Source organism: Canis lupus, chromosome 30 (genome assembly GCF_003254725.2).
Source record: "Canis lupus dingo isolate Sandy chromosome 30, ASM325472v2, whole genome shotgun sequence".
Taxonomy (NCBI): domain Eukaryota; kingdom Metazoa; phylum Chordata; class Mammalia; order Carnivora; family Canidae; genus Canis; species Canis lupus.
Genome location: NC_064272.1, coordinates 25,382,088 through 26,535,520, shown reverse-complemented (window position 1 = coordinate 26,535,520; position 1,153,433 = coordinate 25,382,088). Strand labels below are relative to the sequence as shown.

At 41.1% G+C, this 1,153,433-nt stretch overlaps 3 protein-coding genes, 6 long non-coding RNA genes and 1 pseudogene across 28 annotated transcripts; 4 read left to right on the top strand and 6 right to left on the bottom strand.

The window, feature by feature from the left end:
• Positions 1-182,963: 182,963 nt before the first annotated feature.
• LOC112675453 (casein kinase II subunit alpha-like) lies at positions 182,964-184,099 on the bottom strand (annotated as a pseudogene).
• Positions 184,100-285,395: 101,296 nt separating this feature from the next.
• On the top strand, positions 285,396-996,692 carry RORA (RAR related orphan receptor A). 3 transcript variants are annotated; one of them, XM_035708680.2, is made up of 12 exons: positions 285,396-285,489; positions 285,931-286,171; positions 813,145-813,174; positions 952,861-952,946; positions 971,154-971,295; positions 974,478-974,873; positions 980,337-980,458; positions 981,819-981,951; positions 982,625-982,732; positions 984,438-984,548; positions 985,470-985,582; positions 987,231-996,692. In XM_035708680.2, exons 2-12 carry the CDS (start codon positions 286,006-286,008, stop codon positions 987,393-987,395), a joined length of 1,572 nt encoding a protein of 523 aa, XP_035564573.1. In that variant the 5' UTR covers positions 285,396-285,489; positions 285,931-286,005; the 3' UTR covers positions 987,396-996,692. The 3 variants fall into 3 exon arrangements, with proteins under 3 accessions (XP_035564573.1, XP_025328403.1, XP_025328404.1); XM_025472618.3 differs by lacking the exon at positions 285,396-285,489 and having other exon boundaries at positions 285,768-286,171; XM_025472619.3 differs by lacking the exons at positions 285,396-285,489; positions 285,931-286,171; positions 813,145-813,174 and adding an exon at positions 897,599-897,786.
• On the top strand, positions 288,573-296,599 carry LOC112675825 (uncharacterized). Its single transcript, XR_003146097.3, has 2 exons — positions 288,573-294,336; positions 294,572-296,599. It is a non-coding gene; the product is annotated as an uncharacterized LOC112675825 (long non-coding RNA).
• LOC118352863 (uncharacterized) lies at positions 630,888-644,304 on the bottom strand. Its single transcript, XR_004810733.2, has 3 exons — positions 644,058-644,304; positions 632,893-633,035; positions 630,888-631,004 (listed from the first exon to the last, which is right to left on the bottom strand). It is a non-coding gene; the product is annotated as an uncharacterized LOC118352863 (long non-coding RNA).
• Positions 649,163-652,904, bottom strand: LOC118352862 (uncharacterized). 2 transcript variants are annotated; one of them, XR_004810732.2, is made up of 4 exons: positions 652,597-652,904; positions 651,717-651,940; positions 650,733-650,856; positions 649,163-650,310 (listed from the first exon to the last, which is right to left on the bottom strand). It is a non-coding gene; the product is annotated as an uncharacterized LOC118352862 (long non-coding RNA). The 2 variants fall into 2 exon arrangements; XR_004810731.2 differs by having other exon boundaries at positions 651,717-652,904.
• Positions 852,102-869,221, bottom strand: LOC112675827 (uncharacterized). 2 transcript variants are annotated; one of them, XR_004810729.2, is made up of 4 exons: positions 869,008-869,221; positions 866,217-866,314; positions 856,581-856,657; positions 852,102-855,155 (listed from the first exon to the last, which is right to left on the bottom strand). It is a non-coding gene; the product is annotated as an uncharacterized LOC112675827 (long non-coding RNA). The 2 variants fall into 2 exon arrangements; XR_004810730.2 differs by having other exon boundaries at positions 852,102-855,152.
• Positions 996,693-1,002,780: 6,088 nt separating the features above from the next.
• ICE2 (interactor of little elongation complex ELL subunit 2) lies at positions 1,002,781-1,069,515 on the top strand. Of its 10 annotated transcripts, none has more exons than XM_025472620.3 (17): positions 1,002,781-1,002,921; positions 1,003,945-1,004,070; positions 1,005,834-1,005,938; positions 1,012,117-1,012,378; positions 1,013,530-1,013,649; positions 1,025,403-1,025,540; positions 1,026,115-1,026,231; positions 1,026,396-1,026,555; positions 1,027,409-1,027,590; positions 1,033,279-1,033,320; positions 1,034,990-1,035,980; positions 1,036,686-1,036,861; positions 1,041,184-1,041,313; positions 1,058,238-1,058,322; positions 1,059,591-1,059,641; positions 1,062,656-1,062,914; positions 1,067,328-1,069,515. In XM_025472620.3, the coding sequence occupies exons 2-17, from the start codon at positions 1,004,030-1,004,032 to the stop codon at positions 1,067,448-1,067,450; spliced, it is 2,982 nt and encodes a 993-aa protein (XP_025328405.1). In that variant the 5' UTR covers positions 1,002,781-1,002,921; positions 1,003,945-1,004,029; the 3' UTR covers positions 1,067,451-1,069,515. The 10 variants fall into 10 exon arrangements, with proteins under 10 accessions (XP_025328405.1, XP_025328407.1, XP_025328409.1 ...); XM_025472621.3 differs by lacking the exon at positions 1,002,781-1,002,921 and adding an exon at positions 1,003,550-1,003,833; XM_025472622.3 differs by lacking the exon at positions 1,033,279-1,033,320.
• Positions 1,069,516-1,086,656: 17,141 nt separating this feature from the next.
• LOC112675832 (uncharacterized) lies at positions 1,086,657-1,091,775 on the bottom strand. Of its 2 annotated transcripts, XR_007407256.1 has the most exons (3): positions 1,091,533-1,091,775; positions 1,090,504-1,090,582; positions 1,086,657-1,090,074 (listed from the first exon to the last, which is right to left on the bottom strand). It is a non-coding gene; the product is annotated as an uncharacterized LOC112675832 (long non-coding RNA). The 2 variants fall into 2 exon arrangements; XR_003146105.3 differs by lacking the exon at positions 1,091,533-1,091,775 and having other exon boundaries at positions 1,087,109-1,090,074; positions 1,090,504-1,090,789.
• Positions 1,089,677-1,137,110, top strand: ANXA2 (annexin A2). Of its 6 annotated transcripts, none has more exons than XM_049104066.1 (13): positions 1,089,677-1,089,694; positions 1,102,940-1,102,998; positions 1,105,986-1,106,085; positions 1,119,580-1,119,674; positions 1,123,227-1,123,340; positions 1,126,785-1,126,875; positions 1,128,243-1,128,322; positions 1,129,726-1,129,785; positions 1,132,193-1,132,286; positions 1,132,911-1,133,006; positions 1,133,463-1,133,521; positions 1,135,261-1,135,383; positions 1,136,745-1,137,110. In XM_049104066.1, the coding sequence occupies exons 2-13, from the start codon at positions 1,102,951-1,102,953 to the stop codon at positions 1,136,802-1,136,804; spliced, it is 1,020 nt and encodes a 339-aa protein (XP_048960023.1). In that variant the 5' UTR covers positions 1,089,677-1,089,694; positions 1,102,940-1,102,950; the 3' UTR covers positions 1,136,805-1,137,110. The 6 variants fall into 6 exon arrangements, with proteins under 6 accessions (XP_048960023.1, XP_025328415.1, XP_025328414.1 ...); XM_025472630.3 differs by lacking the exon at positions 1,089,677-1,089,694 and adding an exon at positions 1,090,761-1,090,806; XM_025472629.3 differs by lacking the exon at positions 1,089,677-1,089,694 and adding an exon at positions 1,090,863-1,090,968.
• Positions 1,137,111-1,144,612: 7,502 nt separating this feature from the next.
• On the bottom strand, positions 1,144,613-1,146,964 carry LOC125754025 (uncharacterized). The gene is made up of 2 exons (XR_007407257.1): positions 1,144,967-1,146,964; positions 1,144,613-1,144,760 (listed from the first exon to the last, which is right to left on the bottom strand). It is a non-coding gene; the product is annotated as an uncharacterized LOC125754025 (long non-coding RNA).
• Between the last annotated feature and the right edge of the window lie 6,469 nt (positions 1,146,965-1,153,433).

Genomic DNA, 1,153,433 nt, shown 5'->3' with positions numbered 1-1,153,433 from the left:
GGGGAATCCTGGCCTAACATCATAGCCTGATCTTTTTCTGTCATATGGTCTCCAAAAAAACCTCTGAGACCCATACTGCCCACACTGAGACACGTTCCCATGAGAGACTGAGAGATTTGCTTTTGGTTTTCAGTCCATATTTATCTCAAAAAGCCAGTGACCAGCAGTCTCCATAGACTCCACTCCATCTACTGAACAAAGGCTAAAATACACAGAAAATTATTTGTACTTATGTTGTAGATGTAGAAATTCCTGGAATCTTCTGGAACATTCTGTTCTGCTAACAAGATTCCAGAATAGCATGAGGAGGACATCAAATCATTTGAATTACTTGCCGGGACTTTTGGAAGTTAAGCAATCTTTAGCTAACCTCTGTTTTATATTTGATCTTCAAAATCCACATCATAATACTTGGGAACAGTGAGAGAGGAACTTCCTTTTCTCAAGCCAGATTATGTTTTGGATAATTTTCATACTGCCTGTTGAAATTACTTCTGATACTGCCTCTGGACAGGAAAGAGACTTGGATTTCTCTGGATGGAAAACTAAGTTCTAACCTTACCCTTCCTGTTACCCCACAGTCCATGTCAAGACTCTAGTGACTTAAGTGGGAGATGATGTGTCAGACTAAGCTTGAAACTCCTCATTCTCACTCCACTGATATAAAAGAGAAAATCACATACCTACTAGGAGGTTGGGGGGTGGTAGCAGGACTTCATGGTCCTACAAGCTACAGCAAGCAATATGTCACTAACTAAGGCAGCAGCAAAATGAGAGGTGAATTGTGCTGCAAAGCCAAAAGGTAATGTCATCCAGAAGAGCAAGATAAATTAAAAGGCAAATTGCTTCCCTGTTCCTTCTTCTTCTTCCAGTATCTGCCTCAGACTGACCCTTGAGGTTGGATAATAAATTTTTTAAGCTTGCTTTCTATTTCCAAGAGTTTTTAGATTAGGTCGACTCCTACTAGGATATTTTAGCAGTGAGAAGCTGCATGACATAGAAGGAAACAGGAACGCCACATTCGGGGCCTCCCTTTACAGCCATGTCCCTGCTACCTCCAACTTGCTTAAGAGACTTCACTGCCACTCTGGTCTCATAGCTAGTTCTATCATCTCTCTTTTTTAGAGAGAAAGAGCCTGAATGGGGGGAGAGGCAGAGGAAGAGAGAGAATCTCCAGCAGACTCTGCACTGAGCACAGAGCCTGACGTGGAGCTGGATCTCCACCACCCTGAGGTCATGACCTGAGCCAAAATCAAGAGTCAGAAGCTCAACTGACTGAGCCACCCAGATCCCCGCTAGTCCTGCCATCTTAGCAGTGATAGTCTCGCGAGGTGGTGGTGGAGTCACTGAACACAGAGAATGTTGGCGTTCTATAGTGCTATTGTGATGGTCATCTACCATCTTTTCCTAGCTGGATATGCCACCTGACAGGCAAAAATGTTCATATTTCTCCAGCACTGTCTATCCAGGACTAAGGAGTTATTTAAGATGGTTAATGCCACCTTGAGAATATAAAAATATTCTCTCTGGTCAAAAGGCCCCCTCTTCTCAGAAGAGCACCCAGGTCCCTAATGTCAGATGTGCTCTGACACTCATGCAGGAAGTGTTTGGCGAGCTCTTCTAGGGATCCCAGCACCAAGATAGGTGTCAAAACCTGGAGCTCTCACCCCTGAAGAGCTTGTGATGGCATTTTGAATTTTACCTCAGGCTTGGGTTTCAATTTAGGCAAATTGGAAAGGAATGAATGAAATAATAATCCTGAACTAGGAATTCAATCCACACTGAGCCACTCTCTAGATGGTGATCTGGGACAAGAAACCTGACTAACCAGCTCTAAATCTGTTTCTTCACTGGAAGACAAGGAGGTAGTTTTCTGATATTAACAGTGTTTGCTGTATATTCATACTTGTCAAATATATAACAAACGAACCCAGATTTATCTTACCTTTTTAATAATGATGTAACTGTAATATATAGGGTTTTTTTTCCTTATTTACTTTTTGGGGAGAGATCTGTGCCTCAAACCTTCTGCTATTTGAGAAGGAGTGTTTGTGCTCCCCAATTCTCATGGTATCATTCAGTCCTGTGCTTTTCAGGTTGTACTCCATCAGCTAAAGGGTCCTTTCAGGTAGACCAACTCTACTTCTGTTTTATATTTTTAGGCCTCAGCTGATATTTTGTTCAAGGAAAGGGCTTCTCAATCAGCTAATGAGAGTCTGATAACTACTAATTTGAACTCATTGCTCTTGTTCTTGGCACCTGTGCCTGGAATTCTGGTAGCATTCCAAGAGTCTTCTGCTCCTCTCACCTTCTCCTTGGGTGATTTTTCATTCTAGAGTTGTTGAGAGCCACTTGCAAGATATCTTCACCTAGATAGAAAACTCATTTTCTCACTCAGAAAACTGAATGATCATCTTCTCCACCTCCACCTTTTATCTCTCAAATCTCTTCTGTCTTCTGTATCCTCCATCTCTTTGGGTGGCACCATCAACCACATAGTTTTCTAAGTTAGGAACTTAGAACTTACTGCCTCTCCTTACCCCACGCTACCAATCAGACACCAAGGTCTGTTGTTTCAGTCTCTTCATTTTCTCTCCAGTGAATCCTCTTCTTGCTATTCCTTCTGCCATGACTTTAGTTCAGACTTTGACAATCCTTTTACTGGCCATGCCTTCTCTACAGTAGAAATATGATTATGTCTGTCCACTGCTTAGAACCCTTGCCCTGGTGCCCTCATTACCTACTAGTGAGGTCTGAACTCCTTGGTACAGCAGACGGAGTTCTTTGTGACCTGGCCTCTGCTTGCTTCTTTTATATTCCTCTTCTACCTTACGCTTGATGGTCTCACAATATCGAAGTTCTTGAGGTCCCTGAGATGCATCACGCTGTCAACATTACTCACTTCCCACTTAACTATTTCTTCTGCCTGGAATGCCCTTTCACCCTTGTTTACTTGGGGAATTAATGTTTATTCTTCAAATGGCAGGCTTCATAGACAGCTTCAAAGACTCCTCACAGACAGGGGTACTTATTTCCTTCCCCACACGCTATACCTTTGCTGTGTCACTAATCAAAAAAATATAACAATTTGTTTGCATGGAGACATGGAGCTAAGCTGAATTCTCATTGAAGGTAGCTGAGTGCCAAATTACCAAATTATAGGGTTCCTTAGTGATAAAGAGGTAACTCACTTATTTTATTCTAAGTTGTCAAAACAGTCATATGTTTTAAAACATCCAGTCATTATTCTGCCTAGAGAGGAATAAAGCAAATGGGAAACCAAAGCTATGAAGACAAGCATTTTGCGTTAGGTGCAAATTAAAACACCTAGGTAAATAGTAAGAGAGTCACAGTGGGAGAGTTTAGTGTGAGTTCCTCAGGAAACATTTACAGCTAATACTTTTAATTGATACTTTCCTGAAGCTGCGAGTGTTCTACTGTTTGGCTGATTTGTTCCCATTTATTTTTACCTTTCAGCCGACTTTATCTTTGCATAGATTATCAGTGCTGGTCCCATTTTAATTCCAGTTGCTCATGGTGTGCTACCAAAGTAAAGCAGTTGGGGGCCCACTGGGATTTCATAGCTGTTTGATTCAAAAATTTATTCTAGTGAAACCTCTTTAAACTATGGTGTTTAAAACCTCATGGATAATCAAATGAGATGAAGAAATGGTCCCCTCTGGGAAAACCTACTTCAATTTGTAAAATATTTCCCTCAGATGTTTTAGGAGGAGAGGGGAGGTTTTCTCAGAACCTACTAGCAGCATGACATGATTTGTGTTAAGAGGTAAGCTCTCAAGGTCTGGGTCAGCATCAAGGTGTTTGAAGCCTCTTAGTTCCTAGAGCTGTACACGTTCCTATCTGAGGTCACCACCCAAATCCACCCCACCCCCAAAGAGATTATCTTCCTTAAGTTTTTATTAAAAGGGCAGCCTATGTAAAAATCCAAGCTTTTTCAGCTAAAGGCAGCTCATTTCTTCTTTAGGTAAATGCAGCAGAGGCTGACCTAGAGTGAGCAAGCCCTGGGGTGGCTAACCCAGGCCTCTCTAAATTAAAAAAAAAAAAAAAAAAAATTTAACTGGGGATAGATAATGGAAAATTTCTTAATCTTATGTGAAGTGTGGCTGAAGCTCTTCCTCAAGAGGTTTTGCCTTTTTATTTATTTACTTTTGTTTTTTGGGGTTTTTTTCAATCTGTGTCAGGCAACCTGAATAAGAACAGTTGGCTGGCTATGTAATGCAACTTGAATGTAAATCCCCGAGGACATCTTCCAGTCAGTTTGCCAGGCCTGGTTTATAGAAGTTTCGAAGCCCCCTGCTGTCTGTTCCCAGTGGTTTAGAAAGCCTGTTTCAAGATCTTAGCTACACTCCATTCGAGGCCACATCTTAGGAGAGTCAGCCAGTGGTCACTTCGGAAGAACCATGGCTGTAGCTCCTTAGGGAATTTAAGCTTCTCTGCACTGATGTTTGTTTGTTTGCTTGTTTGGTTTGGTTTTTTGTCTTTTTGACTTCTTAAGTCAAAGTTACTGAGTTATGATTTCCCCAGAATGAAATTCTATCCACTATTTGTGGATAGTTCTGTGAATGTTGATAACATCAATTGTTAGGCAATCACCACAGCTGTCAAGATCTAGAATATTTCTATCACCTCAAAAACTTCTCTTGAACTTCTGTGTAGTCAATCCTCTTGCTAAATCGGCCCCTGGCAACCACTGAATTATTCCTTGTTCCAGTAGTTTTGCTACTTTCAGAATGTCTTGTAAATACAATCAGAGAATATTTAGACCTTTGAGTGTGGCTTCTTTAACTTTGCAAAACACAAATTTGTTTTATTGCATGTATAAGCAGTTTGCTCCTTTTTATTTCTTGGTAATGTTTTATTATGTGGATGTTCTACAACTGGTTTATCTGTTCACCAGTTGAACATTTGTATTGCTTCCAGTTTAGGGTGATTATAGATAAAGTTGCCATACATATTTGCATACAGGTTTTTATGTGGGCATATGTTTTCATTTCTCTTAAATGATACCTAGGAGCAGAATTACTAGTCCTATGTTAACCATATGTTTAACTCTATAATAAACTACCAAACTGCTTTCCAAGTGACTGTACACTTTTGCATGTCCACTAGCCATGTATGAGAGTCTCTTTTGTTCTACATCCCTACCAACAGTTGGTATTATCTTTTTTTTAAAATTTTGGATGATTAGAAAAGTGATGAATAGTGCTATCTCATGGTTTTAATGTCCATATTCCCCATGATTAATGATTCATTATCTTTCCATTTGCTTTTTTGCCATCCATAACTCTATTTTGGTGAACTATCTGTTAAAGTCTTTTGTCCATTTTTAAGTTGGGCCATTTGTTTTCTTGTTATTGGATTTTAAGTACCTTTTATATATTATGAATAAAAGTCCTTCATCGATATATTGATTAATATGTTGGAAATATTTTCTCATAGTCTGTGACTTTTTGTTTTTAATTTTCCTAGAAGTATTTTTTGAACAGCAGCATTTTAATTTATCTGTCTTTCATGTATGGTTATCATGGTGAAATCATAAACATACTTGGAAAAAGGCAGTAGAATAAGGAATTCAATATTTTGGGAAGAGGAAGTGGAGAAAACATCTGATACCTTTAGTCTTTACCTGGATTTCCACTCTCAGTCATCTTCACTACTAAAGTTTCTGTCTTCTTTTCCCCTAACTACTCTCTCTACCATCCACATCTTTTTCTCATCTCTCCTGTGTGCACAGCTACTTCTACCACTACCAGCTTTCTGTCTTGATGTGGTTCACTGAGATCTGAGATGAAAACACCCCCTGCACTCTAACTTGACTGATACTTTCCCTTCTAAATTTTTAAGGCACATTGAAAATGTATCTCCTCTTCCAGTGTGCCCTCAAATGAGAAAAATGACATCTGGAGCCCATATGTACTTCTAAAAAGTTCTCCATCCAACTTTAATATATGCTATGGACATTTCGTAATTATTGTATTTTATGTGAATGCTTCTGCTTGGATTTTTTAAATCTCTTAAAATTGAATCTGCCTATTTATCCAGCTTTGATTGCCATGACTCCACCCCAGTGCAAATCTCTACCCATCCCATCTGCAGAGGCTTTTTCCTGGGCTTAGAATGGTCTTCCTTGCCTGTATCTTGTCACCCTGGAGAACTCCTCTTCTTCTCTGGGGACCCCATGAAGTCTCTTGCTCCATTGGTCTTCCTCTATCCTCTGTGGTTCCCTTGCACTTTGCATATGCCTCTGAGAGCACTTTCCATTCTGTGGTGGTTACTGTTCAGTAGACATTCGCACTCCTTCTAGACCACAGATTCCTTGAGGACAGGAACTTCTGATTTGTCTTCATGTTTCAAGTTTTAGGCAAACCCCCTACCACATGGCACAGGCTCAGTCTATCTTTGTCAAACGAGAAAGTCCACTTTTACCTTTTCTCTTGCTGTTCCCCTCCCCTGAAATGTTTCCTTGATCTTCCTTTTACCAACTCAAATCTCACCTGTCCTTCCAGGTCTAGCTAGGAGATAATAGTCTCTTCTTGAGAGTCTTCCTTGCCCATTCCAGATTCCACCCAACTCCCTCCACTCTTAAGAAACTCTGTGTGTGCCTCTTCCTCTGTCTCTCAGTCACTGCACTGCCTCCAACTATTGCTCCTGTTTCATTTGTAGTTGTTCTGCTACCATAGCCTGCTTATGGGATAATGGAGGGCAGAGGCTTTGCTGTAAGCTTCTTTGTGTCCTAAAAATACCTGGTATAATGTCACCTTTCCCATCCTGGCTGAGACTTTCTCAGACCTTCAGAATTGACCATGACCTCATCTGTGCCACCTTGTGTACAATGTAGACTTCTGTTGTGGGCTTCTGATGCTCCATTGAACCTAATGATGTACCCACCCATCTTTCCAAGACACACTGTAAACTCCTCCAAGACAGAGACCAAAAGCACAGTTTTTTAGAGTCAAACAATCCCAGAGATCAAATTCCAGCTCTTCCACTTACTAGTTAAATGACTTTTAATTAGTAAGGATCATCAATAGTAGTCGCAATAACAACCCCACAATCTCAGGGCCTTAACACTCAAAGGCTTATTTCTCTGGTACATCAGTCTCTGTGCCTGTTAAGTCTGTCTGTGTTTGCATGGCAGGAGTTGCTGCTGCCCACAGTCATTCAAGAGCTTGGGGTCCTTCTATCCTGTGATACCCCATCTTCAGCATGGATGAATATTACCAAATAGAAGAGCAAGCATGGAAGATAATGGGGGTGGGAGTTTATTACCTGGACTGAAATAATATATAGTATATATAATAATAATAATAAACAATAATAATATATATAATATATGTAATATATTAGTATTAGTAGTATATACATATTACTTCCATTCATATTCCTTTGGACAGAATTCAGCCACATGACGCCAGTCTAACACCAAGGGAACTCAGAAATGTATTCTTCCTATGTTTCCAGGAGAAAAATGATGTACATTTATGTTACATATGTACCTTCATATCTGTCACAGAAGTAGAAGGAGTTCCTTGACTTCTCTATGATTCCTTTGCCTCATTGGCAATGTGGAATTATATCAGTTAGGTCCAGGTTTGTTCATGTATAGTAAAAAGTCTAAAGTTATACTGCTTAACCAGTTGTTTTTCATGTGTAAAAAAGATGTTCAGAGTAGATGTCCCAGGAATGGTACAATAATTCCACAAAATGGTGAGGGACTCTGAATCCTTATAGCTTTGTGCTTGACTATGTCTAGGATATAGCCATTATCCTCATGGTTCAAAATGGAAGCTAGAGCTCCAGCTATCACATGCTTCTTCTAAGAAGCAGAATAGATGAAGGAGGCAAGAAAGGGACATGTCCTCTCTCTTTAAGAAAGCTTCCTAGAAGACTTGAGACTATTCTGCTTATATTTTACTGGCCAAGTTTAGTTACAGAGCCACACTTACATGTGAGTGTCTAGGAAATACATTTAACTTACAGAGCAAAAATATATCCAGTTGGAAATCAAGTTTCTATTTCTAAAAGAAAGGGCAGAATGGATATGGAGGTAGGCAGTTAGCATTCTTTGCCTCAAAGATGAGGATATTTACTTACTGGATTTTTTTGAGGGTCAAATGAGATAGTGTATGAAAATAGTGGCCAACAAATGGTAGTTATTATAATTATAAGCACCGTTACTGTTATTTGCATGCCTGGCAGTGCAATTAATGCATATTTGAAATAAATGTCAATAAGCAAATAAGTGTTGTCCTGAATTTAATTACTTCATTATTCCATTATTTATTTCTAATCATTAAGTATTCTTTTTTTTTTTAGATATTGAAGGCTCCTGTTCTTCTAAAGAGGTGCTTATTTGTTGAAATTGGTAAGGATTGTTTTTTCATAATATCTTGTTGAGCCCAGGGTCACCTGCACTTATGGCAGTAGGTGAGGATTTGGGATGAAGAATGAACGAAGGGAACCAGTATGGGGCTAAGATTTGGGAAACCTGACTCTTAGAGCTAACTCTGTTACTAGTCAACAGTACAGCTTAGGGAGATTGCCTTACCATCTCTGGAATTATCCCCATCAGCTTTAAAGTAGGCTCTCTTCCATGGCCCACATGGAATTATGTATTTTGTTTCCATTTTAGTGATAATCTCTTATTAAAAAAATAGGGACTTCACTTACTTCCTAAGAGCCAAACACTATAGCATGTGTGTGAGCTGGTTTTCAGTCCTGACTCCACCCCCAATAGACTGGATGAACTTGGGTAGGTCGCCCATCACCTGTCCTTCCCAGTCTTCCACTTTCTCGGCTCTAAAATGAGGGATTGGCTGAGATGATCTCTCAGAGCACTTGCAGCCCTAAATATGATATTGCAGTATCATACCCCATTGCCTTCACTGGACATCCACCCCATCACACTGATGCTACAATATAAATGCTGGTGGTTTTCTATTGGCTGAAATAATTTTGCTGGCTCTTTGTACGTCCTAAAAGACTGGGCCTTGGTCCTGACATACTTGGCCTGTGTCTGGTCTCTGGTTCCTTTCATCAACAACAACCTGAGTCTTGAAACACTTGTTTGGCCTGTTTCACATAGTATGTCTTCCCAAAAGTCAGATCTTTGACTGCCTGCTTGGGTCTACTTTGCAGGCCTGAGCAGGTTAAATACATTTTTTGAACCTTAGTTTTGAAATTATAAAAGGGATATTATGCTATGTACCATAGAGAATTCGTTGATTACTAAAAATGAGTACAAAGTCCTGGTACCTGTAAGCCTTTCAGAAAACTCTTATTTCTATCCTTCACTGTTCATGACTTCCCTTTCTCCTCCAAAGCCATGAAAAGGAATCTAAGAATGGTTGGACAGTTGATCACTAGAAAAATGTGAGCAAGTCTCCAAATTCCAGTTCTTAAAGCAAAACTGAAGCAGAAGGCAAGAGTGAGCAGAATCTACGGTGGAAATACAGATGGGTCTCAGATCCTCCGAGTCCCAGGTTGTAAATGGCTGTGAAACTAGAGGTGTAACACCTCTGAAATGCCCAGCACTGTGCTCATAGGTATGCCCCAGGAGAAACAAATGCTCACTGGTGTGCCCCAAGAGTATTCATTGTCATCTCTCTACCTAGGGAAAACCTATCACAAGCAGAATAAAACAAACTTGAGACATTTTACTAGTATAAACTTTTCAGAGAGGTATATTTCAAATTGGCTTTATTTAACTATAAATTGTTCCAGTTAATGCCCATCTCTAGGGGCTGATAAGAAGTTTAAGCAACATCAACAACAACATCAATAATAAAATTAACAACAGCATCAGGTACCTCTTAAAACATCCCTTCAAAAAGAAGGTAGAATGCTGAAGGTCCCCACCAGCTTAATTGTTTACTGTTGCGATTAATTGGGTAATTTGTAAAATTTATTATTCCCTTCTGGCCAGCAGAGCCTTTCTACAGAGGAATGTAATAGATGTAATTTGGGTTTTAAAACCAAAAAGGGAGATCAAGCCAAAATCTCATAAAAGCCTCTCTAAATCTTAGAAGGATCCCCGTTCAGCCCTGAGCTAGGTTAGGTCATCCTGGAGATATGTCTCCCTGGATTAGCAGGAGACCGGGGAGAGAGAGAATAACCATGGAAGTAGAGGCTGACCTTCTTAAAGGCTGCCCTGGGTAAGAAGCATGAATATTGCTTTTCAGACTCATAGGAAATGTTATGCTAGAAACTTATCTCTCTTCCAGTTGACAACCGAGAGGGTAGCAGGCTGGAGAGGCAGTCCATCTGTCCCCTGTGTTCTGCACACTTGAAGGCATTTTTTCCCAAAGTAGAAAAAGCCCATAAACAATCGGGACATCTGCCAGTGTTCTGGGGCAATGGGACAAGCCATCCAGGAAATCAAGTGATCTTTTTTAAGGAGTGTTTGACATATCTCTGATGATTCAGGGTAAGGAACTCTGAACTTGATACCCTTCTGTGGTGCCCTACAACTTATGAATGTGTCCTAGGCTACCTGGTACCATGAGCTTTGGGAACTCCCCCACACTGGGGACCTCCCCCCATGTCTCTTTTTCAGTAGGTCAGGTGCTCCCAGGTGTTGTGCTGTCTGCTGTTGCTATCATTGGACATGGTGCCTGGGAGGGGCATAAAAAATGCCCTTCATCTCCTGGAGAGCTGTTTGAATTATCTTCTAGGCAGGCCAACTTGAAGGAGATTTTTACTTATCAACAATGATTAGGTTTTATGATAAACTAGGCAGAGGAACAGGAAACACTATCTTCTCTTTGCCCTACTAGACCTCAAGCTCCTTCAGGTCATGGCCACATCTTATTTGACCTTTGGGAGGTTCTGATGCCCAGCATGGTGCCTGGTTCTTAGTAAGGCCCTCAGTAATACTTGCTGACAGAAGGTCATGTTTCACAGAAGGGTAAAGCGGAAGACCATCTTCTTGTTGGAAACCTACCTGACTTTATTGCCAAAAATAGACTGATTTTTCTGCTTCCTGTTGCCACAGTTGAAAGTCCATAAATAGATGGAGTGCCTGGACATGCTCTCCGGGGATGGTTTAGTGGTCCAGGAGCACCCGCACACACTTCAGTTCTTTTGAGTTACAAGTCTATGCAACTTCTAATGGGACCAACTGTTCATGTGTGACAGCTTCTGGAATTGCAGATATAATTCAGAGATTCATTAACTTGGACTGGATACCACACCAGGTGCTGTTGGACAGCAAAGATGAACAAAAAGAATCTTTGTTTCTGAGTTGCTCACCATCCAGAGTGAGAGGCAGTCACTTAAACAAATGAGTATAATAAAGTGCAATAAAAGACCCAGTAGAGGGATTTCAGAGTGCCACAGGAGTGCAGAAAAGAGATTGGCAGAGGGCAGAGAGAGCTTTTAAAAGAAGTGAAATGTGAGCTGGCTCCTCAAAGACAACTAGAAAAGGGAGTGTCATTGCAGGCCCTGGGACCAACATGTCCCAGTTCAGTTCCCAGGAACACTCAAGGCCATCATGGTTTTGAGAGCAGTAAAACATACTTATAGTAGGACATGAGGAACAGTGGCCACAGATAGGGCAGGGAGGTGGGCTCAGGCCATGTCAGGGTGCCTGGTACGCAAGGTGATGACATTTGGGTTTTTACCTCATTCATTCATTCACCCAAATAATATTTGTTGAGGGCCTATCATGTGCCAGGCACTGTGCTAAATGTTGAAGCTTCAAATAAGCAAAACAAACTAAGACCTCATCCTCAAGGCACTCGTATTCTAACGGAGGGACAGACAGCTGGGATTGAACACACAAACGGAGGAGGTAATAGCAGACTGGGAGAAGTGCTGGGCAGGAACTAAAGAGGATTACGGAAAAGAAATAATTGGTGATCTCTAAATATGAGCTTATTAGGGGGCAGGTGACATTTAAACTGTCTCCTAAGGCAGTCATTCAGCCAGGATAGATGGAGGAGGAGTAATCAGCAAGAGGAGAATTTAGGAGGCTGGTGTAGTCAACTGGGAAGGACTCAGAGATGGGGGAAGAATAAGTGAGATATTTAGCATGAGATTCTACAAGCCTCCATGCACAGGGTGAAGGAGAAGGAGGCACCTTGGCTGACCCTCAATATTATGAGATGGTAATGCCATTTAAAAAAAAAAAAACAGATGTAGCAGATAGTTGAATGTGGACCTCAAGTGAGGGAAAGGAATTGGAGAGTCCCCAACACTTAAGTCCTAACAGATGTCCATCAGGTAGGACCACACCTTCTATCTCACTGATAGGGTATCTTTCTCTTGTCTCCTCCTTGCTGGTGGCAACTGTGTTACCAATAGCAGTAGGAAGCCTATTGCTTCCATAAAGCCATAGGCCCCAGCCCCTTGGACACTGGTGGGCAGATCAAAATAGATTCTGTAGCCCCAGTGGATCCCAGTTTGCTTCAGAGCTGCCAGGCAGGTGTGGCTATTGAAATGGATGTGTAGGTAGTTAAGAGCGAGTATACCAGGAGGGGATCGCAGAGCTTCCAGAGCCCATGGAAGATTCACCCCAGAGAACACTGATATGCATGTTTGTATTTGCATTTCTTTACATGTAATTCATTGGGACTCTCACAGCTTATTTGAACTAGGAGGGCCTGGAGGGATCATCTGGTCCCACTTCCTGCTTTTGGTACTGAGAAGGTCAGCATCAGCACCATGGAACAGATGTGGCAAACTGAGGTCTAAAGCATCTGAGTGATGTTTTCCGGGTCTATCAGCTTGTGTGTGTGTGTGTGTGTGTTTGTGTGTGTGTGTGTGTACTGGAAAACTGGTCTCCTGACTCCCGTCCCAGTGCCTTTTCCATGATGCCACATGGGGAGGTTCTTGGTGGAGGTAGGGGTGAGACTCACTGTCCACAGAGCCATGCTTCTTGAAGACGGCTTAGCATCCTAGACTGCCACAGCTGGCAGTACTCTTTGAAATCATCTGGAATAGCTCCTAAGGGTACAGATAGGAGCACTGAGATCGAGAGACAGGGGTGACTTTCCCAAGTTACAGACCCAACAACGAAGGGCTTGGACACAGGTATGCTTTCTCTGGACTTGTGATTCCACACCCGGGCTGCACAGCAGAATAACTGGGGAGCAGTGAGAAAGCTCAGGTGTTTGGTCCTCACTCCAGAGGTTTTGCTCTGGTTGATCTCAGGTAGAACCTAGTCATAGTTTGTCTTTTTTAAAATTGTCACCAGCTTATTGTAATGTGTAACCAGGGTTGAGAACCACAGTCTATTCCAGTGACTATTTCAAGACTTATAGACTTCTCTCACTGAGAAAATATTGACAGAGAATGCAGTAGTCATGAATTTGCAGAGGGTACCCCATATGTCAAGGTGCTTCCCACAATTGCAGACCCACTTAGTTCACTGTCTGGTTTCTGGGGGCTGGGACAATTTCCAAAGACCATCATCAACAATAGTAAATGTAGGCATCTGTGGGGTTAGAAGAAAGAAGTGAGGAAAGATATGGATACCAAGGAAAGTACTAAAACCATTAATTTCTTATTAAAGAAAAGCCACCAAGTTCTCATCTTCCCCTAAGCATTGGTTAGCCTCATTCCCTCTACTTTTGAAATAAGGCTCATGAACCCCATCCTTCCTTCTCTCCTTCCTCCTCCCTCTCTTGTAGAGCTTTTAGGAGACACAAGCAGGACAGTGACACCCTCAGGCTTTTTGAATTTTATTCAGGAAGCACAGATGACTTAGCCCATGTCTGCCAGTCCTATTCACCTCTCCTCCACCTGCTTAGAGCCAGCATATTCTTTAGTGAACCTTGTCAGCTCAGGGCTTTGAATTGAGCCCCTGGCAAATGTTAATTGTCTGTAGCTCCTAAGGCCACGTTTCTCTGGCCCTGTAAAGCCTATCCCACCTCAATTTGCCTCTCAGGGTCTCCTTGCAGTCACTTTGTGCTATGCCAGTGTCACTTTAGACCCTTTCTGTTCCCTAATCACATGGTACCTTCTCTTTCTGCTATAGGGTCTTTGCATGTACTGTCCCCTCAGCCTGGAAAGCGCTTAGCACAGACCTTATTTATCATTCATTTGTGTAATGATTTGTTTGATGTATGTCTCTTCCCATTAACTGGCAAGATTTCTTAGGACAGGTAATATAGCTGCTTTTGCCTATCACTATATTGCTGGCACATACTACAGTGCCTGACACATAGATGGTTAATAAATATTTACTGAATAGATGACTGAATAAATGGATGAAGGAGTCACAACTTGTTTGGGGGATTTAATGGAATAATATATGAAAGTATCTTATAGACTATAAAATTGTTGTGATGGGGCTGCTCTGTTAAGATGCCTATTCCTTGTTGAGATGACACTATAGAGAAATACTGACTAGGGCCAAGTGCTAGATGTGTTATGGAAAAAAGATTCTGATCACCAGAAGGTTGTCACTTCTATCTGGGCCTGTTCCATCCTTGTTTATGTCCCCTGACATAGAAGAATTAGACATCGGACATGGATGATTTCCAGCCTCTTCCACTGTGAGATCTCACTTGATTTGTTGAGATAGTTTTGGCATGGAATTTAAACTTTTTGAGTACCCTTGTGTATCAGGAGTTCTTTATCTCGCCATTTAGTTAATTTTACAGTGATTCCAAAGGCAGACATTAGCCAACTTTATCGAAAATGAAGAGAGAGTAAGCAATTTGCTCAAGGCCTCACAGTTAATAAGTGGGTGGTGTGGAATGCAAACCGGAGTATGTCTGTTTCCAGGGTCCTTGATCTTTCCACTGTATGTGCTGGCTCTCCAAGAAAACCCAAGTGACCAATGTACAAGCAGACCTTGGTTGAGGAAAGCCAAATCTTGGGCTGTTAACAGATAGGAAATCTGAACTATAGAGAAGTTCAAGTGGTTTCCTCCCAAAGTCATAGCAAGCGATTATGGTACATTTGTGGTCTTGAACTCAGATCTTAACTATCCCAGCCTAATGATATTTAAATTATGCTTGTCTGACATAAAAATATATTGTAACTTGCTAAAAAATGTGCTGCCTGCTGGTAAGTGCTGTCAGTTGCTCCCATTTTCGTCTTTTTCCCCATCTTGTTCTACTTCGTGTTACTCTAAAAGATACTGCAGAGTCCCATGAAGCATTTTTTGACATCTGTTACTTTAAAAAAATCTTCTTTTATGGTTTTATTAACTATTTTTATTGAAAAAGGAATACACACGTTGTGGAAAAATCCAAATGATACAGTAGGGCGGGTGGAAAATGAAAGTCTCTCCCTCGTTGCAAATCCCCTCCCACTATGACCACTTTCTTGGACATCCTTCTGGAAATATTCTACATAGATGCAAATTATACATATATATAAATATTATGTATATAAATAAATATGTGTGTATATATAGAGAGAGAAACCGAGAGAGACAGAGATGTACACGCACAGGCACACAGTTACGCATACCTCTTCTAATGGCCAAAAATAATTCTATGTTTTGTAGAAGTGATAATGTGTATCATCAAACATTTCTCTCTAATACTACCCAAATTCTTATTTCAAACTCTTAATTGCCTTCTATTTATTTATATCGTTGGGATTCATTATTGGAGGTGCAAGGAACTTGGCAGCACCAAGGCATTTGGCAAGAAACCCTTGCTTTTCTTATAGTAGTAATTAAAACCCTTCCAAAATGAAATGAATCTGGTAGTTCAAACGAGTAGATATTTATTAGGCTAATAGAAATGCCTTGGTGTGGCACAAGGAGCATGGAAAGCCGGGAATCGGGAACCTGGCTGTTCTATGAGCAGTGTGGTCCTTAATAAGTCACTTCATCTCTTTGAGGTTCAGTTTCGCTACCAGTAAATACAGAAAGCTGGGCTAGATAGTTGGTAGGCCCCTTCTTGCTCTGCCACTTGATGGCTCCGTGAATTGTGGTTAAGAAGACACCAGGCTCAAAATAGAGAACCCGGGATTTGCCACATCACAGTCGTTAATTCCGCAGATGAAATAGTTCTGGTTCTTGTAGGTAAATAGTAGGATTATTCTCCCTCTTCCTATGATGTTGGTCACAGCCATGTGACTTGCTGGTAGTCCCTGAAGTGTCAGTAGACATGATGACATGCTTCACTCCCGGGCATAGGCTTGAAGAGCCAGGGCGTGACTCTCTGTTCTGTTTTTCTGTCTCACTCTTCTTGGACTTGGAGAGATCAGTCTGGGACCCCACATGAGGACAGTGGAGAGCAGAGCGCCAGTCGAACCACAAGGAGCCTATAGTGTAAGCGAGAAGTAAACCTTCCTTGTGTTAGGCCACTGAGACTGGGGGGCTGTTTGTTATTAATACATTCCTCAGCTTATATCATGCGAATGCTTGATGTGGTTCTGAAAAGTCTGAAGCTTCAGAGCAGTGAGAGAAGCCTCCCAGTATGTACATAGCTCACTTCGCACATAGGAGGGACTTTGCGGTGATCTTTCTGGCCATTTTTTAATGCAAGGTAGAATCAGGAGTTGTCTTTCTCCCCCTCTATCACCTTTCTTCTTTTTTTATTCATCTCTGTTCCCTTTTAATCTGTTTCCTCAACTTTTGACCTATTTCCCTATTTTATATTCCATCTTCTGAGAGCTTGCTCTCTCCGCTACCATTCCCTCCCGTGCCTCTCTGCTCCCTCCAAAGTCTTTTCTTGACACTTATCCCCTGACAATTGCTTCCCTGGGTCTGCCTTTCAGCTTCATAAAGCCCCATGTGGTCCCCACCTCCAGTTTTTTTTTTTTCATGCATCTTCTGTCTTTCTTTTGGATCCTCTGTAATCGGTTTTGTCTGAATTCTCTGATCAAATGGACAAACACCTTATCAAATACCTTTTGGGCCATCCTCATCCTCTACCTGCCCCTAGGGTGGCAGATGACACCTTCTTTCTTCTTTGGTGCTTCATTTTGAGTGACTCTTCTCAATCATGGGCATTCACTTTGATTTCAATTCAACTAACATTCCCTGAGTCTCTACCATAAATGAGAAACCTAAAGGCGGTTTGACACTCAGGGATAAGGCTGAGGAGTAACACACCACATGAGTGCCAGAAATATTTCTAGAAAAGGACAGGTGAGACCTGAGAGAATTGTACCTGTAATCATCTAGTGCCATTTTGTCTTTGCCTGACCATTAGCTGGTGTTCAGTCAAAGGACGCTCAGAGCTAAGAAAGCACCTACCTGAATCAGAGTTGTGGTCAGGAGCCAGGCACAGAAACTTAGAGAAGTGGATGAAGTTTTAGGACATGGGATCTTGAAGAGGTGCTGAGGGGACCGCCATGTCAACAAATTCTGATGGTCAGAGTTCTGCTAACATGGAGATCCCATTAAAGAGCCAGAGGGGTCTTCAAGGTCCTGCCTTAAAGGTGCCACCTGACAACTGATATTTCCAAGCCCATAGGAGAGGTGATCATACAAGCAACTCCTTCTAATTCAAAGTGGACCGAGATAGCTGTCACAACTGGCTAGAAGCAATTTGTCATGACAGCAGGGCAAGGGAAGCCTTCCTCTTGATTGAGGCAGCCATAGAGTATTCAAGTCAAAAAGGCTTCACAGAGGAGATCTGAGCTGGCCTCACCCAGAAAACAAGAACAATAATCCCTAGCACACTGCTTATGGTGAGGAGTTATGGAGAGAGGCTACATGAGGTGGGGGGTCAGATATATGGAAGTTGGCACAAGTCTGTGGAATTATATTGGCTGCAGAAGGATGGATAAGAGGGGAGAGGCAAAGAATTGCTCCCATAATCTCTCTCATTGAACCCTGAACCCTGATTTCCTTTTCCTTTGAGATTGTCCTGGATGGGACCTTAAGTATGATTCTTTTGAAGTAGATTCTAATTCCAAAATGAAGGGGGTTGTTTTGTAAAGTGGCTAAGAGAGTCTGTTCTGGAGTCAGACAACCTGGGTCCCATCTTGGCTTACCTAGGTGAACACAGGCAAGTCATCTTATCCATCTAATCCTCTGGGTTTTTTCATCTGTAAAATGCAAATGATTGTAGTATTATAATGAAGATTGAATGAGATGATGCTTAGTATAGGCCTGGCAGATGGGAAGTGTTCAATAAATTATTTCTTACGATCACTAAATGTATTGGTAATCTGTGTTTAGTTGAGAGGATAGAAACCACTCTAGATATTTCACACAGAAAAAGACTTAACACAAAGAATTAGGCTTTCAAAAGCTTTGGAAGGACTGGCTACATAAATTAAAGCAAAGGGCAGCCACTAGCTTTCAGCTTTGCCACCAGAGCTGTGATTCTGAGAATCAGGAAGCTACTGCCACCTCCCAGGGGTCAAGAAACTGCAGAAAACGACCACGGGCAATGGTCACAGCTGGCCCTGCAACCCCTGACAGTCAGGAGAACATGGAAGCCACTGATAACATGTAGCCAAAGCCATATGTTCACCAGCACTGCCAGAGGAAAAATGACTGCTATTTCTCTTCCAACACTCATTTAAGTGCATCTCACAGGCAGAACCTAAACCATAGCAGGGACCATGCTGACATAGGAGCATAGGAAATGCAGTCATCACTCCCTTAAACACTGGGAGAGCATCGAAGGGGTTGGGAGTGAGGCAAGTGACAAGTAATGCCCAGTATGCAGAAGATGTGCCTGCATCTGGAATTTGAGCAATGGGCTGGAAGGCTCCAGTCTGTTTCCTTTCCACGTTCCATAGTTGACACCCCCAGGGAAACTGTGGCTGTCTTCCTTTGAGCCTCTGAGTCTGAGCCTGCCATCAATTGGTATCCTTACCTGGCTGCTCTTGGGTCTCTGCTGAACTCAGGGACCGTCCCCTGTCACACTCAATGCTCCTGCCTGCCACAGCGAGGTCAGCGTCTTCTTTGTGATCATGCCAAATGCATGCACAGTGTTTTGGATCCAACTACACAAACTTTGGACTGGAAGGGAGACAGTTTTAGCTCTCAGAATGCTTCAGCAACATATGATTCTCCTCCGCAAAGTGCCTCCCATATGTCCCAGCAGATTTTTCACACTTTCTTTCCTTTGAAGCAGTTTTAAGTTGACCGAGAGTTAGGGGCATGGCCTTCCTGCTTTAGATGGGCCACCCATTGGCTGTGGGGCCCTGGACAAGTTGCTTCACCTTTCTGGGCCTTGGTTTTGCCTTGCACAAAATAGGGGTGTTAAGTTGGATGGTCTTTGGGCTCTTTTCCAGGCATGATATGTTATGACTAGAAGCTATAGGGTGCAGTGGTTAGAGTACAGACCAGCACATAGACGATGCTGTGGAAGCCTTGAATATTATAATTACTGTCTTTGTGTCCCTGCTTGGTCTGCTTCTATCCTACACATCCATCACCCATTCTCCCACCTTGGTAAGGACTCTTGCGTCAGAGACCATGAGAGGAACACCTCGTCTTGTGTCCACCTTGTCACCATGGACAGCTCAGACGCTGCTCATTGGCACATGCAACCTGCTGAGCTGGGGCACCGATGAGGGGCCGGGCAAATCCATGTTAGGACAGGGACACGTCATGGCTCATTTTCGCCTTTGAGGCCCTCTTTGTTTGGAAGGCGCTTGTTGTCTAAAGGCAGCTAAATTTAGCCATATTTTGTCAGCTAGAATGTACGCTCCTGAAGAGAAGCCTAGCAAATCTCAGGCATGTCACACTTTATTAGTCATGCGAGCACTTAAAAGCATGCTTAGAAGAACCTGCTTCCTGGGATTGGTGGTAGCTGTACTGAGAAATGCTGTGCTGACTCTTTTAGGATTTACCTCAAGAAGCAGGATGGAGGGGAAAGCATGAAATCTAAACAATGAGTTTTTTTTTTCTTTTTTTGCAAGATTGACAAATGGGATATTCAAACTAAGAGAAAATGTACAAAGTGACAGAGGTAGTGTTCATGTGGCCTTTTTCTTAGATACACCATCCAAACTCTGCCCTCCCACCTCAGTTTGAATTTAGAAATAGTTTAGTTGCTGGCATTTGGTTAACTATTTAAGGTACAGATAGGGAAAGAAGGGAATCTTTGTTGAGGACCTACGGTGGGATAGGTGATTTATGCTCATCGTTGCCTCTGGTTCTAAAAACCGTGTAGTAAGGTAAGTGGTGTCACCTTCATTTTACAAAAGAAAATCCAAAACTCAGAGAAGCGAATAACAAGGGTCAGGTTGTAAATTCAGTTTGCTTAAATCCTAAGACTCTGTTCTTTCTACAACCTGGGTCAAGGTTAAGTACATGGAGAGATTCAACTTAACCATGATTTTGAGATTTAAACACCTCTGTCTTTTTATTGGCTTCCTATTTCACTGTGCAGAGTTCTTTGTCAATGTGATGCGATTTTACACTGCAAGGCTCAAGGGTCAGGATATGTGTTTGAGCAAAAGCTGCAGATCTCCAACTGCTGAGCACTTTCCTCAGGGTTGGGCCCAGGTTGCTTTGGCAGTTGCTAAAACAAAATCTCCTGTCTGCAACAAGAGACATGTGTCTGTTCTTCCACAGGGCCCACAAAATGAAAAGGCAAACCCCTCAGCTATCAAGGGGAAAAGGAACTCTCCACAGCTTTTGTTCATCTGTGATTCTATGGCAGGTTGACAATTTAAACTCTCTCCTAACAAACCCTTCCTGTAAAATTTCCGGAGTTTCTAAATAAAGATAAATGCTTAATTCAATATGACAAGATGCCTCCAAGCATCCTGCAAAGAGTAATCGTTTCAGTGTCCCGACCCCACCACATTTCCTCTTTCCTGGGAATTAAAGGCCCAATAAACACACCAGTCTGGATTGTCTGAGGTCTTTTCTCTCATCTAGAAGACCATAATGGGATTCATGACCCTCTGTGAACTGGCTCTCTGAATGTTAGTGATGGAAGGGGCCTCAGAGATGAGAATTGAAGTCAATGGACCTGACGTGATCCGTGCAAGATTCGACTGCTAGTTAGTGACAGAACCTGGGGTAAACCTGGGTCTTATGACTTGAAGATCAATAGGTAACATCGCAGTAGTGTTAGAGAAAGAAGCCTCTACTCTTGATGCCGCCTCTTAGTAAGCTCTATGACCTTAGGAAACTCTTAAACAATCTGAGTCTCAGATTGTTTCTCATCTGAAGCAGGATGAAGGGTTGTAATGGTGATTGGTGATAATAAAATATCCAGGTAGGTACCATTGTACAGTGAGTGCTCAGTCAATGGTAGCTAGTATCATTAAAGGATAAAAACACTAAACATCATAAGGAGTTCAGGGGGGAAGGACAAGACCAACATATTGGAGTAATAAGGCATGATCGCTCAGAGAAGCATGTTGAGTTGGGCCTTGCAGGCCTGACAATATTTGGATGGGAGTAAGAATGGGCAGAGCATTGTTGATGGGACAGTAAAATGAATACACACTTGTGAGCAAAAAAGCCAAGATCCGATTTAAGGACAGCGAGTAAATAGGTTTGGAGCATTAGGTTCAGGAAAGTGAGTTGCTAGAGACTCACTCAAACTGCCAAAGCCAGATTGAAAAGAAGCTGAACACCATGCTAAGAAGTTAGAGATGTAGGCGGTAGGGAACCTCTGAAGGGTTTTGACCAGAGGAATTGCTGAACTCAGTAAATCAGTCAGGTAACGGCATGAAGGGTGAACTGGAATAGGGAGCAGCTGGAGATTGGAAGAATTGTGGAAAGGTTCCTGTAGCAAGCCAGCAGGAGAAGAAGAATGCAAAGGAAAGTTGTGGCATCTGAAATGAATAGGAAGAGATGAGTGTGAAGGATATTTTAAAGGGAAAGTTGGCAGGAAGAATCAATACTATTGTAGGAAAGAGAATTTAATTAGCTTTGTAAAAGTAGAGAGAGAATATTCATGGCTTGTTGGGTTGAGTACTATATTTTAAAGCAAAGGTGTCCCAATCCACAAATCTAAGAGAAAAGGAACATGATAAATGATTAAGCTAAAATGACTAAAAGACTTTAAGAAATGATAAAATGAACTCAAATGAAGATTAAATGTTCCGGATCTGCAAGTCTTGGCTCAAACAAAAACCCTTAGGGTTAACTTTCAATGCGCATTTTGGTGATTCTTCAAAGTCTTTTCACTGATGGCAGGTCTAGTTGCTGAAAAATGATGATTGCATATTAAAATTGGTGGCAAATACAGCCTTTGGTCTACCTTCCCTTATTTCTACAGGTTCATGGAGCCAATTTGAGCCTTTCTTAATGATCATATTTAAAAAAAAAAAAAACTTAATAGTAGTGCTCACAGCCACTTTTCTCCAGGAGTGTTTGGCAGAAGGCTGAACCTCTGAGCTGTCCCTAGAGGAAGAGGACACAGTCAAGTAAGGCCTGGAAATGTCATGTACCAGTCAGAGGTCAGTCTGGAGACGGAAACCTATCAGTTATTTGAACAGAAGGAAGTTCATATAAAGATAGATAGAAAACTGTTAACTTAGGTAACAGAAAAGGCAGAACAAGAACACTAAGTTATCACAAATGTAGCAACTGTAGGAAGCAGTGATCACCCCCAGGGCTGGTATTAATAAATATACCAGCTGGTATTGATAGGGCTGGTTCTTATTAAATCCTTACAGCTTTTAAATCCTTAAAAGCTTACAGGAGGGGCATCAACTTACTAAAACTTAGACCTTTGAGGAGGGGGATGCTGCTTGTCAGGTGCTAGACTCTGAGGTCAGAGGAGGAAGAGGTCCCATGGGTCTGGAATGCAGACCTCTAAGGAGCGGTGTTAGCCGGCTGATGCTGGCATCTCCTATGCAAAGAGGCTGGCTCTGCAACTGTTGGAAAAAGAACAAAGTGGATTCGGCTGCTGCTATGAAAAGTACTTGCTGCTGCCAACTCAAAAGTGCTGCGAGGGTGACGCTTAAAGCAGTGAACAGACAGGAAACAAACAGGAAGTTCCTCCTCCATCCTCCCTGTCTCACCACCACCACCACCACCACCACCTCCATCACCACATCACCACCTCCACCTCCACCACCACCTCCTGCCTCCACCACCACCTTCACCACCACCCTGCGCCCCCTAGTGGCAGAGCATATGGGGGGGGCAGGTGGCAAAGCAGATGAAGGTGTGCAGAGTCCCAGCACCAGCCCTGCAAACTGAGTGAAGAGAGTGCTTGTAGCTGAGACACAGTAACTTCGGGACTGACACACACCACTTACTGTCTCAGCCTCTTGGGTGGTCACAGTGTATATCAAAGGCTCTGAGCAGCTCTAGGGAAAAGAAATCAAATTACCTTTGTGTAATTGAGCAAACTCTTGCTCAAACTCTTGCTCAAACTTAAACTTTTTGATAGGAGTCTTCCTATTCTCCCCCTTCCCCATATGATGGAAAATGTAAGTGTAAAAACGAATGGGCTGGATCTATACATACTGGCATAGAAAGATGCCAATTATTGATCACTTTACCTTTCTTTTTTTTTTAAAGATTTTATTTATTTATTCTTGAGAGATACAGAGAGAGAGAGAGAGAGAGAGAGAGAGACAGAGACACAGGCAGAGGGAGAAGCAGGCTCCATGCAGGGAGCCTGACATGGGACTTGATCCTGGGTCTCCAGGATCAGGCCCTGGGCTGAAGGCGGCGCTAAACCGCTGAGCCACCCAGGCTGCCCCTCACTTTACTTTTATATTAAAAACAGATTATATGTTTATGTAAAAAATAGAGAAGGCTGAAAGCTATACACGACACCGAGAACAGTGATTATTTTCTGCCAGGGCAGATATTAGTTATGGGGTTCCTTTCACTTTCTGTCTCACCTCTATAATGTTGGAGTTTTAATGGAGTAGATACTATTTCATAACCAGAAAAAATAACAACACTTTTGTTAAAAAAGGGGGGGGTGGGTAACCACCTAGAAAAGATAGTCTTCACAGTGCTATCAGTTTTCCTGTTAATATGTGGCACTAAAATGAATGTACTATTTTTGATGAGAAGTAAAGAGGTAAGCAGTATTTACTAAATACCTACTGCATGCCAAGCTCTTGGGAATGAGACATACATTCTCCCATCTCATCTTCTTGTTGATTCTATTATTTCCATTTTCCAAATGAGGAGCAACCTCAAAAATATATGTAATTTCCCACAATACCTACTAAGGAGATACTGCATTCCTACCACCTTGTACTACTTCATTAATTTCGTAGATGTATATTTCTTATATTTAATTTGTTCTTTCTCCAGTGTATTTTTTAAAGATTTATTTAGAATGAGTTCGCATGTACACATGCACTCATGGTGGAGGGTTGGACAGATGATGAGGGTGAGAGAATTCTCAAGCAGAACCCATCCCCCCACCCCCCCACCCCCACCGAGCTTGGAGTTGGAGATAGGACCTGAGCTGAAATCAGGAGTTGGCTGCTTAACCGACTGAGCCACCCAGGTGCCCCTTCACTGGTACATTAGTTCTTCCCTAAGAATTTATATCTTATTTTTCTAACATATCTTAATCCTTTTGAGGGATGTTATGGGCTGAAATATGTGCCCCCCCTCACCTCAGTTCATATATTGAAGGACTCACCTCCAGGATCTTGGGATATTACAGTATTTGAAGATGAGGCATTTAGTAAGGTGGCTGAAGTGAGACTGTTAGGGTGGCCCTAATCCACTCTGACTGGTATCAGTATAAGAAGAGGAAATTTGGATACACACAGAGACACTGGGGGTGCAGGCACATAGACAGAAGGGCGACTCTGAGAAGATACAGTGAGAAGGTGGCCATGAACAAGACAAAGAGAGGCCTCAGAAGAAACCAAACCCGCCAACCTCCTGATCTTGGACTTTGCGCTCCAGGGCTATAAGAAAATAAATTTCCATTGTGTAAGCACCAAGTCTGTAGTATTTTGTTATGACAGCCCTCACAGATGAATAAGAATTGGTTTATACTTGTTTAAATTAGCTACCAGTGTTTTGCATGTAGTGGATTCTTTGTAAGCATTTCATTATTTATCACTCTGATCCTATTCCTTTCATTCATTTATTCAACAAATCAGCTCCCTGTGCCATGTACTGTTCTAGACACTGGAGATAAACAGTGGACAAAAGAAGAGAAATTTCTGCCATCATGAAGCTTAGATTCTACTAGGGAAGAAAACAGAAATAAGATAAACAAGTAAATAACATGATGTTAGTGATAAACAAAATATATAATACGCTGACAAAAGTTAAGAAAAAAAACAAAGCTAGGGAGAGGACATGGAATGGGAGAGGGGATGTGTTCAGGGAAGACTTCATGAAGTAGGTGACTTTGGAATAAAGACCTTTAATGCTGTTAGAATCAGATACCCTCCAAATCAGAGGGTGGTCTTGAGTGGATTTCCAAGGTCATTTTCAGAGTCTTCTAAAAGTCAGTAAGCATGCACTTCCTGCACTCCTCCAAATCCAACCCTGCGTCACGATAAATCCTTAAGTCTCTGAGAGATACACACTGGTCAATTGCAGGCCTGCTTCTTCCTGCAGAAAATGGATTACTCCGAGGGCAGCTTTTCTGGTTCAGAAACCCTCCCCACACCCTCTGCTCACTCGCACAACCCTCCCTTCAAATTTCTACTGTGACAATCATTAAAAAAAAAGAAGAAGAAAGAAAAAGAGGGGCCCCTGGGTGGCTTAGTTGGTTAAGCAGCCTACTCTTGACTTCGGCTCAGGTCATGATCTCCGGGTCCCAGGATGGAGCCCCACATCCAGCTGCACACTGAGTGTGGAGCCTGCTTAAGATTCTCTCACTCCCTCTCCTTCTGCCCCTCCCCAGCCATCTCTCTCTCTCTCCTTCACTAAAATAATAAATAAATAAATAAGAAATAATAATAAAAAAAAGTAGAAAAGCCTCAAAGTTATTCCCATCCAGTCAAAAATGGAGATAGCTTTTAGCCTGTTTGCATTTCTACTGGAAAAGACCTATGGTGCTTTCTGTTTGCTCACACAGCTTCATATTTAAACAGCAACAGAAAACAGGGAAGGCTAGTAGTTGGAGAAGAGCAGAGGGACTGAATCATTTCCAGTATTTACTGATTTGCTGGCTGACCTCGACCAAATCTCCTTAACCTCTCTTTCTTGAAGCCATCGTTTCGCACAATAGCAGGGATAAAGAAATTTGCGGTTTTGATGTTGTTATCAAATGTTTAAAGCTTGTGGTTAGAAGAGACAAAAGCAGTCTGCTGTATTTGCATAGCATTTCCATTCCCTTCGTCTCTGCTCCAGTTGCTGCTGTAATCAACACTGGGACAGGCGGTTCTTCTCCTCAGCCCTCCCAGACCCCAGAGGAGACGGGCTGCCTGTGACCTCCTCCTTCTCTAGCTGTTGCTCAAACCTGGTACCCGGCTGGGAGCGAATGGTTAAGGCTGTGGCCACCTTGACTTGCAGCGTCCCCACAATGTCAGCCCCATTATGCCTATCTGTACCCGCAGGGCAATGTCAGGGTCAGCCAAGAAGCCCACTGCACAGGGCGAACTCCATGAATTTCACAGACTCCACTAAGCCACCCTGGTTACCTGGGAATGAAGGGCACGACCAGGACAGGCATGCTCCCAGAGAGGACCTTCTCTTAGGATGCATCTCCCGGCTCTAGATCCTAAGACCGGGGGAAGCAAATCTTCTGTGTCCATATCTGCAACATGGGATACCAGCAGCCATGAGGAACTCTTTCCTGGGCTCCTCAAACAGACAAGTAAAGACAGCACAAGGTGAAGAGGCTCTTGGTAATTGAGGCCTGCAGGCTACTAGCAGCATCCCGGATTCAGCCCATTCCCAGGACCTCATCCGCCCGTGCCAGATCCCCTTAGGATTCCCCCAAATGACAGATGGCTCTCCCGGATGGCCAATCAGCACAGATGTGATCCCAGCCTTTAGATAAACAATAGCTCTTGCTGGCGTAGACAGTAACCTAAATTTGTCCAATTATAAGTCCAGCAAATGCCATGGTCCTGGACAGACGCTGTTTGGAGGCCCCCATGGTCAATTTAAGGACAGAAGCACTGCATGGAGTAGATGGAATAACTCGTGGGGAAAGTCTGAGTTCTGGTCCCAGCTCCTTCGCCAGAGCTGAGTGACCTTGGCCACATCACTTTCCTCCTTACGGCCTCAGTGTCCTCATCCGTACCGATGGTAGATATGTGTCCTTCCCATACATAATCCACATGTAACGCACAGGTCATTTTCAGTATCTGCCTGTTGAGATCCTACTAAAGCTCTTTGAATCTCACCCCACCTGTAGTGAGACCCCCATCTTCCCAGTATCTCGGGGTAGAGGGTAGGAAGAGGATAAGACTCCAAGCTTTCCCCTCACCTCTGCCTCTGAGTTCTAGTTTCAGGTGAATTCCCTCACTGTATAGCTCACGTGTACCAATCCAGCTCTGGCCTGTGATGATCTCTATATAACACTCCACTATTTCATTGATAAGAAATATCAATGAAAAATCCCACAAACAAATCCCTTGCATAAGGCAAACCTAAAACATTGGTTTTAGGTGATTGGAGTTTGAGGGAAACCATAAACATCTGCTCTTAGATACCCTGGTAGTTGAAAGTCCATTCCTGACAACACAGGCTCTGGGCTCTGGCCAGATGGGAGGGGCCTCTTTCTCCCTTTCCATCCGCTGTGTAGAGCAATTAATTTCCTGTTCTGCCCCTTTTCTTCCCGTTCTGCTTTTTTTGTTCTAGACCTTGTTCTGGAGGTTTTATAGTTTCACTCCCAAATGGCTCAATAATATACTTTCCTCAGTGTAGCTAGTTCCTTTCTAAGAGGAATTCCGATGCTGTTGTTGTGTTGACACATTCACATGTTTAATCCTTTGAGATCTGTAAATCTTTAACATTTCAATCTAACAAGAATTGGTTGAGCACCTACTGTGCTTTATATAGGAGTGGGGGGGACTGCTCACCATGGGGTCTAAAAACAAAGTATCTAAATTGGCACCTACTCAGGCAGGAAAGCAAGATGAAAACACATAGAACACGGATTATAATTAACTGGTAAAATGTATGCTAGGAGAGGTTAGGAAAAGGAAGGACTAACTTGATACGGGGGATCTTCACAGGTAGCAAATCTTGAGAGGGGCCCCAACAAATAGGATGTCTGCACCTGGCATATCCTTCTGGAGAAGTCAGTCATTTTCATAGGGTAAGAAGCAGATCCATCACCCTCTGAGAGATGGAGAGATGTTCTGTTTCAAACACATACTTTGTTAGGAAGTTGAGCTTAAGCCCACATGTGACTTCTACATCACAGAGATGATACTGTTCTTCAGCTGGTGTTCCTCTGTCCTTCCACTTTGCAAGCATTTACTATAAACCAGGCACCCTTCTAGGCTCAAATCTTTACCCTCATGGAGCTTTATTCTGGACAGCTCAGTGTTGGGAGGTGGATTGGTATTTATGCACTGGAATTCATCTGCCACTGGAAATGGGCACCTGGGTCTGATTGCCCAGCTGGTTAGATCAGAGGCACAATCTCTGAGAAGATGGCTAAAGGCAGAGTATAGTCCATGACTGCAGACACCAAGAAAAATAAAGATTCAAGCCCAGGGCCTCCTAAGCAGCAAGGATGTATTCTTTCCATTCATTCTTTCACTGGCCATTTATAGAGTACTTAATTTGTGCCAGAGGATAGAAATGGGAGTAAAACCATTCCTTCTCCTGATGGCATAACCAGTCTTTTAAATCCTGTATGATGACTACTATGATATAAATGGGTCCTGAGGGCTTCAGGAGCACAAAGTGAGAAGAAACCAACCTTTTAGGTCTAAGGGTCATCAGAGAAGGCTTCACAGAGGAGGCAACCTTTAGAAAACCCTCTTAAGCAGAAATAGGGGATATGGAAGCTACAGAAGCTTAAACATGTGAAAGAATCTTCCAGAAATAGAAGTTCAAAATAGATGTCATAAAGTCGTTGAGGTGGAAGCACCTGGGTGACTCAGTTGGTTAAGCGTCTGCCTTCAGCTCAGGTCATGATCCCAGAGTCCTGGGATCAAGCCCCATGTCAGGCTCCCTGCTTCTTGGGGAGTCTGCTTCTCCCTCTTCCTCTGCCTGCTGCTCCCCCTACCCTCACTCTCTCTCTCTCTCTCTCTCTCTCCTTCAAATAAATAAATAAAATATTTTAAAAAATTGTTGGGGTGGAAGAGATGAGAAGGAAGGGTGGGATCACAAGGCATCAACAGAGAGCAAGGTCTTTCGTTAAACCATGTTTGGCTTACATTCCATATCAGCGGGGTACTATAAGGGCTTCTAAACCTGTAGACTCCGAAGTTTTCCTTGTCTCTTAGCTCTGGCATTGGTGTGAAGGATGAACTGAATTATAGGAGGCTGGTAAACAGTGAGACAGGAAAGGGCTACAGTCATCCAAGCAAGATGGGCTGAGAGACTGTACTGAGTGAGTGTGGTTGAAGAAATTAGGGTTGGCCTAGCCCCGGTCCGACTGTTGGCTTTGTAAAAGAAAAATGCATTAGTTTTGGGGGTGGGGGTGTGAATGCACTTTCTATGTATTAAAAATTGTGGCCCATGATTAAAAAGAGACATGTATTCCTAGGAGTCTCCTTGAAGGTGACCTGTAAGAACTTGGGATAGTGGTTGCTAGGGAGTTGCAAGCTGGTCTGTGAGCCCCTCTGCTCTCACAGAGATTGCCTGAAGATGTATCTAGTTGCTGAATAGAACGTGCCTCTTTTGCTGCCTCTTAATATGATGAAGTCCCCAAGCACAAGGGGGAAAGTGGGCCATTCGGCACAGAAGTGATTATAAAAATTGACTTTTATGTTGATTGTAGATTCTCTGACATGCCTCCCACCCCGTGGTGTGAGAGAAGAAAAAGTGTGACAGGTCTCACCCTGAAGGCAAAGGCACAGCACTTGCTGGGAACTTCTGCCAACCTGGCAATCTGGTGCTATGGCCAAAGGTGTCCTCCAGAAACATGGAGCCGAAGGACATCGTGGCTGGCTCTTTCCTTTCGCCTCTGAAAGCTGCTATTCAATAGCTAGCTCTCTTTTCACTCCTCTAAATATTTCCCTGAATCTATATACTTAGGCGTGAAATTGTTTTGCAAGGGAGTCTAAATTTTACAGCTGGATTTTGGGAGGCCATAGAGAAGGAATCCAATAAACTCCCTCCTCCTAAGCTAACAAACACGAATTAAACAACCATGCTTGCACCTGGAACAGCAGAAATTGCTTTAAAATCCTCAATCTGTAGCCATAAGTGCCAGATCATATATAGCAATGTGGGATTTGGGAGTCATTATGGGTGATAGTAAAATGGCCCATTTATTGCCCTTTCTTGGCTAGAATGTCTCTTGAATGAGTTGTTTTCTACTTATTGGCTCAGCCAATAATGCCAAACATCTGATCAACAGAGCCAAAATTTCAGCCCATTATTTGTTGAACAATGTAAAAATGAAATAATAGGAAGATATAGGGGGAGAGGTAGTGTTAGTACAGGGGAGGGAGAAGAGGGGGTGATCTGTCTACAACATTCCAAACATTTAGATTAGATCAAGTTTTCACTTAATTGAAAAGATCTTTCTCAATGATGTGTTAGGGACACAAGTCTTGAGTGTCAGAGTGACTCTTAAGTCTGGTTTCATGAAAATTCAATGTTGCCTTTCCTTCTTCTGGGTCAAGCAGTTATTTTGATCTTTTTTTTTCCTTTTTTAATTTGTATTTATTTATTACATTTATATACATTTTTAAAATTTGAATTCAATTTGTCAACATATAGTATAACACACAGTGCTCATCCTATCAAGTGCCCTCCTCATTGCCCCAAGTTACCCCATCCCCCCACCAACCTCCCCTTCCACAACCCCTTGTTTCCCAGAGTTAGGAGTCTCTCATGGTTTGTCTCCCTCTCTAATTTTTCCCACTCAGTTCCCCTCGTTTTCCTTATAATCCCCCTCACTATTTCTTGTATTCCACATATGAATGAAACCATATGACGATTGTCCTTCTCTAATTGGCTTATTTCACTCAGCATAATACCCTCCAGTTCCATCCATGTCGAACCATGTGGTGCGTATCCGTCCTTTCTGATGGCTGAGTAATATTCCATTGTATACATAGACCACATCTTCTTTATCCATTCATCTTTCGATGGACACCGAGGCTCCTTCCACAGTTTGGCTATTGTGGACATTGCTGCTATGAACATTGGGGTGCAGGTGTCCCGGCGTTTCACTGCATCTGTATCTTTGGGGTAAATCCCCAGCAGTGCAATTGCTGGGTCGTAGGGCAGGTCTATTTTTAACTTCTTGAGGAACCTCCACACTGTTTTCCAGAGTGGCTGCACCAGTTCACATTCCCACCAACAGTGTAAGAGGGTTCCCCTTTCCCCACATCTTCTCCAACATTCGTTGTTTCCTGTTGTGTTCATTTTCACCTTTCTCACTGGTGTGAGGTGGTATCTCATTGTGGTTTTGATTTGTATTTCCCTGATGGCCAGTGATGTGGAGCATTTTCTCATGTGCTTGTTGGCCATGTGAATGTCTTTTTTGGAGAAATTTCTGTTCATATCTTCTGCCCATTTCGAGATTGGATTTTTTGTTTCCTGGGTGTTGAGCTTGATAAGTTCTTTTTAGATCTTTGATACTAGCCCTTTATCTGATAGGTCATTTGCAAATATCTTCTCTCATTCTGCAGGTTGTCTTTCAGTTTTGTTGACCGTTTCTTTTGCTGTGCAGAAGCTTTTCATCTTGATTAAGCCCCAATAGTTCATTTTTGCTTTTGCTTCCCTTGCCTTCTCTTAGAAGTTACTGTGACCAAGTTCAAAAAGGTTGTTGCTTGTGTTCTCTAGGATTTTGATGGATCCTTGTCTCACATTTAGATCTTTCAACCATTTTGAGTTTATCTTTGTGTATGATATAAGAGAATTGTCCAGTTTCATTCTGTATGTGGCTGTCCAATTTTCCCAACACCATTTATTGAAGAGACTGTCCTTCTTCCAGTGGATAGTCTTTCCTGCTTTGTCGAATATTAGTTGACAATAGAGTTGAGTAGCCATTTCTGGATTCTCTATTCTGTTCCACTGATCTATGTGTCTGTTTTTGTGCCAGTACCACACTGTCTTGATGATTACAGCTTTGTAATACAGCTTGAAATCCAGCATTGTGATGCCCCAGGCATTGGTTTTCTTTTTCAATATTCCTCTGGCTATTCAGGGTCTTTTCTGATTCCATACAAATATTAAGATTATTTGTTCCAACTCTGTGAAGAAAATCCATGGTATTATGATAGGGATTGCATTGAACGTGTAAATTGCCCCGGGTAGCATAAACATTTTCACAATATTATTCTTCTAATCCATGAGCATGGAATGTTTCTCCATTTCTTCACATCTTCCTCAATTTCTTTCAGAAGTGTTCTATAGTTTTTAGGGTATAGATCCTTTATCTCTTTGGTTAGATTTATTCCTAGATATCTTATGGTTTTGGGTGCAATTGTAAATGGGATTGATTCTTTCTCTTTCTTCAGTCTCATTAGTGTATAGAAATGCCACTGATTTATGTACATTGATTTTTGTATCCTGCCACATTGCTGAATTGCTGTGTGAATTCTCAATCTTAGGGTGGAGTCTTTTCAGTTTTCTATGTACAGTATCATGTATCTGCAAAGAGGGAGAGTTTGACGACTTCTTTGCCAATTTGAATGCCTTTTTATTTCTTTTTGTTGTCTGATTGCTGAGGCTAGGACTTCCAGTACTATGTTGAATAACAGTGGTGAGAGTGGACATCCCCGTCATGTTCCTGATCTTAGGGGAAGGACCCTGTTTTCCTCCCATTGAGAATGATATTTGCTGTTGGATTTTCATAAATGGCTTTTAGGATATTAAGGAATGTTCCCTCTATCCCTACACTTTGAAGAGCTTTAATCAGGAATGGGTGCTGTATTTTGTTAAATGCTTTCTCTGCATCTATTGAGAGGATCATATGGTTCTTGTATTTTTCTCTTATTGACGCCATCTATCACGTTGATTGTTTTACGAGCATTGAACCAGCCTTGCATCCCGGGGATAAATCCCACTTGGTCATGGTGAATAATCCTCTTAATGCACTGTTGGATCCTACTGGCTAGTATCTAGGTGAGAATTTTTGTATCCATGTTCATCAGAGATATTGGTCTATAATTCTCCTTTTTGGTGGGGTCTTTGGTTTTGGAATCAAGATAATGCTGGCCTCATAAAAAGAGTTTGGAAGTATTCCCTCCCTTTCTATCCTTGAAACAGCTGTAGTAGAATAGATATTATTTCTTCTTTAAATGTTTGGTAGTATTCCCTATTTTGATCTTTCATCTTGGGATTTCTGAATATTTGGAATGTTATTCTGACGGTGGTGTGCTAGGCCCAAAATGTGTCCAATGAAAAGTCAGGAAACAAAGATGTGGTTTCCTACCAGTCAGATTCCAAAGAGAAGGCTGACTGGCTGTGAGTGTTCTCTAAAATTCCTCTACATCCTGGAGGTTTATGATAAATAGCCAAGACCGTAGATGAGTGATAGAAGGAGGCTGAGACTGACTTCTGGTGTTTCCAACTAAGCACCACGGGAACTGCATTTTCTGTCCCTCTTCTGCCTGATTCCAAACAATAAGTGTCTCAAGGTCAAGTTGTTTTCTTTATTTATTGTGCTAATATTTAATTGAGCCCTTACCATATATCAGATACAGATTCACATTCATTATCTTACCCTCAACCCTACAACAAGGTAGATACTATTATTATTATTATTATTATTATTATTAATTATTCCCATCTTACAGGTGAGTAAAATGAAACTCAGAAGGATCAAACAGTCTCAAGGACACACAGCTCCTTTGAGTCAAAGCAGGATTGGAAAGCGGTGTGTTGCTCCAGCATCCTTCGCCTAATCAGTAAACTAAGTAACCTCCCAATTAAAGACCCAACTCCTCCTAAAGCCCCTTGTAACAACCCCATCCACAGTTCGGTCTCTGTCCTCTGGGTTTCTTTTTAAGTTGCTGTCTGCAGCACCTATCTGGAAACTTTCTATTGTCAAGTTAAGTATTATATAATTTTGACAGTTTTTCTTGTTATCTTTAACTACTATTTAATTCTTGTGTTTTGTTTGTGAATTTTCTTCTAAAATATATTTTAAATTATGGTAAGTGCAGACTGTATCTTCAGTAGCTTTATACTTGTCATAGCCATTCAAATAACATGAGAACCCAGGGGTGACATGCAGATGGCCTTCCTTATTATCAGCAGCAGCTGGTCACTTGCTATAGTGAAACCATGTGGCCATGTTGAAGCTAAGCTCATGTGGAGTCTAGCTCCTGAAGTCCTTCCCTCAACTTGGGGAGTGTGGGAATGGGTGCTCAGAAACATCACAGTTCTGTTCAGAAATGTGAGGCTCTGAGTTAGGGGTGAGATTTACCCACTCCTTCATAATAGCTGGAACACTGGACAAGTTTGGAAGGCTGGAGACATTTTTCTGACTTGAATGTTGGCATCTTAGTAAGACCTCCCTCCCTGGAGTGTTAAGTGGGGGCCCGAGAAGTGGGTAGGCAGCCAGTGTACAAGTGCATAAGACTTCTTTTCTGGAGATTACACAGAAAATGCAAGCAAAACTTGCAAAGTGGTTTCTATGTTCTTGGAGTTGTCATTTTTGTCACTTTATTTGGCTGTGAAGCTGATTTTCACACAGGCCTGGTGGTTGTTAAAGTACACACAAGTATAGTATTAATATCCCCTGCATATATTTAGGTAAAATTGACATCCAGTTGAAGTCAGGAACTGGTTTGCTTACTCATGGTTCTTGGAAACTGTACACATACTGATTTAATACTTATGTTCTCCACATATACTTCCTGACTAACAGTATCTTCTCCTCAACTTTTACAAAATTTTACAAATTTAAGCATACAAAATATGCTTAAAATATCAAGTGAGTATTTTGCAGCCACTATACTTTGAGAATCTGCCAGGCCTACACTCAGAACATGATTCTGAAATATTTTGCTTTGAAGCTTTGGGAATTCATTCATTTCTTTGGATTCATAAGTTATTGACTGCTATTAAGTAGACATATATTTCTTCTATTAGTCACTCCTATTTTGCAAGAATCCTCATTGGACAATGGAACTGACCTCAGCTCCTTGTCAGCTCTAGCATATGTTAGGAATGAGGTGATGTGTCAGCCAATGTGATATTCAGGAGTAATTGGTCTAGCTAACAAAAGGCTTCCTCTAACCTGGAACTATTGTTGGCATGCAGATTGCTCTGGTGGCCCCCGAGTCTGGCTTCCTCAACTGTGACTAATGGTATTTTATTTTATTCTATAGTGATGCACTAATGACACTTTTGTGATCTATCTCTGTATCACTGCCCAGTTCCCCATAGTTGACTACTGTGCATTAAGCATTCAGTTCAAAGCTATATAGACCTAGTCTTTGACTTCAGAGAGTTTACAATCTATTTGGGAGAGAATAATTAAAGTCCCAGTAATGTAAATTAACTAAAAATTCAATGTAAAATAGACCTGCCAAAAACCTACAGTAACTGCCAAATGAATGATAATTATAGGAATTAAAGGAAGGCAGATCACCATAGTCTGAAGCATCAGAATTTTGCTAAGCAGCAAGAGAAAGTGAGCTAGCATTTATTAAGCACCTACTGTATGCCAAGCTCCAGACTGTTTATTTTCTCGCATTTAGTCTTCAAATAGACTTCAAATCATTTCATTAAAAAAAATTCAGTAGTATTTTTTATTGGGATTGCATTAAGCCTAATCTGGAGCACTTCTCAAATTATGATATTCAGCCCATTCTTCTAGAACAGTTGTGTTTCTCCATATATTGAACTCTTCTTTTATATCACCTAGTAAAGTATTTGACTTTTCTTCATGTGGATCGCACTCCTTATAAGGTTGTTTACAGGTGCTTTATATGTTTAGCATTACTATGTATTTTTTTCCTACCATATTTACTGCAATAGATATTGCTGAAAAGTTTATTTCTATATATTGATCTTGTGTCTGACCACTATCCTGAACCCTCTTCTTGAATCTAGGAGGGCTGTTTCTGAGGAAATGTTTTGATTTTCTTCCCTTTTCTATGTTTAATGAAAGGTCACATGCAAATAGCTAATTTATCTCATTTATTTTTTATTTTTTAATTTATCTCATTTATATATAGTTACACCTCTCACTTCTGATTCATGACTATTGTATTACCTAGATCTTTCAGAACAATAGTCAACAATTTAGTGATACTTCCTATTATATTAATTCTAATTTTACAAGGAGTATCTCTCATTTAATGATTTTAACATTTGATATATGTTAGAATGACCTGGGAGAAAACCCCCAGGCATGTGTATTTGAGGTATAGCAGAGAATAATCTCCATAAGTAAATTTGGAAGTACATCAATTTTACTACTATCCTTACTATTACATATTATCATCATCCTGGAATTTGGTATACAAATGTTATTACAAATTTACTGACTATTACTAAGTTCCAAGTACTACACTACACACTTAATATGTACACTTTAATTATACTCACACCAATCCTATGAGGTACAAAATTATTATGCCCATTTTACAGACAGAACTGAAGCAAAAAGATTAAATAATTTACTGAAAGCTTAACAGGCATAAAATGATATAGCCAGAATTTAACCTAAGTCAGAATGATTTCAGAGCACATTACTCATAACCAACATTTTATATAGCTAGGTGTAATGATCAATGATCATATTAAGGACCTTTTTTTTTCTCTAGTTTTATGAAATATACTTTAAAAATTTTACCTACTCCTCGTTTAGTACTCACTGAGATGTTTTTTCTCCTTTGCCATATTGGTGTTATTCATTACAGTGATAGTTTTCCTAATATTAAATCACTTTTTCATTCCTAGGATAGTTTTCTAATTGTAGAAAACAATTCTTTGAGATGCTAATGAATTTGATTGAGTAGTATCTTATTTAATATTTTTCTGCCTATGTTGATTAGTTGTCATTGATCTGTAGATGTGTGTGTGTGTGTGTGTGTGTGTGTGTGTATTCACCAGGTTTGTGTTTCAGGGTTATGCTTCCTTCATTAAAAAACAAAACTGTAGCTTTTCAGCTTTTCCTATCCTCTGGAGCAAATTAGGTGGCAGCAGAATGATGTGATGTAGTTCCTGCAGCATTTGAAGGAATTTACCGATAAAGCCTTCTGGCCTCTTGACATGGTTTGTAGATAATTCTTTAATAACTTATAACATTTCTTCCATGGTGATTGATCTGTTGGAAAGCATTCCTTACAGGTGAAAAAGGTGTCATTGTTATTTTCTGCAACCTGCTCGTTATTGAAAACTTAGAAAACACAAAAAGTCGAGAGAAGCAGAAAAATAATCACCAGAGTCTCATACCTGGGATTCACTGCATTATCATTAAATGGATTTCCTTCCACGTTTTTCAAACTCACAATTTTTGAATTTATGCTGCACACAAAATTTTGTATCCTGCTCTTCTCAATTACAGTGATAGCATAAACATTTTACTTTTATTATAAAGATTGTGTGAAGTCACTTAATAATATTTTGTCACTTTCAAGGTGCTCTATCCTGATTTAAGTTCTGCACACTTAGTTAATGATTGCATTCCAACTCAGCTAGCTGTAGAACAAAGGAACAAAGGAAAGATAATATACAAATGAATTATCATTAAAAATGATCCTGAACATTAAAAACCATGTTCCCTGGCAGTCAAGTGCAAGAGAAAGCCAGGGTAAATTTCTATGCCCTCCAGTTTAACTCATTTTTAATCTTAAATATTCAGTTACTTGATAGTTGTAGCACTCTATACTAGGAAACAGCAATAATCAGTGTGGTAAATGACTCCATTGGTGTAGGGGAATGAGGCAAGAGTATTACTGGAAGAAGGGACAGCTTTAATATGTTTTTGAAGGATAAATAGAAATTTCTAGGACAGTAGCAAATAGAAAAGTCAAAGTTGTAGAGGTATGAAACAAGGAGGTGTGTTGAGGAAATTATAAGTATTGTCTGAAACACCAAGAGTGAAGGACAGGTGGCAGAAAGTAGGCCCAGAGAGGTGGGTGCAGTTGAGATCCACGAGCAGCAACGCTCAATAGCTGGTGATCTGGAAGCCAATGGCAGTTAGACACTCTAATTTAGCCGTGCCTATTGATATCATTCCAGCCTGCAGGTGCTGTCAGATTGCCAAGTTTTAAAAAATATTTTTACATAGATGCTTTTTTAATCCTGATTTCATCAAACTTTGATTTATTAGGTAATTATTTTCTGCTTAGTTGGCAATAATTGGAATCTTAGTTTGTGTTCTCCCAGAGGCAGACCCTAAGACAAGGCTTTGAGTACAAGTAATTTGTTTGTGAAATGAGCCCTACCTAGGAAGTATGAGTAGGAGAGTGGGGAAGGGAAGAGGGGTAGCAAAGACAGTCAATATAATTACTATTGTGAAAAACCAGAGATTCATTCCACGTGGGAATTCCAGGAGTATAAAACATGCCCCCTAGAGTTATCTCACCTAAGGGGCAAGGGAGCCATTGTACATACACACCAACTCCTGCTGATCAATGGTCAAGGATTGCCGGGGGACAGCAGGTAGTTAGTTCCCTGCCTGTCTGTCCTGCTATGGGTGCAAGTAGAGTGTGCTCTGGAGGCCAGACCAAGGCCTCAGATAAAGAGGTGCAGATGGAAGTTAGGCCATTATGCACGAAATAAGACTCAAGGGGGTAGGGGTGGGTGGGATGCTGACAGTTTCTGCTACTGCTGGACATTTTGTACTCTAGACATAATATAATGAGATATTTTCAAAGCTGCTTTGTATCTATAGGCACTTCTTTCTTTTGACAAATTCCATAGAATCGTAAAAATTGCAGAGTCCAACAACTATTCTTACACAAACCTTTAAGATTCCATGCTTACAAATTGTTCATGGAGCCCCTTTTGAAACTCCCAATGATGCAGCACTCCCTCCTTTCTTCCCAAGACAGCCCATGGAATCTCCTGACTCTTCTGTGTATTAAAATGCATCTCCTAATAGTCTGCAAAGACCTGTCTCCTATCCATTGGCTCTTGGCTGCATGCTGAGAAACTCTAATTTCTCATTTACATGGGGCTTCTCAACTCTGCTTGTGTGTCAGAATCACCAAGGGGACCTTTTAAATGTACAGATTTAGGGAGGGAGAGTTCCCTCCAGGGCACCTTGAATAAGAATCTCTTCCTCAGTGGGACTGAGGAATACATAGAATGACCTCAGGACATTCATACAGAGCCAGTCTAGCCCCTGTCTATGGGTTAGAGTTTGGGACCATTGCTGTATATATTATCTTTCAGTAAACTGTCACAGCCATCACAGCCATCTCAAGAGTTCCCCTCCCCACAGAAAAGCTTCCCATTCCCTGCAAACATCCCTAATACGACATGGCTTATAGTCCCTTAAACATCCTCTCCCCTCTTCTGACTATAATTGTATCTATTTTTACATTAAAATATGCTACCAAGAACCAAATATAATTGTGATCTGAGAGTGTAGAACACAGCAAAATTATCCCCTCTTGTCTTCTGAACAGTATAATTTAATTAATACAGCCTCAGGTCACATTAACACTTTTTGAGGCCAATTAAACTATGGATTCATGATGCACTCACCATTGACTGAAGCCTCTAAATCTGCCTTCTTTACCTTGGAAGTTGGAGTTTTAGTTTAATTTGGTTTTGACTCCACTGTTTTCCCTTTTCTTCAGTGTTTTTTTTTCTTTTTATATAATAGACATTAAGGGAATGGAGTCAATAAGATTTGGTGATAAAGTATATGTTTAAGTGTAATTAAAATAAAGGGCCAAGGAAGCCTCCAAGAATTCTAGCTTTCAAAGCTACTATTTATTAAGAATTTTGGAGGTGAAGTAGTTAAGGATGGAGTAGAGATGAGAAATTTGGCTTTAGCCATGTTGAGTTTTGGGTGCATCAGGCAGGGATGTCTAATGAATATGAAACTCAGACTGCAGGTTAGAGACATGAGTTTGGATCCCATAGGTTTCTAGGTGTTAGAGCTGTAAAACTATTTTTCTTAGCATGGGTTATTATTCACAAATTTTATCAATCTGTTTTTGTTACAATACAGTATTGAAAAAATAAAGGACTGCAATATGGTTCTAAAGACCTTCCTTTCACCACCACTGATCACCCAGAACATACTTCTATATTAAACCTAGTTGGACACTGTAAGAAATCTTGTCAAATCTCTAAACGAAGTTCAGATATATTATGTCTTTGTCATTTCCTTGGTGCCCCAGATCAGTAACCAGGTAAAGGGAGTGAGGTCTGACTTCAGGAAGGAGCCATTAGCAAATTGTTTCTGCTTGCAATTCTGGTCACAAAGTTACTTGTTCATTGCATAAGTAATGCTTTTTGGCTTGATCAAAAGTCTTTGCATAAGAACTGCATTCCAGGCCTGGCTCTCTTTAAATTTTTGTAAATTGTTTAAAAACATTTGACGAACCAAACATAGTTTCAATTAATGAACACTCTTTCTCCAACGAGAAACTTTTAGGGAAAAAAAAAAAAAAAAAACACCCAATGGATTAATTTAGAAAGTAAAAGTAAGCCAAAATGATCTTAACAAAGGTGCGAACTGTTTCTCAGTAGTCAGGTCTCAGGTTGTGAAATGGTTAAAACAAAAAGCATTTTGGGGTTTTGTTGGAGAAACGGTCCCTGGGATTAAATTCTCCTTTGACTTGACTTCAAACAAAACAGACAACAGGATGGGGGTTCTTCGTGCTTTCGGTATGTATGTGATCACTTCCTTGTTATGAATTGCTTTTAAATTATTCCCTTTGCTCCTGTTTACCTCATTATTCTTTGAGCATAAATCTTACCCTCAAATAATTTATGCGTAAAGGAATCTGATAGAGGAACAGAACAGGCTCACCAAGTGTCTCCTGCTCATTACAAGTGAATAAATAAATAGGAATACCAAACAATCATTCTCATCAAAAGAACGTGGTTGGGTTTTTTTTTTTTTCCTAGACATCTCTAATAATTACTGAGGGATTAGGGGAATCTATCCACTGTGAAACTTAGCAAAGGCATATGAAATCAACACAGTCGAATATCTGGGATTCAGACTTGGTGTCATTATTTTCTGCCATGATAAGCCTCTTCATGATTAATCAGATTTTTATGCTGTTGGGAGCCCAATTCCCTGTGGAATAGTGTGGGCTTAGGGGTAAGGTGTGTTTTATTGGGAGAAGGGGTGGTTGAAGTAAAGCATTTTTTTTTTTAATGATACAATTCAGGGAATTGATATAATCTCTTGCCTCAGATTATCTGCTAATGTATACTAACCCTGAGTTAATCATGAACAAAGGAATAAATGTCTTTGGCCCACATGGGTGTTATGTATACACTTTTGTTCTCATTAGCACAGCACACCAACCAATTATTCTTACCTCTTCCTTCTTCTCTTTCACCCTTCTCTTCTATCAAATCTAGGAGTCAAACGCCCGGTCCAGTGTCACCCTTTATTACCACATATAAGTTGTTCACTTAAGGTCTCTTAGATTGGAAAAGCTACCCTCCCGACTCTTCTTTGGCATCCAAGAGCTCATACTAATAGTGAGTTTATGGACGGCAAACGATGCTGAATTTCATCCTAGCCTATAAATAAATGAATCCCATCTGAAGTTTAACCCCACTGTGATGGATGCTGGGCCCTTCTGCCCAGATTCCCCTGGGCAGAATAAAGGACTTCTCACTCCAAGTGCTAGGAGTGCTCATCAGCTGTAGGCCCTATTTGGGCCTTGCCTTTTCTGATGGAAACTGCTTCACCAAAGGTCACATGTCTCTGCATGGCAGCCACATTCAATTCAATGACTGACTGATAAAAGGGTACAGCTTCCTGTAGTGACTCAGGACAACTTTAGAGGACCATCCCAGCTCTGGAGCTCCCCGTTGGGTCCCCTAGAGCTTGCAGTGAGACTTCATCACAGCTGGCATCTCCCTCTGCCCAGTCCAGATTGTTTCCACTCCCTTCCACCGGTACTTTCCCCAGGAATTTTCCCTGATAAAAGCCCTGCATGCTAATTTCCATCTCAGGATCTGTTCCCAGGAAACCATTCAATTTTGATGCATGTAAATTCAGTGTATCTTATGTTATTTCATTGGTTATACCCCAGATTGTTCTAAAAAGAGTTTAATTTAGATCAAGAAAGAATCTGAGTAGGCAAAACTTCAGTGGCTATTGGGGCTACTTTGGGAACTGGGCTTTTGGCTGATATATAAATGGTAGGACATGCGAATGATTGAGGGTGATGAGTAAGGGTTTTACTGTAGAGGTTCCCAAGCTGTCTTCCTTAATAGAACTCTCCAGGAGTGAGACCTAGGGAACTCAACGTTTGTTCAAAGATCTCCCGGGATTCTGAAATGCAGTCTTTCTTGTTTCACAATCATGGCTTTAGGCCATCCTGGAACCCTGACTTATTACTAAGAACTCAAAGTACCAAGCCCCCAAAGTGGCACTTCCGTTGCCCTGACAGAAATGTGGCAGTTATTAATAAGTTCCAAATGGATCACTTGTGTTTTCTTCTTGGCTCTGGGAGAAATGTATCTCTGGGAAAGTTTCCAGGGTGTCTTTAGGTCTGCTCTCTACCAGATATTTAGGTCTAGCCAACAACTGATACATACTCCAGACCTAGAAGCCCAAGTATCCAGCTTGACTCTGCTGTACTTGCAGGAGAACACAATAATTCGGCCCCTAGAGACTGACAAGCTCAAAGCTGTGTGTCCAGGTTTGCCAGCAATGGACTCAGTGAGCCAAAGGACACACATAAGCTCTTGGAAACTTTGTGCCACTTTGAGGAGGTCTTATCAAACTTTGCCAACATGAAACTGTCCCTGGGAGACAACTGGAGAGAATGCCTGGACAGCTTCTTAGGTCTTAAAAGCATACTTTTTCCCCTGTCAAAGACATGTCTTTTTTTGGTGAAGATTAGACAATTTCTCACTCTGGTACTCTTTTGGGAAAAGCAATGGAGTTTGCAGCTGTCTTTTTAGGGCTCACGCAGGGGTCTTTCTCCATATGACTGTATTCCCATCCTATAATACCACCCCCACTACCGTCGCCACTTCACCCACCTTCCCATCTTGATCTGGTGCTCAGTTGCATAAGTTCTTTATCTTGGAAGCTATGAAATTAATCCTTTCTTAAGAAGACTATGAAGACCTTTGGAGAGAAATTCCCAATGGTAGAATTTTGGTCATTCTGGCAGGACACGGGGAGGTGTTTTTGAGCACATGAATTCCATGTTCACCTTCAAGTCATACAAGAAAAGAGAAGATTGCCTCCTGTGTTTAATTCTGAAGTTGCCCCAAGGAGGGCAAGAGGGTGTGCAAGAGACTGACTTGAGATAGCCAAGAGAATTCATCTGACAAGTCTCTAGTACAGGGGTGCAATTGCGTAAGGGCCAAGCTGCACCATTTTGAAAGCCTTCCCTGCATTTGCATTGATGCCATGCCTTTTATGTGTTTATCTCAGTCATGGCTTAGGGAGGATACTAAGGCAGGCATTTCTGGAAGACCAAATTCCACTGACAGCCAGCTTTGGCGAAGTACCCCCAACAGCCTTATAGAACCTCCCCTAACCCACAGGTCAGTCTGGGATGCTTCCACCCAATCTCTCTCTCCTTTTCACAAAGTAACCAGATGTGCATGGCAGTCTGACAGATCTCCCAGATCTTCCACCTTTGCCCCATTTTATCTCACAGGCATATTCTATAATAAAATTCTCATACATTTAACTCCTTCTTGCTTTCTACTTCTCTGAAACCAAGATCAATGAACTAGGCTTCTATCTTAGCTGCAATATTTGACTATTTACTAATTGACTTTTTCCACCACCACCGTCCCCCATATCAAAAGAGGTAGAAAATCCCCTTTCCATTAGGACAAAGAGTTGTAGACTCAGGGGACCTTAGAGAAAACTTAAGAGAAAGGAATCACAACCAAATAATAAAACTAATAATAACAACAATAATACCTTTAAAGATTAAAAAGAACATTTCTATCTATCATTAATTTAATCTCCCTAACTATTCCATAAGAGAAAAGGTAAGTATAACTACTGTTTATTGAGTGCCTACTACATGCCATGCATTTGCTCCAAACTTTAATAAGAGGAATATGAATATCAACCCAGATGAACAGATGAGGACTCCAAGGCATGGAAAGGCAACACAATTAATCCATGGTACCAGTGTTAGCAGGAGATGAGTCAGTATTCAAACACAGCATTGTAGGACCTCAGAATCTCTGTAGTGCCAAACAAGTGCTCATTTGGTGTGAGTAAAATAAGGATTTCTACTCCAGCCTTTTGCCTGTAGGATAGAGAAATGGAGTTGGCTGCTTTTGCTGCTAACAGGCAGTAGGGCGATTTCGTGGTTGTGTTGATAAGCCAGGACTAATGGCAAAGCCTAGGGGAGCAAGAAGGAATATGAAGAACTGCCTTATATACCAAGAAAGTCCAAGACAAAGAAACAAACAACAAAACATTTCTCTAGGAGGCAAAGCAGAGGTGCATCTTCACTAATAATCACAACATCCTACAGCAGTTTCCTCATCCCCTCCCTCCTGGTCTTTTGTGAGCCACTTTCCTCTTATGTTTACTCAGATGCTAATTTGAATTTGATTCAAAAAGTTTGAGGTAGGGGGAATTTGGGAAGAGGTATACAATTTTAATTGTCCCACGCCCTACTCTACCAGGGGATGGCTCTGCCTTTCCATTGGGCTGCTTATTTCCCAATGGAAAATTTGGTTCCCTGGAGAAACTGGCTTCCAGAGATTTGGAGAAAGTTTAAATTTCCTTATCCAGTTCAATCCAATTCAAGAAGTGAAGGCACTTAGGAATGACTTAGGAATGTCTTCTACCTTCTTTATAGAGCCAAAAATTGTTCTGTAACAACAACAAAATTATGATATAGAAACTCTTAAGAAGGTTCTACTTTTGCTATTACTAGAGAGAGCTTAGAATGAGAAGGAAATTATACCAATGTCTTTTGCATCCTGGAATCCTTCCAATTCCCAGAATATCATATCAGTCTAGTCTTTGGAACAGGGATAGGAATATGTATCTACCAAAGTTAAGCAAATTGAACGATGATCCACAATTTTATTTCTCTACTTATATGTATATATATTTGTAAATTATATGAATATGCTATTCTTATTTGCTAATATTTCGGGACACAATATATATAACTGCATTAAGGCTTATACTTCATGAGAGTAGATACAAATCTATATTTCAGATAGTCTTTTATCATTTCTCATTTTCTTATTCTAATTGGATCATCATTGTTTATATCTTTTATAAAAGGCCTTGCTCCTTCTTGGACTAGAAGTATAAGCTTGGATATTTTCTTATTTTCTTTTGTACTTCATTGATTCATAATATCTTCCATGAGATCCATCTTCATGGATCTCTCACTTTTTCTGTGTGTCTTGAGAGCAGAAGCTCTGACAGCTTTCATTCTGGGCTGTCTTTCCAAGGATGTTTGTATGGCAAACAGCCTTGAAACATAAAAATAGTGGCTCCCACTGGAGCAGAGAGCAAGTTTGTTTTCTGTCCAGTATTATAAAGATAATGTCTTTCTCTGGGGCAAGGTTTGGGCAGGTTTTCTAGCAGTCCCATTATAAAATATTTGGGTTTCCTTCACTCAGGTTTTTCAGCTAAGATACAAGCACACTGAATGTGCAATATCTACCCAGGCTGTCTGTGTTGGCCCTTTGGGACTTGAGGGCCAAAGGTAGCCTGAACAAACACGAGGTTCCTGCTGCCTGTCATACCATGAGTAATAAAGTGCTTTATCTCTGACACAGTAGTCTTGCATCTTCCGACAGCATCTATGACATGTGGCAGACAAGCTTGTTGGCTTGCAAGTGGGTTAAAACCTCAGATCCTCCACAATTATTACAATATCTTTATATTACTTCTTTTAACTAAAGCAGGAATTTTTTTAGTCATTTGTCTATTTTAAGAGGGCTAATTTGGTGAAAACTACAAATCCTTGAATAACAGGTTTGAACTATGCAGGTCCCCATATATGCAGATAGTTTGGTAAATGCAGTACAGTTATTGTAAATGGATTTTAGTTTCCATTTTATTTTCTTTTAGTTTTTTTAAAGTATTTTTTAAAATTTTTATTTATTTATGATAGTCACAGAGAGAGAGAGAGAGAGAGAGAGAGAGAGAGAGGCAGAGACATAGGCAAGGGGAGAAGCAGGCTCCATGTACCGGGAGCCCGATGTGGGATTCGATTCCGGGTCTCCAGGATCTCGCCCTGGGCCAAAGGCAGGCGCTAAACCGCTGCGCCACCCAGGGATCCCCTCCATTTGATTTTAATTACATTTTCTTTCTTCTACCTTATTTTATTATGGGGATTCAATATATAAACATATATCATACAAGATAGGTGACGATTCAGTATATAAACATATAACATACAAGATATGTTATCAGTTAGGCTTCCAGTCAATTGTAGGTTGACTATTGCCAATTAAGTATTTGGGGAGTCAAAAGTGATAACAGGTTTTTGACTGCATGGGGTGGGGTTGACCCTCCTAACACCTGTGTTGTTCAAGGGTCAACTATATATATACACATATATATATATATATATATAGTTATATTATTGTATATATTATTATATATGTATATAATATTATTGTATATATGTATATATATTGTATATATTATTATATATGTATATAATATTGTATATATATATTATATATATAATATTGTCAAACTCACTCAACTACACACACCCTAATTCATCTCGACACACTAACATGAAGATGAGTGCCAGGCCCCCACTATCCATTTGCCCTTGTTCTGACAAGCCCACTTCTTCCTCAGGATAGCTTGTCTGCCAACCATGTTGCTTGGACACTCTGACACATAGACTGAGGGAAGTTACAGGTTGACTCAAATCTTAAGCATTAATGAAGCTACTATCTTTCCTTTGTAGATAAAATACAAGTATCAAAAGAAATAAAATCTTTTTTTAAATCTCATGAGTCTTTTTTATTCATGAGAGAGAGAGAGAGAGAGAGAGAGAGAGAGGCAGAGACACAGGCAGAGGGAGAAGCAGGCTCCATGCAGGGATCCTGATGTGGGACTCGATCCTGGGTCTCCAGGATCATGCCCTGGGCTGAAGGTGGCACTAAATCAAATCTTTTTATGCTCCCAAAGGATGACCTTGGTACCTCCTTTGGAGACCACTGCCTCTAAATGTATCTTCCTTAACCTTACATTAGTAAGATTAAGGAATATCTATTGTGCCCATAATATCTACTGAGCACTTTTGGTGGACCAGTCCCTGAGCTAAGCATTTCAAATGAATTGTTTTATCTACTTCATTTTATATCTGAGCCCTATCATATCTGTTTTACATGTGAGTTACCTATGGCTTAGATACAGGAAGTAACTTTTACATAAACGTTTGGGTAAAAGCCTCTGTGGCTACAGCCTGAGCTCCAGTACTGCCTCTCTCTATTACAGCAAGATTGAAAGCTGAGGTGACAGACTGCCTAGTTCCTACCCAGCACCACTTTATACTATGCCAGTGCCTTCCTTGTTTAGATGGCGTAGGGTAGGGTCTGTCTTTGTTAAATGACTTGTGATTATGAGTAAAACTTGATTATTTTCCGTTAAATGAATTCTATCTTGTTCTGAAATAATATTAGAAGAAGGCATTTAAGTATTGCTCCTTGTTTGTGTTTTGAACATACAGACTAAAATTTTTACCTTGTGGATTTGGGGTGGGGGGAAGAGAGTAGGCGGATTTGAGGTAAGAAAGATTCATTTAGGAAACAAAAGGAGAGGATGGCCTGCAAATGACTCTGTCATACTCAGGGACATATGCAGGATCAAATACACACATGCATGGGAAACGATTAATTCTACTGGTTCCACGGTTAAGATATGATAAATTATCCTCCTCAAACAGAGACTCCAGCAAGTCAGATACATCGGATCTGAGCACTTGAGCATGTCACACTTCATGCCTGCTGGTCTTTAAAAAGATTGATTATCCTTGACATACTCTGAGAAGACCACCACCATGTTCCATCAGTATTTTCTGTCTTCTGAAAACAGTATTTCAATTTAATGGAAAGTTTCAAAAACCGCCAGGATAACTCCACTTCTGAAGTTTTAGAGGGAAAGTCATTCAAGCTTCCAGAAGTAGTAAGAGTGCTGGCATTTGTGGACATGAGGAAACAGGGAAATAAGGAGGAAGGCTGAAAGGGGGGGGAGGAGGAGCTACATGTTTCCACAGGAGTGTAAAGTAAACAGTGTGGCAGTTTGTTGTACAACCTTACCATAAAACCCTGCTCAGGTGCCCTATTTGTATTCTGTGGAAACCTTTCTGGGAATTACTAAATATGTATCTGTTAGAGGCTGCAAAGGCATGTGGCAGGAAAAGTTTCTGAGGGTGGATAATGGTTGGGGAAAGAGGGTGGGCAAGAGGCAGGACATGGGCTGGGCAGTGGCAATCAGATTACTTGAGGTGCAGGTTTTTCTTTCCTGTCTTTGGAAAGCTCTGTGATAGTCACTGGCTAAACCTGTCTTTGCCATCCTCTAGATGATTCTGGTTCACAATCATTTTCTGGCTCATGATAGTCTTATAAATGAAAAAGCAGTAGATACACGTTTGTCTCCTGAGACTGTGTCTCAAAAGGGGGTACTGCATATTTCTGGGCCCTTTGTGGAGAAGGAAGCAGAACATAAAAAAAGATATCAAGATAAATAAACCAATTTACCTGTAATCTAGGGAAGTATGTCAACAGTTTTTCTTGGCCATTGATTAGGAAATTTTGAAATTAGTGAATAGAGTAGCTAGGAATTTTGAATTTTTTTTGTCCTTAGAATAAAGTATTTTTTTATTTTTTAGATCCCTGATTATATATCAAAATGTTCCAGTCTTAAATTAGAGACAGGCATAATGAGATCATAGGACTGGCATCTAGCCCATCCTTCTCATTTTACAGAAGAAGAAATTTACGCTTAGAGACATAAAGGGACTTATCTGAGGTCACATGGCATGCCAGTGTTGAAACTAAGTCTGGAACCCAGGGGCCAGGATGAACCATCAGCCCTTCTTCTAAAATGCAAAATTTCCTGGAAGGATCAGGAATAATTCCCTAATATCTCACTTCACAGATGAGTTTTCCCCTTGTCAGAAGAAAGATGGATGGCTGAAAATCTTTGGGTTCTAAAGAGGTGGAGAGCATGGACATGGTCAGCAAAAATCCTAAAGACAAACTATTATTTAATATCATTGTCCAGAAGCATTCCACCCACAAAGTTATTTTCTTAAAATCCTGCTGTCATCTGGTCATTCTTCTGTTCCAACATCTTCCATAGGCTCTATCATCATCTATAGAATAAAAACCAAACTTTTAATCTGCACAAAAACAGCTCCAGCTTGGAGCGCCTGGGTGGCTCAGTCAGTTAAGTGTTTGACTCTTGATTTTGGCTCAGGTCATGATCTCAGGGCCATGAGATAGAGCCCTGCATAGGGCTCTGTGCTGAGAGCTAAGAGCTGAGTGCTGGGCATGGAGCATGCTTAAGATTCTCTCTCCCTCTGCCCTACCCCCTTCCCTGTGCATGTGCACACACTTTTTCTCTAAAAACAAAACAAAACAGCTCCAGCTTTCACAGCCATTCCTCTCCTGTAATGACTCCATACCTGAACAGGTACCTACTTGGTGTACCACATTGTGAAGACATGGGAGACACAATAGTAATGGCAAAACAAGATCCTTTTCCTCACAGGGCTTATATTCAATAGGGAAGATAGTGACCAAATAGAGAAATGAATGAACAAAATAATTATGGCTTATGTTGAATTTTGAGGACAGCAAACAGGGGAAGTGGTAAAGAGTAGTTGGTGGTAGTGAGGGAGGGAAGGGATAAGTGATTGCCTAACTCCTTTATCTGGAAATGACATGTGACTTGAAATCTGAAGGTATTGATGAGCCAGCCTTATGAAGAGCTAAGGAAAGAACTATCTAGAGAGAGGGAATTGTAGTTGCCCCAACTCAACGGCTAGCTAGTACCTGCCTTCATTTCTTCATTAATGCCATTTCTGCTGCTGGAAATGCCTTTCTCCCACTGGCCTATCTTGGCTAATCCCATTTGAACCAGTACCAAATAGTGGTTACAAGTGCGAGTTCTGAGTTAGAGGTGGGTTTGGTTCTCTCTTCACCACCTATAAGCCTCGTGACCTTGGGCAAGTCACCTCATCTTTATGAGCCTCATTTTCCTTATCTTTAAAGTGGAGATGGTGATAAAACCTATGTTGAGGGATTAATATGAATATTAAGTGAAATATTTCATATAAAACACTTAACATAGTAAAACTCAATAATCAAGAAATCAATAAATGTTGGTTATTGTCTACTCTTCAAGACCCAGTTCAAACCATAGCTTCCCTATAAACTTTGTGGACAACAGCAGCCCAAGTAGTATTTGTTTCATTGGGCTTCTTATGTTTCTGGACCTGGATTCCCCCCTGACCCCTGTGGGGGTTTTTGTAGCAACCTTCTCTTTTTATCTATTTTGTGTATCTCTTTTATTCATCTTCCCTAGTAGATTGTGTGCTCCTTCTCTGTGATCATGGTGTATTTTCACATTGTCCTGCTTATAATAAGTTACACTGCATAATAAATTACTACTGTTCAGAGTGCATATGTATGGGTGGCCAAGGAGGAGGAAGAATGGAGAGGCAATGCTTACGTAGTTATGTAAGTTAGGATAAATGGGTTGTAGTTCTACTTTTACCCTCTTGATTATGGTGGCTCACCTCTAAGACAGCCCCCCAATGATGTGCTCCTGTTGTTCATCTCTTGCATAAACTTCCTCACTTCAGTGCAGGTAAGACTTGTGATCTGCTTCTATTCCAAAGAATATGGAGAAGCTGATGGGATGTTGCTTTCATGATTAGGTTGTGTAAGAGTGTGACTTCCATCTTCCTAGAAGACTCTACATTTGATAAAGCAAGTGACCATATTTTGGAGAGGCCTGTGTGCAAGGAACTGAGGGTGGCCTCTGGCCAATAGTATGCAGAGAACTAAATCCTGCTAACAAGCAAGTAGGAGAACTTGGAAGAGGGTCTTTCCCTAAGTGAACCTTCAGATGAGATGCAGCCCTAGCTGATACCTTGATTTTAGCTTGTGGGAGACTCTAGAACAGAGAACCCAGATGAGTTGTACTTGTATTTCTGATTCACAGAATCTATGGGGTAATAAATGTGTGTTGTTCTGAGCTCTTGTGGTAATTTTTAATGACATGGTAGTAATTTGTTCTGTAGCAACAGACAACAAATACACTTGATGAGTTCTCTGGGAAAGGTAACTTCATCTCCCTGAACTGTTCCTCATTAGAGATCTTTGTGTCAAGTACTAGAGTGGGCACCTGGTCTACAGTAGCAAATAGGACAGGCAGCATCCTGCCCATGGGGCCGCTCTTCTAGCTGCAGCCCCCATGGGATATTGCTTTCACCCTGCTGGTTGCCCAGCGGGCATAACAGCTTCAGGCCTTTCCATTAGAAGGTCAACCCAACTACTAGATAGAGACAAAAGGCAGCCATTCTGGAAGCCCTTAAAAAGGAAAATCAAATTAAACAAATGGGAACTTTCAACATAAGCAGATGCATTTAGGCTTTTCTTTGTTTTTTTAAAAAATTACTATGCTTTTAAAATGATGGCAAATGTGGAGCTCCTTCTAAGAAATAAGTATGTGACATGGAAAGCCATGCTGTAACCGAAGCACATTCTGTTTACTTCCAGTTCAGACCAAAGCCTTCCTACTTTTTCAAGAGAGAAACATGATTACCAGTATCATTCGATGCAAGGAATACCAAGACATTACTGGGTGATAGGGTCAATTCTGGGCTAGAAAAATGTGTCCCTGTAAGAGGCTTTGTTCCTTTTAACTATCTCCACATAGACCCTGAGACACGTGTCAAAAAGGAAGGCCCAAGGTCCCAACCTCTGGACTCCTGAGCCACCCCCTCACCACCATCCTTCAAATCTCTTGCCTCAGCCTCCTCCTCTAAGCAACATTCTCTCTACCCCCATTTCTGTAGGCACCACTTTTAAGCTTACCCACAATTCTGAAGTCTACCTCTTAATTTCTTCATTACTACTCAATGGCCTATGTGAAATCACTCTCTGAAAGGAGTCTTAGCCCTTAAAGAAACAAAATGTGGTTATCTTCTTAAGCCTAAGTGAAGTCCTCAAAAATAAATGCCTGTTGGCCCTCCCTGGATAAAAGCATTCAAGTGCTTTCTCTCTTTGTTGAGATACACATCCACATGTGCTCTTCACCCTTATAAACAATGGGCAGAATGTTGTCTTTAAGAGTAAAACTCATTTACTGGGTTCAGTATATTAGCTCAGCCACTTAGAGCTGTGTGGCCTATGGCAAATTATTTAACCTCTCTGGTCTGTTTTTTAAATGGAGACAATAATACACATACCTAACAGATAGGGTGTGAAGTGCTTAGAATGGTGCCTGGCACAGGGCAAGCACTCAGTAACTGTTAGCTGTTGCTATTAAGGTAGCAAAAAGAACAAACAAAACAGTTTTAATTTCTGATTATATTGAGTTTGATCAGGATACAACTAGAAAAAAACTAGAAAGATAGGCAATATTTGTCCTCGGAGCTTTTACACTTTTGTGTAAAAGCTTTACCCCTGTCTTTTCTCAGCTCCCCTCCTCTGTTCCCTTCTTGGCCAGACCCCCTCGGGGTGGGACCACCTCCCCCAAGCTTCAGATTTTGCTGTCCCACTTCCTTCTTCATCACATCTCTCCTTTCCTCTGTCCTTGTCCTTAGGCCTTTTGCTAGCATCTGATCAACTAATTTGTGCCAAAATGTTAATCACTCTTGGTTTAAATCAATCGTTCTGAGTTTTTTTTTTTTTAATATCCCCACACCATGCACATGAAATGCATAACAAATCCCCCTTTGTAATAACAACCTTCACCTCCCCAGTGACTTCAGCTCAATGCAGGAAGGGAGGATGTCCTCTGGAAGCATCCCCACCACCACAGGGTCTCCCCACAACCCCTCATGATGCTAAGAATCACAGCAAGTGCTGCCTCCCAGATTTGTCTTTTGGCAGATACCTACAATGACTTAACCCAAGTAATACATGATAATGAAAGTTTTCACCAGCAGAACCATATTTAAGGCTTGGGAGGGGTTGCTGGGTGGAGGCTGGGAGAAGGCATATTTGATCACTTTTCTAATCACTCATGTAACTGTCCTCTCCATCCATCTCCAAAAAACCAAGTAACTGTGGGCTCTTCACCTCATTTTCCTCTGGCTTGCAAATAAAATGTTAGACTAGTTCTTCAAGGCCATCCTCTACTAGTGTCTTCAGAGCTGGCCCTAGGAAAAGGGCAACATCTTTGTTTAGAAGTAGGAATGATATAGAAATTTGGCTCTGGGATCCCTGGGTGGTGCAGCGGTTTAGCGCCTGCCTTTGGCCCAGGGCGTGATCCTGGAGACCCGGGATCGAATCCCACATCAGGCTCCTGGTGCATGGAGCCTGCTTCTCCCTCTGTCTATGTCTCTGCCTCTCTCTCTCTCTCTCTCTCTCTCTCTCTCTGTGTGACTATCATAAATAAATAAAAATTAAAAAAAAAAAAAGAAATTTGGCTCTGTGCTTATTCAAAGTAATGTATTAACTGTTTAATAGGGGAAGCCTTCTTAATGCTGAAGGCTCTGGCTGGTCTGAAGGACAAGATTGGCTGGGAAAAACTAGCTGGGCTTTCTGCTTCTATTCCTTAGGCCAGCCAGGCCATAGTAACTATGTACACCTTGATACTGGTGTCCTAGTCCAGGAAGTCCTTGATGTCAACAAATCCCAGTCCTCATCAGATGGTCCTAAAAATGCAAGTTTCTCCAGGAGGAGATACACTTCATGCTATTGTCCCCATCTAGGTTGAATTGGGAAAAAGCATCATCAGAGTTGTATCTCACTGTTTGAAATGAGTAAAAATCACCAGATCAGATCTACCTTCAAGTATTTAAATCTCTTTCCATAAAACCAACTAAGATATTTAATATTTTATCATCCAAACAAAATCTTCGAATTTGATCTGGGTGATGGTTGCATGGGTTTTGCTTTAAAATATCCTATAAATGGTATAAATTTTGTGTATGTTTATATATATTTACATGTTTGGATGGATCTAGAACGGTGGTTCTCAAACATTGCCGTATATCAGAATCAGGTTTATCCTGGACCAATTACATGACACTCCCTCGGGCATTAGTATTTTCCAAGTTTCCCAGCTGATTTCAATGTGCTCAAAGAAAGGGATCCATTGAAAACAAAACAAAACAAAACAAAAAAAAGATTTCTTCCCAAATGAAGGCTTATCTCTAAGATCCTTTTCAGCTCTAAGTTTCTCAGATTAAATAAATATTTGTTGCTTTACAAAAGGAAAAGTACTGCCAGACTATCTCCTGCACCTGGCAGTTGCAGGAGTGTGAACAAACAAACAAACAAAAAAAATTGGTTCAGAAAACCTAGTCCCTAGACTGGAAACTTTGAGACTTGCCAAATAGAAGTTCTGAGAATTTCCCAGTTTTCCAATGAGCTGGCCCTATCTAGTCTCATGAAGGCATTCTTAGATGTACATTTGATTCCTCCTGGGAAAGATGCCCTGACATGGACAAGTGAAGACTAAAATCTAGAGGTTAGTTGGAAACCAAGTTCCCTGACTAAGAGTTGAGTCCTGCCTGTTGGGTTTGTGTAGATGGAGGTCTAGGGACTCTATCTAGGCTGCTGGAGACATCATTAATTTCAATTAGGTGGAAAGTCTTTGGAGTGGATTGCTCCAGTGACAGTCATTTCAGGGTGTCCTGCTAGCATGCATGTTTTGGTTTTGGTTTTTGTTTTTTGTTTTCCCCCAAGGATACTGCTAATGGAGTTAGCAGTATCCTTGGGATACTTTCATCTCTACAGAGGCTTTATTAAGTCTCCTCACGTCTGTGAGTACCTGTAGCTGCCCCGTTCCCTCTTAATTCATTTTCTGTGCTGCATTCAAGAGTATTTGGAATCTCTGCAAGAACAAATAAACCTCTGAACTCTGATACACGTGTAATCTGCCAAGGTCCACCCCACAACTCCAGACTGTCCCCAAGCACCACTGAAACAATATCAAAAAGCATCAGTGTTCTCTGTAATCCATTTGCCAAAGACAATGCACCAGACGTGTCACCTTTCCTATTTCAGCTGTGCCTGGCATTGCGTTCCCTCCGGTAACTGGGGCAAGGGGTCAGGGGAGACTCTCAAGGTGACAGATTTGTTAAAGAAAAAAATGCAGTCACTTTAGCTCCCAGGGCTCAGCATTAACCACTTCTTATCTACTTTCCTTGTTCTTCTTTTGTTTTACTCAATGGATTAGTGAAGACCTTGTGTATGATGGGAAGCACAACTGAAAATTCTTACATGAACCAGCTGTGTAACCTTGGGCCTCAGAGACTGCCTTTGTGAAATGAAAAGTCCTCTGCATGCTCTCAATTTCCCTGTTTCTATCCTAATAAGCAGAGGAAATAAAAATGGGGTTATTTTTATGATCACAGGCACTCTTTAGGCTCAACTACCTCTTGACAGCGAGGTTATGGTCCTTAAGACATGTAGACAGCTTTCCAAACACTGGACAGAGGCCTTAGCCAGCCTTACCAGGGAGCCTAGAAGCCAGCCCTACCAGGGACTTGGTAGATGGGTACAATGCCGTCCTCCCAGTTTCTGTATAAAACCATCAGGAACCAGAAACACTGGGGACACTTCTCCCTCTCGTAATTACTTGGGAAGGAATGTCATAGCCTCAAGCGTAATTAACAGCATTTTAATTCATTCTCTCTTTTTAGGCTGTTCACATTCTTGCTGTTGCTAGAATGAACACAGCATTATGGTGTGTTAACTGTTTAAAATGAGGCCAAAGATGCTGAACTATGGCCATCCTCATAAGGAACCTCGCTCTCTCAGCTTAAACACAGGTTGGGAAAAAGCATTGTGTGGCTGCCGAGAAACACACACAGGCCTGCAGTGGTCCTGTGCTCCCCAAATGAGCTACAAACAGCATTTAGCTATGCTTATCCAAGGGAGCGCCCGCTCATTATCTGGCCAGCAGGGAAAGATTCCACAAATACACCGCCCACTGACAAGTTACACAATTAGCCACAAGACTGTGATGGTGCATCTGCGGGCTTGCCCTCCCTCTCCACATCCTCCTCATCACTAGGCCAGCATACCTCCCTAGCTGCCACCGCAGCCATACTCACCCTCTTCAGCCCAAATTTTAATGAAGAGAAAGATTCCTGTGTATTTGCTTGGGAAAGACAGTGCATGTTATCTCATCAAGTGGGGTGTGATGATCTCCTTTCTCGAAATGTTTTCAACTCTCATGGGTATCTTTCCTTACTTTGACACACACCAAGACACAAACCTATCCACGCGTATATGCACACCGACTTCACCAAAGTGACTAGTTCTGCCCATCTTTTAATTTCATACTTAATGGTAATGAGTTCTTTCAAACAGAACCAGTAAAATGTGAAGCTGACATTGGTTGAAATTTAGGGCATCCTGCTTTCCTATACATTATTCCTTGCTTCTAAAATATTCATAACCACTTAAAGATGATTTATAGATGCATATCTAGAATTGTATCCTGATAATAAGAGCTTTACATATTTTTATTTCTCAGAGTATGGATATGTTTGGTAGTAATTGGAGACCAAAATGCAGTAAAATATTTGTATGTGTTTAATTATGTAATATAAATATACATGTAATACATGTACATATATATTGGCCAAAGCTCTACAATGAGAGATACCATGTCAAAAAGCAGTAAACTGTCAGGAATCTATGAATATAAATAGTTTTTAGCAATAGCATATTATCAAGGCATTCTTAACTACATTTGGCATTTTTGGAGCAAGAAAAATGCTGGGGTTTCATTAAACTGCAGTGCAAAGGAAATAGAGAATTTGGATCCTATACGGGAATGTCCTTGAAATGAATAGATTGCATAGAAAAGCGGAAAGGTTTGTTCATGCAAAAACACTCCCACCCACCACAAAGGAAATCTCAATTCATTTTTAAGTGATCAGAAATTAACAGAAAAAAATGTAGTAAATAATTAAGAGTATGTTTAAATGTCATATACGACATTATTCATGATGAAAATGAAGTTCATAAAAGATTCATTTGTTTTCTTATTCATGTAAGAGAGCAAAATCAAATAGAGTGAAAAACTATATTTTTGTGATCCATCTCAATTGTGTACATTCTTATTTGATTCTGAGAAAATTGCAGATGATGTTTAGTGATTTACTGCTAGGAAAATATGTTTTTTTTCTTGTGATGTATGCTAAGGGTAAATAGCGAATTGAAGTTATAAATGATTCTTAGTATGAAACACCCAGGCGATATTTTTACTGTATTTTGGGTGCCAGGATATCACCCCAGGTACCTCGTTTAAGCCATCCAATCTGTGTTGTTCTCAGAAAAGAAGAATGCATTTCTGGGAAATTCGCCATTTGAAATTCCAATGGTTGCTTATCCCCTTCTGAGGCTAATGGTGCCAGTTGCTAAGAAAACAGGGCTTCTTGGCTGGCCAGAGGAACATAGCTCTTTCTCTGTGTTGCTGCAGGATCAGGGATCAACTCTGAGACACTCATTGTCCTGGAAAATTAGTGTATTGTGAGCCTCCTCAAACTTGGCATCCAAGAGTGTAATCCATATTGCTTGTTTTTTGATCCCAGGGAAGGCACTGATAACAATTTTGAAGTCAATGTGTGCTTGCTCCCAAGATGCTCATATTGTAAAGAACTTGAGGTCTGGCTGGCTTGTGGAAAAGACTTAGGGGAAGAATTTCTTAAGGCAGAGCCAAAGAAGAGGGGCTGGCTCTTAGTTATATTTTAAATCCCTAGCCTTCTTTCTCTCCCAACCACAGTGATAAGGTACATTAGTTTTGGGGTATGCTCTCTATCTCTTTATGTTCTGTTGGGCTCAGTGCTGGGCCCCTGATGACGCTGCTGGAAACGCGCTCTTAAGGAGGGGAACCTTAGTTTCTGTGCCTGCACGGCATGCTGAATTAGGCCAGAAACAAAATGGCTTACTCTCTCAAGATGAGACTCCATTATACGTAACAGTCAGGCTGCCAGAAGTAGTAGTCAGAACTGTAGACAGCATCTTGAATCAAATTTTCTCTAGAACCCAAGACCTCATTTTCACCTATGAACTAGATTTTTTTCTCCAGATCCTTCTGAATGTGAAATTCAAAGTCTATCTATATACCTAGAATTACTTGAAGTAGAGAATATGCTAACTGGCGGAAGTTCAGTTGGAGGGAGAAAGGTTTTAGAGGAAAGCAATGATTTAGAAAGATCTGTGGAGTGAATAGTGAAGGAAAGCAGTGTTGACCAACATCCCCCCCCCCCCCGAAGATTGGTATCTATTCCCTGACAGTAAACTCTAACCTACTCCATGACTGCCACTAACGTCTCCCTTCCTCTGGCAGTGATGTTTCTCCTTTACCTGTTGTCCTCCTTCATGAAATAATACAAATGTTTTGACTACTACTAACCATTTATTATCTAGTATGTTCCAGGCCACATATGTATGCTATCAATAATCCTTACATAGACGGCTCAAAGGAAGTTAAATTTTCATCATTTTACAGATAAAAAAAAAAACAGACTGAGAGAAGTTATGAAATGTACCTAAGACCACAGAGCTGGTAGGTGGCATAACTGGTTTCAAATCAAGTTGGTTTTAAATCCAGCCTGTCAGAAGCCAGCCTGCTCTTTTACCTACTGTACCACACTCATGCCACTCTAGTGGTGTACATGGAACCTTCTTTATTTTTGCTTCCTCTGTCTAGCTCTGCTCAATAGCAGCAGCTTAGGCTCCCTCCCGAACCTGGGACCCCAAATCCAAGTCTATCTGATGCCAGAGCCTCACCATTTTCCATTAAATCTGCACTGTGCAATACTATGGCCACTAACTGTATGTGGCTATTAAGTTATTAATAACTTAGAATGTAGCTACTCCAAATTGAGATGTGGTCTATGTATAAAATACACACAGATCTTGAAGACTCCTACTGAGACTCATACTAAAAAACAATGAATTTAAAATATCTCATTAATAATTTTTATATTGAGTGCATGTTGAAATGAAAATATTTTAAATATATTGGGTTAAATAAAATACCTTATTTAAATGAATATTACCTGCTTCTTTTACATTTTATCATGTGACTCCTAGACAATTTAAAATTAATATGGTTCTCAGCATTTTTTCTATTGGGTGGCATCATACAAGATAGGATCAGATAGTGTCTATATGGAACTGTATAGTGAGAAGCTGCTGCCAACCTGATCAGGAACTTTACTATTTCCACTTTTCCAAGCCCTCAGCTCCCTGCCTCAATATCTTGTAAGTAACTGCTTCCCATAGAAACACTGGTGAATCCTAGAATAACAGAATTTTAAGGTTAGAGGGAAACTTACAAGTTATCTAGCCTAAATCACCAAAGCAGTACTTTTATCACCTCTCTTTATGGCACCGACATCGTAGTAGATTATGTCGCTGTTCCAGAGGTTTGCTGCCTTTCATACTTCTTCACCCCATTGATGCGAAGGTTGGCCAGAGGACTTATTATGCCCCTTCCTGGTGGAGGACTATATCTCTCCCCTCTTTGTAATGTGGGAGTAGCTTGTCACTTGTTTTGGTCAATGAAATATGTATAGCAATGTCACTTCTGAGCCAAGATTTTAAGAAATAATTCAGGATTTGCCATGACTCTTTTTCTTCTGACATGAGACCTATAATGTCCCAGGTAGGGGCTGCTTTGTCAGCCTGGGCCTCCAAGGGAGGAGGATACAGAAGAGATTCATGGCAACCATGATGGATGTGTGACCTGAGTGAAGTTAAGTGAATTGTTGCAAGCCCCTGAGGTTTTGGGGGTCTTTGTTACTGCATCAAAACTTAGATATAGATGCTATCTCCACCACCAAATTGTCAAACAATTACATTTGAATCCCTCCAGTGGCAGAAATCATTGCGTCTTTGGATGGTCCTGACTACTAGAAAGATCTTCCTCATATTGCACCGTAATCTGCTTCCTGGGACAAGCCTTTTCTTGTACAACAGATTGGGCTCCCTTCTAGCTGTCAGCACACGTGAAGGAGTAACAAGCCAAATCCAGAAGTTGGCTGGGGTCAGACATCAACAAAAGCAGAGGAGGTCACTGCAGCTTCCTTTAAGAGAAAGAAGAAGAGGAGGATGAGCCAGGGGACCATATTTATAGCTGGAGGGGAGAACAAGAAAAGCTGAGCCCAAGAGACAGATGAGCTCAGATCCATGGAGCAGATGAAGAGGAAAAGCAGGGGGAAGTAGGAAATTCATTCACAGCTGGTCTGCTGGAAGTTGTCAGGAGGCCTGTGGCACGACAGGCTCTTAGGAACACTCTGCCCCATTGCACATGCTCTGGTAATGTAAGAGACTGGAACTCTGAACTTGACATTGGCACCCTCAGTCATTTGCCTACTGGTTTCACCCTTAGAATAAAGTTTTCTTCTGCCACAGGACAGTCCTCTGTCTATTCATAGACATAGGTACATTTGTGGCCTGAGCAGACTAACATCAATATTTTGTAATTCAGCTAGAAGTATGGTGAAGTTTAGAACTTGCATTTCAGAGTCAAATTGGATCTTTTTTTTTTAAAGATTTTATTTATTTATTCATGAGAGACACAGAGAGAGAGGCAGAGACACAGGCAGAGGGAGAAGCAGGCTCCACACAGGGAGCCCGACGCGGGACTTGATCCCGGGACTCCAGGATCATGCCTGGGCCAAAGGCAGGCGCTAAACTCCTGGACCACCCAGGGATCCCCAGTCAAATTGGATCTAATTCTTAATCTTGACCCCCATCAGTTGATAATGGCATGGCTTTCAGCAATTTTTAACCATAGTAAGCTTCATTTATCTGTTAAATGGGAATACTTCCAGGCTTGAAGGGCTATTGCTCTAAGGATTAAATGAAATAATATAAACTGCATGCTACTTTATCTGTATCTGCCCTTCAGTAAATGGCAGTTATATATTTTCCTCTGGTAAAGCCAAAGGAAATGCTTTTTAAAAGATCCACTATAAGGTAGTAGCCACATTGATAATGCATTATACCTTTAGGGACTCATTTAGAGTCTTGCAAATTGCTCAGTAACTATATTGGTCCTTATATTTTAGGACAGAATCATCTGCTATTGAAGTTTTGCCACATGACCCCTTGAAGGTTCATTTGAGGTAATTCAGAAAAGGGATGCATTCCTTATTTCTATTTGCGTCCTACTTTCTGTTGTATTTCCTTATCTAATTTCTCCCTTCATTGAAGTCAATGCTGAGAACCAGCACCTTACAGGAACATTACAACAAGGAAGTGTAGGAATTCCACAGCCAATTTCATATAAATATTTGAAAGCACAAGAGAAGGAAAAGGTGAACAGAACACTTATCATGTACCGTGCAGTCACAAAAGCATCAGAAATATTGCAACAGAACTGGTCTAGCCGTCCAGCCAGCTCAAGATACTATCCCTGGCACCCAAGGTGTCCTTCCCCAAGTCACCTTAAGGAGTTTGAGTCTGCCACAAACAACTTTGCTTTACCTTTATATCCTAGTAAGCCCATTAATGAAGCATAATACATGGTTTTTAAAAATTCCTACTTCAAAAAAAAATTCCTACTTCAGTGTGTGTGTGTGTGTATGGAGAGAGACAGAGAAGGAGGGACAGTGGGACAGAGGATGGGGGGTAAGGAGAGAGGGGGAATGAATGAATGAATGAATGAGAATATCCTTTGGCCCTCTTGAAATCACTATGTGTCATTAGAACTTACTGTCCCTTTTCACCAGGTCTTCCCCAATCCTGTGAGCAGGAGGTCTGGTTGTCTCTTCCTTTAGTCACTTCACATGTCCTTCTCCAACCTTTTTCAGGGTGCTTACATTTTAGTGAGGCCCAGTGACCAGAAATGCTTTGGGTAATGGGACACATTGTGGTACCTGATTTTCCCTGTCAAACTTTAATGCCCTGTTGATGATATTCAGGATGCAGACCTCCTTTGGGGCGCTAGTGTATCCATCTTATGACTCTAGTCTACAATAATTTGTGTACAAATTACACAAATATTATAGCTTATAAATAATACAAACTTGGGTCCTATAGTTCTAGAAATACTCTGAGGATCTTATATTTACATAACCCATCTGAGGGTCTTATATTTATGTAATCAATTTGTAGTATATTTCCAAATTTCTAACCTGATTTAAACTGTCATAGCTATTCTCCATCTGTTAACGGAACTTAGTCCTCAATTACATTGTGCTTACTTACCTTCGGGGGCTACAATAAAATAAAGTGCCTACATTTTTGTACAATTAGGGTTTTTAATTCCCTTGTACCATCTTCAATTAGCCCATTTTCTGTCTTTATTCATTACAGACTTTAAACTCTGATACACGTATATTATATATGTGAGATTTTGAAAATGTACTTATGACTCTCAACTTCTGAGTCGTCATAGTGGTAAATTGGATGTGCCCTATAAACCTTCCCCCAATTTCCTATTAAAATGCTCCAAAAAACATGTGAAAAGATAGATACTAGTAAAAGAATTATCAACTAAACTTGCCATGGTCAGAGATTTACATTAACTGAGTCATTGGTGAAAATGGATTGAGAAGCCTACTGTAGGACCAGATACCACAAACTACACATCCCACCCTGTGAACTAAAGCAAGGTGGGTACTTAGCAAGAAGGCTGTACTCATACCCACTGTCCAGGCTCACTGCCCTGCCCTTGAAAGAAGGGAGGTGCAACCCTATTCAACACTGACTTCTTAGCCCAGAGCGCTACTCTTCCCCACCCCCATGAGTTGTTTTCCTATATACATTAAGTCACTGTAACTCAAAGCTTACAACATGAAGTAAAGTGAAGTAATAGCACTTAGTTGTCTAAGGAAAAATCTCACAGGAGTAATGACAGAAGGAGATTTATGGATGCTGGATGTTTCAAACTGCAGTATTGTCTAGGTCATGTCCAAAAAGCAAATATCAGATCAAGGTTCAACTGAACATACCCTTACACTAGAAGAAGCCTGTCTGTGGCAAACTGAGCAAGGGCACTGCATATCCGACTGAACTGAGTAGCAGGAACTGCCAAGTGAGCAGCAGGGAGAGCTAAGGGCACCCTCTTTTTTGGTGATGAGACACTAGCCCGAGAGAGCATTTTCTCCGTGTGGATGAATAAAGAAAGATGGATGAAAGGATAGATGGAGGGATGGAAAATGGAGGGAAGGGAGGGAGAGAGGGAGGAAAAAAACAAGGGAAAGATGGAGACAAATGGAGGTATAGATATAGGTGTAGACATAGACACAGATATGAATATATGTATTATGAATTGATAGTAAGACATAAAAGGACATTTTCTGAAGACTTGGAGGAAGAGATTATCTTTAAAAACAGAACAAGAACAGGCTGTCACAACAGAAAATGACTAAGGTAGGGATAAATATGCCAAAAGGATGCAGTCAAAACAAGAAATAACTACAAAGCAATACAAATTTCAAGATTAGCTTAAAAATTCTTATGGGAAGACACGAAGCACGGCAGACTATACAACATTCTGGTACTACACAAATAAATGGAATCAGCAGTGTAAAGACAAATACAAATAAATAAACCATCCCAAATACATATGGAAAGTTCAAGATAAAAATCAATGACTGAGAAGCTGTTCAAGAGGAGGTCAGAAACTGACTTTACAGTAAAAGAACTATAAGTGATTTTGAGGATTAAACCCAAACAATAGAAACAGAGATAGTAATCCGAGATATGATAGAAGGTAATTTTTCTGTGCTAAGTAATGAATTGAAAGAACATAAATCAAACAAATAAAAAGAAATTCACACATTTGGCTTATCTAGTTAGCTAGCTAGCTAGCTAGCTTAACATCCTAGCAATGTTTCCAAATTTTGAACAAAAAGACCTCACACACATCAAGGAAGTAAAACAAGTTACCTTTAAGTTAGGTTTACCTCAAACTCCACCTTCAAATAAAGCAAAACAAGTGAAAAGCCAGAAAACAATGGCGAAATGCCTATAGATTTTTAAAAAGGAAATTTTGTGGTACATTCAGAACTCTTAACATTTATAAATGAAAGCATATAAAGAAAATTCTAGAGATACCTCAACAAATAAAATATATCATTTTCATCAAAATGAAACCAAGAATTGGGAAGTTATAAGACGTAATTGTGCTGGGCATTGAAACACCTGAAAAATAAGGGGAATAAGTGATCTCACTATGAGTCTATCTTTTTGAAATTGTTAAACAGGTTCTTGCTCTCACTTCTCATCTCCTAAAGCAGAATCTTTGAGAGATGGAATCTAGACATTTGTGTTTTCTAAGGGCTTCACAAAAGATTGAGATATGCAGGCAAATTCGGGAATCCTTGTAGTAAAGGGGCAATATTTTTGCTTGGACTTCCCTTCTTAACCAGTAATAAAGTTATACTTGTATATATTTATTAGCTATTTTCATTGCTTCTTTTGTGAATTATCTGTGTCTTTGACAATGTTTCTTCGAACATGTCAATATTTTTTTCTTACTATTTTGAATTTTTTATTGTATATTAAGAAAATTAAGCATTTGCCATAAAAGGTGCAGATGTTTTTCACAGTTTATCATTGCCTTTGAACTTTTGCTTGAAAGTATGTCTGGTCATTCACTTCATAATCATGGATTTTAACTATTCTAGAGTCTCTGGATCTGTATAACATTTTTAAGTTCTTACACATCTTTTTTGAGTGCCTGGCATTCATACATCAAGAAAAATAAGTAAAGAAAACATGTGTTTCTATCAGACAGCCATAGCACTATATGTAGAGGAAGGGCAGTAAGTAGTAGAGATTTTTAGAAGTAATTGTAACAACAGGAAAATCTCTGCATGCATTTGGCCTTTTAAGGCCATTCCATGTTGAGGAATCCTAGTTCAAACATAGAAAGAAGAAGAGGTAATGACTTTTCAGGCCATGATTTCACACAACTCACTCAGTTCTAATTAAGAACTTTTTTTCTAAACCCTCAGAGGAAGACTTGTCTTTTCCTCTTTGCTTTTTTTTCTTTGTTGCACGTTTAGAAAAGCCTATCCCACCTAAAGGTTTGGGTTTTTTTTTAATTGATCTATACTTCTTCTAGCCTTATGGATTCACTTTTCACCTTTAACTAACAAAAAATGTGCAATTGGTGGATTATTTTTCAGGTGACAATATGAAAGCTCAGAAGTGATTTTAAAAACTTGGCTCAGAATCAGGTCTTCTGATTCTAAATCGGTTTATTTTCAGCAACCCTAGGATGTGAACTTGATTTTCAACCATGATAGTCTCATACAACTCCTGCCATCGTAGGAACTGTGTTAAAGAACATGATCTAGAATGGGCCAAAGACACGTGGAATAATGTCTGGCTCATCAAGCCCCTACCCCATTCAGCGCAATAAGAGTGATGGGAGAGATGCTTTGATACAGCACAAGGCAATGAGGTGTCATTGATTGGTCTTTGGGACCAAGTGGGAGCCACCATCATGAGTGTTCAAAGTTCAGCCATAAGAGCCTTTTCCAGAAGGGACCTCTGGAGCCTTCTCATATTTTGGCCCTATTATTTTTCTCCATATCTTTTTAAGAAACTATAGGACTAGGGTTTTCTTTAAATATTTTTTTTTTCTTGAAGTTCTCTTTGGGGACTATTGTTTTTTTAATGATAAAAACAAAATTGCTTCTCTATATAGTAGGTACAAATCAATCAGTCTCAGTGGTATGAGTTGAACATTTTATCCCAGTGTTTGTTTTAGCCTATTAAATGAAAAATAATTACTGTGATCTTTCAGAAGTGTGCTTGTTTCAGCTTGGGGAATTATTGAGAAACATTATAACATCGGAGAAAAATATGCTAGATAGTATCACAAATTTACTTCTACCTTTCTGACACCTCTTCAGTTACTCTAACTCTGAAATGTAGGCACCCACTCAAGTCCTTTTGAGCTAAAGTTAAATATTAAATACATTAGTTTGTTAATACAGAGATTTACAAAAGGACTGAGAAAGAATTTCTGTATGTTGTTTGAAAAGTAAAATTCAAGATTCTAGTTAATAAATCCCTACTTGGTAGAGTGGATTCTTTATTGAGAAGAAAAGTAATGCCAATGTACAGTCTTAATTAAAACTCAGTTTGGCAATTGTTCTTTCTTTAGAAAGACAATGAGAAGTAATTTAATAAAAAGATTCTGGTTTATGAACATCCACATCTTTTATTGATATCTCATTGATAAGAATACATGGTTCTCAGAGTATAAACTAACTACTCACCTTTCCTTTCCTTATTTTTATTTTTTTATGGTAGGGATAAATTGCAAGCACACTTTTCTGAGATTACTAAGATAATTAAATGAGTTAAATGTAATTTAACACACCATGGCCAGTGTGGCATAAATACTTAGATAAGTTGGGCATTCTACTAGATACTTGGAACATAAAAATGAGGACCTCAAAGAGCTCACAGGCTAAAAGGGACTCTGGTGAGTGACATCATTGCATATGATGTGATAAATGCTAAACAGAGCATGTGTAAAGTATTAATGCAGAATAGAGGAGGAAGAGGCCAATCTGCCCATGGGAATTAGGGAAGGCTTCACAGAGATGATAATATTTGGATTGAGTCTTAAAGAAAGGAAGTTTGCCACACAAACAAAGTGCTCAGAAATAAGTGATCTTAAAGAACAATGAATGTTATGTGTAGAATATAGTTAAGAAAATCAGTCTGGGGACGCCTGGGTGGCTCAGTGGTTGAGTGTCTGCCTTTGGCTCGGGACATGATCCTGGAGTCCCGGGATTGAGTCCCACATCAGGTTCCCTGCATGAAGCCTGCTTCTCCCTCTGCCTATGTCTTTGCCTCTCTCTTTGTGTCTCTCATGAATAAATAAATAAAATCTTAAAAAAGAAAAGAAAATCAGTCTGATTTCAGAATATGGGGAAATAATGTTGGGGGCAGTTAGAAAAGGAAACCGAAAAACTGGCTTGAGGCCTAGATCTGAGTCAGCAGTTTCTTTTGTAAAGATAGTAAACATTTACAGTTTAGGGGAGACTTACTCAACTCTATCCTTGTCATGTGAATGCAATTGTAGACAATATGTAAATGAATGGGCATGGCTGTGTCCCCATAAAACCTTACCTGTACTTACAAAAAGAGTTGGTGGGCAAGATTTGGCCCAGGGGCCATACTTTGACAACCCATAGACTAACATGTGAAGGGTATTTTAATGTCATATTATAGATTTGAACCCCATGCTATTGGCATCTTTAGGCATGACATGATCAGACTTTTTCCAGGGAGGCTGTTTTGTCATCATGCAGCACAGTGGGAGTAGAGATGGACATTTGGAAAATGGTCTGGGTGCTGAGGGAGAAAAAGAAGGGCCAGATATTTGAAGTAGTTCCAAAGTCAGATGGACAGGAAATTAAAGGTAGAGTGGGAGGGAGAGACTGGAATTAACTTTACTCTGAAGTCTCCCCTATGAGTCTTGATAATCAATACAGAAAAGATGGGATTTTCCACTTCTGTAGCCCAGATATCCTTTTTGTCTGTTTTGAAAATGAAACTAGAAGATAAGACAAAAAGATCTGTATCTGAGGTAGGAATTGTCTGATTTTAGGTCTCAGGTCTTCTCCAGTTCTCAAACTCTAAGTAATAAAATTCTTGGAATTGGCCTCAGACCTGGCTATACCCAAGATCAGCAGATCAGTTCTCCCACTGAATGCCTGATAGTAAAGGCCGTGGTTTTTTTTTTTTTTTTTTCTAAAGAATCCTTGGAGATCTTAAAATCTAAATATGCAGTACAAGGAATAAACAGAATGATGAAAAATTCAATTTTTTTTCATTTACATCTTGTTTTACATTCTCTTCATGGATGTTAAATGTTCCAAATGGTTTTATCTTGACTATGAAATGTCCAAAGTGCATTGGAACTTAAAAATAAATCACTGCCATGACTCAGAATTGAAATAACCGTATCATAAATTTCTTAGTAATCTGTCTATCCCTGGGCACCTGGCCTTGTCATCATGTGTTTAAATCCTGTGATTTACTCCTCACCCCTCCTTTGCTCTCCCACCCCCACGTTGGCTGTAATAGACCAGAGTCAACTCTTCTAGACAGAACATTATTGCTCACCATTAGTGGTTTGGCTTAGCCTTATAGACATAGATCAAGTCAGAGGTCTCCTGAAGCAGCTTTTAAAAACTGAGATACTTGACTTTGTTTGGTCATTGTATTTAAAACATGACTTATCAGTGAAGCTCATTTGAACACTTTTTTCTATATCCTTATCATGACTGATTGCTGGCTTTCAGAACTCAGTCTTCCCTTGTGCTGGGTTGCATTGTGGGGCCATCTTGCTTTGTGGGATTGTTGAGAACCCCAAGACTTCTCTGCCTCCTCAAAGTATTGCCTGGTAACCCTGAGATTTCCATTGCTGCAGGTGGATGTGTTTGACTGGCTTGTCTTTTTTTTCCTTTGAAAGTATAGGTAATCTCACATCTCCAACATAAGTTAAAAACACAAAGTGATAAATGAATATGGGTAGAATTTCTACTCCAGAGATATTCCTTCTGAACATTGTTTGCATGTTAATAAGGAAATCGCAGCTCATTTTTACGTGTGTTCTGGTTTCCTGATTGGACATATGGGCAAGCCAAGTACATTTTTCCCAGGGATTTTGCTTTCAAAATGAAGGAAAAAAATCAAACACATTCTAGGCTTTTTAAAAATTTTTTTAAAGATTTTATTTATTTATTCATGAGAGACACAGAGAGAGAGAGAGGCAGAGACACAAGCAGAGGGAGAAGCAGGCTCCATGCAGGGAGCCTGACGTGGGACTCGATTCCAGGTCTCCAGGATCAGGCCCTGGGCTGAAGGTGGCACTAAACCGCTGAGCCACTGGAGCTGCCCCATTCTAGGCTTTTAAAAAATAGTTTAGCTTGGGCAGCCCCGGTGGCTCAGCAGTTTAGTGCCATTTTCGGCCCAGGGTGTGATCCTGGAGACCTAGGATTGAGTCCTACGTCAGACTCCCTGCATGGAGCCTTCTTCTCCCTTTGCCTGTGTTGTGTCTCTGCCCCTCTCTCTCTCTCTCTCTCTCTCTCTCTCTGTCTCTCATGAATATATAAATTTAAAAAATTTTTAAAAATAGTGTAACTTGATTCAAAATAGTATGTATTAGGATGACTTTTAGAATGGCATATATTAAAAATATTTTATAGAGAAAGAGCCTTATGTAATTAAAGCACAGTTAAGACTTAAGAGAAGTAGGTTCTTGTTTGGATCTCAACCAGTAATTGTGTGCTATGACCAATTAAGTGATTATTTATTATTTATTTATTTATTTATTCATGAGAGACACACAGAGAGAGGCAGAGACATAGGCAGAGGGAGAAGCAGGCTCCCTGCAGGGAGCCCGATGTGGGACTCAATCCCAAGACCCCAGGATTAAGACCTGAGCCAAAGGCAGACACTCAACCACTGAGCCACCCAGGTGCCGCCAATTAAGTAATTTCTTATTTATAAAATAATGAACTTATATTAGGTGCTTCATGTCCCAATCAACTTTAAAAACATTGTATGTGTTTCTTTTGGCTCAAAATGAGATGCTTGACAGTTTGGCATACCTCTTATGACACTATGTCATCTTTCTAAAGAAGGAGCTCTGTCTGGGAATTGGGATATAGCTTCTGAGGCTGGCTCCGCCATTATGTTATTGTATGCAGGGATAGGATTGCTGTTCTCTCCCATCTGTGGAAAGGAGAAGATGAGCCCTCATGCCTTCAGAGAACCTTTACTTCCCTTTCTTTGCTGGATCTAGAGTGGAGAGCACATAGGAAATTCTGGATTATGCCAGCTCTTTCCCTGTTCTCACTTTCTTCTCCTTCATCTGGAAACAAGAGAGATGGATGCTGTGGTCTCTCAGGCCTTTTCAAGTCCTGAAGTTGAAAGCTAGCATATAATTTACTGTTTTGAATCATAACGTTTACTGTTTTTGAATCATAACGTTTAAAAACTTAGAGATAAGATTTGCATGACATTCAGTGACATACGATCTCTGTGGAAACTGGTGAAGCAGAGAGAATCAGAATGATTTGGGAATATTGGAAAATAACATCAAGTTTTGTAGATCAGCAAGCCTCATTTCAGTCCGCATGTTTCAGCTGGCCTAAAATACTGTTGTGACAATATGACTAGATATAGCTGTGTTGTGCCATATAATAATACAGCAATGCCAGGGAATGGTTTGGGGTTTTGGTGGGGGGAGGTTGTTTGTTTTTCTTAGCAATAATTTAGTCAGGGAACTTGACATTGAGATTTGTTCAATGTTTTGGGTTGGGGCTCCCTAGAAGCAGGTTCAGAGATGTGGTTTCTTGTCAAAGTGATTTATTGAGGAGGATCGCTCTCACTTGAAACTTGCAAGTGAGTGAGAGGATCAGCAGAGGGCAGGGGAAGCAGTGAGGCAAAGATATGGCCTGAGCTGACACCTAGCCGCAGTCTGATGCCACCAGGATCTCTGGAAGATACTGGCACCTTCCAGTTGTCCTGCCTAGATGCAACATGGCCTGTCTTTTCTAAAGATCAGTCAGTCATTAGCTATGGGTCAGCATCCCTGTCCCCACCCTTGTGTTATTCTTGACCTAAAAGTATTTCATCACTAAAATGTTTGCCCTACGTTGTTTTTTTTAAGATTTATTTAATTAATTAATTAATTTTAATTAATTAATTAATTAATTAATTAATTAGAGGGGCGGGGATAGAGGGGCAAAAGGAGAGGGAGAAGCAGATTCCCTGCTGAGCAAGGAGCCCAACATGGGACTCCATCCTAGGATGTTACGATCATGACCTGAGCCAAAGGCAGATGCTTAGCTGACTGAGCTACCCAAGCGCCCCTGCCCTACGTTTTTGATAACTTTTTAAAGTTGATGGTATTTTTCCTTTGTTCCTACTTTTCTAAGAATTTTATCACTAAGTGTTCAGAATTTTATAAAATGCATTTTTATACATATTAAGACAATTATGTATCTTTTTTCCTTTAAGCTGTTAATGGAAATTAATAGTTTTTCTCCTATTAAACCACCCTTGCATTTTAAAAATAATCCCTTCTTAGGTAGATTATATTATTTTAAAACATACATGGTCGTATTCAGGATGCTTATATTCTGTTTGGTATGTATGTATCTATTGTCATAACTGAATTTAGCTTATTTGGTATCAAAGTTTTACCAGGTTCATACAATGAACTGCAAGCTTCCTCTTTTTTTCTCTATCATTGAGAATGTTTTTCATAATATTGGGATTGTCTATGTATTAGTTTCTTGAGGCTACTATTATTGGGTACTACAAATTTGGTGAGTTAAAACAACAGAAATTTGTCCTCTTATAGTTCTAGAAGCTGGAAGTCTAACATTAGGTTGTCAGCAGGGCCATGCTCCTGCCAGAGACCCTAGGAAACACTCTTGTCTCTTCCAGCTTCTGCTGGCTATTGCTCTATTACTCCAATCTGCTTCTGTGGTCACATGTCCTCCTCCTCTTCTGTGTGTCCCTCCTTCATGTATCTTTTGTAAGGACACATCATTGGATTTAGGGCCCATCTAATCTAGAACAATCTCCTCATTTCAGGATCTTTAATTATACCTGCAAAGGACCTTTGTTTTCACATTCCCAGGTGCCAGTGATTTGATGTAGGCATACCTTGGGGGGAGGCTACCATTCAACCTGCTACTATCCATTTCTTAAAAGTTTAGTAGATTTCATCTCTAAAATAATTTGCCCCAGGAGAGGGATTTGGGGTTAAATTTTTAAATACCATTTCAACTTCTTTAATGATTTTAGGCCTATTCATTATTTCTTCTTGAGTCTTTTTTGGCACTTACTTTTTTTTTTCTAAAAACATCACTTTGACTGTTTTCAGATTTACTGACATGAAGTTGTACATTGAATTCTCTTAAGATTTTCTAATCAAAATGTATCGTAATGTACTTATGTACCAGAAGCTGGAAGAGACAAGAAAGAATCTTTCCTAGAGCCTCTGGCAGGAGTGTGACCCTGCTGATATCTTGATGTTAGATTTCCAGCTCCTAAAATTATAAAAGGATAAATTTCTGTGCTTTCCCAATATTGTTTATAGCTTATTACCATGAGTATATATTCATAGTGATATAATCTATTTTATTACTATATAAATACTTATCTATTATAGTGCTAATATTATTTCAGTGTGCTCTGTTGCTCTCCTTTTATTAATTTTTGATCATATTTTCTAGAGGTATCTAGTTCCATTCATTTTTAAAAGAACAGAAGGCATTTTCTTTGAGATTTTCTGGAGCCATCCCCTCTAAGATTTTTACCTCCCAGGTCCCATGCAATTTCATATTTTTTTAAGATTTATTTATTTATTTGAGAGAGACAGAGAACATGGGAAGGAGTAGAGGGAGACTGAGAGCCAAAATCTCAAGCAGACTCCCCGCTGAGCAGGGAGCCTGATGCAGAGTTTGATCTCAGGACCCCAAGATCATGACCCCAGCTGAAATCAAGTGTTGGATGCTCCACCTACTGAGCCACTCAGGCACACCCATCCCCCCATGCAATTACTGTATACAGCTTCCTTTCCTTATTTTTTCTCCTTAATACACATCACCATCTAGCATACTATACATTTTGTTTGTTCACTTTGTTTATTGTCTATCTGCCAAGTAGAATATAATTTCTATATGAGCAGAGATTTTTATCCATTTGGATCAATACTGAATCCTTAATATCTATAATAGTTAATAAATGTTCTTTGAATGAATGAGCAAAAACTTATCTTAAGTGTGTTAGTCTCTGTCATTGCTTTGTTTTCTGGTCATTAATTTCTGCTCTTTATCAGTTATCCTTTTTCCTCCTTATGTTTCAATACTTTTTATTTGTTCTCATTCCAACTTCTTGAGTTGAATATGTAGATCATTAATTTTTTATCTTTCTTCTTTTCTAATTAAGCACTGTAATATTTTTTTCTCTTGGTACCTCCCTTAGCAGTATGCTAAAGTTTTTATTTGGAGTATTTTCATTGCCATTCAGTTCTATATGTTTTATTGTTTCTTTATGATTTCCTCCTTCACCCATAAATAATTTAGTAAACTGCGGGTTATTTTGAAGGCTCTTAAAGAGAAACAGCTCTCTCCTTTTTAAAGATTTTATTTATTTAGAGAGAGAAAGAGAAAGAGATAGCATGTGAGTGGACAGACGGCAGAGGGAGAGAGAACATCTCAAGCAGACTCTGAGCTGAGCAGGAAACCTGTCATGGGGCTCAATCTCTCTACCTTGAGATAATGAGCTGAGCCGAAATTGAGTCTGACACATAACCAACTGAGCCTCCCAGGTGCCCCCCAAAAACCAGCTCTTATTTTGTTATTAATTTATATTTTATTGTACTTCGGTGGAAAAAATACTTGTAATATGAATTCACTGAAATTTGCTGAGATTTGCCATATGGCCTACAAACATAGAAATTTTTGTGAATGTGCCATTTGTGTTTGTGATATTACAGATATGATAAATTCTTCTATTACTTTTACACTTCCTTGACCTCAGGCATATGATTCTCGTTAGTAAAAAGTCTTGAACTTCAAACCCTATGAACACTTCCATTAACTCATAGATTTGTCTTCCTGACACTCTGATCACTGTGTTGCAACTATCAAAATCCATTTCCTTTAATAAAAACAATATTTTTTGCACATACACAAAGAGAAGTTAAGTTGTAGTTGGACATTACTCATCTGATTATTAAAATCAGCAGTATTATATATTACTCCAAAGTGTCAGACTTAAATTTCAGGACAAAAGTGTCTTAACATTTTTCAAAAAATAATGTGAAATATCCACATTGGCTTTCCTTACTATATCAATTGGAAACATTCTCATAAACTTTATTTCCTCTATTCTGTAAAACCAGGAACTGAAATTTTTTTAAATTGGCTCTTCCTGTATGCACATAGTTCCCTACCTCTTAAAAAGTTTGTTTTCAACAGAGTCCACTTTTTTTTTTTTACATTAAAAAGTTTATTCTTTTCTGGGAGAAAGATATTGTCATGCCAAAATGAGAATGTTTAAACTTAAAGAATGTCTCCTTCAACTTGAAAAATATTTTTGTCAGTGTAAGAGTTAAAATGAAATGTCAAAAAAATTAAACATCAAAATGCCACCAGCATCTCCTGACCCAAAATGTGGGTATTTGAATATATATGTCATGTATTATAATATCCAAGATAGTATAGGAAGCCTCAGCTCACACTAAAAGGTACCTTATAAAAATGTTCCTTTATAAGTCAGTTTTTGGAACTTGAACCACAGTGGTCCTCAAATAGTGTTAAAGGAAAAAATGAAATCCTAGCCTAGCCCCATTCCTAATGATTTGCTAAATCCAAATGTACTAGGAATACGGTGTAATATCACTTAATCGCCGATGAAATAATGTTCTCCCCCAAAAAACAAAAACATGTTTAGGGTTCTAGCTTTAGTGGGTCAGGCACCCATTCTGCTATTCAGTAAAGAGTAGAGACTCCCCTTCTCCTGCCCCCCTCAGCCTCAAGCTGCCAGTGAGGGACTGATGAAAATGCTTACAGGATCAGAGTTTGCTTGGGAGCTTCGGCACATTGCTGGTAAAATGAATTAATGCAAAAGCACAAGACTGAAAATAGTAGTAAAGACCAGGAGAAGTGCAACATTGCCTCGTGATTGGAATCTTTCCTCTGCTCCTTGCCTCTTGTCCAATCTTGGTTTTCAGTGCTTGCTCTGAAGCCAGCTTTCTCTTTGAACAGACTGCTGCACTATACTTGGATCAGATGCTTTCCGGGCCTATACTAGCTCTTTGAACCGTAATTCTCTTCCCATGACTCCACTTCTACCAGCTTGTTTTTGTGAGCCCTTGATTGCCAGATTTGTGAGATTCAGATTTCATCCAATTCCTGATGCCCTTGACTCTTGGATCTAACCAAATACGAGCAGCTAGTAGTCCGTACATTAGTCAAGGCACTGAAATAATACTGTTTTGTTCAACTTTGAATGAAAATTTCTTTTTTTTAAATATTTTTATTTATTTGATGGAGAGAGAGAGAGAGAATGAGAGAACGAGCAGGGGAAGAGATAGGTAGAGGAAGAGAGAGAGGGAGAAGCAGGCTCTCTGTGGAGTGGAATGGGGAGCTGGATACCAGGACCTCAGGATCATGACCTGAGCCAGAGGCAGATGCTTAACCGACTGAATCATCCAGGTGCCCTGAATGAAAATGTCTTAACTATAGACCACATCAAGACTCAGAACAAAGCAGAGATTTCTAGATTCTCCTAATACCAGTGCCTGACACAAAATAGTGGTTGCATCAGTTGACAATGTGTTGGTCTCTAGTGATAGAAAATCTGACTGCAGTTGCTTTCACAAATAGGGGTTTATTTTTCTCAGATAAGCAGTCCAGGGGTAAGCATCTGTCTGTGTTGATTCAGCTGCTCACCACTGGGAATCCAAGCTTTCTTTCCTCCATTTTCCATAGCATATTGGAGTTTTGTCCTCATGCTTAACCACGTTCGCAAATGCCACCCCCCGCAAAGCCCAGGTATCACAAGGCAACATGATTGTCCAAGTTCACCCTCATCTCCCTCCTGATATGTTGCCACAATCTCCAACCCATCTCTCTGCTTTCACTCTGCCACTACCCCCAAGCCCATTTGCAATGTAACAGCCAAGATGATCTTTTTGAAAATAAAATTAGGTTGTATTTTTCCCCCTTACTTAAAACACTCTTATGTTCCTGAGATTTAAAGGAAACCCCAGGCCCTTGGCCTGCAAGGTGCTAGTGATCCAACCACTGCCCCCCTTTGCACCTCATCTGCTGCCATTAGACCTCTCTCTGTCATTATACTTGATTGCACTGCATTCTTGTTGTTCCTCAGAAGTATGCTTACTCTAGGCCCTCTGCACTTGCTCTTCATGGAATGGAATGTTTTGCTGCTTCTTTTTATCTGTATCTCAGCTCAAAGGCCATATATTTAGTGAAACCTTCTCTGACCATACACAGTAAATAGCCCTGCCCTCTGCTTTCCACCTCCCCCCTTTCCCAGGCAGTCCCTTTTTCTGTTATACCATGGCTACTTGGCAGTTCCCACTCCAGACTGCATGTCTGAATCACCTGGAATACTTTTTTAAAATATTGCATTGCATTCAGCTCCTATTCCATAGATTCAAATTTAATTGATCTGGGATGGGCCCCAAGCACTGTATTACCTTTAAAACACTCTGTATGATTGTGTTGTATAGCTAATATTGAGAACTATTGAAATACATGGTTAGAGGTAAGAAACCAGGAACAATAATTTTGGATAATCCTATAACACTGACTTTTTTTTTTCTTGATATGATTTAACTTGATAAGGAGTCATTAAGAAGATATTCATTCTCAGTATATATTCCCTACAGCATCTAGTGGGTATTTGTGTTAAATCAAAACTTATAGTAAAGAATGATTTTCTTAGAAGAAGGTGATCCAAATGAGATAACAGTGTTTGCTGTGTATGTGTGTGTTCCCAGAGAGAACATGGTTTCTTGGGCTCAACAGTTGAGCATCTGCCTTTGGTTCAGGGTATGATCCCAGGATCCTGGGATCAAGTCCCACATCGGGTTCCCGGTGGGGAGTCTGCTTCTCTCTCTGTCTATGTTTCCATTTCTCTCTCTGTCTCTCATGAATAAATAAATAAAATCTTAAAAAAAAAAACAAAAAAACATGGTTTCTCAGTTTAGCTCACCCTCTGCACCCCTCTAGTCTGATTGCATGGGAGTTGTCAGTTTTAGGGAGAGGGACTGTGGAGGCAGGGACCTCAGGGGGCTCTCAGCAAGCCTGGAGCTGGCCCGAGTGGTCTGTGAGAGGGAAGGCACGGGTCAGAGCCTGACAGATGGTCTTTCTGCCACACGGACTGCAGGCAGATGGCTCTGACAGTTTGGACAAGGCCACAACTTTGGGTCGCTAAGGCAGAGCTCTGAAAAGATGCTTGAAGAAGCTTCCGATGACATCCCTCTTTCTTTCCCTGAGCAGACACTGAGCTTGAAGATGCAGAAGAGGTGGGGAGGAGGAGGAGAAGCAGGAGGAATAGGAGAATGAGGAAGAGAGAGAGATAGAGAGAGGGAGACCCTGCCACTTGCTTGCTCAATGGACGCAACTCTTCCACTCACCCTCTCCCTCCATGCTGCAGAAAGCCAGAGGAGAGCCAAGCACCCAGGCTGGGAGGCGGGAAGAGTAGTGGTTAAGTTCATGGGCTATCACCATGCACAGCTGCCCTACCTTCCAACTCTGCTGCTCACTGTACAACTTTCAGAGGTTATCCCAACATCTTGTTAATTCCAGTTTCCTCTTAATAATTGAATCTAACTCAAGGAATTGTTTTGTGGAGGCAACATTTATAAAATACTTGGCATAGGGCCCACATGAACTACTCCTGGCCAGTGGGCTCTGACTTGGGTGCCCCAAGGCCTAAAAGAAAGTAAACCCAAATGGTGGCCTTAGTATTAACACACCCAACATTTTTTCTTCTGTTATGTGACACCAGCCTTCTCTTTTCCTACCATATGCTTTATTTTAATTTACCAATAAGGTCCATTTTTACTGAAAGCAGGGAGATGAAGTGTAATTAGAAAGGAGCTCCATGAGGAGAAGGAAGCCTAAGCTCATTTCTATCTCTTTTTAGCAGGAGGCCCAGGCACCTTACTTAATCCTGTGCAACAATTGTTGCCATTTTGTAGGATTTCTTTGATTCCAGTCATCTCTTTCAAAGTTCAGGTGAAGGTTTTTATGACTCTCCCACTTTGGTCTGTAGACATCTGGGCCCTGCGGTAAGCACGCCTGTCCTCTTTTCCCCATGCACCAGATTTTGCAAAGCCTCCTGGCACAGAACTACAGTAGACATTTAATTAACATAAAACACTCTATAACACCATTAAGACAGCTAGATTGGGAAGCTGGCAATTCCCCAACCCCATGCAGCCAAGTTCCCAGACACAGGTATGTCCTTCAGCTTGCTCACAGTAGTTGAAGTTGCAGGACGTCTTTCCCATTCCAGATCTATCACCTCTGAAGCTTTGCCACCAACATTTTCTGGTGTACGCATTTGGGGCAGCAGTTAGGCGGCACTGCTTCATCCCCTTCTTCCACCTATCTTTTGGGATCATTCCTTTGTGGTCATTGGGTCACCACAGCTGTATGCTGAATAACCTCTGAAAACCCACAACTCCAATTCAGAACACTTGGGGAATTCAGAGTCCCTTCATTTTTCCTTGCTTATGTCAATCTGCCTTCTTCACAGCTCGTTCCCAAGACCCCACCTTACAGTTTCCACCTATAATGTGACCAGAGCCTGAGGTCCCCTTGGAGGCTTTTATCTCTCACCTAACTTTGTGCCACACCTTCTTCTCCAATTAATTGTATCATCCTCATTTTAACTCCTGTCACGTGTGAAAAAAAGGAATTTGTCCAACTGCTCAACAATTGAGCCCTTGCTGTGTGTCCAGCAACTAAAAGCATAAGGCTGAATAAGATGTGTCCCTTGACACTGAGAGGACGTGTGGTCTGATGGCTAGGGCCACACATGCATCTCACTTTAACGTGATGTGAGAACCAAGCGCTGCTGAAGGGGAGACAAAGGACAGTCAGACTAACCCCCTAGGCTGGGGTGGCATGGAGAATCAGAAGACACCAAAGGATTTGTTTTAGCCAAGTTTCTATGACGGCCACACCCAGCCTTCTTCCTTGTTCTGGGCACAGCTCTCAGGTCTTACAAACACATCCAGTTGGATGATTAGGGATGTCAGAAGACCTCCCTCTGGGGCCTGGTCTACATCTGAGATGTCAGTGTTGGAGATTTTTTTTTTTTAATTGACATCCTTTAGGGAGTAAACACTCCTTGAAGAGGGAGCACATCAAGCCTAGAAGATGCTGTCCTTTTGAATTAATTGAGCCTCCTTTTCTTATTTTGTTCCTCTTTGGTTATTCTTTATTCCTAGAAGGAGAGAGTGACAACATGTGATTGGAAGGTAGAGGTGTGCTTAGAGGTTCCCTTAGGGTTGGGCCTTCACGTGGGTAAGTTTCCTCTTCTTCTTAGTGTAGCCAAAGACACTATATGATTTTCCAAAAGTTACTTTCTGAGGAATTGGATGACTGGGATGGGGGAGGCAGTGGTGCATAAGGGAGGAAACAGCAGATGAAAGCATATAGCCCAAACCAGAAATAGTAGCATTTACAAAGACGGTCTGATGTGGTAGGGCACTGGTGGTTTTTTGTGTTAGGAGGCCTGGACTCAGGTCCGAGGGTAACTACTTTTTGGTTTGCAACTATCTTTGAACTTTAGCTTCCTCCCCTACACTTATCTACCTTTCAGGTTTATTTTGCATGTCACATTCCACACTGTTACTTGAGTGGCCACAGCATGGTTGGATAGGCACAGCTTATTTCACATGGATCCCCTTCAAAGTGTGTTCCTTGAACCAACAGCATCAGCCTTACCTGGATACTTGCAAGAAATGCAGACTTTTAGGCCCCGGCCCCAACCTAATGACTTAGAATCTGTATTTTAACAAGATCCCTAGTGATTCATTTTCGTACAATAAAGTTTGAAAAGTCCTGGTCTAGACCACTAGTTCTCAAATGTGGTTTCACATTAGAATCACGTAGGGAACTTTAAAAATACTGGAGGTTGAAGTGTCTTTCTCAGAGATCTTCATGTAGCCAGCCTGGCCCTAGAGGTTTCTAAAAGCTCCCCAAGGTGATTTTAACATGAAATGGTTTTTGAGGACCACTGTTCTCAACCAGTGTTTCTCAAACCATCTCTGGAAAATGATCATTTTGCTTGTACACTTCCAGTCCATCTGGTTGTAAAATTAAAAAGTGCTACCAGCTTTGCATATTGCAGTAAAGTCAAATTGGTATAAAGGTTAATAAATAATTACTCTCAATTTGTTCCACTGCCTGTCATAAACTTGTAACAAAAAGTTCTCAGACCAACAACGGTCCTTGGGGAACATTTGAATTGAGTTGCACTGTAGTCCAGGGCACCTGTCACCCCAACCAGGAAACCAGTCCCACCCCACTTCATCCCCATTGGCTCCCCTCTTCTAGGTCAGAAGTTAGGGTAGACTTTATTTTATTGAACACACACTTACATAGCACCTATCTTCTATCAGTGCTGTTCTAAGTTTTACAAGTCTTTACTAATATTAGTATTAAACTGATGTATCATTACCCCTTTCTTTTTATGGGAGCAGAAATGGAGGTCCCAAGAAGTTAAGTTACTGGCCCAAAGTCAGAGTATGTGGCAGAGGCAGGATTCTGAACCTAGGTCATCTGGCTCTCAAACAATAAATAGGCTGCCCTACCCACTAGTGCTTCTGAGAGAAAGGACTAGTCTCCCACATATGCTACATCTTTTTTTTTTCAAGATTTATTTATCTATTAGATAAAGAAAGAAATAGAGAGAGTAGGCAAGGGCAGAGGGAAAGGGAGAGAGTCTTAAGCAGACTCAATGCTGAGTACAAGGTCTGACACGGGGCTCAATCCCACAACCCTGAGATCACAACCTGGGCTGAAACCAAGAGTCAGTCACTTAAATGACTGTGCCACCCAGGTGCCCTTGCTATATCTCTTTTACCCCTAAATGTTTCTCAGTGCAATCCCTCCATCTCCATCCCTTTGTCCTCTTCCCACCTGCTGCCTCCATCCAGGCAGGCTCCCATTGTTTCCTGAACCATTGCAATAATCTCATCTCTCCCTTCTAATATACCTTTTGAAACTTTATCAGTATGATCTTTTTAAAATGCAAAGCAGGCCAGGTTCTAAATCCTTTAATGGCTCTAAATCAGTAATATTCCTTAGCACTGCAGAGCAGCCTCTGTGCAATGGAGCTTTACCTTTCTTGTTCCTTCTCCTCCCCTCCAGCCATACAGAACCAACCACACCTGCCGTGGACTTTGCCTCAGCCACTCTTGCATCATATCCTTTGTGCATGTGGCTTCCTGGATGATGGAGGTCCTCTGGCTAAAGTGAAGCTTTAACTCAAGCACTGCCTCCTTCACAAAGTCTTTCCTGAATACCCGCTACTGAAACCACATCTACTGATAGCCTACTGGCTTCTCATTCCTGCTTAAGCTTCTCCCATTGCATTTGCAATGCTGCTTCACGGTTCCTAGTTTCTGTGTTAGAATCTCTTTTGACTGTGAGCTCCTTGCAGCAGTGACAATGTTTTAATCAACTTTATATCCTTAAAACTAGTACAAATCCAGGATCATAGCAATTATTCACTATTTATTTGGAATGATTGAGTGAGTGAGTGAATGAATGCAAGCAGACTATTATACCACTTTAGAGACACAGTAGATGCCTTGTTGCTTTCTTCCTTCCCTCGCCCCATTCCCTTAAAACCCCTGCCACCCACTGCCTTTGAACAGGATACCTATGTGTCATCTTTTGACTTTGCTGAAGCTCTTTAACTGTCAGGTTAGGGAATGTACCCCTTTCCCCTAAGAGTGTCAACTGTTAGGCAGCCAGCACCAAACAGTGGTCTAGCTTCCTCTTATCACTTCCTTGCTCTGTGTGCCCTGGAGAGAATATTAAATGTGTCCACAAAGTACATGCTAAAATATTCATGAATATATTCAGAAGGTTTTTACTTAAGCCCCCTTTGTCTGAAAATAGAGCAGAAGAGACAAATAGGCAAACGTGACACACACAAGCATGGAGAGAAATATATAATAAGCAATTTTGCAACCGATCACTTTGTACTAGGCTACCGATCACTTTGGTACTAGGCTACCAAAGTCTTGAAACATACTTGAACATCGAAGGAGAGATATCCCCCCATTATTGGAAGAATATGCTTTTTTAAAAATGCATGTCTTCTTTCTGTCTTTATGACCCTGTGATCTGTCACAGTATTGTTCTACCTCCCCCACCCCCCAGCTTTTTAACATCTGCCCCATTTCTTGAGACCAAGCCCTCATGAGCATGGAGAATTGGATCAGTCTGGATGGCCTTGCCTCAACTTGCCTGGAGTTGTGCAGGGATGGACTGGGGAGAGACCTTGGGGTAGGCAGCCGGATGGTGATCCTGGGTGGTGACTACAGCTGGTGTTGTCAAGTAATCTTAGACAGAAGCAAGAACGAGTAGCCTTACTGGAATGTGGGGTCGAGGGCTCTCTGTCCTTAAGGGTCTCACACCTATGTTCCCCATCTCACTGGTTTGTATAGAGAGACCCAGTTCCTTCACCAATGCTTTGCCAATCAGCCTTGTCCCTGGGCATGTCCCACACTCTGACGTATAATGTTAATCCCTTTTACCATTCATTTTCTCCCATTTCTCTTTCTTTTCCTCCTTCCCTTCTTCTTTCCCTTCCTTCCTTTTCATTTTTTCCTACTTTCCTCTGGTCCTCTTTTCCTCCCTCTGAAGAATCATCTTCCTATCACTACCAAACCTGGAACAGTAGATATTTAGTAAGTGCTATTTTAACATTTAGTACATGATTTGGAAGTTAAGCTTCAGTAAAGAGTCTCAAAGCCCACTGTCCACTAAGATACAGCTTCTTTTAGGGGCTAATATGATGATACTTGTATAAAAAGATGACTGTGCTAACATCAGACTCAGGCTTTGGGAAATGCCTGGTGTCAGACTTAGACTGAGCAAGTGGCCAGGGTGTGAGAGAAAGGCCAAACTCTAGGAGTGGAGAAATAAATGTGTTTCGTTGTTGTTGTTGTTGTTGTTTTTATTGTTTTTTCCCAAAGAGCATGAATTTTTTCTATGTCACTTCCTGGAAGGACAGTCCTAAGGTGGGAAATGAGAACTTGAGAGACAGGACTCAGGCTGAAATAAAAGAAGATCGAAAATGTCCCCTTTGCCTAGCACAGGGGTTGGCTCAGCCCTTAGGCCTACGGTGGTTTTGCACTGGGAAGCTATCCTCCTGGCCTGGGGAAGCAAGCAGTAGGTCCCATGAGAAGTCTCAATGTTTGTGATACTGCTCTGTGTTCAGTATATCTGTTTTCCTAATCTTTTGTTCAATTCTCACTTGAGCTACTGTTTGTGTTGTGTGGGGAGCTAGGGAGAGACTAGTGTCCACCCCTGTGGAAAAGGAGTATTGTGGGAACAGGGTCCTCTCCCTGAGGCCAGGAGTGGGGGTAAAGCAGCTTCATCGTGCTCAGGCAGGGCCAGGTCTCAGCAGGGCCATGGGAAGCCGGTTGGTGGGTGGTGAGGTGTCCTAACCAGGAGATCCAGATAAAGAATTTAAGTGCTTACATCCTGAGCAATGAAAGGTGGGGGCCTGGACTAAACTCTTCAATATAGCTGAAGGCTTTTGAGAGTGCTGACTTCCAGCCTAGTGTCAGCAGGGGCTGTGCCTCCATCATTGGTGGCCAGTGTCAGTTTGAACTCGGATAACAAAAGCTCCAGCTTAAAGGAAGACAGAGCCTGATCTGCTGAATGAAATGAGGGTCTTTATATTAGACAAAGCAGGGTTGGAATTCCAGGCCCACTACCTTAACTTAAATTCTAATACCTTAATAACAATTTCTACCATTTTCAAAGTGCCTTTCAGAGCCAGTATATTATCAGTAACAATAGGGATTAGTCAATGAGTCTGCTTGGAACTCACAAAAATAAAATCAAAGTGGAATAACCACAGTGCCTTGTGTGTATTGTTAGATGATCTAGATTATCATGAAAGGTTCTTTTCCCCTATATCTAGGGTTTTTATCAGCATTTTCACTTGACAGTGGGAGCTTGCACAGCTACTGGTAACCTGGCACTTTCATTCTCATTCTGTTCTTGTATCATGTGTGAATAACATTCTCAGGGTAGGGAGTGGAGGAAAGTGGGGAAGAATGATTATTGGGAAAGGATATAATTGTTCCTGGGTCTCTAGTAAAAATCACATTGTAGTGGACAAAACTCTATTGTAATGCTTAATGATTATAAAAAGGAAATCGATCCAAGTAAGGATGAAGACCACTGTGGGAACCTGATCTAGACCTGAGATTTAGGGTTCCAACTTTCCTTTCAGATCAGAGTCTATAACCCTTCTTCATATGTTCAGTTATTTATCATTCTCACCTTGGCCTATGAAGTCCCAGGTCATATGCTGCCCAATACTGTGTTCTGACCTTGAAACCATTTTATTCAAAGGGATTATGTTGGGGGGCCAGATGTGATGGCCAATCCTAACTATTTTGTTAGGGCCTAAGGTTAATACAGGTTATGTTCTGCTCAAATCCTTTGAGGGAAAGAAAGCAGTAAACTATGTATGAGTAAAATGGGGTGTTTGATGTTCAAGGGAAAAAAAAGGATTATTGGAAATTATTGCACATTGCAAGGCACCATGCTGATGTCAAGTACTCCGATTACCGTAGAGGGGAAAGCATGGGTTCTAGTGGGAAAGACTCGAGTTTATTTTTTTATTTTTATTTTTTTATTTTTTTTATTTTAAATTTTTTTTTTTAATTTTTATTTATTTATGATAGTCACACAGAGAGAAAGAGAGAGAGGCAGAGACACAGGCAGAGGGAGAAGCAGGCTCCACGCACCAGGAGCCCGATGTGGGATTCGATCCCGGGTCTCCAGGATCGCGCCCTGGGCCAAAGGCAGGCGCCAAACCGCTGCGCCACCCAGGGATCCCAAGACTCGAGTTTAAATCCCAGCTCTGTCCCTACCAGTGATGCGACCTTGAGCCACTTCCTCTTCTTTCTGGATATCTGCATCTTCATACATAAAAAACAAAACAGGAAATGACTGTATCCGTCATGCCTGAGATAATATATGGAAAAGAATTTTATAAACCAGAGCACAACGAGGTATTTTAGAACACAATGTTAATTGAGGGTCCTATGTATGTTTGTTGTTGGGGATTGGACTTGCCCTGTGAACTGACATGTGGAGAAGGGGCCCATGAGGAGAGCCCACACAGAACCATGAAATCAGCAGGGTCCTCAGATGATTCCTCTAAGTGTTTTCAACTGTAAGTGAGTGCCCTGGCTTCTAAGCTCCAGATTTTGCTAAGTCATTTAGAAGTTACATGCCTGCCAAGGTGCCAGAAGAGCGTAACTTGCTACACTGCTCTTGTGAGTGTGAACTACACTTCTCAGGTACGACAGGGCTGGCAGGACTATTATAATATTTGGTGTGATGTTGCCTTCTATTATCACCACCTTATCCTCTCCTCTTTTCCCAAGCTGTGAGAATGGGAGAGGTGCTATATGGTTCATATGACTGGGCTGTATTTGGGGGTTTGGAGAAAAGATCTATACATGCATTGTACCTCAAAAAAAAAAATGTTATTCATGCTGTTAGAGTCCTTTACATAGAATTTGGTGGTACTGGGACCACCCACAATTTACCAGAAACCTGAATATATATTTGTTTGGGATTTTTTTTCTCACCTCAAGACAAGTACTATATCTTTTCTCTTCAATAGATATGCAATAAATGTTGAATAAGTTATCTCTCAGTTGGACTTAGCCAGTTCACAATTGAAACAGCTATTCAAATGCTTAAGAACTGAACCCACCATCATAGAAAATCACCAGTAGGTATTGGCAATACTGAGTGTGGTGGTCAATATCAATAGAAGGCCTAAAACCAGTGGTTCTCATCCCTATAAACTCATTTGAATCTTCATTCCAGAAGATTCTTGTTTAATTGGTCTATAAAGGACTGTAACTAAGCCTTGACATCTCTAGTAATCCACTGATACTGAGGCTTGGTTTTACTTTCAGTAGAGGATCTCAACATTGACTATATGTTAGAATCACCTGGGAAACTTTAAAAAGTGCTGATGACCACCAGGGTTTGACTCTCAGAGATTCTGATTTGATTGGACTTGTATGGCCTGGGCATCAAGACTTTATAAAGCTCTGTACATACTTCACGGAGCCATGATTGAGAAACAATGACTTAGAGGGAGAAGCAACTATGTCTTTTTCTGACAAAATTACAACTCATACTTAACACAGCCAAATTTAAATAATAAGATGTATAGGACTACCATTACACTGTTGTTCCTTATTCAGTGTTCACTCAAGTACATTTTACAGAAAACATTTATTTTTTTTTTTTTTTTTTTTTTTTTTTTTTTAGAAAACATTTTAAAAAGTCAAATATCTCAACCTTTTTGCATAAATCTTAGCTGTGAATATAACCTGAGACTTGAATAAATTACCTCTTTCTTAAATCTTGGTTCAGACTCCTGCTGAGATGACTCATGACGTTTAGGCCAGTTTGTTGTCAAAAATTTCTGGGAATTTATTCTCAACCTCCTGGCCCCTTTCTCTCACCTTAGCCATAAAGAGACTACTGCCCTCTAACCAAATGGATTTATAGAGCTATTCAAAGGCACCGCTTTCTGTCTGAGCAACAGTTAGGAAAATCACCTACTCCTCTGACTTCCCAGAGTTCCCATACTCTGTACAGCTAGAACACGGTTGCCAACCATATACATTATAGTATCAACTTTAAAGTTCAACCCCAAATCCTGTCTGGATTTCAATTGGGATGCATTGAATATATTGATCAAAATGGGAGAGGATTAATATATTTGCTGTATTAAGTGTTCCAATATATGGAGACCATTTTTTATTTAGGAATTCTTCAGTGTCATTCAATAAAGTTTTATAATCTTCTCTGAAGGATCTTGATATATATTTTCATCATGTATATTCCTAAGTTATTGAGGCATTAATTGTATCTTTTAAAAATTTATTTGTTGCTAGTATATGATTTTTGGAATATTGATTTTTTTTTCAATCTGGCAAACTTACTGTACTCTCTTATGAATTCATATAAATTTTCCATGGATTTTTTTGGGATTTTCCAAATATAGAATCACATGTTCTACAACAATGACAAAAAATTTTATTTCTTCTTTACCAAAAACTGTGCTTGTTGTTTCTTTTTCTTCTCTAACTCCGTTAGCTAAGATCTCTGGTGTCCAATGAAGATATCAAATGAAAGTGGTCATGGAGGTATCTTTATGTCCTCCAGTCTTAAAGGGAAATTGTTTTCGTGTTATAGTTAATATGGTATGTTCTGTAGGTTTCTGTTAATTTTTTGAACACATCTTTCATCTGTTAAAAAAATCCCTTTTTTTCTAATGTGATAAGCTGCATTATTATTCCTAATTTTCCACTTTTCCCTGCATCCATGCTTTCTGTCATGTGACATTGCAGTTCTTCGCACTTAAAATGGCATCTGTTTCCCTACCCCCATTGATAATTGGGCTTGCCAATGACCGTGACCAACAGAATGGCGATAGAAATGACTGCTAGTTCCATGCCTAGGCATGAAGTGATATCCTATGTTTCCACTCACTCTTTTGTTGTTTCTGCTATGACCACAAGAAAAACACATCCCTAATAGCCTATCCTAATCTCCAAATATGGACATACTTGAACCTAACCTAAAATTTGAAACCAAGCCCAGACAAAACTGAAGTAGATCAGCCAACCACGAACTGACCCGGCATTGTGTTACATTGCATTATTGCATCATTAGCTCACAAATGCATCTAATTTGCTAATAATGTTTTTAATCATGAATGAATTTTGAATTATATCAAATGTCATCACCTCCTCTATTGAGATTAGCATTTTCTCCTTTTAATCTGTTAATATGATGATTACATTAATTTAATTTGTTTTCCTGACATAAATCAGTCTTGCTTTTCTAGAATAAATCCTACTTGGTTATGATGCATTCTCGTTTTTATAAATTACTTTATTTGGTTGGTTAATTTTGTTTTGGACTTTTACAGTTATGTTTAGTTTATGACTGAAATTCCTTGCCATTTTCTTTTCTTGAATTGTCCTTATCAAGCTGGGTAGCAAGGTTATGGTAGTCTTATACAATAAAAAATAAGGATCACTACCTTTTTTTCTGTTGTTTGGAAGAGATCATATAAAACTTGTATTTATTTTCTCCTTGAATATTTTTAGAACTTGCCAGTAAAGAAACTAGACCTAAAATTTTCTTTCTGGGAAAATTTTTTACTTCTGCTTTACTTTTATTTATGGCTCTGAAATAGTCAGGTTTTATGCTTATTCTTAAATCAGTTTTAATATAGTTTTTCTAGGAATTTGCCTATTTTATAAAAATTATTAATAATATCTACTATTATTTATTTAATGTCTGCAGTGATTATTATGTTCTCCATTTCATGCCAGATAATGGTTATTTGTGCCTTCTCTCTCTTTTAGTAAATATTGATCAATCTCACCAGTTTTAAAGTTTTTAAAATCATCATCTTTTTAAAGAACTAACTTTTGGTCTTGTCGGTATTCTCATTTTTTCTCAGTTTTATTAATTTCTATTCGTCTTATTTCTTTCCTTCTACTATAGCTTCTACTATAGCTACATAATTTCAGTACTTTGAAATCAGCTGGGAATTGCTTTGTGGCTCAAAATAGAGTAAGCTGTTAATATTTTACCTGTCTTTAAGGAATGTATGGTATGCAGTGGTTGGGTGTAGTGTTCTCTCTTTGTCAATTAGACCAAGTCTGTCAATCACATCATTCAAATCTCTTCTGTCTTTACCCATAATTTTGTTGTTGCTTTTGCCATCAGTTACTTTTACAAGGACTGTAGATTTTTCCCTTTCTTCTGGTAGTTCTGTCAATTTTTGCTTTACATAGACACATACAAGTTTCACATTGTTGTATCTTCCTGGTCAATGGAATCTTTATCATTATGAAAATTTCCTCTGTCTTCAGCATTTTTTTTCTTGACTTTAGGTTCATTTGGTCTGATGTTAATATGGTTACACCAGCTGTCTTTCAGTTAGAATTTACTTGGTCTATCATTTTCTATCCTTTTACTTTTAACCATTCATTAGTTTTATGGTATAGATGCAATTATAAGTTGTTAGCTTTTTAAAACTCATTCTGACACTTTTATCTTTTATTTGGAACATTTATTCACTTATATTTAATGCAGTTGCGTGTATATATATATATATATATATATGTATTTTTTACCATCATGTTTTGTACTTTATGTTTGACTCTTGTTTATGACCTTCTTTTCCATTAGTTATTTTAATCTTATTCAAGTTTTCTCTACTACTCTTTTGTTTTTTTTGTTTTTGTTTTTGTTTTTTGTCTCTACTACTCTTTTGGATTTGTGTTCTATGTTTCTATCTTCTGTGACTACCTGGGATATTACAGTGTATTTGTGTAATCTCTCAGAAGCTAAAATTAATACCTGTATCTTTCCCCAAGACAAGAAAAGAAACTAAGAAAAGTTAAACTTCCTATCTACCCACTCCCCAACTTATATGCTATTTCTGTAGTGTGTTCTAATTCAACCTTTTTAAAATAAAGCCCTTAGTAAAGATATTAGTTACATAGTGCTAGGCATTATAACAAATAAATCCAGGGATCTTAGTGATTGTACTATGAAAGTTTATTTCATACTCATATTCCAGTCCCATGGGGGATGCTTCTGATGGGACATTCTTCCATGGAGTCATTCAAGGATCTAGGTTCCTTCCATTCTGTGGCTCCACCCTCCTTTTAGTTTTTGGATCATTCTCCATTAAGCCACCAAATGGGGAAAGAGATTTTGGGAGAAGGTATGGTGATTTCCTTACCAGCTTATTCTAGAAGTTACCCATATCACTTTTACTCAAGCACTAACAGCCAAAATGCAGCCACATCACATGCCCATACGTAATTGCACTTAACTCAGATTCCTCATGATGAAATGGAGAGAACAGTGGTAACTACCTGACAGCATTTTATGAGCATGCAGGTGAGCATATGGATGAGTATCTAGTTAAGTGCTCACCATGTGGTAGGTACTGGGCTAAGCGCATAATCTTGTGTAATCTTCACAACTTGCAACTGAGGAGCTAGTTTATCTCCATCTTCAGAGAAGGCAATCAGGCTTCAGGTGAAGGGACTCTCCCATCTAGAAAGTGGCCTGTAGCTACTTCTCTCCTATGCCAGTCTCCTCACAGCAGGAGAATCCTTCAAGGCTGAGTACTCCAGGAAGCCTCTTCTGACTCCTCTAGACCTTATGTATTTTCTCCTCTTTTCACATCTCAACTATGCCATTTGCATTTGCATGAGCCACCGTGCGTGATTCTATTGGTTCTGTGTGAATCAATGTTGTTTCCTCAATTAAATGGTAACTTCGTTGATGACATGTACCATGTCTAATGTCTCATTTATCATCTCCAAAACTGAAAGCACAGAACCCTGCACATAGTAGGGTCTTAATGCCTGTTGTTGATAATGCCTAACACCCTTTTTTTTAAAAATCCTTTACAATTCTTAACACAGTACTGAGCACATAAAGGTTACTACATAAATTGTGTTGATTGACAGATAAGTGTATCTTTAAGGGCAGGATTATAAATGTCAAGGTGGCCACGAATAGAATGGACTAGAAGCCATTAACTAATTGTGTGATTTTGGATTTTAATTCCCTGGGCTTCACCTTTCTAATTTGTGAAATCAGGTATCTGAGCTCAATATCATTAGTTTAACTCTAAGATTCCATAATTTTGTGGCATTTGGGGATGACAAAATTTTTAAGTTCTTACATAATTAATTCATTGAATACTCACAACAAATCTATATGGCAAATAATAATTATCCCAGCTTTATAGATGGAGAAACTAAGCCCAGAGAAGCTGAATAACTTGCCTAAGGTCACACAGTCACCAAGTAGAAGACTAAGGATTCATGCCTGAGTCCCACAGAAAGCAAAGCACACATTCTCCCTACTTCACCACTCAGCCACCTAAAAACCTCTGCCTTAGCAGTAATGGAAGATTTTTATCAAATTTCCTTTAACTGCTTTTCCTCTAAACGGACTGTCTCAAGCTTAACTATGTCAGAGAAAATCCTAAGCCTATTAGATCAGCAATCAGTCTCTGGAAGCCCCTCCTTGCAAGATGCATGTTTGGCTCACTTCAATTTGTCATTCATTAGGCCTGGAGGAATGGAAGGAGAGACATCTTTGACTTTGCAGGAGCCAGAAGAACAAAGTTATTACCCAAACTCAACATAAGCACTTGGGTATCATTTGGGTTTGAGATTTTGGCAAAGGTTCAGAGCTTTCCATTTCCTGTGAAGCCATTGCCCATTCCTGTCAGGAGATCAGTAAATTTTGAAAGAGATTCCAGAGCTGACGGATGAGTCACAGACGTCCAGACTCCATACAGCCTTGCTTGCACAAATGAAATGACCAGATAAGGCTTCTTTGTGTTGCATGGACATTTGCCATCAAACATGATATAGGACTGGATTTGTAATGCCAGTGGACAAGAGGACAGAAAATTATAAATGGCCACTTAGAGGAGTGTCCAGAGGATCTCCTGAGACTTCAGTCTGATTATATCTTAAGATACTGTCAAGTGCTGTAGAATCATCAAAGGTGCATCAGGTACAGTGCAGAGCAGTGGGTGAGGGTGTGGAATTTGGAATGGGCTGGCCTGGAGTTGAATGCCAACTCTGCCAAATATTCTGGAACTTGACAAGTTACCTCACCTCTCTGAGCCTCCGCTTTCTCATCTACGAAATAGGAATGATATCAGTAGAATGAGCTATTGTACAAATAACAAGAAATAACATATATGAAGAAGTTAGCACAATCCCCAGCACACAGTAAGCACCCTAGAAGTTGTAGTGTCTTTGACATTAAAATATCAAGTGTGCAAAGCCTTAGAGACCATGTGGTTCACTATCTTTTTGGAGAACCAAGGAAACTGAGGCCCAGACAGATGAAACAAACAGCACTTCACTTAATCAATCATGCAGAGGCAGGGTGAGAACCTGTGTTTTTTGACATAGAAAGTATTTCCCCCTATTGCTTGACTGAGCCACCTAGAGAAAGCTTCTGGAATGTCTTTACCAGTTCATCTGGCCCAAGGTGAGCAGGGAGCAGGAGGGTAAGAAGAACAGGACAGCCCTGGGTGTCTATGAGTGTTTGGAGGTCTCTATCAGGCTGGGCAGGTCAGACTCTGTGCTTATTATACCCAGCAGGACTTCAGTTTCTGACTTCATACTGTTCATTTGTTATTGCTTGATCCATGTAGAAAGCTGGGCTCTAAAAAAGTCTCAGAGGACATTTTGGAAGAGAAAAAGTCACTTTCTGGTCGGGCCTTAGCCTTTAGCAGTCTGGCTAGGACCTTCAGGTGCCTGACATTTTCAACCTGGGATAGAGCTGAAAGGCAGGTTGCATTTGCATTGGGAGAAATTGGCTTCCGTTGTCAAGGCTTCCCAGAAAACTGGAAACTGAATCAACGTTTCATCTAAGTAGCAGAGAAAATGTCATTGGAATCCAAATCCTAAGATAATAATAATGAAGAAATCTCATGTGTTGGATTTGTTTTCAGACTTTTTCATTACAGCCTGGGGCATCAGCTGAGTAGATGTCCATGGCTAGAAGTACTAGCTCTTTGCCCTCAAGTTTCACTGCAAAGAAAGGTACCATTGATAGCCGTAAAGAAATTCTGTCTTCTCATAAAAGACCTCTCATGTCAGTACCCCCTTCATCTTACACTCAGTGTCCAGGATGCCCAATAACTATGACAATAGAACTAGGCAGTTTATAAATTTGATCAGTCAAAACATTTTCCCCATGAACTAGAAGAAATGCAGTGATGATCTATATTACAACTTATATTTTATATTAGATTTAGAGGGTTTTTATTGGTTGTTATATCCCTGTGTGTATATGTTTGTACCACAATGTTCACTTCAAATTGATGCATTATGCATTCAATAAATATGTATTGAAGGCTTATTATATTCCAGGCACTCTTCTATTCCATTTTGTTGCTGTCTTTGTTTTATAGATAATCGTGACCCTAAAATTTCTTCCACACCATTAATTGACAGAGAAATTGAGAATATTAAACTCATTTAAATAAATGTGGTAGAAGTAAAGTCTGCTGAAAGCTAATATTTCTATTTCTCAAGATATGTTCCTTCAAATGATAAGATCAGTATGTCCGGGGCACCTGGGTGGCTTAGTCAGTTAAGTGGCTCAGTCCTGATCCTATAGTACCTAGATGGAGCTCTGCGTTGGGATCTCTGCTCAGCAAGGAGTCTGCTTCTCCTTCTCCCTCAGCCTCTTACTACACTGGCTCACTCTCTGTCTCTCAAATAAATAAATACAATCTTTAAAAAATATAAATAAAGTTGTTTTTTAAAAAAAAAAAAAAAAAGAACATTATGTCCAAAGCCTGATCCTTCATAAAGAGGGATTTCTTAAAAAATCTAACTGTTCAAGGGAGCAACTACTAGATTTCTAATGTTTAGTCAAAATTAAGGTATTCTGGTCATGATACTGTAATTTCTTCAAAGAAAATCACTTCTCCAAATATCTGAAGCTTCTATGAATTCATTTAGTTTTAAGGGGACTTGACCAACAAAATGAAGTGATAAATAGTTCTTTTTTTTTTAAATAGTTCTTTTTAATGCAACTGTAACTTATATACCAAAATATGTATCCACTACTAAAATAACCCCCAAACCACAACATTTTTATGCTCAATTAAATTTAAGTTTTGTTTTTTTTTTTTTAAAGAAAACTACCAAACATTCTTGACCTTAAAAGAACACTATTAGATAAAAGATACATAGAGGATACTGGTTTATGTGCTTTTAAAAGTATATTAATAGGGACATCTGGGTGGCTCAGCGGTTGAGCACCTGTCTTTGGCTCAGGGTGTGATCTCCGTCCCGGGATCGAGTCCCACGTCAGGCTCCCTGCATGGAGCCTACTTCTCCCTCTGCCTACGTTTCTGCCTCTCTCTCTGTGTCACTCATGAATAAATAACTAAAATCTTAAAAAAATAAAAGTATATTAATAGTTATTAATATTTTTGAGCACTTATTATGTGCCAGGCACTGTCTGGAATTCCTTGCATCCACTACTTCGTTTGTTTAATCCTCACAAATCACAATGAAATAGATACTATTCTTACTCCTTTTTAGCAGATGAGGAAAATAAGAGTAGAGAAGATAAGTAACTTGCCCAGGGTCATGGAGCTTATCAAGTGATAAAGCCAGGCAGTCTGTCTCCTGAGCCTGCCCTCCTTAGAGCCACAAAATAGAGCAGAGGAACATGGACCTTGAAGATAGAGACTACCTGGGGATAAAATCTAGACTCTACCTCTAACAGACTGTGTCACCTTGGGCCACACTATGTATTCAGAATTGCTATGTTGCAGACTGCTTGGCTGGTAGACAACACTATATTGATTAGGAATTATGCCAACTGAGTCACTGTGTGTTGCTGCATATCAGATACCTATAATAACTCATCAATACGGCCAGGGATGTTCTGGTAAATGTTTAATTCAGGCCCTGCAAAGGAAAAGATTTTCCTGATTGATAATGTTTGCTGATTTCCGTGGTGTAAATACTACTCCCATGGCTGATTTCAGTGTGCTGTAACTAAATACTGATTTGGAAAGATATGCACATAATCAGCTTTTCCAAGCTGACCTAGCTGGCTCCAGCACACCACCAAGTAGACTCATTCTCATATTCAGCAAGTGAGTATCTTGAGTGCATAGTTCAGGTCTTGAGGGCTAGATAGAACATCTGGACATCAGTCAAGTTACTCTGTGATTGTGATGCAATTTACTTATAAACCCACTAGGATATTCATCACAATGTTGCTCAAAATAGCAACAAAACAAAACAAAACCCTTAGACACAATTTAGTCACACAAAGTATGGGATTAGGAGGTACTACATTCAATGCAATGTAGAAGCGCTTAAAATATTCATGAAAGTGTTGTCAAATTTAGATCAATGCATACAGTTATATTTCTGATGCAATTGAGGGAAATACTATTATGGATACATTCAACAGCTGGAATGTTGTATTGGATGGGCACCTGAAATAGGAATAGAAAGGTACAACAAGGGATGCCTACATGGCTCAGTGGTTGAGCCTCTCTGCCTTTGGCTTAATCATGATCTTGGGGTCCTGGGATCAAGTCCCAAATTGGGCTCCTTACAGGGAGGCTGCTTCTCCCTCTGCCTGTGTTTCTGCCTCTGTGTATCTCTCGTGAATAAATAAATAAAATATTTAAAAAGGGTGGGGGGGATGCCTGGGTAGCTCAGCAGTTAAGCAACTGCCCTTGACTCAGGGCATGATTCCGGGGTCCTAGGATCGAGTCCCACATGGAGCTTTCTGCATGGAGCCTGCTTCTCCCTCTGCCTACGTTTCTGCCTCTCTTTCTCTCTCTGTGTCTCTCATGGATACATACATAAAATCTTTTAAAAAATAAAATAAAATAAATAAAAATAAATTTAAAACTAGGTACAACAATTCAGAGGTAGGAGGAGGAGTAGCATCATGCCAAACTGATGCCAAAGAAAGACTTAGAGTTTACTGTAAAATATGAAAACTTGGTCTGTTGGCAATATAAAAGAATGTTGTAATGGCAATTGATATTGTTAAGTAGCTTCAAAGTGATGAAGGCTGACCAATTCCCTTCATCATTAATGCAAAGCTCTTAGCACAGTGCCTGGTACATAGTAACTGTTTGACATACATTGGCTGTGATTATTATTGTAATAAACAACAGCATCCCATATGGTCTAATGGTCATTAGATATATTTTATAGAAGATATATTAACATGAAAAGAAATTCACAATGCATTTTAAGATAAAAAATAAATTTTATTCTATTTTTATAAAATATGCATGCCCAGTTTTGGTAAGAGAAAAATATCCAAACTATCTAATGTGTTTTTTTATGGATGGCATGATATTGGGTAATTTAAATTTCTTTGTTGTGTTTATGAAGCTATCCAAGTTTTTCTACAATGAATATGTATCATTTTTATTATTCAAAACAATTTTTTAAATTAAATACAAACACCTATATAAATATTTCCTTATTTTCCTGGAAGGAGATTCATGACCTGTTTATATGGTTCAACACCAGACAGCTAGCAAGTCTTGTCTTTGTTAATTTTGTTGAAAAAGAGGCCTGAATTATATTTTAAGTGTTGTACTACCCCATGAACCTGGATGACTAAAATCCACAGCAGGCCCAGAGAATGGGAAATGAAGCTAGAAAAAAAAAATAAAGAACACATCAAGAGTAACCTCGTATCTTTTTTCCTTTTTTTTAAAATTTTTATTTATTTATGATAGTCACACAGAGAGAGAGAGAGAGGCAGAGACACAGGCAGAGGGAGAAGCAGGCTCCATGCACCGGGAGCCCGACGTGGGATCGGATCCCGGGTCTCCCGGATCGCGCCCTGGGCCAAAGGCAGGCGCCAAACCGCTGCGCCACCCAGGGATCCCTCTTTTTTCCTTTTTTTTAAACTTTAAACTATATCTTTATATTTAAAGTAGATTTCTTTAGACCACACATAATTGCTCATTTATCCAGTATGTCAATCTCTGTCTTTCATTTGGAATGTTAAGGGCATATTCATTTAATAAAATTATTAGTATGTTTAGGTATAAATATATTATCTTGCTATTTCATTTCTGTTTGTCCTATTTGTTCTTTGTACCTTTTTACTTTTTCTACCTTCTTTTGCACTGAATAGTTTAATAATCTATTTTGTGTCCGCTATTGGCTGATTAGCTATACCTCTTTTTCTATTTTTTATTTTAGTGGTTGCTCTGGGATTTACAATACACATTTTAACTTACCAATGTAATTTATTCTTCATTAAAGCTGGAAGCAAACACCTCATCACTTTTGTAGCATAGGTAGTATATAAGTCAACTAAAATTAAGGAGTAAGACATGTAACAGTAAGACAATTAAAAATACAATCATGAATCTAATATAGATTATGTACCAACTTTTCATGAATCTAATATAGATTATGTACCAACTTTTCATTGTAGGAGTACCTATATTGTCTGTGAGTAGATGTTATGCACAGTTTAAGAGTTTTCCTCCTTTGCCTCTTTCTACAGGGTTCTAAAGAAGCAGCACAATGTAATAGAAAGAGCATGTGCTTTGGAATTAGGATATCTAAAGTTAGATACACTGTGTTACCACTTTGTTTTGTGACTTTAGATTACTTAAAATCCTGAGCCTCATTTATAAAAAGGACATAATAATATTTATTCTTTAGGGACTTTATGAAAATAAAATGGTATTATGTATGTAAGCATTTTGGGAAGGGAGAACACATACTTAGTGAATGACAGTAGTTTTCAAATAGCAAGATAGGTACATCCTCATTTCGTAATTTTTAAATAACTTCTTTTAATCAAACTTATCTTGGAGTCATAATGAATTTTTATTTCTCTGCAGCTCAACCCTATCACCTCCCTGCCCCCTGCCAAAAAAAAAAAAAAAAAAAGTCAGGCTTTAAATCTTGGCTCTCACACTTACTATATGAAGCTGGGTAAATGACAAACTTTCAAATTTTTGCTTCCTTCTCCATAAAATGGAGATTATTTTGTCATAACTTTTTCAAAAAAGCAAGTGTTAGATTGACTAGAACTCTCTTTTATAAATAATCCTACCACCAATAGAATGTTACTATCCAAATGTATAGTAATAATTGCTAATAATGCTTTTAATAAAGATGATAGTGATAATAAATACTGGAGTTTTTTTTTTACCACGAATTTATCCAAAACATATGACATGGGTTCTTCTCCCAGTGAACTTGCAGTCTAGCTGGAGGGAGATGGATGACAATTCATGAGATCATGTTAAGCATAATGGGTAGTGTGTCATCACCAAATGAGTAGTAGAAACACCAATGCTAAAACATTTCAGGGAAAGGAGAGTTCATGGACCCAAAAGATAAGAAAAGACTTGCATCTTAGGGACGGGGAACATGAGTAATCATAAAAATGGGGAGGAGTCATATGAGTGTGGGGAGGAGGGGAAGGCCAGATGGAGGACATGAGCCACACCAAAGGGTCAGGATGAGAAACACAAAGGCTGATGTGCTTATACCCAAAACAGAATATCCACTGTGAAATGGTTTTGTGGTGGTAACTAGAGCCAGACAGGGATACCAAGGCCTTGAATTTATCTGTGAGGAATCTAAACATTTTTCTGTAAACCAAATGCATTAGGAAGGGAGTAGACTGGAGTGGTATTGGGACTATATATGGAAAGAGGTCTTAAATTTAGTCAGACCCTATATTTGCTGTTCTGTCAAACTAACATCTAGCGATCTACAAACATACTTTTCTAAATGTAGAAATTTGTCAAGAATATTGCAAAACAATTTTATATAACCCTATTTATCTGGAATAGTCAACCAGTTTCAAAACTAAGTGTGCATATTTTATATAAAATAAGACTAGAGAATGTTTATGCAGAAAACAATATTTGTTCCACTTCATGGAAACCTTATGTAAGGGCCACACACCCTTTCGAGTTAAAATATGGAAGCTGAGGAAACTTTACAGGCTGCTCTCTGTAAATGATCCACTCTGGAAGCAGAATACTTTAGGACAGGATTTGAACTTGATTTAAAAGACAATGTGCAGACTTTCTTTTCGACTTTTTCCTTTCCACAGTTTTTTTGTCCATTCTTTATTGACTAGTTTTTTCTTCATAAGGGAAAATGTGGGTAGCAAAGTTTTGCAGGTGAAGTAAAAGTTATTTTTAGCCTTTTTTTTTTTATAAGCTACTGTGGGAAATTGCATTTCATTTACCATATGTCATAATGGCTCTAGATAGAATGAAAAACGGTTAGACCTGAGCAATTGGAAGATCCAGGCCAGTAATACACATTTTGTCAATTCAAAAAAACTCTAGGATAGTACTCACTAGAATAACTATTTTACTTAAGCTATAACTAGTTCAGTTAACTTGGCAGGCTTGGATTCAGTTGAAATCCAATTCGGTTTTAAAAACACTCAGGCTGGCTGATGGAATTAACTAATTATTTGACTAAATTGACTCACAGTGTGAAATGACTAGTCAGTTTAATAAAAAATGTTCCTACTAGTTGTGCATGTTGATGTAAAAGTAGACATTTCAACATTCTCTCCCGGCTATTCTTTATTCAACAAAATGACAAATGTACAGAGTTTTATTAAGTATAACATGAATAGCAGATTATGCAAAATGGTCCAGAAAGCCAGCAGTTTTTGCCCTGGGATTAGCAGTCAGCAATCTCACAGAGTTTGGATCCTCTATGTGCCGGATTCCTGCTTAAACTCACATCCCATTCTCAGCTTTCCTTACTATCCCTATGATACTTCTGTTCATTCTCTGGACAAATAAAATGTTTTGAGGATCTGTTCTGTTCTTTATACACTGTTATACTTTACTCTTTATGCATACAAAAATTACATTTTCTATTTGAGGGGAAAATACAGATCAAATCATCTATAACATGTTCTAACAATGGACCAAAACATTTTCTGCCTGGGATGTGTAATTGCCAAATTACGTGTCACAGGAAGAAAGACAAGTAGGGAAGAAAGAAGGGAGAGACGGAGGGAGAATGGAAGGAAGGAAGGAAAAAGAAAATTCATTGCATATTAGAGAAAAAATATTAAATGGAGTCAACATATAAAATGAGTTTACTCATATAAAATGAGTAAAACTTTACTTTACTCATATAAAATGAGTAAGTAATTGAACCAAATTAAAATATGGAATCAACTACCTTCTAACTCTAAGAACCTCTCGGTCTTTAAAACAAAATCATTCCTTAGCACAATTCATCCTTTTTGCCAATATTTTATTAAGATGCAGTGGTGCTTCTTTTTAAAGAAAAGGACAGATTTTAAAGATACAGCATATATTCAACAGCATGCAGGACTCTGGAAATTGGAGTTCTGAGTGCTGAGCCTGAATGTTACTGTCTTTTGGGAAATGGGTTCAGTAGATAAGTCCTCCTTATTGTGGAGAAAGAAAAGTTGAACAGTTTGAACACTTCTTAGCAGTGAAACCTCACTCTGAAGAGCCTTTGAGGTGAGTGAAATGAATCAGAAACATATGGATTACATTTTGCTTCAAGTGCCTCAGGGCTCAGAGTGTTTGGCTAAGTACATTTTAGGTTTTTCCCATTACAGAATTGAAAAAAATACTATTGCCTGAAGCACTTTCCCAAGCCCAACTTGTACTAGGATTCAGCTGAAGGAACGTCCTGCCCCTCTCCCATTAGAAATGCAAATGAGCCCAAAGCTTGAGTTTTTTCAGAATGCTCTCAGGGAATGCAAGCTTGATCTATAGGAGGCATCTGCATAGATGGCATTATTTATGAGGGAAAAAGGGAAGGGCGGGGAGGAGAAGGAGAAGGAAAAGGAAAAGAAAAGGGAAAAGAAAAAAAAAAAAGACCTCAGATCCTCCCAAAGAGGGGTGAGTAGTACTTTTGCTAAAATGGATATAAAAATATATATTACCTTCCTACTGCAAGGGCAGTAAGGATTTTGGTAGTAGATTTCAGTTGATTCACCTAGGATTCAAATAATAAAGGTTAAAACGATGCCAGATATTTATTTTATATGGATAATCTTATTTCAACAAATTTTATGATCCCATCTCTAAATTCTGTTTTAATTTTCTGGGATAGAGTATGGATATTTAGTGTCCAACAGAGAACATGTGCACCAGGAAATGTGTTTCAAGACTGGAGTAGTATTCTTTCTGTAATTGAAAGAACAAAAAACCTGAAAACAGCCCAAATGTTCCTTAAACAGCAATATGGAAAAATAAACTACTCTATTGCCGCACAATGGAAATTCTCTACAGCTGTACAATAGACTATGGACAAAAGCTTTGAACACATAAACATGGCAACATCTTAGAAGCACATGGAGGGGACACTCCCACTGGAGCAGCCACTCCTCTTGACTCTGAAGACCAGATGTGGCTGCCATTGCTGCCGCCTCCCATTGTCAACACAGATGTTTGCTGTCCCTGGGGTGATGGTATCTGACGGGCACACCTGGCCACTGCTTCCAAGACAGCAAGTATCTGTTACTTTCTAATTCTTTAGTGGTACGTAGATTAAGGTCTAAATCATCAGGTAGGAAATTTCTAAAATAGAGGAAGAGAGATTGGATAGGCAGCTGAAAAAAATAGGAAACGTTATTATAAACCTCAAGAAAAAAATATGAGATACAAGAAGCAGGAGTGAATCAAGAAACCAAATTCATAACTCTTTATTAAGTCTAAATAAGCTGTACTTAGTAAAATTTAAAAACGCTAACAATAATCTAGAGTTTAACTCCCAGATAGTATCTTATGGGAGATGAAGACATAGGGAATTAAACATATGCTAAGCTTTTTGTTCACTGAGGAGAATAATATAGATAATAATTAACTCTAGGCATTCACAGAAAAATATGTTTAAATAATTACACTAAAAGTATAAGGACTGGGGAGAGGGATGAATAGGTGGAACACAGAGGATTTTTAGTGCAGTGAAAATAGTATAATACTAAAATGATGGATACATGTCATTATACATGTGTCGAAACCTATAGCATGTACAGCACCAAGTGTAAACTGTCATGTGTCATGGATTTTGAGTGATAATGATGTGTCAGTGTAGGTTCATCAGTTATAACAAATGTATCACTCTAGCAGGAGATATTGATAGTGAGGGAGGCTATGCATGTGTGGGGGGGCAGGGGACATATGGGAAATCTCTGTACCTTCCTAAGTTTTCTGTGACCTTGCAACTGTTCTAAAATAAAAAGCCTTTTAAAAATTGTAAGGGTAAAGTCTTGGGCAGTAATAATTGGAATGGACTGCAAGAAGGATTTCAGAGGTACTGGTAATATTATTTATGGGATTATATCAGTGTGAAAATATAGCATGCTGTACATTTGTGACATATGCACTTTTCATGTCTATATTATACTTCAATAAAAAGCTTTTCAGATTTTATGGGTTCATCCTAAAAAAAACTTTTTAGGAAAGTATAGAAAGACATAGAGTAAATAGTAGGTCTCCCTCATACCTCACACCCACAATCTCCTGATTCCTACCTAGAAGCAATACTGTAATAATTTCTTCTAAATCCTTCCAGAGATATTTTAGGATTATATACTGATGTTTATGTGTGTTTACATTTATGAAAAAATGTATATACATATATATTTACATGTATATGCACACATATATGTTCATGTATATTCCCCCTTTATTACATAATCAGTATGCCAGTACACTATCCATATTGTTCTGCATCTTGCTGATTATGTTGTCTCTTCCTTTTCAAGGGCTACACAGAAATCAGGGATTCTATTGTATAATTACTACACCACAGTTTATTTAGTCAGTCTATGGCTACTCAAAGTATTGCAGCAAAAAATATCTGTTTAAGGATTTCATTGCATAATACATGTATGAATGTATTTTATATAAATTATACATGAAGGTATGAATATATATACATGAACATATGGAATTTCTAGGACAAATGGCATATGCCTTTCTAATTTTGATAGATATCACTGAATTGCTCTCTGAAAAGACTGTACCCTTTATGTTCCACCAATAGTGAATGAAAGTACTATTCCTCCCTGTCTTTACCAGCACAATATGTTATCAAACTTTTTTAATATGGATAGTCTGATAGGTGAAAAATGCCACTTGTTCATTTTAATTTGCATTTCTCTAGTCAGCTAATTTATTTACTAGGATTCCTTTCATATATTTAATATCCATTTGTATTCATTTTTCTGTATGTTCTTGTTTTGCTCATTTTTATAGTGAGTTGACATTTCTTTATTATTTCTATTGTGGCAAAATATACATAATATAACATTTACCATTTTAACTATTTTTAAGTGTACAATTCAGTGGCATTGTAATTTCACATTGTTATGGAACCAGTGGCACTACTCAGCTTCAGAACTCTGTCCTCATCTTAAATTAAAACTGTACCTGCTTTAGTTATTCCTTATTAGTTTTATGAGCTCTTAATGTAATTTTTTAAAAGATTTTATTTATTCATGGGAGACAGAGAGAGGCAGAGACATAAGCAGAGAGAGAAGCAGGCTCCTCGCAGGGAGCCCAATGTGGGACTCGATCCCAGGACCCTGGGATTACACTCTGAGCCGAAGGTAGATGCTCAACCACTGAGCCACATAGGTGTCCCTGAGCTCTTAATGTATTAATGTAATTCATGATTTTGTTACTTAAATCCTGACAATAATCCTGTGAAATAGGCAATCCTTTTATGATTCACTCTAGTTGGACTTTACCCCCAGCACTCAACTAAAACTGCTCTTGCCGTGGTTATCAATGACCTACATATTGCTAAATCCAATCATCCATTGCAGTTTTCATCTTATTTGCCATATCAGCAAAATTTGATAAAATTTATCATTTCTTTTTTTGATCCTTTCTTATAGTGCAACTTTTTCCATCTCAGTCTCCTTTGTCAACTCTTCTTCAAGTTTCCTAAACTTTGGAGAGATCCAAGTCTCCGTACTTGCATTACTTTTCTTCTTTTTCTATACTCACTCCTTTGATGATTTCTTCCAGCCTTACAGCTTTAAATAATATCTATATGCTAAGGACTACCAAATTCATAACTCTAGCCCAGATCCCTCCCCTGAGCTCCACACTTGTGTAACACTTGTGTTTCTAACTGCCTCTTCAATGTTTTCACATAAATATGTAATAAATATATCAAGACTAACAATTTCAAAATTTATTTCCTGGATTACATCTTCTAGTAATAGTAAAACAATTTGGTTGTACTGTCCCTCTTATGAATGGCAACTATAAAATATGGGAAAATATTTTAAAACACACTTGAAAACAAATGAAGAAAGAAACTGTAGAGAGATTGACCCTTAAGGATAGTAATTATACATGGCAATGTATGCATTCTTGTGGCCATTTGCCTGAAGGCACTCACTGAATAACATGAGGCAGAGCTAGAGAAAATCATAGATTTACGGAATTGAGGTGTCAGAAGGCAGGCACATGGGCTGGCAGAGTTACCTGAAAATAAAAGAAGGGGAGAAATACCAGAGATGAGGGAGCTACAGAGGGGTCAGACCCCAAAATTATGAATATGACTCTTTAAACTATTGAGTAATAATTGAATTGTGTATGTTCTGGAGATATCCCAGGAGTCATCCAGAAATGGCATATGGAAAGTTCAAAGAACTGAGAGGGAATCTCAGCTGCTTCCCACTGCAAGAAAGACAGAGTTTTGAGTTTTGTCAATATTCTTCATGGTTAGATAATGGACTCAAGAGTCTCTACAACATATTTCATAATGTCTAGCATTTAGTAAAAAATTACTAGATAGATAAAGAAACAGAAAAGAGATCTAACTCAAGAAAAAAAACTATCAATAGAAATGACCCAAAGATTTTTCAGATGTTAGAATCAGCAGATAATAACCTAAAAGATGCTTTGTATACAGTGTAAGGAATTAAAGGAATAATGAATAATGATGAAAAATCTGGCAAAGTAATGAAAACTATTAAAAAGAATACAATAATTGAAATAAAAATTTTGAGTTTAGAAGCATATTGTAGATGGCAGAAAAAGAGCCAGTGAACCTGATGATGGATCAATAGAAATTAACCAACTTTAAAAATGGAGGAAAAATATGTAAGTATTATGCTCATCAACCTATGAGAATATTTTAAGCAGTTTACTATACATACAAACTGAGTTCCCAAAGTGAAATAGAAAATAGTGCAGAAAAAATTTTTTTTGGAAGAAACAATGGCAGAAAATTTCCAAAATTTGGTGAAAAATACTAAATTTTCAGATCCAATAAGCTTAGTAAACCTCATGATAAACACTATACCCAAACACATTATAGGAAAACTGCTGAAAGCCAAAGAAAAATATTGAAATCAGGAATAATTAAACAATACATTACAAATGACAAACTGATTTTAAATAAAAAATAAGACAAAGAAGATGATGGGATAATATTTTTAAGAAAAGGGCTATCAACTCAAATTTTTATATTCAGCAAAGCTACTCTTTGCAATGAACACAACAGAAATACATTTTTAGAGTAATGAAAACTGAATTTGTTGTCAGCAGCTTTGCCACTATAGGAAATGTTAATGGAAATTCTTCTAAATGGAGAGAAATGACACCTGATGGATAATAGGTAGAAAGGAAGAACATCATAAATGGTAGACATGAGAGTAAATATATAAATATAAACATGGAGTAATTACATACCTATATATATGGTGTTTTTATTTTTTAAGAGATATATGACAATTTAAAAGAAACAGCTATTTAAAATAAAAATTATGATACTATATAATGGAATTCACAATGAGTATAGATGTTTTATATATATAGCAATAATGCAAAGGACGGGGATAAAGGAAACTACACTATTGCAAAATTTATATATTTCATGTGAGGTAGTACATTATAAACTCTAACACTTTCCTAAATTAAAGATACATATAATGTTTCCTGAAGGAACTATTAAAAATAATGCAAAAAGGTATAGTTGAAATTTTAATAGAAGAATTAAAATGGAATACTAATACAATTCTATTAATCTAAACAAAGACAAGAAAAGAGAACAAAGAAACAAAATTAGATAGAACAAATGAAAAATACATGACAAAATGGTAGACCTAAATCTAACTATATTGATAATTATATTACAGGTAAATTGGTAAAACACTACGATTAAGAAGCAAAGATTGTTGCATTGTTTTTTTTAAAAAGCAGGACCTAGTTGTATGATGTCTACAAATGATACACTTTAGGTACGAAGATACATATGATTTGAGGGTGAAAAGAAAGAAAAAGACATAACTTGCAACAAAATAAACTTCAAGATGAGGGGCATTATCAATGATAAAGAGGAACATTTTTCAATAATAAAATGATTAGCTTATTAAGATGACATAACAAAAAAAAATGACATAACAATTATTAATATACTGTAGTGACAAATCTACACTTTGGTGCTTCAAAACATATGAAGCAAAAAGTGACAAAAGTAAAAGGACAAATAGATTAATACTCAATCACAATCATAATTGGAGATTCTCTCAGCAATTGAGAGAACAAGGGAAAAAACCCAGTTATTAGTATATAAAAGATCTTTACAACAGAATTAAACACATTGACATCATTGATATTTATGTAGTAACTACATTCAACAACTACAGAATACATTATTTTTTCAAATGTACACTCAACATTCATCAAAAAAGACAATATGCTAAGACATAAATAATATTTCAAAAGATTTCCAAAGTATGTCATGTGATCACAGAGGAATTAAATTAGAAATCAACAAGATATTGAGAAAAGCCCCCACATATTTGCAAATTAAACAATATAGTTTTAAATATTGCATGAGTCAAAAAAGAAAATAAAAATGAAAGTTAGAAAATATTTTGAAGTTAATGTTCATAAAAATACAACATGCAAAATTTGTGAGATGCAGTTAAAACAGTGATTGTAGGGTAATCTAGAGCTTTAAATGTTTATATATTTTTAAAGTGTTTAAAATCAGTGATCTGAGTTTACACTTTAATAAGCTACAAAAATAAAAGCAAATTAAACCCAATAGAATAGAATGAAGGAAATAATGAAGAGCAGAGATTAATGAATTGATAAACAGAGAAAAGATTTGAAGTCAGTTGTGTTTCTGTATACTAGCAACAAATTAGCATTATTCATTTAGAATATCTTCAAAAATAACATATTCAAGAATATTTTTGTTTATGTAAGACTAATATCCTGAAGACTACAGAACACAGCAGAGAGAAATTATTGAAGATCAAAATTAGTGGCAAGATAGGTATATCATGTTTATCAATCAGAAGACTCAATATTGTAAAGATGCCCATTCTCCCCTCTCCGTATTGATCTACATAGATATAAGAATTCCAGGCATAATCCCACCAGGTTTTCTTATAGGAATTAAGAAGCTAATCTTAAAATTTATATGACAATGAAAAGAACATAGATTAGTCAAAGTAAAGGAAGACCTGACCTCAAGACATTTTATAAAGCTACAGTAATCGAGACAATGTGATGTTTAAGTATAGATTAGCAAATAGGTCTATTAAAAAAAAGAGAGAATCCTAAACATTATCTCATATCAAACACAAAGATCCATTTGAGAAAGATTATTAGCCAAAATAGAAAAGCTAAAAACTATGAAGACTTAGAATAAATTATGGGGGAATATGTTTGTTACTTAGGATTAGTCAAAGATTCCTTAGAAAAGGTAAGAAAGGAAGTTTACCATAAAACAAACAGAAAGAAAAATTAGACCTCATCAGAATTTAAAACATTTGATAATCATGAAGTAATATTAAGAAAATTAGTAAATAAGCCAGAGATTGAGAAAATACTTGTGAAAATATATATGATAAAAAGAACTCTATAATCAAAAGACAAACTAATTCAAATATGTAAAAGACTTGATTAGACAATACACTAAAGACAATATAGGAATGGTAAAGCACACGAAAATGTGATTAACACCATTAGTCATTAAGAAAACGCAAATCCACATGACTTAAGCATTTCAGACCATTAACATGGCAAAGGTTAAAAAGACTGTCACTCTTCTTGTTGAGAATATAAATTGATATGCCACTTTAAAAAATCTGATAATTTCTTATAAAAGTAAACATATGTGACCTTGACCTGGCAATTCCTCTCCTAATCCTTACCTAAGAACCAAAAGCGTATATTCACAGAGACTTGTGGAAGAATGTTTACAGCATCTTCATTTATTATAGCTCCAAACTAGAAACAGCCCCATTTTTCGTAGGCCGAATAATGATATACCAAGTGTGATATGTTTACACAGTGAAACACTACAGAGCAATAAAATGTGGTATATTCATATCATGGAATACTATTTAGCAATAAAATGGAACAAATTAATGATTGATGTAACAGCATGGATGATTCTCAAAAGCATTATGCTGAATGAAAGAAGCCTTGCACAAAAGAGTACATACTGTATGAATCTCACAGATATCATGCTGAGCAAATGAAGCCAGACAAAAAAAGAGAGACACAAATGATTCCATTCATGCAGGCAAAATAAATCTATTCTGGAAAAAAAAAATGCAGAGAAATGGTTGCCTCTGGTAACTGAGAAGGGACAGGGGGACTCTTGGGTGATGGAAATGTTTCATGTCTTGACAGGAATGTAGTTTAACAGGTGTATTCTTTTGTCACATCTCATCAAGTTGTAGAGTTTAGATTTATGCACTTGAGTGTATGTAAATTTTAGATTAAGAAAAAACTGTAAACTAATAATTGAACTCAAATTAGTAGATTTCCTTTTTCACTGCCTTTTGTGTATTTCAGGCTTCAGCAAATGAGGAAATATGTAAAGGATGAAGAAAGTCAGGTTTCTCACTGTTTGGGAAGGGAGTTACAATAAAAGGAAGGAAAGGCAAGAATGTACCCAGTGCTTCTGGATTGGAATTGGAGATACCAGTATGAACTCATGGATATTAAGGTGGGTAGGCAGACGAATAGATGGAGAGATGAAGAGAGAAGGAGAAAGATTTTATATATGACATATGAAACATATGGTATATAGACACATTGGTACTTATGTGTGTATATACACATGTATATACAGTTAATGTTTGTATTTCATACACACACATATCTATATGCCATAGCTATGTGATCCATACTATCAGCCATTGTTTGCTACAGGGCTCAGAAGCAATGACATGCCCATGGGAATAAATAGGAATAAAGGTAACTAGGGTCCAGATCGTGGTTTATGCCTGGACTATATCCACATGGCTTATCCCCTTAAACCCTTCAAGTATTTTCTTAAATGTTGTCTCAGTGATGCCTAGGCTAATCTATTTGATTTAAAATTGTAACCCTTCACCCAATCTGTACCCATCAGCCATCTTTGCTTTTTGTCCCCAGTGCTTATACCACTTTCTATCATGTTATATAGTTAATTATTTTATATATTTTCTCTCTCCCTGCTAGGGAGTGAGTTTTTGGAGGGCAAAGATTTTTGATTCATTGATGATTTGTCAGCCCTTAGGACAGGGTCTGGTGCATAATAGGTACTCAGTATAAGTATTTGTTGAATAAATGAGTGACTGACATTGTTATAGATAAGGAAACTGAGGTTTGAATTCATGGCAAGTAAGTGACACAGGTGGGGTGTATACCCATCTCCTGAACTGCAGAATTATTTCACAAAATGCCTTTATAGTGTGAAAGATTGTGATGTGGGACCAAATCTGACTCCAGAACCTAAGCACTACACCCTCTATGGCAGTGAAGATAAATTTTGTTGGCTTCCTAGATGGGTCCAGGCTAAGTCAAGGCCAGTGCAGTGATTATACTCAAGGTCTCTTTGTCTGGAATGTCCATCAGACCAGGCCTTTGAAATAGGTATGGTGGTGCCTACCAAGTGAGCCCACCCTGGGGACAATGCTTTTGTCAGCCCCAGAATTTCCTCAGGCCTCAGGTCACATGTATCCTGTCTCTTTATTCTCACTCTCACCAATAGCCTTGTAAGAGTATGCATGTAAATTCCTAAGAATTTGTCTATCTAAGGGGAAAAGGAATTGAAAATAAGAAAGATGTCACATTTAGAGAGTTATCTGTCAAGAGAAACAAAAATTAACATCAGAAGAAGCAGCTATTAGAGGCTAAAGGGTAACTGTTCAAGAGAAAGAAAAGACTGGGTTTCTCCTTAGTAGAACCACAAAGCTAAAGTCAACAATAAACAGCTAAACCAACAAAACAGGGAAAGCTATGTCTGGAAATTTTGGTTCAGAGCAATTGGAGGCTGGAAGAGGAAAAAGAGAATATGACCATTTAAGCATCATTCAAGTTTGTGGAATTGTGAATACAAATCTAAAGGTGCAGTTACTTTAGGTTTGGTTCCTCAGCCTGTTAGGGTTCTGAAGGGGCTGCTAATTACATGATTTACCCCTTTGGTCATAGGGAAAAAACCATATTATTCTTGCCTGGTTGATCTTAATACCTAGAATCCTTTGTCATGGTGATTGGCTGAGAAATGATCTTATGCCTACATAGGCAGGATTTTTTTTTTTCCAGATTTCATGTAGAGACTGAGATAAGCCCTCACTTTCTCCTGGGTTTCCTAAGGTAGAATGGTAGAAACTTGACCTTGTTAGTATCCCTGCTTCACTCCTCTTGCCAATAGAAAAGTCCATGGACAGGAAAAAACAAATGAAGCCAAAACCCAGTACTAACAAGATGGAGGGAGTAAGAGAAGGATGGTTAGCACTGTCTGAATTCCTGGTAGCCTTTATAACTAATCCTATTCCTGGACTTTCCAGTTGTTTGAGTTGTTTCTAGCTACTTCCAGCAAAGAGAGTCCTGGCCAACAAACACACCCCTCAAAAATCTCATTTGTCTTTTTGTCAAATGTTTCATGATACCATTCTAAGCAGTGTAAAGAGGGGAAAACTGCCATGAAGCCAGTACTCTGAAAGTTGAAAATATAAAGCATGCAGTAATGGCTATTTGGATTCTAACAGTCCCTCATTGTGCTTTAGTAAAACTCAGATGGGCTCACAGGGATCTAAGCAGCATTGATGAGGGGGACAAGGGAGGACATTTTGATGAGACCAAGTTCAAGAGGGACTTATGTAACAATAGGATGGACTGTGAGGAAAGCACTCAGAAGATCATATAAGAGCTAGATTTGGGCCAGTCTCAAAATCAAGGGAGATCCAATATAGGAGTGAGACAAATGACAGAAGCATAAATAGTGGATGAATCTGTGAGTCAGAAGAGATAGGAGAATTGTGGTTCCAGGCAATTAATCAACGGGAGGGAGAGATAGTAGTTAGCCAGAGGCTGGAAGTGTGAGAGGTGGTGCCAAGATCCAATTGGCCAGAATTCAGCAGAGTGCCAAATAGGCTGTAGTTCTTTGGAGATTTGTTTTGCCTTTTCTGTGTGGACAAGACACTAGCCAAGTAGTCAAATTTCATTGTGAGAACTGAGAGCTTAGAATTCATAGAGGGCTCTGAGTCTTCACTGTAGGGGGTGAACCAATGATGAGTATGCACAATCATAGAAAGGGTCAAAGCATGAGCCAGAAACTGAAGTTGGGCATTCGTATCCAACGGCTTGTGAAAAATCTAGAACTGGAAATGGGAGACCAAGCAAAGTGGTCCAAAGCTGAAGAACCAAAGGAACAGAGCATGAGGCAAGAGAAGGGATGAGAACAAAGTGAATGCTTCTAAAAATTTTTCCCAAAGGAGATTGCGGTTCACCCAGCATGTTTTTATTAAAGGACTGCTAGGTGAGATGTGAGTAGGTCAGCCTGTTTTAAAAGTGTAGGGGCTGGTGGACATCAAAGGATAAGGAGATCGAAGGTAGATGTCAATGATGCAGAATGAGCAAACAGTGAGGCTCTGGGAAAGGCAGCATATCAGTAGGTATGCTAGATGCCTGGCTTCTTCCCTGGACAGTATTGGGGTGGAATAGTGACATTATTTACTGGATTCTGAGTCGGGGTCCCAACAACGGCAGAGTCCTGTTCTGCCATCCACCCCATTCACTCCAATAGAAGAGCATAGTATAATCTGTATGAGCAGACTGCTTGAGTTCAAAGGCAAGGTTTACTATTAACTACCTCTGTGACCTTTAACAGGCTATGTATTACCCTAGTCTTCGTTTTCCTCATCTGTATAAAGGAGAATGTTTTGGTACCACCACATAAGATTATTAAAATAGTAACATTAATAAATACACATGAAGCACTCAGCACTGTCCCTAGCAAGTATTAAGCACTCAATGTTAGCAATTAATACTGTCTCTCAAGAGAGAAATACAGGGGAACAGTAAGCATATAGGAAACAAAGGACCACTTTGCTGTTAGCTTTCAAGAGTGCCTAAGAAGCCCAATGCAGAGCTCTTTAAAAAAAAAAAAATTATTTATTTATGAGAGACACAGAGAGAGAGAGGCAGAGACATGGGCAGAGGGAGGAGAAGCAGGCTCCATGCAGGAGCCCCATGTGGGACTCGTTTCTGGATCCCGGGATCCCGACCTGAACCGAAGGCAGCCCCCCAACCGTTGAGCCACCCAGGGGTCTCTCAATGTAGAGGTCTTAAGAACAAATGACTTGGCTCAAAGTCAAGGGATTTTCACCGTTCTCTAAAGCTTCAATCCAAATCTTGGATCTTAAGCAGTGTCTGGCCTGGCTCATTATTAAAAACTAAAGGAATGAGCATCATATTTGGGAATATGTGAGAAAAAAAAAGGCAAAACCTAAGTCTCCTTTTTCACCAGTTGAGTAAAGAGAGGACAGCAAAACGGGGAGTGAGCCTGGGGTTATAACACTGAGTGACAATGCTCCTAGTAAATGCAGTCCAGCAAATTCCCCAGGCAGCTACACAATCATATTAGCAGCCTATTTTCCTTTTTAGGCAGAGGTAGTAGAAAATGGGAGTGGGGTGAATGCAGGCAGTAGAACCAGGTCTCTGTCAAGAGAATAGAAGTATGTACATCTACTTTCATAGATAGACATCTAGCCAATTGTAATAAAGCTACTTCCAGAATCCACAGTCTGGTGGGTCTGAGCTAATTTCAAAAAATCCTTTCATTTTTAGGATTTGCTCAAGAACGGGCTCATAAGAAGCAACTCATCATAGGCCAAATGGGCACTCTGGCAATTCACGGAAACTTTACCCTTGACCATACATGTCTAATTTCTAATGATGAGTGTACAAACTGGGATTGATACTTTCTAGAATGATGAGTTCATATTTACAACATTCTCTCCCCATCTTTTAAAGAAGCGCTTTTTTTTTTTTTTTACTACTAATTGGCTCAGTTAAAGCAATTGAAGTGTTAACAGTGGGCTCTTTCAGTGAGTGTCCTGCAGTGCTCTCCAACTCCTTTATAGCCTAAAGCACTACTGCGGGCTGCTTTCAAACTTATGGTTCCTGATTCTGAGGGCAGCCCCCAAAGCAAAAACCATACAGAGATAAGACACCTCCTTGGTGTGCACCCCAATTGGAAAGGATGAATACACACAGGAGGAAATCTGTAAGGGAATATTAAGAAATGTATACAATTAATATTTCTGTCATTATGAGGCAAGGGCATCTACTAGAATGTGATGATTGCATCTGAGCAGCGTAGTTACCTTCAAATCCAAGTCTCTCTTCATTTTTGGTAGATTGGATTCTATAGAGAAGATTTGTGGCAAACCTCCTACGGTGAAATATTGTTGTTAAATCTAGAAGAGCAGAAATTTTATTTTCCCACTCTTGCTTTTTTCTTACTCCAAAATAGTCTCTTTTGATTAAGTACAGACAGAATCACATAGTCTTTCAGATCTGGAAGCAATTTCTTTGGTCATTGTTTTTTTTTTTTTTTTTTGGATACATATATCCTTTCCAGGATCATCTTTCTTTTACTTAAAGTACATGCTTTAAATATTCCTTGAGGATAAATCTGTTGTTGGTAAACTCCAAGTTTGCTTATCTGAAAATGTTTTGTTTCATCTTCATTTTGAAAAGATATGTCTCCTTGGTAAATAGAGGCAGTTATTTTTCCTCATAATTTTGAAAGTAATATTTTCCTGCATTTTGATTTTCATGTTGCAATAAGGAACCTGATATGGACCTAATTGTTATTTCTTTGAAGGTAATCTTTTTTAAAAAACTACTTTTGGTGTTTTTATTTATCTTCCTTATCCTATGACTTTATTTAGAGATACACATTTCTTTTGTGTTTCAGGTTTGTTATGGTTCCTGAATGAGACTATGTGATTTTCATTATTTCTGGAAGTTTTTCATTATTTTTTCAAATGTTACTTTTTCTACTTTTTCTAGTCTTTTCTTCTGGAACTATTAAAAAGTGTTTCCTAGATTTTTTTTCTCTTTTGATCTTCCATGTTTCTTTAAATTATCCCAGCACATTTTCATCTTTTTCTGTAAACATTAATTGTTTCAGTATACAGCAAAGTACGTAAGTGATTTCTTTAGTGCTATTTTCAAGTTGAATAATTCTTCCTTTAACTCTATCTATTCTGCTCTCTGGTCCATCCACTGAGTTTTTAATTTTAAGAGTTATAGAACTTTTTTATTCCTAGGTGTCTATATGTTTGTTTTTTCAAGGTTTCCTGGTGTATTTTTGCAAAACACATTGTTCCTTGATCATATTTTCAATTCTTTTTATTTCTTTTACAAGTTTTAAACATACCAATTGTTTATTATTTTTTTCTGAGAGTTTTTCCCTAAAGTCCATAAGAATGTAAATCTTTGTTTGTAGTTTGGGTTTATTAGTGATTTTGTTTGTGGTTCTTACTCATTTTGGTTTGATTCTCAAAATTTTATACTTTTGCTATGTGAATTCTACAAAGTCCACTTTGAGAGTGGTGCTTTATAGGAAGAATTTACTTTTGTTTCTGCCCAGAATTTGTTACATGATCATTGTAAATTAATATTTTTGGCTTGAGGCTTCCTAGATCACCTAAAGGTATAGGAATAAACCTGAAACCCATGTGAGCACAGACCTGCGTTCACAAATTCTCAAAAGAGACATTTTTTCCTCGCAAGAGCTTACACCCAGATTAACAAGTTTATCATCTTGCCAGTAGGCTAGTGTTTACTACCTTTTCCTAAAATTAGACTGCTTTTAAAGCTCTTTATTCTGTATAGGAGTTTTAAATTTAATTCTATACCTTGCACAGTCCCAGGACTTCTCTCTTGTCCTCATATGCAGCCATTAAACCCCACTGTGTTCCAAGGACCAGCAAAGGCCAATAGCCTAAGCTTCAGTCATTCTTGATTTCTTTTCCCTTTGAGGGTTTGACACCTTAGAGTTTTCCTTACTTTGTTATAAACTTAGCCAAACCTATAAAAAGTCTTTATAAAACTTATATTTTATCCTATTTTTCTAGGTATTATTAAGCAGGTAGGGTTTTTCAAGATATTTAACTAAAAATTCCCTGATATGGATCATAAGTTTAATTAACCTAGGTCTGTTTGTTTGTATCTTTGTTTTAACAACACCACAACTCTGACTTCAAATGATTTGCAGAACTTCAATATGTTAAGATAAACAACAAACTAGAATAGAATAGAATACTAGAGAATGGAGTCAGTGTTTCTCTGGCTATAGCTGGGCAAGCCCAGAATTCTGTTTATTTGGAGTTTTTCTTGTTCTTCATGACAGCACCCAAGATACCTGCTGGGACCTGTAGGACTATACAGATCATACCTTGAGGAAAAGTCCAATGTTGACCAAAGCCCTGATTTTCAAAAGAAAAAAATCCCATATTCATATAGCTTGCCATAGTCCGACTTCTCTCCGGACTGAGTCCATCCACAGATGGAAATGAGGAAAGATGATAAATTCAGGATAGCATCTCTGCTATTGAGGCATTTGTTTTCCTATTTTTTTTTTTATGATAGTCACACACAGAGAGAGAGAGAGAGAGAGAGAGAGAGGCAGAGACACAGGCAGAGGGAGAAGCAGGCTCCATGCCCAGGAGCCCCATGTGAGATTCAATCCCGGGTCTCCAGGATCGCGCCCTGGGCCAAAGGCAGGCGCTAAACCGCTGCGCCACCCAGGGATCCCTTGTTTTCCTATTTGTAAATACAAATAAGGCCTAAAAAAAAAATAAAAAAAAAATAAGGCCTAAACATAACCTTAAGGCTGATGTATTTATATAGTTCTCTTGTTTAAATGCACAGTAACATTGATTTCTAAAATAGCTACACTCTTGGGATGCCTGGGTGGCTCAGTTGGTTAAGTGACCAATCCTTGATTTTGGCTTACATCATGATCTCAGGGTTGTGAGATCAAGCCCTGTATCAGGCTCTGCACTGGACATGGAGCCTGCTTAAGATTCTTTCTCTCCCTCTGCCTCTGTCCTTCCCTACCTTCTCCCTCTCTCTTAAAACAAACAAACAAAAACAAAAAACCAAAACAAAATAACTAAATAAAATAAATAATAAAAAGTAAAATAGCTGCACCCATGAAACATTCAATATAAACCAAATCCTGTTTTCCTACTTACTTTCATTGTAGTGTCAGAGCTCTCTTCCTGTGAGAAAAACAGTATGGCCCCAGGATGCAAAATTACCTTAAAGAATGCAGAAAATCTAATATAAGTGCATGTTAATTTATATAAATCCCTTATTATAAAATATTATCTCTTAATAAAATATTAAGCAAAAAAAGGAACATTGTAAATTAGATTATAAATGAAATATAGAAGAAAGAAGCCTCATTTCATTAATCAAGCACTCCAGTCTTTAAAATATTTTATTTATTATATCCACCAACCCCATCACACTCAAAGACAGCTGCACTGAGCATATTTTGTCTGATTGTTCACTGAGAGTTTCTGGTTCATGCTTTTCCCAAGTGTTTTTGGACAGATGAAACTGTAGTAGAGTAAAAAGCTGATCGTAGACACTTAGCCTTGGATTTCTGCAACAAGAACCTTTATCATTGTGAAGCCTTCACTCTTTCTTTTCTGGCCACAGATACAAGCCAATACCTTGTAGTAGCTCATTTCAGAAGTCAGAGCCAGAAAGATTTGTGATTGAAAAGTTTGGAAAAGTGGGATTGGGTAAAATGGCCACATGGCTTGGAGGTTGGTTTGTTTCCTCAGCAGGATAACAAGAACAAAAACAAAAATGTAAAAGTGAAGAGGATCCCTGGGTGGCTCAGGCACCTGGTTTGGCACCTGCCTTTGGCCCAGGGTGTGATCCTGGAGTCCCGGGATCGAGTCCCACATCAGGCTTCCTGCATGGAGACTGCTTCTCCTCTGTCTGTGTCTCTGCCTGTCTTTCTCTCTCCCCCTCTCTGTCTCTCATGAATAAATAAATAAAATCTGTAAAAAAACAAAACAAAACAAAACATAAAAGTGAGGCAGAAAAGAAGGAAGAAAGACAGACCAAAGGAAAACACAAAGCAAGAAACAAAAAAGAGTGCCTTTCCTCAGATGAGCAGAGTCAGATTAAAGAAAAGGCATTTGCACCCTTCAGCTCCTCTCAAATCCCTCACTCAGTGGCCGGTATTCTCCACATTTTCTGGTATGACTTGTTTTCCTGACTTTAAATTTCTTAAGAGCAGGGCATAAATAATAATTATTATTTTTTTGTAACACTTCAAAGTTTATAATGAGATTGCCTCTTATATCATCTCACTTATTCAAATTAGGAAGGCATTTATTAAGATTATCTGCATTTTACAACTAAGAAAATTGAGTTTTAAAAGGTTAGGACATTTGCCAAGGGTCACATATCTAGTAAATAACAAAGCCAGGAGTTGCACAAAGTTCTTTACCAATGTTCCTGCGTTCTTCCTACCAAAGCAATACCTATGTTATATTTCTGTGTCAATCATCACATCTTCCATAGGATTTTAAGCATAGCAGATGTTTATTGGGTGAAGGAATAAATATTTTTGGAAGATAACAAACTTCACATTGAAGAGTCTTATAGGAATCATTTCAAGTGAGTCATGATAAACACTGTCCTATCCAATTTGACTCTCCATTTATACTTCATCTAATGTGTTATATGTGGTTAATCTGTGTCACATTGATTTTCCAAATGTTTCCAGACCTTTCTCCCATATGGTTGGAACCAATTATAGGATTAGAGCCTTTATATAATAGCTTACATTTCATGGTCTCTTCTGGAGGCTGGAGTAGGCTTCTGCCATTGGGAGTGATGGTCAAACTGCTAGAACTAACTAACATTTGTAAGCCATCCATCAGAGGCCAGGACAGTGGTTAGCATTTTGATTCTATCATATCATTTAATCCACTTAAATATGATTTTGTGAGATAGGATTATAACCAACAAGACTTAGAGGCATTTCTCAGATTAAGTAACTTTCCTGAGATGATTGTGCTAAGTGGGAGAGTAGGGATGCAAATTGAGGTTGATGTCATTCAGCAACATCTATACCAAACCCACTCTGTTCCAGTGAATTTTTAATTGAGCAGAGGAAGAAGATAGGCAAGATTGTAATCCTATGTGATAAGGGCTATTTGAGAACCAAAAGCAATGTACCATAGCAGAGGGTTTTAAGGAATAGCAAAATGAGATTTGGGGGTCAGAAGGCTTCTGGGAGAAAATGACCTTGAACTGAGTCTCTAGGGATGTTTGGAATTTAATCATATGCAAAAAGGGAACTAAACACATTAAATACAGGTGCTGTATTATGCATTAGATATAGGAAAGCAAAACATTGTAGGTCTTTGGACATGATGAATAGTCAATAGTAATTTCATAAAAGAATGAGTAAGTGAATAGATGGATGGTTGGTCTTCTCAGAGAACTGTCAAAAAGCCAAAACTGAGAGTGTGCAATGGAACTATGGAAGTAATAAAAGTTTTGCATCAAGCTAAATAGTTTGAACTTTGTCCTGGAGGTAATAGGAAAACCACAGGAAAATTTTGAGCAGGGTAGTGATACGAGATTTATGTTTGGGAAACACCACTCTTGCAACAGCTAGTGTATATTGTGAAAGTGAAGCGAGCCCAAACTCTTTGCAAAGAAAAGAGATAGGAAGCTCCCATGATAATACAAGATATTGTAAGAGGTTAGACTAAAGCAGTAATGGTGGAAAGGGATGGAACAAGACTAACTTGAGGAGACTCTTAGGACAAAGAACCTATAGGACTTGGGAATGATTGGATTTGCAGATGACTTGGCAGTGCTATTTCCTTTTAATGATGATAATAGTGACAGTAGAAAATTTGTGTAAGGGGAGTAGATTGTGTTAAATTTGGTGATGAACACCTTGAATTTGAGACCCCTATGAAAACATTGGAGGACACCTAGTTGAATATGCAAGCTTGGAGTTCATGAGAGAAATAGACTCAGAAAATGGACTTGGGAGTTACCAGCTTATAAGTGGAATTTTAATCATGAATTAGAATAATATCACCAGGAGATAAGAAAGGGGAATCCAAGGATACAACCCCAAAGAACACTGAATATAAGAGGCAAAAAGAAGAAGAGCCCAAAATGAGCCTGTAAAGGATAACCCAAAAGAGGAAGAAAACCAGGAATATAGGAGGGAAAGTTGATATGGACACCAAGACTAAGAGGGAATGGTCACTTTTCCCAAAGGTCAGAGAGAAGACACTTGAAATAAGGACAGAAAGTTGTTCCATGGATTTCACAACAAGGAGACCCTGGAAGGAATGATATCTGGGTGGAGTCATGAACCACAGTGTGAGGGCTGCAAGACTGTGTGAGGAGTGAGACAACAGTACACATTCTTTCAAGAAGCTTGTCTGTGGAGGGACGAACTGAAATAGGACAGTACCTGAAGAATGATCAGATAAATGTATCGGGAATATTTTCTCCTAACCTGAGGATTACTAGATAATATTTGTATAAGCATGTCTCTTAATGAACATTTTTTTAAATGATTTTAGCTATTTAGAAAGAATGGCCATAAGGGGCAGAGGGAGAAGGACAAGCAAATTTCCCACTGAGCAGGGAGCCTGACATAGGGCTCAATCCTAGGACCCTTTGTTCATGACCAGAGCCAAAGGCAGATGCTTAACTGACTGAGCCATCCAGCCACCCCAAGCAGTTTTTTAAAATTTTGATGGAGTTCAGTTCATCTTTTATTTTTTCCTTTACGGTCAGGGCTTTCTGTGACTGCTCACTGAAATCACTACCAACCTCTTGGGTCATGAAGATATTCTCCTATGTTTACTTCTAGAAGCTTTCTAGTTTTTTAGCCTGATGTTTAAATCTATCATCCATCATAAATTAATTTTTGTATATAGTGTGAGTGAGGAGTTGAGTTTCATTTTTCATATGGATGGCTATCCAGTGGTTCTAGCACCATATTTGAAAATACTTTCCTCATTGGGTTTCTTTAGTCAAAGCAAAAATTATCAAAAATTATTTGACTGCCTAAATGTGAGGGTTTTTTCTAGCTTCTAAATTCTCTTCTGTTATTCTATTTGCTTACCCATTTGTCCATACTTTATTGTCTTGATGACTGCAGCCATTCTAACATGGTTCCAATTATTCAGTTTTTAAGTAACTAGTAGTTCAATTGACTCGCCATAATTATAGAGACATTTGCCATTGTTTCATTCATTCATTTTTTCATTTATTCAATACATGTTTATTGAATGCCAGCCTTATGACAGATGCTGTGGTTGGTACTGGGAAATAGCAATGGATAGGGTAAATGTAATTCCTATCTTAAGGAGCTACCATAGTAAGGGACACACTCACACAAACAAGTAACTATTATACAATGTGCTAAAAGAGATCACTCAGTCAATAAATATTTATTGAGCATATGCTATCAGCTTGGCAATGTGGAATCCTGAGCCCATGTCAAATTTCAGCTTTGCTAACACAAGTGTGAGCTTCTCTTCCTAACCTCAGGTCGCCCACATAATATGTTTTCTAAGCTACACACTCTCTGCTAATTAGTTAGATCCTTCTCTTTTGAACATTTTCCCACCACAAAAGCACAATAATATGAATAGTAATACCTTGTATTAGCATACTGCTTTCAACTTTTCAAAGTGGTTTTACATCCATTATCTTGTTTTTTCTTTTCACATTTCTCCTGTGCATTAGGAAAAGCAAACATTATTATTTTTATTTGACAGAGACAAGTAGATCACAGAAGCGGTAAGTGATTTGCTCACTGTCACACAGCGAGGGCCCCAGCCTTCCCCTTTCCCGCCCCTCACCACAACTCCCTTGCATCTCCTTGCCCATTATTCTCTCTCTTCAGCATCTTATCAGTACATACTGTACCTGGAAGGCTTCCAATTTCAGGTACCACTCCTGGGCTCCCAGTTAAGCTGCCACAATGGTACCTTATGTTGAAAGACTACAATAGATTGTCAGTGTTATCTTCAAGTGCTGACGGAGATTTATGAATGGGGATGGAGAAAAGAATCATGATCATTTTCACCATTACAACTGCCTGCAGAAGATTCATAAAATTTCTGACACTTTCTTCATCCTTTTTGCCAGGCATCAGCTGTCAGGGGAAGGTCGCCCCTTCCCATCCAGCTTTGGAATGAAGTGATAAATGTGTCAGAAAGCTCATGCCGGGTGCAATTCTCTGCCTTGTAAACAGTTTTCATTGATACATACATTAAAGTTTGCTTTCTTTTTTTAAGCCTCCATAAAAGTGCTTGGAAAAGGGAGTGTTGTCACTGATAAACGTCTCGCTTATTGTGGGACTTTTAAGGATGTGGGTTTGTTTAAAAAATATAAAGATGTATAAGTGGCTGGATATCTGGTCTTGTTTGACAGCAGGCCAACCGGGGTGTCAAGGTTGGTGCTTTTACATGAGGAAATTTATACCAGAGTTCTGAATTTTCATGAGCTCATTCTCTTCTGCTAGCCCCTCTCTTTTCCACCTCCAATATCTTACAAAAAAAAAAAAAAAAAAAAAACCACCTTATCAAGTCTCTAAAGACATGGAAATATTGAATGCATTTTTTTTTAAAGGATTTGTAGGTCAGTTTTTTTTTTCAGTGTTTAATGCAGAAAAGGGCCCCATTTTGCATTCCCATCGGCAATGTAGACAGAGTGAGGAGTGTGTAATTGGGATCACGGCAGGAAGTGTGCTAGGGACTGAGAGAAAGTTTTGCAAAATTAGACTATCAAGAGGGTACAGTGGGGAAAAAGGAAGAATATCTCTTTGGGCAGAATACAGGATATAGCATGTGCCCATTTTTCAACAGAAGATGAAAGGGATGCGCTGTCCCTACCAAATCAGAAAACAAATAAAGCTAGCAAAAACAGAACATGAAAATGATCCGTCTAGCTCCTAGGTCTTCAACTCCTATTATTCTTGTTATTATTAAATCATATATTACCCAACCAAGCTTCAAGGTAAAGAGAATAAAGTCAAAATTGGATCAGAATGTTTGATCAAGGGACACCTGGGCCTGGATGGCTCAGTGGTTTGGCGCCTGGCTTCAGCCCAGGGCGTGATCCTGAAGTCCTGGGATCGGGTCCCGCATCGGGCTCCCTGAGTGGAGCCTGCTTCTCCCTCTGCCTGTATCTCTCCTGTCTCTCCCTCTCTGTGTCTCTCATGAATAAATAAATAAATAACTTAAAAAAAAAGAATGTTGGATCAAGCATACATCTACAGGACTCTCCTTTTCTTAGTCACCCAAACTCATCATCTTGGGCCCCACTCATGGATGAAGTCAAGAGAAACAGAGAGACTAAATGGTTTTCCTAAGGTCACACAGCTAGGACACCATTCCAGCAAGAAACTGAGTCTTTTTGAGTTAGTCTTCCTCTTCCCCATTCTTACCCAGTCTGTTAGAGTGCCCTGATGGTTTTTCTGCTTTTCTCCTTTTGTGTCATTTCTGCTGCCTCCCTGGTCACCCAGTCTCTCAGCACTTTATCAAAGGTCCTTCACTCTGGGCTCCTCCTGTCTTACATGTCTTAGACTCTGACCTTCAGAAGCATGGCTGTCACCATGTCATTCCCAGGCAGGTCTGCTCTCCTTCAGCTTTCTCAGTGCCCGTCAGAATCCCTCTAACCCATGCCCTTCTGTATTCATTTCCTACAACTGCCATAACAAAGTACTAAAAGCTGAGGGGTTGAAAACAACAGAAATGTATTGGCTCACAGTTCTGGAGGCTGCATGTCCAAAAATAAAGATGCCAGTAGGGCCATGTTTCCTCTGACTCTTTCCTTGACTCTTCTTGGCATTTGGTGACTTGCCATCAATCTTCAGTGTCCCTTGGCTTGCACCTACATAATTCTAATCTCTGCCTTCTTCATCATTTGGTGCTCTTCCTGTATATCTCTGTCTTCACATGGCCCTCTTCTTATAAGGATACCAGTTACGTTGGATTAGGGGCTCACCCAACTCCAACAGGACCTCACCTTGACTAAGAGATCTGCAATGACTCTATATCCAAATAAGGTTTTCATTCTCCAACCCTAATGATATCTACAGCTTGCATACCACAACTTTGCACTTACTTGTAGTACTGCCCACCCTCTCTGCACCGGATGTGACGATTCATTCTCTGTCCCCCAGAGGGAAAAGACCTAGATGAACAGTTGGATTGCTGTAGTTCTTTAGAGCTAGATGGAGCTTAGACACCATCTATTCCATGATTTCTTAAAGTATGCTCAGGGGAGCCACGTGGATGAGCACAGTGAGAGGGGATGTGAGCCTGGAAGGGCTTCAAAGCCAGCAACCCCTCTGCAATCAGAATCACCTTCCTTTGATCCATTTTTTTTTCTTAGAGGGAGCTGTATAAAAACATCATTTGGGTTTTAAAGAGTTCTTCGGCTAAAGAAAAGTTTGGAAACACTAATTTAGTTTCCTCATTTTACAGACAGCTAAACTGCAACGCAGGCAGGCTAAATGTCTCATCCACCACGACACAGCTAGTTTGAGAACCAGAGCATATTTTCCACATCTTCCTGCTTTCTATTTTCTTCTAGAAGTATATCTATTTCATCTTGTATAATTCTCTTGACAAATTTTTAGAACAGGCATTCTTATTTCTCTTTTAAAATTATCAAAGTTTAATGCAAAATAAAATTCACATGGTTTGCTTGAGCTATGCCAGTTAGCAGGGGTGAGAATGCATCCTAAATTGCCTGCTTATTCTCCTGGACCACACTGAATCAGAAGAATCCGAAACTCTTGGAGCTAAAGCATGAAGATAATTTAGTTGAACTACTCTCATGATGTTTGTGGTAGGAAAAGAACCCGGACCTCTAATCAGAAACTCATTCCACAATGGCCATCTCATGGCGGGTGATACACATTAGGGGTTCAGTGAAAATTGATTTCAATAAGGCTGTCATTTGGTCATATTTTAAATATAGACTCCCCCTGAAATTCATGTATTCAACTTTGTAATAAAAGTAGTATTCTGTTTCTCTATACCCCCAGTAAGACTGGTATATAATAGATTCTTATTTAATGTATGCTCCTGCTGAAATTGCATCATAGGGAGGCATTTACTCTATTGGTATCTTCTTTAGTGCATTATACGGAAAGACTTTAGTTTTCTTTCATATTCCCTCTCCTTTGTGCCTCTTTTCATTTCCAAACAGGCTGGCTTCTTCTAGAAGCACAGCCATAACTGCTTTTGGAAAAGTACTTCAGTTCTTCTGTGAAAGCCCACTTACAATCCACAGAGACTGAGTGAGGCCATATTAAACTAAGAGTCTACAAAGGTCCTGGTTTTTTTTCTGTCCTCGGGCAAGAGGTCTTCTTTGAAAACAAATAAGGATTTCTAAACTCTCCCCCTGAAACCAAGGTGCTGTAGAAAGTTAGTATATAAGAAAGCTGAGGAAGATATCTTTCAAGTTTCAAATAGTTGTTCAATATTTTATTTTTGCACACCTTTAAAGTTGCCACAGGGGTGGCTAGTGTCTCTCTGTGTTAGTTATGGGGGACACAGAACTGGCCAATGAAAATTTAAAAAGGATACTTTCACTCTTGTCTGCTCTAGATGATATTTCTTCTCAGGAGGGTAGGCATAGTGGAATTTCTGAATTCTGATGATATGTTGTGGTATTTTGATATAGGGAGAGTTAGAAAATTGTCCCTAAAGTAAACATCCATTTAGAAAAAGAGTTAAGAGTAACATGAGCCCTATAGTGTTGTTGGATTATAATGAGAGGTATCAGTATGAACTCATGGTTTTATCATATATATACAAAATGATAGATATGGATATAATTATAGATGTGCATGTATGTATATATACATGACTATATATAAATACATATACATATATGTATTTCCTGGCTCTGTCCAGTGAGAGGATCTAGAAGAAATGGCATTCCAGAAGGAACAAGCACACCTGGTGCCCAGATCTTGGTTTCTAAATACCATTCCCCAATAAAAGGAAGAACTTGGACTCCTTGGAAAAGTGGTTGAGTATAGAGTTGGGGCAGGGAAGACACAAGAAGAGCCTGGAGTATCTGGGGTGCCAAAAAGTAAGTGTTAAACACAGGATGGGGATGTGCTGAAAGGTCAAGAAGTTCTCAGTGGCCAAAGTCAGAACAATTTGACAATAAAAAATAATGATAATATTGAATGATAGCCCATAAAATGAAATAAATATTCATAAGTCTATGCTACTGTAAATGAATAATTGAATAAATAAATACATGGAAAAGAAGGGACAATTTCTCCTTACAAAGGAGTTCCAATTAATCATTGTAAATGAAATATGCAAAAGACAAAATCAACATTAGAACCCCATAGTAATAATTGTTTCAGACAGGATATACCAGTGGATGCTAAAATTAGTGGGCAGAAGTTTGAGATGGAATAGGATATTTGCATAGTCTAAAAGTATCTCTCTCAGAATTTTTATTTATTAGAGAAGGGATAATGATAATAATTTTACAGTGGTGAAATCCTGCAGGGCACCATCTTCACCCAAGTGATCGAGGTCAGCTTTGATGTCATGCAGCTATGATGCATGGTGATGCACTTGCCAAGTTGGCAAGTTTTAGCATTTTTTGCCAGAAATGTATGATCCCAGTCTCATCATGATAGAACATCAAACAAATCCAATTTGAGAGACAGTCTACACACTAGCTGACCACTACCCTTTACAAGTGTCAAAGTTGTGAAAGACAAGGATAGTCTGAGGAATTGTCACAGATGGAGGGAGGCTAAGAAGGCATGAGAACTAAAAGTAACGTGGGATCCTGGGCTGGATTCTGAAACAGAGAAAGGTTATTAGAGGAAATACTGGTGAAATTTGAATGAAGTCTGGAGTTAGTTAAAAGTACTCTGCCAGTGTTAATTTCCTAGGTTCAATCATCGTACAGTAATTATTTAAGATGTTAACATTATAAAACTGGGTGAAGTGTATACGGGAGCTCCCTGTACTATTTTTGCAAATGCTCTGAAAATATATAATTATTTCAAAATAAAAAAAAAACTAATTGTAAGTAAGCATCCAGCTAGGACATTTTCTTTCACAGTGGAATTTGATTAATTGCAACTCAACTAACTGGAACCTGAAAGCATTGGAAATGTTTTTCTCTATACTTCTGCATTTAACAGAAAACCTTGCAAATAAGCTGTTACATGGGATTTATTCAGAAATTTCATTTCCAAGGGGAAGTCTGGGGTTAGTGTAGATCCAGTACAGTCCACAGTTCCAAATTCTGAGGTGAGCCCCACCCAACCTGTCTGTCCAGCGTCTTCATACCTGGGTAGCGTACTCTCCAACTGGTTTCTGAACCGAGCAGGCACTTCCACATCCCTGTATTGTCCACGGTCTTTCCTCAGCCAGAAAGTGATTTTTCCTTCATCTATGCACTGGCTTTGGAATCAGCCAGAGCATGGTTTAAATGATGGGTTGTCCTGGCAAAAATTAGTTATATGAGTGTAAGTGAGTGACTTTATTCTCTGAATCTCAGTTTCCTCGTCTGTAAAAAATAGGCACTAATCTTTACCCTACATAAGTTTTGAGGCATTTAGCACAATGGCTGATCCACATAGACACTCTAAATGGTAGCTCTGCAGTTGGTATTCATTAATGATGGAAAGCTCAGCTGTGCCACCTTTTCTGAGAAGTCTTTAATTGATTAATTCATTTACGTATTAATTCAACAAAAGTCTACTGAAATCTTCCTTGGGCCAGGCTCTGTGCTAGAGCTTAGAAATACAGCAGTCGGCAAAGCAGACTCGTTCCTGCCCTGGCACAGCTTACAAAGGTTAATACAGGACATAGGTATTAATAAACAAGTCATTCCCATGAGAGCTGTGCTGGAAAAGGGGAAATGTTGGTTTTGAAACCCGGTATACTCTAACTGATTAGAATCAATTACTCCTCCCTCTGCTTTCAGATAGCAAAGACAAATTCCTGATATTCACTGATTTCCTCTGGTTAAACAGGAGGAAGAGCAGGCAAAATTAAGATTATTTATGACTCGATATAAGAAATATCGAGTTTTGGGGAAAACTTCATTTAAATAGAAAGTGCCACTTTCCATTCACTGAGTGTCCTAGTTAACTGCAAATTAAGTCTGATTCTTTCTCAGTGCTACTCCATCTATGCATTCAGGTGAAATCTGCAAGGGCTTAGTTTTGGCCAAGTATTTTGTTGGACTTTGGCTTCACTGGAGACATCAGGATACCTAAATATTATAATGCAGTGTTAAAACCCAAAGGTGGGAGCATTAAAATCTGTCTTGAGGGAGAGGTCAGCGAAAACTTAACTAAGGAGGTGATAATTCATCGGGGTCTAAAGGAAAACAAGAGCACTTTTTTGAGAAGGACAGTGATATCCTTATGCAGAGGAGCAGAGAAGAATAAAATAATTTATTAACTACACAGTAGTATGTTCCCAGACCAAAAAGTTATGTTGTTTCTGCCCCACTGGATTTTCTAGGCCAGGAGGCAAGGACCAGTTAGAACTCTGAGAAGGAATACACTTGATGCTCTTTGCTGACTGTCCTGAGTGCCAAACTTGGGCTAGGTTTGGTTATGTTCACCGAGCTGGCACCAGTTCTGGGTGATTTTGTTCTTTTTTCAAGTGTTAAGATTCTTTTGATTAATATCTGCATATGAGTCACTCCCTAAGCTCTATCTTTCATACTCGTCATACCTCTTGCAGTCATTTTCAGACACCTCCCCTCCTCTCAAACGCTTCTCTGCTGTGGGTGTTTTTGCAGAGAGCAGATCCTCCCCCAGAAGCCCCGGGCTCCCATGTCTGTCACCAAATATACCAGCAGTCTATCCACAGTGAAGGTGGAAATTCCTGTCCTGGAGGGCACCATCTAACCCTCAGGGATGTTTGCCAGAGGTTCCATAAACTTGGTTTCTCAGAAGAGTCAGGCAATGAGATGTGCCAGAATGGGCATGCATATACTGCACCTGGAATCTTCTTCAGAGTCTACTTTTATTTTCAGAGCATACAATGGGGATGCTACAGCTGGGGTTATAGAAAGAGCTTTAACCTAGGAGTCGGGTGATTTGGATTCAGCTCCAGTTGTATCTCTTATGAGCCACTGTGAGTAAGCTTTAACCTCTCTAAATTTTAATGTCCTTTTCTGTTAAATGGGGAGAATGATAATTGAACATGCCCATCTTCTTGTGAAAGCCATATGAGATAATGAACAGGAGAGTGCTCCATAAACTATAAAGAACTGTACAAATTTGAGCAAGGTATTATTAATTTTGATGATAACCTTAAATAATCCTGAATATGATGAAATTATTCTCTGTTGACATTTTCAGATTTTTAAATTAATCAGCACCATTTTCCTAAGACAGATTATTATGATTATCACACTGTATAAGAAGAAATAAGTTGTCATTTATCTGAGCTTTTCTAGATACATCACTTTTTACCACGTATGTTCAGTTTGTCATATACTTCTAAACTCTTACCAAACTGCAAAGTTTTAGCATGAGGTGATGCATTTGGACAATATCCCTCCCACCAGAGTTTGCCTGTGAGGTCAGAGGGAGAAAAAGGCTGAGAAAGCATATCCAGTGCTAAGAGCTCAGGCAGGGGGGTGACCAGACACCTAAAGTTTGGGTCCTGGCTCAGCTGGGTCAGAGCTGGGTGACCTGGGCATCTTACTTGACTTCTCTGAGCTTCAGCTCCTCGCAGGAATAATTACACATCCTTGTTAGGTTAGAATAAATATTAAACAAGAGAATGCATGTGGAGAATTCTTTGTAAACTCTTCAGTACTTCAGAGAATTTGTAGTTCCTGTCATTAGGTGAGAGATCTTGTATTCTTCTCTAGCTTGACACAAATCAGTCATGCCTCTGGGCAGCCATGCATGTAGGAACAGTGCTCCACATAATAATGCATTAGAAGGTAATGGAGAAGATGGTAAACAACAGTCTTCTTGAGTTCAAATCCTATCTGGCTCTACTCTGACCAGCTCAGTGACTTGGGGCAAGTTCTTGAACCTGTCTGTGCCACAGTTTCTCTTTTCTAAAATGGAAATGACAACTGCTTTGGCTTCATAGAGGTCTTAGGCAGAGAAAATGAGCAAGAGAATGAATGAAGGGCTTGGCATGTAACGGTGAATTCTTTTTAAGACTACGTTTTTTTGTCTGTCTAGTATTTCAAAAAAGCCTCTTCTTTCATGTTCAGAGTACAGACCTGCCAAAGGAAACACTTAAATACTGTCAGTGGGCAGCAGCTCTTCTATCTCAGAAGTCATTTTTCCATCAGCTGGTTTATTTATGCAGGGTTTCCATTTGAGAAGACTTGTTTTTCCTCATCTTTCTGCCTATGCCCTAACTGGCTGCAATATCCAAAAGCAAGATTGGCATTTTCTTGGAAACCTGCTGTCATGGGATGATGCATCCTCAACTCAAAAGGCTCGTTTGGGTTTTGCTTATCATGATTTAGATGCTGCTGTGTGGGAGATGGGACGCTGGTTGGGGAGTTGCCATGTTCTGACCCCAGCTCTGCCACCTACTTGCTGTGGCCTTGAGCAAGTTGTTTCAACTCTGTAGCTCCCTGTGTCCTCCTGTGTGCACTGAAGAAGAGATACTCCATTTACAGAAATGCTCTAGTTACCAAAATACCTTCTGTCTACATTTGTGTAAAAAATATGTTATTATTATTATTTTTATTTCCAAAACAACACACACACAAAAAGATGGCGGGGGCAGTGGAGTTATTTGGAGATTGTTTATTTTTTCCTTCAAGTTTTTTATTTAAATTCCAGTTAGTTAGCATACAGTGTAATATTAGTTTCAGGTTTAGAATTTAGTGATTCATCACTTTCATGCAACACCTGGTGTTTATCACAAGTGCTCTCCTCAATACCCATCATGCATTTCACCACCACCCCCACTACTTCCCATCCAGTAACCATCAGTATATTTTCTACAGTTAAGAGTCTGTTTCTTGGCTTTCATCTTTTTTCCCCCTATGTTCTTTGTCTTGTTTCTTACATCCCACATATGAGTGAAATTGTATAGTATTTGGCTTTCTCTTACTGACTTATTTCGCTTAGCATAGCACTTCTAGCTCCATCCATGTCGTTGGAAATGGCAAAGTTTCATTCTTTTTCATGGTTGAGTAATATTCCATCGTGTGTTTATACCACGTCTTCTTTATCCGTTCATCAGGAAATGGACATTTAAGCTCTCTCCATAGTTTGGCTGTTGTAAATAATGCTGCAAAAAACATCAGGGTGCATGTATCCTTTGAAAAGATTGTTTTTATGACCATTTTGAGGCAGAAGTAAAGCTGGTAATTCTCCATTGCTATGCATGTGTACTTTTTAAACCCCAATTTGAAAGCAACTGCACTAGTTCAGATTTGGAGGCCTGCACTAGTCCCTCAGTGCTGACTGCCTGATAACTGAGCCCCTGCTTCCTTACCTCGCCCACTGGAAGGAAAGACTTTGGGCATTCCACCTTGCCATCATTCATTAGGAATAATGGGCTACACTCCTGAGTGTGTTTCAGAGTTATTATTCCCTGGGAGCAAAGTAAACAAGTACAAGGTGTTTAATGAACAGTCACAAGAATGGGTAGTCACTTTTCATTTTTCTTTTTCCTTTCTCCCAGCACCATATCCCTCATCATCTCCTAGTGCATTAATATGTCTCCTCTTTCTCCTCTTTAGACCAGAAGCACCTTCCTTTGTGGGAGGGTTTTTTTTTTTATCTTATTCTTCTTTGTGTCTTTGGTGACTAGGACCTGACTCCACACATCCTAAACACTTAATAAACGTTAGTTAAATGAATGAGTGATAAATGATGGGTGTGTGATCTCTAAGGTCCTCCCGGCTTGCACATTTTGATTCCTAAACTAAAATAGTGGCTAGTTTATTTCAAATAGTCTTTTCCCATTATTTCTAGCATAGTCCCCTTGTCTATGAGGACAGCACTAAAGTATAATTTATTAAATATGGAAGCATGTCCTTTCTCCTTGCCTTCCTTTGATCTATAACAAACACTGTTAAGTACAATTGAACGGACATAATCCCTGCCTTCACAGACCTTACAGTCTTACAGTTAAGGAGATGATTGTTAAACAGATAATCCCAAAATAGAAAATCAATTACAGTTGAGGATGGTAGGAAAGCAGAGGAGAAGGCATGAGGGCAAGGGAAAGTGCATGCTTCCTAAAGTGGAAAACTCTGGGAAGCCAGCTGAGATCTTTCTGTTGGCATTTCAAGAGTTAAAGTAAGCTATGTCATAGATTGACTAAAGTGCTTCTCCTGAGACCATCCCTACTTAAATTCATCTCTGCCAATCATAATGTCCTACTTACACGAGCTTGCTCGGGTATTATCTCTGTCTGAGTAACGTAATCTTTTACCCTCTCCTACCTACCTGTGCTGCCATCTTATTTTTATCCTAATGGATCACATTTCCTTCTCTGTGTGACTCAACATAATATTGTTTAACTCCTTCACTGGTCAACACTCTCATTTCCCTCTCTCTGTTTTCCAGTGTTGATATTATCTGCTTTGTAGCTAGTCTTTCTACTACTTGCCCTATTAGCTAATGGGAAGCGAAGGATTATAGAGAAGAGAGTCTAGAGCCTGGGCTTTGAAGGCAGACAGACTTGAGTTCAAAGTCCAGCTTTACTAATTAGCAGTTATGTAACCTTGGGCAAGTGGTCAGTAGTTCCAAATACTCAGAGATGTCAAGTAAGATAAGGAAATTCAGAAAAATGTCTCCCTAATAATTTCATTTAATCTTGATTGGCTGAATGCCTTTTATAATAATACTTCTAATGGTGTGTTAGGCACTTTTATAAATGCCTTACACATATTCATTCATAAACCCTTCATAATGCTCCTAGGAGATAAAATAATAAACCAATAAAAACCTTCAATCTCATCTCTATTCCCATGTTACACACAGAACACAGAAACACAGGAAATTGAGGTGTGTGCCCAAGCTGTGACAGCTATGAATATCAGAAGCCTGCTCTCAACACTGACATCTCAGTTCACACCCATGCACTGTGGTGCCTCTCTGTCCCTAGTACACCTCTCAGTTCTCTCATCTGTAAAGTGAGACTAATAACATACACCTCTTGGAATTGTCATGAGAATTAAACAAGATAATGTATAAAAAACCCCTAATGCTCTGCTTGCCATTTCGTAGACAGTAGACAAATGTCCATTCTGCCTCCCTCCTTTATTAAAAACAAATACATTCTGTGATTTTCCATTTGTCTTCATTTTGTTAACATGTGCTCACTATGTGTTACCTATTCTTCATTCTGCATAGAAATGTGCCATGATTTTTCTTTTATAAATATTATCTTTTATATATTCATCCATTATTAAATTTCCTGACATTCTACAGCCTTTATTTAATAAAAATTATCTGTATCAATGTAACCACGTATGTAGTTCAAAAAGGCAAACAGTAATAAAAGATTTATCCTGAATGATATCAGTGCTCTAACCACTGATATCATACCAAGTTCTGTTCTTAAGAGGCAGTTACTTTCATCTCTTTTAGTCTATTTCTAGAGTTTAATTTTATATTTTTAAAAAACATACATATGCTATGTATCTTGGCTCTTCAATTTTTTTGAAAAATAACTTTTCTATTGACATCTTCCCATGGGGGTTAAAGAGCCACCATTCTTGGCCATATGCACAACAGCCACCATTCCTAGCCGTATGCACAACTGCCCCACAACATCCTTGTCTTTAAATGTTATCACAATTTTGAAAAAAAGTAATGTTTTATCTCTGTGTCATTATAAATACAGTTAAATATATTAATGTATGTATATAGATAGGTGGAAAATGTGTGTACGTGTATACATATATATTGTTTATAGCCTAATATAGTAGGTTACTATGATTACATTTAATTTATCATTCATATTTTTGTTTTTCTTAGAGTTAATAACTACCTTTAGTTTTCTGAGTCCTATCATTAAATAATCTGACATAAGGGAGATGCCAGACTTCTGACAGAAGGTAATATTTACTCTTAGCAGACCCAGGGCAAGAGTACAAATGGAAGCCCACATACCATATGTTTATATAGTTAAGAGTTATCAATAAAGCTAGTAAACTGTCACATAATTTCCTATGACCTCCTGCATTGAAAAATAATCAAAACAAAATATGTGTAACACAGCCAGTTTGTTTCAAATACTTGAAAAACAGTAACAAATTACTTTAATTTTCTGTCCAAGAGCAGCAGAGGTGGCCATTCCAAGGTTAAAGGAGGGAATAGAAAGAATTTCTTCTCACTTGCTGCTTTTCCAGAGCTGGCATCGCACATGTCCTCTTCCAACCCTTGAGAAATCTATAGGGTCAGTACACACTTTTTTTTTTTTCTTTTTCTCCTGTTGGAGGCTCAGTGGCTTGCCCATCCATCTCTCCTTGGGCAGCTTCACCATCCTGAGCAGAGAAAGAGAGCTGGGATTCTGTATGTAGACCTCCTCTCCCCTCTTGCTTTCAGTACAGTGCCTCACCCCTCCCTTTTCAGTGCTTCCTGTTCCCAGGTCTGGGGCTTTTCTGTTTCACCATATTCATAGAATAAACCTCTACTTCCTTTTTGGGTAGAAAACATTAGAGTGCCCCTAAAGGGATGTTTGGCAACATCTAGAGACATTTTTAGTTGTCACAACTGGAAAGGGAGGACTATTAACATCTGGGGCATAGCGGCCAGGGATGCTGCTAAATCTGCAATGCCAGATAGCCCCCCACACAGAGAATTCTCCTGCCCAAAATGTCAGTAGGGACAAGGTTGAGAAACTCTGCTTTAGACAGAATTTCCAGCAGTCATCCTGTTTGCAGTCCCTCTGTTGTCTCCAGAGGAACCTGGCATCTCTGATCCCTGAGCTTTTCCAAAGCACTAAAGCGTGAATCAGCTGGCTTTACACGAGTACCTCTCTATGCAGGCATTCATGTCCCAATTATCCTTCATCCACAACTTTTCTACCTTCCAAAATACTTTTTAGCATCTCTGGTCCATTGTTATCTCCTGTCCTATTCTTCTTGTCCTTGTAGGCTTAAAACAGTTTTATTCTTTTACTATCTTTTAACTGAGTTTTGAGAGAGAGCCAAAAAAAAAAAAAATGTTCAATCTGTCAGGTTTGACCGGCAGTCTAGAACCTTCCCAAAACTCCAAGAACTATTTTCTTACTTTCTCTTTACAATCCAGTGTCGTGAACTACAAATTGTTCCTGTGTTTATCAAGTGAAGATTCTGGGAGCCATAGAGCCAGGTGAATTGTTATATAAGGAGGATGGATGAGAGATGTCTAGTTCTTCTCTGTAAATGTGTCTGCATTATCAATGGAAACAGCCTTCAGTGGGCTGAGTGAGAATGCCCAGATTTGAGTGCTGGAGAAGCTGTTGGTGGCATCAGACTAGGGTTTCCTACCTCCAGTCATTCTGTCTATATCTATTTGCCTCTTGTACAAATAATAATACTCATTAGACATACTTCTAAAATGTAAAATTTTATTTATGTTCAAAGAAAGCATTGTGTTCTAATATTACCAGAATACCAGGATTACCTGCCATCATTAGAAAGTGACTTCAAATTCAAATACCATTGGCAGGAGCGGAGGAGCTATGATATTTAAATTCTAGCTAGATATTGCTGCCTGCCAAAGGTTCTGAGCTTTGGATTTGTTTTGAAAGAAAGAAAGAAAGAAAGAAAGAAAGAAAGAAAGAAAGAAAGAAAGAAAGAGAAAATTGGTAATTTGGTAAAAAATCAGAGAGGTGTTAAAGATATATCAGCACCAAACTGAGGTCTTCTCCATGATATAATGCAAAGAAGAAAAAAAAATACTGAAAGAAAGTTACAAAAGAGATTAACATTTTTATTACGTAATGCCACATTACCAAATGTCACCCCAATCCCAGATCAGCTGTGTTAGGCCTCTGCTCCATTGGGAAGCCCTGGCCTAGTCTAATCATTCTCTTCATTCCTCAGATGATGAGGGGGAAACACCCTTCACCAGGGTCCCCAGCTAGGTGACAATAGTGCTGGGACTCAGGTCCAGGACTTCAGACTCCCTAGCCTGTGTTCTCTTTCCCGTATACCACCAATTTCCTGCGGAAGTATAAATGTGAATGAGGCAGTGTAGAAAGAACTGAGTGACAAAATAAGAAATCAGAAAAAGTGAGGCCTGTGTCTCTTCCCCCCTCTTTCTGTCAAATAAGGATGGTTAAATTTACGTGAATATGTCATGAAAGCTCTCTTTGTTCCCCTCTTCCTTTGGATCATTTTTCAGTTAAGGATTGTTTTTCTTTTGAAAATATGTTTTAGCTACTCTTTCACAACATTACCCACACTCTACAGAAAGGAAGCTTATTAAAAGTTAAAAAGGAGCACAGAAAATAGCACCTACGTTTCCGCTGAACAAAAGAATGCATATGGCGGAAAACTGAAAACTCCTGCCTTTATTAATTAAATGACAGGATCACAAGTTCTGTTTTCATATACATTTTTAACCAGACAGATTTAGAAATAGATATTGAACAGTCATGGTCCTGAAAATATGAATCATATTTTGACTTGGAGTTTTAAGACATGTAAAGAGAGGAAGGCAGATATCGGGCATAATTAATCTGCAATAGAGATTCTTACAAAGAAACAAAACCAAAGAAACAAAGTAATTCCCACAAATTCCTGGGCTCTTTTATTTCTCCAGTCTTTATTCCTAGATGCATTTCAAAGCCGACTTTCCCTTCCAATTAAGCTATTTTTGCCCTCTTAGAATGCCCCATAATATGGGATGCTGGGGAATCTAACAATTGCTGAACACAGTTTTGTGTAATGCAAGAGGGCATTTTTTGTAATGAGGTGGGGTTCATCTAAACATATTACCCCCTACATGTTTTACATGTCTTATTTTATTTGCTACCATCATAACAGCATAATATCAACCCTAATAGATAAAGTATTGGCATGTTAGTCTTTTCCTCCCTGGAACCCTTTTTATCTTAACACATGGAGCCCCCTCTGGCCAGGAAAGCAGGGTTGTGCTGCTCTTTGCACAGAAGTGGTCCTTGACAGAGGCAAGATAGTCACTTGACCCAAGAAAGGCCTCCAGTAGTGGTCAGCAACCAGTGACCTGGTAGGAAAAGCTTTCTCCAAATGCGATGACAATAATGAGATAATCCAACCAGACTATCTCCTTCCTCTCTGATAAAACAGAACTGCAGTCAACACACAGCAATGGAAATGCTATGCAAAAGAAATAATTTGGACCATAGAAAAGTGCAAAGATCTGTAGGCTTCATTCTGAACAGCTTCCTACTTTCAGCTTAATCTGCTTGCATTTTGCAATAATTCCTTTTTTCTTAAGGTGGTTCAAGGGAAGTCTATTGCCTCACTGGCAGAAGTAGGTAATAATAGGCCCACTTTATAGATGAGGATGCTAAGGCTATGAGGTAGTCTATAAAAATCACTCATATAGTTCAAAGTCAGGCCTGCCTTTGTCTCAAGCCAGTTTACATGCCATGCCACTTCCCTAGAATCAGCATCAAAGATCCTCTTATCCTAGGATCTCGCACAAGTCCAGGAACATTCAGAAGAAATGAAAGGAGTCCTCTGTCAGACATACCATTAAAATACATCCCCCATTCTTCTACTTTGCTTCCTCTCCTCTTTTTACTCCCTCAGTTAGGACCTGGCTCTATCGTCTTGCAGTTGAAACAGGTGGACCTAAATGGACTCTTACCTCTGGCTTTTGCCTCCCAAACTCCTCTCCACTAGTTGCCAGTGATTTGCCTAAAATATCAATTGATGTTCAACTGATGTTCTGCTTCAAGATGGTGGATTGAGTATACCTCTTAAACTACCTGTCACCTACCCCACTTTCTAAATCCACTGGGTTTAGGAAACATAGAATGAAGCACATTTTTTTTTCAAGTGTTGAGAATGGGAAGTTGGGGAGATATATCTATAGTAGAGATTTTTATAAACTTCTGGAGGCTATAAGGGGGATGGAATTGTGTTAATTGGTAAACCGGTGAGAAGGGTGATCCAAGTCAGAAAGGCTGCAGGGAAGGCAAGAGTGCTCTTTGTGTGGAGTCCCCCAAAGTGGCTCTGGGATAGGAGGCAGCAGGCCAGAATTCTTCCTGAGGATAGAAGCCCAGAGAGGATATTGTTCCTAATAAGTCAGTGTTTAGTGCTGTTTCAGGTCAGATGCTCAGCATGATCCTTCATTTGTAAATATGGAAGAATGACCAAAGGCCACCAGAGGGCAGCCCCGGTGGCGCAGCGGTTTGGCGCCGCCTGCAGCCTGGGGTGTGATCCTGGGTACCAAGGATCAAGTCCCACATCGGGCTTCCTGCATGGAGCCTGCTTCTCCCCCTGCCTGTGTCTCTGCCTCTCTCTCGCTCTCTCTGAATGAATAAATAAATAAATCTTAAAAAAAAAAAAAACAAAAACAAAGGCCACCAGACAGCTGAGGCAATCCAAAAGCAAGAAGGTCAACATTCGCAACAAATCACCTAGGAGGTAGGTACAGAGAGAATCCAAGGAAGAGAAGGAGCCTTTTAAAAAATTCTTATTAGAAAAAAATAATAATAAAAAATTTTAAAAATTTCTTATTAGTATCCTCAAAGAGACTTAAGAATGTATTTCACCTATAAAGCAAAAAAATAGGCCATTATAAAGAAGAAGCAGTCAAAAAACAAGAAAGAATTCATGGAAAGGAAAAATACATATGCTTGCCAACAAATTCATTTAAAGAGCTACTAGAAAACACTTACCAATTTCCCTACATGTGGAACAAAAACCATAAAAATAGAAAAAGAGAAGGGGAAAAAGGTTGGGACACAGAAAATCAATCTATAAGGGCCAACATCTATCAAAGAAAGAACAGAGAAATGGAAGAGAAATAATAAAAGAATAATAGGAAAATCTTCCCAGTACTAGAAAAACTCAAGTCTTCAGAATGAAAGGCTTCACTGAGTGTCAATCAGAAAGAGTAAAAAAAGAACCCCACCTAGACTCATCCTTATGCAATTTCAGAACATTAAGAATAAAAAGAAGATCCAAAAAAAGGGTAAAGACTTTCAAGAAAAAAATATAAACATATAATACACACAGGAAGATGATAGGTAGGTAGGTGGATGGATAGATTGATGGGTAGATGGATGGTTGGATGAATAGATAGGAATCTAGTTATAAGATCCTAAGTACTTTCAAATGGAAATATGAATACAGCCAGGCATACATCTGTGCTCACACACACAAAAAAAGAAATATCGGATTAGCATCAGACTTATTAGCAACATTTAGTCTCATCTGGCCCTTATAATAACTGTGAGTTATAAATGAATATAAAAAGCTAACTCTCTAACAAGGTAACCTGTATCTCTAATTACAGTGACAATGGAAAATCACATCTGAGTAATACTTTCTTCTCCAGATACATACATTTAACAAATACAGTTGAAAATCAAGAAATTAAAAGGTCACGGCTGGATTAGAGAATTCAGTGTTTCTGTGAACTAGAAACAGAAGAGAAAATCCAAGTGACAATCAGAGAGTGAGGCTGAGACTAAATTGCTCCATGTCAAGAAGGGGACCAATGCTAATCTCCCTTCTTGAAGCCTGGGGTAGGTATACGGCTGCCCTACTCATGATGATCCTGAAAAAATGCTTTTGACCACCAGCTAGGGTTCTTTAGCCTTTAACAAGCTACAAGTTTTTGAAAGCAGGATGGCATGGAGATTGTTCACAAACAGGATCCGACCCAAGTACCTCTGTCTCTCCATCACTTGATCTGTAGTGACCCGAATAGCACCTTGAGAAAGGAGCCCTAAAATGTCATAAAACAAGTCTAAACTGAGGCATACAGTGTTCTAAGAATGAGCCATAGGATAAAAAGGAATGTGCACAGAGGGAGAAAGAGGAAGAAGAAATATATGAACTAGAAACCCCCATTCAAACTGAGCCTACCCACTTAAGTTCAAAAACCAACAAAGAAATCTAAGAGTCAACAAGATCAGTAGCCAGCTATCAAAATATGACTTCATTCTGGATAGAATTAATCATATAATCTGCCAAGACTTTTTAAAAAGGGATATTTAGAATGCACAAAGACAAAGCAGAAATTTTTAAGAAAGAAAATTAAAACTCAATAGATGAGATAAATTTTAGATTGAACGGTTTAAGGAAGAATTAACAAAAGAGAATAACAAAAGGGCACTAAGATTAAAAGATGCTCAACTTCTGTAGTTATCAGGGATTCACAAATTAAGGCAATGGGATACTATTTCATATCCATTCTGTTGGCAAAAATCTTAAAGTCTTAAACCACTAAATATGGATGAAGATATGAATATAAATGGGAAATCTCATATACTGCTGAAGAGTATAGATTAGCACCACCCAGTTATTAAATATTTAGCAAGATCTAGTAATGATAAAGATGCACACACCCAACAAACTAGCAGTTCCACTAGTTAGTATCCTAGAGGGAATTTCACACATGAACATATTTGTAAGGAGATATTTGTAAAGTCTATTGCAGCCCTGTTCGTGGTAACTAAAAATTGAAAACAACTTTAATATACATCAACATAAGAGATAAATTTAGAAAGGGCTGTACTGTTGAATACTTCATATTACCTAAAAAATAATGAACTACAGTATCCATGTATCAACATGAATAAATCTCAAAAATTCTGTTGAAATATGCATTATGATACTATTTATATAAATTTGGAAAAAATGTGCAAACCAATTCTATATATTGTTTTGGACATGAATGTGTACTAAAACTACAAAGTTTTGGAAGAGAGTGGAAAACACAATATTCAGAATGGCAGCTACCATTCTAGGGAGGAAGAGAGGAAGATGGGATTAGAGAAAGTTACATCGGAAACTTCAACGATATCTACAGTTTAAAAAGATATTCTAGAAAATCTCAAATATATACAAAAGTAGAAAAAACTGTAAAATGTACGTCCACATACCTAATATTCAACTTCAATAATTAGCAAATAATTAGCAAACACTTTGCTAATCATATTTCATGTATTTTCCCTCTACACGTATCTACTTATTTTTCTGGAATTGTTTTCTTTTTTCTTCTTCTTTTTTTTTTTTCTGGAATTGTTAAAGCACATATCAGACATCGTATTATTTCATCCATAGATATTTCGGCAAACATTTGTAACAAATGAAAACATTTAAAAAACAATAAATGTACTATCATCATATTTACCAAAATTATCAGTAACTTGTGGTGAGCTGAATAACGGTCCCCCGTCCAAACCCCTGAACCTGTGTATCTGTTACCTTATATGGTAAAAGGAACTTTGCAAGTGTAATTAAGCCAAGGATCTTGAGATGGAGAGATTATCCTGCATCATCCAGGACAAGAGTACTTAAACAGGGTAGGCAGGAGATCAGAGTAGGAGGTGTGATGAGGAGAGCCAAGTGAATTTTGAAGACAGAGGAAGGGACTGCAAACCAGGGAATTCAGGTCGCCTCTAGACCTGGAATGATCAAGGACACAGATTCTCTCCTAGAGCCTCTAGGAGGAACAGAGTCCTTCCTGACATCTTGATTTTAGCCAACTGAAATCCATTTCAGACTTCCAAGTTCTAGAAATGTAAGAAAATAAATCCATGTTGTTTTAAGCCACTGAATTAGTGGTAATTTGTTATAGCAGAAATAGAAAAATAATATAATTCTTTACTACCATCTGATGTATAATGAATACTTAAATTTTCTCATTTGTCTCATAAGTATCTCTTTAAGTGCTTGTGCCTACTCTTTCAACAGAAGTAAATTAGGTATCAGAGGGTAAGATTTCTTATTATTTGACTTTGGGCAATTTGCTTGCCCTCAGTGCTGTTTCTGGGGTGTTCTTTTTAAGTTATGTAATGGAAGTTTTTTAATTAGCATCCCTGTCACAGGGAATGAATTAGCAAGTGTAAACATTTTTAAAGAGGTTAAAATATTATGCAACAATAAGGTAATTGGTTTATAATCCCAATTGACCAAATATTTATTGAGCAACTATTTTTTTAAGATTTTATTTATTTATTTATGGGAGACACAGAAAGAAGGCAGAGACACAGGCAGAGGGAGAAGCCCGATGTAGGACTCAGTCCTGGAACCCAGGGATCATGCCCCGAGCTAAAGGCAGAGGCTCAACTGTTGAGCTACCCAGGCGCCCCTATTGAGCAACTATTATGTGCAGGACATTTCCAAGCAGAGATGGGACACCAGTACGAAGGGACCTGATTCCTGACCACAAGAGGCTTGCCATTTAATTGTGAGAAGCATCCTAATGTCAGGGAAGGCAGTGTAAATAGTAGGAACACCAAGGTGTGAGAATCAAACAGAGCTGGGTCCAAGCCAAGTCACATTTCAAGCTTGACCAAGCCAGGAATTCTTTGAAAGGTTATTTATGTTCCAAGAGTTGTTGGGTCCTTTATAGGGTTGATAGAATGAGTAAAGGTGTGAAAGCCTTATAGAGTTATGGAGAGATAAAATGTGTTCCAGGTGAGCTTATTTCCCTTCCAGGTGTTTTAGCAGTAGATAAACGTTACTCAGTCTAGATTCATGACTTAGCAGGATGACATTATTTAAAGGATGTACAAACCCAAGGTGTTACCAGTTCAGAGAGGGTGCGGCCACTGTCAGGTAGAGACTGAGGAAGCCAGTGGCTTAAAGGAGACAGTAGGCTTTGAGCCAAGCCTTGCCAAGTGTGGCCTAGGTGGGTTGGGAGAAAGCAGAGAGGAAGATATCCCAGGTGGGAAAGGACAGGGAAGGAAGAGTGGACCGGTGTTAGCCGTCAGACAGCAAGGAGATGGTCTTAGTGGCAGGGAAGGTTCCCAAAGGGCAATAGCAGAAGAGACGATGAGGATGGAAGCTCACAGCCAGATCACAGGAAGTTCTTTATTAAACATTCCTCATTTGTTACGTGTAAGTCCTAGCACCTCTATGTGCCATTATGACTCCTTCCCTTTCTGGCTGCTACAGCTTCTACAGAGAACCTTGAACCCCTGGTTTGTCTTGTCTTTTGGAATTCTGTAGCTTAAAAAAGAAATAAATAAGCCCAGTACAAGCAAAATTCATAAATCCCAGACAATGGCATCATGACAGAGAGCAGAGTATCTTGAGGCTGCTGCCAGGAGCCATTTCACAATTTCTGCTCTGAACCTTTCATTAATCCTTACTGTTTCATTTAATTTGAAGGCCTGAACAGAATGTCCCACACAGAATTGCTTGCTGTCTTTTTCACCTTCATTTCTGAGTTCCTGTTTGACCCTTACATTAGCATATATTACCAGTCCCATACCCTTCATGGTTTTCCATTTGAGGGACTGACTCTGAGTAAAGCCCTTCCTGGGACATGTGCCCAAAAGGAGTCGAGTGGGCAGATGTAGGAAGGGGGAATTGCCTCAATGTTAAATACATGTTTCCTTTCCCCTTGCTGGCTGTAGGTTAGGAGGCTGGATAGGGAGTAGGCCCGCTAGTATTGAGAACAGCAAGCAGAAATTCCCTATGTATTTCCAACAGAAGAAAATTCAATAGAGGGAATTGACTTATCGTTGAGAGGGTGGGAGGAGTGGACTCTAGGCTGACTCCTCCCTGCCAATGACTCCCAGAACATGGCAGAAGTGACCCACCAGGGTGCCACTTTCTCTGCTCCTATCAGGAGGCTGCGTCTGGAGCTGAGAACCACTCCAAGATCACTGAGATCCAGGGATAGAAAGCCACTGCCACCACCACTGAAATTTGAAGCCCCTCAACAATCTAGGATGGACTGCATATCCTCTATCGTTGTTTATCAGTAGAAACCACCCAAACTGCCTCACTTCCTCCTTCTAAATCTTTTACAAATGTGAACAATTGATAGAACTAGGCAAAACCGTAGCTGCAAAGGATCTGAATATTGTACTACAGTTTCCAGCCTCTGTAGTGTGGAAAGATATACCAGAAGAAGGTGGGAATGGGTACTACGGGCATTCGACTTGATCTGATATGAGAAGGGGTCCAGAAAATGTCCTCAGTCAGAGATAGTGAAATAGGCAAAGGTTAAGGTCTGGATGTCTAAGTCTGTAACTAATTCGCAGCTCAACTCCTAGCCAGTGTGTGATGCTGGGCAACATACGTAGTTCTCTGAGACTCCATTTTTCTCCTCTGAAAGATGTATATAAAAATCCAATCAGGATGGTGTTGGGAAACTGGACCACTTTCTTACACTATATACAAAAATGAACTCAAAATGAGTAGAGGACCTAAATGTGAAACTTGAAATGATAAAAATCCTAGAAGAGAGTACAGGCAATAATTAATTTCTCTGGCATTGGCCATGGCAACACTTTTCTAGATATGTCTCCTGAGGCAAGGAAAATAAAAGCAATAATAAACTATTGGGACTGACCTGAGAGCCAAGAGGTCAGGATGAGGGGCAGGGACATAACCATCTGAGCAACAGCAAGTTTCCTGACACCCAGAAATGGTGCCATCAGCACACTTAGACCAGAAAGATTCAGGTGCAGCTCAGTGGACAACGGAGCAGGAGCCCGAAGCACAACATGCAATGTCACATGTCCTCTCATGGGGGAATCAGGGTAGGGAATCCAGAAAAGCAGGTGCACTACCTCCTGTATTCTGGTGCCATAGAAGAAGGAGATTGGGATAGTCTGTTTGAAAGGAGGGAAAAGTACAGATAGGGAGTTTGAACTTTGAACATTTATCAAACGAGAAACTATTTTAAGTCATAGAGTCACTTAAGTGGGAATGCGAAGTTTTGTTTTTTTTTTTTATCACCATCACTTGGAATCAAGGCTCCAGAGCAAGGTAAAGACAGTTATAGTAGGTTTTGAAATTTCTGTATTAGCAGAGCATCTTATTTGTGAGCATAGATTTTATACCCATTACAGATATAAATATAACTATAGATTTGGGTAAGAATGGAAAGAAATTAACCTAAATGTCAATACTAGATATCCCTGTTTTGTGAGAGTAAATATTTTAACTTAATTTTTTGAAATTTTCTCTCTTCCAATTTTTCTACAATGAGCATATATGACTTAGAATAACACAGTTAACATTTTTTGAGAGTTCAGGAGTCTCTTCATCTGATTCCAAAGGCAAGCCCTAAGAGCTCCTTTCCTGCCTTCCCATTACCCATGGCCCCCTTAGAGCACTTTCCATGCTGTATTCTAATTATCTGGCTTCCTCACAAGGCCAAAAACTCTTCAGAACAGGGGCAGTGTCTTTTCATCTATATATTCTCAGTGCCAGCCCAAGACATATAACCACTGGACATTTAATAAGTATTTGTTGAATAAAAGATTAAGAATCTTGAATGAGAGAGTCATTCTTTCAGCTTCAGACATTGTATTTTAAGGACACTTTTGCTCAGTTGCTAATTTCCAAGAGGAGAATAAATCCTTCATCAGCAATTAACATGCAGTATGGATTAACTGAATAGAGCCTAGAAAAACAACACAGCAGTTAGTAAATTGGAATTGTCAAGGAGGAAATAGAGACCGAGTCATGGGCCAGTATGCCTGGTGAAACGATACAAGGTGGGGTGATGGCAAGGCAAGAACAGGGTGAATCACTGGCCTTGGGTGCACAATTTCAGAGGGCTCAGAAAGCTCAGAGATCAAGATAAATCATATTTTAGTGTAACATTTTAAAAAATGGAATTTTTGCAAAAAAAATCCATGATGAACAAAATATCAAAATTTTTTAATAAAAATAGGATCAGTATACTAATTTTTCTTTTTGCCTCAGGCTCCAGTGTGGCTCAGCAGAGCACTGCCACTGATCTTGTCTATGCTGAAAAATTTGGTATTTTGTTCATTCTGGATTTTTTTCATTAACTTTAATATTTTTTTTTCAGTATTGCATAGGAATATTTATCTTGATGACTGAGTTTTTGTTACCACCTTAAATTTCTCACACTCTTCCCCTTGTCCCAGCCCTAAGTACTACCAGCTATGGGGAATATATGAGCAGGTCCACACTCTAGGGCAGAAGAAGGGATCTTGCCTGGCTCAACACTAAATGTCTTAGTCTGCTGGGGCTGCCACAACAAGATATCACAAACTGAAAGGCTTCGACAACAGAAATGTATTTCTCACAGTTCTGGAGGCTGGAAGTTTGAAATCAGGGTACCAACATGATCAGTGAGGACTGCTTTCCAGACTGGCAGAGAGCTGCCTTCCCCTGTGTCCTCACATGGTGGACGCAGAGAAAGAGCAAACTCTCTGACGTCTCTTCTTATAAGGGCACTAACCAATGTAGGGGAGCACCCTCCTGATCTTATCTAACTAACCTTCATTATCTCCCAAAGGCCCCTTCTCCAAATACCATCGCATTGGCGCCAGGGTTCAATGTATAGATTTGGGGCAATATAAACATTCCATCCATGGCATTAAGGATCAGCATTGCTTCTGATAATAGTGCCTATAACAACAATAAGACGATTAAGAATATTAGTAATGTCCAACTTAAACCATATCCCAGGTTTGCTTCCATTGTCCACTGATCTTCACAAGAAGTCTGTGAAGGGTGAGACATTGTCCACACGCTTACAGAATGAGGGAACTGAACAAAGGCAAATTGTACATCAATAACAGAGTTGTTATTTGAAGCACAAGTTCTGGTTCCAAAGGAATATTCTTCTTAGCACTACAGTATCCTCTCCCTCTTCTGTGACCTGTGAAGGACATTTTATTTAGCGTGGAATTTAACCTCTATTGACTCCTTAATGATTCTAAGAACAACTCTGTGAAGTAGGCAGGATGGAGATTCTTATCCCCACTTTACAGATGAGTGTGCGGAGTCCAAAAAGTACTGTGCTGGTTTAAACCATAGAGCACCTAAATGGGAGAGTCAGCTTTCAACCTCAGGTTCTCCAACCATGCCTCCTCCCTGGTGGGGAAGCACTCACGCCCCCACCCTTTCCCATTATGAGGTATGGGATCTCACCTGCTTGCTGAGCCCAATCTTGCTCTAATAACAGAGGGCCTTGCAAACCCACTAAGTCTTCCTGCTAAGGCATCATGCAATAGCATCTGGCTTCCTGGGATAATGGAATGTGTGGGTACACAGGCAAGCTGTTCACATACCACCCCAGCATTTACTGGAGGTCCTGCCAGTGCCTGTGATCTTCACAATCATCCTGCGGATGATGGCAGATCCCAGACTCACAATATGCAGAAGATCCCCAGAGCAGGCTGTGAGGCGCAGGAGAGGAGCCAGACTTGGGTTCCTCATTTCAGCAGCACTGGTCAACAAGTAGGATAGGGGCCTCTAGGGGCTTCCACAAACCATAGTTTCCTTAAAACAGGAGGCAGAACAAAGACCTAGAGCCCAGTTAAGGACTGTAAAAATACCAGCACCTGGCAAGTAGACCACAAATCTTAAACTTCAATTACAGTGACAGGAGAAAAATACTGAGAAGAGAAATTTGATCCCAGAGAAAGACATTGAATCAAAGAGTAACAAAAGGAAACCTCCTTAGGAAGAACTCAAGGGGTACCCCATACAAAACCCAGCTCTTTGAAACCCAGGGAATCAATCACCAAAGACCATCATGAGCTTAGTGGATTGATGATGAGTCTTTAAAAAGAAGGATGTGAAATTAATGTGTTTGTGACTCAGAATTAAGAATTAATAAGTGTCCAAAGGTCCAGTGGCCATAACATTAAATATGAATGATTGAGAATAAAAATGTCAGAGGCTGGTGGTGTGTTGGAAGCTGCCAATGGGACCAGAACCCAAGGAAATTTTTATCTTCCTTAGAAAGCATCTATCATGTAAGAATCTAGAGTAGACATGTTTAATCTGAAAACACCAGGTGTTGCCTCTTCCTCCTCCTCTCAATTCCTCCTCCTCCTCCTTCTCCTCCTCCTCTTCTCTTCCTCTTCTCTTCTTCTTCACTTTCTCTTTTCCCTTTCTCATCTTCTTTCTCCCTTCCTTTTCTTTTTCCTTCCTCTCTCCCTTTATCTCTCCTTCCCTCTTCTTTTAATCTTTCTCTTTCATTATTTATTCCCTTTCCCACTTTGACTTTTTCCACGCTTTTCTGGAAGATTATTCTGCTCCCAGATGCCTTTGTCTATGTGATCTGGGGCCACCTGAAAAATTCAGAAATCCTCCTGGAAATGAAAAGGCTATACAAGAGGCTCCTCGGCACAAGAACGGAGAGCATGTGTGTTGCTTGTAAGTTTTCCAAACTGGAATGTTATACAGCCATTAAAAATGATGGCCCCAGAAACTATGAAATGGCATGAAAACCGCTTATCCATTATATTTAAATGAAAAATTCAGGATGCAAAATTGTATGTGTAGCATGATTATGATTTTGTTCAAAAACGAGCCAAAATCTATGCACAGGCAAAGGCTAGAAGGAAATATGCCAAAACGTTAAGAGCCATTTTCTTGTAGTAGGGAGACTGTAGTAGGATTGTTTTCCATTTTTTACTCCTTTCCAGGTTTTATTTAGTAAGCACATATTGTCTTTATAATGATAAAATAAGCACTAAAATGGTCTTGCCAGACACTTGCTGTCAAGGCACAGCCATTCTGCAGCTTGAGGCTACACTCTGTAATGGGCAATGCTTGGTGCCAACTGAGTGAGAGGCAGCTATTAACAAAACTTCATACCAACCCCCTCACATTGAAAATTCATGGAACCCCTACTTGGCTTTTCAGCCTTGGGACAGGAAGCTCATATTCATTGGTTCCCTCTACTAAGGAGCAGGCATTGTTTTGGAAGCTTCACATGCTGTGTCATAGCTCATTATAGCCCTCAGGGAGAGGGGCTACCATCATTCCCATTGTACAGATGAGAATGGGATTTCCCATTCCCAAAACTTAGAAATGGTAAGTGATTCATTCGGCATCACACAGACACTCAATCATAAAATAAGTTTTACCTCAGTTTGGTCTGAATTCTCCATGACCCAAAATGATTATTCCCCAGGGAGTTCAAGGTTCCGAAAGAACCAGAGGAGAAAGCATCGAGAAAAGCATCTAGAAAGTGAAAAATTATAGAAACCAGTAAGGTTTGGGTTGAGAAAAGAACTAGCTAAGACTCCAGAGCTCCTTGGCCCTGAGTATTAAATGTTATTTGTTATCACTACTGCCTTCTGAAAATATATTTTCTCTTGCCATCTTAGCTCAAAATGTTTCTATATGTGACCACACTATTTATATTAAGGACCCTAAGAGTTCTGCATTCAGTGCACATTTCCATGTACTACAAAAGGTAGATTTTAAAAATATTTTTCAGTCTGTGTCATTAGTTATTTTTACTTACTCTCAAGACAACTTTACAATATTCAAAAAGAAAAATTAGGATATAATCTGGCCACCCACTGCATTAACTATTCACATTTTTCATTGATTTATATAGCTTTTCATACATTATATGTGTTTATGTAGTTGCAATTATACTTGAATACAGTTTTTGCCTCAGTTTTGTCCCTAACATTTCATACACTCTTTTCTGTATTCTATACCTAGTCTTTTCTTTATTGAGGTATAATTGATACTATATTAGTTTCAGGTGTGCGAGGTAATGATTCACTATTTGTATACATTGCAAAATGTATTTTCCCCACACTACATCCAGTTAACACCCATAATGTGCTTAGTCTTGATCATTTTCAGTATGTCTCTAGTGTTCTTGGAATGAACATGCCACAATTATCTTAATTCCCCTATCATTGGGCATTCAGGTTTTTTTAACCATTGCAAATAATGCTGCTATAAATATGTTTTACATACCACTTTTTTTTCATCTGAGTTATTACCTTAGGACAAATTCCCAAGAGTCAGATTAGTGGTACAAAATATGTAAAAATAGTAATGACTCTAAATATGTACTGCTGAATTATAATCCAAAAGGATAGGCCAATATATAGTACCCAGATCTCAGTAGGTACTTAATAAATGTTTAATGAATACATGAACAAATGCCATCAGCAACATATGTAAATCTTCTTTTGAATATATAAACTGTTTGAGAAAAAAAGACTTGGCCTTACTTTATTAAATGCATGTATTCTAGTCACAATGAAACCAGAATTCCTGAGAAACAAATATTCTTCTCATTTATTTTAGTTTTTCTAACTGCAAATTTTCAAGAAAGGAGGGTCCTTCAGGACACTAACTTGGAGACCTCTGTGAGGGAAAGGGGGGAGGTAAGCCCCATCATCGTGACCACTGAGAGTCTGGATCTCGATGGGAAACACCTGGTTTCCATGGTCCCTCCACTCTCCAACCTTTTCCACATCCCCTTGGGCTCCCAGATCTGTGAATATTTCTTCTACCTCTTAGCATCTCTTGAGTCTAAAGCTCCAGTGCTTTCAGTTCTCCTTTTTTGATTCTCAACTCGAGCACAGTCTTAAAGAGTAAATATACCACAATCCGCCCACATGAAGACACATGAAATGAAGAAATGCACCAAACAGAATGCAGAATCTAAGCCCTGAAACCAATGTGTAAATTTGTGGAAAGTAGGAAGCAGTCTTTGATGAAGCAAACTCATATTACAACTCCAGAGAGGAATAGAAAGCCAACAAGAACACAGAGAAGACACCAAGGATGGCAGAGTCTCCCTAAAGGCAGCAACAAACATCTGATCATAGCCCCTTTGATAGATAATAGAAAAAAGAAAAACTGCGAGTGGAACCTTGCAGGAATAGCAAAAGACAGAACTGAACTTGTAAATGTGATAACAGAACCAAGGGCATCTATGGAGACCTTTCCATTGGAGTAAAGTATTGGCTGTAGAACCCTACACATACCCAACCAAAATGTCACACAATGAACAGACATTTGATGCACTGCAGGTGAATGAGAGACCTGGGTAAAAGAATGAGGAGAGTTATAGCAAATGGATTAAAAAAAATCCCAAGACCAAAAGCGCCCATGATGAAGAATGTAAAAGCTGGGGGCTGGGGGTGAGTTCAAGCAAAATGTCTGGTATGTGTGCTAAGAGAGTATCTCTCAACAGCTATCCTTAAAGATAGATTCCCCAGAAAGTGACCTGTCAGAATTGAAACTGAAGGACAAAGGCAAGCTCTATTAAGTAATCAGATGCAAAAATAAGAATTATGTCACACTTCACCCATCCACATTTGGCCCAGAGCGAGGGCCCTTGGAGGGACATCCACCCGGAGCTAAGAGAAATCACGCTAGTACACACACAGCTTCTTGCCAAGATTATAGTTCTCCTTGTAAGCACAAAGAGAATGTTCCAAGACCCACCCACAGGACGTGAAATGATTTGTTAACAAAGTCTCACAGACACAAAGATCACTTCAGGAGGTAATGAAGATTTAAAGCTCAGGAGAGTATAACTTTTTTTCCCCTTAAAGTTATCTACTAGCAATTAATATTCATTTTACCAAAATTTGCTATCTCATGAGTGATGTTCTGTAGCAAAAGTGCTTCTTGAGTTTACAGCTCTGGTTAACACACAAAGAAGTGTTGACCCTTCTTTTTCAACTTATCTTGTAGGGTCAAAGCTTTGAACTTCATAAGATGAATTTATTTTAAATGATGCTTTCTTCCAACTTTAGAAGCAGTACTTAATGCGCTGCTCTGCAAATTTTGGACATTTTGTGAGTGTTAGTAATAATAAAATGACCTGTGTCAAAGCTGGGAAAAAATTGTTTTCAAGGGTGTTGTATCATCTTGCACTGAACTTGGATTTTTTTAATTAATATTTATTTTCTCAAAATAATACATGCACATACTTTAAAATTCAAAAAGTCTTTAAAAGCTTAAACAATTTCTTAATAATTCCCTGTCCCCATCATTCCACAATCTTTCCAGTCTTCCTCTTCAGAGACAACTATTTTGTTTCTTTTAGTTTTATTTCTGGCATTTAAGCATAAGCAGTAAGCATTTTTAAATTATACACATATATTACTCTCTTTGGATTAATGAGTTTTAAACATTATCTTCTGATTTTCTGTTATCGTAGATAAGGTCTTAGCTCTTTCTTCTCTGCTTCTCCTTCCCCATCATATTTGTTTAAATCAATAGTCAGTCATTATCACAGATTCCTATGCAAATATTTCCAGCATTACACTGTGGAGTACTGTTTGCTTTCTTCCTTATCTTTTTTTTCTGAAGCGGATTGGTGTGTGTGTGTTTTCATATTATTAGTCATCTTTTAATATAATACTAATTTTCCCTACAATTTTCTTTCTTTATTCCCACAGTTTTCAAAAGTTTTTCAATATAGTCTTCTACAAGTCAACTACATAAAAAAATTTACCTTTTTCATTTCTTTTTCTTTGGTATGTCCATATGGAATACCTCCATCCTTCTTCTATCTCAGCTGAGTGCTATCTAAACCAGTGGAACAGTGTCATGCTGGAATTTTCCATTGGTTTTCTCCTAGGTTGGAGTCCCTGCTCTCTAGTTTTTTATGATGCTGTTTAGAAATCTGAACTTATTCTGCTGCTTCTTTTTGTGCACTTGTTCATTCTTATTGTCAGCTTGTAGTATTTTTTCTTTCAGCCAAGCACTCTGAAATTTCATAATATTGATGATAGTGTGTTTTCTTTCCCTGCACCCTCAATGGGCCCTTTCAATCTGGAAACTCAACGTTCTTCAATTGTAGGAAACATGCTTGAATCATCTTATTGATTATTTCCTCTCTTACACTTATTCTATTCTCTCTAGAACTACTATGTTTTTTGGAGTTGAAAAAAGTTATCTCAGTCTCTGATCTGAAATCTTTTTAAAAATACTTTTACTGAGATTTTTATTTCTGCTATCATATTTTAACTTCCTTAAGTATGGTGTGTGTGTGTGTGTGTGTGTGTGTGTGTGTGTTCTAACTGTTCCTTTTTCGCTGCATTCTACTTTAGTTTAATGGATATACTGTCTTTCCTTATTTCTGAGCATAATGATGGCTGATTATATATTTGTTTTTCTATTTTACCTGTAGAATCCCCATCACCTCTTATTTGCATGTTCTGCATCTTTCTTTTGGCTTCTATCTCCCATGGTAGAGGCAGTCCTCAGATATCAGGCAATCCTTATTTCTTCATGTTTAAAGAGAATGGGATAGTTGATTAAATTTGAGACCCATGAGAGTATTTTGGGGGTGAGCTGTTTGACCATGTATGTGATTATTTTTATGCCTCTTTCCTTGGGCTTTTCATGTATGCCAAGGAGTAGTCTTCTAATACCCAGCCTGAAGGGCAGAAATCTGGCTGCCAGCATTCTGGAAGCTGAACTACAAAAATTGGTTGAAAGTTCTTAGCATTGGGTATGTGATTAACCATTCAGTGCTGTCAATTATACCTATCTACTCCATGTTCAAAAGCCCTTTCTTATCTTCTCTAGAGTATAAAGCTCCAAACTTTTCATGAGATGGGGAAGGGACAGTCACCCAAGAATGAATGGGGGAGGAGAACTCCTTCAAAGGAGTCCTTTTACCAATCATTTTGATTTTTACTTTTCTACCTCTTCATTCCCAGTTCCAGAAGTTCTTCTGCTGATAGCTCCTGAGCCTTTTGAAGACTATTATGCAGTGCAACTTTGGTTGATCCTCAGATTTCTTCACTTCATTTTATAGTTTTATCCCACCTGCTAGATTTGTTATCACTTACCTGCCTGCTTTTGAGCTTCCAACATTTTGTAATTGTTGTTGCCTCTCCTGTTTTCCTTTCTTTGTAGGCTTATATTTTTAAAACAATCTGTTTTCCTTGTTTTAGCAGGATTTTAGGAGTGAGTAGAATTACTATAGGTGTTCAAGTATTTGCTTTTTTAGATTTGAACCACATAAAGCTGCCATCTTTTATAGGCTAAAAATTGATTGGAAATCAGTAATTTCATATAATTCACATTATGTATGCTTCTTTTCTGTGCCCATTTGAAGACTTCTTTTCATGGGATGGGAGAAATCACAGTGTATTTATTTTTAAGTGATACTACACAAGCATAGGATCACCCTGAGAAATCAACCTGAGTATTTTTGACTGAGTAATACCTGCCCACATTCTTACCCCTCACATTAATTGCTCTTTTTCCAGCTAGATAATTTCAGTGTACCTTGCCAGGGCAAAATAAGCCAAGCTTTGATATATTGAAATGAGCAATGGTGTTGACATTAAAAGGCCCATTTCTTACCTCCAGTATTTATTCTCTGTGTAATACAGATTCCCTGACCCTCAGTGTTTTCTTTAATAAAATCCTCTGTTTTTGGCATTAGACAGCACTGGTTTTAGAAATTGGTTAGCTAGGTGACCTTGGAGAAATTTGTTAGTTAGGTGGCCTTCATCTCTAAATGAGAATGATTGCATACATCTTAGGAGAACTAAATGAGATAATGAAAGTAAAGGTCTTAGCATGGTTCCTGACATGCAATAAAGGTCTCAATAAATGTTAGTATTATCATTATTACTGCTCTGTAAGATGTAAGAATCAAGTGAAACAACTTATATAAAATCTCGAAGTACATGCTATCTTTAGTGTGCTTTATTTGCAGACCATTTATCAATACCTTCCTTTGAACTGGCTAATCAAAGGAAGCTGCACAATGTGGAAGGGGACTGCCTAGTGCACCTGCCCATCAGACAGATGTATCTTCTGTTGCTCTTGTGCCTCTCTGCAGCGGCCCCCCAAACCACTGAGATCCAAATGGCGGAAGTGACAAAAGTCAGGCAAACCAAATCCTTTCTACATCCAAATATATTTTAGTTTTCAAAATTTAAATTGGTCTCAAAGAATAATCCTTTCAACTAAAACTTTCAAGAAATGTAAAATTAAGGGAAAAATAAATATTAGGCTTTCTTTTCCAAATGTGATCTTTCCTGTTTGTTTTTGATATGAGACCTATATGACTGACCAAAGCATGACTGCTTAGTGTGGCTTTTAGTTACACTCTGTGAAACCTACTGTGATCTTGTACAATTTCATGAGATGTGAGTATATGAAGAAACTGTAGAGGGATCAAAGAATTAAAAAAATTTCTAAGGTTATCTTCCCATTGGTTCGATATGATTTCTCTGGAAATGTCTCCAAAAAGGATATAAGTCTTTGGTCAATTTGAAAGACTGGAGTATGAAAAGGGGAAAGTCATAAAACAAATTGATTTTATTATTGCTAGTGACTTGTTAGGAGGAAATGACTTACAGAATAAAAGGATTGTTCAAATCATTCAATAGTCTAGTTTTTGGAATTATGGAATACTATGGTTACAAAACAATAAAAATGGAGGGGAAATTAAGTTATTGAGCACCCACTTGGTCCTCTGGAGAAGGAAAGGTGGAGATTATTAGCTCTCTACTAAAAATATGAGTAAACACAGGCTCAGTAAGATTAAATAATATGCCCAAGAACTCCCAGCTCTTTGTATTGATGCATAACTAGAACTCAGGACTGTCCTGTTCTAAAGTATTAGCTTTTTATTCTCCACTTGATAGATGAGAAAGCTAAGATTCAGAAAGGGGAAGTAGTAAGGTTGAGGTTTCACTGCTATCACAAAAGGATGAGCAAAACACAGGTCTCTCAACTCAGTTCAGTTCACCATCCCCTACTGTGTATTGCCTTTTTCACAAGTCACCCATAGACTGTCTTTGGATAAATAATTCTCTCATGTTAAGAAGTGATAATGGATTTTCCATGGTCTCAGGCTTTAACAGAAGGTTAGTAGAGAGAATAGAGATGAGACTTGCTGTACCTAATGATGGTACTGAGTCCCACCTTGGGAAGAATTCGTAGATGGCCAGGGGCCTGATCAGCAGAGACTCTTCGTAGTCTCTTGACTTGGTCAAATAGTGACTGTTGAGATTAATTGTCTCATTACTTCTCAGAAGATGTCTAAGTAATTGAGAACTAGTAAGACCCCTTTACAAGAGTGATAGTGGGGCAAAATTATGAGAACTTACTTTGTTTGACTTTGCATAAGGGAAAGTTTATTTGTCTACAGGAATAATCCCTTTAAGCATGATGATTCAGGCCATCATTTCTCTAAATCCACTCTAGTAATTACAGATTCCACAGGCCTGGTGTGGCAGAAGGACTTTAAATGAACCCTCTGGAAATGTTTTAAAGGGATATCTTGATAGCTAATTTCTGTACTTAATGCTAGGATGCTGGAAAATTTTGTTTTAAGTAATGGAATGTTTTCATGCAGTGAAAGAATTGCCTTACTAATGAGCTCCATGTTAAAACATATTGAATACCAACTCCAGATGTATGATATATATATATATATATGTATATATATCATATATATATGACAAGAAAAATTATCATCATAAAAGCTACTGTCAACCTAGAATATTATAAAGGCAAAGAATAAATGAAAGAATATATTGAAGAGATCTGTGGAGATTATTAGCAAATAGTAACATGCAATGAAATTAGGATTGTTTTTCATTTTCACTTTTAACTTTATTGAATTATTAAAGTATTTGTCAAATATAACATATGTTTGCATGTATACTCTGTATAAAGATTAACAGGAATGCAGGAGGATATTTTGGTGAATTCTGATCTCATGACAGAATGATGTCAGATTTGAAACCACCCTTAGTAAGAGATGTAAATATTTTGAACTGTCTATAGAATCAAGATAATAATGCCTACCCATTAAGCATAAAGCTCTTAGATGAGTGCTTAGCACATTTTATAGATTGCATTATTGCCTCAAATTCTTCAACCTTTCCTGTGTTCACATTCTTTGCTATGTGCCTTTATACTGCTCTTCCCTCCCTGAGTAGGATGTACTCCCTTGCCTCTTGACTTGGGTTTGGACATGCAGTATGCTTTCTCAATAAAATGAGGCAGATTGTGATGTGTGCCAGTTCCTAATCAAAGCCTCAAGAGGCCTTATCTTTATGTGTTTCTGCTCTTCTCTTGTTTCTCCACCATCACTGTGAGAAGGTGTTAGAGTTAGGTTGCTATTCTCAGGAGGAGAATAAGAGACATGTAGGGTGGAAATGCCCTAATTAAGCTGCCCCAGGCTAAAGGAGAGCCCTCACCACTCCTCTGCCACAGCCAAACCCTAGACACATGAGTAAGTTCACCCAGGATGAACAGAGGCACTCAGACAAGCCAGTCTGTTACTCAACCCCCAGAAACATTAGCTATCATAATGTATTATTTATAAGTATATAAAATAAATTGATTTAAACTACTGGCTATTGAGGTGGTTTGTTACATGGCCATTACTAACTGATACATTCATAATAGATACCTAATAAGATCTTTTCTAATAAAATCTATAGTTGAAAAACCATAACACATGAATCTCTCAGCCACATGCCTGTTTGTACCAGTTTGGTTTCTTAACACAGTTCTTTGTGCATCCATGACTAAGGCTATAGGCACCCAAAAAAAGAAGTGTTTGAAGATTCCCTCTAGCAACTCAGAGTTGATCTCTAGTCCTCCCTTTATCTGATAAAATATCCTCTGATTCCATTATTTAGTACCTAGATTCTTGCTCTTGGCCCAAGTAAGCAGATTTAAATCGTGCTCATTCCAACAACTTCACTTTTTATTTTTTATTTATTTTTTATTTTTTTCTTCACTTTTTATTTTGATTGCAGCTGGACACTCTGTCATCTGATACTCAGTTTTATGCCTGTAGCTCAAGGTGTCTGTCCTACCACATCTCCATACTCAGCCCAAACCCTGAGAAATGAGTTCTAACTTTCCTTTATTCTAGGAAGAAAAACTAAGCAAGAATTACCCAGTATGATAATGGCTTAAGCAGCACTCTCATTGTAACCTTTTTTGGATTCACTTGGCTAAACAATTCTTATTGTAGTGTGAGAGCAAAATAAGGTGTTTAGCTGAATTTTGTCAAAATTCTCCTCTCAGATAAGTGGGAATCCTGAACACTGGAATCCCAGAAGCCTGCTCTAGGCAGAGGGTTTAGGGAACCAATATTTGGGTCCATAGAGAATAGAAATAAACAAAGTCCAAGAGACAACATCCACAATTAAAACCAATATCAAAAGCCAAGTAGACAGTTAAACCAAAGTGCCAGTACAAAGGACTTATACAAAGAATAATAATAATAATGAATATACAAAGGAATAATAATAATTCTTATACAAAGAACAATAATAATCAGAATAATAATTTGTGAGGCAACAGATCAGAAACCAGGAACCCTAGTCCATGTGCAAGTGAAATGATTTCCACTAGAGAAGGAAAGGGGTCCTGGAGAACATCCATAAACTTTTCAGAGAGTACCTGAGAGGTCAAAAATGGCAGGGGATAAAGCTCTCCATGTCACCTGCCAAATCCAACAGCACCCTCAATGAACTATAAACCAACTAATCATTACTGTCAGAAGACCTCTAGTGGTTCTTGGACTGTGTATACAATACACATTCAAAAAGTGAGTCTCAGCCAACCATCTTTCTCCCAATTGCTCTCAATCATTCCACAATAGGAAAGGGAACAAAACAGTTGCCCTCACTCACCACACCCTGAAGACAGCTCAACTTTCTTATTTCCCAGGAATCCCATCGGTGCAGGGAGGTGTAGTTGACAGAGGGGAGAATTGCTGTCTGTATATGAAGGAAATTGTTCATATCTGTCCATGGGCCATGGACATGTTAAAATTAATAGAATTTTAACAAAAAAGTAGGGAGGAAAAAAAAGAAAGCTATACAACCAGGAAGGGATCAATCTCTCAATAGCTTGAATTAGTGGAGACCTAGGTATGAATGTAATTTCAAATGTCTAGTAAATCCTATTGCCCTTCAAAAATATCTCTGCCTGAAACTGTCATTAGAGATTCATTTCCTGGGTTAAAAGAATACCTTAAATATTTCTCCCATCATACTCTTTTATAATATAGTGGTCTTTGGGAGAAGTAAGAATCCACTAGTCATTTAAGCCCTAGTGGCAATTAGCTTAATAAAAGGAGGTTGGGGGGGGAATCCCTGGGTGGCGCATGGGTTTGGCGCCTGCCTTTGGCCCAGGGCGCGATCCTGGAGACCCGGGATCGAATCCCATGTCGGGCTCCCAGTGCATGGAGCCTGCTTCTCCCTCTGCCTGTGTCTCTGCCTCTCTCTCTCTCTCTCTGTGTGACTATCATAAATTAAAATAAATAAATAAATAAATAAATAAATAAATAAATAAATAAATAAATAAATAAATAAATGGAGGTTGGGGATAAGCAGGCAGATCTATTGGAATTCCACAGTGGCTATTGTAAGACCCTGATCACCTGGCTGTGAAAGTGATGGTAGGGATAGGAGACAAAGAGTAGAAAAGTAAGAAGAAACACAAGAAATGAGTAAAACTTCACACATTATAATAATTAAAATGTTGGGAACAAATAGAAAGAAAAAGGACAAGCCAGTGTTCTAATGTTAGCATCTTCCTCAGAGGACTGTCTGGAGGACCAGCCAAAATAATGCATGTAAAACATCTAGCATAATACTTGATATACACCAGGCACCCAATAAGCAACAACTATCATACTGTTATTTTAAGTTTCATTTCCCTAAGAAAATGTCTGTGTTCTTAAAACAAGTGCCAGTCTTTGAGGTCAGATCCTGAATCTCATAACTTCATCCACATCCACTCTTCAATCCTTATTCGATGCAATTCTCCTACTAACATATCAGCTACTCGTTTCCCATATAAGCCTTTCCCTTCCCTTCCATTTGGATGTACCATCTGGTCCCATGGTCCTTCCTTCTTACCTATTCTCCTTTTACTTCCTTGTTCAGTGTTTACATGGACCTAACTTCCTTTCTAGAGTAAACCATTCTCCAGATTCTCCTCCTATATACTGTTCCCCTTATGAAGAGCTTTCTAGTCTGTCTTGGATTCATAGACACAACCTTATAGAAAGAAACTAATACTTTTAGTAAACCTGAATGTCAGACCTAGTGTTGCCCTTGGTCACTGTGTGACTGTGAAAAAGTTATTTATCATCTCTGAGCCTCAATTTTCTTATCTAAAAAACATTTCTTGTCCTTTCTATTCATTTGGTATTCGACCCACATATACTGAACAGTGAAATAAGTACACTGTAGTGAATGAAAAATAGACATGGTCATTCTTTCCACAGAGCTTATAGTCCAGAATAAGAGGAAACTATTTCAGACATTCAAATAATGTAAATAAATACAAAATAATAAATGAGATTTTAAATAAAAGTAAAATAGGAACTGCAGCAGGTGCTATAAAGAAAGGATGTTGGGCATATAAGAGAAGAATTTTACATAGTTATGGGATCAGGGAAGATTGACTTTCCCTGACGAACTGAATCTTCAGCTAGGGTTTAAAGAACTAGTATGAGTAAACTAGACAAAAAGAAGAGAAATTATTCTGGAAAAATGGAACAGCATTTTGAAAGGTTCTTTATTTATGTGGCACATTGATAAGACTTGGTATTAGATTATATAAAAAGTTGGAGGAAATGAAAATTTGATAATGGCCTCTTTTCTTTCTAGTGGACAAATGGCAGCCATGTGGCTGTCAAAAACTTAAATCCTTAAAGCGTCTAAGATTTTACCCTACCGGAAGCTAACAAGTTAGTCTACTACAGCATCTTTTTTTGGAGGCTGGCAGCAGATATGAGGCTCCTGGGTCATAGACAAAGGACTTTCCTCTCATGGAATAGGCAGTTTCATGTTTGCATCAGTTTCCCTTGCCTCTAAATGTCATGGGGGTACATGGAGTGGCCCAGGTGGGTGCTGAGCACACCTTGATTCCTATCCCAGCTGAGGACCTCAAAGCCTAAGAAATGCAAATCCTTCATAATAGGTTGACACAAATCTTCCCTTTGCCCTGGGAAGAGACATTCTTTATTTTACTGGACAATAAGCAAATCTGCTCTTTGTTCTGGAGGTTGACACTCAGTATAGAAACATCCTTAATAAGACAGTCCACAAAAAGGACTGCAAGTGCCCCTGCTCACAAGATGTGCAAAAACACAAGAGACCCAGAGGGAATTGCTTTGTTACAGTGGTAAACCCTGGAAAAGAACTTGAGGTTCTATGGCTGAGGTTTTCTATGAGGATCAAACAACACAACGTGAGCTAAACTGACTGCAAAACTACAAAGAAAGAAGCAACCCACTGAGCCACCCAGGCGTCCCCAACCCCAGGACTTGACTACACTCACATAATATGCCATTTTGCTACATTGATCTTCACACAGACTTTATAGGGTTGGATTATCATCTTCATCTTTCACAAAAGAAAACTGAGAGCTTGAGATGTTCAGTAATTACCTTGACTTCACATTTGGTGAGATGCAAAGATCTGATGGGCCCACCTTCCTGAGTCTCACCGATAAAAGTGCCAGTAAGCAAAGAAGAGGGGTCATGGCAGGGGCTGCCTGTCCTCTGTCAATAAAGGCAGAATTGGCATCTGTATTGGTTCATTATCGGCTACTTTTTAATCTATGATAGTCCTGTGTAAGTTTTAAGCGAGTCTACTAGAAACGATGCTTTCTCTGATATTTCTTGGAAAATAGATAGAAAAGCCTTTCTTAGAATTTTTGTTACAATAAAGCATTGTAAATATGTCAAATATCATCATTAAGGTACTAGCTAAACAAACTACAGGATATCCATACTATGAGATACTATTTTTTTTTAAGATTTTATTTATTTATTCACGAGAGACACAGAGACACAGGCAGAGGGAGAAGCAGGCTCCCTGCAGGGAGCCCGATGTGGGACTCGATCCCAGGACTCCAGGATCATGCCCTGGGCCAAAGGTAGGTGCTAAACCGCTGAGCCACCCAGGGGTATGTTAACATATGAGATACTATGTTAGCCTCGTATGTATGTATGTTATGGCATCCATAGGGATCTTTACATTTCATTTTTTAGACTTTAGTACTGTTTGAATCTTCTACAGTAAGAATGCTTTTCTATGTCACTTACACAACTGAATGTAAAGATGAAAAAATCTCAATCACCACTTATATTTGTCATTTCCAAGTGTCTTCCTAGTACACAGTTTGTGTCACAAAGACACATTTCCATTTATTACCACATGATCTACATTTAAACCAAGTGCCTGAATTTTGCATGGCCCAAGTACCTTTTTAACATTGCCCATGGAAGGATTGTCATTTAAAATATGTTTTGTACTGCTTTTGAAACACATTTAATCTTTTCTCCATTAATCTGCTTTCCCTAAACCTTTCCCTAATTCTTCTCAAGGATTTCCCACCTGCTGTGCAGGATATACAACAGAGTGACTCTAATCATGTTTGGAATTATTTTTATCAATTTAATCCATATTTGGCAGTTATTTTCATTCTAAAGTCTTAGACATTTTAGGCTGTATGCTGATCAATTTCTCAGTGTTATGTGACATTGGCAACAGATAAGATAATAAATGGATAATTATCTTCTGAAAAATATGTTAGCTCTTCACATAGGCTAAGCTAAGCTTAGATCTATCCACTGAATATGTTTTCAACCTTCCAGTTGTGGAGGTTCTCTACAACCCAAAATAATATCTTTTCACCAGGTTATATACAGACTGCATATGTTTTAAAGTCTTTTTTCATGCAGGCTTACAGGTTCATTTTTTGCTGGTTTATGGGTTACTTTCTGATGCAAAATCCAGTTTGAGACTTTAAATAGAGTCAGAAGGTCAGATGGATCATTTGAGACTCCACCTCCTTAGATTTGGCCAGAATTCTCTTTTGTCTTTGAAGGAAAAGACAGTCAGTTTCTCCTGGGATGGCCACCCCATTAGCTGCAGATGCTGGGTCTTCCTCCTAACATTGCATTCTATTGGTGGCATGCCCCTCACTATCTTTTCATTTTCACAGAATAGCAGCCTTTGGGAATGTGTGGGTAAAGCAATGAGACTGGCGTCAGAGAGCACAGCCACTGGGCACCAGGTGAGCACAGAGCTGCCAGGGGACAAAGCAGGCACCATTGGATTCATTGTTTGATTTTGTTTGTTTGTTTATTGTTCTTTTGTCATGAGAGGAAACCCATGAAATGATACCTGGTAGCTGTGATAGGAATGTCTGTGTTTTGAGCTATTACAGGCTTCATTTCCAATATTCTGACCTTCATAAAATGGAAATGATACCCATATACAGTTCAAATGGTGTCATAAAACATGAAAAAATCCTTTACAAAAGTGAAATCTCACCAAATTATAGTATTTAGTTACTTTCTGTACCTAAGGCTTTATGAGTTTGACCCTGGCTCTGCTACTTATCAGCTTGTATGACAAATGATTTAACCCCCCAAAAGCCTCAGCTTTTCCATGGATATGCCCTGGACTTCCCTCGTGAAATTTGCATGAGAATTAAGTGAAATAAAAGTAATCAACCTTGAACCCACCCTACCTCTGGACTTCTCAGCATGTGAAATAATTAATGTCATTACTGTTTAAGACACATTACCTGGGGATTCTTCTACTCAAAATCAAGAGCATCCTACTCAGTGTGCCACACTTGATTTTGCTGCTTCCAGCCCCTAGAGTTAGTTATACTTCAACAGCTGCTGCCTTGTCCTCAGGATTCTCCTGTGGCACAGTGGCCATCCATGGGTCCTTGTTTCCTTATATCCTGATGATAAAACATCTGGCAGAAACTGGAACTTTTCTTTTTTAAATTTTTCCTTTAATCACCCAGTGCTCATCACAACAAGTACACTCCTTAATCCCCGTCATCTATTTCACCCATCCCCCATCCCCCCTTCTTTGTCATAACCATCAGTTTGTTCTCTACAGAAAAAAGTGTTTCTCAGTTGGTTTTTCTCTCTCTCTCTCTCTTTCATTTTTTTCACTTTACATTTGTTTTGTTTCTTAATCTCCACATATGAGTGAAATTATATGTCATTCTCTGACTGACTTATTTCATTAGCATTATATTCTTTAGCTCCATCCACATCATTGCAAATGGCAGGATTTCATTCCTTTTATGGCTGAGTAATGTTCCATCGTGTATACATACCACTTCTTCTTTATGTGTTCATCAATTGATGGACACTTTGGGCTGCTTCTATATCTTGGCCATTGTAAATAATGCTGCTATAAACATAGGAGTGCATGTATCCCTTTAAGTTAGAAATTAAATTTTGTATTCTTTGGGTAAATCCCGGTAATGTGATTACTGGATTGTAGGGTAGTTCTATTTTTAACTTGTATAACTGTTTTCTAGAGTGGCTGCACAAATTTGCATCCCCACCATTTTCTGCACATCCTTTCCAACCCCTATTGTTTCTTGTGAGTTTGATTTTAGCCATGATGATAGGTGTGTAGTGTTATCTCATTGTAGCTTGATTTGCATTTCCCTGATGGTTAGTGATGATGAGCATCTTTTCATGTGTCTGTTGGCCATCTGTATATCTTCTTTGGAGAAATTTCTGTTCACATCTTCTGCTCATTTTTATTTTTTTTAAAGATTTTATTTATTTATTCATGAGAGACACAGAGAGAGAACAGCAGAGACATAGGCAGAGAGAGAAGCAGGCTCCATGCAGGGAGCCCGAAGTGGGACTCGATCCTGGGACCCCAGGATCATGCCCTGGGCCAAAGGCAGATGCTCAGCCTCTGAGCCACCCAGGCATCCCTTCTGCTCATTTTTAAATTGGATTGTTTGTTTTTGAGATGTTGAGTTTTTTAAGTTCTTTATATAATCTGGAACTTTTCTTTCTAATTCTTAGATATTAATTTCCTGAATTCTTACCCTATATTCTTTTTAATTGCCCCAAAGAGGCAAGTCCTTGGCTCCTTTCTCTTAACTATTCCACTTGGAATCTGAACCCTGGGGCCGAGTGCCTCCTTATGTTTGTCTCAGACCTGCCATTGACATGAAGTTTCTGTCCCATGGTTTCCATCATACCTGCAGCTGCGACTTTCCTGGTGAAGATCCCCTGCCTGCTACACTTCCTTTCTCAGCAAATAGGACAAAGCCTCTAAATGCCAAGTTTTACAATTTCTCCAGAAAGGTGGATATACCCAGGGAAATATTTATTTATTTATTTATTTATTTATTTATTTATCTATTTATTTATTTATGTAAAGATTTTATTTATTTATTCATGAGAGACACAGAGAGAGAGAGATAGGCAGAGACATAGGCAGAGGGGGAAGCAGACTCCTTGCAAGGAGCCCAATGTGGGCCTTGATCCCAGGACCCTGGGATCATTCCCTGAGCCAAAGGCATATGCTCAACCACTGAGCCACCCAGGTGCCCCACAGGGAAAAATTTAACAAACGATTATTTTTCCTTTCCAGTTTCTTTTTCTTATATTCTTTTTCTCTTTCCAGTTATATATTAATACAATAACATTGATATATATGAAACACCTAGACTTCAATTTTCTCAGATTTCAAAGCTATTTTGTTGAATTTCTTCAAAGTTTACACTCCTTTATCATCAATACCTCATTCACCTGGATATTGTGTGAAATTGTCTGATCCTGATGAATATGCTCTAAACCACTATATTTACTTAGAGCAGGACTAGGTTTCCTGACTATTGAATAGATGAGTACATTTCTTTTGCCTGATATGATAGCTACAGCCTCATGTGATTTTTAAATATAAATTCACTGAAACTAGACACAATTTAAAATTCAGTTCCTCAGGGGTGCCTGGGTGGCTCAGTTGGTTAAGTGTCCAACTCTTGATTTTGGCTCAGGTCATGATCTCAGGGTCATGAGATGAGCCCTGTGTTTGGCTCTGCACTGGGCATAGAGCCTACTTAAGATTTTCTCTCTCTTTCTTCCTCTCCTACTCTCTCTATAAAACAAATAAATAAATACATAAATAAATAAAATTCATTTCTTCAGTCACACTAGCCACTTTGCAAATGCTCAGTAGCCACATGTGGCTAGTGGCCACCATACTGGACAGTACAGGTTATAGAATATTACCATCATTACAGAGAGTTCAGTTATATAGCACTGCTCTAGGTTATAAAGTGTCAAATTTTAAAAGCTGAGTGTCAATATTCCAATTTTGGAAGGGATATAAGCTTAAATATGATGGTTAATTATTGACCCTCAGATTCATACCTCTGTTCTACCACCTAACTAACCATGTGACTCTGGACAAATTAGTTTACTTCCCTGAAATGTATTTATTTCAGATCTATAAAATGGTAATAAAATGTATTACCCATTTCCCTCAGCTATTGTATATGAAAGTACTTTGTAACTAAAAAAATGTATTGGCTATCGTGGCCATTGCTGCTAGAAACATCGGGGTGCAGGTGTTCCGGCATTTCATTGCATAAGGAGCCTCGGTGTCCAACGAAAGATGAATGGATAAAGAAGATGTGGTTTATGTATACAATGGAATATTACTCAGCTATTAGAAATGACAAATACCCACCATTTGCTTCAACGTGGATGGAACTGGAGGGTATTATGCTGAGTGAAGTAAGTCCGTCGGAGAAGGACAAACATTATATGTTCTCATTCATTTGGGGAATATAAATAATAGTGAAAGGGAAAATAAGGGAAGGGGGAAGAAATGTGTGGGAAATATCAGAAAGGGAGACAGAACGTAAAGACTGCTAACTCTGGGAAACGAACTAGGGGTGGTAGAAGGGGAGGAGGGCGGGGGGTGGGAGTGAATGGGTGACGGGCACTGGGTGTTATTCTGTATGTTAGTAAATTGAACACCAATAAAAAAATAAATTAAAAAAAAATAAAAAAATAAAATAAAAAAATGTATTACCTATTTCCCTCAGCTATTGTATATGAAAGTGCTTTTTAACTAAAAAAGTCACATTGAGTTTGGTTGGAGATTACAGGTAGGGCATGTTAGTACAAGTGATCACCATGTGTCTATTGCCAACACAATAAAATGGGGGAAAGTATTTCAGGGTTGACCTTCATGACAGGTAAGAAAAGAGATATGGTAGTGGCAACAGCTCCACCAACCCCTGGGATTGGCCACATGCTGTTTTTGACAGGTATATCTAACTCTTCTCACAACCCAGCTCCACTCAGGAACATATACTGATTGCTTGACTGTGTTTGGCATATTTCATCCAGGGTCCACAGCCTTTAGGGACAATTCCCAACCACCTTTTCACCAGTGAGGATCTTATTAACACAAAGGGGCTCTGGTTCTAATTGGTGGCTCTCATTGACCTTCTTGAGACCAAGTGTAGAGATTCCATTCTACTTTTTGATGCAAGTGCAGAGGTCTACCACTCACCCTATGATATTGCTGTTGTATAGCATTACTGAGATGACTCAAATAATCTCATCACAAACAATGTGTAAGCCATTTGCAAACTCCCACATTTTAAGCCATTTTCCCATAGAGGAGGACATTAGAAACTCAGCCCCATCTCATTATCCATTTGAATAACTTTTTCAATTTCGAGTTTGCTGCCTAACCATGAAGGCTGAATTATGACTAGATTCTCCCTTTCTCTCTCTCTCCCTCTCTCTTTCTCTCTTCCTTGCCTGTTGGGAGCACTAAATAGATAAATAAAAATCTCTGCAGATTAATTGTAGGTACTGTGGGCTAGAAGCCAGACTGGGCTGATCTGCAGCGTCTGAGCTTTGTCTGTCTGTGTCTTTTTTTTTTTTTTTTTTGGCTCATCATTATAGGGGATTCAATTATAATCTTTCTCCATAAGCACAGTAGAGGTTTGCATACACCAGCCCTGGGGCATTATTCATCATAATGCATTTTGAGAGTGAAAGAAAAAGAAGATGTCTCTGGTTTCCCCTAAAGCTGTATTTTTCATTTGGAGACTTGGTCAAATTTTAGTATTTTTATCCCTCCCCTAAGTCCCTTTCTCAAGCATAAGCTATTCTCAGAGTATTCTCACGAAAATGCTAGAGGATACTTAAGTATAAAGGCAGGGCTTGTTGGCATTTGCTTGGGAGGTCTCTCAAAAAAAAAAAAAAAAAGACAAAGAAGTATAAAGAAATTTAAGCTTGGAAATTTGTCTCCTTCCTTCCATGCAGACTTCTGAGACTTGGGATAATCTTGGGGAAGTTTCCACTGAAAGAGAATCAACCAGACCTATAAGAGTCTGTTTTCTGTGGCACCCACAGCCTCTCCTGATAATGACAGCTACCGCTGAATGCTTCCTCTGGGCCAGGCACTATTCTGAGTGCTCTACAGGCATTAACCCATTTAAAATCCACAGAACTCCTTTGAGAAATATAGCATAATTATTCTCATTTTGCAGAGACAAATGTAGAGAATTTTTTTCTTTTGAAAACTTAGTTCTGTTCACAGAACCAGTAAATGGCAGAGATGGGATTCAAAATCTAGATAGCTAGAGCCTATGCTTTTAGCTTTTTATGTACACAAATAGTTTAATTTCAAAATAAGGAAAAAATACTCAAAACTACTACAGCCTTCACATAGTCAGGTGGCTGTGGCTGCTATTTATAACTATTTTCTTCATTAATCATTCTGTATTACATTCAGCAATTGTGTTGACTGGCATGGTTCCTTGCCTGGTGGAGTGACCCAAACCTCTGTTCCTGAGGGATGTTGACCATAATCAGTCCTGTCTATATTGGGTTGTTATAGTTTTAATCATAGGACTGGGGAGTATTAAAAGGCTCCAGAGGATTTCTTGCATTCCAAACATATTCCTTCTTTCCCTCAGGTGGCAGCAAACCAATTTCCCTCCAGAAATTAGGTTCAGTCACCCTAGTTAGTAGGAATAAAGCCCTTTTTTTGCCTCTTCATTCAGTGACTTGAAGATCCCCAAATGACCAGGTGGAAGTATCAGCTTCCATTTTCAGAGAACTATTGCTGTGTCCCATGGTAGAAGCATTCCTCCTTTGGAAAGTGTAACCTCTAGCAGAGTATATCCCACAGTTGTGGGGATTGATGAAAAAATATTTCTAGTGGATAACTAATGAGAGGAGTCTCTGCATTTTCATTCCTGATAACAATGCCATGAAACCTATCTATGGGAAAAGCAGCACTACATATCATTTGCTGATTTAAAGCACATACTGTCTCCTGGAATACAGTGTCCCAAACCTACAAGGTCTTGTTACCCATATGTCAGTGCATCTGTGCCTTAAAAAGCCATGCCACCATTCTATCAGGCCAGCCATTTTAGGGGAAATTGGGGAACATGGGCCCATTGTTATACTGCACCTGCTATAGAATGTGTTCTTTGATCAGAAGCTAGGCTATGTAAGTTATTATATTAGTGAGTGTGGCATTCACCAGTCAATGGGTGGTGGGTTTGCCAGAAATATTACAGATATGGGAAACAAATCTATATTCAGCATAAGTGTCTATTCCAGTGAGAATAAAGCTCTCTGTTCCTTCCATGGTGGAAGTGTTCCAGTGTAAACAACCTGCCACCAGGTAGTTGGATGATACCCTTCGGGAATGATGCCATATCAGGAGCTCAGCAGGTTGTTGGCAGATTAGGCACTCTGTAAGTGTAAAAGCCAGCTTGGACTTCATGAATAGTCTGTGTGAAGGAGCTCATGCTTACCCTCTATCTATGTCGCCATGGCTACTTTGTAAGTTCAGTGGGCAAGAATAGGGGTGGCTGAGGAAGGAGATTCCCTGAGGTCCACATGGCACTTCATCTTATCCACCTGATTAAGTTTATGATAATCCACAGTTATTCTAAGACATATATATCTTCTGCATTGGTGAATGAAAATGTGGTAGGAATCATCCTCAAGTCCTCGATGGTGTCACTAATCTCTATAATCCATTTAGAAATATGATTTTGCTTTTGACTCACTATTTTGATAGATAGAGACAGTTTTAGTGGCTTCTACTTGGCTTTTAGTGGCTTCCTACCATATCTCTCATTTAATGGGTCAATGAGCCAACATGGAAATTCTCCCAGTTTCTTAGTATTTTTATTCCAGTTATGGATTCTAGGTCTCCTTTAGTACTCACTATTATTAATGACCTTTAGAGAACAACCACCACAGATCTCTTAGAGGAGGATGAAGCCCACTAACCTGGCAAATGTATTTTTCATAGCCTTAACAAATAGAGTGTATTTATAACTCTGCAAGGGACATGATGGGGGAGTGGGTGAGCATGTCTTACCTTAACATGATAAATCCATTCTGGCATTCCAGTCCAAGACTTTAGACACTTTCCTCTACAACATACTAAGGAAGTTCTGGCATTCCAACTTCATTTAGTGTTGGCTGCCTTAACATCCAGTTTTCATTTAACAAATTAAGCAAATTGTTAAAGCTATCCACAGTGACCCAATCCTGCACTTGTACAACTCTGAAGTTTTATGTCTAGGTGCCTTGCTTAACTCACCCTAGTCCTGAACCCAGTAGAACTGAAGAACAAAAAGAATTTTTCAGTAACCTAAAAAGGTGTGTGCAAAGGTGTGGGCTACTAAGCAAAGGTGCAAAGGTGTGGGCTGCTAAGCAAAGAAATGCTTCTTTAGAAGTATTCAGAAAGCTGGAATGTTGGATGTAAAGCATAAAGAGCTCATCAGAAAGCTGGAACTTTATAAAGCATAGTCCAGAAACTCTAGGCCTTGCTGAAAGGAAACTCCTGGGTTTGCTCTCAAAATAAAGCTGGTGGTAATCTGAATCTAACTAATGCTGTATCAAATTATAGAGCCATATAAACTACTTAAGAGATTAAAGAAGTTTCCTCAACTAGTAGTTTTAATGGAAAAGAGACATGCTCTTTTCTGAGAGTAAATATTGTTTAATTAATTCTCTACAGGGTTTTTATATACAATATCTGGCATATGATAATAATAGTAAAAATACTGGCAAAGAAGCAACGAAGTGTGAGCTAGTATAAAAAGAGGAGATGGTCAAAAAAGCATTGCTAGAGATGGTCAAAATGTTGGAATTCTCAACAAGGACAATAAAATAACTACAATAAATATATTAAAGGAAAATATTGACAATACATATTAACAGATGAGAAGTCTTTGCAGAAATGTGAAAACTTAGAAAGAAACAATATGGAAATACTAAAGATAAACATGATACAAGAAAAGAAGAATTTTTTTCATTTGATTATTTTATTAAAAATTTTTTAATAATAAATTTATTTTTTATTGGTGTTCAATTTCCCAACATACAGAATAACACCCACTGCTCATCCCGTCAAGTGCCCCCCTCAGTGCCCGTCACCCATTCACCCCCACCCCCCCCCGCCCTCCTCCCCTTCCACCACCCCTAGTTCATTTCCCAGAGTTAGGAGTCTTCATGTTCTGTCTCCCTTTCTGATATTTCCTACCCATTTCTTCTCCCTTCCCTTCTATTCCCTGTTTATAGCAACTGGAAAATCAGAGGTAGTAATCAGTAAACTTGAAGAGAGGTCAGTAGAAATTAACCAAACTGAAATGTAGAGAGAAAAAAAAGAATGAAAAAAAAAAGAGAAAGAAACAAAGCAAATAAGAACTAAGAAACAATATCAAATGATCTATACATCTGTATTTAAGATTCTAGAAGTGAATGAGATAGAGGACAGAGAAGTATTTGAAGAGATAATGGCTGAAGAACTAAATTGTCCCAAATTGATGCTTTATAAATCACAAGCAAGAGAAAGAATTACAGCAAACCTAAACACATCATACTCAAACTGATATAAACTAACATTAAAAAGAAAATCTTTAAAATGACCAAATTGGAAATACACACACACACACACACACACACCACAACACATTACATCCTCAAGAACAATTATAACAATTATGACTGACTTCCCATCAGAAATAATAGAGGCCAAAAAACAATGGGGAGACATCTTTGAAAGTGCTGAAAGGGGGGAAAATCTGTCAAACTAGAATCTCATATCCCACAGATAATATATACCTTAAAAATAAAGACAAAATAAAGACATTTTTAAGTATACAAAAGATGAGAGAAATAACTACAGCATACCTACATTACAAGAAGTGCTAAAATAAGTTCATCAAGCTAAATGAGAAATTATGCCATATGGAAGCTCAGATCTACAGGAAGGAATGAAAACCATCATAGGGAATAAATATAAATTTCTTAATTTATATTTGTACGTGTATTTTCATATCTTTAAAAGGCCATTAACATTTAAGCAAAAATAACAGCAGGGCTTTGTGGCATTCATAGTATATGAAGAAAGTAAAATATATGATGAGACCATAAAGAATAGTAAGACAGTAACATGAATTATACTGTATTAATAGTCTTATATTGTTTGGAAATAAGTGTAGGTACATTGTTATGAATTAAAGATGCATATTGAATCTCTAGAGAAGCAACTAAAAAAAAACCACAAAGAGATATATCTAAAAAAATTAATAAAGAAGATAAAGGGGAATACCTAGAGTCCTTCAGTATACTCAAAGTAGGCAGGAAAGACCTAACAAAGGAAAAGAGTAACAGAAGAGACAAATAGAAAATATATACTGATATGATAGGCTTACCCAACCCTATCAGCAATTACATTAAATGTAAATATACTAAACACTTCACTAAAAGGTAAAGACTGTCATACTATATTAAAACACAAGACCAAATTTATGTCTTTTGTACGGATTAAAATCAAGCAAAAGAAAATAAAAAATAAAATTATAAGAAATAAATTGGATAAATACTAGCCATCAAAAAGCTTTAGCAGTTACATTAATATATGACAAATATTAATAAAAGTATTATTATAGATAGAGACATATAATAATCATAAAAGGATAAATTCATCAAGAAGACATAATAATCTTACATGTGTTGGTCCCTAATAACTGTGTTTCAAAATACATAAGGAAAAATTTTATTACTAAACAGAGAAGTAGATTAAATCTCTTTCATAGTTGGAAGTTTCAACATTCCTTCTCAGTAATTAATAGGATAAGTAGTCAAATTATAAGTAAGTCTGTAGAAGATTTGACAATATTAATCATCCAATCGACCTAGTTGATATTATAGAATAACATATCCAACAACTGTATAGTACACATCCTTTTCAAAGGTTGATCAATAAAATAAGTATCAATATACATCAAAGGATATAAATCATAATATGTTTTCTGACCATAAGAATATTAAATTAAAAGTCAACAATTACATGATATCTAAAATTTGGAATATTTGCAAATAGAACAACATTTAAATGCCTTATGGATCAAAAAAAGATAGCACAAAAGAAATTAGAATTGCAAAATGAATTATAATGAAAATATAGTATATCAAAATTTATGACATGCTGCTAAAGTAGTGTTGAGAGGAAAATTATGGGTTTAAGTGGATATATTAGAACTGGAGAAAGGTATAAAAACAACAATATAAGTTTCCTCCTTAGAAAGCAAGAAAAGAAAAGAATAATTAAAACAAAATAAATAGAAGAAACTAAAAATTCCCCAAAACAAATGAAATATAAAACAAATAATAGAGAAAATCAACAAAGTTTAGGCTTGTAAATGACTGTGCATAGTATCTTTATTCATAATAGCCAAAAATTGGAAGCAATGTCAATTTCCATCAACAGATAAATAAACAAATTGTGTTATATTCATACAATGACATATGGAGTGAACTACTGATACATGCAACAATATAGATAAATCCCCAAAACATTATGCTGAATGATAAAATCAAAACAAAAGAGAAAATATTTTATGATTTCATTTATATGAACTTTAGAATAGGGAAAACCAATCAATCGGTGTTTGCCTAAACCAGAGGATGAATAGGGATTGACTAGGAAGGAATACAAAGGAGCTTTCAGGAGTGAGGAAAATGCCTGTATCATGATCTGTTTATTCATTTTTAACTATTTCATTGAAGTGGAAATACCATATAGTTCTTCCGTTAACAATGTTAACATGTTGTCATTTACAATTTGAAAATTTTGTTTTTATTTATTCATGACAGACATAGAGAGAGAGAGAGAGAGAGAGAGAGGCAGAGACACAGGCAGAGGGAGATGCAGGCTCCATGCAGGGAGCCTGACCCAGGACCCGATCCCGGGACCCCAGGACAGCGCCCTGGGCCAAAGGCCCACGCTAAACCGCTGAGCCATCCAGGGAACCCGTCACTTACAGTTTGATAATTTTTAGTAAATTGAACAATTCCATCACCCTAAAAGAATTCCCTTTCCTATTTGTAGTTTTTCCCCGCTTACATCCCTATCCCTCATAAGTTACTGATCAGATTTTTATTTCTACAGTTTTGCCTTTTCTTGAAATGCCCTATCAATGCAATCATAGAATACATAGTCTTTTATACCTGACTTCTTTTAATTAGCATATTTTTGAGGTTCATCCATGTTTTTGTACATATTAGTAGTACCTACCTTTTTACTGCTAAGTAGTATTCTATTACATTAATACACTACATTTTACTTATCTCTTCATCTAATGATTGACATTTGAAATGTTTCCACATCTTGACTATAACAAATTAGCTGCTGTTAACATTTGTATGTAAGTCTTCATGTGAATATGTGCTTTCTCTTGGGTATATAGGAGAGGAATTGGTGAGTCACAGAATGACTCCATATTTAACTTCCATTTGCAAACTTCTTAAGAGACATTTTAAGAAACTGCTTTTTGGGGCTCCTGCATGCCTCAGTCAGTTCAGTCAGTGGAACATCTGCCTTTGGCTCAGGTCATGATCCCAAGGTCTTGCTTCTCCCTTTCCCTTTTTGCCTCCCTCCCCACAACTCATGCTCTCTCTCTCAAATAAATCAATAAAATCTTTTTAAAAAGAAAGAAATTGCTATTAAAGAAGCATCATTGAATTAGAAAATGTTTAGATTAGAGGCCAATAAACTTGCACTAACATCCTGTCCCTGGTTTGTAGCAGCTGAGTGACTATGGATAAGTCATTTAACCCCTGTGTTTCCTCATCTCCAAATGGGAGTAAGAGTATATTTTATCAATGTTACCAGAATTCATTGAGATAATGTTTATAAAGTGACCAGTAAAATACAAAGGGAAGGCTACCCATTAAAGGCAGCTAAGCATAATAGTAGTAGTGGTAGTGGTAGAAGTAGTAGTAGTAGTAGTAGATAATGCCTCAAATACTTTGTTATTTGGGGAATTGAGTTAGCATAAGCAAAGTCCACTGATCATTCTCAAACTTCCAACCAGATCAAACAACAGGTATATGTTGTTTGAAGCATTTGCAGATATTTTCATTCTTCCTTCTTTTTCTAAGCTTCACTTGGCATAGGATCAGTAAACCCACCCAAATGCAAACCAGCAGATAATGTTGTTGACAGGAGAGAAACTAGAAGGCAGAAGAGTACAAACCAGAAAAGCATGAGTAGTCTTCTAATTGTGGCTAAGAAAAACTTTTTCAGTGGCTCAAGACCTCAAGGGCTATCATACAGGAGAAATGTTTCTTTACGTAAATCTGTGCAGTGCAAAAAATTTGTCTCTCTACCTAATGTGTGCTTAGCAATAGGTTGTTAGGGGCTCATGGCATTTGGAGGAATACAAACATTCTTTGGCTTCAAGAAAATTGCCATCTAGTTAAGAGAATAAGGCCAACATCCAAGAAAGAGTCAAAAAGTGTAGTTCGTTGCTCTGTCATGTGGTCCAGATTCACTTACTATGGGAGTCAGGAAGGGAAAGAGATTTACAGATATGATGGAAATCTTCTTGAATGATGTAGGGTTTGAGATGGGTGCAAATCTTTCCTCTTTTAAGTTACAGAACTTTAATAAGGATTCAGAAAAAGAGTAAATACAGAAACTATAGGCAGATGTTTGGAGGACAAAAGGTAGATGAAATGGACATACTGTGAAATGACCACTCAATTCATATAAACTGACACTTCTGAGACAGATGGATACTAATATGGCCATTAAAATTTAATGTTCATAAATCAAATAGAAATGTCCCTTACATTCAACAATTTTGAGGTTAAGTACCCAGGAAATAGTCACCTTGCAAAAGAGAAGATGGCAAAATATCTTATAGTTATATACAATCTATAGCATTTCACAATTATGTCCAATTTACCATAGAATATATCCTGATCGTGTGGTAAATGCAGTGTGCACTCTGGGAACTTTGAAAGACACAGACACATACACATACACAAACATACAAAGGAAACTCATTTGGCCACAATCCAACCCTCCAGAGAATCTTCTTGCTAACATGTTGTCATTATCTTTTCACAACTGTCTATATGTGTGATTGAAAGTGTGCAGTCTCACAGAGCACATTAAAGCTCACTCATCCTCCCCCTCAGATAAAAACCAAGTCACCTTAGATAAAGAGAAGTCCTTCAGTCACTCTAGGTCACAGAACAGTTTGGGTCAGTAATTAATGTCCATCCCGGAGTAATAATATAAACTTCAATCTTCACTTAAAGGCCAAGCCCCTCCCACATTCTTTGCCTTTTAGTTGATCCACTACCTGCAGTGGTTAGGGGGCCTTTTCTTCTTTCATCTTTCCTTCTTTCCACCTTCTACTTCTCCTCTGACCTGCCCACTTGGTTTCTAATCCCACATAGCTGGAGTATTAGGAGTGAGAAGGGGAGGGGGACACAGCAGAATTCTTATTTGACTGATGCTGGTAAGTTGGCCTCAGCTCTATCTGGTCTTGGCAAGTATTTAAGCTCATTCTTTCAGTCATAGAGCATTTCTATGGGTTCTTTGGATATCCCCATACCATCCTTTTGTTGGGAGTATCTCACTTGGTACAGGTGGATGCATTTTTCTGGCCGGTCACTTAAGATGCTTCTCTGAGCCTCTAAGATCTGACAGCCATCTCCAGCTTGCTTCACTGCAAGTCTCGTGTTTGGACAGCATCTGAGACAACTGCTCACCAGTTCTCCCTGGCATACGGCCCTCAAACCTCACCCACAAGAAACAAATCTTTTTGTGGAGGGAGTGAAGTTACTCCCTATGCTGTAACCCCAGCCCTCCTTTGTCAGCTCCTTACTCCAGTGTTTTTCTTTTTAGGCTTCTCAAGCATGAGTCAGACACATTCAGGAGGACATAAATTAAGTTCTCCAAGTTGTCTCATTGAAATCTCTTTCCTAAGCTTAAAATTGGGGAGGAGAAGGATTGGCCTCATAGAAGATCAATAGCTCTCTTCTCTTTCAATAAATCCACTTTGCATCTGTAACTTAAGATTCTTTTTATACGAGAGGTTGAGTTGCAAGATTGTTTTGTGAACCCTTTCTTTGCAGATTCTACATGGTGCTTTCACCTCTGCTGTCTTAGGGTGATGGCTTAAATTGAGACTAATCTAGTTCTGTGTGTTTATGTGTGTGTGGATGTATATAAAGGAAATTTGGCTCCTATAAGACATGTCATTTGACTGTGACAGAGACTAGATACGTGTTCACCAACCATTTCCTCTTTTTCCTAGACACACAGCTATATAATATTTTTAGTTTCCTTGCACTTAATTATTCCCATGTGAGCATGACTTAGTTTTAACCAACAGAATATAAGTAAACATGACATGTGTTCTTTCAGGCCAGGCCTACAAAAACTCCCATACATGAACCCTCTAGATTTTGCCTCTTCCATTGTTTGGTACCCTGGAATGCAACGATCTTGGAAGCCACGTGTTGAAAATAACAGAGCCACAAGTGGAAAAAACTTGGGCTCTGAGTCTTTACAGGGAGAAAAGCTTTCCACCAATGAGGAATATTTACATGTGTTAGACTTTATGAGAGTAAGGAAGAATTTCTATTGCAATAAGCCACCGATATTTTGCTGTTCCAACTGCGAGCATTACCCTAATTAATATAACTTTGTTAGGTTAGAGTATTGGATTTTTCTTATTGATTTGTAAGATCCCTGTATTTATTATTTAATATATAATCTGCAATCTTGTCATGAATTTTGCAAAAAAAAAAATTCCCAGCTTTAATTTACATTTTACAGCTGTTTTCACGGTATTTTTACTACAAAAAAATGAAGTTTTTCACAGTGAGATCTGGCAGTCATTACTTTGATGGCTTGATTTTTTTGCCATTATGTTTTAGAAAGGTATTTTTGTATTTTTGGTATGTTGATAATTATAAATTTTGTTGCCAACCTCTCCACTGATAGATATGCTGGTATACTCAATAGCTCTTAATTCCTGGTTTGGAGGCTTCTCATCTAGATTCTACACTAAGATTTTGAAAGGGTCATTTGAAACTTACTTTGAGATACTGAGTAGAAGGATCCTCAACCAAAGAGGGAAATATATATATGTAATCAGTCCTGGTGAATAAGATCAATCACAAGAAAAACATCGTCAAAATTCACATAAATTCAGCTTTAGAGTTTTGCTAGTCCATCTCCTACCTGACACTCAACACTCCCAGGATAATTCCTTGCTGGTTAGAAATCTTTAAGAAATCTTTTGTTATTCCTAGCCTTTGAGCCATAATTCATTCACCCAAGTTTTATGATGCCACCCTCTACTTTGTCTACCACATAAAAGCTGTTTTGACCTATAATCTATTTCTTAGGGCAATGGAAAACAGAATCTGATTTAATATGAGCCCAAATTATGCACATTTACATTACATATACCACAACCAAAGCAGAGAATGGGAGAACTCATGCAGCCTTAGGGAAAGAATCTCCAAAATCCTGTTACTTTAGGCACTGCCACTCCATTTAGGAGCAGTGCTGACCTTAAGTCAGACAGTGATCAATATAATTATTTAGCCTCTGATTTGGTCACATACTAAAACACCTCCAGTGTTTAATAATCTGATTTCCAGCATTAGTTTACTCATGATTTCAGTGAAATACAAGGTGTTATTAGGGAAAAATTACGTGTCAAATGTGTCTTTCTTCCCAGAACTTAATCCAGTACCTGGCATATAAATCATCCAAAACATATGTATTGAATGAGTGAAAACTTTTGTCATCCTAGGACACAGAAATGGTTTGAAGGTATGATGTACAAGTTTACCTAAGAAACAAGAGAAACTGAAAAAAAAAAAAAAGAAACAAGAGAAACTGGAGGAAGAAAAATCGTGCTTTGCCATTATTTATATCTATTGTCCAAGAGCATGGGAACCTGAAGAGAATGTAAGCCCCAAGAAGAAGAAATAGTGAGCCCTGGGTGTGATCAGCAATTTCTTTTTTTTTTTTTTTAACTTAAGTTTTCAGTAGTTAGCATACAATACAATATTGGTTTCTGGAGTAGAATTCAATGATTCATTACTTATATGCAACACACAGTGATCATCGTAACAAATGCCCGTCACCCATCTAGCCCATCCCCCACCCACATCCTTCTATCAACCCTCAGTTTGTTCTCTATGATTGAATCTCTATGGCTTGTTTCTCCCTATCCTTTTTTTCTTTCCCCCCTTCCCATATGTTCATCTGTTTTCTTTCTTAAATTCCACATATGAGTGAGATCATATGGTATTTCTTTCCCTGACTGACTTCACTTAGCATAATACACTCTTGCTCCATCCATGTCATTGCAAATGACAGGATTTTATTCTTTTTGATTGCTGTGTGGGGTATATATATATATATATATATATATATATATATATATATATATATATATCTTCCTTATCCATTCATCAGTCTATGGACATTTGGGCTCCGTCTATAGTTTGGCTATGTTGATAATGCTGCTATAATCACCGGGACACATGTATCCCTTTAAATTTGTATTTTTGTATCTTTTGGGTAAATACCCAGTAGTACAATTAATTGCTGGATTGTAGGGTAGTACTATTTTTAACATATTGAGGACCTCCATACTGTTCTCCAGGGTAGCTACACCAATTTGCATTCCCACCAATAGCGCAAGAATGTTCTCCTTTCTCTGGATTCTCACCAACATCTGTTGCTTCTTGTGTTGTTAATTTTAGCTATCCTGACAGGTGTGAGATAGTATCTCATCATGCTTTTATGATTTGTATTTCCCTGATGATGAGTGATGTTGAGCATCTTTTCATGTGTCTGTTGGCCATCTGAATGTCTTTTTTGGAAAAGTGTCTATTCGTGTCTTCTACCCATTTTTAACTGGGTTATTTGTTTCTTGGGTATTGAGTTTGAAAAGTTCTTTGTAGATTTTGGATACTAACCCTTTATCAGATATGTCATTTGCAAATATCTTCTCCCATTCTGTAGGATGCCTGTGATCAGGAATTTCTATATGTACAAGGGGACAAGGGCTGTCCAAGAAAATGGCACCAATTTGGAGAACTCCCATGTGTGAGAAACCAAGAGAAAGTTCCAAGGGAGAAAGAACCTAGGAGAGAAGCATATGGCAGAGAGCCATTCCAGAAGCCTCATAGAACAGAGACAGGAAGATCCCCACCCCCTCTTTATTTCAGGGACTGAGTACCTTGTTGGTGAGCCACATGAAGAGAATGTGAAAGTATTATTTTATAGCTGAGGTCAGCCTTTGACAGAATGGAATGATGGGCCCTATATTTGGGAAGAAAAGGAAAGCCCCTGGCATTGTCATTTGTCAGTAGACTTTTGCTGTCTTAATGGAGGCAATGAGAAGTTGAGGAGTCATCCAGGAGGGAGAACAGGAGACAACATATTTACTTGCTCTTAATTCCTTAGGCAAATAAGGAATTAAGAGGCAATACTTACTTGCCTCTCCAACTTATTCAAAGAACCACAGAGCATCACTGCTATTATAGAGAGCTTTACACAGACAACTGTGGTTTGTCCTCTAAAATAGAGCTTCTCAGACTGTAATATGCATATAAATTGCCTCACAAGCTTGTTAAAATGCAGATTCTGACTCAGTGCATCTGGAGCGGGGTCCTAGATTCTCATTTTTATCCAGCTTCCAGTGATGCCAATATTGCAGGTCAGTCAGCCGTTGAAAAGCAAGGATCCAGAAGATGTGTTCATGATATGACACTAAATTGGCTTAACGTTGAGTGGAAGGTGGAGCTATTTAAAAAAGTGAGGAACACCTGGAACTAATTGAACAATAATGACAAATGGAGGCACCAAAAGCACAGAAGGAGAAAATATATTAGCTATAATTAGGAAACTGTAACCTGTCACCTGTTTTTGTAAATAAAGTTGTATTGGAATACACACCCATTCATTTGCTCTGTGTAAAACTTTATTGGAAACAGAGATCTCATGGTCTACTATCTGGCCTTTTGTAGAAAAAGTGTTTACCCCTGAGCTAGAGACATCTGCTTCACTCCCCTGGATCATAAGATACTCTTAAAAGAAAGAGGCCTGTTTATTTCTTCATTGATGTTCAGTCCTACACTATGTAAGAATTAGAACCAGGGCCAAGGAAGATGAATAGTGTGCATTTGATAATCATAGTTGTGTTTACTGTGTGCCCAGTCCAAGTTAGGCTCTTTTGGAAGTGTAAGAAAAGTCAGAGCAATATCTTAGTTTTAGGAAGCTTAACATCTCATTGAAGGTGATTTTCCCTTCCTCCTTTTGAGTTTTCTGTAGATCCTTTTTCAGAAGTTCAGGCATACCGAGCAATTTGACTAAATGGCCAATCCCCAGGTACTCATGAAAAAATAGTTCCTCCATTATTTTACCATTTAAATAGGATGCATTTTATCATGTTTATTTAAACTTTCTTTTAATATAAACATTTTAAAATCAGTAACAAAGCATATATGTAATTTGGTATTATAATATGTAACATAAATATTTCTCCATGTTACTCTGCAGCTTTTATAATCTTCACTTTTATGGCTGCATAATATTTTACTAATTGAATATCATAAATTTACTTAAACTTTGATGTATTATTGGTAACATATGATATCTCTAAGAGCTTATACATTTAATACCTGAAATAATTTTTGGATATATAGCTTTTTCTAAGTTTTGGGCTTTTCTCTTAGGATAATTTCTCAGAAGAACAGTTATGATACCAAAAAATATAAATACCTTTAGGGCATGCTATATGTATTTCTGAATTACTTTCTAGAAGGATTATATCAATTTACATTTCTATCAGCAGTGAAAAAGCCTTCTAGTTTGCCCATACACTTACTAGAATAGGATATCATTATTTTTGGCTAGTTTGGCAAGTATTACAGGACAATTATGGTACAAATACAGAGGTAATTTAATCCTCATGCCTGAACAGAAATTTCTATTATCTCTTCCTTCCTTGTACTTGAAAATAGAAAAAGAGTTGACATTGCTCATTCCCTTCATGGAACTAGAAACTGGAACCTTCTTATGATATTATTTGCTCAGGAGTCTGAATAAACCATCTCTGATTTGAATCACGTCTAAGAGTTTAGTTAATTTGGTTCTAAAAAGAACTCTTAATAACAACACCACATAGAAGGTGCTATCAAGGTATGATCCCTGAAGTGTTAAATTGAGGTTTCAATATGAAAAGAAGAAAAGAAATAAGAAAAGATAGAGTAAGCCACGTTCAGTGTTTATAATTGCTCATATTTATATAAGCTTTTTTACTAAGAACTTTTACATTAATTATTTCATCGATGTAAAAGCATCATAAATTAATCTATAGGTAGAATAAGCACTGTTACTCTAAGTGTGAAGAAGCTAAATAAAACAAAGCTTAGGAAGCTTAAGTGACTTGCCTAAGGTTACAGAACTACTTATGACAGAGATTGAGCCAAAACCTAGAATATCTATTCATTAACCCATCCATCCATTTATTAATTAAATACTTATTGAGCATGCTGTATTTTAGTTCTAAGCCATAACATGAGAAAATTGACCAAAATAGAATAGTTCTTGCCCACACAGAGGTTATTGTCAGACAACAGGAAACAGACAGGAAAGTACTTACTGACATAACACCTAAATCCACCAACTGTATAAATTAAATTGTAGTCAATATTATAGAGGAAGGAAACAGGGAGAGAATAATGGAAAGCTATTTTTTTATTTTTTTTAAATAAAACCAAACATTTATTTACACCAAAGAATTCTAACACTGGATCTTTCATATATGAAGGACAAACTATTATATATGTATATACGCACACAGCAAGGGGTGGCAGGGCTGTAACAAGAGAGTTTATAGTTTTCCCACAATTACAGGTCTACCATTTCAGTTCCACTGGAGATAGTGGCTCTGCTCCTACCTCTCAGATACATTTACAAGACTGAACGGCAGGTCTTCTCACTGGATGGCATGTGAAGGAAGGGGAAGAAAGGAAGAAAAGAAGGTAGAAAGCTTGAGATGAAATTCAGTATGGCCATATCTTCCATTAGCTCTTAAAGAGTTGCTAACATGAAACCTATATAGACAATGTTTTTCTTTTGTAAAAAGCAGTAAGTTAAGCCCAATAAATAACTGAATTCAAAATGGCCAAGTCAAAGAAAACTCAAAAAAGATTTTCCCTCCCTCCCCTTCCTCACCAGCCCAAGGAATAGAGCATGTGGGGAGATGAAAGGGGAGAGAACCAAGGTAAGGAGCCTGGGAAGGAAGGTATTCTAATTTTAAACTGAACTGAAACTAAAAGTAGAAGTGAGTTGGGTTAGGGTTAGTTCAGTAAGACATGATTCATATTGAACAGAAGTTTTTAGGACCTGTCTGCACTTTGGGTAGATTTTCAGCATCTCAATGAAACTAAGACATATTTCCACTAGATTCACCAGAACAACCCCACTGAAGCACTTGGCATAAAGTGAGAAAAGTGACCAGCAGTACACTACTCTTATAGGTTGGGTCCTCCTTCCTCCTTCCTTTCCATCTTCTTGAAGAAGCTACATTTTTGTAATCTATGGAGAAGAGCATAAGATATAAACCCCACAAAGTGTGTGATGGTGGGGGAGCAGTGGTGCACATGGGAAGGTATCTCTACCCAAATGCAGCAGCCAGGATTGAGGCTGGTTCTTTGGTTCATCTTTGTTCTTTAGTGCTGAGAAACTGGATTTGAAAGGGGGGAAAGTTATGTCCTTGAAATATTCCACCTGCAGGTAATTTTACAAGAAATCCCCAAGTTGTGAAAAGTTTGAGTTAAAAAAAAAATCAACCCACTATAATTTTTTTTTTATGACTGAACTACTATAAATCCACAAGCAATGATTCCGACATGGTACTTCCAAGTATTTCAACTATCCCTGACAGGCACAAGCTGCATCAAGGAGGGTGCAGACTCCCCCACCTCTGCTTAGGCATCAGGAGACAGAAGAGGCCGTTACTGCTGAGCACCAGCAGCAGCTGGAACAGGCATCCCAAGGGGATTGGCAGCAGCAATCACTGGTAAGCTTCCAGAGGTCCAAGGGGTGATGGGGTTGGCACTGGTACCACTGACAGGCATACTGCCCCCCGGCATATTAGATGAGCCCATTTGAGACTAGTCCTTCACAACAGTATAGAAATAGGAGTACTTCATGGCCTCTGTTGCAGCAAGTTGTGACTGGTGATCATATTGCAGCAACTTATCCATGAAATCCAAGGCTTCAGGGCTGACAAGGTGCAGGTTTTCACTGCGGACAAAGTGTTCCCATTGCTTCTGGGAGTGTCTGCCCAAGATATAGTTGAAATGTGGATCTAATTCAATGTTGTATTTGTCAATAGAGTCCTATAAATCTTCTGTTCCCGAACCTTGGCTATCCACACCAATTGATCATAATTGTCATGTCCGTGGAAAAATCGCTCTTTCCAGAAGATCATACTTGCCAGCATACAACCCAATTTCCACATATCCAAACTATAATCATACATCTGATAGTCTACAAGTAGCTCAGGACCTCTGATGTATGGTGAAGCAACTCTGACATTATATTCTTGGCCATGATGGTAAAACTCAGCCATATCCCAATCTCTTAGTCATAGCTTTCTGTGCTCATGATCAATCATGATGACATTATGGGACTTCACGTCTCTGTGCAAAATTCCTATGCTGTGATAATAATGCCGGGCCTTCAGAATCTCATACATGTAAAATAGAATATCATAGTCTGTTAACATCCGGTACAATTGCTCAAAGTCTGTGTTGTTTATATGTTCAAAAACCAAGGCAAGAGTTCATGACACAGGGTCTTTAACAATATCTGCCATTGTGATGATATTGGGACTGCCTCAGAAATTCTCCAAAATCTTTATTTCACCTTTAACTGGCTTGCGAATTTTAACAACTTTTTCATTATTTGTGATGTTGATGGCTTCAAATACTGCCTTGTATTTATCCCAGCTGAATTTTCCAACCAGCTACTAGTTATCCTGATTACCCTACTCCAACACATGTGACTCATAGTCCCAGTACTCTTGGAGTCTATGTGTGTTAATATCTATTTTAATGCTGGTCCTGCTTGGCACAGATCCTGACATGTCAAACAGGTTGGCAAATGAAGGTGGACTTGATGTTTGGAGATGTGGTGGTCACTGTGTTCAAAAGTGTTTGTGGGTAAGACCTTGTTTCAGACCTGTTTCCTTTAAACTGTAGTGGAAGCAGCAATGGCAGCAGCTATCCTCTCTCCTCACACAGAAAATACAGTGGTGGCAGAAGAAACAAAGGGTTCAGCAGCCTGGAAAGCTATTTTATTTAGTTAAGATGGTCAGAGAAAGGGACACCTTGGTGGCTCAGTAGTTGAGTGTCTGCCTTCGGCTCAGGGTGTGATCCTGGGATCTGGGATCTGGGATCTGGGATCGAGTCCCACATCGGGCTCCCTGCGAGGAGCCCACTTCTCCCTCTGCCTGTGTCTCTGCCTCTCTCTCTCTCTCTCTGTGTCTCTCATGAATGAATGAATGAATGAATGAATGAATGAATAAATAAATAAATAAATAAATAAATAAATAAGATGGTCAGAGAAAGCCTCAATGAAGAAGTGCTATATAAGCCAAGATCTAAAGGCTAAGAAGGCTTCAGATGAGAGTGTGTGTGTGTGCATTCTAAATAGATCCTGATGTCCAAAGCTTCTGAGATGGAAAAGATCTTGACAGATAGCAGGAATTGAAAAAAAAAAGTCAGGCTGTTGCAATTTTAACAAAATACACCAACTGATAAGCCCTACCAAGCTCACAGAGCTTACAAACAGCTTTTATGAACTGTCTTTTGAGTATAAATAAACAAAAAAAGCAGACATCTTAGTAACATCTCCAAAATGAAAGAAAAGAACAAAATAATTTTTTTAAAGAAGGAGAAGGTGGGAAAAATACCCCCAAAGTCAAATGATAATATTCTTAGAATGGTAAGAAGTGATATGATATCCATAAAACAAGGACAGGATGCTATGAAAAAGGAAAAGGAAATCAAGAAGAATTTTTGAAGATTATAATCTGACAATCAAATTTTTAAAAACGGTAGAACAGTTGGAGGATGAAATAGGGGCAATCTTATTGATCCTATAAAAGCAATACTAAAGATAGATAATAAACAAGAAAAGAGAAGATAATCAGAAGATTAATACAAGAAACAACCATCCAACTAATCTGTTTCAATAAAAAAACCCCACAAATTAAAAGATACATTTCTTCATTTCTTAAAAAGATTTTATTCATTTATTCATGAGAGATACAGAGAGAGGGACAGAGACATGGGCAGAAGGAGAAGCAGGCTCCCCATGGGGAGCCCACTATGGGACTCAATCCCAGGACTCTGGGATCATGCCCTGAGCTGAAAGCTCAACCACCGAGCCACCAGGCATCCCCACATTTCTTCATCTTAAAAGGGATCATCGTGTGTTCAGCACAATGAATGAAAGAAGACCTGGTACTTTCCATTGTGAAATTTAGAACCCAAATATAGAAGATCCTAAAGTTTCTAGATAGAAAGGAAAAATGACACACAAAGTAAAAATAATCAAGGTGACATCAACTTTTCAACAGCAACACTGAAAATTAGAAGAAAATGGACCACTGGTTCAAAATTCTGATTGGATGTGATTTTTAACATAGAATTATATTCTATGTAAATTGTGAACCAAAAGAATAAAGATACAATAAATATATTTTCATAATTGCAAGGACTCAAATGGGTGTACTCTTCCTTAAAAAGGTATTGAATGTAGTCAACTACACTTCAGTAAAAGAAAAAAAAAGCTATTGAAGAATGGTCTTAAGCAAAGTAAGATTGTAAACCAAGAAAGAGAAAGGGATCCAGTCAAGAAAGATTTCACATAGCACAGGAGAGTGCTGAAGGGGAGTCATGAGATGTCAGTGGTGCTGGAGAACCAGGTTGAATTGATGCAGTAGGGCAGACATTAAGGAGGTAAAGACTCCAGTAAAAGATATGGAACTGTCAGGTTTTCTGATATGTTTGATTTGGGGAGAATAATGCCACTAGACATTTACCAGTATTCTTTGATTTTAAAATTCTGTGCTTAGGCTTCTTTGATAAAAACGAAAACCAGTTTTAAAAAACCACAAGCCACTGGACTGGATGAGATTGTTCAGGACAAGAGAAGAGCAGCTAAGATTGAGTCCTGAGAACAGTGTAACTAAGAGGCCAGAGAAAGGGAAGAACGAGAATCATGTGAGTCAGAGAGAGAACATAGGAAGGGGTGCTGCTACAGAAAAACTGAACAACATGAGGATTGAAGGTTGTCCATCTGATTTGGCATCCTATAGGTCTTTGGAAACTTTGGCATGCATGTTTCCAGTGGAAATCATTGGTGTGGGGATAGGGTCAAAAGCCAAGTTCAAGTGGGGAAAGTTAGCGTGAGGCCAATGTGTGGACAACTATATTTATGAAGCATTTGGCTCTGGACTCAAGAAATGAGGTTGTTCATGAAAAGCACTATGGGACAGCAGAGACTTTTTCTTTTGTTTTGCTTTTCATAAAACACGATAGAGCATGTTTGTTTTTTGGTGGGGCTGATCCAGTCAAGAGAGAGAAAGACTGATAATGTGCAAAGGGGGAACAACCAAAGGGAGAACAGTATTTGAGGGGATGAAATCCAGGCTGCGTGTAGATGAGATTGAACTTTGGGAGGCTGAAAGGCACCTTTTCCATTTTAACCAGAGCAAAGAAAGAGAAAATGGGCTCCAATGAAGATTGCAGGTTTGGTGAAAGGAAGATGATTTTTCAATTTTATCCATGAAATGAGAAGTCATCATCGGAGAGTAGAGAGGAAGGAATGTAGGAGGCTTCAGGAGAGAAAAGAAGGTATAAAATAGCCCTCTCAAGGAAGAGGTAAGTAAGCCAACAAGAGAAAAATATAAGGCCTGCTGGGCAGTTTTGCCCATTTGAAGCTGGAGATCATGTATTTAAATTGAATCTTCGAGCTCCATTGCACTTTTCTATGCACTTTCAGCAACCGAGTTACTGAAATCGGGAATCAGATCGGGGAAGGAGAAAGTAGAGCTCACCAGGAGCTGGGGTTTTATCTGATGAATAAGGTGGAGGGAGTGAGAAGTGGAAGGTTTTGCAAAAGAAAAGGAATACTGAGGGAATAGTGGAAGGCAGATGGCCAAAGGGCAAGAACTGACCCAGTGAGAAAATGGGTGGGGGGGGGGACCCTATGCAGGAAACCTCTCGCCCTGGGGATGTGGTCTTGAGGAAAAGTAGGTATTTGCACAATGTAATTATTTTTTCTGGGGTAGTAATTAGTAGAACAGGGTTGCATGCTTGCCAAGAGAACCTGTGGGGCTTTCTTTAAGGCTGATGTTCCAGGGCAAGACTAAAAGTGCCAACATCTGAGTTACCGCCATCTTCCTTTTTAAGACCCCCCAAGGGAAATAATTCATTTAAATAAGAGTTGATTTAAAGCTGACCCCTCCCCCAGTATTTTCCAGCTCTAATACTCCATGTGCTATAGAAGGAAAGGTCTAGGCTATGGAAAAACTGGTGTTTCAAATTCTGCAGCTTCCACTTCAAAGGCTTTGGCTTCAGAGACTATTTGCCAGAATATCTGTTGTTTTTCATGTATTTCTTAGAGATCTGATATCCATTCTGAATAAGCAGAATGCACGTGTCCTGCTGTAGCAAAGAGAAAGTCATGCATCATCTTAAGCATAAATGATAGGGTTTTATTATGTCAAACGAGAAGTGTCCAACTGGCCTTGCTGAATAATTATTGTAAAGAGGAAGAGCTACGGATCAATTACTCTGAAATCAATTATTTTGGTTGACATTTCTAGGCATAACTGCATGGTAAATACCGAACCCATAAGATGTGACCATTTTAGTTGCGTATCGCCTGTTCTAACTAGCATGCTTTCTCTGGGTTTAAGAATTTCGTGTTCAGAATGCTCTTCCCCTGATCCACCCATATTTAGAGCTTCTCATCCTGTTGATCTCATTTGAATCCCACCTTTTTGGAGACACCTTCCCTGACCTTATATACCATCCCCATTCTTATTCTCTATCATAGATACACTCTGTTACCTTCCTCCTGGCACTTAGCACCTTTTATAACTATGTATTTTTGTGTGTGTCATTCAGTATCATATCCCCTATATGGCACCCATGATGGAAACCACAAATTTATATGGAATGTTTGAAAATAACTGGAGAAGGATGCCTGGGTGGTTCAGTAGGTTAAGTGTCCAACCCTTGGTTTCGGCTCAGGTCACGATCTTAGGGTGGTGAAATCGAGCCCCACATTCAGCTCAGTGCTGGGAGTGGAGCCTGCTTAAGATTCTCTCTCTCTCTTCCACTGCCCCACCCACACTCTAAAAGAAAAAGAAAAAGCTGCAGAATCTTAGTATCTTGGGCATGAAGACTTTTTGTGGGATTAGGTGGTTATGCGATTGTTGGGTCTCCAATACTGGTCTTCCACCTCCATTTGGACAGTGACTTCATTTTTCTCTCAAAACGATGCCCAGTATATGACAGGTGTCCTTAAATATGCATTCGTCCAATAAATGAATGGATGGGCAGACAAATGGTATATGTTTCACAATTTTTCAGAAGAAATAACTGCCCTAATATAAGTATTCTGTAGATGTCTTATTGAGATTTTCTTTTAACTGAGTGAAGGCAAGTTACAATGGCCTTAAAATTTTTCCAAGTAAAAATATTTTATCCTTTTTATGGCTGGATAATATTTCATTGTATGTATATATACCACATCCTCTTTATCCGCTCATCTATCCATGGACACTTTGGCTGCTTCCTTGCTATGTGAAGTATAACTTAAGGCCTCAATCATTCATCTATCTGGATTCAGAAGAGCATTTTTGGAAAAGAATCCTGTTCCTACTCAGAATGTTCCCTGAATTTTACTCATCCCATACCAGGGTTGGGGTGGATTTTATTCAAGTTGTGTCCTTGTTATGCAACTGTGCCCAGTTTTGTTAACTTATTTGGGTCTACACTCAACCACTATTCCCTGCCATTTGAACAATGTCTAACTCACTATTACTTAGCATCTTCTATAACTGAGCTAGGAAAATGACACTAAAGGATGACAATGGAGAAGGGGGATTTATTGAAATATACAGCACTTCCATTTCTCCAAGTTTTCCAAGCTGTGGTTCTGAACAAAACTGGAGTAGCCAGATGCTAGGTACTAGACTATGTCACATTTGTCCCAAAAAGACTGCATTTCTGAATATGCTTGGTTTTGATGCATCAGCCTCCACTGGGGACCATTGTAAACACAACCTGGGAAAAGCCATCCTTAAGTCCATTGTGAGTAATTGTTGAGAAAGTCATTCATTACCAGAGCATACCATATCTTCTGTAGGAAAAGCCACAGGAGATATCCTCATATGCTCTGGGTGTGAAGAGAGGTTTGAAAATTGATTTTATAATTACATTATCATTGTGAATTGCTCACCTGATCAGATTCCTCTTTTCTTCTTGGCTTCTGGAAAGTTGATAACTAACTATGGCTTGCCCCTGCAGGCATGCAGTCCTTGGATGCTCATTGAGAACCACATTCCTGGCTTGACTTTGTCTGCACCCAGATTTTTCTTCTTGTGCCTGCATTTAAACCCATGCCTTCGTGTCCTATGTTAGATATTCTTGGACATTGCTTTAGATTATTTTATTGGAAAGTAGAATATGTATATAACGAAGTATTTATAATCCCTTTCTTGCTGAACTTCTTTAAGAATTACCTATAAGGTGTATGCAGAACTTAAAATATAAAAGGTACTCAATTATTGATTCTACTGCTGCAGCTCCATGATGGCACCTTAAATATTCTTACCTCGCCAGCCAAGTGTTGTCTGTAGCTTTAAATAGACCCTGGTTAGATTATTGTTTTAGCTTCAACTCTCAGCTCTCCCACACAATTACCCTAATGGCACATCCTGGATAACAGCTGGAGAGTATTAGAGATGTCAGTCTGGTTTTAATTTCATTAAGAATTACTTGGGACTGCTTCGCAGATCTGGCTACTAACTACTTATTGAGAGAAGGGAAGGTACTGAGCTTTGGAAAGAGGTCCTATTCATAATCCAGTGAGTAATTTGGAAGGGCCAGGTGTCAGCTAGGATTTTGCTACTCCAAGTGTGGTCAGCAAACCAGCAGCATCGGCAGTACCTGAGCACTTGTTTCTCAGGCCCCACTGCCCACCTCCTGAATAAGCCTCTGCAATTTAACAATAGCCCCAGGTGATTTGTATGCGCTTTGATGTTTGAGAGGCACTGAACTGGGACAAACTGTGAGGACAGCGGTGCGGGCAGCCTGCAGTAGCTGAGGGAGAAGTGCCTTGCTGCCAGCTCACTTGGCAGAATTTCCATGGGATTATGGGAAGAGGATGCACGCTGTAATCTGATGAGTGGTTCAGATCCCAGCTCCACTACTTGTGTGTCGTGTGACCTTGGACAGTTTGCCTCACCTTTCACAACCTTAGTTTCTTCATTTGGTAAGTAATCACACACCCCTCAAAAGATTGCTCTGAGGATGGAAGGAAATGATGTATGATAAAATGACCCACAAAGAAATACAACAAAGTCTGGCAATTTCTAAGCAATGACTTATGACAACTGGCTGTAGTCTTTGCCTGAAGGACACCGGTTGTCATGGACATCTCTAGATCACAGGGCCTGGAGGGTGGATATCTATGGACCAGATGCCAGAGTCACCACACACTCTGTCTCTAAGAGCCCAGGGCTCTCCAAAATGTGAGCATCTACCATTGAAACTTCTCTACAAGCAAAAAGGAGCCAGGACTTCCTTGCCTGATTCTACCTCAGGGGGAAACCAACTGGGAGACAGTAGCCCATCCTGTAGAGTAGGAATTATGAGTTAGACAAAGAAAGGGGAATTAATTGACTCATAGCCCACAGCTGACATTCATGGACTTGGTGTTTGGACACAGCTCTTTCAAATCTGTGCTTCTTTTTTTTTTTTTTTCCTATATGGTAGTTATTGAGGATACATTGAGATACCCATCATTGTAATTAGGAGTTTAATGATACAAATCTAATAATATCAATCCTGGGGTGAGGTACCCTCCTATTTAATGCATATCTAGGTCCATTCACCAACATAGGGAGTTTCTTGTTTAAGCATTTTTGTAAATATAAATGATGTCTCCTTAATTACAACTCCCTTCTATGCCACTGGCCTTGGGGTTCTAATATGGTTTTATGATCCTGCTCATTGCAATTAGGATCTCATCTCACATTGAATGATCTTTTTTCCTTAAGGACAGTGACCAGTGGCTTACTCTACATGATTAACTTGGTAGTATTTCACCCACATCTTCCTGGGCTAGAAAGTGTCAACATTTCACATCAGGACCTTGATTTACTAGCCATCTGCTTAGAAGTCTGTCATCCACAGGGATGATTTCTTACTCCCTCCAGACTGCAAGACTTTGCCAAGGTTCTAGTGAGTCAAGGCCTGACCTTGAAGGCAAAAGGCATACCGTCCCTCACTCTTTAATTGGTTTAATTGTCTGCCTGTAAAGGTAGGCAGCACGCCACTGGTTTTTCTTGCCAGAATTTTTACACATTGGAGATGTGACTTAAAAGAAACCTCATATGGGATCTCTGAGGAATTTCTTTATTGAGACTTCAGTGTTAGGATCTTTGAAACAGTAATCTTTTAGTTGGAAGAAACACAGATCTGTTCAGGTGCCTCTGGGAGGAAAAAATAAGAGATTAAATGGAAAGATACAGGTGTATGCTAACACAGGAAAAGTTGGAGAACTGGGCAATAGCAAAGTCACGAACTGTGCTATTTTGGGGAATAGCGTTTCTTCACCATTCAATGACTCTTTCATGAGGATGCCCACTGTTTTTATTTCCATCACATTTAGTTGCGACTTCTTAATAATTTTATCCCACTTGCTACATCAAAGGCTGACAGGTCCCTCCACTCCGTGGAAAATCTTTTATACTCAGGCCTCATTAACAGTCTCTCAGTCTCTAAATGGTAGACCTATTGAAGAATAACTCTGATTGGCTCAGTTTGTTTTTTAAAGATCATGTATTAAATTGGTTTTAGGTCAAGTGCCCACCCTCGGTCCATTCTGATCATGACTCCCAGTCTTTTTCTTTCAGGAGGGACCATGGGTGTTTCCCCTGGGAGATGTCATGGGCAGGGCATGAATCTGTAATTCCAGGGCACATCCTAATAATTCCAGTTCTCCAACCCATGCTTTAAGCAGGACAGAACAAATAGTTACTGGAGTCATAAAAACCACCAGTTAAACAACCCCACCCCCTGGTGACCTCAGGAGCACCCAAACATAGCAAGACGACTGAATGAGAGAAAGATAGCAAACACCCTCTCCAGAAGGATGTCTAACCGTATAAGTTTGCCTTCGCTGAATCACTAGGGCATTCCAGGCCCCTTTTTGACCCTCTGGGTCTTGTGTATTCCTCACTTCCTGGCCTCTAGTTAGCCCTAGACTCTGACTCTGTAGACTCAGCCCAGAATTCTTGGTGCCCAGGTTTTGATTTGCAATTGCTGGCCTCTGAAGTTTGCCCTTTTACCTAATTTGTTTTCCTTTTCATCTTCTCATTTTGAAAATCCAACATGAGGACAAGATGCTATAGTGTCTCCCTCAATTATGAGCATCTAGCACAAGTATAATTAATAAAATAGTGTCCATTTAATACGGTGACTCTCCTCTAGAAACAATGTGATTGGGCCATCAACTGTGTGGAGTATAAAGTAGCCATTAACACTGAGAAAAAAATTATAATTTTTGAATAAAATTATAATCTTCATAATCTATGAAGAAAGATTCTAAAATAGAATACTAAATAAAAATAGTGTAAAATTATTCTTACATTATGAGTATTCTTATATAAAATATGAGATAATATGGATAAAGAGAGTCAGAAAATTTTTAAAATGGAAACCTAGGGTGCTCACTTTGCACTTTTTCTAAAAATGATTTTGAGTTTTGGTTGCTATGTTGTTTTTACATTTAATTTTACATTTAGTTTAAAAAGGCTGGGGGAATGAAAATGGTGTGAACCTAAAAAAATAAGGAATCAGGAGAAGGAGGTTCATTTTAATTAGCCAGGCCCAACTGGTCATGCAGAGAGGCCCTGCTGCTTCCTCTCTCTCCCTTGAAAACAGTAGAAATGTTTTAAGGTGCATTGCCAGAAGTGATCAATAATTTTTCTTTCAAATCTTCTTTGTTGGGCTGATCTGAAAAGTGGAGAGTGCTGACCAGAAGCATAGAGGCAGAATGGGAGGAAATGGAGTTTGGGACTTGACTTAAAAGGACAGAAGCACGCATTCTGGGCTAGAAGCACCAATAGGATGAAGCAGAATGGTCTCCCAGGATGATGTGTTTGGCGGTTACTGAGATACCCAGAGAAAATCAGAAGATCTCAGTTGATTTTCATGAGTGCAAGGGACTGACATCACAGAGGCCTATGTGTTACCCAAGATTCCAAGGCCCAGGTGACTAAATGCTGGGGGACACTCAGGATGGGGAAATCAACTTTCTCAAGCTAATGTCTGTGCAGCTACTTGAGTTATTAAAGCAGAATTGTCCATCTGTGTGTGGCACCAGGTCTCATTACATCAGCATCTCCACACATGAGTTGTGGCTTCTGGTGGTCTGGCTGCACTGCACTGAATAGGAGTTAACACAGGGAGACTTGTGTTTAGTTTTGTGTTTAGAGATGAAACTGGCCTCTATCATATGTAAGTGACATTAGGCTTCCAAATAGGCAGCCTTTCTGTTGATGAATGTCATTTGTCAGAATCCCAGGGAGCATGCTTATATCACTAGGGATTTCAGATGGAATATTCTAGATCTTGAGTGTATTCCTTTGCATTGGAAGCCCAATAGGCGATAGATAGTGGCTCTTAGGAAGAGGATCTTAGTAAATCTAAATGAGTTTCATTATTCCATAGATGCCAAAGAAGCATGGATGGAAAGTAGTGTGCTAGAGTAGCAAGCGTGTTGAGATAAATGTCCAGGAATGGTATTCTCTTAGCAGCTCCACAGCTCACTTGTATACCTTTGGAAAGGTCTTCCAGGAGCTGAGTTTCTCTTCTATCATATGAGAATAGAGCTATTTCAAATTTGTTTTAAGTTATCTTAATTATTACCTGATTCAGTCCTATTACTCTACACCAGTCAACCCATTCCAGGTTTCCGAGCCAGAACCCAATAATAATAAAACCCTGAGTCTTTTGTCTAACTCAGAGTCACATCCCAAACTGTTTAATTTTGTCCAAGCTTGCTTCTTAGCTGAAGTGTCTTATCAACGGTGAGATGAGCTTCCTGGGGAAGAAGCCTATGACTCCAGTCTGCCCCTTCCCACACACTCTTTTCTTGGACTTGACATTCTTCTAGACCCTCCCATAACAGGCTGGCCCACTGGACCCTCCTTGGAAACATTCCACTGCATCCCCCTGCCCCCAGCAGTAAGAACTACATAGTCATTGCTTACTGCTCTGTGATTTTATTCTGAGCCCTGCACTTAATCAGATAAAGCATGTTAGTATAAGATAGGGGATGGGCCTTGCTTCTTTTTCTCTTGCTGATTAAGAAATATTTAATATTTCATATAGTTGTCCTGACTTGGGAACTGAGTATATTTTTAAAATATAGGTGACAGTAACAACCAAAAACATACAAACAAGCGAAAAAAATCTTGAATAAACCTGAGTCTCTGTTCCAGAGTTCATTACATATAAAATGAGCCCTGAGAGTCAAGAAAAGGTACCTTATAAATGAAAGAATTTTATGAACAATAAGTTTAGAAGATCCTGTACCATGCATGAAAGTATATTAAAAGCTCTGAGAAGTCCTATGTTAAAGAAACATATTTAAATTTGCCCAACTCAATATTTGCCACATTAATTCAAACCAGAATCCTTTGTTCATGGGTGCATATGCATATATATCATGGCATTGGAGTTACATGGAGTACATTTAGGGAAACACCCCTTTAGAGAATCAAGATATCTGTAATGTTCTCTATCTTCACCTCTATCTCTCTCTTATCATCATAGTTATTATCATTTAATAAATCTCCAGTTGCCTGCAGGTTATAACACACTAATGATCAGAAAAAAAGCTGATGCAGTGCTGTACAAATATTGTGTTTATATACTGAGAGTAGCTTATGGTGATACATTCCTTGTGTCACTTAGAAATAACTTAGTAGTTACCTGCAGGCATCAAGTTCTAGATATGTGAAATGTATTAGATACTCTGGGAAAATGATCAAAGCAAAAAAGAAAAGACTTTAAAAGCCTTATAATCAAGTTGGAAGAAAATCTATCATATTACATACGAAATAATTTGAAAATAACTTTGAAGAAACCCATTAATACCTGAAAAAATAGTAAAATAAGGTCTATGGAGCTATCTAAGAAAATAATGGTTAGAGTAAAGTGAAATTGATATCAAAAGTAACCTGGAGACAAATACAGTGGTGAATAATCAGAGAGCAATAGAATTCTGGAAGCTGGAAAACTCTTAAGCAAGGCATAAAAAACAGCAGATCTGAGAAAACTCATTCTAAAATTGAAAAGGAAATGGCCAAAAATCTTTCCGATTTCACAGAATCTCAAAAAGACTCAGGAACTAATCCCATCAGTAGCCTCAGGAAGTGAGGATAGAGAGGTTAAAATTAAGGACATTAGGTTGGAAGTTTAAGGAGCATATGATCTCCAGATCTCCTTCCTTACTCCTGACAGCCCAGTAACTGCCCTTCCCTCACCCCTAGTAAAAGATTTTAAAAGGTGAAACATTCTCTGGTTTGGAGGAAGTCAGCACAGTTGAGAATAGGACTACTAAACTGAAACTGGGGCAATTAAGAAAACAGACATAGGGACGCCTGGGTAGTAAAGTCAGTTAAGCATCTGACTGTTGACTTCAGCATAGGTCCAGTTCTCAAGGTTGTAAGATCGAGCCCTGCGTCATGCTCCGTGCTCAGTAAGTCTGCCTAAGACTCTCTCTCTTTCTCCCTCTGCCCCTCCCCCACTAAAATAAATAAATAAATCTTTTAAAAGAAAAAAAAAAAAAGCAGACATATTCAATGCCAAGAACTCTAATACTCTCACCTATACTGCAGTCTTTTCCTAAAACAGTGGAGGGCAGTCAGGCAGGTATAATCCAGACAGAGATTAGAAAAGTCATTTCTCAAGGATCTGAACTACCCAAGAGGAAACATGTAAACATAAAAGCAAGATAACAACAAAGATGAAAGATGTCTAGGGAAAGCCTCTAAAATGGAAGATGAAGACCCAAATAAACAGAAATTAGCAACTTGAAGGAAATAGAGACTAAACAGGAAGAAGGAACTTCTAGAATATCATCATCACTGTCCTAAGAGATTTTAGAATATCCTTCAACCATAAAACAAGAACAGTGTACTATTAAAGGATCATTCAAAGAACAACCACCACCATCACTACCTCTTGGAAATTCACATTGAATAGAAAAAAAATAAAACAATTGATAAGAATTTTCAAAGATAAATGCAGGAAAATTCCTAGAAACATAGGCAAAAACAAAGAGGAGAGAAAAATAAGAAAATTAGATAGCCAGCTCAAGAGGTGCAACATCTAAAAATTTAAGAAAGATGAAATAGTAAAAAGGCATGGAAAGAAATAAAGAAGATTTCAAGAAGATTTCCTGGAGATGAAAAACCTGAGCTGTCTGTTCAAAAAAAGGTTATCAAGTGCCCAGAAGAGTGGATATAAATACACCCATACAAAGAACATCATTCTGAAATTCCAGAACACACTCAGCTTAAAGAGAAAAACGTGTAAACTTCTAGGATGGAAAAAACAGGTCACATAGGAAGGGTTAGGAATCAGAATAGCGTCAGATCTTTCAGAATTAACGTTGGAAAATATTAGGTAATTGAGCAAAATTCTAAGGAAATGTTTCAAATCTGGAATTCTATAATAAGCCAAATTAGCATTCAAGGAATAGATGTGAGATGTAATATCTCAAAACATTTGTTCACTACGAGAAGTAGAAAATGTGAGATACAGGAAATGGTAACTCCAATAGAGCAAAGGAGCAAAGGAAATCTCCAAGATGATGGAGAAGGAAAATCCCAGCATAAAAGCTGTCTACAGGGTATGGAGAGCACCAGTCTACTGGGGAGTGGGTCAGGAGTCTACCAAGAGACTTCTTCAGAAGATAAAATTGGTAGAATGCCTACTGCATCTGAGTGTCCTGAAAAGAGATGTAGACAATTGATAAGGAATTTAGTTTGTGACTGAAGTAGTGACAAAACATAGAAACTAAGCAAAGAAGCAAAACAAATAAGAACACAATCATTTATTTTAGGCAAAAACAAACATGATGCAGGAAAGGAAAAATGTCTCCATATTGAATAGCACTTACACAGTTTGCATAATAAAACACTGGTGAGGTCACTTCTAACCAAAATTATAACATGACTCCATTGGAAAGTAGATGGAGAGGAGGAGTGTCTATGTCTGTAGGAGCAGAAGAAGTAAAGAAAGATAAATCCTCATCTTTCATAGTGGGAAATCCATACTTATTACTAAAACTGAAGAATCAAGAGGTAGCAATGCAAGTGTATTTTCCAGAAATCTTGATCTAAATATCAAGATAGCTAAAAGATTTTGGACCTAGGGAGAGAAAAATGATAAGGGGAACATGCAAGAGGCGAGGGAAGTCTTTTTTTGGGTTCTGTGTGTTTTTTGTCATGGTTTTTGTAGCAAACCTTAAAGAAATTATTTTACTCTTTAAGATGTGCATTTATAACTTTGATATAAAGCAAAAAAAAAATTTGGAAGCAAAGAAATCTATGAAAGAAAAAATGAGGGAAGATTTTACAACTCATTTTTAAGGTTATTATAAGCTTGATCTATATGAAAATGAATTTACAGACCAATCTCAAACATAGGTGCAGGAATCTTGTATAAAATATTAACACATATTAACACATCTAATTTAGCAGCATCTAAAAAAATATGCCAAACCCAAATGGATTTAGTCCCATAAGTTAAAAGATCAAACAAGCATTTAAAAATTGATCAATTTAACACACTGAACTAGCTAATTAAAGGGAAAAACATCATCATCTTAATAGATTAGGAAAATAATTTGATAAAATTTGATATCTATTCAGGAAATAGATCCTTAGAAAACCAAATTTTGGAGACAACTTCCTTCATTTGATGATAGGTATCTATTAAAAATCTATGTTATACTTTGTATTTAATGAGATATTTTAGATGCAGTTCCACTAAATTAAGAAACATAATAAGAGGGATCCCTGGGTGGCGCAGCGGTTTGGTGCCTGCCTTTGGCCCAGGGCCCGATCCGGGAGACCCTGGATCGATTCCCACGTTGGTCTCCCGGTGCATGGAGGCTGCTTCTCCCTCTGCCTGTGTCTCTGCCTCTCTCTGTGTGTGTGTGACTATCATAAATAAATAAAAATTTTAAAAAAATTAAAAAAAAGAAAGAAACATAATAAGAATACCCATTATCACCACTTCTAAAAGTCCAGCTACTGCATTAAGAAAAATAATTGTAAGCATTATACAGGAAAGAGAAATGTCCTTATTTATTATGATTGTTTTTATAGGAAGTCCACCAAAATTGATCAAAAGTTTTCATAATTAATAAGAAAGTTCAATATGAGAGCTGGTATCATTTTACTATTAAAAATCAATAGTGGGGATACCTGGATGGCGCAGCGGTTTAGCGCCTGCCTTTGGCCCAGGACACGATCCTGGAGACCCGTGATCGAGTCCCACGTCGGGCTCCCGGTGCAGGGAGCCTGCTTCTCCCTCTGCCTATGTCTCTGCCTCTCTCTCTCTCTCTCTCTCTTTCTCTCTCACTATCATAAATAAATAAAAAAAATTTTAAAAAATAAAAAATAAAAATCAATAGTGGGGCAGCCCAGGTGGCTCAGCGGTTTAGCACTGCCTTTGGCCCAGGGTCTGACCCTGGAGACCCGGGATCGAGTCCCACGTCGGGCTCCCTGCATGGAGCCTGCTTTTCCCTCTGCCTCTGTCTCTGCCTCTCTCTCTCTCTCTGTGTGTCTCTCATGAATAAATAAATAAAATATTTTAAAAATAAAAAAAATCCATAGTAAAAATATATTTTTATATATACCAAGAATAAACTATTTCAAACTGAAATGGAAATAAAACTTTTATTCACAAAATAACTATAAATGTCTCAGGTAATTAGTACTATATATTAAATGCGTATTGCTCTGGAGAAGATTTTAAAACATTATTGAATAACATAAAAAGTGTCTGAATTAGTAGAAAAATATACTGTGATCATCAACTGGGAAAGTCAGTATCACGTATATGTCAGTGCTCTCCACATTAATCTATAAATGCAATTTATAAATGCAAAGAGTGTCAATCAAAATCCCAAGGAAGTTCTTAGAACTTGACAAGCTGATCCTAAATTTCATGTGTACAAGAAAAAAAGCCCAAAGTGGCCAATTCAGTTTTGGAAAAAAAGAACAGGATTGAGGTTATCAGTGCTGCTTGCCCTGTCAGATACTAAGATTTTTTATAAAGGTATACTAAATAAAACAAGCATTACAGACATAAAGATAAGAAAATAAACCAATAAAACAAACAGAAACAGCTATCAAAATGGATGATTGATATATAACAAAAATGTTATTACTAACATTTTTATTATAATTATTATTACTAAGTAGGGGAGAGCAAATGGACTATTAAAACATAAGATGTGGGGACAATTGGCTATCTATATGGAAAAAGATAAAATTAGATCCCTATCTCATTCCATACATACGTAAGTTCCAAGTGAATTAAAGACTTAAGTATGGGGGCAGGGCACCTGACTGGCTTAGAGGTTAACGTCTGCCTTCGGCTTCCCAGGGTCCTGGGATAGAGCCACATTCAGGCTCCCTGTTCAGTGGGGAGTCTGCTTCTCCCTCTCCATCAGCCCAGCCCCTCTCCCCGCTCACATCATGCACACACACTATCTCTCTTTCTCAAATAAATAAAAAAAATTAAAAATATGTCTTAAAAAAAGACTTAAATATGGAGGAAAACTTTAGGTCTTTTATAAGAAAATAGAAGAACATCATTATGACTTAGGGTAGAGAAGGATTTTATGAACAAGACACAAAATATGACTACACAAAAATCATAATATTCTGTTCAACTACAGACACAATAAAAAAAATGAAGAAAACAAATCCTAAGGCTGAGAGATGGTACTCATCATGCACATACTTAACAAAGGATTGATTTCCAGAATCTATAAAGAACTCTAGAAATAATATGGAGCACAACCCAAGGTGAAAAAATGGCAAAAAACAACAAAAAAAAGCAGTTCAGAGAAGACAAACCTCAAATGAGAAACAAGCAAATGTAATCATGTTAGCCCTACTAATCAGAGAAATATGAAACAGAACAGTTTAGTGACCACTTCACACCAACCAGATTGGCAAACATTAAAGGGACTGACAACATCAAATGTTAATAAAAATGTGGAGATATGGGGCTCTCAAGAACTGCTGATAATGGTATAAATGAATACTGCCTTCGTAGAGAGCAATTTGAAAATACCTAGAAAAGTTAAAAACGTATGTGCCTTACAATTCAGCTCTTCTATGTTTAGTATGAACCCTAGGGAAACAACAACAAATGTGCACAAAGAGCCATACAGAAAAATGTACAGTAGCATTGTTTGTAATGGAAAAAAAAACCCTTGAAATATGATCTCAGCTAACAATGAGTATTACCCTTTGGACAGAAACACTAATACTGTGACGTATGCTGTGTAGCTGCCTTAAATCTCATCAATGTAGCAGGTCAGAAGTTTTCCGGCCAGCCATTTCAGGTCCAGTACCATGTAAGCTACATACATTTGGGGAAAAAAAGAAAAAACCTTCCCACTCTGTGTCACAGTGATCAAGAGGGCAAAGGTGTATCATCATTTAGAATAGAGTTCAGATGCCTTGGTAGGGACTAGTCCAAAGTTCTTTTTTTTTTTTTTTCTGATTTAAGAGAATACAAATATAATATTTTGGAATATGAACTAGCAAAGATTGACAGCTACGCTAATCAAATATTTATTTGTCAGTTGTAAAAATGCCTTTTAATTTTGTGCATTTGCACTTAGTGAAAGCTACAGGTTCTACAAGTGTAAATGTGGTTGGAAAGAATCGATATAAGCCAATTCCCTGATGATTAGTGGGCTCCTCTGAGTGGTCCCTAGTGACACATTCTCCTTTGAACACTTAGTACTTTTGGCAAGAGCCACCACTTGGACTGGGCAGCTGTGATTTCCAGAGGCTCTGAACATCTGTCCAAATTGTGGCACAAAACCTTCCTGTCCCAAATTGACCTCATTACTCATTTATAAACATACAAATAGATGATGGGGGAAAATCATCTTTGTGCTCCACAAGGGACTGCTCATTATACTCCTCTTCAGCTCTGCTGCTGGCTTGCATTTCTGGGGAGACCTGGAGAGCTTTTCAAAGGGCAGTCTTAACAAACACCACATTACCACTTTGGATGCAGCATGGACATAACAAGCCTGGAAAGAAAGCACAGTCTTTGTCCCTCCTATTCAGAGATGATTCATGTATGTAACGTGAACACATCGTCCAGAAAGCTCGTTCTTTGATGCTTATTTCCTGTTTCCTCTTTTAATGAGCAGCCCAGGTTTCCCTGTGTACTGTGGGCTTTGTGAGCCCCTAAATGGTTTCTAGGGAGCTGCCAGTAGCATTAGCTGGTTTGGTAAAGCATTTGGATATTCTCCCAGTTTCCACTTCACCTTTAGATGAGGAAGAACCCAGTTGAAAGCCCTGATCAGACTCTGTGCTCCCTGCAGTTTTTGTAAAAGCCCAAGGGCAGCTCGAGAAGGATGAATCTTTTCAATTTTCAGATCCAACCCAAGTAAGAGGAAATTAGTAATATTCCCTATTAAGCGCGAGCTCCTTTTTTGTACGGAAGATTCTTTATTTTAGAGTTATTTTTTTTTTGTTCTGTATAAGACAAAGTCAATTGACCCATTAATAAGTGTTAAAACATTTATAGATTACCTAGCACGGACCACTTACAGTCAGTGGTCAAGGATGTGGACAAGCCTGCGTTTGAACCCTACCTCTCGTACCTCCTAGCTGTGTGGTCTTGAGCAAAACCCTGAGTCTCCCTAAGCCTTGCTTTGCTCTTCTGTAGACTAAGGATAACACTAGCAGCTACCTCACAGGGTAGTTGTGAGGATTAAATGGGTTAATACACACAAAGAGCTTAGAATAGTGCCAAGTATGTGACAAATGTTCAATAAATGTTGGCTACTGTGAAAACCTAGCACTATGTTACACATTTGGGGATAAAGGAAATTATACAGCACTGTTGCTTCCCTCAAAGGTATTTAATTGAAAGAGACAAGTACTATTCATATGAGATAATTAGGGTACAAAACATTTTCTTTGTCAGCAGCATATGCTGAGGTCAATTCCTAAGCAGAGTGATGCAGACTATTAGGAAATTGATGGCATCCATTCCGCCAGTTCCGAAAGAGTTAACAGGGTGACTAGATGGAAGAGCAAGAGAAACATGAAAGGAGCCTCCCAGAAAAGGGAGAACTTGAGCTGGCCCTTGAAGGGCCAGCAACATAGAGATCTCTGGAAGGCCATTTTAGAAGTAAGAGCCATGTGAGAGAAGAGACAGATGATGTAAATGTGGCATGGAAGGAAATGGGAAGGCAACCCCAAAAATGGGCACCTCTGACTCTTTGCAGCATCGCTTCTGAACTGTGCACCTGCGGTGACCTCGTTCATTGCTTTTCCAAACAGACACCCTAGTTTCTGTCCATGTTATGTTTTCCCCTTAGCCCCTTTCCTTTACCCAGCAGTCCAGACACTTCCCCTCATGACTACAGCTGGAACCTTCCCTCAGCTGAACTGCCTCTGGACATTCTTGAGGTGTCTCCCACCTTAACATGGGGCCTGGTATCTATTCCCCAGGATAGTAGTCTTGTTGGATTTGAGCCAGATGAATGTACAGTAAATAGACATGCTAATCAATGAGATTTGTTGTCAGCTGCTTTGTGAATGCATTTTTTCATGTGAAACCTATCAAAAGTCTTTGTCGTCTTCCATTTAGCTGGAGATATAGCCAACTTATTGCTTAGAATCAGTATTACAAAAAAAAAAAGAATCATTATTACAAAATCTCTTAGAGAATTGATATTGTTTTGTAATTTCCTCACCAAATCTCCAGGTAAAAGGTTAAAGAAATTATCTAGAATACTTTCCTCCCCAAAATGCTTTATCTGAATAAAACTAACCTGAGCTTCCTTCAAAGTTTTCTCCCCCCGCCCTCCTATTGTCCTTTAATTGGAAATTTCATGTTCATTATCCATCTTGAGTGAAAACAAAAACCAGCTCGATGCATGCATGCAAGGAGAGAAAATGGTACAACAAAGGAGTGAAAGACTTGCTGGTACTCTAAGAAATGAGCTGGACGTTTGGTTCTTGGTAAGCCTAAGAATGATTCTCCATCTCTAAGTGGGGCTTTTCAACACTTGCCTCACATCTCTCTTTAGAGATTTCCAGGAGAATCAAATCTTGAGCCCTCTGACATTCACCAGCAGCAAGACCTCCATGTAATAGGCCCATTGCACTTGGTCTGCAGCTGAGTGAGGTAGACTGCATTCCTAGAGCGTGTTCATATTGGAGCATGTTCCTTCCAGACTGGTCCACAGCTTCTGAGCTCCAGGATTATGCTTTCATAGGAAAGGGTGCTGGGGAGAGAGAATTCTCATAGGGGAGATTTCCTATCCAAAGCCCAAGCTTTTCTCAACCCTTGACAAGGGAATCTCTTAAACAGTGCTCCTTCCCCCTCTAAAATGCCAGCATCTGGCAAGAGACCTTTGAATCAGAACACAATAATTCTGCACAATTGTATGGCAATTGCTGGCTTACTCTTTGGGAATCCACTGGCATACAATGCACTGGTGACTGGCCCAAAAAAGAAACACAGTCAAGGCAACAATAAAAGGGAAGACATTTTGCCTTTCTATGTTACAAGTCAAAGAATTTGTTATATTGGGTGAAGCAAACCACAAACATGGCTTTAAGCTAAATGTGCATGTGAAGCATCTAGATGATGGAAATAACTCTGAACTGGTCAGAACACCTCAGACGTACTAGATGGAATCTCCTCCAGTCCATAGATCTTTTATCAGTGTCTTACTACCTGCTAGGATTCGTGCAGTGCCTGGCACAGGTAAGTATTTAATAAGTGAACAAAAACTACACATTAATGACTCAGAGCATCTCAACAGAATCAATCAGAAGAGTGAGAGATTGGGGAATCAGGTAGGTTAATGGGGTTATGATTGTTTGTCTAGTCCGTAGGGGAGAAGACCTGAAGCATTCATGATTTAACAGGTCAGTTTCATCTATGCAGGAGAGAGCTCAGTGGTCCACGGTGTAGGGAATTTTCATTTTACTCTGGCACTAATTTGTATTGCACGTGCTGGTGGGTTAATGTGTGTGATCCCATCAGATGGCTCCTGAGTGAGCCTAGCAGACAGCTGGAATCTACACTTGAAACAGATTTTTGTTCTCTACTAGCATCTATGTGTGTGTTTTATGGGAGAAATTGTGTGGGCAAATTTAAAATTTCAAAGTCCTCAAGGGTCTCCTGGGATTAAAGACTTGTCATACAGAAGAGAAAAGAGCATCAAATCTAATAAATGGGCCGATGAGGACCAAAGGGCAAAAAACATAGGGAGGAAATTTCAATACTAGAATAAGTTTCCTTCCAGGGGAGCTTAATGACTTCTAGGGAGTCTTAAATAGCCAGTTTCTCCATGGTTTTGTGGTCAAGGGAACTGAGGACATTTATCTTCATATAACCAGTACTCAGCACAGTAGCTGGCACATTAAAAGGTTCTTGTGAAATCACAGAATATTAGAGCTTTCTCATCCAAGCACGCCACTAACTGGCGAGGAAAACAAGCCCCAAAAGGCTAACTGACTTGCTCAGCATCTCACACTACAAAATGGCAGAGCTGGTACTAGGGCCCAGGTCTTTTAGTACCATTTCAGTGCTATTCCTGATAGAGAAACACTTCACATTTATGTTCATCAAAATACTCTTGAGTGCTAGATATGCTACACATATTAAGTGGTTTCTCAAGCTATTTCTAGAATTTCCTTGAAAGGAAAGGTTGTTTGAGGACATGGGGAACTGAGCTTTCCCTTCACCCCAGCTTCATCATTGTTCCACCATCTCCTCCCCAACAGAGAATTATCGGGAAGGACACAACAAAGGAGCACAGGGAATTCACGGTCTCTGAAGGGTTAGACCCTCATCTAAAGAATTAAAACTTCAATATCTCAGTTGAGGGAGGGTCACTTCTCAATTCACCCACTTTTGTTTGACTCTGGCACATGGAGGAACCTCAACCATTCATTCAACCATTCATTCAACAGGCATGGGACACTGTGTTGGGTGCTGGATGGATGCAGAGAAATGCTGAATGCTAGTCCAGAGGAGACATGAGACCACTGCTTCCAGGCATGGTACATGTATGGAGGGACAAATGAAGTGCTGGGGAAGCTCCAGAGAAGGAAAGACCTCATCTCTTGGGAGGTAATCAGAAAAGTCTTTCTGGTCTTTGAAGGAGTAGGATTTGCAGATGTGGTTAAAAGGTCATTCTAGGCAGAGGGAACCAAGTGGGTGGAGCATAGAAGCTGGAAAATATGTATGTATGTATGTAAAATACTAAATCAGTCTGCCAGAAATGGCAAGCATGGGTAAGCGGTTGGTGCTAAATTACTGAGACTTTGATGTAGTTAAAGAGCTTAGAGACTTTTGGAAGTCATTAATGGTTGCTAAGTAAAGTGATGATTGAGTAGTAATATGGCAGTATTTTGCTGGCAGTATAGTGGAAATCGGTGTAGTGGACACTGTCAATACTCTGGCAAGTGCCCATGTCCCCTCAGATCCCTTTTACTATTTCTCTGTGCCCCTCTTCCCAGCTTGTGTGTGCTTCTAACAGCTCACACCTGTGACTTTATTCAACCGCCTGCATGCCCGCCCGCCTGCCTGCCTGCCTGCCTGCCTGCCTTTGGGCAACAAGAAGCACTTTGACAAAACAAGCAGAGTGCTGAGAATGCTAGGGAATTGACATCCCTTAGGGAGCCCTTAGCCAGTGATAGACAGTGTGGAGATATGAAAGCCCAGCTCTCCCCACCCTCCCCCTCCAGTTGGTACAAACTCAGAGGTGTGATTTATACTCCTGAGTTCCTTGTATGATCAGGCTGGAGCTGGGATTTTGTGAGAAAGCTCATCTTGTCTTCTTTTCTTCTCCTTCCCTATCCTGCTTCTGGTGCTCCTACCAGTTTCTCCCAGAAGCACTTCTGGAACACAGTAGTTGCTCATTAATCCTTATATCAGGATCTGCTTCTGACAAATGGGTTGTAGCCAGTTAGGAAGCTACTGCAAAATCCAGGCAAGAAATCACAGAACCCAGTGCCAAGACAGTAGTGATGTGACAAAGGCAGGGAAGGGACAGGTAAAATATTCCAGAAACAAATAGACAAAACTTTTAGAGCATATGGGGAGGAAGAAGTAGGAGTCAAACAAGAGTCTTTAATTTCAAGCTGGATAACATGATTCTGTGAAAGAGTTGGAGAACCCAAAAGGAAGAGTGTATTTAGGCAGGGAGACAGGTTCAGTTTGGAGATGTTGCTTTGCAGTAATAGGAGAAGAATGCCATATGAATGCTGAACAGCTTGCAGAAGGGGTCAGGATTAGGGATCTCCTTTTGGCAGTCATTAAGCATTGAACTATTCACAGAAACCATGATTTAGAGGAAAAACATCCAGAGAGAATCTGGGCTTTGTGTTCATCTGTGGGAGTCCCCAAAGAGGATATCACTGTAAAGGTCTTAGCCTTTGGAAAAAAACAAGTCCTATTCCTGCAGTGGGCATGACAAGGTCTGGGATGGATCTGACTTCTCTACCAATGTCTACTTATAAAAACATTCCCAGTGAGAACTTTGCCTAAGTACTAACCTCTACTCTCAAAGCTTCTTCTTCAGAAAGGTGTCTGGAAGGCATGCAGGGGCCTTGATGCCCACTGGAGAATAAACTGTGACAGTTCTTGAGGATGCCTTTCTAAAGCAACATTGCCTTTGAAGAGTTAATTGGGGAATTGTTGATGAATCTGTTATTTTCACCTAAAGACCTTCTCACAGAATTTTAAAGCTGGAAGAGACTTGAGGGTCTCATTTGACAGATACAAAAACTTGAGCCTAACAGTTGTGTGGTCAGTCATGGTGGGATCATGACCAAAGAACCCATGCCTCCTAAGTCTACCTCTGGGCTCTTTCTTCACCCAAGGTAGTGCCCAACCTCTTACCATGCTCTCCCTCCCTGTCCTGGACTGCCATTTCACATCCTGGTCATGTGCAAAAGGCTTTCTGCATGGAATCATTCTTTCTTGTGAAATAATGAGTTATACATATATATTGCAGCTCCTTAGTATGTCACTGTATTATTTTTAAGGATTTACTATGGTAAGGATGTGAAAATGTTTTAACATAGAAGAATACTATTCAAATGTACAACAATGCAAAATGTATCTATTCTCTGGTGTGGTTCCTCTATAATGAGTATAGATGTATATTGGGATCCTGGCATAAAATCAAGCCACTAGACCTATGTTGGACTAAACACCTTTCTATCATTTTCACTCGCACTGGCCTCCAAGCAACCAAATGAACATCATTTGTATCCATTATAGGGAATTCATGTTTAAACCCAAGCTCCTCATTAATTAAGTCAAGAAAATGTCCCTGCTATGAAATAATGAAGCTCACAAATATATACTGATTAGCAAACATGGGCCAGATATGATATGAGGTTCTAGAGTTAGAGAAATGCAGCACAATATATGCCCTCCAGAAGTAAGGTCTACCAGAGGGAAGAAATAGAAAGTTGGTGCTTGACACTGAACAGGGATGAGCTGGAAGTGAGCCAGACCGGAAAGGCAGGAATGGAGGACATTATTTCAGAAAAGTCAATGATAGCAAAGGCAAGGAAGTAGATAGTGCTTTGCTGCTTTCAAGAACTATAAGAGATTTAGTATCAGGCACATATGCGCTAATTGAGTAAATGAATGAAAGACTGAGTGAATGTCAGTATATGATAGCAATGGATTAAAAGGATGGGACAGGAGGAAAGGGCCAAATGTTTAAGGGCATTCTACGGACATCTAGGGGCTCAGTCAATTAAGCATCTGACTCTTGATTGTGGCTTAGGTCATGATCTCAGGCCTGTGAGATGGAGCCCCACTTTGGGCTCCGCGCTGGGCATGGAGCCTACTTAGGATTCTCTCTCTCCCTCTCCCATTACTACTCCATCCCTCTTAAAAAAAAAAAAAAAAAGCATTCTATACCATCATGGCCTGCTGGCTTTATATACTCCAGCCCAGTGGTTCTCAAAGTGTGTATCTGGACCAGCAGCAACATCATCTCTTGGGAAATTGTTAACTGAAAATCATTATGTCTAACCCAGGCTTATTGAATCAGGAACCCTGGAGATAGGACCCAAGAATCTGTGTTTTAAAAAGACTGTCCATTCTGATGGATGCTGAACCACTGCTCTAGGCATAGGGAGAAAGTAAAAGTTGAAGGAATATTTTATGGGACAAAGAACCACATTTATTTATTGGGACTAAAAGGGAAAATGAAAGCATTTGCTTCTCTCTACAAAAATGCTAGCTTAATCCTCCAGAAGTGTTCAGCCAGAGTCATCTGGGGTCCTGCCTGGGTCTTTTCAATTGAGTCCTCCTGTCTCATCAGGTAAGTAATCTTGTAGAAACAGCACCTCATTACCCTCCATCAAATGAGCAGTGAGGAAGCACTTTTCATTTGAGAGCAAGATGACTGAAAAGATTTGTCTGGGGCAATCGCGGTAGATGGCAGTGATTTAAGCTAAATTCAGTGCTGGAAGACAGCTGAGCTATGGGACAACTTGTGTAAAGTTTAGGCTAAGGTATCAGCAGGAATGTCTAACAGAGCACTCAAACCCAAAATAGCAAGAATTAAATTCACTCATGGATCCTCTTTCAAACCAATTTATAGATTGAATAAAATGGAAGTTTGCACCTGGCCTCTGATCTGTAAGTGAAGTCAGACAGCCCACGGCTTGGTTGACTGAAAAAGCAAGCAATCAACCATCACTATCACCCTCCCCCAATAAAACTAATGAAAGAGAATGGAAAAATCAGTAGAGAAGCCAAATGATTCATAAAAATCAATTTTAAGCAGCATGAGATAAGCAGAAAGCTTAAATTTTTAAAAATGCAGTTAGGGCATCAGACAATTCCAAATGAAAATAAATATCTTTAAACAGAATTCTGAATAATTTTGGTAATTGTATTGAGCAGGATTTGACTGCAAAATCCATGGTTTAAATCCAGAGCAGTACCCTTGGCAAGGGAGGGACACATAATAGACCAAAGAAAAGGTAAAAGGAGCAATTTGAGGATCAGCAGTCTAAACAAGGGTATAGGGATAATGGACTAATGGACAGAGAGGCTCAGAAGCTAGTTGTATGTACATGTTGGGAGCTTCCCGTTTCACCATGACATGAGCTGCCCACCACCACTCCCTATCCCAACTGCTGGAGCTGGTGTGGAAGCCGGCAGAGCACATAGTCAATAGGCAATTACAGTAATCGAATCTTGGAGGAAGTGACACAAGTGTAAATAGCCTACTCCCAGTTGGCCTGTGATTAACGTGACAACAGCTTGGATGTGATTCCCTCCATGGAAGCAAGGGCAGCGTAGTCACTTGGAATAAAATTGATAAAAGAGTATCCTACTCTATCCATTATGCCCAAACTGTATCAACTAGAAAGGAAGCCTTTGATGAAAGGAATAGGTGGGTGCACTTAAAATAAGAGAAGCATGTTTTGAAAGTATCAAATTTTTACAAGATCTCATATGTCCATTAATTCATTCAATTCTTTATGAAGCAGGTGTTAGAATGAGCCCTATTTTATCCCTTTCTGACAAGGACTTGGATGCAGGATAGTAAAACAATCCTTCTAAACCAAGTGGCAGCACTCAGATTTGAACTCAAGGGCTTTCTGAACCTAGATCCTAAGCTCTTCCAACCATAAGAAGAATAAGATAATTAACTGGGGCTGTAGGTGAGGCAGTGGGATGCAAGGGTGTATAACAGAGGAGATCAATGAAAATCTTAGTAGATCCAACCTTAGGCGTTCCATGGCCCCAAAGTCAACAACACCAACTCAATTGCTATGGCTGTGTGCTCATGTGGGTACTCAAAAACATGCAGACCCTTCAGACCTTGGCTGTTAATGTACCCTCAGAGGGAAAAAGACCTTTGCCTTCATTTTGAGATTCAAGAGACAGTAGCACCAAATGAAAAGACATGGAGACTTTATTTATTTATTTATTTATTTATTTATTTATTTATTTATTTATTTATGACATGGAGACTTTAACTGTGGTTTGAACAATGAGGTTTGGTGGAATAAGTTAGAAGGCAAGCTGTTGATGACAAACATGATGGGAGAGGGTCACACGTCACTTCCCAATGGGGTGGGGATCAGGAACTCCCAAGGTCTTGCTTTTAGTAGAGCTAACTTTAGAGAGAAAAGGGAATGTGATAATGAGAGCTCTCAGAGGATAAGATCAAGTGTAGTGGAACCAGAGATCCATATCAGATAAAAGGGAAAGGATAGAAAATCAAGCTATTCTAAGGGGTGGGGGGATGTCTTGGTAGGCAGGAGAATCTCATTTTCTTGATAGAGGATGAGGTACTAGAGAGACATAAGCATTATCTTGGCACAGGGGTAAGAGACCCAGGGGTGGGCTCTAGTTCTGTGGGAGAGGGAATGTAGGAGAAGCCTGACTGGTGGTGGGTTCAATCTTCCGGGAGAAAGTTTGCAATTGTACCATGGGAAGCCCATAATGCCACTCAGTTCTGCAGCAGGTGATCTGTTGACGCCTAAATGTTTGACAGGGTTGGAGGTGTCAGCAAGAAAGGTGAAGGCCACTCTTCACCCATAAGCAATCAGATCCAGGGAGAAATATCTCAAAAGAAGTGTCAGAAGCAGATGCTTTCAGATCCCTTAGAAGATAGGGGAGGCTGTGCTTGAGTCTGAGGAGACCTGGGTGCCACTGCTTATTTTGCCTCTTTCATAAACCATCACTTCCTTGAGAGAATAGTCATATAATAGTTTGGAAGGGAACAGGGAAGACATTTTATTCTTTTCATTGAGATGGGGAGGCACTCTAATAAGCAGCTCATGATGCAGGCTAAGAGACCAAAAGCAAGCTTGAGAGACCAGGGTGCTCCTATTTAGAAGCCCTTGGTTTACAAGTATCATGGCAGGTTTTGGCATGCACATGCAGGGAGAATTGAGACAAGAGTCCAGTGACACTTGTGAACTACATAATATCTGGGTTGAGGATAAAAGGACATGGCCAAGAAGCCAAAGGGATGTTGGGAGAACAGCAATGTTGAAGGAGGGATTTCACAGTGTTGGCCATAGGGTGATGTAATCCTCCTCTTCTGTGTCCTGTACAAAATCTTTACTAGACTGTAGTTGTTTATTGATGCTTTTCCACAAGTGAATTATTATTGGGGGTCAAGGTCATCTAGAAAATGAGCTAGTTCTGCCATTTGCAGAAACAAAGGAGCTTGAAGATTAGGAAAACAGCCCCCTGGGCTATACATGGATGTCTCATTTAACCATTTTCAGTGACTCTGTGAAATAGATATTATCATCATTTGGAAGTAAGGAAGTTGAACCTCCCAGAAGTCTGGTAATTTGTCAAGAAGCTGAGCCAAAGTTGCACCAAAATCCTAGTGATGTTAAAGCTAACTTACTTTACTTCCATATTAATGGTTCTCAAAGTGTGGTTCTCTCGGCCAGCAGCATTAGCATCACCTGGTAACTTGTTAGAAATGCAGTCTCAGATCCACCCTTAGATCTACTGAACCAGAAACTGGAGAGGGAAGGGGTGGGGGTGGGGACCAGCGTCTGTGCTTTAATAGACCTTCCAGATGATTCCAACGCATGCCAAAGTTTGAGGACCATTGATCTCCACTATAGTGTCTCTCAGAAAGCATGCATAGCATTTCAGGTCTGATGGCTCTGTGACTCACTGCCAGGAGATGACATGCCACTTGACAGTTCGAGGTGCCTGAATGAGCAAAACTTGCAGAGACACAAAATTCAGTCACTCGGCTATCAAATGAGATACAACCCAAAACCTCAGAGGAACTGAAGGGATCCCATGGGTGGGGATTGTGTAGACATAATTATAGCCAGTTTGAAAGTCAAGGCAATGATGTTAAAAGGAAATTTAACCAGCTTGCTCCAACATCACCGTGCCTTGAGGCCACCTTTGCAGGATCTATCTTTGGGCATGATTGTCTACTTTTTGTTTTGTCATGTCTATAAACCATCTTGGAAACTGGGGAAAATGGGTCTGTCGATTTTTTTCATAAAATATATATATGGCCTAGGAAAACTGAACTGTGTGCTGAGCCATAGAGGTTGGGAATGTGCCTGTGGGAGGTGAGGGCACCTGTCCTGGGCAGTGACAATGAGCAAGCCTCTCCCCTGGGTGCTGATGCAGGCTATTCTTCTGCACCATTTGTATGTGACCAAAACCTACTCCTAGAACTTTTCCTAATTATATTGTATGGCCAAAGAGTCTGCCGGAGTACAAGTCAATATAAGGCCAGGGAGGAAAATAGATATTCAAGAGAAAGAAATATTTGAATGCAGTGTGTTTAGAATATATTTATAATTTCTGAAAGGAATAGCATGGTGGTAGAAAGAGTGCTGGCCACAGAAAAATGAAGAAAGTATGAATTTAAATATGATTCATAACAATACTACTACTAGTTAATTGACACTTGTTGGGTTCTTACCAAGTAGTGGGTATTATGCTATCGCCTTGTATGGATTATCTCATTTTGTCCTTCAAAGAATTCAGTGGATTTGATAGGAATATCATCCCCATTTCAAAGGTGAGAACACTGAAGCATGGTTATGTGATTTGCCCAAGGTCAGATGCATTTGAGAGAAATCAGTCAAACTCCAGAGCTTGAAACCATTTTGCTCAGTTCTCTGTGCCATCTGCAATGGCCATTCCTTACAAGCTGGGTGACATGGGCCGAATTACTCATCTCCCTGTCATCTGAAAATGTTCAAATCATAATAAGCCAGCAGGCCTCATAGAGTTGTTATGAGGACCAAAAAAAAAAAAAAGAAAATCAAAAAGCACTTTAACTTACTACACATAAAACTAATTACTATTATTGCTAGCTTACTTACAAAAAGAACAAAGTACACATTTATTGTAGGGCAATTAAAATGGGAGTAAGAGCGGTACCACGAGGCTAGGCTAATGTGAGTTACTGCAACTGAGCCCTGAATGCATTAGCTTGGAGCTTCCCATAAGTCAAGGCAAGAAAAACCAAAAAAAGAAAGAAAACAATACCTTTCATAGTTCTCACCAGCTTTTATCAAAGGAGGAATATGCCATATTATCAGGAAAGACCAACTTCTTGCCCTAATTCTGAGGACGATTCATTCCCTTATTATCCTATAAAGGATAGTTAAGAACACAGTAGAGATTGCTTATGTGATGATTTTTTTTAAAACTTCAGGGAAATTTTTTGAGTGACCTTCCTTGTAAAAACCGAGGGCTTACCTGTCATTCTCCGAATGTGTTGCAATGAGTTAAAACAATACAGTTAATGCATATGTTGGCTTTCTGCTGCCTTCTTAGAGAAATAGTATCCACCTGATGAAGAGTTTTATTTATTCTCAGCAACAGGGAAGGATTTTAAATATAGAGTCTTTTCCTTTGGGGAATAGGAGTCCAAAATTTCTCTAAGATTATTCCTCCTGCTGCCTTCCACTGTGTGAATAGAAAAGGACTCCTCACCCAAAGAGCTGCCAAGTGGAAGAGGGCACAGGCGTGGTTTCTGTATCCCTGTGGAGCAGACCTAAGATGAGTGTGGAAACTGTCCACAGATCCACTGACTCTATCACAGCATACAGTAGCAGTTATCCCTGCCTGACATGGAACTCTTAGGTGTAGCCTCGGAGGAGTTAACCTGTGCTGATTTTCATGGCTGTGACATCTCTGGGAGTTGGAAGTAGGAGGGGGAAGAGGAAATGGAATATTTTCTCCCCTTTCCACCTTCACTGTGAAATGCCTTTGGAAAGCAGCATAGCATGGTGTTGGAGGAAGGATTTCTGCTACGAAATTCCCTAGGTTCAAATCTAGCTGCTGCTATTTACTGAGGATGCTGGTGATAATACTTAGCTCTTGGGATTGAACTGGCTGTTCATCTACCATGTGAGATCCATTTTCACCCCTCTTTGCTCTGATCAGTACCCAAAAGGTTAAAATGTATGGACTGTATCACCCAGCTCCCAGGCCCTCTGACTTCCACTAGTCTTTGGCCAACAGAAGGTGGGAAGAGAAGGGTCAGGGTACTTACTACTTTCTAGTCTCTCCACACAGTCTGCATTCCCTGAGATCTTAATTTGGGCAGTGGATGCCCTCGACACCCAGACAGCCATGGCTCCTATGGGGAGGCCACAGCTCTCAGCTCTAGATTCTTTTTTTTTTTTTTAATATTTTATTTATTCATGAGTGAGAGAGAGAGACAGACAGAGAGGCAGAGACACAGGCAGAGGGAGAAGCAGGCTCCACACAGGGAGCCCGACATGGGACTCGATCCTGGGTCTCCAGGATCACGCCCTGGGCTGAAGACAGCGCTAAACCGCTGAGCCACCCGGGCTGCCCTCAGCTCTAGATTCTAAGTACACCGTTACTGCCCCTTGTCCTTTCTCATTGCTATGATGGGCGCTAAGGATTCCCATTATCTGTAGCCTGTGGGCACAGCACTATCCCTAGTTGGTTCTCTTAATCCAAACTACACATTTAGAAGAGTAAATAACTCTTTTACTAAACTCTCTTCAATTAGACCCTTTGACTATGCCACTGTTTTGGCAGGGACACTGACTGATCCAGATTTGTAGGTAAGTTAATGTGCTTAGCACCTGACACATAGTAAGTGCTCAATAATGCTGGGGATTGTTCTGAGCAGCAGCGGTGGTTGTGGTAATGGTGGTAGTATAGGCGGGATCCTCCTTAGCCCCAAGGGAAGTAGACAAGCTTTCTTTCTTTTTTCTTTTTTTTTAAGAGAGAGAAAAGGAAAGGGGGTGCAGGGTAAAAGAAGGACAGAGGGAGAGGGGGGAGAGAGAATCTTAAGCAGGCTCCACACCCAGCTTGGAGCTCCATGCAGTGCTCTATCTCCCAACCCTGAGATCATGACCTGAGCCTAAATCAAGAGTGGGATGCTTAACCAATTGAGCCATTCGGGTACCCTGATAAGCTTGCTTGCTTTTATTGACTGATTGATTGATTCATTCATTCATTCATTCATTCATTTTAATCTCTATTGTCTGAGCCATTCTGGGGCATGAAGCTCTGCCTAATGAACCACTGGGTTCTCTGGTGGGAACAGACAGGCTGAAAACACTCATTTGATTTGGAGGAACCCAGAAAAGAGGGAGCTGATTTTGAAGGGAGAAAAAGGACAGCTCAGAGTAGAAATCTAAGATGGGGGCCACCACCCTACAGCAAGTGCTGGAGCCAGAGGATGGGGAGAAGGCTGCTCAGAAGGGAGCCCTCTGGACTGGTGGCTCTGAAAGGAGCCATCCCAGACCCAGACAGAGGAGACTCCCTGGGCAGCTGCCTATGCTTCGGGATGTGATTTGTCCACCATGGGTTCAAGGGCAGCACGAATCCACCTCAGAACACCCTAGGTCACTTATGAGGAAAGACTTCTAATGGGGGAGGGAGGAGTTCAAGTATCTGTACTTTGGAAGCAAACTGGGTGCAAGGTGGAAGAACCAGGAAGAGGAATGCCTGTTACTTGTGGAAGAACCTCTGTTGGAATCTGCCCAGAAGTAACTGCTTCTGTGGAAATGGTCCCCTCTCATTTTAAGTGTTTAAGTACACAACTCCCCCCATTTCAGAGGGTTGTGTCAACCAAGGTCCTGAGAGGAAGCAGATGACCCAGTGAAAATGGATCAAGTGCAGAATTGTATTTGGAAGCTATTTGCAAAGGTGTGGGTAGCCTGCAGAAAAAGCAGTGGTGCACTCAGAGTGACCTGTGACAGTCGATTGTGTGTGCCCCCTCCCAGCTCCATCTGCCGTGGGCAACCACGCTGGGAGCTGAAAATTGGCCGTGATGGAGTATTTGTGTAATGTAAACCAGCAAACATGACAAATCAGGCTTTTGTTTTCATTACATGTCTTGTGTTTTTGGTTTTTGGAGGGCCAGTTTATCAGCACATCATGGAAAAGAAGCATCCCAGGGCTATTAAAAGGGTTCGAAGGAACTAGGGGAGGCAGAAGTTACCAAAACCTCTAGGCAAAGAGCTTCATGGTTAGGCCTCCAGAAAGGAGCCTGGTCTTTGTTGAAGAGACTGGCATAACCCATGGCAACTCCACAGGGAAGAAGCCAGAGGAGCATTTACCAAACTTCACCTTCTTTCCTGCAGGGCTCCCATTGGCCAAACCCAATGAGAACCACAAGGCCAGGAAGCCAGTGTATAGAATTATAGAGGCCAGCTCCTGGGCCTAAGGATGAGGGCTAGAGGGCAGACCCAGAGAGCAAGCAGCAGTCCTACAACTCCCGTGCTAGAGAAAATTCAAGCATTGTGAAGGAGAGGGAAATTTTGAACCTCTGGCAACTCAAGAGTCTAGGATAACAGGGCAGACTTTTCAAGGGTCTAGACAGATGTTTAGATGTTTGAGGTGAAAGGCATGGTATCATGAAAGACAATTAGGGACTCTGGTTGTATGGAGACCACTTTGCCTCCTTGGTTTGGTCCAGTCCAGCCCAGCCTCCAAACTGGAATTTGACTAAGGACTCCCTTTTCCAGAAACCTGGCCCTTAAGCCCTTGGAATTCATCATGAATCCCTTTTCTTTGGTTTCTGTTATTTAGCACATTTCAGACTAGAAAAGAAACACAAACATTTCCATGCCACATCTAATACAATTATAAGGTCATTACACATTCTGTAGCACAAAACAGCTGTTTCAAAGATCCTTATTAGAATTTAACAGAGTTTTATTTGTTTGGGGCAGAAAAAGCAATCTTTTAAATTATGATTTAATGAGACTGTTAAATGTTCATCACTAAGTGGTTACTTATTAAAGCTGCATGGAGCTTGGCTATTTGGGTTCATAGGAGGTTAACTGAACCTTTCTTCTGACCCCAGTCCTGTACACACACACACACACACACACACACACACACACGAACAAATCTACATGTTATTTTTTTTTTTTAGATTTTATTTATTTATTCATTAGAGACACAGAGAGAGAGAGAGAGAAGCATGCTCCATGCAGGGAGCCTGATGTGGGACTCGATCCCAAGACTCCAGGACTTAGCCCTGGGCCAAAGGCAGGCACTAAACCACTGAGCCATCCAGGGATCCCCAAATCTACATGTTTTTATCTAAACCCTCTTTTCTCCCAAATTATGGCCTGTTCTTTCAAAGACAAACTTCATAAAGTTAAATGGGTCTAAGCCCCAAATTTTTATAGCTGAGTTGGCTTTTATATTGAATTTATGAGTCTGTATAAAGATAACCTTGCCTTCTAAAACTCTTTCCAGCACCTTTGAAGAGGGAAATGTTTGCATTGGAACTCACCCAATGAAAGGCACCTGGGAGGCTCAATCAGTTAAGCATCCAACTCTTAGTTTTGGTTCAGGTCACAATCTCATGGGTTTTGAGATTGAGCCCTCATGTTGGGCTCTGTGCTCAGGGCGGGGAGTCTGCTTGAGATTCTCTTCCTCTGCCTCTCTCCCAAGTAAATAAGTCTCTCTTTCTTTCAAGTAAATAAGTCCTTCTCTCAAGTAAATCTTTAAAAAGAAAAAAAAGGGAAGTAGTTTAATGATAAAATGTCTGTGATCAGCACCAATATTTGGGGTTCTACAAATACAGGTTCTTGTGAGTTTTACATTATTTCTTACTGGATTAAGAAACTTTTCTCATGGGCCTATTTTCCAGGGTGAGAGTTGGAGTGTAGAAGGAGGAAGGATTATGCTTGATGACCTACCAGTGATCTAATACAGATGTGTCATTTTGTCAGGCTGCAATGCTGGAGCAGTTAATCCACCAGCATTTCTAATAATTGTGGTATCCTGAGAAGTCGTACTGTGACACAATGTATCCCTGGAATTCATAAGTAGGTTGTTTAAATGCAAAATAATTATTAAGCACTCATTCTTGGAATTCATCCTGAGATAAGTAGCCCTTAAGAAAATGTCTAATACAAAATGACATTTGGGTTTTAGAATATATAACCTTTTGTATTAATGGTATCCCAAGGTGTTTTACATAGTAATTGGATGGTAGTGTGGTAAGTATTTCAGTAAATGAAATGGCTCTTGGGACTGAAGTAGAGGTTTAGCTATTCTTGGATTTCAAGTTGGATTTCATTGACTATGGGGAGGTGAGGTGGAATGCCAGGTTGTTTAAAAGTAGCCCAAGGCCTTCTTAAAACTTCACTGAAAACATCAGGAAAGAGAAGTGGTCTCAGAGGTAAAGAGTACAAACCCCTCTGGGATAGATGAGGGACCTGGGTATAAACGTGAGTCAGTAACCTGCACAGGGCTTGGACACCAGGTCTCCTAACTAAGAGGACCTGCAGTATGATACTCATTCAGGGTTCATATTTCAGCTCTCCCAGGTCCTAGCTGGTTAACTTAGAGCAAGGTACTTAATACTGCTAGGCCTCCATTTTGACATCTGCAAAATGAAAAATAATAATATCTGCCAGAGTCAGGGGAGAGATAAAAATAATATACATATAAACTAACAAGTACAGTTCCTGGAACATAATAGGTGCTTCCTAAATGACGATTATTATTATAAATCCATGTTGCCATAAATCTTTCCTGCTTGAACATTTGCAGTATCGATTTGCATCACTTATTGTATTAGTGCTGTTCTGTTTTACAATTACAAGTTATAATTAGGCAAATATGACTCATCCAGCTTTCCGTGTCCAATTCTCAGCACTCCACCCGCACATCAAGAAACAAATCAAAATGCAATTAGATGCCGACTGGATGCTAAATAGAAAGTTTATAATGTATTGTCTCATAGAAGATTACATTGTGAAAGTGAATTGATCTCATGTCAGTAACGGAAGGGTTGAGACTAGATCTGTGTCAGGCATGAAGAAGATTAATGTAGATGCCGACTTGACATGTTTTGTGGGGGAATGTCTTAAATTGCAATGGATGGGTGTTAAAAAGTACAACCACACAGCAACAGGCTGAGAGGGAGACTCAGTCTGGCATATTTGAACAGATAATATTCTGCATTTTCTCTATGTGATAATACGTATAAATGACCTTGAGTGTAGACAACTGCCACCCAATTCAGATCCATAGTTCATATCTAACCCCTCCAGAAAATTAAGAGTAATTATTAATTTTACCCAAGGAGTCACAACCAGAGGGTTCTTGAAAGTGGCTCATCTCCCTAGTGTGAGTAAAGTATGATTTGACTCGTTTTAAAATCAATTTACAAGTAAAATTTTCAGGAACACATCTGCTAGGTAAAGCAAGTTCTGCCAGTACCCTGCAATGAAAGTGACAGTGATATGTTCAGTTTTTTTAATGGATAAAATTATGTGAGCAGAGAACATAATTATATATTTTAGAAAGAGCATAGAAATACTTATAAACCTGGTCTTTTAGAAAAATCACTTTTTAAATTTCTAAACCAGTGTATGAAACTGTTCATCATTTACCAGTTTCTCCAGATATGCCATCCTTGAGACACAGGGTAGGTCAGTCCACAAATAATATGAAAAACCTACTAACGGCTAAACCCTGGGAGCTATTAGATAAGGTGCAGCGTTTGCACACTAGTAACAAAATTTAATCCCTTGACAAGCTGTGGCCAGGAATGTTCTTATTCCCATTCTATGGATGAAGAACTTAAGGCTCAGAAAATGAACCAATTTATACAAGCTGACAAGGTCAATAATACATGGCAAAGCTGGAATTCTGGGCTGACCTTCTATGTATTTCTTAAAACTCGTCACTCCCCCCCTTCTCCTACCACTGCCTAGTTCATCACAGCACCATGGCTCACCCCAACCATCAAGCAGCCTCCTCTTCCTTGTCTCTGCCTCTAGCCTTGTTCCCATCCACATATCACAAATCTGACCTTACCATACTCTCTGCTCAAAACCATCAGGGGTTTCTCATTACCAGTGGGTAGAGTCCACAGTCTCTACCATCTGCTCTCCATATATGTCTCTACTTTATTTTCATTCTTCCCTGATTTACATGTTTTAATTCCAGCCACGTGGTCTGTTTGCAGGTCTCTACAAATGGTACATATGTCACCTCCACTAGCTTGCTCACGCTCTCTTCTCTCTGAAATGCCTTCTTCCTTTCTTCACCTGGCTCCTCCTTACCCTTCAAGAATTTGTTTGGATATCACTTCCAAGGTCCTTTCTCTGCCCACTGGCATCTTGCCTTGGCTGGCCTTCTGGGCCTCCCCAGAGCTTTCCTAATCCTCCATTATTGCCCTTGATATATCATCTCATGAAAATGTGATTGACTGGGCATGTCACCAGTCAATGGTTCCTTCACAGCAGAGACTCTGTTACCATTTTTCCCCCCAGAGCCTAGCTTGGAGCCTCATTCACATTAGGTACTTGATAAACATTTGCTGGGTTGATAGATGTATACTTGAATAAGTAATAAACACAGTGCGGTACTCTTAAATTTAAGTCCAATTCTCTTTCCAATATGCCAAAGCTCAGTAACAAAAAATAACAAGCTCTCTGGACTTCATGCTCAAGAAACTCAGACCAAACAGGCCTAGACACACAGATCTAGAGTTTGTGGGGCATGGCAGCAAATGGTGCTGCATTGAATGTTCAGGGATTCTGTGCGGCATTGTTCCCCCCGAAGGCCCCCCTGGTCTCTTCCTCGTTCCTGGGGGCTCCCAGAAATCCTTGGTTTGTGGCTGCATCATTGCAGTCTCTGCATCACTGCAGTCTCTGCCTCTATCATCATGTGGTCTTCTCTGTGTCTTCATGTTGCCTTCTTTTTATAAGGACACTAGCAATTTAATATAGACCCAACCCTAATCCAGTATGACCTTACCTTAGCTAATTATATTGGCAAAGACCCTTATTTCCAAATAAAGTTACATTCTGATGTTCTAGTAGACTTGAATTTGGAAGGGGGAACACCATTCAACCCAGTATAATAAATATCTCTCAACCTTTTCTATAGATAGTATAGTTTACAAAGCAGTTACCAAGACCCATCCTTACCCTCTTCCCCAGGCTAGGTTGGAATGTCTGTAGAACTTAGACTGGATGTCTTATCCTTGGACTTCCAGTTTTCCCATGATTTGGATCCCAGTAACCAGTGCCAGACTTCCTTGTTATCAGCCTCTCCAGTCAACTTCTGTTGGTTGATAACGCTGAACCAGAATGGGCTCACTCTGGGCTTTTGTCTAATGGCACTCTGCATCCTTCTGATATTCCTCTCACAGACTGGCTCCCATATTCAGAGCAACCACAGACTCCTGTCTCTCCATGTGTGTTCCCAAGCCCTGCCCTGGCTCCCACACTCTGACTTCTGGCCTTGCCTAGGCCTGCAGCTATGATGGATTCCCAGTCCTGACATTCTGGGCTGGCCCATCTCACCCCTCACAAAGACTTGATTCTAACAAAGAAATATCTTTTCCCTGAAATAATTTTTCTCTTCCTAAAATCCCCTGTGACTGTTGCAGCTCTCATTTATAAACTGAAATAGTCCAGATGACAAGTTCCAAATGTACTAACACTTTAGCATCATAACCTGTTACAAGGGAAAATATCCTCGGTTGTCTTCCTCTCTTTAAGATGTTTTCTGTTGATCAATCTGCATGCTTCCCTCTAGGGCACCTCTTTAAAATACCTATGAAGGCAAAAGCAGAGTATACAGCTATATTTGGCCAAACATTGCTGGCGTGCTATATGGGAGACAGATGTGAATTTCATCTTTTATTAGCACAGTACCTATAGTCTTTTAAAAATGGACTTGCTTATGAATGTGAGGTATGAAATCCATCTGAATATACTCTTCACCTTAAAAAAAAAACAGCAAATTTCACACCAGTAACTTCCTCCTGTATCAGGCAATGGGGTGAGATGAGGTTTTGACAAAAATGGTAGGTATTACATAACACTCCCGTCTCCTTACAGATGCGTGCGCAGCTTTAAAATAGAAACGGGAAAGCGGTGCATTGTCTGCAGAAGCAAACTATTTGAGGGAGGATAGCAACTTTCCCATTGCCCATAATATGAACAAATTAGAAGGGGAGAAAGAAGATCCCCTGCTGGGCATCTTGGAGTGATCTCAGAGAAATGATGTTGGTTAGACATTATTCAAGAGAGTTTCAGTGGTCACAGGAAGGATTTCCATCCCCTTGAGGGGCCAGCTGTCTTTGTATCAGCAGAATCTGTCCCTGTGTTGGGAAGCAGGGTCTTGGTAGCCACTCTGTAAATTGTACCATTGATAGGATGTATTAAGTTAAATAATGTCCTAAAAAGTCATGTCCACCTGGAACCTCAGGATGTGACCTTATTTGGAAATAGAGTCTTTGCAGATGTAAGTGGTTAAGATGAGGTCATAGTGGGTAGAATAGGTCCTAAAGCTGGCCAGTCGTGTCCTTATATGAAGGGAATCTGTGTGAAGACACACAGGGAAGGCCATGGGATGACAAGAACGAGATCAGAGTGAGGTAGCTACAAACCAAGAAACACCAAGGATCACTGGGAGCCACTGGATGCTGGGGAGTGACCATGAAGGATGCTCTGGTGTTTTAAGCGCCCAGCTGATGATAATTTGTTACTGCAACCCTGAGGAAACAAACACACCACCCCATCCAGTTTCACAACAAGAACAGTCTCTCTGTCTTGCTCCTACCCCTCATGAAGATACCGCCCAACTTACACAAGTACCTTCTCTGTCCACCAGTCCGCCTTGCTTGTTCCCGCCTTTAGGCTCTGGCTTGTGCTCTTGAAATTGCCTTTTCTCCACACCCACCACCAAGCTTGTTCCCTCAAGACCTCACTCCAGGCTCCAGACCTCATCAGACTCAAACTAATTATTTTGGGGTATCCTTCTGCTCCATTGGGTCAATTATTTGTCCACCTCTGTCACCTTGAGTCCTCTTCAAATTCCATGCTCCTGTCATTCCTCCAGACATCCCCAGCCCTGGAAGGCCCTGCATATACAAGAGACAGTCACTAAGTTGGTGCTGAAGGTGTGTTATGTGCCAGGTGGGTCGATACCCCAACAAGAAATTGTGTAGCTTTTCATACGGGGCTTGCTCCAGCACTGCACTGCAGATCCAAACATGCTGTGCACGTTAAGTTAGATTTCAAGGGTGCTTCGGCCTGGCAGAAAGAGAAGTCCCCTTGAAGACGTAAGATGGAAACCCAAAGCCTTTACTGCTTATTAGGTATTTTCAACAAATTAGAGGTGACAGAAGGCAAGCGACTTCATCCACAAATTGGCAGTTCTTTGTTTGAGGCCCTCTTTGTGCTCAGATCCCCAGTTAGAGCACAGGCTCCATCCGGTGCACACACTGCATGAGCAAGGGGAGGGTCAGACGTGCAGCTGAGGCTCACCTCTGGGATGTTTTCCAGTGGAAGCGTGGAGGAGGGAGCGCAGCACGGGGCACAGAACCTGTGAAGCTGATCAGGGAGTGATGTTCTCTGCCTGCCATGGGGTGCCCTGTCACGTGTCTCAGATCCAGTTCCCCACGAGCCCTGCTCCGGCCCAGAGGCTCCCCACCCTCAGCCGGTGCTGCCTGCCAAGAGAGAGGAGGGGACGTACAGAAAGTCAGCAGCCTGGCTGCTCCCACTAACCAGCCTGCTGGCATTCCTGGGCCCCAGCTAGGGCACCACCATGCCCAGAGATAGAGCACTCCACATCCCAGACCTTCATCAGAGAGCTCTACCAGAGGACTTACTCTTCAGTCAAGATTCTACTGCTTTCTTTCTAGTATTTCTCATCATTTCTTCTGGTCTGTCATTAGTTTCAAAATGTTGCTATGATTTGTTCTTTTTCTTTTTAAAGCTTTTTCTTTCATTTCTAGTCAGGAAGTGGAGTCCAGAGGGTGTGATCAATCTACCGCCTTGAACAGGAAGCTCCCAGCAAATTATTTAACTTCTCTATGCTTTGTTATTTCTATCTATAAAATTAGAAAAACAATAGTGGCTATCTCATAAACTTGCTACATGGATTAAAAGAAGTAAAATGCACAGAAAGTACTTAGTGCAATGCCCGCACACAGAAGGGGCATAGACATTATGTATAAATGCGTGACCTTTGATGAATCACCTAACTTCTCTGAGCCTCAGGTTCCTCCTCTATAAAATGGAGTCACAATAATGACTTCATATCTGACACCAGTCAATGTTTTTGTTCTACTTTCCTCCTGAAAAGCCTATGCTCCAGCCACAGGGGCCCATTTGAAATTTCCCACATGATTCATTGTTTCCGGGCTTCTGTGCTTTTATTGAATTATTCTTTTTGCCTCCAGTATTCATACTGGGCCACACTTCTCTGTCAATGGAAACACTACTCGTCGTCAGGCTTACTCAATTCTCACTTTCTCTGGTAAACCTTCTTAATTCAGGCAGAGGTCTTTCAGTCCTTTCAATAATTATTTACAGAGCATCACACTAGGCTAAGAGCAAAGAATTCGTCAGTGAACAAGATGAACAAGGCCGCTGCTCTCATGAAGCTAATTTTTTTTTTAATAGACTTTATTTTGGGAGGCACCTGAGTGGCTCAATCGGTTAAGTGTCTGACTCTTGGTTTCAGCTCAAATCACAGGGTTGTGGGATTGAGCCCACATCAGGCTCTGCATGGAGTCTGCTTGTCCTTCTTCCTCTGTTCATCCCCATACTCTCTATCTATCTCTCTATATACAATAATAAATAAATAAAATATTTTTTAAATAGACTTTATTTTGTACAGCTATCCCAGGTTCACAGAAAAATTGAGAGCAGAATTACAAAGATTTCCAATATATGTCACCTGCACCCACACAGAAATAGCCTCCCGATTTTCAGTGTCTCCCTCCAGAGCATTAAATTTGTTGCAGTTGATGAACCTATACTAATGTTCCTTACCACCCCAAGTCCATAGTTTGTGTTAGGGTTCATTCACTCTTGGTGTTACACATTCTATAGATTTCAACAAATGTATAATGCATGTATCCATTATGGTAACATACTAGTATTTTTCACTGCCCTAAAAATCCTCTGTGCTCTACCTATTTATTCCTTCCTCCCCACTAACCCTTGGTAACCATTGATCTTTTCCCTGTCTGCACAGTTTTACCTTTTCCAGATGCCATATTGTTGGAATCACACAGTATGCAGCCTTTTCAGATGGGCTTCTTTCACTTAGCAATATGCATTTAAGTTTCCTTCATGTCTTTCTGTGGCTCAATAGCTCATTTCTTTTTAGCATTGAATAATATTCCATTGTCTGGATGTACCACAATTTGTCTCTTCACTGACTGAAGGACATCTTGGTCGCTTCAGAGTCTTATAAATAAAGCTGCTGTATAAGCCTCCTCCCATGTGCAGGTTTTCATGTGGAAACAAAATTTCAACTCCTCTGAGTAAATATCCAAGGCCATAATTGCCAGAATGTATGGTAAGAATATGTTTAGTTTTGTAAGAAACTTTGGAACCATCTTCCCATGTGGGAATACCAGTTTACATTCCCAGCAAACAATGAATGAGAATTCCTGTTGCTCCACATCCTTTCCAGCATTTGGTGTTGTCAGTGTTCTGGATTTTGGCCATTCTAATAGGTGTGTGGTGGTATGTCACTGTTGTTTTAACTTGCAAGTCCCTAATGAGGTGTGAGGTGGAGCGTCTTCTCAGGTCAGCTAATACTGTAAGCCCGGCAACTTAGACTCTCCTCTCTGTAGCCCCCGGCTCCAGAGCACAGCCCTCTCCAGAAGCACCCATCTGCCACTATGTCATTGCTATCTCCTGCATCCTGGGAGGCTTTAAATAAGCAGGCCCCGTTAACTCTCATTTGTTTTATTTCCCAGAGCATTTGACACATGGTAGGTGCCCAACAAATGTATGTGAGATATCTACATGTTGTATGACTAGTTGAAAATTTGAGCCATAGACTGATTTGGAGAACTTATGGCTCTGGGCAAGAGTAAAAAGACATGTAGCAGCATTTACAAAGTAATATGCAACAGGCATGTTCTGTCAGCGTCCAAATCAAGTGCTGCTCTCAAAAATTGCAAATTGACTTCTGGCCAGAGCCCTCTTGGAAGTTTCCTTATTTTGCAAGTGCAGCTCTTTTCCTCTGCTTGACAAGGGAATGTATTGAACACTCCCAGATGGGCCTTTCCCCAAGCAGGGCCCACTGGGGCCCAAATGAATCAAGCTGAAAGAGAGTGAGCAGAGTCAGCAGTGAGAGAAAGACTTAGCACAAGGTCAAACCCCATCTGAAAATAGGCATGACGGAAGACAGAAAGATTTTCTTGGATCACTGTACAAGGAAAAGGGATGTTTCATTCCTTTGCTGGTGAATACCTTCTCCCTGTATGACTAAATAATACTGTCATGATTGATTCGGTATCTCCTAACTAAGATGAGACCAGGAGAACTGTGGCAAATCCCAGTGTTAGAAGACCCGGGTTCCAGCTCTCGCACCACCCTAGGCAACTGGAGTGATCTGGACTCCTCACTGCTGTGCACCTCAGTTTCCAGAAAAAAATACAATAGGTATGGTGAGAGTACAACAGTTAATATAAAATATATTGAAAAATTATAAAGCACTCTACAAAAGCAAAGCATTTATATTTCCCTCTTAGAAGCAAGTTCTTAAAGTAACTCCTTGCCTAATCAGCATCCTTTTCTCTGTACCTACTATAGGAAGCAGCATCTAAAAAATAGAGAAAAGAGCAGAGAATGCAGAATTCAGAGAACCGATGGCTTCTAAGCAAGGAAAGAAGCAGAGACCAAAGCAACCAGCAGTGGATACAAGGGCACCAAGTCATAGCTGGCTTCTTTATGATGCTTTGCATTATTCACAACACATTTACTATCTTATTCTGTTCTCACAACAGCTGGTTGAGTCCGTCCAAGTAGGATAGATATTCTGTTCCATTTGAGTGGTGAGCAAACTGAGGCCTACAGAAGAGTAGGTGACTTGTTTGAAGTTCATGGAAGTTCAGAGTATGGCCAGAACTAGAATAAACGTCTCCTAAATCCCAGCCTGACACTTTTTCCAATACAGCACACTATGCCGCAGGATCAGACACAGATGAGTGCACCTTGGTGCTGTTGTCCCTGAACCGAAAATGATCCAGAAGACAGGTATTAGCTTCTTGAGTCTTAAGAAACTGCTTTGATATTCTGATTAATAGCTCAGTAAAATCAGCTTCCAGGAAAATGCATGCACCTCACTCGTGATTTTAGAACACAAGTTCAAGGGCTTGCTTGAAGCCAGTTTGCAGATCTGGAATCGAATCCCTCTTCTAGGGTATACTTAGAAGCATGTTCTAGGGTTGCCTGGGTGGCTCAATTGATTAAGCAACTGGCTCTTCTTTCAGCTCAGGTCACATTCTCAGGGTCTGGGATCAAGCCCCTCGTAAAGCCCCATGTGGGGCTCTGTGCACGCTGGGGAGTGGGGAGTCTGCTTGTCCCTCTCCCCTTACTCCTCCCCCTCTCCCCAACCCCAACTTGCATGAGCACTCTCTTGCTCTTGCTCTCTTTAAATAAATAAATAAAATATTTTTTAAAGAAGCATGTTTCAGGCAAAGGGGTAAAACATTACTGAATATTTAGGGGATAACTGATATGTCATTTGTTTTTGGTTTTGTTTTACATATAATACCTAAATAACTCACAAAGTTTCCAAAAGGAGTTGAGTTTGAAAACATGAAAATAAAAGTAGACTAAGCATCCGTTGAGTCCAAGCACCTATTCCAAGAACTGCCAAAACTTTAGAGATACAATCCAGCCTTTAAAAGGCTTCAAGGAGGCCCACTAGGTTATTACCTTTAGAAATGACTGCTGTGTTACTGTTGTTTTTTAAAATTATTCTTACCGTTTCTGCAGTTCTAGTCATTTTCCCCTCCAGATCAAAGATGTTACCGAAGTAATACTAGATAGGGAAGCTAAATGTGCAACACTGAAATTTTCAAACCTCTGCTCAGGTAAGCATCAGCAGGTGGCTCAGAAGGTCAGCAAGTACTAACAAGAATAGTTGAGTCTCCTGTTTGTAAATGGAAATCATGACAAGTTTGGAAAGAACTACAGTTGAGGCGGTTTTTTTTTTTTTTCTACAATGCAGTGTCAATTCCCACAGCAATCCCTTTAAGCCTTGAGGCTCATTTCTGTATCATTTTTTGTGTGTGTATATCCTAAAATCTTAGTTCCGTGGGGTTTGAGTTCCATAATCAAAGTGCTTGGTTCTATCCAAGTGTGAGATGGTTTCACTGATCAGAAATTCTTCAAAAACCGGCTATTTAAGACAATCTCGTCCAAGGCAAGCTCAACTGCTCTCACTGCTAATACACAGCCCCTCTAGAGTCTTGCCAGGGCGTGGGTCCTTCTATATATTCCCTTGAACCCTGGAAGTGCCCTCGAATTCCTCATTGAAAATATTTGAGGCTCAAGTGTCTTCCTCTTGAGACGTTCCTCCTCCTCCAATTCCCTGGCAAGGGGGTGGATGCACCACCGCATGATCCCCCTGGTACACAGGCCAGAGACCGCAAAGCCACCTGGGCTGCTCCCATGCCTGTTCCCCATGCATCCCATTCATTTCAGCCAGGTGCCCGGTCCTGAGTTGTCTATCTTCACAGCAGCTCCCAGCTGCTTCTCTGTCTTCCTTCTCTCACAGGTTGCCTTCTTGCCACCTCTCTGGATAGAGCTTGCTCATTTTCCCCCAACTAACGTCGATGTGCTCCTTCTCACTGCTGGGATTTCAAGAAAGCCAAGAACTACACAAACACACAAGACAGTTCTAAGCAAGTCATTCCTGTGCTCAAAACCTCCAAAGGCTTTCCAGAATATGTCCAAATGACTTAGTATGGGATTTGGAAGCTCTCCAAGACCTGGCTTTTACTAAACTTTCTAGACTTCTCTTCTCTTCCCAACCCAAATTACACTGTCTAGACTCCAGCCAGAGCTCACTATTCTCTACTCCTTGCTTCTGCTTTGCTTCATAAGAGAAAGAGAGTTCTGGAGCTTCACTGCTTGGTTTCCTCCACTCAGCCCATCACAGCTGTTGTGCTGGGCAAGGCACATGACTTCTCCATACCCCTTGGTTGTCAGGGGATAGTAACACAGGCACTGTGAGGGTGACATGATTAAAGTATGGAAAATGCTTAGCAAAATGCGGGGAGATAGAAATAATTGTCAAGTATTGGGATTATTGTGTCCAAAACGCAGTTTTTTTCTGATTTATTTCTATCCAAATTCTTGTCATTTTTCAAGGCCAAATACAGATGTCACCAATTGTTTGAAGTCTTCTCTTGTCCTCTCAACTCAAAGGACAACTTTTCTCCTATGAGCCGTCCCACTGCATTCACCTCCACCTTCTTATGATATATACCATTTTCTAACAGTTATTTGTGTTTATTGTCTCTGTTACCACATTACAAACTCCTTTTTAAAGCAGGATGTATTCATTCAGTTAGTAGCACTCCAGAGCCTGCTATGTGCCAGGCACTGTGCTGAGCATAAGATGTATCTTTTCCCTCTTTCTTTGCTTGCCAGCATCCAGCACAGAGAGACATGTTAAGCTGGCACTTACCAAACATTTCTGTCAAAATAAATGGATTATTATTCCCATTCCATTTATGATTTGGCAAGATCATAAATCATCTCTTTTCCCCAAAATTGGGAGGGTGTTTAAGGCCCAATATGGTGAAATTAGCAACCTCAGACTATTTTAAGTGAACACTTAAAAATCCTGTAATCTTGAGAGCTTTCACCTCTTAAAAAATATTTTTAAAGTCAATATTTTTAGGGGCACCTGGGTGGCTCAGTTGGTTAAGCATCTGGCTCTTGATCTCAGCTTGGGTTTTGATCCCAGGGCTTTGAATTCAGGCCCTGCATTGTGCTGGGAGTAGGGCCTACTTAAAAAATTTTTTTTTAAATAGCTAATATTTTATTTGACAAAATTCCTAGCTTTTCTTCAAACTTAAAAACATGTGCCAGTTTATGGAATAATACTTAGCTATAAAAACAAATGAACTGATAATACATGCAACACCTGGGTTGGATCTCAAGGCCATCATGCTAAGTGAAAGAGCCAGATCTGAAAAGGCAACATTCTGTATGATTCCATTTATACAGCATTCTCAAACTGACAAAATTATTAGGATGGGGAGGAGACCAGTGTCCATCAGGGGTTAGGTATGGTGAGGGGAGGGGGCGTGTGTTGTGTGACTCTATGAAGGGTGGCAGCAGGGAGATCTCTGTGGTGATGAGACGGTTCTGCATCTGACTGGAGTGGTGAGTGCAGGAATGTATACATGTACTAAAATGACAGAACTATACACACACACTGCAGCCTTGGCGGTTTCCAGGTTTTACTATTCTGCTATCGTTACATAAAAGTATGAGCGCTGGAGGGAAGCGTTTGCCACTTGCTGTGAATCTGTAATTATTTCAAGATTAAGAGGTGAAACTTGAGGCACCTGGATGGCTCAGTTTGTTAAATGTCTGACTTCAGCTGAGGTCATGATCTCAGGGTCTTGGGATTGAACTCCATCCACATTGGGTTCCACACTCAGCAGAGAGTCTGCTTCTCCCTCTCCGTCTGCCCCTCCCCCTGCTTGTGCAGGTTCTCCGTCTCTCAAATAAATAAATAAAATCTTTTTTTTTTAAAAAAAAGGTAAAAACTTCACAGCTCTCACTTAGGAAATGATCTGAGCTCTTCTAATAAATAGAAAGGAATCACCAAATTTACCAGAAACTCATAAGGGCTGGGACTTGCTTGGAAGTATAGGCAACTTCATAGTAGACTCCTCTTGTGGGTCCTGGTGTCCCTGCTCATCAGAGGTCCTCTTGTCATCAAGCAATATCCCTCTTTCTCCCGGTCGCTGCTTCCTTCTGGCACATACTTGCCTGCTATATGCATTCTCTTTATCCTTTAATTTTCAACCTGGTGTTTCAGGTGTTTCTCATCAAGAGCAGTTTTATTTGATCTTAATGCAAGTTTGAGGATGCATGTGAATATTGAGTTGAAGCCATTTACGTAGTGTATATACCAGTGAGCATTCAACTGGAGAAATAAGACCAGTAGGAGACAGAGATTTGTTGCAAGGCATTGGATCATACTTACCAGTGCTGGCTGGGCAAGTCTGAAACTGTAGGGCAAACCATCAGAAACGTCAGTCTGAACCTCTCAGGCATGGACTGAAGCTGCTGTCCATGGCCTGATTTCCTCCTCTTCAAGGGAAGACTCAGCTCTGCTTTTAAGACCTTTCTCTGATTGACTCAGACCCTCGCAGATTTCTCTAGGATCATCTCCGTTACTTAAAGTCAACTGATTATGGGCTTTAATCACACCGACAAAATACCTTCGCAGCAACATCTCCATTACTGTTTGAGTAACCGGGTACTGTAGCCTAGTCAAGTGGGTAAATAAAACTGACCATCACAAATCGTATATTGTTACCATTAACATATTTGGATCAATTCCTATCAATTTACCTGGATTTTCATTTTACTCTTTTTCAGTTGATGTTCCTGCTACTTCTCTCCTTCCCATCCCCCCCACCTCCCTTCCTTCTTTCTTAATTTCCTGCCTTCTGTTGAACTAGGAGTTTCTCAGTTACCTTTTAGCGATTTTCTAGTTTGCAAGTTATGAGTTTCCCTCTTGACTCTTTATGTGATTGCCCTTAAAGTTTTTAAGTCTCTGTTTTTCCAGCAAAGTCTAATCATCTTCATTTACCCAGACAGCACAGGAAAATCAAATTTTCTAATCCTGTCTGAACTACTCCCCACTAACAAAATAATTCATTTTGCATATTTTAACTCTGACATCATTTATTATTTTTTCACTTCAACCCTCGTTTTTATGTAGGAAGTGGCTTACTAATGTTTTCTCATCACTGCTACTTGGTTTCTATTCCTTCCTTCTAGATTCCCTCATCAGAAAGTTCTTTCAATGAATAATAAACTCTCTTTGAACTATCTTAAAATACTTTGATTTCATCCTCATTTTGTTTAAAGTAGGCTCCATGGAGCCCAATGTGGGGCTTGAACTCACGATCCTGAGATCAAGACCTGAGCTGAGATCAAGAGTCTGATACTTAGCCAACTGAGCCACCCAGGTGCCCCAATTTCACCCTCATTCTTGAGTGATAATTTGGGTTAGCGCAGGATTCTGGATTGGGTGTTATATTTGACTCTTCAGACTATGAAGTCATTATTACATTTTCTTTCAGAATACTTCCTTACTGATGTGAATTCCATTGTCGATCTAATTGTTTTTACTCACAGGTTATCTATCTTATCACTTCTAGTGGTTTTTAAAATTTCTTCCTTGGATCAGATAGACTATAGTCTCTCATTCTCTGTCTCTATGTTTTCTTCAGTTGGGATTTGGTGTGTAGCCTTTCAATCTGAGAATTCATATCATATTAGAAGATTCCCATCAGGGAGCTGAGTGACTTGGTGGGTTGAGCGTCTGACTTCGTTTCCACTCAGGTCATGTCTCAGGGATGTGAAATCGAGTCCCAAGTTGAGCTCCATGCTCTGCAGGGAGTCTGCTTGGGATTCTCTCCCTCTACTCCTCCCCCGTGCACAATGCTCAGACTCTCTCTCAAATTAATTAGTAATTAATTAATTAATTAATTAATTTCTTCATCAACATATTTCCATGTTACTACTCCCACATTCTTCCCCCTTCTGGAATTCTTTTAGACACATTTGAGTTTTTAATTCTATTTTTCACATCTCTCATTGACTTTCTTATATATCTTTTGAGATCTCTAGTTGTATTTTTAAGTTCACCTTCCAATTTATTAATTCTTGCTTTGGTTTACTTTGACATGTTATGTTGAATTTTACAATTGTGACAGCAGTATTTTTCATTTCTAGAATATATATCTGTTTTCAAGTCTGCTTACTCCGTTTTTACAATGTCTTCTTCTGACATGAGTTCAGTTGATTCCTTTATGTCTTTGAACGTTTTTGAAACCACTTATTTTGAAGCTTTTTGGAAACTGCTCTATTTTCTTTAGTTTCTCAACTGGAAATTCTCTCATTTGTTGTGTCTGCTGACTCTCTCTTAGGGGAATGGATTTCCTGATGTGCTTCATATCTCTTTACTATTAGCTTACTTTCAACAGTGGTCTTCCATGGTAGTTTCTCAGTGGTGTCCTGGATTGTAGAGGTGATCTCTTCCAGCAGGTTAGCATTTGCTTCTGACAGTGCCTTCTACATTTACCAATTCTGGACCCCTTCAAAATTGTTTTATATTAAAATATTTCAGAAATACAAAAAAGTATAAAGAATAGTGTAGTGGATACCTCTGTAACCATTAACCAGTTTAAAAAATAAAATGTTACAAATACTTTTGAGGCCTCTGTGTATCTTCTTTCATTTGCAATTTCTTCTTGCCTCCCACCTCCAGAGATAAACACTGTGCTGAATTTGGTGGGATTTGTATTTTTTTTGCTACTGTCATTTTTAATTAAAATTTTTATTTAGTCATGTTAATACAAAAGTCTCTATTTTCAATTTGGTATTATATTCAGTGGTATGAATATATTATAATTTCATTATAGATTCTGTTTATACATATTTAGTTTTTCCTAGTATTTTGTAACTACCAAAAATGCTGCTGACCACTTTCTTCTGCTTGCCAACTTGTGCACATGTGCAAGAATTTTTCTAGAGAAAATCTCCAGGAAAGGAATCATTAGACAATAGGGAATCTGTGCTGCTAAATTAATAAGTTTTGTCAAACTGCTCTCCAAGTTGCAAATAATTTACCTCCCACAAGTTACAAAAGTCACCTGCTTTTTCTTCAATTCCTAGAATTATCTGCATTTTGATAGTTGTCATTCTAATGGATTTAAAATCATATTTTCTTGTGATTTCCATTTGTGTTTTATTTCTGTGGTCCCCAGTAAGATGAAGCATCTTTTCATGCACTTACCCTTTGCCATTTGAGTTTCTCCCTTTTATCCCTATTCTTTTTCAAATTCCTTTTCTTCTTGATGTGTGGAGTGCTTTAAAATTAGCAGAATGCTAATTCCCAGGAGGATGTATTTTCCCAGTCTGACTTCTCTTTCACTTTTTTAAATGATGACTCTTGGTTTATAGAAGTTTTCATTGTAATATAATCAAAGCTTTCAATCTTTTTAACATTTGTGCTTATTTGCTTTGTTAAAAGAATCCTTCCATTAATTACCAAAACAAAACAAAAAATCCTTTCACACTGAGTCCTAACAATATTTTCCTATTTTTTTTTTAATTTTAAAGTTTTGCTACCTAAATTAGCACTTAAACCCACCTGGAATTTATTTTGAGTATGCTATAAGATAGGATTCAATTTTATTTTTGTACACGAATAATTAATTAGACCTGTAACTTTTATTAAATTTTCTTTTTTCTAATTACTCTACAATTTCACCTCTATTCCATATCAATTTAGTATTCATGTATAGGTCTGCTTCTTGTCTTTTATTCTGTTCCATTGCTTTAGCTGTACACCCTGTGCTAAGTCCACACCATTTTGATTATTAAAGTTTTATAAAAAGACTTGACTTTCAGTAGGGTAAACCCCATTTAGACTTACTCTTCTTCAAAGTTGCCTTAGCTATTTGTAGCACATTACTTTTCTCTATAAATTTTAGGATCAATTTGTCAAGTCCCACCAAAGAACTGTCCACTTTAATTAGAATTGTATTGAAATATCAGTGTAAATTATGCACTTTACACTAGTTATATTATGTAATTTTGTAAATTAATGTAAATTATTATATAGAATCTTCTAAATTTGTGATGCTCAAAGTGTGATTTGTGGACCAGCATCGTGTGGGAGCTTATTAGAAATCCAGAATCTAAAGAGTACCTCGCTAGCTCAGTCCAAAAAGTATGTGACTCTTGATCTTGGGGTCATGAGTTTGAGCCCTATGTTAGGTGTGGAGATTATTTAAATTTTTTTGAAAACGTTTTAAAAAGTAATATATAGAAATGCGGAATCTAGAACCCCACTCCAGGCTTACTAAATCAGAATCTGCATTTGAGCAAGATCCCAGAGCCTTCATAATCACATTAATTAATTAATTAATTAATTAATCAATCACATTAATCACATGGATTCCACCAGGACATCCACAGGGATGTCCTGGTGGAATCCATAAACACAGAAGCCATCTACAATTATTTAAATCTTTATAAATTTGTTTGTAGAGGTCTTGTACCTCTTTTATTAGATTTATTAATAGATACTGTGTTTTTAACCATACTTTATATTCTATAGGTATTATAGATATATAGAAATGTAGTTTGTGTTTGTATATTGAACTTACATGAGTTTTTTTTTTACCGACATCTTACAATTCACTAATCTTTTCTCCTACTGTGTCTAATCCACTCTTAATCTATTAAATTCTTAATATTTGTCATTATACTTTAATGTGTAAGTTTTCTATTTGATTGTTTTTTAGAGTCTCTGATGCATCCTCTAAGGAAACACTCCATCTTTCCTTCCATTTTCTTGAGTGTATAATGGTATTATGATCACCCATGAGACAGTTTCTATTTTCTTATATTTCTAACTTTGCTTTTGGTCATTTGATTCTCTTTCTGCCTCTTTATGCTAGTTTTTACTGAATGTTGGACATTGTGTATAACAATAGAGAACTGTAAAGGCTCTGGATGGTGTTCAGAGAGGATGTACATTTTTTCTGGCACGTGCACAGAGTGCAGACAGATCACACTGATGCAGTCAAGGCAGGTTTCTGGCTTTTTTTGGGACAGGGGTCTCTATTTTCAGCTTGCCTTTGCTCCAAGGCACAGTCCTGATGCCTAGGGCATCTGCTTCAGATGTCTCATGTGAAGACCTGGGATGTTAACCAAGGCTTCTCCTCTTTGGTCAGTCCCAGCTCCAACCTCTTTCTCTCCAACCAAAGCCTCTCATCAAGCTCTTCAGCCTCACAGAAGCTGCTTTCCACTTATATTGTTGTCACCTTGCCCTGTGGTTATGCACCTTAGGGGCTGAAAAAAAGCTTTAAGGAGAAGTACACATTAAATTTGAAGCTCGCTTTTCAGCATCTCCCAATTCTCTGAGACCTGGGCCTCTCAGGTCAAGCGGCCTTGGCTACCTGAACTCTAGCTTCTATCTCTCCAGCTCAGTGAGACTACTGCAGACCTCATGCTGCTTCTTCTTTCTTCTCTTCCTTGCTCCATAAATTGGCAAAACCCCTCAGGGAAACAAATGGAGGCAAATGTGATGTTGCCCTCAGTGGACTTTACCTACTCTCTAAGATCTTGGATTCTTAAGTCCTGTTTACTTGGGTTGATCTCTGATGCCTTCAAACAGTTCTTTTTAAAATTTTACCCAGTTTGTATAGTTATTCTCGGTAGTGTGGTTAGTGTTATGTAATCTTTTTCATCATAGACAAGAATAGAAGTCACTTTATACATAATTTTAGTTTATTCTATTTTCCAGATTTTGAGTGGATCCTTGGCTCATTGGTTCTCAATTTTTTTTAATAGAAGCATTTAAGGCATGATGTTTTTTATACACCATTGTAGCTGCACCCAACAAGTTTGTATATATCACGGTTCCATTAGTATTTGGTTCTGAATATTTTTAATGTCCACTATGATTTATTATTTGACCTATGAGTTATTTGGAAGTGGGGTTTTAAGTTCTCAAATATTTGGGCTTCTTTGGTTTTCTTTTCCTTATTGATTTCTAAGTTACTTACCCTTTGTCCAGAAATGTGATCTGTATGATATCATTTCTTTGGAATTTCCTGGGACTCACTTTATGGCCTTGCTTTACAGAGCAGGCTTCATGGTCAGTTTTTACTGAAGATCTACAAATGCCTGAGAAGAATGTGTATTCTCCTGTTGTTGGGCACAAGATTATATTTCCATCCATGATGTCCAGCATGTTGATTGTATTGTTCAAATATTCCATATTCTTACCAATTTCTAATTTTTGGAGTTATTATAGTGAGTTGTATATTAAAACCTCCAGCAAAGATTATGAATAATTCAGTTTTTCTGTGTAATTCTGTCAGTTTTTGCTTTTCTTTATTTTTGGGTATTCAAATTTAGAATTACTATATCTTTCTGGCGAATTACATTTTTTATCATTATGTAGATAGTATCTTTATCTCTGATAATGTTTTTTGGTTTTAACATATCTTCTTTTTGTTTTTAATAAAATTTTTATTAAGGTTTTATTAGGTCAGTGTTTTCTTTATAAATAAACTTTTATTGCATGTACTATATGTATTATGTTATTATATATATTATTATATCATATCAAATAATATAAATTATATATTAAATATGTTTATTTCTATTAATATGTATTACTTTTTATTTTTATTCTTTGATTTTCAACTTTTTAGTACTTATAGGTTTTAAGATATACTCAATTTTTATTTTCTTAACTAATCTGGCAATCACTATGTTGTTTTTCTTTTTAAAGATCTTATTTATTCATGAGAGATACAGAGAGAGGCAGACACATAGGCTGAGGGAGAAACAGGCTCCATGCAAGGAGCCTGGTGTGAGACTCTATCCCGGGACCCTGGGATCACAACCTGAGCCAAAGGCAGACGCTCAACCACTGAGCCACCAGCCAGGTGTCCCAATCACTATGTTTAACTACTGTATTTAGACCATTTATAGTTATAACACATATATTTGGACAGATTTATTATTACGTATTTTATTTACCTTTTCTTTCTTTTTGTCTGTTTCCTGAGAATTTTTTAATTGGTCAAGGTTTCAGAGGTTTTTTTTTTTTTTTTTTTTTTTTTTTTTTTTCTCTCCCATTTTTCCCTCTACTGTTTGGGAAATTATATGTTCTATATTCTTTTAGCGATTCCCTTACAATTTTAGTAATGGAACATTTTAATTTTGAATTCTCAAAAGAGGAATCCCTGGGTGGCGCATCGGTTTAGCGCCTCCCTTTGGCCCAGGGCGCCATCCTGGGGACCCGGGATCGAATCCCACATCCGGCTCCCGGTGCATGGAGCCTGCTTCTCCCTCTGCCTGTGTCTCTGCCTCTCTCTCTCTCTCTCTCTGTGTGACTATCATAAATAAATTTAAAAAAAAATTGAATTCTCAAAAGAGATACCCTCCAATAATTTTAAGTATAGGCCCCCATGACTCCTGGTTATATGAATTTGGCCCCCATGGGCATATTGCACATAGCACCTTACATGGGATTCCAGTTTCTTTCTTGGGCAATTGTGTTATCACTAATAGCCCAACATGATTTGCGTGCCACCATGTCACTTCTCAGGCTACTGATCTGAGTTTTTCAGAACAGCATCCACTTGCCCAGTACCAGCTTCCTGAGTCTCAGACTCTGCCCTAAGTCAGACATTTCATTCCCTGTCTGAAGGCACTTTGCAGGTTCTGCTAATTTAGTTGTATGGCCTTTCGTCAAGTTCTCGTGGCTTTAGTTTTGAGTGTCCTCCTTATTTATGCCATCTTGACATTTTCATTTCTTGCTTTCATACTTAGTTACATATTTTAATTTTTAAAAATCCTATTTATAATTTATTTTTGGAGTGGAATGGTGGCAACCAAGTTTAGTTCATTATACCCAGTTCAATTTGCTCTATATATTGAGAAAACTTGTAAAATATAAAAAATTTTCTATTCTAGTTTGAAAGATCCTAAGATCTGAATCTCCTTACCATTACAGAACATTTCTACTACCAGATGGGGGAGGTGGCAGTGTGATATACTAGAAATTCAGTTAGTAGGTAGACAGACTGCTTTATTATGTGTCAAGAAGTTCATGTCTGAGTTCTGGTTCTACATCTAACATTGTGACAGATTTAAATTCTTAAATCTCTCTGAGATAAACTTTTTGCCATTGTATAATGTAGATTATAATGTTTCCATCTACCACCTACCTCAAAGAATTGCCCTTAATATTAAATGGAAGAATAAAAGAGTATTACATAAATTAAAGTCCTTAATTATTTTTAGAAATGTCTATAGACAGGTAATTATTACTGTTACTGTCATAATCAATGACTAGCTAATACCATAAAGGATAAAAGAGTTGAAACTTCTGGAGGGTGGAAACTATATTTCAGCTACCCTTTGTTTTGAGCATAGTGCCCTGAACAGAATAGATACTTAGGCATTACGGATGGATCAATGTCCAGCAGAGAATCCAGTGAAATTTATAGAGTCTTTTTATTTGTGTTTGAAAGTTAATACATTTAGCTTTAGCCCCTATGCCATAATTTGAGGTATTAGGTCAGGAAATACTGTCAGAGTATTGCTCCCTAGAGTAGAATTGAAGCAAATCCAAACATACTTTCAGTTATTGGTAAACACTTAAGCTTTTAATAATGAGCCAAAAAAAAAAAAGAAAGAAAGAAAAAGAAAACATTTTACTCAGAAAGAATGATTGCCCTTGATAGCTAAAGTGTAGTAAAGTCTTAAATAATACATTAACTAATTGCTTGTTCTCTCTGATGTTTGCTGTTAATGTTTTTTAATTGTAACGTATGAATTTTAATTAATTTTCTCCCAGAAACTGGAAAAAAAGTGAAGGTAAACATGGTGACTGCTACCCCCTCCCAGGAGCTAGTTAGGTACACTCCATGTTTCACCTATTTGGATGATATAAATTGAATTCTCTGCATGAGTCCTTCAGACAAGTTCTTTACGATGGAAACCCAAAGTGAGAAAGTTGATTGCATCAGCCACCCTGGGCAGAGTCTTTCTGAACAAGCTATTGCCCACCATTGTCAAAAAATGTACTTGTCAATCTCAGTGTGGCTTTGGTCCCAGTGGGATATCATAGGTACAAGGTTTGCCAGCAGTACAGGAGGACAATATTAAGACCTCTCCATTATATTTATAGATCTGACCAAATGTGGGAAGCCATCAGGATGGCGGAGTCTCTAGCCATAGCTAGTTTGAGTTCACCAGTCACTCCTGGATGGGGATGGCAGCATTGCCATTGCCTGGAGAGTGAAGGAGTGTGTTTACTCACCTCTTGCCTTACTCCATTTGTTTAAGCTCCCTCTGGTGAGGCTTAGCTTAATTCACTTAGCTTAATTTTCTGGACTGAAAAGGTCCAGCAAATCTTGCTAGTTATCCTCTGCCTTGGTGTTAGAACACCATCTTTTGGTACGAATCTCCTACTCAAACATATGCAATGCCTCCCCATTGTTGAACCTCTAAATTCTCCTTTCTGCATTCAGAGCCATCTGCAGAGCCATCCATTGCGTGGTTTTGGTTCTGGTTTGGGTTCTGATTCTGGTTCATCTCTCCCATTATCTACTACTGCAGGCCCTTGCTCTGACAGCCTAATTTATACAGGGGTTTCGATATGTTCTACTCATTCCCTCTGTGTGCCCGGACTCCTATAGCAAAAGAGGCTTCTCTCACACCTCCATTTATCTGAATCCTATTTTCTGACTAAAGACAGGTGCTCCTCTATTTGGAAGGCTTTCCCTTTTTGACCAAATTCTCAGCTTTTGAAGGGCTCTACTTGGAACAATGTGAGATGAAGGACACCCTTTAGCCATCCAGGTGAGCCAAATCAATCTAGAATCACCTGGTTGGGGAGTGTTGTAGCCAGATGTCACTCACATTCTGAATTCTGCATCTTTTTCAAAGCTAGTCCAAATTCCACCTTTCCCAGCCCATCTTAATGGGATCTCTTTTTCCTCTCAGTGGTTATAAATCTTGTAGATTTAAGATAAAACACATAAAAGATAAAAACTTGCCTGTATCAGTATTTTTCCAAACCTGAAAACTGTATCAACCCCTCAGGTGGAAAAAAATCCTTTCATATCCCTAATGTTAACTTAAATTATTTTTATGATGATACTTAAAATATCCAGTCATAAAGTAAGGCACAAATCTTTTATAATTTTATATCTTATAAAAAGTTATAAATTAAATAAAACAAAACTTCATAACCAAAATCAAGTTCACAGCATGTCATAGACAATGTCCTTTTGCTGAAATTAATTCTGACAGATGATGTCATTTCGCTGAAATTAATCAGCAACAAAACAAATGAATGTGGTTCTGAGTACCGTAGTGCAAGTTCTTCTGGCTTTAGCCAGTCTGTTACTTTTTAGCAGTTGTAACCATGGGCATATAACCTCTCTGAGCCTCAGTTTCCTCATCTGTAAAATAGATCAGTGGCTGCGTTGTAAAGTTATTATGAGGTTGAATATATCTGGAAAGTGTTTAACTATAGGACAATTATGAAGAATTAAGTTAAACATGCAAGTAAATTAAAAATTAAGTAAATTCCTCTGCAGAGTGTCTAACACATGATAGGCATTCACAACTTGTTACTGTTTATTATTATCATTGTTGTAGTTATACCACTGATCTCATTTTTAATGAAAAAAAAACCAGATTCTAATCAATTAAGTAACTTTCCATAGGCAACACAGGATTCTTGCTCTCAAGATGCTCTGGTAAGAGCATGCAATATAGAGAGGAGACATTACAAACTTAGACTTCGTTCTGGTCATAGATTGAGTCAATTTGAACAAAATTCCAAATACTCCAGAGCATAACGTCAGTGTTACAAGAGTATTTCATTTCATGCTATTAATTAATTTACTTTCAACCTTGTTCCTGAAAGGATTTGAGGCAACCTTTGTATGTGTAATGCAAAAACATGATAAAATAATCTGGAAGAGAAAACAAAAAGTAAATAGAGCAACTAGTAAGAAAGTCAGGGTTAATATCAGTTGGACATGTTATATGTTTCAATAAAGTCGCTATAGGTAATGCAAAAGTTTCCAGCTTTTTCAGGAACCGAAGCATAAGGGATTTTTCCTCCTATGAGTCCTCAAACAAGAATGCTATTTGACAAAGTGGCCTTAATTTCTTTCTTTCTTTTTATTTTTCTTTCTTTCTTTCTTTCTTTCTTTCTTTCTTTTTTTTTTTTTTTTTTGAGTGGCTTTAATTTCAACACTACTTTCGCTTAAACTCATTTGTGAGTTTCATGGAAGTGGCAGCTGCCGTTTCCCCAGTACAACTGAATACCGTAATACCAAAGATATAGGCAGTAAAAATCTACTTTCACTCTAGGATGGCCCACTGTCACTCTTCATGAAACTTTTCATAGAATAGACATTACTTCTTTCTACTTGGTCTTTGGCAAATATTGAGTAACAGATATTTTTAGGCTGATAAAGATAAAAGTAGCTATATTTTGAGTGACTCCTATGGTAAAATCATCAAAAGTTTTGTATTATCTCTTAATAGTAATGGCTGCCATGTATTTGGTGCTTTCTATGTGGCAGGTTCTGTGAGACTATGACTAGTTATTGATTTGTATCCTACAAGTATCCTGTTTTACCTTGAGGAAAACAAGGCTCAGAGAAGTTATTTAATTTGTCTAAAGTCATAGAGCTCCCAAATAACAAAGGCGGGATTCCAATCCAGGTTTGTTTGAGCACAAAGTCAATGTTCTTTAATCACCATCTTGTGGCTACAGAGTACAAGCTCTTTTCAGAGCTGCTGGGAGAAGACAGGAGGCAGGACCAGGCAGTTCAGTCCTGTTTTTGTATCTTTGTCTGCTGGATCATATTATAGTAATAATTGCAAACATTTACTGAGCCCATTATGCACCACACTTTAATTGCAATAGCTTATATAATCGACTACACCTGTAAATTAGGTACCAATATTATTATCTCCATTTTATAGATCAAGAAACTGGATTTGAAAGATGAAGTGACTTAGAGTCACAGAGGTGGCAGTGCCAGAGTTTAAACCCAGGTCTAGCTGTTTTCAGGGCTAGTCCTATTATGTTGTACCACTGCTCAGAAATGTGCAGAAGGCCGTGGGAAGGTATTATCATTATAGATCTTCCTATCTATATCTCAGATCATATGGCCATGCAGCTGTGGGTACTCAGAAACCATTCACTGACGGGCTGAGCTGCCAGGAACACCATCCCGCAGGAGCTGCTTGCTGATGGCTCTATACTAATGGTGTACGTAGAAGGAGGTAAAAAACCATGGATGCAATGATGCCCGGTGATAGATGATACACAGATAGATTTTCCAGTACATCTTGATGCAGAGATCCTGTTCACAGGTGTGTCATCTTCTAAAAATTTGACCATCATAACTCTAGCCCAATGTGCCAAAACAGGGTGCTCTTGTGGTAAGGCTAAAGAGTCCGAATTTTATGTCAGTGATTTTGAACTGGGGCCTTTTTCTTTTCCCTGAATAATATAATTTTTAACCCAATATTTTTAAACAATGAAGTCAGATGGTAAAAAATTACGTTTGGTGCTCATTTTATCAGGAAATGAGTCCCAATTCTCCACTTCTCTTAGTAAGTATAGACCTGGCCAAGTTGTCCTCAAACATCCTTTCCCGGCCCTGAATGCTAGCCAAGCTCCAGGGCAGAAGGTAACAGATTTCCAGAATGAAACCTTTCAGCACCAGCAGCCAATCATGTGGGAGTGAAGGAGGCTGTCTCCTACAACTGAAACCACAAGGGAGTTAGAACAGGAGGCAAGATAATTACCTACCTGGACAGCAGCCAGGGAAGCAGCCCGGGCCTCTTGTGAAAATGCCATGGGAAATGTAATGACCACATGTGGTAAGAAGGACCTGGGTTTCCTACCTGATCTGATAAGCAAGGTCAAGGCAGGACGCTGATCCCAGGAACAGAAGGGACTGGTATTTATTATTTATCCAACACTAGCAGCCAGGCAAGCTCTGCACAATTTGAAGATCAGTCTGAGCACCTACCTCAGGGCTTAAAATTTTTCTCTGGGGACCTAAGTTTCTGGAGTCCTAATGTTCCCCAATTTCTTAAGCCTAACCCTCGAAGTCCAGGGGTCCTCAGTGATGTGCATCAGAGCGGGGGGCGGGGATGGCTTCATAGATACTAGAAATTGATACATGTCAATTCCCTGGGCTTCTATTCCTCTCTCCCTCCCATCTTTCTGTTGCTCATCCTTCAGGACATGGCTTAAGTGTCCCTTTCCTGATGCCGCAAGAGTGGGTATGGCACTACCTTGGGGGGATGCGTCTTCTGCTCTAGCACTCACGGCACTGAACTGTAAACTGTCTCCCCCAGACTGGAAGTTTTTTACAGTCAGGGACTGTTCAGTACTTTATTCAAAGGTGGTATCCCCAGTACAATCTGTCTTCTACAACACGTGGCTTCCGTGATGCAAATTAACTTGTACACAAGTCCTAGGTAGGGATACGATGCCTGCATAATGTGCAAGTCTCACTGGTTTGCAGACAGTTTTCTCTAACACTTTACTCTCTTGTTTCACCAAAAAGCAGCTGATGCAGACTAACACAGCACTTGAGCAAGTCACGAAGGAAGACAGTACTGAACCCAAGGCCCAGTACCATCCCCATTTACCCACTCACAGACCTTTAGGTTCCTGCCCCTATCCTTTCAGCCCACCCACTTCTATTGGGGTTGCTTGCAGAAGATTTCAGGACCTGTCAGTCACTTCCTACCTCTTTCTGACTGAGGGTATTCTCTGGCTTCCAAGAAAAAGGTTGCTTGGTTTGTATAAAGCAAGAAGTGCCAAGGAATTAGAGGCCCAGGAATAATCTGCAACCTGATTCTTTTTTTAAGATTTTATTTATTTATTCATGAGAGACACACACACACACACACACACACACACACAGAGAAGGGCAGAGACACAGGCAGAGGGAGAAGTAGGCTCCATGCAGGGAGCCCGATGTGGGACTTGACCCCGGGACTCCAGGATCAGGCCCTGGACTGAAGGCGGCGCTAAACCGCTGAGCCACCAGGGCTGCCCTGCAACCTGCTATTTAACCCCAATCTCACTTGGAGTTAAATCCCAGTTACGCAGGGTGGTTCTGCTCATTGATGCCACTGAGTAAGGTGAAGTGACTTTCCTCTCTCCCTTGTCTCACTATTCTGCTCCCTCATTGTGCTTCCTGGGATCACCTCCTCATAAAAGACTTGCACCAAAATCCTGATCTCAAGGTCCGTTTTGCGGGAAAGTTAAATGAATACATCTCACTCTTTCTCTTGTTTTTTTTCTTCGTGCTATCTTGCAAGTGCTCCAGTTCCAAAACTGCCTAGGTTTTGAGTGGTCTGATCCAGCATTATTTTACCTCCAAGTCCTATTATCCTTTTAGTTATGAGTTTACAGAATATTGAGGTTTTTTGGGAATACAAATATTGTACTGTGCCGTAATCATCTGTGTTTAGCAATGTACCTGACATTCATAAGTTGATCAATAAATATTTGGTGAATTAATGAATAGCTAAGTTGCTGAATAAGAATTCTAGTTGTCCACTTAACTTTAGAGAAGCCTCAATTTTCCATGTGATATTTGTAACTAAGACACCAATTCCTATGTCCATCAGAGTTTTCAACAATGTTTTCATTACAATGCTTACCCATCTTCCTGGATTTAATTACGTATCATCAAGATATTGGAAGAAACTTTTAAATGCTTAAGGAGGGAAAATATTCAAACATAAACTTCTCCAGAATTTAAATCTATGTAATTCGTTATCTCTAGCTACATATTTATTTCTGTAGAAGTACCACAACCTATAAATTAGATGGCAACTATTTCGCTGTCTGCATGTAAGTTGCCCTTATTCCTGCTATTTCTAAATTTTAAAGATGTCATTCAATGATGACATGCTATTATAAAGAGTATGATCAATTTATTCAATTTAAAAAATAAACTTCAGCCAACAAGATTAAAATGATCCACTTAAGTCCATGGCATAGTCAGTTAATCAGCAAGTATGGAACTGAACAAACACATTTTAAATGGAAAGGACTATGCTATAAATCAAGGGAAGATACCGAAAAGTAGAAAAGAATTGTAATTTAGGTTTTTCATGGTGACCTTCAAATATTCTGCTCTCTTGTGCCCAGAAGTACATGAGCCCTATTTTGGGGTTTGAATGATGTGGTTGAATGATGTGATTGAATAATAATAATTTAATAATAATATATAATATTCTCCACTTTCAAAGGGCTTTCATTTACTTGGGAAGATAGACACATATGGGAAGAAAACAAACTGATATGATGATAGAAGTGGGACAGATCAGTTCCCTTCCAAACTCTGTGCCTTGTGTGTTCTAAAGGTTCTTTGGGAGAGAGGAGGAGTGTCGAATGTGGGGGCATAGGACATCCCAGAGTTCTATTTGTTTTTTCAAATTAGATTTATACATAATTACATAATATTTATTTTTCTTTCTTTTTTTTTTTTTTTTTTAGGGTCCACTTCTTGCAGAAATGTTGAGAACCACAGACAGAATCAATAGGTCAAAAGGAACAGTGAATTGTGTGGAGGGACTGGGGCTGGGGCATCTCTGTGAGCTATGATTATGTAGGAAAACCTTTCAAGGGGGAACAAGGAGAGTCTTGGGTGGATCTTGAAAGAAGAGTGAAATTAAGACAAGTGAAGAGCAGGGAAATGATAGGCCATTAATGAGGCACATCCTTATATATACACACAAGGACAAGGGCATGGAATTGCAATTAGTAAGTTAATGCTTCCCCCTCCGAAAATACCACACCAAACCAAAACAAAACTACCTGCCAACTGAAATATCTAGAGATCCAAGGCCAAGTGTGCTTAACCTGAATTTTCCAAAAGTTTTCAAAAATTACAAATCATTTCACTCAGTTTACAATCACTGCGTACTTGGAGGCAGAGGGCAAAAAGCATAGGTTTGGGGAGTTAGACGTTCCTGGGTTGAAATCCTTACCTTTGAAACTTACGAGTCTTTCAACCTCTTAAGACATTAGTTTCCTCATTTGCAAAATGCAGAAATACCATCTAATGTGTGCTATACTTATGCACATAAGGGATGTGAGTCCCTGCACAATAAATACCAGCTTTTAAAACATGAGTGAAAGTAAGTTAGTATGTTGTGACTTTTATGTCCCTAAGTTTTAACCATTCTTCAGTATGTAATTCCTGCTAAGTGAAAGTGATGCAGGCCCTCACACTTTCTGTAATGGGGAGAAAAATAAAAATATATGCAAAAAATAAAGTGCGAGGTAGTGTTAATGCTATGTGTAAGAGAGGATCAAACGAGTGATTGATTTTTCATAAGGAGCCCGCCATTCTATTTTGGGTCACTGTGCATTTATTTGCACTTGCCATTTCTTTTATTTGCTCTTCTCTTTTCCACCTAGACCAGGGCTTCTCAGATGTTAATGTGCATATGAATCACTGGAAATCTTGTTAAAATGCAGATTCTGGTTCTGTAGGTCTGGATAGTGCCCTACCTTCTGAATTTCCAGCAAGCTCCCACATGATGCCATGTTATTGGTCTGTAAATCACACTCTGAATAACTGGGACCTAGGTACTAATTTCCAGACCACCTTTTAAGAGGGTTTCTAACTTGGCATTATCTCAATCTTGGGTAAAACGCTAAACAATTAGAACTTCAAGACAAGTCCTCTACCACTAGGGTCGCCAAGTCAAATCTAAGATCCTCAGGTACATTTGAATTTCAGATAAATAGCCAAAAACTTTTAGTATATTGCATGGAACATACTTATGCTAAAAGAATATTTGCTGTTTATCTGAAATTCAAATTTATCTTGATATCCTTTAGTTTTATTTGCTAAATCTGGCAACCCTACGTACCACCTACCTCTCCCACCCCACTCCAGCGCTTGCAATTGGATTGTTACTCCTCCACTTCTTTTAAACAGAAATCCCAGAGCAGGGATTGCTTTACAGTCCCTTGTCCATGCCACCATGGTAACTTGGGGGTACTTCTAAGTTTTCAGTTAGTGCACAAAGATAAGCCCAGTGTTTCTGTACATTCGTCTTCCTGCAAGCCCCTTAAGCATAAATAGATCTTCACCTGTTTCTCCCCAGTTTCTGGCAAGATGAAAGATGCACAATAAATACTTGCCAAATTTATGTGAGCTGAATGAACTCAGTTCCTGATTAAACTGCTTTGGTTGATGGTAGAAAATGGTTTTGGCAGAGGTTAGAGGGCTCTGAGGATTTGGGGTCAGCGCAGGGCCATGGTTCAAAAAGAAATACATCAATCCTCTTTTTAACAAAGATCTCTGTCCCCCCCCCAAAAAAACAATCTTGATTAATTCAATCAAGGAATATCTGTCTACATATTAGAACCAAGCTTTCTCTTAATTCCAACTAGACTAAGTACACACTCTACCACACCCTAAATAAATTGTCCCCACCTCTCCACTTCACCTTTCTCCTGAAGGCCCCTCTGCTCATCATTCCCTTCCTCCCTCTTTACTTGCTGGGTGGATAAAATCACACTCACTTGTATAATTATTGTATGACACTTATTTTTTGCCCCCTTAGTGATCTGCAGTGGAGATCGGCCCGACCTTATCAAATTGAACCAAATTGAAGGATGAGGGACCTTTGAGCACCTTCTGATGGATATTGGCTAACGTAGCTTTCCCAGACCCGTTCCACATGTGCTTCTGAAAGCTTCTTTGCTAAATACGAAAAACCCTTGAGTGTGTCCGAAGAGATGTAACCATTTCCAATCTGTGCTGTCAGCATTCAGCAGCTATGCCTCCCAGATCTGAGAGTACCTCTGAGGACCTTGTCCTTGTGACAGCTTCTCCTATCCCAGGGCCACAATTTGGACAGCCCATGTCTGCAGGAAGGGAAAGCTTGGAAACGAATAGTCTCTGCTTATCTCTAGGGCTGTCTCTGTCCCCCCACCAAATGGGGCTGTGATGATGGGTGCTCTGTGGCAATTCTGGCCTTCTTCACATAAGTTGACACAGTGACCATTTGCCTCCAAAACCACATGAAGCCACGGAAAGCCCATCACAAGCAGCAATTTCATTTTAATTCATTATTCAACATTTACACAAGCTTAGGTTCATTTGGTATATATAATAGCTAGCAAGCCAAGTTTCTTTTATGAAAACCGGGAATCCAAACACAGAGTAATTACTCTGAGGAGGGAAAAACCACCGCCAGTCAAATAGTGCCACTCTAAATATTGACACTATATACTTTCTGCTCCAGGTTAACCATTTGGATCTCACTGGCCTCCACGTTAACACCAGCCCTGTGTGCAGAAGAGAAAGGCATTACATGTAGGGAAATAATAAGGTGAAGGTTGGAAGTCTGAGCAGTGACTCAGGAGGCAGGAATGAAATGTTCAGGATGGTAAGAGGGAAGAAAAAATAATGTAGATCGCATTTACAAGCTACCATGGTCATAACCACCGTTTACTGAGAATAGGAAATACCCTCTGGTTATCAGTTCCTGTGCTATGTGCTTTATATATGTTTTTTTAAATATTTTATTTATTTATTCATGAGAGGCACACAGAGACACAGAGAGAGAGAGTCAGAGACACAGGCAGAGGGAGAAGCAGGCTCCACGCAGGGAACCCAATGCGGGACTCGATCCCGGGTCTCCAGGATCAGGCCCTGGGCTGAAGGCAGGCGCTAAACCCCTGAGCCACCCGGGCTGCCCTGTGCTTTATATATGTTCACTTCTTCACTACTCACAAAAAGTCTTCTGTAAAATTGTACTGTACCCATTTTACCCATCACCCCTGATGTCTACATGAGCAGACCATGCAAGCTACTATGACAGAGTAGAGCGCTTTATGTCCCAGGGAATGAATTTCTAACATCCCCTTGCTCTGGACATCTCTATCAGCCCATTTCCTAAAGTGAATCTCTGTTAACATTTGCTTTGTATCTTGTTTTTCCCTCATAACAATTTATGTTGAGTGTCTCTCAAGTCAAGAATGTTCATGTGAGAACTTCAGACCCTGGCTGAACCCAGGGTGGAAGTACTGGTTGCCTGTCCTTAAGGCAGGAATGCTTTCTGATCCCAGAGAGGCAGTGACTTTGGGTGAAAACAGTCATCTTCTAAAACAATCAGTTCTAGTTTTTTTGCTTTAAGAAGTCAGATCCCCAAGGGGACATCACAGTTGAAAGAGAATCTCAAAAACATTTATTCCAAGAAAAAACTCAGTGATCACATCCCCTCATTATATCAATGAAAACTCAGGCTCGGAGTTGTGAAAAGCAAGCCCAAGTCCACATAATCAGTTAGCCTGAAACCTAACCTGTCCTGTGCTCCACCAGTCTGCTACCTGGCTTCTCTCCTGAAGCCAGTGGTAAGTGGAGAACCAAACTAATTTGAGTCTCAAGACCCAGTGATTATATATTAGTCCTACCCTGGGAAGAACCGAAGACTTAGCATGCTCTGCACTTAATCCCATACAGATGTGAAAACCCAAACAACAGGCTCAGAGCCTGAGTGCTGTCTGCTTCCTACTGAACAAAGTCTCCCTCTTTCTCCTCATTACTTAATTTCAGGGTTACCAGTCCATAAAGATGTAGTGTCCCCCATTGCCAGCCACGTGGGGCTGTTGAAACGTGTGACATTGATAGAGAAAATAAGAAGAGTGTTTCTTTTTTCATTTACCAGCATAAACTTTTATTGGAAGACACGCATGGTTATTATCTAAATTAAGAAGATAAGGATAGTAAAATAAAATTTAAAGACATCAAATTCTTACCACTCAGAGACCAGTACTGTCAATATTTTATCTATCTTCCTAAGTATTTTTCTTTGGATATTTGTGTGTATCTATGCTTCTCTGTACTTAAATATATTTCTCCTATATTAGTAATAAAACCCCAAGATAGTGTTTTGTTTACTATTTTAATCATTTTTCAGTTAATAATAGCAAATGTATCCCCATGTCAATAAATACATTTCTATAACCTATTTTGATGACTTTAGAACATTTTATTACTATTATTATCATTATTATCATCATTATGTGTTAAGTTCATGTGGTAATCATTTACTGAGTGCCTACTTTGCCCCAAATACTATCCTGGGTACCAGGGACACACAGGTGAATAAGGCAGTCAGCATCCCAGCCCTCATGAAGTCACATCCTACACAATACTCCCAGCTTGCTTCCTGCACCAGTTGGAGTTCGAAGGACTGAATTCTTAGACCTGTGGAGTAGGGACAGTAGCTGGCACCTAAGATGCTGTGACAGAAGCCTGAGGGCACAGTTACCAAAGGCCCAGAGATCTTTAGAATTGGTTTCCAGAAAACATAAGACTGTCTCACGCCTCACCTCCGCTTATGATCCTTTTCTTACTATAAAATCTGAAGCAGAGCCAAGTACCCAGTAAATTTTATAGATTGATTGAATGCCAATTATTGTTATTTGATACATAAATCTGCAATCTGCTTTTTAAAAGTGTATTTTAAAATATCTTACTCCCCAGCAGTTTCATGTCAGCAAGCAGAGAACACTACAGAGATTTCCTTATTATATTTTATACTATACTAGTCTATTCTATACTGTGTTATGCTATAATTGGAACCATGTGAATAGCTTGTCACATAATTGGTATACTTTTGCCCCAGCATCAGGTCTACAAAAAAATGTTTTTCTATTCACTATACCCTGGGTGGGTAAAATAGCATTAGTCCCCTTTTAAATATGGGAAAGCCAAGTCCAGAAGCATAAGGCAACACGATGATTATTCCAAACTAGTAGTGTTAGAGCCTGAGCCAGAATACAGGCTACTGCTTTGCTTGTTACTTTAGCTACAAAGCATGAGTAAAAAGCAGTTAAATTAAATAAAAACAAAGCAAACATGCTAAAGTGGAAAAATGAGTGATAGCAGAACTTTCTCAGTTCAGAGTGTGACAGAAAGAATGGGAGTTTCATTTTTTTAAAAAAAGATTTCATTTATTTACTTACTACTTGAGCAGGGGGAGGGGCAAAGGGAGAGGGAATCTGAAATAGACACCCCACTGACCGAGGAGCCTAATGGGAGCTCAATCCCACGACCTGAGATCATGACCAGAGCTGAAATCAAGAGTCAGACACCTAACGGACTGAGCAGCTCAGATGCCCCAAAGTAAGAGTTTTAGAATCACAGGGAAATGGGTTCAGCTGCATCACTTACAAGCTCTGTTACTGTAATAAATCTTAACTTCTGGGACTCAGTTTCATCATCTGTAAGTAGGGACTTGCAAAGTTACGGTGAGGATTAAAGATAATGTATGTAAAAGTGACTTACATGGGGCCTGTGCATAATAATGCTCAAAAAGAAGATGGTATTGTTGATAGCATCTGCATCATTATTGCTGTTATTAATAATTTCCAAAGAGGGAAGATATTCCCTTCCACGATCCTTTATTAGAATATTCAGAAGCTGAAGAAGTTTAGTACTGCTCATCTGCCATGGGGCTCTGTTTACATCTTGAATTACTCAAATGAAATGTAAAAACAGCTTCACTGCATCTTAAAGTGCTCATTACTTTAATTCAAATAGCACAGAGTTCCCCTCAAAATAAATGACTCTGTCCATCTGTTTATTTCCCTCTGCTAAACTGATTTCCTGCTTTTCTTGGGCTGGTGAGAAACACTTTCAAAGACAGCTGATGTAAACTAAGTAGGGAAGTCTACAGCCCACATCCCTGGGCTCTGGAGAGCCTCAGCCAGCCTGAGAGGCGCAGGCGTCAGCACATTACCCAGTCTATGCATGTCACGATGTCCACAGTCCAGGGGCTGTGTCACCCTGAAGGTCCACTTTAGGGAAAAATTTGTTTGGATGCCAGTATTGCCAGCTTTTGCATCAATTTCATTTTGTATGCTTGAATGTAATTTTGTTTTATTTTTGTAATCCTTAACATTATTAGTGGCATAGGACACAATTTAAATCAGAATCTCTATGGTAACACATGATTAAATGATTTTGTATGAAGGCCAGAAAAATAAATTTTATGAAATTGATGCATAATAATTTATGGAATGTGTGTGTCAATATTTTATTACTCTTCTGAGCCCTGAAAGCCCATCAACAGATCACACAAACATGTACAATAATTAAATTAGTTGTCTTCAGTAATTTTCTTATTTTTAGACATATGAAACCATACATTTTCATATATTTTTAAGTGATGTCATTATTTGTCAAAATATACTTGATTTAACTGTTTGTTAAACAAATTGATCCCTTTCATTTTTTTTTTTTAAAGTTTTATTTATTCGAGAGAGAGAGAGAACAAGCAGGGGTAGTGGGAGAAGCAGGCTCCTCAATGAGCAGGGAGCCTGACATGGGGCTGGATCCCAGGACCCTGGGATCATGACCTGAGCCAAAAGCAGACATTTAACCAACTGAACCGCCCAGGCACCCCACAACTGATTTCTTTAAATACAGATAGTCCCCAGCTTTAGCCATGGTTCAAGTTATAATTTTTTGACTTGACTATAGTGCGAAAGTGAGACATATTCAGCAAAAACCATACTTCAGATTTTGAATTTGGATCCTTTCCTGAGCTGGTAAAATATGCAGGATCCTCTTGGTGATGTTGGGTGGGGTGGCCACAGTTTTCCAGCAGCCATGCTCTCACAAGGATCAACAACCCTTACACTTAAAACCATTCTGTCCTCAGACAACTACTCTGTTTTTAATTTCAGTACAGTATTCAGTAAATGACGAGACATTCAACACTTTCTTATCAAAGGCTTGTGTTGGAGGATTTTGCCCAACTGTAGGCTAAACTAAGTGTTCTGTTTCACGCAGGTGAGGCTAAAACTATGATGTCCAGTAAGTTAGATGTACTAAATGCATTTTGACTTAAAATATTTCAACTTAAAATGTGTTTATCAGGAGGTAACTCCATCTAAGTTGAGGAATATCTGTATTTAAGCTTGTTGTATATGGGCTTCTAGTTATATTTTTGCCCCAGTCCCAGCAAATGTTAGGGACTGGTGCCTAACAGTGATGACAGTGATTATATAAGTCCAAGAGTCTGATGGGGCAAGGTTTGGACTGACCAGGAAGACTGAGAGGTTCTGACAGATTAATTGCTTCTTTTCTGATTTTTACAGAGAATTGGCTCTTTTATTCTGGATTGTAAATCTCAGTAAAAAGTACACGGTTCTCATACTGCTAAATTCTTAAGTGTGGCATTGCTCTATTTGATTTTTAGGCAACCTTGAGTTCACTATCATCCTGGGTCATTCCTAAACACTTTTATAACATGTAGATTTTCCTGTTTGAATTAGGACAATAATTACCTAAAGTCATACCATATTTACAAGTTACTTATTTTTATTTTTTGTTATGCTACCTTACTCCGTATCATTTGCATTACTGAAAATAACAGTACATTTTAAATTCTCACCTAGTTAGAATTTTTATATTCTTTTTTCTGCTTAACATTAGGTGTAAGTAATTTTTCCGTGTTGTTACACAATCACAAGTGACTACAGAAATTTTATCAACTGGTAGATTCTATTTTATTCAATCCTTTTCCTACTGCAAGTTTTAGTTGTTTCAAATCTTTGCAATTAAAAAGCGTTGTAATATATTATTCTCCCTTTCTTTGGCTGGCTCTATTTTGGGGATTACTTAGTAGAACTGGTAGTAACGTAGTAGTAGAAGAAGTATTCCACAATCCATCATAGAGAACCTTGCAATCATTACTTTCTGGAATTCAGAATCACTTAGATTTTAGAAAGGTCATATGGTGAGTGCACCATGTATCATGTTTCAGTGTCTGAAAGCAACACCCCGTAACCAATCCCCTTGATATTTCAATAGTGAGATGTATGAATATTTGCTCTAAGTAGGAGAAATAAAAACTATAAATAGCCTCTCATCAGTGTAGTCAGGTTTTGCTATCAAATGAGTTCAGATCAGGCCAGTTATTGCTACCAGATGAGTTACAGAAAAACTTTTCAGAGCTTTTTGGATTTGGAGTTGATATAAGAGGTTGGAGAATAATAGTAACTATAATCCACACTAACTACTATGAATTTAGAATTTATTATTAAGAACCAGGTGCTATGTGTACCTCCTTTAAAACACCGTAGACTTGGATTTTACTTCATGTGAAAATTTGTAAACCTTTTTCTATTAATTAGCAAGAAAAGTCTATTCATATTTATTTTTATGAATGTAGCTTTTGGTCTCAGTGCTATGATATGATCTTATTTGTAATTATTGGGTGTATTTTGTTGTAGTTACTAAGTTTCTCTTATTGAAGTATCCTCTTTGTTTTTTTCAAAAATTTTATTCTAGTATTTCAGAAGGACAATATATTACTATATTTTTAAAGAGTATTTATTTGAAAGAGAGTGTGTGAGGGTAAGTGGGGGGAGTGGGCAACAGAAGAGGGAGAGGGAGATACAATGTTTGCATCGTATTCTTCAACCTACGATGCCATTCTCCTTCCAGTCTTAGATCTACAGCTATCTATGTGAAACATTCACCATCTGTTCCTCTGCAACGTTTTCTATTTATCATTTGGGTTGGATGATATGCATCTTTAAAATCAGATGTTAGTAGAAATTTTCTATATGTTACAGACAGAGAATAAATATTTTAGGCTTTGTAAGCCCTATAGTCTCTGTCATAACTACTAAACTATGCCATTGCGTCACAAAACCAGCCATGGATGATATATAGATAAATGGGTATGGCTGTGCCCCAGTACAACTTTATTTTTAAAAATGGGTGGTGGGCTGAATTTGGCCCATAGGCTATAGTTTGAATCTCTGTTCTGAATACACAGGAACAAAATATGTGTCCAGTATTCTGAGCACTGGCACATTGAAAACTATTCTCATATGGCCTTGATATTAGAAGGACAGCATAGCTGGATACAATAGCCTTGGTTTGAACTTTCTTCCTCACGCTTAGAGAAAATGTTGATTTACTGTTGCCCGGGCTCATAGTTTTACGAAATATGATAGCATCCTGTTACTCTTGCCTTTGTAATTTATTTTATCTTTTTGCCTGAAGGCCTTAAAGAATTGTTTTTATCTTTACAACCTAATAGTTTTACTGAGGTCTTTCTCAGACTTGTAAATCATTCTCCAAGGTACTCAATGAACCCTGATTCAGGTTTTCTTTTACTTATGGAAGTTTTCTTGGGTTTTAGTATTAAATATTACATCTGATCTGTTGTTTCAAGTTTCTTCTTCAGGGACACTAGTTATGCTTACATTCAACCTCCTTTGCCTGAATTCTATTTCAACCACTTCCTCTCTGTACTATTTCACTTCTTAATCTTATTTTCATTCTCATTGTTCTTTACCTGATTATTTCATTGCCCTTTTTTAAGTTCTTATTTCTGATTAGTTTTTGCTTTTTTTCTCCTATTTCTTTCCTGCATTGCTATAATTCATATTTCATTCTTCCTCTTTCTGTCCATTTGTGTTCCTAGTTTTTGTATTTTGGATTCAAGTTGGGCTATTTTTTTTCATATCTCTGAATCTTGTGTGATGTTATTTAATTCCATTTAGAATGACGTGTTGAAGTTTTATTCGGCTTCATGGCTCATTGAGAGAAAGAAGTTTCATCAACAGCAGTTTTATTCACATCATCTGACTTTTTGCAGTAAATCTGTGTAGATGTGGTATGATTTTTGGTTGGTCATATGAATATCACTGACAGAGTTCCTACTTTGAGAAAAATTCTTCCTGTTAGTTTTGTCTTCTTTGAAGTAGGTTGATTTAATGATGATTTTGTTGTTGGTCAGAAGAAGGACAGGAGTTGTGTGTTTTGTTTCTCTTTTATTTCATCAGAATCCTTAACTTTCCTCTCTTCCTTCTTTCTCTTCACTGCGCTATCACCAAGGGATACCATCTTTTCTCTGTTTATCTGATTCTCCCCCAGAAGCACCATTTCTCCAAGTCTGATACTTCTGGTCCTCCGCTTTCTTAAGTCCCTTCCCTGTAGCCAGGGCTGTGAACAACCAATTCCTGACCTGTGTTCATGTTGTTATGCTCTCTTTTTCTGCAAATGATTTTGTCAGACCTTACCAGAAATCATTCACTCCCTCTGCTTTTATGACCATGTCTTTTAAGTCTCTCCTCCCCCACTCTGCATCTACAGACTTGAAGCAGTGGATGGGCACCAAAATCCCTGTTGGAATTTCTTTGTTTTTCTAATCACAATTCATTTGAAATTTGTAGAGTTCTCTTTTTCCTACTAATGCAGAAGATGCGTTTTTGTGTATTTTTGTTTCTTCTCTTTGTTGATTTTCTGTTTGAGGCTGAAGAAGGAAAAGAAGATTTATAATCAGGTATTTAACATTGTTCTGCAAACCTCCAAGTCCTACCTACTCATTAGGACACTCTTGAAAGTGTAACACATTTTTAATTCACCCAACAATGAAGCTCAGAGAGGTTCTTTTTTTTTTTTTTTTTTTTTCAGAGAGGTTCTTAAAGAGATAATTCTGTATATACTGGGTTCATAGTTATATCATGGATATTTTCTTAAATATTAATTCCCAATGATATGAAACACCTACTAGCCAACCCTATTTTCCTTTAGATAGAAGTTGCTGGCATGATTTAACATAAATTTGTTTATGATATAATGGAGTATCATACTCCATTCTTGTTGTTTGCTTTTGTTATTCAGCTAAATACATTAATTTCTAATTTAGTAGCTTTATAAGGACTTACTGGATTCTTATACTTGAATACATTTGTGCAAGTTACAAAATCACAGTGTTACTTTAGCAATTCAGAGGAAGAGCAAACAATCTGATGGAGTTTCTTCAATTCTTATAGGCTCCAAATTTCCCCCATGCTGCCTCACCAATAATTAATGGTATTAAAGGTTAATGTTCTTAATTTTTTATATTAATGATATTAAATATATCTGTTATAAATATATTATCAGGAGAAGAGGCACCATAAGTTATTAATATCAGTAAACACTCCAACTCCCACGCAAAGCCTCAAGAAAAATGAGGCTCAGGACTAGTAAGGCTGTTCTGCTAAAAGGAAAACATTGAAGGGACTAAAACCAATAGCAAAACAATGGCAAATAGCAGTAGCAACAGCAATAGTATTGGCTAACATGCATTAGGTACCTACTAGAGGCAGAAGCTATATTAACCACTTTATAGAATCCCATCCCTTTGACATTCCTATGAGGTAATTAGTATCATTCCTATTTTACATATAAGAAAACAGAACTTTAAAGAAACAAAATCACTTTTCTAAGACACAAAAGAAATGTAGAATTGATAGCTATAAATTATCTCATTTAAAGGGCCCTGGGTAGTTCACTCAGTTAAGCATCTGACTCTTGATTTCAGCTAAGGTTATGATCTCAGAGTCCTGAGATTGAGCCCTGTGTCAGGCTCCATGCTGGGTGTGCAGCCTGCTTGAGATTCTCTCTCTCCTTTGCCCTCTGTCCTGGCCCCCCACTCACACCCTCATACTCTCTTTCTCTCTCTCTCACAAAAATATCTCATTTAGTTCTCATAATAATACTATGAAGAAATTACTATTATTATTCCCATTTTACAGATTAAAAAATGGAAACTCAGATGATAAAATGTCCAATTTGAGAAATTTTAGAGTTAATTAAAAACACAACAAAACAAATAGCACAAAGGCATGTTATAAAAGGAAAATTTTTAAATCACTCATATTTCCACCATCCCGTGGTTACTATTGTCAATATTTTGCTGTCTCTCCATCCAGTAAATACACAAATGTGCACATGGGACCATATTAAAGGCAGTTGGTAGACTGTTATAAAAACTATATTGGGATCCCTGGGTGGCGCAGCAGTTTAGCACCTGCCTTTGGCCCAGGGCGCCATCCTGGAGACCCGGGATCGAATCCCACGTCAGGCTCCCGGTGCATGGAGCCTGCTTCTCCCTCTGCCTGTGTCTCTGCCTCTCTCTCTCTCTGTGTGACTATCATAAATAAAAAATTAAAAAAAAATAAAAAATAAAACAAAAACACAGCATACCAAAACTTATGAGATGTAGTAAAAACAGTACTCAGAGGGAAATTTATAGCTATAAAGGCCTATATTAAAATAAGAACTCAAGTCAATAATCTGCTTTCCATTTTAGGAAGTAGGAAAAGAAGAGCAAACTAAACCCAGAGCAAGAAAAAGGAATGAATAGTCAAGATTAGAGATAAACAAAATAGAAAACAGAAAAAAAAAATTCAGAAAATCAACAAAGCCAAAAGCTGGCTCTTCGAAAATATCAACAAGATTGGCAAACCCTTAGCTACACTTTATTAGACGGAAAGAAATTACTAAAATTAGAACCAAAAGAGGGATCCTACTGCTGAACTTACAGAAATAAAAAGGCTTCAAAAAATCATTATGAACAACAGTATGCCAACATACTAGATAACCTAGATGAAATGGACAAGTTCCTAGAGACATACAGACTACCAAAGCTAACTTTAAAAAAGAGGAAGGGGAAGAAACTTGATTAGACCAATAAGTACAGAGATTGGCTTAGTAACAAAAAAATTTCCAACAAAGAAAAGTCTTTGACCAGATGCTTTCACTGGTGAATTCAATTTCAACCAAACATTTACAGAGGAACGAACACCGATTCTTCTCAAACTCTACTAAAAAAACAGAAGAGGAAGGAATACTTCCCAATTTGTTCTGTGAGGCCAGTACTATCCTAACATCAAACCCAGACAAACACATCATATTAACAGAAAACTAAAGACCATTATCCTTTGTGAATGTAAATGGAAAATCTTCAACAAAAATATTAGGAAACTGAATCCAGCAGCATATTTTTAAAATTTTATTTATTTATTTATTCATGAGAGACAGAGACAGACGGGGGGGGGGGGGCAGAGACACAGGCAGAGGGAGAAGCAGGCTCCCTGCAGGGAGCCCGACGCAGGACTTGATCCCGGGTCTCCAGGATCAGGCCCTGGGCAGAAGGTAGGCGCTAAATTGCTGAGCCACCCAGGCTGCCCAATCCAGCAGCATATTAAAAGGATTACACACCATGAGCATGCAGGATTTATCCTAGGAATGTATGGTTGATTCAACATACAAAAATCAATCAGTATAATTCATCATATAAAAAGAATAAAGAAAAAAAGATCATCTCATCAGATGCGGGAAAAAGCACTTGAGAAAATGCAATGCCCTTTCATGACAAAACACTGAACAAACTGGGAATAGAAGGGAACTTCCTCAATCTGACAAAAGCTTACAAAGAAAAATCCACAGCTAACATCATACTTAATGCTGAAAGACTTAACATTTCCCCCTAATAAAAATAATACAAGGATGTCAGCTCTTGATATTTCTATCTGAAATTATACTGGAAGTTCTAGCCCAAGCAATTAAGTAAGAAAAGGCAGTAAAAGGCATCCATATTAGAAAGGAAGAAGTAAAATGATTTTTAATTGTAGATGGCAAGATATTATATATAGAAAAGCCCAAAGAATCCACTAAAAAATATACTAGCACTAATGAATAAGTTCAGCAAAGTTGCAGGCTACAAGATCCATATAAAATATCAGTTGTTTTTCTATATGCTTGCCATAAACAATAAAAAAAATGAAATCAAGAAAACAATTCCATTTACAATGCCATCAAAAATAATATAATACTTAGGAATAAGTTGAACCAAGGAGATACATAACTTGTACACTGAGAACTACAAAACATTGCTCAAAGAAGTTGTAGAAGACCAAAATAAATGGAATTACAACCTATATTCATGAATTGGAAGGCTTAATATTGTTAACATGGCAATATTCCCCCAAACTGATCTGAAAATTCAATGCAATCTCTTATCAAAATTCCAACTACATTTTTTTTTGCATGAATGGATAGGCTGATTTTAAAATTCATATAGAAATGCAAGGAATCCCAAATGACCAAAATAATCCTGAAAAAGATTAGAGGACTCATTAGAGGATTCACATTATCTGGTTTCAAAATTTCCTTGAAAGCTACAGTAAACAAGACAGTGCATTATTGGCAGAAGGATAGATAGATAGATCAACAGATAAAAGCGAGAGTCAAAAACAAAACCCAGATATCTATGGCCAGTTGATATTTGACAAGAGTGTCAAGATCATTCAAGTAGCCTTTTTAACTAATGGTGTTAAGACAATTGGACATCGGCATGCAAAGATGACTTTGGACCTCAACCTCATACCATAATAAAAAATTATCTCAAAAAATCAGAAGACCTGAAGAGCTAAAATAATACAATTCTTAAAAGGAAACATAGATGAAAATCTTCATGACCTTGGATTAGGCAATAGTTTCTTAGGTGACACTAACAGTATAGACAACCAAACTAAAAATAGAAATTAGACTCCATCAAAATTTAAAACTTTGTGCATCAAAAGACACTATCCCAAAAATTAAAGATGCCTACAAAACAGAAGTATTTGTAACTCATGTATCTGATAAGGGTTTAATATCTAGAACATTTAAAGAATCCTTATAACTCAACAATAAAAAGACAAATAACCTAATTAAAAATGATCAAAGAACTTGAATAGACATTTCTTCACAGGAATAGCCAACAGTCACATGAAAATATGCTCAATGTCATTAGCCATTAGGGAAATGAATATCAAACCTATAATGACATGCCTCTTTAAGCCCACTAGGATGGCTGTAATCATAATAATTTTTCAATGGAAAATGAGAAGTATTAGCAAGGATTTGGAGAAATTGGAGCTCTTATACCTTGCTACTGGAAATGTAAAATGGTACAGCTGGAAACGGAAAATGGAAAACAGTTTGGCAGGTCCTCAAAATGTTAAACTTAGAGTTCCCATATGATCCAGGAATTTTCTCCTTAGGTATATAACACAAGAAAATTGAAAACATATGTTCATATAACAACAAATGTTTATAGCACCATTATTCATAATAACCACATGATGGAAACAACCCAAATGTCCATCACTAGATGAACAGATTAAACAAGTGTGGTACGTCCATAAAGTGGAATATTATCAGCCATAAAAAAGGAATGGAGAAGCACTAATATATGCTAAAACATGAATCAGCTTGGAGGACATTACACTAATTGAAAGAAGCCAGGCACTAAAGTCCACGTATTATATGATTCCATTTATATGAAATATACAGAATAGGCAAATCCTTGGAGATAGAGCCTAGATTAGTGGTTACTAGGGGGTGAAGGAGAAGGGAATGAGTAGTGACTGCTAACAGGTTAAATTTTGTTTTGGAATGATGGAAATGTTCTGGAATTAGGTAATGGAGATAGTTGCATAACATTGAAAATATTACACCCCCCCCAAAAAAAAATCATACATGTTAAATTGTACCCTTTAAAACAATGAATTTTATATTACGTAAATGTTACCTCAATACAAAAATGTTTTTTAAAACATCAGTTGATGGCATAAGAGTGAATCTATTTCTGGGCTTTCTAGTCTGCCCCACTGATCTATTTGTTCCTTACTACAGCACCACGCTGTCTTGATTATTGTAGCTTTATTGTAAGCTTTGAAGTCAGAGTAAGCCCTCTCACTTTACTCTTCTTTTTCTTTTTTTTTTTTTAATTTTTATTTATGTATGATAGTCACACAGAGAGGGAGAAGCAGGCTCCATGCACCGGGAGCCCGACATGGGATTAGATCCTGGCTCTCCAGGATCGCGCCCTGGGCCAAAGGCAGGTGCCAAACCGCTGCGCCACCCAGGGATCCCTACTCTTCTTTTTCAAGAGTGCTTTGGATAGTGTAGGTTATACCCTTTGCTTTTAAAAACATGGGTGCATGCCTTTTCCTTTAACATCAAGCATACATCAGTATAGAAGAGCATTCTTTTACCTACTGCCATGTCTTAACATAGCAAATTGGAAGACTAAAATAGGCAGAATGAGCATTGATGGCTCTGATTTGCTTATATTCACAGAAGTCAATATTTCCTTCAGGATTTAATCAAGGTCAAAAGGAATAGTGTTTGTTCCTAATTGCCTTTTTAAAATAAATTGGTCTCTGGATTGGTGTTCAGATAAAATGTCATTGTGTGTATATAGGAGTGCCTTTTTTGGTTATTTCCATGTGTGGTCCTCCATCAGTATTTATCATACTGCACCTTTTCCATATTTATCATAGTCCAAAAATGCTATGATCTAAATTCCTATGTGCATTTTTTAGTGATCAACAAACAAAAGCTCATCAAGCACTTGTCCCTCCTACATATACCATAACATTGGCAAGCCCTGATCTGTGCACTACATATTGTCAGTTTTTTCCAATCGTAAGCCTGACTGTGGGAATGACCGCTTTTTCACCTTGTATGCTATAGTTGTTAGGCTATGTCCATCCATATCATTTGGTAAAGGAATTTTACCAAGAGCTGTTCTTCCTTCTAAGTATGATATTTTTTATATTGGGGATCATTTTATAAGGTTTTTGGGAGTGACATTTTTTTTTACGTGTAAGGAATGTGACTTGAAGGAGTTTCTTTGGTTTTTGCCTCTTCCTGGCCCTTAGCAACAGTGTTATCAATTTTGTGCCAGAAAACATCATTTTGTGTTTATTATGGAGAATCTAAATGTATTGACTAGAGAAGTCACTGTATTGAAAGAGATTTTTTTTTTTAATGTGGTGGTTTCATACCACTATTTGACAGTTTCTTATCAGAAAAACACTTAGAATTGAGAGTGAATGACTGGTTGGCTCAATAAAATTTAATTTTCAGATTTATCACAATTCCTTCTATCACCTTTTTTCTTTTTTGACTGTGAAAAATCATCGCACTTGTACCTACATGTGTCCTAGCACACAGAGACTCACAGTTTGTGTTTGCACTGGAGCTGCTCACTCTTGATCTTTTAGACATTATTTTGAATTACATCATTTTATCACCACTCATATACTTCAGTCAGTGACTTCTGATTTAGTGACCCTTTCAATTTATTGAGAATATAATCTAACAATAGAGAGACAACAATAAATGCAAATTTCTCAAACAAAAATAACATATAAGAGACATAAACATTTTAGCTGACATTAACTACACTGGTTATCTGAGATTAGCCAAGACGGAATAACTAATTCTAGTACTGAACAACCAGCATTTAAGAATATAAAGATTATCAAGATTACAACCAGATTTCTCAAAAATGATAACTCAGCTCCTATTTCAAACATGTGTAAACAGGATTGTTTTGAATGTTTTCCTCTGAAACCATGAAAAGACTAGGAGAATATTTGATAGATTATCAGAGACTGCCAGTATACCCAAGACCATTAGGGGAAATTCTGGTTTATAATCCTCTTTGTTGAGATACATAACCAAAATGTTTAAATATAGCCAACTAACAAGCCTATCTTCTTGAAATGCTTCACTAATTTGTTACCCAACTTTGCCAACAATCTGTCCCCTTGCTTGTTGAACAAGCTACAGTTCTCAAACACCTCCTGGGCTGTCGAACTTCATGCATTGCCAAATTACCATCAAGAAAGCTTTTATCAACTTATATTTCCCACCAGCTGTGTGTGAGAAAGTCTGTCTCCCAAGCTCCTCATCAGTTCTGAATAAAGAGAAGTTGCATTGCATATGATGTTTAGATTTTAAAGATAGCACTTAGAGCAGAAAATCAGATAGGACCCTGACTCTGGCAAATCCCTTACATTGTCCACGAAGTACAGAGAGATAGGTCCAAGTGTCTTAAGCGCAGTCTCGGGTTCAGGCTCACGGAGTGGGCTGGTGGACAAAATCACCCCAACTGTTTTCATTGTCATTTTTCTCTCACTTTACATTTGTTTATTTGTTTTTGTCTGAATTATGTTTGAACTCATGTAAATTAAATATAATTGCTCTGCAAATTGTCTTTGTTATTTTTAATTTTTTTTAATTTTTATTTTTTAAAGATTTTATTTATTCAGGAGAGACAGAGAGAGAAAAAGGCAGAGACACAGTAGAGGGAGAAACAGGCTCTCCACAGGAGCCCAATATGGGACTCCATCCTGGACCCCGAGATCACTCCCTGAGTCAAAGGCAGACGCTCAACCACTGAGCCACCCAGGCGTCCCAGCCTTTGTCATTTTTTAATTTGGAGTGGTCATCTTTCTTTCTTTTTTTTTTTTTTCATTAAGGGTATGATTAAAAAGAAGGGGGGATATGATTATATTTTTATTACATATATTTTAAAAATATGTTTTCTAATATGCCATCTTTGTGCTGTTGTATGTGTTTGTGTGTGTGTGTGTGTTCTCTTTATGGCCCTCCCCACTAGATTAAGTATGTGACATCTTAAATTAATTGTAGAATACTTCCTGATTTTATGTTCGAATTTTTTATCTTTATGGAAGTCCTTTTTATATACTGCATGAAGTAAGCATCTGAGTTTATTTTTCCTCAAGAGCTTGACAATTATCTCCTGGAGGGACATCCTGGAAAGTTCTCTGATATGTTTATGTTTTCCCATTCTGGTTTTCATACAAGACTTTCAGCTGTTAGTAATCTGAAAGACAGGAAGAAAATTGAGACAACTTTTTCCTGTCACACACTTGTGCCCAGGGCTTTTCCTTCCTCTTGGAAAAGAACGGTGCTACTTCAGTGATTTGGTTATAAATAAGGCAATGGAAAAAGCAAGCCAGCTCCTTAATCCTGTGGCAAAAGCTGTTAATTGTACCTCAATATCATTTTTTGCTTTCCTCCTTAGAAACACAACCTTCACTTCTTAGTTGGGTACAGGATCAACCAGAAAAAGACTATATAATTATGAGCTTCCTTGAAGCTGGGAAGTATCTAGTTCTTGTGAAACGTCCTCAGAGGAGGAAGGCATGATCTTTCTTTCCTTACTTTTTTTGTGTGTGGCTCAGCTGTGGAACACGTAGCCAGAGCTAACACAGCCATTGTGGACTATATAGCATTATGTTAGAGAGGCTAGAGCAACGAGACAGATGTCCTTGATTGTGTTGGGCTGGCATTCCAGTTGTGGACTTACATGTAACTGAGCTTGACTGATACAGAGGCACAGGGAGGGCTTATGTTTTATTCAGCATTATATTCACAGGACTTGACACTGGACCTAGAATGTGGTACATTTTCAATACGTATTTGTAGGAGGCATGTATTTCCATTTCTAGGTGAGATGGTGGTAATTCTGAGAATTTCAGGCACATTGATACTTATTCATTCCACATCTCATCTTTTGACTTTGGACCTGTGAGCTGGAAACCTTAAACAACGAACACATCATACCTTCTCAATTATGTTTTCCATAGCTATCATCTTTCATAGACAACTCTTTTGACAGACCTCTTTTACTTGACTTTCATTTGTTAAGAATACACAAATCTGAGAGCGCTCCTCATCATTTTGATGCATGTTCCCCTGGACCACACCGTGAGTGGGGGATGGTGACTTATCTAGAATAGGTCCCAGCCAAGCTCTGCCCCTGAGGTGACAGCTCTCTGCAAGGTTTATGCTCCTATTTAATTGCAGTTACATCCTTCTCCATCCCCTGGGGGCCCATCTTTATGGAGAAATAGGCAGTTGGCTGAGAATGTTGGAACTGAACATTCCTTGCTAATTATTTAATTTTCGTCTGGCACAAAGTGAATCCTCTTAAGTTTAGTGGGAACTGTAAGTCAATTACCTTCCTTTGCTACCAAAGAGCTTACCACGTATCACTAAAAACAAACACATAGCTCTATTCTTGCCCTCGTCCTCAACCCTGGCCAGTGAAACTGCTTTTCGCTTCCACTTGCTGTTCATGGAGTAATGACAGCAAGCATCTCATTCTTCCCATTATAAAACTGAGGCATCGGTAAAAATGCAGTACAGACAAAAGCCCTGGCATCTCACACCCCTATTCCTTGCACGTGCTCTAAGCCTTCCTTTATTTCATTTACAATTTATCGAGTCCTGGCTTGGAATGCAGTACCCGGCACAACCCAATGAAGAAGGTGTCAGAAAACTGGGGCCTGGCAAGGTAAAGCTACTCCCCCAAGGCCACACAGCAAACAAAGGGCAAAGCGGAGGTTTGAACCCAGCTCTGCCCTGGTTATGATTTAGGTCCCAGACTATAGGTATTAGCTTTACTGCTAAGAGGGTCTTTAACCTTCTTGCTTCTTTAATGAACTGCTATTCACCTTTCAAACGCAGTGCAGTTGCCACTTTCTCAGGAAATGATCTCTACTGCCCTGGACCGAGGCCCCCTCTGGGTTCCTGCAACATTCTGCTTCCTTATTCCAATAAAATGTTTATTTTGAGTATTGCATTTACTATGTGCTATAAATGTTTTACATGGATTACCTACTTCAGTGCCCACAAGCCTTCCCAGGGAAGCTGCTATGATTAGGGACAGTCTGTGGAGAGGGACCTTGAGTAAATAGAACCCGGGGTGTAAATTCAGTTTTTTGGCTGCTGAAGGCCCCACACCTAACCGTTATGGCATAATGCATTCCAATGCCTTTCTTTTTTAATTTGACGGTGTCCTTCTTAGACTCCAAATTCTTCAATACCAGAGAGTTTCAGACTCATTTCATACTCTCAGCAGGTAGTACAGGATGACACATAACAAGTACCCATTCATCTGATTTAAATCTCCCTTCCCCTCTGTTGGTCTTTGCATGGGTTACTGCCACGTGAGATGGGAATATTAATTTTTTGGAATGGACACAGTTCCAAAAAAAATACACATATTATCAACTTGACAACTGTAGATTCATCTCCGTGTGGCATACACAGGACTCACAATTGGACTGAACTTTTTTTCCGGAGACTTCCAAATGTGTAATGTGAAATGAAAAACATCTTTCAAAGAAGTTCACACCCAGGAATGTTCTTTATGATATGGTCATCATTAGTGCTGATTTACCATGTTCCCTTCTGGGAACATGTTAGGATTTCCTTTCTCTGCCCCCTTGAGTCAGGTAAGACCATGACTTGCTTTGGCCCATGCAGTGTGGGCACAGTGGCAAAATGGTACCTCCAGGTAGAAGCTGTAAGCATGATTTCTCACTGGTCCAGTGACAAACAGGGTTTGAAATATAAATATGGCTGTGAAGACAGAGCCCCCGCTTCTGACCTGCAATGAGCAGCAAAGTAAGTAGGACGCAAAGGTTAGTTATTCTAAGCTACTAAGACTGGGTGGTTGATTGTTAGCACAGTATAACAGTCTATCCTGCCTGAGATGCTCCTGACAGTCTCCGGTGGACTGATTCTTGGCATTTTTCTTTTCTTTTACCCCGCAGAATGAGGAGAGTCATTAAACTGAGGCTTAACCTCAAAAGCTCTAAACCCACTAGAAGCTTAATAACTATCATCACACTTAAGAAAGTTCTGATTGGGACGGTGCTACTGATTGTCCTCCATCCCCACTGGAGACAGAGAAGGTTGAAATGAGCCCCAATGAGCACTGAAGGGACTTAATTAGATGCTCAAAAATATTCTGAAGGTCAAAGAGTGGGATGGCATTCCAGAATCTCCTTCCTGATGTTCTTTTGAAATCAGCAGAGCTGTCACACTTGCCTGAGACTGTGCAGTGAGAGTGTGCCAGGAGGGTGGGAGTGAACCTGTTGCTCCCAGGGAGTGCCTTCTGGCTTTATGATTTTATATCTTCAATCTTGGCTGGTTAGAAGATTCATTTATACACTTAACCAGATTTTCCCAGGGTGTAAATTCCCCCCAGAGATAAATTAAACACTTTTAGGGATACAATCAGTCTGTGAGGCCACCAGGGTACCATTCACTGCTTCGCAGCAGCAATTTACCAAATGGTACCCTGGTGACTTAGGGAGTGAGCGCACATCTGTAAAAGGACTTCCTTCGCATCCAGGGATGCACTCTCAGAATTCTCCCTGCAATGCATGGACAGCCAAGGGTGGAAAATGGAGAGAGTGAGGCCCCTAGTTGCTCCTCTGTTCCCATCATGCTCTCAGCTGGGCTGCTGTGTCAGTGGAAGAGAAGGCACGGTAAATTAGTGAGGGAGGGGAACTTAGCTCCTGAGCACATGCCATTTCCCCTTGGTTAGAGCCAGCTTCCTTGGGGACACCCACCTCCCTCCCCCACTGCCCGCCCACCCCTGGGGGCCTGCTGTGTTGCCCAGGATGTCAAGTGTCAAGGGCTTTTCCTGGACCACCTTTCCATGCTTTAGTCCTCCCTTGTCTCGCTTGCCTCATCAACATATAATTTATTTTTCCTTCTTTTAGGGTATTAAATGTATTCATCCACTCAAAAAACAATTAGCAACCACTTATATTCAGGATCAAGGTTTTGTTAATCACACCAGTTCTTGGCTTAGATGGCTCTGAGTTCAAATCTAGCTCCACTATTTGTTGGCCTTCTGCCTCTATGCCTCACTTTATCCATCTGTATAATAGAGGTAATAAAAGTCCCTCCCTCATAGTGTTACAGTAAGAATTAAATGAATATATGTAACACGTTTAATAAAGTAGTGAGCACACAGTAAATATTAGCTAGTATTCTTTACCATCTACTGTATATTCCAGGCACTAAAGTGCTAGAAATATAAGTAAGACCTGGTTCTTATCCTTAAGACATTCATAGTCTAGAGCAGTGATTCTCAAAATGTGGTTCCTGATCACCATCAGCAGCATCACCTGGGAACTCGTTAGACGAATTCTCACACTCCACCCAGACTTCCTGCATCAGAAACTCTGGAGCCTACCAGTCTGTGTTAACAAGCCCTCCAGGGAACTCTGACCCTCACTCCGTTTGAGAGCCTCTGCTTTACAGTAGAGGAATACTAGCATCTTACCTCTGCAGGAGACCTAAAGTGTACAAAATATTGCTATATGATTTTATTTCTTACAGTAGCCCTGGGAAGAAGGAACAGTTATTTCCTTCATTGGAAATGGAAAGATTCGTAGGAAGGAATGGAAGACTTTGTAGCATAAATGGCTTATTCACCAACAGGACTGCTCTTGTGCTTGGGTATTCACCTCCTCAGGGAAAGTGACCATCCAATAATTTAAAATAGGTCTCACTTAGTGTAAACCAATTCTGGTTATCCCAATCCCTTCTTAAGTGGTTGGAATATTACTCAGCTATTAGAAATGACAAATACCCACCATTTGCTTCAACGTGGATGGAACTGGAGGGTATTATGCTGAGTGAAGTAAGTCAGTCGGAGAAGGACAAACATTATATGTTCTCATTCATTTGGGGAATATAAATAATAGTGAAAGGGAAAATAAGGGAAGGTAGAAGAAATGTGTGGGAAATATCAGAAAGGGAGACAGAACGTAAAGACTGCTAACTCTGGGAAACGAACTAGGGGTGGTAGAAGGGGAGGAGGGCGGGGCGTGGGAGTGAATGGGTGACGGGCACTGGGTGTTATTCTGTATGTTAGTAAATTGAACACCAATAAAAAAAAAAGTGGTTGGTTTAGGAGTGGACTTGTGACTCAGTCTGACCAACAGGCATGAAGAAGATCTGTTGAGGTATTTCTAGGAATTTTCTCTCTTAAAAAAAATAGAGAAAGAGAGAGCACACAGACAAGATGGCCTTCTCTTGCTGGACATGATATCAAGAGCAGCAGCGGCCACCTTGTCACCATGAGGAAGGAAGCACAGGCCCAGGCCGACATTCAGAGAATGTGGAGTAGGGAGTTCAGAAGGCCCCTGCTGAGATCATTGAAACGTGGTATCAGGCAACCCCAGTACCATCCTATCATAGGACCTCCTGTTCTATAACAAATTCCCCTTTTTGTTTAAGCCACTTTGAGTTGGGTTTTCAGTTCCTTGAAATGAAACATAACCACATGACAAAAGATAATAGAGCTAGCCATGTGAACTCATGTTCTGAGGTTCTGAACTCCTGTTCCTTTCACAGTGTAACTCGTTGACTGATGATGGATCTGATGGATGGGGCAAACTAAATACCTCATAACATCCCACACCCATTCCACCACCTACTCTATCTGCTATTTTCTTGAAAGAAAACTCTAGGCTATCACGTCTTTATCCCCAGTACCTAGCAACATGCCTAGCCCATATTAAGTGGTAACTAATATTACTTTTACAATAAAAATAGAAATAAATACAAATTTTTAAATGTTTGTTAATGGATGGAACGACCACATAATTGCATGAATACTGAGGGATGATGGCCTATATACATTAAATGTACTCCCGCTCTATAAAAGTTTCACGGTAGTCTTACATGCCTTAAATCAGACTGTAAAATGTCAGAGTTCAAGGGAAGCCATACAGGAGAGGAGAGAGGCCTACACTTTCCACAGAATCTCTTTCTTTAAGACTAGTAAGGGACTTTGTGGTTACTGAGACTATTATTTTAGAAATAAGGAAACTGAGAAACTCCTCTTCCTCTCCTTTCCCTTCTTACTCTAGTTTCTTTCCACTTATACATTTTCTTCAGTCTTCCTTTCTCGCACTGAATCAGCAGATTTTAGATTTGGGAAGGACCCTATGAATCATCTGGTCGAGCCTCCTTGTTTGATTGATGCAGAAGCTGATGTCCAGAGAGAGGAAAGTGACTATCTAAAGACTCTGAACAGTTCTAGCAGGTGCACTGGCAGGTGATGGACAGGTTTGGAAGTGGAGAGTGTTGTCCCTTATCAGCTCTGCCATCATCATAAGTTGCATGATCTTGGCCATGTTACATATTCTCTCTCCATGCTTTAGTTTCCTCAACCAGAACATGAGAATGCTAGCAGTAGCCGCTCATTGCATTGTCACAGGAAATACGTGTACCATTCAGGAAGTATGTTTAAAGTACTTGAAGTGTATGTGCTCGGTAGCTGTTGATTATATAATATCTAATATGTGCTAATGAGGAGAATGGGATGATGACCAAAAAGAAAGACCTGGAATTTGGACTCAAATTTCCCAATTCTTATGTATTTCTACTAGCCTGTCCCCTTTTCCCCCCTTTTCTCTTCTCTCTAGCCAGAAATTTAAGTTTCATTTTTGTTTTCCACTTTATTACTGTCTGCAATAGAGAGAAAATGTGTCATAGAAAGAATATGGACCCTGGAATTAGACCTCAGTTGAGAGCTTGTATTTGCTGGATGTTAATATAGAGCTTTGGTCAAACCCCTTACTAATCTGGGCTACGTTTAGAGATGCCATCACCCAGTTCCTAGCACTGTGATAAAGTAATACTCCTTGTATAGTTCAAGACCAAGACATGTTGACTTTTTCCCAAAACCCACAACCCAGTAAGCATGTAAAAGTTCCAAGTCTTAACTGTATCTCCTCTGGGACACTCCCCAAATTGAATAGTGACACTATTTACCCAAATGAGCCAAGTCCCAATTAAGTGGAGTCCAGCCTGATCCTTCGGTTTAGGCTGAGGCTGATTGCTGACTGTGCAGAATCATGTGGTTAAGGTGTGGCTGACAATGAATATAAAATATTGACCACACTTGGGGCCGCATTCATTGGGATAGTATTGTCTCCCATCTTAAAGACTAGGTTTGTCCCCAAAGATCCTTTTGGTCACACTAAAACAAATAGTGCTTTAAAGTGACCTTTCTGTCGGCCAAATGAGGAGAGCTGCCAGTAAAGTTCCGGGCTGCTAAACTTGGTCCAGTGAAACAGCCTGGGGCAGAGGAAGGGCACTAAATGGGGAGTTGGGAGTCCCGGGTCCTTCTTTCATTCCGCTGCCAACTCTCTGAGTGACTTTGGCCGAGTCTTCACTGACCTCTCTAGTTGCCTCATGATGGCTAAGGCCCTTCCGGTTCTCTGAGTCCACAGTGTTATTTCTCTGTTTAATGAACTTCAGCAACAGAAGGCTACTATACATCATCCATGTTGGACATCTGCTTTTTATCCAGCTCTTGTAACACAAGCTCCCTCCAACACCATGTCCTTTGTAGTGACAAGTTTTCTTTTTCTTTCTCTTTCTTTTTTCTTTCTTTCTTTCTTTCTTTCTTTCTTTCTTTCTTTCTTTCTTTCTTTCTTTCTTTCTTTTTCTTTCTTCTTTCTCTTTCTTTCTTTCTTTCTTTCTTTCTTTCTTTCTTTCTTCTTTTCTTTTCTCTTTTCTTTTCTTTTCTTTTTCTTTCTTTTCTTTCTTTTTTCTTTCTTCTAGTAGGCTCCACACCCAGCATGGAACCCAATGAGGGGCTCAAACCCAAGACCCTGAGATCAAGACCTGAGCCAAGATCAAGAGTCGAACACTCAACCTACTGAGCCACTCAGGTGCCCCATTGTGCCAAGTATTCTTTAGGCACTTAAATTGAATTGCAGAGGGACCTTGAAAATGATTTGGTTATCAGATGAGAAAACAAAACCCAGAGAGGATAAGCAACCTCTCCAAAGTCACACAGCTTTTTTGGCAGCTGTCCTAAGACTCCTGCCTTCTGCCCTTGCAATGAAACGGTGGTTGCTGCATGATGATGCATCCTTTTTGGTCATATTATCATGGAATAAATGTTAAGAGTAACAGCTGTGTAGACCCAAGGCTTTATTTTCTTTATTATGACAACATGTCCCTGGGAAGAAAATATTTGTAGATCTAACGTTTGGATGTGAAGTAAGTGTCAAAACGAAATGTTATTGACTCAATGATGCTTCCTACTCTGATAAATGTATCCAATATGTTCCCAGTGACTCATCTGCAAGGGCGAATGTATCTTTTTTCCTTCTTCCACACTGACATTTTTGTTCTTCTACACAATGCTGCCCCTAAAATCTGCGTGCGCAGCATTATACAATTTCACCCCAAAATTAATAATCTGATTGGTTATTCAAAATCTCAAGCATCCTGACAACCAGCATTCGAGGGGGGAAATAATATGCAAACTGATGATTTATCTTTGTCCTTTCCCCAACAGATGAGCTCTCTCTAAGCCAGACAACTTACTGGAAAGTCATGAGAGGATGTTTTACTTAAGCACTAGATCTAGAAGATCTCTAAAAGAAATGAAGGATTTTCTAAAACATAGGTAGGTCCTTGAAATATTATCTTTTTTACAGAAAAAGAAATCAGAAAGGGGTCTACAATGCAATAGCTTTATTTTCACAGTATTAAAAGAGATTTAGAAAGTTTCAAAAATGAACATCACTAATTTTATTGATGGAATAAATGAAATGAGAGTTTTAAGATTAAAAGTATGCTGAGATGGAGTGCTTGGGTGACACTGTTAGTTGCGCAGTTGAGTGATTGACTCTGGATTTCAGCTCAGGTCATGATCTCAGAGCTCAGGGTGGTGTGATTGAACCCTGCTTTGGGCTCTGCATTCAGAATGGAGTCTGCTTAAGATTCTCACTGCCTCTCCCTCTGCCGTCTCCCCCAAAATGTTCATGTGCATGCTCTCTCTCTCTCTTTCTCTCAAATCAATCATCAATCAATCAATCTTAAAAAAAATCTGAGACACTTAAGTGGAAAACTCTATGCTGGGAAGAAACATGGTGTACAAAAAACGAGGGCTGGGATCCCTGGGTGGCGCAGCGGTTTAGTGCCTGCCTTTGGACCAGGGCGCGATCCTGGAGACCCAGGATCGAATCCCACGTCAGGCTCCCGGCATGGAGCCTGCTTCTCCCTCTGCCTGTGTCTCTGCCTCTCTCTCTCTCTCTCTCTCTCTGTGTGACTATCATAAATTAAAAAAAAAAAAAATTAAAAAAAAAAAACGAGGGCTGCTGATTTTATTTTATTTTATTTTATTTTATTTTATTTTATTTTATTAATTTTTTGGCTGCTGATTTTAAATAGCCTCAGGTATCCTTTTCCCAAAGTGTATGACAGAAAAGAAATCCCCTAGAACGGATCTTTGTAAGAACCGTTATAAGGTCCTTTATAACTTCTATGTATTTACAGAACATTTTGAGGGGGGAAATAGTATGCAAACTGATGATTTATCTTTGTCCTTTCCCCCAACAGATGAGCTCTTTCTGAGCCAGACAACTTATTGGAAAATCATGAGAGGATGTTTTACTTAAGCTCTAGATCTAGAAGATCTCTAAAAGAAATGAAGGATTTTCTAAAACATAGGTAGGTCCTTGAAATATTATCTTTCTTACAGAAAAAAAAAATCAGAAAGGGGGCCAGAAGGCACACACACACACACACACACAAAAACCAGGAACTCTTTCTTGATGTACATATATACAGAAAATATGAAAATAAATGAAATGCAAAATAAATATGTACATTATCTTTGCAAGTGTCCTATGCCTTGAGACAGTAGATCTTAACTTCTAATAACAGCAGAATTCTCTACCCCTAATACACAGGTTCTCCAGAAATGCAGACATTTTGCAATTAGCACATATGCCAGTGTTTTTACTTTAATGATAGATAAGTAACAAACAGAATCACCAGCAATTCATTAGCTTTCAACACTACAAAAATCTCTGATGATACCTTTTTATGAATTTGACCTGAGGCTGCTCGCTGGAGGGAACAGAAATTGCATCTGACACAGTAATGGGCTTTAACTATAAAAGGTCTTAAAAGATAGGGAGTTCCCAAAATGAATAGGAAAAGGACCTCCCCAAAACAGTGGTCAAAATTTTGTGCATGCTTAATCAATGGCATTTGGTTTAACATCAGTAGTTCTAAGACTTGGAAGCTCATTAGAATCACCTGGAGAGCTTTTACTGCTCCCAGCCTGGGCTGTACCCCAAACCAATTAAACCAGAATCTCTAGGGGTAGGACTCCGGCATCTGTCTGGGAGATGACAATGCGCACCCAAGCTTGAGAACCTTTGGTCTACAGATAAACCACCTCTGATGACTGTATTAATGGTGTCAATTGTTCACCCTCTTGTGTTAGAGCTACACATTCACATCCTTGAGCTACTCACTTAGTGGGCAAGGGTGCTTCCCCACACCTTGACTTTGGATTTGGTCACATGACTTGTTTTGGCCAATGGGATGTTAGCACATGTGATATGTGCAAAGGCTTGACATGTTCTTGGTTGATGGGCTTGCTCCCTTGTGCACCTATCTGCCTTTGGCTGTGAGCAGAGTAGGCCTCAGTCAACTCCTGTCTCAAGAAGAATAGGGCATTCAGCCAACTGGAGCCAAGACCAGCTGAATCCTCACTTGCTTACAGACATAAAAATTGGAGATAAATGTTTGTTGTGTACACCACTGATTTTTGGGATGGTCTGTTAGGCAGCATTTTTGTATAGTAGGTAACGAGATATGTAAAATAGAAAAAATGTTTAGTGAGGCCAACTACATTTGGGGGCCACCTGTGTTTCTTCTGGCATGAGAGAGAGGGACAACTCAGAACTATTTCTAAAGGTAAAGTTTGACCCATAATATCTACTATGATGTAGCTTTTTGGAACAGCGCTACTGTCTTTGTCACCCTTCTGATCTGTTAAGCATAAAATATTTCCTGCTGATTTCTTACTCAATTTCACACAGGCCTTCCATCTAAATATCTATCTTCACCAGGGCAGAACTGGCATTCTGAATCATCAGTGCCCCAGGCTAGTTTGACAGCATTTTTTTTTATTTTGCTTTTTCTTTTTTCTTATGTTTAATTTTTAAATTTAAGCTCCATCCAAGTTTTTATGGAAGAACAGAAAAACACTCCATGTAACTACCACCCAAATAGTGAGACAGGCATAGACTTAGGTATGGTAAGGTTCCTTAGTTGGGGCTGGGAACCCAACCACTGGGTTGGGTTGTGCTGGAGTCAGAGGCCAGGTTAGGCACACAGGGGTCTGGGTCTCTTCTCCCATAAGAAGAGTCCTCCTTTAAGATTCATAGTTGTTCATCTCTGTGCATTCATAAATTAGTTGGGCTTGAATTTAGGACAGTGGTCCTCAAGTTGAGAGTGTATCAGAATCACAAGGAAGGCTTGTTATAACACAAATTGCTGGACTGCACCCCCGAAGATTCTGACTGCATGTGAGACCAGAGATTTGTAGTTCTAACAAGTTCCCAGTGATGCTATGCTTATAATCTGGGTCAGGATCACTGACTACAATGAAAAGTATGTATGTGTGAGATGTCTTCCATATGGGACATTGCCTTGCATTGGGAAGATTTTTATGTTCTTCCTTAGTGGAAAAATGTCTGCACACAACATTAAGAATAGGTCTACCTGGACAATATAAATGGAGTCAGGGACCTTATCTCTCTTTGCCAAAAGCTCACCTACTCTCATAACCACTTCCCAAATGTGTATCTTTATTCCTAACTGCAGGAAAAACAACTCATGAAATACCTTTCTTTGTGTGAAGCTTTCCTTGATTTCTCCAACACTGGCTCTTTTCTCTGAAGTTCTAGAACTTTATCTGAACCTGTCCTAAGGCATTCAACATTTAATATCTAAAGTATAGGTACTGGGGATCCCTGGGTTGCTCAGTGGTTCAGCGCCTGCCTTCGGCCCAGGGCACGATCCTGGAGTCCCGGGATAGAGTCCCACATCGGGCTCCCTGCATGGAGCCTGCTTTTCCCTCTGCCTGTGTCTCTGCCTCTCTCTATGTCTATCATGAATAAATAAGTAAAATCTTAAATAAAATAAAGTATAGGTACTGATGGATTTGTCTCAGCTCCTTACAGAGGATGTACAATCTATCTGATTCATCTTAGAATCTCTTGCAGCATTTTTCCTAGCAGGAAAATAAATATTTGTAGAATCAAATCAGATCTGTGTGTGAATATCATGTGAGGGTCTCTTGGAAGTTCAAAAGATTAAAATTTGAAATGAAAAGCCTACACCATCAACATGATAACCATTAGCTACACATGGCTATTTCAGTTAATTGATGTTAAATAAAATTAAAAATCCAGTCCCAAGTTATAGTAATCAGGACAGTGTGGTATTGGCAAAAGAGCAGACAAATAGATCAATGGAACAGAACAGAGAACCCAGAAATAGACCCACATAAATTTCAACTGATCCTTAACAAAGGAGCAAAGGCAATACAATGGAGAAAACATAGTCTTTTCAATAAATGGTGCTGGAACAGTTGGTTTTTACACAGACCTTACAACCTTTCACAAAAATTAACTCAAAATGGATCATATGCCTAAATATGTAACATAAAACTATCAAACTCCTAAAGTATAACAAGAGAAAATCTAGATGACTTTCAGCATGGCAATGTCTTTTTAGATACATCATAGGCATGATCCATGAAAGAAATAATTGACAAGCTGGATTTGATTAAAATTGAACATTTCTGCTTCGCAAAAGATAGTATCAAGAGAATGAGAAGACAAGCCACAGATTGGAAGAAAATATTTACAAAAGACGTATCAGATAAAGAACTGTTATCCAAAATATAAAAATAATACTTCAAAATCAACAATCAGAAAACAAACGACCCAATTTAAAAATGGGCAAAAGACCTAAACAGACACCTCACCAAAGAAGATATACAGATAGCAAATAAGCATATGAAAAGGTGTTCCACATCAGATGCCATTAGGGAAATGCATGTTAAAACAATATTGAGATACTACTATACATCTATTGGAATGGGCAAAATTCAAAACACCAACATAACCAAATGCTGGCAAGGAAGTAGAGTAATGGGAATCCTCATTCACTGCTGGTGGGAATGCAAAATGGCACAGCCTCTTTGGAGGGAGTTTGGTAGTTTCTTACAAAACTCAACATACTCTTACTATGTAACCCAGCAATTAGGCTCCTTGGTATTTATGTGAAGGAATTGGAAACTAATGTGCATGCAAAAACCTGCACATGGTTATTTATAGCAGTTTTATTAATAACTGCCAAAACTTGAAAACAACCAAGATGTCCTTCAGCTGATGAATAGATAAACTGTGGTATATCCAGACAATGGAATATTATTTTATGCTAAAAATAAATGAGCTATTAAGTTATGAAACTACTTGGAGGAAATTTACATGCATATTAATTACTAAGTGAAAGAAGGCCACCTGAAAGGGCTACATTCTGTGTGTTGTTCTGGAAAAGGCAAAACTATGGAGCCAGTGAAAAGATCAGTGGTCGCTAGAGGTTAAGGACGGGGAGAGATGAGTAGGAGAAGCACAGAGTACTTTTAGGGCAGTGAAACTCCTCTGTTTGGTAATATAAAGATGACTACATGTCATTTATACGTTATCAAAACCCAAAGAATGTACAACACCAAGAGTGAACCTTAATGTAAACTACGGACTTTGTGTGTGTCAATGTAAGTTCATCAGTTGTAACAAATGTACCACTCTGGTGGGGGATGTCATGGCAGGGGAAGTAGTGAACATGTAGGGGGGGCAAGAGATATATGGGAAATCCCTGTACCTCCTGCTCAATTTTGCTGAAGCTGCTCTAAAAAGATAAAGTCTACTTAAAAGGGAAAAACACAGTTTTGTAATCACATTAGCCATATCTCAAGTGTTCAGTAGTCACATGTGGCTAGTGGAAATCATATTGGACAACACAAATATGATTCTCAGGGAGACTCTCCTAAGAATTTCCATGTCACTTTAGTCTATGTGATCTGATCTTCACCAACTCTCCTGTGAAGTAAGTAGTTGAAAATGAAAAGGTCATCATGTCCATTCTACTTAACTTTAAGGAAGTGAAGTAAGTTGTTTCACGGCAATGTGGAGGAATCTAATCTATAAAATAACCATGAGACAAGAGAAAGTATCTAGAATCTAACAATAAATTGTACTCCTTTCTTTGTTGATGTATTCAGTTTCCTTTTTTTTTCTGAGCGATATCTCATCCATTTAATTGACAAAAATTGCATTTATCATGTGCTGGACTACAGGGCTTGCATAGATGAACAAGTGCCACAGAGTTGCTGCTTTCAAACAAGCTTACAATCTAGCCTTCTTTACCCTTACGTTCGTCAAAGCCAGCCAAAAATATTTGTGAGCTCAGTATCAGTAGGATCATGAGGGTTCCGTGAAGGACATGGAGCCCAGCACATCACTTCTCTTCACCCAGGTGAATCTTACATGTTTCAGGATGAAAACACTGGGCTGCAGGAGACCTGTTCCATAGACATTTGCATGTTGTCAAATGCCTTCCTCTTATTGGAGTCCACAGACTCAGTCTGTTAGCTCAGAAGCTAACAAAGGGACCAGCAGCTGCCCAGGGCAGGGCCCCTTGCCTTCCCTTCCCTGAGAAAGACTTTTAGCAACTTAGATACTGGTCTCTACGGCAGTTGAAGCCTTATCACTGAATGCCACTTGGTTTTTGATGTGTACTTCTTACCTTCTCCGTGAGGCATGATAGTTTTTTGTCTCTATTTTCCCTAGAATGCAGCTCAATACCCTGCAAATAATAGGAGCACAATTAAGATTTTATAAAATGATGATATAGATGTTATTTAACTCATGACCCAGTGGTACCCTGGATGAATCCTAGCAATTACTCTAATTAAATCGTCATAATACCAACTATGTGCCATATATGTTCTGTGTTAACACTATGCAATAGATGTATTAAGTAAAGCACATACTAAATTTATATTTTCAGTTGTCAGATTTTCTTAAAGTTAAATGAGATGAAATTAACTTTCATAGTATATTTTATTTAACTCAACAGATACGAACTATTGTCATTTCAACATGCAATCAGTATAAGATTATTAATAAGACACTACATGTTTGTTGTGTACTGTCTTTGAAGTCTAATGTGCGTTTTAATGTATGTCATATATTTCAGTTTGGATTAGCCATAGTCCAAGTACTCAATAGCCACCTGTAGCTAGTGGTTACTGTACTGGACAGGGCAGTTTTATACAGTTTTTTATTAAACCCTACAAGATGATTAAGAATAATAGCAAAATTCTGGGTGGCAAGCATTCTAGAGGAATCATCTCATCTACCCTCCTAACAGCCCTCATCTATAGATGAGGAAACAGACCTAGAATTGATTAGTGACTTATTGTCGACCCCCTGCTCTTATGCGGCAGAGCTGGGTCTGGAATCCCTGCTCTGAGGCTACCGGGACAGGCCCCTGATTCACTGGGTGGTCTTGAGCAAGGAAGTTCTCTGCATTTTAGTTTCCTCCTTCACAAAATGGGAAGAGAGTCGCAATGGATCATCCAAAGTGAATCTTCCTCCTTATTTCCTGGCATCCAACAAACCTGGCTCTCCTCTTCCCACCCAAGAGGACCTTGGGTTTACATGGTTCCTGCTCTGATCTCAACAGCAGGCTCTTCCTGGCCAGGACTTTCCTGGCTGGGGCTGGCCTGATGCCGAACCTATAAACCTTGCAGCAGGTTGGAGCCCCTCCCATACCCAAAGCAGTGCTGCGTTTTCATTTGAGTTTCTTCTATTACCAGCATAGAGTTCAGCTTCAGCTTCTTGATGTTTTTGTAAAAGAAACTTGTTGTCTGGGCACTCGGTTTTAATTTTCTGTCCTCTTTGTTCTTAGGCATGTTGTAGATAGCTCCCCTCTCCCAAGGATATTCTACTATACATTTCCATAATTTTCCTGCTTTCCCTCTCCACGAAATGCAAAGAAAATAACTGTCAACTTTTTTGCATATATAAATTTTAACAGCCCATACATGTCAACTAATCTTTTATCCAGGAAGGAAAGGCTTATTTCAAGTGATTGAAAGTTGAAATGCTTAGGTTTTTATTCTTGTTGTGTAATGGAACACTGTGTGGACATGCCACATTATGATTAGTTTATCAGTTCCATTCTCCAAATCCACTAACTCTAGTGAGTGCCTACTATGTGCAAGGGAAGAATCCCTATTTTCAAGAAATGTATCTTTTACCAGGAAGAGTAAGGCAAATGTTCAACCAAGGACAGCACAAAGTAGACAAAGTATGCCAAGGGCCTTAAGAGGGGTACCAAGTACAGCTGACCCTTGAACAACACAGGTTTCAACAACACAGGTCCACTTATCTGTGGATTTTTTTTTTTGATAAATGTAGTACAGTACTCTATATTTTCTCTTCCTTATGATTTTCTTAATAACATTTTCTCTAGCATGCTTTATTCTAAGAACACAGCATATGAAACATATACAAATTAAGTGTTAATTGACTGCTTACGTTATCAGTAAGGCTTCCAGTCAACAGTGGGCTATCAGTAAAGTTTTTGGGGAGTCAAAAGTTATACGTGGATTTTCGACTGCACGGTGGGTCAGTGCCCCTAACCTTTGAGTTGTTCAAGGGTCAACAGTACTAAGTTCAAATATTTGGCTTGGGGTAAATCAGAGAAGGTTCTACAGAAGAGTTGCCTTTTAGAATGGACCTTGAAAGAAAGGTAGGGTTTCAGTAAACAGAGAAGGCAAGAAGAGCATTTTGGGAGACGAGGCAGAGGCGACTGTCCCTGTCTCCTGCACGACAAGCAGGAGGAAGCGTAGGAAGCAGCACGTGGCATGGTCTGAGGATTACACATGGATTGCAGGGATTATGTAAGGATGTAAGGCAGTTTGGCAAACTCTGCATGAGTGTCACACTCCCAATCCTCCACCCATGGAAGACAGCATTAATTAATCACAGCCCACACCTTTCCAACCAACCTCAGGAGTTCCTTCATGAGATGAGATCGATTTGCCATCCCTGGTGCAGGAGTGCAGAGATAAGTGAGGTAGAGCCTTGAATACCGTGTTGACTAGTTAGTAGTTAATTGGATAGGCAATGGGGAGCCATTAAAGTCTTGTAAGCAGGGGAGTGACATGGTGGGAAATGAGAGCTGTAGTTCAGGGTAATTAACTTGGCAGTGTTATCTGGGATGGATTAGAACGGTTGTAAGACTGAAGGCCAGTTATTTGGAAGGTTACTTTCATGGTGTAGGTGAGCCATGCAGTCTGGAATTGGAGTGGTGGCTGGAGAAGGGAGGGGCACAGGTCACAGAGTAGAACTTAAAGCCCTTGGCAAGTAGGTGAAGATGTGGAGAGCTAGGGCCAGTGGTGAGAGAGAGTCAAAGCTCACTCTGAGGTTCCCAGTAATTACCTTGGACTAAGAGAACACCAACTAGTGTTACCATCAACAGGGGAGCCTGGGACTGGCAAGACGGTAGGGAGAGTCCTGGCGAATTTGGGAAGGGAGAGAACAGTCTGCAAAAAGTGGATTTAGGCTTGTCTCTTCTACATAGCAGAGATTTTCCAAGCCATCCTCTGACAGGGAACTCAGTAGTGCAAAAGTAAAATAACCATTTTTAAGCAAACACTGTTGCCCTTTGTCAACCAGATCTAAAGAAGGCTTCCATCTTTCCAAATATTTGAAAAATTGGAAAGCCTTAATTAGTAAGCAGGCAAGGGGCGTGAGGGAAGGAAAATATATAAGCCTAATCACTGTGCTTTCCAGGTTTCAAATGCTTCCCGAATCCGGGTAATTTACACTTTAGTAACAGTGATTGACAGTCAAGGAATGTATCTAACTCACTTTTATTTTTCCCTTGGGGAAAGCACTTTCGGTCCCAATTGTTTTAAATTGCAGAAGCAGTCATTGTTTTAGAGAGTTAGGAGGAATGGCTTTTTGGAGCTGGAATTTACCGCTGAAGGGAATATGGATTCTATCTTAATTGACTAAGGTCACTAGGGCCATTTTCAGGAAGGTCTTCCCAGGGTGAACAAATACCAGCTCAGTCAAAGGAGAACAGCAAAGGAACCAATTGAAGGAAGGCTCAGGGGACTAGACCTAAGCAGAAAAATGTTAATGCGTTACTACTGGTACCTGAAAAGGAGCCAGGGGTATTTTTTTGAGGCACTTGTATCCCAAATAGAACTGTTGGTGAAATTAATACGAAAAATTGCTGTAAAATGTTTTAGAATAAATATGGAGCAGTGGATATATTTTGAGATACTCACTTCCCCAGAGGCACTCGCTTATTTATTAGACTATGCACTTTGATATATTTGTTTACTTAGGAAAGTCAAGAGTGACAAGCTAGGTCAATTGCATCAAGAACATTATTAACAGGCTAACCAATTGTAAATGGTGTGAAGGCTGTTCTGGAAATCTGTGCTTTGATGTATGGGGAAACCCACACATCTGATTTGGGATGGAGGAGACAATCGTGGCATTGTCTGTAGGCGCCAACAGACAGGCTAAAGCCAGGGATCCTTGCAGAGACTGGATTAAGGTATCAGAACCGTTCACATCTCATTTACATCACTCCGAAGAGTGGACCACAGGTTTTGCTGATTAACACACAGGCCATGGCAAATAGCATTGTGTATTTGAAATCAGACCAAGATCAGTAACATTAACACAAACCATGTGTGAAGTTTGGCATATGGAGGTTCCACTTAAGCAATTATCTAACTAGGTTCTCCCCCACCCTTGTTTTCAAAAAGCATTTTTTCCAAACTAGGAAGGTAGAGAAAGCAAAACGTTCCCTACTTCTTTTTCCCATCCCAACCCCCTAAATACACATATTTATGCCACCTTCTGGTATGTAATAATATTTTTTATCGTCAAAATTTGTGAGCTTTCTGAAAGGAAGGTGGGAGTGTGTGTTACAAATGTACTGATTTCATCGGTGTCTGGGCAGGCAAAAAGAACTGGTGAGTTGAGTACCGAGGCAGAGGCGGCAGGCTACTACCCCCTGAATGTTTTCCACTCACCCAATTTATTTTCCCTCATACTGGAGTTTGGGGTCAAGGTAATAGGGATGCAACTCTCTACTGTCCCTGGATTTCATTAAACGCCTACTATGGGATGGTTGTCTTTCCATGGAAGGGAGGTGTAGAATGACGTCTACAACGATGTCACTTATTAGGAGCTGTTAATTATCTGGATTTTATCGTCGAGGCATTATTAATGCCTCTGCAGCGTATCTTTTTACGCACGAGACTGTACATTTAATAGCAAAATTACCGGTGGGAATTGACAATTAGCAGCCGCACAGGAACTAGCTGCCGAGTGGCATATTTCAACCCGCTTAGATAGTCACCAACCCAACAGGCCAAAGTTTTCTTCGGTGGAAACTGCCCTGCCAAGTGGTTTCTGGATCCTTCTCCGAGGAAACAGCGAAGAAAGCTGAGAGCCACCTCTTTCAACCACACCAGAAATTGCCCGTCCATGGCGATTCTAGTCCCCAAATGGGTTTTAGACACAGATGTCTCTCAAACCACGTCTGGAAACCCACTGGCCGTCCCAATCCCCGAAGTAAGAAGTGCCACGTCCCCCCTCCCTCCACCACCTCCACCTCCACCTCCACCTCCACCTCCACCCCCACGTCCACCTCCACCTCCACCTCCACCTCCACCCCACTCCATCCTCCTCCTTCCTTCGTGTACCGGCCCAGGTCGAATTCCTTTTTAGTCTCATCCTCAGTCCTGGGCGGGCCGGCAGGGAGCTCCCTGCGATTTCCCCCAACGTGGATAATCCCATGTGGCTGTTCCCAGGCCGGCTGCGTGCAGAGGGGCACGAGTTCTGTTCCCGAGAGAGAGTCTCAGAAGTAGGCACGCAGATCACCTCGCTGATCTCCATTTCGGTCCCGGGGCCGGGTCGGGGCCGGGGCCGGGGCCGGGGCCGGGGCCGGGGCCGGGGGAGGATCGGGGCAGCAGAGCCTCTCCCCTGCGGCCCCCTCCCCCGCCCCCCGCCCTGCCCCCACTGGCAGCCAGTCTGCGGCTCCCGGCCTGGGGTCCGGAGGGTGGGGGCGTGGGCGTGGGCGTGGGTGTGGGTGTGGGGGCCGGCTGGGAAGCTCTCGCTAGCGCTGCCTGTGGCCAGACCCGCCTCCCAGCCCCTCGCGGGCGCACACGGCCGCCCGCCCGGACACACTCCGCGCGCTCCCTCGCGCTCCCGCCCGCCGCCGCCGCCTGCTCTCTCCCTCCTGCTCTCCCCGGTCTCTTTCTCCCCCCTCTTTTTTTTTTTTTTTTTTTTTTTTTTGGTACCATAGAGTTGCTCTGAAAACAGAAGATAGAGGGAGTCTCGGAGCTCGCCATCTCCAGCGATCTCTACATTGGGAAAAAACATGGAGTCAGCTCCGGCAGCCCCCGACCCCGCCGCCAGCGAGCCGGGCAGCAGCGGCGCGGACGCGGCCGCCGGCGCCAGGGAGACCCCGCTGAACCAGGAATCCGCCCGCAAGAGCGAGCCGCCCGCCGCGGTGCGCAGACAGAGCTATTCCAGCACCAGCAGAGGTAGGAGGCTGCGAGAGGGGCTGGGGAGGGGGCGGCGGGCGCCCGGGAGCGGAGCGGGGGCCGGCCGGGAGCGGGCGCCCGGAGCGCGGGGGCCGGGCCGCGCGCGAGCCTGCGGCTGCGCCCCGAGCCCGGAGAGCCCCCCTCCCCTCCCCCCTCCGCCCCCCAAAAATGTTGCAAACTTTTGCAGCCCGTCCTCGGGTCTGCGGGAGGAGAGGGGGGCGGGGGCGGCCGCCAGGAGGGTTGACAGCCGGCGGGCTCACCCCCTGGCTTGGATTTTTCTGCAAAGAGAGGAGGAAAGCCGCGTAGCCCGAATGAAATACGCTCCCCCAAAATACGGAGAACCGGGGAGCGGGGGCCCGGGAAAGAAACTTTTAAAGCGGCAGTGTCCTTTTAAGAAGGAAGGAGGCAAAAAAAAAAAAAAAAAAAAAAATCCGTTCGTGGCCACCCTCCTCCCGCTTTACCTCTTCTCCTCTTGACAGTTTCGGCCCCGGCTGCCCCAGACCGGGCGTGTTTTCGGCACCCCCCGCCCCCCCGCCCGCCGCCCGCCGCGGAGCTGAGGGGGTGCGGGAGGAGTGAGCGACCCGGGGAGTCCCGAGGGTGGAGAGGGGGCGCTCCTGGATCTGGGGGCGACGAGGGCACCGTCTCCGGAACGCGGCGGGTGGGTTTGGGGTTTGGAGGAAGGGCTGGAGAAAGCGGGGTGCGGGCGCGCGAGGCGCTCGCCCGAGTTGTCCGGCGGGCGCGGCGAGGGCAGATGCGCAAGTTTGCAGCCCCCGGGGGTGCGCAGCCCCGCGCCCGGGCCGGCGGGGGGCGTGTGCGCGCCAGCGCGCGGAGGGCGGCGGTGCCGTGGGGCGCTCCACGCGCCTCCCGAGTGAGCGTCTGCAAAAGCAAACAAGCAGAAACGGAAAGCTCGAAATGCACCCAAACTTATTTCTGCCCCGGGAATCCTTCCCTCTCCGAGGTTCCAGCGTTTCTGCAAGAACCTGGGAATGGTCAGCGGAGAGTTGGATGCTGGTTGGATAGATAGTGCGAGAGATGCGCCCCCCCTCGCCATCCCCCCCCCCCCCCCGCCCAGCCTCGCCTCCCAGCGATCTTTACACTTCATTTTGGAGAGTATGAGCCGGGGTAGGGGTGGGGTGGAGGGGGGAGGCTCCATTGCCCCCTCCTTGCTTTTTCCTAAAGTCGAGTTACTGGGGGGTGGGGGGGGGAAGCTCACTCTCTTTAAAGGTGTCAGAACCTGATGTAGGGTTTTTTTTTTTTTTTTTCTTTCTTGGAGGTGGTGGTGGGGGGATTATTTATTTGATTGCGCCTGGAAGTTTGCAAAGAACAGGAGGAAGCTACGGCTTTAATTACTGTTGTAAATAATGTATAAATCACGCCTGTCACTCCGGAGGAAGCGGGCTCGCGCCAGCAGCCCAGGGCCGGGGATCCGGGGATGGAGGATCACCGGCCCCGCGCGCCCCCTCCTCCTGCCTCTCGGCTCCTGGCGGCGATTGGGGGGGGCCGGGGAGCGGCGAGTGGGGGCCCGGGAGCCGCTCCCTTCCTCTCGGTGTTACCGCTGGAGGTAGGAATATGGCTGATCATGTGCTGGCTGTTTTACAGTATTCCCCCCCCCCCCCTTTAGCCACACCCCCTGTCCGGGCGCTTTCCCATTCACGGAATTCGAGTACAGTAAAAGCCATCAGGATGACACACACGAAAAACATTTAATTAAAGGCGATTTCCGAGGAGTGAACACGCCGAAGCGCGGTTTCAGCGGGAGGGGGTGCAGTAAGGGCCGGGAAGGGAGGATGGGGATCAAGGCTGGGGGCCGGGTCCTGCCGCCAGCTCGGTGAGTTTGTGTGTGGAGAGCTTTTGGCTGCAAAGAGTATATTTAGACCCTGAGACGGTGGATTTGGAATGCGAGCGGGTTATGTAACAGGGTTAATCAGAAACACTGGAGAAAATCCCCTTCATGTGTTTTCTGAGTTTTTTTTTTTTTTAAAGGAGGGGGGTAACATAGTATATAGGAAGCCACATTAATTTCTAGTTTGTGCTGTCACCCCCCTCTCTCTTAACCTCCCCCTTCCTGTGTGTTATTAGCATCTTCAGGTGTCATTCTTGCCAGGAGGTGTTCTTGCAGGAGATCAGGGTGGCAGGCTGCAGAACCGACTAACAAATCCGTAACTTGCTGTTCTTGCAAATTATATAACGCTGGGGCATTCAGTACCACTAGCCCCCTAGGCTTAGCAAAAAGGGGAGAGGGACAAAGTAGAGGTGGAATGCATCTTGCCCAGCTGACCTGTTGACCTTTGTCCCCTTGCCCCCTACAGAGTCACCCTCCACTCACTCTTCTTTGAACCAACCCGTGCCCCATCTCTCCAGAGATTTACTAGGGGGAGGGAGAAGAGGTAAGGCCCAAACACTCAACTCACATCCTGCACGCAGGCAGTAGGTTATGTAACAGTCTGAATGGAAAAAGGAAGGTCAGAGATGGAGGCATCCTTTAGCTAACACAGCAGTAGTAATAGCTTCCAGAAATTATGTGCATTTGCAGACTTTAACCTCAGATGTAGTGTCTGCTCCTCAGGGATACCAATCTGTGCGTGTGTGTGTGTGTGTGTGTGTGTGTGTGACCTAGGGAGAAGAAGAGAGAATGTGTAAGTATGCCTGGTAGATGAGAGTGATTTGAAAATGGGAAATGTTTGGGTTTTCAGATGATGTAATGGTGTTGGCAGAAAGTCGGCTCCCAGAGTGTAAGCAGCAAGAAAATTGGAGCTGGCATCCAGTATTAATGTCGCATAAATTACAATATCGGAAAGAAATTAACCTACACACTAGGTGATTACGCCTTTTTAATACTTAAAACATAAAGGCACACAACTCAAAAGGAAAAGCAAACATCATCACCTTATAATTAGCATTTTCAACCTCAAGGAGGATTGAATGGAGTTCTTGGCATTGGGTGAAGTGGGAAGCTTTTGGATTTGGGAGGTGCTTTCCAGAGAGGTAGAGGGGTTAGCAGCTTCCAGCCAGCCGGTGTTTGCAGTCCGCAGAAATTGTGGTCTGGATTCTCATGACATTGAGGTGACCTCATGAGACATTACCTGGGTAGACTCGAAGCTGTTATTGAATGCCAGACTCCTGGGAATCCCCGTGTGAATGGGCCGCGTACCCTTAGTGCCTGCGTTGCCAAAAATCAGTTGCGAGACTTTGTGATCTGAAAGACACGCCTTCCTTCCCCCTGTCCTTAAGACTAGCAGGGAATGGTTAGCGGTGGTCACGAAACTGTCCCGTTTTCTAGGTGGTATTAATGATGGCTGGTGTCATTCAGTACCAACTTTACAGCACAATGAAAGGCAAGAAAGGCAGGAGGCAACACGGGAAGTAAGAATGAAACGGAGAAAAAACCACAGCGAATCTTTAATTTAACAAGGCTTACAGGGACTTCAGGGAGCCATAAGCATTGTGACATAACTGTTGTTAAAAACCCTTTTCCAGAATCTCGTTATTATATGCATGCCAGAAGCTTACATATTTTACTTCCCTAAAGTTATCCTCACAGGGCTGCGTGGCACGCAGTTGGCTTGGAACACCAGGGTTGTAGGTTGAAGGCTTTTAGGGCAGGCCGACCTCAGGGAAAAATCGAAACCAGAAGATGGGATTAACACTGAAAAGCTTGGTTGGGTTGAGATTGAACCCCCTGGAAGCTCAGATTGACTTAAAATCAGTTAACAAGGCCTGTAGTTTTTTGTTGCCCTGTGAGGACTTCTAGAGTCACATAACCATAGTGCTTTGCCTCCACGCCCCCTCTTCCAGTCTTGGCTGATTCGCTTTCTGGTAGGTACCCTTCTTGCCTGGCAATTTGTAGCCTTTTCTAGAGATTGATTCTCAGATCAACTTTTCTAACATAGACCTGGCTCTCCACAGTGAACAAGTGATGCCCCATAGTTTGAAAAGAGCTACTGGCTGGGATAAAATCCTTTGCCAGAGGAACGGAATGATTATTTTTTAAACTAAGGGACTTTAATTTTCCGGTAAATTGCTCATAAAAACATTTGTAATTATACCCTCAAAAAAATGTAATGGAATAATTTTAGGAAATGCATTTGGTGATAGTTATGATAACCTCTTCTGTTGCTTCCCCCTTATTTCTTAAGAAGAATTGTGTTCTTAATCCAGAAGTCAAATCCTGAGTAGCTAAAAACATGTACAGCAGACTCCTTATATGTTAGTCACCTGCTGGAATTTTCCAGAACCTACTAGCATCATGAGGAGCCTTGGCTTTAGAGAATGTCTCCATTTCCAAAACTGGAAATATGGAGTCTTCATGGAAGCCCTCACCATGAGACCCTTCAGCATGTGTTTTCAAGGCAGCAGAGGTGGTGGTGTTGGTAAGGGGTGTAGCACACGCTGCTAGTTCCACACCAGGCTCCTAAGTGGGATGTAGGGAGGTGTGAGGACATTATTTGTTGTAGTTGTGCCTCCAGGTGAAACGTTCTGGGGATTTTTGGTGACAGCCGAATTGTTTTTGGAAGCCATCTGACCCCTGTCCAGAGCTAACCTTTGGAACGCAAGTGAGACAAGCCCGTGGGTGCTTCTCCTTGGGCTATACTCTTGTCACTTCTGACTTAAGATGCACATTTTTCTCTACATTTTCCCATTTCTGATTCCAGAAAGTTGTGGTGTGTTGTTGGAAGGGCAGACTGAGTTGGATGTCACTGGAAATTCTGTTTGTGTGGTCTCTTACGGCAGATGCCATTTTTTCTTTCTTTCTTTCTTTCTTTCTTTCTTTCTTTCTTTCTTTCTTTCTTTCTTTCTTTCTTTCTTTCTTCTTTCTTTCTTTCTCTCTCTCTCTCTCTCTCTCTCTCTCTCTTTCTTTCTCAGATTTTATTTATTTATTCATGAGACACACACACACACACACACACACACAGAGGCAGAGACACAGGCAGGGGGAGAAGCAGGCTCCATGTGGGGAGCTTAATGTGGGACTCAAACCTGGGACTCCAGGATTGCGTCCTGGGCTGAAGGCGGCACTAAACCGCTAAGCCACCCAGGGATCCCTAGATGCCACTTTTTCTGAGAGCACTCTTCCTCTCTGCCCTCATCTTCTTAGTCTACTTGATGAATTGTGCTTCTTAGGTTACCTGTGTCCTTATGTGTTTATGGAAGCAAAATACATAATGACATTTCAGGTGTCTGGGGACAGATTGTAATGTGACCTCCATGTGTGCAGAAGACTAAATTTGGTAGAAAATCCAGCTCTCTTCATATGACTTAACGTGCTGCTGCTTCCCCTCTTTGTCTTCCGTGAGCCATTGTTCAGGTACTTTGAGGTAGACGTCATCTACTCCCTTGAGGAGATTCCTGACCAGTTATCCCAGATTAGTGATAGATTCTTCTAGAGCAACAAGAGTCTGCTTTGAAAGGCCTTCAGGTACCAGAGTGAATACTAACCTAGAATGTAGAATATCTTTCTGAATATGAAGACTGTCATCCTGTTGAGAATATTAGGAACAGTCTCTCTCTCTCTCTTTTTCTCTATATGGTTCTCTTTTCTATCATTAAAAAAAATGTCTTGTTTTTTTTAGGGGAGGTGCCGATTGTGTGTGTGTGTGTGTGTGTGTGTGATTCATAATCGGAAGTGTTGGTTTGAAAACGAGCTGTTCCATTTTTCATCCACCTTACTAAACCGTATGTTAAGAGAAATAAAAGTGAATCATTTTGAATTAATGCTTTGAAAAAAAAACTCCAGATAATCAGTGTTCAAGTGTTGATTAATATACAGTAAATCATGATTTTTCTATAAGGGTATCAAGGCATTACTAATGAATTAGTTTTTCTGGCTAACAGTAGATTAACCAGAAATCTTTTCTGTCTTTCTCGTTTTGAATTTTTTTTTTATTAATGTGCTAGTCCCCTTTCCTACCCTAGAAAGAACATTGGGAATGTAATTGAATCTTTCTTTGAGGTTTGAGGATCTTACAGTGCCACAGGGTCACTGTTCTGAGGATGAATTCTGATTGTACATTATAGAACTGTGAATGGAGACAGTGCCAGAGATTGGACTAAATCTGCCCTGATCCCAGCTTGGAAATTGTTTTCTTTTTCTGTTAAATCCTCGATGTCAGTATGTTTTGTTAGTTGCCTTCCTTGGCCTCTGACTTGCAAGGAGCAAGGCAGACATTCACTTTAATTAGTTGACTAGTTACTTGAGGTTTGTACTTTCTAGGAAAATTTCAACCTGAATCGAGAACCTTAATTTTTTCCCTGCAGTTATGGTGGATGTAAAATCACTCTCAGATGTTTAGGAAGGCTGTTTTATTTACAAAGAAGTTATGTAAGGTATTACCGTAGCATTATGTAACTTCTCCCCCTACTTGTAATAATGGCAAATAGAAATATCGGCTAATTTTGCCTCTTCCTTAGATATGTTGAGAGGGTATCACAAATCCTAAAAACTAACACATTCTAGGGTTTGAGGGAAGACTTTCAAGAATATCAATAAAGAACGTTTAAATTCCCCCAAAGGAAATTCTCCTTTCAAGTTTGGGCCTTTGTTCCCTGGGCCAGTGTGGGAAGCATGCCCAGGAGGGCACCATCAGAGGCTGACTTTCTCAGGGCCCTCCCACTTGACTTAATGATAGTCTGTGGTTATCTTCTGGCATCTTTGATGTCACAGCATTGCAAATTCATCTTAGGAGTCGTGGCGTTCTTTTGTGACAGCCCAGTTATTATTATTATGATTATTTTGTTTTTGGAGTAAGGACATCAAGGAGATTATCTAGAGAAGTCCATAGGAGAGGGGAACGGGGCGTGATGAGGAATAAATGTGCCACATCTTGTGGCTCGCTTTTTGCTCCCCCTTTAAATGCCAATGTGACAAAGGAGTCACAGGTACCAATTCCCATGTGTTGATAGAAGAACGGTCTCTTGTTGTTTTTTCCTAACAGACGTTTATGACCTCCATTGACAGGTCATTATTACAGACTGTCCTAGCACCTTCTGTGCTATGGCACATTGACAGTGGCGTGGCCCTGTGGTTTCCTGGTGATTGTCTCGTCCACAGAAGTGAGGCCCTGGTGGCCAGCTGCAGGGCCCTCTGCAGTGTCCACCACCAGTCGAGAGTACAGGTCTCCCACGCCCTGAAAGGTGCCAGAGGACTGCAGGCTGTGCCAGGAAGTTTCTGTACCAGCACTGTTTGCCCCAAAGCTCAATCGGAGGCTGGAACTGAGTAGGAACCCTTATGGCATAGAGGATTTATAGTCTCCCAGCCTCGAGTCATCTCTAGCAACATTATTGGGCATTTGAGTTTTGATTATGAACTATCTTAAAGTTGTTTTTTTTTTTTTTTTTTTTTTTTAAATAATCAGGAAGTTCCTCCATCCATGAACAGACCGTAATAGATGAAACTCTTCTGGGGTGCAAGGAAGGGTGCCACTTAGTACAGGATCCTCAAGCCTGTGAAAGAGGCAGCGCACTGTTAAAAATACCTAGCTTACTTCGGGGGAGGATTTGGCTGAATGCTGATGAAGTTTATGAAATATGAATGTAGTGAAGTTGCTGTACGTAAGTGGTAGGCGTGTGTGAAAGAAGTAAGAAGAAATAAAATTGTGTATAAATGACACTCTGAAACTTGATGGAATTGTATACGTGACAGGAATGGTGACGTTTGGGTCTGTGCTTAATGGGGGAAAATAAACTGGCTTAAAGTCTATATGTCAAACTAGATGGGGGGCTAAAAATTATAGAAGATAAAATTATTGGACTTATTTTATGAGCAAAGGATGCTACCAAGGATAAATAGGCAGATTGCAAGTGGTAGAGGTGAAGCAGAATAGGGGGAAAAAAATGAGGAATCAACACTTGAATTTATAACGAGCTATGGTAATCACTGTTTTAAATAATCCCAACCATTAACTACTGTGCTGCTAGACAGAGAATTAGTTATAGCCAAACAAAAGGCATAAATATGAATTTTAGGTTGTGTGGGAGAAATCCTCTTGATCCCCAAAGCATAAATGCATGTACTGAGAAGCAAAGCTACACACGATGTAATTTTTTCTGTCTTATCCCAATTAATTGACAGCCAACTGTATGCCTCTTTCCTGAAGGTGACTTTACAATCTCCAGACACAGACATTTCTCTCAGAAGTGGAGTGAAGGAAGGAGAACCACAAGCTAAAGTGTGTGTCACTGGGTGAAGTATTTTGGGGGGAGAGATAAGAAGGGTACAGTAGGGGATCGGAGCAGTGCATACAGGGATGAAGAATGCCTGTTTGGGGCTGGGGAGTGGGGGCTGTGAACGAGGAAGGGAATCTCTAGAGGGAAGGAGACTTCTGTGCAAAGGAAAATGAAATTAGCATTGACTCTGAAATGGCTCGGAATGTGACTTTCTAATTTTAAATTATCTTTAACAAGGGCAATGAAAAGAGGAAAAGTTGACACTTTGAGAAGTTATGACGAACTTGTCGAGAATGCCAATTGACAAAGGCAGGTAAGGGAATACTTGGAAAAACAGAACAAGAACAGGTCTGAAGGGCATGCTGATCTGCTTCCTAGCGTGTTAAGGGAATTGGCGGGCATGTTTATTGACTCTTCCAATTAGTTTTAAAGAAACCTGAAGAAATGGACAAAGACGGAGAAAAGACAACCAGATGTGATTCTGCTCTTCCAGAAGCAGAGAGGCTTTTCTCATCCCATATGATCGATGCCAGTCCTGGGGAAGACTCACTGTATAGCAGTTAATGGATTTTCAACATACCAATCACAGAAGAAACAAGGGTATATTTAGCAAGTCTAAAAACTCTTCAATAAACTGCATTGCTTTTCATTTTCACTGTACAGTCATAAAGCCAGGGGATGGTAAGAAGGCCATGGTAATGATACAGCGTGTACTCCCAGGAACGTTTGTATGATGGGGATATTACGTCTGAAAGGACAGGGCATCTGGGAGGATGAACTGCCCATAACTCTCAATTGTCCAGGTAATGAAGCATTGGAAAGCAAACGCAAATGAAATACTTTGATAATCAAAAATGATTCTTCTTTTAGTGATCATATTAGTTGACTGATGGTGACAGGTATGAAATTGCGAGTTGCGTGTAGCCATTTCTGGCACTCGTGGTCCACTTCTGATGAGCATGTTGATGTGGAAAGTGGGAACCCGGACAGTTTCTATAGACCGGGCTGTGAACCCAGAAGATGTAAAATTTGACAGCGTGAAGGACAAAGGTTGAAGATTAGTGAGCCCTAAAATTTCTTGAGGCCTTACAGAGAATCAGTTGGAGAACTGACGCTACACTGAGAAGCTCTAGCAAGTCCTAAAGCTCATTTTTCTCACCTCGAGCTTGAGGGTGTGTGCTAGGTGTGTGCTAGGTGTGTGGTGCTCACTCACCATGCTGGTGCCGGTGCTGTTTTATTAGCCCAAGGCCTGTTAGACGCAGAAGCGGCCTTCTAAATCATATAGCCTGGCCCTTCTCCTTTAAACTGACACTCACAGAGATCTAATAATGTGTCTGAGTTCCCATTCCTAGTAAGTGGCAAGACTGTGACAAGAGTATGGGTCATCTACTTTGTAGAAGCGTTCCAGTGTTCCTTGCCTTTGTGTGCTGTGCCGAGATACTCGGAAATTCCAGCAGGTACAGAATCAATTTCCTGAACCCCCTCTCCCCGTCCTGCCAGGTAACCCCCCTGAGGATATTATGATGCATACACAAGTTAATCCAGCATGAGGTAGCTGACATCTCTGAAACTCAATGCATGTGACGTTGGTTGTGCGTCAGTAATGGAGCATTATCAGTAATTGTTATGTTTTCATATCCCACTGGGCATTTTGAATATTATATGAAAATTAGCCCATGAACACCAGTCATGGCCATGTCAGTAAAAGCATTCTGAAGCATAGTGAAAATAGTGCCTGTATCTTATGCACTGCTGATTGCATAGAAAGTAAAATAGAGGCTCTGGAAGGGACCGTCTTGTCATCGGTGCCAGCCTGAGCGGTTATGCTCGCTAGAGCTGGATGCAGCCAGAGGGTGGAATGGAGAGGCTGGCTCTCAGCAACTGCCCTTTTTCGTCAAGGCAGAGGAAAGGCTGTGTCTTTTATAAGAGATGCTCAAGAGGAAGTGCACCCGTGGAATACTATAATAGCTAGTAAAAATCCTATTCCAGTAGAAAAGTATCTCTTGATAGGGGAAAATGTTTGTCATCTATTAGTGAAAAGTAATAACCTTCATAGCAGTGTGCCCAGAATGACATCATTTTTGTAAAAAACTATAGTGTGTGTATTAATATGGACCCACGTACACCTTAATAATGAAATGATAAAATGGTTATTTTTAGTGTGAGTTTTTTTTGTGCCCTTCTGTATTTTTGACTTTCCTGCATTATACATGTATTACTTTTGTAACTAGAAAAAAATAAATCTTATTTTTTTTCTAAAAGAAAGATCGTTTGTATGTTGTGAAACTGGGGGTGCGTTGAAGGAACTAATTCTGCGCTTCGTATGTCACACAGAATTGCTCAGTATTTCAGGATGGGCCAAGTTTACTGGCCCCAAGAGCAGTACCTCTGACAGGTATTCAGCCAGGATCATCAGGAAAACAAGGTTCATTCAGCTTGCATGTGAAAAGAAGCGTCCAATATTGGAATTTATTGCCCTTTAGGACGATATCTTTGAGGTGTTTATACTGTGATCTACAATGAGAAAAACATACTACATTGTGACCCAGTACACACACACGTGCGCACACACACATGCATGCGCATACATACCACAAGTGCATGCAATAAACTTTTCATGTAAAATATTTATCCTTTACCTGTGATGCACTGTTATTTTTGTTCTATTATTTAAAGACAAGATATAAATCATGAGCCACCAAATTGGTTTCATGATCTATTTATGGGCTGTCTCTCACAGTTTTAAAAACCCCGTTGTGGACATAAGGTAGAAGCAGCCTTTTTGTGAGCCATGGCCTGGCTGTAGGAGGGAGGGAGAGAAGGGTGGGAAGGGGAGGTAGAGGGGGGAATGGAGTGTTTCCACAGTAACTGATGTTGGACTCCAGGTGTTACTCATTATGATTTCAGGGAGGAGGTGGGGGATGGAAAATAATGTAAATACTTATTATTTGTAATCATACGGTATCTTTATACCACTTTTAGCACATGCTCATTAATACCCCGTTACCTTTAGACATGCATCTGCCAAGACTGGCTCAGAATGTAGATTCTGGGATCCCCATTGCTTGGATTTGATGTCACTGTGTAAAAGCCCAAGGATGGCGTTCTGGACAGAGGTTTGCTGAGCGCTTTGTGTGTGAACACAGCAAACGAGATTGAGGGCCGATCCCTGCCTTCCTGGATCTTGCATTCTAGGGGTGGCATCTCTCAACGAAGCCCCTGGTCTGGAGGTTCTCTTCTAAGTGCCTCTTGGATGTGGCCATCCTTAGCCCTCTTCCCCATACATGCTTTCACCCTTCCCCTCTTCTTCTTTCCAACCCAGTGCTCCCATCTTCTGTCCCAATCTCTCTTTGCTTCTTGAAAGCCTGCAGTGGCTTTAGATAAGGCTACGAGATAAGACTCACCCTCTCCCTCCTGCAGTTCTCGTGATCCCTGTCTTCTTCAGTTGTCAGGTGGGCCTGGCTCATGCAGTAAGCACGTAACCTCTTCCTTTGCCGGGTTGCTTTATACTGTCTTACAGTGTTATTTCCCGGCTAGGTGTCTAGTCTCCCCAAGAGGACTGGCACCGTGGTTTATCCTGTTACTCCTGCGCAGTGCTTTGCGAAAAGTCAGTGCTCACTAACTGTGCAGAGCATCTCTTTCACATTGCCCTGCCAAGCCGGTCACTTTTTCAGTAGATTCAGCGCTCTACTTCCCAACTCTGCAAGCACAGCTTCTACTCACTCAGACTTCCAGCTAGGCCTTGGGTATGGACCCAGCTGCCCTTCTTTGTCCCATTTCTGTCTCTCTCAGATCTACCAGTCGTCCCCTCCATGGCAGGTTCAGGCCCGCTCCAGTCTTGAGCAACTCAGATGAAGGCCAAACATGTTGGGAAACAGCATGTATGCGTGTTACGAGCCAGCCGGGAGTCAGGCAGACCTGGGCCAGAGGCCCAGGTGTGCTGGGTGCTGGCTGTCTGACTTAGGTAAGTGCATTCATCACTCATTTTGTTTCTTTCATCACCTGAAAACTAGAGATGTGTATGATGCTGGCTTCCCAAGATGGTTGAGGGTGACCTGTGATTAGGCACGCATGGCACCTCGCAGGGTGCCCATTAGACCTAGACTGTAGCTCCAGTGATGGTGGTGATGATGGAGCACATACAGATACAGGAGCTTCTGTTGCCTGTCTCCTCCTCAGGTCTGTGACTCCCTTTCCTTAGATCATTCCTCCCTGGTTCGGACTGGTTGCTCTATGAAACAAGCAAGGCTATCTGAAGGCATCGGAAGCCTTACCTTTTACTGCTAGTTCCCTTTCCTGACTGGATCTGCCCTAGTCACTCAGCTCAGCCACCATGGGCTGAATCTTTGTGAAGACAAATCACTTTAAGCTCAACCTCATCACTCATTTGGGCTTCCTGAGCTTCCACCTCACACCTTCCACTGAACCTGAACAGGGCCCATTTCTGCCTGTTTCCTCCCCCTCACTTTTACTCTTCCTTTTGCCCTGCTGGCTACCCCCTCCAGCTATTGAGGCTGTGGGAGTGCCCTCCTTCCCACTGTGCTCCAGAGCTCTCTCTCCCGCCTCATTTTTCAGCAACCCATCATCATTCCTTGCCCTCCCTTCCCCTTTACTCACTTTCTCCTCCCTGCCAAAAATCACATTGGAGAAGCTTGTCTGCGAGGGTTCCATTCAACTTGTTCTACATTAATGCTCCACTACGGTGACCCACTGCTGAGTCTTTCACTTGTAATGTAATCTAATAATTTACATGCACTTTGCAAGCAATACTCTCAGAGACTCACAACCTGCTTGAAATTGCTCTGCTGTTACAGTAGTTGAGCTGATGAGAGAGAGCAGTGTGAGAAAGAGTAGTTATGGGTACCACAGTGGTACTGGGTAAACCCAGGAAAATAATGTTAGCATAAGGTGAGAGTGTGCTGATGGATTATAATATCCTTTCTTAGAGAATCAATTAAGTTTGCAGAGGGTCTTGTATTGATTTTGGCTTATAATTGGACGAGGCTGGGTCAAAGTATAGTAGGTAGAAGCATTAGCAAGGAAGAGGAAATGAAGCAAGAGTGGAAACCTGTCTTTCTGGGATGCTGTGAAAATATTTTAGTTTCAGTATCTTATATGACTTTTACAGAATTAATTGACACTCTGATTAGGTTGTTTTATTTCTTTACTCAGAGATGTTGGAAGCCAGTTCTAATATCCAGTAGTCATGAAAATAGAGTAATGCTGTAGTAATAGTGCCATTGTAAAGTGAATTACACCATTAATTACGCATCTATTTTGTCTAATTTGTATTGTGATTGTGTGGGTAATACACACATTTATAGGCATAGAGTAGCTGGTTTTTAAGAAACAGACTCTAGCTGAGAAGCCCCTATCCTATAATATTGAACAGTTAGTGAAAATAAGCCATTGTTCAGTGAAGAAGTTCATCTTTATATATATATTTTTAAAGATTTTATTTATTCATGAGAGAGAGAAAGAGGCAGAGACACAGGTAGAGGGAGGAGCAGGCTCCATGCAGGGAGCCCAATGTGGGACATGATCTTGGGATCCCAGGATCACACCCTGAGCCAAGGGCAGACACTCAACCACCCAGGCGTCCCGACATCTTTATATATTTAAATGTGAATGTATATCTATGTATATACATACACATACACACATGTCCATATACATATATGCACAGGCACACACATATATTGTGCCAGTCAAGCAAATCAAGAAAATACATTATAGGGGATCCCTGGGCGGCTCGGCAGTTCAGCGCCTGTCTTTGGCCCCGGGTGTGATCCTGGGGTCCCGGGATCGAGTCCCACGTCGGGCTCCTGGCATGGAGCCTGCTTCTCCCTCTGCCTGTGTCTCTGCCTCTCTCTCTCTCTCTCTCTGCCTGTCTATCATGGGTAAATAAAATCTTAAAAAAAAAAAAAGAAAATACATGATGACTGTGGCATAAAAATGTTTGCCTTCATTTGTCTTTTAGCAAGTTGACTAGCCTGCATGGGGAGAGATGTCAGTTATGGTAGGCCAAGTCAATATGGTATCAAGGACAGGGTTTGAAAACAAGGGTTTGTGCATTTGTTTCAAAATCTTGGTCGTTATTACCATGCCCAAGAACCTCTGTTAATTGATATCTCTCAGGTTGGGGGAAGAACCATTAAAATCCAGGAATTGGGATCCCTGGGTGGCGCAGTGGTTTGGCGCCTGCCTTTGACCCAGGGCGCGATCCTGGAGACCCGGGATCGAATCCCACGTCGGGCTCCCAGTACATGGAGCCTGCTTCTCCCTCTGCCTGTGTCTCTGCCTCTCTCTCTCTCTCTCTGTGTGACTATCATAAATAAATAAAAATTTAAAAAAAATAAAATAAAATCCAGGAATTAGGGTCATTTTATTTTGTCACTTGTCTCCCAGGGAAGGATACTGGCCAAAGAACTTCTTCCACAGCACAAAGATAGAGGCATATTTTTTATTCCTCAAGTCATTAGCTAACCCTAGAGCAGAGACAGGATCTAAGAAGGCAGCATTCAGTGTGGGTGCTCCCAGTGGAACATGTAAATTAGAAAGTCCATGACTCTTACACTTTGCCATGTTACCAGTGACTTTATCCCTTCACTCCTGGAAGCGCTGATATGGGGTGGGGTTGTTTGGCATTATGTGTGAGTTTCTAACTATTAGAGTGGTATTTCCAGGGAACTTCTGAAGACTTAACCTGGGGCATCTCAGGCTGAATTGCTGCCTCCAAGACTTCGTTCCCATATTTTTATGCAGTGGCCATCTGGAAGGGATTTTATTGTAGTCTCCATGTCTCCCCTCCCCCTGCTCCAAAGTTTTGCTTTTGTAGCATTGTCAATTAGTACTACCACCTGGTAATCTAGAACCTCAGAAGGACCTCATCCAAAGAGGTGAGATTATATTAAGTTTAGAATATATTTAACTTTCATATATATAATGCTTCCTATGATGACTAAAATGTTGAAAGTAAATCTGTGTCATAAACAACTGTGCCCTTGCTGTATTATAGATCAACAATATTGTCTTTAAACTTCGAGTGAACATTTGAAGAGAGAGCATACAGTGTCAATGCCTGCCATGTGGATTAAGAATATATTTAGTGAAAAAAAATAATATATTTAGTGGAGAAATTTTATTGCAAACCTCAATGAAAAAAATCAGTGTATTGTGCCTTAAAATATGTTACAGTGAAAATTACCATGGTGTTTGACAACATGCCTTTATTAATTAGTTTTTTCTATTATTTTTTAGTAGCAAACACACTCTGGTTTGATCACTCATTAGGTACAGTTCTTACTGAATTCATATTTTGCCGCTTCGGTGTATTTATCTTTCCACTGGTCTTCAGTTCCTGGAGGGGCGTTGTCATAGATTGTCTTGAGTCTTTTGTCCCATTTCTCTGTCACTTGGGCATTCAGTGAGTGCCCTCAGGATGCTAGTGACCATGCAGTTTAGAATCAATATGTGGAAGACGAGCCAGCTGAGGAAAGACTGGGATAAGGTAAGAAAATCTAATATTCTTTGAAAGCTTCAGATGTTTAAAGGTGAAGCAATACATTGCCTCCTTTCATTCATTCATCAAGTATTTATTGAGCACTTGCTGTGTGCCAGGTCATGTGCTGATCAGTGGAGGAACAAACTGAGTTAGGGAATTGATAGGCAGGAGAGATGCGGTAATTTCAGAAAATGTGGAGAATGCTGTAACAGAGATGCTTACAAAATACATAGCGCACAGAAGAAGGAGAACACTCCTTGTGAGGAGGCAGGGAAGGCTCACTGAGGAAGATAGCCTTGCCTAGTTTTGGGGAAAATGAGGAGAGACTTACCTAGAAGACAAAAAGTGAGAGAGAGGGTGTTGTGGGCCAGGATACACGAGATGGGAGTTCACAGCACATTCAGGTAGGGTGAATGAGGTGTAGCTTGGCTGAGGCATGAAGTCTGTTGGCAAGGCCCAGGAGGTGAAGCTGGACAAAGCAGGCAGGGGCCAGGTGAGCCCTTTGGACACTTTTCCTCTGCAAAATTTTGAGCAAGTAAAAAATACCTGATTTCTTTTCAATAAGGTCCGTAAGCATAAGTGTGTTTGAAGGTTGGGGTGGAAAATTGACAGTGTAGGTAAGGGGCCGAGTTAGGAGAGCTCTGTGACAACTTTGAAAAGAGGGACTGCAGGCCAGGACTGGGGTTGAGGAAGGGGTGGCCTCTGAGGTAGCATTTCCCAAGAGGTGAAATGGAATGCTCACAAGGGAGGTAATGGCAGGAGTCCCTACCTGAGGTGGGTGCAATTATTGGCCGGGACAGACTGGAGTGGGATGTAAAAGGGGAGGAGATCTGGGTCCCTGAACTTAGTTCAAGGTCCTGGGGAAATGTGTCAGGGGCAGTTGGAAATCTGGGGCCGGCAGTGAGCATGTTAGCCGGGGAATCAGGAGAAACAGTATTTGAACAAGGGCCTGAAGCTCAGGGGGGACAGCTGGGCTGGAGGTGTTATGGAACAGTGTTTTTAACAGGGGATTGGAAGGTGAAATTTTTTTTTTTTTTTTTTTTTTTTTTTTTTTTGAAGGTGAAATTTTTATACCAGGACATGTGTACATGTTTACATCAAGAGAAGTTATGGGGATCCCTGGGTGGCTCAGTGGTTTAGCACCTGCCTTCAGCGGGATCGAGTCCTGCGTCAGGCTCCCTGCATGGAGCCTGCTTCTCCCTCTGTCTGTGTCTCTGCCTCTCTCTCTCTCTCTCTCTCTTTCTCCCTCTCTCTCTCTCTCATAAATGAATAAATAAAATCTTAAAAAAAAAAAAAAGAAGTTAAGCCTAAGGTCCAAGTGGGTGTAGCTGAGAAAGGAAAAGAGATGAATTAATCGATGCTGCGACAGAGAAGAGTATCTCAAAAAACTGGCTTTGGACTTGGAAATTTTACATTTACTAAAGGCATTTAAAACAACAACAACAACCCACCAAGAACATCTCTAAAGTCAGAGTGAGGTTCTAATACACCCTGCTGCTGCAGGTTGCATTTGAGTTTTATCTGCCTTGATGGTGGTCTCCTTCCCATCATGTCTAATTGATGATTGTAGAGTTGTTGCCCACCTCCCCTCCCCTGCCTTTTTTTTTTTTTTTTAACTTTCTACACAGCTCAGCATTGATTTATCCTGTCTCTAAAGGGAATCTGCCTCACACTTGGCAGAACCTCAAGGTTGGGAGAAATGGAATGAATAGTAGCTGTGGAGAGGTCTCCACATTACCCTGGGAGAAAGGCTTCGTGGGAGAGAAAGTTGAAAGAGGGTCTTGAGAAAGGGTGTGTGATCCTCAAAGGATGGGTCTGGCCACGGAAAACTAAATGGGAGATTTTTTTTTTCCCCTTGTTGTTGAGCGAGACCCAGAAAGGCACAAGTGTTTGTTGGCCGGGCAGACGATGGTGTCGATTATGGTGACAGTGGGACAGCCACCCTGTGTGTATGGCGCTTGGTGTTTCCCGAGGGGGCTTGCACACAGGGCACAAGCCCCTGGAGGTCCTGGAAAGGGAAGGAGTCGATGATGTCTCCGGCTGTGGAGGGACTAGAGAAGTGCTGGGTAATTAGGGAGACCTGTTGACTTAAAACAACTCGGGTGCTAATAGGCTGAACTTACCTTTGACTCCCCTGAATGTGACTGGGGGGGGGGGGGTTGCTCTGCCTGTTGGAAGGGTCATTCCTTTGCCTTCTGAGGCGGTCGCTGGGCTCCACATTGTCTTCCATGAGCTCTGACTAAATGCTTTGCCTGTAGATATTCCACTAATATGTCATATGAATTATTTGTGTTATCTCTGTGCTGTGAAATTAGAGGCCTTCACCCACAGTGTGGTAAGTAGATTAAAATGAAAGCCTGTTTTTTATGGTATGGGGGAAACTGGGCAAATATCAGGGAGCCATTTTGTGCGTGTTTGATCTGACAGTGGGGAGGCCTTGGGATGCCAGCGCCTTCTAAAATCTGAAAGCTGAGCTCCGGCTGGAGTTTTCTTCAAAGAGGTTTATATTTTATCCGTTGGCACTTCTAAGGGAGAAGGAGGGTTTGGAGTGGGTGATTTTGTGATGATTCTTTTCTTGCTGCTGTTTTTTTTTTTTTTTTCTTCTTCTTCTTCTCCGTCTTTTTAACTTTTCAGAAAGCCCTTCCAGTTCTACGGTCAGACCCCGTTCAGGACGTTGGTGGCCAAACAGTCCCCTTTTGTTAAACGAGCGTCCTATTTTTGTTTCTCTTGAAAGGTGCCCTTCAGGACAGCAGAGCCTTTATTTGGGCTGTTTAGTACTGAGCCCTGAAGAAACCTAAACAGAAATCGTTCGAAGCCCAGGCCAAGTGCCTCCTTTTGCTAACGAGGCAAAGCTAACCCCACAAGATGAAATCTAACCAGCCGGTTACCTGAGAACCACTGTGGGGAGTTCTCCAGCTTGACTTCTCTTGCTCTGGCCTCCATCCCAAGAGTGAAAGTGGAGGGTCAGGGCTTTTCTGCACAGAGATGCAAGAAGAGAGTTCTGGCCCTTGGTGAGGCTAATGTTTTCAGGGGCCCCATGTCTGCCTGCAAAACATTGAGGATTAACGTTGATTCAATGAACGTTTGTTTATTTGTTTGTTTTTCTTTTTCCAAAGGGAAAGGTATCCGTAGCTTTATTTAGCCTACCTCAGATAGTTCTGTGATTGCCGGTTCTGCCTTTTTCTTCCACAGATGAGGTAAACTGAGTTATTTGAGAAAATTGAGGTCTGTGTGGGATTTGATAATTTAGAGGTTGTGCATATGAAGTGATTTTATTCTCTTCTAACAGTCACGGGCTTAATTAACCTCTGCAATTTGAAACAGAATATTTGTTTCTTAACCAAACCAAAGATCCTCTGGCTGAGAGCTCAGACAGGCCTCACTGCACATGTATTGCCTTCAGTTGTGAAATTTTTCTACCCACTTTAGATATCACCTGGGTCATTCAGGTGGACCGGAGAAGAGTGTTGGTCTTTGTTCGAGAAAGAAAGACTGGCTGGACAAGTTTGATCCCTAGAGGCATTTTGGAGCCTCTTGAGTGTGAGGTCATCGGTATATTTAAATTTTGAGCTTCCACACACATTGGTCAGTGAAGCTCTGGCCCTCCTCGTTAACTGCATGTTTTCCCCTGTGCTTCCAGAGGAAGAGACTTTTGCCTCTTGGGGAACCCCCAGCCTCCTGGGAGCGTCCGTGGGACTGGCCCCTGTATATACAGACAACTAAAAAGTGAAGCGGTTCAGAGCTAGGCATCATTTTAAGGCTAAAGTCATACATTTTAGAAAGTTGAGGGCTGGTTCTGTGACAGGGAAGTTGAGCTAAATATGCAGTTCTATTTTAATTTTCACTTTATGCCAAGGCAAAAGCATTGGGAGATAGGCTATAAATGTATAAGTAAGTCACTGCAAGAATAGCCCTTGCAAAATGCAGATTTAGGAAGGCTAAATATTTTCTCACATACTTTAATGCACACGAATAACTAACCCCTGATCCAGTTCCTGAGAAAGGGATGTTGTATAACCACTTAACCTTGATCGCTGTAATGAATAGTACAGAAGTCTGCATAACTGTAACGTAAGTATTTGATTGTCTTCCCTCCAGCTGCAATAACAAAATACCATAGGCTGGGTAGATGAAGCGACAGAACTTTATTTTCGCATGGTTCTGGAGATTGGAAATTTCTAGATTCATGTGCTGGCAGATTTGATGCTTGGTGAGGGGACCTCTTCCTAGCTTGCTGGTAGCCGGCTTTTTATTATATCCTCACATGGCAGAAAGAAGAAATTTTGGTGTCTCTTCCTCTTCTGAGGGCACTAATCTCATCGAGGGGACCCCAACCTCCTGATCTCATTTAAATTTAATTACCTTCCAAATGGCATCACGTTGGGGCTAAGGGCTTCAATATATGAATTTGCAGGGAACACCATACATACAATCCATAAAATCAGTTGATGCTTAAAGCCTACTAAAATTTTTTCAGGGTGGTCAACTTATCTCTAAAAAGTTGTTTAAAATCCTTAACTTGTTCATTTGTTTGTTTAAGTAGAATCCTATTTTTCTATGTATGTTTTATCTTAGGCATGGCTGTGTCTCCTCATATTCCAGTACTGTTTGAAAGCTACAGTAGTAAAAACCCAAGGTAATTAAGGCTATGGTATCATTGTTTTAAATTAGTGTGTGATTTTTTTTTTAATTCAACAAGTTCCTTCAGATTCTGCATAATTGGATCACATTTTAATTTTGTGGCAAATAAAGATCTATTTTACATTTCTATTAGAAAGACAAGCCCCTGTGGCTAGGTCTGAATTAGAATGTTTGCTGTTGGTTGTACTGAAGCAGTAAGACTTTCAGAGTTGATTCAGCTTCTGAAAAACTCATCTATGAATCTTTTGGGTAAGAAAAGAATCCTTGATTTAAAGATATACACAGGCATAGAGTTCAGGTAAAAGACAAATACTAGGACAACAAGAAGATAAAATATATAAACATTAAATGCAGGCAAAGAATAACTAAATCATGGATTATCCAGTATGGTATATACTCCCAGACATATCAATCTTTGACTCAAGGACACCTGTTCATGAATACATTTTATTATCTGTGTGGTTAATACCCTGGGAGTTTGCATAGAGCACAATAATAAAGATCTCAAACCAGAGAGTGCACTGGACAAGTAATTAAGAGGCCTAGGTTCTGATCCTAGTTCCACTATTAATTATGTAAGCGGCTTTGAGGAACTGGCTGTGGCTCACCCCCCACACCTTGCCTCACCTTTTTCAGGTGAACTCCAGGTGTAGTTCAGGGACACACTGAGCTACAAGGTCCTACCGTCTCTGTCATTCTGTGACCTTATGACAAAGACCGAACTTTCTAAAGGAGCTAGCAAGGAATACACTTTCCTTATTGTTTCTACCATTTTTAAAAGATGAGGCATAATTAACATCTCATAAAATTCACCCTTCTTAATTGTACAATTCAGTGATTTTAGTAAATTTATGGAGTTGTACAACCAACATCACAATCTAGTCATAACGCATTTCTGTCATCCCAAAAGAAGCTCTCATGCCCGTTTGCTGTTACTGCCCCTTCCAACTGCTAGTCTAAGATAGCCATTCATCTACTCCCTGTCTCTGCAGACTTGCCTTTTCTGGACATTTATTTAAATAAATCGTATAATATATGGTCTTCTGTGTCTGTGTTCTTTCGCTTAGAATCATGTCTTTGAGGTTCATCAAAGTTGGGGCAGGTTTGGTTCCTCGGTCCTTTTTTATTGCTGAGTACCTTTTATTGTATGGATATACCTTATTTTGTTTATCCGATCATCAGCTGATGGGCTCCTTTTTCTTTCACTCTTATTTTTTTCCCTGCGGGGTACTTCTCATGGTAGCCTACTCCATATGGGGAAAAAAACGGGTCTTTTTTTAGAGAAATGCTAATTCTTTATCTCATGCCTTTCTTTGTCGAGGAGGCTGGAGTCTTGTGTTTTAAACCATTTGAAACCTCCCAAGTCAGTGGACTTAGCTTCTGGGTCAGTGAACGTGTGGTTAAGCAGTATGGAGTAACTATCAGTAAATGTGAAAGCACTCGCCATACAGCCTGTTCTGTGATATATAACTACCATAAATGTGAGGCTGCCCCATTAGGGAACTCAACTCAAGAGCTTTCCCAATGATGGCAGGCTTGTTGTTTTACATTTGTTTTACGCATTGGGTGATGAACTACTTGGAAGCAAGAGTTAAGGACACTGGCTCTTAGCCTGACTTTAGTAGTGTTACTTTCAGCGTTTTCCTCTGGAAGTCATCAGAATCCTTATGGGTGGCAACAAATCTGGAGAGGGAAATACTTGCAGAGAAGTCTGTGCTTTGCTTTTCAGCTGTGTATCAAAAAGACTACTAAATATTATTGTGAAGAAAAGGTAGGTAGCAGGAGGAAAGGACTAATCTAAGTGTTCAGGCTGTTGACTTCTTAAAAGAGATGCCATAGGCTACACAACTCTAGTAATTTCACTATTTGCTGTTCTTTTTTGTGTGGAGAGTGAAGATGGGCTGTGCATTTCCATTTGGTAAGCTCTCAGCTAATGGAGGGTAGCAACTTAGTGTTCTGGATGCTCCTCAAATGGTTCTCCAGTTTAGATTTTACTCTGGAAATGTGGTGAACCTGCAATATGCTTCCATCTTCATCTGCTCCCAGGTCCATTCAATTTCTTGGAATTTGTCCTTGGCTAGTGTGTTAGGCAGAGTGAAGGAGAAAGGCTATTCTTTTTGCCTTCCTCATCTACGTGTGGTAAACGTGTTTTGTAACTGTGCTCTATTCTACATTTCGGAAAGGTTTGAATCACAAGAAATGTGTGTGTGCGTGTGCGTATGTACATATGTGTCTACACATACGCATGTACACACACACACACACACACACAGATTCTTCCAACTGCATAATAGGGGTGGACCTATGAAAGCCAGCAAGTTGACTCATTTTATTTAGCATGAAAATTATAAATGGCATCAGTAATATCTTTTGGAATTTAGATGTTAGACTGTTTACTATTCCCGGTGATGGAAGTTATGTTTAGAGCATCACACCCCGCCTCTTGGGTCCTGGGAAAGCTTTGCCTTGGTTGAATCCATATTGTAGGCTGTTGTACAGAAAGATAAACTAGGACATTCTGTAGTAGACCCCAGACTCTCCTTTGTTCAGAGCTTCAGATATGGTAGCTGTAGGCAGAGAGGGCTGCCCAGGGCTCTGCCTCCAGGCCTTCCAGAAAATGAGCAAGCTGCATCCAGATGTGACCACATTCTCATCCTTCTCTCCCATAGCTTTAAAGAGGGAAGATTTTCCTTTTCTCAGTCAAGAAGAAACCAGTTTGGAAAAAGCATCCTGTTTCTTTCTTTGGTGGTGTGATGGGGCAGGCAGGGAAGGCCAGCCTTCCTTACTTGGAACTGTGTATGATCATGTTGATCATTACTAGGATGTTTACATATGAGTCTTCATCTAACTTGTGAAATCCTTGAGAATGGGATGCGGTGGAGTAAGTTTTGTGTTTACAGGAAACTCAGCACAGTGGTTTGCATGCAACAAGCCCTCAACCATAGTTTTGTGAATAAGCAGATGACGAATAAATACTTTCTGTACAGCGAGCAGTATTTGTGAATCTGTTGGTATTCCCAATAAGTGCCTAGCACGGTTGCTAGGTGCCAAAGACAGAAATGAAAGACAGAGCCCCTGACTCTTTCCCACTCTGCCTCCCTTGCTCCCCCGTCCCTTCCTTACACAACCACATATTCCGTTCCTGTGCTTGCCAGGCACTGTGCTAGGGGCTGAAGTTAACAAAATAATAAAAATAGCATGTGTATCTTCCATGCCTTTGCAAGAACAGTTCTCCTGGAAAGTGGGATGTAATTTGAGAGGAGTTCACAGTAGTTAGAAGCTTCTACTTCTTGAATACTCACGCTGTTCCAGGCACTAGACACACTGACCTCATCCTTAAAATTCTCTTGCATCCCTAGGAGGTTAAGAGTTATGACCCCGTGTTGCAGATGATAAGACTGAGGCCCCAAATAGTCAGTCAGAGTCTAGAATGCTGTACCAGCCGATCACCACAGCCTCCCCTCCCGTCCCCTCCTCCTAACCAAGATAAATGTGTCTACCTAACAGCCCCCGTGCCCTGGGGTCCCTTCCTATCTCTGTTTGTGCTCTTCTCCATTTGCGGAGGCGGGTGATTGTACTAGGCAGAGGCTGCTCCGTGGAGTTGTGCAGTGTTCAGCCAAGTCAGCTGACTACGGCTGCCCCTGGAGATTGCCTGTTTGTTTTGTTGTGTGTGTGTGTGTGTGTGTGTGTGTGTGTGTGTGTGTGTATTTTAACTTTCTTTTGCCCCCTGTAGCAGCTTCTTTATCCTTCCGGTTGCAAGCTTTCCTTTCTTCCTTAGGTATCCTGTTGCCCTTCCCAGTCCTGAGATGGTCATGCCAGAGAACTCCTTGAGATTTCACAGTCTTCCTTACTGTCTTAGCTGACTTCCGGCTGACTAGACAAAGTGAAACCCCGATCTTGCTGGAGGAACTCCTGCGTGCAACTCTGACAAGTAACTTTAACCGATTGTTGAAAGCAACCTGTGCTTGCAGCTTGGCAGATGTGTGTGCCGTGGATGAGTATTAAAGATGTGGATTTTGCCATACGGCAGAACCGTGAACACAAGGTCGACACATCTTCAGAGCTTCCCCAGCTCCCCTGGTGTTTTGTAGCCCTAATAGGAGCTGCCAGCTGAGAAGTTGCTGAACTTGGCATTGGCTGGGGCATGGTTTTATTCAGCCAGACTCTTATGGGCTTGCTGCCCCTTTTAGGAGACCGTCCTCACGGGAAGAGTCATAATTATTACCATGGACACTTCTCTGGTTCATTGACTTTTTTCTGCAAGAAGTGGGGAAACTCTAACTTCATAAAAGTTAGTAAGCCTTGCCTAGGCCCACATGTGACATGTAGATATTTTGGGGCAAGGCTTGGCCCAGTGTAGGGCAAACAACACGAAACAGCCACGGTGCCGACCAGCACATTGAAGTTTTCAGATTGAAAAGCCTGAACAGAATGTTCAGCTGGAGCTGGGGACATATTCCTTTCCTATTTTATCTCTGCCATAAGCCTCGGGGCTGATTGGAAAACACACCCACTGCAGGATTTGGATAGCCAGGATTTTATGTTTATTTCTTAGACCTGCTCACGCAGTCTCTCTCCTTCCCTCCCTCTGTTCCTCCTTTCTCTCTCTCCCCCCACCTCCTTCCTCCCTACCTCTCTCTCCAGCTCTTTTGAGTAGAAATCTGAAAGCTGCTCATCGTATTACTGGTGAGGAAGTATTCTTTCTCTTTATAGAACAGTGCTAACGTCTCTGACATTGACACTAGGACCCAAGTGATTTTTGCAAATGCAAATCTAATATATCTCTTCCTTGCTTAAACCCTTCATTGAATTCTTAGTACGCTTAGAAAGAAAAGCAGCCCCTTTAATGTAGCCTAAATTGGCCCTTGTCGAGCTTTCCAGCCTTATCTTTCACCTGTCCTCTCCTGGCTTACCTGCATACGCTGTCCTCTAGCCATATGAACTGCGCTGCTCAAACACACTGTGCTTCCCCTCCACCTCCACGTGTGTTCTCTTACACCTATATTCTAGCCACTCCATTCATTCATTCATTCATTCATTCACTCATTCAGCATTGATCAAGCACCTCCTGGGTGTCAGCTACTGTTCTGAATCTTAGGGATACAGTTGTGCACAGACAAGCCCCTGCTGTCCCAGGGAGTTTACAGTCTCAACTTGCTAATCCTGTTCATCTGACAGATCTCCGCTTGGATTTTCTTCCTCCTGGAAGCTTTCCCTGACCTCTCTCCTCTGGGGTAGACAGTTTTCCTCTGCCTCCTGGAGCTTCTATATTTCCCCCTTACACAGCACTTACAGTTTACCGGGATTCAGCGTTTGAGGCTTTTAAAGAGCAGGAAATTTCCTTCACCAGGCTGGCACACAGTGGGTGCTCAGGAAAGACCTGTTGAGGATTGAAAGATGGTGCATTTAACAGAGAAGGCCTTAGTGGAAAAAAAAATAACATTCTGTATGCAGTCATTTCAAACAAAACCCATTCTCCACATTTTCAACAGCTTTGCAGTGGCCTTTGACCAATAGGAGGCACTGAGTGTGCAGATGATAAGTTTGCTGTCAGCACATCACTGCTCCTTTATAGGTAATTTGTCTTCCTGGTTGCTTTTAAGATTTTCTTCCTCTGGTGTTCTGCAGGGTCATTATGATATGTTTAGGTGTGGATTTATGTATGCATTCTGCTCAGGATTTGGTGTGCTTATTCATTCTGATAACTCATGCTTCCCTTTCGTTCTAGAAAATTCTCTGATGTTGTCTTTTAATCTCTCTTTTTGAAACTCCTTATGGATATATGAGTGTTCTTATTTTATTTTCTATTTCTCTTCTGTGTCATAGCGATTCTGTTTCTGTCTGTTCAACATTCTGGACGATTTCTTTGTTTTTTCTTCTTCAAGTTCACTCATGAATCCTCTCCATCTAATAAACATAAACTTCCCATTGAATTTTAAAAATAGTGGTTTAGTATACATGCAGTGCAGTAATGATGGCTTTTCATGTGAACACACTTGTGAAACCATCACCCGAGTGAAGATAGAGGACATCGCCTGCTCCCCCGAACAGTCCCTCCCAGGTGGTACCCTACCAGAGCTAAATGCTTTTCTGACTTCCGTTATCATGGACTAGTTTTGCCTCTTATTGGATTTCATATGAATGAAAACATACTAAATGCATTCTTTTGTGTCACACCCTTAATTTTAAATGACTAATATGTGTCCTTTATAGGATTTTTCCCCCAAATTTGCCTATTTTTTCCATAGTATTCTGATACTCTATTATGTATCCTTATTGCTTCTTTATTTTAATCTCTTTAATAATTTTAGAGTTGCTTATTTTATAGAGCCTTCCATAATATTGTACTGTGTATCAAGATCGTGTGGTGCTGATTTTTGTTATTTGTGCCCTGTTATATCGGTCTTTTCCTTATGTGACTCTAATTTTTGACTGCAAATTAGTCTTCATCAGGATCGTTTTTCCCCAGGGAGTCCTGTGCAGCTTGAATTTGGAAGTGTCTTCATCCTGCAGCACAAGGATGGTGTAAATTCAGAACCTGGATACATTTGAACGTTGCATAGGTTCAGGATTTCAACTTCCTAGGGGAGACTTTTTTCTTTTGTCCTCATCTGGAATTCTAGGTAGATGATAAGTTTCTTTGTTGTTTGTTTCCTTGGGTAAAGAATTGAGTTTTTTTGGTGTTGCTTTCACGAAGGGGGCAGCCTTTGGTGGATCTCCGTTTCAGTAGGGATCTTGATTCTAGCTTCTGGCCTAGCAAAAATGCATCTCACATCTCTGTTCCCTGTGAGGGGTATTAGCACCCCAGCCCCACCACGCCCCTCCCCTGGGTATGGACAGTTAGGGTGTGTTCCCCTCTGCCCCCAGGTCATTTTTGCATCATGAAGCCATCACTTTTCTGACTCTCACGTTTTTGCTTTGCTTCAGGCCTCTGTGTTTTATCCTCAGCTTTGGCCTTCGTGAGTTTGTGCAAAAGAATAGATTACTGCGGCACAGCCTCAACCTACTAAATTTAAGACTCTACAAGAAAGAACCTAAAACCCAGTGTGTTTACGAACAGGTAGCTATTGAAATGAGGCAAGTTTGAGAAATATCACATATGGTAAACCTCTGAGGTTCCATTTCGGCCGTGATGTTGTGAGGACCTAGTGGTTCTTTCTCTGTTTCTGTCTCTCTTCCTTTATCCTACCTCTCACATCACATCCCTACAAAAGTGGGCATTGAAATGTCTAATCTGGCCATTCAGGCAAAAATGAGTTGGTCTCATTCTATTCTGAGTTCCATTAATCTTCCCTGGCCCGTGGCTGGAGGAGGCCCTCTGAGACAGTGGTTCGCTACTTTCTGTCTCTGTCTCATCAGAAATCCAGTGATAACCAAGTGGTGTGCAAATTTCTGAAGAACAATAGAATTACTGAACACTTTAGTTAATCCAGAAATATTTCTTGGAAAATTTCAAGTTAATGTGCAGTGTTTGGGAAATCTTGCACAGTTAAGTACCCATGGGACCAAATCTGACTGGAGGAATATCACCCAGTTATTGACTGAAATCGTGTTTACAGAGACTCCTTCAGAATTCCACCTGCCTCTATTTCATTTCTTTACCTCTTTTTTTGTTTGCAGCATGACTGTGTTGCTTTGGGGGCCCGGTTCCAGATTTCTCTCTCTGTAGATGGTTTCACTTGCCTCCCTACGCCCAGTCTTTCCAACCACCATGACTACCGTGGGATACAGAAACTGCCTGTGATTCTTTCCCTTTATTTTGAATAAGCAGCAGGTTTGTGGATGTGCCAACAAATTCACAGGGACTTAGACATTCACAACATTTAATAAGATTGGTCAACCCAGTCTGACCTTGAGTGGGTACATGGGTCTGAAAACGGTAGCTACCCATCCCTTAGGTTTGTGTGAGGTGTTTCTGCGAAATGCCTCAACTTTCAGAACAAAAACCCAAATGTAAATTTTGAGAGTGGCATGGAAGATAATAATTGTTGTGAAGCCTAATTTAGAAAAATCATTTACTGAGCCACTCTATCACTGTGAAAATATATGTAGTCTCTTGCATTTGTTAAAACAAGTTGGCTTCTGCTTTCTGGGCTCAAAACACACTTTGCATTTTTTTTTTCCCTGGGACCGTCAATTTAATTCAGGAATGATCTAATTATGAGGAAGTGAATCCAGTCCTCTGGATGATAAGTGTTGACTACCCCGGGAGAAGCCCTGGCAGATGGTTAGTTCAGAGTGAATTTACCCTGGGATTGGGGCTTTAGACTGACAGCTTTTTTCACTCAATTAAGTGCAACAACTGCCAAAAGGACAGCATTGTACATGATGCAAATCACTACTGTCGCTGGCGTTGATAAAGTTTAAGCCTGGGCCCTGAGTCAGCCAAGAACTTGTGAGGGTGTTTCGAGGCACCACACTGTGAACGGAGAAACAAAACCCAGTGATGCTCAGAGGACTATGAGGCCCCGCCTTTAAAATGCAGGTATTTATTTCCTTTTCCAGGTCAGTTGCTTTATTTAGGGCCTCTATTTTGGTGTCCTGTCTGTCAGTGATTCATGAGGTATCTCCAGCAGTTTGCTTTTTGCTCTGGGCCCCACGGATCCTGCAGTGGCTCTACGTTCCAAAAAGTTAATTTATTACTCTTTTATTTGGGGTACAGAATGACCCCACTCCACATGCCCTGCCTACCTACCCTGGATGGCCAGCAAAACAGAGCTGGCCTGAGAGCTCAGGAAGCCCTGCATCGCTTTCTGGGCCACTCCTCAGAAAGTCACTTTACACCAGAAACTGTGCAGGGCACCTCTTCCCTGACTCTTCTCCTGGGGTGGAGTTCTGATCATCTCCAGTCCTCACCGCAACGTGCAACTTTGACTCCGGTCTGTCTCTTTCTGCTCCCAGAAGATTCTCCTGCCTTAGTGCTATATTTCTGTGGTGTCCGAGGTCAGGACCCATTAAGATGTTTTTGAATGATGTAATGAGAAATGGCTTCTTGCAAAACAAGGTCCGCGAGGCAGGCTTTTCAGAGAGGCTCCTTCACTCTCCCCTGTGCCAGGCTTTCCTCACCCTCCATCCTTGGCCCCAGAGGCGCCCAGGTGCCTGGCGGTGCTGCGTGGCTTGTTCTGGGTTGTTATTTCTGTTTTACAAGCCTGGGGAATCTGAGCCTGAAATTTCTCAGTCAGGTATATGCCGTTGTCAGCCTGTTATCAGTTTCCTGATTTACTGTGTAAGCAGTTTTGATAATCCCTGTCATATGTGATTACATTTCCCCCCCTTCCCAGAACATCTCGGTGTAATTGGTTTGATAAACTCAACCTCAGTCCAGTAGTTTGCTTGGAATATACTTTCACCTTGTATCTGTGTGACTAAGATGGTTTTGAATTGCTCTGCTCTGGGAAAATCAGAGTGCTCTGCCTTGAGCACCAGGCCCTTAGCGGCAGGAGCAAATCACCCTGGGCAGGCCGCACAGGCCTGGGAGAGCTGGGGGCTCCAGTTAAGGTTCTGGAGTAGAAATGAAGTATTTCTTTCCTCCCTGCATGGGCCAAGGAGTGGTGTGTGTTTCCACGTGTGAGTTCTTCAGGATCCAGAGAATATTCATCTTGGATCTATATCTGGGGCTATTGGATGGACCTACTTTTCATGCTTGGTCTTTATTGGAAGTTGGATGTGTTTATTTATTCTTTTATGGAATGCCTACTTTGTCCCAGGAAGAGTCTGTGAGCAAAAGGAGCTTTAATTGTGCCCATGTTTCCTTTTCTTCCCTTCTTTCAATGTCACTGCTCCTGAGGACAGTCAAGGAGTAATCAGTGTTTGACATGGGGATATCTTTTGGTAAATTCACTGTTTTGATTAATTTGGGGTTAAACTGAAATGTTAAAGCCACTTGGAGCCATTTCTTAACATTAATTTGTCCTATAATTTAGTACCCAACAGAGCTCCGAGGCTTTGTGGAGAAGGCAGTTTTAGAATGGAGACTGGAAGAATAAGAAAGATTTGGAAGAGGAGAGATGAGTTGGGACATATGGGAGAAGAGCCTTCCTTCTCTTAGCAGGAGGAGCAGCTTCAGCAAAGGCAGGAGATCTGGAAAGCCCAACTGGGGGTGGGGTGTGGGGGAAGGCCTGCTGGCATGTGAGTGGAGGAAGAGGAAATAAAGCATGTGAGTGGAGGAAGAGGGAATAAAGCAGACCTGGCTTAGTGCAGAGAGCAAGGCTCCTCGTTGCTGGGCTTTGGAATTTGAATTCAAGTCTGTAGGCAGTCAGGAGCCACGTAAGGTTTTTGAGCAAGGGGTGGCATTGTCCCTCCAGAAAATAGACATATGGTAGTACCTAGAATCATCTTTTTAGAGGAAAATATGATGTAGGCCAAGGCTTTATCACTACTCACATTGTAATTATTTTAAAGAATTACCATTCTAGAATTTAAAAAATCTTTTTTCAGACAATATTTCCTTCTAGGACACGAACTTTTCTGAGGGTATCCCTCAGAAACTCTGCCCAGATTGGTCTTTGAAGATGGAAACCAGACATACTCCCATTGGCCTGTCCCACTGTGGGATTCCACAGCAGTAGTGCACTCTCCTGAATATCCACGACTGAGATGTTTAACAAGTGCAGATGTGAATGTGACCAGGATGAGAACATGAATAAGTCTTCCACATGAACTTATCCTGGTTATTTTCCTAGATCTAAATTTAAAGTGGGATCAGAAGATATTTTGATGGTTTACTTCACACAAAACAGACCTACTCTTTTGAAAGCACCAAGCTGTCTGGTCATTCCTAAACTGCAGCTCTTTCTCTTTAAAATTTTGATATTTTACTCATAATGCTTTTTTTGCATTAACCTTAACTTTTGAAATATTGTATTAAAATATGATTTATCTTGATTACTGAATTTTGGGGCACCTTTAATTATGTGCCTAAGCTGAGTGACTTTTTTGCCTTGTACAGTCTAGTCCTGTTGAGTTCAAAACAGAGTGGAAAATCGTGGAAAATCTTCTTGATGGGGTAGGTTTTTTTTTTTTTAATTCCTCCTTCCAATCTACTTGCATCCTTGTAAAATATGTCCCTCACACCACACAAGACAAATAGCAAACAAGCCGAAGCAACTCTCAAGCCTCCCTTGAGCTCACTGGGGGTGTCTTGCCTGCACATGTGGTGGTGGGCTCTTCCCGGGATGTACCCCTTACCATAAGGTTTTGAGCTGTGCATGGTGAGCACATCTTATGAATGGGAACCTCCTTGTCGAGTCTGACTTCACCAAGTTTTGTTTGGATGGGGTCCAGGACAAACCTGCTTCATAATGAGTTCTGCTGGGGAGTGAAAAGGATTGGAAACATGGTCCAGTGGATTTATGTTTTTTGACATCTTGACAGTTCCCAGTGAATGTCCTTCTCTTAGCCTCACCTGACATAGCCCAGTTTAGAATGAGAGGTTCCTTGCAGAGTTATTCCTTGTCTGTAATGAATAAAGATCCGCCGATAAATGCAGAAGGAGAAATGATGGATTTGGAAGGGCCTCTCGGAGAGTTAACCCTTGTCCCTTATTTTGCACCAGGCACATCTAAGGCACAGGGAGATGAGGGGTCCTGAGCCTTGGGGTCTGCCGTGCAGGGGCAGGCCTAGAACCCAGGACACAGCCCTGCTCCCTGCAGGCTGTACCACGCCAGGGCACGTTAGAGCCCTCGCCTCGAGAACGCTGGCATCCGCTCCGTCCTCACCATAAAGTGGCCTGTTACTAAAGCTTCCCTCTGATTCTAGGCTTCAGCGCCTTCCCTTCAGAGCCACATTAGGCCCCCGAAGTGCCTTTATTGCCATGTAGGGAGAGGGAAAATGCAGACAGCTCTGTAATTGAACAACCATGCTCTTGTCAGTACCCATTGTTTTCAAACCAGCTCTTACAGGGGGCTGATGCCCTGGCCCGCTGCACAGGCAAGCCGAGGTGGCCTCCTCCACCTCTCTGTCTGAAACAAGCTCCCAGACCACTTTCTTCCTGTGGTCCGTGGGGCGATGTGTCTTTAAATTTTCGTTGTTTCCTAAGTTCTGCTCTGGCAAGCCAGCTCTGCCTTAAACCTGCAGAGTTAAATTTACCCAGACTGACAACTGTATATGCAGGGTTGAGTTACATAACGGCAGTTGCTGCTTTTCACTTTGTGCTAATCCAAACACCGTGCTCAAAGAGACCATGAAAAGGCAACCTTCCGTTTGGTACGCTACATGGGTGACTGGATTGTGTGTCTTTAATTTTTTTTTTTAAACACTGTAACAATTATCCCATTATCCTGACTTTGGTGCCATTAGGTGACTTTTTAAATATCTTAATTATTGGGTTAGCAGATGCTGCGTGCACATGTGCAATTTGTTAATTTATGCCGTTTGAAATGAAATCCAGTTGTTTTCGATGTATTTCATAATATTATGGCTAGCTGAATCGTAGTGCTACTGGAATTGTGAAGCTGTTAGCAGGGAAAATGTGCGGGTGAGCCTGCACACTCTCGCTGGTAGTCGTCTTGCGTGCAGCTCATGTAACTTCTGTGATTGTTGCCTCCCCAGTGTTCATCTGGGAAGATCTTCAGATCCTTGCGAGCTGCAGTGGGCTGACTGGCCAGGCCTAGTGGATTCAGAGCTGCCTTAGCTGGGAAAAGGCTTTTCTGTCTTTAAGTAGCCCTACCTTGTTGGGTGGACTGCTGAGCTGCATAAGGTGTCACACAGAGAATCAGGGGATCTGAGGATTGGTGACATATCCAGCTGGTTGGTTGATGGTCTAATATTGCAGATGATCAGTGCAAGCTGCCCCTTAACTATTCAAGCAACACTTTAATACCTAGTGAAGAGGTAGTATGTGTGATGTTAAATAGATAGGCTTTAATGGGGTAAAAATCCATGACCTTTGTGGTCTGATTTGGTTTTGAATTCTGGCTTTTGGTTTATCTGCAATTAGGCCTTGGCCCGATAATCTTATATCCTTAAGGCTCAATTTCTACAAATGGAGGAGAAGTAACCAACTAATAGGACTATTGATGGAGATTATAAAGTGAACAGCTATGTGCTTGACACATATCAGATGCTCAGTAAATGGTCAGGGCTCCCTTTTATCCATCTTGTACACTCCTATGGGACAGAAACATATAAAGTAGCTTCAGGAGACCACAGTGTAAATGGAGAGGCAAAGAAAGATACAAAGTGATAATGCGAAATATGTCACAATCAGTCTGGAACTCATTGGCTAGTTATTGGTACAGATGTAAAATTCAATGAGTTCAGAAGAAGAGCTGGATTACTAGTAAGGTTGAAATGCAGAAGTGCTTTGTACAAAGGAGGACTTTGAGCAGTCTTCGAAAGATGGAAGGAATTTAGGTAGATACAAAGACTGCTGGAGAGTGTGTGCATGTTTGTGTGCATGTGCAAGTGCATGTGTGCAGGAGGTGTCAGTTGCTTATCAGTGGGGGCAAATTATGGAAAGGCACAGAGATAAAGAGGATGACGGCCCATTTAGGTAACAATAAGAATACGTTTTTGTTTGAGACTGATGGTTTGTGTATGGTAAATGGTGGAATACGAGGTTCTAAATATAGATCTGAACCCCACTGTAGAGAGCTTGGAGTACCAGGTTAAGGAAATCATCGAGTTATGTCATGTGGTTTGGTTTATTAAAACATGGAGCTCTGGAGAGACCAGCAGGCTTCTGGGCAGCCCCACACAGCAGTGAACCCATGAATGAGCGGTAGACCTCTGGTGGTGGAGAGAGTTACTGCAAAGCTCAATGGTATGAGTCTTGTTTAATGCATAATTCTCACGAGCTTGGCTATATTATAATTTGGAAGCAGAATGTAAATAACGTCCAGGCTGACAGCAGTAATGTCTCATAGCCGGGGAAAACGTAGAGTCAAAGGAGCTACAGAAAGCAGGAAAAAATGGTGAAACAGCCTGGGGCCGGTTAGGGATAGAGTAAACCTCTGCATACCACTGTAGATCCCAAAGAAGTCACTGTCTTACAAAACAATAATTGATGACCTGAAAATAGCAACACTAACAGTATTATTATATATAACAACAAAAAGAGCACTAATATTTTTTGGCCCACACAGTGCTAAGCATTTTATATCATTATCTTATTTAATTCTCACAGCACTTCCATGAGAACTGTCTTGCTCAATTGTCCCTGTACACAGACGTAGAAAATGTAGCTTAAAGAGGTTAACTTGCCCAAGTCACAACAGTTGGAAAATTGTATGACTGGGGATACAAATCCAAGCAGCATGGCTCTGCCTTTTAAAAAATACTCCGTATTCCCTAATAACCCTCTTGCCTTAGGTTATGATGAGCTAATGTTCAGGAAACCCTTTTGACAACACACTGAAATGTCCAGTGTTTCATTCAAAATTACTTACAGTGAAAAAAATAAACAGTTCTTGTTATCTGTGAAATCACTTATGTGGAATACCGCCTTCTCCAACAACATGGTTGAAGTGAAAAATTATTGCACATTTATGTCAATAGAAAGAATATGTGTTGGCTTGTGCCTAACCTCCCCCCTCACTGCCCTGCCCTGTGTGTTTTCTTTCTTCTCTGGGACCTTGGAAGAGCATAGAGTCACACATCTCTGGAAGGCATTCAGTTTACCTTCTGCTCTAGAACTTGAAGCAATTTCATTAGTGCTTTCATTGATTCACATTGGACTTCAGCGTGCTTCCCACTGGCCATTCATTATGAGTCTTGGTCTTGCTGCAAGGGTGCGTGAAGGGCAGCGAGAGGTACATTTCGTAGAAGTGCACTTCTCTGTGCTATAGGAAAGCATTACATCCGTTCTTGAATATGGGGCCATTGTAAGACCAGCAAGTCTTCTTCCTACATGGCCCCCAAAACCATCCACTAAGGTTAATGTCTCTGGGTGGCTTAGAGTGGAAATGAAGTATTAAGCTGGGGGTCTTGACACTTGACATTGTCACTAGTTGTGTGACCCTGGGAAAATTCTTGAACCTATCTGGGTCTCAATAGACTAACAACCGTAGAAGTGAAGAATTGAAAAATGTTATATCTATAAAAATGTTATATCTATAGATATCTATATCTATCTATATCTATAAAGCAATTAACATAATGTAATTCATACTCAAATGGAATTGCCATTAATATTGGTATTGGTTATAATTATTTGGTGTTCAAATGAGAAAAACAAACTCAACCAGCAAAAAAAATGGGAATTAATGGGCTTACATAACTAGAAAGCTTCAGGGGAAGAGCAAGAGAGCCAGAGAGTTTCTGAGTTGGCCTTTCTTCTCAGGCAGCTCCTCCCCTGGGCCCTAGATGAATCCTGTGACCCCCACACCACCCTGCACTGTTAACCATGTGAAGGAGGGGGCATATGATACCCAGTGGCCAGCTTGGGGCTTGTGCCAGTCCTTGTGGAGCACATAGTAGAGTATAAAAATATATTATTGGTTTTCAAGTGAATAGAATTTAGATAGGCCAAGCTGAGATGAAAACAGAGGTATTTCAGAATGATATAAATACAAGCTTAAGGGGTGGGAATTGGCATAATGTGTTCAAGGGTGAGTAAAAAGTGTATGTTTGGAATGGATGGTTCATCCTGGGAGGCAGGAAGACGGGAGGGAATATGGGCTGGGGTGGGTTCTGATAGCAGGGCTTGAGTCTGGTCGTTATTCTCTTGGCAATAGAGAGTTGTTGAAGGTTTCAGTGCTAAGAGGTTATAAGATGATAGTAATAACAAGTAACTGATACTTGGGAAACCTGTTCTGTTTGCCAGTCACTGCCATAGATACCTTGTCTGCTTGATCTCACAGCAGCCCTGGGAGGCGGGTGTTAGCTCTTTTACAGACATGAAAATACGTACTCTGAGGTTTTAAGGGGCTTGCTGGAGCTCTCTGATAGGCAGAGTCGCAGAGCTGAGAGGTGGACTGGTCTCTGCTCACCAGATCACACACTCTGGGTGGGAACATGGTGGGTTTGGATGCGAACTGGCAACTGCAGGCATCAATCATTGATTCATTCCCTAAATCACTGAGTGCTAAGCACTAGACTCACTCATTGCCTGACTGTCTTTGGGTCTCAGGCAGGTGAAGAGCCACTTTACATCATGGCAGACACCTGTATTTGGGGTGCTTCCAGGTAGATGAGGTTGGGCCCAGCATTGAGCCGCAGACGAGGCCCCGGGAACTGGGCATGTTTCCCCTTACTCTGTAGCAGGTTTGCCTTTGGTGGTAAATGGGATACGAGGGCCTCAGGAAAGGATGGTAGATTTTTTTTTTTTTCATTTTTGTGCTACCCATTTAGATTTTCTCCTCTATCTTGGGTGGAGCAGGCTGGATCCCTTGTAATGGGTTGGGAAGCCAGCTGTCCAGAGTCGTTCCCCTTACAGCACAAGCCAGTACAGCATGTCACTTTTAAAATAAAACACACTAATTTACAGAATGACTGTTTTATGGTGAAGAGCAGCCTGTCTAAATGAGAGGAATTAAAGGCCAGTGGTCAAGTCCTCCACATTATTCACACCACCCTCCTCAATAAATCACAATTGCTAAAACTGCAGGTTAGCACTCAAACAGCAATGTGTTAGTTAAGGACAACGTGTGCTGACGTGACCTCCGTTTGCACACGACACCGCTCTGTGGCAAGCGAACCCCCCAAGATCCCCGTGCATCCCTTGGCCATCAAAGGTAGTGCCTTGTACACCATTAAGCAAGGTTTAGATTGGGCCTGGGCCGCAGCTGAAATCTTCATTCTAGGCAGCCTTCTCTGAGAGAAGCGAAGCTTGAATGGCAATAGTGTTTGGCATTCAGACCTTATAGTGCTGTGCAGACCTGATTTTTAAATATTCCTGTTGCCACTAGGTTTTCAGAGCAGATGCAGGATTGCAGAATGTGGGGAAGTAGAATTCATAGACCACCATCTCTCCCCCACCCCCTAGCCCCATTGGCACCTTGGGTCTTGCCGAAGCTGCCTTGATGGACCTGGTTGTACTTGAGTTAGCAGGGTGCATCCTTGGGTTACTGCGTGTGTAATGTCTGCCTGAGTGGCACTTTATTGTTTTTATTGTTTAGAGAAAGCCCAGATAAGCAGTCACCCTGTCAGTACCACTGGAAGGGAGGATGGAAGGGGAAGATGAATATTTTAAAGGCTGACAGTGTGTTCATCTGCAAAGCGTAGGTTTCTACTAAAATGGTTTGGACACAGCCTCAGAAATACAGTAGCCCGCCTTTTAGTCCTCCTCGGACACATCTAAATGAAAGAGGAAGGGGCGGCCTCGTGGCATCATCTTCCCCTTTCACTTTTCACGTTCAACTACGAGGTGTGCCCTTGATCAGAACTGATTTCTATGTTTTTGCTACGGTGAGAAAGATGCAGAACCGATGTGCTTTCCTTTAAGAAATTTCAATTTGTGAAATCATAATGTAGGTGGCAATTACCGCGTGCGTGCTCTGTGCCCAGGGTTGTACCAGAGGCTTCTCGTATAGGGTTTGCATCCTGCATGGTGATTGTGCAAAGCAAGTGCTGCTGTGCCTATTTTTAGATGAAGAAACAGAGGTTCAGAGCTTTGCCCAGAGCCACAGCAGTAGAGCCAGCTTTTCCACAAAGGTCTCTGCGACTCTAAAGATTATGTTCTTTCTACTACGCAACACTGCTTCCCAAATGAAAACCCGGACATACAGGATATTTCCCCGATGCATTTAGTCTTTGTTTATAGACCATTAATTTATCAGCTGAAAGGCTAAGAATCTCAAAACCACACTGTTATAAGCTATCAGGTGTTGTTGTTTTTTTAAGGGAGCCAGTGAAGGAAAAAAAGATTCCTATGTACAAATGAAAGTATTTATAATTGGGGCACCTGGCTGGCTCAGTGGTTCAGCGTCTGCCTTCGGCTCAGGGCGTGATCCCAGGATCCGGGATCAAGTCCCACATCGGGCTCCCTGCGGGGAGGCTGCTTCTCCCTCTGCCTGTGTCTCTGCCTCTTTCTGTTTCTCTTCATGAATAAATAAATAAAATCTTAGAAAAGCAAAACAAAAGAAGAAAAGTATTTATACTTTGTATAAACTATATATAAAATTATGTACACACATACATATATATGCAAGCATTCTGCAATATACCCATCGGGTGATGTACAGGTTCTAACTTGAATTGTTTATTTAACCTATCTTTCATGGTTTTATTTTGTAGTGAAAGCATCTTCTGATATTTAAAGGTGAGCTTCACTGTGTGCAAACAATGTCTCTGTAAAGTTTGTGTCCGTTTAGTTTCCATGAGGAGATATCATGCTTCCCACATCCTCTGTAAAACATTCCATTTCAGGGAATCCATTGGTGTCCTTTCTGTGGATGGGAAAGCACTCTTTGTAAAGTAAGGAATTACAGCTAGTTTTTTTGTCTGTGTCTCCTAATTTTAGGTCTGAGTATACCAATGTTCTAAAAGCAGGACACACTAATTTCTTTTTTCTGGACCCAAGTACTAAGTGATGCAGAAAATAATTTTTATTGATGTGTGAGAATTTGCCTTAACAGGCTTTTGGGGTGAGGAACAGATAAACTTTAAAATGTATCATCGAGGGTGCTTGGGTGGATCAGTCGGGTAATTATCTGACTTTGGCTCTGGTCATGATCCTGGGGTTCTGGGATGGAGCCCCACTTGGGCTCCCTGCTCAGTGGGGAGTCTGCTTCTCCCTCTCTCTCTGCCCCTCCCCTGCTTATGCTCTCTCTCAAAGAAATAAATAAAATCTTAAGTAAAATGTATCAGTAGACTTCAAGTCAATAGATATAAATCTAATTTATTCGTTTTAGTAAGAATTGCAAAATTTCCCATGGTATGGACATACATTAATTTATTCATTCCTATTGATGAATATGTACATGGTTTATAGTGGTTTTTTTTTTGTTTTTTAGTACAAACAATGCTAGAGTAATTATAGATATCAATTCTATCTTTAGTGTCTGGGGCCCCTTTAAGGCAGTAGCTCTTCTTACTGGGTCATTGACATTGTGCTGGCCCCATATGGCTCTATCTTCCACCGTCCTTTTTTCCAACCTTTTTTTTTCTTTATTTACTTAAGAGAATTAAGAGAGAGAGAGAGTATGAGTGTGAGTGGGGAAAGGGGCAGAGGGAGAGAATCTCAAGCAGACTCCCTGCTGAGCAGAGAGCTGGTGGGGCTCAATCTCATGATGCATGAGATCATGACCTGAGCTGAAACCACAAGTCTGCTGCTTAACTGACTGAGCCACCCAGACTTTATTTTTATTTTTTAAAAAGATTTTATTTATTTATTTGAGTGAGTGAACTAAGAAAGAGAGAGAAAGAGAGAGAGTGCGCATGAGCAGGGGGAGGGGAAGAGGGGGAACTTCCTGCTGAGCAGAGAGCCTGACACAGGGCTCCCCTCTATGGGGCTCCATCCCAGGACCCTGAGATCATGACCTAAGCAGAAGACAGACACTTGACTGACCGAGCCACCCAGGCGCCCCTCCAGCAGCCTTTAAAACCATGTACTACGGATCTGTTAGGAGCTGGGACACCAGATAAGCAAACTGGCAAGGATCCTTGAGAGGCCATGGATGCTGAGTGGGAACCTGCCAATAGAGTGGCTGCATATAAATGCTGTGTATTATTTATGTCTTTGTCCTTTTATGTTCCCCATTATTAGGCCATTAACCCTAGGAAAGCAAAGATCATCTTATATTCATTTTTAATCTTTTATAACATCAGGCATGGATGTAAAAATTCATTTAGTCAAGAAACATTTAAGTACTACTGTGTTAACACTATAAAGACAAAGATGAAAAAGATAGAGTTTTTAGAGCCTGTGGATTGCCACCTGTCACCCAGCAAGTGACCCAGAGAACCAAAGTGTCCTTGCTTTTGTTTTCTTTCCCAGGGCTGTGCATTTTTTTTTTTTTTAATCTTGTTCTGGAAAATCTGAGACTGGGTTCGTAGTGCCTTTAGTTCTGAGGAGTTTGTAAAATATTTCCCTTCCCAGTGAGTACTTCAAATATTAGTTCTTAATAGTGATAATAATGGTAAGGCTTTTTCACACTGACTTATGTTACTCATGTGTTGGGAGATGATGTCCTACTTCATTAAAAAGTATTTTGAGCTACTTGAGGGAGTCTTCTATAGAAACACGGGATGCTTTTGAGATGCACTGTTAGCTCACAAATAGGAAGGTCATTTTTATTACTTGCCATCTCCCCATCATGGACCTCGTGTTTTCAAAGATTTTGATCATCCAGCTGTATTTGTTAACGATTATTTCCCAATTTTTGTTACTCAGACAATATGAGGTAGTTCCTGTCAAAACAAGTAGCTGATACGATTCCTGCTGAGAGATTTGGGTTAACCTGTGCTAGTGTAGTAAAAGCAAATGCACCTTTTCTGTCAGAATTTTTGAAATATTTCATGCAGTTTTACAGAACTCATTAGTACTTGGGATCTTGGATTGGGCAAAGCTACATTAGAATAAGAGTCAGCTGACTACAACCCAGTGGTCAAACCTGCCTACCTACTGCCTGATGGTTTCTGGAGAGAGAAAGTTCTCTTAAAACAGTCACACCCATTTGTTTACATATTGCCCATGGCTGCTTTCCAACTACAAGGGCCGAGTTAAATAGTTGCTGCAGGGACTTTAGGGCCTATGAAGCCTAAAATATTTACTCTCTGGCCCTTGGCAGAAAGCATTCCCCCATCTCTGGTCTGGTCTAGAAGAATGCCACTATGGTACGTGGAATGGGAAACCCTCTTCAAAGCAAAACAGCTTGGAGTTGGGTTATAGTGGAGTTGGGGGGCACCACAGGGAATGTGCTGAAAGCTACTGAAAGGTGTAGGAAGTCAGGCTTCGCCCAGAGCCTGTCAGGATCTTCCCGAGGGGCAAAGGAGGAAGGTCTGCTAGGCCTTAAGGCAAGGAGTAGGGCTGAGTTAGTTGAGCGTTGTGAGAGAGGATGTTGGGGAATTTCCTTTGAATTCTTTCCTTAGGACCAGCGTGAAAAGAAGCAGAAACATTGACAAAGTGAGACATTGGGCAGTTCTGTCTTCTTCCTCACAGAATGTTCTCCGGAGCCCCCCAGGGTGCTTCTGGGGAAGCAACCAGATAAACAGCGGCTCTTGCCAACAGCGCAGGCTTGTAAACTTTTTTTCCCCCTTCCTTTTTATGCCTGTGGTGACAAACATATGCTTTGAAGCATGAGATTTGATTATCCTGTCTTAGCGCTTATAAATACAAATGTGATTAATGGTCATAAAAAAACAGGTTGACAGTGTAAGACTAATTCTCAGCAAAGTAGCCCTGCGCTGCTCTCTAGAAGTGCCCATTACTGGCAGAGGCCTGTTGATCTGTGTGGGCGATGCCTGGCCCCCTCCCTATCCCCACCGTCTCTTCCCCTCCTGTTCTTGGTTCTTCCCTCTGCTCTTCCCATCCTCCCCTCCCTGATAATTAAAATTGGTGGATTTTCCCCTAGAGAGCTACCTGAGGTAAGAATCCTAGTCTCTTTGTCATGCCATTAAATAGTCCGGAACTCTGCAGAAAGGCATTTGGCTGCAGCCTCCATTCCCCACTTGGGCCTGGCGGGCCGCCTGTACATGTTGGGGAACAACACAACCTAAATCCGGACAATTTGTATTTTAGTAGTGACGGGGATATTCGCTCTCTCCCTCTGTCATTTTGCATTAAAGACCTGCCACTAATAAAACTAATTAATAACTGCTGGCTCGGTGTGGAATAGTTGGACTTCTTAAACCTGGCAGGCTGCCACTGCTGCTTTTGAAAGAAGCACTTCATCTCTGTCATGGACAGGATGAATATTTCTCCACACTTCTAATTGGACAAAGTGCCTTTCAAACTCACTGGCATTTCGGAGAGAGCAGATAAGTAGTTTGTGTGCTCTCTAGATACAATCACCTCTCAGCTGCCTCCGACATGGGAAGCCTGCTTGGAGGACCTTGAACTTTCTCTTGCTTAGCGATCACTTCTGATTTTACCTCTGACCTCTGACCCCAGGAGGAGAGGGCAGGGAAGGGCACACCCAGGACCAGAGTGTCTCAAGCCCTCAGTGTGTGGGAGCAGGTCTCGTGTTTGGGAGCAGCACAGTTAACGGACAAGAGTGGGGAAACTTAGTGGAAAATACAGATTTCTAGAACTCTCTCCAGTCCTCTGAGTCCAAATCAGCAGGGGCAGAGGTAGGGCATCTGCATTTTTAACAATCTTCCCAACAGATTCTGATGCACACCAGGGACGAAGAACCATGGGTAGAATCTGGGTGCTTTCATCTTCTGGAATAGGGCAGATTTTCTCTTCAGCCATTCATCAAGACATTTTTTTAAATGACCCAAGTATGCAGGGAGCTGTGCTAGGAGAGAGGAGGGAGGGTGGAGCTTGTAGTACAAAGACGCAACACAAACACACATGAAAACTGAGATGGTAAGAGTCCAACAAACAGATTATGCTCTGCAGAGGGGTCACAGGTGGACAGTTCTCCCCCTTCTAGTAGGTACCAGCCCTAGGGAGAACTTTAGTATTGAGTACTAAGCAATGTAGTATGTTTGTCTTTCCTCTGGGGAAGGTTAACCTGCGCACTTTAAAGCTGGGAGATGAAGGATGTGTAGGAGTTTACTGGGTGGAGAAAGAGAATGGACATGTCCAGGTGCTTGTGTGGTAAGAGATCAGAGGGAGGGAGTGACTGCAGACCACCCTCTTTGGTGGGGCCATCAGAGCTGCGATGAGGAGCGGAGTTGCAGATCTGGATGGCCCAGAGCTAGGACAGCCATCAAGACCTTTGTCCCAGCCTAGGCAGGAGATGGCAAAGGCTGGGTTTTGGGTCCTGCTGCAGTCTGGACAGGAGCATTAGTTTTGGTTATTTCAGTTGCTCAGCATGCCATTTTCACTTGGGTGTATGGACTGAGAGAGGGAGAAGCAAGAACAACTGTAAGGTTTCTAGTTTGGGGACCAGAGAGATAGTAGTGCAGCAGCCAAAACATAGGAGCTATCATAACACATGCCAACAGGGGAATAGAGGAGAACCACTCTGAGCACAGACTTGGCTGATATAGAGTTTCTGATGAGAACATTCTGGGCAGATTTCACTTCTTTATACCACAGCTGCCCTGGTTTCATGAGAGACCCTTCCAGTCTGGTTGCCCCAACTCCTTTCCTATGAAGTGTTAATGCTCACAGGGAAATAAAGATCAGATCAGCAGGTCAGGAGGCTCACTACCATTCCGTTTGCTGCAGAGTGTCAGTGAAGTGTTGGTAGTGATGATGACTTCATGGTTCCTTGGAGCCTGCGAGCTCACTGCAGGGACCAAAAGACGTGTGGAATGTTTTTGCAACCTGTGTTTGCTTGTTGCAGGTAATGCTTGCATGTTCCCTGTGGCTGCCACCTCAGTAAGTTCCTGAGCAGTAGGAGCCAGAGAGTGAGAACAACACTCATTCTTTGATTTAGCAAACATCCATTGTATCACTGACTACGTGCCAAGTACTGTCCTTGGGGCTAAGGATACATAAAGCAAAGTTACTGCTCTCAGGGAGCTCCTGTTACATGGTTGGATCGGGAGATGGATTTGTAAATAGATAATTAAAATAGAGTGTTACAAGTACTGAAGCAGAATTATGTACCAGGGACATGGGTACAACAGAGCAGGAAGTGATTAAGCCTGAGGAGGAGGTTTGTCAAAGGAAGAGGCTGAGGGGTGTCCAGGGTAGGCTTCCTGGAGGAGGTGATATAATTTATGAAGTTTGGAAGGATGACTGAACACTTGGTCTAGTCAGAGAGCACAGGGAATACTGAACAGCACGCGCTCCTTAAGTGTTTAGTGGGTGAGGGCAGCATGCTGTGTTAGATGCTGTGAAGACACAGAAAAGTGACTTTGAATACAGCTGGTATGTTTTCACTTACAGAATGGGCAATTTGAGGCAAAATCATGAGATGCAACAGAATACATATAACATATCCGTGGGAAGCAGGTGCATTCTAACATCACCTGTTCAGAGATGTGTTTGTGAGTTCTGTGGAGGTGGGGATGGGGCTTTAGTAGGAGATGCTCTGTGTCTGTTCTACCCCAGAGGAGGAGAGTCGTTGTGTCAGGGAGAGCGGTGTGGGAGCACCGGAACCCTTCCCTTCTCCATGAATTCCAAGGATAGGCAGGTTTATTTATTTATTTTTATTTTTAAAAAAGACTTTAGTTATTTCTTCATGAGAGACACACAGAGAGAGGCAGAGACATAGGCAGAGGTTGAAGCAGGCTCCCTGCAGGGAGCTTGATGCGGGACTTGATCCCAGGACCCTGAGATCACGACCTGAGCCAAAGGCAAATGCTCAGCCGCTGAGCCACCCAGGTACCCCAGATAGCCATGGGTCCAACATGCATGCAAGGAGAGGTATGAAAAGAGAGCATGGGGTTATTGAGTATCTCTTATTCATGTAGCTGATTCCCCCCACCCCCAGTCTAATTGAGATGTAATTGATTTATAGCCCTGTGTAAGTGTAAGGTGTGCAGCCTAATGACTTATATTTATTGTGCAATGACTAACACAATAAGTTTAGTTAACATCCATCCGTTCATATAGATGGAAAAAAAGAAAAAAAGCCCATTTCCTTGTAATGAGAACTCTCTTAACAACTTTCAGATAGACCAAATGACAGTGTTTACTGCAGTCACTGTGCTGTACTTTACATCCCTAGTAGTACTAATTTATCTTATAACTAGAAATTTGTACCTTTTGACCATCTTCCTCCAACCCTTCCCCTGATAACCACAAATCTGATCTCTTTTTCTGTGAGTATGTTTTATTTATTTTTAGATTCCACTTCTAAATGAGATCATACAGTATTTATCTTTTTCTGTCAGCATAATGCCCTCAAGGTCTATCCATATTGGTGCAAATGGCAGGATTTCCTTCTTTTTATGGCTGATTAATATGCCAGTGTATATGTACAACAACTTATTTATCCATTTGTCCATCAGTGGACACTTAGATTGTTTCCGTGTCTTGGTATTGCCTACTTTTTAAGTGAGGACTTATTTTGTGAATAACATAGGATGAGGTCCTCTTAGCAGTGATGAAGATTCTTTCTGGTCTCTGCCCTTCAAACTGTCATTTTTAAAAGACGCACAAATAATCAGAATAAGTGAGAAACAAAAGAGCTTGTGTCATGTGCTTTTGAAAGGAAGAGGGAAAAGTGATTTTAACAAGGAGCTGAAGAGGGACTAGAAAGTCTTCAGCTATATGACTCCTGCCCACCATGAGCCACTTAAATTTTTTTTAAATTTTGAAATAATTGTAGACTTGGAGAACCATGGCAAAGACAGTACAAAGAGCTCCTGCTCACTCCTCAACCAGCTCACCCAAGTTAATCTTCCACACAGTATCCCCATGGGGCAGTTATCAAAACCAAGAAATCAACGCTGGCACAATAGTTACCACCCAGACTATAGAACTTATTCAGATTTTATCTGTCTTCCCATCAGTATCCTTTTTCTGTTCCAAAATCCGGTCTAGGATCCCACATTACATTTGGTGGCCTTATCTCCTGGTCTCCTCCAACCTGTGATAGTTCCTTGATTTTTCTTTGTTTTCGTGATCTTGACCTTGGGAAGAGCACTAGTCAGGTGCTTCACGGACTGTCCCTCAGCGTGGGTTAGCTGGTGTTTTCTCATGGCTAAATGGAGGCCAGGACTTGGAGGAAGACCAAGAGGTGAAGTGCCCTCTGTAGCATATTATGTCAGGGGGATGGGATGTTGATTTGTCCCGTTTCCGAGGATGTGAACCTTGATCCCCTAGGAAAGGTGGTGTCTGCCAGCCTTTCCACTATAGAGTCACTGTTCTTTTCCTTTGTAAACAACTGATACTTTGGGGAAACACTTGGAGGTGAGGCAAGGATCCTGTTTCTCCTTAGACTTCAGCAGGGGCCACTTTCAAGTCTGTGCCTTGGCTCCCTCCAACCTCCTCTCCTTCCAGAGTCAGCACTGCTGCTTCATGGCGATGCTCTTTCATCTTCCCACGGTCGGCTGGAGGGAATAAACATGCACACCATGGATGTTCCCGGGGTGACGGTGGCAGGTGGAAAGCATTGCTTTTATTTATGTAGGGAGGAAATGGTGCTCAGGGCTAGCAATTTGTCCAAATGCACTTTTCCAAATGAGCATCTATATTTCTTTGCTTTGGTATCGTGGAAACAGCACTTGAACTGGAGGAAGGGAGACTGAGGCCCTGTCTGCTTCGAACAGTCCTTGGCTGTGTGACCCCGGGCAAGGAACTTCAGTTCTCTGGGCCTCGGTTTTCCTAAAGGTGAGGGGGTTATATTAGACAGTTCCTGGGGTCACTGTCAGCTCTAACATTCTGCGGTCTCATGGTGGGATTTCCCCCTGGGCTAAGACTCTAGCTCTAATGAGGAAAACGGAGTTATAATAGAATCAAGAAAACAGATATGGAGAGCATCTGGGTGTTATATGACCTTGGAGTCTCTGATAATTGAGACATCTGATAAGGGTGGTTTGAAATCAGACTAATGAATGAGAAATAAATTGCTATTTTCAAAGTCTAACAAAAGGATACACATCCAATTATATTGGATGGTTGTAAGAATAGACAAGCCCTTTATGCTTCAAGACCTTTGCTTTCTGTAGCTTTTCGGAAGATTAGATTGCCTGTAGCTACCCAATCTCAAATTTTCACTTCATTACTACTTGTGATGTTCTCTTCCTTTGGAGGTGTGTAGATACCTCTTACATAGTAGATTCTGGGCAACATGTTCATCCCTATCATATGGCCATATTCTTAAAGCTAAATATGGAAACGACTTACTTTACCTATTTCTTTGCCAAAGCTAACCCAAGGCATACAAATTCTTTCTTTGCTCTGCTAATGAAAATGTATGTTCTTTGCTGATGGGCATGTCACTTGAAAGATGGCAACAAAGTCTGATTGATTTTAGAGCATGACTTTCCAACCTTCTTTGATGTCGTCTAAGTATTATGAGATTGTTAGCATTTCCCTTTTTCAGTCCTTTTCTTATAATTTACTGCTTTTCACTTTAGTGTTACTTTTGGCCTTGTGAGTTTTTACCTTGGTTTAATTTATTATTCAATAGTACTTGCCTATATCATTTGCAATTTGTATCATTTCAGAAGGACGAAAAGAGCTAAATGTTCCTACAGATTTTTTGGTTCTGTTTTTTTTTTGAGAGGGCTCTCTTTAAATGGGCTGCTCTTCATTCTCAAACAGGGCAAGACTAATTCACCATCACTAAGAGACAGGTGCTGGGTTGCTAGCCAGGCTGGAAACAAATGAAATTTCACCACTTGCTTATTATTCTTTGGCATTTTATTTAATTCTGGTAATTCTCCTATGTGCCTGTTAGATGACTGGCTGGAGTTCGAGTGGGTTTTTGAAGTGGCTCCCATATTTTGGCACTGCAGTGGGTACTGGAACAGAAAGGGAGACAGTGCATGGAACTTCCATCCTCAAGGTGCTCACATTCTACCAAGGAAGACAGTGCAAATAAAGAATTTCAATAGCCACGTGCTACATGCTGCCACAGCCATAGGCACAAAATACAGAGGTAAGACAGAGGGAACCTTCTCTGGGAAAGAACTCGAAGCTTTCTGGAGGATGTATTATCCAAGGTGGATTTTGTATGATAAAGATAATATCACCAGTGTTCTTAAAATCATGCTGTAAGCAAGTGCAGAGGACCTGAAGAAAGTCATCCAAGGGTCTTTACTGGCTATATCCATTTATTGAACTCTGACATCTCTTGCACATTTAAAAATCATCATTAAATCCCGTTAATCAGACAATTCACCCACATGCATTGAACATGTACTGTATGTCAGGCATTGTGCTAAATCACTTGTCAAACTTCCTGGTTTCAGTTCTTAAAAATTATTGAGGCCCTTCAAGAGCTTTTGTTTGTGTAAATTATATTTATTGATATTTGCCATATTAGAACTGAAAATGGAGAAAAAAACTTAAAATATATTTATTTTAAAAATAATAATAAATCCCTCACATTCTTACACAAATAACATATTGTAATGAAAACAATAACTGTTTTCCAAGATGAAAACAAAAGAGCAGCATTCTTTTTTTCTTTTCTTTTCTTTTTTTCTTTTTTGCATATAATCTCTTTTATGTCTGGCTTAATAGAAGACAGCTGGATCCTCAGCTCTGCTTCTGCATTGGGTCTGTTGCCATACCACACATCATGAAGCCTCTGGAAAACTCTGCTTCTTGTGATAAGTATTATTATGAAAATAGTTTTGACCTCCTGGATTTCCTTGCGAGAGTCTTGAGGGCTGCCAGGGGTCCAGAGGCCATACTTCCGGGAACTGCTGTGCCCTCCCCCCACCATAGAGTGGAGATGCTAAAACACCAGGGATGGCTTGAAAGGAGCCCAAGGATGCAGAACTGCAGACTGCTGACCTCCCGTCAACGTTGCACTCCAGAAGATCAGTACACAGATGTTTCACGTGGCTATGTTTCTTTAGGTTTGAGTCCACATAAGAAGAGAGACTGCCTGTGTGTAGGTTTTCTTCTGCCAAAGGAAAAAGTATGTGGATGAGGGAGGGTCATGGAAAAACACTAAATGATGGGAGATACCAATGTATTTTTGTCCCATCTAAAGATATTTCAAAAGTTGTATGTATTCTATACAGTTAGACATTCAAGGACTGTGTTGGTGTGATGTTTCTGTTTAACAGATTATCTCTTGGTAGTTCTTTGTCAGCTATATGAAGACTTGTTTTCTATTTTTACCAACTCATAAACTGTTTTTTCCTGTTTGTGTGTGTGTATGTGTGTCTGTGTGTTGGTAAAGTGTTGTCACTGTTTGTAGTTTCTTCATAGAGAGTGCCTGTTATCTTTAAGAAGTATTTTAGGGTAATGATTATAAATTCTAGAGTTAAACTAATCAAATGATCAAAAAGCTCTTTCCAGTGGTACTTTACAAGCATTTCAGTAGACACTGTACTGTCATTATTTAACCAATATCCATGAGAGAAATGGGTATGAGTATTCTAGATAAAATTGATATATTTATCTGTACTCTCTAGCTCATAAAGTGGAATTTGATCACTCTTGGATTATATTTTGAAATATTTAGGGCAAGGTATTTAAAATGTTTTAAAAGTTAACTAGGGAGAAAAGATGAAAGACTTAATTTCCTTGGACTGAATAATTCAAGTCGAAAGCCTCTGTATTCAATTTTCCTTTACTTCTGTTGGTTAGTTTGGGGTTTTTCTTGGCTTGGGACTGAATATTCTACGTCACTTTAGGAAAGTCAGGATGTATCTAGCTTTTGAAGTAATAACCCAGATTTATAGTTGAATGGATTTAGAATCAAAGGATTTTGAAAAACACACATTAGGTCTGTTGCTCTTTTTTTTCCTTTTCTTTTCCTCTTTTTTTAAAAATACCATTAGCAGAGAATCAGAGTATTCTAAACACACTTTCCAGTGGAGCTCTTGGAAGTCCTCCTTAAGGCTATAAATAAGAAAATGAGGGGAAGATTTTTTTTTCCACCCTTACTCTTTCCCCTCCCGTCTTCCTTCTTTCTCTCACTTTCTTATTCCTTCCTTGTTTTTTCTTTTTAAATTTCTTCACGCTTTTCCCCGTCAGATTTGCAATAATCAAATGCCCATTAAAATGCAAAAGCAATGATGTGATGGAAAGCGGGCCCTGGTGCTGACAGCAGTATTTTTCACATGGTTGTGAACATGTGTGCAACCACAAATTAGTCTTTGGCTCAACTATCTGTAGTAATGATACAGTGATTTATACAGTTCCCCTTTCAAAACAAAGTCTGGAGTGTGCTGACCACAAAAATGACAAACATATTCAAAGATGTAGGGTGAAAAACCCAAGCCTATCAGCATTTTTAAAGACATATTTCTGGAAACACGTGTCTCCACTTACCTGCTTTTCTAAGTACTTTTTCCTCGAAGCCCTCTTGTGCTGTCTTAGAGCAGCAAATCCTCTTCCTCTGCTGGAAGGAGCAGTATTGGTGGCTGCTGAAATGTTCTAGACATAAACATCAAAGCTCCTTCCATCATTTCACAGAAGGTGGGTTATAAACACTGAATGGTCATGTAGGGATTATCTCTAAAGTGTCTTTTAAATTTTCAACTGCCAAGATCCACCTAAGGCCTACCAACCAACCCTTTGCCCCCTCACCTGAGGCAACAGGCATTCCATAGATACAGGGTGATGAATATTCCAGATGCTGGTAACACGTTAACAGGTCAAGACCTATAAAGCATGTGCTGTCCTATCAAAACCCGTGTTCTCTTTTGACCATTTGTGGATGCCAGCCATCATTTCAGAAATAGCAGTAATAATAGTAGCCATTGCTACTGAATGCTGTTGTGTGCCAGACATCATGTTAGCCACTGTATATTAGCTCATTTAATTATGAATTGCACAAGTCCATGAGGTAAGTAGTAAGTACTGTCATTTTTCCATTGTACAGATGAAGAAACATCAGCTTGCCCAAGTTCATGGCACCGAGCAGGTAAAAATATTTCATTTTCATAGACTGGTTTACTTGAAGTGTTAGCCTTCTGATGTGCTAGGGAATGGAACCAACTCTCTGAAAACCAATTATTTCCCTAGTCACTCCATTTAGACTGGGTTTTCATTTTGATCCAAGTGAAACTAAATGAGTAAGAGTTCCCCCACCACCCTAGTATTGGCAGAGCTCATTACTTAAACAGGATTAGGGGGCTGAGCAGAAGGCGAGCCTGGCAGTCAGACCATCCACCAATAAGGGAACGTGTGAGTATAATTGTGCAGCCTCTAGACTGTGGGGCCTTGGGCCTCACTGACCTGGGAATGTATTCAGCATATGTTAAGTGCCAAAAGTTTCAGAAATGGATAAGTGTGTGTGTTTATTCCATTTTTGTTAAAGAGAGAGAGAGAGAGAGTGTGTGTGTGTGTGTGTGTGTGTGAGACAGAGAGAGAGAGAGACAGAGACAGAGAGAGAGAGAAACAGAGATATTAGGAAATACTGTGATGACATACGACTTGTACAAACCCAGACATTAACATTGGCGGTCTCTGGAAGGCAGGGCCTAGGGTCAGAGTGAGACAAGAGGACAGTTTTTTCTTTATGTAAGCCTTTGTTTTACTGCTACAGTGATTCTGTTTTCTTTTGTGATTGAAAAACAAGTTAAGGAGGGGTGCCTGGATGGCTCAGTTGGTTAAACAGGTAAGCATCTGCCTTTGGCTCAGGTCATGATCCCAGGACCCTGGGATGGAGCCCCACATCTCTGGCTTTCTGCTCAGCAGGGAGCCTGCTTCTCCCTCTCCTTCTGCTCCTTCCCCTGCTTGTGTTCTTTCTCTCAAATAAATAAAATCTTAAAAAACAAAAAAACAAGTTGAGGAAAAAAGACAAGCCTGACTCAGCAAGTAATGTGGGTTTAAGCCTCCACATCATGGCCCATGGGCTGTAGGACCTGGATGACACTTAATTCCTGTGGGTTTTGGTTTCCTCATCTTAAAAATGAGAGAGTGAGACCAGGGGTGTCCCGAGTCTCCCTGGCCCTTCTGTTTTGTGAAACCCCATGAGATGCTGTGCTGGCGAAGCAGCCAGGCACCTGTGCTCACTGAGGCCTAGGCATCCGGTTCCCATGAGCCCAGCATTCTCAGGACTGAGGGGACGGCTCTGCTGGTGCCTCCAGTTAGAAGTGCCCCCTTAAGGCAGGCTCCAGCTTTTGCCCCGTGAGCAAAACAGTACAGATCTTATTAAAAAATTAACAGAGTAGTTAAGAACATGGGCTTTGCAGTCAGGGCCATTTGAATTCAAATTCTGGCATTGCTGTGTCACTGTAGACAAGTTATTTAACCTCTCTAGGCTCAGTTTTCTCATCTACAAAATGGTGATAATCATACCTCAGGGGGCTATTGGGAGAATTAGATATTATGTGTAAAAATAGAGGCTTCAGTGTCTGGAACGTAGTAGGTGCTCAATGAACATTAGCCATTCATCAGTAAAATTCTGTTCTCCTGGGGAATTGATGCAACTAGAAAATGTGGAGTAGGGTGGCTGAGGCTTACCTGGGAAAGTACAGTCGAGTACAGAAAACAGTTGCTCCATTTCTGGTGTGGTTGAAGTTGGTTGATAATGATGATAGATGCAAATATTAACACTTTATGTCAGAGTTTATTACAGAAAGTTTTGATCATCAGTAAAATACTGGTTCCTAAGAATTATTTGTGGATTCTTAACTCTGGCTCATTTAAGGGAAAAATGAACCATCATTTGTTTTTCTTTGTTTTGTTCTTATATGAGCACCTCTTTCCTTTCCCTCCCCCAACCTCCTTCCAGCCAGTGAGGGGGAGAAGTCTGTTTCCAGTACAGTAGCTACTCCTGGTCTCTTCTGGCAAATGAGACCTGCTAATCCTTATTAAGAACCTTCTATGGCCAGTGCCTGTATTAAGAGCAAGGGGAGCAAAGAAGATCAGTGTGAACTTGTCCTCTTCTTCTTTTTTTTTTTTTTAAAGATTTTATTTATTTAGTCATGAGAGACACACAGAGAAAGAGAGAGAGAGAGGCAGAGACACAGGCAGAGGGAGAAGCAGGCTCCATGCAGGGAGCCTGACGTGGAACTTGATCCCAGGTCTCCAGGATCACGCCCTGGGCCGAAGGCAGGTGCTAAACTGCTGTGCCACCGAGGCTGCCCAACTTGTCCTCTTCTTAAAGAACTTACTGTCTACTGGGTCAGACAAGGGGACAGCTCAGCTCACCACAAGAGAAGGAAGAATGTAAGCAGGGGGCTGTGGGGGCGTCCGAGACATGACAAATCCTAACAGTAGACAGCAGGCAAGGCTTCCCAGAGGAGGCCTTTGAGTTGGGCCTGGGGGAAAGGGTGAGATCTGCATTGCAGGCTGGGAATAGTCAGGAGCAAATAGCACAAGGGCTGAGAGAGTAGGTCGTGTGCTTAGTAAGCAGTGAGTTGCCCTAGATGATTAGAGTTACCAGGTCTGAAGAGCCATGATTAGTATGGAAATCATTTTCAGTCTTACCTGCCGATGAAGATCTCTAGGGGAGCTTGCTAACGGTTTGGATTCCCTGGCCTCCCACCTATTGACTCAGATTCAATGAGAATAATGCAGTTCTGGAGGATGGATTTGAAAAGCTCCGGAGGGCCAGTTTAAGAAGAGCCTTGAATGTCATTTAGAGTTTTGATTGTATCTGACTTTGTATCCCAGGGCATCTGACAATATTTTTAACTACTATTTTTGTGCAGACCTAGAAGGTTCACATTGCAAATGCTATCCAGGTGGTTCTAGGTCAGTGGTTCCTAATATGAGGTCTGGAATAGTTTGGGGTCCATGAAGACTTTAATGGATCTCTTCAAGCTATCTTGGGTGTTTCTTAAAACTCAGTGCAGGGGGATCCCTGGGTGGCTCAGAGGTTTAGCGCCTGCTTTCGGCCCAGGGCGTGATCCTGGAGTCCGGGCATCGAGTCCCACGTTGGGCTCCCTGCATGGAACCTGCTTCTCCCTCTGCCTCTCTCTCTCTCTCTCTCTCTCTCATGAATAAATAAATAAAATCTTAAAAAAAAAAAAACCTCAGTGCAAGTTATGCGTTGATCTATTCTTCCTAAATTCATAACTGGCTGAACTAGTCCTTTTTTTGGTGTGAAACTGTATTAACACAGTGTGGTAACATGGATAAGGTAAGGTAGCACAGTGCACTAGTTAAAAGCATGGATTTGGGAGGCAAATCTGAATTTTTAGATTTATGTCATGCCCTTCCAACTGTAAAATCTCAAGTGACTTCACCTGTGTGATCCTGTTTCCCGTATGTAAATGAGGATAATACTAGTACCCAACTCACATGATTGTGTTGAGGATTCCAGGGGAGATACATGTACAGTGCCTGACATGAATAAAATGCTCAAGACATGTCATTCTCATTAAGCTGTTTCGTGGAAAAATAATCATATATCACTATGTTTAATTTTGCTTGGGAGCAAGACTCAGAGGAATAGTAATAACACTAAAGGAGGCTTGCAAGTGAAATCTTGGAAAGCTTCTCAAAGGGCTTCTTTTGGACATGCATCTAGAGCAGAGAGCAGACATGCCTTTCCTTAGCTTCCCCTAGTCTAGAATAGATGCTCCTTGGAGGACTCTCACGCTTAAGCTCTGCCTCTGGAGTGTGATTTATCCTGGAAATGGTTCTAATGGAAAATAATAGAAAATTACTTGCCAGGAGAAGAATCAAATGAGACTGTGTATTTACTTTGGGCGATTTTCCCATTGCACTGTGTTAGACTGCCAGGAAGTTAAAAATAGTGGTGATAAGCAATCTGTGAATCAGTCCCTCTTGGGGTGGCAAGGGTCAACTGAAAGTAGAATTGTTCCTCTGGGCCCCTGAGAACTCCACTTTATCCCCCTTTAACTGTTCCAGAGCCCCTCTTACGGCTTCTGTTGGCTGCTCTCCTGCGATCCACATATCCTGCCCAGCTTCCCCCACCGGGCCCATCCATTCCTCAGACTTGTGCTAGGCAGCCTATGCTAAACTGACTGGTTTTGGATGGCCTCATGCTTTATATACACTATTTATAACCAGTAATTTATGTTTTCATGATGCTTCATGTGGCAGCTGGTCTTTGTGGCACTGTAATAAGGGAATAATGAAATACATGGTATTTATACCGGTTGCTGTAGTGTTTGTCACTTTGTCTACGGATTGCAATTGTAGGAAGCATGTAAAATTCCAAAGGGTATTTTTTTTTCTCTTAAAGATAAGCCCTGGTGTATTAAATATTCATCTCCCGTGTAAGAACACTATACTATCTTTTTGTTTCCTTCATCCTTATTTTCTCATGGAAATATATTCAGATGTCTACAATATGTATTGTTCTCATAAAATGCTGCTCATTACAACTAGTCCCCTGAGCAAAACTTAAAAATCCTCATCAACAGCTGTTCTAAAATATGCTAATAGGCGTGCCCTTCAGCCTATGGGGTCATGTCTAAAGAATACCACGGAAGCACAGGTTGCGCACCTGAATTCCTTGAACCCTGGTAAAATTCATGACTTGGGGCTATGGGTGAGGTCTTGAGGACTGGAGGCCTGAGGAACTACTCTTTTAAAGATTTGTTCTTCTTCCCGGCTGCCTCACTTCCAAAGGTGATGTTTGGTGTCTTGTGTTGTTTCTCATTGTTTGGCTCAGGTGCAGAGACTGGGAGGACAGGTGATCCAGGCCTCTCTTCTGAAGACATGATAAAGCCAAGGCTTCTGTTGGAGGTCACCAGGAGGAGCAGTGGGGGAAAGTGAGCCATGTGTTGTAGCTTTCGTGAAGAGGACCCCTCTGCCTTCTGCTCTACTGGGCAGTGTTAGTCAAATGACCCAAGCAGCTCTGTGGAAATCAGAAAGTGGGAAGCGTGGGTGGGGACCACTGAACACTGATACCACACATCTGAGCAATGTGTTGTGTTCTCATGAATTTGCCTATGTATTGCTGTAGAATAATGGTTCTCAAAGTGTGGGCCCAGACAAGCAGCAGCAGGAACTCCTGGGTGCTTCCTCGAAATGCAAATTAAGACCTCCTGAAGTCTGGGGCCTAGGATGAGTTCTTTGGCCTTGCAGGTGATTCTGATTCTTGCTCAGAGTTGAGAGGCACTTACTAATCTCGACTGGGCTCTCTGGTTCCTTGCAAAATAACAAGGGCATCATGGCCTACGTCCTGCATGCCTACCGATGGGTGTGGAGCTATGGTGAATAAAGAGAGTCACGATCCTGCTTCCTGTCCTGGGAGGGTGTGCTGCTGACAGCGGGGCAGCGTTGGTACAGTTCTGATGGCCTGGGTGCAGAGGAACTGGTATGTTGCTGTGTCCTGGTGCTTGGAAGGAGCATTGGCTCTTGAGTTGGACAGAAGTAGGATCAAATCTTGCCCTTGCTTGTCACTAGCTGTATGAGCCAAATGAACTGTGTAACCTAAGTCTTACTATAAGGAATGAAAAGTAGTGCCTAGGAGCTGTCCCAGTGTTTTAAAAAATATTGAGGGTATAAAACTGTGAAGGATGTCTCTGGGTTTTAGCCCCAGTAATACTTTCTTTTGCTCCTATTAAAATGTGAACCACATGACCTCACTTTACCTCAGTAAGCATTACCATCCACTCCTCTTATCATTGCCAGTGCTACTATACTGCTGTAATCATGTCCGATATATCTTGAGCTCTTTCAGTGTGCCAGGCAGTGTTCTGAGGACTATACCTGTGCTCTTCTTATACTTTCATAACAGTGAGAGAGGGTGGTAGGCAAAATTATGCCCTTCTCACTATGTCCCCACCCTAATCCCTGGAACCTGTAAATATGTTACTTCCAGATGGGGTAAACTAAAGTCAAGATGGGAGATTATCCTAGATGATCTGGGTGGGCCCAGTGTAACATGGACCTTATAAAGAGGAGGCCTCTCAGAGGTAGTGGAGAGTTCTCCTGGGGGAAGCAGAGGGCAGGTTGGGGGAAGAGGTGGCTGAGTAAGAAACTTGAAGCTGCTGCCCTACTGACTTTGAGGATAGAAGGAAGGGCCATGAGGCACGGATTGCAGGTGGCCTCAGAAAGCTGGGAAGGGAAGAAGATGCATTTTCTCCAGAGCCTCTGGAAGGAACACGGCCGGCCAACACCTTGATTTGAGGGCTTCTGATCTCCAGAACTGTAAGTAATACATCTATGCTGATTTAAGCCACTGAGTTTGTGGTGATTTGTTTCACTGGCATTGAAAAGTGATATAGAAAGTCTTAGACTATCCCCATTTGACAGGTGGGGGAACTGGTGTTTGGAAAGACCGGAGTCACTCCCCTAAGGTCACTCACTCAGCTAGGAAGAGGCACCACAGGGAACCATGCCCAAGTCTGGCTCCACAGCCCAGCTTGGAATTATGATGATACTCAGCACCTTTCCAGGAGTAGTGTCTGGCTTAGTACACTGCCTTCCGGACTTTTCTGTTTTACTGTCCTAGCAGAGTCGGCAGAAAGGTTCACATCAGACTGAATGTTGTGGTGAAATCAGGTGAATTTTTCTTCCCAAGGGTACTGTATCCTTAATGTGAGCTGTTTGCGTTTTTTTTTTTTTTTTTTTTTTTAAAGAGGGCGAGGGAGAGAGAGAGAATCTTAAGCTGGCTCCACGCCCAGCACAGAGCCCAACACGGGGCTCGATCTCACGACCCTGAGATCATGACCTGAGCTGAAATCAAGAGTGGGACGCTTAGCCAACTGAACCACCCAGGCTCCTTTGTTTACTTTTCTCAAAGGCAGTTTGTAAGAAAGGCAGTTTCTAGGGGTGGTGTTGAGGGGAAAACAGGAAGTGGTTTTAGTATCCAATACAGATCCATCAGCTGATTGAAAAAGAGCCAAAAAGAAAGTGTGTTTTCATGAAAAGGGGATGGAAAAAACAATAAGAAACACTGAGGTCAAGAAATCCTTACAAGGCTGAAGAAAGCCTTAGAGTGGTTTAGCTCCCTACCAAAGTTTCCTGGTGCAAGAGCCTGGCAGAGAGGAGATGCTGTTCTTCCTCTCACTTTGCAGGCCTGTCCTCTGGGATCAGAGAGACTAGGAGTCTTGAGAAGAGGCAGCAGGACTGGCTGCCAGGAGAGAAGCTGCTGGGCTGGTGGGGGGAGGATGATGCCCAGCATGGAGGCACTGTCAGGAGCCAAGCACCAGACTGTTTTAATATTAAGTCAAGGCCAGGCCCCAAAGAATCCCAGTCTTTCTTTGAAGGTATGCTTGGAAATGTAAGAGGGAAGAGCCTAGAATGGTGGTATTTAAGGTAAAACAAGACCCAGTGCAGGGAACACCTACAGGGTATGAGCTTTGTGCTAGGGGTTACAGGAGCCAGTGGAGGAATCTAACCAGGCCCACCCTCAAGAATTGTCTTATGCCGTGGTAGGAGGGTACAGCATGTTCAAATTTCTTCTATAGTAAGAACCAGGAAGATAGAGTCCCAGGGAGGCATAAAGAATAGTGGAAGTTGGAAGTATAACGAAATCACACTAAGGGATGCCTAGGTGGCTCGGTGGTTGAGCATCTGCCTTCAGCCCAGGTCATGATCCCGGGGTCCTGGGATGGAGTCCTGCATCAGGCTCTCCTCGAGGAGCCTGCTTCTCCCCCTGCCTAGGTCTCTGCCTCTCTCTCTCTGTATGTCTCATGAATAAAAAGAATCTTTAAAAAAAATCACATTAAGGTGAAGAGGAAAAAAATGAATAATTGAGGGTCACTCTGAGGCTGGTTCCCTGCTAGACATAGTCACATAAATTCTCTCCTATAGGCAGCCAGAGACTGAGGTAAACATTGCGTTGTCATGTAAGAGGCGGCTCAGAGAGGTTAAATAACTTGCCCAAACACCACAAGTACATGTCAAAACCAGCACTGAAACTCCGTGTGTTGGTTTCAAGCCCAGCGTACTTTCCACCACTCTGCATTGCCTCCTGGGGAGAAGGAATCCTAACATGCCTCATGTGTTTTTAATGACATGGAAAGATGTTCAAAAGATATAGCTAAGTGGATAAAGCAGGTTAGGTGACCCAGTTCTTAACACACACACGCTTACCTTAAAATGCCAAGATAAATAGATAATATACCCTAATACCATCAAGTGGCTATCTCTGAGTCTTGAAGCTGCAGGCATTTTGTTAAAATTCTTTTGGCTAATCTATAGTTTACAAATTTTCTACAGAGAACAACACTTAATGTATTCACAAATGCTAACAGAACGCTGGGCTTTACCATCCGTTTGGAGGAGTTTTGTCTAAGCCAAGATTTTGGAGTACTTTCTTGGTGCCTGAAAGGATGGGGTGGCTGTCAGGGCACTTGTGAACACTTGAGAAGAGCAAGAGCAAATGCATAGAAGCACGAAATGTTAGGAACGTTCTTGAGTCTGTGTGTATGCACAGCAGCCTGGACTCAGGCATGGCTGTGATAGGAAGACTCTGTAGGAAAGTAGTGGGGGCTGAGTGTGGTGTGGGCGGCGTCACTTTGGAGTATCCAGAGTGCCAGGCTTAAGACTTGATGCTGAATTCTACAGATGGAGGAACCTAATGCAGAGGTGGATTTTTGAAATGCTGTACTCAGAGAAGTAACACTTCAAATGTGGTAGGGGATTGGGCGCCTGGATGCCTCAGTGGTTGAGCATCTGCCTTCGGCTCAGGGCACGATCCCAGGATCCTGGGATCAAGTCCTGCATCATGCTCCCCGGAGGGAGCCCACTTCTTCCTCTGCCTAGGTCTCTACCTCTGTGCGTGTGTGTCTCATGTATAAATAAATAAAATCTAGAATGAATGAATGAATCAATGAACAAATGTGGTAGGGGATTCCTGAGGGTTTTAAGAGGTGGTTTTTGTTTGGATACTGGAAACTACTGAGCCCAGCTGGATTCATTCTGGGTTGTGGCACACTATCGCCACCTAGTGCTCTCACAGCCAAATTGTAGGGCTAGTTGGGAGTCTTGGTTGTAGACTTTCAACTTCCCAAGCTAAAAAAGATAGCTGAGTAATCTACGCCTCCAAAGACCTCTAAAGGTTTATAAATATCTGGAAAAGGAAGTGAATATCTTTGTGTTAAACTAGACCTCTCAAATGATGTGGACACTGCTTCTTTGAGTACCTCAAAATTGTGGAAATCCAGTAGACAGAGAAAGAACATTTATAGCCTCTGGAATACACAAATACCTGGTTTCAGCTGGAGATTGAGAGCACTCATAGCTTTGAGACTTGTAATGAAGAAGAAAATTTTCTTAATTCCTACCAGGTTGGCATTTAAGAGACTTAACTGCTGAGTACGGAATGAGCAGTGATTTTTACAGAAGCCCACATTTCAGCTGATTCCACAGCCTGATTAGATGTCATTATAACAAAGACTGGATTTTGAATGGAAGAAGAGTTGGAGATGGAGCCGATTCTGTGTGTGTGTGTGTGTGTGTGTGTGTGTGTGTGTTGGGGGGGGTTGGCTAAGGTGATCCCTGCAGCCAATTCGAGACATCTTCTGGCAAATAAGACATTTTTATTCTCTGTAATTCTAAGGAGGGCTTAGAAGAGGTGAACATACCTTAGCTCAGATAACTGTTGGTAAGGAGGGTGTGGGGGAATCAATCTGGTCATGGAGATGTGAGAGAAAACATCCTTTATGACTGTGTTAGCTTTTGGCAGACAGTAACTGTGGATAACAACTTCTCCAAGTTTTGATCCTGTGCTTGCACTCTCAGGGTTCTGTACGTCTGTGGCTAGTGATCCATAGAACCCTAGGGTTCTCCAAGGTCGAGGCTGGTAGTGGGATTCCAATCCCAGCTCTGCTCTAATCAGGCAGCCTGCCTTTGATCTGTTTTGAATATTGGAGTTGGGAATGGTATTTCCCTGGGGTCAGGGTTGTTTTAGAAAAGAGAATTTGGAAACACCAGCCATTCGCCTTGGTTTAGGATAAAAACATCAAATCAAAAGAATGAATGAGACGGAGATCTAGACTCTGAGCTGGTAGCAGCTATAAAATCACAGAAGTGCTCTGAGAATAAGAGTAGACCTAGATACACACAGCTGGTTTTGAACTGTTTGAGAAGATGAGGCTATAACTCCCGCAAGAAATAACCCTAAAGGATGACCATTGGAGTTACATCCATAATCAGTTTGTGATTGAAAGCCCCCCCCACCCGAAGCTGGTGGAAAACTGACTGCTATCCCTGGGTGCCTGGGGTGGTGTTGACATGGGGATGCTGCTCTCTTCCACCCCCGCTCACCCCTGCCCCCGCAGAAGCAGCAGGAAGGTGAAAAGAAATGAAACTGTGCTTTCTACCACACACAAATGCTGTGTTCACAATTAAATACCGTTACTCTTTGGGGTTTGTGAGGAGGGCCTGGGAAGAGAAAGAGAAATGGGAAGCCTATCTCTGTGGGAGCTTGGGGGTGGATGTGAAGGCACTGTGGGAGGGGGAGGCCGTACAGAGTGCAGGGTGACATGGGGCAGGGCTCCGAGTCTGTCTTGGAAAAGCTTCTCTGCTGTACAGGAAGTAGCACAGTAGTCTTTATATTGAGCACTCAGGACTTTGTGGTGCTTCTTTGGAAAGCACTTCATAATTGCCTGCAACAATGGAATTTTTCTGTTACCCCTCCATACCTCTGCTCATTTTTCAAGAATCAGTCTTTCAGCTTCCAGATCTTTAGCCCTTAACAGGAAACCTCTGTATAATCTGCAGATCTGGTAAGGGGGGAAAAATGTGTGAATTGAGGCTTTACTGATGCAGAATTGGTGATAACTGTGTGAGAGGTAGAGCCAAGTGTCACTAGCTCTGCTCAAGAGGAAAGCGCCCCCCCCCCCAAAGCAGGTGCACGGGAGCAAAGTGCTAGCAGGTATTTAAGCGTGTGCAAAGTGATGTGCTAATTACAAATCCTTCTTGCCTTTTCATTAAAGCAGGACCTCTGCAAGGCAAGGCTGTGTTATCTGGGTTTGTATTCTTGATAAAAAGAGTGACACCTGATGGTTCAGGAAAAAGCAAACTTTTTTTTTTTTTTCTTGTAATCTGCTGATCTTCCACCCCCTTACTGCCTAATTAGTCTAAAGTAGAGAGGATTTACTCCATATGAAAATCAGCGGCCTGCCAGCAACTCTGGCAATTTCTGGGTTTGGAGACTACAGAAAGACAACAAATGTGGGGAATATCTTTAAGATGCTGAGGAAACCTTCTACTCTGTCAGGAAAAAGCACATGTTAATATATTAATGATAATTAAGAATGTACTTTCCACATGTTTCTGATCTGAGAAAGGTCACTGAGCCATGGCAAGCACATCGGCTGTTGCAGTAACAGGGACATCTGTACTTTCTTGAGAGATGAGATCTCCCATCGTAAGAATTTTTTTTTTGGGGGGGGGGAGTTACTTTGGTATCTATGTACTTAGATAATATAGCAGTTAATTGAGCCCAGCCTCTAATCCTACTCATTTGGATCAAGTTAGTCTGTGTCACCTTGGGCAAGTCATTTTTCTCTCCATATAAATGGAGAGAAATTTCTCGATATAAATCATGAGATAGCGCCTTTTTGGAAAGAGCTGATCTGTAAGGAGCTCAGGGCAGTCCTTTGCATATCAAAGGTTGTCCATTAATGTTAGATACGGTGGTAGGCCAGCTGTGTGAGGTTTTGAGACGAGATGAGGACAACCGATTTCCTGTGAGAAACTCTGTAGAAGTCATCTTTGCTTCAGATCAAACGAGTAGCTGTGATTGCTCTACTTCCTTGCCAGCTGCCATTGCTTTCATGTCTCACCTGTGTATCCTGCTTGCCACACATTTGGTCCCTATTTCCTCCTGTCTCTTCCCTTAGTCTCCCTTCTCTAGCAGGAAGTGCAAAGGATGAGTTGCTTTCACTTATACGTTAGGCTTGTGTCTATGTGTTGGTTGCTGGTGCCATTTTCTTTCTTTGTATATCGTCAGATTGTACAGCCTTCTGCATGTCCTGCTCTTCCTGGCTTTTGGAATGCTGACTTGCCTCCGAATAGAGTCTTAAGTACCCTGTCCTGTCATGGCACTGGTCTTCAGCCTCTGACAGCCTGACTAACTGGTGTGTCCTGGAACGCTAATCCCCGTGGTTTCTCTTTGAGGACCCAGGACCCTGGACTGTTGAATTCCTAGGTAGCCTTCCATGCTTTGGTATACTGATATTGAAGCAATGGATATATATGAGCATACAAATAAATGGAGAAACAGATAATTGGAAAACATTAAGTAGAATTTTGATAAAATCATTGAACTAGAAGAAATCACGAAGTGGAACTACGTTGAATGTGTTTCTCGAGCTACCTGCAGTCATTCGTTCATTGGCTGACCATCATCTGTTGAGTCTGTGCACTCTAGGAGTATTCCACTGGGTGTATTGAGTGACACATAGATTGGAAGGTCTGTTCAGACCCTATTGAATGAAGCATAAGACCATTCTGTGTCCTGTCATGTTCCTCAGTAATAGTGGCCTTGTTTCTGGTGTTAGGTTGAAGAATTGGAAGGTAGATTTCAATAGCTGGAAACTAGCAACAGAAAGCCCAGCTATGGAGCTGGCCAGAGTAGTCTGTATGCAGCTGAAGAAGGACTGGATTATGTGTCTGGAGACATAATGGTGGATTATGTGTCTGAAACCATAATGTGTTTATGGTTTCTGCTCTTTCACTAATGGTGGGACCATAGATAAAACACTTAACTTTCATCTTGGACCTCTGTTTCTTAAGCCATAAAAACGGTACCTGGCCTAGGTGAGCCAACCCTTGAATTCTGTTTATTTAAAAAATTTTGAGAGGTGCTTGGGTGGCTCAGTTGGTTAAGCGTTGGACTCTTGACTTCAGCTCAGGTCATGATCTCAGGGTCATGAGATCGAGCCCTGTGTCGGGCTCCACACTCATAGTGGCGTCTGCTTGAGATTGTCTCTTTCCCTCTGTCCTCCCCCCACCCCCCGCCCGCCAGCTCATGCTAGCACTCTTACAATAAATAAATAAAATCTTTTTAAAAAGCCATCCTTAATTTCTTTCTGCTTATAGACAAATCATATTCTCATCTTGGAATATAACAAAATATCCTAGCAATGAGCACTTCTAATATTTGTATATATAAATATATGCATTTCTGTGTTTGTGTATTTATATTCTGCCCTTTGCATTACATATTCTAGCTTAAGCATTTCCCATATAGTTAAAAATAGTTCAAAAGAATGATTTTTCACTGGCTGTGTATACAATCCATACTGGTGGTACTATAATCTTAGTGTTGCCACAGTTTATCACTGTGGTCTTATTCGGACCTCAGGAGTTGTTTCTTGTTTTCAAGTGGCCTTAGTAGGTTGGAGAACCGAATTTGTCTTTGGACTAACAGATTTGAAGTTCATATGTGGTTGTGAGAAAAGAATCCCATCTAATTTGCGTATTCAGTTTTTCTATTCTAGCCACAATCTAAGATGTTTAATGTTTAAAGATTCAAGTAATACTTACGGACTTCCTTTGGAGATTCTATTTTTGTACTTTTGTGTGACCAAACCCAATAGTAGAGACCAAAAACCGTTAAAACAATGAAATGTGAAGAGAAGACAGGAAAGGATGGAAACTGATATTTATGGAGCACATGCTATGTGAATTCACATACATTATCTCATTAAGGTCTCAGAACCAATCTGCGAGATAAATGTTACTTATCCTTACTTCACAAAAGGCAAGCTGAGCTCAGAGAGGTTTTTGTACTTGCCCAGGGTAATCTAGCTGGAAATTGGCAGGCCCAACTTCTGAACCCAGATCTGTGAAATTCAGAAATCCAATTTCTTCTTCTGTTATACCATGCTGCCTAAATACAATTAATGCTGGTTTGAGGTAGTTGCTGCCTGCCTCTCTGCACCTTATCACTATAAATCAGTAAGAGAAATTCAGAAAGATAACTGTTGCTCTTGCAGATTTCTTATTCCCTGGAACCACTAAGGGCCTGGGAGGGTGGGGGTTCCTAGGAAATCCACAGTCCCCTTAGTCCTTAGCATCTACTCTCTTGCTTCAGCCAGAACAACTCCTCTTTCCCAGTTTTACAGATTGGACTTCCGAGTAAGAAGTTGACCCCCATGTTTGTAGCCCCCCAATATAGCAAAATGTATACCTTGTTGTTTCTTTGGAATGCAATGGATTTTTGTAGGAACTCGGTTCAAAGCAGATCTGTGCTTTCCCCAGTACAAAGTGCCTTGTTAGCTTGGTATATTTCCCAGAAACGTCCTTTCCAGATTTCCAGTGGAAATATTCACTCATTGAACAACTCATTGCTCTGGTTGGGCCTCAATGAAAAAATAATTTTCTTTGTACTAACTGACTTTTATGTCTTCATTTATGACGACCATTCTCTTCATAACCCCCTAAGACTTCTCACTCAGAATTGTCTTTGCTATGATCAATTATGATAGCTCTAAAATAGCATGCAGTTCTGAAATTCTCCACTTGCCACTGTTTCTTATCACCTCTGCAGTGCATGCACTCATCCATTTATTCATCAAGCCGTCACTGAGTACCAGCAGTGGACCAAGCACGAGGCCTGCGCATCCTCTCCAGTGTGCCTTTCTCAGCATTTGTAGAATGCCGGGGCTTTTTTGCAGGGATTTTTGTTTTCTTTTTTTTTTTTACATTTGTTTGAAGTACTAAGAACAAGCTTATTTACTGAATATTAAAGCTCAAAAAGATACTATAGTGTGAAATCTGGTTCAGTATTAAAACAACAATGCTGTGAAAATATGTAATGTAACATGAACTTGTAAATTATAAAAAAGTTATCTTTCTCACCTCCTAGTTACTTTACATATGTTACCTTAGGCTAAAGACCTAACAAGCTAATGTCTATAAACAGGAAACAGTTTTTCCTCGCATTGGTAATTGGAGGCAGGTTTGTTACTTGGCTGTTGTTTTTTGTTTGTTTGAACTAGGTCTTGTCTCTTCTTGGATAAGTGAGCCCTGTCAGTAAGAGTAGAGCATATGCTTTAAGTTGAGAGAGCACTTTCACTTTTTAAAAAAAAAAAAAGATCTTCCCAACAACCTTCTGATGTAGGTCCGTATTTAGTGTTCGCATTTCATAATTAAGCTGAAGAGAAGGGATAGAACAAATAATTTTGAGTCCATTACATCATTGTTTGATCTCTCCCCTTCCCCTAGAATTATGTAGGAATTGTGTCTTTTATCATTTGGGTGTACCCATCCTCAGAGCCTGAAATGAAAATGAAAAATTCTGTGAACATAGTACGTATTCCTGCACTTTTCATTGACAATAGAAAACAGCCTCACAAAATCTATTTGGTAATAGCTGGTCCCTGCTTATGGCCTGCTGTCCAAATAGGTAAAACATCCATAATGTATACACCTTATTGTCATGACACATTCAAAATGCAGTATGATTGGGATCCCTGGGTGGCGCAGTGGTTTAGCGCCTGCCTTTGGCCCAGGGTGCGATCCTGGAGACCCGGGATCGAATCCCACGTCAGGCTCCCGGTGCATGGAGCCTGCTTCTCCCTCTGCCTGTGTCTCTGCCTCTCTCTCTCTCTCTCTCTCTCTGTGACTATCATAAATAAATAAAAATTAAAAAAAATAAACAAAACAAAACAAAATGCAGTATGATTGATGTGAAGGTGCATTATTATCCTTTGTCAATATGTTGCCTAAATGTATGGATGCAATACAGTGTGGTATTTTGGAACACGACGTTAGGTTTCCTGATTGGAAGTGTTCTTGAACTAAAATATCCTCTGTGAAAAAGCTCTTTTTTTTTTTTTTTTTTTCCTGTGGTTCTAAAAAGAGATCAGCATCTCGCAGGTTCCCCGATTTGCTAATTACTTAGAATTCAGATCAGGTATTTGTGGGGAAATTAGCATGCAATAGCTATCAGCTTTTGACAAGGGCTTCTGATGGAAGAAAGGGATGGCTCTAGGTGATAAAGGGATCAGAAAGTAGCAAGTAGATTTTCAGGGTTAAATTTGATCACCTCAGTTAGATGATGGCTTAATGTTTTAATGTTCAGCAAGAGTGGCTGGATAAATAGAAGAAAGGCAAAGCCACCTTTGAGGAGATGTGTCACAAAAGGTGTGGCCTTTTCTTCGAAAAGGCTAATAACTGGAACTCTTAATGTGAGCTGAGTTACCCCCCTCTCATTCTGCGTAGGAGGACCTGTAAGAGCTGGTTATTTTCCAATTAACGAAAGGTAGGAGGTTCTTAATAGATCAAACAGGGCCTCTGTGTAAATATATCTATTTCTATCTATAGATCTCTCTGCCCATTCGTATATCTATCTGTTCCTCTATGCTCGCAGCATACCAAGGTCTACTTCTGGAATGACTTAGGCTGAATTGGCCAAGAACCCCTACTATGTTTGGGTCCCCTGCTTGCCTTTGTATCCTCTGTCCCCTGCTAAAGATGCTGATAATAATGCAAATACAATATTAACAATGTACTTTATTCCTGTGGTCCTCCCCTGTCCAGCCCTGCCACCATCCTCTAAATGCCATAGAGAGTTTCAGAATGACTCACCCCTAAACAGAAATGGAGCTATTTTATTCTCCAGACTTGAATCAAACATTGCTTCAGCTGACACGGCAGTTCCCACCACCATCCAGACCATGAGCTGTTCCTTAGCCTCTTTGGGCCTCAGTTATTGCGTCTGCACACTGGAAGAAGCAGTAGTACCTACCTCAAAGGCCTGGATGAGGAGTAAGTAAGTGGATATGTGTACAGCCCTAGAAGAGTGGTTGGTACATAGCAAAGGTCCAAAAAGTGTTGATTTAATAAAGGCAAAGATTGTTGCCCAGGAAGTAATGAGGGACCTAGCCATCAAGTAGGTCAGAAAAATGTGCCTGTGAGAAGTATTGGCTACCCTCAAGAAGGAATGCAGACCTAATGTCCCGGTCTGCAGCTTGTCCATCCCCCACCAGTTCTAGAAAGTGGAGGACCCAGGACTGGCAAAAACATCCTGGCTCATCTCCAGTAGAGATGACCCTGCCAGGGAAGAGACTGTCAGACCTTCCTTTAAGCCAAGTCATCTCAGCACGTATTTTCCTGCTGTCTAGAGGAGTGGAAAAGTCCACACTGTCACTTGAAGCACTCTGGAGATCACATCTGTCAGGATGGGATTGCTCATCCCACACTCCCGTGGACAAGGACTTGGCATCCAAGTCTGACATGTGATCAACACCCCATTAGGGAGAGTAGTCATGGCAAACTCTTTTTTTGGAAGGGGACTGGGTGAGTTTTCCTACAAGTCAATGTGCAGCTGGGTTAGGGCTTTGGCATGGCCTCCCACGAATTGAACTGTGGCTCTCCTGCTCTCCAGGGGATGGGATTTGGCTCCAGGCAAGGAACATACACATGCCTCCGAGGCCTGACATTGTTGTTCTCTGCAGCTCCACGGATCATGGAATTTTACTGATGTGGGTGTGAGGCATGGGGTGACTGGCCCAGTGCTGCTTTCATTTTCATCTATTCTTCCATGCATGCCTTTCTAGGTCCACTTACTCAACAGCCGTTTAAGCATGGCCTAGCATGTGGCAGTCATTAGGCTAAGGCTACTCGCTGTATACACCAGTGGCACAGATCTATGTAAAATCAGTCACAAAGACCTCTTATTTCGTGTGGGAATGCCTAATGCCCATAGTGCATAGCATGTGGTCTGGAGAGGGGGATCCCTTCTGTCCTGGCTATTTGAGAATGATGGGGTAAGTGGTAAAATGAAGCTGGTACAAAGTGCCAGGAGAACCAAATGGTATTTGTGTAGCAAGGATACCTAGTTCTGTCTGGTATTCATTTTACAATTTGTTTTCATAATCACCAATTGCTTAGTTGCCACATATAACATTAAAAATACTTTTCTTATTGATAGGTAAAACAGAGTGGTGTCAATTCCCCAGCATCACACAATTCTTTAACTGTGCCCATCATGGAACTTCTCTGAACTCGTCTCTTTCTATATTCACGGCATTGCCTGGATCCTCTGATGCCAAAGGGGTGCTTACCCCCCGCCCCCCAGAGGTGGTTAAAACCTGATGTTTCAGATGATATAATGTATTGCCTTCTGACCAAAGCATTTGGTTTTGGTCATTTATCACACCAACGTAATGAGCACCTACCATGTACCAGGCCCTAACTTAAGTATTCTGTTTAAGATTTACTATGTGTGTTCTATGGGTTTTTTGTTTGTTTGTTTTTTGTTTTTCTGAAGCCTGAGAAAAAGGATCAATTTTACCTTGAAAATGTATTGATCATACTATTGGTCGGGTGATTTAGAGGGGACTTGAAGCTCTGACAGTCCCTGGATTCCTCACTATGAATGTCCTTCTTATCGTTTATTACAAAAGATGGATGGTGTTGGGCTCAATATGCACTGGTGGTATTTTACGTTCTGGAAAAATCCTTCTCTTAAAAAGCCAAGCCTTGATAAGGGCCAGTGCAAAATCCTTGAAATGTGATATTGAACAAGCTTATTTAATCTCTTTTCATCTCCTCCTTAGCATCCTATGTAAAGTGGACAAATCTGGAGAAGTTGATCCCTGAGGGTCTTCACAGTTCCAAGCCTCAGCCATATTTCCTGGCCCTAATATAAACGATAGCCTCTTAGAATGCCATCGTTACCCAGATTTTCCTCCTTCCCAGACCCGCCTCTACCTCCTGGGGGCTCAGGCTTCCTGTTTGCCTTTCACGCCCACCGATTCCTGCTGGGCTGTTCTCTGGCGCCACCTCTCCCGTCTCTGGGGAAGATAATAGAGAATAGCTGAGGAGACTTCATGGAGCTGCCTCTTCCATGAGCTATTTTATGACTCATGTACTGTAGGGGGTGCTGGCCTGTGATGAGTAGGGGGGAAGAAGGCAAACTTCCCCTTGATTTCTTTTGCATAAAAGAAACACTCAAGGAACCTATTTTCTCCAGCCGACTCCTCTTCCCCATATAGTATTGGTTCATTCTCAAGAATAACAAAACTCTAGAATTATCTTAAAAATGGTAACAGGAACAGATATTTAAATGTTAATACCTCTCTTCTGACTCCTTACCCCCCTAACCTTGTTTTATCCTGTTTCCTTTGCTTCATACTCTTAACAAAAAACAAAAACAAAACAAAACCCCAGGAAACTGGCTTCTCACCCAATAAAGAGTAGGAACAGCCCTTTGGCTTTTGAGTAGCTTATGAGATTTTTTTAAATCAAATGTTTAAGGGAATTTGTTCCAAAAAAGTCATAGGTAAGGAGGGTGAATAGTTGCAACTGGATTAACACCCTGCCTGTTGGGTTCTAAGGCATCAATAGCGTCTTTCTCTGTATAATTAACCTCAGTTTCCAGAAAAACGAAGCCCAGAAGGCACGCTTGCCCATTTGTACTTTGCCTTGATGGAAATGCTAGGGTCTCCCTTCGCCTTGAGTATGAGAAGAAGAAACAGCTGCTTTTGTGAGGTGTTTGAATCCTTGAAGCTGTGCCCAGTGATTCACTACATTTGCTGTATCTAAACACATCATCAACCTTTGTCAAGTTTCTGCTGTGGTTGGGCAATTAATGTTATTGGAGGAAACTAGGAATTTTTCCCTTCACAGCTGAAGAGGAGACGAATTGTCAGGAATCCTACACAAGTGTATTTTGTTTCATCTTACCCATTGGAATGATTTCAGTCACCTTGTAGCCCAAGGACTGCCTCCAAAGATCTTCCCAGACCTGAGACTACAACCCCCTAAATTGCCAGGATCCATTTAAAGAAAAACTATTGTGGCTTTGATCTTTACCTTCTCTCTCTCTCTCTCTCTCTCTCTCTTTCTCTCTCTGCCTCTCAATGTGGAAACACTTGGTACCTTCATTTGAATTTGGGTGTGTTAGAGGCTTATATGCATGCCTAAAATATTTCTTCCAACATTTTGAACTAGGGAAGTGATAGTGTCTGCATCATTGATTTGCCCAAAGATCTCCGTGCCTAGGGTGGATACCCCCTTCATAATACGTAAAGCAGGACCATCATTTTTCACATTTCTCAGATCACTCCAGCCAGCCAAAGGTCTCAACATGTATTTTCTGCTGTAATACATGGCAGACATAAGAACATAACTAATGACCTTTCCATGTTGCATACACATGCTCATGGAGGCCTAGATACAGTGGGTGACCTAGCTCTAACCACAATTTTCTTTCCCATTGGAGGAAACCTAACAGAATATAGGACTGAGAAGAGCTTTATTAGGTAATGACCTTCAATCCCTCTAATTTATTTTGGAATCTTTAATTATTTGAAAACTTTAGAAGGCATACTATTTCTAGCCATGAATGACTCATGACATGCCTGGAATGACCAGTCTTCTAGAGTCACTGAGAACCACTTCTTTCCATTCCAGATACTGTCCATAGACCTTTTGCACAGAGGTTTGGTTAGTAATGGAGTACTGTGGTTTGCAGTTTCTTGTTAATGGGATTTTTTTCACCTGGAAAACTAGGGCATGACAAGGCTTATGGGTCTGACAGAGGAGCAACCTGTCTGGTTGCAGATGGTCTTAGGGATAGGGATGTCTGGTATATAACTATTAAAACAGCTTATTTGTGGGTCCTACCTGTATTTCCTTTTCCTTTTGTACCCCTTCCCATTCTATAAACAGAATATACTAAGAGGAAGAGTATCCTTCAAAGACTCCACAAAGAATAAAGCCAAATGTTTGCAGGGAGCAATATCTTCAAAATTAGTTATGGGCTTTGGGGAGGTGGAAGGGTAAATTGAGTGAGAGAGGGGGCAGGCTAAGGCCTTAGTATTGGGAAAGGAGGGAGAAATTGAGAGTCTTATTTAGCAATTGTAGGATGTAAGCATTTGAAATCTGCCTATCGAGCAGAACTACCTGCTTTCTGTCAATAGATTATATGAGTGAGCCCACTATGGGCAAGATGTCCAAGTGGCTGGAAGTGGCTTGGTCCTACAAAATCTCCTCTACTATGAAGAGACCACTAAATGTTAGCCAACCTGAGTGATAAAGGCTGAGTCCCACTCCAGCCTAGGCCTCCATGTCATTGTGTGTCCTTGTATACCATGTTACTCCTGAGGGTTCTGAGCAATTGAAGAGGGAGCCCATGCATGAAGAAAACTGCAATTCAGAATACCCAAGGTCATTACTGATGCGTGTAGCTATAGAGCAGAGTCATGGAGTTTAGAGCCAGAAGAAAATTTAGAGTATGACATGCCCAAATCCCCTCATGAAAATCAATTAACAAAAATTATATAGCCAAACATTCACATCGGTGCCCTGTAATTAGTAACTGGAGTTTGAGGTACTCAACAAGGTAATAAAGCCTATTAACAGCCGTCAGATCCATGGAGTCTCTCTGGCACAGCTAGTGAGTTAGCAGCTGCTCACTGGGTGAAGTGGTTGAAAGGAAGGAAATACTGTGGCTCTGAGTCTGTTGGGCCCTATCCAGCCTGGGCCAGTCACACCCACATTTCCCTTTCTGGTAAAATTGAGCAGAATTTCTCTCATTCATCTGGGGATTGAAGGAGAATCAAATATTGAGGGACAAATCACCCCATTCCATTTAAGAAGTAAGAGCATAAGCTTATTTGAATATTAACTAGAGATGGGTTCATCATGCCATTCGCCCAGATTAGTGAGCAAACCACCTGGACATAGCATTGAGACCCAGCCCTTTGAAACTTCAGGCTGTCCTCCAGAATTCTTTCCTCCAGATTTCCACCTATGCCCCAGTGGGTCTTCCAACCCTCTCTGTGCTCAGGAACTCTTTTTCTGATGTGGTTCTCTGTCAGGAAGCCTTTTTTCTGTAGTCTACTACTTCCATAGTATATTCTATTCATCCTTCAAAAGCCAGTTCAGCAGGGACTTGTTTTCTAAAATACAAGGAACATTGATCACTCCTTTGCCCATAGTTCTGTTAAAGCAGCCCATTATTCTGTAGTGAATTGCTTGTTTATCTGTAAGTGTGTGCATGTTAGGATCTTGTGGGGGGTTTTGGGGGTTTTTTTTTGGGGGGGAGAGGGGGTTTCCTTCCACCTTCACATAGAGCCTGGTATGAAGTAGTTACCTAACAAATATCCCTGAGTATATGGATGGACAGATGCATAGACAGATGTCCCAAAAAGCTGCTCTCCTGGTCTTTTATGTAAATGTAAACTCTGTAAGGGCAGAGATGTTAGTCTGTTTTGTTCACTGCTGAATGCCCTAGCACCTTGAATAGTACTTAGCACATAATAGGTTTCAGTAAATACTTGAATGAAACACAATTTTTTCAAAGTTTTAGGAAGCTATTGGACTTGCGCTCACCAAGTGTGGTTAAGAAGAAAGTAAGCCTTCACATCCATGATGATTCTTTACTTTGCAGTGGGTTGGCAACGTTGTCACCTTCAGAACTTGCCTATTGTGACTTTCTTCTGGTCCCTTCTTATCAGTGAGAGTTGGTAGGAGCTCAGTTATTTCTCCAGTTCAAGAAATAGGGAATTTTTAAGCGAATGTGAGTTTTAGGTGTCAACATCAGAACAGATGTCAGTTTAAAATGTGTTTATAGGGGCTCCTACATGGCTCAGTTAATCATGATCCCAGGGTCCTGGGATGGAGCCCCACACTGGGCTCCCTGTTCAAGGTGAGACTGCTTCTCCCTCTCCCTCTCCTGTGGCTTGTGCATGTGCTGTCTCTGCGTCTCTCTCTGTGTCTCTAATTTTAAAACTTAAAAAATATAAAATGTGTCGACCGCATTTACTTTTCCTCAGCTGTCTTTCCTGGTGTATCATTTGCTACCGGGAAATTGTGGCGAGGGGCGAGGAGGTGCAGTTGTTTGTTTTTAGTTTGCACAGAAAGGAGAGAAACTATTGAGTTGCAGAGAGTGTTTGAAATAGTACTGGGATTTTTCCCAAGCTACTCTGACTGACAGCTTGATGGAGAAAGATGAACAGTTCTTTTTGCCAACTCCAAAGCAAACCAGGCCTTGTTTACGATGAGTGCGGCAAGTGGCAGGACAAAGCTTGTGCTAATAGTGGACACAAGAAATGGAGGGGAGTGTCCCTGTTTTGTTTAATGATCTTTGCCTTGTACCTATCAGCTCTCTGCTTACAGTAGGCTATTAAATGCTGGTGGTGCATTTAAATGTTTAAATGTTTGATGAATTGTATCATCAAAAAAGGTGGTAGGGATCAGATCTTTGAACCTCTCCATTTAACACTGAAAATGACAGTTCCTGGAAGGGGAACATTCAGCTTCAGGTGCCTATAGTAGCAATGTCCGGACTGGTGTGCAATGTAGATCCTGTGGGGTTTAACTTGTGGGATATTGGGATTGGTCATCATGAGATGTGTTAAAGTGGGATTTTCAGTATTTTTGAATCCAGGAGTAGGTTTTAGTACTTATTGTTTGTCTACTGAGCTTCATTTGGTACCCAAATATATGACTTAATAACAATTAGGATTATTGGTCCATACATGTCTTCTGAAAGAAAAGTGGAAGGCACTAAAGAACACAAGGGACATGTTGATTTATTCACTTGTTCCACTTAGAGATTGCATATTAAGTGTACAGTGCTGCACTTAGTGTCTAGTGGAAGAGCACTGTGTAAAGAAGTATAGCATGTGGGGTATAATCCTGGCTCCTTGCTTAACTACTCTGCATTTAACGAACTAGGAGTTTTGTGTCTTCACCTCAACATTAGACTTGGAGAACATCACAGAATGCAGAAAGCATTCACCTAGTGTGCTATTGATATTAACTGCCTGAAGTGCTCTGTTGAGAAGAAATGAAGCCACATTGAAGGCATAGAGTAGATCACTGCTATCTGTGATTGGCTGTTGATGTCTGTTATTGGACAATGGGTTGAAGGTTATGGTGTGTGTGCAATTTAATTGCCATCCTGGGCCAGATAATCTGGGAAGTTCCACTGCCTGTATACTATTGCTCCATAAGGTTGAGTCTTTGCCTTCTAAGAACTTAAAACTTCTGCAGATGGGTATTCTGTGTCATTTAATTTAAAAAACATTGAATGGCAACTGAAGCAACATAATGATTTTGGACCCCTCTTTAAGTGGAGAAATGGCAGATTTCCTGCAAGCACCTCCCCTCCCCCAGGTCACTCGCCTTAAACAGAACAAAACAAAGGTATGGTTCTCCTAATCAATCTTGTTTCCATGTATTTTGATAAGGGTACTGACACTAATCCCAGCGCACCAGTAAGATTCTTCCTGAGTTACTATTTAGCCTAAATGAAAGTTTAGTCATCTATGCCTCATTTCAGTGAAAACCTTGAATCTTTAAATAAGTCACATGAAGTTTAAAAATATAAGCAAGAGCCTTTTTGTATATTTTGGTCTAGGAGACAGATTTAACTCTAATTTGAAATTGTGTTTCATTAGGGATGTTTTCTTTTGACTGTGGGGTTTAAATTAAGGTTGTTATACATAATAGTGTTAGCCTAGGGAGGGCTGGGAAAGGTCGTTAAATATGGACCAAATTTATAAGATGATCTGTTTGTATGCATATATGCAATCAAATGATGGCTCTAGAATAATTATTTTTAAATTGTGCATTCCATTTTAAAGAATGGCAATTGATACAGAGGTTTAGAAGCCTAAACAGAATCAACCAAATGAGGCCAGTGGATGCTTAACAAGTGATTCTCTAAAGTGTTTTACTTCTAATAAATGTGATAGAATGCCCCTTGTCACACGTGCCTTATTGTGACCCAGAAGTACACTCTTAAGTCATATGATACCTCTAAAAACGTAAAAGCGGGGTTAATTGAAGAAGAGAATTTAGTCCTGTTTCTCCACATATAAAGGGGTTTCACCATGTGTGATATTCCTAAACTCTCTAAAAACAAATGATAACAAACCATGTCCAATTGGAACTAGAAAGTTTTTATGTTGTTCTTGCCTCTTGTTTTATCCTGGAAAGGTGAGGCTGTTTGTCGTAAGGATCCCTGGTGAGTCATGGCAGAGCTAGGCATCCCATCAGGAACTCTTGACTCTTAGTCAAATGTCTGTTCTTTCCTCAAATAATTAAGACAGTAGTATATAAAACAGGATGAAGTCATGTGAATGTCACAGAAGAAATGGGAGTTCTTAATGATTTGGCTTTTGGAGTCCATGTCCTTTTAAAGCTGTTGTGAAATCTTCTCTGGGATATTGATATGTTGCATCATTTCTGACCCTAAGAAATAGATGATTTTTCCCTTCTAGTTCTTTCCCTTCAGTTGCAGCTACCCAAAAGCTCCTGGCTAATGCTCATGTGGAGTCTCTACAGTTGTATTGATCAATATGGGTTCAGTATATTGGCTTCCTCTTTTCTTCAGAACTGACTTTTTTTTATGGCATATCTGCCCTTTGCTGTAAGTTTCTTCAAATCCTCTCTGGAGGAAAGTAGGAGAAATTAATAAACACAAAAACATTATTTTAGAGCAAATAGTATCTTCCTAGCAGCTGTAATAACTTCTTATCTAGAGGTAGTGGTGGCATTCTTTCAATGAACTTGAGCTCTGATGAGCTCTCTAGATGAGAGGATGAACCCTTTGGAGGACCCAGGGTTCAAACTGAAGATAAGATCTCTGTGTAGATGAAGTGGGACAAGGAGGACCATAGATAATTAAGCTGAGCACAGATGTGGGGGGAGGTGGTCTCATGGGGACTCTTCCCTCTGGCTCCACAGATCGTCTATAATATGAATGATCAAGAGAGGGTGAGGATGGTTGAATTTCTCACAGAAGCTGGTGAGAAATTGGGGCTGGTGAAAATAGGGCTGTCTTTTCTGTAGGTGATAGCACAGGAACAGAGTCAGCTGACTAGATGAAGTCCCAAACACTGGAGTTACATGTGCTTAACAAACCACACCTTGGCATTTGGAAACCCCAGATGGAGCTTCTGTTCATGTGTTGGAAGCATCAAGGGGAACAGAGCAAGTTACCTAATGTAAATCCCAGCAGAGCTAGCAAGGGGAAAGTCTCCATCTAACAAGCCCTTCCAAAAGATCATCCAGGCCTCTTTCCCCCTTGGACTACTCAGACTATGTGATGCCATCATAATCTGATTTTAAGTTAACTACTGAGTAGAGTTATAAGAACCTTTTAATGATACTGAACATTGGGTTCAGGGTATTATCTATTCCACTTTCTGACCTGAATGAATCAGCCATGAAATTGCAAGAATACTATAAGATTTTTAGGCCGTGCCTCCCCATCCTGTTTCTCTTGTTCTCTTTTCATTTTTGGGAGAGGAGAGGTGGTTTTAAGAGGCTTTTACATTTTTGGGAGAGGAGAGGTGTTTACAGAGGCTAGTGACCAGCCTCCTGATAGTGAGCAGAGTGATTTGATAACTAGGTAACAGATCACTCTTGTTTGCCTTTGTAGTTGAGTGGACTATATAGTATCTGGGAAAGTCAAACTAGGAGCCAGAAGCCCAGCACTGGCTTCCAAACACTTGTGTTTGGATGTACGTTAGGCACGTGAAACCCAACACGTGCAAAGCAGAGCTTGTGACTCCCCTCAGGTCTCCCCCCCCCCCCCCACCCTCTACTCTTCTGTTTACCTCCAACCGTTAGAGACCAGCGTCCTCTTCTCCCATGCTGTCATGGCCTGATCACTCCAAACCTTGGTCATCCCCTCGCAGGTCACTTCACTCCATCCCCACTGCTACAGCCTTGGTCCACACCTTTGGCCCTTCTCATCCAGATTGATGTGATTGTCCTTGTGCATCTCCATCCCATTCATATCACCTTGTTGCCAGAGTGATGGCTCCAGGAAGCAGATCAGACCCTGTCTCTCTTTGTTTGAAATCCCTCGGCAGCTTTCCTTAACCTTCCTGATAAACTGCATATTTCTTAGGGTGATGGTGAATGAACTGCCCTTGTTTCTGCCCTGTCCTTGTTCTCACCATATCCTCCACATGATTCCCAGGCTGGAAGCGGGATGAGCTTAAAATGAAGCAGGCAGGTTATTAAAAAAAAAAAAAAAAAAAAAAAAGTGGAGACACACACTTGCTGGGAACTCCTATGTGAGAACTGAAATTGTGGGTGCCTCCCTCACTTGGGCTTAGGAATGGGAAAGGAGGGTCACCTGGTTAAGAAAGCCTCCCTGTCTCTTTACTCTCAGTACCTTCCTTTCTAATAGAATAAGTTACTAATAGAAGGCCCCTTTTTTCAAATAATTTCATCTTTTTTCTTGATATCCAACTGTTCTGTTTTCTGGGAGGCTAGAGCCAGGATTTCCTCATCCAGAATCTTCCAGCTTCTAGCCAGGGCTAGAAACTTCCATGCTCTGTGTCCAGTGTCCTTTTGTTCCTGTCAGGTGTAACCTTCCTCTGTCTTCCTGGAACGCTAGGGAGGGTGGCTACGACTTGCTGTACCTGAGCGACTTGGTGTCCAGGAGGACCTGGAAGAGGCAAGCTCAGGTGGTCAGGTCAAATACCATGGAGGGCCAGAGTCCTAGCTGCCCAGCTTGTGGGCTCCTTAAGTGCCCCTCCCCCCCATTTCCCTCAGGTGGTGAAAATGTCTGCTTCAGGCCATGGCTTTGTGGTTGACTCATCTGAAAGCTCTGGGGAATAAAATAAGACAGCCTGAAAATGGCCAGAATGCATGAGGCATCTGCCAAGATTGGACCTATTGTGATGTTTGGCCTGGTTGGCTCTCTCGAGTGCTCAGGGGTGGTAGAGGAAATGGAATCCATTTAGTTCCCCCGTGACTGCCCCCCACCATGAATAGCCTGAAGAGGGTTTTCTTGTGAAAATGTCTGCTTCAACCTTCTGTTTCCAGCTCGTGTTTTATTGTCTCCCCCCTCTTCTGCTGCTGCTATTTTACTGCCTCTACCCTGACAAAGCACCAGGTTTATTCTCTCGCTCTGTGTGTTGGCCCGCTTGGGTGTCTAACCAATGTATCAGCCTCAGCTAATACATTAGAATTTGAATAAATGTATAACAGCAGGTAGCAAGTGACTGGTGACAGGGTGACATATTGACTTAATATCTTGTGTAATGTGATATGAAGGATGTGCCTTTTGGTGTGTATTTTCATTTTAATTATTTTTTGTTGCTTTTCTTAGGCAGACACTTGTAGGCAGTTTTGAGTAATTGTCTGAAATCATTAACATGTTTATTAAATAAGGAAGCAGAGTGCATTATCTAGCGAATCAATTATGTAAATGCACAAAAAGCATAAGAAATTAGTCTTTAACTGTTGCTGAACTGCATCCATTTTCTAAATTATAGATGAAAGTTGCTGTGTGCCTGTGCCCGCATTTGGGGGGGGGCGGTGGCAGTGAGAAGGGAAGGATATTTAGATGCATTCCCCTTTCTCCAAGTTTTAAAGCCTCAACAATTATGTTTTTTTGGTTTTGTTTTTTTTTTTTTTTTTTTTTTGAGAGGGGGTATTCCTGAGGTACAACAACTAGTAGGGATTTATGTAGATCCTTGGTGTAGATGACAACAGATGGTCGAGAGTGAGAAATAGAGCAGTCCCCATTGAAGGGTCTGGGTGAAATGATAAAAACAGTGAAGCAGAAGCAATAGCATCGTTCCTCTGGATAGCAAAACTATCTAGGTTCAGAATTCTCAATATATTTTTGTAAGACAAACCATTGTTCATTCTGAAGACTTATAATTAAAATCTTAAAAAAAAAAATTCCTGTTTTCTCGAGTCAAATGTTTGGTAGCATTGGCATTTTTCATTAGGGAAGCAGTTGCCCCAGATAATTGGGAACACGCTCAAAGTACCCCCTACCCCCTAACTCATTAGACAAATAAATTATCTCAACATTTAAGAGAAGCATCATCCTTCACTTTATCTTTTTATTGTATTTATTGTATGGTTTTCTTTTTTCTTTCTTTCTTTCTTTCTTTTTTTTTTTTTTTTTTTTTTTTGTCTGTCTCTCCCCCTGACAGAGTCAAATAGTCACCCAAACATACACAGGCTTCCATTTTTTTTGATCTTGAGTTTAAATGGCTAAAACAAAAGTACTGAACTCCTACCTCTGCTCTTAGCTGAACAGATTTCTTCTAAGACTCCTGATGGAAATCCAAAGAGGAAGACTGGAGCAGAGATCTCACCTGCTTTGAATTCTTTGGGAAAGGTTTAGGATCAGATTAAAGCCTCCTCAAAAGGAGATGGTAGGTAGATGAAGGCTAGAGTATCTAGTATGTGAGACTTTAGCTTTCTGAGCTAGGGAGAGACATTTGCCTGTTACTATTACTGTATCGACTTTAAAATGGAAATCAGGGCACGTGGCTGGCTTGGTCAGTGGAGCTTGCTACTCTTGATTTTGGGGTTGTGAATTTGAGCCCCATGTTGGGTATAGAGATTACTTAAAAATAAAATCTTAAAAAAATAATAAAAGGAAATCCTAGGTTTAGACTTAATTACACCAGCCATTTAGGTTACCAGGCGTTGCTGACAAAATACTTTGGAAGCCAAAAGAAATATAATGGGAGGCAGAAGGATCTTTTAGAAAGAGGTAAACACAGATAATGGACTGGCCATGGCTACTTTTAAGTAGTATTACATATTACTGGTCATTTAACCTTTGTGTACTCTGTTGGCATATTGGTAATCTGGAATAAGACATAACTCCTAGGATTTTGGAATTAAATTAGAATCTATATCAGGGTCTCTATGAGCCCTCAATATAATTCATACAACAGTAATTCAGTAGTTCAGTTTCCTTTCCAAAAATGTTAATAACTGCTAGGATTTAAGTTAAATTGGTGTAGTCTTCTCTGCAGAAGACATACATCTAGAGACTTGATACAGATTTATGCATGTAGGAGTATGTTTATGATACTATAAGAGAATCCAGAAGATAGTCTAGCTATAGTAGAATGCAAACAAGAAGGTTCTTCTCAATACAGAAAATAACTTAAGGCATAGGCTATAAACTTAACGTTATGGGGAGATATTTTGACTTCAGGTTTTCTTTTCGGCCACTATTAAAAAGTAATACATATACATGGTAAAAAAAAAATCATCACAGTTTTTAAAATTTATTTTTTTTAAATTTTTATTTATTTATTTTATGATAGTCACAGAGAGAGAGAGAGAGGCAGAGACACAGGCAGAGGGAGAAGCAGGCTCCATGCACCGGGAGCCCGACGTGGGATTCGATCCGGGTCTCCAGGATCGCGCCCTGGGCCAAAGGCAGACGCCAAACCGCTGCGCCACCCAGGGATCCCCCCATCACAGTTTTTAAAAGGATGAATGAATGACAATGAAACATGTGACCTATCCATTCACTTCCAGATTGACTCCAAAGAAATAACTGGTGGTAATAGGCTTTGTGACTATTTTGGGTATGCATAAGAATTATTCCTATAGATTCAGGATGTAACGATGCTGGGCCAAAGGGTATAGGCACTTTCAATTTAGAAATATAAGCAAATTGTCTTCCAAAGAGGTCTTGAGGATTGGAATTCCTCAACAATGTGGGAGTATCAATATTAACAATGCTGCGTTGGCAATCATTTTTATCTAACAGGACAAATGGTTCTTACTGTTGTTTTTAATTCGGGTTTTGTAAATTGCAAAAGGAGTTGAACATCTTTTGTGTGTGTTCATTAGCCATTTGCTTTTCTTTTTCTCTGAATCTGGTCTTACTAACCACTGAGGCCTCTGAGCTGTGCTACCCAGATTCCCTTCAAGAAGTTCCCTTGGGAAGCCTGGGTGGCTCAATGGTTTAGCACCGCCTTTGGCTCAGGGCATGATCCTGGAGTTCTGGGATCGAGTCCCACATTGGGCTCCCTGCATGGAGCCTGCTTCTCCCTCTGCCTGTCTCTGCCTCTCTCTCTCTCTCTCTCTCTCTCTCTTTCTCTCTCTGTGTCTCATGAATAAATAAAATCTTAAAAAAAGAAAGAAAGAAGTTCCCATTCCCTATGCTGCTGCATAGGCTCTAGCAGAAGGAGCTCCATGACCAGAGCCCCTTTTGGGATCTTCAGCTGAAGAGAACCTACTGCCCTCAAGTCTTGCTCCTTTCCAGAGAATATCCTTGTGCAACTATTAGGCCATTTGGGACTCTAAGGGCTCATCTCCTTGCTACCAGTGTGTCAATGCCTGTCTCTGCCCCAATTCCTGAACTCTTTGTTATGATTTCATTGCTGTGTCCCAATTTTGTGCAGCCTTGGCTCTTTCTCTCCCCATGGGGCTTGACCCTCAGAAACTCCTGCCCCCTCTCCTGCATCTCTAATTCTGTTTCCTGGAGAGCCTCATGTGTAAAACCAACCTCGCTCATTTTGACACCAGGGTTTCTTGGTCCTTTCCTAAATGACTTGAAGGCCTCTGTTTGAGAGAAATTCACCTTTTGTCTCACTTAGGAACTGCAAATATTTTTCCCCTTTCTCATTTGTTTTTCACTTTGTCTTTGGTACTTTTTGCCTTTCAAATGTTTCAAAGGTGAAAGCGAATTTATCAGCTCTCCTTCCTTGTATTTTATATTTTAATTTATGGTATTTGGTTTTTGTCCCTTGCCTTGTAGGGCCTTCCTTTTGGGAAGATTTTTTGTTTCCTTTTTCTTTTTTTTTTTTTTTTGTTCTAACAACTTTATTTTTTACATTCAAATTTTTGAGCCATCTGGGATTTATTTTGATGTAGGACATGAGAATAGAACCCGCATTATTTCCCCCCCTAACTGGCCAATTGTACCAACATATTTATTGGACAATCCATCATCCTCCCACATCTGAAATGCCAACTTTTATTATATAATAAATTTCTGTGTGTATTATGTCTATTTCTGAAATAAACTACCCCATTTTTCTCACTATTCTTTTCATAGTTTTAATTACCTTAGCTTTATAATATGATTTTATATCATATATAACATATGTTCTATATATATGTTTAATAACCCCATATTTCTTGACCATTCCCAAAGGTTAATTTCCCAGGCACATTTTAATTTTTTTTTTCATGCACGTTTTAGAATTAACTTCCCCAGTTTCAAAAATACTCTAGTTGGCATTTTTATTGGGATCACACTAAATTTACAAAGTATTGTGGCAGGGGATAACCTATTTAGTTTGTCTGATCTGTGAACAAAGTGCATCATTCCATTAATTTGTCACTTTTTATGGCTCACTGTAGGATCTTAAGGTTTTTTAATTCTATATGCTTTAAAATTTTTCTTGAAAAATGTATGTCCTTCTGCTCTTGTGAATTGTACCTTCCCTATACTTAGTTGGCTTTGGTTTGTATAAGAAAAGCTATTGCAGAGGAGTTTTGTGACCCTCTACTTCAAATTTCTTAGTGTTTTCATTCATTTAATAGTTGATTCTTTCTGGTTTCCTAGGTAATACAGGTATCCTCTGCAAAAAATAATAATTTTGCCTTTCCCCAATTTTTTAATTTGTGACTGTATGACTCCTTGGGCTGCCATAACAAAATACGATAGACCGGGGGAGGGCTTCATAACAGAAATTTATTTCTCAGTTTTGGAGGCTGGGAGTCCTAGCTGAGGTGGGGGAGACAAGGGAAAGTAGGAACTCTTCCTTATCCTTCTGTGGGGACTAATCTTGTAAGGGCAGGGCCTCACCCTTGAGACCTCTTTTAATTTTAATTACTTTCTTCAAACACAGCCACACTGGGAGGGTTAGGGCTTCAATATATGAATTTTGGGGGTGGCGGGGCACAAATACTCAGTCCATAACAAAGACTTTCTCCTAATTGCATTGGCTGGTGCTAATTGGAAGGTGTAAAATTGTAGTGTTGGTAGCACCCACTCTTGTCCTGATGACAGTGCTGCTTATGTGGTACCATGAAGCCTGATTCTGGCTTTTGAGCTAAGATCCAGCTATATCAGTATATTTGCCATAGTTAGCAGTATTCATAGATTTCTATTTTAACACATTAAATCATAGTAGACTTTATCAGTTGCTTTTTTAGCATATATGAAGATCATAATGTCTTTCTTATTTAGCTTATTAATGTTATGAGTCATAGAAGTAGAATTTCTGTTTTCAAATGATCATGGTATCCCTGAAATTAGTCCTGGTTTGTTGTTGTATCTTAATGCTCTTAATGTGCTGCCGGATTATTTGTTAACGTTTGAGTTAATATTTTTACATCATTGTTTATAAGCTAGATGGATCTGAATTTTCTTTCTTGAGTTATTTTTGTCAGGTTTGAAATCAGTGTTAAAGCTGTTTCAAAAAAATAACTTGGAAGTTTTATTTCCTGAATACATATATAAGCATTTCAATGTGAATCAGTATAAAACAGCTTATTGTCGGTGTCTTTCTTGGTGTTGCCCTAAATGTTTTTGGAGGAAAATATTTGAATTAACAATAATTTTCAGGGTTGGGCCTGCCCTCTTGGAGCTGAAAAAGAAAGATGGAGAGAATAATAGATATATTCCCGAGGAACTGAGAATTGTGCCTGCAGGTGCTATGAGAAGGTGGGGAGCTGTAGACTTCAGCTAGAACACTGGGAATCCACAGAAAAATCTTGGAGATATTTAGGGTAAGAACAAAAACAAAAATCCTTTATAAATTGGTCTATATTGGATGTAGTCTGAGATGATGAATCTGGATGTATTCACACAGTTATCCTGTAGCACAACATGAGAAGGGTAAATGCTGTCCTAGTTCCTTGTGCTTCCCTCTTTGAATCTTATGTTCCTTGGTCTTAGCTTCCTGTCCCTGCACCTTCCCCACAGAGCCCAGGCAGGATCCACCTGTTGGCACTTACTGGCTGTAAGTGCCAACAGGCACTTTTTTCTTATTTCTCCTTCCCTCAAAGGCCCACCCTTGGTGTGGCAGCTCCTTGCTAAGAAAGTGTTAGGTTGATCCGAGCTCAAGTGGAAATAGGTGATGATGGTTGTTTCTCTGCCTCCAGAAGGTGATCCATTTGTATTTTTCAGGGTGATTTGACCACCCTTAAAGCAAAGGAGTGGGTGGTGACCTACTAGGCAGGCCTGCACAGTCTGTGTGTGTGTCTGATGGCTTTGGCTTCTAGCTTTGGCTGTTATGGGTAGGGTTGATTTTTATACTAAAGACACGAAGCCATGATACTGCCTGATTCAGCCTTAGCAGTCTTAATCTTTAAAGGCGTTGTCTGCTTTTGTAAAGTCTTTTTCTGGTTTCTCCTTCGGTAATTTTTTTTTAAAGATTTATGTATTTGAGAGTGAGAGCAGTAGTGTGTGCCTATGTGGGCAGGGGGAGGGGCAGAGGGGGGCAAGCAGAGAGAATCTCAGGTCATCTCTGTTCTGAGCACAGAGCCCAATGCTGTGGATTCCACAACCCTAAAATCATGACCTGAGCTGAAAATAAGAGTTGGACACTTAACTGACTGAGCCACCCAGGCACCTCACCTCTAGTAGATTTCTAAAATTTAAGGCCTTATTTATTTATTTATTTTTTTTAATTTTCCTAGTTTCTCTTTCCCTCTTTCCCATGCTGGACAGTGAGATTAAATTGGATCATTCTTCTGCCTTTATTTTTTTCCCCCTTCACTTTCTGGGTCTCTCTCTGCTAGTCCTGAGCAATTTTGTTAGACTTTTTAAAAGGGTGGAAGATTATGTAATATGTATGGTTTAAAACCATCCCAGTCACAAATTATTGTGATTAAATTCTTCTAAATTCTACATTCATTTCCAACTTGTCTTAAAAATTTACTTCTAATGACCTAGACTGAAGAACATTGTGCATAAGACCAATCTGTGAATACTGCTTCGACCCTGGAAGTCAATATGCCTCTCCTTTCTAAATATATATAAATCTCTAAAATATGAATATAGCCTTGTGAAGTATGGATGGAAGTACCTGATCAGTTTTTTGGCTTTAAAAATAGGGTTTTTTTGGGTCCAATTTCCACTTTCCCGTTGTGATACTAACAGATAAGAGGACTGCAAATAGAAGGAAGTTCGTAGGATTTAGGGTTCTGAAAGGAGGTTTCTTGTGTGAAAAACAGCTTTTCTTGACAAGCTGCTTGTCAAGGTTTTCAGCAGCCTCTCTTCTCATTTATTTATTTGGTTTGAGGGAGTTAGGAAGGTGTTTGGTGTATTTTGTGCTGGCAGCTCACACGTCAAAAACACAAGACTAAAATTATCCTCCACATATGAATATACAGTAGTTTCTTCTTCCTTTCCCCCTCCCCCTAGAGCACCAGTGCTAAGCCCTAGAAAAAGGACCGACCCCTGGGAAAACTGCCCTGAGGTGAACCCCTGTGCTTCTGCTCTGGATTTCCTGTGCTCCTGCTGGCTATTCCTTAGGAGATTGCCCATGGGGGTTCCCTGCCTCACCAGCCCCCTCCCCAGTGGTTTCTCACCTCTGCTGTCAGCCATTGGAACTTCTCTTTCCTGGTTCCATTGCTTTCTAGCATTGAAAGAGTTTGGGCAAAAATTGTTTTGCGTCTGGCAGTGCTAAACTGGAAGTGAGTAGGAGCTCCTGGTTGATGGAAACTAGGATGAAGACCTATAGAGAAAGTGTGGAAATAGAGAAAGAAAACTCCAGTTGGCTGTCACTTAAAGCCTAATGGGCTATTGGTGATTGGTTGTTCTTATTATTGGTAGCTTAAAAATATATATATATATTTGAGAGAGTGTACATGAGTTGGGGGGGGGGGCAAGGGGAGACAGACTCAAGCAGACTTCCTGCTGAGGGGTAGAGCCTGGTATAGAGCTCTGTCTCATGATCCTGGGGTCATGACCTGAGCCAAAACCAAGAGTCAGACACTTCACCAACTGAGCCACCCAGGCACCCCTAGCATTTTCATTTCTTAACCTTGAGGCATTTACACACTTAGATGTTGGTTTGTTTAGTAGACTGACCACTGCATTAAAGCGATGTCAGTCTAATGGCCTCTTTATTTAACTTAACACTTTCAGGGCATTGTCTGGGAGTTCTAGCAGAGAACCATTAGAGCATAAAGGAGAATATGTGTTAGAGATGACACTTAAGCAGGATCTTTAAGAGGAGTAGAATTTTGACAGGGAGTTATCAGGCACACGCACCTATTTGTGCTGGTCAGTTAAGTTACCTACCAGGTAACAGAATTCTTAATTTACTTGAAAAGCACCTATAGGGACCCCTTGGTGGCGCAGCGGTTTGGCGCCTGCCTTTGGCCCAGAGCACGATCCTGGAGACCCGGGATCGAATCCCACGTCAGGCTCCCGGTGCATGGGGCCTGCTTCTCCCTCTGCCTGTGTCTCTGCCTCTCTCTCTCTCTCTGTGTGACTATCATAAATAATAAATAAAAAAAATTAAAAAAAAAAAAGAAAAGCACCTATACACACAGGCCTTAAAGGAATCATGGTATTGCTGAAAATTTTAGGCACTGTGGCCTTTTCCCAAAACCTAAAGCAAGTGAAGTCAGAATTGACTACCCCCCCCCCGCCCGCCGTCTTTGCATTTTTGGAAGTGAACAGACATGGGCAAAATGAGACAATTGACATGTCAGGGAGAAATTTTTTCTCAAAAAATAAGTTCAACATTGTACATTCAGTGTACTGTGAATGTATATGCATAGCAGTGGTTTCATTTATAGCAATACAACTGAAAATGTGCAAATGAAATCTGGGAAGTGCTAAATGGTGTCCTCTAGCATCTAGCAGAACTTTTCTGATCTGAGAAACTTCCATTCAGGTAACCGTTCCATTTGGTCCAATTTATCTAACTATATTTTTAAAGAAAATGTAGGAAAAGAAGCTAAAATGATGGGAAAACAAAATGAAAAGCTTCTGAGAAAACATGTTTGTATTTTTTTGTGATTTATTTTTAGATTATTTTTTCCCCATCAGATCTTAGGCTCACTCTGTCCCATCTGGCCCCTGGCACCAGCCACTGAGGGTAGGACAGAAGGTGAGTGCTGTCCTGTGGTCGGATTTCTGGATTTCATCAGAGATTGAGGAACAAAGGGATTCACCTGAAATCTCCTTGCAGACTCCTCTGCAAAGTGCTCTACTTCTGCTAACAAGAATGCAGTCCCTTAAAAGCCACAGGGTTACTGTCGAGCTATGACGTTAGGTGGCCCCTGGGTTGATTGATCACACTTTCCCCTGAAAATCAGAAAGCTTTCTGTGAATCTATCCACAAGTTGACCTGTTCAGATCCTCCTCATACCTTTGTCCCGGCCTGACTTGTATTGAATAGATTGTTCGTATGTTGGCATGTTTCTGTTTAAGAAGTAAACAGGAATTTGGGTCTTTGTAGGCAAAATGTTCTAATCTATACTACTTTTTTATTTATTTTAAAGATTTTATTTATTCATGAGAGAGAGACAGGCAGAGACACAGGCAGGAGGGCTGTGACACAGGGAGACACAGGGCTCCCTGCAAGGAGCCCGACGTGGGACTCGATCCTGGGACTAGAGGATCATGCCCTGAGCTGAAGGCAGACGCCCAACCTCTGAGCCACCCAGGCGTCCCTAATCTATACTACTTCTTATCTGTTAAGTTAGACAAGTGTTTCCAAACTGATCTCTGTGGAACATCGGTGATTGGTGAGGGTGTTATAGTTGTTCTGTAGAAAATCTTGCCCTGGTCAGTTGAGTTTGGCAAAACACTACCTGCTGTGTCTGCCCTTGGTTGCTTTCCTGTGAACATTGGCATATTAAAGGCCAAGAAATTTGTCATTAGAACAAAGTTTTTAACTTGTCTGCAAAAACTTTTTCTGCTTAGAATGACTTCCCCACCCCCTCAGTACCTCTTAACATCTGAGGGACACGGGTATTCCACAGAACAGTCTAGACAATGCAAAACCAGACCCTCCCCTGCTTCTTGTAGGAGTTTCTCTTTCTGTGGCTCATGAGCTTTTTGCTGATGGTAGTAGTTTGATCTTGAGTCATGAAGGGACTGGGATTTCTTGCTGTAGAAAGGCTCACACATTTTGCAGAAGGGTTTCCAAAGATCTGTGCTTAAAACAAGCAACTGTTGCAATTGGAGCATTTTCAGAGTGGTCTTCTTTGCCCCAGGGGAGTAATGACAGCCAACCTGAAGCAGTAAGTTTTCATATTGTGTAAAGTCTGCTCTCTGAATATTTTTATTCATACATCACTCAGCATACACAGAACCATCTAGCTCCATCCCACGTCTACGTGAGTCACTTTTTTTAAGTACTTCTTTTTTAAAAAGTGTCTCATGCACATAGATAATTAGAGAAGAAAAAAATGAGTAAAAATAAATCATGTTGTTTAATTTTAAAAACTCAAATGGAGCTTAAGAACTGAATACATATGTTTCTCACTTTCTTGGATTACCAAGAATTACCACCTTTGTTCTGGTCCTATTCCAAGCTTGGGAGTTAGCATTTTTTTTTTTTTACCATAAAAATGAATGATAGGAAAACAGGATGTCAAAATAGAGGCGATACTGTATTAAAATCTCTTGAACAACTCAATATAAATAAAGCATGTAAAAGTGTATTACAACCATATGCTTCAGGTTAACGGCCCCTTGTATTTCTCTTTCCAGGGTAATTATGTTGTCTGGATGGACAATAACTTTTCAGTTTATATGCTCCTCTTTCAAGATTGTTGCCCAGGAAATGGAATGTTTAAAGTTATTCATTATTGTTGAGTGAATTTACTGATTGTGTGATATTTGTTAGAATTGTAACTTGTTATTACCAATTATTTCATCATTAAATTTAATGCACGAAATGTGTAATTTTATAGCTGTCCATTACTGCATTAATTTAATCAGCAAGAGTGGCACTCATCTATGCACACATTTTATATGGTAAAATGCTAAATGTAGTTTAGCACTGTTCTGAATGCTGAGAGAGGAGGTGCATTTTGTGAATTTGGAGAATGTCTGTATTTGGGAAGACCCAGCCCACTAACTGAAGCACAGTGATTCACGGCTGCATGCTTATGCCACTTTAACTATGAACTCTATCTAGCTTCGGGCATACGGTGCCTAGGAAGGGGATGTGTTACAAATGAGGACAAGTGTGTGTGATGAATTAATGTAACAGGAAAGAGCTTAAGATCTATTTAAGAAAGTTTAAAATTCAAAAAAACAAAAGACAATTGACCTTCAAAGTCCAAGTACAGACTTTCCTTATCTATTGAGAGAGAACATCTTTGACAGACCAGTAACTGCTGTAGTTGATATTTTGTGTTGTATATGCTGCACATTACATGAATGATGATGGGCAGCCCGGGTGGTTCAGTGGTTTAGTGCTGCCTTCAGGCCAGGGTGTGATCCTGGAGACCCAGGATCGAGCCCCACGTCGGGCTCCCTGCATGGAACCTGCTTCTCCCTCTGCCTGTGTCTCTGCCTCTCTCTCTCTCTCTCTCTCTCTCTCTCTGTCTCTCATGAATAAATAAATAAAATCTTTTTTTTAAAATGAATGAAGAAGAGCCTGCAGGGAAATGAAACCTGTTGGGAGTCTGTAGTATTCGGAAGTTTTAGAGTAAATCTAGATTTTGCTAGAATCTTACGTTTTATTTGTATTAAGAAATGTTGGTCTTGTTTATTTGGATCTAGAGAGAGAACTGCTCCTCCTTCATTGACTCTTGGTAGCTTTGGTCTCCAGTCATTGGATGTTGGAGTATGCCTTCTTGGAATGGGTAGATGCCAACATGGCATATCTTAAGAACTATCATATGCAAAGCAGAGGCCATCTTATCTTTGGACTTAAAATTCATAAATATCACATTTATTTTAATAGCACAACTTGAGGAGGGGTTGATAACCTGTATGTGAAAGCACTGAACAAAGTTTCAAGTACTTTATAGGGACATTGGGTTAAAATTGCCATTATTGTGATCACCATCCTCAGCGTCAGTCTTGGGTAGGTTCATCATTCCTAGTTGTCTCTGAATTGTGTTAATTGGAAGTCATTAATTTAGAGAAATGCTCTATTCCATGCCATGAGTGATTTATTTTTTTTCTGTTTTATTGAGCTATAATTGACACACAGCATTGTTTAAGGTATACATGTAATGATTCACATATGTTGTGAAAGGTCTGATGCAGTAAGTTCAGTTAACACGTATCATCTCCTATAGATACAAAAAAGGAAAACTTTTTCCTTGTGATGAGAATCCTCTGGATTAAGTTAGCAATTTTTGGATATACCATACAGCAATGTTAACTATAGTCATCACTTTGGACATTACATCTCCAGTATCTACTTCTCTTGTAACTAGGAATTTGTACCTTCTGAACACCATCCTATTTCCCTCTTTCTTCTGCCTCTGGTAACCACAAATCTGAACTCTTTTTTAAATAGGTTTATTTATTTTTAAATTTCACGTAATGTGAGAGCATAAAGTATTTGATTGATTTCACCTAGCATAATGCCTTCAAGGTCCATCCATGTTGTTGTAAATGGCAGGATTTCCTTTTTTTTATAGTTGAATAATCATTATATATGTGTGTACACAAACCCACAACTTCTTTATCTTGTCATCCATCAATGTACACTTAGGTTGTTTTCATGTCTTGGCTCTTGTAAATAATGCTGCTATGAATATAGGAGTGCAGATACCTCTTTAACATAGTGTTTTTGTTTCTTCCTGATGTATTCCCAGACGTAGAATTGCTGGATAAAATGCTAGTTCTATTTTTAATTTTTTGAGACCTCTCCTTACTGTTTTCCATGGTGGCTGCATAGCTTACATTCCCACCAACAAGGTGCACAAGGGTTCTCTTTTCTCTACATTCTTGCTGACATATTATCTCCTCTCTTTTTTGAGAATAGACACTCTAACAGGTATGATATGATATCTCAAGGTGGTTTTGATTTTCTTTTTCCTGATTCATGATGATCATGTTTCCAGGTACCTGTTGGCCATCATCAGTATGTCATTCTTCAGAAAAAATGTCTATTCAGAATCTTTGCTCATTTTTTTAAAGATTTTTATTTATTCACGAGAGACACAGAGAGAGGCAGAGGGAGAAGCAGGCTCCATGCAGGGAGCCTGATACGGGACTCGATCCCGGAACTCCAGGATCACGCCCTGAGCCAAAGGCAGAAGTGCTCAACCGCTAAGCCACCCAGGCATCCCTCTGTGCTCATTTTTTTTTTAATTTATTTTTTTAAATATTTTATTTATTCATGAGAGAGAGAGAGAGAGAGGCAGAGACACAGGCAGAGGGAGAAGCAGGCTCCATGCAGGGAGCCCGATGTAGGACTTGATCCCTGGTCTCCAGGATCACACCCTGGGCTGAAGGCCGTGCTAAACCACTGAGCCACCTGGGCTGCCCTCTGCTCATTTTTTGTTTTGTTTTTGTTTTGCTGTTGACTTGCATGAATTTTTGATGTATTTTAGATGTTTACTCTGTATCAGATATATGGTTTCCAAATATTTCCTCCCATTCAGTAAGTTCCTTTTCATTTATGCTTTCCGAAAGCTTTTTAGTCGATGTAGTTACATTTATTTATTTATTTATTTATTTATTTATTTATTTATTTATTATTGCTTATCCTTTGGCTGTCCTATCTTTAAAAAAAAAATTTGTTCCTAAGACCCATGTCAAGAAGCTTTTTTTTCCTATGTTTTCTTCTGGGAGTCTTATGGTTTTAGTTCTTATATTTAAATAATCCATTTCAAGTTGATTTGTGTGAGTGTTATAACGTGGACTAGTTTCATTGTTGTACATGTGAATATCCAATATCCCTGGCACCATTTATGGAAGAGACTGTCTTTTCTCATTGAGTATTCTTGGCTCCTTGTCAAATATTAGTTGACCATATGTGCATTGGTTTATTTCGGAGCTCTCAGTTCTGTTCCGTTGATCAGTGTGTCTGTTTGTATCCCATACCATACCCTTTTGATTATATAACTTTATAATATAACCTGAAATCAGAGGAATGATGCCTCTTGCTTTGTTCTTTTTCAGTATTGCTTTGGCTTTTTAGCATCTTGCGTGGTTCCATATAAATTTTGAGATTGTTTTCTACTGTGAAAAATGCCATTGGAATCCTGGTAAGGATTGCATTGAGTCTATTGATGGCCTTGGGTAATATGAACATCTTAATATTCCCCAGTCTATACACATGGGATACCAATGATTTGTGTCATCTTGGATTTCTTTCATTAGTATCTCACAGCTTTCAGCGTAGAGATCTTTTACCTTCTTGGTTAAATTTATTCCTAAGTATTTTTTTGATGCTGTTATAAGTGATAATCCTTTATTTCTTTTTCAGATAATTTGTTGGGGGAACTGCCCTTTTACTGTGTGTTCATTTATTGTTTATAAGAAATAAAATCTCTTTGCATCCCCAAATCTGCATTGTGATGACAAGGGCCTCATTCTTTTGTCTCCTTGTAGTCTATTGCATGCTTTCCCCCCTTAAACTAGTAACCACATTTAAGAAAAGTACTTAAATAATTTTGCTTGGATTGTTGATCATAACTGTGATTGAACCTCAAGCATTAGATACTGGCTATACATTTACTCAACTATGAGCTTTACAATCACCAAAATTGGTCATGTCTAGTGTCAAGTGTTAGAGCTGGTTAACAGTGCCCATCAGCATCACATAACCATCTAAGGAAGTGGAGGGGAGTTGGGGAATGGTATACTGGAGCATGACAGGGAGAGTAGGATTTCTTAGAATGGTGTTGTGGACAAATCTTTCTGGAGGGAGTCAGATTCTGGGGAGAGGGAAACAATAATGAGCCATAAACTCTGAGCTTGTTTGACTAGGAAATACACAGTACTCCTTCAAAAATAGTCGAGGGGATAAAAAAAGAATCGGGAGAATAAATTCTGCAAGTGGTACACTACATTGAAGTTCTAAAAAGGATGACCGGTGCATAAGTTTGAAACAAATACTACTCAGACCATATGGTGGTCTTTTTCCTTGAACTTTTGAGGACCTAACAGCTACTCCCCTCTTTCCTGCTCTAGCTTTCAGTTGGTCACTTCTTCACTCAACCTGTACACACACAACCATGGGATGGCTTTGCTGATGTTTCAGAGGTGGCTGATTGGGTCAAGATTACGATACTGCTTTATCTTCTTGGCTCTCTTATTTAATCGGAGTTGATGTATTGGGTCTGGCTCCCAATGTCTTGGCATCTGAGGTTTTCCAGTGGACCAGTTTATCACTTTCACCTGCCTCTTAGTTTACCACCTGTTGTTGTAATTGCCCTGTTCTGTGTTCCTGGTGCTTGGCAAAGCACTAGGGCCTAGGGATATACTGGTATTTTGTAGCTACATGGTTTTAGGATTTGGTGGTAGGCTTTAATTTATTTTTTGAAATGTGGAAATACATTGACGTTACAAATGTGAGAATAACATCAAAGTGTGAGAAAAGCTCTCACATTTAGATATTACTCTCACACTCTAGAGAACAAAATAGGCTTTATTGGTAGGTTGTGTCTGCACTTGCTGTAAGTGGAATATATCTTATCCCTCCAAAGTTATGATATAAACAGATAACACCAAAGTTTGGTTAAAGCAAACAGTTAACTATTAACATCTGCCAGAAACAAAACATTGTAAGGAAGGAAATGAACTTGTTACTGTGGGCGGGGGGGGGGGGAATGGGGGCTGCGAGGCGGATTGGGTACTTTTTGGGGATTGATGAGACGTTCTTAGGCTGAAGCAATGGGAGGCACTGTTGTAAATTCTGACTGAACTAAGGAAGTAGTGACTTAGATCAAGGTGCTCTCAATGTGGTTCATTCCAGATTAAAAATAAATGAAGACACTAATTTTGTTTGTCTTTAAAAGTTGGGTATTAAGTTTGAAGAAATGACTTTAGGCTCATTTCACAAACGGATGCGTATCTCCTCGCCAATTTAGTTTCTCATCTGATTACCAGTTTTGGTGTCCATATTTCTGTTCATATGAAGGGTTCCCATCTTTATAAGGAAGCTAATGGCTGATGGAATATTTACTTTCATGTGTAGCCTCCAAAGCCAAGGAGGGAATTAAATAATTATACAGATACCTAAGAATGAAAACACATCCCCCCTGATAGAACCAGGTAGTTAAAACCAAAAGAAGAATTATTTTTATGTGCTTTTTCTAATAGACCAAATAATTGTTTAAATTTTCAACTTTATTACCCTAGGAAAAAAATAACCCTGCATAGTGAGTTTTCCTGAAATCTTGCAGGACAGCGCTCCATTGGCAGGGGCCATGTTTCTTGAGGCAATCATCAGTGAAGAATGGGGTTTGGTGGAGTAAGATACTGATGAAGGAAAAATGCCTGCTTTCCAGAAGGCCCATAGAACTCTGAAAAGTCTCAAGGTGTGACCACACCTGTCAGACACTTATGTTTTGTTTGTTGGGTCAAGGGCAATCAGAACAGGTCTGAATTAGTTTGAAAATTGTGTGTGATAATCCGAAATGAGATGTACAGTGACGTTTTTATAAATCAAACTTGGGCCATGGCATAGTTTTGTATTATTTCTATCCAAGGGTTTAAAATAGGTATTTTTGCTTAATTCCTTATTGGTTAATTATAAAAGCCAGTATTTACTGAGCACCTGCGCTCTTCTGGCACTCTTCTAAGTGCTTTACATGTATTCTTTTGGTCTTATAGAGTGTTTGAGGTACTACTTACTATCCTCTGGTCTTGTAGAGGAGAAACTGAGGCACAGGAAGTTATTCACACAGGATGCTGAGAATAAAACCCTGGCGCTAGGCTGCAGAATCCATGCTCTTTCCTAACAAGAGACTAGCTATTCTTATGGGGAAAGGAAATCTGTTTTGTTTTTAAGACAAACTGATCAAGAAACTGTACATAGGGTGTATTGATGATTAATAGTGTTCAACATACTTACAGTCCAACAGACCATGCTGCATTTTCAGACTGACTCAGTCAAGCCAATTCTCAGACTTTGGAAGGTATTTAAGGGCAGGATGTAAAACTTCAATGAAGTATCAATGGTTAAGTAAGGGTGGTTAAATCATTTAAATGTGGGTGCCAAGTAGGAGTTCTGTTGCTGAAGGAAAGAGCCCCATTGCTGCTTACCTAGCCACCTGGAGTTCCAGCAATCCATGACCAACCTGCCTGAGCCTGCAAGAAATCAGACCTATTACAAAAGAAACCAGACAATGGGTTCAAAAAAACCACCCTAGCTTTTCCTCTCTGTTGCATTTTGGTAAGGTGTTTTGGAGAATATGCCTTCCTGTGAGGGAACTGAGGTCTATTTTGCTGGAGTCAGAGATTTATTTTCATTGAATGTAATGATGCAGTAGGAAGAAGGGTGGGTGTAGAAAAGATGGAGGGGGCGGGGGTGGCATCAAGGCAAATGTTCCCAGATTCCTGGAACTAAAAGGGAACCTTAAATATGATGCCAGAGCACCCAGTCCATTTTAACAAAAGCCTGGTTTATTTCAGGTTGGAGAAGAGCAGAGACTATAAGTTTACAGAGGGAATGTGGCTGTAGATGAAGTCATGGCCCAAGTACCTCCCTGGGAGCCGAGGAGCTGTTTGTGTCGGGGCTCTCCTTGGCCACTCTGACTTTGAGTCCACCCCTTGCCTGGCTGGCAGTGCCTCCCTGTCTGCTGGCCCTCTCTTCCTCCCATCACTCAGCATGCTTCAGCTTTTTGGTTTCTCGATCTTCACATTGGCTGCTCAGAGTCCTTTTGCTTTGTCATTCTTGTTTGAGTTTGTTTTTCACAATAAGATTGTAATAAAAACCGGCCGAGAGAGTACATTTAACTTATCTTGCTGTTACTACAATGATTACCTTAAGTCTTGTGAGAATTATGCAATGCAAGTGTGTGGCTATCTACTGTGAAAAGATTCAGGATGATGTTCAGACTGCTACCTCTTTATACTCTGAGAGTTCATAGTTACTGTGCAGAGCTTTACATATTCTCTGGTTGATTTTAGTTAATGGATCCTTTAATCACTTGGCTAGTACTTCCTTTAAAAAGAGAACTTTTGGGACTCCTGGGTGGCTCAGTGGTTGAGCGTCTGCCTTTGGCTCAGGGCGTGATCCTGGGATCCAGGAGCGAGTACTGCATTGGGCTCCTTGCTGGGAGACTGCTTCTGCCTGCCTTCTCTCTCTCTCTCTCCCTCTCTCTCTCTCTCTCGAATAAATAAATAAATAAAATCTAAAAATAAATAATAAAAATAGAACTTTTGTTTGGAGATGAGAAACAAAGCTATGGTTTCTTCTGTACATCTTCTAGTATTGACTGACTTGTGAAGAGTTTACCTTTGGAAGCATAAGCATGCTTAGTTACTATTAAACTGTTCTGTTTCCATAGTTGGAGGAATCTAATAAAAAGCAGGTTATTTTTATTAACTGCCAGATTTCACAACAGTGGAGTGTTCCGTTTTGATACAGAAAGATATATAACAGGATTTATTCAGCAAGTTCTTTATATTTATAAAAGTGTCGACAGTGAAAACAGTATACATTTATACGGGTCAGTCATATAAATGTACCAAACAAATGGTGGTACCAAGCTTCTGGGTTGTGTCTCCCCGGCTACCAGTACAGTTTGACCTTATTTATAGAACAGTAGGTAAAGTCGGTGTGTGTTCTTTCACTTGTTTGCATTTCTGACAGCAGTACTGTTACAACAGAATGTACCCAAAAGCCAAAGGAAATTCTATTTATGTTTATAATTGCTAAAGAACAAGCCCTTAATTATTGCACTTCATTTTTTTAGAATTATAATTATAGCACATTGAAATTTACATTTTCATTATTCATCTTTGACATTATTTATTGCAGTCTCATGAGATTATTAAGGATAACATTGGAAAGAAGGAAAAAGGTCGGAACTAGGATATCCGATGCCTATAAAATAGGAACAAGAATGATTATAGTTCATTGTGGGGGGAGGGGAATTTTAAACAGTGATAACTATCTAACCTGAGATACTTGGCTGAATCGTCTCTGTTTGCCATGATAGAGGTCATGGTTTACTGATCATGGAAACATGGGTTAAGATCTAAAATAATAATAATAATTTTTCTGTTGACATATATGCTAGCATGTAATGTGGTTATACTTTGGGAAAATGAAGATGAATTGAATTTATTTCTCCAGAATGGCATGGTTTCTGTAAACCAGTCTGAATTATGCATTTCAATGTATTTTTACTTCTATTTTATATTGAGAATAGATTAATGGCAAATTGCTTCTTTTTTTAAGGACTTGAATGCAAATCTGATTTCTCTCTTAAGAAGGGGAGAGAGGGCAGGAAGGAGAAAGAAAGGGAGGTGATGAGGAATGCCCAGAGGGACAGAAGGCTACAAATGTTCCAGATCCCCGAGGAATCTGGGTCTCTGTGTCCAAACCCAGTGCCAGTTGAGTGCTATTTTCCTAATGACATTTTCTTGATTTGCCAATGATGAAACTTTACAAAAGAAAAGTGACTGGCCTAGAAACTTTTGGTGGCAGAGCTGAGGAGTTAGTTCTCCAGTTTTTTTCACTCCTTCTCCTTGACTCCCTTGCCAGGACTGGGACCTCTGCTCGATGCGTGTTTCCACTGTACCAACTCAGTGTTCAGATTTTATTTTATTTTTTAAGGATTTTATTTTCATGAGAGGCACAGAGAGAAGGCAGAGACATAGGCAGAGGGAGAAGCAGGCTCCCTGCAGGGAACGTGGTAGGACTCCATCCCAGCACCCCTGGATCACGCCCTGAGCCGAAGGCAGACGCTCAACCACTGAGCCACCTAGGCGTCCCCAGTGTTCAGATTTTAGACTGTTAGCTTTCATATTTTATGAATTAATACATGAAAAGTGCTTTGGATACCAACACTAAATAGTAGAGCACATTTGCTATTAGTAATATTATTTTACTAATATATTCTTATATATACTATATAGTATATTATTCAAAGTGTATATTACTTTGAATAGAAGTAATTTGATCTTAGTTTCTCCAGCTTTCCAGTGAGTGGCTACTGTGCCCTGTAATCTCCCTCCAGCCTTACTCAATAAGCTCTCAGCCCCACTGCACCCAACACATTCACAGCTTCCAAAGATACTGGCCCTGTGTTGTCTGCAAAGTGCTGCTTAAGTCTGTACAAGTCTCTTGGACAAAGAGTCTAGTCTCCTTTTTTTCCACAGATGAATCAAAAACTTTCAAGACATGTATTTATTTTTAATGGGTAAATATGCAAATAGCAGAAATATTTTGCTGAGACATGAGCAAGATTGGCTCATTGGGAGAGTTACTGAAATAGGCCCCGGTAAAAGCAAGGACAGGAGTGTTCGTGATTGTCATATTAACACCTAATGTTCAAAAATGGTATGACCTTGCTGACCGAGCATAGCACATTAATTCTTCACTCAAAACACAGTAGTGAACTAGCTCTTTAGTGATGTGTGTTTTTACCTCATTGGATACTACAGAAGGGGCAAATGGTGGGCACATCCTAGGAACTAAATACATGTACTCAGGTTATTGTTATCTATGGCATATTGGGGAAACGTGTATTTTTGAGGGCAGGATATGTGGGTTTCAGCTACTACTGATGAACTGAGCCTCAGTGATACCATAATTATATTGTGAAGATGGCCAGCTTTCTCTGCTTTGTTTCTTCTTGAAGCCCTGACTTGTTTTTGTTTGTTTGCTTGTTTAAGCATTTCCTGACATTTCATTATGAACTGGTTGAAACACACAAAGTAGTTGAAAGAAATTTATAAGGAAAACCTATAGAAATCTATAGTCTAGATTGGATTTCAGTAGTTTGAATGGCTTGACAACTATCACGTACTGAGTACTTAGGTCCAAGTTCTGTGCTAAACGTTTCACCTGTAGTGTCTTCATTTAATCCTCTCAGTGACATTACAGGTGAATACACTTATCTCTGTTTTATAGATGAGGAAATAACGGCCAAAAGAGAAGAAATGATTACTCCTAGTACTTTCCTCTATTAAACGGCAAAAGCAATCTGAACCCAAGTCTGGTAACTATAAATTCTAAGTGTCTAGCCACCACCCTGTTGCCAAAACCACTTATGCTGCTAAGGACAAAGCTTTCACTTGATTCTTGCATTTTTACAGAATCGAAATCTTCAAAGCCCACCATAATTTAATGTCTTTTCAGATTTTCAGGGGCCTTACTTTATCTCCCTGGGCTCTTTATCCACCTGTGAGATGAGAGGATCACAGAGGGTTTCGAAGCCCTTTCCAGCTCTAAGATCATGTGTTAAGAGCAACGACCATTACCAGTAATCAGATGTGTCTATAGGTCATCCCTTCCAAAACAAATCGAGATACTTCCTTTTTATGGATGGAAAGCCCAGTACAATGTTGTTATAACCAATATCATTAGATCTCTTCACATCAGTGAAAAAATATTAGTCACTCAGGGTTCAAAGAGAAGATTTCTACAAATGATGTCCTCTCTTCTCGTCTCCATCATCTTTCTGCTTCTCTTGCTCCCTTCGTGTTGTTCTCCTTCCTTCTTGATGAGGGAGAGGAGGATCAGGATGTAACTAACTGTCCAGAGCATTTTGGAGTTGATCAGCCGTCATCTTTAATTTCCTATTGTTTGCAGATACTCTTAAGAGACAATACTTCTGAAACTTTGTTAGCTGACTGTGGGTTGATCATCTGCTTAGTTGGACTCTGCTTATCACTTGGACTGTTTGTCCAAGAGGGGAAGGGAAATAATCTGTCTCCTCATTACTCTTCTCTCAGTCCTGCTTCTTTTGGATGCAGGCAGACCTCAGGATGAGGAGTTTAGAGCAGGGAAGCAGGTAGATGGAAGGCCTTTCCTTCTGGAATCCTTCATGAAGACAGGTGAGCAAAGTGCCCGCAGTGTCTGATCCTTCAATTCATTTGACATTCGTTAAACCCACATTTCAAATTTTACCATGTAAGACCTCAATTTTTAAATTTATTACCATGAAATTTTACCTATTTATCCATTTACATACCTGTAATTTGGTGGCATTAGGTACACCCAAAGTGTTGTGTGAGACACTACAGTCTAGTTGCAGAACTTTTTCACCTACCCAGATAGAAACCTTGTGCCCAGTGGCTGTCACTCCCCATAAACCCCTTCCCCTCCACTACCTAAGCCCCTGGCAACCACCAGTTGCACTATTTTCTATGTACTTTGGACATTTCACATAAATGGAATTACACAGTATGTGGCTATTTCCATTTAACCTATCTTTTCAAGAAAACATTGACCTTTTAAGTCATCAGGTATTTTATTTATTTTTTGCCCTCAAATCACAAATGGTACCTGATATTTCTTAGCCTCTTCAAATACCTTCTGTAATGGACAGTGAAGGAAAATCTCTAGAAGTGAAGATTATCTAGAAATAGGAGATCAAATAAAGAGTAGACATATTTCCATAATGACTTGTAAAACTGCCAAATACAGATTTTGATTTTCTGCCCAGCTGGAAAGTCATTTACTGTTAACGAGACATGTGAATTCTTAAATTATTCATTTTTTAAAAAAATTATTTTCAGCTATTTTAATTCGTGATACTAAATTATTCTAAAGGGTTGGGGGCATTCACAAAGGGAATGGGACTTAGGCAGAGACATAGTCCAGGCCAGTGTTTCATCTTTGGTGGCATGTAAGTTATCGGGTAGGACTACCTGGGTTGGTCTCATTCCTGGGGCCATGGTGTGCTCATGCCAATTGGACTCTGCTTATCACTTGATTTCCTTTCTCTCTGGATACGCGCTCGATGTTGGATAGTGCCCTGAGAGAATAGGTCCCTTGTGATCTTTTACGACCCTAGGAGGAAATTCAGAAGTAGTTTCCCTCACTCCTTCCCTGACAGATATCACAACATTCATATGTGTTCCTGGCAGTTGAGAAGGAGAGAAAGAACATTTCAACCCTTCCATAAAGCTGGAAAGGCCAAGGGAGTATATGTGACAAAATCGATTGCACACCCCAGGATTTCTCTCTCCCTGTATCCCTCAGTTATCTAACATAATCAACAGCTTCATAGGTCTGTGCTCATGGTATCTGTAATTATATTCATTTGTACAGGTGCCCAGGGAATTCCAGTGATGAGCCCTGTGAGTGGTTAACTACAAACAGGAACCTGCTGGAATTATAGCATCATTTGGGGTCTTGCACATTTCATGTGATGAATCTTAAGTTTAGGTAGTATTTGGGTTTATTTTTTTTCTTTTTTTTCAATTGAGAAAATAAAGGTAGGTCAGTCATTCTCAGGTCAGTTTATCGTTTTTTTTTTTCTTAGTGCTTTTTAAGTATACCGCTGGAGGTGTGTGTGTGGGGGGGGGGAACCCATAGCAATTGGGATATAGGGGAAATAGAGGAATCAATCCAACTTAAGCAGAAATGACAAGTAAGCTGACTCCTGAAATTGTTTCAGTGTGAAACCAAAAACATTTTCCCTCTGTTCCCCTTCCCTTTTTTCTTCCAGATTTAGAATCCTATGGGTAAGCCTTTTCCACCGATTGCATAATTAGGTAGATTAATTAGCACCTGTCCGATAGCTGGTGCATACAGTGTAGACTTGTAGTCTCTGCCAGACCACTTAAAAAGAAACCGGTTGGGGGGGGGGGTCTGATGTGTGGCCCTTAGACATTTTCATAAATTAAAAATATGGAGAACCAACCCTAGTCCTGTCTTATGGAGAGCTGGAGGGATGAGTGGAGTTGTGCTGGGTGACCTGTCTGAATGGCCCATGTTAACGATGACAAATGAACTTAAAGCCAACTGTTGAAAAATACTGGAAGCCTGAGTTCTGTAGCTGAAATGTTCTGTCAAATTAAAGAAAATCAGCTCAAACGCCAGCAGTGTGAATCTTGTAGAAAGCAACTGGGAGGAAATTCCTGGATCATCAGATATTCAGCATATTTGACATTGCCATTAATTAGGTTTGTGAATCATGAGATAAGAAAATCTTGGGTAGTGGGGAAATGACTACCCATTCCTTTGGATAAATATTTGCTAAATATTTCAAGTCAGTGAAATAACAAGTTGTTTAAACAAAGGACTTAAAGGGTGTGAAGGTCACACGTGGACCATTTGTAGTGACCCTGTTCCCTGACCTCACACAAATTCCATCTCTTGAATCCCACCAATTTAAGTGCTGTGTTTAATTTGTTTAATAATCTGCATGGGGAAAGACTTAATATTCCTCACTTGTCATCCTCGGAAATAAATTGGTAATAATGTTGTTATTAAAGTTACTCCATCATGAGAAATAAACCAAGTCCTTTTCTTCTCAGAGAAAGGCTGCTAGGCATTGTTCAACACACACTCAAGGTTAGAGGGCACAGTCAGAAGTACACATGGCAGCAGTTTGAAGACTGTGACACACTGCCTTTCAGAGAAGGTCCCCTGCTGGATCTTTCCTGGGTAGGTGTCTAATATCGTAATATATTTATAATTGGATTTTAATTGCAATCTGATTTTCGCGTGTGTGTTTCAGTTTGCTGCTACAGAAGGACAGTGCTCCAAATGAAATTACACAATACCTCTCCCAGGGCAATTTATTCTCCGCCAAAAATATATCGGAAGAATAAAATGCACGTAGTGTTGTTTGCCTTCGTTTATTGACTTAACAACCTAAGCGCCTTTATTCTTGGGTGTTTTATCTTGCTTTGTGGTTCAGCCCAGCAGCAGCGTGGCATGGTGTTGGGAGCATGGCTGTGCGGTTCCGGTAGTGACTCTGCCCTTTCCTTGTCTTAAGTCCCTGCACGAGTTACTTGGCCTCCTGAAGTTTCCACTTGCTCATCTGTAAGATGGGAATACAGTCTTTACCAGGTGTGTGTGCTGGCCAGGGGGGTGTTGAGTAAATCAGATAAGGCATGTGAAGAGGATCTGGCATCAAGAATAGAAGGTGACTTTTCTTAACAAGTAGTAACTTGTTAATTACAACTGGATAATTTCTCATTTAATATTCTTCACTGTCCCCATGTGTTAATCATGAAAAAATTCCCCTGAGAGCCTTTGTTGATTCAGTGGATATGGAGAATCAGGGTCTGATTGTTGACCAGAGGAGTGGCTAATGATAGCCAAGGATAATTTTTAGGGCCTCAGAAGAGAAACTCTCTGAAGGAAAGTGACCAGAAATCCTCCCAGCTCTCATTATTTAGCTGCAAAACTATAATTTAAGGTAATTTGAAACTTCAGAAGGATCGTAATATTAATACTTGGGTCAACTGATAGTGTAGTATGGCTTCTCAACGTGAAATTTAGCTTTTCTGGCTCCTCTACCACAGTTCCTGTGGCTCTAATAGTGCTCACAGTAAACATGACAGTTTTTCACTACCTTCTAGCTAGTTGACTTTTTTAAAATTTACTAATGGCACTGGTTTTATTCAAATCAAGAGCATTTGATAGCACGGTTTCGGTGGAAAATAGAAATTTTAAGTTCAACCTTGTAGGCAGTTTTGATTCAGTTGGGAAGAGAAATGGGGAAAGAGCGAAAACAAGCAAAATTGTAACAAACACATTTGCCAAACAAAGGAAATTAGAAGCTTTGCCAATTAAAGAAAAAAATGCGTTCACAGAAAGATCACTGAAATAGTATACTAAAGATACTTTGATCTAACCTAATTTTTAGAATATTTGGGATCAAATAATACTGTCTCACATTCCTGATATCCTAACCAACAGAATGATTCGATATCATTAAAATAAGCATGAATTCAAACGAAACTAGTATACCTTCTGTGCCCTGTTGTTTGAACACCATTCAGAATAGTAGAGTGTACATATTTTGTGATCTGATAGTACCAATAAAACAACTGCTCTGCAAGTAAACAATAGCAGAGGTCCCCTATTGTGTAATTTGATAAAGCCTGTCTTCCTGCAATATCAAGAATACACCAAACTCCATTAGTTTACATAAATATACATACGGTGTCAAATGTCACATTTTATAGTATTCCTCATCCCTTTTTGTCCTCAAAAGGTGTGCTTTTTTGCAATAATGGGATAATTGGCTTTTGATATGAATACTAATGTTAACAGATGTAAAATAGGACATTTAGTGTGGAAAAAGGCAGTGTTATATTTTATAGCTAATTTATTTTCGTGCCACCAGTGTTGGAATAGTAGGAAGCGTTGATAATGATTTTTTTAAAATTTTGAAATATTTTGATCCTTTCTCTCCCACCAACCCAAGCAGATACCATTTTTCAAGGATGGGCAGGGATGGAAAGATAATAATGCTAATGCTTGCTATGGATTAGATGCTGGAAAGACCTAAAGATTAGAAAGGAATAAAAAGGGATGACAGTCTTAGAGTCACATGAGGTCAGAATGAAGATGAGCAATCCTCTAATGAAGTGTGATCTCCTTACTGCATAGGAAGACTTGAGAAATTCAGGGTTACTCAGTTATGAGGCTCATTAGCAGCAGGTCCTGGGTTAGGATCGAGGTTTTCCTGCAGTCAGGCTAGATTTGAAAAGTTAGAAGCATTAGGGGGAAATGATGCTGAGGAAAAACAAAAGGTTAAAAACTGGTCCAATACAGACGAGGCATTGCTTTCAACCTGTGTCAGAAGCTGAAGGGTTATTCTTGAGATGGTCCAACCAAAAAGCCATGTTCAGGTTCGGCCTTGTGCTGTTGCTCCTTCTGAGCTGCCTTGTGAGAAGCCAGACCTGTGAGGCCGGTCCACGCTCTGCTCTTAATGGGACAGAGGGTGCTGGATGGGCATCGAGCCTCTGGCTGCCTCCAGCTGTATCCTTTTTGTTCCTGCCTGGAGGTAGACTGCAGTCGGGACCCGAATACATGGGAAACAAAACCTACCAGCATGAATTATTATAAGCTGCACCCGCTAGAATATAGAAACAGCATTTTCCTAGTGATTGCATTATCCCTGAGCCCAGATAAGAGAATGGCTTAAAGGAAAAGAAGCCGATACCTTAATGGTGTTGGGGAGGGGGGCGGGCATGCCAGGCTGCATCATGGGCCAGGAGGCGGGAGGCTGGCCTTGGGGAGCAGTGAGGGAGCTGTGCTTTGAAGGGAGTCAGCAGAGGCCGCCTGCTGCTGGGCTCCTGGAGGTGAGGAGCCTCCAGAGGCCTCCTACAGTTTTTGCCTGTACTCAGGGGAGTCTGAAGCCTGATAAGCATTTTAGTTAGTACAATGAGAGACTTGGAGGACTTTGAAGCAGTCATGAGTACGTTATTCCGGGTTGCTCCTCAGCATCCTACTTGGAGCCTTCCAGTGCCTGGAAAGGTTGGGAGGAGGGGAGGGACAGGCTTCCCTCTTCCGTGGTAGGGGTGGATGTGGATGGAGGGAAGACATGTGAGGTCCGCGGCAAGCCGGGAGATCTCCCTTAGGTCTCAGGCTGGAGCTGTGCTTCTCAAACCTCCTATGTATTACAACCTCCAGGAAGGAGAGGAAGGGGCACTTAGCATCCCAAAGCCTAGGGGCCCCTGGGTGGCTCAGTAGTTTAAGTGTCTGACTCTGGATTTTGACTCAGGTCATGATCTCAAGGTTATGACATGGAGCACTGCATGGGGCTCCACGCTTAGCGGGGAGTCTGCTTGAGGGTTCTTTTTCCACCTCCCTCTGTCCCCCCAACCCCCCACCCCCCAGCCTCGCTTCGCTTCCTCCTGCCTGTGCTTGCTCTTGCACATGCATATTTTCTCTCTCTCTCTCTCTCTCTCTCAAAACAAAACAAAACAAAACAAAACAAACAACAAAAAACACCCAACCCCTAAACTGCACCCCAGACCAACCCCATTAGACTCTGGTAGGACTAGGGGAGTTCAACCTATTTTGTTTTTGTTTTTTTTTTTTGACTACCAGGGTGCTTTCAGTATGGATCTAAGTTTAAGAATCACGGTAACTCGGGCAGCCTGGGTGGCTCAGAGGTTTAGCATTGCCTTTGGCCCAGGGCGTGATCCTGGAGACCTGAGATCGAGTCCCATGTCGGGCTCCCTGCATGGAGCTTGCTTCTCCCTCTGCATGTGTCTCTGCCCTCTCCTCCCCCCTCTCTCTGTGTCTTTCATAAATAAATAATAAAATCTTAAAAAAAAGAATCAGGGTGATTGGGAGGGGGGCACTGGACGGGATGAGCACTGGATGTTATACTATACATTGGCAAATTGAACTCCAATAAAAAAAAATACACACACACACACATATACAGGGAAAAAAAGAATCAGGGTGGGTTGAACATTCCCAATCTGTAAATAGTTCTGAGGAGGGAGTTTTGGGGAGATTCATTGTCTGGGTCTACAGGAAACTCCTTAAAGGCTCTGCATATGCCCCCCACATTGTATTAGACACCCTGATTTAGCCCAGGGGAAGGAAGAGGAGGAAGAGACAGACAAGAGGACACCTGCTCTTGTATTATTTGGGATGATGCATTAGCTGCTTTGTTTTGACATAACTGGGCTGTGAGTCAGTGAAAGCTTTGTCTCTACCCGAAGCTCTGTGTACACACGCGCGCACACACATCCCAACAGTTAAGTCAGCCTCTGGTGTATTAAGAAAAATCCTCACTATCCGTGTAGGGAGCACCATCCCCCGTGAGAATAGGGCAGGGCCGAGACAGAGGAGTGGAGCCCCAGGAAAGAAGCCTCATCATGAGTCGATTAAAACCCCAGCCTCCTGACCTCCAATCATAAGTTCCTGGCCCTGGGAAATAGCTCTCTAATGGGCTTTAGGCGATAAAGCAACAAGGTTGAAATTGAGGTTACATTAAAGCCTAATTTTCTTATGAGGAAAAATGTGCAAATGAATATGAAAGTGATGTACCTTTGTAATACAGCTTCTTGCCGGCGCCCAAACACCCGTAGCCTTTGTCTCCGTTTTCTCAGTACAGCATGTGCCTGCAGCTGCCCGAATAGATTTTACCCAGTCATGCAGTCTCCCTTAACTGGGATGTGAGCAGAGGACAGTGGCTCGGCTCACTTGGGGTGAATCAGGACTAACGAAGCCTGGTATGGGGATGGACGTCTGCCTGCAGCCTTACCCCTCACAGGCAGCCCTCTGGGTATCAGAGGTGCCACACACCTGGCTTGAAGAAACAGCCCTTACTAGTTGTATAAGCTCAGGCAAAACTCAGATTTCCTTCACCTCAGTTTTTCAATTAGGGGAAAAAAAGGGGGATGTTCATGAGATCCTATCTGGGAAAGGGCTTGAAGAATTCTGAAACCATATATTAAATATAAGTTTAGGGCTTTATTAGTCCCAGTTCTGCCAGACCAGCTCCGTAACCTCAGGCAAATCCCTTTGGTGCCCTAAGCTTGGTTTCTTCCTTTTTCAGATCAGTCTGGAGCGGACACCTTTAAATATATCCCAGTTCTGTAATTCCCATGTTGGCACATACCTCCTTTCCTTAGGATGCACTTGGCCAAAAGCACCTCTTTGCAAGTGCTTCTCTTAGCTCCCAACCCCTCTTCCCCACTCTGTTACCCATTGTGAGATCTTGGAATAGGGAGGGAAGGAATAATGGGGAACAGACCACCAGAACTTCTCGGCTCGACAGCAGAGCTTGGTTTGAGAAAGGAAGCGGTGTGAGTGCCAAGAACTGCTGAGGTGCCATCCGGAAACCCTGTTTACTCCCTTGCAAGCACCGAGAAAGGTGATCAAGAAACTCCAAGTGAATATTTTTCTTCTTACGTGCAGTTCTTATTTCCCTGGTGTTTCTAGGCAGTATTAGCCTTTATGCTTAAGCAACCCATCTTATATTGTCCGGGATTTCATACACACTAGGTGACATTATGCTCTCACCACTTTTAATGCTGCAGTAATTTTCATCGCATGCAGTACGTATATGGAGCCTTATTATAACTTCTGCTTGGGCCCTTTTTTTTTTTTTTTTATAAGGAGTCATTTTTTTCTTTTGGCAGCTACATTGCTAAGGGCTTTGAGGATTTCCTTAATGCCGTCACTCTATGGGTGTGTGTTCTGAATAGTCCTTTTTTGCTTCTGTGCAGATTTTTTTCTGTTGTTATCTGCTCATGAAGAATATGGCTCTTAGGAAGTTGGGGATGGCAGGCAGCCCTAGTGATGCTCAGAGTGTTGGGAGGGCATTTCTTCTTGCCCTTGACATACAGATCTGAGATTCTGGTATAGACTGAAGCTGAAATGAATTACTAAATACCACAAAGACCAAGAGATGCAAGTGGCACAGGGCTTTAAGGGGGCAGCATAATCGTTGCTGACTTCAGGCTTGCTGGTTTGCAGAAATCATTCTGGTAGCAAAAAGCTCCGACTTTGAGAAATTGTTAGAGATTGAGCAAGAGAGGTAGTGGGCTCTCAGAGTCATTGGGTGGTATTTAGTAATTCCCTTCTGAAAGGATGCGTGGGTTACTCAGGAGAAACATGCATCCCTGCACTACCCACAGCCTTGCAGTGTTTGGCTTATTACTAGCTGTGTAGAATAACCTTGGGCTAGAGAATAACCTCTCTGCCTCTGTTTCCATGTCTGTAAAATGGGCCTCCTAGGACCTAGTTTATTTTACCAGGTGGTGCTAAAGGATTAGAGATAATGCTTGTTCCAACAAAGGTCAATAATAGGACCCCTGTAAACTTATTTTTATTAAATTTTCCCTGGCAGATACTGGAATATAAAGCTTTGATTCTTGTTTAAAAAAAAAAAAACTTTGGCTTTTAAGTGGAATTTTTTTAAATTTTTTTTATTTTTTAATACTCTGCATAGGACAATGGTCTTTAGTCTTCCTTATTAGATTGACTTAGTTGGTCTGGAGTGGGGCCTGAGGACTAATATTTTAACTTTTTTGAGGTGTAATTTAAGACAGTTAAGTACACATAACATTGGTGTATGGTTTAATTTTTTACATAGGAATATATTCCTATAATCCCCACCCCTGTCAACATGTAGGATATTTGGCATCTGGGTGTGTGGGTGTGTTTTCTCCAGGTGTTTCAAATGGGTAGCCAGGGCTGATAACCACAGCCCTATCAGGTGGGCACCCACCCAGGATCTGACACTGGCTTTTCCTCCTTCCTTCAAATGCACAGGGTGTTTACATAGCCCTGTGCCGTGTTCTCTCCTACCATCAGCTCTTGTTCCTAAATCTCTTGTCCCTGCCCAGTGGCATGCCCCCAGCATGTGTACTTACCTCTTGTTGCCTTGGCACTGCAGAGGGAGTGGGTTAGGTGTCCATCTTGGTGCTAGGAACTTCTCCAGTACGAAGACCACATTTCTCTGGCTTCTCATATTCCCAGGGTGAGCACATTGAGCATGCATAGAATAAATGAATCCTTTCTGGAGCATGTCTACCACCTATTGCCATTTGCTTCATTCATAAGAATGAATTATGAGAGGAATACAGGAAATGGGTGTGCTTAAGTCTGATTTTTTTTTTTTTTTTTTTTTTTTTTTTTTGCTTGTGGCCGTTGTGGCCAACCTGTGGAGCAGTCGTGGGGCAAGCTGATTGCACATTATCTTTAAGGACATATCTGGGAAGTTGTCCTTTCTCCAAGCAGGCCCGTGACTGTCCCTGCACCCTATCTCCTATCTGTTCTCCCTTGTGGTTATCCTTCCTCGTCTGTGGATGGGATCTTCCCAGACCTCAATAGGCAGTTTGTGCCGACATTGCTTCTTTACAGTGTCTTCCAAGGATGCCAAGCCCCATAGGACTCCTTTTTTAAAATTTTCTCTTTATTTTTCTCTTGTGCTTAAAGTCCTTAGAATCACTCATGACAAGCTTTGTCAGTACCACCCTCAGTTCACGTGAGAGATGAATTGAGCCTTAATACCTGCTCTGTCTGCGTTGGAAAGAAGTGGAGAAAAAAAATGTTTTGAAAATATTTTGAAAGTTTTAAATGTTGATTTTGTTTCCTTACTGACTTGTTTTTATGAAGGAAAAAAAAATCACCAAGAGAAAATCAAAGCTTCTGTTTATGGCAGGAGGAGAGTGTAATGGAAAGAAAATACTCTCCCACCATCGGGACACTGGGTGAGCTTCTCTGGGATCTCTAGCTGAGGTTTCCCCACCCCCGCACAGGAGAGTCTTCTCTGTCTGGGCCCTATGTCTAAATCTTCCTCATCTGTGAAATGGAGATCTACACTCCTTTCATTTTAAGACCTCTGTAAATACAAATAAGCTTGAGAAAATAAGCTGAAACTGTTTTTTTTTTTAAGATTTTATTTATTCACAAGAGACAGAGAGAGGCAGAGACACAGGCAGAGAGAGAAAGTGGGCTCCCTGTGGGGAGCCTGATGTGGGACTCGATCCCAGAACCCTGGGATCATGACATGAGCCCAAGGCAGACGCTCAACCACTGAGCCACCCACTTAACCCTGAAACTGGGTTCTTAAAAACCCTCCTCCAAATCATGTTTGGATGTTTTTCTCCGTAACCAGAGATGCAGAAGAACTCGCTTTGTGCTGCAGCTTCCTTCTCACTGTGGAAAATCACTCCAGGCCATCTCCTGGTGCTTTCATTCATGAGGTCCTTTTCCAAACTCGACCTTAGGAGAGCCCCATAACTGGCCTGTGAAACCAAGACAGGTGCTAAGACTCTGGAGAGGCATCACCTTCTTTAAGAAAGCTTGAAACCCTGACCTTGCCCCCCCATCTCCCTCACCCATTTTTATTGCTAGTGCTCTTTGTCAGCACACTCCTGTTGTTGGATTATCTACCACTGTGGATCTTTCTCCCCTGATCTGTGGGCTCTGTGAGAGCAGAAACTGTCTTCTACCACCGGTCAGTAACCAGTGCTCAGCACAGTATTGTCAAATACTTGCTGTCAAATTCACTATGTCCTTTATGGAATTAAACAATGAATAAAAGAATCAGTAAGATTACCAGGTAATGGAGTGGAAGAGGGACTAGACTACTGTGTCCTGAGGCCACTCAATTTGAGGACATTGAACCTAATTCTTTTATGATCTTCTGTTGTAAACTTTTGAAATCTTAATTTTTTATGTTAATCTCTGTGATGGTATAATATCAGCAACTAAGAATACGTATATTCTTATTTTGAGGGGTTATAGGATGCTTCAAAATAGAAAATAAGCATTTTGGAAGCCACCAGTACAGTAGATGACCTGAAATTACTGACTCAATTTCTTTTGTCAGGGAATGACTTTGAAAGATTCAGGCAGTTTCAAAACCCAGGTTCCCGGTATCGGAGGCAAAATATTTCAAACATGTTTGACAGTCAAAACAATTCTATAGGGTATAAGAGATGAAATGATAGCATTTCTATTTCAAAGTAAATTTTGTTAATTCTATGAATGAGGAAAACCTGGGTAACTGGTAGCAAAGTCTTTTCAGCAGGAAGGCATTTACCTTGGGAGGTAGTTAGGCATATTGTACTAATATTAATGTACAACAAATTCAGCAACTCCTAGGAAAAGAAAGGACGTGAATTAAAGCAAACAAAAATTTTTTCCTCTATTAATACCTACATGTTAAAGAGAAGGAAAGTCTGTGAATATGAACTTAACCAAATCATGGTAGATAAACAGTTATGAGGATAGAATCACTGAATGGTTTTATTTTTCGATTTACTTACTGCCATTAACAGAATCTTTGTGCCTGCAACCCAGTGGAGTTTTATTTTGTTTTAATCGGATTTGTTGACTGAGGCAGTTATGTTGTTAAAAAGAAAATGTAACTTTTAACATCCAGCTGCTTTTCTGAGAATTACCCATCTATGAAAAAAAAGTGGCACCATTAACATTTATGAGAAACAGACTTAACATTATCATAAATTATACAGTAAACTATCTTGGCCTTGGATTGAAAGGTGTGTGTTTGTCTTTGAAGCTGATGTATTTTGACAGCACACCAGGAGGCAGCTCACTCTGAATAATGGGCAAGATGAGAGCCTCAGAGGAAAGAAATCACTCCCTTAAGTGAGCGTAAACCAGATAGGGGGTAAATGAACTTCCCCACCTGGACACATCGCAATTTTAGAAGCATTGATCACACAAGAAGTTAGTGCTAGCAGGGACCTAGAAGCCATTTAGTTATATCTTTTCTATTTACAATGCAGAATCTGGGGCTCAGGAAAAAAAATAAATTCTCTTAGCTTTATCCAGTGTTTCAGCAGAAAAGCCAGGAACAGAGCTCACCGAGCATCACTGGATCCAGCTCTCAGGGACTGGGGAAACCATAGCCGCTTGCTCAGCTTCTGCCTCGGCCTCCATAAAATGAGCACATTGTTTGAGCTTTACATCCTCTCCAATTTGAAAATCTCATGTTTCAGTGATACTGGTAATTATCTGGGTGATTGGACTATTTTACTACCTTGTTCTATCAGTTCACCTTCAAGGAGTAACTGCTTGATATGAGATGAGATGTCTGGGGATAGCTGATTGGGCTGTGAGGTCATTAGGAGAAGGAAAGTGAGGGTCCTCCACCTGCCCCTCTACTCTAATTTTAGGGTACCAATAGGTCCAATTTCAGGCCAGTGGTGCACATGATCAACCTGTGTCCTGTTTGGTCTATACCTAAAATTCTGAAATTGTACACCTCCCCCCCCCCAGTTGACCAGTAGACCAGTTCGCCAGTAGGAGACCATCCCTCAGCTGCTTCCATTAATTTACATCTCCTTTCTAATGCCATATCTGCATCACACTTGAAAGATTACCACCAGTTTATATGTAGGCATCTTGCCTTCTCAGTTCCCCTTTCCCATCATTGCTAAAATGGCTCATCCTCCATCATGATGGCTTTTTGAGAAAGTATTGAAGGACCCACAGTGGATTCTTGTGAGTCGCCTCTACATTGCCTGCACTATAAAAGGCTATTTCTCTAGCGTTGGGTCTTTGAGCCCACCAAGGTACCTTGTATCCCACACATGTGGCTTGCTATTTCCCACCCTACCCAAGTAACTTCCCTCTGCTACTGAGAACTTCCCTCGGCTTCCCTTAGAATTGAGCTTATGATGCCTACCATCAAGGAAGCCCACCTGTTCATTGGCTACATCCTAGATTTCTGGCCCTTGGGTGCTCCTTGTAGAACAATGACTAGATTGTTCAATTTTGTACCACAGTTGTCCAGGTCTTCCTGGCTTCAGGAAAGTTGGGGCCCTGAAATGGTTTCTTCTTTCCCAACGCTCTTGGGGGTCAACTTAAGTGTCCCAAACCAAGTGGTACCTTAACAGAGGCACTTCCCTTCCTGATGCATTTCTATGGGGAGGCTGACTGAGACTGGCATTCTACGAGGGGAAAAGGAGTCCATTTAGCAATGCCATCTCTCTCTAATAAAGAGAAACCTCACTTCACTCTGAAGCCACAAAAATGTACTCTTGGCTTTGTTGGAGAGAGTCTGTTTTGGAAATTCCATGGTCAGAACCAGCAGGACTGTGGTGGGGGGCCGTGTGGAGCAGCATGTCCAGGATCAAGTGTCCTGTCTCTCAAGTCAGCCAAGCTCCCTTTAAAACTTTAAAACCAGTGGTTTGCTGAGAGATCTTGTGTGGGTTTTCATTTTAAATGGTGCCCTTGAGTGTGGCTTGTATTTGCATTTCGTTGAATATCCGTTACAAAGCCTTCATAGTGGAGCACCTCCCAGTAAAAGGGACAAAATTGAAAGACTTGAAAGCCAGCTCCTTCGTGCTTTCTGGAGATATGAAAGAGAGCAGTGTCTTCATTGGGCCAGACCCAAGATTCCAAACCTGTGGGTGCTGGATCCCACGGACCTCTGACTCTTCTGTTGGGGTGTGGGAATCCACATACCTCCCACCATCAAATATCGCCTGGCCGTTTTACACATAATATCTTCTACACTGCTCTTTTGCAAATAAATTTAGATGACTTTGGGACTTAGAAACAAATATTTGTTTTAAAACACTGCTAAATAATTTTTTATTAATGGGCTCAAATTGTAAGTTGAGTAATGTGGGAGTTGACATATTTTTTTGTTACAAAGGAGTTCTCACACCCTCCAGGCAAAGAGCCAGTGCACAAAGACCCTGGGGCTTGTCTATGGCCATGTGTGTGGACAAATATTGGCCAAGACTCTCTATCAGAAGGGGTGAGGAAGCTTTGGCGGATTTTCATGACAAGGGCAAGGTGTAGGGATAGCTGTCCTCACCGAAAAGCCAGTTATGTAACTAGCTTCATCTGACCCGAAGCTTGTGAAATCATTTTGCAGGTGTAGCATTTGTCTATAGGATTTTTTGCTGGTGGAAACACAGGAAAGTTCTGCTAGGCAGCAGAGGTAAATGTTAATGCCCAATTTCATTTAGTCCACAGCAACAGACACTTCGGTAAATAGGCCTAGTTCTTCTCAAATTTCTTACTGCATTCCTAACAGTGGATTTTTTTTTTCTGCTAAAAATCATATTAATTTCCTCCCTTTCATGGAATGGATGCTGAAGAAACAAGTGGTCTAACCTTTATTTTTATAAATTTTTTTAAAGCTGAAACTCACCTAAGTATTAAAGCTCTGAAGCATGTGCCACCCGTGTTGTTAAAGCTGAAATTTAAGCCCTTTGTTACTTTCTCCAGAGTTCCTTTGGGTTTCGGGGAGAGGGAAGTAGCTACATGGGATAGAGCAATGACATCAGTCTCCAGGGTTGCTGGTTGTTTGTTTGTTTGTGTGTTTTAAGTCTCTCCAGTCGTCTCTGTGGTGAGCCAAATTTTGAGTCTCACAGTTAAGTTTAAACCCAAAGCTGTGTTGGCTGAAATAAGAACTTTTTGGAGTGACATTTCTGTTTTAAGAGCTTCTGTTGAGACTTTATTGCTGGCGTAGGAATTCAGCTTCATGGGGCAGGAAACAGTTTTCAGGCCCTAGTGAGTAATGTTCCCCTATTTTGAATGGAAAAACATTGAAAATCTTGATTTTTTTTTTTTTTTTTTTTTTTTTGGCCCTCAAAGAACAGCTCTTCGTGGCTGCCATGGTGAACTCTGTCTCCAGTTTTGCTTTGGCAATGTTAGCCAATTTACCAGGAAAACGGGGACTTTGATTTTACGGTGCTTGACATCTTAAAAGTTGTCGAAGTGCCTCACCAACTAGTAAATAGACAAGACCAAATATGCCTCCTCATGTGCAGGATCTTAAGGATAGTCCACCTCCAGCTGGAATTGTATGTATTTATGTGTGCTTGTGTGTGTATATATTTTTAATATTACAAATTATATATTATAAAATATACAATGCATAAATTTTTTAAAGTTTCAGGAGCTCTCTAGCTAGACATTTTAAGACCCTGCCTGTATCATGTGGACTTGGGTTTAACTGGAGATCCTGTAGGCACCTGGTTTAGAAAGAGCTGACTTGGTTATTTCAGCACCCCCCCTCCTTTTTTTTTTTTTTTTTTTTTTCCCCTCAAGAGGATCAGTGACCTAGGTCCACTTGAATAACTTTCTCATTTGCTGTACTATCTTCCTGTTAAGCCAAAGAATGTTCTCTGGGAAGGTAAAGAGCCTCCCATAGGATTTTTATGCCCCATCCATCTGCATTAGCCCACTACTGTCTTTCGGCTCCAAGCCCACATCCCAAGCCCAGAGCTGGGCCTCGAGGTGTCTGTTGGCCTCCACCCACCATGCCAGCTTTACTTCCTGCCTCCCCAGAGGCAGCCAGGCCTGAGTTCGAATCATCTGTATAAATCACATTACACTTAAAAGCAAATGCAGAATTTCTGTAGCAACTGGTAAGAGCAGAACACACATCTCCTAAGATGAGATTAAGTTCTATATTTAATTATTAAATCTTACCAAGTCCAGGTGGCAGGAACCAGATGTACCCAGCTCAGTGGGGCTCTCCCTAGTTCACTCAAAAGGGAAGTGCAGCAAAGGGGGCCTTTTCAGACCTAAGAAGCTCATGCTTGTTGCTCACCTGCTCATTCTTCCTTTGGCTCACATCACCATTCTAAACCTCCAGGACCCCTTTCGGTCTTTGATTTAAATAGATTATTTATAAGCCCGCCTCAGTCCCACACCCTCATCCTGGAGGAGACAGTCAGTGCCGCTCTTTCTGTGAATGACATTTGTCTCCTGCCTTCCCTGGGTGCACCCTCACCTCTGATTTGAGAGCCACATCTGTCTGGGAACTGTGTTCACAAATCCATGTCCCTGCAGATAGTTGGAAGAAACCAATAATTTCCACCATCTTCTCAGCACAGAGCCAGGCTTACAGTAAGTATCAGATGTTAGTCACATTGTTACTCGCCTGCCCCTTTGCTTTACAGGCACTGAAACAATGCTATAGCCTATCCGACCCTTTCTTTCTGGCCTCCTCGTTTCCCTTGGCCTCCAAAGGCCCTTTCTCCTGTCCTTGCCTCCAGATTCTGCTCTCTTACCAGTTTTTGTGCAAATGCCACTCCCTCCAGGAAACCTTTTTGGACTATTCCCTACTTCCCTTTTCTGCTTGAAATGCACTTGCTACCTGGCTCACTAGCTCTCCTGGGCTTTATGCTGCTTTTTTCTTGCTTCTGGTGAGGCTCCTCAGACTCCCTTTGTGTTGAGTCCACTGTGGATGAATACTTTCATAAGATACAATGAAAAAGAAAAAAGCAACTTAAAAATACAAGCCCTCATTTTTTTTTTAAATTGAAGTTGAGACCTAAAATAATAATGTCAAGTATACCTGAGAGGTTTTAAAGGCTTACTCTTAGTTCCTGAACTTCTCTTGTTCCACACCAGTAATGACCAGTTGAGGATCATCTTGGTGCTCTGAAAAGCACAGGGTTATGTCACCCCGGTTGGCACAGTTACTCGGGTACATGTTGATGCCAGTGACCTCAATCTTATATACCTGGCAGGAGACTTACACAGAGAGGGTTCTTGATAAATTAGTTGAGCTGAATGAATGAATAAATGGATGCACAACAAATATTAGTTGAATTGAGTGAATGAATACATGATTGAATGTGGAGAGCATATTTAAAACTCATAATCCCTAGGAAGAATTTTCTTAATGAATGGCATGCCAAAGGGATTATAATTTTTTATCTTTGGCTTTTATAAAATTTACTCATTTGCATTGCATATTAAGACTCATTCTTTTTCCTTAGTTTTTAAAATTTTCCATCTCCAATAGCTAAATCAAGATAAGGTTTATGCCTTCCCCAGAATATGGGCATCCTTGATCATATCCTGAGAAGTTAAGACAGATGCGACTCCATAGAGAACGCATACTTGTGCTTCAGTGAGAATCAGAATTTCTGAATTTAATAATTGCTAATTAGAGAGCAGAAGGAGGAGAGTATATATACTTCTATGTATATGAACTTGACAAGAGAAGTTATGACTCAAGAACCATATATGAAATACCAGGTAAAAGTTTATTTTATAGTACTGCCTTCAATCACCAAATCAACATTGAAAAGATGAAAAGCAAATCTCCCTACCAACGTTTTCTTCCTTCTTGAGAAATACACTCTGGTAGTTCTCAGAGACATTAAAAGGAACCAGTGAACAAGCTAGCAGGATGCTTTCCAGTAATCTCTGCTTCTGTCTGAACAGAGACAAACCCAACTTGACCTCCTCCATAACCACTTAAAGGAGGTTTTGAGATTTGAGGATAAGCTGTATACATTCTTCTCTAGATATAACATCTCATTGTTGTTTCTTACCTTAAAAAATATATATATAAAGACCTGCAAACCATTCAGCTTTCTTCATTTTATTCCTGCACTACCTCTGGTCTTAGACTCAGACTTTTCAAGGCCATAGAAATCTCTCCTTTACTCAGGGCCCACGCTGTGTGATCATTCAGTCCACACACATGTATGGAGGTCTCCTATGTATAAGGCAGAGAAGCAAACAGCTACACACAGGTAGTTGACATTCTGTTGCATAAGTGATTCCAGGAGTGATGCTATCCATAGATAGGAAATGCAGAGTATAGGACGTATGGTGTTTGTACAGTGGATCCTGACCCAGTGGGAGAAGGGATTGATCAGGGAAGTAGCATTTAAGTTCAGACATGAAAAGGCATGAAAGATGGGTAGAAATTAACCAAGAAATGTATTGGGGGAACAGTATTCTAGGACTTAGATGATTCTTTTCTCTAACCATCAGCCCTGGCAACACATTGGGTTATAAAATAAGATACTGTGTTTCTCACTCATAAGACCATTTCTTATTTTTTCCAATCATAGAATTGAATAAATATGTCACTGTGTGTATGTGTATATATAAAAAGTACTCACCATGTGACAAGTACCATAACTGCAGCTGCCCTCTCCGCTAGATACTATGGTCATCTCCATTTACAGACAGAGAAACTGAGGCAACCAGAAGCTTAAATGCCAAACTTCACATAGCCAATAAGTGATTGAGTCAGGATGTGAACATTGGGAAGTCTTTCGGTGCGCATGCTTTTAACACCTGCACCATTCCGCATGTGCCACAGGCAAAATGCGTCTTCTGTTTCTTTTTTGAGATTTGTGATTTCTAATACAGTACTAAGTAAATCACCCCCCATAAGTGCTTACTATTTAATCAGGTTAGATTTAGTTACCCCTTTGCCAAAGGGTCTTTTATATAATTTGAAAAGGAGATGGGCTGGAGGAGGGCTTGCTGATTGAACCACGTATTAACAGGAGTGGTGAGGTATTAAGAGATTGAGGCCACCTGGTTTCAAATCTCTCCTTTGCTACTTGGCCTAATACGGGACGAACCCTGTGGCATTTTTATGAGGACTGCCTTGCCTTCATTCCTCAAATATTTATTGGGTAACTCTAAAATGCTCCTCACTGTTCTGAGCATAGAGGATTCAGCAGTGAATGAACAAACAAAACCCAGTCCTTGCAGAGCTTACATCCTGGTTACATGATAATGTGTGTAACATGCTTAGCACAGGGCTGTGGTATCGGTTAATTCTATTATATGGTGCTGCTGTTTAGTGCTTTTTATGGGCAGTATTGGGCACATTCCTAATCTGATGAGGCACGTCGAATGAGAATGGTAAGAACAGGATTTGTAGATGCCGATGGCAAACTGGATCGTAGGACAAGGTGATTATGGAGATCTGCTGATGATCACTGTTGACTTAATCATATAGCCGTTGGCCTCAGTTTTTGAGATAAGCAAAGTGTTCTTTTGGGGTATTAGACTAGTGTTTTTGATACTGTGCATTGTGGCTGTACTGTTTTGATGGTAACAAAGGTGTTACCTTTGTTAGTAACAAAGAATATATGTAAATGGCTGGATAGTGAACATTGTAGGATTTATGGGCAATGTGGTCTTTGTTACAGCTACTCAGCTCTGCTGCCCCTGCAGGAAGAACGCAGCCACAGATGATATGTCAAGGAATAGGCATAGCTGTGTTCCAGTGCAGCGTTATTTATAAAAGCAGGCATTCAGCCCATAGGTCATAGTTAGCCAACCTCTGTTCTGGAAGACAGTAGAAATTCTGTTACTAAGAACACAGCACACAGCACTAGCATTTTAAGAGACAAGAAAATGTGAACTGATGCAGCAAAATGGCATTGACTCACTTCACACCTTAGGCACTTTGAAGTTTGCATTGGATTTTTCTTGATGATTTAAATTTCCCATTTTGTATGACCTTTCCTGATTGGTTCAAGACCAGTGCAGAGAAGTTTCAAGAACTTGGAAAGGGCATCTTTCCTTGAATAGAATCAGAGTTAAATTGTCCCATGGGATTTATGTTGGGTGCAAGGAAGACTTCAGCAGTGAGGGCTTAGCACTATCGAAATAGATTACTGAGGAGGGTTGTTGCTGAAAAAGCACCTTCCATCTTCTAGGCATTTTAAATTCTACATAGGACTCACTCTGGCGGCTAATCAGTCACTGAGGTGCTCAGTTCCTGAACCGGACAGAAGGCTGAGGGTGGATGAACTTAATGGACTGTATGCTCTCCCTGGGTTTGGGTGATCAGCTTTACAATATTAGCCAACTGGAATGAAGCCTCACCAAATTACAGTAAAGGGAGAAGCCACTCTGAAATGGAGAAAAAGAAGCATTTCCAATGTCTTTCAAGAATGAAATTTGATTCAAGAGGCCAAAAAGAAAAAAAAGAAACCAGTCTTAGTCATGTGACCAGGACTCAAAAACACCTATCCTAGATAAAAGTAAAGCTAATTAACATATCAATAGTTTGTAGATCTTAGGTGCTTCCAAAGTGCTTGAGGGTGTTTGACAACTTTTTCTTCCCTTAAGCTCTTTTGCTTTCTCTTTGAAGAATTATTTTAAACAAAGAGAACCCCTGTTCGGATCTATTTTAATCTCAAGGATGTCTGATTTAATATAATTTTTTCACGTTCCTATCAACTTGCCAAGGTGAGGAATAATTTACTTTGCTCGAGCAAAAGAACAAAGAACTTTGGGGGAATTGGAGAAGAGTGGACTTCCTTAAAAAAAAAAAAAAAAAGTACTGTATTTCAGTTCATTTGGACAAAACTGCCACTCATTTTTAAACCTCTACATTTTTAGATGGTCTTGCGTTGTGAGGCCTCTGTGAATTCATTCACATAGGCAGTCATGCAAAAATAGCTGTGTTCTCCATCCCTGGTCTCCGATGTATTTAGACGTGGTTGATGGGTATATTAGGAACAAGCAGAGCAGAGGTGATTCCAGCTCATTGGATACAGCAAATAATTACTTCTGTGATTCTGGAAACCATTAAGTACACGCCCACCCGAGAAATGAATGTTGCCAGGGCCAAGGTGGGCAGGTGCTGGCTGTTCAGTGACCATGCTCAGAAAGATGTGTGTAGGAGTGAAAGAACGGTTCTGGGAAGACTCAGTACTCTCTCCTAGGATTATTAAGTCTTAAATGAGTCTGAGGAAAGGACCCAGCATATAGCTAGTTTTCCAGAGAGGTTGCCTGACATTCTCACTCCCTCTCCGCTTTCATTTGCTTTCAGAAAGACATACTGTAATTCAAATAAAAATATATTTGTTGTAAATCTGCAGAAGATGGAACGGCCACGGCCTCCTAGAGTTAATAACCAGATGGAGGAAAGAGATGCTGAGAAAAAGTGCAACGAGAGCCATGCTGTAAAAGATGGCCGGTGGACAACACAGGCCTTGCCAATATTGAGTTGTAAAATCGAATCCAGTATAGAAAATTCTTTTAAAGGGGTAGATGGAGTGCTCGCTTTCACAGCACATATAAAGGGGTAGATGGAGGAAAGTGAAATGGGTCTAGAATGGTTAAAGAAGGCTTCATAGGGGAGGTGTGATTTGACCAAGACCTTGATGGGTGAGCCTGGATTTGGATGGATGGGGAGGAAGGGATCACAGGTTGTGAGAGTACCCCCCCGCCCCACTGGGATCTACTTAGTCCTAGTGGGAGTAAACTTCTATATTTGTTATTAGGGTCTCCATGCCACTTAATGGAAATAACCCTTGAGTTTCCTGGCAACTAATTCTGCGTTTGAACTTGACCCAAGCTATTTCTACAGTAGGGATGTGTACTTTAGTTTACAGTGGTTTAATTTGAAGAATGGAAGTGTTCTCTTCATACTGTATAGGGAGCTAATTATTACCTAGTCTCTACCACGTGCTGGGAGACATGTTCAGTGCTTGAACATACCATTTTATTGAATTTCCACAATGGCCTTGGGATAGTGCTTTTCCATTTTGAAAGAGAAGCTCAGAGCTCTGATGTGGCTTGGCCATGGTTATGCAAACAGTAAACAGTGAAGGTTGAATTTGAATCAAGGACTCTAGTTCGGAGTTATATGCTTCCCACTGGATTATGCTGCTTCCTGTGTAACTACACTTTCATGGGTGATTAGGTGTGAAGAGGTGGAGGGGAGAGAAGAGATCATTTCAGATGAGGTGCAGGGATCTGATCAAGGCTGTGACCTTGGCAGGAGAGAAGAATACTTGGGGTGGAGGGGAGTGAATAATAAATAATCTTGAATTATTAAAAATTGGCAGGATGACAGAGGATTCTGAAAAGCTTAAGACTTCATGAAATGTCCTGGAAACCACTGGAAAATTTTTTACTAGAGGAATGACATGATAAAATAACCACTTACTGAACACATATTATGTGCCATGTTCTGTGTTGAAGCAAATTATACATTGTTTCTGCTCTCATGAAACTTTTACTCTGGGGGGAGAAGATTAGACCTTAAATAACCCTATAAATGCTATATATAATTACCAACTGTGGAACATGCCTCAAAATGTGTAAGAGCTATGAGAGAGTAAATGGGAGGTCTTCAGGTGACACTTGAGTTGAGACCCAAAGGGATCAGAAAGGGTTAACTAAGTGAGAAAGAGGGCTCCGTGCAGAGGAATAGTATATGCAAAGGCCCTGTGGCAGATGGAACTTGAGAGTTTGAAGAATTGAGGAGACATCCTTTGGTGGGGCAGAGTAGAATGAGGGAGAGAGAGTGGGGGGAGGATATGGATGGAGAAGCAGACAGAGCTAAATGTGTTCAGGATCTTATAGGTAATTGAAAGATGCCAGTATTTATTCAGTAAGGTGGCAGCATGCTCCTTAGGTGGCAGTGGGTGATATGCAGGGAAACGAAGATAAATGTGAAAGCGGCTAGCAACTGTAATGCTGATACTTCATCTATTTCCAAAGAACAGGTAAAACTCAGAGGCGCCCTCCTCCTGTTGTGTTTGCAAGCTGTTGACACACCTGGAAAGGTGAAGAGTTTTCTGCAGACTTGTCAGAGTTTGTGTTCTATGGAAACTGACAGAGCCTACAGGCTGAGGGGCTAATTTTAATAGAAATAACCTACGTGGGTTTGTTAATTTTCTTCATTCCCTCGATGACCTGTCTGCATAGCGTGAAGGTGCTTTGATGTGACTAGGAGAACAGAAGGATATTTTGTGCATAGCCAACCGTGAGAGGAGTGCTGGTTTTGCAACAAGGAAGTGCATGATGATGACAGGTGAGTTATGTGGAAGGGGGAGATCCGAACAGGTGTGGCTTTTCCCACCTTCCCAAATGCAACCTGGTTTATCAGAGATTCATCTTTCTTCCAGCACAGAATTAACTTTTATGAACTTGGAGTGTTCAGAGTTCCAAGGAAATGAAACAACCTGGCAAATTATTGGGTAACTGGCACAGCACGAACATCAGAGGAGGGGAAGAAGCCCCTCCCTTTTGCTGTCACTGCCTGAGTTTGTTGTTGTTCTCCTGGGGTTCCATAAAAGTTGTGGTGCTTGTAGAGAGCCTTTTAGGTTCAAAGCCCAGGGCACATTCTGCCTGTGTAAATGGACGGGGCTGGGGGTAGCCTCTCCCTTGCATGCAAATGATCTTGGTGTTGCCTTTGTGGAGTTCTTGGCTGGCTCTGGGATCTGTTCTGGGGGACGAGTTGCCAGGCCAGTGTGAATGCCATGGGAATTAGAATGGATCCCTGAGCCATCTGTACCCACTGCCTTTGGGTATTTGAACAGTGGCAGGCAGTCTCCATAGGGTGGACAGGGCCAGACACTCAGGGAGGTATAGGTGCTGACAGCCGCCTCGGTGGTCCTTCTTGCAGTCCTGGCGTCTGTGTTGTAGTGGTGGTCAGCTGGAAATGGAGAGGACTGTGCTTCTGGGTGTACCATCCTCCCTTTGAGGGCTTGGACAGAGCCCTCCACCTATGGTTTGTGTCCTACGAGTACAAGTCCTTGGAGTCTCAGCCTTCAGTGTACAGGGATTGAGGGGAGGGGATGGGACAGAACAGGGCCTGGATAGCGCCAAGTTGGCATGCAGTTAACTCTGAGTTGTCAGGCTGCTGATTACCCATGCAATCATGGTTCTGCCCCCCTGCTGTGATGCTCACTGCTGGTCCCATACTGCCAGATTACCCAGCCCTGTCCCCAAGGGGAGGGCAGCTCACATCCTTCTGTGCCTGCCTGTGGTTAGCCAGCATGCTGCTTACTCCTGCTCCAGAGTGTGCTGTCACAAGTTAACCACCTAAAATCAGGGGGAGGACTTCAGAGAACAGACTAGATCGGAAATAGAGGAATGGGGTCTTACCCTGAAGCTTCGAAAAGTGACTGGTGGTTCCTCCTAGGAAAGCATCCGGTCTGTTCACCGGAAGTATCTCCTTGTGTAGAACCCTGCCATGGAGGGGAGCGAGTGGTCCAGCAAGGAGAGAGAGAGAGAGAGACAGAGAGAGAGAGAGAGAGAGAGAGAGAGAGAGAAAACTGTTTGGCATTAACAGAAGGAAAAGTGGATGCATCTTACACAGTAGGAGGTGGCCCTGGGGAAAGAGCAGTTTGGAGGACTTGGGTGTGGGGAAGTAGGAGCAGAACCAAGCAGAGGTGGTGCACAGCCAAAGAATTTGGACTGGTCCTCTGGCGAGAAAACAAAACTGTGCTTTTGACAGTAGGGGCCGTATAAAAGGGAAATTGGATATGAAAGGATGTTTTAAGAAGAGCTTTGGATGTCAGGGGGATGGAGCAGAGGGAATACAGAGCAGAAACGAAAAGCCTGGGAGGCCAGAGGTCCTCAGCTATGGCCCTGACAGTTGGGGCAGCCGGGGCCAGAGCTCACAGTGGGAAGCAGAGCTTTTATTTTGTTATTTTAAAGGAAGGATGTTTACAGGCCGCTGAAGGAAGAAGAGAGATGCGATTTCACTGCCTGTGTGACATTTCATAGTCTGTCAGGGCAACACTGAGCATGTCAGGTTTGGTCGGGTTGAGGAGGGGGCTTCTCCTGTGGAAACCCCAGGCATGGAGTTGGGCACCCTCCTTCACAACTGTTGACAAGGATGAGTGGTTCTTTCAAGCAGCCATTCTTCAATGAGGTCGGGACCTGGACCAGAGTCTAGAACCTTGTGATGAAGCCTGGGAGACATGTGTATGGGCAGATTGTGCCAGGACTGAGATCCAAGAGGATGATCTGGGGCTTGTTGTTTGTTATGGAGCCTTCTCAGCTGAAGCTCCTCTCCCAGATGTGTGTCTGGGAGATGGTTTGAGAGTTGGGCCTGCTACCACTTGCCCTGGTGGGCTAGGTTAGCTGTGAGAATGCGTAAACCCACAGACACACATTGCCCTTCTGTCTCACTGCCATTTCAAATCTGTCGCCCAAGACCTTGAGGGTTACCTCCAACATACCTAGTGAGCCTGTCCATCATCTCCAGTCTGGCCCACACCCCAAGGACTTCCGTGACCCTCTGGCCAGCCTCTTGCTGTTGCTCTTACTCCCTACCTTTTCTTCCACTGAGATGAACAGCAGGGAGAATGTTCTTTTGGAAATGCTGATCTGGTTCTATCACTCTCCTGCTTGGAAGGCTTGCTTTTAATCTGAAGATAAAATTTAAACCCATTAACAGGTCTGCAAAAGCCGTGTGGGTTTTATTTTGTTAGTTTAAAGAAAGAATACGCACTGGACACTAAGGAAAAAGGAAAGAGGACATTTCCAGTTAGTCCTGCGTTACCTTTTTATCGCTAAATTTTAGCCACATTGATCTATCCATTTCTTGAATGTGTCAAGCTCTTTCCCACCCTTGGGTCTTTGCACATGTTGTTCCCACTGCCAAGAAAATGGTCGTCTCGTTCTTTCTACTTTCTCCCTCCTCTCTTCCCCTGGCCAATTCCTACTCATCTCTCCAGTCTCAGAATAAATAGGATTCTTTCCTCAGTTGTCTCAGTCTCTCATTTCCCTTACTTACCCTTCCATTCTCTCTGTTGCATTTTGCAATTGACTTTTCATTTGCATAGTTACTCAGTGTCTGTCTTTTCCATTAAGCATAAACATCCTGAGAGCAGGGGCCTACAGGTTTTTGTCATCTCGATGTATCTAGTGCACTTTAAATACTGATTGAATAAAAGAATGATTGAAGGGATACATTACAGCATGTTACTGTGTTCCTGTTTGTGCTTCCATGTAGACAAATTGAAACTTTTATTCATTATCTACTTAATTTTTTCTTTTTTTTTCTACTTAATTTTTTCATACTGCCAGCATTTGATGTGTGGTGAGTAAGGTGCAAGCCCAGGATAAGGCATTTTTCCTGTCTTCAAGGAGACTGGTGGAAGTAACAGTCTTACAATAAGCTGGTATCCCACACTGTAGAGACTTCTAGGGATGCTAGGAGACTTATAGATGAGGCTTGGGTTCACAGTCTTTGTCCTGATATTCCAGGTGGGTTATTAAGTATAATTTTCTGGAATTAAAGCTGGTACTGACTTGTACCAGAAAAGTGATCAACCATTGCCACATCTCTTCAGAAAGACATTAGCCTAAACTGTAAGGAGTGTAAGATAAGCTGTGATATAGTTAGTTGTAACATGAAGGCATGTACTGGTGACAGATTACATGGTGGCTGATAAGGAATATTGAAAACCAGAGCCTGGGAGAGCAGGAATGTGTCCTTGACCTCTCACCCTCTGGAGAGGTGGAGACTCTCCCTCCAAGTGAATGGTGCCCCACTCTCTGGATATAGATAGCCCTGGAGTAGAGAAGGACAAGCCATTCTGCTTCCTTCACATGGAACCTCAGTTCTTTTTTTTTATTTTAAGATTTTATTTATTTATTCATGAGAGACAGAGAGAGAGAGACAGAGAGAGACAGAGAGAGGCAGAGGAAGAAGCAGGTTCTACGCAGGGAGCCCGACGTGGGACTCAATCCTGGGTCTCCAGGATCACACCCTGGGCCGAAGACCGCTGAGCCACCCGGGCTGCCCGAACCTTGGTTCTTTGAGCTTTTCAAAATGCTGTTACAAATTGGGAGACATTTAAAAACTAACCACTCATAACATATGATGGGAAGAAGAAAGAGCGTGGCTTCTGGCTCTTTTGAATTTTGCCTGTAACTTAACATGATTGATGACTTTATTGGAGTTAGTAAATGCAATGTGATTCTTCTTTTTAAGTCATGTATGGCAAGAGATAATAGTACTGAATCCAAGTTTACTATTTCTAGAATTCTGTTCACTAACTCTAGAAAAATGACCTTGAGATAGTTAACCTGAGAGTGTCCTCCAAACAAGTTCCCTTCACCTAAGGGTAGAAGGCTTTGAACTTTATTTCCTGACTTGATGAGTATTTCATGATAAACCAGTTCTGGCCCATTAACTTCATTTCTCAAAACACAGGTTTTAAAAGACTGTTTCCTAAAGGAGTTGCCACTAAAAAGGGAATGAATCAGACTTGATGGAAATAAGAATGGTCAGAGCCGAACATGGTACACAATCTTGATGAAAAAAATTTTTTTTTCCTTGTAGGAAAAAATTTTTTTTCCCCAGGAGTGTGTTCTGGTTTTCAATAACATCATATAAATAACAGGCAACATATGTCTGATTAACAGCCCAATGTCCAATAACTATTAAGAATTCCTGTTAAGTACGAGCCTGCCCTCCTGTTCTCCTTGTATCTTTTCTAATTTATCTAGAAAATTAAACTAGCGAGGTAATGTTCCAAGAAAGCTGTCCCCTCCCTGCTGGGGATTTAGTGGAGGACATGATAGACTGTCCTTTTGGAGAAAACTGTAACTCACACTTACAGGGGCCTATGTGCAGACAGTCCCCAACTTCTGATGGTTCAACTTAGCATTTTCCACTACCGTGGTGTGAAAGTGATACACATTCAGTAGAAACTCAATTTTGAGTTCTGTTGTTCGTTTTCAGTACAGTCTTTAATAAATTACACGAGATACTCAACAGTTTGTTGTAGAACAAGCGTTGTGTTAGATAATTTACCCCAACTGTAAGCACCTTTGGGACAGGCTAGGCTAAGCTATCATGTTCAGTAGGTTACGTGCCTTAAATGCGTTTTTGACTTGAGATACTTTCAGCTTACTGTGAGTTTGTGGGGATATAAGCCATCATAAGTTGAGGAAGATCTGTATGGATACATGTATGTAAAATGAATATGCCCAAATCCAGAGCTGGCATGTTATGAACTAGAACTACATCATGGCATTTCCTGTTGTGGGGCATGATCTCATTCCATTTGAGTAAACAGGCAGAGATGAGTAGTCCCTTGAGTAAATCACAGTTAGGTGTGTTCTTGAGAGTTTTGGAGAGATCCTTTCAGACCTTTTTAAAATCCACAATATATGAAAGATAAATTCTCCCCGCAGTTGTTTCAGCTAATTGTTCCTTCTAGGTAAAGAATGGCCCCATTTCTTGGTCTGATGATGACTTTTCATTTTCTGCCATAAACTAACCTAATTTGCAAATGAAAAATTTCACCAAAGCATAGGTTGCCTGCAAGGGAATTAAAGCCCTGCACCTTCGGAAGTGTTCAGAAGAATACACGATTGCATTTTAAACAAAAGACTTATGATCTTAATTCACAATTAAAATAACAATTGCTCCTAAGTGGTACTTAGTATTTTAAAAAGTTTAGACATTCCAATAACAGTAATCAAGTAGAGTTATGTTCACTTAAAAGCAAAGCAAATGAGGAGTAATTGAGAAAACTTGCTTAGTATTTCCTGTTTGTAGGAGGGAGGTTTTCCTCAAGTCACGCCATATTCCTTCGTTGATACATTTCACTGATGTTTTTTTTTAGATCGTTGGTGATTGGAAGCACAGGAGTACCAATTGTCTTCCAAGTCCAGCGTGTCCATGGGGCTAAGTGAAAGCAAATAGGATTTACACCAAAGGACTTGCGTTTGAGTGTTAATTTTTGTATTTACTGACTTTGTAACTACCTAGAAGGTTGTTTGCTTTTTGTGGATCATTTTTCTCAACTGTGAAGTAAGAACTAAATGTGGTGGCTTTGGGGTGCTTGGGTGGCTCAGTCAGTTAAGCATCTGCCTTCAGCTCAGGTAGTAATCTCAGGATTCTGGGATCGGGCTCTCCCCTCAGGCGGGTGTCTGCTGCTGCTGCTTCCTCTCCCTCTGCCCCTAACCCCACTCATGCTTGCTCACGCACTGTCTCTCTCAGATAAATGAATAAAATCTTTAAAAAATGTGGAGGCTTTTTGTGTGGATTCCAGGGCCACAACAGAACCAGACAAATGAAAGGTAATGGTGTATTATGCTTAATACTTATTAAAGCCCTTGTGGTTTAGGGCAAGTGAAATGATTAATAGCCCAGATAGATTTATTTAAAATGAAAAAAAAAATCCAAGTGAGTTATACAAGGAGAGCTTCTACTTTTGTTGGCTCTTTTCTACTTTGGAACTTTATTTTCTCTATTTATTCCAAAGGTATTTATGGAACTCTGATTTATTGACTGCCTGTGTGCTGGGCACTGAGGATAAAGTGTAAAGGAAGAGACAGAGGCTCTGCTGAAGGAGTTCACTGTCAGATCAGAGGGGAAGACAGTGTGTGGGAAGTCTTGGAGAAGCTGGGAGGGCTGGGTGGCCTTAGTGGAGGGGAGTGGGTGGTCAGCTCTGAGGTCCGAGAAAGAGGGAACAAGTGGGCCTTACGATTTAGCCAAAAGTGTTTGGATTTTTTTTTTTTTTTTTTTTTTTTAGATTTTATTTATTTATTTGACAGAGAAAGAGAAAACAAGCAGGGGGAGGAGCAGAGGGAGAGGGGACAATCAGACATCACGCTCAGCACGGAGCCCAGTGTGGGGGCTCAATCCCACGTCCCTGAGATCATGACTGAGCCAAAATCGAGGCTCAGATGCCCAACCGACTGGGCCACTCAGGCACCTCAAGGGTTTGGATTTTATTCCCGGTTTGTGGCATTTGCTTTTATTTACTTAGCATGCAGAAAGTCCTTTGCAATGGTATTGAGATGCAACTCCAGTGTGCCTGAGCAGCGTACAGCACAAGGCAGGAGCCTCTCTCGTTTGTTTCCTGTCTGTCCCCACTTCCGAGTTTTGCCCATCTTTCTGGACCCTGCCCCAGACCAGACGATCCACCAGGCTTTTCTGTAACATTCTCCCTCCTGTATGCCTTTGACTTTGTGTTGCTTCTTACATTCCTCCTTGCTTTACATTCTTAGTGTTGGCCCCCTCTGGTAGAGGAGCAGCCTTGGGATGCTGGGGCCTTATGTTACTCACGTTTTCTCTTGCATCTATTGCCACGCACAGGAGCCTTCTACATGGGAGATGCCCAATAAATATTTATTGAGTTGAGATAACTCAAATCCGGATGTGAGGCTAGCAGGGAATGGTTTTCCAAAGCATTGCATGGGAGAGAGGCTGATCTGAGAGCACGATGGGAAACGTGTCATCAGCACTGGCAAAGTGGTTTTGTTCTTTTATTTGTTTTCACTTTCCAAGGAACTTAATGGGTCCACTATAGATTGTTTCATTTACTTAGATGGATTGGATTGAGGGGATTGTCAACCTGTACACTTTTAGAATTAAATTCCACTTCAAAGGAGGGCGTTTTGCTCATTTTAAAAATTCTACATAAAGCATGATTACAAAATTTGAAACAAGTAAGAAAATAGTTAAAGTAAAAAAAAAAGTAAAAGCCTCTCATCCTCCCAGTAGCACCTTCCCTTAGAGGTAATTATTGCTAATTATTCCTTGTTTATTCTTCAAGAATTTCTCACCTGATCCATTTCCCTTTGTCCATGTCTGTATCTATAGATCTGCTGCCTTTTATTAATGATTGCATAGTCTTCCCTAATGTGGTATTTCATCTACATTTCCCTTTTTGAGATCTGTTGAGATTGTTTCCAGTTTCTTGCTATTACAGTGATCTGTGTACATCATTACACCACCCAAATGGCACGTTTAGCTTAGTCCAAATATGAGCGCCTTCTCCATTTTTAACGTTTCTGACTACCTACTGTTTGTCTGGTACTTAGCTTCCATGGTTTTCTAGATGACACAAAACTAGATACTGCCTGTGCTGTCAAGGAGCTCATAGTCTGGTGGGGACAGCTGACTCTACATACCTAACTATTCACAGTAGTGGAAGCTAGACTTGAGAGATGTGTGAGGTATCATGGTTACCAAGTGAGAATCTGAGATGGGCTGGTAAGTCAGAAAAGGCTTGGTCAAAGAGTGGCTGGGCTTGAAGACTGGGCTAGTGGTCAAGAGAAGGGCCTCCCAGGACAGAGGAAAGCACCAGCCAGTTTGTAGGATGGAGCAGCCAGTACATAGGATGTTGAGAGGGGGAAAGAGGAGAAGATGGGTCCAGTGTTGGGCCAGGACCAAATCACAAAGGCCTTTGTGCTATATGAAGGGATTGAAAGAAACCTCTGCATAGGAAAGAGTTGGAAGTCACTTTCCTGAGTGGCTTTCTCACTCTGCTGCATTTAATGCAAGTATGCGAGAGATGCTGCATATTCAAATCCATGGCATAATGAGCTGTTTTGAGAAAGAGTTCCTTGGTATTTCAAAGAAGCCCTGCTAATAAGCCATTTGGAAAGTAGAGTTGTGTGCAATATACTGTGCTTTCCAGCAGGACATCCCCTGGGTTCTGGTGACCTTGCAGCTGGGCTAACATCTTTCTTGCTCTCTCCCCACTCCCGCCTTCCTCTACCTCTGTGTGGAGACTGTGCAGAAGGGCCGAGCATCTTTTGTGGATTCTGCACATAAATGGATAGGATTGGTCCCCAAGGATGTCAGCCTGGCAACCTTTAGAGTGTGAAATCCATTTAAAAAGGGATCAGGAAAAGAAAATCAGAAAGAACGGGAGAAGACTGTTTAGATGGGGTGGTTTATACAGTTAGTGGGTTTAATTTTTATTTCCTGGAAAGGGTTTGAGAGAAAGACATGTAAGGTAAATTCTCCTGTGAAGTGCTTATAGAATTGCTCCTCCATCAGCAAGGAAACCGCAGACCAGGGCATAAGTACTGTGAATTTAAAGCAACCTTGGATTAAATTCCTCAGGTAAGCCTGCTAGTCATGTCTCCCCAGTGCATATTTATCCAGATGTCCTTTTGGGATGGGACAGGACCGATTGCTAATGACTCTGAACCGCCTTCCCCAGGCACTGGAGGCTGCAGTTTTGCTGAGTGTGAAAGCTCTTTGTGTGAGCTCACAGGCTGCTGTGTGTAAGAAAGAGTCCGCTCTCCCCTTGTCCCTGTGAGCTTGCATATGTCAGTTTCTCCATCTCTGAAATGGGGATTAGAACCTCGCACCAGGCCTTTGTTGCAACAGATAATTTTGTTAAGAAAAATAAAGATTTATGGTTTTAAAATATGCATGTCTAAAATAGCTTCTGGTGCTATTTGGCTGTCTTTGCCTGAATTTCTCTATGCCTGTAAGTGAGATTCAGCATTTTCTTGTGGACTGTGAATTGTTGCTACTAAATGAGCTTGTCAGTCTCTGCTAAAGAACAAAATGTCCTTGGATTTACCCCACACTGCATTGCTTTGTGCACTTATACCGGAGTGCTAAATACGGAATGTGCCCAATTCTGATTTTTCCCCAGAAGGCTGCATCCATTAGGGACACTGGTATACACAGCCACTCCCCAGAGCCCTGTAGAAGCCTGGGGAGCCTTGGGACCTGGCTCTGCTGCTTCAGACTCCCCCCGACCCCCCAACTTGAGTGTGGGCCTGGGCGAGATGCTGCCCACTGGTCTTGCTTTCTCAGCTGTAAAATCTCAGCTCTGGGACTCGTCAAGAAGAGCCGATCTTTTGCTATGTTACCTTCTCTCACTTGGCATTGCATTTTTGGAGTTTTTCTTTGCGGCTCGTGATTCATAATTCCAGACCTTCTGGTTATTATAAAATAGGCAGCAGGGACAATCTAGATGCCTTTGGGGTATAACTCCTCATTCTGAGGAATAGATCTTTTGGTATGAAAGGTGGAAGTTCCCCTGACTTTTGGGTAATACTTTGTGTCCCAGAAACTACTGGGGGTTCAGGGCCTCTCTGGGCTGCCTTCAGGAATGAGGAAGAGACAGAAAATAATAGACCCTGGGTCCCCGAGCCCCTAAAACTTCATTCAAGCAAGCACCCTTATTTGTTAACTGATTTGCTTGCAGGATTTTGCGTACAATTTAAGAAAAGTGCTCTGCTGCCTAAAAAAAAAAAAAGTTTAAAACTTCTAGATCATGTACTCTGGGGTTTCGTATCCTTGCACAGCCTTGACCCAGTCTTATCTCATTCTTCATGAAATTGGAAAAGCATTTGTCACAGGGGCCTGGACTGAGTTGATATTTACAAAGTTGCCAAGATTCCATAGATGGGTAGCCATTGTGTTGTTTAGTTGTGTGCAAAGCCTTTTTATGAGCAGTTTTGTTTATGGCTTCCTTTAAAATTATTAATATATGTCATTAAAAGCTCTTTTCAGAAAATAAGGCTTTAAAAGGTGTTCTCTTTTAAAAAAAAAACCAATTTATGAAAAGTGTTTTCATGGTAAACAAATTCCTATTATAAGTGTCTAATAATAGCTATTGCTTGGAAACTGCCTCTTAGGATGATCTCTGCATACCCAGGTCTTCCCTGCTCTTTAGATCCGTACAGCATTCTCCTACTGGGCACTCTGACAGATCCTTGGGTAAGCCAGTTCAGTTCCCTTCTCCAGACTCCTGGAAAAAAATCATCTGGCAATGAGGAGCTGACCATTGACTCCCCTGATCAGAGCTTCATGCCAAAAGGGCCGTCTGTCCATGCTCTGATTTCTCTGTTTCCTTCAGTAACCTTTATTCAATGCCTGTAGTGTTCAGGCATTGTGCTAGGCCCTCAAGAATCAAGGTTCATGGAGGAAAAAAAATAAGAGTGCCGAGGGGCACGTAGTGCCTTCTCCCTGGAATCCACTTCTCTGCTTGGAGAAATATGAGCTCATTATTCAATAACCAGCTCAAATAGTACCTCTTGTGAATTCTTCACTTAGGCAAAGGAGCACCTTTTTCTTGTCTGGCAGATTCTTTACCCATTTCTCCATTCCTCTACATCAGGATTATGGTAGCCTAGTTGTCTATTGGTGGACTGTGCCCCCACAGGGCATCAGCAGCATCCTACTCGTCATTGTATCCCCAGCATCTGGTCTAGATCCAGATACCTCCTCGTTGTTCAAAGAATATTTCCTTTCTCTTCCTGAATCTTTTCTATTTGTGTTGGAAACGATTTATTCCTCCTCTTATGACATTTATTTCTTTTAAACTAGCTGTTTATATAGCAGTCTTCTCTTTCTCACGGGAGTGTGAGCTCCCAGAGCCTGGTCTCTTGTCTGATTCACCTCTGTCTTCCTCACAGACCCATAAACCTAAACTGTGCTTGGTATGTTTTACGGGCCTGGGCACATCTTGTTTCAGAGAGCTGGTGTGACTGCGGGGGAGGCTCCTTCTCTGCAAATGTGAGCTGCATTCTTGATTTGTCCTATCTCCAGTGGATGGACATCATCTGAGGATGAAGCAGAGAAAAAGCTGGACCCTGTCCTGGTGACTCTTAGACTAGGTGCTGGCAGCTGGAATATCTGCTATATGATTCTGCTTGTTTATATCTTGTGGGCATATTTGATTAGAGTGGGTCAAAGGAAAATACCACTCTGAGGTCAATTTAGTGGTCTAGATCTCCCTTCCTATAACTGAAGGGTGAATCTCTGACTCATAAATCTGTAGGTGTTTTGGGGGGACAAGAATTCTCAGTATCCTGAGATCTCCTTGGAATCTGTAGAAATCTCAGTATTTTTGTTCACTGACTTAAAACAGTAATCACCCTAGGAATGGATGTCTCTTGATTCTTTAACCTTAGGAGAAAAGGCTAGGTCTTTTTAATGAATATCATACGGTGACCTGCCAAGTTCATCAGCATGAGGCTTTCTGCTGTGCCCAAGCCCCACAGGTGAGAGGCATGGCCCCGGGCCATGGTGAACTGTGGTAAGGATCTCAGGCCACTATGTGCGTCATAGGACTTGGCAGTGGAACCAGGGAAGTGTGTTGTTCTCCTCCTGAAACAATCTCTGTCCTCTGTCGGCCTGTGAGTGTGATAGACATGGTTTCACTTTCATTTAGTGCCTCTCTACTCAAACCCCATTTCATGGAGCTCTGCATTTCTGTCGACTGTGAGTGAAGGATAACCGTACACAGACTGCTTGTAAACCTTGTGGAAAAGAGAAGGATAATGCCTTGCTCCTTCCTTGCCTTCTGAGTCTGTTAGCTCCAGAGATGGCTGTCAGGTTATTGGTCATGACGAGAACAGCTTTGCTATAGCCACTACCTCCCGGAGGTTGATAGGAAATGTGCTTTCCTCCAGAAAAGCCCCAAGTCCAAATGAGCACTCTGCCTTACTGTCGACCCACCGGTCATCACCACCATATCATGGAGTTTGTTATGTGTGGATCACTCTCCCACATGGTTCTCTATGTCCCCACTGTCCAAGATAACCTCTGATCATAAGAACAACAAAAAAATCAACAGCTTGGCCATTGGTGGAGAGAGAGAATTGTGTTGTTTGCCTGCATCTCCAGGCTTAGGGGATAATGTCCAGATAATCTGTCATGTGGCTTCGTGCCTACATCATTTGTTTGACTGATGCCCTTGGCAGACCCATATGTGATGGACACCTAGTGCAGTACCTGAAGCCATGTTTGAGGAAGCGCTCAGTCCAGACTGGGCTCCAGTGGCACCCTTTGTATTCATACTGAAAGGAACCTAGTCATAGGAAAGGAAGCTTTTCTGTCTAATTGGAATTTAAGAAGAACCAGAGAGTCAAAGAAAAAAGCAAGAGTAGTATATCCTCAGAAAGGCGTCTAAGAGAATTAGGCAGCAGTGTTCACAGCAAGCGAAGGAGGAGGCAGAGAGGGGTGGATCTGAAGGTGGAGAGTGCTTAAACAGCAAGGGGGTTGGGGGTAAATGTTCCAGTAGATCTGCACCTACTTCATTCACCTACACAGTCACTTAGTTTCGTCTGGAGTTTATCTGGAGAGAGGAGCTGTGCAGAAGCCCCCAAATCTCTAGTTTGAATTCCCTTAGCACATTGATTCCAAACCTCAGATGGTATCTGTTGACTGGAAGGAAAGGAGGTTTTGACTGTGGTTAGTACTCACCATTCTTTGCTCGGTGCCAGCACCACCCAGGACGATTCGTGACGTTTTACTTGCCACCTAAAATGTGCTTTGATTTCATTTTGCAATATATAAGCTCATCTGACTGTAGAGATTTAAGTAAATGGGGAATGTTACTTAAGTGGAATCTCATGGAAGACACACCCAGAGATCCTTTTCATTCATATTTTTTCATTTCTTATGGCAGCAACAATGCAGTATTTCTGTGTTTCATTATTGTGTAGTGTTATGGGGCATATTCTTTGTGGGTTTAGATTCCAGAGTAGCATAACTGATTTCTACTTGATAAAGCAAGTGTTTGCCAAGTAATTTTGCTGAAAAGCAGCCGCTTCAGAAGAAAGGGAAAAGCCTCCTGTAAAAAGAACAGAGCATATTATTAAGCTGCCCTGGAGTTCTTTGGGACCAAGAGATGTTGGCTGCCAAGGGTCTGGAGACTAAAAGTTTACTTGATTTAAGTTTCAATTTGATTTCACTTTCTTTTTGGGACAGTCTCTCAAACTTTAAGTGAGTTTCATGTTTGCTCATCACCAAGACATTTGATCCCTTCTTCCCTGTAGGACTGGCCACACCGAGCTAAACCGTATAGGTGACTGTGTATCATAACCATGGAAACTGTTGTCGATGACTTACTAAGCATTCTTTCTCCTGATCCCAAACACTACACTGTATTGGCCCAAGTTCCCTGGAGGGTTGGCTTTTCCCTTACAATATAGACCAAATTTAGCCTTATTTTCTCTCTTGGTCATTTCTATTGTTGGACAATGCTGTTGGCTTCTTGAACCATAAAAGCCAGTCTTGGGACCACCATTAAATGTTTAGAAGTCTTTTAAAAATGAGTTTCGAAGACCATTTTAATATGTGCCATTTTATTACAAATGACGAAAAACTGAATTTTCCTCGAGTCCTTTTTTTCTTTCTATTGAATATGGATCCATAGAAACAGTGCCTGCATTTCTAATGACAGATGGGTCTGGTGGCCCTCAGCAGTCCAGGGTACCACTAGACACTCAGCAAGGGCGTGTCGACTTTTCCTGGTGGTGGTTTCTTCATGTGAAGTTGCTGGTAGATCAGCAGAGAACATCTTAGGAATGCTTCCGATAGTTAGTTTTAAGGCTGTCAGACTGAAGAAGCTGGCTGGGGGTAAGTGTCTCAGTCCGGGTACCCTCCCAGGGGGCTTTGTGGTGTCCTTTGTTGGAGTACCATATGCAGGCCTGCCCCTGGGCAGAGGGAGTCTTTGTGCAAGGAGCCCAGCGGCCTTGGGCCTCCTTCATTCAGCAAGCCCTTGAATTGGGCTCAGGCAGCGGCAGTTGTAGCGGTGCTAACGGACGCCCATTTTGATGGCAATTTGGCAGGGAGTCAAACTTTGGCCTCGAAGCAGAGGTGGTGCAATTAGACAGCTGAGATGCATTCTCTAAACGCACACTTTTAATTGATTTCAGCTTGTTCGGTTCACAAAGATAGAGCTCTGACACACAGCAGCCGCCTTAGAGAGGCTTATTTTTACTTTTCCTTTATTCAGCAGCGTAATTCAACAGCAACAGAAGCAACAATAATACAGAAGCTCTAAAGAGTGCGTATTTGGCATGGCTGGGATACAAAAAGTATTATTAAGAACTAATGAGTGAGATAGTTAGATGTTAACCGGAAAAGCATTAATGAGCAGAAGAGAATTCTGGCATAAACATCTGTTTCTGAAGCAGATGTTTGTTACCTTGTAAATCTGCTGCAGAAAAGCCTGAGTAAATGGAACAGTGGACTGTTTTAGGTAATAGGAGGGACCGAAGGATACTGTGAGGTTTGCAGATGCTGTTTGTGGCTATTCTGAAACTCACAGATGACTGTGTTGAGGCAGTGAATTTGGGGGTGGGGGGGACACGCACCATGGGGTGACAAAAGATATCAGACAAAGATGAATGATAGTAGTTGATGACAATGAGCAGGACGGATTCCTGCTTCACAGGGAGAGATTTGGGATTCTCAGTGAATAGCTTGACTCCTGTTCCACCTCGTCTAGGGCTCCATAGTCATTTCAGTACATATGGATTGTGGCTGTTGTCATCTTCTTGGGCTAGAGATTTAAGATCTGTTCTGGCCCTAACAAAAATTATCTAACCTTTGGCTGACTTACTGGTAGTTTAATTTATGTAAATGATGCAATGGCTGGTAATGAGTTAATGGTCACATATTCCAAGATTACACAATGACTATGCTTCAGCAGCTTTCAATCCTTCATCCAAGAGTCACTAGTTGGCAAGATTTTCAGGGATCCCCAACGGAGGCTTGGGTATTTTATCAGAGCCTTCAAACGATCTGTTGGCAACTGCCTCATTCACATCTACACAGGGATAACTTGATACGGGTTATGTTCACTTAGTATCATAGAACAAATATTGAGCTGAAAGGAAGCTTTAGGATTGCCTAGTTGCCCAAACCCCCCAGGGGTCAGACTGAAAAAAAACGGGAGGCCCTAAAAGTGATTCCACCAGCATCATTCAGCAGTTGGTGAGAGGGTTGGTTCCCAGAACCCAGGCTCATGTCTGGAGCTTGTTCCACTGTACCTCATTCTAGAACAAAACTCCTTCATCCTTCTCTCGCCTACTTAAGGTCAACCATGGGGACAGTTTCTTTAGGGGGACAGGTCTCTTGGGAGAAAACCCTGGCTTGCTCCATTTGATAGTTTGAAAGAAGTAGGGGCTAGAGCTGAAGTGAATTCTAATCCCCAGACCATATAGTTGGGGTTACCTTTCTGAGGCTTCTTTGTTTATTTGTATCTGCCCTCAGAATGGTCATAGGCATGGATGTTGTTGTTGTTCTGTTAAATTTGAGAAAGCTGTGTTGACCAGCAGTGTGACAAGGCAATTTGCTCCCTGAGCGGCATACTTGGAGCCCATTGCGGGCTGCAGAGGAACCCAGCAAACCAATCCCAATGTCAGGAACCCAGAGCCTGCAGTAGTGGTTTTGTTGCTGATGGATGGGTCTACTTTCTGCCATGAAAAAGGGTAGCTCTGAAGTTTTTCCAGAGAATTTCTTACTTGGGGGGATCTTACCCATTTGCGGCTGTCCTGGGACTCCCTTCCTGAGGCCCAGGGGCTTCTGCCTAAAGACTGTTTATTTGTAAGAACTCTACAAGGATGCCCTGCATCCCTTTCACCATGTTACCATCTTTATGAGAGAGATAGGCCTCAAATACGCATATGTGAGGATTCCTTTCTCCCCCCTGTGGGGTGTATGTGTGTGTGTGTGTGTTGCTCATGCAAGAAAAAGCATGAACAAAGCCATAATGGCATGAAACGGGATGATTAGTTAGCAAGGCCTGTATTTTTCTATGGAATTCCCTCTCACACAGAATTAAAGAAGACCCTAGTGAAGAATAGTCACTAATACATGACTTTTTCCCAGAGCACAAGCATTTACTCCTCATTGTCAGGGGCTTTTTATCCTCCCAAGGAGGAACCAAAAAAGCCCCTGTTCACAGGATATTCTAAATTAATTCCTTTTGTTAGACTTGAGGTGCTGATTCATTTCTCTTGAAAGAACCTTTGCATCTGTCATGTAGCTCCTGGCGAGTCAGAAGTGGATTTTGTGTTACTTCAAGGGGAAGTCTGTTTGACACCTCGGATGGTCTGGGGGACACATGACGCGAACAGAGCTTGTGTTGAGCTGACATTGCGGGGTGCTCATGGGGCTGCCATTTTGAACAGCGTCAGTTGTATTGGTGATTCATCGTCTCCCTGACAGCATTTCTTTCACCTGCATGACGGTGACACAGGAAAATGGGAGATGTGAGCAGTGTTGCTGCACCTTTGAGTTCCTCTCTTGAATGACTCTTCCCATCATTATTCAGTGCTGAGGGAAGAGGCCACGGATAGAATAAGAAAAAAATAAAAAGAAAAGAAAAAAAATCTTTTCCTGTTCTTGAGCATGGGTGTGCTTCCTCTGGTGGTTTTGTTGTTCATTAGTTTACTAGCCCCCTTGCTCCCAGCACCTAGCCATTATCTCCCTTGATCCTCATATCAACCACTGAGGTATGTATTACTAATGAGTACTTGGAAGGGGAAATTCTAGAAGGTACCCAAGGTCACACTGCTAGTCAGTGATACATTATAACCTGAACCAAACTCCAGCCTCTGCCCAAGCCCATACTCTTTTCACACTCCACAGTTGTGTCCCTCAACCCCCACCACATGAGGCTTGACCTGTGGAAAGCTTTGTGAACATTCCAGAACAAATCATCTTGGCTCTTGCAACTGTGGCTTTGTTCATGCTTTTCTCTCATGAACAACACATGTGCTTACACAGAGGCACATACACAAACCCATACAGCTTGCTTTGCTTAGATTCCTTGTACTGATCTTTCAATTCTTGGCTCATGCATGACCTCCTGCAAGCGAGCTTCTATGAGCTGCCCTCTTTACCCCTACTGTTCTTCTATGGCACTCTGCATAGCTCTGTTCCAGCACTTAGCATGTCCTGTTGTGTGTAGGGCCTGTCACCCTGGCCAACATGTGAGTGCCTGCAGGTCAAGGGCCTTGTCTCAGATCCTAGCCCGGAACTTGGAACATGTAGGCCTTGCTAACTCTCTGTATATCTGAAGTGAACCAAGTCAATAGTGGGAGGTTTCAAACCTATGTGGCATTGATAATACAGATAACCTGAACTTGAGGAAGTGGCATAGCCTGTATACTTGAGCAGGTCTAGAAATGGCGGCCTAACAGCAGACATCTGTGTCTTTCTACTTTCCAAGCAGTGTGAAAATCTCCACAAGCAAAAGGTTTGAAGAACTATAACATTTATGGCTCCCTAGCCATAAATTCACTGAAGAACACATAAAAAACGCCATTCCCACAGGGTTATGGCAAAGATTCAGTATTGCAAACATCTGCATGTGAGCAGTAAAGCTAACCTCTGGTGTGCAGTGCTCGACTGTTATCGACATATATTAACATTAGTGACAATCAGATGTGATTATCTGAGATGGCATTTTATCTGCCAAGTGCAGACTTATGGCTTCTAAAAACCCAATTTGCCCCCTTTCTCATATGTTGTTTTTATTTGACTCAAATCACATGCAGAAATTCGTGATTAGTGTGGCTCTGCTTTTATTTTTTGGTGAATATGGGGTGTGTACGAATTTTCAGTATTTAAATTGATTTTTTAGCATCCTGGATCAAATAGGCTCTCAAAAGTTTGTTAAACAGCTCAGTAAATTTTAAAGCATTATTACCTTACATTTGAAGATACTACTGAGAGCCAGGACAAAAAGGATGGATGCTGATAGGGTTTTGGATGCAACAGGTTTATAATTTACAAGGTAATTGGTTGGAGAATATACATTACACAACAAATCTTAAGGTTTCAATCATTGTCATTTTTTCCTCTTTATTATTTAAAGCAGGGTTTGGCAGAATTTTTCTGTTGAGACCTAGATAGTAAATATTTTAGGCTTTGAGAATCCTGTGTTCTCTGTAATAACTACCATCTCTGCCATTGTAAGGTGAGCATAGACAATACGTAAACAAATGAGGGTAGCTTTGGTCCAGCAACGTTTACTGATTAAAAATAGGCATGAGCTATAGTCTTCTAACCTCTGCTTCAAACGGTATTTTTTTCTAGAAGCTATTGGGTTAGGAAAAAAAACATTTTAGACCTTTGGCAAATGGACCTTTTATCTGGCTCCCTCCATTTGGCAATGTCTAATGTGGCCAAATTAGATTTTAAGTTTAAATATAAAACTTGAAATCAAAAATTTATTCTCCATGCTAGCACAATGATTCTTAATACTTATTTGATTTTAGTTCATCTAATGCATATAATGCATTTCTAGTAACAATGACTCACTATAGCAAATGTCTTCAGACGAGAAGGGCTAAGAAACACTGGTTTGGTGGCAATGCTCTGAGTTCTTTTCTCTAAATTCCCTTTTAAAACGGTTTTGCATGAACCGGTAGGATTCAAATAAGTAGAATTTCAGATGGGAAGAAACATTTAGGTGTCAGAAAGCAAGAGCTTAGACGCAGAATTCCTTCTGAGACATAATCCCAGCATCACTGATGAAGTGCTTTCTCCATTTCACACCGAGCCACGGAACTCCCTGAATAGACGTAGGCAGGAGCTTGCAAATATCTCAGAGGTGATGGTCAGATTTCTGAATGGCAGAAAGGTTTCTGGTTTCACAGTTGAGAAAGGTTTATAGAGCTAGGAGCAAGGGAAATATCTGAGAGTGTACCTTATAATACTTGTGTTTCTCTTGGTTTGAGGTTATTGTTTTATGCCTCTCCAAACAGTGCATGAGACCATCAAATGTGCGTGGCACTATTCCAGGTCACTTCGGGAGTTGGCAAAACTGTGACCCAGGGTCACAACCTAGGCAAGTGGAGTCTATGTCAATAATTCTTACTCCTTATTTGTTACTTCAAAGCAGCATTTCCACTTCGTAATTTGGAATGGTTTTAAAGACATCCTCACAGGTGTAGCAACTGCTGATATCTGAGAGTTAAGCCACTGGCCCTCCCCCACCAGATCTTTGCTGCCTGTCTTTGCAAATGGGTGAGCAGAAGTTGGGGGCAAGAGAAACACTCCGTGATTGTGGGAGAGGCCTGTGATTTGTGTAGCCCTTTATGGAATTCTTCATATGGTCAGGGCCAGGCAGTTGACTTGTCATGTGACCAGTGTGGGGCTGCAGCAGAGGGATGTTTGGAGTGGAAGATACCTTCTGCTAGTGGTTTTCCACGTGTAGCCCTCACATATGCAGCATCAGCTTTTTAGGGATGCGATTTCTTGGGCCCTATGGCCATCCTACTAAATGCAGAATCTTTGTACGGGGGCCTAGGAGTCTGTTTTAACCTTGCCTCAAGTTGATTCTCCTGCCTAGTAAAGTTCGAGAAGCACTGCTTGATTTACCAGCCGGTTAGCTCTAATACTTTTTTATGGTTGTGAAAACTGAGGGCAAGTGACTTGTCCAACATCAACCAGCCTCTTGGGGGTAGGGACCCGGTGGTCTGACTCCCAGCCCAGAGTCCCGTGGGACCAGTGTCTGTGCACTCTGCCATTCATGCTGTGGTGGGGAGGCCTGGTTGGAGGAAAAATGGAAGAGCCTGTGACTGCCAGTTCTCCTCCTACCCTGGGCAGCCTGTCTCCATTGAAAAGCCTGGTGACCCTGCTGTTGAACTTCCTCTTTTCAATAAACAGCTCCCTAGAGCATCTTTGGCTGAGCTTAGCAACAGGGGAGGAGGGAGTGAGGAGGGGCGGGCGGAGAACAGGCTCCCCCGTTATCATCATGTCCGTGCAATCACTGGGAATTACGGTTGAGGATTAAGAGTCACTTGGGGATAATTCAGCCAGGCTGGAGAGAAATACACACGCACACACCCGCACAAACACACACACACACACACACCGTAAACATATTGCTAAAACTCATGGCAGAAAACAAACAGCATAGGAAAACAAGTATGGGCAGAACTGAAAGGGCCTGAATTTTGAATAGGTGGTATAGGCTCCAGAATGATCTGTTTCCCAAACACTTTTGGTGAAGTTGTATACACAGTGACTAGAGCAGAGCAGCTGCTTCCCCAGCTCTGTGCATTGCTCTGTTTCAGAACTAGCATCCCTCTCCTCCGGGCATCTGTTCCTGAGAACACTTGAAGGTTCTGCCAAGAGAACTCAAACTGGCAATAGAATCCTTGAAATGTAGAAAATGAGACACACACACACACACACACACACACACACACACACTCTTCTAAAAAGATACAGCAAGTCCCAAGGGGAAGTATTGCCTATTTCCCACTATCTAGATACCTCTGAAAAAGGTCAAATACACCATTTATCTCTTGGGATTATCCCTGGGCTTGACCGGGAGACCTCAGCAAGTTAGTGTTTGGCTTTTCCCAGAGAGGCAGTAGAATCTGCTCGCACTTTCTGACTGGGTCTATATGACTAGTACCTAGAACGTCTTTTCTCTCCCTGTAAGGCGAATGTCCAGCCTGATGGGATTTCCCAAGCATGGTTAATGGAATCTAGAAGAATCCTGTGCTTTTCCAATCAACCTTGAAAGAGCTAAATAGACCAGAGCAATCTAAAGTAGCAAGGGGAAATAATTTGTTCCTGCTCACTGAGAGGCTTGACAGAAAATTCCAGTGAGGGGCATGACCTGGACCTCATGGGGCCCACTTAAGATGAGAGCTCCCTTCAACCCTTGGGTGGGTTTCTTCAGGTTGCCTGCAGGGTAATTATCTGCAAGATAGAGGTCTCTTACCTCTTTTGCCCAACCAAGTCCTGGGCCATCAACATGGATTAAACCAGGAAGGAAACAGCCCCACCCCAAGCTTTCCATGTGTGGGTGCTCTCAGTATCACTCTGAGCCAAATAGGAATGATTCTTAAGTTATTCCTTATTTTTGTATTCTTTCTCCAGTCATCTTTATGCTTTTGGACTCGACCACTGAGAGAGATCTGGGTACTCCCATCTTCTATTTGTGCATAATGAGACTGCATTTTATTTCCTGGGGAGAAGTGAGAGGGTGAGGGGAGTTGCGGGCCAAGGGGGCTTCCTCTCTCTTTCCAAATTCTCTGTTAGCGTGAGAGCACTACAGGATCCCTTTCCAGATGAACAAACGCTGCAAAGATGTGTCAGCAGCCACGTATTCTGGATTATTTGGGTTTGTTTTAGATTGAGCTTTCCCTGCACCAAAGGATTTTGTGGAAATAATGTTGTGGTTTTTGGACACGGAGAGATTTTCAGCCTCAGATGTGAAGGGGCTAAGAGATTAATGACCCCATTCCAGAATGTCCTCAGCAAGTTAGTGTTGCAATGTCCGAGACCGTGCATGGCTTTGTCTTGGGGAATTACTGCTTCAAGGCCAAAGAAGCTAAAGGAACACCTCTCCTCTTTTCTTTGATACCTACTGGCACTAGACGTCACATAATCTTGATCTTCTTGCTCAGGATTCTGTGTGGGGTCTTACTGACACGGTCATGATTAGTGAGGCTAATGTGACCCGTTCAGATGTTCTCAGAGTTGGGGAGGGGGGGACGTGTTGGGCCTTGGGAAAGGGGCACCCGTCGCATCTTCCTGTTGTGGAGGTACAGAGGAAGGACCCTGCAGTGAAGAGTCAGGCATCACCCTCAACTGCCAGACGCTGCTTTCACAGCAATTCCCCACCTCTGTGACAGGAATGCTTTTGTGGTCTCAGACGCTGACTCCATGTGGAAAGCTGAAAAGGAAGGGTTTTGTGGCACATGGAGCACTGAAGATTTGGAGCACCGTAGGAGTCAGGATACCTTCCATCTAAACCTGGTTCTGAAGGGCACCTGGGTGGCTCAGTGGTTGAGCACCTGCCTTTGGCCCAGGACATTATCCTGGAGTCCCAGGATCGAGTCCCACATCTGGGTCCCTTCATGGGAGCCTCCCTCTGTGTCTCTCATGAATAAATAAAATCTTAAAAACAACAACAACAACAACCTGGTTCTGGGATTCTCTGTGTCATCTTAAAGAATTCCTTCAGCCTTTCTCCGCCTCCCTTTTCTCCATTAATGAGATTGGATTAGGGTGAGATGCTCTGTCAGCATCTGCTGATGACAACACCTTCTAATTGTTTGACTCCCTATTACACTGTTCAAGTACAGGATTCATACTCTGCCCTCTCTTAGGATCCTCGAAGGTCCTCGCCAGAAGAAACCAAAGAAATAATTGATGGAAATTGACTTATAAATGGGATTTAACATTAGACAGAGATCTTGTCACTCTTGCCCTGCAAGAGCAACCCCATTGGCATTTGCCCTTCAGCCTTGATGAGGAGCTAGAAAGACCTCAATTACTAGGGAGAAGTACAGCACTTGACAAAATTCTTTGACCTATTATCCTCACAGCTAACCTGTGAAGTGTCTGTGTGTTATCCGTGTTTTGGGAAATGTAGTAAGTGGTAAAGCTGAAACCCAAATATGGTTCTTCTGTCTCCCAATTTTCGTTTTCTTTTAAAGATTTTATCTATTCATGAGAGAAAGAGGCAGAGGCACAGGCAGAGGGAGAAAAGCAGGCTCCATGCAGGGAGGCCAATTTTGGATTTGATCCCTGGACCCCGGGATCCCACCCTGAACCAAAGGCAGGTGCGCAACAGCTGAGACACCCAGGTGCCCCTATCTCCCAATTTTCTAGAATTCTAGTTATCCTAGATTATATCCAGTGCTAATTCTAACTAATTATGTATGATAAATCCTGGTTACTCTACTAATAGAGTAAGTTTTTAGCACCTGCTATGGACTCCCGCCTCCCTCCACCCCCTGCTCAGTTTTCTTTGGAAAGTAAAATATAACCAGGGAAAGATATATATGGTGAGAAATGATTAATAAGACTGGTTTATATTCAGTGTCTGCAAATATATATATTTTTTGGTCCCGAGCTTGTAAATAATTTTATAAATGAGTCACTCTCTTGCTTTTTTATAAGCTTTATCTAGTTCATTTCCCTCTTCCAAATATAAATCCCTAAAGGTTAAGAGTACTCTTATTTTTAAGGCAATAAGGAACAGACAAAGTTAGCCTTTTCAGGTATTTTCATGTAGTCAGGGAAGCTCGCCAAGGGAGTGAGGCTAAGATGGCCCAGTGCCCTTGGGCCTTTAGAAACTGTCTCATGGGGGTAGATGCTTTGATTCCCAGCAGTGCAGGAGGTAACAGATGTGAGGCTCTCCATGGTGCTTACCAGAAATATGTATGTACTGTGGGACAGAACAAGGTACTTTGAAGATTGGAGAATTTGTCGGCCGTGTGACTGTTCACTTTATTGCTTTCTTCCTGTGCAAAATGTCTCCAGACCCAGAGGGAGAGGCACCAGCCAGACAGTGAGTCAAATGACAAGTTGACAAAATGGTTGTAATTCTAGAAGCTACAGTCCCATCCCACTCTTTTTATGTAGGGGTGGGATGAAGCCAAAATCTGAAACAGCTCTCAGGAGAGCGCGAAGATATTGTTACTAATGGTTGGACTGACCTGAATTCTTCCCACATTTATTTATGCCAGTCGTTGGAATAAACATCTGAATCGCATCCACATTGACACCCTTATCTAGCAACCGTGTTCTTATTAAGAGAGAGTCAGCCAAGCCTCACGACATACTCTACCCACTGTGTGCAGGACAAGCAGTTGATGTCATGGTAGAAAGGCCTCAGAATGACACCATAAATATCTCTACTCCTTATCCAGAGATTTAATGACACCAGGAGCAAGATGGGACAGCAGAATTTGATGCCCCATTTGAGCCATGTACTTTTTATTAAGGGCAGATTTGTGCAGGTTTAGACATGGTATCTATTTGTGTTCATTCATTCCTCTTCTAAACAAATAGGTACTGAACACCTGCTACTATCCATTATTGTACTAGAAGCTATAGGGAGAGCACTGGCACATGGTCCTGCCTTCCTCTTTCTTACACTCTGGTAGGAAGTATAGATTTTTTTTTTTTTAAAGGACTTTGAAATGGAGTGGCAGGTCTGAGCTAGAGGTAACCTTAGGTGTTTTGGGAGCATGTGGGATGAGTCCTCAGTCTTTTTCTTGGGGGGGGATTGGGGTACGGAAGAAATGGGAATGGAGAATTAGGTTAGGTAAAGGTGATAGAGGTGCACCAGGTAAAGTTTGCACAGAGTTCAGAGGTAGAGAAGTGGAAGTTGCAGCCAAGTGAAGGAGTGCAAAGACCTGGGAGGTAAGGGGGGAAATTGTGAAGAGCTGATGGCTTCCCGAGCTGCCTGTCATGTGACAGAGCAAGCTAGCCCCCTCTTGCACAGCAGCCTGCTGTCTGTGACTCTACTCATTCTTATTTGGCGCTGGTCACGTGCTTGCCTCATGATAGACAGGATTTGTTTACTCCTTGCCTGTAAGAAGTATTACTGCCTCCATTTAAAAATACAAAACCCGAGTCCTCAGGAGGTTAAATAGCGTGCTCATAGTTGCACAGTAAATGAAGCAATAGAGCCAGGTTTTAAACCAGGCCTAATTGAAAACATGAGCACTTCACCACTGCCACCCAGGGGTGTGCAGGCCAGAGAGTGCAGTTTATGGAACCTGATAATCAGTTTTGTCTTCTCTGGGTATCTCCCTGCCTCAGCAACCTGCCAGCTCTTTGAAGATGAGCAAGGTGGTTCAGGTAGCACTATGGTGCCTGTGACCGAGCAGGTATATTGTACTGTCTCAGCAAACACTTGCTAACTCAAGCACCACTTGACCACGTACTCCCTTTCCATCCTTGTTGTAAGAGTTTAGAAGGAATTCAGTGCCCACCAACATTTGGACTTAGGTACTTCTTACACAATTCTTTGAAACTGGGTAGGTGACTTAGCAGAAGATGAACTCATGGACGTATGAGAGATTTAGCTATTATTAAGGGACCCTTGAAATCCTCACATGCTCCTTGGTTATGCATGTGGGATTATTACTGCTCAAGAGGAAGAGAGTATGCTCTCTCCTGCTAGCAGAGAAATACAGTCAGGCTTATGGCATGGAGAAAGTTTTATAAACTGGATGAGCAATGTAGAACTGCATCAAAGATCTGCTAATGAAATCGGTCATTTAGATCTCTTTAAATGATATATTAACATGTTTCAATTTTATTGCTTTTTTTTTTTTAAGTGAGCACTTTTTAAATAACTTGAAGATAATGTCTCAATGAACTGGGGCCATCATTTCTTATGCTCAGACTATATAAAATCTTCAAGGATTTGGTTTTAGAATAGTATGGATTAAAGTTAGTATTTTTTTTTTACTGGTTAGAAGGAAGATAATAACAATTGATTAATAAGGGGATATGGACAAATGGTGCCAGTAAGGCAGAGTGGGAAGCATGTGGGCTTTTTAATTCAATCTCCTGTACCTACCTATGGAAGTGGAGGTGAGTTAGTTTCCTGAATACTAGGTTTTCTTGTTAAGTGAGGACAAAATAGCTTGCCTTTTAGAGTTATTATAAGGTTTTGAAGTAGTACATAAAGAACAATCAGTTCATTACTCAACCCGTAGTACAGATTTAAGCCCCTAATTCTGTGAAGTAAGTGCAAACCCTTGCCTTCCTTCAGGTTATCCCTGTGTAGGATATGGCCTGATTGTGGCATGGCTTCAGACCATAAATAGAGCAGAAGAACTTGGGCACTGAACTCAGAAAGATGGGTGCTCAAATGGCTTTAATACTATCGCTTTGACTTCTGCAACTTTTTCTCTGTGCATCATTTTTTTTGTCCTCTGTAAAATGTGGAACATGATAGTATCTACCTAGCAGGGTTATTGTTGGGATTGAATGAGAGGAGCTGTTGAAAGCCCTTAATATGGACTTGGTGCATAATAAATACTCAACAGATGCTAATTATCATCAGCTACCTATTATCCAGTGTTGCTTTACTAGGAAGTGGGTATCAGGCTCCCCCTAGAAAAGGGCTTGCTCTCTTCACTGAGGCTTGCTCTGCAAATAAGCTTGCAGTTCAGTGTTACTGAGGGTGTGAAAGCCACTCTGGGAGGGGAACAGAAGTGGGAGCTTTGCTCTACCACCCCTCCCCCCCATTCAGAGGCTGTAGGGCACTAAGAGAAGAGGCCAGATCTGCATGGGAGGTTATAGAAATGGAAGAATTATCCACCTAGGGCACTACCACAAATGGGGGTTAAAGAAGAGATTCCTCCATATGGAGTGGGATTGGAGGCTTCAGAGAAGTGCTGGGCGTTTATTTTTATTTCAGGGGCCTGAAATAATAGCACAGAATTAAGAAAGCACATTTGTGAAAAGGAGATCTCTTTGGAAGACCTGCATCTTTCTTAGATAAATGCAGAGAGAAGTGTTGACAGAAAACACGTAGCTGGCAGTACACTTCCCAGGGCAGGTATCCCTTTCTTATGCCAGTGCTGCCCAGGATAGAGGTGGCCATGACTTAGCACAGAATAGCTGGGGCATCGAGCAGTATGGGCAGTTTCTGCCTCCCACAGACTGTAACCCTTCCTAGGTACAGGCAGCCTACACTGAAGGAAATGATTCAGCCTTCCAAGAGATAATCATTTACCTGGGATGTGGATGTAGAAAGATGATAGGTAGCAGTTGACCAAATATAGAATTCTTCAGTGTCTTCAAACGCGATCCTCTTCATGAGGAATGTGAATCAGCTATGTCATCCATAGAGGGCTATCCTTCTGAGATGAGTTCTTACTCTCCATTTGTTACTCCCTCTCACCTCCTCCCCACTTAAAAAAAAATAGATCCCCCTTGATCACACCTGGTATCATCTACAATTAAAGATTACTTTAAATGCTGACAATGCCCCAAGCTGTTCTTCAAGACGATCTCATTCTACTTAGCAGTGCCCTGTGCCTGCTGATCCCACCGCAGTGTTTTCTCCGTTGAAGACATTGCCTCAACAAAAATCTGTTTTAGAGTTTTCCTTGCTTCTCCATGCTGAATTACAGTCACAGTCAATGGCCCACTTGTGTGTAGTTCAAGAAGCAATTAAGGGCTCTTTTCTTCGAACAAGCAAGGGAGGGGGTAGAGAGAAAAATGATCATTACTCTGATGAGTCCTCTGCACAACTGAACAGTTCACAGATCTTTGATAGCATGAGTCCCCCACGCTGAAACCCATCTCTGTAACTGCCTTCTGCAGCCTCTCTTGCTGTCAGATACTCAAGGGTGGGTCAAGAACTCATATGTCATACAGTTGGAGCAGCCCAGCCTGACTTAGGATTCTGATGAAATACAGTTGTACCAGCTTCACAGTAATCCACAGCAGGATCATGGTGTCATTGGAAACTTAAAAAGTGCCAACTTCAGAGACCCCCCAAGTAACCTTGCAGTCTCTCTTGTAAGCCTTTTGTTTTATCCCGGGGGGATTTATTATAATCAGAATATGGTTGTCTTAACTTTCTGTGCTTATCTATGTGAATTGTGTCTGTCTTTAGCTTGTGTGTTCATAGAGGGCAGAGATCTTTATCTATTTTCTATCATACCATATACCGTGTCTAACACAGAGCTAAATATAGATATTTTTGTTAGGGTGATCAATGGATCCCCTCCTTGATGTTTCTTAACAAATATCTGCTATGTGTGGAATAGTATGCCAGGCCCTGGGAAAAGACAAGTCATCACATGTCAGTGGTTTTTGAAGAACAGGTACCACTCAGCTAGTAGCATTATTATCACTTGGTAATGTGTTTGAAATGTATGTCTCTTGGCCCTCCTCTCAGAAACTCTAGAGGTCACACCCAGCAACTGGTGCTTGCATAAGCCTTCTGGCACATTCTGACATGTGTTCATGTTTGAGAAACACTGGTCTAATAAACCACTTCTGGTCCTCTGGCACCTATGAAGACTGTTAAATGAAGAGGAGACCTTGGGTCCTAGCAAGACTACAGAAGTGGGGACTGAGCTGCTTTGAGGTGAGGATAGGCTTTAACACAACCTCCCAGCTGCCTCCACAGGGTAACAATATGGCAATTCCTGCCTTCAAGGAGCCAAGGAGTTCACACAATCTCATGATGTGATAGAGCCATTCTTGCCTTGAAGAGCATGTCTCCCTGCTTCTGTTAAGATAGAAGGGCACTGACTCTTGATCAAAATCTAAGCAGCTATGGTATGAAGAAAAGTTTAGATATGGAAGACTTGGGTCAAGGCACAGGTCTGTTGCAGTAGCTTTGGGACTCTGGGAAAATCCATTAACCTCGCTAAACTTAGATGGACCTGAGTTTCCCCATCTCAAAAACGGAGTTAATTATATTTGCCCTATCTATTTCATAGGACGTTCTGCTCAGTGGAGATAGGGGTCAAGATAGGATTTTGCCCAAACTCGCTTCTCCACTCAGATTTCTGGATGAAGGTGCCCTACCAACAAGAATAGCTCAATTGGGACATAGTATAGTTACTCTATTAATCTGATGCATTTATATTTGTGTGTGTACAAGTGCACATGCGCTAGATTGCTTCTCTGACAAGGGATGATAAAACATAAGGCCAAGCATGTCAACCTAAACGAGACCTTCCATCTCCACCTGTGGCCAGACTCTATGTCCAGTTACCTGCTCAGACCAGGCATGAGCAGCTGGGTCCCCAAGCATGACCAAGGTCAGAGTGTGATGATCACAGGAACCTGAATTGAGCCTGCCATCTACAAATGCCAGAACAAGAGAGGGTTGGGAATCTAGAAGCCTGCATGAGAGGAAAGTAATTCTGTCAGCTGTGATCATGATCCAGAGATAGTTGGGCTACAGTGTATTGAGCATGCTCCCTCCTGTGGGAGGAGCTAGCAAGGAGTGGAAGGTAGAGATGCAGGTCTGAACTAATCCCTACAAGACTCCCCTCAAACATGAGCATGCTCAAACTCTACTTTCTAGAGTAGGAATTCTTCCTTAAAGTACAAACACTGGGAGAAAACAGAAGTTCTCTTCTTCCTCATTAGCTAAGCAATCACTCTGAAAATGTTAGCAATTCATATGTGTGAGATACTGTATTTAGTCATTCTTTTCTCCAGTTCCCCTGTGCCATGACACCCAGTGGGCCCTGAGGACCGTCGTTAGCAGGTTTGGCCCTTCGCTGCTTAGTGGGCAGTGATGGGGATTGGTGGCAGGAGTAGGTAGAAAGCTAGCTCAGCTTGATTGGACTCTTGCTGCTGAGGGAATTCAATGGAGTGGGCAGAAAGGAAGATAGAGTGGAAAGATTGGAGGTCAAGAGGAGATGTAAGTCATAGGAAAAGACTCCCATCAATACAAGATGGGAGGGGGTCTATGAATGAATGCTTCAAACAGTGGCTGGTATTTGTGACTTATGTTGTAGGCCTAGGTCTGTTGAATGTGTAGATTTGCTAATTCTAGGATGTGGAGATAGGACACATTTTGGCCTAACCTTGCAGTACATCGGAAACCCTAATCCCACCACTACTATGTGGGACCTGATTGTGGTTTTCATGCTACCCTGTTCCTCCTCTTCCTCCCCAGCCTGCAAACTGTAGCCACCCAAGGCTATGTATGTGCCTGGTCCCCACAACCACCCTTTTAAAAAAAAAAAACTCTAGTGCTCTGCCACCTGCCAGGGCTGGAGCTTCCTCCACCCCAGCATACTTGAGCGAGATCCTGAGAGCCCTTTCCCATGGTGGTTAAACTCTCTGTTCTCTCATTGCATATTCCATTTTTACAATTTCTCCAGTGCTAACACTCACGCATTAATAAACATAACCTTTGACTGGAGACCCTCATCACTCTGTTCCATCTATTGACAGAATTATAGGTATTCTGAGCAGGGCAGCAGCATCAGGTTGTGTAGATATTGCTTCTAGACAACTTGAAAGGGTGCCTTCTACATGGTAATCTATGCATGTAATATGTGAACACACCTGACAGCCCTGAGTTCCATGGATACGGTATTATTTGGTCACACTTATTTGCTTATTATAACTTAGACTGACAAATTCAACCTTGCTCAGCTCCATGGCTCCTTGCAACAATTGGCTTTTAGGGTGAAAGTGAGAAAAGAATAAGTTCAGACATAGTGCATAGTTTAAGTCAACAACTAAGTCTGGGTGGAGTTCATAATGACAACCATTACTCTCCCATCCCACCTCACACCACTAATGCTTGCTTATTGAGCACCTGCTATATGCTGGTCACATACATGGTTGAAGGACATTCTAAGACTTTCTCTAACTGCAATTTGGCAGGACCATTGCTTTTTTCTAAATTCAAAGTGACATGTTACACAAAGATGAAATCTAAGCAGCTCCCTTAAAGGTGGCCTTGAGGAGTAGACTTAGGCCTGCTGAGGACATTAAGATCTAATAGAGAAAGCTCTCCCCCCCCCACAATTTCTAAGGTTCCCAAACTTGCTCAGCTCACAGTACCTTTGTGCATCAGTAAATTTTTCACCATCTAGGCCAAGAAAAATACCTAACATTTATTAATAGTTCCAAAAATTCAATTATTTGTAGTCTGTGCTCCCTAACAGAGGTCACTGTGTGATCCTGGAAGTTTAAAAATACCTGTGGCTTTCTAAGAGGTTGCCACAGCCCACAGTTTGGGAACCAAGACTTTAAGCACACCTGAGACAAGGGAGGTGGAGCTTAAACACTTGAGTCTACCAGATGTCTGCCACTCTCATGACGTTTTCCCCTGGAATAGTCCAGTAAAATAATGAAAACTTTTACCCAGTCCATTGGGAAGGAAGACAGTTTGGGGGAAAGAAGGTGATTTTGATAAGTTTTAGGGAACTGGTAGACATTGTCTGTTTCCTTACAAGCATTTCAGTATCAGGATCAATTTCAGGCTGGAAGACAGAGTTTCTGGCTAAGAATCCCTCTGTGCCTATTTGCAGATGTGTTGCCTACAGTTCAGTTTAGAAGCAATATTCTCTATTTTGGAATAACAGAATCATTGCCAAGTCTGTTTCTGAGTCTGTATCACTCAGTAGACCTTTGGCTACTTTAGGTTAAGGTCCAATATACAGTAAGTGTTTAACGTATGACCTTGAATTATATAACTCCTTTATGGCTTCTGTATATTTTTATTCCTCAAGTGGTTTCCATAATGAACATCACTAGTGTCATTCTTTGGTCTTGTTTTTCTAGGGTTGCAGATAAAAGGTAGCATGAATACATCAAGCCTTGCAGTTAAGGCTGCATTTAAAGGCACAGGCTTATTCTTTCAAGAGCTCCCAAAGAGAAGTGGCATCAAGTGTACTGGCATGGCTGTGAAGGTCCTGATGCATGATAAATAGCAAGCACACCATTCCTAAAATGTCCCTAGGCTCTGTTCTGTAATTACCATTGTTCTAGAGTAGGAAGCCTTTGAAGACTTAATGGCATCCTACATTTTATAGTTAAGTTCAATTCTGAGTAGAAAGGCAAAGTTTTGGTGTAGGAAACCAAGAAACAGTATCTTGTGTTCATTGAAATGGACTGCTTGATATTTTGGAAAATGAGTGCGTTGTATACCATTGAAATTTAGCAATGAACTTAGCAACAATTGTCATTTGTGGTGGGAAAACACGGTTGGGAAATTGAGGAACTCTAGCAAACCCCTCTTCTTTTAAAGTAGGTCTACCATGGAATGTCTGTCCCTAAAGATGGGTGAAGCATAATTATATTGATGTAGGAGGTAGCTTGAGGAGGTGATACAGGACAGCTTCTATTTAATATTTACTGTAAGTCTGTACCTGATGAGATGAGAACTTCAGCTTTGGGATTTTTTTTTTTTTCCTGATTCTCTCCACAAGTCCATTTCTCTTTATCCCCTAGGCCAACATCATCAAAAATCCTTTGGGCTGAGGCAAGTCACAGCCCTGCAATATAAGCAGTGGTGCTATTGCTAGGCAGTTCATGCCATCTGAGAAATTGGAACCACTGAGCAATGAGTGATAGTGCTGAGAGGAAGTCGGCCCGGACAACCTTTAATAACCATTCCAACCCTGAGAGAGTCCATGCTTTTGAGATGTGAGCTGTTAATAATCCCACAGGGTCGTTGAGTGTCTTGGTTTTAAATAAAACAGGAGCAGTAAGGCAGCTTGTTGTGACAAATAGTACACCTGCTCACTGCCCTCTACCTTGCCTCACAATCAAACAAAAGCCCTTTAGCATATGAATCTCACCAAGCTGCTCAGAGGAGCCATTTATAGCACAGACACAAGAGAGAAAAGAGCATTTCCAAGCCTTTGCCAGTTGTAGTTCAGAGCAGGTATGGACTCTCTACTCTAGGTCTACTTCTTTTTTGCAGTGAGTTGAGAAAAGATGCATATGGTGATAGTAAGGAGTGGATAGGAAGCCATACCTTTATAAAAGTCTTTTCCTTATTTGCTATAAACCACCTTGGGTCTGTCCAGACCGAAATTCCTGGAACTCCCTCTTCCTTGAACTCTGAAATGAAAACACTGACTTTGAACACTTACCACTGTCCCAACACTTCTATGATCTGTGTCCTGTTCTGAATGCTTTCCATGTAGTAAAAATTCATTTAATCCTCAAAAAACAGTATTAGAACTGAGAAAGGGGCAGCCCAGGTGGCTCAGTGGTTTAGCGCCACCTTCAGCACAGGGCCTGATCCTGGAGACCAGGGATAAAGTCCCACGTCGGGCTTTCTGCACGGAGCCTGCTTCTCCCTTTGCCTGTGTCTGTGCCTCTCTCTCTCTCTCTGTGTCTCTCATGAATAAATAAATTAAATCTTAAAAAAAAAAAACCTGAGGAAATTACCGTCATTGTGATCCCTCAGTCCTCATTAGGGTCATATGATAGCCTGAGATGTCTATCTTGATCATTAGTTCACAAAAATGCTATTTCCAGGGGGCGGGGGAGCTAGGCTTTATAAGGTAGAAATTGTTTATAAAAAGATAAAATATAGCTTACATGACTTCCTAAAGATTTTATTTTAGAAAGAGGGAGAGGGAGGAGCAGAGGGGGAGAGGGACAAGCTGACTCTGCGCTGATTGGAGCCAGACTCGGGGCTCAATCTTACAACCCCAAGATAATGACCTGGGCAGAAATCAAGAGTGGGACATCAGCTGACTGAGCCACCCAGGCGCCCCACAGTGACTTTTTCAAATAAAAATGTGCAGAGAACAGACCCCACCTTACACAAAACATCATTTATGTACTTTAAGGTTGAGTTTTTTTGTTAAATGGTAGACCTTTTAAGATAGATTTATTTGAAGGTCATAGATATATATAGTTCTTGGGACAGATAATCTCTCCATTCAGCACTTAGTTATAATCTTTCTACTCTGATTCTTAGAGTATTTTGAAATATGGAAATGTGAGTGATTTTTGCTTTTTTCACTCTGGGTATTATTCGATCATGACATAAAAATAGAAAGTACTGTATTTCTTGTAGGTTTATGCCAATGTACACAGTGGGGACTGAGAGAAGGGGGCAGGATGCAGGTAATACTATCTTTTCAAGAAAGAAAAAATTGAAAGTGTTTTGGCTTTCTTTCAGTAACCTATCATTTGTAACTTCTTCCCCTCATTTACAATCATGTCCATTTATAAACAGTAATTTGCTCTTACAAACATGTACTGTAGTTAGAGTTCTTTTGGGAGCAATTGGTGCTCTTTCTCTGTGACATCATGAGCATTTAAAAAACTATAATTATAAATATCCTCTCGTGTAACAAAAAATAGTAAAAAGAAAGACTTGGGGAATCTGTCTAGAGACTAATTGTTTCTTATTGCTTTGTCTCTGTATCTCCTGCTCCCACCCTAATCTTGGTAAATGGAGACACCTCCAAGATTCTTCAAAACTCAGTGTAAATGTTGCCTACTACAAATCTCTGAAAATATTCCTACTGTTTTGAGAACAGTATTTAGTATCAGTATGCTATTAATGTTGACCTTCCAATTCTGAAATCCAAAGAGTAAGCTTGGATTCCTTTGTCTAACACGGTGAATTGTGGGTTGTAGGCTTTTTTTTTTTTTTCCCCCAAGTCCAAGGATATATCAACAGAATCAAGGTTTGTATCTCTCTGAGTGGTTTGAATTAGAAACTACTGGTCCTGGTGATACTGATTAGTGGTAGAAGACATAAGCATTAAGTATTTGGAGGAAAAGGATCAATATATCAAAGACCTACTCCAGTTTCATAACACTTGCAGTTACAGAGTGGCATTTCAACAGAGGAGACCATTAGATTACTAATGGGGTATTTAGAGAGGAAGGAGCAAAAGTAGAGTGTAATCTGAATATATAAACCGCTTATGTTCTTAAAGTCCAATTTGTACCTAGTTTTTTTTGTAACTCGGAATGTATTTCCCCGTAGGAGCTATATTTTGCATGCTTTTGGACTCCCCGGCTAGCTTATAGAAATCTATGTCAAACATAATGTCATTTTCTTCCAAAAGAGCACAGAATTAGTTATCATGTGGCCCTGGGTTTGAGTCCAAACTGTAGGATGTACTAGTTGTTTGGCCCTAGGCAGGTCACTAAAGCTTTCAGAGCTTCGGTTTATTCATACACAGAATTGACATGCTGAGACCCAGTGTTTGATATGGAGTAGATGTTCAATGAATGTTTGCTGACTGAATGAACAAAGGAATAAGCACATATTTTATTTCTGTGGGCAAAGTCCATACAAAGGATCAGAGACTTCTACAATTTCTGCTGCCTCACGGTGGCGATTTCAGGCCAGAATCTACAGAAACAAGGCTTCTCAAGGAGCCTTTCATGACAATTTATATGGTGGGGTTTTCTGTGAAGCACCTAGTAGCTGAATGTCTAGCTCCAGTAGCTTCAGAGGCAAGGCCAAGGCTTCACACACACCTCTGCAGGCTCCTGTCCAACTAGAAGGCACATTGATGGGATATGGTGGCCATCTGTATGTTTGACTCAACACAAGTCACATATTAGCAAATAAAGAACTTTGTGGGGATCCCTGGGTGGCGCAGTGGTTTAGCGCCTGCCTTTGGCCCAGGGCGCGATCCTGGAGACCTGGGATCGAATCCCACGTCAGGTTCCCGGTGCATGGAGCCTGCTTCTCCCTCTGTCTGTGTCTCTGCCTCTCTCTCTCTCTCTCTCTGTGACTATCATTAAAAAAAAAAAAAAAAAAAAAAGAACTTTGTGCATACATCTCCCCCTGGGAAATGTGACAAAGGGTATTAAAAAGATATCTTTGTTAGAAAATATATTACCTGTATTTTGATTGGCCCAAAGGAGGTAGGTGAATATATTTAAAATAATGAGATGGGGAAAAAAAATAGAAATGCATAATGTTATTCCCAGAAAGGAGCAGAAAGACACAGGGTATTACAGACTTTGAGGCAATTGTGCTCTGATTTGAGGAATGGACTCTGGATTTATCTTAATATGACCACTGCTTTTCTAATTACAGTCAGTCCCCAAACCAGAGGGGAGGAGCAGTTGTGAATTTATCTTCTATTTCAGTGGGCACAGCTCTGGAAAAAAAAAAAAATCCTTAAAATTTCAAGAGGAAGAACTTTCTTATTTATTTATTTATTTATTTATTTATTTATTTATTTATTTATTTATTTATATTTTTCTTAAGGAATTGCTATATTTTGAGCTCCAAGGGCTGACAGCTGTTCTAGTTTTGCTTGGGGACTTTTTCACAATGTGGATTAATCAATGTTATGAACTGGGTCCATGGGGTTTTGGGAATGTAATTGGTTTCAGATGACACTTTGCTAGTCAATCTGTGAAACAGCCGAATGTTGACACAGCTGAACAATTCCAGCTGTTTCCACTCGCCCCTTCCTCTTTCCCTGGACGCTACATCCTTTGCCTTTATTTTGTCTGCCCTCTCTCATTGTGACTTTGCTAAACTAATTTGTTATCCTTTCTGAAATTCCGTCTTGCTTTTCTCTCCTTCGGGATATCCTGGCTCCCCGTTTATTATATTCACCACCCAGTTTGATTTTGCAAAACTTTTTTCTTGGCTTGTATAGTTCTTAAGGAAATCATAGTTTTACCATGTAAGTTCCTTTTTTTTTTTTTTTTTTTTTTTTTTAATGTGGTGATCACCGTGGCTGTTTGTTGAAGGGTACACAGCAACAAATTTAGGTTTTACACAAGTGCTTGGATTCCCTGAATCTGTGGTTTCACAACTGCTTGATTAACCTTTTTATTTTTTTAATTACCAGAGGCATTCCATTGGATAAACAATACAAGTCATTAACTTCATTCAATGTGTAGCTGTATTTGTTACTGTATGTCCTTCTGAAACAGTGAAAAAGAGATTCAGGTGTCAGTATTGCTGCTAGAAAGACATATGATTAGAAGGAAGGAATAAAAAAAAAAGACCAACCCTGACTTATGTACGGTATATTAAGTGTTTATATACTGTCAGGGGAATGGTTTGCAAATGGCTTTCAGTGGTTTTTCATTACTGAACTAATTTCTCTTTGTTTTTTCAAGATTACTTGTTTCTACATCTTAACCCAGAGACGAATGGCTTAACTGCTTCTGTGTGCAATAAAAATTAGCTATTTTGTTGGAGGATGGGTTGCAGATCTAGAGCTAAATGAGCTAAAACCAAAGGATAGGACACCCAGATAGATACATCGGTCAATGTGATCATTCCCAGTAGCTGAGACTCTTGATAACAAGCAAAGTAATCCCGTTGTGCCCAAAATGGTCTGTATTGACTAAGTGGTTGGCTCATATTCACAGTACAATTATGCAGCCACCTACTCTGCCTTGCTTGTGTAGATTTAGATGCACAGCACAATGATACATTCTGAAGTCAGAGGCAAGCCTAAGATGTCAAAGAATGTGGAACAATTGAGCAATTATCATGAGAATTTGGCAAATAAAAGCAATTGACATAGTGAATTTTTTCACATGTTTCCTCTCGCTACAGTTGTTAATGAATATGGTATCAGAGGAAACACTCTCAGGGGTGGAGACTATCTTACAGACAGGAAACAATAGATAGATAGATGATGTCCTTTCTCTGGATGGAGAGCCATAAACAGTACAGGCACTTAGGCATTGCTGAGGAATGATCCAGGTTAACTCTTACCTAATTGTATGTGTAGTGAAACTTCCAGATCTTTTTAGCAGAGAAATACTAAACTATTATGGCCCAAGTGTGCTGAAAAGAGGCAGAAGAACATCTGTATCAACAAAGCATATGAAAAAAATAAAAGAAATTGCACTTGGGGATAAGCTGCCAGAATTTTAGGTGCTAACCCAGGAAATGGGTTTCTAAGTCATTCCAGACAATTCTTGGAAGACTGACCAAAAGCTGGTTATGGCCAAAAAGACAGAACAAGTGCTGAATGTCATCATGGAGGTCTCTAGAATCAAAAGCATGTCTGTGGCTGTGCATAATGTAATTTATAGCTGGACCAGTACGCCTTAAGAACGCTGAGCAAACCAAGGGAAGTTCTAAGAGGGATAATTAAAGTAACTAAGGGACTTGAGGCAAATAAATATACTTTATTTAAGAAGTGGCGAACGAATGGGGAGATTTCTAAGATTAGAGTGTGAACCCAGGCTCACCAAACATGGCAGCAGTACATACTCTGAGGGTAAAACCAGAGTGTATTGGATTAAGAACACCAGTGTTCAAATCCTTGTTCTACCATTCATTTGCCTGACCATAGGCATTTCTAATCATTCTGATTGATTTTTCTTATCTGAAAAAGGAAGAAGTCACAATCTTAAATAGTTTTACGATTATCAAATAAGATGTATATGTGGAATGCTTGCCATAATTCTTGAAATTCATTGAGGCTGCCATCACCCCCATGGGTCATCAATCACATCATTGGTGTTTTATTTTTAATAAAAATTAAATTTATTATTTGGTTAAATAAAGTTGGTTAGAAGTCTATCTAAATGCTATTGTACAGGTTAAAAATTAGAGTTTACAAGTTTGAGATTAATGTACACATGTCAATAATGGTTAACTAGGGAGAGCTGGAAGTATGGTGGCTAAATCTTTGGCCTTTTGATACTGAAATAGAGTGTGGACTCATTCCCTTCTACAACTGTACCTTAATGTGAATGCCAGAAATGACCGTGCCTCAGTGGAGTAAAGGTCTATCCTAGCCACCATTTTTTCCTGGTCTTATTAGCTCCCCCCCTTTTTTTTTCCATGGCATGTAGATCTAGGAGAAGGAAGTTTGGACTTCTTGTCTTGTCTTGAGAAACCATACTTTTACCTACTTGGATCTAAACAAAACAACAACATAAAACAGAAAGGGTTTTCTATATTCTTGAGAAGTATGCCACCTTTTCTCACTATCCTGTAGGTCCTAGGCTGTTTAGATCTTTATCATTTGCTCCAAAACAAAACCCCAAACCGTTTCTTCTGGTGAAACCCTAATTTTGTAGTAAATACTTAACATTCTCAAGTTTTTGTCCTGAAATGTTATTAAGGCTAAATAACTCCTGTCTCTTTCTGTTTCCATAGTGCCTGTCTACCACTTTGGAATCATTAACCTCTTTTAAAAACTGATAGATGGCTTGGAATGTAGATGAGAGCCAGTGAAGTCCTGCAAAATGAGTGCTTACAATAAAAAAATATATATATATTAGACTTAGTAAATTTCTCAGACAAGTAAGCACAAGAGAAAGGCCCAAATCCTACTCCAGAAGTGGAGCATTGATTCAATCAACTGCTTTCTACTAGGATACTTCAACCAAGTTGCAACCAATCTTGAAGGGAATACCAGCCATGGTAGAAAAATTCTTTGCTTCCTGGGTAGAACAGAGAAGCCATTGGAGAATATGAAATATAATCAGACTAAACTCTGAGCAGAATCTTGCATGAAGGAAATGGATTATGCAGGCATACCATTCTTGTGCTCTGAGATCCTTTGTCACCCAACTTTACAGTCAAACTTGTACCAGCATGAGGTATATGTTAGATTTCTTGAATGGAAGAGCAGGAAGCCTCTAAGATCAAAAAAGCCTGTCAGAGTTGGCACTGTCCAGATATCTAGCTCTTACTAGCTTCCACAAGGGCAACCTTATCGACCTCTAAATCCTTTCATTCATTCAGAGGATGGTTTTTGAGTATTTTCTTTATGTCAGTCCCCTTTGTTGCCCTCATGGAACTTGTAGAGGACCAAGACCTTGATCAACCAGTCACTAAAACACTGGCAAATGGCAGCTGCATTGAGTGTTGCAGAGGAGAGGAGGGTGATGCCCTAAGCAATAGTGAGGAGCATTGACTTGGGTCAGGGCAGACTCTCTTGGGGAAATTGCAGTGAAACCCAGATCATTAAAAGCGAAACCTGGCTAGGCAGAGGGGAGCTGAAGATGTAAAGTTTATATGGTGCCTACCGGCAAGGAGCTCCCAGTCTAAAGCAGTTGTTCATTAGGGTACCTGCTACCTTTGTTTCAGGTTTTCCTAGGGATATTTTGTTAGCCCCTAGAAGGGAGATGAAAAACAGTATGGGGGGAGGAGTTATCTTCAAGGGCAGTGACATCTGAATGGAGCTTTGAATGATAGCACTACTGATAGTTTGTGAAACATCCTGGAGCCTTAAATACAACTTTAACAAAATTGCTTTGGACTCTGATTCTCCAGGCTTGATGTACTCCCGAACACTGAGTGATTCTTTTTTAGTATCTACGGGGGCAGATAGGGAAGAGTGAGTGAGTAACTAGCTCAGGGCAAGCAGTGAAGCAGTTTAAGGATGAGGGGCCATGGGATGAGGTGGAGAACTTGTGGAGTGCTAATTGCTCCCACGTCAGATTGCATCTTAAATTCTAGAATTGTACTTCAGTGCCAGGAAAGGAGATGAGCAGATTGTGCAATGGTTTTTCTTGCTGCCTGATGACTAGGGGAAGCCTTAGTGCAGGTAAGGGTGGTCACTCAGCCATCTGCATGGTCTCTCCACCACTATCCATGATGAATCCTGAAGAATGTTTTTTCCCACTGTGCACCACTGACATCAGAGGAATCTGGGGAGGTTGTTAAAATGACACTCCCTTGGATGCCACCTTAGACTTGCAGAGTCATTATGAAGAGAGAAGTGTCTGCATTTTTAACAAGCTCCCTACGCACACTCTCACATAGTCTCAAGTTTGTGAACCCTAAAATTTGCACTGGGATTTTAGGCTATGTGTGAATACTGGGTTATAGCCCAAATACGATGGCACGTAGCTCACTAATATAAAGCCAATAAGATTGGGCCATGCAAATGTGCCCTCTGTATTGCAAAAATAAAAGGAGTTGTTCAAATAGTTGGTGCTAAGAAAGTACAGACTGAAATTACCTAGACCGCCTTCTTAGGTAGAAACAGTGGCTCAGGGGTATCAAAGTTGTTCTCAAGGATGTGATGTGAGTCCGCACCTGTCCCTTCAGAATGCGATTGCATAACTGCACACAGGCACTCCCTCCCTCCAGGCAGAAGGCTCATTACGTAATGCTGCCAATAGGCCCCTATCACTTTGTCTTCTGATTCCGTTCATAAAATGTGCTGTGTTGACCTTTGCCATCACAGTTGCCCTCGAGGTCGACTCCAGAATGCTGGCTGAAAGAGATTTGAGACATCACCAACACTACAAGTACTAACACTTTGTATGGAAGCAAGAGGGAGGTGCAGCAAGGTAAAGAGATGGGCCCAAGGCATCAGAGAAATGGAGTTCAGGTCCAGGTCCAGAACTGGGCCATGTTTTTCCATTTACAAGAGAGCTAGGCCAAACCTGCTCTCCCTTTATTTTGTAACACTGGTTCATTTTTCAGTTTTCACAGGAATCCTGATCTGAAATGACCTGGGATTTTTAAGGTGAAAAGCTGCCAATTAGTGTTCTTACTATTCTATAACCACAGTAGTTAATATTTACTGAGCACATACCATGAGGGAGGCAGTGCGTTCAACACTTTATATACGTTAGCCATCTGATCCTGTAAGCAGACCTATGGAAGTAACTATCCCTATTTTAAAGATAAGGAGACTCGGGCTTGAGAAATTTCCAAGAACCCTTCCAAGGAGATACAACTGGCAAGTAGAAGACCAAAGATACCAGCCAGGCCAGCCTGACTCCAGGATATTATTTTATATCTTATTACACTGTTGATCATGTTGATAAACCACAAAAATTCCTTCTGTACAGATACAAGTTCAGGTAACCTTATCTGAATTCCTCTTTACATTTAGATGATAAAAGATATTAAGCATTTACTTGACACTAGGTTCTAGATTAAATAACTTGTTGCTTCATTAAGTTTTATGAATAGAGTATAAATACTCCAGTGTGTTCTCCCTCTATGCCTCCTCTTGCCCCGCCCCCCCACCCCCCGCTGCCATGTTTTTTATAAGCTTTTTTTTTTTTTTTTTTTTTGGTAAAAGAACCTAAGATGAAGAGAATCTGTGTTTTCTGCGGAGCCAGATTTTTTCAGTTAGGAACAACAGCAACTCCACAAAGACATTGAATATTAGTTAGTCTCTAAAGGGAAGCTACATTGGTGGTGGTGCCATTTGGTGGTGTGCCTTGATTTATGGATTTCTCGAGGCCAGCTGGTGCGTCCTGCAGGTCAGCAAGCACACTGTTCAACACATCTGATTTGATTCCTCACTCTTCACACCTTACATTACTATCCTCTTGTGCTCTGGGTCTCAGTCTCACATAATCTACTCAAGCTCTGTAAATTCTTTTTCAGATGATTCTAGTAACTTAAAAAAACTAAGTATGGAAAAAGAGCTGACATGAGGTGGAATGTCTTACTCTACCACATATTTCCTCCTAGGGTTTTTTTTTTATTGTTTTTTTTTTGTTTTTTTTTTTTTTTTGTGGGGAGCATCTCCTTAAACCTCGAAAGTCAGCGTGTAAATACCCTCACTCAGAGATGGAAACAGTATTTCCCTGCAGACACAGAGCTCCTGTCTGTCCCCATGCATTTGGGAAAGAGTGTAATCACTGTCATCACTCCAGATAGGAATGCCATGTGGACACTGAATGCATAAATTATTATACACATGAAATGCAAATCCTGCCCAGGGACTCCTTGAGGCTGCTCATCTGAGAAGCAGTAGTTACAAACATGCCGAGCCTTTATCCAAGCTGTTCCCTCTGCTCGAAACACCCTCCCAGCTCTGCTCTGCTGGGCTCACTGCTCCTGATTTTCAACATTCCACTTGAGCACCCTCCTCTGCTCTACCCTGATTCCATCCTAGCTGGATGGGGGATTCCATCCTCAGCCCCCAACTGCTCTCCTGACCTCGGGCAGCTTCCATACTGGACTTGGTTATCAATTTTTATTTGGCCAGGTGTGGTTTTCAGGGTTCCCAGAAGCCTCTCCAGAGAAACACCAGTCCAAAGGAATGCCCCTTTCCAGCCAAGGAAGCAGAGATAAATCCCTTGCTGCTGCTTCTCATTATCATCTGCATCACTTGTTTGGGGTGTGGGGACTGGGATCATCAGCATGACTGGCCAGGAGCCACTATGTGGCACTCCTGGAGTTCATCACCTAAATGGGGAAGGGGCATACTCTAAGTGGGGCCAAAGGGGCTGCTTGCTCTACCTGGGAAGTTGCAAATGAAATGCAAATCAACTAGCAGTGCAGCTTTGCAGTTAAGGGGAAGGTAGCTGAAAGCAGGGGGCTCTGAGAAGAACCCGAGCTGTATCTTAAGTACAAGGCTAAGAAAGAGACAAGGAGTGGGAAGCATGGCCCAGTGCTGCCTCCTCAGTTCTACACAGAACAGTCAAAGCCCTGAGTGTGGGCACATGCCTTTGTCCCTGCTAAAGATGTGCCATTGGCCTTGTCCACAGTCACATATTCAGAGCAGGGAAGACCTTGTGAAGAGGAGGAGTGTCCCCTCTGATGCACTTACTCTATGCAAGAGCCTGATACAGTGATTCATAATAGCCTATCTTTTTGCAGGCCTCCTCTGCCCAGCAACTAAAGCAGTGGCTTAAATTTCCTTTTAATACTTGCAATTAGAGAAAGGCTATGTAAAGCTGAATTATTTTCACTATATCCAGGGATGAATAAATCACAAAGGGCTTCAGGGCTGGTACATAAGAAAACTTAAAATCTGGGAATTACGCTGTAGAATGAGGGATGAGGCCAGAAGCTTGTCCACCTTGTGCCAGCAGCACCCCACTAACACCATCCATGCCTCACATCTGCACAGGACACCTGTGAGCCTGCCATCTATACCAGCATTACCCTAATAGCACTTCCTTCCCTGCCCTTTAAGGCCAAACTCCAGGGGGAGGAAAGATAGCTCCTCCTCCTTAAAGACTTGGGGGATATCCACTTTTAGATTCAGGCAGGGTATTTTAAATTATCTTTGATGTTGAATTCTAGCCTTTTACTTGTTTTAAAAAGTGCTAGAGGGGGTGCCTGTGTGGCTCAGTCAGTTGGGTGTCTAACTCTTGGTTTTGGCTCAGGTGGTGATCTCAGGGTCGTGGAATCGAGCCCCAAGTTGTGCTAGACAATCAATGGGGAGTCTGCTTCAGATTCTCTATCTCCCTCTATTCTTCTCCCAGTTTGGGTACTTACTCTCTTTTTCTCTCAAATGAATAAAGTCTTAAAAAATAAAAAATTTTAAGAGGTGCTGAAGAGGTGACTACTGACTTCCAAACTACTTTGGTCATGGGCTCTTTGGGTGGGGAAAGCCTAAAATTCTGGTGATAGAGTCCCCAGTTTGAGCAGCCAGTGGTGGTCTATGGCCAAGAAAGGGGTTGTCAACTCTGGTTGGAATCTCCTCACTTCTTTCCCTACTATGGGCCTCTCAGAGTCTGCCACACTCCCTCCTGCCCTGGCATGTCCAGGGAAGGCCCTTGTCAAGTGCCTGCTCTTAGGGTGTGTTGTCATGGCAACCACCTGGGACCAGGCCAGGGAGAAGCAGACTGCTACAATGCATCAGCTCTAGCTGAGCAGAATGTGGAGGGGAAGGTGAGCCAAGAGGGTGCGTGAAACGGGAGTCTGGACACCAGAGGACCAGGGAGCATGGTTGTCAGGTGCTCACTTTTATATCATGGGATGCCAGGTGTTGCTGGGGGGAGCCTAAGAAAAGGTGAAAACTGCAAGAAGGTAGTTTCCAATCCATTCCCTTAACAAGCATTAACTGAGTACCTCTCTGGAAACACATCCTGCAGTAGAAGATGAGTATTAGTCAGATAATATGGTCATCCCTCTGCCTCTAGAACTAATAATCAGATGGCACTAATCAGAATGACATATATTGGTTTTTTTCAAATACGGAACTGTGGTGTTTTGATTCCATCTTTTATATTTTGTGAATTACATCATTATTGAAAGTAAACACCCCCCCCCTTTATTTTTCCGTAATTAGACGTGTTGGTTGCCAAAACTGGATCTTAGAACCTACTGATTTTTCTCCTCAATACCATTTGCTTGACCCAGCTTTTTGCTTAATTCCTATTTAGGGACAGGAGAGGTAAAGAAAACTGAGCAGCCCATAAATAGCAGGAAATTCTGAGCTCTAATTTCCCCATGGGAGGAAAGATTCTGTTGAGGTAAATTACAATAACGTATCTCAAAGCAGATTTTGAATGGAGTAATGGAAGATTTCCACAAACCTCTGTTCTTCCAGAAGAGAAAGTAATTGCTCATACAATGTCTTGTAATAAATAGGTGCATTGAGAAAGCTTTTTGATAGGCAGGGAACTTAAGATGAACTATCCTTCACCGTGACAATTAGATATGACTTACTGTTGGTAAACATCACTGTAAGGTATGCAGTGAACATCTAACTGGACTCGTTTGCCAACAGTTCAGATGCCCTGCATGTTAGGTGTTGTTTAGTGGGCAGGGATTGTGGTGGTTCTGACTCAGTGAAAGCAACTGGGAATTCTTCCCTCCCCCCTTGCTGCCAAGATGTAGACATCCCCTGAGATTCAGTTACTGGCTTTGTTTTTCCTCTGCTCTTTCTTTAGGACACTGTTACGTCCTCATAGCCATAACCTTCATCTGCCCATCAGAAAAGCAAGGATGTAACTAACAGACATTAGGAAGGAAGATGCAGGAATAACTATGTATTACTGGGGTGGCGGTGGGGGGGGTGGACATAGTAATTAAGAAATCAAAGATTGGGACGCCTGGGTGGCTCAGCGGTTGTGCTGAGGTCAATGATATGACCAAAAGCAGCGCCTTTGGCTCAAGCCATGATCCTGGGTTCTGGGATCGACCCACATCGGGCTCCTGTGAAGAGCCTGCTTCTCCCTCTGCCTATGTCCCTGCGCTTCTCTCACTCTCTCTGTGTCTCTCATGAATAAATAAATAAATCTTTAAAAAAAAAAATCAACGATGAGGGGCACCTGGGTGGCTTAGTTGTAGGTGTCTGACTTTTGATTTTGGCTCAGATCATGGTCTCAGGATTGTGAAATTGAACCCCAAATCAGTCTCCCTGCTCAGTGTGGAGCCTGCTTGAGATTCTCTCTCCCTCTGTACCTCCCCTTGCATGCACACTTTGCCCTCAAGAAAGAAAGAAGACCTCTGTTTCTCAAATTTCAACGTGAATCACCTCTATGGGAATGCTTTAATCACTATGAATTCACTTACTTTTCCAAACGACTGTCTCATCTTCCTCCAAACTGGAGTGTGCCCTGTACCAACAGGTTACTTATTGAGCATTTCTTTTGTGCTAGACATTGTGCTTCAGGAGCTTAGAACAAAGGCCCATTAGATGCAGTTTTTGTCTTTGCCTAGTTGACACTACAGTGGACCACCCTGACTAATCATAATACAGTGTATATTATCTGGTTAAAGTATGAAGTGCTGAGTCCTGGAAGTAGAGACAAAGTGCCTCAGGATTCCTTGTGTCACTACTGGCATCATTCTGCTGGTCACCCCAGTGTAAAATCTAGTTTATCATTTATTTCTTCCTCTGGTCCCCAGCTCGCTCTGTGCTCTTCAGTGAGTCTGAAACCTTCCTGATGTTCCTCATGTTACTCTCTCACCTGTTTCTGCCACTGTTTACACCCCTGGCTTTCCGACCACTTACCTATGTACTGTCTTCCTTGCTTCCGAAGTTGATTTCTTTGAACTGACTCTTCCTGGTCCATCCTGGACCCCTGTAGCACAGTTAGTGTTTCTTAAAAACATTTCCTTCCTCCCCAGCTGGCATCTCATGTATAGTCACTCATTTCAGCAATTGCTGAAGGGGTGCTTAGAATCACTAGATGCTTCCCATGCCTTTGGGGATGAACTCCCATCCCCAGCCTGATTTCCAGTCTGGCTGCACTCTTCTTTCTGACCTGTATCTCTCTCCACTGTAAGCATGACGTTCCAACCAGCACTTTTTTCTCATGGACTCATGCCATGCCTTGAATGTTCCTGTCTGCTTTGTTCTTATTCTGCTTCCTTCCAGGCCATCCAGATGCCCTATCAAGGTCTAGGTGAAATCCATCATCCTTGAAGCCCCCCTGACTCCTCTAGCCATAAAAGAATAGCACTTTATCCAGTCAGTAGCAAACCATATTCCTGCAAGGATGGCCCATATAACCCCTAGTCCCCTTAATCTGTTATTGAATCTCTTCTTAAACTTTGTTTAGAACTAACCAGCCATCGTTGAGCTTCCCTAGTCATAGTGGGTATGTTTTTTCATAAAAATGGATCCCTGAATGAAGAGAGAAATTGGGGGAACACTTGAGTTCCAAGTACCTGTTAGAACAGTGGGTGACTCAAGTTAGTGATGGGTCCAATAGGAGGCCTTGGACAAAGACAGATGTTTGTTTTGTGCTTTCTCATCCCCAGAATTCCCTGTTGTAAGAAAAGTAGCAGGGGCAAAGAAACTGAGGTTTCTACAGATGTCTGTGCCTCCGAGGTGGCCATTGTACACTATATGTGGGGTGCCTTAAAGATGAGCATAATTGTTGTTACTTTCATTATTATATGCCAGTGTTGTGAGTAGACTCCAAATATCATGTGTTTCCAATTTAAAAATGCTTCATGTCATCTAAAGAAATGCTGAAGGCAGTTACCCTCCCCATCCGCCCCCAGCTGAAAACACTAAACATGATCATTCTGAGAAATGCTGGTGGAAAGATCAAGATGGAGGTGTGTGCAGGGACTAGAAGTCACATGTTTATGAATTTCTGCTGTTGGGGGCTTGGCAGTCAAATAATATTCTTGGGTTTTTCTTTTATACTTGAATATTAGAAAGGCAGGCCTAATGAAGTGCATAAAGCTGAATTAGAAGTGGGTTAAAATACCTTCATTTTATGGAGAGTATCCAGTGTAGAGTACCTTGCTTGTGCTTCCTTACTCTGTCTTCCTCTGCCTGTCGAGTCTAAGGAGACGTGGCAGCCTGAGATCCCCTTGGGTGCTCAGGAAGATCGGTGGAGGCAGACGCCTTTGATGTGCTCACCTACCAAAAATGTCACATCGCCACTGCTTCTGTTGTTTCACATTGAATGTGAATTATTCACTAAAAGGTTAATTTCAAGTCTTGTCAAGTGTAGATCATTAAAGGCCTTGCCTTTTCATGGCACACCAAAAAAACGTCAGGGGGCATGAAGGAAGGCAGATGCAAAGGTTGAACAGGCCGGATGCTGTCAGAAGCCCTTTGGACAACCACGTTCGGAGTATTTTTATCTCGAGTCAGCAGAAGTAGTGATTGGTGACTTTTTTGCAATCGGAAACTGAATGGGTGTCTGCCTCTTTTAATGGTAAAACAGGCCCAGTCTACTCTAGGACTGACTTTAGTAATTGTTTTTTCGTTCTTTGCCTTTATTCTAGGGCAGAGAAGGCCCATATTTTTTTTAAATGTTTTTTATGTTTCTATTTGTTTTGATTTCTAGGACCGTGTTTAGATGACAAAAACACCAGATTGAAAGACAGTCCATCTGGTATCTTTGGCTTTCATAAAAGCCAGTTTGAATCACATCATAGTTGATCCAATGGCAGGAAAACACATATTTACTCAAAATATGGTTAATTTGATGTCTCTGAAGAGTCCTGGATATTGTCGCCTTGGACAGGTTAAGCTTTAATTTCTCCCCATTTTAATTTCTTATATTTGAGAAGCCTCATGAGCAGTGGAAGGAACTTGGGATTCAGAGACCCAGGTAGGAGTTCCAGGTTTTCCACTTCAGAGCTTTTGTCCTTGGGCAAGATGCTCAACCTCTGTGAACCCTAGTTTCTTCTATTGATGTCAGGATGTTAATACCTACCCTAGGATTGAGGGGAGGGCTAACTCAGCAAATCTACTCCTACCTGGTTTGGGAGCCAGCAAAGCAATAGTACACCGCCTCAAACTGGTGTCTGCCATTGATGTTGTTTCTTATTTTTTTAGTTTTGTTTTTCCTTGTTTTCGTTCAATATTTCCCTTTTCCTTTGCTTTAAAAAATAATGGAAGAAGGATATGGCTCTTCTTACGCGTTCTCATCGAACACAGAAAATTGAATATTTAAGAGTTGTTGATTGCTTGTAAATAGCATGGTTTTCTAAGACAAGTATTAAAGTGTGCTTTTCCATAACAGTACAGTTATGTTGAACAACTTGGAGTTATGGCCTCAAATAAAGGAGTGTTACCTGTCAGGAGACATTTTACTCTACTGGATAAAGGGAGGAGAGTGCCACGATGTTAATTATTTAAAGCTACTTTTCCTGAAAACATCTTTCAGACCCTTGTGATTCTGTTTGTTGCCTACAGACATTGCCGATGCTATTGTAGACTTTCATTGAGATGGTTCTAAAAATGTATAAAAGGAAATTTTTGATCAGTGATAAAAGTTCAGGATGATCAGCCTTCTCTGCCTCTGCACTTTCGTTCAATATTGCTTTCAGACACCAGCTGGAGTATTTATTTGAAGCAGCCTTTTTCTCTCCCAAGTTATTTTGCACAGTGAACCTAAGAATGGCCCAGCAGATGACCTGAACGTCCCAAACACCTGCACGGGCTTTACCAGGGAGGTGGCATGAGAGGTAAGTAGGCACAGATGTTTTCTTTGGGAACTGAAGTGATTTTCTGCCAAACAATTTAAGGTACTCTGTAAACATTAGCCACAAAATAAATATTAATCCCCAACGTGGCCCCGCTCGCTCAGGGAAGCCATGCTAACGTTAGGAACATCTGTAATGAAGGGGGAGGAGAAATCTGAGGGACAACCAACCCCTACAACATAGTGAAACCTACAGTATTAAACTCCAATGTAGAAAGAATGAATTCAGACTTCAAATCAAATAAGAGAAACCAAGAAAGAGAAGAGGAGGCCTAGCCTGGGCAAGGGGGCAGTGTTTGTCACCCTGTGCCAGAGCTCAGATGAGGATTTGATATGTGACATAGTTAAAGGGAGAGCCAGCCATGACTTCAGTGGCACAGCACGGCGAATTTGGCCTTTTTTCATAAACCGTGTGTGATTTGATGGTGTCATTTACCCCTCCTGTTCATATGCCTCAAACTCCTCAAAAATGCAGTATTGAAATAATACAGTTAATAACAGGAGATAGGCAAATACTCACTGAAGGGACTTTGTTGGGCTGCTGAATCTTACTTGGAGCAGAAATCAGAGGGCCACGTGTTGTGCCTTGGTGGGATGAGAAGAAATGCAGCTGGAGTCCTGATGCTGTGTGCCCCCCACCTCACTGTCCACATTACCCTGATTTCCATCTCAAAGGGGAGACTCCAGATACTGATGGATGGAGACATTTTAGAAATAGAGGATGGCTGTGGGGAGAAATGATGAGGTACTCTTCTGTATATACGGGAGAACACTTGGCTGGAAAATGAAAGTTCAAGTGTCTTGAGTGGCCATGGGAGACACCACAGCCGATGGTTATTTCTGCTTCCTGCCGTATTGCTTCTTGTGACAGTTCCTGTTGTCTTCAGGAGAAACTGCATACATGTAAACAGACAGCCACGTGTGATGATGCTGGCTGAGTCCATCTTTAAACCTTTCCATCTGCCCATCACCATGCCTTTCGCTTTATTTTTTGCCCTTCGTGCGCAACTCACATGTGTTTGCTTAAAAACAGACTAGCGATTTCCAGGTCCCCATCTACCACCCAGCAGCTTTGTGTTAAAACGTAATAAGGTTCATTTTACTTTGAAAGTGTTCCTTTTAAAGAAAAAAAAAAAAAAACTTGGCAGGAAACAAAGGAAATAAAAGTCAGCTGTCTCCCCTCCCCCTTTTCCTTAAGTGTTGAATTTTCTGAAGGAAACCCTCCCCTGAGGATGCAATAGGTGCATGATGCTCCAGGAGTGTTAAAGGAACAAATGAAGTCCAAGCCTGCCTCGCTATTGTATAGATTCCGACAAGTGCCTTCCAGGAGAAGCGTTTGTCTGAATACACGCCCAACTCTTACTTGCTTGTTTTCTGGCTACAAAAATAACCATCAGCTGTGTTGTCTCCCTGGAACCCCTAAAAAAGGGAGAAGCAAGAATTTTGTTTTTGAGAGGCGTTCTCAAAGACTCTGCTGCCCAAGCTTTGTTACCCAAGTCGGCCTGCCCCGTCTCAGTGCCTCCCTGGACACCAGCTTCAGGACCAGCAGTGACAGGGGAGTAAGGGTCACCCTGGCGTCTGTCCATTTGTTACTGCCCAGAGCCTGCGTGGTGGCTGCCGTGGAGCTGTGTCCCTAGCAGTGAACCCTGTCCTTGAGCTCTCTCTGTTGCCAGTAGGTCACCTGTGCAAGGCCTAATTACGTCTGGATGGAGAGGGAGCCAAGGGAGCCTTTTGTTCTTTTTTGTCAGTGTGAGTCAGTCGACCACCATTGAGTCTCGGGGGAAGAGGGGCAAAAGCCAGATTTTTGTTTTTTTGTTTTTTTTTAAAAAAAAACTGTTTTCACAGCTGACAGCTGTATGCAAACAGTAATAGTACATCACGATGAGCATTTTAAAATATGAGGAGTCAAGATTATTGGCTTTGGGTGAAAACCAAGTGATGTGGGACCAAGTGATGGAGTAGGTCCAATCACATCCGTCTCCCTCTTACAGCACGGACATTGGTCATTACAGGGACAAGAGCAGAAGCGATGTAGTTGGTTACGTCTTTAATCATATGAAGTGATGAGCAAGAATTTGAGATTTATTTTTCTTTAGGACACTGTATTTATGACACATCGCCATTTATCCCCCAAACGCACATATAGTGACTTAGGAAAAGATGTCCCTTTTGTAATCCTGTAACAGATACACAGCTAGGTAAGTAGGATGCAGACTGGACACTTGTGCAGGATGCAACGTAAGCAGCTATCTGTGGCATGCTGCCTGAAGTTTCATCTGAGCCTCTGTTTTCCCTGTGGGCTCTTTGTATGTATCTCTTGTGCTTTGGTCTTCCTTACGAACTGTATAAAGAAAGGAGCGCATGGAAATATACTGTGACCTAGAAGAGAAATAATCAGGGAACCAACCCGGTCTTAAAACATACACTCAGAATATCTGGAATGGTTCCTACAGAATTGGCGATGATGTGTAGAAATGGGCTGTCTTTGATCTAGTGAAGCAAATCCATTTTCAGAAACTACAATCTGATAAATGTCACTTACCCTCCATTTCTCTCCTGGACTGATGTTTTCCTTCCTTACAGAAAACACACAGCCATAGTTTATTATAATAGCCTTGGATCGTACTAGAACCACTTCTGGAAAGCACTGTTAGTGGCACCACTATCGTTAGCTGTATTTTGAAGGATGAAAAGCATCACGCATGTGGCTTTGCCGTCCCGACTTCTAGAATCCTAGCTCTTCAGTGGGCCTCTTGCAAGGAATCTGAAAGAAGAGGGGGGAAAAATAGTGTAATTTGACCCTCGTGTTTTCTCCAATGCCGTGGTGAGGCTTAAAAGACCGTCCCCTCCACCACTGTGCTTGGTGGAGGAATGGTCCCATTTAATGAAAACACGGATGGTCTCTGTGTGCATAAACTACACCCACATGGCACTACTGTTTAGCACCTCTAACTCTTGCCACTGTGGGATGAGGAACAGATCCTCACCACCCATCTTGTGTCTTTTCTGTTTCTGACTGCAGATGATAGCATTTCTGTTTAGTTGAGAAAGCAGCAGATGCTGCATGCATAAGACTTCCAGGATGTACCATAAAGGAAACAGGTTATTGCATCCACATAAGGCTGTGGGAGAAGACATTTCTTCCATCACTGCTGAAAGGTGGGACGGGTGAGTGGGTGCCTGCTGATATTCTTTCGTAATTAGTGCTCCTGGTTTGGGCTGCTCCCTTTAAGCACAACGTCACTCATATCCTCTGAGCCTCTTGGGGACTGGCTACTGCAGCTACAAGGAATGTCTCAAAGCCAAGACAGAGACTTCAGACTCTCTTTGAACGTGGAAGTGTTGGCCAGGAAAAGCAAATGCCAGGCCTCCCGAAGCCTCGCCTGCTCTCTTCAGGATGAGGACAGTACATGCAAGCATCACTAGGTGGCATAGCTGCCCTGGTGTATTATTCTTGTGGAGCCAAGCTTGTAACTGCTATGGGATGCTTTGATGATATACCTGATAGGATTCCTATCCAGAGGCACCGATACAATTCATTCTGATCAAGTTGAAGATTCCATTAGCAGTGGATCATTGGATTGACTCCAGGAGAAAAAAGAAGGCATGTGTGGAGGATCTGTCACCACAAACACCTGCGCAGCACAATTCATCTTGCCCAGGCTGCGGCTGAGACAGAGCTGCTGAGCAGAGCTCAGGCTTTCAAGTTCATGAATCAATATGCCCCACCCGTGCCAGCCCCTACCTCCGCCCCCCAAATACACACACACACACACACACACACACACACACACACACAAAACTCCTCAACTTGGGAGGAATCAGGAAGGTTTTGAGAAAAGAGAATACATAAATATGTATATGTGTGTATATATTTGATAATGAGTACTGTGACAATGAAAGACTCTAATCAGAATAACAAACTCATTTGATGTGTCCCACAACTCATTTCCCTGAACCACACTTTCTATCATCGCTATAGCTAGAGTCAGATCTGGCCCCTGCCTGTTAAGTTTTACTGGAACAGAACCAGCCTTGTCCATTTCTTCGTTGATCGTCAATGGCTGCTTTCACACAGCAGCAGAGCTGAGTAATGAGACAGATACTGCATGGCTCATAAAGCCTAAAATACTTACTCTCTGGCCCTTTACCGGAAAAACTTGCCAACTCCTGCCCTCTAGAATACAGTTTGGGGAACCTTTATCCCTAACATCAATATTTCTAAAAAATTTCTTAAGTCCATATTGAGACACTTACCATGAATAATAGAATTTTTGTAATAACGATAGTAAATACCTTTCTCATTGACCATAAAGCATTTTGGCAATAACATAGGAAGACACTGTGACATTTATATATGCTGTCTGTCTTCAGGGAGCTCACAAGCTAGTATGAGATGCATATTCATGAAAAAGAGCACACAAGCCCCTGCAGAGTGGAGAGCATGCGGGAGTATGGGAGGGAGAAACATGGAATTTAGAGCCAACGGAGTTAGGGTTTAGTCTTGGCTGTGATGCAGTCTGCTGTGATAACCGTAAAACCTACCTTTTGCTGAGCACTTACTATGTGCCAGACCCCATCCCAATTGCTTTACATGATGAATTTCTTCTAGGCACAGTGAGGTAGGTACGATTATTATCCCGATTTATTGGTGAGGGAAGGAAGTCTCAGGTTAACTACTTGTCAAAATAAAGCACACATTTAGGAAGTGATAAACATGGAGGAAAACAGGTATGTGTTGGCAGGTAACCACCGTGTTAATAATGACCCCTCCGTAGGGATATCACTTAACCTCTGCATTTCCCCATAGGTGGCAGGATGCCACAGCACACCCTGCTCCCAGATATAGTGCAGAATGTCCTGTTCTCAAAGCTGTGACACTCATGTTCATTGATGGAGCAACCACCCAGTGAGCAGCAAGACCTATAGGTGGTGGGAAGGTTACTTGGGTTGGACTCATCACACAGAGGCCTGCCTCTGAGCTGGGTTTAGGAGAGGTGGGAAGCAAGGAGGAACACAACCCTTTCAGGATAGATAGAAAATGTGATAGGGCCACATCCTTGATTTTGAAGGAATCAGGAAGGTTTGTAGGAAAAATACATGAAAAAAACATAATTTGAGCCTTTTAATTTCACAGTACTTACTCCTTGGCATATTAAAAGCTCTGAGCAGTCCTGCAATTAAGCACTCTTTACTACAGTTTTCCTGCTCCTGGGGTGTGCTTTTCATAGCATATCAATGATCATTTTCCTACCAGTATTCTTTACCAGTTAGAAATGCTGGATTTTTAAATTTCCACTCACAACCATCAAACCTGTACTCTTAAAAAGATTTTATTCATTAGAGAGAGAGAGAGAGTGTGTGTGAGAGAGAGAGAGAACACGAGCAGGTGAAGCTGCAGAGAAAGAGGGAGAAGCAGACTCCCCCCTGAGCAAGGAGCCCGACACAGGACTCGATCCCAGGACCCTTAGATCATGACCTGAGCCGCAGGCAGATGCTTAACCAACTGAGCCACCCAGGCACCCCTCAAACCTGTATTTTTTTTTTAATGGTAGGCTGTTTGCATTTAAGCAAGCTTTATTTTGGTTTGAGGATGCAGGCTGGTGTGCTGACCCATTCTCGTGCAGTTCCGTGTGTGTCCACTGAAGGAGTTGAGCCCCTCATCGGAACTGAGCCGTGTGTGCTGAATCCACGTGGGAGGATGTTGGAGAAGGGTGTATCGCAGTGCTCATCTCTGTGTTGAGCTCCAGCATAAGTGGGAGTTCTTAGAAGCCGTGTGGTTTAATACATCTGTCTCCTTGGCGGCTGTGCCAGCTTTTCATGACAGTGCTTTTCATCATCTGAAACATGTAATTGCTTTTGACGACAACAAGAGAATTATGGCGAGACAACTCTCTACAGTTTCCGAAAACACTGAGCCGCCAGTGCTTTTCAGGCCCAGTCAAGATCAGCCAACGTGGTGTTGGGACAAGGGAGTTTGCAGACCCATAGGGGCACCCGGCAGGGGCACGATCTGGAGTGACTACCTCCATGGGTGTGTTCTTCAGGGTAAGGGCTGTGGATGGAGTTTCCCTCACCACCCAAAGGCACGAGGGGAAGTTGAAGTGATCCTGTGTATTCGGCGGGATGGCCTCTGGCTGCATTTGGGGCCAGAAGTGGGTCTTGCCTCCCAATAAGCTCTGGGGTATGGTGTGTGCTCCAAGAGCCAAGTCTGAAGTGGAAAGACTGTAAGCAGGAAGCCCAAACCCCACCCTCCACCAGCAGCCCCCATTTCAGCTCCCCTTAGGCTTCCCCCACACACAGGAATTGTTTGAGGGGACCCTACGGGCCTTCCTGGGATTGACGTCAAAGTCTCCTTGTGTCCTGAGCTTCGGAAACGTCTGCAACTACACAAGCCAGAGGACCCTCTCCATCAAGCAGAATAATGAGAAACAGGCCAGCTGTTGGGCCATGATGCTCTGTGGGTGAGGCCCGTCACCAGCAGATTTGGGGTGTGGGGCCAGGCGAACCCACCCCCCAGGGGAAGGGTCATGGGTATATTTTCACAGAGGACAGAGAGCCTGTAGCAAGGACAGGTCTGGGTCTTCTCACTTCCTGGTCTCGGTGAGCTGCTAGCCTCTCTGGAGGCTCATGGGAAAGAGGAATGCAGGATGCGGTGCTCAGCTATCATTTCCTGGGGGAAAGTGGGCACTCAGGTAAGTGCAAGCAGTTAGCTTAGGAACAAATTACCAAAGGCTTATGGATGAGAAGTTGTAGAGTAGACCTGTATATAATTTAACCAGCGATGCTGGCATCCTCTCATTTCAGGTGTTGCGGTCGTCATTTGGCTTTAATATAAAGAGAAGAAGCCACGAAAGATGCTGATTTAAAGTGCATGTCTGTCAGATGAATCTCTGAGCAGCTTAGAGCCCACGGGACACACCCTTTATTAAGAGGCCAGTAGTCCCTTGTAGGCCTGTGCTCTTTTCCAAAGCCCTATCTAAAGCCCTGGTTACATAAACACATGAATCACGTCTGCCTTCTGGGGAGTTTTAAAGTTACTCATTTTATCACTGTGGGAGCAAGTATCTTGGTTTGGATGGTCTGTCCTGGAAAATAGGTCTGCAAGAAAGGCTTGCCGAGTCAGTGACTATCCTCTTTTTGTAACTGGGGAAACCAAGGCAAAAAAAAGTTGTGACTAGAGGGACCCATGTTTCCTCTGCTTTTCTTCCCAAGTCGATTCAGGATACGAACGGTTACGGGGCAGCAAAGAAGTGAGGTGTTCTGTATACTGTCAGACATGGAAAAAAAGGAAAAATGTCAACTGAGCAGTTTTTATTTTTATTTTTGTGCAAGGAACAATGCAGCCAAAAAGAGGCCTCTGATTTTTCATTGAATTTTTTTCTTGACCACTCTCAACACACTCATTCTGATTTATTTCTCAAGAACAAGGCGAGAGACACTCCAAGCAGAAGTTCCAATTGCCCTTTTGAGAAGGCAGAGATGCGTTGGAGGCTGCTATTACCAGGCCCTCTAGAGGCACTTCTGTGGTCTTAATGCATTTTCTTCCTTCCTACTTGTGAAAACCTAAAGCCTGTTGTTTTCCTCTTTAGGAAAAATGTGGGTAATGGCATAAGAAAAGTGGTCTTCCGTTTGCAGTCCTTCAAAAGCCAGGGGACACTGGGTTGGTCCCCTGATAAAACCTCCCTTATTTCCTAGTCCTGTGCAGAGGAGGATTCTGCGGGGGGACCCAGGCCATATATCAGCTGATGGCAAGAGAGGTGATTCAGATCCTGGGCATGAGGACAGATAGAATGCACTGACTCATGACATCAAAGACCCTCTGTGCTGCCCGGACAAGGTCATGTGGTGCCACTTCTCAGCAGGCTAAAGAACCCCCACCCCTTCTAGAATAAAGAGAAAATCTTTGTAGGTTCACACCACAGTTGGCTACAGTATGGCTAGCTGCCCCATTCAAAGTAAGAAGTTAATTAAGGACTGTGTGTGTTCTGGGCAGAGTGGTCTAAAATGAGCACGTCAGGCTGTCCCAGCAGATTCACTGAAACTGAGACGACCATTTTGAGCAAAAGATGCTCTCAAAGAAAGGCCTTGAGCTTGAAAATACACTTCCACCTTCACAAGATGTGCCTTCTGGCAGGAAGCTGGCTCTGAGTACCAAAGAGGGTCTTTAGGGATTTTTTGGGGGTTTTTTTGGCTTTGGGGTTTTTTTGTTTTGTTTTGTTTTATGGCTGTTGTGTGTGTGTGTGGTTTTTTTTGTTTGTTTTGTTTTCTTTTGTTTTAATCAGATCAGCCTCAAAGTCAGAAAAACTTGGAAGAGCTCTTACCAGATGAGACTATTCCTTTCCTCTCTGTTGAAGACCTTTTGGAGTTTATGCTGAGAGCTGTTCTGGCTCTGTTTCTCCTGTACTGGTCCTACTACATAACACCCCACCCAGTCCAGCTGGAGTTTGTTGATTTTCTTAAAATATTGAGCAATAGCTGGCAAAGGAGTCTTGCTGCTTGCTGTGAGGGTCTAGGGAGAAACCACCTCCCACCCCTGGTTGGATCTGAATATGTCTGTGATGATCTCTCTGGCTTACCGCTGGCTCGTTCAGGTGGAACTCTAAGCTGCCCCAAGTATGGCGACAAGCAGGGTGGCTGTGACACCCATTCTGTGTGCCCAAGTCCACCTTCCCCTTCATAAGAGGCTTATCACTAATTGAAACCTACTGACTTTATCCCACTGCCTCTCCTGAGGGATTGTGTCCCCTAGGACAACTGTCAAAATAAAGAAAGAGCTGGTAATGTTTTGCCAAAATGGAATGGAGGAACGATGAGCTTGCATAAGGGTCATTACTATTTTGTACAGCCCTCTGGCCGCAGAAGACCCCTCTTCTTTCTCATGCTAATAAAAGGGAGTTTTATTTAAGACACACCTTCACATTCTCCTCCCTCCATCTGTCCTCCCCTCCTGCACACCCAGCTTCCGATGGAATTTCCAGGGCCTGACTTGTTCTCCTCAATTCTTCTTCATCCTTTCCCTGTTCCTTGAATTCCCAGACTCTGTGGTCTCTTCTCTCCTCTACCACCGACCCTCTAGCCCTCTGTTTATCGGGTGTGAGGTTGGCTGGGTGGGGTTGTGCACGTCTGGGGGAGAGTGCCAGGAGACAGAGACAGTGGTTTGTGCCTGTTGTTCTCTGCATGCCATGACATCCTTTCCCCTGAGCATTTGCTTCTCATTAAAAGGAAGAAAATGAGCTTTATGAATTTGTTTTATAGCTAATGCCATCAGACATTCCATTTGTGTCAAGGATTTTAGGTCTAGAAAGACAGAAAATGGAGGGTTGAGACAATAGTCCTTTGTCCAATCTTTGTTTGCCAAATGGTTTGCTGTGGTGCCCAATGTGGTCCCTTTGTTCCCTCAACCCTAGGGACTCCTCCTCCCCCCGTGTTTGTTGCTAGATGGTCTGGGTACCTTGAGAGCCCAGCAGAAAATATTCGCTCCAGCTTGGACTCCTCAAAGTCCTTACTTGCCCAATCTGTCCACATTGCTGCTCTTAACTTCTTGAGAGTCCCTGTTCCTTTTGCTCCAGCCTTTCACTCATGAACATGCTTATGTCTCACCCTGGGGGTCTATTTATAATCCAGATTCCAAATCAGTATGTCTGGAAAGGATCCAGTGTTCTATATTTCTGACCAGATCCTAGGATTTTTGGACTGCGCTTTCGCGAGGACCACATTGGGCCTGATTCCGGGGTCATGCTAAAGTGAAAGGTGATTAATCTAATGAGCACATCCGTATTAATGAACTAAAGAAAAAGCCACGGAAGGGCCTTCCCCTTTCTCCAAGTGTCCTGTGTGCGGAAGCTTCCTGGAGCGAACTCCTTTATCCATTCTACAAGCATTTCTCAAACTCCTGTAGAGGGCCAAGTAACATTCCAGGCCCTAGGGCTCTGCCTCTCAAACTTGAATGTGCAGTGCAGGTTACCTGGGGATCTTGTTCAAATGCAGATTTCTGATTCAGTAGGTCAGAGGTGGGACCTGAGAGTCTTCCTTTTTAACAAGCTCCCTGTCGATGCCAACAGTGCTGGTCTGTGGAGCACATTGTAGCAGGGAAGAATCTAGACTAGAGCCGCCCCGTGGAAGTCAGGTGTGAGCCAGATACGATAACCTCATCTACAACTTTTAATTTTTTCATGGCCACTCAGAACAGTAAAAAGAGGTGAAATTAATTTTAAAGAAGTATTATTTAACCCAACATGTGCGAAATGTCACTTCAACATGTACTAAATATGAAAATTATGGAAGTATACGCATTGCTTTCAATACCAGGTGTGTATTTTGCACTTAAAGCCCATTTCAGTTTGGACTAGCCACATTCTGAGGGCTCAAAGGCCACATGTGGCTGATGGCTACTGTTTTAGATAGCGCAGGTCCACATGATGCTCTCATCTCTGGGTGGCTCAGCAAAGTGACTCTGAGAAGAGCAGAAGGTGCCACCACGGGGCCTGGGTCTTCCATAGCAGAGCCACATGGTCTTCTCTTGTGAGAAGTGGCATCAAGGACGTCGATCTTGGACTAGCTCGCTTCCCTCACCCCCCCCCCCCCCCGCCTCAGTCTTTTGGGGAAAAAATGAAATCAAAATCTCTCCAGTCAAGTGGTTTCTTTCTACCAGAGGAAGCTAACTGCTTTCTGGTGGGATCAGATTTCCTTTCCATCCCAAATGTCGTCCTCCTGCTTCATTGCAATGGAATCTCCTTCATCCCCACTCGTGAGCTAGGGAGGAGGGTGCAAGAGGAGCCAGCTCCACTTCGGCAGCGGGCTCGCACCAGGTTTGTTTTTGACGTCAAACCCTTTGAGCACAGCTTTGCTCTAGGAACCAAATTCTGCCTTTGCGTTACTGCAGATTCTCTTGTCACTCTAGCCTGCTCTCAAAACCGGGAGCTGAGAGCAGGGTGCGTGGTGCTTATGAGTCACTACCTCCACCTGTCCTACCAGCTGATCAGATGAAAGGGGCCAGGTTGGAGGGTTTGGGAGACATTTAAAAAATAAACTCCTTTGGCTCTCTTGACTCCTGCCCTCTGCTGTATTCCTCATGCCCTGCGCTCTGTGTCTTCATAGTGTTTCGGAGGCACTTCATCCTGGAGTAAATTGGGACGTGGCAAATGTGGCTGCCTGAAAGATAATGTGTGACAGGCATTGCCCAGAATGCTGTGCGTTTCCATGGAGCTTGGGGTTCGTCTAGGCCCTGGGCCTGATGTCCAAGGATTAAATGGCTCTATTAGAGGAAAATAACTCTGAAGTAGGGTTTTAAGGGCTCGTGCAGTGATAGTGGTTAACATTTGTATAGCACTTCTTAGTTCATGTAGCTTTTTGACCTTCTCTCATTTCATTTTTACAAAGTTCTTGAAAGGTAAATATTTTCTGAAGAGGAAAAAGGACAAAGCTGGGGTCCTCATCTTTGAGGTGAAGTGGTAGGAGGCTGGATCTCTCAAGTTCCATTTGACTCTGATATTCTGTTATCTGGGGTCAATTTGTGCATTTGAATGGTCGGACCCTGTGGTTGAGTGTTCACTCTGGGGTCAGGCTGCCTAGATTGGATGTTGTGCAGAATTTTTCACCTAGGTCTCAGTTTCTCTGTCGCTAAAATGGGAATGATAATTGCACCTGCCACACAGCATTAGTTGAGATAATCTACATAAAGGACTGGGTAAGTCAGTGGACTGTGTAAGGTATAGTTGATCCCTGCCCCCCTAGGCCTAGTCTCCACATCTGACTACAAACCTTTCCTGTTAACAAGGAGAAGGATCTAGGTACCCTTGTTCTTGCTCACTCCTCTGCCACCTTTGCAAGCCATGCACTTTGATACCCTGATTCTTCCCTGCATTGTTTCAAAATGGGAGAGTCCGGGTGTCTTTGCTAATATTTCTATTTCCACAAGAAAAAATGGCTCATGAGGAAATTTAAAACAATAAGTCAGAATTCCTCTAGGTAGGCCAAATGAGGTGAGTAAAGGGCTTGGCCAGCAGTTCCTAAAGGAGCGGGCTTGAGAGGGATGGAGTGAGGCACAGGTAGGAACACTTACACGGAGAAGCCGCTGGTCCCCACACTGCCACCATCTGCTATTGAGATATCACTGTGTCTGCTCAGCCAGCTAAGTACAAATTAATCTCTCGTGGCTGACCAATTACGCACAGTCTTTTGTGAGAAAACAAGTTAAAAGAAATGCGTTAGGTTAAAAAAGGGCTAGCTGCTCTTAGAGTGGGAGGAGGGAGAGGCTTGCAGTCAGAAGGCATTTAATTTCCAGCTGTAGTCCAGCTAATCTTATCAGAAGGTGTCGGAACGTGACTATCTCTAATCGTGTGTGTATGAACACATCTTCATGAGCAGGCTAGCCAGGCACCCTTACACCTGGGTCAGTTCCAGATTATAATTGCAGTCCTTGAGTACTTTTTTTCTCTTTTGTTTTTGTTTTGTTTTAGAAAGGAAAAGAAGGGAGGGGCAAAGGGAGAGAGAGATAAAGAATCTTAAGCAGGCTCCACACCCAGAGTGGAGCCTGGCATGGGGCTCGATCTCTCAACCCTGAGATGATCACCTGAGCCAAAACCAAGAGGCAGAGGCTTAACTGACTGAGCCACCCACGTGCCCCCTGAGTAATTATTAGTAGCATCCACTTTCATTCTTGGATGGGTATTGGTTTGGACAGTAAAGTATATGGTTGCCTTAATTATAACCACAAAGTATGTCTGTATATATAATAAAAACACGTGATTTATAGTGCTGGAAGAGTCTAACAGACTATTGTTCAGATATGCCTTTTTTTGTTTTCTCTAGAAATATCAGAGTTGTATCCTAGAAGGAAGTTGGGCTTTGGAAAAGGGTCAACCCAGACCCTATTAGAGAGAAAGGTTGGATATGGTAGTTAGGAGAGTAGAGTCCAAACCTGACCCTCTGGGTTCCAGCTCTAGCTCTGCCACTTACCAGCTATGACTCCTTGGGCAAGTTACTTAACCTCTGTGTGTTTGTTCTATGACCTCTAAGAAGGACACAGAAGTACCTACCGTATAGGGTGAAATGAGTAGTAAGTGAAGTTAATAGTTAATGCACATGAAACAATGACTGACATTGAGTAAGCCCTCTGTAAATATTTATTATTACTTTAGTCCTAGCTTTACTGTTTTTCAGCTGCTTGGCCATGGGGGATGGAGCTCTCTGAGCCCCGATTCCCTATAAACTGAACATACTGCTTTGTACCTCCTGGAAATGCAAGAAATGTCTAATGGGGTCATGCACGTGAATAATTTTGTGCAGCACCAGGTAGTCAATGGATTTTCAACAGATGTTAATTTATCCTCCCTCCCCCCCCCTTTTCCTTAATAAGATGGAAAGGTCTCTGATAGCTCATAGAGCTCATCTCTCCTCTTGTTTGTTTATTATATAGGAAATTTGAAGTTGTCTTCTGTGATGTCCCTAGCATGAGGCTGTGAAGCCCACCAGTGAGATAAGTAAATTTCCCCCGGCTTGCCTCTTTCGTCTGAGTGATGCACGGAGGCTGTGAGCCTGGGATAACTGTAGTGATGATAGCAAAGAGAGTAGTTGAAAGATGTCTGTGTTTTTATAGGCTTCTAGAATACCCTGCACTACATACTCTGGTGTGGTGTGGCTTGTTTTTCTTTTAATATTCCTTCTCCCATCACTCCCCCAAGGTCTATGAGTTATTTTGATTTCTAATAATATTTCTGTTGAAGTGATAGCAAATTGAAATGAGCTGAAGACTGCAAAGAAAAATCTGTATGGGAGCTGGTATTACAAAGGAAGGCATATTCATATACTATATTTGGTTTTGGTTTCTGTGGGCTAAAGAGTACCTAATCAAGAGGTTTTTTTTTTTTTTTTAAGATTTTACTTATTTATTCATGAGAGACACGGGGTGGGAGGGCGGGTGGCAGAGACACAGGCAGGGGGAGAAGCAGACTCCATGCAGGGAGTCCGACAAGGGACTTGATCCCAGGTCTCCAGGATCAGGCCTTGGGCTGAAGGCGGCGCTAAACCACTGAGCCACCCGGGCTGCCCAGAGTTTTATCAATAAGGACAATCTTTGAAAAAATAGGTAGTCAGTGGTTAATTCTATAAACTATGGATCTTCCAAACCAGCTTGATTTATTCAGACATTATTCAGATAGGTGAGTTTCTGTCTGTCATTCAGCCATCCTTCCATTTATATTTTTAGTGAACATTTATTGAGTACTTAATACATGCCAGCCAGTGTGCCATGTTCAGGGGATACAGCAGTGGAAAAACAAGAAACAAAAAGCTTGTCTTCAGAGCAGAAGATCTACATAGTGTTTCTACAATATGCTTTTTATCATTCAAACGCATTCCAAGGCCCATCAAATGTCCTAAAACACATAAGTAAAAGACACCAGTATTACTAGTCTAGAAATAAACAAGCAAAAGCCTTTCATCAGTGTTTTGCAGGAAGATAAAGTGGGTAGCTTGGGCTGAGGTCATGCAAGCTGACTAGACCAGAGAAGTGAAGCAGCCATTTCGCATTAAAGCTTTCAAATAGTTCTTGCTGCAATTACTGTTCTCGTCTGAGGGCTGAACCTATATCCCCTTTGCTTTTCCACCTCATTTGCCCTAGACAAATGTAGATGGGTATATTAGAGTGTCCCACATGCCTTCCACCTGTTTAAGATAAAACCTACTTATAGCTAATAAGAAATGGTATATACGTATAAAAGCTTGTGACCATAGCCATTAAAACTGTGTTCTTGTGATACAGGTGATAGAAGTCATGAAGTTGAAAGTGGCTTGGAAAAATGTGACTGAAAAACGATGATCAAAAAATGACGCAAATCCTTTACCAAATATCGTTAGTCACCAAAGTTTTCTAAGGTGGTTGGCAGACAGAGTGCCTCAGAAATACCTGGGCACCTTGCTAAAGAGGCATCTGCTCAGTGAAGATTTTTAGAGGAAAGGTCTGGGGATCTGCATTTGTTTTAACAGCTTTGGGTAGGTTTTCGTGCACATAGAGCTTTGAGACCCATCAGGTTAATCCACTTTACTAAGAAAGAATGTAAGCATCAAACTCAGAAAACTGAGAAATGGGCAAAGCAGTAAAGCAGTACAAAAGAAAAAAAAACTAATAAAGCAGCATTTGAGGAAATACAGAGGAATCTTGGAATATTTGGAATTTCCAGAACTGAACCTATATTTATAATGGATCGTTGAACTAAATGCCTTTCTGTTTCTTTAGAAGTCCAAAATGACTTTTCTAATGTTTGAGGTTAACAGGAACCCAAATATATTTGCCAGAAGCAGATATTCCCCCTCAGATTTTATCTCCCCCTCCCATGCATTTTTAGGGAAATACAATCCACGTGTTCTTGAGGACTTGCCCTAAATTGATCAAAATATCATTTTTGTAACAATTATTTGGTAGCCCTGTAGTATTTCAAAGTCCTTTGTTCCCCCTCAGAAACCGGAAGTTGCATTTGGCCAAAGACAAACTACCCCAAACAGACAGAAGTTTGCATTGGCTCCGAAACACAAGCCCCACAAGTATCCTGTGAGTCTCCCACAGGCTCTGGGCACTCTGCTTAGAACTGGAACCTAACCTTCAAATAGTTTTCTTGCTTCAAAAAAGAAGGCCTTTAGTAATGGCAGCATGACATTCTGGAAGAGCAGTGGGCTTGGAGGAAGCTCATACTTTAGTCTTGGGTTTTCCACCAATTAGCTGTGTGGCTTTGGGCACATACTCTAACATCTCCAGTTCTCTTTTTTCATGTTTAAATGAGAGGATTAAATTACAGACGGTACTTGACTTAGGATGGTTGGATTTGATTTTTTGACTTTGGGATGGTGCGAAAGCAATGCACTCAGTAGAAACCAGGCTTGAAATTCTGAATTTTAAATCTTTTTCCAGACCAGCAGTAGGCCATAGAATGCTCTCTCATGATGCTGAATGGTAGCAAGTGAGCCTCAGCTTCTGGGCAGCCATGTGATCACGAGAGTCAACAAGTGATACACTTAAAACTGCTCTGTACTGGGGATCCCTGGGTGGCTCAGTGGTTTGGCACCTGCCTTTGACCCAGGGCACGATCCTGGAGTCCCGGGATCGAGTCCCATGTTGGGCTCCCGGCGTGGAGCCTGCTTCTCCCTCTGCCTGTATCTCTGCCTTTCTCTCTCTCTCTCTCTATCATGAATGAATGAATGAATGAATGAATGAATGAATAAATCTTAAAAAAAAAAAACCTGTTCTGTACCCCTACAATCATTCGGCTTTTCACTTTCAGTACACAATTCAGTAAGTTACATGAGATAGTCAATGCTGTTTTATGAAACAGGCTTTGTATTAGACAATTTTGCCCAACTATAGTCTAATGTGAGCATTCTGAACATATTTAAGGCAGGCTATCCAAAGCTCTCATGTTCAGTAGGTTAGGTGTATTCAGTGCATTTTTGACTTAAGATATTGTCAACTTATGCACTATTGGGGCATAACCCATCAGAAGACACAGAAGATCTGTACGTGTCTCAAGTATCATACCAATTATTGAAATTGCTCCCTCGATTCTTCCACAACTAGGGTGTATTTTGGTTGGCCTCTCTGTTTATTGCCTTTGCAAACACAATGCATTGCTGTGTCTCTCTGGCTTCTTGCCAGGAAAGACGAGCCAATTTGATGGTGTTGCTTCTGGATGTCAAAACATTCTCGTCTGCCCATGCCACAGAAGAAGTTTGTCGAAAGTGTGACTGATGACATAATGACTGATTGGCTGATAACAGCGGCTGACAGTGATTGATTGAGTGTAAAATTATCTGCTCTCATTACTTCTGAAATTGAATTCAGATTGGTTCTATTGGAGGGTTTCCATGGAGACCATCACCCGCTGTAGCAGGTGTTTGTGGATGCAGTGGCTTATTGTGATCAATACCTGTTTCCTGTGCCGGTCTGAAGAAATTATTAGTGATTGTAGTGGAAAGAGGCAGCCCTACATAGGGGAGGAAAAGCTCATGTTTTGTCTAACTGCAACATAAAATGTAGGCCTTCTCGGGGTTCTGCTTCGGCCGACTAGTCCATCACACCTTCACTAATTTGCCATTCTTATTTTATTGGGAACTTGGAGGCTTTGCATTTACAGAAGAAAAGTATTCTAGGATTTTTTTTTTCTGCTTTGAAGAAGATCAGAACAGTAGATAAATGTTCATACTTGGTTTAAAAAATGTGATAGATTACAGTAACAACAAACATTTAATCAAGTCTGAAGCACACACATGTTAATACAGAGACAAGGATGGTCCCTCAGGCTTTTTCTGGGTTGTTTCCATGAATGAAGAAGTCATTAAACAATTTCGTAGGCTTGCTTATTGATCTCCTTCAATGGCGTGCTATGTCTGCTCTTCAGGGAAGCTTTTCCTGACTGCCCCCATCAGAGTTAATTACTCCTTCCTCTGTGTTCCAGGGGCATTCTCCATCTCCTGTACTATCTCCTGTTATAGCCTTCATCTCAGATGACCTTGCCTTAAAATTGCTTGCATCTCTCTTGCCCTCTAGATTATGACCTCCTTGAGGACAGGCTCACTTTCTTTTTTCTCTCACTATCCTCCTCAGCATCGAGTGGAGTTCCTGAGACATCACAGAGGTTCAATAAATGCTTGTTGAATTGAATTAACTGGGTTTGCATTGTGAGGTCATCTCTTCTGAGACTGGTGTTTAATGGGATTCCCACAAAGTGAGGCAGTGGAGCATGTACCTTGTGGTTCAGTTGCTTTGTTTCCTGCCCCATAGCTATGTGTGTGCCCGTGAGGGTTGTTAGGGAATATTGTGCTACGGGAGGTTCATATTATAGAGGAAGTCTGTATAGTTTCTAGAGCAGCAGTCACCTGACCCTGCTGAGGTGATGGTGATTCAGTTTTATGCTGAGCTGCATTCTTTCATTGGTTCAGTTGGACTCTGCTGCAGCTGACCCTTTTCTTCCCAAATTTGGCTCATTAAGTTGGAAGCACTTCTGGATGAATCCACCATTAGTAGCAACTAACATTTTGGGGGCACTTATTACCATGTGCCTGGTACTATGCTAAGTACTTTATGTATTTTTCAATTCTTTTGCATTGCTACCGTTATCCCATTTTGAAGATAAGGGAACAGCACAGAGTGGGTAAGGAATTTCTCTAAGATCACACAGGAAGTGGTAGAAGCCTATTCTCTAGCTCCAAACCCTACTCCTAAACCATTTATCATGTTGCATCTTGGCAAAATGTGTGTCAGAATTTGTTTCTTAACCACCTGCATGGAAGGATGCAGGATCACATAGAGAAATTCTGTTAAAAATCACAATCAAAGCCACCTTGCGTGTTTATTAAAAATACAGATATCCCCATACCTACTAACTCAGATTCTTATGACGAGACTGGTGGATCTGCACCAAGATGACTTATTCTGTTCTGCACTTCAGGCTCTTTGATGTTGGTTAATTTTCCTGTTTTGTGAGAGGGGTAAGGGATCTCAATATCACAACTCTGTGAATCTCTGCTCTAAGGTAGACCCACTCCTTGAGACTTCCAAATGAAAGTCAAGGCTTTAGGGCTTTTGTTTCTTTGTATTGCCTAACTTTATAAATAAGTGGCAGGTGGGAACGTGAAAACATTTTTAAAGGAAATTATTGGGCCTTTATTTTGAAAGAGAATGAGTGTTTAGTGGAACAGTCCAGAGAAGTCATCAAAGATGTTCATTGCAAAATACAGACTTGCTCCAAATAAGGGCGCAACCAAGGGTGTGAGCCGCAAAGAGACTGTTTGAGGGGCACCCTCCATAGGATCCTCCTGACTACAGGCACTTCGTTGGTGGCTTATCCATGAACTTGATGGCCTTATCCTTGTGCTTCCTGAAGTATACATCCTGTTTTGTATTTTCCTCTCTGTAGAAATGCAAACCAGTGGAGATTTGAAGCAACCTCATGTCAGCAAGGTAAATCTCTACTTCATCTGGTGGATTGTTTCTTCTTGCTTTGTCTTTGCCGATGCTCTCTCATGGCCCATCTTTATCATATCTTCCTCCCTGTCTTTCTAGCAGAATCTGCCTGCACTGATCCTGCTCGTTCTTGTAGGAATTTGCCAGGTGCCGCCCTCAGGAAGAGGCTCCCCACCTGAAAGTTTTAAGAGGTTTATGCCTCTGGGGTTAAATCTGTCCTTGCTCTTACCTTGCTGACTCTTGCTCCTTATCTTCCTCTCACTTGTTTCCTGAACTCCTGAGGGGTAGAGGAAGTGGGGGCAGAGACTGTTGAAAGTCTACTAGTTCTTACCTCTCTTCCTCACCCTAGTGACAACCACACCATCTCCATATACCAGGGCTGCCATTACCTCTTAGAATTTCTTTCGTTCCCCACACCCCCACACCCTGGATTGATTGAGCTATAATTGATGTATAGCGTGGTAGAAGTTGACGGTATACAATGTGATGATTTGATAATGTGTGTATTGCAAAATGATTCCCACAGTAAATTGAGTGGACATCCATCACCTTGTATAATTAGAGCATGTATTTCTTTTTCATGTTGTTGTTGGTTTATTTTCTGCCTTCCACAATTAGAATATTTATGGAACCAATGAATGCTTATGAAGGTTAATGGATTTTCTCCATGTCCCCTTTCCCCAACTTTGCCTCTCTCTCCCCAGTCTCTTAGAAGGGCTTCTGTTCTTGTATGTAGCCACCGTCCACAGGAAGAGTCACAATTCTCAGTCTTCATGCTGACAGTGGTATTACAATTTGTTATGTAGCGTAAAAAAATGTTTGTTATATAAAGAAAAAATGCCTTTTCTTACATGGTATTTATTAGTGATTCAGATACCTGTCATTCATTTTACCTACTGTGGCCTTTCAAGGTGAGCAGGAGACCTCTGTTTTGTTCTAGAAGCCAATCACAGTTGAAAAGCCTCCAGGTGGCTTTGCCCCAGGGGTCCAGTGACCTCCCTGCAGTCCCAGAACGGTTCTTGTGACCCCAGCTGTGTGGTTCAGGCAGGATTCTTAGGACTCTTACGTGAAATGGAACAGAAAATTGCTTGATGTATTTTGCCACGTGAAGTACCTTTAACAGCCGCTTGGTTCTTTATACTCTTTCGAATAAGAACTCTACTAACATTGTGTGGGTAAGTAAAAGATTCTTTTTATTTTTATCCTGTTTAAAAAAAAAAAAAAAAAGGAAGAAAAAAAATCCAGGCATTGTCAAAATATTTGCTTAATCTTGCAGAATCGGGAAGTTGTGTAGCTGCTTGCTCTGACAGACCAGAACAATGGTCATTAAATGAGAAGCAGATGTAACGAAGTCCGCGGTAAAAGCCTTCTATTCCGGGCTGTAAGGGGGAAAAAATTAGTTGTTAGCAGAACACAGTAAACGTTATGGAATAAATCAGAACAAAACCATTCCCAATTACTGTACAAAGATAATTAAAGTCTACAACGCTAATTAAGGTCTGTTTATATCTATTTCTGTTTGTGTACAAACATATGCACACAGCTAAATATTTTCTATTGTTTTTTTATGCGATGCTAACTTCAGAGTCGAGTCTCTCTGAATTTAACTTTTGTTTTTATATCACCAGGAAGTACAATCTCCAGAAATTGAAACTCCAGCTTTTCCTCCTTGATTTTACTTTGTTTTTCTTGGCTAACTTCAAAAAAATTTTCAAGTATGTAACGCTCCTTCCTTGAGTGGACTTTTTTGGTCTACTATGTTTTCAGTGGGATCAACCAGATTTTCCCCTGCCAGTTGTACAAAGGAAAAAGAGGTTTTCTTTGAACTTGACCAATATGCCAAATTATATTCACACATTAGTGCTACATAGTATTACAGAATGTCCTTTGGATATGAATCTCAAGAAAATTCAAACTTGAAGAAAGAGAAATTGATAAATAATCCTCCCTCCTGGCAGTTCCACAGGGTTTTCTTCACAGGCTATAAATATCACATAAATATTCTCTAACTGTAAGCTATAATTTTTTGGATGGATGTCAATGGTTTTTAAGAGGAAACAACAATGAGCTATAATTATCATTCGAAAGTGATTAGCTAAACAAGTGGAAAGGCAGTATCTTTCAGCTAAGGTCCAGGAATAGCCTCTGCATATTACTGTACTTGGCTCAACTTTGTGAATTAGGAAGGAACTTCATTCTAACTTGCTATTGATCTTCTTTTGAAAATGACTTTAGGGCACCACACAGAATCAGCAATTTCATTTTTTTAAAAAAAGTACATGGTTCTCCTTTGACTTCTTTTTCTTTCCTTCTTTTCTCCAAACCCACCTATGCTGATTGTTCTCTTAGTCTCTATCCACCATAGATTTAATACGGCTGCAATTTTACTACAGTTCTTCCTTCTAGGATTAAACTAAAACAAAAATCTGTATATGATTCAGAACTCCAGCAGTCTTTAAACAGCATTGGTGAGACTTCATTCCAGACTGGCATTGTCCAAAAGAACTGTAATGCAAGTGGCATATGTAATTTTAAATCTTATTTTTTTAAAATGATTTTATTTATTCAAGAGAGACACACAGAGAGAGGCAGAGACATTATCGAAGGGAGAAGCAGGCTCCCCACAGGGAGCCTTGATGGCGGGACTCAATCCCTGGGATCATGCCTTGAGCCGAAAGGCAGAGGTCAACTACTGAGCCACCCAGGTGTCCGTGTAATTTTAAATGTCCTAATAGCTATATTTTAAAAAGTAAAAAGAAACTGTTAAAGTTAATTTTGATAAAACATTTTGGATATGTTAGGTTAAAAATACATTAATTTTCAGATGTTACCAATATAAAGTAATTGTTAATAAGATATTTCACATTCTTTTTTTTTTCATACTAGGTGTATATTTTACATTTGCAGCACACTTCAACTTGGATAGCCACATTTTACCCGCTCAATAACTACATGGGTTGGTGGTGACCCAACTGGACAGCATAGCTGTAAATAACAGTGGGAGAGGACCTGGTATGACATTAACCAAGCCTAGGGGCTTGAGTGTCTTATTTATATGGAGCTACTTAACTAGGTCAGTTTGGAGATGAAGGAAGAAATCACCCTGTTTCTCACTTGGGTGGTGATGGATTTGGAGAAAGGAAGTGTTAGGGGGTCATGGAAATGTGAAGGGTGTGATTGATACAGAATGACTTGATTTTGGAGCAGAAAGCTACAAATGTGGAGCTGAGTTTTACTTGCATGAGAACTGTCTCCTTGGGCTTGACATTCTGTTATAAGCCAGCTAGGACCTAACTAGACGGATCATGAGAAAGAATTAGTTCTCTCTGAACAATTTCAGAACAGAAAGAACATTTGAATTGAAGGAAGGCTCAGCACTCCTCTCTGCTGCTTGCCTAAGGCAGCTCCTGCTGCCCTGAAGACTCACATTGTCTCTTCTGTCTTATATCGTACCAATAGACTGGAGCCTAAACTCATTCCCAGCTTAGTGATAAACACACAGATTCTTTGAGGTGTAGCCAAAGAGAGAGTGGACTTTTAGAATCTGATAGCCCTCCGTTTGAACAGCTCCATGATTTGAAGCAAATTGCAGATCTGAATCTGTTTCCAGCTGTAAAACAGGAAAGATAATGCCTACCTTACAGAGTTGTTTGAGAAATAAATACCATGAAGTGTAGAAAGCGCTTGGCAGAGTGCCTGACACATAGTAGGCAGTCAATAAAAGATAGCTATCGTCATAATATAAACATAAGTATGCAGTGTTTATATACACATAAATAATCTACCATATTTAAATACCGTCTCAAGCTGCTGTCATGTTCCTATGTAGAAAGAGCTCTTTGAATTGCTCTCAAGTCTACAACTGAAAACAGTGTTCTCTAGCTTATGATCTGCCTGAAGATAATTTTTGGTGGAGCTGTGGTAGGAATCTTCAGTTATCTAGGCTGTTAGAAAACTCCTAAGTATGTGTCAAAGTAAGCTCTTGCCTCTTAGTTTTTTTCACAATGACTTTAAGTGTGAACGCAAAGTGTTTCCAACATCCATACGTGGTCCAGCCTGAGTATATTACTGCGTGATGCATATCCTTATGGTTGTCATCCGAAAAGATGGAGCATGCTTTGGTCTACTCTGTTGACCAAATACAGATAAAATTCTTGGTTTTTACACTTTAGGGGCTTGTCGTGTTCTTGGAAACCAATTTTTTTTTATTATTTCTGTTCTCATTAACTTTCAAGGTTGAGAGTTCAGCAAAAACCTCACACTGACTCATTCTTAGGGCCAGAAAGGCACTATGTGCAGGATTCTCTTTCATTTGTGGTGGAGAAGGTGGTGGGGATCTTTGTTCTTTTGTTCAAAACTCTTTGCTTTAGATTATGTTTGGGCCACATTTTATAGCTTAGTTTATGATCCATCAAAGTGGTAACCATAATTGGTTAAATGTGAGGTGAGCCACTTGGAAGGATTTTCTTTGTTATTCTGCATAGTTTCAAGTGCTCTGTATGTAATTTTGCTAACCAGCCTATTAACTGAAGAGTTCTTTAAGAGCATGCGCGCTGAGTTTGATGTACATGTTTTGTGTAAAATGTATCCCTTTCGCAGTATACTTCTCCTGCAACACAAGATACTATTGGAAAGGCAGACCCTTTCAGGAGATCAGTGATAAAGTGACCATTCTTGGCAGGACCAGTCAGAGGAACAAATATCCTCCAATTCTTCAGAAGGGAAGTCAGTAATACTGAGAACAAAATTAAGAACATCTTTATCTGTTATACAGAAACATCTACATTTAATATTTTGCATCAAAAATTTCTCTAACCATTTTTGTGGTTTTTGCCCTTGTGCCCTTGCCCCCGCATCATGACGGAACAAGCAGTAACAGACTGTTATCCTTTCACTCCTTTTCTCCTTGCTAATACAAATGTGTATTTGCCTGGATCTATAGTTATAGGGGGTCTCTCAGGCGGTTTTTTGGTATGAAAATAGAATCATACTACGTATTTTTGTTTTGTCTTTGACAGTGCATCCTGAACACCCCTAAAGCTCAGTAGAGTTCTGACATTTTCCTTTCCCCCCTCTAAATTGCCAAGAAGATCATTAACTGCCTCCTATAGGCACATTTAGAACACACACATGCAACCAAATTATATTCCTAATCCTTACTGACAGTAGTCCTAGAAGTTGGTTGCTTGCTAAGCCAAGTTATATGTCAGTTTAAAATGCACCTGAGCTAAAACCAAATCAAAAGAGTATTTCCATTTGGTATATACTAGAAAAGAAATAATTCAAATAAACTGGAGTCATTATGTCTTATTCATCCTAGATGAATACGTGTCATATAAGATGGAGACTAGCAAGATCTGGAAAAGAAAGAATATAGAGTTTTGTAAGTATCTCATTTCACTGAGTTGGTATTCAGAGAGAATTTTTTATGGAGTTTCAGCTGGCCAATAACTTTGGATTTAATATTTTTATTTGGTTGTATCTTTTACCCATTCTTTGCCTAAATATTGTTGGGAGGCTACTTTATAAATAAATTCAGTTTTGTGCAGAAACTATATAGTAAACAGTTACTAAAGCAAATTAACTGTTGATCTTGAAGTAAGTGTTAGGATGATAATTTAAACAACCTTAGGTGGTATTTTGTTAAAATGAAATATACATTGTGTGTATACATATGTATACACACACAAAATTTAACTGTTTTGAGTTTTAGATACATTTTTCTAATATCTTTCAAAACTGTTTTTCTGAAAGGAAATTGAAGAAATGACATAAAATATAGTTTTAGACACAACGTGTTTACTGGGATGTGTGTGTGTGTGTGTGTATATATATATACACATACATATATACATATACATACATATATATCAAGCCAAGGAATATAAGTCAAGGAATCATTTTTAAATGCTACATTTTTAAGTCCTTGAATGGGATTCAAAGGCATGGATGGCTTTTTGTCCGTAATCATTATCTTGATATGAGCTCCAAACTTTCCTGACAGTCTGATTCTACCTCTCTGAATAACTCATTGTCCCATATAATACAACCATTTTGTCTTTCCTCAAACATCTTTCTGCACCACTGCGTCATTGATTATTCCCCTCTTTTATGTCTTATTCCCCCAAATGAGTCATGCCCACTGAAAAAGTATCAAGACTAATACAAAGAACCTAATTTTCTTCTGAACCATTTGAGAGTAAGTTTCCAACCTCTTGCCCTACCTATCACCCTGGAATACTTAGTATATAATCCCTGCATACAAGGATACTTTCCTTGCATATCCATGATATAACCATCAAAAATCAGGAAATAGTCACTGATATATGACACTTATATATCACTGATATATGACCCTTGTCAGTTTTTTTTCCTTGTCAGTTTTTGACCCTGTTTTACTAGTTTCCCCAATCTTTATATGCGTATCTGTGTATGTGTGTGTATATGCATACATATATACATATATATTTAATTTTTTAAAGTAAATATTTTTATAAATAAATTTTAATGAATGTAAATATATATTTATATTCCCATATATGCATATATATAATGCCCTTTTATAGCAAATATTTCTGTTTAGAATTACATATTATGTTTAGTTGTCATGTGCCTTTGGTTTTCTTTCATATGGAGCAATTCCTCAGTCTTCCCTTAACATAGTTGAAGATTATAGGCCAGTTATTTCATAGAATGACTCTCAGTATGGGTTTTAGGATTAGGTTCCATTTATGCGGTATTAGACTACTTTGGTGTGGGAATTCCTCACAGTCCAGTTGCCTTCTGCTTGCCCCCTTGCTGAGCCAAGTTCACGCACACCCAGGGTTCCACTTATCTATCTTTAGGTGATTTGCAAATTCATATCTCAAGTTCAGGTCTCTCCAGGGAGTTCTAGGATCACACAACCAATGGTCTCCCTTGCTTCTGCTCTTAGATATTGAATACTGATCAGTCACCTTGTTCTGTTGATATAACATCTTACACATCCTAATCTGTCCATCTCTGTCCCTCAGTGCTACCCTGATCCTTGCCTTGGACTCTCCCAGCCCTTAACTGGTCCGTAATATACTCTCTCATCTCCTCCGGTATATTCTGTTATTTCAGCTACGGTGATCTTTTCAAACTAGACATTTGGTTGTCATTTCCCCCTTGCTACTTAAAACCCTCCAGTGGTATTCCCATATGCTTTGGACAAACAAAATGTTAACATGGCCACTTGGGGTCCTGTATGGACTGGGCACTGACTCCCTTTTCAGCCTGATCTCATGCCAGACCTTCCCATTTTGGGCCATACTGGCCATCTTTCTGTCTTTCCAACCGTGTGTACTGTGCTTCCTCCAACCACAGAACCCCTGCTCCCCTCAGTTCATCATCTTCCCGCCTCCTAGTATTTTTAAATAGCTATTGAGATGTGATTCATATACCACTTAAAGTGTGCATTTCTGTGCTTTTTGATATATTTAGAGCTCTGCAACCATCACCGCTATCTAATTTCAGAGTAATTTTCACCATTGCAAAAAGAAATCCCCTACTCATTAGCCACCACTCCTCATTCACACCTATTAGCAGTTACTTTTCATCCCACCCACCCCTACCTGCACAGCCCTAGGCAGCCACAATCTACTTTCTGTATAGATTTTTCTGTTCTGGACATTTTAATAAATGAAGTAGACAATATGTAGCATTTTTTGACTGACTTCTTTCATTCAGCATAATGTTTCATTTGGCATAAAGTTCACACGTGCTGTAGCATGAATCAGTACTTCATTTTTTCTTACGACCAAATAATATTTCACTCTGTGAATATATCATATTTATTCACTCATAAGTTGATGTTCATTTGGGCCAACTTTCAAATCTTGAATCAAGTATTCTGTCCTCAGAGAATTTTCCTTATCAGCATAGCCAGTGTAGATCCTGCTAGATGCAGTTTTGTTGTTCTGTCTGTCTTTCTCTCTCTGGTAGCATTTCTCAGAGCTCCAGTTTGTGTCTGCATATTTCTTGGTCTAAATAAATGCTGGTCATTTCCACTATTACTGTAAAATAAAGAAGGTGAGGACCATATCTGTTTTGACTTACATGGTATGCCAACAGCTAACATGGGGACATGCACACAGTAGGAACTGATTAGATATTTGTTAAATGAATAAATCCTAATTCTGTTCATTGAAACGATTGTTTCTGGCACTCTGGATATTTGAACCATTTGTATGAATTTCCTTGGCATAACTTCTATTATGCCTTAGATCAGAGGGGACCTCCATAAACCATTCATTTCTTCCTCTTGCTTCCAGCACGCCTTTACTCAATTGTATTTCTTAATAGAATTCAGCATTTATTGTATATATTTATTTGAGTTAAGTTGCAAAAATACAGAGTGACTGTAAGAGGCAAAAACAGAAGCTTGGGGAAGTGAATGTGTTGCAAGTCAGTAGCAGAGCTGGAAAGGTCTGGGTGACTGTCAGCTGTGAAGAATAACGGGATTCCAGGGACAAGCTTCTGTAAGCATCTGGGGAAAAACTTTTTGGTGAGTTTCCTTTTTGTCCATAAAGTACAGGAAATAGTTCATGCTAAACATTTTTTGCTTCAACGAGTGATTAGCTGGAATGACTAGGTTCTCTTCCTGAATCACTTACCTTGGGTTAGGCATGGTGCTATGAATTTTAGATGTGGAGGTTCATTTAATCCTGCCAGTCACCTCATGCTCTAGGCATTACTGTCACCATTTTACAGATGAGTAAACTGAGGATTTGAGAGGAAAAAGTAACTTCATTTTAGCAAATGTGGGGTCTCTTTTTACCTGGAAGATTTAAAGTAGAGAATTAAACCAGAAAATCACAAGCTACTGATGATTGTATCTCAATTAAAAAAAAAATCTGTTAGAAATCTATCCTCTGGAGTTGGATAGATCTGGATTCCACACCTACCTCTACTGTTCACTAGTTGAGGGCATTACTTACTGTCTCTGGACCCCAGTTTTTAAATTTTATAAGTGGAGATAATTATATCAGTCTCAGTGGTTAGTGAGGGTTTTTAAATGACAAATCTCCAAGCCAATGCCTGGCACAAAATATGTGCTTTAAAAGAAGAGTCCTAAAAAAAATAAAATAAAATAAAAGAAGAGTCCTCCTCTCCTTTTCCTTTCTTCCTCTTCTATGATATGCAAATGAATGGCTTCGGTATGAAGTCTTGAGCAGGCTCACCCCAGCTAACACTTTTTTTTAGGCCCAGATATGGAAGAAATTAGGTACTAAACAGTTAACCCGGTTGTTGGGAGAAGAAACTTCCCTTCTCACCTGAGATAGTCTTCTCTTCTTCATCGAGTGAATGTCCATTCAACAAGTACTATTCAGGCACAGAAATGAATATGATACTAACGGTCCTTTGCCCACATTGGGCTCAAGTTCCAATAGAAGAGAGACGAACAAACAGGCTTTTACAATTCAACCAAATACAGCTCACTTACTACGACAACGGATGGCTTTGAAGCAGCATGGGGAAATTTGACAACATTTTTTGCCAGCTAGGAGGCTTTCTAAGCTTACTTCTGATACAGTTAAGACTCAAAGGCCTCTGGGAGCCTGTGAAAATCATCCCCCCTTACTGCAGTGTAATTACAAGGGAGAGAAAATGCAGCGTGTTTAATGAGGCCAAGTCTCCCATTAGGTGCTAAAGGACAGCATTGTTCACGTGTCCCACCTAACAACTCGTGCAGGAGCAAAAGGTCCTCAGCCACAGGTACTTCTGTGTCTGGTTTTTAAGCGTTTAAAACAGAAATAGGCTAAGGACAAATTTGGAGGCCGACTTGAAAAGTTTAATTCTATTGATAACACATTTCTAATTGCTTTCTTGCGAAATAGAACTTGGGAGGCCAGCAAGTGGTTTATTTCACCATTTATGAGGCAAGCATATTAAATATGACAGAGACCAACTGGACTCGTGGATGGTATTTCACACAGTAGTGTTAAATATTGGGGGCAGGGCAGATCAGGGAGACGAAGTACACTTGATTTTTTTTCTGGAGTCACTTTGTTCTTAAATGCCCAAATACCCGATATTTAAACACATTTTCATGTTTCCTTTGAATAAAAAGCAAACAGAATGGCTACCATTGTAATTCTGCTGCTTCTAGCAATTCGCCAACAGAATACATCCCGAAATAGCAGATATACAATGCAGCATATGCTTTGGTGAATCTAATAATCTCGTGAACTCCTTCGCTACTGGGTTAGTAATCTACATAGCTTTAACGGTGAACTTTATAAAATTTGGAGCCTCATGAATCAGAAGGGGAAAAACAAAAGTGGACAGTTTTAACAATGATGGATGAGTTGCTAAGGAGTAAAATTAAATGGTTGATAATAATTGTGGTAGCTCACAAAGACTGATGTTATTTACAAAAGCTCCATTTTGCATGTAATCAGATGTCTATTCCCATGAGCTGGGTCATAATTCATATTCCACTTTAATGTTCGTGGAAAATGTGCTTCTCTCTGTGTATGTATTATTTTTAGGATGTTATGTTTCCTTGGTGCATACACAATGAGCCTGAAATCCTTTAGGAATGTGTTTAATTTGAAAGTTTTATCCTCTGGGTCTGGTTAATTCAAATACACAGCTAGGAACATTACGGTGGGGTCTGAAAGAATGTAGGCATGGCAAATTATGTGCACAAAGGCAACCCCAGCCAGTGTTGCCAGTGCTCATTTGGTGAAAGGATGCAGGGAGAATTTTCTTCCCCAAACTTTTTCTTCGTCTATTCATTTAATATTTCTGAACTAATTCCTTATCTTAATCAGCTTGATTTATGCTGGACCATATTTCTTCACTTTTAAACTCAGAACCATCTCTGGTGGATCTTCTGAATCAAAATATGAAGCCCAGAGACCTTTTATAAATTTATGTCTTCTACCCAATAGCTCCAGGGTGTCCTGCTGTCTCTCTTAAAGTATCTCCCGGCCTTGGTCACAAAGATGGTCTGAGCTGCATTTTCATTTCTAGAAGTTGGGAAAAGTCCTAAGAGCATAACTTAAGGATCACAGCTCTCAAAAATAAGATTTGTCCCACCATCTCAGAGATGATATTTCTGAATCATGTCATTGTGTCATGGAAGAACAGTGGGGGCCTGGGAATTTGGCCCAGAAGCCTTCCAAGGGGATGAGTGGCTCTCTGGGAGCTGCAAGGTCTCTCAGGAGAGAATTTTCACAGGGCTCTGTGATATTCAGTCTTACATATGGACAGAGACACCCGTCTTATGATTTGAGAGGTCTGAGGAGAAATTGTCTTGTCCCAGTGTGTAGTGTTCTGCCGAGAGAGTGGTCAGAACATTCCAGAGCATCTCAGGACTGATAAGGATTCTATACATGGTGGGGCTTAGGAGTGGCACAGACTCAGGTGTGAGTCCTGGCTACTCAACTCATTCCATGTGTGATCTGGGCCTGGACTGAAAATTTGGACATCTTCAACAACCAAAAAATTGTGATGCAAAAATATGTAATTCATCCATGTTATGCAAAAACGTAGTAAAACCAGAAAGTGAGTATAAGGAGATCCAACACATTGTTACTTTCCCCTCCCAAGAGAAATGCAATTTGATTTTTTTTTTTTTGACTTTCAAATTACCCCCCAAATCTGCTCTTGCTCTGCTGGTATCCTCAGCCTAAGTTTTGTGTAGAAACCCAGCTTGTGGGATTGCCACCTCCCTCTCAGGGGGTTACGCATTTTTCTTTCCTAAAAAAGATCCAAGCACATACGCAAGAGCTGGGGTAAGGGTGTGGGAGGGGCAGAGGGAGGGAGAATCTTAAATAGTCTCCATACCCAGTGCAGAGCCAGACCCAGGGATCAATCTCAAAACCCCGAGATCATGACCTGAGCCAAAATCAAGAATGGAATGCTTAAGCCACTGAGCCACCCAGATGCTTTTGGGGTTATGCATATTAAATACACAGAAATGTGTCATGAGCCTTGTATGGTGCCTTGCATGTAATCAACTCTCAATGTAGGTTACTTTTTTTAAAAAATCATTTCTCATCTCCCTTTACCTCTCATAGACTCTTTAGAGACCAGTTTAAAGGTCCCCCGGGGCAATGCAACTGGGCTTGATCCAAATAGGTAGGAGAGTACCATGGTTATATATCAGTGTATACTTTCATCTTTTTTCTCTAGCCACAGGGAGTTAACTATTGATGAAGACTACACGTGGAATGAGATTTCCCATCCCATGTAAAATCGTGAATGGGAAAGAGTCAAGTTTGTGACTGTGACCAGTAAAGTTGTATCTTCCGTAGATTGTTCATTTGTTTTAGTGTCTTCCCACTCAAGGGAATTTACTTACACAAAAATTGCCAGAGCTCTTCAGTGGAACAATGTAGGGATACCGGTAGCAAATCTGCCATCTCTAAAGTTCAGAGCTGATCCTGTGGTCCTGACTCTTCATAGCCCTATAAACATGGAGCATCTAGTTCTGTCATTTATTAAATATTGGTTACCGGGGATCCCTGGGTGGCTCAGTGGTTTAGCGCCTGCCTCTGGCCCAGGACGTGATCCTGGAGTCCCGGGACTGAGTCCCGTGTCAGGCTCCCTGCATGGAGCCTGCTTCTCCCTCTGCCTGTGTCTCTGCCTCTCTCTGTGTCTCTCATGAATAAATAAATAAAATCTTAAAAAAAAAAAATTGGTTACCACCAGAAGGACTGCTGCCTCCCTATATGTCTTCCCTGAGGAGCCGAAGATAATTTGCAAACTCAGGCTCCTGTTCAAGACCCCATCTTCTACTGCCCTTATCTAGACAGCTAAACCACAAACAAGGCTTAGAATGAAATTAACCAGTTAATCTTCAATTAATCGTGTCACTGAAATCTGAATGGTCCTTGCTGTGATGCATTTGAGGGGTTGTAGTTTTACCCAGCTTTAAAATAAGAAAACACAAAATTACAGGGAGGTGTCTTACTTAACCAGGCAGGACTCTGAATGTGACCCTATCTCCCAATTCTTCGTGCTGAGCCCTATCAGTTTTATTGTGGCTTTTGTTCAGTTCATTTTGAAGGCCTCTTGAAATGGAATGCATTAAGTGTATTGTGTTTATGCCTTGCTGAGTCTGTAGCAGATGTCTACATTAACACAGTGTGTCTGTGTGGGCACCATTGACAATACTGGCACGAAAACAAAGATGGCACTCTGAAATCTGATCTCTGTTCTTAAAAGTATGGGGAAAATGCTGTTGCCCTTCAGGCCAAGCTCAGTGGCCACACATCTGATCCAGACTTCTCTTCCTGCGACATCTTATCCTGGAACACAATTGCCATGCACGTTTCTACTCATACACATTTGTGTTCACACAAATTAACATCTTTTAATTAATGATTCCTAAGATTTTGAATGCTTCTGTGTCAGGCGTTTTACATGTACTAGCTCACACAGTGCTTCTGACCACGTTATAGAGTGAGTGCCTTTGCCATCATGATTTTACAGATAAGGAAACCAGGGCAGCAAACATTGGTACATTGTCCCAAATCATAGATCCTGCAAGCAACTGACCTGGTATTTGAATACACGCACTCCGACTGCAGGGCTTGGACTTCACCCACTCCTTGTAAATGCCACTCTATGGTCCATTGCCTAAGCAAGCACTACTCCCCTTCTAAGCGCACTTCCTCAGCACAGCACATAGTTCATGGACCAAGAACACTCACTCTGAGCAGGGTACCACGTGAAGCATACCAGGAGACCCGCACACACCATTCACCTCTGGTATCTGCCCACACGACTGCCTTGTACAATTTAGTTGCAATGTGATGTGTCTGTGAGCACTCTGCTGGAGGTTAAACATCCACAGGGAGGATGTTCCCACTTTCTCCTTTGCCTGAGGATATCATGTTTTCTTGGTGTAATTATTAAACGTGCTTCCGTTCACTCTCAGATGTGCCCTGCTTTGGATAGCATCATTGCTCTGGCCACAGAAGTACATCCATGGTGTTTAAGGAAGGAGAAGGGTCAGGCGACTGCATACAAGGCACTCTTTATGGAGAAGGCTGTACTTTAGCTATTTCTTGCAAGGCGGTGTTCTGTTGTGTTGTGCCTAAGAGAATAGATCTAGAGGCAGGCTGCCTGTTTTCAATTCCGTTTGACCTCCATGTCCTCACCTGGGAGATGGGTAGAGTTATGCTCTTACCTCAGGGTTATTGTGAAGAGTGAAAGCTAATAACCATAAAGCATTTGAACACTGCCTGGCCTAGAGCAAGTGCTTGCTAAATGCATACTGTCATTATTTAGGTAGAAGGAAGGATGTTCCAAGTTTAGGCAGTGACATCTAGAGTGCATTTAGGGAACTCTCACAGCCATTCACAAAACTGCCTTCTGCCTCTCCAGTAGAGTCCAAACAATAAAAACCACTTTGCCAGCCTCTCTTGCAGCCGTGTGACCCAGTTGCAGCCAATGAGTCAAGAGAGAGGGGCCCTTGTGGAGAAGCTCTGCGTACAGGCCCCTCCTACTTCCTGCGTTGGAATGTTGGGTGGACTGGATGCCTCCAGGTGCCTCTGTCATCTCTCCTTGACGGGAAGACCAAAAGAATTCCTGGCTGTAGCCTGGAGTCTTGACCTTGTATGACCTCTAACGCACAGTATGAAGTCTGCTGCCTCCAGACTTTGTGTTGTATGAAGATAAATGCTTATTTGTTTAAGCCACTGTCAATTGGGTTTCTGGTACTTGTACTAAATTCATCATAACTGATAGGGAATGAGAACCTAATTTGGCACGAGGATCAGTTGGCATTTGGAAAGTAGAGAAGGTAGCTGGGGGTAGAAGGGGGGGGGAGTGTCCTCAGAAAATGATAGCAAGCCCTTGAAGATTTCTTAGCTTGGGAATACTATGACTTGAGTTATGCTTTAGGAAGATAATTCTGTCTTCAAGGTCTATGATGGATTAGAACAGAGTCTCCAAAATCTAATTGTGCACCAAGATCCCCTGAGAAACTTTTCAAAATACAGATCTGAGGGGCCTTTTGTCAATATTCTAATTCAGAATCTTGGAGGGTGAAGGTGTAGGGGACATCTGCATTGGGGGAGGGAAATCTAGGTGGTCGTAACAGCAGCCAGGCATCTTTATTTTCAATAAGCCATAGGAAAGGAGCCTCATTCATATTGTAGAGATGGGAAGGTTGAGCCTGAACAGGATTAAGTCAGTGTCCAGAGTTAATCTGTGAAGAGGCAGCTATTGTGAATTAGATTCCTGGCTCATCTTTGTGCAGTGTGTGCCTTCCCTTGTAGGATGCTCCCTTCTGAAATGAAGAGCTCTCTTATTTTGGGCTTCACGTGGGAAGGTCTGAAGGTGAATGGTGAGAGAGAGGGTGGCATATAAGTAACAGATGTGAGGAGCTGTGTGGAGGTGATTCTTGGAAGCTGACTTAATGTAGGAGCCAAAAGTGGAGGAAACAGACGCACACAAGGCATTTCACACTTGTAGAACTCTGGCAGTGGTAGCCCCCTGACAGTGGATCTGGAAGGAAGATGCAGCATTTGGAGCTGGTTTACTGACATTTTACGAGGGGACATGCCTTAGTGATGTCCAGCAGACACTTGAGGATGTGAAACTGGTGCTCCCACGAGAAGGTGGCAGATCCCTTGATGGTAGTGCCATTGGGAGGGGTAGTGAGGGACACAGGGAGAAGAGAGCGGGTCAGGGGTGCCCCATGGGAGTACACTCACAGCCAGAACAGGAACCAGAAGGGGATGTTTGAGATGTGGAGAAGGAGCCAGGAGCGTGCTTTCTGTGGGGGTACAAGGTGGGCTATAGGCTCAGGGCGATGGACAGACCATCGGAGAGGGCAGTGAGGCCAGGATCAGGAACCTCATCAAGAAGGTTAGTCGACATTAGTGGAGTGGAAAAGAGGCAACGTTGGGTGTATGAAGTTAAGGGGAGTATTCCAGGAGACTTAAAGCTGCAGAATGATTTTCCCTCTTGAGAGCAATGCTCAAAAAGGTGGGGGCGGGGGGCCGTTTCCTCCCTAACCACTCCTGCCCCGAACGACCACTATGGTTTCTGAGCATCAGTAGTGGTTCCCATCTGAACCACCGCCTTGAACGCTAAACACTGAGTCTCCCGTTGGCTTGTGATTGTCTGAGGTGTGAGTCTTCCCTCTTCAGGTCTGAGGACTAGCTAGTTAGTGGCCAGTGGTGTTTACTACATACTCGATACCTGATTGACAAACAGTGCAGGGAATTACTGCACAAGGTGGAGGAGGAGCCCAGGGGACACTGTTTCCTCTCTCTAAAGAAAGGGCATGATGAAGGACAGACATGGGGAATATTCTTGTTACTTTAAAATGTGGGAAGCACAGCCTGAGAACAAATGGGGTTATCATGACAATGTTAGAAATTTGGGGCGAGTGATGCCGGCAATATCAATTTCAGAGGAGCTGTGTGGAGCGGTGTGTAATGTATTCCGCTGGGCATGTTCTGTGGAGCTGTGAAGCCAGTGCAATTCTTGTGCCTCGCAGCAACTGGGTCCTTTTGTATTAGAGAGCTTTGGAGATGTTAAGAGCATTTGGGGATCTTAGCAGAACTAAAAAAGATCTTTCCTTTCAGAGGGTGTATTAGATAAGATGGAAGAAAACTCAGGGGGGAACAGAGCTGGATAGGCTGTGCTTGCTTTAAGCTCTTCAGCCTGAGCACATAGGTCTAGATTTAGTCGTGGGTCATCTCAGGTAGCCTCTGTTGCAAAGGGCACAGGCTAAGTGGCTCAGATACGTCCACGTTAATGTGTGTATTGGCACATACAGACATATATGTACGTAAGTATGTTTTCCTTTTTTTGACATATATGTACGTAAGTATGTTTTCGCGAGCTTATATGTGTATGATGAGTACATACATATGAGTACATCCTATATGCACAGGCTCATATGTGTTACAAATGTATCTTTGAGGTCACTATGTATTCATGTATACATCTGTACTTGTCCCTGGGTCCCTATACGTATATGTGGTATGCACCGGTATATACATGCATGCAGAGATAGATGATAGATAGATAGATAGATAGATAGATAGATAGATAGATAGATAGATAGATATAGAGATATAGATAGATATACACGCACACACACAAGTGTATACAAGTGCTATAGAATACTCATTTACTCCACCTTACACATATCTTCTCATCATTTGGAGACCTGTGACATCTTGCACTTACAAAGTACTTTAGATACTTGTCCAGATTGTTTTGGCATCCTTTTCTCCCTCTTTTGATTTCCTAAAGCAGTCCTGGAATGTTAATGGGGCGAGAAAGAAGGAAGAAATGCCCTGAGGCTTGTGGCCTCTGAGCTGTCGTAGTACAAGGAGCAAGTTGCAGCTAGCACCAGACGGGAGAGGCCCCAGGAACTTGTGACCTGAAGCCCACTGCGCTTTGCGGAGGACTCAGAAGGCGAGGCCCCTCGGAGTTAAAGAGACTGGACTATAGGCACATAGAACGATATGCAGTTTTAGGACTTTTGTGCTAGGCATAGTGAAATATCATGAAACAGACCAATAGAGTATTCCATAGGAGAGTTCTTTGGGGGAATCCATTGTAATAAATAGAAAAGGCAGTTGAACAGCCTGACCTGCTTTCTATATCAACAATGCTCCTAAGTGCTTGAGAAGAGCCTATTTAGGCTGAGTATGCCTGCTTCAGGACTTGTTACGGTACTCACTTGCTTTGTCAACCCTTTCACCCATCGGATAAAAGTCGACTTCTCCCCTACCCCCGTCGAAATGATCAACATGGAGAATTAGTGAAACTGGAATCCATAAGGTTTAACTGTAACAGCAATTAGGAAGGAATGCACATGTGCTTGTCTCTGGGAAGGTTGGGAATGGAAATAAATGCAAAAATATGCTTTTCTGGCAAGTCATCATTTTTAATACGAAGACGGAAAGCACAAGACAGCTTTGTTTTGCCTTTTTTTCGAGGGTTGTGGTTGATTTTCTTTTCTTGCTTCCTGGTTTTTGCTAGAAAGAAACTTGTTTATTTCCCACCCACTCCACACCCCCTCTCCCAAGCTAAAATATCTGTCCAAGATCAGCCTTTTAAGTGCACAGTCTTAGAGACGAGAGAAGAAAAAGAACTGTGATTTAAAATATATATGTACATCTTTTTTTTTAAGCTTGCAAACTGGGATTTCTAGACTCAATTTGTGTTCTTGAGACATTGGAGTCAAGTTTATATATAGTTTTTGATGTAGGACCTAATTAGGCTCTCAGCATATCTTAATACTTTCTGCTACATCTGCATTAAAGATAACGTTGCATACATTTGCATTTCATTTACATAAAAAAGTTAGCCATGCTGTATGTAACAATCACTTTAACCAAGTACCGTTGACAGCAAATATTTTGAATAAGCATGTGAAAATCCATGGCTACACAAAGCCTGTCCTGGATTCTATTGCATTTCTCTCATTTGGAACTTGTGTGTGTCTAACACATTCCAGTGGAGCCTTGGAGGCTAAGTAAGCCAGCAAATAAGGACATAGGAATCAAAGAGGGTCTGATGTATGTGATATACTTGTGCCGGGAAAGAAAGGCTCAATTGACACTCTGATGCTTTTATAATTTATTAACAATGTCGATCAGTAGTAATAATGCCACGATTTTTGTGATATGTTTTAAAAGAGAGGGGATAACCTTGAAATAAAAGTATTCATTCATTTCTTTATTCATTCATGTGTATTTGGATAAGTCTATATGGGGCAACCTTATTTCTAGGTCTCTCATTTAATGAATCTCAGGTTTATCTGGGCCAATTTACTGTAAAAGTGAGCTTTTGCCAGGGGACTGCCCCACTATTTTTTTTTTCAGAATGACGAAAGCTGCTTGCCTTGTGTCCTGTGTCCACCAGACACGTGTGCTGTGTTCTGACCTGCCCAGCCATTCATTCAACTCCCAAGTTTGTCACACCAAACTGTTCTTTCCCGCTTAAGGAGGAAACTCTGGGCTGACTCTCTGGGGTGTGGTTTTTGAACATCAGATGATGACAGGCATAGCTTGGGATGTGTGGGCTCCTCTATAGTCATGGAATCTGAAGCTTGTTTTCTAAAAAAACACACTCTTTCCAGGGAATATTCTTTAAAAATGGTTCTAACCAAACCCATCTGGGAATTGTTACATACTTTTATCTCTTCTTGGAGGATCACAATGTCGAAAGTAAAAATCTTGCTTAATTTTCTCTCAGTTGGTATTTCCCAAACTTTTGGGACCATGGAAACCTTTGTTGGCACAGCACTTATTTATCCTGGGAGATGAGTTCGTACTGTCATTTTGGAATCACTGTTCTATTTTAAGGACAACAAGGATAGCGACAATAATAGTAGTTGCTAGCTTTTGCTAAGAGCTTCTCGAGTGCCTCGTACTAGGGTAAGTGCCGTACTTACATTATCTCAGCTGATTCCCTCAAGAACCCTAGAAGGTTAAAGTGCCTTATTAGTGCTGAGAGATGAGAAGACTGAGACCAGGGAAGTCAAATAACTTACTCTACTTTGTGCCATTAAGAGAAAAAGGTGAGACTTGAACCCAGGGCTGTTCTCTTATTTGCTAGGCTTTTTGTGAGCTCTCACAAAACCTGGTACTCTTCTTTTCCAGGAGGCTGCTACTTGTTCCTTCAGTTATTTCCTCACATGTCCTGACTCAAGTCCCCCCTTCCCCATGTCAGCCATTTTGCCCCTGGTTTATCCATATCCCACATAAATTTTGCTCCATTTACTGAACACACAGCCCCAGGTGGATGCTCAGGTCTGAGGAGTGAGGCAAAGCCATCGCCTCCCTTATCCTGGACTCTCTACTTCATGTAATGCACCTAAGACTTTAGTGGCTCTTTTACAAGGATATAATTCTTTTGTATCATTTGAATTATGTTCCCAAAATTGTTCAATGAATTTTCCCATACATGTCGCTGTTTTTTTAACAACTGAGATTTGTGATCTAAGGCAATTTGTCATCCTCTTTGAAAAGGCTCCAGTTTTCTGGTGAGTAAAACGGAAAGAATAATGGTCCCGACCTCCGAAACTTGTGGGTGCAGCAGATGAACAGGTGCAGTCCTCAGTACATTGTCTTACACGTAGTAACTATCCAATAAGTATTAACTTGAGTATAATTGTGGTGGTAGTTGTTAGAAAATTAGAAATTTGTTGAGGAATTTTTTGGTGTAATTTTAATGTAATTAAATTCTCTTTAAAATTTTTGAATTAATACCTCTATTTGTAAAAGCAGCTTTGTCAGTATATTTGAAATGATTCCCACAATGCTGATTTAGGCATTTCACATTTTTACATGCATTTTAGCTGGTTTTCAAAGTGTAAGAGTCTAAGGGGGTGGGGGGAGGGAGCCCTAATCCTTAGTTGGCAGAAAAGTCCCCTCCCCAAATCCTTGGATTAAAATAGAATCTGCCACCAGGGCTTTCCTTGTCTCCTGTGATTGAGATCTGTCTGAGGCAAGGAGGCATCTAGTACCTGTGCATAGCTAGTACATTCTTTAGAGGTAGAATTTGCGACTTTAATATTTATCGAAAGGCACACTAATTCTCTTGATGATGGTAATTAATGAAGTGCTTATATCTTATTTTGTGGTAGTTTAACAAGCTTCAGGCTAGCAGGGAGATCTGGTGCTTGCTGTAAATGCTAAGAATCAAAGATGCTGGAGGAAAATGCAGAAAATGGAGCAGAAAAATTAAGGTCTTAGTAGATAAAATGTCTCAGATTAAAACAATCTTAAAACAAACCTTGTTTAAGGAAGCAGCATTTAGAAATCAGTGAGAACCTTCTGGGGAGAAAAGTCATATGTTTGCCATTCGTTTTTCTCCAACCATGCTGTTAATTTTGACCACCCATTTGTCTTTCTGCCCGTTAGGTCTGGTCTGTGTTAGCAGTGTGCAGTGAAAAATTGAGAGGAAAACATACTTTGCTTCTTAAGGCTTAGATAGTTGCAGCCAAAACAGTTTGTTGTATTGTGTTTTGAATAATTGCTCCAAATCTACACTTAATTTTGCCATAGACAGTTAGCCTTATAACCCTAGTTAACCTGTGTTTTCTCTTGGTCTTTCATCCTTTAGAAATGAGGTCCACAGAATACAAATTCAGAAAGGCATAAATTCCAACTCCTCAGAAGACAAGAATAGAAGTCAAAGTGACCTCAATAAATCAAAAGCAAGTTGAAGTTCAATAGGGACAAATGTAAGGTAGGATACTTACGTCCAATAAATGGACTCACAAATTTAAAATTGTCTAAGCCCATTGTGGCAGAAAAATGTCTTGGTCAGCAATGCGTGGAGGGCCTTCATAGCCTTGTTCTAGGACCTACTGTGTGCTGGCTGTTCTGCATAAGTCAACTTCTTCACAGATAGACTGTTGTAATCTCCCTCCACAAGCTCTCTAAGCTCCACATAATTTGTTCTCTCGTTTTATACATGTGGAAGCTGAGGTTGAGGGAGGTTAAATAATTTGCCCACGTATTCACAGTTAGTAAATGCTCTGTCTGGTTTTGGACTGTGTTTTTTCTACTTGACCAAGAACACTTCATTACAGAGCTGTTATTTAAAAAGCCAACCCAGTTCTTGGCTGTATTAACTTGGATTTCACTAGAGAGCCAGATAATAACCTTACCAGTATACTATACATTAATTAAAAATTTAAAAGAAAAATGAACAGGAGAAACTGGAGCAGGTCCAAAAATACCCCACCCAGCAACAAAGGCGGGGAAAGAAATTTAAAACTGGCCTTGTAGGAAAAGACTCAAGGTGTTAGGGATTGCTTAGCTGGGAAGAATGCAGCTGTGGGGTAAGTGGCATGCTAATTGCCTATAAACATCGAAAAGGCAGTAATAAAGATTTATTTGCATTTTACATAAATATTGCAGTTTACAAAGCACTTCCAGATCAGTCATTTTATTGGTCTCTCACAACAGTCTTCGAGAGCCGGAGTTGGCAGACTTTTTCTATAAAGGGTCAGAGGGTTAAATATGTTTGGCTTTGCAGACCGTGTGGTCTCAGTCGCAACCACTCAACTCTCCTGTCACTCTACAGAAAAGCAGCCCAGATGGTTCCTATGTAAGTGGGTGTGGCCGTGATCCAGTAAAACTTTATTTGCCATAAGAAGTGGCAGGCCGGATTTGGCTGTTGGGCTATAGTAATTGACTACACACTATTGTTCCTGTAGTATAGGCAAGGAAATTGAGGCTCAGAGAAGTAAAGTAACTTGTCTGATGCAACTCCGTGAATAACCAATAGCTCTGGAGCTAGAATCCAGGTTCCCTGGTTCAGAGTTTGGTGCTTAATGCACTCAATAGAATACGTGACCCCAGAAAGATTTCAGAGAAGGTCATCAGCCTAAGGTACCATTTGCCTGTGATGGTTATTGAAATTTGGAGCCAACTAATCAGAAAGCCAAGTGCCTACCTGATGTGATGAAATGTTACTTGCCAAGCACTTGAGAAGGGGTATCTCATCAAAAAAACATTTCCCATCATGCCTCAAATTTCCATTATTAAAGCAATTACTTAAGGATCTTCCTAAGACATGTGAATTTCCAGTAGATTACAACATTCCTGTACCTGGGAGAGAAATTAGATTAGATGGCTAATGGATTAATTTATCTGGTTATCATATTGATGCTGGTTTTTAGCTAGTAAACAGTGGGATTGTGAAGGAATATGGCATGAAAATAAGTTAGCATTTATAGGGTTTGGGGTAGGGAATAAGATTGTAAGCAGAGATTTCTATGCTAGTGTGGGTGTTTTGTATGAGCAAATGGGGAAAATATTGCTGCAGTTGGCTGGGCCAGGTGATCCTCTAGCTGTTTCTGTTTCTTTGATAGAGATGTAAATTGAGGTAAGCTACGGAGAAAACAGAGGGCACATTCTCTGGAAGTCAATGCATCATTCCTGGCCAGGCTGGATGGCCTGAACTATGGCTGAAGAATGTTTCCTCTTGTTTGCTGAAAGAATCCTTAAGTGGGCACTTGTAGCAAGCTTGGCTAATCTCTACCCCACTCAGGGGTAAACCCTTATAAATCAGAATAGCTCAAGTGACCTTAGTAGATGCCAGGTACGGAGCAATGGATGGAGTAATTCAGTCTACTTGTAAGTATCAAGGAGCATGATATTTTTTTAACATTTTTGTGTATGGATATGTGTGTAGGAAAACTTTTGCAGATACACTCTCAGTAAGAGTTTTTTCCAATATCTCCGTTGAGAAAACAGAATAACACTTATTTCCTCTTTAGAATACATTTTTTTTCAAACCAATCTTCTAACATACTTAAAATAGATGAGATTTATGGATTTAAAAATAAACAATGCAAAACCTTTTATCATTTTTTAGATCTTGATGTCATTAATTTTAAGATATTATTTTCAGAATTTACCAAATATCTATTCTTCTCTTAGGTTTCAGGAACTTTAATACCTATACAATAGAGAAACAGATTTAGTAATGAGATCCTAGATGCTTATTATAGAGGAAGAAATAGAGGAAGAGAATGTGAGAGATACAAATTGTAGGAAAGGAAGGAAAGAAATACAAAGTGGAGATGGGAAGGAAAGGTAAACCAGATGTGTGCATAATGGAATGAAGAAGCAGGAGGGAACACTGGATTTGGAATCATGGAATCAGCAGATTTGAGTTCAGTTCCCAGCTCTGCCCCTTGCCTGCTGACCTTTGACTTGTCACTTGACCTTCATCACATTCCTATTTTATATCATGTGGAATAACCATGTAAGCTCTAAGGGATGTTTAAGTGACATGATGTGAATGAAGTCACTTGGCTTAAGAGAGTGTTTGGAATCTACGTGTCTTGTAATTACAGCAAAACAGAACAAAGGGACCAAGCTCATGATGGTAAGATAATGGGAAAGAATCATCTCAGGAAATAAATTCATTTGGGTGTTCCCAACCAACGGTCTTCATTTCCAAGTTCTGAAAAGTCATGGAACAGTTATTGTCTACTGTGCATTACACAGCACCCCTTTGCCATAGAGTCTTATCACCAGGTCACAAACTTTGACCAGAACCTTACAAGACAAAGGCAGGAATAGGATCTAGAATGTGTACCGTCTAATAGATGGATATCTTAAGAGGTGATATTGGTATTTCAGGGACCTTGGGAGGAGCTCAAGATGACTCTACTTGAAACAGAACCTGTTTGTGAGAGTGTTAGATTCCAGTTCGCCTTGAACAATTCTACATAGAAAAGTATCCCCAATTTTCTCAAGGATAGGTTGTTTTCTCCCCAAAGCCAGGGATTTTCATAAGCTAGATTTAAATTTAATTCTTCTCTCCCAATGTCTTTTCTTTTTAACTCACCATCTGACAGGGAATAGTTAGTATATAACCCAAAGCATATGTGGTAAGTTTGTTCCTCTCTGCCTAAATATGAGTTTAATAAAAAAAAAATAGCAGTTAAACATATGTTAAAAATGAAGCAGTACAGTTGGGGGCAAAGACTAAAAGGCGACACAACTGTTTATTAGTTGTGTTTTTCATTTTCATGTTCGGAGATTTTTAAAACTCGATTTTTTTTCCCCCAAGCTGCAGCCAGCCAGATCTGCACAGTTATGTACCCTATTTTGGTCTTTATTTCCTACAGATAAACACTAGACAGTGTTGAAGTGCATGTCCAAAGCAGTGAACATCAGTTACCAAATTAATGAGTTAGGACTCTTTTATGTGTCAATTGTCCAGGTTAATAATTTCAGGGCTTGTACTGTTTTACCGCAAGAGAGAGCTTTGGGATTATGTATAGAAATCAGCGTAAGGGATTGCTAAGTGATCTTGGCTTCCTGGATTGCTGTTCAAGATTTGTGAGATCTAACCAGAGTGAGGACAAATCAGATGGTTCCTTTTCTCATTGTCATTGACAGCTTTATTGAGACAGTCTATCCGACTTAAAATCAGTGATTAGTCTTGACCTTGTAGGCGAAAGTTAATTTGCCAGTTTTTCTTTCCTGTGTCACAAGGATGAATCCAGGTAGAGACATCTTTTATCTTGGTGTAATTGCCTCTACCAAACTGTGGTTCTTAAAGAATAGAACTGTGACCAGAGTCCTGGCTGTTTGTTTTATTATCATGAAACCAGGGCTGCGAGCCCTGACTTTTCATTGCAAGATGAATTCTCCCTATAATAAATCTTTTACTCTGTGTGCATGATATCAGTGATTCTCTACACCCATCCTTCTACCTAACTGGGCTGCTTTATAGGAAAAGAGAGGTGACATCAGGACAGGGACTAGGATGGAGAACACCAAGCCAAGGTTCTTCTTCCAATAGTGTTGGCATAGAAAAGCTTTTTGGACTCAAAGTGATGAATCAGTAATGGTGTCTAATGAACTTTGGATTCATACTCTAATTTGCTACTGACAGAAGTTTTGTGAAGTGGTAGGCAAGGTGTCTATTTTGAACTCCACTTTAAAGAGAAGGAAACTGAGGCCCTCGTGGTGAAAAAGTTGAGATGGAGAGTCATAGGACCTAGTTCCTTCTACACCCTAGTCTTTCTAATTGTGTTGAGTGGGTAACTTCCCATTCCTAATGTTGCCCCTGGTCAGAGTTGACAGAGAGGAGGAACGATAGTAGGTGTGTCCCCCCTAATTCTTCTGTGTCATTTATTTCAAGTCTTTTTCATTGTTTGGGTGTGGCTGTATGCATGCACCTTTCTAAATACCAGAGTGTACACAAGTTGTGAATTTTTTGCCTAATGCAATCGATAAAGCATTCAAAGGTGATAAATAGCATGGACAAAAGAAAATTCCATCTGTGTGCTAATTTTTTCATAGGATTTCTTCCATTCTTGCAAATGATAAACATAAATTACTTGATTGTAGCTGTAAGTCACAGTGGGAGATTTAGTTTTCCTTTTCTTTCTGGGAGTCAGATGTATTCGAGCCATCAGGGAACCACTCCCAGTGTTAGACATCACCCTTGTACTCAGAGCTGGTCCATGCTCATGCCTGTTGATGTGCTCTGAGCACCTGCTTGGTGAGAGAACCACCCAACACATGGCCTATGGCTGCAGGTAGAGCATGGCCAGATCTCTTGAGAGGACTAAATCAAATATTTTCTTTAGTCTCCTTAAACCCATTAACATGAATATCATTTTCTCGGATCTCAGAAGTGAAAAAATGTAGCCTTGAGATGTAGTAGACAGTAAATTTCAGTTTTTGGTCATTTACCAGCGGCGGCCCCCTCCCCCCAAAAAAAGAAGTTTGAAATTTGTTGTAGCCCTTTGCACATGCTTTCCTAAAATTTGACATTTAAAATTTTTCATCGTAAGTTTAAGTAGTTGCAAAGGATATAAATTGCTGGCAAATTATATTGACATTTTAAAATAAAACTGTTTGATCACTTTTGAAAATGCATGCAGTGAAATCTGAATGCTATTTTGAGTGAATATCCACCATCATTCTTTTTTTTAAATACATGAACAAGCTGTTCTTTAACACTCAAAAATTATATATCTTTTTTTCTTTGAACTGTATTTTTATTATATTTCCCCTGTGTAATTTTATACTAATGTTATATAATTTAATGCTTAAAAGTCTTTTTATTGATTTTGCTGTCATAATCCTTTGCAATAAAAATATGTGTAAAAATAAATTTAAATTTTAAATCCAATGATCATAAAACCCTAATAAAAAGTCTTCTAGATTGATTTATCATTGCAGTGATTTTTTAGTACGGAGTTGATCAAAACAACATAACTGAAACATTTTAATTAATAATTATTAAATGTAACAAGCAAAAATTTATTGGAAATGTACTTCTTAATGAGATGAATGGGGCTTTACTTCCAGTTAGTTCAGTCCATGGATGAATATTATTTATTGCTAAGGGTTCAATGTCAATTCCATCTCTAGTTTTAGTTTCTGTTATATAGATGGTGAATATCATACATATAAATATAAATTCCCTCCATATTATGTGATGGGAACAGATGGAGTCCTGTTAGAGCAGTACCATTTCTGTCTCTAAACTTCTGAATTATAAGCCAAAACAAACAACCACCCGCAGCAATATTTAGTGAGCTCTTGGTAAATCAATTTAGATCCTCCTTTGATTTTGTGAAAAGCAAACAATTGGTTACAGACTCCAAAAGCATTTGTAACCATTCATTAAAGTCATCTCCTTTCTTAATGTATGCTAAACAGTATATCACATTTGCTTTGTCAAGATTTCAAATGACTAAAAATTATATGTATTCTTTCACTTGGTGACATGCTCCTTGACCTGATCTATTTAGAAAGTGTTGGTAATTAGGAATATTGGAAATTTCAATATACCTTTGCCTGACAAACAACATTTTTTTATGCAATAATGGTAAAAATGTTTTTATCACATCCTTGAGATGCATATTCATCAAACCTTGGACCTGCAGATTTAGCTCGTTCAGTGCATAGGTAATATACCCTAATCGTGCTCATTGTTTAATCAACCAGCCAAGTCAGATTTACTTTGTTGTCAGAAAAAAAGTCTGACTTCATTTTCCAATGAACGTATTTTCATTGTTAATATGCATCCCTGTGACAACCGTATCACTTCTGAATTGGAATTTTAACATAGAATTTTAACTAAAATGTACCTCTACAGGGACAGGGTTTTTAAAAATATATATTTGGGGGGTAATTGCACAGTAATTATCTGTGGAGGGGAGGGGTGGGAGAGGGAAAGAAGGAGGAAAATTGAGAAGCCACAAGCCTGGGTGTGATAAGGCTGCACAATCTTCTCCAGTTCTTACTGACCCTCTTTGTTCTACAGGGGTCTGTCCTAATAGTCTAGGGGTAGAGGAGAGGTGGTGAACTGCAATCATCATCATCCTTACCACCTCACTCCACCTATCTGAATCTCAAAAGAGGTCAAAATACACTACTTCTGACTCTTTACAAAGGACCCAAAGACCTACCCACCTTGATTACAGGAGGCTGACTTTTCACCCACATGTCAAGTTGGCCCTTTCTGGGCCATGCCAGTGCTGTTCATAGCTCCAGGCAGTGGGACACAGAGACTCTGCAAGGAGTAAAATATCTTTTCTGCTGCGAAGTAGGAGAGAAGCATGATTGTAGGAGGCAGAGGAGTAAACCAGAAGGCACCCTTGAACACAGATGCGTTCTCAGACAAGCTTAGGAAAGAACCTTAGGCAAATGGAAATTTGCAAGTTTATTCCCTTGAAGTTACCTGTGTCTATGTATTTCTTTGAAGGATTTTTGTGATTCTTTGGGTATATACATTCCCTAGTTTGAAGACCACTCTAGTAGAGAAAGAGATAATCTTTAACACCACCACCACCACCACCCCCACACACAAGAACTATAATTCAGAAGCCACTATCACTTGGGAGGGGAGGGACAGGACACACATGTAAAGAGCACCCATAAGGCATTCTTCAGGCAGAAAATATTTCCCTTTGATTTGAATCAATGGCCTTCCCTAAGACAGTGAAAACCATGTGTTAGGCAGAACCTGGAGAAAGGCTACTCCTGGAATTGGTGTGTTCCAGAAAACTGGCAGGAGAAAGGGAAAACAGCAGTTATTGAACAGGTATTATTGGGGGAGGAGGTTGTATACCTTAACCCATTTATTTTTCACTTGCGCTGGAGAGTTTGAATTACCTTTCCCAGGGCATGTGGTCCGTAAGTGGTCATGCCTAGCTCCAGGGTCCTTCTGGGAAAAAGAGTTTGTTAGCTACTTTCTGCCTCCTCTTGAATCTACCTGAATCCCAAAGAGTCAGGTGCTTAGAGTACCATCTCAAAAGAAGAGCTAATTTAATTTTTTTCTTAGTTGCAAAAGAAATACATGCTCATTGTAGAAATCACAAAATATACAGAAAAGCATGAAGCAGTAAGCAAAAATCCTCTCTGAGCCTACCATGCAGATAACTATGAACTTCTTAGAGTGTATATATTCATGGGGAAGGACACATGTACACAAGCATACATTTTCACAGCAGAGACAGAAAGTGTGTATGCTTTAGCCCTCCCCCCCCCCCCCCCACACACACACCTGGGTTTAAATTTACACTTGGGCATTTACCAGGCTCTTTATCTGTGGAAAGGCAATAATATATACTTCAGGGGGGGAATTGTGTTGCATGAGATAATAGAAGTATGCTTAGCTAAATGCTTTGCACACAGTAAGCCAGATGGATGGGTGGATGGACGGATGATAGATCCTAGACTTTTTTTTTTTTTGTAAACATTTCCTGAACATTTATCCATCTCATTAGTTATGTATTGCTGTAAGCATGACTTTTAATCACACACATTGTATGAATATAACACAATTGACTTAACTAATTATCTTATTGTTGGGCTCCCACATTATTCCCAACAATTTGCTGTTCTAAACAGTGTTGCCTCAAACATCTTGCTGCACGGGACTCATGCAATAAACTGCTAAGAGTGTAAGTGGTGCATTGGAATACACAGATTTAAGACATTTCCAGCACGTTGCCTAATTTAACTTCAGAAAACTCTACTCATTTATATTCCATTTCTACATAGATGTGAGAGTGCCTGTTTGCATAAACCCTCGCCAACATAGGTATTACCTTCCTTTTTCATCTTTGCTAATTGGATAAGTTTTAAAAAGTGTACATGTTTTAGTTTGCATTTCTTTGATTATAAGTGAGGTTTGACGTTCTCTGTTATTTGGACGGGCGGGGTGGGGGGTTGCTCAAGAAACAATCTAACAGTGAGAATGTGTGCAGGTGTTTGTTCTTAGGATGCTTAGTGTTATTTCCTCCCAGCCTGTATCCACCTCTTTTCTGGAGGAGGCATAAAATTAAAGTTCAACTTTCCTGGGACAGGTGTGTATGCCTAAGAGGCTTAATCAATAACTGACAGAAGAAGTGGGGGCTCAGAGTGCCCTCCCAGGTCTCTGTGGATTCTTCCTCTTTCAATCTGGCTGCTGCTTCTCTGACAGGTGTACTTCTTAGCTCCGGGGACCTGGACCAGACAGCCCTCAGCTCTTCACTCTGCCCAGTGGTGCCTTGGGACCCGGGATGTTGCAGAAATACACATGGTCTGGAGAATGCAAAAGGTCACAGGCTTATTTTTAGATGGGAAAAATGAGACTCCATTTTAAGCATAAAGAATCCTATAATAGGATGTGTCCTCTTGCTGTGTCATTTATATTCTAGTATTTCTCTCTGTCTCTGTCTCTCTCTGTCTGTCTCTCTTTCACTCCCTTTCTCCCTGCCTCTCTCTGGCAAATTATACTTTTCCATGACAAGACGTACTGTCAATAAAGAAAGCAAATGTATAACAAGGAATTTAAATAATAGAAGAAAATGTCCTAAACCCAGAACACCTTGTTTGCAAATTGACAGGGTGAGAAGGATGTTTCTCACTTTGCAAGGAGTTGAAACCCTCTCTTGTCTGAGCTCCCTTCGCTCTGGGATCTGAAGGCTGTGACAGAGCTCCCTGTTGCTTTTGTTCTAACCCATTGGGATTTGGAAGGTGTATTATCCCCCCTTAAAAAATTGTTTTGTGACCCTGAGAAGAGATTTCTCATCGAAAGAGAAACACTGGGGGAGAGTCTGTGTGTGAGAGAGACAGATGGGAAAGGATCTTCTTCAAAAGGTGGTCTGGGATAAGCATAATTTCTTCCTAAAAGCTGGTTCTGTTTCCCCCACCACCACCACCGCCACCTCCCAGGCTTGACCTTGTTTGGCTTTTTTGTCAAAAGGACAGGAGATAAACTTTCAGACTTGCCTGATGAAATAGATGTACACAGGCCTTGCAGATACTGCCCCCCCCAACTCACAACGTCAGTGTGACCACGCCAAGCAGGGGGAGGCACCAAAGATGCAATCTAGTTTGTCTTTGAGTTTCAAAAGTTTGCATCTCCCAGCTGGAACCCTCGAGTGGGCTGCATTCATATATATTCAATACGAGCATAAACGGGATCCTAATTAATGAGTTTGTTAATTCTGCTTGCCAGCTGGGAACAAAAAACATTGTTCCAGTCTCCAGCCATTGTGTGTGTGTGTGAATTTGGAATCTCCAGATTTCAAATCACTAGATCAGCAGATCAGATAGTCTCTTCCATCCCTCAAGATTTTTTAAAAACATAGACATTCTTTCTTATAATGTCTAATAATCAAAAACAACCCATTTCTTTTAGGCTACATACTAGATAGCTTATAATGGATGAACAGAGTGATAGATGTCAGATAGTTATGTCCTTGTATTTTCAAGTGATTTACAGAAAACCAGTTTTGTGACATTGGTAAGCACGAGGTATTTATATTCCCTGGCTGGGTGCATCCAATAACTCCTTTTCAAATTGGAGCATCAGCTCCAAGGATGAAAGGATCACTTCTCAGAGTTTAAACCCTAAAGCAGCATCATTCATGAGAATGATTTGCTTGCGGAGATTAGCTCCCTGACTAGATGATGCTTTGGATAAAGTCAGAAGTGGGCTGACTAGTTCCTAAATTACAGGTAGGCTATGTTCAGAAACACCAAGGTATTTTTTCAATATGATACAAGCCCTTTAATCTCTCTGCCTGGCATTGTTTTAGCACTGAGCACGGCTCCTCAAAGCCCAAGATTAAATTAGGAGAAATCCCCCTGCTGCTTCTATTGAATTGAGTTAATATAATGAGTTTATTGTTAAATTAAACAAAATGAAACTTGCCATGTGGAAGAAATACGACAGAGATCGCAGTGGGATGTTGTTTTTTTTCCCTTCCTACCTTACTTCTGTGCCACTGAGAGGTGGCTCGTTGGCTCAGATGCTGCAACTCCAACACACTCGCTCAACTTGCCCTGGGAGGTGGGAGCTGGGACTTCAGGTTCATGCAGGAAGCATAAAGGAACTTACTAAACCTTTGTGGGGTGGTAAGGTGGTATGATGCCCAGCCTTCCTGCAGCAGCACCTTCGGAGACATGGTGCTCATGCAACATGAACATGGCTTCTGCTTCCCTCCCATTGCTCTGTTAAGACACAAGGTTGAGACCAGCCAGCCCACCTCAACAGGCAGCAGAGAGAGAAGCTTATTAGCGAACAGCCATCTTCCCAGCTGCCCCTTCTGTCCATCAGTTGCCTCTTCTGGCTCCTTTCTCTCTGACGTCTGCTGTCTACACAGCATAACCGGCACCCTTTCCTCTTGCTTCCTCAATCTGACCCTTGCCCATATCTCCACATGGTTGGGTCCTTTATGTTCTTCTGTTCTTGGTTTAAATGTCATCTCAGAGAGCTCTCTTTCCCCTTCACCACATGGAAGTAGGCCCTCAGTCACTCTCTGTCGTATTTCTTGATTTTATTTTTGTCACATTGTATATCCCCATTTATTTCCTCTCTGTTACCTTATGTGTTTATAGCTGCTCACCTCTCCCTCCCATAGTAAGTAAACTCCATCAAGGCAGGTGCCATATGGGCTTCTCCCATTGTATTCCACAATGTCTAGAACAGAGCAAGCACTCAGTAGACATTGGACGAAAAGGTGTCTCCTCACTGTCCCACATGACCCAGAGTAGGCTTCTTGACCTCTCTGAACTTACGACGAGGAGATAATAAATGCCCATCTTCCTGTGGCACATGAGAATTAAATCCATTACAAGCAACCTAGCCCAGAACAATGAAACATGGTAGTTTCCTTCTTTGGTCTCTCAGACTTCAGCTTCAGATGCTTTCTCTTGCTTCTTGGGGCCCATACCTGAGCCACCCAGCAAGCATACTGTTACACAGTCAATGTTCCCAGGCGGGAAGCTGAGCTCTAAGTTATTAATGACTTTTCTATAGCATGTTCTTTCTATCCCACAAAGATTTGTAATTCATTTTTCAAAAGCATCATTTCCTCCAAAAAAACCATGGATCAGTAAGTATCATCTGTGTCCCAGGTGTGACTGATATAGTGAGGAACCAGCAACTCAGTGAAAGAGCAGGCTTGAACCAGAATGTTGCGAGGACCCTCCAGAAACCATTCGGTCAGGGGTTTGTCTTTTATTAAGGAAATGGAGTATCCTCAGCAACCTCCTTGATAATTTATCAACCTTCTCATTTGAGACAGAGGTTGTTTGTTGTTTGCTTTTTTTTTTTTTTTTTAAAGTTTATTTTTTGAGGCACCTGGGTGGCTCAGTGATTGTGTCTGCCTTTGGCTCAGGTCGTGATCCCAGGGTCCTGGGATCAAGTCCCGCATTAGGCTCCCCATTGAGAGCCTGCTTTTCCCTCTGCCTATGTTTCTGCCTCTCTCTCTCTCTCTCTCTGTCTGTCTCTTATGAGTAAATAAAATCTTTTAAAAACAGTAAAGTTTCTTTTTCATGAAAAGATCCTCTTGAGCTGGGCAGAATCTTAGAAGCCATTTGCTGCATCCTTCTGTAATAGATGTGGAAACTGAGGCCTGTAGCAGTTAAAATGCTTGCCCAGGGCCGCCTCACTTATTAGCAATAAACAGGTCCACCCAGGCTCCTACTTCCCTGGCTGATCCCTTCCCTCTGGGCCAGCCTCCCTCCCATGATGCCCACCTGAATTTTTCTCACTGTCACCTAATTTCCCTAAATCCTCTTTTCAAAAGATGCCCTATTTCTTCTGAAGTCCACTCTTCCCACTGATCTTGCCTCACTAGGTCTGTTTCCTACCTGGTTAGCAGCATCCTTACCTGTTTTCACCCCTCCCTGGATGGCAGTGGCCAGCCATCTCTTCTCCCTGTGCTCCCAAACATTTTCTCTAAGCAGGATCCTCCTTGCCTCTAAACCTATGGCCATGGGCATCCCTTGACTTCAGAGTTCTCTGACCAGCATAATTATTATTTCTAGTTATGAAAGGGTCACTTTGCATCTAATGTCATTTCTTTCCTGATGCCTCTCATCTTTTACATTGGTTGCTGCCCAGTAGGACAATCTATTCCCCAACCTTAAACTGTCTTTATTTAGCATCCTAAAATGTCCAGTGACTCTTAGGTGAATCTCAGTTTTGCATTAAGCTGATTAAAGTAAGATTGAGTATAATGAACATTTTAAAATTTCTTGCCATCATCATCAAGAAGTACTAAACATCAAATGTATTTTCCAAAGAGATCTTTTTTAGCTAATAATAAAAAAACCCTAAATGCTAAGTATATCCTATAATTTTACATCTGTTAAGTGATTTGAACTGTGAAATGTTCACACTAAAGAACAGTTTGCCTTTCCAGCTGTTGATCTGCTCCGAACACTGAGCATTACTGTACAGGAAGTCTTCCTTGCAGGCTCGAAGTAGTTCTGTATGGATGCCTTTGAGTGGGGAGTGAGGAGCAGATTAATTTTTTGTCTGCAATTCAGCTGTTTTCATTTTTCTTTTAACATATAAAGTCTGCTTAGAACTTGCCCCTAAAATTGGATGCACTAAATAAGCCAGTTTTTATGGCCTTCTATTCGGAAAGGGTTAAAGCCAGCAGAAAAACAAGAATCTGGCAGCAAATCCCTTCTTTCCCATCTTGTCCACATGCAAAGTCAAAGACACTCTGGGTCCTTTTGAAGGCTAAGCCCCCAGAGTCCACATGTACAGGAAACCTTAGTAAGACTTGCAGTAGGGCCCAGAGGTGGTTTAAGCTTGAACACCTGGGTGACAGAGAGGGGACGTGTACACAGCTATCTAATGAAGGGCATGTCAAAAATACAACATACCTGTTGCCTCTGATTATGTGAAAGGCTCTCCATGTGAAATGGGGATATGTTATTTTATTGGGCCTCTAAGGGTAGTTAACATCCATGAGTATGAGCTACCACGTTATAGACTTCAGCTCTGTGCAGGAGAGAAATCCTTTGAGGGTCTAGGCTATCTGTGGGGGAATGGCCCCAGTGGTAAGAATCTCCCTGTCATTCTTTTGAGAACCTCCCTGTGCACTTGTGCTCTGGGAAGCCTCCCAAAGCAGTGTTTGAAGGCTGCATAAGCAATGAGCTGAACCTTTCCATCAAACAGTAAGGAATTTTAACTATCCAACCTGTTCCTCAATTTTCATTGTTTTCTATACCAATAGTCCTTGTAGATTTAATTTCAAAAGGAACTAAACCTAAAATAATAATAGTAATAATTCACTTGAAAAGCACCACACTTCATGCTTTTTCAGCTCCCTTCTAGCTTTGGGGTGCTATGGCTATAGCAGAATCCAGGATGGTTGGTCATCAGGTTCTAGACCCCATCAGGTTCTAGGCCCCAAGCACCACCCTGGATTCATGGCCCTCAACTTTTCCTAGAAGTTCACCTCCCTGTTGACTGGAGGGGTAATAGTTCTGCTACAGTGGCCGTTTTTTCTCTGAGCCTCCTTTCATAGCTCCTTGTCTGGTTTTGACTCTGTCAGATGAACATGATCACATCTGTCTCCTGGGGAGGGAGGTGTCCAAGGTGTTGAGACCCACAGGAGGGTTTGCACATGGATGAACGGCTGGGGCCCGGCCAGACTCAGAGAGATGTTTGGGATCTATTGAGAATATTACAGTGATCAGCCTTCAAAATCCACTGTCAGCAATACCCACAGTGAAGGTAGTGTTGGCTAAGAGGAACTGATAGAGCAAAGCAAACCCACATGGAATTCTGAACTTTCCTCTAAGGCTTTGAAGGCCATGCCAGGGCCACACCAGTTTCAAATCTCTTGAATGGGTTCAGTTCTGCTCATGGGCAGTAAGTCACCATGTTCAGTGTGGCTGGTGGGGGCACAGGCACATCCTATTAGCTTCTGTTCATGTGGCTCACTCTCTTCATGAACAATGTGTTGAAGACATGAACAAGAGTGTTTTGTTTTCTCTATTAAACATAATAATTGGTTTCCATGGGATTATGGCTCTTTTACCTTATCACTGCCAATTCTTACAGCTCCAGAGAGAAGGATGACTTGCCCAATCACGGCAGCAAAGTTAAAAGAAACATTAAGGTCCAAGCAGGAGAAAATGTGAGTTTGCAGTGATAAAATGCCTTTGAGAATCTTTTATTCTAGGGATGGGATATCACTAAGTGTCAGTAAATGTTTTTAAAAGCTGTAACTATTGTAGGGAAGATATACACAAGTACTTTATACAAAGTTAAACATGAGTAATGGAGTATAACATTAGACTATCTAATTTTTCTAGATCCTTTGAGGAGGAACCATTCTGTGGGGGGAGCTGGGGACATATTTCTGAAGATGCTTTACAGTATTATTTAGTAACAATATTACATCATAGGAAGTCGATGATAGATAAAATTTCATACTTGCTTTAAAATACTAATAGGGGATGGCATTTACTATGAGAATAAGGAAAACTGGAAGGAGAAACAGACTCGAGAGCCAGAAAACTTGTGTTTGGCAGAAAATGGCTGTGTGTTCTTTGGAAAATTGCTTTTCCTCTCCGAGCCTCAGTATTTATATTGGTTTCATGAGGGGGTTAGACCATGTGATCCCATGCCTTTTCACTTCTGAAGATCTGTCATTCTCTTCCTGAATTGATCACATGTTCTCAGTTCATCTGCGAAGCAGTATAAACAAACCAATTTTGTTGCCCTCCCTTCCAATTTCCCAGTCAGAACTCCCCACATCGAAATGTTTGAGGCTGGATGATTCAAGCACCCAACGTATTTTACTTGCAGATTTACCTGATCAACTTGTAGGTAACGCAAACCAGTATCCTCTCTCCCTTCAGAAAAATCTTTTTGAGCTACTCTGGATTATTATAGGCTCCTAAAATGTAATTATGGATCATGTAGGGATTACTTTGAGATCTTTTGAAATTACTCCATATGTACTGGATAGCTAATGAAGTGTCACAGTGTATGTTTTATTTCCTTTGCGTTTTCCCAGTAGTCAGCTGGTGTGGATGCTGTGATAGATACTGTGAGTGTTACTGGAACATAAGCACTTGAACTTTAAGTTTTTATTCAGAGAGAGTTATCACACAACAAAACCCACAGATCTTAGCGTGTTCGGCTCAATGAGTTTTGGCAGTTGTACACGCTCATGTAACCAGCACTTGAAACAAGATACAGAACACTTCCATTCCTCTAGAAACCCCCTTGAAGCACTTCTTTTAGTACCTTCATTTCTCATTTTTGTCGTTTTTCTTTAATTACCAGCTAGTCTGTGAATGAGAATCAGAGGAAAAGTGGGTAAGTTCACAGAAAGGGAACTTGTACTTCTACTTACAGGAACACTCTCCTTACCTTGACCTTGGGTCAAAGTCTTACTTTTCTGAAACTGAGTGGCCAGATGTGCACTCTTTCATCCATGTACCTGCTCTGTGTGTAAACATAGCCATGAACAAATAAAGCTGTGTGCCATAGTAGTCAGTGTTGGTGAACACTTACAGAGAAGCCTTCCCTGCCATGTGGGGAGCACCAGGCTATTCTACCAAGGTGTCCACAGGGATCTGCACAGGAATCCCCAGGAGGCATTTTCTAGGGGTTGAGGTGAGCCATCAGATGTGTGCTCGGATACTTGGGGACAAGAGTCATGTGCTACAGGCTTTTCAGTGAGTGGGCAGGAGGAAACCCCACGACATGGAAGGAAGAAGGAGAGATTGTCAGTCGGGAAGATGTTGGGGGAAGGAGGAGGAACAGATAGAGGGAGAACCCTCTTCCAAGGTCACCTTTCCAGGAGCACAGAGCCAGGAGGTAGAAGGGGGCGCTGGTGAGATCCTCAGGGCCAGAAGGCCACCACTGGTGAGACTGAGCAACAGCTCTGGAAGATTTGCCACCACACCTGAGGCAGCCCCTCATTTATCTGCGCCTCTGTGCCGGGACTGCTAACAACCAGCTCAAATTGGCTGATTTTTCCACATTTGTCAGGGAGCCAGCTGCACTGGCTCAGCTGCGCATCTGCAGAAAGGGAAGCAGAGAACCAGAAAAAAAAAGGCTTTTAAGTCATTATTCTTATTCATTTCCCTATTCTCTGCCCCTCCCCCTCGCAGTCTCCACTGCCATGCCTCTTTCTTCTTCTTCTTTCTTTTTTTAAAAAATCTTTTTATAACCATCTTTTCCTTTATGTGGCGAGAGCCCTTGGCATCCTTCCAGTGACCTGTCTATAGAGAGATACTCCTCCCTTATAATTAAGCCTTTGTTACCCCACTTCCTGATTTTCCTCTCTTTCTTTCCCTTTTTAAAGCTCTGGCCCCTGACACCCCAGTGCCCCGATGGAATAACCACACTTGTTAAAACGAAGGGTCTTCAAAAGGGTGATAAAGTTGGCTTCCTCAAGGATGCCCGTGAGTTCATTCAGGCCTGTGGTGACAATGGACCGGGGCATGGAAGGACCCAGAATAAGACGTGTGTTGAGATGTCTTCATTCTAATCACAGCCTCACCTGCTGAGCTCCCTCTGACCACCCTTCTGAGAGCCCTGGGAGAATGGGGTCTTCGTGTGTGTGTGTCTCTGGCTCTCCCTGTGTTTCAGGGGTTTGTGCTTTCAGGAGTGTTTGACAGTATGGAATCCCATCCTTCTGCCTGGAAAACCTGTATGATTATAGCCTAGGAATGGTGGAATGTGGAAACTGTGATCCGGATGTGAAGATTAAGATTAAGATTAAGGAGTGGCGAGCAAAGATGCCCTCACATAGACTGAAGTGTTGCAGTCACTGAAGTCATCAGAATATAAAGAAGAAATTACGAGAGACCTTAGTTCTTCCCTGTCATGATTGATGTTCCGTTCAAGCAGGCTAGATAACCACTCTTAGTGATGTCTCTTTCTCTCATGTGGCTTTTAGAGATCAAACTGTTTGTCCAGTCCAAACTTGCCCAAAATATTGGATTTTTTTCCTTCTCATATTGACTACCTCATTAACCCAAAGTGTTACCAGGTGATTCTGGTAGGCTCAAAACAGATGAGGGTAACACTCAAGTGTTGTCCCCAGTTTTATAGATTTGGGGACTTTTAGATATTGTATTTCATTTCCTTTTGAAAATTTTATATCTAGAGGAATATTACAGGCCAAAGTGTTTTTATCAGTTTTGCTATTGTCGCTAAATGGAGATCCAGCCTCAAAGTTGTCATTGTAACCAGCCTACGGGTAGTGCTGTTCATTGGTTCCTGGTTAAGAATACCAAAGGCTCTTCATAGTGGTTTAAAAGATTAAAGTTAGGTCCCCTGGAAAACACTTGAACTAGGTTGAATGAAAATTAAATGGGTTATTGATTTAATGGCTTGCCTAAAATACTGAAGCTAGATTTCAGGTTTATAACTTGTTTTATAAGTTATTTAGCTAGTCTGTGAAAGAGGATCATTAATACCTTCCTCACGATAATGTGTAGATTAATGAGATCCTGGATATGAAGTGCCTGGTAGGACATTTGGCATATGGTACATGCTAGAGGTATGCATAGATCAGCCATTTTCAAAGACCTGCAGTGTGATTTTTCAACTAAGAAAAGTTATCGTTATCCAAGAGCTGAGCTTAACTAAGAGTATTGTAGGGAACTAAATACTTGATTGTATGCCAAGGATAGGTAAGTGTTGCCGGAGAGCTTGACCGGAATCTCATGCCTTCCATTTTATACTAGTTCAGTAACTAGAGGAGATAGTGGGTGGGACACCTCCCATTGATGGACCAATTTCTGCCACAGCAACTGAAAGTTTTTGGTTTTAGTCCAAGAAAGCTTTTTCTTGTCAGGACAGTGGGACAATATTTAAGTATTAATTAATACCCAGGGGCATCTGGGTGGTTCCGTCAGCTGAGCTTCCAACTCTTGATTTCGACTCAGGTCATGGTCTCAGGGTTGTGAGATCTGCCCACATCAGGCTCCTCCCCCTACCCCTCCAAGCTCACTCTCACTCTCTCTCCATCTCTCAAAATAAATAAATAAATCTTAAAAAAAAAAAAGAGTATTAGTTAGGCACCCAAGCCAGCCCCAGAGTAGTCTGTAGACTTTTCTAGCAGCACAGATTGAGTTTTGACTTGCTTAGTACCTACTGTATTTTTTTCTGTGAAACACTACATTCTGATATCCAGACACACATCATCCCTCTACGTCTCCACAACCTGTGTGAGTGGTTGTTTGACCAATCCTATGGTGTCATAGACTCTAATTGTGGGACAAGATATGACAACGTATGGGTAGGTGCTGGTGAGATAAACTTATACCGTCTCAATCTCTATGGTTGCAACGGGGGAGCAAAACCATTCCACAGTAGCTCCCCTTCTAGATCTAAACCTAGTCTTTCACTCTCCCTGGAGAACAGAAGAGTCCTACTTACAGGGACTCTTACAGGGGGAGACAGATCTGGTCCTGACTATTCTGTGTTCCTGTTCTTATATTTGAGTCATACATATGTTGAAAGTGTGTTGTGTCCATCAGGACCCACTTGACCTGAGTTGGAATGGCAGATTTATAATGCAGAGGTTGGATGGATCTTTTACCTATGTCAGAAACTCTCATTGTAGAACCCAGCCCTCCAAGGATTCCAGTGGATACTAGAGTTTGAGGATTACTGGTTTAAGCATTAAATGGCATTCCTGTCTATATTGTAGGTGTTGGGGCAAGGGATGCTTGTGGAAAATGGGGTGAGGAGAGTCCCATGGACAAGATAGGGGCTCAATAAATGTTTATGGCTTTCTTTTTTTGGAAGATTTACTTCTGAAAGTAGAGCTGCCAGATGAAACAGACATGTCCCATTTAAATAAAAAAGTAATTTTTTATTATTGGTATGTCTCATTTCATGTCCTGTGTTTTTATTTGCTGGACCTGGCAACTCTGCGTGACAGTAAAATTAGGTTGTGTAGAAAGTTGGCAGACACCACCTTACACAAGGGATCAAGGTTAACATCGCCAGTGATCAGCCGTGTTAATATTATGTGCCCCCTGATAAGATGTGGTAAGAAGGGCACTTCACCTCTGAGCTACATTTTTTTTTTCAAAATTTATAACCTCAGTCTGATCATTAGGGAACATCAGACAAACCCAAATTGAGAGACTCTTCAAGTGTCAAGGTCATGCAAAATAAGGAGAGACTGAGAAACTGTCCCTGATTGAAAAAAAAAAAAATTAGGATACACGATAATTGAAAGCAATGTGAGATCCTTGATGAGACCTTGGAAAGAAAAAGCCACATTTGTGGAAAAACTGGCAAAATTGGAATCAAGTCTGAAGCTTAGTTAATGGTAATGTACTAACATTAATTCCTTAGTTTTAATAACTACTGTGGTTATATGTGATGCTAATAATAGGTCAAGCTGGCTAAAGGGTATATAGGAACTCCTTACTATCTTTGCAATTCTTTTATAGGTCTAAAACTCCTGTAAAATGTATGTTTTCAAATAAGCAGTTTGGGTCCACCTTAGCTTTGCGAGTGCCACCTACCTTCGTTTTCTTATGGGAAAAGATATAGTTTGCTTAATTGCTGAATTGTGTGAGAACATGCAGATAAATTATGAACACATGCAACATAGCTCTTCCAACATGATGGGGGCCAGAAATGTTGCAGTGAATTTAAAATCTGCTGTGGTCAAAGAGAGTCTTTTCCATGCGCATGTATTGTGTCATACCTGGAGATGATGGGAATCCATATTTGCTGTTATGGCTAATTCGCCCCAGAGCTGACTGAGACAGATTTTTAAGAAGGAAGAGGGGTCAGCAGTGGGGTAGCTGTGTAAGAGGACCTTGTACAAGGATGGCTGATCAGAATGGCTTCATCGTGTCAGGAAAATTCTGTTGTTTCCCCTGTTTATATTATCTGCAGAGTTTGGTCTATGTGAGCCCACGAGCTTAGAGGATGCAACAGCAGTTTCTCAGCCAAAAAGATTTTTCCACAGCACCAGTTTGCAGATGGTTGACCAATTTGTTCTGGAATTAGTGGTTTCAGATAAAAATCTTTTAGCAGGGCTTCTCCTTTTAGGCATTTAGAATCAGGCTGTGAGTTTAGATCATTCCCAGCCCACCCCCTACTATATCTCCTCTCTTGCCTTGCCTTGGGGATGCCTCTTAAATTGTGAAGATTCCAAACCTTAGGGACTGTGGTGGCTTCTTCCCGGGGACTGAAGCTCTCTCCACAGCAAAAGGTCTGAGGATTGCAGTTAGCTTCCCTGTGGAGGCTTAGGTTAACTTCAGCTCAACTCAGCTCTTAGCCAGAAATGAGTGTGGCTAAATCCCAGTCGGAAGGATCTCTGTCTCATTCAAGTTTTTTTTTTGTCTTCACTCTCCTTTCTGTCATTCCGTGGGCCTCCTAGGCTCCATTTCTCCCAGCAGGAATCCATTTTCCTTCCTGGTATGAACTCTTGGGTTTACTAAGAAAATAATATTTAAAAGCAAAATTAGAATACTTAAATATTTTTTATGCTCCTTTTTTTCACTGAACATGGCCTCATATCTGCTTCTCCTTGAGTCCAAAGACTTGATTTTATTTACTTATCACAATTTTCTTCCAGTTTTTTAGATTATAATTTATTAATGTTTATATCAGATGTTTAATATTTAGTAATAATTTCAGTTATTTTTATTGTTAAGTTCTTTCTAATGTTTTACTGTTTTAAATGACAGTGGGATTTATATTTTTAAAAATTTTACTATTAACTTTTTTCATCTTTTGAGTCATTTTCATTAGGAAAAACTCTGTTATAGTATTACTGGGATGCAAAAACAATTAAAACTTCTGGACTTTTGATATGCATTGCTTGTCAGTTTAATTTTTACATGCCTGAAATGACCAGAAATGTCCTTTCTTATCCTAATGCATGCCTACAATCTCATGGAAAGCCCACATTGAAACACCCCTCACCCAATCCATAGTTTTGAAATAAATTCTATCTACTTCTCTATTCTGTCTGTGGTCTTTCTTGCATCCATCCAGCCAGCCAGCCAGCCAGCCAACAGTTTCTACTTTATTGGTGTTATTAGTTTTGTTCTTTGGTCTTTGGCTAGAAGTCAACTTGTACAGGAAGTTCTACTCTCTTCCCACTTTCTTTTGGGAAGAATGAGGTGGTTATTATCTCCTGGGTTTAACTAATGTCTTCTTAGCAGGCACTAGGATTTCCATTCATTTACAAAATGTATATTTTTACAGTGAACATCTATTAGTTACTGAATAAATGAAAATAAATAAGGTTGTTTTTCACTCACTTGAAAAGATTTCCTTATTCAGTAGACATAACATAGACAAGGATCACCTGAACTTTGGTGACACAGAGAAATTTTACATAGTCATCTGAAACTCACTTTAGCTAAGTAGATCTTAGGCTTGTAATTTAATTTCTACTGGCATCGTATTTTGAGATTCCATTTGTTTTAACTCCGTTATAACATCTAGTGTTTACTACCCTCAGGTGTTGAGAGTAAAGGCATGTTAGAATAATGGTCCATGTGTTTTTGCTTTTGGGGGAGCGTGGGAAACCTCATGTTGTTGGTGGATATTCAAAGTATGGGTGGGTGTACGTTCGCATGCAGGTTTGTAAGGAAATTACTTCGTATACATATTCAAAAGTATTTGTTACCTATTCAGAGAACCCAAAGTCTTCCAGAATTCACTGTTTTGCCAGTTTACACTCTTGATGATTTTTTTTCAGGATAAACGTGTTGGCTGTTTTAGTCAGCCCTTTCTTATACAGGAGCAATGAGGAATTTGAACCACTTCTTAACAGTGCATCGACTCACCATAATATTTTACTTTTTATTTTCACAATTAACTACAAAAAAGCACAGGAGTAGAAATTCACTCACTTTCTACCTTTTAATAACTGAATTACTGCCCAATCATAGTGTGAGACAAGTATATCTTAAAATAGTGGCTAATAAAAGAAAGAGAAAATCACACACAAGCTGTACTAACTCCAAAGTATCCTAACACTTTTATACTATTAATTGTCAAATTAAAATTTCATTTATTATTTCATTAAGCCCTCTGAGTACATAAACTCTGCATTAGGGCATAATTGGAGCTTTTTAAAATAAAAGTTATATTTGATCCAACAAGATAAAGTCTGTTGCTATTGATTTGTCTGGGAAACAAAAAGCTCAGATCTCAGCATGAGCCAAATGAAACTTCTGGTTCCATGAGTTCAAATTAGTGTTATTAATCATATGACCTCCGGGTGTTTGAGTTGAGCTTAAAAGCAGTAACACTTTACCAAATAATTATTCGGTGAATTTTTAGCCCAAGTAACTCTAGGTTTAGTGGCTGGGCTAGAACCGGGTATACTTAGATCCCAATCCTGGCTCTGCCATTAATGAGCTGAATGACCCTGGGAAGGGTGCAGGGTGCCTTCCCTCTTAGGCTTAGTTTCCCCATCTTACAGCAGGCTTAAAGCAGCAGTTCTACTCCTGTGTGTATACCCAAGAGAAACAAAAACATTTCTACACAAAAAACCTACGCATGAATGTTTGTAGCAGCATCATTCATAATAGCCAGATACCAATCCATTGACTTATAAATGGATAAACAAATTGTGGCATGTATGTACAATGGAATATTATTCAACCATAAAAGAATGAAGTCCTCATGCTTGCTGCCACTTGGATTTATGTCAAATGAAGGAAGAAGCCATACCCAGAAGTTCATATATTACGTGATTTCTTTCGTATGAATCTAGAACAGGCCAACCCCTAGTCAAAGAAAGCAGATCTGTGACAAGGAGGTAGGACAATGGGCATGATTTCTTCACAGAGAAGGGATATTTTTAGGGGATGATGAAAATGTTTTGAGACTAGAGAGAGAGTGGTTGCCCAACATTGTGAATCTGGTAAATGCCACTGAGCTGTATATTTTAAAATGCTTAATTGTACAGTATGGGGGTTGTACCTTGATAAAAAAATAGTACAATGAGAATACCTCACCCTGAAGGTTTTTAGCATTGAATTTGGATGACGTGCACATAGTAGGCATTCAAACAATACCCTTTCATTTCTTTATTCTGCCTTTATCGCTCCTCTCTTTCCAGATGATTCCTTCATCTCTTGAATGTTAAAAGAGTGAGATAATAGCATTTTTGAATAGAGAAGTGAGTGGAAGTGTCGCGGGAGGGGTGCAGATCCCAATTTCTGTGCATCTGGAATACATCAATCTAGGACAACCCTTAAGGTGTTAATGTCTGTTAAACCACGTTGTGTACCTTGCTTAGAGTGTTTCAGGGGGCCTTAACCATCCGAGAGGGATGGGAGGGAACAGAGACAGCTGCAGTGTGTGGAGCACTTCATCTAGGGCAGGCATTTGCCAAAGAAGCAGCGAGTCATAATTCTAATAGTTTAGCAACAGAGGATTTGCCATGGTCGGTAGGCTGTTTGTCAGTGAGGCAAGTGTTCTGCCTTTGGCTATGACTTTTATATATTCTTTCCAACAGAGGCAGAACAACAAAAGTCCCCAAACAGTACATTCACTGGTTGAAAAATAGGTGTTTCCTGAGCTGAGTGAAAGTAATTGCCTTCTGACCTATGAGGTTATCAGTTCATTTCCAGAAGCATCAAATGTGCCTCCCCTGATATTAGCATGCTGTGACTGATGGCCAGTGTATTTGCTCCTGATTTCCCACTCCCAGGGGAATTAATATTTCTACTTGATTCTAGAAATAGGTAATCTGTCATTGGCCCCTCGTATTGTTTCTCTCCAAGGCCCCCTTTCAACCTCCCCAAACAGGCTTGGGAGTTCTGCTTGCCACCAGGTTCTGACTCTTAGCACTCCGTTGTCCCCGGAAGGATGGTTTGCTGACTGCATGGGTCCTTAGAGCTGTACCGCATTGTGCTGATGCTCAGTGTAATGGCAGGTATGGAAGCGGAGCCAGAGTGGGTGGGCGCACCTCAACAGCACAGAAGACCGCAGGTAAAGATGCCATGGAGAGAAGGCTGCGATCCCAGGTGGTCTGAGTAGAGTCCAGGTAATCAGTCAACCAGTGTTTGCCCTTGGGCACCTACTACATTGTATTGTTTGGAGAGCACTTGGTGCACTTGAAGAGGATGTGAGTTCAAGGCCAGGAGTGCCAGTTACTAACTGTATGGCCTCCGGAAGTCACCAATGACTGTGGACCTCAGTTAACTGATCCGTAAGCAGGAGGTAAAAATCTCCTCAGGGACAGTTTGAGAATTAAGTGAAAGCAGCCTGGTACCTCTCAGAAAGCAAGTGTTCCATAAGCAGACACTCGACATAACTGAATCTCTGCTTCAGAATGTGGGAGACCTTCACTGCCCTCAAGGATTCTTAGGGCGATAGGCCAGAAGTCCTGAATTGTTGCACAAGTCACGCAAGTGCTAAAGGAGGTAGGTCTGATTCTTATGTTTTTGATTTTCATGAGAGAAGGGCTCCGGCCAAAAAAGAGGATTGGAGTAACAAAGGTTTTAATACTCACCAGTTTTTTTTTTATCCTCGATCCTCACAATGACCCAGGATTTTACAGTATAGAATCTGTGGCTCAGGGTAGGTACTTTTCCCACCTTAGGTCTGGTCACCCTCAAAGCCCGTGGTTTTCTTACCACTCAGTACTGTTTGGGAAGGAAGCCTTTGTAGAAGGAGTAGAATTTGAGTTGGACCTTGAAGAATGATCAGACTTGGATAGATCGTGAGTCTGTCTTGAGTAACCATAATTGGATGGACCATCCTCCAGGCAAGGAGGAGCAGCTGGGACAGAGGCAAAGAAGAGGAGAGTTACATTGGCCAACATAAGGAAACACAGTCCTAGTGGAATGGGAGGAAATAATGAGCCCTCACAACCCAAGTCTTCAGTCTTTAAATCTGTTCTGAGCATTTTCCCCAGCTGACCACAGCATGTTGCCAGCATCATCCTGTCCCTTTTCGTGTGATTACAGTCTTTCCATGGAGAGGCTACGTTAGCATCCACTAAAGGAACATTGGGCATTTCTGAACATTAGAAGTAGCCGAATTCTAAGTGCTTTAATCAGGCAGTCTGAGGATTGTGCTCAATGAGAGTCTGAATGATTTGAGGCACTTCTGTGTCCCCCTATGCTGAGAACAGATGTTTCAAGGGAAACTAGAAATCGAACTGTGCTTATGTAACCCTTCTAGCTCCAGCAGACCTGCCTGTACCCGGCTTTGAGAATGTTGTCCTGCAGTTTGAGGCCAATATACATCAGTAACGATGACCATGGCGTGTGATCTGCTTGATGATCCAAGCACTTTGAGAGCCTTTCAAAGACTCCAAGTTTGTGTGTTGCTGGGCAGAGCGAGCTTGAACAGAAGTCTTCACTGGGCCCCTAAGAGCTGTGGATTGCCTGTAGTGAGCCTGTGTCTTAAAGACCTAGTGAGCCCATGTTTTAATTTAAAGCTTTAAGTAAATTCTTGATTTTGAAGAGCCCCTTGATTTGAGTAAAACATAGCAAGGTAAGCTCCTTGCTTAGTCTCAGCAGTAAGATTAATTTTTCACATATGAGAATAATATCTTTACCCATTTCTAAACAGAATTATGGCTTTTGAAAATACAGGTACTAAAGTTCAAGAAGGATTTAGTTTTTCTCAATTTGATCAAATATTCTGATTTCTCTGAGTGCCAAACATTTTAATTTAGTTCTTCTTTCTCTTAGGCAAGCTTTTCTAATTTTGAAAATGAGAAGACACTTAATTTACGTTTTCTCCTTCACTGGAAGAGTCTACCAATCACGCTATTTAAATTCTAAATCCTTTCTTTAAGGACTTCAGAGTCAAGAGGAAATTAAAAGATTTTAATCCATTTTCTGATTTTGCCCATCATAAAAGAAAGAGATGCCTATATTAGACAAGAGAGATATAAAGCCGTAGGAAAATTTACACACATTTTATTTCCAAACCTCAGGAAACCTGATTCTGGGGGTTTCCTCCCATTTCTCACCTATAATCTATAACAATGTAACTCCTGTTCCATAAATCCTGCTCAAACCACTGTAGCCCATCGTGATCCCTCTGTTCCTCTAAATCTGAATTTACATAAATGTCTCCCCGACCTGTCATTTCCCAAACCAAATATCATAGGTTGTCTAAACTAGCACTTCTCAAGCTATCTGTAGTGAAGGGCTAGTTCCTCCGCCTTCTAGTTTATTGCAGACAGATGCTTTTGTTTAAAAAAGAAAACAAAAATGAATTGGAAAAAAATGAAATAATACAAAAAGACATACAAAATACAAAACCACATTCATTATGAAATTTTACATACAAGACTTCATTTTGGAGAGGATGCACCCCATTTTCAAAGTGCTTTAAGTTTCTAAATAGCACTCTCAATTTCTATACTTGTCTCAAACCACTAACAAGTTTGCATATCATCTCTAGCCAGGGGACTGTACTTTGAGTAGCATTCAATATTATGCGCGGTGCCTCATTTTTGCAAGTGTCACTTTGCAAACATAAAATAGAGAAATATGAAACTATTCCACTTAAAATAACATCAAAGGATAATACTTAGAATAAATTTAAACAAGATAATATATGTCCTGTATCCTGGGAATTATAAAAAATAGTTTTGAAATAAGATATCCTATATTCATGGATCAGAAGATAGAATATTATTAAGATAGCAATACTCCCTAAATCTATAGATTCAGTGCAATCCCTATCAAATTCCAACTAATTTTTTTTTCACAGAAATGGACACATTGACCCTAAAATTCACATGGAACTGTAAGGGACATAACCAGAACATTCTTGGGGAAAAAAAGAACGAAGTTGGAAGACCAAGACTTCCAATTTTAAAACTTGTTATATGGGCATCTGGCTCACTCAGTTGGTTAAGCATCCTGATCTTGGTTTCAGCTCAGATCATGATCTCAAGGTTGTAAGATCAAGACCCGAGTGGGGCTCCATGCTCAGTAAGGAGTCTGCTTAAGATTCTCTCTCCGTCTCCCTCTGCCCCTCCCTTCATTCATTCATGCTCTGTTTCTCTCTCTCTAAAATAATGAGAGACACAGAGAGAGAGGCAGAGACATAGGCAGAGGGAGAAGCAGGCTCCCTGTGGGGAGCCTGATGCAGAACTCAATCCCAGGATCGTGACCTGAGCCAAAGGCACACACTCAACTACTGAGCCACCCAGGCACCCCAGCATAAAATCTTTTAAAAAAAAAAAAAAACCTGTACAAATCTGCGGTAATCAAAACAGGGTGATCCTGGCATATAAACCAATGAAATAGAGTTGAGGGTCCAGAAATAAATTTTACACGCGTGGTCAATTGATTTGCAGCAAGGTGCCAAAGAGAATTTGGTGAAGAGACAATAGTCTGAACAAGTGTTTCTGGGGTAACTGGACAGCCACATGCAAAGGAATGGAGTTGGACCTTTACCTTATGCTACATATAAAAAAACTTAGTTGAAAATGGATCAACACTTAGATGTAATAAATAAAACTATAAAACTCTTAGAAAGGAGGATAGGCATAAATCTTATGACTTAGGATCAGGCAATGGTTTCTTAAATATGACACCAAACGGACAAGCAACAGAAGGTAAAAATTGCTAACACTTGATGAAAAACGACCCAAAGTTTAAGAGAATTTTTTTGCAAATTATATATCTCCTTAGGACCTGGTATCCAAAATATATAAGAACTCCTACTGCTCAACAATAAAAGACAACCAAATCAAATCAAATGGGCAAAGGATACAAAGAGACATTCCTCCAAAGAAGATATACAAATGAGCACTGTGAAAAGATGCTCAATATCCACTAGGGAAGAAAACCACTTCACACTTACTAGGTTAATGCTCTGCTGCTGTCGGCAACAAATGGAAAATAACAACTGTTAAAGAGGATATGGAGTAATTGGAACCCTTACACATTGCTGGGAGAATGGGAAGTGGTCTAACCTCTGTGGAAGGGTTTGGCCATACCCTGGCTAAACACAGAGTTCCCATTTGACCCAGTAGTTCCACTCCTAGGTATGTATGTAAGAGAATTGAAAATGTGTTCACACGAAAACTTGAATGTGAATATTCACAGCAGTATCATTCATAATAGCAAAGAAATAGAAACAAACCCAATGTCCATCAACTAATGATGGATAAACAAACGGTGAAATATCCATACAATGAAATACTACCCAGCTAGTATTTCCTAGGAAAAGGAATGAGGTGCTTCTACATGCTACTTCAAAACATTATGCTCAAAGAAAGAAACTGTACATGAGATGTCACATAACCTAGGATTCCACTTATATGAAATGTCCAGAAAGTAAATAAGTGGTTACCACAGATTGGGACAATCTGCTAACAGATATGGGGCTTCTTGTTGGGGTCATGGAAATGTTCTGGAATGAGTCTCAATGATTTCACAAAACTGCCGAATGGTGCTTTTTAAAATATGAATTTTTATCATGGAAAAATATTTTTTAAAGATTTATTTATTTACTCATGAGAGACACAGAGAGAAAGAGAGGCAGAGACACAGGCAGAGGGAGAAGCAGGCTCCATGCAGTGAGCCCGATGCAGGACTTGATCCTGGATCCTGGGATCGCGCCCTGAAGGCCAAAGGCAGGCGCTCAACCACTGAGCCACCCAGGCATCCCGGAAAAATAGTTTTAAATGAGCGTGAATGAACATTAACTTACTTTTAACACAAAATTTTATTGTTAAGCTGACAACTGACATCTGTTTTATAAAAAGGCTACAGGATATTGTTCTTGCTTGTATAATCTTAAAACAGCAAGTTGCATTTCCTATTGTCCCCTCTCAACCCATACCTCCAACTAAATATATAATAATGGCGATGGGCAAAAATCTTTAGTCTTCATGATACTGGAAAAGTAATTTTACAATTTATTTATGGTTTTGTAGGGATTTTTTCTTCCCTCTAACAAATTTTGAAAGTAACTTGGTGGAGCCTCAGTAACCAGATTATTTATTGTCCAAATAGGACATTTTTGAACATGGCACTAACCATATGGGATGCTGGCACAACCAGCATAAACCAGTTTGTCTTGGGCCAGCCAGGACATATGGCCACCTAAGCAGAGGTGACATTAAATTCCAAGCACAGACTCATGGCTGGATACTCAACAGAAAATACTTGGGGTGGGTGTGAGAACTGCTTCCAAATAATAGCTGTGCTGCAGGTGGTGGTGGTTAGCTGTGAGGCGTCTTCCCTCCGAAGCAGAAAGGACTGGCTCCAGTGGGCGCCGCTGTCATCCCAGCTCACTGGGGCCAGGATTTCAGTGGAGGTGGGGAAGGGTGGGGATCTGCCTTGTAGATAGATGCCTGTTTGGGGTCTCTTCCTGAGATTATCACCTCCTCTCCTGTTTTGCATCTAAATAAAGACTTCAGATCTGCCGGGGCTGCTGTGCTAACATTATCAGCAGGTGTATGTGAGTGAGAACAGCCATGGGGTCAGGTCAAATGGCAAGTTTGAACTCTGGCTGTGGATGTTGGCAGTCCTGGGCCATTCAGACACAAGCAGAATGGGCAGGTATCAAAGAATCCATCTTTAAGCTCTGTTCTGATCTACATTGGCCTGAAGACATTTGGGGATATTTAATTTGATTCCTCGTTGTTTCAAAGGAGAAAGCTGAAGCTCAGAAATGGTTCGGGTTTTTCTATCAAACACCACCTCTTCTGGGGTAGGAATTGTTTCCTATCTATTCAGCTTCCATTTTTCTGGGGATGGGAATTTGGAGGGGTGGGAGTGGGGGTGGGGCTCTTGAAAGAGGTTTGTGGAAGTGCTGGGTGAGAATTCAGAGGCTCCAAGGCATTCTTCCTGCAGGGGTGTTGCTGTGCCATCTGCTGGCTGGGAGGTGGGGGGTGTGTATGGAGGGAGCGCGGGGGTGCTGCGTGCTGAGTGTTCTGCTGCCCAACCTGCCAGCACCTGCCCTGCCCTGGCCCAGCCCACTGACCCCCAGCTACAACTCAGCAGTCTCACTAGGGAAATGGTGACCTGCTGTCTGCCTCCCTGGGCTAGCTTGTGGATTAATTGCTTCATGTTCAGAAAGTATCTTAAAGAAGGAGTGGTTACCTGAGCCCTTCTAACATATGTCATCCCTCAGGCCTGGGCCCTGCTTTAGGTGGGGAGAAGAAGTGGGGTGGGTTTTGTGGGATCCAAGGCCCCCGGCCCCAGAAAACCTCCCAGATGGCCGATCCTCCTCACTGAGGTTGAATCCGATGTGGGTACACGAGTGTGTTTATCTGTGGTGTTGGCCGCCGAAAAGTAACAGGGGACACATTCCAGACACATGAGAATCAGGGAGGCGTGCTACGGATGTCACCATTTTCTGTGCCTCATTTTGCACCGGATCAGTTCTTTTATACCCATTCACTCTTGTAACCCTCGGAGTCCTCAGATATGTGCGTGGACGAGCATGAGCGAGCTCCCAGATGGGGTGGGGGGTTCAGCAGAGGCAGCCCAGATTCCACACAAAAGCAAACCCCGTGCCTGGGGTACGATCCCACATGTGTATCTCAAAGCCTTTCATAATGAGCTGTGGGGGTCAGCTTTTCTTATTGTCTTTGGAGTTTGGCAAACCGGCAAAGGACTCCCTCCAGAAGGTCTGTAAGAACCTGTTTGACAAAAATCCAGGAAGATGTCCTGCTGGTGGCAGGACTTACAAAGCCTGGGACGGCACTTGGCAGGCTGTGGCGACTTAGGAACAGGAATCCAGTGTTTGGTTTGCCCGATTTCTGTCTTCAGACCTCACTGGTGAACTCTGCCTGTCTTTGCACTCTGTGGCATGATAGATTGGAATTTGCTTTACCCTGCCCAGATCACTGCAGTAGCTTCCAAGGGGCCTCCCCAGGGCATCTGCACTGTCTGCCTTGTCCCCTTCTTCCCTCTGCTTTCCCCCCAGAGTGACCTCCTCACACCCCTCTTCTGACTAAGCCCGGGAGTCCTCCCACCTGCCCTCATTCCCCCTCAGGCTCTCTGCAGCCTGGCTCTGGCCCACCTTTCTGGCCTTCTGTCTCCAGGCTCCTTGTTTACCAAGTCCAGCCAGACGTGCAAGCCTTTCCCATCCTCTTAATGCCTAGGATAGCCACCCACTTTTCACTAGCTGAGTCCTGGCGAATCTCAAACTAGCTCCAAGCTTCTCCTCCTCCAAGAAACTGTCAGATGCCTTGACCCCCTGACCCCCAGACTAGGAGTGGAGATTGTCCTATGGTAAGACCTTGCCCTGGCATTTAAGTTACATAGTGCTGCCCCTAATCTATAGGCTCCACGGGGGCCTTGTTTGGGATTTCTCTCTACCCATCACCTGAACAGAGAAGAGAGACTCAGTACATGTGGCACAAATGAAGGCTTTCAGAGGGCTGAGCCCCAGAATATCTTTCTCTGTATTTTGACTCTTATGGGGACTGATAACTTGAGAGTCACCAAAGTAAAGCACGGAGTGAATAACGTCCTTGCTACCCAAGAGGGTAATAGATTTTCCTTAGTAGGGCATAGAGCTCTAGGCCAGAATCACCTGGTGACTATAAAGGGAAGAGGTATGTGAGGCAGAGATTTTCCCCAATTTATAGACCAGGAACTTGAGAGGTACAGCACCCTGATTATAATGAGCTGGCCAGGCTGGCAAAGAGAGATGCTTGGGGGTTCAGGTACAGGGACAGTCTCTGTACTTCCTACCACACCTCCCTTAATAGCCTGGAAGGAGGTGAAATAACCCAAGCTCATTATAGGATTCAGGAGGTGACTAATGGCGAATCCGTGCTTCCTTACAGGGGCCAGCTCCATGGGGGCCAGGGTAGAAGCTGGGGCACCGGTCCTCCCGCGTCGTGCAGACTTCCTTCCAAAGGGTCTTCATCTGGGTAACTTTCCCCTAGGACTCAAGGAGCAGCTATCAGGGATAGCTAAATGAAATCCATTTTAAAAGAAGTTTGAAATGCAATGTCTTGCAACACTCGTACGGAATGCTAAAAATAAGTCCCCATGTAAGATGACCCCTATCAGCTAATTGTCGATAGGGATCCCATGCAGAAGAGTCTCACATCTCCAATGCGGAGTTACAGAAGGGAGAGGTTGCAGGAAGCCGGATTGAGCTGCTGGCGGTTCCCAGGCCCTCAGAGCCAAGGTGACTTTTCTCTTTGTTCTTCGCGAGGCCCAACCCTGGCAGCATCACCTCCTCCCTGGGCCTGGCTACAAGGGTCTTGAGGGCAACTTCTGTTGTAAGCAGAATAATGTTAACAGCTGGGACGTGCCAGTCTGTCAGAGGTCACTGCTGTTACAAGTTTCAGAGTGAACATTTTTAGTAGAAGGTGAGACAGGAGAACTGCAGGCTACGCTTTGAGGCTGCAGACTTGAAAAATCAGAGCATTTTCAGAGCAGCGGGCTAAGGCTGCCCAGCCACCCTGTTCGTACCTCATAGGCCCTGGAAGTTCAGACAGAGCCTGCTCTAAGGGAAATTGGACAGGTGGTAGGGAAAAGTCAGTGGACCCTGAAAAACGGGAGACAGAAGCTTTAATCTTGCTCTTCTACCAATGAGCTGGGTCACCTTAGACAAGTAACGTAACCTCTCTGGCCTACACCACCTGTAGACTGGGGTTCTCATAGATCTTGTTTTGCCGTTCAGTGAACCTATGAATCCAGAATCTTCTGGAATCTTCCATATTCCTTTGCATGACTCTCTCGACCTCTTCTTTGATGTCCCCACCCACTGAGACATAGAGGGCTTTAATTTGTGTCCTCCCATGCCCAGCTGCCCAGAGTACCTCCCTTTTCATCCTAATCCCAGATTTCCCGTGAGTCATAGGATGATTTAGCAAAGCTGCCTGTTTTTTATGCTTCTTCATCAATTAAAACAAGTCCTCATCTATTATCTGAAGAGAGACAGGGGTAATGGAGTGCGTGCTGGTCAGCTGTGTCGGGGCATCCTCAGATCAGAAAATAATACCAGAACAACAATAGCAGCAACTACGAGGAGGATTCATTCAGTGCCCGGCTCTGTGCCGAGGGGATTAACGTGGCTTACTGCATGTAAATCTCCCCCCAAAACACTACAAGGTAAATAATAATATTCTTCTCATGATGAGGAAACTGAGTTTAGAGAGGTTAAATGATTTCCCTGGAGTCCCACACCCAGTAAGCGTTGGAGCAGTGTTTAAATCCAGACTCAACACTGTGAAGCACTGTGTTTCCTCTGAAGACTACCTAGAGGAATGCTGGACTTTGGTTTTAAAGCAGCGAGACCGAACACACACATACACATACACACGCATGCACACACACACACATACACACACACACACAGCTAGACTCCAACCCACAGGAGAATTTATGCACACGAGTGAGCTCCAGACTTCAACACCATCGCCTTATAAGTTCGGTTTATGTGCTGCTTCCAGCAACGTCACGCATGTGAGGTGAGGGCTCCTCGTTTCTCCTTCACGCACTACACACACGTACAGTACTTTTATCTCATGTCTCTAGTCTGCATTTGACTCTGTTATTGTCTTTGTTTTATCTTCCCGTGGCATTCCATGTGCTCAAATAGCTTTTCACCGGTCTGGGCTCCAAGTGGTCTTTGGCCCTTTCCAAAATGCAAATCCAATATGCCCTTAAAGAAAAGATTTGTGACCATTCAGCCATTCCGACTGGCTCTCGGTTTCCCCACCATTTCAGGGGTTCACTAAATGTTTTAGCCATGGAACCTTTTGATTTCTGCTGGAATTTCTTAGAGTAGCCCAACTTGGAAGGCAGATAAAAGTAGAGCTTCTGTGTTTGAAGCATAAACTGAGACGTGACCCTCTTCCACTCTTCTCCTCCTTGGCCTAAAGGGGACTACCAAGGAAGCTTTGAGTTCCAAGGGACCCGGTTTGAAAACCACTGCCCCGGCCCAGGCTGCCCGGTGACGGGAGGGGCAGTGTCAGGAGCCATGTACCCTCTTGCTGGTCCAGGGGCAGCAAGGCCTGTCTGTGAACTGAAGGAATATATTGGTGTCTCCTTAATGTTCTCACTGGCTTCAGGGAAGGCGAACATGACTCCTAGGTGGACACCTCCTTGGAGTCTTTAATCCACCATTCATATTTGTAGAAGAGCTTTAAGAGGTTTGCAGAAATGCTTTAAGGAAGGAAGAAGAGGGAGCTCGGTGGCTATAAATAGAAAGGCTAGTTCTGAGGTCAAGAATGATAAAAGAGGAGAGAAAAAATTTAAGGGCTGCAATGGAATGAGGAAAGAATCATAAAGATATTAAGAAAAAGCGTACAAAGTGGGGATTTCCAGCAGAAAGCAAAAAGCACAGTGTGTCTGAATCCCAGACTGAATGCTGGACGTCTGATGTGTCCAGCCTCCCACTGCAGTTAGGGGCACGCGGACCCGGGAGGGATCCCCGCTCCGTGCCAGGTCCTGGGGCTTCCAGCAAGGATCCCTCTCTTAACGAGCTCACTGTCTAGTAGGGGACTTACTCAAAAACTCAAAATCCAAAAGGAGATCCGGAATAGCAGTAAGGGAGATACGAATGGAGGTGAAGGGAGGTCAGAGGAGGGGTCCTCTGTGAAAATACCCAAGCCCCAGTGAGCTTCCTCTCATGCCTGGTATTCCTTTCAATGCTGAAGTATGAACTTTGGGTGAAATTTTGGCTCTTCAAATTATGTCTTACCAAACTTATTTTGACTCCTTCATCCTAACTTCATTCTCCACCCCTTCCCCCCGCCCAAAGAAAGAAATGGCTTGTTTCTACCCTCAGAAGAGGTGTAAAGTCATAATCCTGTTTCTTCCAACATGAGTCAGTTGGACCCTTGCTCTCTGGTGATTGCAGGTGGCTCAGGAATTATTCTGTCCTCCTGACTGAATTTCACTGGAGCAGAGCAAGGCCTTTCCACTTCTTGCCTAATTGCTCTCAAGTCGCTTTCACTTAAAAGCATTATCTAGTACCTCAAACCAACATGGAGGGCAAAAAAAAATCTCTGACCATCAAGGGGAAATTAAAGAATACCCCAGTTTGTTTGGAGGACCCCAGCCAATCACTGGTGCGCTGGGAGAAGCCATTGTTACCAGACGAATGTCATAAAGCTAAGGGGGGAGTGTGGAGGGCTGTTGTATCTAATCCTGTGATTTACTCATTTTCGCAGCAGCCCGATACTGGGGAAGGCATTCCAAACTGAGTTCCGATTTCTTTTGTGAACTGGAACTTTACCAGTGGAACTTGAAACAATGTCTAACCTAGGCCGGAGGCGGGCGGCACCTTCGCTCTTGGCTTTGGACGTGAGGCAAGGCTGTGTCACACTGTCTACTCCCAGGGCCTAGGACAGCGCCTGGCACACAGTAGGGACCGCCAGATCCTACCTGTGAAAACTGGACTGCTTATGACAAAGGCAGGGCAATGGGAGCACACAGGCTGTGTTCGTGAGGAAGAGAGATGCCTGACACTTAGCAAGCATTTACTGAGGGCCGGTAGTTCCATGCTCAGTACTTTGTTTTCTTCTCCTTTGACCTTCTGCAGATCTCCAGGAGCCGTTTCCCAGGTGGGAAACAGATAAACAATGCCTTAGTTTGTAAGGGCCACCATAAAAGGTGCCACAGACTGGATCACTTACCACATACTTATTTCTCACAGTTCTAGAGGCTGAGAAGTCCAAGAGATCAAGGTGCCAGCAGGATGGGTTTTATCCTGAGGCCTCTTCTTTTGCCTGGTAGATGGTGACCATCTTGCTTTGTGCTCCCATGACTTCTTCTTTGTGCATGCTCTTGGAGGATGGAGAGATCTGGTGTCTCTTCTCAACAGGACAGCATCCTCAGGATCAGGGCCTCCATCCCCCTGGGACTACATTTCATTTTACTTCTCTAGAAGCTCCCTGTGTAAACACAGCCATGCTAGGGGTTAAAGCCCCAGTGTACAAGTTTTGGGGTAGGGAGGCACAAACATTCAGTTCATAACATGTAACGGGCTCAAGTATGCATAGCTAGGAAATGTTGCAACAGGAATCTGAACCCCCTTACCGAGAAACCTCTTCTTTTCCACCTCAAGGCATCATTTCCATGACATGTGGAGTTTCAGTCTAGTATTGTTGGAGATGAGAATGAGGAGGTAGTCTGGACTTGGAGGAACCCTAAAAATGGAATCTTGTGCCACCTCATCTATACTCTGCCCACCACCCATACTGAAAACCATGCAGTTCCCTGAGCCTTCTGCTCAGTGACTCACTGAATATGATGCTTTGCTCTGCCTTACAGAAGGGGTCCTCAAACTCAACTGGCCATTAGAGCCACCTAGCAGACTTTAGAGAAACCAGGAGTCCGAGCCATGCTGAAGGGCTCCCACGAGCCTCAAACACATCATGAGAGTGACAGATTATACGCTAGGCGTTCAATGAACAAAATAAGATAGGTGGATGGAACTGGAGGGTATTATGCTGAGTGAAGTAAGTCAGTCGGAGAAGGACAAACATTATATGTTCTCATTCATTTGGGGAATATAAATAATAGTGAAAGGGAAAATAAGGGAAGGGAGAAGAAATGTGTGGGAAATATCAGAAAGGGAGACAGAACGTAAAGACTGCTAACTCTGGGAAACGAACTAGGGGTGGTAGAAGGGGAGGAGGGCGGGGGGTGGGAGTGAATGGGTGACGGGCACTGGGTGTTATTCTGTATGTTAGTAAATTGAACACCAATAAAAAAAAAATAAGATAGGTTGACTTCATACCTATATAAATTACCTAGTGTGAATAGATCAAAAGTCTGAGATAAATGGGATATTTATCTGAATATCAAGCACCTCACCAAACAGGACTTATAAAATCCAAAAGGAAAAATGAGTGAATTTACAGTGGAGAAGCCTGCCAGTCACCACCTTAATCAAGTGACCAAAGCAGACATCATCAGTATTGGGACAAATAGAAACCATGTGCCATTTCACAGGTGACAATAAGAAGGCACCGGGCACTGCTGTGGCAGCCCTATCACAGATGCATAACCTGAATCTCATCATAATGAAATCAGATGAACCAAAACTGAGCAACATCTCCACAGAGTTACTGGCTTATCCTCTTCAAAAGTGTCAAAGTCTTGAAAGCTAGGGGTAAGCTAAGAAAGCTTTCCAGAATCAAGGCAGCTAAAGACACATGACAACTAAAAGTGATTTGTAATTTTGAACTAGAGCCTCTTACTATTAAAAAAAAAAACAAAAAAAAAACACGATCTAACATTCGGCAAAACTTGAACGATCATAAGGTATCAATATTGATTTCCTGATTTTAATGGTTGCATGGTAATTATGTGGAAGAAGCTTCTTGTTTGGGAGAAAGCCCCCTCTGCAAAGGGAGTGATGGGACACCTAATCAAATGACTTCCAAATGGTTCGGTCTTAAAAAAAAATGTTATTTATACTGTAACTTTTCTGTAAGTTTGAAATTCTTAAAATACACACAAAATATGTCGTGTCCAGTTTGTGCATCAAACCAATTAAAACAGAATCTTCAAGGAGGAGACCAAGGGTTCAGTCAGTAGCTGTGGAAATTCCCAGGTGATTCCACTGTGAGCCTGGGCTGAGATTCTCAAAATATGATCCCCAAACCGGTGGAGTTAGAATCAGTGGGATACTTGTTAGAAGGACAGGTTCTCTGGCCCTACTCCAGAACTCTTGAATCAGAAAATCTGAGGATAGGGCCCAGCAATCTGTATTTTAACAAGCCTTCCAACCGGTTTTGGTTCACGCTTCAGAACCATTCATCTAGAAATTTCCTCATGTTTCTCTCCACCTTTGCTCTCAGTTATCCTTCCAGAGTCCATTCAGACCCCCTTCAGACCCATCTCTGCAGCTACCTCCCTATCTTAGTGTAGTCTCAGGGTTTTGAAATGACCTACTTACACATTGGGTCACCCCCACCAGAGCTGGTCCAAGTGTTGTTCAGCCGGTACCCAGCACAGAGTGGGCACGGATGCATACCTGTCTAATTAATGCTTATCAGATGAATGGAGGGACATTCAGTGGTGTCCCCTATGCCACATTTACTTCCATTTGCATGCCCTTTAGAGGCACGCAGTGATGCGTCTCAAGTCGTTCTGTGATGGGAATAGGATAAGGGGCTCTATGGAAGCAGAGAAGATGACAAACATTTGAAACCACATTCAGAAGTACCCCCACCCTTAGGGGAGTTGGTTCTGAAACCTTTTACTAAAAGGTGCCTGCGAACTGCTGGGCTCTCTAATTAAACCAGATGGACTGGATGATAGCTGATTAGATTCCTGACTTACCGATCCTCCTTCTATTTACTCACATAAATACGTTGATGAGCCAGAAACCATTTCATTCAGGGAAAGCACCTCGCTGAATATTTTTAGAAAATTAAACTTTTATGGATGACCCAGTCTGTGAGCAGCTAAAATGCCAAAGCCTGTTTCCTATAGCACTCAGATGGTTGAGCTTTCAGCAGGGGAACTGTGAACGAGTTTGTTTCCACAAACGTATGCCAAAACAACAGCAACAACAAATTACAGACCCATCAGTCATCTTGGATGGAGAGAGCAGCATGTCACAGAGACCGACACAACCAGGGACTTGGGCGTTTCTTTGCTGGAACTGCTGCTGCCTCTCCTAGCTCTGTTTGGTGGCATCACATTTGTTGATGCTGACTCCTGATCCACTTGGCTATCTTGATTGGTAGCATTTGGGGGTGCGGTTGACGAAGTGAATACTGAAAAGGACACACACTACTTTGAAACATACATTTATAAACACATGTAAATACAGCTACATCTCCATGCATAAATACATATGCATTTGTGTATCAATAATTATTTGTCACACTCTTTGAAAAAATCTACTCCAGAGAGAGTTACTCAAGTAGCAAGGATCTTAAGCAACCGTGGGGTTGAGAGAGTCTTTACTTCAGGTCCTGCCACTGATTTGAATCCATATCCATGCCCTGTAGAAGACATGGAGGTGGCCTAGATCGAACCCAAGGAAGATCATTTTGTGAACTGCATTGCTTTAGGATATTTCCAAGACAGTTCTGCTGAGATGACAGAAGAATGAGTAGAACATTCTAAAGGTATGCCATGAGATGCATGGCCTTGCAGAAACATCACTGCACTTGAGAGAGGACAAATCTCAGTCCCAAGTGCTCACATTGGCTCTGACCCATGAAAATTGGTGCTGGTCTTCCTTAGCTGAACTGTATAATCAGAATTCTGTTTAATCACACTCAAAGAGTATTTTTGACTGATGGATTGCTAGCGGGTGTTTACTTCCATGACTGATGCAACATATTTAGAACATATCAGGTTTACCAAAAATATAGAAGCATCCCCTCTTGAAGTAAAAACCAAGATCAGATTGTTCTCTAAAGGCATGGTAGGTCTCTGGAAGGTCAGATGGATATAATCCCAGTGTGTAACTTTCTGCTCATTTATTTATTCATCTAGTATTCAATACATTCCTACCATGTGCCAGATGTTATTCTAGGAGTAAATAGTGGTTAATAAGACAGACATATTATCTTCTTTCATGGAACTTAAATTTTGTGTTCACCATTAAGTTTGGTGAACATAGAAGTGAATGGGATAGGTAGAACTTGCAGAGTAGCTGGGAATAAGACTCATCTTCCAGAAAGCCATCTCCACCGAATATTGTTATAGAATGAATTGTGTACCCTCAAAAATCCATCATCCTCAGTACTTCCAAGTGACACCTTATCCGGAGATAGGCTCTGTAAAGAGATAATGAAGTTTAAAATGAGGTGGTTAGAATAGGCCCTAATCCAACATGACTAGTGTCCTTATAAGAAGAAAACCAGCAGGTCTCTTTGCAAATAGCTTCATCAGTGTGAAAGAGGCTTCCCCCCTCTTCAGAGAACACATTCCCCTAGATGTCATGTTTATTGATTTGTTTTTCAGCAAAGCAAAATGGCTTCAGGTTGGGCTGGTTCCTTCTTCTGTCCAGATATGTTGAGTTCTTCCATTGTAAGACCCTCTTTGTCCTTTGTAGTTAGAGACTTGGATATTTCCTTGATACTGGGATTTAGAGCTGAGGCCCAAGGGTCAGAAACCATCCCTAATTCTGCATTTCGATTGTGTCCAACCACCAATGGTCCTGAGGACATCAGGACACATACTAGGCAAGAGAAGCAATAGAATTGAGAAGAGGGTGATGCTTTTCAGTGTTGTCCTATTACTGGTATGCTCAGTGATAGTGTGTTGATGGTTAAGCTGTGGAGGAAGATTGGGGCTTGAGCTCAGAGACTTGAAGTCAAACATTAAAAACACTTATGTATGATGTGGTACAGTCCTGGTGCTCAGAAGGCATAGAAATGGCCATGGTAGCTGAGGTCCCTGCATTGGTCCTGCCAGCCCAGAAAGCTGTCTTCATGGAAGGCTCTAAAATGTTGTGGAAGGGGCTGATGACCTTAGCACTAGGTGGAAGTCCATTGTCCCTCGCCACATAATGCCACAGCTCCTATTCCTTCTGTGTTTTGAACCTCTGTCCCACTGGTCCCCAGAAAGACCTGCCCAAAGGTAGGAGGAGTTACTCCAGCCTCTGAAAGGGATGCATGCTGGTAGGAGCAAAGGGGCCTGTCACCACTTACTCCTGTGTCACATTGGCTCATCACCTGTCAGTCTCTCCTTGGGTGGAAGACACTCACTGACAGGGACCCTCCTGTAGTTCTCTCAGTATTCTCAGAACCTATTCTATGCTTACTTTATAGCTGGCACTTAGTAAATGCTGGCTACAGGGAGAAAAGGAAGAAAAGAAACATTCTTTTTGGTCTGAGCAACACCCCTATGTGGCATAATGTGGCATAGTTCAGTGTAATTTATGTAACTTATGGATTCCAAGAATCTCAAATAGGATCTCTCTCTACCCCCGGCCCCCTTGAAACTGCTTCACCCAGAATGTGACTCTGGTGTGCTTCTGAAGCCAGTCCTCCCGGCTGCCACTTGTAGGCCACCAACATCTGGGGTGGCCCTTGCAGCTAGGACTGCAGTGCCTGGAGACAGAGACCAGTGCTCTACCCCAGTTTCCCCTGGTCCTTTGGGAGTTTGTCTGGCAGACTGCTCAGGCCACTGTATTCTCCACCAGCAGGACACTCACTGCACGCCAGCTCCTGCTGGGTGCACGTGCTTCCACTTGCCAGGAGGCAGCTGCCTTCCTTACACTTCATGGGCCCCAGAAGTCTGTACTAGCTCCCTTATTCTCCTTTCAGGACATAGGTATGAGGTCACAGTGTATGGGACTGAGTAAAAACATAGTAAAAGTAAAAATTCTCTCCCCTCTGACCCTGACCCTCATCCTTAATACTCTGGCTATCTACGCCCAATCCCTTGGGTTGGGGGCTTTCCCTGGAAGCTCCACAGAGCCTCCTGCAATCAGAAAGCCTCCTCACCCCACCCTCCACCAGCCAAACCTGAATCCCAGGGTGAGTTCCAGTTAGGCTTCCTACGCCGGCTAGCCCAAGGGTATCCTCCTTGGCTAGAGGCCACACCTCATCTTACCCAGATAGGCATATTAAGGTTTTAGTTACCAAAAATAATCCATATGGCTCCAGAAAGGCTTCAGCAGAGCATGAAAGCCCTACGGGGGTGGGAGTCAGATGGACTTCTGTTTGAAACCAGACTGTACCACTTACTAGCTGTGTGACTGTAGACAAGTTACTAAGACTTCACGGGCTACGTTAAATGGGATAATTCCTATTTCACGAGACTCTAAGAAGTTTACAGGAGTGGAGATACGAAATGACGGAAGGGCATTTCTGGCAAATAGTAGGTACTGAATCTACCTTGCTTTTCCTGTCTTCCTCTTCCCTTAAGTTAAGAGTAAGGAATAGCTCGATATAAATCTTTGACTTTAAACCACCCACTGGTGAACCTCCCCTTGAATATCCTAGCAGGAGAGCCCCATCAAGGGATACCTGTCCCTGCAGTTGGAATGCATAAGTATCTGAGCTGCTTCATACTAACCAGGGCTGAAATCCACAACTGCCCACCGAGCCTCCCAGGATGTGCTTGCGGAGCTAACTGGGCCATTCCTGCTGAGTTCTGTAGTGTTCGGTAGAAGTCTTTCATTACGATGCTCAGAAAGGGCTTCAGACGAAGCTGAGGGAGGTACCAGAGGCAAAGTGAGCTGAGCAGGGAGCAGAGGAATGGAAGGGAAACCTCACACATAAGTACAACCTCTTTGCCAAGAGGGCCACAAACCAGAGGAGGCCAACTTCCTTTCCAGCACCTCCCAGAAGTGGTTCGTTGCTCTAAGTCTAAGGGAAATTAACGTCAACCTCTTTAGGTCTCTTCCAAGCTTGGCAGTTTTCAACCATTTGCTCCCACTGCCTCCCTTCTCCATTCCTCATCCCCGCTATTCCTGTGAGAGATCTTTGCATAGTGGACGGTGCCTTGTGACCCATGACCCCTGCCTGCAGTCCTGATGAACAGAGGCCCTCCTGCACCATCAGCACTTGCAAAGGACAAGCACACTCTAGTCTCTGACTGCCATGCCATAGGGCTGAACAGCATAGACTTCAGAATAAGAGCCAATCTCCCCTGTTGGCTGTTCAACATGGGGGCAAGTCATTCACCCTCTGAAAGCTTCCATTTCTAATAAGTGTGAATAGAGCTCATTATAGCCTCCTCAGAAGTAGAGATGGTACAGGTAGGCATCTTATTGTCTGACACATGGTACGGTCGCTGTTTATAGGTGTCCTTGGCAGTGGGAGGCATGGCAGGTGTGAGATACATTCACTCATACCAGGAACTCATACTCTCCCCACCTTTTGAAACCGTACCTATGCTTCGTGCCTGTGAATGGCATCATCTCCATATTGTCTTCACCATCTCCTGCAACCATCTAATTTCCTAATGCTTGGCACACCTACATTCTTCTATTTCTTGGCCTCTTGTTCCCAGGTCTTCTGAGCAAGTCTTATATTTCCCCAGGGTGACTATAGGCTCTTTCAGACCCAAATCACCCTTTCTAGTGAGTGTTTCAATAATGGCTCATGGGAGCTGTGAATGTCAGTGAAAACCCACGTTTGAGCAGGTGGACGTATTAAGGTTGCCAACATTCATGTCATGGTGTCCGAGACAGTGTACTCGTGTGTTGAGGATAGTTCAAAAACAGCTAAGATAAAGTGGGAGAGAGAGAAACCATGTAGCCTCAAATAGAACTCCCAGTGCCGTGTCCAGGGGCAATACTCAGAAAAGGCCAGCTTTGATTTGCACCTTCCCTCTGGGGGCAAGGTGCCAGGTGATTATAGCTTAAGGTAGGTTTGGGAATTTCCATGCTGCTGGAGACATCATATGAAAACCTTCCTAGTATTTGGGTCCGACAGCAAATGCTGAGACAGAAAAAATATTTCCATCCATCTGCACTAATCTCTTGTTTCCCTAGCAGTTAGAAAGAGAGAGAGGGGACGAAAAAATAAATTAAAGGCTGCATCAGAAAAAAAAGCTACAGAGCCAGGCTTATGCTCAGTCTGCTGCCAGGTCATTTTCTCGTCGGTACAGGAAATGCCAAACTTCTGCGGCTATTGGGCGGAGGTGCTGGGAATATAATCATTTGAACTGTGATAATTGAAGGCATTAAAGAAGAAAGCCCAACTGAAAAACTTCCAGAAAAGCACAGGCACTCAGAATTCAAAGCAGGCCCCTCACACCCCCCAGCCTGTGGCCACACGCGGAAGAAAGCTGCACTTGGTGAGGATTGGGTCTCCTTCCATGTCCCGAGAGAATCCACCCATCTGCAGCGGGTGCTCCATGCCAAGCAAAATCCAAACCTCAGCACCTTTCCACATATTTATGTGCAGACCTTCCGTGTTTGGATGTGTAAATCTGCCCACGTGGTGCCTGTATCAGGTACTGTGTTTAGGTTGGGACCCCAGGGAACACAAACCCGATGAGGGCTTTGCACTTTCCTTCAGTTTTACAATCTATGTCTTGTTACGCTGCCCGTCGGCTTAGCATGTGCTCGCAGTTGGCTGGAGCTGGCGGTTCTCAGTGCTCCTGGAGACAGGCCAGGCTGACAACATACATCCGTGGATTAAACCATTAAAGCCATAATGGCTTCTTCCCCTTCCTCCCTCCTCCTTTCTTTGGCCCATTCCTAGCCAGAGACATCTCTCCAAAGGAAGGGACCTCTGCCCGTATATATCCTAGGCCAGATCTGACGTAGCAGATCTGACACTTCATGTCACCCCAAGTGTGGTTGCTTCGTACAATTGGTCTCATAGATCATTGGGTGATAAACATTTTCTTCTTGGTAGCTTAGATTTTTTTTTTTCCTTGTGGATCTTGGCTTCCAGGACCAGGCGGTAGGACTGGGAAGGTTGAGAATGGTCCAGTGCCTTCACAAGGCCATCAGAGAACTCACCTGTGAACAGGGTTCTGTTGAGCACAATGTGCTGTGCACTTCATACTCTGTCAGGCATTGTAGCAGAGGTAGAAGTAATATTTGATCCCTGACTTCAGGAGGCTCACAGTTGGATTAAGAAGCCATACACAAACTGGAATTAAAATTTAAAAACTTAAAAAAAAAAAAAAAACTAATGCAACACTGTATGTTAACTGACTGGAATTAAAATAAAAACTTAATTAAAAAAAAAAAAAAAGCCAGGGACACCAAAATCAACATGACACAACTTGAGGCAGAGAAGGTAAGAAAGAGTAACAAAGGGGGGGAAAGGGGACAGGGGTATAGGGCTAAGAACGCTGAGAAAGTGCTTTCTGAAGGAGGTGACATTTGCACTTGACCTTGATGACAAGGTGAATGAAGCTTCTATAACCTAGCAGTTAAGAGTAAAGACTGAAGAGAGAAGGCTTGGTCTTAAATCCCATCTCGGCTTCTCCCTAGCTGTGTGATCTTGAGCAGGTTCCTTAATCTCTTTGTTCCTCAGTTTCTCTACTTGTAAAAGGATAATAATAGTGTCTGTCTCACCGGGGTGCCCTGAGGATTCTCTGAAATAAGACCTAAACTGGGGTGATGGTGGTGGTGTTGCAAAGCTCATGGGAGAGCAAAGAGCAAAATTGGCCGGATATGCACTTTAACATGGTGAAAATGATTTTGAGGGGAATCTAGTGGGTCAGTGATTCATCTTTCCTGGCCATTTGAATCTGCAGTCTCTACCCCTTTTATTAGATCAGGGGGGCAGACATCTAATCAGCCATCCGAATGGGCCAAAGCATCAGTTAGACAACTTTTGGAGTGGGTGTTTTATTTTTAATCAGATGGGCAAATGTGTGACCTAAATTGGTACATAAAGTGCCATGACAACTCCAGCACCTACTTCCTAAGAGGATCAGTCAATGTTGTGGCTGATAGGCTTTAGGAAAACAGGGGAAACAACGTGTGTATTTGCTTCTGGCAGCTATTTTAGTCAGAGGGATTTCATAAGAGCAACATGTTTGTTAAATGCATCAGCCATAAGCTGATGATTTTATGATAAAGTAAAAAAAATTAAAAATAAAATTTTCTTTAACTTGTCTCTATGGAGTCATGTAATTTTGGAGTGGGGAGGAATCGCCCAACTAATCTAGTCTTTGGAGCAGTGAGAGAAATATGGAGCCAGGTGGCTCCGTAAACTGGGAAGAAGTGTCTAGAATCTCAGATCCTAGTTTCAGAAAATTTCTTCCTCATTCCACAGAAAGTCTTATTTCCCTTTACTTTGGGGACTTAGGAAAATTGTTATGATCCTCATTGGCTGCGGGAAAGTAGAGAGGGCAGCCTGTCATATGGCAAGCCACACAACGCCCATTTCTAAGCCAGTGGGTGATGATGAGGTCTTAAGTGCTGGATGGGAGAGGAATTGAGAAAGATGTTCACAGGTGTGTCTCTATCATTAACATATATGGCAAAATGAAACCCTCCTCGGGGGATCATGGAGGTAGAAGGCAGCTTCAGGATCACTTAGTATTTCCAAAAGTACGTTCTCCATTTCTCAAGCTGTTCAAAGGTGTTGCATATCACAGTCCACTAAATTCGGAAATGATGATTCGAGCAACAATAATAGATCTGTTTGCCACAGGAATTTCAGAATCCGTAATATGCTTCCATTAGCATTGTGGCTTTCAAGAAAGGGATGTAAGCATGAGCCCAATTTTGTGGTGCTTTGTTGTTGTTGTTGCTGTTGTGTTTGTTTGTTTTTAATTTTTAAAAACAAACTGGCCCAAAGTGAAGAACCCTTTTTGTTATGGCTTCTGGCGATCTCCCTCAGCATTTGTGTTCTCTGGAGCTTCAGGACATTGAGATTTTGTCTAATACCTAAGTTTACAGATGAGGTTATTGGAGCAAAGTCACTATCAAGTTCATGGTTGAAGTAGGACCCAAGCCCAGGTCTCCTGAGCCTCTCCTTGACAGTTGCAGAACTCAAAGTAGGCAGACCAAACTGCCCACTTTACCTGCAGTTATCCGAATGTTTCAGGAAAACAGTTTTTAAAAAATACTTCCCTTGGGCACCTGAGTGGCTGAGTGGTTGAGCATCTGCCTTTGGCTCAAATTGTGATCCCGAGGTCCTGCGATCAAGTCCGGCTCTGCCTCTCTCTGTGTGTCTCTCATGAATGAATAGGTGAAATCTTTAAAAACAAAACAAAAACAAAAACAAAAACACCTCACCTTAACTTCTTTGGATCTATATTTCTCTTTGTCCCTCTGTCATACAGAGCAGGAAGTCATAGAATATATGATACAATCCTCTGTCCAATAGACAGAAAGAAAAGGAACACTTAATTTCTATTCTTTTTCACAAAAGTGCCCAATAGGATTGGCTCTGCGATGGAGGCTGGTAATCCTGGTTTTTGTAGTTTCCAAAATCCTTTCATAATTAACCTGGGAATGTGTCCATACCGATCTATTAGCAGGCACAGTTTTAATGGGTGTGCCCATTTGCAAACTTCAGCAGTATCTGAAGGGTTTTGATATTCTGGTTTGTTGGCAGAGAATCGGGCCCCTGTGGCTCAGAATGCTAAGGGTCCTTGCTTCCCTCGTGTTGCCAGCCACCCAAGAATGTGCCTGAGACAAGTTGCTGTGCAAATCTGCTGAGCAGACAGCTAGGATGGTGTTGTATTGTAACCAACAATCAGGAGGGCTCTTCATACACAGTACATTTTCCAAGTGATACATTTTGTAGACATTAGCAGAGTTTGATTTTTCCTAATTAAGGCAATGGCCATCATTATTGCTTAGCTATAAGTTACCATTTTTTTTTTTACATATGTTTTATCTCATTTCTCATGACAACCATTCCTAAGTCCTACTTACCTGACCTTGAATAAGACATTTTAATCCCTTTGTGCTTCGGTTTCCTTGGGGGAGCTTGGGAAGGTTGAGTACAATGAGGTATAATTAAATGAGTATCTAGCTCATGTTTGCATATACTAGGCACTTTATTGTCCTTTACTGGGGCAAAATTTATATTATGTATGATATTATAACATCCCACTTTCCTCTTTCTATACCTCTAGCTAAGACAATTAGACCATAGTAATATTTTAAATAATCCAAAGTTTTGGTAAAGAGGCTGTAGACCACGCTAGGCTGCTAAATCCAGAATGACTCTTCTTACTAGGATGAAACAGAATTTGATTTGCCAAACATGCAAAGGCTCAGGTAATATGAGTGTGATGTTTAATCCAGTAAGAACATCCTTTGTATTAAATCACTGCCATCACCACTTTAAGAAAATTAATATTTATATCAAACATCTTCTGTAATGAGATACGAACCTTTGACCATCAGAAATCTAGCTCAGATTTTTAGATTTGCATGCTCTTGCAGTCAGGTTTCTGAATGATTTATTTATCCAATTGGAGAAATAAAGTAGATGCACTCTTTCAAAGGAGACATTGAATCAAAGCAGATCACTAATTATTCCCTTCTTAAGGTATTCTGGTTGAGGAAAATAAAAGAAGACTCTGAAGTCAAACATACTGCACAGATAATTTTGAATATTAGTTATGTTTCTAAAGCTCCTTTTAAGACAGACCATGAAAGGTAGGTGACATAATGTGATTATATTTTGAGACCAAGTATTTATATTTGAGAAGAAAATAAATCCTTTTACTAGAATAAATGGTTAACTCTTTCAGAGTAGTCTCTACTTTCTGTTGACGCTTCTCCTTTTTCTGTCAACCTCCTCTTTTTCCCCATCGAATGAACTCTTACCATCTGCAACTAAGATAAAGTGTCACCTCTTCCAGGAAGCCTTCCCTGGTCTCCCTTTCTCCATTTTAATGTTGAGTCCTTTGCCTGCCTAGATCTCAGTCATGAGCACCTTATTCTGGAATAATGAGAATGTGAGTCTGTCTGGTCCACTGAACTGCAGCCCCCGGCAGGGCCTCAACAAAATGTCCTTTCTGTCTTTGTTTGCCAAAATAACTGGCACAAAGTAGGTATTCAGTAAGTGTCTGTTTATAAGAACTAGAGGGGCATCAGGGTGGCTCAGTCAGTTAAGTGTCCAACTCTTGGTTTCGGCTCAGGTCATGATCTCAGGGTCCTGGAATTGAGCCCTGTGTTATCAGGCTCCTTGCTCAGTGGAGAGTCTGCTTCTCCCTCTCCTTCTGCCCCTGCTCATGCTCTCTCATGTTTGTGCTCTCTCTTGCTTTCTCTCTCTCTCTCTCTCTCTCTCTCAAATAACTATATCTAAAAATAATAATAATAATAATAACTACAACACATCCCAGACAGTGGCCTCACCATTGTATTGCTGGGAAAAAGAGCCAAGGTGTTAAATAGTGTCATGGAACTCATGGAACCATAGCTAAAAAGGCTTCTAGATTTACATTCTTCCATGCTGGAAGAAAGATGACAGGCACAGTGCAGTCCTCACCTGCCTTCCCTGGCAAAGTTCCCAAATGTGGGTGTTGAGAGGATGTTAGTCTTCTCTCCAACAGGATTGTAGGCTGTGTTCACGTTTTTAAGTGCTCCTCTAGCCCCCATGGTATCTATTTCAGTAATAGGCACGTTGTAATAATACCTTACTTGAATCCAGTCATAGTATATAGTCAGTCATTTATCACCTTACATGTCTGTCTCCCCTGCTATCCTACCTCATTTTTTAATCACTGCTGTTTAGTACAGTACCAGGCACTTGGCAAGGATGCTAACAGTCTGTGAATGAATGAATGAATGAATGAATGAATGGTAAATGAAGTCATTCGCATCGCATCATACCTTATAGACTTCATGATACTTTCTCTTCAGATCTCACTTGATTTAATCTGCACAGCAACACTATAGGGCTCATATGATTAGGGTTATTGTCCCATTTCATAGATGAAGGAATTGGCCATCAGCAAGATTAGACAACTTGCTCATGACTTCATATCTGATAAAAGAACCAGGACTTATGCCCATGACTTCCAGTGCTTGAGCCACAGACTCATGCTCCTAACCCAGAGCTTCCTATACAATTTCTAATAGGTGGGATATGTGTTTGATGGTTGAAAAAAATGATGAGACCTGCTAAGATACTTTTCCCAGGATAGAAGGTGTAATCATAATAACAGCAGTTACTATTTATTGAGTCCTTAAGATGGGTACCCAGTAGATGCCAAGCACTTGACACAAGCCATCCTAACTAACACACCCCAAGGTACCTACTGGTATTACTATCAATTCTCACAGGAGGAGACAAAAATACAGAATGCTTACATAACATCTGCATGGTCACAGAACTGGTCCATAGTGGAGGCAAGATTGGAAGCCAGACAGTTTGAGGTCAGAGCCCTGACTCTTAACCCTCTGCATACATCTTCCCCCGAAAGGCCTCAGTTTTCTTCTAAATTGTCATTGTTTTCCTAAAAGGCCAACACTTTGGGGATAATTTTGACCTTGGAAAGATTATCCAACTTACCGGGGCCTCTGATTCCTCCTTTGTAAAATGAAGAAATTAATATCTACCTTTTGGAATTGCTGTGAGAATAAAATGGTAATACATGAAGAATGTGCTTTGTAAGCTGTAAAGCATTATACAAATGAAAGTTATTGCTTAGTGAAAAATAAAAGGCAACAAGCTATTGTAATAATAATTTGATTGAACAAGTGTTTATCGAGTTCATACTGTGGGCAAGGCATGGTCAAAATAAGAGAAATACTTCTATTCATCACTGAACATAATGCTATCAAATTTCCAGCAAGAGAATCTACTTTCCCTGCTTCTTTTTGTTAGAAACCTGCTGGTGAAAATATCTAACAAGAAAGAAAACAAAACCAGGTAAAGCAACCTTGTTTAAAATTGTGCCAGTGATTAAATGTGCTTTATAATTTTGTTTTCAATAATGCACCATCCTATTTAAAAGCTTGCCTACCCTTCTTGTAATTTCAAACATCATCTGGCCCCTTTGGAGAGTATATGTATGTAAACTGTTCTGTTCTCAGTGGAATAAACAAAATGGATAAATTAGGAACAGTGCCTCAAGGAAGAACTAGAGAGGCATTGGAACTGTCAGGATTGAAAGTCAGTATTCTTGGTTGGATCTGATTCCTCCTTCAGATCCATCCTGGCCTCGTGGCCTTGAGTGAGACAGATACGCTGGCTGAGCCTCCATTGCTTTACTAGGAAAATACGGCATCTGAAACTTTTTAAGAATGGTTTATGAAATCTTTCTCACTGTAAAATGTGGGTTCTTGTTTTATGTTGAATTCACGAAAATAATTAGCACCTTTTAAAAAATATTTACACGATAGCAGTAGGGATTTTAAAGACATAAAGTCAATGTCTGGTTAAAGTTATATATGATAAGAGTTCAACAGTTCAACAGAGAACATTGAGCATCTACCCTATAACCAACATATGCTTTACACACTGTTCAATAATGTTGACAGTTCCTAATCTGAAATCCCAGCACTCTGAAATAATACATACATATAAAGATTGTCTTTAAAGAATGTAAAACCCACATAAACATGGCAAGTTAATGCGAGAAAAAATTGAAGAGAAATGTCCAGTTTTTTCAATAATTACCAACTGAACTAAAATCGACCAGTTACTAAATGGTTGCAGGGAGAAACGAAACTGGTCCTTGCCCTCGAGGAACTCACCATTCCACTCAGAATATGATAAGAGCTGAATAAGACTCATAAAGTAACTTGAGGATCCCAAGATAAAATAATTAGTTCTGCTGGGGGTGTCATAGAAGAAGTTCCAGAAGAGGTGACATTTCTCCTGAAACCTGGAGGTCAAATAGGATCTCCCTTTGAATTTTTTGGCAGCAGTCTGCTTGTTCACTTCTATTAAATCTATATAAGTCAGTAAGTATGGATAGCAGATCCAGCAGGGACCAAATCAGGACCCTTCTCACAAAACATATTTCAACAGAGTAGAAGCTTTCATGATTCATGAATGAGGAGGACTAGAGTCCAACCCTTAGGTGTAAATAGAAAGTCTCCCCTTTGAGTATGTTCAGATACTCTGAGTCAAGATATTTATCTTCTACTCTCTTATAGAGCTGGAATCTATCCTGAGAGTTCCCATAGTCTTGAAAGATTCTTCTCATGCCTTTTGCAAAACCAGTTTTTGTGGCACATAATAACTGGTATGAAATGGAAGCTTTATCAGTCTGTTTTACTTATAAACTAAGTTCACAAAAAGATATAAGGAGCTGCTGAGTGGGAAATTTAATGCTGATGATTTGTAGGAGCATGTCAGTACTGTTTCTCATATCCCAACGCAGGATCTGTGGCAACTACAGCATGGCACTAGGCGACAAGAAGAAGGTTAAAAAGCACCCCTTCAGGGCACCTGGATGGTGCAGTCATTTGAGCATTGGACTCTTGCTTTCAGCTCAGATCATGATCTCAAGGTTGTGAGATTGAGACCTACATTAGGCTCTGCGCTCATTGTGGAGTCTGCTTGAGATTCTCTCTTCCTCTCTCTCTGCCCCTCCTGCTTGTGCTTGCTCACTCTCTCAATCAATCAGTCAATCAATCAAATAAATAAATACATCTCTAAAAAAATAAAAAATAAAAAATAAAATATAAAGCACCCCCTCAACCTGTTCCTTATATCCTACAGTGGAGTGTCCAGCTCCAGAGTTCAGATGAGGCTGCAGCAATTAGAACAGAAGTGGAGGGGTCTCTGTGTTGCTGCTTTGTGTCCCCACACTTCACAGCTGCTCTGTGATCAAGTCCAGAGTGGCGTGGCTTTCTCTTGTGTGTAGTAATACTGGATGCCAAATGGAGTGGTGAGGGAACACTATTTGGGCAGTTTATTTTTACATGCTGAGCTCTTTCCCCTTTAGCTCTATATTGAGAGGTTTTATCTCTGTGAGGCAGTCCTGATCAACAGCCTAATTGGAGAAGCCAAGCAAGACTTGGACTGGCAACTTGCAGCGTTTTCATCGTAGATGGTACGAGACAATTTGGCTGGCCTGGGAATCATGTGGGGTTCAGCTGCCTCACCACAGTAGGCTAGGAGCATCTCAACGAGAGACCATGACCTACGTCTGTGTACAAAGTGATTGGCACATGCTAGGTGCTTTGGAGATGTTTGTAAGAAAATAAATGACTGGACAGCACCATCATCCTGTATTCCATCGTGCCTCTTCTGCTTAGAAAGACTGTTCATGTTTCTTCTCATTCACTGCTCAGAATACACTTCAACTCAACCTTGCCTGTTCGCTACTTGCCTATTAAACTTCTCATATCTCACCTTCTCTAGAACAACTCTCTGACAACTACAGGCTTTATTGATCTCTTCCTGCCTGAATTATGGTATCATTCCCTTCAGCACCCATCTGTTGGAACTAGGGGAAAATACAACCAAGTTCTAGTTTCTAATTGTTTATATTGAGTTTGAGTCTCATGACTTCTTTTTTTATTGAAGTAGAGTTGAACAATATTACATTAGTTTCCGGTGTACAACATTGCGATTTGACAATTATATACATTGTGAAACGTCACTATAGTGAACATAGTTAGCATCTGTCACTACACAGAGTTGTTACAGTATTACTGATTATATTTCCAGGGCTATGCTTTACATCCCCATGACTTTTTATTTTATTATTGGAAGTCTATACTCTTAATGCCCTTCACCTATCCCCCAACCACCTCCCTCTTAGCCACTAGCAGTTTACTCTCTGTATTTGAATCTCTCTCTGGTTTTGTTTGTTCATTTGTTTTGTTTTTAGATTCTGTATATAAGTGAAATCATATGGTATTTATCTTTCTCGGTCTGACTTACTTCACTTAGCATAATACCCCGTAGGTCCAGCCATGTTATCCTGAATAGCAGGATATCTTTTCTTTTTGTGACTAAGTAATATTCCTCTGTGTGTGTGTATGTATGCACGTTGCATATCTTCTTTATCCTTTCATCTTCCAATGGACACTTAGCTTGCTTCCATAATTTGGCTATTGCAAATAATGCTGCAATAAACATAGGAGTGCATACATCTTTTCAAAGTAGTGTTTTTGCTTTCTTCAGATAACTACCCAGTAGTGGAATATCTGGATTATATGGTATTTCTATTTTTAATTTTGGGGGGAATCTCCATTCTGTTGTCCATACTAGCTATACCAACTTGCATTCCCACCAACAGTGCACAAAGGTTTCCTTTTCTACACATCCTCACTAACACTTGTTATTTCTTATATTTTTAATAGCCTTTCTGACTGATATGTTATCTCATTGTGGTTTTAATTTGCATTTCCCTATGCTTAAAATGTTGAGCATCTTTGCATGTGTTTCTTGGGCATCTGTATGTCTTCTTTGGAAAAAAATGTCTATTCAGGTTCTCTGCCCATTTTTAATTGGATTATTTATTTTGTTATTTGAGTTGTATGAGTTCTTTATATATTTTGGATATTAACCCCAGTATGGTATGGCAGTAGCACAAAAATAGACACATAGATCAATGGAACAGGGTAGAGACCATAGAAATAAACCCACTCTTATATAGTCAATTAATCTACAACAAAGGAGACAGAATATTACAATGGCGAAAAGATAGTCTTTTCAATAAATGGCCTTGGGAAAACCAGACAGCTATGTGCAAAAGAATGAAACTGAGCCACTTTCTTACAGCATACACAAAAATACACTCAAAATGAATTAAAGACCGAAATGTAAGACCTAAGACCATAAACATTCTTTAAAAAAAAAAAAAAAAAAAACACAACAAAAAACCTGGGGAGTAATGTCTTAGACATCAGCCTTAGCAATATTTTTCTGAATCTGTCTCCTCAGGCAAGGGAAACAAAAGCAAAAATAAACTACTGGGACTACATCAAACTAAAAAGCTTTTCCACAGTAAAGGAAACCATCAACAAAATGAAAAGGCAACCACTGAGTGAAAGAAAGTATTTGCAAATGATATATCCAACAAGGAGTTAAAAGCATGGTTTCTTGAAAGCAGGGAGTAAGTAGGACCATGCCTTTGTACTCCACATGGGGGAATGGTTGTAGGGGATGAAAAGAATCTGGAGCTAGAATTGGATCCAAGTGTGTGACCTGGTTCTGTCCCTTGATATTTGGATGATCTTGGCCAAGCCACTTAACTGCTCTAAGCCTCGATTTTCCCATCTTTAAAGTAGGAATAAATAGAGCTTGTCACAGTGGGGTCATAAGGATTAAATGAGGTTGCTTGTGCTAAAATGTCCGGCATAAATTGTTTTGTTACTTATCCCTGACAGAGGCTAGCGCTAGCTGGGAACTTCATCTATTTTTAGTGACTATTAGTTTAGCGACTGAGGAAATGAACCATGGAGAGTATTTTGCCTTCCAGAAGTGACTCCTATAACTCATTTGTAAATGTTGGCATTTTGGAGTGGAAAGAAAAAAATGAATTTTGTTTCTTTTAAATGGATGATGCCTTGCATTTGCATCACAAGCAGAAGGAGAGACATGCTTTCATTCAGTTTTATTTTTCTTCTTTAACACCAGTGACTTGTATTTCTTGGGTCATATTTGCCTGGGAGTAAAAAATAGGGTAGCCAGATAGTTTTGTTCCCATCCATTCTGGATGGAACTGGAATCCCTCCCCTTCCCTCAAATCTTTGAACTCTCAGGGCATATTTCAGGTGACCTGGGCATTTTGCCTGCCTTCACAGTTCCCTGTGGCTCCCATGGTGACATCTTCTGAAGCTGCTGATGCTGAAAACAGCAGCGTGGACCTAATATCCACTACCAGAGATGCCCATGGGGGGGCGGGGTGGGGGTGGGGGTATTGCTGCTGCTGCCTGCTGACTCACGATGCCCACAGATGGCTGCCCCAGAGGCCCTGAGACTCTGTGCCCTGGCATTCAAAGCGCCATCACCACTGCACTTCCTGCCAGTCCCCTTGCTTGGGTACCAGCTCCCACTAAGGCTGCCGGCAGCAAAGCAGACAGGATACCCTTGTTTTCACTAGGTGCCGCTCTTGGTTTGGGGGAAATTGCTCTTTTTTTTTATTCCGGTTGTGCTCAACCATGCAACTGTGGCTGTTCTCCCATGAGGCACAGGACAGCTGGGGCAAAGAATGTGCTGCTCCACTCAGAATCACCCCTCCTTCTGATTCTGGCCCATTCTCCAAAGGTGCATTTTGATTCACTCTCTCTTTGGAAAATACATCTCCTTCCTGGAGCCTCCTTGACTCCTCCTGCATATAACCCTCACTAAGTGTCACTTCCCCTCTACACCTGCCTGAATCTGGGGTGAGCCCTACTTGAACTCAGAGTGGGAGACCCTGTTACACCCCTGATCCTTCATGTCCAACGGTGCGGAGAACCCCCGACCACCATTTCCTGGGTGGAAAGGGGCAGGAAGCAAACCCAGTCCATCTCACGGATTGGAAACTGGGTTGACAAGCAGGTTTGTGTCTAGCTCTTTTGGCCAGTGGGGTGACTTTAGGTGGCCTTGGCTTCCCCACATACAGAGGTGACCTCCCGATTTCAGGGCTCACCACATGCACTGTCATGGATGAGCACATGTACCAGTGTGAATTGTCTTCATTTGCCCCTTACCTGAACCACTCATTTTCCTTTCTCCCAAATACAGTTTTGACTGTATCCCTTTATATCTGCTAACACATCTTGATGGAACATCTTTTTGTGTATGTGGCCAGGGAGTGGGGGAGGGATATGGATTAAAGGGAAGGAATTTGAAGAAAGAGCCCCTTTTCTCCCTGAACAGTGAGGAGCCTTATTTCTTCTAAGTAGCTCTGTTTTGGGCAGTCGTCACCTGGAGAGCCTCATTCTTTCCCTTACCTTCTCATCTGCAGAAGCCACGATATAACAACGTTTCCCCTGACAGGAGCTCAGGCAAGCCACTGTCTCCTGGAGGCAAGCCAGCCCCATGTGCTGGCCAGTTGGCACTACTTGCCTGCATGCAGGAAGCCAACGTTCTTCTCTGTCCCCAGAGATGTCAATCCTGCGGTGCCAGCTCCCTCCAACAGGAACCATGGAATCATGGAATACTTACTTCCCTTGAAAAAGAGAGATGAGAATTCCTATTCCTCCCCACCCCACCCGCCACCCCATGACATATAGTTTTATATGGTGATGGGCTTGGACTTTTCAAGAGAGAGTTTAGGGGAGAGAAATGCTATTTTTTTTTATTATCTCTCCACCCCAGCCCAAATTGCTAGATTTGCTGCATTTATTCAGCAGTAATCTTTCTCCCCTCTGCCCAAAAGCTGACCTGCTGTTGGCATTTTTCATTCTAAAACCAGAGTGGGCTGTTGGCTTTTGTTGGTGTCCCATCCTGTACATCGTGCTCATCTCGAGCATCTGTTAGATCTCTGAGCTGTGGACCCTCTGGAAGGTCTGACGTATCTGCCTTTTGCTAAACCCAGGTCACTGTTGCTGTGGGGGGTGGGGGGGTGTTCCACCCACGCTGGGCATGGAGCATCCTCGGCTGTGAGGTCTGGCGTGTGGTTTTAAGTGTTACTCCTATGGCTGACATATTTCTAGCCTTCTGCAGAGAGACCCATTGGAAAGGGTTTCCTGCCCTCTGGAAATAACGGGATTCAAGAAACCTAGGTCGTGCTGTTTGCCATGCACAGCGCTGGGATTTTTGCCACCTACAGCTGTGTCCATTAAAGCAGGTTGTGCTGAGTCCCTCGTGTGGCAGTCACTGAGGCTGGCTGCATCTAGAGCAGGGGGCCTCATTCTAGTTGCACATGAGAATCTCGGGGCGGGGGGCTTTTAAAGAATACTGATGCCCAAGCCCCATTTCAGACCAGTTAAATCAGACTCCTGGGGAATGGGAGCAGGATGGGCTGGGCTTCAGGAAGTTTTAAAGCTCCCCAGGTGCTTCTTATGTCCAGTCTGTGTTGCAGTTCTTTGGTTTATAGGATTTCCCTGACAGCTAGATGACCTTGTGTGAATGTGTGTGTGTGCACGTGTGTGTGGTTTTCCTTTCACCCTGATGGTCGGCCAACCGACCGTGGCAAACGCCTCTGTTTTATGGTTTGTTTAGCGAGCAGCAGTGATATATTTATCCTCATGTTACAGAGGCACTTGCTGGATCCCCGAGATAGCTGGCCTTGGTTAAAGATGTCATACATGGAGAATAGGGACTGCGGCCGGGCAGAGGCTCTCTCCAGTCTTCCCCTCTTTAGCCTTGTTTTCTAAAACACTGGCTGAACCTTCACACTGAAATCAGAATCATGTCAGAACCCTGATCAAGAAATAACATCCCCTTTTAAGTATGACCTTGATTAGAACAGAGAACAAGAACTCCTCGGAAAAGTAACTACAAGAGCCAGAACAAGATGGAATAGATCAGAAATGACGCTCTTAAGCTAATTTAAAATGTGAAAAACATAAGAAATGTGAAAAACTAAATTCCAGCCCTGGCAGTCAGTCCACTTTCAAAGTATCCTACAGAACCTGCCAGTCCGGGGTGTTCTCCTGCAATACTGTAGCGAAGTCACCTTATTTCTTAACCTCTAGCAAGTCTCAAAATCAGAAGATGCTGCTGTGCATAGCTCTGTGCCTTGGATTTGGGCATGAGGCCAGCAAACAGGGATACACGTACCCTGTCTCGATTTGGGTGGAGCAGTCTCAAGTGTGTGCTAAGAACAGAAAGTTGTTATTCATCTATGCTACAAGAAAGTCTAATCAATTTGACCTTCAGTGAGCTGCTACTTAAACCCTAACAAGGCTCTGTAGGCTTGATGGTATTATTAGCCTTCTTTACAACATAATGTGTAAGGGCAGCGGGGGCTGGTCTTGGAGTTGTGAGTTTTTGTGTCTTTTCTTCTCTCGTTATGCTCAGTTTCCTTTGTCCTCCTTCTGCCTGCCCCCCAGTGTATGTCTGTTATCACTTTTGCACATAAATGTAAAGATGAAAGACAGCGTTTTGAAGGAGGGTAAGGAGACCCGGCCTAAAGAGAGAACATGCTTGTGTGTACGTGCACATAAGGTGTACACGGTATTCTTAACAGTTCAGCACTAAGCATCATCGGTAACAGGAAAATTCTTTTAACAGATAATCTTAGGAACTGATTGCAGGTCACTGCTCACATGAATGTATGCCTGAGGCCACATCACTAATGTGAAGCAAAGTACAAGACATGAGAAAACCTAAACACATACCTTTTTATTTATGGGCAAATAATTGCAGAACATCTTACTTAACATACATAATGAGCCTTGTGAATAGAAATGTAAACAGAAGCCTGGTTCTCAAATTTGAAAATAAGCAGTAGAAGAAAGAGCGTTGATTTTGGATTTGGTCTGAACAGCTCTGCTGTTCAGAAGCTGGGTGGTCTTGGGCTTGTGACATGAACTCACTACGACACCGTTTCCACATCCACTTGTAAGGTGTGAAAAAAAACCTACCTTGCGCGGAGTGCCTGGCTATTACGAGGGGCTCCATAAAGAGTTGTTTTTACTATTAGCTCTGGCTTTTCCTGGTATTTTTAGTTTGCAGCCAGATCCATCAAACAAAATCAGTGCTACTGGCAAATTAAGAAGGGTCTTCCCAAGATATTATAGATTAAGTTTTCTTTTTTAAAAAATAATAAATTTATTTTTTTTTATTGGTGTTCAATTTGCCAACATACAGAATAACACCCAGTGCTCATCCCGTCAGGTGCCCCCCTCAGTGCCCGTCACCCAGTCACCCCCCCCCCCCAGATTAAGTTTTCATTCAGCCATTTAGGAAAGGAGGGTTTGCTTGAAAGCCTTAGCAGATTTTATACATAGGACATAGCCTGCTCACTGGACTGGTGAATGATGCAAAAATCAATGATTAACTTTGTAGAAACTCTGCTTTGGTAATAACTGCAATGCTAGTCCCCAGTATTGGGGTCTCCCATCTTTAATTTTTTTTTTCAAGACAAGCATTTAAAGCCCTTCCTTACTTCTGGGATCTTAGAAGAGAAAAAGGTAAATCAGTGATGAGAGGGGCATCTTGGGACTACAAATGTTAATGTGCTGAATGACTTATAATTGCACTTTAAAAAGTGAGATAAAAAATCCTCATCTTAAGATCTGAACATTTTCTTGGGCTCCAAAGTAAGTACTCACCAAGGAACTAAAATAAAGCAGAGAAATCACTGGAGATCTTCCAAGAGTACCTGTGGATGAGAACATAATAGAAACTGGCTACTGTGTCAGGTAGGAACATCAGCCTGGGAAGTGTCATATCATGAGGGTCCACTGTTGACTACAGGTACCTGGTAATCTTCCCTCCAAGTGTCTTTGAGCCCCTTACCCCATTTTATAAAACTGATATTCAAACCAGTTACGTGTAGCTTGGGAATGGCGTGGAGGATCCCAAGAGCTAAATGGAATCATAAGGTGCTAACTCATTAAAGAATTTGCAGAGATCAAAGTATAGCACAATTGTACCACTTAAAAGCTTTAGCAGTCCAACTCCATTCACTTTTAAGGACAAAAATTCTTGAAGTCCAGGGAGGTGAAGCCACTTCCCCGAGATCCCACCCCTGGTGAGTTCTATACTCCGACATTTTAGGGCCTTTTAGACCTACCTCACTGGAATTAACCAGAAGTTGCGCTGAAACTGGCAGGTCTTTTCTATCACAGTGGTGGTGCATATAGTTGATCACCAGACTGCAGAGATTAGGAAGCATTTGGTCTCTGCAAGATCAGGGTCACACGGTTGGCTTGTTCCTTTTTACATGGTGAGTATAGCTCGTTTTCCTATGTCCTATCATTTCTGTCTTATAGAGCTGTCACAGAGGAAGAAAAGTCAGGGCAGTTCCCCTCAGTCAACAATCTGTGCCCTTCTGATTTTTTGTTTTTTAATTATTTATTCAGATAGTGTTTATGTACAATAAAATTCAACGGCTTTAAGTGTACAGTTTGATGAATTTTGGTAATTGTGTACAATCCTATAACCACCAGCAATCAATATATAGAACAGTTTTCTCATCCTAAAAAGCTCCCTCGGGCCCATTTGCTCTCAATTCTCTCCCACTGGCCTCTGGCGACCACAGACCTGCTTTCCATCACTAGAGTTTTGCTTTTTTTTTTCTAGAATTTCATACAAATGAAATCATGTAATCCATGGTCTTTTGTGTTCAGCTTTTTTTCTCTTAATGTTTTAGAGACTCATCCATGTCGTTGTGTGTATTAATACTTCTTCTTGCCAGAGTCGTATGGAGTCCTTTTCCACGGTGTACAGGATATAGGCCACACAATGTGTTCATCCGTTCACCAACTGATGGCCATTGGGTGATTTCCAGTTGGGGGCCATCGGGAATCATCTCAGCTAATCGGCATCTCCTTGATTTATCCGAGCCACTCAATATCTTGACCCGGTCTCTAATGTTTTTGGTCTTAGATTGTCATCACCAGTGCGGTGAAGCCTTTTCCAAAAGTGCTGACAGGGTGGAGGTGTCCTCATCCTCCCATCTGTGACTCTGGAAGTGATCCCCTCATCTGCAAGCAGCAACCCAGGGCCGGAAGCTGACATGATGGCCTCTTTAGTGTGCGAGAATGTAATTTACCATCAATGACAGGCCTGCAGGGACACGGCAGAGAGCAACAAAATGCAGTATCCAATATTTATAGTAAATAGAGTGGAGTGGCTTTTTATCCTGCCGTGCGGAGGAGCGCACACAGTCTGTTTCCCATCCATGCTCGGTGCTCGGGGAGGCCGGAGAGGGAAGCCCGGTGGTGGACACTGCCCCACGCCAGTGCAGCTGACTTGGAACAACCCGGGGTGAGTTAGCGCTTAGACCTAGCAGGAGAGACTCTCCTGAAAAATGTGCTGTCCCCTGTTATAATTCACCGTAATGAGCGGGGAACAAAAGGTGGTGAAGGAGAGTGGTGACGGATGGCCGACACGCCGCCCCGTGCTGCAGCTGGCCCGGCTCCCGCTGGCGAAAGGCGTAATATATTATTGCTCCAGGTCGCATAGTGGTAAATGAACACTTAGGGCCGCCGTGGCAGCCGGATTGATGATTGCAGCTACCTGGGGACCAGCCCGGCCCCGGTGTACAAGCGAGCACGTGCGCCCCTGCCGTGCTCCCGGCCGAGGGCCGCCTCAAAGGCAATTTGTACAAACGGAGATCTCTGATGACTGCAAAGTCCCTCGCCCCCAGCTCCCCCACCCACTGGGGCATTTGGGCGACGCCGGCCCTGGATCGTGGGGCCTCTCAGGCTTGAGAGAGCTGGGGTCACCCTGTTAATAGAATGTCCGGTTGGTCCATTGGGATCGTAGGCTAACTTGCATACCATCAAATGGTTGAACTGAGTGGATCCATGGGTGGGATGCCCAGCCATCCCTGAGAGGGTGCCAGGGGCAAGGTGGGAGGTCAGACTGGGTGTCAGGATCTGGAATGCCCACCAGCAGGTCTGACAGAGTGACAAGAGGGAAGCCAGGCCTAGCAAGTTGAAATGGACCTAGGGGCAGCGGCCTGAGCGAATCAGATTGGCCAAGACATTCCCAGGCGACTAGACTTCTACATGTTTCTGAAAGCATGCTCTTCGTGTAAGAAGTGTGGGATGGGCCAGTTGCTTTCCTTTTAATCCACAGATAGGGGCTGGGATTGATACATAAGTCTCCAGTTTTTCCAGGAGCCAAGGGAGAAGGAGCCATCCACATCTCCCCATTGGAAGTTTTAGGCCGAGTTCTAATAATGTTCTAAATACCCTCCATTATTATTTTTATTTTTTCCCAATATTGTACTTAAAAATGTGTAAATGAGTTTTTCTCTCATCTTGTTTGCGTAAATTGATCTAAATATGTATCGTCGAGGGCAAAGGGTGGGTTGCATCCATGGTGCATTTAACTCTCATTTTGGTTGGTAGAAGATATATCCCGTGTAATATAAGTGTGTAGGTATTTTAATTCTTTGCACATGACCTCTAAGCTAGACTATCCGCAATGGCAGCTAAAGTGGCCACCACCTTCTTGGAGACTGTGTTTGAACATGGCATGCAGCCTTTCCCTGTAGGAGCCTGGTGGCATGGTATGAATAATAACCTTTATTAATTATGGGAAATAGGAATGATAGAGTGAAGTTAGACCAGTATTTCTCAAATTTCTCATCATTGCTACCTTCTAAGGAGACTTTTGAGGTATTATTTTTTCTAGTTGTCATCCCCATGAAATTTTAGTATCACAGATGTATCATGTATTTACTTATGTGCTATGTGTACATCTGCACTTTTTATATAGAAAGAGATTTTTTTTGGCTCCCAAGAATCAGTTTTCACCCCCTTGGGGGTGATATCAACTCTGCTGAAAATGCATGAGTTAGAAAAACCTGGGTTCAAATTCTCCTTGTGCCAAGTCTCAGCCTCACTTTCTTCCTCACTAGAGAGAAAAATAATTCATATCCACTTAATGGGATTCTGGGGCACCTAAGAGGCAATTAAGAGATGTTTGTTATCATCACTGTAATTGTTATTTTTACTCATATATGTTTTCACATAGAGTATCTTGATTGGTTCTAATTATGAACCTCTGAGGTTTGTGGGTTAATGTCACACTATTACAGATACCATCCCCACTTTACAGATAAGATCACAGATGGTCATAGTGGTTCAGTGATTTGCTCAAGGTCATGCAAATAGTAACATTGGTTGAACTGAGACTTGAACTCGGATTCAAGTTGGAGTTCAGAACTCTCTCGTTTGGCGCTCCCTTGGCTTCATTTTGCTGCCTGTGGAGGTACTGGGTTTAACTCTGTTATGAAGACCCACGTTGGAATGTGGGGAATTAAAGAAATCACCCGTGAAAATAGGCCGTAAGGACCAATCGTACATTTTCTGTCCCCAATGTGTAGAGGCAGGATTATCAAGGCTTGGAACCAAATGGTCACACCCAGTTTCAGGAAATCTGTGATAAGCTTTTCCTGTGTTGCCTGGTAACTCTTTGGTTTAATGAAGCAGAATTTCCCCAAGCTTGGAAGAACTTGGCTTTCGAGCTGGATGAGGGTGAGTCCTTGCTCACCAAGATAAAGCCCTTATGAAATGAACAATAATAATCACTCAGAGAGGAAATACTCTTGAGCAACTACCATGTTCAGGCTCAGTGCTGACTATCTGGAAGCAGTCAGAGAGTGCCTGTGCTGGGCATGGTGTTCCTCTGAGCTCAATGCAAGGCTATGCAGCAGAAGGGGGCAGTTCAGGGCTTTAATTTAAGCTAGGCCATTTGACAGCTGGTGCCTCAGCTTCCTTATCTGTAATCTAACATAAAAGCACTCCATACACTGTCTGGCACATGATAAGTAAATGCTTGCAATTGTTAATTATTATAACATAAGACATACACCCCTCCCGTTACAAAGTATAAGATCTAATGTTACTCCTGTCTAGTCCTTATACTTACCTCAACACTGCCTTTTAATCTTTATTGAAGTGGTTTTAACTTGAATGATTCCAGAGACAGAGCCCTTGGCATCTGGAGATTCCTACCATCTTTCCCTGCCCCATCGAGGCGCCTGTCTTATACATTTCATCATTATCAACTACCCATTGTTCCAGCTCGCTAAGAGATATTCGATTCTCGGCATGTGAAAAAAGAAAAAGGGCATGTTGAGAACAAGGACTTGTTTTTTGAGCACTGCGTGGTCAAGGGCAGTGCCTGTTGCTAAGGCAGAACCATCCATATTGGTCACTCCGCACAGTTGCTCTCAGCGGTAACAGAACTGCTGCGATCTGCATTCGAGGTGCTAGATGGTAGTGATGGTGACGGGAGAACGCTGAGGCAGACGTTCTCACTTCTGTAGCTACAGAGGCTGAAGGCTTGACAGGTGCATAAGGAATGCCCTCTGCTTCTCCATCCAGGCTGTTTCTGGAAACATACCCCTGTGCTGCTAATAACACCAGATCCCTCCAACAGAGCCACTCCATGGGTTGCCTAGCACCAGGCTAAGCCAAGAACTGGATGAGAGTAACTTCGTGTGTTCCAGCTAAGAGAGGGCTGTTGTGAGCAGCCAAAGGAAAAACTGTAAGGAGCCAGGCAAGTGATGTTGCTCCCAGAGATGGGTCTGTCCTTTCCCCAAAGGGCTTCCTGCAGGGCCATTGATACATGGGGACATCGGCTAGGCTTGAATCTGGCGTTACTTTCTTTCTGCTGGAACTTTGCATGGTTGTTCTGATGATGACTTGCTCATATGTAGACTTCCACATGGCTAGTTTTACCGTGGTGAACCCTCAGGCTAGTGAACTACAGGGCAGGCCATGTGGGGAAACCCTTTGAGGTGACCCAGAAACTTGAGCTGTGACGAATGCACCCAGATAGGTTTACCCAACTCAAAGAGAATTGGGTTCAAACTCCCTTTGCCATCACTGTCTTTCTTTCACAGCAAACAAGAGTATTTCCAAAAAGGGCAAAGCTGAGGATCTTCTGGGAAGACTACACTGCTTGCCCCCAGTCTCAAAGGGTCGCATTTTGCTGATCACTTGTGCAAAATCTGGCTGGTGAAGTCCACTCTCTCCAAAGCAGTGAAGGATGAAGCTACCAGTTTGAGTCTGATGTTTTATTTATCTGTACTGGTAGCTTTATGTATGGTGTGTTTTCTCTGTTTGGGCCTCAAGGCTGGTTAAGCAAAAGGCAGGAAACATAAATAAGTAATAGACAGAGAGGGCTGTCCATTTATAGACTTTCAAAGATGACCTGGTTTTCGGTTCCAATGTAAGCATTAGTGTTGCATTAGAGTAATATGCATTCGAGATGTTTTTGCCGGTGCATTGGTGGTGATAATCAGGAGAGACATATTCAAGTTCTATTTTTATAATAAAAATTAAGAAACCTCAGGCTGCTCCAGGGGCCCTTGTTGGCAGCGTGAGACCATGAGCTTGAGCAGTCCATTTTCCTCGGGTTGTGTGGGATCATCGTGTTCCTTTCTGCTCGTCTCCAGTTTCTGGTTATTATTAAACAACCCTTTGTGAAGGATTAACTCTGGCTTTCCTCCCAGCTAGGAGATGTCTACACAAAGCCAGAATATCCAGCCAATTGCAGGCAAACGGGTTATTTGGTGTAGTACAGGAACAAATAACTGGTTGGCAAGCCAATTCTTCACTTTTTGATGGCTTCCCTTGGCATGGAAACAGCCTTCTGTAGTACATGGTGTAAATGCTTATGAGCATCCCTTTAGCCATTCATTCAGAAAATATTTCCTGAGGGCTCACTGTGGGATTCATTATTTCTGAAATAGGGATAATAATAGTACCTACTGCATAGAATTATGTGGATTAAATGAGTTAATATGTGTAAAGGGTTTAAAACAGTACCTGGCACACAGTTGAGGATTAGTCAATATGAGCTTGGCTGTGGAGGTTTGAGTGTTATTTTATAGGCAAGGAAGAGGCAGTGAAGCCAATGGTATAGACAGATGTGTCCTTCTAAGAGGTGGTTTTGGTGGCAAAATAGAGGGCAGATCTTAATGGAGCAGAGCCTAGAGGCAGGGAGAGAGGCACATGTCTCTAGTCCAGCCTCTTCTGGCTTTCATTTACCTTTCTTGGGATCACCTAGACCAATGCTTCTCAAAGTGTGGTACCTAAACTGGTAGCATCACCGAGGACCTTGTTAGAAATGCGGATTCTAGGGCCCTGTCCCAGAGCTACTGAATCAGACTCCCGAGTTTTGGTCCAGCAATCTGTTGCTTTAACAAGCTCCCCAGGTAATTCTGTCCTTGCTGAAGTTTAAGAACATTGATCTAGTCTCTGGAGGGAAAGTGGGAAGGAGAGCCCTATTTAGAAACTCCCCCTGCCACACATTAAGACACCACAGAGTCAGCACGGGGCAGGCGCACAAGCTTTGGGGAGGGTCTCCACGCACAAGGCATGCCAGGTGGCAGTCTCCTTGTTAGCTGGTCATACAGAAGCAGGAGCCTTGTTAACACAAATCAAGGCCACCTGTTGAGCACAGCAAACCCCAAACCTCAACTCTCTGCCTGGCTCACTGCCAAGCAAGCACTGTGACCCACCCCTGTAGATACATATGGCGCAGAGCTGAAGTGGTGCTATGCTAAGTAGGTGTTCTGTTACCAGAAAGACTGTCAGCTGCAAGACTCCAGTGTGCCTCTCATCACATTGAGAATTGGGGGAGCCCAGGTGCTCTAGGCCCTTGCGAAGCACATGCTGCATCCGGTCCCTGGGAGTCCATGCGCACACACCCAAAGACATTGCATGGCCAACAGAAAGGACCACACCGAATGTTTCTGACTGCTCCTGTATGAGAAGCTTGCGGCTGGGCGAGTTTTTATTACTGACATGCAGCCACCTGTGGGATGAAATACCACAGCTGTAGATAATTCTAGAACATCCATTGTGATCGTAAGAATTCATTCATCTTTTTTTCATTAGTACAAGTTCACACATCCTGGCATGATGGGAAATAAACCAAGAATAAGACATCCTCCCTCCTCACCCCCACGCTGTCTTAGGGAGTATGCCATCCAGGAGGAGATAGAAGTTCTCCACACAAGTGCCAGCAATTCAGAATAATGTGATTTGTCAATAGGAAGGTATGAATGGTGTGTGATATTAAAAATCAGGGAAATCTTTTTATTTATTTATTTTTTATCGATGTTCAATTTGCCAACATATAGAATAACACCCAGTGCTCATCCCATCAAGTGCCTCCCTCAATGCCCGTCACCCAGTCACCCCCACCCCCCACCCACCTCCCTTTCTACCACCCTTGTTCGTTTCCCAGAGTTAGGAGTCTCTCATGTTCTGTCTCCCTTTCTGATATTTCCCACTCATTTTTTTCTCCTTTCCCCTTTATTCCCTTTCACTATTATTTATATTCCCCAAATGAATGAGACCATATAATGTTTGTCCTTTTCCAATTGACTTATTTCACTCAGCATCATACCCTCCAGTTCCATCCACATCAAAGCAAACAGTGGGTATTTGTCATTTCTAATGGCTGAGTAATATTCCATTGTATACATAGACCACATCTTCTTTATCCATCCCTTAGAGTGAGCTGGGGAAGCTGCATGTGACAGGAGGTAGCATTTGATCTGGGCACAATTTCAAGAGATAGAGAGCAGGGATCTCAAGTAAAGGGAACTGCGAGAGCATGGGGTGTGGGAAACACACACAAGGGAGGAGCAAGGGCTCCAATTTGCCCAGGACATATGCTGCAAGTAGTGTACTAGAGGAAGATGGGACTTTGAATACCAAACCCCAGGCTAGGATGTGGACCTGACTGTATGGTGAGGGAGCCTGTGGAGGATTTAGGTTAGGAGATTGTTGTGAGCATCATGGTGCTAGAAGGCAATAGGGCTGAGAGTGAAATTGGGATGGGATTTGAGGTGACTTTCTCACTGATCTAGTTATAGGAAGCAGCTGAATCTAGATTGGACCTGAGTATTCTGCGTTCACAAGTTCATGGCTGTGGGAGGCCAGCTGGATGCTCCTGGAAGAAGGAGAAGTGAGCTTTTAAATTAAAGGTTACCTATGTAGAAAGCCATCAAAACTCTCCAGGGATTGGGAGGAAGAAAGAAGAGCCTCTGAGTGATGTCAGCTGCTTTTCTGGTCCATCCTTTTTGGTCACCTGTCAGGGAAAACATTCTTCCCTTTATAGTTGAACACCAGAGTTCCTCAAGATCTCATGCCAGCCAAGCCCAGAGCATCTCAACAATGCCACGGAGCCTTGGCAAGGGGCTGAGTCACGGGCTTGGTTCTGACTCAGAGGAGTCGGAACCACCTACTGAGTCATTTGCAGGAGCTGTGGTTTCCTGGGAGGCTTCCCAACCAGCTACCCACCCTGCCAAATGGCTGGTAGCATGCAAGATCTAAAGGGAGCCGCACATTCACTGTGCCATGGCTTCAGGCAAACGCAAGTTGCGCATCTCAAACTGTTGCATGGAAATTATTTCCTTGCTCTGCATAGAGAAACTTGGCACTTGGTGGTAACAGATAAACAGATGAAACTTCTTTTTACTCCCTGTTAGTTATTTGATCTCAAGGAGGTCTCCGTTTCCCCGGCTATGAATGAATAACTACTCATGCACAGTTGTGATTTCTGAAAGAATTGTTGGTTCCTAATGGTTTCTCTTTAGGAAGGTCCAGAATGTTCTAAATTTTGCAAGAATTTTGCATGCTAGTTGCCTGAGGGTTCTGGTGGAAATGGAATTTAGTTCATGTTTGTGTACGGCACCTCCATTTCTTATACCTTTATTTACTGCCACTCAAGCAGCTTTGCCTTCTCAGGTCTCTCCACAGTTAGTAATCTAAGAAATTTCAATTACCGTGAAATCTCCCCACTCAGAGGGATACTATAGTTTGTTTTAAAGAGTGATTCAAAGATATTGGTATTGCTGTATTCTTCCAAATAGAAGTTGCCGTTCTACCCAGGGCCACTGGATCTTTGTTTTTATGAAAGTATCTCTTGATTCAATATTCTTCTAGAGATCACTTTTAGAATTCAGGGTTAGAACAGGTCCCATTGGTAAATTCCAGTCCCTAACTTCCAGCATGTAAGCATGAATTTCTAGCATATAGGAAGAGGGAGTGCCATGCTAATACAGTGGTTAAATGGCTCCCTAATATTGAGCTCATGTGTTCTAATGAATATTTAGCTGGAGATCTCAGCCCACTGTTTGAGGTCTACGCTCTTATCATTATAAGGCAGAAAAGCTTGGAAAGAAGGTTGAGATTTTTGCCAGACCACGTCCCTTCTTTTCCTGCCCTTACATATTTGGTTATGAGGAACTCACAGTGCCCTGTGACTTGTAAGGAATTCTCTTGTAGATTTCTCTCTCTCTCTCCCTCTCTCTCTCCCTCCCTCCCTCTGTGTGTGTGTGTGTGTGTGTGTGTGTGTGTATTTGGTCCTGTGCAAGATACTTCTGGAGCATTAAATCTTGGCATCAGCCACACAACTTCTGATTACCAATGACTGTTTCCTGGAGGCCACTTGATGAAAAGAAAGGAGAATTGAATGTCGGAGACTTAAAAAGCTCCAGGAGTCTGGGAGATTGGCAGAGCTATCCCTCTGGAAGCTGTAGCCAGATGTCTCCTCTCTAGCTGTACCTACAGCTCTGAACTGGGGTTCTGCTTCCCCAGGAAGCCAGGGGAGTGAGTTAGGAAAAGAGATTGGATAGGGACAGGATGTCTAAGGGGTGTCCAGTGAAGGCTGATGGGCTGCCCCTTCCTTTCTAGAGAGGGGTCTCTTTGCCTCGGGTCTGGGGGCAGCCCGCTTCCCAAGGCCTCACACCTCCAGGGCCTCTCTGGCCCACGTGAACATTTCTGCTGCCGTGGTCAGGCACACCTTTCACATTCTCAAGCTGGATTTCCTCACAGATGGGGAATTTCACCTCAGATCTTGATCAGTCACCCTTACATATGGCTTTTCCCCCCTACCCTTTAAAATCAATGGGTCCCTCTCACAAAACTGTCGAGGGAGAGCACCAGTGTCCTTTTATCACCAAAGAACAGAATACTTTCTGCTTCTCGGGGGCCACTTGGCCATCTGCTTGCAGCCTTAAGGAAAATCTAAAGGCCCTCACGGAGGCAAATGTGAGGCCATTTGATTTTAGTTCTTACTGTGGTGCCTTACCAGTGTCTGCCACTGGGCTAAGCCTTGGGTCTCAGAGACGAATGAATCCCTGTCCTCACGGATCTCAGTCTCTAGGATAGCAGGAGAGCAGGGGTATGATGGTCGCACCTGCTAAGCGTGACCAGAGAGGTGGGTCCCATCTTCACGTGGCAGAGATAGTGGGGAGTCTACGTTGGGCACTTAAGGAAGGAATTTAGAAGTCTTATTCTCTCAGTGAATTGGAGATAATTAACTACAAAGCTGACTACAAAGTAGGGAAGGAACATCTCAGGTCCGGAGTGTTCATAGCATTAGCTAGGGGAGGAGAGAGTCCTGGCCCCTGGCTTCTTTAGGTGTTTTCTGTTACAGTCCTGGGGCTTTCTTAGAGCACTTATCACACTGTGCCCTCTGATGTTGGGTCACTTACGTATTTATTTTCTCTCCTAGTCTTGGAAAGGAAGGGGCCTCATCCTGAAGGACCAGGCCATATCTTGATCTCAGAGACCCCTCACAGCCCCACATAGAAGGTACTTAAGGAATTGACTCTCTCTTCATTTGTGTAGACCTTGGGAACAGAGGTGAGAGAATATGCTTCTCCCTCTTCCTGTTCCAACATGACTAAATGGGGCACACCTGCAGGGGTTTACAGTATTTATTCACTGCAAAATAATGGGGAGCGGGAGGAGACTGGTATATCAGGTCTCGTGCACAGATTGAACTTTTTAGGCTGTAAACGCTGTCCAGAATTCAAATATTTAGTGATTTCTTGAAGTTGTGTTGCCCAATATGGCAGCCACTGGCTACATGTGATGACACTTACAGTTCAATTAAATGAAATTAAGAAATTCAGTTCCTCTCTCACACCAGTCACATTTCAAGTGCTCAGTAGCCACAAGTGATAATTAGCTATGGTATTGGTCAGCACAGAGCATTTCCATTATTGTAGAATGTTTACATGGACAGTACATGGGGGTGCAGCATTTCTCCCAAGCAGCATGTCTTGATCCAAAGTATACACCATGAACCCTATCCATCTGAATTACTTGATGGCAGGTAGAGAAATGAGTTTATCAAAATGCACATTCCCAGGTTCCTCTCTAGACTCCTGAATCAGAATTTCTGGGAAGGAAGAGGTTGGGAAAACTGGGAATCTTTTATCATATATCCCCAGATGGCTAGTAGGCAAACTCACATTTCAGTCTCAGCACTCCAAGGGAAGCCAGAAGTTGAATAACAAAAGTGGAAAACCTCTTGGTACAGCAATTCTGAGCATCTGAGATGTCTTATAGCACTTTCCATTCCAGTGTAAGATTTCCCAACCCACCATTTCCAAGAGTGTGAGACTGGAGCTCCCAGATTGCAGCTAAGGGCACAGTCTCAGTAAAGTCCTGGCTGTGCTTCCACCGAGCAGTAAATAATGAAGAAAGAGGCTGTCCTAGCATTATCTCCCTTTCTCCTCTTGCAGAAACAGGAGGATGGAAATAACCTCGCTGCTCCCCTTGAGCATGTTTGAATCACAAGCACCTTCCTCTAAAATAAATTTATTTCCTGCTGCCTTCATCCCAACAAAGACCAGCCAGTGATGAATACCAGACTTCATAGCTTATTTGTCAAAGCAGCACACCTGTGAGGATTCCTGTGGAAGATAAATTTTGGTTTGGGGGAGGGGGACTTGGAAGAGGAGGGACCTGGCCAGGAATAAATCTTAACATGTTGCACCAGACGGTGAATGAGCGTTTGCCTCACAAGGCTCGCCCTCCTGACAAGGTATGATAAATTACCCTCTATGTTGACACCTTCATTGGGTTATTTATGGCTCATTAATTGAACCGAAAAGGGGCCTTGTAGACGCAGCAGGGGCACCTTACAATGCTTCTCCAGTGGACCCAGCTCAAAGAGAAGAACAAAGGAGAGCAGAGGGGGAGGGGGCACACAAATGTGTCTGCTCCTTGGCTTGAGACCCTCTTCACCAAAGATTTCAAGATGTGTTTCAAGAAGGAAGGAAGGAAGGAAGGAAGGAAAGAAGGAAGGAAGGAAGGAAGGAAGGAAGGAAGGAAGGAAGGAAGGAAGGAAGGAAGGAAGGAAGGAGAAAAGAAAAGAAAAGGAAGGAGAAAAGAAAAGAAAAAGAAAAGAAGAAAAGAAAGAAAGAAAAGGAAAAGAAAAGAAAAGAAAAGAAAAAAGAAAAGAAAAACAAATCTTGGGAAGCATAGATGAACTTCTCTGTCAGGATGATGAGCTATACACCTCACCCACTGCCTGTCTGGTCCCTTCTAGAGAAACCTGTGTCTAGAGCTCCATGTATGATCACCACTGATGCTTTAGACTTGCCCAGAAAGTCAGTACTGCACAGTGGAGACCACCAGAGGACCCAGACATGGCCCTGGGTCATTCAGGAACTTGCTGTGAGACATTGGGGTGGGGGGCACTTGATCTCTTTGAGCTTCAAATTCTTCCCTTGTGAAGTGCACATACCAGACTGGATGGTCTCAGAGTCTTTTTTGATTCTAAACAGCTTAAGAAAACAAAGAACAGTTTTCTCTTTGCCCATTGTATTGCCCACCTTCATGTCTGGTTATTAATGATTAGCTTATTCATTTGGCAAGTAGTATTTCCAGAGATCCTGCCATGTATCAGGTTCCCAGAGCAGGTGCTGTAGGCATATTGGGTATGTATGGTCTTGTTTTCAAGAGTTGGTTAGTACTTAAGAAGGGATTTAATCCTTAAATTACATACTCAGAAGATAGCCCCTTATAATAAACTCTCCTTTATTTGACAGGAACATGCAGTATTTCTAGCTATTGTGTGTGAACGGCTATTTCTCCAGGGTGCCACTGTGGTCCGTGACTAAGTTGAAAAGGCTCTCTCTTAAAATGCCAGGTGTTTTCCCTGTTGCTGTTGCTTTCTAGAAGGTTTCATCCTTTGGAAAGAACTTCTGGATGAAAGGAATGGCAGCATGGTTTCACTCATGTATCTATCCATTCATGCATTTAGTCATTTTTTCTCATTCCACCAAATTTTACTGAGCACATACTCTTCATCTTTATGTCAAGATCTGTGTTCACAAGGTGACACAAAACTCAAGAATTCCAGTAAGTTACCCTCTGGTGGGAAGCAAAATGCCCTCTGGAATCATAGAGTCATTCCCTTGGAATCTATGTATGGGAGAATATGAGAGGAAGCAAAACTGTGCTGGGGGCTTAGGGAAGACTTCCAGGATAGTTAAGTTGGGTTTTGAAGGAAAGCCAGGAGTTTCCTGGGCAAACCAGTTGTAGAAGATTATTACATAGAACAAAGAGCATGTGTAAAAAACACAAATGTGCATCAGCCGTTTTAGAAATTACAAATAGTTTAGTCTGATTGGAGTAGAGCATTAATTTAGAAGATGGGAGGCAGAGTGTGCAAGATGGAGCTGGAGCAAGACGAGATCTTGAAGAAACTAATGTGAAATGTTGAGGAGACTGGGCTTTGTCCTGAAGGCCATGAGAAAGATTTGATGAGATTTATTCAGAGGAAAGGTAGAGTAGGCAATGTTTTAGGGAGACCTTCTGGTGCCAGGGTGGAGCAAGGTTTCTTGTGTAGGAGATTGGGGGAGGAAAAACCTGCTAGATTACTATTGCAACAGTCCAAGCAAGAGAAAATAAATGGGCCCAAAGCAAGGGTATGGCTGTGAAGAAGATGGAGAGAACACAGGACTGGGAGCTGGAAGGCCTTGATTCTCATCCAGGCTCTGGCAATATCTACCGTAAATTATTTATTTTCTCCAGTATGTGTGGCCTGCTCTGCGAAGTGAGGACATGTGACTGGGTGTTCTCTAATCTGACTCTGACATTCTAGAAGGATTGGGTTTCTTATCTGTAGTTAGAAGCGGGGGAGAGGGAGGAAGATATCGGGTCAGTGTTTAAAATTGAGAGATGTTTTATTTAATGATGGCTAGCATGCCATCAGCTACACCCTGCTAAGGATATGGACGGGCCATGGTAGGTGAATGACAGATGCCCGACAGCTGGCAGTCGGGCATCCCAATAATTCTTTTTCTGGTATTGAAAAAAGAACATGCTCATTGTGAAGAGTCCAAACTCTTCTTTTCTTTAAAAAAAAAACTAGAGAATAAAATTTACCTGGGGGCACCTGGGTGGCTCAGTTGATTAAGCGTCTGTCTTCAGCTCAGGTCATGATCCCAATCTCCTGGGATCAAGCCATGAGTCAGGCTCCCTGGTTGCAGAGAGCCTGCTTCTCCCTCTCCTTTTCACTCCTGCTTTTTCTCACCATCCCTGTCTCTCTCTCTCAAATAAATAAGTAAATTTTAAAAAGTAAATAAATAAAATTTACCTGAAATCTCAAGATCCAGGTAATAAGTTAATATGACTATAAGGATCCTTCCAGTCATCTTCTCTGTGTGCAGTAAATAATCTGGATATATTGACATGCATGGGCTATATCACATAAACTGTTTAATTCAGGCAATAAGATCTTGTGGATATCTTTTGTGATATATTTCTGCATCACCATTTTTATGATACACAGTATTTCATTCATCAGTAAATCATAATGTATTCAACTGATATGTCAGTATTAATGGACATGTAGGTTGTTTCCAATTTTTCTTTTATAAACAAGACTAAGAAATACCATTGTATGTATATATTTGTGCATTTGTCAATTTAATCCCCTCAAATGAAGCTACAAGGGCAAAGTTTATGTACATTTTTAAGTTTTGCTACATATTACCCAACATGCCCTCTGGAAAGATTTACCATCATACCTAAAATGTAATTTAATGTTTTCTTTCATTGAAAAGCCAGAGTACCAGGGATTGGAGTTGGGGCAGGATTGAGGTGAGGGAAACTGTGAAATCTCCTGCAACTCTCTTCACCAAGCAATGCTGAGTCCATAGACCCAGTGGGGATGTGAGACTTTGCCGAGGGCTCATGGAAAGCTATAGAGAGTCAGGGTGCCAGCTAATGCCAGGTCAAATAGAGTCCCTTCCATACTCTTCTCCAGGATAGCTAACCCTAGATCTAGGATGTATGGCTTCAGAATAGCAGTGTGTCACTAGATGCACAAGCTGCATGAAATGCAAATGCAGAAGAGCTTTTGTGACAATTGGTGTGAACCTGTCTGAAATATTACCTTCTCCAGGCCCTACTGCAGTGTTTTCTGGTCTCCAATATGGTGGCCATCTGTCTTTGGTGTTCAAGAGTGGTTCCAGGACAACATACCTCACCCTGCTGCCTCATGCAGGTCAGGCCATGCTGGCCAGATATGGCTTCAGCAGTTTTCCTCATCCCCTGGTACCATCTGATGATTCCTCAACCATTTTGTCTCCATACATGACAAGAACATACAGACACAGCGTTGTTAGTCCTGTGGGACCCACGGGGTCTGTGGCAAATGGAACAGTGCTTTGTGACCCCTGACAATGTGTGTTACCCGACATCTCTCTGCTGGCCTTGCTGGTCTGGCCATCTCCTTTAGTTTTGAATGTGGGAGCATTTAAAATGCTCCTTTGGAAGTCAGTTCTACGTAGAGAGGATAGATGGTCTGAAGGTGACAAACTTTGAGCGGGGAAATGTTCCAGTGGAGAGGAGCTGACAACTGGCCAGAACTGCTGTTGTGGGAACATCCTACAACTATGGTTGCAGCTAGGATCCAGCTGCCAAGATGTGATGCGGAAGAGCTTTCTCAATTGTTAAATGACCATCAACTCCTCGAAAAAGGTAACACATCTTATCAATAACCAGTCCTCAGATCTCTAAGATCAATAGACCTTACAAAATATTTTCACCATGTTAATGCTGGGTACTTCCATACACCACCCTGTGTATGAGTGTTTCCTTAATTTATTGTGCATCTGTGCCATACTCATCAGTGAGGAATCTGAAAACAGATCCAGTGATCTGTCCGAGAGCTAGCAAGAGATGGAGTTGGGTTTGTAACCAGATTTTCTTGCTTCCATTTCCTTTCTTCTCCCAGACCTGTTTTGTTGGCTCTGGGCTTGTCCACTGAGCAGCCACACGAATGGCCAGCAGAGTGGGTCAGCAGGCAAAGAGGCCTCTCTGCCTGGAGACTGGAAGGTGGGCTAGGAAAGACCCTCTGCCTTAACAATTTGTCCTTACCATAAAACATTCATTCCTTTGTATCTTAGAAGCTTTCAGTAAATGAAAGATGCCACCATATTAGAATTAAAACATAATTTGGGTAGAAGTGTGATTATAGACACGTAAGAAATATACTTACTTATAAATGTGTGAAAAAAATCTACAGTATGCGGTAACTTTAGTTTTCTTCTTTATTCCCATCTATATTTTTATATTCTTATGCCATGAGCATGTATTAGTGGTAGTGGCACAATAAGATAGCTTTTAAAATTTAAGAGACTATTCATTTCAGTTGTGTGCTTCATTTTCAGTGAGTAAAAAAGGATGGAGTAAATGGAGCTTAATGCCTCTGTTCCATTCTCCTGGCACCCATGTTGATCACACCTTAAGCCTCAGAGAAGTCATCATCTAACACTCTCAGAAGATGAGTTGTCAACAAGGGCACCTGGGTGGCTTAATCATTTAAGCAGCCAACTCTCGGTTTGGCTCAGGTCATAATATCAGGGTTGTGAGATCGAGCTCCACGATGGCCTCTGTGCTCAGCATGGAGTCTGCTTAAGATTCTCTCTCTGTCTTTCCCCCCACTCGCTCGCTCTCTCTCAATGAGTAAATTTAAAAACTTAAAAAAAAAAGTTGTCAACAAGCTAAGAGCCAGAGTTTTCTTCTGGAGTCGGATAGTGCACAGCAGGTATAGGGTGAGAGAAAGGAGAAAAAATACCAAGGTGAGTGTCACCTGGTGGGCCGACTCTGGCTGTCTTCACCTCTATTTGTGCCTGCAACCTGAAACACAGCACCCTGTGCCCTCACAAAGTAATGGCCAATCATCTGCTCTATTAAGAGCAGAATCAGACATGGACTGAGAGGCAAGACAAGCCTTATTAGTCCCTGCTCACTCCAGCTTCCAAGACAACTTAGTAGAACTGTGTCTAGCACATGGCATGCTGTTGGGTGAGTTAGATGGGAGGGTTCCTTCTAGCCATTCTGGGTGCGGTTGCTGCTGCTGTGATTTGTGGTGGGAACACAGTAGGCACAGAAGGTATAGGGCAACCAGCTAAGCAAAGTTTTGTTGCTCTGGAGTGTTCGAAAGGCATCAGTGCTTTCTCCAGTGCTTAGTGTTTAGATATAAATTAATAGATGGATCAACACAGCAACATGGTAAGTAAAGTAAATACATTCTAGAATTGGGGACTCTCAAAAGAGTTGGAAGAGATCCTAGAAATTGCTGGAAACCCATGGAAGTTAGTGGCTTGACTCAGGTCACCCCCCAAGGGTCAGAGACAAGACCAGAATGCAGGCCTCCAGCACCTAATCCAGGGCTTTTCCCACAAGCTCTCTTCTCCTTCATTCACTGATATATCCCATACACTTTTATTTGGGGACCTACTGTGTACTGGGTGCTGAGCCGGGAAGGGGATCTACAGAATAAAATGAGGGCCCTTTCCTCTCAGTGCTCATAATCTGATTGGGAGGAAGACATTAGCTGGTTACTTAATAAAATGAATAAGGGGCACCTGGGTGGCACCGTCCACCTGGCACGTCTGACTCTTGCTTTTGGCTCAGGTCATGATATCAGCATCAAGAGATCGAGCCCTGCATCCCACTCCATGCTCAGCACAGAGTCTGCTTAGGTTTCTCTCGTCCTCTCCCACCTACCTCAGACTAATAAATAAATCTTTAAAAATAAATTAATTAAATAAAGTGCAGTCAGGTGCCTTCCTGAAAGGAAGAAACACGACTCATGCAATCTGGAAGGCCATCTGTTTTTATAGAATCAGCACAGGGTAGAACCCTGCTTGGGAGTGTGATGCTGCCTCTACTCAGACCCCAGAGGAAGGCATCTGGGCTCTGAGATGGTGAGAGAAGTTAACACAAATGAAGATGAAAGAGCAAAGAGGAAAGATACAGCGGACAGTTTTCCCCATAATCTGGGCAGTGTGTTCATCTCAGGAGCTCATAACTCTCGTTTCATCCAAACTGTTGAAGCTGGATAACACACCTTGTGTCTTCCAGGGAATGCCCACCACAGGGTTTCCTTTGTTATGTGACCATGCTAGCTGCTCTCCCACCTGTGTCCATAGTCTGCATCGACGGGTCTTTCCTTTATCACGTTAGATCCAGTTTTGACCATGATAGCAGCCATCGTGGTTCTAAAGGATTCAGAACTGTGCTATAGACAGAAACTCTGGGTGTTTCCAGGAGGCTTCCTCATGGCACCCCTTTCCCTTCTTCCCAAAGGATTCTGTGACTGGTAGCAAATGTCACAGACAGCCTCTCCACCCATTGCCCTTGTAGTCTGCTAAGACACTGAACACAATTAAGAATGAAGACGTACCCATCCGTGTACCTTGTCTGGATCTTAATTTGAGCAAACTAGGTATAAGAAGACATTTTGGGGAGTAATCAGGGAAACCTGATTAATAGCAGTAGTATTTAATGATAATGTATTGTGATTATGGTTTTAAAACTTATGTCTTAGAGATACAAACTGATATATATGTATCTATCTTTAAAATATACTCTTATTTTTTAACAGTTGAGGAGGCAGGTTTGGATAAAATAAGATTGCCCATAGATTGATAATTATTGAAGCTGGGTCATAGGTCCATGGGGATGTGTTATATGCTTCTCTTCAGTTTTGTGTATATTCAGTAATTTCCATATTAAAAACATTTAAATAATGAATGACTGTATATCAAGCAACTACCATGTGCCAGGTTCAGGGCTGGATGTTTTATATGTGGGGTCTTATTATGTTCTAACAGTATCCTACTTATGTGGTGGGTTGGTTTCTCAGATGCAGAAGCTCTGGCATAAAGCTGAAGTGGATTCCAAGTCACACAGTGAGAGCTGGGAATTGAACCCTGATCTTTTTAACTTTTGATTGAAGTATAACATATACAGAAATGTGCACAAATCACATTTGTACAACCCAGTGAATTTTTATGTGACCATTTCAAATAACCTAGACCCACATCAAAAATGGAATAGTACCAGCATCCCTGAAGCCACCTCATGCCCTTCCTTGTCACAGTCCCTTCTCAGAGGTAACTACTATCTTACCTTCTAGCACCCTAGATGAGTTTTGCATATATTTTGAACTTTGTATAAATTGAATCAAAAAAATAAATAAATTGAATCATATTCTTTTAAGTATGGGTTTTTCCCCATAACATTATGTGTGTAAAATTATTCCATGTTTTCATTGCTATACGTTTCATGATAGGGATATACCACAATGAATCTATCCTGTCATTGATGGAATTGGGAGTAGTTCCACTTTGGGGTTATTATGGGTAGTGGATTCGTGAACATTCTGACACACGTTGTTGGGTAGACAGAAGTACGGATTTCTGTTGGAATGGAATGGAGTGGAATGACGGGGCACAGGATGGGCATGTGTGAACCCAAAGCTCCACTTTTATTGTGTGTTTTTTTTTCCTGTTCTGTCACCCATTTCTCTCTAACAGATTAAGAAATCAACTACGTGAATTCCACTAGACTAGGAAGTAACATAGGACCCTGGAAGGTTGTGAGGTAAAACCAAGACTGGGGTTTGAGCCTAGAATATTCTGGTTCAATGTTGATGTATCCCAAGTCCAAACCCAGGCTTCATTGCTTTATGCAATCTTTCTTGAAATAAGTTTAGTGCAAGGAAAACACTGCTCTGAAGTGTCCTGCATCTGTGATTTAACATCATAGCATATCATTCCAAGACAACAGAAATCATATTACATAACATCAGTAAAGGAAAACATTTCATAAAGTGTGAATTTTAATAAAATCCATCTTATCCTTTGGCATATTTGAAGGTTTGTCAATATTATAACAGTGGTCCTGTAACAATCTCCTTTTGAGAGACAAAGAGTAGCTATGGGAATAGTCCATGATTAACTGGGAACCCAAGGAAATGGGTTTCTCCACCCTTGGTTAGGTGGTCATTCTCATCCTTCATACCTGTAGCCCCCAACCTGTTCTCCCTGAGAGTCCAGTTTGGGTGCTGGTGAAGCCTGGTGGCCTTAGGCTCAAGAGGAACCTAAAGTGGGTGGCCTACTCATGACAGCTTCAGATGACAGGGATTGTCCAACAATGCAAAGGTAATATGGCAGAAAAAAGTGTGGGCTTCAGACACGAATGGGAATGGGTTCAAATTCTAAGTCTACTTATTATTTGACCTTGAAGATAGGACTTAATTTTGAACCTCTGCTTCCTTATCTGTAAGCTTAAGGATGATGAAATGAGTTTTGGAGAAAAATTAGAAAAGGGTTACTCAGAAAGGTGAGAGAGGTAGATGACAAAATAAGATAGAGACACAGAGAGGGAGGCACCACATACAGCACTAGACACACTGTACCCCTCCAGGAAATGTCAGTTGCCTTTCTGTGCCATTTATCAGATGTGCTCCAAGTTATTATCATAGTTCTCTCCCCAAATTGCACCACTCCAAGGTCTCCAGAAGCCTTAAAAAAAAAAAAAGATGTATTTATTTATTTTAGAAGTGGGGATGGGTGAGAGGGAGAGAGAAAATCTCAAGCAGACTCCCCACTGAGTGCAGAGCCCAATCCTACAACTCTGGGATCATGACCTGAGCTGAAATCAAGAGTCAGAAGCCAACCAACTGAGCCACCCAGGCGCTGCCCCTCCAGAAACCTTTTTATTCTGCTTCCAACTCTTCTGAATGTAGTGGTTGGTGGGGCGCAGTAGTGCTTCTGAGGCTGCGGTGGTGCCAATAAAGGAACTGGCCTCGTGTGTCTGCTCTTCTTTTTCACAAAAACCGAGCCTCTTCCCCCTTGCAGTATGAGTGTGCACAGAAGGCTGTGGCATCCTTCCCAACTTGTCTGTAAATTCTGTAAGATTTTATTTCTTCCATGGTTGAACCCTAAGGTTTAAGATTACTATTTGTTTTTGTATATTGATTGATTGTGTATTGATTGGTTGGTAGTCCTACCTCCATCCAAGAGATTTTATAATAAAAACATAGGTACAGAAAGAGCAAAATAATCCACCTAATGCAAAAAAGCAGGTTTCGAGCAAATGAGAGGGAAAGAAGACTTTAATGAAAACGCTTGCCTGAGGAAATCTGAGCAAAGGAGCACAGAATGAGGCTGCAGCCTCCCAGCAGCTGGGGAGGACAGGGGAATCACTGTGGAGGGTGGAATTCTCCTTATCTTCCAGTAGGAGGCAGTTCAGGTCAGGACCACCAAATGTCTGCTTGCTCTTGACCACGAAAAGCAATTTGTTGCAAGAGTCTTCATATAAGATTATTTAAAAAGGCAAAGAAACAAACAGTCCCAGAGTACCTTTACTGTTGGATGGAGAGACACCCCGCCTGTGGTTGTTGTTTATCTCAGCCTCCTCTCGATTTGAGAGCCTGGGTGACCTCTCCCTCAGGATGGAGTTGCATTATGGAAAATCACTTGGAGGCGATGGATGTGCCTTCCAGGCCTGCATCTGACAGGTGTTGGCTGTGTGACTTTGGACCACATGTTCACCCTTCCTGGTCCCTGGGTTTGTCCTCTGTTAAATGAGGAGCCCCTTGCAGATCTAAGAGCCAACAATGCTCTTATTCTGTGTGTGCCAAGCAAGCATGAAGCCCCTGGAGGGCTGAGAACCCATCGTATCACCTGGGGTTCTTCTCTGCATATCTGCTGATACCAGTGAAAATAAGCAGCAAGAACAACCTGAGAAAACAGCTTGGGGGGATGCAGAAGAAGGGACTAGGAGGACACCGTTGCCTAGAAACAGCCTGGGCACCAGGTTTCATGCCCCACATGTGTTACACGAGCCAGTGCCTCTTCAGGGCACCTCTGCTCCTATGTATGGAATCTGCCATCCCCTCTCCTCTGGGGTGACTTTCTGTGACTTCCATTCTCCTGGTGCCCACACTGTAGCTGAGCAAACAGCCTCCTGACTTCTGTGCCCCTTAGCCCCAAAGCATGGGTTCTCAGAGGGTCCTCGCCTGATATGCAACGAGTTGGTAATTCCTCCCTTTGCCCTGGGCCAGCAACTATGGAGATGAGCCTGCTAGAATTGAGTGCTTGCACCCTTTGCCAAAGCGCACACATCTCTTTCCGCCCCCTCCCTGTCACCAGGGCACCCCAGACATGCCCAGAAACAGGACAAACCTGCACAACTGCATCCTGTCCTGCCAGAAGAAGAAATTTTTTTTTAAAAGATGTTCCTGGTGTCTCCAAGGCTCCTGGTTTTTTTTCTATTAATTGGAGATGAAAAGATAAAGTCCCTTACCTATCCGCCTGCCTTGCACGGCCACAGCTAATCGTGTCATTAATGGATAATTCCAAGGTAGCCAGTTGTTGGTAAACACGCACCTCCAACGTGCCTAGTTTCTACCTGGCAATTCCAATCATAATTACCATGAAATTATATAACTGCAAATTACCCTGCCATGCGAGTGGTGTAAATAAGTACATTCCTGCTCCGTGATAATAAATTTGAATGACATGGCTAGTTAATTAGTAGTCACTGGAAATTTACTGATGGGCTACCCAACCAATAACTTTCTCCTGAAGAGGGAGGAAGAAGGTTGGAGTTTATTCAGCTTGGTTTTATCAAGGCCTGAGTGAAGGCACTGATAGCACCTGTTCTGTCTCTTCTCCTGGTACCTGCCGTTTGAATCTGGAAAGTGAGGGGAGGACCCCCTAGAATGAGAACAGAACTTGAAGACCAAAGGTGATGAATCCCAGCTTAGCTATTGGCTGATTGTGTCACCGACCAAGAGACAGCGCCTAATCCCTCTGAGTCTCAATTTCCTCTGTAAAATGAGAGTGATGCCAGCGACGATGATGATGAGTACTTCCTTCCTAGGGTTGTCAGGAGGATTAGATGGCTTGTGCGTAGGCAAGGGGCGGCTCATCCTAGGCCTCTCTGGGGTCAGCTGCTATCGTTGACCAAGGACGGGAGGAAAGCCCGGCTTCACAGGCCATCACCCCCTGTACTCGGACGGCTGGGTCTGGTTCAGTCGGTTGTGAAACACTGTCAGAGCAGAGACACTGTCACGCTTTGTCAGTTGAGGGTGGCCGATTGAACTCAGCTCTGAACCTCTGCTGTTTTCTAAAGGGAGATTATAATTCCATTTCCATCAGGAAATAAGGGGTGATGCTTCAGATGCGTGAGAGGAAAGGATTACACCCAAAGAAATTTAACTCCCGAGAGATTATGTTCTCAGCCCCTGCCTTGAGCTGGGAAAGAATCAGCCGAGAGTCAACAGTCTAGTAACAGCTCCAGTTGTGCAACAGGAGGGCCCTGACCTGGCAACCGGAGCTGCCCCACAGCCAACTTTTCTGACTTTCTCCCAGGTAGCTCTCCTCCTGGGTGCCTCGCTCAGGCAGGAAAACGCCAGAAGGGAGAAAGGTGGGCAGCACTGAGCAGTTTCCGAGGAGCCTCCACACTAGGCTCCGAGGACTTTCAAATACAATTAGACCGAGAAAGGCCACTTTCCTTAGGACAGAAAACTAATGCCACTACTCAGCTTGCTTTTTTGATGCACGTCGGGGCTGCATCTTGACAAATAGAAAGCTACTCTTGGGGATGATAGATTTATATTTCAGAGGACTGTTAAACGTGTAACCATAGTAACAAACAAAGCTATTACATAAAATGGCTTCACCACGTGAAAGCAATAATTATATTAACCAGATGGGAGGAAAAAGGAGAAGGAAGTCTGATCAACGTGGAAGGTACCAGTAAATTGGATTGAAAATGCATAACATTTTCCTAAATTGCACCTATTTGGGGGAGGGGGCAGGAGCCCAAGGATGAGGAGCAGAGACAAAGTTGGGACCAGCCCCCACCAGGTGGCAGTATGCAGAAGTTGTTGAAGCCACTCTTCGGCCTTTCAGCTCCTCCGGAAGCCTCCTTAATATTAACTTCTTGGAGGCTTGATTGAGAGCACCACCCGCCTGCCCATCTCCAGTTCAGTGGGGAATTTCCCTGTCAACACTAACAATGTGGAAATGGCCCAAATTAGACTTTATTAAAGAGGATGTTGGTTGAGAAATTTTCTAGTGGCGAGAAGCAGTGTGTGCTAAGCGAAAGATGAGCTGAGTGGTCCAGCTCAGAACTCCCCATGTGCTTAACTCCTGAGCTGCTCCCCGGATTGTTCCCTCTAGACACTCGGTGGTTCTCAAACCTTTGAATGCCTTCCAATCATCCAGGAGGCTTTAAAAAACAGCTGACATGTGGGTACCACCCTCACTATTTCTGATTTAATTGTATGTGGTATGGGCTGGGCATTGGGATGGGTTTTTTTAATCCTCCAGGTGATTCAAATGATGTTTTTGGGGTGGGGGGTGATTGGAGAGGTAAGAAGCCATTTATTAAAATGGAACTGAGGAGAATTATTCAGAGGTGACATCTTTGAGGACAAAAAGAGCTGGGGAACTGACTTTCTCATCAACTGCTTTCTCTTTTAGGCTAGTTCTCTGTTTAATACTTCTAACCAGAAGATACCAGCTGACCAGGAGATAGGGCCATCCTGATGTGGCAGGCTGTCTGCGCATTTGTCTTAGAATGTCAAGGACCCTTCCTTTGTTTCTCTTCATCTATGAATCTCAGTAATGATGCCTCCTGTCGCATCCCCAGCCAGTCAGATCTGTTCCTTTACAAGGCCAGGAGGATTGCACCATACAGACGCATCTGAGGGAATCTGAATATCTAGCTAGATCTTGTGTAATTTGACCCAATCAGAGAACCTTGCAGGGACAGCCCTGGGAAAAATGTAAAGTAGGCAAAACTGCCTTTCCTTCCCTCACCCCTCCCTCCCCTGCCACCCCAATCCCCAGGGCCCTGCCCAGTGGATTTTAAACCTCTCTCTCCTTTTGCTCAGTTTTACATGTAAAGTGTTGGTGAAGGAAATAATGGATTAATCAGATTCCATAACCTCTTCATGTAGGGAGCCCTCATCATGTAACAGACAATACACCAAGAGCCTTATCGCCTTCACTTACCCCGGAGCGTTTGTGGAAACCATTATTATGTTCATTCTCAGTTTATAGAAGAGGAAACAGGCTTGAGGAGGGTAAATGTCTTGGGTTTGGCCTCATAGCTAGTGAGTGCCAGAATAGGATTTGAACCTACATCCATGAGAACCTGACCTCTTACTCCTACCGTACACTGCTTACTTCTCAGCTTCTTGGGCTGAAGCTTCCTGCCTTCACTAATACAGGAGCCACGAGCCAAGTGTTGGTATTTATTTTTTTATTTTTTTTTTAAGTGTTGGTATTTAAATGTAAATCTCATTAACTAAAATCATATCAGATTTAAAATGCAGTTTCTCATTCACACTAACCACATTTCAAGTAGTTAGTAGGTAGATATGGCTAGTCACTCTTGCATTGGGCAGTGCAGAAAACAGGGTATTTACATCATCGTAGAAAAGTGCTGAGGTGCTTAGAAAACATCCGTCAAGTCTTTTCAATTTATGAATGAGGAACTAAGGGTCAGGTAAGAAAAGTGATTTGCTCAAACCCATACCATCTTCCACCTGGTGATTAAGGAGGGGCTGTAACCAGGACTTCCTTACACTGACTTCTTGCAACCTTTACACTAGACTATACCTCCCACTCAAAACCATTCTTGAATGTTGAACAAAGGAAGACTGAGACACAGATCAGGGAGGCTGTGTCTCATCTGGGCTGAGCAGCTAAGGTAGTCATAGGGAGGAGACTTTAAATGCTCCTACTGAGGGACGCCTGGGTGGCTCAGCGGTTGGGCGGCAGCCTTCGGCTCAGGCCGTGATTCCAGGATCCAGGATCGAGTCCCGCATCAGGCTCCTGCGAAGAGCCTGCTTCTCCCTCTGCCTACGTCTCTGTCTCTCTCTGTGTGTCTCTCATGAGTAAATAAATCTTAAAAAAATAATAAGTGTTCCTACTGATAGCTCCAGGAGGCCTTCTCTAAGCTGCTAGGATTGTTGCTGCTTAGGGTGGGTTGCAAGAGTCTGCAGAGAAGCCCATGCTCCACCAGTGAAATCAGTGCTGCCCCGGCACTTCCTCCAGGGCCGACAGATGGTAGGTGTGTGCCTTCCTTCAGGTGATATCTGGGCTGTGGTCACACTAGTTACTGGTAAAGAAGTGTCAGGGCCTGTGATCTGGAATGCAGCTTAAGAAACATGGATTAGTCCTTCTTCAGGACCGTACCAAGGAGAGAAGGCTATAGAAATGGAAGAAGACTTCTTTATCTCTGCCCTGTGGGACTCCAAATCCAGAGGAATATTAGGGGCCAGATACATGGTAGCCTGGAGAGAGCTTTGTCTTCAGAGTTAGATGGATCTGTGTTCAGGTTCTGGTAGGGCCACTTTCTAGCTGGACAACCTTGGCTATGACCCTCCCCTCCTCCATTGTAAAGTTCTGATTGTCATAGCCATCTAGTAGGTTCCCTGGTCAGAACTGAAATGGGACATGGGTATAGTTGACCTGATATCTGGCTCAGAGCAGATTCCAAAGAAACCTTAGTTCCCTTCCTTCTTGTCATTCCTACTTCTCCCTGGATGGCTCATCTGACCCCAGAGCCCTCTGACTTTCCGGGGGTCACTCAGAAGGTGGATAATCACTTGAGGACATCTCATATGTTGAGTCTTCACTGCATTTATTTTTGGAGCAGTGGAATTCCCAGGCTTGGGTTCCCATGGATTTCCCTTATTTTCCATTCGCAAATCATGTTCACAGATTGCTTCCTGGACAAGTTGAGATGTCCAGTGGAAAATTCAGGAAATTTGTGTTTTTAGAGCATGGGGCAAAATACATATTTTCTGGAAAAAGAAAGAAGCCAGCCACACTCGGAAATAATCATTCACATCACAAGTATTTACTGAGTGCTTAACTGTGCTCTGAGTACTGTGGTACACACTGGGGATACAAGAGTGGACAGGATAGGCAAAATTAACATTGTGAAAGGCATTTCCATAAACCACAAGTTGAAAGCACGCATTTGCATTTCTTGTTGTAGATCCAGCTCTGATGGTAGATGTTTGTGAGGACGAGTGATTGCTTATCCTCACAAAGCATGGCTGTGGAGTTACAGATTTCTTCTCTTGGGAGCTGCAATCCCCCGCCCCCACCCCCACCACCGCCTTCTCAATGGGTAGATACTTGGGAAAGCCCCTTCCCCCCGAAGCCTCTAGCCCTTTCTCCCGCGATCCCTCATTGCAGTTTACATTTGATGCTTCTTGAGTCCAAAACAATTTAATTCAACAAATTATCACAAATCACTCCCTGGCCATGTAAAGTCTGGCAAATGAGCACAGCTGCCTGCAGAAGGAGATGTTTGTTCTGCGAGTGAGTCCCTCTCTTATTTTTATGGTCCTTTCCTAGTCGATTGAGTACATATCATCTCTTGGGCATCATCTCTCTGCCAGATGTGGTTTTAGACATCAGGGTCACAAACAAAAATAAGACATGGTCCCCCTCCTACAAGATGTACAGCATGGGAGGGAGATAGACATGGAACAGAGAGACCTGGCCCAGTAGACTAGGTTCCACAGGAAAGAGTGACACGGGAAAAAGGAGCAGTCAGGTGTTTGGGTTTGAAGAACTCTGATATGGAGGGACAGACAAGGAAAGAGGATTCTCAAAAGTGAGAACAGCATGTAGAAGGACATATACATCATTGTTCAGGTTCTCCCTAATAGACTCTAACTCCATAATTGTTACTCTGACCCTAAACAGTAAATCCAGAGTGTTTAAGTAGATTCTATGCCCAACCAAATATTTGCTCATACCCATTCTTTACCCATGTGTGCTACTAACACATGCCATCAAAGCACAGCAGAGTCTTTGTTCTAGCATTTGCTTTAAAATAGGGCTGCCTTTCTGTCTTCCACTTGACTCACAGTGAAACAGAAAGACCTAGAATGAGGTAAGTCATTTGGTGCCCAGAGATAAAGGACAGAATAGCCTATCAGGTGGCAGTCAGTGGGGGTGGAAGGGGCATCATGCTGACAGTTTCTGAGAAATGCACAAACTGTAAGGGGGCTTGGTAACCCAAATGGAATGCCAAGTTGTTAGCCAATTTCCTCCACGCTTTCCAAGGAGAGATGGGTGTAGGAGTCTGGGGTGGAAGAGCTGATCACACTTTTGTTCTCCTGGTTCTGGAAATTGGAGGTGTGGCTAGGAGCTCTCTGTAACTTTCTAAGTAGTGGTCATGGAGGCTATAGAAGTGACGGTGGACCTTCCCATCAACGCCAGGAGTCCCTCCTTTAGTCTAAATACTGGGTGGCTGGGCTCTCAGCTCACCGCCATATCCCAGCTTGCAACTACTTAGAAACCAAGAAAAGGCAGATCTTCCAAAGCATGGTTGCCCTTATGCCTTATTGTTGTGGAGCCTAATTGAGGCAAATGTTGATAAGAAGAAATCCTGCGACATGCTGTGATGGGCAAACAGTATTACCTTTTCAAAGTATTATTTCTTCAAGTGTAACTTCTAAAACTAAATTGTGATGATGGTTATACTGTGCTGAGAATTTACTAAAAATCACTAAATTGTATACTTAAAATGTGTGGATTTCATGGTATGTAAATCTTAATAAAGCTACTTTAAAAAAATTTTTTTAATCCAACCCACTAAAGGATTCTCAGAGCATTTCTCTAGAGCCTAGAACATTTAACAGGCATTGCCTTAAGCAAAATAGTACAGCCAGTGGACTGTCTTCAGGGATCCCAGTATGCTTGTTCACTCCCTTTCCAACCTCTGTGACCTTCCCAACATCAATGTCCTATACCCTCCTCTTCTCTCTCAGCCCCTCCTGGTCCCCAGAAGAATTGCTTCCTATTTTACTTATTCACTAATGAATGAATCCATTGCCCTGAATTGATTCTTTAATATATTTGCACTTTCAACTTGTCTCTCATTGTAGAATGATTATTTTTAAATCCCGCTCAGGGGATTTAAAACCTTAAAGGAGGGGATAGAAGAGAACTGAAGGAAGAGATGCTTTCCCCTAAGAACCTGGAAATCACAACAGGAAGGGAGCCATCTGTTTTGTCTACAGATAAAATCAACTCACCAAGTATGATGAAAGATTGCGTTGGTCTGATGTTCTCAGAACCTGACCATGTAAATGGCCTTGGGAACAGAGGGTATGTTGGGAGCCTGGCCCAGCCATTCCATCTATTCATCAGTGAATCAGACACAGCCAGGTGCTTCCAGAGCCTGCTGTGGTCATAAAGACAGCTGGAGACTTACAGAGACAATTTATGTCCATGGAGAAGAGCATGGACTCCTAATATTGACATGACTGGCAGGTTGGGGATAAATTTAGTTAGTTATTATAGGGTCGCTCTTTTCAACTTTGAAAAAACCTCTTGCATACACCAAGAAGAAAGCATTGTGTTTCCATGGAGAGAGAAGAGGATGTGGAACTAGCTGGTCTAGGCTTGTCCCTTCTCTGTTGCTGTCCAGCTGCATGAATTTAGATGAGCCACCTAAGCAGCCCTCTGAGCCTCCATTCTCTCATCTCTAAAATGGGACTGTTACCCACCAACTGCACAGGGTTGGTTGGAGGTAGGTGCTGTTCACCTGGTTACAGATATTGCAGGAAGTAATTCAGATGGACTAAAGGAAGGGGTTTTTATAAGCTAAAGTGCTCTACAAAAGAGAGTAGTAGTATTCACTTGAACTTCCCAACAAATTTCAGAAGAAAGATAATGCAGATGGTTATTATCCGTCTACTCTCTGGCGTAGAAAGGCACTGAGATCTAAGTGACTTGCCTGCCCTGGATTAATATTTGCATCTTCTGATAGAAACATGGGTCTTTGTGGAAGGCAACATTTTCAAATTCAGGGTTAGTTTCCACTGTGGTTCATGGAATCTAGACAGGGAACGTCGACGCTGACATTTCGGAACCCTTCCAATTAGTCTCAAGAGTTCAAATATCTCTCTGTTCGATACAACCCAGAGTGTAATCGTTTGTTGGTAATAACCTAGGCCTTGTTTGGCTTCATAGATCTGACTCTGAACCCGGACATCCCATGGACAAAAACACCACTTGCTTTTTATTGGCATGTTGGGTGGAATGGCTCCACACAGCTAGGAAACAATTTTATTTTTCCCCTTTGCAACTCAATTATAAGGCTGAAGGGCACGTATAGATTTTTCTGCAGGAAGCAAAGGGCTTTCAGGCTTACTTTATTGGCAGATTTCTGCATCACCTCCATGGTGAAGGGTTAGGTGCTTTTAAGAGGCAGAAATGCCCAGACTGAAGGAAAAAAAAAGGGGGGGGGGATAATAATACATTCCAGATGGCCTTGTAAAAAGGAGGGAGGTGTTCTAAATCTTGGCCTTTCGCTCCTGTCCCACCGGAGGCCGCTCTCTTCCCAGAGACTCTGTGAATCAAACAAGAAACAAGACAAGTGTGGTGTTAAGAACCCAGAATTAGAAGCCAGCTGCCCAGGCTGGGGCTCCGTCCCCAACTCTGACACGTGCTGGAATTTATGGATATTCTGTGACTCAGTTTCTATAGGTTTTCTCACCGGACATCTTTCTCCATTTATTGGCACATACGGGGATTAAATATTGCAGGAAGGCTCCATCTGAGAGATGGAAAGGGAAGATTAAACTTTGATGCTGGATTGACTGCTAACTTTGACGTTTCCTATTGGCCCACCTCGGTGCTAAGGAGCCAGACTCTGAAGCATCAGCACCACCTGGGCCTTGGCAAGGCACTCTTCTTGTTTCTCTGTTCAAATCGCAGAAATTCCCCCGATGGCTCAGAATAGCTCAGCTGGGCGTCTGTGCCTGACTGAGGCTGGCAGATGTGTCCGGCACGGCATCTGGAAAAGAACCCAAAGCAGGTAGGATATTGGGAGCCCGTGTCCTTGCAGTCTGAATATTTGCAATCATTGTTCTAATCCAGTAGAGCTGTCGATGACTCACATGGCTTCCTGGGACACGTTTCAACTTGCCCTGAGATGAGTGGTATGAGCAGACCCGTCCACCCTCCCAGCCGCCCTGAGGTAGCGATGTCAGGGAGGTTCATCCAGTGAGGGCACCCCACACTGTGCAGCTCGCCAGGCTCTACTGATGACAGACTCCTTGAGTCTGAGGGGACATCCTTTCTCTCCAGCGCTGGGTGGCTTGTCTACGGTAACCTTAGAATTCTTGGTAAAAAAAGAAAATGAAAATAAAGGAAAATAACTCCCATCTTCAGGATACCAAGCAGCAAGCAGGGCATAATCGCCCCAGTGCTATGGCATGTGGCACAATATTCAGTTGGCAAAGCCACGCTGTCTTGTATGTGTAATAAGCTCAATACTCAGCCTGCATTACTGGGACCCTGGTGAGGAGAGGGTCGGGCGGGGAGACAAAATGGGAGAGAGAGACTGCTATAGGAATGAATATTGAATCCAAAGTATTATTGTTAGAATCTCTGGAGGAAATGGCTCCCGGACATACAGGATTTTCAATACAGTTTAAAAAAGGAATGGCTCTTCTGGTTTTTCCATTTATTGTAGCTTCCCAAAGCTTATTTTTAGTAGCACTAATAGTGCCGCCTACCCCTGTACTCATTTTCTACAGATTTTAAATTTTTGTATTATCCTGTCCCTCCAGAGGTGCCTTCTATTTCTAAAACATTAGTACCATGGAGGGGGGAAAATAGGGCATTTCTGAGAGAAAGGAGCCTTGGATATTTGCATTCCGATTCGATTAGTATTTTTGCTTCTCCGGGTTCATTCTGAATCAAGGGAAAACGTATTTAAATGGAAATAGATTGATGCCAAGGATCTCTGGCCACTAAAGGCCCCCCCTGCCCCCGACATACAAACACAACATGGTGAGCTCGGGCACCAGTGTCCCCTCAGAGCTCGGCTAACAAAGGGCCTGGCACAGGAGCCTCACCCAGATGGATCAGCTATAAACTACACTATGGAAGGCACCCCCGGCCCGGAGTAAGCTACGGGCAGGACAGAAACCACCTGAGCATGTGTTTCTGGGTGGAGGTGGGAGTTCTGAGCAATCAGATCCCCTGCACAGGCTCAGAGGCCAGAACTTGGCGTCTACGAATGAAGAAGTCAAGAAACTGCCATCATAGGAGGACCCTCGGTGTTGATTGTGCACCTGCAAGGAAAAATCTGATGGCAGAGTCCACTGCCGAAGAATTACAGTACCTGAGTTCTCACTGGAGCTCCAGACCTCACCGACTTTGCACCGACCTCCTCACAAACTGGGCCACGTTGGCAAGTCGCACGCAGGAACTAGATGGAGTGTAGCTCAGGCTATCTTTACCTGTGGGCTCCTGCGGTGGCTGAGGATTCCTGAACGAAAGCTAAATGTGGGCATCCACGTGCCCATCACTGCTTTTGTAAAGTGATGGCTCTGTAACAACACGGTTATCGGGGTCCTAACAGGGACATTGCAAGTCAAGTTTTGAGAAAATAATGCTATGTTAGGTTTCCACCTATGGTCTCTTGTAGCTGCAAGAATTCACAATCAGCTTAAAGTGTTAGATCTGGAAGGGACTTAAGAGATGTTTTATCTAACTCATTGTTACCTAGTTGCGGTCCTTGAACCCAGAGAGGGCACGTCACTGGCTGAATGTCACTGAGCAGGTGTCTTATACAGGTTCACAGATGCTGTCTCTGGACTCTTCTATTGTTCTTTCCAGTGACCCTTGAAAACGACAGAAGGTTACTGTGACGTAATGTACATTTAGGGAGTCAGAGATGCCACTAACCACTCCTGTGACTGCCTCTTAGATCTTTTTGCCTGACTCTTCCCTGCTGGGCAGCCCCAAGCAAATTGCTTTCTCTCTCTGTGCCTTGTTTACCACATGTATATAACGCAGATGCCGCTCACAGTACTGGTGATGATGACCATACCTCCCTCGCAAAGTGATCAAGTGGTCCAGAGTGAGCTGTAGAGTCAGGCAGTTGGATTCAAGTCCTGACGCTCCTTCATTTAGTGCTTGGAGCACTTGGATCACTTACTCTCTCTGAGCCTCAGTTTCCTTAATTTTAAAATAGACATAAGAATTCCTAACTCATAAAGTTGTTCCAAGGATTAAATGATAAAATATCTATATAAACCTCTTAGCCCAAGTGCTCAATAAATGGCCACTGCTCTTACTGTAATTACCAACAATGAGTTAGAAAAATACAGGTAAACTTCCTAAAAAAAAAAAAAAAAAAAATCCTAAAGTGTGATAAAAGTATCAGCTATTATTAACTAAAGGGGCCATAGTATCCATCCCAAGCTGTTGTTAAGATTCCTACATTTCTAGCAGCTGGATCGGCTCGGTGCTGGGTACTTGATTTGCTTGCTAAATCAGCTTAAATCACTTGTTTGCCTCTGATACAGTCTGGCTCTTTCTGACATGGCCAAAGAGACCACAGAGGGCATTAAGCTGCAGCAGAGGCACTACAAACAAGATTTCAGAGAGGGAGAGATTTCCCATAATTGCTGGGACCACCTCCCCGCCAGCTTGATTTCCTGTGCTGATGAGTGTGTTGAAAAGATTGATGTGGGCATGACCTTCAGACCTTGTTTGGAAATTATACATACACGTGGTGCTTTAATGGTACGAGTGGCAGTTGGGGGGGTTGTGTTAATTACATTTGAATGGAGAGCTGGTGATAACTCACTAGCTCAGCCCCTGGTAGTTAATTTTGTTACATCCAGGGGAAAATTCTGTTGGGGTCTATGAGTAGCTGTGGTGCAATTAGGCGGCAAGAAGGTTTTTGTTGGTACAGTTGCTATTGATTAGTATTTACTTTAAAAAGAGTAAAAACTATTCCCTCGTGCTGGAGCTGCCTAATCTGTCAGGGCTGAGGCGGCACGGTTTGGAGATGCATAGCAGGCTTTCTCATAGATCCTGAAACCCCCCGAAAGAGAGTCCAGTATAAAAATCTCCCCAACTGGTTTTAATGATGCTCGAATAAAAGGCATATACCACAGCCAAGATCTCATTAAAAAAAGGGAAGTCTTTTTGTAGATTTGCTTATTTATTTATGAAACGCCTCTGAAATATTTATAAATGCTTCCCTGATATTTGTCTGAAAATACATTTTAGGGCTTCTTTGGTGGAAGGCAGGGGGGAGGGGGAGCATGGAGGAGAGAGGATGCGAGTGGAAGAAAAAGAGGTGAGTTGGGCACAGTTTCTTTCTGCTGCAGTGAGGTGGCTGTGCCGGGGTATACACGTGTGTCACTAGGGGGTGCCCCGAGAACCAGGCAGGCTCTAACCTGCTCAGCACAGGTGACCCAACTTGCTTGGATCCCTTAAACAGAAGCAGTGGCAATCACAAGTGCTCGGTTTAATTTTCCTGACAGAACCAGGGCAGATACAGACGCTCTCGAGGCCTTTATCACTTCCTTCACTTTTAGAGCTATTTATTAATTGAAATAATAGTTATGCTACCCCTTGCCTCAGACCTACTTTCATCTGTTTAGCAACTGCTTTCTACGAAACACAAAAGAGCTCAGCAATGACACTGGTGTCTTAATTAACCATTGAATACCTTATAGAGCAGCTGTCATAACTCTTGTCACTTGAAAGAAAGCACAGTGGTCCCTGTTTTTTAAAAAAACAACAGATACACAGAAAAAAAAAAGTTGATCTAATGAGCTGTCTTTGATGTGTCTTAAGAATTTTACTTTTTATCATCGTGCTTTGCACTCACTTAACAATGTAAAGTAGGGAATCTCAGGCCAAGCTGGAGGAGATCAATGAATTTACTTTTCTTCTCACCTTTCAGAGAACTTGGTTGCACAGTGGCTCAGAGAAGTGGTCCAAGATCAGAGATGATGACACAGCTAAGGCTGCTTGTCAGTTAAAAGAGGAGGAGGGGTTGATGTAAGCTTATGTAACCAAAATATTTCTAAACCTTTCCAGCCTGTGGGGCTGAATAAGTCTCATTAATATTATAAGACCAGAACCTCAAGCCCTTACCTGTTAATGCAGTAATAGAGCTCCTTACAAAGCTCATTCCAAACTCAACGTCCCTTTGACATCCCAACGTGGCATTTTATGTGTGTTTAGGTGTTAGTCTGAGCTTTTACTGATCACTGGATTCTGCTTACTTTTAGGAGTTCTACTAGTGCCATCAGTGTTGGAGCCAAGCCACACCACCCTTATTATTTAAAAAAAAAAAATTTTTTTATTGGAGTTCAATTTGCCAACATATAGCATAACACCCAGTGCTCATCCCACCAAGTGCCCCCCTCAGTGCCCGTCACCCAGTCACCCCAACCTCCTGCCCGCCTCCCTTTCCAGACCCCAACTCCCCCCCAACCTCCCTACCCCTTGTTTGTTTCCTAGAGTTAGGTGTCTCTCATGTCTTGTCACTCTCGTTGATATTTTCACTCATTTTCTCTCTTTTTCCTTTATTCCCTTTCACTAATTTTTATATTCCCCAAATGAATGAGACCATATAATGTTTGTCCTTTATGGACTCTGTCTCTTCACATGGTTGATTGCTGGCTCTCACCACTAACACTCTCAAATCCTTCATTATCAGGACAGAAGAGTACCCTATGAGGAACTGAGGAGAAATGTTTTCTGTCTCTGGGCTCATTTGGGAATGTTTCATCTGAGTAAAGCAGTTTGAACCCGAATGTATTCTAGAATAGGATGAGGGAGTTTTTTTTAGTTGTTGTGTACAGCCCCATCTCCCCGAGGTATATATGAGCCCTGACAGCTTACGGCTGGATGGGTTCAACCTCCAGCCAGCATAGTGAAGGAGAACAGCCAACACATCTGAACATCTTCCCTTCTGACTCTCAGACTGTGGCTGCATCTCACTGGCACTGCCAGATTCTCCCGTGGTGATCCTTGTTTTTCAGCCTGAGGCAGCTCCTCAGCACCCCTGTGCAAATAAATATTTAGGGAAAAGATTACTCTGACTCCACCCACCATGTGTCTGAAGCTCCACTCTGCCCCAGTAAGGACCTCCAAATCATAAACATGAACCTAGTTAAAGAGGAGGCCTTTAATCACATGAGCATAAATCTTGGGGAGGGTGAATATGCAGATGGCATAATGATTAGCTCGTCTCAAATATATTTCTACAGTTATATGGTATCTGAGACATGACAAAGAACACGGATGCCTTGTAACTAGTGTGCAGACCCCCTCAAGTGCAAAACACATGCCGTCACCAACACTGAGCTTACGGTCCAGAATTAGCAGGCACTCGATAGAAATAATAGGGAAATGATAGCAGCCCAAGGATTGTTAGTACTGACCTTTAAGTTTTCAAAGCAAACAAGATACTTTATATATCACTATATAAGAATGCAAAAGGTACCCCAGCGGGATTATCACATCGTTGGGACAGCAAAGCATTTTATAACAGGGGTTTACCATGGAAATCTTAACACCTTAGAAGACAATCTACTCATTGCTGCCTCATTTAAGTCACTGTTAAGTGAACTCTTAGACCAGCCTCCTGTTTTGCATAATTCTAAATCCAGGGTCCCTGGGAAGGCAGTCACCCCTGTAATAACTATTGTGTTTCTATGTATTTATTTCTGTGTGCACTCATCTGTGAACATGCGTTGGGAGAGCGTGGTACCTTCTCAATGGTGAGTCTCTGAATTACCGCCTCGAATTGCACAGCACGTGGGGGTGGGGGGGAAGAGTTGGTATAATAGTTTTGCCACTTGAACTTCAAAAATGAAGCAGAGCTTTGAGTCATTGCCAGATGACGTGGCTGAGGCCTAGCAAAACTGAGGAGGCCTGATACAAAGTCTGTGTATGGGACTCTGAGGCTGCTGACTCCCCCCCTCGGGCAGAATGATTCCAGAAGATGTTTATATTAAGCTTCTTGCCAAACGAGCAAATAGGGCCCATAAATATGTCCAGCAGTGGACAGAGTGGACCCTGCTGGTCTGTGCCAAGTGCGCCCTGGGGAAGACAGTGTCACTTGACGTACTCAAAATTTGCAGTGAGTAGAGGCCGGAGCTGGGTTTGCTTGCTTCATGTGTAAAGAGCATCCTCTCCCTCAGTGCAGAGTCTCCACGGTCTTCTCCTGGCACCTTCCAAAACCGCTCAGACAAATATTGGGCCCCTGATTGGAGCCTGATGAATACCTGTTGACTTGATTCCCCCAAGCAGGCGGGCTTAGCCAGCAAGGTCAGGATAGCCTCCTCATGCCCAGGAGGGTGCCTGAATTCATCCCCTGCATAAAATGCTTCATATTAGCCTGTTTTCTCTCCAAAGCACCCGTTTTTTTTTTTCCTTTCAGCTTTATTTATTGCGTCTGAGAGAAATCCTCAATTAGGAGAACACAAACTCGAACATTTACATATCTTCCTTTTAGCAAAGAATATGTCCCTCAATTCAGAGCATTCTGCAGGCAGCTCTAGAAGAGAAGAAACCCAGAGCTGATGGCATGCGTCTCATCCCGACTCTGAACTCTGGTGACCTTACTCCTCTATGGTGGGGGGTTTGTAACCTAGAAACCAGCCAACGCTGCAAAGCAGGGTTTTTCCTCTCAGGGAGCCCTTGTGAAGTGTGTGCCGCATATACCCTCTGCCTTATCCTACCTCTCCTCACTGCCGCCCTGAGCAAGGTTTATATCATCTTTTAGCTCTGCACATATACCTATAAAACAAGATAGAATAGAGTCTAAACAGAAGCAGTGGCGAGTCCTGGTGCCTCCCCGGACCTGGGTTCTAGATGCCAAACAGCAAATATACAAGCAGAGTTCTTAGGTGATGAGCTCTTCTCACATGTAAAGGGAAAGGAAGGCCCTTCTTTCATCTCAAATGAACCCATAGGAAGCTGATCCACAGCCCACAAATTCCTATGAATGAGAAAGATCACCTGGTAAACTTTGCACTACTCTATGGTTTTTGAGGTAAGTAAACATTTGATATTGAGATAAGTAGATGTTTATCTGTTCGAATTCCCAGAAGCGTCACTGCAGAATTTATCTGGTGGCCATGTGACATTACGAGGACATCTTTTAATAAGTGACATATTAAAGGCTAAAAAGCGAAATAGAAATACAGCTAGAACTTCGTTAGAGCAAGCCTTGTTATTCTTCAGATGTGTCTATGATGTTGTCCCATTCCTAATACTCTGATACAGTTGGAGAGAAGAAGAATCTGATTTGATATGGGGTTGATAGCCTTCTGGTTCCCAGACAGTGAGCCAAGGCACCCTAGGCATTGCAGGGAACCCAAAAGAGTGCCAGGAAATCTTTTAAATAGTTGGGTAAAGTGTATCAGTTCTTGACATGTGTCAGACATCGTGTGAACTACTAGCTCAAGTCAATTCACAGTTTCATTACTGGAATGCACGACATTCTTTTCAGTGATGTCACACCTTTGCAAAGCTAGGTTTTTGGCAGTTGGTATGATATAAAGCACTGCCACGTGGTACAATGTGGAACAGGAAATGAGGGCGGGGCTTTCCCATCTAATGCCAAGGTTTCAGAAGTTGTGAAGTCAGAAATTGTGATTACCGAACAATGAAGTGAAAATCTTATTTTTATTTTTCTTTATACATGGAAGTCTTTTTTAAAAAAGACTAAATTGGTAAAACATGTTAGGTTATTTGGGCCTAATTAATTAATAAACAGAACCGTAAGACAATTTCTTTTGGCCTAAGAATGCTAAATAAAAAAATTACTGATACATTAATCATGAAACAAGAATGTTTGGGAACTTTTGGGTTAGACAGTAGAGAAGATACATAATCAATGTTTGCTATCGAATAAATGCCAAGAAGTATTTCTTGTGTGCTTATTACATATAGGCATAATTTCAAAACTATAGAGACATACATGTGAGATCTCCCCGCCCAAAGTTGGGGGAGGGCAGTAATAATATGAAGGATGTAGCATGTGCCAGGGCCCGATACTTTACGTGTAATCTTATTATACCTGTGTAAAAACCTACGAGGAAGGTCATATGGTTCTCATTTTATAGAATATAAGACGGTTTCAGAAATAAGACATTTGCCCCAAACCACACATCGGTAGTAAGCGAACAGGCTAGTATCTGACCCAGCTCTGTTTGGTTCCGAAGCATATTCAGCCTTGTGCTATCAGTCAGCATCTGGGACTGTTGTAACAGCAATATCGAAATAGCAGTCCATGTGTTTCAGTATAAATCAGGAAGATGCCATTTTAGGACTCCCGTGACAATCCAAGTAACTGAGGGCTCTTGGGCTACTTACTATGTTTATATTTTCCTGTGTTGATCAGTTTGTGAGCATACTTAATTCTGTATGTGAGTGAATATTTTAATTTTCTTTTCTTTCCCCCTAATTATGTGACTGAACCATTTCACTTTGTAGCCTTCCATTTGGCAGACAATAAATGACCCTTTTAATCTTGGTCTTTGTAACTTATACCCGACAAAAGTTAAAAAGCACCAAATGATGCCAGTTGTACTGTGATTGTCACGTTGTGTGATGTGCAAGCTTAACCCATAGCAATTAAAGCAGCTCAGAGAAGGAATTTTCCATTTAGACTAAGGGGGACAGGCTATCTGGCTCTTTCCAGGAAACAACTAAAATAATTCTGCAGAAAATCTGCTTTCCTGATCTTTGCATAAGGAGAGACAGGCTGTTGGGTGGAAGCTAGCATGACTCTGGGCTTCCCTCACTGTGCTGTATTGGCTGGATTAAGGAGTCCTCAATAGCATCTCAAAAAAGAGTTTGACTTTGTGGTCTGACATTTGTATAATGGATATTCTGTACACACATTCCCCAGATTTTGTTGATTCAGAGATTACTCAAACTCCATCCTGATAAAGCTGTATTTAATCTGGGTTTACTTAGTCGTTTGTTTAGTTTAAAGGGTGGAGAGTTGTTTTGGAAAGTGGGCTGCTACTTGCGCTGAAAAGGCTTTTTGCTGACGTCCCTACCTGGTGAAATGGCAAGAGGTGGTTTCAGTAGATGGTCAAGCATGTCAGATATCTATCAACCTAACCTTAAGAGAACACCATGAAAGAAGTGTGGCTGAAAACTGCTGGGTTCTGCTTGCCTCAGGAAACTCCCTGTCTGGGTTACTTACCTTTCATTACTAACATTTTACCCAGTCATTATACTGGATTTCCCCCTTTCCCCTCAGAAAATTAGTAATCATGTCATTTCCAATCCATATTTGTGCATTCGATCAGTTAAGAGCTGTGAAGGTACCATGTCCATATTGGGACATAGACTTTAGTGTATCACATGATAATCTGCTTTTGATCTGTCCAGGTGGTCTGTGCTCTGTGTTGAGGACTTTTGGAAATGATGTATGCCTATTTACTTACTTCTCTGAGGTTTTGTCTGGGAGATCCTAAAGCAGGATAGAAGAAGATGAGGTTGGGAAATGGCGTGTGTAAAACATGTTTGCATTTTGGCTGCCCAAGGCTCAGCCATAGTTTCAGAGGCAAAGCTGACAACCCCTGGTGGCGTGGGGATGAAACGCTGCTGCTTGTTTCCTCCCCTAAGTAGGATGTGGACGGCTCCTGACCCCACCGCTGGCTTACACATGGCATGAAGGTCAGTTGCTGCCCATGGAACTCCTCGCTAGATGTTTTCTGCAAGTTCCAGGAAATCTCTACCATGCTCTCATCCATCAGTAAGCCCTAGATCATAACTTGTTCCCCACCGCATCCCCCCATGCCCTCCTATCAGATCCCTGAAAACTGTGTACTACACAGAACTTCTTCACAGAAATTTGGAATAGCTGTTCCTCGGAGCACTTCGCCATCCAACCCCATGCGATGTTTCCCAAAAAGCATTGCCCCAGTTTTTGAAGAGTTCTCCCCCATTTGCCCTCCTGCCTCCATTTTAACCCTAGAGGACCTATACAGAGATTTATCAGTTCTGATTATTTCTCTTCCTTGAGCCTAGAACGAAACCCATCCCTGTAGTAAACAGAAGGCCTCCAAAGCCTCAAGATCATCCCGGCTCTGCCCCATACATGCTCTAGACTTACCAGAACTGGGTTCGAATATTAGTTCTGTCACTTACTGATCTGCAGCTTGACCAGCCTGAGCCTCTCCTTCTTTGACCTATAGAAAAAATAATTCTATTTCATTGTGCTATTATGACTAATGTTAGATGCGTCATTGCAGGTCAAATGCCTAGCATCTAGTAGACGCTCAAGAATTACCACTTCCTTTTCTAAACTTACAGTTTCTTGACAATTACTTAGGATCCATCCCAACATTGGCTCCTCTGGGACGAGGATAGAAGGAGGCAGCAGTGTTAGGAAGCAGGAAATCTTTTCTCTGACTCAGAGAAAAGGCGGCGGTCTTGCCTATTCTTTTTACAGAGTCTTCCTTTCTTTATTGTGGGCACAGTTTTGCTCTCCCCGTTGCATGACTCTGTGTCTAAGAGGTAGCATAAGAAGACTGAAGTGAAATGAATTAAGATGCAGGACTACAGCTGTCAAGTCTTAGGGGATCTGGTAAGCATTACGTGTGTAAGCATTATCTGATCTATGGGCAGGACGTCGTAAAATGTCCAGGTTCGTCTCTTTCATTTAACTTGCTTTTTTTTCAGTGAAAGGGCAGTTTCGTAAGAACTTCCACAGAAATAAAATCCACAGCTCACTTGGAAAACAAGGGGCTCATTTGGGGGCTCAAAATAATCTCTTTAGCCACCGCAGATCTAGCCAGTGGACGTGGAACACGAAAACACAGTGTGGCAGTTAATCACACCGAGGGAAACTTATCCTCACCCCATGAAAATAGGCTCCCAGACATGTTGCAAAGATCATTAGCTCATGCTCTCCTCTGCCTATTCATCTAGCATTCACACCCCCTCCACTATAGGAACAAGATTTGAGGCACACTGATTAATGTAATCTCTACCGAGGTGGAGACTATTGTAGACATCCTGATTACTCATTAATCCCACAGGCAGAGATCTGGAGATGTCATTTTTGAGATAATGAGTGCAAAGCCCTGATACGTAGTCAAGTTAGGGCAGAACTGGGGGTGAGCGGGGGGCGGGGGGAGGGCTTGTAGGACAGTGAGTAGAGCTGCCTGATCAGCCTTATCGGCTGATGGATAGAGGAAGCAAATGGCTATCCTTATGGGCCTCCTCTGGGCCTCTCTCTCCTTTTTATGACTATAGCTCACCTCTGCAGTCCTCACCCCTAAGTGACTGGGGTTGTCCTCGTTCCCACTGCTGCCACCAAACAACACACACACACGTGCACACAGCAACCCCTTCCCAAAATTGCCTTTCCCATGAGGTCCCCTGTTTCTTCATCTCTTCTCAACCTGAGGAAGATACTATATCCTGACCTCATTCTTCGTGACCAGCCAGCCTGCGAGAAGGGGAATTCATGTTACTGAGCTCTGTCCAGATGGCAAACCTCACACAGTGTGCTCTTCCTGTTTCTCTGTCCACTCCTCATGGGTAGATACTCTTATTCCTCTTTTGTAAATGACACAGTCGAACGTCTTAGAGGTGACATGACTTGCCCAAGTTCACAGTCCTAGGAAAGTATGGCTCTTGGATTCCAACTTGGGTCTGTATAACCCCAGGGCTAAATTCTCTCAGCGATGCGACCAAAATAAGACTTGCTAAATTCTCTAGAGTCTTGCTGATTAAGTAGACTAAATGGCTTTCCTCTTGTAATAATTTAATGTGCAAAGGGTACTCCTGGACTTAAAATATCATAAGGATTTTTTAGTGGTGGAATTTTAGGCATAAGGTAGATTGGGAAGAGGAATATTTGGGGGTTGGAATTTTCGGTCACTTCCTCATATATCACACTGTGAAAAGGAATAAATAGCCTAAAACCAGGTCTGTAGCTAAGGCGCTGTATGCGTATCAGGAGAAGTATTTTTGTCTGGCAATGGATTTTTTTTTTTGATGGTCTATTGGTGGAAATGGGAAATTTAGAAATGCAGTGTGTTTCCAAGGGGGTAAAATCAATCCTTATTCACACATGGAGCATTTAGCAAGTATGTTAGCTTTCCATTGATTGGCATTGGTGATGTCCAGGGTGCGTTAGCTTTGAGATCTGATATGAGAACAAACGTTTGGGCAGATATGAAAATGGGAGGCAGATATGAAAATGGCCTTGCTGGGTCACCCTCTCGTGGGAATAAATGCCAGTGTCTCTAAGTGCTTATAGTGTGAGTGAGTCTTTTCTACATGCAAGCCTAATGAACAGAGACAGACCTCCCTAATCTGGTGATAAGGAATTCCAGAGACTGCTCAGAACTATAACACAAGTCCTGATTGATGGTTTTAAGAGAGTAAAAAAGATGACCCTTTACTGACAGAATTAAATGTGTACTCTTGGGACTCCTGGGTGGCTCAGTGGTTGAGCGTCTGCCTTTGGCTCAGGGCATGATCCTGGGGTCCCGGGATCAAGTCCCACATCAGGCTCCCTGTGTGGAGCCTGCTCCTCCCTCTGCCTCTCTCTCTCTCTCTCTCTTTCTCTCTCTCTCTCATAAATAAATAAAATCTAAAACCAAAAAAATGTGTACTCTGAGAAGGTTGCCAGTTAAAAAGTTCGATATGATCAATGTTTACCTTTTCCTAATTAAAAAAAGTAACCACCTCCACATGTTTAAGGAAGAAGTTTAAGCTCTTATCCTCACCGAATGAATGAATCGAGCTGCTGAATCTTAAGGAAAGAGACCAAGCGGAAAGAGCTGGAAAGCTGAGGTGGGAGTACTAGCTTACAAGAGCCATATATTAATTGTTCTCAGGAAAATTGCTGAGGGAGGAGGGGGCAGTACTTGAACACGTGTGCTGTATGGGCAAGCCTCTGGACCACGCACAAGGTGCTTGTAATGATTTATTTCCAGCCACTGACTTTGCTGTGAATGACAGAGTTTATTTTATTTTATTTTTTAAAGAAGAAGCCTCAGCCTAAGGAAACACTGTGCTTCCACGAGATGCCAAGCTATTGAAAGAGCTGTTCCGGGAGGAGGGTGGGGGCAGGGCAAGTATATTTTCTAAGATTTTCCGATACTAAAACCCATTTACGACTGTTGAGGAAAATCTCTCTGACGGAGGATTTAGCTCTCACTAATCCTTAAGTGACTTGTTTTGACAGAGCCTTTATAGGAGATTTTCTCAGTAACTTTGGTGTGCTCTAAAGGAGCAATTACTGATTTGTCCTCCAGCACCTTCTTCTTTAATTTTTTTTTATTTTCGCCCATTTAATGTATGCCAGTTAATGAACTTCATGTAGGATCCAAAATAGCAAGAGAATCCGAGCAGGACTGTTTACTGTAGAAAGTCAGGAACGTTTGGATTTTCTTGGATCTTCCATTCTCTTTCTTGCCTCCGGGTATCAAGGACCTGGATTTCATTTCGTGTGTCATGTGGCCTTCTCAGCAGATTCTTTGACTCAAGCTTGTGGAAATCGAGCCCTACTTCTTATTTACACTGCACTTTCTCTGCATAAAGACATTTTCTCCTGCTTGAGGAACGAGCATGGGGACCCCGGGTTTTTAAGCCTCCCGGTGTTTGCTTTTGCTCACATAGGCGTTATCTTTCTAGGTGACTAAAGGAGCTGGGGCACACTGCTCGCCTCCCCGTTCAAGGGACCGCTCGATGCTGGTGCCATGACAACGGGGCCCTCACATCTGGCGCTTCGATCTCCCACCCTGCCTGCTGCTACGAAGGGATTTTTCAATTCCACCTCACATGCCCTCTCCCAAAGTGTCATTAAACCACACCAAAAAAAAAAAAAAAAAGGCAGCCTGGATGGCTCAGCGGTTTAGCGCCTCCTTCAGCCTGGGATGTGATCCTGGAGACCTGGGATCGAGTCCCACGTCAGGCTCCCTGCATGGAGCCTGCTTCTCCCTCTGCCTCTCTCTCTGTGTGTCCCTAATAAATAAATAAAATCTTTAAAAAAAAAAAAAATCTCGCTCCAGCAGAGGCCTCAGTGGGTCCTTCCAGCCCACAGGTTCTCAGAGTATAGGCCCCAGCCAGACCAGTGGCATGGGTACCGCCTGAGAACTCCTTAGAAATGCAGATTCACGGGGCACAGCAACCTGGGTGATTCTGAGGCAAGCTAAGGGTTGAAAAGCTACTATATTCTCGTCCCTTGCCTGTCTTGCTTGCAGGAAGGACTGCAAAGGAACTATCCTCCCAAAGAACTGCTGCCTAGCCCCTCAGAAACCCCCAGATTCGTGACTCCATGAATGCTCAATTTTGGTCTGTGACTTTGAAAGCTTCCTCGGCACAGTGAGGTTTCTGGTCCTAATTTATGACTGGTTTCACTCTTTTTTTTTCTTAATGTCATTAAGCCATGCCAGTGACAGGATGGCTGCTAGGGTGTGGCAGGAGGGATTTATGAGTTTTCACGAAAGTGTACAAAACTCTAGGCAAGCATTAACATATTGAGTTTTAAATCATTCTTGAGACTTTTTTGAAAGCCGCCTGCTTTAATCCTCTTGTCAGGGAGCTGCCAAGGTTAAAAAAAAATGATCGCCGAAGCAGCTTTGCCAGCTTTGCAAAGTCAAGCCATGAGAAGTCTTCACTGGAAGAACTGTCTCTTGTGCCCATTTGGCCAACGGAGATGGTTTTTAGAGAAAGAGAAAAGCCATGACATTGGTTTTGAGGAGAGGAGCATTCTGGGAGGCCTCTTGGGGGCGGGCATGGGGTCACCCTGTAGGCACTTAAGTGTTCACGTTGCTGCTTGACGGGGTGACGGCAGCCCGGTCTTTGTGGACTGGAGGAGAGGACCTGGACTGGGGACCTGGGAAGGCAGGATTCGGGTCCTGGTTCTCTCTTCACAAGTAGCGTGACCTTGGGCATTAGTGTTTCTGACATTTGGTTTCTTCATTTATAATATAGAGGAGGTTATACCAGGTGACCTCTAAGGGTCCTTTCAGCTTTAAAATTTATGATTCTGGGATTCCTTCTCCCATCTGACTCCCTGCACCATCCTCCCCCTTGTGTACAGAAACAGCCGAATTTATTGATCTCTCAGAGGCTCCGTCACCCACTTCTCCTTCCTCCACGTCCCCTCGTCCCTTAAGAACCTCTCCCTTATAGAGCTTGAAACAATAAAAAACACATACAGGGGACTCTTGTCTTTTCAGCTGCTCAGAGTTCACCTGCTAATTGGCTTCTTTCATTTCTTATGGAGGGGTGAGGCGGGCCCTGGAAGATGACAGAGTCTGTGTCAGGCAGGGCAGGGGTTTCGTTACCCAGAAATCCTTCGGCGGGTCTTGAAATGAAAACGTGTAATAATACTTTCTTTCCTCAGAAAATCAGGACTCCCAGCCCTAATCCCATTCCCACTTGCCCTGTCCTCTGAAGAAACCAAGCTGCTAAAAACACAGCAGAGGTGAGACAAAGGACATGGTTGCTAATTGCTGTTGAGCATTCTGGGAGAGGGGGTTGAGGGAATGTCCTATCATCTTCTTGCATTTGCCTCCAGTTCTGGGAATTCTCTCCCATCTTTGGTTCGAGCTGTGTCCTTGGGTAACCTGGCCAGGCAGGCCCTTTGCTGTTGAAGTGCATAAAGGCAGACATCCAGACGATTCTCTTCAGCCCATTTCACCCAACTGGAGTTTAAAGGTTAGATGACCCTCTGCTAGCTTGGGCCATGCTTGGAGAATTCATCTGGGCCCAAACTCTCCCAGAAGCCTGGGATGGTGGGAGAGAGGGTCAGCAAGCACGCATCTCACGTCACCACTGAATGTCTCAGGAAAGCACCTTGTAGACTCCTCTAAGATGTTCCAGGTAAATATGAGTACAGTGGTCACATAACAACTTCTTGCGGGCCGAGAGCATGCCAACTTTCCTCCTCCTCTTTATACCTTGTAACCTCCTGAAACTGGAACCCACTAGAAGATTCCCTTTACCCTATGACAGGGAACGAGTTCATCTCATAAAAGGATTCTATTTCCTTTTTTTTTTTTTATTTTTTTTTTTTAAGTATATTTCCTTCTCAGGAAAGTTTCCAATTCCGTGAGGAGTGAACCACAAAGTCAGGAAAGGTAGCTTTGGCTTCCTTTCTGCTTCTTTCCTGACATGGAGGAGCCTATCTGTGATATGCAGAGAGTCAGCTCAGAAGTCTTCATTTTTATCTTGGGTCATAGGCACTGGCAGTGCCAGCAGCGCCAACTGGAGAAGAGCAGAAAGGTAGTGACTTGGGGAGGATTAGGGAGGAGGAAACCTTTTAAGACACAGGCGTTCAGGTGGGTGGCGTCCAAGCACAATCACCGAACTCTGTTTCCCTTCACTGGCTCCATCCCTATATAATTACTCTCCTCTTTGAAAAAGCTAAGTATCTGTTATGAGTGTCAATATTCCAGGTTTGGCATCTTTGGGAATCGTATCATTTAAAAGGAGCAATTGGGGGACACCTGGGTGGCCCAGTGGTTGAGCATCTGCCTTTGGCTCAGGTCGTGATCCTGGGGTCCTGGGATCGAGTCTTGCTTTGGGCTCCCAGCAGGGAGCCTGCTTCTCCCTCTGCCTGTGTCTCTGCTTCTCTCTCTGTTTGTGTCTTGTGAATAAATAAATAAAATCTTAAAACAAAAACCACAATGATATACCATTTTAAAAAAATAAAATAAAAGGAGCACTGGGTTAGGAATCTCAAGACCTGGTTTTCTATTCTGATTTTGCTGTCAGCTAGCCTTGTGATGCTGGGCAGACATTTCCTGCCTTTCAGCCTCGGGTTCCTCACCCTACTAAGGAGGACTTTGGTCAAAAGCAGAGATGGCAAACCATGGTCCATGCACTGAAGAGGGCCCTTCACTGACGCCTACATCCTTTCCTAGAAATTCCAGATGAGGTCTCAGAATCCTTCTCCACACAGTGCCTTCAAGCAGCCATGACCCCTTCAGAGTTCAGAGTTGACCATTTGTGTAAAAATTCTCTGCCAATCTTTCTTAGATGGAAGCATGGAAATTGGCACGGTGTCATCAGGGCATGTAGGAGTGGTACTGAACCCAGCCTCGAAGTCTGGGGAGCAAGGAAGGCTTCTAGGAGGAGGTGACTCCAAAGTTAAATCTTGGAAAATGAGAGATCAGGGGATGGGAGAAAGGGTTGCCTGAGTACAGAGAACAGAAGGAACAAAGGCAAGAATGGAGAACAACACAGAGTCTGCTGCATTTTTATTTTGATGGCATGTAAGGTGTCAAATGTGGGACAGCAGGAGATGAGGCTGGGAAGACCGGCCGAGACCAGATCAAGGAGGGTCTTGGAGAACAGGCTTTGGAGGTGTGGTTTCGCTTGACCTGTCTCTTGTCCTTCATGCCCCCGCCTTGTCCCCTCGTGCTGGCTGGTGGTTTCTGAGTCTGTACCTCTCTGCTTCTGTCTTTTGTTGCTCATTTGACCTTGCAGTTGTCCCTGGCTCTGACTCTCTCTGCAGCTAATACTGTTTCTCTCATGACCTCTGTCCATGTGACCTGGCCAAGTGCTGACCCTTGACCAGAGACCCATCCTGGATGCTCGTCTGTTCTTCCACATTCTGAGCAGCTCCCCATCCAATTTCTCTACTTTCTGTGTGTATCTTATTCTTCGCTGACCCCTTACCCTCTCCCACTGCACACACGCACACACATACACAGGCGCACGCACACACCAGATCTGAAGCTTACATCAAGGGCACTTGCGAAATATTACATAATGACACCTTCCTTCAGATAGAGTTTGGGCCAGTTAGAAAAGGAAAAATGGGCTCATTTGCAGGATCATATCAGCTCACACATGGAAGAGGGTCTTTTGAGGCTCTAATGGGCAGGCAGCTGATTCTGACAGCAGAATTCTCGGTCCTTGATCTTCCCAAGACATCTCCCCCCTGTTTTGAACATTAGCTGTGGTGTGGGTCCTTCCCACGGAGAACTGTGAATCCTATTCAGCCGCCTCCTTGTGATTTGGACATGAACAGGGAGCTTTCTCTGTCTACTTAATTCCCTTTGAAAGCTTTCTCGTCCCACTATTGGGCACTTCAGAGAGAGCACTGCATTAATATCTTCTGCTCTGGTTTCAACTTGGTATGGTTTTGTGATCTTAAAATAGATGGAATTACCACGGCAAGCATTGTTCTGCCTTGAACTTAAAGTCTCAAGAGCAAGTACTTCTGAAAAAGTTAATCCTTTTCTTATTTGCAAGGATTCTGGACTGCAGTTTACAAAGAAATATGCTAAATTATTTATAATCCAGGATTATTACAATACCAAAGATTTCCTTGCATAACATCCCAGCTCCACTAAAATGGCACAAACAGAACAGCTCTTGGCCACACCTTATCTCAGCTGCTCTCTGCAGGCCCCACAAAGGGTCCCTGAGGCTGATGCCCTGGCCACAGGAACCCACGTTCTTCGAAGCATCACCCTCCTTGGCTCATGTGCTCACAATTGTGCTGCTGGGACCTCTGGTGTGGACAGGCAGCGTATTTCTTAATAGCGGGCATGTTATTTCCTAAAATGTGTACCCTGCATTCTTCTGAGTTGGGATGGTCAATAGTTAAAAGGTGGTATTAATGAGACATTTTAGAAACCCGCAGTTTTCTCGGCCCATTGCCACAATTAGCTTTGAGAAAACTCATTGCGCTCCCATTTTGCACAAATGTCAGGGGGTTAGAAGAGATGCTCATGAAAGCGCCTTCAGTTCTAACATCAGGTAACTTTAAACGAGGACTGGAATAATGCAGGGATGCTTATGTGGATGGTGAAGATCATTGGAAAAGAAGACGGTGACATCTGAGTTATTGTGGAAAGATAGAGCCTGAGAATCCTAATCCCTTCGGCGAGTAGTGAAACTTCCAGAGTATATGTAGCTATGTATAATACATTTTTCTTTTTTTCCAAAATTAGGAAATTACTTGATGCTATTTTATAATCTCTTGCTCTGAGAAAGAGGAGCACTATTCCACTCTGAGAAAGAGCAAGAGATTATAAAATGTGTTTTCCTGGTTTGGCTCCTCTGCCCTTTGACATTATAACTTTGGAGATTCTGTATCTTTGCCTACAAGGGAGGCCAGATCTAAATCCCAGTGGGACATGGGACCTCTCAAGCACCCTCCCTGCACGGCGCTGCTCCCATTTCAGCTCACCATGAGGCTTCAGACCCTCGTCTATGCCACAGTCACTCTCCCCAACTCTCTTGCCTTTGACTGTGTAGAACCGTGCATTTTGTTCTCTGCCAAATACGGATGTGCCTCAGCACTCACTAGCCAGTCTGCCTTGTTAGGCAGGGAAGCCTATTCACTGGGGCGCTGGGAGGAAAATGAACTAACAAATGTCAAATGCTAAGGTGCTTGCCGGTCTGTGGGTATTGCAGAAAGATTGATTTCTCACTCGCTTTCTCTCTTAGCACCCTTTCCTACCTCTGCCAAAGGAGGCTGGACTAAACAGTCAGTCGTTCAGCAAACATTTAGTGACATCCCTCTCTACCCAGAACTGTGCAAGGTGCTAGATGCACAGGGCTGGGGCACCTAGTTCCTGCCATCGAGGAGTCCAGAGTGAAGTGGGAAATAGCCAGCTCCTTCCAGGATGACGGTGGGCAAGCATAGGATGCTCACGGGACCATGGGAGGCAGACTTCACTCCAAGTACAGGGCTGGGGGTATAACAAGGGTCAGGAAAGGTGCCTCGGAGGTGGTCCTCTTATTCCTAAGCACATCTTCCATGTGACCGTCTTCTGGGTTCCAGTGACTGTCTGTACATTGACAACACACTTGTCTTTCTGTGATGAAGTTTCATTCTCTGCTGCCACCCTGCTGTTCCTCTGCACAGAAGGGATGTGAGGATCCAGTCTGGTATCTCTGCCCCAGGCCCTTGTTGCCATGTCAGGAAGGACTGGCCAAGTGACAGGCTCCTGTCACACAGCTTTGCTCTCTGCTGCTCTCTCGAATCGACAAACACCTGCCTGACATCTTAAAGGGAAAGAAAATCTTGAGGTGAGCCAGAAAGGCACCTAGAGTTAACAGAGCAAGAGGACAGGTAAAACAAGAAAACAGCATAACCAGAGAACACTTGCTCAGAGGAAGTGTTGTGAATCAAGCCAGCGAAACCAATGTGTGGCTGGGTGTCTATGAGGCCAGGGGAGCCTGGTTGATGAGGTGAGGGTCTCAGAGCAAGACGGGAATGGAGAGAAGCCATCCTGGACCACCTCTAGGGATAACCTTTCTTGGCGGAGTAGAGCTAATTTTTAGGATCTCTTCATGTTGAGTTCTCACTAGCCGCCTTTTTCGATGCTTGTGATTAGACTCCATGAAGTATTAGACTGTGTGGAGGAAGCTCTGAGGAGTCTGGCTGTTCTTAGGTGAAACAGAATGTCACTGCTGAAGCCTGAGCTTCACCTCCTGCTCATCACCGCAGCCAGGCACAGGCGAGGCAGTGGTGTGGCACTTGTGTGGGGACAGCTTGAAGCCTGCCTTAGTACTTCGGAACGACCAGCCTTTCAAGCTACCACTGTCTTGCGCCGAAGAGAGTGGGCTATTTTTAAAAGCTCCTTCTGTACCCTCTGCCCACCCAAATACCAAATAACCACGAGTGTGCAACCCCAAAGAAAGAAATAGATGCCCCTGAAGTCACATCAAACATGCCTATAAAGATACTTTTTTCTACCTATTTGATACTCCTGCTTCTTTGCCTTTTCCTTCTCTTTCTGCTCCTCTGCTCTTGTCTATAATATGTAGAACACTTTGGTTTGCCGAGCTTGGGTTTAATCCTGGCAAGGGTCTTCAATAATGCTGAGACTTCTGAAATTCCTATAAAACCCCAGTTTGGCTGCCTTTTATCATGAACCAGGCATGCACCCTAGTGACAGCATGATAGTCAGAGTAGGAACAAGAGAATGTCTTCACAACTGACCAAATAACTAGATCCCTTCAGGCCACGAAGGGTTGCAAATCTGATATGCTTAACATCTCTGTGAAAAGATCATAGAGGCACCTGAAACCTTTTTACTAATTCCAGCTCACTCTCGTGCTCCCTTGCTCTCTCATTTTTTCTCTCTCAGCTCTGGCACAGGAAAGTATCTTGCTGACAAAGAAGACCGCTTTCTTCTGACCTGTCTTGATTTTTATTTGCAACAACCTGATGAAGAGCAAATCACTTCCAGAAGCAATACAAACTATTGAGGAATGCAATTTTGTGCTCCAGGGGCGGAAGAGAGATAGTCACAGATGATGCCATTCTAGGAGGCTGTTAGGTTTAAGTGTGGTGACCACAAGTCTCATCTGGTCTTCACAAATGGTAGGGGTTTTAGAGTTTTTAGCTGTCTTCCAAGTCTGTGCCACAAACACTTAGCAAGTGTGCCAGACCATTCCAGAAGGGACCCAGTTGTCTAGGAAGAAGTCATAGCCATAAAACACATTCATTGCAAAACCTAGATGATGGCGTACTAATTTTAGTAATGGCTTAAGTTGTTCTTGAAGAGTTTTAAGCCTTTTATCGCCCTTACAATTGTTTATGCAAGGAAATTTGTTATTTTCATTACTGTAGACCCACCTCAGGTGGAGATCAAAGTGGTCTATATTGACTAAGCAAATGGGTTGAAATATTTTGCAGGAGGCATTGAAATCCATCGTTATAACTGGGTGGCCCTTGGCAGGCTGACTCTATAAGGAGTTTAACATAAGCAAGTGTAAGGAAAGGTTCCACAGGAACCACCCAGGCATGGAATTTGGGCCTTTCATGTGGGATATTCCTTCACTTGGTTGTAGGCAAAAACGTTGCAGTGAAAAGCCTTTGAGACCTACTTATGCCTCAATCCTCATGAGGCTGTGGGATGAGACGGAGTAATTGATACAGAGGAGTCCCAGCCTCACTCATCTGTGTCTTGTCATGCAACTAGATCCCATTAGAACCTTCTAGTTATTTTCTCTTATCTCCATTCTCAGGGCCCCTCTCCATCTTTTGGGGTTTTTTTAATGTCTATATTATGGATGTTTAGATGGTCCACCTCCTGTCAAATCGTGCTGTCTGATTTGGTTGGGGAAATGCTGTCTCCAAATGTAACAAGGTCTTGTCTGCCTTTCCCTTTAAGGACCTTCTGCATACCAGATGGGATTCTTTTAAAGATGCCCTCCATTTGGTGAAGTTCTAACAGTGAGGAGGGTTGAGATCTAAACAGGACAAAGAGTGAGGCCATTGGTCGCCTGGAAAAATCAGAGTGTCCAGGAAATGAGGTGACAGAGAAACTAGCTGAGTTTTGGAAGTAGGAGGCGAGGCTGGGTGAGATGGTGTGGGGATCACGGACCGTGGGAGCCTCCGCCAGTAAACCAGGCACTGTGCTCCATGCTTCACATCTACTTTCTCATGTGACAATCATAACAACCCTGTCAAGTAGGTGGTGTTATCCCTGTTTTACAGATGAGGAAGTTGAGACTCAAAGAGCATAAAAATTGCCTGAGTCATCTACTAGCCAAGTGACGATGCTGCAGTTTGAGCCAGGACAGTTTCTACTTGCATTGCATTGCACTGCTTTCCAGTAAGAGCACCAACTCTATTTTATCTCTTTTTTCAGGTAGACAGGCAGGCAGGCAGATTTCTGAGGCAAAGCTAATGTTGAAAATGGACAGTCATAACCCTCTTGTCTAGACCAGATTATTACTGTATAACATGCTACCCCAAAACTTTGGAGCTTAGAGATAAAGCTATTTTATTCTATCTCACATTAGTTATGGGTTAGGAATCCAGGGAAAGCTAACCTGGCAATTCTGCTATATCACGTGATATCAACTGCAGTCATTTGTTGGTATTCAGCTGTAGCCAGGCTAGTCTCAAGGGGCTAAAATGACTTTACTTGTGTGTCTGGTAGCTTGGCAGGGACAGCTGGAAGTCGGGGGCTCAGCTCCCCTACCCCGTACTGCCTTAATGTGTTCTTGAGTCATCTCTACCTGACCCGACCACACAGTAGCTAGAGTCAGTTCAGGGCTCCAAGAGAAGATGGTGGAAGCCACCAGTCTTCTTAAAGGATGAGCTCCAACCACATACTGCTTCATTTCTGCTGTACTGTATTGATGAAAGCTTCACAGGCCAACCAAGATTCAAGAAGAGAAGAAATCAACCTCATTTTTTACTGGAGGGACTGCCAGGGAACTTACAGCCATCTTTCTTCTACCACAGCCATATAGGCTCTTTGCATGCAATCAAGTGCAAAGACTGCTTTTTAGCACCGAGCTATGAAGAAAGCCACATTCATTTTGGTGGCCTATTAACCTTCAGTGGCTCCCACCTTTGTCTCAACCTCCCCTAAGTCCCTAAAACCTATGTTCAAGAACGATGAGATAGCTAAGACTCACATGCCCTTTGGGGAGGGGGGCATTTTCATTGTGAGCTGTATTTCTAATTAGAGAATGGAAGGATTTTTCTCTTGTTAAAGGAACGTGTTGCTTCTCAAAGTTCTGGGGAGATAAAGAAGGCAAGAGAGAATGGGTTTGGGCAAATGGTCCTTAACAGAGTCAGTACTAACTCCAGACTATTCCAGCAACTGCTCATTCTACCCGAAGACTGATTGCTGGGGTCCACTCCTTCCAGTAAGCTCTGCACACACTCCCTCTCTTTCTATATTCCTCTCTTCTTTTCTTCTCTGACTCTTCTACTCTCTCTCTCTCTCCATACACATATTTGGGTTTATATTTAGATTTGTTTATTTTCTTCGTTCACCCTACCAGGATGACCACAAGTAGTCAAATATATAAAATCATCACACATTTTTTTTTCCTACTTAGGTGACATAAGGATCTAACCATTCTAGGAAAAGGGCAGATGACATTTTTCAGGGTTGCAGTCCCAACGAGGCATTTGTGAAAAGGGGAAAAAAAAAAAGTTCTACAAAGGCTGTGAGAATTATATTCATGGGTCTGGGTTAACACTGGTCTTTTTAGGTTGTTCCAAAAGCTAGCCTCTCATGTCTGTGTCATTTTCTTCTTCTTCTCTCTCTCTCTCTTTGGGATACTTTTTTCTGTTCTATTTTGAGCACCACAGCATAGCTCTTTTATTCCATTTGTCAGCTGCAGACGCACATCCAGTTGAAAAGCACCCCCAGCCTCCACTGCCACAATGCCTCTGATCTTGTGGCCACTGGAGCCTCTGACCACATGAGTCTGTTGATTTGTGGCTTCTCTCTTGTTTTAGCTCTTGGTGTTACCAGTGGGAGAAAAGCTCAAGTGAGGGAAGAATGCTGAAAGAGTAAACCAGTTATAACAAAGCACTGCGGCCAGGCCGGTGGGTTATCATAATCCCCATATTTTGAATCCATGGCAGCTGTATCATTGCATCCCTCAATTGCGTCATGGAATGGGCTTCCCAAGAACCAAATGCCCTTTCGTATGCCCTTGCCTCCGGCATCTTTTTCCTCCTTTACTTAGGTTCTACTATGTTCTTTTATTTTTTTGCAACAGCAGAATAATCTACATATTATTTTCTGGTTATAAAAGTAACACAAACTCATTGGAGAATCTTCAAAAAATAGAGAAAAATCAAAAGATACTGATTATGATGTCATTCATTGGTAATCATATTCATTCATTCATTTCATTCATTCAACAATAATTCTTATGGACCTACCAGGAACACATAAATGCAGAAGGAATCAAAAAGACAAGATCCTTAGACTCATAGACTTTAGTTTAATGGGGAAACCAACACTAAAATAATAAAAAAGATGATTTTTAGCAGCTGCATAGCATTCCATCATTTGCATATATGTGGGGTTCGATTAGCACTGTCTTTTTATATAATTTATTAAACCAAGCTAGAATTTGTTACACTAATCATTGTTAGATATTTTGATTATTTTCAAGGCTTTGTTATTATAAATAGAGCTTCACTTCACATTATGGTATGTAAATCTATGAAATTCTGAGTGAAAGCTTTTAAGACTCTGAATATATGTTATCAATTTGTTTTCTAGAAGCGTCCCCATTTGTGCCATTTACCCAGTTTCACCCTACCACCTCATAATGCTGGTCTTGCCATACTCTTGCCAGCAGGAGATATTAACTAGTCAAGCTAAATTTCACTATATTTCACACAGTCTTTCAAAGTGAAGCAGTGTGTTGTTTTCCGCTTATAAAAGCAATAAATGTTCATTGTGAAAGCAAAACAAAAATAACAAACCAAATAAATCCAGGCTGGACATATCAGAACAAAGGAGAAAAATCAGTGCAATCCACTCTTCACAGATTATCGCAGATTACATTTAGGTGTGTATCCTTTTTTTCTGAGGTTAGGTGCCATTTTCAGAGCAATTCCTTTTATACGTGCCTTGGGGAAGACCTATAGGACCAGCTAACCTGGGTGCCATGCTTGGCCAAATTCTCCAATTCTGACTTTCCCTCCCCCTAGGCTTTAGTATCTTTGTCTGCGAAATGAGGTTTGGCCTAACAGATTCGTATTACTGTGTTCCTTTGAGGCCAGGGTTTCTCAACCAGCGCCTCAAACCTTTGGGGCTGGACAATTCTTTGTTGGTGGGTTAATGTATGCATCGTAGGGTAACTTAGCAGCATCCCTGGACTTTGCCTATTGGATGCCAGTAGCCACTATCACCCCCGGATGTATCAATCAAATATGTCACTAGACATTGCCAAACGTACCCTGGGGGCAAAATCACCCGCGTTGAAAAGCACTGTTTTCAGCAAAAAAACAAAACAAAACAAAACAAAAAAACAAAACAAAAAACTATAATTCCGCATCTAGTGAATTGTAATGGCTACTGCAAAGCAAAACTTTGGGTGATAGCCAGCATGCTTTGTGTGAGGAGGCAGAAGAGGTGGTAGCTATAAGAACAGCAGGGCTAATTGAAGAGGAAGCACCACCTGGGTACTGGCCTGGATAGCATGCTGGGGACAGTTCTGGAACCCGTACACATGAGGACAATGCTCTGAGCCATATTTACGTCTCAGGTGCCCATTCATGGTCAGTGGGTAGGAAAACAAATTTCTTTTGTAATAGTTATATTGTATGCCAGCAAGGTGATGAATTATTGAATGGGTTCTTTTTTATATAAACATATTTATCATCTTTCCTTTTCATCAGTCCTGTGGTGAACAAGGGAAGGCAGAAGCAGGGAAACATTTTGCAAAGAGCTTCAAATGTTACCTCCCTTTGGTGAATGGCCCCCCTGGTTTGAGGGGTTATTTCCTTCTCCAATGGTTCCTCTGCCTCAAGGACACTTTTTCATGTCACCATTGTTCAGCCTAAGAGCGACCCTGTTTTCTAACCCTTTCTCTTTCACTCACTCCCTTTTTTTTTTTTTTTTTTTATTTTGGTGGTGAAAGGAAGCCTAGGGGGTTATTTAAAAATGTGATGATGGCAAAGTGGCCATTTTGTGTTTTGCGATGTGCTTTGAGCCTGAGCTCCAATGGCCAGCCGGTAGTGTAAGCAGGGTCTTAGGTTTTTTAGCAATGGTGTTGAAAACGATTGAATGTTAAAATTGGTTGTTTCTTCCAATGGGTGAGATAAGGGACTTCAAGAGAGTGGGATATGTCGAGAGCACCCTCCTGGAGCTTTGATGGGCCAGTGGTGGGGCTCCTCAGCGTGTGTCTGCCTGGGCTCCAGTCCTGGTAAGACCTCTCTCCAGCAGTGACAGTTGCGATGGGTGTGCTCAGGAGGGGTGCTGTGCAGGAGGCCAGGGGAGCTCAGGGGAAATTCGACAAGCAAGTGCAGCCATAAAAGCAGAAGCCAGGCTGACAGTAATAAAGATAGATCAAGGGTCCAAAGGTCGAAGGTCGTGATGAAGAGTCAGTAAGACTCACTGTAGGAAAGGGGAGTGCTGGTCATTGTTTCCACCTCTCTCCTATTTAATGTTTGTTCCTTTAGGTCATTGCTTTTCAAAAGATACTTTGTGAAGCCCTTAGGAAGTGGAGGGTTAAAAGAGACCATAAGAGAAGGGGGGAAACTGAGTGGGGAACAATTAGAGAGGAAGACAAATCTTGAGAGACTCCTAACCCTGGGAAACAAAGGGTTGCAGAAGGGGAGGTGGTTGGAGGGATGGAGTAACTGGGTGCTGGACATTAAGGAGGGCACATGATGAGATGAACACTGGATGTTATGCTATATGTTAGCAGATTGAATTTAAATTTAAAATAAATAAATTTTAAAAATGGAGATGGACAATGGTGGCTGAAGTGTTCAATGAGCAGGTGAACAGCAAAATTTGTATATTTTTACCTGCCTCAGTTTTCATCTAAGGAAAGGAATCCTGTAATTAAGGGGGGGGGGGGAGGTTAACCGCATTGGCAAAGTTTTTTGTATTTCTGGTTTTGTCAAAGCAGGAATATATGAAATTTAATCTTTTGTTTCATCATTTTAATGCCTGTAGACATCAGACCATATTTTATTATTTTATTTTATATTTTATTTTATTTATACCTTATTGCCTTTTACAGAGGTTTTGAGATGGCCTACAACATAGTTATAAACTAAAAAATGGTAAAGATAGGGGACACCTAGGTGTCTCAGTGGTTGAGCGTCTGTCTTTGGCTCAGGGCGTATGTAATCCCAGGGTCCTGGGATCAAGTCATATCAGGCTCCCCATGGGGAGCCTGCTTCGGTCTCTGCCTGTGTCTCTTGTAAATAAATAAATGGAATCTTTTTAAAAATGGTAAAAATGGGTTGAATCAAATGAAGTTGTTGAAATTCAGTAGGTTTTAATCTATAAAAAAGGCAACATCTCTAGCCTCATAGAGATTGTCGTTTGAATTAGGACCAAGGAAAAGTTAGAATGAAGAGAAGAATGTCAAAAAAAAAAAAAAGAAAAAAAGAAGAGAAGAATGTCTAACCAGTTCCAGGGAGAGGGTTGGGTGGGAGAAGAGAAATATATAGGCCCATGGACCTGCAGGGTTGCTAGTAATTGAGCCTTAAATATTCCTGGAAACTGAAGAGTAAAATGAGATGTAATTGGTCAGAAGAAAGCATTTTGATCTCAGAGGGAGGCAAATCTGCTTCTTACACTTTTATCTAAAAGAAATTCTGTGTGCAGGCCCTCTTAGGGGACCCATGGGTGACAGTGTAGGTTCTTTCCTCAAGCACGCTGAGAGGAAATGCAGTCACAGATTTCATAAATCTCCTTCTTATAGCGGCCCACATGACAATACCACAATCATGATGATGTATATTTGTTTTTAAAGGAAATAGAATTCTAAAATGGCACAGAGAGGTGGAAGGTTTATGTCTGCGTCTTATTCCACAAGTGGTGAAAAAGGAAATTATTTGTTTCTGCCAAATAACATTCCAAAGCATTTCCCCTTAGTCTGTGAGGCATTTCCAGGGCCTGACCTTAAACCCCAATTCTATCAGCCTGTCAGAGAGAGATTTTACTGATCTCTTCTTATGTCTGGTGTCCACTGACATCGCTTCACGTTGTCTTAAAGTGAGTCCTCGCCACTCATTTCCGTGATCTAAATAATTGATCAGAGACTCTAAATGCCCTTTTTGGGAAAATGCTATATAAATAGTGCTTTTTTAAAGATGATCAGGCTGTAGCTAATTAGTTGTTTGATGTATTATCTTATTGACTTTTGAGAGTTGTTTGCTTTTGCTTCTCCAAATAACACCAACGGCTGATATTTCGGAACATTCGCTGTCATAAGGCTCCATTCTAAGGGCTTTTTACAGACATCATCTCACATACTCTTACCTGGTGGTCCTGTGAAGTAAGTCCTTTACTTATTCTTATGTTACCAATAAACAAACCAAGGCTCAGAAAAGCTAAAAAGAAAACAAATAACTTGCCCGAGACTACCTGGCTGACAACTAGCAAAGCCAGGATTCAGAGTCAGTGCTGTGGGCCCTGTGAACTTTGTTCTTGATCATGGTATACTCCAAAGCATCTGCTGCTAGTTAGTGGAGATGAAGCATGTGCTTCTAACACATGGGAACAGTCCAGCTTTGGCACACAGGAACATGGGTTGTAGAGGGACTGACTAGATAGCCAAGAGGGCCAAGGGCACCTGGATCTCAAAAAGCATGACTCCAAGAGCTAGAGGATCATTGGAGGTCTTTGAGTCCTGTTCTAAAACCTGCTCAAGCTAACAGGTGAGTGGCAGAGTTGGGCTTGAAAGAGCAGATAGATACACAGTGGAGGTCTGGAGTTCTGGAATCCAAGGAGCTCAAATTAAGAAAACAAAGACTAAATATGTTAGGACAAGGTCCCAGTTCTGAATATGTAGGGAAAGGCCTGCATAATGAGAATTTTCTTTTACCTAATCTGCTATAGTTACTTGGGACCTTACCTCTGGATACAAGTTACTTCATCTGGAAAAATAAGCATGGTAGGTCACCATAGTAATGTTGCTTCTGATAGCTGCTGTTTCTGCGGGGGGGGGGGGGGGGGGGGGGCAGGTTTTCAGAGAGAGGTCTGAGCAATGATAGGAAGTTGGGATTGAGCCATAGAGCTAAACAAAGTACTTGTAGAGGAATAGAGCTTTCTTCTAAGCAAAGCCGTTCAGGGACCAGGACTGGCCACAGAGAATGACCCAGACTTGGCCACTGTAGGACAAGTAGGTGGACCCACAAGGGAGCAAGGCTATTTCGATACATTTTAGTTTCTCAGCTCCAGTTTTCCTTCCTTCTGAGTTATACCAGCCACCAACAAAGCAATGCCAAATCTGCAGCTCTGGTTGCATCTCAAGAGGGTGAGTGCCAGTGAGGAGAAAGTCACTCCATCCTCCTTAACATTGGAAAATCTTATTAACTTAATTTAGGCTCCACACTTGGTTCTTCAGCAGCCCAAACTTAATTCAATGGAATCCATTTTTAAGGTTTGTGTACTACAGTGAACCATTAGAAGTAGGGCATTTTACACATTTAGTTTGCCTTGAATAGAAATGAACCCAAATCAGGTCTCATTAGAGCACTGCTGGTGTATGATTTAGGCAATTTTACCATTATCTGCAAAGAGAAGAAATCATGGGTACATTCAGATGTAATTCTGTAGCATCAAAGTGAAATCTCCCTTTTCTTGCCTTGACTTCTGGATTTTAGTTGTTTAGTCATGTTGGTTAGTTGTGCTTCTCAAGTAGTGAGCATGAGTGAGTGTGATCTCAAATTGTTCATTAAATTTTAGGCCTTGGAATGGATTCATGAGTTTTAGGGTGAATTTTTGTGTTTTTGTTAAAAATACTTGGTTATTTCTTGAAGAAAAGACAGCAGCTTTTTGGTAGTAGTCAAAAATTGTTTACCGAATTCTACTCTGGACCAACGCCAAAGAGATAGAAGACAAAGGCTGCCCTAAAACAAAGTCCTCATGGGCTAAAGTTTCAAAAGAAAAATCCAACCAGCAGTTATTTTGTAAAGTCTTCAGCTGGCATGAGTAACTGCTTTGTAGCATTCACCACTGTGATGGTAACAGTGATAGTAACTATGAGGAGACAACATCTACCATGATAATTTTTTTAAAGAATTATTTATTTATTTATTTATGATAGACACACACACACGGGGGGTGGGGCAGAGAGGCAGAGAGGCAGAGACACAGGAGGAGGGAGAAGCAGGCTCCATGCCAGGAGCCCGACGCAGGACTCGATCCTGGGACTCCAGGATCACGCCCTGGGCCAAAGGCAGGAGCTAAACCGCTGAGCCACCCAGGGATCCCCCATGATTATTTTTAAATAGCAGCTTTATTGATATATAATTCAGATATCATAAAATTCATTCTTTTAAAGTTCACAATTAAATGGTATGCACCCAGGGTGTGCAGTTATCACCACCATCTAATTTCAGAGTATTCCTATCATTCCAAACTGAAACCCTGTATCCAGTAGCAGTAACTCCCCTCACTTCCCTGCCTTAAGCTCCTAGGCAATGTCTAATCTACTTTCTGAGTCTATGGACTTGCCTTTTCTGGATATTTCACATAAATGGAACCATACAATATGTGCTCCTTTGTAACTGAATTCTTTCACTTACCCTGTTTTTGAGGTTCATTCATTTTGTTTTACATATGACTACTTCATTCCTTTTTTATTGCCCAATAATATTCTATTATATAGATATGCCATCTTTTGTTTAGCTAATCATCTGTTGATGGACATTTGGATTGTTTCAGTTTTTTTACTATTATAAATAATGTTACTATGGATATTCACGTACAAACATTTGCATGGACATGTTTTTTCTGTTCTCTTGGGTAGATACCTACAAATGGAATTGCTGCATTATACAGTAACTTTATGTTTAACATTTTCAGAAACTGCCAGATTATTTTCTGAAGTGGCCGTACCATGTTACAATCTTGCCAGCAGTGTATAAGGGTTTCAACTTCTTCATATTCTCTCTGGCACTTGTTATTATCTCTCATTTTTATTTTAGTCAATCCTAGTGGATATGACATGGTAATTTATTATGGTTTTGATTTGCATCATCACTAATGATATCGAGTATCTTTATGTGCTTATTGGCCTTTTATATATCTTCTTTGGAGACATGTCTATTTAAATCCTTTACCCATTTTTAAATTGAGTTGTCTTCATATTATGGAGTTATAAGAGTTCTTTATATATGCTGGATACAAATCCCTTATCTGATATTTGACTTGTCAAAATTTCTCCCCTTCTGTGGGTTGTCTTTTCCTTTCTCAGTTATGCTCCTTAAAGCAAAAATATTTTTAATTTTGTAGAATTTCAATTTATCTATATTTTTGTTTGTCACTTTTGCTTTTGGTGTCTAAGAAACCAATGTCTTATCCAAAGTCACAAAGATTTATGTTTTCTTCTAAGGCTTTTATAAGTTTTAACTTTCACAATTAGGTCTGTGATTCATTTTGGGTTAATTTTTGTATGCAGTGCAAGGTGAGGGTCCAGCTTAATTCTTTTCCATGTAGACTCACAGTTGTCACAGAACCATTTCAAAATTCTTCTTTGTCCATTGAGTTGGCTTGTAATCCTTGCCTAAAACTTGATTGTTTTTTAAATTACCAACTAAATCAACTAGATCCTAAGATATCTTAGAATCATATAAAAGAGTCCCAGTCCCTAGTCCCAGAGAACGTGCTATCTCTTAGGGAGAAATGCTTGCCAAAAACAGGTGCAATAACATCATTCATTCATTCAACATTATTTAATAGTATCCTTAAAAAATATCAGGCACAATGGTAGGGAGACTGGGATGTGTAAGGATAAATAAGTACCACACTGAAGCAGGTGAAGGAGACAGCGTTGGGTTTTTAATAAGACTGTGTTAGGTCTCAAGGAGTTTTAGCATTTATATTTGTGCTTGTACATGCTCATTCTTCTCCATGTAGTTGTCTTGGAGAACTACTTCTCACCCTTGGATTCAATGGCATTTCTTCTAAAAGGTCTTCGCCATAATCCTAAATTGTATATACCTCTGTAATAACTCTTAGCATATTGAATTGTAACTGGGTGTCTATCTCACTTACCCTTGAGGAAAGAACTGTATTTTCATGACATCACATACCTAATAATTTTGTGACATAGAAGATGACCCATACATGTATATTAAATTAATATTTGAATCAAGAGTGCTAGATGGAGTTGCTCTTTGAAAACTTCCTGGAAGTGGTAATATGCAAATCTTCCAAATGATTTCAGGAAAGAACATCAACAGACATCTCAATAGTACATTGTGTTACAGGTTGACTGAAGTCATGTGACTCTCTCATGTTGCCTTGATCTGATAACAAAAGTTTTAAAAGTGGGTGAGGGGATGGTGCATGTGGGCACCACTGAGGTGATGTATATGACTTCTAAAGAAACCGTTGTCTTTGGCTTGGGAAGAAAGACCTTAAAATCGAAATCAAGGTCAGCGTGACCCAGTTGTCTCTGGTAAGCTAAACAATTTGTCAGAAGGATAATTCTACTCACTCTAACTGTGTGGTGGTCTTTTCGCCCTCCCACTTCCTGTCAGAACCCACAAATGGTAGATCCCAGAAAACACCAACCTCAGGAAAAACACTTCTGTGGGGAGGACCAATCTCAAGAAACTAGTTTTCTGTCCTCTTGCTGTCACACTCACAATTAATTAGCCTAAAGTTCCCTGAGAGAACCGTTATGCTGTTGTGGATTGATTTGCTTGAAATAATAGAAATATGTAGGCCTTCAGAAGAGTGTGGTGTATGACGATATAAAACTCTTGGCTCTCACAGGTCTGGCTTTTCTCTTTTCCTGAGGATAACTTTCATTAAATATACTGAACAACTTGGTCTTCAAAAGAGTTTTTAGAGAACCTGATCCTTAAGTGAAACAAGCAAAAGGTTGAAAATAATTACCATGAAAAATAATATTTCAAAGGGCTCATTGGGTGGTCTCCTGGAGCATACTGCCAGGTAGAAGAAGCCAAAATGTTTAACCTCACCCAGGCATTCTGGTTTACAGTGAATCTACTGAAGTCCTGGCTTCATTTGTGCATGGAGGAATTGGGTTCTTTCATCCACCTTAGGCCTTTACTAAAGAATTTATTCTCTGGATGAGAATATTTTTCTTAAGGGTAATGTCCACTAGTAGCCTTACTATTGAACATATTGATGGGACAACAGTTCTATCCAAAGGTTTGGGATAAATCTATTTTCCCCAAGTCCCTCTCCATACATCAGAAGGCAGCCCTAATATTTCTTGGAGAATTAAACTAAGTCTTGCTACCAGTTGTAGACATATCTAGTTTTTATTAATCCTGGATCCCGTGGTTTAGACAGGATCTAGACTTAGGAGACAGTACCTGGGTTCCCGGTACTGGAACCCAGGACTCTGGTACTCACATACAAGTCATATCTCCTCTCTGAGCCTCCTGTTTTGTTACTGTTATTACTATAATTGTTGTCATGAAAACTAGAATTTGTTGTGGGTTTCCTGTAATTCGTATGCCCTGATAAATATTTATCTGGGTTATCTTAAGAGTCTTCTGAGATGTAGATATTATTATTACTTTCCTCTTATCAATGACAAAAATTAAGCACAGAGAGATTAAGTAGCTTGCCCCAAATCACCTTTGGTAAGTGGAAAAGACCATGACTTGAACCCTGGCAGGCTGACCCTAAAGGCCACGTTGTCAACCTTGATGCTGCCGCATGAAGGGAAAGTAGTGTTAAAATGTCCTTTTCCAATACTAAATTTCTGTAATTCTATAAGCCATTCCATATATTCAGTACTGCTACTGTTTCATACCAGTGATTTATAAAGAATTTCATGGACTGGAACAGAAGTTGGCAAACAGTCGCCTATGAAGCCAAATCAGGCCCCTGCCTATTTATATCAATAAAGTTTTATTGAATAGAGCCACATTCACTTCTTTACATATTGTCTATGACTGTATTTTTACTACAATGGCAAAGTTGAGTACTGCAAAAGACAGTCTAGGTGCAAAGCCAAAACTACTTACTTTCCTGACTCTTTGTGAAAGAAATTTGCCAACATCTAAGCGAGACTAGAAGACTGTAGTGCTGGGAAGTTTATTCTGTTTACTACTGTGTTTCCAGCATCTAGAACAATGTTTAGTACATAGTAGGTGCTTGATACATAGTTTTGGGGGAAAAAAAGATAAAAAGAGGTTTGTAACTTCATCAACTATGCCATGGTAGACACAGCTGCAGTCTGTAAATAATCAGAATTTTAGAATAAGCTATCACCCCCCCACACACACACACAAAACCCATAAAATATGATGTTCAAATACAAAATTTTTTGAGCAGTCAACTCACAAAATGAGATTTTTATCAATTTTCTTGAGCATTTACCAAAGGTGGGGTGGGATACTAACTATAAAATAAATAATTGGTTTAGGTTTTTCTCCACCCATCCTCCTTTAGGACCTGATGCCTTCACTTGGTAAAATTAATATTGACATTGAAAACTAGCTTATTTGTTTTAGGTGGAGTCCCTATAAAGCTAATAGACAAATATGCCTAGAAAGATAGAGAGACTGCTTTGCATTCTGTCTTTGCCCCTTCTTTCATGGATTATTATGCAAAGATCAATTCCCTAGTATTTTACACCTGGCAGCTACCTACAAAATTTGCCTTTTGCTCCAGAATGTATTATTTGGGGATGTTTAAAACAGCATCTGAGTTTCTCTAGTTGTATCCCAATTTAATAGAGCTAATACAGATAATTGGATGTGAGAGTTGCTCAGTAGAAGCTACTTTATATTCCAGAACCAACTTGGAAACATAATAGCTATGGTGGTTTTTTTTTTTTCCAGAGTTCTTATAGTCATTTATCTTAGCAGTGCATTAATTAATTTTCTTTCATTATCTGGTACTTAGTCATAAAATGTTGTCATTCTCATTATGTCATTCTGCAAAATGCTGTTTGCATATTGTTAGTACTACTGAAATGTGTGAGCTCACTGCTAGTCATTTGAGTGTATTTGAGAATTAATCTGGTAGAAATAACATTTATATTTAATACTAAGTTCTCCGAAAAACAATTATCAAATGATTTTACTCATATGTGGAATATAAGAAATACTGAAAGAGACTATAAGGGAAAGGAGGGAAACTGAGTGGGGAAAAATTAGAAGGAAGACAAACCATGAGAGACTCCTAACTCTGGGAAACAAACAAAGGATTGCAGAAGGGGAGGAGAGTAAGGGGATGAGGTGACTAGGTGATGGGCACTAAGGAGGGCACTTGATGGGATGAGCACTGGGTGTTATGCTGTATGTTGGCAAATTGAATTTAAATAAAATATTAAAAAAATACAAAGTTCTCCTGGCCCTAAAAGTACATGCATACTTCTGGAATAGCTGCGTGGCATGACCATTTATTCATTAATTCATTTATTTCTGCCCATAACCCACTTTGTACTGAATACTTGGTTAAATGATTAGGATGTTGGAAAATACACACACACACAGACACACACACACAGCCTTTACCCATAAAAGACCACCATCTGATGCAAAGGATGTTAGGGTGACAGTATATGGGATGAACAATTTGATCATGAGATAAACATTTTGGTCATGGATGGGGAAGAGGAACCAGCTAAGGTGGGGAGAGGGGAAAGATTAGAGAAGAATCTTTAAGAACTTGACACATGAAACCTGAAAACCAAGAAGGAGGAAAAATGGAGAAAGATGTGAGGCCATAAATAAAGGATTGGGAAAAATAGAAGAGTAGGCATTACCCTGGTGAGAAAGATATAAAAAGGTATTCAGAGAGGACAAGAGCAGGTGAAAGACATATAGCATTGAACAATATGTGTGCTTGTGAAACAGCAGATAGAAGAATGTAGGAGAAGAATGTAGGAGATGAGCAAAGGTTAAGGACCTGTGTGCCACACTAAGGAGTTGAATTTGATAGTCTAGGTGCAGGGGAGCCACAGAACAATGATCAGATGGTCCGCAGCAGGAGGAAACTAATTGGAATGACAATTCAACAAGCAGTGATGCTAGCATTTGGGGCAGCAAGAGTTCCTCTGTCTGTGAATAAACCACATCTTCAGTTACTAGATATTGAGGTGATTCTATGCTGGGGCTCAGACACTGAGCTCCTCCTATACTAGTGTTGTGTTTGTCACACTCCTAGTAGTGAGATTTCCTTGGAGCACTGCCAGTGGGTTACTCTCCAAAGCATAAGTTCATCCATAAAGTTTTTTTTAATAAACTGTTTACTTTGGAATAAGTTTAGATTTACAGAGAGTTGCAAAGATGATACAGAGTTCCCATATGCACTTCACCCAGTTTCCCCTAACATTAATCTCTTACATAACTGTGATTCATTTGCCAAACTTCAGAAATTAACATTGGCACATTACTATTAAGTAAAGTTCAGACTTGATTTGGATTTCATCAGTTTTTACATTAATGTCCCTTTTCCATTCCAGGATCCAATCCAGGATATCACATTGCATTTACACGCCTATTTTTCTGCATTGCATCCTTAAAGTTGTTAATTACACATGATTGTGGTTTATAGAAACTGACTACATAAGAGGCTTTGAACCTGGTAAGACTGGAAAGGAGAGAGCCATTTATGTAAAAGGGGAAGGCTTTCCTTTCTTAGTGGAAAAACCAGCCAGCCTGTAGGATATAGATATAATGTTCCCCTCATCAACTTTCCAAGGCTGAATGGTTTTAACAAGGTAGAAAAGAATTGGATGAGTCAAAATCTGACGTGGCGATATTTATTTGATGAGTGGCATGATGGGTAATCTGGCTGGCCATGACCTCTTGAAACAAATGGTGCTCATAAAATACTTCAAACCTCATATAGATAGAGTCCTCTGGTCCTAAAAGCAATGCTTTGTTTGCTAGGGCAGTAGTTCAGTGAAGGTCATTATATAGTACACCTTGGGCTTTTTTTTTTTTTTTTTTTTACTTCTTAAAAATTTATTTATTTATTTTTTCCAGATTCTTTTTTTTAATTTGTTTTTTATTGGTGTTCAATTTACCAACATACAGAATAACCCCCAGTGCCCGTCACCTAATCACTCCCACCCCCCGCCCTCCTCCCCTTCTACCACCCCTAGTTCGTTTCCCAGAGTTAGCAGTCTTTACGTTCTGTCTCCCTTTCTGATATTTCCCACACATTTCTTCTCCCTTCCCTTATATTCCCTTTCACTATTATTTATATTCCCCACATGAAGGAGAACATATAATGTTTGTCCTTCTCCGACTGACTTACTTCACTCAGCCACCTTGGGCTTATAAGCTGAACTCCAAATTTAACAGGAAAGTTACCAAATACTTAAGTGCCCTTGAAGAGTTTGGCCTCCAAATATGTGCTTTGGTGTGGTTTGAGGGGGGAAAAACAACTTTGACCTGCCACAGGAGTGTAATTTGGGAAAATGTATAAAACTTCTGTTGCCTGGATCTCCAGCCCATCTCTCTTCCTAGACCTGAGCAGTCGTGCTCAGAAGTCCATTATAATCACCGTTCCCCATGCTTGTTGTTCTGATGTGCTGTTTCCAAAAGTTCTCACTTTGAAAACAAAACAAAACAAAAGTTCTCACTTTGGAGGAAAGAGAATCTGGCTGAACCTTCCCAGATTGAATTTTCTGGCAGACCAGTCAGCTCTGGTGTGTCTTCATGACAGGACTGGTGGAGTAAATAAAAGAACTAAAACGTTGTCTAAAAAAATATTTCCTTGCAGAAGATGGCATTGATTATCTTGGAAAAGAATAAAATGTTAGGACTTGCCTCCCACAAGAACCAGAGGCAGGCGTGTTCTAATGTCATAGGATAGTTAATCAACTCTACAATAACTCATCTGTGACAAGTGATGGTAAGGGTTGAGCTAGCCTAAACTGTCTGTAACCATCGAGAACCAGAATGTTCACTGGTGGAAAACTTGGGTCCATTGGCCAGGTCTTAGGCTTTTCTGATATCACGCAGGTTTCTGTGCAAGAGTGAGCATCACACATACACACACACACGCGCACACACACACACACACACACAAACACACACAGAGTCATAAGCCGACTGCACCATGGGATAGCAAAGTGCTTCCTTAGCCTGAGTCAGCAACACAGACGTTTGCTGGCTAACAACCTCTCTGCCCTGTTATTGCTGCCATTTGTCATGTATTACTACCTTCTCAGGTCCAGGTTGTTTTTATCCATCAAGGGCAAGCATAGAACTGGCCTTTTCATGCATTCTGGGAGCTACCTGTATGAAAAAGACATCGGTGCTCCTGCTAAAATCCCGCCAAATCTCTGCCTATGGCTCTTAGGTGTACTTCTCGCCCTCTCATTATCTAAGTAAGTATCTAGTCTCTCCTCATTTAGGACAATTAATTTGAGCACAGGATTTACATTTAATTCACCTTTATATATCCTGAGAGTGCTTAGCATGCTGCTTGGCCCATAACAGTAATTCAATAAATATCTCAGTAAATAGCACCTGGTTACTCAGCCTACCCCTAGCCTTGCTCATCACCTTATCAGTGAAATTACAAATAATAAGAAGTCCTGGCCAGATGTCCAATTGAATGCTTATGGCACTGTTACAGAGACCATTTCATATAGATCTTTTCTTTGGCCTAATCAACCATGATAAGCTTTTCACCCCAAGTAAGGAAAGACAAGCAGGCAACTGAAGAAGATAGACAGCCTCATAGTCCCTTCTTCTTGACACTGCTACAAATTCAGAGTTGCACACTGTATCCTAGCCAAGTGGCTTCCTCTCTCTGAGATGTAGTGTGGGGAGTATGCAAGGAGGAAAGGCAGCACAAAAAAAGCCGGAGGGGACCAGAGGATGATAACGCAGGTGTCATGGGCCAGCATTCTCCTTGGGACTAGCATCACTTATTCAAATTATTGCCCATTTTATGATTTTCCAGGGAGGAAAGAGAGCAATAAGTTGCCTGATTGTCCTCTAATGGTTCTCTCCCTGTCCCCCAAAAGGCTGGAGAATGTCCCACATAAGAGCTTTGGAAAGCCCTAACCTGAGACCAACTGAGGCAACTTGAAATTCTTAAATATTTACAGCACTTATTATGTGACTGGCCATGTACTAGACACTGTTTGCCTCTGCTTGCCACCAGTCCTGCCCACTCACAGTCCAAGAGGCCCCACCAACAAGAGATTGCCAGTCCTGTGTCCAACCAAAGTATTGAATGACCCAGGAGTATTAAATTGAAACCTGTTCTTCACTACAGAGACCACTATTTCATCTCTGTGTAGACGCTGGTGCCCCTTGACCATCTGCATTGTGGACCACCTGGGGTGACAGCTACTGCCCCAACCTCTATTACAAAATATGCCCCATCTGGTATTTTCATGAAAAAGAAAACCCCATCTTTAAAATCATAAAATCAATCTATGGCCTCTATATCTCTGGAGAATTTCCCACCTCTTAAGTCTGTCCCATTCAGGTGCCTGTCAACTCTTAGACAAAGGTCAGTGGAAGATGGTTACCATGATTGCATTGGGGACCTGTGACTTTAAGATCATTCCACCCAAAATGTAGAGAGCTGATGTGGGTTTTTTTTTTTTTTTCCCTTGGATGTGGCACATTTTCTGAAGGACACCACCATCAAAAGACTGTAAAATAATGGGGGTGCATAATAAAGTGATTCGTTGTGAGGTTGACAGTAATGAAACTTGAATGTCCATCACATTTGGCATGCGTTCTAGACAGCTTCATTGTTTGAAGTGTGCTTGCTGTCTATGCCTTAGTGGAAATAATCCCAACCTGTTTTTGGCAAGCCATGGAGGTAGCAACTCTTTACTTGCAGATAGATAGCAGGGCATGAAGCACTCTCTGACATTTTCTCAAGTCTCCCCTCCCCGGGTGTTTTTCCCTGGAAAATGCTTTAATAACCGATTGATAAGGTCCCAAATGAAATGTACACATGAATGAAGGGAGACCTTCTAATAAAATGACATTACAATCTTCCTTTTCCCCAATACTCTTAGGCCACCTCTGACTAAATGGATTTGAAACCCAAGTATCATTCACTGTGGGATTGAAAGGAAGCCTAAAGGTGACCTCATCCAGCCCCTCATCAGCTATTTAAATCCCCCTCACAATAGCCACTCAAGCAGGATTGGTTGCTGGCTGGGAGTCTCTGAGGCCTCTGATGACTTAGAGCTCACTAACCCGACAGGACAGTCAGGTTTGGAAGTTAATCTTAAACTAACAAGATAGCTTTCAATGCATGAATCCTCTTCAATAAGAATGGCTACTTTTTTTTTTTTTTTTCAAATGCTCACTGTGTGTGTTAAGAGCTTCAGTCCTTGACATGCACCAGCTCATATACTATTCAAAACCACCTCAAAGGGAGATATTATTATTCTTATTTTATAGTTAAAGACACTGAGGTTGAGTTGGCCAAAGTGCTTATTCAGTTTATTCACAGAACCCCTAGTGACAGGAACCACATAGCTGTTCTTGAAGCAGCTCTGACTCTCAGAAACTGCTTCTTTTTAAGGTGAAACGTGTTTCCCTATAAAGCAAGCAGTAGGCATTTATTGAGAACCTGCCGAATTTCAGGCACGATGCTAAGCACTTCACATTCAAAGAAATAATGGGTTTTATTTATGCCTATACCCGTATTTTACCTCATTTTAAGAAATATTTGGGGCAAATTAAAAGGAAACGTCTGATATACAATGGCAGAATATAAATAGGACTAGAGAACCGTGATCAGAGAAAGCATAAGTAAAACAGAGGGCTACCATGACTACATGAAAAATACACTACACACATCAAATGGAATAAGATCAATTTGTTTATATTTGACCTGGGCTTCCCTGAAGCCAGAATGAAAGGGGAGACACTGTCAATTCACAAGTCTTATTAACAAAATGATGGTCAAAATGGGGTAGCTATTTTCCTGAAATTTAATGATGAAAAGAAATCTCTCTCAGAGGACTCCATACTGGGCGCATTGAGCAGTCAACTTAGCTGTAGCCTTAGCAAAATTTCTACAGGAGATGCATAAAAATACTTAGCGCAGTTATTCTTGGAGCAGAACATTAAAATAAACTTGGCGAACAGGGCAATATAGGTCAAATAGGTAGCCTATGGCCTTCCATCTTTATCCTCCCCAAAGCATAAAACATTGATCCTGGCACAAAGGATCTTCATTACAGATCTCAGATATTGAAATGTATAGACATGCCTGAGTCCCAGACTATGAATGTGGAGAACAGAAAGTTTTCAGAGAACTAACTCATCACCGTGGGCTGAGTTTCTAGGGGCCATTTCTAGGAAGGAATGACCTTTGAGCCGAGCTGCATTGAACAAGCATCTGAAGGAGATGGATGAAAGATGAGTCAGGCTAAACGTGACTGATCTGATTTATTCCTTTCACTTACGCTGTGTTGTGCCTCAATTTCATGTGTCTGCGGAGGACACTCACCCTTGGCACCGACTAGAAAGTGAAACTGCAGGGCATTCATGGGCTCTGGCCAAGGAGCCATCAGCAATCCCATTACCAATGCTTACAGTGAGTCTCATAAGACAGATTTGGCTCCAAGCAGCGACCACGGCTCGATTTTCATAAAGTAATTTCACTTGTTTGTCCCAGTTAATATTAATAAGCCCAGGGCTACATGCGTCTACTTATCAGAGCACAAAGATAATAGAATAATGGAATGTTCAAGCTGAAACGGACCTTGGAGATCTTCTAGTCCAACTTCCTCATTTGATAGATGAGGAAATGGAGATGGGATGAAGTGAAGGGCCAGGTTGCAGATAGTCAGATTCACAGACTGGCCGAGCTGGAACCCAGCTCCAATAGGCAGCCCACTGTGTGGTCCATCAGAGCTGTCTGGCATCCTCCTACCTCATCCCTGAGAACTGGAGCATCCTAGAAAGAACCTTGGATCGGGCACTGGGAGAACCAGGGCTTAAGCATATCTTCATTCATTTTTATCTCGAGTTTCCCTAGACTCTTACTTTCTCCTCACGACATCAACTTCATCGTAAAAAATCGATGCCCAACACTATTCCCCAAAGGAGGAGGCGAGATAAAGCAAAGTCTCTGCGACGCTTGCAATGCCTCAGTCCCTTCGGTTTAGCCCAAACTTGGCACAAACCCAGTACTGGTGATACTTGGTGCTTTGTGACTTTGAACATGCTTTCTAATCTCATGGAACCTAAGCTTCACTGGACTATTGTCATTATGATGTGAGTCAATGCATATAAACCATATAGCACAAGGCCTGGCACTGACATGCTCAAACAGGCTCATTCTCTTGATTGTGCTCCTGCCTTCCTCCTTTCTGGTAGATTGTATGTAAGTCCACATGTATCTCCAAGGGATGTGAATCATCCAGAACTCCATGTAGTCAGAATGTAGAGTTATATAATGTTCCTAAGTTACTTACCTCTTTCCACTAAATAAGTCAGCCTGCAGAGTCTCATTTCCATTTCTCTTCAACTAGCCCAACATCCATTTTCACCTACATGGAACCTTCTACTGGCCCAGCAACAAATAAATCACATTTCAAGTGGTCCCAGGACAATTCAGCTTTAAAGAAAAAGAAAGGATGGCAACATGAAGGACGTTTGCTGTGTTGGGCTGTCACCAGGTCCCCATTGGAATCATGAAAAATTATGGCCAATAAAATAACATTTTTCAAAATGTGACACTACTCTTAAATTTATCTTGGGCAGTAAATGGATTTTGAAGAGAATATTTGAGGGCAGTTCATTTTTCAAGCGCTCGATAACACATCATAAATGAATCGCATTATTAATTTATAATAGAATAATTGTTTTGTTCAGCCATTTTCACAAGCTCTGGCATTAATTTTCTCTTTCTTTTTAATCATCTCAAAATATTAGCACACACACCACCCCAGCATGCCACCCAGTCCTCTCCAATTCCTCCTACGAAGACAGAAATGATTCCGACTGGTTAGCTACAGAGTCTTCCGGCCATCCTTTTGTGACAATGAGAAAGAATGAGAACAAAAGCCACTAGCACTGATTGAGATTGTCTGCCAAATAGTATGCTAAACAGCGTAATTCTGTTATTTTCTTGAGTCTCCCCACAGGTGCCATTATTGTGCCCATTTTACATATGAGGAAACTGAGGCAGAGAATCTTTTTCTCAAGCAACAAAATAAACACCGTTTGCATTTATGAGGTTTCATGAATACAGGTTTCACAAACCAGGTTTGCTTAAACCAGGGTGCATTTGAGTGCTATCGCTTTTATGTAACAGAGCATGTAATATCATCTTTAACTGTACCCAAGTCAAAGTAGTGAAAGGCAGGGGAAAGTTAAGTAAAGTACCTAGGGAGTTAAGACCAACAGAACAAAGTCTTGGGGAAGGGATTTCTTTTTTTAATGAATGATCCAATTGGGTTGCTTGTAGATGTTGTAATGTTAGTCTAACTCTGACATGTACCAGTGTTCCGGCTGTTTTACTCCTGGAGCCTCAGGACACCCAGGTACCAGCCCCAGCTCTATCACTAACCATTCCTGCCATTTCAGATAGGTCACTACATCTTTCTGAATCTTAGTTTCCCCCATTGTGAAAGATTTGCCCTCCAATTTCGACATTCCCAGAGGTTGTATTGACCACAAGGTAGATCCAAGCAACTGTTTACATACTGATCGTGAAGATAATGAGGGAAAAACAGGCCATCTTTAATGCCCGGCATTCGACATACAAAGATTCAGCCTTATATTTCAACCTGTCTGAAGGGAAAGCTATATAATTGGACTTCAGAGAGGAAAAAGCCCATATGAAAGCTTAATAATAACAATAACCCAAAAAAAGGCAGTCTTAAAGCATCACGACGCTAAAAGCTCATTAAGATCTCTGTCCCAGCTATTACACTCCTAATTGAACAGTTACACAAATAGACGTACAATACAATCGTGACTCTAATTAAGGCTCCGACCTCAGAATCTCGTAGAAGCTTGTACAGTTCCTGCTCCCCCCTTTAAATAGCTGTTCCGGGCAAGCTTTGGGAAGAGAAACTGTCCTATTATGGCTTCACTGAAATAACATGAAAACTCATACAAGTGCCTCTTTCTGTTTCTTTTCCTAGCCCATAGCACAGCCCCCGCTCCCCATTTCTTCCCTTCCACTACTGCGAATGTATTCTTTGGTGGGAGAGGACGCAGTTTGCCAACTCCAAGTGTGTGTGTCTTCCCTATCACTGTCCACCTTTTTCTGCAGTGCCCTCCATCAGTATCTTGATCCATAGGGCTATGGGTCTAAGACGTGCCAGGTACTCTAAGCAAGGCTCTCTCCCTATTGGATAATTGGCTTTCTTCCCCATATATTAATTTTGCTTTCTCTTGCCCACTTTTTCCCCCCATCTATACATCCCAGCTAAGAATCTTAACAGATAGAAAGTTTTGAGTTTTCTTTACTTTTCCCTCTTCCTTCTTTTCCTGACCTTTGCAGAGAAGAGGGATGCCAAGACCCACAGGAGGTAACCTTGGGAGGAGGGGTAAAAATCAAGGTCTGCTTTTGAATAATGAAGAGTCCACAGGCTTAGAATAAATTCTAAAGGGAGTTAAAGATTTGTATATAGAAGACATTCCTAAAGTCCCCCAGTTCCTGTCCCCCTGAGCTGATCGCCTTCGATGTTAGTGGAGGTTGGCATATTCATCAACTGGAGCTATGACAAAATCTGGAGTGAAAATAATTTGAACTTAAAGTTGACCAACTCCATGAATTAATTTCTTTCTGTCCTAAAACTAAGGACCTATTTCAAGGGCAGCTTAGTATACCTATTGAGGAGAGCCCAGTGACCTAGAATTCCTTTGGATCCTTTCGTCTCCTGATATCTGAGTGGTGTGGCCTTCTGCAGGGCCACTGAAATGGAAGGGAGTCTAACACACCAGAATACTTTGTGTCAAGTTACATAAAGAGAGAGGCAGTTTAGGGAGACCCTTCATTTCTTGGAATTTAAAAAGAAATATTTCTAACGCTTAATAAATAAGAAGCAGTGCCTTTTGCTTAACCATGAATGCAGTGTAAAAAGAGTCCTCATCTCAATGCTGCACATACTGGTCATGTCAGATTGTGACAAGCCACCAACTACCCCCAGGGTGACTCTGAGAGCCCAGTGAGCAAACATTGATGAAGGTGGTTTTAAACAGAAAGGTGGCTTAACTAGTATAAGTGGTTGAGTCTACAGACAGACCCATTCCTCTAGTGGGAGTCGATTTATAAAAATTAAGAGGTTAGCACATTTTTCTGAGACATGTGATTGACATTAAGCCACCTCTGCTATGGATGGTTGACCTCTTTATCAACTGTGATATGCATGTGATTCCCTCATGCATTTTTTATTCCAAAAAGGATATAGCATTGTCAGGGGAGTCTTTGGGATCTAGTTTTATTGTTGACATCCTCAGGAACAGCCCAAAAGTCTTTCGCAGGGGCTCAAGCTGGAACATGATTGTGAAGGATGTCCCTCCCTAAGGGCCATGTACACATCATTATTGAAAGACTTTTCCCGCCCCATAATTGGTTGATACATCTGTCGCTCCTAGCTGGGACATTAGGGGCTCAAGTACAGAAAAGTCTCCCATTCCAGGCCCAGCACAGTTTTTAGTACCCAGTGGATGGTCACTAAATACTTGAAAAGAGAAAGGCAGTGGGAGGTAAGAAAAGGGGAGTTCTACATTGAATTCTAGATACTCAGTACTTCCCCTAGCACACAGTCAGTGCCCAATAAATTATACATTGAGTCAATAGTTTTGCTATGCAGCAAACAGTTTAGAATTTTGTACTCAGGTAACGTACTTATTTAGTGTATCACAATTTAGGGAATTTAGGAGATAAGGCTGAGGACTTTGGTTTCACTTCTGAGATTTCAGTAATACCTCCATACCTTACTGGCCATGGCTACAGGTTGCTGTAGCCTTCCAGGGACAGAAGGCACTACTTAGATAGTGGTTGTCCTTAAGGCTCTAGCAAAGAGTTCAGCCATTTTTAAGGGACAGCATAGCTCATACCTGTCTATGCTGAACATTGGGTCAAATGGCCTCTATTTTCCTCTGAAGGCTTGACTGAGAGCCTTTGTTATTGGAAGCTTGAGGTTTGGCACAGTCTCAAAGGTGTCAAGTTTCTTGCAACTTTTGACCTTTGATGCTACACTTAGATTTTCCACTGCTGAGCAAATTATGCATCTGCTATTAGAGAAATGAGTCTATGCTCTTGGATTGTGTTATACGGCAAACCAGAACCAGCGATCAACACATTTAGAATGGTTTGAGAACACAGATTTGGTTTCAGTCTCCATCTAAAAGGTTTGGATGGTTATCTGAACTTGACTCATCCGATCTCAATCTGGACCATTGAATTTGCAACACAAAGCTCAAAACCTCAATAGGAAGACTCCTGATATTTCTGGTCATGCCAGCTTCCCATCAGGCCAGCCACATTTCGGTGAAATGTCCTCAGGCATTTTGGCATGTCCGGTTCTGTTCTAGGTCCAGGTTGTGGTTTCTTTGAAAGTAGTAGGTGTAGGTGGTAGATACATGGAAACGGGCCCCCGAGCTCTGCAGAGTTCACGTATAGGATCTCCTGCAGGGCTAAGGAGAGAGGAGGGTTGAAGAGTTAGTGTTCCCTTAACTCTGTGCCCTCTTGGAGGAGAGAGGACTGTAGCAGGACTAACTGGATTCTTCACAAACTCTGATTAAGTGTTCCACACCCCACCTTGTCTAGTGTCTTAAACTTGAATGTGGCCACAAAGTACCTGGGCATCTTGTTAAATTGAAAATTGAGATGCAAGAGGGCTGAGTGGAGTCTGAGACTCTGCACTTCTCACAGGCTCCAAGTGGTGTCATGCTGCTGCTTCCTAAACCATCGATGTTCTGAGCAAATGCCCCATGTGCAAAGCATTGGACCAAAGGAACACAGAGGTGAATCGATGAGGAAGACAAGGCCGATGCCCTTAGGGAACTGCTTTGTGATGGGGAGACCGACAGGTAAACAGTACCCATTCCCCAAGGGCTCAGGGCAGAGACTGAGGTGAGGAGAGCCCAGTGGGAGCCCTGCCCTGGGCCTTGGAGGTGAGCAGGAAGTGAGCAGGCAGGAAGCCAGGGAAGAGTATTTAAGGCAGAAGCAAGGGCCTGGGTAAGAAGGGAGACCACATATAAGTTTGTGATCTTTCTGCAAGAGCAGACACCTCAAAATTGCCCTGTTCATTCCCAAGCCCTGGAAGGGGGGAGGAGGGCGGGGGGAGGGGGGGAGAAGCATATGAAAGCACAGAACATTCCTGTGGCAAGTAAGCAATTGCTCGCATCCAAGGGCACAGGCCGCCTTTCTGCTGCACAATGTAATTAGAGCGTTGGAGATGTGGGATCGGGAGAAGCACCAAGCTGCGGGGATTGTAAGCCAGCCGAAGCTGCGAAAAAGTCGGGCGTGCCCGTTCTCGGCACCATCAGCAGCCTTGTTGTTATTTCTCGTGGATTGACCAAACTGGGATTATGCTTTTTGCTATTGGGGGAGGGGGAGGGGGGCATTTTTTTTTTCTTTCTTTTTAATGAATCTGAAAACTCAGAGTGAAACTCAGGCAGGCTGCAGCATTTCTCCCAGGATTTTTCCTCTCCTTCCAGTTGTCCCCCTGCTTCCCTCCATCCCCACCATCCCTTGGGATTGCACCCAGAAATGAGACTGGTTTGCATTCCAGTGCTACAGACCTGTTCTCCCTCTTGAGCTCCAAGCTGGCCTGTGAAAACTTTCTGATCCTGGCTGGCAAAGTCCAAGCATTGCAATCCAACAGTGGCCCAGGGGAAAAAACAACAACAACAAAAAAAAGCAAAAAACTCCCAAACCTCAGCTGGTCTTTCTCTTTCACTGTGTATGTTCCCTCTTGACCCTGCTGCTCACCGGTAGGGAGGCCCAGAACATGTCTTGCCGTCATAGTAAAACAATAGGAACCACTTGCTTAGAAATTTACACAGCTCTCCTGGCAAGTAAGAGGGCATTTACTAGCATTCTTATTCCCATTTGACAGATGGGGAAACCGAGGCCCAGGGAGCCACAGCTCATAAGTGGTGGACCAAGGATGCGAATCTAGCATTCTGACTCAATGCAGGAACGTGAAGTATTCACCATGAATACATGGGCCCTGGTCCAGGCAGTCAGTTCTCACAGCAATCCGTGTTCCAAACAGGAAACTGAGGCCGAGCGAGGGCTAAAGAACTTTCCCGAATTCCACCCTTGGATGCAGACTCCCAGATGCCTGACCTCAGAGTCCTCGCTCTTCCCTTGATGGGGTGGGGGGGGGGGGGAAGCTTCCTTGATTCCGCCTTCGCCCACCCTCTCTGGGCTTTATTTTCTCATCTGTGAAATTGGGGACTGTGTGGTCCCTGAGACCTCTTCCCAGCTGTACGATGCGGTGATCCTGTCATTTCGCCTGAGAGACCGGAGTTCTTCACTGCCAGCTTCCATTCAGTGCTAATCATTTTGCTTAATTATGTTTAACTCTGAGTGTGTTTTACTGCAGCTGTCAACACACTTCAGTTCGTTTTGCTGCTGAAGTTGATAGCGAGACGATAGCACCTGTGTGCCGTTTTGCAGAGCGCCGGTTGCAGCCAGGCAGGCCTTCAGGTTGGCGGCACGCTCCCGTGTTCCGTCTCGGTGCCAGCTTTAGTTCTTCCGTTTGCACTGGAGCGAAGCAGGCATACCTTCAACTGCAAACACCCGGAAAGCTCAAGGTACACTACTGGCTGTATTCCAGTGGGGTGTTCAAGGCGAAGAACGCGAAGACTCTCCCATGCGACACATTTACTTCCATGTCGTGTGCATGAGCAAGAGGGGATGTCAGTCTCAGGCTTCTCCCTGATACCTCCACTTCCTGGGCCTCTTCCCCTGTGATTGAAATCTCTGCTCACTGTTTCCCTTCAAGCCTCATGAGGCGCCACGTTATCTAGAAAGCTTTCCCGGACCTGTTTCGTCTGCACTCATGCTTTGCCCACATGTCCCTGAACTTCCATCCATCATAGCCTTGCCCCACCATAATGAAAATGTCTCTCATTATTCTCCTGGCTGAGGGCACCAGCCATATGTCATTCATCCCTGGATGCTCTCCCCCTAAATGTTTATTGAATGAAGAATGGACGGATGAATGAAACCATTTTCTACGTGTTCACCCTTGCAGTGTTCTGCGTGCAGAATTGGAGCAAGAGTTTCCTTTGTCTTTCTGATACTCTGCCGTGAGGCCTCCTCCTTTCTCTTCTGACAGATTTACTCAAAGTTTACCCAGTTGCCTTTTATCTCCTCTGCGCCTTTTCCCAAGCTCATCTTGATCCCAAACAGCATCCTTTCTCCCTCTCTTTCCTTCTCATACACTCTTCCGAGGGGCCAGTTTCTGTCCTCCACCTCTGAAATGGCACCTGAAACTCTGCTCATTCTCCAATGTTCTCTGGCCGCCACTCTCTCCGTTGCCCTATTTGAAATAAACATGCCATTTCCAGAACTAGTCTGTCTTCACACTTTCCAGAATATTCTTTTCTTTCCCTTTGATCCGTACATAATGTAATAATGTGTGTGTGTGTTGATTGTTTGTTTTGTTTTGTTTTTCAAGTTGTAAAAGTATCATTTCATTTGCACCAGTGACTTCTAAAATCTGGCTTGTCCAGCTAATATTTTGATACTATCTGAGGATACTTCCAGTTCTACAACAGATTTAAAGTCAGTAATTCTACAAATCACCGATGGACCTCACCCCCAAGAGATTCCATTCAGGAGATCTACTATCAGAGCCTAAATCTTAACAAATGACTTGTTGGTCAAAGGGAGACCTACCCAAGGTGAATACTGGTGGGTGTTCTTGCTAGGGAGAAAACTGGCAGGGAAATAAGACGTGGAGTGGTGGGAAGCATTTGGAGGACTTCCTCCTTGAGAGACAGAACCTATAATGCTACTTACTAGTGGCCTCAAGTATGCCAGGAAGGGAGTTTCACCCAAGCTTTTCTCATTAGGACCCATATTTTCTTCCCCCCTAGATCTGTTTCCTGGGTTGATGGAGGATCTGCTGACCTATTAAGGGCCATGATTGGTGGGGAGGGATCAGCACAGCCATCTTTAACTTCAGTGGGTTTGAGGATCACTTGATATTGCTAAAAGTTTAGGTTTCCAGGACCATCATCAGGATTCCTGATTCATCATATACAGAATAAGCCCAGAAATCTGTATTTTTAGTTCAAATTTAACACAAGCTTTTTTTTTATAAGCAAACATTGCAAAAGAAAAAAACTATAAAATCTAAGACACCACATATTTGCCCTCTAAGATAGAGTCAAATCTGCCCAATGGGAGAAGCGTGAGAGAGGATGCTCAAACATAGCTGTGCTTCTGTTTCTGCTCTTGTCCTCCTTTATGATCCTAACACTAAATCTGACCAGTTCCACCAAGTGGAATTCTGTGCTTAACTTTTAAGGTGAAGTTTGCGGGGGGAAGTTTGGTGAAGAGTGGCACAAACCCCTTGCAAAATCTGGTGAAAGCATAATGATCTTTTTTTTTTTTCTAGAAAGCACAATGATCTTACACCCATGCATGGATTCCTTTGACAAAGGAGAGAGGGGAGATAGGCAATCCTAGTCAGCAGTCTTGTAGTCTTCTCACATCTCAAGTGAGAAATCTTGCCCGTGACAAGAATTGCTCAGGCTCCTCAATATGGCTCCTTGTAGCTATAGAGAGTAGAAGCCCCTAGGGGATGAGTCAGAATTTATGCAGGCGCCTATACAATCTGTCATGTGGTTTCTATATTATCATAAAAGTTGATCCTAAGTTTTAGCTGCCCTGCTAGGCTGTGTCTTTCTCTCTAGTTTGCAACATGAAAGGCCAAGAGGCACTTCATTCCTTTGATACCCAGAGCTCCAGGAAACTTTAAAGAACAGATCTCTCCCACATCTTACCAAATAGCTTGTGTCTACCAATGAGTTATATGCAGGCCAATAAAGCAGACAGTGCCAGGAGCATCGTCAGTGTGGTCAGCCGCACAGAGGAACATGATCTTAAGCTCTGCCCCAGACCCTGAGCCTGAGTCAGCTACTTTTGGAGGATTAAACTATGCTTGAAACTACTACAAGCATCTTTTCCAGACCTTTTCGCCAGGGTCAGGTACAGAGCCTTAGAAAGAAAATCCTTATTGCTACGTTGGGTGATTCTCTGTGTTTTAGAGTCCTGCTGATACCAAAATCAGTTTCCTTCTGGTAAGAAATGAGACACGTATTTTGAACTATCAAACTCATTCCTGCTCATCCTCTGTATTCGGCAGGTTTAAACATCAGATTCTCTAGTACTGATATCACTGATGAATTGAAACATGTCCAATGCCTTTAGCTAGAGCACACTTGGAGGGAGTAATATCACATCCTAATGTTACAGTGTTTTTAGGATAATCATCATAAGTGTTGTTATTTATATATCTCTGTTGCTAGGAAGCTTAGCTGAAGTACCACAAGTTACTAATTTTGTTTCTGATAGCCACGCATCAAAGGCCACATTCAGCCATATGCTCATGCATGTGCTATGTGCCTGGGTTTATTTCTCTTGTTGTGTTTTCGGATTATCCCACCTAAATAGCTGTGCGTAGCATTTCCCAGATTCCATTTAATCATCAACAGCAGAAAGTCTTCTCTCCCAGGAGGGTCTAATACAGAAAAGCAGCATTACCTCAGAGTATATACGGATAACCTCAGATTTGATGTTATCGCTAACTAATAACTATTATTATTTGTACTTATATTGTACATGATCATTTAAAATGGACTTCTCTATTTTTTCTCCCATTTGGTCTTTAATTAAGCTTCTACCAGAAGCTGTAGATACTCCTATCATTCCAACTTTCCAGATGCCAAAACTATGGACTCACAATACAGCAATGATAAAAGATGATATAAACTGTACATCCAATGTGGACAACCACTGGGGGCACCTGGGCGGCTCAGTTGGTTAAGTGTCCAGCCATTGGTCTCAGCTCAGGTCTTGTTCTCAGGGCTGTGAGTTCAAGTCCCACACTGGGCTCCATGCTAGGTGTGGAGCCTATTTAAAAATGTATCTAAAAAAAAAAAATAAAAATAAAAAAAAAAAAAATAAAAAATGTATCTATATGGACAATCGTTGAGATTTGAATGCGGGTCTGTCTGACTCCAAGTCCAGTTCGTTCCATGTTTAAATTTCCTGAAATTCTGCAAATCAAACAGTGGTGTTGTTGCTCATGGTAAGCCACAGTGATTGGACAATTCATAGAACCACGTGGCTAACGCCCTGTACTGTCATATTAAGACCTGGCCACATACACTGTGAGCTCGCTTCCATACCAAGCTGATGTCATGAGATGTTTTAATCACTACTTTCTTCTTCTTTGATGTCTTCTTGTTGGCAATGGTATAGCCATTTGTTACGCACCCAATTAAGTCAGCAGTCTTGTAGTCTTTTGTAGAATGTGGAAACTTCTCGTTTTATGTCTTGTGACTCTGCTTCATGGAGCCGACAAGAGATATGGTGGAAAAGGTTACAGTCACTCCATTTCTCTATTAGCATCTTCTCCTGAGAGCTTATCACTAATTTTGGTGTCAGAGCAATAGTCATTTTGAGGCTTCGTGAAAGCCTACATACTCCCCAGAAATGCAGACAGCCCCCCTGACCTTTGCGGCTGGAGATAATGGCCAAGGCTGAGGCACAGTGACCTTTAGGCCAAGAGTGGGTGGCAGCACTTTTCTTTTCTGTGACATTCTGCTTTTCCCTGTCTGTATTTTTAATTGGAAGCATGGACCATGTGAATCTGCCTGGTTCCCCCATACAGACGCCCTGAACTCTGAATCGAAAGATTGTGTCTGGCTGGCTCTTGTCATAAAGGAGCACTCTCACGGCTAGGCTGGGGGCCGTTACTAATTGCCACAGTTATAGACACAAAGGATATTACGGGTGACCTTTCAAGGCGGTGATGCTGTTAGCAGAACAGGGCCTTCGTACCACCTGGCCCAGCCCATGCTCTGCCTCATATTCATTTTACCCCCATGATCTCATGAGAGGAATCTGGCACTCAGCTTTTTTTTTTTTTTTTTTTTCCCAAACGGCATTTTGTATAGTTATTTATTTATTTGTATGGAGAACTCTTACTCTTCAAGGGGAACCACCACCACTGAAGCCATTTCTTTAAGTTCCCTCACAGATTGGTTTCCTCCATGAAACTGTTTGCCACAGGTTCATCCGGCACCTTCGGTTAACCCCCTGCACTGTGGGCAGCTCCAGCCCACGCCAGCGATCTTGTCATTTATTCTCTTTAGCTCCCTATCATTTGAGAACTCTCTAATGTCCCCAGATTACTTTCCACATGCTCATTTCATTCCCTCAGATAGATTTTTGAGTGCCTCCTTACCAAGCAGAAGCTGGCCACCAGAACCTCAGGAGCACCCCCTCTGTGTTGGGGCCTGTGGTGCTTTTCACAGAGTTTCATTTAATCCTCACAACACACCTGGGAGGGAGGCATTGCCCTCCTTGTTTTACACCCGAGAGACTGGAACTTATTTACACCATGCACGTTATAAACTTGCTAAGCGTCACCTGAGACTAGTAAGTGGGGGAGCCATGCTGCTGTGCAGCTCTCCTGTGCCAAGGCAGGATGCCAGCCACGGACACCGGTGGGGGACAGCTGGGGGACAGTCCCCAAATACAGATCGCATTGCTTGTGTAGCGTGCTCTCCGCAGCACCAGGCACATGGTTGGTGTTCCTTAAGAACGCCCATGATGGTGTTCTTAAACTCTTCTGCTGAATTATACAGGGACAAGCTCCCAGCCCCCCTGACTGAGGCTTAAGCACTAGTGTATAGCAGGGACAGGGGTCCCTCTGACAAAGCCTGATGGGGATTGTGAGGTGGGAAAACATGTCACAATAATGTTGCTCCTTCATTGGTTCACTCAGTACCTCACCAGAGCCCACAGGAAATATGGCAGGGTCTTGGCCCTCAAGAGTTGACACATTATCAAGAAACAATTCCTCCTCCTTCAGAACCATCCAGTGATCCAGAACAAGACTTGGATAATCTAACAGATTCCAGGGATAGGCTGCAGACATTATTAGAGAACTTAGATCTGGTTGGCACTGTGACATTTTGACCAAAAAGGAAGGAGAGAGGAAAACAGTAGTGAGGGGGAAAAAAATACACACACACACAGAGAGCCATAAACCAAAGCCACTGAATGTCCTTAATAAGGGAAAACTTACAGAATGCCAAGATTTATTTCCTCCCCCTATTTGAAATTGCTTTTTATGTTCAGAAAATTCAGAGTAGGAGACAGTGGTTTTCTCTTACTTTGAGCTGTGTGCTTTGGATAGCCTGGGACCCAGACCACCCCAATCGTTGGTATCTCGAACTTTCCCCCACCGTCCAGGCACATGGCTGCTCCAGGCTCAGGCCGCTGAGGCCTTTCACACACACATGTGAAGGGGCCCTGGTGTGTCAGGTACAGAACGTCATGCCTTCTTCCTGGGGGGGAAGGGGTGGTGTATAAGGGGGATGGCACTTCCCTGGTGGTAGGATTGGCACCTAAAATTGTCGAAGGGTGTGACAAGTCACCAACTTCTTCGAAGAACACTGTGCTTTTATACTCTATCAGTTTTTGAAATCTGGCTCCTGCTCGTAAATCGTTGCGTAACCACATCAAGGATTAGGTAGGAGGGTTTTTGTATTTATATGTATGTGGGCATTGTTGTTCCGAGGAGTCCAGCAGTGGACTAGTGGGGAAGCTTGGTCCACTGTGCAGAGCACTTAGGAGACCTGACAACAGCAATATGTTACCTCTTTTGTTTGTACTGCAACTTCACACCCACTCGCTCAGCAACAGACTGAATGAAATGTGCTCCGGTGCTTTGTGTGTGTGTGTGGGGGAGAATGAAAATAATGGCCATTCAGGCAAAATAAAGCTTTCTAGTGCTTTTCAGGAAGCAGCCTTGTCTTCACTGTTGTCCTGGCATTCACGTAATGGCCTGATCCTTGTCCTTCATTGATATACACCCAAAGCAAGGAAGACATCTCACCCTGCACCCGAACAGGTGCATGCTCTTCAAGTCATCAACAGGGAAGGCATGGAGGGGTCTGGGAGAGCTGCTGGACCAGGTATCCAGAGGGTGTGTGAGGAGAGGGCTTCCTGCTGGGAGCGAAGACAGCGGACAGGTGATGTAGGTGACAGGAAGGGGCTTGTTAGGAAATTAGCTTTGGAAATTAGGTTCTGGGGCCCCTGGGTGGCTCAGTGGTTGAGCATCTGCTTTTGGCTCAGGTCATAACCCCAGGGTCCAGGATCGAGTCCCTCATTGAGCTCTCTGAAGGGAGCCTGCTTCTCCCTCTGCCTATGTCTCTACCTCTGTGTGTCTCTCATGAATAAATAAATAAAATCTTTAAAAAAGAAAAACTAGGTTCTGACAAGATCTTGAGAAGGGGAAAACATGCTTTTCACTGTTAGCCCTGTCACTTGGCCCGCTGATCAGATATGTAACTACGGCCTAGGTGTGACACCAAAGTGTCTCTTATATATTATGTAATCCTCACAAAAACCTCTACGGAAAATGTTGTCATAACATTTTAGATATGAGGAACCTAGAGTCTAGAGCAATCAGGTCACCTCCCCAGAGACATTCACCTGGGAAGTGGTGGGGTCAGGATTCAGATCCCAATACCATCTGACCCCACACACCAACATTTTAAACACCACCCTAGGATCCTCAGAATCAAATTGTCCAGGCTTATAAATGAGAGGAAATGACACCTGCATGAAGATGGGAATTTCAGGGAGGGTTACTTTGAGAACCTTGAGTGGGTTGTCCCAAGTTCATTTGACAGCTCGTCTTTATGATAGGACTGGGGGGGGGGGTGGCTGCATGTTATATCAATTAATCCACCTGTGAGGGGCAGAATGAATGAGGTCATCAGCCTGGGTTCAGGGCAAAATATCCTCTAAACCAGCTCAGGAAACACAGACTGTTCCCTGTTCCGCCCTGGGTGTTGCTAACTTAAGTGCTTAGCTCTATGCCATGCTCATTAAAATCAGTGCTGGGCTGGAAAGGTCATCGAGGTCCTCCCAACAATAAGATTTTCTGTTCCCACGTCTCTCTAGGCAGCCCTCTGCATGGTGACTTCTAGTGAGCCTCTTATTTCTATTTGTCTCAATGACAGGAAACCCACTGGAGCCACAGAGGCTATTGGTACCCCACTTCACCTGCCCTAAAAATGTTCCTGCCTTTGTGTGTACCATGCCTCCTGCCCTCTTCTGAGTCTGTCCCCATCCCACTGACTCTTCTAGGTTCAGTTGAAATCTGAAGATCCCACTTGACTCTTAGGAGTGCCATACTCAGAGACGTTGCAATGGTAGCTGGAAGGCAGTCACTGTAGGAGTATGTACACAAGATTGGCAAGCACTCCAAATCAGGCTATTGTGGTTGTTGTTTTGAGAGCTAGTGTACCCAGCACATCACTGCTCATATCCAATGCCCTACCACCCATTTGACCTCAGCTATTTAATACCCCACACACCATTGTTTTGTCATGTGTCCATGCATGCCTCTCTACAGAGACTGTAGGGTCATCAAATTCTTTTTTTTTTTTCTTTAAGATTTTATTTATTCATGAGAGAAAGGTAGAGACACAGGCAGAGGGAGAAATAGGCTCCCTACAGGGAGCCTGATGCAAGACTCGATCCCTGGACCCCAGGATCACAACCTGAGCCAAAGGCAGACGCTCAACCACTGAGCCACCCAGGCACACCAGGTCATCAAATCCTTTGTAGCTCTGCAGCACCATGATGGTACCTTATGAGTCCCAGGTAGTAAGCACTGTCTAGTATCTATCAGTGTTGTTTATTTCATTCCTTGGGTGTACTTTTTTCTATCCAATTGGTTGAATGTAGATCTTTTAAATAGCCAATTGCCATTTGTTCTTGTAAACCATTCATTCATACCAAGGAGCATTTGCTGTGTGCCAGACTCGAGTTCAAAAGGCAGAATCTTTAGTGGTAAGTGCGATAGGAGGTCTCTGCCCCATAGGGAGCTCACATTTTAGTGAAGAGAGATTGAAAATAAACAAGCAGACAAATTAATAAATAAATTAGATGCTGTCTGGTAGCAATAAAAGGATAACCTAGGGGTACCTGGGTGGCTCAGTCAATTAAGCATCCCACTCTTGATTTTGGCTCAGGTCATGATCTCAGGGTCGTGGGCTGGAGGCCCATATCAGGTTCCATAAGCAGCAGGCGGGGGTCGGGGTGAGGGTGGTCTGCCCAAGTTTCTCCCACTCCCTCTGCCCCATCCCCAAATAAATAAATAAATCTTTAAAAAAATAAATAACCTAGAAGGATGGAATAGAGAAACTGGGAATTGGGTGGTATGTAGTCTCAGATTGGGACATGTATTAGTTTCCTATTGCTGCTGTAAGAAATTATCACAAGTTTTTGGCTTAAAACAATACAAATTTTTTATCTTAACAGTTTTAGAGATCAAAAGTCTAAAATGAGTTGGCAGAACTGTGTTCCTTCTGGAGGCTCATTTCTTCCCTATTGCAGCTTCTGGAGTCTGTGTGCACTCCTTGGCTCTTGACTCTACCTTTCTTTGCCTTCTGCTTGTGTTGTCACATCTCTGACTTTGTCTTTTTTGCTCCCTTCTTTTCCTTATAAAGACCACTCACCTGCCTGGATAATCTGGGATAATCTGCCCGTCTTAAAATCCTTAACTTAATCATATCTATAAAGTTCCCTTTGCTATGTAAGGTGGATAATCTTTTTTTTTTTTTTTTAAGGTGGATAATCTAACAGATTCCAGGGATAGGCTGTAGACATTATTAGGGGACATCATTGTGCCTGCTGAGGGAAGCCTCCTTGAGGAGGTTACATTTGAGATGACACCCAAATAACAAAAACATATGAGGGAAAAGTATTCCAGAGAGAGAGAACAACAGCCTGCAAAGATCATGAGTCTGACCTGAGCCTGGAGTTTCTGAAGAAGGTTCCAGCTCACTGGAGTGAGCAACCAGAAGGAGGCCAGAGAGGTAGGCAGGCCCCAGGTACCTCAGCATCATGGGGGCAAGAATGGGAGCATGAATTTCATTCTGAGTGTGATAGAGAACTGTCAGAGGACTCAGGAGTTGTGTTGTTCACTGGGTTGATCCATATTTCAATGGAAACGACTTCTCTGGCAATTGTCTAAAGCAATGCTGGCCAGTAGAAATATAATGCAATCCACATTTATCATTTTAAATGTTCTGGTAGCTACATTTTAAAAAGTAAAAAGAAACAGGGAAAGTTAATAAGACATTTAATTAGCCTCATATATCCGAAATATTATCGTTTCAACATGTAATCAATATAAATAACATAATAATGAGATATTTTACCTTATTTTTTTTTAAGTAGCATGTCTTCAACATCTGATGTGTGTTTTATGCTTAAAGCACATCTCAGTTGTTACTAGCCACATTTCAAATGCTCTATAGCCGCCTGTGGTCTGTGGCCACCATTTTGGACACTACACATCTGGACATGGTCCTCAGAGTCCAGTGCAAAGTCTACTCAGGGAGTGTTTGAAAAAGCAATCAACAGTGGGGTGTCACAGAGAATATGGGGCACATGTCACTGCCATTAGCCATTCCCAACTTCAGAGGCTCTGAGTAGGCCACAGGAAGTGAAGAAAAGAATAGATACTAGAAAGGATTGTGTTCCCTGGTAGGGCCGGTGGGGCTAGGTCCATTCTGAGTGGACTCTTCCCTGGCTGGAACCTCCAAGGAACAGAAATCTCTATCCATTTGATTGGTCCTTAGGTGTGCCTCTTTGTCTACCCTTCATTACTTTAATCCCCTGAGGGCATTTTAGCCAAAACCAGACTTTTCCCATTTCTTTATAGACAGAGCCATTTATTCAACTCATTATACCAATATTACTGAAAACAAGGGCAGAGGTCAAGAACAAAAAAAATTCAATGAAGCAATGAGAGGGTATCAGTTGCTAGGGCAAGCTATACCAGGCACTCCCATGCTCTCTTGTGCTCTCACAGTGACCACCCAGTCCCTGATATTAACCATAAAAGTCTAGCCCAAAAAGCTTAGTACAAAAAGAACACTATGTATATCCATTTAGATTTTTTACAGTGATATTAAATTAAAAGGGTTTATGAAACAGAAAATAAAGATCTGAATTAAAAATGTAGGTCATGGTGGTTACATAAAGGCCAGCTTATGAGAAGCTTATTCAACACTGCACAAGACAGTAAAAATAACAGCAACATTTATTAGAATATCCTACTTAGAGCCAGTGATCTGTACAACACTGCTTTCAGGAAAAAGGATGGCACTGAGTTCCCTTCTGATGGTGGATTCAGTGGGCAGGTACCTCGACCCTGACATCCAGGCTCTGGATACCAGCAGCACCATCAAAAGACAGTTTGGCCATTTTGACACATAGGGACAAAAGCTCTCATGTGCAAGGACAAAGGTGCCTTCAGTGAGTACTTTGGGACTTCAGTGCAGCAGTCAAATTACCAGTGGCTCTAATTAGTGTGCATGCAATCTGGAGCAATCTATATCTGCATTCCAAAAAGAGGTGGGATGTTTCCCTGTGATATCACATTAGCACAAGCCCTTCTTGGATGAGTTTTCCAAAATCCTAAGGACATGATGGTGTGGGGGAGAAGCCACCATGACAGGAGCCTGTTGCCTCGAAAATTGGCGGCGATCTTCACAATCAGTTGATCAACGAATATTTATGTAATACCTATAAAGTACTACAATCCGGAGGGACTTAAGCAGCATGAGGTGCCTAGTTTCCAGGGACTTAAGACCTAGTGGAAGAAAAGATAGCTGTGAGATAATAAATAAGAGTCCGAGGCACCAATGTGGTACCCAGGGTCAGGTTCTGGCCTGAGAATCAGTAGGTCTGACTTCTACGATTAACTCAGCCCCTTTTGAGTGCTACTATCTTCAGACTAGTCATCACCTTGCAGGGGCAATGGCTACTAGATCACTCAAGACCCATTTCCTTGGGACAAGCCACCTTACCTCTTTGGACCTTGGATCTTCTCCTAGAAATCAAGAGGGTTTGAATGGATTATGATGGTGGCAATAATAGTAATAGCTCCACAGAGTAAGGTCTAACTTTGTGCTCATAATTGTGCTCTGTAGTTTTCGTAAATTAACTAGGGGATGGGTTCTGCTTTTCCCAACTTATAGATGAGAATACTGAGACTTAGCTTAAGGAACTTACCCCAAGCCAAAGAGCACTGACTAATGCAGAACTGAGATTCAATACCAAGCCTTTGAGTCTGTCATGTTTGGAATCTAAATGCCCTGCAGGCCACCACAGTCATCACATTCTGTAGTCCTGGGACCTGAAAGAATCATGGGAAGATTACTTGGGGGACTTACAAAGGGAAAACTGATTGAAGAAACCATGTTGTGGTAAAACATGGACCAGATATAAGCAGAGCCTCAGATGGAGACAGCCACCCCCTACCCCATTATCTGTGGATTGGAGAATTCAGACCCCCTTGCCCCAGAACACCATGATGCTGGAATTCTCTCTCTCTCTCTCTCTCTCTCTCTCTGGGATATACTCATCAACCAGTGCTGCTGTCTCAGTTTGCATGGAGGCAATACCGGGCCATTCAGCAGGACAGGCCCACAGCAGGTAGGGTCACCAGAAAGGGACTCCAGGGCTGCTACACAAAAACAAGTGTCACCTTTTCAACCTTTTCATTTCACACAAGCTCAGCCACAGGTGGAGGAGCTGTGAATTTCACTTTAGCCGTCATGTTTAGTGAGGACACACACGCATGCACACACATACACACACACAGATTGGCACCCACAAAGGCTTCACTTTGAGACAAGGGTGGGTTCGGTTTCCTTCACTTACACAACTGATGCCGCCCAGGGACACTTTGGTTTAGATGGCTCATTAGCCACAAACTGTTTCGTTATGTGTTGCCCAGTTACGTTGGCTTCCTGCACATTCTCTTGAGCAGATAGTTTATCTCCTTATCTCAGAGAATTGTTTCCCCAAGTAGCCCCTGAGTCCGTAACTTTGATACCATCAAGGCAAGAAGGCATTAAACCACCCTTTTTGTAATTATTTCAGTCGTACCTTTTCATGTCTGCTTCATGAAAAGATGATGTGGTTAGATTCCAGCTGGGCCTTGCTGAGTGTATCATGTATGCCTGGGGTTACCCGCACGGTCACGTGGCTTACCTTCCTCTGCAGCGGGGTGATCTTATCTTCCTTGCTGCACCTCACCAGAGAGCATCCAGCTCCTTTCAGCTTCTGTGTGTGTGTGTGTCTGTGCACACTCGTGTGCATTCAGGTATTCATGGAGGTCTGTTCACAGCAGCAGCTTGTAAAGTGACACTTCACCATCCATCTATAACGAGGCCTTGGATCTCCTCTTAGAAAGGAACACCTTTGATGGCTGTCCACTTGGGAATTTGGAACAAAGTTTTCCTTAAGCAGACCTATTTCTATTTGATTTAAGCTGGTACTTCTGTTTTTCCCCTCTGTGTGCCAGGACTCGAGCTAGCTACTTTGGGTACAAAGGTGAATATGATTGAGCCACTGTCCTGGAGAGATTTTCAGTGTAGCCATAGAGAAAACATGATCCCAGATAGCTAGGATTCAACACAGGAAGGGCCAAGAAGTGCCATAAGTGTAGTTCTGCGGGAAAACTGGTAAGGGGGTCAGGGAGGAAAGGGCCAGGGGAGGCTGTGAAAAGAAGCAGGCATTTAAAATCCATATTTAAAGTCAAGTACAAGTTTTCTAGTTAAAGAGGGAAAAATATTCCCAGCAGAGGGAATAGCAAAAGAAAGAATGAAGATGTGGACACATAGGCTATGTTTAGAATGGCTTGAGTAGAGCAGATATCTAAGGGTGAGGCTATAGAAAGGTGGGCTGACCCGGTGAGAGCGGGACTGTGCATTGTCCTGGGATGCTTAGCACTTGGGATAGCATCCTGGGATCTTTAGCGTTAAGCGTTTTTAGCACTTAGTGTCATGAGATCATTAGCCTTAAGATTTAAAACCCAATGAGTGCACCGGAGACCCCAGGAAAATCAGGAGGAGCCCTTCCAGGACCTTACCAAAATGAAGACCTTGGCCTTCCCCGCAGACGGGGCCATTCCTGTGAGTCTCTCCCTGGGTCTGACTCAGCCTGTGGCTTTCCTTTCACAGGTGATTTAACCTTCCTGGTACCTGGCTTGCCACGGCCAGAGCATGACTCTTTGAAGTGTCCTTGACTCCTGCTGACACCTTGAAAGACACATGGGAAGAATTGCTTTTATATCTCATGTGGCTCTTGGGAAGCCAATGGACGCTTACCATGACCCCCTCAGGGACAGTAGGAACAGTTGTCAGTTTGGGTGGTGGCAGTACAGTGTTGCCAGGCGGGAGGAAGTGCTCTGTGCCTGGGAGACTTAGAACTCGTGTTCTTACACAAGCTCTGCCCCTCCCAGGCTGAGTGACCTTGCACACATGCTTTCTGTCTAGCTTCCAACAGACTCGTCTGTAAAATGAAGAGCTGGACTCCATGGCTTCCTGCCTTGTCTGATTGTGCCTTATCTCTTTAATTTTTAAGAACTCAGGAGTGTTCTATGATGGAAGAGTCTGACCAGGAAGTGTTTCATCTTAATAAGGGGCCTCTGGGAGTTTCAGGCCTTGGACAAGGGGAAAGAAAAATCACCCAGAGGCCCAGTGAGGATGCTGCTTCTTCCATCTGCTAGCAGTGAAACAGAGACGGAGGGAATCCGAACCCACCTTCCTGCCTGAGTAGTCCTTGGGTGCAGAGGTTTGGAGCATACACCTGGGAACGGGGCTCCCGGAGCAAAGCAGTAGCAGCAGGCAGAGTGACAGGGAGGTGGCTGCAGCATGCAGTTAAAGAACCCACGGCTCAGGGACGCCTGGGTGGCTCAGCAGCTGAGCGTCTGCCTTTGGCTCAGGACAAGAATGGGACTTTGCATGGCTCTCAGAGGAACCAACTCAGATCAAGTGTTTAGCACTCTGCCTGATGTGTAGTAGGTACCCCATAAATGACAGCTTTAAAAAGAATCTAGTATTATTAATGTCTAGAAAAGTCAGTTAGGGCCAGAACGTCAAGGCTCCTTTCTGCCAACGCAAGGAATTTGGACTTTGTCCTGCAGCCAGCAGGCAGCCGTTGACAGTACTCCAGCTGGGAATAGGATTAAAGAAATAGATGTTTGGGGAAATGTCCACCTGTCGTCAATTTGGGGTGCATCGGAAGGAAGAAAGAATGTTGGTGTGCAGGCTCCAGTGGTGTCCGGGCGAAATGGATGAGGGCCCAGAGAGGTAGCGGAGAGAATGGGGTGGAAAAACAGAATCAGGAAGATGGCTGAGGAGCATGGAATGGATGCTGGGCTGGGAGGCAGTGGACAAAATGAAGGAGGATACACCAAAGCCGGCATTGGCCCAAAGTGGGGTGTGCTGGCCTCTGTCCTGGGGGTCTGCGGTCATCTTTTTCCGGGGCCCCGAAACTGTTGCTTTTTTGGCACATTGATGGGTTTGCACATTTGTATCCCGCTCTGCCCACAGAGGGTTCCAGATGGTTTTGTACCTGACAGAGGGTGTGGTATCAGGAAAAATGAACTGAAACAATAATGACCGAAGGAAGGAGGAGAGAGAAAATAGAGTAGCAGAGTGAAGAATGAGGAAGAAAAATGACTGACAAAACGGGGATGGCCGTGGGGGCATCAGTCCCACTGCATGGACTCTCCGCCTTAGAACTCAGATTCTGTTATTTCCAATCCACCCCCTTTCTGAGGGAAGACTCCCTCCCAAAGGGACAGAAAAACCAGGTTCTTTGACCTCTTTTCTAACTTCCAGAATAACAGTGGGGTATTTCTCAATGGTATTTTTAATCTTCCTTTTCTTTGTAATGAAAGAAGCAAGGGCAGGTGCCTCCTTCTCCAGAAGCAGTACAAGTCCCAGGAAAGGATGAGAAAGAGGGAGGGAGTGAGGGGGCGAAAGAGAGCAAGAGAGACCAAGGGGAAAGGAGAGAGAACCCATCGCCTAGGCACTGCCAGGTGACCTGCTGGTAGATGGCGGTGGCAGCGGCTGCCACAGAACCATCCAGCTTGTGGCTTTGCTTCCTCTTTCTTTTTCCCCTGTAGCACAGAGTCACTCAGCCCTAGATTCCTCAGGGTTTCAGAACCGAGAGGTCTATGAGGGCATCTTGCGATGCCTGAGGCCCCTGAGAGCGTTCACAACTGCCACAGAATGTGGCATCTCTGGGCCAGCATTCTGGCTGCAGATGGAGTCAGCTGCTGGGTGGCACAGGGAGCAAACAAGAAAAAAGTTGTTTCCTGCAGGTCTCTGCTGAAAATGCTAACGGAGAGTCACTCAACACTCGGTAAGTGCAGGGAACATTCTTGTTCTCAATGCCCAAATTTCTCTCTGGCTTCCGTAAGGTATTGTTATCGAGGAAGAAGGTGGTATTATCGCCACCTCCCTCCCCGTGTGGTGTGACAGCACAGAGATAGTTATCTCTACACCTAAGTCAACATTGCTTTTTTTGGGGTAACAGCTTTCAAAAAACCATCGACTGGGCTCCAGCTGGTCAGGGCAGTTACCACAGAGCGAAAAGGCAGGATGCTTTGTCAAGCAGGCAGGCTGCAGGCCACGGATGCAGGCTTCGGGAGATAGTGAACGCATCTTCTCTTTGTCACAGACCAGAGTCTATACCCACCCATTCTTGGGAGTGGAGAGAGAGGGGCTGGGTGAGAAGTGTGCTGGTTAACCCAGAGCTCCTTTCATGCTCTCCTCTGCCAGGCTGGCAATGAGTGGACACGCGCAGGGTCCCTTTAGGGAGAAGAAAACAGCTTAGCAAACATCTAGCTGTCATGATCTTCTTCCTAATGGGAACCCTGAGGCTGAACGAACTTGCCCAAGGTCAAACCCCACTGCAGCTTAAAGCTACAACAGGATTCAAGGTGTCATGGCTCTGAGGTGTTCAGGGACTTCTTGGTTAAGTGCAAAAGAGCCTGGCTTTGCAGCCAAATGGCCCTGGACCAAAACCAGCCTAAGGACCTGGGAGATTCTGTTTTTACCCAACCCTGTGCCAGGCCCTCAGTGCCCCTAGGGCTGCTACAGAGCCCCCTGAGATGGATGTTGAGGACTTCTAGATGAGAGAGCAAGACACTTGGAGCCAATGAATTGCAGAGACAGGCACCTTTTCCTTCCCCCAATAAGTACACTCTCTTAGGCTTAAATGGACTGCCCCACAGTGGGACTGCCAAAAGAAACTAAGCCCCCCATATTATGGCAACAGTTGGCAACAGCAATCCCCAGTGAGTAGGGTTTACCTTGGAAACAGTTCTAATTGCTGCTGCAGCCTGGGCCTTCCTCTACCTACAGGGAACCATCTCAGGGCAGGCTCTACATGCTTAGCCCCCTTCCCACTGTCACAGCTCACATCCCTTGGATGGCCCCCCGCAGGGAGGACTCTCCTGCCCGAACCTGTGCCAGCCTGCTAACCACAACAGACTCTTAGTTCACCTTCTTCCAGTCTAGGAATCTTCCTTCTTTATTTACTTTATAAAATGTTTTCATTTAATCAGTCAAGCAGCAAAAATGTCAGAGTACCTCTTGGATGCCAGCCTCCATATAAACCACTGCCAGCGATATAAAGATATATGTAGTCATCCCTGTATGGGATTTTTTCCTCCTGTACTTCTAGTACTTCTAAGAGCCCAGGACAGAGTCACTTCGTTTCATAGCACCAGGAGGGCATCCTTTTCCTTGTCTCCTATGGAGCTGAGCTCCCAACAGGTACCAATTTCATGGAATACCATGAATGGTGCTCCCTGGCATTGTGAAATCACTGTACAGACAAAGAGTCCTCTCTGCCACACGTGCTGTGTAGATGTTTGAGGATATAATGGTGGGTAAATGTGCAATCACCAAAGTCAGGCAGATTAGATTCAAATTTGGGCTCTGGTATCTATCAACTATGTGGCTTTGGGTCATAAGATTTCTATGAGCTCCTGATGAGATAGTAATTGTATTAATTTTTAGGGTGGCTTGATAAATTAAATTAAAAATACAAGTAGATTTTTCATTGAGGCACATAAAGGGTCAATACATATTAGCAATTATTATTATCATTATCATTAATATAATTATTGCTTAGTCTTACTGTCATTGTGTTCATTAAAGGTAGGTATACTATGCTGACAATGCCCAACAACATAAGCACTTAATAAATATGTGCTGGATGAATGTTTTCAAGGATGGTCAGGTGGGGAACCAAATGCTCTCTTGCAAGAAAAAAGGAAGAAAAATTGTCTGGGGAAACTGAATTAGAACCAGAAGACACTGAGCTTTTTAATGTGGTTTTGGTTAAAACGTGTTCTCTGGGAACTGAAAGCAGAGAGGGAAATCTTGACCTGGCCACACTTTTGACACCTTCAAATATGAGGCTGTTGTATCTGGTGTGAGTGGGGTTATTTATGAACAGACTGCTGTTCCCCCCTCTACTTGGCCCCCATGCTTCTCTTCTAAAGAAAAACTCCAGAAGGACAGGCTTTAGGTCTGTAGTCTTCAGGCCAAATTTCATCCTGCACAGATAAGGTCTCCATGGCCAACACAGGGCAACTGGTCAGCCAGGCCCTGGGACCTGCCACCTTTCTGCTTGGACAGCACACCCTGGTGGTGGGGCAGGTGTCAGGATGTTCCCTCTTTCCCAAGACAGACATCTGGGTGTTTAGAAACAGCTGAATAGCTTTCTCTTTTTTCTCGTGATGTTCCAGATGCTTGATGCTATGCAGTTATAGCCAGGGTAAAATCTCACACCCAGACCCTGTCTTGACCAGCCTGTGTTCAAGTGTTAAGGGCAAGATGAAGGTCTAGGACTCTACAGGCCAGGCCAGTCTTAAATTAATAGGTAGGGACCCAGGGTGAGTTGACAGGAAATGAAAATAGCCCCTTTGTGTTCTAGGGTTGTTGGTAGATTACTCAAACAGAGGGTTGTGGTCCCAGAGGAACAGTGTGCTAGGGAGATAGATTGCATCAGAGGAGATAGCAGGGTAGCAAACCCAGATCATCCCATAGCCTATGAAGATCTACTCAGATCTTTGAGTAGAGAAGAAAATCTCTATTCAGAGAAGAGCCAGGAAGCCAAATCTTGAAAAATTTGGAGGGTCAGCTGTGTTCCACTTCACATTATATGGCCTAGGATTTTTGATCATAAGGTCCGTTCTGGAGCATTCATAGACATTTCTTCTGCCAACCCCTGTGCTAGGAAACAAGGTCAGAAAGATGAGGCATCCTTGTCCTTCAGGATGTACCTTCACAATGCCAAATGCCTGAATACAAAGTGAGCAGCTGGTTGCTTCCAAAGGTTTCCAGATATCTCAGTTTTCGGCATCATGAGAGGAAACCATCAGATGCTGGCTTGTTTGATAGGACCCTCTGTGATTTTAAAGCATTACAATGAGGGCTATACCCCTAGTTAGCTCTTTAGAGGAGTAAATGGTGTTCTGTTCCTAACTCTGTGGTCAACTGGAAACCATGGGCAAGGGTACAGGCCAGCATGAGATACGACGTAGGGTGGGTGCACCTCCACACTCCAGACAGGCTCCCCACGGAAGCCAAGAAATGAGGTCACTGTTTTCTGCTTTGTTTTTCCCATGTTAAACTTGTAGTACCTGCTACCAAGCCTATGTTGACGTGTGGCTACCAAGCCTGTGTTGACGTGTACAAGGAGGGATGGGGCTGGCAGAGTGTAGTGCCCATTGATTGATATATGTGCATCCTTGCTGTTGTGTAACTAATATAGCCCCACCTGGAGAGGAGTGTGTTAGCCAAGCTTCATCCCACATCTGGAATCACCTCCATCAGACAGGTTCATTTCTTTTCCCCCTGGTTACTTCATTTTCCTATTTCCATGCATTGACCAATAAATAGGACATACATGTTAGAAAAAGAACAAGGAATATATAGTTTTTGTGATACTAATTCAAGCTGGAAAAATAAGATTGCTGGGCTCTGGCCCAGGATCTGCTCCAAACCTGCCATGTCCCTTAATTGCCCATTGAGGGAGCCTGGGAAAGAGGCAAAGACAAGGTTATAGAGGGTCTGAAAAGTCAAGGTAAGGACTTTGTACTTGATCATGAGCACAGGGAGCCATAGAAGGATTTCTTCAGTAGGGAAGATCCTGGTCAGATTTACCTTTTAGAAGCATCATTGACTGTGGTACATGCAGGGTTTTGAGGTGTTGACTAAGTGGACCACATGGAGGGCCTGGCTGAGGTGAGTGGGGCTGAGAGGGCAGAGGAGGGGAGTCACTGGAGAGTCTATAGGAAATAAACCCTTGAGGACTTAGTGATTGATGAACGTGAGCTATGATAGGATGGGAGACAGAAGGAGCCCCAGCTTTCCTGCTGGGGTTGGATGGAGTGTTTCCAGATAAATGGAGAACCCAGGAGTCAGTACATTAGGCAAGAAGGCCATGAATTTTATTCTGAAAATGCTACATCTAAAGTGCCTACTGGACACGGGGGTGGAAATATTCAGGGAGCCAAAGGAGAGCGAGTCTAAAACTGGGAGGAGAGCTCTGGTTTAGAGATTGACACTGAGGAGTGGGGAGGTTCCTGATTGCCCAGGGGGAGTGTGGAGCTTGGGCCTACCAGCTTGCTGTTGAATGAAACCTGTGGAACTATCATCAGGGGCAGGTGGACCTGGGGGGCCTGTGGCAAAGATGACAAAACAATGGTCAGGGAGGTTCAAGGACAGCCAGTGTAAGCTTTCAAGTCTTGTCATTGTGTCAGTGTGTGAAAAACCAAGAGCAAGACTAAAGTTTCTGTGTTTTGTCTCCTCTCTCAGTCTGCACATAAAGCAAAATGGGCCCGCACAAATTTTTAAGTGGTGTTTCAAGCCACCTGGTAGTGCTCTACACGAGTGTGCCTTTCCCATGGGTTGGCATTGATATGAGCATGATCTGGCTAAATAAGCATCACACCATGTCAACTGTATCTTCAGCTGAATGCCATTTATTTAAAAAAAATTTTTTTAAACCAATCTTGCCTATCAACAGTTATGACCAACATTCAACCATGAGAAATGTACCTATTGATGGACATTTTAAAGAGGTTGGTGTAATGGAATAAATAAGTGATTAAACAACACCGTGGGTATTGGACTGTGCCTTGAGTACCACAGAACTTGACAATCCTTTAGACAAAAATAGATAAGTAGCAGGGAAGCTGTTTGCTTTTTTAAAAAAAGCAAGTTGCATTTCAATGCCAATTTTTGGAGGTAAAAAAAGGATAAGTGAATTTTTTCCTACCTTTGGAGGTGAATCAAATGATGCAGACCAGCCATCTTCTAGGTTGTATCTGAGGATAGTAAACTGAACCAAAGCATCATAGAGATTAAACAGACAGTTCGAGTTTAAGTAAACTACTGAGGAATCTGTGGAAGGAGGTAAGAGTCAGAAGACCTGGGATCAGGTCCCCCCCATCACCACCTCTCTCATTCTCAGGCTCTTCATCTTTGGGGGACAGGGGGATGGTAATCACAGATAGTCATCGATAGGTTATCATGACAATTGTGTATGGAAATTGTTTTGTTATGGGACATGTGTTGGGCACAGGTGGTTTTATTGGCATCTTATCTTGTGGGAAAGACTTCACTTTCCGGTATGTCTCAGGTCCCCAAGGGAGTCTTTCTAAAGAGTACATTTTTGAAACCTTCTTTGGCCTGCACAGTTTTTGCTTACCCTCTCCACTTTACGAATGTCAGAAAGATTATATGATTGACTGATAGAACACCAGCAACCCGGAGAGATATTGTACCACGGCCCAGGGCTATACTTTCCATTTTTATTAAAATTCTTATTAACTTATAGCCCAAGAGCTTTTAAGCCAAGCCTGATCTCCTTTAGGGGCCCTTGATTTGATCAGAAAAATTTGTGTGCAGTGTTCTGGTCCTGCTTTTGTGGAAAGGCAGCAAGACAGCAGCCAAATGTTTTTCTAAAGATAGTAGGGTCCTCTCTGCCTCCCAAACCATTTGCCTTACAACCCTGGCCATGGAGAGATGCACTTGAGGTCTACAATGACAAGCCCACTTCCTGAGTTTAAGGCCTTCCACCCCTTTGAAATTCTACATCTTTCTAGGAAAAATAATTATCAGTTCTTTGTAGCCCAGTGGTGATGAGTTGGTTGGCTCCTCTTCTGAATACAAACATAGTTCTTTTGGGGGAAATTATCCTGCAACGGGTCCTGAGGGAAAATACACCTTCATGAGGTGCAAGGGGAAAAGGGGAACACGAAGGGGACCTTGCCACCAGGGGCTGACTGATAGCATGGTGGAGTAGGCGCCGTCTGGGATGCTGTGCCACTCTTTGCTGTGAACAAAATGACGTTCTCTCAACAAATGCACAGTAGCTCTACATGCGTGGTAGGATCAGGTCCATTGTCTGAGCTCTTGGGTAAGGCTGCATCTCTGTTCTTCCCCCATGGGCTTCATGGTGATTTTTATCCTTCAATTGGTGTTTGCTTAAGTGGCCTCCCTGTATTACTCACATTTATCCTTCCATTAATAGGTAGTCTTAAACTTAATGTCATCACCTTGGTAATCTGCTAAGCTAGAGAGCACCTGAAAATAGCAACTCTCTTAGCAGCTTGCTGAGTAGAAGCCATTTCTTTCCTGACATAAAATGTATCCAGAGCCTTTTTAATTTTCCCTCGTGTTCTTGTTGAGATACGGAACACGCGGTATGGAGGCTGAGATGGGTGATGCCCAGTTCGAAACTAACCTCCTATTTCCAGCATTGCTGACTTAGATTTTATTGCCAAGAATTAATTGGTAATGTGGCTCTGAAAAGCCACTCATGAATGAAAACTTATATCTGAGGCCTCATTTTGTAATCTGCCCAGTATTTTGTACCTTCTTTATGCCTGGAGGAGTAGATATCCAGGCAGAGCCACCTTCTTTGCAATTTCATAAAGTTTAAGGAACTGTTTTTATCCTCTTCTTTCTTTCCTTTATTTATTCTACAAAGGTTCATGGAGCTGTCATTCACTGTGTCCCTGGCACGGTGGTAAGCCTGCTAGAGATAAGCAGTGAATATTAGAGAGGGGAACGATCCTCAAGAACAATTAACATGGTTATGGTGCTTGAGGGTTGATGAAGTAGCCCCATAATATCTAATCTTACAACAGCACAGGGCAGTAGGCAGAGGAGGGATTATAATCACTGCCACCTTATAAATGATGAAACTGTTACTCAGGATCATGGGAGCCGCAAATGCTGAAATTCAGACTCAAACCCAAATCTGCTAAACCCCAAGCCATGTTCTGTCAACCACCCTGCCTCCCTGGATCTTAGAATTCTCCCAGGGTATGAGACTTAAACATGTAGTAAGATAGATGACTATGTAAAGAAGTCTGTGATTAAATATCAAATGCATGGTAAATACAGTTGTTGCGAGATTCCAGAAATGGACAAAATCATGGTAGACAAAAAATAATGGAGTAAAAGAGATGGGGCTTGATGGGCCAGTTAGCTAGAGAGAAAGAAGAGGCCTTTAACAAAACAGAAGCTGATTTATCTTTCATGTAAAAGTCTGAGCCTATATGGCAGCTCGGCTACAGGAAGCTGGCATGAACCCAGGCTTCTTCTGCAATTCCTGGGCTTTCCCTTCCCCTGCATGCCCAAGAGGGCTCACCATCTTGTCCATATTCCAGGAAATAGGCTGAAGAGATAGTGACCAAACATCCCATTTTTACCCAGAAGTAGGGGGTTTTCCAGGACATGAGACTCTCAATGCTAAGATAAGGAAAGTCCCTGGCAAACAAAAAGGGGGGTGGGGGGTATTGTCATGCCAGTTCTTCTAGGGCCCCACCTGAAAGTTGTATGCTTCACTTGTAGTTACATCCCATTTGCTAGAACTTAGTCACATGGTCACACCTGGCTGCAAGAGAAGCTAGGAAAAATAATCTTTATTCTGGGTGGCCATGTGCCCTGCTCAAGCCTTCCTGTGGAAGAAGGAGTAATAGCAATTGGGCCATAACTAGCTATCTCTGCCATAAGACAGAAATATTTTTGTTGGTAAAATAATGTTCACAAAAGTTAACAAGCATTTGTGTGACTGCTGGTGCTGTGACAGTAATTGTAGCTCTGCAAATACTGACCCAAAAAGTCAGACTGTGTGCTCTGTGCACAAGCTACTCTATAAGCTGCAAATTCACTCTTTTCCCAACCTGGGATGCATATCTGAGAGTTTTATATGAATGACCTCGGACCCTACCAGCTTATTTAAAAAGTATTAGTCACAAATGCTTCTTGTGACATCCTCACAATTGAGTGCGACCCAGCGATGTGTCCAGACATGGAAATTCAGGTGCATTCTAGGAGGTCATCAGAATGGTTTTGAGTTTAGGAGTCATGAAATGGCACAATGAAAAAGGACTTGAGAAAGATTCATCTGGAGAGGTGAGGTCTTTCACTACTGTATCCCAAAATACCTAATTGAGGGGAGGACACATGCATAGGTTTAGAGTTTAGATATCTAACATTTAGATATTTAAATATTATCAGAGACACGTAACTGTGGGCTTTAAGACCCAGCTGTAGAAGTTAGGAACTCGCCTCAACCCTGTCTTCTGGCAAAGATTATCCATTTAAGTTGCTAATTAGCACCCTAGAGTGGCTTTCAAAAAAAGGTCTGCTGTGTAATATCAACCATCAAGCTGATGTGTCATGGTGGAGTGGGGGTGGGGAACCAGTATATATAGGTGTGGGCAGAGTGGTGAGTGTAATTAATTCTGCACTGCCAGATGTGCCATCCTGCCTCGTTCTGGCTGTGCTAGAGTGAGTATCCCATACAGACCGCTCCTAAGTAGAGTTTTAAATTCACCTTATCAAATGCTCCAGCTTCAAGGAAAGGAAGACTGAATTGGGATAAGAAGGGACCCAAGGAGTGAGAGAAGATATGGCAATGTTTGGAAACCAGTTGTCCAATAGAAGAGAGCCCAGGACACAACTAAGTTGACATTTCCCAGTCTGGTAAAGACCCTTCATCACCTCCTCTATCATCCTAGCCTCATGGGTATTCCCCATCTCCACACTGATGTTACAGGCGTGCGACCATGTGTCGACTTTGAATTATTGTTTCTCTTCTTGATGGCCTAAGATCATTATTATTTTTTTTTTTTAGCAAAATAACTTTACTGTAGGGAATTAATAGATCTCTGTTCCTAAATTGAGGTGTGGTCCCTCATGCCCAAGTAAATCTCAAGTGTTTCGTGAATCAACTAGACTTTTGCCATGTGTTTCTCATCACACTCTAATGCCTCTTTTCTTGTGTACCCTGGAGCTTCCAACTTGAAGAGAATAAACATTCCAAAGGCATTAACATGCTTGTATGAATTAGTAACTTTGAGGAGGGAAAAGCTAAAATGAGATCCAGGCATACTTGCAACAGCTTTACTTGCCTGGAAGTATTTATTTGTCATTTTTGTAAAGGTTTTCAGTCAGCATCAGCCACTGTGATGGTTTCAGAAGCCTGGGAACAATTTTGATTGTGCAGTGATTCAGGGAGTTATTAAGGACAATAAATCTGCATTAGTTAAGAATTGAAGAGCTATAATGTAATATTATGCAGCCATTAAGTGTAACATTTTCAAAGAATATTTAATGGCATGGTAAAATGCTCATGATATAATGTTCAGTAGAAGAACGAAGATCTCATACTGCATAGACAGCATGTTTCTGACTTCGTGAATGTATATATATATAGAAAAAAGACTAGAAGGAAGGGGCACCTAGGTGGCTCAGTGGTTGAGTGCCTTTGGCTCAGGGCATGATCCCGGGTCCAGGGATCAAGTCCCACATCAGGCTCCCTGCAAGGAGCCTACTTCTCCCTCTGTCTGTGTCTCTGCCTCTCTCTCTCTCTGTGTGTATCTCTCATGAATAAATAAATCTTAAAAAAAAAGAGAGAGAGAGAGAGAGAGACTAGAAGGAAATTCTCCAGAACATTAACTGTGTTGGCGAGATTATGGACAATTTGGTGTTGTCCTTAAAACCATGGAACTTTTCTGCATTTTTTAAACAAACAACTATTCCTTCTGTTTTAACGCAAATACCTACTGCATTTATAATTACAGAAAGTTATTTATTTTTAGGAGAATATAGACAAAAATGCCCTCTTCTGAATATGTGGTAATGTTGATGAAATAGGCAGTTTTCTGCAAAATGCCATGGAAAGTGCCCTAACTCATCACCCTTGAAAGAGCTCTGACACAGTCATGTATGTGCTCAGCGGGATCGCTTCAGATTAGGGTGTTTGCTCCTTTGTTGATGCATTTGCCCAGGACACAGTGCGACACTGGCTAAGATCTGGGTCCCCACCTTAACCCTGCGCCACAGTCAGGAGACCTTAATGAGGCAATATGTTAATTGTGGGAATAAAGTATGTGTTTACTGAATGAATTGAAAGATGGATCAGTCAGTGGGTGAACAGAAGCAAGAGCTGGTCACCAGTACTGACCTTTCCTGCCAGAGTTTTCTGGCGCCCTGTGAGAGATTTCTCCCATCTCCTTCTGGGGATCTCAAGTATCTGGGCGCTACCCTTTCAGTTGATTGCTTCATAAAATGACAAAGGCAAATGGAAGAACTGACAAGCTCTTTCCATGTGTTGTCCTGGCGAGATTGTACCGATTAGGGAATGGATGACTCTGGAAGGAGTCAGAGTTGGAGGCCTCCAGCTGTGCACAATTTCTCCCTAGTTAATGCAGGCTTCCTATGGGACAAAAAACTGAAGCTAGAGGCATGAACAGACCACTATTTGGGGGCAGAATTGTACCCTGTGGGATATAGAGAAGGCCCTCTGTCTCCCCAGTGTCCACCCCCACCTCAACCCCCATCACTGATGCAGGAACTGAGGACAGAGGTCTTCCACTCCAGTGAGAGAGTTGAACAGGTCAGCACTCCAGGGAACAGCAACCCACTGAATTCCAGTAGCCCTAAGGTAAAAATAAACGCCAAAGGAGACTAACACTTCCTGCTGTAAAACTCCCCGGGGCATATCCTGTCTCCAGATTGGCAATAATCCAGGTGAGCAAGGTGAGGTGAGAACCAGGTTGGGCCTGAGAAAAGACATCTCCTCCCTAGTAGCTTCTTACTAAATGCTCTGACAGTCTCTCTCTCACTCTCTGGGACACACCACCTCCCCCTAGTGGGGCTTGCAATTCTCCTGAAAGTCCTGTGGGGAGGAGGACTTTAAGGTCTTTTTTGCAGGACTCCTGGAAATCCTTAAGTGATCTAAGTAAATGAGTAACTCTTTGGATATTGCAAGATGAAAGTAAATGAGCTGCCCTGAGACCATAATGAATGCAAATGAATTCTGCACCTTTATACAGGTTTGAGAGAGACTAGCAGAACTACTGGTGGCGAGACGTCTGAACATGAGAGAGACTCAAAATCAATGGGAATCTGGAAGAAGAGAGGGAAGGAAAATGCAAAGTGGTAGTCCTTGGAGAAGCCATTAGCCAAGACTTGGCTTTTATTACTTTCTTCTTAAGAAATACCCTGGGTGGTTTCTCCCCAGTGATTCCCTGGAGCTTTTTCTTCGAGGTTCCTACATCCCCGGGGGTCTGTGCCAAGGTTGGAGCTGGGGCGGAGAGGAATGGGGTGCATCCATTCCCCACGCGGGGCAGGGTGTGCAGAGGCTGTGGCTGCCCCATGGTCAGTGAGCTCCAGTCAGTAGCTGCCTGGAGGTGCCCAGAACTGAATAGACCACTGGGGCGACTGAACCCAGACTTGACAGACACAGAAGAGTAAGTATCTCCTTTGCCTTCCCTTCCTTTGTCCTCCTCTCAGACTTCCATCCGGGAATCTCTTGATGCCCTCTGGGCCCTATCCCCAGCCTTCCTTTACCTGGAACTGATCACTAGATTGGCAGGACCACGTTCCTCACCTGCCTGCCTCTCTTCCCCTTCCTGTTCCAGGCTCAGGTCCAAGGCAAGGAGAGGGTGGGGGAAGTGAATCTTTCAGGAGCATCACTCCCTGCTCCTCGCACTTGCCACTGCCTCTCCAGCTTTGCTTCCTCCTCCCTCATACCTTCTTCAGGAAGCCTCTTCAGCCTGCCCTCCTTCCCCCGATACTCCCAGCATTGCCTGGCCTTCACCCTAGCAATCCTTCACCACGAAATGCCTCATATAGTTAGTACTGGGTTGTCTCTGAAACATACTGGAATCTTCCTTACTTCATCTGGTTCTCACTGAGCACCTAACACATACATCCACTAGCAGAGGTTTAGATCATGAACATGAAGGGGCTGTATCTAACTGCCTGTAAGACAATAGCTAGAATATACTTTTCCAGCTGTTATAATGGTCCTGAATCCTGCCTGGAGGCAGCAATAATAAGGAGCAACTGCCCCTCAGGTCCTGGGGAGAAGACACCATGGATGAAACTGGCTCGTTCTCAGGGACCCACACAGACAGCTCCTTCCTACATCCCATTCCTTCAAAGACCCCATTCTCTCCCAGGAAGCAGATCCACATCCCCATAGCCCTGCACCAGGAAGAAGGATATTGGCCTCCTAGCTGGTTCCTGAACATGCGTTCCTCTGGAAACCTTGCCATGAAGGGTGGTTTGGGGATATCCTTAGGATTACACTTGAAGTACATTATGGTTAAAACATACTTTTTTAGACTGTCCTCTGGGAACATAACCACCCTTTATAATTTGCATTTCTGGGGGGAAAGCTTCCAAATAGCAAATGAACAAATGAGTTCGTTTTGGATTTTATATATGCCAGCCATTTTCTTACCAGCCCTAAACCCCTCAAATCTGCCATGCTCTCGAGGCTCCATTTGTACAAGCTCACTCATCTTTCAAAGTCATTTATGTCAAAGTATTATTTGGTTAAAAATGTCACACTCATAAGTAATATGTATTTTGGCAGAGGATTCTGATAGACCAATGCCTTAACTCTCAAAAAAGAAAAAAAGAAAAGATGGTTTTCGTTCCAGTATTTCTTTCCATAGCTCTGGTGGAAAGGAGCTCACATAGATCTTAAGGCAAGTCCGTAATAGAAACGTTTGGGATGAGGGGATTGGGGGCACCCTGAAATCGCAGACTTTGGGTCTCGTACCCAATATACATAAACACAGCCTTGATATCGTTTTCCAATTAGGCTTATTGTTATACCCCTTCAAGGTGCTTGACATGTTACCTGCATTGTAGGCAGGGGAAGGGGGGGTGTCCGTCTACCCAATGAGATGCGTCTAGTTCTGAAATGTAATTGACGGTTGTGGAGTCACTGAACTGAGAGTGCACACCTTTTCCTTACTGTGGTTGCGTGAGGGCTTGGGAACTAAAGCGAAAGACAATAAATATCTTAAGTTTGAAATCTGATGGGAAGGAAAAAAAAAGAGTTATATCTTTAAAAAAAAAAAAAAAAAAAAAAAAAGCAGGTAGAATAATGTCCCCAGGCCAGGAAAGTACCAGTCATTTTCAGATAAATTATACCCTCCTCCTCCTCCATGGGAAAAAAAAAATCATACTCAGACTTAACTGTCCCTTTGGCACTTTTGTCAAATGAGTTTTAGTAGCAGGAGCTGCTAAAAATATAAGCCAATTTCTTTCTTCATTTAAATCAAGTGCTTAAAAAAAGTGTAGCGCCTAGAACTGGTGCAGGGCTCAGCATAGCAGCAGCTGGTCTGCCTGAATCCCTGAATAGTCCTCAGTGACAGCCCGGCGCCCTCTCAGAGCTGAGGGAAGTCAGCAGCGAGGCTGGAAATTGCCCCTGGAGAGCGGGGGCTGTTTTTAGCACCTGAGACCCAAGTTGAAAAGGTGTCCTTGGGTACATACTGACCAGGTTAGATGCAGGAGGTGCTCTCGAGAGTGTTTCTTTTTGTTTGTTTGGGCATTCACTAATCTGTCCGTCCTTCCTTCCTTCCTTCCTTCCTTCCTCCCTTCCTTCCTTCCTTCTAGAAAAGCAAAAACAAGGAGATCTGGGTAGCTTGGTCAGTTAAGTATCTGGCACTTGATTTCGGATCAGGTCATGGTCTCAGGACTGTGAGATGGAGCCCTGAGTGGGGCTCCGCACTCAAGAGGGAGTCTGCTTGAGATTCTCTCTCTCTCCCTCTGCCCTTCCCTCTGTGCATTCTCTCACACAAGCTCTCTCTATTCCTCTCTCTTTCAAATAAATCTTTTTAAAAATGAAATTTAAAAATTTAAAAATCAAAAACAAACACATTTGAAAATACCAAGCGTATGCCAATATCTGTATAGAAACATAGCCCTAAGTCTATGAATGAGACATAATCCCCACTCTCAGGTAGAGTGGGATTTGCTCCATCCTGCCCAATGTTTCATTGCCATGGGGACTTTCTCTTTGTCGTGTTTGGGAAGCAGTCTGACCAACTGACCCTGCCTATAAGGTGAGAACTAGTAAAGGTTCGTGTTGCTTTCAGAGTTACCTGCCTTTTCATAGAAGACTCTTGAGAATTTAAAAGCCTTTGACGTCCAAAAGAGTATATTTATAATGGTAAAATGTCAGGACCTGTGATAGGGAGAAGAGGAGATATTTTGGGCAGGAGGCTCCTCATGTTATCTTATGTGGAAGCTGTTTGTTCTCAAGAATTGTGTAAGTTATATCTAAATTATGTATATCAAATACCATCTTAGATTCAAATTTTATGAGTGGAAAGGTCTTAGGAATTAGCTAATCTAACACCCGTATTTTTACAGATGAGGAAATTCTGGAAAAGTCAAGCTCCTGTTGTGCAGTGTGCTGCCCTTCCTCCCTGCCATGCTTTGTGCTAGAGGGAAAGCGGCAGCACACCACTTCACCTATCAGGGCACAATGGAGATGTAAGATGGGGAAGTGGGCCTACTCAGAGCTGACTGTGTATTATGCTAGGATTTCACCATAATGCCTTCAGTACTTAGCCTTGAGACTTATAAATGAGGCCACCTTGAATCAAACCCCCTGTGGAACTTCAGTGATTCAAACAAACCTCCTGAATGAGACTCTGAGATAGCTTTGCCATAGTTCAAATTCTGGTCTCTAATGAATAGTGAACATAGTTATTAATGTCACAGTGACTTCTACAGAATAGCTACGTTTTTACCACTGTATCAAACCTGACTTTTCTATACAATAATTGCATTAATGCCTTCTGTGTGTATGTATGGTGAAGACACAGAAGTACCTAACTGTGTGCTAGAAATAGTGATGGACTGTAGCAAGTATCCCCACTATGCTTTCTTCCAGTTATACTTGATAACAGTGGCACAGAAATTTGGAAGGCTGCCAAATATCCCCACTACCATGGCACAGGAGGGAAGTCAGCTGATTCCAAGTAGGATTAACTCTGCAACCCCTTCTTCTTTGTAACAATGCTCTAATCACCTGAGTTAATCTTGATGTATCAGCACTTGACAACTCTGGAAATTCTTGGATACACGATCCAACTTTAACCTGCTTGGACTCTCTTTATTTATGATGTTTTATATTCCACCACTGAAGTCACCTCGGTGATCTTTTTCGTAAGTGTCGGATTATTTTGTCCTTTGCCAGCTGCTGTTCTGTCCCTCAACAGAGTTGCAGTTTATTTTGGGTGGTCTTTTGGGTAAACAAATAGATCTTAACAACAGATTGCACGGGTTTGAGATTGGGTTTGGTTTCTAAATAATGATTGCTTGCTCTTTTGTAGCATTTCTTATGTGTCAGGCACCGCTCTGAAACTTTACATAAATTACCTCACTTTATCCTCATAACAACAATCCTACTAGCAAAGAATTATTATTAGCCCCATTTTACAGATGGAGACACTGAGGCAAGAGGAGGCTATTTAATTTATCCAAGGTCACACAACTATTAAATGGAAGAAGCTGAGATTTGAACCCAGCCAGTCTGGTTTAATCATTATAGTGTATGGTCACTAGCACACTATGTTTTGAAACATGGATTTTTACCATTAAATGTTAACACCCGTTGCTGGCACTTTAGGATTCCGTTTACAAGGGAAGATGTCTATGAAAAGAGCTAGTGGGCCTCTGTCAGCAAAACTATATTTAAAGCTCACATTGCTTCTCTTCATGTGAACTCCCAAATCACATCCAAGAACAAAGTTTGTCTTGACTTCACAGATTAGGCCTGTTTTCCACACAAACCTAGGGAGAAATGTTGACTCTATTAGCTTCCAAAAGCCTAGTTGAGTCCAGAATGTTTCTAAGTCCCAGACCTTTTCGTCTTCCATAAAGGCCCTCCTGATTACGCCAACACATCATGTGTTCTCCCTCTGGATCTCTTCCTTGGATTTCCCTTGAACCTAAATTAGGACAGCTGATCTGACCAGCACACATGAATGTAAGCAGTCAACAGACCTGCATATTGGAAATAACACTTCCTACTTACTGACTTGATGTTATCCTTCTCATAATTCCACATCGGTAAGCTCTGTCTTCATAACTTAAAGGCCATGAACCATGTCTTAAGCTTCATTATTTCTCACAAAGTGTTTATTAATATACTAGCCACTCCTAGCTACATTTAATAAATATTTAGGGATCTGACCTAAAGAAGCAGCAGTGTTTTAGGCAAAGCTATGCTTTTTGCCAAAGTCATTACATAGATTTTGTTTTCTTGTCAGTAATGTTTGTTTGTTTATTGTCTTTTCCTTTTCCTGAAATTCCTACTTACCTGTTACATTGAGTTAAACTTTATTTCTAGGGGAGGTAAAGTATGTATTACGTTTGTGTTCTGTCTCTATAAGAAAGGTTTCAGACACACTTTACTGCTATAAATTTCTAGCAGTAAATTCTGAAAAATGAGAAGCGCAATACATACCTAACAGTCATTCATCCATTCATTCATTCGACCTATGTTTATTGAGTGTATCAAGTGCTTTGTATAACACAACAGACCCAATGGGAACTTCTATTCATGAAGCCTACCCTGTGAGGTAGGAGAGGGGATGGTAAGCAAAGGACAGTATATGCATAAATGTATAACTTCACATCTTGCTGAGTGTTATTGAAAAGTAACAATGGAGTGCTATGAGAAAAAAAATGATAGAGGGGAGGGTACCTAATGCAGAATTTGGATTTCTAACAAGTTCCCAGGTGATGCTGATGGTTTGGGGAGCACACTCTGAGAACCATTGCCCTAGGTTATAATGGGTGGAGGACATTTCACGTGCCTTGTGGGTTAGCTCAGTATATATTTGAATCGTTTGGAAGCCTTAAAAAATACTAATGCCTGGCCCTGTCCCAAGAGATTCTGTTATGGTTGGATTGGGCTGGTGCCTGGGCATCAGCATTTTCAAAGGTACCTAATGCAAATGGAAGATAAAGAACACTGATGCTAGATGGCACCAGAAAGGGTGGGTGTTGTTTGCTGAGCACTGGCTAGTGTATATATCCCAGAGTAGTTTGCAACACAAATGCTGACTCACGTACCCACCAGTCAGCCTAGTGGTGAGGAACTCTGCCTCTTTCCAGTGCGGATCTCACAAATCCCCAGTTGCAATGTGATGCTGTAATTCTACCCACCTGTCATATGAAAGAACTGGATCTTGATGGGCTTGCTTGCTGTAAATTTGAGCTCCAGCATGGAGTGTTTCTAATAAACCCAAGTCATAGCCAGTTGGACTCTCTGTTCCTGAGCTGAGAAGCCCAGAGAAGGAGAGTGGTGGGGACTGGGCTGGCTAGCAGGCCAACGGTGGTGTAGCTAGAATCAGGGGACCCAGGTTTACTCCCAGTGAACTCTGATGAGGTAGAGATTTTGGCAAGTCATCCAACTCCTTGGCCTACAGCTTCCTACAGTAGCCTAAATGCCCTACAAACTGAGGGCATGCAACTAAGAGATCACCATACTTCTTTTAAATGGTCAAATTCTAGTTGTGGAAGTAAATATGAAACTGAACAATTTCTTCCCTGATAAAATAAGAGTTGGACTCATTGCTTCTAAGACCACTGTCATCCCCAGGTGCTGTGATTCTACTAACAATGACAATAGCTAACATTCAAAGTGTGTGTGTGTGTGTGTGTATGTGTGTGAGGCACTGTTCTGAGAGATGTGCATTATCTCATTGCATCCTTACAACAAAACAACGAGATAAATTCTGTTATCATCCCCATTTTATAGATTGAGGAAGCTGAAGAACAAAGAGGCTAAGTGACTGGCGCAGACTCACAGACATAGTGGGTGACAGAGCTGTATTCTGACCCAGCCATCTCTTCCATAGTGGGGGTCCCTAACCACCACACTGTTGTACCTCACTTTGTTTCACTGCTGTGACCCTCAGTTTCTCCAGCAATAAAACCAGGGTTTGGACTAAATTGGTCTCTAGGTCCATTTTAACTCCAAAATGCACTGCTTCTGTGAATATTTCCAATTGTTCGTTTGTTCATATTACCTTTGTTTATTCAGCAAACTTTGAATGAGTTCTTAATTGGGGACTTGGGAGTCAGATTGGTTGGATTCCAATCCTAAACTGACCATGTATTAGCTATATGACTTTTGTGAAGTTACCTAAACTCTCTGGCCTCACAAATCTCATTTACTTAAATGAGATTAATAATAGTGTCAATCGTGTGGGGTTGTTCCAAGAGTAAAATGGCATATTGCCTGAAAGCACCTAGCATGCCGCCTGCCAAATAGTAAGCACTCAATAATGTTAACAATGTTTTGTTACCAGTATCATGAGGCCCCATACTAGTTGCTAGAGGTACAAGGATGAGTAAGACACAGTCCTTGGTGTCATAGAGTGTATAGCCTAGGCAGGGAGGCAAGATGGATACAAATAATTAGAATATGATGTGAACCCTAGGAGAAGTGTGTCTGAAACCTTTGGGGAAATGCAGAGGATAGAGTGATTATTTTGGGAATGGGGGGCCTTTTAACATGAGCCCCACTTTCTAGAGGACCAGAGGCTTTGAGAACCACCAGCACTAGGACATGGGCAGCTCATGGAGTGGATCCAGCATGAAACACAGAGTCCCGGCGCCTCTGATCCAAATAGCTAAAGAGACAGAGAGCACCACGCTGATCAGAGGAGCAAGGCAAGAGGCAGCCCGAAAGGGATGGGTAGGCAGCTTGGAGCAGGGAGACAGAAAGGGGCCACAGTGAGAGGGAGTTGGCTAGAAGTGGAGCACACACCACAAGCAATGATCAGAGAGCCTGCAAGCACTGAAGGTGTCTTCAGTGGAAGATAAATCCCTTTAACACCCAACTGGCCCTGCATCTGTGTTTTCCTTTAGGGCTGATGTGAAGAACCAGTCTTGGCCAAGGCCCTTGGCCCAGCAGGGGGGCCCAGTAGTTACCCAGCAGAGGTGAGGTGTACTCTGGCAGTGGGGTAGCTGCAGTTCTAGGTGAGGCTCCTTTCCAAGAGTCTGGGGTTGTCGAGTAGCAGAGGAAGGGTGGCCTGGGGTGGGGTGTAGGGATTCCCTATCATACGTGGCACCTATCAGGGCACAACCTGGTAATCTGCATTTTAATAAGTTTCCCTGGTAGTTCTCACATCTGCGGTCTAGGACTGACTGTACCTTGAGAGACCCGTGGTAGAAGGGAGCTCAGTGATGAAACATGGAGGCCAGGCCGACTGACATATACATTGGGACCTCCCGATTTGCAGTTTTCACAACTTAGGGGAAGCCTGTGTCGTTTTCCTACACGTTTCCTGTAAGACCCAGGCACCTGTCCCCCACTACCCCACTTTCTGTCTTCATTCTCAGTGTGAAAGCTACAGGCCAAAAGGATACCATGGAGCTTACAAATAATTTTTAGAAGTTTTACAGGAAAGAGAATGTACCTTTTTGACCTCAAGTCTTAAACCCCCCTTGACACAGTACAGGCCTGGTTCTCACCAGCCCTTTGCCACATGTGCAATGTTTGATCAAGGGTACGCTTTCCATAGACCTCCAGCAAGCCAAGAGCAAGGCCTCTGTCTCTTCTCTCCTTTTCTCAACCCCTTGAAAGCGAGCTGCTGATGTTGTCTATTCTTTTAAAACTTAAGGGAACTGCCATATAGCTTTGATCAGCAGTGTTTACCCATCTCTGGGAAGAAAAAAAAAAAAAAGCCTACTTTCAAAACACATGCTAGGACCTGTACTAAGCAAGGAGAAACCCTATAAATTCCCTGAGCCACCCTCAGTTTGCTGGGAGGCAGCGAGGAGCGTCTTCACTTGGCAGCATCACTTGTCAGCTTGTCCCAAACTACTAGTTTCCCAATCACAAGGTGGCAGGCTGGCTTCAGACCACTGTGGCTCAGGGGAGGACCCGACTGTGAAATGCATACAGATGTGCACACACACACACACACACACTTTTAGTTTAGGTTGTCAGGGAGGAGAGGGTTGTGTGACAGACTTCCTTCCAGGTTACCCTGAGGCATTCACAGGGGTGGAGTCACCTGTCCCACAGCAGACCGGGCACCTCTAAGGTCCTTTCTCCTTGGAGCTTCCCTGCTGCCTCATTTGGGGTGCAGGGTCCTCACTCTGAGAGAGGCCCTGAGCTCCACCCACAAAAAGGCAACCTTTTCATGTGTGTGTCTGGGTTTGACCTCAGTTCCTGGATGACATTCTCAAAGCTCTGGGAAGTTCCTTGTTGGAATTTCAGTACCAAAGGTCCAAGGGAAGAAGGAGGGAGCTAGCAGTGCCTTCCTTTCACTCCATAGACAGGCGCCAGCCTCTGAAGGGCGCAGGCAGCAGCCTAGACCCTGTGGAAATTTCTCTAGGGAAATCTCACAAGCCTGTAAGAAACTTGACCTCATTTGCATTTTCTGATTGAATCACAGATAGGTTTTGGTTCTCTCCCTCCCCTCTACAAAGAAAGGCCCAGGAATGAAGAAAGGCTAAGTTACCCAGTATTTTCAGGAGAAATGTGTTATTATTGATTATAAACTTGGTTCTCTTCCCAGTGGTATTTCTGGGCCTTGACTAATTCCATGGTGGATGTGTGTCTGTATCATGCTGTTTAAAAATCTTTCTTCCCTTCTTGTACATCATTGTTTAATGAAAAGTTCAACAGCATCAGAGCACACTCCTGAAGGATTTATTAGTTAACTGAATCTTCGCCCTCATTATGGTGGTGATAGAATTGCTTTCCAGGACCGCAGTTCCAGTAATAGCATAAATCAAAGACAAGCCAGTTGCTTGCTCTGCGCGGGACTCTTGTTTTTAATCTCTTTCCCCAAAGGGAGGGGAAATTTAGATGTAGAAAACCAGAGAGTGAGACCAAGTTATTTAGATGTCAGCACGCATCTGGACTGCTGGAATCTATTAGTGGGTGTTACAGAGTCTTTTAGAGAGGCCCACGATGGTGTGGAACTTGTTCTTCTGTGTATCTGTTGGGCCTCGTCACGCTGGTTTTGCAAAAGTCCATAAGCGCGGTTCTGTCTGCCAGGCCCAAACTGTGCAGGGAAATACTGCTGGGATGAGGAGTTAACATTTGTGCTGGGCTTATATACACAGAAGGACTTGGAAACATGTATGGTCGTACCAGGAAAGATAAACTGAGAGCCAAGGAAAATCAATTTCCAGTCCCTTCTGATGAAAGAAAATAGGAAATCTTTCTTTTTTTTCCTGTAAAAGTAAGACACCACTCTTCAAAATATATCAGTTAACACCCAACTGGGTGCTGAGTTCCTTTTTCTTCTTAGTTACTAGTTACCGCCTTTCTCTTCTGCATCTCGCAGAGAAAGGATGCTTGAGGACTCCAGAGACCCAAGGAAAAACATCCCATTAGTGGAGTGGACATCTTGCTTTTCCAAATGGGTCAGGTGGGATTCAGGCATAGTTGCATGGCTAGTTAGACTTTGTAGTTTATTAGCTGTGTGACCTTGAGCAAGGCACTCTACCTCTCTGAGCTTCCCTCCCTCCATCCAATGGGGCCCTCACTACCATCTCATAGGGTGGGTGTGGCAGTAAGGGAGATGATATATATATAAAGAATTCCAACATTTCCTCCTGCCTTCTTCTCTTAGATGGACAATTCCTGGAAAAGAAAACTTAAGGATGATTTTAATCTAAACGTATTAAAATCCTTGTACCTGTTCCTGACTTTTATTTCAGGTTCCCAAATATTCCTCTTTCTTTCTCATTTTGCCTTGTTCCAGGCACTGTTTTTAAAGACTCTGTTGAGGATTTAAACCCACCTGTGCTATTTCTCTCCTTTCAGGAATCTACTCCTTTCTCTCCTTCTCTCCTTTCTTAATCCTTTCTACTTGCCTGTGATGGGTATCGGGAAGGATGGGAAATGATTGTTAGGGTAGAGCATAGACTATGAGAGAATGGGATATAAGAAAAAAAGGGTGAGGAACTGTATGCTTTCATGCATGCAACAGATACTGATTAAGCTCCCACTGGGCCCGGGCTCAGTGCACAGGATCGGCACACTTCATGCTCCCATGACCTGTCATGGGCAAACCTGGAAGACAAGAGGCAAGTACGATTCTCTCTGCCAGGTGCTTTGGCCCAAGCAACAAAGGACATTGCGACACCTAAGCAGGGCTTGGGAAGGAGGGGGCATCTACCTGGGAACTGAAGGCAAAGACAAGAAGGAAAAGTATATGCAAAGGCCATGAACAGCATGCAGAGAGGCCCGAGAGAGGGAGAACCTGGTGTGTGTAAAGAAATAAAAGATCAGGAGGGAGGAACATGGTGTGTAAGGGAGAGCTTGTAAAGATGAGGTGGGAGGGGTGAAAGGGGTGTCTTGGGCAGGAGTTCGGATGTCAAGAACTAGAGGAAACCAGTGGAAATAACAGGGGGCAATGGCGATCAGGCTGGTGATATAGGTACCCTGCTCTGGCTGTGGCATGGGGAGGGAGCCTCATCTTGGCCCTGTGCCTATCTTCGCACAGTGGTAGTTTGGGCCCTTAGAATTGCCAACTCCTCAGCTTTGAAAACAAGCCGCCTTGCTGAAGCAAAGTGCTTTCAGTGGTCCAGTGAACTGAGATCAAAAGAGCTCCCCTTGGCCAGGCGCTGTTTTAAGGACTCTGCTGAGGATTTAAACCGACTGGTTTTGAAATGTAAGACAAACCATAATCACTGGGCAATGCTCCCTTGTTTTGCCAGGGAGAGACATTTATAGGTATTAAACTAGATCCAGAAGGCCTCTAATACAGTTCCTTAAATGTAATAATAACACAGAATTATTAGGGGAAACTATTATTATTATTCCAAGTAATAACATAATTTTGTGCCCATGGAGGACATCCAAAGTGCTGAGAGAAATGAGCATTGGTTAATTAAGCCTCACCACTCCTCCCTGAGTTAGACGAAGTATCATTAGACTCATTTATAGAGAAGTAAACTGAAACGCTGTTGGGTTAGTTGACTTCCTTAAGGTCAAACCGTGGGAAGAGAAACTGGGGATTTTTACGTTTTATCAACCCCTTTTGCTTCATGCATCCGCTTCTGAATGTAGATTCAGATTTTCCCAGTGCCTAAGCAAAGAATTCACCTCAAAGGTTGGGACAGGCCTTTGGGGAGAAAAGAAGAAGCACTGAGAACCTGTCCTGGCAATGGTGCCCTCTGCTCCTCTGCCCTCTCATGGGCCCAGATGCGTACAGCGAAGATGATTCACTGCCGTGCCCAAGGCAGCCCTTGGGGGAAGGACCACAGCATCAGTCAGATATGGCAAACAAAGCCACATTGCATGGGAAGGGGGTGTAAGAATGGAGGTCATAGTTGTCGGGGGCTTCCTGTGCTGGCAGCAGGAGTATGCGCCACAGGAATTCTTCAGCATCTGCTAGTGCAGCTGCTTGCTTCTCTTCCCATCCACTTCCTTCAGCTCTGTGCTCCTGCCTCCAAATTTCCAGGATCTGAGTTTGGGAAAGACAACTATGGGATGATTTTGGGCACCTCAGCAAGTCATGTCCTCTCTTCCAGATCATGTATATCTTCACCCCCTGGACCTTTCATATCAGGAACCACACGGGACCCTGGAGATGGAAAGCAGAAAAGCCTTGATTCCTACCCTCAGGAAATCAATGATTTATTTGGCGGGGGGGGGGGGGGGGAAGATGCCATGCACTTACCACCCCTCACCCCCAAATCAACAACCTTCACAAATACATGATCTGCGCTCCAGGATGGAGAAGACACATGCAGGGCATCTTGGAGAAGGCAGACTGACTAATTCTACCTGGGGAGTTTGGAGAAGACTTTGGGGGAGGGAGTGGCATGTCAGCCAGCAGTAGAAATATGAGATTGTTGGGTCAAAACAAAGAGAAAGTCCTCTGTGCCAAAGAAACATCTCAAGCAAGGACATGAAGACAGGTTGCTGTCTGAGATTTGGGGGCCATTTAACAACTTGTGTCTTCGTTGTGTAAACTTTTTCCCTTGGATGGGAAGATCTAAATTAGTCCCTAATTATATAGTCTCTCCTAATTCTTATAGATTGTTCTATAAAATAAATGTATATAAAAGGCCTCCTTATCTGATAGATTATAAATTACTTAAGTTTAGGGACCTTGTATTCCCCTCCGCTACACAAAACTGAACAGTATCTAACATCTAACTAAGACCTACAAAGGAAAAATCAAAGTTAGACACAACTTGAAAGACCCAGCCTGTAGGGTCACTTGAAGCGCCATCTCAGAGTGATCTCAAATCTGATGCTTCCATTTCCTGAGCCTCAATTTTCTCGTATGTAAAATTATGATAACTCTGCTACTTCCCAGATTATTTCAGTGATAAAATAAGGCAACCAAGATAAAACTACTTGGTAAACTATAATATATTATAGAAAATATTATCATTGTTAAGTCAAATCTAATAAATAATTATAATAAAGATACAAGATTCTCAAGGCACCTGGGTGGTACAGTGTGTTAAGCATCAACTCTTGATTTCAGCTCAGGTTATGATCTCAGGGTCGTGAGATCGAGCCTTGCGTTGGGCTCCCCGCTCAGCTCGGAGTCTGCTTGAGAGTCTCTCTCCCTCTCCCTCTGCCCCTCCCACTTGTGTTCTCTCTTTCTCTCTCTCTCTCTCTCTCTCTAAAATAAATAAATCTTTTTAAAGGAGATATAATATTCTAGAGTAATTTCTTTTCTTTCTATCCCCTCTGCTGTCACCAATTAGAATCTCTAACTTCAGCTATAAGACAGAACTGTTGGGAAGACAGGCAAAGGATACAGTTGAGTGGGGCTCATTTTTAAGACCAAGTTTCAGTCAACAGATTCCAGAGTCCACTCACCACTAGAGGTGGAGCTCCTGCCACATTATCTGCCTAAATTCTCACTGCTTTGAAGAGTAGGAGAGCTCAGAACACAGGTTTTAAGTCTTGGCCACCTCTGGGTTCCATGGGGCTTAAGGAAAGAAAGACTGGCAGCCTACCATGCACAACTGGGGGTGCTCAGTGAAGAGAAAGTGTTTTCAGAAGAAAGCAGCTGGCTGTCCAGGTAGATGTCCACAAAGGGGATGGCCCACATTATGTTTCATACTCTCCACTTTGTTCTTCTTAAGCACACAGGATTTGACATTTCCCCATCTCCTTGCAGTTAGGTTGGGACCATGATACTGAATTCTGGCAAATGAAATATAAAGGTGGTACAAATCTAGGGCAAGGAATTTGAAAACTGGTGTGCCTTTTCCATTTCCCTTTCCCTTCTGTGGGGACTTTGGAGATGATGGGTTCTGGGTGGCAGGAAAACAAGATGGAGAAGGACTATGGATCCACATCAGACTTAGGGGAAATCAAGAAATCTTTTTATGTTAATCTACTGGTATGTAGGGATTTCTCTTGTTACAACAGAGCCCAATCTTTTCTGGTCAGTCCAGTGGGATTGCCTTGGTATTATCAACATAGTTCAGACTCTTAGCAGTATCCTTTTTTAATGTAATAGCAGACCATGCCCCTGGATGATGTTCATCCATCCAGTGTGCACATTCCATCAGTCACACCACACTAGGGCTCTCTGGTGAGATCTCCTTCTCCCTGACTTTGTATATTTTTACTCAGATCCACTTGGTGCTGAATTTACAGTTTAACTGTCAGGTGACGCTCTTATTTTTCTTATATCACTTGAGGGGTGAGGAAGTGTCTCATTATCAAGCCACACTTACATTTACTACATATCTATTAACTTTATTCCTAAGTCATTCAAAATATGAGATAATAATGAATAGCACTAGCTAACATCTACTGAGCTCTTTTTGTGTGTCATTCACTGGAAGAAGTGCTTTATCCATATATTATTTCATTTTCACCATAAATTTATAGGGTAGGTACTATTGTTGCCTCCATTTTATAGCTGGGGAAACCAAAGCACAGAGGTTCATCAGTTTTCTCAGGGTCAAACAGAGGGAAGCAAGGATTCAGATGTAGGCAGTGTGACGCTAGAGGTCATGCTTGTCAACACACTGTGCTTCTCCAGTGTGCACAATTCATCAAGATTAAAGAATGCTATCACTGGATTCAACTTTGGGGTTTAGGGGTTTTTAGACAAGTGGGGAATAGCCATTTCAGCATTAAAATAATGAATATGCAAATGATTCAACTTTCATAAATAACCTGAGGTGGAAAATAGTTCGCTGCCCAAGAGGCAGTAAATGAAATTGACATAGTTTGGTCCTTGGCTGGCTTTGCACATTGCTCACCATGGATTGATGCTCAAATAGATATTTAAAAGGCTCAGATTGCAAATGCATTGGGCAGAACCAGGCCTACAGATATGTAAGTAGGCAGAAATGAGAATTGAGATGTAGGCACTAATAAGTGACATAAATTAACTGTCAGTTTTCCAGAGGATTAAGATTTCTTTTCAGACAATGTTATTATATTGTCAGTCCGAAGTATATTTGACTATCTTACTATGTTGGAGATGGAATGAAGGAGTTTAGACAAAATGATTAGAGATAGCAGATTAAACACACATAGTTAATTCTGTTTTCCCCTCAAAATCTACCAATATGACTCGTAAAGAGTGTTTTTAAGGGACAACCCAGACACTACATATGAGATTACATCAATAATATTTGGAAACTAGGAAGTCATTGCAAGAAAAGTGACTGACTTACCAGATACGAAATCTGAATTCCAAGCCAGTATAGGAGAAAACCCAGAACATCACAGAACCAACCCATCAAGAATTAGTGGCACCATGGGGCATCTGGATGGTGCAGTTGGTTAAGTGAATGACTATTGGTTTCTGCTTGGGTCGTGATCTCAGGGTCATGGGATGAACCCCATGACCACAACCGGCTCCACACTCAGCACAAAGCCTGCTTGACATTCTCTCTCTCTCTCTCTCTCTCTGCCCCTCCACCCTCCACTAAAGAATTAATGGTACCAGTTACCTCTGAAAGTGAGGTACAAGGTGGGCTAACAATAATAGTGAATAAAATCTATTTAAGTAGCAATTTATTCCCAAGTTCCCTCTGGGAAACTGTTCTACATCTTATCTGACTGGAATTATTCTTTGGATACTGTAAACCGATGGTCCCTCTGCTTGGTACACTATGTGCAAATGGTGGGGTTAAGGATATGCATTCATATATTTAATTGAAGACTCCCTGCTTTCTTCCTCCAACTTGGCTCCCACACAATGGCAGCCAGATGTATACCTCTTAGCAGGAGTTGGAATCTTCACTGCAATATTTGATCAGTCTGAGATGAATAAAATACTAAAAAACTCATGTTGGAATTCCCCAAGGAAATTGCCTAATCAGTTATTCTAATAGTGAATGAACTCCTCTCATGCACTCAAAAATCTTACTCAGACTTCCCATGCCCCATTCTTTTTTTTTTTTTTAAGATTTTATTTATTTAATCATGAGAGAGGCAGAGGCACAGGCAGAGGGAGAAGCAGGCTCCATGTAGGGAGCCCAATGCGGCACTCAATCCCAGATCTCCAGGAGCACGCCCTGGGCTGAAGGCGGTGCTAAACCGCTGAGCCACCCGGGCTGCCCCCCAGGCCCCATTCTTAAACCAAGAATTCTCAGGCATCTGAGGAAAGCATCTAATATGAAAGAAAGAGATTTTTTTTTTTTAAGTAGCAAGTTAGAGGAAACAGAAACTGTGAAGGGAGAAAAAAAAATGGCAGAGAGGGAAACACCCCTGTTTTTAACAAACACAGAAAGATAAATGGAGATGTGACCTCCATGAAAGGATAGGATGCTCTTAAAAAAAAAAAAAAAATAACCCACAAAAACAAAAATGAGCTTTAACAAATAAAACTCTAAGCGTATAAATGAAAAATAAGAGAAAGGAGACTGCAGAGGGTGGAAAGGATAAAATAATTCAAGAGATGATTCAGGAAACTTGGCAAGTGAAAGACATGAGTCTCCCATTGACTCTATCAAATGCCTAGTATAGTGAATGAGATTAGATCCATACTAAGGCAGGATCATTATGAAATTGCACAACACCAAAGACAAGAAGATCCTTGATGTCCAAAGAGAAACAACAGGTTTCACATTAAAGACCATGAATGGGATGGCTATTAAGCTTTGGAGCAGCAACAATAGAAACTAGAAGGTGATGGAGCAAGGTTTTCATAAGTCTGAGAGAAAATGACTGGCCGTGTAGAATTCTGTATCTAAACCAAACCAACAATTACACATGAGGTTAGAATAAAAACATTTGCAGATATGTGAGTCTCCAAAATATTACCTCACACACATCCTTTCTCAAGAGACTACCGAGGGAAGCTCCATCAAATGAGGACATAAACCAAGAAAGACACAAGCTCTAACAACAAGGAAGCCAACAAAATAGAGTGAAAAGAATCCCCAGGATCATGAGAAAGAGAAATCACAGGATCACAGCTGTGCAACATCCCAGAGAAGAACAAGTCCACACTGGAGCTGGTCAGAAGGCTCCTGAAGAAATTGCTTCAAGAAGGTGAAATTAGCAGAATAATTGATGTGTTTCAGTATATTGAAACTTAACTAGGGGAGAGTTTGAGGTTGAATAAGGGATCAGGAGAGATAGGAAGTTAAGCAAGCAAAAACAGTTCATTATTAACTCCACGAGAAACCTAATATTGTACAAAAAAGGAAGCATACTTATTGGCTACAACGTGATCTAGCAGTGAATTGCTTTTTTGTTGTCATTAAAACAGAAGCACAGAGTATCGATCCAACCAAATTGTGAGAGAACTTCATTGGCAGGATGGGGGACAGGAAATGTGCATGTGTGGTGAGGGTGGGAGATCTTGAAAGAAATCAAAAACCTCATCTTCCGTAGTGGAAGGTCAATAGATAAAGCCTAGAACTAAGAAGTCAAGAAGTAGTTACATAAACATGTTATTTAGAGATACGGACGTAAATATCAAAAGAAATCAGCTAAAGGAGTTGAAAGTGGTTGGGCATGGGAAATGGAGGGGACTGTCGGTTTTTCTACAAAACTTTCTAGAATTGTGTCTTTAAATAAGATTCAGGTATACTTTTTAGATATGAATTTATTTAAAGAATTGGAGTTAGCTGTGCCTATTTCCACCAACTGATGCATTTCAGGCGGCTATGACCAATGACCATCAAACTGACCAATCCAAATCTGATGTCAGTGTGGCCATTCCAAGGAGGTATAAAATTAGTTACTTTGGAGCTGAAGGACATTGTTTTGTAGATAAGAACTTCCCTACAAAGAAGGCAAGGACCTCCACTCAGTTACAGCACAATCAGAACTGGAAACCAGGGCCTTTCCCACCTGGCCCAGTATTCTTTCCTTGACACCCTCAAGACTCCACTTTCCTCCTTTTCCCATCTGCGAATGTGCTCCTCATAGCGGAAGGGACACGTGATGGTAGTGGAGGAAGTCAGCCGTGACTCCAGGCCTAGCTCTCCTCCTGACCTGCTGCTCCTTAACCTCACTGAACAGGTTGGTTGTTTTTCCATCTGTGAAATGGGCATCATAATGCCCTTGTTGCCTACGCAGTAGCATTGTTGTGGGGATCAAAGAAGAGTATAGAGATGAAACTATTTTATGAAACCGTAAAGCCTTTACAGATACCAGAAGGTGCTATTATTTTCATTAGCATTGCAACTCCCTGGGAGAGACGGCAGTGAAAACAATCTAAAAGTTCCCGTTAGTAATGCCGATGAGAGCTTTTGGGTAGTATTCAAATAATGGTATTTCAGAAGGCATGGCAAGGGATATTTGACCTATTCTCTTGTGGTCTGGCCCCAAATTTGTCCGACGCTGCTGCTGTCTACGTGTGGGTGGATGTATAGACCCCTTCACGCAGGGGCCGGCTTGTATTCAGAGCGTGTGCCACATTGGATGTTTTTTGGTCAGGGACACAGATCGGCCATCCACTGGACCATGGACTTTCCTCTGTCCCTGTAGTTGTTGATTTTGTTTCCTAACCCCCTTGCAATTTTTCCCTCTTGGGTTCTTACCAGGAAACCAAAAGCAGAAGAATTAGACTCCTTCTGACAGTTCTGACTTTCCTACTGAAAGGAAAAATTTCAAAGCAGCACGTCACTGCCTAAAGTGCTTATTAGAGATGCTGTGGAATTGGCTGGAGCACTCCAGAGGGAGGCTTTACAAACAATTCCCAGGCACTGATTCCTGCCCAGTCCACCCTCGGCATTCCTGAGGGAAGGGCAGCCTTGGAGAGAAGAGGACTCTGTGTCCAAAGGACAGGACCAAAAATATAAACTTCTGCCTCTCGTGTGTGACATTTCGGAGTTGGACAATGAGTAGAAGAAACGATTCCATGTAAGAGACAATGGCATTCTAATTTGGCAGAATTGGAAACTGATACCAACTTAGGTGATTGCCTCAAGTCCCTGGTAAGAGGCAAAACCAGGACTGGAATCCAGGCCTCCTTCACATCCTGCTTAACAGTGTGGCAAACAGTTTGCCAGAGTGAGAGGGGCGCTGTGGGTTCTAGAATGTTCACTAATGCACAGGGAAGGCAGACCTACCATATAATCCCATATTAATAATACAATAATATAAATCAGCTAACACAAATTGAGTGTTATGTGCTATGTGTTTTACGTAAATATGCAGAATCTTAGAACAACAGCCCTATGAGTTGGGCGCTGTTGCTATTCCATCCTACAAATAAGAGAGGGCAAGTAACTTTTCCAAGGTTGCATGCCCAGTAAGCGGAAGTACTGGGCTCAAACCCAGTTCTTTCAGACTCCTTACTCCTCCCTCTAGTTGCGCCGCCGCCGTCTCCCCGAATTTCCTAAGCCCATACATGGGTGACTGCGTTTTAATTGTTTGTAGCAACAGCACTCCCTTGCACTCTGCCTCTCTCCCTCGCTCGCTCTCTGCCTCTCTTTCCTTTTCTGTGACGCTGAGTTCCCCAGCCTCCTTGGATTGTTGTTTGTGGTTTAAATGACACCGTTTTATTTGGGCTGTTGTCAGAGTGATTGGTACGGTGAAGTCACCCCTGGCAGGTATTCCCATGCCTGTCAGAGGAGAGTGGCGTCATGGTCATGGTGAGAGGGGACGGCTGCATATGGGGGGAGGGGGGGAGCAGAGAGGACCTTGGGACAACTTGGGCTGCATACTGGGCAAGTGGCTGGTGGAAGCAGTGATTCATCACCCTGGATGTGCTCAGGACTGGATCCATGGGATTCTCATAATTTTCACACCCCGAACAAAACTGGTGCATTTAAAAACTGTGGCTGGGAAGTCATTTTCCTTCGATTTACTTGGGTGATGAGGAAATCATTTTTGAAACTGCACATATAAAGAGGCTATTAAAAAAGAACAATGAACAAATTTGGATTTTAGGTTTCTTCTGTTGAAAGGGAGAGACTTTTAATTTAAGAGCTGTGATCACAGGCTTATAAAGAGGAGTAAACTGAGCCAGGATCTCTGAATCTGCAATTCAAATATATAAACCCTGGCCAAAAGGCAAGGAGACTAGTTTTTGTGTGGCTCCTGCAATCAGTTGTTTAATCGCGGACATATGTAATTTCATAGTCACACCTCTCTCATTTGTGGAAATTCAAAAATATTTGTAATCCCCCTTAGCTACAGGTGATCTTAATCACCAGTGGAACTTAAGCAATCAGACTTACTAAATCACATTTTAAGGGACTGTGATTCATGGACTTGCTTGCTTCTGCACTGTGGAAATAGCACCCATTTGGCAGTCAGATGGCCCTGGGTTCAGGTTCTGATTCTGACATTCCCTTGTGCAGCGTAGCTCTCTGCCTCAGTTTTCTTCTCTGTCAAACAGGATTAATGTGGGCTTCCCTAGGTTCTTTGGAGTATGAAGTGAAATAGTTGTAGTCAAAAAATTATGATATAATACCTAACACAGAGCAAGCCCTTCCTGAGTGTTTGTTAATACGAATGCTGGTTCTCGATAGTATTTTGTCTATTCCTGAGATATATGGAAAAGGAAACAGTGAAGCAGAGAGAGAGAGAGAGAACATAGAAAAAACAGAGTAGAGACAGAAAAGGAGAGGCTCGAATGCAGGTTTTCCCACCCAAATGCACAAAGACCAATTCTCCACGTTATGGGTCAGAAACTTCTACTCATCGCTCCCTACTCCCGTCTCTTGGAGGTGCTGGAGAAAGTAGTTACATCATAGGGGTTATAGGTAATAATTGACAATTATCTCCCTCCTCTTGAATGAGAGTCATGGAATGTGGAAGAAGGAAGAAGATCTCTCAGATCTTTTATTTTACTGCTAAGGAAACTGAGGCCCAGAAAGATGATCTGACTTTACGAAGGGGATGCACAGTTGACAGGGAAATTAGGACCCCTACTCCCAACAGCCACTCTGGCATCCTTTGCGCTCTGAGATTCTCCTTTGGGGGTTTCGTATCTCTCCCACTCCTTTTCAAGTTCTTGTCTTAGAGTAAGAAACACTGACACCCATGTTGCCTGCATGTTCTTCCTCTCTAGGCTTGAATTGTTGAACATTTCATAATAGGTTCCTTCTGTAGACAATGAACATGAAGAGATTGAACTAGAGAGTTCTTTTTAGGCCTCACCTTTCTTTCCACCTTTCCTCTACTCCGAGAACGAAGAATCTCGTTGGTTCTTCCCAGCCCTGGGCTGTGCGCAGAGGTCCTAAGGGGCTGCCGCTCGGCATATGCAGTTGGGAGGGAAGACTTCAGCCAACCAGAATTCTAATTTGAGGCGTAAATTAACGCACACCTGAACAGGTGACATTATCCAAATGATAAATTGCTATAGGCACAGGCCATTGTGTTCATAAGGGTGATTTATGGCCCAGGTTTGGAAAGAACAGAGAAAAATATTTAAATGTAGCCATTTAAAAACCCAGCTGTTGGGTTTAGGGCTGTCTTTAAAAAATTGAGGTGTCTTTCCTCTGTCAGAGTTGTCCATATTAATCAAAACAGAGTGGAATAACTTTGTAAATTTTTTTCAAAAAAACAGGAAACGATTGTTTCACATCGGACATGTAAGGCTGTTTGTTCTTTTTTATCCCCCCAGAACATATTGCCCAGAATTAAACCTGCAGGAATCTGTACACATTTTCTTTATGTAGGCCTTCCCTTCATCCTCTTGTCTTTTGAGGCTGAGCAGAAAATGGAAACTTTAATTGATTTCCTGCCTTATTGAATCTGGGCAAAGATTTTTATCTCTGTAGACTCAGAAATATTTGAAAAAAACAAAGATGGTTTGTCAACAACAGGTGAATATCATTTCAAAAGTAGAGTGGAAGAAATCAGCTGGGCTCATCAACACACACACACGCATACAATGCCTTGACAGGCATGGTTTTTCCTTCTGAACACGGAAGCCAGATACTTGAGCTGTCCCTCACCTGCTAAAACCCTCACGGAAGAAAAGAGAGATGGACCTTATGAAATATTTAGAAGAATTCCCACCGAGCAGAGTCACAAAGAACAAGTTAAATTAGCCCCTTCATGGGCCCAAGAGCCCTCTGTAAAGCTAGCAACGATGATCGGTCCTCACAACTACCATTTGATCCCTACCATGAACTGATCTCTGCCCCCCACCACCACCATTTGACCCTAAAAACAGTCTTTGAGTTGGAAGGTTGTTATTGACATTTTCAGATGAGGAAACCATGGTCAGAGGGATCATAGTTGACGCATGATCAAGGGGCCTAACCTTCGGAGCGCTGTGAGGTCTCTCTGACTGCAGCACACGTGCTCGTCCAGATTGTCTCCACTTAAGGACTTAATGGCGGTGCCCCTTCTTAGGGGATTCCCAGCCCATCACACTCCTGCCAGGCATCCTGGAAGAGCTCTGTGTTTTGTTGCAAGACCATTCATCCCCCAGCAACGTAGACCGTGATACCTCTCTCAGCCTTCATTTTCCACATCTCTAATATCAGTGATTTATTCCCTACCGAGCTGATGTGGTTTCTGTGTTAAATAAAATGGGAGAAAATCTATATGAAAGCAGCTTCTTACACTGAGATACACCACCACCACCATCATCATCCTCTTATGCTGTAAGACAGTTCTATTACCCCACACCCGCATGCTTCTATTTTATTAGGAAACACTAAAAAGCCCATGAACGACTATGAAAGTCATCTGAAATGATGAGTTTTCTTTGCAAGGGTCTGCTCACAAATTCCACACTGTGGCGAGCTGCCTCTCCTGGGCTCTTGGGCGGCTGCGTCAGGGGCATTTGAGGCCAGAGAGCTTCATGTCTTTATAACATTATGCATTAAAGTCATCTGTAAAATGAAGAGACATTCCAAATAGCCCTTATGTTTTTCATTTTTTCATTTTGGCACGGGGACACGGAGCAATTTTCCAGAATGTTTTAAATAGGAAAAAAACGGTCATTCTCAAGACAGCCGTTCTGTATTCCTGAGCCTCTGGGTCATATTCACATTCTGAAATATCTGAGCCACTAAAGTCTGTGTTCCTTTAAATGGGCTGTTTCTTTTATTAAAACAAATGAAGGCAACATTCATTCCTTATATAATATTCTTACCTCTGAGCCCTGTGGGCAGGGAGGGTTCAGAATCCTGGAATAAAGCAGTTGGAACACAGTGAGAGAAGGAGGAGTGAGAGGAGGCCACAATTAGAAGAATGCTTTCTGTAGTTCCTAACTGATCCTTTCCACCCAAGGCCTCCAGGTGTTCACGAATTTTGTCTAGCAGCTATGCGATTAAGTGCTTTTATAGGGTCTGTGCAGGCCAAGGCTATTCCTAAGGGTTGGCAGTAGCGTGCTCCCTTTTTTGTGGTCGGCTCTTGATGATAACTCTTTACATTGTAGGTATTGTGATCACAGTTTAAAAGCTCCTTCACGTCCAGTTTTCAGCAGTTCACTTTAATAAACATGCAGTCATCAACTACTGGTCACCACGGAGAGTACTGGCAATGCACCCTGAGTGTGGCCCCTGCCCTTGCAGAGGTCACAGAGTGACAGAGGTTGGGGCCACCGCATCTGTAAGCAGCTACACGCAGCATCATCCGTGGCTGGACTTGAGACAGGAGAGATGTGCCGAGGGACCCTTATGCCAACAAACAGGCCCTGTTCTTCTCAAGGAGGCGGACTGGACTGGCTTTGTAAAAGCAGCAGAGAGAACAGAAGCATAGGAACTGGGTTTTAGAGAATGAATAGGAGCTCAGCTTGGGGAGAGTGTGGGATGCTGCAGGGCACGGGGGAGGGGGGGAGGGTGGTAGGCTGCAGAGGTCACCCAGTAGGTTAGGCAGAGGAAGTGTTACTTACTAGTCAATAACAAGGAAACCTGCACCCAGAGAAAGTCACTCCCCATCTTGAGGTCGCAAAGAGCGAAGAGGAGGCTGCCCTACGTGACTGCTGCACCGAGCCTGGCATGCTCCCTCTCACAGCCCCGTCCCAGTGTTCAATACTGTTCTCTTCTGAACATCAAAAGAAATGAGAAACGATGTGAAATCTTCACCTCTTCCTTGTGGGTTTATAAGGTTGATACTTTCCACCAGAGCTGAGTCAGAGACGCTGTTACCAAAGAGAAATTTTGTTTTAAATTAGTCTTCCTGGCATCTCTTTCTCTGCTTCATAAGTAAATCCTAAGGCTTGTCATCTTGTTGTTGAGAAGAATTTACAGAGGGTTTGTGATGAGTAGAGCCAGAGAGGTGTTGGAAGTGGCTAAATTGAATGCGACAGCTCATCATTCTTCCTTTGTTTATTTAGTAAATATTTATGGAATGCCTGTTATCAGTGATGAGCTGATAAAGGTTTAACAACTGGCTCTCTAGAAAAAAAATTTTTTAAGGCTCTGATTTGTAGTGTTTACCGACTTCTATGTTGTAAATGTTCCCATGACAGACAGTCTCAGGAGACCCATCAAAATGTCTCTGAAGGCGAGGTGGAGAGGAGACACAGCATTGGCACAGATGCCAGGGGAGGCATTGGAGGTAGACTCGTGGTGCCTGCCCTCCGTGAGGAATCAGGACCCCCATCGTGGGGCAGGTGAAATCCTAGCATTATTTCTGTTATTGGTTTAAAGAGAAAGCCAGAGATAGGGGCCCAGAGAGACAGGGACAGAGAGCTAGAGAGAAAGAGAGAAAGACAGAGAAAGAAGAGCCTGGGACATTCCAATACACACATCTTGATAAGAGCTATAAAATGCCTCAGCCATCTCTTCTGTGCCCCTCCCCACCTTATCTCCCTCTCTGCTGTGACAGGCTCCAGCACACAGGTGTTTAAAAGAACATCAGATTGCAGAGGAAAATGAGAGAAGGAAAAAGAAATGAGGCTACTTCTCCATGTTTTCACAGGAAAGCATAATGATAAACTTGGTATTTTGACGGTGGGATCTCATTGGCCTAAGACCTTGTTTTCCTTCATGACTCAGCACTCCCCTCCCCAATATTTTTGCACCAATGCAGAATATAAAAAAATAACCTGTGAATCACTCAGATGGGGGGTGGGGGGTGGCGGTGATGATGCTCTGAATGGATACCTGTCAACCTCCGACTCTGACAAGGAACACCAGGTATCTTCAGCAGCCCGCGCGCAGGCCCTGTTCCTGCCCCGGGCTCCTGACAGTGCAATTTCAGGCTGGCCATGCAGAAGGATCTGCTTGCAAGGTGTGATTAAGAGGACACTCCTTTGCTGAAAATGTCACTATTAGAGAAGTATTCCTTTCCTTTTTTTTTTTTAAGAGTTATTTATTCATTTGAGGGGGGAGGGACAGAGGGAGAAAGGGGGCGAGGATCTCAAGCAGAGTCCACACTGAGGGCTGAGCAGGAGGACATGGGGCTCAGGTCCATGACCCTGAGATCATGACCTGAGCCAAAACCAAGTCAGATGCTTAACCAACTGAGCCACCCAGGCGCCCCAAAGCATTCCGTTCATTGATGGCAGTCCCTCTTGCGAACTGATAGCCTCCAAAATTTGGTTTGCTATTTTCAAGCATTGGCACCTTAGGATAAAACAGTTTATCCAGAGAACTTATAGAAGAATAGTTAGCTATGGACACCTGGGTGGCTCCGTGGTTGAGTGTCTGCCTTCGGCTCAGAGTGTGATCCCAGAGTCCTGGGATCAAGTCCCACAATCAGGCTCCCTGCGAGGGGCCTGCTTCTCCCTCTGTCTGTGCCTCTGCCTCTCTTTCTCTCTCTCTCTCTCTCTGTGTGTCTCTCATGAATAAATAAATAAAAATCTTTTTAAAAGAAGAAGAATAGTTAGCTAAAAGTAGGTTTTATAGAGAGAAGGAGAGAGTCTGAGCAGGGCCTCAGAGATGGGAAAGGGGTGGAGGCCTGAGGTTTCAGGGGTCCTGGGGGAGGAAGGCAGATGAAGAACTTATTGGAGGGAAGGTCCCTGCCTTTTCCCTGAGAACATGCAGACTACATGTTAGCCCTCTCTGGATGACTCATCACAAACATGAATAACCAGACCACACCATGACACCCTGATGTCCTCAGGTCTTAAAAAAAAAAAAAAAAAGTTTTTTATTGAGCAATAACTAAGTGCCTTTGTTAGCTCATTACGTAATTATCTCATTTTCACAATAACCCTATAAGTTTGATAAGCCTATTCCCACTCTAAAGTGAGGATGTATCATTGTTTTATAGGAGGAAACTAGGGTCAGAGGTGGGAAGTAATTTACCCAAGACTGCACAGCAATTAAGTTGCAAGTTCTGGCCTTGAAACATGGGTCTGATTCCTAAATCTGTGCTCCCCACACCCTATTGTGCTGCCTCTTAGGATGGGTATGGTTTGCTGATACTTCACGTGGCTTCGGGCTATTTGATTGTGTATTACTTCCCTTTGCTTTCACTTCTTTTAGATCTTCCTACTTGGGAGGTCAGTAATCACATGTAGTGGCAGTCAGGGTGCCTTGCCTTCCGTCTACCCCTTCTAAAGAGCCAGCGTTTCCGTTTAGGGACCAGATAACTCAGCTTGTTGTTTCTTTTTAGAAAGAGGCCAAGGATTCTAAGTAGAGTCCTAACAGCTTCTCCAGGTTTGAGTGCTTAATCTTTGACACTTGCCTGGAGCAGGTGTCATCTGATTTGTTTTTTTAATTCTTTGCTATTTTCTAAATAAATGAAATTATGATGTATTACATTTTATTGGTAAAATATTCCATATATATTTTGATTTATTTTTTTAGGTACGCTGCAGGTGAAATGTGTGTGTGTGTGTGTGTGTGTGTGTGTGTGTGTGTCTATGGGAAGAAGAGAAGGAAGAGAGAGCTCATAAGCTTAGCAACTTGTTTAGGTTCATGCATTAAATAAAGTGGATTTCTTTTCCCCAGATATAATAATTGGCTTAATGACTATTGCCAGGTGAAAACTTTTGTAGTATGTGTCTCCTTAATGCTAGAATTCAAGCTCAGTTTTTTTTTTAAGATTTGATTTATTTATTCATGGGAGACACAGAGAGAGGCAGAGACATAGGCAGAGGGAGAAGCAGGCTCCCCTTGGCGAGCCTGATGTGGGACTTGATCCCAGGACCCTGGGATCATGACCTGAGCTGAAGGCAGACACTCAACACTGAGCCACCCCGGTGCCCCTCCAGCTCAGCTGATCAAACTAGTCATCTTCCTTATTGGGCTGGTCCTGTGGCACAGCTATAGAGCAGCAATGATCTTATAAATGTTTAGAGATCTGGCTAATTTTAAAGACTTCAGTACAGCATGTCAAAGTGTCACCCTAGCTCCTGGAAATTTTAGTAAAGCCAATTTGCATGGGCAAGACCCCTCGCCTGTCTGGGGGCCTCCAAGACCTCATGCAGAGAGGGAGAACCTGACTTGATGGGCCTGTCTAGATGCACGTCCAGAGAACTGCTTCTTCCCGTCAACCACGTGTTGGTCTTGATGAAAAACCAGAGCGTGCTGTTACTTTATAAATGACTCCGGCGTCCTTAGCAGTGCTAGTAAGGAGTTAACATATGCAGAGTGTGAGGAGCCTTACATAACTCATTCAGTCTCATCTCATGGGTGTTTTTCTGTAAACTCTGCCAGAACTAATTTCACGGTTTTAAAACAACTCATGGTACCAAAAGAATGCGTAATGAGCTGCCATGAGATATGATCGTTTCCCGTTTATAAGGAAAAGACCTGTAGCTCCTTGGGACTTATTAGGAATAATTTCTCAATTAAGCCAACAACCCAGGCCCTTGGAAGGGCAGGCACAGTGCAGCACAGATAGTTTTGGAAGGTCTTCCCTCTACTGGAGCTCCAGAGTGTTCCCTTCCTTTCACCTCATCCCCACCTTTGTCTGGCTTTCTCTTTCTTTTACTTTTCTTTTCTGTTTTTTTTTTTTTTTTAATTCTTGTGGTATCAAACATATAAGATTCACCACTTTAGCTGTTAGAAACCGTATGATTTAGTGGTATTCAGCACCTTTACAAAGTTGTGTAACCATCACCACTATCTAGTTTCAGAACATATTCATCAGCCCCAAAAGAAACTCCTTCCCAGGAAACAGTCATTCCCTGTTCCCAGCCCCCAGCAACCACTAACCTGCTTTCAGTGACTATATATTTATCTATTTTGAGTATTTATGTAAATGGAATCATCTGTTAATATGGCCTTCTGGTTCTAGCTCCTTTCACTTAGCATCATGCTTCCAGGGTCAATCCACGATGTAGCCTGTGTCAGGCCTTCATTCCTTTTTTGTGGCTGAATGATACTCTGTTGCGTGGATATATCAGATTATGTATATTCATTTGGGAGTTGAGAGACACTTGAGGTTGTGTTAGCCTTTTGCTGATTGTGAATAGGGGGTCTATGAAGGTTTATATACAGGTTTTTATTGAACACCTGTTTTCACTTCTTTGGGGCATATCGCTAGGAGTGAAATTGCTGGGTTATATGCTAATTCTATGTTTAAAAATACTATGGAACTACCAAAATGTTTCCAAAGTGGCTTCACTGTTTTACTTTCCCACCAGCAATGTATGACAGTTCCAATTTCTCCACATCTTTGCCAAGTACTTGCTGTTTTCCTTTTTCCTATTTAATTGCCATCTTAGTGGGTATGAAATGGTATGTCTGGCTTTCTTTTGGAGGGATTTGCTTCTGAAAACCATTTATGTCATTTCCAGGGGCAGAAAGCTCATACAGGCCAAATCACCGCTAGAGCTTAGCTCAGCCTTCCCCCTGCCCCACCTCTAGATTTAGAAATGGGTTCCTGTGTTTAGGAACACCCAAAAGGTCACCTCCAGGATTGCAGGGCACCTCAGAAACTATCCAGGACTCACCTAGCTTCCTGAGCTTGTGCATCTCTTGGAGTCTCTTCCAGCGTAGGTGGCTTGTGGGTCCCACCACAGCTAAACTCCCAGCCTCTCCCTGGTGCAGAGTCACAGACAGGAGCACACAGAGTGATGGAGTAGCAGAGCCACCGCCAGACCCTGGCTTACTGCTACTCCAGGCTTGTTTCCACTCTGTCATGAACCACAACTTCATTTCACACTTCCTGTTTTGAGGATGCAGAGGTTAGGAAAATATTGTGATGATGATGATGATGATGATGATGATGATGATGATGATGATGATATTTACATAAGCTCTAAACATTTTGAGACTCACAATAGTCCTACGATGTAGGCCAGACATCAGGTAGTACTGCCCCCATTTTAAAGCTGAAGAAAGCAAGGCATGGAGCCATTGAGGCATTTGCCCAGAGCTCTTTCCACTATAATATATTGTTCCAAATAATGTTCCATGGTGGTATAGTGCCATACAGCCTATGGGGCATCTTCACATCAAGTAGGCTGGAGAGGGAAGGATGGGGGTCTGAGTGAAACGAATTAGCATATGTGGTCAGGTGGGGGGTCATTAGGAAGGTCTCTTCTGCTAGTCTGAGGATGACAAACCAGTTGTTTCTGCTGGCTCACTGCAGTGGGAAGGTAGGGAGGAAGCTGGTTGAAGTTGTGATCTTTACAGCTCAGTGACTGCTCCAGAACATTCCCTCACATGTGGACCATGTGAATAGATCTTCATGCACCACTGTGGTGTCATACGGTGCCCCGCATCAATAAAGTCAAAGGGTTGAGCCTTCTCTCAGGGAGCTTCAAGTCTAAACAGTTGTCAACTTTATAACTCAAAAAATACTGTCCTTGGGTTTGGCCACCTTTTCTGGGGCAGATCATAAGAAGAAGAATGTGGAAGCAAATTTTATGTCTCAAGCAACCTATCTAAGGGCTAAGGTATTATTGTTGCCACTGCTGTTGCTTTGTGGTGAGTACAGGAATAAAGTGGCAAGTTGCTGCCAGCCTGCAGATGGTGAATAGCTCACGCTGAGCAGTGGGCTTGGGGCACCATTTTGAATTCTCTCTATACTTGTCCCCACCATCAGCTACAGAATCCAGGTTGGCTCCTTAGAGGTAAGCATGCTCTGATTCCTGAGCTGGAAGATACCCAGTGGGTAGGGATTTTGGATACCTGCCAACAGCCCAAGATATGTAGGCCAAAATGGTGATAGGCTATCAAATTCTGATGCTTATGGCAGGGTCTTCTTGAGGCTTTTATGTGGTTGGCAAGCAGTGAAGAGAGTGTCACGTTTTAAAAGCTAAGGCTTTAGACAAACCCCTCTGAGAACAGTCCTTCATTTCTACCTCCCATTTCCCACATTTGCTTGGTTGAAGGACTTGAGGTGGAAAAGCAGACTCCACATGTAAGCTTCTCTTGAGCGATGAACTCAAGGATATGGCAGATGGGCCAAAGCGCCCATCTAAACAGAAAGCGGGGAGGGAAGCCAGGTGCTTTGTATTTGGGCTCTAATTAAATGACAACTCTGCACTGTCCGAAGTTCTTTTATTCGACATCCAGTAGCCAATGGCTTAGAAGGTTCTGGTTGTCATTTTGAAAAAATATTGAATTTTTCTGTCAGATGCTCACAGATAGCTCTCATAGATATCAGTGACTCAATTGCCTCTGATGTCATTGCATAGTTGGATATTAGAAAGGAGGCTTTGGCTCACTGATTATGTACCTAGAATTTATCCCTGAGGCTTTGTTACTGTTTTTCCCCAAAGGGCAGCATAAAAGCAGGTGCGATGGTCTTGAGGTGGCAGGGTTCAAATCTAAGAGTCATTCAAAAACACAAATGAGGGGGCGCCCGGGCGGCTCAGTGGTTGAGCCCCTGCCTTCAGCCTGGGGCGTGATCCTGGGGACCTGGGATCGAGTCCCGCGTCGGGCTCTCTGCATGGAGCCTGCTTCTCCCTCTGCCTGTGTCTCTGCCTCTCTCTCTCTCTCTCTCATGAATAAATAAATAAAATCTTTAAAACACACTACACACATAAATGATGCGTATTCCACATTGTGTGCTACAAGTTGGGAAGTAGGAGCAAATATTTAAAAAGAAATTTAACCTGGGACTTGTGACTAGGAAGCAAAAAAAAAAAAAAAAAAAAAAGGTTTCTCAAGAATGGTGTGAAAGAAGCAAAAAATTATTCAGCATTTCTCTGCTCTGTTCGTTAAAGTAATGGTGTTAGGCTTTGAAATGTTCTGTTTTAGTCAGACCTTTATTTCATTTATGGCAGTATTTGTAAATAATTATATTAACATGACATTTTAAGTAGACCTGTTTCCAAACACCATGTTATTCACTGTGGCTGTTTTCTGGGGAGCAAAGAAACAATGGAACACACCGTGCTCGGCAGCATCATAAGGCTACTGCCAGTGGGATCGAATAATCCCACCTTCCCCTGCCACCTGAGAGAGGCTGCTGGGACCCATGTCCTCAAGGAGCTGTTCTAGAATACACTGAGTCAGTCAAGAACCTCCCAGGCCTTGCTTCATGCAGCAGAGTCTCAGAAGTATTGAGGCAGGATGGAAAGGCTCCCCAGCTCAAATGTCACAGAGCATAACTGAGGAAGGCCACCCTAGGGGCCACCTCCTGGAACATGGTAGCCTAGCTTTAGAGTCTAGCCTGGCTTCAGTCCATCTCTGTGGCAGATCACCAGAAAGCTCTTTGAATTACCACAGATTCTCCCCCCAGTGAAACATGGACACACTGAATATTTAATTAACTGTTCCCAGTCCTTGGGGCCTCCTGGCTTCCCTACTCTCTGCTTCTCACACAGGCAGGACTTGTGCAGTGAACTTTCGCGCTTGGCTAAGCACATTCTGATGTGGTTTAATGTAGTTCCTCAGTGTTCAGGATGACTAAGAAACGGCATCCAGCATCAAGAGATTGCAAATGTGAAAGGAAATCTGACAGTTGGGATAATAAAACCACCTTACCTTGATCTGCTTAGGGCTTTACAGTTCACAAAGCGTATGCAACCGTGACTTGCCTCATGTTACCACTTTAGCAATGGGAGTATGTTTGGGGTTACTTTTTGAATTATGAGGCATGAAAGGATTTGGTATGTCTCAAACACTTGTGAGGCTCATTTGTTCTTAGATGCATTTTCTGAGTTTGTTTGTTAATAAGACTCAGTTGCCTTCACCATAATAATGGGACTATAAATAATAATCATAAAAATTAAAGGGAGAATATTACTAATATACAGCTCCAATTTAGTCATAGAGCTAAAGTATCTTCGGGCCAAAAGGAACTTTTGAGAAGATTCCTTCTGCTCACTTTAGAAATAGAGAATCAAATGCACAGATAAGCTAACTTGGTGCCTAAGTTCACACACCTAGATAATAAAAACAAAGTTTTGTTTTTGTTTTTTTGGCAGGGGGGTTGGGGTTTTAGGGAGGAAGCCAAAAGAAACAGAATTTATAGTATTTATGGGTTCTATTTAGAGGTCATATGTCATTTAGTCCATGCGGGATATATTTGCTACCTCCTGGAAAAATTAATAACTAGTTACTCATAAAATCTTAAAAAAAAAAAAAAGAAAGAAAGAATTTTGGGATGCCTGGGTAGCTCAGCGGTTGAGCATCTGCCTTCGGCTCAGGGTGTGATCTCGCAGTGCCAGGATCGAGTCCCACATCACGCTCTCTGCATGGAGCCTGCTTCTCCCTCTGCCTGTGTCTCTGCCTCTCTCTGTGTGTCTCTCATGAATAAATAAATAAAATCCTAAAATAAATAAATAAATAAATAAATAATAACTGTTTCCTCAAAAAAAAAATTTTAGTGATTCCCATCCTTTTTATAGATCTGACTTGCCATTTGGTGGTGTTTCCCTTCAAACTGAGGAATTTCTTTCATCATTGCTTTTAGTGGACGTCTCCAGGTAATGAATCTCTCAGTTTTAGTTTATCTGAAAATGACTTTATTTTGCCTTTATCTCTAACTGTAGACTTCTGGATTGACAATGTTTTCCTTTCTGTGCTTTTTTTTTTATTGATAATAGATTTATTTTTTATTGGTGTTCAATTTGCCACCATACAGAATAACACCCAGTGCTCATCCCATGAAGTGCCCCCCACAGTGCCTGTCACCCATTCACCCCCACCCCCGCCCTCCTCCCCTTCCACCACCCCTAGTTCGTTTCCCAGAGTTAGGAGTCTTCATGTTCTGTCTCCCTTTCTGATATTTCCTACCCATTTCTTCTCCACTTCATCATCTTCTGGCTTTTGCTTGTTTTTGAAGGCCGTTAGCTGTCTTTCACATTGTTGCTTCTTCTGTAAAGAGTATGGTTTTTTTTCTGGCCACTTTCAGGATTTTTCTCTTTATCCTTTTAGAAAATTGGATATGGTCAGCCTAGGTATGATTTCATTTGTATTTATCCTGCCTGAGGTGTGCCAAGCTTCTTGGATCTGTAAATTAATGTCTTTCACCACATTTAGGAAGTTTCTCAGTCATTCCTCCAGATGTATTTTGTGCTCATCCTCTCTCCCTTGTCCTTCTGAGACTTCAGTTTCATGTATGTTAGACTGATGGTCTACAGTGCTCAGGTCTCAGAGGCTCTGTTCACTTTTCTTCATCTTTTTTCTCTGTTTTTAAGATTAGATACTTTCTTTTTTTTTTAATTTTTATTTATTTATGATAGTCACAGAGAGAGAGAGAGAGAAAGGCAGAGACACAGGCAGAGGGAGAAGCAGGCTCCATGCACCGGGAGCCTGACGTGGGATTCGATCCCGGGTCTCCAGGATCGTGCCCTGGGCCAAAGGCAGGCGCTAAACCACTGCGCCACCCAGGGATCCCGATTGGATACTTTCTATTGATCCATCTTCAAGTCCACAGACTCTCTTCTGTCATCTCTAAGCTACTGTTAAGCTCATACAGTATATTTTTTTTCATTGTAGTCCTTTTTTCTTTTTAACTCTAGGATTTCCAACTGGTTCATTTTTATAGTTTCTGTTTCCCACTGAGATTCCATATGTGTTCACTTATTATGGATTGTTCTTTCAGTTCCTCTAATGAAATAATAGTACCTTCTTTAAAGTTCTTATCTGCGAAATCATCTTCTGAGTATTCTTGGAATTAATTTCTATTGACTGCTTTTCTTTTCCTGAGTATGGATTAAGTTTTACTTCACATATCTAGTAACTTTTGGTTGGATGATAGATAATATTAATAACTGTTGCTGATACTCTAGATTCTGTTATGTTCCTCTGAAGATAAGTTATTTTAATAGCCAGTTAAAGTAGCTGGACTCAAACTCTAGCTCCATCTTCAGGGTGGTCAGCAGCAGCTAAAGTCTCTTCTGTTGTGTCATCTGTCAGCTAGAGCTTTGCATCTGGCCCCCAGAGATCTTCTTCATGTGTGTATAGTTAGCAGCCAGTCAAAAATAATGGGCAGATTTTATATACTGATTTGTGACTCATTCCCCCTTCTGTTCCCACTCTTCTAGACTTTCTCCTCCAACTTGCTTATTCCTCTTCCAACCCTGACTTTATTCTCTGACAGCTTAAGATATCCAGAGCCAAAAACTGACTGGAGAGTAGTCTTGGGCAAAATTTCATAAATCCACAAATTTCATCAAATGGAGGCCCTATCTTTAGAGGTAAAGACTATATTCCAGTTTTCTGTCTGCTTCTGGTTATACTCCATTGTTTTCAAATCATTTTTTAAAACTGATTTTGTGTAGACATTTTCACTGTTATCTGCAGGAGGATTAGTGGACCATTACCAAAAGCTAATACTCTATATATTTACATTTAGGTTTTTCAAAACCTGTTGGTTTCATATCACAGCTCAGGGACGTAAAACTAGTATTACAGATAAGGAAATAGACTCAGAGGGGGTTAAGTGACTTGCCAAAATTCATCCAGCTTTGTACTAGCTGAACTAGCCATGGAACCTAGAGCCTATGACTTTGGCCCACAGTCAATTCCACAGTTGGTATTATTCACATTTGATTCTAAATGAGCCAGATTTTTCCGGTGCCAAAGCTATTGCATTTTCTTCCTACTAAACAAACAAACAAACAAACAAATGACGATCTTGGCTTTTTGAAGTTTTTTGGTCCAAAAGAAGGATCTGGGGCCTCCATGGATCACCAAGATCTCCAAGAAGACTGAGCCATGCTAGTGTTGGAAGCAAAATACCTGTGGCAATCCTAGAGCCAAGTGATACCTGCAAGCCCTGGCATGTGTGATTGTGAAATCAAAGCCAGTCCAGAAATTTCTTTTTGGGGAAGACATATACAACCATGTCAGGAGTGTTATGTGTTACCTATCCAGGAACTGAAAACTCAACCTGTGTTGGCCCTTGTGGTTGGGGAGGGTGTTTTGCTCCCTTCTTCATGGAGACTTAGTGCAAAATATCTGCAGGTTGACATTCACAGGAAGGTAAGAATTGTTCTCAAGCTGAGTTCTGCAGAGATATTTCCAGGAAAATCTACAACTTCTCCACTCCTCAGGTTCTAGATACATGCTTTCTACACCTCTGTCAGTCCTGGATCCTCATCAGGCCATGATACTACTTCCAGTTTAAGTTGTCTTCCAGCTTCTTGAGGGAAATCTCATTCTCTACTAGCCCTCCCAATCAGCTCCCACCCAATCCCTCCCTTTGACATCAACGTTTGCATTTAGTCAAGGTTTCTCAAAGTGTGGTCTTAGAAAAACTGCAGCAAGATCACAAGTGGTTCTGGGGATCTATGGCAAAGCACAAGAGTGTTTTATATAACTATGGCAACTATAGTTAATAACCCTGTGTGTATACTTGAAAGTTGCTATGAGAATAGAGCTTTAACATTCTCACCATAACAGCAACAACAAAATGGTAATTATGTGAGGTGAGGGATGTATTAACTAACCTTATTGTGCTAAGCCTTTATGATATGTATGCGTATCAAATCACCATTTTGTACCCCTTAAACTTCCACAATGTTGTATGTCAATTACAACTCAATAAAGCTGGAGGGAGGGGCGCCTGGGTGGTGCAGTTGATTGAGCGCCAACTCTTAGTTTTAGCTCAGGTTGTAATCTCAGAGTCCTGAGATTGAGCCCCACATTGGGCTCCATGCTGAGCAGTCTGCTTGAGAATCTCTCTCCCTCTCCCCCTTCTGCTCACTCTCTCTTTCTTTTTTTTTTTTTTTTTTTAAAGATTTTATTTATTTATGGGAGACACAGAGAGAGAGAGAGGCAGAGACAGGCAGAGGGAGAAGCAGGCTCCATGCAGGGAGCCCGACGTGGGACTCGATCCCGGGGCCCCAGGATCACGCCCTGGGCCGAAGGCGGCGCTAAACCGCTGGGCCACCAGGGATGCCCTCACTCTCTCTTTCTCTCTCAAACAAATACATAAGTCTTTTTTTAAAAAATAAAAAGGCTAGAAGGAAAGATCATGGGTGGGCACACATATTTAAAATGCAGGTTCTCAGGCACCACTCCAATTATAAGAAATTAAAATCAAACACTCTGGTGTTTGTGCCTGGGAATGCGCCATGTGGCAAGTGATCCAAGAGATTTCAGTGCTCACTGATCTGGGTGAAATGAGGAATGCTAAGAGCAATCTAAATTCTAAAGACTGACACGTAGGAGCCATGTGTCTTCTTACTTGAGGGCATTTCTTTCTTTCTTTCTTTCTTTCTTTCTTTCTTTCTTTCTTTCTTTCTTTCCTTCTTTCTTTTTTCTTTTCTTTTCTTTTCTTTTCTTCTTTCTTCCTTTTTCTTTTCTTTCTCTTTCTTTCTTTCTTTCTATTTTTCATTTATTTTATTTTTTGGTCACAGGTTCTCAGATGGAAAAACATGATTCTTAGAAATTACTTCTATCTCCAGCCCTAATCAGCTCTGCATCTGGGCTGCTGTGATACTCAAGGAGACTACCATTATCCTTTCTTTGGCTGAGCCTGTCAGACTGTATACTCAGAAGAAACTCCTTGTCCTATAGTTTCTCAGTTTATGTTACCCACATTTATGAAAGTCTGGGTTACCTACAAGGAACTATGTCTGAGGGGCCAGAAGCACATACCTCAAAGCTAATAAAGCTTAAACCTCCAAACTCCTCACTTGCACAGTTTTCTGCCAAGGTCCTGGGAGGGATCCTTGCAATGTGTTCTCATGGCTATATGTTTTGTAATTTGTAAAAGTTACAGTTTTAATTTATTTTTCTTAAAGAAACTACCCCAACTTGGATAAGCTTCAACCACCATCCCAAATGTATATTTGCCCCTATAAAGAGTTTATAAGTAAGTGGTGAGAGAAGGAGACACACAACATGGATTACTAAAATGCAATATGGTAGGTGCAACATGGACCCTCTTCTGGGTATTTTGAGAACATACCTGTGAGAAGGAAGGTGATCAGGGAAGACTTCCTGGAGGAGATGGTGCCTGATGTTGGCCATGTAGTAGGGGAAGGAAGACTCTTCCAAAGAAATAGCTTGAGCAGAGTTACAGAGCTGAGATATATCATGGGGGAGAGGGGGTGAGATATTAAAACACTTTGTTATTTGAAGGCATTTACTTTGGGTGAGGGGGACCTCCAATAGCAAAATGATGAAGAGATTCCATTTCCAGTAAACTATATAGACCATGAGGTGGCGTTTCCCGAAGTACACCCAATCCTCACATCCTGGAGCCCAGCTGGCCCCTCTACTTGACCTTTAGGAGACCTATTAGTTGACTACATTAGTAATTGTTCTTCAAGGAAAAATAACTCTTTTACTCTTCACATCTCCCACATCCCTCCAACCCTTCTTTACTGTCAGCCTTGCAAATCAATATTTCATTTTGAAGAGCCTTGTTTGATGCCAGTTCTGCTTATTTGCTTCCCAGCCACTGTGGGTAATGCTTTGTAGGTCTGTCAGTATGTAAATTAAACCAAGCATAGATAGCTTTGTGTTGCTTAATGTTCAACTGATAAAAATTAATGTGGTGTGAAATGAGCATTTTATCTGACTGCAGATACAGTGACGGAGTTAATTAGACAGGCAGAGGGAAAATGTTATTAAGCAAGATGGGGGCTTTCTCCTAGAAGGGGGCCCCAACCCCCAGACAGAAGGTTCTGAAGGGCCGCGGGTGTGGCCAGGGTGCCTGGGCTGAGGCAGGCTTAGAGCAATAAGGCAGGGAGGGTGCTCTCACTGAGCAGTCAGCCCCATGTTGCTGATGACTGAGTGGATCCTGCCTGGGGAGGAGGGGAGGGATGCACAAGCCAAGCCAGGCCGGCCACTTCCAGCTCACTGCAAAATACACGTATCAGCATTTGCTGAGGCGGCTTCTTCTCAGTGCAACATCACTGCCATTGGTAGAGAAAGTAGTTTCATTCTTAAGCAAGGAAGAGCAAGATGACAGGCCGAGCAGCACTCCACACAACAGTCAACCCGGGGAGCTAGGAACCCCAGTCTTAGTCTCTAAGACGTCTTGAGCTTAAAGCATTCCCCCTGCCCAGCCATGATCTGCCTCCCCCACTCAACTGCACACTTCTTGGGGTCACAGATGTCTTTCTCATCATGCTGACCACAGTGTTGAGCACACAGGTGCTTCATAAATGTCAGTGGAATGAATGAATGCACGTGAAGCTCCCTCTGTCTGAGGTCTCTTCCTGCCCTCACTCTAGCCCCTTGACCTCATATGCTGCTGAGGGTCTTTCCCATCTCAGCTCAAATGTCACATCTTGGCCAGAGCTTCTCCTGCCTCCCTGTTAAGAGCAGGCCCCCAGACAGACTCTGGAGACACCTCATACTTCTTTCACAGTACTTCCCAAATTAATGATCAACTGTTTGTGTGCCTACCACCCTCACCAAACTGTGAACTCCGTGAGAATAGGGACCGAGCTGTTTTGCCACAGTTTCCCCAGCACCTGATAGGGTGCCCAGCACAACTAAACGTGGATGGATGGATGGATGGATGGATGGATGGATGGATGGATGGTCTTTCTGATGCCTGGTGGATTCCTATTCTTTCATCAATACCTTGTTTCAGAAAGGTCTCCTAGGCACCCCAGCAGAGTTTCTCCTTCCTCTGTTCCCATAGCACCTTGTGTATTATAGTGACAGGCTTGCCAAAGGGCAGCCCTAATTTTGGTTTATATGCTGTTCTAACCTCTTAGGATATAGCTCCTTGAGAGCAGTCATGGTGTCTCACTCAGCTTTATATCCTCAGTGCTTAGCACAGGCTCTGGTTTTTGTAAGTGCTTCATATGGGACTGCAGAATTAGTAAAAACTAAACAAACAATTATAGGTATCCCTGGGTTAAGCAGTATTTCAGTTAAATGAACAAATTCTTTGCCACTAACAGGCTCTCCCACTCCATACCTCACAAAAGGACACCCAGAAAAGACAACAGGATGTATCCATCCACCTTTTCTGTTGACCACAGCTGAAGGGGAAGGGCTATGAGGAAATGCCATGTTTACTGGATCCTTCATGACTCCTGTTATCATCTGATGAAGGTATAACCTTTGCAGATGGTAAGAAAGGGACCTGTGCAGTGTTTAATCCCATGCCTGCTCCATCCATCTCTCAGCTCCCAAACTTTGTAGCAGCTGCTTGAGCAGCAGCATGGCCTGCTGTTTTGATAGCTCCATGTGGTTACCCAGCACTACTCCCCAGTTACCCTGCTAGGTCTCCTTTGATGAACCTGCCTCTACCTTTAGAGCATTGCATGACTTACTAGAGACTTGCTCTCCACTCATTTGCAAAGAGGTACACAGAGACTGCCATTGAGTTTTGAGAGAGGTAGACTAGAAGGCTTGAGTATCATCAGAATATACTGGTGAGGTTCTGCTCACACCCCACCCAATGGTTCCCAAGTCACCCTATCCTGAGAAAGGCCATGGTTCTCACTCTGATTATGCAGGACTGTCCACACCTCTGCTCATAAGGTTGCTAAATAATTGTCACATGCTGAGACTTCCAAGAGGGAGCTGCCCCTAAGTGAGGGCTGGATCCAGTCAGGTGAGCATTGGGTAGGGAGGAGACATCCTGTTTGTTTGCCAAACCCAGGTGAGACAGGGCCCCAGAACCATTAGAGAAACAACCAAACTCAGGGCAGATAGTTTTACAGATGAATCTGCCCCTTTACCCCTTCCCCCTCGTCCTCTGCCATCAGAAAGCTGTTCAATATTCCTGTTTCAGGGTGGCCATCCTCTGGGTGCCCCTGATGGCAGGAGGATCCTCTTCCCCCACCCCGCCACCCTTGAATAGCTCCCTTCTCTGTCTGCCTGCCACTGGACCATGCCTCTAAATTGGCCCAACCCACTCCTGCTGTATAAGTTCCATCTCACCTAAAAGGATTGCCTCCATCATGTTTTTCTAGGAAGGCCCAAGACCTTTTATAGAGGTGGCCAGGGAGGTGGTTCCTTGTTGGTAAAAAGTAATACCAATATTTACCTTTTTAAGGCATTTTCCTTTATGTTATCTGTTTTTATCTTCTGACCATTTAGCAAAAGGCACACTGATGGTATCACATTTGAGAAACGGGGCAATGCAGGGACAGAAAGGTTTAGTGATTTGTCCAAGACAGGATGTGCCATCTGGAAGTCACTTGGATTCACCGAAGCTATGAACAGCCCAGCTCTCCACCTCAGTGATGTCCTTTAGTGTGAAAATGATATCTCCAGCTGATGAAAGCCTCAGAGGCCATGCCTTTTACCTTGGTCCACAGGATGCCTTGCAAAGGCAGATCATTAACAAGAGATTTTGGCGAGGTTAATTGACAAGGATTCATTCACTCCACTCAGGTAGTGCTTAAATAGTTACTGAGCACCTGCCATGCAAGGTGCTGGGGATAAGATGGGAAGCAAACACAGACGCAGTGCCTGTTCTGAGGACAAATAGTCTTGTGGGGGAGATGGAGTTCATCAAATTGTCACCAGATAAATGTAAAATAACAGAAGTGAACAAGTGTGATGAAGGCTATGTCCTCTGAGAATACATAGTAGGGGATTTGTCTCACATGAAACAGACCAAAATTCCTCCAAGGAAGGAATAGTCAGAAACATAAATAGGACTGAACCAGGCAAAGGGAATGTCACATGCAAAGGTCCTGTGGAGAGATGGAGAAATACGTGTTTGAGGAACCGGGTGAAGCTATAAGGACGAAGCCCAGAAACATGGGAAATGCAGCATGAGATGCAGCTGGAAAGTAGACGAGGGGTCTATGTAAGCTTTCTGCACGGTAACAGACGGAACATCTGATGTTTCTTTGTGCCACATGTGACATAATTTGCAAGTTAATTTGCTTAAAAGAATACCCGGGATCATCTCGGCAGTTACAAATCTCTCTTTACCCCTTCATGCCTCACTTGCTAACAGTTAAAATTCAAGTCCCTTCTCCATTTACCTCTTCATTTATCTAAAATATTTATCACTGGAAAGGGGAGGCTGAAAGTTGCCCGTCTTTGTTTGCATCAGTGACCACAGAAGAAAAGCACACGGGTTTCAAGCCCACACGGGTCCCCCTGCTGGAGTCTCTGGTAAACCATTTGAGGGTATGGATCAAGCCTGTTAGAAAGATGCTCGCTGATGTTTATGTTTCAAGTGCATGAAACCAGACATTGAAACTGTTCATTAAAAATTCCTGTGCTCAAGCAGACAAAGAAAAATCATTTCAGAAGCTCGGTAATGAATGTACAAGCGGGTACAGGTTATCTCGTCAAACACAATAATCATGAGTAAATGTAAACGGATGCTGCTTGTATTTGATTTTTTGACTTCCACTGAAGCACGCTGACAGCTGCCTCTGGCCCTCCTCCTCCCTGGGTGGGAGGACCTGGCCTTTTGCTCTGTGATCCCCTCTGGCCGGGGCTGAGGTGGGGGCAGCATGTAAATAGGAGAAGCACCCAGTCGGGGAGTAAGATGGAGAGAATGAGGTGAAATTAACACACACGCAGGCCCTTTCACAGGCCCCGTACACAATGACACAGCGAGGATGCCAGGGAGGGTGTGAGAAGTATTGCTGTGCTCTTAGCACTGGAGCAGGCAAGTAGCTGCTCAAGTCCCACAGCTACTACCTGGCGGAGCCAGGATTTTAATCCGGTCTTCTGAACCCACATCGAGAGCTTTCTTCTCAATTCTGGCCTTCAGATTTTACTCCACTTTGTCCAGCTACAGACTAGAGTGTAGCAACAGCACGCTCGATGCTGTGTTAGTCACCAAAAACACGAGGACGAATAAGGCAGTGCTTTCTGGGCAAAGACGTTCACAACTCAGTAGGGCAGGCAGACACATACAGTGAGGGAAGTAAAGCTTTATAATAATCGCACAGCACATTTGAAGAGTCAATGGGACCAGAACTTTCTGTCAAGCTGTTTGGTGTGGCCCACTGAGAATGTGCAGAATTACCCTCTTTCTGTTGAATAGGACTCTAAGGCTAATATGTATAGTAAAGTAGTTTAATTTCACCAACATTTTGGAAGCCAATATACTGTTCCTACATTTTATTGCCAAAAAACAAACAAACAAACAAAAAAAAACCAACAACCAGTAACAAAATAAAACCCCCATCTAGTTTCACCATCTTTTCCCAAAAGGATGGAGTTTCAACATCAAAAAAACTAAAAAGGACATTACCTTAGAGTAAGGAATAATTTTTTACTGTGAAAATATTTAACTTCATGAAAACCCATTATGTTATCCTTATTTTACCCAGCTGAACTCAGAGAATACCAAAACACAGACCTGCCCTCACTGTTTACTAACAGGCCTGGGGAAGTGACTGTTGGGTAGCAAAGAATGGCCACCCTTCGTTTCACTGGAAATCATGGAGTTAAACCAGTTGGGCAACTGGTTGATTATCATGACTAAAGATTTACTTCTTTGCTAGTCCTTGAAGGATGATCAGTCACATGGACCCAAGATTCCTTAATTTCAGGCTGGGTAGGAGACAGATTGTTGATATGGAAGGTTCTGAAGTCCCGGCACTGAGAGTTTTCTCAGGCTCCCTCTGGAGGCGCTTCTAGTGCCTGAGTGGAAGTGAACTAATATGGCTGGTGTGGAAGGACAGGGCCCCATTTTAGCACCTTTCCAAGCCATCCCATTTGGAAAAATTAAGAGGTTCTCTCAAAGGTAAGAGTCAAAGGCCAAAGACCTGGCTCAGACCACAATCAGGATGCAACATTTTAAGCCCTCTCCCAGCATATTTTGGTGACCCTCTGTATTTCACTATTTTTGTTTGGGAAATCCTTAATAAAAGCCCCTTTGCACAGATGATCTGAGCAGGAAAATAACTGTCCGATGAGCCTCCTGGTACATTCTCTATAATACTCTTAATTTCTTTTATATATTAAAACAGATCAAGAAAAACATTCAAGTAAATCCTATCATCCAAGTGATATTAGATCTTAAATGTCCCCCTCATGTCTTCTGGAGTTTAATAGTTGCATAATACTCCATTGTCATTCTATGTTCGCTTGTTAAGCCATCCCCAATTATAGAACTCTAGGCTCCTTCTGAAATTTTGTGGTATGTGCGTGATTAGATTTGATCATTAGCGACAGTGCTATAGTTGTGTGGCTTTTTGCTTTTGTCAGATTATTTCTTGGTATAAATTCCCAGGAGAAGGATTACTGGGTCAGAGTAAGCACATCTTTATGATTCTCGTTACACATTGCCTTATTTCTTTCGAGAGGAATTATGCTGATTTAACTTAGTGCCCACAGCATTTGAGTCTATCAGTCTTACTGCAGCCTGACCAGCATTGGGGTATTATTTAGTACGACTAAAATGCTACCTTTTCAAAGTTACTTTAATTTGCATTTTTTATTACTAGCAGGATGAATATTTCCCACATGTTTACGTATTTAGCATTATTCATTAAAGATGTTTCAAGGACACCTGTGGGGCAGGGAGTCTGGATGGGCTCATAACTGGAGGGGCAGGTGACAGCTGTGGATGAGTCTAGATGAATAAACCTTGAGTTGACTTCTGTGTTGTGAAGTGCCTGCATATCACATGACCACCTTCACAGTTGAGAAAGTGGATGGCTATAACTCTTACGGCAGAAGAAACAGACCTCCCCCGCCTCCCAAAGTAAACAGCCAAAGGGAGCACTCATTCATTTACCCTGTTGTCCTCATTGAAAGGTCTCAAGGAGCTTCTGGAAGGCCATCAGTCCACAGTAAGACTTTAGAAGCAAACGAATAGTGGCCAAACCTATGACGAAGTACACTTCCTTCACTGTAATGGGCATTAACCCTCACCTGCTCCTCATCATCAAGTTGGGTCTACTGAAAACTCTTGTACAACAGGCATATTTTAAAGCTAAATAAACTCACTTCCTGAAAGAGTCTGAGCCCTGTTCCCTCTACTGGCCTCCCCACCCACAGCTGACCAGGCTCGAATGCGTGGGATTTGAAGATTGTGGAACTAAATGGGAAACACACGGTGCCAAACTCTCAATTCTCTGGAAGATTTCAAAGTCTGTTTTCTTAACATTATGCTAATAGTGTCTTTCCTGCTCACCAACCCCCCACCCCCACCCCTATCTCCCCCTCCAGGGAGGCACTCAGCCCAGTGGTTATATAACTGTGACTTGACGCCACAGCCAAGGTACGGGAGCTCAGTTCACTGAACTGTGGCAAGGCTTACATTCTCCTCCCTGCACTTGCCAGGGAGGAGTACAGTTAGAGGATAAATAGATGACTTCAGGTTACAGCTCAGCTGTCCCTGACTCCGTGGTCTGGCTGGGCCACTTCGTGCTGCCCAAAAGTTGGTAAGCAGGTTAAGAGGAGTCCCGTCCTGGGGACCTGAAATAAATGGCTCTCAGGTACCACATTAAACCCCAGCATGGGATCCCTGGATGGCGCAGTGGTTTGGCGCCTGCCTTTGGCCCAGGGCGCGATCCTGGAGACCCGGGATCGAATCCCACGTCGGGCTCCCGGTGCATGGAGCCTGCTTCTCCCTCTGCCTGTGTCTCTGCCTCTCTCTCTCTCTCTCTCTCTCTCTCTGTGACTATCATAAATAAATACAAATTATTAAAAAAAAAAAACCCAGCATGAGGAATCTGGTTAAGTTTTTTCCCCGTCAAGAGAGTGGCCTCAAAAGGCACCACTGCCCATACAGCTCTTCGGGCTGCTTGGGTGTGCAAGTTCAAGGGAGGGGGAGATTCCTTAACACCTATTTTGAGAGCTGCAGCACCTGTGATGCCAAGTCTACTCTCATTTGGTAGAGTGTTGACCTATCAAGAGGAAGGGCTGCACTCAACTTCCCTACCTATTCCACCCCAGCACAGCCAGCCAAACTGAGCACCCTATAGGCTGGAGCCCCCACATACCTCTGGTGTCCTTAAGAAGCAGAATAACACAGGTATGTAAATTTGGCATGCTGAATCAGAAAGGCCCAATTCTTAGAGGTTTTGAGACCTCTGAGAAGTTAGTTTAGCCATCTAAATCTCAGATTCCCCATCTGTAAAATGGGTATCATAACACAATCCATCTGATAAAGCTGTTGCAAGGATGAAAGGAGGTATAGATCAGAAAGCTCTTGAAATATTGCATGACCTGTGGAAAGAGGCAAGTAAAGATCACTTTTAATCATAGCACTTTTTTTATTTTAACCTATCCCTTGCTAGACTGGATGACCCTAGAATGCAAGGACTGTATCTGCTCAAATTAAGCACAGTTCCCGATACAGTGGATCCTAAGTGGGTTGGGTGCATGCATGGCTGTGTGGATACAAGCTGTGTGAGGAGACTCAGACCCAGGGATCATGGATGCAGGATGGGGTTTGTTTCATTTCGTTTTTTTTTTTAGAATAATTTTTTCGTTTTAAGTTATTTTGGGGTCAGTGCCGTGATCCCCAGTCCTGCTCTTCTATCAAATGAATTGTTTCTTTTGAGCCCATTTAAATAAAAATAAGAATAAAGGATTTCTTGTTTTAAAATAGTTTCTCTGTGACTATTGACCTTGGGACTGTGAGTTCGAGCCCCACGTTGTGGGCATAGAGATTACTTAAAAATAAAATAGTTGCTCATGTGAAATATCAAGTAAAAATAAATTACTAATTGAACAGTGATGCTGGTTGGAAGCAATTACTTGAGGAGCCCGTGTCTATTCTTTTTAAAGAAATATCTCTCTTGTATGTTCCCTGGCAGGTAATGTAACTCACATGTCGGTGTTCACAGTCTACACTGTGCTCTTGAGACCAGCCCAGTGGGTCCTAGACCTATCTACACAACAGAATTACAAATGGAGCTTTTTTTTTTTTTTTTTTTTAAATACTCCTGTCTCACCCTACTCCTGGGGAGGCAATCTTAGGACTGACATAGACATGAGAATTTTCAAAAGTTCCCCGAATGGTTCTGGTAAGCATCCAGAATTGAGATCCACTAGACTAAACTTTTCCACACCCAGCATGGAAATAAAGAAATCTCAATTTTTCTTTAAATTCATATTCATTATGGCTCAGCTGGAACTCCTCCTACCACCTCCTCACCTAACACATTTAACGTGTATCCTATGAAGTATGACTATTGTTGTTACTTCTTTTTTTTAATTAATTTATTTTTTTAATTGTTGTTACTTCTAAAAGCCCTTAGATGTATAAAAATTTGCTGAAAACCCCCAAGTACTTTGGAAAACGTGTATCCACATGTTTTCTCAATAAGGGAAAGCTGAAATCTGAGTGTCCCCACCCTCTCAACAGAGGCAAACTTCCTTAGTGCATTTAACCACACAGATAAGCCCCCCACCCTACCTCCCTTGGGTCTGGGTCTCACTTGACCAGGCCACAGCAATAGGAAGAATATCAGTGTTCATCAGTTCAAGGCAAGTTGTGGAGAAAATGTAGAACCAGTTCACGGTTGTCAGAAACTCCATTGCTAGAACTGTTTTGAGAAAAAACTTTTACGGTTTCCTACCAAACAACCACCAGTTTGGTCTTTGTAAACGATTAGCCAACGGGTTTATATAATGAAAGGTTACAGGTGTGTTGCCCTGTTCATCTTTCTCTTTATCATCTGTCTACTTAGGCCAACCAGCATTCTCCTTACATAGTCCTACCACTTACATCTCCCATGGCTGCAGGTGCAAGGTGTAGTGAGCAGTCTGGATTGAAGACAACTTCCATGGCAGAGCCAGCCTAGTAAAACTCAGGCCTGTGGTTCACGGAGTCTTATTAGAAGGTGTCAGACAGGCTCAGGCATTTAAATGACCTGCAGGTGAGCCTTTGATCTGAGCTCCTTTCAGTTGTGCTGGAGGAAGGCAATCCCCAAACTGAGCATGGAAATAGGTGGAAGGTGTACCGAGTTGAGAGATACTGCTCTGACCACTGCAGAGAGACGTCTAAGCTGGGCTCAGGTCCGTGATCATGGAACAGGGTTTTCATCAGTTTTTGTGAAGGACAAGAGTCACATGAGTCCTTACTGTACATGGGAATCCAGATGGTTCATTTCTTTCACCGGCTGAAGTCCATCTGGGCTTGAACACTAGTCATTCATGCTCCCACCTAAATTTTCTCATCTATAAAATGGGGCTAGTTCATACCTCACACAGTGTTGAGAGGGGGAATTGATTAATTAACGTTTACAATCTGCTTTGAACTTGAAAAGGATTCCCTAGAAGTTGTTATTAAGCCTGTATCATTTTTACTTTGAGTTCTGGGGTGTGTCTAAACCTGAAATTCAAAGGAAACTTCACAGTTTGTGGCACCCCCCAGAGGGGAGATAAAATGCAATAAGATTAATGCCAATTCCCTGGAAATAGCTACCCTTTAACCAGTACACAGTGTGTTCTCTCTGGTGCTCTAGAAGGATCCTGAAAACAAAAAGGAAAGAAGGGTAGCCATCTTCCAGGCGAAGAAGCAGGAAGCAGTTCTTCGAACTGAGAGGGGTAAGGTGGGGAGGCCTTTGTTCTTTATAAAGGGAACCATCAGTTCTCAGAAAATTTAGTTTTTGGCTGGCCCCTCCACCTTCCTTAAGTCCCTAAAGAAGCCAAACAGAGAGTCTATGGGCAGAAGGGATTGGACGTAAGGTATTGAAGCATACTCAACCTAATTTAGTTTGTAGCTGTCTTAATTTATCCTGTTGTCACTCAGCAGCAAACCTCCATATACAGACACTTGCCTGCAACCCAGTAACTGGGCTGTGTTATGAGGCAAGATTCAATGCCAAAGGAATGCATGGCAGGGAGCATGTTAATAGGGACTGGCTCTTGGGAGTCAGGGTCTTTAACCCTTCTGTTTGAACAGGGAGAGAAAGATGAGTCCTTGTGTGTAGGAAAAACAAAATAGTGATAACCTAATCCTATTAGAGAAACTTTGTAAACCGTAAAGATAGCAAGCCTGTGCCCAGCTCCTCAATAAGCCAGATCAAAAATTATTAACCACATTGATTCCTGAGCACTGACCATTCCCACCAAATGTAGTCTGGGATAATTGTTTCTTACCGAAGAAACAACAACCTGTGATATGTATCAATACCAGGCCTACGTGGTTCCATTAGATTTTTCTTGCCAGAGGCTGTGGCTTGAGTTTTAAGTCAATTGAGTCTATACAACAGAAGCTCGTATTGACTATTGGATTAAACAGTAAGTCAATTTATTTTCCTGGATTCGATATTCAAGGATGCAAGAGAGCAAAGAGATCCTCCAGATGTGCTTTTGTGCAGCAGCTGTAACCCACTCACATTGTTGTGATGCTTTTTAAGCCATTTGAAATAGCATTTGCACACCCCTTGCTCAGCAGTTCAATACGCGCCTTGACTATCAGTGTTTTACTCATTTGCTGTGCTGGTTAGGTGGCGAAGTTTGATTCTCACTTCTCCAAAGTGCCTATTAGAGGTGAGCCCCCGGACTCTGCTGCCCCAGAGACTCTCAGCACCTCACCTTTCAGAGTAAATGCCTGCTCTGCTGAGTAAGGATGTCTAAATGAAGGTGTAATCCACTTGGGAGCTGCAGCCCACAGCGACGAGGGGAGAGGATGCAACTTTAATTTCTTTCCCGTGAATGATCAAATATAGCATCTTAATATCGAGTGGGACTAGATAGGGTTATGCCATCTTAGGGCTAGAAGTGATGCAGTGGGCACTCATTAAATATTTGAATCTAATCAAGCTTAACTTGGATGGAGAAGCTGAGCTCCAGAGGGGAAGGGTGATTTGTCCAGCATCACACAGCTGAGTAAGCAAAAGTCTTTAACCAGGGTCTCCTTGTATATACTTAGGGCCAGTGAATTTTCCACGATACCATGAGGCTTCTCCTTATGAAGAGAAGGAGTACCTGTATTTATTAGCTCAGGAGGAAACAGACATGGGTTTGCTTTTAAGTTAATGTTTCAGGTTTGTTTTTCTGTTTTTTTCAGTTATTCACTTAACTAATGGGAGGACACTTTGTTAGAGAGGAGTGAACTATGTAGATGCTTATACTTTTGTTTCATTTTCACTACAGTCTCAAAGGGTCCCCAGTTTGTAGCATAGGAGAACTGCTTTTTTTTAAAGGTTTTTACATTTATTTTAGAGAGAGAGTATGATGGGGAGGGGCAGAAGAAGAGAAAGAAGAGAGAATCTCAAGCAGAATCCCCTGCTGAGCACGGAGCCCAACACAGGGCTCAGTCTCACTACCCTGAGATCATGACCTGAGAGGAAACCAAAAATCGGATGCTCAACCGACTAAGCCACCCAGGCGCCCCAAGAACTGCTTTTAATAACTAACATTAATTCTTTCATTTGGTAAATATCTATTCAGCAGCACCTACTTTTAACCAGGCATGGTTCTGAGTACTAAGAACACATTAGCAAACATAAACAAATATCCATGACGTTGAGGTGTTTATTTTCCTGCAGGGAGAGGACAATTAGCAATAAATACAAGAAATAAGTAAATTACATAGTGTGTTAGAAAGTGATAAATGCTAAAAAGGAAAAAGTATAACAGGTAGGTGAGGCAGATCACAGGTTTTAATAGGGTGGTTGGGATAAGACTGCATCCAGAGATAGTAATTGCACTGTTATTGATAAAGTGTCTAGACCCAGGTTGGTGCAGATAAAGATTCAGGCTCTTTACAATAACTCCCCTCCCTTAATCAGATCTGGATCCCAAACTAAGGGACTTCACACCTGATCTCTGCTTTCTATATCCACGACTCGATCGTACCCCTTTTGGCTGGGGATCTGTGCTCTGCTGTCTCAGTTCAGCTTGCATAATTGAAAAGCAGAAGAAAAGGCACATGTATTTCAGTAAAGTCCATTTGTGAAGTCTTTGGTGGCTCCCTTCTTTCTTTCTTTTAGGCCATGCCCCTGGTTCCCAGCCCTTTGCTCCCCACCAAGCAGCTTCTGGCATCTCCAAAGACCTGCATAACGTTGCCCTGTTCTTTTTTCCTTTACCTGAAAACTTTTCTAGGCAATTGCCTAGCCATCTGGTAGACTAATGCTAAATGAAGGGAAGTGGCTAATATGCTGCACCACATCCCTCCTGGGTGACATTTGCATTTGAACTGTAATAACAATAGCAAACTCATATGTCTCTTGTGATGCAGGCCAGGTACCGTTCTCATCATTTGATAATACTAACTCATTTAACACAACAGCCATACGATACTGTACTTATCCTCATTTTACCATTAATGAAACTGAGGCACAGAGTAACTTCCCCAGAGTCACATTGCTTTTAAGTGGTGGGGCTGGGATTCAAAGCCTCATAGTCTAGGCTTGCTCAGTGCCTGAACCCTGGAAAAGATAGAATTCAGCTTTCACATTGACTCCAGTTAATTGGTAGTGTCCGCTTGAAGTACCATAGTAAAAAAGATTTGGGATTGTGTTTAGAATTGATGGGAAAGAATTCTATGATTGATTAGCACTGTCTGCCATGGGTTCAGGACAAGAGAATGGACAACTTCCTTGTCTTAAGAGAGTCAGGCTTGTGGCATGGCCAATAAGGGCGATGTTTGGAGGCTGGTCCCTATTAAATCATATGTAAAGTCAACTGCCAATCTACCAGTAGAATCCGATTCTTATTTTCTCACCGTGGTCTTCCCTCCCACCCCAAGTTTGAGAAGTGTAAAGATGCACTCTGAAGTGTATCCATGGCAAATGGTAGAGGCTCGCTCCTGCAAGCTGGCCATGAATCCCTTCACCTCAAACCGGTTGATGATCATAATATCCTGGGTGCTGTCTAAACTCAATTCTAACTGAGCTAGCAAAATACCTTCCCCTTCAAAAAGTTTCAGGTTCCCGTAAAATTACCGATAAGGCCTAAGCTACAGAATTTGAGGTTGAACTAGTTCACAGAGGCGTGCTGACCTGTGCAGATCTGACACAACCGTGGGGGCACTTAGGGATGAAGAAGATGGAGTCAGAGGGTTGGAGTCGAAGCCCAATGTAGGGGACTTTACCCCTGCCACATTGTCTTCCATAATGGCCCAGCCGTGATAGCAAGGGGGTGCTGTACAAGATAATTCTTCTATGTCAGTAATTTTAAACCTAAAGAGGTTTGATGTCCCAAAAGCATATTCATCTTTCCATGTTTATTAAATTAAGCCCTCCATGAATCTGCAACAACATACTGTTCATTAATAGGAAAAGAGACCATCTTTTCCCCCCAGGGAACATGTTGGCTCAGATCTGTTCCAAGGTAGGTATAAATGAAGTGTGTGTATGTGTGTGTGTGTGTGTGTGTGTGTGTGTGTGTATACCTTAAGTAGAGATGGTAAGGTAGGACAAAGCAAAGAGGAAAAGAAGGAAACGAGGTCTTAGAGTAGATATATCCAAGAAGAGTTTTTATCAGAACAAAATCTAAGTACTCCTGGCAGAGTGCCTAGCGAGATATTAGTTTTTATAAGGAGAAAACTGAACGTGTAATTGTAGTGTCTCCATAGGAAGGAAACTGCAGATCTGTTCAGGAGAACCCCCCACGCAAATTTGAAAACAGCTTACATATAGGAAAGTCAGTTTTTTCCTTCTAGCAACATTAACATAGTCAAACGACTAAAGAGAGAATTCTATTAACGAAGTCAGTCCCATCAAGTTAAAGCCTAGTAATACTGCCATCGGGGCTCGGTAGGGAATCTAGTCATTTGCAGCTTGGACCAGAATAACATGGAAATCCCATTTGTTTAGAGTTGTGTTACTACTGAGGCTGAAGGCAAATCCAGGAAGTCCAATACGAGTGTAGGGAGCTTAAGGGAGAAGTGTTGAAAGAAGAAAGAAGAGGGTAAAGATCTTCTAGTAGCCATGTGATTCACAGGTGAGAAACCCTATAGGTGTGGGGTGTCTGAGACCCTACTGATAGCTTGTTTCAAGACAACATGCTTTATTCAGACAATGTTACAGTAATACACTCAAAATATCAGTCACAAAGGAAGTTGAGGAAATGTGTTGAGTAATCATGAATTGATACTACAATTACCCTAAATTTTCAAGTTTCCAGTTAAAGCCAAAGGTTGTTTTGTAATAGAATCTGAGGAACATGGTAATAATGTGGGTTCAGCAAAGAGAAAGCTTTCGTCCTCAATTCTTATGTTCTGCTTCAGGAAAATAAGATGACCGTGGGAGGGGGCAGGCTAGAACATTTAGAAAGAGGCTGCAAATGAATTCTGCGCATTCAGAAAGACTAGCGACAAATGTGTATTTCAGGACTTCAGTGTGAGGAAAGACAAAGACTAAGACACTTACGTGGCCTAGATGTGGGCACATCTGTTGAGTCTCTCAAGGGCTACTAAGACTGGTGGCTACTCCGGGCAGTTCGTGGGATAAGGAAACAAGAGAGGGGCTTTTTCTCTTTTCTCGGGGTAAACTCTCCTAGTAGATGCAGTAGTAGCAATTGCCATATGTGAAAGGCATGTGGAAAGGCAAGTCTGGTAGAGGATCTAAGGAGACTGGGGCCTCCATGATCTTTCCATGATCTCTGATAAGAGCCTCTGAAGAGGAGGCAGTTTCCAGTGATAGTTCCTGGATTACGGCAGAGTCTCAACTGAAGACATCATGAAACGTGGCAGCATATTTGAAGATAAGTATGAAGACTGGCCTTGATATTGACATTGACATTGATAAACACTACACTGACTCATCTGATCCAGAGCCTCTGGTAAAAGCTCATCCTTCCAGAGCATGAACAGGATTAGGTTCTCTGGGGCAGAGAGCAGGGAACTGCCCCATTATGAGTCTCCAGAATCCAGGATGCCTGGGGTGGCTCAGTGGTTGAGCATCTGCCTTTGGCTCAGGTCGTGATACGAGGTCCTGGGATCAAGTCCCACATCAGGCTCCCCACATCTCCCTCTGCCTATGTTTCTACCTCTCTCTGTGTGTCTCTCATGAATAAATAAATAATCTTAAAAAAAAAAAAAAAGAATCCCCAGAATCCACAACTATGGGGGTCAGTTAGATCTTTGAATCTGAGTCAGGCCCAAGCCACATAGAGTCTTCAAAGGGCCTTTCAGCTATGAGATCTTCATTGTCTTCACATTGCTGCTGAATGATCCTGATTTAAGCCTGCCCACAGAGCCACCCAAGATTTCATAAGAAATTTGAGTCTTAAATCTGAGAGAAAAGATGTATCTCAATGAATAGCTCTTTACTATAAGTCTTTATTATATATTACATGAATACTAAACATGGGCCTCGGGGCGGGGGGGAACCTTGAGGAAGACCCTGTAGCTGGGTCAGGGTAGTGTCAGGTCTGCTTAGGCAGATAGCTCTCAATGTTTGGGTCAAGACTGACGTGGCCTTCCTTGAGTCTTCATGTGCTTATGAATTCAGTGACCAGAAATTGGCTTTGTTGTCCTTTTATTTAACTACATTTGCTCCTCAAGACCAGTTTGGAAACGATTTTTCTTTCAATCAAAAATATTCAATGGAATATTTTTCTTCAAAATACAGAGCCAATGGATAGGAGAAGACTGCAGCCATGATGATCCCACCCCCCCACCCTCTGCCTTCTGTGACCTGGGGTTCCGAAGGACACTGTTGAGAACCCCTAGCAGGATAGGCAAGCTGGCTACGTGAGTTCTGGAGTTTGTCTTGCTGTTGCTGCCAACGTATACTTAGTTTGATTTTTCTGGGTCTCATTTCTCTGTCTCCAAAATGGAGAGTTCTCTTATTCCTTCCTGAAAAGGTTATTTTGTCCTCCTGATTCCCACCCCTCTTTTGTAACCAGGTACCCAGGATGTTATTTAGTGATGTAGATTTCAGAGTAAAACCAGTATTGGTAGATACAATTATCGTAGCACTGTAAATATATGAAGTTGGTAACTCAGTTGTGGTTATGTAAGAGAATATCCCTATTCTTAGGAAACACATATGGAAGTATCTAGGGCCAAATGATCATGCTGTATATACCTCATCCTCAAACAGTTCAGAAAACAAATTATGTATATCCATCTAGAAAGAGAGAGAGGGAGAGAGAGAAGAAAATTTTACATCAGTCATTATGAAGCATAAAGCCAACACTGAGTGTATCAAGAATATTACCCGTCAGGTCAGAGTGTACCATAGATATTTAAAACAAAGAGTCCACCTGAAAGCCCAAAAGCCTGTGGCTCCACGTGCTGCAGCTTTCATAGACTTGTCAAGATGGATCAAGGTTTCATCCCTGACCCTGGAGCCTTCAGGTGCAAATGAGCTGTCAAGAGAGGTTTTCAGAGAGCAATAAAGAGCCTCTTCCTTAGAGGCCAGGAGAGCCTGGGTCTACCATTTTAGTCAAAGGAAGCTAAATGGAACTTGCAACCCAAAATATGTAATGATTCACCCCATGGTAATAAAGCAGCCCTGGAGAACTCCCTAGAGGGATTAATCTTAATCGGCAATTAAGATAAAGTCAGGGCACATGCTAATCCAGGGCTTAATCGGAGACATTTTAATGTGCTGCTGCCGTGTGGATATAAGACTGGGATTCCACTAATTGAGCCTGGAATGTGGGTGTGAGGAGGAGGAACCACAGTGTGCAGATGGCCTGCACATCCAGCGGCTAAATGAAGCTTTGCAAGGGTGCTGGGCAGTCTTGGCTAGCACGGTTACCATGTGTGGCTCGCCCTGCTGTTAAGGCTCACAGGTAAATGAGCAAAAAGGCAAAGCAGGTTCCTGACGACGTCCGGGACACTTACTGCCCCACCAGGCTGTTGTGAAAGCCCTGGTTCATGAGATTATCAATGACATTCTTGCAAGGTGTGGGAACCAATATGAATATAAGCAAAGGCAAAATATAAAAATGAAAAGAATTTTAAAGTTTTCAAAGAAAGTTAAAGCCAATATCGTTGCTGCATTTTTCTCCCTGGAATTCCCTTTTCTGTGTATTTCTGATGTCCCAACAATGATGGGATATAGTTTGTAAGTGTTGACTCCCGGGAACCATGACTTCCTGCTCTCCAGCTGGTTTTGTCTCTGGTTGTGTCATTCTTAAGTCCCACCTTGTCAACCTTGGTTTGAAGATTTGATGCTGGCATTAGCTCTGAAACCCTCATGAGGAACCCAAGCATCCAGTTTCAGTGGGATACTTTAGAGACCTTTATTCCACATTTTTATCCTCGTATCTACATGCACACCAGCCACTGTGCTACTTCTGTTTTTCCAAGTTCAGATGGATCCTCATTACCCTGGGAAGTAGGTGGGTACCAGGCCCTTCTCCCAGATGAGACAAAGGTTTTGAATTATTTACTCACGTGTCCATGAGAAATGGATCTGGCCGTGAAACCTGGAATCTTATATATGATCAAGTGCATGTATGTAGGAACCCCCACATGCCAACAGGTTCACGCGGGCCTAAGCCTTCTCTCATTGCGAGAAATAGTAAGAGCAAGTTGAAGCTACAGAGGAAGGAAGCTCAACCTTCCATAGCTGTCTTTTAAATGAGTAGGTATCTTGGAGCAGCAACTATGTGACAGGCCAGCACAGGCATTTGGGAAGTACGCAAAGTGGTGTAAGGCAAAGCCACCTCCACACAAGGGCTTGTGCCTCCTTGGGGAAAAAAAATACAATATACAGATGAGGTGATAACCCAAGCTTCGAGACGGTATGAAAGGCATCAGACAGGAAGAGCTCTCTGATCTAAATGGAGAGCAAGATGACTTTGGGTATTTGGGGGAAGGGTTCCCTGAGGAGGCAGTGTTTGAGTAATTCAGGGAGAGAGAAGTAAAGAAGGCATTCTAGTTGGGAAAATAACCCAAACTCAGAGGCTGCTAGATGGCACACAGGATTGAAGTGGGGAGGAGAGGATACCCCCAGATATCCTAGGAAAGAAGGCGGAAAGAAAAGGGTCAGAGTCAGTATTTGGGGGAACCCAGAAGTCCTGGCTTGAGAGGTAAGGCTGGTCCCTTTATACGGTGCAGATAGGGTTGCCAGGCTTAGCAAAAACCCACAGAAAAACAAAACCAATGACAACAAAAGGACGCCTAGTTAGATTTGAATTTCAGTTAGCAAAATAATTTTTGACAGGTGGATGTCCCAAATATTGCATGGGACATACTTATACCAAAAAGGTATTCACTGTTTTTCTGAAATTCAAATGTAACTAGTTATCCTATATTTTATCCATAGAACTCATGAAGGTTATGGAGTAGAAGAGTCCCATGAAGATAAATCTCTTCCAAAAAGAAGCCTAAGGATCAAATATTAAGAACTGTAAAACTTAATTCATCATATGCTTTTCTTTATGAGAAAGCTCAGTGAAAATCTCGTGCCCCATGTCAGGGGTTCCCTGTAGCTGGAAATGCATGAATTACCTGGTCATAAGATGAGCTTAACAGGAGCTATGAATTCAACAATGTCACCAGTGAAACAGTTGTCCCTAGGAAGGCTGATTAGTGTATAGCTGAATTGGGCTTTGGAAACATCATTTCTTACAAACCCCTGACTCCTGGGCTTTCTACACCTGCCTGTATGTGCGGGACAGTTAAAAAACACAAAGGGAGATCAAACATAATAAGCATGACATAAAAAGCATAATAGGAAAATCATATTGGGCCACTACAATTTTCATTAAAATCTTTTTTCTCCAAGAAAATAAGTAATATAGTTTTTGAACATTTGTCGTTTCTAGAATCTAAACGGGCAGCATTCAGAAACAAAGGCCTTTTAACGAAGGTGTAAATTGTGCCTTTTAAAATGACTTTTCTTCCCTACCCTGGTACCCACAGTAATGAACACTCCTACCCAATCAAAATATGAAAACAAAATTGGAGCTGTGTCAGCATCTTGGCTGCAAATAAAACTCAAAACAGGTTATAGCACATGCTAGGAATACAAAATAAGGTTAGAAATAATGCTTCAGCTGTGAGTTCTTCAGGCTGTGGAAATAATAGAGCATAATTTAGTAGAGGGGGAACTAGGGAGTCAGCATACACAGGAAAAATGAAAAAAGCAAGAAAAACACAAGGGGTGGGAAACAGGGTTGAAAGAAATTTGTGGAGGACAACCGGGTGACTGACTAATCATTAGAGAAGATAGGGCTGGCCTGGTCAGAGAAGGTCAAGAAACAGAGGCCAAACTGGTTGAGTTTTGTGTAAACTGCTCCTATTGGGTTTTTGAGGTGATTTTTTTTTGAGGTGATTTTAAATGGACTCCCAACAAGACCAGAAAGGAGGAATCCACTTTTCTTACCTAGTAACTAGAATATTCAGAGGGTGTTTATTTTATTAAGTCTGAGACCATCCCCTGAACCCTAACCAAATTTGCAGAGCCACTCTGTGATTATCTTGGTTTAGAGATTCAGATGTCAGGTCGCACTGTTCAACCAAACAGATTTTTTTACTTTTCTTTTTGCATCTCGGTCAAGATATTACTAGCCGAGATCTCTCACCCCTGACCCCATCAGAGCACCTGACCCTGCTGAATAGAAACAAAAATAGTTAACAGGTCTTCTGCTTCACATTGTACTTGCAAAAGGCTTATCAAGACAGTTATCTTCAATTGCAGTTGGTACGTTCACTTCCGTTCTAACTCAGTGAAAAAGTATTTTTCATAATAAATATTGATCATGGAAGTTAATTTCCCTTTGTACTTTACTTCGTGGTGCTAACAGTTAAGAGTCTGTGTACATGGAAAGGGGCGGCCTTCCTTTGCTCTCTTGTCACACTAGGAAAGATAATTCAAAAAGTGTGATCTCTACCATCCGCCGATCTTGAATCGGGTACCAGATGCCTGATTATGATGATGATGATGCCCGAAGCTTTGCAAGCTCATTCGCCATTCACATTTTAGAAATAACTGCACATGCAGTGCACAGTCAGTGAAGGTTTGTTTGGGATGAGAAACCAAAACATGCCAATTAAAACTCCCCTAAATGTACAACAAGTTCTACTCCCTATTCTCTCTTGAAATAATCATTTCAGGAGAAGACACATTTCTCACCTTTAGTGATTCATTGCCAAAGTCAACTCCTCCCTCCTTCCTGGTCAGTGCTTTCTCATTGCCTACATGTGATGAGTTCATTAGAAAGGATAAAAATTCATCTTATCTGGCCAGTCTTCTACCTTTGTCAGTACACCTGTCCTTAATTTTATCACTTATTTATGATACTGGTGTGGGATAGAGTTTAAGCTTTGGCCTCTGGTTTGGTTTATTCCACATGTATGCTGTTCTATATTAATTTTTTTTATTTTAATGAGGCCTTTAGTGGTTAGCTGTAGTCACAATTATTTTGTGCTTTCAAAAATAGTATGAGGGTAGAGAATAAAAAAAGGGGAGTTCATTTGAGGCCTAGCCAATGATTTGGAGGGAAATCAGTCTTATATTCAGTTTCCAGTACCCTGTGTGAGAAAAAGACATTCACTCAGCCCTCGGCTCACACCTGGGCAAATCTGCCATCCTTTCAGGTATTTTCACACACTTTCTTTGGGATTGGTCATTTCCCAATTGGTTTCACAGCCATGTCATGATCCTGCAGTGCCCATATGCCAGTTCTCCCTCACCCCTGCAGTGTCTAGCAAGTTTCTGATGTGTTTCAAATTTGAAGCCACTTGATGAACTTATCTGGGTATTCAAAGTAGTGAGTGGCAAAGGCTTGTTAAGTGAAGAGTGTGGAACATATGTGAGGGTCTGGTAATGGCTCTGAGGAAACAGAAAAAAACATGAATGGAATTGGCCCTTCTCATGTAATTTCACTTCCTGGAGGAGACCTTGAGAGGTGCATGGCCCAGATTCCTCCGCCCCATTGACCACCCTTTGTTGAATTTTTATTGCATGTCAGACACCTGTGTTGGGCATGGGAGATACATCAACGAATGAGATGTGGCCGTGACCTTACGGAACCAACAGTCGCATGAGAGGAGACATGTATGTGGACCTTCTACCATAGGACACTTGAGTAATAATGGAGGTGACAGGGGCTCTAAGGTCAGAATAACTGACGGGTGTTCATGCAGATCTTCATGAGGGAGCTGGCAGTTAAGCTGGGTCTTATAGGATCCAAACGAGTTGCCAGGTACTAAAGGAAAGAGCATTCAAGGTAGAGGGGAGAGAATATGCAAAGGCACGAAGTGATAAATCTAGAATATCTGGTGTGGCTAGACTAGAGCAGAGCTAAATGAGAGCAAAAGAGTGTGGGGTCCAGTAGCATGTAGTGCACCCTCCCCAGGGACCTTGTCGCATTGTAATTGGAAAGAGGGATGCTTCAAAGCCAGTAGCTCTAGTTCTGACACCCAAGCCTTAGCACAAGGTACTTAGAAGCAGAGAGCCTCAATTTGTAAAATGGGTATTAGAATCCTTGTAGGAATCCCTGGGTGGCGCAGTGGTTTAGCGCCAGCCTTTGGCCCAGGGCGCGATCCTGGAGACCCGCGATCGAATCCCACGTCGGTGCATGGAGCCTGCTTCTCCCTCTGCCTGTGTCTCTGCCTCTCTCTCTCTCACTGTGTGCCTATCATAAATAAATTAAAAATTAAAAAAAATAGAATCCTTGTAGATGTGTTGGAATGATCAAATGAGATGACATAGCTCAAGTACCTGCCAGTATCCCCTAAATGTTCCAGTTATCATCATTTGCCTTTGTATGTGTCCTTATCATGGGTCATAAACCCAAAAGGCCAGTGGCCCAACAGGTAACACAAAGATGTCAAGAGAGCCAACTCTAAAGTGTTTACTGGAGTCTGTCACTCAACCTCTATTGAGAAAGAACATATGTCCCATCTGAAACAGACCCATAAAGGAAGCCCTCCCTTCACGATCACATCTTCTAGTTTTCTAGGAGAAGCTGGAAATCCAGATTTCTAAGCAAAAGTTCCCAACATTTCTGTGTTGGCTACAAATCCAAATTTAAGACACAGTAAGGCAAAACAGCACATGTCTCTGGGCCATACACCACCTGTGGGCTGCCAGCTTCGGGCCTTTGATCTCTATCTTCTCTCTCCACCACATTACAGGTTCTTATGGGGCAAGGGCTGTGGTTGCTAATGATTCGAATCAGGGCTGGCTCATGGCGGATGCTGCGTGGTTGGAGGGCACTGACTTTAGCCACATAGAGACATCGGCACCAGGAGCGAGGCAAAGCCAGCCAACAAGTGAGGTGTTCAAAAATGCAGGATTCAAAGAGTGACCCAGCGCCATAGCACAAGCCCAGGAATGAAAACTTTTAAAACTCAGCCCCAGCAAGAAGCTCCTGGGGGAGGAGCAGATCCTTGGGGAAAAAAAAAAAAATGTGCAGTCTGTGAAGGGCAAAGTTTGGCAGTCTATTAAACATCAAGTTACAATAGGCAAGTGCAGAGATCACAGAGGCTAGGATTCATGTACACACATCTATACAGGAGACTTTGATGCTTTCAAATGCCTGCTCGCCATCTGAAAATCAGGCAGCAGGCATCGCCTACATACCTCCCAGCAGGTCTACCTGTCTGGGTGTTTGGGCTTGACAGCGGGAAGCTCTTTGAAATGAGGCTGAGGCATTTCAAACACTTCTGCTTGAATATCCAGTTTGTATATTCTGCTGATGCCTTTTTAAAAATTTCTATTTTATTTTATTTTTTTCCCTAATTTTGGAACCGTTTACGAAGTCGGAAGTCTGCAAAAGAGCAAGTTACAAAGCTAAGATGCCTTTGACAATCTCAAGTCAATAATCAAATACAGACTCGCGTGCTCACACGCAATCCCATGTAACGAGGAAGGAAAGAAGTTTTATTCACAGATCAGGACTATTTTCAACAACAGTCTAGTAGAAAGTGCCAAATGTTTGAACCATCTGACTCCTGCCCAGATAATTTCATAATGGTTTAGGGAGGGATGTTTATGGCTTTCTATGAGTAATAAATAATTTAGAAGCCATTCATTAAAACCTTCTAAATTACAGACACTGCAGGCAAATTCCTTCTTTTAAGAAGGAAAGGATGACCTGAAAATTGGTCCCCTGTCTCTAGCCTTCTTCCCTTTGATTCTCTTTTGTCCTTATTTTCCTTACTAGCTAAGTGAGTAAAATACCAACATTAGAGGGTTCACACCACCACGGTGCAGGTAAAACTGAAGCTGAGCCACACTGGCCTGGTGAAATTCAGGGTGGAAGTTAGATGACCTTAAATTTCATTCTCAGGGACACAGATTCCTCTTCATCCATCTCTCTGCTCGTTTTTGAAAGGAGGTGCCAGTGCCCTGGCTATAAGAAGGAGAACGTAAGGATTTGCATAAGGGAGGTTCTGTGACTCAGGTTTTCAAAGCTACCATATACGAGGCAAAAAACATTATCCTCGTCTGCATCGTGATGGAGGTGTGGTAGCTTGGCTATCTCTTCTGACACCACATTGCAAGGCCTTGATTGTGGGGTGTGGAGTCTTACACAAGACCTAACCAAACCACAGAGGATTAGTTCTAATTTCATTCAAAAGCTTTAAGTCAGAGGTTGTCAGTACCTCAGGCAATACTGAGAAGCAGGTAGACATGGTGAGACTGTCCTGAGAGTGACAGGAAGACCGTGACTCTGAGTTGACTCAAGCACTCCCAGGCCAAACTCGGTGGGCACACACAGAGCTTATTTTTATTTGGTTTGGTGGTGGGTCCTGGGAGCAAGGAGTCCTAGATCAGCCCATAGATATGAAGGGTAAGAAACCAAACTGTTGACTTGAGCCAGAGTTCTCCCGTTTTGTAAGTAGCCTGTGTCAGCAAGACAGAGAGAAGAATGAGAAATGTGTTGTGGGTTCTAGGATCTTCCCGATGTAAAGCCACCCCTCCCCCAACACGTAGACATATCTGATCCCCGTTGCATGGTCACTTCCCTTGAAATTTGGCACCAATGTTCCCACTCAAATAGAATCAGGGCAATACCAGACACTAGCTTTTGTGGTAACAACCTCTAGGCTGTCCTGCTATGGTTGAGGCAGGCCCCCGGGAGGGCGAGCTTCTGGTTCCAGGCGCAGACGCCATCTCCAGCTACATAATGAACACATTTTTTAAGATGTCCTTTTTATGGCTCCTTAAATGACAAGGCATTTTAAGCGCAATGTGATAAAGGGGCACGATCATAAAGTAACGTGGATGGAAAGGAAGGTATTTTATGTGAGCAGGAGTGTCAAAGCAGAGCTTTATCAATGAGTGGAAGGAATTTCCTGTAAGTAGAAAGATAAATGAATTAGTAACTCAGAGTAATTTTTTAAAAATACATATCCAGATGAAAGCTTGGATAAGTTTGATCCCTTTTAGCCAATGAAGTATGATCTCTAATTAGGTTTCCACGCAGACGGTGCAGGCTTGGAGTACATTTCTGAATCTAGTTGACCTTTTCAGCTGGAGAAGCCAAATGATTTCCATTCCATGCTCTTTAATTCTGGAGGAATTTCTAATTTGTTGCCAGAGATAAAAACTCACTCCAAACAGGAAAAAAAAAGTTTTAAATAGTTCAGAGTCCCATTTATAGAATATTAAAATTGTAGAGTTGGAGAACCCTCAGAGACCATTTTATTCACTCCCCTTATTTTCCTGATAATAAAACTGAGGACCAGAGAAAATCTAAGACTGGCCCAAGGTCACTCGGGGACCAAGGACCCAGGACTAGAACCCACGTCTCCTGCTTCGCACCCGAGGCTCCCTGTGTGGCTGCTTTCTCATTTGCCTGCCAGGCTTTTTGGAGTTGTCGTCCGTATGTTGCCAAACCGAAGGTCCCTCGCTGAACTCCGGTATCAGGCCTGCTTTGGGGAAACTTCCACAGGCCAACACCTACCCTCTTGCCTTTCTTAATTTCTTTTGGAAATTCTCTATTCTCTCACCTTATTAATGTTAAAACAAAACGGGTTCTTTTATTGCCACAGGCAGCAGGAAAGTGAACTTCTTGATGGAGGAAAGTGTCTTCCCTAGTGAGAGCAAGTAAATTAGTTCTGAGGTTCTCTCACTCACTGTAACTGTAATGAGAGAGACACCAGCCCTTCCTCATTAATGAGATGCCAATCACAGAGGGAGCAGCCTCAGAGAGCCTTTGGGGAGGGGGTGGCAGGGGGACGGCGGTGATTGGCACTGTAGCGAGAAGACAGGCAGCAGAAGAGAAGGCCTCCAGAGGTGGGGGACACACGTGGCTGATCTAGAATCGGAGGGCCAGGTCCAGTGGGAGCTTGTGGTCCTCCTGAATGGGCATGTCAGTGTGGTTTACGGGAAGCATCTTTGAAATGGAGCAGGAGAGTGGGGAGCTCTCGTCTGGCACATTTGCCTCACACATGCTTCCCGAGGCCAGGTTGTGATCATGCTAAGCGTGTCCCACATGGGGCCCCAGATGTTTGGTGACAGTCAGGGCTGGTGAACAATCTGGGCCCTCTTGGAGGGTTGGCAGCCGCCTATCTCGTCTCTCTGCCTTGGAACTTGTCAAGAGTCTAACATACTGTGTAACCTCCTAAACTTTGAAAAGGAAACTTTCCACAAAGTTCAGGAGAAGGAGTTTGATACGGAGGGAGTGGATTAATTTCCTTGGTTGGGAATCCTGGATCTAAATTTGCCCAAGGACCAGTTAGCTGAGGGCAGTGGAAGCATCGAAGTCACATCTGTTCAGTAATCGCTATCGAAAATGGTTTGAGAGTCCTGCCCCTGGCAAGACGATGCTGTCTTTCCCCCAGAGCTGCCCAGAACAGCATTTACCACGTTGTCGAGAACATTTGGGGAAAATATCCGTCTAAGTGGTCTAACTCAGTTTTCAACATGTGCAGCCTGCCTTTGCTTTAGTAAATTGGTAAAATTCTGTGCATCTTGGAAATGAATAGAACTTCCATTTGGAATTAAATGCCCCTTTCCTCTGGTTGTTTTTTCCCCTAAAACATTTATTTTTTATGAATATGGGTCTCTATGAAGGTTAAGAGACTTTCAGCACTCAAAACAACTTAATAAAATGTCTGAGAACACAATTAGGCAGGCTGATGTCCTTCAAGAACCAGGTAGCAGAAGTTCTAATTGGCAAAGCAGCATCTTGAATGTCATTTTCCAAACCTATTAGACCATGTCTGACAGAGAAAGAGGAGAAGCAGCAGCAGTTTACAAAATACCAGGAGTCTCCCTCTCAGGGACATAATTTTAGGGCAGCAGTTAAGACGGTACTGAACCTGTAGATGTTACAGAATTTTGTAGCTGCAAAGCCACACTCCCTTTGAGCAAAATGATATTTGCCAAGATCGTGTGTAGGCTTACCTATTCATAGTAACAGTAGTAAGTGTGTGTGCACGCAACCAAGATGCTTCTGCATTCTGTGTGAGTGTGTGTTTCACATGTTTCCTTCAAGACACAGAGTCGACCACAAGTGCAGGAACGTGACCTCCTTTCTCTGCTCCTTGGCGATCCTTCTATACAGATTGGGTAAGACTGAAGCTTGTCATCTGATAGAAAGACAACACACATGTTTTCAGTTATTCAATCCTGATACAATAACCTTGATGCCTGACTGCTCTGGGTTTACCACCATTCAAATTTAAGTCAAGAAGAACCGGAATTTTTAAATAAATCCGGAAGAGAGAACCTCCGGGAGACAGTATTTGGCCTGGAATCTTTACATTTAGGTTAGCCCTTTGGAAAATCTGAAGAGCCTCACCTAGGAATTGCATTCTCTGTGGAAGGCCAGAAGGAGGAATCATCACGGAAAATAAAGATTCATAAAGCCAATTGCGTTTTATTTTTGGCGTTGTGTTGCTGCTAGAAACCTGTTTTTCAAAAACTTGTTTGGCAAAGCCTCATTTGTGTATTTTTCCCCTCAAGTTTTAGACACCTGAGTTTTTTAAAGATAAAATTCTTGCAGATGTTTTGGATTAATTTGTTTTCAAAGGTGCCCAAGAACTTGGTTTCCAAGGACTAGATGTTTTTTCTTCATTACCAACCACTGTGGTTTGCAGGGAGGGAGAAGCTCCACTTGTGGTTGGCTTGAGTACACTGGAGTCACCTCCTCCTGGTTTTTGGGAGCATTTGAAACTAAACAAAGCACAAGTGTGCCACCTGACTCTGATTTCTTAAAAAAATAATAATAATTTTGTTGACTTTGTCAAACCAGCTTCTTATCTTGTGATTTGAATTTACTTAGAAGCATCTGTTAGTGGTTAAGGGAGGATAGAAGTTCCCCCTAAAAATGGTTCATGGGAAAATGAGGGGTTTTCAGTTTTACCTACTTAGGCATGTTGTAGAATAGGTCTTTCTCCAAACTGATAAATGAGCCTTGGTTTTTGTTTTTTCGTGGGCTTTTTTGTTTGTTTTTTGTTTTGGGGGGGGGGGGTTTTTGGTTTTTTTTTTTTTTTTTTTTTTTTTTTTTTTTTTTTTTTTTTTTTTGGTTTTTGGGTTTTGGTTGTATCTGGGCAAGAGCTTGAAAGCAGAGAAGACCTGAGACAGAACAGTATTTAAAAAAAAAAAATATTATAAGAGAGGGCTGCCCAGCACTTTCTTAACTAGTACTTCTAGTGAACTGGCTCTTCCACAGATTTACCATAAAATAATTGATGTTTGTTATGCTGACCTGAAGGCACTACAGCATCCCAAAGTGCCTTTTGAATCATCAAAGAATGATTCATTGCATTCTGGGTGGTTTTCTTGTTGAGTTATTTTATTGTATTCTAATCCCTTTGAAAATTGGTAACACACCTATGACAGGTACCAGAGGTTTGCAATCAAGTGCACATAGCCACAACTGGTGAGTGGGAAGTTTCTTTGGTGTATGGCTCATCGCCACCTCTATATCCTCCATCCCGCTGCCTCGGAAGAGGCAGGAGGTGCTGCCCAGGGAATCTGCAGAAATTGGTCTCTATTTGGGTTTCCATTCAGCTCCTCTCCTTTCTTTCCTGCTCAGCTGGCTAGCTGGACCCCACATGTAAACAGAATTCCATATTCCCGCCCCATCCCTCTGCCCAAAGAGCAAACAGCCAGAAACTCAGAGTAGCATTAATTAGGTTGAACTCTGTGAAAATTCTTTGACTTCTAGCTTTCAGTCTACAAAAGCAGCAATTTCATATGACCAGTTTCAATGATTACAAATATCAGGTGGCTGTGTGTGTGTGTGTGTGTGTGCCTATGCGTGCAGATATGCATATATCATTGAATTACTCAGAAGACTCAGTTAACGAGAATACCAAAGCTCCTCCCGACCACTCAACGTGCTGCCCCCTCGTTTGTTAAGCAAATGATTTTTCCTTCTGTGATGATCTTTAGCCATTCCAGGAATGGCACCCCAGCGTGTCACAGCACTGCTATGTATTAGGTGAAAATGGCCTTCCTATTTCTTGGTGAGCTCTGTTTATATTTTAATGCTGTTTACAGATGGAATATTCTATAAATATTCATCTAGTGCCTGTTACTGAAAGGCTCCAAAGAGTGCTTTATTCACAAGCTTCCCTCAAGTTAGGGTAACTGTGAGAGAGAGAGAGGGCTTTAATCCGTCCTCGTGAAGATCTCGCACAAAAACTGCTCTACCCTCTTTACACATAATGTTGGGGTGACCTGGGATTTACCAGCTAAATTCACAGCTGAAAGTGTCAGCTAATGAATTATTCCAAGTCAATTAACAGACGTAGGGAATCCTTTTGCAGTCCCACACCAATGCTGCTTTCGTTAGCAAGTATTCTTAATGTAGGAGACAAATCAACTGGATACACAGAGAATCTTCAACCCGCATGTAGCCACCCCCTACACACTTTCCCCATGCCAACAAATTTTCTGTTTTATTTTAGCACCATTATTGAATTGACATTTGTTAGAAGAGTGTTTTATTCTTCCAAAGGAAGCCTGGGAACTAGAAAATTTGAGAGAGAGAGAGGGAAAAAAAGAAAAGAAAAAAGAAAAGGAAAGGAAAGGAAAGGAAAGGAAAGGAAAGGAAAGGAAAGAAAAAAGAAAAGAAAGAAAAAAGAGAAAAGAAAAGAAAGAAATAAAAGAAAGAAAAGAAAGAGAGAAAGAAAGAAAGAAAGAGGGAAAGAAAAAGAAAAGCAAGCAAGCCAAGGGAGAACTTCTAATGAAGCAATATTGAAACAATATTTTTAAAAACTCACAAATTTTCTGTGCTTGAAATGTAAAACTATTAAACAGTCCCAGGTTATACATTACAGATTTTTAAATACTGAGTTATTGAGTGACTTAGCAAGTGACTTAGCAAAATACTGTCAGGCTGACCTTTGTATCAAAGAAATTGAAGTAAAAATAACAAATGATTTGATATCTCCTTGAATGGGAGTGGGGGCATGGGGATGGGGTAGATAAAACATCAAGTGGCACCTTTCCCTAATTCTTGTAGCAAAGATCGTGAAATACTCCTTTCTGTTCAACCAGCCCAGCTTCACTGGCAAGGTCATATCTGGGGTTAAAGTAGGCAGAAGGAAGAATGAAAGCAGCAGCCCCCGGGGCTCCGCGGGGCACCGTTTGGCACTCCCTTCTTTGAGACCTCCCCAGAAGTGGTTAATCAGAGAGCAAGGATGATGTCAGGTTACACCAGAGGCGGGTTCCTCCACGCGTATGGACAAACCCAAGACGGCCGCTCTTTCAGGTCTGAAGCTGCGGTTGCACGCAAAATGTGATCCAAAAACAAAACGCCAATATTTAATCCTTCCAGCTACTCAGCTTCCCCATGATTCCCTTTTGGGAATTATGGTTGCTACTGACTCAAAGCTGCTCCCCCTCCCTTCTGTTTGGTGATGTATTCATTGCTGGAGATGGCCCCAGTGCTCACCTCAGCCTGGATTCCAGGTGAGGGTCCTATATTGAGAATTCAGTTAATCTCTAGATACAAACCAGCAACAAGGACTTTTAAGCCTCGAAATGCACGATTCTATGAACGTATTTACGTGTGATGGGATAGTCACTCTCACACAATCTGGGCAGGCCTCTGTGGATCAGGACTCTCAGTATATTCTCTCAAGCATTCCTTGGGGAATATTTCTTGGCAGAGCACATTTTTGTTATATGAAGTCATAGCTACATGTGGCCACTGAATCAACCATTTTGGCATCAGTTAGTTCTTTCCAGTTGTCCTAATGACCGTTCTTTGAACATTTGATTGGATTAGGATAGGTTGATATGGTTCAAGTGAATCTAGGTGTAGGAGGGAGGAAAAAGCACTGGACTGTAAATGCAAAGGATGGTTGCAGCCTCAGCTCAGCTGCTAACTTGCTATGTGACATTTAAATCTCTTGGCCTCTCTGAACCTCGGTTTCTTTGTCTATAACATGATAATCTGTCTAGCCTCTCTTATCCATCTTTCAGCGTTTTAATGAAGATTAAATGAGTTGGTGGATGTGAAAGCTCTTAATCCATATGAGTTATCAGCCTGAATTTTATAGAGTTAGTTGGCATAGAGGCTGCAGAAGATGACTTGAGCATGGTTCTGCAGAAAACTTCTGTGCCACTCAGAAAACATTCTTGCATGAGTGTCAGAAAATGAGGGAGAAAATGAGGGAGTCGTTTGGGTCATGGGGACCCACTTGGTCATCACTACTTTAAGGCTGAGAGAGTCACAGCAGATTCTTTGGGTTAGCTGTTCCTAAAGAAACAAAAAGAAAACTATTCACTCCCTACTTGTATCTGAAAACAGAAAAGTCTAAAGCATTAGAACAAGTTGTGGTGAATGGACAGGATGTCCTAGAATGACACTCTAGGTGTAAATAAATCACTGGAACTCATGGCATCCACCCAAGAGTTTTGAAGGAACTCAAGGGTAAAATTGTGGAACCGTTGGCCAAAATGTGTAACTTGTTACAAATGGGTACTGTACTCCAGACCTGGCAAATGGTCACGGCAATGCTGAAAGAAGAGAAGTGCAAATAGTGAGTCTCACTTGTGTACCTGGCAAGCTAGTTAGAGACTATCTGAGTGGATAGTGTCACTGAATATGTGCTTATCATTACACAAAGCATTTATTGAGTGCATTCACCGTGCCTCAGGCTAGATGAGAGACATGAACAAATGGAAGTATCTAGGAGGCAGTTCCAAGAGAGGGTCTGAAAACTCCAGTGTTCCAAAAATAGATTTGGGGAGATGTTGACATGGAGGTCAGAGAAAGAGCTTTCGTCTGGAGTGCTAAGGCCTTTCAATTGGCAGAGCCTGCCTGGAGCACCACACATACCAGGACTAGACTGTTTTGAGAAGAGAGCTGAACTCCTCTAGTAATGTCTGTCCTGGGCAGTACCATGCTCTGCATTTGCCATCTCCATATATCTAGATGAGTGCTCAGATTCTGAGGGCAGCTGTGATAACCCAGGGAAAATGTGAGAACGGAGAAAGGAAGAGGTTGAAAGGCAGACCCTTACACTCAGCAAACAATTAAGGAGTAAGCACAGAAAAAAGAAACCAGCAAAGGAGGCTGAAACAGATCATCATGTGTTCATCAGTTCATTTATTCAACAAATAAATATTGGGCACTTTCTAGGTGCTAGGCACCATTTCACACACAGGAGTCATATCCAGGAAGGAGGCAATGCTCTCTCTTTTGGAATTGTTCCAAAAATATCAGATGATAATAAATACTCAGAATTGGAAGAGGGTCACGTGGTGGACAGGGGTTGGATGGGCACTGGAGCCAGACTGGTCAGCTCTTGTAGACGTTGAGACCTAAATGGCAGGACTCAGCCAGCTATGCAGAAAAACAAACTAGGTGAAGAGCATTCCTGGCAGAAGAAACAGCTAGTGCAAAGGTCCTGAGGCAGAGGAGATGGCAGAAAAATAGGCTTCCCTTAAGTTCATCTGTGTAAGGTGGCACTGTGAGGAGAAGACAGGGCTGAGGAGGTTTCCTGATGCTTATAGTTTAGAACGGATAGACTTGATAATGTTTGCACATTGAGGAAAAGGAGAAAGACTGTACTGGAGAGAGAAAGGATGACAGGTGGTGTTGAGAAGGACATTCCTCTTGGAGAAGGAGCATAGATGGCAAGAGCAGGGACAGATAAACCAGTTTAGAACAGCACTTTCCAACCATTTTTAAACTTGTAAACTCATTTCTTAGTAATATATATTATTTGGAAAAATTTTTAATCATCTGATCATCTCGCATGCAAAGCAAAATGAAGTGATTTAATGTTTTAAAATATATGTATCATTTTAGATCAGTGTATATTAAAGATTTTATTACAAAATTAATTGAATACAATATTTACTAATATTCATGGATTATAATAATAAATTCTGAATGAGTTCCATCTAACAAGTGATGCACATGGCTTAATTTACTTTAATTATGTAAGAAATGACAATTTATAAAACATACATTATAATGACATCGAATAGTGTGCTTAGTTTGAAAACCAAATAAATATTATTAAGCTGAGGCTTGAAATTTAACTGTGATGTGTATCACAGCATCAAATACAGACAAAAACAGAACAAATCTGCTTTCATAAGTAATGTTAGGAAATCTTATGTTCTGGGTTAAAAAAATCAGATTTATTTTTATCCTTTGTGTCTTTTATTTCTACACAGTGAAATTTTTAAAAAGTAGATTTCTGGCCATTATTTATAAACGTTTCTATACAGATAATTAAAAACCAAATTGGATATTGGCAACATCAACTTTTCTGTTATTAACATTGGTTTTTGAAATGATGGTGAGATATCAGTGGGTTATAGGAGAGGTCAATCTATTATATGGAGTTCTGAAACCTAGTAAAGAGCGACTTGCAGAATTACTATCATGTGTACAGTCTTCATAAACTTTTCAGCATTTTACTGCAGAATTCTGCTATTGCCTTTACCCAAAGGCCCATTAGGGGTAAAAATTAGACAGCTTAATCAAGTAAGCAACTAACAAAAAATGAACATGAAAATTATATGACAGTGAGGTGGCCACTGCAGTTGGTGATATTCAACTCACCACCCAGTATTGGAGAATGCCCGAGTGATGAACACCGGTGCCTAGTCCTAAACTCTTCTCTCTTAAATGGAAAACATATTTAAGTAATCATGATCTTTATTCATGAATTGAACACTGAATATTGGTACATTGAAATGTGTGCCATTCTGATTTCCTTCAAGTTGAGAATCGTTACTCAGGAGAGGAAGATAAAGACATTGAGGGATAATAAACACCATGAGGGCAGAAGTCGAGGCAAAAAATAATTTTGCTTACTGCGGCATCTCCAAACCCAAGACGGTGCCTGGCGCAGATATTTGCTGAACAAGTGAATGAACAGATGAATGAATGCATGGCGAAGCAGAAGGCCAAGTCCTCTGTGGGGATGTAGCATGGAGTGGAGGAGGAGATGGATTGAAGAGAAGGGAGGAACAAGACAGGGAAGGAACAGGGGACGGGTTAGCAAACACCATTAGAGATGAAAAGACCAACTTCCACAGGGGACGTGGTGTCCATAAAGGACCATCATTGATTCCCCAGACTATTTCTAAAACAATTACTATGTGTTTGGGCTTGTGAAAGATACTATACTATTCAGAGATGAAAAAGACTCAACCCTGGCCTTCAGAAGGCCACTCACCAAGTCAGTCTATGGGAATAAGGAGATAAATATCCATTCTAGATCATGTACACGCTCTGCTATCCACAGGCATTAGAGAAGAAGCCTCGGTGGGGGGGTGGGGGGCGGCATCTCACAGAGAGTTGGCAGTGCCGACCTCAGAAATCAGGAGAGTGGGATACTTGGTCCGGCTTCAGCATCAACCAAAAAGGCATCTGGCTTCTCTGGACTCTGGTGTCCTAGTCTATGTTAGAAGTGATTAGGCCTGGATCTTTTCGAACGTTCCTGCCCAGTAAACCTCTGAGAGTCCATGGGCTTGGGAGATTCAGAGAGGGATGCTGGTGTTGGCAAGGGTGTTGTGGAAATGCATCCTCAAGGACATGGAACTTGAGTGGGCCTTGGAGAATGGAAGAGGATAGTCGAAGTTGGGGCTGAGCATTTCAGGCAGGACTAGCAATGAACTGAGTCATGAGGATAAAACTGTATGATATTTTTTTTTTCTGACAACCATTTTATAAGTTAGTTAGGAGAAAAGAGGTGTGAACAAGCAGGGTGAAGTGATATGATGGATTGCATGCTAAGGCTGGAATTAGCAAGACTCTCTTCATTGTCATGTTTTATCACCTACATACAGGACACAGAGGGTTGGGGTGCCTGGGTGGCTCAGTCAGTTAAGCATCTACCTCTTGATTTTGGCTCAGGTCATGATCTCAGGGTCGTGAGATTGAGCCTGTGTTGGGCTCCATGCTCGGCGGGGAGTCTGCTTGTCTTTCTGTCACTACTCTTACCCCCTCTCCCTCCTCCACCCACCCACCCCCGCTCACTCTTGCTCTCTCTGTCAAACAAATAGATAAATAAAATCTTTTTTTTTCTTTCTAAGACACAGAGGATTAAAACGGTCTAATTGGTAGTACCAGCTTTGGGAACCCCATATATTGACGTTAAGAGCAATCTTACAAAACAGCTAAATGAGAGAATACACCATGAAATCTCCATGCTAGGGAATGATGATGATGTTAATAAAAGATGATGGGGAAATGCTACAGCTTCTTATAAGGTAGAATGGCAGCAACTGATTCTCAAAGTGGACAGGTGTAAAAATAGCCCCTGCTGTATCTCTAATGTGGATTTCTACCTAACAAGTGATGTCAGTGAAACCCGAAAGTCTGACACAGGTAGGCAGCATCCAGAAAGCTATTGAAGCCCAAACTGGAAACATCAACCTGCACTTGCACAGACGCACTGAGTCTGGAGGCTGGCAGAGGGGTGCCCGTGGTCCAGGTCCACGTCCGGTTCTGGCAAATTGCTTCACCTTGGCATCTGCATCTGTACAATGGGCATAATAATAACACCTTCTCCATTTGTGTCGCAACACTGTTACAAGGATCAAATGAGATAATGGGAATGAATTTGCTTTAAAAAGAATCAAGTGCTATAATTGCTGGAATGAGGCAACAGAAATTTGTGCATTTTTGATGTCTGTCTGGTATATGAACAGCTTGTGCAAACACACTTAAAATAATTCCTTGTATTTGCAGAATGTTTTAGAGTTTATCGGGTTCCAAAAAAAGATAAAGGGACTTGGTGTGGCTTTCAATCCAGAAAAAAAAAAAAAAAAAAAAAACACCCTGGGTTTGAATTGCAATCTTGTCACTTGCTAATGGGGTTTGGCATACAGATCTTTAAAGCATGTAGGCTCAATTTCCTCATTTGTAAAATAGGGATAGCTCTACTTCCCTGGTAGGGCGGTTGTGAGACTTGAATATAATAATGGATGAAGCTTAGCGCCTGTCCACACAGGCCCTTCGTGCACGGTGGCTGGCTCCGTTCTCACGCTGCATTAGGACGGGGAGCTCCTGGGCTGAGCCCCCGTCAGCTGGCTGGTATGCCCAGTGGCCGGTAAAGTCCCTGAGATGGAACTGGTGTTCAATAAATATTTGTCGAATGGATGGGTGAACACCAACTCTGTAATAGAGATGAAAGAAGGTAACATCTGCCTCCCTGGGTAAGAAAACCAAGACTCGGAGAGTTTAGATGTCTGTCTAAGGTTTAGTGTCAGAGCTGAACACTGCAGGCAGGATTCTTGTCGTGAGCCCCTTCCCCAAGCCATCCACGTGCTGCCCTCTGTTGTAAATCTCTGGCCTTTGGCGAGCTCACAGGCTACGGTTTTCTGAGCTTTTATTGTCCTCTCTTCTAGAAAAGCAGAAGCAATGCTATTTGTACCAATAGCATTGCTTCTGCTTCCCCTCCTCTTAGTGTGGGTTTTTTGTTTTTTTTTTTTTTTTTTTTTTCCCGAATCAAGGCTCAGAGAGTAAAAACTCCAAGTCAACTTCTAAATTGTTTTTCTTGAAAAGGGGCCAAAAGGAAAAGAAAAGAGAAAAAAAAGAAAAAAAAACCATGAGCAGAATCTCAAATGTCTTGGGTTTTGACAGTCCTCTGTTGGCTGGACTAGCTCAAGAAAATACTCTTCACTGAAAGGTACAGTTTGTTTCTTTCTCCAGCAGACGGAAATGGGTGTTTGGGAGGCTGATTCATCCCAGGGCCCTTGCACCAGGCCTGGGACCAGCACTTTTCATTATTTGCTCTGTTCCCTCTTTGGTTTACAAGGTCAGAGTCGATGTTTTGGTTGTTTTCCAGCAGTGCTCCACTGACCGACTTCGCTCTAATCCCTTGATGTCACTTAAATAAACTCGAGGCGGGTGGGGGAGGGGAGTGATTTGAGGACTCCAATGATTTTCTGCCGCTGTTGTTCTCGGCGGCAAATTAATTTGATGCCGTTATGTAAGTGTAATCATCCTCTCTAATCACATCACAGGATTGGGAACTGCCAGAAATAACAGAAGGGAACATTCGCGGTATCAAAGGGGAGCCACTAAAATAGATTGTTTATTTAGGTACCAAATTGAGACGCTATTATTGGGATATGGAAAACAACCCCCGCCACACTCCCCTTTCACACGTCCCTGCGTTTTACATACTGTATTTGTCCGTGTGCATCATCCAGAAGTAAAAGGGGGTATGAATTCGGAGCCTCCAGTGGTGCCATCGGGGAAGGAAGGCAGGGAGTCGGAGGTGTCTGAGCGTCAGCAGGTTTTGGTGGATGCCTGGAATTTTGGAGGTGTGATGCTCTTCTAAGAGGCTTCTCTCCTGGCCTGATGTTCTTTCCTTATGTCTGCCTCCCTCTCTTCCCTGTTCTCCCCCAAACTGCCCCTTTGCCTTCTCTCTCCCCATGTTTTTCTAGCAAGTCAGAGAAACCTCAGCCTAACTCGGGTGGCTCTCTGCAAATCCTTGTTAAGTTCTCCTCCCCCAGCTGAGGGATCACAGGACATGTGCTAGATGGTTTCAGCTCCCCTGTCTTCTCCCACATTCTGTCTGGTTCTCTTTTCTTCCTCCCAACTTCTTGTGCTCTCCTTCCTGGTCAGAGAGTCCTGGATGTGAGAAATAGAATCCCACCCTTCCCTGAGAATGAGTTGCGCAGAGTGGTCTTTGAGGCAGGGGATGAGTGGCTTGGAGCCCAACCCTGCTCTTCATCCCGGGCAGGTTATCTTTTCTGCGTGTCAGTTCCCTTATCTGTAAGAGGGGACAGCAGAGCCCACTTGAGCCTGTTGCCACGAGGATTCAGGTGGGAATCCCTATGAAAGCCCAGCACGTGGTGGTCAAGAATACGGGCTCTAGGGTCAGAATCTGTAGCCGGGCTTTAGGGTTTGGGTGCCTGTACTACCACTTACCCGCCCAGTGACATTGGTCATGATGCTGACATCTTCATACCTGGTGTCCTCATCTGTGAAGTAGGATCATGATCATACTGATCAGAAGAACAGAGAGTTAAATAAGATTGCATATTTTAAATGTTTGGCATAGTGCCTGGCTTACTAAATGTTAGCTTCTCAGCATTATTATCATTCTCATTATTGTTATTTATTGTCATAATAGCAAAACCTAATTAAACAAAAATAATAATCATAATGATGATCCATTTCCAACTCTCTCCACCTCTTATTCCCACCACTCGTCTCTGCGCAACTGCCAATCGCCCCTGGTATTATTTGCCATAAGTAATCAAGACATTACGCAGGGCTGAAGGAGGCAGAACGATTTAAAACATGGACAGGTGGTAAGGAGGGACACCCACCATGGGGACAGAGAGGACACTCGACTGAAGGATCTTAGGAGACTCTCTCCTTGGAGCCTCGGTGGGAGGCCTCCTCAGGCTCCCCTGGTCTCCAAGAGCCTCTGCCATGTTCCGTATTTGGTCACCTCCTGCCTTTCTTCTCTGCTCTGATCACCGTCTGCTTTGAAATACCTTCCGCCAACCAAGTCCCCACGTCAGAACCAAGTAATCCCTTTTTCATGGTGTAACAAGAGGCACCCAGCCTGGGGATTAGGAGGCTTGCATCCTTTCCTGCCCATTACCTCTTAGGAGACTTTTGTCCATGGGCCTTGTTGGTTTTGTCTGTGGACATGGATGGCAGGGGTATGGCTCATGTCACCTGGAGTGCCAGCCAATCCCCAGTTTCTGAAACATCTATAGGATATGGAGTGCTGCTTTTCCTTGCCTTCCTTGGATGGAAATAATTTTTTAAGCAAAACATAAAAATTCACCTCTAAGACTATTCTCTGCACACCGATCACAGAAAGGAATAGATCGCTCTCCATAGTCACCTTTCACTATTTTTTCTCTAATCTCATTTTGATTCTTCCCACCCCCACTCCGTTAAAGTTTTTCTCCGTGGGGGAGTCTAATGAACAGGCTGCCCAAAGCAGCTGTTGTACCTGGAAGGAATGCTAACAGAGTTGGGCTCTGTGGCAACCGGGCCGAACTGTGTTTGCAAAACTGTATCAGAAGTAAAAGTTTAAAGGGATTTTGTCCTTTTTCCTAAAGAAAATGATCTGGACAGTTATTTTCTGTGCACCACTTCGTTCTCCATCAGCTCTTCAAGCTGCACACTTTAGCCAGCTGGTTTGTGCCTCCAGTGAAGGTACCACTGGTGGAGGAGACCAGCAGGAAGAGACTGGATTCTTTCTCAGGTACAGACAGACTCAGCTGCAGTCTCTTGGGCTTCAGAGTCAGACTCTAGCTGTGTCACTTTCTAGCTGTGGGACTTTGAGCAATTGAATCTGAATTTCTTCATCTGTAAACTGGTCGATATAGGATCCAGCTATAGGAATGTTGTGAAGACAGTCTGAAATAAGGCACACAAAGTACTTGGCACCTAGAAAGGCCTTGACTGATATTAGCTATTATCATTATTGTCGTTGTTTAGATTTGGATGTTTAGATGCCCGAAATCATGAAGCAGATTTTGTTGTTGTCATATCCCTGGTAAAAGAGATGCCATCTGAATGTGCTCATGGGCATCCTGAAGCACTCATCTGGTCAGTTCTAGCTCATATCCACTTTCTTCTGCTGAACTTGGTCCACTAAGGCAAAAGTTACTAAAGTGATTGTCAACTCTTCTCCTTCTCTTAGCTACTGTGAAAATAGCCTTTAAGTTAACATGCTAAAATAACTAAAACAGTTAAATATTTGACTATATATCATAACTGACTACCATAGAATATTAGGAAAAAAACAAGCATTTACAGAAATCCCATTAATTTGCATTTCATCCATTCTTAGAGCAATTTGCAGTAATTCAGTCTGGATCAGGCTACATTAACTTTTACATCTATGTTTTATAGAAATAATTTACCAGAAGAATTAATGGCGTAAATGAGATGGTAGGGGTTATACTAAACTTTTTTAAGGCAGCAAGTATTTTTCTAACAATGATGCTCCGTATGAAAATAAAACTTAAAATTCATACATTGGTGTGGTTCAATGAATGCCTATAGCAACATTTTCAACATTCCCTCAAAGAGAATTATGGGGAGAGAGATTGCAAGATTCCTGAGCTATACCCCAAAACTTCTGAATCAGGATCCCTGGGGATGGAACCTAGGAATGTGTATTTTAGCAAGATTTCTGGGTGATTCATGAGTTTACTAAAGTTTAAGAATAGCTATTGCACATAATATTGGCATATATATGTATATATAAATATATATAAATTAAATTTTGTTTTATTTATACATACATATATATATATATATATATTTTTTTTTTTGCAATCACGTATGCCTTAATTGAAGTAACCCAGCAAAGTCTCCTTAGCAGTTGCCCAAACTTTCTTTGTGTACTAAAAAACACTGAGGCCTCTTATCTTTAAAATATTCCAGAATTCACTATTCTATTAGTGCAGACTGATCTTACCCCATAATGGAGAGCTGTCACTGAAACATACTCCAGCTTCCCATGATCACTGGCAAGCTTCCTACACTATAACCCTCTAACAGTCAGAAGACCTCATACCTTCAAAATTATGATGGTAAGATTCGGATTCAAGAAGATTATGAGGAAACGAAAGGGCAGGCTGGGATCCTGGGAGGCCTAGAAAGAGAACCAGGATAGAACATGACAGGGACTCGGTTACCGAACAAGGAGAGGCTTGGTCAAAAGGGACAGGTCAGGAGCCCAGGTATAGGAACAAAGCTCAGAACAGGTTGGCTGCCGTGAGGCTGCCTTGATTTCGAGCCTCTGTATGTACAATCCACCCCTGAGTTGACGCATAAGCAAAGGTGACATGAACCCTTAACACCTCTGAGAATATGAGAAAGAATCTCTTACTCTGTTTGATTTTGACTTTTCACAAGTGGATGGCTTGTTCAGTATTTGTACCCATTCCCTTGTTAATAAAATAATCCCTATGTCTGAAGTTGCTGGTTTATATTTCCTTAGATGTTTGTTTCCCTAACTCTGCCAATCTGGGGTTAGGACCACGTTTTCCACCCATTTCTGTATACAGGATATCATATAGATGTGCACATGTGCACATGCACACACCCACACACATTTCAGACCAGCATGTGTATGTATATACTTAAAATATTTTAAGCTGGGCTTTGATTCAAAACCGGATCTTTGTATCTTATTTTATAATGGCAAAGAATGTGCAGCAAATACAAAATTGACCTAGAGGTCAGTTTATGCCACTGTTTGCCAGAGATTAAAACCACGGGGTGAGCAAGTTTGCTTGTAACTAAAGCACAGACTCTTGGCTATTTGCGGCATTTTAAACTTTAACAAGTGGGTGATGCAATATAAATGATGCTTTAAACATTTATGCATTGGGTGGGAATCCATATTAATTATAAAACAAAGAGCCAAGTCCTAGAAACAAAGAAGTATTCTTTTTTTCTTCCTGAGTGGCTTTACTAAGAATTAGATCTCTAAAGTAAAGGCAAGGAAACAAGAAAGGTTCTACATACTTACCAACACTTGATTTGTGGCTTACCTGGGAGCCTGAGACAACTCATCCAGGAACTTCCCGTGGTCTGTTTACTTTCTACCCTGTGCCTTGCTTGTGTCCTGCAGCCATCACACACTGTGTGTCTGAAGAATGCCTCTGCTCATGCACAGCGCTCCTTCTCATGGTCCATTTGGAAAAGCCTCACCTGTTCTAAGGTCCTGAGAGGGTGGAGGCAAACCTGAGCTATAGGATGTTTTTATAAGTGTCTCTGGAAGGTGACTGGGGGCATGTCCGCATTTTTTTCTCTCTATGTAAAATGCTCCTGTATTTCTCTAACAGGCCAAGATTAAATAAAGAAATGTCAATTATTTTAAGCCTGTGCCTTTATGTTTGCTCTACTTCCAGGTACCAGAACTCTACACCACAGAGTAAAAGCCAGTTCAACCTTATGCTTCTCTGTCTCTCAGGGAATGTTCTACTCCTCCCTGAAACTGATGGATGAGAAGGGTTGAACATGACCATCTCTCAATTAAAAATATCTCTCACCAGCTTGCTTTGGTTCCAAGGATTCTGACTTTCTTTGGAATCTCCCTTAGGGGCCATACCTAGCTGTTCTCACCTCAACAGAAATTTCTTTGTTGGTATCTTAGAGAAGAAGAGAACTCCTGGATAGGTTTTAATTTGAGCAAGGGGCTAGTCCCAGCCTGGGATGCTGCCAAGTTTTACTGAAGGGTCCTTACCATTAGGGTACAAGGAGTGCAAGCAGGGAGGCCACGGGCTGCGAAAATAAATGGTCACCAGTTCACAGTTCAGCCTGAGGCTGACACTAACCAGAGTCGATTGGCGAGGGTGTGTTCACTATTTTATTCAGCATCATTTGATATGGAATTCATCTCTTCCTTACTGGGAAGGAAGTCCCTAATTCCACAGGTTTGACTAAAGTGGGCAACCTGCCACGTAAAGTTAAAATAAGAATGTTGAGTATTTTTTTCAAAGCCACCAAGGGAAAAATATTTTTAAAGATCACACATCTGAGATGGTCAGTGCAGGTTTAAGCGTCCAGTTAATTGTACTGCCCTCCACTTCATCTCGTCTGTCCACACATAGACTTAGCAAGAAATAATCCCGCACATTGAGCCCAGGCCTGGAATCTTTACCTCTTCTGGAAAGTCAGTAGAGGCTTCTGTCTCCTTGAGTTTCTTTTTCAAAAGGTTTCAGTTTTCTCTTGGGAAAGGCTAGCGGGAGTCTGGATCATTGATCACAGGTAGTTTAAGGTCAGAATGTTTTCGCTCTCTCCCTTTCCAAGCTTTAACCATGTTTATCCAGAGAGTTCTAAAGACTAGAATTTATGAATCTCAAGGCTCATAAACCACTCTCCACCCACCATATAGTCATAAGCTTTGGCTGCACACATCTGCAAGGCATACCTGGCATGTTCGGCATCCGAAAAGCTACAACCGGGCAGCAAGCTGGAAAAAATCAAACCTCCATTCATTAAAAATAAAATAAAATAAAATAAATGCACATGGCCCACCACCCCTGACAGCTGGCAGCCTACATTTTTCCAGCTGGGTTTTAGCTTAACACCTTTTGGGATGTTGTCTTCCAAGAGGATGTATTTGTGCTTTTCAAATCTGACATTTGGATTAAAAAATGGAGCCCAGAGACTGTGTTGGACACATATTTATAAATCCATGAAGGCTTAGCCTACAGAAGCCACAGGAAATACTATGATATTTTGGAAAAGGTCGAGTTTCATAGATTCTGTAAGGCACTCAGCAGGTTGTAATTATTTCTTTTATTTAAAAGCCCTCCAGATATTTTTTTCCAGAGGGTCTCTGCAATTGAGGGTAGCAGACATTTTTTTCATACTGTACATTCTTTTTGGCCAAGCGCTGGAAATACACAGGAAATAAAGTGGTTTTGGAAGATCCAGCAGAGGCCAGGCCAAGGCATGAAGTCACTGAGACAAAATGGGAAATCTCCAAATCAGCAGCATCAGGTTTTGGCTGCCTTTGTCCCCCTCCTTGTGCAGGAGGGAAAAAATGAAGCAGGTGAACACACTGATCTGTTGTGTTCTAACAGGAACCAAATGTCGCCGTGTCCGCAGGCCCCGGCGCGGCAGCTGGAATCGCTCAAGAGGTTTAGACATGGGCCGACAAGACAGATGCGTCGAGGCGGCCAGGAGGGTGGAATGAGCTGCCTGTGTCTTCATTCAAGGCCTTCGCGCCACTGTGGGCCTTGATTTGTGCCGGCCGGGCTCGGGGCGAGGCCAGGGAAGGCAGGCCAGCTCCCTGTTGCTCTCGCCCGTGGGCGAGGAAAACCGGGTGCGAGGGTTCTCCCCTCAAACCAGGGGGAGAACGGGCCGGCCTTCTGGTCTCGGCTCCTGGAAACGGAGAGGCAGGATCCGCTTGTGAGGCAGCAGGTCGCCGCGTGCCCGGCTTCCCTTCCGTGGGGAGGTGCAGCTCCTGGTGCACCTGGTGCACCTGGTGCAGGCGCGGGGCCCACGCGGGGAGAGGCCTCCACGGAGGGCGAGCGGGCGCTGCAGCCGGGCCACGGCCGCCGCGGTCAGATGGGCTTCTGTGCGAATCCTGGAATCCTGGAAAGCGGCAACAACTCCCCAGGAGACAGACTGGGAACGCGCGAGGCCTCCGCTTGCCACCGGTTCACTGGGATTCTTGTGGGATGCCTTGGGCCGGGCAGGGTTAACTTGCAGCGAACAGGGAAAGAACTTCAGCCAGCATGAATGAAGTGCTCCCAGGACGAGTCACAAAATGGCCTTTCAGAGAGAGCCATCCATTGAGAGGGGAGCCAGCCGGTGAAGTCACCCTCGGTACAGGGTGCGGTGGCCAGGCATCGGCTGGATTCAACAGAACCCTGGCCCGGGCCCATCACACCCTCCAGCATTTCCATTTAATCAGTGGCAGAGGCCCTGGGTGAAATGAGGTAGGGAAGTTGTGTAGTTCCCAGTAGGTTTCCTAGGACTCCACTTATTCCTTCCTGGCTCCCCACACGGAGGAGATACCAGGAAGGGGCAGAGAGGACTCGCCGATAGCCCTGGGCAGAAGCAGTTCTGGGGCCTCGCAGCCCCGTGGTTATCATCAGTTACGGTAAACTTCCTGAATGTCTTGCTGTCCAAGAGACCATACCGAGTGACGATCTGAGTAGGTCTTCGTGGTTCACGGAGCAAGCTCGTATACACTGGACTCAGTTGACCCTCATGGGAGCCCAAGGTGCACACAGATGCCACCATCATTGCTCCCCGTGTACTTGTGAGGACACTGAGCTCAGGGAGGTTGAGTGATGTGTCCCGGGCCACACAGCTAGTAAGAGGGTGAACCGGAACTCAGACTCAGAGCTTTTACAACTACGACAAGATGCCACCTGGGATATGCTCCGTTCAGCTACATGGCAATGGGACCCTGCCCTCCAGACACTGCAGATGCAAAGCAAACAGCAGAGGGGGATATATATATGTGTATATCTCCCCCATTAAATGGAGCTGCCTTGTGTTCCCAGTGTCGGCCCAGTGTCACTTCCAGAGAAGCACACGGTGACTTCCAAAAAAAATTTAAAAGCAATTTGTATCTTCATTATAGTTTCTCAGAAAATGCTAAAGGAAGGGTTCCAGATACAACTTACAGCAGATTTTCTGACATATCTCTTTATCCATGTATCTCCCCAAAACCCCACTCGTCACAATATGACAGCTGCTTTATCACTCCCCGCTCTGCACATGTACAAAAGTTCCCTCACTCCCTCACCCTTTTCCTCAAACCTAGTGCCTTCTGATTCTTAACTTTTTCACACCTACCCCTTACCTTCCAAATCTGTTCTTTCCTCTTCTTTGAGTCTGGTTTCTCCAGTGTAAACCAGTCGGTCTTGGTTCTTTTTATTCTTCTCCTTCAGCCTGAATCCATTACTCTGATCGGAACGACAAGACCCATGATCAAACTGGACTGAAGCTCTCTTCTCTCTGGAGGGTGGGAGAGAGGGGGAAGCTGGGAGTCTTTCATCTTTCCGGTTACAAATGCATGTGACGTGTATGTGACCTAGCAAGCGTGGCCTCCGACCTTGAAACCAAGGCAAGCAGTGCGTCAGATGTGACTAGCAGAGCCTCACACTGAATTTGGGCTTAGAATCGGATTCATGCTTTCTTATGGTGGGCAGAAAGATTGGCAGGCTCACTCATCATGCCTTGTTTACACTTTTGTCAACCTCGATGATTCTTCTCCCCAAACTAATGCTTCCCTCCTTTGTTAGACTCCCCATTGTCTGTGGCAAAATGACAATGGGATTGAACTTCATCATCCTCATCTTCTGCTTCACAGTAGACACATCTACATGGATAGCTATCTGTATCTACAGAGAGATTCAGCTGGGGCCATGAGAATCGTTTGCATTTCTCTCTAATCAATCTAGAATGGCTTCCTGGAGGAGGTCAGATTTCAGAAGTTACATAAATGCTGTGAGAGAAACTTTTGTTCAGCTGGGAGGGAAGGAGCTGGAAGGCAGCATTCTGAGGAAGCTTGGCAAGGGATGGCTTATTGGTTCCCAAGGAGATTTGTGTGGTTGGTCTGAGGCATGTGGGGGATGGGGGTCAGCTGTGGCCATGGAGGAAGTGGAGAAAAAAAACAAGGAAAGTGAGATTGCCGAGGCCTCCCACGTGAATAAGGAAGAGGTGAAGAGAGTGAGAAGGGCCCCGAGGCTCTAACGATGAGATTCAAGGGAGAGGGCTAGGTCCTCATAGCCAAGTCCCTGGAGTCCCTTAGATCATAGTGGCTGTGCCTCTCCCCCACCCCAGTATCTGCACTGAGTAGAGGTGCCCGCACCTGCTGTAGGGAATTATGGGCATTTGCTCAATGCCCTAGGTGTAAGCTTCCATATTTCCAGGCCCAGACAGGGAAGAAGCAGCAGCAGTCTCGGCCCTGGAACGCTGCCCTCTGAGTAGTGTCGATGAGCATTTTTATAGCTGCTCCGACTCTACCCTCTGCCCTGTTCCATTTCTCTGGGAGCTCTCACCCCAAGGAGGCATTTTCCCATCTTACTGTGCTCTGATCCTGGTTATTGTAGCCTCCGGAAAGCAAGCCTGAAGTCTGTGGCCTGCTAGAAGCCATCTTATCAGAGGTCATGTGGACAGAGAGTAAACAGTCTTGACTCCTTTGGGGGAGGGAGATGTGAAGCGTGGGAGTGGATGCAGTTCCTCCAAGGTAAAGAAAAGCTCAAGGTCATATTAGGCCGAAACCACTGTTCGTCAGGACACTGTCCTCCAAGATCTGTACAGTGTTGCATGAAGGTACTGGCTGGGAATTGAATTCGCTCCCTGACCCTTCTCTTCCTGTCCCACGTGATTTGCTGATGGTTGGTGTTATATATGGTTAGTCAGCCGAGGTATTTGGAGAGGACTTTGGGATACCTCTAGCCACTTATCGTACACTGACCCAGAGCCTAGAATGTCCATTCATTCTCAACCACACCATTTCTGCTACAGTTGCAGTTGCTGAACACCAGGCAGGAAATATAGATGATCTGAGTGTCTAGCCTCAAAGAGTACCACACTTTCTTTTTCACCCAGGGTTTGCTCAAATGTTGGGTATGTATGTAGCAAAATCATTTCTTTCTTTCTTTTTCTCTCTTTCTTTCTTTCTTTCTTTCTTTCTTTCTTTCTTTCTTTCTTTCTTTCTTTCACTAGGATCTAAGAGACTTACAGTTCAGAATAACCACTATTATTATTTTTATTATAACGTGTGCAGAAAAAAAAAAGCCTTCTTGGGGTGGTTTCAGCTGCTCGTCCACGCAAACATCAAGTGTTTCGTTTTTGGCACACACACCCTGAAAGCCATTACTGTTATTTATCCCGGCCCTCTGGAAGAGAACTATTTCACCGGGACAGTTCAGCTTTCAACACAGCCTAACTGGCATTGTCATTGGTGCCTTTAACGATGTCTTAGGCTCCTGTTCACATCCAGGGCTGTGAATGGTATTGCCAGACCCAATTGTGTGTCTGGGAATGAGCTGGAGCTTTTGCAATTTAAATGGACAGGCAAAGTTCATGTACTGTTTCAGTTCTTACTTTATGGGCCCCCTTGGGCTGTGCTGCTTTATTTGGCTGTTTTTGTGGGAGGTGATTTTTCTTCTGAATGTCTGTCGGGGGCCAGGGCAGAAGGTTCGAGGAGGATAGCCACACTTTGTCTGGGTTTATAGAATTCCTATGGGAATCAAACCATTGAACCATTGGTAAAGAATTTGGGATCCTTTGTTGCAATGAGCAATAAAAATTGAAGCAAAACAAGGGAGTGATAATCTCAGGTATCCTTTCCAGTCTCCCTCACTCTTTATCTCTCTTTTCCAATAAAGAAGAGGGGAAAACATTGGTGTCTGGGAGCAGTGGGCAAATCTGTCTCTTCAGAGCAAGCCTCTCCTCAGTGCAAACCTCTTGTCCCCCTCTGTTCTGGGTCATCAAACAAGACCTAGGGGCAAATTAGGGGTGCCTGGGTGGCTCAGTCGGTTAAGCATCTGCCTTCGACTCAGGTCATGATCCCAGGGCCCTGGGATTGAGCCCTGAGCCCCACATCACATAGGGCTCCTTGCTCAGTGGGGAGCCTGCTTCTCTCTCTCTCTCTCTCTCTCTCTCTCCCTCAGCCCCTCCCCCCTGCTTGTGCTCTCTCGCTCACTCTCTCTCTCAAATAAATAAATACAATCTTTTTTTTTTTAATTAGAAAACATTTTTTAAAGAAAAGACTTAGGAGCAAGTTGAATGTTTCTTGCAGGGGAAGCAAAAAGACTAATAATGGGGGGAAAGATCATGAGAAGTATATTGCCTCAGTGAAAATCAGATTTAAAAGAAAAACGAAATTATATCCTTCCTCAATTCCTAAGAGGGCTCAGCTCCAAGAAAGGAGCAGCAAACGTACAGGATGGCAACCTCCCAACCTCCCAGTGGAGGAAGCTTTGCTCCTGTTATGGAGGCCGGCTGCTTACTCCTGGAGCTGACACAGGGTGAAGGTTCCCCCTGCGCTTGGAAGTGGGGCATTAAAAAAGTTCACTTTTGTCCAGGTTGAGTCGATCCATAGAAACTTTTCCTTGATGAGTTTTTGAATCTTGAAGTATTTCCTTTCAAAACACGGTAAAACAGAAAACACGTCCTTCTCCCCCCACCGTTGGTGCTTCTCTCCTTCCTGATACTTTGGAGACTGTAGTCTTGCAGCTCACTTTCAGAATCCCAGAGAAGGCTTTGCAGGGATGATCTCTCCATTAGACACAGGGCCTAGGCTCCTCTTATGGGTTGCTTTGTCAACCCTCAAAATTCATATGCTGAAATCCTAAATCCCCAGTACCTCGGCTGTGACTTTATTTGGAAATAGGGTCATCCCGGGTTAATTAGTTAAGATGAGGTCATTCTGGTGTGGGTGGGCCCCTAATGCAACAGGACTGGTGTCCTTTTAAAAAAAGGGGGTGGGGGGAATCTGGAGACAGACATGCACACGAGGAGAACTCCAAGTGAAGGCTGGAGTTCTGCCCCCACAAGCCAAAGAACTAGCAAAAGCTGGGGGAGAAATCAAGGGCAGGCCCTGCCAACACCTTGATCTCAGACTTCTGGCCTCCAGATCTGAGACAGTACATTTCTGTTTTTTAAGCCACTCAGTGTATGGTACTCTGTTACAGCAGCCCTAGGAAGCTGCTACAGGCTCGCGGTACTTTTAGGGACCCACCAAAATGTTTCCATTTTAATTCCTTTTAAAATCCGAAGGAGACATGATGATAAGAATAGTGAATATATAATTAAAAATCCAGCCTGGGAAAGCCCGGGTGGCTCAGCGGTTTAGCACCTGCCTTCGGTCCAGGGCATGATCCTGGAGTCCCAGGATCGAGTCCCACGTCGGGCTCCCTGCATGGAGCCTGCTTTTCCCTCTGCCTGTGTCTCTGCCTCTCTCTCTCTCTCTCTCTCTCTCTGTCTCTCAAGAATAAATAAATAAAATCTTTAAAAATAAAATCCAGCCTACATTATATTTGTCTTTATACCAATGCAGCCATAAAATAAAAGTTTTAATTTTTTTTTTTTTTTTTTAATGAAGGAAGGGGGTCTGTGAAGGCAAAAGTGCTCAGGACCCACAAAGGTAAAGCTCCAGCCCTGAGGCCTGAAGTTGATTCAGGACCTGTAACAGGCCTCTCCATTGCTAGAGAATCCCAGATACCACCCCCCACCTCCCACCAAAAGATAAACCACTCAATACCTTGTGTAACTATGATACAAAATATTCCTCAAGCTTTGCTCCTCAACCTGCCTCTTTACCTCCACCAGATTGAGTTGTTTTCACATCTGATTTCTGTGGGAGGAGAGGCTCACGAATGTCTCCATTTGGTAGGTGATCTGCCTGCTGATGTAGCTGAAGCACAAAGTGGAACAGAATCCACCACCGTCTCTGCGCGTCCCCTGTGGAACCGCTCGCTTCACTAAAATGAGAAGGTAGAGCTTCAAATTAAGTCTGGCCTCCCTCATCCAGCTCCCAATAGGTCTTTCTTTTCCACCGTCTCTTCCCATTCACTTTCAAAAGCTCTATTACTTATTTATGACCCAATCCAGTAGAAATAATATGCACTTAACTTGCACTTGTAACTGTTATCCTATTAATTACTCAGTTAAAATCCATGAGAGTGGACGGCTGTCACCGATGTCTCTGCTAAAATCCTCATAAAGGGGAGCAGCTCTTGACACATTCATTAATTAGGATCTGGTATGTAGTTCTTCGAAGTCAAATAGTCTGAGTTTCCAGGAGCCCAATGGCCTGTGAAGATTGTTTCTTGTCCTCTCTGGTTGACAGTTCACAGAGACTATGGAATGAAAGCAAGTCCCTTTTCCTGACAAGCAGCAATAAACAGAGGAAACTTATGTCAAACAAATAGGTGATTTCTACATTGACAAGTGATGTGTACCCATGACCCTCACATCCCTCCATCGATAGCCCAGTGGTTCTCAAATTGCAGTAAGCATCATAGTCACCTGAGGGCAGATTGCTGGGCTCCCACTCCCACAATTTCTGATTCAGTACGTCTGGTATGGAGCCCACGAATTTGCATTTCTACCTAGTTCCCAGGTGATACTGATGCTGATGGTACAGGGGCCACACTTTGAGAACCACTGGTCTGGGCACTAGCCTTCAATTGGTCTTTATCACTAATAGGTGGAAAAGGACACCATCCTACAGTTACCAGGGGACATAATGAATTTTTAACATAGGAAAGGGCAGCCCAAAGTTATAGATTCTTCTTCTCTGGAAATAGGTAGAAGTAGACACTATCGATTTTCCAGAAGGGTTTATGCAGTTTGGCTACAAACCTGTGCAACAGGAATAACATGATCAACATACGGTTGATCCCGCTACCCTCTCTAGCTACCTCCAGTGATGTGTAGATAGATACTCACTGGTGGTAGCAGGATGGCCCAGGGAAAAGGAACTGTAGGGCTAGAGCCATGAAAGCACACTTGGGTGCTGGGGCACTTAGGAAAAGCTGCACAAGGTTGGGGGGGAGTCCAAGAAAAGGTGCAGAGGGTGGGGAAGGAATAGTTAGGAAAGGCTTAGCAAGACCTTAGTCTTCTGAGAAGTAGAAGTATGGGAACAACCTGGCTTCTCTCTGCTTTGTTCCTTTAGCCAAGGTATATTTATTGAATGCTGTCTTTGTGCAAATATCTGAGCTGGGCAAGAGGAGAGAGTGCCAAGGGGGTTCATCCATGGGAGTGAATGTTCTAGTGGAGACAGCGAGGCAGGCACACAGATCATTCTATATGGTAAGACAATGCCACAAAAGCAAACTTTTAAGTGTCAGAAATGCTCCAGAAATCATTGTACCTCCAATGTAGTTATCTTCCAGGAGGGAAAAAAAGAGTTTGTTCAAATCAGATGATACCATATCAGAGTTCATGAACTGAGACACTGAAGCCAAAACTATTAAACTGGCATATGCAAAGGTCCTCCTCTGGGTGCAGGAGTCCTTTTCCTAATAGTCCTACATGCCAAAGGTCCCAGGCTATCGGTGCTGTTGGAAGAGAGAGACAAAAAGGTATGGTTTTTGAGACGTCCATAATGACTCTCACCTCCTGCCATGTTGCTACCTGTCATCTGCCCGAAGAACCTGTACCAGCTGAGATTGCTACCAACCAGAAAGTACCGTTCCAGCATACTTTGGGACCAGGGAAAAGCAGAAGATTGAACGTGGCTACATTTAGCCGGCAGCCTGCCAACGTCCCTATTCATGCTCGCCTGCCCTCGCCACAGCCTGCTCAAGGCCTGCTCCAGACTCAGCCCCTGCTTCTGAAAGCATCTGCTTGTGCCCTCAATGACTTCTTAGAGGTGACATGCAAAGAAGATAATTAGGAGAGGTGACAGCTGAAATGCAATAGATAATACCCTGTTGTGAAGGGCATGGATACACCTAATCTACTATGTGTTTAGAATTGGGAATGGGGGATTAAATCGGGCTTGGTCTGTCCAGTCAATACATCTTTCTCTGATGGTGAATCACCCTTCCCACTGGTGACTTTGCTGCTTCCCAGTATTTCATCCCAAACAGAAGTGAGGAATTGCATTTTATCTTAAAAGCACTGAGCCTTGACTTTGTTGTTCTGCTTTGCTTATATTTCCTGCCAAACATCCTTGTGAAATTTTAGCCACTAAGCAAAGCTCATCTTTTCCACAGAGGTTTTTCCTGCCACATTCCCATTCACATGGACTTCTCTAAACACAAACATTTCGATGCTGAACTTCTGTTTACCTGTCTCTTCTGGAGGCCAAAGTGGTACCTGTCTTTTTCTTTTTCTCTTTTTCCTTAGGATGCTTAGCATAGTTCTGAAGATGGTAGGCCCTCGTTAGTATAACTGTTTTGTTTTGTTTAATTAAGTAGCATTCATTTCTATCCCTAAATAGCAAATTAGGCAGGTAGGGTATAGGTGTGATATGCTTTCCCAGACACAGATTAGAATGATGTCTGCCACAGATTCAATATCACTAACTGGTCTCTCTCTTCTTAAAAGAGCTACAGAAATAGTGTTTGGCAATATTATATAAAAAACAACCTTTTATAAAGCAAGCTATGTTTAGTTAGGGGTCAGATGATGCTTTGTTCAGTATGTCTTGTCACAGATGTCTTTTATCATAAGCAACAAATCTTTCTGTGTTGGTGAACATCTCTGAAGCAGATGTCCTGTGACCCAGGGTGGAGGTTTATCCTTTGTTCTGTGATATATTTGCCTTCTCTTGAATTGCAGGCTCAGTGACTCAGCTTCTTTCTCTCCTCCAAAGAGATGTCAGCGACTGTTGTTTTGCTCTCTGATGCTTTATACCTCACAGGGATTTGCTTTTGTAAACTGCATGGTTAAGGTGCACACCTTAAATAACACCATTAAATAACTCTCTTTTATACCCAACTGTGCTGCCCACAGTTGTCTACAAGTCAAGTCTGAGTGCACACAACAGAGAAAATGAAACAATAAAAACAGTATAGAAACAAACACCAGATCGATGTTTTGGATTGCAGGAAAATGATTTTGTTAGCCATTGCCAAAAGTATTACAGAAATTTCTAGCCCCATCTCTCATCGCCAAGTGGCTACATGATTACCATGACATTATATACAGAACTGGATGGCCTTTTAGAAGAGTGCACTGGACCTTTCTGAAGGATGGTACCAAGGTGTGGGTCTCTTTCCAAACCTGGAAACCTACTTTTCTGTCAGTGTTTAAAAATCAAGAAGGACCTACCCAGAACATGGAGAAGTCAGGTGTCCCAAGAAGCCTAATAGGGGGCCACTACCTCTGACTCTCTCCTGTTTGTAGAAACCAGCTTTCAATCGCACAGACTCAAAGACTTGTCTCTGCAATGTTCAGAAAGATGAGGACGGATTCAAATACCACAAGCTCCCATAACTGATGTGTAAAACCAGAATGTTCCTTTGTTTATTTAAATGTGAGGTTTCTTCAGCTGTTTCTTTAGTGGAGTTCTAGAAACAGTGGTTGCCCCATGTTTGGGGCAGTGGTTCTCAAATTTTAGCAGGCATCAGAATCCCTAAAAGAACTTTAAAAATACGAATTGCTGGGCCCACCCCCAGAATTTCTTATTTCCTCGGACTGGAGTGGTCCCAAGTTTGCATTTCTAAAGGATTTCTAGGTGATGCTGATGCTGCTGGCACAAGGACCACACTTGGAGAACACTGGCCATGGGGAATGAATACTATAATTAAATCCTAAAAATCATCTCCAGCACAAAAAGATGTTCACAGGCTCAAGAACTGGGGCTGATTGGAGGATGTGCAGAGTCACGTTTCCTGTATTCATCTCACTCCTCTTGCCCCTCTCCTCCCCTCTGCTTTTCTCTCCTCTTAATTCTCTCTCCCTCCTACTCCCTCCCATCTTCTTTCCCCTTCTCCCTTTCCTGCTCCCTATTCCAACACCTCACCTGTGTGTAGATAGTCAGATACACATAAATTCTGCAACTCAACTTTCCTGCCACTGAGAACAACTGATTGGATCCTTTGGCCTGAAAAACCCCTAGAAGGGCATTGCCCTGTTTGCCCCAGTGACCTTCCTTTCTTTCTGCTTCCTTGGCCAGACTTGATTGCCATACATTCTTTTCATGTATTTAGAAGTTCAAGCAGACTCCAAAATTTGTCTTCCAGAAAGCTCCGTAAGGGAACTATGTATCTCTGCCATGACTTTTTATGCAAGATAATGTGATTTAACTTTCCAGCCATGGTCTTTTCCTTCCCCAGAACTCTGTGATCCCCAAATACTGACACCATTAATACTTTCAGTTGAAGTGTAAAGATCCCCTATGTGAAATGTATTCTTTTCTCATAGTAACACGGTTTACTCTTCAGTAGAATTCAGCACTGAAGTGACTCTGTGTGGCCCATACAAGGACTCACTGGCTCACAGGGCCTCAGCCATGTACTGGTCACACTCAGATTATCTAAGTGTGACATTTGTTTTTCCCTTGTCCTCCTTTTCATCCCAGTGTGGCACTTTGTTTGTGGTTGCTACAGTTGGTTGTGTTACTAATTCAAAGAAATCACCCAAGAAAGCAGCAGAAAGGGAAAAAAAAAAAAAAAAAGATTGAGAAATGAAGAGGGGAGGAGGTTGAGAAGGACATTGACTAATGTATTTCCTTATTTAGCTCCATTTCCAAATTTAGGGAACTCATAAGAAGCATAATTGAGTCTCCTACTTATAAAAGTTCTGAGCCAGAATTCCTCCAGAGGAACAAGCTAATACCATCTCGGTGATAAAGGGGCCAGCAGCAGAGCAGGTGTGCGTTTATATTCCACACAGTCCCCGGGGCTTGGTGTTTATGAGAGTGTCCCTTGACAAGACGATTTCTATCCAGAGGGAGTTGTTTTTGTCTAGAAGGAAATGGTCTGATGGGGAGGGGGAAATACTGAGTCTGCTTCACAGGGGGTTGATAACAGGACAGCGTGAGTAGGTGCGTTGAGTGTATGTGTACGTTAATATGTGCGTCTGATGTGAGGGTAGGTGTGTATGTGTGTGTGTGAGCATATGTGAGTGAATAAGTGTGTGTGTACATTTTCACGTGTGTGAAATGGGTGGGTGGGTCGGTGTGTAAGTGAGTGAGAGAGAAGGTAGATGATTATTGCATCTCAGATAAGCTGGATGGGCTTGCTTGATCTCTTCCTGATGCAGTGGAACAAAGCTGGCTAAATGAAGTAAAGGCTTATTTTATTTACTTACTTTTTTTGATTGGGACAGCTTCTTCAGGAAAGCTTCCTGAAATGTGGTAGTAGAATCTTCAGTGTGCCCCGGGCGCAGGAAGCCAGTTGCTTCCTGAAGGTTCACCGCAGGGAGAAAAATCTTTGGCCTTACTTCTATGCAAACAGCCTGACTTTGCCACCTTGCAGGAATCTGGACGGTGCTGGCTTGCCCTTACTACCTTTCCATTTTATATAACCCACCAATTTGACAATCACATCCTCTTCCTATTAGATTCATTCCTGTTTTCCTTGATGGTGACTACATTTCATATTTTTATGTAAAAAGTTCTTTTAAAGATATCTAATATGGGTACATATGCAGAGACTACACTATCCAAACAAGATGCTTTAAGGCAAACTTTGCCTTTTTTTAATTCTCAAGATCTCTATATACTGAATGTCTGCTAGAGATGCATCCCATTCCGTTGTACAGTTTAGACAGTCGTTCAACTTGGCACATGCTCTAAGTTGCAAGTTCTCTTGGGCTTTTTATGGGGAAAAAAAGCCCTAACCCACATGGAACCTACAGTCTGGTATGGAAGGATCCTAATTTCTTAGCTAAGAGAGACCTCCTGTTTTCTCTATGACATATCTTCCACAGACAGTTGGCTGAAGAAGAATCCCACCAGCAAATTTAAGCTTATACAATTCATGTCTGCCTGTGAAATTCAAACATTGTGGTTGGTCACAATGGAGATGATGCTTCCCTCAACAGACTGGTTTGCCAAACTGGTTTCATTTTGGGTGCCAACCACAGTCAATTGGTAGTGGCTGCCTGGAGTGCTGAGTACCGAAGAAATCTGAGGCCCAGTCCTGGTTCAGCAGGAAAGAAGACCACAATAGATAAGTGATGTCTGCCAGAAGCAGGAGTGGGGGTGTTAGCGTGCCTGCTGTACTTGCCCCCTCTCTTCTGCTTAACAAAATAAAGACACCACCTTTATAAAATCCTATTTTTATTTGCTTGATAGTTAACTTTTCTCTTAAAAGTTAGAGCCACCTCTAGACAGGTGAATGACATTTCAGCAAATTTGGAACTCTTAATTTTTTTTTCTACTGTTTTCTTCTCCTAGCATATCTCTCTTGTCTTATGCCTGCCCCTCCTCAGTGTTAGAATCATTTGCCACCAGGAACACTGAACATTTTCTGATTGAATTGTGCTTTCTGGGAAGGAAAGTACCCAGCAAACTCAGTGGTTGTTTATTCCTAAAACATATATATGTTTTAGGATCATTCCTTATATATGTTTATAGGGAATAAAATATATATAGGGAATGATCAGAGCTGGCCATACTTAGACCAAAGGAATGAATTTCTAATGGTGAAACTCAGGTATACTGTCTGGAGGTTTGAGACATGGCCCTTTTCTTGACATCACTCAAATTACCATATTCACCACTGCTGCGTGTTGTTCACCCCAAATGACCCATCAGAGATCTCAAATTTCTTGAGGTAAAATGATGGGCTTTTTCACTGCTTACCGGGTTAGCCTCAGTCTATGCCAGACTATTACCAAAAAGCAATAAAGGGGTACCTGGGTGGTTCAGTGGGTTGAGTGTCCGACAGACAATGTAAATACTCTTCTTCCTCTGTTTTATCTATCAAAAGAAGCATCCGTTTTCCACATAAAAGTAGCTAACTGTTGAGACATAAAAATTCAGACTGTAATATACCTTTTTATTTATTCCATATAATACTACTCAACAGTTAGAAAGAAAGATGCAAACATAGATACAGTGACTTGGAAACCAATTCATGGTGTATTAAGTAAAGTAAAATAATCATAGAATAATGTACAAAGAAAAATGTAAGTCAACACACACACACACACACACATGCATATTTTAAGCCTATATTTAAGGCATATAAAGTAGCCTAGAAGAAGCTATATTAAAAAGTTGTACCTCAGAAGAAAGGAGAGGGATTAAGGAATGTGGGGGCTGGGGATGGGGAGTGAATGGGATCTTTTGATTTTTATTCCACATTCAAATGCATTTTTTAGCTTTTTATAGCCAGCGTATATTACTTCTATCATTTAAAGAAGGAAAGGTTTAAATTATTTGGAGACAACAGCAAAAGCCATCAGGCCATAAAAGTTTAAGGCCACTTAACCACATACAATTATTCAGAGTGAGAAGAATGGCATTTCCTACTGTCCTTGATAACCTCAGAGTTTCCAGCTGCTAACAATCATCTCCAAGGGTCCCATGCACACATGAAGTGAGGAAGACCTTCCCCTATAGTGAGGAAGACCTTCCAGCACCTTCACTTTAGGCCCTCCCTTGTGGTCACGTAAAGGAAGATAAGCTGCTAGGAGCCTCAGGCGCAACTGCTAACTATTTAAATATGATCCCAAGGTCTACTTTTTAAAAATTGCTTCCCAGACGTTAGCTGTTTATTCTTGTTTAAGGCTTTGTTGATGTTAGTATGACAAGAGAAAAATGTAAAGAGTGACAGATCACAAGGGCCACTTCAATTCAATGCTTATTAGTGTTGCCACTTCCAGAGATGGAACTGGACAAGAAGGTATCTAGCAATTTTTTTTAATGTTGAAGCCAAGTCTACTGTCAGCAACTAGCCTTAAAGCAGAGGTCAGATGTTAGAAAATACTGCATTATTGGCCCTACCCCTTGACTGTATAAAGTGCAAGTTGGATTAGATTTTACATTTTAGATTTAAAGCAGTCAGAGAACAAGTGAACAAGGGAGTGCATTAAACTGTTACGATCCAGTTGGGATGAATTCTATGCCATTTGTTGGGACAGTAGGCCAAACCAAGGTGCTATAGACAAGGTTCTTGTCAAAAAGATTCCCTGTACCTGGCTAAAATTTCCATCCACCACTGGATTAAAACATATATAATTCATGAGAGTTTTGTATTACATATTCTATACAACCTTAAGAGTGTCTGTCGTCGAATTTTAACAATAATGAAAATGGAAATCTCAGATAAGTAAATGGGTTTGTCCAAGGTTACAAGAGCAAGTGACTAATCTGGGAATGGAATTCCAGAATCCTGAGTCTATTCTCTTTAACCTGGCTAATATGGCATTTCTTTTGGCTCAGGACTCATCCCCAGAAGACCTTGTTAAAATATATATCATTGGAGTTTGGCATTAGGAAAGTAGCCAAGAGACTGAGCCTTTCCAGTTAATGTGTTGCCCTCTTAAATGGCAACACTGGGACTCTTTGGCAATGAAGTTTTGATAAAGCAGAATAGAGGTGGAGGCATCCAGAATATGGGGTGGGGTAAAGGGATCTGGATGAGAGCCCAATGTAGGGACCTGCATCCCAAAGGAAAGACACCAAAACATGGAAGATAAGGATTAGCATCAGCCTCACCTCTTCTCATTGGCTTCCAGTTCCTATCTACTAATATTAATATAACCTAGAATAAAGGACCCATCAAAGGGAGTTGTAAATACCCACCTATGGAGATACTAAATTGTCACTTTGTGTTCAAATGGGTTAAATTAAGGGGAGACCCCTGCCAGATGAAATGAATAATAACTTAACATTCATATAGCAACTTTATAATTTTATAAAGTTTTTTTTTCTAATTTGTACCTCTCTTATGGCACGTTTTATACTTTAACCTTTTTGAGGGTGGGATCTGTGTCTGCTTCATCTTTAGCTATGGAGAAATGAATAGCACTCAACATGTTCTTGCATTAATGCATGGATCGGGGATGTTAACACGGATCTTTTTAATTCTCTTTAGTGTATTATACTTATAAATGCATTGTACCTGTAAAGTTTAAAAGTGGGAGACTCATAGTCTATTCTTCATTTTTAATCTCTTTGTTCAATTTTATAAATGAATTGTGTGTCTTTAAAGGTGCTTTGAGATGAAAAGAATGATAGTACTGATATTTTAAAGTTCAAATGTGCCAACATCCTAGGTTTGTCTGTGTTGATGAACTACATTTTGCTGTTCAACTAAATATAACATTGAATAGGTACAGCCTAGTCCCTACACAAGTAGGGACAATATAATCTATTACATTTTGCCTAGGACCAAGGGGGTGAGCATACTGGAGACCATTAATCAATAGAGTTGAATGATTTCTCTCAGTCATGGTTTTTTTCTCTCGGTTATGGTTTCTGATTTATTTTGTTATTAAGTTTTTAATTTTGATTCCAGTATAGTTAACACACAGTGTTGGGTTCTGATTTAAAAAAAAAAAAAAACAAAAGAGGAAGCATTTTCTTATCTTGGTAAATTCTACATAAAGAATAATCATCCAGATGGGAAGTAGAAGTAAGGTCTGAGTTCCAGTAGCCTGCAAGGCAAAAAAAAAAAAAAAAAAAAAGGAAAAATTCCTTTGGCGTGGCCTTCTCTTGAGGCAGAGGAAAAACAATGGGCTCCGTGTCTCACAGACCTTGGTTTCCCCATCTCCCATCTCCAGTTAAAGTGGGGATGCAGCCCATTGTGAACCAGCAAACCTTTCAAATGCATTTGCTGTGTCTTTGTAGAAAGGAGATGAAGCCAGGCCCAGGAGTACATTCAAAGAGGGACGAATATCTTCCTGAGGCCTGTGAATGTCAGAAGCCCTGTGAACCTCTCCTAAGGTTTCACTTGGCAGGCAGGTGCTCCATTGAAACTATCTCCCCGGGGATCTCATGGGATCTGAGATCCTGCTCCTTCTCTTACTGGGTGGGATGAGAGCAATGGCCAGTTCATGTGAGGACAGGGACAGATTCTTTTCATTTAATGCCATTAAAAAAAGTTCCAAACAGCCTATATTCTAGGCGCTTCTCCCTTCATAGGGCTGGTCCCAGGTGCCTTTCCTTTGCATCTCTCTTCCCAGCGATGCCCAGACACCTGAAGCATACAACTGTCTGCATTCTTTTCCTGCTCTGTTTTGCTCCTGAACTTCTCCAGTGGACAATTAGAAGCTTTGGTTCGTAAGGGATCAGCTGTCAGGGTGAGGAATGTGAGGCTCTTGTTTTGGACGAGATTGGGCAGTCTGTCTGAATCCTGGCTTTTGTCTGGAAACGTTGAGAACGATTAGAGCAATGTGTGCCCAGTGGCCAAGGAGCACAGGTAAATCTAAGCAGGGGCCTGTGAGGGAAGGAAGGTATGCTGGGAATCTAGTGGCTTTGCAACCAATGGAGAGTCCGAGGCGCAGTAAAAACTAAAAACCAGCATAGGGAAGCAATTACAGAGAAGTGAAAGGAGGCACAAGGATGGTTAGATTCCAGGCTATTCCTGCCAACAAAATTTTTAAAAAATAAAAAAAAGGAGGGGCGTCTGGGTGGCTCAGTGAGTGAGTGTCTGCCTTTGAGTCAGGTGGTGATCCCAAAGGACTGGATCCTGGGATCCAGTCCTGCTTCTTGCTCCCAGTTGGGAGTCTGCTTCTCCCTCTGCCTATGTCTCTGCCTCTCTCTCTGGGTCTCATGAATAAATAAATAAAATCTAAAAAAATAAAAATAAAAACTAATAAAAAATAAAAAGGCAATGGGCTGAGTTGAGCGGAGCCGTGGAGTGAGCTGGGGGCAGGAATATTTGTCTTCTTCTGGCTGTGACCGGCCGGTGTCATCCCTGGTGGCTCGCTGGGGAGGAGAACTGGCCAACCGGGGCGGGCTCCTGTTTGTGAGCCGTTCACAGGAGTTTGCGATCAAAACGATTGTGAATGTGAAAGTTATTACCGCTCAAAAAAAAAACACTTTATATCAGGGTTAATTATAAGGAGATTCTGGAGTATAATTAGTGTTCTTTCTATGGAGGATTAAGGGGCTCTCCTAAATGGCCTTTTTGATTGCCTTCTTCCCTTTTTTAATTTCCTCCTTGTCCTTTTTTGATTATCTACCCCACGACCCTCAGGGCTCCTCAATGTAATACAATTAAAATAACATTTTTGTGTTAGAGGGTTTTATTTTATGAGCTATTAACCCCCTGCTTGCCTGCAGTCTGGTTCCATCTCCCCGCACAGCCACCCCCCCCAAGACAACGGGGAGCATCTGCAGCCCCCTCCGCACAGGGGGTGAGGGCGGAGTAGCCTCTATACCGCAGGCCCCACGGGGCTGGAGACTGCCATTGCTGGGTTGTGCCATTGCTGGGTTGCTGAAGACCCGATCCATAGGCTGCTGGCGTTCAAGCAGGAATGCAAGGCCAGAGGAACCCTCCTGGCTCAGCTGGCTTTGGCGTAAGTCACTGGCTGGATGCTAAGATTTTGTCCCAACTCTTTTCCTCCCCACTTTACTGTCTTTGCACCCTGGTAGATTGTCCTTCACACAGTAGGTGCTCAAAATGGTCTGTTAATGACCTGCTTAGAATCATTTGCCATCTTGGTTTTTCCATTTGGACTATAATCAGGAACTGGACATTTCAGCCTCCCTTCCCTGTCCGTTCTGTACCCATTCATTTATTACACTTGCCAGCTAGGCATCCTATTAACCTTTATTTCCTTCATTCTGAGCCTAAAAGTAGGTTCTAGCCAATGCATGCATGAAAGTGATGCTGGGAAATAGTATAAAGAAAAGAGTGTAATTTTGAAGTTAGATAAACCAGTTCCACTCCAGCTTTACCACCTAAGTAGCTGTGTGACCTTGGCTTAGTCACTTAAATTCTCTGAGCTTCATTTTAATCATGGGCAGAAGAGGTGGGGACATTCTATTAACATCTAAGATTTGTTGTGATAATTAGATGGATTCAAGTGTGTGAAAAATTTAGCCCACTACCTGGCCTGTGAGTCTATTTAAGAAGTGAATTCACCCCCCAATCCCTTCCACCATTTACCTGACCCACTACCACCATCCTCCCCACATTCCTTGTTATTCACATTTGACCAGAACTTCTGCCTGGAGACTGCTCTGTAGAACCTGCCTCACTTCACATATGAATGGCCCAGTAGTGGAGGACATTTATATTCACTTTATTTGAGGGATATAACCTTTTATGGTATTCATGGCCTTTCCTGAAGTACATGGAACCAATAACTTTAGTGTCTAGATTCTAGGAAGGATTCCAAGAGGCACAAGTCACAATGGCCTCTTGAACATAGGGACCTTGGGGATCCCTGGGTGGCTCAGTGGTTTGGTGCCTGTCTTTGGCCCAGGGTGTGATCCTGGAGTCCCGGGATCGAGTCCCACGTTGGGCTCCCTGCATGGAGCCTGCTTCTCCCTCTGCCTGTGTCTCTGCCTCTCTATCTCTCTCTCTCTCTCTATGTCTCTCATGAATAAATAAATTAAAATTAAAAAAAAAAAAAGAACATGGGGACCTTGAATGAACAATGCAAGACCTAGGGGCACCTGAGTGGTTCAGTCAGTTCCATGACCAGCTCTTGGTTTTGGCTCAGGTCATGGTCTCCTCAGGGTCATGGAATTGAGCCCCACATTGGGCTCCACACTCAGCACAGAGTCTGCTTGTCCTTCTCCTCCTCCCCCAGTTCACACACTGTCTCCCTCTCTCTCTCTCAAATAAATAAATAAATCTTTTTTAAAAATGCAAGAGCCAAATAATAATTGGATATAATAATATATATCTCTAAGCTAAACATAATGAATTGTCAAATAAGTAGCCCAGGTAATAAAAGCATAGAGGAAGAGAGAAAAGACCATGTCAAAGTAGAAAAGAGAGAGAAGGCTCTGGTGCTGGTGGCATCACTCGAAGGCAAATTGGGGGGAAAAGATAGCATTGAAATGCTTGAATTCATAAGATAATTAAAAGTGTCCATTCCAATTTCAAGTGTGGCACTTTTGAATATACTTAAATTGAAACCGAGTCCATTTTATAAATCACTAATCCAGAAGACCTTTTTTCTTGCAAAGTATATTCTCTCTGTTTGATAAAACCTGATGCCTGTGCTTTACAACTCACAGATCGATAGTTATTTAATTTTAGAAGCATCACCCAGCCATGTAGAATTCTCCAAATACAAGTGGGTGAAGCTGCAGGACCATCATGAAGGGACCAGGATCTGGACATGCATCTCTGGAAGAGCGTTCATGGTCATGAAAAAGGGGGAGCCCTCATTTGTTCAGTCAAGCCACACCAACTTTTAGTAGATATCTACTGTGGCTTATGTATGCTACCAGCGCTGACAGCTTGAAATTGAGGAAGACATAGCCACTGTTCTGAAGAAGCTCACCCTCCAGAGATACAGGGGCTCAGATGAGGGAGCTTCTACTAACCCATCCATGGGGTCAGGCAACACAGAGAAGACAGGGCCAAAATTCAGAAAGACCCCCAAGACTAGGTGAGATACAAATATAAGGTCCTGAAGTCAAACAGCAGAGGAAACCTGGTGAGTCAGACCGGTAAGCAAACGGCTTCTATCCCATCAAGAGGCCTAGAGAGCTCAAGTATGTGGATAAACCACAAGGAATTCTTCTACAAGCAGACTGTGTGGGTTCAAGTTCTGGCTGTACTGCTTACTAGCAGTTACATTACTCTCTGAGCTTTGTTTCCCTCTTCTATGAAATCGGGTTAATAATCCAAATAGTCACAAAAAGTTATTGTGCAGACCTAAGAAAATGATTGTAAAGTGCTTAGTACGGTTCCTGACACCACATAGGAGTTCTCAGTGAAAGTCACATGTAATAATGAAAATGATTATCTTTGTTATTGTTATGGGATGTAGTAGGGTAATTGTATTTATTTATTTGGGGAAGAGGATTTAGACCTCTTTATTTCCCAAGAAGATATGAGGTGGTGTATCCTGATACAGTATACAAGGTAAAAATTCAGTGAATAAGTCATGGTGGAAAGAAAACTCAGGTAGAGATAATAAAATGAAGCCAGGGGTAAAGTAAATATACAAATTGCATGTTGTCAGTTTTGTACATCTGCTAAGCCTTAAGAGAATTAATACGTCATGGGGCAACTGGGTGGCTCAGTCGGTTGAGCATCTAACAAAAGAGAGGGAGAGAATTAACACCTTTTATCAGCTGTACTCAAATTTAAAAAAAAAATTTAAAAAGAGAAAATTAACACCTTTACCTAAGTACATATTCTAAGACAAAGTTAAGCCTCCAGAGTTAGTTGTGCTGCATGGAAAGATCCATCTTGTCTCTGGTGTGGCTGAGGAGAGCCCCGCTTGTGTGCACATACTCTGTTACTTTCTCTCACCCTCCTTGAGCACTAAGGGCTTGCCTTGGTCTTTCTGGTAACCCCCAAACCCCAAAAACAGAACTTTGCACATAATAAGCACTCAATAAATACTTCTTGATTTGTTGGACAAATGGATGCATGGGTGCATGAGTGCGTGGATGGATGGAATCAGATACAGTCCTGTCTAGAATTTTAACTCTGACCCTAGGAGTTCATATCCTACTTGTTTTAGCTGTGAAAACCTCTAGAAAGAATTATGTGTTTTGAGTCTGTCATTTATTTTTTTCATTCAAATCATTTCTCAAATAATTTCACCAAGAAAGTGCTCACCTAGTCCCACTTACCTTCTTTGTTTTTCTTCTCCTGACCTGAAGAGGGTGTCTTTCCAAAACCATTCAAAGAAAATGGCCATCCATGGGTGTAAATGGTTTGATAGGGTCACGTTGGTCAAATTCAGGTTTGAGGTAAAAATAAGGTCTTTATTTTTCTCTTTTTTCTGGAAACCTTTCAACCTCTGTGTTCATCTAAACCAAGGATAGCTGCTTTTACTCAAGTCAAATGTCACCTATTAATCTATGCATGACTATTAGGCTTTTGATAAAATCTAGTCTCGGCATCATCTTCCTTGGTTTTCTTCCTTGAGTAAGGAGTTCTGTAACCTAAGAAAACGTCTGTGTTTTGCCATAATATGGTTCTTGAAAAAAGTGAAGTTCCATTATATCCACACCCTTCAAGACCTTGGTGACCTAAGGACAGATAATTCAGGGAACTCAGGGCTTCTTGCACACTAATCTTATCCCATCTTTGCAAAGATCTGGTGGGATGTTAAACTCTGTGGTCCGTGGCGACATGTTCACATGCAGGATTCCTGTGGCTCCCGTCTCACGGTACCCTGACCACTTCCCTGGGAGGTATTCTCATTGCTTGTCAGACACAATGAGGGATGAGGAATGGGGAATGGGAAGAAGGTGCCTCGTGTCTGATGTTGGAAACGTTCATCAGAACCAGAAGGTCTGCATCCACCAAGAATGTGGTCCTCCTTTCTTGCATTCTTCCTGGGTGACTGCAGGACAGGACTGCCCAGGAAGGACCAGAGTCCAGCCTCTCTCAAGGATTAGGCAGACAGGACAGTCCCAAGTCAAGAGGAAATCAGTCCAGGGAAGTCAGCTGAAACAGGAAGAAGAGAGTGGAGGTAAGACCCTAGGTGGGCAGAGCCTAAAGTCCTGGAGGTCAGATAGGTGACAAGAGCAGCAGGAGTGAGCCAAGAACTCTCATTCTTCCAAAAGGGTGCTTTCTGCTGGTGTTACCAGCCTATTGCGTGTGGGTACCAGGGTCCCCTTGGGGTTAATCAGAGCTTTTAAAAGAAGTCCAAAAAGCTTCAGGTAAGTCCTATACATGAATAAGGTAGGACAGAAACACTCTGTTTATTTGCACATATGTAAAAGATAAACATTGTAAGAAATAGTGTGGTTAGTGGGTTGTGGCTAATGGGAGGGGGCAACTATTTGAACTGCACCTCGGTTTGCTAGGTTACCTTTGTGATTTTGTTTCCTCTTCAGTTTGCTAACGGCAACATGAGCTCAGTTCTTTAATGGTATGTAGATAATTTCCTGCACTTATGTTAATGATATACATTACGTTGACACATAGAGCTTTCCTTGGAATTCTGAACTTAAGAAAAAAAAATTTATTTGGAAAACTGAAAGGGAAGAGAATGGAGTCAAGCAAAGAAAACGGTCAACAGTAAATAGTGATAATGTGAGCTAATTTTATTTCTTTGGTAGGGTCTCCATAGAAAAGACATGGTATAATGTCATCAGTGGTGACCATTTAGACTTTGGCTGGGCAAATCCATAACAAAACGATTTGCTAAGCGAATGAATACAGGTGTTGTTTGTTTAAGCAATGGTGCCTTTCTGAAGAGCCATTTGTAATCTTCTATGAAGAATCCCTCAGGAAAATCACCAGCCTATGAGGAATGGCCCCCAAAGACTGAGGCTCTAGAGGGATCTGGTGCATCTTGTTGGAGATGTCCCACTGCAGAAATGATCTTTGCTCAAACTGCAAAGGGTTTTGTCATTTAATGCAGAAGACTGATCCCCTGTTCGCCATATTTCATGTATCTGGTCTTTTGAAATGCCCTTGTATACAGAGACAGTGAAAATAAGGTTTCCAGCAATTGTTTTTTCCTACTAGAAGAGCAACTTGTTTGCCAGCACTTAAGAAATAGCTATTACCAAGCTCTTCAAGAATACCCATATCTGCCTTCCCCATAGCACTTATCATGAACTGCACACACTGGTACTCAACAAATCTGGTTTGTATGAGTAAATAAATATATACTTAAAAATGTACAGAAGAATACACAAATAAGAATACTATTGCAATGGAAGCCCAGCCTCGGTCTCCTCAGAGAGGTACTTGGCTATTGTGGTTTCAATTTCCTCTTATCTGTTTGTGAATCAAAACCTACAGCAGCCAAATTTATTTGTGTAGCTCTTGAGACTGTATATACGATAACAAAACAGTATTTTGATCATTCAACATTTTTTTTAATTTCGTCTGTCCCCTCGCTGACAATTAGTCCTGCTTTTAATGAGGTGATTCTTCTGGATAAAGCTGATGTCTCTGAGACACAGAGTCAAAGAACCCATGGCCTCTTTTGCTCTCCTCTACCCCTGACTCATTCTGTGACCTTCAAGTTGAAGACAGCGCTACCCCAGGAAAGGTGGTTGTATTGAGAACCTCAGTTGAGAACTGAGGTTTCTGTGTTTCTCTCATTTGATTGATGATGTGTGATGCAGGGAAAGCAGCCTTCAGGGAGACTCTCAGGTGTGGGGGTGGAGGTAGTAAGTTCAAGAGTACCACAAAGTTCTGCCGGCTAAACCAAGAGCTGGCCGGGGGTTTTGGTTACGTTGTGTTTGAAAGCCCTCACAAGCCCCCAGACGATATATGGCAAAATCAAACGCAAGGAACACTGTAGAAGTCATACCCACAAACTCTGGGAAATTACAGCCGACGGTTATTAGTCATTCTTACGGGCAATGGAGAGTGTTGTTTTAAAAAAAATTCAAATCTGATGCTATGAGTAAAGAGGTGTTCTTTCCTGGACTGGATAATAATATTGCCAGGATTGATTCAAGAAATTAATAGGAGACCTCGCTCTGTGCAAGCTTCGTTTCTTGTCAAGCTCAGCCTGTGCACAGGTGTCTTTAAGTTCATGGGGGAGTCGTCAATATATAGAATCCCAAGCCACTCATTTATTTAGGCAAAAATGTGGTTCCTGAGGGAAGAGGGTAGAGGGTAAATGTGTCGTGAGTGGAGGCAACCACAGAGGGGGACTGTTAAATTTACTACTGATAAAAGGTGATTGGGTCCATTCTGATACTGTTAACTGGAGAGTCTGGATTTTTAAATTGTTGACTTAGATTGTGTTCATTGTCTCCTGCACTTTTCTGCTCACGTTCAACTTTGCACCCCACATAGGACTCCTGTTTGCCATCTAGTTCTAGGGGAGGAGGAATCTGGGTGGTTGGGGTGGGGGCGGACATTGGACCAGCTCTCCTACAAATCACAGCACACGCACTCAGGTGTTCCAGAAGGGACCCAAGAGATGTTTATGAGTTGAAATATTGTGCCCATGTCCCAGAGGAGGCACCCATGGCAGAGTCATCCCCTAAGGTTTGCATTAGCATGTAGCAATAGGGGGACTAATTAAGACTCCTACTTGCAGATTAGCACTTCTTCCACCTTTAAGATGCTGGCTCTCTCCTTTTTTTTTTTTTCTTTTGACAGTCCCTGGGAGAGGAACAACAAAGGGTAGGGGGAGGCTTTATAGACTCTAAATGCCTCTCTCACAGAGGTGTTATATCTTGCATTACTATAAGGTACTATGGTAGTGTAGCCATGCCTCTACATTCTGAGCCTTCTTGCTACTCCTTCTTAAACATACAAGACATTTATTTTACCTGTGAACACCCACTCCAGCCCCCAAATCAGTTTTGTCTCAACCCAGCACCTCAACCAATCCTTGAAGCGGGAGTCTGCAAGGTGAATTTCCTAACAAGCTGACTTTTCAAAGGTTTTTCAGCTCTCAAAAACATGAAAGCTGTGTTTAAAAATTTAAGGGTCTGATATGTACCAGTTCTGTGGAACAGCAGCAGGATGTCGCTTTTTTGCAGTGCCATGATTCCCCAAACCCCAACTCTTTAAATTAAGATGTTTATGACAGCTGCTTGGGCTTAATGGAATGCACATAGGATTGGCCATTAATTATTGCTCTTGGGTTTTTGCACGTATTCCCTGAATTTCACCACAAAAAGTCAGTATTGTTGTATAAACCATTTTTAGTGCTTTTTAAAGTAACCCTCTTTATTTTGGGGCTGGATCTTTTTTTTAAACTTTTACTGTAAAATTTCCAAACATACTGAAGAGTTAGGAAAAACACACACACACACACACAACCACCCACAATCCTCCAGTGGACCTGTCATTCAGCTTCAACAACCATCAACATTTTACCATAGTTGTTTTTCCTATTCTCTCCTTCCCACACACTCATACACTTTGAGTACACTTTCATCCATTTTGCTGGAATATTTTAATGAAGACCTGACATCACATCATTTCACCATTAAATGTTTCAAGCTACACATTTTAGAAATATTTTATATAAGCATAATTCCATTATCAAAATGAAAGAAAATGAAGAATTCCTTAATATTGTATAATATTGAGTCCATTTCCAAATTATAGTTGGTTTGACCAAATAAAGATCCAGACAAAGAAAAGCATTAAGTTGTAACTGAAGAGATTGCATGAGGTCTTTTAGCAGCTTTCACTGGGTTCACTATCATCTGGAAATTACAGACACACACACACACTTACTCTGTTTTTTTTTTCTTTGTTTGTTTTTTGTTTGTTTTGCTTTTAGCTTAAGAAAGGTCAGTCCTTGAACTCTGATCTCTGCACTTCACTTTCAGAATGGATCTGGAGCCCGTCCTAAACAGAAAGTGTACCTTGGTAATGATATAGTGCCTGGTGTCAATTGTGGGAATACCTCAGCTTTGTGATAGAACTGATTATATTCTTGCAGTAAATATTTGTACAATTCCTCTTGATTTTCATCAGTGAAAAGCACTCAATGTTGGTGTGCCTTTGAGAGAGCCCCTTTCCACATATTAATGACTTCCTCGCCTGCTTTCTGCCAAGTTCTGTACTTTGGACTAGAAGGAGGTCAAGACGTGGATGTTTAAATGAATGTCCTGCTACCCCAGCTTTGTATATTGAGTTCTCAGTATTCCTCTCTGACTCTAGTTATCTATTTAAAGTCTATTTGCAACATTATGACAATTTTGACAGGAAAGTCAAACTTCGCAAATAAGCATTATTTGAATGTGATTAAACCAAAGATGTTCATTCATACCTAGCCAGAAACCCTTCTTCTACAGTGTTTTTTTCCTATTCAGTTTGTAAATCTCTTTTTTTTCATTTACGGACCTGTTTATGAAAGTGAGATCACCTTCTTCTAGTGAATGTCTTTGCTTCCCTGCTGTCACATTCACCTTGAATTCTACAATAGGAGAAAAATTGTTAGGAGGCGGTCAGGTAAGGTGGCTTCACTTGAATGCAGCATCAGTGATGAAGTGAGAAACTTGAACATTCTGGAAAGATTCTCCCATCAGTGACTGATGGATGTGCAGAAGGATAAATCTCTGCCTACTGATAACTCTGACCACCATTTATTTTTGTGTGCATGTCAAACTATTTTCATTATGACAACTTCGCCTTGTTGACATATCTTCATTGATATGAAGGCCCCATCTATAGAACACCAAATACTAGAATGGAAATGCAACATTCTGATCAATTACTCACAGTTTTTCTGCATAAAATCCAACAAATCTGTAGGCTGGTTATATTTGGAGGCTTCATCTGGGTATCTGATTCAGTGTCTGGCACGTAATGGCAGCTTCATATTTTTATATGTTACCTAAGTAATTGATGAGGCCAAAAGATGCCAATTTAGGAGTGATGACAGAAGATAACAAAGCAAGACAGGAGTTTTATAAGTTGCTGCCAAGAGTGGAAGATTATACCTGTACTCCCACCCATCTTGCCTTCTAGCTTCCAACATAATGGGCGGACTAAATCCGCCCATGTATTAACATGCTTTTAGGTATGATAGACCCCACCCCGTTTAAGTCTGTGCTCATCAGGCCATCCATGATGCCCTGATTCTGGGCATAATACTTTAAAGAAAAGAGGAAAAGGCCCTGATACTTGCTGAACTTCTCCAGTATGCAAGACACTGCACTGGGTTCTGTACCTTCTCTCGTTTATCCACAGTAACAAGCATATAGGGTATGTGTTAGCCTCCTATTACAGATGTGGCTCAGAGATGAGAATTGCCTACCTACCAAGTGGTGTTGCTGAAATGGAAACATGAGATCACATGCTCTTCTTCTTCTGCCAGTACAATAGACTGCCTCCTTTAGGTAAGCAACCGCCAAGTGTATTCAGAAAGGAAGGAAGGAAGAGGGACTCGAGGGAGGTATCTAAATGAGGGAAGATCCACAAGGAACATAGTAACTCCTAGAAGCCTGCTTATACTATAACCGTCTACAGCCCATTTCTTGACCTGGTGAGAACAACTTTAAGAGGACTTGATCTAGAATTTTGCTACTCAAAGTTTAGTCTGTGGACTGGGAGTTTTGGTATCACCTGGGAACTCATAAGAATTATAGAATCTTATAAGACCTACTGAATCAGAATCAGCATTTTTAACGAGATCTCCAGGCGATTCGTATGCACATTAAACTTTGAGAAGCACTGGCCTAGAGGCTTGTGGGAAATGATAATTAAAGATGCTGACTGAGTAGTTCTAGTGTAGAGCAAGATCATTTCTGGGTATAGGCAATTCTCCTGCATTAGGCTAAAAGGAAGAATCATAATTTTTTTCCTTAAAAAAAAGATAACAGAATTTCTTCCAATGTGAATCTCAAGATTGGGTTTCAACCAGGAAAATTGGATCTTTCTCTCCTCCGCCATTTTAGACTGCTTCTTGACTACTAAACCAAGAATGTGTACACACACACACACACACACACACACACAGAAAAAAAGCTAGTCTGTGAATTTATTAGAAACCATTGTTGAGCACTGTTTGGAAGTTTAATGGAAACTCAATTGTGTTTTCATTATATTCTCTTTCTAAAAATATTACTTTGGTTTTGTTATTTTTCAACATGCAGAAAAATTCGCTCAATTTATGCAAATGCAAACCTTAAGGAATGAATAAAGTTGTGGTTTTCACAGCTTTGTTCACCCAGGCTTCTTCTGGTCTCCTTAGACAAGCCCCAAGGAAGCTCTTTCAGTCAGCCAGGAGATACCATGTAAAGATCTTGGAAAAACAGCTTGAGAATTTATCACCTACCAGTTGCCAGGAAGCTTTACAAGAAAGTTAGCAAAAGAGGAAGATATTTTATAGCTGATTGCCTCATCAGTTTGACAGGAGGGTCTCAGTGTTTTCAAAATTCCCCCACAACTGAGATTCTATTTTGCCCCTTATTTGCTCCTTCCCTTTTCACTGTGTCCTTGTGCATTGGATTCCTGCTCCTTGGAGGGCTTCCTATGGAAATGGAGGCACCATATCTACTGGGAGGTGTGGCCAAGAGCCTGTATCACGGAGCCTGCTAGAGAAGGAATGGAGTGTTTGATTTACTTGTTAAAGCTGCCCTCTCTCACAAGAAAGAGCTAGAACTGGAAAGTCTTGCAAGGCCTCAATAGCACAAGCCAGCCAAATACTGGAGAAAGCCTGACAGGAAGTCACAAGAGTTCTTATCCCACCCTTGCCCCTAACTGGTTAAGAGAGTTTGATCTTATCTCCTCAACTCTTGAGGGTTGGATGGCACTTTTACAAAATGAGGGTCACAGGTGGACACTTCTGTCTTTCGAATTAAGGATTCCACTATTTAGTCTACCAGATAATAAGCCCATATTTTGAGGGCAGTGCTGGGCTCATTAGATGTTCTCCTTTTCTATCTGGTCACCACTCACATCAGCACATCATCACACTGGGACAGCAGAAGCCCATTTTAACATCCCAGGCTTTCCATAAACACAAATTTTCTATCTGGGAAGAAAATCCTTCTTTCAAGAAGAAAGAACATTTAAAAGGTGCTGATTTAAAAAAAAAAAAAAAAAAAAAAAAAAAAAAAAAAACTTTAAAAGTTGCTCTTGGGTTTCTGCAGGGCCCAGTTTTGCCAAGCAAAAGCACCTCACCCATTTGAGATGGTTGCAGAGCTTTACTTCATTGCAATATGAAATCTTAGCTTGAGATGGTTGGAGTCAGTGGTTTGCCAGCCGGCAGCTATATTCCACTTTGTAAATCCTGTTGTAAGGTACGTGTCTTAGAAATTGGGTGCTTTCCAGGACACCTGGGTGGCTCAGTCAGTTAAGCGTCTGCCTTCAGCTCAGGTCATGTTCTTGGAGTCCTGGGATCGAGCCCTGAGTCAGGCTCCCTACTCAGCTGGGAGTCTGCTTCTCCCTCTGCCCCTTCCCAAGCTTGTGCACTCACTTGCTTGCTCTCTCTCTCTCAAATAATTAAAATCTTTTAAAAAAAAGAAAAAAAAGAAAATGGGTAACTTCCTTAGAAAACTAAAATGATAATTGTAGCTGACATATGTTGAGCCCTTCCTATGTGGCAGGTAGTAGAATTAGGGACTGATATTAACCTCACTTTACTGATGTGGAAGTTGTGGCACAGAGATGTTAGGTTATTTACCGCAGGCGACACAGCTAGTTAGGGGATGGGAATTTGAACATAGACCACATGGGAACATTCATCACTCCCCTCCTATGGGAATATTCTTGAGGGCTTAATTCAAATTAATTAATTAATTAATTAATTGGTTGGGCAGGGAAAGGCAGAGAAAGTGGAATGTTCATGGGGTATATTTTAAAACATTCTTTTGATTTGAAATTTTCTCCTCATTGCTGCTGTTCATTTTCAGTTTCACAAAACCCTACAAATATCTGTGCAGTGTTGTCTGAGAACTAGGAATGCTGACGGTAGGAACCAAGAATTCTAAGGCAGAATTAAGCATTCCCTTTGTCCTTATGCCAAACTGATAGAAGGCGCCACTGGTTTTCTTAGTGGGTGAAGAGGGGTAGGAAGAAGCAGGGAGCCATTTCCTCAAACCAGATTACCTCTTTCTTCAGCCTTGTTTGTGGTCTGAGTAATGGCTTGCATGCGCCCAGGGAGGCTTGGACACCCAAATAAGAGGTACACTTCCTAGGCTAACTCTGGCATGGATTCCTGGCATTAGCACATTTGTTTTCTTATGGAAGATGATTGTATTAATGACTATAATCTTCCTACATAATTTAGCACAATTTAGTGTGATCTTTTATTGCCAGTAGAAGCCCTGGCCACAGTCTGAAAAAAGTAAAAGAAATGAGAATCTGTTTGCCTTGCTGATTAACGTAACCTAAATTGTGTTTTTTATTTTGTTTTGTTTTGTTTTGTTTTGAGGCTTAATCCATGTTCAAAGTATCCAGCCTGAGTGAAGAGGGTGTAAGTCCCGTAGCCATGAGCAGAGAGATTTCAGGCTTTCTAGTCTGAGAGATAGGATTTCCATCTTCAAGACTTTCCTCCCTCAGAGGAGAACAGTCTGCCCTCAGTGAAGCAAATGGAAGACAATGCAAATTCTAATCCTAAATAGTATGTTGTTAACTCTAGTAGTGGGATATCCCAAATCAGGGAAAGAGGCTGGGTGCCAGTAGTCAGAAGGGGCATCACAGAAGCACTGTGGAATTGAGGCTAGCCTTCAAGCTTCTGGAATTGCCAAAGCTTAAATTGGCCCCATCCAGCACAAAATGCCCTGCAACAGACAGGGATCCTAAATACAAATGACCATTGAGGTTAGGTGGATACCTTAAGCCAGCTTAAAGTATTTGTCTTTGTTTGAAAAGTCAAACCAAAATGAATCTAAACCATGGTGCAAACCTAATCATAAATGGTAACTGACCCATGACCTCACTTCCACTAGCAGTAGGAAATTGTATGGATTGTGTCAACTAGAGAACTTGTGCTAAAGGCAACCATACATTGAGATCCATCATAATTGTATAATACTAGAATAAAGGCTTTGGGTCACCATATTTTCTTTTTTCAAGAAATACATATATATATTTATTTATGTATATTAAATGTATGGATATATGGATATACATATATATCTCTTAAAGATTAAATATCTGGATATTTAAATATTAGAATATAATTCAATATATTTTAAAGTGCTAGACAACCATGTGTAATCCAAATAGAACATGTAGGGAACCACCCATATGTCACCTCTGAGATAAATCTTCATCTCTAAATCAACACAATGATATTTTCAGCACATTGTATTTAGGGTATGAGTTCTATTTGAAAATATCAGCCGCTCTTTCTAAGATAAGAAACCTCACTTCTAATATTCATAGAAGAAAAATATACTGTCATTGACATTTCAGATTTCATTTCTAAAAAAAAGTTCTATGTATTATTAGATTACATATCACAAAATAGTTTTATTGTACTGTAGCAGGAAAAAGAAAATTTAAACCATTGCTATTATAATTTATAGCATCTTGAGATGGAGCGTGGGAAGTCTAAGGAATTTGGCATTTTATTATCATATAATTTGTTTCAATAAAGGTGTTTTAAATTTTGGATTTTCCTAGTAAGTCATGAATATGAAGATGTGTTGCTAGAAGCTTTCAAAAAACCTAGAGGACCAATCTGAGGTTAAATCATCTGCCCTAATGTATCATCTCCCCACAGCCCTTGAACTAGAGGGTATAAGGACCAAAGGAGACAGTAGAGTCTGAAAACACTGGGAAAGAACAAGCAGTGAATGGGTGCAGAACAAATCTATCATTAGGGATGCTTCTTACAAGATAGGCCACCTTCAATCTAGCTTCTTCTACCGTAGAACAGCACCCTAAAAATAAGCCCTTCTGGTTCATGATGTGTGTGTTCATGGAAGGCAGGGCACAATAATGGGGAAGAAAAGTCCCCTTCTGTCACCGCTTCTGTAAGCACGTGAATTCTAATTAACCACTGCCTCAAGCTGTCCATCTTCTTGAGTATAGTAGGCAACTTTTGCCATTTATTTATTATGCAGTCATTTATTTAATAAACATCTATTGATTACTTGCTCTGTGCTGGCAGCTATTTGGGCAAAAAGAAGCTGGCAGTGAAGAAAGAGATATGGGTAGTGCCAGGCCCACTGATGTGTGCATTTAGAAGTTAGGGGTGAGAAATGTATGTCGGTGGTAAAGTAAAACATGAACATAGCCTGGAAGGCCCAGAGGCTGTTTGAGGAGCTGCACCTGGGAAGGGCAGGAGTGACCCATCCTTATGAGGCCTTATGGAGGCAAAACCTACTCTGGGATAAATTGGCCTAAATGCGGCTGCTGAGGAAGAGTAAGGCTGGAAAAATCCTGACACTGTAGGGTAAAAGGAGCTCCAGAATTCTGGGCTCAGCATACCACTTTTTAGTAGTGTGACCGGCTCAGCAAGGAGTTTGCTTTTGTATTGCCTCAGTCTCCCACCTGCAAGTGATGGAGTTGAGGGAATCATCCTGGAAGCCCCGTTCTGCTGAAAGGGCTGTAGGTCCTGCCTGTACAGGTGCTCTGTAGCATAGAGGGTCAAGTGTTTGCTTGGATTCTTTTTTTTTTTTTTCATTTATTTTTTTTTAATAAATTTATTTTTTATTGGTGTTCAATTTGCCAACATATAGAATAACACCCAGTGCTCATCCCGTCAAGTGCCCACCTCAGTGCCTGTCACCCAGTCACCCCCACCCCCCGCCCACCTCCCCATCCACCACCCCGAGTTCGTTTCCCAGAGTTAGGAGTCTTTCATGTTCTGTCTCCCTTTCTGATATTTCCCACTTATTTTTTCTCCTTTCCCCTTTATTCCCTTTCACTATTTTTTATATTCCCCAAATGAATGAGACCATATAATGTTTGTCCTTCTCCGATTGACTTACTTCACTCAGCATAATACCCTCCAGGTCCATCCACATCAAAGCAAATGGTGGGTATTTGTCGTTTCTAATGGCTGAGTAATATTCCTTTGTATACATAAACCACATCTTCTTTATCCATTCATCTTTCGATGGTCACCGAGGCTCCTTCCACAGTTTGGCTATTGTGGACATTGCTGCTAGAAACATCAGGGTGCAGGTGTCCCAGCGTTTCATTGCATCTATATCTTTGGGGTAAATCCCCAACAGTGCAATTGCTGGGTCATAGGGCAGGTCTATTTTTAACTCTTTGAGGAACCTCCACAGTTTTCCAGAGTGGCTGCACCAGTTCACATTCCCACCAACAGTGCAAGAGGGTTCCCCTTTCTCCACATCCTCTCCAACATTTGTGGTTTCCCGCTTTGTTAATTTTCCCCATTCTCACTGTTGTGAGGTGGTATCTCATTGTGGTTTTGATTTGTATTTCCCTGATGGCAAGTGATGAGGAGCATTTCCTCATGTGCTTGTTGGCCATGTCTATCTATGTCTTCCTCTGTGAGATTTCTGTTCATGTCTTTTGCCCATTTCATGATTGGATTGTTTGTTTCTTTGGTGTTGAGTTTAATAAGTTCTTTATAGATCTTGGAAACTAGCCCTTTATCTCATACATCATTTGCAAATATCTTCTCCCATCCTGTAGGTTGTCTTTTAGTTTTGTTGATGGTATCTTTTGCTTTGCAAAAGCTTCTTATCTTGATGAAGTCCCAATAGTTCATTTTTGCTTTTGTTTCTCTTGCCTTCATAGATGAATCTTGCAAGAAGTTACGTGTGGCCGAGTTCAAAAAGGGTGTTGCCTGTGTTCTCCTCTAGGATTTTGATGGACTCTTGTCTCATATTTAGATCTTTCATCCATTTTGAGTTTATCTTTGTGTATGGTGAAAGAGAGTGGTCTAGTTTCATTCTACTGCATGTGGATGTCCAATTTTCCCAGCACCATTAATTGAAGAGACTGTCTCTTTTCCAGTGGATAGTCTTTCCTCCTTTGTCGAATATTAGTTGAGGTTGAACCTCAACCATAAAGTTGAGGTTCCACTTCTGGATTCTCTATTCTGTTCCATTGATCTACTAGGTCTGTTTTTGTGCCAGTACCACACTGTCTTGATGACCACAGCTTTGTAGTACAACCTGAAATCAGGCATTGTGATGCCCCCAGCTATGGTTTTTCTTTTTTAAAATTCCCCTAGCTATTCGGGGTCTTTTCTGATTCCACACAAATCTTAAAATAATTTGTTCCAACTCTCTGAAGAAAGTCCATGGTATTTTGATAGGGATTGCATTAAACGTGTAAATTGCCCTGAGTAACATTGACATTTTCACTATATTAATTCTTCCAATCCATGAGCATGGAATATTTTTCCATCTCTTTGTGTCTTCCTCAATTTCACAGCTTGGCTTCCCTCTTTTCTGACCCGAGACCAGTGCAATGAGAAGAGCCTTGCTTGCCAGGGGCACCATGGAGTCATCCAGAAGGGCCACTGTGGTCTTCCCACTGCTCAGGAGGAAATTGGGCTTCAGCAATGAGAACATAAGTGAAAGTCTAAGTGAAGGCCAACCAGCCATTAACTGCCAACTCTTCATCTCATAGTTCTTGCCTTTATTAAACACCTCTTATACACATCCTAGATGGATTTTATCTATGATCTATTTGAACACTTGCCATGGAAGGCCTATCTGTTCTGTTTGTCTTTGGCGAGGAATCTATCTCCCCAAGTTCAAGTGCAAGACAAGATAGGGCTTTGTCCAAAATGACAGAGCCTGGATCAGAATCCAGTCTCCACCCTACTAAGCTTCCAATGCCAAAGTATTCCTGAGACAGGAAAGTCAAAGTAAAAACTCTGATCAAACAAACACTTGATATCTAAGTTACTTCTTTCCTCCATACCATAACCCTCACTATCCGCTGGAAATGGTCACGGCCTCATCTGCAGCATGCAAAGACACTGGTGGTCCAGAGAAGACTGATAGGTTTTGGAATCAATGGTCCTGAATTTGAATCCCCAGTCTGTTACTTAATAGCTGTGGAATTTCAGGACGTTACCTTGCCTCTCTGTCCTTCAGGAGGTTACTTGCCTCTTTGAACTTCTTTATCGGTGAAACAATTTCTCAGTGTTGGAGAATTAAATGAGATCTGTGTGTAAAATACTTCACGTACAGTAGAAAGTCAGTGAATGGTCGTAGCTATTAATTATTGCTACTTAAGAAGCTTACATATAATTAGTTAAAGAGGAGTTTACATGAAGTTCATCAAGCTAGGGGAGGAAATATTAAGGTATGTTATCTCATAAAATCCCACCACTGATCTTCCTGAAGCGAGTTTTGGGGTGGAGAGACCTCAAGGGAGTAGCTGAAAGCTCAGTGGTTTCTTGAAGGCCTCTGATTCTCCCCATTCCCATGGACCTTCAGAAATGGCCCTGAGAGGATCATGCCTCCCTGCTCACATACCGTTTGCTAACTGCACTGGCCCTACATCAAGGCCTTTCCTCGCATGCCGTGTGTTGTTTGAGGTCTGTAGTGAGGCCTACTATACAGCATAGGGTTTTGCCTTATATCAGTTCTTGTTTTCAGCCTGACCCCTGGATGCCCTGCTAGGGGATAGATTTCTTGATTCACTTCCTCTCAGAATTCTGCTGCATAAACAAGCCTAAGCTCTAAGATATAAATAATTCTAACTCTGATACCAAACAGACTGAGCCACAGTATTGCTGCTATGCCCTGGGAACAGGGAGGGTGAAAGTGTGGAGAATTGAAAGGAGAATATGCCCTGGAAGGGAGTGGAGGATGTTGGAATTACTATGGAGCGTCTGGGGAGCTAAATGAAAGAATTTTTGTGCAGATAGTATGGAAAATTCCTTCATGGCCCTTTACATAATAGAAGCTATTTCTAAGTATTTCTCCCACCCACCTTGGGACACACACAGGCATAAAATGACAAAGAAGCTCAACTTTTAAGCCCCAGTTGAATGCCACTTGGATGGGAAGTTAGTGATATTTTGGTTTTGGAGAGAAGGCAGGTGACTAGGAAAGTCCTGGTTGGGCCACACACATGCACAATACAAACAGATCTTCTGTGGCCAGAGTGCTGTGGGGAAGTTCAAAGGACAATCTCCCTACCCTCAAGAAGCCTCAAGTTTAAGCCTCAGTCTGAGGAGTTGAGGGTTTCTCAGTTTCAGAAACCTCAGAAACTGAGGTTTCTCAGTTCAGAAGAAGCAGGCTGACCAAACATCCATAAAAAATGGATGCAAATGGTTGGCAAACATGAAATCACATAGGAATGCAACTAGTTTCATGTGCATCCAAAGGGCTGTGGAGGTGATGGGGACGAAGACCAAGTCTGGGGGAAAGTAGTGTGAGCTCCTAGCACGAACAAGGGGAAAGACTCAGCTTGGGCGGACAGAGTGGAATTGTAGGCTTTGAACACACCAGCTACCAGCTGGGGCCCTATGGGAATTTAATGAGAGAAAAGTGGTGGTCAAGGAAGGACCCAAGAAGAAACTTCCAGGAGGATTTATGTGGGAGTAAGGAAAGGAGGAAGTCTTAGGGACTAAGTGACTCTCGAATCACTTCAAGAAAGTGAGGATCATGATGCTTCAAGGGAATTACTCCTGTTCGTATGAGGGGCCCCCAGAATCAGACAGTTAGTTGAGGGATTGGGGGAGAGGTCTCCCTTTTGCAACAGCCAGCAGCCAACTCGCCTGCCATTCGGAGGAACTTCAGTAGATGCCCACCTTCCCAGTAGCAGACCAAGAGCCACAGCCTCCAGTGACCAAGTGAGGGCCACTATGACATATTACGTTTCAAGGTTGAGCAAAGTTGTATCTTCCCTCAGAACACACCGTATACCTCCATTTGCTAAACAAATGACATTATTAGTGTCTTTTTAAAAAATTAAAATAAAAAAAAAGTAACACCTTCTCCTGAGCTAGGTAAAGAAGAATCAGAAACTATTTATTATCACAACGTGTCAAGAAATGTAGTTCACATCAGAGGCACATCAGTTTATTAATTTGACTGAATTTTCTCTTGGGGGGTTTTTCCTTTTTGGGAAGTGATTTGAGCTGAGCCCTAATTCCCCAGAGATCCTGGCATGAAAAGAGCTTGAAGCTTCGGAAGTGCTACTTCGGCTGTTATTTTAAGGCAGAAGCACCCTCTCCAGTCCATCAGTTATTGATCAAGACTCTGGTATAGGCTTCTGTCTTGAGAGAGGGTGTGCAACAATGGGAAGCTGATGTCTGCCCAGGGAATGCTTAAAAATGAAATGGAGCAGGACCTGAGGCAGCAGGGCAAACCCTTCCCTCCCTCCAGACTCCCAGGCTCACACCTCTCCTGATACGAGAGGTGTAGACTTGTGGCATTCTCCTATCAATGTAATAGATAGAGACCACCAAAAAGATCATTCAAGCCCTCTGACCCCTTCTTACCACACTGCCAGACCCCGAAATACCATCCACAAACCTACTTTGCAAAGGACGGTGGCATGAGAAACACAATCACGGCTGCTTGGCTGACGGGCTATTTTAAGGGTACTGTGTCAAGTAGCAAATGGCAAATTCGAGTAATCCACACCATCAGTATTATTGAAGTTTGCCCTCTGAAGAGACCACCAGGCTAACAGGAAATACAGGTTCTTTCGTTGGCACTTGCACTAAAGCTCATGCCCCATGAGCACACCTGGGGGGCACTGGCAAAGCAAGCAAATGATCTTGTCCTATTATTCGTTTGTCAACCGGTATCAAACTTGATTGATTCTTCTGTTCAATGAGTTGCTTGGGTGCTTTGAGGTCATGCAGGCCTGGCCTAAATTATAAGGCGTGCACCCTTTTACTACCATTTCCTCACCTGAGACGTGTTGATGGTGGCAATGAACCTTCATAATACCTGCCACTTCCCTTCCACCTGGGGACCCTATGAGGATTAATTAGATAGCATCTATAATACACTTTGCACTCCTTAGAGAAAGATTCTACATAAAAGCAAAGTATTATTATTTCTAAGAGGGATGATACTTATTAGCTCCTTGTAGGATCATTAAGCAAATAGATTATGCTTCCCTTTAGAGAAATTATCTCTCAGTTTCCTAATTCTTACAACTTACAGTCTATAGAACTGAATACACACTCTAAAAGGCGGAGGGGTGGGGTGCAGATTGGTTGATGAAAGAGAACAGGGTGGATTTCTAACCATAACTTGAGACATTGTTTTTTAAGGACTTTGTCACTAAAGAAAATGGACAGTACTATCCCCTTCCTTCTGATTTTATAAAATGGCCCCATCTCCTCAATAATTATTACATAATAAAGATGGCTCCGTATTTCTTAAGTTTGATCATTTTATGGCCTTATGAGCCTACAGTTGTTGAATCCTCTGATTAAATCACAATGTAGTTAAGTAGCTGTTCAGGAATCACAGAGTCATCATTGCACACATACTTGTGGTGATATTTTACGAATGGATAATGTAAGTTATGGGTGGAAAATTTTAAATCTGAACTCCGGCCCAACAGAAATTTCAGGGAAAACTCAAACCAGTGTTTATCGTATAGTTGCCCCTGTTTCCAGATTGTGTCAAAATTCCTCATTCGGCATTTCATAGAAGCCCAGTCTTCAAATAAAAGTTGAAGTTGAAATAAAAGTTGAAAAGGCACACCAGTTCGGCGGTGTGCCCTGTGTTGGGATACCTTAACTACAATAAGCCACAAACTGCCTCAGTTGTTTCACTGGGTTGGTAGAGAACTGCTCACCTTCTATTTTTCTTTTTCTTTTTCTTTTTCTTTTTCTTTTTCTTTTTCTTTTTCTTTTCTTTTGTTTTCTTTCTTTTTTTTTTTTTTTTTTTTTTTTTGCTGGCCCCAAAATACCATGTTGAGAGTGATCATCTTGCTGGAGGCAAGCCAAACAAAACACAAAGCAAAAATTAAAACCGTGAGCCCTTTGAAGTGAGTTTAGAGTGAGTTTTAGAGGCGAAGACAGGGCAGACGTCTGCAGGGCCCCTACAGGCACACGAAGAGCGGTGCCAGCCCCCAGCTGTCACATGTGGGAGCTCACAGGAATCAGATTTTCATCCATTAAACTCATTCACAGGAAAATGTAATGTAGGTCAGCGGGGAGAGCAGTGCGGTGTGGCGGGCAAGCTCATTCACCCCAAGAACCAGGAGGCAGGGGTGTTCTACCTGGAAGGCTGGAAGCCCGTGAGGGAGAAGAAGGACCAACAGGTAACCGTGGCAGAAACCGAATCCATGGGCCCCAGGCCCTGTGTCTGTGTCTGTGGCCCAGGGCTCTGCGGATTAGCGCTCAGCTGACCTAGATTATGCATCCCAGGTGACCGCTGCTTCCTCCCTGTCTCCTTTGCTCATCTTTGTCAAGCTCTTACCTTTTCCAGGTGATTTATTTTATGTTGTGGGAAGGGTTGTGCCTCTCTGAGGGATTTAAACAAAACCACGTGTCAGCCTGTGTGGACAGTAGGGGCAGGGAGAGGAGGGAGAGGACAGCACCCTGGGCTGGAGAGGGCCCTTGGTGGTTGTTTTGTCACCCTTCCTGTCTCAGGCTCCCCCGCCCCACCCGCTGAGAGTGGCCTCCAGCGACTCTGGGGAGCCACCCAGTCGGTATGACAACAGGGTTCGTGGGCTGTGTTTGCTTCTAGGATGGGTGTGATGAAAGCACGATGGCAACACCCTGCTTTCCTCGTAACCACACGCTGATAGTGGCCCCTCCCACGACTGGGCTCCAGCCTGAAACCAGGAAAAAGCCCTAGAAAGGAGCCAACATGTAAGCACTTAAAAAGAAAAAGAAAAAAAAAAAAAACCCTCTTGGTTTTGTAGTTTGTCCATTCAAGTTTGGAGTCCCACATCTTTGTCACAGCTGTGTCACCTGAAGTTAGAGGTACAATTCCTTGAGGGAAATGAGGCCTTTTAAAGTCTATTTCATTAGAATTGACCTGTGGTTTTTGTTTTTGTTTTTTTCCAAGAGCTTTTAATAAATTAGCAAAATCAAGTCTATTGTAACGTCCCCTCCATAAAAGTGAAACAATAGTCATTATAAAAAAAAAATTGGAAAAGATACAAAGGCAGAAAGGAGGAGAAATGCTAGATGCAATCACAGTTAAAATTTTGATATATTTCCTTGTAGACCTTCTTCCGTTTTTCCTTTCTTTCCTGTTTTCTGTCCTGTTCTTTTCCTTTCTCTTCTTTCTTTATTTTTTTTCTTTCTTTCTCTCTCTTTCTTTTCTTTTCCTTCTTTCTTGTGCTCAAATTTTTCTGACATCCCAATGCCGTGTTTCCAGGCTCACATTTGTGATATTTGGAAATATACTGCTTTAATCAAAACACAGGGCTGTGCAAGGATGAAATTAAGTGACCCCTTAGCACTCCTCCAGCACCTTCTCCATTCATACTGGACAGAGAGGATATGTGATGTGAGCTGGCATCTTCTCCATCCCTGAAGCAACTGGAAAAAAATGTTAGGATGGCATCAACCTAATTGCCCTTAAGCAGATTAAGCCTCCTAGTTCTCGTGGTAAGACCTGCTGGTGACTGTCCTTATCTGCCCCCCTCTGTAGCCTCTGCGAATTTGCATGCTTCAAGACAGAGAGGTGAATACTTGTGCCTCCTTGGTGTTCTCTGTGCATTTTATGTTCATCAAAGAGAATGGAACCAAATGGGAATGTGGCCAGCAATGCAACTGGCTTTCAGATGCATGTTTCTGTAACACATCCTAGTGCTATATTTGTCAATGGACTTAGGGCCTCAGAGAACTTTCCAAGGTGAAAACCTAACATTGCTTCCATGGACATTGAGGGTAAAGCCCTTAACCCTGCGACTTAATGAGAACAAAATTAAGTGCTTCTTTAAGCAGCTTAGATTTATCTTGTCAATATAAGTGATGGGAGGTTTCTTTGTGTGCTTTGGAAAAGAGATTGTGTGTGTGTGTGTGTGTGTGTGTGTGTGTTAATCTAAAGCATCGTCTCTTTGCTTCATTATGTCACCATCCACACTGTTCCTTTATGATAGACAGGGTTCATCTATTCCCCTGCTCTAAACTTAATTACTTTGCAATTAATTCTTTGTTGAAAATAGCAAGGCTCCTAAACTCAGAACATCTCATTGTGAGAAAGGCTGTTTATGGATAGAGGTCAAGAGGACGAATTGGAATATTCCGCAGCACTGCCACAGATATTTTGAATGAAAATGGTAAGAGAGAAAAGGCCCATTCCAAACAAGGTTGCCACAGTATAGGTGAGGGCTTCCTCCCAAACAAACTGAGTTAAGAATTTCGTTTGAAATCTCATTCTAATAATCTGCATGAACTGACATTTTTTTATGACCTACTGTATGGCAGCCATTTGGACATGCATTGTTTGAGTTAATCCTTATAAAAAATCTTCCCAGCTATGTAATATTCATACTATCTTATAAGTAATATCATTTCTTAAGATTATGCAAATAGCATAACACAGGTAACTCCCTGACATTTGTCCTGCATGTTCAATGCTGAGTGGTTTGCAAACTTAAAATCATTGACTTCGTTATGCCAGTTTAACAGATGAGAAAACTGAAGCTTTGAGGGGGAGGTGGCTTGCCTGGTGTTCCACAGTGGCTAAGTGCTGATCCCAGCCTCAGACTCAGTCATCTGCGTGTGCTCTCAGCTATGATCCTAGACTATCTCCCTCACACAGCCCTCATCCTGATCCTCTGCCAGCTTGGAAAGAGTCTTTCAGGGGGTGTCCTTCATGTCAGTTGGTAGAGTGAGTGTTCCTCAGAAGGGACTCAGAGGAAATTATGGAAGTGTGAACTTGGTGAAAGATTGGTGTTGGCTTACGTTATTCTGGGGCCCATGAAAAGTCCAAAAATGAAGAAGTGGTCCCTGCTAACTTCTCAGCCCTCAGCCGATTCACCAGATTTTGGAGGTCAGTGGTAAGCACATTAGTGATACAGACGGAGGAGGGTACCATCTTGCTGTTATATGGAAGTCAGTACATAAGGACAAGGTTAGGAAAAACCAGAGCCCGCTGAGTCAGGGTCATGAACGACAGTGGAGGGTCTGAGCACTGCCAGAGTTTTGCATGCAGTAAGTAACAGATAAACATTGCTGAGTGAGTGAATGAATTCTCACACTTGGAAGGGCAGAGGAGAAGCAGTACATTGGTGAGTTCTGAAATTTTTGCCACTTTACCAAATGTACAGAAATTAAATCTCCTATTAGAAGTTTCTCTGTGAGACCCTGCAAGTCAATAGTATCTGCTCAACTCCTCTGTGGAAGTTCCACTAACGTCTTCAGACCCCTCTGATCTGTGATGGATCCTGTCTCAGCCCCTTTTCAGAAACTTAACATATGAGTCATTATTTTATGTGATACGATGCTTACAGGAAGATAAGGCACTCACTTAGAGCTACATGCTTCTTGAAGGCATTCACTCATTTTTTCCTTTTACTATGTTTTTATCGAGGTATAGTTGACAGAAGGCATTCACCTTTGATTCATTAAGTATTCAAAAGATATTTTCTAGGGAGCTACAATGTGCTAGGCATAATGACAGGAGCTTAGGATTCAGAAATAAAAGATACTGTCCTTATGCATAATTGGAAAGAGTATCTGTGTGAGGGAGGATGGTGGCAATAGAATGTGCATGGGTCATGAGTATAGACAGATAGGCAGACAAAAATAATGTGGCGCAATAGCTATGAAAATGGTAAGTACAGAGAGCAGAAGGCCGCTCTGGGGGCACGGGTGGGGGTTTAGAAAGGATGCCTCTTCCTGGAGGTGAACGCAGATCTGCACCTGGGCTCAGCCACAGGTGAAGGAAATATATCCCCACCCATTCCCTTCGCTACTTCCCTTGAGCTGTGACCAAACTCAGGCTGGATGGAGGGTACACTGGGGAGAGACCACCAGCTTCGCCTGGATGTGATGATGAAGTGAAGACAGCACTGAGTCTGGAAAGTTTAGTGGGCATTAGCCCAGGAAAGAGAAAAAGAATAGCATTCCTGGTAGAGAAAAAAGACCAAAACGCTCAGAGGTCTTTAAGAACATGGGATCTGTGGGGAGCTGTAAGGCTGAGAAACCAGGTGCCTCTCTTCATTAAGTAACTTCCTTGATGCCTCAAATACAGCGCTATATTGGAAAAACACTTCTGGCAAATGAAATATGAATGAATTGGGATCCCTGGGTGGCGCAGCGGTTTGGTGCCTGCCTTTGGCCCAGGGCGCGATCCTGGAGACCCGGGATCGAATCCCACATCGGGCTCCCCACAGGGAGCCTGCTTCTCCCTCTGCCTGTGTCTCTGCCTCTCTCTCTCTCTCTGTGACTATCATGAATAAATAAATAAAATCTTTAAAAAAAAAAAAAAACAAACAAAAAAAAAAGAAATATGAATGAATTGAAAAGATTCCTGACTTTTTTTTTCTTGCTTTGTCTACTGGGCTGTTCTTTTCCCCATGCTAAGCAGAAGATGACGAGTTCATACTCAGTTCCCACTTTGGGAGTGACTTGAAAGTATCCCTTGGCTTCCTGTTCTCTGTGAGTAGAATGAAAGGTTTCCCTTAAGCATCATTGCATTGATCCGGCTTCCTCCAGTTTCTGCAAAGCTCAAGAACTCCAGGATTGGGGCTGTGGCCAGACAGAACCAAGGTCAACCACCCTCTCTTCTTCTTTCTCTCTCTTTTTTTTAAAGATTTTATTTATTTATTCATGAGAGACACACAGAGAGAGGCAGAGACACAGGCAGAGGGAGAAGCAGACTCCCTGTGGGGAGCCCGATGTGGAACTCGATCCCGGGACCCCAGGATCACGCCCTGAGCCAAAGGCAGATGCTTAACCGCTGAGCCACCCAGGCATCCCAACCCCTCTCTTCTTCTCTTAACAGTGGGTTTTACCTTCCCTTAAGGAACCCATTGCTGCTGGAAATCGTGTTCTGCCATTATATCTTTGCTGGCAAGTGCCATGGCAAAAGGAAGTAAAGAGGAAGGGTTGTTATATTTTAGATGCTCTTGAATAGAGTGTTAACTTGTTATTCAGATCCCACATGATGGCCAGTAGGCACATTATTCTTCCCATGCTCTAGTTTTTTCATAAAATCTGTACCTCCCCTGCCCATCCACCTTCCCCTGCCCCAAACCCCTGTTTCTCCTAATGAGCACAGTTCCCATATCTGGGCAGGCCAGTGCTGTCTGCAAGGTCCTTCCTGTCTCTATGACCTCCTAGCTTTCCTCCTGGACAAAAAGCAAATCAGCTAGTGGAATTGCACCAGGAGCGTCATATCATGTCCTATCTGTGTACTTTGTGTGAAATCTGTGAATGGAGCCCTCTTAGCTTCTGGAACATAATTCTGATCTAAACAGACTTTGGTCAATAAGCACACAGAGCTTTATTTGTAGAATCAGCCTTATTTGGAAAACTATTGGTAAGTATTAAAATGTCACCAGTAATTTTCATTGTAAATACTAAATATACTAAAGATAAAAGTGAAATTTCAGTGATGCCAGTGATACCTATAGAAAGTGCTAAGCATTATGCTTCACTGCATAATCCCCATTTTACATAGAAATCAGGAAACATGCTCAGGTTTCGGTAAAAACAAATTTAAGAAACAGATGCTCCATATCTTAATGTTGCCCTCATTTTCTAAAGAAAGAGCAAGTCAACTCAAATTCTATACATAAAATTTGGGGACTAGAATTTGGCTCAGACCTTTTGATATTCCTGATTTTTATTCTTACATGACTGACACAGGGACATGCCTTACTTGGGAGAAGAACAAAGACATGAGGCAGTTTGTATATTATTTGGACTCAAACCACAAGAAGGAGAGTGGAATAATGTACTATTAACTAAGCTAAAGAAAGATAAAAATATATCTAGATCAGTTCATTTGTATTTTTAAATTAAATAAAAAGAATAAAATAATTAAAATATTTTTAATTTTTTTTTAATTTGTGTACAGTTGACACACAGTATTGCATTACTTTCAGGTGATTCAACCACTCTGTACATTATGCTATGCTCACCACAAGTGTAACCGTCTGTCACCAGGCAACACAATTACAATATCATTGACTATATTCCCTATGTTGTACCTTTTATTCTCATAACTTCTTTATTCCATAACTGGAAGCCTGTATCTCCCACTCCCCTTCACCCATTTTTCCCATCCCTCCAGCCCCCTTCCCTCTGACAATTATCATTTTTTTTGTATTTATAGGTCTGATTCTCCTTTTTGTTTATTTGTTTTGTTTTTTAAATTCCACCAATAAATAAAATCCTATGGTATTTGTCTTTCTCAGTCTAACTTATTTCACTTAGCATAATATCCTATAGGTTCATCTATATTGTCATAAATGACAAGATCTCATCTCTTTTATGGCTGCCTAATATCCCTCTGTGTGTGTACCATATCTTTATCCATTTGTGGACACTCTGGTTACCTTCTATATCTTGGCTATTATAAATAATGCTGCAATAAATCTAGGGGTTATATCTTCTTAAATAATTGTTTTTGTTCCTTTGGGTAAATACCCAGTAATAGAATTATTGGATGACATGGTATTTTTATTTTTAATTTTTTGAGGAACCTCCATACTTTTTTCCACAGTGACTATACCAATTTGCATTCCCACCAACAGTGAGCAAGGTTCCTTTTTCTCCACATCCTCACCAACACTTGTTATTTCTTGTCTTGATTGTAGCCATTCTGACAGGTATAAGATGATATCTCATTGTGGTTTTGATTTGCATTTCCCTAGTGACTAGTGATGTTGTGTATCTTTTCATGTGTCTGTTGGCCATCTGTATGTCTTCTTTGGAAAAATGTCTATAGGGTCCTCTGCCCTCATAAAAATACTTTTCAAAAATGTAAGTGAATATGTTTTTGGAACAAAGTCTTTATAGACATACAAGCAAAGGCAGAAACTATAAATGAAAGACTACTAGATTAGATCCCATTCCTTTAAATAAAACAAAATATTTTTTAATTTGCCCTTGTGGACAAAACCTACATAAAATTTAGAAAGAAAACAGCAACCTATGATTAACTTTACAGAATTATGACAAATTGGTAAGTAAAAGGCTAATACCACATACAAAAATGAGCAGAGATATGAACAGGCAATTAACAAAAAAGGAAATACAAAAATGAGCAAACTTAGGTAAAACAATCTTATAAGTAAACAGACATGTAAATTCAAAGAAGAAACCTTTGAGTGAACTAAGTATCAAGATTTATTTTTCAGGATAATGTTCATGTTGGTGAGGATATACACTAGTTCAGGAATTATAAATTGATAAACACTTTCTATAGGTCACTGTTAATGATATATATTAAATTCTTTTTAAAAGTTAAACTTTCAAGAATGTACTTTAAAAAACACAAATGTCAACAGAGATATATGTAGCAAGGATATTTATGGTAGAATTATTTTTAATAACCAAAAAAATGATTAAAAGGCTACAATTACTAGTATGTGGTAGAGTTCATGGAAATTTTAACTCTCATAAAATTCATCCCAATGTTCTACAGTAAATATATATTACTTTCATTTTTTTTTAATGGTGATATATCTTTCTTAAAGATATTGATAGAGGGTGCCTGGTTGTCTCAGCCAGGTAAGCATCAGACTCTTGATTTAGCCAGGTCATGATCTCAGGGTTATTAGATCAAGCCTGGCATCAGCTCTGCACTGGGGATAGAGCCTGCTTAAGATTCTCTCTCTCCTTCTCCCTCTGCCCACCCCCCCCCCCCCCGGAAGGAAGGAAGGAAGAAAGAGACAAACAAACTGGAATACTTTCACAATGGTCTATCAAACAGGGGCTTGGCGGTGGGAGTGACTGTTCCTGGGGGAAGGAATATTTTATCACTGACATTGCTTCAGGTTGTCAGCCCATGGTAATAATCAGAAGCAAACCAGGTTTTATCAGGCTTTTTATTGTTTTTAAATCATTGCCCGCACACTGGGTGGGCAACTGCTCCCCCATCATTTCCCCTCCTTGACACATGACTGTGACTACAGGCGCTTCTAGAAAGAAAGAGGAAGGGCAGACACCTTCACTTCAGCATCTAATATGTAAAAATCACTCGAAATCGGTACTTACACCAGTTTCTACAATAAAATATATAATCACTTCATGGCTACAAACACCGAAGTATTTTTCCAGCTTACCTAGGTGATCCTACTTCAGGAGTGGAGTGGCATCATTTTCACTTTGTAGGCTTTTATATTCTGCGTGTGTGTGGAATCCCACAGGAGCCTCGTTTGTCCTCTCACACAGGAACTTCACAAGTGAGAGTCGCTGGCTGACTGAGCAGCATAACTCCCCATTTCTATCCCGGAGGAACCATGAATGAGATACCATATAATATGAATGGATATCCCCCTAGGCACCCTATAAATTTATTATAAAGCACTGGATTTTGCAATAACAAAAAATAACTTACGGAATTTGAAGAAAATCTAAAAATGAGAAATTTATGTCTCTTCAGGGTCACACTAGACCACAGATTCTACTAACAGGCCTGATTTCACTAACACAAGAGCAGGCCTTATTTTATCCCAAGCAGGGAAAAATACTCCGGTGTGTGGCTCTGAAGCTTCCCATGTTTGGGGACAGAAAGTAGATATAAGTCAACCCACTTTTCTGGAAGGAAATAGCAAATGTAGACAGCTCTGTAGGTTGAGGCAATAAAAACATCTGGTTAAATACGTTGTTTGCTTTTAACATCCACTTTGTAAAAGATCTTTAGAAAGGTAAGATTTGGGGGTACCTGGGCGGCTCAGTGGTTAAGCGTCTGCCTTTGGCTCAGGGTGTGATCCCACGGTCCTGGGATCGAGTCCGCATCAGGCTTCCCTCAGGGAGCCTGTTTCTCCCTCTGCTTTTGCCTCTGCCTCTCTCTCTGTGTGTGTCTCTCATGAATACATAAAAATAAAATCATTAAAAAAGAAAGAAAGATAAGATTTGGGTCTGGAGCTGTACTTGAAAGATTAGGGTGAGGGAAGGCCTCATTTGGGCAGCTATGTGGGGCATATAGCATCTCACTTGGGCTTGTGGTTTTTGGAAAAAAGCAGTATGTTGGGGTTTAGGTAGCTCTTTAAGTGTTTATTGTTTCCACTAGCCTGGCATTTAGTTATCTTTTAAGAAAGTCGTGAGTAGAGCTAAAATTTATAATGCGGAAATTACTCAGAATCCTACGAAAAACCATCCATACCAATTGGAGTTGTTTTTAGTTCAAGAGAGCTGAAAAACCTCTCAGCATTTATCGTGCCAGCCAGTGAAGAGTGATGGCAAGACAGAAAGCCTCCTTCAAAAGTCAGGCCCTCAGTTTTGCTCTGGTTAAAAATCCTTTAGAATCTCAGGAAATGGGTTCTCTCTTTCAATTGTCCCCCCTAAATGCAGGCACTATTTATCTATTCTATCAGTTTAATGAGAGGACCATCTCACGCTCATTAAGTTGATTTGAAAAATGATCAGAAGCATTGAGACTGTGTCCTTGGAGAATATAAATGCCTCCAAGGCTATATCCATTTTAGGAAAATCAGGTCTTTTACCTTTGCTCTTGCTTCACCTCAGCATTTTCTTCCACAGCAGAAATAATACGTTTAGTCATTTTGGAACAACGGTTTAATACATTAATGATTTCAGGTGCTGTTCCTAGAATTTTGGCTCTGCAGATGTTATGTGGTGAGTGGGTCCAAGGCAGCCAGCAAGGGTCGCGTAAAGTGAGAATTTTATGAAGCCAGGGTACACTGCGGTGTAAACAGAAGCACCCCACATAATTAAAACAGATGAGGAATACCTGCTACATGGACTGTCAGAGACACATGTGGCTGGGCAGTGGGCTGGGCGTAGGGAAGGGGAAGGGGGGGGACAGAAGGGGCGTTCAAAAGGTACAAAATCAAAGACGTGCAGGCCTCCTGTTCCGTGGCTTCTGGCATGAAGGAGTTGTTATATAATCCATGCCAGCAGCTTGAGGGGATTTGGCTAATAGTTCACTTAATTTTCCTGCAATGTCCTTTTTTTTTCCTTTTTTTTTCCTTTTTTTTTTTTCCTGTAAGTCAGCCTGAGTGGAAAGAAAGTGGAGCTCTCGTCAATGAATCAAATGGCGGGAGGGGCCGGCTGGGAGAACTGATTCCCCCTGGATCCTGTACATATTACTCCGCTCCTTGGCTGTACTTCGAGTGCAGGTTAAATGAATTGTTCCCATTAGCAGGCTGATAGGACAGCTCCTCTAGATGAAGGAGACTCTGTACTTTGAATGTCACCGTGAGGGAAAGGTAGCCCTTCTAGAAAAGTTGACAGCACCACTTGTGGCAGTATTTTACTGTCATGGCTAAAAGTCTATAAAGTGATGACTTACAGGAAGGCTCAGTATAATATATAATAATAAGAAGAAGTGATGTCAGAATTCTCTGCAGCTCATTGGTTGATCTGAGGGATGCTGGTCGTGGAAGCAGTACCTGGTCCCAGACTTGCTGTTTGAGGCTGATCCACCCTGATGTGGATGTTCCTGAAGCAGTCACTCACATCCACTATGAGTAGTCACTTCTGCCTTCATTTGCTGCAGCTAAAATCCTGAAAGTTTACTTGTTTCAGCTGTGTATCTTTTGTAGCGATATTTAAAGCATTCTTCAGTAAGTGACACCAAATGTGAATTGGAGGGAAAATATTAAAAATCAGGAGGATGTTGAGTTGGCTGAAAGGTTCCTGATGTCTGAGCTCAAAGCTGTCCGACCTTTACCATATTGGCAGCAGGGAGATGGCTTGTTTTATTTGTTCTGTTACCTTGGAAACTGAGGCACAGGTTTCATTTGTGCAGAGACAAAGTAACAGAATCTGTTATCTTCATCATATAGTAGGTGTAGGAATTACCTGGAATATTTAAATCATGCATAAGGATCTTTCAAAATGCAAAAAATAATCTCAAGATATCTAAAGGAGGGGGGAAAAGATGTCTGTAGGGGAAAATATATAAGCAGGAAGAGAGGAAGAGGTCCCTGTCACATGCATTTCTTTGTGGACATAGGCACCTGAAAAAAGTCAGCAGGGCCTCAAGTGACCAAGGATGGAAAGAGAATGTGCCAAGAGTTAGGCTGAATTAACATAAGCCTGCATTTTTTTTTCAGTGCCTCCCAAAACCCTTTTTGCTCTTGAAACTTTTGGATGCGATGAACACTGTTTGAGCTTCATGAAGGAATAGAGATGACTGCTAGGAACGTGGATGGGGCTCATGCAGAATGGATGGCCAGGTGGAATTTAGATCAGGGGTTGAGGCTTTGACAGATACTCCTACTCACCATGAGTACAGGGACTACTGCTATCTTTTGGCCATCCGCAAACCTAGCACAGTGCTTGACAACACGGGGTAAGGACAGAACAAACAAGCATACAGCCAACCAGGGGCAGGAGAGATGGCACGTCTGTGTTTTCCTATTTGAACAAATTCTACTTTGAGCTGAAAGATTATTCATACATTGTTCATTAGTGAGCTGTCCAAATAGTTTCAAGCTGTCTTTCGACTCTGGGACTAAATTAAGTGACAGCTTTGAAATGAGAGGTAACTTAAGCTACCTCCACTGGACGTGGTTGATTTCTGAATTCATAAAGGCATTGAGAGTGCTGTTTTTAATGTTGTGTGAGGGAAAGCAAGAGGGTAGAAGCCATAGCTGGTGTGACAGAGTTGATCCACATGTGTTTGGATGATATACTGTCATAGGAAGTCCAGTCTCCGACGGTAGCAGCGAGGAGTAAGAGGCTTGGCCAAGGCTCTCCTGGTCTCTTGTTTGCAAATACAGGAGGCAGAACAGAGGGGCACTGGCACAGCTGTACACCACCTAAACACACTGGTTTACCAACTGCAAACTGCACAAAATGAGAAAGGACAACCAGAATGTAGAGCTCAAAGAGCCTGTTAGTAAAAAAAAAGTTATTGCTGGTGGAAGGGAGGGGAGACTAAGGGAACTCTTTGACCCAGGGATACAGATGTTTGTCTCTGATGCTTTTTGCTAGATGCCTTTGGCTCTTGGTGTGGGCACAGGAGGAGCACTTAAAGGATCTGCCAAAGTAAGAAATAACTACAATGACCACTGAAAATGTCCCATGACTGAGCTTTGGCCCCAGCTCTGTCACACAGGAGCCTCTTGACCTTGAGCATACCCCTCCACCCTTCTGACACTCAGTTTCCTCCCTGAGAAATGGTTCAGCAGTATCTTCACTCCTTACTTCACAGAGTGAGTAAATCAGAAGATGTGTTGAAAATACGTAGGTGGGTTGAAAATACAACTACCAGACCATGAATATGTTGCTACAATGGCACACTGCAAGTTGACCTTGGATGATCTTCAAGGGACTTTGAAAATGTCAAACTAAAAAAAACAAAAACAAAAACAAAAACAAAAAAAACAAACAACGTCATGGGGAAATGGTACATCTTATTTGAATGAGAATCAGATTGCTAGTCTGAATGATGAATTGAAAAGTACCTGCAAAGGGACTCAATTATAAGTTTAAAACAACCATCTGCCTTCACATAACCACACAAGAAAGTAGCCAGGATTTCTTGGGTCTTGTTTGGAATCATTAACCAAGGAACTTTTGATTCAGTTAAGTTTCTATATAGTAGAAGTGGCCCGCTTTTAAGCGTGGATGCTATTATACGTCACTGATGGGACTTTCATCCAACCAACAAAACATGGGCTGCTGAGAACAAAGGGAACCATGCAGAAGATTGTTCAAGAGGGTAGACTCATCCATGTATGGTAAAAAGATGGCAGAGGGACGCCTGGGTGGCTCAGCAGTTGAGCGTCTGCCTTTGACCCAGGGCGTGATCCCGGAGTCCCAGGATCGAGTCTCACGTCGAGCTCCCTGCATGGAGCCTGCTTCTCCCTCTGCCTGTGTCTCTGCCTCTCTCTCTGTGCCTTTCATGAATAAATAAATAAAATCTTAAAAAAAAAAAAAAAAAAAAAAAAGATGGCAGAGAGCCAGGGGAGGGGAAGAGGGGATTCACAGCCAGGTCTTCTGATTTATTTTCCACTGCATATTCCGTTCACGTGGCCATGACAAATTCCAGTACTTTCTCATCAACCAGTGAGGTTATGTTCCTAAAATGTATCATAGTTGACAAACCACCATTGGTGAGATTAAGACCCTATTGAAAGCAAGAATTTAAGGAGGAGGAATAAAAGGCATTAAATGTTTCTTTTTATAAATAAAATAAAAATTAAAATAACATAACAAAATATAAAATAAAATAATAAAATAAAATAAAATAAAATAAAATAAATACTAAACAAGTACCTATTCTGAAGGTATCTGCTCTCCAAAGCATTCAAACCTGCTCTAGGGAGTAACACTTCCTTCAGCAGTTGAGAAGCTATGACTGGCGCCTATTCACAGGCTCAGCAGAACCTCTCACACCACTTTCTGTAAGCGACACTGGGCCTCTTTTTAAAGTTTTCCAGCGGGTAAGGGCCTTTTATTATGAAAATTTCAGACATACACACAAAGAGATGCAACAGTGCAGTGAGCTCTTGTCTACCAAACACCCAGCTCAAACACTTATCAAGATTGTGTCCCACATGCTTCATCCATCCCTTGTTGCTTTGCTGAAGCTTTTTTAAAGCAGATCTCAGACATTGTATCATTTCATCCCTACATGTTTCAGATTTCAGTCTGCTGCTAAATGCCTGATAAACTCACATTCTCCCCCTGTTCTTTTCAAGGCCACTCAGAAACGTTTTGTGATGATTATTTTGTTTTGTCTTCTGGACCTGCTATGTAGCTTAAACTGATTTTTCCCCCTCTACTCTAACTCCCACCGACATGATCTGGACCAGGTGGTCCAGGAAATAACGCTGCATTTCCCTACTGAAGAAGAATGACCCCAAATCATATATTCAATAATCATCATCATCCAAGGATTTCATCTGCGGTATACAAATATAGAACAGAGCTATCTGAAAAAAAATAAATAAATAAAAATCCTGACTTTTATTTTTAAATCACTTGGAATTGAAGGAGATGGCTAAACCCAAGTTAACCTCTAAGCTCTTATATCTAAGAACCCTCAGTACTAAAATCATTTCTAAAACTGCTTTCTCAGTCTCAGAAATGGGAAAGTTAAACTATTCTGAATTGCCATAGGAGAAGTCACGCAAGCTCTTCTTCTTGCTCTAACATATGGTTAAGTGGGAATTTTTTTGTCGGTTCTTTATTATCCCGGAGCCAATATGAGATTAGCTTTACAAGTTGGGTTATAACCTTTGCAGCTTCTGTGTCGGGGATCCGTTAACAAGATCATAAAGATCTTTCTAACAGATGAGGCCTACATGCCCTGTGTTCAGCTGTGGTAATGACCAAATTGATTTTATCAGAAGTGTTTAAGAGCACCATTTTAACTTTTCTATTGATTGCCTGACCTCTGCTTTGGGCTCTGGGGTTACTATGCATTCCTTCCCCCTCTCTCTTTGTATATAGCTTTCCGATTTCTCTTCACCCACGCAAACTTGTCCTTCTGAACGCCCAGACCATCTCATTTAGCCCCTGCCTCATCATTTCTGTTCTCCTGTGTTGTCTATACATTCCCAGAGCACTAGGTTTTGCAGTCACAATTAGTAAACTAGCCGTGTGACTTTGGGAACCATTTTTATTTATGCATTTGACAGATTGTTTTTGAGCTCCTACTATGTGCCAGGCACCGTTTTCAGCATTCAAAAATACAGTGAGAATCCAGGAACGTAAAATCCCTGCCTTTAAGAGTTGGCATTGTTAGAAAGGCATACAATAGCTATTTAATAGAATATCAGTGGGGGGGGGGAGGGTGTAGACACTTATGAAGAGTAAAGCAAAGTAGAGAATGTGACGGGAACACAATTTTAGAGGAGCTGGTGAGGAGCGTTCCACCTTAGAGATCTGAGTGGCTGTGAGGAAGGCCTGGGGAGATGTACAGAAAAATTGAACTAGGCAAAGGGCATTCAAACAGGAAGGACGCCTGGCCACAGCTAGCTTAGGGCTTTACAGAAAATTCAAGAAGTCCATGGAGGAAAGCAAGAGAGACGAGGCAGAGAAGAGGCCGTAAGCTGGAGAACCAGGGAGGCTTGTGGAAGACCTCCTGAGCCATGGAAGGAACTTGAGCAGGAGACTGATGCTAACTGATTAACAGTTCAAAAAGTCACTCTGGCCTGAATAACACTTGTAAATGATGCTGGTGAAACCTTGGGTCCAGCTGAGATGTCCTGTAGGATAACAGGGAGACTTGAACATACCAGGCCTCAGAGCCAATAGAGCTGAGTGCTGTTCTCTGCTGTGCCTCTAGTTGGCTGGCTGCCTGGGACTCAGTCACCTAGTCCCTATTAGGCCCAGTTTTCTGTCCTTTTCCAGGGAGAGATACAATTTTTTGTCTCTAGATCTAACATTTCGTGATTCAAAGCTACAAACTAGAGTTGTTTCTTAACCCTATGTATTTGTTAGGGTAATAACAGAGACCCAAGAACACAGTAGCTTATATGAGGTAGAAGTTTGCTTCTTTCTCCTGTGGTGTTTGAAGCAGGCAGCCTTACAAGATCTAGGGTCCTGTCTCCAAAGGCCCAGTCCTCACTGTTTGAGCTGGGACATGGCCTTCTCATCTGTGAGAAGAGAGACACAGGATATTCCAGGCAAGCATTCCTCTTAAGTGACATGGAATTTCCACATACCCCTTCTAGTCACATTTCTTGATGAGAACCTAATATTATGGCTATACCCAGCCCCAAGGGACCCTGGGAAATGCAGTGTCTAACTGGACTGCTTTGTGCCCACCAAAAAGATGCCTGCCATGGAAAAATGGGAGAATGGATTTGGAGGGGAAACAAGAAAACTGCCACACCATATTTTTGAAAGATCCCAGGGTATTGTCAAGATTCCATAAGCTCATAAAATTTCCTGGAGCTTTGTAATCAATTTCCTAGGGCTGCTGTAACAAACTGCCACCAATGAGTGGCTTAAAACAACGGAAATGTATTCTCTCACAGTTCTGGATGCTGAAAAGTCCAAAACCACGGTGTCAACAGGGCCATGCTCCCTCTGAAGGCTCTAGAGAAGGATTTCTAGAAGCCTCTTTCCTAACTTCTGGTAGTTGCTGGCTGGCCTTCCTTGGCTTATTGCCGCGTGACTCCAATTTCTGCCTCCATCGTCACATGACCTTCTCTTTGTATCTTCTGTGTCTCTGCATCCAAATCTTCCTGTCCCTTCTCTTATAAAGACAGCAGTCACTGGATTTAAGGCCCACCCTAATCCAGTATGACCTCACCTTGATTGCATCCATAAAGACCAACTTTCCAAATAAGGCATATTCACAAGTACCAGGAGTTAGGACTTGAACATATCTTTTTGAGGGACGTAATCCAAGCCATTAACAACCCTCTTAATACAAAAAAAAGAAAGAAAGAAAGAAGAAAGAAAGAAAGAAAGAAGAAAGAAGAAAGAAAGAAAGAAAGAAAGAAAGAAAGAAAGAAAGAAAGAAAGAAAGAAAGAGAAAGAAAGAAAGAAAGAAAAAAAGGAAAAAAGAGAAAAAAACCTAGAAGAGGGGAGTTGTATTAGTTGAAATCAAATTATGACAAGGTACATCAATGTCAAAACAAGGCATATTTTGTTCTGAAGTTCAGTGTGCCACTTCAATAGCCCAACCCAAGGACATAAGGGCCTTTTCCTTTCTCTTTTATAGAGAAGCATTCCAGTCATTGCTGTGAGATATATTGCTCAATTAATGGAATTCAATGACCATCTGCAACTTTTGACTTTACAGTCTATACCACTTGATGATCACAGCAACCCCAAGAAGAAAGTATTCTTTTTTTAATATTTATTTATTTTTATTTATTTATGATATATATATAGAGAGAGGGGCAGGCTCCATGCCTGAAGCCCGATGTGGGACTCGATCCCGGGACCCCAGGATCACACCCTGGGTGTAAGGCAGGCACTAAACTGCTGAGCCACCAGGGATCCCCGAGAAGAAAGTATTCTTACCTCTCTCCTATAGAAATTGAAGCTCAGGCTAAGTTACTTTCCTAAAGAGAAATGACTCCAGTGATGGTCACTTAGTGATGGCAATGAAGTCAGGCTTACAGCCGGGGTCTTCCTGTCTCCAAAATCCTGCTTTTACATTCCGTGGCATTAAGTCCCAGAGACTTCTCAGGGGGTACTGACCAAGGGGGTCACTCTTGCCTTGAGGGATTTGTGATCAGTCTCTGAGGCTGCACCTACTCTTAGAGGTCTCCACAGACACAGAGTACAGAATCCCTGTAGTCATTGACATAAACTGAATTTCTATTTGGTAACTAAAGGATCGGTGTTTTCCTAGGAGTCAAGAGTCACCTAACATCAGAGTCCAGGTTTCTTACTGCATTCTGGAACATTATGTAAAACACACCGAACTAGACAAGGCTTATTTTTCAGACCTTTTTCAGCACATGGATTAGTGGTTTGATTACTATTTTGTCAAGTCCTGTCAGACTGTCCATCACCATGGGGCCCTCCTGAAAGATGCCAGCCATGCTGTCACACTTATACTTCAGACTCAGGGTTCCCTGGAAACCATAATGCAATTGGTAGTTGCCATAGGAAACCAGGTCTCCTAATGGTCACAGAGAGATGACGTTTGGGATAATAAAGAAAAAACAAAATTAAATCAACATTTCCATTCATTGTTTCATTTCATCCTCACAGTAACCCTGGGAGGTATTTTTTAACTTTTCTTTCTTAGTCTTAAAATTTTATTCACACAGCTTTTTATTACAGAAAATTTAGAAAGTGGAGACAAAAAAAGAAATGAAAAACCATCCATAATTCCTCCACTCAGAGATAAACACTCATTTATTTGGTGCATATTTTTTACTCTTTTTTCTATATAGTTTTATTTTTTTCTTCTTTTCGCAGAAATGAAGTCATGCTGTACTTTGGGGGTTTGGGATTTTTGTTTCTCTGAAGACAGCTAGAATGTCTTTCTATGCAATCAAGCTTTCATTAGTGTACTGATGGCAGAGTATTTCATTACATATACCATGGTTTATTTAACTCATTCTCTGTACTATTGACATTTGGGTGGTTCCTCCCTAACCTTTTGCTGTTGGCAGCAATGCTGCCATCAAAACTCTTGTACATCCATAATTACTCCTTAAAGCCTATATTTCTAGTTGTCACATTACCAGGTGGAAGAAGAAAACATTTTCCCCCTTATTGAAGAGATGAGGAAACTAAGAATCAGAGAGATAAGTATCTTGGCCAAATTCTCATAGCTGGCAAGTGACTGAGCTAAGACTGGAATTGAAGCTTCCTGACTCTAAATCTCATGTGGGAAAACAGTTTATTCATCTTATCTAGTAATTATCATATTCAATAAATTCTGTGAATGCAAAGGAAATACCTTGGTGGCTACTTTCTTTCTGGAATTATCACCCAGAAGCAGCCAATCCAGACAAACTGCTTACAATTCTGTCATCAGAGGAGAGTCTACAAAATACATATTTAATTGGAGTTATCTTTTTCTTTCAAGATGATTAATGTTGGCACTTTTAGAAGTCCTTTACAGACCTTTAAATAGTATCCTATGTGTTCAGCGGTAATTGAAGACCCCTCTCCACTAAAAATAAATATCAATATTTGATATCCCATTGGATCCTGTGGCTTTTTTTTTTTAAGATTTATTTATTTATTTATTTATTTATTTATTTATTTATTTATTTATTTATTTTGGAGAGAGAGAGAGAATGCATGCTGGGGGAGGGGCAGACTCCCTGCTGAATGGGGAGCCCAACATGATGCCTTGGGACTCAGTCTCATGATCCTGAGATCACAACATAAACTGAAACCTGAGTGTCAGATGTTTAACCAACTGAGCCACATAGGTGCCCCATGATTCAAGACATGAGTGAACCTATGGAATTATCTCCTGTTTTGCCACAACCAGTATGCCCTTGGTCTATCCATGCCTGTGCCACCAGGAGCAGAATTTGGTTTTGGGGTGGCTGCAGACTAGGTGAGATTTCTTCAGTAATCACTTGCCTTACCTTGATATGTGGACTAGGATCCATGCTCCATGAAGTATGATTTACGATGTCTATATAAGGGTAAATATGTGAAAAGTGTATAGAAGTGCTTGACTTGCTCTGGGGCCACAACTCTGTAATCTTCAGGTCATCCTCATCCAACCAGTTCTGGTAGCTTTGAGTTTGGGGATTGCAACTACAGTCATGTGTTTGACAGCATCCAGGCAATTCAAGTTAGTACCTGTCCATATTAGTGTCAAAGATAAACAATTTCAACATATTTCAGAGGTACATAAAGCATTTCCTGGAAAAGCATGGTAAGAGCTGTTGACTTTTACCTGAATTGAATTATTCACTTAGAAAACTACATAATTCCAGGAGGCCAAGCTGGAAGTGTTTGATGGTTGTCAGTTCACATCTCTGCTCAGAGCTCCAAAAGCAAATTTAAGTCAACCGAATAATATTTAATGGGTAGCTTCATTTTCAATATAGAGACTCGATAAAAGGAAATCAATTTGAAAGAACAAGGATTCTCATTATTCTTACTGTCCTTAATGCTAATCATGGATTTGGCACCAGCAAGCCATAATAGGAGAAATTACTCTCCTCAGGTATGGACTTTTCATAATGCATAGATAGTGATCTGTAAGGGACGGAGGTTTCCCAAATAAGTTTCATCTCAAAATTTCTTTCTAGGATAGACTGATGGTGTCTTTATGTTGCCTTTGCTGAGGGACCGTGAATGAGGTTTTGTTCTGGGAACTGTTTTGTCAAAGATAAAGGCTAGGCTAGAGGGAAGGTATAGCTCTGGCCTTCCTGCTCAAAATTAGAAGATATTTCTGGACACAAATGTCAGGAAACGTGACCTAGAGATATGACCTAGAATTATGACCTAGGCAGCCACACACACACAATTTTTTTAATTCAAAAAAACAGGGGGGAAAGTCCTCTTATCAATGTCCATTCTGTTTTTTACATTAAAACGGAAATTTTTTTATGTTGCCCAAAGCACCTTGATTAGTAAAAGAGCTGAAATATTATTACTGAAGCTCAACGTAGGCTCAAATCAACACAAAAGAAAACTCACATTAAAGTATTATTTATCTTCATAATTAGTATTTCTAAATGATTTTTAAAGGCTTTTTAAGCAATTACAAAATGTTTGATTGTCGTAACATTGCTAATGCTTTGATGCCTTCCGAGTGTTGTCCTTGGTCCCTGCAACCCTGGCACATAATTTATTTCTCTTTTGAGTGAACTCTAAGCATTAGTGTCCATTAAGAATTTTTGAAACAAAGTCCAGAGATTACGTGGAGCACTTTCAGTAATATGTACTGATTATCATTAATAGCTCTTTTGTCCTAGACAAGGACATTGTTTTGTAACATCACTCTGTTTGGTGAGGCCACACTTGGGCTGTGCTCCTGCTCTGCCTCCTGCATAGATTCTCTCCTTGACTGCTTATGGAATGGAGCAAGCGCATAGGACAGCTCAGGATTGGGGGAGGGAAGGCATAGGGCCAGCACAGAGTGATTTTTTTTTTTCTTTATGAAACAATTGTTAGCCATTCAAAAACAAAAACAAAACGCCTAAATGCTGGGCTTTGTTTCTTAGCTAGCGTTCATTCACTGCATATAAATTGCTGTTTTAACCACAAGCTCTCTCCAATGAGGAAGTCAAAAAGAAGTACGGGAGGGAGCAAAGAGCCCCAGCAAACTGCAACCTTTGCACTATGCTTGTTGATAATATGGCAGGAAGGAGGTTACATGTTCCAGATTTTATTTTGAAAGTTCTGCCTGAGTGCTCAAACACTCATTTGCCAGATTATACGTCTTTTTAATGACCTCATTGCCCTGGTGGGTATGCCTGCGTCTACCCAAGGGATATCTCTTGTCCCATGCAAAGTGTCTGCAAGGAGAAATGTCTTGAGTAGAAAAGAGGTACTCTGCTACATGCCCCAGGTGAATTCTTTTACTGAAACCTTATTTTAAACCCAACCCTGAGAATTTTGCCCCCATTTTATGGGTAAGAAAAATGGAGACTTAGCGCTTAGGCCATCCACCCAAGACCTCATGGCTTGAATAACCGGCATTTTATTTAATTCGTTCACCTTTTCTAGAAATTAAACTGAGAGTTAATGGGTTAATGGGTGTAGTGTAGATGCAAGAGGTAGCCAATTAAATATTTTGTTATTATCATTTAGCACATCTCTTCCTCCCAGCCATAAAAAGTCACTGAAATATGGAAACATTGACATATTTATTTTTAAAAGACTTTATTTATTTGAGAAAGATAGACAGCATGAGCAGTGGGGAGGGGCAGAGGGAGAGGAAGATGCATACTCCACACTGAGCAGGAGCCCAATGATGCAGGGCTCAATCCCAGGACCCTGAGATCATGACCTGAACCCAAGGCAGACACTTAACTGACTGAGCCACCCAGGTGCCCAAAGAAACAGCGACATATTTAAAAACAAAAGGAAGAAAAAAGAAAACTTCACTGCATCTTATTTTAGATATTCTTTGTTGTGTTTGTTTTTCTTTTCTTTATTCTAACGCTAGAGCTTACTCATGTGGAAAATACCTGGATCTCAACTGTTATCTCATTATGAAAGAGAATAAGAGAAGGCACACAGGCTGTATAATGGCAAAGTGGCAAAGGGACACCTCTGTAGTTAGGGATTTGTCTAGAATGCAGGGCCTGTGAAAATGCTAGTTTAGTAATTGGCATGTCTGACGTAGAGGAAAGATGCCATTTCTTAGCAAAAAAAAAAAAAAGGTTAAAATAAACTTGGTACCCAGACAATTGCCTGGAAACCAAGAGACAATAAGAAGTCCATCAAGGAAGTTAATTGGTCCAAGATTTGGCACTGATTGGAAGTATCAGATTACATTCCTAAAGTGCTCTGCTCTGTGATAGCTATAACTCTGAAACTACTGATAACTGTGACAGTGATAAATTTGTGGTATTTTCATGACATTTCCTTTGTTTTACTTTGAAGCATGGTTGGCTAAATAGAGTCAGGCACTCTTGCTGTATTAGAAGTCCTACTTTGGGATCCCTGGGTGGCGCAGCGGTTTGGCGCCTGCCTTTGGCCCAGGGCTCGATCCTGGAGACCCGGGATCGAATCCCACATCGGGCTCCCAGTGCATGGAGCCTGCTTCTCCCTCTGCCTGTGTCTCTGCCTCTCTCTCTCTCTCTCTGTGACTATCATAAATAAATTAAAAAAAAAAAAAAAAAGAAGTCCTACTTTGAGTAGAGTATTTGTGGAGATTTTTTCTCTTAATTTTAAGTGTATTAATTGACAATTTAAAACTGATGTTACATTGTTAAATTAGAAATTACTCTTAAAGTGTCACTTGGAAATGTTTCTCTTTTCTTTTCTTTCATGCTCCCATTCTCTCTCTCTCTCTCTCTCTCTCTCTCTCTCTCTCTCTATATATATATATATATATATATATATATATGATCTGGGTGAAATACAAGGAGTCTTGCAACTTTATCAAAAGGTACCATTTTTCTCTAGCCCAGATAATTTTAAAATATCACCCAAAAGAAGTGTAGCTTTTACTTATATAACCTTTTGTGGGTACTGCCTTCTTTCTTCTTTGGTTTTTAAAGGCAAAAAGAAAAAAGTTTCAGGGGGTTACCTTTGATTGTGAGCTACATTAGATTTTGTACAGTGAGAAATAGATCTGGAAGCCTGTTGCTTAGAAAGAAGAGGTTTGGTCTGATAGCTAGAAAGCAGGGCAAGGAACCATTGATCAAGGAGCTAGAAGGGAAATTAAGAAACCATGCAGTTCAACTATCTCATTCTACAGATGAGAAAACTAAGGCCCAGAGAAGTTAAGTGACTTGCCCGAGTCGACCGGGGAGTTCACCGTTGGCTCAGGCTACTGAGGGCTTGGGCACCACCCCATCGCTCTCCCACGGCTCCTGCCATTGCTGTCTCTGCAGAGAGCAGTATTCTGCTTGGTGGCCTGTTTGCGAATCTCAGTAGAAGGATCTTGATGTTCTTCCCAGTTACTTGGAAGGGAATCAAAACCTTCACAACAGCTGGACTCAGTTTGACACCCTTTGGTGGTAGTGATCAAAGTCCTTTGCCCGTGCTAAACAGCAGCCCACTTAGCACACTTGCCAATGAGCAAGTATCTTCCCTGGATTTCAGAGAGTGAAGATGCCAGTTGAGTTCAGGGTCTTGAACAGAACAGACTTACTTTTAGGAACTTGGTTCTGTCTCCTGCTCTCCTCCAGCAACTAGGAATTTTCAAGTCAGAGCACTTGGTCTGATAACTAGAGTCCTGGGCCCCAGGCAAATGTGATACCCAGAGACATCAGGAGTAGCTATGACATGGCTTTCAGTAGAACATTCTAATTCAACTTCACGAAAATAATACTAACGCGTGTTGTCCACCCTTTTGACATCTATATCACACTTCCCAGTTTATTTTTTTTATTTTTTTTCACTTCCTGGTTTAGAAAGCTCTTTACACATCCTTATTTCATCTTACTTTTCACAATAGGCTTTTGAGTATTACTATGATTATATACAATTGTAAATTCAGGCCCAGAGAAGGTAAGTCACTTGCCCAAGGTCTCTCAGCCAAGAGATAGGAAGTGAATGTGCCACTTATGCAAACCCAGGTCAGCCTGGCTCCAAATCCAGCTATCTTGAGCTACTTTTAAAAAGATTCTTCTTTTCTACTTCTGGGTAGAATTAGAGCTATTTGCCCCTACTATACACTCATGATAATCTATCTTTAGAAAAACCAGTTTTCCAACAATTCATTATGCAGAGCTGCTTCTCCTGGCACTGCTGGTAACATTAGGTTTGGATCTGCTTAGGGATGAAAATGGGCAATGTATTACTGCTGTGGTCTCATTAAGGAAGCATCCTGGCGAGAAAAACAGGACGCTTGCAACCTCTCTCAGAAACAGAAAAGAGAAGACCCACTCCACCCCCAAAGAAGGGTGAAGAAATGGCTGCTCATTCACCCAATCCCTGGTGGGGCTCTCTGGTTGGGATAAGACTGGGGACAGGGCCCCATAGGTTTAAATTATTTGCAGAGCTGACTGCTGAGTGATATGGTCCTGGAACTAAATCTTTTTTGAACATTTACTCTTTTGAGAGGTACTATCTATACCAGGGTTTTTTTTTGGGGGGGGGGAGTAATTTTTATTTATTTATTCATGAGAGACACACAGAGAGAGGCAGAGACATGGGCAGAGGGAGAAGCAGATTCCCTGCAGGAGCCTGATGCAGGACTCAATCCCAGGACCCTGGAATCACAACCTGAGCCAAAGGCAGACACTCAACCACTAGCCGCCCAGGTGCCCCTATACCAGGGTTTTTAAATATGCACTGTGGATGCACTTCCAGAAGGATATTAACTTTCCACAGAAAGCTTTCATTGTGTTAATTAAACTTCCCTGAGCCTCTTTGTTGTATTGACCCATCTGTGAAATAAAGATGGTTTTGCTTTCTTTCTTTTTCTTTTTTAGAGAGAGAGAGAGAGAGATCAGGGAGCTGGGTAGGAAGGGACAGAGGGAGAGGGAGTGAGAGAATCCTAAGCAGGCTCCACGCCCAACATGGAGCCCAACGTGGGGCTCGATCTCATGACCCTGAGTTGATGACCTGAGCTGAAATCATGAGTCAGACACTTAGCCAACTGAGCCATCCAGGTGCCCCTGCTTTTGTTGTTTTGTTTTGCTTTTTGTTTTTTGCTTTCTTTAACACTTCTATGGAGTCAGTTACTATGAAGTACTAGGGCTTCTATAGAGAAAGGAGTCTTATTTTGATCACAAGTCTTATTTTTCAGGATAGGAGAAGGAAGGGAGTTCCAAATACACTTCCTGATCATTCCGTTAAATTTGTCTTTTGTGTGTTCATATTGTTTTCATTTGTTTGCTTCTTTTGGGTAATAGAATTTTGTCTTCATAATGGCAGTTAAGTAAAAACAATAATTAAATATTATGCATAGTCCCATCTCAATAATTAAAAGTAATGCTCTTTTTATAAAAATACTGTTTTGAGGAAAGGGGTGTGTTTTTTAAACCTTTCTACATAAAAACGTGCTATTAATTTATTGTTATATTCTTCATCGTATATGATAGATATGATTTACATTTTATTTGTATGGGTTAGGGTTGCCAGATAAAATATTGGATGCTCAGTTAAATTTGAATTTTGGATACACAACAGAGTAATATCCGGAATTCCAGTTTAACTGGCATCCTACATTTTTCTCTGCGATCGGCAACTTTTATGTGGGTATATCCTCCAGTTCTTTCTATTGATCACTAAGTGGCAGCTAAACAAGATTGAGAGACTGAGTTGGTGCTGATGCTGGGGCCATGCTTACTCCTGGAGACGGATGTGGGTGGTTTTAGCTCTGTGCTACTGTGATCTCAAAGATCAGGTGGCTTACCTGGATTTTCAGAATCTATTATCAATGTAATCATCATGAAAATATTTGATGAGAACACCGCATCACGCTGTATAATAAATTTAAGTAGAAAAGTCAAAGCAGTAGTATTTTCATCAGGGCTTTGGATGTCAGGAGAAAATAGTTCCACACTCAGCGAATATAGATAGGTCTGTTTTGGGCTGTGTTAAATCCAATTGTGTGGAGGTTCTGAATAATCAGGAGTGACAGCATAAGCACTTTCTCTTCAAAGTGATTTTACAGAAAGCATTATTTCCTAAGGAAAGTACACATATAGCCCTCATAATGCTGAAAGAGCACTAATGTATCAATTTATTGGTGCTGTTGTCATGAGCTGGAGTTGCAAATTGTATTCAGATATTAAACTTTACTCACAGTTGCTTTTGGGGGGATGTTCCCTTCCTAAGATAAAGCTTATTTCAAAAAATTCTAGGCCAGTTTTGTAGTTCCCATGTGAGAGAGCTTTCAAGGCTCTTTGCAGAAGGTTCTAACTTCGCTTGGAGAAGCCAACTCAAACATGATGAAAAACAATAGTTTAGTTTTCCTCAATAAAAAGGGGAAAAAAGGAGAATTTGAGTTGGGCCTATGTAATTTCAGCTTCCCTAAATAAGCCCTTTGGAAAGTTGTGGGGGGAGCAAGCGTGTGATTTTGGTCTTGGCACACAACTTTGGAACTAACTTTTTTTTTTTTTTTTAATGTCTACCATGGATTTTCATCATGGATTTCTTCCCTGTATGATTTGTTCCATAGCTAAGTAATGGGTCTGATGTGGGCGCCAAATTTTTCAACAACTTTGACTTTCCAGAGGAGGGTTAAATAGCTCTCTTAATAACTTGAAAGAGAAAAATTTCAAGGTTTACCACAGTTCTTAGTCACAGGCTAAATGTTTTCGAGACTTGTGTTACTTTGAGCCTACTGAGTCTCAAGACTCTCCCCCAAGGAGAACAGAGCATAAAGAGTCCAAAAAGGAGTCCTTCCGAAACCGAGATCGCACTGTTGGCCCTGAAGCATGCGTTCGTGTTATCTTCACGTGGCCCTGTGTGCCGAATCTTGCTTAGTCCCGTTCATCTGTCACCTGCTCTCCGTAAATCATCCTGGAAGCAGCAGCAAGGGTGCTGACTCATGAATCCCTCCTGTTTTTGTACAGTTTGTGTTCCTCCTGGTACTGTTCGCGGCAAGTAGCAGCTATACACCTTCTGGCTGTAATGAGTGTGGACAGATAGGTACATTTGTGGCGGTGTTTTCTGTCACCATAGAAAGTTATGCTTCATGTGAGCAAGCAGAGTCGTTTTCATTAAAAAGTGAACACAGAATCAGTGGCCATAGCAAATGAATTGCTCCGTTGCTCCGCTCGCTCTTGTCTGAGTAGGTTGGCATCACTCTCTTGTGCCTTAAATCTTCCCCACTCTGCCTATAAACGTGAACATCTCCCCTATTTAAAAGGAAAACTGAGAGTCTTCCCTCACCCTGGCTAATTACTGTCCATGCTGCTGCTTTTTTACCACAGAACCTCTTAAACCAGTAGGCCGTGCTTGTCCCTGTCATTCACGGTTCTGTTGTTCTGGGGTAGGTCCAGGGACGCCACCGGGTACGATGAAGACTAACCTGGCCTTGGCATCGCCGTCTGAACAAATGCATTCCTGAGTGTGCTGTGAATGAGGGGCATTCCAAGAAGTACACCCAGGATGTTTTCTTACCTCTGTCCTTCTTTCTTCTCTTCTAGGTATCTCAGTAACGAAGAAGACACATACATGTAAGTAATGCATTTTTTTTTTATCCAAAGTTTTCTGAAGAGTTGGAATTCGCATATGTCTGGCTGCTGTGACCCTTCAAGTATAAACTAATGTTTCAGCTGTGATCCATGGTCAACAGAGGTCATACTTCTCTACCTGTAGTGGTCGGAAGTGGTACATCTCCACCTGTTTGTACTGAGTGTGTGTTAAAGAGAGTCTAGACATAGTCTGATGAATTCTAGTGATTCAAGTCATTAGTCTTTAGAAAAAATCATAAAATCTAGTCAGGAGGATCAATTAATTACTTACTGATCACCCCTATTCTGGATCCTTCTTAGAAGAGCTGGTATGTTTCTAGGAAACATCACCTTGATTTCTTTTAAACTTTGGTCTCCTTTTCCTCACCACTAGTTCACGATTTAGGCCGTTTTGTACTTGTGTCTGTGGAGCAGAGATACTGATTGGGAATATAGGTGCTGTCGCTCGACCATGAGTGTGGCCCACGAGGGCCCCGGTAAATGGCATCGGTAGTTTGATGTGGAAATGTGCGCTGGATTTACACTCTGTATTCATTCCCACTTCTCAGGTTCAACTGCTTTCATCAGTTGCCTTCATTCGAACTACACCATAAGTTTACAAACTCACGTCAACGTAAAGTGTTGTGATTTTGCAATCCGAGCAATAATGTTTGACTGTGCTTTGAACCTCGGGATGAAACTAATCCGTCATTGATGCAGGCAGTCAACCTTCACTGTACTTGGCCAGCATATTTAGACTTTGAATTAATAGTGTCATTAGAATTCGCTATTTTACACCACAGATATGTGCTACCCACCAGAAGTGTTTGGGCATCCTTCTAACGTAAGCAGTGGAGATATTTATGGCACAATTTAGGGCTGACAACAATGTATCCCCAAATTTTTCCTAATTATGCTTTTAAAAGTTTTGGTTTCATGTGAAACATTTGGGGGAAAAAATCTGTGTAACATCAAAGTAGTTTATCTTGTGCCTCAGTTGATTCTTGAAATCTGCTCTCGGGCTTGTCTGTCTGTCTATCTGTATTTGTAGCAAACAAAAAAAAGCAAAAAAAAAACAAAAAACAAAAAACAAAAAAACAAAAAAATCCCAAAGAACAAAAAAAAACCCCCAAACCCACCAAATTCGATGGTTGCCTGACTTTTAGGACCCCGTCCTGCAGTCTCTCCACCTGGCTCTCCTTGTGTGAGGAAAGATGACAGGTCAGGCCCGTAATGGATACATGATCAGGACAGCACCTCCATCTCCGGATGCACAGTTCCCGTTGGCTGTCCCTCCTTCACGGTAGTCTGTGGCCCTTAGCTTTTTGGGGGTTGTTTTGTCGTCGTCGTTGTTGTTGTTCTTGCTGTTGTCGGTGCATAATTGAGCTCATGATGACTGAGAGATTGACAGTGCAGGAGACTGAAGTCCTCTGTATATCCGCAGGGCAGGCATGGTACAGAGCGCTTCCTTGCACAGCCTTGCCCATGAGCTCGTCCCTGGCCTGGAGGGACCCACTCTAGAGGTGGTAAGTAATTCAGTCTTTCTGCTAGCTCAGTCCTGGGCCTCTCCCGAACAGGAGCGGATGATTGTGCCTACTGTTTATGGCGGTTTGGGGGTACGGACTCCTGGCCACCTGGCAACACACAGAAAGCCACTGAGTATTTGCATTATAACTTGGCTCTTGGATGAGTGGATAAAACCACTAGCTCAACTCCATTGGATACAAAGAGTGCCCCTCAACTAATAAGACAGGGACCATAGATGTCAGCAAATATATAGACCATCCATCCATGAGGACCTTCAAGGAATTGTCATCCCCGAGAATAATTTCATTGGTCTATTGCAGAAACAATAACTTGTGGTGAGATTTAAATTCATAGAAGGATTTGGATGGCCGCATGAGAGTGGTAGCTAGCGAAGAAACGCTGGTGTTCCAGTAAGAGGCGATATAACCAGGTTGGCCTTGCAGCAAAGGCTTAACTAACTCCATCAGATATACCAGCTTTAAAACAAAATCAAAACACAGCCAGAGTGGGTAGATTTTTGATTGCCTCTCTAACTATGGAAATCAGCAGGAAAATTCTTAGACGTTAAGCATAAAGTCAGGGTAGACAGACTTAAAATAAAGCTCGCTTTAGGTAATTCACATATTAAATTGACAAAAGGAGATCAGAAATCACCTTGGTTTTTTGGTTGATGTTTACTTTCATGATTTAGGATAGAGGGCCCATGATAACACAGACCAATGACAAGTTGGGAAGAATAGCAACAGAGAGTTGGCACAAAACTTTCCACATGCCCAGGAGAAATTGAATTGTCCAAGTTACGTGTTAGTGAAAGTCTTCTATACCACTTACATGTGGAGATTGTTTTTGTCACCCAACTCAGCAGACAACCCATCATACTTCTGATCTTAGCATCTCTACAGGGCCTACACTTGTGAGGAGGAAGAAAATCAATCAGTTCTTTCTCCAATAACAGTCACCCAAATGACTTCTTCTTTAGCATCTGTCGGATTTTTCTTGAAAACGGAACTGTCCTAACTTACCTAGAAGTTTTCTTAAGATGTTAAATTCCAGCTCCTCTTAAAGCATCTTGACATCTGTTCTTCAGAAAGTTTCACTATCAAGTGAAGTGCGTGAATTCATTTTTGTACTGTCTCAAGACTTGCATTTTTAGCCAGAGTTCTGGAAACCTTGGTCAAGGCTTGACTACATAATCATCGACAGCTGAAGTCACCCCACATTAGCAATTTCAATCTGGGTTTCCTAACTGCCCTCACCGAGACATGGTTCAACTTACAAATTAACATGTACAGTTGCAGAATATATTATCAGACCGGAGTGTCAGCTCACAGGTACACCAGTCAGAGGTGCAAGAACTACAAAATGAACCTGAATAGATGTGACACCTGATAATATTTTAGGCCACCTTGTTATCTGGAGAGCATAGGTATTGCTTCTGTAAAAAATAAAATAAAACAAAAATAAAGATGCTTTGGGTGAGCGGAGCCAGAAATTCCCAGGAAAGGAGATCTGATTATTAGCTTCCGAGGAATTCATAAGCATGGTCTTTGGAGAACTCAGATTCTCCTGTGTTCCCGAGAAAAGGCACTGGTGGTGTTTGTCATTAACTTTACTTGGCTGGTGGGGGAAGGCAGAGCTTTGAGGGTCCTTGTACAAAGTCATCATGACCAAATTGGTCAAAGAATGCTTTCATTTGTGATATTCTTCAATTGTTGATAGGAAATGTTGCTGTTGGTTTTGGCATGTGAACAGAAAAGGAAGTTTTTACTTGTAGGATAGGGACATATCAGATCAATTTCACACCGTGGTGTAGAATTTCAATTTAATCTTTGTGATGATTATATAGCACCTGTATTTGGTTGGACACTTCAAAGATTGCTTTTACTTGGGATTTCACAAGTTTGTTCTGGTCTCTTTCCTGCTGAAATGGTACCCTGTTGGATAAGTATCTTTTTCGTGGTATTAGCTGCTGTTTGGGTTTTTATTATTTGCCAAGGACAACTGGTCACTTGTCCCCCACCCCCACCCCACCCCCGGCTTTTTAATCTAATTCTACTTGGATAGTTCTGCATGCACTAAAATGTTAGAATATGACAGATTTGGAGGTGAAAAAGCAAAGAATGCAACAGATCATCTTAGCTATTTCCAGCTACTCGGAAGTTTTGCATCATGGAGTCATAACTTTAGGGAATATATCAGCCACCCACCCCAACAAAGACCCAGAAGATGCCAGGTAGGCTCCTGGATAGTTTCCAGAGGCAACAGATCATTGTCACTTCCTTCTCATTCATCCATGTTCCTATTCTTTATTTTTCCTGGGTAAGTCTGTTCTGCTTTCTTTCTTACACACTGAGGAATAGGCACTTAGGAGTGAAAATTGCAAGTGACTCAGTAAGCAGCCAGGAAAATGTATCAATTTAATCCAACTTAATGTCTGTTTCCCCCAATAAATAACAAAGTAAAATATGCTTCTGAGTCTTCTGCAATATTTTAATTTTCACATGAATGGCTATTAAAGGCAATTTAGTACATTTTCAAATGTTTGGTTGCAGTAGGCTAATACCGAACCTATAAAATTAAAGCACTATGTTATTTATCAAGTGGTTTTAGTTCTCAATAGTGAAAATATTTTTGTACAAATCAGAATATTTCCTTGAGAAATAATCCTTTGTATCTGTAAAAAGAAAAAGTGTTTATTGCAGTCATTTAAAGTGGAAGAGGTTAATGTATTCACTTTTCACCCCTAGAGACTTGGCTTTGAATTTGACTTAGAGAAAATTAGTTTTGAGGCCTCAACCTCCTCTCCTTAGGCATTTGTTGATATCACAAAACCAACCCAACAATTTGTCACGATTGTAGCCATTTACTCAGGAGGTCCAAGAACTAAAATAACCCTATTTTCTCGTTTTCTTTTCTTGTCCTTGAGGCCATTCCTTTTGATTGTGGGCTCTTAATACAACACCAAACTTGGGGCTCACCCACATTATTTAAAACAGTCCAGGAAAACTCAGGAACCATTCTTGGCAAAGCTAATGGAAGGTGCTTTGGTTATATAGTTAATAGGTTGCCGTGACAACCCATGTGACTCACGGTATGACTCACGGCAACTATAATTTCAATTGCTGCTGGCAGGATGTATCATTAGAAGAGGCCTGAGAAGAAGCCACACTGAACTTCTCTTAGTAGGCTTTCATCCAGATTGCATCTACCCATTGAGAAACAGAAAAGGGGATAACCCAATGCTCACAAAGTAGCCAGAGGATTGATTTCTTCCTGAGGCTTCCCAAGGCTCCTGGCCATCCCAGACATAAAGCTTGCCGCTGATGGTACATAACCAAAAATAAATGCTGGCCTCTTAGAGGGTTAGCCAATGGACAACTATTTCCTGAGGACCTACTGTGTGCTGACAGGTTCTTTGTCCTCAAGTACCTTACCAATAAGGTTGAAGGTGGGGGTGAGGTGAGTGGGGTTATATAGTCACTGAAAACACAAATGCCTACTGTACCATTTCTAGAAGATTCAGCTCACAACTGGAAAGCAGACTAAGCTGGAAGTGTGGGAGAAGATAAAAAAATTAAACAATCCAGAATTCTGGTACTGTGATCCAAGCACACAGCAGGATGAAGGGAAAGGGAAAGCTCTCCCTGCTGCATATCGCCCATTCTCACCCAGAGAATTTAGGGCCTTTAAGATCAACCAGTCCAAGGAATAAAAATCCCTTGTACTGCCTGAAAATGTTTGCCTTGTTTAGACTCAGCCTGTCTGACTACAGCCAAACCCTGCCTGAGCTTAACAGGATTTCTGTCTCATCATATTAAGATATAAATGGACTGCACTTGGCCCTGCCACTCAGTTCTTCCAAGGTAGAAGATTTGCATAGCCTGTAAACCCATAGTTCATTCCATTAAAAACAAAACAAAACAAAAACACCTAGAATATGTAGCTAGGCATTTCCATTGGAACATCCAGGTGATTCAATTTTGCTCTGTGAGTAGACATCAGATCCATGAATTGAATTTGGAAAAGCATTTGGGTTCCCATTTCATAACACAGGGTCAAAAGGATGTATTGAGATGGTAAGAGCTCTTTAAAATCCATGATCACAAGTAGGGAGAAAACACAAGTGCCTAGCCTATCAGGTGCTGGCGTGTACTTGATAGATTATATATTTAGTAAAACTCTTACATGTGATTGGGTCAATCTCTAAAGAAGGCTGGGTGTCTATCACAAGTTTTGCATCACTTTTGATTCAGTAATGACAATAATCTAGGATAGGAGTAGAAGTACCAGTAGATGAGGTAGCAGCAGCATAGGAACTGTCACCCCTGAGTGATTAATTCTAATAGTCCAGGTGCTCTGTGTAGTGCTTTACCTGCATTATCTCATTTAATCATTTCATCAGCTCCATGAGCTTTGTGCTACTTTTGTCCCCATTTTGGATGAGAAAATTTATCTGAGAGATCAGCAACTTAAAGAAGTAAAAAAAAAAAAAAAAAAGGCAACAAACTCATCCAGCTGGTGATGGGCAGAGCCAGGACTCAGAGTAGATTGACTCCTGGCACGCACAGAAGTGCCACACCATTATCTCCAATATCAACATGAGGCAATGTCATGGAGCATTTACAAAGTGCTAAATGCTGTTCTAAGCACTTTGTAAGTGTTGATTCATCTAATCTTTACCACAATCTTGTGAGGTAGGTCTTGCTGCTCCCCACTCTCCAGGTAAAAACTGAGGCCCAGCAGTCTACAAGTATCTAGAAGGTGATGCAGCCAGGATCGGAAGCCACTCCACAGAGCCTAAATGCTGCCACAGTAACAAATGCCATTCCTTCAGTGGTCCTTCCGCTGTAAACTATAGGAAAAAAGTGAAGTGTAACATTCATTCCTACAACTGATTCAGATTCTTTAAAGTTATGACTGTTTTACCAATAAAGGCTTCTAAGCTTGATGAGCAAAGTGATTATAAAAAAGGGGGATGTTATTCCTACCAGAGGAAAAAATTCATTTAAACAGAGTCATCTACAGAAAACCGTGCAGCTTTCTGACTTTAAAATGAGTGTTGCAAAATAAATAAATAAATAAATAAATAAATAAATAAATAAATAAATAAATAAAGTAAAATGAGCGTTGCTTCTATTTTTAACAATCTAAGTGAATTTACCAAAGAACTGGCATCCATTTAATATCGTTGTTCATACAACTCAACGGATTCCATAATAAATAGTTCAAAATGGTTGGTTTTTTAAATTATTTAAAGACTTTATTTATTTATTCATGAGAGACATAGAGAGAGAGGCAGAGGGAGAAGCAGGCTCCCTGTGGGGATCCTGATGCAGGACTGGACCCCAGGACTCTGGGATCCTGGGATCCCAGGATCACACCCTAAGCTTAAGGCAGACGCTCAACCACTGAGATACCCAGGTGTCCCCCAAATGGTTACTTTTGCTTCTAAGATAGTCATGTACCCCACACTAGTGGTAATGTATATTACTTATAGCATGCATCTGTTTTCTACTGCAACAAAGTCTTTAATGGACCTTAATGACATTTGTAATAAATTTGTGCCTTATTCTTTTGTCAGACCAACTTGATAATTTGTGTATAACTTTCATTGCCACTAAGAGGTAGTATGATTCAGGATACTGTGGTTTCTCTGAACCCTAACCAAAAACAAACAAAACCATGAAAGCAAAAAGAATGCCTAGGGAGTTGAATTATGTAGCAAAAGCATACATAAGAGAATTAAACATCTAGGCTTTGCGTATGCTTATGCATACCTGAATTTAGACATGGATTTACAGTTATATCAGCTTCTGTCTTTACTGGGATCTGTGTCCAAAGGCATAAAAACTAGGAAAAACATAGACACCATTGTGTTTGAAATATGAGAAAAGTTATTGTTTTACGTTAACTTTCTTTATAAATGTCACACTTTTTTTTATATAGTACCTCTGTCAGCTACACTGCCAGGAAGTTAGTGTATTTGTAGTCACATGGTCCCCTTCGATTACAATTGAGGTCCATCTCTGCATATTAGGGTAACTGAGGTTTTCATTTCCAAGCTATTTGATTACTCTCTTTCCTGACTGCCCAAGATCCCCCACAGTGGAATGTTCCCCACCCACTTCACCACTGCGTCTGAGTAAACATTTTTCTTATGCAAAAGCAATAGCTTTTTCCCTTGTTTTACTTGGTTGACCTCTTAGGCATTCACTATCTCTCCTAATGTTTTAAGTGGTTAACAACCCAGCATAATGATTAGAAGGCATATTGAAGAATAGAAAATGCTAGGATGTTCAGGATTAGGCTTTAGACTCAGTGAAAGAGACTTAGTCCATAAATCTTTTATTTTAAATATTATGTTTGTGGGAGAGAGGGGTGGGGATTGTGTGGTAGGGAATCCAGATCCCTGTAATGCTGAGACCTAAGGAAGGAAAAGCTGGAAGGCAGACCACAGCCACTCCCTGGAGGAAGAGCATGCGGCAGGTAGTCAGATCTTCACTTGGTATTTCTTTTTCTTTTTTTTTTTTTTTTTTAAGATTTTATTTATTTATTCATGAGAGACACAGAGAGAGAGGGGCAGAGACACAGGCAGAGGGAGAAGCAGGCTCCATGCAGGGAGCCTCATGTGGGATTCGATCCTGGGACTCCAGGATCAGGCCCTGGGCCGAAGGCAGGTGCTAAACCGCCGAGCCACCCAGGGATCCCTCACTTCGTATTTCTAACCCCTACTCTGTGTCCGGCACTGTGTTAGGCACGGTGTAGGCTAGAAAGTGTAACTCATTACCCTCACTCCAATAGCTAAGTCCACACCTGAGGAGAAAGGGCCGAAGAACCCCTTGAGGAAATTTCAGTAATGAGGGAATCGCTGGAAAACGCAGGTTTGATGCAAGTTGGATTATCTGTATGAGTTGGGGATGCTAGTGGTGAGCTGAGCTTAGCCTGGAAGGGTAGCAAGGATTAATTAGGTGGATCAAAGCGTGTTTGAGGGATGATTGTGTAGACCTGTCTGACTAGAATAGCGTATTAACAAGGAAAAGGAAGGACAAGAAGAAGAGATAAGATTTGGGCTTTATCTGAGAACCAATGGGGAGCCGCAGAATGTGTGTGAAAAATACACTGATCTTTAAATAATGCTTTTATTGCCACGGCCATTTAGGGAGTGTTACATAAAGCAGGTGTTCCATACTTCAGTCCCTTCTCCAAAATCAGACAGGATTCTTATCCTTAAATAGGGGTTCTTCTCTGGCCTTTCCTCTGATCAACTGTGTAGCCAAAGTGCTTGTGGAGCAGGAAAGATCTAGTCCAAAAAAAAAAAAAAAAAAGAGAGAGAGAGAGAGAAGGCTGTTCTGATTATTAAAGAAAAAGAGTGTTTTACCTTTTCTCCATCCTCCCAGTTTTAAGGTCTAATTGTAAGACCAGTTCTTGCCGCCTCGTCGAAATCAGAAGAATGAAATGAGCTTGAAAGATAACATGTGCACTTTGAATTGCGTGGCTCATGGTTCTCCTTGCTGTCTTTCATTCCTGCTGCGAATTGGCTGGAAGCTCCCGTAATACCCCCGGAGCCTCCGTCTTTCCATCCCTTTTTAACTCGGCCACACGGAGCTTTGCAAAAATTTGAGCCCCAAATTCCGAATCATGCTCACCTCTTCGGTCGGCAAAGTAAACTGTGCGGACTATTATTTTTTTCACCAGCACCAAGAACCATTTCGCCCACACAGCTGGACAGTAAGGGGGATAATTCGACTTCCTTTTGTCTTTGTTGCTATTTCTTGATTTTCCAAGGACGGGTCTCTCTCGTTGCAGGTGAAGAACACTAAGATCCAGATGAGGCATTTTCATCGGCTGCATGTTCACAAAAGTCTTCGGTATATCATGAACTATATCGCGCTAACTTATCTGTCTCTCTTACATGGTGTCTTTTTTTGTGTCGACAAAACTGAAAATTCACTTTCCCTCACCAAGTCGGGGCGTCGGGATAATTGATTGTTACCAGCCTGTGCTGTTAGTAGACAAGATAACACCAGTGCCTCTGGAGGACGGGTGAAAACTAAACTCTGTCCCCCGAGGCCAATGAAATAGCTGTTTGGTCCCTTGTGTGAAACTTCCTAATAACTTAACTGGGCAGCCTCTGGGTCCCTGGAGGGTTTCTCCACAAGAGTATTCCCTCTCTTTGTTAAGATTGCTTATTAAAAATGATTTTATAATGAAGTTGCCTCAAATAGCAGCTCTTTTCCTGGTTGTCCTTGAAGCCGTGGTGAAGAATCTCAGAGACAACTGTCTAGGGTTTTCCTCCTTGTTAAAAACCTCTCTTAACCACTGTTACTCTTGATTTTTAAGGAGACAAAGTAACTGACACAAGTCCCTCTCCGGTTGATTATGTCGCTTAAAACTCTGTGCAAGGCATTATTGGTAGTTTAGCTTGTCATTCGGGCTCAGGAATCGAATTGATCTACATGGAAGGAGGACATTTAAGTCTGCAGTGAGAACAAGGCTGTCGGGCTTCCCCAGAAGAGTGGCGGCTGGGGAATGCTATTGCTAACTCTGCCCCTGACTCCATCAAAACAGTGATTTCCAATTATTTTCTCTCTTTGGTCCTAGATTTCTCCTATCTGCAAACTAACCAGTTTCCTGCCGTGAGGGACTGTCCTGAAGAGGAATCAAATAATAATAATAATTAAAAAAATAGTATTGCTTTCTTTGCTATCCAGGCACTGTGTAAATTCAGACTTCTAATAAATGTGGGCAAGTAGGAGAAAAATCAGGGTTTTTTTTTTTTTTTTAATTGTCCACATCATCAGCTTGGCTTTGGGCTTAAAGAGGCGTCAATATGCTAGTGTATTTAATATAGAGAATGAGAAAGCAGATGTCAATAGGGCTTACCATTGGAAACATCTCCTTCAGACTTGGTGTCCCAATAGCCAGATGATTTAGGAAAGAGCAAAATGTATAAAGTTGTTAGTGACAGATTGGGCTTGAAATATTTTTCTAACTTTAAAGCTCTACAGACAGTAAATCTACAGAGCAGAGTATTCAAGATGCAGTTTGGCACTGCTTTTGCTTCGCAGTGTGCAAGGGACCACTGTGAATTTTTTAGTGGAGACACCAGCGTGATCTAGTTGTGCTAAGAATTATTGCGTGCAAAGTTGTGCTAAGAACATGCCTTGGCTAAACTCTATTCTCTAAGACCAGGCATATTAGAAAACACTACCTTTATATTCAGCAATTCCTGCCCTTTCTTTTCTCAGAGAAAAGAAAAAGAAAAGAAATCCGAAATCCTGAAATCCCACTGCCAACAGGATCTTCTTATTCTCCCTCCTTGATAACCTTCCAGCCCTTTCCAATACCCAAAGAGTCTATACTTCTTAATGTGGCACTCAAGGGCCTTTCCAACAGTTTGGAAAGTAGATGTTTTGATAATCCTAGATTACTTTCTGAGTCGTAAGGTAAATTTTGGAAATAAATGACCTTTATTTGTTCAAAGTCAGAGCACGTGACATTGCTAAGCTATGTATGTCTGGTCTGGAATATAAGTGTGTTTCCTTAACTTAGCAGCGAGCAATGATTTCAAAACTCTGGCCCACTTCAGAAGTAGCTGCACACAACCACAATCTTGATCTTTCTACTGCTCTTTCCTTGATTTCTATGCTGGCAATTTCTGCCATCCTCAATGACCAGTTTCTACAAGAATGTACCTTGGCATACCTCAGTGCCTTTGCTTCTGCTATATTTTGTTTGTCCTGAAATGTCCTTCATCAACTCCTGTACCTGTAGAATTCTTACTGCTCCACCAAAGGCCAACACAAATAGCATCTGCCACCAAAGCCTTCTCCAGCTACCTTCCCCTTGTTAAACTATTACCACAGCTCCTCGGCCCCCACAGTACATTGTTAAGGTGACAGTACAGAAAGTATATTGTGGAATAGTTGTTGTTTATGTAGCTCTGCCCTAGATATGCTTTAATTATCTTTCTATCCCTTAGGCTTAGCAAAATGATTGGTATCTACTATGTGTTCAATTAATATCTGTAGATTTTAAATAAGAGTGTTGTGTGTGTGTACACACACAATTTTATGACCTTGCATCCTTCTTGCAAATTTGAGTCTAGGGAAAAGCAATAATAGTTTCATTGTTAACAGCTAAAAGGAAGAACAGATATTTAATATTTGAAATTGTCTTGTGAGATTTGTTCTATATTATTCTGCAAACCAATACTACAATTCAAAGGGCTTCTTAATGTCTGGCAGCTTCCCCTATGTACCTGGAGTCTCAGTTTTAGGACTGATGGCTTTAAAGTTTCTTTTTGCAGATTTAAGACAGAACCTCATCCAGAAGGCTTAAGAATACTTACTTTTATTCTAGGATGAAGAACGTGTTCTTTTGCTAAGTGACTTCTTAAATAGCATTTGTTTGCATTATCAATACAAGATTTTATAAACTAGATAATCAAATCTACACAGAGAAAAAGAAAGAGACATTTTCAGTTACCGTTGGCATCTATTTAAAGGCAAAGGAGAGGGCACCTGGGTGGCTCAGTCAGTAAAGCATTAAGCATCCAACTTGTGATTTCAGCTCAGGTCATGATCTCATGTGTCCTGGGATCCAACCCTGCATCTGGCTCTGCGCTCAGTAGGGATTTGGCTTGAGATTCTCCCTTCTCCCTCTGCCCCTTCCCCCCACACACTTGTGCTCTCTTTCTCTCTCTCTAAAATAAATAAATAAATCTTAAAAAAAAAAAATAAAGGCAAAGGAGAAAACCACCTACTAGAGGAAAGAATTGGCCAATCTCTCCTCAAGTAGAGAGTATATTCTATCAAGGAAAATATCCTATATTTGTCTAGTCTGTAATGGGCAACGTGATCCGAATATGTTAAACAGTTTGGAAAGTAGATGTTTTGATAATCCTAGATTACTTCCTGAGTCGTAAGGTAAATTTTGGAAATAAATGACATTTATTTGTTCAAAGTCAGAGCGCGTGACATTGCTATGCTATGGTTGTCTGGTCTGGAATATAAGTGTGTTTCCTTAACTTAGCCGGGACCAATGATTTCAAAACTCTGGCCCACTTCAGAAGTAGCTGCACACAACCATGATTTCTGTCTGCTTTTCCTTGGAATCCTCTGCCTTTTAAGCTTTATGAGCAGTTTCCTCCCTTTTCTTGTTTGTAACTTTTTCTTGAGTCAAAACAAGAGGAGCCAAATTATCCCCTGCAGTATCAATTCCTTGAGTGGAAACCTTGCTTATAAATGAGAGGATGAGATGTGACCCAATAAAAGAATCTATTTTTATTTTAATTTTAATTTATTTCCTGGTGGCCCTTTATGCCTCCTTAGGCGATGACCTAACCAATTCTATCTTAACACTGACTTTTTTTTTCCTTCCAAGGTCAAAAAGCACTTTGGAATTATTATAATAGGAGAGGAAATGTTTTCTTGCCTCTAATGGAAAGTCCATCTCTTCATAGGAAATGTAAAGTCTGGCTTTCTCAGCTTCACACTCATTCTCTCGTGAGGCTTCTATCACTGAGCTAAAGGAGAACAGGAGGAAGGAAGATCTTTGATTCCTGATGAAACACCATCTCTTGTAGCCTCTTTCATCCCTCTCCTTTCTCAGATGGGAGTCTTTAATAACGAAGTGAGAGGAGCTGTCTTCATTTTGTGCTGCAGTTTCGCACAGCAAAGTGCAATCAAAGTCGAAACTGTCCTAGAAGACACTCAGTCTGTGCCTTTCCAGGTTGGAAAAGGGAAAACTGTCAACCCATCACACATAAATCCATGGCCCCTCACTCCTTCCCCCGCCACACATACTCAACAAAAGAGTTCTGATATCTCTAAATCAAAGAACTTTCTGTGGCCTGATTTGTGGAAGTTACCTAATCCTGCCTATAATTGGGGTGATTTGAGAGATGGAAAAATGTTCTCATTTTCATTATGGGAGTCACTGGGGGACAGTATCATTGAGAAGAATACATGTTGATTGCCCTAAATTGCTTTACCTGAGATACTACTGGTATGTTTCACTTGGTAGTTAGATTTCTAATGAACAAAATGACCAATGTGGGTCCCATTCTCAGAGATTCTCCTAGTGCTTAAGCTACTCTTTAATGGTCAGTGAATTCTTCATTCCATCCCAGAGTTTTACTTATAAGGAAAAATCCTAGAGTGTTGAGTTAATTCGCCCCTGAAACACAGAAGAGGCAATTTCTAACATTCTACATATGGTCAAAGCATCTACACACTGTCCATGATTCATCTATAGTAATACAATAGTAAAACTTCATCATAAAGTTCCTCACGTTGTGTGATCACCATTAAATGGGCTCACCTTGTAATGCCAGACTTAGAAAACTTGGAACCAACCCTCTTGGCATAAAGGCCAGGCTGGGTCTACCTCACACCAAATAAAGTTCTACCATATTGTCATCTAAAATTCATCATCATTCTCAACTTGTCACCCCCTACCTTTAAATAAATGCGTTGATTGGGTTCCCCAGAGAACAGACTCTGAGATTTGCATATAGAAAGTTGATTGGAGTGTGCTCTTAGGAACACACCTGTAAGGGGTGAAGGAAGGGGATTGGGCAGGAGAAACTGAATTGTCATGCATTTGCAGCCTGAGGTCAGCAGATGCCACAGGGAGATGAGAAGCAGTAACCCTTGAGAGATGTCTTAAGTCGAGGCAAATATCCAGTTGAGACTGGATATTTTACCCTGCACCAACCAGCCACTGAATGCCAGCTCTCCACAGGGAGGGGCATGATATTGGGCAAGGCAAGCTCCCCTTAGCCAAAGGCAAGTCTCAGGTGTGAGCCATTGGCAGTCAACACTCCAGGTCCCAAGGATAATAAGAGCCTCAATTCTGGAGGGAGGAATCTGGGTGGCACACCACAGAGTCACTAAAGTGGGGGAGGGGGGGCAAAATAGACATTAAATGTAACTTTTGTGAAAAACATGTTTTCTGTATTTGAAATGACACACATTTTATTGCTTAGCTAGGGTGTAAACTAATAAAATATATGCTTGGCCTCAGCATTATAGTATACCAGAATTGCAAATGCTAAAGAAAAAAAATGTGGTTTTTTTTTTCTGTTGAATAAGGTTCTTCGTTAGAATTTCTGGTCCTGGATATGTGCATTATAAATCATATGTTTGTGCAATTCCATGTAATGTTTTATTTTTCCACACATGGACATTCCAGAGCGTTAACACATTTTTCTCAATTATAAAAATAAATAACACATTTCAAACTCATGTAAAATGTATTCATAGAGTAACAAAGAGAATGCCTGCAAAGAGCCAGTTAAACATATTACATGTTACTTTTCAGATTTTGACAGTCTCCACCTGTCTTACATTTGAGATATAGTATCTGAAATATTTTCCAGGACCTATTTGTGTATATGATGTCTCTTTTTAGTGGTTTATGGAGCTCTACCCTCTTTTTGCCTGTTAGCAACTATTTGCAAATGAATTCAGGATTAAGCTGGAGATTACTGGCTGTCAAAGATGAGAGCCATCATGAGCCAATAATCCCATCCCCTAACTGTTGTCTTATAAGAAAAAGCTTCTCAGGGGTAATTAGGGAAAAGGTACAGAATGAATTTTAGTTTGATTCCTCAAAAAATTTGACATAAACTCTGATTTAGTGAAATTTTACTTCAATTTCACTTCTAAGAATGGGAGTTCTTAATATAGAAAAATCAACCCAAACTGTTTTCATGTAGTATTTTATCTGGAGAGAAAGAACTGTTTCCACACTTTCCTCCTTGGTTCAGAATACATCTCCCAACACCAGTCCAACATTCTAAAGCCCCAGGTTAAAAAAAAATAAAAAAATAAAAAAATAAATAAAGCCCCAGGTTTTTCTTCATGTAATTGTCACAGTTCAGAATACCCCCTATTCCTTCCAGAGTCAGAAGCTCGAGGCACCTTGCATATTTGAACAAGGGCTTTCCAGTTTCACAGATCCCCAAGGTTCAGACAAATATCTGAACCTGTGGAGTTCAGATGGAGTCAGTGTTTATCTAAATGGAATTCAGTCTGTATTGCTTTGCTGGGTTTGGTTTCTGCACCTCTGCCTTGGAAAAGAGGGGCCCTTTCAGGTTGATAGTGAAGTTAATTCAGATTATTTCTTTCCCTTATTCAAAGAGAATCAATAGATGAAGAAACTCTTTACCTGATCTGAAAGCTTCCATGGTTCCAACAGTTCCTACCTGGGAACATCCCCAGCCATTCTTTTGGAGATCCCTGTGTCTGAACTCTGTGAAGGGGATTCTGATGGTGCACGTGGACGTCAGTGGCGGCCTGATCAGTCTGGCCTGGGTATTATCATAATAATCACAAGGTCCTGTCAGCAGCTTTTCAAGTAGCAAAATTATTGGGAGGTCCGTCTCCTGTAACTTACTCTTAGGAGAGGAATCCCCCGTATGCTCTACCAAGTAACCCAACTAAATTTGCCATTTCACAGATGTCTGACCCAACCCATCCGATTACATGCATTGTGTAATCACTCCACTTCCTTACAAGAGATCCTGATAGTGTAAATTACAGTGATTTTTTAATATAAAGGTAGCTAACGAGCTGAAATGTAATATAATTGCTGTTTTCAATGGACAGGATGAATGTGCTTCTTAATTTTTTCCTGAAAAAAACTCCATATATATATACATATATATGTATATATATGTGCGTGTGTGTGTACATATACATATATATGGAGTACACACACACATACACACACACACACATATATATATATATTTTTTTTTGCCAGAATTTCAGTGAGTGATTCACATTACTGTCAATTACACGCCCTTATTATGTATTACAGCCACCAGGCAGCTGTCCAGGAAAACACAAGTCTGAAAATGCTTCTGTTTTAAGAAAATTAAATTCATCATTGCTCCTCCTATGGGCATGTGCAGCAGGCAGGAAGCCTCCACTTTCTTGCCAAAGAAAAGGATAAGGCCTTGCCTACTTTATCTGGATTAAATAGCCACTCTGACATCCTGAGATCTTGATATCAATGCCCAGATGCAGGGATTGGTTTTGGTTTCTAAATATTCTTCTTCTTCTTCTTTTTTTTTTTTTTTTTTGTTTCCGCGTGTGTTACAAAACACAGATCGGTGTTATAAAACAGTATTTCTAGTTATGAGTCACAGCAATGCCTGTGTGTTACCAGAGAGGCTACATGAAGGCTGAATGTAGAAACTGTTCACTTTCCTCCTTCCCAACAGCCAGTCTATGACAGCTTGGGGCTCTTAGCCCTATTTACAAAGCTGGCCTCACTGTCGCTGTATTCAGTCAGATGTCTCTTTTTTGAATTTAGGTAAAACTGCAGCTGAAAATGCTACATCTGGTGCTGGGCTGCTCCCCAGTCCAGGAAACTCAGCTTTTATATGAGCAAAATGAGGACTGCTGTGCTTTCTAGACGTATTCTTTTTGAGAATCTTAAAAAGTTTGACAAAACATGTTTAAGACAGGCAAGTAAAGTTGCCTAAATAGTTCATGCATTTGAGAAAATTATGAGAATTAGTTGATATATCTCCAGTTTAGAGACTTTAACTACATTTGAATCTGATTCATAGAATCAGACATTTCAAATAATGAAATATTTAGTAACTTTGAAGCTGGGCTTCACATTATCTGTGTTCCAGATACATTGTGTCTAACTAATGGTGGAATCTAAATAAATATTTAAAAGACAAAGGATTTTAAATTGAGTGAAATCAGTTTCAACTCTGCCCTTACTTAGATGCAGATGCAAGCCAAAAGTTGGGGGGGGACCTTTTTTTGGGGGGGTGATTGATGGAATGTGGGTATGGACTGGTATTCTAGATGCTATTTAAGGTATTATTTCTTTAATGTTGTCAGGTGTAGTAATGGCATGGTTGTTGTTTTTTAAAAATCTCTATCAGAGATGAAGACTGAAGTAGTTAGGCATGAAATGGCTAACTGATATCTGAGATTTACTTTAAAATGCTCCAGAAAAAGAAAAAAAAAAGAAATAAAGAAAAAATATATTGAGGTGGAGCTGAGTATAGGTGAAACAAGAGTGGCAAAACATTTGTTTTACCAGGAGGGAATACATGGAGCTGTATTATACTATTCAAGTTTTGTGTAAACCTGAAAAAAATGTTAATAGATTAACCCTTTCTCATCTTCTTGTCTGTGATTTCTAATATGTTTATATTTACTTAGGAGGTTTGACCACCATGGGTAATTGGTGACACCAATGAGCATATCAAGTTCAGAAAGTTGATCATGAACTCTTCAACTACATAAATCCCTGCATCTCTATAAAAATTATGTGTTAGTCATTAGCATATATTTTAATAAAAATGACTTTTTAGAATCAAGTTTCCTCACCTTTGCTTCAGATTGGATAAGGTCTGAGTGTTCACGGCTCTCGTATTTAAGTTCTTTCCAATGTTCTGGTCACGAAGACCCAAATTTGAGAGTGGAGCAGAGAGTTAAGCTGGTGGTCTCCACCTCCCATATTCGAGATGGGGACGTTTTCTCAGGGAGGTAGAAAGCATCTTATTCAGAGGCAGTTCCACTTGCCTTTTACAGAAGTAGAAGCAAGACTGGAACCCTTCGACTCTATCATACCACCTCGATCTTGTCCTTTAAAATACTCATTAACAAGCTACTCTCTGGGGATCAAAGCAGTTTTCTAAATCCAGACCAGTGACTGCGTGCGAGATGTTCATTCCACGAGTGTGGCCCCAAATTATCTTTTCCTTTATTGAACGCCATTTCCAAGTTGTGTGATAAGTCCCAGAAGTGATGGTTTTTAATTGTGTTCTTGTTAATGCTCTGCAGCAGGTTTACAGCGTGTTCCTCCTCCTCTGGCTTTCATAGACTTTCAGTCAGGGAGGGTCAATATACTCAGATGACAGTCTAGGCTGACAGGAGGACACACTTGGCCAAGTGATTCTACAAGGACCGTCAGCCGTTTCAATAATGCCTTTCCAAAGACCTTTTATAATTGAAGCTTAAATTCCAAGCATCACAATGGAAGTAGGGATGTTTTTCTTCGAATGGAAAAATGAATTCTGGCTTACATTTGTGGCCAAATCTTTTAAGTTCAGATTTCTCTGCTAAATTTTGTCTCCTTTGCATTGTACTTAATAATAGCTCATTGGGATCAAGTTGAGGATCTGATTGGCATTTTTTTAAAAGATTTTATTTATTTATTCATGAGAGACACAGAGACTGAGAGGCAGAGACACAGGCAGAGGGAGAAGCAGGCTCTTCGCAGGGAGCCCACTGTGGGACTCGATCCCAGACCCCAGGATCACACCCTGAGCCAAAGGCAGATGCTCAACCACTGAGTCACCCAGGTGTCCCCCAATTGGCATTTATAAAATAATTGTTACCTAGTCTTTTCAAGACTTTTGCAAAGAGAAACCCTTTGATTCTTAAAAACATAAGTACAAATAGGTGGGGAAACAGAAATAGAGACAGGAGGACTTTGCCTTGTTGATATGGTCTGTGAGGAGACCAGCCATGGGGTTTGGTCCTTTCTCCTATCCATTACTTAGAACTCTGGATTCTCTTGTCTATTGGAAGCCCAGGAAATACAGATTTCATGTATTATTTAAGAATCATCCTGACCTTTACAAACTCCTAATACATAGAAGGCACTGGGGATATAGAAAGAAAATATGGGGGCACCTGGGTGGCTCAGACAGTTAAGCATCTGACTTTTGATTTCAGTTCAGGTCATGATCTCCAGGTTGTGAGATTGAGCCCCAAATCCCGCTCCTCACTGGGCATGGAACCTACTCAAGATTCTCTCTCTCTCTTTCTCCTTCTGTACCTCTCCCCACCTCGCACTTGCATGCTCAGTCTCTCTCTAAAAAGAAAAAAATAATGAAATAAAATTTTAAAAAGAAAGAAAATTTTGACTCTCTACCACCACCACCACCACCACCCCATTTTCTTGGAGGAGACAGGAACACAGAAATGGAAAAGTACACAAGCGCACAATCTAAGGGCTTTGGATACAAGTGCTAAGCTAAGGAGAGAGATGGTATAGGATCTGCCCCCCACAGGAGAGTCCTGAAAATCATATTGAAGATCTAGCCAAATAATATTTCAGAGCATGAAGGAAGGTGAAGGAATAGTTAGCTGAGAGAGCATTCCAGGCAGAGGTTAATGGAAGTGTGGTGTGAGCACCTGGCTATTTGTCTGTGTCCAAGGTGTACTTAATCCTAAGGATTTGAAAACTCATTTCATCTTTTACTTTTTTTTCAAGAAGACATTTACTTAATTTATTTAGAACTCCTATAGAAGAGTCTACAATTAAACAGATAGAAACAGGGAAATACTTGATTTCCATTTCAGGCTCCCAAGAGGAAGTTTTGAAGAGGTCCCCATTCTTCTCAAGAATTGGCTTTGTTGTCAATACAGAGAGGTTTTTTGTTTTTTTGTTTTTTTTTTTTCCTTTTTTGGACCTTCAACTGCAGTATATTCTAACAGGGGAATAACTCCTTCTAGTCTTCCAGGGGCAAAAGAATCTGCTTCCCTGGGTTTTGTTCATGGAAATATGCTTTGTCCCATTGTCCAGAGATGCTCCTGGTTTCCTAATTGGTCATTGACATGGAGAGGGCTGGTTTTCTCCGGCAGGTTGATGGAAGCATCATAAGCCACAGTTAGACCCACTAAGGTACATGTATCCAAAATAAGAGGAGAAGAAGGGGAAAATGGGAGGGTAAAGGCAGAGGCAGGGGTGGAGGAGGAAGAGAAAGAAAAGTAGGAAATGCATAGGTAGCTTTGGAGCTCACACAGAGACTTCTTACATGAACTGACCTCCAAGCTGTCAATCTCTAGACAAGGCCTTTTACTTTGTTGGGGAAACTCTGGAGATTTGTGGTTTCTAATATTCACGGTGCTATGTGCCAACCCACATAGCCAATTTTGCAAGCAAGTAGCGCTGCCGACACATGACCCATATTTCTCACAAATCCCACTATTCAGTGGTCTTTTTATTCTTCTAATTATACCAAAAAGAGAGTCTCTAGTGGGTAATAATCTCTCTTTGCTAATACTTTGTAGTTGGGTTCCAAACCAAGACCTTTCCTCTATCACAGCTTGAGTATGTTATTTTTATTTTAGAGCCAGTCACGACTAATGGAGGTTGGGCGAGAGAGTCTCTTGGCCTCCTGGGGTGGTGGTCAATGGATTTATCCTTTACTCTTCCTTCCTTTTCGACCCAGTGCCTCATTTGGTTTGGCTTGCCTGGGCAGACGGGAAGATACCTGCCCAGAAGATCTCATTCAATGTGCATTGTGTGGTCTGACTTGGTTGTTTATTTGTTTTCAAATCAGATACTCAAATAGGATACGTTGTGAAATCCTTTAAATAAATTATAGTGCAAATACTTAGTTTCTAGGAATCTTGAAAGACAGGAATAATTTCACTATTAAACAAGTTTGATTACCATTATAAAAAAAATGAAAAAAAGAAATCTCAAGGGTCAGTGATTTAAAGATTCCTTTTTCATCTATAATTCTGATGTTCAACTTATCACTGTTGACTTTGTGTCATAATTTTTTATGGACTATCTCTGCTAGATTGTAAACACCTTGCCAGCAAGATTGGTGTCTGTTTAGTTTTGTGTGCCTCCCGACTCTCTATACCATCGTCTAATGCAGCAAGGCAGTTGGGGATGCACACTGAATCTGGGACTCAGAACCTGGGTCTGCTGTCTACCAGCTAGCCGGACCTCATCTGCAAAGTGAGGAAACAGGACTAGGTGATCCCCAAGGTCTCTGCCTTCTGAAATTATGATTCAGAGTCAATTAGACCCTGAATGGGGAGAACTGGAGTTATTTTCGGTCTTTATCATTAATTTTTCTTTGTTCCTGAATCTCAGAGATGAATCACCTAAATTTCTCCACTTTGGAGAAGGTATTGATTTTACCTCTACGATGAGTCGAAAAGAATCCTGAATGAGAAGTTACTGTAAATCACTAATATAACCATTAAGTGTTAATATGTTCCTTGGGGAAACTATTCTTCAATCAGCCAGAACAGCTTAATTTCTTTTTTCTTTAAATTAAAAGACCCGTAAGGACTGAACAAGTGAGGGAGTCCCAGCAAAGGTGAGGCATATTGTCATGGTCTGCAGTCTCTGTAGCCAAAATATGTGTGGTGGATGCGTCTGTGTCTGAGGTTGGAGGGTTCTCTCCTTTGTGCCTGTTTAGTTTATTTGAGTAAAATCTGATTGAAATTAACATCCAGGGAAGCACAGAATGCAGAGGTGATGGGAGACTGACTTCCACTGTGGAAGGCTTGGGGAAGGGGGTGTGGGGGGTGGTCACATTTCCACACCGGCTCTGAATGTCAGTCATTCTACCATTTACTTGTTGAGTGCCTGCTATATTCCAGGCATTCTTCAATGTGCTGGTATTTGCTTGTGTTGCATGGTATGGACACCACCTCTTCTTCCTTCCCACCTCCCTAGTATTTGAGTCCCTGAAAGCACTAAATAGGTATTCATAAAGGAATTGCCTCTAAATGCTTTTTATCATGCCCTCTGGTCTCTTCCACCTGCTGCCGGGAAAGAGCTCGCTAGCCCTGAAGAGCTAATACAAAGCTGCCTAAATTCTGGGGCCAAGTCAGGGATAACTGGGCAATCATACACTCAGCTGAGCCTTAAAAAGAAAAAAAAGTTTTTCTCATCCTTGGAAATCAGGAGTTTTTTTAAACCCACAAATGTTGCCATCAATTGGGTACATTATATTTTCATGATATCCTTCCTTTATATTTTCAGTCCATTCAGTAAATATTAATTTATGGGTCCATATTATATGCCAAGCACTACGCTGGTCATGAAAGCTGCAATAAATAGGAAGCAAGTTCTTTAATTTCCTAGTGCCTCTATAATAAATTATCACAAACATGAGGCTCTAAACAACACAAATTTATTCTCTTGAAGTTCTGGAGTTCAAAAGCCCCAAATCAGTTTTACTGGGCTAGAATCTGGATGTTGGTAGGGCTAGTTCCTTTGAGAGGCTCTACTACTTCCTAACTCCTAGCTGTAGATCCACCTGTATGTGTTTCCTCGTGGTGCTTCTCTCCATCCCCAAAGCCAGCAACGTAGCATCTTCCAGCCTCTCTCTCTCTGTCCCTTTGCTTCCATAATCACTTTGCCTCTGTGTCTCTGACCCTCCTGCCTCTCTCTTCTAAGGACCCTTGTGATTACATTGGACCCACCAGGATAATCCAGAATAATCTGTCCATCTCAAGGTCCTTAACTTAATCACATCTGCAGAGTCCCTCTTGCCATCTAAAATAACATAATGACAGGTTCCGGGGATTAGGATGTGGCCATCTTAGGGGGAGGAGGAGCCATTTGTCAGCCTACTGTAACAAAGCACACAGCCTTTGTCACCTCAGAGAGCATAGGTTCTAGCTACATGGGCAAGAAAAACTGGGGTAGGTTTTTTTGTTCACTCGTTTGCCTGCCTGCTTCTTTGTTTTTGATGCTTGATTCTAGCCATAAAGTTTCAGTGGAAATAAATATGGAGAAAATGTGTTTGTTAAATTCAAATTGTGTCAAGGGTAAAAATAAATCTTCCTCTTACAAAATGCTACCTTCGAAACAGAACATTAACTATACCATCAGACATGTAAATCTAAAGTGTTGTATTATCCAAATTTCGGTGTGAAATGATTGGAATCTTTATTTGCAAAGGGAAGAAATAAGACTTCTCTGTCTTTAGCCTGTGAGAAACCTTGATCAACAAGTCTGCATTCAGTAGCTACTTTGATTAAAATGATAGGCATTCTAAATCCCAACTATGAAAGGCAACTTTCATAGGAGAAGACGGGAAGCCACTTCTTCATCTTAAGTGCTGGCTGCCAACCTCAGGGTTCTCCTGGTAGAACTCATGCTCTCATTAGGATTTTAACTGTCCCTCAAGTTCTTTGTAGTTTTGAAAATTTGAACACGGGGCACCTGGGTGGCTCAGTGGTTGAGCATCTGCCTTTGGCTCAGGTCAAGATCCTGGGGTCCTGGGATGGAGTCCTGCATCAGGCTCCCCGCAGGGAGCCTGCCTCTCCCTCTGCCTGGGTCTCTGCCTCTCTTTCTCTGTGTCTCTCATGAATAAATAAATAGAATCTTAAAAAAAAAGTTGAACATGAAAAGTATTGCCCTAGGGTATTTGAAACATAAATTACATTATTAGGCAAAAAAGAGAGCCAATTTGGAAAGGGAGGATCTGGCTACAAATAGCAAGAAATATACTATCAGAGGCAAAAAAAAAGGGGGGAAAAATAAGACCAGGTAGATAAAACATGGCCTGATAGGCAGATATAGTCAGACCCTGCACCAAAAGAATTAGGGTGTAATGAAAAATCCAGAGGCCGAAGAGCATCATCATGGGGTCACATTCTGTCACAGTAATGTGACTGTGAGCAGGCTACTTAACCTTTCTGAGCTTCCTCTGTAAAATGGGGATAACAGTACCTAGTTGAATAAGTAAGATCTGTGGGTGCAAGCCTCTGCTTCCCCAGAATGTGACTGATCAATGGGCAGGCAGCGACGACAGTCATTTTGTAAGCAGGGTGAGGATGGCAGTCCCAGCCTTGGCACTCCCGTCCCTTCCTATGCATGATGGCCTTCATCTTCTGGGGCCCTCCTCTGATGTAAGGCTGCCCTTACGTTCACCTAGGCCAAACAGAAGTTACTGTTTGCAGGGTACGCTTATGATTTGCTTCATGTGCCAGGCATGTTCAAATACACACACACACACACACACACACACACACACACAGTCTTCCAAAGGTCGACCCTGTGTCTATGACTCATACGTGGCAGCCAATTTTCCAAGCAAACTCAAGCACTCTAACAAGGGTTTGGGCTTTGCCCAATCAGTTGGGATTTGTCTGCAGGCTCATAGGTCATTGCCCCTAGCAAGCTAAAAAATTCACTTTCAAAGTGGTTCATAACCTGTAGAAATGAAAGCCCACAGTGTAACATCTCAGGTAAAAAATCCAATGTCACTCAGATCAGGCTTACCAGCTGAACTCTGGTGATTATGAAGTGAACTCTGTTGTTGGAAACCTGCGTGAACATTAAAGTCTGTCATCACTTTTATTGGCAGGTGCCACGGGCTCAGACAGCAAGAGGGCAGGATGGGAGAGTACTGCCGAGCTGGTCAAACAGAAACAATGGAGAGAAGGAGAGCAAGAGGCAGCAGAGAGAATTTTGATTTTTCTAAAAATGGAACTATTTGTGTAGTGGGAAGTAATGAAAACTTATGGCCATGTGGTTTGTGTTAAATGTTAAGTGTTTCACAATGGTTAAAGGTGTTCTGTGCGCTCAGTGGAAATGAGATTCGGTACCAACTAATTGAATGGAGAGAAAAAACATGGGAAGGATTAGTTTTCTAGAAGGAAAATGAATTTGAGAAAAAATAATGTCACTTTACTTTTATTCTCTATTGGGGATTTTGAGAAGATTTATCATGGCTTTTCTGGAAGGACACATATGCAAATCATAGAATCATCGAATTGCAAGATTAGCAGGGAAATTTCAAGAGGTAGCCAGGCTAGATTCCCTTGTATTCCCAGGACCCTCTACCCAGCGTCCAGCTTAGGCACAAAACCTGAAACGGGGGGTATTAACTTCTTCTTCTTCTTCATTTCTTTTCACTGCAGCCCAACTGGTTTTTAGAAAGTTCTCCTGTCTACTAAGCAGGAATTCTAGCTCCCTATAATCTCTCCCCATTGACCATCTCCCTATAATCTCTTCCTAGTGACCCTACTTATACCTTTTTTATGCTATTAACGATCTTTAATAATTTTACAATTGGAAAAACTGAAGCTAAGGTGGGTTAAGTAACTTGTGCATCATTTCATAGCTACAAATGGAAAAACAGACATTTTCAATCCAGGTCTGCCTCCCTGCAAATCTCCTGTTCTTTCTGTATGTCACCTCGCCTTTCAGTCTAGGCAAGAGAAAGGCGGCCTGCTTTCTAGCACGGGGACAAGTCTAAAGACCTAACAAGAAACGAGTGCAGAGGAGGGAGGGGAAAATTGGTGAGCGGAGAGATGGAGGCGGGCAGAAAGACACCCCTCTCTGATCAGGGTTACACTTTCTTAAGCCAGGCCGACTGTGGTTATCTGAGTATAACTCACATCCAGCTATTGACAGCTTTCCACCTGGTGACATGCTTAATGGCCCATGAAATTCTAGCCCTCAGGGCTCAAGCCTGATATTTATGGTTCCCCACATAAACCTAAAGTGGATTGTAAATTTATCTCTCTCAGATTTAGGTGACTAAAATGGCTGTTCAAAACTCTGGAAGGGAGAGTCGACTTCATGGACATGTTGTACCAACTTTAAAAAAGATTAGGGTGGGAGGAGTGTTCAGAAAGCTGCTGCTCCCAGAAGCCTCCTGGAGTGGAAGCGTTCTCGTGTGCCTGAGGCTATCGATGTTATGGGGGAAGGAGGGTGAGGTAGGGAGGACGCACATCAGTGTTGTGCCATAGAATAGTTGCACGTTTTGTACAGTCAGAATCTGTCCTATCATGATGAAAAAAGGGAGGCTGTTCCACACAGGTTAGGAGGCTTTTCCTAAGCCCCAGAGGAAGCCAAGTAGATATCTGTGTAGCTAGGCGTGTGCGTAGTAGGAAATAGCTAAATAGGAAGACTTGTTCTCGCTGAAGTGCGGATGACCTTCCTGAGACTCTCTCCAGGTGCAGGTGTCATGCGGCGTTTATGTGTTTAGGCGTGAGCATCTTTCAGACTTGACACTCCTAGAACCAGCAGCTTCCTCCTCTTTGGCTTCTCTGACGTGAGCTTGCACCATATGCAGGATGTGACCTTGCTGGTCTTAAATTTGACCAGCAAGTTCCAACATGCAGGTTTTAAGAGGAAACCTCTGTATAGTCTCATGAAAGGATGAGGGCAGGGTAACAACAACCAAAGTGATGACATTTCCCTCTACCGTGGGCCCACTCTCTCACCGAAATTCTTTAGTATTCTCCAAAAATCTCTCTCCCTTCTCACCAAATAACAATATGGGTTATTAGGAAGGATGATGTTAGGAGCCGATGTGGCATGTTGGAACTCAGATATTAAGGGGCTCAAAGACCCGAGGTTTGAATCTCAGCTTTTCTTTTTTTTTCTTTTTGAAGATTTTATTTATTTATTTATTTGACAGAGAGAGGGAGAGAGAGCACAAGCAGGGGGAGCAGCAGAGGGAGAGGGAGAAGCAGGCTCCCTGCTGGGCAGGAAGCCAGACTCAGGGCTGGATCCTGAGCCAAAGGCAGGTGCTTAACCACCCAGGCATCCCAGATCCCAGCTTTTCCGTGTCCTATATTTGTTGTGTCCCTTGGGACTTAAGCTCTGGGCCTCAATTTTCTCATCTACCAAATGGGGCTTAAAAACACCAACCAAAACATTGTGATAAGTGACTGACACTAAGACCCGAAAAGAAATAGGTTTATAAAACAAGACTATCATTTGCAAAGAGCTGGCGTAGTTCCTCCTTTGTTCTGGAAGACAACTGGCTTGAGCATTCAACAGTGTCCCAAATCCTCCTCCCCAGGGGCTGGCAGAAAATTGAGCTCCTTCTGAGTGGAAACCTTCGCTGGGGCTCCACAAATAGACTCTCTCGTCTCCTGGTTTCGCTCACAAGAGAAGGCATTCTCCTCACAGGCATGTTCACACCATGAGAAATCTTTCTCACCCCCTCTCTGTGGAATTCCTCTCCGATTTTTGAGATCTCCTCGCCTCAAGGCCAGAGCTGTGGTCTGGAAACAAGCTCAGAGTTGAGAGCTTCCCCTCCCCTATGCTGGGGGTGGGATTTCCAGGCTTCCTTTTCTGAAGACACTTTGTGAGTAACCTGAAGTTGGAATGCCCTCCTGAGGTCGATGTATAAAAGCCGGCAGCATAAATAGGAACTAAGGCTGAAGTAAGCATAAATGTTCCCCAACAACTTCAATCGAGAAAGGCTCGTTTGATCCTCTCCAAACTTCCTGAAACTGAGCTGAATATTTGTTTGTTTTGCGGTAGCTCCACTTTTTTTCAAGCCTTGTAGTGCGCGGCTGTTGGTTTCTCTGTTTAAAAGGAAAGCGCTCTTGCTCAGTAATGATGCTCGCGTTCTGAACTTGGCCATACCCACTTCTAAAGGCCATTTCATCACAAAGATCAAGTTCTGCTAACTCTTAGGACTCCACAGATAAAGGATGTGGCCAGTTACCATGACTTGTGCTTACCTCCCAAAGTGTGTCACTTGGAAGACACAACCCAAAAGTGTGTGGCGGAAAGTGTCTAGATTGATTTTTTTTTCCCCATTTGAAGAGATTGAACCCCGCGAGGGGATGAAAGGTCAACATACGTGATGCCACAAAAAAGGACACTAGCATTCTGACCTTTCAATCGCCAAAGAAACAAGCAAAGGCCAAGCAAAGGTGAGTTTGCTCATTTATTGCCTTTTTGAGGAGCTATTGGTAATTAGCACTGTTGTTTATTATTGCAATTTTTAAAAAGTTATTCATGAGAGAGGCAGAGAGAGACATAGGCTGGAGGGGGAAGCAGGCTTCCTGCTGGGGAGCCTGACGTAGGACTTGATCTCAGGATCCCCGGAATCACCACCTGAGCCAAAGGCAGATGCTCAACCACTGAGCCTCCACCCAGGTGCCCTATTATTTGAATATTCGTGGAACTTCAGCTCAGGCCAAATCAGACAGCCCAAGAACAACACATGGAGAAAATGCCGAGGGGCAAAGCAGGGGAGAGGCATTTACAGGAGACAGCAGTTGGTGGTGAGTCCTTCCTTTTGGACTCCTTTCTGGTACATGTGTATCAACACCATAAAACCAGCATATGATGTGGAGTTGACTGACAGTGCCTAAGACAGAATGTTCTGAAGTTGGAAGAGCTAAGAAATGGCATGTCAGGACTGAGATGCTTGGCAAAGTTTTCAGATAGGCATAGAGTGTTTTCCTATACCTAGTCTCCAACATGATAATGTCCCCAGGTGTCTGGGTCTTGAGGCCCCCTCAAAGTGTGGGAGGCAGCACTTAAGGCTGTGACAGCAATGGTCAAATCCTGTCTTTGTGGCCTCTGAATACAGGGGAAATTTGCCAGGTGTCGGGTGCAAGAATCGTATATGCCATGGATTTTTTTTTTTCCTGGAAGCAATTGGAAACCAACTTAGTGACACTTAAGTCCTTCACCTGCTGCATCACTGTAGCCAGTGGGTGTGAGCCAGAGTGGTACCAAGAAGGGACCTCATCAGAACAGCCGCTGGAGTTACGGGCTCTGGCTTGGAGTGGAATGTTAAACTATGTTCAGAGTCATGGCAACTTGAACTTGGCAGCCCTCTCTGCTTCTGATATTACAAGTGCCTCATAGCCAAGTGCACCTGTGATGAGAGTTGACCTCAGAGTGGGATGTGGATTGAGAAACTTCTCTTTTGTAGCTAACGATTCATTTGGACTCCTTTAACAGCTGGGTGGTTGAGTACCAGGTTATGTGCTAGAATTACTTGACACTGCTTTTCATCTCCCATGTGTTAAATATAAGATACATATGCAATCACTGAAAGCTCCCCTGCCCCCCCAAAAAAAAGGGAGTGCTTAGAATTAAAGGGATATTTCCATATTGTCGTTTGTTTCCATCATTAACATATATAAAATTAACCCCTAATGAAACTGAGAGGTTTCATTAGTAAGGGGTTCTCTTTCCAAAAGGCTATTTTTGAAAGGATTGTTAAGTCCATAATTCATGATAGATTCCAATGTATTTGCACCACTCAAAACACACTACATGTGCTTTCTATTTATTTATTTATTTATTTATTTATTTATTTATTCATCAGAGAGACAGACATAGCCAGAGGGACTTCCCCGTGGGGGGTCTAATATGGGACTCGATCCAATCCTGGGACTCCAGGATCACACCCTGAGCTGAAGGCAGATGCTCAACCACTGAGCCACCCAGGCGTCCCTACATTTGCTTTCATGTGTTGTGATTAGCTGGTCTCTGCATTCAATCCTTAGCATGTGGCATTTTTCTACAATAGTGCTTCTATAGAAAATTTTACTCTAGGCATGTGGGAGACAAGTTATAATGCTTTGGTTTAAAAAAAAAATCTGTCCAACGTTTCCAATAGCCACATTTTCCTGCGAAAGTGACCTGCGGGCACCTAAGGTTAAAGTTGCAAAAATTATTTTTGCATTTTCTTCAAGTGATTTTTAAATGAAGTTGAGTAATGGTTTTAACAGCGCATCTAACTTTGATGTAATTAGGATAGATATCATATTCTACTAATAGCAGCCTTCTTTAATGTTTGTAAATGTTTAAAGTAGCATGTGGTTTTTCACATTTTCCATTCATCCCCACATTTTTCAGTGCTCTATCTGGAAGGCACCTTTGTACTGCATACAAGTGAGACCTTGTCATGCTTTCAAAGTCGGTCCTCCCGCCCCACCTCAGTGGGCCTCATGCTAAGTTAGCCAATCAAAGTCAACATTACATCTTCCCCTTTGGCCCATGTTCTCTCTCCTCCTTATATAAGCCCTGGTGGCCCCACACCTTTCCACAGCCATCGCCACACCTGGCCAGGCAACCTGCAATAACTGCCTCACACTTCCTCCTCCTCATCTGATCCACGTGGCTGGACTGACTGACTGCCTCTGGGGTGTGATGCCAGGGATTCTGAAGACAGCTGGGGCAGGATGAGGGTACAGAGGAGGTGCTGTGTCAATAATGGGCACCTTGTGGCCTGTATTCCTCACTCAGCAACGAACACAGCACATGCATTTGTTTTCTCTGTCTCAACAGTTTTGATCTTGGAACATCCCTAGTGTAGGGACAGCCTCTAAAAGGTAATAGTAATAATAGGGCTTTTTAAGGCAGTATCAAACCACTTGTTGGATTTGCTTTTCTCTCTCTCTCTCTCTCTCTCTCTCTCTCTCTCTCACCTTCTCACTCTCGCCTCAGGATCAGTTGTCCTTTTGCTCAACTGTTCAGCCATCGGATCACAACAAAGCTGAAGCTCTGGTGGTGAAGGAAACCCTGAACCTGCCGGGTCTCCAGGTGCTGAGGACAGGGGTGGGCATCACGGAGCCCAGCCAAGTTAGGAGGTCACTTGTGCAGGGCTTTGAAGTCCCTGTGTTTGTACTCAGGGAACCCTCCCCTGTGAGTTTGCTCACAAACTTTTGCGTCCCATCTGTGAACCTCATTGCACAGGTTTGAGAGTATAGAGACTGGGGTAAAAGCTGGCAGCATCACAACCCATCTGAGCATAAAGGAATCAGGGAGAAAGTCCTTGTAGTTAAGGTAGCAAGCTGTACACAGAAACTTGCCACAGAATATACTAGAATAAAATAAATAAATGTATGGTCCATGTGCCCATTGGTACCAAGGGAACCATTTTAGAATGAGAAGAGTAGTTACATTTTTTTTGTTGGGCTCTTCTTCTAGGTCATAAATACTTCCTACCACAGGTTCCTGAGCCCAAAAATAAATATGAGAAGAAAATTCTTTGCGTGTATGAAGCACTTTGTATTTTCTGCCTCCTTCTCAATCCTTAATTAAGCTTTGCAGCCACCCTGTGAAGCCAGTCATTACCACTGGGTGAGGAAACAGAGTCCCACAGGAGCTATGTGACTTGCCCAAGCATACGAGCCAGACAGGCCGGGCAGGGTGAGACTCCCAGTTTCTGATGCCCACGCCCCATGTGCAATCCAGACTTGTCACTCTGGGTCTTGGCGTGGGGAAGAAATAAACAAACAAATGACTATTACACTGCTTTTACTTCTGGGGAGCACTGGGTTCTTATTCAAAATAGGTAAAAGGGGCAAAACAAATGGTCACCAATAGCAAAGCTGTTGGGGGAGACTGGTGCCACCATTGGGGGGCTTGGAGTTCTGCTCTTTCTGAAGCTATATGTCCACTTCTAAGTTTCCCTCTATTACTCACATACTCAGGATTTATTCAGCAAAGGAGCCATCCATATATCTTGCAGATCAGTGGGGATTCAAAAGTGATACCAAGAAGTCTACTTGGTTGTATTCCGGTTCAGTGCCATGTAAGACCATGAGATACGTGATATAATAGAGATATTATCTGGAGAGAGATTGAGGTCCAGGAGAAAAAAATGATCCTCCCTGGTGGTCAGAGAAGACTCCCCAGATAAAGTGACATTTAAATAGAATCTAAAGAAAGGAGTAGGAGTTTGCTAGTTGGAAATAAGGGAAAAGAGCATCGGGGCAACTTTGGTGGAGGTGTGATAAACTATGGCTTCAGAATACACCCCCGCATGCAAATCATGTGCTGTATAACCTGTAGTGTAAAACCAAAACACATAAACTCAGCTCTCAGCTCTGATGTCAGATTAGCTCCCTCTGTCCTTTGAGATGCCTTTCAATGCACTTTCCCCACATCATATGGAAAGGCTAGGACCTTGCCTGGATTTTTGAGAGCTCCAGGGTTTGAGAGTATAAGGGGAAGACACCCAGGCTGTGTGTCCAGTCACCCCTGGCTCTGAAATTCTGTACTCTACTGATTCATTTCAGTTCATCTGATGTCTTTTATACAGTAGGTACATGTTTCTACGTATGTATACACATATATGCACATATACGTATATATGTATATACGTATATGTGCACACATACACATGTATGTGAAACGCATCTCTTACTTGATTTTTCAAAATCTCTTTTTTTAAGATTTTATTTATTTATTCATGAGAGAGAGGTAGAGACATAGGCAGAGGGAGAAGCAGGCTCCATGCAGGGAGCCCGATGCAGGACTCAATCCCGGGACTCCAGGATCACGCCAAAGGCAGATGTTCAACCGCTGAGCCACCCAGGTGTCCCTAAAAATCTCTTTCACTGAACATTTTATTGCATTGAGGGGAAGAGGACTGGGAAAGAAACAATGGGTTTCTCTCATAGAAACAAACTTTACATGGATCCTTGGAGATCCATGCATCTTTCTCTCTCTCTTATTTTAAGGTTTATTTATTTATTTATTTATTTATTTATTTATTAGCAGGGGGAGGGACAGGGGTGGGGGAGAAAGAGAATCCCCAAGAGACTACCCAGTGAGCGTGGAGCCTGAGGCAGGACTAGGGGTTGGCTAGGGGTTGGCTAGTCCTTGGCAATAAGTGGGCAGTCAGTATTATCTGTTTTATGAATTAATCAATTAAATAGTGCTTTAAAAAAATAGTGCTTTAAAAAGCTCTGTCTCATCTTGGTGTTTGACCATACCATCATTCTGCTCTGAATGCTAGAAATAAAGAGGCTTAAGCACCTGAATAAGCCAGGCCCAGTGACTCCCCATGGCACAGTGATGCCCACCAGTCACAAAAGCCGGGTTGCCTAAATACTCCAAAGGCCACATTTGTTAAGCCAAGCTGCTATATGGCCTGCATAAAGGCCAAGGATGGAAAGACACATAAGCTACAGATCAGAGTTTGCCTGTTGAGAAACCGGTGGAAAGAAGCTGAGACCAGGCACAACCATAACATTTCGTTTCTTTTAAAAAGAGCCCAAACAGTGATGGCAAAATCTTTGAAATAGTGATGTGCATTGACCAAGTCTCTGCATTTTTATGTGCTCTGTGTATTTTGTAGGTTAAAAAAGATGACAAAAATAAGTAAATACATAAGAAAAAAGAGAAACCTGTATCAAAGATGCCCATGGAAAATGAAGTTGCACCTGCTAATGAAGAGATATTTCAAAATATGATGTTCTTCCAAGAAGACAAGTACCTGGGGTCCCCAGCACCCCCAAACAGGAGGTAGCTCCCAACCACTGTTATCAGCATTAGGCCAAAACCTCAAGATTCACGAGAAGTCTTTGTTGTTGGAGGTCTTTGTCTCTTACCACTGTTAGGTGATTAAATTGTTAAAGTCCTGTAGTGAGTTAAATGGGTGTCCAAAGAAGCATTCTGTGGGTGTCCCCAGTTCTTAGAAAAGCTTAGTGAATTGTCTCCTCTTCTTCCCTCATCCTCCCCGCACAGGGAATGTTACAAAGGGCTTTATGGAATTTTTTCAAACTAGTCCCAGGCTTGTGTACTTTTCAAAGCAACACGGAAGTAGGATTTCACAATATGTCCATAAAAAAAAAAATCCCAGTGGCTTCCCTGCTATTCTAGTAACTTTCTGGGAAGGTGAGAGAAATGCACAGACATTCCTGCAGCCACTTTGGTTACTAATAAGTCTCAGAGAAGCCCGTCATGAGGTTCTGTCCAAGTTGCCACACTGTCCTGAACCTTCCTTCTCAGTTTATTTATTTATTTGTTCCCATTCTCAGAACAGCCAGCAAATGATTTCACACCTTTTTGTTTAGCTGCTAAAAGCAACACAATAACTCCCCTCAGGGCTGCCTCTGTGGGTTCCAAAAATAAAATGGGCTCATTTTCATGCTAAGCATGCAAAGGCTCATAGGGATTCTAAAGAAAGGCAAAGGAAGGAAAGAAGGGGGAAAAAAAAGAGAGGTCAGACTGGGGGTGTTGCTGAGGAGGGTCAGCCTCTGCCTGGAGTTACCAGCCACCCCTGCCAGAAGGGATAGGTAAAAATAACAGAGTTCTTGGGCTACAAAGTGAAAGGTGAGCTCATTCAACCCCAAACTCTCCAGTCTTATTGTCTATCCCTAAACCCAGAGTTATTTTTGGAATACAACCTGTCGTTTATCAAGAAGACAAGAAGAGTAAGTAGTAGCCTGCTTCAGCCTTCCAGATAAGAAGTCTCTTGGGCAGAAATAGCTAGTTTTGCTGCCAGGTCAGAATATAAAATCATGGATCTATGAGACTCTAGGTTAACTTCTGAAGTTCCAAGCGTTCTGGGCCTGAGTCATTATTTAAACAGCACTCATCATATCCCATATGTTACTTATTAGAAAGAACGCTATGTGATGCAAATCACATAGTATTAGGCCCTGCTAGCCAGGCTAGAATGTGTGAAGAGAATTCCGTGAGAGCTTGCTAGAAGCGTACATGCTGCCCACCTACAGTAAGGAATCCTTGCTCCTCTGCCTGCCCCAAATTTAATCCTCCAGTGATGGCACCTGCTCGGTATATTTCCAGGCAGGCTTTTGCTTTACATAGAAGGCCAGACTGTTAGAAAGTCTCATGTACTGAGTCAAAATCTGCTTCCCCGTAGCTTCTATTCATGGGTTCTAGATTTGCCCCATGACCCGTGCTGCCCAGAATCCGCCTTTTTATGAGGAACTTTTGAATATTTGACTATCAGCCTTTACAATCCCCTCTCTTCTTTTATTTGGGCCTTTCCACTTTCTTCTCCGGAACACGGTTTCCAGTTCCTTCCCTAGGATGTGATCCGGTTTGCACACTGCCCCTCTTACAGCATAGACCCGGAAGGGGCCTGCTCTGCACAGAGCACAATTGAATGACTACCTCCCTGAGCTGAAGAAATGCAAGTCACACAGCCTGAGCTTACTGGAGCCATTTCTTTTAGCAGATGTGTTATGCTGTGGGATCACATTCCCTTTCAAGATCTGTGAAGAAAGGATGCGCTAAGCCAACTGTAAATAGGATTGTTCAGAAAAATCTAAATGCTGCTTAAAGGAACACACTTTTTAAATAGTTTAAAAGGATCCCTTTACATACAAATACTCTACATGCAAATTATAAGTCCTTCTTATTTTTTTTTTCATTAAAGAAGATACCCAGGGGTGTCTGGGTAGCTCATTTGGTTCAGCGCCTGCCTTTGGCTCAGATCATGATCCCAGGGTCCTGGGATGGAGTCCTGCATCAGGCTTCCTGCTCAGTGGGGAGCCTGCTTCTCCCTCCTCCTGTGCCACTCCCCTGTCTCATTCTTTCTCATTCTCAAATAAGTACATAAAATGTTGTTGTTGTTGTTGTTTAAAAAAAGCAGATACCTAGATACCTAGAGTGCCTCAATCTGGTAAACCTAATATATTTTTTTCTATGTTAAGTATTTGAAAATTTTCTAACTGCATTTCTTTAAAATTATTCTAGTATTCAGAATTTCTGTTCAAGGAATCATAGAATCTTAGAAACATAGAAAGATTTTCAAATTCAGTCACAAACCTTCAGGAAAATATTATTACCTTATTTTACATATTCATTTAGAATTCATTCACCAAGTGATTTCTGAGTACCTACGCTGCACCATACATTGTTCTAGGCTTATTTGGGGGTAAAAATACATAGTCCTCCACCTTCATGGAGTTTACATTCCCATGTGGAAAATAGTAAAGCAAAATTTGAAATAATTTTAGGTATGGATAAGTGCTATGAAGAAAATAAAATAGGCTACAATAGACACCAGGTCAGGGAAGATAAATTTTAGGAGGGACCATTTAACCAAGCAGTTGGAAAGGTTTCAACCACTGCAGAATCTGGAATAAATTTCTTCCAAGCTATGGAAACAGCAAAAGCAAAGTCCCCAAGGTAGAAATAAACTTGATGTGTTCTGGGAAGTGAAATTAGGCCAGTACGGTTGGAAAATATTAATAGAAGAAGAAAATGATAGCAGATGGAGTCAAAGAAGAAAAAGATAAGCAGGGGCTAGATCGCATGAGCATCAAAGTCGGTGGTGAGAAGCTTGGATTTTATTCTAAGTGCAGTGAGAAGGCACTTGGAGGGTTTTAGATAGGAGAGTGGCAAGATTTAACTTACTTTTTTGTTTTTTTTAGGTTCTCTCTACCTGCTGGGCAGAGACAGATTGTACAATGTTTAGAAACAGAGGGAGAGGGGCACCTAGGTGGTGCAGTCGGTTACTTGGCCAGCTCTTGATTGCAGCTCAGGTCACGATCTCACAGTCCTGACAGGAAGCCCTGCGGCAGACTCCACTGTCCCCAGGGAGTCTGCTTGAGATTTTCCCTCTCTCTCTGCACCTCCCTTGCTCGTGCTCTCTCTCTCTCAAAATAAATTTTAAAAAAAATTTTTTTTTTAATAAAATAAAAAGAGGGAGTGGCATCTGGGTAGCTCAGTGGTTTAAGCATCCAACTCTTGATTTCAGCTCAGGTCCTGATCTCAGGGTCAAGAGATCAAGCCCTGCCTCTGGCTCAGCGCCACACAGAGTGTGGAATCGGCTTGAGGTTTTCTCTCTCCTGCTGCCCCTCTCCTTACCTGCTCTCTGTCTCTAAAAAAATAAATAAATAAATAAAAATCTTTTTAAAAATAAAATAGGGGATCCCTGGGTGGCGCAGTGGTTTGGCACCTGCCTTTGGCCCAGGGTGCGATCCTGGAGACCCAGGATCGAATCCCACATCGGGCTCCTGGTGCATGGAGCCTGCTTCTCCCTCTGCCTATGTCTCTGCCTCTCTCTCTCACTGTGTGCCTATCATAAATAAATAAAATAAATTTAAAAAATAAAATAAAATAAAATAAAAATAAAATAAAAAGGGATCCCTGGGTGGCTCAGTGGTTTGGCACCTGCCATCAGCCCAGGGCGTGATCCTGGGGTCCCAGGATCGAGTCCTGTATCGGGCTCCCTGCATGGAGCCTGCTTCTCCCTCTGCCTGCGTCTCTGCCTCTCTCTCTCTGTCTCTCTCATAAATAAATAAAATATTTTTTAAAATAAATAATAAAATAAAAATGATAAATAAAAATCTTTAAATTAAAACACACACACACACAAACAACCAGAGGGAGAGAAACCAGTCAGGAAGCTATTACAGTGGCCTGGCAAGAGATGACAATGGCTTGTATTGGCCTGGTAGCAGCGGAAATAGAACTGGCTAAGTTCTGGTTATATTTTAGAGGTACGACCCATAGGACTTGCTAAGAGAGAAACAACTGGAGTTCAGGGAAGCTTAAATAACTTGCCTGAAAGGGAAGAAGGAGAAGAATACCAAGAAAGGGATGAGTACTGAGTATTAATAGTGCCATGTACTTCAGTCCTAATATTCATCCTAGTAATCCTGCAAGAGAGATATTATTTTACCTACATCTTATGCATAAGGACGCTGAGGCTCAGAGCACTGAAGTAACTCCAGATCAAACACAGGGTCAGCTTAAGGTGGGATCCAAACTCAGGACTCTGTGTATCTCACAGTCTCTTCCCACTGTTGTTTTCCCGAAGTGATAGTGGAAGGGGAGCCCTGAGTGCAGACTCAGGTAGAGCTCCTACTACGTACCTTTTCTTCAAAGTTATTGATGCTTAATGAGAACCTATACCATCCCTTGCTGCAGATCCCCCAGTAAACCATTATTTTTAACCAAAGCTAAGATACCTTTCTCCAATTTCCTTTCTGCCCCCTTCCTTTACGCCTCATAATCTCTGAGTCAGGGTCCACTCCTCTTTATGCAGTTTAACTGCCAGAGACATGAGCCCCAGTGCCTGCCTCCCTTCCTGAGGAGCTGTAGCTGGAAATTGCTTGTGCAACCCGATGACAACTTATCTATATTTAGCAGAAAAAGTGGTGGCAAGGATCTGTCCAGCTCAATTTTTTTTACAGTTTCAATGTTCAGAATCTCACAGACAATCTCCTGAAAGGCACATTGGTCCTGACAGTATCTGAGCGAAAGGAAGTTTCCTCCAACTCACAGGGTTATCCGCTGGAAGCCTTGTTCCAAGAAATTATGTGGACATCCATCGTAGAGCAAAGATGTGATGTCCCCAGTGCTCCCCCCAACCCCGACATGAAGGGCTGCTGGTACTGTAGGCACTTTGATGACTTTTAAGTGTTATTCTAAGACAGGAAAACAAGCATGAAAGGTTTAAGGGGGAAATGGACTATGATGTAATTGTTTATGCATTTAAATGATATGTATAGCACTTGATTTTTATTTCTTTTCAATGTGGCATGGAAAAGAAATGCAAAGTGCTGCTGATGGTTTCAGAGCAAAGATAAACTTGCTTGGGTGGGGAGGTGAAAAAATTGCAGCAGGTATTCTCAAGCGCTTCATATGATGAAATCATTGCCATGGAGGCTGATTATCGCTTATACTAAAAGTAACTAATTCGAGGATGAGACACAGTTTAGCTTTTCTGGAGCCAGACTAAACCAGATTTAGTATATAGTCCATGACTCTGACCCTCCTCACTGTTGGTCAGCCAGAGAGAATGATCTACTAATGAAAAGCAAATCAATTAAGAAGAGCTAAGAAATAGGAAAGTAGAGACCATTAAATAAAAATGGGAATTTTCAAGACAGTAAAATAGCACCAATTGTATTGCAAAAAGGGAATTTAGAAGGGGAAAAAATTGTATCCGGTGAGTACTTACTTATAGTCCTCTACTTTTTAACGTGCAAGATGTGTCAATCCTCGGTTGTCGGAGGGGGGAGAAACCTACCATAAAAGAATTTTTTATTTGCTTTAGAAATAGAAATTATAACAAATAATTTTTTCATACCTTCTTCCAGTCCCCAACTTCATTTTGGGTTAAATCTTATTCGGAGGAAAAGCACTTGGTTTAGAAATGTCCTGTCTCGTTTTCACAAAATCTCTTCTAATGAGATGAGTTTTAATGTTGCTGTGTCTATTAAGGAAAAGAGATGAAGAAATAGAAAATCTACTTTTTGTACCATTGCATTTCTTGGTACTAAAGCTTCCAACACTGTATTCCAGAAGTTAATTAACAAATCATTATTAAGAGGGGAAAAACATATGCAATTTGGGGGAAAAATGAAAACAATTTTTTTAAAGGAAGGAAAAAAGACACCCAAAAACCCCATACCCTAAGATTTCACTGTTAACAAGCCTTAAAAAACAAAGTTATTCGGCACATCCCTTGTTGAACCTAATAGGATGGTTGTAATTCAGACTTTCTCTCGTTTATCATTTTGTGACCATTTCCGGCAATTTTCTACAGATTTATGAGTTGGTACCTTTCCTGGTGCCTTAGAAGCCCAAACAGAAATAATCTTCCAGCACTAAATGTCTTAATCTCCTCCCTGAAAGTTTTCTCTGCTTGAGATGAACAAAAAGATGTATAATCCTTCTTTTTTATATTCCTGTTCCCATGACTATCAAGAAAATGAGAAAGTCCTTCCTGATTTTCTGTGTCATAGCATGAGCCCCATCTTCATAGACATCTGAAGAACTAACACTATCTTTTTCACCTAAGACCTGAAACTTTAAAGGCAGGCATTCTCTTTAAACAATTTTCTCTGTATATCATCTTGGCCAGCTTTTAAGTTGAAGGAATTCAGTATAAGAGCTAAAAAAGAACATCTAAAAAATAATTAGGGGCGATGAATCTGCTGGTAAAAGAATAAGCAAAGAAATCAGTAGAAAACCCCTAAATATAATCTTGCATATGTAAGAATAACCTGAAACATGTATATATGGAATACATATAAAAACTATGGGGAAAAGTAGTCAGGAAGTGATACCATGATCATTGTTAGCTTACCAGGGAAAGAATCATTTTTTCTCATACCATATAACAAATTCTAGATAGATTAAAGAAATATTATTTTTGAAAAGTTAAATAATTGAACGAATATGTTTCTGCATATTGATCTAGTGTAGGGGGGTGAAGATTTTCAATACTTTAAAGCAGTGGAAGAGATGATTGAGTAAAAGGTCAGTAAGCTGAAATGTAGAGAAATATAAAATATCCATATGTCAAAAATAATCATAACAAAATCAGAAGACAAGAAGCAAATTGGTAAGAAACGACCAAGTTAATGACCTAATTTATAAAGTGTTACTATAAATCAATGAGAAAATAGACAAAGGTCATGAACAGACAATTCATAGAAAAGAAAATACAAATAGCTAATTATACAGTAAACAATTTTCAGCCTCACCAGTGAATACAAAGCTAAATAATAAGAACCTAAAAAAATAGGAAAGATTTTTAAAATAACGTTAATCAATGCAGTGAGAGCTTCAGGAAGACACTGATATATTGTGCTAATATAAATTAATGCAACCTTTTTGGTAATATGTATTAAAGATCTGAAAAATGGGGGCACTTGGGTGGTTCAGTGGTTGAACATCTGCCTTTGGCTCAGGTTGTGATCCCAGGGTTCTGGGATCGAGTCCCACATCAGGCTCCCCACAGGGAGCCTGCTTCTCCCTCTGTCTATGTGTCTGCTTCTCTCTCTGTGTGTCTCTCAGAATAAATAAGTAAAATCTTTAAAAAAAAGACTTAAAAATGATTATACTCTTTTTTATTATTATTATACTCTTTGATCTGGTGTTTCTCCTTCTGTTAGACTATCCTAAAGAAATAATTTGAAATGCTAAGATTTAGCAGTCACATAAAACATTAATTTAAGTACATCCTAAATATCCAATATTAGAAAAATTATTAACAAGTTATAGTATCATCATATGATGAAAAATTTTGCTGCCATTAAAATAATAGTTAAAGAATTAATAATGACACTAGAAAATATTTTTGACTGATTGAAGGAAAGCATAGTATGTGAAATTCTGTGTACAGAATGATCTCAGTTACATGAAGATAAAGAAATTCTAGGAAAGAATACTGGAACCATTCTGAACTGTGGTTGCATTTGACTAACAAGGTAAGGTTGAGTGATGTTTTGCAGGCTTCTTTTAACTTCTTTCAAAATGCCAATTTTTCTACCATGTATATGTATTATTTTAGAATATTATGAAAAGAAGAAAAGTTAATCTTTGAAGAGGTTCTAAACCCTAGAACATGCCAATCTGGCATAAAGCTTATTTTGAGCTGAAGACAACTGGGGAGAAAAAGATACAGGACAAACTCTCTGACCTCCCCCTCTCTATCAGAAAGGGCAGGAGGATTCTTAACCACCAGAAACAATCCTAGACTCTTAACAGCCCAGAGTCTGCAACAGGGGAATCTATGTAACAAACCTTACTAAAACAATCCATATCTTCCACTGGCTTCTCTCATATATTTATCTTCCTACAGTTTGCCACCCTTGGAAGTCTAAAACCCTTTTCCTGTGTCTTGTCACTTCTCTTCAAATTTATCTTTCATGGCTAAGATGCCCTAGAAGCCCAAGTTCTAACCACTTCTTTGAGTTACTCCTCACTAAGTATTCCATGTGTGTGGACTGCATGAATCAACAAACTTGCTTGCTTTTCTCTCCTTTATCTGTCCTTTGTCAAACTAATTTGCAGGACCCCAGCAATAAACCCAAGACAGGTAGAGGAAAAATCTTCCTCCTCTATAAACTACTATAGTAAAAAAACAAAAACAACAAAACACCAACAACAACAATGGTAGGCATCCTTCTTCTCCAGCAATCTTAAACTGCATTCTACTTGATAGTAGGTATCATTGGATACTTCGAAGCCCATGGAGGAACTACTGTCCACTGTGAGTCAGCTTACTCAAAGAGGCAGATTGCCAGGTGTTTTCAGGGAGGGAGTGGATAGCTGTTTTCCTCTCTTCTTCTTTCTCCAGGTTTAGTTTCCACTTCTTTCTTCCCTTCTCCCACACTTGATCCAAGTAAAAGCCAGGGAATATGAGCACCATACCTCATTTCCTTTCTAAAAGTGGTGAGATAGGGTTGCTTTCATCTCATCTTCCAAACCTGCTAAGATAGACCCAAAAAGGAGGATAACATGGGTTTCCTATATGATGAGAAGGAATGTTCTCCATAAGAACCTGGCCGAGCCTCTCCAAACCTCTTCTTGTAGACGGTGCCTGGATATGCAAAGAACACACTTCCTAAAATAGTTCATTTCAGAAATAGAGGGAATGTTTAACCTAAAAAATATATTTTGGTGTTTTAAAATGGTATCTCGGGATCCCTGGGTGGCACAGCGGTTTGGCGCCTGCCTTTGGCCCAGGGCGTGATCCTGGAGACCCAGGATCGAATCCCACGTCGGGCTCCCGGTGCATGGAGCCTGCTTCTCCCTCTGCCTGTGTTTCTGCCCCCCCCCCCTCTCTCTCTGTTACTATCATAAATAAATAAAAATAATAATAAAATGGTATCTCTTAGAGTGACAAACCTCATCTCTACTACCGCCACAACCTCTGAGTGAGCCAGATCTGAAAATAAAGGAATGAAAAAAGGCAATCATTCTTGCCTGGGGTTGACTAGGACAGAGGATGGAAGATGAAAAGGCTCAGAATGCATCTCCAGCCAAGTCCAAGGTTTTATTTTGTTCTGTTGAAATTAAAAGCAAAATGCAAAGAGTACTTTGCCTAACTCATTTACTCTAACAATCTTAAGCACATTTCTGTTGCTGAGGAAATGGAGGGCTGAGTCTCTGATTCAGTTCCGTGATGCCACATAGCATCCTTCGATGAAAGCATTGCTGTCTTTTGTGTGTCTGGAAAGCCTTTCCAAATACTCTTTCCCCTTTAAGTGTCATAGTTGCGTTCTGATTGCCGAAGGCATATTTTAAGTCAGTAGGTGCAAATGTAATTGAAATCTATCAAGAAATACCTTTTTAAGGATTATCATGTTATTAATTGTGGTTATCTTTTTCTTTACACCTAGAACCCAGAAACCAGGAAAATCTAGCTTTTTTGGCTTTTTTAGGGGGAGGGATTTGAAGGCCTCTTTTCTTCCCTCACTCCAATAAAAAAAGTATAATGTATTCTAGTCAGACTAAAACACATAATTCAGCAATATGCCACCATCACCCTAAGGTTTAATATTCTTTCCACTGAAAATAAGTAAAAATAGCGCACTATTCTCAAACTTGATGGTTAGGAAGAGAAGCTTATGGGAAGAGTATAACCTAACAGCTATCTTTAAATTGCAATTTGAGGGCCACAGTCATTTGCATTCTTCCACTTTCCCTGAGGCAGTACCCCATGTGCAGAGTCATGGTGGTAAGAGCTTAGCCCCAGTGACAGAAACCATTAAAGATTAGAAGCAGAGGGCCAGGTCTTACTTCATGAGTTTTCATTAGCTGACTTGTGTAGGAAGTAAGGGCTCCAGTCTTTGCTAACCAAAATGTTAATGGCTTATAGACAGCAAGAAATTAGTGAGATATTTATCAAGTACCTGGAACAAGAGTTGACTTTCTGTGAAACATCGCTCTAGAATCAAAGCCAAAATCTCTCTCTTCTCGTCAGATGAGTCTGAAAAAATAATCATGTCAGAATTAGTAAGGCAAACAACACAAGGAGAAGAGTGAAAACAAGCCCATATTAAATAGGACTGAGGGGAAAATACTTCAGCTTCATAATAACAGAAGAGGTGGGATTTAAGAAGGTAAAAAAAAAAAAAAAAAAAAAGTAGTAGCACTGCTTCTTTCAGGAATGCAAATGTCTGGGATCCCTAAGTCATTTGTCCTGAATCTCTCAGGCAGGTTGGGGTCAGACAATGGGGAGGTACAGTTGGGAGATGTTAAGTGGCCTCCTAAAAATTCAGTTTAAAGTGATTATTCAATGAGAGTGTATGTGTTTTTACTTATTAGAAAAGTAATAAACAATTACATTCAAAAATGCTGTCATTACCGAAAAATATAATGTTAGAAAACTGCCCCCCACTGCCCTAATGCAGAGATGATCACTTGTTAAAAATTGGCAGTAAAAGTATACTTTCATATGATTCATATGTTATATCCTTTAAAATAAAGTTATGAATAGTTATAACAGTATGAGAAATATGTATATAATAATATTAAAGTGAAAAAGATTGGGTACATAACTGAATCAAAAGACATCAAATAAGCCTATGACTGGAAAAAGACAGAATTATGTCAAAATATTTTAAAAGTTAGGGTAGTCTATATAGTTGTTTAAGTACATACTAACATATTTTTAAAAGTGTGTGTGTGTGTGTGTGTGTGTGTGTGTGTGTGTGTGTTTGATGACTACCTCTTTGCTTCAAAGAGCCCCTTTTCAAAGAAAAGGATACTGAGTTCCCACTTGACAGCCTTGGAGTGAAGGAAAGAATATTTGGAGATCATTGGTAAATAATGCTTTGAATCTCTCTTTGGCACATGAAACTGGATTTCAATCCTATTTAAAGGTCCCCTGGTAAAAAGTCTTTATATGTTTCTCGGGCAAGAGAAGGATAGAAGAAACTATATACAAGACTTGGGTCGGGCAATTGATTTTAATTGTGATTTCTGTTCATGACTCAGCAATTTCAGGCAATTCTCTGCTTTTACCCCAGAGTTATCCCTTGTGTAAAATGGGAAGGATGATAGAAAGTCTGAACTTGGGGACTTGGTCTCCCAGCACTGCTATCAACTACACCTGCCTTTTGGCAAATATCCAGCTCTTCTCTGCCGGGGTCACACATTCTACCCATTCACGAGAGCCAGGAGGCTTAATTACCTGGAGTTTCAAAGACCTCTGGACTCTCTGACGAAGAGATTGTTTAAGTTCAATGTCGTATTATCCAATTCCTGAAGTGTTCATTTTACAGAGATGGAGAGGAAGAGTACAGAGATCAAGCTGTGCGCCCAAGGAAGTTTAGGAAAATTTGGGGAAAGGTTTTCTATGTCTTGTAAGTGGAGGAAATGCTTCAAAGTTTGAGAAAAGTCACATAATACTTCCACACACATAAAATGCTTCTCGGATATAAAATACTTAAATTAGAGAGTAACTTAAAGTCATCAAAATTCAAACTGGCTGTGCTCATCTTCTCTTTCCTTTACATGAAAGTGCTCTGTGGTTCTCTCCTAGCAGCATCAACTTGGATGATGGATGACATTGGTCCTGTCATCTTACAGGGCCTACCGTGACATATCCTGGGCTGGGTGTTCTCAGATTCCAGGGCCAGCGCAACGTCGTGGAGGAGTTTTTCACAAAACTGAGGACTGTACGTTGGAAGGCTGCCGACTTTGTTTAAGAAGTATTGCTCTTCGTTCTAAGAGAGTGTCCTTCCTTCTTGGGGATATTCAAATGTCACTTTCTTTTATGAATTAATGATAATTGAAGATGGCAATTGTGGTATCTTTAACATTTTTATTCGATCAGATTTAAACTTGGCAACAGTATATTGATCTTCCACAATGTCAGAATTTCTTTTTCTTTTCTTTTTACATTTTACTGTTCTGTAAAGTCCAAACTTGAAAACATCAGTCTGTGGCTAGTTCTGTCTCTATGGTAATAGGGAAAATGCAGAGAATCACCATTTTTAACCCAGGATATCAAATTCCTCCCCTAGTTAAAATGTGTGTCCCAGCTAATAAGTAGGACACCCAACGTGGTTGAATTGTATTTCTCTGTCCACCCTCTATTAAGGGTTCCTAAAATTAAGTTGCTGAAAGATCAGAAAAGAAGGAGGCAGGGGGAAGAAAAATCTGGATAATAAACTGGCTAGTTAATGGACTCCATGTAGATTGATGAGAATAAAAGCATGTCCTGGGACGCCTGGGTGGTTCAGTGGTTAAGCGTCTGCCTTCAGCCCAGGGCGTGATCCTGGAGACCTGGGATCAAGTCCCACATCAGGCTTCCTGCCTGGAGCCTGCTTCTCTCTCTGCCTCTCTCTCTCTGTGTCTTTCATGAATAAATAAATAAAATCTTAAAAAAAAAATATATATATATATATATATAAATAAAAGTATGTCCCATGCAATATTTCCAGCACACTTATACTAAAGAATCATTGTTTATTTTTAATTTAAATTTAATTTAAATGTATTTTATCTGGCAATCCTACATCCAAGACTACCTGATCCTCTAGAAAATATATAGGCAATAAAACATGAATTAAAGTAGCCCCTATAATATACACAGCTATTCATGAAACACACGTTAAGTGGCTATTACTGAAATACTCTTTTGGTTGTCTTTATGTTGTCTGGTTTTCTTATCTAAATGTGAAATGTTTAGATGATAGTGTTCTTATAAAAGCACAACCACTGCCAATTAAATCTAGAGAAGAGTAAAATGAGTTACCTGGCTCCCATTCGGCTTACCTTATGAATGAGCTGATAAGCAGTGTTTACAAGTCAGTCCCCGCCGAGTCACTCAGCTGCCCACCTCTGAGCTGGCTGCTCAGGTGCTGCAGAGAATGGTTTCCTCCAACCCACTCTGATGTTTCGGGATCAGAAAGGATGTGGGTGGAAGTAAGGAGGAAAGCCAGGATCCTGTGACACATTCTTAGACATATTCAGCGTGTGCAACCAGCACATTTGTTCTTTGTTTCTCACTTTTCCCTCTGCCTAACACAAAGTTTAAAAGTCTACGTTATTTTTTCATCATGCTACCTGGCAAATGTAGATTTCCTCACCTTAGCTTGAAACAAAAGTAATAATAAAACTGTCAAGTAGCACTAGTAACCTCTCTGATAATATTTGCAGGGAAATTACTTTCTGACTGCAAAGTTGACACCTATTTTCTGTTAGGGAAATGAATTTATATGAGCTGGAGATTGGCAGGGAAGTGGGAGTCTAGGTCAGATACCTGGTGTGCATTTCATTACAATGAGTGTGATTGTGCTTGGTCTTTTGTTTTGTTTTTTCCTTGGCCCCCTCAAGGTTGTTGCAAAAGTAATATGAGGGGGAAAAATATGGTGAACAGTGTTCATATGTCCAAATAAATGGAAAATGAATATAAAAATGTAGAATTGGAGCCGATTGTGTGGTCAGCTCTCAGATGGGCTGCTCAGGGTTGTAAAGGGAAGCTGGGTGAGAAGGTCTCATCCTACTTCAGGCTCTGTCTCGATGAGGAACCTCTGGACATCAGGTTTTTTCCTTCTCAAATAAAGGGATTACATAGGCTAATACATAGGCTAATATGGTTCCTTACAGTTCTGATCTAAGGAGGTACAGAGGAGAGAAGGAATTTTGGAGTTCCAAGTTAGTGAACAGAGCTCATCCACTTACCTTCTGGAGGTTTGAAGGCTAGATTTTTAAAATAACAAACTTGCTCCCTGATCTCATGATCTGACCTTCCAATGTAGAAGAGCAATCATTCTTTAAACCTTCCTCTGCCTACCCTGGCCTTGACAGAGGAAAATCACTTGGACCATGTTCTTGGTCCTCCTGGGGACCCAATGAGCTCTGTCACAGACTGTCCCTCTGGACTCCCATATGCACAGGTCACTGTTATTGTTCTTTTCCAAGCGGTTACTTTGGTTGGATGAAAAATAAGCAGAGTTCAACCATCATAATTATTTATATGGGTACACAAAGACGACATGTCCCATGTTTTTTGTTTCTAAATCACATTCTGGATTCTCAGAATTTCTTTGCCATATGTTTTCCAGCCCTTTTCCCACTGGGCTTGTTCCAGTCAGAATCTGTATGAAACGCAGCTCCTTTTGGTCCGTGTTTTAAAATTGAATTTGGAGGGGAAAACACATACGTTTCAAGGTAGGCGGTATATACGTTGATTCTGTCTTTTGTGACCATGTAGGAAAGATGGTGGAAAATAAAGGTCTCTCTGGGGTCCTCTCCACTCTGAGCCCAGAAGCACATTACTGCATTGTTCCAGATTTCCCCATGCTTTCAAAGATGGCTGTCCTTTCCTGGTACGAAATGCTATCGCAAAATCACAAGCTTTCATCTTCCATTTTATCCAGAGTGCCCTTTTTTTTTCCCTTGGGTTTGTGCCAACACCAGAGAATTTAAACGAGGTACCTCCCCAACTTCTCAGGAGCTCTTGTGTTGGTGTCATTTGTGGGACACGTTCTCAATTTATGCAGACATGCCTCTGGCCCCTGCCCTCCGCTGGGCCCTAGTTATTCCTTATCCCTCATTCTTTGTCCTGTAAGCCCTTGTTGCCCTTCCCAAGGTGGAAAATCACTGGGCAGCCTCTACCTCTGTGCAGCCCACACCTAGAACATTGCTGGCCTTTGCCCAAATTGTGCCACCCCACTTGGGATCACCTGACACCACTGTGATCAGTCTTATGACCTGGCAACATCCCACCTGCCTACCCAGTTCACTCTTGCTCCATTCCAGTGCCTCTTACAAGCGATTGCTCATATGTCTTCTTGTCACTGTCCCATGTCTTGTCAGGCTCATCCAACCCCTTTATTCACTCAGCAAAGTAATTTGAGTACCGCCATGTGCTGCTGGGTAATGTCTCCTGTCAGAGTAAATAAAGATCCAATACTTACCTTCAAGATGCTTAGACTCCAGGGAGGGAGACTGATGATAAAGAAATAAACAATCAACCATTATAAACATTGAGAAAAGCTGTGAAGAAAACAGATGCAGTCTCTGGAAAGAGTGGCAAGGGGAGCCTATTTTGCATAATGTCCCCTGTAGAATGCACATTTAGCCCTATACGTAAACAATGAGAAGACGCCAGCCAAGGGGAAAAGAGGGGTTGGATGTGCCTCCCAGAGTTTGGGCTCAGCCTATGAGCAGGCCCTAAGGCAAGAGAGAGTTTGGTGTGCTTGAAAGCTGGAAAAAAAAAAAAAAAAAAAAGCCTTTCTAAATCCTCCCCACTTTTCTAGTCCCTTCTTTCACATAGACCTGGCTGACTGCACCCACTCACACTCATTAGTCTGTCTCCTGAGCTGTCCTAGGTCATTGTCTCAGTTCCCCTTACTTAATACTCGGTTGCATGCTGTCTTGTATCATTCAGCTATGTGGAAGATCTTTACAGGATTTGAGTTCCACACTTCATCTCTCCCAGAGCATCAGTCAGGGTTCTATTTATACAGGAGGTGCCAAAGCAACACTTGAATTCAAGTCAATTCAATAACCATGAATCAAATGCCTGGTCTATGCTAGGTGGTACGTGTTAGGTATTTAGCTCAGAGGTGGTGTTTAAAAATAAACAACCCCCAGTCTAGCCATGAGAGGAAACATCAGATAAACCCAAACCAAGGAATATTCTACAATGTATCTGATCAGTATGCCTCAAAACTGTCAAAGTCATCAAAAACAGGTAAAGTTCAAGAAACTGTCACCGACCAGAGGAGGCTAAGGAGATATGACTACTAAATATAATGTGGCACCTGAATAGCATCCTGGGAACAGGAAAAAGACATTAAGGAAAAACAAACCAGGTCTGAATGAACTATGAAATTTAGTCAGGAATAACATACCAGTGTCGATTTCTTAGTTGTAAAATACATACAACAGTAAAACAGGATGTTAACAATAGGGGAAACTGTGAGAACTCTATTTTTTTTTGCAACTTTTCAATAAATCTGAAATTATTCTAAAATAGTTTGTTTAGATTAAAAATAAACGAGAGGCGCCTGGATGGCACAGTTGGTTAAGCATCCGGCTTTTGGTTGCGGCTCAGGTCATGATCTCAGGGTGGTGGGATTGAGTCCCATGTCAGACACCACACTCAGTGTGGAGTCTGCTTGAGACTCTCTCTCCCTTGCCTTCTGCCCCTCCTGCTCATGCTGTCTCCCTCTAAAATAAATAAATAAATCCTTTTTAAAAATTAAAAGTAAATAAATAAGCTATCAAGACATGGTCCCTACCCTCTGTGAGTTTACACTCTGGTAAAGAAAACACATCTAAGTAAATATATGCAGTACAGCATGGTAAAGGCAGCAACAAAATTGCATACCAAGTACAAAAGTAGCTCAAATGAGGGCATGATCACTTCAGAGCTTTTTTTTTTTCTTTTTTTAAGGCCTCAGAGCATTTAGAGAAGGATTCACTGAGGAGAGAGGCACCTGGCACTAGGTTTTGAAGGATCACTAGGAATTTAAAGAATGTAGAAGACAAGTCTAGAAAAGACTGATTCAGGCCCTTGACACCTTTGACAAGGCATGCAATCCTTTCAAGCAGTTTAGTTTTGACAAAAGGGAAGGAAGAAAAAGAAAAGAGGAGATAAGCTTGAGTATTTGCTGACAAATTATGGCACAATTGCTAGCAATCTCATTGTTTGTGGCTGGAACTCAACTGCTGACAGCAGCTGACCCACAGGGCCTCTGAGTAGTGCCCACCAGGTCTCCTTCCCATCACTCTCCACCCAGCTGTTGAGGCCATCTGTTTGGTCACCGTGGACTCCATAGTACATTGGGCAAGGCACACCCCCAGTTTCCGGAGGTGGCTGGATAACCAGGAAAGGACATGAATGCAGAGCACCACAGGAGGTGGTGACTTGGGGACTGAGGCAAGAGCTCAGTGGTCAATCATGGGCCATTGTCTCCAAACTGGACAGGCCAGACTGTCTGCCACACCCATAACTGCAGGTAAAGGAGGTGGAAGGCAAGTCCATTGAGAGCAAGGGCATTGCTCTGTTGGTGCTGTATCCCCAGCATCCCACTGGTTGGCTCAAGGTCAGTTCTTCAAAAAGAAAATTGTTGAGCGAAGAACAAGACTAACCCCAAGAGACCCAGTGGCTCTCACCACAGATAAATGAAAACACATGGCAACCCAATCTGGGGAGGTGGCCCACGGTTAGGAAGTGGCCGTCCTGCAGTGGAAGAAGGATCTCTCAAATTTTCTCTCATGGGAATTTGAACAGTTCTGAAGTGGAGGAAGCAGTTAGGAGGCAGATGAAAAGCAGAGGGGACCTTGAGGTAGAAGAGCACCTCAAAGGACCCTGTGGAAGCTATGTTGTAAGGGAGCAAAATCAGCGAGTGAGTCCAATAGTGAATAAGCCAACTGCTGTCAGAACAGCGAAGCAAAAATACAGAGAAAAGCAGCATCCCTAAGAGAGAGAGGTCCCTTGCTGCCACAAAGCACTTAGCATAGCGCTGGCACCTAAGTGCTCCATAATTGTTATTTTGAAGTTGTTTTATTCTTATGGGATTCCCATGAGAACTATGCTATTCTTATGACTCCACAAGTATCCTTACAAGAAGCATCCCTTAGCTTAGTGGGTTTTTGTACCTTGCAACCAACAACAACAACGACAACGACAATGAAACTAGACACAAAACAATTCCAAAATTATCACTGGTCAGAATTGTAGCGAATGTTTGGCATAGCCCAGTGGGGGCCCTAATCCTTAGGGATCATTTTCTCTGTCACTCGTACAGGGAAGGTCCCTGCATCCTGTGACCTCTGTCTGATAGATCTGCTGCAGATCAGGGATTTCCTGGTGTGGGGAGAGTTAGGCCCCAGGCACCAAGCTGACTCACCCTGGATTGAGCTGTAGGCAACTGGAGAAGTCAGAGGCTGGGAAGCTGATGTTGAGAGGAATATAGGAGCGCTCTGAAGACATACCTCATCCAGCTCCACCCCCAGAAAATGGTACAGAGTTCATATTTTTACTTTATCACTTAATCAAGGGTTTCACACACATGAGTATTATTTATTTATTTTTGAATAGGTCACCATGGGTACATGATGCAGTATTCAAAAGGATATAAAAGTAGGGGTGCCTGGGTGGCTCAGCCGGTTGAGAATCTGACTCTTGATTTTGGCTCAGCTCGTGATCTCAGGGTCATAGGATTGAGCCCTGTGTCCAGGCTTCATGCTCAGTGGGGAGCCTGCTAGGGATTATCTCCCCCCCTTCCTCTGCACCCCCTCCTTCTTACACACACAAACTCCTCTCTCTCTTTCTAAAATAAATAAACAAATCTTTTTAAAACGGGATATAAGTAGAGGTAAGCCCTGTCCTCTAGCCAGTAACTGCTTTCTAATGCTGCCTTCCAGAAATAATACATTCTGTGGATATAGGAGCATGATGAATCCAAACATACATCGTGGCATCTACACATACATGCACGTTTAGATACACACACACTGTTCTACACGTTGATTTTTTTCGATTCCCAGTGGCTCTTTAGAGCTAAATCCATATCAGAGCATGCAGAGTTGCCTTAATCTTTTTAACAACAGCATGATACTCCAATTTATGGATACAGCAGCAGTTATTTAATCCCCTACTAGTCAATTCTGAGTTGTTCTCAGACTTCACTAATACAAACAGTGCTACAATGAATATCCTCAAACATGTACCAGTTTGCACATATGCAGATAGATGGGCAGGATAAATTCCTAGATGTGGAACTGTTGGGACTAAAGGAAAGTATATTCGCCATGTCATTGCATATTACAAAGTGGGCTTCCACAGAGAATTTACCAGTTTACGTGTCCACCAGTAATGTATGTGATTACACCCACACAGAATGCATAGCTTTTTTATTAAAAAAAAAAAAGATTTTATATTTTTGTAGCAAATATAAACATACGAGTGAAAACCTTTTGCATAGCTTTTTTTCTGACGCCCCGTCTTTCCCTCTAAATGTCTCTCTCGCCTCATCCCCTGTGAGGGTTTGTGCACCCACACAATGGCTTGCCCTCTCCCCAGTGGAGATTGATTTTTAAAGGCTTTCATTCTTTCTCGTACTGCAGTGGGTTTTCATCTTTGGTGATTTTCATTTGCAAAAAAAAAAAAAAAAAAGAAAGAAAGAAAGTTTTCACTGAGTTTTACATTCCCCAATGTAGAGGGTCTCTTAATCTTTCCAGAAGCAATTGCTGCTGCCACTATGCCAGGACCTATTTCTTCATTAATTTTTCCAAAGCCCTTATAATACTGGGGAGACCAATACCGGGGCCGATAATGCCCAGTAATTCTCGGTATTTACAGAGCTTCTTTGTCTGAGATCTCAAAGCACTTGACAGCATTAAATCATCATTCCCTTGGCTTTCTCAAAAGCATCTTTGAACCTAGAGGGATGATGCACAGAAATGAAATCTCTGCTTTCTATCCAGATTGTCTGAAAGGTGACCGGGGAGAGAATACAAACCAACCAATGTAGTTTCTAGCTAGAGTAGCATGTCTCTTTGGTTATTCCAATTCTTTTTACCTTTTGTGGATGCATTTCCAGTGAATAATCAATCTTCTATGTATAAGCAGCAAATAGAAATGTGGCCAAAGGATTCAACGATGTCGGGGCTTGAGTGCCTAGACGCAAAAAGAGGCATGTTCAGGCCTTCAAGCCATTTATGTGCTCTCTGGTCTGAGTCTCTGCCAGTCTTCTCTATCCAAGAAAATGTATAAATATGACAAAATGCCACTTCCTCTGGCCCATAAGAAAAAAGAAGAAAGGGAGAGAAGGAGGAGGGGAAAAAGCAAAAATACAAGGGGAGAGGGGTGCCTAATTCAGATCTGATATTTCCTTCCCATGTTGGACAGAACCCTATGAGCAGAAAGCCCAGCCCAGCCCAGCCACATGGATAATGTCTGATTCCACCAGTGAGTAATTGCCCTTTTTTATAAAGAGGTTTTCACCCTCACCCATCCTACTCCTCCAATCCTTTCCCATCCCCTAGTCTTCACACCCTCCATATCCTACATACAACATACACAGACTGTCAACCATAGAGCAAGTATCTAGTGGGGAAATGTTAGCAAACATTATCTTATATTTCAGATACAGAAACCGAGAGACAGGGAAGCTGTAATTTACTTAGTGGCAAAGATTCTGTGTTAGGCACACATGTCAAAAACTTCATCAGCTGGGTCAGGAATTACCAATCAATAGAGTGGATATTTTTAAATTTTTAAATTGTTTATTCCAGAAATGACACTGAGGATCAAAACACAAGTAAACAGCACTGCAGTCTCCCCACCCCAACTAAACATACTCGTTTTCTCCCTGTTGCATGTCCTTTGAAATTCATAATCCATATACACACACAGTAGTAACCAGACCCTACAGAAGTATAATATTTTGAGCAAGAGCCCAGGTAGTGGGGCCAGGCAACTTGCACTTATATCCAATTCTACCATTGACTAGCCGGGCCTTAGATTCTCCATCTGTAAAATGAGAATATTAATAGTTTACACCTCATAGAAATGTTATGAGGAATCAAGGAGTTATCCAAGAATATAGTACATACCTGGTACATGTCAGCTGCTACTAATATTATTAAATTTTGCTTTCTGCTTTTTAAAATGCATCTAAAGCAAATATGACAAAATCGTCTGATAGATCCCAAATCCTTGCTAAGCTGACTGCCCAATCCTAGTGGCATCACTTCTTCTGGGTTCTTGGAGGGCTGGGAAAGAGTCCTTCCTGCAGAGAGCCAAGCAGTATCTTTTAGCTCCTCTCAGGGCCTGTACAGACTGCCCCTGTTATGGGCTTCACTACTGTCTTGACCCTGTTAACCTACAAATCTCAAGATTTCAGGGAAAAAAAAAAAAGTGGGGAAATGAGAACCATAGAAGACACTTCACTCCTCAGGTTCCCAGGGCCTTGAGTAGCTGTATCCATCTGGCCAAATTATGTTCTGATTATTGCTGATCCTTTTCAAAATAATGGTAAAAGAAGAGGCATTGTCATTTTGGTAATTTTAAAACTAACTTAGCGGTTTTTGTTCCTTTAAAGTTTGTTCATGTGTATTGGTATAATTTCAACAGAAATTTGCAAGCATAGTACAAGTAAGTCCCATAGGCCCTTTATCGTTCTCATGTGTATGTATATGTGTGTGTGCGTGTACATAGACATACATGTGTACATCTATGTCTATGTATGTGTAAGAGAGAAAGAAAACGTTTTTCTTTACCTCTTTTCAGGGTAGATTTCCTAAGAATATGGTCTTCTCCTCCAGGACCACAGTACAGTGATCATAATCAGGGAATGGAATGTTGATACAACACTATTCCCCACCCCACAAGCTGTTTCTGTATTTTTAAAGCCTCACTTGAAAAAGCAGGTGTGGGACAAAGATGATAAATGTACATCAGAGCCTAATTAGGCCACTCGTTCACCTGGTGACCTTCTCACTGGAGTCGTTCTTCAAAGCCCTGCGCTAACAAGACTCCCCTGCAAGCCTGCGCGGGCTGCTCTCCCACTTGGCAGAAATCCTTTCTCTGCCGGGCAGCCCTCTGTTGCAGGCCCCAGTGATCACCCTTCATGGGGCATAGCAACAATTGACTGCCTTGCCTCCACACTGGACTTCGGGCGCTCCTAGGGCCCACCCGGGGTAACTGACACATCACTGGTGCTTAGGAAACGTTTGCCAAAAAACGAATGAGCCAACAGACACGTGCAAGCCTCCGGTGAGCGTTGCACTTGATCAAGAGTTGCGTGGTTTTGTTGAAAGCGTTAACATGGGTCAGATGCAAGTTCCCGGGCAGGCACACAATACAGGGAGGTGGGAAGAGACGGGTGTCTTAGGGCAGGCAAGAGGGAAAAAAAAAAAAAAAAAAAATCAGACGTGGGATCTTGGCTCATGCCTTGCTGCCACTCCCTCGAACTTTTTTTTTTTTTTCTCCTCCCTCTGCCCCAAAATATAGTAACTGCTGAAAGAAGACAGTTATGTGCAGGAGACGTGTAGAGACTAGATTCTCAGAAGAGCCGTGCCTGTGAGCATAAGAAACGCAGCCCAGGATTTCAGCACTTGGCAGCCCCGGGCTCCCCATCGTTCCTGCCACGTTAGCACGCAGTAACTTTCCGCGCTGACTCCGGGCTGCGGGGCCCGGCCGGGGGCGGGGCTCGGCGCTGTCCCCCCCACCCCCACCCCCCAGCAGCCACGCCTTTGGGTGCCCTGCAACTGCTCCTCCTCCTCCTCCCGCTAACCCGAAAAGCCACGCGTCCCAGCCCTGGGAGCGCGCCAGCCGAGCCGAGCTGAGCCGGTGCAGGAACCTGGTACCTTGCAGGGCCCTGGAACTGGAGCACCGCGCTCGCTTGCTGCGTCCCCAAGGGCTTCGCCTCCTGGAAAGCGCTGTCACCAAGCAGCCCCGTGGGTCCTGGGCGGCCGCTCCCTGCCGGGCCCAGCTGGTTCGAGTGTCACCAAACAAAGAGGGTGGTTGAGTCCTGCCTTATGGTGGGACTGCGCTACGGTAGAGTTTGGCACCGTGATGTTATTTCACTTTTATTTTCGCTTAACAAGTGCCTATGTGGCATTTGCTGCTGCAAGGCCTGGCACTGACTGTGCTGAGCGCTTTGCAAATAGGAACTCGTTAAATCCTCGTGGCAGCCTCTGAAGCAGGTACTGTTATTATTTTGACTTTTTGGCCGAGGAAACGAGACACACGCACCAAGAGGTTAAGTAACGTACACGGGGGAGACTGGGTCCCTGCCCTCGTGTGAACGAATGCCATCACACTCCACATTTTCTTTTTTTTTTAATAATAAATTTATTTTTTATTGGTGTTCAATTTGCCAACATACAGAATAACACCCAGTGCTCCTCCCGTCAAGTGCCCCCCTCAGTGCCCATCACCCATTCACCCCATTTTCTACATTATTTTCACTTACTTAATTTTCCAATGGACGGTTTTGTCGATCAGCAATGTTACTTGGATCATTGTGTAAATATGCGCTAATATTTGCAGTGCATCCCATACCCTGGGGGCTCCAGGGAAGGCTAAGGCGGATCCTCACTCCAGGAATAGTGGAGTGTGGTCAGGGGGATGAAACAGGGACAGTCTTGCAACAGAGGGAGATGCTGAGAGATGCTGACCGTGGGAGCTCCTGGAGTTGAAAGGAAGGCAGAGGAGAGTTACTGGGCAGGAATGGTTGGGGAAGGCCTCCAAGAAGGTGGATGGAACTCTGTGAAATAGAAGCCGCTTTGGATAAATGAAACAGAGAGGATCAGGATCAGCCTCATGTGGACAATGGCTTCCTGTGCCTAGGCCCAGAAATGCAGGCGAAGCTATGCATCTTCTTCAGAAAGCGCCTCAAGCAATGTCTGTGGTTCTACACCTTAGAAATCATAGAGCCCTAAAATCTTGGGCAGTTGGGTTTGTCCTGCCAGTTCCTGAGCCCCAGTGAAGTGGTCAGAATGGCTGGTGCTTGTGCTACAATCCGTCATGATTCATTATGTTGAAGTAATGATACAAAGAAGCATGGGGGCCAGACAGCTTGCATGCTACAGATGTCAAGGCTGTGAGAGTGATGAAGAAGGAAAGCAGTGTGTTTAAGGTTCAAGGGTTATGAGTAAGTTTCAGGGTTCCCTTATGGGTTATAATATTCTTCTGCAATAAAATTCACATATTTAAGCAAACAAAGCAAAACCAAACATCCCACAACCCCACTGATGATGAATGTACCCAAAAGGAATCATCATAATACATCATCTGTGAAGATGGGTGGCCATATTTGTAGCCCCAAGATATTTTATAACACGGAGGATCAAATCAAACTGGAATGGCTGCTGACAGTGTCTAAAACTAAATTTGATCCTCAACAGTCGGAGGAATCAGAACTTGCCTTTGTCTCCAAAGAAAGATGAGCTACTGAAGAAGATGTGTCCATTTGTGTAGTGGTTTTATTACCATAATCATGCTTTAAATCAAAGAAGCCATTACTGGGTATTGAATTCTGGAGAGTGCACTTTTCATTATAAAACATTACAGTAAGCAGCTTATGTCCAACATAATTGCAATTAGAATTTAGTGAACCACAGGAAGGGACAGTCCATGTAGGATACCTCAGTGTAAACTCGTTTGCCAAGAACAAGTTTTAACCTTTGTACAGCTGGTGAGAGAAAGGTTCCAGTATTCCCTGTGAGAATACCTGTCAAGTTTTCATTTGATCAGGGAACACCTAGTTTATGTTTTTGAAGACCACTCCCTTTTTAAGCTGAGCACCTTTGGGCATGTGTCAGCAGGAGGTGTTGGGACAAATGTATATTTAAAAAAATCGCATGAAAAAAAATTGCATGAGCTTCAAATCCAGAAGATTAGCAAGATTTGGGAAATGGTAACACAAGAAAAATGCCAAAGAAATTGTCTGTTTGGGGAAGCAACATTTGAAGAGTAATTGGGGGAGGGGGAGGTTGAGGAAGAGACTGCCTTTAAAAGATAAGACTCAGAAGATAGGTACCCTGCCTGACTTGTGGTAGAGCATGTGACTCTTGATCTTGGGGTCATGACTTCAAACCTCATATTGGACACAGAGTTTACTTAAAAAAAAAACAACACCTCACAGGAAAGATGACTTTCTGCTATCTTGAAATGAGAAAATAAATTATTTTTACCTTTGTCACCAAAGTATAAAGAAAGAACATACTATCTATGCATCCTGATTCTCACAAAGTTCCATTAGGGAGAATAAATACATGGAAAAAAGTTGTGTCCACATAATTTTATGGTGAGTTGAGGTTTGGTAGGAGCAAATGTAGCATGGAGTAGGTATCCTGCTTCTTACTATTTTAATCCAGTCATTCAACATTTGACATATTTATTGGGCACTGCTGTATGCCAGGTACCTGGAATGCACACAAAAGAATAGGTTTCAAGATGTGTGTGTGTGTGTGTGTGTGTGTAAGGGCTCTGTGTCAGTGTGTACTCCACACTTGGTCAAAGTTGAGAGAGGATTAAGTCCTGCTACTCAAGCATTGTTCCATTACTGTTTCTGAGCATGGTGCTGCCATCAGATTCTTAGAGTCCCTAGTTAGTTCTGCCAACACCTCGGGAACACAAGAGGAGAAAACCAGCCAAGCTAAGTGTTAATGGCCAAGAAAAGAAAAATACGTAGTAATAGAAGACTGTTGAACAGCTTATCTGTGGTCTATAAGGGTCGTGTCATTGAATGATTATTCATTCAAAATCCATTCAAAATTGCCCTCAGCTATAAGCTCCAGTCACTTCTCTGTGACTTAATAGTTTTGAGAACCAGAGTCCAGAGTTTGACTTCCCATTATCACTCTCGAGAGCACAACACCCTAATTTTTAAGCATCTCAGTCTCAGCTTCCTCGCTTCCCCCCACCTCCATGTGCACAGGGCCACCCCAGTCTCTAACACAGTAGGACCCTATGCCTGAAACAACCCTGCTCCAGCTCGGGCTTAGCACCTGTTGTCAAGGACCAGAGGCAGCCAGGCTTTCTGCCCTCTCTGGGGCAAATCTGCCCCATCCCCAGTTTTGCAGACCTAATAAAGACTGGACTTAACGAAGCTCACTATTAGAGGCTTTTCTATCTGTATATATGTTTTTGCTTTATTCTTTCTTCGTGATTAATATGGCTCATCATCCGCTGCATTATGAAACTCACAGGCATTGAAATTGGCCCGTGACAGCTCTGCCTATAATCCCTCTGAGGGAGCCTGTGGACAGGGTGTCCACTGAGCCAGATTCTCACTCACTTTTCTGCCTCTTGCTGAGTCGTTATCTCAAATCTTGCTGCCTTTCAAGACTCAGTACAGAGTTCACCTTTTGCTCCTGTATTTTTGAGGTAAAAATAGAGGCCCCAAATTTCACTGGCACGGGTATCACCTTTTTGTTTCAATTAGTGGACAAGCGCTGACAGAGGACCAACTAGGTCCTCCACCCTGCATGACTTCTTTATTTATTCAAGTAATCTGAAAAATAAAAAGGCCAACTGTGGTGTGCCAAGCACTGTGGTGGGCTCTGAGACCATAACACTGAGCCCGAAAAAGACTGAACCCATTGGGTTCACCAGCAGAGAATATCTATCAACCTTGCCTTTGATAACTTCCTCTCAGATAGAAAGGAAAAATCATGGGGCTGCCGGGGGGGTTTGTTTTTGATGTTGTTTTGAAACACTTTGATACTGTGGAAGTCTTCCTCAAAATGCAGCGTCTTTTTATATGAAGCCCATCTCACACGGGGAGACCTTTTCCATCCAATCTTCTTCAAGTTATTTTCTTGGAGATCTGCTTCAGAGTTATGTGTGACACTGGGCTGGGAGCAAGGGGCTTTCCTACAGCCTTGTCACTGACTCAGCAAACCTTTGAGCTAATCGTGCCAAACCTGGATTTGCCCCAACCATGGAACGGAGGTGTGGTCATTCTTATTTGTGCAAAGTGCGAGATTATTCAAGGAAAATCAGTTTATTTTTACCTGAGAAGCTTCCTTCTCCAAACTCTTTTCCTGGAACGAGGTTCTGACATATTTGGGGTCTGTTTTGGTTCCAAGATTAGAATCTCTTAAACTCTGTGACCACTGGAATTCCTTGAGACTTCCCCTAAACACGCCTTTGGTGCTCTTCCAAACTCTTGATTTCTTTCTGAACCTTTCTAAGGACTACAAGGGATAGTCTAACTTTTAGTTAACAACAGATACCAGCAAAACAACAAACAGAAGTCAAAATTTCTCAATCCTTGCCAACCAGTGACAGTCCTCGTGCAACTGGGAGGGTGCCCAGCAAGTGTGGGAGACAGATTTTAATAGACAACGAGGTGAGAGGAGAGAGAGCGGGTGCATGTGCTGGCACTAGTCTCATACACGCCGGAGACACGTCATCATACCAGCCTGGAGAAACACACACCCTTATGGGGTTTGATCAACACTTCTACTTTTAATTTTTTAACACTATCGGTTCACATGTTCTCAAGTTTACCTTGCCCTTGTGAATACCCAAACCACAAATACATGTGTGTGTCTGTATGTATGCATACATACATTAAACAGGATGTAAAGTGTCATATGTATGTGAGTGGATTTGTACCTACCAAGTTGTGTGTTTCTAAAACTCTTTATATTGAGAATCAGGAGTCTTCTGGAGATGCATTTGCTTTCCCGCATAGCATTGGCACTTTTTGGATGAAATGAATGTGGAATATAAGAAATAGTGAAAGAGGGAAACCAAGTGGGGGAAAATTAGAGAGGAAGACAAACCATAAGAGACTCCTAACTCAAGGGACAGAAACAAAGGGTTGCAGAAGGGAAGGTAGGTGGGAGGATGGGGTAACTGGGTGACGGACATTAAGGAGGGCACATGATAAGATGAGCACTGGATGCTATACTGTATGTTGGCAAATTGAATTTAAATAAAATATCTTTTAAAAAATTAAAATTAAAAAATAAATGAATGCAGCTCACCCAAATGAGATCTATCCATAACAATGCTCATGGGTTGCCGGATGTGAAGGAGCAGCATGGAGTGAGGAAACAAGACTTCTTTCCAAAGCAGCCCCCTTCAACCTTGGTCCACGGGACTCCAGGCAGCTAAGGGTTCTCATAGCAGCCAGGCCTCGTCAGTCATTCCTTGCTCATTAACAAAAGGACTTGTCATCTGGAGAACTGGTTGCCATGTGTTTATTGTTAGGAGTTCAGGACAAACAGGTTCCAGCAATGCACAAAGGTTTTTCTGGCAAACAGAAAACACAAACAGTTTCCTTATGAACTAGCTGTATTAGAGGAGGGCAGTTTCCCCAAACCCTGGCTACCAGGGTCTCACATTGTTCCTCTGCCTACCAGGCATTGTCTGTCATGGGTTTTGCTGGGTAAACTCAAGTCCCACGATTAGCCTTCTCCTCCCGGCTGCTGGAGCCCCAGGTACAGAGTTACCTGCCTGCGCCTGGTAAGTGCTTGGAGCCCCATCTCATGAGACTTTGGGGGTGAATCTTCCCTCCCTTTTTCATGATACGTGTTGCTGGTTAGAGAGATACTGGCTGGGGTGTTATTCTTTTCTGTTACCAGCTTCCCAGATGAGACAGGCACATCTTTGGGACTTAGAAACAGTCTCTCCAAGGGCTCAGTAGAGAACAGAAGCTGCCCTGTGCCCCTTTATCTGTATCCCCTGACCCCAAGCATGGGGTATTATAGGATTCAAAATACAGGTATCAAGCCATCAGCTCAGCCAAGTGCTCCAGCCCTGAGATGAAGAAACATGAGAGAGCATGAGGATTTCTGACTGCGGGTAATGGCAGCTAATCCACCACCACATTCTGGGAAGCAGAGTGGGGGCCTGTAGGGTAGTGCTGTCTGTTTTCACCGGCAGCTGTTAAACCCATGGCTCCCGGAGAAGGATGTTCTGATCCCTCCCTGGGCACATAAATCTAGATGGAGCCACATCCTGGACTTTGTTAATTTTCTCATTGTGTTGAGATGGGAGTTCTTATCTCTTCTGCTCCTTGAGCAAGAAGAGATATATTATTTGAGAGCTTACTACGTTGCAGTCATTTTATATGCATGTAGTTATGTGTGTATGTGTGTATAATCTCATTTAAACCTCATGATACCATGACTAGGAGGTGTAACCGTGAGTGTTAATTGAAGAAACCAAGTTTTAGATTTTCAGCAACCTGCTCAACCTGCATAGCTGGTGAGCCACAGAGGTGGGCTTGAACTTCATGCTGTCACACCCCAGGGTCCCTGCCCTTCCTACTCGGCCCTGCTGCCCCCTTCCCCTCAAGGCTCACAGAACCGAAGGCAGAGGCGACATCTTTATAAGTTAGAGTGTCAGTGAGCTATCCTCTAAACTCTCGAATACTTTCTTGGGACTTTCTTAAGAAATTTTGAGCTCATTGGTGCACCTTATGGATGCCTCTTGACTTCAAAAATAAACACATACCAACACATACCAATGCACACACAGAGCAAAAGAATCAACCCCTTACTGCCCACCCACCCTACATTACTTGCCTCGCCCCTGCAACTTTTGCATTTCTATTTTTTCTCCCATCTCTACCTCTTCAAGCTCCTGTATGGAGCTGGCTCCCTCCAAGTCTGCTCCCCTCAGCTGATGGCCATCCTCCAAAATGGTCCTTCCTTCCTCTTCCTCAACGTGATCAACATTTGTGTTCCTTCTGTGCGGTTGGGAGAGAAGTATTCCATTAAAGTCAAATCGTTTTTGAGTTCCATTCCTTAGATATTTACCTCTTGACTAGATAGCCTGTCAACTAAATGGATGAACCCCCATAAGATTCTCTGTTTTCCACCTACATGTCTAACCTCATCTTAAGAATGAGAAAGGATATTACAGAAGAGGAGAACCATATGCCCATTTTTCTCACTAATCTACCAAAAAGATGTTCCAGTGTTCCGTTCTCATCTCTTATCATATGCATGTCACCTCTATGTTCTTGTAATTATAGTATGGACTCAGTGTGGTATTCTTTTTTTCCCCACATCAGATGTCACCTGTTCAGTCTGAAGGACAGGCTTACTGAAGGCCCAGCAGCAAATTTATTGTCCCCTAGATCTGCCTTCTCATGAGTTATCTACATGAGAATCTGAGGGTCCCCCCTTTAATTAACAGTAAAGATCAAGGGTGATGCTCCTTTTTCAGGGGACTTTGGTGACCCTAATCCTAACACAAGACCTAGATATCAAATTTGAAATGTTATGATTATTTGCTCTCTTAGATATTAATAACTTGTGGACTTGGAAAGGAGACCAGAAGGAGACGATGATTGAACACCATGTGCCTGGCACTCTGGCGGGACTGCTGCAGGGGTTGTCGTACTTAAATCACACAACAACCCCATGGGGAAAGTACCGTGACCCTCATGTGCAGATAAGGAAACCAAGGCTCAGAGGGATGAAGCTGACAAGTGACCCAGCTGACCAGCTGACAAGTGACCAAACAAGGTTCAAAGTTAGATCCGCCTGGCTCCCTAGCTCCTTCCAACTTACCAGCTGACTTTCTCTCCTCTTGGAGAAACCTTCTCTAAATTAGGGCTAGTCCAAGGCATACCAGAGCAAATGTAATAAAGAAAAGGGAATGGAGAAGGTTCTCTGGTCAGGGACACACATGTACATTACAGGCACACAGAGAATATGAAACAAATGTAAATTTATTCAAAAATTATGAGAGAGACGGTTGTAGTGATACATGTTAACAGGAGACCTATTACTCATAATTGATTTTACTAATATTTTAGCATCTGACCTGTTTCTCTTAATTGAATTGAAATGACTTATGCAACACATTTGTTTTACTGACTTTGGAAAGATATAATCACCTTCACCTACACTTTTAATTTTAAAATAGAAGGGTTTATTTTGGTTGTTTTTTCTTTTTTTTTTTTTTTTTAATTCCTGAACGGTGGCCTTAAAGATAAGTAAAATGCAATTAGAGTTTTCTTCCCTAGGAAATGTCTAGAAAATTGTGGTTACTTTGTTTTAAGGGAAAAAAAATAAAAGAAACAACAAAGAAAGGGCATTTTGCACAAAGATTGGTGAGGTCACCCTGAACGAAAATAAAATGTCCATTAAACTCTTCCCAAAAATCACAGATCGAGTCACTTGGGAGTCACTACATTGCCCTGTTTAACTTAGTCGAAATTAGTCATTCCAAAGCCCTTAAAATATAACTAATTTCATGTTTGCAGAAAATACTTTACCATCGGGAACAGGGTAAATCAGAGAGACAGAGAGAGATCCTTGTGGGAGCAGAAGCATCTCACATCTCAGCTTCTCAGGACAGATGACTTGCTCTGCCAAACTGCAGAGAATACCAGTCTGCTGGGTTTGCTAATGCCTGGGCCTGCAATATACCAAGGATGAGAATTCAAGAACATATCAGGAGAGTGTTCGCTAAAGCAGGTAAAAATTATGGCTCTAACCTAAGGCTCCCACTGGGCGCACGTCCACCAGTCTCTGCCTGGGGTTAGTTGAGGCTTGGAGAAACCTGCCAAAATTAGGGGAGGTTCATTTTTGTTTTTCAAGTTGTCAGGTCTCGTCTTGGAAGAGAGACAGAATCCATATACCAGCTTGAATGGATTATAAGATGATTGGGCGTGGGGTGAGAGCAGGGGGTGGGGGGAAGGCCAGCAAAAAGAAAAAAAAAATATTTTTGAGAACTTGCAAGAAATAGGTGTTGCTGGCCAACAGTGGCCCTGGGTTGACATCTGTTGTATGTTAGTTTAGAATGTGTCTGTTTCTTAATAAATGATCTCATAACTTTAGTGATAGTATCCAAAGGGAAATTGCAAAATGAGCTTGAGGAAACATTTTTCTGGGTTCCTTCTCCCCGTGCCCAACAGGGAAAGAGCCGATAGAAGCCCTGCCTAGTCTGACTTGAGGCCACCCATTGGCTGGTAGGACTAGGATGAAACATTAGCACCTTTAATGTGGGGTTGAAACACGGAATGCCAGGAAGTTAAAAGGACTTAGGGGAAAATGTCCTTTGGCCTTCCGCTGCGTGACAGGATTCTGAAGTGGCAGCTAGTGAGCAGAGTAGACTCAGTTAGTCCAGTCAGAGGAAAAAAGCAGCAAAACCAGAGGACCAACATCAGTAATATCTTTGAGTGCAGTGATGAAAGAGTGAGATGGCTCTGCCAGAAAGGCGGGTCTCTTCATCAGGCTTCCCAAAGCAGTTTGCGCCTCTGGCCAGCTGTCAGAGGAAACGAGCCCTGCCTGATTGGCCGGTATTTATTGAGCACCTACTAGGTGCTCAGAGTCCTCCAGACCCTTCATGCAAAGAGGACTCCATCCTTCTCAATTTTTGCCAAACTTAAGATTGTTTGAGATGGACGTGGATGGTGATTTTGTTTTCTACCAGGACAAAGAAAGTAAAATGTGGGGATAGGATAATGAAACAAACCTACTTATTTTCACATTGATAGGAATCCAGGCATGTACAGACCCTGAAGACTTTGAGAAGGGTTAAAGCCAAGGCGGACTAAATCCCTCTCCTCACCCTCCCCCCTCCATGTCCTGTTCTCACACTGACTCTGTGCTGGACGCCTGGTAGGGTACGGAATGAACACCAAGGGTGAGAGACAGAAGGAAATCAAGAACAAGATTCCGGCCACTTCCATTCTGGAGACTCGTGGAGATCTTTTGAGATCTGAGAGATTGAATGTATTCAAGAGTGAAGAATTTTCTGTTCCCCACTGCCTATGTAATAATAATATCCAGCCCAACAGAGGGAAGATAATCAAGTGGGAAGAGAAATTCTCTTTTCCTTCCTATGCAAACTCCCATTGCCGTATAGGAACTAAGGAATACCTCCTCCCTCTGCTTTGTCCTAAATTAGGTTAGCACAGGAAAGACCACTGGCACATAAACTTTGCATGATATGACTTCTTAGCTTTACTACAAATACAGGCACCAACTTTTGGTCATCTGATGATTTTATACCTTACATGAACCCAAACACTCTAAATGCAGACATGTTATGGACAATCACCTGTATGAAAACAATAATTTTTAAAAGACTGTATATTTTATCTCCACAATGCAATTTATCGGCATCATACTTGGGTGAAATTGAAAGTTTTATTCAGGTGATTGCCCTGGATTGGATAGGTTCTTAAGGAGCCTCTCTGATCCTTTAATTTTCTCCTTCACTCAGTCTTTCTCTCTGATCTGGGTGCTATGGCTCAATTGTGCTGTTTCTATCATTACCTACTTAGTAGCAGCAATGGGAAATAAGCCTTAAAAGTGATAACCCATCATATGTTTTTTTATTCTGCTGGTCTCATAAAAAAAAACTACCAGTCGTTTATTTCATCTCACTTATTGTCGATCAGTCCCGCATTTTTTACCTCCTTACCGCGGTTTTCTTTGTGCTGTGGTTCCCAGCCACGGCCCGCTTCCTGCTGAATTAAACTGCAACCCAGACAAAACCAAAGAGCACATCTCTCCCAAAGTTCACTCGGAAGGTCGCCCCTGGTGAGATGGACATTGCAGATGTGCTAGAAAGATTAGAAGCTGCTTTGATAAAACCTGCGTCTGTTCTTTGCTTCGGGTCCTCAGAGTGGAAGATCGGATGGATTGCCATTGCCTTGCATTATTTAAGAGTTTTGATGAGCAGCTCCCATCAAAATTCCCCACAGACTCCAGACCATGTGTGTGTGTATGCGTGTGTGTGTGCGTGCGCGTGTGTTTTAAACAGCACTTTAGAATGATTGAGATGTTCAAAAGGACGTTGCCAAGTGAGCTCTCTTTGCAGGGTTCACATTCCATTAGGTTGTCCTTCCTTAAGGTCTCTTGGTGGCCCTTCTATTCTATTTGATGGCAAATTCTGTTCATTCCAGATTGTGTTAAATCCCTTTAGCGGCTTCAAACAGCTCTCCCGTGCTGCAGGTTTAGCATGTGGGTGCTGATCAAATCAGTCCCCGGACTTTTGTTATTTTTCACTCCTTTGATGGTTTTCCTCCGTTCTTCTGTTTTCGTTGGCTTCCACTTTCATGTCGACTGTCTGTTCTTCGATGGTGTTATCTATTCATTCGAGAGAGTCCAGCCATTCAGCCCTCTGAAGAAAGGGCCGTTCCCTCACTTCTCTGGCCTGGCAGCCCCAGTGGGTAGTCCATGATTTGTGCCTTTTATCCTGAAGCCGTGGAGGCCCCTCTTTGGGCAACACTTTGGTGATGGGATAAGGATTAGTGTATCACGATTTCGTTTTCATCAACCTCGTCTGCGTCTTCCCGTTTTTAGTTGAGATGCGGTGGTGTCTGTTATGGCAGATATTTATATCTATATAAACGGCTTCGTTTCTGATCATTGCAGATGATGAAAGTTAGGCCACCTCATTTCCATGTCAGGGACTTGCCACAGATAGATACCTATTGTCATCTCCTCGAGTGTGGCCGAAAAGTCAGAACACTGAATAGAAGCGAGACCTTGAGGACTTTATCCTGGGTCTTTCCGTGTCTCTACCTGAGACTTTATGTAAGTTGTTTACTCCCATGGCTACCGCATTTTTGTTCTATCTAAATTCCTTGCCGGAAATATTGCATGCTATTTTGCCCAATTAAATATTTCATGTTTTATTTCAAAAGCCCTAGTACCAAATAATATAATTTTTAAAGGTAATATAACCTATTATGATTCCTTTTTAAGCTCGTTCAGTATTTCATACCAAGCAAAGGGTAGTAAGAGCAAAGTTCTGTGGGGTAAAGATGCCAAATGATCATTCCTTAAACGTGGAAGACAGTCAGTGTTAGAATTAATCGTAGGAATCACTACCTTATGCTATTGGAAAATACATGTGATACTGCCTGCGTGGACTGCCATTCCCACCCACCCTCCACCCTTTTGAATGGATAACATATTGGAAGGTACAAGGAAAGTTTAAATAAGTTAAATGAAAAATAAATAAGTTAATGAAAAAGACAACCTTAAAAAAGAGAGAGAGCTGTTCAAAATATATTCCTTACTTCTGAGGATGGTGTCATGACGGGTACCAGGCTTTTACAAGCACTCTGTGTATTACTATCACACTAAAGGACTAGAGATTTTGAGACAACTGTCCTATGACCCATTTTGGTTTATGCTCTGCATCCTAGGAGTTTGTTTTCTGTAGACTGTCTCATTAATAAACAATTAACTGGTGATTTATTGGTGGCATACTATTGAAGAACTCTGTGGTAGGAATGAACAGATAATATAAAAATGTATGAGCAGGAAAAAAAAGATAGAATTAGTCACAAAAATCTTCTGAAAAAGTATAAGCTTCCTGTTTCACTTTCAAATATCCTTTTATGGAAAACTTTCCTTAAACTTGCTAATCTGAGTCCCTCAGTATATAAATTCTTAACTGGAAATCAGTTTTCAATATTAAGCATGTGCTAACGTTTATCACACACTAGATTAGGGAATCAGAAACCCTGGTTGAAGTCCCAGCTCTACTGTTAGCAGCATGACCCAAGCTGAGCTGAGAAATCTCTCCAAGCTTTATTTACCCCACTTGTGAGTGGGGTTAACGAGCCCTGCCTGCTTATTCTTCTTCCTGGACATTTGTCAAGTGTCAAATGGTAGCCTTTAAACTCCGTTTTCATTAACAGCCACATTCTACTGCTAATGATGATGATAAATGTAATAGCAAAATCATGGTAATTTTAATACAAAAAGCGTTACTCTGGAGTTGGGACAATATGTGGAGTGAAAGTGATGATAATCCGCAGGTATGGCCCAGAACAGTCACAGCAGTGGCTTCCCCTTGCTCCGTCTAGCCTGGAGCGAAGAGAATTCATCTCAGGACCTTCGGTTCCTGCATCGTAGAGTCTGCACAATGTGGATCTAGCCTGGTAGGTGTAGAGGCAGCAGTTTCCATGACTCCAATAAATTAACTAGTGTTCACGGATGTTTTGCAGCTGCCCTGGAAACAGGCTAGCAGTTTTGAAAAAGAATTGTTGCAGCCATGAAAAAGGTGTTGGTATCATGTGTGTGCATGTATAAAGCGTACTTTGAAAAACCTACCACTTCACCTGCACTGAATGCAACAATGCTAAGTTGTGCTCAGGTTTTTCTTTCTTTTTTATTTCCATATTGAACTTACTTTAACTGCTAACCTTTGCTTCTCCAGAATTCCGGCAGGTTAAACATTATTGTATAAATAGTGATGGCTTCTATATAAATAGCAAGTATCTTAATATAATGATACATATTTAAACCTCAGCCCCGAACACTCAAAATTCAAGTAAACATTTACAAAAACATCGTAGCTTTAAAAGGAGAGGGTATTTGAACAGTTTTTATTTTATTGGTATTTGGCTAATATTAGAATTGAATGAAATTCCACTGTATAAAACAGTTATTCCTACTATGAAAACCTCTTTATTTTTCCACAGGTCCTCAGAGTATTGCTTACTGAAATAACTAAGACCCTAATTGTAAGGTTTTAAGTAATTAGAGTTATTATTTGAATTATACATAGCAATACTGCACTCACAGACATTATTAGAAAATAAGATATCCCATATAAATTAATTTTCTGCAGTATGTCTCTATAAGTGCCTAAGCTACTTCACTGTATTTGGGGGTGAGGGAGGCCTTTTGAAATATATTATGTAAGTCCCTGTCTACTTATTTCAGGGTTAATCCATTCTTAATGTTTCAAAATCATTATAAACATTAATTATTATGGTGTGTATAGTATGCTGTAATACAGGATGTCCTCAGAGTCTCTCTGCAGGTGTGGCAGGTTGTTTGCCCCTATGCTAAAATGGCCCCGTGCTGCCATACTTTTTATCATTCTTTATCTCTTCTTTTAGTATTTATTGTTTCTTCTTGCACCTATGAGCAAAACTCTGAACTCCTTTCTGCTGTGCTTTTTAAAATATATTTTATATACTGGAAAATCAGATATAAAGGTTTGCAAAATTGAGTCTTACGTAAGAGTTAAATAGTCTCTGAATGAACACCCGAGAGACTTTTTAAGAACAGATACGAACTTTTAGTTTTTAAAATTTTAGTGGTATCTTTGCAGATCTTTCTTTCTGTTTTCTTCCATGTTCCATGTCATAATGCTTTTGAATGAGAGGTCTCTAATTATGAAAAGTGGTATAGCAATTATTTATACTTCTTCAATAATTCTAATTTAGTATTACTTAGATAACCATTTGCCTTGTGGATATACTGGAACCTGCATACCTTCTACTAATCCTAACGATTATTTTTTGGTGTGTAAGCAAGGGTAAGATTTTTTTAACTTCCTTTTTCAAATATCTCACATGGTGCCTCACCCACAGTCTGTTCCCAGAAAATATCTGATGATTAACTGAGATTTAAAAATAATTATCATGCACAAGCTACATACAAATGAAACTTTCTAAGAACTATACTTGTCTCTCATGTTCTAGAAAATGCTTATGTGCTTTTCACACTTTGGTTTAAAAAAAAAACCAAGAAAGACCAAGTTGAGCATAGATGATAAAAAAAAAATTGTAAAGGAGCCGAAAATTGAATTCTTCATAGATATGAATTCCAAGTACATCGCAGCTTTCCTATGGGATTATTTTGTTGATGGAGGAATTTGTAACTCATAATTAGAATCCCTTTAATTCATTCATTCATTCCAACAATAGCATTTATTGAATGCCTGCTGAGCCCCACCAGGAATGCACAGGCTTATCAGACACAATCTCAGGAAACAGACATTTTGGCCAGAATTTGAAGGTTGCTATGAGTCAGAGCCCAGCTGCCATATGTTAGAAGCATTCCCCCAGCTAAAACTGAAAGCTTTAAAGTGAAGCTTAACTTGTTCTTAAACTAGCTTTGATTCCATTAGAACGATCCCAAATATTTCATGTTGTGGGAAGAAATCTGGAGAAGTGGTGTCATAATGTTTTCCTGTTCCCTGACAAGTCATTCAGTAGCCCTGTCCAAGATCATTTAAAATAGCCTGGAAATAATCGGAAGTGATGTGCCTCTGTGGAAAACACTTGCAGGATGCCTGTCGGCAAATGGTGTTTTAAACCCTAGGTTTAATTTAGACGTGTTGTTAGGTTCCCTATAAGAATCCATGTGTTTAAAAAATGTCGTCTCAAGAAAAATTAATATAAACGTGAGTTAGGAAACAAGAAGGTTTCACATAAAATAATGATTCTTGATTTTACCTACCTGTTCTGCTGTGTAATCAAATGCACAGATGTGACATCTCTCCCTCCCTACCATTAGCTTCCTTTGTCAGTGAATCACCATGTTTTGCATGTACTGAAGACCAATAATCTTATATAGTGTCACTTAATCATATCTGATCATCATAATTTTGTAAGGCAATCATATGTATACATTTTCGGTGATGTAACCACTGCATTATTTATACAGCTTATTTTCCACTGCATTTTACCATTTGTATTGTATCATTGCCCTTAGTTGCACGCAGGAGGATTGTGATAATTTTATAGAAATTATTGATTTGAGGGGTGCCCGGCTGGCTTAGCACATGACTCTAGATCTTGGGGTTGTGAGGTTGAACCCCACGTTGGGTGTAAAGATTATCTAAAAATAAAATATTAAAAAAAGACATTATTGATTTTTATTCCCTGAAAACCTTAAGGGACATAATAGATCTTTTTAAGAAAATATTTCAGGTGGAATCATCATGCATTTATTAATTGCATTTAATTTTTTGTTTTATCAGGAATATTTGAAAGAGAAAATCTTGTTTTCAGAGAACACAAACTCTAATTTTGTTATTGAAAAATCACTTTCAAATATCCAGAAAATAGTTTTGAAGTGGAACAGATAAATCATCAATCAGTTCTTGTGAAGACATTTCATAGAATATGTGATGTACATAACCTTTGATCCTGAAGAGTGGAGTTAGATTGATAGAGTGAGAAAACATCTGCTTCTAAAGTGAATAATTCTCCAAACTATTTGGGTTTCCTAAGTACATACGACTAAATCCATGAAGAGTTGGTACTATCCAGATGGCTGAATAAACTCACTGTTCACACTGTTCATCGGTATATTTTGTGTTGCTCATCAACACCTAGTTTGTCTCATAAACCATTCCAATCCAATGACTATTGGACATTGCCAATGTGCCAGATACTAATACTAATGGTTTTAATGTTTCCTGTCCAAACTTTAAGGTCTTTAAAAATCTTGAAAGGTAGATAGATTTTTTTTTAAGATTTTATTTATTTATTTGAGAGAGAGAGAGAGAGAACACAAGCAGGTGGAGGGGCAGAGGGAGAGGGAGAAGCAGACTCACCACTGAACAGGGAGCCAAACGCCAGGCTCAGTTCCAGGACCCTGAAACGATGACCTGAGTTGAAGTCAGATGCTTCACCGACTGAGCCACCCAAGGTGCCCCAATAGGTATTGTTTTTTCTTTATAAATTTATTTTTTATTGGTGTTCAATTTGCCAACATATAGAACAACACCCAGTGCTCATTCCGTCAAGTGCCCACCTCAGTGCCCGTCACCCAGTCACCCCCACCCCGCTCCCACCTCCCCCTCCACCACCCCTAGTTCGTTTCCCAGAGTTAGGAGTCTTTCATGTTCTGATATTTCCCACTCATTTTTTCTTCTTTCCCCTTTATTCCCTTTCACTATTTTTTATATTCCCCAAATGAATGAGACCATATAATGTTTGTCCTTCTCCGATTCACTTATTTCACTCAGCATCATACCCTCCAGGTCCATCCACCTCGAAGCAAATGGTGGGTATTTGTCATTTCTAATGGCTGAGGAATATTCCATTGTATACATAGACCACATCTTCTTTATCCATTCATCTTTCGATGGACTCCGAGGCTCCTTCCACAGTTTGGCTATTGTGGACATTGCTGCTAGAAACATCGGGGTGCAGGTGTCCCAGCGTTTCATTGCATCTATATCTTTGGGGTAACCAATAGGTATTGTTTTTCTAAATTTACAGAAAGGAAACCGAGGCTCAAGAACTCTAAGTAACTTGTTACCAGTCACATAGCCACCAGGTATTAGAACCAGGATAAGAAATAAGATTTTCCAACTCCAATTCCAGTTCTCTTTCCACCACACATACTTGTTTCAAAAGAAGTATTTATTTATTCAACAAATCTTTATCCATCTTCTAATATATGCCAGGCACTGTGCTAAACCTTAGTGTTACTAGAGATACAAAGGTGAGAAGATAATGAATTCCCTGCCTCTTAGAGTCTGTAGTAAAGAAGATGTAAAAGAAAGCAAATGATTACCAGGGAGAAAAATGGTATAAAGAATCAGGTTTACAGAAAGGGAAGAACAGAATGCCAGTGGGAACCCAAAGCTCATCTGATGGAGGCTGACAGTTTGTCCAGGACTTCCTGAAGGCAGTGACATTTAAACTGATATTGTAGGATGGCAAAAAATGATGAATAGATACATACATACATAGAGTTGATTCTCATTATTGGCAGATTCTGTATTTGCAAATTTGCTCACTTACTAAAATTTGTTTATAATCCCCAAATCAATACTGGCTGCCATTTTCAGACTTGTTCACAGGGTGGAGTGTCCTGAGACACATCCCCAGCTAAGGTCTGATGAGGCGCTGCTCTGTCTTCTTGTCTCAGCTCTCATACTGTAAATAAGTGTCCTTCTCACAGTTTACTTAGTGCTACGTTTTCCTATTTTTTGTGCTTTTTGTTAGTGATCTTGCTATGTAAAATGGCCCTCAAGCATACTGCTGAAGTGCTGGCTAGTGTTCTCAAGTACAGGAAGGCTGTGATGTGCCTTACAAAGAAAATACATGTGAAATAAGTGTCATTCAGTGATGCTGGCTGTGAGTTCAATGTTCGTAAATGAACAGTATATCTCATATAACGTATCTTTAAACAAATACACAGAAAACAAGGTTATATATTGATGAGATGATAAAAAGGTTATGAGCACAGACTCACAGGAGTCTAACCCTATATTTCCCCTAGGGGCAAATGGTTCAATATTGGCTGCTTCAGTGGTCCTAGTGACTTTATAAAACCTAACTATGTCAAATAACAAGAACCGACAACATGTAGATAAATATCTGTCAACACCAAGTGCTGGTGTGGGTTCGGGACAACTAGAACTCAGACATTGCTAATAGGAATGCAAAATGGCACAGCTACTCTGGAAAACCATTTGGCGTTTCTTATCATTGAACTTCTATATTCCATACACACTAGCAGTTCTATTCCTACTTATCCAGGTGGAATAAAAACTTATGTTTACACAAAAATCTGTACATGAATGTTAGCAACTTTATTTGTGAATGCTAAAAAGTGAAAACAGCCTAACTATCCTTCAGTTAAGAAATGAATAAATTGGGATGAAATATTACTGAATAATAGAAATAACAAATTATTGATATGTTCAACAACATGGGATGTATCTGAAATGCACCATGCCAAGTAGAAGAAACCAGAGGTAAAAAGCTATATAATATATTATTCCATTTAAGTGATATTATTTAGAGGCAAAACTATAGGGATACAAAACAGTTATGTGGTTGCCAGGGTTTGGGGAAGGGGAATACGTTGGCTACAGGGGAGCACAGGGGAACCTGGAAGAAAGGAGATGGAGCTTTTCTATATATTGATGGAGTTGGTGGTAATTTAATTAATACCTTTGTCAAACCTCGAAGAACTGTATGCTAAAAAGAACGTGTATTACGCTATGTAAATTATACTTTAAAAAGAGGTGTAAAAGCTGAGATTTGAATCTTGGATCAAAATACAATTCTTCTAGTTTGCCTGCAATAATATCAGAAAATACTATTTTGTACAGCATAAGGAATGTAGTCAATAAGATGGTAAAAACTTTGTTTGGTGGCAGATGGTGACTACACTTACCATGGTGAGCCCTGAGTACTATATAGAATTCTTAAATCATTATGTTGTACACCTGAAACTAACATACCACTGTATGTTAATTGTATTTCAATGAAGAGGAAAAAAGAAAGAAAATGCCATTAAAACAGAGTACTCCATGTGTTTTGCTATAGTTCTAGTTGATAAAACACTGTTTTATAAAATAAACACCGTGTAATTCATGTTATACTATGAATTGAGCAGTGGATGCTATGAACATATAAAAAAATATTTTCTGGGACGCCTGGGTGGCTCAGCGGTTGAGCGTCTGCCTTTGGCCCAGGGCGTGATCCTGGGATCCGGGATCAAGTCCTGTATCGGGCTCCTTGCAAAGAGCCTGCTTCTCTCTCTGCCTGTGTCTCTGCCTCTCTCTCTCTCTCTCTCATGAATAAATAAATAAAATCTTTAATATTTTTTTCTTTTCTCTTGTTTTTTAGTGCTTAAATTTAACCTAGTTCTTACTGGTTACAGGAAACAGTTTCTTACTGAGTGTTTGACAGTGAAACCTGCGATCTAGGCTATAGTTCTAATATATGTAGTATTCATACTATGGCAAAGCTTTTGTATGATTTGAATTACTCAGTTAGATGGCATTTTGACCTTAGAATAATAGAGAAGAAAATAAGACAATAGAAAAAACATGATAATATCACTTGTCTTGCTTATATGTGATTATTTAATGGCAGGCAACTGTGAGACATAAATGGCTTATCTGCTCACATCCTTGGCAGTAGGAAGACCTACCCCCTGACCTCTTTGAGTGTCTTCCAATTCTGGTATTTCTGTATTTCACTCTTCCTTGTTTATAATGGCTTTGCCACATTCCCTCCATTGTATTTCAAGGATCAAAGATGTAAATCAAGTCACCATTACATTCTAGCTTATAAAAGTCACCTTCACCATACAATATGTACCTAGCCTTTGGAAGAATGAGCAAGTTGGGGTTTCTGAGGCTATTATTGTACTTAAGACTTTACAACAAATCGAATAATATATATCAGTAGCTTCTCAATAATGTGTACCATTAAAAAAATAAATAAATAATGTGTACCATCACTTAAACAAGTCACTCTTTCTTGTATTATGACATTTTAAAAATTACTTTTTTTTTTTAAATTTTTATTTATTTATGATAGTCACACACAGAGAGAGAGAGAGAGAGGCAGAGACACAGGCAGAGGGAGAAGCAGGCTCCATGCACCGGGAGCCCGACGTGGGATTCGATCCCGGGTCTCCAGGATCGTGCCCTGGGCCAAAGGCAGGCGCTAAACCGCTGCGCCACCCAGGGATCCCTAAAAATTACTTTTATCTATACTTAAGATGTGTTCTCAAAATATCTGAAGACCGTATATGTACTATGTCTTTCTATAAATAAAAGGGTCATGCATGACTATAGTCAATAAATGTAGACAAAAATGTATTCAAATTTATTGAAAATTAAGTGACTGTGCTTAAGATTATTATACTATCAAGGCCATTTGTTAGGTGATTAAATAGGTGAAAGAAATGCTATACAATATATGTTGCAAAAACCATGAAAAGAGTAGCAATGATATGATTTAGAAAAGTGAAACCAGCAAATATCTCTATCTTACGCTTTTTAAGTAGAATAAGGTGAAATACAAAATTACCTCTTTTTTTTTGTTTTTAACAGATCTTTTCTTTTGTTTGAAGTCTCTTAAAAGTGCAGTGTTGGCTCTTATACTTTTTAGTTTCCTTGCAGCCCTATTGAACATTCCATTACCAATATTTGGAGTTGTTTAATTAACCCAAAACAAGAAAGAATTCCCCTTAAGAGTTAATGTGTAGCAAGTGTTTCTTAAATATACAAATGGCAACATTGTTTTCAAACAAGATAATTACCACTGTGTATAGTATGCTTCTTCATTAGTAAGTAATTAAATAATTTACTAAATTGTGCAATAATTCATAATGACACATGCTAACCCTGCTCAATTATAGAAGCTAGGGATTAAAGAATTTCTTGCACACATGCCTAAAATTTACTAGAGTGGTAATTTTTGATTCCTGAAGAAGTCAGCTTGCTGCTTTCAAAATACTGAGTAATGCCCAATTCAAGGAAAATTTTTTTAAAAATTTTGAGAGTCATAACATAATGGTTCAGAGTGCATACCCTAGAATCGGCTTACAAAGGTTGTTCTTAAGGTTGCTTTTTGTTCCTGGCAAGTTACTTAGTTTATTAGCCTTTTGTTCCTGGCAAGTTACTTAATTTCTCTATGCTCCAGTTTCCTCATCTGTAAAAAGAGAGTTTGGGGTGAATTAAGTGTTAAAAAGAGCATCAAATAAGTGCCTGTGACAGAGTAAGTCCCAAGGAATCATTAACCCAATAAGAGAGGTAAAAGAAGCAAGTTGTATAATTATTAGAAAGCCCTTTTGATTTTGGAAAGTCATCTTTGGGGACATAAGGCTTAACTGGATACTCAAAATCTAATGTCGATTTTAGAGTCTTCTGATTTGAATGCCTAATTTAATCTACCTCCATCTTACAAAATGGAAGAGAAGAGCACTGAGGTTTTTTTAAATGTGAATCGAACATAGAAGAATTTTCACATTTTTTATTAAAACAGAAGAACAAACCCAAATCTCTTCTTGTTTCAGTGTTCAAAGCATACTTCCCCAGTGCAGGACTGGACATAAATAATAGGTGTACTCCTGAGAGCAGAGACTTTTCTGATCAAACGCTGTCAGCCAAATGAATCCCATCCTATAAGCTGGAGCTTAAATGTGAGCATCAGAACCACTATTGACATGTGGCACAACTGTCTGAAATGTCAATAGTTATAAAATGAGTATTTCATAATGCAGAATAATTGATTACTCTGCTTGACTGAACAGCAACATATTTTCTCTGCGAAAGCAAAATAATGCCAGCATTTGCTCCTGGAACGCTCCTAGCTGCGAGACTCGGATTTCCCAATGAAGCCCACGTACTCTGCAGCCCTTGATCATGCATGACAAAAATAGAGGGAACCATCTGTAACTGCTTATCTTCTCTCCATTATTTGAAAATATATTTTTAAGATACTTCTTAAAAAATAAAATATGGCCTGTATACAAAGCATCTATATTAGAACTGTCGCAGATAATTTTCAGAACTTAAATGGGTGAGATACAAAATCAAATAACATTCAATTTATCTTGTTCATCCTGAAATGCCCTTGCTTAGCTTTCACTCTGATGAAATAATACCCATTTCCAGTTTTATTCTTCCTCTGTGTGCTGTGATGTGGAACTCTTTTGCTCTATGTGTTTTATTAAGTGTAATTTAACTTTATGACTATCAAACCAACTATTAATCCTTACAATAAGACTATGAAATGGGTGAGCAGCAAAGAGATTTATTTTCTAAAGCACAATTCTCTTCTTCTGCCCTCAATTATGTTTTCAAAACTCATTCTTTGAGTGTATATATTTTGCAAAGGTCTGAGCTAGGCACTTTGAGGAAAAGCAGAAGAAATAGTAACAACCTACATTTTGAGCTTTCTCTACTCCTTGTCTTTATGTACTTTCTGTTGCTAGGAATCTTCACTACTAGTTTTGTAAAGTAAGAAATGCATTTTCTTTCTCTGTACTTTCATCCATGTTCTGCCCTCCTGTTATGATGTTCTTTATTCTTTTTCCTATCCACTAGATTCGATTTGTCTTTCAATGTTTAGATCAAATGGTAGCTCCTCCATGAAGTCCTTCTTCTCATCAAATTTAAGATGAACCCTGTACAAAGTTGCCCCTCGTACTCTTGGCTTGCATAGCACCTTATTTCTGGAACACTTATTCTGCTTTACATCGTAGGTATGGCATTCATTTGCCTGCTAGAGGACAAGCTCCTTGAGGGAAGGTCTGACATCTTAATCTTTTTCCTTCCCTCTCAATGTCCTGGCACACATTCTTTAAATTATAACACACAGATGTTTACATGCTTCATTGGATGGGAGCTTCTGCTTTTACAGGAGATGAGACATAAGAAGGTGAGACCATGAGGCCCCTTAGACCAAGGGGTAATTTAATTTGTATTTATCTTTGTATTCCCAATACTTAGGTACTTAATAAATGCTGGTTTAATACATACAAATACACACAGAGACACATGGTTTCAAAAGTGTAAAAAGCTTAGCAAAAGTACATTCTAATAGTCACTTCAGCACGTCTTTATTAAGGTCAAAAATTTATGCCAACCACAGGCTCTGTGTGTACCACAATGTAGGGGCTGGTGGGGACAGTGATGGTATTTCCACTCATAAGCCCTCCAAAGATGTTGTCACTCTATCCTTTCTTTAAAGTGTTTGATCCTCCCAGTAGCCCTTCAAGGTTATATTTGCCTTATTTCACATAAGAGGAAACATAGGTTTATTCAAATAACTCAGCTAGTGAGTGGGATAAAGGTTGGTTCGGGACCTAGCTTTGTCTGATGTGAGAGCTCATTCGGCCATACCAGAGTTTGATGACACAGTGAAGGCCCCTTGGAGAGGTAAGTCGATGTAGTGCAGCAGAGAGAAAGGGATGCTGTTCCTAAGAAGTGGATAAGACGAGATCCTGCAAGTAGTTATGGAGTATGTGAGTTGCAGGAGTCCTTCAAGCTCTGTTCCCATTCTTTCACTTTACAGATGAGAGACCCGAAGGTGGAATGACTTGCCCAAGGTGGCAAATTAAGTGTGAAACTTGAACCCAAGCTCCAGGTTCTGAGTTTGCTTCTATCATTCATGTTCCTTTGACTAAAATATTATTTCCCGAATGGCCTGTTCTGTGCCATCTGCGGGAAGTGGGGTGAGCATACCCCATGGGAACACAAGGGGCGGAGGTCCTTCTGGCCTCTGTTGTGCATCTCCTTCCTTGCTGCCTTGGCAGGTGTGTGTGTGTGTGTGTGTGTGTGTGTGTGTGTGTGTGTAGTGAGGCACCTGCTACCTACGTATTGTGTGGAGGTTGCTCACATCTGTATGCCTGTGAACTTCACCCTTCCCCTCATTGTGATCATTACAAAACATCTTCCAGTTCTTGAATTTCCCAATAGATATATGAGAAATATGTGGTTCCAGAAATCTCAGAATCCCTTCAAGATTGTCTCAATCCAGCCAAATCTTTCGCCTCCAACATCCCATTACACTAATAGTCACACTAATGATTTGGAGCCGTCTGTCAACTGTGAGGGGCAGAGTGCTGTGTAAACATCTTTTCAATGGACAACCAGACACTGCCTTCCTTTAGGGTTGCTCAGATGACTCAGGGAGCTGACTTCTCTATAGTTTTCAGAGCCAAAGTCAACTGATTAGTGAGGTTGTTCTCGTTTGATTCTCTAGGACAATACCAGGAATACAATACGCATTCAGTGAATGTGCTTGATAATGTGAAATGTGTCTGTATGTGTGTGTTGTGTGTGTGTGTGTGTATGAATGAGTGTATAAAATTGAAGATGTCTCTTGCCACCAAAGAACAGTGTATTTCACCATATTTCATGGGCTATGTATATGTATACACATGTACATTTACATCTACATCTATATTTGTTTTAAAATCATGAGTAGTGGGACACCTGGGTGGCTCAGCAGTTTAGCGCCTGCCTTTGGCCCAGGGCATGATCCTGGAGTCCCAGGATCGAATCCCACACCGGGCTCCCTGCATGGACTCTGCTTTTCTCTCTGCCTGTGTCTCTGCCTCTCTCTCTGTGTCTCTCATGAATGAATAAATAAATAAAATTTAAAATAAAATAAAATTATGAGTGGCAAGCAAGCTATATTAATCTGTTCATCCTCTCCCCCTTCCACTCATAAATAAGGGGGGCCTCTCTGTCACCCCTGGTTTCCAGATCTCACCAATATTATTCCATTTTATAAATGCTCCTTTATGAGGCACTGGCTCTTTCCAGAAAAACTAAGCAAGTCTGTGAAGTATTATAGGTAAGTTTGTGCCTTCTCTGTGGCTTTCCAAGCAATCTTAGTTAGAACTCTCTGGGTCTGACTCTATCTGGTCTATAGGAGACCTGCTTCTCTGGCTCTATGTCAGTCAGAATGGCCCAAGTCCTACAGATCACAGTGCAGTGGTGGCTAAGAATTCAGTTGAATCAAGCTGCCTAGGACCACATTAACCTTTCACTGATCCCTTTCTTGTTCAGCTAGAAAGAAATTAATTGAATTAGCAAGCTGCCACACTAGAGAGGGAAAATCAGGGCCTGGGTGAGACACAGAGCCAAAATGCTCTCTCATGTGCAGCAGCAGCAAACTTCAAAATCATCTTTGTGCTAGGAGCTCCTTGCCCACTCAGGATAAATCTGTTAATCCATTGGTTTGCCATTCTCCCCAATAGCAGCACTGTAGTGTGATTCAGGGTGGTACACCCCATTTGGTGGTATATTTCCACCATTTCCACCCCATTTGGTGGAAAACCGAATATACCCTCATAAAGTATCATTGCCTTAATCTCTGAAAGTGGGAAGATTGGCACCAATTTTCTGATTACATGCCAGTCTAGATATCCTGTAGAAATACAGCAAGCTTTCCTCATAGACATTTGGGAACAACCTGGCATCAGAAGTGTCTCTCCACTTTCTTGCTAAGTGACAGATCAAATGTGAAACCCAGTATATAGGGACCCCATGTGGGGCTGTTACCTTCTCTAAAGAACTCTGAATTCAATTCCATGTGTTTATAAGTGTGCAGGGTGCCTTCCTTTTCGGAGATTAGCCAACAGAAACATTTGAATCAAAAAGTAATGTATAACATAGTTCTACCCATGGTAAAGAATTCCCATCCTGTTTAATTATCCTTATGTGAGCAATATTCTTTTTCTATTTTCTTTTCAGAACACTTGGTAAAAAAAAAATTAATGGAAAGAATATATTGCTTAACACTGTTTTCCCCTATAGTAGGTACTCCATAAACATTTCCTACATGTTAATAATTATTCCTACATGTAAATATATAGTTGGTAAAGGTTTGCACTGAGATGTGCATCATTTATGGCTCAAATTTGGTAGTATTGGATGGGGGATATGGATCCTTTCATTCCTGACTGGTTTATTTGGTGCAGGATTTATAATTCCATAGAAAGTTTATATTTCAAGGTTGTTTGGTTTGGTTTGTTTTTTTTTTTTTTAAAGCAGCCCCTCATTTTTACTTTCAAAGTTTCATAAGAGCTTTGTGTTAATATAAAGAACAATATTATACCCTGGGTTAAAAGCTGAAGACATTTAATAGAGGCATGTATTACAAATAGCATCTAGCCACACAGGAAGGTTAAGACTTAATATCTGAAATTCGGTCGCTCATTATTTGTAGAACCAGAATGAAATACATTTCCAAGGGCTAAGGTCAGTATTACATTATCCTGGAAATGTCTTTGTTGAATAAATGTGTAAATATTTCAAATAAGTATTATGAGATTACATTTCTATTGGGGACATTATCTATAGGATGACTGATTCTACTACTTGTAATTGCAGGAGCACACATGTCACGTTACATGTCATTCCCGATTACCGATTTCATTTGAAATGGTCTGGAAATAAATACCGATTACTAGTAATGTAAGACTATTTACCTTGGAGTCAGATGTCTGACAGGCAGGCTAGAGCTAATGGATTTGGTCATTTTCAAAGCATTGTTTTCTCAAACAGGATACTGTTTTAAAGTAACATTGTGATTTTTCAAGGATTGTGTTATCTGGATTCATTTGCAATGAGTATGAAGAACACAACCTATTAACATGCAGTCCCTGACATCTTTCCATCCCTCAGTGGTACAAAGGAAATAAAGTTGGACCTCGGACCTACCTACTGGATAGCTTGGCTTTGCTCTTCCTTGTCATGAAGTGCTTAGGACAAGGGAAATCAAGAATCAAACATGAAGGATGGTGTCAATGTAACTGAGGGGCGTTGCCTCATTGGGAGATACAGTTGCATCATGGGAAGGTGGTGTGATTTAATTTCATAATTGTAAACATCACAGTGGGTATGGTTGATTCATTTGAAACTCTTGTCCATTTTGCTATGGCTGGACAGCTGAATTAACATGGGTAGGTCTTGGCTTCCCACTTTCATAATTTCTTGTTTTTGTGGTTTTATTTGAAAAAAATCTAAAGGAAAAACTCTGTTAGGATGGCTTTAGCTGAAATCAAACTCTTATTAAGCTAGGGATTGATTTAAATTAGGATGAATTTTTTTTACCTTCTAAGTCAGGACTGTGTAAATTTTGCCTTGAAAAGGAGGCTGGGGAAGGTGGGGGAGTATATGAATCCTAATTTTCTACAGAGCTGATTGTCTGCCTGCGTTTTTAAATCATAGCCCAACTCAGGGGCCAGGACAACTCAGTTATATGGGGGAAAAAATGCTAAGACTCTCCTTATTTAATCAGCATGAAGGCATCAGCTAACAACTAATATTTTAAGTTGTAAATGGAAATACAGACCATCAGAAAAGAAAGCGGAACTGAAGCTGTGTGAAGGAACAGTAGCAGGTATGCAAACTGGGCTTTTGAGATTTTTGTGCCATTATAGTCAATGTTGTGGACATCCTGGCAAAAATCTTAAATAATGCAAACTCTGGGTATGAAGCATCTGAAATTCGTCCTGAAGAGATTCGTCTGATAATACTGTCAACATTTAAGTTCTCATAGGCCAGGGAAAAAAGGGATTTAGCTTCGAAGTCCAGAGGGAATTAAGTTTCAATCTTAAAATTCACAAAGTCTGCCTTTGAGAGGTATTTATGTTTTCCTGCCCAAGGTGCCACGACGTTCTTGAGTGTGAAAACCAGAATCTTTCCCACCTGTAGATGGGTTCTCTGGAGAGAGTGATGGATGAGGAAGAGCCTGGGAATTTGGTGGCTCAAATCAGCTGGCGATTGGATTGTCGTTGAGGTGATTCACGGAGCGTTAGTTTTCTGCTCTCCTTCCAGGTGACAGTGTTCCTGCGGGAAGGAAGGGGAGAGGGGAAGCTGGTGTGATGGAGAGGACCAGCATCCGTGTGCGCGGAGTCCCCCTGCCCAGGCCGAGTCCCCCGGGGATAGACTTAGGGGACACCGCGCCCCCCGGGAAGGTCCGGCCGACGGCGACCTCCACGGCCCCGCAGGGGACCCTACCTCCCCAACTGGGCGCCGGGGCGCTCTGGGAAAGGAGGGTGACCGCGGTCCCCCCACCCCACCCCCGGGCCAGGCCCCTCTTTTCCACCGACGAGCTGGAGTATTCGACGCCCCGGCAGCTCGGGGAAGGAAGCGGGAGAGCGGGAGAGCGGGGTGGGCTGGCGCGCCCCTGCCCCGCGGCGTGCGCTCAGGGGCCCTGCGCGCGTAGAGCACCCCGGCGCCCACAGGTGCCCCGCGGGGCGAGGAGAAGGCTGCGGGCCTGGGCGCGGGCGGGGGGCGCGGCAGGGCAGCGCAGGGCCGGGGCGCGCCCGCCCGCCCGGCAGCCGCCGCTCACCTGCCCGCGGGGGCGGGGCGGGGCGCGGCGCCGGGGCGCGCCCGCCTCCCGCCTCCCGCCTCCCGCCTCCCGCCTCCCGCCTCCCGCCCGGGGAGGAAGCGGAGGGGCGCGGTGTAAACAGAGCGGCGGCCGTGATGTCAGCCGGTCACATGGAGCCTCTTATGGCTCGGGATGGCTCTCGGCGGGCGGGCAGCTGCGGCAGCTGCTGCTGTGGCTCGGGCGGCGGCGGCGCGGCGGCGGCAGAGGGGGCTCCGGGGTCGGACCGTCGGCTCTCCCTGCGCTCTCCGCACCGCGGCTTAAATGATGTATTTTGTGATCGCAGCGATGAAAGGTGAGCCGGGAGCCCCGCCGGGGCCGGGTGGGCTGGCTGCTCGGGGGCGGGAGGAGGGCGCGCAGGGGGAGGGGTGGGCGCGCCTGCCCGAGCGCACGTACCGCCCGGGGCTGGGCGCGGGAGCCCCGCCAGGGCCTCCGGGGCCTCGGCGGCGGCGCCACCTGAGCCGGGCCGCGGGCCCCGCCTGCCTCCTGGAGGGGGCGAGGGCGCGCGGGCTGGACCCCTCGCCCGCCCCCTCCGGCTGCTGTCAGCCGCCCGGGTCCGCCCGGCACCCCGCGGGGCTCTCGGAACAAAGTTTGCAGGGAGTCGCGGCGCTCCCGGGAGGCGGGGGCGGCCGGGGAGCTGGGGGAGGCCGGGGGGCGCACCCCGGACAGCTCCGGCCTACGCGGGGAGGCGCAGCGGCCGGGCCGGGCCGGGCGGTGCGCGCGCGCCGACGCGAGGTCATCCCCGGGGGCCGGTCAGCGCCCCGGGCCGTGCGCCCTGCCCCCCTCCCCCCGCCCCCCGGCGGCGGCCGCAGGCCCCGAGCGCCCGGCCCCGTCCGGCTCCGCGTCCCGCCGCGGCTACTTCTGAAAGCGCCCGGGCCCGGGCTCTGGGGCTCTCGGGCTCTCGGGCTCTCGGAGCGCGCCGGGACTCCCGGGGCCGCCGCCCGCAGCCGCAGCCGCAGCGCCCCCCGCCCCGCCCCGCCCCGCCCCCCCGCCGGGATACTTGGGGCCGCGGAGGGACGCGGGGAGGCCTCCTGCCCGCAGGAGCCTCGGCGGCGGTGGGAGTGCGGCGGCGGCGAGGGCCCACGCGCGCGGGTGGGTCGCGCCCCGGGTCCCCCCGCCCGGCCCTCCGCCCGCCTCGGGCTGCTGGGGAGGGCGGGCGGGGGGCCGACTCGAGGTCTTCCCAGGGGAGCGGAGAGAGGCCGAGGCAAGTCAGGGAAGTTTGTCGTGGGCGAGCCAAAGTTGGGAGGTGTGCAGGAAGTCGCCGGTGCGGCCCGGAGCTGGCGGGCCACGCTCCTCGGACTCCCGCGGGCAGCCCCGGAGAAGCTCGTCTGGCCCGCGCGCCCGCAGGTGCCCCCCGGAGGTGGTGGGCGCGAGCGGCCGCGGGAGCCGGAGCGGGAGCGGGAGCGGGAGCGGGAGCGGGAGCCGGAGCGGGCTTCGAGCCCCCGGAGCCTGCGGCGCGCCGGGCGCCCCTCGTGCGCAGCGGGTTTGCAGCCCCAGAGCGACCTGCGGCGCTGCCGGTCCGCGCGGGCGCCGGGGGCTCCGAGGGCCGCTGGGGAGCCCGAGGCTTGGCTGCAGCCCGCGATGAGGGACCCCACTGCGGGGTGCGAGCTGCGTTTACTTTCGGTTCACCGAGCTTTGCCTTTCCCCACGAGAGCTTGGGTGGCATCTCTTGTATCAATCATTAACAGGCCGAAACGTGCTGGACGCTCGGATGAGCTGCTTGAGACCGAATCTTTCTCTACGACGTACCCACGGGCAAACGTTTTCTGTCTTCCCCTCGTGGCTTTCGGAAAACGGGATTCAATCATTTTTAGAATAAGCGACTGATGGAGGGGGAAAACCTCCTTGTGATGCACGTTCTTAAAGCACTTAACATCCTTCTGTAAGGAAAAAAAATGTTTTTCCTACAGACTATTTTTTTTTTTTTTTTTGGTAAAAGAAATCTATGCTCCCCTCTTCCCCTCAAAAAACTTTTATGCTATTTCCTGCGTTTTATTAATCCTGCAAGAGTAAAACGACTCAAATAGCCTTTGTAGTCAAAGGCTTTTTTTACCTTTTTACCCCCCTTTAAGTTATAAAATAGGTTTTGCTACTTGGAAGATGTCAATGCCACTCTTTTATCCATTTTACGTAATATGATTTGTGTTGATTGGGGGGAAAGGTGAAAATCTAAAACTGTTTCCCCCAATAAACAGTAACCACCAAACAATAAGGAAAATATATTTTAATGCTTTAATCTAATGTTGATGCTTCCCAGTACGTAGGATTTTGCTTTTGTAGCTCTAGCACAAAGTTAGGTACTATCCCTTACTAATAGAGTCATGAGAATCACACAAACACCAACATCCCCCAAAAGCTGTAGCCCACACATTTGTCTTGGAGTGACCTCTGGCTGCCATTAGATAATAGATTCATAGTAATGTGCTTTGAGAAAAGTAGCTCAGAAGTACTGGCAATGCAGCTTTTCTATAAGCATGAGAGAGAGAGAGAGAGAGAGAGAGAGAGAAAGAGAATGCATCTGGACAATTAGAATATTTCATTTCCAATATCATAACATCCTGTGTTTTAATGGGATTATCTCGCTTTGGTGCAAATTTAAACTGAAGAAAAATAGTTTGTGGGAAAATGAGGAATGCTGTAAATGTTTCCATATCAGATTTAAGGGGAAAAAAACTGGCCCAGAATCATATTAAATACTTCCCTACTGCCTCTTATTTTTAATAGTTAAATTGGTTCCATATGTAAGAGAGTTTGTATAATTAGATTTTTCATGCAAAACAAATACTCTTTATAATATAGCTTTTTCGTACACGTATGCATGTGGATGGGGGAGGAGGGAACAAGCGACCATAAAAGAGAAACATTCTCTTTGTTGGCTGATTACTTATGTTTTTTAAACATCATTAAATCAGGCCTTTTGAACTCACCAAAGAAGAAAATCCTTCCTCTGCGTTAGTTGTCAAATAAGTTTAGGCTTAAAGTGGTTTCATGCTTAGAAGTAATAAATCTTCATTTAAGCAACTCTAGTCTCATCCTTCAGTTTTGTTTTTGTTTAATTAACAACAAAATTCCGATACCATTTGGATTGCTTCTTGGGCAAACAGAGAGAGCCAAGCGATAACATTTATGATCAGGGGAGCACTTGTTCTGCTCATCATAAAAGTGCATTGCCCAAATGTCAGGCGGCAGCCGAGCGCTGAAAGGAAATGCAAGGGCTTCATCAGTTCCCGTAGATTATATGCCCCTTTTTTCATGAGTGCTCAGCCTATGCTCATGTAAATGGAGTTAGAGTGAAGAGGGCTTACAGAGAATTTCTGTCCCATAATAGATTCTTTCCCCCAGCACAATTCATGTGCAGATGCAAAACCTCACCTTCCTGCTTTGAAAAATACTTTATGTGTTGGTGATTGGTAGTATTTCCAACTCGCATAAATTTGATTTTATACTTTTGAAAAATTTGGCCTTTCTTTTTTACCCAGTGAAATGTGAATTTTATCCCTGGTCTTATTTCAAGCACCCCGTCCATGGTGTCCGTGAGCAGGGATATTTGTCCCATTTTTGTGACCTTTGGTAGATAGGATTGGGAGAAGGGTGATGGCTGGATCTTGAAAGGAGAAAACCCAAAGGGCTGTGCCACCAGACAGAGTTCATCGGGCAAGGAGGGGTCAGTTCTTTTAAAGACAAAGAGGATCTCTAAATCCATCTGTCCATGGGAGGAGAGGGGGAGCTCAGACCCTCTGTGAAGTAGAGAATATTTTTAAAGCACCATTTTCTTGAGTAGCTCCTTAAATTTATAAATTTGAATCACATCACGTGAAATGCAAAGCAGCACCCTACTCGAATAGACCACTTTGCCCTCAATTTGCATTGAGTACCATATAGTTTCTTTGATGCTGCCCAGTTATAAAATAATACAGTTTCTAAATGGAAGTAGTTTGATAGATGGACGGATGGACAGACTGACGGATGGATGGATAGATAGAATGAATATGATTTATATCTTAGGGGTTATTTTATAACTAGTAGATAAATTAGTAAATATATGTTAATAGTTCTCACTACACTCCTTTTTCTCTCACCTTTCCCTTCCAGCCAAATGAATCACAATGAAATGGATGAGATCAGCAAGTAGATAATTGCAAAGTACCTGCAATAGCACCCAGCCACTTTGTAATTTGCTCAGGGGCCTCTAAGAAAATAATATTTACAAATGACCATTTACAAGGAGGAAAAGTTACTAGAGGGAGGGATAGATCGATCTGCAGAGGTAGAGTTGGAGTTCAGTTTTCTTAAAATTCCCTTAAATTATTTTAGTCATCAATAAAACACATTACATGGAACAAATCTAAATACTTCGTCATGGAAGTGTTCTCTGATGCGTTCTAAATATTCATAGTGCTTATTAGTAAGAAATCAAGGCTGCTTTAATCTACATATTTCATATTTAGTAAGTATTAAAACCATAATTAGACTCTCAGAATCAGCAGCTACACCATGTGTGTGTTTCTCTGCTTTAAGAAAAAGAAAAAAAGATAATTTGGAAAGATCCACCAATGACAACAAAACAAGTATGAATTGACATTTGACGTTATCTCAAAGACCATGTTATGGGGAACGGAGAAGTTTCCTCTCTCCCCTTCTAGATCCTCCGCTGAGGATACCTCCCTTCCACCCCAGCCTCTGAGTCATGGACTTAGAGATTCATAGTCAGAGTTTTTTGTATTTGTTAGTATGCATGCTTTTTCCGTAAATTGTCAGAGTAGTATGTCTAGAGATAAGAGATCTAAATAGGCCAATAATAGCATCATATTAGCCCATGGACAAAAATGCAAGAAAGCAGTTGAAAACTTTTATTCCTGGGTTTTCTTTTTAAAGTGATGTTTGTTAGCCCTCATCATACTATAAGGAGGTAATGTGATAATTTTAAAACCTTTGTTCCTGTGAGTATGAAAAGCCATGTCCATCTTATTTCCTAGGTTTGCCAGTGATTTCATTTTTTGATTTTTATTTTATTGCCTCTGAAGTTTACTAGGCATTTCGTAAATACATAGATGGATGAGTTAATCTATATTTGTTTTGTGCTTTATGTTTTACAAACATTCTTATCTCATTTGATCCTCTGTGGAGAGTCACTGGTACTCTCATGGGTTTTTGTTGGACAAAAGTGAAGCTCATAGTGGGTATGTGCTGTGTAGCCAAGCTCTTCCAGCTGATAAATAGTGAAGCAAGGACTAGAGCCCTAATTTCTACTATTTTCATGCTGCCTCCCCTGGAGGAAGCTGTGAAAATGTCCCGGATATAACTTTGTCTCTAGTTACTGAAAATTATAACTCTGGCATTTATAAGAGAAAAAAATAGATTCAATTATGTAATGCTTTGCTGAGCCTAATATCTTTAAATTACTATTTAATAAAATCAATTTGGTACAAATGGGGTTATTCTTATTTGCTCATCATTAGCTTTCTTCATCCATGATTTTCATTAAGTCTGCTTGTTAAAAGAGGGTGAAATGTAAGCATTACTTTCCTAAAGAACACAGATTACTATGAAGTGCAGCTAACCTGTATAACCTATCTCCATTATGATAGAATTGAGCTGGTGATTTATCTGTATGTGTTCCACTTATCTTTAGGCAAAGGGAGCATTCACAATTGCATCTTCTAATTTTAATATGCCTTTATGTAGAAAGCTGATGAATCCTTGGGCTTTTGAGTGCTGATCTGGTTGTTTCCATGACACCTAAGGGGCATGATGGTGGATGTACTCTTGAGAAATCTGTTGTCTTTTAGAAAATCACACGAGAGTGAAAGTTTCCAAGTAGATAGATCTGCAAAAGCTCATTTCTTGATGGGTGTTTACTTTTCTGGGGACTGGCTTGAGATGTGTTTGCCTGAAAGCAAATCAACATTATTTCACAGAGTCTTGGGGAGAGAAGAAACCTTAAAAGTCACTTGGATAGATCTCAGACCCTTGAGATAGCACTCAAAAGTCTTATTGGCATTTGGGTCTCCACGGCATTCCTGCCAAATGGCTGTCTGGTTATATACTTGAACACCTCTTATGATGGGAAACTCACTATTGTAGCTTATTCCGTCTTGAATTAGAGAATTCATATATCAAGCATAAATCTCTTCTTTATATTTTTAATCCCTTGATTCTTATCCTTTCTTTTGGGGCTGTGTAGAACATATTTAATCCATCTTTCAAGTGAAAGATTGCAGCTGTTTGAAGACTACCAGTATGAAACACATACAGCTCTAACCTTAATCTTTGCTGTCCCTCTCTACTGACTGCACTGGTTCCTGGCCAGCCTTCCTGCAATCTTGGTCAGCTCTTCCTCAGGCATACTTACTACGTTTGTCTAGAACCTCTGGAAATTTTGTGGCCAAGAGTGGAACCCAAGTACTAGGGTATGATATGATTGACTCAGCACTTAACCTGCCACGAGGTAAAGAGTAAAGATTTTCCAATTTTGTTTTCAATGTTTACAGATACAGAGGCTAGGCTGTGTCTTTCGGCCATCGCATGACCCGTCTGTGTGATACCATTGTCATTTGTGAAAGTGGACTTTCGGCCTATTTAGAAATGCTTTTAGGTGAACTGACGTTGGCTGTTACATATCTAGGAAAATCAGAGATATTCCAAAAATAATTAATGGAACATAAGAAGCATTTATGAGGTGTTTTCCTCCAGTGTACTCTCAGATCTGAGATAAGGCTGCCCTCTAGTGGTTCCTTATTATTTGGGGAAAGCTAAAACCCTTAATGGTGCCAGTGAATTTCCCATCAGGCTAGTGGAGCGGGTCAAAGGTTGAAATTATTTTCTCACTTGCTGTGGGGCATTCTTCATCAGATTCCAAAGTGTAATGCATTGCTTTAAATGGCTCTTAGCAGTGTAACTGTGGTGGAGATAATGAGTCTCAAAAGTTTGCTTGGAAGATAGTAAGGGAAGTTTTGAAGCTGAATCATAAAATTCTGTTTGGCTGCATATTAAATTTTAAAATATAAATGAGACTTGGTTTGTGGAGTAGACAATTATTGTGACTTCTATGGTGATCATTGTAATTTTTTCTTTTAGTTTCAATCGTAATTCTTTCCCCCAGCCCTCAAATAAAATTTAAAAAGAGATTGTCACTTTGATCAGCATTTTCCCTTTTTAAATCTAGAGCTATTTTTTTTTCCAAAAAAAAGATAAACATTTAGAAAGAAACTATTTTAGCTTTTTTTTTTTTTGGCAATAAAATAATTTTAAACATAGATGCAAACTATTAAGCACTTCATTTAAGAAGACTTATGGTCAGATCATTTGATTCATCTAAGTGTAGGCAGTTTGGCCCAAAATGTAGAGAATATGTTACATAGGTTTTTAGAACACTGTATAGAGTTTACACTTAAAACACTGCACAAAAATAGAAATAAGAATATGTTTCTGTAATTTTTAGGATAAATAGGTAATACAAATGAATTGTAGGCTCAAATTTTGGTGGTGTATCAAGTGTGAAACAATCATAAAACAATCTGATATCTGTACTGGAATCAGAAAAATAGCTATTGATCCTTAAATGTCATTTAAGGAAATGATGCCTTGCAGAAGAATGAGAATACAGGTTTACATGATTTTTTTCATTGCTCAAGAAGTCAAGGCTTCAGAGCTGGGCTGGAGTAACCAGGATAATAATAATGATAGGTAATCACCAAGATTTTAAAGGATGACAGTGTTCACTTGTTCCTACTGGAAAGGTGAAATTGCATCTTTATGTGAAAAACAAGGAGAGGGGGAGAAAGCAAGGAAAACCTGCTGTTTAAACTTTTCTATCATAGAAATAAGATAGTGGTTCAGAAGTGAAGACTTGTGGTTAAGTTTCAGATCAGTTATTGAAGCAAACCGTTTTTTAAACTACACCACCCAGAAGTGTGATTCTTTCACCACATGACAAATACTCTTTTTCATAGAATGTTATTTTCATTTTTCAGTTGTTGGGGTTCCCCCCCCCCATTCTTTATTTGTTTATTTCATGGCAAATCTTGTGCAGAACATGGGGCATAAATAATTTGTTTCAGCAAATACTTATTAATTGCCTACTGTGTGTTAGATTATACAGGTGCCACCTGCATGCTTTTAAAAAGCTGAGACACCTTCCTCCCAGTTGTGTCTCTTAAGCCGTGAATCAGCGTCTCAAAAATCCACTGAGAGATTGGCAGCCACACTTAGCTAGAGAAGGCTGCTTTAAGACAGTTGCTCTTACAGGTTTGCAGCTTCTGTGAACCACATGCCATTTAAAATAAAGGAGAATTTGCGACACACACGATGAAATGTTACTGTAACTAGATAAAGCCAATCATTATACTTATATGTGGACAGGATTTCCCTCCAAATAAGCCATAGGTTAGTTCTAAAATCCTGCCTAAAGTAGTAGTTCTGAAACCTTAGAGTACAACTCCTACCCCAGAGAGTCTGTCCAAAAGGCAGATTCTTAGGTCCCAGCCAGAGAGAGCCTGACTCTGTCAGTTTAATTCTCCTGGCCCAGGAAGGCATGTGTTTAAAAGTGTCTCAGGTGTTTTCGATTCAAATGGTCCTTTCGCTTTGTGAAGCCTTGTCCTCACCTTCCAGAGCTGGGATGGACACCGGGTCCTCTAGCCCTTCAGTGGTTCCTGAATATTATTGATTTTCACAGTCAACTGGGAAACATTTAAAAAATAAACTCCCATGTTCCATCACCACCTGTGTGGATACTGCTTCCGATTGTCTGGGGTGAGACCAAAGAACTTAACTTGTAAAGACTTTTCTTGTAAAAGATCGAGAATCTGGCAAGTTTGGGAAGCATTGCTCTGGTCTTATGCAGTGCAGAGAGTAAAGCTCAGAAAGGTAAATGGTATTAGGATAAGCACAAGCTTTCCTTTAGTCCACCAAATCTCCTTCCAGGATGCAAGAGATGCCCAACATGAGCCATTTCTGCCATTCTTTGGATGTTGTTAACACACTGGAGATACTCTTCTGATTATCTTGGCCCTTCTATACCAGCATGTGGGACAAAGTGAGCATACTCCAAATCTGCTACCCCAAGTGGCCCAAACAGGCAAAACACCCTGAGACTGGTATGGGAGGTGCCAATGATACTTTCCAAACACTGTATGCCTTTTCTGCATAAATCTTCCTGGGGAGCTCTGGCCTTCTGGCATTTAGTGAACCCCGGGGCTGGGTCTTGCCACCATCTTGACCATTCAGTAGGGGTAGACTGGGGATTGTGTGACAGGGGTCAAGGCCAACTCCAGTGGAAACAGTAATGTGTTTTCTATGTTGCTTTTTCCAGCAATAAAGTTTTTAGCACTCTTGCAGCCTCATCAGTGCTTCCTATTTACAAGTGTTTCTCAGATCCTGTGTACCTGGCCACCTGGCAGTTCTCCCCACTTCCAGGCACTGGAGGTAGCTAAATATGAATGAGGCAGATACAACACTGCCTTCAGACAGCTTAGATTTCTAGTCTGGTGAAACAAATAAAAGCAGAACTGCTCTGGTTGATGCAGAGGGAAGCCTACCCCCTTCCTCACCACAACTGCAGATACTCCTCTTTCTTTGGAAAATGGTAGTGTGAAATCTCACTCTTGTGGCAGGTATGATGCTGTGGACTCTAGGAGCCGCAGTGAACACAGTGGGCTTTGTCTCCGGCCTTTGCAAGTATACATCCTGGTGGGAAGAGGTAGAGATAAAACCTAAGTAAACACATAAATGAACTAGATAAGAACAGACAGTGACAACAGGTACGCTAACAGGCAAACAGTGTGATGGCTTAGAAATGTGTATGGCCTCATGGATGAATGTCTGGGAACACAATCCAAGAATTTTTTCCTATGAATGGTGAATGACTCAAGGGAGCTTAGAGGTCTTCTGGTCCCTTAATTCTCAACCTTGTCTGCACAGTAGGCTGTCTAGAGAGTTTTTTAAAGATACTCAAGCCCAGGCTGCACTCTTAGAGGCTCTGATTTTATTGCTTTGAGGTGGGGCTCAAGTATTGTTAATTTTTTAAGCTGCCCATGATTCTGATTTAGAAACCTCTGAAGTCCAACCCCCTTACTTTACACATGAGTCACTTGCCCCCAGTGCAAGGAACCAACATTGGATGGTGGAAACCACCCTGCTTCGTGTGGAGGGGGGCAGATGTGGGTTCTCCTCCCAGATCTAGTACTCAAATAACTGTCAGATTACCTCAGTTGCTTGCTTCCCCCATTTGTTGGATTAGACTTGATAGCCATTGAGGTCTTTTCCATATCTCCCATTTGATGAAATCTTTCTGTTAAAACTGAAAGATGGTCTGGTTTCTTGTTCAAGACTTGGAGGAAACAGATGAACGCCTTCTAGTTTCCTTATCCCCCGTCTCAACCCTTAATTGCTATAGATGCCTCAATCAGCTAGTCAGTTCATTTCAGAAGTGACAATTTAAGGTAGAAAAAGATGATTACTTTTAGCCAACTCTTTAAATAAATTTAAGAACTAGCTTCCATTAATATTAATAATAAATATGCCCAGATTTAGTTCCGGTAAATTACAAAAATACCTTATTTATCAAATTCTCTCCAAGAGCCTTTTCCATTTTTGATGGTTGAGTTAAAACCAAGGAGGTTAGGGGCAGGGAGGTTGCGTAAAAATGGAAACCCTGGAAGAGTCTTGACTATTGCATACCACAGTAATTTTATTCCTTACCAAATATTCCAGGCCAGAAACCCAACAAAATTGAGTTTTTCCTAATGTAATGTTTGCAGTTTATTAGCAATCAGAAACAGTGTATCTCCTATATTGCCAGCGTACAAAGGGAAAATAACAGAACTCCGCTCTATCATGAAAAACAAACTCATTGTGCTTCCTCATTAGAGATCCAGTATCTCTAAGAACTTGGGTTTCATTGAAACATTTATTCAGAAAGGTAGCAGTTCATTATAAACCAGGCTGGCGTGATGTAAGCACCTTAACTTTATTTCCTTTTTGTGTGGAATGTCCCAGTAGGTTTTGATAATATTCAGCAGTTCCAGAAGTGATAAAGGAGCTTGAGAAGTAAATCTGATGGGAGCTGGTAAATGAAATTAGAACCGTGTCTTTTTCAATAGAGCATTTTAAAGATGAGCATACTGCCTATTTTGTGTGTATATATCTAAGAAATTGTACACACATCGTATACAAAGCCATATGTTTGCCTCAGACATTAAATTACGAAAAATCATCTTCTAACTTACATTGCATCCCTAATCAGAAGCAAGCAGCTTCTGAAAACGATACTGTTTAATAAAATAATTGGTTTGGGAGAAATCTATTTCAAAAGCAGTATTTCTATCACAAGCAAAATCATGCGGAACAGAAGTGTTTTGTTTCCACCATTGCAGAGAAACAAAGTTGTTTAGGATGAGTTAAGATGTCTCGAAGTTTTGGCCGACTTTCTGAGCCTCCTGCTGCTGTCGCATTCAGAATCCCTTTTAAAGTGGCTTGGAAGTTTCTCTGTGATTTCAATGGCCGCTTAGGGGAAATATTGGCTAAACTACTCATTTTGACTTGTTAAGATGGCTTGAGCGTTTTCAGAATGTTTTCATTTGCTAGAAATATGTTTTGTGCTCAGGCTTCTCTTGTTGAAGGAGGTTGGTTACCAGCCATCTGATGACGCCTCGGGGTGTTTACAGAAATTGTGGGTGCTGTAGTTATATTTGAGCACAGCCCTCCCCCCCCCCACAAAGATAGTGTGGTAATCAGCAGGAATGGGAAAACATGTATTTAAGGATTGATGCTTGTAAAAGGGGTGCTGTAAAGAAACATGGTTGTTCAGATGTAAGAAATGACTGACAGCTCTCCTTGTAGGCATGCTAGTAACAATAAAGTCTAGAAGTTCAACATCAAAGCGATCACAGCTTACTCCACCAGTGACTTGCACATCAAAGAGGGGAGTGCAAGACAAAGGAAGTGCACTGAGGTATGTTTCTGCCTCATAGCCAGATGCTCAGGGGGAGCTCCCGTAGCTCCTTTCATGAATGCAAAGTGATTTTTTGCAGATCAGCGTCTTCATTTCATAAATGACCGGGAATATATATATATAAAAAAGGCAGGGCAAACGAATGTCATAATTGCTCCCCATCAGTTTAAGTTTGGTTAGGAAAGACTCATTGCCCAAGAAATTGGTCTCTCTGATTTCCTTAAGCAACGAATTCTGTAGCGGTGTGGGCAGCTCTGACTTCACCTAATAGAATACAGGCAATTATTCACAAAATAAGAGAGTACAAATTGGATACATTTCCAGGCGGTTGTTTTGAATTATGCTTGAGAACATAAAACAGACCTAAGTTTGTGGAGTTACCCTCTCTTGTTTGCTTTTTACTTTTTTTTTTTTTTTAAATTAACCTTGTGGGTGGATTTTTGCTGAATCAGGTGTGCATTACTTAACAGGTGTGTGTGATAATGAAATTTGGACCTGTTAAACCGGCTCTTAATTAATCACCAGATCTGTACCTCAGTTTTATAAATCAAATGGCTTCTACTACAAAATCCAAAATGCCAAAAGTAGAACAAGAAGAAGAGTCTAGATGTGACTCCCCACCCCACCACCACACACATTTAATATTAAATTGAAAATAAAACTAACCATGCAAGTATTATGGGTGATTTAAAATAATGTGCCTTTTTTTTTTGCTTGCCTTTGAAATTTGAAGTTCTTTTATAGTTCATCTTCAGTAATTTACTCATTTTTAAATGCTATTGAAAAATAGTAGTGCTCTGTGTAGTCATTAATAAATACAAAGCAGCTCTCTCAAGGCTCTGGGGAGACCTAATAAACACAACTGTGTTACTAATTGATGCTATACAGAGCTGACAAAAGTAGTGCATCGGTAAACAGAAGTTAGAAAGCAAAAAGTTAAAGAACTATAGGGGATTATGTAGACATCAAGGGTTGGAAATTCTAATAAGGCCTCTTTAGGGGAGCGTTAATTTGCATGTGGCTGAATTAGGACACCCAATTATTTCTAAGGACACTACCAAGAGCTCATCTGAAATACCCCTGAAGTAAAAGGTTTGGGAGGGTTGGGTGTTACATAGGATAGAGGGGGGACCGAGCAGGTCGTATTTCCTGCAACTCATGATCGTTTTCCCAGTAGCTTGTTGGAGCAGCTTTCTTTGTTAGGGAGGAAAATGCTGATGAAATCAAGAGTACTGCAATTTCTTTGTTCTATACACACGATTTATGTTGAATTGCCACAATGGAATTTTTTTTTTAAGCAGGGAGGGCAGGAGGGTGGAGACAGAAATAAACCTTTTAAATCTTCTTTATGTGAAGCCCACAAGGACATAAGCACTGAGCAGATTAGAGAGTGGATTTATACTGTTCGTATCCTCTGTGGCAGTGGTCCTCAGCATGGGAACCAGGCACTCCTGGGGGCCCCAAGGCCCTTTGAGGGATTCCTAGAGATAAAAACTATTTGTATAATAACACTGAGATATTATTTGCCCTTTTCACTTTACTGACCATTTGTCATTAATAGCACCAAAGCCTTGGTGGGTAAAACGGGCACATTTGTAGGAATCAAGGCAGGGCCACCAACATGTACAAGTAATCATATTTGTTATTACTCTAGACTTGCTGTTAACAAAACATTGCCAGGTTCATTGGAGAATGTGCTTGATGAAGCAGTAAAAATTATTAAGTGTATTAAATTTCGACCCTTGAGTACAAGTCTTTTTAATATTCCTTATGACAAAATGGGAAGTACACATAAAGCGCTTCTGCTACATGCTGAAGGAAGATGTTTGTCTCCAGGGATAAGAACTGTGCCGATGTTTGAGTTAATAGCTGAACTAACTGCTTTTGGATGGAATGCCATTTTACTTACCAGAACCACTGACTCTAGCTATTCAAACTTAGGTGTAGGTCATATATTTTCTCAAAAAATGAACCAAGTGAGCCCGTCATTTCAAGAAAAATAGTTGGCAGTGTTTATTGCCAATACATTCAAGCTTTTAGGCAAATAGAATTTTGCAATACTTGTATCCAACACCATGCGTTTGATTGCTTCTCAATATTTAATAACTCTTTTGATGATGTAGGTGGTGATATTAATAAATGTGATTGCCTGATATAATCTCATTGAGTAATGAAATATGTCGACATCTGGAAGAGCTGCATAACTCAGTGAACTAATAGTTTCCAAGTGACCAACACATGGTTAGAAGATTCAGTCAACATACGAGGTATACCAATCTATTTGAATTTAACAGAGTACAAGAGATAATGATAGGGTGTGAAGTTTCATATTCCAACCAACCTTTAAGAAACCACCACTTGGGGAGTTTTGGTATAGTATCAAAGAAGGCTCTCCAGAATTATCTGAGAAGGCTATAAAATACCCCTCCTTTTTCCAGCTACATGTCTGTGCAAAGAAGATTTTCTACACGTACTTCAACCAGAAATACACAACAGATAGAATGCAGAAGCAAATATGAGAATCCACCTGTCTTCCATTAAGCTAGAGATTAAAGACATGGGCAAAAATGTAAATTTTTTTAAAAAGGCATTTTTTCTGAGTAACCATTTTTGGGAAAATAATATTTTTCATAAAAATACTTTGTGTTAATTAGCCTGTAATGAGCTTATTACTATTATTTTTAAATTATAAGTAAATATTTTTAAATTTTCTCCATTTTAATTTCTTATACAGTCATTATTGATGTGTAACCCATATAAACAAAAGCTCTTTGGGACCTTTAAATATATAAAGGGATCCAGACACTAGACACCAGAAAGTTTAAGAACCAAAGAAAAGGGGGAGGGGGAGCTGGCTCAGTTGGTTAAGCGTCCAACTCTTGATTTAGGTTCAGATCATGATCTCAGCGTTGTGAGATGAAGCCTGCTTAAGATTCTCTCTCCCTCTGCCTCTGCCTCCCTCATCCCTCTCACATGTGCACACTCTGTCTCTTAAAAAAAAAAAAAAAAATTTGAGAATCACTGCCATACAGTTTAGCCTAGGAGATGGAAGATTTCGTGACAAAGCACAAGGTAACAATAGAAAGGGCTTTAAATTTAGGCAAATTTAACAGATAAGCTGTGAATTCTGTATTAAACAAACCCTTTCAAACATGAATTCAAAAACAAATTTCCTAATCTCTATTTTCTTTATAATGTCTTTCCCTTTAATGGCCATGGAAGACTAAAATCATTGCTGATGTTACATTTTCAGAGTTTTTGTTGTTTTCTTTTCTCATACAATAGAGATTTGGCATAAAATTGTGGTTTACAGAGGCTTTACAATTTATCTTTAATCATCTGCAAACTACATTAGCAAAAACTATAGTAAATAACTGCTATTTGTCTTTTCAGTTTGGACTTCTACCGAGGAAAAAATATTTTGTACCATTAGTGTGACTTCCAGAGCTGTTCCAAATCCTGGTTGATGTGAGACTTTTCCACTACTGTGGGCCCTTTGGGGAATTTTATTGTGTATAGTGATGGAAAGAAAACCATCCCAGGTCCTGCCACCACACAAATGAAGGATACCATCACCTGCCTTCCTTTGCCCTCCCTTCTCTAGGAGGAAAAAGTTCTGCCCAGGTATCTGTTGGCACTGAGACCATGGCAGGAAGGCTGAGCCCTCGACTAACTTCAGATGTGCTTGGGCAGAATCGGTTCCATTACACTAATTAAATGTATGAAAGTCCAATCTTCCCTGAAATTTCCTGTGAAAAATAATGGGCAGTTGGAAAGCCATGCTGAAATACTTGTTAATTTTATAATCACTTCGTTGGCATCTAGCATATAGGCATTTACATTGTCCTCTGTAGCTGGCCCATCAGCCTCTTTGTTATTATCAAATAAAGGGCACGTAGGTCTTGGTTCCATTTGGTTTTCTATCAACAGGCTGTCAGTTGAATGAGAGCAAATGTGTTTTTGGCACATTCTGTTTTTCCAGGGTCTTGATCCTGACTCCTGTAACTCAGAGAGGAGTTGGTGCCCCTAGAGCCAGATGAGTGTCAGGATATGGGGATATCTCTCTCCTGGCTTGGTTTTAGTAGCCAATTAAAGGTAGAAGCTGAAACACACTCTGTAAATGGAGGTTGTGCAGTGGCCCACTACTAGCCTGGCTATGAGAAAAAGCACCTCATTTCCTCTTGGATCTGCCCAGAATGAGGAGGGCTAAGGGGAGTGAGATGGCCTAGTTTCAGAACAGCTCGAGATGACAATGTGGGGGAAGGACAGGAGTGGAGAGGAAGGAAATGAAGACTGCATCCTCTCTCCTTAGGCTGTTGAAGCTCTAACCTTTGCAAAATGGGTGAGAGAAAGAGCCACATGCCCACTCACAGTGAAAAAGAAAACAAAACTTCCTCCCAATGCCCAAGATAATTATCCTCTTTGAAGTAAAATGGCTCTTTTGAAGGTAGTGCATTTTATTAAATTTCAGGCATTTTCCTGCTAACTGAACTTAAAATAATAAATTTTACACATTAAGTTTGGCATTATTCAGTGGTTTTGACCCAGGCATGGGGAACAATTTAAAAGCCAAAAGGCATTTTTTTTTTCTTGATCTGAGGATGCTTGTTCTGTGAAAACTCATCAGGCTTCCATTTGTGATGCCTGTTTCTGGAGGTATGCTACACTTTCAAAAGCTTACTAAAAGGCTAGGGCATTCTAGAACATTTGGAATATAAATAATACACTCACAGTACCGAAAATATTCTCTAGACTCAAGGCTTTGGAATTTTTCACTGTTGTTTAACACACGTTTTGTTTATTCTCAATTCCTTTGTACCGCCAATTCACAAACATAAAATTGAATCTATGACTTTATGGAAGGGAAACTAAAGGCATTTATATATGTCAGGTATGTATAGAAGTCGTAACTGTGTATCACAGAGGCCTGATAGCAACCTTTATGTTTTCCCTTCCCTCCCTCCCTCTTCCCCCTCCTCCCCGCTCCTCTCTCCCTCTCTCCCTCTCTCCCTCCTTCCTTCCAGCATTGGCTCTAGAATGACCTGTAAGGAAGGTAAGGGGAGAAAGTGAATCAAAAGGCCCTGTGATATTATAGGAATATGAAGTTCATCTAAGACTTAATGCTGCCTGTGCATTCTTTGTGCTAAAGGTTCTGGCCCTCGGTAAGGATGGCCTCAGACAAACAGACTGTTTTCACAGTCCAGCATGCCCCTTTTTAGTGCTCTCCTGGCTTAGCAACCTAGGGCAGAGTCGCCCTCCTTCCACATAAAGACAGAGTAGGGCACCTCTCTCTCCAAGTCTGCCCCCCATTTCCCTCTCTCCTAACTTACCATTTTGGCCCTGTGTCCCCTTCTCTCCTGGCTCTTCCAGGCGACATGACAGAAATGAATAGGAAGGAATGTGGGGCATTTGGCATAGGTGAAAGAACATGTATAGCTTTGGAATTTTCCCCAAATATAAGGTTAAAGTCCCGGAAATGCTCCATACTAGCTGAAGGATCTTGGGGAAGTCACATACCTGTCTAAACCTCAGGGTCATCAATTGTAAAACAATAATCAAATTGTTTGATTGAAATCAATCAAAATTTACTTCATAGGGATTTTAGAAAGTAGGAAGTAACATATAAAAGGTACTTAATACAATCTCTCGGTCATAACAGGTACTTTGGGACACAGTAGACCCTGAATAAGTGTTGTGGTTAAATAATGATATTATCATTATGTTCCTGTGGGGAGTGGTACGTATCATGTACAGAAGTCTGCAGTAAGGGCAATGACTTCACCCAATCTCAGCTCAGCTGGTACACGTTGGCACTTTAATAAGGGTCTTTGCTGGTGCCCAAAGATGGGAGTTATGTGATCTGATCAGATGGAGGTTAATAAAAGGGGCACTTGGGTGATATTTCTCATCATATAACATGGGGGAGGCTTCTAATGCTGCATTATCCAAGCCTTCCCACCATAAAGAGTAATACATACCCTAACCCTACCATGTAGGCTGCCTCTGTATCAAGCACTGTGAAATGCACTATTACCACGTTGAGTATTCATGTGAGCCTTTCATCCCCATTTTTACAGAGCTGAGACTTAGAGACAGAACACCTACCCAGGATCACAGAGTTAGTAGCACTTAGGGAGGCCAAGCCTGTTTGGCTCTCAAGGCTGTGTTTCTAAGCTCCTTGCTCTTCTGACCCAAGATCACAGCACCACAGGACTCTCACAGAAATACCTTGTTCCAGACTCTGAGATTAGGTCATCATACAAATTGGGGTTTGGGGCCCTTTCACAACACTTTGGTGGAGTGAGGGTAGACAACAGAGAAACATATTTATTGAGCATCTGTTATGTGCCAGGCACTCTACCAAGTGCTAGACCAGACAGATGAAAAGAGATAGTCCCGGCTGCAAGGAGCTCACGGCCATTTCATAGCACAGTGAAAGTGCCTGATTAGAGCAAGGGGAGATGCCCTCATCACACCTGAAGCAGGAACAGCCCTCTGGAGGAGGAGGAGGTAGAGGAGGGAAAGGCCTGGCTGAGCTTTGAAGTGAAGGAAGGTATTCCCAACAAAGAGTAGAGGTTGCAAAAATTCTCAAAGGCTGGACTGGGGGAGTAGGGTGAGTTGGGGGATGACAGAGAATTGAGTATGGCCTGTAGGGCCACAGAAGACCAGACCAGTGCACTTCAGACCACAAAGGCTCTGTCATTTCAAGGGGGTGGTGGTTCTTTATACAGAGGCAGGTGGAAAGCCACTGAAGGAGGGTTGCCAAACATTTTAAGGCACATGGAATCATTAGAGGAGCAATTACATGTTCTCAGTATCTTCTTTTCCCCCTTAATCATTTTGGGGAAGGGGAAGGGGAAGCTTTTTAGATGTAGCCAAAGACCCTCCTAAGACATGATTTGGGTTTCTATGTGGACACGTCGCCTCTCGTGTGCTCCTGAGAGGTATATGAAAGGCATCCGCCCCAAGACTCCTTCAATGAATGTCTGCACTTTGCTTGTTATAAATTGATTCAGGGACTTCATTATGATGTCGCTCAGATGAATGGGGCAGTGGTGTTTTGGCTTGCGCTGTCAGGAGGAGGGAAAACAAGTTTCTGTGGTGCCTCAGTTCAATCATGCTGCTCGCAGAAGTAGGGCCATGAAAGGATGGAGGAATGTGTCTTTGATACTAGAAACCCCGTAGCCCTGTTGGTGCTACAAGCGAATGCTTAAATTAAAGCTTGCAGCCAGCTTTCAAGTGTTGACTGCCGAGCAAAAAGCTCAGCCCACACTCGTGCACTTACTCAAGCTTGTTAAAATAAAAATACACTCTCGGCAAGGCTCGTGTCACAGCTAGTGTAATTATTACATTGAAGATTGTTGTTTGCATTTGAGTTGCTGTAGCACCCGTTTATTTAAAGATATGCTCAGTAATTTAATACATTAGTCAGGACTTATGCCCACACCGTGATGAAGTAAATATCGTTGCCAGCTGCCTCTCGGGTTGTTTCTCCTTCATGTATTCGAGGTAAACACTGGCACTTGGCAGATTGATCCAGAGTGGAGGTGATTTAACTTCCCCACCGTAGCCCGATTGCGTAACTGACTCACCTCTCATCTGCCAACCAGGATGACGATGGCATCGCCCTCAGTGGATTCTTTTGAGGATTAAATGAGATGATACATTTAAGGGGTTTGGCCCATCAGTAAGTGCTTCATAATGTCATCTTATTATTGGTATTATTTATCGATTTTTTTTTTTTTTTTTTAGAGCATGGGATGGAGTATGACTTCAGTGCCACTCTTTTTGCCTGGCTACCAATGATAAAAGCAGGACAGTCTAGCTAATCTGTAATAGCTGAGGGCTCATTAACCCAAGCATTAAGGCTCCCTGCATTTCTTGTGGTTGGATATGCCCAAAGTATTCAAGTGTTTGGGAAAGTTGTACAAGACTATGCAAATATGAGGCATCGTTCTTTGATTGGTTTCTCATGGGTTTCTTCCCCTTGACATACAGATTTCTAAGTCATTCTCTCTCTTTGCCCTATATTGGCGGTGTGAAATATGGGACATCTTCTCCAACACATGAATCCACTTTAGACGCATTTATTGAGCGGCTTTCTACATTTAAAGCTGCTCAGTTTGCTATGTTGTTTGAAGGGCCTGAAATTCAAATCAGTTAGGGGGTTATACCCCATATCTTCTTTTTTTCTTTTTTTTTTTTTTTAATATGGATGGAAGGGCAGAGAAAGAGAATCTTAAGTGGGCTCCACACCCAGGGTGAAGGCTGACATGGGGCTCCATCTCATAACCCTGAGATTATGACCTGAGCCAAAATCAAGAGTCGGACACTTAACCAATTGAGACACCCAAGCATGCCTACCCAGTGTCTTTTCTGCAGATCTGTGGAGTCTCATACATGGAACTTAGAGATCAGGCCTCTCTCCGCCCGCCCCCCCATCTCAGAGTGCTAGGATTGATGGTCTTTGCAGAATGTCTCCTTATGTTTACGTCAGGATATTGTTTTTTTTTAATATATAAATCACCCCCCCAAAAAAATATATATATATAAATCACCCTTACACCCCACACTTCTGCATGGATGATTACTTTTTAATGAAGTAACAAAATGGTGGTGAGGTCAGTTTATGTCTTGGCACTGTGTTCTGATGAGTGAATTTTGATAACTTACTAGCGGAGAGCAGAATTTTGATTGTGGAAGGTGATGTAGCTAAAAACATCAGCCCCTTAGCTAGTGGGCATTTTATTGAATGTCAGACCTTTAAGCGACTTCAGAGGCCATCTACTTCAGTATGTTTACCTCACAAATTAGGGAGTTGGGAGATTAAATGCCATGCCCAGGATAAACTTGTGACAGGTTAAGAGCTAAAATCAGAGTCTCCTACTCCTCTGCCACAATTGTTTCACTGTTCATGCTTCATCTGAGTGCCACAAAGCGCTTACATGTGATATCATTATATCAAAAAGGGCTGTAAGTGATGCGTGAGGCCTGTCCCACTCTTTAGTGACAAGGCCATATATTTTTATCAAAAGGTTCGATTGCATAATTATTTGTATTTTCATAGAAAAGGGTGAAAAATTAATTCCAGCCAAGAGTGACAGCACAAAGGACCATATGCACCCAGGCTTTAATGTCGGCTTTAAAAGCACAGAAAAACACAGGAAACCACTTCAAATATACCATCACAAGGAATTCAAACTGTGTCAGAGAAGCCAGCAGAACGGTGTCCCTTCTTGCTGAGTATTGTGAAAATCTATCCTTGTTGTTTGCTGTGGTCTCCCTGTGAGAGACACATCGAAATTCCCCGCCACCCCCCTGCCCACCCCAAGAAAAAAAATAGCAGGAACAGTAAATAACAAGCCTCAGATAATACAGATGGGTAAACATTTCTAGAATTGATTATATAAAGTACTGTTGACAAGCCACTAGCAGGCAAAATAAGGAGGGGGGTGGGGGGAGAAAGAACTTTTATCTACCATTCAACTCTAGGCATCCAAGGCAGGATAGAGACACAGAGCACAATCCGTGATTAACATGATAATGGCCTTCGTTGCATGCGTGGGATCCTAAGAGGGTCCTGAGAATTATCTAGTCCTGGCTACTCCTGGTACTCCAGAGGAAATGAGAAACTCAGAAAGGTTAAGTGGCTGGCCTAGCATCACACACTTCAAAGCAAAGCCAATTTTGAGATCCTGGTCTCTTGACTCTCAGTCCAGTGCTCTCTCTACTATAGTCTGACCCCCTAATTGAATCTGTGACACAACCAGCGTCAGGGGTACCAGAGGAGGTTCAAAGAAATTTCTCTAAATGGATCGCTGTTTTAAAATCATCATTAGGGCAGCCCAGGTGGCTCAGCGGTTTAGCGCCTTCAGCCCAGGGTGTGATCCTAGAGTCCCGGGATCGAGTCCCACATCAGGCTCCCTGCATGGAGCCTGCTTCTCCCTCTGCCTGTGTCTCTGCCTCTCTCTCTCTCTCTCTCTCTCTCTCTGTCTCTCTCTGTGTATGTGTGTGTATGTGTGTCTCTCATGAATAAATAAATAAAATCTTTAAAAAATAAAAAATAAAAGAAATAAAATCATCATTAAAGCTGTTGATGATTTTGAGCTTCTCCAAAGCGCAAAAACTTAATCTGGTGTCCTGTAACATTTTACGTTATTACCAAACCTAGGAAGGAAGGAACTTTTCATGTGTATTTAGTTATTCAATAAATATTTGCTAAATGCCTGTGCATGTATTTGTGTGGCCCATGATCAATTCTCCTGTCTTTTCTCTGAGACGAATAAGCGGAGGGATCCTGGGGTCTGTCCCCTTCACTCCTCAGTCTGAGGATGTCATGAGCACATCCTCTTACTCTTCTCTGGTTTTTCCTATCCTTTCCATCTGGTCTTTAAATGTCAGTCTCTGTTCTCGGCTCCTTTTTTTAGCCCGTGTGGGTTTCTCCTGTCTGTCTTGCTCTCCTTTCACTGACGTATTTGCATCTCTGTATTTGCGCTTAATATCTGCTAAATCAAACCATATTGGCTTGAATAGCTTCCATTGATTTGTGAATAAAAGATGCTTCAGCTGCCCAGCCCTGCTCTTTGTCCGTTCTTTGTCACCAGTAGGTTCAACTTACTCAAACCCTCCTTGTCCTTGTCCCTCTTTTACCCCTGTATTGTTCATGCTCCCCCTGTTCAAGCCGGCTCATCCTTTTGAGCTGTCCTTACTATAAACACAGTCTCTGTTTTGGAGCAGGGTGGGGGTGGGGTTGTCACTGCTATTTCATTTACTCATTATTTAGTGAATGAGGCAACTGATTGTCATTTTATCTTTGCTGTTGTCCTGTTTTCACTTTTAACCACCACCTCTCCCCCAAATTATCCTGATGACCAGAATTGCTGTTGTCATTAGCTAAACCGCATTGAGCATCTACTACATACTTGCTAAGCAGCATTCAGAAGACTTGAATTTTGTAAAAATGGAGTCTTTGGCTTCTTTTGAGGAGGGATGGAAAATGAACAAGCCAGTTTTGTTGATTACTTTAATTCAACCAGTTTTCTATATACAATAGTCTCACCGCAGAAAAATGATTAGATACTATGTGCCAGAAAAAAAGAAGTGTGAAAAGGCACTAACCACAAAAATAAGATTTTGTAAGTCATATCACCAGCCTATTTTACACTCCAGGAAATGCCATCATATTTATATTTACTTTTTCTTAGCTCAAAACCAATCCAACCTGAAATCCATATGAAAAATGTCAGATGCCTGGGGATGCCTGGGTGGCTCAGGGGTTGAGCGTCTGTCTTCGGCCCAGGGTGTGATCCTGGAGTCCTGGGATCAAGTCCTGCGTTGGGCTCCCTGCATGGAGCCTGCCATGTGTCTCCCTCTGCCTCTGCCTCTGCCTGTGTCTCTGCCTCTCTCTCTCTCTCTCTCTGTCTCTCATGAATAAATAAATAAAATCTTTTTTTAAAAAAAAAGGAAAAATATCAGAACCTTCCAGCCAACTCTTACCTACTACTTGGCTTTGTCATTCAACAACGGCCCACTCATCCCCCACAAAAGAAGCTCGCCTTTTCTTACTAAGAAAACATATAAAATCATAATGATGGCTTGCTAACCTAACAATAATAATGCTTAGATTCAGGATAAATTTCATGACAGGAAACATGAAAGGAACTTTCAGATATGTGAGCTCAGGGGCTGTGTTGCTGGTGGACGGGGAAGCCTGGGAACATTGTCTGAGGTGTTCTGAGATCTTAGCCTGGCCTGCCTCCATCCAGCAGGTGCTCGTAGCAGCAAGTCCTGCTCTCCCAATGACACCTAGACCAGACCTTACCACTGCCTGGTTGGAGAGAAATGGCTTCTCCTGTCTCCAAAGGCATTCTGGTACCACACTTGGCCAGAGCGTACAAATGGGCAAGTTTGGGTCTTGAGAGTAAATCATACAAGTTTCCATCTTCTGTAACTATATCAGTAAGAGAGAGCATTAAAATGAGGAGGCTTCACTGCTGTGCTGCCTCCTGGGTACACTTAAAGGTTCTCACAGATAGAAAGGCCTTTGGGGACTATTTGACATCATTAGCTGAAACTGACCAACTATTCCATCTCTACTTGTTTGGATCAGCCCTTGTTTTGTCATAATAGAAAGTTGCCCAGTGTAGAAGTAACAGCAGGAAGTATAAAGCGTTATCCTGTCCATTTTTCAGCAAAGCACTGTTCTCTACCCAGAGCTTATATTCCTGGACACCTTCCTTCCTGTATAGCCATGGTTCTTAATCGGAGACATTTGTCAATATTTGGAGACATTTTTGATTATCACTATTGGAGATAGAGTGCAACTAGTATCTGGTGGGTAGAGGTAAGGGATACTGCTAAACATTCTATATAGTGTCCAGGACAACTGTCCAAAATAATGAATTATCTAGACCAAAATATCAGTAGTGCTGAAGCTGAGGAATCCTGTCATAAAATATGTTCTTTCCCTCATGTTCTTCATGGGCCCCTCACACATAACTCCTGCATTTTCAACCTAAAAACATTATATTTAAAAGCGCTTACTTTCACCTTTAAATAAAGGAAAACTCATTGACTTGAGAGAGATGAATAAAGGTGGGGGAGTAATGCGTTAGCAAAAAAAAAAAAAAAGAAAAAAAGAAAAAGAAAGAAAGAAAGCCAGAGGTAATCATTATAAATTAACTCATTAAGTTAATTTATGCTGCTTGCAATGGTAGAAAGACTGTTGAAAGAAGACATCTCTTTAGAAGAGAAGGCACACACCTTAATGCTTAATGTTGTGAAGCAGGTGATATGAGTGTGGCAAGTAGAAGAGGCACCTGGACCTCTGGACAGCATGTCTGCCATTTGGAAGGAGCCACCTCCTTTGGCTCTAATCAGCTGTCACCATTTAGAGTAGCTGATCCACCATTGCCAGGTCTTTTGATTTTTCAAGAGAATCTGGAAGTCTGAACTTTAATGTAAAAGTTCCTGGTTATTAATTGTTAGAAACAAATTTTAAAACTGAAGCTTTGTGTGGGTGAATATTGGGCAGATAAAACAAAATCTTTGGTGTAATAAATGGGTTTAAATGGGTTCCCCTGTTTCAAAAATGTTTAAGTGATTTGGAAAATAAGTCTAAACTCCTTAGCAGAGTATTCAAGACCCTTTAAGATTAGGACTCACCAACCTAGCTACCTACTTTCCATCTATTGTCTCTTGTCTACCCTTTCCTTTGAGACACGGTGTGGCTTTCTTTGAACAAACCATGCGTGCTCATACTGGGACTTCTGCTTGGCTTTCTTTCCTTCCCATCCCAACTTCCACTGCCTATTGAAATGTTAGTCATTCTTCATGGCTCAGATCACATAACAAATGATCTTCCTGAACTCCCTCAAAAAGTCTGGTTTTCTAATTATGTTATCCTTACAACTTACCACCACACATTCATCTAATCATCTCCCCACCTCAAGTAATATGTAAGATTTGGAGGCTAGGAACCCACTTTATTTATTATTCTCTCATCCATGTAAATTTAGCTTTTAGTACATTTAAATTACATTCTCCTTAATCATCCACCAGCATGCACTGTCATTAACATGGCAGTTCCTCTCACCAAATTTTCTCTCTTCCCTCCCTACAATCAAATTGTCTCCCCAAATTAAAATAACATTAAAATAGTGTTATTAATGGCAATAATGGAATTACATTTTTTTTCTATCATCACACTCTTATTAAGAGGGAAAAAGTGGGACACCTGGGTGGCTCAGCGGTTGAGCATCTGCCTTCGACTCAGAACGTGATCCCAGAGTTCTGGGATCTAGTCCCACATCGGGCTCCTGCATGGAGCCTGCTTCTCCCTCTGCCTGTGTCTCTGCCTCCCTCTGTGTCTCTCATGAATAAATAAACAAAAATTTTTTTTAAAAAAGAGGGAAAAAGTAAAACTTGAGAGATGAGTAATACTTATTAAGTATTTGGAATAGCATTAAAATAAGTATCTTTAAACAGTTAAGTATTTGCGTCTATACTTAGATGTATAAATCAGTATTTCTTTGAACTTGAAGTGGATTTTGAACTGTGCTCTCCATAATTATAATAATCATACATTTTACTTATATATAGTTGGACTATATAGACATTAACCAATTAATTCTTGATCACATTGCCTAATAAGAAGACTTTCCTCAGTACCCTATTTTTAGAGTACATATATGAGTGTGTGTTAATTATAGACCTCTGTTATTAACTTTGCATCCTATTACCCAAATGCTTATTTAACAATTTACCAACATCAAGGGGTAGGTGGACAAGAAACTTGTATCAGAATTAACTTCAGTTTTCAAGCCAGGAGGCAAGTGATATTTATTAATCCATCAAATACCTGGCCTGAGTTCAAGGACAATTCATTTTCCTTAAGTGTTTGAGTGGTTATTCAAGGGGATGTGTTGACTTTCTCAATTCAGGTCACCTCATAATTAGCTAACTTAAAAAAAAAAAACATATATATATATGTTTGAGCCAAATTGAGTTTTATTATAATCCTGGTTCTATGTAGGTGATATAGCTAATAATTAAGTTATCCCCATTAGATTATGCTTTCAGAAGTTGCTATGGCCTACTGCCTATCCCATTAAAAAACTACCTTTATCACTAATTTTAACATGAAACAGATCCATTTAGAGAAAATCCATTATGAATGAGATAGAGTAGGTTGTTGAATAACAGAGGTTTAGGCTGAAGGCCGAATATAAATGTGATATAAATGGGAAAATATTGAACAAATGCTATTTATCTCATTATTCAGCAGTGAGGTGTTCCAAATGGTTCCACTAATGAATACGTAAAATAGATTACATATAACATGCACACTGTGAGTTGCCTTTGCAGAATTATTCTTGTGGCCTCTACTATGCCTGAAACCAATCCTATTTGAGTAGCAGCAGTACTTGAGCTTCTGCTTACAAGAAACAGCTCCTTTAAAATTTAGACTAAAAAAAAAAAAAAAAAAAAAGGAAGGAAGGAAAGGAAAGTCAGTGTCCTATGTGTGGAATTTACCTTTATGGTAAATTAGAAATGCACCAATTTTATCTAAATCTGCTTGTGTTGTCTTCTGTTAATCCTTGATTGTCCCTTGAAATCAACCCACATGAAAAGAAGGCAGTGTTCTTCCTCAGAGCTCTGATGGGCGAATGCAGAGACTGAGGTTTCAGGAACACTGTCTTTTTGCTGAGATGCTGGTTGAACACAATAGATAATATTCACCGAGCTCACAGGGCAATTATGCTTGCCCATAGGAGTTTGTAAACTGTTGGTTGTGACATTGAATTTAAAAGCCCCAAAGAGTGGGGGGAAGAAAAAGTATAATGATAGTATTATTGCAGTGGTGACAGGGTTTGAACTAGGGTATTATTAGGGTCTTGAGTTATTTAAATATCTGTTTTCTGCTCTCCTAGGATTTTCTTAGAATTAATCATTAGTTTATACTGAGAAAATAGTTTAAACTAGAATTCTCTCTGATTCCCCCCATCCCAAATATATTGGAACAACAGATTTGTCAAAAGTTCAACAAGTCAAAAATGATTTGATTTTACCAGCCGCATCATTTTGGGTGAGAGGATTGTCACAAAGAGACCCAAAGGGTCAGATATATTCTAGCACGGGAGGCTTCAACACAAGGAAAGCAGTATTCTGTAGTCCTTGCTTATTACCCCTGACCCTAGCTAGCTCTCCCAGAAGTGAAGGTAAAAGTAATTGAATGAGAGTGTGGATGATTCTTTACAAATTATCATCACTACAAGAAACACAAAAAACAAAAGCAAAAAGAACAGCTCCAAAAGAAGGTCTTAGTTGGTGAGCCAGATGTGAAGAGCACCAGATTAGGATAAAGTCTGCAATCTTAACAACACAAGCTGACATTTATTGAATTGTTTGTAATTAATATGCATTTTCTATACTTAAAAAATACAAATTAAAAGTTCCCAGGTATAGAAATACTTATGTTATAGAACATCATCACCGATATGTGTGTGTGTGTGTGCTCATGTTTGTAAAGATGTGTATAGACAAGTGGGTACGTTGTTAAAGCCTTGCCTATCTCTAAGAATGAAGACTATGAATACATTATTTTCTTTATACTTTTCTGTATTTTCTAAATTCTGTTCAATAAGCCCGTGTAACTTTTAATAGGGGAAAAAATGTAGCCTAAAATTATAGTTAAATATTAGCAGCTGCTGCTAAGGGCAGATGGACACATTGCCCAAGCAGCCACATTAGAGGGAGGATAAGCCCTTGAATACACATATTAAGCATAAACATAACAAAAATGGAATGGCAGCTCAGTTCCTGTGTTAATGAAATATTAAGGGTGTGACGGGGCAAGCTGACCCTGATTATGTCACATGAATTTGACCATTTCAGAAAACACTCTTGAAAACAAAAATAAAGAAAACAAAAAGAAAAAATTTTTACAAAAGCAGTGCTGTCACTTGGTGTTTTTTAAAGTGACATGATTTTAATGTATAGCCAGACTGCATTTTGTGGCTGTACGATCATTTTCAACTGAATCTCCTTAAGAAGTGAGTCAGAATCTCTAGAGAAATCTAAATTTAATACAGTCTCATAGGGAACACAAGCAGAAGTCACTCTGATAAACTTTTTGCTTTGCCAGATATGGATTACACATGATTGGTTGACGTGATCCAAAAATGAAATAAAACCACAAATTCAAATCATTCACAAACTTCTTGTTATAACTTAAATTGGTTCCTTAAGAAAAAACAACCATAGTAACTTTGGACTATCTGTCATAAAAGGAAAAACACCAGCCAGAATTTATAAAGTATAGATATTTGGCTTAGATTATTTGGGGAGATAAAAAAAATTATTTAGGGAGGAGCATAAAATCTGTCTTGATAAAGTAACATTAAGTTAATTTGCCGTTTCTTTTTTTAAAAATTTTTATTTAAATTCAATTTGCCAACATATAGTAAAACACCCAGTGCTCATCCCATCAAGTACCTTCATTAGTGCCCGTCACCCAGTCACTCAATTTGCCATTTCTTTTTTTTTTTTTTTTTAAGATTTTATTTATTTATTCATGAGTGACACAGAGAGAGAGGTAGAGAGACACAGACAAGAGGGAGGAGCAGGCTCCTCACAGGGAGCCCAGTGCGGGACTCGATCCCGGGACCTGAGATCAAGGCCTGAGCTGAAGGCAGCCGCTCAAACACTGGCCACCCAGGTGTCCCCCGATTTGCTCTTTGTTAAAACATAACTACTTGAAGTCATTGGGAAGAGAACAAGAAACTTTCTCAGACTAAATGTGCTTTCAGTAATTATCAAACTGTAATGGAAATAATGGAGAGGTGATTGCTGTATTGTGTGCACCACATTTTGTCAGGGTAAGTTAAAGAATGTGTTCTTTCAGTTACCTTTTTTTGCCTTCTGCTACAGCAGTATTTCACTTATGATGGATCCGTCCTCTTGCAACTTCTTCTATCAGGAACCACGTGAGAATTTAGGAAGTAAGCAAATAGGCCTGTGGGCTGCCAAAACAGAGTCCCAAAGTTCAAGCACTATAGCTCATGCACTTGACTCAGAGGAAATCCCTTTGGACCCAATACATCCTACTTATAATTGGTTTTTACACAGGTCCTCTGACAAGTTTGGCTCTCTGGTTACATTCCAAGTACATAACAAATTCCAAGCTGGAATATTAATTACAACTAGAAGGAGGACCTCATAAGATCTGGTATATGACTACAGATGGAGAGACAATAACTGGTAAAGGAGAAAATAACTGAAGAAGGAGAAAATAACTGTAAGAAGTATAACAGACTGGGGTGTTTAGTTTTGGGGCAAAATGTCCTATAAATCTTAGAAGGCCTTAAAATCATTATAGTATATGGAATAATTTTGTATTTTTCTGGTAAATTACTAATATGTTTAACAATGACACTTCATCAAGAAAAAGCAAATTGTGTTCAAAGTTACCCTAAAAAGAAGAGAAATACGTCATGCTTTTAGAAATACTCCATTAAAAGGATTTAGGATAACTACCCTCTTTGTTTTGTTGTGCTTTCTTGGATAAAATTCCAGCTATTTGAAAATTCAGCTATCCCAGATTATTTATGAGGGCTCTCATCAGCTGGGAGTCACTGCTGTGTGCTTTGGTGATTCTCTAAAATACATAATATTCATGAAGTTTTCGGAGTCAGGAGAATTTACTTCATTGAGTGCTTTGAGAGAATCATCTAGAAAATGAATTGTTTGTTTCCAGTTTGCAAGATGTTTCTCTGGTAGCCTAAAGGAATGTGCTCTTGATGAATGGCGAGCTTGACTAACTGGAGGACCAAGGACAGAATTTCCTGTGTTTATCCTCCCATCCCAGAGTTTGTAACAGTTGACTCTGGTTATTTAAACTCCAGCAAGGCTGAGCTTGTATCTCATTACATAATAGTACAAAGTAATTTAGCCAAAACACACTGTTCACTACACTGGCCCTTTCTGTCATGTAGCCACGACCTCTGTGATTTTTGCCCCTTCCAAATGAGGGCTAAACCCTCTGTGTCATCTTGCACATCCTCCCCTAGGCCAGAAAGCCCCACTCTAGTTTCCAGGTAACTGTAATAACTGTGTGCATTTTAGATCGTAAAAAAGTGGGCTAATTTTAGGTATGACTATAGAGGGATAATGCAGATTCCTCCATGGCAACTTGAAGCTCAGCCTTCACAGAATCAGAGTACTAAGCAGAAAGAAAATGCAGGTAGCAGAAAATTCTTCCTGCCAGCAAATAGGAGGAGGAGAAATTTCTTTAGAACAATAGGAGTAAAAGACATATTCAGTGACAGATTAAACTAGTCAGAGTTGGCTATTTAAAGAGTGTTTACTGGGTCCTTATTGCTGGCTAAACATTTGGGGATGTTCCAACATTTGAGGACAATGCAGCAATATATACTCCAATAAATCTGTTCCTAGTCATTTATCTCTGAGTTGGGGTGGACAGACAAATGTTCCTGGAGGGATAATGGCAAGGCAACATATTCACAAAAGGAAGATAAGGAAGTTCAAACTGGACACATGAATGGTAAAAAGAAACATCTATTACAATGTGTGAGGTTTCTTCGTTTTAGAAGGCTTTAAGGAGGAAGTGAGGTTTGAAGCAAAGATGAGGTCTCCAGTGGAACCTGAAATGATGAAGAGAGGGGAGGCGATGAACTTCCAGGCATAGAGGACTTCCGTTATGGCCAATGGACTCCAGATGCTGATTTTGGCTTTAGGCACATTCGCCCAAAGCACCTTCTCAGAACTGCAGGAAGCCATCAATGGCAACATCTTTACCTGCGGAGTAAATAGAACTAAGAAAATAACCTAGACTCTCAGAGCAGGAAACATATTTCCCTAAGATATTTATAGAGGTAATACAAAACTTATTTTCAAATAAGTGCTTTAGGTCTCTACTTTTATGTGATGGGTTCATAAAAGAGAAGGGGCTTTGGAGGAAGTAAAAATAAATGGTTTAAATGCAGAAGTTGTTGGAGCGCTTGGGTGGCTTCGTGGGTTGAGCATCCAACTCTTGGTTTCGGCTCAAGTCATGATCTCCCAGTCATTGGATCGAGCCCCACGTGGGATCGAGCTCCACACACAGCGTGGAGTCTGCTTCAGATTCTCTCTCCCTCTTGCTCTCTCTCTCTCTCTCATTCAAATAAATAAATAAATAAATAAATAAATAAATAAATAAACTAACTAACTAACTAACTAAGTAACTAACAAGACGAAGTTACTGCTCTGGTCAGATTTTCCTCCTCCCTGTTCCAATTTATAAAATAATTCACAGCATTTTCAGCTTTGAGGGTAAATTTCATTTGGGAGCGAATAGAGAACATGAAGCCCTTGCTCTGCAATTGAATGGGTCTAGAGGAAGGAGAGTATAAAATAAAAATGAGAGGGACATCTAGGATGGATCCCAGTTTTTTTCACATGAAACTCACCTGAAATGCCGGTTACTCCAAAAGCTTTCAATTTCAGGTAACTTGAAATGCCTCTGCTGTCTGTGCTTCATTGGCAAATAGAAGACCACTCTTTCAAGCAGGAGAAATTTGTGCAACAGAAGGAAAACGCAGAAAATAGGTCAACAAAGTCAAGTGACCTACACAGATGGGTGTTTCAAGATGTGTAAGCTGCGGTTCTAGAATCACTACCCAGATTCACTTATGAATATTGGGAGTCAAGGCCGGAAGTGGAAAAATATTTTCTGGGCAGGTGGGAGTGAAGAAGAGAGAGAAGTAGGTTATCATTCTTCTTTCAAAAACTACCACATGAAACTTTTTTTTAAAAAAGTTTCCTTAAAGTCATTTTGCTCCACAGATGACAGTATTTCTTAGAAAAGAAGTTAAAAAAAAGAAGAACTTCAAACAACATCAGTGCCCTCCTAACCACCACCTTCTTTCTCTTCCCACCTGTGAATCAAGACAATTTCCTTTTCCTTTCCTTTCCTTGGCCCCGTTCTGCTTAAATATCGAGACATCGTGCACTCACTTCTTCTTTCAAACAGTAACCTAATACCAAACAGCATTTTAACATAGCCACTAATTCTTTTGAACAAGGCTGTGTTGGCAATTATGAAACAGGGTAGACGTTGGCAAGCGCTTTCAGAATAATTATAGGGTTCCTCGAGTAGTACAGTATAAATAATTGCTGGTTTAAAAGCGTTATTGTGAGCAGCAATTTATACTAAAATTTATATTTGCTCCTTGAAACCAATATACGTCAAGAGTGCCTCACTTCCACCCCCACATCCCCACACAGAGCTCTCAAGGGCTTTGGAACCTTTTGATTCCATTACACGTTTAACTTAGCAAGGCAACTACAAGGCACGTCTGGGCTGTAGTAAATAAGGTTAAGAGTGATGCATTTAATAAATGGGCATGAATGAAGTAATGAAACTATTCCAGCTCTGGCCACCCAGTGTGCTCCCAGGATACTGACGTCCAGAAAGGCCATTTTGGTACAGAGAGAAGCTAAGAACTGCAGTGGTATCACTTTTGCCTGGCAAGTAGGGCATGCCGAAGAACATTATCACCTCCTCTTTGGCTTATGATGGTGTGGATGGGAGGCACAGAGGACCGAGACACAGGAAACTCATGGAGATAATGCAGCTCTAAAATAGCCACAGAGACTTATTAAAATATATGTTTTTCCTCTCTCAGGAAATTTTCATTTTATCCTACAGCATGTTAAAAATGGGTAGGTATATCAGAAAACCAGGGGGGGTGGGAGAAAGCCTAGAGGGGTTGGGGCTATTTGTGACAGGGCTTCCCGAGAGGGGTGAATGCTAAATAGAGGCCCTTCTTTTCCAAGCAGGTGACTGAATGTGTCATCTTCTTGTCTTTCTGTTGATCCTAGTGGCTTCTCTTACCCAGTGTGAGAACTCCCCTGAGATTTTCACATCCTGAATGTTTCTCACCAAAAGTAGCTAGTGTTCTAGGATAATGTGTTTTTTGTTTCAACTGCTGTTCCTGGTTTCTGTTCTCTAAAACCCTTTTAAGCCATATTTTCCATGATTGTTCAGTGCTGGCTTTGGTATTTAAATAAGCCTTTCAATGGGTCATTAGCTCTGTAATTAATTCCAGCTATTTTTAAATGGTGCCTTGGTTATTAAAGAGCTGCCATATTCTCAACAGCCTTGTCTTTCTTGGAGCATCCCTAAGCATTAGCTGATTTTTTTTTTTTTTAGTGCCAAAAATATTGTAATTTTTTTCCTTTGAAATATATTCTTCACTGGGAGGAAGAGTCAAAGTTTTTGAATGAGGCCAGAAAATATTTAACTGTTACATTTCTGTTTGATAGCCTTGGACTTTTATTTTTCTTTCAAATGATCTCAACAAGTAACCATTAAGGACTTCCTGTAGGCCAGGCCCTGCCCCTTTCACTTTTACTTACATTTTAAAAAATCAGTATTGGCAAATCATGGGATTTGAATAGGAAGTGACCCTGTGAAGAAGTGACTCAAAATCACTTAGCCAATTGGTTGCAGAGCTTAGAATTAGAACCCAGAGCACTTGACTCTTTGCCCATTCTTTCCATTTCTTTGTGCTTTACTGCATAATATTAACATAGCTATTAGTCTCTGTGACACTGGAAGAGGCTTACCAATTCTAATATTAGAACCAGCAAGCCTGGCCCCACACCCTTGGCAGACGTCACAATCAATCACAGCACAATGCACCTCAGCCAGCATCCAAAGCATTCATGAGAAATCCTTCTGACTTAGGAAATGAGCTGAAACCCACTTGCCACCTTGACCTTATAGTAATCCCAGGATAAAGCAGTAATTCTTGGTTCAGAAAAGCAGATGGAGATTAACTTTGATTATTGAGTATTATCTGAGACTAGATAAAAATACCGATAACTCATATAATAATAGTATAGTGGCTACCCCTGGGGGCCAGGCACTGAGCTAATCGCTTAGATGTCTTCTCACATCTGAGCCCCTTAACAACCCTGTGAAATAGTTACTGCCATCTCTGGTACAGAGACAAGGAATTGAGGATTGGAAAGGGTAAATAACTTCCCCATGATTACTGAGCTAGTAAGTAGCTGACTTAGCAGTTGAGCTCGAATTTATCTCTAAAGCTGCTCTTTGACACCGAACAGTACACATGGGGTGTCCAGGTGCTGACCACTGTGGACCAGCCCTTGATGTCAGAAGAGCAGTTACTACTTTTCTCTCTATGATAGTTCCCCTTCTCCCTCACCTCCAGCCCCTGAACTTTTCTTCTTTTTTTAATCCTGTGAACTCCTTTGGCATCTTTGAGTTATAGGTTCTAGTAAATATAGTTCAGAAAAGGATGCTTGCCCAATTGATTTTTTTGTTTCATCTTTTGATAAATGGGGTATCCTTTAACTTACTTTCGTTCTTGCCATAGTTTCCATGCTGGAAGGAAATGCCTAGGGCTGTCTCATATATCTTTAGCAACCTTCTTGTTCCTCTCTAGAGTAATAGAGATTACATGCCAAAAGCAGGTGATGGGGTTCCCTAATTTAATCGTTCCTTTGGAGCACCTGCCCTGTGTCAGACACTGAGCTAGACACTTGGAATACAGGATGAGGAAGACAAGTTCCTGCTCCTTATACTGTCCTTTCTAAATATGTGGAGACAGCCAATAAATAGGAACCATTCTAGGGCATGATAATTGCTAGGAAGAATGAATCCAGGTATTACAGTAGCGGATGACTTGTGGGGAGAGGGTAGGGATGCCTTTGGTTTATTTCCTGTGGTCCCTAGGACAGACATTAAGGGGGACTTTAAAGTCAAGTTTAGCTTCCGTACTTCTAGATACATCTATAGCCTGCTTGTGACTAGGATTGGGGTTGGGGGGAAAATTCAAGTGGACACAACTTTATTTCAATGTAATCTTCCTCTTTGGCACCCCCAGCCATTTTCCCAATCTGTTAGAGTTTTCTCTCCTGATACCTCTCTCCACCCCCAGCTGCCCAGCATTCTACCTCCGGTGCCAAAGCTTGCTGTCTCTCCCTACCACCACCACCACAACCCCACCTCCCTGTGACCCATGAATAGTCCTCTATTTCGTGTCCTCAAGGTCAAGCCCTCTGGGGCTGCCCAGGCCTCAACTAGCCATCCTGATAAACTCCTCCCACATTGAATGATCTGTGTTAATCCTAATTCTGTTTTTTTTCATCTGTGATATGGGGAGGTGGGATAAACCAGTTGAAAGATGGCAAGAGAGTGAGCAGATGTGGGTGGTGGTTTCTCCTGGGTCTCACCCCAGCTTGGTAATCTGGGGACAGTCACTTCGCCTCTCTGAGCTTCGGTTGCCTTGGCTGAAAAGTATTGGGTCCGATTGGGTCATCTCAGAGGTCTTTACAGGTCTGAAATTCTGTAATTCGGTTTAGTTGAGCTCTTTAGAGCAAACTAAACAAAACAGAAACTATGATTCCTGAGAGGGAGCACCTCTACCTTGATTGTCTAAGCCAGGGAGGGTCTTCTGACAAGAAAGGAGGCCAGCAAGTTCTCACTGCAGGACAGTAGGAGAAATTATTCAAGGCCTTTTAACTTCCCTTCCTGAGGACAGTTCTTGTGGGGAAAGGACTTTTACTGTGATTATTAATGAGATGAGAACAGAGATGACTCTTCATATGCCCAAACTATGTTTCATATCTTAAACCTTAGAAATAGCAGGTTTTAATGAAGTCAGCCACATCCCCTGACCTATGTGTGGGAACTGAGCAGGGCCCAGAATGAGCCAAAGCATCAAAATCACCTATTTGTGTAAGTGACTAGCTTCTATTTCCTTGTTATTTGTCATTTTACTCCATATTGAGGTCAGAATGGTAAAGCTATTATGCAGTATACATTTACATTAGATTATCAAGAAGGCAAGGGTGCTGAATCACTCTCACTAGTAATTTCTAAATGCTGAAAATAAATGTGCATGATATATTCTACATGGATGCATTGTGTTGTATATTCCCTGTCTAGCCATAGCTTTTACTTAATTGATTTCACTTAGGGAATCCTATGAAATCTCCTTGTAGAAATCTGAAAGATGAAGAAATAATACTTACTTCATTACTAGCTTGTCTTTATTTTTTTAATATTTTATTTATTTATTTATTTGAGAGAGAGAATGAGGGGGAGGGAGAGACAGGGAGAGAGATAAGCAGACCCCCTCCACTGACCGGGGAACCCAATGCAGGGCTGAATTCTGGGATCGTGATCTGAGCCACCCAGGTGGCCCTCGCTCGTCTTCTTCTAAAGGTGTTTGTATGGTGTGATGAGGAGCAAGTGGTCCACACAGTGAATCTTCTGTACAAACTAAAGTAGCAGAGCAGCATGGTTCTGCAAAATGCTTCTTTTGTTTTCTATCAATGTGGTAGTGATTCCACACAATTGAAAACTTATTTTTGTAAGCTGGTATTTGGTGTCATTTTGAGGTGTATTTTCAACCATTAATTGTTTGAACTTTTATTATTTCAGAATTAAGGTAGCCTTATTTAGATTCCTTCCTCATCTCCTTTGAGAGTCAACATTTACATGATAATCTGTACATCCATTTACATCTTTTTCTGACTGTCCTTGAGGAAAACAAACAACATCAAAAAGGATTAATTATTTTCCAGTGAAAGCTTATTGTGTGCTGACAATAACTTTAATCCCTTTAATGTCCAAATGAGGAAGATTGATAACTGATAACACTTCTATTGATATTTTCCCGATATGATTCTGTAGCCAAAAAAAACGAAACTTTAATGTCTTTTAGTAAACACTAAAGGGGGAAACCATAGATACATAGAATACAAAGAATTTGGTCTATGTAATGCAAATATATTTCCCATTGTCATTTCTTTTTCTTTTTTTTTTTTTAAAGATTTTATTTGTGTATTCATGAGAGACACAGAGAGAGAGGCAGACACATAGGCAGAGGGAGAAGCAGTCTTGATCTCAGGACCCCAGGATTACTACCTGAGCCGAAGGCAGACTCTCAACCACTGAACCACCCAAGCGTCGAATATGAACAGTTTAAAACATTAATACTTCTATCTAGACTTTAAGTCTCAGACATTCTTCTATACATTTTACTAGGTCAAAAGCAGCTCAAATACAAACAATTATAATCTTTGGCCATGTAATTGTCAAATGTCACTTATATCTTATTTTATAAAATAAGCTACGTTGTCCTTGTGATTTACTTGATGGCTGGAAGAAAATCAGACATTTTATATACAGCAGGATTTATGAACCCCTGGAGGCCAGGTTGTGGCTATTTCACAATACAAGTTAAAAATACATTTTTGTTTGTTTTGTAAATTAGAAAGGAGGTGAGAAGATGGAGAGAGACATTATAGTTTGAATTTATAATTAAAAAGCACGGAAGATGATTGAAATAAAGAGATTATTATCATGAGAGTATCACCAGATGCCCCACCCCACCCCCCAACACCTAGGCAATCTCTTTGTGAGAATTTACCTTGGGTAAATTTGCAATAAAAAAGTGATATTAAAAAGGCATGTAACAACAAGCACAACAACAAGCACAGCAAGCAAGCACAACACAACAACAACAACAACCATGTGACATCCTGAGAGATTGCAAAATATTTTCTTTTCCCAAGTTTGGTCCCTTTCTCTTAGAGTGTTTGAAACCAAGGAATATAGCAAATACTGTTATATATTTAGCCTATTCCCTTATGCCTTGCTCGTTTCTTAAATTAATTCATGGGCAATGAATGAGGAGAGGAAAATAAGAGCAACCACAAAACACCCAGGCGATATGATAGTGAATACCACTTCCTAATGCTTACTCCCTACCTAAGAAAATAGTTTTATTTTCTTCTCTCTTGTGCCAAACTTGATTGCATTGAGCAAGAAAGTGGATAGCAAGTCTTTTTTAATGTTGTACTATTAATTTCACCCAACACAACAGGTTCCATTCCTCATTCTTTATAACTTTGGGAGTAAGTGTAGTGTTTTGCTGCTTGTTTACAATATAGTCAGGCAGCAGACACCGTACATAAAAGGTGCTACCTATCACCAAACACATCAAGAATGCCAGAGATTTTTCTACTTTCATCGATAAGACTTTGTTTAGCTGCATACCAAGAAGTTCAATAGGAGCGATGTAAAGCTACCCTGATATTTTTGTATTTTTATCCACTGCATTATTTTGAACCGACACTATATACCTTTAAATGTAGTATTCATACTTCTTGCTTTACAAGGTCCAAGGATGTCATTGTTAGCTGTCATTAGCTTTGTGTTTCTCGGAAAGGAACATGGTCTCCCGTGGAAATTCTTGACCATCTCTAGCAAATGGAGACCACCTATTCGTTAAAGAGTGTTCTATGTGTTTGATTACCTAGAATGGCTTGCCCAGAGATACTCTTGGAGAAGTACCAGCACAATGTCCAAAATGCCAGAGGGTGGAAAGTCATGGTCTCGGCAGGGGGAATGACTGGAGTGTTCCTGGAGACAGTGTTTTCGCATGGCTGACATTAATGACAACCCAATGCTACACACTCACTAAATGTTTTCATTTCAGAAGAGCATCAAAACCACGGAGTCCTTTCAAGTCGTCTTCTTTTACTGCGAAACCAGAAACCATGCGAACAACTACTTTCAGTAATAACCTGTGTCCCAGCTACAGGCTGTATTAAACTCCTTGTCGTATAATTTTCTAATTTGTGTGTAGGTAGTTGTAGCAAACAACTTAGTTTATTCGGAGCATGACATCAGAGAGCATATTTTAATGCAGCGGTGATGGGTAATGAAATCAGAATTTCCACAAAGTCCACTCTAATTGAACAGTATTGTGAGGAGAAATAAAATAGGAGACTCAGAGTTTCCTCCTGAAGTCATTTACGTTATTAGGTAATGAGGCTGATTTTATTTTAACAAATGTACTAGAAGGTATGCTCCCATGTGGACGTTGCCCCTTCAAAGCACTGGGGAGGCTAAACATCTGTGCCAAAAATGCTGTCACTGCCAAAAACTACTATGTAATCTCTCTTCTGGAATGGCTTTCTACTCCTTTAGCAATGTTTTAGTGATCTCCACTGTGGCCATTGTTCTTCTGGAAAAGTGACTTTGATTTTGAAGATAACCAATGGTTAATATGCTGAGTAAGGTAAGAGAAGAAACCAGGGCAAGCTGTTTTTCTTTAAGAACATTCAACAAAGATGACTACAGAGTCACCAACTTGTCTTTATCGGCATGCTGGCCCTGAGCGTGGTTGCCTAAGAAGCCATTCAAAGAAGTTTGTGACAACGACAGCATCGCTACTTTGAAGACCAGTCCTCATTTGGGGTGAAAGAGGCTGGTGCCAGTAATTTTGTAGGAAGAAAATACTGCCATTAATTCTCTCCTTCCGGGTGGATGATAGCCACAAAGAAAACAGAGGACATTCAGAGGCCATCACTGGCGTACACAATGGGTGTCCCCTATCCAGATGCCACCTGCCTCCTGAGAGTGCTTGGTTGCGGCTCTGTCGAATTACTACTAACAAAACCATAGAGCAAGCAGTGAGTGTGGGAAGCTGGAAGGAGGGAGAAAGAAGGGAAACTCTTAGAATGGTGACTTTCATTGTCATAACCTGATAGTGATCACCGGAGAATTCTGACTTCAGTCCCCAGTTCAGAAATCACTAAGATGCCACCCAGTCTGGTTGTAGGGCAGCTCAGTGCTTTGGCTGCTGGCAGCACAGGGGTGGCTCTTTCTGGGCTGGGCAGGCCTCACTGACTCAGCCTTGGGGTTCAGGACTGGGGCACGCCTGGGAATTCGATGGAAGCCTTAGTGGGGGTACTGAAGCTTTCCTGGTGAGAAGTGCTTTGGAGAACTAGCTGTGTTTTATCCCATTGTGTGGTTTTGTGTTTTTGCAGCTATAAAAATGGGTCTTCTCTAGGTTTTACTTTTGAAGGATCATGAGATGCTGCTGAAGAATGAATGCTGCTACCTATTTCCTTATCCCTGTGCCTTTCTCCTAGGGATTGTTTTGACTGCTGCAGTTGGCAGGATAAACAGCCACATGGAGGGAAGCAAGTGGCAGCGTTCCTGGGGAAGCCATTCCTGGATCTGCCATTCATGACCTCAGCAGACCCCTTGGCCTGCTGGCCACTTTTACCCATTGCTGAAGTCTTTGCGATCAATTTCCTCCAGTTTAAGCAATTTCTCTCTCTCACTAGACAGACCAACTATTAATTCAAGTAACAGTTAATATGAATTTAAGTTCCTAGAGTGTTAACATGCACCATTGGTTTAGGAAATTTGTTTGTTAGCCCCTGGGGCATTCCATGTTCTCCTTTCTTATTCTCCATTTTTTAAGTTGTCGCTGAATAAAATGTAGATCCTGGCAAAATCGGCAGGGGTGGAGATGCCACGGGGGCTATCTCTCAGGTTAGGAGGAGAGTGAGAGATTGGGATCCCATGGAACTGAGGGCTCCCCAGCCTCCTGACTCCCTGATGGAGATTAGACCCAGGTAGCCAGATTGCCGCTTTCAAGTTTTGATTTTTCTCTAGTTTCTTTTCCTTAAAACCCCATTGAGAAAAAAAAAAAAAAAAACATTGAGGAAAGCTCCTGGAATAACACATGTAAAAATCAGAGACCGTTTGAAATCATTTTTATCATTGTTCCTGAGAACCCCCTGCCTTACTGAGGACATTATGTTTTACAAAGTGCCTTGAACTTTCATATAGGTTCTCAAGGAATATTTGTAAAATGATGCCCAAAGAAAACATTCTTTGAAATTAATTGCTAATGTCCAAGTCAAGAAAGACAAATAATAGATGCACTCTAAATGAACTGTACTGTCTAACTGGGCAATGAAATGTGTCCCCCGTGAACACCATTTAGTTCCTCAGACCAGAATTGGGGAAAGGATTGCCCTGTCATAGATGGGAGTAATTCACTCTCAGGAAACATTTTAAAATGGATTGATACTTGTCTGGTAGAGTTACCTGCCTTGCTATTGACAATGATAAATTTTGTGGTAATCAGCTCATCTTGGCTAACTGACAACTCAAGAAGCTGATTCCAAGAACAGGAAACTGGTTTCAATAGAAATATTTGTTTATTTTAGAGGGTGGTGATGGGTAAGGACCGGTCAAACTTATGATTATGTTTTAAAGGATGTTTTGAATGAATAATTCCTCAGAGGTGTTAGCCGTCTTTCTGATTATTGGCAAGTGTGTTTGAGGCATGGCTGGCTTTTTAAACAACATACTAAGGTTATGCGTCTGAAAAAAATCTTGTCCCATTCAGAATTTTCAGTTTGGAAGCCTGCACACTTATTCACATGATTTCTTTCTAAGCCTTAATTCTCTTTTTTGTGCACCCTGTTTCTTGAATTTGCTTTCAGTGACTGCATTGGGTTTCTTTGAATAACAGTGAATTCAAAATAAAGCGAGGTCAAGGTGAGTAGTTAGGTTGATTTTCCTGGAGCACCTGGGCAGACTCAGCCACCCCTCTGGGCATGGGTTCCTCAACATCTCACAGGGAAGGCTCCTGTATGATGAGATGAAAACACTTTTGTGCTGCCACCAGTACCTGCCTCAGAAGTTTACTTCTGTGTGTCTTAATGGTCCTTGACATGACCTTGGACTTGGCCCTTGCCAATGCCTTCTGATGCCTTTAGACACTTGTTGCTGGGAACCACATTGCTTGAGGTTCTAAAATGCTTTGCTGTTGGAGGTTTTGTTTTGAAAAATAACTGATGGGCAGCCCTGGTGGCGCAGTGGTTTAGTGCTGCCTGCAGCCTGGGGTGTGGTCCTGGAGACCCGGGATCAAGTTCCTCGTCGGGCTCCCTGCATGGAGCCTGCTTCTCCCTCTGCCTGTGTCTCTGCCTCTCTCTCTGTGTCTCTCATGAATAAATAAATAAAATCCTTAAAAAAAAAAAAAAAAGAAATGACAATGGGAAATATATTTGCATTACTGATGCTCCTAGCCAAGGGCTTTGGTGCTATGGATTTAAAGCAAAAGCACACAATTACTGGTGTTGCGGGGGGGGGGGGGGGGGGGGGATATAAACAACCTCCCTCTATTCCAGGGCTTTCTATGGAAATTGTTTACCATGAAGGGAAAATAATACTTTACTTTCCATCAATACCACGTTAGCATTGTGTTGTTTTGTCTCTTCTATAATGGCATGGTATTGCAAGGAATGCTCTTTGATTGAGAGTAGTAAACATTTGTTTTTAAATAAGGCAAAAAAAGGAGGGGGCGGGTGGGTAGAAATAAAGTGTTCAAGCTTTGGTAGGAGCTCTGGCAGGACTTTAATTCTGGACTTTGACGAGAACATTTCATTATGTTCCCTTTCCTAAACCAAAATGAGATGAAATAGACAACTTGGTTGCCAGGCAGGCTTCTCTTCCACTTTCTGTTACTACTTTTTCCCTGACTAGATGACACCTGCCGAGTTTTGCCAGTAAAAAGACGTCCCCCCCTGTTGGAGAAATGACAGGTCAACTCGCCCTTAACCATCAAATCACAGTATCATTCTAGCAGGACTGAATCGGGGAGACTGTCTGGTGCAACAGTGTACCTAAGCACAGACAAGGGAAGCTGAGCCCTGGAGAAAGATGCTCACAGAGGTTCTCGGGGGTTTGGTAGATTGCACTCACTGACATGTAGTTTTAGAAGCTTCCTAACCCTGTAGCTCAGTCTTTTTGCTATCTCACCACACAGCTCTTAGAAACCTCTCCCACTTCCTCTGCTTACCACCTCTCCAAGATGCCAGGCTTGCCATGGGCTTTACCTAGAAAGTGGGTCGCTGGCATAATATGCACTGGTCTCTTTCAAATCTGCTTTATATCTGTTTAGTGTTACTTCTCATCTTAGGCCTCTGCATTAAGAATAAAGCTGCTAGGGGTGCCTGGGTGTCTCAGTCAGTTAAGCATCCGACTCTTGGTTTCTGCTTGGGTCATGATCTCAAGGTCATGGGGCTGAGCCCCTGTGTTGGGCTCTGTGCTCAGCAGGGCGTCTGCTGGAGATTCTCTATCTCTCTCTTCTCTCTCTCTCTGTCTCTCTCTCTGTCTCTCTGTCTCCCCCTCCCTCCCTTTCTGCCCCTCCCCTCTAAACTAAATAAGTAAATCTTAAAAAAAGAAAACACAGAAAGCTGCTGAAGTTTACCATGTCTTTATTTAAAAGGAGTATAATGACCCATTCTTCATTCTTCTGCTAGCTCCCTCAACTCCAGTTACAGCCCTTGCCAGATACTACTGTCCTTAAAACATGCATGGTGATGAAGAGGAGGAGTTTACCTTAAAGGTTATACTCAACTCTTTACTTTCTTCTCCTTTTAAAACAGTTTTCACTTTCATCCTTAATTTGTATACCCTGAAGCTAATGTAACAAGATGAAGTGTGCTAGTGGGTTCTGTGTACCCCCTTTGCATCCCTGGTGGCTAACCATGAAGGTTCCCAGCAAGGAATGGTAGGACTTGCAGCTGGATGGACCTGTGTGTGAGCATGTGGCATATGGTGTGTGTGTGATGATTTAAGATGGTAGCAGTCATGGGCATTAAAAAGGACCTGCTATTCTGAGCCCAGGCTGTGACAGTAAGATATGCCTGCAGCAGCTGTTAGCAATCAGAGTGTGTTTCCATCTGATGTGAAATGTGCTGCCATCACTTGTGAAGTGGATTTCAAAACCTTGCCACACTGAAGTACCACAGTGTGTGAATGGTGCATTTTTACTGCAAATGAGAAGAATTCACTTATTCCCATGATAATGTCACCCTCACTCACTCAAGCTATCTTAAGTGGCAAAAGCGCACGTGGCCAAATGCTGGGTAGCTGATAGGAGTCTGTGCAAGACAGTCATAGAATATCATCTGAAACATTTGTCTGCAGGCAGAAGCAGCTCCTTGGACTATAGGAGCAGAAACTGAAAGTGGAATAAGGACAGTGCCGTGAATCTTCCTATGATAGCGCCACATGATAGCGTCTCATGGCTTTCTTACCTCATCTCTAGTACATGGCTCACATACAAATAGGCAGCTTCAAAATAAACACCCATGATACACTTTTCCTTTTGTTAGGAAAAATGACATTTATTAGGTATTATAGTCTGTAAATTGATGCTTAGTCTGATGTTCAAACCTTCTTAAAATCATTCTGACAATCTCTTAACTTGGTCAGAACATTCCTTCTCCTCCTGCCTCACAACTACGAAATATCCCCAAGGCTCTACTGCCTTTTACTGTATCTCCCTTTGCTACAAAGCAATAGCTACCAGCTCCTGCTTTCTCCCCATGGGAACAGACATGGAAAAAAGTGTGCTTCAGCTATCAGCAGGTATTGTTAACTGTTCTCCAGTTGATTTTATGTAATTAAGAATGGAAATGTTTCTTTAAAAAGCAAGTTTAAAGAGCATACATTTAGAGAGAGAGAAAAAAAAAGTCCTCAGGTCACTTGTCTGGTCATTCCTATGCCTGGCTGAACTGGGTATCTAAGAAAAGCATCATAAAAGATAATTTTTAAAAATACTATTGAACTGCCATTCAGAAATATCTGTGATGTATTTGAAGGCTTAGAACTTGACATAACGGCTATTTAGATGTCATTGACTATATCCTGGAAATTAGAGGTAGAGAACCCAGCAGAATCTTTCTTGTAGGAGTTGATCACTAATCCTTCAAGATCTTACAATCTTAATATGATTAATATGACAATATCTATACTTCTGCTTCTGGCAAGTCTGAATAATTTGCTTATGACTTTTAATAAAAACCAGACCTTTCCCTGGCTTATTGTCCAAAGCTCCATTCTCCCTATTAATTCTACGGAGATTTTGTAAAGTGGGAAATAGCACAGAGGTGAAGGGGGTGATCTGGGCTGTGGAGTAATCCTTTTGACCATAGTCACCCTAGATCTTTGGACCAAGAAAGTTCTGGTGTCACTGACCTATGTTCTCATGACTATGGATGTATTGTCATTTTAGTCCTCTATGGCTTACTATGGAGGGATGTAAATGTATTTCCAAGGCTTAAAGTTAAAAGTTATTTTCAATCTTCTGCCATGAATCCAGACTTGATTTGGTTAGAGAATATTTCTTAAATGACATAATCTACTATTCAATGAATTGTAACTGATCAAAAAACAAAACAAAACAAAACAACAATCCAAGCTAATGGAAAGAAGGCAGTGGATTCCTTGGCCTGGTGAACTTTGATGATGTAACCTGGATTCTTGTTATTTTGACCCACTTCTACACATCTTCATCCAACTGATTTTTGTGATAGCACCCTTGGGTGGTGGGGGAGGGGGGGTCATAGCAATTGTACAGTTGGAACTAGCAATCAGTGGCTGACTTCTTAGGCAGGAGATTTTAGCTCTTTAAGGAGTGTTCTGAGGCAAATAGAATGTTTTGATTGATTTATTCAGTAAACTGTGATGCCATACACTAAGCATACAATGGAGGAGATTCACATGAAGCCATAGAACAAGTAGATTTAAACAAATGTCCTGTTCGTTATAAGATCCATTTCTATGTCAATAGATTGTTCTATCCATGGACTTGAGATTCAATCACCCGGTCTGTTTATTTTTGTAACATTATACGTACATATTAAGAAAAATAAAAACTTCTAAATTGAAATACCAAGATTGTACAATGAGGATAGCCTGTAGTATGCATAAGCAGGTATGAAGTTAAGAGAACTGCCAAGTGGAGTGTTAGGTGTGAGAATTGGGGGATAGTTATGTTAAATAAGATTATTTCATAAAATGCACTAATTCTAATGTTTTTGGTTAAGCAGAAACTAGATAAGATCTTCAGATTTGGTTTGGTTTTAAAGATGTTTTTTTCTGTTGTGAACAACAGACTTTGAATGATGAAAGCAAAGAGCTGACCCCATTGCTCTCAAGTGCAAGCGGAGGAAGATTTAACCTAAGTGGGGTGCAGTTGTTCTTGTTTAGGGGAAAAAAGGAATTGGTATCTAGAGTGAGGTTGATCGCTAGAAAAGATTAGATGCAGTTCTGTGCGTCAGTTGACATTTTTTGGCCTAGTATTATCCAGGAGAATGTAGGGGACATACATCTATTGTTGGAAAATAAGTTGTTAGAGGTTTGCCTTGATCATAGTCTAACCACTTAGATCCTTTTTCCTGCTGATGCGAAATGACAGTTAACCTACACTGAGATTCAAGAGAAGAATTTTTATTAGCTATTTCTGATCTCAAGGCCCTAGAAAATCTTAAAGAATTAAGTATTGAAAAAAAAATGTAGTTAATTCTAGAATCTTAGAGGAACCTTACCCCAATTGAGATTAATTGGCCAAATGGCATTTGCCTTTGTCTTGCTCCCTGATTGCATATAACCCCACACATTCTCAACAAGAAATATGTCTCGCTATTTACAAAGGCAATAGAGAAGTTAGATTAGGGAAGACAAAACAGAGAAGGGTGTCTGTATTGATAATATTAATGGTATCATCCTTTATTGCATGAGAATTTATTCAGTGTTTGCCTGCTGGATGAATAAAGTGAAGGATTAGGAAGCTACTTCTCTTGCCATTCAAGTATTTTATTCAAGGTTAAGTTGGCTATCAGGTAGTTAACCAAAAAGAGGTAAAAAGTCAATTACCTTGATTTAGGTGTTTTGTACATTACTGTGTAGTAGAGGGTTCTAGGTAGAACTGGCTCTAAAAATCAAAGCCATCCACTATTCCTTTCTATGAAAAATCTGTTTCCTTTCTGATTTGATAGAACTTCCCTGTCTAGGGACAGAAGTGCTCTTTTGGATTGGGCTTTTAGCAAAGATATGTATGCATCAGGGAATGTGAGTCAGTTTCTCTGGAAAGCTTAATCTAGTAAGGATAGAAACATATTACAAAGGATTAAAATTCAGTTCCCATTGTCAGAACTACCTGTATATTCACAGAAAGCCACATGAGAAGATATGCCTGTCTTCCTTATTCTTCAGAGATTTCCTAGGTACACAGCTAAGCTCTCTCTGAATTCATATAGGGGATTCTGGCCCAGTGTTTTAACTCTTCTTTACCTAAGTTATACATGCATAAAGTCTGAAGGAAATAGCCAAAGTTCCAAAATTCCACTTTTGTCTTATTTTAGATTTAGTTTGCAAATACTTACTCTCTTAAACTGTTTGAGGTGTGTTTATGTGTATGTATTTTGACAGGTATATGCAATACTTTTTATTAAAAAATCAGTTTTTAAAAAGCTGTTAAATTCTCAGCAGAAACCACAATCAAGTTATAAAGCTATAAAGTTTAGAGCTTTAAATGGTAGGTAAGATACAGGAGTTTTTTGTAGGGATCAGAATAAGGGGCAGGACTTTTTTTTCTTTTAATGGCTGTGATTTGACAAGTTCCTTTGAGTCAGACATCACCTTAATACCAAAACTCAGAGTGTCACAGTGTGAGATGTATGTTTATGATTTAGCATGTGGGAATCATGCAGTTTCCATGATGCCTCTGCAAGACTGCCCAAGCCCTGGTGAAAAGTTTAGTTTCCATGACTTTGCTGTTGACAGCTGCTACAGAGAGGTGACTTCTCCATCCATGTGTTCTCTTTTTCTTCAGTTGAGTCTAAGATAGTAACATCTGGACCTATTAGTCCCTCAGGAAGGCATTTTGGGAACCAACAATTAAAAAAAAAAAACAACTAAGTAAGTCTAGCTAGCAGATGAAAATTACAGTTCTGTGTATTTTCTTTATTCTCTTTGTGGAGGAGCCTGTTGTGGGTAGTGAGGGCACAGCGTCCTGGTCCTTGCCAAGAATGATATGCCAAGCTTCCTAAAGCTTCGCATTTATATAAGTCTTTTCATCTTCAAAGAGCTTTGCGAGCATTCATTTACCACCACCTGCCTGGGAGGTAAGAATTATTCCCATTTTATAGACGGAGGAAGTGGAGGTGTAAGTGACTTGCTTTAGGCCACCCAGCGAGTTGAGGGTCAGAGGGAGACTTGGAAGGATCGCTGACTCCACTTCTTAGCTAAATCAGCCTGCAGCTCTTTCTCTCTTGTGTCATTTCCCCTTGGGAGCCTCAGATCGATGATAGCATAAATCTAAAGGCATCAAATAATCCTGAATAGGAAAGAGACACCAAGTCTGTCTTATTTGTGGCTGCCTGTACAATTGAAACTCTGGGAAATCCAGACATAGAGAAGCCATTTCACTCTCCTGAGATTCACTGTCTGCATCTGTAGAATGGGGTTGATAATACCCAATGGCTCACTTCAGAGTTGTTGTGAGCACCAAAATCAAAACAAGCTAACGAGAACAAGCACTTTAAAGACTCTTACAGAACTCTGCAAATACCAGACATTCTTTGTTGCCAGAAATGACCACCGGGCTGTTGTATCAAAGGGGTAGGGCTTTTCTAATTAGGTGGCTACTTGCTTTGGTGATGTTCAGCGAGGATTACTGAGGATTATGTACTGTTAAGAAAGAATCCAGAATCAGTAGAAGGAAAGAGTCTATCAGAGAAACATACTAGTGTTATGTTTAGTGTATACTCAGCAGACAAAATGGTGGAACAAGTTGATTGTTAATTTGGATAGTATGCAGCTGGAACTCCACCCTCCCCGCCTGGGAGGGTCATTGAACATGCCTGGGCCGTGGAACTTACCTGTGCTGTACACCGAGCCATGCGTCTGGGACAGCTGTATGTGCCAGACTGTTCAAAGCCCACGGTCTATGCCCCTCCTACCGTGGAGATGTAACGAGAGCTCTCTGCAAAACCTATGGTGGCCTGTGACCTCCAGCAGCAGCCCTGAGAGTGGAGGAAAAGTATGTTGCCCCCTGAATTGTTCACCGCTTGTACACACAGTACCTCTGCACATTACAAAGAAGGCATCACCCCTGCAGATGGTTTGTAAAAGAAGTGCTTATCTGGGCAAATTGAAGCAAGGCTCCCTTACCCTGGGCTGTTAGAGCCACTCTGCAGCCCACTCAACAGCCAGATGAATTTCAGCCCCTGCTTCTGTCCCCTCAGCTGGAGCCCCAGTGACAGGGCACAGTGCCCTTGAAACTAGGAGGTGGCCAGACCCCGAGGGGGCAGAGAAATCCAGAAGCCAGGAGCTTTGAAAGCCCCTCCAGGTAAGCAGGTGAAGCCTGCGCCACTCTCCCCCAGCCGGCCTTGACATGCAGGCTCGGCGACCGTCCAGGCAGCTGGAGAAGGCTTTAATACCCCAGCAGTTTTAAACTGGGGATAAAATAAAGTGACTAATCCATAAAAGTCTCAAGCCATTTTGCTGAAAATAAAATCAAATGCCTTAGGGTTTTTCTTTTTAATCTTTATTGGTTTTTCTGCTTGCAAAAGTAATACATGCTGGTTGTAAAAAAACTCAAACATTGGAGGAATATGTAACATAGCAAGTGAAAAGTCTTCCATATTCTCAGCCCTCCAGAAGAAAGACTGTCAACAGATTGGTGTAAAAGATAGTTGTTTCAGGGTTTTGGGTTTTTTTTTTGTTTGTTTGTTTGTTTAAAGCAGTAGTTCTCGACAGTTTTTGCAAGACACACAAAATTGCATAACATTCATCTGTGTCACATACCCTCATGGGTGTACCCAAGGTTTGGCCATTTCCTGGCAAGCTAACAGTAACCCTGCCCTGTTTGGTCCAATTCAAGAAAGTATATGGTTATGCAAGTGAGCTAGGATGAAAGATATTATTGGGGTAACCGTAGGTCCCTATTAGTTTATTTTTTATACGAACCAATAAAAATTTTATTTTTTTTTTACTATTATTAGTAACAAATTCCTTGGGACACATACCACAGCTGATCGCAACATACTGCTGGGGTGTAGCAGTTAAGTGCCAATGTTGTAAAGGATTGCAGTGGTAGCTGGTATGAACTGCCTGTCATATTATTTGGAGGATAAGCAGCTTTTCTCTATCCCCACTTTGGAAAGAGCTTAAAGTCTGGAGAAAAGAATTTCATTCCGCTATAAGGCAGGATTTCTTATCAACAATAACAATAATAATAACTACTATTTATTGAGTGCCAAATATTTCTAAGAACTTTGTGATGTGCATATATATATACAGAGAATACATATATAAAACAATCATTTATGTGCTACATTTATACACGTATCACTGAATCTTCAAATATGAAATGGAGCCTCAGAGAGGTTAAGTAACTTGCCCAAGCCTTAAGAATTGTTACATGTTGGTGTCAGTCATCCTAAGATCAGAAACTGTACTTGGAATTTTATAAAATGGAGAAGAATGGTCTAGAAGGTTGATGATTGCTTGCAGTTATAAAGTACTAATAAGGTAACTCCCAGAAAGATATCTTGACATCAGTTCTGTAGTTCTGCAAGTTTAAACAAATTATTTGTGTTGTGTCCTGTGCATCCTTGGTTAATGGTGGCATACCAATAGCAGTCTGTTCCTGGTGTTCTTGATGTTGTTATCGGAGCAATTTAGCTCGGCTGTGTGAAGTAAGGTGAGAAAAGGGAAAAAGAGCTATTGAGCTAAACAAAAAGACAATGTGTCCAAATCCCAGCCTTACCTCATCCTAGCTCTCTGACTTTGGGCAAGTTGTATAGCCTCTCTGAGCTTCCATTTCATCTTCTGAAAAATGCAGATGATGATAATGATGGTACCACGTACCTCATTGGGTGTCAGAGGAATGGATATAATGCCTAACACATTATAGACCCAAATACGTGTTGCATATTATTGGTTATGATAAATCCATTAGATTATCATGATATCACCTTTCATGCATAAAATGGGTACAAGTCTTGTACAATTGTATTTTTTAATTCTCTGGGAGAATGGGTATTTTTCTCTGGACCAAGATATCTCCCCAAAAGTCCTAAGGAATAAATGAGGTGTTAAGAATGCCATTGTCCATGTTCTTGTCCCTTTTATAATTAGAAGTAAAAAGCCAACCTTTTATAGAAGTACAATGCTAAATGACAGCCCAGCCCAAGGACCACTTGGCTAATTAGCACACTTGCATTCCAGGATTTCCTGACTCCCCGCTGCCACTTGTTGTCGGCTCCTTGAAACTGCAGAAATTTGCCTCTGCAGGTGTGGAGAGCCTGCTTGAATTACTTAGGGTGCATGAGAGAGCAAATTATTTAGGCAATAGAGCTGAAAATGTGGGCAAATTAGAATTTTTCATAGCAAGATTGTGCATTGTTAAGCCAATTCATGATTATATGTGTGCGTCTTGCTTCAGATATTCTGCTACACAATAAACCTCTTTGCTGCGATGAATATGTATGTGGACTAATTTAATCAATATACTTGTGACAGTAGTGATGTCTGACAGAACTCATCCTTTGAAATTCTGGCTGAGTTAATGTGTGCAGTATATATATGGGCCAAGACTCATAATTTGTGTTAAAAGAAGATTATTTTGAAAAGACACAACACTGCCTGTTAGAAAATGAAAAAGCCCGAGGGGTAGAAAGCAAAGGGCAAAGGGATTTTTGTCCTCTTCTCTCTTCTTGGTCTGAAAACTCAAATTTAAGGAACTAAACTGCTTTCCTTTTGAAAAAAAAATATTGCAAGGCCTTTTTTTCCTCATTGATACATTTGAATTCTGTAAATTGACTAAAAGGTGGAGGGAAGTGGCTTTAATGCATTGTTGGATTAAATGGAAGGTTGAGTAAGTGCCCTGGTCCAGTCTGCAAATGTTTGCTTTCTGGAAATATCAACACATGTGATCAGATCACATTCAGAGAGTTTGCTTTTTGGAGCAGGTGGGTTTTAATCATTTCCTAAAGAGCACTTGCAACTGAAATTGTCTTTGGAGATAAGAGACCTAACCCAGAGGGTAGGCTAGTAGAATAGTTTGATCTGACCAATCAGAATACTTGAACTTTGCTTTGGAGAACCCTCCTATCACCGTACCATGAGATTCCTGGTGAAGCTTTTCTAATTGCCAGTCTTTAGCCAACACTGTCCACTGGAACTAAGCACAAACACAGTGAGGGTCAAAGATCTAGGCAAATGGCCCCTGTTTGAAAATACAGATCAATCTACAGTGAGTCCATTCATACTAAGCAACTTGGCCTCCATAAATCGTGTGAAATATGTCTCAGCTTGAGTGCCCTCCAGATCTGAAGCCCCTGGAAGCTGACGCAAGGCTGAGTTTGGGAGCCTGACTCAGGCCAGCAGTCCTATGTGGTAGCTGGCACTAAACTCTAGGTCTGTGCTACAGTGACTCTCCTGCCTTCCCCTCCACCCCCACCCCCTGCCCCTGCAGCCAGGCCATGAGTCATTCCAAGGGTCAAAATGCCAGGCCAGGATCCCAGGGCCACCCCTATCATGATGAGACTCCTCCATGCCAGACCTCCATATCACTTGCAGGATTACAAGGAGCCATTGGCAAACATTTTGGTCCTGCCTTAAATATCATCATTTCACTTCTCATGCATAATCCACTCTGAACCCAGGCAGAATGAACAGCAATACATTACTCTCCATTTGATCTGGATAGTTTTATTTTGTTCCCGATATGGTCTGCCTAGGGCCTTTATACCGTATAAAAAACTAAACAGATGTACTTGATCTCTCCATTGTTAAGCTGGAAGGAAGGTAACTCTTGAAAGTCCCAGGTTCAGCACTGAGGTTGCTTTAATTACCTCAGGTCGTTTTGATGCCGAGTTGAACTACAAGGATTTAGTGAAGTTTGTCTGTGTCTGATTTCTGTGGTTACGGCTTGAGGTAAGACATAAGCAGAAGCTGCTCGGTGTCGGTCTTTTTATTTCACATATAAATTTTGTTTAATAGATGGCCCAGGTACTTTGTGTTGCCTAATTATTCTATTCCTTAGGGGTTGGGGTGGGAGAGGCTGGTTCTCATTACAGACTAGTTAATTCCTGTGGGAAAATACAGGCCATCACTCTCAGTTGATATCACCTTTCAGAATGTCTGTACCACCACTTGGGTTTTGTGTCTCAAAAATGTTGCCTGTAACTCTCTCTCAAGCAGCAGACAACATGTGACACAAAACTTGGCCTTGACTATATTAAAAATATTGGAGGGGCCATAAATACGAAGCGTGATTAGAGTTTGGATTTCATAAAGAATTTCCTTGAACGAATCAAGCCACAAAGGTGAGGCAGACTTAGAAATTATCGTCTTTGTTAAATGTGACCTTATAACACATTAAGCTGCATAACTCAGAATAGACAGTATACAAAGACACCATTACCGAGGCATTGGAAAATTTATCCGTTACAGAAAATATATTGGATGTAAGATTTTGAACAGTCTCTAACTCTGGACAATGAAGCTCAGTATGTCAACACTAAAAGTGATTGACATGAGGGGTGCCTGGGTGGCATAGTTGGTTAAGCATCCGACTCTTGGTTTCCACTCAGGTCATGTTCCCAGGGTCATGAGGTCGAGCCCCGCATCAGGCTTGGCGCTCAGGGTAGTCTGCTTAAGTCTCTTTCTTTCTCTCCCCTTCCCCACTGCATTTACTCACACACACACATACACACACACTCTCTCTCCCTCTCCCCCCGCCACTCTCTAAAATAAATAAATAAATCTTAAAAGAAAAAGTGATTGACGTGTAAAGGACTCTTCCTCTAGAATAGCTTGCACTCCGTAAAAGTCACTACAGTACTTGTACTAGTCCTCTTGAAAGGAAGTTAGCAGGTACACATGGTTTATAATGGGGTCAAATCCAGTAATTTATTATATGCTATTTCTGAGTATTGAATGCAAGTGTCACATCAAATCCAAAGTAAGTCGTGGTGGAAATTATTCCAGGATACGGGATTACGCTGGAAGAAAGAGTAGGCTGTGTGTATGTGTGTCTTACTTATATTGTGCAACATATTCCTTGAATAAGTCATTGCTTTGTATAAAGCATGTGGCCTAGGGAGGGGCCATATGAAAATGAAGTATATTTATGCTCTTACAATTGTGTTTGTGTGTGTGATTTAGCAATCTGACATGATATCCATTGTGAAAACCATGGAAAATAAAACTTAGCATAATGGAACATTCCGTATAAACTGGTGAACATTGCTATCCTGTATATACAGCTCAGTATTGGTCTTTATTTCATATATAAATTCTATTTAATAAGTGGGCCAAGAACTCTGTTTCGCCGAATTACTCCTTAGGTTATTTTTTTAATCCTTAATTATGTTCTTTCCAACCAACCATACTCAAGATATATTGTGTTTGCTGAGAAATGTGCTTTGTCATATTTGAGAACATGGGTATAATATTTATTAGTCATTGGGTGGTCTTCTATATGAGGCATCTTCACGGAAATCAGTGGAATAGAAGCATATGAATGGTGTACGAGGCAATCAGTTTCCAACATCAAGAACTCAGAAGCTACATATACTATTCATTAGGATTCACCATTATTAAATTCAGATAGGATATTAACTTTATGGTTGAAAGGTTTTGATCGTACACAAATGGACTAATTTTTTAACACATGGAAACTACATTAATTAAAAAAGAAGATTAAGGCATTCTTAACTTGCCATCATATGTAACTTATTAATATTTTGAATTGAATCATTTTCCTAAGTAGTCTTGACTTTCTGGAGTATATTTTTTTTCCCTACCAGTGGAGCTACAATGCTCAGCCAAGACAGATTTATGACCTTTTAAAAATAATGATGGAAAATGAGATCGGAGGAAACATTTTAGTATCTGCTTTGCTCTGAGGCCTAAACTGCAAGCTCTCCAGTTCTTGAAGGCTTTGAAATGCTGATTCCAGTCTTCTTGTGGGTTCTTAAACACCTTCTCAAATGACCCATTTTAATAACCCGAAAGCTATTATATAACGAGCAGCCATAATTTAGTCCAGGGCTCTAGGGGGACCCTCACAGTTCAGCAATGAATAGTTAATGCAGTATAATGTTTAGCAGGTTATTAGTTTTCACTATACAAATGCTGATCAGGGAACGCTTTTATAAGGTGTTTAAAAGAAAATGTAATTAACTGGTTGCGTGCTTCTGTTGCAGCTCAAATTGAAATTATTCCTTGCAAGATCTGTGGAGACAAATCATCAGGAATCCATTATGGTGTCATTACATGTGAAGGCTGCAAGGTAAGCCTTTTTAATTGTTGTTGTTTCTGTTAATGTTAGAATGTATCTTTGTGATGTTACTTCTACTATGTCTAAAGAGTCAACTTCTCAGCATTTTGAGTGATGACAAATGATAGAACAGAATAAACATTTTGGTGTTAAATTTCAATTAAGAAAGTCATATGTAAAAAAAAAAAAAAAAAAGAAAGTCATATGTATTTTCATGTCTTCCATCAAAATAACAGGAGGCTAGAGAAAAGTATTTGAGCATTCCTGAGTTGTCACTTCCAATCCTAGAATTGATTGAACTGATGAAAAATCCCTTTGGTTATCTTTTTTAAAAGAGAAGTGACTCTGGATTTCTGTGGTGTCCCTGTTCGAAGCTTTGTAAGAAGGTATTTCCAATAGTTTAATCGGGATGTGATTGAAAGTCCTTATTGTTGGCACACGTATGTTGATACATCTGGCTAAATTCTGGCAAAGCTGTTGGAAAGAACTGGGTTCTGGTTCCAGTGCCACCACGTGTCCCTCTTGTTGTAGGCTTGTCTTAATCTTTTAGTGACTCAGTGTCTTGATCTGTAAAGTGGTGTGACACCTTTTCTTCCTACCCCTTAGAACTATTCTCAGGATAGAATTAAAACCTGTAAGTAAAAGTGCTTATAAACTGTAAAGTCCTATTTAAATCTAAATATCATCATTCCTCTGGCTGTTGTTACTATTTTGATTATTACTGATCCTGATCGAGGGCAATACGTACATGCACATGGATAACGTGGGAATGGGAATAGAGATGTTTATCCTAATCATTCTAGACCTCCAAACCCAGATTGCCTCTGTTATTCAGATTTCAATTTATTAAGATTTAAATCCTCCTGCTTATATTGGAAGGGCCTTGAGACAGCTTACAGGATAAAACAGTGCAAAATAAACAGGCGAGAAGCTATTTAAACATGCAGACAGCCTCTGAGACCGTTGATTGCCACTGAACCGGGCCTGAATCAGCCCTGAGGCATTTTTGAGGCCAAGGCAAAAAAATAAAATCCACGAATGTGGTTAGCTTTCCTTCAGTGAAATTAGAAAATATAATGACATAAAATACAAAATCACCTTCAGACACAAATAACTACTGAGAGACTTCAGGGAAATTTGCCTTGTAATTTCCTTAAGTCTTTGTTTGACTGTTAATCATTGTAACATGTGCTGCTTTGTACATGTACAGATGCTTCATATTGATCCCATCTTGGTGACGCTTGAGCTTTCTGCATACCGCCAAACACACTTTTTTCTTTGTAATCACCTGCCTTTTAGGAATAGGGGCTTTCTGCTCAAAGGGGATTTTGAATTCTTCATCTTTAGAACAACCCTCAAGTCCTCAGGTTCTAGATTACCAAGAAAAAAAATTATGTCCTCTTACTTCCCTCAGATTGCCCTCCCTCAAAATTAATCAATTAAGTAAATAAAAGTAAACAAAATGAAATCAACTGCCTGGCTAATGCCATCCCAGGATTTAAGGGAGCGTGATCTGCCTGTGACACCTGTCATCCCATTGACTTTCAGAGTTAATTCAGCTGAAGTGGCTGGGCACCTGTCACACTTGACCCTCACCCGCTCTGTGTTCAAACGTTCTCGTCCCAGTTCAAGATGACACAGCCTTTCTTGGTGAAGGATATACAGGCAGCAGTGCCCTCCTACCAGAAGTTCCAAGCAAACTTGACTCTGTACATGTATATCACCTACTTATTTTCTTCCTTTTTTAAAAGATCTTATTTATTTGAGAGAGAGAGAGAAAGCATGAGCAGAGATCAGGGGCAGAAGGAGAAGCAGACTCAGTGCTGAGCAGGGAACCCAACTCGGGGCTCGATCCTTGGACCCTGGGATCATGACCTGAGCTGAAGGCAGATGCTTAACTGACTGAGCCACATAGTCACCCCTCACCTAGTTATTTTCTTAAGTGGACAATGTCCTGGGCATTCACCACGTGTGCTTTCATTCTGCCTGAGAAACTGGCCACTCTCTCTGAGTCTTTTAGTAATACCATGTGTGGTTTTATGTGCCAACTAAAGTGAGCACCTCAGAACAGCATCTGAGGCAGGACCAGGGTGGAGGTGAGGGCTATTTCCCGTGAAATACACAACAGTTCAGAAGATTCATGAACAACATGCTATTCAATAAAATCTGAATTGTCTAGAACCACTGGGTTTACATAGGCAGAAACAATGTGTGTTTTCTTTTACCCCCACTGTTTATTTATGATGAAAATTAAAGCGATAAGAAAATAAAGGACAGCTATTATTTTATCATTGTCATTTTTCTAGATTCCCTCCCAGATCTTTTATAGCCTCGATGCCAAAGTGTATTTTGGCTATCTGTGGTTCTGTTCTTCTGTCCTATTGACTTTACTCAATGGAAATCACAAAACAAACAATTAAAACTTAATTTTATTAACATATTGGGCCTAGGCCCAGCCTGGGACCTATACAATGGTATGTGTTTGTATTTGATGCATATAGTATTTGCTCTGCAATTACAGTTTCCCTCTGCTATAATTAATAGTTTCACTTCTGGCTGTGGTGAAGTCAAGAGATTTCTGTTTTTGCCGTTGATGTTAATGATTTATCATGCTTTAACCAGGTGAGGGTGGTTATAGCATCATAAATTATAAATAATTTATCTCTATGATAGGATCACTAGACATACGGAAAATTTCTAATTACATATATAAATAGATATCTGATGGAAAGAAAGTGACTCAGTCATCTTCTGAGCTAATCATTTTGTGAAGGTATTTTAAATTGCATTTTAAAGTCAGCCACCTGAAACCATAAGAAACAAAAGGACGTATTTCATTGCTGAAATGATTATTTTACCACATATTTGTTCAGGTAAGCATTGCACATAAATAGCAAAAATGATGCAAGTTTGGTAGCTCTTTTCTCTAGTTCCTGGATATTCCCAGCCCACCTTCACCAAGTCTCCTTTGCTACCTGTAGAGAGACAGTACTGCAGCATGCTTGTGCTCTGACTTTGGAACCAGACTGCCTGGATTTGAATCCTATTTCTGCTTTACCAGCTCAACCACCTGCCCAACCTCTCTGTACCTCTGTTTCACCATCTGTAAAATGAGGATAGAAATTGTAGTTACTTCCTGGGGTTATCACATGCATTTAGGTAACGCCCTGAGAAAAGTGCCAGGCATTTAACAATCACTCAGTAAGTGTTGGCTGTTGTTACAATCATTCCTAGCCAAATTCCGTATGCCTGAGTCATGATGCTTTAGTCAGATATCATTTCCAGAACATGTATGGGTCCAGTCTTGATTTTTTGTGATCATTTGCTATTTGTTATGTAGACTCTGCTACTAAAAACAAAAATATGAGCACCCCTTTGGGGACAGGCACTATATAAGTACTAAGAGATCCAAAGACAAAGAAGACCTGATCCTTACCTCAAGTGGCTTATGGTCTAGTTGTAGAGATGAGGTCTGCAAAAGAGCAATGCAAGAACCAAATCCTAGATTTAATAAACTGGAAAAAATTTTGAAAGGGAGGGTTGGGCGGGTTCAAAAAGAGATCCATGCATATAAGGTCAATTGAATTTTGACGAAGATGCCAACTGAATTCAATGAAGAAAAGATGGTCATTTCAAATAATATTGCTGGAACAACTAGGCATTCATATGAAAAAAAATTAACTTCACATTTATACCTCTCACTGAAAGAAATATTAGTTTAAAGAGTATCCTATGCGTAAAACATAACTCTATAATATTTCTGGAAGAAATCATATATTTGTGTAACAATAGACATACCAATATTTCTCAGACCACACACCGAAGTTCTTACCTTATTTTAAAAAATAACAAACTACAGGACACCTGGGTGGCTCAACAGTTGAGTGTCCACCTTTGGCTCAGGGTGTGATCCCAGAGTCCTACATCCGGCTCCCCACAGGAAGCCTACTTCTCCCTCTCCCTATGTCTCTGCCTCTCTCTGTCTCTCATGAATAAATAAATAAAATCTTTTAAAAAATAAAAAATAACAAACTGGACTTAATCAAAATTTAAAATGTGTACCCTTCCAAAGATATCATTAGTAAAATGAAGAGGCAAGCCATATCCTGGAAGAAATAAAAGAAAAAAAAAAAAAAGCAAATACATTTTAAAATAAAAAGACCAAGATTAAAATGAAGTTAAAATGAAGTTAAAATGAAGTTAAAATGAACAATAACTTGAACAATCTCTTCATAAAAGCTGGACAAGGAACCAGGAAACACATGGATATATTCGCAGTATCTTTAATCATTAGGGAAATGTAAATAAAATCATAGCGAAATACCATGACAAGGCACCTGGGTGGCTCAGTGGTTGAGTGCCTGCCTTCGGCTCAGGTCGTGATCCTCAGGTCCTGGGATGGAGTCCTGCATGGGGTTCCCCGCAGGGAGCCTGCTCCTCCCTCTGCCTGTGTCTCTGCCCCTCTCTCTCTCTCAGTGTCTCTCATAAATAAAGAAAATCTTTTAAAAAATATACCATGACATACTCATCTGAAAGGCTAAAATTAAAATAGAACAAAACAAGAAGAACACTTCCAGTAACAAACATGATGAAGATGCAGAGAAACTGGGGAATTTTCCAATCTTATACATCATTGGCGGGGAGGGGGCACTGTGACGTGGTACGGCCCTTCTGAAAAAAGGTGGCAATATAAGCATCAACCTAAATATGACCTAATGACCTATCCTAGGTATTTACCCAAACGAAACAAAAGGACTTGTCATGTAAAGATTTATATATGAGTATTTGTAGCACTTTTATTCAGAATGGCCACAAGCTGGAAACAACCCAGATGCCCATCACCTGAAAAATGGTTAAAAGTGTGGGGTGGATGAATGAATAAGATCCATAAGTTGGAATGCCTGCCTAGCAATAAGAGAGAATGTACTATATGTGCACAAAACATTATGGTAAATGAAAGAAGCCAGAAACAAAAGAATAATTACTATATAACTGCATTTATATGTCATTCTAGAAGAAATAAAAACTTTAAATCTATAATGGCAGGAAGCAAATGTGGTAACCTGGAACCCAAGTAAGGAATGATGGCTGAAGGAAGGACACTTTTGTGGCTTGTGGCAATGTCCTATCTTAATCGTGGTGGTAGTTCCACAGGTTAGACATTGTCAAAATTCATCAAGGTGGACTCTTAACAATGGTGTAAGGGTTTTTTGTTTTTGTTGTTGTTGTTGTTTTAAGATTTTATTTATTTATTTATGAGAGACACAGAGGCGGGGGAGCGGGCAGAGACACAGGCAGAGGGAGAAACAGGCTCCATGCAGGGAGCCTGACGTGAGACTCGATCCCGGGTCTCCAAGATCACGCCCTGGGCTGAAGGCAGCACTAAACCACTGAGCCACCCGGGCTGCCCACAATGGTGTGTTTTTGTATTTAATTTATGCCTCAATGAAGTCTATTTAAAATATACATTTAAAAAGAACTAAATCCCAGAGTAAGGCTATAATCTGTGATATGACACAAGCAGCATATACCCACGAGGCAGCAGGAACCTAGAGAAGGAGAAGTCTCGGTTGTCTTTTGGGGACAACATATAACCCAGTCTGACTGGAGCAAAGGGTCATTTTCTGTGGATAGTGGAAAATAAGGAAGGGTATGCCATTCCCAAATTTTTAAAGGCTCTATTTTACCGAGGTTTTTATTATGAAGGTACTTTACTTGTTCTCTCTCTCTCTTTTTAAAGATTTATTTATTTATTTGTGAGAGAGAATGTGCGCCCGCCTGCAGGTGCACATGTGAGCATGCGGGGAGGGGCAGAGGGAGAAGGAAAGAGTCTTAAGCAGACTCCATGCTGAACACAGAGCCCTGGAGAATGGGGAGGGGTTTTGATCCCACAACCTGAGCCAAGAGTCAGAGGCTTGACCAACTATGCCATCCAGGCACACCTACTTGGTTTTTTTTAAATAATGAGGGAACAGTAAGTATATCAGTTCTGGTCATGCCTTGAATATCGTATTTCATAAAAACATAAAGTCTAGGTCTGCAGGGGCTTAGGTCTGTCATTAAAGATGTTTCTGAGCTCTTGGAACAGAATTTAGTTCCAGCCCTGGGTGAGCGGTAGGAGGAGGTGAGGGGTAAGCTGAGGCAGGCCTGCCTAGGAGGAGGGGCCAGGCCATGGAATGGGGAAGCAGAGCGAAGGCCAGAAATAAACAAGAGGCTGTGGATGTTAGGCTTGAGGTTCAGTCTTCAAAGTGAGTATAAATACTGAAGTGTTTGTAGAAAAATGACATCGATTGAGATATCCTTTGAGAAATGGTCTTATTTACCGTTCTAGTTCCATTCCTAACTTCACCCTTAGATACAGTGGCTGCTCAAAGGATGATGATGAAAAATTTATCTCACAATAAAAACACTTTATTATCTGTATCCTTTACACTTTTGGGATCTACAATTTCAATTATAACTTTTTAAATGATAATGTACAATCAAGTATTAAGATTGATAGAATTGATTTCTGACTAAGACCTTTTGCTCTTGATTGGGTAAGAACAGAGTAGCATTTGTTTGTCAAATAATTATTCATCAATTAATACATTTAAGATGATGTCTTATGCAAAGTTTCCTTTTCCACCCAGTGAAGGGAGAATTTGGAGTAGTTTCTTTGTGTTAACATTATACAAGACTCTTAACTCTAGGGAACAAATTGAGGGTTGCTAGAGGGGAGGTGGGTGGGGGGATGGGCTAAATGGGTGATGGGCATTAAGGAGGGCACTTGATGCAATGAGCACTGTTATAGGCAAATGCTGAATCTTTAAATTCTACCCCTGAAACTAATAATATACTATGAATAAAAAACAAAAAAAAACAATATGCTGAGATTAACAATGAAAACCCTTCTCAAAGATAATCCAGAATGTTGGGCAGCCCGGGTGGCTCGGCGGTTTAGCGCCACCTTCAGCCCAGGGCATGATCCTGGAGACCCGGATCAAGTCCCACATCGGGCTCCCTGCAGGGAGCCTGCTTCTCCCTCTGCCTGTGTCTCTGCCTCTCTCTCTGTGTCTCTCATGAATAAATAAATAAAATCTTAAAAAAAAAAAAAAGATATCCAAAACGCAAAATTTGTTTTTCCACCCTTTTTTCTTAAAAGAGTTAAAGCAATTTCTGGAGCTCTATATGTATTAGGCTAAAAAGAAATGTCTATAAATATTTCATTTAGGCTCAAGTTGTTTTTTAGAGAATTCTAATATTTTTATTTCAGTCATGAAATGTAACTAGCTTTGGACCAATTTTGTCCACTTTTCAGCATTGATATATTCATGTCCAACATTTTTATTTTATTTTTTTCCAACCTTTTTATTTTAATGTCTTATAACACTTGGCCCCAGTATTAGAGCTAACCATTTAAAATGAAAATTAGACTTGGCTGTTACTGCATCCTGTAGCATCAGAGTTTCAGTTCTGTTATATACCAGGTGATAAGAAAAAAATTTCATTTAGCTCACTCCTCCAATCCTGTGATGAAATGTATATGTAGTAGGATGTGTGAAACCCCAATGTGCATCAAGATGATTTGTGTTTTTTTCTTTTTCTGTATATTTTGTTTTTTTGTTTTGGTCTTAATTATGTCTCAGTAACTGCTGTCCTTCCTCAGTTCATAGACAATGCTGGGCTTATGGCTTATGGCCTTGTCGTCAATATATAGTGTCTGGCTCAAGGCAGGGTTCCTCATGCTCGCCTGGCGATCACTGCTGTTGAATGTGTTCATTTGGATTGAGTCTGAGTGTAGCAGATCACAGTACGGCAAAGCAGACATCTACACTTACCAAATATGACACATGAGGTCAGCTTTAATCAGAGATCATTTGCACATACAATTCTACAGGGAGGCCAGTCATTATTGAAGGGGAAAGTAGTTCAGGAGATCTATGATTCCATGATTTATTGCTGCCAGATGTAGGGGTATAGAGCTGTACCAGCAAACTTTTGCAAAGGAGGTTGCCTATTCTTTCCTAAAGAACAAATTCCCTTCTTCATTTGCTTCCTAGAGGACTATTATTCCTGCCCCCCACACACATACACATTTTAATTCTATCATTTCCTCTACCTCTGTCTCTGATTTTAGTCTATTCATGTCCTCTCCTTACCCCTCAGTAAAATTAAATCGACAGTTATTTTCTTTCTTAACTTTAAATACTTCACTCTGCCCGTGTTTATCCAAAGATACTTCTTCCTTTCCCCCATCATACTTCTGAATATTCTCAACAGAAAATTCCCCAGAGAAATAAAATTGTAACAGTTCATCTTTTACAGAAGGGATTCTCTGCTGTGAGAGGGAGACATATATCTACTTCAACAGTCCCCCCAAATTCCAATTTTTTAGTTGTATTGGAAAATACAATAATTCAGGCAAGCATAGGAACATTCATAATAAATCATAGAGTTATGAATAAATCTTGGTTGTCAAAAGCAAATGTGTAGCCGTTCCAAAGCGTCTGCCATTAGAATTCAGCAAGGCAGCTGTCAGCTGTTTTCTTGTAATTAAACAGCCAATGAACAGCTAATTAAGACATATGTGTATACAGAAGTGGAAGTGGGTATGTTAATGAACTGTAGGAATCAATTCATTAAGTGAAAATTGTCAAAAGACCAAACATCAGATCAGCATTTCAGCCTATGCCTTACTGAGAAGGAGCCCCAAACTGGAGGGGAGCCCCCCTCAGAGCAAGACCCTCTGAACACCTTCCCAGCCACACCCATAGTACTTCATCCAGCCAACCCACAATTTTGGGCAAAACTATTAATAACTCCAGTAGGAAATGCCATGTATATTTCAGAGCTTTTTATTAAGTAGATCCAGCAAATGAAAATGTTTTCCTACCCATATATAAACATAGTATTCAATATCCTATGAAATGTCACCTCCCTCTCCTGTGTCTGAACCATTATATGGAACTTGGACTACAGAACTGAAAAATGGGTGTTTGGGGCTTGTTTGGTTTTGTTGTTTGTCTTGTTTTGTTTTGTTTGATCTGCCCTACATGTTTGTCTTGATGCTTTTTTTGGTACTATATTAAGAAGTCTGTAGCATTTGGAATAAGATGCACTCAGTGTTCAGCAATTCAAATCCTGGCTCTTACCCTTACCTGCTGTGTGACTTCAAACACATGACTTAACCTCTCTGCACTTGAATCTTCTCATTGTAAATCATATAGAAATAACTGCTTTGCAAGGTTGATGTGAATTACAGATCAATGTTTACCGAGTGTCCTACATGGTGCCTGGTATTGAGCAGGTGTGCAGCATATGATTGTCACCACAGTTTTTAATCAGCACCATCATTTTTCCCTCTGGTCGTTCATTCAGCAAGTATTTGTTGACTTCTCTAAGTACTGGATTAGCTCCTGGGAACAAAGAAACAAAGCTATCAGTGAGGGGAGACCTGGTTATAAGGGTGCACATGGAGGGAGCCCCTCAACTAGCCTTGGGAGGAGCAAAGTCAGAGAAGGTGATTATCTCCATGAATCCTGAAGAGAAAGGGAGAGCTTCTAGAAGTGGAGGCAGCTGCGGGAGTTGCCCCTGAAGAAACTGAACCAGGAATTCAGGCTTGGCCAGAGTAAGACTTTGAGAAGAATGTCGGAGAGAGTTGTCTGGACAGGTGGTCATGGCCTGGTCATCAGCAGGGATCCATTGAGGACTTAGAAGCAGGGAAGTGACCCCATCAGGTTGATGTTTGAGAAAAGGTCTCTGGTAACTATTTGAAAAGGAATTGGAGAGAGTTTGAATGTAAGCAGGAAAACCAATTGGGAGGCTATATAATAACCAATTTGGGCTGGGACACTTGGGTGCTCAATGGTTGGGTGTCTGCCTTCAGCTGAGGCTGTGGTCCTGCGGTGCTGGGATCGATTCCTGTATTAGGCTCCCCTCGGGGAGCCTGCTTCTCCCTCTGCCTGTGTCTCTGCCTCTCTCTCTCTCTCTCTCTCTCTCTCTCTCTGTGTGTGTGTGTGTGTGTGTGTGTCATGAACAAATAAGTAAAATCTTTTAAAAAATAACCGGTTTGGGCAGTGGTAGGTACATAAACATGAGAAAATTGCAGTAAAGATGGAGAACAGTGGAAGGATTTGAGAAATAGGAAGATGGCAAGAACAGCCTAATGTGGTAACTGCATGGGTGTGGGAGGGGAGGAGGCAGGGATGAAATGAAGCCTGTCGTTCTGCCTTGAGTAACTTGGATGAAGGTGGTCCCTTGACTGAGCAAGCAAACACTGGAGGAGATGAGCCAGGAATGGGGCAGTGGGCTGGAATATGTCCTATTCTAGAATGAAGACAAAACCATTCTGTCCAAGTGACTGAAGAATGTGTGTACAGACATAAGGATGACAGGGCTATAGAAAGCCAAGCCACAGCTTTGGGTAGAGGTCCGCCTGGAGTAGGGAGGGTTCATTCAGACGATGGGAAGCTGGGGAAGGGCTGTGCTCTGTCCAGTCACGTGCTAGTCAGTTTTTAACAATTGACTTTGGAAAACAGTGTCTAATTGTATGGACATAACTTCAATGTATATTTCACTGATGTATGCCACACAATTAAAATCTATGATATCGTGCACTCTGAACTTCATATCGATATATATATAAACTTCATATCGATAAATGTTCTCAGTAATTTTTGCTGAACTCCTGCATCCATATCTGTGGTTGCCGTTGATGAGAGACTGTAGTGCCAACATGAATGTTGATATTTTCATTTACGTTAATGAATAAGAGGAAAGTGAAATAAGGAAGACGTGTTTTGGAATTTCACTCATGCATCAGTGATGACATGAGCAACCTCTTTCCTGAATCGGATAATAGCTTTTAAATACTGGAAGAAGGGCAGCCCGGGTGGCTCAGCGGTTTAGCCCTGCCTTCGGCCCAGGGTGTGATCCTGGAGACCCGGGATCGAGCCCCACGTCGGGTCTCTGTCTCTCTCTCTCTCCTCTCTGTGTATTCTCATGAATAAATAAATAAAATCTTTTAAATAAATAAATACATACATACATACTGGAAGAAGAGAGACTCCCAACTCTGGAAAACAAAGGGTTGTAGAAGGGAAAGTGGGTGGGGGGATGCTGTAATAGGTGACCGGCACTAAGGAGGGCACATGACAAGATTAGCCCTGGGTGTTATATTGTATGCTGGCAAATTAAATTTAAATAAAATAAAGAATTTGAAAAAATAATAATAATGGAGCTTGTTTTTAACATTAACTATGCTGGAGTTAAAATTTAAAAATAAAAAATAAATACATAAATAAATTAAAACTCAATCAATAAATAAATACTGGAAGAATATTTGAATTTGTTGTGCTGTTCACAGTGTGATGGCTTTAGACATTATATACTTTTACCTTTAACCCACATTATTGTTTCCTTTATCACTTTTTAAATCTGGACAACAAGCAGCACAATAAATCAAGCCCTAATGTAGAGCTTTTGCCAGTTTCCGTGGTATAAATACTCTCAGCACATGGTCAGTTTCAGGCCTCCCAAAATGACATCTTACTGAATGCAGAGCAGGGAAGACATAGCACACCATTATGTAGTATCTCCACCATCCAGTAAATATCCTCAGGAACATGGATAATAGCAAAATAAAAAAATAATAAGTTAATTTTTAATAATGGTTATGTTTAACAATTGGTTCACAAAACTCCTGAAATTTTCCCATACACTGTGGCCTCAGTCCCAGTCTAGGGAATTCCAAACTACTAGGATTGAGGAACAATTTCAGCATTAAGCCAAAAGTTAGGCATCAGAATTTTCCAGAGCACAGAGGGCAGAAACTGGAAATAAAACTCAACAAAAGGCACTTTGAAATGAAAGACAAGGTAAAATAAGGGAGGAACATTGGGGAGTTCTCTTTGAGTCTGTGGAAATCAATACAGATGGTGTGTATGAGCAAGTCGGGATTGTGTGATGTCACTTTTCTTAGCCCAACACTTAAGGAGAGATACTTAAGTGAGAGAGTGCTGTACTTAAAATTAGGACACTGGACTCTGAGTGTCAGCACTAATACTTAACAGGTGTGGGACAACCTTAGACAAGTCACTAAGCAATCCTGAGTTTCATTTTTATTATCTACAAAATAAGAATGCTAGAGTAGATCTGTGATTCCCACAAGGGGAAGGCAGTGGAGTCTTCAGAAAGCTTTGTTAAAATATTTATCATATAAGTTGATATCTTTTTTTTTCTTTTTGTCTGCAAAAATGGCATCTTCATGGAATGCCTGGATGGTTCAGTGGTTGAGCATCTGCCTGCGGTTCAGGGCGTGATCCCAGGGTCCTGGGATGGAGTCCCACATCGGGCTCCCCACTGGGAGCCTGCTTCTCCCTCTGCCTATGTCTCTGCCTCTATTTATGAATAAATAAATAAAATCTTTGTTTAAAAATGGCACCTTCATATTGTTCAGGACTATATCCCCAAAAGCTCTGGTTCAATAGATTTCAAGTGTATTTTGTTTTTTAAAAGTTTCATGGGTGATGCTGATACACCATCTGTTGGAGAATCACTGAACCTGATAATCTCTCAACTTCTTCCAGTTCTAAGGGCCTGTTTGTATTATTCTGATGAACTCTTTGCAGTAACTGCATGTTGGTATGCTGCCACTAGGTGGTGGTAGTGTGCCGCAGTCACACCAAGTTCTGCCACCAGGAAATTCATCATGGCGGCCCTCTGCTGGAGCCCACCAGGCTCACAGTGGCACATCTGCATGTATTTTGACATCCATAAAAAGTGAACTTTTACGAAAGCCGAAGAAATAATTCATTAGCTCATCTTTTGGCAATAAAACTCCAAAATTGTGAACTTATCAGTAGTTTCTCTCTTCTTTATACATACCTCTTCAGTTCCACCCCAAAACTCCATGGACTGGCCTGTGCAGTCCCGGCTCTCTGTATGGCCTCAATCACCCCACCCCCTAGCACTTGTGCCTGAGCTCACTCATCTCTCACTGAGACCTTTTCCAGGATTGCTCCCCAGTCAGTAAAGATCCTGCTTCTATTTATGAGCATGTTTCTACCTTTAGGTGGGAAGATACCTACCATATCTTCTACCTTTCTTCCTCATCCTTCTTGCTTCTCTAATCCTCCTCCCTCTTACGTGTTCATAAGCTTTAAATATTTTTCAGTTTAACTTCCCAAATCCTTAAGCCCCTGAGAAATCCCCAAGAATGCTGAAATGAAAAGAACAAAAGGAAGGAAGGAAGGAGGAGGGGGGAGAGAGAGAGATAGAAAAAGAAAGAAAGAAAGAAAGAAAGAAAAGAAAGAAAGAAAGAAAGAAAGAAAGAAAGAAAGAAAGAAAGAAAGAAAGAAAGAAAAAGAAGAAAGAGAAAGAAAGAAAAGAAAAAGAAAGAAAAGGAAAGAAAAAGAAGAAAAGAAAAGAAAAGAAAAGAAAAGAAAAGAAAAGAAGAGAAAAGAAAAGAAAAGACCAAGTCCTCATTATGTCTGAAATGCCAAGTTCAGGGTTTATCTGAGTCACACAGGCTTACCCTCTTCCTCCCTTCGTAGCTCTCACCTTATAACCCTACATGACCCATCCAATATGGTATGTGATAGCTCTCTTTTGGGCATGATTCTGTTGCCTCAGCCCAAAAGCAAGATCTCTTCTCTGGCTCCCTGCCACTCCCAGAACTTTAAGGAGGCATTTGCTCAACTGACTCAGTGTAGAATAAATGGCTTTGTGAAGAGCAAGGTGTGTCTATTTGCTCACCCACTTTCCCCCAAACCCTTCAAAGCTGAGACATCTAAAGAAGTATAGTTCTTTTCCAAGTTGTTAGCTTGGAACCTAGACATTAGTTCCAGCCTCAGTGCTCAAAGCATATGTGGAATGCTTCCCATGAAGCCTTGCAATTTATGGCATAATTAGACATCTTTAATGATAGAGGTCTTTAATGACTCAGTGTCCTTGAAGTAAGTTTGTTGTTGTTATTGTTTTATTTGCTTTCCAAATGAGCCAAAATAATTTAGAAATAAGTAAGGTAAATAAAAAGAGACATAATCCTCTGGTCAGAGATGAGGGAAAATTGTGACATCACGAGACTGGTTTTCTCATGTGACGCTCCCCCACATTAGGAGGTGGCTGTAGAAGAGGAAACTGTAAAATGCCTGGGCAGTGGCCTTTAGCCTGTTAAAAGGGCTCACCTGAAGGAAAACAGCAATTTCAGAGTAGATCAGTCTTGCTACTTTATTCATTCCTGTTTCTTTGCCTAATTTAATGGTTGCCCTCTATGAGAACAACCAAGTGGGAATCCTTTTGACACGCAAGGGCAGCAGAAAAATAAAAAGGATAAAAGTGTGAGTCCTGGAATTAAGCCACAGGAATTCATATCCTGCCTTTACCTCATGCCAGAGGTGGGGCTCTGAGAAAGTCGTTGTACCTAAAACCAAGGAAATGATAGTGCCTTCCTCATACTGCCCTTGTCAAAATTAAGTGATGTCATCCACATAAAGCACAGGGTACCTAGCACATAATAAGCACTGTTTTAATGATAACTGGGATTTGTTTTAATCAGGTAGGTAAGATATAGACACAAAAATGTCATGAAGGAAGAATATTTTATACTCATGGGTCCCTAGAAACAGGGGGTACAGCATGGTGTGCAGGAGGAGCCACAGTGGGAAACACCCAGGTCAGGAGGACGTAGAAGGAACAAGGGGAAAATATGGACAACAGCTTTTGTTGTGATTTCCTGTAGGAAGGTATGGACAAAGAGGGTAAGCAGGTTTAAGATTGGCTAGTTCTAGCCAGCTCTGGAGGCTAAGGGATGCCCTAGTTGTCTCTTACCTGGTCCTGGGATAAAATGGGCAGGACAGTAGTGGCCCAGAGTATGAGAACCTTACAGAGGAGGTGGTTGGGTATACAGGCTCTGGATTGGTTGGTTTGCCTATGAAAAGTGTGCTCCCAGGCACGTTATCTGTGATCTCTAGGAATTAGCTAGCCCTGGGAAATGTAATATCTCCTAGGTCACAAAGCCCCAAGACATCAAAGCATCAAAAATATGGAATAAAAATATATGTCATTATCATCATCATCATCATCATCATGCCTTCTCAGCATTCCCTGGTAGCAGAACAAACTGATGGTTTTATATGGCTTCTTTGCCAGCATTCTGGAACTTACTAGTGATGGTTGATGTTAATTGGAGTTTAATAAGTAGGAACTAAAAAGCAGCATGCCTTTTGTTAATGACCCAACCATTACTCAAGAGCTGTATCTAGTTCTGGATTTCAAAGTGGAAAAACCAGAGAGGATTCTGAGAAGAAATACTTTATGGGGTGAAAGAACCTGAAAGGAAAGGTGATAGATGCTGTGATTTGGTCTACAGGTAAGGTATTGGGAGATAGCATGGCAGTCTACAAGTACCGCTTCCCTTCAAATAAAAAGAGATCATTTAGACGTTCTCCATATTTGCTGATCATAGAACAAAATGGAGCAGGTTCATTGTGAAGCAAGCAAAATTCAGCCTTAACTAAAGGCGAAGCAAATAATTCCTGACCATAGGCACCTGTAGGAATAGCAAACACAGAGGGTCTCAATGGTGGTAGAGCCTCAAGAAAGAAATAGATAACCTTTCAGCTTTGACAGAGAAGATGTATCTCAGACAAATTGACAGGTGACCTCTTAGTATCTCTAAGGATTATCTGCCTCTGTTACCATCTATATTTTCTTGAATTCTCTCCATTAAACTCCAAGGAAAGCTTTATTTCTTCTCACTTCCTTTTCACAGAGGGAAAAAACACAAAACAAACAAAAAAGCCCACAGCTTTAGGTATTTTGAGAAAAGTGAGATTGCTTCACAGAAGAGGCCAGACTTGATATAAAGGAGATTCAAAGCACATCAGACAGCCGGTCTGAGACCCCAGGTCCCCAGCCCTACTTATGTTTAGGCTAGTGAGTAGTTTGGCAGACAGCCAAAAGTAGGTGATAGGTCAGTGCCTTGCCCCTCCTGTTCTAGGTTGGTTTTCAAAACAAAGATATGGGTACTGAGGTTATATCCATCATAGCCATTGACTTAATCCACAGTCACTGACCCAACACAAAAGAAAGCAGATGTACTACATTGCTCCTCCCAAGTAGTTCACATACCTTTTCACCAACATATTGTAGAAAAATCAGAAAGCACAGATAAACAGGAATGTGTTTATTTTTATCACGTTTTTATGTCAATAATTACATTTCTGAAATACCATTTTTACTGGTTTCCGAATGTATAGACCCAATATGACTCTTGTAATTCACTAATGTAGGACATTTAGCATCTTTCTAAATTGTCTTTATATTACAGACAGTGCTTAAGATGAACATCCTTGTAGACAAGTCTTTATACCATTCTTAATATTCTTTTAAAATATATTCCCTAAAGGATAATTAACAATATCTGATTCAGTAAACAGACATATTTTTAAGGATTTTGATACAACTGCCACGTTGATCTCCAGGAAAATCTTTTGGTGAAGGGGCGCCTGGGTGACTCAGTTGGTTAAGTGCTGCCTTTGGCTCAGGTCATGATCCCAGGGTCCTGGGTGGAGCCCTGAATCGGATCCCCTACTCAACAGGGAGTCTGCTTCTCCTTCTGCCCCTGCCCCTGCTCTCACATGCATGCGCTCTTGCTCTGTCTCAAACAAATAAATAAAATCTTTAAAAAAAAAATTTGTGTGTGAAAAAGTACCTTTGTCAAGTGTGCCTTCCATTCTGTCAATTCTTCAGGATATTACCTCTCCCTTCTCCACTAGTGTCCCCTTTATTGGGATCATGTCTCTTTATCATTAAGGATTTGAAGATAATGCTCTTTTGTGCCCATCATGGCTCTGTGTCATGGAAAGGACTCTGGTTACCTTCCTTTTCTTCAATACCTCCCTAGTTTGCAAAACCACTAAGAGATGAGTCATTAATAAAAAAGACAACCAGCCCCCCATATGCTTAGAAATTAATAAATGAGCTTCTAAATAACATATTAAGGAAGAAATGTATTGAAAATTAGAACATATTAAATGAATGGTAATGCTAAAATACTACATAGCAAAATTTGTGGGTTACTTCTAAAAGATAACCAAAAGGAAAATGTGTAGCTTTAGGAAAAGAACACTGAAAATTAATGATGTATTAAGGATCCAGCTCAAGAAGTTAGCAAGAATGAAGGAACGAATAAGTGAATGAATAAATGAAATCCTTGAGGACAGTAGCTCCTTAGGCATCTTTGCAAACCTTCTTATTTCCAAAATAGTGCTTAACAAGTAAATGGAGGGACGGGCTCCACCTGGGTGGCAGCCAGTTAAGCATCAGACTCCTGGTTTCAGCTCAGGTCATGATCTCATGGGTCCTGAGATCAAGCCCTACTAGGGCTCTGCACTCATCAAGGAGTCTGCTTAAGATTATCTCTCCCTTTCCCTCTGCCCCTTCCACCCATGTGCACATGCTCTCTCTCTCTCTCTCTCTCTCACTCGCTCTGACTCTCTCTCTCTCTCATTCTCTCTCTCAAATAATAAATCTTAAAAAAAAAAAAAAAAACAAGTAAGTAGAATCGATGAGCATCAGATTGGATTTGTTAAATAAAGGCCATGACTCTGAACACATGGTATTTCCAAAGTCTCAGGGGTTGAGGAGTATTTCCATTCTGATTTATATGCCAAGATAATCCATCCAAGTGTCATTTAAGTTCTTGGAGCAGGAGATTCTGTCTTAGGGAATGCAAGATGCCTGGAATGTGGTGGAGTTAAACGCACTAGAAGAGATAACCCAAGGTAGCAGGATTACAGCCACCATGAGTTACACTAAGGCAGCATTGTCCTTATCTCTGGACATCCCAGAGAAGAGTTTTATGTTTATTCCACTAAAAATATTTTGGAGATAAAGGTTAAAGATAAGTGCATTTGTACCAATCCATCAAGCAGATGGTTTTTGGTCATCAGAAGTCAAGAACAGGGCCTGATGCTGTGCCTTTCACATAGGCAGCCATCTGTTGGAGTTCAAGAAAGTTTTTCATGTGTAAGGGACAGAGGATTAGGCTCTAGAGACCAATTTTACCCAAGAAAAAGTAGTGACTTTAATGTCATTAACGGTCTCCTGGATGATCTGCTATAACTTTAATTCTCCATTAAACATTTATGCAGCTCAGTGCTTAGTATACTGCCTTTAGTATCATATGGCTCAAACTGACACTAACCTGTTTTATATTTTATAACTGAATCACAGGGCTTTTTCAGGAGAAGTCAGCAAAGCAATGCCACCTACTCCTGTCCTCGTCAGAAGAACTGTTTGATTGATCGAACCAGTAGAAACCGCTGCCAACACTGTCGATTACAGAAATGCCTTGCCGTAGGGATGTCTCGAGATGGTGAGCACTCAGTTTGAGTTGTACAGTAGCGTGGGCTTGGGAAGGAGCCTTTTGAGACTTGGACCCAGATCTGCCCCTCCCCACCCCACCCTACCTCCTCTGGAGGCTTTGCAGATTCCACAACAGCTACTTCCTCCTCCATAAGGCATTGGAGTCAGCTGGGGGTGAGGGTGGCATGGAGAAGGAGCATCTGTGTGGTCAGAACACCTTTGGATTTTTGACATTCAAGACATTACAGGTTAATAAGTTGATTGATGGTACATGTCATCTGAGGGCCTTAATAAATATACCTCTTACAGGCATTTTCCCCAGTAAGAAATACAAGCCAGAGCTAATTGTTAAGGCTAATTGTTAGTGCTTTACAGTAATTAGTAAAGCTTATTGGCAGTTGGAATGAATTAGCTTTTATGTTAACTGAATATTTTGAATCACTCAAAGTCCTATATTTGGGGGGGTTTAAATTTTTAAATTAAGTTTTTTAAATTTTAATTCCAGTGTAGTTAACATACAGTGTAATATTAATTTCAGGTGTACAATATGATGATTTAACATTTCCATATACTCCTTAATCCCTCATCAGCTATTTCACCCGGCCTCCAGACTCCCTCCCCCCTGGTATGCTTTATTTTAAAAGAGTATCCTCAGTTAAAGTTATTTCTTTTTCCAACAAGAACATTTTTTACTTAGGGCATATTTCAGAATACATGCTTCTATAGGATATATGTAAGATATTCCATCCAAGAAAAATAGAATACACGTTTTCTTTAAGTACATAAGGAACAATCCCCTGGCTAAGTCACATAAAAAAGAGACATAACAAATATTATAAATTTAAGAAGACCGAAATCACAGCATGTATATTTTCCAACCACAATGGTACAAAACGAAAGATCAACAATAAAACAAAGCTGGAAAATCTACAATGTAAATATTTAATACATAAAAACTATACAACACACTACTCCACAAGCAGTGGACCAAATAAGAAATCAAACAGCAAATCCAAATATGTCTCAAAACAAAAGGACAAGTCATGTATTTGTACCTACAGAATGTGTGAAAATAGTGCAAAGCATGGCTCAATGACAAATGTTCTTTTCCTTAAAAGAAGCTATTTTAAGAAATAGAGGCCATCTATCATTCATTTGCAAAACATTTCAAGATCTTCCTGGAAAACTATCTTAAGTGCACTGAATAATCAACACCAGATTTCAAGACAGTTATTCTTATACAAGGAAACTGGGCAGAAAGTATAGCGGGTACATTTTAGGGACTTTTACGAATATACAGGCTGGCTGGCTCTCCTAAGAGATCCCCTTGAAAGAAATATCTCTTCCAATGGAATTTCAGCCTGTGGAAATATTTCAGAAGGCTGGGCAGGCATTCCAAAAGCCTGTCTTCCCCATAATCAGATGTTCTTGGGGCCTGCAGACCAGCCCAGGCACGAGTTGTGATGTACGTCAGTAGTGGTGCACAGGATGGCCACTTAAAATAGGTATGAACAAAAATAAAGTTTGGGGCATTGGGAAGATGCAAGTCACGGAACTTAAATACTCAGAAATTCCGGTGATATGCAGCTCTGCAGATTTCATCTTTCTGTGGCACTACACTCACAAAGCCAGGTATATCTCTTGTAAACTTGTAAGCCAGGATCACAAATTGCATGTGCATTTTCTCAACAACTGATCCTTTCATTTCACTTACAGGATAGTATAATTACTCTTGTTAATGTTAAGGCAAAAGTTAAAAAACAATTCAGAGTCACAGCAAAATGAGTTTCACTTATGGTTATTAATCCCTCTGGGTATTCTGGAGTATTCTTAATAAAAAAACAAAAGGTATCCCTTCAGTATGCCTCTTGGAGATTTTGCACAGAAGTGGCCACACATATGTTATGGGCTTGATGCGAATACTGGGGCTCATACAATGACAGGCCTGGAACCCAGAGATCAGAGCAGCCTGATTGCTGCCTAACCAGCCCCAGGTTTGTTTCCAGCCATGGAAACTGGAAATTGACCAGACTCCCAGCCATTTGTTCCCTCTGTGTAAAGGGACAGCACGTCATCCTTGGCAGGAAACAAATCTATCAGCTGACCCAGGTGGTTGGTTGGTCCTGGTTCCCAACTTCACTTCCATCTATCTTGCCTCCTGCCCCTAGATTCATAGAATTATAATGATGGTCAAATGGATGAATTCATCTACCTAGTCAGCTATAAATGTAACCATAATCAATTAGGAGAATTTAGTCCCTCCAGTAGAGGCTTCATCTGCTTACACAGAATTGGGTTGAGAAAAATGGGCTAGTGGGAGAGTTGAGGAAATCAAAAGGAAATCAAAAGGTTCTTTTGTCAATTATCTGGTGTTTTAGGAAAGATCATTTGGGATTCTGAGTGAACTGGAAAGTTAGTACACTCCCTGTTCTACTCTAAATATGGGGATACATCACAAGGAGAAACACTGCAAACACAAATTTGCCCAACAGGGATCTTACACAATGTTTGCCCTTCCAAAAATTCTGATAACTCTTTTTACTTGAGGGTAAAGCAGAAAGTCACTTAAAGGTGGGCCCAAGGGTTCCACGGGGATCACTGTGACTCAGAGGAAGGGAGGGAGCTTCTGAGGTCAGGTAGACTCAGATATAATTGAGGAAATTGCAAAGGGGCCTCATCCAGTCTCAGCAGTTGAGGTCTCGGCAAAGCCCCAGATTCGGCTGCTTGACTGGGAAGAAACGAATGAATGAGTGAAATGAATGAAAGGTGAGGTTTGGCTGCTTGTGCCTCGATGTACCCCTGTGAGTCTGCATCCCTGCACGTCGGTCTGAACCCTGGGAAGAGAAAGAGGTGGTCTAGGCAAGTGGCATGGGCAGAGAATGAACAAGCCCATTAAGTCATACATCAGTGGTTCCCACTGAGCTTAGGGTTATGTGACAGCAGGAAAACATAAGTGGTCATTGCCCTTCCTCCAGTCCTCGGTCTGTTTCTGAAACTTAGCTCCTCTGGGCTGTGGAGCAAGCCTGTGTGGGGTGTGGGACCATTTTCACCTCTGGACCACGTCCTTATTTTGCAGTGATGTAGTTTTTGATTGAGATTATCTGAGACTTAAAAGGAGCCCCTAAAGCATGCTGGAGAGAATAATAAAGAAAAGCATATTGTATATGGTATGGTCTGGCTTTTCTCTTCCAGCTGTAAAATTTGGCCGAATGTCAAAAAAGCAAAGAGACAGCTTGTACGCAGAAGTACAAAAGCACCGGATGCAGCAGCAGCAGCGAGATCACCAACAGCAGCCGGGAGAGGCCGAGCCGCTGACTCCCACCTACAACATCTCGGCCAACGGGCTCACCGAGCTTCACGAGGACCTCAGCAACTACATCGACGGGCACACCCCCGAGGGCAGCAAGGCGGACTCCGCCGTCAGCAGCTTCTACCTGGACATACAGCCTTCCCCAGACCAGTCAGGTCTTGATATCAATGGAATCAAACCAGAACCAATATGTGACTACACACCAGCATCAGGCTTCTTTCCCTACTGTTCTTTCACCAACGGAGAGACTTCCCCAACTGTGTCCATGGCAGAATTAGGTAAAGGCCTCCTTGTGTCCATTGCAATGCTTTACTCGTGCCCTTTCAAGTAAATGGAATATGTTTGACTACCTTCTAATGAGTTATGTTATTAAAATGGTGCTAGAAGAACAGTTCACCTTGACTATTTGGGCCACTTCAAAGTTCCACCCTGCCCCCTGGCTTGTGGTTGTCCACTGCTTCCCATCACATATCCAAAATATACATTGACCTGTTAATAGCACAGATGGGCAGAGTGAACTTGAAGCCGTCTTTAAATTCCACAGAAACTGTAAACTCAGGGAATGGCCCCATTGGCTTCGTTCATTATTTCCTTTCGTTATATTCCAGATGTTGCTTTACATCTAAAGTTGTAAAACTGGCAGCCCACACACTGTGCTCGTCCATATGCATTTTTTTGACCAGCGCAGGACTTTTTAAAAAGTTTCAAATTGGTTGCTAAAATTTTAAGCCTAGACAATCCTGCCTCAGAGTTCAGATTTTCAGCTTCTTGTGAGAGGGGAGAAAATGATCTAGTTTTGCTGAACCAGCATTTGTGATTGGCCACAACTAATTGGTACCAGTTCGGCCCTAACACCTTTATATGTTTTCCTATTTGATATCACTCCCCAGCTCCTGTAGGCATCGAGGTTTTGCAACCCTGATGTATTCTATGAATGTTAAAGGGAAATTGACTTCATTTGCCAAAATGGTTTGGTGATGGATATTGGTGATAAAACTGATATATTTCATAGAAAACTCACCATGTAAAAACAAATAGACCAACAAGCAAATTTGTCATCTCCTCATTCCCGTGTGACATTGTTGCTTTTTGGGAGATGTGACCTAGAAATGTTGATAACACAGACACCGGAGGACTTGCCATTTCGAGGAAGTTGTGTTAACAACCCCTGTTATAGTATTTCATCGATTTTCAGGTGCAACGCTATTCTTAGAGAAACTTTGATAAGAAACTTTGTGGTTTTAGAATCTGATGTGCTCCTCCCTGTGATTCCTCACACAAAGTCCTTTGGGATATTTCAATTAGTTGCTGTGGAGGTGACTAACTTAACACGAGGAGAGAATGAAGACTTCAGATGGAAAAGAACCAGCAGGTTCTGACTTGAGCACAGACATCCTTAGTTCACAGAAATAACGGTTGTGTTCTTTAGATGGTTTCTCCACCTCTGTACCCCATAAAACATTTTTAAGTGAAATTTATATTTCCAGTAAAATCTTTCTCCAAATAGAACAAATTGAATGTTCTTTACGGTTTTTACACAAGCACCTCTTTATGGGTCTAAATTTAAATCCTCAAGAGCAGGGACATTTTAAGCTAGGTCTTTAACCACTGAACAGCATTAAAGGTGTATTGCAGCTCTTTTGATTAACAGAGGAACCTCTGAACTAGAAGCCAAGCTGAGCAGAGGTAGGTTTGATATTTTTTTCTTGAACTAGAACAAAAACCTTCCGTTTTTTGTCGTGAAATCTTGGTTGGCTGAGACTTAAGCAGAACTGTAATGAAAGTAAAATTTTCAGAAATGAATAAGGATTTGATTGAAAGCTGACATGATATCATGAAAAATGACCTGGCTCACTTTCAGTTTGCTTCTACCTTATCATAAATACTAGTCAATCTGTCCTGTTTGCTTGTCAAACAGTCAGCCCTAAAATAAATCCATAGGATTTCGCCAAAGCATCGCCCTTAAATATGACACTTTGGCTAAACACACACTAATACCTGAGGGGCACCAGAAATGACAAAGCAAGTGACCCCTGTGTCCCCTCATCAGTGTCCTCTTCCACAGCTGTCACCTTCCACTGCAGCCTGGGAGCCCCGTGCCCTCGTATGTGTTCCATGCTCTCTTAAATTAGGGGCTTTTCACATGCATTCTGGCATTTTTTTTCCAGGATAAGTAAAATTAATTCATCACTAGGATTAGTCCCAAACCAAAAACTAAATTAAGAATTTGCTGGAAAAGAATATAATTGGGTTCTGATCTCCTTTCCCATTTACATGTACAAAATAGTTGGAAGAATTGAGTAACATAGAAGTGGACAAAGACTTCGGTTTTCTTTCTTCAAAACTATCTGGGGTTCCTTGATATTTCCTTTGGGGCCTTAAGTCCTGCTATCTTTTTTTCTTTAATTCCAGTATAGTTAACATACAGTGTTTTATTAGATTCAGATGTACAATATAGTGATTCCAGTCTTACTACCTTTTCAACTAACAACCTTGACTTCATTGTAGTCAGATTTTAGACAAATGAAACCAATTATATAGTTCAAAAATGAATTGGAAAGTGACATATCCTAACCTCAGCTGTATCTTTCAATAATGGTATGTACAATCCATTATTTTTAGTGGAAATATATCTGCATTCCTGGCTAGGATATTTTGTCCTTGATATACAATTAGTACCTGAATTATACATTCCAGATAAACAACCTTGTTTCACTAAAAAAAAAAAAAAAAAAAAAAGGCAAACTGCACATGTCACTATAATTGATGACTAAAGCAAAAGAGACAAAGCACTAGTCAAGAAGTCAGCTTATATGTTTTGTGTTACTAGTTTTGCTATAGGTTGTACAACCCAGTATAAGTCTGCTAGCTGCAGTTTCCCTACTCATAGAATATAAAGATTAAGAGCACAGACTGGCACCAAACTGTGTGTATTTGAATCACTTGCCAGCTATGATACCTTGGAAAAGTCACTTAACCTCACTTGGTTTCATCATCTGTAAAAGGGAGATAATACCGGCACCTTCCTCCTAGGATTGTTATGAAGATTAAAAAATATATATATTCAGAATATATGTGTATAGATAAGTTAGATGGAGCTAGCACATAGTAAATGCTATTCACCATTATCATCATTATTAATGGTGTTATTATCTATAAACTGAGGAAAAGTTGGACCAGATGATGTCTAAATGAAAATCTATGGCTAACTCAGAAGTCAGCATTTTCCATATGAAGTTCTTAGACCTTAGCTGTGTTGAAGAAACACAGCTGAGGGTGAGAAGGTGAACTGACTTGCCCGTCACAAAGTGAGTTATCTGCTGAGCCCAGACCAGAAACCAGGTCTCCTAACTCCTAGTTCCACAGTATTTCACTATTCCAGAGTGTTTCTCTGAGAGACCACACTAACTTAACTTTTACTCAGTCTGACCATATTGTCCTTTGCTGAAATGGAGATTTAAAAATAGTAAAGTGTCTGAAATCTTAAACTTGCCAAATCAACTGTGAATCGTAATCAAATGCAGTTGGTGAGAATGCAGCCACTGCCCTCTACTGGTTCAATGTGTACATTACGCCATTCCTTGTCCGGCTTCGGAATGCTGGGCCTGGATAGGTAGGGATGGGTGGAAACAATTTTTAGGATGAAGTGAAGCAAGATGCTGACCTATTAATTGGAAAAGAAGCATGATCTGGAAGGGAATACTATGAGCCTCTTCCCATTCATCACCTCATAGGATCCCCAGCTTCCCTGGCAAGCACTTCATCTTCATTTTTTTCTCATATCTGAGAGATTTGGCTCACTGTTTACACATTTATTTTTTTGTTTCTAACTCCTCGTTGTTTTTGTCTTTACTCCCCTCTTCTCTTCACAAGCATCAATGATCCTAAGTCACATAACTTACTGGCTTCTCCCTCTTTTGGTGGCTCACTGTTTCTTTCTCCCCTTGAATTTTTTTCTTCTGTTTATGTTTTATTTTCATGGTATTTATTTATGTTGTGTTCATGTCTGTGTTGCCAAATAGAGCTGTTAAGATTTATTGTATTCCAGTGTCTCTAGGGAGATTCTAGTTTCAAGCTTCATTTTGGTGGTGAACTCACTCTATTTTTACACAAACAAGTCTGATGCTGTTTGCTAAGAGCACTAACACATTTCCACAGACCCTCTTATTCATGTTGCCAAGTTTTCATTCAGCACCTTCCTTTTAAATGGCTTTCCTGTTATATAACCAAGACCCTGGCAAGAGATCACTCTTGGACATGGTTTCATATTCATAGAATCTTGTCAGTCCCTTTAAATGCTTCCATTGCCCTTCCCTTCCGTAACGTTTATGACCAACCTACTTCAGGCTCGTAGTCCCTCAGGTGTGGCCAGCAGCAGCCTTTCACTGCTGCCTTGGGCTCCAGTCTCTGCTCCAGTTCACCGGTCATGACACCAATCATGACACTCCCTCAACGTGTCAGCTTCCCCTTGAGAATTCCACTGACTCCTTTTGTTAAGCGGGTCCAAACCCTTAATCCTAATATTTGAAATTCTCCAGAATGTGGACCTTAACCTACTCACGTTTCTGTTTTGATACTATCACTTTATTGCATCTGCCTGTCCTCTGTAAAGGCCATCATTTTCTCCTTCATCTGTCATCCCTTGAATGTGGAACCAGCTCACCTCTTCACACTGCTGGCCTCTGCCTGCCAAGGCCTCCCCTGCCTTCAGGGTCCACTCCAGGTGGTCCTCTCCTGCCAAGAAGCATCCTCTAACTCTTTTCATCTCTCCCTTCCATGAGAGGACCTCTCTTTCCTCTCTGTTTCTTTTTCTCTCTTTTTTTCTCTTCTGATATAATCCAACCTGATGCTTTATTGTCTAAGATCTTGAGTTGTCCTTTGTCGGCATGTCCATACATGTTCACCAGATTATGAGTTCCTAGAGAAACTTCTTTGGCATCTGTTTCTTTTAATATCCTCAAACTACTTACTCTCCAGTACAAGAAGAACAAATGTTTATAAAAAATTTTAAAAAGAACAAATGTTTATGTAGTGCATACTATGTAATCCTCCCTGCTCTGAGTGTTGAACTCACTTAATTCTCACAAGCCCTGTGAAGTAGGTACTGTTTTCCTCACTTAGCAAATGTAGAAACCAAAGCACAGAGAGGTTGATTAATTTACCCGAGATCATACAGCTAGTAGGCATAAGAGCTGAGTTTCAAACACAGGCAGTCTGGTGCCAGAGTCCACCTCTTAACCACCACCCTATATTTAGTGACATAATAGGCTCTCAGTAATGCTTTTTGTGCTATTTGCTGGAAAAATAAAAGAAATAAGTAACCATTTTCACAAAAGCATACCATTGCCTAATCTTGGGAGAGTAATCCTCTCCAGGTCAACGTACACAGCAGGTGTGTCTTCATAAAAATGCCAAGAAGAAGCTGTGTCAGTCATTTCCCACACCTACCCAGGCTTATAATTGTTCATTCCCAGATATTGGTGTAAAGTCAAGGTCAGGAGGGTCTCTGAGGTCACCAAGATTTATTGCTAAGTATTGGCTTTGCCTGTTCTTCATCTTCATGTTCCAAAATACAGAATAGTTCCAAATTGCTTATTTAAAAATCTAAAGATAAATAAAACTGGCTCAGTGTGTTGCTTTGTACTTGTTACTTTTTAAACCAAATATTAGGCAGAGAAAACCCTGATCATCTGGAGAAGAGCTTGGCTTTTCATGTTTGTGATCTCCTGTTTTCTCTTTAGAACACCTTGCACAGAATATATCTAAATCACATCTGGAAACTTGCCAATACTTGAGAGAAGAGCTCCAGCAGATAACGTGGCAGACCTTTCTGCAGGAGGAGATAGAGAGCTACCAAAACAAGGTACACGCTGAAGAATTTTACCCAGGATTGAGGCAATAGTGGGAAGGGTGTTTATGCAGGAGATCTGACTAAGAATACAGACTAGAGAATGAATGTCTTTCATCAGATATCAGATTTCTCTTTAAAATCTTTCTTCTAGAGATGATCATATACTTGGGGCTTTGTTGTCTTACTGAGGTGCAAGTGTGTGAAATTCTAGCAATAACAAATTCTATTATACCTATGACTATACACATATCTCCTATCATTTGTCAGTGGGGGCTGGATGAAGCAGTGTCCAAAAGCCTGAATGAATTGAGATTTGTCCTGATATCACAGTGGAAGATTTCCCACCAGAATGGGAGGGCAAAGCCGGAAAAGGGGAAGCTTCAGTTACCCATTCTGCTTTAGTAAAGGGAAATGCTGTGGTTTTCCCCAATAATTATAGAGATGTAGGCCTAGGAAGGACGACAGAGATTATCCAGGCTAATCCTCCCTTTCATTTTACATATGAGGAAATTCATATCCCTTGGCAGAATGAGTGAAAATATCGGGACTAGACCAGGACTCCTACCTCCTAATTCAGTGTTTCCTTCACCCCCTCATATCGGTGAAAACAGTCAAACTAAGATTGAGGGAACAAGTGAGCAATGTAACAGATCTAGGTTACCCTAAAACTAAATTAGGAAGTGGGTATGTAGAAGCAATTAAACAGAATAGGTTAGAGAATAACAAAACATCACATTATTTACCTTTGAGAAAGCAGGTAATACCAGCAGCCAGCCAGTGTTGCAAAGGGAAAGCAGAAAGCAGTAAGAAATCGCAAGGCATGCGAAATAGGATTGAGAGTCAGAGATGCTGGGATTTGAATCCCAGCTCCAACACCTCCTAGCTGTGAAACCTCTATGAGAATTTATGTCCATTTATGGAAAATGGGGAGATGAAACAAGACAATGATGTCATAAAGCATCTAGCTCAAAGCAGGTGCACGATAAATGATTGACTCCCCTTTTCTTCCCTTCCTCCAGTAAAGTAGCGTTAAATTCCCCCAAGGTAAAATGATTGCTCAAAAGAAGTTCCTACTTTGCTACTCTCCGAGGCCCAAGGGTAGAGAGTGGCATGTGTTGCTTTCCTGACTCATGTTTTCACCTGCTCATAATATCTTTTCCCTGTCCCTTTGCCACCAAAATGGTAAAAAGAAAAATTGGAGGAGACAGGAAGGGACTTGGAAGCAATCATTATCACCCGAGTGTTCATTTTTAATCCTCTAGCTTTTTTTAATCCATTTCCAAAGAAGGATTTTTTTATAAAATAGGAACAGTTAAACTGTGTCTGGGGCATGGGTAACCGTGACTGCTAATGTGCTTCACTCCTCTTACAGCAGCGGGAGGTGATGTGGCAATTGTGTGCCATCAAAATTACGGAAGCTATACAGTATGTGGTGGAGTTTGCCAAACGCATTGATGGATTTATGGAACTGTGTCAAAATGATCAAATTGTGCTTCTCAAAGCAGGTATGTGCTTTGCAAGTGAATTTTGAGATCTCTTCCTAACCTGCTTTCACCCGCTTATTAAAGAAATGCTTGGTAAGGAAGGTGTCGGGAACAGTTTTTCTCCAATGATAATAGCTTGGGTTTCTTTTAGCAGAAACAGAGTCCTTTTAAAGGTTTTTGAGCTATCTGTGGGGAAACATTCCCTCCATTTTGCTTCTCCTCTAAGTGAAACGATTAATTTGAAGGGCACTCACATTCTCCCATCTTACCGTCACCTGTGTTTGTTTCTACTGCACCAGACTCTCGGGAGGGAACAGCGAGTTGTTAGGAATGTTATTTGTGGAACTCAAAGGGCCACCCCTGGTGTTTTGGTTTGTTTTAATAAATGTGAATCCATACGTTTTCCTGGCAACTTAGATAGATTCTGTTTGCAAAACAGAAGATTGCCAGAGAAGTAATTTGTAACTCCATCTCTCTTCAGGACTACAGCCTCCATTAGCTTCAGCATGAATCTTTAATTACACTGGTGAACTGGGTCCCTTTAAATAGAGAGCTGGTGTGACAGAAAGCCCCTGGCTCCACTGCATACAGCCCCACTGTGCTGAATCAGAAAGGGGTCTCTACATTAGTGCCTTCACAATAGATTAATATTCACCACGAGAAGATAATCCACACCATTTCTGCCTTCACTTAGGTTCTCTAGAGGTGGTGTTTATCAGAATGTGCCGTGCCTTCGACTCTCAGAACAACACCGTGTACTTTGATGGGAAATATGCTAGCCCCGACGTCTTCAAATCCTTGGGTAAGGAAATCTGGGTGCTCTTTTACATCAGGGCTGTAGGAAAATGTGGGAGCCCCGCCAAAGAGCTCACTGAACAGAAGGGAAGCTGTTATTTGGAAACAAAAATTAAAGGATTTTATACTTCTGTTACTTTATAGTCACTGCAGGAAATTCACACAGCTCAAACGCTCTTTGTCTAGATTACATTTAAAAGTTTAGCGTTTTCGTTGGATCTAGTCGGTGATCGAAGAAATTTATATGGTCTAACCTTCCAGTTCCCTTCCAGGTTTTAAGAACCAGATTTTCCTAGGATAAGTTATTCAGATAAACTAGAAGATGTGATTTGATACATAAAATCAAGCAAAGAGCTAAATGTCTGCCCTTCTGTACTTCTCAATAACAACCATTAGTAAGAATGAAATGTGGATATCAGAGAAATAAAGCATAGCTAAGTGAAAGTGACATATACTATAAAAATTACTTTGGATTTCTGGAATTTAAATAAAGTGGAATATAATCAAGAAGAACAAAACAGTATCCAAGATAAAGTTGTTAGGTGATTTTAAAAACAGTTAAATGACCAAAGGCCATATACTTTAGGAAAGCCCATTAGTTTAAATACATATACATAATATGCAAATCTGAAAGAGTGGATACCAAACTTAACCATTTTTTTAAAAAGATTTTATTTATTTATTTGAGACAAATAAAGTGAGCATAAGCAAGAGGGAGGAACAGAAGGAGAGGGAGCAGCAGACTCCCCACTGAGCAGGGAGCCCCAACTTGGGGCTGGATCCCAGGATCCTAAGATCCTGACCTGAGCTGAAGGCAGACACTTAACCGACTGAGCCACCCAGGCACCCCCAAACTTAACCAATCTTTTGAGGATGGATTATGGATTATGTTATGAGACTTTCACGTTCAGAAAAGTGTTTTCAGTTTTGTAAAAGGTATAATGATTTTACCACCAGAATGTGTCATTTGTTATCATTTTTAAGAGTGGTTTAGATCAAATAGAGTAGAAAACAAAAAAATCAGTGAATGTAACATCTCAGTTGGATTGTAGCCGTTTAATTCTTTTAATTCTGTTGGTTAAGATTGTGGGTTCTGAATTCAGGCAGCCTGGTTTTTAATTTCAGGCTGTTACTTCCTACCTGTATAACCTTAAGTACATAATTTTTCTGTTTCCTCACATCTAAAACGGGGGTAATAATAATACCTCCCTCATAGAGCTGTTGTGAAGAAATAAGTTACCCAAAGAAAACCTCTTAGAGTGGTACCTGATAATATACTAACCTTGCCACAAAAGTCCACTCTCGTTATTTTAAATGGTCAGGATTATAGTGAAGGTGATGATAGCTAAACGGATTCTTCTTTTTTTAAGATTTCAAACTGTTAAGTTGTAGAAATGTTACTATCCCCTTGTTTTGTTTTCTTTCTAAGATTTATTTATCCATTTATTCATGATAGACAGAGAGAGAGAGAGAGGCAAAGACACAGAGACACAGGCAGAGGGAGAAGCAGGCTCCATGCCAGGAGCCCGACGCGGAGCTCGATCCTGGGACTCCAGGATCGCACCCTGGGCCAAAGGCAGGGGCTAAACCGCTGCGCCACCCAGGGATCCCTATCCCCTTGGTTCTTAAATTATTAGATCCCTCCTCGCCTTATTCCATATTTTTCTCCTAGGGTAATAACCAAAATCCCAAACTGTCTTTAACTTTGGCAGGTTGTGAAGACTTTATTAGCTTTGTATTTGAATTTGGAAAGAGTTTATGTTCTATGCACCTGACTGAAGATGAAATTGCATTATTTTCCGCATTTGTACTAATGTCGGCAGGTAAGATTATCAAATAACAATGAAATGGTTTAAAAATTGTCCAGGTAAAGAATTCTTACAAGATACATAACTTTTAATGACTGTAGACTTTTCAGGTGTTACCAAGAGAGGTTGCCACCTTATTAAATCTAAGTTTTATCAAATAGCAACCTTCCCCCACACACATACATGTACATGTTTAAGAAGACCTCATGCCATTCTGATAAAATCTTAATAAATGAGAACTGAGTAAAACCCAGTCCATAATTAACCTCCTGATATCATGAGAAATGCTCTGGTAGAGTAGGGTTACCCTTCTTAACACAAATCTCCCAAGATAACATGGTTTTTAAGATATCCTACTTTTTCTTAAGATTCATTTGGATGTCATCCACAAGTTTATCTGAATTTAATCTATGTTTTCAACTAGTACTGCCTCTTGGGATAATCTGTTTTGCAAATTTACTGTCTTCTGTTTGGAACTTTTACACATAAAGACTAAATTAACAACACTTAAGTCATTTGGAATTCTCTTGACAATTTTAGTTGCCTTGGATTAAAAGCAATTTTCATATTTGCCAGAAAGGCTAGCAGGATTGCTCTGAGTATTTTACCCAGAAATGTAATTATTAGAAAGATTTGAATGTCCAAGGTGGTTTCATTTGCCCTTGTATATGCCTTAGGTTTAAATAGCTATCCTTTTGGAAGGGGAAGACTCTTCCCTTCCCTTAAGCATCAGTAAAAATGGAAAGCTTTATCACTGTACTGTTGTAGACCAGTGTTCCACTGCTTTAGGAGATTTTGAACAAGGATTAAAACTGGCCTATTGTTCTCTAACTCTGAGTTGTGGTATAATAATCTGTGTATAAGAGTCCTAAGGAACTGGGGTGTCCTGAAACCACGTAGGAGGAATACTAAGAAATAATCATTCTTCGTGTGTAGATCGCTCGTGGCTGCAGGAAAAGGTAAAAATTGAAAAACTGCAACAGAAAATTCAGCTAGCTCTTCAACACGTCCTGCAGAAGAATCACCGAGAAGATGGAATACTTACAAAGGTAAGAGGGAAAGGTGTCCAGCTGGCATAGCCTAATCTATCCCTCACCACAGATCTTGCTGTCAGCCACCATTATAAGTCATCTTACCAGCCCCTGAACGTATCCATAAGCAATTAGGCTACTGAAAGAGAAAGAAATATCCATTTCAAAAAATTTGGTTGAGCCAAAATTCAGGTTATGTTCTACTTACTATCACTGGTTGTGAAGTGTCTTGCAATAACAGGGCAATGATGGAAATTTTTTTTTTTTTTTTTAAGCATTGACACATTCTGGAAGTCCTCCTAAGTTGTATATAGAGCAGAGTTAATGTTCTGCGTTGATATAAATTAGAGAGGAATCTTTGAATTTAGAAGGAAGAAGTTTTAAAGGACTAAACAAGCAGGATAATCACATCTTCTAATATTAGTTCTATTTCCATTACATTCATTAGTAATCAACAGAAAGTGACTTTTGTATTTTCTTCATCAATTTCCCATTACTACCCTGTATTCAAAGCATAAGGCCTCATTTTTGCTAATTATTACCTTTTGCAATAAAAATATAATTAGGATGTCAATTTAAAGTATGCTAATATCCCTCAGTGCTAGTGATGGAAATATGTATTTGGTCTTTGAAAAATAAGCCCTATTATTTTTTTAGACTATTTCATGTATTTTATTGTTCACATCTTATTAAGATGGATTTGAGAGGTTTGGGTTTTTCTTCCTGCTTTCTTTTCTTTTATCCTGATAGCTAGGGTTAAGTCAGAGAGGGGAAGTTGGGGGTTAATTCCTGTTTTGTTTTTATTTTGTACCCATTCAATGAGAGATTGAGGCAGGAATGGAAAATAGAAGAACTCTCCAGACCCTTACCTTCTTCTCCATCTTTTTGCCCCAATGCAAGGATACAATGAGGTTCTTTCATTATAGAGAGCACCTAACCCATGGACAAGATCTATCAAATATGTTTCTTAGGATTATTCTGGTAGAGATAATATATCATTTGCACAGTACTTTTGGAGTATAAAAAGCATCGTTTCAAGCTGTTGTATTGTCTTCAACTGGGAAATGGTCAATGCAGAGACTTCCACCCAGGTCTTCTGATGATTCTTTCTTCTGAGCCTTATACTCAGACCCAAAATTGCTTTGTACAGGCAAAGGTCTTTCCAAAAGAAACTTGTTTTCATTGGAGTTGGCTAGTACTGGTTCTGCAAAAAATACGTAGGGGATGCCATCATCTCTAGTTGCAGTGACCTCGCCTGCCCATGACTGCCTCCATGTCTTCTTCTCTGGCACCAGATGTCTTTTTTCTCCAGAGCTGTAGAGAGCAGGGGTGGGGATGGGAGAGCAGAGAGCATGTTGGAATAAGAGAAGGAGGTGAGAGGCTTGGCTTCTTATCTCAACTTTGCCACTTCTGCTCATGAACATCCTCTCAGGTCATTCTATTATTTGTCTTCAAAATTGTCCCAAAAAATTGTATTTAATCTATACCTGGTATTCTATGATATGCCTAACACTTGTTTTTAACCAATCTTCCTATTGGAAGAACATGTAAGTTGCTTCCAGTGTTTCGCCTTTGTAAACAACGGGCTAAACATCTTCCAGATTCCCTGAATTTTGATGCTTGTGTCTGTTCTCTCCTCACAACGTGTCTTTTCTTCCACTTACAGTTAATATGCAAGGTGTCTACATTAAGAGCCTTATGTGGACGACATACAGAAAAGCTAATGGCATTTAAAGCAATATACCCAGACATTGTGCGACTTCATTTTCCTCCATTATACAAGGAGTTGTTCACTTCAGAATTTGAGCCAGCAATGCAAATTGATGGGTAAATGTGTCACCTAAGCACTTCTAGAATGTCTGAAGTACAAACATGAAAAACCACCACAACAAAATTAACCGAGACACTTTATATGGCCCTGCACAGACCTGGAGCGCCAACACACTGCACATCTTTTGGTGATCGGGGTCAGGCAAAGGAGGGGAAACAATGAAAACAAATAAAAGTTGAACTTGTTTTTCTCATGCATATGATTTCCATTATGCCTACAGAAATGGACCCTTTTTCTGTCTCTACTTCTTGATCATTGACCTCTGTTTACAACTGGAGGAGGGTACTAAAGTCGGAGCATTTCCTTTTCTCGTAGCTCACTGCCCACAGACTTTCCGCAGAGTCACCAAGCGGTCATAACCACAGAGAGTCCAGCAATAATCGGTGACTGGTGTGCATAATGGAGGTGGCGGCGTGACTTTGCACAACTTGCTCTTTGTCTCATGAAGGAAGTTTTTATTTTTTCTCACCGATCATTGCCAGTCAGCAGGATGGCATGAAAAGGGTCCATAGCACTAGCAACAATAGCATTATAATATATTACAGGGTAAATGGGCATGAAGACTATATATAGCTAAAAGAGATATTGTTTATATATTGTTTTAATTAATATAAAATGTAGTTACTGGTGTAGCTTTTCCTGTTGAATTGATAAGGCACTTTCATTTTGCACCTTTTTCTTTAAATTAAATGCTAGCGTGTTCACTGTCGCGTCGCATGTGCACCAGAAACACAAGTTTAACTGAGAAGGCTTGGAAAGTACGTCGGGAGGTATTTATGCTGCTGTTTACAAATTACTCTTAAAAGACTGGCTGGTCATATCTAGAAATCACGATACGGATTCTTTTTTTTTTTCTTCTACACTTTATTCGGAATTAGAAACGGAACTCTCCCTAAATTATACTTTGCTTTGGGTAAGTTTAAGGATAGATGTGTTTATGCTTCATACAAAGTGGAATGATCGATTGGTGCTATGGACTCATACCATCATGCACATTTTTTTTTTCTAAGTTTTTTAAATGTCACCTCAAGGAGGCAAGGGGAGGAAGGAGGGGAGGCTCATTTCACAAATTCAGTAGTTATATGGACTCCGTCTCAACTTGTAATTCTTATGCTTGGAGAACAAATCAGTAACCCAAATATTCATTGGGAATTCAGCTTTTATTATAAGAAGGACCCAAAGATCATATCTGGAGCAAACACACACTCCCCATGTGAGGACATGAAGCATTTAATTGTGAATGGTTATGTTCTTGGTATAATCTAGGAATTCTAAGAGTGTATCTCAGAGTGAACTAGTTCTAGACGAGCTGCTTCTAGATGCTATATTTCTAGAATATTGCTCTCCATATTTCACAGACAGTAGATAGAAGGACAAGGGGAGATATGCAACACTGAACTGGTTTCTCTTATTTAAATATTAAATATTTTAAGCATTCAAAGTGAAGTTGATGCTAGCCGCAAACATTTACTCTTGTATTTATCTTCACTAGAAAACTGTGGACTGTAATTTATTTTATTAAATATTTAGAAGATTGTTTGGCTTTTGTGTTCAGGTGAGAAATATTGAATGTTTTTGTTTTATTTCATGTTTGGGGGGCTTTTTTATTTTAATAATTCCCAATGGAATTATTAGAAGGGAAAATGAACAATCTGATACACAAGTGTGCATGTTTTAAAAATAAGTGCCCTTTGGAAATGTAGGCATTTCGAAGATGATTTTCATCAGTTGGGGTGGGACTCAGACTTTGGGTCTGAAAGACCATGTTTATACAGGAAAGGGAACATCTTCCCATAGCGCAAAGGTGGGAGTTTCCAGGCAGCCCTTTATAGCAAAGAAAGTGTCTCTACCACCAGGGTCCTCTTGAATCTTCCCTAGGAACTGTGGCTCCTAATGTCATGTGGATCACAGCACGGGCTTCCCAGAGCCCTCTATTCTGGCTTTAACTCCACTGATTTTCTGATTTGTTTCCTGAGGGACTTGGAAAAGAGGAAGGAATTATTCACACATAAGTGTGTATGAAGCCTAAATAACATCTTAATTTTTTTTTCAAAAACATTGTAAAAGGGTTTAACCATAAATAGAAGACGAGAGTAATATTTACTTAAATTTCTTACAAGTATATTAAACTTTATGTGAGTGTTTATATAGAGAGGTTAACTATCAGCATATAGTATTTATATTTGGGCAGGAAGGGTTAAATCAAATTTTTAATTTAAATAAGCATAGTTCCTTTAATGATCAATAGTATTTATACTCTGAAAAGAGTACCAAGCTTAGTTATTTATTTGTCCATTTTTTTTCCCTGTTGTTTCTCCTGGTGGGAGGGTGGTGGTGTGTTTTTATTTTGGTCTGATTTTTGTTTTTTGTCATTCTGATTCACTAAATTTGGGGATGGTTTTATTAAAGTATATTAACTTCTTTTTAACCAAAGCTTTCTGAATATGACCAGCCTCAGGTGCTAGCGCATTAAAGAGCAACTAAACCTAATTCCAGTGTCCATTTGTGAAACGATTAAGAACTAATTGAACTTCTCTAAGGGTGAGAGAGAGCATAATGTTGAGCTTAAAAGAAATTCCTTTTCCCAGAAAGGATTTTGCATGTACCAAATGAAAAAAAAAAAAAAAGATGCTTAATCCCAGTAGTAGTCACACCATGGTGACATTGCTTTTAGAATAAACCAATATACATTGACATGATGCTGCTATCAGGTCTTTCTGAAAGAAAAGCAAGGTGAGGACTTTAAGAGCAAAATACATCGACAGTGTAGGAACAGAGCAGGACAGGTGTGCTCGGTGCACAGAGGGAACAACTATTATTTGGATCAAAGTTGGGATCTGAAGTTAAACAATAAATTCAGTTTAAAAAATGAAGTATAGAAAAGGATGTGAAAAACTTTGCATTTTTATTCTGTTATTATAGTAATTCTTGTGTAATGACACAAACTACTTGGTGATACAGAACAATTATGCTTAAGATTTCTTATAATTAAAGTTTCCTATACTTAAATATCCAATAGTCTTTCAAAGATTGGAATCACATCATTGTTATCCCGGCTGCTATAATGCCTTTTATACAGTTTTTTTCACATAGGGTACATAAGGCTTTTGTACAAAGCCCAAATACCTTTGGTTACAATGGTGTCAGATGGTTGTATTATATTCTGAAGAACCTGGCCTTGTTCACAATGAAAACAAAAGTGCAGATGAAAGTGCTTTTTTGGACAGTTTGCAAATTGTGTTAAAGCTATGGATTTTTTTTAAGTGTTCAGCATCCTAATTTGCGTTAAAGCTATGGATTTTTTGAAAAGTCTTCAGCATCCTAATTCACCCTTCCTAACTTAAGGAAAATATAACTTAAGACACTGCTTCTAAGTTTGGTTGTTCTTTATAGTGTGGATACCCAGATCTCTGTGAGCGTATGGGGGTGGGCTGAGGGCCAGGTGAGGAGGGAGTGTGTGTGTATGTGTGTGTGTGTGTGTGTGTGTGTGTGTGTGTGTGGTTTTTGTGTGTATGATGTGCGTGTGTCAGACCGCTTCTAGGCTACTAAGTGTCAATGGAAAAGAAAATGTATTCAAAATACTTAAATCAAAACTAGAAGATGGGAAAAAAAAAAGATTTATTCTATACAAAGCCTTGTCTGGACCACTTTAGAGAGACTTCTATTTTTTTAACCCTTCTATAAATATTTGATGGCACTTGAAATATTCCTGCAATAAAATGTGATTTGTGTAAAGAAAAAAAAAAGATTTTGTAATGTGAAACAAAGAAAGAAAGTAATGTAATTTTCTAAAAAAAAAAATACAAACAAACAAACTTTGTATTATTTTCTTGATGGAATTTGTCTATCTGTCTTTGGAAAACTTTTTATTTCATTGAATGTGCCATAGTAGAAATATGTGTTTTTAGTTTTAGACTAAGGAATAGCTGTTTGTGTTCCGACATTCCAAAATGCAAAACAACGTAGTAGAATCTTTAATGAAAAGGTTTAAGTAGGATGTAAGCTTCTCTCATTGTTGCTTTTTTGCACATGTTCTTCATTCCTCTCTAGTGCAATATGTACATAGAGCACTTGCGGGTGTACCTTGATCCCTCAGGGAAAAAATACATATTTGTACAGTTTTGGTTTTTTGGTTTTTGTTTTTGTTTTTGGTTTTTTTGCCTTTTGTTTTTGGCTAAGGAATGTCGATTGAATCACTTGTTATTGTTGAGGGGCAGCCAGATAATAATCCTAAAGCCACTGTTTTCAAACATTGATTGTTTAAATCATGTGTCCTTCCAGTGCTATTATTTTAAGATAATAATAATAATAAAAAGTTATTTTCTGACAGTTCTTTGTGCTGATTGGTGAAAAAAAAAGGGTAAATAAGCACCTTATGATTGACTTACTGTGAATGACAATCCATCTTGATATCAACAATAGAAGCCCTATCACTTTGGAGTCGGGGTTAAGAGTCAGAAACAATGTGCTCAGGGATCTTCTAAAACTCTTCAAACAGGGTGGCCAGTATTACTGGGACAAATTGTGTTTTTTATTATTAATAATAGTGATAATAATACTATCCCTCAAGGCACAAGTGAACTGTGTAGAACTCTGTGTGTGTGTGTAAACTCTTCACTATTGTCTCATTTTGTTGAGTTCAAAATATATGTGTTCTTCAGTCTTGTGTGGTTAAAAGTGCTGAATAGCTTCCAAAGCAGTATAAAGTTATGCCAGTATGTTCACAAGGTAAATTAATAGGCAGTGTACTGACAGAGAGCATCACTTCATGTGCAATCCTACATACTCCATTGACTTCCTCTGATAATTAAAATATTCATGATAAATTCATAGCATTATATATTAGAAACTTTCAAATTCTACATAGTATGCAAAAAATTGTCTAAGACTATAATGAGATGAGAGCTCTGCCTATCAGTGCAGTGAAAGAGGTGAAAATTTCAACACATTTTTTTCAAATGCCAACAAATAACTGTTATTTTCATTGTGTTCTCCTCTAAAAGCAAACCCCCAAATCCCTTTATGTTTCACAGCTCTTTTACTTCTACTTTTATAGTTTTCATCTGTTGAATTAATACAAGAGCTAATGTTTAAAGACAGACAAAACCCACCTATATAACAGCACCATGAATCAGCTTTTAGGGTTATATTTGACATTTTTGCAATATAGTTTCATTTTCATGTTTCCATGTATTTTCATAATGTCAGTGAACCTCAGTATATTGTTGGCTTTGATTCTTCCTTACCTGGAATACACATTCAGAAGGAGCTTTCCATAATTTCTTACAACCATAGCGGAGTATAATTTGGGGAAACTTTCCATGTCGTTTAAATGAAAAAGAAACTTTGACCTTCTTGTTTTTTGATAATGAAGACTATGGAAAATGGCAGAAACCCCTCTCTCCTTCTCTCTCAACATATATATATATACATACACACACCTATACATATATACACCATACATATACATACATACACATATACATATACATACAACATGTACATACATACACAGACACAGGTTATTAACATTTTCACATACTATAACGTGATTGCCATGTCTTACTTATAAAGATATGATACAACAGAACCCTATAGAAACAACTTTATACTGTGGATCAGATTAACAGAAATGTAATTGCAATAGTAAGTCTTGACCTATTGCCAACAGTCTACGATATGAGTTTTCATTCTATCCCTAAACACTAGTATTAGGAAAGTGGTTCCACCAGATTCAATTCAAGAGGCCTTCCTATTATTGTTTATTCTTAAGACATGAGGAGGCTGAAGAAAATGTCTTTCCAAAGCAATCGGTTTCACTTCCGGAGCGGTTGCTTGTTTCTTTAAGTATGACCGACCAGTTTTGTCAGGCTCTCAGAATAATTTTTAAAATAATCCAGAAGCCTGGCTTTATACTAAGGAGATGTCATAGATGGAGGGATCTCTGTGTTTAACCAGACCCTCCGATCTTAGAGCAATAAATACATTCATTCAGTCATTTACTTATTTACAAACCAATGACAAAATATTCAATCCAAATAAAAACAATGCTTTTTCAGCAATGCAATATAACATGGAGTCTTGTGTTAAAAAGCGACTATGAATATTTTAAATAGATGCCTACAGAATCCGTGTTCGCCGTTTACATGTAGTGTGTTCGCCACATTTTCTTTGGCTTTTTTCCTTCTAAGAACTAATGAAAGACAGCTTGCTGTGAGCTTTGACACACTGCATACGCCCTCATGTTCCATGCTGTTGTTCTCTAAGAGCAACTGAATTCTCTCCAGTGTCTGTGTGTTTCCCTTCTCACTCATTATGACTTTATTGTGGATGAAAACTATTTCTAGGAACTTGGTTATTATTGAACAGATTGCATATGTAAATGCAGATAATTCTTGAGCAATATAGTGAATATGATTTCACACAAAAAAAATTCGTATGTACTGTACACATCTTCCTGAATCCAAAATTCTCTTCTTATATCCACAGTGGTTTGAAATCTCATATAAAACAGTGGTAAATTTTTAAACATTAGGACATTAGCTGGCTGCTTCTTTAAATGTACCTGTTCTGTCTGCTTGCTCCTTTTGTGGAGATGTGTTTTTGTATTGGATGTTTGGGCCAATGGGAGGCTTCAAGCTACAACATATTTTCCCAGTTTAAATATATTTAACATATGACAAACCCCAGACAAGGCTTTTAATATGTATAAAGAACTGCAGTGTTAGGTGGTTTATTTGCAAACCGTTTTCAATGTTGTCCATTTTTATGGCACCTTTAACAATATTCTTGTTTCCAAAGTACAAAAAAAAAAATAGGTTAAATAATCTAGCCATAACTGAATGTCAAGCAATAAAACAAATGACTTTTGTGCATAGACTTAAAAAAATACAAATTTTAGACATCTGCATGTAAATGCAATCTCTTGTTTACTGCTTTCTTCAACTTGAGCAATTGATTCCTTATTTACTATTAACTTAAGAACTTGTAATGGCCTGTAAACATTTTCTCTCTTACTCTTCTTTCAAATTTACCTTGGTCCCTGCTTTTAAGTCATAATATTTAATGTTGTTCTGCACATCTCTATACAGTTAACTTTTTGGCTTTCATTCTGTATAGATAAGAAAATGTTATATTATAAACAGCCTACTCAGTGCAAATATTTATCTGTTTATCAAATCCACAATATGCTGTATAATACTGGTTTTACTATATAATCTATTTTAGACATAGCTGTTTAGAACTAGAGTGTGCTATTTTTGTGTTTTTCTGATGTGTGGTGCTAGATAAGTTACTTTTGTGAACAACAACAAAAAAATCCCTTTTATTCCTAGACAATACCACCTTTGGGTCTTGTTAATTTCACTGAGTATAACTATATATTTGTATATATATACATATATATATATATCTACCTGTTCCCAACTGGCAGCTGTATCAGAGTGCTGGATTTGGGACACGCTTTTCTCTTTAAATACATAATATCATTATATAAATTATTCTAGAGTGTATTTAATTAGGATAAAATTACTTCCTTAGTATGGATATTTGACATCTATAGGGTGAATTTGTTTATAAATATGGATATATGAAAACTTCTTAGCATTTACTTTATGTTTGCTACTTGGCTTTATACCATATCTCCTGAGCTGAAAAAATAATTTTCCAGGCCTTCAAGATCCTAAAAAAACACTCTAGTTTAATGGAGTAATACTTTTTTTTTCTTACTAAGGAATCATGTTATTGGCACCTGACTGAGTTGTGTACTTAGCTCCTATTTAGGCATTATATAAAATATCCTTGGTGGCTTGATGGCAGAATAAGTGTTTCCCCTCCTACCTGAGCCATGAGAAGCTTGGAGATATCCAGTATCATGGCAGAGCACGGGCCATAGAGCAAATTTGACAAGGGATGTTCTGTTTTAATCTGACCTCAACCAGTTCCATGAACTGTGAGTGAAAGACCTTCATTTTACAAGTCATCTAACAATGAGCTTAGTTAAACTCTTTCACCTATTCTCCCAAGACTTATTGGCATTGTTAAAAATCAAAAGTATATCAAATATCTAACTAAGGATGTAGTTAACCTTATTAAATATTGATTAGAATTGTTCTGTAATATTACTGAATTTGTAAGATCTTTAGCAAAGATTTTTGAGCAATTTATAAATATAGAGCAAATGTTTCTGTTTACTGCACTTTTTGTAATTGAAGGTGATAAATTCTCAAGCCATGGTTATTGGCTTCCATGCACTGCATATTTACCCACAATTCTAGACATTTTCCATTTTTATGGAAGAGTTGCTGTTACCTTAATTATAAATGCAATCATGTGGTTAATGAGAGCGAATGCTAATAGTTAACCTTTTAAAGAGAATTGGCTACAGTTTAGGGAGAAATCTCTTTAATACAAATCATGTCATTCCTTATTGCTTCACTTAGAGATTGAAACCTGTTTTGTTTTTGTTTTTGTTTTTTAAGCACCACTTAGTATCCTAAACTTCCTGAAAGTAGAGATTGTATCTCTTTGTGTCTACACAATGGCCAGCACATGTCAGCATTTGATAATTGTTAAATGACAAGTGTGCCCAAATTAAAATTTTTTCTTGGGATTTTTTTGGGGGTAAATTTATAAAGTACGTCAAGCCTTATGGTTAACACTTTCTTCTACAACCAAGTATTAAAGCCACATTTAAAACGACCACATGAAATGCTGATTCTAATTGTGTGTAGGTCTTGAAGATTAAGCACACAAATTTCACAAAACTCTGTGAGTAACAAACTCAGCCTTCTGTAAATATACATGCAAGTTTGGAAACAGTAATACTGTACCTATAAATATATGCTGTCTGTTTTGTGTACAGTATGTAAAAACTCCTTTTCTGCCACACTAAAAATGCAAGCCATTTATGGAAATCCTAAAAATAGTATTGTACTAAAACTTTGCTAATGATCTTTATTAGAGGATCATCCAACTTTTCACTTACATTGGGTTTTCTTTTCAATTCACTCTTACAGTAGTCTGCTTATTTCCAGCTGTTTGTTATTTTATTGAGTCCTCAATTTAAAAAAAAATATTTTGATTCATTTTGTAAATACAAGCTGTAAAAAAAAAGAGAGATTTAATGTTGTCTTTTAAATACTCCAATTTTCATTCTAATATGAATGTTGTTATATTGTACTTAGAAACTGTACCTTTAATATTACATTACCTTTATTAAAAGTGCATTGAACACATCAATTTTAGATGTGCTTTATGTACTGTTATCCTATAATAAAACTTCAGCTTCTAATGGAACACTTGCCTTGTTTTTATTCTTTTTTCTTGGGTTTTGAGTTTCCTTGTACATAGTTTTCTAGCTCACATTTTGTCTCCAAAAAATGGGCTAGTAGAACCTTGCTACTCAAAGTGTGGTCCACGGGTCAGTAGCCCTGACATCACCTGCAACCTTGACCTTATTAGAAATGCAGAATTCTGGGCACCTTCCCAGACCTACTATATTAGAATCTGAATTTTTACAAGATCTTCAAGTGATTGGTTTGCATACTAAAGTTTGGGAAGTACTGGTCTGTAGTACAGTACTTTTAAAAAAATAATTCATTTCCATTTGCTGAGGGAAAAGTATATAGAAGGCTCAAGATACCCTTTGGATCTGAGAAGCTAAAGAAAGAAGTTTTAACTTGTGAGATAATATCTATTGATTGGTCATAGCCGCTAGAAATACAGTTGAGGATTCTCAGGCTGCTGGCTGTCTCAAAGAAGAATGCCATGACTGATTAGTGGTATCTGCCCTGATGTGCAGGAGGGGAGAAATCCTGAATGCACACCATACTTTGTCATCTTTGCTTTAGAAATCATTAAAATGGAGTGTCAGAAATGATGCCAAAGATGTTTAAAAAAATCTGACTTTCTGAGATGTCTTTGCCCTACCTCAGCCCAACCACCTCTTGAGTAGATTATATAGGAGTAAACTAATAAATTTAATATCAGCTAAGTATCACACTATTTTGATTATGCAAAACATCTCATCATAAATTATTTTGAAAGTAATAAAAAGATGTTAAAAAGTATTTTGAAAGTAACGTCAAGGACATCCAAATTATAAAATATGCTGAGGTCAGAATAAATGCAACTGAGTTGGCATTTTCCTTCACACGCACATACTACGATACCTAAGTGTCTCTTGCACTCAGTACAATAAATGTTTGAACTGATCCCCAAAGTTTTTCATGTGACAGTCCTTAATCCTGCTTTTATTTCCAACTGCTTCTGAGAAGAGGAAGAATGAGATTATGCATGTGAAATATTTGTAGACTGTCAAATTCTATATAATTATATTCACCGCCTTCCAGTATCTCAGGAAATTAAGAATTAATGGAAAAAATGGAATTCATGTAATGAAATCTGTCACCTCCAGGCCTTTGGCCAAACCCATGCCTAAACTCTTTCTGATAAAAACAATGGTTTACACTCACCTCGCCATGGATTAGCTTGCCCAGCTTCAAAGAGATACCAGAACGAGAGTGTAAGAGGGATTTCTTACCATTCTGTATATAATGATCTCATGGGAGATTTAGAAAGAAATGTCAGATTAATAACAAAAACAAATGTCAGATTAATAAACTCTTGGAGAAAAAGCAAAAACAATGATAGTAAGATCTGACCACAGTGTATCTTGGTTGGTACTGTTACTACTAAGGGGTTAACTGCTGATGGGCTGAGATGTAGCTCAGCACCTTCTTTTCCCCTTTTGAACAAGAAACTGGAGATGGGGCCCAGTAATATTCAAAGCCATGGTCTAAAAGAGATTGTTAATATTCTATAAGTCACCAGAAACAAGAAGAATAAATACAGTCTTGCCTAAGAAATTTCAGGAACATGGGAGGAAGCAGGGAATTTTTGTCAAGAGAACACTCCTGGATCCCAGAAGAATCTCATTGTTGGGTACTCAATGTTTCTTATGGCAAGCCTAGACTCTCCTATTGGCAGAAGCCTACTGCAAAATTAACAGGCACACTGTAATTTCACTGTACCACTACTTGTGAGGTGGAGAAAAATCCTTTTTTAATTTTCTAATGTCATTTATCTCTGATGTTGGAAAGAGATAAACTAGTCTTAACAGATTGACTCTGCCTCTGGATTTTTTTTCTCCTCAGGAGGGGGACTATTGACTCCAGTAAAATACAGTCATGTCTCAACAATCCGTTTATTGCTTATCCACTTGATAGGCTTCTCAAACAATATATTTAATTCCAGGATCACTTCCTCTCTGCAGGGGAGAAGTTGCTTCAACTTCTTGATTGTTCTGTGCTTAGAGAACAAAAATTAATTTTAAGATTAGCCTCACCCCAAATTATGATAGTAACCTCCTAGCAAATCGCACATCCACCTTTTCTACCATTCTTTCTTTATCCCGCCAATAAATACATACTGTATTCTAAAGATAAATATAAATAACTGCTTAATTATCTTACTTGAAATTATCTCTTCTGTCATCAGCCTCTCTCCATGGGAGAGTTAGAGGCTCCCTATAAAAGACCAGCATTCAGATGAACAGTTAGTTCTGGTTTGTTTTGTTGTTTTTAGTGCAGGGACCATGTTAATATAGAACAGTACAAACTATACTTCAAAACATATTATCTTCTGAGTGGAAAATTTTGACCATGTTAGCCATTCTCCTCTGAAACAGGATATCCTAGGCCTGAGCATTATGCTGGTTTTCAGGACTAATGATAATTTCCTCCCCCCTTGAAATACATTTATTGCTGAAAAGTCAGGTTTGAACAAATTACTACTGGCAACAGTATTTCCCCCAATAGCTCTGAATCAATTCCTAGATCAAAAACTCTTTCCTAGAGAACTATTTATGAATTCTCATTTTGAAAGAATATTATGGATGATTGTTAAGTTCATGAAGTAATTCCCTGAGTGAAGTTGTTACCACACAATAAACTCTCCAAGGCTAAGTTCATCCCAAATCAAGCAGAAGAAGCTCATTAGCTGAATGATAGGAAAATGACTTGTTACTAATAAAAAAAAATAGATGATCATGCATATGCCTCTGTCTTGACTTGGTCCACAAGAAGAAATACACATCTAGAAGCAACTGCAATAACTTCACTTAGCCAAGTGGTTGCCATTTTAAGAAATTCTTTTTGAAATTTAGTCCAATGAAACATTTTATAAACTCAAAAAAAGTCTACTGTTACAAATTCTTTTAAAATGATATTGACTTCTCATTCAATGTCTGAGTTTGGTTTTCAGTTTAGCAAGAATGGAAAACCAAATATTTCCTCTGCATAAAAATCCACAGAATAAAATGATACAATCACTTTGGAAAACAGCTTGGTAGGCTCTTAAAAAGTTAAATTTACGTACAGTCCAGCAATTCCACTCCTTGGTATCTGCCCAAAAGAAATGAAAATACAAAGTTCACACAGTGATTGATATACAAACGCTCATAACAACATGACTCATAATAGCCGGAAAGGTGGTAACCATCTAATGTCTGTTAACTGTTGCATGCACAAACAAAATGGGGCATACCAATAAATTCACTACAATTCAGCAACAAAACTATTAATACCTACTGCAACATGGATTGTCTTAAAAAATATTCTTCCAAGAGAAAAATCCATATTGCATGATTTTATTTATATGAAACATCCAAAAAAGGCAAATCTATAGAGATGGAAATCAGATTTGTGTTTGCCTGGGGCTAGAGGGTAGGAAGAAAGATTAATTGCAAAGAAGCACAAAGGATTTTTCAGAGTAATGGCATGTTTTAAAACTTGCCAGGGTTGACTGTGGGCTGCAAAACTCCATACATTTACTAAAAATCAGTGAATGATACAAATAAAATGGGTGAATTTTATGACACATAGATTATACCTCAATAAAGCTATTTTAGATGTACAGACACAGAGACACACATACACACTGGTTTCCCCATCACCCAGAGAATTAAGTCCAATGTCCAAATTCTCTAATATAACATGAAGACCATCTCTGGTTCCTTCTCCCTTTCCAGTCCAATGGCCTTCATTCCCCACCCCCACCCCCCCAACCCCAGCCCACAACAATGCAGTAGCTTTTCTCCTTCCCCAGAACATGCAGTGCTGTTTCAAATTTCTGCACTTTCTCCACACCTGAAAACCCATAGCCCCTTTTCTACCCAGGGAACTCCTACTCATCTTTCAAGATGCAATATAAATTAAACTTCTCTGAAGTGGTCTCTAAGCTGTCTCAGTCAGAATAAGTTCCTTCCTCATCATGTTCCCATAGAATCAATATGTGGTGTGTGTGTGTGTGTGTATGTACCATTTCTTATTTGTATTATATACATTTGTTTACAATGCTACCTCCACTATGGGTTTTTGTGGTTTGGGAAGGGCAGAAAAAGTATGTACTAATGGTTATTTTATGTTGAACTCTTTGCGATGTACTTTTTATATGTTACTTCTAATCCTTACAACAACCCTGTGAGATATTACTGTCTTTATTACCCAAATAAGGAAACCAAGGCTCAAAGAGGAGATGCAGCATCTGTAGGATTACACTGCCAGTAAGCAGGAAAACTGAGATGAAACCCATATCAGCTAGACTCCAAAAACCCATGTTCTTTTCACTAAAGTGCTTCTGGTTTACAAGTAGAGCATAAAGAAGAAAGAATACATATATTTAATGTATTGTAATGGCGAAAGTTGTTAAGACCTGATTTTTAGTAGCCACTTTGTCACTGATCATTTAATGTTAGAAAAGTCACTTGACAACCTAGGCCCCAGTTTCTTTATGAGGAAAATAAGAGGTTGGATGAGATAATCTCCAAAGTTCCTTCCGGCTCTAAAAATTCTGATTCTATGTGCTATCTTGTAACCACCGGAAATCAAAAACACCAAACCAGAGCATGCTTTTGATAATAATCTGTAATCTCAACACAGGCCATGACTGGTGATGTTACCACCCCGCACCACTATGGGCCAATCCCAGCAGCATATGTGCTTGAACAATTCTTGTGCCCTTTTTTAAGCAGCTGCTAAAGAGTAAGATTGGAGTCCCAATTCTCTCTGCATGCTTTATGAGATAGTACCCCCTAATATTCTACACTGCCTTGATATCCGTCTCTGTCCTAGCACAGGCTGTGAATATCACTTACCAAATAAATGCTACCTGCACAGTGCCACTCCTTGCTCCAACTGATCTGCAAGTATTCACAAGCACTGTCTCCTCTAGCATTCCTCTGCTGATAAGCAACCCCCAGTCCCTAGACCAACATTTCATTTCTTACACAATAAAGTCAAAGAATCCTTAGTCTAGCTTATATGTTCTTCTGTGGCTTAGTCCCAATGTGTTTTTCAGACTCTTCCTCTACTACTCTTTATAGTCCTTGCATCCTCAGCAAAATAAATTACCTAAGGGTCCCTGTATTCAAGGGGGACTTTTAATAGAAGTATAATTTCTGTGTAAACATAGTTTTAATCAATATCATAAATGACGTCAAAATTTAGAACATGCCTTCCTGCTAGCATACAAACTGGACTCTGTTCATGCAATAGGTTTGTGCACTTCCTTGTGCTGATCCCTTTCTAGAATGCCCTTTCCCATCAGCCACGTATTTCAGATTCTTCAAATGAGCTGACATGTCAAACGCCCAATGTAGTAACTGACACGCAAGGATTCAATAGCTGTTTTCCGTCCCTCTCACTAGTGATTTCTGTCCTCTCTGAATTTGCACAATCTCTCTCCAGTAGCTTCCTACTTTGTTGTTTTATCATTATTTAATGTGAATGAGAGTCCCAGTGATCAAAAGCTCTTGGGAAAACGGGTATTCCGGTCTTAGTCCTCTGTGTCCCCAGCACCAAACACACATCGTAGGCGCTCAATAAATCTTCCTTTAATGAATGAAAATAAGATTAGCGGGGCCCACCAGGGTCGCTGCAGGTAGAAAGTGACATCCGGAAATGGAGTGGGGATGGAGTGGAGGTGCTAGTACGTGCCAGGTGGCGTGCTGAGCTCAGCTTTATCCATTACCTCATTTAATCCTTTCAAAAACCCTAAGTAAAAACAAAACAAAACAAAACAACCCCTAAGTAAGTGCCGGTGATAACTCCATTTCACAGATGAGATAACAAGATTAGGAAAACTAAAGATATTTTGCCCCAGGTCATAACCAGCTCTGCTGGGGTCTTAGACTGTACTTGTCGCGCGTCCCTCTTTTGACCCATCACTATTCCCTCGAGGTCGGGGACTTTCTAGGACGACACAAGCCTCGAGTCCCTTCCGCGGGGCAAGTCCCGGCAAGGCGGCCCTCGCGCTTTCCAGGCAGAGCACCCGGGAGCATCCGAGGGACGGGAGCACCGGCCCCGCCCGCGGCGTCGCCCGTGACGTCATTACGCAGGGCCGAGGCGGCGCGGCCACGTCCTTTAAATACGGCCTTCCGCGGACGCGCGCGACAGAGTGAGGAGTGGGGTGGAGCATGTGTGGAGCGGGGGCCGCGGCCCAGGCCAGAGCCGCCGCGGACCACGAGGTGGGCGGAAAGGCTGCTCTGCAGCCCAGACGCGGAAGGGAGGGCGCTTCCTCGCAGGCGGGCACGCTCGTGACGGGCGGGAGGAGGGAACATGGCGGCCCCCGCGGCCGGGCCAGCACCCTCCGCGCCTGGTGTTGGCGCGTACCCCTCCCCCCTTTACTCACCTTACTGGAACCTTATTTCTCCTTCCGCCCCCTTTCCCTCAGCCACATCCCTTTTGTCTTCATCGGCTCTCCCTCCCTACCCAGCCCCAGAGGGTCCTAATGCGACAGAGGTGGCTTGGGCGGGGGGTTGGGGGGGGCGGCGGGGACCGAGAGTCCGACTTGCAAATTGGACTGTTAGTGTCTCACGTGGCGCTTCATCAGTCCGCTCGCGGTGACCCGGGCAGCACAGAACCCTGGAGGAGGGGTCAGGTCCGATGTGCAGCCCTGGCGACCGCCTCTGTTGGAGTCTGTGAAATGTCATTCAAGTCCCCTGGACCTCAGTGTCCTCAAAAGTGGCTATTTATTTATTTTTATTTTATTTTTATTTATTTATTTATTTATTTATTTATTTATTTATTTATTTATTTATTTATTTATTTTAAGATTCTTGATATCCAGGGCGTCTCTGGCGGAATCTGCCCCATAACCGCGTATGGCTGGGAAAACGGAAGCCAGGTTTATTTGGGCCAGTAAGGGAATGGAGGGGAGCAGGGTCAAGACTTAGAGCCCCGTCCCCTTGGGTGATCTAGTTCTGTCAGCAGCGAGAACAGCATTGTGTTTGGACTCCCTTTTCCACAATGAGTGTCCTGAGAGTTAGGTTATTTACTGGAGTTAAGTTCGAAGGAGAAGAAGGGCTCCTGCATCAGCATTGCTGTTCTGGTACAAAGAACCTTGGGAATAGCCCTCCGCGTGCTGCGCTCTGTTTTAGGTGTGTCCCTGTCAGTGGAGGGCAGGTGTTCCAGGTTCACACCTGGCCCCTTGGCCCAGCCAGCCCTCTGCTTTTGATCTTGACCTTCTGTTTTTCCTCACTTGAGTGTAGATTCTGGAGAAATCCTGCGTCCCTCTGGAGCCCGCACTGCCAGGCAGCAGAACTGTGAGCTAGAGTGAAGCAGAAATCTAGGAATATGAGCTCCATGATGGCCATGGGGGAACCAAGGCTGAACTGGTGAGTCACATCTGTTGGTAATCTAAAGAGGAGTGAAGTGGGACTGGTGGCTGGATTATGAAAGGAGGGTTTCCGGCGTGGAGAGATTTGGAAGAAATAGAAAGGTAACAAATTTGATGGCTCAGAACATAACCCCAGTCTTACCTTCACATACTGAACACTTTTGAGGTCTAGCTGATTGCAGTTACCCTCCTAAAATGACAATAATCCATCACCCAGCTGGCTAGTAGGTATAACTCCATCATGTATTTATTATTTATTTTTGGTGTCTTAGTGAAGAAGAGAAGCTGGAATTTTCTTGTGCCCGATAACCTTGCCCATTTCTGTACAAGTAATAGAAAAGCCCTCTTTAAGAATAGACAAGCTTCATTTTGTTATGTTAGAATCTATATCGAGTGATATTATAAATGCATAGACTGTGTTTTAGAAATGTATGACTCGTTAAGTGTGGTTTTGTAGGAATCTAATACATGTGCTGCTTTAGGTCAATTTAATACAAATGTACTGAGCATCCACCCTTTGCTAGCCAAAGAGAATACTAAAGTTAGGAGAGATTACAGAGGTGATTTAAATAGTACCTGACTCATAAGATTCAATCAGTATGAGCTCCATAAGTATTTTTTTATTGCAAGCAGTGCTTCCCAAGTTGCTCACTGTCCTGGAGTCCATGAGTTAGTTTTTGTATTACAAGCAAAAACCTTATAATTTAATGAGCTTTGACAGATACAGTACGGTAATAGGAAATTATTACTGGTGCATAGCAAGTAAGACATCCTAATTTTTACCATTTATACTTTAATTGTAGTTGTTTTTGTTTTGTTTATTTATCTTTTCTATAAATACTTTTAAAAACAGTAAGAAATGAGTATGGGGCAAAAGCTAAGATTTCCTATTTTGGGAATGGGGCATCCAGAAGTTATCATTTAATAGATTGTTCTATTTTAAGTTTTAGAAGGTGTATACATTTATGCTCATTGTCATAAAGAAGGTGTTCAGATACAGCACAGATGCTCTTAAACACCATTGACATTGTGAAACCAAATGTAGTTTACAGTTTTTGCACAGTATTGTTGCCCTTGGAACTACCTTTTCCCATAGAATCCTAATAATGTTTGTCCTTTCTAGATTATGGTTCTCACTGTTCTTAATTCCTTCAACCAGCATTTATTGGATCCTTCTTATATGGAAAGTGTGACTGTAATATCTTAGTCTCTAATTATGATGTTGTGGAAAATCATATAAGACCTTTGAAGTGGTTTTAGCAGAGGCACACCATTTGTCACATTTGCCAAGTTAATGACAATAGGTAGGATATTCAGTCTTTGTAGTGTCTTGTGGCCTGGTGCAATAATGCATGAAACAAAACTAAGTTGAGAAGCATTTTCTTTCAGCAGCCAAACATCTTCATGTTATGCCACAGAGCCTGAGGTGAGCCCTGATCCTGACAGACTCTTAATTGTACTTCAGTCTGTTCTATCTTTAACTCTTAAGTATCTCTGACATTTAATCAAATATTAAAGGAAAAAGCAAGGCTGATTATTTGAGCTGGGGAATTTCAGAAAGAGCCTCGGCTAAAAGCCAGTCAAGTAAAACATCTAAACTCAGACATCTGATATGTGAAATTAAAATTATTAAGAGGTGATTGTCTGGGAAAGGGGCTGTAAGGGGCATGTAGTTGTAAACTACAATTGTACCATTACGGCTACTTAGTCTAGCATGAGATTTTGAATTGTCAAATGTAAATAAATAACTTTGTTTCACAGGGATGTTTCCCCCAAAAATGGCCTTAAGACATTTTTCTCTCAAGAAAATTATAAAGACCATTCCATGGCTCCAAGTTTAAAAGAACTATATGTTTTATCTAACAGGTAATATATTTATTTATTTGGTTATTTATTTTCACATTTGATTGTTATTTTTCTGGCAGTTGAAGTTTTATATCTGTATCCACTATTAAAATTCAAATTATAAAAATGTAAGAATTAGAAAATGGAAGAACCCAGTACCCAAGGATGACTAGTCTTTGATGTATGTGCATGTGTGTGTATAAATCTTTTTGGACCTTTCTCCACACCAATATAAAGACAAAAATGGGAGGTAGTGCCTGAGTGGCTCAGTCAGTTAACCATCTGCCTTCAGCTCAGGTCAAGATTTCAAGGTTCTAGGATCCAGCCCTGCATTGGGCTCCTTGCTCAGCAGAGAGCCTGCTTCTCCCTCTCCTCCCTGCTTGTACCTTCTGTTGCTATATGTCTCTCTCTTTCTCTCAAATAAATAAATAAAAATTTAAAAAGAAAAAAAAGGGATCATATTATAAATAACAGAAAATACTATAAAACTGTTTTGCAGTTCCTTTTTTTCATTTAAAATAATATTTCATGTATCTTTCCATGCCTCTACGTGTTTTAATCTTAACTGTTGCATAGTACTTCATATATATAGTTTTCATTAATTTAGCTAGTCCAATATTGCCAAATGTGGTCCTCTTTTTTTGTAATTATAAACAATACATTGATGAAATTCTTGTAATGTTTATAAGATTATTGAATTGTTTGGTTAGATGGCATATGCCTTTTATATCTTAATAGATACTGACAAATTGCTGGAGATTTTTTTCCTTTCTGGTATGAACATGCCTATTCAGTGATAATTGTCCCTTCCTACTGTTTGCCTGCCCATAACAGCTCTTCTTTCTTTTGTGATTGGCTGTTTCTATTCTGTTGTGGATGAGTCTTCAAACCAAGTAATTGAGTTTACTAGAATGGACTGTAAATACGCCAAGTGAGGAATTGGGGAGCTTCTCTAGAGGAGCCCAATATTTACTTTCATCCTTTCTCCACTCATTTTGCAATTGAGGAAGAATATTTCCAGCCTGTGTATGGAATGGGTCCGTATCTGTTCCTGCCTTCCTCAGTATCCTGTCAATTAGCATCTCTTCCTACTCCTATATTTTCATTTTCTCTTAATCAGTGTTTAAAGGTACTCAAGTTTTTCCCGTTACAATCCCTGGACTCCATCCATGTTACTTTCTTACCTTTTGTATTGTTTGTACTTAGATTTCTTTAAAAACTTATATATCTGGGAGGAAGTGAGGGACAAAAAATTATGACATATAAAAAACGTTTAACAAAATGACAATAATAAGTCCTTCCTTGTCAGTAATTACTTTAAATGAATTAAACTCTCTACTCAAAAGATAACTTGGGAGAATGGATTAATAAAACAGGATAAAACACTTCCCACTGCATTTGCTTTCACTGAACCCCACTCCAATCTGGTCTCCATCCTCACTGGTCTATTAAAACAACTCCTCTTGGGATCCCTGGGTGGCTCAGCAGTTTAGCACTTGCCTTCAGCCCAGGGTGTGATCCTGGAGACTTGGGATCAAGTCCTACATCAGGCTCCCTGCATGGAGCCTGCTTCTCCCTCTGCCTTTGTCTCTGCCTCTCTCTCTCTCTCTCTCTCTCTCTGTCTCTCTCTGCCTCTCATGAATAAATAAATAAAATCTTTAAAAACAAAACAAAACAAAAAAACAAACTGCTCCTCTTAAGATCATCAGTGACTTCTCAACTATGAAGATCTCTTACTCTCCTAGTTTTCTGGTTATGGTGACATTTCTCAGTCTCTTGTGCCATCTTCATTTTCAGGCTTACCATTCTGGCTCATTATACTCTTTGGAGCTTTTAAGAAATACTGATTTTGTACTTTCAACCCATACTTTTGAATCTGAACCTTTAAGGATGTCTGTGGAATCAATTAAATGACTCCATTGATATTCATTTCGGTTGTTTCCATTCCTTTCCTATTATAAACATTGAGCATCCTTTTTATACATATGCTGATATAAGTATGATAAATTCCTATAAGAGAAGGTATGCATATGTTTTTTATTTTGATAGATACTGCCAGATTACCATTAAAAACATTTTTTGAAGTGCTTTTTTGATTCACCAGATGAATAAATAAGTTCATATAAAAGCAAGCAGAGAAAAAAAAAAAAAAAGCAAGCAGAGGTCGAAGTAAAGAGGCAATTTTAAAAGGAACATTCTTGCCTGGGAGCATAATTATAATGTTTTTGCTTATATCACCTATAGAAAGTTGAGTAGATCCCATATAAATGCATCTATGGATTTTTTAAGGTAATTTTGTTATTCGACTGTACCATTTCGTGAGGATAACTTAATTTCTTTTTTTGATTTCTTAAAACTTATTATCAAATAAAGAATTGCCATTGTTTATTTGAATTAAAGAATGCCTACCAAATCTAGTCTCCTGGAAAAGGAGGACAAAGATGTATATCTTTACGTTTTTCTAAAGGTAAAATGACCATGTATCTTAAAAGCTTCTCACCATTTTATGTACTTTTATCTCAGCCTTCATCTTTTTGGACTAAAAATTTTTAGTATTACTCTTCATCCTGCCACTGCTCCTTAATTATTTTAATGGTTCTTTTCAAGTTTAGTTCTAGTCAGCATGTCCTATGTGGGTTATAGTCTGAATTATGTAAGGGAGAGGGCATCTTGCTGGCAGTTGAGTACAACTTCTAAAGTATTTTCTTCTTAGAATATGCTTGTTTTTCTTTAGATTTCTGCATAACACAAAATAATTTATTAGTATAATTTACCTTTTGGCGTAAAAAAATAAAGACTTGAGGCATTGATTTCATGTATTTCTTTTTTGCTCATGTTAAATTTTATAAAGTTTTATTACAGTAAGGAATGGATTTTCAGACTATTAATTTACAGATATTTTCTTGATGGAAAAATTAGGAAAAGTGAAAAATTTTGATTAACCCTAATTTTGTGGGTTTTGTGTCCTCTAACATATTTGGGAAAATATTGATACTTCTGATTACTCTGCTTTCTACAATAGGAAGTTTTTATTCAACCCTTCTCCCTCTACTGGAAGGTAAACATTTACCTTTTTTTAAATTAAAGTTTCAGTTGTGGGGGATCCCTGGGTGGGTCAGTGGTTTAGCCCCTGCCTTTGGCCCAGGGCATGATCCTGGAGTGTCAGGATCGAGTCCCACATTGGGCTCTCTCCATGGAGTCTGCTTCTGCCTCTGCCTCTCTCTCTTTGTGTCTCTCATGAATAAATAAATAAAAATCTTTAAAAAAATAAAATAAAAAAATTAACTTTCTGTTGTATATACTTCTAACTGGGTTTTAAGCCCACAAGGGGGAAAATAGCTTCAAATAAAAATTATGAAACTTTAACATGTTTAATAAAGAAAAGTATAAGTCGAATTCAGGAGGTACAGGTAGACTTTAGACGGAGGCTAGAAGCACCATTTCCAAATACTACTTGAAGCCACCCAAACCAGTAGACTTAAAGCATTGGAAACTAAAAGTTTTAAATACGCTTTTTTTTTTCTTTTTTTTTTTTTTTAGAAACTTTAAAAAAGGAGAATGGGTGGTTGACAAAATGAAGGGGGAAAACTTCAAACCATCAACTAAAATAAAATATAATGCTGTAAATGTGGATAGAGAAACCCTGTCAGATGCTTTTGGCTTGCACCCTGATGAAGATTTTGACAGCACTGCACACGGAAATGATCTTGATGTGCTGCCATTTCATTCTTTGCTGAATGTAGCCAATTTAAACTGCTAGAATTTCTTGACATTCCTACTCTGGCATATCTGAGTCAGCATCTTGTTGCTGCAGCAGCTTAATTAAATTTGCCAGTTTGTGCCACAAGGACAGACATGTTCTCATATTCAGAGAGACAGCTGTGAAGCAGTATTGTTAAGAGTTGCGGACACAATACTGTTAGGTTTGAATAGCTCTCAAGACATTTTCTAGTGAGAAATCAATTTGCTGTAATACATTTCTCTCAAGATCAGCAGTTAATATTCATTTTGTTAACCTAAAATATGCTTATTTTTATACAGTTATTGGAGAAACTTTAGTAGCTAAGTATGTCTTCTTTCACCTGTATTATTTTCAGAGCCACCTAAACATCCTTATTTTAATTTCCAAAGTTATTTTCCCATTCACTAACGAGGTCTCTTGATTAGTTTTCCATTTTTAGTTTAGCTCTAAAAGAGTGGGGTTGGATATTTTGCCTTATTTTGGGGCCCTAAGTTTTTTTCTAAGAATTTTGGCATTTTTAACATAATTATTCTAGCATTATAAAGCTGATCTAAAACAAATTTTCAGTAGTTTTGAGTGAGACTCACTCTTTGTCCAGACACTGATCTAAATTGATAATTCTCAGCCTGATCAGGCTTTTTCATAACAAATATTTATGAAAAATAAGATACTTCCTTTACTACCTGAATTAAAATTCATAGCTAAAAATAGCCACAGACAATATATTTTTAAAGTGTCGTAGATATATAAATGTGAAATCAAAGGAAATAATTTATATAATTGGATATGTAAGTGCATGGATACTGCTACACTAGAAGATATAATGAAGTAGTCGGATGCACCAGCTAAAATGAACAAGATTGGATTTAAGAGAGGTTAATGTAAACTGTGCCATAGAAGAATCGTAAAACTAAAAGAGAATAAAATGTATTGTTAGGATAAGTGATAAGAGACCAGATATATTTGTATATGGTAAGAGAAAGCCTAAAGGGACCTTTGAAAGTTGGGCAGTATATTTTCATACATTACAATCCAAGCAGCTAGTATTCCTCACCTCTACGTGCCTTTAATTATCCCCTTCTTTCGTGACAACCCAGATGCTGCCATATTTTTCTCAAATTCCCCGAAGAAATTAATGCTGTCATGATTGAGAACCACAGCTCTGAATATTTCTTGCCCCTCCCCAGTCTCCCTCTTAATCCCTGATCAGGTTATCCGTAGGATTCATGGTCACCTATTCAGTAAGTTCAGTTTGGAAACCTGAGGTTGCCATAGGCTGCCATTACACTGTATTAATATACATACTTACTTTCTTCCCCATTCATTTGTTTGATCCACTTAATTGTAAAGTTTTAGAGAATAAAGACTATATTGTTCCCCAGTTTCTGGCATAAGGCTGGCACAAGGTAGTCACTTAGTAAATATTAACAAATGGGGAGATGAATGAATGAACACCTCCATCCTTCTCGTTAGTTTACCTTCTACTTGTGCTACTGTTGTTTAATTTGGAACTAAATGAGAGGGAACAATTACTGTGGTGGTAATTAGAATTGTGAAGGCTAAGAAAGTATAGTTGTGTTCGGTTATGTATTTGTATACTTTAAAATTCCCTTCTTAAAAATGTAGATTACTATAACTGAATACTAGGAATAGCAACAGATTATGAACAAGATAAGAACTTTGTATTCATGTATCTCACTGGTGCAGAAAGGTATTTTTTTTTTTAAAGAAATTGGGGGTATCGTTTCATAAACAACTATGATAACAGGTTCTCTAGTTATTACTTTCCCCTATAGTGCATTTCATTATGATATGCCAGATTTCCTCTTTTGCATTCATTCAAAGCATAAAGGCATTTCCATGGTCTCAGCCATGTATGAGTGATAGAGGATTGTACAACTTTTCTAAAACCACTATTGCTTCCGTAAAACATGGCATGCAGTGTTGGAATTTTCTTTTTAAATTTTGAGATAATTAAAGGAAACTAGAAAATTTAGAATCTCAGTTTGTGAACCTGTGACCTAAGCATATCCTGCTTTTAGTGGCTTTTGTTCAACATATTAACTGACATAGCTTACTGAATTTAAGCTTTTGAAAACAACTTGCATTATAAAAAAGGTGAACAGGAAATACCTGCATCTATAATTGGCAAGAACAGTTTTCCCTTGTTGAATAAAGGGGGAAAAGTTCCAAATTGAATAACTTGTCTAAGGATTTTGCCTCTCCCTCTCTGTCAGATAATTGAAGGTAAACTTGTAATGTGATCCTATCCTGCAGAATACTTAATTTACACCAAATGGCTAAACATCAAAATGCAGGTGGCAGAGTTAGATAATAATCTAGAATTTACTATGTTAATCACGCTATATTCTCCCTGGTGATTGAGAATCATGAAGTTCCATGATAGTAATCTTCATGTGAAAAGCACATATTTGTAAATTGTATTTTTTTTTCCAGACGTATAGGAGAAAATTTGAATGCCTCAGCAAGTTCTGTAGAAAATGAGCCGGCAGTTAGTTCAGCAACTCAAGCAAAGGAAAAAGTTAAAACCACAGTTGGAATGATTCTTCTTCCAAAACCAAGAGTTCCTTATCCTCGTTTCTCTCGTTTCTCACAGAGAGAGCAGAGGAGTTATGTGGACTTGTTGGTTAAATACGCAAAAATTCCTGCAAATTCCAAAGCTGTTGGAATAAATAAAAATGACTACTTGCAGTACTTGGTATGTATTCTATTCTTCAGTTTCAGTAAACAGTATTTATTTTTTTTAGAAATTTTTTTCTTTTATATGTATATTTTTTATTGGAGTTCTGTTTGCCAATATATATTATAACACCCAGTGCTCAAATATTTTAACTTTGCTTTTATGTTTTTAGGTGCAATGTATTAACAAAAATGAAAAATTTAAGTTTAATTGACAAAGCATTGGTGCTTCATTCTTTTGTTGGTTCTATTATACTTCAGGCATTTTTCTCTGGTTCTGAGCATATTTCACTCCAGTTCATCTTATGTACTAGCAGAACAATTTTACCTTGATCATTGAGCCAATTTTAAGTTTTTTTTAATTAATTAGTAGTTTCAAGTACTCAGTTATATAAATAATGCTGTGTTGAACATCTTGGTTGCAAACTCTTTGTTCACATCTATAATTGTTTCCTTAAGATAAACTTTTAAAAATATAATTGCCAGATCAAAAACTATACATGTTTTTAAGCCTTTGATATGCACTTACACAGTTAATTGTTCTGCAATAAGTGTAAGCCAATTTGTATATACCACTATTGCATGAAGGTTTTCTTTAAAAAAATAATATCTTCACTACCACTGCATATTACCTTTTAGCCTCTATTTTGATATGGAAAAAAATGGTGATGCCTTGTTTTATATTAATTCACATTAATTTACTAATGAAAATAAGCCTTTTCCATGTGTTTTTAAGCCACTTTTATTTCTTTTGTAACTTGCCTATTCATGTTCTTTGCACATTTTTTCCATTTGAATGTTTGTCTTTTTTATGTTGAGAGCATTTTATGAAAAAGTGTATTAATTCCTAAATAGGTAGTATAATATTAGTCATTTGCTCTTCTATTTTTACAGAGTTTAGGATTTTTTTTTTTAAATCGAAGTGTAGTTGATATGCAATGTTGTATTAGTTTCAAGTGTTACACATAGTGATTTGAGATTTATATACATTGTGGAGTTTTTAATGACGAGTTTGTCATTATTATATAATAATGTTTACTATTTCTCTGATTTCTGCTTTGGATATGATATTTTAGTCTTTAAATACAAATTATTAGAACAGTGACTGAGAAGTGATTGTTTTCAGTCATACTTCTTATTCCAAGATATGTCTACTTTTTTAAAAATCAGGATATGAAAAAACATGTGAATGAAGAAGTTACTGAATTCCTAAAGTTTTTGCAGAATTCTGCAAAGAAATGTGCACAGGATTATAATCTGCTTTCTGATGATGCTCGTCTCTTCACAGAGGTAAAAAAAAATCATTTATTTAAACTGCCAAGTAGTAGGCAATAACAGCATTTTCAAACATGTGATGATCCTGTGAAAATTATATAAAAATATCAGTATTATTAATTCAGAAACCAAATTGTGTGTGGGTCATTTATTCATCGTGTATTTTAATAATGGAAATTCTAGCACCTCAAAATCATATACTGTAATATATTAACATTTGGTGTCTTTTTTTTTTTTTTTAACTGATCCAACTACCAAATTTGAATTAGATTTTACTCAAATGGATGGTTTGATCTGATGCACTGATTTCCCTTGTGAGAGAATGAATGTTTAAGGGGTTACCTTGGTCATTAAAAATCTGAATGGTCATTTCGTATTTAGTCACATAAATTTGTTTTCATTATCTTCATGGTAACTAGCCATAAATAAGAATTTCTAAACTGTGAGTTCATTTTCTGGTACTTAGATTATTCATGCAAATGTATAAGCAAAGCATGTAAATCACTATACTTTGTGCCCTACCATCATTCAGTGGGTCTATGAGAGATTCAGAATACACTACTTAAATAATAAATACTAATATATATTATTGTATTCGTTTATCTACAAACACCAACACCAGTCTGAATTTTTTTTAGTTTTTAAAATTAGTTATTATATACAACAGTGTGATACTTAACAGTGTTGCACTCTCCATGTAAAAATTAAGGTAGTAAGTGTATGTGTATTTTACCACAATTAAGACAAAACAAAACAAAACTGGTCACTATAATTGGGCGCAAGACAGGATATTAGTTTTACCATTTTTTTAAATACTTTTTAAGGTAAAATTTTGCTATTAATATGAACCAGAAGAGTGATTCTTCTAAATAAAAGGAAGAATTGCATTTTTATTTTCTCTGAACCTGCATATGATACTTAAACCAAGGGTCATATTTTTCCCTGTGGAGAAGTAATTGTAGCTATTCTTATTTTAATAGTGGCTTTGAAGGGACCAGAATGATGGTTTTAAAATGTAAACCAGGGATGCCTGGATGGCTCAGCGGTTGAGCGTCTTGCCTTTGGCTCCTGGTATCGAGTCCCACATTGGGCTCTCTGCATGGAGCCTGCTTCTCCCTCTGCCTATATCTCTGCCTCTTTCTCTCTGTGTCTCTCATGAATAAATAAATAAAATCTTTAAAAATAAATAAAACATAAATCACATCCCCTCGTATCATTGATTTAAAATGTTTTCTCAGTTTACTCAGAAAGAGAGGGTCTTTACAAAATTGTACAGTGCCCTACAAGATCTCACTCCCTCAACTCCTCCCTGCCCCCAGCCTCTTTCATCTTCTACATATCTTCCTCAGTTGTTCTTTTCCAGCCTACTGACCTTTTTGTGCTACTTGAAAACTCCAAGCATGATCCTGCCTTAAGGTTCTTGGCTCTTCCCATCTTTCTGGCAAGCTGTTCCCCAGATAAACGCATGGATTAGTTCCTTGATTTCTATAAGTCTATCTTCAGATACGAACTATCAAGATATCCCTAATTATCCTAAAACAAATAGCATCACTTTCAGGGTTCCTTTTACCATGTTTTATTTTACTCTTTTTTATTGTCCTTTGCAACACCTATACATAAATAGGTGCACTGCTTTGTTCCTAATAACTGAATAATGCTTGACATGCAATTAAGTTCTCAAGTGCTCATTGCAATTATTTAGTGAATATTAAAGTGTTTATTAGCAAAGTACACAATTTGATAGCCAACAATCAGCATTAAGTCTTGTTTTTTAGTCAGATTGACTCGGCAGCCTATTTTGTCTAATTTACATTTTACATCTCTACCCTAAAGGTTCACTGATATTTTTCTGATTTTTTTAGTGTTTTAAAATTTCAGTTTTATATTGTGAAATGCAATATGTTTATGGAAAAGTATGTAAAACAAATATATATATGGCTTAACAATTATATAGTGAATACCCATGTAACTCTCCTCCTTTTTTTTTTAACATTTAAAAAATATATATTTTATTTATTTATTCCTGAGAGAGAGAGAGAGAGAGAGAGAGAGAGGCAGAGACACAGGCAGAGGGAGAAGCAGGCTCCACGCAGCGAGCCCGACGTGGGACTCGATCCCAGGTTTCCAGGATCAGTCCCTGGGCTAAAGACAGCACTAAACCGCTGAGCCACCAGGGCTGCCCGTAACTCTCTTCCAAGTCAAGAAATAAAACATTACCACTATCCTAGAAGCTCCCTGTGTATCCCTCCTAATAGAACATTCTCTCTCCTTGAAGAACTAATCACTGTCACAGTTTGGTGTTGGTAATTTCCATTTCCTTTATTTTGGTAGTTCTCTGAGCTCACTTTTGCCTGTTTTTGAGTTTTATGTGAACAGAATTATTCCTTCACTCATGTTTGTAAGATTCATATGCATGTATGTGTGTAGTTATAGTTCATTCATTCTCATTTCTGTGCATTATTATATGAATAAACTATAATTCCTCAATTCCTTTCTTTCCCTTAAACTTTATCTTTTCAAGAACTTGGGTCATTTGACTTGTAAAGTTTCCCACAGTCTAGATTTTGATGATTGCTTATTCAAATGGTGATATTCAACATGTTCCTCATTTCTCTATGTTTTTTACAAATTATTGATGGGATCTGGAAGCTTGATCAGAATTAGTCTTCGCCAAATGGATTTAACACATAGATGTTGTTTTCTTTATCAGGTGGCACATAACGTCTGATTGTTTCTTTTTTGTGGTAGTTGCAGGTGTTCACGTTCGATGCCTAGGTGTATTCATTCACTTGGGCTTACAAAATTGTAGGGTTCTAGTTGCATCATTTATTTGTATTTATTGGAAAAATTTTATTAAGATATTTTTTCACTCATCTATGTGGTTTCCTAATTCATGTAGTAGAAAAAAATGCTAGATTCTTTCCCTTTATATGCCAGTTTTGAAAAAAAAATTTATTCCAATATTGATCAGTGTTTTCTTTTTTAAAAATATTATGGGTTTTAGTCCACTGTAATTACCCTTTTTGAAGCTCAGATAATACCAGCTTTAGCCGATGACAGCTCTTCATAAGGCTTTTGAGTCTTTTTGAGTCTTTGTGGTAGTCTTTGAGGCTTGTTTTGTACATTTCCTGTTTCAACTCTGGAATCAGCCATTTCCCGGAGCCTTTGTTTCTTCCAGTGGGAAGTGGTATTTCAAGACTACAGTCTGGGTATTGGGGATGCTCATTGTTCCTGGATTGGTCATTGTTTTGGGAATATTTCAGTAGATGAAGCTAGGAAATATTTATTTAGAGAAAAAATATCACATGTGTCTCACTTTATACCACATGCAACAACCTTAGAATAACAGGGCAATCAGTCAATAGGATACTGAAAGCTGGGACGCCTGGGTGTCTCAGCGGTTGAATGTCTGCCTTTGACTCAGAGTGTGATCCCAGAGTTCTGGGATCAAGTCCCACATTGGGCTCCCTGCATGGAGCCTGCTTCTCCCTCTACCTGTGTCTTTGCCTCTTTCTCTCTCTGTCTCTTATGAATAAGTAAAATCTTAAAAAAAAAAAAAAATACTGAAAAGTATTTGAAAAAAATTTTTAGATGTTCTCCCTATTCTCCCTTTTTTAAAAAAAGGTGGTTCTTTATGTTGTTAGAGCATACAGTTATTACACACTAAATAAGCTCTTCCTGTTTAAGCCATATTTAATAAGGATCCATTTTAAGTGCATGTCACTGAGTTTTCACAAGTGCATATACCTGTGTAACCATGACCACAGTCATGACATAGTATATTTTGGTCACACTAGAAAGATCTCTATGTCTCTTTCTATCCATGGTCTAGGAAACCACCAGTATGCTTTTCTGTCTCCATGGATTAGATTTTCCTTTTCTAAAGTTTCAAAACTGAGTCACACACAGTGTATTCTTGTGTCTGGCTTCTTTGATTCAGCATTTTTTTGAGATTCATCTATAGTGACACAAATATGCATAATGTGCTCCTTTTTATTCCTTTTTGTTTTATTGTACAATTATACCAAATCGGTTTATCAGTTCAGCGCTTGATGGGCATTTGTGTTATTTTCAGTTTGGGGCAATTATGAATAAAGCTACTATGAGCATTCTTACACAAGGTGTTTTTTTTTTTTTTTTTTTTTTTTTGGAACATGTGTTTTTATTCTTCTTGGGTAAAGAACCAGAGTTAGAATTTCCAGATCATATGGCAATGTTATTAGAAACTGCCAGACGTTTTCATAATGGATGTACCATTTTACACTCATCAGCAATATATAAGAGTTCCAGTTGCTCTGTGCTTTTGCTAGCACTTAGCATTGGTCATTTTTTTTTTGAAAAGTAAAAAGTAAAGTTTTGACCTCCAGTTTCATCTTTTTCCCCATTGATGACCTTGGTCAAACCCATGTAATTCTTTTTTTTCTTTCTTTTTCAAAATTTTATTTGAATTCTAGTTAGTTAACTAATAGTGTGATACTGGTTTCAGGAGTAGACTTTAGGAATTCATCACTTACATATAACATCCAGTGCTCATCATAACAAGTTCCCTTCTTAATACTCATCACTCATTTAACTCATCCCCTACCTACATCCCTCCATCAACCCTCAGTTTGTTCTCTATCATTAAGAGTTTCTTGTGGTTTGTTTCCCATCCTTTTTCTTTTCCCTTTCCTATAGGCTCACCTGTTTTTGTTTCTTAAATTCCACATAAAAGTGAAATCATATGATATTTGTTTTTCTCTGACTTATTTCGCTTAGCATAGTACACTCTAGCTCCATCCACATCATTGCAAATGGCACAATCTCATTCTGATGACTAAGTAGTATTCCATATATATATATATATATATATATATATATATATATATATATTCCTATACATATATATATGTACACACACATATACACACAGACCACATCTTTATCCATTCATCTGTCAATAGACCCTTGGGCTCTTTCCACAGTTTGCTTATTGTTGATGATGCTGCTGTAAACATCAAGTTGCATGTACCTTTTTGAATATGTATTTTTGTATCTTTTGGGTAAATATTTGGTAGTGCAGTTGCTGGGGCCTAGGGTAGTTCTATTTTAACTTTTTGAGGAACCTCTATACTGTTTTCCAGAGTGGCTGTACCAGTTTGCATTCCCAACTATTGGTAATCTTTTTACATTTTAACAACCTCATAGGTGTGTAGTGGTGTCTCATTATGGTTCTAGTTTGCATTTCCCTAATGAGCAGTGACGTTTTAAAATCTCTTACTGATTTTATTGGTTTTTATTTTTATTGAATCTTGAAAGTTCTTTATATGTTCTGAATACAAGTCTATTATATATGTAGTTTTCTCCTAGTTTATGACATGTTTTTAAGAGTGTTTCCTAACAGAATTTTAATTTTAATGCTCATTTTTCAAAATGTTTTATGGTTGGTGCTTTCATGTGTTGTAGCATAGAAATTTTTGCTGACCCCAACTGTTTCTCATCTGGGATCACTTTTACTTCTTTACCCCTGCCCCATAGATTTTTTTTTAATTTTTTTTAATTTTTATTTATTTATCATAGTCACAGAGAGAGAGAGAGAGAGAGAGAGAGAGGCAGAGACACAGGCAGAGGGAGAAGCAGGCTCCATGCACCGGGAGCCCGATGTGGGACTCGATCCCGGGTCTCCAGGATCGTGCCCTGGGCCAAAGGCAGGCACTAAACCGCTGCGCCACCCAGGGGTCCCTGCCCCATAGACTTTAAAATGTCTGGAGACCTTTTTGGTTGTCTCAAGTGGCAGAAAGCTACTGGTACCTATTGGCTAGAGGCCAGGAATTCTACTAAGCATCCTACAATGCACATGACATCTCCCACAACAAAGAATTATCCAGCCCAAAATGTCAGTAATCCTGTGTTGAGAAACCCTGATTGAGGTGTTTTATGGTTTAACAATAATGTGAATGAATGTCCATTTCAAGTTTTTATGGTGCAAGATGTGAGGTTTGGATCAAAATTCATTCTTCTTTCATATGGATAGCTAGTTCTAGAATAATGATTCTCACCTGAGAGCGATTTTGCCTCCCCAGAGAACATTCAGTAATGTCTGGAGACATTTTTCATTGTCAAAACTGAGGAAGGCATACTTCTGGCATCTAGTGGGTAGAACCAAGGATGTTGCTAAATATCCTTCAGTGTATAGGATGCCTGTGCCCCACCCCCCTCGCCAAGAACTATCTGGTCCACAATGTGAAAAGTGCTAAAGTTGAGAAACTCTGCCTAGCACTGTGGTTTGAAAAAGCTGTTTGTTCCCTCACTGAATTGCCTTGTCACCATTGATATGTGTATGGGTTGATTTCCTGACTCTGGTTTATTTCATTGTTCTATAAATCTCTCTCTATTCCACTACCACCTGGTCTTGTAAGTTTCAAAACCATGTGAGGGAAGTCCTGCAACTTTGTTCTTTTTAAAAATTGTTTTGGCTCTTTTTAGTCCTTTACATGGAAATGGAAATTTTGATATCCTCTTGTCAGTTTCTACAAGAGAGCTAGGTGGAATTTCAATAGGATTTCTTTGAATCTGTAGGCTTGTATTTTACAAATATCTTTTAAAATTGTATTTAACTAGATTGCTTTTTTCCTTTTCTTTTTAAATAAAATCTGATATTTCTTGTCTTTTAGCTAGAAAGGTTAGTTATTTACATTCATTATGATAATTGATGTAAATGGGCTTGTTTATGATTTCTTTGTCTTTTTATAAAGTTCTTTCTAATTTTACTTCTTTTGAGGGGATTGACTTTTTTTCTCCTCCTTTTCCTCTCCTTATTGATTTGAAATTTATTCTTTGTTTTTCAGTTCTCTTAATGGTTACCCTTGAAAAAAATTTTTTTAAGATTTTATTTATTCATGAGAGACAGAGAGAGAGAGAGAGAGAGGCAGAGACATAGCAAGAGGGAGAAGCAGGTTCCATGCAGGGAGCCTGATATGGAACTCTATCCCTGATCTCCAGGATCACGCCCTGGTCTGAAGGCAGCACTAAACCGCTGAGCCACTAAACCACTGAGCCACTAAACCGCTGAGCCACGGGGGCTGCCCTACCTTTGAATTTTACAGTGATTTTTCCCCCTCATTGAATTGCCTTGTCATCATTGATGTGTGGGTCAATTTCCTGCTTCTATTCTGTTAGTCTATATATTTACAGAGACCATAGATCATTTTGACTTTCATCATATCCCTCCTGACATTTACTGCTGTCTCTTTTTAAAACCTACATTAATTATTTTATATGAACAATGTTTATTTTACCTACAAATTTTGACTATTTTTGGCTTTCCATTTCTTCTTCTCAAGTATACATTCTGAGATCCTCTTCATTGTTCCTGAAATGCTTTGTGTTCTAGGTGTTTCTTTGATGATGGTCTCTTGGTGATGAACAATCTTTTGGTTTTTTTATCGGAAAATATTTTTATTTTGTTCTCTTTCTTATATGATAGTTTTACTCCTTACATAACTCTTAAGTTGACTGTTTTGTTTTTCACTCTGAAGATATAATTTTACTTTTTTTTTGCTCCAGTTACTGTTTTTGAAAAGTGTGTTATCTGTTTCTCCTGCCTTTTAGAGAGTCTACCCTTTCTCTCTGACTGCTCCTTATTTTTGGTGTTTCACAGTTGCATTACTGTGTGTATGTTTAAATCATCCTTTTTTTTTTTTTTTTTTTTTTTTAAACAAATCCCTCCTGGTCTTTATTACTTTTTACATTGACAAAGCAATTCTCCAGCTCTCAAGTGGGAGTGGGGTGGTGGGTGCTATGAGGCCATCTGCTGGCACCACACACCGCTGGATTTCCCTCCTTCTTGGTCACTGGGTATTTCCTCCAAACCCAGACACAGGAGTGTCATCCTTGGTTTATTATGTTTCTTGTATCTGTATATTCCTGTCCTTTATCAGTTCTGGAAAATTCTCAGCGATTTTCAGTTACTGCTTCTCCTTAATTTTCTCAACTCTGTCTTTCTAGGATTCCTGTATTCCCTAGGTTAGACCTCAGTCAGTCTTCCATTTCTCTCCCCCTGCCCTCCCCCTTTTCCTCTCTCTCTCTTTCCCTATTTACATGGTAAAATATACATAACATAAAAGCTACTATTTTAACCATTTTTAAGGACAATTGACTAGCATAAAATACTTTTATACTGTTGTGAGTATAATCCTATCCACCTCTAGAACTTCTGTATCTTCCCAAACCGAAACTCTATACCAGTTAAATGACTCATCATTCCCTCTTCTCCCCAATCCCTGGCAACCACCATTCTACTTTCTAGCTCTATGAATTTGACTTTTCTAGGTACCTCACATAGTGGAATATTTATCCCTTTGTGATTTTTATTTCATTTAGCATAATGTGTTCTTCAACATTCAACCATGTTGTAGAATGTGTCAATTTCTTCCCGTTTTAAAATTTTTATTTGTAGTAAAATACACATAAACCTAAAATTTACTATCTTCATTATCTTTAGTGTGGAGTTCAGTAATATTAAATACATTCAGATTGTTATAAAGCCAGTCTCCTGAATTCTTTTCACCTTGCAATACGGACTCTACCCATTTCTGATCTGTTTCTGCTAACAACACTTCTCATACCAAATACGTGCTTGTTTTTTCCCCACACCAACCAGTCCTCCAACTCTCTGAAAGGCAGCTATTTTCACCATTGTCCACCAATACAAGTTCTCCAACTCTCTGGACAGTAGGCCTAGGGTTCCCCTGACCTCTTCCTCTGGTTGAGTAATTTGCTTCAGAACTCTGGAAACACTTTGCTTGCTTAAAAGATACAACTCAGGAACAGCCAAATGAAAGAGAGATGCATATGGCAAGAAATGTGGGAAGGGACAGAGAACTTCTATGCCCTCTCCAGGCATATCACCTTCCTAGTACCCGTTTGTTCATTAAGTTTTGGAGCTCTCTGAACCCCATAGTTTAGAGGTTTTTATGGAAGCTTTGTTTCCTAGGCATAATTGATTAAATTATTGGCTCTTGGAGATTAGGTCAATCTCCAGCCCCCTGATCATCCCCTGGATTTACTGGCAACCATCCCCCATCCTGAAGTTGTATAGGAGCCATGATTCATCTCAGTAGCATACAAAAGACATTCATTCTTGTCACTCAGGAAATTCCTAGAGTTTTAGTGCCCTGTGTCAGGAACCAAAAACAAAGACCAAATACATATTTATTTTATCACGTGTATTATACAATAACTCTCAGTTCCCACCCTTCTCAGTTTGTAGCAACCTTCATTCTTTCTGTCTGAATTTGATCTTATCTAGGTAACCACATATAAGTGGAATTTATGGTATTTGTCTTTTTTGTGACTTACTTTACTTAGTGTAATGTCTTCAAGATTCACCCATGTTCTAGCATGTTTCTAAATTTCCTTCCTTTTTAAGGCTGAATACATATTCCATTGTATGTATCTGGGCATTTTGCTTATCCATTCATCCATTGATGGACACTTTAGTTACTTCTGCCTTTTGGCAATTATGAATAATGCTGCTGTGAACATGCATTTACAAATATCAGTTCAAATCTCTGTTTTGTCAGGCTTTAATGTTAGAGTCTCATGCTCAGCTCTTCACCTGATCTTCCCACTGGTGAAAGCATTTGCCCTCAAGACATCTCATCTTTCATAGGTTTTCTTACTGCTCACTGCTCCTGTTTCTTCCCACTCTAGGGGTCCAGGGTTTGCTTATTTACTTAAGGTCTTTGAGATTCTTTTTGTTTTTTACCAAGTCCAAGAATGCATGAAATTGTTAGCTGTAATTTGTCCAGTATCTAGTGGGATTTGGATAAAAGTGCTCTCTCTTCAAAGCATACCTACTCTACCATACTGCCAGAAGTAGGGTCCATTATTTTTAAATTTTGCACATCTATGATACCATATTTTTCCTTTCTAGCCCAAAATAAAATTTAGGGAGCAGAGTCATTTTCACCTTTCTTTGTTATGATAGATCAATATTATGCACATGCATGTGCTTGTGGTGTAGTTCTCAGGATATCTTGAATGTTAAATAACATTTGGTGGTTGGGTGATGGGAAACAACCTAAATCTCTTAATCTTTGTAGCTCTTTTTCAAAGACAAATTGTGGGCGGCCTGCGTGGCTCAGTGGTTTAGCGCCGCCTTCACCCCAGGGCCAGATCCTGGAGACCTGGGATCGAGTCCCGCGTCGGGCTCACTGCGTGGATCCTGCTTCTCCCTCTGCCTGTGTCTCTGCCTCTCTCTCTCCCTTTCAGTGTATCTGTCATGAATGAATAAATAAAATCTTTTAAAAATTTAAATTTAAAAAATAAAGACAAATTGTTAGTTAGAAACCCTTAAGTATATCAAATAATGATCCTTTAGTTGCTTAATACCTACCAGTTGTGAAATACCTTTAATAATATATAGTGACGTACCTGAATATAGGAGTAAACCTGTGTTAGATTTTCCTGTGACTTTCTCTTTCCCTAATTACTAAATTAAATGAAACTCCGTTACAAGCACTGTAATATCCGACAGTTGTTACCAAGATGTGTGAGCAAATATCTAACTAGAATAGTCTCTGTATCATATAGTTCTTATATATTGCTTTCTTTTGCACATATGTTCAAATTCTTTTAATGACTGCCACAGGATGGGAATGTTAGAGGTGGAAGTTAACTAGTGTAAATGAGGAGCAAAGATACGATGCAGATCTGACTTTGCAATTGACTAGGATTTTTAAAAACAAACAAAACCTTCCCATGTTAACGCCTATCTGCCTCAGTTGCAAGAAATATCCTGAATAAAATACCAGTGTCAGCAGTGAAAAGCATGGATGGAGGGGGAAAAATGTAAAAGTTAGCAGGAAGTGAGGATTAAGGAAAGGGAGAAGGAGATATGAAATTAGATGAAAAGAGACTGGAGTAAAATTATTAATTTGTAATGACAAATTTTATAAATTTCTGAAGGAAACAGGATATAACGATTACAAAGATATGCTTATTGCTAATTACGTTTGTGATATAAAGTATATTCTAAAAGGTTCGTATTAGATTCATTGACAGAAGAGGAAAAAATGCATTTCTTAGAAGATGAAGTACATGTGTTTTTTATAACCTGACTCCACCCAAAACCACTGTGCATTTTTTAGTTATTTACATGTTATCACAAGTGTCATATATCCTACTTGAGTAAAGCTGTGAATTTTATTTCCTTCTTGATTATATTTCCTGATGAGTTATAGTATTTTTGAAAAGTTTAGAGAGAAGAAAATACTAAATACTCCATCATTTAATTAGTTTTAAAATTGATATTTTTTTTTAGATTATAGATTAGAATGATTTGTAATACAACTACTTTGTTAATCCATTGTGCTTGGGAATCTTTTTAATGTATTAAACTTACTTATTTCTAATTAGTCATGTAACTGCTTTTGTTGCAGGAAAGTGTGTTGAAATTTTCATGTGGCTTTATTTCCTTGACAGTTTCTTAAATAGCACAGAAAATATGATGCATCTTTTCTATTTAATTTTAAATTTTAATACAATTGCTAATTTTAGTATTCTTACATATCAATCTTTTAAGAAATTAGGTTAAAAAGAATTATGAAAATGAGAGAGTAACTCACATAAGGAATATACATTATGCGTGGATTATTAGAAGTTTGATTAATGAATGAGGCTAATACTTTCAATGAATAATTATGTAGTCATATGTAACTAAATTATTTTTGTTGTATTTAGAGAAGTGTGATAAAAATGAATTTCTCTTAATTTTTATTTCCCAGCAAATTTTAAGAGCTTGCACTGAACAAGTGAAAAAGTATCCAGAGTTCTATACTCTCCATGAAGTCACTAGCTTAATGGGATTCTTCCCCTTCAGAATAGAGATGGGATTAAAGTTAGAAAAAACTCTTCTTGCATTGGTAAGGTTTACCAACGAAGATATAACTTTCTTTTGTCTAAAACATCACCTATATTTCACATAGATGATATTTATGTTTTAAGTTTTGAACAATGAGATACAACTTCTAAAATATGCAAATGTATCTTTTATTTTGTGGATATCAATACTTGATTTTTTTTTTTAATGTCACTATCAACTTTGTTTCTTGATTTTCTTTTCTTCATTCTCATCTTTCTTAATGTTTCAGAATACAAGCAGGGGACCTTTTTTCTTTTAAATGATTTTACTCACAATCATGGAAAATAAGTATGTATAGAGAGGATATTTTAAAGTTTCTGTTATATTTGTACCTCATAAAATGAGAGGTTAGAATGTAAAGTGATAAGGAAAATTCCATGGCACCCTTGTTTTGGATGTTTTTGAAAAAAACATGTAGGTCGTGTAGCAAAATCATAGAAGTCTTGGCTTTAAGAAGACTAAAGTAGAGTGGAGAATTTTAAGTTAAGAGTTTCATATGATGAAAAGATACTTTTCTTAGGGGGAAAAAATACATATGATACTTGCAATAAGACATTCCCTTTTTTCTTACTTAGGGCAGTGTAAAATATGTGAAAACAGTATTTCCCTCAATGCCTGTGAAGTTACAGCTCTCAAAAGATGACATAGCCACCACTGAGACACCAGAAAAAACAGCTGCAGCTATGCATTATGTAAGTAGGAAAGTGCTTTTCCCAAGTAATCTCCTACCTCATAAAGTACATATAATCTTACTGTTACAAGGTCCCCTTCTTGAATTTCTCCCTTCTTTTTGGCATTTCATCAAAGAAATTTCCAATAAATATAATGAAGTAACAAGTTATATGTTGTTTTTCAGGATATTAGTAAAGATCCAAATGCAGAGAAGCTTGTTTCAAGATATCACCCTCAGATAGCTCTAACTAGTCAATCATTATTTACATTATTAAATAATCATGGACCAAACTACAAGGAACAGTGGGAAATTCCTGTGTGTATTCAAGTAATACCTGTTGCAGGTTTGTGATTTGCCATATAAAGTAATGCTCTCAAAAGAGGAGTTGGAACAGTTCTATTTCAGCTGTCTAAACATAGGTGGTCATTTGTCAAATAAAATCTTAAGTTTTGATTTAAGGTGGATGTGAATTTTACATTTACATTTTGTAGAACTTTAAATGTAGTGCTATAGTAGCACTTATAGAATTGATACTCATGCATGAGTTATTAGATCTATGGAACCTGTACTCATGTTGGGGGGTGAGAGAGAAATAGTTATGTTATAGGGTAGCCAAAAATACATGAAAAAAATTCTCCGTCTTTCATTGAAATGAAAGGAATGCAATACCTTATTAGTCTCAAATGGGTGAGTTTCCAAGACTTGTCTGGTATTGGAACTCAGAATTAAAATAGGTCTATACTTGTAAGCACTGGATAGGTTTTCTTTGGACTGAGAAGTTAATATCTTCTAGAATAATATTATATGTAATGATTTTAGTAAATCTAGAACTGTGTCTAATGAAACAAAACTATAGAGTTATATGTAATCTATTCTCTGTGGTAAAATTTCATCACTTTTTGAAAGTCCTATAAGAACTGAGTAATAATGACAATAAAAGTATAAGAAATAAAAAGCAGAAGCTCTCTTTTAAAAATTTCTTAGAGAACATGTTTTTCTTGCCAAAATCTCTCCCCTTTTATCTGTAACGCACATTAAAGATCACAAGTTCAAGGGTGGAAAATACATGAGACATGTGCTACGCTTTCCTGTGCTGTATTTCTTTGTTTGGTAATCTTTCTTTCTGTCCTATATCCTGTTTGTTTTAAAATATAACTTCTGGAAACTAATCACTCTCTTTATTTTTCTGTTTTAAGGTTCAAAACCGGTTAAAGTAATTTATATTAATTCACCACTTCCCCAAAAGAAAATGACAATGAGAGAGAGAAATCAAATCTTCCATGAAGTTCCATTAAAATTCATGATGTCCAAAAACACATCTGTTCCAGTCTCTGCAGTATTTATGGACAAACCGGAAGATTATATGTCTGAAATGGATGTATGTAATGCTTGCTTTTTTTTTTTTTAAGGGAATGCACTTTATCTTTTTGAAGCATAAAGTTTTATTGCAAGGCTTTAAATCTAGTAGTTAAAAATAAAGACTTTAGATTTAAAGTTAAAATTGAACCCCCAGTCAAGCTAGACTTTAAGCAACTAAATTAACTTCCTTCAGCCTCAGTTTTCTCCTTTTGTAAAAGAAAAATGATAATACCTACTTCACAAGGATAAGTTAGTTATTATATGTAAAATGCTGAGTAAAGTCTTTAGTATATATGAAAAAACTTAGTGGTGGTGGTAATCATGATAGTGGTTTTATTTAATTGGCCTCATTCATATTCAAGAGTTTTTAAGTATGAAAAGGAATAGATGAGTTTGGTGCAGAAAAGTATTTGGCCAGATTGTTAATTCTTTTCAGTATACTCAGTAGCTGCATGACCTTAGGTAAGCTTTGTAATTTCTGTCTCTGGTTTGCTCATCTGTAAAATGGGTTTTAAGACAGTACCTAATTCAGGATTATTTGGGATTAAATGAGTTAATACAAGTAAAGCATTTAGAACAATGCTTGGCATTCCATAAATACTATTTCTATAATTTTGTGTATTTAAAAAATATTTTTCCATGATTCTTAAAGTTAAGACATTCTGTTTTGGACAAAACTTTATCTGTTCGTTTTACAAATCCTTCGCATTGAGGATACAGCAGTGAATAAAGTCTCTTTTTTCTCTCACAGCTTACATTAGTGATAGAGGATGCAGATAATTAAACCATAGCAAACAAGCAGGTGCTATGCAGAAAAATAGAGTAGGTTATTGGTAAATTGGTGGGAATTGGATTGTTTTAGATTGATGATCAAGAAGGCTTTTCCAACAGGAGATACGAACAGAGACTTGAATAAAGTGAAGGAGCAAACAAAATTAGAAAATAAAATAGAAACACATTTTTTTTATTTTATTTATACCGAAGAGCTCATACTATTTTAAGAATATTGGCCTTTTGTCTTTCATATTCGTTTATGTTTTTCTCTACCATTTGCCTTTAATATATATATGGTATAATGTCATAAAGTACTTTCAATTGTTTCTTAAGTTTTCTTTTTTTACATTTTTAAATCTATCTTATACTTGGTATGAGGTGAATGTCAGGAAATAACAAGCTCTATGAAGAAACATGAAGTAGGTTGAAAGGGATAAAAAGTGACAGAGTAATTTCTTTCTGTAATGGCAAACCAAGTAATTTGGATCTTTACCATTACTTGCTTACAACTAAAAAGTGGGACAAAATATAAAAATTTCTTTCTTAGAGTCATCAAAGAGCTAACAAGATAGGAAATTACAGGGCTGAGATTCTAGAGGAGACCAGAATCCAGAAAGGTAAGTCTTTAACTCAGAGTCATGTTTGCCCTGAATGATATTTGCCATTTCTGAAGGGGCAGCAAAAAATGAACTATGTTTTTTGGCAGCATCACAGGACTAGAGGGACAAAAGTCAGAGTTTATTCTACTAAGTGCTTAAACCCTAGAGGGCTGCACCCCAGGAGTAAGGGTGAACTAGAGATAAGTCCACTTTCTCAGAATTTGTAGTGTGAGTTTTCAGGACTTGAACTTGGATTGAGATGCTTTTGGCTTGCTAGTGTCTCTAGACACCCAGTAAGAGTGAATAAAAGTAATTCTTAGAGGAATATAATGTCATTTTGAGTCTTAAATATTTCTACAATTAACTTTTTAAATAAAGCATCTAGAAAGCATAAGGATAACCAAACCCACGAGGAAACTAGATACTGTGAGCAAGAACCATCAGAAACAATGACCAAAGAAATAGACTCACGAAAATAGATCCTGCAATTATCTATCAGAAACTATTAACCATCTCTGTTTGATTATACAGCATTCAAGGAAATTAAAGCCATACTGAAAATTTCAATGAGGAACTAGAAATTTTAAAAGCGATAGTAGATTTGAAAAAGAACTAAAGAAAAAATTTTTAACTGAAAAATATAATAAGTTAAGGATTTTTAAATGGGGTTAATAGCACCTTAGATAAAGCTGAAAAGAGAATTGATAAACTGGAAGATGAGTCTGAAGATGAGACTATCCATAATGAAATACAGACAACAAAAAGAACAGGGTAAGAGATATAGAGGATATAGTGATAATATCTAACATGTTATCCAGAAGGATAGTGTAAAAGAGATAATCAGACCAATAGGTGGAAACAAAAAACAAACTCTTAAAAGCCACCAGAAACCGGCACCTAGGTGGCACAGTCAGTTAAGTATCCAACTCATAATTTCAGCTCAGATAGTGATCTTAGTCATAAGATTAAGCCCAGCATCTGGCTCCTCGCTCAGCATGGAATCAGCTTGAGACTCTCTCTCCCCCACTCCCTACATGCTCTCTCTCCCTCTGTCTCTCAAATAAATAAATAAATCTTAAAAAAGAAAAAAGCCACCAGAAAAACAAAATGTACATTACCATTATAGGACGGTAAGAATGAGAGTTAGACTGGCAAGGAATTTGTCAACAATAGCAATGGAAGCCAGAAGACACTGGAACAATATACTGTACTAAAATAACCCCTACACTAAAATTCTCTAACCAGTGAAAATATTCTTAAAAAAAAAATTAAATATATTTTTAGATAAAAACTGGGTTTACTACCAGAAAACTGCCTCTGTTGGTTGTTCTTTAGGCACAAGGAAAATAATTCCAGACAGAAGGAGCATGGTACACAGATGCAAGAAGGAATGAAGAAAAACAAGTGAAAATAATGTGGATAGGCTATAATTTGTAGATGAGTCCAGGGGCACTCAGGAAATTAAGAGAGTTCTAAGATAACCTGGGCCTTTAAAACTCTAGAAACTAACCAAAGTCCCTTCCAAAACAAAGCCTTCACTCAGACTAGTAGTAGAATTCATATTGAGCAAAACAAGAACATTAAAGGTAAAGAAAAGAGAAGTTTTCGTATAACTGAGGAAGAGGAGAATAGAGAAAGCAGATTTCAGAATGTACTTAAGATTTTATGCACTCAGACAAACTTATATGCATACAAACACACCTACATACATACATACGTAATTACATACTTTTTGGTAACAGTGGAGCATAAGCTTAGAGCCATGAAGTTCAGAAAGCTATCATGCCATACCCTTACACGGGATTGTCTTCCCATAGGAGCAGAACCCATCTAATTTAAAGATGAGAAATTGAAGGGTAATGTTGATAGAAGCTCATGCAAAAATATTAGAGGAAAAAAGATAATTGCTGTAACATTTCCATAGTCAAATGAAGAAAGATGTACCCACAAAACATGAAATGGGTTCATCCTTTGCCCTAGAAATCTCAATTCTAGAAATATAGCTCAGAGGTACACTAGGGAGGGGCGCCTGACTGGCTCTAACAGTAGAGCATGTGACTCTTGATTGTAGGATTGTAAATTTGAACCCCGCTTTGGGTGTAGAGATTACTTAAAATCTTATAAAAAAAACAAACAAAAAACAAAATAAAAAAGTATACTAGGAAAAGAGCAAAACGTATGTGCAGGGTATTCATTGCAGCACTATTTATAGTAGCCAAAGACTGGAAACAAACCACATGTCCCTTAATAGGGCATTGATTAAATAAACTGTACATCCTTAGTACCATAGAATGCAGCTATTAAAAGGAATGAGGAAGCCATAGGTCGTTGTAGAGTGATACCTAAGATCTACTGTTAAATGAAAAAGGTAAGGAAGAAAATATCTTGCGTAATATGCTACTTTTTATTTATGAAAGGTGAAGTACAAATCTATATACTTATTTGCTTATCTATGCTTATATTAAAAAGAATAAAAACCCTACATAATAAAAAATAAACCTAAAATTAATTAAAAATTGTTAATTAAATTAACATAAAATTGTTAATTTAATGTGGGGGAAGGATAAAACAAAGTCAAGAAAGCAGGGATGTCAACTAGATTTACTTTATTTTACAGTTTTGACTTTTAAGTCATAAAAATTTTTTCCACGTCTATAAAAAATTTTTTTGAAATGGTATAAAAGCCAACCTAAGCTGAAAGGAAACAAATCAATCGACTGTATATTAAGCTAGTGGTTTAACCACTCAGTGAATTTTTTTAAATGATTAGAAACTAATTTGACTATACATCCCTAAAGATGTATATCCTAAGTACAAAAAGAACTGCCAAAAAAAACTTAAACTGCATTTAGCAACTATATTGTCATTAATAATACTACTTTTGTATTTTGAGCACATTAGATAGTATGATAAAACAAGTAATTATGTGTATATGAGGAACGAAGAATTTCGGAGATAGAAGAGATATAAATGCCAATCAAGAAGTTAAGTAAAAGCCCTGGAATAGTATCAAAAAGATGCCAGAGCCAGTTGAAGGATTTCCTGTTGACCAGAGATGTGTCAGTTTGACATGACAAAGAATGACCACAATGGATTAAAACATATGAAGTATGTTAAAACCCCTGAACCCATAATGATACTTCAAAAAAAAAAAAAGTACTGGTCACTTTTGGAGGGTGCTAGGACATAAAGTCATTCTAAAAACCAATAAAAAGAAAAAATACCAGACAATTATCTTGCCTGTCCAGTGCAAACTATATTACAGGGTTGTGATAGAATATGACTGTCACCATTTTGCAGCTCCTAATGAAATAGTAAACCTAAGCAGTAATCTTCAGTTCTGGCTACTAAAATAATTAGATCAATGAGGAATTTCATAATGGATAGATTAACTTGAGAACACTCAATGAACCAACAGAGTAATTATAATATCACAAGAAGAAAGACAACCAGAAAATTGTTATCCTCCTGGTTGAAGTAGGAAGTACACAGTACCACCATAGTCAGGTTAAAAAACAACAACAAACTACCTGAATCTAATCAAGCTACTACATTGTTTTAATAGGAAACTTAGGGAATAAAAGAATGTGTTAAATGACATCAGAGGGATGCGGAAGTTAAAATCCAGAATTGGAAATTTTTGCAAGACAACTTGTTTTTTTCCTGCAAATATCTGGTATGTGGGAGTTGCCAGAATTTGGAGGAGAAACATTTGAGAAATTAAAGAAAATTGAAAGAGATGTCAGCCAAATACAGTGTGGGGATCTTGATTGGATCCTGATTCCAATAAACAATTGTAAAAAAACATTTATCAGACTGAGAAATTTTAACACTTATTACATATTTTATGACATTAAGGAATTATTAATTTTTATTGATATAGTTAATGACATGTAGAGAAGAATCCTTTTACCCCTGCATACTGAAATATTTACAGATAAATGATATTTAAAATTTTATCTAAGTTATGTTAGAAATTAGACCATTGTTTTTCAATTAATTTTTGGTTTTATAATTATTAAATTTCTTCATTTTATTATTATGATTATGTTAGTATTTTCTTATTTCTTGAAAAGGCTGTGAATGATAGTTCTGATTTTTAATGTCTAATATTTTTTTTTGTTGCTTTTTAACTATTCTGCAGTTACTTTAATTTCTTCTTTTATCCAACAATTTGGAGTATATTTTAATGTCCAAATGTTTGGGATTATGGTTGTTTGTTTACATTTTTTTCTTAATGATTTCTAATTTTATTTCCTTCTAAATAGGGAATAAGATCTTAGCAGATTTTGCTTTGTACTATATTGATGTTTTCTTTATATGTTAATTTATAGTCCATCTTTGGAAATGCCCCTTGGATTCTTGGGAGGGAAAAGGTATATCTTTGCAGTCTGTATATATGTTTTCAGTCATTCGTATATATTGGTTTCGTTTAATAGTATAGTGCTTCTATATCCCTGTTTTTACTCAGAGGTAGTATATTGTTGACCAAGTACAATTGTGTTTCTGTCAAATTTTCCTTTTGTTTTTCAATTTTGACTACATATTTTGACTAAATATTTTGAAGTTATTTGGCATGTCACAATTCATTCTTTAATCATGGATTTCATCTTTTTTCAGTATAGGATCCCTTTTTGTATCAGATGTTTTCTATATTGAATTCTGCTTTGTCTAACACTTAATATTGCTCTCTCATCTCTCCATTTCTTGATGTTAGTCCCATTGTTTTGTTTTTAACCTTTCTGTATAAGAATGCCTCATGTAAACAGCATATGGTTTACTCTTATTTTTACTAAATCCGGTGATCTATTTTATAAGAGATACTGTTTATTGAGAAATTTCTTACTATGTGCCAGAGAGTATGCTAAGAAACTTTCTATATACAAGTTCTCATTTAATCTTTAGAACAAATCCAAGAAGATGACTCTATTGTCATTATTTAAAGATGAAGAAATTGAGGTTCAGAGAGGTTGAATAACTTACATAGGTTGTTCTTTCTCTCTATGTGATTGCTGGTAGAATATTCCTCCCTCAAATCCTAAATTGTATGGCTAGTGGATGTCTATAGCAGATGTAACCAGACTTTTATGGTATTTATCTAAAGTCCTTTGCTAGATTGAAGAGAGATCTATTGCTGCTTGGGAAGAGGACAATTTATTCTTGAATAAATTAAAACTGTCTATAGTTCTTCCATTACTAAAACACTACATGGAAAACTACAACCTCAATGGCTTCATGTCCCAGAATACAATAAAATCATTTCCAGTCCATATTACTAGGAGTTGTTTTCTCTGAGTAGGTGTCAAAAATCACTATTGATGTCAGGGATACATCAGAGGCTGGTGACCCTTCCCCAGCTGCATTAGAAAGCAGCTTCCTCACAGTGGCAAAGAGGCCTTCCTCCTGGTCAACTAAGTACAGGTGTCTCTACAAGAGATTATGGAGTCGGTATCAGTGAAAATATACTGCCTTCCTATTTGGCCCACATTTGTTCTTTATGGTTCTGGTTTTTGATGGAGATTTCTTTGTGGAAATTCCTTGTGGGATATGGAGGTTCACAAGTATTCCCTATTTCCTGTGCTGTTACAATTTGGCAAATTTGTCTGTGTTTCATCAACATTTCAATGGGAAGGCTGGAGGGGAGGGGGTGTGGGGCTGGCACTACCAGATGACAGGCATTAAGGAGGGCATGTGATGTAATAAACACTGGGTGTTTATACAACTGATGAATCACTGAGCTCTACCTCTGAAACCAATAATATACTCTGTTAATTAATTGAATTTAAATTTTTAAAATTTTGAAAAAAAAATCAGTGATCCATTAAACTCTTGAATTCTAAAAAAAAAAAAATTCAGTGGGAAGATAAGATTGAATAAATTAGTTGCTAGTAGTTTATCTTAAGCAAGAAACTTTCAAAGCCATTAGACATTTTTTTCTGCTTTCAAAGAGCATGAACTATCTATGTGAAAGGGTAGTGACATTAAGAGATAGGTGAGGGGTGTCCTGGAATACCTGCTAATAGTTTACCAATATATTTTCTTAAGATGTCTTATGAAGTTAATGAGTGCCGAAAGATTGAGTCCCTTGAAAATTTGGACCTGGATTTTGATGGTGATGTCACAGAACTTGAAACTTTTGGAGTAAACACCACCAAACCATCAAAGTCACCAAGTCCAGCAAGTATTTCCACAGTACCCAACACGACAGATACTCCCACAGCTCCCAGCACAGCAACCACATCTGTGGTACCAACTGCACCAGACATCTCTGCTCATTCTAGAAGTTTATCTCAGATTCTGATGGAACAGTTGCAAAAGGAGAAACAGCTGGTGACTGGTATGGACGGTGGCCCTGAAGAGTGCAGAAATAAAGATGATCAGGGATTTGTACCATGTGGTGAAAAGCCATCAAATTCTGACAACTTTTTGGTGCAGGATAATAACTTGAAAATGTCTGATTCTTTACAGTTAGAAAGTTCTACAGAAATTGAAACTTGTCATAAAAATGATTTGACTACTGATAAGGTATATGCCCCTGAAAAACTGAATGTTCTAGAGAACACAGACAATTCAAAGGAAAAGACTATTACCTCAGAACCAGTAAGAAGTGAAGATGTAATTCTTTGCAATAGTGATACAGATGAAGACTGTTTAATCATTGATACAGAATGTCAAAATAATAGTAATGGAAAGACAACTGATAAGAATTCTAATTTAAGTTCTAAACCAGCTAGCCCCAATTCTTCCTCAGCACAGGCCTCTGTAGGAAACCAGACTAATGCTACTTGTAGTCTTGAAGAGTCATGTGTTTTAAAAAAACCTATTAAACGAGTATATAAAAAATTTGATCCAGTTGGAGAAATTTTAAAAATGCAGGATGAACTCCTGAAACCAATTTCCAGAAAAATACCTGAAGTGCCCTTAATGAATTTGGAAAATTCTAAACAACCTCCTGCTTCTGAGCAATCTGCTCTTTCAGATGCTTCTAGTTGGCCAAAATCTGTATGGCCTTCTGCATTTCAGAAGCCAAAAGGACGTAAGTAAATATTTATAAAGACCTTTATATTAACTGTTTGCCTCTTCTTTATCCTTAGTTTTTTCTCCCTCAGTCCCTCACTTTCTTTGTTAGACCTGCCTTATAATATTACATGGTCATTGATACTTCATTTTTCAATCTAGTGTGTCAGCTTCCAAAATCTTCTCTTCAAGTATGTACACAAAGTTGTATGGATTTTTGTAATTTTTAAACTTGTGTTTATCCAACATGTACAGTGGCTACTGTAACTGCAGGTAATGTTGCTCACTGAACTGATGAAGGGGAGATGATCAAAAATAACCATAAACATTTATGAGTCCAACATTTACTAATTCATGATGTTGGACTATAGTTTTATACCTTTCACTTTCTGAGATAATATAATGCTGTAGCTCAGCTCTGCCTGGTTTAGACAAAACATCACTTTTTAAAAATTTGTTTTCTTCTTCATATGTTGTCTCACTAATTTAAACTTGGCTAGGGTTAATGAAAGTGGTAGTTAAAGCTTTGACCTAAGCTCTTGACTACATTTCCAGTAAAAGTAAACAGAAATGGTAATAGTTTAAGTGTTCAACTGAGGAAATGGAAAGTTAAAAATAGTTAATAAAAACTCAAAAATAGATAATTGAATTGTTTTATCTTGAATTATGTGTAAAGAGCTAATGTATTTTAAAATAAAAATGAGAAATATAATTATTTTTAAAGGATTGCCATATGAACTTCAGGACTATGTTGAAGATACATCAGAATATGTAGCTCCCCAGGAAGGAAATTTTGTTTACAAGTTATTTAGCCTGCAAGACCTGTTGTTACTTGTGCGATGCAGTGTCCAGAGGATAGAGACCAGACCACGTTCTAAAAAACGGAAGAAAATCAGAAGAGTAAGTTGTTACTTGGGGAGTTAGGATGTGGTAATATAAGTGGATAATCAAATGTTTCACATGCCATTGTTATGAAGTTTAATTTTAAACTGTTGATCACTATTGGAATTATTCCAGAATGAGCTGGGGTGTTTTGTTGGTTTTGTGTGTGTGGGTGGGTTTTTTGTTGTTGTTGTTGTTGTTTTAGTAAAATACTGAAAACACTTTTAATAAGGGAAAGTGGAAAGTGTTAAATATAAAATTCTTGAATGCCAGTAACATTCTAACATAGAATTTATAAACTTAATGAAAAATTGCACCATCACAGATTTGACCTAGACAGGTACATATATTCCTGCTTTCTGTTAATTTGGAATTCCTTGTGATATTTTAGCCCTTTTTTCTCTTACTTTGGGGATCTTCTTTACTCATTTTAGAAGTCCCACATTTTGAAAGGGGGATTTACAGATATCTTTGAAGTCTTTGCAGAATTGTTAGAAGACCAGGCGTATTCTTTTTCCCCTGTTGGTCTTGGGGGGGGGGGGGGCGGGGATTGATGTAAAAAAGGTTTTTTTTTTTTTTTTTTTTCAGTTAAAAAGTTCTTGCTACAGTTTGAATAATTGGTTCTTTAAACGGTTTTCCATACTTGATGTTTGAAGTTCACATTGAGATTAGTTTGATTTTTTGTGTGTGTGGCACCACTGAATTTGGTAAATAAAGAAGACCCTCTATATTATAGCTGATTATAATGATGTCTTTCATTTTTACTTAAGAGAATTTTTTCTGTTGTATTTGTCATTGTGTGTGTGTATATTTATGTTTTTTATTTAAAAAGTTACTTGTTTTAATTTTGCTGTCTCTATCTTCTGCTCTCTAACCTACCACTGATAAGTATCCTCAGTGACCACTTTAGAAGTCATTATGTTTGGGGCTAGGAGTCAAGTGATCAAAAATAGTGATGTTCTAACCTTGACCCTTGTGGATCAAGTCACTGATTACTGCTTTGTCACATTAAGGAATAATTTGGAAAATAAAGGAAAGAAAGGAGGGAGAGCAGATGGTCCAACCTTTCTAAACTGCTAATAGCAGGATCTGTCACGAAAAAACTCTAAAGCTAAACCATCAGGATCTAGGATCTTTGTCCCCTAGAATCCAATAGACTTGGAGGATCTTTTGCTTGATGATACTGTTACCTTTGTCAAATAGAAGGGAGATTGTGAATACATTTTTAAATTCTTAATTCTCATAATTTGGTTTTTATCAGTGGTTCAGACTTTAAATTTTAAAAACCAAATAGTTTTGAATTAAATGTATGAGGTAGTATTTTTTTTATAAGAGAAAGTCAAGGAATGACAAAATACTAAAGATTTTGTATTAGTCTGCTCCTAAATACATGCTAATATTTTCTGAATTAAGAGATTTTACTTTATTTACTGATTTTCCTATCTTATTTATATTTAATTATGATCAGTTTAATGGCTATAGCATGAACATCTTGAATATATGTAGTATCAGTGCTATGTATTATATTTTCAGTGTTTTATTTCTTTAATTTTTATTTGATATCTCTTTTATTTATTTGGAAGCTAACCTGATTTCTTTTACTTTTTACCCTTTGAACCCATACCACTTTGTATTGATGTGCCAGCTCACAGCAGTTAGGAACTATTGATGGGCCAGTATTTCTTAAGAACAGCTTAGGGAAAAAAAAAAAAAAAAAAAAAAAGAACAGCTTAGGGATATATTGGATACTGAGTTAATTCTTGAAACAGACAGCCTGTTAAGGACATTGTCATTCTGTTGACTAAAGGCAACTTGTAAGTGTTGGGACAAAACCTTATAGATGTGAATTCACTCTTCATCAAGATATATCAAACCAGTTGAACCCCAGAGAATATCTAAATAGAGGCCTTATGTTTTTGATGATGTCAAACCCAGAGTAAAATTTTAAATTTTTCAGTGAATGTTTATCATACTGTACCTTTTTATTACATGTAATCATTTAGTACACATGATTTAAATCCCTTGTAGAATGAATTTCCCTTGGAATCAGGTCCTATTTACCTGTTTCTCCCAAATGTTTTATATCCTAGAAACACAATAAACAGGTATTAAGTAAATGAGAAGAATTGAGGGGTGAAGAAAGAGGAGGATGTTATTAAGGAAGGGAACTTTAGGATAATTTAAGCACTAGTTTGAGAAGTTTTGAAGTAGCACTATTTAAACTCTAGGTAAGAAAGCATTCTCATTACTTAAAAACCGACTTGTTTAGATAAAGCTTTAAAACACTTAGAAGTCTCTTCAACCTCTGATACTAGCTATGAAATATCTATTTAGGAATGTATGGAAAAGTTTAAAAGGTCTATGTGAAAAATTGGAAGACAGAACCAAGAAAAGCTTTCAGCTGGGGAGAATAAGAGTTACTATTCAAAGAAGAAAGGAATAGTAAATTTAATTTTTATAGTTTGAAACTTTGATTGGAATTAAAATTTCACTCTAATTTTAGAATACTACCATGAAATATTCAGACTTTTCTTTCCCTTGGCTTCCTGGAGGTGGCAGTAGAATACATACAGAAATTAAAACCAGATTCAGGACTTAGTTTTATAGATATAAGGCAGTATTATCATGGAAAAATCAACTCATGATCCAAAAAGGGTATATCTTCTATATCAGTTATTCAACTCTGCTATAAACTGGCTCTGTCTCTGAGCAAATTTCTTAACCCTCTTGACCTCCATTTCTTTATCTCTAGCTTATGGTAGTTAAATGCAGATTACCAATTGCTGAAGAATTATTATATAATAAAAAGCTTTACCAGTAAAATTATCTTAATCACAATTTAATTTTTTTAATTGAGACAACACCATAGAGTCCTTATACTTGAGGTTTGGCCCCTGGAACAACAGCTTACTTATCAAATACACAAAACCTACTATATAGAATTGTTAAATTAAGGCAGCCCCAGTGGCGCAGCGGTTTAGCGCCGCCTGCAGCCAGGGTCATGATCCTGGAGACCCGGGATCGAGTCCCACACCCGACTCCCAGCGTGGAGCCTTCTTCTCCCTCTGCCTATGTCTCTGCCTCTCTCTCTCTCTCTCTCTCTCTTTCTGTGTGTGTCTCAATAAATAAAATCTTTAAAAAAAAGAATTGTCAAATTATTATAATGTACACTCAAAACTAATATTAAACTGTGTGTTAATTATACTTCAATTTTTAAGAAAGCAAAACATTGATCTTCACGTCAGACTCTACATTTTAACAAAGTTATTCACCAGGTTATTCATATACACATTGAAATAAAAGAAACACTACTATAAGGTTTTACAACATTCACAGGTAATCATTTGAACCAACCCTACTGTTAACAAAAATTTTACTGGATTTGAATTATTCTTAACCACCATCATTGTTCCAAGCCCACTAAATTTGCCACTTTGTGAAAATCAGGAATTCTGAAACATTTGTGAAATATTTTCAAGTATATGAATAGTGGCAGTTTAGTATAATTTCAAAAGTACTAACTGGTTATATCACTTGGAATATATTTGTTAAATCTTGTATTTCTCCTTCTGCAGCTGGAAATGAAGAGACTACTATTAAGAGTAGAATATTCTTTGACAGAAATGAACTAACATGAGCACAGTGAACATAACATGACATTATTTCACAAGCATGTATTTCCTTGCATATTCTACTTTATACTAGTAATGGCCACAGTTACGTTACTTAATCTATTTAGTGTCCTGACCATTAAACTCTAAGTGGATAATTTACCAGGTACTTAGTGTTTGAAACAAGCTTTTGTATTAATCAAGATAAAGACACTCACAGGTGTTAATGTAGGTTTTAATGCTTATACACTTCATTCTTAGAATGGAAACAAGCTGCCCAGAGTATTTGACCCTGAGATCATTTGTCTCATGCATTAAAGGGGCCAAAAATTCTTACCTTTTTTATCCTCTGAGAATTACTAGTATAACAGTCTTTCTGATATCCAGATTTGAACCTTTGGGCAACTATGTATCATAGGCTCTGTTCCAAGGTTGCTACTGTCAGTTACATTCCCTGATAAAATGTGTAGATAGGGAGGTACAGGGATCTTGGGTGGAGGTGAGGGAGAGCTGTTGGTTCAGGATCTCTTATTTATCTATCCACCTCTGTGTGTTGCCCACATCTAACAAGGGTTCTTTTCATCTTTCTGTCTGAATTCTGCTGTATTTGAAAGGATGAAATAAGATTACCTGAAAGCATTTTGAAAGTGGCAAAACTATATAGGCAAATGTATTTGCTATTAAGCATAAATTAATGGAGCTTTGAAAAAGTATAACCCTGCATTTCAGCAATTTCCAGTTTATGTACTACCAAAAGTGGAATATCAAGCTTGTTATGGTGTTGAAGCTCTAACTGAAAGTGAACTTTGCCGCCTGTGGACTGAAAGTTTATTGCATTCCAACTGCTCATTTTATGTTGGTAAGTTATACACCAAGCTTTGTTCTCCTTTTTAATGCCATTGTAAATATATACTTTTAATCAATTATAAAGACTTCCATTCTGTACTTTCTGCAGCTCTCTTATTGTGTTAACATTCCTTTCTATTACAACACCATTCCTACTGCAGAGTTAAATGGTGGGGTGAGACTAGTAAGATCAGATGTTCCATTTCCCTCTTATTCAATGTTTAGTTGTGTTTGAATGTCAACATAATTGTTTTATTTTTGAAATATTTTATTTTACGGTGTAATAAGCTAAAACTATAGAAGTGTTTTCTAACAAGCTTCTTTTAAACTATTGATGTGAACATGTTTTTTTTTTTTTTTGATGTGAACATGTTTTGAAATTTTCTTAAAATTCTAATGACATTTAAAATTTTTCAAATTTTTTTAACTTTGTTTCTAGTTTGCTGTTTTGGGGGGTTGGTCGGGAATTTGATTTGTGTTATTTGGATTCACGCACAGTTAACATACTTCATATGAAGGATTACTTGCCAGTTGTTACTGATATTGCTCCCTCCCAATGGAATGCTCTATCCCCATACTTTTTAATTCATCCTGTATGTTTCAGTTCAACCTAACTATCTCAAGCTGCCCTTCCATGAAGTCATTTCCTTCTTTCAATGCAAGGTCTTTTTTTTTTTCTTTTTTTTTTTTTTTTTAAGATTTATTTTAGAGAGAGCACACACTAGTGCATATGCATGAGCAGAGGAGGGGCAAAGGGAGAGAGAGAGAGAAGCAGACTTCCACCCTGAGCCCAAGGCATCCTGAGGCTCAATTCTAGGAACCTGAGATTGTGACCTCAGCCAAAATCAAGAGTTGAATGCCTAACCAACTGAGCCACCTAGGCAACCCTGGGGAGTTTTTGTTTCTTTTTTTCTTTTCACCACTCTTATAATGTGTTACTTTCTATTGTATTGTTCTTTTTTACACTTACCCTATCTTCCCATGAGACAGTAAGTAGTTTAAGGTCAGTGTCTAATGAAACTTCATATTTTCATAGCACTTAGCATGATTCCTGATATGAAACACCTGTTAAGAGCATATTTTTCTTAATCAAAAAGAGTTACTTACTTGAAAATATTTTCCATATTTTGGTTAACCAGTATTTTCCCTTTATTGTATAAGAGTATTAATAAGATAATTGATTTGCTCTCTCTCCATAACTCAAAAGTACTACTTCGTGGTGCACTAGCCCCCTTCTCCTGCTTCATACTGAATGCTGGAAGTTTTTTGTTGTAGTTTTCAGCCACTAACCACAATCACAGTGTTCCTCCAAAAGACCTCATGCCTTGAAACATACCAACAGTCTTCATGTAAGGTACTCAGAAGCAATGGCTAACCACATCCATTTTGGGAAAGGATGAAACAAAAACATCACTTAAATCCTTTTTAAAGGTACTGAAAGAGAATAGAGACACATGACTAAAACAATATAAAATATTTTTTTTAAACATAAGGTATACTTTAACAGATAAAACTGCCATCATCTATATAGCTTACCCCATCTAAAGTATTCTTTGAAGTCCTAAATAATTATTGCTCTATGTGCTCTTTATCCTTAGTAAATCCTACCCACTTGGAAGCCATTCATTTTATTTATTTATTTATTTATTTATTTATTTATTTATTTATTTATTTATTTATTTTTAACTTTTATTTATTTATGATAGTCCCAGAGAGAGAGAGAGAGAGAGAGAGGCAGAGACATAGGCAGAGGGAGAAGCAGGTCCATGCACCGGGAGCCCGACGTGGGATTCGATCCCGGGTCTCCAGGATCGTGCCCTGGGCCAAAGGCAGGCACTAAACTACTGTGCCACCCAGGGATCCCCTATTTATTTATTTTTAATATGTTCTTTTTTTTTTTAATTGAAGTTAGATTTGCCAACAAATAGTATAACACCCAGTGCTTATCCCATCAAGTGTCCTCCTCAGTGCCTGTCACCCAGTTGCCCCAATCCCCCCGCCCACCTCCCCTTCAGCATCCCCATCTTTGTTTCCCAGAGTTAGGAGTCTCTCATGTTTTGTCTAGAGAAGGTCTCTAGTTTTTCCCACTCAATTCTCCTCCTTTCCCTTATAATCCCTTTCACTATTTCTTATATTCCGTGTATGAGTGAAACCATATGATGATTGTCCTTCTCTGATTGACTTGCTTCACTTAGCCATTAGAAAGGACAAATACCCATCATTTGCTTCGACATGGATGGAACTGGAGGGTATTATACTGAGTGAAGAAGCCATTCACTTTAATGTAATAGAATAGTGTGGTGGAGCGCCTGGGTGGCTCAGTCAGTTAAGCATCTGCCATTAGCTCAGGTCATGATCCCAGAGTCCTGGGATTGAGCCCTGCATGGGCATCAGGCTCAGGGAGCCTGCTTCTCCCTCTCCTTTTCTCCCTGCTTGTACTCTATCTTGTGCTCTCTCTCTCTGCCAAATAAATCTTTTTTTTTTTTTTTTTATAAAGGATGGTATATTTGGCTTCTTTTATAGTTTGATGAGAAATTTATGTTATATGGTTGTGTTTTCTTTGGGTTTGGGAATGGGTTTGGTTTTTTATGTGGGGGTGAATATGTTTTGAAATGCTGTTTTAAAAGGTTCTAGATAGGGGGGTACCTGGCTGGCTCAGTCAGTAAAGCATGCAAACTTTTGATTTCAGAGTTGTGAGTTTGAGCCCCACATTGAGTGTAGAAATTACTTAAAATTTTTTTTAAAATCTAAAAAAATAAATAATTGAAAGTATCTGTGGGTTAGAGGTGTTCATTTTTTGTTTTTGTTTTTTAATGTTGCTCTGTTACTATTTTAATTTCAGAAAAATGTTGCAACAAGAAGGGAGTATAGGAGAAAGGGCTCCTTAGTTAAGTTTTTCTTATAGTTACTTTGTGGAAAAATAATACAGAAAATAAATACAGAAGGCAACAGTCATTTTGTCATTGTAGTGTCTGGAATAACTGAATATAATTAAAATATGTTATACATCAGATGTGACTATAAAGTAGTTTGCATGACTCATTACTTAGCCTCTTATAATTATATTTTTAACATAATGTTTTGGTTTTAAGAAGAGTGCCAATCTACAGATAGACAAGAGTTAAAGAAGATATGTATAAAATACTTAGGATAGCTCATTTCAGAAGTATTTATTATTGCCCTTTGACCTCCAAATAACAAACTAAATTCAAAATTATGAGTTCCTAGATAGGAGTTACGGTATGTACCTTTAAAAGAGGTAATGTGTTTCTTTTCAAATATTCTTTGATCCTCTCTGTAATATGTCAGTTTTCCTCTCTATACTACACTCCTCTTCCCAATTTCCTCTCCTTCCAACCTCCCAATGTACAACTTACAGAATATTGTTGGGTTGGTTTTTCTTTTCTCCTTTTGGTTCATTATGTATCTGCCACTCACAAACCAAGCTATATGATGCACTTGAAGTGCTCCAAAATTATCCTTAGGAACTATTAAATATATCTGTGTATGTATGTATATATGTAGGTGTGTATAAAAATAATAGAACAATATTTTTCTTTTCTTTTGTAGGGAGAGAGCTCACAAGCAAGGGGAGGGACAAGAGGGAAAGAAGGAGAGAGAATCTTAAGCAGATTCCATGCCCAGTGTAGAGCCAGACATAGGGCTCGCTCACAACCCTGAGATCAGGACCTGAGCCAAAATTTAGAGTCATACATTTAACCAACTAAAGCACTAAGGCACCCCTAGAACAATATTTCTAACTCAGTTATGAAGTATGCAATGTGGGTCAACTACTTATATACCCGTTTTTGCTAATCCTCACTATTCTGTAAAATAGGTGATGTTTATCTTTGTTATATGGAGAAAAAAACTAAGGTTCTCTAAGTTTATTGCTCAAGATTACACAATTTGTGGGAAATCCAGAATTTGTATCCATATGTTTTCTGACTCCACAGCTTGTGCTTTTTTCCATTATAATGGAGTAGTGGAAATCATGCTGAATGTGGGAATCAGAAGGTATATGTATGATTACTATATATTTTCTAATTCTTTTACCTTGGTTAGAATCATTTAACCCCCAGGCCTGAACTTTTTCACCTATACATGATGAATATAATAGTATTCTTTTATCCTACTACAAGGATTGTATATACAGATTTTTTATTATAATTATAACCTACTATATTGCCCCAAAAGTAGATTTCTTCTTGATGAAAATAGATACAAGACAATGAAGTAATATTTTGTATACTTTTGTACTGAGGAAAAACTTCTAACCTAGAATTAGGTGAAAATATGGAAGATCATCTTTATGATATGAGAGTTAAGGAAGTATTTCTTTTTTTTTTTAAATCTATTTGAAAAAGAGAGAAAGAGCATGAGTGGGGGGAGGAGCAGAGAGAGAGAGAAAGAGAGAGAGAAGCAGACTCCCTGCTGAGCACAGAGCCCAACCAACATGGGACTCCATCCCAGGACCCTGAGATCAGGATCTAAATTGAAGGCTGATGCTTAACCAGCTGAGCCACTCCAGGCACCCCAAGAAAGAATTTTTTCTTAGCTAAAAATTAAAAGTGGACTAAAACAAAAGGAGCAATAACTTTTCTATATATTTTTTCTTTTCTATATTTATACATAATTTTTAAGTGTCTGCATGGTACTCTTTCTGTTCTAAGATAATAGAATAGTTGTAAAGTACACCATTGATTTGATATGTTTTTCTCTTCCATTTTTAACTTTTTTTTTAAAAGGTATATTTATTTTAAAGAGAGAGAATGGGAGGGGTTAGAGAAGAGTAGAGGGAGAAGGAGAGAGAGAGTCTTAAGCAGATTCTGCACTGAGCCCAACATGGCTAGATCTCACCACCCTGAGATCACAACCTGAGCCGAAACCAAGAGTCAGATGCCCATCTGACTGTGCCAGTCACTCACCCTTTCAATTTTTAACTTTAAGTACATTTTTAGAAATGAAAAGAATATAAATGTACAGCTCAGGGAATTATTTGTTAGTTAACAAAGCTAACACCTCTGTAACTACTATCCAGATCAAGAAGCTGAAAATTTACCAGTGCCCCAGAAGACCCACAAGTGACCTTGCCAGTCATTGCCTTTTTCCTCTTTTCCAATGGCAATCATTATTCTGATAGTTTTGTTTTGCCACTTGATACAAATGGAATCATAAAATAGTAATCTTTTGTTTATGCTTCCTTTCAATTAACATAGTTTTTGAAATTTATCCATGCTTTGTGTAGCAGTTGTTTACTTCTATTGTTTTGATATTCCTTTGTAAGAATATACTATAATTTATCCATTTAACTTCTATTTTTTAAAAAAGTATTATTTGAGAGAACACACACACACACACACACACACACACACACACACACACACGAGCAGGGGGGAGGGGCAGAGGGAGAGGGAAATGCAGTCTCCCTGCTCAGCAGGGAGCCTGACATGGGGCTTGATCCCAGGACAGACACTTAACTGACTAAGACATCTGGGTACCCCTCTACATCTGGTACCCCTCTACCCCTTAACTTTGATACACGGTTTATGTAGTATTTAACTTTACATGGAATATCAAGATTTTATTTTCCATTTTTAACACTATTTATTGAAAAGACCACCCTTTCTCTGCTACTCTTCAATGCTACTTGTATTATAAATCATATCTGTGAATCTAATTCTAGACTATGTATCCTTCAGGCAGTACCTGTTTTAATTACTCTAACTAGAGTAATTACTTAATTTTTCTAGGTACTCTAGCTGGACAGTTAACATTGTAAATTACTTTATAAAATGTTCTACTCTGTAAAGTGAATCTTGTCAACTTATTTTTCTTCCGGATTCTTGGCTATTCTTGACCATTTGTATTTACAAATTTTGGAATCAGCTTGTCAGTTTCTATCAACAACAACAAAATTGGGATTTTTGTTAGCAAGTACATTGACTCAATGTAGAGTAAATCGATAGCTTCACAATAACATATCTTCCAATTTGTGGACTTTATAAAATCCTTTATTTATATCTTTAATTTCTATTAGTATTTTAGGATTTTCTATGTAGAGATCTTGTATATCTTTTGTTAAGTGTGTTTTGCTATTTGATATTTTTAAGTTATTATAAATGATATTTCTGACATTTTATTTTCTTGTGGTTTATTACTAAAATATAAAATTTATTTACATATTCATTCTTTTTTTAATATTTTTAATTATTTATTCATGAGAGACACACAGAGAGAGGCGGAGAAGCAGGCTCCATGCAGGGAGCCCGACGTGGGACTCGATCCTGGGTCTCCAGGATCATGCCCTGGGCCGAAGGCAGGTGCTAAACCACTGAGCCACCCAGGCTGCCCACATATTCATTTTCTATATTGATCTTCTACTTTGCAACTTTGCTAAACTCATTTTAATAATTCAGGTTTTTTAATTAATCAGCCGTGTCTTCTGCAAATAATGGCCATTTTATTTCTTCTTTCCAATCTTTATACTTTTTATTTTTCTTGCCTTCATTGCCTCACACTTGAATACAAGGTAAATACAGGGGCTTTTTCCTTATTTCTCATCTTAAAAGGGAATGTTTTGTTGTTTTTTAAAGATTTTATTTATTTATTCATAAGAGATGCAGAGGGAGAAGCAGGCTCTCTCTGTCTATCATAAATAAATAAATGAATAAATAAATCTTTTTTTTAAAAAGTTCCTTTCTGTACCTAGTTTAAGAATTTTTTTTAAAGATTTATTTATTTATTTATTCATGATAGATATATATATATAGAGAGAGAGAGGCAGAGACACAGGAGAAGGAAGAGAAGCAGTCTCCATGCCGGGAGCCCAACGCGGGACTCGATCCCGGACTCCAGGATCGCGCCCTGGGCCAAAGGCAGGCGCCAAACCGCTGAGCCACCCAGGGATCCCCGTAGTTTAAGAATTTTAATCATGAATTGGTTAAAAAAAAAAAAAATCAGATATTTTCTTTGCTTTTATTGATATGATGGTATGACTTTTATTCTAATGTGATGACTCTTGTTGATTCATTTAAAAATATTAATCCAACCTTGTGTTCCTGCAATAAACCCAGCTTAATCATAATATATTACTCTTTTTATATATTGGTAGATTTAGTTTAATATTAATTTTTTTAAAATTTTTTAAAAATGCTGTATATATTTATTTACCCATAATACTTGAGCTCAAAGACTTCATTGAGCTCAGTGTATAGTAGCAAAGAAGTATGAAGTAAGTACCTATAGAATCTTTTTACTTTGCAGTGTTTAGTATTTTTGGTGATTTCTTTTTTTTTAATAATTTTATTTTTTATTGATGTTCAATTTGCCAACATACAGAATAACACCCAGTGCTCATCCCATCAAGTGCTCCCCTCAGTACCCGTCACCTATTCACCCCCGCCCCCCACCCTCCTCCCCTTCCACCACCCCTAGTTCGTTTCCCAGAGTTAGGAGTCTTTTAATATTAATTCTGCCATCTGTGTTTATGAGTGAGATTGGCCTATAACATCTTGCCGAGGTATTCGTATTAAGATTATGTTTATACTGTAAAATGAGTTGGTATGTATTCCTTCTTCTTCTCTTATCTGGTAGAATTTCTATAAAATTGGTATTATTTCTCCTACAAGTAAATGTTTGGTACAAGTTACCTAGGAAGCAATGGGCCTAAAGTTTTCCTTTTTGAGAAGCTTCTAATTATCAATTCTGTTTTTAAATTAATTTTAGAGCCATTCACATGTTTAATTTCTTGCATCAGTTTTGTAACTTGTGTATGTTTTTAAGAAATTTGTTCAGTTTCTTTAAATTTTCAAAATTATTGGTGTAAAAGTCTTTATAATATCCTCTTACGATCTTTTAATATCTATAGTACCTGTAGAAAATTACTACACATCACTAATAAATTTGAGTTTATATATACCCATTTTAATATGTTTTCTATTTAACTCATAGTTTTAAGGGCTTTTTTTTGTCCTAGTGCGATAATGTGAATTGCATATTTTTTATTCCATTTTTCCCCTTTTTATCAGCATAGTTCTATATTAATGTAATTAATGTATTCTTTTACTACTCTTTTAAGGGTTACTCTAGAGGTGTCCTAACGTAGTAGCTCCTAGCCATAGGTGACTATTTTAAATTTATTAAAATTAAATAAAACTTAAAATTCAGTTTCTCAGTCATACTGACCATATTCCAGATACTAGAAAGCTATACCTGGTTACCATATTGAACAGTGCAGTTATTTCCATCATCACAAAAAAAGTTCAGTTGGACAGTGCTACTCTAATAATTATAACATATATCCCTGACTTATCCTCATTAAATAGTGTTTTATTTTTCTGTACATTATTTGTGTACATTTGATATTTGTTTACATTTATTATATATTTACCCTTTTATTTTTTTTTATATTTACCCTTTTAATGCTTTTCTTATATCTCTAAGATTCTATCTAGTATCATTTTTCTGTACCTGAAGAGAAATAATTCATATCTTTTAGTATTATCTTTATTATAGATATCTTAGTGACAAAGACTCCTTTTTATTTATCCAAAAGGTGTTTTTTTTATTATTTCACCTTTATTCTGGAAGGATAGATATTTCATTTTCTGGCTTTCATTTCTAGCTGTCCATCCTCCCCCCCACCCCCACCCCCGGTAGATTTAAATTTTTCTTTCTTCCTGCTTTTCAACAATTTTCCTATAATATACTTAGGTTTTCCTTGTAAATATTCCTTTTGGGGTTTATATTGTTCCTTGAATATGTGACTTGATAGCTTTTAGCAATTTTGGAGAATTCTCAGTCATTATGTCACTAAACACCACTTCTTCCCCATTCTTCTCTCTTTCTCCTCTGGGATTTTATTCACATTATGTTACATCTGACTATAACCCTAATGTCCTTTGCATTCTTTTCCTTATTTACCTTTCCTTTTGGCTCTTCATGCATCATTTTTGATATTTTTTCTAATTCATTAATTCCCTCTTCACCTGTCTCTAACACTATTTAACCCATGACTTGAGTCCTTAATTTCAATTACTGTATTCTTCAGTTCTAGATTTTCCTTTTGGTTCTTTTTTATAGATTATAATTTTCTACAGAGATTCTCTATCTTTCCTTAAGCCTATTAGGCAAAACTCTTTTAAAGTCTGTGTTCAGTACTTCTGTTATCTAGATTTCCTATGTGTCTTTTCTGTTATCTTTTGTTTATTTCTTTCTTAGGGCTGGTGTAACAAAGTACCACAAACTAAATGGCTTAAAACAGAAATTTCTTGTTTCGTAGTTCTAGAGCCAAAAAATACAAAACCAGGGTGTTATTGGGCCATGTTCCCTCTGAAACCTGTAGGAGAGAATCCTTCATTGCCTTTTCTATCTTCTGGTATCTGCCAGTAATTTTTGGCATCTTTGGCTTGTAGATGCATCACCCTCTTCTCTGGTTCCCTCATCATATGGCATCTTTTTCTTGTGTGTCTCTCTCCTCTTCTTAGGACACCAGTCATAATGGATTAAGGGTCCACCCTGCTGCAGTATGACTTCATGTTAATCTTTGTTATATCTGCTATGATCATATTTCCAAGGGAGGTCATGTTCTGAGGTACTGTGGGTCCTTTGCAAAGCACACAATTCATCTCATAACATGTTTCATTTTTTTTAATTGTTATTACATGTTTCATCGTATGCCAGGTTCTTCTTTATCAAAGGCCAGGTCTTATATATGAAAAATTGTGGAGATAATGAGAAAGTTAAAATGTTATCTTTCCCTAAACAGGATTACTTTTGATTCATCTTAATTCCATTGCAGGAATTTAGATAATTTGAAGCTTGACTTTGGACCCTAGAAAGACCAGTCTGTTTCCCACTTATTGCTAGGGTATTGCTATTCAGGATCTGTGCATATGTAACCGGACTGACACTGCCAATCATTGAAAAGACCTGTTTGCAAGGCTGACCCTTAGCTGGTATCTAGGAACATGCCTAGTAAACTGTTCCTGTACTGATAATAAGACTTTCTTTAGCTGATAAGGATGGCTCATAGTACCTGTACTGTACAAACAATGTGTGTTTATTCAGCTTATTCTGAACATCTGCTTTCCTTTGAGAGTCTAATTTTGGTATGTGCTAGGCAGAGGGCACCTACATGATGAGCCCCCCAACTAAAAACTTTGAGTGCTGAATTGCTAATGAACTTTCAAAAAAAACTGTTTCTGGAAGAATTAAGTGCACCCTATGTGACTTCAGTGGGAAGGGACTTTTTTTTTTTTCATTGTGATAAACTATACATATTTTAGAATAACATTGAATTCACCATTTCAGCCATTTTAGTGTACAGTTCAGCAAAGATTTTTAGTACAATTCAGTGATATTAAGTAGATTCACAGAGTTGTGCAGCTGTCACCACTATCCACTTCCAGAACTTTTTCATCATCCCAGACAGAAACTCAAAAGAGACTCAGAGATTTCACCTGGTTTCCTCTGGATTTCACTCCGCACACCTTTTCCTTTTGCTTCTTCTTCTTTCTTCTTCCTCTCCTCCTCCTCTTTCTCCTCTTCCTCCTCTTCCTCCTTCTCTTCCTTTTCCTCCTCTTCTTCTCCTCTTCCTCCTCCTTCTCCTTCTTTTATATCCTTTTGCTATAAGTCTTAACCATGAGTACAACTGTATGTTGAATCCTATGATCTTTTAGAGATTCACCAAACCCAGGGGACTGCTTTTTACACAAGGTCCCAACTCAGATCTTAGATGTTCAGTTCGTTGATAGATCCTGAAATCCAGTTTTTGTTCCTCTGATCCTTAGAGACTGTTGAAAGCCCTGGTCCATTTCTTAGCCTTTTGTTGCTTTTTCCAGAGAAAAGCAACCCCAGGGGCCAGGTTGACATCTCTGGGTCTCTTTCTTCTTCTATTTGTTGATTTCTTTACCCTTCACCCACACAAATGTATATCCAATACCTTTCCTGGTTGCCACTAACAAATTATATACATTAATTGCTTATGATATCTATTGCCTGTCTGTATGTTTCTTGTTTACTGTTAGTATCTCAAGCTCCTAGAACAGTATCTGACACATGGAGATACTCAATTATGTTTAGAATGAGTGAAGTTGCCTTTGATAATTGGTTAAAGGAACAGTAAAAGTCAAGGAGAGTGGAAGTGGTAGAAGACAAACCACTGAATTCAATTACTTTATTCTTTTTACTGTCTTTAGCTGTGCATAAGAAGCCACTGGGATATAGGAAGAGAATGTTATAACTAACTTATTTTTTTTCTCCAAATAACAATTAAACATTATTCGTATTAAGTATGTGGATTGGTAAGTGGTACTGTCTCTTTATATTGTCATACAATCCTGTCACATAAAATACTGAAAAAATCTTCACCATCTTCATATAGCACACCCCTAGGGAGACAGTTCCATATGAATGGCCACCCCCAGAGCTATGCCATACAGCATCCTTGGTTATATTAAGTATGATTTTGTTGCCAAAAATAAAAGATGTCACTTATTATAAACAAAAACCTTGTACATCTGTATACTTCAAAAACTTGGAATCAGATTAAGGGGGGAAAAACCCTTTTAAAATCCTCCAGAGAACCCTAAGAATAGGAATGTAGCCCCTATCTTAACATTTATAAGAAAAACTGGTTAACATCAGGGAAGATGGACTTTTTACTAATAGAAATTAGAGAAAAAGCTTTGTGTTATTGGTGTATGATGTTAAAAACAATCGGTGTCACTCTAGTAAGCCCAGCAATAAGGCATTTGTTTTATGTGGATCTTTGTATCATTGTATCTTTTTTAGCTATGGGAGCCATTAAAACCTATAGAAAAATGAATTGGACTTTAAATCCATCCTAGTTGTATCACACAGTTTTATTCTTTTTTTAAGATTTTATTTATTTATTCATGAAAGAGAGAGGCATAGGCATAGGAAGAAGCAGGCTCCCTGCAGGGAGCCCAATGCGGGACTGGATCCCAGGACCCTGGGATCACGACCTGAGCCCAAGGCAGACGCTCAACCTCTGAATCACCCAGGTGTCCTATCACACAGTTTTAAACTAAGATTTCTCAAACAAGAAAGCCTAGCCAACTATACTTTGTATATTATTTTCATTTTTCAAAAGAATTTTGGTCTAAGTGCTACTGATGAACAGTTTTTAATGTGTGTAGACCACAGCTATATGCAAAAAAGAAAAGTTCAGAATAATTAAATGACTTACACATAGATACAGAGTTTATCAGTTGGCAGGACCAGAATTGAATCACATTTTTTAAGTGTTATTAACTTTGCCATAAAACTGAAAAGGCTAGGGAAGAATTGAGGGAGGGGTGAGGAGGTATCAGCTGTAACAAAAATGAAGCATTCTGTGTGACAGTACTACTCAGTGTAAATTAAAACAAATGACTTTGCTGTTTAGAAACTAAATTCTTAAAGTCTTGACCAGAAATTTCCCAAGTGCTTATATTTTCTTTCCCATGCACTCATACACCATAATCCTTCCTCAACTGTGGCCTGAGTTTTCCTCCCAACCATTGCTAGCCACACCTCCATTTAACTTAAGCATTTGTCATTTTTTCCCCATTCAGCCCTATGAGCTCAAGATTTCAAGGAAATTTGGTTAATTTCTCCTCAAAAAATCATATTTAGGGGTAGTACATTAGATCCTTTGGAGTAAACAGTGAGAGTAGAGTTTATCTGCATGATTGAGTGATTCAATCATGTCTTACCTGACAAAGTGATGTAAGATCTCAATTACTTTAACTGAAGAGCAGCACATTGGTTTGTAGGACATGGTTCAGTAATTCTCAAATTTGGTGGTTCATCAGAATCACTTGTAGGGCTTGTTAAAGTAGGCCCTGACCCTGTAGTGTCTGATTCATTGGTCTGGATCGAGACCCAAGACTTAGCCTTTCTAGCATGTTCTCAGGTACTGCTGATGCTGCTAGTTTGAGGACAGCTAATTATTGTAGCTCATAGTCTCTTTTTCATGTAGAATATATGTACTTTTTTTTTTTAATGTTGCTTTGCTTTACTGTGAACATGTTCTCTTCCCCTTGATTGTGGCATTTTTTTTCTTCATGTCCCATAAAAACATTGAGATACTCCTTAAAGAAAATTCCCGAAGTAATCTTTCACAGTAAGAGAACCTTCTAATCCTTTAATTATATCAATTCTACATAGTTGACATAAGCTGGGCCTTGCTTTTGCACAGTTCTGAGATACACCAATTTCAGTTACTACAGTCTATTAACTATAACAAATTTCATAAAGTACAGACTTCACTGCTGACTTTTCAGTCTACATGTCACTAAAAAATAACAGATGCACATCATGACCAGTGACCAGTCATGTCACATTTTCCAAACTCTGTCAGTGGTCACTTTGCACCTCTTACTGAGTTCATACACAGAAAACAGTCTGTGTATTTGTGTTCCCTCCTTATGCCCCAGTGATAAACTCATGTAATTTTATAAAAGTGGATAATCAAAGAATTAGCCAACAATAATTAAAGCACAGCAAGGAAAAAGTGATACTACTGGAAGCAAAATTCAAATTGAACATAAATGGAGTTAGGAAACAGCGGACAGTGGGAATGTTGACCCCACTGATGTTCAAGAGACTCTAGATATGCCACCACAGGAATTTAGTGAAGGCAAACTTATGGACATAAATGAGGACAGTGGTTGTGACATAAAGAGTGATACCAGCATAAGATTTTACATGAAAGGAACTCTGGGAGATATTTCTTGACATGTGAAGCACAAGGATACAATGTTGGCATCTGATCCTAACTCAGAAAGGAGTATGACTATCCACGGCATAGGAAAGATTTTTTGCTTCCTATCATACATTGTTCCAGAAGAAGTGACAAGCAGTGTTCAAACTGCTCTTGAGTTTTTTATAAATAATTTTCAGTGTTTTTAATGTATTAAATTACAGTGTACTAAATAAATATTAGTTTTGCTTTTTTTTATTTCCCTATACCTTTATAATTGATCAGAAATTCATATTTGGATCATGAATCTAAAATTTTTTTTGAAGATTTATTTATTTATTTTAGAGAGAATAAGGGGAGGAGCAGCAGAGGATAGAAAGTGTTAAGCAGACTCCACCCTGAGTGCAGAGCCCAATAGAGGGCTCCATCTTACAACCCTGAGATCAGGACCTGAGCCGAAACCAAGCTGGAGGCTTAACTGACTGCGCCTAGGTGCCCCAACAACAAAAAAAAGTTTTTAAAGATTTATTTATTTATGTGAGAGAGAAGGAGAGAGTGTGCATGCACCTGCATAAGTAGGGGAAGGGGCAGAAGGAGAGGGAGAAAGAAGCAGACTCTCCACTGAATATAGAGTGTGATGAGGGCTTGATCTCATGACCGTGAGATCATGACCTGAGCTGAAATCAAGAATCAGATGCTTAACTAAGCCACTCAGGCACCCTTTGACAAATTTTTTTAAGTTTTGGAACAATTGTAACTTTTCCCATTGTTCATTAAAATTGCCTGCATGGTTTCAGCTTGTATGATTATTTTTATCATCCCATACTACATACAAAGCAAGGACTGTATGTATGTATATGTATATGTATGTATATATGTATGATTGGACATATATATATAGTCTTTAATTGTATTATATAAAGGTTTTATTTGTACTCTGTAAAGAGTGTTTCCCAACCTTGATACACACACAAAAAAAATACTTGGATAGCTCACTGTGATATACAAAAGAGCTCCTGGCTGAAGGGCAGTGGCCAGGAAACTTTCCATCCCAAGCCTTGCTTAGCTGCCCCAAGAGCCAGGGAGATAAATATTTCAACCACCACATGTATGAGTCATTTAAGGCCCACAGGTGAAAATACTCCAATATTGAGAGAATTGTTAACTCCTTGAGGAAGTAGGCGTCATAGCACTTAGTATGGTGTTCTCTATATAGTTATTTTTGGCTGACCATGTTTGACATACTATAATACATATTTTTTTATTTGAAATTTCTTTAAAAAGCTAAGACTTGTTAATCTGCTCAAAGGCATATTTAGTAAATGTCTAAATATGTTTTATTGTATTTAATATTCTCTTTCTACAGTTATTAAAGCATTAAAATGTGTCTTACTAGAAATGTCACTGTATAGTGAGTATTAGAAATGTTGAGGTGAAACTGAAACTTGGCATAGGAAATAACAAGTAGGCATTGCAAAAATAGATTCATTGTTTTAAGGAAAAACATCTGGTGAAAATGTTCCCAATTCTTTCTATAAATACAAAGTAATCGAAAGGAGGCTTTATATGAAAATGAGATAAGTGCTTTTTTTTGGTCCCAGTGATTAACATCAGCTTCCCCAGTAATGTGTTTTGATAACTAAATATTACAAGTTCAAAATAAAAACAAAAAATGCTATTATTTTCAGCATGATGAGTTTTACATTCTTTTCATACTAATTGATATTTTTAACTCTAGTACAATAGCATGATTTTTGTATTGACTTGATTATATAACATTTAACTCAGTGCTGTCTTTCATATCATTCTTCCTTGATAGATTTCAAGGCCTAAGTGTACTATCTTAACTTATTTTGTTGTAGAACATACACATTACTTTTTAAAATTGAAGTGTCCTCTTTTGCTACTTTGTTTCTTGGAATTCTGGAATTATGTTTGTAAGAAAGTAGACTTTAAGCAGACTTCTTTTTGTAACCATGTAGAATATTATGGTGTGCTCTAATTAAAAGCCAGATTTGTTTTTGAGCTTTATTGTGGTATAATTGACAAATTAAATTGTAAAATATTTAAAGTCTACATCATGATGTTTGCTATATATACACATTGTAAAGTGATTCCTCTCATCCAGTTAATTAATACCTCTATCCCCACATATTTATAGTTTTGATTTTTCTTTTTTGAGAACATTTAAGTTCTACTCTTTTAGCAAATTTCAATTGTGCAATATAGTGTTATCATCTATAGTCACCATATTATACTTTTTAGATTCTCAGACCCTATGTGGCTGAAAGTTTGTACCCTTTTACCACCTCTCCCTATTCCTTCCTCCCTCAGCCTCTGGGAACCACTTTTCTCCTCTGTTTCTGTGAGTTTGACTTTTATTTTTAGAGTCCATATATAATTGATATCATGTGGTATTTTCTTTCTCTGTCTTATTTCACTTAGCATAATGCCCTTAAGTCTATCTGTTGTTATTAATAGCATAATTTCCTTCTTTCTCTTGACTGAATAATATTTGTGTGTGTGTGTGTGTCTCTCATATCTTCTTTATCCATTCATCCGTTGATGGACACTTAAGTTGTTGCCTTGTCTTGGCTATTGTAAATAATTAAACTGGATTTTTATAATCTAATCTTTATCTTAAGAACCAAGTGTGTTGGGGATCCCTGGGTGGCTCAGCGGTTTAGCACCTGCCTTTGGCCCAGGGCGCGATCCTGGAGTCCTGGGATCGAGTCCCACGTTGGGCTCCCGGCATGGAGTCTGCTTCTCCCTCTGCCTGTGTCTCTGCCTCTTTCTCTCTATGTCTGTCATGAATAAATAAATAAAATCTTAAAAAAAAAAAAAAAAAAGAACCAAGTGTGGAGGCGCCTGGATGGCTCAGTTGGTTAAGTGGCTAACTCTTGATTTCAGCTCAGGTCATGATCTCAGAGTTCTGAGATTCAGCCCCACATCAGGCTCTGCTGGGCACAGAGTCTGCTTGAAATTCTCTCCCCCTCTCCCTCTGCCCCTTCCCTCATTCTCTCTCTTTCTCAAATAAATAAAATCTTTTAGAAAAATAAACACTTTATTTAATAAACTTAATAAAATGTGTAATTCTCCTCTTTTTAGAATGTAAAGTTCCTTTACAGTTGTTACAATTTTGTAAAAACTTCTCTAAGGACCCTGGATAACTTTTGCTTTTTAAATACTGCAACTGTTCTTTTTGAAGTTTGATATTTTATTTTAGGGCACATCGATGCATTTACTTCAAAACTTTTTCTGTTAGAAGAAATTACCTCAGAAGAATTAAAAGAAAAACTTTCAGCACTCAAGTAAGAAAGTTTACTTTGTGGTGGGATTTTTAAAACTTATTAATATAATGACTAATTTTTGTTTATTTCTAAATATTGGGTAAGTTTAAATCATTTATTTTCAAGACTTTTAATCTTTTTCTGCATTTAGGCTTCCCCTGGCCCAGTTTGTGATCCATCTATATTAATCATATCCCTTTTCAAATTAAATCAAATGCCAGTGGCACCAGCCTTTCTACTTCAGACAAAGAAGGCTAGAAAAAGAGTAATAGCCCACCATCTGAGAGGTGCATGGGAGCACCACTTTCAAAGATGGAAAAGAACAGGAGAGTCATAGACTCTTAGCTCTAAAGGTTATATACATTTATTTAGACATCCTAACTTCTTAAAGTTTCCCCTGTGCCACATATTACTGTACATCATATAAATGAGTTTATTGTGCTCAGGACTCCAAATATGTAAATGCAAAGGAAAATAACTTAGGAACATAATCTAATTTATATCTCACAGCTTTCTAGGAAGGACTGGTGGTAGTATTATCCCCATTTTGTCTGTGGGGAAACTGGAACTTAGAGTGACTTATTCCAGAGCACACAGGTGAACTAGAGTGACAGCCTTGGAAGTTAATGTTTGATTGACCATTAGGATGGGAAATTGTCCTGACTTAGACTGGTCGCAGAGTTTCTCCTTTGGAGCTTGACACATTTTTTTGAAGGGTCTCAGATTCAATCTTGGATTCTCTGCTTATTCTTAAAAATGTCCACTTCTATTATAAGGACTGCCTCCTTTGAGGAATAACTTTTTCTTTACACTAATAAGAAGGCTTTTCCATACATTACTCACTGCCCGCCCCACCATTCCCAATGAAACCCATTTTTAAATAAATACTAGGGGAAATAAATTTAAGTCTAGAATAGATACTAAAGAAATACCTATCCTGCTGCCACTCGGTGGCTTCTCTGGCATCACACATTTAAAAGACTTCTCAGTTTCTTTGGAAGCTAATTCACCACCATCTCTAAAAGGCAAACTCTTTTGCAGATTAGTTCTGAATATAAAATAGTGAGCTCTTCGCAACTGCTCTGATTCACACAGGCCAACTACTTTATGATTTTGAAGAGAAATCAGAAAATGGCAAAAATTAAAGATTATAATTTAATCAAATAATGTTATTCTATGTTTTCTATTTTTTTCTTTGTTAGTGAAGGTAGTTCTCTTTCTGAGGAGCAGTAATTGTTAAGAATACTTTTTTGTTTTTTAATTTTACATTAATTTCTTCTGTTTAATAGGATTTCAAGTTTATTTAACATCCTCCAGCACATTCTAAAGAAATTGAGTAGGTAAGTAGTTTTTGGACATTTTGCATTGATATGTGTGATTTTCTTGGGTGAAAATTCAGAGAAAGTTTGAATATATGCTATTAGGGATCATAGAATGTAACCCAGAAATGCAAAATTTATTCTATTTTGTCAAGGTTGCAATTGTGAAAATAAAAATTAAAAATAGAATATGATAGTATCTGACTTGCTTGCAGTTAAACATTTCTCTGTAAGACTCTGTTGTATTGGTTCCCATTTGCTACTGTAACACATTACCACAAATTTACTGGCTTAAAACAGCACAAACTTATTTTATAGTTTTGGGGGTCAGAAACCCAAAATCACTTTTACTGGACTAAATTTGTATCAGCAGGGCTGATTCTTTTTGGAGGCCCTAAGGGAGCAATCATTTCCTTGTCTTGACTTTCACCTTTTAGTGGCTGCCTGTATTCCTTGACTGTGGCCTCTTTCTCCATCTTCTAAACACATCACTTAAATTTCCGCTTCCTTTGTCTCATTGCACCTTAATCACATTTGGGAAGCCATTAAAGGTAATATACAAAAGTTCTGGAGCTTAGGATATGGATATTATGGAGCCTACATAGCTATGTTGTTTACATTTTCAGGATAAGGAAGCAACATAGAACTAGTGTTCAAAAAATCATTAAGCCTGTGAGAAATCTCCGAATATGAATTTTCCACCTGGTTATTTATCAGACTGTTTTATTATGTGAACTTTTGTTCTCCTTCTGTTATGCCCTTACCAAAAGATAAACTGAAAAACAATTCAAGAATCTGAAATAAAAGTGAAAAATCTCAAAGTTCTCAATCTCTACTTATTATGCTTATTAGTTTCCTGATTTATAAAATGATGGTGTTGAGTTCAGTGATGCCCTAGATATTTTTCAGTTCTGTGGCAGAAATTTTGTCTATTGTGTTCTTCATATGAAGCACAATACTTATACATGAAATTTGTCAAATGCTCTTTGAGATCTTATCAATATCTTAGTTTGTATATTTGTTTTCTACTGTAACTAAGGCAGATTACCACAAAATTGGTGTTTTAAAACAACACAAATTTATTATCTTTCAATTCTGTAAGTGTACCAGGTCTTCTGGGTCAAAATCCATGTGTCAGCAGGACTGAATTTTTCTGTAGGCTCTGGGTGATGGTCTCTTTTCTTTACTTTTGTGAATTCTAGAGGCCATCTGCATTCCTTGGTTTGTGGCCCTTTCCTTTTTCAGAGTTTCAAAGACAGGTTGAGTCCTCACATCACATTGTTCTGACTCCTTTCATGGTTGTAATCTCCCCTATGAGTCCCTCCTGCTTCGCTAGTCTACATTGAAGGACTCTTGATTACAGTGGACCCACTAAGATAATTCAGGAAAATCTTAAGCATTTTAAAATCAACAGGTTAGGAATTCCAATTCCATCTTATTCCCTCTTTGCCATGTAATTTAACATATTTATAGCTTCTAGGGTTTAAGATGTAGGCATCTTTGGAAGGTCATTATTCTGCCTACCGTAATCATTATCCATCCATACACATTACACCGTGTAGCATTTCTAAAATACTCTTCCCTGAAGTTTCTCATTCTCCATGAATTCTCTGTAAACCAAAACTTTCTTCATTTTTAGTGAAGGTAGTTAAGATATATGATTTTGATCAATAAAACCTCAATCTTTGAAATGTTATTTATTCCTACTACCAAATCAGTTATTATTCATTGCCTTATATAAAAATAAGAAAGTGATTGTTTCTGAAGAAAAATTCTCCAGGGGGTAAGAATACTTCTGAACTTCCTTTTTAAGCAGAAAAGCCATTACTTTTCTGCTTAAAAAAATTAATGGAAACATAACTTATCAGGTTTGTAGGCAGATGCATATAAACTAAAGTATGATTAATTCTTATTTTAAATGATATGGGAAAGAACTGATGTTCTCTTTAGCACCTTTGAGCTATGTAAAATAGGAATGTAAAATCCTAAGAAAGCTCTTTATGTTGATACACTGAATTCCTTAAGCTTTCTAAGGAGAAAAGGAAAATGTAGATTTGATATATTTGACAGAAGTGATTATTTTAACAGTAGAGGATCATGATTAAGGGTATGGCCTATGGATTGAACTACTTGGGTTTATATCAGAATTTGGGCAGATTGCTTAGTATTTTTAATTTCTATTTTTCTGTGATATTGAGTGAATTATTAATATTATGCCTTGAAGATTTGTTGTGGAGGATTTAATAATAAAATGGATATAAACAGTATAACAGTAGTTATTTAGCTCATGATAAACATTCAGAAAAAAAAATTTAGTACCTATCAGCTGCTATTGTTGCTATTCTCAGCACCTCATACTGTATTATGATTATTCCTTTTTTACTTCCACTTTATTTTTAAACTAAGTTCTTTTTTTACTTCTACTTTATTTTTATATCTCTTAAGCTTTGTGTTACTGGGTACAAAGCAAGAGCTGTGTTTGTTGAATGAATTAAAATGGTCTCAGTCGGGACACCTGGGTGGCTCAGCGGTTAAACACCTGCCTTCAGCCCACAAGGCGTGGTCCTGGAGTCCCAGGATCGAGTCCCACATCAGGCTCCCTGCATGGAGCCTGCTTCTCCCTCTGCCTGTGTCTCTGCCTCTCTCTCTCTCAGTATCTCATGAATAAATAAATAAAATATTTTTTAAATGGTCTCTGTATAGGAATATTGTGTATGTACACTCATGAAATACTCTGCAGTATATGTTGTGCGTGGATTAGAGAATTAGGCAGACTGTTTCACATTAAATTATTGAATATTTTGAAAAAAGAAACTACGTATCCTGAACTTTGGAGTAACAATTAAAATTAGTTTCCTAAAAATCATGAAAATATTACTAAAAATAAGATTTCTTAAATCTTACTTGGTCATAAAATATTTTTAGAGGCAGTATTCCATTCCCATAATTGTTGTCAATTCTTAAATCATGATTAAGAAAATGCTGTTGAAATTGACACCATGAACCAGTGAGTTGAATTTCCTTGTATGATTTAGCTTGCAGGAGGGTTCCTACTTGTTGTCTCATGCAGCAGAAGATTCTTCTCTCCTGATCTACAAGACCTCTGATGGAAAAGTTACTAGGACAGCCTACAATTTGCACAAAACACATTGCGGCCTTCCCGGTGTGCCTTCCAGTCTGTCAGTTCCCTGGGTTCCTTTAGATCCCAGTCTGTTACTACCATATCATATCCATCACGGAAGAATACCTTGTACTTTTCCACCTAAATCACTAGGTCCCACACCACAGCAAAAGGTATGATTTTTTTTTTTTGCAGTTAAATGTTCCATGAGGTTATTTATTCATGTATTTCATTGACAATACAATATTTCAATTTCATGTCCACATTAATCACAAGATCATCTAGAAACTGTATCCATAAGAAGGGTAGATAAAGTTGTATGCTTTACTGAATCCAGTCATTGTCAGTGGAAGTTTCTGTTTCTGTAATGTTTGTAAGTCAACTAAAGAAAATTCTATGGCTTACCCAGTGGGAATAAGCTAACTCCCTGTGTTCTTGTGAAAAACAAAGTTATATTTTTTTGTGATTCTTATTTATATATGCTGATTCATTTTATTAAATATTTGAGGCAATTTGCAGAAGAATACTTACAATAAAATTATGATACAATTAAAAATTGATAAGTAGGATATAGAAAAATTAAAAAGTGTTAGTAATTAGTGAATGTAATATCTTATTAAATGTACAATAAACTGTTAAGGACTAAATTATTTGCTAAGTATCGTGTAACTCAGTACTTATTGAGTTATAATTAACTTTACTCTGTTTATAGAATCCTTCCCAGAAATACCAGTTGAATGATTTTTCTGAGACTTTTATAAAGCCATGGCTAGAGATACTCTTCACCATGTCACTCATTCTTTATATCATGTAAAATATTCCAATCTGGGTTTAGCTGTAGGAAAAGTTTTGTTCTATAAAAATGAATCTGAATGTTCAGGAAATAAAAACCAAGTGTATTTTCCTTCCATGCTGCCAAAAACCTTGGAGTCAAAATTATTGTTTGACTTCTATAATCTTCTCAATATGTGTTCTCAGAACATCTATCAATTGTGTATCCTGTGGATATCTTCTGTTCTCTTTTGTTTCTATGTTATATTAATCTGTAAATGTTTTCAAGGCCTTTTAGAAATAGCTGGAATGCAAAAACTGAGGACTTTTATTTTATTTATTTTATTTTTTTTAATTTTTGTTTATTTACTATAGTCACACAGAGAGAGAGAGAGAGAGAGAGAGGGAGAGGGGCAGAGGGAGAAGCAGGCTCCATGCACCGGGAGCCCGACGTGGGATTAGATCCCGGGTCTCCAGGATCGCGCCCTGAGCCAAAGGCAGGCGCTAAACCACTGCACCACCCAGGGATCCCCCAAAACTGAGGACTTTTAAATAATTTACAGTGAATGAGGTTTATGTTTTTCAGTGTTTTACCCTAATATTACTGTTTGGGAGGATCTTTTTAGGAAGGAGAACTCCTTGTACATTCTTAGCTAACTTCGGCCATGGATATGTATAAATATGGTTAATTAGTTGCGACAAATGAAAGAATGGATGAAGTTGTTGATATTTTAAACCATCTTATCTACAGTTCTGGTTGGCTATTTTCAGTTTAAATTTCATTTGAGTAATGATTTTTATAACTTATTAAGGTAAAATTTTCTTCACTAACTTAAATATAATAATTGAAAACTTTTCTTGAAAGATTTATATTTTTTCAAGTATAATGGTCTCCTTTTAATTTAGAAATTATGGTTATAGTCTATCACCTGTGACATATAATTATATATGGGGATGACTTACTCCTTTTTGGCGTAATACTTTGGCGTATGATACAATACCATATGTTCAAGATTTGGGCACATCAATCCAAAATTAAACAATTCAGTTATATGTATACCACAAAGCAGTTGCTGATTTATATTTTTTAAGGTACTTCATGTATTCAGTGCCAGGGACAAATCCTTAGTGAAATGATCTAAGATCCAGCTGTTAGGTACAATAGGTAGGTAGATAATTAATGCTTGGTTTGGTATGTTTTCAATCCCTTGAAAATTTTTGGTGATTTCCTACACATCTCCCTACAGTCTAGCCCTATGTTGTTGAGCATTATTCAGCCTTCCTCCCTTACTTTCTCCTAGCCAGGCCATGGGAATGGGACTTTCTAAACCAGTCAAGGTAGGATCCCTGGGTGGCGCAGCGGTTTGGCGCCTGCTTTTGGCCCAGGGCGCGATCCTGGAGACCCGGGATCGAATCCCATGTCGGGCTCCCGGTGCATGGAGCCTGCTTCTCCCTCTGCCTATGTCTCTGCCTCTCTCTCTCTCTGTATGACTATCATAAATAAATAAAAATAAATTAAAAAAAAAAAATAAACCAGTCAAGGTAAGTGCAGTTAGGGTTTTTAGCTTTAGCAGCAATGGGAAAAGACTAAAGCTTCAGGAAACCTGAGGAAGTAAGACCCTATATGAAATAAAAATCATATACACATTTCATGGTGTAAAAACTTACATAACAAATTTTTTTCTTTTTTTTTTTAAAGATTTTATTTGTTTGAGAGGGTGAACGAGAGAGGGCATGAGTGGGGCACATGGGAAGCAGAGGGAGAGAGAGAAGCAGTCTCTCAACTGAGTAGGGAGCCCAACACAGGCTCCATCCTGGGACTCCAGGATCATGGCCTGAGCCAAAGGCAAATGCTTGACCTACTGAGCCACCCAGGCTCCCTGATACCAAATATTTCTGTCTTTGATACAGTCCTTTAGTTCCTGTCCACTTGAACTCACTTCTCATGTTTGTGTAGTGCCTTAGGTACTAACCCTGAGAGATACCCCCCAGTAGAGTTTGTGTCTGCCTCCTACTTCATGGAGAAGAGATTAATAGGAGAATCCCATTTGCTTCCTATGCTACTCCTGACGACTTCTACTTCCAGTCCTTTTGCAAAGGCTCTGTGACCATCCCTTTTCTCCTTCTACAACTTCTGTAATAAACATTCATTTTACACACACACACACACACACACACACACACACACAACACACACACACAATCTTACAATGGAAGTTTCAAAATACTTTGCTCCACAATGTGTAGATGCAGTCAGGGTGGTCAGTATAGTCTTACAGTAAATACTAGCTGAGTGGGCAGTAGTGTAGATAATCTAAAAATCAGAGCTCTATTCTAATCAGTGTGTTAGAAAAGTTCATAGGATTCAGACAAATACACTAGCAGACTCCAATCCCAAATGGAGCTTTTCCTTTCTGGTTATCTGACAATAAACCAAAAAATGCCCATGAAGAGATAACATATTAGGTTAGGGAAGCTGGAGTCTGATTCATTCTTAGTGAGCCAGTAACCCCTTGGAGTAATGCTAATATATCAGATATATTAGGAATATGAGGGGATCCCTGGGTGGCGCAGCGGTTTGGCGCCTGCCTTTGGCCCAGGGTGTGATCCTGGAGACCCGGGATCGAATCCCACGTCGGGCTCCCGGTGCATGGAGCCTGCTTCTCCCTCTGCCTGTGTCTCTGCCTCTCTCTCTCTCTCTCTGTGTGACTATCATAAATAAATAAAAATTAAAAAAAAAAAAAAAAGGAATATGACTGTGCTGCAGTAACCATATCACCCGTCACCATCAGATCTGTAATTCACTGAATAAGATGTGAAGAAACAAAGGGTGCAAGATGGCCAGGGAAAATAGAGGCAGAGATGGACAGGCTCTGGGCAAATGATTTTAGGTTTCCAGCTTTGGCCCTTTTCTCCAAGGGCTGACTTTCTCCATCGCCCCTTTTAAAAACTGTGCTCTCTCAGTGGCCACGTAGATGACAGGATTTCCAGATCTCACCTTCAGCAGGACTACAGTTAGCAAGGGATTGTGTCCTAAGAATACGCCTTCTCATATCTGTAGTCTGTATGGTGGGCTAGAAGGTGAGAATGGGCAGCTCCTTGTGTGCTGAGGAGGAGTCGATATTAAGGTAGAACCAGCAGCACCCCCAACAAACTATTCCTCTCATTCTCTTTCTTCCCTTTTTTTTTCCTCTGGAGTCTCCTCCCAGGTGTTTCTTCCCACTTCTTTTTCTTTCTTGCAGGAATCTTCTCTTTTAGTCCCTCATCTTTTCCTTTTTACTGGGGTTCTTTTCTCTTTTGCCTCCCTGTTTTTCACATTTATTTTTCCCCCTTTTTCTATATAGACTACTGTTTTTCTTACTCATTGTCCCTTTCTCCATTTTGTATTTCTTTCTCCCTCTTTACCACCTCAGACCTTTTTCTTGTATTTTCTTCCTCTCCCTTTGTATTATTCATTCCTTCCTTTTTCCTGACCTACGTCGTTATTGCAGACACATTGCTCAAAAAAGTCCTGTTGCTCCACCATTTTCTAATTTAACATTTCAGCCTCTTCCAGATTTAACACAGAGAATGGTTTTCCCCTTCACTTCTCTCCATTCTCCTCTGACCTATTCCTTCTCTGATTGCTGTTTGAAAGTTTAGCACCTTAAACTGTGTCAGATTAAAGCTTGTTTAGAAGCATCCAGGGGGCTGGAGATTAAAAACGTATAAAGGACCATTTGCAAAGTAATTAGTACATGTATAAATAATACAGAGTTGACTGTATATAAATACTTTGTAAACATGTTAAAACTATTCTTTACTTCATCTCTTAGGTTGGTGGAACAAGAATGCCTACACGCAGCCGCAGGAATCCAGTTTCTATGGAAACCAACAGTCTGCCTCCTCAGCAAGTTGAAAATGAAGGAGAAGCTCCAAATAAAAGAAAAATAACTTAAGGACTCTACCATGGAAAATGAAGAAAAACTAGTTGTAACAATGTTCAATTTAGAAAAGTTTGAGGGGGAAATATGCCTAGAAGATCAGTGGATAAGATGAACATTTTTCTTTTAGTGTCCTTGAGAGTTCTTGGAGTGCCTTGAAAAAATATATTGGCTACGTGAAGGAGTGTTTCAGCTAAAATGGAATGTTACACCCTTAACACTTGATGTTTGAGGAGAATCTAGATATGTTTTAACATTATCATGGCAGGGAAACAGAGAAGAGAAGTATTTTTATAGTAGACCTTTTCCAAAAACTGTAAATAGGAAAATAATCTACTTTTTTCAAGAGCAATATTTATCATTGTGTGTTATGTTAATAATATGAATTATCACATTGGCTCAGAAAGTTGAATCTTGCCACTGTCAGAATTCTGAGCCAATATAAACCTTGCTTCTGACCCATTGTGACAGTTTTATATACTATTTCAAAATGATGATTGTTGCAAGTTAATAAAGTTAACATCTTTAAATACTTGATGAAATTCCGTTGCACAAGCCAAATATTAAAATTAAAAATAAACAAGTCCATGTCTCTGAAAAGTCACAAGTTAATGATTTCTTGTTGGTCAATTATCAGTTGAGAAAAAAACCAACCTTCCATGTGTGTTATAGGTTTGGCGATGGATCCCTCTCTCGGCACAAGTTTCAGCCTAGTGTTGAAATATGCTGCTGAAAGCAGAGATGATTGTGTTTCCCAGAAAAATTTCATTATTACAACTGACAAGGTTAATGTATGGTAAAACGTAAGCTATTTTTTCTCATCTATACTGATTAAATGTCCTAGGACCACAAAGATGAATTTGACAAAGCTCGTGAGCACCTGGTGTTACTATAGCCAGTTTGGACTTAAGAAGGAATGGACTTATTCAATTTTTGTATCTTTGTCCATTAATGTGCATTAAAGTTTCAGAAATATGTGCATCATTTGTAAAATACAAGTTTTGTAATCCAAAGTAATATATCTACTTTGTTTTTGGAATTTTTTTATGTGTTTTATATTAATATAAGAAACTGGTCTGAGAAATCTTCTCAACTATTATTATAAGTAACCGTTGAATATTTTTATCTTCAACTACCAAGTTTTATTTTTGATTTTTATAGTCTGTTATAAAATATTTTACATTAATTAGTAAATATTAAGATTTTTTAATATATTTTAACATATAATTTCCTCCTGCCACTCCCTTTTTAAAACCATGAGTTTTTTTTAAATGGACACGATTTTTTCTTTTTGAACTTTGTCTCATATTCTCATATCCCAGAAATATTTTAGTTGTGACTCATTTGGCAGTGAACCAAGGGAGAGGCAGGGAATCCCCTTGGAATTTGCTCTTTTAAAAAAGCTACAGAGGGATTTCTTCAGACTCCTGAATACCAGAAAGATTTGACTTTTGACTTTTAACATTACTTTTTACTTAATAAAATGTGTGGCCTTGCAAGTAACTATTTTGAAATTATCTTAGCCATACATTTGAATAACCCTGATAATATATATAAATCTAGTGTTAGTTTTTCACTTGTACTTAACCAAGCCTCTTTTATAACATGTAGTTGATTATGTTTGTGTTTTTTTCCTTAATTTTTAGTAGGCATACCTCATTTTATTGCACTTTGTTGCACTTTGCACATACTACAGTTTTTACTAATTGAAGATTTGTGGCAACAAAGCGAGTCAGTGTTGGCAAGGATGTGATGAACCTGGTCCACTTATACCTATGGTGAAGATACAATTTATACATACCTCTTGGGAAAAATTAGTCCAGTAAATGTTTGCTTTGGATGCCACACAATCTAAAGTAGGTCCCGGTTGTTACTCTCATAATATTCTTTTTTGCCTATATTGCAGTAGTTTATCTGACTTACTATCTTTCTTCTTGAATAGACTATAAACTATGCAAGGTCAGGAACATATTTGTTTTGTTCACAATTATGTAACAAACACCTAACTTGGTACTGCTGTCTTGTAGTTGCTTAGTAAATATAAGTTGGATGTATGAATAAATGAATATCTGGTTATCAAGGATAGATTTTATTTTTTCCAGGAGCTTACATTCTAGTGGAGGACACGATACTAATCTATGGGTAAGTGCTCTGGCAAAGTAATACAAGAAAGTCATATAACCTGAACCTGATAATTAGGGAAAGTTGTCTGAGATGAAGCTTGAGGTGAGTCTTTTCAAAGTAAGAGTTTTAAAGAATGAAAGATCTTCTACATAGAAAGAAGCAAATGCATAGGTGAAAGATGGCCAGATTGTAGGCTCTGAACTTGGGATTTGAGAGAAAAAGTGATAGGACAGGGACAGACATGCCATACTATTACATTTGAATGTTGTCCTGTGCAATGTGGGAAACAGTAGTGACTTTGGCTGGGGCTGCATTCATCTCAAGGTTTGCCTGGGGCTAGAGAATCTACTTCCAAAAAGGTGGAGCCAGTCTTTCATTGGCTGCTGCCAGGAAGCCTTATCCTCACTGCTTATACCTCTTCATGGGTCTGCTTGAGTCCTCATGACGACAGCAGCTGGCTTACCCCAAAGTGAGCTATCCAGGAGAAAAAGCAAAGAGGAAAGAAACCACAATGTCTTTTTTGTCTTGAAAGTCAAATGCTGTTACTTCTCCCATATTTTTCTCATTAGATACAAGTCAGTAAGTGTACACTCAAGCTCTACCTCTTGAAAGGAGGAATATGAAAAGAATTTTAACATTTTTTTAACTACTACAAATGCCATGAACATTAAGTGGCCAGTATGGAAATCAGGTTTATACACATTTAGGACTAAGTAGAAATAAGGTAGAAACTAATTCTTCTGCCAATTGATCAGCAAAACTTACAGTTTTACTATTTGGATCTTCCTTTGTTACTGCAAAAGAATTAACATGTTCCTTTGCATTACTACTTGGGTTCTGGCTTTGGACACAATAAACATTTTAGACCTATTACAAGGAGGCATGGGTTTAGGGTAAAGAGGGGAGAAAACACTTTAGTGTGGCATTATGAACATGCTAAGTAAGTTTCTGACATGCATATTAAGATGTTCATTATGTGTTATAGGTATGTGGTACCTTTTAATCAAACCGTAAGAGTATTTGGTACCAAGATTTATTGAGTTTCTCATTGAGATGTAGGAATAAAGAAGATGTATTTCGTTGGTTAGTGGGTTGAATTCCTCCTTCCTTTTTCTTAAGAATATGTATTTCTTGGAAGGGATAAGGGGGAAATCTTTTCTATAGTCCCTGTCCTAGGTTTGGCTTGCCCAAAAATGAACAACACAGGAGAGTATGTGCATGGCAATCTTAAGAGTCACGGTATAGCAAGGCAATGCTCACTGATTCCGTGGGTTCCACCTCTCTTCCAAGAACTATGTTAATGCAACATCTGCTCCACCCAGGCTCTACCAACACATAGATTAGCCATCCTAGGCCCTACCTGCATGTTTTTTCTCATAAAGCTATATCTGCTTGGATTTATTATCTATCCCCTATCAAAAGTTTCATTAAAGTGGCTAGTATGGAAATCACATTCATAAAAATTAAGGACTAAGGAGAAGGTGAGGTAGAAACAATGAAATACTTCATTGCCAATTGATCTGCAAAACTTGGAAATGAATTAATGTTTTCTGAGCATTTACTGGGTATAATATGTCAATTTCTTGGGATTTAAAGATAAATAAGACTGGTTTCTGTCTTAAGGGTATTCTGTGATCTAGTTGGAGAAATATGTACAATTAGGTATTACATATACATACACACTATGTATACATAATACAGGTATATATAATACAGAGCAGAATTTAAGGGGCACAATAGTGCATAGAAGCAAGAAAAGGGGGTGCTTGGAAAAAAGAGAAACACATGGTAAAAATGACCTTTAAGCTTGGTTTGAAAGACAAGTAAAATAATATGAGCGAAAAGGCAGAGCATTAATTACAGCATGAGGGAAAAATCCTATGAAAATTGCTGATTTTCAAAAATAACAAATATGCCCATGTTGCAAGCATGGGGGTAAAAGAAAATAAATGAGAGATGAAGTTGAAGAGGTAAGTTGAAACTTGATAGTGGAGGGGCAGCCTGGGTGGCGCAGCGGTTTAGCGCCGCCTGCAGCCCAGGGCGTGATCCTGGAGATCTGGGATCGAGTCCCACGTCGGGCTCCCGGCATGGAGCCTGCTTCTCCCTCTGCCTGTGTCTCTGCCTCTCTCTCTCCTGCTCTGTATCTCTCATGATTAAATAAAATAAAATCTTTAAAAAAAAAAAAAAAGAAACTTGATAGTGGAAAGTATTGATTATTATTCCCAGATTGATTTTATTCTGAAAGCAGTGAGGAGACATTGAAGGCTTTTCTAGCAAAGTGACATCAATTTTTAGGAAACTTACAATATAAATGATTATTTAGAGAGAGGAACAGGAGGTGGTAACTACAAATAGCAGAGGGATGGAAAAGGTGTAGATTGGAAAGCCAGTTAGTTAGCAGCTATCAGATTTGATCCTGTCCCCCAAGTGAATGTTTACCTCATGTAACATAGAGTCACAAGTAGTTAACAGACCTAGGTGTCGAGAATACAAAGATGAACTAAAGGTCATGGCACATGAAGTAGCTTCTGTGTGTGGAGTTATGAAGTAGAGGTTCCAAAGACAACTGAAATTTTTAGCCTGAGTGCTGCCACTGACTTAAATGAAAATATCAGAGGCAGAATATAGATGGCATAAAAAGACAACTAGTTGTATTTGCAACCAAATGTCAGCAGTACAATTCAGGTGATGTCCTATGGAATCTGTTAACAAAATGAGAGAAAGTGGGTTCTACCTTTGGGCTGATAAACCAGGAAATTGGAGCTGTCATGTCTGGGACCACACTGTCCTTTTTTTTCTTTCTTTGTTTTTAAAAGTTTTATTATTCATGAAGACACACAGAGGCAGAGACACAGGCAGAGGGAGAAACAGGCTCCCTGTAGGGAGCCCGATCTGGGACTCGATCTCAGGACCAAAGATCACGCTCTAAACCACAGGCAGATGCTCAACGACTGAGCCACCCAAGTGTCCCCACACTGGCCTTTTCTTTCCTCAACCTCCTTTTAGTCGGACCAAGGGACTGAGAGTTTGGTTATATACCATATTAACTGAGCAAATAGATAAATTGAGAATAATGGGAAAGAGGAAAGCAAGAATAAACCCTGTGGTATTGGATAGGAATTGGAAGTATCAGAGTGAATTTGTTGTACTATATATAAGTGGGGGGGGGAGAAGCATACAACCGTGTGTATGTGTACGTATACATACATAATTCCTAATTCTGTTGATAGGGTCTAGAAGCAGTAGCGCTCTCATAACAAGGAACACACCTAGCACTCAGATCCTGGCTTCTAAATTTCATTCTTCACTAAAAGAAATCAGTGTTCCCTGGAGAAAATGTTCCAAGTCTGGGGCTTAGAAAATACAAGATGAACCTGGAACATCGTCTTGCGCCAGAAAGTAAGAAAGTGTCAAAGAGTGATGGATGTACGTTAAAAGAACATAGGAAGTAGCTTAAAGGAGTTCTTAGGTCTGGGAAATTTGAACATGAAATAATGATAGTAACATATTATAATGCTTTAAGTAAAATAGTAATCCACAAGCGCATGCTGGCATAAGTGGATAAATGAATGGGGAAGAAGGAAATACTCTGTTCTACAGTAGATTGCCAACGAATAAATCCAGAGGGAGTGATGGAATTAGAAGAATCAACTTGCAGTTATTATAGCTAGCTAAGAATCCTCAAAGGATGCTAAATATGATGGGTGAAAATTTGATGGCAAATAGGATATTCACATCATCTTAAAGAATCTCCCTAGATAGATAGATAGTTATTATTAGGTATAACGTACTTATTTGTTTACTTAATCCAGAAGAAATCTGGCAGAAACTATCTTAACTAAGTGGTTAAAATTAGTATCACCAGTAATGAGACAAATCAATGTGTGTTTCTTGCTATGCAGCAAGAAGAGCATGTGACTTAGGTGGCATATTACTACTGTCTGACTCACCCAGTGTTACTCTACTTCATTTTAGAACAAAGGACATACAAATTCAGATTAAACAATTTGAAAGATATCATATTTCAAAACCTCTTGAAACATTCTACCTGCAGCCAAAAGTTGTCTGGACAAACCTGTTCTTCTTCCTGCCGTAGGCAAAAAGAAAGAGGGAGGAGGAAGGGAGGGAGGAACGGACAGAAGAGGAGAGGGGAAGGGGGGAGAGGGAAAGGAGAGGAGAGAGAAAGAAAAGGAAAAAAACTGTTTTACACAACTTTTGAGGCCTCATCATCTGCAGGGAATGTTCTCTGATGCCAAGTAAACGTAAGTCATCCACAGTTTTTCAAGTTGATCTTTCAACAAACCTCTGCCCAACTTAGGCTCCGGAAATAAACTGTAAGGTTTTTTTGGTTTAACCTGTTAGAGAGACTCCAAATAAAGAGGATACTGTGCCCAGAGATAGTCTTACTGACTGCATTATTCTCTATGGGATATTCTTTAAATTTGCTCCTGAAGTTTTCAACTCAAAGTGAGGAATGAGTCCAGAATAAAGGAACAAGTGATTGCAGTCTGTTTAAAGCTCACACTTCAAAAAACAAAAACAAAAAACACACACACAAAAAAAATAAAAATAAAAACACAAAAAACAACAAAACAAAAATAAAGCTGACATTTCTAGATGACTAAGACATAGAATGTATTTTACGCAGTTTGTATTTAGTCATGGGTCCTAACAATACAAAAACAGCAGTTTCACTAATGTGAAAAATAAATAATGGGATACATTTTGTAAGTATAATGTCTGCCCTCTGTCCCACGAAAAGTGATGCAGATTATAGTTTCCCAAGTGCCACAACAGGCAGCTGGAAGTAGTCTGTCCAATTCCAAAATGCGACCTCACAGATTTGCACAATGAGTTCTTTTGAATTCAGGAAGAGGGTGAGGGAAACCGAAATCACAGTGAATGAGGCTTGAAGGTCTCCGGGTATGTGTGCATGTTGGGAGGCTAATAAAGTGGTGGGTCAGTCCTTAATTCAGTTTGGCTTTTTTTAATGCTACACTCTAGTGCCTGAAAACTTTTACTCTTAAGGAGCAAGGGCTGTGTAACTTACTAAGTGCCTAAGGCCAAAATGTCATTTTGCATATAAGGGAGTGCTGAGTTTGCTGTCAGCAAGCCTTCTGCTTCCCAGGAGCCTGTGCTCCAGTTAATTCACATCCAGCAGTTGGGGAAGTCTTTAGCATGTTAAGAATGTCAGCTACAGCTTGAAGAGAAGTATGAGAAGTTGAGTCTCAGAAGTAGGCAGCCCCGAGTTGGAGTTTGTTGGAAGAAGCATGGGGACTGGGAAGGGGAACACGGAGTTAGAGTGTCAACTCCTCCCCTTGCTAAGTCCGTATCTCTCCCCTCTTTGAACTTTGGTCTTTTCATCTGTGAAATTCGGATATTTATACCTTGCCAGCACAGTCCACAGGCTCTAGTGGCCTTCCAGTAAATAATGGATATAAAAGTTTTTTAAACTGTAAGTCACTGTGTAAGTGTGAAGTATTATTGTCAGATCAAATCAATGAGCAATGTCATCTGAGCTAAAACTTGGAAGGGGGGCAGCCCCGGTGGCTCAGCGGTTTAGCACCTGCCTTCCGCCCAGGGCGTGATCCTGGAGACCCAGGATCAAGTCTCACATCAGACTCCCTGCATGGAGCCTGCTCCTCCCTCTGCCTGTGTCTCTGCCTCTCTCTATCATGAATAAATAAAATCTTTAAAAAATAAAATAAAACTCGGAAGGAATTTGCCGGACTGGAAGGGAAATTTCAAGCTTAGGGACAAAGTATAGTCAATGTTCAGTGGTGCGAACATGCATAACATGTTGGAAGGGCAGGTCGTTGGTGTGGCTAAGTAAGACATGACCAGGTTGCCTGTAAGGTACACAAACGATCTAAAGACAGTGTCTGGAGAGAACTTGTCACTAAAAAGCTGTGATTAACTTAGAGACTGTGGCATTGTCTTGAGGTGGGGAATGAGGAGAAGCTTCTTAATGGGGAGTGGCAGTAGAGGGCAACACAGTTAAACTTCCATAATGGAAACTATGGCAAAATATAATATGTAGGATAGATTGGGGGAAGGTGTAGAATGGAAACTAGGGAAGGAATCAGGAGAGGCTATTTTTCAATCTAAACCAGAGGTTTAGGGCACCTGGGCGGCTCAGTGGTTGAGTATCTGCCTCTGGCTCAGGCCGTGATGCTGGGGTCCTGGGATCAAGTCCCGCATCAGACTCCCCCACCACCCCCCACCCCCGGGGCCTGCTTCTCCCTCTGCCTATGTCTCTGCCTCTCTCTCTTATGAATAAATAAATAAAATCTTTAAAAATAAATAAGCCAAAGGTTCTAGTGATCCATCTTACTTGGCCATCTGTCACCTCTGTTTTTGCAGTACCAAATAATGCCTGCCACATTTGTGAGAATGTGGTCAAGCCCATGAGATAGAAGGTATTGATCTTAAATCTGCTGGAGTTGGACAAGTCAGAAATGGAGTGATAAGTATTGCAGACCCTCAAAGAAGCTGGGTCATGTGCCTCTCCTTCCCCCACAGCTCAAAGTTAAATGGAGTAAGGGTGCCTTTGCAAAAATTACTCTTTGGGGAATTAAACTCTAATTATATCATTTGGAAGTACACTCTAAATCTGGAAAAAAAGGTTGGTATCCTCCCAAGCAAGTTACTTAAAAAAGGATGGTTAACTCTTTAAATGTCACTTTTACCTAGTTGGTCTCTTTCCTAACCTTTTAAAACTTGGACTCTGGGTATAAGAAGGAAAAATAAAATGAGCCAAGTAGCTGAGCCCAGAAACTCAAACTGAAACCTAAGTTGCCCTCCCTTCAGAAACTTGAAGGGTCAGACTAATTTATGCCAAGAGCTCCTCCCCAGAATGTTTTAATGTTTGTGTGATGATTACGTTAATGTTTAAAAGTTTGAATACTACAGCCTTGAATGATAAAACTGGCTTACCCAGTTAAAACAAAATATTTAGACCAGCATTGCCAGCCCATGTGGGTCTCAGGCCATACCGCCTGCCCCTCCTTCCCTCTCAATTTGACATCTGAAAAGGGCATGATGGCTTCGTGTATTTTTTTTTTTTCCACAAGACAGGGCAGGTAATTTTATTATGTACATAACTTACTAGCAGACTAATTTATTAAAAGACTAACAGAAGTAACAGAAGTAATGTTAGGGATGCCTGGGTGGCTCAGTGGTTGAGCATCTACCTTGAGCTCAAGTCATAATCCTCGAGTGCCGGGATCAAGCCCTGCATTGGGCTCCCCACAGGGAGCCTGCCTCTCTCTCTGTCTCTCATGAGTGAAAAAATAAAATCTTAAAAAAAAAAAAAAAAAAAAAAGGTAATGATCCTGAGAATGGATTTCTGTTTATGAAAGAAGAATAACGACCCCTCTAGGAGAGTGGTCAACCTTTCTGAGGAGTGGCTGTCAAGGGTCTCTAGAGAGACTGCATCCACTCACTCTGTGCCTTTTCTTTTTTCCTCTTCAGCTATCCGGGGACATGTCTAAGTTTGCCCCACCTATCCAGAATACTCAACAATGCCACTGGCTCTGGAAGAAGAGGGACTGATGGTGTTAACTGAATCCATTTTGATAGAGACTTACATGATGCTGACGTCATTCATTGGAAACTGTAACCAACTTATTTTCCTGTTTTCTTGCACATGGAGTATTAGTTTTTGAAAGTTTTTGATATATAAGTATCTCATCCATAAGTTTGTCATTATTGAAGATTACATTTCAGTCCACTGTATTTTTGGATATTTTTGCCAAAAAAGTACCTTTTAAATTGTATTACATGATTGTGAATATTTAGTATCTCAGGAGCTCTGAAGACTTTATTTAACTGATAGATATCCACTTTAGACATCATATCAGAATGATCAGACTTCCTTAAAACCAGAAAATCAATATTGCTGATTCCATCAAACAATATAATCAAATGAGGGCCTAATCATGGCTTCATGTATTTAAACCTCGGCTGAAATTCCTACTATCCTCTGCCCACTTAGTCGTGAGCCTTGGCTCAGAATGACCCTTAGCTGTTGTTTAGAACTCCTCTCAGTTGACCAAGATTTACCTTACGCTCTGAGGGAAATAAGTAGAGGAGTTCCAAAAATATTTTCAAAATTTCACACGAGTGGGATTAACCAAATAAATATATATATATATTTTTTTTTCTTCTCCAGTGACTATTCCTCTTTACCTGTTTTTTTTTTTTAATTTATTTATTCATGAGAGACACACAGATAGAAAGGCAGAGACACAGGCAGAGGGAGAAGCAGGCTCCATGCAGGGAGCCAACATGGGACTTGATCCCGGGTCTCCAGGATCAGGCCGTGGGCTGAAGGCGGCGCTAAACCGCTGAACCACCGGGGCTGCCCTCTTTACCTGTTTTTATACCAGAATCGTTTAAAAAAACACAGACACAGTCACGCCTCTACATTGACACTGTCCACAGATACAGGATACATTGGTATATGTTACATTTCCTCCCCACAATGACTTCAAATAACTATGAGTAACTGAATGCATTAGCCAAGCAGAATTTCTTACTTCCTTTCTCTGGTGGTTAACTGCCCTTGACAGAATTAGTCATTCTTTTACTGGGCTCTCTTGCACTTTGATTTCTGATACATTGTGGAATTATAATTACTTATTTAACTCTCTTAGACCTTGAGGTCAGTGTTTCCATGTTTTTGCCTTTTAGGCATCTGCTATACAGTCCTACCCGGGTACCTGGCATATGGTGAATATTCAGTGTTTGTTAAATTGAGTGTATTTGTCTTGAGAGTTCCTTGATTTTTATAATTATACTGCCAGCTTTTTCAGAGACATAGGTGATAAAAACCAACTAGGCATTTATCTGTACTACATTAGGCAATTTTACCAATTTCATAGAAAAAGATGTATAAAACATTTGATGAACAAAAATGTTCATGTAATTGATATTTAAAGAGGAAAGACAAGGACACTGGATGTAGAGACACCTCCTGGGAACAATTTCTGAGTTAGGAGTGAGGCATATTTTTTTCATTCTCTTATAATCTTAACAGTTTTTCTCAGATTCCTTCCTTTTGAGCTACAACATAACCTGAATATTAGAATTGTTTTCTTTACCCCACCCTAGTTGCTATAGCTGGTGAATCATAGAAACCAGAGAAGGGAAAGACCAGTGAAGTCATCTGGTTCATCTCCAAATTAGGGAGTGGAGCCTTGGGATTTGGGGAAGACTAACCTCTCATTTAAAAAGAGAAAAGGAAAAATAGCAACTAGAGCTGATTAGTGCAGCTGACCCATCTGTTTGTCTTTTGCTTCTAACAGCATCCTGAACTCTACCCTATTAGGACGCAATCAGGAATTCTTTTCAAGGTCCCCAGGAACACCAGATGCCAAAGATGAAGGAGTTGAACTAGGATTGTACTGCCCGAGTAATATAGTTGGATTATGAATGTCCCAAAGATGGTTTTAATGGAGTCTGAAAAAAAACTCTGTTTTAGCAAGACGTTACAAATTTACGAGCTAGCAAAGAACTTACAGATGATCTGGGCTAACACGTGCAGTTCCGAGATGCAGAAACTGGGATGGAGTTGGTAAGAGATTACAGATATGCCCAGGTCAGGAGTAGAGGCCTCTGGATCCTTTTCTTTCTGTGTCATGATCACCCAGTGTCCTCCCTCACAGTGCTGTCTTCTATTGTCTTCCTCTCTTCCTCCTCCTCTCTTGTGTTGTTTGAAGAAATGGCACAGATGATTTACCATCAGTGCCTGCTCTTCATGTCAGCCAAGCCTGACGTTCAGGTACCACATGTCCTTGGACCACAGAGGTAGGCAGATGCCACTTCAGCTCCACCTGCAGCCTGTCTACCACACTCCTTGATTCTCTTCTGCTTGCTTCTGTGTGGTTCCAGCTGCCACACCTTGGCTTCATCTCCTGTCCAGAGTCTGCTCTTGTCCTTTGGAGTTCTGGTGTCCTTTGCCCTTCCCTTGGTATCTAGCTTAGATCTCCCCCACTTCTGATGTCCTCCCATAGCATCCTGCACCACTGCTGCCTCTTGGGGTACAAAACTGGCCCCATACTGCTTGCTCTTTGCTAATGTCCTCTTACAGAATGGAGAATATTTGTACCCTATCAATAGTGACAGCATCTGCATACATGTGTCCCCAGTGTAAATCCTCTTACCTAGTTACCTGAGTATATCACAGGTTCACTTATCAGAAACATAAATTCCTTTGCAGCATTTGAAAAATCAACAGTTTTCTATTATTTTTATGTTGATAATATTCTACACAGACTCATTTATTTTTTCCTCATTTTATTGTTATTTAAATTTTGTTAGTTAACATATAGTGCAATATTGGTTTCTGGAGTAGAATTCAATGATCCATCACTTACATACAACACACAATGCTCATCTCGAGAAGTGCCCTTTTAATACCCATTCGCCCATCTAGCCCATCCTCCACCCACTATCCTTCATCAACTCTAAGTTTGTTCTCTGTCATTAAGAGCCACTTATGGCTTCTTTCCCTCTCTCCTTTTTTACTTTCCCCTTACCCATATGTTCATTTGTTTTCTTTCTTAAATTCCACATATGAGTGAGACCATATGGCATTTGTCTTTCTCTGACTTACTTATTTCACTTAGCATAATACACTCTAGCTCCATTCTCGTTGTTGCAAATGGCAAGATTTCATTCTTTTAGATGACCAAATATTCCATTATATATATATGTATATGTATATATATATAATGTATCATATATATATCACATTTTCTTTTTTAAAAGATTTTATTTATTTATTTGACAGAGAAAGAACATAAGCAGTGAGAACAGCAGGGAGAGGGAGAGGAAGAAGTAAGCTCCCTGTTCAGCAGGGCTTAATCCCAGGATGCTGGGATTATGACCTGAGCCAAAGGCAGACACTTAATTGACTGAGCCACCCAGGCACCCTACTACATCTTCTTTTTTTTTTTTTTTTTAAATTTTTATTTATGATAGTCATACAGAGAGAGAGAGAGAGGCAGAGACACAACAGGCAGAGGGAGAAGCAGGCTCCATGCACCGGGAGCCTGATGTGGGATTCGATCCCGGGTCTCCAGGATCGCGCCCTGGGCCAAAGGCAGGCGCCAAACCGCTGCGCCACCCAGGGATCCCTACATCTTCTTTATCCATTCAGTCAGTGGACGTTTGGGCTCTTTCCATAGTTTTGGCTATTGTTGATAATGTTGCTAAAAACAACAGGGTGCATATACCCCTTTGAATTTGTATTTTTGTATCCTTTGGGTTAATACCTAGTAGTGCAATTGCTAGATCACAGGGTAGTTCTATTTTAACTTTTTGAGAAACCTTCAAACTGTTCTCCAGGGTGGCTGCACCAATTTATATTCCCACCAACAGTGCAAGAGGGTTCCCCCTTTCTCTCTATTCTTGCCAACACCTGTTGTTTCTTGTGTTGTTAATTTTAACCATGCTGACAGGTGTGAGGGGATAGCTCATTGTGGTTTTGATTTGTGTTTCCCTGATCATGAGTGACGTTGAGCATCTTTTCCTGTGTCTGTTAGCTATCTGGATGTTTTCTTTGGAAAAGTGTATATTCATGTCTTCTGCCCATTTCTTACCTGGACTATTTGGTTTTTCGGTGTTGATATTGGTAAAATCTTTGTGGATTTTGGATATTAACCCTTTATCATATATATCATTTGCAAATATCTTCTCCCATTCTGTAGGCTGCCTTTTAGTTTTGTTGACTATTTCCTTTTCTGCACAGAAGCTTTTTAACTTGATGAAGTCCCAAGTTCATTTTTGCCTTTGTTTCCCTTGTCTCCATTGACATGTTTAATAAGAAATTGCTATGGCTGAGGTCAAAGAGGTTGCTGCCTGTGTTCTCCTCTAGGATTTTGATGGTTTCTTGTCTCACATTTAGGTGTTTCATCCATTTTGAATTTATTTTTGTGTATTATATAAGAAAGGGATCAAGTTTCATTCTTCTTCATGTGGCTAATTTTCACAATACCATTTGTTGAAGAGACTATCTTTTTTCCATTGGATATTCTTTCCTGCTTTGTTGAAGATGAGTTGACCATATAGTTGTGGGTCCATTCCTGGGTTCTCTATTCTGTTCCATTGATTCATGTGTCTGTTTTGTGTGCATGTACCATACTATCTTGATGCCTACAGCTTTGTAATATACCTTGAAATCCAGAATCATGAGGCTTCCAGTTTCGTTTTTCTTTTTCAGAATTGCTTTGGCTATTTGGGGTCTTTGTGGTTCCATACAAATTTTAGCATTTTTTGTTCTAGCTCTGAAAAATGCTGGTGGTATTTTGATATGGATTGAATTAAATGTGTAGATTGCTTAAAAAAATGTGTAGATTGCTTTGGGTAGTATAGACATTTTACTTTATTTATTTTTTATTTTTTATTTTTTTAGACATTTTACTTTAAAGTGATATTTCTTGGGACGCCTGGGTGGCTCAGCAGTTTAGCGCCTGCCTTTGGCCCAGGCCGTGATCCTGGAGTCCTTGGAGTCCTGAGATCGAGTCCCACATTGGGCTCCCTGCATGGAGCCTGCTTCTCCCCCTGCCTGTGTCTCTGCCTCTCTCTCTCTCTCTCTCTCTCTCTGTGTGTGTCTCTCATGAATAAATAAAATCTATTTAAAAAAATAAATACAGAGATATTTCTCAATCATAGCTATACATTTTAGTCCCTAGATTACTAGGGACTAAAAGCATGCTGGGATCCCATGATCCAAAGAGTATGAACTAAAGCAACAACATTATATGGATATATGCAGTTACACAAGGAGTAGTATTCCCAATTTGGACAAAAATAGAAAGTAGAGAAAGAAGAAGGTCAATCATATTTGATAAAAATGATCTACTGAGGGGGAGCCCGAGTGGCTCAGTGGTTTAGTGCCGCCTTCAGCCCAGGGTGTGATCCTGGAGACCCAGAATCAAATCTCATGTCAGGCTCCCTGCATGGAGCCTGCTTCTCCCTCTGCTCTGTCTGTGCCTCTCTCTCTCTCTCTCTCTCTCTCTGTCTCTCATGAATAAATAAATAAAATCTTTTAAAAAAATAATCTACTTATCTACTTGTAGAGAGATAACATTTTGTTAAAGTACTTCCATTTAGAAAATCTTTTATGCCTGTTTTATTTTTTTAAGAATTTATTTATTTGAGAAAGAGTGAGAGAGAGAGGAGGAGAAAGAAGCAGACTCCCTACTGAGCCCAACCTGGAGCTCGATCTCAGGACCCTGGGATCACGACCTGAGCAGAAGGCAGGCACTTAACCAACTGAGCCATCAGTTTCCCCTACTAAACCTGTTTTAATGCGTAGATAAAACCTGTATATGTCTAGTAATATCCATGTGTTTATACACAATTAATGTTAATTAATTGGTTAATTAAATCTACATTTGCTTATTAAGGATTTTTAGACCTAAAAGAGAACTTGAAGGTTTTCTAGTCAAAGTCCCTCATTTTCTTGCATTTTGGGGATGGCTTGTCTCTGTGCCACGCAGCTTCAGCTGAGATGGCTCAACTGGAGACTGGATGGTCCACTCTCAAGAGAGCTTGCATAGCTGGCAAGTTGGTACTGTCAGCTGTTCATCTTCACATGAAACTCTATAGGTTACTTCTTGGGCTTCCTCATGGCATGATGGCTTGACTCCAAGGCTTGATTCTACCTAAAAAAGGTAGAAATGCATTCATGATGTAGCCTCAGAAGTCACACAGAGTGATTCCCACAGTAGTATATTGGCCAAATATTTCACAAGGAGTCATGGGATGTGGGGATACACTCTTCCTCTTGATGGAGAAGTAGCAAGGTTCTAACAGAGCATATGGGATCGGAAATATTATTGTGATTATTTATAGAGAATATAATACGTTTTAGTTCAGGCTGCTACAACAGACTACCATAGATTGCATGGCTTATAAAACAACAGAAATTTATTTATTTTTAATTTTTTTAAAAAGATTTTATTTATTTATCTATTCATGAGACACACACACACACACACACACAGAGGCAGAGACACAGGCAGAGGGAGAAGCAGGCTTCATGCAGGGACCCTGATGTGACACTTGATCCCAGGATCATGTCCTGGGTCAAAGGCAGGCGCTAAACCGCTGAGCCACCCAGGGATCCCCTTAAACAACAGAATTTTTTTTCTTCTCACAGTTCTGGAGACTAGAAAGTCCAGGATCAAGGTCTGGCTGAGAACCCACTTCCTAGTTCATACATAGCTGTCTTTTCACTGTAACTTTTCACATGGAGGAAGGGTGAGGGAGCCCTGTGCAGCCTATTTTATAAGGACACTGATCCTATGAGAGGGCTCTGCTTTCACTTCCTAATCATTTCTCAAATACCCCACCTCCAAATACCTTCACATGGAAGATTAGGTATAAATATATGAGTTTTGAGGTGAGGAAAACATTCAATAAAATACAATTGTTTTTTGTTTTCCCAGAGCTTTTCATTTGATAGTTTTTTTTCTTGACGCTCTCACTAATTCATTCCCAAACCATTCAGTAAAGCTGTTCATTTTTTCTCAATGTCTTCAAACACATGAATTACTTGCTTCCTCTAACTCCTTTGAGGCATTCTTGCTAGAGCCATCAGCTCTCCTCTCCAACCTAGACCAGGTGCTCTCTGTACCTGCTGCACAGCTGTTTTCTGTTCTCTCTCCCCCATCTTTCTGAGAATTCTGTTTACTTATTGTGTATCAAATCCTCAGTTTTCTAGATCCAGTGCTTCCTATTTTTGCTTTATTCTCTAGTTTTGGTGGACCCTATCATTCAAGAGCCTCCTTAAAAAGGGTGTGGGATGTGTAATGGGATGAGTGGTGATCCTCAAATTATGTGTCCATGTCCTAAGCCTCAGAATCTCTGATTATTTCCTCATCTTGAAAAAAGAGTCTTTGCAGATGTAATTAAGTTGCAGATCTCAAAATGAAAGCATCCTCAATTTGGAACCAGGTTGGTCCAAAATCCAATGATAAGTGTCCTTATAAGAGATGGAAGAAAAGAAGGCATAGAAACAGAGAAGAAGGCCATGTGAAGATTGGGAAAGACTGGAGTGATGCGGCCACAAGGAACATTGATAGTTACTAGAAACTGGAAGGGACAAGAAAGGGCTTTTCTCTAAGAGCTTCTGGAGGGAGTATGGCCTTGCTGATGCTTTGATTTCATACTTCTGGCCTCTAGAATTATAAGAGAATACATTTTTCTTGTATTAAGTCATGAGGATTATGGTAATTTGTTATGGCAGCCTTAGGAAACTCACAGAGTGTGTAGGGATACACTACATTTTTGAAAAATGTTTATTCATACACATCCTTGATTTATAGTTTGGATGGGGATGGAATTCAACTTGCAAAATAATGACTTTATATTTCTTTCTTGATACATTTATAAGTTGGCATTCCTCTGTAAATAAGAGCTCTCCTTATCCCATCTTTTGTGTATTTTTTAAACTAGCAGTTTAGATAATTCAGTGTAATATAATCAATTCCTATCATTATTCAATGTGATGCTCAGATTATCCCAAAATTTAACCAGGAGAGGCCCCTTCAAATTGGCTTTGTGTCTTTTGATAAGTTGTTTAGCACAGAGCTCACCATGTATTTCCTCTCCCTCCATTTCTGGAACCAATCTTTTCTCCTAGGAGAACTGTTTCATTTACTGGAGAATGGTATTTAGAAACTAAGATCTGAGTGTTGAGTATAATGCCATTCTTATTTCTTACCCTTCATGTATGACCTTTTAAAATCTCTGGAATCTTTTAGGAACTCCCTGTTTGCATCCAGTGTTTTTAAATTTCATGGTTATGTGCCTTGGGTTGGTTTGTCGGTTCGATCTATTGTGGATTTTTCAATCTAAAAACTCACGGCCGTCAGTTCTAGAAAATTGTCTTCAGTTATTTCTTGATGATTTTATTCCCCTAGTTTTGCCTGTTTTTTTCTTTCTAGAGGTCCTATTATTTGGATGTTGGATTTTATAGTCTTTTGTCCTCTTCTGGCCAAATCTTTTTTTTTTTTTTTGGCCAAATCTTCAAATACAAGACATATCAAGGCTCAAAGATATAACAGCTTTATGGCTAGAAAGAGTGTAAACCATATAATATAGAGGAGTTGGGGCCATCCTGTATCTCACCAAACCAAAGATGGTATGTGAAAAATATGGTGTGATGGAAAAAGCAGTGATTTGAGGCAGAAAAATATATTCCAGCCTCAGATGTGTCTCTTACTAGTTTAAGGATTGTGTGGCAGTAGATTGTCTGTACAAGTGGTTGCCAACAATTCCTTCCACTCATGTCAATATATGTCACTTCCTTTATGAACAAGTGGAATCTATTTCCCGTTCTCTTGAATCTAGGTTAAATGACTTGCTTTGACCAGTAGAATACAGAAAACTAATAATGTTCCAGTTCTGGACCTGGCAGCTTCCATTTTCATTCCTGAAAACTATCAACCACCTTGCTACAGAGAGGACCTTTTGGCTCTTCCAGACTCTATTTGGGTATCCCTAGCCAATGCTAAATAGACCAGCGATGAGCTGACCCAGTGAACTCTCCCCTTTGTAGAATCATGAACAACTTGGTAGTTGTTGTTTTAAGCCTCTAAGATTTGGAGGTAGTTTATTTCCTAATAATAGTAACTGAAACAAATTAGTACCCAGATGTGGATTGTTGCTCTAATGAAAACCCTAAAATATGTGACATTGACTCAACTGTAGGCAGTATCCACTCTCTGGTTATCCACTCTCTTCTCCCATTCTGTAGGTTGTCTTTTAGTTTTGTTGAAAGGGTGGTGAGGAAATTGCTGTAGGAGGTTGGAGAAGCGGCAACCTAGGTTATGTATTGGCAAAATGTTTGACATTACCGTTGCCTGTGGTAACATGAATGACAGAAAATATGCCCAGTGAACTCTGAATCTAGCCAAGGAGATTTCTAGGCAGAATCCTGAAAATGCCAATGATCTTTATTTAACTGCTTATGATAAAGTATAAGAGGAGAAAAATGCACTAAAGAAAGCTGTTTGGTTTTTGAGCAGAATTGTTAGGCAGTAAGATTTACAAAGTAAGAAATGGCCTCAGAATAAAGATCAATTCATGTGTGACTATAATACCTTTTTTTATTTTTAAGATTCAAGAGAGGGGCGCCTGGATGGCTTAGTAGGTTAAGCATCTGACTCTTGATTTTGGCGGGGTAAGTGATCTCATGGGTTGTGAGGTCCAGCCCAGTGTTGTTGGTCTCCAGGCTCAGCACAGGGTCTGCTAGAGATTTTCTTTCCCTCTTCCTCTGCCCCTCCCCCACACTTGTGAGCTCTCTCTCTCTCTCTCTCTCAAATAAATAAATCTTAAAAAAAAAAAAAAAAAAAAGATTCCAGAGAGATTTAGTGTGGTACTCTGAACCCATCTCAGGTCTTCGCGCGGAATCTTAGGTGCATTGTTCTAGCCTGATAAGCACAAAGTAGAGAAGTCTGTTTTTAGAAAGAATAATACCTGTGAATTTTGGAGCATGGAGTTAAACATCATTAAGATTTACAGAAAACCCGTGATGTTTTTGAGAAAATTGTATTGGTTATAAATTATTGGAGCACAGAATGAACCTCAATAAGATTTATAGAAAATCCACAGTTTTAAAGATAATTGTATTTTTAAAAAAGATAATCGTTGGCAAGTAATGCAGAGCATTTTCTCATGTGCGTGTTGGCCATGTCTATGTCTTCTTCTGTGAGATTTCTGTTCATGTCTTTTGCCCATTTCATGATTGGATTGTTTGTTTCTTTGGTGTTGAGTTTAAGAAGTTCTTTATAGATCTTGGAAACTAGCCCTTTATCTGATATGTCATTTGCAAATATCTTCTCCCATTCTGTAGGTTGTCTTTGAGTTTTGTTGACTGTATCCTTTGCTGTGCAAAAGCTTCTTATCTTGATGAAGTCCCAATTTGCCATCAGGGAAATACAAATGAGATACCACCTCACACCAGTGAGAATGGGGAAAATTAACAAGGCAGGAAACCACAAATGTTGGAGAGGATGTGGAGAAAGGGAAACCCTCTTACACTGTTGGTGGGAATGTGAACTGGTGCAGCCACTCTGGAAAACTGTGTGGAGGTTCCTCAAAGAGTTAAAAATAGACCTGCCCTATGACCCAGCAATTGCACTGTTGGGGATTTACCCCAAAGATACAGATGCTGGGACACCTGCACCTGCACCCTGATGTTTATAGCAGCAATGTCCACAATAGCCAAACGGTGGAAGGAACCTCGGTGTCCATCGAAAGATGAATGGATAAAGATGTGGTCTAGAAACGACAAATACCCACCATTTGCTTCAACGTGGATGGAACTGGAGGGTATTATGCTGAGTGAAGTAAGTCAATCGGAGAAGGACAAACATTATATGTTCTCATTCATTTGGGGAATATAAATAATAGTGAAAGGGAATAGAAGGGAAGGGAGAAGAAATGGGTAGGAAATATCAGAAAGGGAGACAGAACACGAAGACTCCTAACTCTGGGAAACGAACTAGGGGTGGTGGAAGGGGAGGAGGGCGGGGGGTGGGGGTGAATGGGTGACGGGCACTGAGGGGGGCACTTGTCGGGATGAGCACTGGGTGTTATTCTGTATGTTGGCAAATTGAACACCAATAAAAAATAAATTTATTATTAAAAAAAGATAATTGTATTAATGAAAGAATTGCCAGCTTTCTTGGACACAGAAACACAACAAAGTGGAGTTTCTGGACCTTTGAGTTTCTACTGGCAGGAAGCAGGTTGAGAAAGCTACTCAGCTACAAATATGGGCCATTCTTAAGGAAAAGGAAAGACCTTTCAGACAGTGTAGTGAAGAGGCCAGAGGGCAAAGCCCAAAACTGATCAGACAATAGATTGAAGCAAGGGTCAGCACACTATAACCCATAAATTCAATCTAGCCTGTCACTGTTTTTGTGTAACCTACAAGCTACGAGCTCTGGTAGCTTCAGGCTTTGCTTCTTGAAAAGCCACACCATTACTACCCTGGTGTAGTGATGAAGAGCTGGAGGATGAGAGACCAGTGGGACAGGAGACCTAGCCTGCTCTCAGACATTCTAGCAACCCAGCTAAGACACTACACAAATGGGTTAAACCACTTCTGATCCTCCAACCCCATTTGAGCTGCCCCACCCAACATCATGTGGAACAGTCAAGCTGTCCCAACTGAATCCTGTCCAGATTGCAAAATCATGAGCAAATAAATGGTTATGTATGTTTTAACCACTAAGTTTTAATGGGAACTTGTTACATTAAGTAACTTGAGTGCATTATTTAATCTCTGGACTGGGCAGAGAACTTTATTTGGGTTCTAGCTTCATCTATAAAAATTAAGGATTAGACGAGTTAGTCTTAAAACCTCTCTCTGCTCTAACATTCTATTACTCTGAATGATTCTATTTTATAATTTTTGTGATGGCTTATCATTGCTAGCTAGTTACTATTAGGAGTGTTCAGATATGGCAAAGTGTGAATAAAATAGAGGCTTCAGAGGACAGTGTGCACAACAGTAGACATAATCTCACATCCATTGTAGTAAACATTCTCCCCAGCTATGGGGGGGGGGGGGGAGAAAGGAAAAAAGAGAATCTTTGCACCAAGAGATTAAAAAGTTCCTTTATACTGCCAGAATTGGCTCCACATTCCTCAGATAGCAAACCATGACTTCTAATAACTTCATTTTTATAACATCGGTGTAAATTTCTGGAGCTTGAAGCAAACTGGCTATTGCACAGATCCGTATGTTTAAGTTTGCTGGAGTCTCAAGATAAATTAAAAAAAAAAAACAGTCTTTTGGAGACTTGGTGACTTTTATGCATTCCGTATGATTTGAATTAAATCTTAACCTTCTGTAGAGGGCCCACCACACCCAAATAGCAATAAGAGGCTGTGCACCCTGCCCTGAAAGGAATAGAAGGAAGGCTGGCTCCTGTCCGCCATTATAGTCTGCCTGTGTTCTCCTTCTGTTCCAGAATGTTCAGAGGAGTAGGCATATAAACACGATTTCTGCCTGTAAGGCTTTCACCCTAAACTGAGGAGCTATAAATTTTAAAACAGGGATTTCCTGGCTGGCTCAGTTGGTGGAACCAGTACTGCTTGATTTTGGGGTGGTGAGTTCCAGCCCAGGTCGGGTGTAGAGATTACTTAAAATCTTTTTTTTTTTTTAATGTAAATCAGAAATTGTATAATAAGAGCGGGTTTATTTTCTATGTGCCCTTGATAGGGCCTATCACGTGTCCATACCAGTGAATGAGCTTGGTAACAGCTCAGGGATGAGTGTCCAGGGACTCCCTTTGTGGCCAGCTGGTTTGGTGATCCTGAGCGTGGCAACCAATGTCCTTTGACTCGGCTTTAATTTTATGGTTCTCTGGAGTGAAACGGTTCTCAGCTAGAAAACAGACCGTAAGATCGGTGGAAAGAGTGAAAGAAGCATCAGGAGTAGGAGAAGAGCTCGGTGAAGCGCCTGAAAGGTGCAGAACAGCGGAGGGAGCTGCGAGAGAGAGAGAGAGAGAGAGAGAGAGAGAGAGAGAGAGAGAGAGAGAGAGATGGCAGTTAGGGGAGAAGAGGAAACTTCTTCGTTGGACTCGCGGCTCGGAGCCGCCGGCCCCACCCAGCCGCACCCCGGCCGGCCCGCGGGGGAGCCCAGGCCCGGAGGCGTGGCCAGAAAGGGAGAGGACCGCGCTGGGGAAAACGGGCTCCCAACCCCGGGGCGGAGGGGGCGGGGGCGGGGGTGGGGGTAGGGGCCTGGGCCTGGGCCTGGCTCCGGATCCTCTCGTCCCAACTCCGGCCCCGGGCCTGGCTGTGCGCGGCGGGGCCCCGGCGAGCCAGGCTTTGCAGGGCAGGCCCCGGGGGCCGCCCCCCGCCCCTCCCCCCGCCCCCCTCCCCCCTCCCCGCCCGGGGGCTGCAGGTCCGGGCTTACGCTGCTACGTTTGCAGACGGCACCGGGGAGTCTCGATTTACGTGTCTTGGAACAATTCCTTCTTCCACTGCATTGACGCCTAAAAACAAAAGAAAAGCGACTTATCGCAGCCCCGCGTCCCTGAGGCCTTGCTCGTCCCCTCGCCCCAGTCAGGGCTGAGAACTCGACGTGGCGCCAGGAGCGCGCGGGAGGAAGGGCGGGGGGAGGGGCCGGCCGCGGCCCGGGACGCCTCGGGAGGGCGCGGGAGGGCGCGGGGGGCTGGGCGCGGGGCCTCCAGGGCGAGGCCGCCCCGGGCCGGGCGGGGTGAGTCACCGGGCTCGGGTGGGAGCCGGCGGGGGGCGGGGGGGCGGGGCGGGGCGGGCCTCGCGCGCTGCGGGAGGCTGTGGCGGCTATAAGAGCCCCACCCAGGGCAGCCGGCGCCGCTCTGCACCCGGGGACGCTCGCGGCTCTCGGCGCCCGGCCCAGGTAAGCGGGGAGCGCCCCGCCCTCCCGCCTGGCCGCGGGGCGGGGAGCAGCGGGCCGGGGCGCAGCGGGCCGGGGCGCAGGGGCCTGGGGCCGCGGGGCACGGAGGGGCCGCGGGGCTCCGCGGGGAGCGGCGCCGTGGCCAGGTGCGCAGGGGAGCAGCGGCGCCCCGGGTCGGGGGTCGGGCATCCCCCGGAGTGCTCCCGGGGAGCGGGGCGCAGCGGAGGGGAGCGGGGGGGAGCGGGGGGCCCGGGCGCTGGGGCGCCGCAGGGCGCAGGGTGTGGCTGCCCGGCAGCTCCCTCCACGCTTACCAGGAGCTCAACAGCCTTCTAGAAAGTGACCTCCATCAGCCTGAGGTCACTTTATTTGAAAAACAAAAAACAAAACAAAACAGAAAACAAAAACATTCACCTCGAACCCAAGCCCCGGGGGTTTGTGGAATTCCAACCGACCGGCTGGAGGGAAGCAGTGGGGCGTGGATGAGGGGGGTGTGCGGGGGCAAGGCCGCTCCCCAGGGACACAGCAAAGCCGAGAAACCCTCCGCTCGTGCTCCTCCGTCTAGGTTACCTCGTCGGAGAGCGACTTCTGATTTCCTTGTAATCTGGAGAGTTTCCCACTCGTAGACCATGTTTCGCGTCAGGAAGGAAGTGTCCCCCAGGTGCGGGGAGGGGAGGGAGGAGGGAGGGGATGTCAGTGACTGTGAGTCCCCGATGGTGCCGCAGCGAGTCCGGGACCCGGGTCAGGGCAGGGCGTGGCCCCCGGGCTGCTCCGCGCAGCGCGGCTCAGCCCTTGGGCCCCATCAACCAACTACCTGGCTGTTGAGAAGGTAGGAGGAGGTCCGTCTCCCCTGTGACAGTGGCTCAGGGGTACCTGAGCTTGCCTCCACCTACACAGGTATTATGGAAGATCTCAGAAACCATGTTCATTCAAGAATAAATCTGTAAAGCACACTGGACGCACGAGGTGCCATGCACATGCCCACGCACGTTGTCGCTTTTGTGTTGATTTACCTTTGCAAAACTATGGGGATTCTGAAAGTGTCAGAGAGCGGCGGCCCCCTGGGCGCCCACTGGGGCCTTTACCCTAGAGCTTTGAGATCCTAGAGTCTGGGAGTCCCCCGCCCCAGCTCAGACCTACTTTACTGATGGCTTCTGTCCAAAACTGCGGGCTGCCCTGTCTGGAGCTTGGTGGTTTGGAATGCAGGACGTACTTTCTCACCGAAGCAATAATGTTACAAAGGTGGTTAGGTTCCCAGGTTAGCCCAGGACCCTCCACTCAAAAGGCTCTGTATCTAAGTATTGCCTTGATAATACATGCTTAATTTGGGGGTTGGGGGGTAAAGGTAGGGAGGAAAGGCGGGAGGATAAAGGAGGATATGTGGGTAGGAAGAATACATCACTGAAATATTATTCTGGAACTTTCCTAGTTTTAAGGTTGGCCAGATTAATTAATTGGAAACTTGTATCTTTGCCCCCGCCCCCCTTGTTTTTCCACCTTCCTCCTGTGACCTTAGCATCCCTCTTCTCTGACATATTAGGAAAGCCATTAGGCTTATCCAGTTCTGCGGCCATCCTTCCTCCTTTTCACTTTGGTGCACTTACACTCAGCTAGAGACCAGCAAATAGAATCAATATTCATTAAGTTAAGAAGGTTGGTGGTCCTCAGCAACACAAAAGAGTTGTGTTATTTAAAAACCCAAGAAAACCTTGTTAACCTAAACAGATCTGTGCTGTATGAAATTAGAGGCCTCGGAATTAAGGAGCCACATAATTATGACATTCAGGCATTGTGAAGGAAGATCTCCGATGAGGCCAGCTTCAGAGAAGCAAACTTGGGAGAGGAGTCCTCTGGCCAGTGGCGTTAAGACAGTCCCGTTTAGCACTTCCCTCCCTTCTTCTGAGTCCCTCTGTTACCCAAAAGCTTCAAGGGTTTCTCCGAAAGTATCCATCAACCAACATCTGTAGTGCGAGGATGTGACCATCAATGTGCTTTTCTTTTTAGTTGAGGGTTTATGATTTGGAGACCTCATGGATTTTGTAATTTCCTGCAGTGCCAAATGGCCTGCCTGTGGCAAATGCCCAGGAAATACTGCTTACTCACGGGCTTTGATTAGGTGCTTATTCTTGGATTGCGTCTCAGTTTTTAACATCTTGTGTCTTTGAGCTATTAAAGTACCGTATTGACTGACATTAGGCTGGCTGGCATGGCCATTAGTTTCCTGACTAATTTCTGATTTAAGTAGTTTTCCTGGCAAGGTAGGTATCCTTCTATAATTGGTATTGATCTTGAGGGCTGTAGGCTCTTCCTGCACCATTGGGCCTAGAATCTTGCACTAACACACCCATGAGCCTTGTGCAGGGCTGTGGGCCGGCTGAGGCATTTTTTTGTTAATGAAGAGTGGCTGTGTCCCAGTCTCTACTGGGCTGCTTTGAACATCCATTCATTCCATGATACTTATTAAGCATCTTTTCATGTTCTACTCACAGATAAAGGTACTGGGTATGCAAGAGTGAACAAAAGAGACTGAAAAAACAAACAAACCAGAACAAAAAAACCCTGCTCTTGAGACTTTCAAGTCTGGTGGGGAGAGAAAATAATAGACAAAGTAAGTGAATTGTGTAGACAGTAATTGGATTCTGAACTTTACATTTTCCCAAATTAATATTTAGTTTCCAAACTTAGCAGGGGCTCATTTCCCCCCCTTAGTCTAGCTGTTCCACAAACCTGAGTGTCATATTTAGCCTGCCTTGTGGTAGTATTTTTTTAAATTATTGTTACTTAACCTGCCTTCCGGATTTGATCATAAGAATTAAGTAGAAATGGAATGCTTCTCTTTCTCTCTCTCTCTCTCTAATTTTTTTTATTTTTTTTTTTATTTTTTTTTTTTGGTTGCACATGGGAATCTACCTCCCTCATTTTCCCTAGTGCCTCACCCCATTCTAGTTGGAGGCTACATCAGGAAATTCTGATTCTTTTAAAAAATTCTTTCCACTCCTTTACTGGTATGCTCTTCCTTCTGTTGCCAGAGGCAGTCTCCGTCTACTTTGTTGGGAGGCAGGTCAGCAGTAGGGGTCAGGAGATGCTCCGGCTTGTTTTGGGTGGTTCCACTGAGATTACCTCTGAATCTCCCTTCTAGGGTACACCCTGAAGCTTAAAGACATCTGTGCTCAGTCATGTCAGGGAGAAGTCAGTATATCCAAGTAGTCTGAGTTCTAATCCTACGTTCTGTGTGGAAAGTTCTGAATCAGAGGAGTGGCTGTGACCTGGAGTCCTTGCTCTTTGTCTCCCTACCACACCCAGGGAACACACTCATAGCTCAGAGGAAATGGGAGTCCCAAGGCCACTTGCAAGTTCTTCCTCCTTTCTGTTCCTTCCTTGCATTCTGTGCCCTAGGAGATGTAGGTCACATTTCCACGTTGTCCAGTGGGTAGAGCTAGGACCCAAGCGGTCCTGGCAGTAGAAGTAGGGTACTGGGGTGGGAATATATCAAGAGAAGAAAGAGGCTGCCGCTGAAGTGATCTGTGAAGATTTGTAAGGAAGCTGCTGGCAGCTTAAGCATCTAGCTCAGAATGTATGGAAATAGGATGTTCAGTCTGAGGGAGAGAAAGAATGATGGGCAAGAGTGCATTGAAAAAGAAGACATAATGAAATGGAAAGACCCAGGGTGTGTAAACCATCCATAAATGCGAATGGGCGCCTACTGCACTCAGACCTATAAGGAAACAGAAGTGATTGTGACAGAAACCTGTGGGCAGATAACATGGAAGGCCACTTTAATATACTCATTTTTGACATTTCACAGACACACAGAGACAGGACCATAGAGCAGGAAGAGGTGCAGGAGAAAAAAGTACATTATTTTTTGTATCCTGAAGTCTACCGAGGATGTCAGTTGATCAAGATTGAGTGTTTCCAGAGGGGGGAACTCGGAAGAATTTGGGCCTAGAAGTAGTAGAAGTATGCTGAGTGTATTTAGAGAGAATTACCACCAGTCCAGCATTCCTGCAATGCCAGGTGTGCATATGCACTTATGTAGGGGGCTGTGGAGGAGATACTTGTGGAAAGGTAGGTAAATTCCAAAGTGTGGGAGATCTTGAATGCTGAGTTTAGGCTTTTTCTGTAGGTACCAGGTTCCTCTTAGAAATACTGTATGTGAGGGGCACCTGGGTGACTCAGTGGTTGAGCATCTGCCTTTGTCTCCGGTCATGATGCTGGGGTCCTGGGATCGAGTCCCACATCAGGGAGCCTGCTTCTCCCTCTGCCTGTGTCTCTGCCTCTTTCTCTTTTATGAATAAATAAATAAATAAATTTTTTTAATAAATAAAATCTTAAAAAAAAAAAGAAAAAAGAAACATAGTATGTGGGCCATAAAACATTGACATTGAGCTGTAGATGTGAAGGCCTGGATTTCCCAACCCTGAAAGCGTTCCATGCCAACTGACTTCATTCTTCCTGCCAGTTTCTTTCCACCCACTCCAAACCCATGACAGGGAACCGAGTACCTCGGAGAACAAGAGGCTGCCACGTAGGTCTGTAGGTAGCAAATGAACACATACTGATTCAGATCAGGCTGCAGAAGGGACGAGCCAGAGCAAGCGCTGTTGTGTCCGTCCTGCTCAGTTTGATCAAGGCCACTGGGCACAAGTCCAGGATTTCTGCAGGATTACTTGGCCCTGTGACTCAGGCATTGATCAAGACCATAAAACCAAGGACAAAAGTCTGTGTTTTCAGGAATGTTCTGTTCAATAAAAATGCTTTGAGGGGTGAGGGATATGAATTCCACTCCCATATTTTTTTCCCCTCTTTTGATTTAAAATTCCAGTTTGACCCTGTAGGCCTGGAACTCTGCACAGGGAAGGTTTTGGTGGGGAAACCCAACCCTCCCCACTGCCACCCCCACACATTTTCCTTTTAAAAATCCTCATTTGTATCATCCAGTTCCTGATTGATTCATCATGGTTGCTAGGGCTGTGTTTTGTGGTAACACATCAACACCACTTTTAAACTAAAGTAGGTGTGTCCACAAAACTAAAGTGGGTGTGTCCACAAAACTGGTGGAGTATATTCAGATTGCAGATTTGGCTGTGCAGACCAGCCCTGTAGCAACATGTATTTGTTTGTTTGTGCGAATTAATATTTGGGTTTTCTGGAGCTGGTTCTCAATTCATTTCAGTAGAACTTGTTCTTGCTGTTGGCAAAGTGTTAACTTTTGGATTTGCTTTGTTTCAACCCTTTTTGCAAATTTTGTTTTACTTTCCTTTTTCGGGGAGAAGTTAAATCTGTTTCACGTGTACTGTTTTTATTAACCTGTGTTTGAAGTGAAACAATAAAACAAAAAATATATACAGTTTTTAAAAAAAGGACAAATCCGGGATCCCTGGGTGGCGCAGTGGTTTAGCGCCTGCCTTTGGCCCGGGGCGCGATCCTGGAGACCCGGGATCAAATCCCATATCGGGCTCCTGGTGCATGGAGCCTGCTTCTCCCTCTGCCTGTGTCTCTGCCTCTCTCTCTCTCTCTGTGTGACTATCATAAATAAATTTAAAAAAATTTAAAAAAAAAAAAAAAAAAAAAAAGGACAAATCCTTAAATATCTTTAAAACAGTTCTTATGTTAAATCTAAATGATTGTTTTTCAACAGCTGCACAGATTTCATTAATGTCTAGCTTTGCCCTCCATGGGCTTTTCCAGTCAGGCAGTTAAGAGTCTTCAAGGCCAGAGGAGAAACTGTTCCCTTCATGGCTGGGTGGTGGGCCCGGGGTGGGGGTGGGGGGAGTTGCTGTAAGGCATGAGTGTGAGTCTGTTCTCACTCCAGTGGTGACTTACTTCAACCAGTTCGAAGTGGGTGTGGCTCTTTCACTAAGTCTCTCTGTACCTCTCTATTTTCTTAAAGAAAAAACTTTGCCTGATAAAGAACCATTTTAATAATCTTGTTTAGTCAGTCAGCCCTTCCCTGGGAATGGAAGGTACTGGTATGTGCAGATACTACTACTCATCAACAGGTTGAATCTGCTGGCCACCTGCCCCCCCCCCCCCCCAACACTGCATCTTTTTTACAAGTTGAAACCAGTTGGAGATCTGGGTGAGGCCGAAGTGCTGGAAAGAGTGATGCAGACTGCCATTTTCATGTTGTCTGCCAGGAAAGGAGCTGCTGTTCTGCTTGTAACACACTTAAGAGTTTTACACTGTGGGGGACACCTGGCTGGCTCAGCCAGTTAAGCGTCTGTCTTCGGCTCAGGTCATGACCTCGGAGTCCTGGGATCAAGCCCCACGTGGGGCTCCCTGCTCAGTGCAGAGCCTACTTCTCCCTCTGCCCACCGTCCTCCACTTGTGTTCTCTCTCTCTTGCTCTGCGTTCTCTCGCTCTCTCGCTCTCTCTCTCTTAAATAAATAAATAAATAAATAAATAATCTTTTAAAAAAAGGATTTTACACTGTGATGAGTCAATGGGGGGTGGAATTGTCTCAGGCTCATAGACTTTTATTCTCAGAGTAGTAGGTAAACTGAGGCAGAGCTACTGCTTTCAGTAAGAAAATTCAGCCTCCGGAGCCAGTGTGGTGAACAGTTAACAATGAGCGTTGGGGAACAAATCACTTTGGCTTTCTGGCTCTCTCATATTTCCACAGCCAAGCTTAAATTTGCACCGGTCAGAAACTAATATTTTAGGCCTCCCACAGGGCACTGAGTTAGACACGGCTTCCTTTACTTGTCCATCTGGTTCTCCCACCACCCAGGGACAGACATTCTTTCTCTGTTCCTTCTCAGCCTTTCTCCCATGTTTGTCTGGCTGGAGACTTCCAGGGTGAGTTCCCTTCTCAAACCTGCCAGTACCTCACCATTAATCTCTTAGCTGATCTCCCTCGTATTACTTTTATCTTTCTGTCTTGAATCTTAATCTTTCGGAATGGAGAACCATCGTGGTAAAGTTGCAAGGGTGAAGGCTCAAGAGTCAGAAGACCCAGATTCTGGCCTTGCCTCGATTCTCATTAGCTGAGTGGTCTGGGCTAACGCCGCGGGTATCTCACTGGGGCAAGAAGGAAAGAGGACTGGAAAGCCCTGTGGGGGTAGAGTCTTGTGTGCGTCATCACAGCCCTCAATGCAGTGCAAGCCAAGAGTGTGTGCCTGTTAGCGATTTGTCGATTGATTATTTGAAGGGTACCAGTATTTGCAACCTAACAGCACTACGAAGACATTCTTTTTCTGCTTTCAAGGGTAGCACTGCACTGACATGTTCTCATTAATCAAACGGACTGTTAAGCTAATGTTTTACCAAACATTATGAGTGGCAAAGCGGACTGTTTCTTCTAGAGACTAATCAGTCCTCCACAAAATGACTGCATTGCCAGGGGATCAGATGTAGTGAAGAAACAAAGGGCCATTTTTTATGTATAAGATGAAAATGTATTTGCCATTAAGCTTGCATGAAATAGGAAGTATTTATCGGATACAAAAGGACTTACACTGATATGATAGCAAGCTTCATGGAGACCATTTTGTGGCTATTGTGACTTTCTTGCTTTTTCTGCAGGATGATTCTAAGTAATACAAATATAAATGTTAATAATGCCGAATACCAACTTGTAAACTAAGTTTACCTAGCACCTGGAGTGTGCAAAGGCCCTGTGAAGTTTGTGGGGGACCAGGACTCTGTGAGGGAAATGAAATAAAATATACTCCCTGTGCTTTGTATTGTACTTAGGCATTTGCCGTTTGAATACTTGGTACATGCAGGAACTCCGTACATTGTGCTCAGCAAAAGAAGTCTGGTGGCATCAGAAAGTGCTTTTGCAGTAGAAGGTGGGAGAGAGCACGTGGGTTGGCAGACCTGCCACCCTGTTAGCAGATGCCAGAGTAGTGGTGACCTCAGGAATGGACATGGTCACCAGAACTAAAAGAAGAGGTAAAGGCAGGGGGTGGAAAGGGGAGGAAGCAGGAGTCAGGGCACTGTGGATGAAAGGAGCAGTGTTTGGGGAGAAGCAAGTAACTGTTGGGCTCAAGTCCACTTTTATTGGAGGAGTAGATGGAGGGCACTGAGGCTGGGTGTCTGTGCCAATCTTTGAGGGCTGGCCTGAGCCGGAATAAGAGAATGCCATTGAGGGATAGGTTTCGAACTATTTCAACGAGATGAAATACAGGAATTTACTTGATAGTAGTGTGTAGGATTGAGTTGATGAAAGAACGGCCCAACAGTTCACGATGAAACAGAAAGGAAGATTTGTGGGGCCTTTAAAAAGCCCTATTTTTTCCTCTCCTCAGTGTGTTGTGGCTGTGGGAGAAGAATCAGCAGGAATGGAGAGTGTGTATCAGATTGTCTTTGACATGTACAGTAACGAGGGTGCCATGTGGGACAAGCTTAGGCAGCTGCCTGCAAAGCCAATGCTCAGGGCTGGAAAGGGAACTTGAAGGAACTATGCAATGGAAGCTTACTGTGCACTCTGATGTGTAGGAGATTCCCTACACATCAGAACCAATGGGAGGCACCTAATCCACACTTTTGGGAGCAGAAACTTACTGATCCTCTCCTTGGGGTTTTGCTTTTATTTTGGCATTTTTATTTCTTAGCTGTTTACAGTGGGGACTAGAATTCTGTAAGACAGACGACAGTAGTTTACCCCTCACTGCAGACCTACTGCAGTTCTGACGGAGGCTCAGGGGTGATGGTCAAGGTCAGGATGGGGTGGTTAGTGTCCTAGGGAATTCATCTCCACTTTGGTGATTCTTAGGCTGATGGATACTGACAAGACCCTTTGGAATGTTCCTTGGCTCAAGTAGAAGTAGGAGATTTCTCACTCTATCAAGGAAGACTCAAACTTATTTGTCCTGACAAGAAATCTCAAACTTAATTTTCACATGACCTTGCCACTGCAAATGTTTTTTTTGGACCAGACTAGGATTGGACCGTGGTCATGGGATAGTCTAGACTAGCACTGCCCAACAGAACTAGAATGTGAGCTTCATATGGAATTGTAAACTTCTAATAGCTATATTAAAAAAAAAAAGGGGGGGATCCCTGGGTGGCGCAGAGGTTTGGCGCCTGCCTTTGGCCCAGGGTGCGATCCTGGAGACCCGGGATCGAATCCCACGTTGGGCTCCCGGTGCATGGAGCCTGCTTCTCCTTCTGCCTATGTCTCTGCCTCTCTCTCTCTCTCTGACTATCATAAATAAAAAAAAAAAAAAAAAAAAAGGAAACAAGTGAAATTAAATTTAAATTGTGTATTTTGTTTAACCCAACATACCCAACATATCATAAATACAACATATGATCAGTATAAAAAACAGATTTTATATTCTTTTTCTCATGCTAAGTCTTCAGAATCCATTGTATAGTTTACACTTACAGCATATCTCAGTCTGGACAGGACATTTTCCAAGTGCTTGATAGCCATGTGTGGCAGGTAGCTACTGTTATTGGAGAGACGTATGACCTCCCATACTGGAGTGGTATATTTGCTACCACCGATGAACCTGCATTGACACATCACTATCACTCCAAGCACATAGTTCACATTAGGGTTCACTCTTGGTGCAGTACATTCAATGAACTTTGATAAACGTATAATGGCATGTGTCCACCATTATAGTATCATGCCTAGTAGTTTCATGGCCCTAAAAATCCTTTGTTCTCCACTGATTGACTCCTTTCTTTCCCTCTAATTCCTGGCAACCACTGATCTTTTTACTGTCTCCACGGTCTTGCCTTTTCCAGAATGTCATGTAGTTGGAACCATACTATGTATGGAGTATATAGCCCCTCAGATTAGCTTCTTTCACTTAATAATATGCTTTTAAGATTCCTCCATGTCATGACAAATACCCACCATTTGCTTCAATGTGGATTGAACTGGAGGGTATTATGCTGAGTGAAATAAGTCAATCGGAGAAGGACAAACATTATATGGTCTCATTCTTTTGGGGAATATAAATAATAGTGAAAGGGAATAGAAGGGAAGGGAGAAGATATGGGTAGGAAATATCCAGAAAGGGAGACAGAACATGAAGACTCCTAACTCTGGGAAACGAACTAGGGGTGCTGGAGGGGGAGGAGGGCGGGGGGTGGGGGTGAATGGGTGACGGGCACTTGTCAGGATGAGCACTGGGTGTTATTCTGTATGTTGGCAAATTGAACACCAATAAAAAATAAATTTATTATTAAAATAAATAAACCAATAAAATTACAATATAAAAAATAAAATAAAAATAAAAATAAGAAAAAAGAAAAGAAAAAGAACCTGAGATAGTGACTGGAGCCAAAGGCAGATGCTTAACATACTGAGGCACCCAGATGCCCCTGGAACTGGGCTTTTTCTTCATGGAAGGTTTTTTATTATTAATTCAAATCTCTTATTTTGTTATAGATATATTCAGATTTTTTATTTCTTCTTTGGTCAGCTGCAAGAGTTTACCAATTGCTAAGAATTTATGTATTTCATATGTTTCATATTTTATGCCATAAAATTTTCCATAGTCAACATCATCAGCAGACCTTCCTCTACTTGTTTAATCATTTACTTTAGTTCTCTAACCATCTTTATAATGACTACTTTGAAATCTTTGTCTAATAAAGATTACATCTGGCCACTCTCAAAAAAAAAAAAATTCCTCCATGTCTGTTCATGGCTTGATAGCTCATTTCTTTTCATTTTGAAGAATATTCCATTGTTCAGGTATACCACAGTTTATTTACAGACCAAGACCTTTTACAATCAGGATTATATCCCAGTGGTGAGACATAGTCGAGGTGGGGATGTCTGAGAGCTGTAGGAAAGGGGGCAATTGGAATAGGTTTGGTTTTCTTTTTGCTGTGCTTAAAAATCTTCTGTGATCATTAAGAAGAGAGAGGGGTGGTCTAGGAGCTAGCTCAGGGTGAAAATCTTGCAGAAATATATCCATAAGCACAGATAAAGGCGAATCTTCTTTTCTTACATTTCCCCACCTCCATCCAACACGGAGCCTGGAATCTACTTAGTCGAAAGCGTTCCTGTAAGTTAGCAAGTGTCTGCATCAAATATTCCCTCCAAGCCAGTTTTATGAAAATATTTAGACCATGCAAACTGTTGGAAGAGAATGGAAAGCTGAATTTGCATGGGCATAATTACCTTGATGAAAAAATATTAAGCAAGAAGAGACCACAGCAGGAGATGCTGTAATTCAGACGTCAATCCCACTGTTTCAGGATACAGTTCCGCTCTATTTTCTTATTTTGGGAGTGATAATGCTGAATGACCTATCTTGTCTCAGTTGAGATAGATTTCCTGCTACTTGGGCACTCTTCATTGGCAGAGGTTGGTAGATCAATTCCGAGAACTGTGTGATTGCAAAGCTGGAAAGCCAATTCATCAGGCTATAGTGTCACTGACTGATTAAGTGTATTAACTGGAAGATGACTTCATTTTAGCCCTATTGAATCTTAAAAAGAAGAGTCTGGAATGAGTTAATGTCAGAAAATATCTCCATGGTCTTTTTCATAAACTGTCAATATCTTCTAAGCATTGGTAAACTAAGAAAATAATCACAGGTAGTAATAAAGGTTCTATTTAGGAATGGGCCAACCTGCAAAGGCTATTGATTTCAGGGTCCTTTTCAATAAGGTTAATCGCTAGTGAGAAATACAGAAGTAGGTGCTGGTTGGACAAGCTTATCACTTTTTATGAGAAGTGGAAGACTTAGTTTTATCCTGTTAGAACAAGTTGCATGAGCCTTGAGGAGCATTTTGTTTTTGTATTCACAAATCAGTCTCCCCAGGTTCTGTTTACACAGAGCAGGATGGCTACTTCTGTAGTCCATCCGAAACTAAGACAAACCATTTCCCAGCTTTAATTTGCCCAATCATAAGATAGGAATTGCATCTATTTGCAAAAATTACTCTAATATCCTCAGATGCAATGGTCCAAGAAATAGAGATTAGTATAATGAATCACTGCGCTTCGGGGGAAAGGAAGCCTCTTCATCAATACTATTTGTTGTACTTTTTTCCCCAGCTTCCTTCAAAATGTCTACTGTTCACGAAATTCTCTGCAAGCTCAGCTTGGAGGGTGATGTAAGTATATCATTTTCACTTTGTGTAATTTTTGCAAATTAGACATCTCTCTGGATAACTGTGCTACTCTCTTTCCTTGTACATCTAAGGACAACGAGGACAACATTTAGACAATCATTCCCCCCCTGCATTCCCCTTTTCTTCCCCATTATTTTTGCTGTTGCTAGTAGTTCAATTTGACAGATACGTGATGGCTCTAGAAGCTTTTCTGGCATCACATTAAAATTGGACAGGCATTAGTGACACTGGAGTTTTATCCTGCTATATACTTAGCGTGTCAGTGGTAGTAAGTGTCATGATGATACATGAGTTTTAATGTCATGCCCTGGCATTTTAGTGATGATTGGCATAAGCTACAGCCATGTCAAAAATGATCCTTATGTTTTGGGCTTCTTACAGTGATCAGGAAGTTATTCTAGATTAGGACTTAGACCTTTGTTGTTTTTAATTTAGCACCTGGGAAATCTTTTCTTCAGAAGAACTAGAGAACTAGGATTTTTTTGTGTGTGTTTGGTTTTTGGTTGTGTTTTGTTTTCTTTTTAGCTAAATAAGAAAGTATTCTAATTTATCATGTTTCCTTTTATTGCTTTGGCTATTAGGGAGCTCAGAATTATATCTAATTGTCTTTCACAGGAAATATGTGGACCTGGAAATTCTGATGCATCTGCTTTTTTTTACAGTTAAAAATTTTTTTAAATTATATGTGAAATTATACATAATTGCAAGTACTTTTAGAATCAAGTAGAATTTATGATATGAATAGGTGTAAATATCTAATAATACCATACATCTTTCAGATCATCTTGGCAGAAATGGCTTTTACAAGTAATACTGGTTTGTAGGTATATCATGCCAATACCTCGAAATATGCTCTCACTGAAATCAAAATACATTGAAACACTCAAACATCTGTTGACAGCAGTTTGGATTGGGTAGTACAGAACCCTCTGTATTATCTCTGGTGCTTGCCATCAAATGTTCAGATAGATGATGTCTATGCAAATACAGATTGTATGGAGTAGAGAGCCTATATATTTTTCTTATTTCTTTGAGGAACTTGTACGCACTGTTGTCCAACAAGTCCAAGAGCTAAATGATTTTTTTTTGTAATGAATCTGATTGTTAGATTGTTTTTAGTATCAGATTTCAGAAAAGGACTTTTTGTGTAGTCTTGAAGTTACTTTAGTATGATTTATTTCTCTGTGTGGAGAAATAGGACTGCAATAGAAAATTTCATATATTCCCCCATATTTTAGAGGAAGAAAAAAGTCACTTTTCCTCAGTAATTTGATTTTCAGACAAGTGGATTTTACAGCTAATAGGTTCAATTAACTATTTATTGTTGTTTCTAGAAATTAAAAAAAATATGCAAAACTTTCAGTACTTGCTGTTTTTGGAATAAGATGACATAGCACCTAGGAAATGAAGCCATATGTGATATGGCCCAATGGCCAGATTGCCTGCCTTTGCAAATAATTGCTGGTACTGTTAATAAATAGGGAAATGTTTTTCTTAGATTTCCATCCACATTTTGTAGGCACCATAAAACATATAGTATTTCAGAATAGCCCTTTGTCCATACCTTTTCCTGAATGTATGTTCCATTTCCATTGATTTAATCTTACTGGAAAGTTCAGTAAAATTAGAAAATACTTTAATAATCCAGTTTCAGAGTTATAAATATTAACTGGATTCATTATTTGGCCAAGGCCAAGATGGTCACAAGTACATTTTGAAATTCTTTGTGTAGTCCTGAACTTAGATTTCTGGTTTATCCCGGGAAACATTTGAGAGGATGTCACCTTAGTTACTTACCTGTATAACCTGCTCATAAAACCAAATGAAATGAATGCTGGGATGCCTCATAATGTGTTGCCCGTGGGTGGAGAGGTAAGTCAGGGCACCTCAGGCTATGAGTCTTCCCAGAAACTGAACTGAGGCAAAGTCATCACATTACAATGGGCATTATGTACTTGGGGGAGGTTGTGGGGATGGAGGAGTCTTGGTGTTGAAGGTGGATAGTTCCACTGACAACCTAAACCATGTTGTCCATCTTCTTTGGCCTGCCTTTGCTGTGGGACTGGGTAGCAGGGAGGAGGAAAGCTGCAAGAGCTCTAAAGGAAGGAGAGAAGTTAACACTTGGGAAAGAAGAACTTGGGATGTAGACACATGACTGTCTTTACCTTAGTCTGGGGTGGTGGGGTGGGATGGAAGTGGGTCCATCAGATCAGACAGGGTCACTGGGCTTTGAAAAGCATTAGAAAAGGAAGAGAGTATGGTTTAAAAGGTAATTTTTAAAAAAGAAGAAATAGGAAGAGTGGTAGGCATAGGGTTAAAAGCATAACAGCAGAGGGACAGGAACAGGGGAGAAAGAGAGGAGTAGGAACTTCGTGAACACAAAGAGGATGTGGGCCAGGAAGCCTGACCACCTTGGTGTGGTGGCTTCCCTCTCACTTATCTGATAGTCTGAAACAAGCAGTCCAGCATTTTACATTTGCATTTTTTTTACATTTGCATTTTAAAGAATTGTGAGCTCAGCGATACGGGTCCAGTGGAAATTCAGATGCCTGTAGCAAAAACTTGGCTAAACACACTTGTCATTCAGGCATTTCCACATATTTTCAGCTTGTAGCAAATTGTTGCTGGCCCAATTTAAGGTTTTTTCAGAGCCATCCCAGATAAATGGTGGTTGCAAGTGCCCAGCCTTGGGTTGTCTGCTTTTGAGCTTACACTAGAAGTAGGGTAAGTGAAAGTACAGACAGCCTATTCTAAACTAGCTGAGCTTTTGAAGATGAATTCTCATTAGAAACAGTGAAGTTTCCTATTCTCTCTTTGTGGTGGCATGTTATTACTTACCTAGTTACGCCTAGTCTACGAATGATTTGAATTGTTTAAAGAAACAATAGGAGAAAAATGTATTTTAGGGGTATTTCAATAGGAGAGTTTTAAATGTGTATGATTTGAGTATGTTTGTCTTTTAACCTCAGCATTCCACACCCCCGAGTGCATACGGGTCGGTCAAAGCATACACTAATTTTGATGCTGAGCGTGATGCTCTGAACATTGAAACGGCCATCAAGACCAAAGGTAGGTGACCTTTGTCCTTCTCGTGTCACACTGATAATGACTGAGGCATTTTTAGTTAGTTGTCTCTTTATTTTCCCTCTAATCTTTGTGTACTGGCCATTCGAAATTGTCCTTGAGCTTTCATGGAGTGATTCTAAACCTTCCCCACCTCACTCCATCCTTTTTTCCCACTCTCCCTTCATCCTTTCCTTTCTCCCCTCCTCTTCCTTCCTCTCTTTGGAGGGAAGACTTAAAACATGAGAAAGTATTTTAACCAAGTAGCCTAGTAACAGAGAAATAGGCGTCAGCTGAGAGCAGAGGGCTGATCCCCCAGATGTGTGTTAGGAGCTCAGCTCTTCACTTTGAGACCGCAGTGCCTCCTGTTCAAGGAAGAGGTTAGTCATGGTGATCCCAAACTGGCCTTTCTGGTCCTGAATGCCCCTGAATTTCATTACATATGTGGGAAAAATTTCATTGCTTTGCTTTTAGATCTAATGAACAGAACATTCAGACTTTTTTTTTGTTTAACCCTACTAGTTAGGCCACTCCTTAGGCCTGTAGCTTGAATTAGAAAAGCTGTCAGGATGAGTGTATTTCCTCGAGTTCCAGGATGAGTAAGAGAGGGCCAGAAGGTATAAGAGCTTCCCTTAGAAATCAAGTGGATAAAGCATTTAATAGGGTGAGGTTGAGCAAGAACTTGTTCAGGTCATCGTCATGCTGTTTTCTGTGTCTATAAAAGTAAATGTTCAGACTCTTTGTCTTATGTTAATGAAGCATTTGTCTTTGGGCTTGTCCCATCCTCCAAATCCCTGGGACATTGTGATTATTGTGGTGATGCTTGTGATTGACCACACTCTTTCCCCTTTTGGACAAAGCACTTCCTTTCACGGTGAGGCTAGACTGAGATGCAGACATGACCCAGCAAACCAGAGCAGCTGCTGTCTCATACCCTTGCTGAAAAGCCATGGACAGTTTTCTCTTTGGAGTATAGTGTTTTAACTTACCGACACACTTGTACAATTCACATTAACAGTCACTGACAGACTGGGAACCTCAACCAGGATGGCCTAGGAACCTAAAATGAGGGTGATCATATGTGCTGGCTTATTTATTTATGTCTTCATTATTTATTGATTGTGCCCCCTTTTCACTCTCAGAATTGTTTCGTTTTGTGGGATAAATTATAACACCATCTTATCTAAAACCCTTAGAGAAACTGGTGACTTTTGTTTCCAGAGATATGATGGAAAGGAGAAAGATCCTTTACGTCCTTTGGCTCTGACAGGACACAAGGATTTGCATCATCTGCCTAAAGCAGCCTCAAGTTCCCTGGGGACACTGGGTACCTCCCAGAAGGACTGCCTGGACAATTGGAGGGAGAATAAAGAAGCATCCAAACCAGACCTTTAAAAAGTCTTCTTTTTTTGATGCTTTTCAAATGACCATGCTTGTTAAAGGCCAGGCTGGGAAGTCAGGAAGTCACTAATCAGAAAAGGAAACTAGAACTTGGAGGGCTTCTCTTACCACACATCATTCTTTTTCGGTGGAGCTGGAGTGTAGTGGATGCGAGATTGTGTAAACATGGCTCTTCACCTCTTGGCTCTGCTACTAATTTACTAGCTATCTGACTCTGGAAAAATGCTTAACTTCCCTAAGCTTCAGTTTCCACATACAAAGTAGGGCTAATCAAGGTTCCACTTTACACAGTTGTGAAGTATGAAGTGGTGCCTGCCATATAGACAGTGCCTGAAACCTGTTATCTTAACACATGCGTGCTTGCCTATGCACACACATGATCCACTTTCCTAAAACTCACCCTGTCTCACTATTTGGGTGTGCCTCCATTCCTGGGGTTTCCCAACACACCACTGCAGAAACACCCTTAACTCACCCAACAGTTAACTCATATGACAAAGATGGTGCCTTTCACAAGCTTGAGACAAAGGCTGCTTTTATCCTTGCATGAGAAAGCTTCTCAGCGCGCTGGAATGTAAAGATTGCGCAAATGAACTCTGCTAACAGCTGAAACTCCCATGGTAATAAAAATACCTTCAGGCCCTTTCTGAGTTAGTAGGAAAATACTGTAGTTTCTAAATAGAAACGTCTGGAGGGTTAAGGTTTGGATTCATGCATTCATTCCACTTTGGTCAAAAGCAGCTGACATCACCCTTATCCTGGTTGCCACTATTTATTTATTGAGTGCTTGTTATGTGAAGGCATGGCACCAAGCACTTTAGGAATGTTCTTCTTAGGTGAAATTCAAATCCATCCCAATGTTATGTTGTATCCTCTCCCGTTTACAGGTGACACAGTATAGGATTAACATGCTCCAGGACTCTTGGCCTTGGTTCAAATTGGGGCTTGAACAACTTGTCCAGCTCTGAGCCTGTGTTCTTAAACACCCCAGTGTTGTGCCACCCACCTCTGGAGGATCAGACTTTTTTCCTTTGTCATAAGTTATTTTCAGACATGAAAAACGTTTTGTAGTTGCGATTCTATTGATGTCAGATACATGTCATATTTGTGTCCCAGCTTTCGGTCTCCAGTCTTCTCTTCACACCTCTAATGCCTAGTGCCTTCCACTTAGGACCACTTATTTATTTTTGGTGCCTAGTAATTTTCAAGAGTAACTGACTTTTCTTGTTAATTCTGTTAGTCCTGTGAAATCATGTCTGGATTGTCAGTATGTTTGGGAACCTTGCATCCTTCTAGGAAACTGTGGAGAAGAAAGAAAATGATATTCACATAGAGGTCAGTGTACCAAAGATATTAATATCATCATTGATTATGGTAGCGAAAAACCCAAGTATCAGCATTGATTATGGTAGCAAAAAACCCAAGTTATCTTCCAGTTAGGGAATTACTTAATAAGTTATGGTAGCTTCTGGGTTACATAGAGTATCTATAGAGTGTAAAATGTGAAAAATAAAATTTATGAACAATTTTTTTTTTAAAGATTTTATTTATTTATTCATAGAGACAGAGAGAGAGTCAGAGACACAGGCAGAGGGAGAAGCAGGCATCATACAGAGAGCCTGATGTGAGACTAGATCCAGGGTCTCCAGGATCACGCCCTGGGCTGCAGGCGGCGCTAAACCACTGCGCCACTGGGGCTGCCCTATGAACAATTTTTAGTGAGGTAGAGTTCACGTACATACAACTCACCTATATAAAATGTGCGATTCAGTCTTTTAGTGTATTCACCGAGTTGTGCAACCATCACAATTGGAAAATGCTCGTCTTAACATGCATTTACCTTAAAAGTTGTCAGTTGTGGAGTTGATTCTTTTCTTTTCTTGTGCTTTCAGCATATTTTTTGTTTTCCAAATTTTCTATGATGACATGTATCAATTTCACACATGGAAGACAATAAATTTAATTATAAACAAAAATGAAGTCAGTAGTTGGGAAAGTAATATCCCTCTGTCCCTTTCTTCTTCCTCTTGATATTTGTAGATAACTGGTACCACCTTCTAAAATGAGCTAATTGATTTTTTAGCTTCCCGTTTATTTTTTTTATTTTTTTTTTTAATATTTTTTAAATTTTTATTTATTTATGATAGTCACAGAGAGAGAGAGAGGCAGAGACACAGGCAGAGGGAGAAGCAGGCTCCATGCACCGGGAGCCTGATGTGGGATTCGATCCCGGGTCTCCAGGATCACGCCCTGGGCCAAAGGCAGGCGCCAAACCGCTGTGCCACCCAGGGATCCCTAGCTTCCCGTTTAAAACACCTTCTACCTTCAGTGTAACTAAGAAGCTTGTGCCACACCTTAACCTCCTCCCTCCTCAAGCCCTTTACCTGCAGAACACAATGCTCTGTAACTGCTGTCTCCTTGACCTCAAAGAAAACAAATGGTAAACCTCAAATGCCAATATAAGCGAAGGCCGAAGGACCATGAAAAGATGGCTCTGGGCCTCCCCTTCCTAGAGGGCAGCCCAAGTGCACATGCGAGCGCGTGCCAAGTACAGAGCTCTCTGAGCATTAATTACCTGCTCTGACTGACCACGGACTTCCCCTTTGGTCTGAGTCCCCTCAGGAAGGAGAGCAGGGAGCAATCACCTGTGGCGGAGGGTCCTTCAGCTGCTGTGAAACAGAGGATGGTAAACTAGAGCAGGCCTGGTGTAGGGAGGGATTCGAATGAGGGGCAGAACTGGGTGAGACCAATGGGCTGGTACTGTCTGGACTGGTGAGGAGGACCGGGAACAGTTAATATCCCTCCTTCCCTTCAGCCATATCCTTTCTCACCTGGGTGGTCATGGCTTCTGTTCTCTTTGTGGGTCTCCCTGCCTCCTCCAGGGCAGATTCTCTCTCTAGCTTCATCTCCAGGATCTTCGGAGCCTTTACTGTGACAGGAGTGTACAGCCCCCATGTGGTGGGAGTTCTGACTAACACCCAAACAGTTCCTACTTGTCTCCCGGAGTGAGCCCATACACAGCCTCTTCTCCATGCTTTCTCTGAGAAAGAGGCAGAACCAATTATTCCTTGGTCTAATACTTACATGAAGTATGATACTTCACGTAAGGAATTTACAGCTCTTGTCATATTGTGTTGTAATTATTTATGTATGGATTTTGTTTCTCCCACCAGAATGTGAGTTCCTTGAGGGCAAGGGTTTTACTTCATTAAACTTATTTAATCTTATTTACAATGGCCCCTGAGACTGTGTGAAAAGGTAAATAGTTTAACCTATATTTAAATAGTAGTCAAATGTACACAGATCCTAGACCACACACAGGTGAGTGCACTGAAGAGGGACACATAGGCTGGTGAGATGAGGCATCAGAGGACACTTTCAGAATCTTGGACAGTAGCCAGAAAGGATAATAGTCCCTTAGTGAGCCTTGATCTGTTTTCACAAAATGAATTTAGCTCATGCTCATAAGTCTGCTTTGTTTTTAGTTTGAAGAGATCTCAGTATTTCTTGAGTATATTACCTAAACCAAATGCATGGTTGTTTTGTGTATACTCTGGATTGAGGTAGACTATGCAATTACTAACCTTAATTTATGTCTAGTTAGAAACTGAATAAAGCCATGCAAAAGTAGTAATATTGCTTAATTAACAAGAGGTTTCTAAGACTTAAATCTGTAGGAGTCTCTTGGTCTAGATTGGCCTTGGGTTAAATATATACTGTGGAGTGTACAACACAGCTGTGAATGGTTTACCATATGGGTCCAAATAACTAGAAAGGAAAGTCAGCTAAATTAGAAAAGGATGAATCCAGACTACATAAAATAGATTGTAATTAGAAGCAGCACAACCCCAGAGTTAGTGTAAGTGCCAATAGACGGGTACAGCTTTGGTCTATCTATCTCTCTCTCTCAAAGGGGAGGGAAATGAGTTGCCCTATTATTATTGCCAGTTTTGATTTTAGCAGTATTTGTGTTCTCCGGAAGGGATGCAAAAGCGGGTGATATTTTCCCCCCTCTCATAAGCACAAGTAGAGAGATGTGTAACTGCAGCAAGTTTTTGCACTTATTTTTTTTTTCTTATACTTTTAAAATGGAACCAATGTTTTCCAGCATGGCCAAAAATACGAACATCCCATGCCAGTGAAAAGCAGGCCAGGACGTGTATTTTTGGTTTCACCTGCACACCTGGAGGAGTATTCATTCAGCTGAGACAGCAATTAGGAATGTATTTTCTTGGAGATGCCAGGAGGCAGATTGGCTCTGAAAGGTGGCTTCTATTCTAAAAGGGGACTTGGGGGCGGGGGAGGGGCAGGCCCAAACCTACAAGAACCCTTAGGTCTGAAGGACAGCATGCTTGCAAGAGACGTATTTGTAGCTCATGCAGCCCAGCCTTCCCACCCTCCCTTATGGGAACAGGAGGAAGGGGAGCCTTCTCTTCACTGAGGCCTTTCCCTTTGTGATCAAGTTTACTTTGGACTTGAGTTCTCATCTTACAGCACTGCTGGAAACAAAGGGGGACCAGTGCTGAGTCAATGGTCACCTTTACTCTGAGCACAGATTTTCTGATTTTCTTCAAAACCATCTTTGTCTACATGGGTGTATGGATGCCAGACCTGAGCCAGGAAGTCTATAAAACATGGGTGATGGAGTCCCTGGTGCCTTTCTAACGATAGGCCTTAGCTTTTATTGCCTGCCTCTCAGCCTTCTTCTTCTTTTTTATTTATTTATTTTTTTTGTAAAAACTGTTAACCTCTTTCCCCCTGGGGAAATCTGAGTATCAGTGCCACGAAGGGACACTGGGCATAGTAACCAATTTCTTTTCTGGTGTCAGCAATGGTAAGACAGTAAATATTAACTTCCTTGCTATCAATTGAGTTAAGGATCAGGATGCTGATTTCTCTTGCATCTGTTCAGATTTTAAAATTTTCTGTCCCATGAGGCTAATAGAGTGGCAGGGCACAAGATGGCACTTGCATTTTGCATATCATCCTTCATTTACAATCGGATTTGGTTTGAATTTTGGATGCTGGCCTACTTTGTGTTTTCCTGCTGGTCCTGTGGAGCATTTTGGAACTACAATTATGCATGGGAGGCAGGCAGGGTTCTAGATTATTGAAGTATACAAGGGGATTAACAAATAGATGGCACTTAAATCCTTTCTAAGGGACTCAGCAGAGGTGAAATCAGAGCAGAATGGAAAAAGAAGAAATTTGATTTTTGGGCCAAACCTTCTTAGGCACTTAGGTAAACCACACTTTGCATGAGTCAGTACCACACCTCCACAGTGCCAGTCTTGGGGGAGGTGCCGAGCGCCCCAGCCCCCTGTGACCCCAGGCAGTGCTTGTTTTCTGTCTCATTTCAGGCAGCTGCCACAGGTTATCATGAAACTGGACTAGTAATCTAATGTCTGCTAATGGCAAAAGCGCCCATAGCCTTATTTTCATTGACCCCAAACCAAATGCAAATAAGACCCAGGCCTACATTGGAGAAGCTGAGTGTGGAGAAGGTAGCAGACTTGCTCCAAGTCATTAACTCAATCCATCCTTTCTGCATCCCAGTAAATGTTCTCATGATCTATTTTACAGAATGAGAAGGCAAGGCACAGGGAGCTAACTCAGTTGCTTAGATAGTACAGTTCTGAGCCCTACATGGTTTCTGAAGCATCTATTGCTGACACTGATCTAGATGCCTCCCCTTTTCATCTGTCCCCCATGTGATTATCCAACTCCTGGTAGGACCCTTTGGACACAGAGTGCTCATGACTGCTGAGTGATACCAAGGAGTGACTTCGGAGAGCAGGAATTCCAGGCCAGGCAGCACTGTGGCTGATGGTGGGAAGGATACTTTGGACAACTGTGTGTGTATGTGTGTGTGTGTGTGTGTGTGTGTGTGTGTACATGTGTATGCTTCTCTGTCCCTGAAGTCACTTCTAGTAGACAGATGGCATGTTGGCATTTTAGTCTTGTTGGGAGGGGCTCCCCTCTCCATGTTATCCCTCGTGGAGTGTTTCTAGGTCTTTCTGTTGGAAAAAACCTCAGTTGGCATAGCTCTTACGTTCAGTGACCATGCACTGTTAGTGGTTGGCAAATAATTATCTACAGATTATTAAATGTGTGTATGTTTGTATGTAGTAAATAGTAAATCCAGTCCTATAGATATATAGACACATTGCTGTGTCCCAAATCATTTTTAGGAACTAGAGGAGTGTGGTATGAAGAAGTTTCAAAGTATAATTTCAAAACGGTACCAACATGACTCATATAGATGGGGGATGAACACGTGTCAAACATTTATTTAACTCAGAGGAGATAAGATTAGTTCAAAGGGACATTTGAAAAACTGGGTGTTAATAGGCACTGAGGGAACAGTGTTGGGATAAGATTGCTAGGCTGGATACAAGGCCATTAATGTCCTGCAGGGCCCTGAAGCCATAACCTTTGGACTATAATCTCCAAGTTAACATGTTACCTCACAGAGCTTGTGCCTGACGGTAGTAAGTAGCAAGTTGAGTGAGAGCATACCCTGGAGAGGCAGTCTTGGATGGCCTTGTTAGCCACACTGGGAGGACATGCTGTCTTTCTCTTGGCCTTATTTTTAATTTTTGGTTACTTTTCTATAACAGGAAGCAAGATAGCCCAATGCAGTGAGCCTGGGTCTTTAATCTTGGTTTGAATCCCAGCTCTGCAAGTGATTTGCTTGTGTGACCTGGGGCATGTCCCTGCCTTCCAGGAGCATTTGTTTCCTCGTGGTAAAATGAGAATGACAGGAGCCCCTACCTCTTACAGATGTGGTGACAATTATATGGCAAAGTTGTGTGAAGCACTTCGTAAGTGCCTGGCACGTAGTAGGTATTCAGTGAGTGGCTGATGCTACTATGATAAAATATGGCCACAAGCATGGATTGCCTCTCTCTGTGGCCTGCTGCTGACCTTCCCTTTGCAGAGATGATTTATTCTGAAGTTTGATACCTATATCCCCCGTAATGTAAGCTGAGGCATGGTTTTTATCTTCTAGATAAGGAATCTTTTTTTTCTGACCAGTCAGCCACACCCTGAGGGCCTCCTGAGCTCTCATCAAACAAAATGAAATCCATTTTCTTTGTGCAGCCAGTGTGTCTTGGCAGATGTGAGTCAGCATCCTGTTCAGAATGGCCTCTTGGTTCCTTGCCATGGACAATAAAAGACACATTTTCCATGGAATGCCAGATGTGAAGCTGATTTGGGGTTTCCACCCGCAGAGAGGAGGAGGAAACTCAGGAGGCTGATTTTATGATTTTGGAGTTGGCCGTTATTTTAGACTGCAAGTGTTTGTTATGTTTCAAAAATATGGTGGATGGTTTAAGAGACCCAAGACCCCGGAGTATTCTGCTTGAGTCCTGCTGTCAATGGCGCTTTCCTGTGGTATCACTTGGCACAGGTGTTACAGTTTGTGCAGTGAACTCTTCAGGCGTTACTTCTTATCTGGGTTATTTGGACGAAGGTAAGCATTTCTGTCCCTAGAATTGCAGTCCACCCTCACAGAAGCGATTGGTAGACGTGACTTAAAAGTCTTCTACATAAGCGCCGTGCTGAGTGCTTCATGTTGACTGGCATTTAGAGCAGTGACTGACCTTTCGGATGCCCCAACTAAAGGGTGTTGGAGATGTTTTTGTAGTTAGCTGCTAAGATTCGTTGGCCATTTTCATGAAAGGAATGAATGCTTATGAAATTTACTGTGTTGTTTCCCATTAGGAACCAAATAAATTTGTGTCTTAGTTCCTTACCAGTGTTGAAAATATCAGTTTTGAAAAGAAATTTTTAAAAATCTGCCTGGAACACAGATTTTACTGTGTTCTCACCCACATTCTGTAGGCTCCCCTACCCTGATTACTGTTTCCCATTGTGAGCCTTTGCTTAGATTACTTTGACCTTCCACATGAAGCACAAAAGGAATGGAATGGGAAAAGAAACATTATTCAGCTTTGTTGGTTTTTTTTTCCTTTATGCTGTTGCCCTGCCCGCATAGTTTCTTTTAGCCCCTGGGCCCCTTCTGCCCAGCAAACACTTACTTATACACTGGAACATAAGAGATCTGAGAGTGTAAATCCAGGAGGGCACAGCCTCATCTCCCGGGCATCTGCACCTATGTTAAATTCGTTAAACTTAAAGCTTTCCTAGTGTCCTGGCACTTGCTGTGCATTGTTGACGATGATTGTGCTGACATAGATGGCTGAGTGATCAGTCCTCATCCTTCTAGCCTCATCCTGGGCAGAAATGGTGAGTAACCGGATGACCCTTGCAGCTTCAACCTGTGCTGAACTATTTTCCACAGGAATAAACTGCCTCACCAATTATGATAGCAGGTTGAGAGGAAGCAGCAGTGTTCTGAAGATAAGGTGGTTAAATCCCACTGGCAGAAATGTGTATTCTGGTGTTACGACACAGGACATGCCTTAAGTGGCTTTGACTAGGCAATTGATCCGGGGCTCCATGATTTTTTTTTTCCTCTTTCCAGTTCAATTTAAAACTTGCAGACAATGGTATGGGAGAAATAGCTTATGTAGGTGATGTTCTTCGAAGGGGGAGGGGGCTTCCACTTGCAGAAATAGCTTCCATTTCTTTGTAGTTGCTGGCATTAGCATTTGTGTAATGGATCAGATTGTTCACTTGTAAGGGGTCCCAGCATGTTGGATGCTGCATCTCAGCAGGCTGTTTGCTTGGTAAATAATTTAGGTAAAATACATTTAGATTCCTTCAGACTATCATAGTTGCTGCCACCTACATGAGATTCAGGTTAACCACTCAGGCTCTTTATGGGGATTTCCAATAATTAGATTGAATTCTGACTCTGTTGACTGGACGCTTAGCTGCTGTGAACAGAAAGGCAAAAGGCTGTTTCATTGACTAAAAGTGTGGACTACACTGCAGTTTGTGCAGTGAACTCTTCAGGTGTTTTTTCTTACCTGGTTTATTTGGACAAAGGTAAGCACTTCTTTTCCTGAAATTGTAGTTGACCCTCCACCTCACAGAATCACTTGGTAGAAGTGACTTAAACATCTTCTACATAAGCAGATTTCTAAAGATCCTTCCATTCCTCATGCTTATCCATCTCTCTTGGTGATTCTCAATTAAAATATGACCAGGGAGCTGGTTGAAATGCTGCTTCCTTGCTCCAGAGTTCTAAGGAGCCTTTAATCAGTAGATCTCAGGTATGGTCCAAGGGACTGTGTGCTTAATACATGCTTCATGTAATTTTAATTCAGGTGGGCTTAGGACCACCTTTTGACACAAACATAAATTTTGCATTTGTTTCCAAAGGAGAATAATTTTTGTGGGTCGGTGTTATTTGTTATGTGTTCAGGTCAGTCAGCAGCCCCAAAATAGCATTCAGGAAATACTAGAATTGAGGTTTGAGGATATGATTTATTTTGTTGTTTTCTAGCATTATCAGATTTGAGGAGGAAAGTTTGTTTTTCTTTTTTAAGATTTTATTTATTTGAGAGAGGGCAAGAGCCGAGCATGAACAGAGGGAGGTGCAGAGGGAGAAGGAGAAGCAGGCTCCTTGCAGAGCAAGGAGTCTTATGGGGGGAATGGGAGACTCGATGGGGGCCTCTCTCCCAAGACCCCCAGCATCATGACCTGAGCAGAAGGCAGAGGCTTAACAGACTGAGCCACCAAAGTGCCCCTTGAGGAAGAAAGTTAAGTGTAAAGCAAAAACACATTTATAAGCAATGGCTGTCCTAACATGAAGTTAGAGCCATAGAATATCTAAAGAGAGAGAGAGAGAGAGAGAGAGAGAACATAATGTGTGTGGGTAGCCTTGCAGGGTTGGATCTGTTAGTGTTTTGTAGAAGCAGAACTAGAAGTCATTATTCAAGTGCTTTACTTGTGCAGATGTAGAAACTGAGACCCAAACAGGCCAGATGTTTATACATGTAACAGTTGTGATCTCTCTGAGCTTCAGCTTCTCTGTCTATGAACTAGGAAGAGGAATACCTATCCTTAACTGTGTAGTTGTGAAGACTAAGAAGGTAGTCTGTGTTAGGATTTTCAGAAACCAAAGAGAATTATATAGATATAGTTTGTAATTATTATGATGCATATTATGTTTATTCTAATTAAAGTATTTAGAACCATGTCAAGATTCTCTCAAGTTGAAGTCACTAGTTGATTCTAGATCAATGACTGTGTGTCACAGTGTATGTAAAGAACCCTTTTTATGCCGTTATGGTGAACTTTGAAAGTAATATAACCAGAAGAAAGAAAACTTTACAGTGTCCATAATCCTACCACTCACATGATCACAATTAAAATTTTGGTATAAAGGCTTCTAGATATTCTTCTTGTACACACACATGTATTTTACAATAATTGGGTTATACTGCATCTACTGCTTTGCCACCTGCTTTTTGTTGTTATTTTTTACTTAACAGTATATCATGAGCATTTTTCCATGTCAATATTTTATGCCATCATTTAATTTAATTTAATTTATTTATTTGAGAGAGAGAAAGAGCATGTGTATGTGAGCACAAGTAGGGGGAGAGGCAGAGGGAGAGGAAGCAGCAGATTCCCTGCTGAGCAGGGAGCTCGATGCAGGGTTCCATCGCAGGACCCTGGGTTCACGACCTGAGCCAAAGGCAGATGTTAAACCAACTGAGCCACCCAGGCACCACTATGCCATCATTTTAAATGACTGTAGTATCCTATTATATGGATAGAAGAACATTTATTTAATTAGCCTCTTATTGGACATAGGGGCTTTTTTCCCTTTATTTTTTGAGACTATATAATGCTGAAATCATCTTTGCAACTGAATCTCATGTATATAACAATTACATATCTTTGTTGACATTGGTACTCTAAAAGTTGGAGCTAAAGTTATAGATGCTGCACTTACCTGATTTACGTACTGGTATGAACTCCCTCTGAAATGAGTATATAAACACATAAATAAATGTTACTTATTTTTATACCCAGAAAATCTAACTTTATGCATTTTGATCTAACATGCTTGAGAGCTGAGGGTTCCTTCTCTGTCACGTTGCTAATTGCCTCTGCCTCAAAGCATTACTACAATTCTGACATTTCTGCTGCTCTGAGTCTCCTCTGGTTTCCTTTAGGCCAGGCTGTTGGCCATTTGCATGTGACCTTGTGGGCTTAGTTACTGTCTCTCTCACCCAAGAATTAACTATCCAGTATGGCAAAGACTCTTCCCTTTATTAAACAAAGTTCATAATCGGTCAGGAGTTGAGACCCTTTACTTTCTGAATTCTTAAAATCAGGCTTTCTTAAGTTAAATGGTATTTTAGGAATATTTCTGATATAAAATTGGAAACTTTCAGATACAAGAAGGCATTGCTTATCTTGGTAAATACACATGTTCCAATTAAAATAGGTACTAAAATATTTTGGAGGCACTTCAAAACTCCCAATTTAGATTTAATTTAGATTAAAACACTTACTCTTTTTAATAAAGTTATAAAATTGATTATTAAAATTGCCTATTGAAGATTAAAAGCAGTGGAACATTTAGTTTCCTTAAAAAACAATTTAGTCTTCAATAAGTATGATTGTATTAATCAATTATGCTATTAAAAATACAACTGCCATATTAAATCTGACTCATTTGTCATGACAGTTTCTATAATTATAGAAATTATACCTAGCTGCTTATATAGCCGTAATCCTGCAATAAATATAAATAATTGTCTCTATTAATTCAGTTCACAGTTACTGTCTATTAAATCCCCAGTTAAATGGCAATTTGGGGACCTTCATTTAAAATCCTCCTAAATCTTTGTTGTTCCGTCTGACTGCCAAAGCCCCACAAACACCCCTCCTACGGTTGATTTCCAGAAACCAATTTATGAATAAAATAGTTTTTTTCAATGCAGATACTCAAAAGGTCCATTTAGGCTTGCAGTTTGCGGCTGTCAGGATAAAAATTGGGTAAACACATTTGGTGGAGGGTACTGACAAGAGCAACCCCTGATGTCCTGGCATTTCAGTTTGGAAAGCAGTATATACATTTCATTTTGAAAAACTGTTTAAAACCTTCAGCATTAGCCTGAAGAACTAGAGCGCATAGGTGATAACTGTTTACTGCTTGTATTTCCATAGGTGTGGATGAGGTCACCATTGTCAACATTTTGACCAACCGCAGCAATGAACAGAGACAGGACATTGCCTTTGCCTACCAGAGAAGGACTAAAAAGGTACAAGCAACTTCAGGGGCAGAGGGCATTCCTTGTTGAATTTCATTTCCTCAGCCATTGCTTTTTCTTTTTATGGATTCTGACTTGTCCTGGCAAGAGCCTCAGAAACTCTTGGGTACCCGAGGTTTTCCTCTTATAAAGAGTCATCACTTACACACTCGTGGCCCCAGGTGTCCCTGGGGTGCTTGGAGCTTATCCCTAAAGACTATGCCCTCCTCCAACCAGGGGGTGTAGAGGGAATACTGCTGGGAACAGGGTTAGAAGGGACCAGGGAACATGAACAATAACAGCTATCATTTCTAGAAATGCTTGCTTTGTGCCAGGCATGTAGTTCTCTACCTGTAGCAACTCATTTCATCTTTATGACTTCTGCTAGCTCTCGATGTTTCCTTTTTTCTTTTTTTAATATTTTATTTATTTATTCACGAGAGAGAGAGAGAGAGAGAGAGGCAGAGACACAGGCAGAGGGAGAAGCAGGTTGCATGCAGGGAGCCTGACGTGGGACTCCATCCTGGGGTCTCCAGGATCACGCCGTGGGCTGAAGGCGGCGCTAAACCGCTGAGCCACCCGGGCTGCCCTCGATAAGATGTTTCTAATTTAATCTTAGGACACTAGCCTTTAGTTAGTATTGATCCTTATAGGCTCTTCTTACTCTTAAAAAGAAAATACACTTGAATTCTTAAGAGCTTTGCTGCAAATGGGCTTAGTTAGTAGTTCATTTGGTCTACTATCTTCAACATGCCATGTTCCCACTATTTAAAGAGTCTTTGTGTGCTTTTTCCCTTGCTTGTGCACTAGTGGTTAAGGAGCAACCAAGCATTTGTTCATCCTTTATTTTGTTGCAGTGTTAGGAAATTTTATTTTTAAGGACGGGATGCTTTATTTTTAACTTCTTGCTATTAAAAGCTTTTGATTTATTCTTGGACAGTGCAGTAAGCGTGGCTTCCTGCAGTTTCTGTTTGACTTAACGGCTTTCACTCATAGCCACAGTGGAGGTGAGCTGGAAGGATTCTGGAAAAGACATTTCTTTTCTTGGAGTTGACATGACCACCAGGGTTCTGAAAGTTGCAGGTCAAGCCCTGCCATAGCTCCCACCCCCACCTACTCAAACAGTTGGAAAGGACATAGAATCTGGCTCCTATCATCTTATGTGCATTAACATTCTTTTTCCAACTAGACTTCTATAATCTTTTGTAGTGAGGCAGAGAGGGGAGTATTTTATTTCTCCAGTTTTCTAAAAGGAGCTGGGACCTGGTAGGGCTGAGTTCCAGTTGGAGTAGAAGGCTCATCTCTTTGGGGAGTGTGCATATAGTTGCTCCTTCATTTGTCACTTAGAAAGGGGGGTGTTGGAACACACTTGAGCGTGCACACATAAGTGTACACAGAAATATAGAAGCCTGGATCTTGATTTCAAATTCGATAATTGGGGAACAAAGCCCTCACATAACCTGTCGGGATGGAAGATATTACCAGAATCGTATAGAGTTCATTGACCACACAGGTTTTGTGTGAACTGGGAACAGCTTACTGTCCTACTGGTTTTGTTTTGTTTTGTTTTAAGGAGAGGGGAGAGTGGAGGAAGGGGCAGAGGGAGAGGGAGAGAGAATCTCAAGTAAGCTCTATGCCCAATGCAGAGCCTGACATGGGGCTCAATTTCACAATCCTGAGATTGTGACCTGAGCTGAAATCAAGAGTCAGACGCCTAACCAACTAAGCTACTCAGGCACCCCTGTCCTACTGATCTGGATGTCGTTCAGTCTTGGGCTAAGGGAGATTGTCATCCTGTATAGAAAGATACAGGGCAGCCCAGGTGACTCAGCGGTTTAGTGCCACCTTTTGCCCAGGGCCTGATTCTGGAGACCTGGGATCAAGTCCCATGTCAGGCTCCCTGCATGGAGCCTGCTTCTCCCTTTGCCTATGTCTCTGCCTCTCTCTCTCTCTGTCTCTCATGAATAAATAAATAATATCTTAAAAAAAAAAAAGATACATTTTTTGAGATAAATTTCCGAAGGAGATTTTGCAAGCAAAACCTTAGTGTTTTGAATGAGTTGTTTGCATAATCAAGGAGAAAGCCCTGTATTTTAGAGTATGTTGGGGTATGGACTGAGGCTGCCTATGTCACGAGCCTTTAAACAGCATGGGCAGAACTAATAGAAGTGGAGAGGAGCTGGGGAAGAGGATTGATCCCCTGTTTTGTTCACCTTCAAGCAGATGCCAGATTTCTCCAAAAAAGGAATGGTAAAAATGCAAAGCCCTGTGCTAGACCTTATGAGAAGCAGAAAGTTGAACACCGACAGGAGTTTATAATAGAAGTGGAAGATGTCAGTAGGTACTCAAATGCTATTTGAGGTTTGAACAGAGAATGGGTAGAAGGGTGTCAAGGGTAGGCTAAGTTTGAAATTACCTAACCTCAAATTTCCAGATTGGAAAATTGGTACTATAATTGGAAGGTGTTGCTTTTCAAGTCCCTTTCTAAGTGCTGTGTGTTACTAGGGCACCGGGAATCAGACGAGAGTAGGTGGTGGAAGGGGTGGGCCAGGTGATTTCCAAATTCCATCTCAGATCTCACCACCTATGAAGGATTTGAGAAGATTCTTCCTGAAGCAGACCATACATCACCACCTGGCACCTGCAAATACTTCTCGGGGCTAGCTATTATAGATGCCATGGGGCACTGCTGACAAGCAGGGGAGAAAGAAAGAAGGGAGAGAATAGGAAGGAAAAAGTGAAAAGAAAGGAAAATAATTGCAGTGGGAGAGGTCAGGCATCACTCAGTGCTCCTGATATGTAGGAAGTTTAGTCGCCAGTATAAGTGGCTCTAAACAACACCATTGAATTGGGTATTTGCATACATGGGTGCTGACTCTGATCTCTAACTTAAAAATCTACATTGTGACAGTGGAAACCTTTAAAAATAATACAGAGCAGGGAAGCCAAGGGAGTGAATGGGGACTTCAGTCCTCCTTTGCCTCTGTCAACTCTGCCCAGATTTGGTGTGGACAGATAGATGTTGTCTCAGTCTTAGATGAAGCGTTTGGAATAGGAAAATTCCATCATCCAACTATCACCCATGGTGGGGCTTGTGGTTCCTCCGGAGACTTTTAGGACCCACCTCTGGCTCAGCAGCACAAACAGCTTTTACTGTCCCTACTTGCACCACCTTCTTCTTAGCAGAGGCCTTGACCTTGGAAGGTGCCCTATCTTCCATGAGTGGTTATCACTTGCCAAGTGTGTTATTAAGTGCCCCCACATGCCTAGCTTTCTGAGGCATTGCATACTGCCCTGGCTTCTTTTTAAGGACTGCGAGAAGGTGGCTCAGTCAGCATGGATGTTACAGGTTTTTGTCAGAGCAAAGTCTGATCTTTTAGTTTCTGACATTGGAGTCTGTGGAAAGGAATGCAGTTGAGGGACAGTTTGTTCTGAGATTCCAAAGTGGTCGAGGAGTCACAACCCACTTTACAAACATATCCCGCTTGCTTTGGTCTTCGCCAGTTTTAAAGGGAATATTGGTGCCCAACCCCATTTTCCATGTTCTTGCCTGTTTTTCTTAAGGAACTTGCATCAGCATTGAAGTCAGCCTTGTCCGGCCACCTGGAGACCGTGATTTTGGGCCTATTGAAAACACCTGCTCAGTATGACGCTTCTGAACTGAAAGCCTCCATGAAGGTAAACATATGTGAGATGCAATCTCTGTCAAATCTGCCATTAATATTTGTGAATTACAGCTTTTTGAGTATAATTAGGTGATTTTCAGTTTTGTTGAATTCTCATTTGGAACCATTTTTTAAAAAATGAACTGAAGCTATAAGTCTTAGGATTTGTACCAAAAATATTTCAATTACTCTTTTTAAGACTGTAAAGAAATTTCATGATGCTGGGAAGTCAGTTATCCAGCTGCTACTGCTTGGCACCTGGGCAATTGGAATACCATTTGGAAAAACTACTTCCTTGATTACACTTCCTCCTTAAAAAAAGATTTGTTGTGATATTAAGGCAAAAGTAAAACTCAGAGCTTTTGTCAAGTGAAGCTTGCAAATTCTGCCCATGTTCTCTTGGGTGTTTCTTCTGACCCTCTCCCATCAGTCCCATTATTTAATTCAAATTTGGGCAAAATCAGAACATCACAGTACATGCAAAGGGTGGCTTCAGATTGTAAGTGGTACCTGTGTTTTGTTCAAAGTATTACAGCACAAATTACCTCTTTTGTTTGTTTTTGCAAAGTTATTTAGAATTTTAGGTTACATTAGATAATAGAAATTCCAGGTTAGAAACTCCTTGAATTTTGTGTGGGCTTAAAACTTCAAGTGTTATATAAATGCAATAGATGCATAACATAAATGCATTTTACAGCAAAACATATAACCCCTTTTATAGTGTATGCTTGTAACACTTTGAATAATCTCACACTGCCCTCTGCTGATAAAACTGAGTAAAGCCTCCAGGATAGGGAGGAAAGCTATGGTTTTCATTTTTCATTTGAAGTCCGAGTGAATTTTCTGTGATGCTCCTGTTTCTGAATTATGAAGAGACCAAGCTGTAAGCCTGTCACCAGAGCTGATGTCACAGTTCGTGTCATCTCTTTCCCCCAGAGAGTACCTCAAGAGTGAGGCAGCTTCACACACCAGGCATTTCCATCACCCAGGACTTGATAGCTCAGGGCTGCCACAAGATTTGTTTGGGGAATCTCTTTCTTCCTTCAGTTCTCCAGCCTAACCCAACCTGTGCTCAGTTTATATGAGCAGACTGGCTCTGAGTTTCTTAAGTAGGCTATATTGCGGAGAAGTTAAAATTACGAATGATGAAATGTCAGCAACATTTAATGATCCTGCTTGATAAAAGAACACTCCTGAAAACCAAACTTTGGGTTTTTTTGAGCCATGGATGAGTCAGCCTGTCCTAGGTTTCTCTGACCATCATCACTTCAGATCAGTTTATCTTACTTTCGTCAAAAATCTATTTAGTTGTGATGTGTGCAATTTTACTAGTATCTATTACTAGGTATTAATGATTTGAAATGGGCCTGCTGGAGCTGTCAGTCACCATTGTAATCTATGTAGATGGGCCTAATGAAAGGTGCTTTGACTACTGAATCTTTGACCTTGTGCCAGCTCTTCCATTAGCTATCACAGTTGAGTACCCTTCTGAAATCCATAAAGCTCGAAGTGACATTAACTGAACTACGCTTTAAAAAAAAAAATCTGTTTTGACTTCTGGCAATACCAGTGGCAATATTAGCCATATGTTACGGTAGAAGTTGCCCTTGTGGTAGGAATTGTGGACAATCTGTGGGAAGCTTGGGCCAAGTTTTGGAAATTGCCAAGGTCACCTCTGAATACAGAAATAAAAATACTGTTACAATCCTCAGATGGTTAACACTGGTATATCAGCAATGGAAAAAAACTTATATTGCCATATGTATTTTTAATTTTTTTAAAGATTTTATTTATTCATGAGACCCACAGAGAGAGAAAGAAAGAGAGAGAGAGAGAGAGAGAGAGAGGCAGAGACATAGGCAGAGGGAGAAGCAGGCAGAGGGAGAAGAAGCAGGCTCCATGCAGGAAGCCCGACATGGGACTCGATCCCGGGTCTCCAGGATCATGCCCTTGGCTGAAGGTGGCACTAAACCACTGAGCCACCCGGGCTGCCCCATGTTTTTAATTTTAACAGTGTCAGTATATAACATTTCTTCCAATGCATGAGTTATTTTTAGATTATATTTCTATCATCTTGAGATTGAAAACCTGCCCCCTAAAATATTTGAAGACACTCAGTAGTCATTCTATAACATGTGTACAGAATGTCATGTAGGGCAGCCCGGGTGGCTCAGCGGTTTAGCGCCGCCTTCAGCCCAGGGCGTGATCCTGGAGACCCGGGATCAAGTCCCATGTCGGGCTTCCTGCATGGAGCCTGCTTCTCCCTCTGCCTGTGTCTCTGTCTCTCTCTCCTCTCTGTTTCTCATGACTAAATAAATAAAATCTTTAAAAAATATATTAAAAAAAAGAATGTCATGTAGATCTTTCACTCAGATGGGAAGAAAGTTTGGCTTTGCTAGAACCTCTACATATCATGATTAAAAACTCTGGAAGAAGAAGCATTGGCTCATAGATTAAGAATAAAATTCAAAATTAACCGTTAACCTGAGGTTTAGATTATATTACACTTTTCAGGGGTGTATAAACTCTAATAAGTTTAATTAATAGCTGACACATTTTTCACGTGGATAAGTAAGTTTCTTATTGTATTAACACCTTATAATTGATTTACATTTTAAACAGTTGTAATTCTACTTAGTTCAAAGTGGTATTTCCATATTCGGAAAGACAAGTATTAGAGAATCCTGATTATTAAATCTTGACTTTGATCATGAAGCCAGCTTTGAAATACATGTTTCATTGAGTCCTTTCAAGCTATCTGGCACGTTCAAAAGTGTATATATTAAATTTGAATACATCACCCATCAAATTCTTATTCCTTAATAAAGTGTTGGTGTCTAGGTTTATTTGGCACTTCATTATTTCCTTTGGCTTCCCGAAAGTGCCTGAAGAGTGCATAGTAATCAAGCAAAAATGGAAGTACAAGAATGAAATTTTTAACATTAACCCAATTTTACATTTCAAAGAGGTGAAGCTAAAAATTTTATCTTATCTGTACCTTTCCCTGGTAAAAGACTTATTCCATTCCAGTAATGCTGGCTGCAAATGACAACAAATTCTCTATATTCCTTTATGTTAAATTACTGAGCAGATTGTTTAATAAAGAAAAATTTCCCATCGATCAAAATAATTTGAAAAATAAAGAAAAATAGGAAGAAGAAAAAGTTACTCATTTTATAAACTCATCACCAAAAGGCAACAATATAGTTGAGCTCAGACATGTCACTTATACCATCTTTTAATCTGGTAAAACTTTTTTTTTTGGAAGCATTTTTTAAAGAAATAGAAAATAGCATTACATTGTGCTGACAATACGGTACAGATCCCCTCCATAGGATTATAGAAAGGAGTGTGCTAACTGACCGATCCATGTTTGCAATTTACCTGATTGAGACAGAGAAGTAGGTTAAGGGCCAAGAGGACTTTCCCTGCTGATGTTGTCTTGCCTGGTTCACAGGGGCTGGGGACTGATGAGGACTCCCTCATTGAGATCATCTGCTCAAGGACCAACCAAGAACTTCAGGAAATTAACAGAGTCTACAAGGAAAGTGAGTAGCCCTGGTTCTTTGATGCAGCTTCTCAGCCCAATTTCTGTGACCCCATCATGGCTGCCTGGGCTAGCGTTGGGAATAGGATGCCTGGATTACATACGTAGAATGCCTTCTGGACTGTCCAGGGGTTTGCCATGGTCCGGGTCCCTCTTCTTCACCTTCTTTTGTGGCTTGTGTTTTGCTAATTATATTGTACTAGAACTTCTATAAAAGGATAGGCAGGAGGGAAAGGAGAGAAAACCAATTAAAAAAAAAAAAGAGGGTCTGATGGGAGAAATAGGAAGCATTGTACATGGATTTCATGGATTGAGTGTTTTCCAGTCTCTGTTTAAGAAGTTCACAATTCAGGGATCCCTGGGTGGCGCAGCGGTTTGGCGCCTGCCTTTGGCCCAGGGCGCGATCCTGGAGACCCGGGATCGAGTCCCACGTCGGGCTCCCGGTGCATGGAGCCTGCTTCTCCCTCTGCCTGTGTCTCTGCCTCTCTCTCTCTCTCTCTGTGAGACTATCATAAATAAATAAAAAATTAAAAAAAAAAAAAAAAAAAAAGAAGTTCACAATTCGGGGATCCCAGAGTGGCTCAGCGGTTTAGCGCCTGCCTTTGGCCTAGGGCGTGATCCTGGAGTCCCGGGATCGAGTCCCACGTTGGGCTCCTGGCATGGTGCCTGCTTCTCCCTCCTCCTGTGTCTCTGCACCTCTCTCTCTCTCTCTGTGTCTATCATAAATAAATAAATCTTTAAAAAAAAAAGAAGTTCACAATTCTGGATTGTGGATAATTATTGCAGGAGATGTGTGGATCTGTGTGCACCAAGCACTATGGGAGACTGTGGGTAGAATAAATGATATAGCTTATATGTGTATGTGTTACTAAGTTTCAACGTAGAAGCTATTTTGAATAATAAAATATAGATTCATTCAAAAGTATCCTTTAATTCTTACAAGTTTTTGCCATTGTACATTTCCTCTTTCAGTGGATAGCAAAGCACAGTTGGTGTGTGTGTGTGTGTGTGTGTGTGTGTAGCTTTTCACATTTTTTCATGTTCAGAGTGAGCATTCATAGTCAAGAAGTTTGTGAAACAATATTTTAGCTACAAAAGAGGTCACTGATCAAAGGTGAGCTTGAGGATGCCTGATTTGATCCAGCCCCGTCTATCTCCTGTCACTGATAATAACATCTGACTCTGGTTTTATGAGGTTAAAAATCATAAAATAAATCATGGACCATCTGCCCTCATTTGGGTGGATACATCCATGCTGCCACAGCTGTTTTTGCTTTTCAGATGCCTGGTGGGGTGAGGGCAGTTGGGGTGGGTGGGTGGCTGGCTGCACAGGCAGGAAGCCTAAAACCAGATGTGTTGTTTTCAAAGTGTACAAGACCGATCTGGAGAAGGACATCATTTCTGACACATCTGGTGACTTCCGCAAGCTGATGGTTGCCCTTGCAAAGGTTGGTTTCTGGTTTATTTCTCTGTCCTTGTTTCCTCCCAAGGCAAGTCACATACCTCATTTTATACCTGGGAGCGAATGAACTCAATCCTCTGTGCCTGCATCAGAAATTCCAGCTGCATTTCTGACAGTGGGTTTGCACTGTCACTGCAGAGTTGTCATTTTTGTATAATAGGATTTCTTATCCTGGGAAACCGCATGGTCAAGTGGACTTTGGGGCCAGAGGAGGAATAGGGAGCTCTCAAGTCCTGGCCTGGATTATGTGCCAGCCCTCACTGCGTGACTTGGCGAAGGTCACTTTGTCTCTATCTATGGCACGGGACCCGATGGGAAGTGACCCTCTTGTTTTTCTTTCATTCTCTCTGCTCTCACTTCTTATGAGAGGATTTGCCCAAGTAGTCCTTTACCTGGAAAGGGGGTCTTTGTTTGCTAACATTAACACATAAATGTGGATGAGAGGCTTTTCCTTCTGAGTCTGAGTCCTGACCAGTGTGCCATTTAAGGCCTATGTGGCAGGGGAAGGAGGAGAAATTATTTTCTCCAGGAACCTTAATGACAAATAATTGATTGTATGCTGCCTCCTGCCCACTCACATCTCCATTACTGTAACACCTCCACACAGCCCTCCCTGCCAACTCCTCGCCCTGTGTGCCACCAACCACCCATCTTTCTGAAGTCCACTTCACTATTCCATTCCCTTGATCAAAGCTCATTTCTGCTCCATCAGATCCAAACGCTAACTGCCTTTTAAAAAGTCCCCTAGGCGCTGCCCCTCCCTAACTTCATCTTCCTTTGAGGATTCCCTCCTGCTTACCTTCCCCTCTAGCTGCACAGCCCCTCACTGACCTGTGGCATGCTCCGCCCCTCCCTGTGCTGTTGGTCCCATGGAGAATGGCTTTCTTCTCCCCATTACTAGCCTCATTCATTCATGCCTCAGCGTTCACCTCAGCCTTACACCGTTGTCCACAGACAGTGCTGACTGTACTAACAGATCTCTCCCTTCTCTTACATTTTATGTCTTAAGCCATGGATCACTATGTTGTTTTACCTTCTGTTCCATGCTTATTTTTTCATCTGGATTGTAAGCTCTCTGAGGGAAGGAACTAAGTATCATTAGCTTTTTTTTTTTTTTTTTTTTTTTTGAGGTAGAGATAATTCTAGAAAATGCTTATCCCGGGAGGTGGGTGATGATGGTGAGGCACACACACACAAACCCAACTTCACTGCCTCAAGTATTTTGCCAATTCTTGATCTTGTCTAGACTTCAAAGTGAAGAATTGTAAGTGTGTGGGTGTTCTGTAAATTAAATAATTCTTTACGTGAGTTAGAGAGAAAACAAAATTTTTAACTTTAAACCACACAAAGAAACCTATTTAATATTCTGAATTTTGTTTTCTTCTGTAGGGTAGAAGAGCAGAGGATGGGTCTGTCATCGATTATGAACTGATTGACCAAGATGCCCGGGTAAGTGCCAAGCTTCTTGCTTGAGTTTCTGTTTTCTAGCAAATCTCTAGATACTCTGTACAGTAGTTATTGATACTTCCTGACAATTTACCTCCAAAATTAGTAACTTAAAACAACACTTATATCTCTTAGTTTCTGTGGGGAATGGCCTAGCCGGGTGGTTCTAGCTGAGGACCTCTCATGAGGCTGGGGCCAAAGTATTGACCAGGGCTGCATCATCTGAGAGCCTGACCACATCAGGAGGATCTACTTTCATGATCACCTTTCCACATGACCAGGAGTCCTGGTATTTCTCCACATGGGCCTTTCTAAGGGCTTGCTTGAGCGTCCTCATAACATGGCAGCTGGTTTTCCCGAGTGAGTGACCTAAGAGAGAAAGCAAGGAGGACCCAATTGCTTATTATCACCTTATCTCAGGAATCTCAGTGTCACTTCTAATATACTCTTTATTAGAAGTGAATCACTGTGTGTAACCTATAGTCAGTTCAAAGGGAAATAGGTGCACTTTTGGAAGGGAGGAATGTCAAAGAATTTGTGAGCTTCATTTTCACTTTCTGGGAACAGTTGTTTTTATGAGATATTCCCTCTTGATACTTGTGTTAATTATAAGATCCATACCTGACTCACATATGCTTATTTAGGCTTTGCTTGTATGGAAGTACCAGATTCTGCAGGATATGATAAGGCTGTGTGCACTGGTGTGTATTTGCCGTAAATAAATACCAATAAACAATATGGCAGAGTGGAAGGAGACGGTAGAGGCACAGCCAGGGATAGGAAGGTGTATTGCAATAGTACTTGTGCTGGTTCTAGTCCCATAATCACTAAGAACTGTTTATTAAGCTGATTCAGATCACTATGAACTGCATACCTTTCCCAGACAGTCAACAGCTATCTCAAAGCATTTTATAAGAGCTGTAGAACAAAATTAATTTAAATTCATTTTAGTTTTAAAATTCAGTATGTTTCAGGATACTGGTGTGACTCAGTTGGTTAAATATCCAACTCTTGGTTTCAGCTCAGGTCATGAGATCATGCCCTACGTTGGGCTCTGTACTCGGTATGGAATCTGCTTGAGATTATCTTTCCCTCTCCTCCTTCTTCTGCTCCTCCCCACTTTTTCACTCTCTGTCTCTCAATAAATAAATAAAATCTTTACAAAATAAAATAAAGTAAAATTCAATATGTTTCACACAGTTCTTTTAGCAGGAGGTAGAGAAGCCTTTTATTTTATTTTGTAAAGATTTTATTTATTTATTCAGAAGAGGCACAGAGAGAGAGGCAGAGACATAGGCAGAGGGAGAAGCAGGCTCCCTGCACGGAGCCCAATGCAGGGCTCGATCCCAGGATCCCAGGATCATAACCTGAGCCAAAGGCAGAGGTTCAACAGCTGAGCCACCCAGATGTCCCTAGAGAAGGGTTTTAAATAAAGTAATAGAAGGTAGGTTTTACAGCTCCTAGATAGTGAGTGGTCACTGAATGAGTATCTTATCCCTGTGTAAGTCTTTCTCTGTCCCTCCCTGCCATTTTTAGCATTACTTTTAGCCCCTAAAATTTCCAGAAACTGAAAATGAGACTTCCTGAGGCTCTATGAAACTTGGGTGGGGGTACCTGATTTGTAGCTGTCTTCAGCAGGCAACCATTAGCTTATTTGCTATCAAAAGTAGCAAAGGAAGGAGGGCTGGATATGCTAATGAACATTTGCTTGTCCTTCTCTATAGGAATAGAAGTTCTTGGTTCTTTCTTTGAGATTTAAGCAAGTAGTTGTGTACAGCACACACCTCACAATCTAGTCTCATGCTGTGTTTGTGCCTAAGGAAGAGTGCTCTTGATTAAGACTTTTGACTTAAATACAACATTTTTTTATTTTTTTATTTATTATTTATGATAGTCACACACACACACACACAGAGAGAGGCAGAGACATAGGCAGAGGGAGAAGCAGCCTCCATGCACCGGGAGCCCGATGTAGGATTCGATCCCAGGTCTCCAGGATGGCGCCCTGGGCCAAAGGCAGGTGCCAAACCGCTGCGCCACCCTGGGATCCCTACAACATTTTTTTTTAAGATTTTATTTATTTGTTTACGAGAGACACACACACACACACACACACACAGAGAGAGAGAGGGAGGCAGAGGCGTAGGCAGAGGGAGAAGCAGGCACCATGCAGGGAGCCTGACATGGGACTTGATCCCACGTCTCCAGGATCAGGCCCTGGGCTGAAGGCAGCACTAAACCGCTGAGCCACCGGGCTGCCCTAAATACAACATTTTTGCTCGTGTCTTCAGCGCAATCATCCTTTCTCATTTGGCATTTTCAGCGTATGAGTTGTGGGTTTTTGCATAACATTGTTTATGACCTTATCTTGGATTGTGTAGTCAACTTCCTTGGTTGGTTGTGCTTGTAGGATCTCTATGATGCTGGAGTGAAGAGGAAAGGAACTGATGTGCCCAAGTGGATCAGCATCATGACCGAGAGGAGTGTGTGTCACCTCCAGAAAGGTGGGTGTTGTACTGAGGAGGTCTTAGAGCCTAGAGATGGTCGTCTCAGCCAGGCTTACTGGTTATCTGTGTTGAGGCCATGAGAGGAAAAAAAAAACCTAGGATGCAAACATGGACCTCTTCATGGAGTCATACCATGGAGTGAACCAGAACATAGTTCACTCTCTACTTTGTACCTCATAATTGCATCCATTTTCCATCACCAAATCCATTGCCCTTCTCTTCTTCCATTTGGATCCTTCTTTTTCCTAAATATTTTCCACATTTGATGCTTTAGCTTGTTGCTCCTTCTTGTCCAGGATCATTTTATCTTGCCATATTCGTTGAAGTAATGGACATTTCTGGATGCTATATCATTGCTTCCAAGTAGAATAGGTTCCACTCAGAGTTAAAGATGGTCAAAATATGTGACCTAGGCAGTGCCATTCAGGACAGGTACCTGGTACAGCTGTCCCAAGTCAACCAGTGCAGTGTCAGCTCTGGTCCACCATGGCAATCTGTAACTGTCTAAGGTGCTACGATCATTTTCATTTGTTTATTTTTATCATGGTGCATAACCATATGAGTGATTACTGCTTTGATTAGCAGCTCTGTTATAGTAATTGCTTTTTTGCTTTTCCTCAGTATTTGAAAGGTACAAGAGCTACAGCCCTTATGACATGCTGGAGAGCATCAAGAAGGAGGTCAAAGGAGACCTGGAAAATGCTTTCCTGAACCTGGGTGAGCAAACATGGCCTCCCCCATGTTCCCCCCCAACCCTTACCAACCCAGGACATCAACTTTCAGTAAACTGTGCCAGAGCAGAAATAATAAGTGGCCATCCTATTAATTCAAGTGTGTTGGGGAGGTGTGGCTCCTTTACATGATTTGGGTGATTTTATAATCTTCACACTATAAATTTAAGATGTGAGGAATTGCCCAGGAAGAATAAGATGACAAGTAAATGGGCTCTGCTGGGGAAGCTAACATATCACCTTGGGTGTCTGCAGCTCTCAGGGTCCCTTGATTTAAAATGACAGTGGAGCTGAGTTCAGAGGATCCCCAGTTTTCCCTTAGTTTTTCCCACTTTACAGCCCATTCCTCTTACATTAGGTTATCTTGTTTGTGCTCTGAGGCCAGGGCCTCACCCTCACTGGTGAGGAGAGGAACAGCTGACCCCTTTTCTTCTCTCCACAGTCCAGTGCATTCAGAACAAGCCCCTGTATTTTGCTGACCGACTGTACGACTCCATGAAGGTAAGGGCTGTCCAGCTGAGAGGTCCATGTTTCCACCCTAGGCTTTTCTTCTCTCGTGATTCAAACTAAATCTCCTTGACCAGTAGATGGTGGAAGGGCCCCTGCTGTATAGGGACAGGAGTGCACCAGTCAGCTGTAGTTGTATTTGACAGATGAGAAGACCACAAGTCACTCTTCTCTCTCTCTCTCTCCCAACTAGTTGAAGGTGGGTTTGTGAGCAGGTGGAACATAAAGTACCAGATGGTAATCGTGTCTTATTCCTGCTTAGATTTCTCAGGGATTGCCTTTCATGACCCCAAAATAAAGACAGACAAGGAAGGGAGAGATTACCAAACAACCACTGTGCAACAGACATTGTGCTACTTACTTCATCTGAAATCATTACCAAAAAGCCCATGTGGCTGGCTGGCTGGCTGGCTCATTCATTCATTCATTCATTCATTCATTCATTTTATTTATTTATTTATTTATTTATTTATTTATTTATTTATTTATTTATTATTTCCCACAAAGAGAGGCAGAGACATAGGCAGAGGGAGAAGCAGGCTCCCTGCAGGAGCCCAATATATGGGATGGGTTTGGTGTACCCAGGGCCTCAACCCTAGGACCCTGAGATCATGATCTGAACCAAAGGCAGATGCATAACCTCTGAGCCACCCAGGTGCCCCATGTTTTTTTCTTTATAGATCAGGAGACTAGAGCTCAGAAAACTTCAACTAGCCTGATGTTACATAGCCAGATTGGAACTTGGGTGTGTCTGACTCCAAAGGCAGCACTGCGACTATCTCTTGGATGGACTGTCTCTTCCCACCATCTCATCCCATTTTCTTTTTCTTTTTCTTTTTTCATCCCATTTTCTATGCCTCAACTGTTCCTTGTGCTTTGTGGTATCCTGGGTCATCCCTGTCCACACTACCTCTTCCATCTCCCTCAGGTTCTGTGTTAGATATGACCTGTTCCTCAGTGCCTCTGGTCTGAGACTCTGAAAGTAAACTTAGTAAACTCTGAATTCAAAATTCCACAGAACCACAATGAAAATGTAGGTCGCATGTGTTCTTTAAGTCCCAAGAGCAGGAACTTTTTTGTTACATATGTAAACTCATGCACTTTTTAAACTGAGCCATGCAGTAGTTAGTGCTTGTACAAGTTTACTGAGTGCACAAAGTGGGGCTTTGTGCTGATTTTATCCTGACATGTTTGGAATTCCAGGATGCTCGTTTTTCTTTTTTTTATTAAATTTATTTTTAATTTCTTATTTTTAAGAAAGAGAGGGAGCATAGGAGGAGCAGAGATCCTGAGATCTCACAACCCTGAGATCATGACCTCAGTCAAAATCAAGAGTCAACTGCCCAACCAACTGAGCCACTCAGGCCCTAATATAATCATTTTTCTTAAAGGGGTAGTTTCATTGTTACCTTAGTAGTTTCGTGGAGGGCAGCATCAAGAACCCAGATGAGTTTCACATGTAAGAAAACTTACCATATTGGGGATCCCTGGGTGGCTCAGCCTGTTTGGTGCCTGCCTTTGGCCCAGGGTGCAGTCCTTGAGGCCCGGGATCGAGTCCTGTGTCGGGCTACTGGCATGGAGCCTGCTTCTCCCTCTGACTGTGTTTCTGCCTCTCTCGCTCTCTGTGTCTATCATGAATAAATGAATAAAATCTTAAAAAAAAAAAGAAAAGAAAACTTACCAGATTAACATTGTCAGTGAATTGTAACTTGGAACATCAACTTGACTTTCAGGGCAAGGGGACTCGTGATAAAGTCCTGATTAGAATCATGGTCTCTCGCAGTGAAGTGGACATGTTGAAAATTAGGTCTGAATTCAAGAGAAAGTATGGCAAGTCCCTGTACTACTACATCCAGGTAAGCCCTATGGTGACCTGTCAGCCCTGCCTGGCCATACAGAAGGCCCTGGATCCCCAGGCTGGTGGCCTGTCAGAACTGGTGTCCAAAGTGGTGGTTTTCTAATTCACTGGGAAAGAGATGCTGACCAGCATCTCATCAGATAACAAGGGTTTATTTTGAAAGTGTCATTTATGATTTGTCCTAGAATCTAAAAAGAGACAGGCAAATATTTTATATTTCCCACATCTGCTATTCACAGTGATAATTGGTGTTCATGACAATGATCCTGTAAGATTTATCCTGAAGAGCCTGAGATCAATTAAATTTTATTATGCAGTTGACCCTTGAACAACACAGGTTTGAACTGCACTGATTGATTTATTGATTTTTTTCAATAAATACAGTGTAGTGCTATACATGTACTTTCCTTATGATTTTCTTAATAATAATTCTTTTATCCGGCTTTATTGTAAGAATACAGTATATAATACATACGACAAAAAATATTAATCGACTCTTTATGTTATGGGTGTGGCTTCCAGTCAACAGTAGGCTATTAATAGTTAAGTTTTGGGGGAGTCAGAAGTTAATATGCAGATATATGTTGGGGTGAAATAGGGATCGGATTGGCACCCCTCACCCCTGTTTTGTTAAAGAGTCAACTGTTTCCATTTTTTGAAAATCCTGCTATAGGCCTGGCAGTGTTTAGTTACTCAGAACTTCCATCTCTCCCATAAATTTAGTCTCTCTGTTTTGGAGAGATGGAGCCTACGCTCCGGAGAGAGAGGCTACACTCCCAGTGGGCCCTGGCTGTGTACTTCAGACAGACATTGCAGCCCCCCTTTCTAAAAGACCCTGAAATTTTCAAAGGCGTGTCAGTGGTCACCAAGGATGGATTTTGAGGTGCGTTTGGTGTACCCAGGTTTATTAGGGCACGTTTCCTCACTTCACTGGTTTATTCCTCCGTGACCTGAACAGTCCTGGAAACATCCCAGTGAGGCAGGAAAGTACCTTATCTTCTCTGGAAGCATGAGGGCCAGTGAGCAAAGTGGTGGTGCTTGCAGGGCCTCACAGCATTAAGAGCAGGCCAGGTGGTGTGGGTCTGATTCCTCATTCCGTTAATCCCCAGTACCTCACATTCTCTCTGCCCTGTGATCACGTTACTTGAAGGTCTCCCCTAGTCCTCTAGGCCAGACTCCCTGAGGGTCTGCTGATGATGACTTGAGTCTTTGTGTCCGGGCAGGTACCTCAGAGTCTTTTTTTTGCTACTGTTAACTAGGGGAGGCTCTGTGTGCTTTGAGCCTGCTTCTACATTATTGCAGAGTTTGGGTCTTTTTTTCTGATACTGAATTTCTCTTTTTCTCCTTGCCCATTTATAGCAAGACACCAAGGGCGACTACCAGAAAGCGCTGCTGTACCTGTGTGGTGGGGATGACTGAAGCCCACCACGGCATGAGCGTCTAGGAAAGGTGCCCCTTTGTTTGCAGCTAACAGTTCTAGAAAATAGCTTGTGACTAACAGTCCCCTTATGCCCATCCCTGCGAGGATGGTGTTAGCATAGCCCCCTCCCCATCCTTATTTTAGTTACCTAAGCATTGCCTGCCTCTCATGTCTAGTCTCTCCTTTTAGCCAAAGAAATGAACATTCCAAGGAGTTGGAAGTGAAATCTATGATGTGAAACACTTTGCCTCTTGTGTACTGTGTCATAAACAGATGAATAAACTGAATTTTTACATTATAAACAAGTCCTTTATTGACCTTGCCTTCAGCATAATTGTTTAAAAATCAAACATACATAAAAAAATAAAAATAAAAATAAAACATGGGTAAAGCCTGTATTGTTCAGCTGGTAAAGCTGTCCCCTAGAGGAATAAAGCTCTAGAACTCAGCTGTCCGAGATGGTAGCCACTATCCAGATGTGGCTATTTACATTTAAATTAATGTAAATGCAATAAAATTAAAAATTCAGTTCCTCAGTCACGCTCTACATTTCAGATGTTCCATATCCACATGTGGCTAGCAGCTAGTGTATTGGACAGTACAGGAACAGAACACTTCCATTATAATAGAAAGTTCTTTTGCACAGTTCTTCATGCCCAGGTGATGATAGTACCTATGGGGGGAAACTCCCATCTGCTCATCTTTCTACAAGTAAATTAGGTAAAAACAAGCAGCATTGGTTGCCTCAAACTGGGAAGGGGGGTGGCATGGTGGGATCTAGCAAATATAGCAAACATATCTATAAGCTGTTAGAGAAATAAGTAACATTCTGCCCCAACCTCAAGGACACACCTGTCGGTGAGTCAGGCTACAGTACTCTTGTAAGAAGATATAACAAAAGTGGAAAAAGGATTGCTTTTGAGAGGACTGAGAAAAATGACCAGAGGAGAAGGAAGCATTTGAGCTGTGTCCAAAAATCTAGGGTGAAGTTTATAGCAGGGAGGAAGCTCTCCATCAGATTCTTATGGTTCCCATAATGGAATAGGTGATTCTGGAGGCACAAAGACTACATACATAAAGAATTGCACAAAGACTATATACAGCAAGAATTATGTCTCTCACACCTCCTAGCCAGTCAGGGGCTGTTCCTAGGACTGCTTGGTTTCTGGTCTGCCCTTTCACGGATAGACTGTAATAAACATGATGTGTATTAATGTATCTCTCTGTAATGTAAAGATGCTGTCCTTAGGCTGCTAGCCCAGGACACTGGACAACTGACTGACATAGGTGCTTCCCAAAAGCAGGGGATAGGGCCGGAGGCAGAGGGAGTTAGTGACTATCCCCAAACCCTTCTATCATATTTCCTCCTGGTCAGAGGATGTTGTGTCAGCTGCTAATTCCTGAGCCTGGCTGAGGTAGGGCACACTTAGTAGTGTGCAGGGAGAATGGAGGTGATGGATATAAATGTGTGAAATGGCTAGTTGGACAGAATGGGAGTGGAGGCAGGTATGGGGCTGATGAAATGAAAAATGCCTGTCCTACTTGAAGCGTTCAAATTCAACTAAAATGACACTGTGTTAACCAAACAAAGTATATCTGTGGGCTGAATGATTTGCTGTTTCGACCTTTGGCACACTTTGGGTAGAAACTTGGGTGGAGCATGGCTCTTGGTGACCTAAGATGTGCTTGTAAGTCCACTAAGCTATTGTTTAAAAATTATTTTAGGCGAAAACAGTGTTTTCTCCAATGTATCCTCCTATGCATATTCAAACTGATGCTCAAATCCCAAAATAGACTTCAGTATGCGCTTGGGGCAGAGTTCAAAGAATTGCATAAGAAGCAGGATCTTCATGGGGCAGATGGGTGGTTCAGTTAGTTAAGCATCTGCTTTGGCTCAGGTCATTAACCCCGGGGTCCCTGCATTGGGCTCTCTACTCAGCGGGGCGTCTGCTTCTTCTCCCCCTGCTGCTCCCCTGCTTGTGCTCTTTTGCTGTCAAATAAGTAAAATAAGTAAGACTTTTTTTTTTTTTTTTTTTAAGAAACAGGATCTTTATTTTTAACCCTAAATTATGGTATTGAACTCAAAACTGATAGTGAAGGGCAGAGGCTCTCAGGAGCAATGTTTCATATCAGGAAGATTTGGGGCTGTATTTCTTCCAATCATAAAGTTTGTTTCGGGCTGCAAAGGGGAAGGTGATAGGAGAAGGCAAGGCTGTATAACCAGAATGTGGGGAGGTTTCTGCTCCCACCATGCCTAGGGCACTCTGGCCACTGGTCTGGCTGGTTGGACCCTCCAGCAGGTGTAAGGGAAAATCCAGACTGGTACCGAAAAGGCTCTGAGAGAACTGTTCTGAATGCTGCCCGCTGTCTGTCTCCGTATGGAACAATAATTGTCTCATGTTATCCAAAACTGACAGGAAAGGCATTTAAACTTTGGTCTCACATTCTTCTGGATTCCAGTCTGTCTCCTCAGTGAAGCTGTCCAAACCATTTCTTGAAATAACCATCTGGAGATTTGAGTTGTCTCCCAAACAATTTTACTTTGTAAAAAGAAGGAAAAGGGCACCAGGCAGGCTTTAACATTTTGTCAGCTGATAATAAGAACTTTGATTTTATTCTTTGAGGAGTTAAAGGCAGTGAGTGTATGTAGTGTAGCCATGGAAACTTACTGAACTATGACTATGAACAAGAGGATGATCCCTACTCCCCAACTCCCCCGTGTGGTGGGACTGGGCAGGGCTGACATGTTGTATGACTCCAGATGGCACCCTTCACATTGGAGTCTATGTGAATGGTATCTCCCTTTTAATTGTGCAGTGCACGACTTGAGTGGCCATAGATGACATATATGGTGACCCTAGGTGTGTGTGAGATGGCCTATTAGGTCTTTTGTCACAGAGTTGGCTCCCAGAGTAAAGACAAATTTTATTTGGAAACAGTTGGCTAAAACTCTGACGGTCTTGATTTTTCCATAGACTCTTGATCTTTGGATCTGTTTTACTTGGTTATACACAAACGGCTATGCATATGAATCTTCCCAGCATGTGAAGTTCCTCTAGTGTAAATTATTAGTAAAGATAGCTAAAGCAGGGAAAACCTGGCTCACAAAGTGGCTACATTTAGCAAGAAAAATGATTTGAGGACAGAACTCTTTTAAATCAATTTTTAGTCTTTAAATGACTCCAATCTCCGGCCTCTCCCCATGTTTTGACAAACGGCTTTGGCTTCTTATCCACATCAGTTTATTTGACCTCCTTTTTCCATCAACTACCAAAATGAAAACTCTGCTTCGAGAGAGAGGGAGCAATTTTAAACATCCCTTAGCAATGAGGCAGAACATGCTATAGCCATCAAGTTCTAGTTGTTCATTCTATTTATTGAAAAAAGCCTGTAGCCTGATTTCTTTTATGCGAGTACATTTGAGCAAGCAAAGTTTATAGAGATGACTTATCTCATTACATTAGAAGAGTGATTTGCTATCTCAGCATCTATAAGCAATTTTAACAGACATTTCTGGATGAAGAAAAGCTTTTGTAAATATATGCGAAAGACACGATTTCATCAAGCATTAAATTGGAGGTGCCCTGGAAAAATATTACATTTGTGCATTCAATTAGCTTGATTGTGGCTGAATTTTGTCCACTGAAGGCAGCATTTCTGCAGAAAAACAGAAGCATTCCCTACGTCAGCAGGTTTCCTAAAACAGAAAAGCACACTTTCCCCCTTTGCAAGTCTTCTTTTGCATTTGTGCTGTTCCCAGCTATGCGTCCCTAATCAGGCTGCTCTGTCTTGTTCTCCACAGTAAAGCACAAGGGGAGAGTAAGCCAGAAGCCACTTTATTAGGTGGAATCCACACCCAACAATTCCAACCTTAAATAGTTTGTGCCCAGTCTAAAAGCTTGGCAAGCTCTGGGCAAAACTGGGACTGGTCAAGCTGGACTTACGTTCTCTAAACTTTCCTTCCTGGTCTCTGCAGGGCCTCTTCCTCTGTTAGGATCTGTGGGGTACTGTTTTACATCTGATATGGCTGTTAAGCCATGTCCCTTTCCTGGACATGAGTTTATAGGGTCAACCTTATCTTGGAATGAAAGCTTGGTTTGCCTATTATAGGAATGAGAGCAGTTAGGGAATGGATGATGGTTGGGTACAAAAGGGCTTTCTTGGACTCCTAAAATCACAGTGAAGAAATAAGCTAAGTATTTAAGATGATCACCAGCCCTCCCCGATTTTTCTCCTTGCTGATCTGTAGTTAAGTAATCTGCTTTCCACTAAGAAGAAATAAACCAGAAAAGACATAGTATGTCAGTGGAACCTGACTGTGAGGGTGGCTGTTATTTTCAACAGGTGATGACAAATTGGAACTCTCCTAGCTATAATCCATTATAGCCAAAGGCTATATTTGCAAGCACATTTCTAAACATTAATTAAGAATTAGGAAGGAGTTTGGATCAGGAATTGAGAAATTTCTTTAAAATTTTTTTTTATATTCAATTTGCCAGCGTTTAGCATAACACCCAGTGCTCATCCCACCAAGTGCCCTCCTCAGTGCCCATCACCCAGTCACCCCAACCCCCTGCCCACCTCCCTTTCTACTACCCCTTGTTCGTTTCCCAGAGTTAGATGTCTCTCATGTTTTGTCACCCTCACTGATTTTTCACTCAGTGAGAAAGGAGAGAAATCTCCTTTCCCCTTATTTTCTTTCACTAATTTTTATATTCCCCAAATGAATGAGACCATATAATGTTTGTCTTTTTCCGATTGACTTATTTCACTCAGCATAATACCCTCCAGTTCCATCCATGTCGAAGCAAATGGTGGGTATTTGTCATTTCTAATGGCTGAGTGATATTCCATTGTATACATAGACCACATCTTTATCCATTCATCTTTTGATGGACACCGAGGCTCCTTCCACAGTTTGGCTGTTGTGGATATTGCTGCTATAAACATCGGGGTGCAGGTGTCCTTGCGTTTCACTGCATCTGTATCTTTGGGGTAAATCCCCAGCAGTGCAATCGCTGGGTCATAGGGCAGGTCTATTTTTAACTTTATGTCCCCCGACATGGGACTCGATCTCGGGTCTCCAGGTTCATGCCCTGGGCCGAAGGCAGCGCTAAACCTCTGAGCCACCCGGGCTGCCCAAGTTTAGATTGTTTCTAAAAGGTTTTTATGTCAGTGAATTTGCCAGATTTCAAATTTTACCATGGATTCTTGAGTTTGGAAGAACCAATTTGGTCTTAATGGGTCACCTCAGTTCTAGTAGATATGAGCTCATATATGACTAGAAAGATTTTTTTAAAGGTTTATTTTTTTAGAAAGAAAGCATGAGTGAATGAGGGGGAGCGAGGGAGGGAGGGAGAGAGAGAGAAAGAGGAGAGAATCTTTTTTTTTCTTTTTCTTTTTAAAGATTTATTATTGTTTATTTATTAGAGAGAGAGAGAGAGAGGCAGAGACACAGGAGGAGGGAGAAGCAGGCTCCATGCCGGGAGCCTGACGTGGGACTCGATCCTGGGACTCCAGGATCGCGCCCTGGGCCAAAGGCAGGCACTAAACCGCTGAGCCCCCCAGGGATCCCGTTTTTTTTTTTTTTTTTTTTTTTTTGAGAGGAGAGAATCTCATTTCAACTGCACACTTAGTACAGATTCTGACCCAGGGCTCAATCTCACCACCTCAATATTATGAGCTCAGCAGAAACCAAGAGTTCAACACTCAACCAAATGAGCCACCCAGGTGCCCCATGACTAGAAAGATTTTTAAAGTTTAATTTTTAATTATTTTTTTTATTTTTAAAGTTTAGAAATGATCAGGTAATAAGGGACTTTAGACACCAACGCATCTGTTAACTTACTAATTTAGTGGACAGATATACCTACCATGTGCTGGTGACTGAACCAAACACTGGAGATGTGAAGAACAAGGCAACACTGACCATGTAGAATGAAAGGGTTGGGATTGAGGAAGGCACAGGCGAGGTGCTTGGGGATCCATAGTAGCTAATCCTTGTCCAAGATGAAACATCTGGAAGGTTTCTGGGAGAGGTAATCCTTAAAGCAGGATTTATTTAAGGACTAGTGGTGGTGGTGGTGGTTGGTGGTGGTGGTAGTGCTTTTCTATGATGTACAAGAGGAATATAAAATAATTGTAGAAAGCTAGAAAATGAAGAAAAGCATAAAAAAGAAACCAATCATTGTTAACATTTTGGCAGGATGACCTGTTTGAAAACTAGCTCTTCTTTCCTTGGCAGGAATAAAAGAGAGACAATTTTTCCTCCTCCTCAAGGGGAAGAGCTAGGCTTTAGACAGTGAAAGTCAGGTTTTCTTTGCTGAAAGTGTTATGTGGCTTTTGATTTTTCAAAATTTAGTTCAAGAAGATGTAGGCCTGGATTGTTCTGGGTAACAGTTCTGGGTTAAAGGAAGAAGCAAATAGCCTATCCCTGGGCCAGCTGGCTCTCCAGAGACTGAGACAGAGAGTATTCAGGTGGTAGGGATGGTGTCTGGCCCTCACACAGTGCCTGAGTGTCTGAAGCTCTGATGGAGGATCAAACACTGCCCACAATAGTATAGGCTATCTCTGAGAGTGTCTTGGTGACTGCGTGTGGTGAATGGGGAATGAGGCCTTGCCCAATGTTAAAAGCTTTTTTCCAATCCTGACCTGATTTTATCCACATCTTTCCTCAATTATCAGAACAGCTCAGGTCCCGTGGAGAATTGCTGGAAGGGAATCTTTTTTATGTTTACTTTCTGACTTTTTCTCCTCCTCCTCTCTCTCTCTCCCCCCCTTCCTCCTTCCCTCCCTTCCTTTCCAACTTTCTTTCCTTCTTGCCCTTTTATGATCTACAAAATCTATCCTAGCTAACTCATAGTAGTATTCTGATACCTCAGAGGTCTATAATTTAGATCTAACTTTGTGCTTTGAAGAGCCTAAGTTAGCTAAATTTTGTAAGTCAGTAAGGAAAACAGGATCCTATTAGTCATAAAACAAGAGAAGGAAAATGAAGGATGTGCTCTGGATATAATATTCCAGGTTTCTGAAATACAAAGAAACAACAGAAAGTGATTTTAGAGTCTAGATTTAAAAAAAGGAAGGTGTAGAATCAAAACTTTTCAGCTAATCAATGGGATAAGTGCCAGTTCTTTTAATATGAGGTTTCCATGTAGTTACTATCTGGCCTCTAACATTAACAAACACAGAGTAAGATCAAGTATGTCAGTCTTGTTCCCAGCCTCAGAACCCTTGTTTCTCCCCTCAGCCAAGGCTTCCAAATCCCCACATGGATATTCAGGCCTAGTTTATCTCTAGTTTCAGACCTATGCTGGCTTGAGCCTGGAATATTTAACCAGCTACGTCTCCTTCTTCTCCTGGGCATCTGGTGGCCTCCGTACTGCTCTAAGAGGGAGTAAGCTATTCTTGGGCCTCATGCTCTTTCCCCAACACTGTGCCTGGATCTAATAACCCTGGCCCTGTAGGAGGTGAGATTGTTATAACTTGTCTTCTGCCCTGGTAACGGACCTCATCTCCCAGCTACCCTAAGTCCCTGGCTTCCATGATCCTTCTCCCTATATCATGGAACCATTCCTTTTGATCCCAGTCCTACTTTGCTCAGTCCTTTCTTCAATGAATGTCCATATAACCGGGGCAGCCATTCTTGAAGGATGAGCTCTGCCCAGCAATTGGAATATCCCTTTTATTTGAGTGCTACTGTCTGTTTCCATTGTCACTGTTAACTATTTGACTCGACTTACGAACATTTTCCATGGTCCCTTGCTTGCTTTGCCTTACTATAAATAACCAGCCAAGCAGTGATAAATTCAGAGATGGCAACAGAATTTATTTGGCACAAAAAACATGCTCCGCAAGTTCAGAGATCAGGTAATAACTTTTTCCTCTCTTCTCTCATCTTCCACCTGCTGCTCTGCCAGAAACTCCTCCCTTAGCACTAGTCTTTGCATGAAGACCTTGTCTTTTTTTTTTTTTTTTTTAAAGATTTTATTTATTTATTCATGATAGTCACAGAGAGAGAGAGAGGCAGAGACACAGGCAGAGGGAGAAGCAGGCTCCATGCACCGGGAGCCCGACGTGGGATTCGATCCCGGGTCTCCAGGATCGCGCCCCGGGCCAAAGGCAGGCGCCAAACCGCTGCGCCACCCAGGGATCCCAAGACCTTGTCTTTATGCAAACATATTAATTGGGAGGGGTGGTTCTAATTAATCCTTTAACATACTTTATAGCTATTTATCATTTCTTCAAAAGAGAATGTGTTTCTAAAGAATGGGGATGTGGGAGGTTTTTTTTTCTTTTACTATTTTTGCTACTTTTCCCTTTTACTGTTAAACAACAACAATCAGTAATATACTGCTTCTCTTCACAGTATGGATTTTAGATTATTGCTTTTTCCCATGGAGAACTAATCTATAGACAAAACAGGAGTAGTACCACATTGTAAAATCTGCAAATCCCAGAAGTCAACAGCTTGAAGACAATCCCCAGAGAAAGGGAAGAAAACAAGTGTCACAAGAGATGAAACAAGCATATATAGGTAAAGCAAGCTAGGGAAGTGACTCTTGCAATGCCACTCATCCAGACAAATAGGTACCTTTTTTCTCCTGGCACCCACTGCTACCACCTTATAGGGGTCATTTTTGGCATATAGGCTGAAGAACTCTTTTCAACTGACACAAGAGTTGCTTTGAGGAGAGGTGTAATGAGAAAGTATGAATAATAATCAAAATCCAAACTCAGGGAAGAACGCACAGTGAAAAGGAAACCCAGAAATGTCAACCTCTTGTTACTTGAAACAACTGCTTCTGTTGGACCCAAGAGGAAGTCTGAAAAACATCTAAGTGTTCAAATCAGCGTATATCTTATGTCCCTACAAACCCTTGGGGGTTACTTTGCTGACTAGATGGTGATCAACTTACACCCTGAAGCAAGAGACAGGTACCAGGACTGCCAAAGCTTAAAAAAAAAAAAAAAAAGTGAAAATTGTGCTTCCTTCTAAATGAACTGGCTTTGAAACTGCCTTTTCTCCTGGTCTAGCAAGTACTGTCTCCCACATTGCTGCAGGTTTTACTGCCTTACGTTTGAAATGAAAAAGTGAACTTTGAGGTATGAGGAATGGGCAGTCCTAAGAGGACAGTGTCTGTGTGTGTGTGTGTGTGTGTGTGTGTGTGTGTGTCTGGAAGTCAGCACAGGCTGTGCTCTCCTAACGACTTGGCCTTCCTTATATCCCAGGTACCTATCTCTGAGGTCAGTCTGAAGTCCTTTGCAAGCCTGGTGACCAATCACTATCCCACTGGAACAGGGTGAGAGAGTGAGCTCTTCAGTACTGCACAGATATGAAATGCCCATGAATTTGAAAAATAAAATCACAGTTGTATGGGGCTACTTCCCCCATTTCAATTTTAGCAGGATGAGGCTGTGGCCATGGGGCTCCTACAGCACTCTCTGAGACCATCCAGTTGGTAGGCACTGTCAGCTGCGCTTAGGGAGGGAATGTGCAGTAGGAACCCTGCACGTCAGGGCTCAACGTTTGCAATCGGGCTGTACACGTAGAGCTGGCTGCCTCCTCTGGGCCAGAGGGAGCCCGTGTGGTGGGCAGGGGAGGCAGGACCCCAGACTCCTACTGCAGGAGCTGCTGGCCCACGAAGCCAAAGTTGGGCTAGATCTTCACGAGGTGAGTCACGCAGACGGTAGTTGGACGCGGAATCCCGGCCTCACAGTGACAAGGATCTTGCCTCCCGTTTCCCCGACACGGCCGGTGAAGTCCAGGGCTTCCTGCAAGTGGGCGCTAACGTCGGCCACGTGGCCGTCTCCTATGCGGGTCCACTGACTGTGCAGGCAGGCCTTGGGCATGGGCTGTGGGACGTCCAGCAGGGCAGCGACGCGCAGGTGGGCGAGCAACTCGCGCCTGGATACACCACGGGCGCTTCAAGGTAGGCGACAGCAGGCCTGTCAGCGGGCCGCCCCGCTCATCAGCCGGCCACACAGCCGAGGTCCAGCACCGGTTCTGCACACCGGCCGCTGAGTGTCCTCTCGTGAAGTGGGTTTTACCCCCACGCGACACTCACGCTATATGCCGAAGAGCAAGTCTCACAGGCCCCTCCGCGGCAGCGCGCCCACGAGCCGGCGGGCGACGGCGAGCTGAGCAGGGCGCATGCGGAGCTGGTGCTCGCTCAGCGTCCCGCCGCTGCCGCGCAGCCTCCGCGCAGCCGCAGTCCTCCCGTCATCCCGTTGGGCGGCGCGTAGTGCGCAGGCTCCGGGCCTCCCGCCGCCGTCACGCGGAGGGGAGGTTGGCCGCGGGCGACAGGCGCGCGTTCTAGGCTCCCGAGGCCAGCTGGGTCGCGGTCGAGGGCCGGAGGCGCCTGGGTGCCCGTGGGTGCCCGTGGGTGCCCGTGGGTGCCCATCGCCCCGGGGGGCGGGCCGGGAGGCCTGCGAGGGCGAGCCGAGGGGCCGCCAGCCGCCCGCCGGGCCTCCCCCTACCGCGAGTTGCCGCCCGTCGCCGCTCTGGAAAGCCAGGCCCCGAGTCGTGAATGAGGTAGGAGCCTGACAAAACGTGCAGCGTTACCGCAAACTAAATCCGAGTAAGGCATTTAACGGGAAGGGCCAGTTAAGGTGGGTCACTAATACACCTCTGGTGTATTTTATTTTCATTTTATTTTATTTTAAAATGTTTTATTTATTCATGAGAGACACAGGCAGAGGGAGAAGCAGGCTCCATGCGGAGAGCCTGACGAGGGACTCGATCCTGGGTCTCCAGGATCAGGCCCTGGGCTGAAGGCGGCGCTTAACCACTGGGCCACCCGGGCTGCCCTCTGGTGTATTTTATAATGGTTTTGAGGGCTCCTCCTCAGGAATGAGTTAAGTACACGCCTCCCCCCCCCCCCCCCCCCCCCCCCCCCGCCAACCCAAAGAATCCAGGTGTGAGGGGCCCCAGTGGTTGCGCAGCGTCTGGAGGCAGCAAGCCCCTGAGGCGGCCCGGAGGCACTTAGGATGATTGGCTTGTCCCCAGCACTGGTCGTTTCCCTGGAGCCCGGGGAGTTCACATAAGCTGAATTCTTTCCCCGGGGAGGGGGCGGGGGTGTCTCCGCACAGTGCCCATTAAGTCTGCTCCCCTGGGAACAGTACTGTTTACCTCACAGGGTTGTGATGATTCAATGAGGTATTTCAGGTAATGTCCCTGGCGTAGTCCTTGGTTTAGTGGAAGTATTTAATCCAATAAATCTATTTCATATATAATCAGGTAGGTAATATATACATAAGGAATACTGTACGGTATTATTAGAGAGTTGTCTCTTCAGAGACCCAGGAGAGACTTTTCCACTGTATGGTATTTGCACAGGGCAGTGGACTCTAGTTTCAAGGGTCCTGTGTGGCTTGTCCTCCTTCTGTGGCCTATTTCCATATGGGAATTTAGCCTCCACGGTTCTCTTGGCTTTTCCTCCTGTCCTATAGTTAGCTTGGGATGTGCCTCCTACCTGTGCCTTCCTGTCTGTTAACACATCAGGAGACTTGACTGTACAAGCCCATCAGGGAAATGCGCAGTGTTTGAATCTTAGTATGGGGTGTCCTTGAATTTATTTGATAGCTAGCATCATTCATCTTCTTGGCAGTGAGACAAATGTAAGATAAATACATTGGGGGGAGTCCCCTCCCCCCAACTGCTTTTTCCCCTTTATGTTTCCATCAACTTTGGACCATATCAAGTTGCTGAATATATGTGAGCTGATGATGGCTGGGAAATAATGTTTTGGCCAATCTCTGGTGTTCGTTAAAATGTTTAATTTGATGACCTAACAGATCCTTTTTCTTTTTTTTCTTTTTATTTTTGTATTTTATTTATTTAATTTATTTATTTATTTATTTATTTATTTATTTATTTATTTATTTATTTATGATAGGCACACAGTGAGAGAGAGAGGCAGAGACACAGGCAGAGGGAGAAGCAGGCTCCATGCACCGGGAGCCCGATGTGGGATTCGATCCCGGGTCTCCAGGATCGCGCCCTGGGCCAAAGGCAGGCGCCAAACCGCTGCGCCACCCAGGGATCCCCTCTTTTTTTTTTTTTTTTTTTTTTTAATTTTAATTACAGTATAGTTAACATAGAGTGTTACATATGTTAGTATGTATAATACAGTTATTCCACAATCCTATGCATTACTCATTGCCCATTAAGATAAGTGTACTCTTGGGCAGCCCCGGTGGCGCAGCGGTTTGGCGCCGCCTGCAGCCTGGGGTGTGATCCTGGAGACCGGGGATCGAGTCCCACATCGGGCTCCCTGCGCGGAGCCTGCTTCTCCCTCTGCTTGTGTCTCTGCCTCTCTCTCTCTCTCTGTGTCTATGAATAAATAAATAAAATCTTAAAAAAGAAAGATAAGTATACTCTTAATCTCCTTCACCTATGTCACCCATTCCACATCCACCTCTCCTCTGGCAACCACCAGGTTGTTCTCTAGAGTTAAGAGTGTTTTTTCATTTGTCTCTTTTTTCGTTTGTTTCTTAAATTCTGCATATGAGTGAAATCATATGATATTTATCTTTCTTTGGATGTGACTTTTTTCACTTACCAGTATATCCTCTAGATCCATCTCTGTTGTTCCAAATGGCAAGATTGCATTCTTTTTTATGGTATATACATACTACATCTTTATCCATTAATCTGTGGAAGGAAGGACAGGTTGCTTCCGTATCTTGACCATTATAAATAATGCTGCGGTAATCATAGGGGTACATTTATCTTTTTGAATTAGCACTTTATATTCTTTGCATAAACACCCAGCAGTGGAATTACTGGATCATATGGTAATTCCATTTTTAATTTTTTGAGGAACTTCCATGCTGTCTTCCACAGTGGCTGCACCAGTTTGCATTCCCATGAACGGTGCAAGAAGATTCCCCTTTCTCCACATCCTTGTCAGCACTTGTTTTTTGTGTTTTTCATTTTAGCTATTCTGATAGGTATGAGGTGATACCTCATTTTGGTTTGAATTTGTGTTTCCCTGATGATGAGTGATGTTGAGCATTTTTTCATGTGTCTGTTAGCCATTTATATGTCTTTGGAAAAATGTCTGTTCATGTCTTCCATTTTTGATTGAAATATATGTGTGCGTCTGTGTGTGTGTGTTGAGTTGTAGCAGTTCTTTATATCTATATACAACCCTTTATCAGATATGTCATTAGCAAATGTCTTCTCTCATTTGGTAGATTGTCTTTTAGTTTTGTTGATTGTTCTTTTGCTGTGCAGAAGCTTTTTATTTTGATGTTGTCAAATACACTACTAGTAGTGTATTTCTGCTTTTGTTTCCCTTGCCTCAGGAGACATATTTAGAAAAATATTGCTAAAGCTGATGTCAGAGAAAGTACTGCCTCTGCTCTCTTCTAGGATTCTTATGGTCTCAGGTCTTACATTCAGGTCTTTAATCTATTTTAAATTTATTTTTGTGTATGGTATAAGAAAGTGGTCCAGTTTCATTCTTTTGCAATTTTCCCAGGACTGTATGTTGAAGAGACTGTCTTTTTGCTATTGCATATTCTTACCTCTTTTGTCAAAGATTAGGCCAGATCCTGTAGGGAGAGGATTTAAGGGCCTACTTTCTGGAACCATGTGACAATGACTGTAATTAAATAATGGTAGTAAAAGCTGTAGGAAATAATCAAGTTGCCTAGATTCTGGGGAGTTTTGGTCCTGCAAGATCAGAAAGCATGGAAAAGGCCAGGAAGCCATCAGAGTGTGTTTTCTATTCTGTATGGACATGTTAAACCATGGCAAATTTTAATTTTAGGAGGTACCTCTCAGGCTTGTTCTTGTGGCCAAGTCCCTGTGAATTACTTCTGGGAATATCACAGAATAATGAACCATCTTGGTGGGATGAGCACTGGGTGTTATGCTATATGTTGGCAAATTGAACTCCAATAAAAAAAAAAGAAGAATAATGAACCATCTTACATGTGTTACATAACCCAGGAGCAGTTTTTTTTATTGAAAATTCTATAATCATATGTGTACAGGTTCCATGCCTCAAAAATGTATACATAAATTATTTCTAGGAAATGACATCTAAAGTGATGGTCCTTCTCGTACCTGTCCTCACCTCCTTTCCTGGAGGCTGGCTTTTACTGAGGCTAGGTTGTAGAAGGAGGCCTGTGGAGGACTTCCCTCTTAGCTCACTAACCTATAAGGTTTGCTAGTGGGAATTAACCTTTCCAAATATAGGGTTTGATTGCCTTTTAGTCCTCTCCATTTTCTCCTCCATTCTCTGGACTTGAACATGGAGCAGAGGGTACTTGCTCCATGTATATCAAAGGAGAGCCATGGAGAGGTTTTGGGGAGAGAAAGGGGAGTGAAGGAATAAATGAAAAGGCAGAACAAAAGAAGGCACAAGGCAAGATGAAGAGAAGAGAGGGGGCAGCTTTTTCAGGGTGTCTGCACAGAGTTAGGGACTAAAAACCCATTTCTATGGGCTGAGTCCAGGAGTCAGACTGAGGAAATTAGAGAAGAAACCCACAAATCTCTCTCACCAGAAAGGCTTTCTGTTAGTTAGAATATATTGTTTGAAACTGGAGTAAATAGCTGTTTGAATATTTGTCTCGAATTGATGTTGGTGTTTTATAGGTTAAGAATTTATCATTCTCTCATACACAATAGAGGACTTGATGTAGAGATTTTGTACATTTTGAGTTTTTCCATGTAAATCTGTTTTACTACGAGGATCTTTGTCAGTCAGTCCACGGTAACTAGCTAATAAGAGCAGTACTTTTTTGAACTTATTCTGTGCTAGACACTGTTTGATATAGATTATGACATTTAATTTTAAAAAAGATTTTATTTATTTGGGAGAGGCAGAGACAGAGAGCACGGGCAGAGGGAGGGGCAGAGGGAGATAAGCAGATTGCCTGCTGAGCAGGGAGCCTGGGACCAAGACCTGAGTGAAAGGCAGATGCTTAACTGACTGAGTCACCTAGGTGTCCCATGACATTTAATTTTTTTGGCATGCCTATGAAGTAGGTTATCCTGAGTCCATTTGACTGAGAAGAGTTGAGGTTCAGGGAGTTTAACTAACTTTCTCAAAGTCCTACAGCTAGTGAGAGGCAGAGAACAAATCTCTTATACCAACACCTTTGTTGGTAATCAGGTCACTCTACTGCCTCTGCATCAGAATTTTAAATAAAAATGGAAGAAAAGTCTATCCATTAATTGTTTGTGTGTGTGTGTGTGTATGAATTGGGAGAAGACTCAATCTTTTTTATTTTTTATTTTTTTTAAACTTTTTTTTTAAAGATTTTATTTATTTATTCATAGAAACACAGAGAGAGAATGAGAGGCAGAGACACAGGCAGAGGGAGAAGCAGGCTCCATGCAGAGCGCCTGACATGGGACTTGATCCAGGGTCTCCAGGATCACGCCCTGGGCTGCAGGTGGCGCTAAACCGTTGTGCCACCGGGGCTGCCTGACTCCATTTTTAAACTTAAACTTTTGAAATTAGAAGAGTTTTTTAGATTTACAAAATTATTGTGCAATAGTACCTGTATTCTCTATACCCAGGTTCTTTTTTTTTTTAAAGATTTTATTTATTTATTTATTCATGAGAGACACACGCACACACACAGAGGCAGAGACACAGGCAGAGGGAGAAGTAGGCTCCATGCAGGGAGCCTGATGTGGAACTCGATCCCAGGACTCCAGGATCGCACCCTGGGGCTGAAAAGCAAGCGCTAAACCACAGAGCCACCCAGGGATTCCACCCCTCCAGGTTCTTTTTATTGACATCTTACATTAGAATGATATGTTTGTCATAATGAATAAACCAACACTGATACAGTATTATTAACTGAAGTCTATGTTTATTCAGGTTTGTTCAGTTTTCCCCTTATGTCCCTTTTCTGTTCTAGATTCTCATCCAGAATATCACACTATATTTAGTAGTCCTGTGACAGTTCCTCAGACTTTCTTTGTTTTTGGTTACCTTGACAGTTTTGAGGATCACTTGTCAGATATTTTATAGGATGTCCCTTAGTTGGAATTTGTCTGCTGTTTTCCTCATGATTAGGTTGGAGTCATTTATTTTTGGAGGAAGACTACAGAGTAACAAGCCATTTTCATCATCATCTATCAAGGGTCATCCTGTTAACATGACTTATCACTGTTGATGTTAATGTTGATCACTAGCTAAGGTAGTGTTTGTTAGGTTTCTTCCCTGTAAAGTTACTCATTTCCATGTTCCATGTTCTCTTAAGGAGTTGAGAGTTATGTGCCACTTCTTTGAGGATAGAGTATATACACAAGTAATTTAAAATTTGTCATAGTGAATTTGTCTCTTTTCCTTATTTATTTATTCCTATTATTACTTAGTCATTAATTTATATCAGTTGGGACTCAATATTTATTTCACACTTTGGGTTATAATGCAATACAACTTTATTTTATTGCCCAAATTGTTTTAGCTTTGACTACTGGGAGATCTTTCAGCTGGCTCCTGTGTCCTTGTGATACATTAAGTTAGACTTTTTTTTAGAGAACTTTCTTAACTCTCTGGCACTGCAAGATAGATACTCCAGGATTGTCTTGTATATTTCCTACCCCAGTCCTTGAATCTGCCATTTCTCTGAGTAGCCCTAGTTCCCTTCACCAGAGA

Coding starts and splice junctions, on each gene's coding strand:
- ANXA2 (XM_049104066.1), top strand. CDS start 1,102,951: ATGTCTACTGTTCACGAAATTCTCTGCAAGCTCAGCTTGGAGGGTGAT. Junction 1,106,086..1,119,579: donor AACGGCCATCAAGACCAAAG/GTAGGTGACCTT, acceptor GTATTTCCATAG/GTGTGGATGAGGTCACCATT. Junction 1,129,786..1,132,192: donor TGATTGACCAAGATGCCCGG/GTAAGTGCCAAG, acceptor TTGTGCTTGTAG/GATCTCTATGATGCTGGAGT.
- RORA (XM_035708680.2), top strand. CDS start 286,006: ATGGAGTCAGCTCCGGCAGCCCCCGACCCCGCCGCCAGCGAGCCGGGC. Junction 974,874..980,336: donor TGTGTCCATGGCAGAATTAG/GTAAAGGCCTCC, acceptor TTTTCTCTTTAG/AACACCTTGCACAGAATATA. Junction 985,583..987,230: donor AAGATGGAATACTTACAAAG/GTAAGAGGGAAA, acceptor TTCCACTTACAG/TTAATATGCAAGGTGTCTAC.
- ICE2 (XM_025472620.3), top strand. CDS start 1,004,030: ATGAGCTCCATGATGGCCATGGGGGAACCAAGGCTGAACTG. Junction 1,036,862..1,041,183: donor AACGGAAGAAAATCAGAAGA/GTAAGTTGTTAC, acceptor CCTGCATTTCAG/CAATTTCCAGTTTATGTACT. Junction 1,041,314..1,058,237: donor CAACTGCTCATTTTATGTTG/GTAAGTTATACA, acceptor ATTTTATTTTAG/GGCACATCGATGCATTTACT.